This window comes from Hemicordylus capensis, chromosome 1 (assembly GCF_027244095.1).
Source record: "Hemicordylus capensis ecotype Gifberg chromosome 1, rHemCap1.1.pri, whole genome shotgun sequence".
NCBI classification, from domain to species: domain Eukaryota; kingdom Metazoa; phylum Chordata; class Lepidosauria; order Squamata; family Cordylidae; genus Hemicordylus; species Hemicordylus capensis.
Genome location: NC_069657.1, coordinates 195,110,954 through 196,191,133, shown reverse-complemented (window position 1 = coordinate 196,191,133; position 1,080,180 = coordinate 195,110,954). Strand labels below are relative to the sequence as shown.

General features: G+C 43.8%; 11 protein-coding genes, 2 long non-coding RNA genes and 1 other non-coding gene across 68 annotated transcripts; 6 read left to right on the top strand and 8 right to left on the bottom strand.

Moving 5' to 3' along the window:
- Positions 1-20,371: 20,371 nt before the first annotated feature.
- On the bottom strand, positions 20,372-92,482 carry ERICH2 (glutamate rich 2). 6 transcript variants are annotated; one of them, XM_053278056.1, is made up of 14 exons: positions 92,353-92,480; positions 92,211-92,259; positions 87,836-87,869; positions 76,143-76,179; positions 71,074-71,107; positions 70,772-70,820; positions 68,922-68,958; positions 67,014-67,100; positions 65,474-65,556; positions 63,793-63,885; positions 34,594-34,793; positions 31,473-31,530; positions 27,689-27,760; positions 20,372-20,689 (listed from the first exon to the last, which is right to left on the bottom strand). In XM_053278056.1, exons 1-14 carry the CDS (start codon positions 92,358-92,360, stop codon positions 20,553-20,555), a joined length of 978 nt encoding a protein of 325 aa, XP_053134031.1. In that variant the 5' UTR covers positions 92,361-92,480; the 3' UTR covers positions 20,372-20,552. The 6 variants fall into 6 exon arrangements, with proteins under 6 accessions (XP_053134031.1, XP_053133990.1, XP_053134000.1 ...); XM_053278015.1 differs by having other exon boundaries at positions 68,922-68,955; XM_053278025.1 differs by lacking the exon at positions 63,793-63,885 and having other exon boundaries at positions 92,353-92,479.
- Positions 92,483-109,160: 16,678 nt separating this feature from the next.
- On the bottom strand, positions 109,161-112,543 carry SP5 (Sp5 transcription factor). Its single transcript, XM_053283646.1, has 2 exons — positions 112,139-112,543; positions 109,161-111,278 (listed from the first exon to the last, which is right to left on the bottom strand). The coding sequence occupies exons 1-2, from the start codon at positions 112,187-112,189 to the stop codon at positions 110,211-110,213; spliced, it is 1,119 nt and encodes a 372-aa protein (XP_053139621.1). The 5' UTR covers positions 112,190-112,543; the 3' UTR covers positions 109,161-110,210.
- Positions 112,544-118,135: 5,592 nt separating this feature from the next.
- Positions 118,136-641,445, bottom strand: MYO3B (myosin IIIB). 23 transcript variants are annotated; one of them, XM_053283478.1, is made up of 39 exons: positions 609,665-609,819; positions 601,616-601,682; positions 601,330-601,372; positions 601,041-601,210; positions 552,502-552,685; positions 548,446-548,580; positions 537,394-537,498; positions 537,017-537,116; positions 528,863-528,939; positions 506,161-506,306; positions 460,772-460,837; positions 423,250-423,405; positions 408,242-408,338; positions 402,166-402,282; positions 401,481-401,585; positions 391,256-391,339; positions 389,633-389,835; positions 388,130-388,228; positions 386,227-386,341; positions 383,397-383,523; positions 383,052-383,262; positions 381,410-381,557; positions 377,676-377,829; positions 374,131-374,219; positions 373,431-373,560; positions 314,860-314,939; positions 312,927-312,947; positions 308,340-308,417; positions 307,100-307,305; positions 285,138-285,249; positions 281,963-282,125; positions 280,275-280,355; positions 255,441-255,555; positions 232,684-232,747; positions 231,599-231,719; positions 152,865-152,971; positions 152,406-152,452; positions 148,197-148,357; positions 118,136-118,660 (listed from the first exon to the last, which is right to left on the bottom strand). In XM_053283478.1, exons 5-38 carry the CDS (start codon positions 552,646-552,648, stop codon positions 148,231-148,233), a joined length of 3,933 nt encoding a protein of 1,310 aa, XP_053139453.1. In that variant the 5' UTR covers positions 552,649-552,685; positions 601,041-601,210; positions 601,330-601,372; positions 601,616-601,682; positions 609,665-609,819; the 3' UTR covers positions 118,136-118,660; positions 148,197-148,230. The 23 variants fall into 23 exon arrangements, with proteins under 23 accessions (XP_053139453.1, XP_053139454.1, XP_053139450.1 ...); XM_053283479.1 differs by lacking the exon at positions 601,041-601,210 and adding an exon at positions 586,850-586,981; XM_053283475.1 differs by lacking the exons at positions 601,041-601,210; positions 609,665-609,819 and adding an exon at positions 641,074-641,445.
- Positions 370,829-372,833, top strand: LOC128339468 (uncharacterized). 2 transcript variants are annotated; one of them, XR_008313049.1, is made up of 2 exons: positions 370,829-371,032; positions 372,069-372,833. It is a non-coding gene; the product is annotated as an uncharacterized LOC128339468 (long non-coding RNA). The 2 variants fall into 2 exon arrangements; XR_008313050.1 differs by having other exon boundaries at positions 371,506-372,833.
- TRNAC-GCA (transfer RNA cysteine (anticodon GCA)) lies at positions 509,094-509,166 on the top strand. Its single transcript has one exon. It is a non-coding gene; the product is annotated as a tRNA-Cys (tRNA).
- Positions 641,446-649,179: 7,734 nt separating the features above from the next.
- On the bottom strand, positions 649,180-847,296 carry UBR3 (ubiquitin protein ligase E3 component n-recognin 3). 6 transcript variants are annotated; one of them, XM_053265271.1, is made up of 40 exons: positions 846,537-847,296; positions 838,863-839,002; positions 837,314-837,472; positions 836,813-836,959; positions 835,759-835,808; positions 825,945-826,011; positions 821,072-821,202; positions 819,662-819,890; positions 818,217-818,396; positions 813,137-813,270; positions 804,452-804,538; positions 802,452-802,517; positions 795,648-795,737; positions 785,213-785,341; positions 785,067-785,119; positions 782,217-782,350; positions 780,082-780,166; positions 778,162-778,304; positions 777,650-777,746; positions 770,668-770,809; positions 769,069-769,173; positions 767,873-768,046; positions 767,500-767,532; positions 764,686-765,146; positions 750,322-750,410; positions 732,947-733,096; positions 732,217-732,350; positions 726,753-726,863; positions 718,617-718,829; positions 717,818-717,954; positions 707,918-708,003; positions 688,161-688,266; positions 680,773-680,873; positions 672,922-673,046; positions 666,501-666,608; positions 666,191-666,316; positions 664,903-665,082; positions 654,374-654,583; positions 652,368-652,507; positions 649,180-651,920 (listed from the first exon to the last, which is right to left on the bottom strand). In XM_053265271.1, the coding sequence occupies exons 1-40, from the start codon at positions 846,995-846,997 to the stop codon at positions 651,803-651,805; spliced, it is 5,631 nt and encodes a 1,876-aa protein (XP_053121246.1). In that variant the 5' UTR covers positions 846,998-847,296; the 3' UTR covers positions 649,180-651,802. The 6 variants fall into 6 exon arrangements, with proteins under 6 accessions (XP_053121246.1, XP_053121255.1, XP_053121292.1 ...); XM_053265280.1 differs by having other exon boundaries at positions 718,629-718,829; XM_053265317.1 differs by lacking the exon at positions 846,537-847,296 and adding an exon at positions 846,314-846,332.
- Positions 847,297-850,782: 3,486 nt separating this feature from the next.
- On the top strand, positions 850,783-868,669 carry METTL5 (methyltransferase 5, N6-adenosine). Its single transcript, XM_053265353.1, has 8 exons — positions 850,783-850,938; positions 852,351-852,491; positions 853,319-853,433; positions 860,308-860,489; positions 863,290-863,372; positions 863,677-863,728; positions 866,411-866,460; positions 868,559-868,669. Exons 2-8 carry the CDS (start codon positions 852,383-852,385, stop codon positions 868,604-868,606), a joined length of 639 nt encoding a protein of 212 aa, XP_053121328.1. The 5' UTR covers positions 850,783-850,938; positions 852,351-852,382; the 3' UTR covers positions 868,607-868,669.
- SSB (small RNA binding exonuclease protection factor La) lies at positions 868,214-893,354 on the bottom strand. 2 transcript variants are annotated; one of them, XM_053265332.1, is made up of 12 exons: positions 893,202-893,354; positions 892,357-892,431; positions 889,662-889,765; positions 888,835-889,009; positions 887,896-888,003; positions 887,202-887,302; positions 885,784-885,855; positions 885,647-885,689; positions 873,297-873,437; positions 871,795-871,981; positions 871,004-871,132; positions 868,214-868,760 (listed from the first exon to the last, which is right to left on the bottom strand). In XM_053265332.1, the coding sequence occupies exons 2-12, from the start codon at positions 892,426-892,428 to the stop codon at positions 868,666-868,668; spliced, it is 1,227 nt and encodes a 408-aa protein (XP_053121307.1). In that variant the 5' UTR covers positions 892,429-892,431; positions 893,202-893,354; the 3' UTR covers positions 868,214-868,665. The 2 variants fall into 2 exon arrangements, with proteins under 2 accessions (XP_053121307.1, XP_053121315.1); XM_053265340.1 differs by having other exon boundaries at positions 893,141-893,350.
- A 6,754-nt stretch (positions 893,355-900,108) lies between these two features.
- KLHL23 (kelch like family member 23) lies at positions 900,109-921,787 on the bottom strand. 14 transcript variants are annotated; one of them, XM_053265223.1, is made up of 6 exons: positions 921,110-921,504; positions 920,491-920,575; positions 920,118-920,264; positions 909,619-910,833; positions 905,989-906,141; positions 900,109-902,539 (listed from the first exon to the last, which is right to left on the bottom strand). In XM_053265223.1, the coding sequence occupies exons 4-6, from the start codon at positions 910,829-910,831 to the stop codon at positions 902,229-902,231; spliced, it is 1,677 nt and encodes a 558-aa protein (XP_053121198.1). In that variant the 5' UTR covers positions 910,832-910,833; positions 920,118-920,264; positions 920,491-920,575; positions 921,110-921,504; the 3' UTR covers positions 900,109-902,228. The 14 variants fall into 14 exon arrangements, with proteins under 14 accessions (XP_053121198.1, XP_053121207.1, XP_053121182.1 ...); XM_053265232.1 differs by having other exon boundaries at positions 920,118-920,236; XM_053265207.1 differs by having other exon boundaries at positions 920,118-920,219.
- Positions 921,788-923,697: 1,910 nt separating this feature from the next.
- Positions 923,698-948,048, top strand: CFAP210 (cilia and flagella associated protein 210). Of its 3 annotated transcripts, none has more exons than XM_053265129.1 (9): positions 923,698-923,734; positions 936,098-936,324; positions 937,066-937,239; positions 937,331-937,524; positions 940,718-940,874; positions 943,129-943,268; positions 944,347-944,539; positions 944,791-944,955; positions 946,839-948,048. In XM_053265129.1, exons 1-9 carry the CDS (start codon positions 923,713-923,715, stop codon positions 947,169-947,171), a joined length of 1,605 nt encoding a protein of 534 aa, XP_053121104.1. In that variant the 5' UTR covers positions 923,698-923,712; the 3' UTR covers positions 947,172-948,048. The 3 variants fall into 3 exon arrangements, with proteins under 3 accessions (XP_053121104.1, XP_053121096.1, XP_053121108.1); XM_053265121.1 differs by lacking the exon at positions 923,698-923,734 and adding an exon at positions 933,228-933,361; XM_053265133.1 differs by lacking the exon at positions 923,698-923,734 and adding an exon at positions 935,819-935,855.
- On the bottom strand, positions 926,914-933,120 carry PHOSPHO2 (phosphatase, orphan 2). Its single transcript, XM_053265260.1, has 3 exons — positions 933,049-933,120; positions 932,117-932,184; positions 926,914-929,848 (listed from the first exon to the last, which is right to left on the bottom strand). The coding sequence occupies exon 3, from the start codon at positions 929,825-929,827 to the stop codon at positions 929,102-929,104; it is 726 nt and encodes a 241-aa protein (XP_053121235.1). The 5' UTR covers positions 929,828-929,848; positions 932,117-932,184; positions 933,049-933,120; the 3' UTR covers positions 926,914-929,101.
- Positions 948,049-969,104: 21,056 nt separating the features above from the next.
- Positions 969,105-1,042,688, bottom strand: PPIG (peptidylprolyl isomerase G). Of its 2 annotated transcripts, none has more exons than XM_053265038.1 (13): positions 1,042,485-1,042,688; positions 1,008,226-1,008,304; positions 1,007,971-1,008,045; positions 1,006,060-1,006,173; positions 1,005,352-1,005,396; positions 999,550-999,637; positions 997,253-997,282; positions 996,993-997,132; positions 993,318-993,516; positions 972,546-972,713; positions 972,026-972,110; positions 970,713-970,849; positions 969,105-970,399 (listed from the first exon to the last, which is right to left on the bottom strand). In XM_053265038.1, the coding sequence occupies exons 2-13, from the start codon at positions 1,008,284-1,008,286 to the stop codon at positions 969,280-969,282; spliced, it is 2,262 nt and encodes a 753-aa protein (XP_053121013.1). In that variant the 5' UTR covers positions 1,008,287-1,008,304; positions 1,042,485-1,042,688; the 3' UTR covers positions 969,105-969,279. The 2 variants fall into 2 exon arrangements, with proteins under 2 accessions (XP_053121013.1, XP_053121019.1); XM_053265044.1 differs by having other exon boundaries at positions 1,006,066-1,006,173; positions 1,042,485-1,042,685.
- LOC128331541 (uncharacterized) lies at positions 984,026-984,526 on the top strand. The gene is made up of 2 exons (XR_008310339.1): positions 984,026-984,116; positions 984,294-984,526. It is a non-coding gene; the product is annotated as an uncharacterized LOC128331541 (long non-coding RNA).
- A 4,577-nt stretch (positions 1,042,689-1,047,265) lies between the features above and the next one.
- On the top strand, positions 1,047,266-1,077,519 carry FASTKD1 (FAST kinase domains 1). Of its 5 annotated transcripts, none has more exons than XM_053265022.1 (15): positions 1,047,266-1,047,358; positions 1,051,402-1,051,872; positions 1,053,940-1,054,008; positions 1,056,659-1,056,784; positions 1,058,254-1,058,652; positions 1,060,131-1,060,241; positions 1,061,924-1,062,055; positions 1,062,751-1,063,237; positions 1,064,077-1,064,191; positions 1,070,393-1,070,521; positions 1,072,018-1,072,149; positions 1,074,226-1,074,339; positions 1,075,450-1,075,591; positions 1,076,591-1,076,705; positions 1,077,313-1,077,519. In XM_053265022.1, exons 2-15 carry the CDS (start codon positions 1,051,538-1,051,540, stop codon positions 1,077,400-1,077,402), a joined length of 2,496 nt encoding a protein of 831 aa, XP_053120997.1. In that variant the 5' UTR covers positions 1,047,266-1,047,358; positions 1,051,402-1,051,537; the 3' UTR covers positions 1,077,403-1,077,519. The 5 variants fall into 5 exon arrangements, 4 of the variants coding, with proteins under 4 accessions (XP_053120997.1, XP_053120992.1, XP_053120972.1 ...); XM_053265017.1 differs by lacking the exon at positions 1,047,266-1,047,358 and adding an exon at positions 1,047,516-1,047,588; XR_008310334.1 differs by lacking the exon at positions 1,047,266-1,047,358 and adding an exon at positions 1,047,524-1,047,707 and having other exon boundaries at positions 1,051,576-1,051,872; positions 1,076,596-1,076,705.
- Positions 1,077,520-1,080,180: the final 2,661 nt, after the last annotated feature.

The following is a 1,080,180-nucleotide window of genomic DNA, read 5'->3' as shown; positions in this document are numbered from 1 at the left end:
TTCTTGCTTATGGGTATCAAAGATTTCTTAAAGTGGGGAAAAGTCAAATAGCAACATCACCTGCAGTTTTCAGCCATATGCTTTTGTGGCTCTTGCCGCCTTAGAAGGAGCGAGCAGAAGCGATTGTGGACAATGCTGTCTCCACCCCGCCAGGACGGCCACGTCGTTGTGCCCAGGAGCATTCCAAACAGCACCTGACGCCCTGGTCTCATCAGCACTTCTCACTTTTAAGACAGTGTTTAAGCGTGAGTGGGTAAAATAATGAAGAATCCTATCATCACAGTGTGTAGCTATCAGATTTGAGGAAATAGAAGATTTCGCCCCCCAGACTGAACTTTCTTTCCTTGCCTAAGTTGCAGGACTCAGAATCTATTGCTACTTGTGAGATAGTATCAAGGGCAGTTCATCACAGTCCGAATAAGACACTAGTATACCAGTGAGAAAGTTGGCTATTAAAATCGCTTCTAAAGCGGAGCTATTTCACCGAATAACCACAACCCTCAATATTCCATCAGGAAAAAAAGGAAGGCAAATTAATGCCCCTGGCGTTCGTTCAGTGACAGGAATTGAACAACAGTGGTTTCAGTCACTGGAGGAAAAATAATAATAAGCCTAGGACGTCTTTGGGAAAGCCGTTCACCTGTTCACGCGGATTTTAGTGGACGCCTCCCTACTAGTACCAAAGGCAAAGGAATTATAATGGCTACCGTGCGGCTCACAGAACGGAGGATATTGTTCCCAAAGGCTGGAGTAAGAGGGATGGTGCATGGGTGCACGGTTAATATCCATTTCAGCACCTCGGATAGCAACACTTAGCGGTGGGATGCGTGGGTAACAAAAGCGCGATCGCTGCCTTTTACAGGGGCGGGGGAGCAGCTTCCGGAAGCGGATTTGGAGCCGAGAAGGTGCGCCCTTGCGCGCTCGTATGTCTGTGGAACTTAACCCTTTCCCCCAAGTCGCTACTTCTCTATACCATGACCCCTTTTGAAACTGCTTTCACCTAGGAAAAGCAACCGGCAGGCATTTGTTGCACGCCTTTGCTTGTAACAGGCCGTCAGAACGTCGATGCTCCTAAAAGAGGTCATTAGTAGAGGGATGTCTTATTTGGATGCTAGATTCGCAGAGAAGAAACAGAACGTAAAAAGGAGGAGAGAGAGAAGATCACTGTAAGAGAAGCATTGCAGACCTGGACACATGCATCACCAACTAAACCTATTTATTGCACCTATGGGAGAAAGGCATCTTACATGCTGATAGTTGGTATTTCAGCATCTGGGATTGCGCTCATTGGAAACCATCTCCTTAAATTAGACTGACAGGCTTGTTCACTAGGAACAGAAAGAATACCAAACTTCATAGTATCCAGGGTCTCCTGACTGCCTTCTGCTACAGGCTGTAGTTGATGCCCTCTTGATTTTGGATGCAGAGTTCGTTTTTCTTTTAACCAACAGACACACTACAAGGTCTGCACTACAATGGAGAATTCAAATAATTCAGCAATGATTTTTTTTTTAAACCAAGGACAAATACCTGCAGCCTCAGAAATACTACATACAAACTTGATTAAAAAATTAGCTACATTCTTCAGTGCAACTGAAAATCGGATGCTGCCGTAGTTTTAACAATTTTGTAAAAAAAAAAAAAACCCTAATCTGTAACAGGAGGGCCATATCAGCCCATAGGTATAACATATTACAAGTGACATATTATTATGAAAGTAAAAGTTCAAGAAGCACTTTAAAATTATGCAACCATTGTTCAGGCATAGGAAGGATTCGGTTTTGTTTTTGTTTTTAAGTCTCTTGATGAGATATTGCCCCCAGGTGGCGCTATATCTCAGCCTCAAAGCTTGAATTCTTCATTGGTTTAAAATATAAATGTTTAATTACTATTAGGAAATTTGCAATATATTAAGTGTTTGACCATTTCAAAATATTAAATTTCATATTGAAGACAAAGCTGATATTCACAGAAGAGAGAAGAGTCATCATCACTGCTAGATTTAGAGACTCCATTTGTGAATTACTGAATTTGCAGACCCACCTGATTTTCTTTTTAAAAATGTGATACAATGCCAATTAATGTATCATTTATTTATTTCTTAAAATTTTCTTCTATACCGCTTCCTCCAAAGACTCTAGGCAGTGGACAACAATACCAATTACAATTAAAATAATAAAATAAAATAAAACAAATTAAAGGGCAAATGCCTGATGAAACAGGTAGATCTTAATAAGGGCAATAAAAGCAGCTCAGGAGGGGGCTGAATGAATCTGGGGGGGGGGAGTGTTCCAAAGAAGAGAGTTGGCCACAAAGAAGGCCCTCCTACAGACCCAGACACCACTACACCAGGGCCCAGGACACTAAGGAGGGCCAGCTGAGAAGTCCTCACAGGATGGGATACAACTGGCTGAGAGAGGAGATCCTGGAGATATACAGGTGCTAAGCCCATAAGGGTTTTATAGGTGAGAACCAGCACTTTGAATTGGACCCAGAAGTGAACAGGCAACCAGCGTAGCGAGCATAAAAGAAGTGTGATACTATCAAATCTATGGTCACCCATGAGGAGGCAGGCCGCTGCATTCTGGACTAGTTAAAGCTTCTGAATCATTTTCAAAGGCAACCCTAGGTAGAGCGCATTACAGTAATCCAAACGAGAGGTAACAAAGGCACGAGTTACCAATGCCAGGGCCTGCCAGTCGAGAAAAGGCCGTAACTGGCGAACTAGCTGAAGCTGGACAAAGGCACCCCTGGCCACGGCCTCCACCTGCTGTTCAAGCAGGAGCTGTAAGTCCAGAAGGACCCCCAGATCACAAACTGTCTCAGGGGAAGCTCAACTCCGTCAAGATATAAATTCATGGCAATTGACCAGATCGCAAACTGAACAAGAGCAACTCATTCTTGGAGGGATTAAGCCTGAGCTTGTTTAGCACATCCAGGTCCTGACAGCCTCTGGGCACTGAGCAAGCACGTGGACTGCATCACCTGTTTGGCCAGGGGTAGAGATATAAAGCTGAGTATCATCAGCATACTGATGAAAACTTACACCAAACCAATGGATGACTGGGCCCAGGAGCTTTCAACACTCACACATTCCAACAAGTTGTTCTGGCAAGAACTAATCCTCTTACTTTCCTTTCACTACTAAATTTGGTCCAAATTGGTTAGGCAGTCCACAGATTAGTCTACTTGTACCTCAAATGCTCACATTTTCACTATCTTGAATTGGGGTCGATTATTAGGCTGTTGAAGTGTCACTATGTGTCCCTACAGCTGTACCCAATTTGGTTCATATTGGTACAGGCATTGCGAAGTTGATGGTGGGGTCCCACACACAGATGAATGAATGCGCGCGCGCACACACACACACACACACAGAGCCAGGTGATCTCATAAGCTTACTTTCCTTAAGGAAAGTAGGCTAAAAATAAATAGGATTAACTTGTATATTCAATACAGAGTTATTTACAGTGGAGAAAGCAACCAGCAATAAGACATTTTTAGCATATTGAATCCAATACACACTCCATATGCTAAAAAGCCTCCAGGTGGCTTTAGCAGTGGACATCTGGGACAGCTGCTACATGCAACTGTAGAAATCCCCCTTCCAGCTGTCTCTCAGTAAGGTGTCTGTTCACTCAGCTATGGCAGTGCCTGCCTAGCCACTTATGGCCCCAACAGAAGGTAACAAAGGCACTGATGAAGTTGCAGTAAACACAGCAAACTTCCTCATTCTTCTCATCTGCTTCAGGAAGAAGCCACTCTTTCTATTTTTGCTGGATATTTTCTAGAAAGACAGCTTCCAATCCTTAGTATGGATATCATATAGGATGTTGGAAATAGCTAGCAGACTCCTTACATATGCAGAGCAAAGCATTCCTATAGGGTTACAACCCATCTTTTATGCAACATGGTCTTTGTAATCAAGGATGGTTGATTTCATCCAATCATAGCACCCTTTCCTATGGGACCATGTTAGAGTTAAAATTAATTAACCAAGTAGATTAATTATGACAATAAGAGAGGAATGCGGCAGCCAAGTTGGTCTCTGGGACAACTTGAAGGGATCATATAACACCGATTTTTAAAGAATTGCATTGGCTAACGATATGTTTCAGAGCGAAATACAAAGTGCTGGTTATTACCTATAAAGTTCTGAATGGCTTAGGTCCAGGGTACTTAAGAGACTGCCTCCTTTGTTGTGAACCCTGTCGCCTATAAAGATAATCTGGGGAGGTCCGGTTTGTTGGGATGTGCAACAGCTGCAGCCTTACTTACTGTGGATAGTTTGCATGTAATCTGCTATGAAGCCAGAGGGAACACTGCAGCTTCCTCAGTATCAGTTGGGCTAGCTAGGAGTTTCTATTCTCCCTCCTGTTCTTGTTCCTGTGTGTGAGCCAGCAAGTTCTGTACTGATCTCAAAGTGCCTCTTTTGTTTGTCTCACAAGTAAAGTTGATCTTAAACCTTGCACTGGTGTTTGTTCTGAAAACAACCATGCTCACATTCTGCAACAGGTTATGGTCCCAGCCTTCTTCAGAGTGATCCAGTATAAAGCCCAGAATGACCTTGAAGGGCATATGACCTTAAAGCAGCCTGGAAAGAGCAGAAGTCACAAGGAGAGCCTCTGAGAGGAAGCCTGTTGAATGCAAGTAAGCAAAGCTAGGATTAAAAAAAAAAAGGCTCGCAGCTCTGAATTTAAGCTCTCTGTGGGAAAGCTGAATAATGGAAATTATCAGAAGTTTAAACTAGAAATGCTTCTAACTAAGGATAATTTGTGGGAGGTTACTAACGCAGACAGACCAGCAGCAAATTCCCAAGAATAGGATAGAAAAGACAGACAGGCACGGACAACATCAGTCTACTAGTGGAAGATAACCAACTGATTCATATAAGGAATCAGGCTACAGCAAAGGGCATGTGGAATGCCTTAAGAAATGTGCATGAAAGAACAGGTTTGAATCATAGACTATTCCTTTTGAGGAAACGGTACAAACTGAGATTTGGGAAAAGAACAGAAATATAAGACCACATAAATGCCATGCTGGAAGTGGTGGCACGATTGTGTGGAATTGGGGAAGAAAGAAAAAGATAGTCACATAGCAGCCCTATTACTATGAAGCTTGCCTGACTCCTATGGTGCCCTCATTAATGCCCCTGAGATAAGGCCTGAGGAAGACCTGACACTGGAATTTATGAGAGGCAGATTTCTGGATGAATTCCAGTGCAGAAAGGAAGTCATGGAGGACGGTATCAGCCAGAATGGAGAAGCTGCACTGAAAACTGCAGGTGACAAGGTGCACAAGAAGGAAACAAGAGCATGTTTCCAGTGCAAGAAAGAGGGACAGTTAAAGAAAGAATGCTCCATATGGAAGGCAGAACAAAAGAAACTACAAAGAAAGTCTCCACAAGCACCTAAGCAAAAGGCAAAGGCTACAACTAGTGACACAGAACAATGGAGCGGATGCTTCAAAACAGCACAGTGTAATTCATCCCAGGGCTGGTGTATTGACTCTGGTGCAACTTGTCACATGACCAGAGATAGAAGCTTTTTCACAGAATTGGACTTAAGCAATAAGGAAAAGATTTATGTTGCAGATGGAAGCAGTATAACTGCAGAGGGAATTGGAGACCTCCTCACTATACCAGTAGAAGATGTGCTATATGTCCTGACTTGGAAGGTAGTCTCTTATTGGTCAAGCAGATGGCAACTAAAGGACTCACCATTAGGTTCCAGGGCAGTGAGTACACAATCCAAGAGGGGACAAAAGCCCTGGCCAGAGCAATTGCAAATGAACACTTGTATCGCTTAAGCACAGCAACAGAGCAGGGGAAGCTCACCACACATAAGCAACACGACAACTGCATTCACCAATGGCATCGGCATCTTAGCCATAAGCACAGTGAAAGTGTAAAAGAACTGGCGAAACAGCACCTGACAAAAGACCTTGTGATGTGAGCCTGTCCAGTGACTATGAAATGCGACTGCTGTATCAGAGCTAAGGCTACAAGAGCAACACTTCCCAAAGCAAGCCAAACCAGAGCTTCAAAACCACTTGATCTCATACACAGTGATGTGTGTGGGCCGATGCAAGTACCAACACCTGGAGGCAACAGATACATAGTGACATTCATAGATAATTTCTCAAGCTATACAGTCACCTTTCTCACAAAGCACAAGGATGAAGTGTTGGAAAAGCTACAAGACTGTGTATCCATGGCAAGTAACAGATACTTTGGACCGACAATGGAGGCGAGTTCACAGGAAAGAAAATTAAGGACCTCTTAAGAACACATGGAGTGGAGCATCTCAAAACGGTCCCATACATGCCCAAACAGAATGGAGTGGCAGAATGCAAAAAGAGGACCCTAACAGAAATGATTACATGCATGCTGACAGATTCAGGTCTACCTGAAAAATACTGAGGAGAAGCAGCAATCACAGCTACATATTTGCAAAACTGATCCTTCTCCACAACAGTAAAGAAAACCCCATTTGAACTGTGGTATGGAGAAAAACCCAGTGTGGGACACATTAAATTATTTGTGTGCAAAGCATATGTATACATCCTAAAAGACAAATGTACCAAGCTGCAAAACAGGGCAGTGGAAGGAATTCTAGTTGGCTACAGCAAAAGTGCTTCTTCTGCTTGTCTCACAAGTAAAGTTGTCTTAAACCTTGCACTCGTGTTTGTTCTGAAAACCACGTGGACAGCTCACTTTGCAACATGGTTATGGTTGCCACTTGTTCATCTGGGGGTGACTAGGGGCCAGGCCTTCTCTGTGGCTGCCCCAGTGCACTCCCTGTCAAAACAAGAGCTTATCCATCTCTGACTGGATAAGACCCTTAAGACACACCTGTTTTCTCAGGCTTTTAATTAAAACTCATTTTAAATTGTTTAATTGTTTTACTCTATGAAATTGTTTTACTTTGAATTGTTTTTAATTATTTTTATTCTGTGAAAGTGTTTTGTTTGTTCTATTTTTATATTGTAACTTGGTTTATGTACACCATATACATACGAGAGAGAGAGAGAGAGAGAGAGAGAGAGAGAGAGAGCAACAGATTCATTGGTGAAGGATCACAAGAAACTATTTTAAAAACTTAAGAACCTGCTATTGGATAAAATCTCTTGTATTCGGGCCGACTTGGATTTAGACCCCATAATTACTGCAGTGTCTGAATCGGAGGTGTCCAGTGACTCCTCTTATGTGGTTAAGCTGGATCAGTTTCTGTTTGTGACTTGTGAGGATGTGGACAAGCTGCTTGGAGCGATGCGGCCTACCACCTGTTCTCTTGACCCTTGCCCGACATGGCTAATACCATCTGGCAGGGAGGTTGTTGTAGAAGGCCTGGTAGAGATCATAAATGCTTCTTTGAGGGAGGGCAGGATGCCTCCTTGTCTTAAGGAGGCAATTATTAGACTACTTCTGAAGAAGCATGCCCTGGATTCCTCAGAGTTGAGCAACTATAGGCCTGTCTCCAACCTTCCGTGGCTAGGCAAGGTAATTGAGAGGGTGGTGGCCTCCCAACTCCAGGAAGTCTTGTATGAAACTGGTTACCTAGACCTGTTTCAGACCGGTTTACGGGAGGACTATGGGGTGGAGACTGCCTTGGTCAGCCTGATGGATGATCTCCAGTTGGGAATTGACAGAGGAAATGTGACTCTGTTGGTCCTTTTGGACCTCTCGGCAGCTTTCAATACTATCGACCATAGTATCCTTCTGGAGCATCTGAGGGGGTTGGGGGTGGGAGGCACTGCTTTGCAGTGGCTCCACTCTTACCTCTCAGACAGATCCAGATGGTGTCCCTCGGGGAATGTTGTTCTTCAAAATCTGAACTTTCATATGGTGTCCCTCAGGGCTCTGTATTGTCTCTGATGTTGTTTATCATCTACATGAAACCACTGGGAGAGATCATCAGGAGATTTGGTTCAGGGTGTTATCAGTATGCTGATGACACCCAAATCTATTTCTCCATGTCAATGTCATCAGGAGAGGGCATAACCTCTCTGAATGCCTGCTTGGAGGCAGTGATGGGCTGGATGAGAGGTAACAAGCTGAGACTGAATCCAGATAAGATGGAGGTAGTTATTGTGAGGAGTTGGAACTCGGGAGATGATTTTTATCTGCCTGTTTTGGATGGGGTCACACTTGCTCAGAAGGAACAGGTATGCTGTCTGGGGTGCTTCTGGACACAAAACTCTCCCTGGTGTCCCAGGTTGAGGCAGTGGCCAGAGGTGCCTTTTATCAGCTTCGGCTGATACGCCAGCTGTGTCCATTTCTTGAGATAAATGACCTCAGAACAGTAGTACATCTGCTGGTCACCTCCAGACTTGACTACTGCAATGCACTCTATGTGGGGCTGCCTTTGTACGTAGTCCGGAAATTGCAGTTAGTCCAGAATGCGGCGGCCAGATTGGTCTCTGGGTTATCTCGGAGAGATCATATCACTCCTATCTTAAAACATCTACACTGGCTGCCAGTAAGTTTCTGGGCAAAGTACAAGGTTTTGGTTATAACCTATAAAGCCCTAAACAGCTTGGGCCCTGGGTATTTAAGAGAATGTCTTATTTGCTTTGAACCACACCGCCCATTGAGATCACCTGGAGAGGTTCGTCTACAGTTGCCACCGGCTCGTCTGGTGGCTACTCGGGGACGGGCCTTCTCCATTGCTGCCCCGAGGCTTTGGAACACACTTCCTGCTGAAATAAGAGCCTCCCCATCTCTTACAACTTTTAAAAGGACAGTCAAGATGCATTTGTTCACCCAGGTTTTTAATTAGATACTGTTTTAATAGTTTTAACTTTTTAGTTTAATGGTTGAAATGTTTTAATCTTTTATTGGCTGTTTTTATTGTTTTGTAAACCCCCCAGAGAACTTGTATTTTGGGCGGTATAGAAATGTATTTATTAAACAAACAAACAAACAAACAAACACACAAAATAAATAAATAAATAAATAAATAAATAATATTGGCAAGGAAACAAGCAGTTCCTACCTGGAAGATGTGGGCTGCAAAGTTAGTCCATGGTTAGACGTTACAGTGATACACTAAGCACCAAAATAGATGATAGGCCTGTTACTTGATTGAGGCCTGCATGCTTGATTTTCCTAATGTAAATAGCATGTGCAGGGTTTCCAATCCAGATTTGGATTGTGGTGGCGACTGGGAAAGGTTAACTTTTGTCCCCGCTGTGGTAATGATCTGTATCACACTCTGTGGTTACTATTTGCTCCTGGAGAAAAGGTCCTATTATATGAATGGATCTTCTCTTCTGGGCAGATAGCTTCTGGGGCATGTTAAAGCCCCCTTTCTCCCAATAGCCCCAATCTTTATTGCCCCCCCCCATTATTTATGTTAGAATAATCAGCAGACACCAATCATATAATAAGTGATGTTGGGTAGAACATCTACTTTATATGCAGATGTCCCCGGTTCATTCCCTACATCTCCCGGTAGGGCTGGGAAAGACTCCTGCCTGGAACCTTAGAGAGTGCTGCCAGTCAGTGTATCTGACTCTGCTTTCTGAGTTCCTAAGTGTATAATCCAGTTTTGTCTTTAGAGAGAACAGGTAACTGATGTACAAATGTGTGTTTAGTTGACACAAAGTTTTCTCTCCCCAATACAGGTTATACAAAGCATATGTTTGTACAGACATCATGGCTATGCTTTGGTTGAAAGGAAAATGGAACATTCAGAAAACCTCACTGCTAAAATAACACAATAAGACTGTTTCTGATAAGATTACTCTGCGCTTGTTCAGAAACCAGTCATGGATGGAGAGACTGACATAAACTTCTCCATTGCAGCCTCCACAAATGGTCAACATCTGTTTGGCTTATTATACAATAACTTTACGTAGTTTTCCTGATTTTGTGAGCCACCCCAAGCAGTAGTGTACTGGAGGAGTGGGTATAACTATTTTAAATAACATGAAGGGATAAATAGACAGACAACCTAGAAGTAAACTGCAAGGCAACTGGAATTCGTTAGATAAAAGCATCCTCCACCATATGAAGGCTCAAGAACATTTATCCACCTACAATAGTATCTCAGCCACCCAATGGTGCAGTGGGGAAATGACTTGACTGGCAAGCCACAGGCTGCCAGTTCGAATCCCTGCTGGTATGTTTCCCAGACTATGGGAAACACCTATATCAGGCAGTAGTGATATAGGAAGATGCTGAAAGGCATAATCTCAGACTGTGCAGGAGGAGGCAATGGTAAACCCTTCCTGTATTCTACCAAAGAAAATTGCATGGCTCTGTGGTCATCAGGAGTCGAAACTGACTCAATGGCACACTTTACTTTACAATAGTATCTATTATATATTTTGAAGAATGTGTTCATTTGTGTGAAAAAGTCATACTTCGACGATCTTGCGATACCAGATTTTACATACAGAGTCCTGCTACTGAAATTAGCTGAATGCACTACTTTTACACCAGAATATGCTCAAGGAAAGGTTTACTTTTTTTTATTTCTTCAAAAGAAATTCTGAATATAACCATATTTTAACTGTTATTTTTCTCAACAGTTCTTTAACACTCAATAATCTGATTAATAATTCCAAAATGACATCATGCCCAAGAAAAGCAAAATATCTTTCTCAAATTGACCATATATGGTCGTTGTTCAATAAAATGAATAATGTTTGAAGTTGAACTCCTACAAATTTCAAAGTTTCCCCCCTTCCGTTTTGCAAGCACATTAATTAGAATCTATTACATCTATTTAATTTCTTAAACTTTCCTCTAAGTGTAATCTACGCACAGTTGCTTTGCCAGGTCAATTACAGGTGTCACCTACTCATCATGGATTATGTGTGAGGAGGATTGGCTGTTTCCCAGGTGCTGCTGTGAGCCCTCTGCATCCATATGAGCCCCTGGTGGCGCAGTGGTAAAACTGTCACCCTGTAACCAGAAGGTTTCAAGTTTGATCCTGACCAGGGGCTCAAGGTTGACTCAGCCTGCCATCCTTCCGAGGTCGGTAAAATGAGTACCCAGAATGTTGGAGGGCAATATGCTAAATCATTGTAAACCGCTTAGAGAGCTTCCAGCTATAGAGCGGTATATAAATGTAAGTGCTATTGCTATTGCTATTGACAATGCAGTGGATAACACCTTAACATGAGCACCCATTTCCCACTATTAACATTTTACTTTAGAATATGTATGTTCCATACTTTCTGACCCAGTTATGAAGTAACCAAAAGGAAGGCCTATAATCCATGAGTGCTTTGTGTAATTTCAACTTTGTGGAGAATTTCTTTTCCTTCATTTATTTCTCCTGGCACCTTCCTTTAACTACTCAACTCTTTGACTTTTGCTGAGTTTTTCCTTAACAAATCAGATGTTATTTGTTTCTGTTGTTCAGTCTTCTTCTGTGTCTCTTCTTTCTGAATAGTTTCTGCCTCCCATTCCTTGATATCCCTCCCTCTCCCTTTCCATCCCTTTCTTTGGATGATCTTCCTGTTCTTTTGACTTTGTCCAAAACAACTGCTTGAACTATTAATCTTGTTTCCCTTTCCCTTTTTTAAAAAAAAACATAGAGACTGCCACAGCATTCTTATTTCTATTTTATAGTTTTAATCTTTAAGCTATTTTGGTGAATTTCCTCCATATTTTAAATCCGCTTTAGTTTTTCCATTTAAAAAACCCTATCTACTCTTGTTTCTTCTTTGTTGGCTATTGTTTAGCTTCTCTTTCTTTGACAGATAAATGGCTTGAAAGTGTCAGTGTTTAGTTTAGTTTTTAATCAAATTCTGAGATTCATCCTCATCTACCAGCCTTCAAATAAAATTACTTTTACTTCCTTAACCCATATTTAATTTCTTTACCACTACCCCTGCTTTAGAAACTCAGAATTATTCTCTTTCTTAGTGTAAGCTCTTAGTTTATCTTAGCTTCTTGTTGATTCTTTATGGCTGCTTGTTCAGTCTTCATGTTCAGTCTTTCCAATATAAGATACTCCATTTGTCCTCTGGACTCTCATCCCTTCAGTTTCTTTGACTAGTACGGAAGTTACAGTTCTCCTCCTTAAGCTAGATTTTGGAGTGTGTGTGTGAGTTTTTAGAAATCCTTTTCTTTTCCTTCTCATCTTTGATTCTTAGCTCCAGTCATGTTCATTGGTCAAATGTTGCTAAAATTAATTCTTTTCTTTCTGCTGATTCTAGCCATGCCTTGATTCAGTCTCTGCTTTATCTCAGTATGATTATAATACTTTTTGGCTGATCTCCCCCATTCCCATCTTAAATTTTTCTTCTCACTATTTTGCATTCTGCTGGTTTCATTTCCCCCCTGAAACTATGTAACTTTCCCCACGATCACGTGGGCAGGGCTACCCTGTTATGCAGGAAGCCCCAAAAGTGCTTACCTCCCGTCAGGCGATCAATCCGATATCTCTGGGTGGGCAGATTGCCTGCCCAGATGAGCGGCGGCTTCGCTCAGATGCTCCTGCACCTGGCCACGGCTTGTTTGGCAGCTCTGGGGGTTGGGTGAAGGGGAGTGTTGTTGCATGGCACCCCCCCCCCAAAATGCACCACACAAATGTGTGGTGCATTCCTGAGGTCCTCCCCACCCCCCGTCTGAGTGTCTGCCATGGCTGCAAGCAGTCACAGCAGACACATGGCCAAGAAAATGGGGTTAATGGAGTGCTTGCTTCATTGACTTCATTTAAAGGGGAGGGCATTTAGGTGGGTTTGCTACTGGGAGCCACACAGCTCCCGTTGCTGCACATGAGCAGCAGAAACTGGGCTGGGCTCCCTTAGCCCGCTTTCTGCTGCTCGTGTGAATGGCCTCTATGTTTTTCTGCTTTTGCTCTCTCTTCACTAGTTACCTTTTAACATCCCATTTAAGATTATTTACCTTTAAATATATTTATTCTCTGGCTATCTTTCATCTCTGATTTCAGGCCTTGTACTTACATTCTTTTGTTTTGTTTTTGTTGTTGCTTATCAAACTCTGTACTTCTTCCTCTAGGTCAGTCTTTGTGCTTCTTCTTGTATTGCTCCTTATCTACTGAACTATTTAGCAGATGCTATTAACTGAATAGATTCTCCTCTTTTAAAAAAAGCAACAAACACTCATTTATTCCAGCTAGCCTGTTTTTGGCCTTCTCCTTTTTCAATTAGTTTTATTTTGTTTTCCATGTTTTGCTAATTGTCTAAATTAAATATTAAGTCAATTGAACTAGGGCTGCCTTTTTATGCATTTTGCACAGCATCTAGTGTTTTTTTTTTTTAAATTGTTATTATTAAATGCACTACGCAGACTATATGAACCCACTGGGAGTTGTAAAACATACATGATTATATATTTCATAACTAACTGTTTGGGATTTCTTAATTGTTTGGGTTTGATTATGATGCAGCTCTTGGAAAATAACTACCCTTCCCTTTCCTCTACATCTGAATCCTGCATAAGTAATCTCCAGTGTATCTGTGCTGATCATTGATCATGTGAACTGCCAAAGTTTGCAAGCACTTCTACCTTGGAGGGCATTTTCTCTCCTCTTTGCTTAATGATCTACTGTTTATGACTGATCAGTCACAGATCCATGCTAAGTATTGCACACTTAATGAAGATCATGCTCGTCGCATCTTATTTAGATGACAGATAACGATAGGCTGTCAGCTAGAACATTATGCGTCCTTGTAAAGAGACAGAGAATCAGAGGAGCCTAGACATATTTACACATTATTATACATATACGGTAGGCCCCCTATTATGCAAGGCATTCCCCTTTCTGCTGTCTAGACCAATCTTCCTCTCCCAAATTTACTTTAATTTTATTTAATAAAGCGACTGTACTGTGAGGTAGTTTTGTATGAACACCATAAAAAACTCCATCCAGCAAATCCGTTTCCTAAGTATATTCAGAGCCAGGCAAGATAATTAAAACTCCAAAACCTCAGCATCAGAAATAGTAACAATTCCCTGTAATGCAAATCTTCACAACTGCTGGCCCATCAAGTTGAACACATGCAACAAGCTACAAAGTGTTTCAGTTCCTCCCCCCCATCCCATTTTTGCAGTTTCACATTTGCAGCACCCCCCCCCCACACACAAATGCTTTATCACAATGAGAGTTGCCATGCATAGGGGTAGGTAGACTGCATGCAGCTTAGGAGGTCAACACAGCTTCTATAATGGAAACATTTTGTAAAACTCTGCTGGCATAGATAGGGCAGTTGATATTGCCCTCAACCTTTCTTTGCTGGCCTGTGAAGTCCAATGGCAAGACAATTAATGACTGATGGTTCTTTTCATTTTTTCCTGGGGATGGACCCAGCAAAATAGGAGGAAATTATTAGCGTGCATTGACAGTCCCATCCCCCACCCCTGCCGACCCCATTCTGTAGATTTCTGGCTGATAAAACAATCATTTGGTTTAATTAAATCTACGCACCTCTTCAACATTCTGCTTGCATATGTATATAACGTACGGTATCTCCCTTTAACAATGGAATACCAGAAAGGCATTTGGACGGTATGTTCAGGCCACACGTCGACATCTCAAGTTGAATATAAGCCCAGCTGCTGCTGTGAAGGGCCCTTTAAGCAATGCAGAGTGTTCCCAGTGGAAGCAGCGCTGAGCAACGACCCAGGGGCACTTTTAAGCCATGGTGCCACTCCGTCAGGACCGCCGCTCATGGTATGCAGCCGCCCAGCTGCCCAGAATGCTGGCCAATATATTTAATTTACTCCACACTTGAGAATAAACTACAGATAAGCAGAACTTCTAAAATTCTAAAAACGCCATGGCCAGAAATTTTTAACTTGCAGCTTCACTGATGCATTTGATGGGGATGGGGACAGGGGGGCGGGAATGCAATACACAGTTGTCTGCTACAAGTGGATATCTATGCAACGTTACTGAGGGATGGCACCCGGGCCATTTATATTAAAAAACAATGACTGTGCCAGATGCCTACAGTAGATCCCCTGCTGATCTTACAGCCCTAGAAGTTAAAGAAGACATTTTTAATTTGCAAACCTCTCCCAGTACAATACTAATGCAAAGGTCATGCTAGTTTAAAAGTCCCAGTCCCAGAGCTGACACTAAGTACCCTTCTGCCTTGCATATGAGCACACTCTCTTTCTAAAAGCACACATGGGCAAGATGACAGCAGCTGAAATGCTTACAGCCGATTAGACAGTTTCTTACCTATGAGTGGTGCTGCACCTGCAGGCAAGGTCAAATCTATGGTCTGTTGAGCTTTTAACGTTTGTTCTTTAGCAGCCAGGAATGTTTCTCAGGATCATAGTGCACCAAGTCTATAAATCTGGAGTTTTCTCCTAGCTTTGCAGCAGACACTACTATACTGTGTGTTGGAGATACAGCTCCTGTATGGCATTGACTCTTAGCACCAGCAACCCTATTGACCACTAGGGGCATTAGGGGTAGAGACAGCCAGTAAGAGTGTTCCCCCCTCTAACCATGCGTTCTCTACTCTACTTCCCCTTTGTTAGACTGATAGTCTCAGGTTTAATTCTCTCACTTGGAGATTTCCTTCCTCGCCCTTCCTTTGCCCTGTATGTAGCTAGCAACCAAGCATGTCGGTCTCAATCTCTCTCCCTAATGGATTTCCCAAATAAGCTACTTTATATGGAACTGTAACGCCATGTCTCCAGACAATATTAATTAGCAGGGCTCCCTTACCTGTGCACTTCCGCTGAAGCTGGGACAGATAAAGAAATCTCCCCTCCTGAGCTCTCGAACAACATATAATATTCAAAATGGTTAAGTTTGAGAACTGAATCATACAATTGATACTGAAGAAGAAGAAAAGGATAAGAACACTTCAAAACTATTGAATATATTTCAGTAGCAGAGGGCAAACTAAATAGGGAAGAAAAATAAGATGACATGGTGTATTAGGGCACAGAGAAACAGATCTTCTAGCATTGCACCTGTGCACGTAGCTGAGGCGGCAGCTCACATTATGCCTAACATCTTGGACAAGTCCTTGGAACTAGGGAGGAGGTGTACTTAAAAAAAACCAACCTCCACCAAGTGGGGTGGCTCTCTTGGAAAGCATGTGCTTTGAATGCAGAAGGTCCCAGGTTTAATCCTTGGCATCTCCATTAGTGGACTGGGAAAGATCACTAGCTGACACCCTAGCAAAGTGTTCACGCTTCTAGAGGCTGTGGGGGGCAGGGGTGGTTCCATTACAGAAGCTCTCACACAACACCCGTTTCCCCCCTGCATGAGCACAACTGCAAAGAATGGAAGTGTGCAAGGGAACAACCTGGTCCTTTGACTCAGTCTTTGTGTAATTTCATGAGATGTTTAGACCAGATTGATTGATTAAGTGCCATCAAGTTGGTGTCGACTCTTAGCGACCACACAGATGGATTCTCTCCAGGATGATCTGTCTTCAACTTGGCCCTTAAGGTCTCTCATTGTTACATTCACTGCTGTCGTGATTGAGTCCATCCACCTTGCTGCTGGTCGTCCTCTTCTTCTCTTTCCTTTAACTTTTCCCTGCATTATGGACTTCTCAAGGGAGCTGGATCTTCACACCAGATTAGATACCACATTTAGGCTGGGTTATTACCACTTTTCTGCCCCTGGAGATTAGCAGGGGCGTATCTAGGGTAGGGCAGGCAGGGCACGTGCCCTGGGCACCACTTGAAGGGGGCGCGGTTTTTTAAAAATATATATTTTTAAAAAATGCCCCCCAAAATAAAATGGCCACAATACATGCCAAATGGCCGCTGTGAGGCACTAGGCCATGCCAAGCCTTGTAGAGGCCATTTGAGCATGTGCGGTGGCCATTTTGTTTTCAGCGGCCATTAAATTTTTTTTTAAAAAATGGCCACCACACATGCTCAAATGGTCCCTGCGAGGCCCTAGAGGCCAGATGGGGAGGAAAACTTTGCAGGACCCCCCCCCCCCACGGCCTTTAGGAAGCTCCCCAAAGGGGCTATAGGTAATTTTGTTTAAAAAAATTAATATAAGTCACTGTACACATATTCAGTTTGGCACTATGTACAGAGAATCAGGGCTTGTGAATACTTAGCTGAAGCTTATGAGCTAGGATTGTATACCTTAGTATTAAGGCCCACTGGGAGTTTCTTGCTCTCTTTCTCTCATTTTAACTGTCTTTCTGAAATACTAGAATATATTCCAAGCAGTAACACAGTTTACTCTGCATATCCTTTAATTATTTTCAGATTATCTGAGAAAATTCAAATTCTCCATTTATTTTTAAAACTTATGTAATACTGATGCTACAATGCATAGTAGAGAATTAGACAGACACTTTTGTTTACTTTTCCAAGTGCACCTCCACATAGTATTTGGGTATTTCATGAGCCCAAGCATACTGAAATTTGTAGTTTTCCAGCATTTTTTGGTCTGGCTACGTTCACTGCTAAATAGTTTTTGAAATATTAAAAGATTAATGAACTTGACTTGGATTTTTCAGCTGATATTATGGTAAAGTTATCTGAAAGATGGGTGTCAGATGTTTGGACAGAGGGCGCAATTTCAGTGCTTGCCCTAGGCGCTATATTCCCTAGATACGCCTCTGGAGATTAGCCAGGATCAGTGGTGGACCATACAAAGTTGCCTTCTACAGAGTCAGACCACTGGTCCATCTAGCTCACTATTGTCTACACAGACTGGCAGCAGCTTCTCCAAGGCTGCAGGCAGGAGTCTCTTCTCAGCCCTATCTTGGAGATGCCAGGCAGGAAACTTGGAGCCTTCTACATACATGCACGTAGGTGCTCTTCTCAGAACAGCCCCATCCCCAAAGGGGAATATCTTACAATGATCACACATGTAGTCTCCCAAACAAATGCAAACCAGGGCAGACCCTACTTAACAAAGGACACTTCATGCTTGCTACCTCAAGACCAGCTCTCCTCCCTCAGAGGACTGTGAACCTCCCCAAGGTGTACCCAGCATGCATGACAATCAATATTGCTGCAAGACTGCTGCAGTGTAGCCACCACACAATTCCAGTTTGCAGCAGCTATTAGCTTCCAGGGACCTGGATTGCATCCCAGCAGCCCAAGCTGCCCTCATCCTGGAAAGCCTTGTCACCAACCATGCTCCCACATTGGCCCCGATGCTGGAGTAGGCTGCTGAAGCAGCTCTGACCATGCTCAGCTGAATCTGGGAACCTCCAGAGAGCTAAATTGGAAAGCCATTGGAAGAGGGGGAGCATTCTTAGTGAGCAGCAGGCACGGTAACCCTTCCCTGCCATGGGAGTGCTTGGCTGGATCATGATCTGGGTGACCTGTGCTTCACCCAGGAGGGATCAGGGAGCAAGCCAAGGAAAAAGGTTTGTCCAGGAGAGACTGACAGGCGGGATGTGCAATTAGGCAGCCCCCTTGAACCCAGGGGATGGATTAAGCAAATCCATGTACCACTGGCCATCCTGGACAGCACTTTCCCCTCTTTCTGCCACTGTACCAGGGGCACTGCCAGCACCCACGATGGAAAGACATGAAGGGACTGTTCCCCAGAGATGGCCGCTCTCAATATTGGATGCCCTCCTGAGGCAGCTGGAGACAGTTCTGCCCAAGCCCCTTTGCTCTTGGCCAGGTTAGCAGCAAGGGAAGCAGATACCGATGAACTTCTGTTCCTCTGTGCCATTCTGGCTGCATTAACAGTTTGTAGGCCATCTATACCTTCCAATCCAGATTTTTTGAGGCTTTGACCTCTTGACTTCCACTGCTCAAAGACAGAAACAACAAAAGGGAAGTCCCTTCAGACTGGGGCACCCTTGGTGAAGGGACATCCAGGGCCCACCTGTGCAACCCTCCCCATCCCCAGCTCTCCCTATTCACTTTGTAGAAGCACACGTCTGCCCCCCACCCACCCCACCAAGTGGGCAAGCAGCATCCCATGTCACTGATTGCACAGGGAGTAGGCCGGGCTACTCTTGAATGAGTGGCCAGATCTCCCTACCAGAATCTGTCAGTGGAATATATGTGGCTGCTGACCCTGCGTTGCTGGCTATGGGATGCTGGACTGTAGCTTGAAGGGGTGGGAGTGTGGCTCTTGTGGTGGATGTGGTTGAAGCATGCAGTTATGGATTATATGGTGTTGCCCAGTAGAGTTGCATCAAAGGTGTTCTGGCTGCATGTGACAGGAGGCTAGAGCATCAGCAGGTGTTGTCCACTCTGGGCACACATGTTTATGATGAACTCACAGATAAGGGTGCAGCATGTGCAGGTAGCCAGGATTGGTGAGAGACAAGGGGTCAACCAGTGGATCCTGGTTAGGATACCCAGGAGATGAGTAATTCAGTTCTGATCCTAGATCAAATATCCTAGTTAACTCTGTGGAACCTATCTGGGATTCCCTCTGTGCATGTGTTCACACAATCACACCCATGTTGGTTACAGCCATTTAACCAGGATTAACATGGTTGTGAGAACCCAGTCTTAGATGGAGAAGACAGAGTCGTCTGCCTGTAACTGTTGGTACCTGAGCATTTTCTGTTCAGTCACATATCCTACTCGCCTTTCTCTTTATGGAGAAACTGAATTCTCTGATTTGTGATTAGCCTTTAGAGCAGTCAAAGACAAATGAGCAGGAAGACACCTTTGATACATGCTTACTAGGGACTTGCCAGCTAAGAGAGGGAGGACATGAACACAGCAGAAAAATTGTGTTCTCAGTTCTGGAATGAAACTCCAACAGTTTCTAAATCCAAGGCAATTCAGAGTCTGGCAGTATTATAATTATTACCTCCTCAGACTACCTGGGGCTGCTGTAAGTCATAAATGGATGGGACACTCAAAATTTATCATCATCGGTGATGGTGAAATGAGGGTACAAGTCCTACTGCATCAGCCGAACATTTCCACGTGTAGAGAGATTTGTTTCAAGGGCATTATACTGTAATTAAACTGGGAATACAACTATTTTGCATTGTTGCACAAGCTTCTAAGATTCTGAAAACTCCCTGCATGCTGCACAACAGCCCCCATGCAGAACCCAAGTCTGCGTCTTATGTCATCATAAATGTCTACACTAAATACCATGGGCTAAAAGCCGATGGCAAGAGGGCAAAGAAGTGGAAAGGATTAGAGAATATACCCTGCGCTGAATACTTGGGAGATGGAGATCTTTAAAATTAGAGCAAGGAGCTGTAGCCCATCCATATCTGCCCTTACCAAGTCTCTTGCACTGGTCTTCAACAACGGAGAGAGTCTACTACAGTTCCACGCTAACACAGCAATCTCCTGTGCAAGGCTAGCACCGCAAGACCTGTCCCAGACAGCACTGAAGTTTAGGCTACTAGAATCAATTGGGATTATTAGATGGATAATTTTTACTTAACTAGTGTAACACACAATAGCTTTTCATCCCATACATTGCTGAAAAAGAAGAAAACATTCCAGGAGTTGTCTATGGTGAAGCAAGTTTTAATGCAAAAATAACTACTTGATGAAAACAGTGGAGCACTGAGGTGATGCAAATATAAGAAAAGAATTGTGAAAGGAATTTTTTATGAATAAAACCAGCTCATTTTAATGGACGCATTCCAAAGACAACAAATTAAGAATACACAAATTCATGGAACTCCTAGTCATTATCATCAGAATCTCTGGAACTTGCTTCACTGTCAGTCCCACTTTTATCAGTATTGCTGGTGCTCTCTTCACTGTCGTCACTGCTCCCTTCATCAGTTTCTTCACCTTCTTCAGCACGGCGTTCACTTTCTAACACAGAAAGGTGAGAGAGAAAAGTCAGCCAGTCTATTCAGCGGGCAATTCCTCCACCTCCCAGCTTAAGTCACCTGCCTAGTCACTGGGAGAGGCAGCAGCCTTTGCTCATTTGCATGCCCCCCCTGTGTCTGCTACTGCTTCCCTTGAATCCAGGTTTACAGGTTCTAACTGAAGGAAGCAGTGATCTCTCTGCATGTCAACAGTACAAAGCTGAATACCGAGAGAGATTCCTTGCTACTTGTTAGGAAACTAGTGGCTTTAAAAACCAGTTGCTGAAAGGTTTGTAGCAGGCAGATTTAAAAGTTTAATCATTCTTAGTTGCATGCAATGGTCATATGCATATTGCCCAAGATATGTTTATTTCGCTATATCTGATTGAAGCAGTGTTTTTCAAATTTCCTTTGGCCATCATTCTGCATAGTGAAACCTCAGCATTGGCAAGCTGCCAGGGCTGTTGCGCACCTAAAAGGCAGCCCTGGGGCTGTTGCAAAACTCCTTGTAAAAAACCAGGTTGCTCACCTGCAACTATTGATCTGGTAGAGATCCATCAATATCCATAAGAATGGGTAATGCACTTGCACAGGACCTACGCGGTAGCATGCCTCAGCTTGAGGTGACCAAGCCCTGCCCACACGCCTTCAGCATGCTAATTGAAGGTGGGCTGGGCGCCATGTTTTTCAGTTCATGGAGAACGATCATCCGGAATCAGGTGAGTTTATCATTGAAGGAGAATAGCTTGCACACTCAATACACACATAGCGTAGCACTACTGCAGAGGAGTGGTCAGGGAGGACCTTATGGATATTGACGGATCTCTACCAGATCAATAGTTACAGGTGAGCAACCTGTTTATCTGGATCGAGATCCATAAGAATGGGTGTTTAGCTAGTTCCCCCTGAAGGAGGGTGCAGTAGCAGTTATTGCAACACCCGCTTTAAAACACTTCTCTCAAAGCTCGCCTCAGCAGCAGAGCGCACATCAATGGCATAATGCTTGACGAAAGATAACTCAGTGGACCAAGTAGCTGCTTTGCAAATGTTCGTGAAGGTTACCCCCAACAGGTGTGCAGCTGATGAAGCTAAGGCATGGGTAAAGTGGACCTTGATTGCTTCTGGAGGTTGAACATTCTGTGTCTTATATGCTAGCAGGATGAGTTCTACTAGCCATTTGGACATTCTCCATCTAGAAATACCGGAGCCTTTTATAGAGCCCTTGTATGCAAAAATGAGTCATTTGGTGGATCTGAAGTGCTTAGTGCGATCCAAGTAGTACGACAGTGCTCTACACACATCTAAGGAGTGCATTGCCCGTTCTAACAGAGTTGATGGGTCTTTGAAGAATGTAGGGAGAACAATGTCCTGGTTGAGGTGGAAGCTGAACACTACTTTAGGAAGAAAGTCCAGATCCACTTGCATTAGAACTTTATCGGGATAAATCCTAGTGTATGGCAGGTCTATCCACAAAGTTGTTAATTCACTTACACGTTTAGCCGTGGTTATTGCTAGCAGAAAAGCAGTTTTCAGAGTCACCAGTTTGGAGGCAGAGCTCATAGGTTCAAAAGGGGTCTCTGTCCAGTGTCGAAAGGACTAAGGATATGCTCCATGGCTCCGAGGATTATGAATAGGTGGATATAGGTTTACAAGACCTTTTAGGAAAGCCTTGCTCTCTGGGTGTCTAAAAAGGAGTCTTCTCCTCATAGCCTGGATGTCTAGAGGATAATGCAGCTAAATGCACTTTGAGAGATAAACCTTTAGATTTCAGATTTGTTAAGTAGAGAAACACATCTCGAATTGTGGCTTGATTGGGTTGAAACCCCTGTTTCTTTGCATAAAATTTAAAACAGAGCCATTTGCTCCTATAATTGCATCTGGTAGAAGACGTCCTCTGGTTAAGGAGAATCTTATTCAAGAGATGATTTGCCAAGCTGTTAGGCAGAGTGTTAGAACATTTGGATGTAGCACTTTGCCTTTGTCCAGAGTCAATAGATTAACTACTTGTGGTAGCCTACAGTAGTGGTTCCTTGAAAGTTGGAGTGCCTATACCATGGTTGCCTTGGCCACCATGGAATCACCAGGATGCAGGAGTAGCCAGAAGATGGGGCGACCACTCGGCTGATCAGGGGTTGCATTGGAAACGTAAGGGGTTTCCTTCTGCCAGTTCAGTTGGAAGGCATCGCTCAGGTATCCCTCAGTGATCATGAGTTGTGTCCTATCTTGAAGCAGAAGTGGGTGAATTTTTTGATTGCCACAGTGGCAAACAGATTTATGGTTGGTTGCATCCAGCTTGAGAAGAGAGGTGTGATGCAATCTGTCCTGATTTTCCATTTGTGCTGTTGTGGGAAAATCTGATTCAAGTCATCTGCCAAGATGTTGTCCAGGTCCTTTATGTGTATGGCTAACGGGTAGACGCGATGCTGGATGCACCAATGCCATAGTTGTAGGCTGAGTGCACAGAGACTCTGAGACACAGTCCCTCCCTGACGGTTGATGTAGCTCAGGGCTGCAGTGTTGTCTAACCGCACTTGCATCACTTTTTCCTTGCTTTGAAGACACCCAGAAGCTCAATGAAATTGATATATAATTGTTTTTTATGAAGGGTCTACTTGCCCTAAATCTGATGAGGTCCACAGTGCCCCCCACCAGCCTAGCAGAGAGGCGTCCACTGTTAGCCAGATAGGAGTCATCATTTGGGATGGAACCCCTTCAAGCAGATTCCTGCTCAGTGGCAACCAGGTAAGTGAATGTAGGATTTGATCTGGGATCACTAGCCATAGGTCCTATCAATCTACATTCAGACGGAAGACTGACAGAAACCACAGTTGCAATTTGCGCATCTTTAACTGAGCAAATCTCACCACTGTGTTGCAGGATGCCATCAGACCTAGGAGCCTTTGAATGAGTTGGTCCGGTTGAGAAGGATGCTCCTGGACATGGAGAACCAAGTCCCTGATGCATTGGAAGCATTCCTGAGGTAGGAAAGCCTTCCTGGTTTTTGTGTCTAGAACTGCTCCAATGTAGCTGATTGCACGAACTGGCTCCAGTTTGGTGTTCTTCCAATTGACTTGGATCTCCAAGTCTTGGTGGAGAGAAAGAACATATTTCATTTGCAAATGCAACTCTTCTTTATCTTTGGAAGTCAGAGGCCAATCATCCAGGTAAGGATAGACCGATACACCTTGTGTCTGCAGGTAAGCTATCACTGCAGCCATACAGTTTGTAAACATCCTAGGGGCAGTGGCAAGACTGAAGGGTAAGACTGTGTACTGGTACACTTGACTTCCTATTGCAAACCCGAGACACTTTCTATGTTGTTCCCCGATGCCAATGTGGAAATATGCATCCTTGAGATCCAGCGTCACCAGCCAATTCTCTTGATATAGAAGAGGTAGGATTTCTTGTAATGCTATCATGCGGATTTTCCTCACATGGATGAACTTGTTCAGGTGGTGCAGATCCATAATTGGCCGTATGCAGCCATCTCTCTTCGGGATCAAGAAATACTGGGAGTAGAAACTGGGAGGTCTGTGCACTCACTGTACCAGAGCAATAGCCCCTTTGGCCAGGAGTTCCTTCACTTCTTCCAATAATGCGTGGGAGGGTTGTGTGAACCTCATCCCTGTAAATGTCGGGGTTGTTCTGAACTCTATCGTGTACCCTGCAGATATGTTCTTCAGGACCCAGCAGTCTGATGTTATGTGGTGTCATTCAGGGGCATGGCATGCCAACTTCATGTTGGTTGCAAGAGGATAAAGTTCATGAGAGAGATGTTGCTCACTTGCCAAGGTGTTGTGGCCCCCAATGGCAGAAGAAGGGAGGAGTCTAGCAAGGACAATGGGTGGTCCTGACCCTCAAAAGGTGTTTCTGAGGTTCAGGTTGTTTAGTTGTGGAGATTGGTTTTGCTTTTCCTGGCCGTGGAAAGGATGTTTGTAGGGCTGATACTGTCTCCTAAAATCCCAACGTTCCTGTTTGAACATGGATTTTTGCCTTGGATACTGGCAGTATCTGGAGCCATAGGAGGTTGGTGTCATAGTAAATGATTTAGTTGTGAATTTCTCGATGGTGGAGTCCATATTTTCACTAAATAAGCCTTTCCTGTCGAAAAGTAACCCTTCAATCCGCTCCTTCATATCCCCGTGTAGATTTGTCGAGCGAAGCCACATGTGCATGCGTAGGGAAACTGCTGCTGTCAAAGAGTGGGACTCCGACACAACCAAGTGTTTGGCTGTGCTTAACTGTTGTCTGGTAAGTGCAGCTGACGAATCCAGGGTCTCATTTTATTTTGAATTCTTCAAGGGAGAGGACATCCATAGAGTTCTGTAACTCTTCCCATAGTCCATGGGTATATTTTGCCATGCAGGCAGAATAATTAGCTATTTTGATGGACAAGCAGGAGGTGGAGTAGATCTTTCTTCCCAGAAAGTCTAATTTCCTCCCTTCTTTGTCTGCTGGAGTGGTATGTTTGTGACCAGACGTTGTAGAAGATGACGTAGCACAATAAATGACTAACGAACTGGGTGCAGGATGTTTTAATAGATATTCATTCATTATCCTTTGTCTGCACTTGATACAGACTTTCCAGCCATTTGGATGTGGGAGTTGATGTGTGGATCACCTCCCATGCACACTGTGCTGCTCTAGGGATGACTGGAAGTATGGGTAAAGCCACCGTTGTGTAGATTCCACCCTGGCCATGCAATTATAAACGGGTCATCAATTGTGGCCATTTCCGACTTAAGGTCAAGGCCCAGAGCCTTCGCCATATCCATAACATGTTGATGATATGCTTTCATCTGTTCGTTAGGAGATACATGAGTAGTTGGGGCTACATCAGTAGGTGGGTCCATTCTGGCATCTGGATCATCTGGATCGGATCCAAAGATTCGTGTTGATCTGATGGAGAGTGAGATAGAGATGGAGGTGTAAAAGGCAAATGCCTAAGTGCTCTTTTAAGGAGTTTTGCAACAGCCTTCTACATGTGCAGCTACCCCAGCAACTTGCTAATGCTGAAGTTTCAGTGTGCAGAAGGTCGGTCAATGTATCTTTTGAACATTTTTATTCATTTTGAGCCATCTTGAGTATAAGTTTATGGTGGGACTAGGATAGTTGAAATCTTTCAGCTCTGCACAGGAACCTGAACGTTTGGAGCTATCACCAAAAAGTGAGCAATACTTTTTTCCAGCCTTGGTTGCAGAAAAGAAAGATTGTATAAGTTTAGAGCAGCCTTGCATCTATTTTAGAGATGCTGAAATTGGCTCAACCTTGAACCGGTTTGCCATCAAACTGGGCCCAGTTCCAGAACCAGGCCAGTTTGGCTTGCGGTCAAGCCAAACCCTCCCGGGTTGGCTCAGGGATGGTTTTGGGGTTCTAAAGTAGGAAAATGTAACACACACACACTCACCACCTCTGGAGGGTGCTGCTGTATCCAGAGTTTCCAGCCGTCCCCCCTCCCCCCACCCCGGTCTCAAATGGCCTGGTTCAGTCTGTTTTTGGCCTGTTCCAGGCCTCTCTGTGCTGGCGGTGACCATTTTGGAGCCATTTGAGACTGGGGGAGGCTGGCAGGGGGAGGGGGTACCACCTAAGACCCCACCCTCGCAGCAGCACCCCCCCAGTTTTTTCTACTGTAAAATAGGAAAACATTTTAAATGGTATTTTTTTCTACATTAGAACCCCCAAACTGGCTTGAATTCGAGTTGGGGGGTTCCATCCAGGGGTGGGGGGAAGCCAAACATGCCCATTTTGAGTGCGGTTTGGACTCAAACCAAACCAGGCAAACTGGTTTTGTGCACACCCCTAATCTATTTGCTCATTCCCCAATACTACTAATGGGTAATTGATCTTCAAATGCAGCTTTGAGATCACAATAACAGCAAACCCTAGCCCTATGCAGACCTCAGAAGTCTGTTTGATGTAACAGCCTGTATATTGGCATCCTACTGGCATTTGCCATGGTAAACATGTGAAGTATGAAGGGGAGATGCGTGACTTTGAATTCACAGTGCACAATACACCAAGGAGCAATGGCCATTTACAACTCCCTGACACACATCCACATTTTTTCTTATGCTCACAAACATGTCTCCCCTTCACACTTTACATATTTACTGCAGTACACCCAAGTGAGACAATGGTATACCTGGCTGCTGCATAAAGCGTGAAGCAGATGCAACATCTGTTCCTCTATCATCAGCATTAGTGTTGCAATTAAATAGAACTCGTATTTTGGATAACTGTTAAAACTGTCTGGAACAAGGCTAGTGCTCTGAAACAATAAGGAGCAAATTTGTATTTGCTACTGGCATTAAGAAGCCTTTTCAGAAATATAACTGATTTTGTGAGTCATCAGCTCATCAACCAAATACATTCACTGTAACAGTGATAAGTGTTTAATCTTTTGTTTTCAGAGATCATATAGGGACAACAATACTCAAAGCAATTAGCTTTCAGAAAGCACAAACAGTGGCTGATATCCTGATGGTGCTAGCACCAAGCTTGTGCGCTAGCTGTTTGTGCTCAGTTTGAAGCTTGCATTCCAGACCAGCGTTGTGCTATACAAGCTTGCTTATGTAACAGTTGCACAACCTGCAGTATGCCTCAATTGCTTTAAACATTTCACAAGAGTGCCATTCTGCCAATCCTGTACCCATTTTTAGTGCAGCTATGCCACCTAATGGCACAGTGGGGAAGTAACTTGCCTAGGGAGCAAGAGGTTGCTGGTTTGAATCCCCACTGGTATGTTTCTCCGAGTATGGGAAACACCTATATCAGGCAGCAGCAATATAGGAAAATGCTGAAAGGCATCATCTCATACCGTGCGGGAGATGAAAACGGTAAACCCCTCCTGTATTCTACCAAAGACAACCACATGGTTCTGTAGTCGTCAGGAGTCGACACAACTTTATGCAAACTTGCTGTGCTGGTGCAACTTTGCTTGTTACTCAAGTACTTTGTTAATAATGATGTCGGCCAGTATGTGAAACTCAGCATATAAACTCACCTAGTACGAGTTTTCGCTCAATAAGTGGAAGAAACTGCTTGGCCTCAGGGTTTTCTGGTTCATATATAAGAACTGGAAAGTGACAAAAGTAACAGAGGACATTATACATGCCCATATGGCGACACAAAACTAAACATTTCTCATGTAAGTGCTCTGTCATTTGTATCAGGATAGCAAACAATACCAGAACTGAAAGCTATGTAAAAATACATATAGCAAAATACTATGTAAAAGGCGATGCTAAAAGCCGTATTTTTGATTAGGGTTTTAGTAATTGTGAAACTAGTTGTATTCTAATAAAATAATAACAATAACAGCAACAACTTTATTTGTTAGCCACCCCATGACAAATTGTTCTCTGGGAGGTGCACAACAGAGGATTAAAAACAACAACACCACATCAAATCACAACACACACAAAAAGGTGAAAAGAAAATACAAAATACCATACAAAGCAGCTTAAAAACTCATTTTAGAGTTAGTTAAAAGTCAGATCAAATCTGAAAACCCAAATTTAAAAGGCCTGGGAAAACAAGGTCTTTACCAGGGACCTTTACACACAGCAGGTTTTATGGCGGGTTTACGGGGAGGCTTTACAGCAAATTCGAAGTTGTCCCCCCAAACCAACACAAATAGTGGATTATTTTTTTACCCTGGATATAAATCGGGTTACACTCTAATGCAGTGGAAAACCCAAATTGTATGTGAACTGCTCCCCGATAACTCGCAGAGTGCGAAATGCAGCAACAATGATGGAGAACTTGCTGTTGGAGATCCAGCTCCAGCTGGCATCGACCTTTTGCACCGATATGGGCATTGGGAGTAGAACTAGATAGTTAGGTTTTCCTTCTCTTTCCTGTTTTATCTCTGCCTCTATGACTCCTCTATGGATAGAATGTATTCAGGAACTTCCTGGGAGTGACTTCCTTCTTTTTCTTCCCAGAATGCTTCTAGCTCTCTCTCTCTCTGAGCACCATGCTTAGGAACATTGGAAGCTGCCATATACTGAGTCAGACCATTGGTCTATCTAACTCAGTATTGTCTTCACAGACTGGCACCGACTTCTCCAAGGTTGCAGGCAGGAATCTCTCTCAGCCCCATCTTGGAGATGCTGCCAGGGAGGGAACTTGGGACCTTCTGCTCTTCCCAGAGCGGCTCCATACCCTGAGGGGAATATCTTAAAATGCTCACACTTCTAGTCTCCCGTTCATATGCAACCAGGGTGGACCCTGCTTAGCTAAGGGTACTTATGCTTGCTACCACCAGACCAGCTCTCCTCTCCTATAGGTCTCTATAGGTCTCTCTCTGACCAACATGTAGCCAGGAGTAAGATATAGGTCTTTTCCTATCATCATGTACTTCTAAATAAAGTAGAGGAGTTTAACCGTACATGAATCTCTATGCTTATAATTTACAAGCTGTTAACTTCTGCTGTAATGGGAGTGAGTTAGCTCTTGAAAAGCTCTGCTATATAAGTAATTACCCCCAATCTTGCTACTGCGCTAATCCAGTGCAACTATTTCATAGTTCCTGTGGTGCTTCTACAGTCTCCTCTGCGCCACACCACAGTTTTCCCTAGTGTGCTGCACTTCCCAAAGGAGGACGTCCCAGACAATGGAAAGAGGGGAGTCTGTACTTCAAAAAGGGATATGTGTCTGGCCAGTTTCCTCTATTTCCTCTTACAGCGGACAAGATAATAGGGTACAGGAAATACATTGTACAATTTCCTTCCCACAATTTGAGACTGGAGGAGGCATGTGTGCAGAGAACTCGTATCTAAAGGCGCATTTGTCCATGATCTAAAGTGGGGATCTCTTGTGCATTTGGAGCGTTTTGTGGGGATGTGCACATTTGATCAGAGCAAACAGAAGCACAATGTTTTAGACACTACAGTGATTTCCATGCATGTTCCTTAAATAGCTGCAACAACCAAACTCTGCACTCTGTAACTGGAGTGGTAGCTTCCTTGGATTGTGCTAAAATAGTCACAAACCCCAACTCTTTAAACTTCTATAAGTAGCACTTGCAGCGAGGTCCTCCTATTATGGACTGGGACCATGGTGTAGGGGTTAACTTTTCCTCCTTTGTTGTTTTTCCAGTTATAAACCCACTTATCATTGTGCTGTTATTTGCCCTGATCAAATGTGCACATATGCTTTTTTTTAACAGAACAAATAAAAGCTTCAAAGTGGGGATGCGGGGAGATCTTCATGGGGAAAACTGTGTGGGGAAAGGGCTGAGAGAGAGTCGCGAGAGTTAGTGGTGTGTCCGAACCGGTCCGGCGGCCATTCTATAGAATGGCCGAACTGCCGGACCGGTTCTGCCCTGGTTGGTCCGGGTCCGGGTGGGGGGGTATTGCTTTAAGGGCGGGAGGGCTTGTTTACCCCTCCCGCGCCTCTTTGCCCCCACCAGTGGCCGTAATCTACTGTAAAATTGGGGCGCTGGAAACCAGCCGCCCCAGCCGCCGCCGCTTCCGCCGCGCCCCCCCCCGCGAGCAGATTAGAGAAAAAAAGGCTACTGCCTACAAGGAAAGGCTACTGCCGCCCTGCCGCCCCCCCCCACCCGCCACCCGCCACCCCCCCACAAGTGCTCACCAAGTTAGAAGAACTTAGAGAGGAGCTCGCGAACAGAGCTCCTCTCTTATCGAAGCCTCCGGCCCAACCGGGGCCTTGGGCGCGTGCGCACGCGCGCTAGAGCTCTTTATCCTATAGAGCTTTTGCCGGAGGCCCGGTCTACCCGCCGGGAAGAAGCCGGGTTGACCGGGCCTCCGGCGATCAGAGGCCCGGTCTACTCGGATTCTTCCCGGCGGGTAGACCGGGCCTCCGGCAAAAGCTCTATAGGATAAAGAGCTCTAGAGTGCATGCGCCCAAGGCCCCGGTTGGGCCGGAGGCTTCGATAAGAGAGGAGCTCTGTTCGCGAGCTCCTCTCTAAGTTCTTCTAACTTGATGAGCACTCGTGGGGGGGTGGCGGGTGGGGGGGCGGCAGGGCGGCAGTAGCCTTTCCTTGTAGGCAGTAGCCTTTTTTTCTCTAATCTGCTCGCGGGGGGGGGGGGGGGCGCGGCGGAAGCGGCGGCGGCTGGGGCGGCTGGTTTCCAGCGCCCCAATTTTACAGTAGATTACAGCCACTGGCGGGGGCAAAGAGGCGCGGGAGGGGTAAACAAGCCCTCCCCGCCCTAAAAGATAGGCTCCCCTTTGGTGCTGGTCCGGACTGCTCCGGACCATGCACATCACTAGCGAGAGTTCACAAGCAGCTGCCAGATAGTGATGGGTATGGGTGGGAGGGAATAAAATGGCGGTGGCAGTTGAGCCAGGGGCCCAGCAGGGGAAAAAAGACAGCAGTGAACGGCAGTGGCCGGCGAGCAGAGAAAATGGCTAGTATACATAAATTCACGTACAGGTGGCCCTTGTTATCCACGATCCCGGCACGTGTGGTTTCGCATATCCGTGGTTGAGCAATATAGACCTGACCTCTTTATCCGCAATTTTTAAAAATAGGCAAAATTAACCTATCCACAGTTCCTGGGTGGCTGGAAATGAAATCTGATGTCATTAACGGCCACCATTTTGCAGCACAGAGCCATTTTGTGGCTTACCTAACCCCCATTTCCCATTGACTCAAGGTTTAGTTATCTGCAGTTTCATTATCCATGGCTGTAGGCCAGAACGGAACTCTCACAAATAATGAGGGCCACCTGTACTAAGTGAATTATTGTTTATTTCACAACTAGGAGAACTCAGATATGGTAGAAACAATGCAAGTCAGACACACTGTACACAGTACTCACTCATCTGACAAAGTTTCTTTGCAAGACTGTAGTTCCGCTCCATTATTGCTTTCAAAAACTATAAAAAAAGGTAGATGTATGTAGAATAATTCATGGAATTTTGTTTCCATTCTATGCATTCAGAACCAGTTGTTGCACACTTTGAAGGAAAATAACTCCTTACCTGCTGTAATGAAGTAAAGCCCTCTAAATGAAAGTTATTTTAAATGTATGAGATTTCAGAACTTTCTCTTCACATCCAACAAGACCTTGCAAATGTCTAGCTTTAGTGGAATCTTTATCACACCTGATAGCTACACCAGCCAGTTGCCCTGCCTCAACTTCTCCATTCAACACATGTCAAGGGGTTGACTATTCATTAAACCAGCCATCCAGAGTCTAGCTGGAATAGCTTATTTGTGGCAGCTTCTCCTACTGAAGACTAATAATGCAGCACCATTTGTCACATAGGTCCCTCACATCTGTTTTCATGGCATGACAGTGATGTCTGGCAGTCACTGGCTAGTATAAAAACTTTCCACCTACCACAGAGGATTCACATTAATAAGGGCAGTACTGGGAAAGAAGAATCTCTTCAACTGTTTCTACAATAAGTACTGTCTAGACTGGCACTTGAGACTGGAGGAAGTTATCCTGTCTGTTGTCAAGGTTGAAGAAATGCTACTGGTCGGTCAGTAGCAAGAGTTCTGGGTTGGGGAGTCAGATTATGTAGGGAGACTCCCAGCATCTTATCCTATCCCTATACAAAGATATTAAAAGAGAAATATACTAAACAATCTGGCTGAGAAGAGTTTAAGCCCAAATGACCAAAAAAATAAAGTGATGATACTAAATTACTCTAGAAGATGTACATATGAAGTTTTTTCCAAAAACATATCCCCTGAAGCTCTCCTTAAGTCCTTATCCCCCTTTTAAGGTGCCCTTCACTCCCCCACCCATTATTTCTTGTACACAGCTCAGTATCTACTGAAATCATTGGGCGGGATCCAAACTAAGTTAGTCATGAATGAAATCTGGATCCTGCACATTGAGACAAGAATGGATTGAAAACAATCTTATGCATGATTCTTCTTTCTCCCCCCCTTTTTTGTTATAATATTAATTTTATTTTGAGTGTTTGGAATTTTTTCTTTTTTGGTTTGGTCTAGCACGTACTAACATTGTATTAGCATCTCTCTATCTTGGTTCTATTTCTTCTAAGTTATTAATTGATTGGTGTGATAATACCTGCCTAATCACTTATACAATATTTTAGTCTTTTAGTGTCATATCACTCTTCTTAATCTGTATTTAAGTATTAAATGTGCTAATATTTTTCAGTGTTCTCATTTTTTCATTAATATAGTCCTAAACTGTTTTAATACTGTCTTAATATGTGTTATTCTGACTTCTTCTGTTTTTGTAGCATAACTTTGTTAAGTGATTTTTTAAAAAAACCCACCTGAAATTAAAGCATATATCTCAAGCTTTAAATCAATATAGGAACTCTTTGAATTTCAGCGCAATTCAAGATTATTCTATAAATAATAAGGCAGGAATAATTACACTATCTGTGTTTGAACCAAACTGGTATCTTAAAATTAATCTGCTATACATAAATTGCAATATTAGAATCATCCATGTTTAACTTCTTACAGCAATTATTAAATGTGCATATATTGGTATTTTTGGATATAATGGCTCACATTCTGACTAATTCACACTCAAGTATTTTCCACTCACATGGGGGAGGAGGGATTATTTTTAGCAATCTCCCCCTTCCTTTACTGCCCCCTGGGATGCCCCCCCCCAAGATATATTTTCAGGGGGTAGCGAGTGCAGCAAAGGAAGAGGTAGGTGGGGGAAATTGCCCTTCTCCCCTTGTGTGAGCAAAAGTACTTCCACAAGCACAAGGCATTAAGTCAGGATGTAAACCACTGAGTCAAATACCTTAATTATTCCAATTAGAACCTTAATATATTGATGGAAAAACAAAGAGGAATCAGTATGAATATGCAGTACAATCTAAGGCGAAATTATATAACGAACCAGCAGGACAAGATGTATACATAAACAAGGAGACTTCTGCTTGATTTTTGTTCCTGGGAGTGGGGAAGTCATAGTTAAGGTTGTGTTTTCTACATAGATTTTTATATGCATAAAAATATACCAAACTTTAAACACTTTCCTTTTTCTAACCAACTAGAGTTATTTAAACTCACTCCATGGAAAATGATAGTGCTCAGTTTTTATTTCATAACCTCTGAAAACAAAATCTCAGCATTTTGGTCACATCTTCAATTACACTGAAATTCAAAGTATTATAATATATTGATTTAAATCTTGAGATTCACCCACTAAGCCAGCTTTTGATCCATTATTCTAGCCTCATTAAAAAAAATAAATCGATTTGTATATATGAGAGAATGAAAAAAAAGGAGGACACCATGAAAAAGGAGAAGGAAAAGTGCCTGGGATGCAATTTAGGGAGACTCTTCATATGCATTTCTTCATGTGCCTTTTGGTAAAATGAATGCATTTGCTGCAGTTTGAACTTAATTCTGTATTTCCTGAACTAAAACAGAACAAAAACGTTATGAAAGGGAACAAGAGAATTTTAAAATGAAATGATAAGCAAATATTACATATGCTTTGGTTAGAACTCAAATATAGCTAAAAACTTATACATTACAGTTGCCATAAACTGTTATAGCCACCATCTCAGAGGCATCTTGTGAAAATGTGTAGTGCTGCATCACTGGTACTTCGAATGGGACACATCAACAGTTGCAGCACCACAAATTTGCACTGCTGCAGCCATGCTACTTTCGGACCACAGACAGGCAGACTAGCACACATGATGGAACACAGTATCAAATGGTTGTTTCTTTTATGCACTCACATTGCAGGAAATTTCCCATTCTACATGTCTTAATCAAACTACATCTATCCTGCCATGTTTGGATGCATACAGTATTAATTTCATTCCAAAGGCTGTTTTCCACTAAATAGCTATGAAGATTTTGATCAGATTTTGAGAAGTTTTTGCCATATTGAGAGGTACTCAGACAATTTCTTCTCCTGTATGAAAGGCCAGATGTGTTGGAATACCTACTAGTTAAAAGGGGGAAAGTGGCTGTACCTCTCCCATTAATTCTAGCGGTGCACTTCTCTTTTTAACTTCATTGTTACTTTGTTCATTGTCGTCATCGTCATCATCAGCAGAACTATCTGATGGTTTCTCCTCAGCATTGTCTTTCTTAATACTCTCCTCTTGTGTATCAGTACTGGCCCCACTGTTGGCAGTCTTTTCAACATTCTTAATTTTTTTCTCTTCTTCATCTATATAAAATGAATTAAGGCATACATACACAAAAAAGACAAGAGGCAAGTACAGTGAGCAAATGGAGTTTTGATATATTTGGAATATCTTACAAACTCTTTATTAATACATGAATACAGGAGGCCCTTATTCACAGGGGCTCCTGCCTATTTCCGCAGATGAAACCACGAGTAGACTTTAACCATATGGGGTTTGGGGGTTAGGTTCCTGAGCACACTGAAGTGTGCTGAAAATCGCAAGAAAAAGCAGAAGGAGCAAAAAACAACAACACAGTACCTTGCTCTCCAGCTTTTCAGTTCTTCAGCAATGCCCCCCCAAATTCCAAATCCTCTAATTTTTATTCTTTTTTGAGGGTTTGGGGTTTGTTTGTTTTTTGCTTGCAGAAAAGAGATATAAATGGCTCAGCACTATGAAATGGCAGCAGGAAATGACATCAGAAGTCATTTCTGGCCACTCAAGGACCGCAGATAGGCTAAAATAATCCTATTTTTACCTCATGAAACTGGGTCCCTATGACCCAACCGCTGATACATCAAACCGTGGATGCTGGGACCCATGGCCGGACTGGGGGCACTGAGAGGGCAACGGATAACAAGGACCACCTGTACTATCAAATGTAAATGAAACCACATTGAAGTTTGCTGAAATGTCTGCCATTTAGTTGTTTCCAGCCATAAATCATATTCGAATTTGGATAAGATGAATGGTATAAAGCATCTATGCAAAAAAACCAGAAAACTATTAAAATGCTGGGGTATGATCCCATCAAATATATGCACTTCTAGATTTCATTGGCTTATTTTATCACATTTATATCTTGCCCTCCCTCAAAAGAGCAGCATATCCTATTTTACCTACATAACCATTCTATCAACCTAAGCTTCAAAATGGGATTAGATGAATTCATGGAGGACAAGTTGGATGACACACATAGTAACAGGTGAAACCATGAACAGGTGAAGGAGGAGAGCTGGTCTTGTGGTAGCAAACATGACTTGTCCCCTTAGCTAAGCAGGGTCCACCCTGGTTGCAGATGAATGGGAGACTTGATGAGTGAGTGCTATAAGATATTCCCTTTCTTTCTTCATAATAATAATAATAATAATTATTATTATTATTATTATTATTATTATTAACATTTATAAGCTGCCCCATCCAGAGGTTCTGGGTGGTGTACAACAACTTTTAAAAAGACATAAAAATACATAATTCAGTGCTAAAAACAATTAAAAAACAATTAAAACAATTTAAAACCAATTAAAATACTTTAAAAACAACAACAACACTTTACAAGCTGTGAAAGGCCAGGCCAAACAAGTAAGTTTTTAGGGCTCTCTTAAAGGCCGACAGCGAGCCTAAACTGTGGATATCTGCCAGGAGTGCATTCCACAGATCAGGAGCAGCTACAGAAAAGGCCTGGTTCCGAGTCGCCACCAGATGTACTGCTGGTAACTGGAGACAGACCTCTCCAGATAACCTCAACGAGTGATGGGGATCATACCGAAGGCGCTCTCTAAGGTAGCCCGGATCCAAGCTGTTCAGAGCTTTAAAGGTAATAACCAGCACTTTGTATTTTGCTCAAAAACATATCGGCAGCTAGTGCAGCTGTTTTAAGACAGGCATAATATGGTCTCTCCGGGTTACCCTAGAGACCAATCTGGCTGCCACATTTTGAACTAACTGAAGTTTCTGAACTACAGACAAAGACAGCCCCACGTAGAGCACATTGCAGTAGTTGAGCCCGGAGGTCACCAGCTGATGCACCACTGTTTTGAGATCGTTCTCTTCAAGGAATGGACGCAGCTGTTGAATCAGCTGAAGCTGATAGAAAGCGCTCCTGGCCATAGCCTCCACCTGAGATACCATGGTGAGGCCTGGATCCAAGAGCACTCCCAAGCTGCGTACCTGTTCCTTCTGGGGGAGTGTAACCCCATCCAGCACAGCAAGATCTAACTCATCCCTTACATTCCGATCCCCCACAATGAGCACCTCTATCCTGCTTGGATTCAGCTTCAATTTGTTATCCCTCACCCAGCCCATTACTGCCTGTAGGCAGGCATTTAGGGAGTGAATGCCATTTCCTGATTATGATGATGATGAGAAATAGATTTGGGTGTCATCAGCATACTGATAACACCCTGCACCAAATCTCCTGATGACCTCACCCAGCGGTTTCATGTAAATATTAAAAAGCATTGGTGACAGACTGGAGAAGAATGAAGAATTCTTATGATTCTAAACCCTTTAGCATACTAAGAGACACAAAACAAGGTTGTCCCCTTTCCCCTTTATACTCTCTATTGAGCCTTTGGCTCAAGCCATCAGACATAACTCGATAATTATTTTATTTTTTAAATTTTATCTCCCGTTCTTCCTCCAAGGAACCCAGAGCAGTGTACTACATACTTATGTTTCTCCTCACAACATAAGGAGAAACTTGTGTTTCTCCTCACAACATTCTTCTCCCTGTGAAGCAGGTGAGGCTGAGAGAGAAGTGACTGGCCCAGAGTCACCCAGCTAGTATCATGGCTGAATTAAGGGCATTATTATAAAAGATGTAGAGCATAAAATTAATCTATATGCAGATGATATTGCATTAATTTTGACAGACCCTTTGAGGGCTATCTTTGCCATACAAGAAGAGTTGGGAAGATCTGAACAAATTGCTGGTTTGAAAATAAATTTGATTAAGTCAGAGCTTTTGTGTTCTGGAATGGGTTCTAAATCTCAAGATTGTTTGACAAAATCCTTAGGGGTTTCTAAAATTTCTAAAGTTATTTGATATTTAGGGGTATTTATATCAATGGATTTATCACAGCTCGAAAGATTGAATTATTCTCCAGTTATCAGTCAAATAAAAAGGAAAATTAGTAATTGGGGAGGTGTTAGGCTGTCTTCGATGGGTCAGATAGCTGCCAAAAAGATGCATTTACTTCCAAGATTATTATTTCTATTTCAGGTGCTGCCAATTAAACTTTCGAAATCTACTATAGGTAGATGGCAAAAGATTTTAAACCTTTTTTTTTTGCTGGGAAAAGATCTAGATTTCATAACAATGCATTATATAGGAAAGTACAACCGGTTGGTATTAGAGTTCCAAATTTAATGGCCTACTATGAAGCCTCACATCTTAGGGATATTTTGCAGTTAACAGTAGACCCAGAAGTTAAATACAGGGTGAAGATGGAGGTTCCTGAAAAACATCTCGGTAATATTAACAACTTAGTATTGATATCTGAATTTATTAAGAGTTCTAAATATGTTATAAATGAGTTTTTAAGAACCACTTTTAAGATCTGGGGGGAAACCAGCATAAAACTTTTGCCTCCCCCCACCGCCCCATATTACCCCTTGTTATCCATTTGTAGTCATCCTAAATTTCCAGCTTTAGACTCACCCTCTCGATTACTTGGTGTCTTTGGAGGTGTTGCAAATAGATTAAAGGAGGCATCGCACCATCCCTCAGTGACAAGTTAATGATATTAACTAAACCATCCCAAACAATCTCCCTGCTAGACAGAAGCAGCCAAGTTGGGCAAGGATCCAGAGAACAAGTGGTAGGCCGCACCGCCCCAAGCAGCTTGTCCAAGTCATCAGGCATCACAGATAGAAACTGATCCAATCTAATATTGCAAGAGGGATTGCTGGACACCACCTTAGTAGACTCTGCAGAAACAGTGGAGTCCAAGTTGGCCCAAATACAGGAGATTTTGATTGCAAAGAACCCATTAAAAGCATCACAGCAGAACAAAGTCCCTGGGGATTGGTTTGAATTGGAAGGAGCCTGAATCAAACTCCTCACAACCCGGAACAGCTCTGCTGGATGCGAACCCGCAGAAGCAATGCGCGCAGACCAGGATTGGTTTTTTTTGCCATACGCACCGCCTCCACATAAACCTTCAAATGGGCTCTGTGCTGTGTCCTGTCACATTCAAGCCGAGTTCTCCTCCACTTGCACTCCAGTCACCTACCTTGCTGCTTCAGACCCCGTAACTCCTCTGTATAACAAGGGGCCACTTTTAAAACTGATTGGAAGGGACGCTTAGGAGCGATTGTATCTACTGCCCTGGTGAGTTCCCTATTCCAGGTTCTCAACAAGGCATCGACAGAATCACTGGCAGGACCAACATCAAAACCCTCCAAGGCTTTTTGGAATCCTACTGGATCCAACAGCTGTCTCGGGCAGACCATCTTAATAGGTCCTCCACCCCTGCACGGCTGGGTTGTGGCTGTGAAACCAATCTTAACCAGGTAGTGGTCCGTCCATGACCATGGGGAAACCATAGGATCCCACACCCACAGAACACCCCCACGATCTGAACAAAAGACGAAATCAAGTGTGTGGCCAGCAACATGAGTTGGTCCTGAAACTAGTTGGGATAAGCCCATAGTTGTCATGGCTGCTTTGAACTCCTGAGATGCACCAGACAAGTCAGCCTCACAATGGATATTGAAGTCATCCAGAACCAAAAGTCTAGGTGACTCCAACACCAACTCCGAGACCAGCTCAGTTAGGGAGTCAGTTAGGCAGCGGAGTGGACAGTACACCAATAGAATCCCCAATCTATCCCTAGTTGCCAGCCTCAGAAAGACACACTCAATGTAAGTCAACTGTTGCACAGGTGCCCTGGTAAGGGGAATGGCATCCTTATGGACCACAGCCACTCCACCCCTGCTACCCACATCCCCTAGCCTGTTCCACAACAGAGTAACCTGGTGGAAGAAGCTGGACCCAAACTGGGCCACTAGCATCCCCCATCCAGGTCTCAGTTATATAAGATAGGTTGGCTCCCACATGCATGATCAAATAATGGATTTCGGTCTTATTCTGAACTGACCTGGCATTGCAAAGGAGCAAAGGCAAGGTTATGTGGGAAGTTGGAACTGCTTCCCGAGGCCAGAGAGCTGACAGGGCAGCCAGAAGTGGAAACAGTTACTAAATTACTGGTTTCCCTTCCCCTGTAACGGCCAGCTGCTCTACCAACGCCAATTCTTCTGTTCCCCACCATAACAGTAATAGCTGCCCTAGAGCCACTGGACACACACCTGACATCATTCTGCCCAAGAGAACCCAAACACATAACAGAAGGCCTGGCACAACCCAATAAAAGGAAGGACTAACAACATTCAATCCAGACCTCTAACCCCACCTTATAACTAATTATAACTCGGGGATGGAGCTGCTCTGGGAAGAGCAGAAAGTCCCAAGTTCCCTCCCTGGCATCTCCAAGATAGGGCTGAGACAGATTCCTGCCTGCAACCTTGGAAAAGCTGCTGCCAGTCTGTGTAGACAATAGTGAGCTAGACACAGTATACTGACTCAGTATATGACAGCTTCTTATGAAACCTTCAGGTTCAGAGGTATGCCACTGGATACCAGTTGTTTAGAGGTAAACAGTGAGGAAGGTCTATTACCTTCATGTACTGCTGTGGGTTTCCCAGAGGCATCTTGGTTGCTGTTGAAAATAAGTGCTCTCTTTTGCTTGGCTTTACTGTGGAGCCCTTTCTTTTAGTACAACTGCACTGGAGTGCAGAAGGAAAAACAGGTTGCTTATCTGTAACAGATGATCCTTGAGTGATCTTAGGTATTCACACCACTGGGATATGTGCCTGCGCAGGAGACCAATCGGGAAGATTCTAAAAGCTGCATGCAGCACTCCCGACTCCGCCCAGGGCACATATGCGTCTGTTGATATAGGCGGTTGGAATGCCACTTTCCTTGGTTCCTGGATGACTGCCGGATGTCAGTGACCATCACAAACGGAACTGGAGAGGTAAGTGAGAGAACAAGTACAGTGAGGGAAATAAGTATTTGATCCCCTGCTGATTTTGTCCGTTTGCCCTCTGACACAGAAATGACCAGGCTATAATTGGAATGGTAGGTTTATTGTAGCTGTGAGAGACAGAATAACAACAAACAAACCCTCAAAAGCCCAGTGCCCAAAAGTCAGCGATGGATTTGCATTGTAGTCAGGGAAATAAGTATGCGATACCTTCACAAAAGATGTCTTAGTACTTGGTGGCAAAACCCTTGTTGGCAATCACAGAGGTCAGACGTTTCTTGTAGTTGGCCACCAGGTTTGCACACAACTCAGGAGGGATGTTGTCCCACTCCTCTTTGCAGATCCTCTCCAAGTCAGAAAGGTTTCGAGGCTGATGTTTGGCAACCCAAACTTTCAGCTCCCTCCACAGATTTTCTATGGGATTAAGGTCTGGAGACTGGCTGGGCCACTCCAGGACCTTCATGTGCTTCTTCTTGAGCCACTCTTTTGTTGCCTTGGCTGTGTGTCTTGGGTCACTGTCATGCTGGAATACCCATCCACGACCCATTCTCAATGCCCTGGCTGAGGGAAGGAGGTGCTCACCCAAGATCTGACAGTACATGGTCCCGTCCATCGTCCCTTTGATGCGGTGAAGGTGTCCTGTCCCCTTAGCAGAAAAACACCCCCAAAGCATAATGTGTCCACCTCCATGTTTGACGGTGGGGATGGTGTTCTTGGGCTCATAGGCAGCATTCCTCCTCCTCCACACACGGCGAGTTGAGTTGATGCCAAAGAGCTCGATTTTGGTCTCATCTGACCACAACACTTTCGCCCAGTTCTCCTCTGGATCATTCAGATGTGCACTGGCAAACTGCAGACGGGCCTGTACATGTGCTGCCTTGAGCAGGGGGACCTTGCGGGCACTGCAAGATTTCAGTCCTTCACGGCGTAGTGTGTTACCAATTGTTTTCTTGGTGACTATGGTTCCAGCTGCCCTGAGAACATTGACAAGTTCCCCCCGTGTAGTTCTGGGCTGCTTTGTCACCGTTCTCATGATCATTGCAACTCCACGAGGTGAGATCTTGCATGGAGCCCCAGACCGAGGGAGATTGACAGTTGTTTTGTGTTTCTTCCATTTGCGAGTTATCATGCCAACTGTAGTCACCTTCTCACCAAGCTGCTTGGCGATAGTCTTGTAGCCCAGTCCAGCCTTGTGCAGGTCTACAACCTTGTCCCTGACATCCTTCGACAGCTCTTTGATCTTGGGCATGGTGGTGAGTTTGGAAGCTGAGTGATTGCTTGCTTCTATGGACAGGTGTCTTTTATACAGGTACTGTAACAAGATGGGATTAGGAGCACTCCCTTACAGAGGGTGTTCCTCATCTCAGCTCGTTACCTGCATATAGTGAAAAGACACCTGGGAGTCTGAAATCTTGCTGGTTGATAGGGGATCGAATACTTATTTCCCTCACTACAATGCAAATCCATCGCTGACTTTTGGGCACTGGGCTTTTGAGGGTTTGTTTGTTGTTATTCTGTCTCTCACAGCTACAATAAACCTACCATTCCAATTATAGCCTGGTCATTTCTGTGTCAGAGGGCAAACGGACAAAATCAGCAGGGGATCAAATACTTATTTCCCTCACTGTATGTAGAAACATAAGACGTTGCCCAGAGCATGATCTCCAAGAAATCGGGGAGATAGGTGTGAATATCTAGAATCATTCAAGGATCATCGGTTACAGATAAGCAACCTGTTTATCCTTGACGTGATCCCAGTGTATTCACACTACTGGGAGACTAACAAGCTGTTAGAGGTTGTTGATTTTTACCCACAATAGGTAAAACAGCAGAGCACTAAGGAATGAGCAAACACTCCAGTTACAGAGTAGGTAGCAGAGGATGGTTTGGATATTGCAGCTATTTAGAGAAAACACATGGAGATCCTTGTGTGACTAAACACTAAACATTTATTGGTTAAATACACTTAGACAGGAAATACCTACCGTATTTTATGGACTATAAGACTCACTTTTTTCCTCAAAAAATATCCGCCAAAATTCAGGAGCATCTTATATGTTTTAACAGTTTAATATGTTAAAACTCTGAAAAACTGGATTAAAATTAAGGTGCGTCTTATAGTCCGTAGCATCTTATAGTCCGTAAAATATGGTATATCCAATCTAAAGGACTACGTAGTGGATAGGTAAGGAGAGCGAGAGAGATGTTTCCATCTGCTCTCTAGGAGGAAAGGAAGGATTGTGACTCAGCACAGGAAGTGCTGCAGAGTCAGTTCAGGGGTCATAGAGTAGGGACAGATAGGGAGACCCTTACTCACTGTCTCTACTCCCAATGCCCCTAGTGGTCATTAGGACAGTTGGTGCAAAAGGTTGATGTACTGGAAGTTCATCTCCAACACCCCTTCTCATCGCCTGTCGCACCTGGTCACGACTCCCATCTTCTCACGAAGCATCTGGAATCTGTTTCTGGATAATAGCTTAGTTAATCCATCTGCCAGCATCTCTTCTGTGGGGCAGTACCTCAGCTGGACCACCTCTTTTTCTTGCAAGTCCCGAACATAGTGGTACTTTTGAGCCCCTGGTGGCGCAGTGGTAAAACTGCCGCCCTGTAACCAGAAGGTTGCAAGTTCGATCCTGACCAAGGGCTCAAGGTTGACTCAGCCTTTCATCCTTCCGAGGTCGGTAAAATGAGTACCCAGAATGTTGGGGGGCAATATGCTAAATCATTGTAAACCGCTTAGAGAGCTTCCAGCTATAGAGCGGTATATAAATCTAAGTGCTATTGCTACTTTATAGGAATATGCTTAGTTCGAGATTTCATCTTCTCCATTTGGGAGATCTGGCTACAACTTTGGTTGTCCTCAAACATCACTGTGGGTTTTGGTTCCTCGATGCCAAAGTCCGATAGTAGTTGGTGTATCCATACTGCTTCCCTGCATGCTTCACTTGCTGAAACGTACTCCGCTTCTGTGGATGATTGCGCAACAAGTGACTGCTTGCGGCTACTCCAAGTTATGGCTCCAATTCCATACAGGAACAGGTGTCCACTTGTGGACTTGCGGTCCGTTCTCTCTTCGCCCCAGTCTGCATCCACATATCCCACAAGTTTGGGATTGCTGTTTGCTGGGATCTCCAATACATGATGTGCAGTACCTTTCAGGTACCTTCCCAGTATTTTGACCGCTATCCAGTCCTTGTTCATTGGCACACTCACTTTTCTGCTCAGGATTCCCACTGCTGAGGCAATGTCTGGCCTTGTCACTGTGGCTATGTACAAGAGTTTTCCAATTGCCTTTCTGTACTGGTTGTTGGCTGGTAAAGGCTGGCTGTCCTCATCTTGTTTCCAGAAATCAGCATCCATTGGCGTGCTGACTTCATTGGCATCTATCAGTCCCAGGCATTCTAGAAGATCTTTTATCTTCTGTTTTTGGTTGAGAAGGAATGTTCCATTCTCTTCTCTTTCTATTTGGATGCCAAGGTAATATGAGGTGCTTCCGAGTTCCTTCACCTCTATTTCCTTGTTCAGGTGTTGTACAATTTCATGACTGTCTTGCATTTCCTCATGTGCAAGAATCAAATCATCAACGTAAGTCAGAATGTAAGTCCATCTATTGTCTCTGAGTCCAGAATATAGGCAGGGGTCAGCTTTTCCTTGCGTGAACCCCTCCTTAAGTAATAATTGATTCAGTTTCTCATTCCATGCTCTGGCTGCCTGCTTTAAGCCATAGATGCTCTTTTGCAGTTTGCACACTAGCCCCTTCTTCCCAGGTTCCTCAAAGCCTGGTGGTTGTTGCACGTAGATGTCTTCCTCGATTTCCCCATGTAGGAAGGCAGTCTTTATATCCAAGTGTTCAACTTTCATCCCTTTGGCTGCTGCCACGCTGAGCAATGTTCTAACTGACGTGTGTTTCACAACTGGTGCAAAAGTCTCATCATAGTCCTGACCATAGACTTGGGAGTATCCTTTGGCTACTAGTCTGGCTTTGTAGCGCTGTACATCCCCTTCTGCATCCTGCTTGACTTTGAAGACCCATTTGCATCCCACAGTCTTTCTTCCAGCGGGTAGTTCCACAAGTCTCCAAGTCTCATTTTTGTGCAAGGAGTCAATTTCTTCCATTGCTGCTTTTCTCCACTTCTCAGCTTCATCAGCTGGCAACCTTTCTATATCTTGCCACGTAGTGGGTTCTTGCATCTCTCCTCCTTTAGCCATGAGTGAGAGTCTGTTAGGAGGAACCCCTTTGTTATTCCTCTGAGTGCCTCAGTTCTGGTTCTGGTTGTGCAGCCCCTTCTGAATCTGGCACTGATTCCTCAGGATCGCTGCTTGACTCTAGATACATTTGGATCCAATCATATGGCTCTTTATTCATCTGGATTTCTGGGGAAATCTTTGATGCTTCACCTTTATTTGGTCTTTGTCTTTCATCGAAATACACTGCATTGCAGACTTTGACCTTTCCACTTTTTGGATCAAGGATTCTGTATCCTCTAGATTCATAGCCAACAAAAATTCCCAGTTCACATCTGCAATTGAGTTTGGTCCTCTTTGCTTTGGGAATATATGCATAGGCCATTGAACCAAACACTTTGATGTGTCTTAGGGAAGGTTTTCTGTCGTGCCAAAGTTCAAATGGTGTCTTATTTGTTGCCTTGGTTGGCAATCTGTTTTGCAAGTAGTTAGCAGTCATCACTGCTTCACCCCAGAACCTGTCTGCTAGATTGGCATCATGAAGTAGACATTTGGTCATTTCCACTAGAGATCTGTTCTTTCTCTCAGCTACTCCATTAAGCTGTCCAGTAAATGGAGGAGTAGTCTGGTGAGAGATACCATTTGATTTCATACATTCTTTCATCTGGTTTGACATATATTCCCCTCCATTGTCTGACCTCAAACACTGGGGCTTCCTTCCAAATTTGTTGTTCACCAGTGCAATATATTCTTTAAATTTCTCAAACACCTGGCTTTTCTCTCTTAGAACATACACATAGCAAAATCGGGAGTAATCATCAATGAAAGTCAGGATATACTTATTTCCACCTGAACTGAACGGTAATGGCCCACAAACATCTGAGTGCACCAGTTCCAAAATGCTCCTGGACTGTACACTTCCCCTTGCCAGAAAGGTTGGCTTGACTCCCTTGTTAAGAATGCAACACTGACATTTGCTGGCCATTTCTGGACATGCCCTTATATTTAATCCCTCGGTTAGTTTCCTCATTTGGGAGTCAGTTTTAAAGTCTAGGCTCCGGTGGCCCAATTTTCTGTGCCATAGGCCTCTGATTCACCCAAGGAGGAACACAAGAATTATCATATCTTGATTGCTGATATGGCCAAAGCCTTAGGCTTTAGCCTTAAACAAGTTACTGAAAATATTGAAGACCCTGTTTATGAGTTCTTGCAAACTGCAAAAACATTCCAACCTACTGCATTACCTATGCTACCGGTACTGCTATAGGCCTCAAAACAGGCTTGGAAAAAGCCGCCGTCTACAGCCCCCACTTCCAGGCGGCTTGAAATATATATATAAGTTCCAAGAAGAAGGTTGTGAATACCTTTTTAAACACCTACAACCTAATTCATTGGTGGTTAACTATTCATCATCTTCCTGCTTGGGTAAACAACATGCAACCCCAATTGACAAGGAGGGTCATAAGACTCCCTTGGAAGGTATTTGTATTCAGCTAGCACACTGGCAATGCATATTGCCAACTACACTGTGTGTATGTCATGATACCAACAATCTTTATTGGAGGAGCTTGCTGAAAATAAGCTGTAAGACATGCAGGCAAAAATTAAGGAGCTACAGATCGGATTGGCTGATATTACTGGACAACAGATTAGTATGGCTTGCGATCTGATGGACTGTGAGTCGAAGAACATGGCGGGTTTGATAGCCTTGCGACGTTACACCTGGCTTCACTCCTCCACATTGCAATATGAGACTAGGGAGAAAATTGAGGACCTCCCCTTTTGAGAGTGAAGGTCTCTTCAGCTCTGAAACTAATAATACATTAGAAAAATTGAAGAAATCTAAATTGACTGCAAAGTCATTTGCAGTTCCAACTACTCAATCCGGCTATCAGTCTAGGCCAGGGATTCTCAAACTTGGGTCCTCAGGTGTTATTGGACTTCAGATCCCATAATCCCCAGCCTCAGTGGCCTTTGGTTGGGGATTATGGGAGTTGAAGTCCAATAACACCTGAGGACCCAAGTTTGAGAATCACTGGTCTAGGCCAAATCCTCCCTATGTACCTAATGCTCCCTATGAGAAGTACCAGTCTCAATTTAAGCCCACTGATAAGAGAGACTTTAAAAAATCCTCAAGACCTCTGGGTAAACCCTACCAACATAGGGGGAAATCAACTGCCCAATGCCCCAAACAGGGTGAGAACTTGAAACAGAATCTTTGATACCTTGGACATTCCTGCCCAAGTACCCATGATCTCCCGACATCTGGACAACTGGAGACTCATAACTATGGACAAATGGGTGCTTTCCATAGTCCAATTGGGCTACGCCATACAATTTCATACTTGCCCTTAGTTCATGGGCATAAGATCTGCAACACCTACCCCCGCTTTACAGGTGGAAGTAATATCCCTTTTGGAAAGGGATGTGATAGAGCCCGATCCCCCAACCATCCAAGGGAGTGGGTTCTATTCCAGATATTTCCAAGTGCCAAAGAAGGATGGAGGCATTCATCCTATCCTGGATCTCCGCATACACAACGAATTTGTACAAACACCTAAATTTCGCATGATCACCATTGCATCCATGATTCAACTTCTGGTGGGAGACAGAGAGTTCGTTACCATCAATTTGAAGGATGCTTATTTCTTTGATGTGGTCTCTGTCTTTTACAAAAATGGGCTATGCACCTGTGCAGAGACCTCATCAGAACCTAACAAACTCAATTCTCCTGCTTTGGGCGGGAACCCCGCCCCCAGCCGCTATATGTGGCTGTGCCACTCCTCATCCCCTCAGTCTTTCATTGTCCACGCTTCAGTTAACATCGTGGAATCTGCAGCTTGGAAACGAGTAGGATTATTATCTATCCCCATGTTGTTTTCTTCCTGCGTTCCTTCTTATTTCTTCCTTTGTTTCTTATTTTTCATGTAGTAGCATTTTTATTCTTGGCGTTTTGTTTTTTATGGGTTTCCCCTCTCTTTGGAGCTCCAATCCCAGCTGGGATGGAGTGTGGTGGCCAGCCAGCCTACGAAGTTTATGCTGGGCACGACGAACTTCAAGAAATGTGTTTGTTGCGGATCTAAGATCCTTTCCCCCGATACTCATAACAAATGTCTTTTGCACCTGGGGGAATCCCACATTGTCGAGACCTGTCTTCATTGCCAGAGGTTTACGAAGCAGGCCCAAAAGAATAGGGCTTCTTGCCTGCACACAGACCTGTGGGAATTGGCTCTCCGTTCTTCGGAAGCCTTATTGTTGAAGTGATCTGTTAAGATGGCTTCTTCGGCACATGCAGAGCGTTCTTAATCCTCTCCCATAGAAGTAGAAAAAATGGTCTCGATACTGGTTTCAGCGTCTCCCGTCGTCGATTCCTCGATGGTTTCGAGCGCTTTGGTGCATTCTGAGGACTTGCCTCAGCATCCTCTGCCCGTGGTGCCGGATCCTTCTCCGACTCCTTCAATGTCGAAGCCAAAGAAAAAGAAGGAGCCGAAGTTGCCTCATGATTTGCCGGCAGGTCAACACCTCCCTCCTATCCCAAAGAAAAGAAGACTGTGTCGGTTCCTACGTCGGAGGCCCTGTTAGCAAAGAAGCCTAAGTTGGATTCGGGAATGGATCATGCATCCCTGGATTGCCCAGCAAGGGCTTTCGCCGCACCGGTACCGAAGTTGTCAGTTTCTATTTGGCCTAGCTCGCTGCAGGCCAGCGACTCCTTTGCCTTGGTGCCTGATCGTGCCCGCATGGACAGAGAACTGTCAATGGCAACTGACTAACCTGGATACGCATCATCCGGGGAGGAGGCATATTCGCTGGACAAGCCCACAGAAGACGCGTCGTGGCTGCCTCGGCATCATTCTCCCCCTCAGTGGTGCTAGGAGTGTCTCCCTCCTAGGAATTGGAGTTCCGGTTGGGACTTGGATGACCACTCCTCGGACAATAGACAGGATCAAGACTGGGACCGTCAAGAGTCCGTGCATACAGATCAGTAACGTATGCCGGAACGCCACTCCCCCTTGCATGAGGTTGGGCCATCCTCTTATGGTGCTTGGCGCCGGGATTCAGGAGCTTATGGACGTTACCAAGTAGACTATTGTTTGGACTATGCTAGGCCCCGATACTGCTCTTGATACCTGGAAGGTCCCACGTATGGGAGACCAGGAACTGTTCGAGATTGGCGCCCCCTCGGAAGGAAGGCCTCGTTCTCGATCCCCGCAATGCCCCTCTCGAGATCAGCCTGTGCAACACAATTCGCCCTCTGTGACTCTGGGTCAGCAACAAGCGTCGCTGCCTGCTCAGGTGCTACTGTCGGAGTCTCCAGTCTAAGTACCGGACATTGTGGAAAGCAAGCTGGACTCCCCAACGGTTTTGACGGCTTTGGCACAAGATTCTCTAGCGCTTCCCGAATCGGACTGTGAGAGCGATCCTAGCTTCCTAGGATCGGAGGCTGTTTCCCCGAGATCCTCCCCTCTGGACATACAATTGGACTCTAAGCCTGTTTCTCCGTCGAGGATTATAAGCAGTACTCTGCGTATGTGGCCCACATGGCATCTGCACTGGGCGTGAGCCTCGGTATGCAGCAGAAAGGGGATTGGATCCCTTATTTAGCCTTATTGACGTGGAGGCCAAGGTACCAGCCACTTTACCCCTTAACTTGGCTTTGCTGGGGGTCATTGGAAAAAGCCAGCGACTCTTTCTCTTCCCCAATTGGTGTTTGGAGAATTTTTATAGAGAGCAACTGCAGGATGATACGGCCTTTCTGAAGAACCATCTCACCACTAATTCTGTTGTCATAGAAGCGTCTCTGCAAAAGACCAGGGGTCACAGCCAGTCGGCACCGAATGACAAGGAGGGCAGGAAACTGAACTCCTTTGGGAGGAGGCTTTACTTGGCCTCAGCTCTCCAATTAAGGGTGGCAAACTATCAGGCCTACAATGCCTGTTATAACTACCTTTTTTGGGGGGGGGGGGAATGGCCCCCTTTTCGGATCTCCTGCCGCAGGACAAGCATGATCCAGCCAAAGCGTTCTTCCACGAGGCTGAACAGGTGGTGAGACAGGAGCTCTTCTCAGCCAGACGCTCGGTGGAGTGTGTGGCCAAAGTGATAGCCACGTCCGTGGCTCTCAGGCGGCATGCCTGGCTGCGTTCGTCTGGACTGACCTATGAGGCCTGGGCTAGGGTTGAGGATCTTTCCTTTGAGGGCTCTAGCCTCTTTGTGGAACAGAGAGATGACATGCTCCAAAAGGTCCAGAAGCTGAGGAGTACGGCGGGATCCATGTCTTATTCTTCTTTGACCTCCAAACCACAGAAGCCTTCCAGGTGGTCCTCTTATCAACCTCAGAAGGCCCCTTCTCAACAGCAATCTGTGTCCAAACGTTCCTTTCGGGGCAAGAAGTTTCAGTCCAGATACAAGTCGGGCCTCCAGCCTAGTAAGTCGGCCTTTCATAAACAGCACCCGAACACCTTCCAAAAGAAAAAAATGACTCAGGGCGCTTTCGGATTCACCTGGCCCCATTTTTCAGCAAGATGGGACAAGGTGACCACAGACCAGTGGGTCCTCATGATCATACATTTGGGCTATGCCCTCGAGTTCTGCGGGACAGAACCCGTGTCCGGGGTCGTGACTACTCCGTGTACTCCAGAGTTGGACCAGAGGTCTCCGCTCTCCTGTCAAAAGATTTGATAGAAAGTGTCGCCAATCTGGAGAGTCCCGGTTTCTATTCCCGGTACTTTGCCGTGCCAAAACCGCAGGTTGGCATCCTATACTGGACCTCAGGGCCCTGAACAGGCACCTGATGTACAGGCGTCTCCAGATACTGTCAGTACCAACCATACTGGCCATCCTAGAAAACGATATGTGGATGGTCTCCCTAGACTCGAAGGATGTGTATTTTCACATCTCAATACGCCCTCAGCATCGATGCTTCCTGCGCTTCCCGTTTGGGGGGGGGGGTCCCCTATCAATTCAAAGCCTTGCCATTTGGTCTCACGACTGCGCTGAGGGTTTTTACAAGACGCCTGACCCTGGTGGTGGCTTACCTGCAGGAACTAGGGTTGCAGGTCTTGCCATATTTGGACGATTGGCTCATCCTGGCGAACACCAGACAAGTGGTCCTGGACGCCCTTGAGACGGTCATGGGTACCCTGCAGGATCTGGGATTCCAGATCAATTTCAAGAAATCTCAGCTGGAACTGACCCGCAGGATACAATTCATAGGGCTGATCTTCAATACGGCCTTGGAGAAGGGCTTCCTCCCAGACGCCCGCATACATATTCTCAGGAGGCTGGCCGCCGTTTTTCTAGCCAGGGCCCCACAGACTATGCGCTCAGTGCAGCACTTGTTGGAGCATATGGCAGCCACCACTTACGTGTTTCCTCAAGCGCGCCTTCGGATGCGCATCATTCAAAGGTGGTTCTTAGATATATTCAATCCCCTTCAGAATTTGGCCCATTTGGAGCGCACGCCACCTCAGTGGGTGTGGGCAACTGTGGCATGGTGGGGGGAGATTTGTCATCTGAACATCGGCGCCCCTTTCCAGGCTCCCCGGTCACGATGGGTGATTACAACCGATGCGTCAGAGCTCGGTTAGGAGGTGCACTTAGATGGGTTTCGCCTGAGTGGACATTGGTCCTCCAGGAAAAGGACCCGCCACATCAACTATTTGGAGTTGTTGGTCATATTCAATGCACTCAAAAGGTTCTTGCCCATGATTGTGGGTTGCTCGGTGACAATCCAAAACGGACAATATGATGGCGAAAGACTACGTAAATCGACAAGGCAGCACGTCTTCGAGGAGCTTTCTGTTCCTGTCGCTGGACCTTTGGCAGTGGTGCATGAAACATGTGGTGTCGCTTCATGCAATTTACATCCAGGGTTCCCTGATTGTCCAGGCGGACATGTAGAACCAAATGACAATGGTCTCCCATGCATGGACCTTGGACCACGGTGTGCTCAGGGACCTATTTGTGAAATGAGGTGTCCCAACTCTGGACCTATTTGCTTCCCGGGACAATGCTCAATGTGCCCTCTATTGCTCTGGAGTGGGGGAGGAAAGGGCTCTCTAGGCGATGCCTTCGTCTTATCCTGGATGGGCCCTCTACTGTACATGTTTCCTCTGTTTCCCCTCATTCCGAGGGTGCTGCGCAAACTGAGAGTGGATTGGGACAGGGCCATCCTGATAACCCCCTGGTGGCCTTGGCTTCCATCCTTGAGATGGCTGACAGTGGCTTGGATGCACCTCCCTGCCCTACCAGACCTGCTGTTGCAGGAAGGGGGAGAATTGGTCCACCCGGATGTTCGACCCCTGCACCTGACAACCTGGAAGTTCCTGCTGACTTCCTGCTGAGACTCAGGGACATTTTGCTTGCAGCCAGAAAGCAGTCCACAAGAAAATCCTATGACCATAAGTGGACTCGCTTCTGCTCCTTTGCTTCTCTGCATGGGTTTAATGCGTTTAACCCCTCTGTGCAGGATATTTGTACCTTATCTGCTCTCCCTTAAGGAGTCTGGTCTAAAACTTTCATCCCTTAAGGTCCATTTGGCTGCCATTGTGGTACATTCCCCGACAAACTGGGTTTCTTGGTTTAAGGAGCCATTAGTTAAAAGCTTCCTGAAAAGTTTGTCCCATGTCTTTCTGGATGACCCTGTTATGTCTCTGGCCTGGGACCTGTCTGTGGTTTTGGCCAGTTTGCTACGGCCTCCCTTTGAGCCGTTTGCTTCAATTGACCCCCGTCTCCTGACCTGGAAGGTTGCCTTTCTGGTGGCCATCACCTCCGCTAGGAGGGTGAGTGAATTGCAGGCCCTGAGTGTTGATCTGCCATACCTTCAGTTTCACAAGGACAAGATTGTGCTCAGGCCAGATGTCCAATTCCTTCCTAAAGTGGTCTCTGTTTCACCGTTCTTTGCCACTCACTTGACCTGTGTTTTTTCAGAATCCTTCCTCGGATGTGGATCACAGGTTACATCGTTTGGACGTTAGGAGGGCATTATCCTTCTGTGTCCAGAGATCCACTGAGTGGAGGAAAACTCCTTCCCTGTTTGTTCTCTATGATGGGCCATGTAAAGGTCTCCAAGTTTCTGCCCAATCTATGTCTAGATGAATAGTTTCCACAATTGAACTTTGCTATCAGTTGGCTCATAAGCAGTTGCCTACAACCGTTAAGGTGCACTCAGTTAGGTCTGTGGCAGCCTACTGCCTTTGATTGTGCGGTCCCCTTGGACACTATCTGCCAGGTAGCTACCTGGGCTTCACTCCACCCATTTATCTGTCAGTATGCTATTGATGCCAGAGCACGGAATGATGCTGTATTTGTCAGGAGTGTCCTGCAGTCCATTTTCAGTTGATGTACTTGTTCATCAAGAACAATGTTTGAGGCGGCAAACCTCAATCAAGCAGAAGAACCTTCCATGGTGTCCGTACTAGTTGGCAGTTGGAAAGGAACTGAGGAGAGCAGCGGTGTGAATATATTGGGATCATGTCACGGATCTGAGGTCATTTTCTTCTGTTATTTCAATTGCAAGCTGGACTTGAGGATAGGAGTGAGCACAGATCATTTGGCACAGTTCGGTCTGAATTTGGAATGAATTGTGGGCATGCAAACCAGTTCGGTCAAACCAATTGGCTGGGCCAGTCGGTTTGATGAACCAGCTCGAAGTGGTTCATGATCAAACCGCTTGAACCAGCCCAGTTCACGGCAGGCTGGTTTCTGATCAAACCTGTTCTGCACATCCTTACTAGAGGATCAGCTGAAAGCATACCACAGCTCACATGTGGTTCAAGAACCATTGCTTTACCTAACTGTAATCTTAACTAATTATTCTGCCTTTAAATCAAATATTTAGCAGAAAAGGGAGCCTCGCAGAACCATTTAATTTATTTTTGCAAAATCACTAGTACATTCTAAGAATCAATGGCCATTTAATTTTGATAAAGTCTTAGTACATTTTTCTTTAATACATAAACTTGAAAGGACAGTTAATATGATTATTCTATTTAGTCTGCTGATGATGTTTCAGGGTATTTTAGCAACTGAATTATACTTTGAGTATTTTATTAGTATAAACTGCATTACACTGCTACGTGTCAGATGTATTACCTTGTTTCCCCGAAAGTAAGACCTACCCCGAAAGTAAGACCTAGCAGTAATTTCTGCTGTACCACTAATTGCCCTGGTGCATTTTGGGGGGCTAAAATTAATATAAGACCCTGTCTTATTTTTGGGGAAACACGGTACATAGCCCTACCCACTTGCAGGACCTGCAGGGACATATTTTCAGGAGACACAGTAGGCTACAGAAGTAAGAGGAGACCATCAAAAATCACCCTGCTGCTGTTGCATGGGCACAGCATTAGCCTGAATGTCAACCATCTGAAGGAAGATGGGATATCCCTTTTAGGTTCAGATGGAGGATGGAATATCATTTTAAAAAACAAATCATGTATCCTGGTAAGTCTACTTTCCCCTATTTTATGGCACCTAATTTTGTATGAGAAGTAAGTATTAAGTAATACTTTTACAATAGTAGTGTGCATGGTTTTGGTTCGGGGCCATTGGGATGACCGCCGGACCGGTTCGGAAGTCCGGCAGTCCGGAGGGTCGGGGGGCTGTAACTTTAAGCGGGTGGTGGTGGTGGTTGTACTTACCCCCCCCCCGTCGATCTTCCCCCTCCGGCGCTGGTCCGTTCAAATATCTTCTGGGGGCGGCAGGGTTCCTCCCTGCCGTCCCTGCCCCCGTCGTTGTTAGTTTAGGAGCCAGAGTCTTGGACTGAGCAGAAAACTGGAAGAGAGACGAGCGCTGCAAAGCCTTTTAAAAAGAGACTTGAGGAGGTAAAAAGTTTGTAAAAGAGACGAGCGACTTGCCGAACGCTAGCGGCGTGCATGCGCCCTGCACGGTGCGCGCGCTCGTCTCTGACGCTGCCGCGCCGCATACGTATGCGTAGCGAGTGTGCGGCAGCGTCAGAGACAAGCGCGCGCGCCGCGCAGGGCGCATGCACGCTGCTAGCACTCAGCAAGCCGCTTGTCTCTTTTACAAACTTTTTACCTCCTCAAGTCTCTTTTTAAAAGGCTTTGCAGCGCTCGTCTCTCTTCCAGTTTTCTGCTCAGTCCAAGACTCTGGCCCCTAAACTAACAACGATGGGGGCAGGGACGGCAGGGAGGAACCCTGCCGCCCCCAGAAGATATTTGAACGGATCAGCGCCGGAGGGGGAAGAGCGGCGGGGGGGGTAAGTACAACCCCCCCCGCTTAAAGTTACAGGCCCCCCCGTGCTGGTCCGGGGGGGCTCCGGACCATGCACACCCCTATTTTACAATAGTCAACCGGGTGAACACTATCCATTAAAACATTTAGAAAAGTCCTTTATCAAAAGTATTTGTATTCTTATTCACAATGAAAGGACATATACTTTCTAATAGTGCTATTATTAAAATGTAAACAACAGTGAGAAGAGTGGCTTGCCACAAATAAGTGCAGATTTAAGATAATCTGTTCAACCTTAGCTGTGAAGGTTGTGGCTAAAGGTCTCTTTAAAAATTGGAAGTATAGAAAAGCAGTTGCACTTTTATGGGCAGCTCAAAATTATGTTCTTATATTTCTAGGAAAATATTCTACCTAGGCACTTTTCTAAGCCTAAAGTTTTGTCCTCTAATTCCAAATGGCTCATCCCTAAACTACTGCAATTTTGAATCAAAATTAAAATCCAGCATAGCAAACATTCAAACTCAAAAGTAAAAATAAACACCATATGCACATATCTAAGTTGCACATAATATTAAAACTAACAAGGATTTTCTCTAGATTCTGTTGCTCAAACATAATTATGGCAACATAATAGCATAATTTTTAAATGAGAAGGATGTATTGAAGGAATAGCATCTCTCACAAAATGGAACAGTGCACACACACAAATCCCAACAAGCAAGCATAAGAAAGAGGCCCAAGAAGTTCATAAACCAAATCAAAGCTGTTCAGATCCTAGGGAAGCACTTTTCAATCTGATGATCTTTGAATAGAATTACAGATATAACAAACTCCTCAGACTTGATCAAAGATTCGCTTACCAGAGGTCTTTGGTTCCATTGCTTACTGCACCTCTGCTAGACTCTTCAATCAATTTCAGCAGGGCAGATTTTTGAGTTTTTAAAAAATCTACATAAGTCTAGTCCTTTATTTAGTAAAGCAGAATGAACTATGACATCACATACAGGTTATGATCCTAAAGGTTAGCTCATCAAAAGGTAATAGGAGAGTGAGCAATTGTCCTTTACAAGTCAGGATTTCTCTGAAAGGTAGAAAAACTGTACAGTCATCCCTATTCGTATATGTGAATAGGAAATTGTGACAGATCTTGCGAACCACGACCAGAGTATCCGCGGTTGGTGAGGTTTTTTAGTGATTGGGGTTAGGTTTTCCAGCGGTTCAATCTGCTCATTTGTCTTGGTAACCCTTGCTGTCCCTTGCCAATTTAAAATGCCTTTGAGTGATTTGCGGGGGGGGGGTGGTTCAAAAGAATTGCTAGGGTTCTGTTTTGATCAAATCTCACCGTTGGCAAATTCGTGGTTGGTGAGGCATTAAAGTCTATGGGAAATGGGGTTAGGGGAACCACAAACAAAAAAGACCGAAAAAATAAAGGAAAAAATGCAAATAAAATGTTTTTTAAAAATAACAAAAAATCCTGTAATATCACCAAGAGTCACCAAGAAGAATGAGCAGATCGAAATCTTTTGAACCCCACCCCCCAACCAAAATCATGCAAAGGCATTTTAAATTGGCAAGGGACAGCAAGGGTTACCAAGAGGAATGAGCAGATCGAACCTCCGAACACCCCCAAATCACTGGAAACCCTAACCCTAACCCCAATCACTAAAAAACCTCACAAACCATGGATACTCTGGTCGTGGTTGGCAAGAACTGTCACAATTTCCTATTCGCATATACACAAAACTGCGGTTGGTAAAACTGGTTGGCAAGGGATAACTTTACTACTACTACTTTTGACAAACTACCTGTCAGTTATCAATGTTTATTATATAGCTTATTATATTATATAGCTTAATCAATGTTTATTATATAGCTTATTATATAGCTAATATAGTACAGAGCAAATTAAAAATTGTAGCTTAATTCATGTATCCTCTCCTTGCATGCCTGAAGCCTTGTTTGACAAAAGAAAATAGAGATGAAAAGTTAAGTCAATTAATTTGTCAGGTCAGTCACTTGCCTAAAGGGCTCCCCTGATGAACTGGCAGCAGATTTTAAAAACATTTCAATTATTTTTAATATAAGCACTTACAAAAGTCAAAGGTGGCTGTCACGGATGACCCCATGTTGCTACCATTTGTCCCAGCCTGGTTTCAACCAGCACTATTTATTTATTTTTATTTATTTAACATATTTTTATACTGCCCAAAACTTACATCTCTGGGTGGTTTACAACAAAAACAAAAAGTTAAAACATTAGTTAAAACAAATAAATGACAAATTAAAACATTGGTTAAAATAAATGACAACAAAAAGTTAAAACATTGTAAGAATTTAAAACCTTAAAACAATATTTTAAAACGAAACGGTATTTAATTAAAAGCCTGGGTGAACAAATGTGTCTTTAAAGATTTTTTAAAAATTGTCAGAGATGGGGAAGCTCTTATTTCAGCAGGGAGCGCGTTCCAAAGCATCGTGGCAGCAACTGAGAAGGCCCGTCCCCGAGTAGCCACCAGACGAGCTGGTGGCAGCTGCAGACGGACCTCTCCTGATGATCTCGATAGGCAGTGGGGTTCATACCGAAGAAGACGTTCTCTTAAATACCCAGGGCCCAAGCCATTTAGGGCTTTATAGGTTATAACCAGCCCCTTGTATTCTGCCTGGAAACTTAATCGGCAGCCAATGTAGCTCTTTCAATACAGGAGTAATATGGTCTCTCCGAGATGACCCAGAGACCAACCTGGCTACCACATTCTGAACCAGCTGTAGTTTCCAGACTACATACAAAGGCAGCCCCACATAGAACACATTACAGTAATCCAGTCTGGAGATTACCAGCATATGTATCACTGTCCTGAGGTTGTTCATCTCAAGAAACGGACGCAGCTGGCGTATCAGCCGAAGCTGATAAAAGGCACCTCTGGCCACCGCCTCAACCTGGGAAACCAGGGAGAGGCACAAATCCAGAAGCACCCCCAGAGCGCGCACCTGTTCCTTCTGGGTAAGTGTGACCCCATCCAGAACCAGCAGATCAAACTCATCTCCCGAGTTTCAACCTTGCACAATGAGTACCTCTGTCTTATCTGGGTTCAGTCTCAGTTTGTTATCCCTCATCCAGCCAGTCACTGCCTCCAGGCAGGCATTCAGGGAAGTTATGCCTTCTCCCGATGAAGTTGACATAGAGAAATAGATCTGGGTGTCATCAGCATACTGATAGCACCCCTGCACCAAATCTCCTGATGATCTATCCCAGTGGTTTCATGTAGATGATAAACAACATCAGAGACAATACAGAGCCCTGAGGGACACCATATGAAAGTTCAGATTTTGAAGAACAACAGTCCCCGAGAGACACCATCTGGAATCTGCTCGAAAGGTAGGAGCGGAACCACTGAAGAGCAATGCCTCTCACTCCCAACCCCCCTCAGATGCTCCAGAAGGATACTATGGTCGATAGTATTGAAAGCTGCCGAGAGGTCCAAAAGGACCAACACACTTCCTCTGTCAATTCCCAATTGGAGATCATCCATCAGGCCGACCAAGGCAGTCTCCACCCCATAGCTTGTCCGAAAGCCAGTCTGAAATGGGTCAAGATAATTGGTTTCCTCCAAGACTGTCTGGAGCTGGGAAGCCACGACCCCCTCAATTACGTTGCCCAACCATGGAAGTTTGGAGATAGGCCTGTAGTTACTCAACTCTGAGGGACTCAAGGCAGGCTTCTTTAGAAGTGGTCTAATAATTGCCTCCTTTAGACAAGGAGGCATCCTGCCCTCCCTCAGAGAAGCATTTATAATCTCTCCCAGGCCTCCTACAACAATCCCCCTGCTAGATATTATAAGCCATGTCAGGCAAGGGTCAATAGAACACATAGCAGGCCACACCACTCCAAGCAGCTTGTCCACTTCCTCAGGAGTCACAAACCGGAACTAATCCAACCTAACCACACAAGAGAAGTTGCAGGACACCTCCACATCAGATACTGAAGTAAGTGTGGAGACTGAGTCTAAGTCGGCCTGAATACAAGAGATTTCCCCCCAAAGAATTCATTAAACATGTCACAGCAGGTAATGGATGGGGAGGGGCATATACTAGCCCTCTCACAACCCTGAACAACTCCGCCGGACATGAACTTGCAGATGCAATATGGCAAGAAAAGAATTGCTTCTTTGCCACATGTATTGCCCGAGCAGAGGTCTTCAAATGAGCTCTATGTTGCAATCTGTTGGATTCGAGCCGAGTCTTTCTCCACTTGCCCTCTAGTTGTCTACCTTGCCACTTCAGCCCCCGTAGCTCTTCCGTACACCAAGGGGCCAATTTTGCAGCAGGTTGGAGAGGATGCTTAGGAGCAATCATGTCTACTGCCCCGGTGAGTTTGCTGTTGAAGTTCTCCACCAGATCATCAACAGGATCGCCGGCAGAGCCAACACTAAATCCCTCCAAAGCTTCTTGGAATCCTATTGGATCTAATAACCTTCTCGGGCGGACCATCCTAACAGGTCCTTCAGCTATGACTTTTAAGTTTAACCACTACCACCAAGTAGACTTTTAAGCTGTCTCCAATTATTTTTAACATCTACATGAAACCACTGGGAGAGATCATCAGTAGGTTTGGTGCTGGGTGTTATCAATATATGGATGACACCCAGATCTATTTCTTCATGTCAACCTCATCAGGAAATGGCATATCTTCTCTAAATGCCTGCTTGGAGGCGATAATGGGCTGGATGAGGGATAAGAAACTGAAGTTGAATCCAAATAAGATGGAGGTACTGCCTGTGGTGAGTTGGGACCCGAGAGATGGCTTAGATTTGTCTGTTCTGGACAGGATTACACCATCACCTCTGAAAGCTCAGGTACATAGCTTGGGAGTGCACCTGGACCCAAAGCTCTGCTTGATTTCTCAGGTTGCGGCGGTGGCCAGGAGAGCTTTTTATTAGCTACGGCTGATACGACAGCTATGTCTGCTTACATATGCTGGTAACCTCCAGGCTTGACTACTGTAATGTGCTCTACATGGGACTGCCTTTGTATGTAGTCCAGAAACTACAATTGGTACAGAACGTGGCAGCCAGATTGGTCCCTAGGACAACTCGAAGGGACCACATAACACCGGTTTTAAGGGAACTGCACTGGCTGCTGATATGTTTCCAGATGAAATAAAAGTGCTGGTTATTACCTATAAAGCCCTTAATGGCTTGGGTCCAGGATATTTAAGAGAGTGCCTTCTTTGTCATGAACCCTGCCGACTTTAATGATCTTCTGGAGAGGTTCAGTTACGATTGCCACCAGCTAGTTTGATGGTAACCCAGGACCAGGCTTTCTCTGTGGCTGCCCTGGGGGCTCTGGAATATGGTCCCCGCTGAAATAAGAGCATCTCTTTCTCCGTTTGTTTTCAGGAAGACCCTCAAGACTTATAGGCTTTTAATTAGAATTAATTTTAATAATTTGTTTTAATAATTGCTTTATGCTACTGTTTTTATTTCTGTTTTTATGCTACTGTTTTAATTGTTTTGTATTTTAATCTGTGCTGACTTTTAAATATTGTTTTAAATTCTGTACACCGCCTAGAGATGCACATATCAGGCGGTATAGAAATATAATAAAATAAATAAGCCTTCTCTGGCTCAGTCCACTACAACAGCCTTTTAAACCTCTGTATTTAAAAAAAGCTTTAGTAGAGTGGTAAGGGTTTCAGGCATGGGGTGGAGAAAAACAGGCAGAAGCCATGATTTATGTATATGTGTGTGTGTGTGTAAATGTGTGTGTGTGTAAATATATGTGTGTGTATGTGCGTGCGTAGAAATTTTACTTTGAAAATGGTTCAGTTTAAACCAATATTTCTCCTGAAAAGTTTGTTACCAAAACAGCAACCAAATGAGCAAAAGGAAGAAATGAAAAGTGATCAAGACGCATCCAAACTGACCTGTCTAACACTGGGCCCTAATACTGAGTCCTCTGCAGTCACCTCAGCTTTTCCAGCAACCCAGCTTGTCCCTTGTTCAGCCTCAGGTCCTATTCGCCTTCATGGTTCTGGGGGTTCAGCCCCAGACTGTTTCTTCTTGCTGGTGAGCAAGTAAGCAATCCAGAGAGTTTCCACTTTCTGTTAGTGATTTCTCAGCTTTTTCCAGACCCAGCTCTGATTCTCCTCAGTTCCAGAGGTGTAACTAGGGAAAATAGCGCCTAGGGCAAGCACTGAAATTGCGCCCCTGTCCAAACAAGAATGATGGGACTTGTAGTCAACAATATCTGGAAATCCTTGTTAAAACGAACACTGTACCATCCAGACATGGTTGTTGATCAAAACCTGAAAACATGAGTCATCTCTGTAAAAGACTTAGAACAACAGTCAGGAGTTATGCGAGGATTCCAAGTGTCATTTTCTCTGTCTCATCTCATTCTTTTTTTAAAAACATGACTTTGTCCTAGAGGATCACCTGCCCAAATAGCCACTAGCAAAATAGGGGAAGAAGGAGGTGGTGGTGGTGGGTCTATAAACCAGTGAATGATTCCTGCCTGCCTTTGTCTTATGATGACTGTTGGCTCATGATGGGGTATATGTGCATTCACCACACCAGTGCTTACTTTGACACCAAGAGGGAGGAGGATACATTAGTTTGCCACACTAGACAGAGGCACTTGCAACAGGAGCAGACAGCCAAGTTCTGCCAGGGCCAAAACCAGCCCCTGCCAGACTAAGAAATCATTGTAATTTGCCCATTCCTGTCACAAGCAGTGTGCTGTTCTTTTATTATTGACTCTAACTCTCAAATATCCCAGTCATGGATGGAAAATTCAGGGTCAGTTTATAAGAGACACATTTTCTACATGGAAGTTTCTTCTGTGCAGGTGTTGTGCAGAAACCCATGTGTAGTGACTGCCAGGGGCATAGCAAGGTTGGAATGGGCCCAGAGATGAGTTTTTAAAATGGGCCCCCAGCCCCTCAAAGTCCAGGGCCTCCACACATCCCAGGCCCCCAAGGATTTAAGTTTGATATTTCAAAATAAGTATGCTGCCTGGAAATACATTTCACTGAATACACACATGCACACTTCACAGTATATAGTGATATACATTGAGTACTATATATTTGTGCTACTTTTAATGCCTAGAACACACTAGCAATGCTAATTATTAAAATGGTCCCCTCGCTGCAGATTAGCAAAGGAGACTTTCAACCATGCAGGGTGAGCCTATGTTTGTTTTCTCAGAATTCTGAACAAATTCAGTAAAGTTTGATTGCAGGAGGTTTTTCACACGAGGCTTTTAAAGCCCTTTAACACACATCTCCTCTGGAATGGAGGTGCTGCATTCACATGTTGGCCAGATTGACCCTGAAGTCCCTGCAAGTTATTGGAGAGCAGTACACACACAAGAAAAATAAAATAAAATAAAAGCACAACACATGCTTCACAGTTCTCACTCAGACCTTCTGGGTTGCAAAACAACTTGAACATAAGTGCATTTATAAATGAATGAAAGAATGAATGAATAAATAAGTATTTGTTCCAGAAGTTTTTGTAATTTTCTGACATGAAACAAGCCACTTATAGGCCTTAGATAGTTTTTGTTTTTAAAGCCAGCACATTTTTCAGTCTGTTTTAAATTAAATATTCAGAGACTTCTCAGTCTCGCCCCACCACCCATATCAAAGCCCTATGGCAAGCAGATCCCTATATACGGGGGTAACCACAAAAAGGAATTCACAGCCTACCTTGCAAAAGCTGTGCTGGATGGTCTGGTCTGCTGCAGGGAGCTCTGCCAGCCTCCTTCCTGGCTTGCTGGGGCCTGCCGAGTTCAGGCTTCAGGGAGGCCTACTCGGAGGCCTCTCTGGAAGCCCGGCCCACCCGCCGATCAGCTAAGAGGTGGGAAGAGAAGAGCTCTGCAGTTTGCAGGCTGCTCCGATCCTAGGCCTCGCCGATCCTTGGCTGGAGCTGGAGGCAAGTGGCTGAGGGGCCCTGGGGCTGGGCAGGTAGGCAATGGGGTGGGGGTGGCAGGAACTGGCATGCCCTGCCGCCCCGCCCCCCCAGTTCCGCCTATGCTCAGTTCTGCACCAGTTCTGCACTCTCTTGGACTCTTCTTCCAACACCAAACTTGTACTTCCCACTACTACTATGCTGAAAGCAGACTCCTTATGTATAGGGGACTCTCTCCCCCCTATACATTTTTAAAATAAAGAACAGAACCAAAAATAACTTGCTGCTATAGCAACACCTGGAATAAATGGAGCAAAATATCTCTCCCCCAATATAAAATGGCCCTACGGTAATACATGGCATTTCAATGAGGAGATCAACAACAGTGAAGATAAAGTTAGAATATTGTCCTGTATTCTCTAATGAGTTAGTAGTACCTCATATTAAAACATATACTATATCCAGAAGGTTGAAATCAAGATAATAATTAAAAACAACACCCCACAAAATGAATGTCATTTCTCTGTCAAGACTCAAGCAAATGCATTTCCGAAGTTGTGCTTAAATCTAGATATGATGGCTGATATCCTAACTAATGGTGAGGAGGCACTGAATGCAAAATGCTGCATGAGCAGGGAGCAATGTTCACCCATCTCTCCTTCTCCTGGAAGCACTCTTTAACATGTGAAAATATTTCCTGATAGCCGTGCAACCCTCAGGGACATCTTTATGGGCACTTTCAGGGGAAGAAGAGATTGGCAAAAATTTGCCCCCTGCCCACACAGCAAAACTCTGAATTACAAAATGCTGCAAAGGCGCCTTGCATGCAGTGCCTCCTCTCCATGAGTGAGGATGTTAAACACTATATCATCATGAAAGCAATATAAGAAAGATTCACAAATGAAATATACTTTGTTTGAACCAACCATTGACGTCTGAGTCTGTCTTTGTCTCAATTATCTTAATTTCATAATTCAGTCCGGGTAAATCAGTTTTTAACTGTTGATCATTACAAATGTCTGGGGGGGGGGGCAGAGGAGAGAAACAGGAAAGAAACACACTGATCAACTGCAGCATTGGTACTGTTTTTACGTTAAGCCTAGAGAACACAGAAATCCACGTTATTTCATATATCACCAGATGTTTGCTACACTAATAGAAATACAAGTTCATGGCATAAAATCAGTGTACATTTTAGTTATTTCATATTGGATGTAATTCAGTAACCACTGCCTCACCCCACCCCACCCGCCGATGGTGGCAGTCTCTCTCTTCTTCCATTTCAGAAGGAGGGAGGAGCATTTGCTGGATTGCTGTTATAAGCAAGAGGCAATTCGTGAGATATATATTGCTATTATTATATATGGTAAGCCATTAGTGAGAAGAGAATTCCAGAAGTACAGAATACTGATTTAAAACAGATTGGCCAACCACCAGCTAGCAGACTGAAGACACACTTTGCTGCTATGATGCATGCAGAGGTTGGACTTCCTTCAGTGATGGCCAGGGTGCATAGGGCAGAGGTCTATCAATGGCTACTAGTCGGAGGGCTACAGGCCACCTCCAGCCTAAAAGACAGGATGCCTCTGAGTACCAGTTGCAGGGGAGTAACAGTAGGAGAGAGGGCATGCCCTCAACTCCTGCCTGTAGGCTTCCAGAGGCATCTGGTGGGCCACTGTGTGAAACAGGATGCTGGACCAGATGGGCCTTGGGCCTGATCCAGTAGGGCTGTTCTTATGTTCTAACTACTATATGGGCTTAAGTTGCAGAAGGACATCAATACTCTCTTAATAGAACAATCGATTTCTAGCAGCTGAGTAAAGAAATGCAAGATGCCGCTATCAGATTATGATCTCTCAGTGGAGATGGGAAGCACCACAGGTGTGCAGTACAATCCTATGCATGTTTATTTAGAAGAAGGTCCTATGCTGTTCAACAGGGCTTACTCTCTAATGAATGAGTTTAGGATTGTAGCCTTAGAGATGGCCAAAACACTGATTAAAGATTTTGGCAAAGATTCCTTTCAAATATGGGGATTATTCAAAATACTCACTCCTCACAGTGGTACATGGTACATCAAGGTGGACCATGCTCAGCAAAGGTATGTTTAAGAGCTCAGAGGAGAGCATATTCAAGATTAAGCTTGTGTAACTTGACTAAATGGAAGTGGGGAGATCTGGATGGGGATATGGGAGGCACCCACAGATCTCCCATATACATAACAGACCGTTGTACTGCCTGCACATGCACTGCAGGGGTGTAGGAGAAAGAAACAGGCCACTGCTGAGTCCTACAGGGAACTACAGGGAATTAAATAAAAACAAAAACAAAAACTCTGCAAGCATGGCCACTGTGTCTGTTTGCCAGCAGGAGGACTGTACACGTGACATTTTTATTCCCTTTAGAGTCCCCATTTTTCCATTTCCCCAACTACTCTATGAAAAAGGTCAACTTTATTCCCATTATATATGGAAATGGAGGTTGTCCATAGCACGCACATGCTAAGGTATAATTTGAACTCAGGTCACCCAGGACATAGGGTTTTTTTAAACAGATAACCTACAAGTTTTCTACAGGTTAAATCATATGTGCAAATGTAAATCTCACCTGCTTCTTCTTCTATGTGATCATGCAGTCTTACACTAGTCTTTGGATTTTTATGTTTTACGATCCTTGTTAAAGCATTCCGTCTAAGTGTTGCAAATGTTTTTCAAGAAAAGACAAAAACATACGTTGTAATAAAGACAAACTGGGACTACAGAAATATATTATGCTTTCACATACCCATTCACCCACCCATCCACCCACCCACTCCAGTGGCTGACAAGCACACAGGCTTATGAGGGCACAGCAAGAGCTCTGTCCTCACAAGCAGTCTGGAAGCTTACTGTGTGCAAGGCTTGCCTCACAACACAGCATGTAGGGAGAGGGAAACAATTTTTGCTTCTCTTCCCTCTCTGAAAAAGCCGCTTTTGTGTCCAGGAATGTGTCTGCGAGGGCTGCAGCCCTCCCACAATACATGTTGTGAGGCAAGCTTCATGCACAGTTAGTTTCCTGGCTGCCTGTGAGGATGGAGTTCTTGCTCCGCCCTCATAAGCCTGTACAGCATGTCAGTCACTTTAACTACCTGTGCTGCTCAATTTCTCTTTAGCAATGACATCCTGTCTCAGCACAAGAACCAAATCATTCCACATAAAGGGCACAAACCATAGCTTCACGGGGGGCCTCAAGGTGCACATCGAGTTCCATATGCATAGACGCTCCCCCATTCTCTTCAACACCGAAGTGTATTTTGTGTTCAAAACATTCCTAACCAATTCAGAAGAAACCCAAGGTAGTCTATGTGCTATGCTGAAGTCCTTGCAGAGTCAATGGATAATGGTACTACACTTCAGTGTCTTCTAAGGTCCCTGGTCATGATTTTTGTCTTGGAGAGTCCTCCCAACAAGCAACACTTTGTTCATGTTTTCTTTTGGTCTATGTGTTGCCAGTTTTATTTTGATTGACAGGGAATGCTACTTAGATCTCATTTTATATTTCTCCAGTTGTTATCCCCACATCTGAATGAGAGCTGGTGCACATTATGCTTCCTATGGAGATGCTATCAAAAAACAACCTCTCCATGGGAAGTTAACCCTGGCTATAATGTTCAGAAGCGCTTACTACGCAACACACCAACATCGTGAGGAGAGTCTCTACACCAGTGATTCTCAAACTTGGGTCCTCAGGTGTTATTGGACTTCAACTCCCATAATCCCCAACCAAAGGCCACTGAGGCTGAGGATTATGGGAGTTGAAGTCCAATAACACCTGAGGACCCAAGTTTGAGAATCCCTTCTCTACACCATCAGCAGCAGCTGGTAGGAATACCAACAAAGGCCCTCAGCACTATGACAGTACAGTGTGCTTCCAAACATCACAGCTGGGGCAGACACTGCTCATCATGTAGATAATTTATTGCAACAATCCCATGGTGAGCATAATGTATAGAGAAGCCTGCAGCATCCCAAGAGTGTGTCTTAAAAACTGGTCGGTGGCTACATACAAAGGATTATGATTACCATTGGTTAACGATTAAAAACTTTAAGTGTCAGCAATTTGTTCTCTTGTTAGAATTAATTAAGAACTCATCAGAAGCAAGACTTACTTTTTCAATGATGACTTAGCTGCACATAACAAGATTTGCTTTGATGGAGTATAAGGTCTGCTTGTAGATTCGTTCCCAGATCCCATGCTGCCTTGGTTTAAAAACAAACAACATCCACCACAAAGAATGTTGACATCAACTGCAGAAAAATTATTCCACTGAAACACAAATACTCTACTGAGCAAATGTGGCTTTTTGTTTCTTCTGTTCTTGTATTAAAGCACACTTTGAGATGTCCAAGATCAAGGGCTGATTTTGGAATAATAGCCGACATTCTGACTAGTAAAGCATGTGCGTAAACAGCAGATTCACGTGCGGAGCGGGACCACCCCTATAGTTCAGTGTGTTCCCTTAAACACATGCTTTGGCACAACACAACTGAGCAAGCACTTCTGCCAAAGCTCTCTACTGCACCAATGAAGCTCTCCATCACACAGCAGAAACACAGAAACTCTGAGGGCAGCAAGGGCTGCAAGACATAATTAATTTACCATTAAAAGCTCTTTCCAATACATCATTTGGTATTTACAACTTAAGAAGCTTCGCCCCATTGACATTTTCTGCAGACACAACTCACACAGTCATGCAAGCTAGGAAGAAGTTGAGGAGATCTAAAATGCTGTGTAAAATCCTGTACTATATACTCAGTTGTTCCATTTGTGATCAAAACATGCTCACACAAATTTGAGGGAGGTTGCTAAATTTGTAATCAGAACAAGGTTGTGAGTCACAAACTACCTAAGGCCTATAGGGATTGAGAGTCAGCTGCTTAATCGCATGCTACTTCCCCTCTCACATGTGAATTCTCCCGACTTCCTCTAACTGGATTTGGCATTACAGGCAATTGTCATCAGTCTAGGTTCAAATGAACCTGGATATGCTTCCAAGCTCACTTGGACAGCCCATTTTAATAAAGATTCTCAAACTAGAATTGCACACAGGTGCACTTGGGTTAACAAAGTCACATATTTCTCCAAACCCAGTTAGAGGTAGGTGGAGATAATTTGTGTGAAAAAATGGAGGGTGGGTACAATCCCACAGCCCATTCCTGATCCACACAGGAGGCATTGCATGGAAAGTTACTCAGGCATTTCATACATATACATCTATGTGAATGTTTAGCATCAACACATTATAAACATTCCTATATTATAATAGATCAGTTATGACATCTGAACCAATGGCTAATGTTTAATGCATGCATTTCTCATCCTTCAAATTACTTGAGTGACCAATGATTGTACTATTTAGCTTCAAATGTTTAAAAAGGCATGTAATGTACCAGTATCTAGGAGTGTGCACAGACGGCAGTTAGAGTACTGGTCTGAATTTGGACTGGTCTGCGGTCTGGTGAACCAGTCTGGTCTGGTTCAGCCAAACCGCAAACCAGTCTGGCGGTTCCAGGCAGCGTTGGGGGGGAGGGGGCTGCGAGTGGCACCTTTAAAGATGCAGGTCTTTATTTATTTGATTTCTATAACGCCCTTCCAAAAATGGCTCAGGGCGGTTTACACAGAGAAAAAAGAAATAAGTAAGATGGAGCTCTGTCCCCAAAGGGCTCACAATCTAAAAGAAACATAAGATAGACACCAGAAACAGTCACTGGAGGTACTGTGCTGGGGGTGGATAGGGCCAGTTACTCTCCCCCTGCTAAATAAAGAGAATCACCACGTTAAAAGGTGCCTCTTTGCCAAGTTAGCAGGGGTGAGCACTGCTCCAGGCAGCTTCCTGCTGTGATAGTGCTACCCCCAGCAGCCCATGCGCACTGCCTCGAATGGTTGGACCGGTTTGTGGTTCAGCCAAACTGGACCGAACCAGTTCACCAGACTACGGATCGGTCCAAATTCAGACCAGTACTTGAAATGCAGTCTGTGCACACCCCTACCAGTAGCAAAACAAAAGACATCTCACCGTGATACCGTTTGAACTGGTTCAATAATCACTTCTTCTAAAAAGGAAAAGGAATTGAAAGATTTAGCTCACTTTACAGATGATTAATTCCCCACCACCACACACACCATGAAAAAAAGGCATAACCAAGATGAAATAAGTGTATCAGGTTTAATATTATTTTAAAAAACTATGACCTCTATGGCAGGTAGAAATGCTAAGAGTGTCCTAGGCTTTGTTCCAAGGTTCCGCTTTAGGCCCCTTCCCTCTACAACAAGACAGTGCTTCTAAAACTTTAAAATATACATGAATGTCATACAGAACCCCCACTCTTTATTTTAGGTGATTGGTCTAATTCTAATTAAAAGACGATGGCCAAAAACACTTTCATCCATTGACCAGACCTAGTATACAATTTGAATTAATAAATTAGACTAGATATTAAGGTTTCTTATATATATTGCAAGAACATAATACTTCTGGATAGATGCTTTCAATTCTTTAGTTGACACTTGTGATAAAAGACAAAAAATCAATTAAGATTGTCAATGAACATTCTATTTCCTAACCTTCCATAGTGCATCAACAGTGCACTTGGAAAGATTTCAAAAGTTACTAAATGATAAGTAGAGGATATCGCCCTTCTGAACATTTTCAGTACAGACTGACAGGCTCAGTTCAACTTGCAACTATACTTCATCCTGTATGATGCATTAAATCCACCAGGCACATCCCTTGAGCAAGTCCCACTGAAACAAATGAGAGTTACACAAGCACACACGTTCCACAGATGTTCTCTTACACTCATTCTAATGGCCTCTCTCAATATTAGGAACTAAAAATGCCCATCATTGGAGGAGGTGATGCTTGTGGTTGTAGAAGAGCTTACATGTTGCATGGAAGGACTCCAAGAGATAAATGGACATCGTTTTTTACGTAAACTGCCATCCTACGTTGGCATCCCTATCAGGGAATAGTGGTGTGCACGGAACCTCACCTCCGTGGTCCGGCACTGGGGAGGGGGGGCCCTTTAAGGGTGTGGGAGGATTTACTTATCCCTCTAGCGGCTTTTCCCCCTCTAGCGCTCCTGTTTTTTAAAGAATTTGGGGTGGCAGAGTACCTCCCTGCCACCCCTTCCCCCGTTCCTTGGCAAAAGGCTTCAAAAGCCTGACTGTAGTGCGCACATTGCGCACGCGCATGACATCCATATGTTGCATGTGTATGTCAGATGTGTGTGCGTGCATGTGACGTGCGCATGGCGTGTGTACGCGCAGTCAGGCTTTTGAAGCCTTTTGCCGAGGAACGGGGGAAGGGGCAGCGGGGAGGTAGCCTGCCGCCCTAAATGCTTTAAAAAACGGGAGCGCTGGAAAGGGGAAAGCGGCGGGAGGGGTAAGTACACCCTCCCCCGCCCCTAAAGGCCCCCCCCCGGCGTCGAACCGCTGAACCGGCCCCAGGTCCAGACGGGTCTGGAGGCTCTTAGAATGGGTTCCGGACCAGTCTGTGCACATCCCTATTAGGGAAGGTCAAACTACCTTGTATAAAGGTTTTGCTCACACTACAACAGTGCAGAACACTAAGGGGTATGTGTTGGAGCACCACTGGAGTATGGTTAAATTGTACCCCTGAAACTAGTGACTCCAGTGTCTGTTAACGGAGCAGGTTTTATCTCTACCCAACAGAGCTCTATACTACAACTTGCTTATCTCTTCTCATAGAAATGAATGGGAGCCAGTGAGAGCTGAGTCTGCACAGCCTGCACACACTTTACATTTGTCCCCTTTAGATGCATAATTCCAGTTATGTATCTTGGTCAGGTTAGAGAATCAAAGAGACAATATTTACAATATTTAGGAACTTTTAAAACTAGTTACCTTTTGGGCCAAACACATGCAACCTTCCATTCTGTCTGTTCTTCTGTTCCTGCAATACAGCCAGAAGTAAGAACAAACTAAGACTGCCCATCCAAGTCCATTGTAAAAGCCTTCACCATTGTTTTTCACTTGTAAGAATTCCCAAAAATATCACTAAAACATCATGACACAAGTAATATCATGTGACTCTTGATCATAAAGCAAAACCAGAATGACCAAAATGTTATATATCTCAATAAACTATTAAATGCCAATATATTAATTTTTTTAAGTATAGTAAAATTCTAGATGAACATTTTTACCTTCATTGCATCTGTCCAACCTAAACTACTATGCCTAGAACAAAATAAAAGTATGAATAATGAGTATTTATTCTCCTTTAATTATAAGAAATGATTCAAATGGAAATACTTCAAACAAAACTTTCATCCCAGAACAATATTTCTACTACACCAAGCAATTCATCTATTATTACAATTTTATTATATTATACTAGAGCAACAATTCTTAAAGGTTGTTATACTGCAGACCACCACGTTGGTTAGTCTGTTTGACACTGCTTGAAATACCTTCTGCACCCAGAGGTTAGTGGTGTGCACGGAACCACTGTGGCGCGGTCCGGCACTGAGGGGGGTCTACCTTTAAGGGCGGGGGGGTAGAGCTTACCCCTCCCGCTGCTCTTCCCCCTTCGGCGCTGCATTTAAGGTTGAAGTTTTGGGGGCAGCAGCGTTCCTCCCTGCCGCCCCTGCCCCCATTGTTGCCTGGAAGTCGCGGAAAGACGAGCACGCATGCGCCCATCGCGGTGCGCGAGTGCCACATACGTCAACGTATGCGGTGCGTGCACGGCGGCGACAGGCGTGTGCGCTCTGCGATGGGCGCATGCGTGCTCATCTTTCCGCGACTTCCGCTGACTGCCAGTCAGTACAGACAATACTGAGCTAGATGGAGCAATGGTCAGATTCAATATAATGCAGCTTCCTATGTTTCTAAGACAGGAAGAATAGTATTAAACACTTGGAACAGCAAGAGTAGCACATTATTTCCAATGTAGAAAGCCAATGGATTTGCATCCCTGCTGAGACCCTGGAGCAGGGGAGGGTGGGGGTGGAAGTGCCGGGACTGCGTCCCTGCAGCACTACACCACTGCTGATAGATAAAGAAGAGACGCAGCCTGTTCTCTAGGATTCAGCAGCTGACTGAAGAGCCTAGTTTACTGTGCCTTCAGAACAGACTTTAGCAGTGGAGGAAAGACCTGAGCTCAGCTAATGTGTTGAGAGAGAGCACTGAAGCCGATAGACTGAGTCCTTAACAGTGATCTTCCAAGGTTTTCTACCATCCTATGATGTTCATGAATGGTGTATTTTCAGTACAGTTGGAATATCTTTTGAGTTTTTGAAATTTTAATATTAGACCCATTTACAGGCTGCCATCAGCAACTGAAACAGAACAGGCTTATACTCTGCCAAATCTTATGCATGTGTAAAGGTTAAGTGTGCCATCAAGTTGATGTCGACTCCTGGAGACCACAGAGCCCTGTGGAGTAAACCCCACTGGTCGATCTTCCATGCAGAAGAACAATGGCATCAGGACTCACTGGGGCTGCTGCCAAACATGAAAGGCAGCCCCAACAGTGTACTGCAATGGCGCAACTGTGGAATGACCACACTGGCCAACATTTCATGCAACAGAACATCAGTGCGAGGGCCCTGCTGTGCTGCACTGCCGAGGCTTTCACTTCCAACAGCAGCTCTGGTGGGTCACAAACAGTGATGTTCCATTGCATGGCATGCCGGCCACTGAGTTCAGTATGGCTTACTCCTAGGTGCATGTATTTCTTCCTTTTAAAAAGGTGCTTTGGAAGGAGATTGATTATTGGGACTGAACTGTCAGGAGCAGCTCGGAGTTCACAGCGTCCATGACAACTATGGGCCTTTCCCAAGTGGGCTAAGGGCTGACAAGTGTTGTTCGTAACACACTTGATTTGGCATTTTGCTCTGATCAGAGAGGTGTTCTGTGGGTGGGGATGCCAATTATTTCCCCATTGTCATGGATGGACCACCACCTAGCGAAGTTTCAATTGGCAGTCACTAGTCACCTCTCCAGGAGTGAAGGGCCTATTAGGATGGTCCACCAAGGAGGCCATAGGATCCAATAGGACTCCAAAAAACCTTGGAGGGCTTTAATGTTGGCTCTACCGGTGATCTTGTTGACACCCTCGTGGAAAATTGGAATAATGAGCTCACTAGGGTAACATATTCAATCACTCCTAGGTGTCCTCTCTGATCTGCTTCCAAGTTAGCTCCATGGTACAGAAGAACTACAGGAGCAGAAGTAGCTAGGTAGACAACTAGAATACAAGTGGAGAAAGACTCAGCTCAAATCTGAAAGATTACAGCATAGAGCACAACTGAAGATCTGGCAATATGTGCAGCAAAGAAGCGCTTCTTTACTGTGCGTATTGTGTCCGCAGGTCCGCATCAAGCAGAATTGTCGAGGGTGGTGAAGGAAATTATACAGGCCCCTTACGCTCTGGCTTTGGAACCACCAGTTAGCCACTGAGAAGCTTTTAATGAGGTTTTTGTGGCCAAAATCTCTTGTATTTGAGCCAACCTGGATTCCATTGTTGGTGCAGAGTCTTTAGCAAGGGTAACTCCTCTTGTGTGGTTATATTGGATCAGCTTTAATTTGTGATTCCTGAGGACGTGAACAAGCTGCTTGGAACTGTGCACCCTACCATCTATTCTCTTGACCCTTGTCCAACATGGTTTATATTATCAAACAGGCAGATTGTTGGAGAGGGCCTGGTTGAGATCATAAATGCTTTTTCTGAGGGAAGGTAGGATGCCTTCTTGTTTAAAGAGGCAATTATTAGACCTCTTTTAAAGAAGCCTACATTGGATCCCTCAGAGTTGTGCAATTATAGGCCTGTCTCCAATCTCCCATGGTCAGCCAAGGTGATTGAGAGGGTAGTGGCCTCTTAAGTCCAGGCAGTCTTGGATGAAACAGATTATCTAGACCCATTTCAAACTGACTTTTGGGCAGGTTATGGGATGGAGACTGCTTTGGTCGGCCTGATGGATTATCTCCAAAGGGGAATTGACAGAGGGTGTGTGACCCTGTTGGTCCTTTTGGATCTCTCGGCAGCTTTCAATACCATCAACAAAGGTATCATTCTGGATTGCCTGCAGAGACTGGGTGTAGGGGGCACTGCTTTAGAGTGGTTCCATTCATACCTCTTGGTCAGATTTCAGAAGGTGTTACTTGGAGACTGATACTCTACAAAGCAAGAGCTTTCGTATGGTGTCCCTCAGGGCTCCTATTATCTCCAATGCTTTTTAACATCTACATGAAACTGCTGGCAGATATAATCAGGGAATTTGGTGCAGGATATTATCAGTACACTGATGACACCCAAATCTACTTCTCCATGTCAGTTTCATCAGGCAATGGCATAACTTCCTTGAATGCCTGCCTAGAGGCAGTTATGGGTTGGATGAGGGATAACAACTGATACTGAAGCCAAACAAAATGGAATGCTCATTGTAGGAAGTCACAGTTTGGGAAATGGGATGGATCTGCCTGTTCTAGATGGGGTACACTCCGCCAGAAGGAACATTTGCAGCTTGGGAGTACTTCTGGACCAACCCTCTTCCTGATACCTCAGGTGGAGGCAGTGGCCAGGACTGCTTTTTATCAGCTTTGACTGGTTTGCCAACTGCAACCTTTCCTGGAAGTGAGTGGCCTTACAACAGTGGTGGGCATAATGGTAACCTCCAGCCTTGCGATGCACTCTACAAGGGGCTACCTTTGTACATAGTCCGGGAGCTACAATGGGTGCAGAATGCTGCTGCCAGATTGGTCTCTGGGATGTTCCTTAGAGATGATATTATTCAGATTCAAAAAGATCTACACTGGCTACCAATAGGTTTCTGGGCAAAATACAGAGTGCTGGTTATTACCTATAAAGCCCTTAATGTCTTGGGCCCACAGTATTTAAGAGAATGCTTTCTTCATCATGAACCCCATCACCTATTAAGATCTTCAGGGGAGGTTCGTCTGAGGGTGCCACCAGTTTATCTGGTTGCTGAGATTAGAGCTGCTCCATCTTTGTTGGCCTTTAGGAAACAACTGAAGGCACATAACAGCCAAGCTTTTTAATTAGCTGGTGTTTTATGGATATTTTAATCTGGTTTTTTATGTTTTAACTAATAAATTCTTGGTTTGTTTCATTCCTGGTTTGTTTTATGCTGTAAACCACCTAGAGATTTTGGTAATAGGTGGTATACAAGTTTATAAAAAAATAAATATTGCATTGCAATGTAATGAATATAAATATTTTTTATTTTTTATTTTTTTAAATAATAATTTTTATTGAGAAGTAAACCAAAGAAGACAAAGACAAATCACCATAAAGACAGTATAACACCAATAGTTTTTCATAATGAAAAACCTCATTTTTCTAATTAATAAAATAAAAGATATCTAGAACAAGACAAAGCAAAAGAAATTCAGACTCTTAGAGAGTTATAAAATCTAATCAGCTTCTTGTAAATTACATATCAGTAACACTATAGATCAAATCCAGAAAATGGGAACAAAGTTTGACCATAATGGATATTATAATTTATAAAAGGTTTCCAGACAGACATGAATGATTCAGTAGATATACCATGTACATAAGCCAAGACTTTTGAAAATGAAGCATAATCCCACACTTTCAAAAACCAATCATTTAAGGAGGGGATTTCTAAAATACGCCAATTAGAAGCATATATAATCCTAGCCGCTGTAATCATATATAAACACAATTTGTTTAATTTGGCAGAAATATAAGGTTTTATCATACTTAAAAGAAAAATTTCTGGAAGAAAAGGAATCTTAACTTCTAAGATATATTCAATTTTCAAATGAGTTTGTCTCCAAAACTGTTGAGCTTTACCACAACTCCACCACATATGATAAAATGAGCCTAAATGTGAGTTACATTTCCAAAATTTCTTAGAAAAGGAATCATATATTCTAAATAATAATATTCATAAAGGGCTAGGATGGAGAAGCAGCAAGTTAAGAAAAGGTTACACACCCCTTCCTTCCTGCGGCTTCTCCACTCCAATATGTCTCCTCCCAAAGTTGATTTTCCTTAGAAAAAGTGGCTTTTGAAGGTTTGTTACATGCACTGGTGTGTGATGTGCAGTTTGGTCCTTAGGCTATAGTGCGATACTTCCCTTAAGCCTCATTCAAATCAGTTGGACATACTTCTGAGTAAAGATGGGGATGTTACTACATTATCAAGAGAAAGAGGAAGAAACTAATAGATCACACATTCTTAGAAACCCTAAATTCACTCAAAAGAGGAATCCATCTTCCTTACCTTGACAACGGTAAACATGTTTCCAGGATAAATCCATCTAAAAAGAAAGAAGATCAAGTATATTTAGTGCAATGTCCTCATACAGAACTTGCATTTTTGTTTAGGGGAGCCAGTGTGGCGCAGTGGTTAGAGTGTTCGACTAGGACCGGGGAGACCCAAGTTCAAATCCCCACTCAGCCATGAAACTCACTGGGTGACTCTGGGCCAGTCACACATCTCTCAGCCTAACCTACCTCACAGGGTTGTTGTGAGGACAAACATAACCATGTATACAGCTCTGGGCTCTTTGGAGGAAGAGTGGGATATAAATGTAATACAAATATATATAAATTAGTTCATAAAGACAGAATAGAACATTAAATTTCAAGATATATTTAAAACATGGTAAACAAAAATCCTTAGTGGCAATATCAGAAGCCATCTGATAAAAAGCAAAGAGTAAAGACAAAAAGTTATTAAACATGAACCTCTACAATCTAAAGATGGTACTCTATAAATTGGAATTGTTTGATATTAGGGACGTGCATGAAGCATTTTGTGCACATCTGGGAGAGGGGCAGAGAGCAGGCACTTTAAAAGGAGGAAGGCAACAAGAGCACTCAAGGTGATGTCTGCACATGCTCAGACACCATTTCCTGCCTGGCACTGCCCAAACGCTGCTGGAAACAGGGAACTTTCTGTTCCAAACCAAATGCAGCACCTGGAAATAGAGGTGCCAAAATGCTTCGAGCACATTAGGGATGTGCACGGAACCACGGAGCTGCGGCCTGCCACTGGGGTGGGGGGCTCTTTAAGGGCGGGGGGAGGGTGTACTTACCCCACGTGATGCGCACGCGTGACGTGCACATGCGCAAAAGGCTTTCTGAAGTCTTTTGCTGATGACTGGGGGAAGGGGCGGCAAGGAGGTACCCTGCCGCCCCAAAAGATTTCCAAAATACACGTGCCGGTGGGGGGAAAGTGGCGGGAGGTATAAGTACACCCTCCCCCGCCCTTAAAGAGCCCCCCACCCGGCATCGAACTGCTGAACCGCCCTCATGTCCACACTGGTCCAGAGGCCTTCAGAATAGCCTCTGGACCAGTCCGTGCACATCACTAGAGCACATCCCTATTTTATATCGCATCTATATTAAATTTTATCCAATTGTTTTTACATTTTTGCTCCTTGATAAAGAGTATAAAGGGACAGATTTATAGTGCAATCTTACTGAAAGAACCAATGTGTTCAGTGGGACTTACCACAAATAAGTGTGAATGATTACAGCTTTTAGATTTAGTGGCTGATATTCTGAGCAGTGTTAGAATACGTAACAGGAGCTGTATCCGTGGAAGACGAAGCAATGGAGCTCAGCCCAGTGTGTGGCCATATAGGAGAGGAGGAAAGAAATTTCTGCTGTTCTCTCCAAAAGGCTTTAAAAAAAAAAAAACAACTTCAGCGGGGCAGTGCAGCATTTGGGGACATATTTCTGGAGTCAAAAAGTATTTTTGGATAAAGGAGAGAGCTGTGAAAACCACTACCCTCTTCTGCACATTTGCCTGCTTGGCAACATGCTGGGCTGAGCTCCACTGCAGAGTCTTCCATGGACGCAGCTCCTGTTACATATTTCTAACACACTGCTTGGAATCTCAGCCAATTATTTTAATATTTCTCTCTGTTCCTTTTCATATTTCTGGGTTAATTTCAAAAAGTGTTTAAAGCACTGAAAAAGCATTTGATTTTCTCACTTCAACATGGCTCAGGTATAAACACACGTAGGTTTCCCTGCATGCTCAGTTCAATGCTTTAGAGCGCATCAGAAAATTAGACAACTTTCCTGTGAAAAGCAGAATTATGTGGCATGGGAAAGAACTGCACAAACATCAATTCTGATATGGTAGAACTGGCCCTGTGATTTCCCCCTTATGCAGTGCAGATGGGCAAGAGAACAGCATAGGTCCAAACACTAATACAATGTGCTTTGTGTGGTCTGGATACACGTATATTCCTCAACACCTGCCTGATAACAGAGGAAACTCTATACTTACCAGATTGGTCCTAGAAGATGGAGGATTGGTGGAGAGAAGAGTTACTACAGATTCCTCCTGCAACAATTCCTCAGTTCTATCCTTCAATGAACCCCTCCGCCACACTGAATTTCCTTTGTGCCTTACCTGAACACATGCTCTTTCAATGACTGAAGTTCATGTGTAACAGTTACCTTGCCCCTTATTGCTCTCAGACTCCTTCACTACCAGACCACTGGAAGGTTAGCACAGAGGCAAGATAATCAGGATCACTAAAAGCATTTAAGAAATGCTGCAGTGATCCCTGTGGAAGAGAATTCTAAATTGATTAAAGAATTCCAGTTGATGGTTCACTCTGAGCTTGGCCTTTGCTCAGGCGACGCACCAGCTTTCAGATCAGATTCATGTCACAGGAGGTGCTACTGACAAACTATGCGTTCTCCTTCAGGACCCACCAAGAAAAGACAAGGATGTTAATTACTGGCAAATTTCAGGACCCACTACCATCCAGAATGGTAAGCAGCAAAACAGGGATATTCAGCCAGCTGCAGGTGCCCAGACTTCCAGTGAAATCTGAGGACCATATACAATCTAATACAATAATTTAAAAACCATTTAATGAGGATGGTTGTTTACCACTTTCTGAATGGATCTCCCCTGCTTACATATTTTACACAACCAGGGCGCCAAGAACGTATGTACTGCGTCAATGTACAGGATGTTGGAGTTACTTGTTTGTCTGTTTTTAGCCTCCATGTTGAAATCCAATTACCGTTTTTAGCATCAATCTATATTACTTCCCCGCTTAGACAGTTTCTGATTCACAAACATCTGTAAGGTCGCTCTTGAGGACAAAAGGCCTACTATCCATGCCGATGCAAAGTTTGGTCTCCTTACCAATACTAATATACTTCTAATAACTCAAATTAAGCAATTAAAATGTCCAATATCTGTATTATGATTTAATGGTGAACATGGCAAGAACTTGTTTTTTACCAGTTCTCTGCACTTATTTTTGAGAATTTCAGGATTAGACCACCGCTAAAAAAAACCCCTGCAGGCGTTGAACAGTTACTAAAGAGCCCCACGAAAGTAAATATTTGATTTGATTCAGTTTATTACAATCATAGATCAACATAGCTAGATGCGAGGCATTTTTGGATGATGTAGATTATCTAGACCAGGTTTCTCAACGTGTGGGTCCCCAGATGTTACTGGACTTCAACTCCCATAATCCCCAGCCCCAGCGGCCTTTGGTTGGGAATTATGGGAGCTGAAGTCCAATTACATCTGGGGACCCACACATTGAGAATCCCTGATCTAGACCCATTTCAAACTGACTTTTGTGTGGGCTATGGGCTTGAGACTGCCTTGGCTGGCCTAATGGATTATCTCCATTTGGCTATCAACAGAGGGAGTGTGACTCTGCTGATCCTTTTGGAACTCTCTGTGGTTTTCGATACCATTGACCATGGTATCCTTCTGGACCACCTGAGGGAGGTGGGATTGGGTGGCACTGTATTACAGAAGTTCCGCTCCTAACTCTCTGGCAGATTCCAGATGGTATCTCTTCGAGAGGTGAAGTGAGAGCTGAAGTGTGGAGTTCCACAAGGCTCCATACTGTCTCCAATGCTTTTTAACATCTACATGAAACCGCTGGGAGAGATAATCAGGCGGTTGGGTGCAGGGTATTATCAATATACTGATGATACCCAAATCAGCTTCTCTATGCTGACCTCATCAGGAAATGGCATATCTTCCCTAAAAGCTTGCCTGGAGGCAGTAATGGGCTGGATGAGGGATAACAAACTGAAGTTGAATCCAAATAAGACGGAGGTACTGACTGTGTGGGGTTGGGACATGAGAGATCGTTTAGATCTGCCTGTTCTGGGTGGGATTACTCTCCCCCTGAAAGATCAGGTATTTAGCTTAGGAGTGCTCCTGGACTCAAAGTTCTCCCTGATTTCTCAGGTTGGGGCAGTGGTCAGGAGCACTTTTTATCAGCTTCAGCTTATATGTCAGCTACATCCATTTCCAGAGGTAAATGACCTTAAAACAGTGGTATTTATGCTGGTTACCTCAAGGCTTGACTACTATAGTGCACTCTACATGGGGCTGCCTTTGTACGTAGTCTGCAAACTACAATTGGTACAGAATGCGGCAGCCAGACTGGTCTCTGGGACACGACAAAGGGACCACGTAACACCGATTTTAAGGGAACTGCATTGGCTGCCAATATATTTCCGGGTGAAATACAAAGTGCTGGTAATTATCTATAAAGCCCTTAATGGCTTGGGTCCAGGCTACTTGAGAGAGCACCTCCTTTGTCATAATCCCTGCCCCCTGTTACTATTTTCTGGAGAGGTCTGGTTATGGTTGCCACTGGCTTGTTTGGTGGCAACCCAGGACCAGGCTTTCTTTGTGGCTGCTCCAGGGCTTTGGAATAAGCTCCCTGCTGAAATAAGAGCATCTCCTCCTCCATTTGTTTTCTGGAAGAACCTCAAGACTTTCCTGTTCTCTCAGGCTTTTAATGAGAATTTTAAAATTTTTAAAAACTTGTTTAAATAATTATTTTAATCTTCTTTTTATTATCATGTATTTTAATTCGTGACTTTTAAATATTTTAAAAGTTGTACACTGCCTAGAGATTTATATATTAGGCAGTATAAAATTTGATAAATAAAAAACAGGTTGCTCACCTGTAACTTATGATCTGGAACAGATCTGTCGACATCCATAAGTATGCGATTCTGTGTCTGCACAGGAACCACGCGGTAGTTTGTTTAAATGGCACAGATCCATGATGGGATCCCTCTTTGGGAAGTGAAAGTAACGGGAGTAAGACCCTGCCTGCATGTGCGCCCACGGCATCGGGGTGATTGCACTGTTCTCCAACAGCTCCTTCACCTCTTCCTGTAAGGACAGGGACGGTGGAGTAAACTACATTCCTGTAAAGTGAGGGGTCATTTTGAATTCTATGGCGTATCCTGAGGATATGATCTTCGGGACCCAGTGGTCTGATGTTATGTGGTACCATGCAGGGGCATGGCGTGCCAGCTTGATGGACCCATGTGGAAGTGCTGGCATTGAGAGAATGCTGGTGGAACTCGCTTGCCAAGATGTTAACGCCCCTGTAGACGGGATTGGGGAGAAGTCCAGTGTTGGTGGGCAGTCCCGAACCTCAAAGACGATTTTGCAATTCTGGATGCTGAGTGGTTTTGGCCTTACCCTGGTAAGGATGCTTGTGGTAAGGATTGTATTGCTTGTAGTCTCAGCGATCTTGTTGCCTATAAGTAGGCCTCTGTTTGCCATAATAGGAACGGTATCTAGGAGTGTATGCGGACGTAGATGTACCCAAGGTAAATGTTTTGGCTGTGACTTTTTAAGCTGCTCCATGGTGGAGTCAGTTGTCTCACTAAAGAGGCTGTTTCCGTCAAAGTCCAAACCTTCAGTCTTCTCTTTCATGTCATTTTGGAGGTTTATAGACCTTAGCCATGCACGTCTTTATAAAGCAACAGCAGCAGTCAAAGAGTGAGACTTTGACTCTGCAAAATGTTTTGCAATGCTTAACTGCTGCCTGGCCAAATCAGCTGATTTTTCTAGGGTTCAATGGAATTTCTTTTTAAGTTCCTCAGGAGACAAAGTGTCCAAATCCCCCTGCAGGAATTCCCACAGGCCATGGTTGTACTTGGTCATGCATGCCGAGTAATTCGCCACTTTAATCGATAAGCATGAGGTGAAGTTAACTTTCCTTCCTAACAAGTCCAATTTTCTCCCCTCTTTGTCAGATGGTATGATGTGTCCACCTTCCATTTTAGAAGAGGTGGTGCAATCGATCACAAGAGAGTTAGGAGCCAGGTATTTCAAAAGGTAAGTGTTGTCCTCTGCGGGAGGATCCACTAAGCTGTCTGCATCCTCTGGATCAGACTCAAAATCAGAGGATCCATGGTGTTCCGAAGTAGATCCGGTAGCAGAAGATGGAACACACGTTTGGGTCTCCACAGTTTAGAGGAGGAGGCAGAGCCTATGTTTGGGTACTTATCACCCCGAGAAGTGGGGATGGGGTCTGCGTGGCCTGTGACATTGTCGGTGGGGGTAAGGTTTGCGCTAACTTGGATGCATAAGTTGCAGACTCATTCCAGGTGGTAGTTAGTCAAGGTGGTCACCGCCAGAGAAGGAACAATCAGAGTATACGCTCTTGGTGTAAAGGGCTTCCAGGACTTCTCTACCTGGTAATCATATGGTGCCCCATATGATTACAGGAACCCATGGTAGTCGCAGAGAGGGTGGCAGTCATAGCAGAAGTATGCAAAAAGCCACAAGCATGCCAGGTAGATGGACTTCACAAGTGCTCCCCAAACAAGGTAGTTGTTAGGGCTGGCAGTGGTGATGTGCTCAACCGACCTTCACTACCCGAAGGAAAAAAACCCTTGAAGGTTGACATGGAGAGGGTACTTGATGAGGAATCTAAAATAGATAGAAGCGTGTGTGCGGTGGTCAGATCCAAGCCGGTATTGCCCTCCTCATCAACATCAAACGTCAGCATCAGTAGCTGGCACCATGGAGAAATTTGCTTCGATGCCGATAGTACTGGAGCATGCAGGGTCAATGTTGAAGGAACATCATATTGAACCTTTGGTGTCGAAGGGACTGAAGAAGAAATTGGTGTTGGTGCTGGAGACAGGGAAAGTGCCCTCGATGTCGAGCGTGTTGGTGTCGACAGGAAGTCTGTGTTGAGCAGCTCCGTTGGTATTGGAGATTCCGCCAGGGGTACGATGTCAAGGGAAGTGAAGTCTTTGACCTTGAAGCCGGCGTTGACAAAAAGTGTTGCAGAGCTGATGAGGACGGAGTGTGTGCCCGTGTTAAGTCAATTGTCTTTGACTTCTTCTTAGGAGCTATAGTAGAAGCCTCAGTAGTTCGACGCTTAGCCAACGATTTCGAGGCCCCCAGAGTCGAGTCAGACCCCCCACCATGTGGGTGTTGACTTCGAACTGTTGATGAAGGAGGCTTAGACGCTTTCAACGTTGAAGGAGATGTCAACGTCGACATCCTAGGCTTCTGTTGACTTGGTATCGAGGTTGTCTTTGGTGATGTCTTCGATGCCAAGGAAGACGGGAGTGGTTGGCCTGGCGTTGAAGGGCTCAGGACTTCGTCATAAATGGCGGCATGAAGGCGAAGTGCCCGATTCTTGTGAGTCTGTTTAGAAAAAGACAGACAGATCTTGCAAATGGACATGTTGTACTCCTCACCCAAACAAATGAGACACAAATCGTGAAGGTCCTTAGAGGGAAGTTTGGCTTTACAGCCCTTGCACTGCTTAAAGGTTTTTTTCTCTTCAGCCATTCTGCAAACTGAAAAAACGTAGTCAGGTCCGTTCCAGGGTCAAAGTGCCAGCCGTTATCTGCCCTTTAATACAAACGTACACTCACTCACAAGAACAATTCTGAAGATCTATTCCGACAAAAAGTGGCAGACGAGGTCCAAATGCAACAGTGGTCGGAAAGGAACTGAGGAACATGGTGCTCAGCCCACATTTAAATAGCATGCTGTAGGTGTGGAGGCGGGGCTTGGACTCCTCGACAAACTGAGGCATTGCTACTGCGTGGTTCCTGTGCAGGCGCAGAATCCCATACTTATGGATCTCGATCCATATTAAATAAATATACAATTCAGATCCAGATATAAGGGTCCATAAGAACATAAGAACAGTCCTGCTGGATCAGGCCCAAGGCCCACCAGATGCCGCTAGAAGCCTACAGGCAGAAGTTGAGGGAATGCCCTTGCTCCTGCTGTTACTCCCCTGCAACTGGTACTCAGAGGCATCCTGCCTTGAGGCTGGAGGTGGCCTATAGCCCTCAGACTAGTAGTCAATCCAGATTGTTGGCTTTAAAAGTGAATATTGATACAAATGTGTGTGTGTATACACATAAAATATACAATTAAGAACTATTACATAAAATTAATATATAATGGAATAAGATAACAAAAAACCAATTAAGAGCCTGTATTAAATATATCCAGCACACCATGTGTGGATCTTAATTGCAGCCATACAAAATTTGGCCACCAGATGCGAGACATCAGTATATGTATTGGAGAGAAATACGTTTATATAAAACTCATCAGAGTTATTTGGATATCTAAAAACAAGAGGAGCAATAAATCTAAGATGCAAATCATGATAAAAAGAATACAAAAGCACATGACCAACTATTTCAACATCGCCATTCCCACAAGGACACAATCTCTCCAAATAAGGGCCCTCCTAAACCTACCCTCTAATACCATAGAGGGCAACACATCCATCCGGGCTAGTGTCAAGTCTCTTCTGTAGGTTGGATATGTCAGATTATACAGGTAGTTGGCTGGTTTTTGCAAGGGCTTAACTGCTCCAAACTGCCTGAAGCTTGATGCCTGGCCTAAATCTATCTGGTGTTCCATATCGATAATGTGCAGCTTAAGGATAGCCCTGACATTATAGCCCAGAGGAAGTAGAAATTCTATTGACAGCCCATATAATTTTAACTTTTCTGTGATTAAGGGGTATTCATCCTTAAAGATTAAGGGAGCTAAGCCAGAAGGGGAAAAATCAATTTCAGCCAGAAGTTGAAAATATAAATCAGTTTGAAAAAATCAAAATTAAAAATCAAAATTTAAGAGGCCTGAGTGAACAAAAAGGTCTTTACCTGGTGTCTAAAAGAACAAAGTGATGAAGCCAAGCAAACCTCACTGGAGAGGCTATTCCATAAAGGCTCTCTCCATAGTAGTGACCCACCTCACCTCGTTTGGCAGGGGCTCTCGGATCCAAAGAAGATCTTAAGGTCCAGGTCAGGACATGGGGGAAGGTTGTTCTCTGAGGTAACTTGGTCTCAAGACATTTAGGGATTTAAAGGTTAAAACCAGCACTTTCAATTGGGCCCAGAAGCAGACTGGGAGCCAGTGCAGTAAAGGTGTTAAGACTATTCACTGATGTTTATGCTAAAATGTCAGACCACTTTTTAAAAAAAGCTGATTATGAAGAAAACCATGCCTGAGACATCTAAATGTACAGGTGAAACTCGGAAAATTAGAATATCGTGCAAAAGTCCATTAATTTCAGTAATGCAAATTAAAAGGTGAAACTGATATATGAGACAGACGCATTACATGCAAAGCGAGATAAGTCAAGCCTTAATTTGTTATAATTGTGATGATCATGGCGTACAGCTCATGAAACCCCCAAATCCACAATCCCAGAAAATTAGAATATTAGATGGAACCAAGAAGACAAGGATTGTAGAATAGAACAATATCGGACCTCTGAAAAGTATAAGCATGCATATGTATTCAGTACTTGGTTTGGGCCCCTTTTGCAGCAATTACTGCCTCAATGCGGCGTGGCATGGATGCTATCAGCCTGTGGCACTGATGAGGTGTTATGGAAGACCAGGATGCTTCATTAGCGGCAATGCAGCTCTTCTGCATTGTTTGGTCTCATGTCTCTCATCCTTCTCTTGGCAATGCCCCATAGATTCTCTATGGGGTCAGGTCAGGCGAGTTTGCTGGCCAATCAAGCACAGTACACTGTATACTTTTCAAAGGTCCGATATTGTTCTATTCTACAATCCTTGTCTTCTTGGTTCCATCTAATATTCTAATTTTCTGGGATTGTGGATTTGGGGTTTTCATGAGCTGTACGCCATGATCATCACAATTATAACAAATTAAGGCTTGACTTATCTCGCTTTGCATGTAATGCGTCTGTCTCATATATCAGTTTCACCTTTTAGTTTGCATTACTGAAATTAATGGACTTTTGCACAATATTATAATTTTCCGAGTTTCACCTGTAGATTTGGGAAGTTATGAAGACATTCTTCTAGAGCAGGCTTCCCCAACCTGTGGCACTCCAGATGCTGCTGAACTACAACTCCCAGCATCCCTAGCCACAATTTTGTGGCTGGGTATGCTGGGAGTTGTAGTTCAGCAACATCCGGAGGGCCACAGGTTGGGGAAGCCTGCTCTAGGGCAATGTTTCCCAAACGATACACATAACAATCTCAATCTATTGAAAATAATGAAACTTATCCTCTCATGTTGCCTACTGGACACATGAAGAATTCTGAGGCAATGTGGGATCGTTTCATTCCTTGACTTGAGTCATGGTTAGATATGGGTGGCCCTTGTTATCCGTGGTTTTGATAATCATGGTTTTGCATATCTGTGGTTGGACAATATATACCCAACCTCATTATCCACGGTATGCGGCATCACATATGCGCGGTTTTTGACAGTGCAATTCTGCCCTTACATCCTCATGCTTTTGCTGCATGTGCTCATGGATTGCGAGAGGAGTTCAAGGAAAACAGTGGAGTGCTTTGGTCTGCATGTTTAGAGTTTTTTGGTGTTTCTAAAAGCCATTTTGGGGGGTATTTGGTATTCTTAGGGAGTCATTGGGAGCCTTCAGGAGCCATTGCTCTGGAGCTTTTGGAGGCATTCCTGTGGAGCTTCTTGGAGCCATTTTCTGGAGTCTCTTGCAGCATTGTGCTGCCCTTATAAGATGCTAATTATCAGTTTTATAAATTTAATTTTAATTTTGATGACACTTTTTAAAATTCAAACATTTCAAATTAAAAATTTTAATTTTGATAATTACAGTACTGTATTATTTAAACTGTAACTGAAAATTCAATTTAAATTAAAAATAATTCATTTTAATTATCCAATGAAAATTTATTCTCCTCTCACTCGATTATCACACACTCCTCTATGTGTGTTTACTTGAATTGGATTTAATTTTGTGCTGCCTCTTTGGCCAACCTACCAACCAATCAGGCCAAGGGGCTTGTGCTGCCAAGTGCTGGACTTGAAAAGTCATGATTATGCACTACTGGAGGAGTAGGGGGGCACTGCTGGAGGAGCTGGAGAGTGGGAGAACTGTGGTGGCCAAGGTAGAGTGCTGCGCTTTATCCTTATTTCTGCTTTTACCCTGTCTTTTTGGTGATTTTCCGGTCATTTTCCTGAGCTCCAGAACCTAACACCCCCAATTCCCATTGTCATAAGGTTTTATTATCCACAGTTGTATGCCAGAATGAATCCACCACAGCCACCTGTACAGTCATATGCTTAGACTTCTTTGTAAAACTGGGAAATTCCAGGAGGGGTATTACCCTACCTTCATATAGAGAAAACTTGAGACAGCTTGACATACACATGCCTAACTCAGAGGTAAGTTTAAGTATAAATCCTTTCTTTGTTACAATTTGTGCAATGAGACTATCAACATCATGCCCATGGATAAGAGTTGTAATGGGGGAACTTTGGCTATATTTCTTTTTCAGATATAGCAATTACTTGCAGGGGAACTTCTGTGATTCAAAACATAACACAGGATGTGACTTTCATTTAAGAGAAAGAGAATTAGACATTTGCTCTGCACATGTTTTCCTTGAATAGTACAATTGTCCAGAAAGCAGGAATGCCAGCTTCACAATTCACAAGTTAACATAGGCAAAAAGATGCCAATAACTACTCATAGCTCTGAAACAGCTGTAAAACCACAAGACAAAACACTTCAAAATTATAATAAGAAATTCTTGAAAGATGGTTGATTTTTTAAAATGTTCTCAATGACACTAGTGAACTTTTCAAAACTTGGAATGTAAGGGACTATGTTAAATTGTTATTAAAAACACATTGTTTAGAGCAAATACCTTCAGGAGCAATTACTTCCATCATTCCAGAAACCTGAAAAATGTACAAGAAGATTCCAAATGAGTTTATTGTGGTTTAGATATTAAAAGTAGAAGAAGTTATTTTCTAATTATTTATTGGAAACTTGATATAAGTTTAATGAAAAAGTAAGAACTGAACTCTTTGATTTCAGTATTTTGGAATTAAAAAGCCTAGAAATAGCTGAGCTGGGGGACATCTCAAAAGTGGGTTAGGATAGGAATTATCTTTATCAAATTACTCAGTGATGGACAACTGCAGGAATGTGCATATAGGAATTGTGAACAGGATGCCTGGCGAAAGAATTATCAGTTTTTAGTATTTCCAAATAAGAGATATTTTATCAAAATTAATTAAAGCGATATGGTGAGACTTGGGAGAAAAATGGAGGCAAAATGTTTGTTAATGTCAATGGAATGGAAGGGGAAAACAGATAGATGGTGTCAGTTTCTGTTACATTTGAATCCAGTTAGAGCCAGATATAGAGATAAGTGAGGTAGGTATTACGATCACCATCTGTGGAAGAAGAATGGAAGTGACTTTGAAAAGTAATATTAAAAATATTGCGAATGCTGTGCTAAGACAGGGGTAGTCAACATGTGGCTCTCCAGATGTTGCTGAAAAGCTATTGCTGGGGATATTGCTGGGGAGTTATAGTTCAGCAGCATCTGGAGAGCCACACGTTGCCTACCCCTGCACTAAGAGAAAGTCTATATACAGAAAATCGCAGTTTAGGTGGCATTTTACCACATCCTGAAGTAAATATATTTGCCACCTTTCTGATGATAGGTTTTGGAGATATGAAATAACTGGAGCTGATATTTTCCATATCTCCCGGTCCTGTCCCATTATTGGGAACTTTTGGAGAAAAGCAATTTTAATAAGATCTGGAGACTAGAACATATTTCTCTACATAATGCATTGCATGGTACCTCATACCTTGGAAGATATGACAAAGTATGAGGTACCATGTGATGTATTACAAAGAGAAAGATGATCTGGAGACTGGAACTTATCACTCGTCTTTTAGCAGTGTGTAGGCTTTGTACAGCTTTAGCATGGAAAAATCAGCTCCACTGATTAAATATACTAGTCTAATCAAATTTGGACAGTGATGTTTTGATCAAAATCAACTTCTTATGAAAATGCAAAAGAAAATGACAAACTGACAACTTTGTTTAAAAATTGGTTTTGTTTATTAATTACCAGAATGATAAAAGTAATGATCAGATCTATTCTTATAAGTAATTTTTTATGATTTGAGATATATTGGTCCACATTATGTGTGGGCTTACACCAGCATTTCCAATCGGCCCCTCCTCCTGGGGGTGTGTACGGAAGCACCGGCAGTATTGCACAAGAGAACAAGTATATAAATATTTAAAGTTGGGCACTGGCACTTTGGGAGCGTGACTTACATTGTTTCCATATAAGTTGTGCTCCCAAGCTGTGGGTGCAAAAGAAAGAAAGCGTGCAGTTGCGCAAGACTGCCAGCATTTCCTTTGAAGGCAGCAGCAGCATGGGCTAATTGGAAACACTGGGGTAAGCCTGACCAAGATGTGGGCGTTTATGACATTTTGAAGATGACTGAAAGATATTAAATCTGTAATACTTCAATGTTGTAAAATAATATTTATATTCAAATATATCAATAAAAATTAAAAAGTTGCTACGATCAGAAGTAGTCTACTTGCTCAGCACTGGAAAAACAGGGGAAATATATGAGCTAATAGACTGTAGTTAATTTGCATGTTTCATTTCTATAGAATGAACAAAGCTCACATAACATTTGTGTGATCACAGCTGCAGCTAGGCTATTATATATGTTGCACTTCTATAATGTTGCCATTTGTGACCTTCAGGTGTGAATGTGTCTATCCATGCAAATAAAATGTCTCAATGAAATTATATCATATTATATCAAATCATACATACAACTAATATTTATATACCGCTTTTCAAAAAAAGTTCCCAAAGCAGTTTACATAGATATAAATAAATAAAAATGGCTTTCCGTCCCCAAAAGGCTCACAATCTAAAAAAGAAACATATGATAGACACCAGCAACAGTCACTAGAGGGATGCTGTGCTGGGGATGGATAGCATCAGTAGCTCTCCCTCTGCTAAATATAGAGAATCGGCACTTTAAAAAAGTGCCTCTTTGCTCAGTTAGCGGGGGTGGGGTGTGGGGTAAGCTGGGTATATGTGATATTTCACTGTAAAGAAAACATTACTGGGGTATTGGGAAGCCCAGAAATCCACTTTCATCAAGCTGTCCAGTGAACTGGGTTGAACAGGACCAGGCACAGTACTTGTTACTAGTGTTTCAAATCAAGCAGTGACATTTGTCTTTAGGATAAGCTTAGTTTCTCCTCTGCAAATAGGAAAGTGTAAACATCTACTCAGAATTGTCTCATGTTTGCATACTTCCAGTTTTCCTCCTCAGTTCATGATAGTAATTCACAACACACACTACTACTTGCATTTTAATTGTTTTAAGTATTGCAACAGGCCTCTCATTAAGCGTTATTGTTGCTTAACAACCATAATGTTAGGTGCCAAACGTTAGGTGCCAGTTCGGACCTTGTCCAGCCCAGCATGCACAGGCTGGGGACCATTTGCGTGATTAGCAACACCATGCTGACCTCAGTTTGTTTACATCCCTATTGCTCTGTCATGTTTCTATCAAGCCATCTGCTTGGAAATCTGAAGCTTAATATGCTCTGATAACTTTTAAGAGGTAAACTTTACTTGTGATTTTTATTTAAGGAAAAAAGACAAGAATAAGAACAAAGCAAGCTTTGCTAAAAACTACTAGATGTTTAATATGTAAACACATCAAACTTTATTCCCACACATAGTTTCATTGATTTTTATTATTCCTCTTTTGCAAATTTATATTATGCAGCACTAAACTAAATTATTTAATTAAGCTACAGAATAGAACAACCTGAGAGGCATAATTTTAGCAGTAGCAGTGTACTGCAAGTACTAGATTACCAGAGAAGAAAATTGCAAGGGAAGAAAATTCGAAGTAGTGCTATAAAGTTCCATGCGAGTCAGGATATTATTTAGCAAGTCATATCCCACTTTGCATTCAGAGTTCCAGCAACCTTGTTGCCATGGGACCTTTCCTAATGCTATTGTTACATCAACAGATAAGATATAAAATCAGAACTTCTAGCTTCAAATCTCAATCTCTCCGTGCTGTACTACCAACTAGTCAGATTGTAAAGAAAATGTTATCTTTGTAATAAATATACATAGTACCCATCACATGTGCAACAGCTGTCATTTCTACAACACACAAGACTCTCCACTAGTCGTACATTTGATCCAAAACCCATTTAAGTTAGCAAACTGAATTCAGCAGGTCTGGCTCAAGTTCTAAGGGGAATTAGCCAGTTTAAGTGTTTTGTAGATTACAACCTACATTTGATCAATGACTTCTGTGGCCCCAAAGGCCAGCATTTGCATGACATGAAAGAGAATGGGAAACAGGCATTGTTCAAAATGCTCCGCTATATAATGATATAAAATAAATACATAAATATGTATAAACTAAACATTTCCATAAACAGATCAGTTCCTTTAGTCTGTAAAAGGGTTTCTTAACTATACTACTCTGATTCCAAAACCATAACCACTAACACAGCATCTCCAAGCACATACTGAAAGAGAATGCAAACATTCACATTTGATTATGAATTACACAGAATGGTTAAAGTTTATCTGGAAGTAATCAATCCCTGTTTCCATTTGATGATTCAAATATGCATTCTTCATTAAAACCTAGGCCAGTGTGACTCTGAATCGATAACCTCTCCACCAGCCTGCCAATTTTCTAGTAAATTGATTGTATTAACAGCTGTGTAGCAAAGACCAGTGACAACCTTAGTGGAACCTAAATGTCCTCTTCTATGTGTATAGTTGGAGCTCCCTGACCCTCACTATCTTGTGGACATATTCTGGCCCCAGCACAGATGCGACACCGTAGTAGAGCCTAGGGCAAACTCTCTTAGGGTGGACAGCTTTCTTAAGGGCAGGAATGCGGTGCATTTCACACACAGGTGGAAAAGCAACAAGTGGCAGATAAATATCTTCCCAGCCTGCAGGTGCAGCTATAATAAAGTTAGAATTTGTGTCTGCTGCACAGGTATTAAAGGCACACGGGCCTGGTCCAGAGTGTGTAGTCTCTAGTTTTTCCAGACAGACCTCTCCCCTCCCCTGCACACCCCCCCACCCCGCACACACACTTTTTAAAAATAAAGGAGAGTTCCCCCGCCCCGCCTCTTGGGGAACAAAGGAGAGCGAGCTTTAGAAATGAGCGGGAGCCGGAGGGAGTTTCCTTCCTACCTTTGGGGCTGCCGGCCGAGGAATCCCTTGACCCAAGACAAGATTAAACCTAGAAGGGGAAAGAAAAACAAAGTTTAGAGCCGCGGGGCTCCCAGCCCCTACCGTCACCTGCTCCGCCCCCAGCGGGGATGGGGAAAGTCACCTGTTCATGCCGCGTTCAGCTTGCAGGCGCCCGACCCGTGGCTCAAAAGCTCGGCCCCACTTCCTCCCAGCGCCCCTGCCCCCCCCCTCAGGCCACGCGCAGGCGTGGTCACCGTGGCAACAGCAAGCTCCATCGCGCGAGCTCCACACCGCGCCTCTTGGCAAAGGGGGCCGGCTTGGAAGCGGGGGCGGAGCGCAAAGGTTCCTCCTACGCGGAGGAGAAGCTGCCCGAGGCTGCCGCCGAAGAGCAAACGTGCTTTGCCTTCCTTGCTCCTGTGAGCCAAAGAATTGGAACTGGGGGCGGGAGACCAAACAGGCATACTGAGTTGATTAATCGGGTTCGATCTCAGTGCAGTCACTAACAGAGGAGGATCCCAGTTTTCTGATTTCTAGCCACGTACGAGAAGGGAGGGAGAAATGTTTTTAACACTCTTTGTTTTAACCATCCTGATTAAACGGAGAGGATTATGAAGGACGTAAAAGACGGATATAACTGATCGGGCTATTTCTCCGGCTCTAGAGTACGACTCTCAAAGACTATCACCTACTTTTAAAAACAACCTCTGTAGAAAACATCACTTGTGCAGCTCCGAAAATATTCTGCTCTGCTTGTTTTTGGCCCCGCGGCCCCCCTGATCTCTTTTCAACACTTAGCTCTGAACCATGGACATCCGGCCGAAGTCCAGGGCCTCCACAGCCCCTGGGGGCTCCCAAATCCTCTTTGGTCTGTCCCGGGTGGTGTGGTTGCCCAGCCGAGCCCGATGGTGCTTAATTTGCAGGGGAGGGGGCCCTCCAAAGGCCTTGAGGTCCAGGCTCCAAAATTACCTAGGTACACCTCTGAGTACAATGTATAAATAATAATCTAATCTGGCCATGAATCCAGGAGGAGTAAACCATCTCTACCCACTCATAGATGCCCATGTTTTGGATCAGGGTTAAACAATTGTATCCCTTCTGTTGCAAATCTTCAGCTCAGGTACCCCAACCATAAAGTAAGTGTGTGTGTACACACACTACACACTTTAAATGTTACCGTTTATGAGACCGGCAACTCCAGTCACTGGTTTACATCCAGACTAGGTTACTCATGAGTACTCCCATTGAAATGAATAGGACAAGTAAACTAGCCCTATCAATTTCAGTGCTTATGATGAGTAACTTAATCTGGATGTAAGTCAGTGACTGAAGTAGCCCATATTATAACTGTAACATTTAAATTTGTGTTTTTAGTCCACGCTTATGAGATCACCCAGCTCTGTGTGTGTGTGTGTCCCTATCAACTTCAATGCCAGGACCAACATGAACCAAATTGGGTACAGTTGTAGGGACGCACGCTTCAACAACGTAGTTTGTGATGATGTCATCCACCCCAATTCAAAATGGCAGACATGAGAACATTTAAGGCTGAAGTTGACTAACTTGTGAGGTTGGTAATTATCAATTAAGATTATAATTAAAGGAAAGTAGGCAGATTAGTTCTTACCAGAACAACTAGTTGCATATACATTAAAACACACATTTACTGTAATGGTGACAGGCAACTCCAATCACAGGCTCACATATGCACTAAGTTACTCATCTTATTGAAATTAATGGGACAAGTTTACTTGTCCATTAATCTCAGTGGAAGTACTCAGTGCTAATTTTCTAAGGCCTGTCAGTCAGGCTGAGGGGAGGGGCGCACTGAACTTCAGCACATAGCCAGCCAATCAGGAGCAGAGGAGGGTCTTTTCCAAGTTCTTTCCCACATTTCCCTTTCTCTAATTTTTATTTTATCTGTAAACTGATATCTGAATGTTCTGTTGAAATGCAGTAAATAAATAAATACAATACTAGAGGACTGAAGTTCATTCCTCCTTTGTAGTTCCTTATTTACAGTGCCTAGCCCTCTTTCTGAGCCTAAAGTGCCAATTCAAATGCAAAGGATCTGTGATTTAATGGCATTTAAAGATAAAGTAAAGTATGCTGTCAAGTCAGTTTCAACTCCTGGTACCCACAGAGCCCTGTGGCTTTCTTTTGGTAGAATACAGGAGGGGTTTACCATTGCCTCCTCTCATGCAGTATGAGATGATGCCTTTCAGCATCTTCCTATAGTGCTGCTGCCCGATATAGTACCAGTAGGGATTCAAACTGGAAACCTTTTGCTTGTTAGTCAAGCATTTCCCCGCTTAGACCATCCCAGTTCATACATTCAGGACACTGGGAGGTTGTCCTCTACAAATGGTTGTCCTCTGCAGTGTGTAACTTAAGCCTTGCATGATCTAACTTTCTATTTATTAGGACCCTTGTGGCCCACTGGCATGTTTTGAATTTGAATATTGAACAGTGAAGGCATACATCTTTTGTCTTAAATCAGGATTCTCAAACTCAAATCGCATGGTGGGCCAGATTTGATTCCAATGCATCTCCAGGGGGCCGCACCTGCCTTGCACCACCTTTTCTCAGTCTTCTCGCACCTACCTCCTGCCACCTTCTCGCACCTGCTTCACATTTTCTGTCTTCCTCCTTCACCCTTTTTCTTTCACTCTCTTCTTTTCACACCAGAATATGCTTAGGTTGATTTCGAAAGAAAGAAAATAAATAAATAAATAAATTCTGTACTTCCTCATGACCTGCAGCTACCAAATTTAGCATGGACAAGCCTGCCACTTGAATTAGCTGTATGCACTACCCTTTATATCACAATATACTCAGGGGAAGGTTGATTTTAAAAAAGAAATTCTGAGCCAGCCAGCTCACCAGCTCTCCCTCCCCACTGCCTGGGACCTGCCTCATCGAGCCCTCATGAAGAAGGGGAAGAAGCACAGTGATGGGGATAGAGTGGGGGGGGGGTGTAAGGAGAAGTGTGGCGGGGTAAGTGGTAAAGAGTGCTGTGGCGGGAAGAAGTGCACTCAGGGGGAGATAAAGAGTGCTGTGGTAGGAGTTAGGAGTGTTACCGCTATGGAAAGGAGAAGTGTGGCAGCAGGCAGTGAAACTCAGTGGCTTCTTGGGGGGCCGGATTGCCAAACTCTGTGGGCTGGCAGTTTGACAGCCCTTTCTTAAGTGATTCTGAATATGCACTTGCTTAAGAACCATACAGCTCTAAAGTAAATGCCTTTTCATTAGCCACTAGAATTGCTTTTTCAACGCTTCATTAATTGTGCAGATTATGGTGAAAGGCAAATCCCATTTTATCCAAGCATTTATACACACAGCACTTTTATTTTATTTCTTTTCATTTTAAGATATAATTTTATCCCATTGGGCACATTAGCAGAGTAATCATATGATGGTCTGGGGGGGAAAAATCCAAAAATTAACAACAGAACTGCTGAAGTAAATAAACTTCATTTACAAGGTATCGTCCTATCAGAATGATTTTATTACCTCTGTCTTAGGACTGGCATGTGCACTAGACAGACCTAGGCAGTTGCCTAGGGCACCAAATATTGGGAGGGGGGCATGGGTGCTGGCACCACTGCTCCAGCCCCCACAGGGAATAGTCACTGGAGCTCCCAGGAGCAAATGGGATGGGGAGCAGTAAGGAAGTAGGTTATACATTTAAAAATTCATAAGATACCCCACCACTGCTGCCCCACCCACCTCAGAGCCCACCCCCACTGCATGCCCCACCCTGCTGGTCAGCTGGCTACATGTGTGACAACTCTTTGCAGGGCCAGCCTGGTAAAAAACTTTGTAGGACTGACCCCTCAAATGGCTGCCACAGATGTGCACCAGCCAGCTGAGCAGTGAGGGTGGGGTATGCAGTAGGGGCAGAATCCACATTAAGCTGGGCAGCACTGCAGGATGGCAGCAGCAGAACATCTTACAAATGTTTAAAGGTATAATCCTCATCACCAGTCCCGCCCCACCCTGCGCCAGCTGCCAAATATGACTTTGGCACCCCTCCCTTCAGTTAAGATTATATTCTGTACTGTACATAATCTAATTTTAACAGAAGTGGGGGGGCACCAATGTCATACAAAAGCCTAGGGCTGGCCCTGTTTTTGCTGAGGAGTTTAGAATGGCTTACATAGAATTTGTAAACTTTCCCTAGTTTACAGGACCAGAACCTGCTTCAGTTAAGAAGTGGAGCTGTCTCATGTGCCTAAAGGGCAGCTCCATTTAAAAAAGAGAGAGAGAGAGGTGAAAAATTTAAAATTGTGTGAACTGAACAAAGCTGGTGCCATTTTGTTCAGAAATGTTTGAAGAACAACCATTTATGCATGTTTAACCCATGCATTGGCCATATTTATCAGCTAGGAAATCTGAAATGTCTAGGAAAAATGCAGCTTCATTGACAAGAAAGAACCAAGTTATTAAAATATGGACAGTAAAGAAAAATATGTTACACTAAATGTATATCTTAAAGAAGACACTTAAGGCTTTATGCTCTCCAATTAGCACATTTCAAAAAAAAAAAAAAAATTAAGGAGAGATGAGTGCTATATGCATTGTAAATCGTTAATAGGGACTGTGCGGAAGAACAGCTCTCTCTTCCTAACCTTTTTACCTCTGCCACCAAGTGGACTTTTGGTATGGCTCATGCGTGGAGCCTGACTGCCGGTGGCCTGTGTGTGGCCGTGGCCACGGCCCCACTGACCCCGCCCCTGTGTCTGATGTCAGATGTGTGGCCGTGGCAGACCCCGCCCCTGTGTCTGATGGCCTGTGTGTGGCCGTGGCCACGGCCCCGCTGACCCCGCCCCAGTGTCTGATGCCTTGAGGCTCCATTCAGGAGTGGGAGTTCAACTCTCAAAGGGGCCGCGCGACCCCTTTGGGAGCTAAACTAAGGCTGGTGCTGTGAAAGCCTTTTAACTCCCACGTGGCCCCTTCAAGAGCTACTTAGCTGCGAAAGCAGCACCAGCCTTAGTTTAGCTCCTGATGGGGCTATGCAGCCCCCGCTCGGGAGCTAAACCAACACCCTCACAGCCTGATTGGGCAAGGCCGGGTTCTTTGAACCTGTTGGCCCAATGATGGCTCTGCCACTGGTATGGAGTGATGTCTCCCAGAGGAGGCACCAAACTGGCTCATGCACATCCTTAGCTTCAGGATTTTCCCACTCTTCTTTCTGTTAATGATTTACCTTAACGGCTAGCAAGCAACATTACAAAATGATTCTGTTAGCACACAAAATGATTCCATTACCTGTATATTTGTTTTTCTTCTGATTAAATTAAAATATGCAGAGGAAAATGAATGAGTACAAAACTTTGAACACTGTGTAGTCACCTGTCCAAAACTGTGCACTGGGCTGAATTTGCATATAATTACATCATTTATGCAAAGGACTGTCCAAAACTGGTGATTCCAGTCCTTAAATGTTTGGAATATTTCAGGTACTATTTTGTAGAATTAGTTGGTTGGCATGAAATAAAGTCATACTTCCTGATGACATATACACAAGCCAAATTTTGCACACACAACTCTACCACTGAAATTATCTGAATGCACTACTTTTTAATACCAGAATATGCTAGGTGGAAAGATTTTTATTTTTAAGAAGAAATTCTGAATATAACCAGCATATTTTAACTGTCCTTGTTCTCAGATTTTTAACACTCAATATACAGACCAATAATTCCAAAATGACATTATACCCAAGAGAAGCAGATCTTTCTCAGATTCAAATTTACTATGATTCAAATTTCAAATTGGTCATTATTCAATAAAATGAATAATATTTTAAGTTGAAATTCTATAGATTTCAAACTGTTGTTTTACTTCCCTTTTGCAAGCACATTTAAAAAAAAACCAATTACATATATTTAATTTTTTGAACTTTCTTATAGGTATAATTTATGCAAAATGACTTTGCCTGGTCAACGATGGGCCTCACCTACTAGTATATACTATTTAAAGGTGTTGTGTTTTTTTTTTAAGTATGGCCTTATAGATATCCTCTCTCATGGGAATATATATGATATCAACTTTAAAAATTGCTCATGGCTACAGTAATAGGAAAAGTGGTAACATGGGTGAGTCCATTATTCTCAGAATTGCCCTTCAGTCCCTCTCTATCAATTAACTTATCAATAGGCAATTCTAGCTGGGTGACTCTGGGCCAGTCACTTCTCTCTCAGCCTAACCTACTTCACAGGGTTGTTGTGAGGAGAAACTCAAGTATGTAGTACACCGCTCTGGGCTCCTTGGAGGAAGAGCGGGATATAAATGTAAAAATAAATAAATTAAAAAATAAGAATTCCCCAATGGAATAGCTGTAAATTAAGAATGTCATGCTACTGATTGTATTGATTGAGTGTCGTAAATTCAGTGTTGACTCTTAGTGACCACATAGATAGATTCTCTCCAGGATGATCTGTCTTCAGCTTGGCCTTTAAGGTCTCTCAGTGGTGCATTTATTGTTGTCATAATCGGGCCAATCCACCTTGCTGCTGGTTGTCCTCTTCTTCTCTTTCCTTTCCCCAGCATTGTGAACTTTCCCCAGCATTGTGAACTTCTCAAGGGAGCTGAATTTTCACATAATGTGTCCAAAGTATAATAGTTTGAGCCTGGTCATTTGTGCCTCGAGTGAAACTTCTGGATTGATTTGTTCTATGATCCATTTGTTTGTTTTCCTGGCTATCCATTGTATCCTCAAAAGTCTTCTCCAGCACCAAAGTTCAAAAGCGTCAAGGATTTTTCTATCTTGCTTCTTCAAAGTCCAGCTTTCGCAGCCATAGAATATCATGGGAAAAACCATTGTCCGAACAGTTCTAATCTTTGTAGGTATAGACGCGTCACAGCATCTAAATATCCTTTCCAAGGCCTTCATTGCAACCCTACCAAGTGCTAGTCTGTGGCATATTTCTTGACAGCTGGATCCTTTACTGTTGATGGTCGATCCTAAAAGGCAGAAGTTATACCCGTTGTCATTAGTTTAGTCTTCTTTACATTTAGTTGTAGTCCCATTTTTTCACTGTGCTCCTTGATTTTCATTACTAGAGCTTGCAGATCCATCTGCATTATCAGCCATCAGAATGATGTCATCAGCGTAGTGCAGGTTATTGATGTTTCGTCCTCCAACTTTAAAACCACACTCATCTTCTTCCAATCCAGCTTCTCTCAGTATATGTTCAGCATATAAATTGAATAAAGAAGGAGAAAGTATACAGCTTTGTCTTACTCCTTTGCCGATCTGGAACCAGTCTGTTTTACCATGTTCCGTCCAGACTGTGGCTTCCTGTCCTGTGTATAGGTTTCTCATGAGAACAAAGAGATGTTCTGGGATGCCCATTTTCCTAAGGATATTCTACAACTTGACATGGTTGATGCAATCAAAGGCTTTTCTGTAGTCAATAAAGCACATATTGACTTCTTTTTGGTATTCTTTGGCTTTCTCAATTAGCTGGGGTGCATCAGCTATAATGCCTCTTGTTCCTCAGCCTTTTCTGAAACCAGCTTGGCTATCCGGCATTTCCCTTTCCACGTAGGGCTCTAATCTGCGTTGGATGATCCTAAGTATTATTTTGCTAGCATGTGAAATTAAGGATATTTTGCGATGGTTTGCGCTTCAGATGCTACTGAAGCATATCTCATATCATCAGGAAAAGGTGTCTCCTGGTAGAAACATGTCTGCTTCCACTGAATTAACGTTTCTGTGCACATAGATGTTTACATCTTTCGTGCAAATATTTAGGGAGTGACTGAATTCAGACCACTACATGGAATTTAATTCTAACCTTTACAGATGGCACAATGCTGTGAAAGTAAAGCACGTTTGTCTTACTGATTTCAGTGGGAAAGATTTAAGCACGACTGCCTGGGAATGTGCACGGAACCAGTTCTGTGCATTCCTGGGAGGGTGGGGGGTTACTTTAAGGGACAGAGAAGGTGCCTCTTACCTGCCCATCCCTGCTCCGCCATTTCCCCCCCACCGGCACTCTCCCCAAAAGCGAGGGAGCAGGGCTGCAGTGTTCCTCTTTGCAGCCCTGATCAATGTTGCCACACAAATGGCCAATGCACATGTGCATGGCTGACGTGTGTGTGTGTGTGCATGAGCAAATGCATCGGCCATTTGTGTGGCAACATTGAACGAGGCTGCAAGAAGAAATGTTGCAGCCCCGTGCCCATGCTTTTTGGGCAGGGAAAAAGTGGTGGGGCAGGGATGGGCAGGTAGGCAGCACCTTCCCTGTCATTTAAAGCAAACCCCCCGCCCCCGAACTGGTTCGAACACCAGCTGACAAAACTGGTTTGACGCTCCAGAAAAGGAGCGCTGGACTGGTTCCGTGTACATCCCTGCTGACCACAACTCTATGTGAATACGAAGAGGGTTCTGCCAGCGTTATTCTGTTATGCAACTCTTATCAGTGCTGTTGCCTGAGGTGCATAAGAGGCAAACTTTGTCAGAGCCTCCATTGCTGCTCTTCACAAGACAGGGCATGGCTACCCATGGGATAAAATGGCAAATGTGCATCATATGAAGGTTGTCCTGCAGATCAGGACAGCTATGTTGGGAGCCAGAGCGAAATCGTCTGAGGATCAGATTAGGCTCTTCAATTGCCTCTTCCACCGGTACACTGTAATGCATATGAGTGCACTTATATCATTTCACTGAGTGTACATAGAGAGACTACTTGCGGTTGAACTTAGTTTAACACCGCACACATACACAGCCCCACAAATGCATGACAGGGTACACCCAGTCTAACCACTATAAAGGGAGTGATAACCTCTGATAATTACTGTTATTGCCATATTAATAGGGACATGTGATATTTCAATTGTAAGAAGAATGAATTTTAAAATCTTCACACCCCCACACCCCCAAGGTCAAATGGGGGGGGGAATACAGACATACATTTGTACACAAGTTATTGAGAACAGAAATCACTTTCTCTTTGAGCCAGAACAAAATCAAATTCTTAGCAAAATTCCTGAATACACAAAACCAGTATATTCAGGTGATACACTTTATCTGATAAAAATTGGCATTCTCTTTCTCCATTTAAACAGTACTTCTCAAAATGAGATCATTTTGGATTTTAGAACATGCTCCCAAATACAATTAGAGCCTCTTCATCTCTGGATGTTTTTAAGAAACACCTGAAGACATACCTGTTTAATCAGGCTTTTAGTTCATCATAAGTTTTAAAGTTCATTGATTTTTAAAAACTGTTCTAATTGATTTAATGTTTTAAATTGTTGTCTGTATTTTAAATTTGTAAGCCACCTAGAGATCTGTATATGGGGAGGTATAAAATGTGCCAAATAAATAAAAACAATAAAGTACTTAAAATGGGATAGAGTAATAAGGAACATGGACAAACCACTGTCATGAAATCTGGTGATTGGCATATCAGATAATTTTGGACATGTTAAGATCAAGGTAGGCAATACCTAATCACTTAGGAAAAAAACACAGACATTTTCTTTTCCATATCTGGCAGTGGGTCATAATATAAATGTAACTCCAGAATACTATCATTTTCAGAATGTATGTATTAATGAACTTGTTAGATCTGGTAACTTAAAAAGAAAACTGGTATACTTACCACTTGGAAACAGCAATCTGATTATATACTTCAAAGTAAGGTACAAATTCAGCATACATGTAGTAACTGAAATGTAAATTATGTCTTGTATCTGTTTAATGAGTTTAATATCTCTTTTCATACTAGGTTAAGTGTTACATGTGTTCAGTTCATGGATAGGTGATAACATAAGAACAAACAATCTTGGGCTTGTTTTTGCAGAAACATGTTTATAAAGCGTCCAACCAGACTGGGCCCTTCTGTAGCATAATTATCTCATTGTCCAAGACCAATACAGTGTCAAACCACCCATTTCCTCGATATATGGTAGGTTCTTTAACCCCCCTCTCATGTTTTTCGCACTCCCCCCACTTCCATGCTCAGAACATGGCAGCCCTTCTCTTATATTAAAAGGAAGCAAGAACTGGGTTCTTCTCTATAGAAGAAATTTAAAATGCCAGAAGGAAGCAGACTTATCATGCATGCTAGACTATAATGTGAAATTATCAAACAGGATTAAAAGAGCCAACAGAGAGTGATGAAGACACTGGAGGATCTTGAGAGGTGGTGGAAAATAAGTTCAAAGGGAACATGGCTCCATTTCTTCCCACTGGAGGAAAGGATAAAAGTTAAGTTGTGCCATCAAGTCCGTGTCAACTCCTGGCGACCACAGAGCTCTGTGGTTGTCTTTGGTAGAATACAGGAGGGGTTTACCATTGCCATCTCCTGTGTAGTATAAGATGATGTCTTTCTACATCTTCCTATATCGTTGCTGCCTGATATAGGTGTTTCCCATAGTCTGGGAAACATAGCAGTGGGGATTCAAACCAGCAACCTCTTGCTCCCTAGGCAAGTTATTTCCCCGCTGCACCATTAGGTGGAAAGGGTAGCTAGTCGTTTATCGAGCCACTTTGCATAATATGTTGTTATTCACATGTATGTGTATACACAATGGTCACTGGTATTCACTTTCTCCTGATGCTGTGCTGATGCTGAAATGAGTGAGGACATCATAATAATCTCATATGAGGTAGAAGCTCTCTTGCACATGAGTATTGCTGGTCAGTGATCTGAATCTATGTAGTCCAGTATATAGTGTCAGACTTTGACCTGGAAGACTTAAGTGCAAATTGTATTTCTGTTCGGAACTCACAAGGCAGCTTTATACAAACCATTCTCAGGTTCTATTTGTAAAAAGAACAATATGAATAACTTATCTGAAAAGCAAGTTGCAAGGATGCATTATATGAAACTTACAAAGGTATTTTGCAAACTAAACTTGCCAAAGTAATGATCTCATTAACATGTACTAATATGTTGTATGTTTGGACAAGCTTTTGCCTATATGGGCCTTTCTTGACTATATGTGAAGCTGGTTTACATATTGTTTAATCATTTTGGGACTGATGGGAACTGTCTCTTTGCATGGTGACTTACCCCTTCCTATGTTATTGCCAAATGGAGAGTCTCCATGCCAGTGCTGTCACCTTCACTTGTGTGGTAATACTGACACAGAGGAGGCTTTGAAAGTCAAGTCACATGGTGTCAAATAAAATGAAATGAAAGTCAAATGAAATATCATTTGAAAGTTAGTACAAAGTTAAGTAGGAGGGAACTGGAGGTTCCCATGGTGTGTGCATTCCTGATGGACATGTTGTCTGAATTCACCAATGCACCTGGTTACCAACTTCCACCCAAATTTCTACCACTAATCTCTGCCCAGCTTCAAATCTAGATGTGAAGTTGGGTGGAGATTCTCAGTAGAATCTTGGGCAGAAGTCAGTAACCAAGCACATCTGCAGGTTTGGACAACACACCCACTGGGACAACGCGCACTGTGGGAACCTCTAGTTTCCTCCTACTTACTTATGGGCGATGGTGCAAAGCTGCTCAGAGACACTCCACATGAGTTGGAAACCGGAAGTACAGTGGCTGTTTCTGGAAATCTTAAGAATGTAACATTTACACTGCTCCTAAGAAATCTCAGTTTACCTCATAGACTTTGAACACAATCCAGAATTGCATTTCTGATTAAATCCCATTGTGATAGATTATGGCATATAGGAATGTTCAGACATGACATTACAAAAACCTCTAGCATCTCTCACAGTATTTCTGACACATCCAAGTGTAATTAATAATATATAAATAAATATTGCAGGATATAGTGTGGAAGAGAAACTGAAAACTCTAGTTGACACAGGTTCTACATTCACATTGTAAGCAAAAACTAATTTAAGTTTCTTCTTCCTGCCCATGAATATGCTCAATCACTGGCAAATGTTTAGTTAGAAATCTGTAAAGGACAGGACGACACAAATTCATACACACTACTAACAATCCCATTAAATATTAGAAGTATAACATCTGATGATCATTTGTTTCAAGCAATGGAGAAGATACTTTTTATGAGCCAAGATTTTAATCACTGAGCTAATTTGGAAAAAAATTCCTGCCTGCAGCAACTTGTCTAGTTCAGTAAAGTATGCAATGTTAACGTTAAAAATATGAAATCTGCAAAATGGAAGATTTCAAGAAACTAATGAAAAATGTGTTTTGACAAAAGCAAGCAAAAAAGAAAAAGAAAAAAGCAAGTGAATCCTCAGGAGGCAGAACATATAAAAATACTAAAAACATCCCATGAAGTAACTTAAGAATAGAGCTTTATATTCCTATAAAGTATTATACGACCAATTTAGCCACTACATTCAATAAAAGCACTTAATGCTATTATTAAATCAGAAGCTTTTAGATTATGTACATCACTGGTCTACTAACATTAAGAAAAACACTTTATGTCTATATAATTTGCCTTTCAGTAGCTGCCCCCCACCCCCTGCCACTGCATTAATAAAGGTTGCAAATAAAGATTTATCAGGACAGAATGTGCAAAGATAGTTTTCCTTTTACAAAAAAAAAGTGGGGGGGCTACCTCTTTATTTTCAGATCCTTATGTGATTTATAGCCATTTCTGAATCTTCATTACTTGTTGAGACACACCTCACACAAAAAAGTGGAATAACAAACAGAAAGAAGATATTGGTTGCAATTACACAAAGGCCATGCCAATTGAAAGCCTTGTTTAGATCAGGACTGAGTACTAGGTTCACGAATCATTTCATTCTTGGTTCAGCTTTAAGGATGATGTTTTCTTGATAATTTAGTCCTACAAAAATGGACATGGGGCAATTATTATTGTCTAAGCAGTTATTCAAATGTATAAGATAGTACAGAGAACCAGTTTCTGGAGTATTGTTCCTAAAATAATACTTGTCTTTGGGAATATCGTTTCAGGAACAGGATTTCTTTTGGTTTTTAAAAATAGCTTTCAATATTGTCTTTACTTCTAATGTCAAGTTATATGGGCTGAATAAATTAGATGTTAAAAGGTTGTATGATCAGCATAAACATAAATTACTTGTATTGAGGGGCTTGAAGCTGAAAGGTATTTCTTGCCGCTGGCTTTGTTCTTTGGTTTGCTTGATTTTTCTATCATCTTTCCTATGTTGTGTGCCTAATTAAGCATTTAAGTGTTCCCCTGGAGTCAACAGATCTGTATCGAGTGATGTACATGTATTCCTTATTTGGATCAAGTTGAAACAAAGCTTCTATGATTTGGGTCTCGGTTAATAAAAGTCAGCAGAATGTAGGTTCTCTCTAAGGAAGTTAGACACATCCAGTCTCAGGGAAATCAATAGCACTTGGCAGCCTGATCCTCTCTGTGGTTACTCACAAGTAACTATTTTTACATTCAATTAGGCTTGTGTCCTATTAAGCATAGTTAGAATTGCATGCTTTAACACTGGAATGGAGGTGTGCCTATCATTCTCTGGATTGGGTATCAGTTGCAAAAATGGAAAATTGTTTTCAAACAAGGTGCAGCAAAGACCACTTCTTATATTACTATTCCAATGGGTGTGGCTTGCAGACATATTACAGAGCCACTGATCTGAAGTGCTTACACATGTCAAGGACTCAGCAATGTTTCCATGGAAGTGGGTGGTGGCGGGGAGACATAGATGCACTTCCAATGTCACAGACATGATCCTGTTAGTTACTTGAGGTTGCCCCATTGAAAACAATGGGAAGAAAGTTAGTTACAAGTAACATTGCATTTATTTATATCCATGAAAAGTGCTTTGGGAACTTTTGTTGAAAAGTGGTATATAAACATTCGTCTTTGTATTCTATTCCAAATGGACATGCAGCCCAATCTTATTCATGTTTGGCTGGAAGTACGTCCCGCTAACTTCTATGGGATTCCTTTGTAAGCATGCATAGAATTGCAGCCTTAGTCACCACTAATTTTAGCTGGATTGGGGCTTACAGTTGTAGTGAACACTTAACCTAAGTGTGTATTTCAGACCCATCCTGATGTAGAATGAGTCTACATGTGATGTAGTCTCAAGATTATGTTTGTTCATTAAAGATCCAACTGACTAAAATGTGAAAACAAGTGAATTACATAGCTTGCTATTCCGGCAACATACTAGTTAGTCATAAAGGCCTGTTAAGCATTTACTTTTAAAAAAATGTAAAGCTCTGCTTCTGGAGAAATACAAAGTTGATATAGTTAAGTTTTTCTACAGTGCCTGATAACATTGGGCTGCATGTATGTTCTATTTTTCACTTTTTTACCCTAAACTGTGTACTTAAAAACCTGGGGCACAATTCAGCTGATGTTAAATACCTGTTTATTTCAATGGCAAAGTTAAGCACATGCTTAAAACTTTCTCATTGAAATCAATGGGATATTAACATTCTAATTTGGGCTGGGTCATACCTCTAAATTAGCAATGTAGAGTCACAGAGACCAATAATGAAAAATGAACTCAAACAGAATATTCTGACTAGAACATATTAAGTGAATAATGTTCCCTATCTGCTTTAAAAATGATCAATGAGCAAATCACAAATTCTTTTTTAACGCTAAAGAAGTATAGTAAAATATATAAAAATGCACTTTGTCTTGCCCATGCTTGGTTAGACAATGGAACAAACCAATTTTATAATCCAATTACAATCCAACCTTTACTTAACGGTCCAATTAGAAAAAGCCATGGTAGACTATTACTGATATCAACCTTGCCCCCTACCCTTGCCTTTTTTTTTTTTTTTTTTTGCTTTATTTGACACAAAAGAATAGGATCAGGCTACTGGGATCAAAATGGGATAACTGTTCAACAATGCAGCTGAACTAAAAAAAACTTCTTCTATGAAGTTTAGTAATTCTGAAGCTAGAAATGTTTAGATCCAGCCTCTATACACACATCTTGTGATCATTATTGTTTAGCCATCAGCAACTGCTATGTTATCTCTTAAGTGATTCTTGTATAACTGTTAAATGGATGCATAATCTACTCGGCACATGGCTATTACCAAAAACCATTTACCAGTACTGGAACTGGAACTAAAACTAAATGAAAGACTCACAAATGAAGATAACTCACCCCCCTGTATGTTTGTAATTAAACCAATTCTGCATTTACAACATGATCCTAAATACATCTACTTAAAAATAAGCCTCATTGACACTGGTACATCAATGGTTACCTCTGTAATGGGGAAATTCCAAGGTCATACAGGAGAAAGAAATATGATAAGAGTGTGAATAAAAGCTTGGCCCATAACCTACTCAGTGTTAAAATACTTGAACTTAAGAAAATACTAATTCCTTGGAGGACAATCTTAAATAATTATCTCAGACCAAATACTTCCAGTTAACTGGGCTATGTACTGGACAGGGAAAATATTTCAGTAATACAGAAGACCCTCACTGCAGACCTTTCCCCTGCTTATTCTGTTATTTTAAAATGCATTGTTAATGTTAACCACTGTAAACATAAATAGATTGCACTGCCAAATCCCTACCAAATCTAAATATATATCTTGCACAACCTGTAACAAAATAAGATGTGTAAGTATTTTAGCCATTAAGACACTATCCCATGCAATACATAGACCGTACAACCAAGAACCAATTATTTAATAATTAATCCCTGAAAATATTTCTGTAGGTTTTTGTCACTGCATCTCTACAATGTGATTTTTAATGTGGTTGAGAAAAAAATGCACGGCCAGAGGCTAGATTCAACACTGTATTCCTATGTAAATTGTTTTACAGCTACTACTTCCAAGACTTAATTTGAAGCAGACTATCGATTCCAGCTTCATATTTTTCATGAAGATTTTGCAAAAGATAAAATAAATAAAATTATAAACAGAATCACTCAGGTCTATTTCAAATGGAAAATTCTACAAACGCTCCAATCCTAAAAAAGATTCACACTGAAGTTGATATCAGTGGAACTTGTTTTCAAAAGCATAATTAGTAGTAATAATACAAAAATGAGAATATAAACATTAATTTTGTCCAGATTCTCCCCTTCTTGTGTTCATCTACAATGAGAATACATATTAGTCTGCATATTCTTTATTTTAAAGGATTTTTTTAATTAAGAATATGGGTCTTTATAATATAGTTATACAAATATACAGGGGGTCTATTCTGCCAGTGAGTAAAACCCACATTCTATCAGTTGAGCCATTATCTGATAATACTTCTTTGATAAAGAGTGTTTAGAATTTAGAAATAAAACCCACAGAAAGAGATTAATTCTAGCATCAGGATAAGAAACAAAAAGGTTTCCTTCTTCTCTTTCTTCTTCCACCTTCTTCAATTTAAGAGTGAGAACATGAGGACGAAATATCAACATGTGAAAGAACTTATTGTGCTGGGTTGGACCAAAAAGACACAGGCAACTGATGAAGAAGGTCTAATCCACCAGACTGCTATGTAAATTATTCTAATTCAACAGGCATATGCAGGTCTTTGAATACATACTAGGCACAATGTAGCTGAAGTTAAGCCACTTAATGCAATGGATCTGGAAACATCTCCTTATATGAAAGTAAGCCCTATGCATTTTAGTGCGCAAGGGACACTTCTTCTGCATAAAGGACTGGCCTAGTTGGCTCAAGGTGCTGAGGTCTCCCTTTATATGATTTACTCTGCTGAGTTTTGAATTGTGATGCTACTAATAAAGAGAGCACTGGGCTCTAATGCTATTTGAATATTATAACCCTAAGCAGCACCAGCTTTCAGAAATAATGGATGAAACCAAGAGGAAGCTAATTTGTTTCCTGTTCCACAATGGGAAACTTAGTTAACGTTGCACTGCTGTGGAAAAGCTGAGAAAATTAAATATGAGGTGCAGGCTGTGGTCCGAACTATTGGGCTGCTCACCAAATAAATGGGGACTCGTTCGTTCAGGCTAAACAAACACAGAAAATGGGCCACCCTCAGAATGGGGCATTTTGTAAAGCCTTCAAATGGAAGAAAAGATCAAATGAAACCGACTCAGTGGGATCTTCCCAATATGACCCCAGTGTTAATGTATTTATTTTCACGCTGCAGTTGTGGGTTGCTTTACAGAAACATCTCATGCTGTAGCCCCCATATGGAGCCAAAGATTTTTTTTATTATTCTTCAAACAAAGCTGTTAAATAAACTGTACACAAAAAGTTAAGTCTTTTTGCCTGAATAAAGGCAAGCAAAATAATAATAATGAAGAAGATGAAGACAAGAGCCAGACCTTCCATAGCCAAACTAATGCTGCTGTTTTGTTTGAAAGAGTTAATCCAGCCCACTTTGTCCAGATGTTTGGGGTGGGGGGAGGAAAGAGGTCAGCCCTCTAGGCTAAGCAATTCCTGAAAGCACCTGGAACTATAGGCCTCCTCCCTTGGCGGGGTGTGTGTGTGATTGTGATGGGAACTGGGATTATTTTTACCCTGGAGCCAAAGTGCCCCAGAGAAAACTCTTCACTGAATACACCTCACTCAGATCCACATAACTCATGGAGAAAGGCTTCAGAAGCTCCACTGGCAGGGATCATCTTCTGCTTCAGTAAAGCTTTTAGTCCCAGAGGTCTAGGGCTGGGATTTTCCAAACTCTGAGGATCCGAATCCAAACAAATCACCAGATGCTGAGGTTCTGAAGGTAAATGTGTCTTGGATCTGCCAAGCGACGGTCCCGACTGCTCTGAGAAGGGGAGCCTGACGTACGCTACAAACCCCCAAGCGTGATGGTGCCAGGCATCTTCGCCTGAGAGCTTTCCAGGTGGTTCGGGGCTCCCCAAACTGTTTTCAAGTACAGATCCTGTGAGGTGCGAGCCCCTCCCTCACACGGGATTACGCCTGAAATTTCTAGGTCAAAGAGCTGCCAACACGTGGAGTTCGCCTCCCCAGTCTCTTCTCCAGAGGAGCACCGATCTGCTGCAAGCCAGCCAGCTAGCCCCCAAGGAATCTCGGTTCAAGATGCGCAAGGGGGTGGTGCCTGCTGCCCGCAAACTAATCCCAGGGCCCGCTCGACCCTGTACAAACACCCAGCCCAAGGCACCGCCGCAGCAGGTCACATGTCCCGCGGCTCCTCCCTTTTGACGGCGCAGGCGTGCCCGAGGCCCGCTGCCGCAGCCACACCGGCCTTGAGCCGCTTGTTCTGGTGCGTCTTGACGTGCTTCGCCAGGTGGTCGCTGCGCATGAAGCGCTTGCCGCACTCGGCGCAGCCGAAGCGCTTCTCGCCGGTGTGAGTCCGCAGGTGCCGCTGGAGCTCGTCGGAGCGCGTGAAGCTCTTGCCGCAGAAGAGCCAGTTGCAGACGAAGGGCCGCTCGCCCGTGTGCCAGCGCAGGTGCGCCTTGAGGTGCGACGTCTTGCCGTACACCTTGCCGCAGCCCGGGATGTGGCACACGTGCTGCTTCTTCTTGCCCGGCTCAGCGGCGTCGGGGGCGCTGCCGGCGGCCGCCTGGCAGTTGGGGCAGCGGCAGCGGCGGCACCTCCTAGCCGTGGCCGCCAGGGGCGCCTTGGGGTGCAGCAGTGCGGCCAGCTGCGTCTGGTACTGCGCCAGCTCGGAGGGCGCCAACACCAGCCCGCGCTGCAGGCTTCCCGCCGCGAAGCGGTGCGCGCAGGCGCCCGGCCCGGGCGCCGCCTGCTGGATGCTCCACCAAGGGATGTCCTCTGGTGCCGGAGAGAGTTGCCTGCAGGGCTGGGGCGCCGGTGGCAGCAGGTTAGAGTAGCCGGGCGGCAAGGCCGCTTGGGTGGCATAGGGCACGTACGCCGGCGGCGGGCAGCTGGAGGGCAACGCGCCCATGGAAGGCGGCAGCATCTTGACGGGCGAGAACTCGTAGGGGTAGGACGGGTCCAGAGGGGGCGTCAGCGGCAGCTCGTGACCACCCCCGAAGGCTGGCTGCGGGGTGAGCCCCAGGCTGGGCGGCGGTAGGCCGCCCGGAGAATGGGCCGGCATCTCGCTGCTCCACGGGTGGAAGATCCTGGACGGCGAGCCCAGGCTCGGCTCGTAGGAGACTTGCAGGAAGTCCGAGGGGGCGCTCGCCGCGCTCGGCTGCCCGATCCGGCTACAGGTGGCGGCCAGGAGAGCCAAGGGCGAGTGCTTGGCCAAGTCCGGGGAAGCGCTCGGGGTGCGATCCTGTGGGAGGGAGGAGCGGGAGAGACGCGGTTAACCAGTCCTCTGTCTAGCCCAGGCTGTCTGGCTGCCTCCCCGCTCACCTTACTGCCAAATAGCCCGTCGCCGCCCCCACAGCCAGCACCAACCTCTCACAAAGTTTACTAGGAGCAACAAAGCACCGGTTGCTGAGCATATGGGCGGGGAAGCGTCCCCCAAAGCAGTCCCGGCCGTCTGTCGATGAAAGGATGCCTGAAGTCAGCATCACGCCGACTCCAGCACGCCACGACCCCTGTCCCCTCCTCCTCGAAGACTGACTGTGCCAACTCGGCACAGTCTCAAGTCAGCCCTCACGCCAGTCCCCGCAGCTCCTCTCCCTTCCCGCCTGCCCCGTCTCTGTAATACTTCCGATGGGAGTCGCAGTAGTTTGTGGATTGGCGCGAGCAGAAGCGCCGAGGCTTGATACAAAGTTTTCTTGGCTGTTTGCAAGGCAGCCGCCAAAGTGCGCAGTGCCAGGTGCGCACTTTAAGTAAAACAGTGCTTTGCAATCCGAGAGCTCAGGGTTGAGTTTAAAAGACCAAACAACAAATGTGAATGAGATCTTAAGAGTGTAGCTGTTTCCCGCGATATGGACTCGAGGAAGCAACAACAAACTTCCTCAGCACTTCTGTACCGCATGCAATCTTGTAGAGATCTTGAAGCAATCTTGAAGATCCCTTCAGGGCAACCATACCCGATCTTTTCCCTCTCAGTCCAAACAACTTGCCCCGAACTGGTAGCCTGAGGAGCCTCCCTCTCTTGTCCCGTCGGGCCACACAAATATGCCCCGATTTTTTTGACGCAACTAGTTCTCCCCCATTCCCCAACCGGAGCTAGCGACTGACCTGGAGAAACGCTTGCAGAGAATCGTTCCGGAGGACCGCCACCGCGGCCATAACTATCGCGTCCGGAGGGAGGAGAGGCCAAAAGGGCAATGCTGCGGCATGGAGTCGCCAAGGGGAAGCCGAAAAACTTCCCAGTTTCCTTCTCGCCTTCCTCCCCCCTCCTCCTTCTGATCGCCTCCTCGCCTTTGCCCGTCCCACCCCTTCCCGCTTATAACTCTCCAGCCCCAGCGCAGCGCGATCTCCGCGGACTGTCTGACTGCGCCAGGATCACCTCCAAGAATTTGATAAGGACTTTGCTGGGCCGCCAGCCAGTCAGAAGGAAGATTTATGGCTTTGAAGTTTGCCGCTACCCAATCATCAAAGAATAGCGGCTCTTTCAGAAGCGAAAGCAAATCCTTTGAATCCACAAAGCTCCTATGGTGTGTTTGTTGGTCTGGATAAAAGAACTGATTATTAGGGGGGATGGGAAGGGAGGAGATAAAGGCGGGACAATTAATGAAGTAATCACTATGTGGGAAATGTATATACACAAATAATTGGATTTTCTTGATCAAAGGGCCCCTTACCGCCTGGAGACCCTCGCACTTGATGTTCAAGACATTGCATCTCGCCCCACCTCCGCTTCCCTGCTTTTTAAGCGATTGACCTTATATATACATATATATTTATATACACATACACAATACACACATACATACTTTATACATACATAAATACATATATATAAATTATTTGTAGCAGAGCCCTAAAGTGTCGATAGGTCTTTGTTATCTCCTAAAATACCAGCCTCCGGAGTTTATTTCAACGAGATAACCCAATGTTGGTGGTTTTTCTTTTCTTTTATAAATAAAATTACAGAAAGTTCACTTGAGTGCACTGATAACTCCCAGCCCGACTGCAAAAGTTTTACTGTGTGTGATTTTTCTGAAACCAGAGAGAATAAAAGCGAAGAACAAAATGAGTATCCCCCTCCCATCTTTGGTGTCTGATCTATTGCTTTTCTGGAATTGAGGCTTCCAGAATAAGGACTTAAACTGGAGTGGATTCGCAAATTCTTTGTTTTGCTGCAAACAGAGATTCTCTCCACCCTCCATTTAGTAAATCAGAATTGGATTCGTTTTTATAATGGGGCATACGATTTATTTAATATCTTGAAAGGCGTTCTTATCTTTATACATTTGAAAAATTCCTTCTGGCGCTATACAAGACTCCCTTTTCTCCCAAAATATATAGAGTTCTGAATAATATTTTAATAGAAATATCCCTTGACTAGGAAACACCCAGACTTTACAGTACTACTTGGGACCGGCCTCTTACACGTTGTGGGACTTTCGTGTAAGGAGTGCATTTAAGAGGAGGGGGTCGGTGTTGTGTGGAGAAATCAGTAGTTCTTACTCCTAGCTAGCTATTAGGGTGATATCTCGCACAGCCAACAGCCTGAAAACCAGTTCCACTGAACTCGTTAGAAGTCCCTCTTTTCAAAACCCTGTTCAGACTGGAGTACCACGGTCTTGCCTCCAAGATACTGTACGCTCCTCCGACTAGTCGTAGAATTATTTGATTTTAAACATTTGTATTCCGCCTGTCCGTCCCATTCAAGGGATTAGCTGGCAACATATAGTAAAAACAAAGTTTCCAAGATAATAAAAAAGCGGAAAACAGAAATCGGAAGCGGGAAAACCAACATGGTAAAAAGCATTTCAAACATCAGAACCATAAAACAGCAGGAGGTTCAAGGACCAATAATAGCACAGCATAGAATCAAATAGAATAATACGCGGTTAGAGAATTGCATTCTGTTGGGACACCTCCCCCTTTGTCTGTCTCTGACAGTCTTGCTTGCCTTATAACTGAATATGTACTTCGAAAATATCGGGAGCACCGATGGCGTTCTGGTGTGTGTGTGTTTTAGTGCAAGCATAGTTTTGGCCAGCTTACGTTTCAAAGGGGGAAGGGATAGAGCAGGCACTTTGATGGGCATCTCTGATAAGAGCTTCTGGTATCCGGCAAGAGAAACCCTTTCTCCGCCTGGAGAAAGACTCAACTCTTGATTCGATATCCCTCTAATGTTTGGACACGTGCCAAAGGGGGACTTTCCAATGGTGTCTTGGGGAGGAGGGCAGTCATGGCTCTGCCCGCCTCTCCCCGCGAGCTGACATTTCTGTAACTTTCCCCAGGTAACCTGAGCTGCCCAGCAATGGTTGGATTCAATTGTCTTCGCGTTGCCACTGAAGCCTTCTTAAACGCCCGGCACAGAGAGATCTTTATCTGGTTTTCCTGTACAAACAATCCGTGGCCTCTCAAAGACTTCCAAAGAGTCCTAGGCGCTTGAATCAGATCAGTGCCTTTGAAGGGATTAAAGGGCCAAGTCCTCTCCCACGGCTCCATATGGAGTCCCGGGGAGAAGTAAAGACCCCTGTCGGGCCCCTGAACCACTGACGAATAGACACACCCACACATTGCACCGGGGAGAAGGGCCTCGCCTCGTGTCTTGTAACTGTTTTATCAGATCGCTATTATGGAAATACTGGCAGACTTGGGAAGGAGATCGATATAGCCCTCCCCGTGGAAAAAAACTTCACCACGGCTTTTAACCACAGTTGCCCACATATAACTGTATGCATGTATAAAACATTGGGAGTGTTTTGCAGGACATACTGCATGCACCTCTATGACTCTGTGATGCAAATGTAGTGGCCAATATCTATATACTACGGGTATAGAGCAGCATGTATGAAAATTTGGGGACAATCAACTCTTGACTGACTGACTGACTGAGCTGGCTTCTCAGTCAGAGTCCAGACGTGCTGTTCAGTGCTCTCCCGAGCCTTCTGGGCTTCAAAGGACCTTATTCGTCAGAAGTAAAAAGACGTGGAAATGGTTGGGGAAGCGAGTCTCTCCTCTCAGTTAGAGGTATCTGAACATGTTCTACCCCTGGCTGGGAGAAGAGGAGCGCCAAGCAAAGAACAGAGTTCGGCCCCTGTTTGAACAAGACGAGTCTGTGGAGAGCTCCACGTGCTTTTTACAAAGTCCGTCCCAGTCTTTCCTCGGCGCGAACCTATCCTCCCAAAGAGGTCCAGCCTATTCACGTCGGACAGAAGTGAACTCCTGGCAAGAACACTGAGGCTTCTTCTTCCGGCCGATAGCAGCGGGGAGATGGCTGAGCTCCGCTGACCCCCAGGGTGGGGGAAAGTTGCAAAGAGAGACAAGAAAAGTTGCAAAGAGAGACAAGCGTTCCATCAACTGCCTGCCAGTTTCCGGCCCCTCCTCTGACCTGAGAGAGAGAGACGTCCCCCACCCCCATTCAGTCGGGCGGCTCACCAGGGTATGTTGATCTCCTTAAAACAGCGACCATAAGCATAATGCCGCCGCCTTCTTGTGCCCAGCAGGAAAGCGCGGGAAGTCCTGTTGTTGTCAGGATTTCTTCACGAAGGCCGCTCGATCACTGCGGCCTCTTTGGGTGCTTTTCATTATTACTGTTGTTATCTGCCGTGCAGACGTCCCACCGTTCCCTCCCGTCCCTTTCTAGCAATTTAACATCAATCCAAGTGACTGTCTCTGGGATGGAGAAGACTATGGAAGGAATAATAATGGGAACATGCACTGAAATGCAATTGTGTGTAGCTTCTGGAAAGAAAGGCGACCCCAAAATAAAATCAATGTACCCCCCCAATCCTAAACATGTTTGCAAGTCCGGTTTTATTTTAGTGAAGCTTAATTTTCACCTTAAGTTAAATGGAATGGAATAGAATGGGCCTTCCCTGTAAAAGCCCTTAAGGAAAAGTTTGGAGAGGTTTGTTTATCTGAAATCAGGATTCCCATGGACAGAGGTATGAAAGTGCCGCCTAATCATGTTTCCTCAGAACAGTGGCAGGCAGCTGGTGGCTCATGGAAAAGGAGGGCAGTGTGCAAGGCAGGTAATGGATGGAGCCAGGGGAGGGCAACAAAGGGTGGAGCTAAGAGCAGCCAGGTCCATTAGCAATATTCTTGGCCTGGATACAGATAAATATGTGAGCTACACATGTTATTCAAGCCTTATCGAGAGGATGTTAAAAACACACCATAAAAACATGTTTCTGCATAAAGAAAAAGTCACAGTTGCAGGTTTGTTTGAATTCCCATCCAAAATCAGTCACTCAAGGCAGACACAAATTGTGGTTCAGACTTAGAAGACAGAAAGCATCTACAGCTGACATGACTAGATTCTACCAAAAATTTAAAAATGCAATTACATTCCAAAACATCATAAGCTTATATGCGGAAGCAGAATACAAATGTAGCCATTATTCTTTGCTTGGCAATACCAATGCCACACAGTGTGCAGCAGCAGCAGCAGCAGCAGCAGCAGCCGCTGCCTTGGGCTTGGCTCTGTGTTGTGGGCTTTCTCTCCCCTCTCTTCTTCTGCTTCCCAACCCAAGGGCTGTCTTTTGCCCAGGAGAGGAGCCCCCCCCAAATTATCTCCTCCCCCTTTCTGCTTTTTTTGGGGGGGGTCTGTCTAGGGAACCCCAATCCCCCCAATATTTCCTCCTCTTGGAAGCCTGGATGAGGGCAGGCATTTAACTGGAATAGCCTGCTGCAGCTGCGCAGCAATTTTAAATGGCAGAATCACGCCTGCAGAGAGCGGCTGGGTTTGGAACCTGGAAACTCCTTCTGGTTGGGTTCCTGCAAACCAGGCTGAGCTGGGGAGTTCTGGGGGTTGTATTGGTGGTGGTGGCATGCAGAAAAGAAGAGGGCCAGAGGGAATGGCCCTTCCTTGCTTGCTATAGGTCACCACCACCCCTTCCCCTTGGCTTCTTTTGTTGCCCATGGCAGGGAGAAGGAAGATGGAGGAGGAGATAAACCTCTAATAAAGTGGGGTGTGTGTGTCTCCCCAGCAAAGTGCACTCCAGTCAAAAGCCCCCGGGAGTGGCCAGCCACAGGCCAAGAGGAAGCAAGAAGCAAACAATGCCAAATTATTGAAAACACCCCAGCCCCCTCCTCAAATTAAATGTTGATTCACTTGACTCCCCCCGCCCCCCAAGTAAATACTAAGTGCAGATGGCACACTCATATGCCCTCTAGCAGGGGCGTAGCTAGGGGAGAGGGGGCCGTGTTCATCTCTCTCTCTCTGGCGGCCCCCCAGAGTGAGGGAAACAATGGAGAAAATAGGAAGGGATGGAGCTGGAGGGCCCTCAGGAGCTGGGGGCCCGTGTTCTTTGAACCCTTTCGCTCAATTATAGCTACGCCCCTGCCTTCTAGGTAGCAGCAGACTGGCCAGTCCTTCTGACAGCCTTGTGTAATTCCCCCAGATTGCCATTCGAGTGTTGGAAAGCCAATGCCCAGACAGAAAGCTACATCTATGCACTTTTGACTGCCCCGGCCACCTGGTCTACTCTTGTTAAAAACAGCCTGCTTTGGGGTGGCAAGTTCCCAGCCCTCAGTTTAATAAAATTTATAGGAAATGGGGCCAAGTCAGTCAGAGGAAGCGAGGAGATGTCCCTTGCTGGCAGGTTGTGGAAATGTCTACAGTACCTTTTTTTCTTACGAAAAGCAGATGGAAGCATAGAAAGATGAGGAAGAGAGAGGGAGAAGGAAAGGGGTGTGTGATTGTGTGTGATTTATTGTGTTGGGGGGTTGCTCAGTGATGGTGGAGATGGGAGGGCACTGCCCCACTTGCCCCTAGTGAGCAGCCTCCTCTGCTTCAGTAAGCCAGCCCACAGATATATTTTTTATCAGACTTACTTCCAAGCAAGTTAGTATTAAAATAGCAGGGTTAATATGGAAAAAATAGTGGGGTTGGTATTGAGGTGGAGGAAATAAATTCTGATATGGGGACCAAAGCAAAACTGATAGGAGAAACAAACACCAGGGTGACGATGATTTGGTACCTGTTAAATCAGTTTTGGAAAAGAGATGCATTCCAGTCTTTTGAAGTTGGATTTTCAATGCAGTAAATGCCAAAGAGCGGCTGTTAAAAATAAAAATAAAATTAAAAAAATAAACAAGCCTTAGAAGAGCACAGGACTATATATATATTTATTACTGAAATGTGTGTTCAGTTATTAGAAGATACATCAAGGCCAAATAGCATCAATACAAACATTACACAAAGTCAGGGAAAGAGACAGAAGAGAGGAACATTGAGAGCTCTTGAAGCAGAGTCCAGGGAACAAAATATAGGAGAGGACTGGGAGTAACGTTAACCCATTCTTCTCTGGCCCAGGACAGTCACAGGTCAACAGCAGGAGGAGGAGGGTTTGGGTATCTCTCCTCTCAGTTTGGCCATGGAGAGGCAAGACAAAGTTCTCTAGAAGTCCTGTTTCCAGTTACCCTGACAGGGTTGGGCTAAGACAACAACAGCAAGGCAAAGTCACAGGCCTCTCTCTTGCCAGAGACAGGAGCAGCAAGAGCAATGGCTGTGGAAGAGATGTGGAGGTGGGAGCTGATTCAGGCTTCTTGGCAGTGTGTTCCCTTCCCTACAGGAGCAGCTTGTGCCCTTTTTCCTCCTTCCTTTTCCCACAGAGAAGGGGGGACAAAGGCAACCTGTAGAGAGACAGAGAGAAAATATGGTTCCTTTTACCTTAGGCAAGGAATGGGTGGGACGACCACCCACCAAAGGGAGGGGAGCTTGGGAGGTTTTTGTGCAACCCCACAATACACTACTTTTCCTAATGGCTCAAAGCTCTCCAGATAATGATCTTAGTCATATTTTTTATAAGAGGTTTGTGTTATGTTATGACCCCTCCTCATATTGCAGAAGGGTGTGTGTGCTGAGGCTATGACACTAGACAGCAGCCTTACACAGCTAGGTTTGCCTCTCTGGCCAGGCACCATAGGCTCAGGTGGCCCCAGAAGAGCCCTTCTCCCCTTTCCTAAACATTAGAGGAATAAACTCAATTGAAATCAGTGAGGTTTACTTCCACAGTTGAAGATCAGAGTGCAATATATGGCCTGCCTGCTTTCAGGTGAATTCACACATTGGGGCGATTCTCATGACCAACAAAAATCAGGCTAGGAGAGCCTAGCCCAATTTTTGTTGGTCGTAAGAACTACTGGGCTTGCAGCCGAGCCCAGTGGTTCTTGAGCGGGTAACCCACTTGAGAACCCCTGCTAAAAAGCAGGTTTGCGGAGCGAGTGCTCCAGCAAACCTGCTTTTTAGGCCCGTGAGTAGCCGCTGTGCAGCTTCGCGCCACGCCTACTCATGAGTAGACCCCCGGCTGGGAGGCGAAAAGCTGTCTCCCTGCTCGGGGGTCTCCCCAGTATGCCCTGCGTGCTCACGCAGGGCATACTGGGGCTTGCGGAGGCCGCACGGGCCCCCACTCCCCCCACCGGCTCCGTTACGGAGCCAGCCATCGTGTGGGCGGCCGATCCGGCCGCCCAGGGCTCCCTGCCCACTTGTCTGCGGGGAGAGCGGGCATAGCTCATTCTCCCCACAGTTTTAACAAAAGCGGGTCTCACGGATCGTGATACCCGCCTCACTGTGAGGCTCTTGAATGGTCAAATGGTGTGGAATCATATAGATCACATTCATAACACCACCTGACTTTGCCCTCTAAGTGATGAACTGATTTCCTGCAATGTTCTTTGATTTAAGTGACAAAACTCCTAGAACTAGGGGATGAGGCAGGGAGACGGGAAGGGACAACTTCCACTGATGTACCGGTTAAACAACGAGGTGCTCAGCTTCAGAAAGAATTACATCAGGCCTTTCGGACTATTCACTGATTCATAGGGCTCATGGTAGTCCATGTATCAACTTTTCTTGACCTCCTTTGATAAACATACTTAAATATGAATTATGAGGTGGTGTGACAGTAATGAGGAATGTATCTAACTGCACACTCTGAAGCATGTACACACTTGCAGAAGACAAGGGGCCCATTCACAAGCTATATGTTCAACACTCATACGACGAGTGTACAGTGTACACAGGCACAGTCATTCACATGTTATGCTGAACGCAGTACAGGTACCTGATGTACTTCCTATCTGTATCATGCATTTGAAGGGCCTGTATCGAGCTTCACTTTAAAAAAGAATACAGGTACAGTCATTCACACAAACATGTACATGAGTGTAAAGTCATCTGTACACCCATACAGTGTAATGTCTGACTCAAGCTAAGGTGTACAATGCTTTTATTTTATTTCATTTCTTTGAGGGATAGTCTGGTTGAGTGGACTTGGATCTTCAAGAGTTAGACCATAAGAGGATAAAATCCCGGAGAGTCTTGGGTAAATTTTTCTATTTCTACCTCTGCCTCCCATGTGAAGTGGCAAAAGTAGTGCCCTGTTTCAAGCTATTGTGAGGACATGTTGGGCAGGGATTGTTTGAACACTGAGGAAAAAGTTTTTAAGTCCAGGAAAAGTTACGTCAGATTTCAATAGGAGTTGAAATCTGGAATGGGTCACAAGTGTCCCATTCCATTGCTTTTAGTTTTTGCTGGTTTGTGTCCTGGAAATAAAGTGTGCCGTCGAGTCAGTGTCGACTCCTGGCAACCACAGAGCCGTGTGGCTGTCTTTGGCAGACTACAGGAGGGGTTTACCATTGCCATCTCCTGCACAGTATGAGACAATGCCTTTCAGCACCTTCCTATATCGCTGCTGCCTGATATAAGTGTTTCCCATAGCCAGTGAGTATTTGAACCTGCAGCCTCTGGTTTGCTAGTCAAGTCATTTCCCCGCTGCACCATTAGGTGGCTATTTGTCCTGGAAATACCTAAGATAAATTAATACTATGAGTTGGACCCCAAGATGCTCCTTGGCATGCTGGTGGTGCCTTCTGCTTACAGAAGGGCTACTTTCCACTGTGTGCTAGAATGTTCTGCAGTAGGGACGGGATTGCAGCTCAGTGGTAGAGCATCTGCTTTGCTTGCAGAAGGTCCCAGGTTCAATCACCAGCATCTTCATTCAGGTCGAGCTGGGAAAGACTCCTGCCAGAAACCTTGGAGATGCTGTTGCCAGTCAATACAGACAATACTGAACAAGATGGGGCAATGGTCTGACTCAGTATAGGGCAACTTCCCATGTGCCTAAAAGTGAAACTAAATCCAAAAAGGCTCTTTCATGTGCACCACAGATGGCATAATAGCTTGTGTAGCCTTGAAATAATGAAAACTGCTATACAGTAAAATCCACTTCTTTTAGCACCGTGCAATCTTTTGCATAAGATTTGTGGAACAGTATTGGTAGCGACTTTTCTTCCTCTCGCAGTTCTTGGATCCAACCCTATGTACGCTGTTCCATAAAGAGAAGAGAAGATGTAACAAAACACTGTCTGAGTAGTCCTATTCAAATCAAGTGGACTTTCAGAATAACTCTTGAGCAGTACTGTTGAGTAACTTAGTCTGGATGTCAACCACTGTAACTAATCTTTTAAGAATAAATGACGACTATGTTGGGCATATGTTTCGAACAAAACACAAGCTTATAGCCGAAGCAGATCTGGATGCTTCTGTACATCAGCATTTTGCTGACCACACAATTACCAAACTGATTTTGAATGAGTCAAACTTTATTATGAACTTCCAGAAGAAAGCACTGAATTGTTAATGAATAGCAGTGTCCTGTTATGAATATGAAATGATATTCTGTAACAAAAACAAACCCTGGAGTAATGGTGGGCCCCCCAACCCCCATTAATCAGAAATCCCCTTAAGAGAAAGTACAAAAATTCAACATTTTCCCCTCTCCCAACATTCAAATATGGAAGAAAGCTAGTGTGGAATTTTGGGCTGATTTCAGCCCTATCAATATTTTGTTTCAAATATTGAGACAAAATTATTTATTTATTTATTTATTTAATTTTATTTAAATATTTGTTTTACAGCCCTTCAATATTTTGTTTCAAAGCACAGTAGCCAGTACTAGTTAAGGAGCGCAAACTCACACTGATTTGCCTGAATGCAAATAGCTTTAAAGCTGGCATTCTCATTACCACTTCAAACATTTGTAACAGAACGAATCACACCTTGTCAACCAGTAGAGCATTTTAGAAGGATTTTGCATACAATACATTTTGCAATTAAATTGCAGATTATTAATTACTGTTGGAAATAATCCTGCCTGAATTTGGACTTTCATAAGGTTTTATTTTTTTATGAACCACTTTGGAATCTTTGGGATAAAGGTGGACCAGAAATATTTTACAGATATAGATACAAATAAACTGTTCCACTGTATCAAAGCATCCAAGAGTACAACTTTCCAGCTGGATCTTAGAAAACTCATATTAGCAGAGAACACATTCTATCACTACATATGTAGCAGCTATATAATCAGTATCACTAGTAGAAGCCATAGCTAGTTGATAGAAGAATGTAGTTATTATCTACTAGTTAACTTATTACTTGCAGATTTTTAAAACAACAACAACTTGATGTGAATGGAAATATATTTATCAGCATGTTCATATCCCACCTTTCTTCCAAGGAGTTACCCCCGTGTTATTCCAACAACCCTATGAGTTAGTTTAAGCTCAGAAAGCGTGGCCTGTCTAAGGCCATCTAGCAAGGCTTCATGGACAAGTGTGATTTGAACTCAAATTTCCCAAGTCTAAAGTTGACATTATGTTGCATTGGCCCCTTTTGCCTGGTATATATATCTTTCCAAACATTCACTATGTTTGGCATACAGGCAGTGCAATCCTATGAATGAATGCTTATTTGTTTGGAGTCAGCCCCATTTGGTTCACTGGTCTTACTCTCAGGTAAACATGTATGGGACTGGAGGCAAAACAAAAAACAAGCTATTTGGGGACACCTATCATTTTTTATAACATTAGTTACTGACTGTGTGGTTTACCGAGTTATTTTGTTGGTTTTCATTTCCCTAGCTCCACTATACAAACAAGACCATTCACACTCTAAGAAGATAATACTATCATTCAGAAGATCTGAAAAGTGCCTCCTGTTTTTAAACTATATGAACAGAGAAACTAATTCTAAGATACAAAACACACACAAAACAAAACACCTCACCATATATATTTATGTTGATCGATTTGAAGAAAAACAAAACCAAACTCTAAAAGCCATAATCAACTAATACCTTTATTAAAGGTAAAGTGTGCCATCGAGTTGATTTCGACTCCTGCAGCCCACAGAGCCCTGTGGTTGTCTTTGGTAGAATACTGGAGGGGTTTACCATTGCCATCTCCCACGCAGTATGAGATGATGCCTTTCAGCATCTTCCTATATCACTGCTGCCTGATATAGGTGTTTCCCATAGTCTGGAAAACATACCAGTGAGGATTCAAACCGGCAACCTCTGGCTTGCTAGTCAGGCATTTCCCCACTGTGCCACTTAAGGTGGTCTTAATACATTTATTAGGGCCCACCAAAAAGACACAAAATCTTATTAAACAAGCGCTTGAGTTCTTCGGACCTCTCCATCAGGCTGGTTGTCAAGTAAAGCAAAAAGCAGGCTGAGCTGGCTGGGCATGTGGCCCTAGAAGTCTGTAGCTTGTACCAGTCTTAGGGCAAGCTATTGGGCACAGAAGGAGTTAAGCAGACTCATGTTGATCAGCCTCACTAGGTGATAAACACAATCTCAGGCTGGGTTTAATATTTTCTAAAAATAAAATAAAATACAGGAATAGCCATTTTTGTCCCTTCTTCATCCTGGAAGCCCTGGGTGCAGCCTGAGATCATGTCTAGCACCTATTGGGGCTGATTACCATGATCCTGCTTAACTCATAAAGGTATTACTTCTTTTAAGATGTGCATAGCCCTGTAAGGAACTCTGTGGCACAGGAGCAGAACAAAACATTACATATGAAGTTTGACTTCCGCTTCCAGAGTTAGCTTATCTCACAATCAGCAGAGACCAGCAAACTTTCCGCCTCAAGCTTCTGACATACTGCTTACGTCCTAAGAGGAGAGTCTACCCTTTTTGTTAATTTATAACTCTTCTGGGCAGCCCATCTCTTAACTGCTGCTCTGTATTTTATAGCCCTCGCGGAGCCTCTGATCACAGCCTCTGTAAAAATTAGCTACTTCCTCTCTCTGCTGCTCTCTTTGTAGGATAACTCAGATGTCAGGAGTCTCACAGAAGTCTCAAGTCGCTTCCTTTTGACATACGTCTTGTTTAAAGTTAGTACTATCTTACCACCTATCTGGGAATTCTTACTTTCTCCATGGGTTTTCCCTTCTCCCCGTTTTTGCTAAGGAAAGATGCATTTTTGGCATCAGTCCAGAGGAAGTGGGTTGTGCTTAAGTCCCACTCAAATCAGTGGGGTAGCATAGTGGCAACTAACTGAATTTCCATTAATATCAAAGGGATTTAAGCAGGTCTGAATCTGCAGCTGGGGCAAACCTGACATCCTGAGCATACTGCCATTTGCCAACTCTTGAATGGCCTTATGGAAGCATATTGACAGTTTTAGTTCCTTTCTACATAGTTTTCGTTCATTTCTTTCCTCACCACTGTTTGTTGCTTCTGTAGCATTTTAGTGTTCTGATAATACAATTTGAGGAATGGAGGCCGAGTACCATTTGTTAATGTCATTCTCAGAGTTCATGGCTGAACATGGATTTCATATAGTACTCGTTGACTCTTGTCCAAGCCTGATTGGAGCTAATTGATCTGGATGGTCTTGGTCTTGCCTTAGCTTGGAGCTAATTGGTCTGGATGGACATTTTGAGGTATGGGTAGTCTCCCAAACAACAAAGGCTGGGTGAAACACCTCTCAGCACCCCCTGAGATACGGCCTTGCAGGTCATGATGCACATGGATAAAATCTGCACTGAAGCTGACTGCACTGAGCCTCTTTCACTGGTAGCTTAGTTATTTAACACTTTTGATATGGAGTTCTTCAGTATAAACATTTCCAGGCAGCTTATACAATCAAAAAGACAATAAAAACAACACTAAAACCACAGTAAGCCAGCATAAGAATAAAACAGCAAGTAAAATGCAATGTTAAAGGAATCTCAGCAAGAATCAAAAGGCCTGGGAAAACAAAAACAAACAAGTTGCCTGGCACTGAAAATGTGTCAAAGTATGCATTAGTTGAGCCTCCCTGAGGAGAGCATTCCACAAGTGAGGTGCCACCACAGAGAAGGCCCTCTCCACAGTTGTCACTTGCTTTGAGTCACAGCCACATTCTACAAAGCAACCAGGGTGCTGAGAGGAGGTCCCGCCATGCCAACAGGATCCCTCAAATCCTATCAGGGCACAGACTATTCTAATAGGCCTGACACCTCCTCTACCAGCTGAGCCAAGGCAACTGTTAGGCAGCAGGCTGGCTGGCACAATTACAAACTCCCCAGTCTGCCCCAGGGCCCAGCAGGAGATATAAACACTCAAAAATGGGACCCATCCAAATTAGAAGCCTGGAGAAGGAGATAGAATTCCTATAGACCCCACAACACCATCCCAGCCTGTGTTGGTGTTTCACCAAGTACCCAAGTGGGCACAGCAGCAGTAGCAATTCATTCTGACAAGCCGAGGGGGGTGGCCAATGAGACCCAGCTGCCTCTGGTTTGCAGCCGCTCCAGCTGTGCTTCTCTCTCCCCTCCCACTCTGCCCCAGCCTTAATGACAGCCACCCTGCCTGCAGGTTGGTCATTCACCATGTAGAACTGCATGGACTGGTCAGTGATTATACCAGCCCATGCAGTTCTACATGACGGATGGCCAACTCGCAGGCAGCATGGCTGTCGTTAAGGCTGGGGCAGAGTGGGAGGAGAGAGAGAAGCACAACTGGAGCTGCTGCAAACCAGAGGCAGCTGGGTCTCATTTGCCACCCCCCTCGACCTGTTAGAAGGAGCCGCTGCGACTGCTGCTGTGCCCACTTGGGTACTCACTGCAGCACCAATGCAGGCTAAATGACTGGGGAGGTGTTGTGGTTTATATGGCCACTATGACGGGAGAGCGGCATGGCCAGATGCAGCTGTGCCTCATTTGGTGCCACCCCGGCTCATTAGGACTAGCCGCTACTACAGATCAGAGATAGATACATTTCCTCCACCCGCTTGTTCACCCAGGCTGGTAGTACAGGCCAGGACAGCCCTCCTCATTCACAGATAAATAATGGATGCTGGAGGTTTTGTTATAGACTGACTTGGCATGACACAGCACTATCACCAGGTTTGAGATAAAACTGGCAAGGCAACCGGGGTCCCTGTAGCAGAGGGGAGGAATTAATGGTTTGATTCTCTTTCTCTCACCTGGCTCTGTGCAATCCTCATCACTATACACCTCCCTGCACAACATGGTTGAAGTAGGAATATTCCTCCTCCCCACCACCCCCTCCCAGGTTGCTGAAAATGAAATGTCCCAGATACATCATAAGTACAACAGCAAAAAGGCAATACAATTAGCTGCAGCCTGTAAAGGGCAAGTACAAATATATAAAGTATACAGTGCCAGCAAATAACCTGCAGGTTATCATGGTGCAATATGACTGAATAGACATGTTCCAAAATGTATCCATTTTAGAATCCCAGTGGCTACATGGCTATCATTTTTGTGTTGGAAAAGGCAGGCATACTGTTGGCACGCCAACACCTGTAATAAACACATAAGTATTTCACTGCTCAGTGGGAATCATGGCTTCTCATCATGTGTATACACAGGGAAACAGCCATGTGAGTTTGTCACAAGTCATAGTAGAGATGCATTTTCCCACTCAGAAGTGATATCCTTGAAGAAAAAGCAACACATGGGAAAGTGTCCCAAAGTATGGATGGAAACATGTAGCTTGTGAAGCCTCCAGTATGTTCTAAGCAATGCCTAAAAACCTTCATCCTGATCTGGAGCCTCATGTGTACTCCAGTGCTCTTGTTTGCACAAATAACCTCCTTCATTTTAATGGAGGGAACAGATCTATGTGCACAAAGGACTACCTGCATCAGAGCTCTCATAGCTATAATAAATGGTTGAGTTACAGCAGTGCTCTGTATCTCTCTTGCTAGATATAAATATCCTGGTTGCATCAGCTTTCATCCCAGTGGCATATTAAGAGATACAGTTATCTTTTTTACTACTTGAAAAAATTATAAACACATTGTAGAGTGATCCAAGTGTGTCTCAATCTCAAGGTAATTTGTTATAAAATGCAAACCATTTTGAGCAATATGGTAAATCCCACAGGAAAATAATTCAGTCCAGCTGAAAGTTGTGGTTTACCACAAAGTAGAATGAACTCCAGCGGAGAAAGCTTCTCCTTCCCTCACAACAAATGCCGAAGCTGCGGCATGCTATGCTAGAATTATTTACCTATAATAAATGTGCAGGTGATAAGTACAGGTACCAAGAAAAAGAAAAAGAAAAAAAGCAAGAAAGATGTGGTAAATCAGTACAAAACACAGATGCAGAAGCTATACTTAACAGGATAAATGGGAGAAGCCGGCAATACATGAGCAATTTGCCACAAGCTGATCCAGTTTGTCATCTGGATTACATGCATCTCCATTAGACTGTGATAACCAAATTTCTAGGCTAGGGAACAACAAACTGGAGGCTCCCTGATGACTCCCAACTGACCTCCCAGGTGCCATGTCAAGGGCAAGAGGGGTACCTAGAATTAGTGGGGGCTATGGTAATGAGGCTCTTCGGTTGCTGCCATTTGACTCTTCTTGCCACTCCCCAATCTGCCTTCAGGAACCTTCAACAGCGGCCTGCTTCAACATGCAGAGATGGCAGGTGATGGGGAACTAGACTGGTGCCTCATTGAAGCTTCCCCTGTGTTTGGCTGCCCACTTTGTGTGTGTGGAAGGGCCTGCCCTGCCACCCGTTATTCTCTTCTTCTATAAAGCCGGAAAGAAGGAGGAGAGAACTGTAAAGTTGTAATTTTAACTCTGTTGGGCTGGGGGTCTTAAGCACATTTACTTGGAAGTAAAATCCACTGAAATCAAATGGGCCTTATTTCCAAATAAATATATTTAGTAGTTGTATTTATTTCTGTTTTATCCCATGCTTCAGCATAAGCATGGTCAGGGAGACTACTAATAAATCTTTTTTTTTTTTAAAGGGGACTAAGAGCCAGTCCACACAAAATGGTAGCCACATGGAGACTGTTTAAAATTCCATAATGGCTGCCTTCTTCAAGCAGTATTGCATGAATCATTGGATTTATTCCATGTCACTGCAAATCTCCAAGTAAAAGATTGTTTGTAGTGTGAAGAAAGTCTCTTAGTCCATATGGCAAACTAAGACATCCTTCATGCAAAGGCAACTATCTTGGACTCTTTAACATGGGTGTTCATGTCATAGTCATTTAAGATGCACCTCCTGCATAGTAGTCCAAAGACCAATACTATCAATTCTGTTTCTGCTATATTTTCCATTTTATGTGAATACTTCTCAGACTTTAAAGTCATTTCATCATATAGCCTTGTAATTACAAGTAAACAGTAAGGCTTTGCATGTGACCATCGGGTGCATGGGCAGGTGGAAAGGCTGTGCTGAACTTACCTTTCCCCCAGATGATCCTTCATTGCTTCTGGGACATGCAGATTTGTCACTGGTGGAACACATGGATCATTGCTGGTGGGATGATCCATGTGCAGTGCATTGGGGGAATCCCCCAGGAGCAACCTGAGCATACAGCCCGAGTATGCAGCCCAAACATACACACAACCCTGGTGCCTGGGTTAAGATGTACTCATGCCCTTAGCCTTGGCTAAAGGCCAGGGTATAAAGTTGGACTAGGTGGTGTGGCAGCCCCAGGATTGGGCTTGATCCCAGCACTGCACACTGATCCCAGGCTGGGCTGCTTTAGCCTTGGTTGGGCTGCTCGTGTGAATAGCCATTTCATTTACTTTTTAACATATGAACTAGCCATTTTATTTACTTTTTAACATATGAACTAGCCCATCAAAAATGATGGGCAGAATGACTGGAATAGTTGTTGGTTTTGTGTGTCATCTTTATCCCTCTCCAGTTATGTTAGTCACCTTTCCCTCTTTCCCTCCCTCCTTCCCTTATTTCTCTTTCTTTGTACCTGGAAAAGTCCTCTCTTCCTCTGCACTTGTTTTTCTGGCCCTCTGTCTCTCCATTCCCTCCACCTCTTCTTTCCTAGCACTTCTCCCTCCTTCCTGGCATTCCCTTTGGCTGTTGATGATAGTTGTTGGGTTTTGTGTGTGTCACGTTTTGTGTTGTGGGCAGCTGTATTTTTAACTGTGGTTTGGAGAGTAAGCAATGCAGTTTCTTAAGCAGCCAGCAGATGTCACAGGTTGACATGAGCATTGTGGAAAGGAAAGCAAGCCATGCTGTAAATACAGAACACCAGAATGTAGGTGCCTGCTTGTCTTTCTATATGCTAGCCCTCTACTGAAAACAACCACCCTTAATTTTCCAAATTTCCCAGAAAGTGAGGGAAGAATGGTTTTTAGAGCGTGAGCAACCAAGCAGTGTTCTCTCTAATTTTTTTTTCATCTGTATGAAGAATGAGTTTTGTTCTGGGATGCAATATCAAGGCATTGTGTCACACATGCGTTGAGAGTGGAACCTTCCTGATTCTACCTGAGAGGGATCTAAAATTGAGTGGAGATTAAAAAGATGTGTGAGCCTTCGCACACATGCACAAGTTAGTGGGAACACTGCAACCAACCCATCACACACACTTGGAAATTATCTATATATTTAATCCCTGTAGACGTGCCTCAGCCTCTGTGGGGATGCATCCCGGCAACCCAGCTGATTGGCTGGGCAGCGGAGCGGAGGGACGCACCTGATTGGCTGAGGCGTGTCTGTGGTGGAGGACAGAGGCGGCGGCGGGCCTTGCCGGGCCATGGAGGCCAGGGCGGTGGTGGGGCCCTGGCCCGGCCGGGGAGGCTGGTGGTGGTGGGGGCCCTGGCCTGGCCGGGGAGGCCGGTGGCAGCGGGCCTGGCCCGGCTGCGGAGGCTGGCGGCGGCAGGCCCAGCCCAAACGTGGAGGCCGCCGGCGGCCCGGCCGGAGACTGGGGCGGGGGGGAGAGAGGTAGCTGGCCCCCCAAAACGCGCAGATACTCTGTGTGGGGGTCGGCTTGTATATGTTCATTTTTAAAAGATTTCAATTTTTGTATACCACTTTTTGTAAATTATGTTTTTTAGAAAAGCAGTATACAGATATAGTCAGCTAGGCATCTTTCTTTTAAGCAATTAATGGGCTAAAAAACTGCCTGATCCCAGAATCTGTGTGCCAACAGATGGTTGCCCACACTATTCTAGGGAGGGCTTACAAAATGGTGGTAGAGCATAGGCTTTGTGTGCTGAAGGACCCTGGCTCAAAATGCTGTTAAAGAATCAGGTAGCTGGTGCTGAGAAAGACCTTTGCCTGAGATCCTGAAAAGCCACAGTAAGTTAGAGTAGACAGTTCTGGGACAGATGGACCAATGGTCTAAGAATAAGTCCACTTCATTTCTAATATGTCAAAGCATTATGTTATGCCAGATTGATAATAATGCTGCTCTACTCTCTAAAGTAGGTATAGCACCGAAGGATTAAAGTGCAATATACAGATTCCATTTTTATATCTAAAGTTTGTGTTCTGAAAGCACAGATGTATCTTCAGCTTCCACTAGCAATCTCTTCTCCTCCATTTTCTTAAAATGGTTAAAAGGGTAAAATCCCTACACCTCTCCATTCTGTCATATGTGTGGCGTTTTCCCCCACATGTATTTTCCAAGCTGCTGTTGTAATTCTCCTTTCTCCAAATCTGAGGCTGGATCAGCTGTAGGAATTCCCCAGAGAAGAAGGAAATCCTACACCTCTCACTTCTATGCGTGGCTTGGTTTTCTTTCTGACAGAGTGCTGACCTCTGTGCTTACATAGACCATGCCCCAGGTTTTCAGTGGCTGGCAAACTTGTTTGGTTTTCAGACTTTACTAGGAATTAGTGTGTTGTAGACTGCAAGTATAACAAATTTCACCTTGCCTTATCAATTATGATAAACTCAGAAGTGAGCAAAAACCAAAACATCTTAATTTATGGAGCAGTGAATGTCTAAAATGTAATAAAAGTCAACATTCTCTCACACACACGTGTTGCTGTAGCCAGAGCCAGAGGTGCTCTTACCTCTGGACTTCGGGGCCAAGGTCTGAGGCCTCCACACCCCCTGCGGGCCCCGAAATCCTGCAGGAGGTGGGGCGGGGGCTCCAAAGGCCTTTAGGGCCAGGCTCCAAAATTACCTAGGTACACCTCCAGCTGTATCATGTAATACGCACTGAATAAATATTTATTGGGGGTATTTTGAGTGTAGGGTGTCCCGCAGAGACTCTATGGTCAATCAGGCCTTTCCCAACCGTACTATTCTAAGATTCTGAAATTTCAATACAAGCGATACTATTTCTCTTGAGTAAATCATAGGCCAGGGTTTTTTTGTTTGGAAAAACATGCTCAAAGTAAACTATACACAGATTGTCTGGTTCTAGTGCTGACCATGGGAGAGAGCACCATTTATAGTCTGAATACAGCCTTCAGTTTTAATCTGCAACAACAACAAAAACCTGACTAATCACTCCAGTGAGTGAATTTGTGTGTTCAGCCCCAAGTGCCATTTTGCTTCATGACACCGGATGCAACCCATTGCAGAGCTAATGGTTTTTGCTCTCCTTTTGGTGAAGATGACTATTAAAAAGAAGCACAATTTCTGGATTATTACCAAAGTGATTTGGAAGCAGAGCAAATGAGAGTTGCAAGATTTGTTTCTGCTGCCACCCATAAATGTTAGACTCTCAACAATTGGCAGGGTGGGGGTGGGGAGGAATGTGTTGCATTGCTTTCCTAACTTAAAAAGGAGTTTATCTGCTTTATTGTTGCAATTTATTAAGGGCAAACAATCTAGGGCTTATAATAGGCCTGTAGGCAGAACAAAGCCCTTGTCAAATGAAAGGGGTGGCCGCTCAGCTGGGGAGCATGTAAATGCGCAAAAGAGAACTGTTCCCTTCAAAGACACCAGACATGCTTTTTAAATAAAACATCTCTCACATAATTGAGACTTGCCACTTAACTGTTGCATTGAGAATATTAATTTTTGTTTAAATGAAGTCTTACTGCAGAAAAGGCAAGGAAGAAGCAATAGTCTTTCGAGGACTATCTCATGCCACCCTAAGCACAGAACTCATGATTCACCAAACTGATATCAGAACTCTTTGTAGCACCTACATGTTCAGCAGTGCAGCTCCACTGGCATTTTAGATCAAGTTATAAGAGTTCATTGACTGGTCTATTTATCTCGGTTGGTTGCCTGAACCTTAAAGGAGTTCTGTCTTATTGATAAAAATAGGTCATTGTGGCTATTATTTTTTCATATGCTCATGCCTTAGAAACAAAGTCAATTTCTCATTCCACAGTTCATTTAAGATTTCTAATTAGGTGCCTCCTTTGCAAAGGCTGAAATTGAAATGACAGATAAAGATAACAATGTAATAAGTGTTTTCACACACTGGTATGCATGGTATTTTTTTTGTCATTGGAAAATAGGCATTTGGGAAGATAAAACCCAGAGCATCGGGCAATATCCTCAATTAGATCCCCCCCCCCTTCAGTTTGTTGAAGTCCTTGACTTGATGACTTGGCAAAGGCAACTGGGACATATTTCTTTATTTTCTCCCTCTCCCCTCTAGCCTAAAAACTCTCAGCCCCCTACTTTCCAAACTGCTACCACCAAAGAGTTTATTAAATGGCTGAAAAAGACAGCTGGTCCCACCATCTGTTAAACTGTTTTTCAGGGGCCAAATGAAACAGATTACACCTTCAGACAAGCCAAGTTTTTCCAATACTTCTCCCGCCTTTCTCCCCCCCTCCCCACTGCTTCTCCTGAAAGCCTGTGGTGGCCTAATCTGAATTTCACGCTCTGATTTTGCTCTTGCTAATGTGTGAGCTTCTTATGTGTGCTTCTCATATAGTTGCCTATATTACTTTGCCTCTCCGTAACAAAAGCTCTCCATTTCTTTCAGCCAGCCTCATTTGCAATCACCGGAATTCTGGCTTTGGAGTTTCCTTTTGCAGCAGATATTGTATCATAAAGGAAACCCACTGAGAACTAATATCTGACTTTTGTTTTTTTAAAGGGACACAGACAGGGCCAGCAGCATATCACAGTGATTTTGCTGAGCACTTTTCCATAAATGCTAATAGAGGTAATTCAGATGGACCAACAAAGCTGGTATCTTCAATGCACTGCAGGTGTGAGAGGCTTGAAACAAAAGAGATGCTAACCCTAATGGTATTTCTTGTCATTAACAATTCTTTGATGTTCACACTCAAGGCTCTCTTTTATCTGGTGAGAGTGGGTTCCCCCTCCCAGCCCTCTTTGTTAATATGCAGCACAACTGAGTCTTTACTCTTCCTCCTAGCCTTTAAAGACCTCTGCAAAATGTTTATGCTAAGTTAGTTTCCACAGCATCTTTGGGCACTACAACCAAGTAATATGAGATAAAGCTTGTGAGGTTATTATTAAAACATCAGTGAGTTCTAATCATTAAGTCAGAGGATCAGATCAATAAAAAGCAGCACTTAATGTTACTTTAATAAGGGTGAGTTTCCTGTAACAGGTCTTGAGGATTAACTTCACTGTAACCAAAGTGATGCTTCTAATGCAGCAGCTCTGAAGATACAAATCGTATGTTTTCCTTGTACTCATTAAGAAAAACTAATTGCAAATGTTTCAAGCACATTAGATCAGTGTATTCCCATATTAAAAAGAGGTCTCATAATGAAGTCTGTTTGTTTCAATTTTAAGAAAAGGAACTTTCCTTCCATGACTCCCCTCCAACAGTTTCTAGGAAGAGTTCCTCCAGGAAACCCCCCCCCCATAACTACCTTAGCAGCATGGTGCCTCTGCACGGCCTGTGGCAAGAAGGAAATGTACACACAAAGAACCAATGCTGCCTCAAAGTACCAGGCAGGCTTTTCAGGTAAACAGTGAACATACTCCTTTAGAGCTCTACATCTGCTGTCAACAGTCCCGACATTTTGCTCTACAGAGTCCGGAGTACTGTTGTGCTGTGAAGGTTTTTCTGCATGTTTACATGCAGAAAAATCTACATGGCGTGTAGAGGGAGCAATTCAGTACTTGATTTGACAGAGCCCCTCTATTGAAACAGCCTATCTTGGTCTGGAATCATATTTTATGAAGAGGTGTGTGGCCCAGAGTGTAACGTAACACTGAGCTGAAAACATAGGATAGGGAACAAAAGCATGGCCTCTGATCTTCACTTTTCTGTTTTTAATAGTATTAGTTTCAGAAGCAGAAGTCACGGCTTTGGGGCAAATTGTCCCTTCACGGGGTTGACTTTGGGCAGGAAAATGGCATGTGGGGAAACAGTGACACTCTTTCCCATGAGCCCCCGTTCCAATAGAGTTCATCCTCCTGCATGGCTGTTTCTGAGAAAAAAGAGAGGCACTTTTGACTGGAAGCATGCATCAACGGCTTCTGTTTGTGTCCACATGTAATTTGGCCTTCAGGAACAAAAGGCTGCAACCCTAGAAGAGTTACTTGAGAGGAAGCTCTGTTGAACTTTGTGGGATTCACAAGTAAGCATGTACAGACTCAGGCTATAAGACAACTCCATACACACATTCACTTGGAGTGAAAGCCTCAATGAACTTACTTTCAAGGAGGCATGCCTGAGCTTGAAGAATGTTAGTAAACTGCTCATGATTCCTTAACTGCAGGGCTTGTTGAAAAGACAGATTGGCAGCTTCATTAGTCATGGCCCAGGTTTAGACACACAGCTCTGCCAAAGGAACTCCCATGTAACCTATACCATTCCAGATTCTACCACCTTTGAGCTCCAACCACTGCTAATTGACTTGGCTTTATATAGCTCCTGCACATTTGCACTATGCCTAACTCTCACTGGCCATGCTATTTTCCCATACTCTTTCATTGAGGCCTAGAAAGACCCTCTAGTGGGGCAGAGCCACCATTGTGTGAATGGGTTCAAAGAACCTGGGCTGTTCCCTTCAGGGGCTGCAACTCGCGCCCCAGCCACGGCCCCTGTATCACATGTCAGACGCAGGGGGCAAAGTTGTGCTCGCAAACAGGGCTATGCAGCTCATAGGAACATAGGAAGCTGCCATATACTGAGTCAGATCATTGGTCTATCTAGCTCAGTATTGTCTTCACAGACTGGCAGCGGCTTCTCCAAGGTTGCAGGCAGGAATCTCTCTCAGCCCTAACTTGGAGAAGCCAGGGAGGGAACTTGAAACCTGCTCTTCCCAGAGTGGATCCATCCCCTGAGGGGAATATCTTGCAGTGCTCACACATCAAGTCTCCCATTCAGATGCATCCAAGGCAGACCCTGCTTAGCTACGGGGACAAGTCATGCTTGCTACTACAAGACCAGCTCTCCTCTCCATAATGAGCCACTTAGCCAAGTGCCTCCTAGCCTGGCCGGGAATGAGTCTCCCTGCCTTTTTAAGCAGGGAGAGCCGATCCCGGCTGTGCTGCGAATGTGGCGTTGGCTGGGAATTTGCTCGGAAATGGGGGGCATGGCCCTGTTTGTGACCAAAACTCGCCCCCTCCATCTGACATCAGATGCTGCGTCAGATGCTGTCGTGCTGGTGGTGGGTGGAGCAGGGGTCACTGTTGTTCAGGGGCCACCACCATGCACCTGCCCTCCAGGCTTGTGGACTAGAAGAAAGAAAAAAGGGTCACTCTCCTGATGTTGCCACATCTTAAAGTTTCTAGGTGGAGGCAGTCTATTGTGGAAAAGCCTGACTACTTGTAAGCACTCCATCACTTGGTTTTCTTAACACATTCTCATAGGTGTCCACAATCACAAACATTTCCACACCCTGTCCCCCTGCTGCCCATCCATTAGAGAAACAGGCCGATAGAGCATAGCCAAATGGACCTCCAAAACATCTGCTTCTCACATCTTATTCACACAATGGAAAGTTTTTCTGACCCTAGAACAAGATTTTGCATGAATAGATAAAATTCAATTCAGGAATGAATAGATAACATTCAAATTTAGAATGATCAGTACTAAGGTGTGTAAGGTTGCCATATATATAAAGAGGATAGGTCTCCTGTACCTTTAGGAGATGCACAGAAGAGGAGATTTCAACAGGTGTAGCTTGTCATGCAGGGAAAAGAAAAGTTGCACTTGATGAAATTCCCTCTCCTGTGCACTTACTAAAGGCATAGGAGGCAGAGGAGACCTATCCTCTTTTCCATATGGCAACCCTAACCATGTGGTCAGAAGCCAGTGTGGTGTAGTGGTTAGAGTGCTGGACTAGGACCAGGGAGACCCGAGTTCAAATCCCCATTCAGCTATGAAACTAGCTGGGTGACTCTGGGCCAGTCACTTCTCTCACAGCCTAACCTACTTCACAGGGTTGTTGTGAAAGAGAAACTCAAGTATGAAGTACACTGCTCTGGGCTCCCTGGAAGAAGAGCGGGATATAAATGTAAAAAATAATAAATAAATAAATAAATAAATGATATCACATGATGCCATACATCACTAGTCGGGGGTGGGGGAATAAACGAGATCATATTCCCAAGGGAATACAAATAAATCATAACATTCAATCTAGGACATAATTACTTGGTGCAAAAGTACTATTAATTTGCAGTCAATAATTGTGTTTCCAAAACAAAGAAATGGATTTTAATATTATTAGCTGACATCCAGACTAAGTTACTCATGAGTAGTACTACTGAAATTAATTGGACAAATTAGTCATGAGTAGTTTGTCCCACTGGTTTTAATGGGACTACTCATGAGTAATTTAGTCTGGATGCCAGCAACTATGTACACGAGTTTTCATTATATACAAATCCTAGCATTTAGCATGATAACATCAGTGAACTTTGTGGGGAAAGACAATATACTTTTATGAAATGTATCAAACTTAATTTCAGCACCAAAATTAAACAGGGCTCTGAAGATACAGAATGCATATGATACCGTTCTAAAGATGAAAAGTTTATCTTTTTCAAGAACTACGACTAAAGAGTCTAAACGTTATGTGTTTAAAAAGCAGGGAAGTTTCCTTTGTAAATGGCCTTCTTTCCTTCTCTTAGTTCTGTGCTTAGTGAACAGAAAAGTTTCCATTAAAATCAGTGGGTTTTGGAGTTACCCTAGAGGATTCTTGTTCTGCACTTTCTAATCAACCTGAAGGACACTGCGATTGCTTTACTCTTGGCAAGTGAGCTCTCCTAGACATTCAGCAGTCTAGTATCCTGATTTCAATTGTGTGTGTGTGAGAGAGAGAGAGAGAGAGAGAGAGAGAGAAAGAAAGAAAGAGAGAGAGAGAGAGAGAGAGAGATTAGAAAGGAGCACCAAGCAGTAGCTTCAGAGCTAATAGCAAAATACTGGATAAAGGACTTGGCAGGGATGGGCCATTGCTCAGTGGCAGAGAATATGCTTATATGCAGAAGGTCCCAGGTTGTCTTTGGATCTCCAGTGAAAAGACCAGGGAGCAGAGCTAGGGAAGAACCTGCCGGGGACCTTAGAAAATTGCTGCCATTCAAAGTAGACCAAATAACTGGCCTAGATCAACCATGGGTCTGATTTACACACTTACATGATTTTTTTTTTTCCTGAGATGAAAGGTGACACAATGGATTAGACATGACTTCTGGGAATTATACAGCTACACTTTATATTTCATTTCTTAACAGAAGCAGATATCTTATTAAACTGAAAATTAAAGTACAAGGAAATATTTCAGAGCAGGGTTCAACCCATACAGTTCATTGGTACATCATCGTATTGAGGCAAAAGAGTTACAGAATAGTTTCGTTAAATCTACCTCCATTATATGCCTGAGAGAAACATTCACAGCACTGCAAAATGTAACTCCAGGCTTAGAAAGAATACAATCTCTTCTAGAAATATGACCTCCAATAATAATTATTCTGAGAGGTTTCCTCAATAGGGAGTTGTGACTGAATTGTCCATGTGGTTCTTTAAAAGGCTCTTTTTGAATAATTTGACAGTAAGCTGTTTTTGGAGACCATGTCTGGTGCAAACATGCTTTAAGGCACACGGATGCCTTTTTTTTCAGGGGATTAGGCTCCTGGGGGCTTTTTGTGAAAGAAGAGGCTCTTCTGCTTTTAAGAACACCTCTTAAAAATACAGGTTGACAGCAGGGGCAGTGATCCATTGATGAGCTCCGCGACAGGAGGGAGCAGCCCTCTTGGATATATTCCTGGCAGTGAACAGTGCTTTTGTGGGGAGGGGAGAGAAGTGGCCATCGCTTCCGGGTCCCCCTCCCCTTGTGCTGCCTTGCTCCATCAAGCCTGCAAGGCATCTACTCTGAAGATTCCCTGCCTCAACGCAGCTCTGATCCTGTTGACCGATCACTGTCCATCATGTCAGCCACCTCTAGACAAACACCTGGTTCCGCTCTTAGTGTTCATCCACATACATTCATATACATGTGTGCAAGAGACAAAGTGAATCCATGCCGTACACAGAGTTTTAACTTCTAGATAACTGGAGGAGGGAGCTGAACTATTAAGAAACCCAGGGAATGGGCTCAGGGCATATTGCTGAAGCTAATCAGATCTAGATCTGGTTAGTGGCCGGAAGGGTGGTTGCCTGGGAACCCTATGTATGCTGCCTTAAAGACAATATAGATGTAAAAAATGACAGCACAAGTGATCACATTCACAAAATGTAAGCAAGACATCCCTAAAAGGCATACCTGGACATACCTGCTCATGAGGAAGTGGACAAACTGGTTCGGACTGTGAGTCCTACAACCTGTTCTCTTGACCCCTGCCCAACATGGCTTATCTCATCTGGCAATTATGTTATCAGAGAGGGTCTGGTAAATATTATAAGTGACCTATATATATATAGGTCTGGTAAATATTATAAGTGCTTCTCTGAGGGAAGGCAGGATGCCTCCTTGACAAGGAGGCTATTATAAGACCATTTTTGAAGAAACCTGCATTGGATCCCTTGGTTAGCTAATTGCAGACCTGTTTCTAATCTTCCATGGTTGGGAAAGGTGATTGAGTGGGTGGTGGCCTCTCAACTCCAGTAAGTTTTGGATGATGCAGACTATCTAGATCCATTTCAAACTGGCTGTCATGTGGGCTATGGGGTTGAAATTGCTTTGGTCGGCCTGATGGATGATCTCCAACTGGCTATTGACAGAGGGAGTGTGACTCTGCTGATCCTTTTGGATCTCTCTGTGGTTTTAAATACCATCAACCATGGTATACTGCCTGAGGGAGATTGGGTGGCACTGTTTTACAGTGGTTCCGATCCTACATCTCTGGCAGATTCCAGATGGTGTCACTTGGAGACTGTTCTGCAAAGTGAGAATTAAAGTGTGGAGTTCCACAAGGCTCCATACTGTCTCCAATGCTCTTTAACATCTACATGAAACCACTTGGAGAGATCGTCAGGAGGTTTGGTGCAGGATGTTATCAATATGTTGATGACACCCAGATCTACTTCTCCATGTTGCCCTCATCAGGAAATGGCATATCTTCCTGTGTGGAGGCAGTAATGGGCTGGATGAGGGATAACAAACTGAGGTTGAATCCAAATACGACGGAGGTACTGACTGTGTGGGGTCGGGACCCGAGAGGTGGTTTAGATCTGCCTATTCTGGATGAGGTTACACTCCCCCTGAAAGATCAGGTACGTAGCTTGGGAGTGCTCCTGGACCCAAAGCTCTCCTGGTTTCTCAGGCTGAGGCAGTGGCCAGGAGCACTTTTTATCAGCTTTACTGATACATCAGCTACGGCCGTTTCTGGAGGTAAATGATCTTAAAACAGTGGTACATATGCTGGTAACCTACAGGTTTGACTACTATAGTGCACTCTGCATAGGGCTGCCTTTGTACATAGTCTGCAAACTACAATTGGTACAGAATGTGGCAGCCAGATTGGTCTCTGGGACAAGACAAAGGGACCTCATAACACTGATTTTAAAAGAACGCCACTGGCTGCCTATATGTTTCCAGGTGAAATACAAAGGGCTTTGTAGGTGATAACCATCACCTACAAAGCCCTTAACTTGGGCTCAGGCTTTTAAAGAAAGCACCTTTTTTGTCATGAACCCTGCCGCCTGTTACGATCTTCTGGAGAGGTCCAGTTACAGGTGCCGCCAGCTTGTCTGGGGGTGACCTGGGACCTAGCTTTCTTTGTGGCTGCCCCAGGGCTTTGGAATATGCTCCCTGCTGAAATTAGAGTGTCTCCTTCTCTGTTGGTTTTCAGGAAGACCCTCAAGACTCCCGTGTTCTCACAGTGTTTTAATTAGAATCAATTTTAATAATTTGTTTTAATAACTGTTTTATGCTATTGTTTTTATTGTGTTTTGTGTATTTTAATCTGTGACTTTTATATTGTTTTTAAATTTTGTACACCACCTAGAGAGAGATATACCAGGCGGTATAAAACATGATCTATAAATAAATAATAAATTCATGTCCCTATTTTCCCATTCAGGTGAATGTTGGCCTGGGAAAACAGGTATGGCCCTGGGGAAACAGGAGCAGCTGGAGAGGATGGAGCAGCCTGAGGAGGAATGATAGGAAAATGATAGCCAGTGTCAGTAGCACTAGTCCCAGGAGCATATGTGGTTGCTTCTCTCTAGTCCTTTCCCAGCATTTAATTGCCAATACAAAACCACTTTCTTCCCAGATCACAAATGCACTGCCCCATACAGCTTTCAGGAATACTCTACACATCTTCTATTGGCTGTCCCAACCAAACAATGAGGCACGTTGTTCTAGCAGAAAAATCCCTTTATCAGATTGAATTTATTGAAAAATTTCTGAATCAAGCAAAACCTACTTCCAGGTTCAGGGGCAGATTGCCTCTGAATGCCATTTGCAGGCGGACAATGGTGGGAAAGGGGGTATGCCCTCATCTTCTGCTCATGGGCTTCCCAAAGCCATCAACGTGGCCACTGTGGAAAACAGGATGCCGATCCAACAGGACTCATTATGTAGTTGTATCAGTGAGTTCCACCTGCATACCTAAAGCTCCAATGGAAAGGAAATTCATTGATTCTTCCAGGGACACAGGGCGATGATGTCACTGCTTCATGTTGAGTACTGCTAGCCATGGAGTGTGCACAACATAGGCCTAGCCCACATCCCATCACTGCTATTGCTTAGCGATTTCCTCCAGAAATGGCAGAAGTCAGTTGCCACATGTCAGCATATGAGTACCCCGCCCCCACACATTGCTACTGATCATGGTCAAAGAGTAGGTGGCATTACATCTGGGCTAGCTCTCTTCATTAGAAGATATTGCCATCTTAATTGTCTCTCTCTTTGAATTTCTATTGCAATAATAATCAGAACCATAAAAAATAGTCTTAAAAAGACAAACAAGTGCCCCCTAAAAAAATAAAGGGGGCTCCATTAAAATTTGACCCACCAGTTAAAATTTGGCATTGCCATTTATATTGGTGCCTACCAATTGAATTGATTCATGCTTACAGCTCTCTAGTCTAAAAGGAGCAGCCCAGGTTAGAACCTGACACTCTCTGTGCTGCTGCCTGGTGTGATGAGCCCACCAGAGCTTGGAGCTGGAATGTTTCCTGGGCTGTGAGGTATGCTGTGTCTCCAGTGACTCCACCCACCCCGGGAGGTCATTAGATCCCTGTGACTTGAAAGCACCACAAAGGCTTACATGTCAGGCTGCAACATGTCGCACTGGTTACATGTCAGGTTGCAACATGTCGCAATACAGGTTACCTGCTGTATTTGACTCCTGATTCTCACCCAGCAGACCCACACTCCCACCCTATCCCAAAAATCTAGGGCCTGTAAAAATGGCTTTAAATCATTTATATATAGGTGCACATGCTTGCATCTATATGCATGTAGACAGAAAAAGAGCCCTGCTGGATAAGACCAAAAGTCTATTCTGTTTCGTGGCCAACCAGATGCCTCAGGGAAACTCACGAGCAGGAGGTGAAGGCAACACACTTTTCTTGCTGTTGCTCCTCGGGATACTGGAACTGGTATTCCGAGGCATCTTGCCCCTGAACTGGGAGGCAGCGGATTGCCACCAAGACTAATAGCCATTGAGACTTTTGTCCTTTATGAAGGTGTGCACTCTCCTTTTTAAGCCATCTATGCTAGTGGCCATCACCACATCTTGTAGCAACAAATTCTATAGATTAATTATGTGCAGTAAGAAGTATTTCCTTTTGTCTGGCCAGTGTGGTGTAGTGGTTAGAGTGCTGGACTAGGACCGGGGAGACCTGAGTTCAAATCCCCATTCAGCCATGATACTAGCTGGGTGACTCTGGGCCAGTCACTTCTCTCTCAGCCTAACCTACTTCACAGGGTTGTTGTGAAAGAGAAACTCAAGTATGTAGTACACCGCTCTGGGCTCCTTGGAGGAAGAGCGGGATATAAATGTAATAATAATAATAATAATAATTATAATTATAATTATTTTACAAAAAGCAGCTTTACTGGGAACAGCCTATATTCTGCGACGATATCTATAACAATTGACAATAAAATTCAGCCATCCCAGGTCCTTGGGAAGGACTCGATGTCTGGATAAAACAAACCAGTCAATAACACCTGTCTGACTGTGTAAACAAGAAATAATAAATCATTTGCCTGTCAGTTTCAGTGGATGATCCTGAGTTCTAGTGTTATGAAGGAGGAAGAAACATTTATCACGGTTTACTTTCTCCACACCATATATATTTGTGTAAGTCTTATTGATGTTCCCTTTCCTCCTTGGTCACTTATCCCCCTAAACTAAAAAGCCCCAAATGTGCAGTCCTTCCTCATACGGAAAATGTAACCACTTTGATTGCTCTCCGCCGTATCCTTTCCAGCAAAATCCATTTTTAGATGTGGCAACCAGAACTGTACATGGTATTCCAAATGTGGCCACACCCTAGCATTGATTTTGCCTTTTTCACAGCTGCCATGTGCTAGAATCGATTTTTTCATTGAACTGTCCACCATGTCCCCAAGATCTCGTTCTTGGTTAGCATCTGCCAGCTCAGACCCCACCAATGTACATGTGAAGTTAGGATTTTTGCTGCCATGTGCATCATTTTACACTTGCATAGACTGGCCACTCTTTTGTTGCCCATTCACTCAGTTTGGAGTGATTTCCCCCCATTATATACTAGAACATACCTTTGATAATGCATTAGAACAGATAAAAACATGATCAGTTAAGAAGTCATCCTTAATTGCTTTGGCACAGGCATTCCACTACTAGCCCAAACAGAAATACTTTGGAATACTTCCAACTGAGATTTACTACATATAATTCCTCTCTGTTGCGGTATATGTTTGCATTATAAGCAGTGCTTTTCTGCATTCTAAGCTATATTCCCAACCATAGCAAGACTAGCACAGCCGTTGCTTCTCTTAAGGACCATTCCATGCTTGCATGTCCACCACCTGATGACTGCAAAGTCAAGTAATGAGCAGGGGTGTACATTCATTTAGGAACAAATTTTTTAAAAAACAAAACAAAACAAATGCAGTCAATTTGGTTCATTTTTAATCCATCATGAAATGAATGCTGAGAGGTCCCAAAAGAAAATAGGGACAAAGGAAGCTGTTGTATACTGCATGAATCCATTGGTTCATCCAGCTCAGTACTGTCTACTCTGACCAGCAGCGGCGCTCCAAGGTTCCAGGCAGGAGTCTTTCCCAGACCCATCTGGAGATGCCAGGGATTGAACTTGGGACTGTCTGCATGCAAAGCAGATGCTCTACCACTGAGCAACAGCCCATGGCAGGGTGGTGTGGTTTGTTTTCCTTTATTCATCCATGTGCCCCCACCCTGCCAAGAATATTCCAGACACTGCATTGTTCCAGGGCATTCTTGGGAGAAATGGTGGCTGCCACAGAAACACAGCATCCTCCTCTATTAACCCTCCTTTCCTCCCAAACACCCCAAAATGACATAGTCCAGTTTTTTCTGAAGCAAAAATGGCAGCTGCCAGGAAGTGGCCACCAAAAGGAGCTCTACCACTCCTTTTAAATGGCCAAGCCCTCTGCTCCACAGGTAAGCCCCCCACAAACTCTCCAGTTGAAAAATAACTGAAATAACACCCCAACAAATAACAATGCATGGGGAAATGAATCAAGTTTGTTTTTTTAAACACAAATGAAACAAACATGGAATTCTTGTACACCTTAGTAGTAACTGGCATTTGTGAATGAGCTATTGGCAGATCAGGTCAAACACCACAGAAGGAATTTTCATATCACCTTACAACCCCCCAAACAGAATGCTTTCCATGGTGAGTTCACACACTCAGCTGCGTTTTCACATATTGAATAATCCAGGGGAAAGGAAGCAAGTGATTTACATGCATGTGTGAAATAACCTTTAGGTGGCAATTCTATTAACTAAGAACTCAGTAGGACTGACTTTCAAGTAAACATGCTTAGAATCAGGCTGTTAGTCTCTTTCCTCTAAGCAGGGCTGGCCAAGCTGAGGTTCCCCAACTCTCGCTGGACAACAGCTCTTATAATCTTCAGCTGCAATAAACTGTTGCTTGGAATGATGGGATCTGTAGTCCAACAACTGCTGAAGAGTCTCAGTTCAGCCATCCCTGTTCAAATTTATTCATTTTTTCAAATTTGTAGACCACCCCAAACTTCCGTCAGTGTGCGGTTTACAACATAAAACGGATTAAAAATGAAAACCTTAAAACCATTTAAAACCACAGTCAAGTTAAAAAGCTTGGGTGAAAAAATAAGTCTTTAAGGACTTTAAAAAACATTGTCAAAGATGGGGAGGTTCTTATTTCAGCAGGGAGCGCATTCCAGAGTCTGCGGGGAAGCAACAGAGAAGGCCTGTCCCCGAGTAGCCACCAGATAAGCTGGTGGCAACTGCAGATGGACCTCTCTGGATGATCTCAATGGCCGGTGGGCCCGCAGGCCTGTAGCCAGTCTCAGAATTTTGGGGGCAGGATTGCAGAAGTCAGGGGAGGCAGGTTATAAAATGTTCAGTGAAAACAGTCAGTGGGGCTGGGAAGGAAAGAGAATGTTTTGGTGTGGCAGGTACACACCATGCCACCAGCTTGCTACGGGCTTGGGCTCATGATGAAGAAGTCATTCTCTTAAATACCCAGGGCCTAAACTGTTTAGGGCTTTATAAGTTATAACCAGTACCTTGTCTTTTGCCCAGAAACGTATTGGTAGCCAGTGTAGTTCTTTTAGTCCAGGAGTAATATGGTCTCTTTGAGATGACTCAAGAGACAACCTGGCTGCTGCATTTTGTACCAATCACAGTTTTTGGACTACGTACAAAGGCAGCTCCACATAGAGCGCATTGCAGTAGCATTGCAGAGATCACCAGTCTGGTGTACAGAACCAAATACAGAACATAAAGCAAAAGCACTACTTGTACCCTTGTCCTTCCTTTCCTCTGCATATATTCGGACAAACTATTAACCCTGAGCCACTTCTAAAGTTAAGACTGCTTGGAAGGATAATTGTGCTTTCATATATCACTTGGCAAGTTCTGCAGGTCTATTTTCAATTATGTATAATTATAATTACAGAACAATATAATAATATTAATATTAATAAAAACTACTAGGCACTGTTCAAAAACTGCAGCATATCAGAAACGTAAGGCAAGCACACTTCTGCAAGCTGTAAAATTACAGTAACAGGAGAACTAAAGGTAAACTAGGATTGCATTATTAGCTCAGGTCCACACAACTTGTGGCCCACAAAACCAAATGCAGCCTAGCAGCCAAACACTGCAAACTCCCTGGTGCTCGACAACACACCTTCCTCCAGTGGTGTAAAAAGCTCTGAAGGGGTCTGTGTGCAAGAACTGAACATGGGCCCCATCGGATAATTTCCCCAAAGGGATCAAAGGGAAATTTTAAAAAAATAATAACTTGCAAGAGGCTGGACAGAAATATGGTACATATGGTGTTAAATCAAATTAAACACTTAATGCTTCCACATGATGCATTAAGCAAGAGGACTTTCAACGATATTGGTTCACTTGCTGATTTTTCATGAATTTTAAAAAAGGTTTCTAAAAATGTTTAAAAGTGTCATAACTGAGTGTTATCCCTCAGGGCTCCGTATTGTCTCCGATGTTGTTTAACATTTACATGAAACCACTGGGAGAGATCATCAGGAGATTTGGTGCTGGGTGCTATCAGTATTCTGATGACACCCAAATCTTTTCCTCCATGTCAACATCATCAGGAGAAGGCATAACCTCCCTAAAACCTGGAGGCGGTGATGGGCTGGATGAGAGATAACAAACTGAGACTGGATCTAGATAAGACGGAGGTACTTATTGTGCAGGGTCAGAACTCAGGAGATGATTTTGATCTGCCAGTTCTGGATGGGGTCACACTTCCCCAGAATAAATAGGTATGCAGTCTGGGGGTGCTTCTGGACACAAACCTCTCCCTGGTGTCCCAGGTTGAGGCAGTGACCAGAGGTGCCTTTTATCAGCTTCGGTTGAGACGCCAGCTGCATCCGTTTGAGATAAACGACCTCAGAACAGTAGTACATCTGCTGGTCACCTCCAGACTTGACTACTGCAATGTGCTCTATGAGGGGCTGCATAATGTTGTATAACTATAACAACCCCTGCTAACTTGGCAAAGAGGCACTTTTTAATGTGATTCTCTTTATTTAGCAGGGGAAGAGTAACTGGCCCTATATCACCCCCAGCACAGTACTTCCAGGGACTGTTGCTGGTGTCTATCTTATGTTTCTTTTTAGATTGTGAGCCCTTTGGGGACAGGGAGCCATCTTATTTATTTATTATTTTTCTGTGTAAACCGCCCTGAGCCATTTTTGGAAGGGCAGTATAGAAATCAATTTTTTTTAAAAAATAAACAATTTTAATTGTTTAATTGATTTAATTTTTAAAATGATTTTAATTGTAAACCACCCAGAGACACAAATTTAAAAATGTGTTAAATAATAAATAATAATGTCCTCTCCTGCCAAGCTTGCATCACAAGGGCCTCTGGAGGAAGCCCATTTATGGATGGGAAAGGCAGGAGAAGACAGGGATGGTGGAACTCTTTCAACTGAGTCTCACTGCCACTGCTGTTGCAGAAAGGTGGACACTGGACAGAGACTGAGAGGTTGACTGGGAGCTTCTGATGACTGTGGGCCCCTGAGCAAGTGCCAGACTTGGCCAGTTTCTGACGCTGGGCCTGATTAGGTGGTGGGATGCTGGAAGGAACTGGTACTTCAGAGAATGATCTAATGGGATGTGCAGAGATTGCTTCTGTGAATGACATACCACAACAGACCATATAGTTTGTTTTCCTGGGGTTATACAAAGTATCAGCCCTGGTCTTTTTATTTTCAGCTTCAGTTAGAAGAATATTATAAAATGCCAAGTTATGCAATTTAGTAATACACTATTAACTATTTTACCATTTGGGCTTTTGATGTTTTTCCTCCCTCTGGGGAAATAAGAGCCACATGTTCTATCACAAAATACTCTTTTACAAGATAAAGTCAAAATCACACATTCAGCACTTTAAATGGTTATTATACTTTTTTCAAAACTGTGCTAGTTCTTCCTAGTTTTATAAATCAATCAAAGTTTTCAGAGTCCTGTAGAATCTTATGATGATACATTCCCTGACATTATGTCAATTTCATTATATTTTATTTATTTACATTTTACATCCCACTCTTCCTCCAAGGAGCCCAGAGCGGTGTACTACATACTTAGGTTTCTCTTCACAACAACCCTGTGAAGTAGGTTAGGCTGAGAGAGAAGTGACTGGCCCAGAATCACCCAGCTAGTCTCATGGCTGAATGAAGATTTGAACTCGGGTCTCCCCGGTCCTAGTCCAGCACTCTAACCACTACACCACGCTGGCTCCTGAATTATGAAGCAATTCCTTAGAACTGGGAGAAGCACAAAAACCTATGGGTAGGTTAATACCCTGCTGTAGAAAGGAGTCTATTGCAACTGTTTTGAAGGCTGCAAAATGAATACATAGATTGCTTTATTGTCCTCTCTTAAATAAGCAGGACAATAAGCAGCATGATAGACATAATTATTTGCTGAAGCCATCCTATGTGAGCAAGGATGTCAACTAGCTTGGGTTATGGTTCACCTACACTATGTATTTTATATATTTGTGTACATATGTGCACATTACACGCACACACAGATATACATGTAAACCAGAAAATTAGAATCAGGTGCTAGGTTGCTTACCAGCATTGTACCAAAGGAGTTCGGTGGTAAAAGTTCAACTCTGAAAGGACACTCCTCTGGAGGAAGAAAGAGCTTGGAATGCATTGTCTTCCTCTGTGATGCAGTCTACAGCTGCCAAGGCTTTGTAATACTCATCCTCCCAATCAAGCAATTTTATCTGCCTAAGGGCAAAGCAAACACAAACCACACTGAATGGTGCACCACAATATTAGATGTTTACATTATTCAAGGGTACAAGAGGTGCTTTTTTAAATAGAGGGTGAAACAAAAATAATCCTGTGTTCAATGACTGTAGCTATGGCTGATGAAGAACACAGCTTCCCAAATGGAACCTGGGGGCACAAAAGACCAGTGCTCTAGTGTCTGTGCTGGCTTCCCAAAGTCACGGGCATACTTCAAAGTGTTTACTTTGACTTATGGCACATCTAAATCTCTTATTTTTCAGGTGATCAGCACTCTGGGGGCTCTTCCAGGTGGTGATATAGTCCAGCACAAATTATACGGAAAATAAAATGAGAAATCCACATGACATCCAAGGATGTCATGTAGCCTTCTTAGTATTATCTGCTGGCAATCTGAGGGAATCTGTGAAAAAGCCTCCCCACCAGCCCTAAACTAGAATAAAAGGAATTTGAAATAACACACTTTTAAAATGGATTGCTGTGGATTGCCAGAAGATGGTGCTATTATGTAATGACTTTGTACACTGTGTGGATTTCTCGCTACATTTCCTGTGGTAATTTGCACTGGAGTTGGTTGAAGAGAAAATCTGGAAGAGCTCTCAATTGGGGCACTAATCATACACAATCTTCAGGTTCAGAGAAACGGAAGGGTTCAAATCCCCATTCTGATTACTGCTAGATCCCATGGACTAGCAGGATCAGCACAGGGGGGGGGATTCTCTATAGGCTTATTTATTTATTTATTTATTTATTTATTCTATTTTAGCAATAGCAATGGTAGCTCAAGATCCGTATAAGATTAAGTACCTCATTTTTAGAACTTGTCTATTATGCTTGCCTTTGTCTCTCCCCTTTCCATTTTGCTTAATATCCAGGTTGATAAAGAGTTTTGAAGAATTTGAAATTTGGTTGCAATGTGATATTTTAGTTAATCTTAATAAATGTTTGTATTACCCTACTTTGGGTTTTGGATTTTTCTCTTTTTAACAAGGTACTACTTTCTGTTTCAGGACAGTTTCCTGCTACCATGATGATTGCACTTGTACATATGGCAAACATAGCATCAAAATCTTTTATTAGGAGTACCTTTTTAGATTTGTGTCAAAATTTGCATAGGAAAAGATACTGTGGTGAGTAAAATCATTATTTGTGCTTCTGACAAATGATGATTAAGATGACCCCATACAATGAGAAGGTTTCACTCACAATGGATGGGAACCCATCACATTCAACTCACAGTAGGTGACATCCAAAGAGACACAAGCTGGTTTCCATTTGCACAATGCAGAGGGGTTTATAGGTGGGGCCAATCCAAACAGAGGTGTGGTTGCTGCCTCCCCGCCCCCAACCCGCTGCAGTCCCTTATGCCTCTCTAACTGCCTGTGTAAGTCAAAAGATTCCCCAGAACAACATGGGATATGATGTGGCAGTGGTGGTGGTGGGGGCTCATTTGGTGTGGGCAGAGACTACTAGAAACTGAAGACTTCCATTTGTGCAAGAGACTGACTGGATCCTGGCACTGATCATCCTGACCTGTGTGGTTTTGAACCTTTGTGTATTGACATCAACAATAACTATGGCCAATAGTAACTGATTACATTGATGGCATGATTATATAAACCATAATTTGAGCAAGATTTGTTTCTTTCTGGACAGTAAGAAAATGAAATAATTTTTATAAATACTGTCAAAAAATAACTAAAGGATCATAGACACAGCTAAAGGAAATTGTAAGCTTCCACCTCCTCCTGTGTAGAGGGTTCCAGATGGCCTCAGAATTATGGCCACTGGGGAAGTGTTATTCCGTGGTCTGGCAATCTGTTCCTTTCCCAGACTCCCACAGGGAACTACTACCTCCAGCTCTCCAAGGGAGTCACAGAGCAACCTCTCCTAGCAGCTCTCCTCCTGGACTGGCCCCACATCATTGGCCAGCTCTGGCTTATATAACCCTTGGTAGGTGGGGCAAGTCTCCTGAGAACTCAGGCCAAGATCTCACATGAGTTGTCCCTGATCCTGTGATGACTCACTGTCTTCAAGCAACAGCGTGCTGCTCTCCTGTGGGGGCCAGGCAGACGCTCCCTAGCCAGGGCAAGCAGCCACCTCTAGGGCTGCATGGCTGGGAGGGACCGGCAATGGCCACACTGGGAGGGTAGGTTCCTGAGTGCTGGTCTGACCTCTTGCGGTGGCCCGCAGCCCGTTGGGGGATCCCAGATAGAAATCTTAAATTAATGTTCATAGACATGATGTGCTTTGCCTATATTCATCCCAGCACAAGGTTCTCAAGTGAGATATGTCTGAAACATACTTCAGAAGCACATGAACATAAATAATGTGCGTGTATGTGTATTTATACATGTGCATATCCCATCTTTTATAACTATATACAAGGTGACTTACATATAAACAAACAGCAGGGGCAGCCCATTCATGAGGCAAGGTGAAGGGTTGCCTCAGGTGACAAATTATTGGGGCAGACGGGGCGTGCAGTCATTTGGGAGGAAGGAGGGGAGATGGAAGGAGCTCGCCCTCACAGCAGCATTGCTAAAAGGCGGAACGTTCCCTTTGACCCACTACTACCCTCCTCATGGCAGCTGCTGCTGCCCCATTGCTTGTGTGGCATTTTAAAGGTAAAGGGGGGACTTTCCCCTTTCCCCACAGCCACTGCTTTGTGGCCTTCACTCACCTTATTCCACTGCGCACAGTTGCAGTTTTTAAAGAGTACTTCCAATAAACGGAAGTACTTTTTCACACAACGCATAATCAACTTGTGGAATTCTCTGCCACAAGATGTGGTGACAGCCAGCAACCAGGACGACTTTAAGAGGGGTTTGGATAACTTCATGAAGGAGAGGTCTGTCAATGGTTACTAGTAGGAGGGCTGTGGGCCACCTCCAGCCTAAAAGGCAGGATGCCTCTGAACACCAGTTGCAGGGGAGTAACAGCAGGTGAGAGGGCACACCCTCAACTCCTGCCTGTGGCTTCCAGCTGCATCTGGTGGGCCACTGTGCGAAATAGGATGCTGGACTAGATGGGCTTCCTTGGGCCTGATCCAGCAGGGCTGTTCTTATGTTGTAAGGAGAAAAGGGGGGGGGCTTTCTCCCTCCACCCCTACCCTCGCTGCAGTGGTGGGGGCAGCAAATCCTTGGCCGCCTAAGGGTGGCAAAAGGCTTAATCCACCCCTGACCAGGCACCCTCCTTTTCAGAGCTATTCCTCAGCTAAAAAGGCCTTCTCCTGGGTGGGTGGGTGGTACCTGCCTCCCTCTATTATCGGAGACAGTGGTGGGACCTGAAGGATGGATTCTTTAGCAGAATGAAGGACCTGAGCAGGTTCATATTGGAGTGGGAGGATGCAATCCCAGAGATATTCAGGTCCTAAAGCATTGTTTTACTTGGGATGACTTCTGAAGGTCCTCCAGGTTAAGTCTGTGAGATGTATTTAATAACATCTATCATCACCACAACACTATTGGATCAGGGTTGTAGCATTCTTTAAAGCCAACAGTGGCTGCCTGATCTGGGCACTTAGGAAATCAAGCTTCATAAGTAAGTGACAATTTACCAAGGATGAATGAGCAAGGACTGCCTTTTCCCATTAAAACAAACCTCAAACCATTTTTCCTTTCTCTTCCCCCTTCAACTGGCCCACACTATGGACCATCTACATGGCTATCGCTCATGCTGTGCCTGCACTCACTGTCTGCAGGCATCTGCTTTCAGGACACTCAAGCTGTACCAAATCCCTTATGAAATAAACAGAGGAAAAGGAAAACTTTGCTTGAATTCTGTTGAGAGCAATCGTTTCTTTTCTTTTTCCCCTCGCAAGAGACAGTTCTCATCATGTTTGTACAGACAACACTAGATGCAAGTTTTCTATTTGGTTCTGTAGAAAATGCCCAAAGTTGCTCGACAGAGATAGGCTTGCTGTTTATTTTTAGAAATCTCTCTAGAAAGTTTTTGCATTTTCTGTAATATCACAAAGGACTTCTTCTGTTTACTGTTGCTTAGAACTAAGAAGATAGATATTTACCCAAGTTTTCTTGGCTTCCTCTTGCTCCCTTGATATTCTAGAGTTCCCTGTGGAGAGGGCCAAGAACACACAGTCAAAGCAAAGCAGCAAGTCGTTAATTTTTAATTCAAAGTGATTTTGTGTTGAATGCAAGCAGATGCTGATAATATCAGAAGTCACAGCATAATTTTTTTGATCAAAGGGCTCAAGCGAGCCTGATGAAGCATGCATCTTGCTCGTCTTTGATAAACCACATCAATTATTCACCGTGAAGGCAGACATCCTGACATGAAAGCAACAGATAAAGAGCATAAGCACATGTTCAAGACGAGAGCTGAAGAACGTCAAGGGCTGGGTGTGTGTGTGTGTGAGAGAAATTGGATGGGGGTGGGGCTGGAGGGGTTGGAACAGGTATTAATAACAAAATTATTAACTGGAAACAAAGCCAGTAAAACTGCTTTATTGCCACTTTGAACTCACATTTAACTGGTTATAATACATGTTGTCCTCGGGGCTATTCAGCATTTTGGGCTGCTGACATCTTCGACGGGGCGTTTTCAGCTTCTGTTCAAGACAGTTTTCCGAACCTGCAAGAAGATAACACAGTTGAGATCTCAGCCATGCCAGGTGTTGCTAGACACCCTTTAAGAGGTGACTCTCATATATTTTGCAATGTGAGAGCAACTGTACCTATCTAGCCCCAGCACAGCATTTTCCCACTGAGTGCTGCTGGTGTCTACTTTGTGATTTCTTTCTCTTAAAAAAAACCAAACAGATTGTGAGCTCTTTTGGAACAGGGAACCATCTTATTTCTTTTTCTATGCCAGATGCTTTGTGAACTTTTTTGTTTGTTTGTTAAAAAGCGGTATATAAATATTCATAATTATACATTGTCTTAGCATATTGTAGAATCAAAATAATTCTCTTTTCTGTCCTAATAATTCCTGGATATATTAGCCAACCAGTGCCATTTTAACCAGGCACTTAGAAACTTGCGCTTGGGATGAAACTGAGTGGAAACTTCATTTTCTGTCTCATACTTTATTTATAACATATATATTTCTTTGACTATCGAGGTAACTAGTTACGGATATAACTGCTAATTAAGGATGTGGAACTGTCATGGTCCCCTCTGCCCACCAATATACAAATACAAAGAAGGCATGAACCCATAACTTAATTCGGTTCTTCTAGTGAACATATGAACACTTTCAAAATTTTAGAAGAATACTAAAACGTATTCTCTGGAGAAGTTCGCACATATGCACTCCAGCTTCAGGCTGTGGGTTCACTAGAAGAGTAACCCTATATATTCTACACCTTTAAAGCTAGCTAGCTGCAGCAAAATAAATATATAATTATTTATATATAACCTATGCTGATAGAACATAGGTTAATTAGAGGAGGGGAGGATTGCGTAGGGCACTTCAATAACTGGCAGCTCATAAGAACAGTATATAAGAGTTCCCTTGCTGGATCAGATGAAGCTCCTTCTGGTCTGGAATTTTAAGTGCATAAGCAAGGCGTGATGGTATTGGCAGCATAGTTTGTTCCCAAAGATATACTGCCTCTGAACATGGTGCATACAAAGTTGCCTTATACTGAGTCAGACCATTGGTTCATCTAGCTCAGCATTGTCTATTCTGACTTGCAGTGGCTCTTGAGGTTTCAGATGGAAGTCTTTCCCATCCTGGAGACACCAAGGATTTGAACCTGGGACCTTCTGCATGCAAAACAGATGCTGTACCACTGAGCCACAACCCCATTTCTCTAGGTCCCATTTTTGTTATCATGGCCCATAGCAACTGAGATACCTGCCCTCTTTCCTCTCATTAAAACCAACATCATAGTCACATTGTAAGGTGCTTGAGTCAATTTCGTCACCAATGTAGACTAAAGTTAACACATCAGAGAAATAAGAACATAAGAAAAGTCCTCCTGGGTCAGGTCTCTCTACAGGAGTATCTTGTTTCCTGCTGGGAAGCATGCCTCTGGGAAGCGCACAGACAGAAGATGTTGTTGCTCCCCTAAAATTGGAGGTTACGTATAGCCTTCCAGATTAGTAGTAGCCATAGGTTGCTGCCCTATTCAGTCAAAACAATGGCCAACCTAGTTCAATATTGTCTGTACTGAGTGACAGTGACTCTCCAGGGTTTCAGACAGAGGAGGAGATGCTGGTGATTGAAACTGGGACTTTCTGCATGCCAAGGATATGCTCTTCCACTGAGCCACAGGCTGATCCCAAATCTGTTGAGATTGGGTGTTTTTACTGATGTAGAACGTTTGATCTCTCCAGACTGGGATCATTTTATACAGATGCCTCAGCATATGGAATGTATGTGATACAGCCATATTGTTAAGATTTTGTCATCTCAAAAATAAGGTGTGAATTGGTTAAAGTGCCCAGGAGTCCCATAAAATGGTTCCATAAAAAGGTTATGAAGTTTCAGCAAAATGTCACCAGTGTAACATGAGGGGCATTCCAAAAAAACCCATCCGACACACATTTAGTACCTAAGCTGGTTCTCATTTGACCATCTGGAAAGTAAGCTTTGTAATGGTTGTTTGAGGATAATTCTAGTTTAAGGGTTTCCTTGACAGGCGTGGAGAAAGCTGACTAAAGCTGAGAAATCTCTGGGTCTGTCAGCCTGTTAGGATCAATTCTGGTTTCAAAGAACGAACTTGTGTATGCTTTGAGTATACGTCTTAAAGTCACCTTGCCAAGCAATTCCACCGCTGCCACAGGTTGGGCCCGTTATATACGTTGTTGGGGTTAATGGGAGATGAATTGAGATTGTACATGAATACTGGCTCTGAAATATTTGTCGTATTTGTATCTGTCTCTGTCTATCATATTCACTGCATCTGTTGACAAGACTTTTGCCACAGAGCTTTTTGTAGTTTTGCTACCACAGACTTGGACCAAACTTGACATGAGATCTTCCAATGTTATTTTTTATGTCAAAGCAGCCTAAAGGGGCTGCTAATTTGATTGGGAGAAGTGATGCTGATGGAAGGAGTGTTTAATAGTCTCCTCCTACATGGTTTCCCATGCTAAATAATACTTCAGAGCTACTATTAGCTCCACAGAGGGTGACAGACAGATATAGTGGGTTGCCACATGATTACAGTTTTAAGCAGTATCCATGAGGTGGCCATTTTGCATGAAGCTGGTCTTTAGTGGTTGTGGGGCACAGAAGCCAGTTGTAGCACAGAATGTAGATGACGGCTGACATTCTGACTAATTTTACTCAAAGAAGTCCCATTGAAATTAAAAGGGCAAGTTAAGCATGCCTGACTTGTCATTTTAAATTCAATGGGTTTTCCTTAGTAAATTTAGTTAGGATGTCATCCTATACTGATGATAATATTTACTTGTTAAGTACCTGTACATAACTACATACCCTAAAATGGTAAAAGAAAAAACAGAACCCTGCACACAGGCTGTCTCTTGTGAAATAGGGGGGGACGACTTAACTTGTTTGTTTATTTTATACCACATTTCAACCAAAAAAAGTTCACAAATTTGTTTTACATAGCAAAGGAATAAGAAGATGGCTCCTCATTCCTAATGTTCTGTTAATTGTACTCAGTTTACTTCCCACCAAGAGGTATATCAACTATATGCACAGTTCTCCTCCAGTATTCTGATTTATTGAAGCCTTGTGCTAGCTTTCCAGCCTGATACAATCACTTCTCCGTAGTTCCCGGGTGGTCCACAGCTTGCATCCTCCAAAGGAAATGCCCTTTCGCTGAGCCCATTTGTCTTCCTTTTGTAAGTAGCCCTAAATATGACTAGTAAGGAAAATCTGGTAGCATTTATCACAGACAACCATATCTAGAGGAAACCATATTAACATGTGCTCTCTGCTGTGTCATTAAACAGATATTGAAAATCATTTTCATATGTGTTAATCTGCCAACAAAATTAAGGTTACTGATAGGTCAAGTCATGTGCTTGCCTACGTGCTTGTGAGTGTGTGTGCAAGTGTAAAGAATAATTTTTGCTGGAGTAAAGATGCCTTAGGTAATCTATGATTATATGAAAAATCATAGAAAAACACACCTCTTCACCTAGTTACTTTTTTATAAATAATGACTGACATCCAGACTAGAACTGAGCTAGTTCAGCAGTGCCTGACATTCATACTAATGCTGTGCCACTGCAAGTGAGGCGAAGGGTGATTTTCTTTTATATCCCCTTCCTTCTGTAGCTCTCTGTACCTCCTGAAAATATGTCCTTGAGGATTGTGTGATCCCCAGGGACATATTTTTGGGAGGCACAGGGCTGTGTGAGTCTCAGCGACACATTTTTGGGAGGCTTTAGAGGAAAAGGGAGATAAATAATCACCCCTCTCCTTCATGTGGTGGCACAGTGTTAGTCAGTAAAAAGTATATTCCATCTTTCTGCGGAAGAGTATTCAAAGTCATGCGTGACAAATAAAAATGCAATCAATTAAAAAAAACCCAACCCATTTAAAAAAAAAAAATCCAAGACAATCAACATAAGACCAGTAGGGCACCATAAAAGAGTGAACTCAATAGAGCCAAGAAGCAGATGTAATAAAAACAAAAACCAGTAACAACGCTAGAATCAAACCAGTTAGTTTTATCAATTCTCCTACACATGGAGAAAGAAGGGGTCAGGTGGGCCCATTGAGGGAGGGAGCGGCACAACCTGGGTGAGCCCAGAACCAGATCCTGGAGCTCCTAAGCCTAGTCAGCCCTTCACATCGACCCAGTTTGGCTCCTTTGCTCAGGCGAGAGCCCTGGAGGAGTGTGAGACCTAGGACAAATCAGCCAGTGCAGGGTCCCTTTCCAGTTAATTTTAATGGCAGTAACAAGAGCATGGTCCAGGCAGTTGTCCTTCCTGCCCTGCTCGAAGGACAACCCTGTCTTTGCTCCCACACCTTCAACTACATACCCTGCTGCATATCCTGTATGTGCTCACTCCCTTCCAGATGCCTAACAACTTGGTTTCACATAGTGCTTAGACCTAGACCCACTGGGCTTAGCTGCCCATTCTTCACCTGTCTATATAGGAGGACCCTATTCATGTGGGTGGGTGCTCCTGGATTGCAGAACCACAATGCAGTACAACACTGTATTTTCTGTTGCAGCAGTAAAATAGTTTGCATCACCTGCTGTAGCTGCTGCTAGGCCTCTACAATTATTTGGCTTCAAATAACCAAAGCCAAACAATGCACATAGCTGTGCTGGTGCAACACAGAGGTGAGCACTGCCAATGTGCATTTCCATGTAAGTCCACGAGCCAGGCCCACAAATAGGTTCCATCGGTTCCATTTGGTGTGGGTGGGAGACACACCCATTGGGCTTCTGATCTCTTGGCCTTTTTTAGGCTGGGCTGCAGCCAGAGGCAGCCCAGAAAGGTGACTGGAAGGCTGCTGCAGGGAAAGGAGTTCTTATCTGGCTTCTATGCTCCACTTTCCCCTGGGTGGGAAAAAGGTCTGGCCAAGGCATTTTTCTGTGTTCTTTTCCTCCTCTTTGTAGCCTGTTTTGTTAATGGGGGCTGAACTCACTCTAATTGTGTGTTTATATTCTGCACCTGGCCAAACTGCCTGATTGGTGTAGGTGACACACCTATTGGGCTCCTGATCTCTTGGCCTTTATTGGGGTGGGCTGCAGCCAGAGGTGCAGCCACTGGCGCAGGCCGTCTGGAGGTGGCCACTAAAAGGGACCGGCCTTTGAGGGTGGGTCTGAGGGCTGGGGCCAACTTATTGCCTTGGACCACTGGAAGGAAGACTTTATTGTTGCCTAGTACTTTGTTAGGTCTGGTACAGGTATGTGTCATGGGTTGAACAGAGATGGGGAGGTGGGGTATGACCCTGGGGCAGCTATACCAGTGGTGGTGGTGAATCGACAAAGATATGGCATTGGTAGGCCAGCGGGCTGTTATAAGGGAAGGGAATGCAGAAATTAAATTGGTGTTTTCTCTTCCAGCAGGCCTACCACCTCTTTGATTTTGGAAAGCAATGCCACCCACCCACAGAACCTCACCTTATTACTCTGTAATGCCAGGTCAGTTCAAAATAAATCTGAGGTAGTCCATGACTTGATTATGGATGAAGGAGCTGACATGGTATGTATTATGGAGACCTGGTCGAGAGAGGCTAGTGGTCCGGTTTGGTCCCAGCTTCTCCCAGAGGGTTACATCATGGTAGAGCAAGTGAGAAGATATGGTCAGGGAGGTGGGGTGGCTGTGATCTATAAGAATACAATTTCCCTTACCAGGATCCCTGTCAGGGATTTGGCCTATACTGAATGTGTGTACCTAAGCCTAGGGGCCAGGGATCAACTGGGACTTACTGATCACCTGCTGCCCAGTGGAGTTTCTAACTGACGGACCTGGTTGCTGAGTTGGCATTGGCCAGGTTGTTGTTGGTGGGGGACTTTAATGTTCATTCTGGGGCCGGTTTGTCAGGGGCAGCTCAAGAGTTCATAGCGACCATGATGACTGCGGGCCTATACCAGTTGGTCTCTGATCCAACACATGATGCTGGTCACACACTTGATTTGGTCCTTTGCTCTGATCAGGGTTGTGTTCCATGAGTGGGGAGCCCTGTCATCTTCCCACTGTCATGGACGGATCACCATCTGGTTAAGGCAGAACTTACAGCCACAACCCGCCTCTGTAGGGCCTATTAGATTGGTCTGCCCGAGGAGGTTATTGGATTCAATAGGATTCCAAGAAGCCTTGGAAGGGTTTAGGGTTGGCTCTGCTAATGATTCTGTTGATGCTCCGGTACATAATGGAATAATGAACTTACTAGAGCAGTAGACACAATAGCTCCTAAGCATCCTCTCCGATTTGCCAAAGACAGCCCCATGGTATTTAGATGAGTTACAGGAGCTGAAGCGTTGAGGTAGTCGATTAGAGAGCAAGCAGAGGAAGACTTGGCATGAGTCTGATTGGGCACAACACAGAGCACATTTGAAGACTTATGCTCTGGCAGTGTGGGCAGAAAAGACACAATTCTTTTTTGCCCGCATTGCTTCTGCAAATTCACGTCCAGCTGTGTTGTCTAGGGTTGTGAGGGGGCTAGTATGTACCCCTTGAAATTAAATTTAGAAACATCTGTCACTTGCTGTGACATTTTTAACCACTTTTTTGCAGATAAAACATCTCAGATTCGGGCCAAGCTGGATTCCACAGTTACTGCAGAGTCTATTGTGGAGGTGTACAGCAACTCCTCTCAAGGGGTTAGATTGGATCATTTTCAGTTTGTGACTCCTGAGGAAGTGGACAAACTGGTTCGGACTGTGCATCCTACAGCCTGTTCTCTTGACCCTTGCCCAACTTGGCTTATCTCATCTGAATATCATATTATCAGAGAGGGTCTAGTAAATATTTATAAATGCTTCTCTGAGGGAGGGCACGATGCCTCCTTGACTTAAGAGGGCCGTTAGACCAGTTTTGAAGAAAACTACACTGGATCCCTCAGGGTTAACTAATTACAGACCTGTTTCCAATCTACCATGGTTGGAAAAGCTGATTGAGTGGATGGTGGCCTCTCAACTCTAGTAAGTTTTGGATGATGCAGACTATCTGGATCCATTTCAAACTGGCTTTCGTGTGGGCTATGGGGTTGAGGCTGCCTTGGTTGGCCTGATGGATGATCTCTAACTGGCCATCGACAAAGGAAGTGTAACTGTGCTGATCCTTTTGGATCTCTTTGAGGCTTTCGATACCATCGACCATGGTATCCTTCTGGACCATCTGAGGGAGTTGGGATTGGGTGGCACTGTTTTACAGTGGTTCCTCTCCTACCTCTCTGGGAGATTCCAGATGGTGTTGCTTGGACTGTTGTTCCACTAAGCGAGAACTGAAGTGTAGAGTTCCACAAGGCTCCATACTGTCTCCAATGCTCTATAACATCTATATGAAATTGCTAGGAAAGATCATCAGGAGGTTTGGTGCTGGGTGTTATCAATATGCTGATGACACCCAGATCTACTTCTCCATGCCGACTTCATCAGAAAATGGCATACCTTCCCTAAATGCCTGCTTGGAGGTAGTCATGGGCTGCATGAGGGATAACAAAATGAAGTTGAATCCAAATAAGACGGAGGTACTGACTGCGAGGGGCCAGGACCCAAGAGATGGTTTAGATCTGCCTGTTCTGGTTGGGGTAACACTCCCCCTGAAAGATCAGGTACGCAGCTTGGGAGTGTTCCTGGACTCAAAGCTCTCCCTGGTTTCTCAGGTTGAGGCGGTAGCCAAGAGCGCTTTTTATCATCTTTGGCTGATACGTCAGCTATGTCCTTTTCTAGAGGCGAATGACCTCAAAACAGTGGTACATATGTTGGTAACCACCAGGCTTGACTACTGTGATGTACTCTATGTGGGGCTGCCTTTTTACGTAGTCCAGAAACAATTGGTACAAAATGTGGGAGCCAGATTGGTCTGTGGGACAACATGAAGGCACCACATAACACCAGTTTTGAAAGAACTGCACTGGCTGCCAATATGTTTCCAGGTGAAATACAAAGTGCTGGTTCTTACCTATAAAGCCCTTAATGGCTTAGTTCCAGGCTATTTAAAAGAGCACCTCCTTTGTCATAAACTCTGCCGCCTCTTACAATCCTCTGGAGAGGTCCGGTTATGGATGCCACAGGCTCATTTGGTGGAGACTCATGACTGGGCTTTCTCTGTGGCTGCCCCAGGGCTTTGGAATATGCTCCCTACTGAAATAAGAGCATCTCCTTTTCTGTTTGTTTTCAGGAAGAACCTCAAGACTCTTCTGTTTTTACAGGCTTTTAATTAGAATTTTAATAATTTTAAAATTTGTTTTAATATCTATTTTATTCTATTGTCTTTTTATGTATTTTAATTTGTAAATTTTAAAATATTTTAAATTTTGTACAATGCCTTGAGATGTGCATGTCAAGCGGTATAGAAATATGATAAATAAATAAATAAATCTCAGCAAACAAACACTCATCATGATTTTTGGCAATGTGTGCCCCTGCATTTACAGCTGTCTCTGAATTACCACCCCCTTCTTTATTCCTACCCCCAGATAATTATGGAAAAGTTGCAGTCATTTTTGCACAGAGGAAAGGGTTAGGGTAACAATGAACAAATTGCTGTACTCTCTCCATGCAGTAAAGGTGGATCTCGTTATTCACAGGGGTTCTGTTTCCCCCAATTTCTGTGGATAATGAAACTGCAGATAATGAGTCATTGAGTGAATGAGAACTGGGGGGTTGGTTTCCTGGAGGTGAAAAACTATGATAAAGGGCATGAAAAGGTGAAAATTAGAGCAGTAAAGTACTGTACCATGCTCTGCAGGTCTCCAGCTGTCCAATGATGCCCCAACAAACCCCCAATTTTGGGAATGCCCCATGAAAAATCATGGTAAAAACATTTTTTTAAACAGAAGAGCCACAAAATGGTGTGATTGAACATGATTGAATTTAATGTGATGTAATCACAAACTAATGGGGTGGGGTAGACAATGGTGTCTTTAAGCAAAATGGTGGCCAGAAATGACCTTGGAGGTCAATTCTGGCCACCTAGGAACCGCAAATATTAACCCTTTGTTTTACCGCATATACCGAGGTCGGGCACACATGGCCTGACTGCAGATATGTGAAGCTGTGGGTGCCAGGGTTATGTATAGCGAGGTCCACCTGTAATCTTTGGAAGATACTGTATTCCTGTCAGTTTTTATTTCCATTCCCCTGACAATATTGATACAATTTTATAGTAGTTTTTGTGTTTATAAAACTTTTTATAGCTTTTAAAACATTATTGCAAACTTGGCTGCTGAAGGTCTGATGGTAAGGACAATAAAAGCTTAACACCACATTGAAAGCTGAAAGTATTTCAATGCTATCACTTATTTTCCATCTCTAGGGGTTTAGACCTTGACAAAATCACAGACTAACGTGATTGAATTTAATGTGATGTAATCACAAACTAATGGGGTGGGGTAGACAAACGTGCCCTGCCCGCCGATAGTACCAACCACCCCAGCTAGCTTATGTACTAGCAAGGTCCGGCTCTCAAATCAACTGCTTACCAGTTCCAAGGGCCCCTTAACGAGAACAGAGCCCTGCTGTATTTCAGCACCATCTTGGAAGTTGTGAAGGGAACATTGGGAAGTGTAGTCCTTTCCCCACTGGGTCCATTGACTTTATAAATTCTTGAATCATAATGTTGCACCCACAAGCACCTACTTGCTACAAACTCCTAAAACAGAAAGGGGAGGAAGCTTGCACTTCCTTGCATCTTATTTTGACCTAGTAATTAAAGGAGAGCTACAATACCACTTCCCACAAGATATTTTTTCCAAAAAGAGTTACATGCTACCTTGCTTGCCACAGGCAACCCAAGACAACAAGCAAAAATCAGGGGTATGAAATAAGGAGGAAGAACAAAGAGTACTTTGGCATCTTAACAGGTTTATCAAATTGATAAAACCATTTATTAAGGCTAATACACCAGACTTTTAAATGCACCAAAGAAATCACCTTACATTAGGGATGTACAGAACATTTTGAGCTCAGAATGGCCTGCCTTGAAACGGGCCGTTTGGAGTGTTCTGAGCTGAAATGGAACATCCTTCCAATGAAAGGCTCGTTCCATAAGAACAACTGCCTTGACCAGTTATTCTGACGGAACGTTCCAAGCAATTGTGTTCCATTCCACAGAACACAAATGCCTGGAATGTTCCATCGGAACAACTGGTCGAGCCGGTTGTTCCAATGGAATGAGCCCTTCATACGAAGGGTGCTCTATTTTGGTTTGGAACACTCTAAATGGCTCATTTTGAGGCAGGCTGTTCTGAGCTCAAAACACTCTGCACATCCCTACCTTAAATCTAAAATATACAACATATAGCTAAGATAAAGCAAGAACCAAGGAACCCACAAAGTAAAAACCTAACAAGCTTGCTTCACTGGTTGCTTTCTAATCTCTGCCACTACCAGGAACTTTGCTACCTTCAACATGATCCAATGGACCTTATTTGCTAACAAATAGTGTGTACAGAAGCTGGCAGATCTGCCAGGAAAAACAGACAGAAGAGAAACTAATACTGTTTTAAGAGATTTATTGTGGCACAAGCTTTTGTGGAGTAGAACCCATTTTGTCAGATACCTTACATGTTATCCTGAAAAAGCAAACACACCCCCTGTAAACGGTGGCACTAAAAGGCCTTGAAATGCCAGAGATATGGTATGCCTACCACATATGGATGCAAACTGCAAATGTAAACAAGATAAGAATAGCAACCATTCCCAACAGCAGTAACTGATAATACAATTTTCCTAGCTTTGAGATGCTAATTTAATACTCTACCCACAAAAGGTCGGACATCTGTCATATCTTGGCCGTATATACATAGCCTTTCTCCCAACACATGACACCCACTACTATAGATATAAAAGGAAAGGAAAGGTTGTACCATGGAGTCAGTATCGACTCCTGGCGACCACAGAGACATGTGGTTTTCTTGGTAGAATACAGGATGGGTTTACCATTGCTGCCCCCTGCGCAGTGTGAGATGATGCCTTTCAGCATCTTCCTAGATCGCTGCTGCCTGATATAGGAGTTTCCCATATTCTGGGAAACATACCAGTGGGGATTCGAACCAGGAAAATTGAGCTATTTCTTTCAGAAGTCAAGGCTACTTCCTGCTGAAAAGGTTGCGCAACAACACTGACCTACAGCTCAACTCTATAAATGTAGTGAAATGACCCATAATGAGACTACTTTGCCCCAAATTTGTCCTTGAACAAAGAGCACTGAAAACAATGCATGTGAACATCCTTAATAGCAATGGTTAGACTTATCAGAGAATGACAGCCTTGTTTGCTGCATCTAGATTCAGGAGATTTCTCTAGATCAGGACTTCCCCACCCTGGGTGGCCAGGTGGTTGCTGGACTACAGTTCCCATCGCCTTCAGCTACAATGGCTCATCATTCCCCACTTCGGGGATGGGGCTGTAGCTCAGTGGTAGAGCATTTGTTGTATATGCAAAATGTGTTTGTTTGTTTAAAATATTATTTATACCTTGCCCCTTCAGTACAATACCGCTTGGAGTGGCTTACAACATTAATAAAAAAGATACAATGTAGGATAAAAAATTAATAATGTTTAAAAGTTAAAAGACCAGGTTAAAACCACAATTAAAATAAGTTTTAAAACTGAAAGCTATCAGTAAAAAGCTAAACACTAAAAAACCTACCAGATAAAAGCAGAGGATAAAATAGCTAAAAGCCTCTCTAAAAAGATGTATCTTCAGTTGTTTCTTAAAAAACACTAAGGGAGGGAGCACAGTGAAGTTCTTCTGGGAAGTCGTTCCAAAATCGAGGGGCCACAACCTAAAAGGCCCTGACTCTAGTCCCCACTAGCCTGATCTCCATTAGTGGCAGGGCCTGAAATGCCGAGTGGACTAGAGGTCCCAGGTTCAATTCCTGGCATCTCCAGGTAAGGTTAGTTAGGAAGGACTCCTGCCTGAAACCTTGGAGAGCCTTTGCCAGTCAGTGTAATTGGATGGACCAATGGCCTGACTCAATATAAGGCAGCTTCCTAAGTGCCTGTTGGAGTTCCAGTGCATCGACCTTTTGTACCAACTATTCTAATGACCATTACGGGACATTGGGAGTAGAGATATTGAATAAGGGTCTCCCTAGCTCTTCTACCTGTCTCTATTCTACCCCTGATATTACTCTTCAGGTATTTCCTGCTGAGCCCCACAATCCTTCCTTTCCTCTTAGAGAGTAGATGGAAATATCTTTCTCTCTCCCCCTACCTATTCAGTATGTAGTTCTATAGATTAGGATTAGGTCTTTCTTTCCAAAGGTATACTTCACCAATAAATCTACTTGGTATTTAGTTCTACAAGACTCTCCATGTGTCTTCTCTAAATAGCTGCAACAACTAAACTCTGCATTCTACTCTGTAACTGGAGTGGGTAGCTTCTTTAGGGCTCTGCTCATTAACTGGGGGATAAAAATTACAACCCCCAACAGTTCCTATCCTGTGTAGGAGGAAATGACACTCCGAAACAGTGGGAAATAGGAATGCCACTGCTCTAAATCCATCCCTTACTTTGCCCTTGGTCACGGGCCCTTTGCAAAATCACCAAAATATCCCTCCATTTTGAAGCCTGTGAATACTGAAGAGGCATTTAAGCTCAGTCCTTAAAGGACTGCATTTGAATACACTTATTTAGTTAGTTAGTTAGTTAGTTTTCTTTCTTCCCAAACTTTTTGTGCTCCCCAAGAGACAATGTATCAATATTTTCACAAGTTTTAAGTTTCTCTTTTTGATTGTAGTTATTTTCCTTCCCTTCTCTTCATATATATTGTAATGGATACATGCAATTTCTTAATAAAATACTGATATGAATTAAAAATGGCGTATTCTCTTTAACAATTTATTGAGGTTTGAAGTCTGGGAAACACTGTATGCTCAAAAAGAAATGCTTTCTTGAGGGAAGACATCTGGATCCTGCACATTAAATTAGCAATTGTGCATTTATTGTGGAATAAACTGGAATGGCCCAACATAACTTCTTGCCCTTCTTCACCAACTTAGCAGCGTACACAAAAGTGCAGTATTTATGCAGAGGGGCAGGCTCACTTCTATTCCATCCCTCAATCCAAGGCAAACCCTGGGTACGTGAAGATGTTATTTAGCCTGTTTCATGCATGCACAAACCCTGCACTGATATTCTAAAACTTCTGGGCAGATTTGCCACATTGAATAGATCAACAGGGGTTTGATATCATTCATGGTTGTGCAATGGCTATAGATTGTACTGACATTTTAACACTAACTCCTGTTGCTCTCCAATGGCTCTACTGATTAGACCTAGAGTTGCCTCTGTTGGAACCATTTGGAGAGTTAAGAAGGGACTGTCCAACTCTGGAGTCTAAAAACATGGGACAACAGTATGGTAAATAAAATGAGAGGTAATCAGCAGGGGCATAGTAAGGCTGGAGTGGGCCTTGCGAGAAAAGTGAAGATAGGTCCCCGCCACTCCCCACCCCACTTCTCTCCCCCGCCCGCCCACCTCATCTTTGCTGCAGAAGAATTATAAGGACATGTTGAAAAGCAAAACATTTTCAGCACATTCTTTCTCTTGCTCCTATGTAAATAATATGCAGTGCATGCAGACACTTTCACATGCACTTGCACATTCTCCTGGCTCAGAAATTTTATATTTATATTTAACATATATACCGACTCCCTACATATTTACCTCCTGGAGGGGGCTCGTCTTTTTGGAAACTGAGATGGGTCCTCTGATCAGGAGCCAACAATGTGCCAGTGAGTTGGGAAGGTTGGAGGGAGAGAGCAAAGAGCAAGTGATTGCCCAGCTAGTGTTCTCCCTCTCAAGGGCCCAGGGGACATCTGTGTCTCCTGCCTTGCTCAATTATAGCTACACCCCTGACATGAGGGGTAACAACGCAGACTGAGATGAGAGACACAGTGAGGGATGATCAGTGACCCTGTAAACATACAATGACCTGAAAAAGGCAATTGTGAGCCCCTTCCTTTTGAATAAACTCTCCCTGGATCCTGTTTCCCCCATCTATTGGTCCATCTATTCTTTCCCTCAGTGGCAAATCTCCCCTTTTTGGGTGCTGTTTGAACAGCTCCAGGCATTCCTAGCTGATACAGGGTTTCTGGATCTATTCCCATTCTGCTTCCAATCTGGGTTTGAGACTGAAATGGCTTTGGTAGCCCTGATGGACAACATGTGCTGGGACAAAGACCAGGGATACATCCCTGTTGCTACTTCTGAAATTGTCAGCAGCTTTCGATCCTATTAACCATGGCATCTGTCTGTGACCTGAAGGCACTAGGCTTCAGGGGCAGGGCCAGATTAACCCATAGGCTAATGTTGTAGTCTTAGCTCTTTATATGTTTAGGCCCTACTTTAGGCTCTCCATTGTGGAATTTAAGCCCTCTATTCCAGTCCTTTCTCATGAGCCTTAGTCCCCTTATTACCATAATTTGTCCTTGTCCAGTGGTTCTACTCATATCTAGCAGGCAGATTCCAGAACGTAGTGCTGAGGGACTGCTGTTCAGCTCCATGTCATATTGATGTTATGAGGCTCCACAAGCTTCCATCTTGTCTCCATACTAATCAAGCACTGGGAGATTATACCTATCCATATTGGGTGCCATCAACAGGCAGACATCACCCAATTCTGTTTCTCCTTGTCATCTAATACAGGTTTAGCTCTGGGTATCCTGGAGGCAGTAATGGGCTTGGTGAATTATTACAGGCTAATAAACTGAAGCTTAAGCCAGATGGATGGAGGTAGTGTTGGTTAATTATTTATCAAACAATAGAAATAGTATTTGACCTATTTGAGCTGGAACTGCACTCCCCCTTAAAGATAAGTCATTGGGAATGCCAATGCTGCCCAATTTGGAATTATTGTAGTGAGCCCACCAGAGTCCTGTTTCCTTAACAATGGCATCTTGAAAATTACAGTACTGTCATAAAGTTTCCAAATTGCAGAAAAGATAGGAACATAGAATTGATTGATTGATTGATTGATTAAGTGCCATCAAGTTGGTGTTGACTCTTAGCGACCACATAGATTGATTCTCTCCAGGATGATCTGTCTTCAAGTTGGCCTTTAAGGTCTTGCAGTGCTGCATTCATTGCTGTCGTAATTGAGCCCATCCACCTTACTGCTGGTCTTCTTCTTCTTCTCTTTCCTTCAGCTTTCCCCAGCATTACAGACTTCTCAAGGGAGCAGGGTTTTCGCATAATGTGTCCGAAGTATGATAGTTTGAGCCTGGGCATTTGTGCCTTGAGTGAAAATTCTGGATATTTTATTTTTATTTTTAAATTTATACCCCGCCTTTCATTAAGAAACCCCCAAGGTGGCTATTGATTGATACTGATATTGGATTGATTTGTTCTATGATCCTATGTTCTATGAACATAGGAAGCTGCCTTATATCCAGACCATTGTTCCATCTAGCTCAGTATTGTCTACACTGACTGGCAGTGGCTCTCCAACCTTTCAGGAGTCTTTCCCAGCCCTACCTGGAGATGTCAGGATTTGAACCCGGGATCTTCTGCATGCAAAGCAGATGCTCTGCCACTGAGATATGGCCCCATCCTCTGTTGCAAGGTATTGCTGCTTACACCTGGAATGTATGTTGACCTCTTTCAAGAAAGCTTCAGAAGCAGGCTAAGGGTAGGACAATTAGATTTTAACAGCACTGATATCTAGCATTGAGTACAGGTTTCAGAAAGGTGCCTTTGCCAATGTTATGAATGACTTCTCACTTAAGGATCTATGGCTTTGCCTAAGTGGGGAGAACTCTGGGTTTGATTCTGTTATTCAATCCTCAAGATACTTCAGAGGATGGTATTAATATGTGGAAGTCCTCAAGAGCTCTACGCTTCAGAGTTCAGACCTGCCATTCCTTCTGAATAATCGAATGTAAAGCAGGGAAGGGAGCAGGATTAGGGAGAGGCTTCTTTTTAAATATTCAGGCAGTAGGAAATTAACAGCATGAGGTAGAGGAACAGCCCAACAAATAAAATGAAAAAGGGCCATTTATAGAATTTCATTAATAATTAAGAAAATAAACAAATAAAAATAAAATACCAACATGACCATAAAGACAACAAATGCATTGCTAGTTTCCAACCTTTAATGTCAGATGGAACATGAAAGTGCAATTCTTAATTATTGGCAAATATTAGCACAGGCTCCTGGGAGCTCATCATAACGTTTCAAGGTCCAAGTTCATGAAAATTTAAGCAATGTTTAAAATCATGTTAATTTGTTCTTTGTTTCTTTTCCTACTAGTCTAATTTATTCCAAAGTACTTTGGTTCTCAAGCTCAGATATATTGATTGTGCCTATGTAATGCACTGTAATAGCCTGGGGAGAAGATTTTTGTGGAGGAAAAAATAAAGCATGTCTTTGTTCTCCTTTGATACTTTATATTTATTTTGATGCTTTTGAGAATTTCCAGTTTCCCTTTGGATTGCATCTCTTCTTTCAAAGTTTCGTTTTCCCTCTTGAAGTCACAGGAAAATGGGTAGATGAAGTGACAAATTCTTATAGTGTACATCTTCTATTTGGGTATTACAATAATTAGGGGATGTTGATCCAAGATGTTGCTTCCAAAGGAAAAACATTTTCTCATCAGTGTGTATGTGCTCTGATTTAAGGGGGAATTAGAAAACAGAACACCACTTTTATGGGCCTAAAAAGCTTCATTCAGAATAAAGGTTGTGGCAAGATGAAAATCAAATTAAGGACCCACAAGTGTGATAATGCTTTGATTTATTTACACAATCAAGATTCAGAAATTATTTTTTGGAGATACCAGACATAACTTCCTTGCGGTTGTTTACTTATCCCAGAAGAAGAAAAGGGCAATTCATTTTACCAGGGTAGCTGGTGCCTTTTCAGCTTCCTCCAATATTAGATTTACCCCCTGAATGTGTACATATGTGTAGAGATGTATATATCAGGCGGTATAGATATATGATAAAATAAATAAATGAATAAACAAATTAAAGGTTCAGAGGCTGTTATCCCACTATAGCCGATAGTGTATGAGCAACCCCTTGATCAAACTTTATCATAGGGTCTATATTATTCTCCAGCTGAGTGATACAAAAGCAAGATTCATGAAATCTAGAAATAAACTTAATTCAAAACCCATCCCATAATCTGAGTCCCTTTCATTTTTAAGGCTAGTTCAATGCTCCAAATATGAATGATCATGTTAGCATTTGGTGAACATGAATATATGAGAATCTTGGTTCTATAAGAAACCTCCTCTTCCATTGTGACTCACAGTAATTTTTAAAACAAGTCGGCTGCACCACCAGAGGGGAGAGCGAGCGAGCAAGTTGGTGTGTCTGTAGTGTAGACACACACAACACAACACACAGTAAGGCTCTACACATGATCAGTGTGTAGAGCCGAAAGGGGTTATGCAGGGAGAGTGGGCTTGACCCACTGTCCCCGCAGACAATCACAGAACCCTCCTCGGGCGGGCAGATGTCCTGCCCAAACAAGTGAAGCCTTCGTTCCGGTGCTCCCACGCCCGGCCGCAGCTCACCCAGCAACTCTGGGGGTTGGGCAAAGGGAAGTGCCACCATGTAGTGCACCCCCCAGAGCCCCAGTAAGGCACTGCGCGAGTGCATTCCTGGGGTCCTCTCTCCCCTCTTGCCTCGTGTGTCCGCTGCAGCTGCAAGCAGCCGCAGAAGACACACAACCAGGAAAACAAGGTTAATGGAGCACTCGCTCCATTAACCTCGTATAAGGGGGAGGGTATTTAGGTGGGCTTGCTGCCGAGTCGCCACCACCAGGAGCCGCGTGGCTCCCGTTGTCGCACATGAGCAGCAGAAACTGGGCTGGGCTCCCTTAGCCTGGTTTCTGCTGCTCATGGGGATCACTTCACTCTCTTTCACTGCATATTCATTTGTATAACAAGTCCACAGTGACAGCTGCCTGCACAAGTATGGCATGTCTACCTCTGAAGCTTCACCAAAGCCTAAGCATGAATGACTTTCAAAAGTGATCCAACATCTTCTGATGTCTGGATTTTAATGCCTGCTCAATAAGAAATGACTGGTTCTCTTCAGAATCAGAAGCAAAGAGACATAAGGCAGTGCAAAGGTATATATATCTTAGAAAGATGAGTGAGCAGTCCAGAGGAAAGCCACAAAAGTAGGATGAACTTGTATTTAGGTTGTCTGGGATATCCTTGGTTGCCCATCTCTGGCAGTAATCAAACTAGGAAGTCTCAACACCTGTTCATTCCAAAGCATTCTACTAGCAGTGGGCTTGCCAGAAGTTTGCCTTTACAAAAAGGAGTGCCTTACTCCAAGACATAGCACCATAAGAAATTGCAACAAATGCCCTTTATTTCAGAACACAAACTCCCTAGCAATCTACAAAGTAGTCCCTTCAGACGGGCAAGTAATCAATATAGAAGAGATACTGCTGGATTTCTTTCAGAAAAGATAGGGCCAAATTACATCTTCTAAATAGGAAAATAATAGAAGGCCTTTACAAATATGATCACTTCCCCAGAAACTAATTCTTGCAGCCCCCTCTCCCCCATCCTCCTATCCTCAACTTCAATGAACAAGAGATAGTTCAGTATTTCCAAAATGAGAGAGAACTTGTGGTGTGTCATGAGAAACAAATGAAGGGCCAACCTAGAAATGGCGTGTAAATCATCACTGGCTCGGATTCACTGCCCCTGCATAAACAGCAAGTGCAGCCCCCCCCCCCCCATTGACTGGTACCATGGAGAAGGGAGGCTTTAACCCTATCCCATGTGGCCGCAATTTAGATCACCCCCCCCACACACAATTTACTCTGGGCGGGAACTTCCATACAAAAAAGGGGGGGTGCACATGCCCAGACCAATGATAGGCTTAAATGGCTCTAAACAAAAGCTCCAGAGATACCTGAAGTTCCCACCCAGAGAATAAGATGCCTACAACATCTTTGCATGTTGTCACTGCTCTGAACTTGCTTCATTTCAACCAGTGTCCAATCAGTTCCTTCTACCTCACCTCTGTACCAGGTGTGACTAGAGCATTCAGCCACTCCCAGTTCAGAGAGACAGAAGAATTACATGTCTTCAGAAAAGGATGTTTTTTGCAACACTATATGAGTAATTGCCCAGGAAGTTTTTCACACCTGGCTTTTAGTTTGCATCTCCTCCGTATACATATTGGCTAAATTTACCCCAAAGTCCCTGCGAGCTATCGGGAAGCACCTCACACACAATTCAGGTTTTTCACTGTGTGTTAGAGTGTAGCCCAATTTCTATCCAGAGTTTAAAAAATGCACTTTTTGCTTTGGTTTTTGGGGGCAACGTCTATGCAGAAAACCTGCGGTAAAGCCTGCTGTCTGGGAAAGCTCCTGGTCTTGCTTACTTTCAATCAGTAGGCATGCCCCGTACAGTGACTCATGCAGAAGGAAAGTCAACAAGCTACCCTGAAGGTGTGCAATTCTTGCTCTTACACTCTCTTAAGAAGGGGCCTCCAGTTTTAATTCAAGGGGGAGAAAGCATGAATTAGCTATCAGAAGTTTGGGAAACATTGACTGAAGTTGTTCACACGACCAGGTGGGTGATGTGGTGGGGAAGGCTGCAGAAGCCTGTCTTCCCCGCAGATGATCACCAAACTGCAGTGCAACTGGGCACGTGATTGATCATCATGCACCCAGATGGTCCACCATTGCCCCAGGGAGTGTGGAGGTGCAGGGGCCAGGATGTGTTGTCCCAGCCCCAGGAAATCCCACAATGCACTGTGCTTCATCAGTGCTTCAGTGCTGGCTGCAAGCAGCCGGCACTGGCAGATGATCAAATAAATGCAGTTAAGGGAGCACTTACTCCCTTAACCCTATTTAAGAGGCGGGCTCCCTAGGCAGGTTTGTCACCGAGGCTCTGCCGGGAACCAATTGGCTCCCAGAGGTTCTCACAGGTAGCCAAGCTTGGGCTTAGCTACCCTAGCCTGGTCTTGGCTGCTTATGAGAACAGTCTCATTGGGTTTCTTGTGCAGGACATTTTTCGGGGGGTGAGGTAGGATTGCCCCAAGCCCTACACATGGAGGTAGGCCGCATCCAAAGTGCAACAGCAGTTCAGTATCTGAAATGATCAGATGGATCATTTTCATTCAAGGCAGTAAAACGAATCAGTTAAAACTATAACTGATCAAGAGTTATTTCAGTGTTTTGTGTTATTACATTGACACAACATGTGGTGGCTGACATACTGTGCAATGTTATGCACATGGTGAAACATAACATTTCTGCTGTTGCCCAGGAGTGCTGTTGCACAATTGCAGAAATTGAGCAGCTGGACTTGTGTGATAGTGTGGCCATTATATAGAATGAACACACAGATGCACATCTCCATTTGAGCCATTTTTGCACCAGCACTCTTGCGCAGCTGCAGGAACATTACGTCCCACCACATGCGTAACTTTGATGGGGTGTTTGTGTCAAATGAACATTCTGCTTCCAGGCCTCTCAGAATCTTAAAAAGACCCTGTTCATCTGTGATGTTTGAGTGTTAAATTAGAAGTTTTCATGACAATGTCTCGAATCATAATGATATATCTGATACCTTTGAAGCAGCTGAAGAAAAGGTTTTTCTTTAATTTTTTTTGGGGGGGGAAACCCATTCCAACTGTTTAATGACTTCAGATTCTCTTCCACAGAGGCCAACTTGAGTATTGTTTACTCAGATGGAGCGTGTTCATAGAGCCAAAGAATGCTAAGGAAATTCATTATAATAGCTGCTTTGATGTCATGTGCATCCCAGAATCTGCAACATACTGCTAAAACTTGGAAAGCTGCCTTTTGTTTATAACCTCTAAACAGAACCATTTGAATACACATGACACACACTCTCTCTCTGAAGGCCCTTGTAACACAAGCCATGCATTTTTCTCCACATGTTTTCATGACTTATGGCTTTCATTTTGGACTCTGTGCAGAACCACATGCTTTACATTACAAAGCACATTAAGCAGATCATCCATTTTTCAAGATGGCGCTGAAAGGCCGTGTCCTCCTCCTCTGTTGCAAAAGACACAATGTTTACTAGGTGTACACCTAAAATGTTTTAAGAGCACACCTAAAGTTGTATAGTGTGAATGTAAAACATCAGACACATTCACAGAGGATAGGCCTATCCCCAGTGTAGCATAGGGACTAAAAGACCAGCAGCACACTCCTGTGCACGTCTATCCAAAATAAAGTAATGTTGAATTCAGTTTGTAGAGGTAGGTGTGCACATGGTTTACAGCCTGAGCTGTGAACCATTAGGTTGCTAGTTCAAATCTCAGTTTTCCCACAAACTCATTTGGTGGCTTAGGCAAGCCATTCCCTCTCTCAGACCTGCCCCCGCCCCCGCCTCCCGGCGGCAATATGGGAATGATAATACTAACCTTACAGAGCTGTTGTAAGGAGCACATCAAGATGAGTGAAATGTTTTGAACACTTGAAAGCACTATACAAACCCTGGGCCGACATCCTAACTAATGCTCCACATATGCAGCCAATGCTGAACACTGCACACATGCATGCCTGCAGTGGCTACACTCACAGTTCAGCAGTGTGGCCGCTCATGTGGGGGAGGCAATTTTCACCAACTCCCCTTCCCCTAGAAGCATGCTGCGCAACCTGAAATTATGTCCCCATGGGTCATGCAACCCTCAGGGACATAATTTTGGATTGCACAGAGTACTTCCAGGGGGATGGGAGATCAATTAAAATTATCCACCACCACCCCTGTTGTTGAAGTGGGAATGCAGCTGTTGTGGGTACACATGTTTTGGCTGCACATGCACAATGTTAGTTAGGATGTTGGCCCTTTTTATTATAATAGCTATAGAAATTTGACCTCTAGATTCAAAGGTAGAATGCCAGTAAACACCAGTGGTTGGGGAGCAGCAGGACCTTTGGCTTGAAGTCCTGCTTAAGGGCTTCCTGGAAGCATCTGACTGGCCACTCCAGAAAGCAGAATGTTAGACTAGACAGACTTTTGGTCCACCAGGACTCTTCCTATGCCTATATGGTTAATGTAGCCAACAGATATCTGAATACACATGTTTTCATATGGCTATACTAATAGCAATAGCAATAGCTATAGGGGGCGTTTCCCTGCATTTGATGTGTTGTAGCATTTTGCAATATGGACAGTTCTTTGCCCCCCACCCCGCCCATGCTTGCTTCTTCCACTCCCTTGCTGCAGGGAGAGAAACAGGCAAGGAGAAATCTCAGCTTTCCTCTCCTTTCCTCCCCAGAGATCCCAAACCACACACCTCCCTCCTCCTCCGCTTGCTTTCAATATAACTTGAGCTTGTCAACACAGAAGGAGGGGGCAGAGCAGCTGAGCAGATTTCTAAATCCAACCCTTTCTTGTGCACTTTTTACTGAAGAGGAAGCCCATTCCTCTTCAGTAAAATCATTTATTTCCGTGCAATCCTACTTGCTTACTACAAGGCAGAGGGCAGGGAGAGAGAACAGTCACTTACTTAAAAGGAAGCTCATTGAACTGAATCATGATTCATTTACTTCTGTGCAATCCCAAAGCTCTCACTGGAGGCTTCATTTATTTCTCTGGAGGTGTGCCACCGCCATCCTCCCTACTCAGGAGAAGGCCCGGCAGGAGGGAAGCTGCGAGGGTGATGGCGGAGAGGAGAAAGGTGCCTCTCCGCACCCACAAGGCTCCCCGGCCATAGTCCTGATGGACCATTAAGGAAGCCAATCATCAAGCAAGCTATTCACAGTTCTAGGAAGAGACGTGTATTTTGTAAGGCACATCAGAACAGCATCGTTACAATACAGAAAATGTAGACGCTTGTAGGAATCTATATATATAATTCTCCTGGGTGTGCCCAGGAGAAATGCGTCCCGGCAGCCCAGCTGATTGGCTGGGCTGCGGGGCGCCTGATTGGCTGGCGCACCCAGGAGAACGGCGGTGGCAGCCATGGCCGAGGAGCCAGGCGGGCCCGATCGCGGAGGTGAGGCGGAGGCTGGAGGCTGGCGGCCGCACTCAGGCCCTGCAGGCGGCGGCTGGCGGCCGCACTCGGGCCCCGCTGGCGGCCGCACTCAGGCCCCGCCGGAGACGGGGTGGGCGGGTGGAGAGAGCCACACATTCTGAGCACTCGGCCCGGAGTGGGGGGTGGGGAAGGAGACTGGGACAGAAGGTGGGGGCAGCGGAGGAGACTGGGGCAGAAGGTGGGGGGTGGGGAAGGAAACTGGGCAGAAGGTGGGGGCGGTGGAGGAGACTGGGGCAGAAGGTGGGGGCAGCGGAGGAGACTGGGACAGAAGGTGGGGGCAGCGGAGGAGACTGGGGCAGAAGGTGGGGGTGGGGAAGGAGACTGGGGCAGAAGGTGGGGGTAGCGGATAAGACTGGGGCAGAAGGTGGGGGGTGGGGAAGGAGACTGGGACAGAAGGTGGGGGCAGCGGAGGAGACTGGGACAGAAGGTGGGGGCAGCGGAGGAGACTGGGGCAGAAGGTGGGGGGTGGGGAAGGAAACTGGGCAGAAGGTGGGGGCGGTGGAGGAGATTGGGGCAGAAGGTGGGGGCAGCGGAGGAGACTGGGGCAGAAGGTGGGGGGTGGGGAAGGAAACTGGGCAGAAGGTGGGGGCGGAGGAGGAGACTGGGGCAGAAGGTGGGGGCGGTGGAGTAGACTGGGACAGAAGGTGGGGGCAGCGGAGGAGACTGGGGCAGAAGGTGGGGGGTGGGGAAGGAGACTGGGACAGAAGGTGGGGGCAGCAGAGGAGACTGGGGCAGAAGGTGGGGGTGGGGAAGTAAATTTGGCAGAAGGTGGGGGCGGTGGAGGAGACTGGGACAGAAGGTGGGGGCAGCAGAGGAGACTGGGACAGAAGGTGGGGGCAGCGGAGGAGATTGGGACAGAAGGTGGGGCGGTGGAGGAGACTGGGACAGAAGGTGGGGGGTGGGGAAGGAAACTGGGCAGAAGGTGGGGGCGGTGGAGGAGACAGGGGCAGAAGGTGGGGGCAGCGGAGGAGACTGGGACAGAAGGTGGGGGGTGGGGAAGGAAACTGGGCAGATGGTGGGGGCGGTGGAGGAGACTGGGACAGAAGGTGGGGGCAGCCGAGGAGACTGGGGCAGAAGGTGGGGGGTGGGGAAGGAGACTGGGGCAGAAGGTGGGGGTGGGGAAGGAAACCGGGCAGAAGGTGGGGGCGGTGGAGGAGACTGGGACAGAAGGTGGGGGTGGGGAAGGAAACTGGGCAGAAGGTGGGGGCGGTGGAGGAGACTGGGGCAGAAGGTGGGGGGTGGGGAAGGAAACTGGGCAGAAGGTGGGGGTGGTGGAGGAGACTGGGGCAGAAGGTGTGGAGGAGACTGGGGCAGAAGGTGGGGGGTTGGGAAGGAAACTGGGCAGAAGGTGGGGGCGGTGGAGGAGACTGGGACAGAAGGTGGGGGCGGCGGAGGAGACTGGGGCAGAAGGTGGGGGGTGGGGAAGGAGACTGGGACAGAAGGTGGGGGCAGCGGAGGAGACTGGGGCAGAAGGTGGGGGGTGGGGAAGGAAACTGGGCCGAAGGTGGGGGCGGTGGAGGAGACTGGGACAGAAGGTGGGGGCAGCGGAGGAGACTGGGACAGAAGGTGGGGGCAGCGGAGGAGACTGGGACAGAAGGTGGGGGCGGTGGAGGAGACTGGTGCAGAAGGTGGGGGGTGGGGAAGGAAACTGGGCAGAAGGTGGGGGCGGTGGAGGAGACTGGGGCAGAAGGTGGGGGCAGCGGAGGAGACTGGGGCAGAAGGTGGGGGGTGGGGAAGGAAACTGGGCAGAAGGTGGGGGCGGTGGAGGAGACTGGGGCAGAAGGTGGGGGCAGCGGAGGAGACTGGGACAGAAGGTGGGGGCAGCGGAGGAGACTGGGGCAGAAGGTGGGGGTGGGGAAGGAGACTGGGGCAGAAGGTGGGGGTAGCGGATAAGACTGGGGCAGAAGGTGGGGGGTGGGGAAGGAGACTGGGACAGAAGGTGGGGGCAGCGGAGGAGACTGGGACAGAAGGTGGGGGCAGCGGAGGAGACTGGGACAGAAGGTGGGGGCAGCGGAGGAGACTGGGACAGAAGGTGGGGGCGGTGGAGGAGACTGGGGCAGAAGGTGGGGGTGGGGAAGGAAACTGGGCAGAAGGTGGGGGCGGTGGAGGAGACTGGGGCAGAAGGTGGGGGCAGCGGAGGAGACTGGGGCAGAAGGTGGGGGGTGGGGAAGGAAACTGGGCAGAAGGTGGGGGCGGTGGAGGAGACTGGGGCAGAAGGTGGGGGCAGCGGAGGAGACTGGGACAGAAGGTGGGGGCAGCGGAGGAGACTGGGGCAGAAGGTGGGGGTGGGGAAGGAGACTGGGGCAGAAGGTGGGGGTAGCGGATAAGACTGGGGCAGAAGGTGGGGGGTGGGGAAGGAGACTGGGGCAGAAGGTGGGGGCAGCAGAAGAGACTGGGGCAGAAGGTTGAGAACTAACTGGGCCTTAAGAGTGGGGGGGGGAACTAACTGAGGCAGAAGGTTGGGGGGAGAACAAACTGGGCCTGAAGGTGGGGAGAGTGTACTGCCGCACAGATGCTCTGTGCGGGGTCAGCTAATTTAAAACTATTTCCCTTGGAGAGTCATGTTTTAATAATTTTAAAAGACTGTAAAAACAAGGGGCAGATAAATATTAGCATTTGTTTCTTGTCTTCTGGAAAACAGGACCCTCTCCCTAGAATTCAACTTACCAGATCTATTAAACTTAAGAAGATTGCCCCCAAGACTTGACCTAAACACAGAAAGAGTAAATGGAGCTACTTCAGAGCTGATCTTTGAGGAAACCTGAAGATGGTGTGTTCGTCAGCAAAATATATGGAAGAAAAATATATGTTTTCATGACACGTTATTATTGGTTCCACATGTCACCATTGTCAAAACTGTGGCAACATGTGGTTGGTGGATGAATGCCAGGGCACAGTGAGGAAAACAAGTAAAATGTACAACTAATAAACAAAATACTCAAATAACTTCAAAGTGAAATAATTTTCACTAAATTATCACTTTCAAACAAATATTTCAGTAACAAAAATAGCAACCTGCCATAAAACCCCCAGGATATGATCTCTAGGTTTCAGTTCATTGTTTGCTCTTACAAAGTGAAGTGGCAGAAAAATCTCTCATCACATATTTCATTTTAGATTAGATGATTTGCTTTATTTGTAACTTCAGAGAGCCACCATAAAAAGATGACCTGCTGAAGTGACAAATAATTTTGTTTTCTTTTTCACTTGGTGCAGGATTCCATAAGAAAACTGACAGCCTGTAACATTTCCTAGCTCAAAGGAGTGCTTATTTATCCTGACCAGAGGTCAGCTACTTAAACTAGCTACTTGAACTGTATACAGTGGGCCAAGATTAGGGGTGTGCATGGACCGTTTGGCGTGGTTCGGTCTGAATTCGAACTGAATTTGGACTGAACCATGAGTATGCGAACCAGTTCAGCTGAACTGATTGGCTGGGCCGGCTAGTTTGACAAACCAGCTCGAACTGGTTTGAAGTGGTTTGCGACTGAACCACTCAAACTGGCCTGGTTCACAGCAGTCTGGTTTGCAATTGAACCTGTTCTGCACATCCCTAGCGAAGGTTTATTATGGTCCTGGCACAAATCCCGTACTGGTATTGGATGCATTCAAATGTTGTGTTATATAGTGATTATGCTGCATTTAATATATGTAGAACAAGTTAAGGAATCAGGGGAGTAGCGAGACCCTTGGGGTCAGGGGCCAAACTCTGTTTAAGGGGCCCCCCTTCAAGCACGTGCAGCGTGCACGCAGGGAGCGTGCAGCTCCCCTCACCCTAAGCCACGCCCCCTGCATCTGATGTCAGATGCAAGGGGCGGGGCAACAAACATCTCCCTGCCTACGCCCCTGCCCTGCCCCACCCCTGCCCCTGCCCTGCTGCCACTATTTCTTAACTGTTGGGGTGAGTGACATCACGGGCATGCGACGTCTATATGCAAAGTTTGCAGGCACACAGTTCAGTCAGAGAGAGGCCTGCCAGCCAGCCACAGCGCCTGCTGCCGCTGCTCAGCTAACCAACCTCCCACCCCCAACAGTTAAGAAATAGTGGCAGCGGGGCAGGGGGGCAGTGGGGCAGGGTGGCCTGCTTGGGGGCCCCCTGACCCTCTGGGCCCAGGGACTTTGTCCCTGTTTGTCAAGTGGACGCTACGCCCAAGTACGGGATGCACTGCAGACACAGAGGGACCAGATAAACTGTTAGGCAGGAACAAAACTGATCAAGAAATGAAAGCCTCTCTCACCCTTTTCCAATTTAGATAATGAACTTGACAATTCCTGCTTATATGAGCAGACGATCCCAATAAGCATGTGCACTGAAACAGGCACATTTCATATATGGAGACAAGTCTCATGATGAATGAGACTTGCCGAAAGGAGGTCTGTGGGGAGAGTGGGCTTAGGCTGCTCTCCCCACAGGTGATCAAAGGGAAACCTGGGTGGCTGAATTGGCTGCCCACACAACTGCTGGCTCCATCATGGAGCCATCGGGGGCTACAGGGATCGGGGGTCGCGTGGCCCCCGGAAGGTCCAGGATGCTCTGTGCAAGCGTGCAGAGCATGCTGAAGAGACTCCCATGCCCAGGAGGCTGTTTGCAGCCTCCTGGCTGGAGTCTCCTCATGTGTTGCCATGGTGCGGGGCCGCGCCATGGCAATACACGATTTTAAAAAATGGGGTTAGCAGAGCGCTCGCTCCGCTAACCCCATTTAAGGGGAGGGGTATTCAAATAGGTTTTGTCAGTGCAATACTCAACTTATTAAGAATTCTACTCAATTCTGAATGCATGCATGAAAACAGCAATCAGGTTGTCTACCACAAAATCAATGCTATGAAGAACCTATAGTTTTGTAAGGTTCCCTCCACCCACCCAAGACAGACAAAGCTCTATTCATAGAGTAGCATTATATAACAACAACAACAACAACAACAACAACAACAATCTACATTTTACATCCCGCTCTTCCTCCAAGGAGCCCAGAGCGGTGTATTACATACTTAAGTTTCTCCTCGCAACAACCCTGTGAAGTAGGTTAGGCTGAGATAGAAGTGACTGGCCCAGAGTTACCCAGCAAGTCTCATGGATGAATGGGGATTTGAACTCGGGTCTCCCCAGTCCTAGTCCAGCTCTCTAACCACTACATCACACTGGCTCTCCTAGAAAATTACATTTTCTAATTCTGATTCAAGTTTAGTGAACACATTTTGTATTTTTGTTAAAATTATAGGGTTTGTTTATGAAATTATAAATATTCTTTTAAACAGATTAATATCTCGTGTTCCTGTTCATAAGCCTTTTTTGCTTAGACATTCTTTTTGCTAGCTTAGGTAAAATAATGTATAGCATTTTACTATAAATCATGTTAGTAGGAATCTGATTGGCAAAATAAGAAATAAAAATTACATTTTTCTATTCTTGTACACTCCTGGAGGATATTCCTCACTATCAGTTTAGGCTCCTCCCCTGGAAGAGGAGAGCTGGTCTTGTGGTAGCAAGCATGACTTGTCCCCATAGCTAAGCAGGGTATGCCCTGGTTGCATATGAATGGGAGACTAGATGTGTGAGCACTGCAAGATATTCCCCTCATGGGATGAAGCCGCTCTGGGAAGAGCAGAAGGTTTCAAGTTCCCTCCCTGGCTTCTCCAAGATAGGGCTGAGAGAGATTCCTGCCTGCAACCTTGGAGAAGCCGCTGCCAGTCTGTGAAAACAATACTGAGCTAGATAGACCAATGGTCTGACTCAGTATATGGCAGTTTCCTATGTTCCTATGAACAGTAGGCAGGGTTCCAAATCCAAAGCTTCTTCAGGGGGAGAGACTGCCAGCTCTTCCTAGAGATGTGCAGAACTGGTCCACTCTCAAACTGGTCCGCCGCAAACCAGGATAGTTTGAGCGCTTCAATCACAAACTGGACCACCCTTCAGAAGGGGGCCTGGTCCGAGATCAAATCAAACTAACCCAAACCTGCTGTGAAGTGAAATGATTCAACAGTTCAGTGGTGAGAGGGTAGAGGGGGATCAGGTACTGAATCTGCCTGGAGCAGTTGCGCTCCCTTCAGCAGCCCACGTGGCAGCAGCTTGGCTTCAGCACTCACCTATCCCTCACGCATGCACGGAGGCCAGGTGAGTGCTGGAGCCACGCCACTGCTCCAGGCACTTTCAGTACCTGGTAAAGACCTTCTTATTTACTTTGAAAGATGCTTCTCACCACCTCCTTGGCGTCACCCTCATCCCTCTTGTCACTGAACTGATTTGTAATGATCAGCCACCCTTTCCCCTAAAGAAATAACCCTGTCCTGACTGATAGGCTGGTGAACTCCAGGGCTCAAGCCAATCAGCACACCAGGTGGGTGGGACCCAGAGAGTCATTGGGAGGAAGAAGGAGTTCTTTGTCAGAAGAAGTTGGCTGGGGGTGCAGAGGAGGACATGTGGCCATGAAGATTAGCTGAAGGAAAATGCCTCTGCAGGTCCTGGGAAGCCAGGAGGGCAGGAAGTTTGAATCCTCAACCAGAGTTTGGTGAGTTCAAGAAAAGGAGTCAGGGCTTTGGCTTCAGGAAGCTAATCTAGGGAAAAGTTGGTTTAGTCAGACTTTGTGTTAGACTTTCAGTTTCTTTGTGTGTGTGCTTTGTATATCCCTGATACTGTTCTATGGTTGCTTACCTGTACTGTAAGCTTTTAAGTGTACTTTTTCATTTTCCTACATAGCTATTCTTTGCAACTGGGTAACCATGATTTTTAAAGTGTGCCACCCCAAAATCATTCGGGGTGTTTTTTGAACTATTATTGTAACCTACTGAGTATAGAGAGGCCAGGCTGGGGGGAAAGGTTGAGTGAGGGGGCCTTCTGCCTCCCCACCAAGTCTCTGGGGTGGAGAAGGCTGACTGAGGGGTTGGGAAAGCCGAGTGAACTAGCGCACAGATGCTCTGTGCAGGTTCAGCTTGTTTGAATAAAATTGTTTTACTTTTTGTTCTTTTTTTAACAAGCCTCTCCAAGTGGGTTTTTAACTCAGAAAAAAAGGGAGTGGGGCTTAAAGGGGTTTTTACTCTGGTGCAAACACGCCTCAGGCAGTCAACAGCTATCAGTTTTCTCACCATGTGCAGGCATACACATGGAAGATTTTTGTACTTTTCTAATAGCAAAATAAAGAGACTTTCCCCTGGGAATTCCAACCCAAGTCCAGGGAGGTTCAAGCTCTGTGTAAAGAAGGGTGATGGCGGCAGCCATTTTTGAACCTACCAAAATTATAGAAGAGTATTAAGAGAAGTCTAGTCATGCAGCTCAGCAGGGATGATTCAGCATTTCTTTCCCTCACATGAGCTTGCTCTGATACAAAGGCTATAAACCACTACATGGTTCAAACTGGTTCAGTCGAACTGACTGGCGCACCTGGTTCATGGACCTGTGGTTCAGTCCTCATTCAGTCCAAATTTGGACCGAACCATGAAAAACAGTCTGCGCACACCCCTAGCCCTCCCAGACTAAAGAGCCAAAGCCCCTTCAACCCCTTCAATGGGGTGACCAGTGAAGTGGCCAAATTTGCAGATGACACTAAACTATTTAAGGTAGTGAAATTCACAATGGATTGTGAGGAACTCCAAAAAGATGTCTTCAAACTGGGGGACAGGGTGACAAAATGGCAAATGTGCTTCAATGTAAACAAGTGTAAAGTGATGCACATTGGAGCAAAAAATACCAACTTCACATATACACTGATGGGATCTGAGCTGTCGGTGACTGACCAGAAGAGAGATCTTGGGGTCGTGGTGGACAGCTCAATGAAAGTCAGTGTGGGGCAGCTGTGAAAAAAGCTAATTCCATGCTAGGAATAATTAGGAAGGGGATTGCAAATAAAAATGCTAATATTATAATGCCCTTATGCAAATCTGTGGTGTGGCCACATCTGGAGTACTGCAAACAGCTTTGGTCACTGTATCTTAAGAAGGACATTGTAGAACTGGAAAAGGTGCAGAAGAGGGCAACCAAAATGATTGGGCCTGGAGCACCATTCTTATGAGGCAAGGCTACAGCATCTGGGGCTCTTTACCTTGGAAAAGAGGCGACTAAGGTGAGACATGATTGAAGTGTATAAAATTATGCATGGAATGGAGAGGGTGGACAGAGAGAAATTTTTCTCCCTCTCTCACAACACTAGAACCAGAGATCACCTCATGAAACTGAAGGTTGTGAAATTTAGGACGGACAAGAGGAAGTACTTTTTCACACAGCGCGTAATTAATCTATGGAATTCCTTGTCATGGGATGTGGTGATGGCCACCAGCTTGGATGGCTTTAAAAGGGGCTTAGACAGATTCATGGAGGACAGGTCTATCAATGGCTACTAGTCTGGTGGCTGTGTGCCATTTCCAGCCTCAGTCACGATGCCTCTCAATACCAGTTGCAGGGGAGCAACAGCAGGAGAGAGTGCACACCCTCACTCTTGCCTGTGGGCTCCCAAGAGGCATCTGGTGGGCCACTGTGTGAAACAAGGTGCTGGACTTAATAGGCCTTGGGCCTGATCCAGCAAGGCTGTTCTTATGTTCTTATCTGGAGACACCAGGCTGATGTCCTTGGACAGCCAGAGTGGATTCAAGAACCAGTTCAGGGAGAGATGGCCTTCTCGAGGAATCAGGATCTGAAGGTGGCATTGAGAGGCAATCTGAGCCTGAAAAGGCAGTAAAGCCATCTACAGAGGATGAGAATGGAAATGGGAGCAACTGATCAGATCCTGGCAGGAGATCAGCATTCCCAGTAACTGAGCCAGATCCATCAGATCTGCCACCTCCTTTTCCCTAATGGCTTGAGCCAGAAGCAAGATCTTGATTTGATGTTCCTCCATAAGAAACATCTGGAATCTGACAATGCCCAATACTACTACACCGGGTGCTCCATATTCTGCAACAGATACAGAGAGCTCCCCTCCTGGTTCACTACAAACCCATGAGTCTGAAGGCACTCCATTGTGGCATGAACATCCCTCAAACCCTATTCCTGTGATAGGGAACAGATGAGAATCTTGTCAAGAGTGGAGGAATAAATTCCCTTTGATCTGAAATGACCACCACCTTGGTCTTGAAGACCCCCAGGATCATGTCAGACCAAATGATAGTGCTCTGTATTGAAAATGGTGGTGGTTGTAAAAGAAGCATAAGAACTGCTGATGACTATCATAAATGGATATGTGAAGATAGGACTCAGACAGGCTGATCAAAGCCAAACAAGTCTCCTTGTCCAGACAAGCTACAATCGACTTCAGTGTCTCCATCCAGATATGCTTTTCCTTTGATAACATGTGCAGCCAGTTGAGAACCAGGATGGCTTTCATATTCTCATTGTGCTTGGGTAAAGAAAAGATTGAACAAATCTCTAAGTAGACTGTTGCAGAGAAATTACTTATGCTCTATAAGTAACTGAACAGGAAGCCAACTTTAAATGAGAAACAAGAGTTTGATATTTATTACTAACTAAAACACAGGCTAATATTCTCTCATGCAGTGAGAGAGAGAACCTCTCAGTTTGAATTCTGAAAAAGTGAGGAAGAGATAAACAAAATAGTGATTCCACCTACAAGCCAGTACACAGACACATTCCAATACAGTGGTCCCTCGACTTACGAACTACTCGACATAAGTATTTTTCAAGTTACAAACGGCAGTTTTAGATCCGGTTTTAGATGCGGTTTTTTCGACTTACAAATTTTTAGATGGGGTTTCCTCGACTTACGAATTTTACATGCGGTTTCCTTGACTTGCCTGCCTGTTTACTGCCTGTTTATTCTTGAAAAGAAATGTTCCTGTGCAGTTTGCAAGCCTTACTGGGGGTCTGGGTCTTTTTTCTAGGCTCCGGAACACATTAATCCGTTCCCAATGCATTCCTATGGGAAACCGCTTTTCGACTTACGAACTTTTCGACTTACAAATGTGCATTCGGAACGGATTAATTTCGTAAGTAGAGGGACCACTGTATATACAATCATGCCTCATATAAAGAACTGAGGCAATGTCCATGGCAAAATCCCAACATAGATAAGGTGTGATGGAACTGGTTCTATTGCCTAGATGTAAATAATGTGTAGCATTTTGCTATAAATCTCCTTAGTGGAATTCTGATCAGTATAATTTGGAATAAGAAATTCCTGTCTGGAAGTGCCACCATTTCTATTGCATCCATCCTGTTGAACAAAAAAAAAAAAAAAAAAAAAAAAAAAAAGAAGAAGAAGCCACTTGTATTTACTTGTTTGAACACAGGATCAAAGTTTCCTCTCTGCAAGTCAAATAGATTCTTTGTTATAATTGCTCTAAGTTATTTCTAGATTTATTTCAACCCCTACTAAACTTTTATATAGCCTCTGGGTCTTATTTAGAGACTTTCATGGTGCCCCATATTAAGGTCTTACGGGTTTTACCTTATTAATTTAAAAGCATTTTAAAATTTATGTTCTGATTTTTATTAATATTTCTGGATTTGGCATCAGTAGATTGTGCTTCAAGTAGAGGATTCAGGCTTTCCAAACATTGGCTTCCTTTTGTGCAATAACTAAGGCTGGTTTGAAACAGATTGTATGTGCCTATTTTGGTTGCATTATTTCTGTAGTCTAGTTTCTCACTGGGAAGGAAGTCTGTTCTGCTGAAGACCATAGGAGGCAGCATACTGTGGATGCCCCCTTTTCATTATCTCCACTCCTCTACTAACCTTGCCCTACATAAACTCAACATTATATTGTGTATCATCCAACTGCATTCGTTCTCCCTTGCTACTCTCTCCTCTTGGAATGGTTTTAGCATTGCCATAGTCGTGGATCTCACCTCTCCCCACCCGCCTAACCCTGTAGAGCAGGCCTGCTCAACTTTGGCCCTCCAGCTGTTTTTGTACTACAACTCCCAAAATCCCCTATCATAGTGGCCAATAGCCAGGAATTATGGGACTTGTAGGCCAACATCTGCAGGAGGGTCGAAGTTGAGCAGCCCTGCTGTAGACAAACCCAGCTGTTAACTCATGTTAAGGGTGCACTTGCCCCTTAACCCAGCTGCCGGTATCATGTGTCTTCTTGGGCTGAGTTCAGCCTGAGGAGACACAGAGATGGGCGCATTGAGCATCTGTCTGATGAGGGAATCCCCCAATGCAACACGTGTGCCATGCGTTGCATTGTGGGATGCCCAGAGGCTGGAACAAGTTCCGGCCCCAGATCCCTTCCACCTTGCTCCGTGCTTCATGAAACTCCATGCTCCCACCACCTTCACTGTCATCATCGTGGGAAAGGTAAGCTTTACTCTGCCTTCCCTGCCCGCATACAATGGTGATTGTGAGAAAATTGCCTCACTGCCTGCTTAGTACATTAGCTGACCCAGATGTCTCACTTTCACTCTTTTTTTTTTTTTTTAAAAAACAAGTCTTTAGCTCTTATTGTTTTGAAGAGATAGCAAAAAATGTCCAGGCAATATTCTGCCCAACTGTTCTGTGAGAAGTAAGCCTTTTCCTGCCTTCCAGCATTCTAGACAATGATGGGGTCGTAGCTCAGTGGTAGCACATCTGCTTTGCATGCAGAAGGTCCCAGGTTCAACCAGTGGCATCTCCAGGGGGCTTTAAGCTCGTATCTTCTCCAGAATGGAAGGTGTGTGTTCACATATCAGCCAGATTTATCCCAAAGTCCCTGCAAGCTATCAGGGAACACTTCACATATGATTCGGGTTTTTCATTGCACATTAGAATGTAGCCTGATTTATATCCACTTTTTGCATCGGTTTTTTGGGGCTACCTCAAACTCGCAGTAAAGCCTTATGGTAAACCTATGGTAAAACCTGCTGTGTTAAAAATGCCCAGGGAGTTATTTGTACATGGCTTCATGCTGCGGGGTACATGTTGAGCAAAACCACTTCAGATTACTCTTGCAGCATTGAGGGAAGCAGCCCCGTCCCTCTGTTCTTGGGTTTTGTTTTGATGCAAGTTCACATAGTGTTTTCTTTCTAGCCAATGAGGGAGGGAGAGATTACTAAAGAGTTACATCTGTATTTGTAAAGAGAGTATTCCTCTTATGCTAATGATTCTACGTCAATGCCTTTCCCGATTTGCTCATTTTCAGAAAAAGTAGCTTAAAACCAGCATTTTTAAAACTGGGAAATACCTCGTGTGTGTGGAGTGGATCCAAGGACCTTGAAGGGACTTCGGGGTAAGTTTGGCTGGTGTGTGAACGCACACACTCTATCCTGAAGGAGATTCGGGGTAGAAGCCCTGTCTGTAAAGCCTCGAGGTAGGGTTGGGAAAGACCTGCCTGAAACCTTGGAGAACTGCTGTCAGATAGTGTAGACAATACTGAGCTAAATGCACCAATGGTCTGACTCAGTATAAGGCAGCTTCCTATGTTCCTATGAAAGGAGGCCATTGTTATGACTGACAAGTAAAAGAAATAATACTTTTATTTCTGCTGCATGCACTGATCAATAAAAAAGGTAGATTTCCATACTCTGTTCCTCCTCCAAAAACAACACTTTCTCAATAATTCACCCCTTCCCCTTCTAACATTTTTCAGATATTTTCTCCTACACTTTGATGTCCACCCTTTTCCTTTGCTATTTAGAAGAGGCAGGCTGCCACATTCATCTAAAGGAAAAGAGAAGAAGGTGACAAAAAATTGAAGGGAGAGATTTGGACAAAAGTAAGTCCTGCTGGAGACCACGTGATATGTGTCTATCTAGGGTCTGCTACTTTGCCTTTGACAGATGTTTGAGATGCAGAAATTAACAAGTGAAGTTTTCCATGGCTACCACTGCCAGTTCCTGAAAGGTAAAATTCTGGTACCGAGATTGGGCTGCAGGGGCAAAGTCCAAGGTGTCCACGGGACAATGCCTCAGGAGGTCAAAAGGGAAGCCTGGTGTGGTCAAGGGGCCACATGATAAAGGGATGGAGGGGCTTCCATTTTTTCTAACCAAGTGTGCTCTTTAGACACTAAAGGCCAAACTGCACATTACACTGGACTGCCATGACTGTAACCTTCAACACAGTTTTGTCCTTATAAAAACAGTTGACGGGGAATTTGAATCTGGGCATGGCACAGGGAAAGAAAGGTCCAACAGCACTCTACTACAAACTATAAATGTTTACAAATCCGACTACAAACTACAGAGTTTCCCCCTCTATGGCTAAGATATTCCAAGATATACCCCCAGTTTTTTGGGGGTGGAACGTAGATCAGAGCAGCAGAATGGCTGAAAAAGCTGGACCCTGGGCCCTGAAACTGGATAACAACTTTTACCTTGTAAAAACAGCTGCAGTTTTTACTGTTTACCTTGTAAAAACAGCTGCAGTATGGAGTTTGCTTAACTTTTTCTTGGAGGTAAGCACGGACTTAACTCTCAAATACCCGTCATTAGGCCAGAACATTTCATCATTCTCATTTGTGAAATATCTTCCACCTTAAACTCCTGGGCTTTTAAACTTCCTTTCTAATGATCCCTTTCAAATTTCTATTTCCAATTTCTATCAGTCCTTGAAGAGCAGCAAAGACGTTGCTAAACATGGAATATTTTGAGAGCTATTCATAAAAAAATCCTACACGTACATGAAAACATGACATATTGTATTAATAACCACCCAGGAATCTAGGCATAATTTATTTCTTGACAGCAACTGACAGTAACTAAAGTCTGAGAATATAACACTGGCAGCTACAGAGTTCTGTTGTCTAATCTGTTAAAAGGGCCAAAATAAAAGATGACAACAATATCTTTTTTTAATTAATAATTTGAGCCTGGCTAATGACATCACAGAAGATGAATGTCTTGGCATGCATTTTAGGATTGTCAGTAGACTATTGGGGATATTGGTATGTGGAATGTGAGAAATTATCAGAACCTATAAAACCTCTATCTGTGAAGACCCACTGGAATTCTTAAACACAATGGCTAACAAAGGTCATGATCGAACAAAGTTAAGGACTTTTAAGTGTTCTTGATTTCAATTGAATAACTTAAGCATGTGCTTAATTCTTCCACTGAAATAAATGGTACCTAAAGTGCTTAACTTTGGAAAGATTGAACCCTGATAATTTAACTTATGATGTCTAAATGGACAGATATTATGGATACTAAGGAGGTCCAATCCCATGCCAAATCTGAGTCAATTCAATTTTAATACAAATTTAGGTGAAAACACAAACACTCAGGTATCAAAACATCCAAAGTCCTATTCACACACTGTTGCACAAAAGTACAACAGTCATACATGACTGAACCTGCATTCATTTTAAAAGTGAATCTGGGTACAGGCCCCACAGATCCATAATACAGAAAGGAAGTATACTGCTGTACCTGTGTTCAACAAAATGGGTGGATAACTGTACCTGTGTACACTGTACACTTGTTGTACGAGTGTTGAATATAATGTGTGAATAGGGCATACGTGACTAGTGTTACCATGATCTGCTTTCAAACAGAAGTATGTAGAAGGACAGGAGGGACCCACTAAGATTCTTGACTAGATGATGAAGCAACGGACAGAAAGATAATGGAAAAGTTAAGCAGAAAGGCTTCTGACAGATGGTTTCTGTGCAAGAGCAGAATTACAAAGGCCCAGAACCACCACTGATATGGTGGGAAGAAAAGGTTAATTGATGCAAAAGACTGACACTTTTCAGCGATTAGCTATAAATGTGCTTCACAGTGTAACTATGGTGTCTCCTTGTATTCTTTGAACACTTAGTTAAGAGGCAGATCATTTGCTCAGGACACACACCAGGACCAATTTGCTGCTTGAGGCAAACCCTGCATCTCCTGGTGGCTCCGCCCCTGGACAGGAGCTGGTACTGATAGCTCCTTCCTATCAGCGGGGCAGGCTGGCAAAGGAGGTGAGGTGCTGGGCATCAAGATGGAAAGACTGGTGATGGGGCAGAGTTTTGTTTTGTTTTGTTTTGAGTTAGATTTTATATGTCACCGTACTCCCATAGGACTCAGGGTAGCTTACAAGCAATAATATACAAAGCAACACAGTTCTATAAAATACATCATACATAACATCATAACCACAACCCCATACAGTACTCATTACATAACATCATAACCATGGATTACCAGATCATTCTACGACCAGCTATCACAGCGACCGAACACCCGATGGAACATTTCTGTCTTGCATGCCTTATGGAAAGCCAACAAATAATGGAGAGCTCTGATATTATCCAGGAGACCATTCCATAGAGCCGGGGCCACCACTGAGAAGGCCCTGGCTCTCATTGATTGCAGTTTAACATCTCTAGGGCCTGGGATCACCAAGGTATTACTTGTGGCCGATCTCAGGACCCGGTGAGGGACATGTTGAACAAGGCGGTCCTGGAGGTATGGAGGGCCCATATCGTGTAGATGTTAAAGTTAATATCTTAAACCTTGAGAGTTGAGGTGGGGGTGGCAGCAGCAGGAGGAGGGTGAGGTAACATCTATGGCAGGGTGTGTGCGTGCGCACACGTGTGTATACACTCAATGTCCTATGGCACACCCAGTCCCTGAGGTTCTCACCTTACCCAGCAGCATGAGGGAGCTGCCCCCAACACACAGATGGGGTAAAATTATTTCATTCTAAATGCTAGTTTGTGGGAGTCAGCAGTTAAATATTCCATATAATCTATCTTGCTTAAAAAAAAAAGAGCATTTCAGGCAATCAAGAATAAGTTTGTTTAAAGTAGGATGGCAGAGACATCTGGCTTTCTTTCTAGTAACCATTCATTCCCACTGGTGCAATTAATAAAAGTTATGCATAAATCACAGGAAGATCATTAAATCCACTGGCTCATACTGTTAAATAATTGCCAAATGCATATTGCACATAAAAAAATGTGCATGTGTGCTGATCTGATGATTTAAGAATACTTAGGGCTGTTGTTTCTCTTCAGAGCATTTCTACCCAGTTCCTCTGAGCTTCATTTTCATGCAGATCCTAGGTGATCAGCAATGGAGAAGCAGAAGAACCAGTGACTGAAATCCTTTCTGGCTGCCTCAGAAACAGGGACAGCACACGTAGTAGCTGGATTCACATGTAATGGGAAAATGGAGGTGAAGGAACCTGGGGTTGACTTTTTTGTACATCTGAATTTGTGAAACCCCGGTCCTGTCAGAAAAGAGACCCAAGATTTCCTTTCCCAAACTCTAATTTGAACTCTCAGTCTCTAGTGAGTTTCGCTGGGACTTCCAGCCACCAGCATTACATGCGAATATAGAACTGCAGGCTTCACTCACTGTAATCAGAGTTGAGGATGGAAGCTCCTCCCTCCAAGCAGTGATTGGCTGTCAGGGTTCCATCATATCAGAAGGAAGCCCGCACAGTCAGTTCCCTCTCCTCTCTGCAGTCTCCCTGACTGCAGTGTGGCTCCTGTCTGGTCCGAACTCGAGCAGGTAAGCACACGGCAGGGATAGGGGACCACTCAGGAGGAACCACAGGTCAATTTGACCCTCAGTTCACATTATGTGTGAATAGGCCCAGTAGTTTAACCACTTCACAATCTCATTCTCCTAGAAGAATACATTTTAGAAGATTAAGCCATCAATGACAGATTGCAAGATGACTTGAGTTCATTCAGTAGCTTAGCCTAAACAAATGTATGGCACAATTAGACCTCCAGCAGCCCTGGAAACTGATAGCTAGCCATTGAAAAGATGAAGGAGCAGATACAGTTCAGGATGCAAGTTATAGGAGCCTCTTGTTCACAGCACCTTGTAGAGTCTTCAGCAACAGTATGGTTGTTCAGATTCTATCAATATTTTAGTGAAGAAAAGGACTCCTTTGTCTATCCAGCATAGCAGCCATGTTTTCAGCTCAGTGTTAAAGGCTACAAGCCTTGTTTTTTAAACTTATTTTCCCATGACCTTCAGGTACATTTATTATCCCAAACATACTTCTGGACCCTGGATATATGGACATGTTGATGGTTAAAACTCAAAGAAACCTAACAAAATCAGGATGAAACTAAGTGCTACAGATGGGGAGAAGAACCTTGACCAGGATTGGAACCTGGCCATGTGAGGAATTTAACCCTTTCCTATCATGCTTGTCCCAATAAAAATCACATTCCTGAAGCTGCCCCAGCTTCCATTGGCGCTATTTGACCGAACGGGGGGAATAAAACATGCAGGGCCAAACTACACATTATATTAAATGCATAATTTGGCCCTGCATGTTTGATTTTTTTTAATGGCTAAACTACGCGTTTAATATAATGTGTAATTTGGCCTTTAATGATTTAGTGATTAGAGTGTTGGGCACATGTTGAGGAGACGGGGATTCAAATCTCTGCTCAGCCATGAAGTTCACTAGGTGGCCTAGGCTAGTTACTGTCCCTCAGTCTATGCTAACCCACAGGATCCTTCTGAGATAAACTGGGATAAACTCACATATGCTGTCACAGCTAGATGGCGAATGAGGCTGGGTGAGGCAGCTGCCACAGGGAACAGATGGCTTAATGGCTGACTGCCTCTGGACACCTCTCTATGTCCCTGCAAATATTTTATGACAGCCACTCTGCTCGTCAGCTCTCACCTCTGGTATTTCCAAAGCCAGAGGATACCACAGGGATAATTGGCTTGTGGTGGCCAAGCATTCATAGCGACATTGCTTTTTGATCCTTTGATGTTGGCTCTTCCTATAATTGTGAAGCAGAATTATTATTATTATTATTTATTTATTTACACAGTCAGACAGGTGTTATTGACTGGTTTGTTTTATTCAGACATTGAGTCCTTCCCAAGGACCTGGGATGGCTGAATTTTATTGTCAATGTTGTTGCTGCTGTTATAGATATCATCGCAGAATATAGGCTGTTCCCAGTAAAGTTGCTTTTTGTAATTGGCTGATGGTGATTTCTGTGGCCCCTATGGTGTTGAGGTGCTCTTCAAGGTATTATTATTATTATTATTATTATTATTATTATTATTATTATTATTATTATTATTTCGATTTCTATACCACCCTTCCAAAAATAGCTCAGGGCGGTTTACACAGAGAAATAATAAATAAATAAGATGGCTCCCTGTCCCCAAAGGGCTCACATTCTAAAACGAAACATATGATAGACACCAAGCATTGGATCGTTCATCAACTAACAGGGAACATAAACTGGATTTAGACCATCAATTTTACCTTACTGAGGATGTGTTGTTGCATTAGTAATCCTGTTCAGTACAAGAGGATCTGCAGGTTCAGATATTTGGTGTATGTGCTTGGCTGAGGAGGCAATGGGGTGAAGCTATCATCTGTGGGATTATGACTGAACACCTCTAAGTCAGAATCCCCCCTAAACGTAATGATACCTCAGTATCATGGAGCCTGAATGGAAGGCCTGGTGGGGCTTGGGCTGACCCTGTATGCTACCTAGGGTTCCTCGGTGAAATATAAATGCAATAAATACACACATACATAAACAAACAGACTGGATTGTGCAGCGTCTGCTTCTTATGACGACACAGGCAGTGCCATCCTTAAGGACTGAAGCATAAAAATTAGAGACACCCCTGCCCTGTACATGTTCAATGGCACACAGAAATGGAAGTTGGAGGCAGGAATAAATGGTGCTCCCTATGGAATCTGCTGCCCAAAGCCCCTGCTTCATGGTATGGCTGGCCCTAGGCACATGTAGTAGACTTCTCTACAAGGAGAATAGAGAATTTTATACAACACCCATCATATACATCATAACATAGCTGCAGTGTTTCTAGAAGAGAACTATCTTAATACAATTAAGAATTCAGTGCAATTATGTCAAAAAAGAGACCCATGCCATCCCTGAAATAAAATAATCATGAAGAGATCAGACAAAAAGATATGGCTATTATAATTATCTAATTTGTGGTTCAAAGCCAGACTACAACAATTACGTTCACTCAAGGGAATTTGTGTATAGGTGGCTCTCATTATTCACGGCGGTTCCGTTCTGGCCTACAACCATGGACAATGAAACCACGGATAATGAAACCTTAAGTCAATGAGAATTCGGGGGTTAGGTTCTGGAGCCCAGGAAAATGACTGGAAAAATGACTGAAAAAACAGGGTAAAAACAGAAATAAGGATGGAGCACAGCACTCTACCTTGGCTACCACAGTTCTCCCGCTCTCCCACTCTCCAGCTCCTCCAACACCTCCCAGCTTCCCCAGTAATGTGTAATCATGACATTTCCTCACTTGCTGTTCAAGTCCAGCACTTAGCAGCACAAGCCCCTTGGCCTGATTGGTTGGTAGGTTGGCCAAAAAGGCAGCACAAAATTAAATCCAATTCAAGTAAACACACACAGAGGAGTGTGTGAGAATCAAGAAGTGAGAGAAGAATCAATTTTAATGGATAAATAAAATCAAATTTTAATCTAAATTGAATTTTTAATTGCAATTTAAATTAAATACAGTACTGTAATTATAAAAAAATTAATTGCAAATAAAATGTCATCAAAATTTAAATTTATAAAAGTGATAATTAGGATCTTACGAGGACAGCACAATGCTGTAAGAGGCTCCAGAAAATGGCTTGAAGAAGCTCCACAATAATGGCTTTAAAAGCCTCCAAATGTTCCACAACAATGGCTCCTGAAGGCTCCCTAAGGATACCAAATGCTCCCAAAATGGATTTTAGAAGCACAAATAACTAAACATGCAGACCAAAGCACTCCACTGTCCTCCTCCAAGCTCCTCTCACAACTAGGAGTGTGCACAAAATCAGCTGGCCTGGTTTGCTTCGAGTCCGAACTAGACCCGAATTTGGAAAAACAACAACCCCATTTGGTGTGTTTTTTTGGGGGGGGAGGGGTCATGAATAAAATAAAAATAAAATAAAATAAAATAAATCTTTTAGTCACTTTCACCTTCTGGGGGTCGCTAGCATAGCTGCAGAGAGGCCTCCAGAGGTGCCTCCTTCCCCTGCTGGCCTCTGAAATTGCCCCCAGTGCCTGGTTTGGGTGCTCTTTGGCCTGTTCTGGGCCTAACCCCCATCACGGTGGCCATTTTGGAGGCCACCACACATACCTAATGGGTCTTTGCATGGCCTGGACCAGGCCATGCAGAAGCCCGTTAGGCATGTGCGGGGGCCTCCAAGATGGCCACCGCAACGGGGGTGAGGCCTGGAACAGGCTGATGAGCACCCAAACTGGGTGAGGGGGGCAATTTCAGAGGCCGGCAAGGGGAGGAGGCACCTCTGGGAAACTTGTTCGACCTTGCACCTGTTTGCACACCCCTATTCACAACCCATGAGCATGTGGGAATTGAGCTGGTCTTGTGGTAGCAAGCATGACTTGTCCCCTTAAGCTAAGCAGGATCCACCCTGGTTGCATATGAAAGGGAGACTAGAAGTGTGAGCGCTGTAAGATATTCCCCTTAGGGGATGGAGCTGCTCTGGGAAGAGTATCTAGGCTCCAAGTTCTTTCCCTGGCATCTACAAGATAGGGCTGAGAGAGATTCCTGCCTGCAACCTTGAAGAAGCCGCTGTCAGTCTGTGTAGACAATACTGACCTATGGTCTGACTCAGTATATGGCAGCTTCCTATGTGCAGCAAGAGCATGACCATATAAGGCAGAACTGTGCTGCTGAAAACCGCGGATATGTGAAGCCATGTACTGTGGATAACGAGACTGGGTATATATTGCCCGACTGCAGATATGCGATACTGCGAGTGCCGAAACCACGGATAATGAAGGCCACCTGTATTCCATTTTTGGCCATGTTTTGCTGTGGAAGTTACTCCCTACCATGCAGAGAAGTGAATGTATGAAGTACGGTAAGTAACATCAATTTTTTTAAAAAAAAACACACTGTGGTTATTATTGGGGCACCAAAGAATTTTTTTTTGCTAATGTTGTAAGTAGAAATGTGCTATGAAATACTGATATGTTCTCAGATTTTGTGTTTTGTGCTACTCAGGGTGTATAGGAAAAACAAACTATTCCCAAATAGCTGGAAAATGGTAGTGTGAAGCTGACAACATGCAACTTGCAAGTGCAGACATTTCAAAGGAGAATTTCAAGAGAGACCCCCTCATCACAATTCTCACAGGATTGTAACAATATCAGAACTTTCCCCACAGACTGTCAGGGAGGAGTGCTGTTGGTTTCTAGCCTAATTTCCAGCAGTCTTTCAGCACCTCACATGGAAGCTGTTATAACATTCATTTACTTTTATTGATACAAAACATCTCAAATCCTGTCAGCCATTCTTCATAGGTACCCAGAAATCCAGACTAACATTGCATGTGCTGATAAACATTTTACTCACACAATGGAGAATGGCTGACGTTTGTCAATTCCTCCCTTCCCTCTGCAGCCCACATTCCTGCAACCCTCAGGGACATCTTTTTGGGAGGCACAGTGAACAGCAGAGGGAAGGAGAGATCAGCTAAAATGATCCCTCCTCCACTGTATACGTGAAACCTTTCTTGGTGCACACACTGTTAGGGATGTGCAACCCCCTGAACCGGTCCGGTCTGGCATGGGGGGGGGCCTGTAGCTTTAAGGGCAGGGGGGTAGTACTTACCCCCCCACCGCTTTTCCCCCTCCAGCACTGTGTTATTTTCCAAAGTTTCTGGGGCGGCAGCGTTCCTCCCTGCCGCCCCTGCTCCCGTCGTTAGCCCGCAAGAGCTGATGTAAAGAGCACGCATGCGCCTGTTCTGGCGTGCGTGTGCACCTGTCGCTGCCGCGCGCGCGCTCCACATACGTCACACGGTGACGTATGCGGAGCGCGCGTGCCGGAACGGGCGCATGCGTGCTCTTTACATCGGCTCTTGTGGGCTAACGATGGGGGCAGGGGCGGCAGGGAGGAACGCTGCCGCCCCAGAAACTTTGGAAAATAACACAGCGCCGGAGGGGGAAGAGCAGCGGGGGGGGGGAGAACTACCCCCCACCCTTAAAGCTACAGCCCCACTCCGTGATGAACCGCCGGACCGGCTCGGAACCGGACCGGTTCGGAGGCCTCCAGCATGGCCTCTGAACCGGTTCGGGCACATCCCTACACACTGTTCATCTGGATGTCAGACAAGATCATCTTCCGACTGAGGTGCCATCAGCTCATCCTATCCTCTTTTGCTAGTGCACAGTCTGTAAGGGAACACTGATTGGCCAACACTCACTCACTAAAGTGCAATTCCCATTTAAAGTCATATTAAAAAACAAACAAACCTTGAACTTAACACTAGGTATTTTAGAACAGCTTTGGGACTAGAGAGAAAATCATCTCTTTTCTACATTTAATATTTGGAAATGCTCTAGGGTTTGAGGAAAACATTTTCATTAGAATGTTTGATGTCGTTAAAGTGCTCCAGGGCAGTTAGATTGCTTCAGTCAACATTTCAGAATTGCTTCCGGACTGCAGTAAGGATTCAATGAAGTGCCTCTACATTCTAATTTTTTTCAGCTGAAGAATATATGTTTTAAATATGTAAAAGAGATCTCATATGAAAAAAGTACAGAGCAATCTTAAGCACTACCCTGTTTCTATATTGCCAAAAAGCCCCACAGAAACAGGGTAGTGCTTGAGATTGCTGTGTACTTTTTTCATATGAAATCTCTTTTTCAGTTTTTAGATTTTCTCATGAGCGCCAGAACTGGGTGAGGGGGGCAATTTCCGAGGCCGGCAAGGGGAGGAGGCACCTCTGGGAAACTTGTTTGACCTTGTGCCTGTTTGCACACCCCCTCTAGTCCCAAAGCAAATTGATGGAAAGCATCCTCAAGGATAAAATTGTAAAGCACATAGAAGAACAGGCCCTGCCGGGAGTGAGCCAGCATGGCTTCCACAAAAGTAAATCTTGCCTCACCAACCTTTTGGAGTTCTTTGAGAGTCTAAACAAGTGTGTGGATCAAGGTGATCCAATTGACATAGTATACCTGGACTTCCAAAAAGCTTTTGACAAAGTTCCTCATCAAAGACTCCTGAGGAACCTTAGTGGTCGTGGGATAAGGGGACAAGTACATGTGTGGATTGCGAACTGGTTGAAGGACAGGAAACAGAGGGTAGTTATAAATGGAGTTTTCACAATGGAGGGAAGTAAGAAGTGAGGTCCCCCAGGGATCTGTACTAGGACCAGTGCTTTTTAATTTATTCATAAATGATCTAAAAGCAGGGGTAAGCAGTGAGGTGGCCAAATTTGCAGATGATACCAAACTCTTTTGGGTAGTGAAATCCAAAACGGATTGTGAGGAGCTCCAAAAGGATCCCTCCAGACTGGGGGAATGGGCAACAAAATGGCAAATGCAGTTCAATGTTGGCAAGTGCAAGGTGATGCACATTGGGACGAAAAACCCCAACTTCAAGTATATGCTGATGGGATCTGAGCTGTCAGTGACTGACCAGGAGAGGGATCTTGAGGTCGTGGTGGACAGCTCGTTGAAAGTGTCTACTCAATGTGTGGCAGCTGTGAAAAAGGCCAATTCCATGCTAGGGATCATTAGGAAGGGGATTGAAAATAAAACAGCTAATATAATACACTTATACAAAACTATGGTGCAACCACACTTGGAGTACTGTGTACAATTCTGGTCACCACATCTTTAAAAGGACATTGTAGAACTGGAAGAGGTACAGAAGAGGGCAACCAAGATGATCAGGGGCCTAGAGCACCTTTCTTATGAGGCAAGACTACAACACCTGGGGCTCTTTAGTTTAGAAAAAAGACGGCTGCGGGGAGACATGATAGAGGTCTATAAAATCATGCATGGAGTGGAGAAAGTGGAGAGAGAGAAATTCTTTTCCCTCTCACACAACACTAAAACCAGGGGTCACTCCATGAAATTGATTGCCAGGAGGTCTAGGACCAACAAACAGAAGTACTGTTTCACACAACATGTGATCCACTTGTGGAACTCTCTGCCACAGGATGTGGTGACAGCCAACAGCCTGGATGGCTTTAAGAGGGGTTTGGGTAACCTCATGGAGGAGAGGTCTATCAATGGCTACTAGTCGGAGGGCTGTGGACCACCTCCAGCCTCAAAGGGAGGATGCCTCTGAGTACCAGTTGCAGGGGAGTAATGGCAGGAGAGAGGGCACGCCCTCAACTCCTGCCTGTGGCTTCCAGTAGCATCTGGTGGGCCACTGTGTGAAACAGGATGCTGGACTAGATGGGCCTTGGACCTGATCCAGCAGGGCTGTTCTTATGTTCTTAACATCTTAGTTACATAGAGAATGCATTGACCTAGCTTTTCTAAACACTCCCTACCAAGGTTTGCTCTTTATCCCAAGCATTCAATAGAGTTACATCAGAGAGCAGTAGGGATGTGAGCAAACCAGTCCAAACGACTGACTGTTCAGCCAGTTTGAAGGCAGGGGGGCATACCTTTAAGAGCAGGGGAGGGTGCTCTTATCCCTCGCGCCATGTTTCCCCCGCCAGTGCTCCATTTTAAAAGTGTCTGTTGGGGCAGCAGCATACCTCCCTGCCGCCCCGTGTCCTCTTTGACTGGAAGTAACAGGAAGTACCTGGTGTGTATGCACCCACTGGGCGCATGTGCACATACATAGCGCCCACCCAACATGCGTGTGAACAAGCGCAATGTGTGTGCGCGTGGGGGTACTTCCTGTTACTTACAGACGAAGAGGACACGGGGTGGCAGGGAGGTATGTTGCTGCCCCGATGGACAGGGGTGGATTAAACCTTTTGCTATCCATAGGCAACCAAAGATTTACCACCCCAGGGACAAGAGTAAGGGGGCTTGGAGTGGGGAGGGAAACTTAATTCTTCTTTTTAACCTTTAAAAATGCCACTATGTGGCATTTTAGCCTGCCTCCTAAACCATTACAGGAGGTGAGGTCGGGCACTGGAGAACGACAGCAAAATAGGTCTTCACAATGACATAGAGCGGGTGATTTCAAGCCTCTGTGCACGTGCATGCACAGAGGCCCGAAATGCCCGATCTGTGTCATTTGCAAGTAAGCCGGGCTTGAGTGAAGACCTATTTCGCTGCCATCTCTGTGCCTGCCTCCAGTGCCTGAACTCACCTCTTGCAATGGTTTAGGAGGCAGGCGGAGCCTCCGCTGCTACACAGTGGCATTTTTAAATGTTATAAAATGATTAAGTTTCAGTTGCCTATATTGCCCATGCGGTAATCCGCCATTGCTGATGGACACTTTTAAAATGGAGTGCCAGCGGGGGAAATGTGGCAGAAGGGATAAGGGCACTCTCCTCTGCCTTCAAGCCATCCCCCGCCAGTTCCGTGCACATCCCTAGAGAGCAAGAAGAGACATTCAACTTCTTGCAGCTGCAGTGGAAACGCCAAAGAAACTTCCAGTTCTCCGGCAATTTCCTTCAGTTCTTCTCAGCCCTTTTGATCTCAATTTCAGACTACCTGAAAGCATACTGTGCAGACTATCAATTCACACACAACGTGGCAAGCAAGGTTACTATGAACTGCGGGTTCCCCATGAGAGTGTGCTACCAGTACTAGTCCTGCTGTCTGAACCTGGAAATGCTGGCTTATTCTGCAGCACTTCCCTCCAGCAACCTGACATCTGGGTTGCCGGAGGAAAGTGCTGCAGGATAAGCAGACATTTCCAGATTTGGACAACAGGACTGGTGTGGAAGCATGCACGCGTAGGGATGTGGCATGGGGTAAGGTTCATGGCAACTTTAATTGCCACACTGTGTGAACCCATTTTAAAGTGTTTTTTAAAAAACTACTTATTTCAAGGTTTTCAAATATTACAAAGAAATATGAGAATGCAATATGCGCATCTCAGTTAACAAGTTTTAACTCTTTCCCATTTCATTTCCTATTTAGTTTAACAGGATGTGAAATGGAAAAGGGTTACAAGTCAGATTAAAAAATAAAGGAAGAAGCAAGAAGATAAGTATCCTAGCAATCAATCTGAACTTAGAGAATAGGTATTGTTCGAGCTCCAAACTTGCCCATCAACTGAATTCAACGTGTTCCATATTTCAGTTTTAGACTTCATTTGTTAATGCTTTATCAAAATTAGTATCACATCATGGCAAGTATACATTAAAAAACCCACTGGTTTTTATAGCACTTCCTTCTATTATCTGTGCAATATTTTAAAAAATGGAACTTGTATTTTCTTTAATTAGTATTTGATACAGTATTAATATTCCTATTTATCTTTTACATGCCATATGGATTAAATTCTCATTACTTTTGATCTTAATACTTTTAAAATATGTAAATCAGACATCCTCTTTAAAGCAGTTTTTGCTTACCACATCTATTATTGCCTTGGGCTACAGGAAAATATCTGAATTGCTAAAATTTCAAAATTGCACTGAAACTTTGAAAATCAAGCATTAAAATGATCTATTGCCACAAATAATAAGCAAGTGTAATGCATCTATTCAAATACATCAGTACCTGAATCATAACACTGAATGTGGCTGTCTACCAGCCAAAGATAGACTCATGGTAAGATCTGTCATTCTACAGATCTACTATCTACAAAAAAGTTAAGCTGACATTCTGATATTCTAAACTGATTTTATGGTTTGCTCTGTATATGGTAGGAAGCAAAAAAGGTCACACCAGCACAATGTCATGAAAAGCACAAGGTTATTCTGACGATGCAGGTACATCAGTTTGATGTCATAGGTAGGATTTATTTAGCCCCAGAACTGTTTCATTTACAGGGATAATCTCTAAATGTGTAGAATGTGCTTTTGAGTTTGTGCATATTTCCCCCCCATTATCACTGAGAGTGTTTAACATTAAGCATTTTTAGTAGCAATATTGGGCAGCAGCGATATAGGAAGGTGCTGGAGGCAGATGATCACTTCAGAGTCAACGACAAAGGCATCATTTCATACTGTGCGGGAGGAGGCAATGGTAAACCACTCCTGTATTTTACCAAGAAAACTACATGGATAGACAAAATAGAATGATTGTCAATGTAGTGCTGGATGATGGGTCCCTCAGGTTGGATGGCACTCAACATGCTACTGAGGAAGAGCTGAGGATCTGTCAGAGTACCGATGGTGCTTATGACACGGTTAGATATAGCAATGACAGTACTTGGGTACAATGTGGTCAGTGACCAACTAATATCAACTAGATTTCGTGGACAACCCTTTAACATGACAGTTCTTCAAGTCTATGCCCCAACGACTGATGCAGAAGAAGAGGATGTTGATGAATTTTATGCTCAAGTTCAGTCTGAAATTGGCAGAACATGCAAGCAAGATGTGCTGCTGGTGGTTGGAGACTGAAATGCCAAAGTTGGAAATGGTAAGGAGGAAAACACAGTCAGACTGTATGGCCTAGGAAACAGAAATGAAGCAGAACAACTTATTAGTTTCTGCCAAGCCTATGATCTCTTCATTGTTAACACATTCTTCATACAATGAAAGCGGTGCCTATATACATGGACTTCACCAGATGGAGTACACAGAAATCAAACTAATTACATTATTGGTGCAAGCAGGTGGAAGAGCTCAGTTATAACAGCAAAAATGTGGCTGGGGGCCAATTGTGGAACAGATCACGAATTGCTCACGTGCAGGTTCCAAGTCAAGCTAAAGCGGAAAAACAAAGCTGTCCAGCTTCCACGATATGATCTTGAGAATGTACCCACCATTTCCAAGGAAAAAATCAGAAATCGCTTTGAAGTTCTGAACCTCATTGATAGGGAACCAGAGGAACTGTGGAATGAAATCAAAGAGGTTGTTAAGGATGAATGTGAAAAGAGACTGCCAAAGTCCAAGAAGTAGAAGAAAGCAAAATGGATGGCAGTACAGATGGTGGAAATCCCCAAGAAGAGGAGAGAAGCCAAAGTCAAGAAAAATAAAGACCTCAGGAAGGAACTTAATAGGGAATTTCAGAAAGCTATTAGAAGAGACAGGCTGTAAAGACCTTGTGGATGGAAATAGACACAGAAAAACAAGGAATGTTTTCCAAAAGATCTCTAAACTCAGAGGGAGGGTTCAACCTCAAATTGGTATGTTAAGGGATGCCAAAGGACAGTCAGTAACTGATTCAGAGAAGATCAAACAGAGATGGAACGACTATACTGAAAATCTGTACAGCAGGGATGTCAACATCCAAGATACTCCAGAAAAAATTCCCTACTTGCAAGAAACTCTAGTACGGGAAGATGAAGTTAGGTCAGCACTCTGGTCATTACCACGTCGGAAGGCAACATGAATTGATGGAATAGCTACAGATATATGGCAAGCAACAGAAGAAGGATCAATCAAGGCTCTAACCAAACTATACCAACAAATTTGGAGAACAACACAGTGGCCAATAGATTGGAAGAGGTCAGTCTACATACCCATACCAAAGAAAGGAGACTTAATAGATTGTGCAAACCATAAAACAATATCCTTAATTTCACATGCTACCAAAATAATGCTCAGGATCATCTAATACAGATTAGAGCCCTATGTGGAATGGGAAATGCCAGATGTTCAAGCTGGTTTCAGAACAGGCTGAAGAACAAGAGACATCATTGCTGATGCACGCTGGATAATTGAGAAAGCCAAAGAATACCAGAAGAAGTCAATATGTGCTTTACTGACTACAGAAAAGCCCTCTGTTGCATCGACCATGTCAAGTTGTGGAATATCCTTAGGAAAATTGGAGTGCCAGAACATCTCATTGTTCACATGAGAAACGGATGATCTGCAAGGTTTAGTAATGAAATTCAAAGAGCACAGTGAAAAAAATGGGACTATGACTAAATGTAAAGGAGACTAAACTAATGACAACGGGTACAGCAACCAGCCTCAGAACTGATAATGAAGACATGAAGTGGTGGATAGCTTCTGCAATTTAGTATTGACCATCAACTGTAAAGGATCCAGCAGTCAAGAAATACGCTGCAGAGTAGCATTTGGTAGGGTTGAAATGAAGGCCTTGGAAAGGATATTTAGATGCCGTGACATGTCTATACCTACAAAGATTAGAATAGTTTGGACAATGGTTTTTCCCATGATACTCCATGGATGCGAAAGCTGGACTTTGAAGAAGCAAGACAGAAAAGGCCTTGACGCTTTTGAACTTAGTGCTGGAGAAGACTCTTGAGGATACCATGGACAGCCAGGAAAACAAACAAATGGATCATAGAATAAATCAATCCAGAATTTTTACTCGAGGCACAAATGACCAGGCTCAAACTATCACATTTTGGACACATTATGAGAAAACCCAGCTCCCTTGAGAAGTCCATAATGCTGGGGAAATGTGAAGGAAGGAGAAGAAAAGGACGACTAGCAGCAAAGTGGATGGTCGATTACGACAGCAATGAACACACCACTGCAAGACCTTAAAGGCCAGGTTGAAGACAGATCATCCTGGAGAGAATCTATCCATGTGGTCGCTAAGAGTCGACACCGAATTGACAGCACTTAATCAGTCAATCAATCAATCAATCAATCGCCTACTTTCCTTAAGGAAACTAAGCTAATGAGATCACCCAGCATCCTCTCTGTGTGTGTGTCTGTGTCCATCTGTGTGTGTTTCCTCCACTATCAACATCACAACGCCTGGACCAATATGTACCAAACTGTGTACCGTTGTAGGGACATATAGAGACACCTTAATGGCATAGTTTGCGATGATGTCATCCACCCCGATTCAAGATGGTGGACATGTTAACATTTGATGTGAAAGTGGGCGAACTTGTGAACTGTCTAACCAATTTGAACCAAGTTTAGTCCAGTTGTAGGGATAGTGAAAGGAGAGTAGCAGGGGCGTAGCAAGGTTGGAGTGGGCCCAGAGACAAGATTTTAAAATGCCCCCTCACTCACTGAAGCTCAGCTCATGAAGTAAAGAAATCTTAAATGAGGCTGAATAGTGGTAACAAAAACCATAGTGATTTATATTATATTATATATATCTCCTATGTGCTACAATAGAACATCATCTTAAATTATTTTTAAAAGGTTTTGTAAACTGTGGACGATGGAAGTCATTTAATGGTACTAAAGAAAGACACGCTGTTCTGGCAAATCCAGGTCTTAACATTAACATCAATTTTGGAGGATGAATACAACTGAAGGAAGTCCGGGCGGGTGTGCGGCTGGTGGAGTCAGTCATGTGACTTGCCTCTGGGGCCCCCCCAAGGCAGTGGGCCCCCAGACAACTGTCTCCCCTTGCCCTATTATGGTTACGCCCCTGGAAAGTAGGCAGATTAGTTCTTACCAGAACTTATTTCCGTCATAGAAATGGTTGCATGTGACAATCTTCCCATACTGAGAAAAATGTGGTGTGTGAAATCATCCTGAGTATACCTTCTGCATCAGAGAGCATGTTTAAGGCCTCATTAATGGCAAAATGCTCCTGTTCAATTGCTTAGTAACTGGCTACCAGTCCTGTAGAATCCAGCTGGCAACTGGATGATAATTAGGATCTTATGTGGGCAGCACCAGGCTGTAAGAGGCTCTAGAAAATAACTCGAAGAAGCTCCACAGGAATGGCTCCTCTTGTCAAGATAATATGTATATCAAACAACGCTGAAACGACTTCAGCCTGTCTGCAATATGCTACTACTATTTATTTCTTATACCTTGCTTTATCACAGGATTAAATAAAATATTGGCCAAGGATATGCAACAATGAAAAGATTAGGGAAGAGAGCTGGTCTTGTGGTAGCAAGCATGACTTTTCTCCTTAGCTAAGCAGGGTCTGCCCTGGTTGCTTTTGAAAGAGAGACTAGAAGTGTGAACACTAAGATATTCTCCTCAGGGCTGTCCCTGGGGCTGGGGCTGGGGCTGGGGGTGAATCAACATGTGTGGGGACCCCTTAACATTTTGTATGATTACAAAATCATACTGACTGATGGCATACTGTGTAAATAGTGCGAGTGAGTGAGGTTTTTGGACATGTCCAACCAGCTTGGTCATATAGTTCATCTGTAAGGGGGGAAAGTTAAAAGCACAACACATGCCCCTTGCTACACAGTTCTTACTCAGACATTCTGGATTGCAAACCAACTTGAGCATAGTGCATGTACAAATAAAATAAATAAAGTTTATTTAGATGTTTACAGTTAGCCCTACTTTTACTAGTTGTGAAGTACTCAATGGACAGAGAGAACTCTTCCTGGCAGCTTTACTGCAGTTTGTCCAAACCATTTCAGGTTAAAGGTTTATTATAGAACCTCACATTTGGATTTTTTATTTTTTATTTTCATGGCCTAAATTAGAGTTAGATAGAATTTTCTACTCTGTGCTCAGTGGATTTCAAGTAGAGTTACCACATTCATTAGAGAGAATTTCTGGACACAACTGTCAAAGGAATGGTGGTGCAAATTTTGAAACACTTTTTTTAATGAGAGAGAGAGAGAGAGAGAATTGGAAAGAGCGCTGAACAGTGGAGCTCTGTGGCTGGTTTTGCACATTTCCCCCTATAGTGTTATTTATATTGGAGAGGATCAGGAGCTCATATAGCCCTAGAAGCAGTAATTGGGAGTGGAGCTTCAGCAGAGCTTCATCTTTCTTGTTGCAACCATAAAGCACAGTTGTGTTTTTAAGGCCAGTTACTCCTTGCATTTCTCCCTGCACTCTACAGAAAATACTTCTTGTTGGTTAAGAGGGGTCCTCACAAGACTGCAGGTGCTGCTTCAGGCAATGAGTGTTCTAGAAAGAAGTGGGGCCCCAACAATGCCACTAGAAAAAAGTGGGCTCTCTCTATCCATATACTTCACAGCGAAACACAGAGGCCCACTACCACCCTCGCTAACTCTAGAAATGAAATAGAAAAGGGAGGAAGGTGTTAAACTATGCCATAGAGAGAGCGCCAACTTAGCCAGTTAGTACTGCTGGTGCCAGAGAAAGGGTAAGAATATGGAACTTTTAAACACTGATATTATGTTTAAAGGACTGACTCCTTCACTTTATATTTTGTAAATTATTTATTTGTATTGGTTTGTTCTATGTTTCCTCTGGTTCTGCAAAGCTCTGCAGAGGTTAAAAGGTTGCAGCTTCTGACTGACAGCTTAAGTTTGAGGTAAGAAGTTGGGTATTGGAGGGAATGTATCTAAGTGATCTGCGTGGTTGTCTCCCCCTCCCCCAGACGAAGGTTTGGGTTGCCTGAGGGAAGAATCGCCCTATTTGGTTTGTGTATCTTTTCTGAGGGTGGGGGGAGAAGTGAATAAAGAGAGAGAGTTGGAGAGGAAATTGGACTGCTGTGTGAGCTAAGGGGCTGGAAGGTAGTGAGAGAGCTGGGCCTACTGGAACTTGCTAGGCCTTAGTCTAGCAAGCTTGTTTGTTCTATAGCTTTACTTTACTATTGTCTCTGTCTGTTGTTTTGTCCTCACTTCACGCCTGCTTGCCCACCACACTACTAAGCTTTCGTTATTTGGAGAGACAGAGGTTTCAGTGACTGGGGGTGGAACTAGTTAAAAAAGCTAAAAACCCTAAACTGGGGGCAGTTTAGGGTGTTTAGACTGAGGGCCAGCTGAAGCCAAGCCCTCACATCATGTAATTACAGTGCCTGGAGAGAAGCACCAGAAAAATGGGTAAAATTCATTAAAGGGATCTTTCTGCTCAAATTTCTGGACATTTCGTACCCAGGATGACACTTTTCTTACATCTTGGGCAGGATATCAGATTTCTGGACTGTCCAGGCCAAACCTGGCAATGTGGCAATCCTAATTACAGTACGCCTACTTCAGCATGGAAGCACAGCTCCTTTAAATATACTGTGAGGAGCCAGTATGCTGTAGCAGCTAGAGTACTAGATTTGCAGATGGGAAAATAAGACTAAATGATGCTTACTGGGTGACTTTGGGTAAGACTCTTTCAGTCCTTCCTATTTCACAGGGTTGTTGATAAGCTCTAATTCTGTGGAAGAAGAGTAGGGTATAAAACATAAGATGACCCAGCACTGCAAGTAACTTCTTTTTCTAGCCAGATAACATCTACTTTTACTGTAAAATGTGGCTCATGCTGCTATGGAGCAACAGCATCAGGGCGCTTTCCAGATTAGACCCTGCAATGGGGTCACAACAAATCTCTGAAGTGTGCTTCCACACTTCATAAAAACATAAGAACAGCCCTGTTGGATCAGGCCCAAGGCCCATCTAGTACAGCATCCTATTTCGCACAGTGGCCCACCAGATGCAGCTGGAAGCCACAGGCAGGAGTTGAGGGCATGCCCTCTCTCCTGCTGTTACTCCCACGCAACTGGTATTCAGAGGCATCCTGCATATGAGGCTTGAGGTGGCCCACAGCCCTCCGACTAGTAGCCATTGATAGACCTCTCCTCCATGAAGTCACCCAAACCCCTCTTAAAGCCATCCAGGCTGTTGGCTGTCACCACATCCTGTGGCAGAGAGTTCCACAAGTGGATCACGTGTTGTGTGAAACAGTACTTCCGTTTGTTGGTCCTAGATTTCCCAGCAATCAATTTCATGGGATGACCCCTGGTTCTAGTGTTGTGTGAGAGGGAGAAACATTTCTCTCTATCCACTTTCTCCACACCATGCATGATTTTATAGACCTCTATCATGTCTCCCTGCAGTCGTCTTGTTTCTAAACTAAAAAGACCCAAGTGTTGTTGTTGGGTTCTTTGTCCCAATGTGCATCACTTTACACTTGCCAACACTGAACTGCATTTGCCACGTTGTCGCCCATTCACCCAGTTTGGAGAGATCCTTTTGGAGCTCCTCACAATCCGTTTTGGATTTCACTACCCAAAAGAGTTTGGTATCATCTGCAAATCTGGCCACCTCACTGCTTACCCCTGCTTCTAGATCATTTATGAATAAATTAAAAAGCACTGGTCCCAGTACAGGTCCCTGGGGGACCTCACTTCTTACTTCCCTCCATTGTGAAAACTCTCCGTTTATATCTACCGTGTTTCCTGTCTTTCAACCAGTTCGCAATCTACACATGTATTTGTCCCCTTATCTCATGACCGCTAAGTTTCCTCAGGAGTCATTGATGAGGAACTTTGTCAAAAGCTTTTTGGAAGTCCAGGTATACTATGTCAACTGGATCAACTTGATCCACACACTTGTTTAGAATCTCAAAGAACTCCAAAAGGTTGGTGAGGCAAGATCTACCTTTGCGGAAGCCATGCTGGTTCACTCCCAGCAGGGCCTGTTCTTCTACGTGCTTTACAAATTTGTGCTTGAGGATGCTTTCCATCAATTTGCCTGGAACGGGCGTTAAGGTAACCGGCCTGTAATTTCCTAGATCGCCCCTGGATCCCTTTTTGAAAATCAGTGTTACATTTGCTACTCTCCAGTCCTCTGCTCCAGAGTCCGATTGCAGGGATAAGTTATATATTTTAGCAAGGAGGTCAGCAATTTCATATTTGAGTTCTTTGAGGACTCTTGGATGGATGCCATCTAGCCCTGGCAATTTGTTAGTTTTCAATTTTTCCAGACAGTTTAGAACATCATCCCTTGTCACTTCTATCTGACTCAGTTCTTTAGCCTCCATCCCCGAAAAGCCTGCTTCAGGAACAGGTATATGCTCAGTATCCTCTGCCATGAAGACGGACGCAAAGAACTCATTCAGCTTCTCTGCAACCTCCATATCCTCCTTAATAATCTCTTTCACTCCTTCATTGTCTAATGGTCCAACTGCCTCCCTGGCATACTTTTGGCTAAATGTTCCTCAAACTCTCTTTTTGCCTCCCTTATTGTCATCTTGCATTTCTTTTGCCAGAGTTTGTGTTCCTTTCTGTTCACTTCATTTGGACAAGCCTTCCAATTTTGGAAGGAAGTCTTCTTCCCTTTTATGGCTTCCTTGACGGTACCCGTTAGCCATGCTGGCATCCTCCTGGACTTAGTGGTACCTTTCCTCCTTTGGGGTATACAATCTAACTGGGCTTCTAGTATTGTGGTTTTGAGTAAACTCCATGTACTCTGGAGCGAAGTGACTCTCCTGATTTTTCCTTTCAGCTTTCTTTTCACTATACTCCTCCTTTTAGGGAAGTTTCCTCTTCTGAAATTCAAAATGTCTGTGTTAGACTTCCTTGGTGATTCTCTCTCCATATGTATGCGGAATTGGATGGCACTATGGTTACTGATCCCAAAAGGGTCGATGACACTGACATCACACACCAGGTCCTGGGTGCCACTGAGAATTAAGTCCAAGGTCGCCTTCTCTCTGGTTGGTTCCAAGACCAATTGTTCTAGGGCTTCCTGTGTTGTGACACCGCAGTCTCTTGGCTGACAGCAGGCTGCCATTCATATCCAATGCCTTGTTTCAAATTTAATCATTGCAATATAGTGCTACAACGTTGTATATCCGGCGTTAAGAGTTGCTCTTTTTTCGGGTTGTTAGTTTTCGCGAGACTGCTCCCCTTCTGGTCTGGCTAAGTCCACTGCTAAATAGTTTTTGAAATATTAAAAGATCAATGAGCTTGACTTGTATTTTTCAGCTCTTCATTATATTATGGTAAAATTATCTGAAAGATGGGTGTCAGATGTTTGGACAGGGGGCGCAATTTCAGTGCTTGCCCTAGGCACTATTTTCCCTAGATACGCCTCTGGCAGTGGGCATCATGCAGAAGAAGGCGCTCTCCTAGGTAACCATTTAGGGCTTTAAAGGTAATCACCAGCATTTTGTATTTTGCCCGGGGTAAAATTATGAGGGCTATAGAAAGGTTGAAACCAGCCTTGGGACAAGAAGTCAAGATTGGCTCCTGGGCCCCCTGTGTTTTTCTTTTCTCTCACCACTGTGTCCTTACTTCAGAAGACATATATAGATATGTAGGTCTAACATATCCTACATGTATGGATCTGCTCAAACTCAGCTTCTGGGGGATCTTCGGAAGAGGAGGACGCTGGAACAGCCCAAGGAGAATCTTTAGTGGTGGACTCTGACATGGCCCCTGAAGAGCCTCAGACCAGGGAAGACCTCAACTTGCAAGCATGTGCGGTGGCCATTTTTGTAAATTTTTTTTTTAATGGCCGCTGAAAACAAAATGGCCGCCAAGCAGATTCTGGATTGATTTGTTCTACGATCTATTAGTTTGTTTTCCTGGCTGTCCGTGGTATCCTCAAGAGTCTTCTCCAGCACCAAAGTTCAAAAGCAGCAAGGCTTTTTCTATCTTGCTTCTTCAAAGTCCAGCTTTCGCATCCATAGAGTGTCATGGGAAAAACCATTGTCTGAACAATTCTAATCTTTGTAGGTATAGACGCGTCACAGCATCTAAATATCGTTTCCAAGGCCTTCATTGCAACCCTACCAAGTACTAGTCTTTGGCATTTTTCTTGACTGCTGGATCCTTTATGTGGATCCTAAAAAGCAGGTTGATCATAAAAGGTAGAAGCTATCCACCACTTCAGTGTCTTCATTATCAATTCTGAGGCTGGTTGCTGTACCCGTTGTCATTAGTTTAGTCTTCTTGACATTTAGTGGTCATCCCATTTTTTCCCACTGTGCTCCTTGAGTTTCATTATTAGAGCTTGCAGATCACCCACATTCTCAGCCATCAGAATGATGTCATCAGCGTAGTGCAGGTTATTGATGTTTCGTCCTCCAACTTTAAAACCACGCTCATCTTCTTTCAATCCAGGTTCTCTCAGCATATTTTCAGTATATAAGTTGAATAAATAAGGAGAAAGTATACAGCCTTATCTTACTCCTTTGCCGATCCAGTCTGTTTCACCATGTTCCGTCCGGACTGTGGCTTCCTGTCCTGTGTATAGGTTTCTCATGAGAACAATGAGATGTTCTGGGATGCCCATTTTTCTAAGGATATTCCACAACTTGAAATGGTTGACGCAATCGAAGGCCTTTCTGTAGTCAATAAAGCATATATTGACCTTTTTCTGGTATTCTTTGGCTTTCTAAATTATCCAGCATGCATCAGCAATGATGTCTGTTGTTCCTTGGCCTTCTGTGGAACCAGCTTGAACACCTGGCATTTTCCTTTCCACATAGGGCTCTAATCTGCATTGGATGATCCTGAGCATTATTTTGCTAGCTTGTGAAATTAAGAATATTCTGCGATGGTTTGCACAATCTGTTAAGTCTCCTTTCTTTGGTATGGGTATGTAGACTGACCTCTTCCAATCTGTTGGCCACTATGTCGTTCTCCACATTTGCTGGTATAGTTTGGTTAGAGCCTTGACTGATTCTTCTGTTGCTTGCCATATTTCTGTAGCTATTCCATCAATTCCTGTAGACTTCCAACTTGGTAAGGACCAGAGTGCTGACCTAACTTCATCTTCCCGTACTAGAGGTTCTTGCAAGCAGGGAATTTCTTCTTGAGTATCTTGGGTGCTGACATCCCTGCTGTACAGATTTTCAGTATACTCCTTCCATCTCTGTTTGATCTTCTCTGAATCAGTTACTATCTGTCCTTTGGCATCCCTTAACATAGCAGTTCGAGGTTGGAACCTCCCTCTGAGTTCAGAGATCTTTTGGAAAACATTCCTTGTTTTTCCGTGTCTTTTTCCATCCTCAAGGTATTTACAGATGTCATTGTAGTACTGCTACTTGTCTCTTCTAACAGCTTTCTGAAATTCCCTATTAAGTTCCTTCCTGAGGTCTTTATCCTTCTTGACTTGGCTTTCATCAAACTTTGAATGTGGTGATTCTCTTTATTTAGCAGGGGGAGAGTAACTGGCCCTATACACCCCCAGCACAGTACCTCCAGTGACTGTTGCTGGTGTCTATCTTATGTTTCTTTTTAGATTGTGAGCCCTTTGGGGACAGGGACCCATCTTATTTATTTATTATATCTCTGTGTAAACCACCTTGAGCCATTTTTGGAAGGGTGGTATAGAAATAGAATTATTATTATTATTATTATTATTATTAATCAACAACCATGCAAAAACCAGACATTTCTCAGTGGCTTTTTTGCCCTTGGATTTCTTACGGAAATTGTCACTGAAGCTTCTCTCAATCTTGGCAGAGACAGAGGCAAAGATAAAAGTGGAAGAAGGTAAAAGTGGTAGAAGGAACTGTACCACTTGGTGCTGTGGGCATGGGGGCCCTTATTTTTGAATGTGTTCCTATGTTTTAAAAAACACCTTAAAACAGAAAACTAGCACAGAAGGCTGGGCTAGATCCTCTGTCTCTGATGTGCTAGTTTCCTTTTCACAGGGAAGAATTCTAAAAATATATAAATACACCTTTAATACAAAGTCATGCACCTACTTCGTGACCTCAGCATTGTCATAGCTGAGCCAGAGGGGGGAGTTCACTGGAGTGAATCCTTGATGGTAAGAGATTCACAGTAGGCTGCCACCATCCACTTTATTTTATTTTAATCTTTATCACCAGGAAATGGCACTCATTCTCTAAATACCTGTCTATAGGCAGTAATGGGCTGGATGAGGGATAACAAATTGAAGCTCAATCCAAGCAAGATGGATGTGCTCATTGTAGGGGTTCAGAATCTGAGGGATGAGTTAGAACTTCCAGTGCTGGATGGGGTTACACTCCCTCAGGAGGAGCAGTTGCACAGGTTGGGAGTACTCCTGGACCCAGGCCTCACTCTAGTATCTCAGGTGGAGGCCATGACCAAGAGTGCTTTCTATCAGCTTTGGCTGATTCGACAGCAGCACCCATTCCTTGGATGACCTCAAAACAGTGGTGCATCAGCTGGTAACCTCCAGGCTTGACTACTGAAATACACTCTACAAGGGGCTGCCTTTGTACGTAGTTCGGAAATTTTACTTAGTTCAAAATACAGCAGCCAGGTTAGTATTTGGAGCAACCCGGAAAGACCATATTATGCCTATTTTAAACAGTTACACTGGTTGCCGATATGTTTCTGGGCAAAATACAAAGTGCTGGTTATTACCTTTAAAGCCCTGAATGGCTGAGGTCCAAGTTATCTTAGAGAGCACCTTCTTGTGCATGATCCCCACCGCACGTTAAGGCCATCTGAGGAGGTCCGTCTCCAGTTACCACCGGTTCGTTTGGTGGCGACTCAAAGGCGGGCCTTCTCTGTAGCTGCTCCTGGGCTGTGGCATGTACTCCTGGCAGAAATCCAAGCAATCATAATCTGAGCTCATTATTGGCCTTCAGGAGAGCCCTTAAAACCTATCTGTTTGGCCTAGATGTTTGACCTGGTTCTCCAGGGTTTTTAACTGTTTATATGCCTCTGAATACCAGTAGCAGGGGAGTAGCAGCAGGAGAGAGGGCATGCCCTCAACTCCGTGGGCTTCCAGCGGCATCTGGTGGGCCACTGTGTTAAACAGGATGCTGGAGTAGATGGGCCTTGGGCCAGATCCAGCAGGGCTGTTCTTATGTTCTTAAATGTTTTAACTGTTAGTGGTTTTATACTGTTTTGATTTAAATGGTTTTGTTTTTATTTTTATGTAAACCTCCCTGAGCCATTTTTGGAATGGCAGTATATTAAATAAATAAATAAATAAATAAATAGTGGGACAAATTACACTCTCCATATAACATTGCTGGGGTGGGGGCGGGGGCGGTAAAACCCTCCCTAGAAGGACTGAGCAGTCCTAGGCCTCCAAAGGTGTGTGACTCAGGGAGACCCAAATTGAAGAGTAGCACACTTCACTAACAAGGGTTTATTATTAGATTAAATGAAAAACATTTAATACAAACATTTAAAAATGTTTTAAAAACATTTAAGAAACATGCAATAAGAACAATTTTCTGCATAAAGCAGGATTGTATGAGAGAGAAGTTTTCATTAACCAGGCAACTTAGATTCAAGCAATACAATAAAAGAAAATAACTTCCTTCACACATCTAACTGAACTGGTCCCGAACTTATTACAGGCAGGGATCTTCCTGCTATCTTCCAGACTGTGGCCTCCCATTTTCCCAGCAGCTTCTCAGCCAGCTGCTTCCTCAGGGCCACTCTTGGGACAGAACTAGCAAACAGAAAGAAGATTTATCTTCTTCTGCTGGTGGCTGTGAGTGTAGTTCCTACCCAGGCCTTTGGATTGGCCCTTCTGTTTTGATTTTCCTGGCTTTCCCCCTTAATAGGAAAGGCCCACCCTCCCAGCAGTTGCTCTAAGCGAGGCCTAGTCCTCTCTCAGAATCTTCCCATCACTACAAGCATGCTACCTCCTCATTCTGCTCCATGTATAGTCCAAGCTTGTATCATGTAAAGGAGGAGAAAGAAGGCAGCTTACTACAAAACTGGTTTTAGGATAGAGCACATGCCCAGTAGATCACAAAAATGCACCCCCTCTCCCTTTTTCCTATTAAAACACTCCCCAGTTCCTTCCTTCTTTCAAATCTTCCCAATCCTCCTTTATTAGGGAGGGAAGGAAGTGTGGTGCCATCACACCTTCCTTCTTTTGCAGGCCATCCATGGATTTTATGTATGTATTCGATTTCTATACCGCCCCTCCAAAAATGGCTCAGGATGGTTTACACAGAGAAATAATAAATAAGTAAGTAAGTAAGTAAGTAAGTAAGATGAATCCCTGTCCCCAAAGGGCTCACAATCTAAAAAGAAACATAAGACAGACACCAGCAACAGTCACTGGAGGTACTGTGCTCGGGGTGGATAGGGCCAGTTACGCTCCCCCTGCTAAATAAAGAGAATCACCACATTAAAAGGTGCCTCTTTGCCAAGTTAGCAGGGGTGAAGAGGTTACTGCGCTGCCTCTGTGAGCTGGTCTACAATCTGCCATCTGAAGAGGCCCACTTCACCCTGCTTCATGGCAGGGCCAGCACTGACCTCACTCTGACTCTGCAACATGTGTTACAAGTGATGACATCACCCTCACTATGTGGTCCCTGATTGCCTAGGATTATTGCAGGAAATAGAGATCAGAGGAATAAATGATGCTGGTGTCAGCAGTCCACAGAACTGATGGCTGCTAACAGCACCAAAGAAAAGTAAAAACAAGATGTGTTGGCAATTATTTCATTACAAAACAGAGTTTCCTTGAGAAATGTTCACAGGTGAACATTTAGCAAAGTCCTAAAAAAAAAAAAATCAAATATATGGTATATAGATCCATTGTATAGCTATATACACATTCTAGGCAGTCTAATCCTAAGCATAGTTACTTGGAAGTAAATCCCACTGTTGATTCCTGGAAAGTGTGCACAGGATTGCAACCAAAGTGAATTACTTAACTGAGAACAATAGTTCTATCTAGTCCATTCTCCTGGTTAGCTGTGTGTATTGCCCTATTACAATATTTTGTTCAGTATTTTGACTCGCCTCTGGCCTGAAAAAACCTTAATATCAAGAAATATAAACACTATTTTCCTTTCTTCATAAATTATTGTTGGTAATTGTGCAACATTCAAGATTGGATTTGTAGAAACATAACTGCATTATAATTATATTAAGATTAATTACCTTTCATAATATATTTAATCTGTTATCTATACAGATACCAATTTCCAGTATTATACAATTCTGAATATAGAGCAGGCCATCAGAGGACTATAATATTCTCTTTCACAACAGTATATGATTACTGATTAACTGATGAGTAAAATTCTTCAAGATAGTAATGAATGTAGGACAGCTAAGTGTAGAGTTGGCACAATGCAGAGCCCTCATGGACCTATTTCTGGCAATGAACAGTGCTCTTGCAGGGAGAGGGGGAGGGAAAAATCACTTTCTGATCTTCCTCCCTGTGCACTGCTCTGCCCATCACACCGGCAGGGCAGCTACTGTGAAGGCTCCTTGCCTTGAGCCACCTCTGATAGAGCCAACCGATCATTGCCCATGATGTCAGCCAATGTATTATTTCATATGGGTCCTATGTTTTGTTCTGTTTTTCCTCTTCCTGTCTCCCTACTCCCATGTGAATGTCTTCCTTTTTCTTCTGCTACATATGCACGAAAGGCAGGATGCACTATGACTCAGGGGCAGCCCAGTAGGGCTGCATGCCCACTCCAAACATTCGCAGCAGTTTGAGTAGCCACACTGGTAGCTTGCCTAATCACCTACTCTTCATCACCCTATGGCTTCTGGAACATTACCAGCAGTCTGCATTTCCCAGATGTGTGCACATTATGTGCAAGGACAAACAGGAGCATAAGGTGCTGGGAAGCTAAGAGGGGTGTGCCATCTTCATTTTGTTGTGCTAAAGTCAGTGCTTAGCTCTGTGTAAGTGCCGCTCCAGGATCTGCATCAGAGCCAATATATGTCCCACTGCTTGCCTGGCCTCAGTGAGCTTGCACCCACATGGAGCCTGTGTACCTGGCTCCTGCACTCTGGTGATAGAGGCAGGGGAGACATGCCACCAGTAACTTTACCACCATTGTTGATTACAGAAGACAATACTCCTATATCAGTTATAAGCATAAAACACACCTATATGGGGGACCCTATGTAAATCACAAGAACATAAGAACAGCCCTGCTGGATCAGCCCCAAGGCCCATCTAGTCTAGCATCCTGTTTCACACAGTGGCCCACCAGATGCCTCTGGGGAGCCCATAGGCAAGAGGTATGTGCATGCCCTCTCTCCTGCTGTTGCTCCCCTGCAACTGGTACTCAGAGGCATCCTGCTTTTGAGGCTGGAGGTGGCCTATAGACCTTCAACTAGTAGCTGTTGATAGACCACTCCTCCATGAAGTTATCCAAGCCCCTCTTAAAGCCATCCAGGTTGTTGGCTGTCACCACATCTTGTGGCAGATAATTTCACAAGTTGATTATGCATTGTGTGAAAAAATACTTCCATTTGCTGGTCCTAAATTTCCCGGCAATCAATTTCATGGGATGACCCTGGTTCTAGTGTTATGTGAGAGGGAGAAGAATTTCTCTCTATCCACTTTCTTCACACCATGGATGATTTTATAGACCTCTATCATGTCTCCCCGCAGTCGTCTTTTTTCTAAACTAAATAGCCCCAGCTGTTGTAGCCTTGCCTCATAAGAAAGGTGCTCTAGGCCCCTGATCATTTTGGTTGCCCTCTTCTGCACCTTTTCCAGTTCTACAATGTCCTTGTAGTGGTGACCAGAATTGTACACAGTAGTCCAGGTGTGACCGCACTATAGTTTTTTATAAGGGCATTATAATATTAGCAGTTTTATTTTCAGTTCCCTTCATAATGATCTCTAGCATGGAATTGGCCTTTTTCATAGCTGCCGCACATTGTGTTGACACTTTCAACGAGCTGTCCACCACGACCCCAAGATCCCTCTTTTGGTCAGTCTCTTGGTCAAATCCAATGAACTATACACATTTTGAACGTAAGGATAAACAACTAAGATGTAATTATTCGGCCAAACCTCTCTTTAAATTACATGCAAGGCATCTGGTTATCTAAATGAACTTTGAAAATTATCCTCATAAATGCAAAAACTCCATTCACAATGGCATTGTATTTTGAAGAGCTACATTGGGTTTCTCCCTGCAAATAACACCTTTCAAAGGTTTTGGACTTATTGCCATTCATCTGATAGCTATACTCTTTCTGTATTATGTACAAATATATAGCAAAGCATAGCTTTGTTGTTTAGAAATGTGTCCCATTGGGGATCCTGTAGTGAGTGTGAGGGGTGGAGTCAGAACGGAAAAGGGAGGGAAAGGTGAAAGATAAAATGAGTTGTTTCTGAATAAACTTTTAGTTAAATATATTTAAGATTCAAAAACAATTGTGCCACTTTGCTGGAGGGCTTTTTCAGCAATCTGAGCTGAACAGAAATGATGATACTATCCAATACCTCTTTCTGGATGCCAATTCTTCTTTGCATGTTAAGCAAGAGAAGTCCAATTTGATTAGACCTGGTGGTTTTTTTTTGGGGGGGGGGTTGGAAAGGGGAAACAGACTGAATAAAACCACAGGTCCATCTAGCCCAGTACTTTGTGCTTAGTATATGATAAGAAACTCACTTATATGGAGACAGACCATTGGTTCAACTGGCCTGCCAGTACTGTCCGCTCCAACTGTTAAAAGTGATATGTACTGGAGATTCTCTGAGCAATGAACCCTTTTGGCAACATCTTATTTATTTAAAATATTTATATCCTGTTGCTCCAGCACACTGCTGCTTGGAGTGGCTCACCAAAAAAATCATAGATCACAATAAAACAAAATAAAAGTAAACAGGCAGCAGAGCAACCTGTCTTGCATCCTAGCTCTTGGTCCTGAGGCTATTCACCCACACATGCAAAACCGGGCTAAGGGAGCCCAGCCTGGTTTTGCATGCACATGTGAACCACTGGGATCAGGCTGAGCCCGGTGGCAACACAGTTGCAAACCCACCTAAATAGCCAACCATTAAAACGAGGTGAAGGGAGCAAGGACTCCCTTAATCCAGTTTTTCTGATTGTCTGACAGTTGTAGCTGCTTGCTGCCAGACTGCGGGGAGCCCGGGAAAAGGAGGGGGATCCCCAAGATTTACCACATACTCACATGGTAGGTACATCATGGTATTTCCGGGGGCCGGAATGACACATCCTGGCCCCCGACCCTCCCCGCTGCCTCGGCGTGCAGGGAATTGTCTGGGTGCATGGGAAGCGTGCAGCAACACCAGATTGATTGTCTGCAGGGAAGGTAAGTTTAACCTGCCTTCCCTGCAGCCTGCTCTGGAGCCCTTCTCGCTGCTCGTGAGAAGAGCTCACTGGATAGAACACAACATAGTTTAAACCAAGCGGTTGCATTTCCTAACCTTAAAGGAATAAAAAAAGAGAGAAAACCTACCATTTGAAGACTGGGAAACAAATACAAAAAGAATAACACACAACCCAAACCACTCTCTCATCTCTAATCATAATGGAGCACGATTAAAAGAAGCTCAGATCTAAGGTAACTTGGCAGACAAAGAGAGCACAGAGAAAGCCATCTTGCAATTTTAATAATTCCAGTAGCAATACACAAAGCTTAAGCAAACTAACTATAAGAGAGAAGGGGAGAGAAATTAATTGTGAGGCACACTATTACGGGTGAGGCCACCATTGTCAGAGACGTACACTGCTGTTGTGGAGTACTCACAGCAGTGGCTAAGCATTGTCAGAAAAGCTGTCAGAGGGATTCAGAGAGGGTACTTAGGAAAACTTTGAGCAATAATAACAGCACAGTGAGGTACAGTACGATAAAAAGCTTAGCCGTCAACAAAGAAGTGGTAAAGAAAAAGAAGTACTTAGGCAAAGCTCTGTGTCAGGGATAGAAAATGAAAGAGACTGAAAAAAACGCACACACTGGAAACTGTGGTGAGAAACATATTGCTAGATACTTCAATTTTAATTGTGAAAAACCATTTATTTGCTAAAATATTTTGTGGGTGATTACTGCAAGTTTCCTTCTGAACATGATTAGATTTCATTTTCAAGGTTAACAGTTTATTAGAAATTTATAATAAGGGAACAATTATATATCAAATTTGTATAGTCCCTTTCTAATACATCCCTGAAAACTCTCCCATCCAGCCCCTCAAGGTTTAGATCATATTTATCTGGAGATTTCTTACCATCTAAAAAGATATCTAATGTCATTTATCATAATGCAAGCAATCACAATATTCAGTATTACCACACATATTATAATACTGCCATCCAAGATAATTATGTTAAGCAGGTTTTCCCCAGTGAGGTTCCTGACTCTTATTTATTAATTAATTATTATTTTTATTTTATTTTTTTACATTTATATCCCCCTCTTCCTCCAAAGAGCCCAGAGCGGTGCACATGGTTATGTTCATCCTCACAACAACCCTGTGAGGTAGGTGAGGCTGAGAGATACATGACTGGCCAAGAGTCACCCAGTGAGCTTCACAGCTGAATGAGGATTTGAACTTGGGTCTTCCTGGTCCTAGTCATCACAGAGTCTTGACAGTAATGGCGAAGGCAGAAGCCCTCTTCAGATGTTCTTCTTTTATGGTAGAACCAATGTGTGAGTGGCCAAACAGAAGTGCTCAGAGTAGCCACACTGACAAGGGACAACCCCAAATGTCCTTCTATTCAGCACTTGTCTGCAGAGGGCAGGTGCTGGGGAGAATACTCCCTATTATTTAGAACCCTCAACACCCAGAAAAGCAATGATCATGCAGAGATGTGGCCAGGGAGTGTGTTGGCATAGAGGGTGTGGCTAGCTGGCACATGTGACCCCTCATACATTGGTTCTACTATAGAAGGAGAACATCTGAAGAGGCCTAGATGGACATCCTAATGTAGTGAAAGTGATATGTGTGAACATGCGTTCTCTGCCCTGAAAGAAAGGCCTCAGAATGCAGCAAATGTATGTCAAGCACAACTCCAGAATGTATGCTTTCACCCAAAGTGTTGAAAGGGCCTTATAGGCTAGCGAATCCAACCCTTAATCTAAGAAAGAACCACACTTTCCACAGATTACCTCCACCAGTGGTTCCCAACCTGTCATACTCCAGATGTTGCTCTACTGCAACTCCCATCATCCCCAGCCACATTTGGAGTACCACAAGTTAGGAACCTCTGACCAACACAATCAAACCCACATGTGCCATAAGCTAAAGGCAGAAGCACAGCTACAAAGCAAATAGCTCAACACGACTCAAGTAAATCACATCACTTGTTATAGGGAAAGGCAGTCTCCTTCCACAACTTCAGAATCGCTACATAACCTAACCTGGAAGAAAATTATCTTTGTCTCCAAATATATTATGATCAATCATACCCAGAGTACAATCAAGACAATCAGGTTATTAGCTGCATTCTCACATCACCCACAACTTTAACCTCGGTATTAGCAGGGATGTGTGGTGAAGCATATGGATAGCTGCTTAGTTGCCCTGCAAATTACACTGTTCCACATAGACTCTGTATTCACTTCCTGTTTTGATTTCTCCTCTTTGACTCCTTATGAAAGAAGGATTCAATCTTGAATCAGTCTATATCAACACTGAAGGCTGATCTCTCATCCCCTAAATCACTACTAATATCCTGTACATAAGCAGACCAGTCTTGGAACTCACATAAAGGAACTCCAAAGCCTAGAACTAAACATAAGCACCAATGCTTGCACATATTGTTTTTTTATTGACTGTGTCTTTGGTCTTAACAATCACTTAACATGTGCCCAATTACTTTTCTCCCTTTTCATGATAGCCATGCAAGCCCCTATATTATGAGAATATCTACAGTTATATATTGCTTTTATACCAGTTTTACTGTTATGACTTCCTCAAAGTCATAGGAGTCCTGAGAAAGATCAAGCCCAAGGCCTATCTAGACCACTGAGACTACTTCTGTGCCCATAGCCCTTATGAGGTGGTGGTGGAGTGACTCTCTCAAGGCCCTTTCAGTAAGGAAGAGGGCAGGGGCGTAGCAAGGTTGGAGTGGGCCCAAAGACAAGATTTTAAAATAGGCCCCCCCTCACTGAAGTTCAGCTCATGAAGTAAAGAAATCTTAAATGAGGCTGAATAGTGGTAACAAAAAGCATATGCCACAATAGAACATCATCCTAAATTATTTTTTAAAAGATTTTATAAATTGTGGACAATGCAAGTCTTTTAATGGTACTAGAGAAAGACATGCTGTTCTGGTATCTCCAGGTCTTAACACTCACATCAATTTGGGAGGATGAGTACAACTGAAGGAAGCCCGGGCGGCTACACGGCTGGGGGAGTCAGTCATGTGACTTGCCTCTGGGCCCCCCCCAAGGCAGTGGGCCCCCAAACAACTGTCTCCCCTTGCCCTATTATAGTTACACCCCTGGAAGAGGGCCATGGAAGGCAGTTTGCTGAGGGCCCCCTGAAACCTGGAGTTGGCCTTGTCTTGAAGTATACCCTCATATCACTATAGTTTCTGGACTTTCCTGGGGTTGGCGGGGGGAGTAACAAGACTTTTTTAAAAAAGTCAAGCTGGATTTTAGTGTGGTTTGCTTTTGGGTCAAAAGATGCATATAGGAGAACCTCAGTATTCACGGGGTTTCCGTACAGTCGTGGATATGGAAACCATGAATATCAAGTTATGGGATCTTATGGGGTTAGGTTCTCGGTTGGTTGGAAATTGGCTGAATTTTGCAGCGGGGAGCTTACCATGCTCTGCTGCTCCCCTGAGTTGTGCTGTGCCCTCAAATTGGCCAAAGATCAGCGTGCCCCCCCTATTTTTTTTACAAAGACCGCGACAGAGCCATTTTGTGGCTCTGCCAAAGGAAATGGCAGCCGGAAATGACCTCCACAGTCATTTCCGGCCACCTCCGACCCGTGGATACGTGAGGATGGCATGTTTCCCCCGCTTTCCCCCGCATATGCTGAGGTTGGGTGTCTTTTTCCCCCAACTGCGGATATGCGAATCCACAGATAACGAGGTCCACCTGTATTTGATGAAGTAGAATCTTTTGTCAAATAACCAGGATGCACAACTTTGTCTCTTTTGCAGATGTTGGACTACAACCCCCATCACTCCTATTGACCACTGTGGCTAGGAATATTGGGAGTTGTAGTCCAACAATAGCTAGAAGGCCAAAGTTAGGCAGCCCTGAAAGCTATTCATACAAAAATTGAAAGGGCTTCACTACTTTCCCCCCAAGTTCCTAGATAAAAGATGTGCAGAAGACTACAATGCATTTCTTTGCTTCCTTTCCCCCATAAACTGTATATGTGTAAAACAAAAAGAATACAACAGATTCACCAAGCAGCGAGATAAGAAGTAGATGTTTTGTGTTCAGCATTCTTCAGCACTCGGGGGGAAAAAAAGAGTATTTCCTGAGATGGTGTAACACAGCAGGGGAGCACTCAGCCACCAAGGAGCAAAAGTAACTATCAGAAAAAGAAATCTCTAGCCTTTGCCCTGAGGCTTAGCTGGACTTGTTGCCAAGATGAAACAGACAAGGGACTTTTATCCGGACTTGGAGCATTTTCACACACAAAGCTTAAAGTGGTTCTTGTTTCAATCAGCTTGTGTTTGCTTAGAGAATGTCACAATCTCTGTTCATAAATATGCTATATAGGAGTGCACAGACTCCAAATAAGGTTTCTTGTTAAATAAAAGAGAGGGTCATATAATGAGGAGTCAGGGAGGTTGTGTTTATAAACACACGTCAAAAAAGCAACTGCAATAAAACTACTTAAATCACTTTTCTGGTACAGGTTTGCATACTTCAGAATTACTGAGGGAGGGCTTGTGAATTGTGTACAGTAAATGAGGAGAAGAGGCACATTTTGCATAAAAAATAATTGTGTGGAAAAGGTCCCACTAGGCAAGAGCTTGCTACCATCAACAGTCTTAAGAACATGCTGAAAGGTCCTCACTAAGCAGTGACACTTTCCTGCTGCAGGGCTTTTCTCATTGCACATCTACTGCGTTGTGCAATGAGAAAAGCCCTGCAGCAGGAAAGCGTTACTGCTACAGGTATATGAAGCGGTTTATAAGTAGTAGTAGCAACAGTATTTTCTGCCCTCTCTCATGACTCCTGTAACGATTCTTACTCTTATGGTACATTTTAAAACGTGCTGGGCATATTGCCTATAAAGAACATGAGACATCTATTGCAGAAGAAGAATTTAAAAATGAGTGTGCTTTCGCAAGTGACACTACATTGTAATGCAATGCAATGTTGAAAAGAAATGAGAAAACGTGGGCTAGAAAGATACTGCTGTTGGATGGATTCACAGCTGGCGGAACAATTGTACCCAATAAGCACTCATGAATGATTCCACCTCAGCCTGGAGAGACGTATCAAACGGAGTGACACAAAGCTCAGTCCTGAGCCTCATGCTGTTTCATATATGGTGTGGAGAAGGGAGTAGAGGGGATGCTTATCAAATTTCCAGATGACACGAAGCTGGGGGTGGGGGTAGCTAACATATTTGAAGACGGAATCAAGATTCAAACAGATCTGGACAGACCGGAACAATGGACCAAAACCAGCAAGGTGAAGTCCTGCATCTAGATAAGGAAAATCAAATAAACAAGTACATAGGAACATAGGAAGCTGCCATATACTGAGTCAGACCATTGGTCTATCTAGCTCAGTATTGTCTTCACAGACTGGCAGCGGCTTCTCCAAGGTTGCAGGCAGGAATCTCTCTCAGCCCTATCTTGGAGAAGCCAGGGAGGGAACTTGGAACCTTCTGTTCTTCCCAGAGCGGCTTGATCCTCTGAGGGGAATATCTTGCAGTGCTCACACATCAAGTCTGCCATTCATATGCAACCAGGGCAGACCCTGCTTAGCTATGGGGACAAGTCATGCTTGCTACCATAAGACCAGCTCTCCTCTCCTCTAAAGTAAAGCATGAGGAAGACTTGGCAACAGTACATGTGATAAGGGCCTAGATATCTTAGTGGAACATAAGTTGAACATAAGCCAGCAGTGTGATGCAGCTTCAAAAAAAGCTAATGCAGTCTTGGGTTGCATGAACAGAGTCACAGTATTCAGATCACAAGGTCAGATTTCATCTGGACTACGGTGTCTAGGAAGCTGCCATATACTGAGTCAGACCATTGGTCTATCTAGCTTAATATTGACTTCACAGACTGGCAGCGGCTTCTCCAAGGCTGCAGGAAAGAATCTCTCTCAGCCCTATCTTGGAGATGCCAGGGAGGGAACTTGGAACCTTCTGCTTTTCCCAGAGTGGCTCCATCCCCTAAGGGGAATATCTTACAGTGCTCATACTTCTAGTCTCCCATTCATATGCAACCAGAGCAGACCCTGCTTAGCTAAGGGGACAAGTCATGCTTCCTATGACAAGACCAGCTCTCCTCTCCTAACTACAAGACCAGCTCTCCTCTCCTCTCTTGGTTCTGGACACCAAGCTTTAGGAAGGACACTGACACACGGGTTCAGAGGAAGGTAAAAAGAGTGAAGAGTCTGGATATAAGTCCTATGAGGAATGATTGAGGGTGCTGGGCATGTTTAGCCTGGAGAAGAGAAGACTAAAGGGAGATAGGATAGCCGTCTTCAAATATCTGAAGGGATGTCATATAGAAAGAGCAGAAGACATTTTCTGTTGCTCTTGAGGATGCGACTAGAACCAATAAGTTGAAATGACAAGGAAGCAGACTTAGGCTAGACGGTAGGAAGAATTTCCTAAATGTAAAACCATGGACCAGTCTGCTTCATGCAGTGGTGGACTTCACTCTCCCTCTCTGCAGGCTTTCAGCCACGAGCTGGATAACGATCTGTCAAAGATGCTGTAGCAATTTCCTGCACTGACCAGAGGGCTGGACTAGAAGACTTCCAAGTTCCCTTCCAACTCTTACATTCTAGGATTTAATGAGAATCATGTTTAAATTCAACATCAATATTCAGGTCTGTATGGTTCTTTAATATGATTTTAAGCTACACAAAGAGGTCTTGTAACTCAAGCGTGAAACATCATTTTCAAATATGTTACACAGCTTTTATATAACCATATATTTTTGCCTCTGAATACCAGTTTCAGGGGAGCAACAGCAAGAGAGGGGGCATGCCCTCACTTCTTGCCTGTGGGCTCCCTAGAGGCATCTGGTGGACCACTATGTGAAACAGGATGCTGGACTAGATAGGCCTTGGGCCTGATCCAGCAGGGCTGTTCTTAAGACTGGAAAATTAACTTACACACAGTAAGTGTGTGCAGGACTTTAGCCTCATTCTTCTCCCCCCACCCTTTTAAAACATAAATGAAAGCTGAAAATTCAGAGTGGGGGCCTGAAGCCCTAAAACACACACAATATGAATACTATGAGGGGGGGGAGCAACTGAGGGTTGGTAATGTATAATGGAGAAGTGGTGTGCATGGAAAGGGTTAAGCACCCCTTCATCCCTGGCTGCTTTTTCATTTCATATTGCCTCACCTCAAAGCTGAGTGTGTGTGTGTGTGAGAGAGGGGGGGGGGGGGCAAAAGAGAGAAAGCACTTTTGCAAATGCTGATATGTGATATCTAGATTGGCCCTTATTCCCTAATATACAGTCTGCAAACCGAAGGCTCCAATCCAATGACTCTCAAGCCCCACGGTTCCAGCTAACTTACAGACACATTTATCTGCACAGGACCAGGTTATGCAACCCACTGAAACCGCTGTCCCTTATATACCCTCTTTGCTATATTTATTCCAAGAACCAGGCTTGTCTTTGCCATTTTATTTTGATTCAAGCACAGTGCACTTAAAACTACATATCAGGCACCAAGAGCAATTCAGACTCACTGGGGTGTGAAATCATTTGAATTTCCAGCTGAAGAGCTATGCTTTCAAAAGCCCTGGAATAGGCTATTAGTCTTCAACAGGTTTATTCCTTTAACACTTACTCATTTAAGAGTGATTGATAATCACTGCCTCTTAAGTGCTTTAAATACATTACGAAGAGATTCTTATATCTACATGTCTATATCCTTGTTCTTTCCACCTACGTCTTTCCTTCATAGATCACATCAATGGTGTTGCTCTTTCTTCATCAAAACACATTTTTAATTGGTACTGCTTTGACACAGTATTTGTTACAAAGCTTCTTTGAATTTGCTTATAATGGACTCTTGATTACCCCATTACAGAAGGCTAAATTCTATCATTTTCTCTCAGGATGTACAATATTTTACCAGTTCTGTTGGACTACTCAGAGAGTAAGGCATTATTCAGTGTGAAAAAGAAAGCTAGAAGTGTAACAGACGCCTCTCTTAGGCAGACTTGGAGGTAATAGTTTCATTTGGCAGATTTATTGTTTAATGTGAAGCCTTTTAAAGTGTTCCAGAGTAATGCACACATCCCTAAGATCCCCATTTCATGAATCCAAGCCCCATGTGGATTGAAAACTGTAACAAGTGTATAATTATTTTCTCCACCTACTGTGTTTAGGGAAGACTCTGTTTTTGCAGAGGGAACTCTTCAATAAATAGAATTAAAGTTGCAGTCCTATGCACACTTATCTGATTGAACACAGTGGGGCTTATTTTTGCCTAGACTTGCATAGCAAGGATGATATAGCCTATGCTTTGAATGTGAATAGTCTCACAAAAACTTGTCTACTTCTTTATTAATATAATGAATTAATACTATATTATTAATATAAGAACAGCCTTACTAGAACAGGCCCAAGGCCCATCCAATCCAGCATCCTGTTTCACACAGTGGTCCACTAGATGCTCCTGAGAAGCCCACAGGCAAGAGGTGAGGGCATGCCCTTTCTCTTGCTGTTTCTCCCCTGCAACTGGTATTGAGAGGCATCTTGCCTCTGAGGCTGGAGGTGGCCTATAGCCACTAGACTAGTAGCCATTGATAGACCTGTCCTTCATAAATTTGTCTAAGCCCCTTTTAAAGCCATTCAAGCTAGTGGCCATCACCATCCAAGCTAGTAGCTATCACCACATCCTGCAGCAGCGAATTCCATAGATTAATTATGCACTGCATGAAAAAGTGCTTCTTTTTGTTGGAGTTATTTCCTTCCTAAACTTCCTGGCCTTCCGTTTAATGGGATACCCTCTGGTTCTAGTGCGAGAGAGGGAGAAACATTTCTCTCTGTGTACTTTCTCTACTCCATGCATCATTTTATACATCTCTATCATGTCTCCCTATAATCACCTCCTTTTCCCAATTAAAAAGCCCCAGATGCTGCAGCCTTGCTTCATAAGGAAGGTGCTCCAGACCCCTGATCATCTTGGTTGCCCTCTTCTGCACCTTTTCCAGTTCTTTAATGCCCTCCTTAAGATATGGTGACCAGAACTGTATGCAGTACTCCAAATGTAGCCGCACCATAGATTTGTATAAGGGCATTATGTTAGCATTTTTATTTTCAACCCCTTTCCTAATTATCCCTAGCATGAAATTTGCCTAATATAAAGATGAACCCCATTATTCACAGGGGTTCCATTCTCCACTACAACCATGGATAATGGAACTGCAGATACGGGGCATTAACTGAATGGGATTGTGGGGGGTTAGGTTCCCAGCGGCTTGAAAAATTTGGGGGGAAAAACTGGTGGAAAAGGGTGGAAATAGTGTAAACAAAGTGCCCTACAATGCTTCACGGGACTGAAGTTGTCCCACAATGGCCCCACCAAATGTACAAATTGCGATTTCCCCATGATTTATAATGGGCTTTAAAAAAAACACACAAATGAGCCACAAAATGTCTCCTTTCCTTAAAATGGTGGCTGGAAATAATGTTGGAGATCATTTCTGGCCACTCCAAAACTGTGGATATGCAGAAATCAACCCTTTTAAACTTTTTCACCCCATGTATGCTGAGATCGGGTGTATGCTGAGATCAATTACCCAACTGTGGATACGCGGAACCGCGGATGATGGGTCTGCGAATGTCAAGGTTCGCCTGCACTATAAACAATATTAATCTATACTAGGCACCCATCCTGGCCAATAAAAAGAATGCATCTCTCTAACCAAATGCATATAACATGAACTTTGTGAGCCTATTAGGAGTGTTAAAAAATAATAAAATCTATCATATGCAGCAATGTGATAGAGGCACCAGGTCTCAGAATGCTGCTGCTGGCAGACTGCTGCAGGTTACATTGATTCAATCTTGCTGCAAGTTTGATCTAGGAAGGGAGCTGAGAAACAGCAGTTTTGTTAACTAGAGCGCCCTGACCATGATAAGTAATTGTCTTCTCCTGAGACTTCCAAAAGACTTAAAGATTTCCAAGGCAGCCTGAGTTCTTTGTGCGAGCAGCGTGTTGCCTTGGCTGATTTTTGAGCTCCTCTGATGCTCTGAATTTCCCTCATCCTTGAACCATGAGGAGAGCAACTGACCCTGCATCCTGTTCTTGTCCTCCTGTACTCACCCCATTCTATCTTCCTTTTGGAATCAGGTCCTGCTTCTCCTTCCTCCTCCACATTCGATCAAGATTAAATCTTCAGCTACAGATCTTGACTCGCCCTGCTTCTACACTGTGCTCCTGATTGCAGCTCCTCTATGATAATAGATCTCATCTCCAACTCTGTTTTCTTCATCTGCTGTCTTGGCTGCCAACCCTCCCCAACAAATTGTCCCAGATGGTGTCCTGCCTGGGTTCTAAGATGTGCAAGCATGCACATCTGTAGGCAACAAACACATGGGCTAGTAACTCATTATGCCTTTCTTAGGATAATGTTCTTTGATGTCTTGCAAGATTGTCTTCAAATAGTAAATGTTAAATCAGCGGAGTAAATAAACGGTAGCCTTTCCCAAAACAAAGTACCTAGGTCCAGAGCTGCTGGGAGGTCCAAAGGGTAGGGGCAAAGGCGGATTACCACAGAGGCAAACGAGGCAATTGCCTATGGAAGCAAATCTTGGAGGAGCGGCAAGTTAAATCTTAACTTTTTTTTTAACGTTAAAAACTCCTAGAGAGCTCCTAGTGAGCCTGGCCTCCTCCCAAATCTTGTCGGGTAGGCCCGGTGTAGGGTGCTGCCTGCCTAGACGGAAGCGAGAGACCTCACATGGGCCCGACCTCTTTCATTTGGGAGGAAGGCGAGCCTGTGTGAAGAGGTCTCTTGCTGCCGTCACTGCCGCCCACGCCCAGCAGCAACTGTGCCCGGCCCAACAGGATTCAGGAGGTGGGTGCCTACTAGGAGCTCTGCCACTGTCCTTGCTGTGCTACAGTGGCAGTTTTTAAAAGTTTTTAAAAAAGATTTAACTCCCCACTGCCCAGCGGCAAATCTTGGCTGCATATAGTACGGCAAAAAGCTTCATCCGCCCCGAGTAGGGACTGTTGCAGGTAAATTCAACTTCAGGATCCTTTTGAGGCACCAAAAACATGGCAGTACATAGCAACCACACAGATGGCAGGCAGAGGCTTTGAATAAATCACTGTCAATGGATCCCCTTGGGTAGAAGGAGAACAAGTTTCATTGGATAACCAAACCCCTGCAGGATATACAGTACTTTACATTGCCCATCTTTTAGTTGAACTTTTTAAGACATTGCTGTGATCTGGGATTTTTCATAAGTACATTCTAGGCCTTAAAGAGTGGATCTTTGCACATTAACACACTTAAAGAGTGGATCTTTGCACATTAATACACTTCTTACCTTGTGTTTTATGTGGGCTCAGTGGACAAGAGAACTGAGGATCTGTAACTGCATGAGACTGGCTGTGGGGCAGTGATTCCTTCATATGGACAACCAAAGATGCCGAAGTATCAACAGATCCCTTTTTAAAAAGTAGGAAAGCTGTTTTAGAAAAACGAATCAATCTTTGTATTCAACTCAGGCAGGAAAACATGTAAGTATGACTTAAGAATAAAATTTAAACTTTTGTACAGCATTGTGCACACGGCCAATGTTAGATTACAACAATTTCAGATTCAGTCCTATGAGTCAAGCCTTGAGGGACACCTCTGTACACAAGCAATGTGCCTGTGCTTGTCCGGATCAAGCCCTTTTGTGTTCTTGTGTACCAATGTTTTTGCACTTGTATCTCAAACATTTGCTTGTTTCCTTACTGCCACAGTTCACTTCTCTACCTCACCATAGAGACAACTAATAATGGTGTTCACTGTATGCTGATTTCCTCTCAAAGTTAATTTGTATCTTTAGAAGAGCAAAAAAAAAGCTATAGGAAGGTATTAATCTGCTTAACATTTCTAAGTACATCATCCAAGGGATTTTGTTTTTTTAATCTTACATATGCTCAGCAGAGTTACTGGCAAAAACTGTACATTTTCTTCATTTCATCCTTTCAACATCAAATGGTAAGCAGCAAAAATTGGATCAGACTTCAAAGACTGTGCTGTGCTCCCAGTCACAGAGCGACTCCTCCATTTCACATATTGAATTCGAGCAGGATATCAAAGTGCTACCAAAGAACCTCAGGTCCTTACGAAAAAAGAGGCTCTAACATCTGTAGAAAGTGAAGTGCACAGACAAATCACCTCAGGGAGCAGCTAGCATTTATTCTCAGCAGCAGATTTCCAGCCTTTTGATTCTCTTATTCACTGTACCTCCCTGTCTTTCTACAGAACTAAAGTTCTTAGCAAGCAGGCTTTTGTCTCAAAGACTTCAAAACACCACTGACGGTTTCATGTTCTGATGGTTATGCCAAGCAACCGTGAACACACTTCAGAACTGTAGATTCAGGGATTTTATGTCATTTTAGAGTCTGAACTTTATAGTACCTTGCTTGTTTGTTTGTCAAGAAAATCCAGTTCTGCAGGAGAAGTTGGGCTGATACTCTGCTGCCTAAAACATAAAACAAGTTTATTATTTATTTATTTATTTATTTATTTAATCTTTACAAGCAAATAATCATTTATATTTTGTTAAATTCTGGTGAGATTTCGCCTCCACATGTGCCCAACATATTAATCATTCTTTTTCTTGTGACCAACATTCCTCATTATTTAGGGTAAAATATAGAACTGTAGACTTTAAAAGGGGAATCTAAAATAGTTTGTAATCAATTTCCCTGTTTAAAAGAAGAAGCAGATTATCTGTGCAGTGATTATGCATGGAACTTAATGCTTTAAAATATTTTAAAAGTAAAATGTCTCCTCGGTTAAGATAAAAAGTAGTGATATGAATATACAGAAGGAAATTGGGCATGTAGTCAGTGCTTTGTTGTTTTTGTTCTCTATGTGGCTAAAGAGACAAGCCATCTTTTACATTCAATGTCCTGTGCTGCCTGCCTCTTTGACAGTCAAGTGCTTCTCCAAACAACCACCAAAGCTCTAATTGTGCAATTCTCAAATCTTGGGTAACTTCTTTTTTTGACTACAACTCCCATCAACCCTTGCTACAATGGCACACATACATCAGTCCCCATTTTCTGCAGTGTTAGGAGGGTGGAACAAGAACTCTGCCCTCAGAAGGAGCCAACCACTAGCTGCACGGAAGGCTTGCTGCACAGCCCAGTGCATAGGGAAGGGAATGAGGAGTCCTCAGGGACATTTTTCTGGCAGTGAACAAGGCTTTTCAGGAAGGGGAGAGAAGCAAAAATTGCTTCCTCACCCCCCTCACCGTGTGCTGGGCTGTGTAGCAAGCCTTCAGTGCAGCAACTGTCCTGGTTCCCTGTAAGGGTGGAGCTCTTCCTCCACTGTCCCAATTCTGCAGAGAATGTGGGCCAATATTTATTTTATTCTCCTCTGCATGCCATGATAAATAGGGTTAGGCACTCTCTACTTCCTTGAGTTGGTGGGAAGTCCTCAGAGAACACCCAAAGTTACACCCCTAGTTCTCTCAGCCTATATGCTTCTCTCTATTTCTGTCCATTTAAAACAGTCAAAACTCTCTCTCTCTCTCTTTCTCTCACACACGCAAGCACGCACGCAAATTACTAGTCTCTGATCCTTCACCCCTGTAGTGAATTGTCTATTCAAGAAACATCCACAGCCATCCACAAAAGAACATTAAGGTTCTTTTAGCAACACCCTGACCTCCATCAAGCATACATAATGATAGACTCATTCACAGGAATCAGCAGCAGTGGCTCACCTAGGTGATTTGGCACCTGGATCGCCCCTGCTGCGAGGCCCCCTTCCCCCACCGCTGCCAGGCCCCCCAGCCACCATGTGCGCGGCCGGGGTGGGGTGGGGGGTGAGCTGAGCAGGCCTCCCTGTGGTGTTGGTGGCAGATGGAGCGGTCACTGGGCCTGTCCGTCTGGCTCAGTGGCCCTTGAAAACTGTGAGGCGCTCCAGCGCGCCTGCACAGTTTAAATAGATCGTCGCAAGCCCATGATGTCCTGGGCTTTGTCTAATAACTAGCCAAAACACTCTTGCTTGATGGCGCCTCCAATTACATTCCAAGTGTTAATTGTTGACTACTTTTATAAAGAAGCACATGGCAAAAGAGAATGTCGGCTTCTTTTCACAAAGAGTTAATTCTAACATGAGGTTGCTGTAGTGAAAATCATGTGCTATTAGCACCATATACAAATGTATATTTCAACCACACTAGCATAATGGTGTTTGCGGCACATTTGGCCATGAGACACCCTATGACAGGGCATAACTATAATGAAACAGGGTGGAACAAATGTCCCTGGGTCACCTGAGGGATGCCCCTCCCCCCCACTGGCTGGGTGATAGCTCACTCTTTGCTTTCCCCATCCCACCTCCTCAACTCACTGGCATGCTGTTGGCTCCTGAGAGAGAGTGTGCGAGGGAGAGGAGCCCTATTTGAACCTGATTAAAAAGAGGCTGTAGGCAAGTAGAAACCTCCCAAAGCACACTGGAAATCCCACCCCAGCACATCACTCACTTGCCCTCCCACCCCCGCGTGCTGCTTGAGATTACTGTGTCCATTTGAGGCGGCGGACACTGTAAGCAGACGTGCCTGCCATCACACGTACAGCATTTGCCTCATCAGACAAAGGCTATAATAGTGAGCATTGCAGGGGAAAGGTGAGTGAGTGATGCAGGACCTTGGCGTGCATTGGGAAGCTTGTACTCATGTACTGCCTCTTTTTAGATCATTTCTGAATAGGGCTAGTGCACACAGGCAAATAAGAAAGATAGAAACATAGTTAATGTTGCATGAATATGTGAGGTGATTGAAGTAGGTATATAAGCTATATAAGCTAAGAAATAGTTTCTGAGCCAGAAGAATGCATGCATACAAGTGTAAGAGTCTGGATGTGTGGGGTGGTGGTGATGTTATTTGCATAGACATGAGAGAAAGGACATGTATGTCCAGTAACTTTTATGTTTGGTTGTTTAGAAGTTTGTCCCAGTGGGGATCAGTGTTCTCTCTAATTTTTTTTCACCTGAGTGTGGAATTAGATTTGTTCTGGGTGGCAGTATCAAGGCAGTGTGCGTGTACATGCATTCAGCGTGGGGCCTTCCCAATTCAACCTGAGCAGGATCTAAAATTAACTGAGTGGACATCAAAAAATGTGTGAGCACGCTAAACCCCAGACTAGATGGACCACTCTCTTGCCTAACAAGAGTTTCTTATTATTCTCCCATACCTGCCGGTGCTGCCATTTGGACCAAACCACATTTTGCACTGTTACTACAGATACAAATTTCAGCCCAGTTTCTGCAATCTGCTTAGGTAGTTTGAAGCAATGACAAAATTGAGCAAACCATAGTTCTAGGAAACTTGTGGTATAAAATGTTTGTATGAAATAGATTAGACCTAGTAAAAAAAGTTGCAAGGCAAAATCTATAGTATAAAGATCGCTTCTGTAAGAAGTGGTGAAAGGGATTTATTATGTTCCCTAAAATACATTTGTTTTTCACCACTTATTAAAATCAATATTATGTTGAACACCTTGTGCCCATAAAATATCTTTTCTTGCTTCATCTCACAAAGGAATTCCAATAAAATATTATTTATCTTAGATACTATCTAATTTTATTCTTCCAAAATTGTTTTTTAAATTGGTTAATTCCTTTAATTGGTAATTCTATCTTTTTAATTTCATTACACAGCTATTTATCTGCAAGTATTCATACTAATATGGTCTATGTGATGACATTATAATTGTGATGTCCTTATATTTAAAATACTGTCATTCTAAAAAACCCCACATATCTAAAATACCACATATTTTCCATTATCCAAATTCCGCTAGTAAACCCACAGGATTAAAGTTTGGCTCATATGTTGTGGCTGCAACTGGGGATGTTACTAGGCTTTAAGGATTCTTATTTTTATCCCAAACCCTCAGCAAGTTATTCATTAAATAGTAATGAATACATTGTTTAATCTGCATTCTTCAATTACTCCATAGCAATGATTGTAATTTAACTTGGGGAGGAAACTTGGTTTCACCTGAATTGAACTCTTTTCAGTATCTTTAATCCACTTTGTAAGTCATTCTATTCAACTTATATAATAATATAATTTTAAATATAGTATAGTCAATCCCCCTTTAATACTTAGGTTCTGTATCACCACCTTGCTGTCCATACCTGTGTCTAGCAAGGAGGCACAAGCTCACAAGGGGAACTGCTGAGTCAGTAAATGAGTCATGCCAACTGAGGGTTTGTGTAACTAACCCTCAGATCCCCATCCCTTCCTGTATCTTTTCCTAGATTCCAGGATTACTCTAGGGTAAGCACTTCCTCTTGAGTAGACCCATTGGGTGAGACACCTCAAGCACCCATTTCACCTTTGCAGCTGGTTCTCCACGTTAGCACACAGTGTCGCTGGTGTCTCAGGAGTAATGGAGAGGGCTCTATAGATGGGCCAGTAGTCATACTGGGGGGGGGCACCATGTTTCCAGGGCTCCTCCAGGGTGACTAGCTCTGGCTTCTCTAGAACAGGAGGGCTGTCACTGAGTTTGGAGATCCAGGCCAGAGAGGCCACCCTCCTCTGAAAGAGTATCCTCTTCTTGGTTGGAGTCCGGGTGAACCCCAACACCCATTTACTTTTAGTTTCTTTTGGTTCCTGTAGCGAATAGTGGGTTTAAGCCCAGCCTTTGTCTCAAGGCAAGTCCATGTTGGGGAAAGAAAAATGCTGATTCATTCCCTCCATGTTTGCTCAATAAAGGCTATTCCTTTAAAACTTAACCGTTTCTTGGTAATTGCTGTCACCATGCCCACTTTGAACAGAGTTTAATCCCTCCCTGGTGTGGGTGAAATTCCAGGGAAACTCTCCTTCATTTACCAATGGAAAAATACAGAAAACCTTCCATGTGCAGTCTACACGTGAAGAGTAAACTTGGTAGATTGCTGAACAATTAACATTGAGGCACGTTTGCACCAGAGTAAAACCCCTTTTTCCTGAGTTAAAAATCCACTCAGAGGCAGGTGAAATATAAAGAACAAAAAGAGAAAAACTTTATTCAAAATACTACAGACTGCTTCAGGCTGAAGCTATCTCAGCTTTGAGTTACCGGTAAAAAGAAATACTCAGTACTTTACAAAATTACTTCCAAAGAACACCCCAGCTGGTATTTGGAGTGGCACACTTTAAAAATCATGGTTACCCAGTTGCAAGCATAATTCAAAAAGCACCCCAGTTGCACGGAACCTTTAAAAGCCCCTTTACATGGTACAGGGACTTCTACAGAGCCATGGTTGGATAAAAAGGGCTCAGGCTAGAGTTTCTTAGAAGGCTACGTTACAAATAAAACACAATAGAGCAGTTGTAAGGATATACATAGCACCAAAATAAAGTAATCTGACTAACTAAAACACGGTTACCTGGCTAGGCCTTTCCGAAGCCATAAATCTCTGGCTTCCTTCCCCGTTGAATTCACCCCAAACTCCAGGAAAGAATTCAAGCTTCCTGCAATCCTGTCTCCCAAGGATCTGCAGATGTCCTTCCATGAGAGGATTCTTCAGGCTAGCTTTTGATCATGAGGCAGCAAACTCCATTGCTCCTCATTAAGCCTTCCACCCATCTTCTCTCCTCCCCTTCCTAGCTCCTTCTGAGAACAAAGACCCACTTGATGTCTTGCCGCCAGACCCTCTAGGTCCCGGTCACTTTGTGCTGAGTGGCTGATCCCTAGAGGTCACTGCCTGACAGACAGGACAGTTGTCACTTCCGGTTGGTTCACTCTTTAGGGTAGGGGAGGGCTGATCACCACAGTTCAAAATAAAGTCTTTGAAATTTCAGACATTTCAAAGTGATCCTGGAAAAAAGACATATGCTCTGACTATCTTACTTAAAAGGTACTGATTTTCAGATTTACTATGCTTTCATCTGGCCCTTTTTGTTAGAACCCAGTAGGTTACTTAAATAGCTTGCAGCTCTCGAGGCTACCTACCATTCAGTAGGTGTTAGCTTCCAAGGAAGCTACAACATTAATAAGAAACCTACAGTTAGTGATTGTGGATATTTTATAATTTTCTTTTGCCCAAGAGAGAAATTGTAAGTGTATTATTGTCCTTTGAAAGGTTGAATGAAAGGTTACTTAGAAAAGTCACTGAGAAAGACAGTATGATAACGTGCATCTGAAGCACATTGAAAATTTAGAAGAACACAGGGCTTATAGCAGGGGTGTAGCTATAATTGAGCTGATGGGTTCAACAAACCCAGGCCTGCCAGCCTCCTGAGGACCCTCCAGTTCCACCCCTCCTTATTTTCATCATTATCTCCCTCACTCTGAAGGGCCGCCAGGGAGAGGGGCGAACATGGGCCCCCTCTCTCCTAGCTACGCCCCTGATTTATAGCCAAGACAATTTATGAATACTGGAATATTTTGGACATTATGAAATACTAGCTGGGCCAGGTACAGAGTATCTGTGCCTCTAGTTCTCCTGCCGCCACCGCCATTTTCTCTCCCCGCCAACCTGCCCACCACCATTTTCTCCTCCCACCCACCCGCTGACGCTGCCATTTTCTCCACCTGCTGCTGCCATTTTCTTCCCACCCACCTGCCGGCTGCCTTCTTTCCCTGCCCAGCCGCAAGCCTGTCTGGTGCCGTCACTTTCCTCTCTCCTGGCTGGCAGCTTGCTCACGAACTCTCACAAGAGCTGCCACACATGGGCTTATCAACGGGTACGCCATATTTATACAGTGAGGGAAATAAATATTTGATCCCCTGCTGATTTTGTCCGTTTGCCCTCTGACACAGAAATGACCAGGCTATAATTGGAATGGTAGGTTTATTGTAGCTGTGAGAGACAGAATAACAACAAACAAACCCTCAAAAGCCCAGTGCCCAAAAGTCAGCGATGGATTTGCATTGTAGTGAGGGAAATAAGTATTCGATCCCCTATCAACCAGCAAGATTTCAGGCTCCCAGGTGTCTTTTCACTATATGCAGGTAACGAGCTGAGATGAGGAACACCCTCTGTAAGGGAGTGCTCCTAATCCCATCTTGTTACAGTACCTGTATAAAAGACACCTGTCCATAGAAGCAAGCAATCACTCAGCTTCCAAACTCACCACCATGCCCAAGACCAAAGAGCTGTCGAAGGATGTCAGGGACAAGGTTGTAGACCTGCACAAGGCTGGACTGGGCTACAAGACTATCGCCAAGCAGCTTGGTGAGAAGGTGACTACAGTTGGCACGATAACTCACAAATGGAAGAAACACAAAATAACTGTCAATCTCCCTCGGTCTGGGGCTCCATGCAAGATTTCACCTCGTGGAGTTGCAATGATCATGAGAACGGTGACAAAGCAGCCCAGAACTACACGGGGGGAACTTGTCAATGATCTCAGGGCAGCTGGAACCATAGTCACCAAGAAAACAATTGGTAACACACTACGCCGTGAAGGACTGAAATCTTGCAGTGCCTGCAAGGTCCCCCTGCTCAAGGCAGCACATGTACAGGCCCGTCTGCAGTTTGCCAATGCACATCTGAATGATCCAGAGGAGAACTGGGCGAAAGTGTTGTGGTCAGATGAGACCAAAATTGAGCTCTTTGGCATCAACTCAACTCGCCGTGTGTGGAGGAGGAGGAATGCTGCCTATGAGCCCAAGAACACCATCCCTACTGTCAAACATGGAGGTGGACACATTATGCTTTGGGGGTGTTTTTCTGCTAAGGGGACAGGACACCTTCACCACATCGAAGGGACGATGGACGGGACCATGTACCGTCAGATCTTGGGTGAGCACCTCCTTCCCTCAGCCAGGGCATTGAGAATGGGTCGTGGATGGGTATTCCAGCATGACAATGACCCAAAACACACAGCCAAGGCAACAAAGGAGTGGCTCAAGAAGAAGCACATGAAGGTCCTGGAGTGGCCCAGCCAGTCTCCAGACCTTAATCCCATAGAAAATCTGTGGAGGGAGCTGAAGGTTCGGGTTGCCAAACATCAGCCTCGAAACCTTTCTGACTTGGAGAGGATCTGCAAAGAGGAGTGGGACAACATCCCTCCTGGGTTGTGTGCAAACCTGGTGGCCAACTACAAGAAACGTCTGACCTCTGTGATTGCCAACAAGGGTTTTGCCACCAAGTACTAAGACATCTTTTGTGAAGGGATCGAATACTTATTTCCCTCACTACAATGCAAATCCATCGCTGACTTTTGGGCACTGGGGTTTTGAGGGTTTGTTTGTTGTTATTCCGTCTCTCACAGCTACAATAAACCTACCATTCCAATTATAGCCTGGTCATTTCTGTGTCAGAGGGCAAACGGACAAAATCAGCAGGGGATCAAATACTTATTTCCCTCAGTGTGTGTGTGTGTGTGTGTGTGTGTGTGTGTGTGTGTGTGTGTATATATATATATATATATATATATATATATATATATATATATGTATGAATGATTATAAGCCAGCAATATCATTCTAGATACTAAGTAGCAAGACTAAAATGGCAAATTCCATTTTAGCGGTAATAAGGAAAGAGACTGGAAAAAGTGGACAATATTATAATGTTGTTCTATAATCTTGTGGTGTAAACATATTTTTCGGTCAGTCCATCTCAAAAGGATATTGCAGAGCTTGAAAAGAGCAAAAAAAGGGCAACTAGCTGATTAAGGGGTTATTTTAACAGAAAAAAATATTATAAGAAAATCTATGGTTATTTATTGGGTAGGTACTTTGTGGACCATTATTTGGATTTTAATATTTATATATAGCTACACATTGATAATTCATTATTAGTCAATAATCACATTTGATGAAAGTAATTTTTACTTCTGATCCTACCAAACCCATCCAATTCTATTCAGGCCAAACATATTTCCTATTACTTGAGCGTGCACCTGCTGGGATCTCCTTTTCCTCACAACCATTACAGGGACTTTATTTGTATCAGCCGCAACTATCTAGAACATATTCAGTGCATGAGGCATTCAGTTTTGTTATGTTGTTGGATCTATGTTTGACCCCAGCTTTATACAGTAATGCCCAAAATTTAGAATAAAGTGTTGCAATCCTATGCACAATTTCTTAGCCCAACTAAACTCAGTGGAAATTGTGAATGAATGTGAATGAGATTGGATTGCACATATCACTCTGACAATTTTAATGCATGTACTCCCATCAGTATTGAGTTGCCAGGGAGTTAACTTGCAAATGGATTGCAATGATTAACCTATGAATCATTTTACTTGGCACTATTATGTTGTTTTAGCTATTAGAAACATTGTACAATCCACAGCATCTGATTTTTAAAAAAAGTTCCCAACAATCCTTTCAGCTCTGCCATTGTAAAAATACAAGTGCCATTGCTTCCTTTGATCTGGCGTGGGAAAGATTTTGCATGTGCTCACTGTATCATGTTCTTTGAGATGTCTATTACAGCTCAGCAGGTACAGTGAGCTGCATTGTAATACTTTGTTTAGAGATATTGCAGAATAAATTGAAATGATAAATGGTGCCATCATATGAATGTAAATCATCTTCTTCCCTTCAAATACCACTTAGACAAAAATGAACCACAGAAAAGAGTTTTCTCTTGTGGTTGGACTCATCAATTCCAGTTGTTCAGCAACAGACAAATTGTCACGGGGCAAGGGGACGGGGGGAGTTATGAATTTCTCTACAGAATCACTGCAAGGATAAACACTGGATCCCAAAAATAACTTAATACTGGGGACATCTTATCATTCCACCCAAAGTATCTTGAGGCCCATTCAGACATTATGCTGTACAAGTGTACAAATGTCTGTACACATGTATATCTGTTTGTGTGAATGACTGTACCTGCATTCATGTTAAACGTGAACCTGGTACAGGCCCCTCAAATGCATGGTATAGATAGGAAGTGTACTGCTTCACCTATGTTCAACATAAGGTAGACGGCTTGAGCGCAAGTGGAGAAAGACTCTGCTCGAATCCAACAGATTATAACACAGTGCACATTTGAAGATTTCTGCTCTGACAATGCATGCAGCAAATAAACAGTTCTTTTCTGCCTGCATTCCTACTGCAAGCTCATGTCCAGCTGAGCTGTTTAGGGTTGTGAGAGGGCTAGTACATGCCTCTCCTCCCCAAATGAGTATTTGGATCCATCAGTTTACCCATTGTGACATTTTAAATGAGGGTTTTTTTTGCAGATATCTCGCATTCAAGTTGAACTAGATGCTTCAGTTACTGCAGAGTTCGAGGTGTCCAGCAGCTCCTCTTGTGTGGTTAAATTGGATCAATTTCAATTTGTGACTCTCAAGGATATGGACAAGATACTTAGGATACTATGCCTTACCCCCTGTTGTCTCGACCCTTGCACAACATGGCTTATATGATCTACCAGCAAGGTTACTGGAGACGACCTTGTTAAGATTATTAATGCTTCCCTGAGGGAGGGCAGGATGCCTCGTTGTCTCAATGAGGCAATTATTAGACCACTCTTGAAGAGGCCTGCATTGGATCCCTCAGAATTGGGCAATTTTAGGCCTGTCCCCAGTTTGGTTGGGCAAAGTGACAGAAAGGGTGGTGGCATCTCAGCTCCAGGCTGTCTTGGAGGAAGTGGATTATCTGGACCCATTTCAAACCGGCTTTCGGGTGGGCTATGGGGCTGAGACGGCCTTGGTTGGCCTGTTGGATGATCTCCAATTAGAAACTGTCATGGGGAGTGTGACTCTGTTGATGCTTTTGGATCTCTCAGCAGCTTTCGATACCATCAACCATGGCATCCTTCTGGGGAGCCTGCAGGGGATAGGAGTGGGAGGCAGGGCTTTGCAGTGGTTCTGCTCCTACCTCTTAGGTAGGTTCCAGATGGTGTTGTTTGGAGACTGTTGCTCTTCAAAACAAGAGCTCCAGTATGGAGTCCCACAAGGCTCCATACTCTCTCCAGTGCTCACATCTACATGAAACCTGGGAGAGATCATCAGGGGATTTAGTGCAGGGTGTTATCAGTATGCTGATGACACGTAAATCTATTTCTCCATGTCAACTTCCTCAGGAAATGGCCTAACTTCCCTAAATGCCTGCCTGGAGGCGGTAATGGGCTGCATGAGAGAGAACAAACTGAGGCTGAATCCAAGCAAGACTCATTGTGGGAAGTCAAAACTTAGGAAGTGGTTTAGATCTGCCTGTTCTGGATGGAGTTGCGCTCCCCCAGAAAGAGAAGATACATAGTCTGAGTACTTCTGGACCCAAACCTCTTCTTGATTTCTTAGTTTGAGGCAGTGGCCAGGAGTGCTTTCTATCAGCTTTGGCTGATTCACCGGCTACGTCCATTGCTGGAGATAAACAACCTTAAAGCAGTGGTGCATATGCTGGTAACATCCAGACTTGACTACTGCAATGCACTCTACTTTGAGCTGCCTTTGTATGTAGTTCAGTAACTGCAGTTGGTACAGAATGCAGCAGCCAGGTTGGTCTCCAGGGTTGCCCAAAGAGATCATATTACACCCATTTTAAAGGAACTACATTGGCTGCCAATAAGTTTCCGGGCAAAATACAAAGTACTGGTTATTATCTATAAAGCCCTAAATGCTTTATAGGTCCGAAGTATTTTAGAGAGCACATTCTTCTTCCCCACCGCCTGTTAGGATCATCTTGGGAGGTCTGGTTGGGATTGCCACAGGCTCGGTTGGTGGTGACTCGAGACTGGGCCTTTTCTAGAGTTGCCCTGGGACTCTGGAACACACTTCCTAACCAAATTAGAGTTCCCCCTTCTCTGAATGTTTTTAAGGACCTAAAAATATACTTGTTTAATTAGGCTTTTTAGTTTATAGTTTTAAAGCTTTGGTTTTAGAGTTTTTATTGTATTTTAAATTGTTTTAATTATGTTAATGTTTTAATGGTTTTATATTGTGAACTAGGGATGTGCCCAAAGTTGCTTCGGCGCCGCCGGGGGTAGTTCTTTAAGGGCAGGGGAGGATGCACTCACCCCTCCTGCCACATTTCCCCGCCGACACTCCATTATTTTCAAGCCCCTCGGGGCAGCAGCGTTCCTCCCTGCTGCCCCGTTGTCCTCATCGGCCAGAAGTGGCCAGAAGTACTGATCACGCATGCGCCTGTCACGTGCGCATGCTTGCACAGCAGATGGGTGCGCGTGCGTACGCGACAGGTGCATGCTCAGTCAGTACTTCCGGCCACTTCTGGCTGATGAGGACAACGGGGCAGCAGGGAGGAATGCTGCCGCCCCGAGGGGCTTGAAAACAATGGAGCGCCGGTTGGGGAAATGTGGCGGGAGGGGTGAGTGCACCCTCCCCCGTCCTTAAAGAACTAACTCTGCCAGCACCAAAGCACCAAAACGGCCCCCGGAGCCAAAACGTTTTGGAGGCCGTTACAATGGCCTCCAAAACGTTTCGGGCACAAGCCTATTGTGAACCGCCCAGGGACTTCTTTGTATGGGGTGGTATATAAATGTACTAAATAAAATAACATGTGAATGACTGTACCTGTGTTCAGATCTGTACCTGTGTATACTGTATACTATTTGTATGAGTGTTTAACTTATTTATTTATTTATTTATTTATAAATCGGTCCATGCAAAGGCTCTGGGCAGTGTACAACATAACATGTGACGGGACTAAGACAGAGAAGGAAATCAAGGATTCAAAGGAGAAACTGTGATAACAACAGGTGACTTCAACTACTTGGCAAATGGTCGCAACTAAAATGTCAAGATATAATACAATAGCTATGCCTTAGAACAGTTAGTCATGAGAGCTGATTAGGGAGGAGGGACATCTTGACTTAATCTTGAGTGGTCTCCAAGACCTGGTGCAAAATGTACGTGTTTTCAGAACATCTGGAGCTGACCATAATAATTATCAGTAACTATTATGTTTCCAAATGCAATATTTATTATTTTTATTTTTACATTTATTTACTTTTTATATCCTGCTCTTCCTCCAAGGAGCCCAGAGCGGTGTACTACATACTTAGGTTTCTCCACACAACAACCCTGTGACGTAGGTTAGGCTGAGAGAGAAGTGACTGGCCCAGAGTCACCCAGCTAATATCATGGCTGAATGGGGATTTGAACCCGGGTCTCCCCGGTCCTAGTCCAGCACTCTAGCCACTATACCACGCTGGCTCTCATATAGAGATAATACATAGCATATAGAGATAATACATAGATAAATGGAATACTGACCAGAAAGTCAAGCATGCTCGCATAAAATTTCAATAAAGAAAATCTGAAGTGTTTCAAATACTGTAAATGGAACCTGAAAAGGAGAATCATATCAAACCTGTCCAGAACACTCAGATTATTCAAAACTGCTAGAACAGAAGCTCAGACAAAATGTATACTACAGACTGAGAAATGTATAAACAAATCCAAGGGGATTCTGGATAATGAGCAGAGTGAAGTAGGATGTAAAAGACAAGGTAGCTTCCTTTGAAAAGTGGAAATCTTGCACAAATGAGGAAAAGAGAATAGACTGGCAAAACAAATGGCAAATTGGCAATGTTGTAACTGTTAAAAATAATAATTGAGGAGCATATTACCAAAAATACAGAAGTAACCAAGAAAAGTACCTTTAAATACACCAGAAGCAAGAAACTAGCCAAGAAGACAGTTAGGTTGTTAGAAATGGCTGTGACTAACCAGAAAAGAGATATTTGGGTCATGGTGGATAGCTCAATGAAAACATCAACTCTGCTGGCAATGGCAGCGAAAAGAGTAAATTCCATTGTAGGGATAATAGGGAAAGGGATTGCGGTGGTGGTGGTGAGGACTCTGAACAATATTGTGATATAATTCCATAATCTTGTGGTGCAGATGCATTTTTCATTCATTCCATAGCAAAAGGATATTGTAGAGCTGGAAAAGGAACAGAATAGGAAAACTAGTTGATCAAGGGGTTGGAGCACCTTCTCTGTGCGACAAGGATGAAGCAAAAAGTCAGCTAGGTGGAGGCAGAGGATCATGACTGGTTTATAACATATGGAAGTTGTGAGAAAGTGGATAAAGAGACTTCCACTCCCAACTTACATCATTAGAACTCAGGATCATCCAATAAAATTGATTGGCAGTAATTTAAGCTAAAATAAAGTACTTCATACAATACATAATTAATGTGGAATCTGCTGTCACATGATGTGATGATGGACACTGCCTTAGAAGACTTTAAAAGGAGATTAGACACATTCATGGATAATAGGCATGTCAGTGGCTCCATAGCTAAATGGAACCACCATGTTCCTTTTGCCAAAGGCAGTGTACCTTTGAATATCAGTTTCCGTGAGGTAAATAATGAGAGGAGGACTGTTGCCTTCCTGCCTTGCTTATCGGCTTTCCAGCTGCATCTTGATGGCCACTGTTGGGAAACAAGATACTGAGGTCATTCTCATGACCAACGGGGCTGGGGAGAAGGCAGGAGCATACCTGCCTTCCTTCACATGATCTGGGGCCTGAACAGGGCTCCGCCATTCATATGCCCAGATAAGCAGCATGGTGGCAAGCAAGAAGTGGGAGGGGGAGATCTCTGGGCCACCAGAAAACCCAGAATGCACCGCAAGAGCATTTGGGAAGGTCTGCTGCTGGGATGCTTCTTCCTCTGGCCTCAGTGGGAGCAATGCCAGCAGCCCAAGCAAGCATATGAGGTAGGAGGCATTCACTCATCGTCTTACCTCACTTTTAGCCTGGGTTCCGAAACAGGGCTACCTGGGGGAGGAGCAGTGGGATCGGGCGCTATCCCAGTGCTTCTCATGACTAGCCCTATCCTACCTGCTAGTTATGAGAATGACCTCACTTACTAGAAAAAAAATGACACTTCCTCCATTTCACTGCTATTGTAACCACTGTGTAGAATATCATCACTAAATATGGAGATACAACATTTCAGATCCTTGCTGAGACATGAAAATTAACATAACTCCTCCTTGGCACCTTATTGCAGATTACCTCCATGGAGAGCGTTGCTGTGCACAACACCAGTAAGGCTATTAAAGGGATCTGAAGCCCTATCAATGACTTGGGAAGCATGTGGAAAGCATTTTCACCATAGAACTCTATGCATGCATTCTGAAGGGCAGCATATTCTAGAACAGGGATGAGCTCGATCCATGTAGTGAGCTGTTGGAAGTCACTCTAGAAAGTAGATCAGTGGCTGGAAGTTATTGTGCTATACAACCACACTACCTCACAGGAGATCTGAGCAACTTGGGTATTGCATTGATTGACTGATTAAGTGTCATTAAGTCGGTATCAACTCTTAGCAACCACATAGATAGATTCTCTCCAGGATGATCTGTCTTCAACTTGGCCTTTAAGGTCTCTCAGTGGTGCACTCATTGCTATCATAATCGAGTCCATCCACCTTGCAGCTGGTTGTCCTCTTCTTCTCTTTCCTTCAACTTTCCCCAGCATTATGGACTTCTCAAAGGAGCTGAATCTTCGCATAATTTGTCCAAAGTATGGTAGTTTGAGCCTGGTCATTTGTGCCTCAAGTGAAAATTCTGGATTGATTTGTTCTATGATCCATTTGTTTGTTTTCCTGGCTGTCCATGGTATCCTCAAAAGTCTTCTCAGCACCAAAGTTCAAAAGCATCAAGGCTTTTTCTATCTTACTTCTTCAAAGTCCAGCTTTTGCATCCATAGAGTGTCATGGGGAAAAACAGTGTCTGAACGATTCTAATCTTTGTAGGTACAGACACATCATGGCATCTAAATATCCTTTCTAAGGCCTTCATTGCAACCCCCCAAGTGCCCGTCTGCGGCGTATTTTTTGACTGCTGGTTCCTTTACTGTTGATGGTCGAACCTAAAAGGCAGAAGCTATCCACCACTTCAATGTCTTCATTGTCAGTTCTGAGGCTGGCTGCTGTACCCGTTGTCATTAGTTAAGTCTTCTTTACATTTAGTTGTAGTCCCATTTTTTTCACTGTGCTCCTTTACTTTCATTACTAAAGCTTGCAGATCATCCGCATTCTCAGCTATCAGAGTGATGTCATCAGCATAGCACAGGTTATTGATGTTTCGTCCTCCAACTTTAAAACCACGCTCATCTTCTTCCAATCCAGCTTCTCTCAGTATATGTTCAGCATATAAATTGAATAAAGAAGGAGAAAGTATACAGCCTTGTCTTACTCCTTTACTGATCTGGAACCAGTCTGTTTCACCATGTCTCCGTCTGGACTGTGGCTTCCTGTCCTGTGTATAGGTTTCTCATGAGAACAATGAGATGTTCTGGGATGCCCATTTTCCTAAGGATATTCCACAACTTGACATGGTTGATGCAATTGAAGGCATCTGTAATCTCTGCTAACTGGGCAAAGAGGCACCTTTTACCATGGCGATTCTCTTTATTTAGCAGGGGGAGAGTAACTGGCCCTATACACCCCCAGCACAGTACCTCCAGTGACTGTTGCTGGTGTCTATCTTGTGTTGTTGTTTTTAGAATGTGAGCCCTTTGGGGACAGGGAGCCATCTTATTTGTTTATTGTTTCTCTGCGTAAATTGCCGTGAGCCATTTTTGGAAGGGCAGTATAGAAATCGGATTAATAATAATAATAATAATAATAATAATAATAATAATAAAGCTCATATTGACTTCCTTCTGTTATTCTTTGGCTTTCTCAATTATCCAGCATGCACCAGCAATGATGTCTCTTGTTCCTTAGCCTTTTCTAAAACCAGTTTGAATATTCGGCATTTCTCTATCCACGTAGGGCTCTAATATGCATTGGATGATCCTGAGCATTATTTTGCTAATATGTGAAATTAAGGATATTGTGCAATGGTTTGCGCATACATAACCTGAAAAACTCTGAAGTTTAGAATATATCTCTCATATACAATTTTTGAAAACAGTCACTTTTTCTTTATGACTGAAAAACTGAGGCAAAACTTTGATTAAAATTGGTAGGATTGCCAGAGACCAGATAAAAAGGCCTCCTGGACGATCGCTAGCCCATGAGCTGTCAACTGCCTGGTCCTGGTCTAGAAGATAAAGCAATGTGATCTAAGAGAGCCCAGTTCAAATAAGGCTCTTTCGTTGTCTTTCTACCCAATAGTTTCTCTCTCTGGGCCTATTTAAGTTATTTGGGTACTTCAGTATAGCAAGAGATGTTACACTGGCTGACATCCTGACTAAATTTACTAGAGGAAGAGATTGTGTACACCAGCAGCCCCACCCAGGCTAGGGCAGCGCCTGGATTGAGGCTGAACTTGGCATTGCCTCCGCCACAAGACCGACTTTTAACCCTGGCCCTTAACCGGGGTTAGAGGGTGCAAGGGCGTCCTCAACCCCAGGGCTGGGGTCATGTGTGTGCTCGGGCTGCACCAGAGGCGTATCTAGGGAAGACAGCGCCTAGGGCAAGCACTGAAATTGCACCCCTGTCCAAACATCTGACACCCATCTTTCAGATAACTTTACCATAATATCAGCTCAAAAATACAACTGCAGACACTTTCAGAAGAAACAGTTTGTAAGCAGCACACACATGAATACACACATACAACCATGCATGTGGCACATATGTGCCAGTTGCCTTCCCAAGGAAGCATACACAGCATATCCATGTGCTGGGCATGCCTCCATAGAGCTAAGCAGTGGAAGCTCTCTTTAGCAAATGCTCTGCCACCTCACTACAGGTTGCTGCCTCCAAGAAATTCAGGGATGGCTTTTTTCTGTCCAAACAGCTTTTGCCTTAAAGGGAGATGGTTGCAATGGGAAATCCTAGGGGCCCCAAACAATCTGAAATTATCCAGCATCTTACAATAGGCTTGGATCCAGCAGCCTGATCAGGAAGAAGGTGGAAGTTGCAACTAGCCACAGAACAGCAAAACAGTGTGATATTCATTTTTTTAAAGCACCGCACAAGTTAAAGGCAGGCACTTTCCAAGTTTGAATCCCACAAACCTTATAATCAGATTGCTTGACAAATATGCAGATAAAGATAGGGCTCTGTGCAGAGGACACACATTTTATTCCTTGCCTCTCTATTTATTCCTTCCATTTTATTCCTTGCCTCTCCCACTCACCCTTCAGTTTTGCCAGCTTACAAGGTATTAAATCAACATTGTCTTTTTAAGGGATGTTTTATCCACTTACTTTTGTGCCATATATATATCTGTTTTTTAAATGCTCGGGTCCCTTGCCAACAACTTTGCATTCTTTTTACTCCCTAGATCAGGGAAAAATCTAGACTTGGGTCTTGCAGAGGCCATTTGAGCATGTGCGGTGGCCATTTTTGTTTTCAGCAGCCTTTTTTCTTTATTTTTTAAAAATGGCCACCGCACATGCTCAAATGGTCCCTGCAAGGTCCTATGCCTTCCCAGGCCTCACAGAGGCCTTTTGAGCATGTGCAGTGACCTCCAAAATGGCCACCGCACTGATCTCTGTAGGCCCAAAGAGGCCTGAAAATCAGCCCAGATGGGCTGTGGCAGTGATCTAAGAGGCTGGTGGGGGAGGGGGAACCTTTGCAGACCCCCCACGGCCCTTAGGAAGCCCCTTGAAGGGGCTACAGGTTAATTTTTTTAAAAAAAAATAAACAAATCCGTGTACTGGGGAGGAGGTGGGGGCAGCATGGCACTGCCACCCCCCAGTGGCACCTAGGGCATGTGCCCTGGCTGCCCCATCCTATTTTCACCTATGGGCTGCACACAGCCCAAGCACACACACAGTCGGGTGCCTAGAATGCCCGACTCATGGGGTGGGGTTTTCTCAATGCACTACACTCATCACATGGTGCATTGTAGGATACCTGAAGTCTGGGACTCCTTTTCCTGGCTGCAGGATGCTATGTGGCTTGAGGCGGCACCTATCATGTGGGTTCGTGAGCTGTGTGGCTCAATTATTCCACAGATGGTCTGGGGGGAAAGGTAGGTCCAAACCTGCCCTCCCTCTGCCTGCCCTTCCTGCCACTGCCATGGTCATGTGAATTACCTCAAAGTCTTACTAAAATGTATTAGTCCTTTAGACTAATCCCTAAATAATACTATTCAATAAGTTAGTCTGGGTCAGCCATTGTTCCTTACATAATGACACAATTCTTGCTCAAGTTCTTCTTTCAGAATGCTCCAAACCTTTGTCCCAGAGAAATGAACAGAACCTTTGTCCCAGAGAAATGAACAGAATAAGGCAAGGGTGGGCAATCTTGGCCCTCCAGCTGTTGTTGAACTATAACTCCCATCATCCTCCATTGTAGTTCAACAACATCTAGAGGGCCAAGATTGCCCCACCCCTGGGATAGAGCCATGTCTAGCTGACAGACGGTTCTTTTTGGAACATATTTAAATAGGCACACAATCCTAAACACTTCTATTCCAGAAGAGTAGTGAAGAAGACCAGGAGCCTTCCTTATCAAATGCACAAACATAAATACAGCTTAGTCATGAAACAGGCAACACAAATGTGAGTCTAAACATAAAGCCTTTACACTCATATGAACATGACAATCACAAATCCACCCATATTATTTGTTGCACCAGCTGGTAACTCAACCAATTTTCAGGCATTCATCTGGGGTACAATTAATGCATGAGGGAAGGTTTTGCAGTAGCAGGCTCCACCCCATGACCTGCTGTGTTCATTAGAACATCTGTAAGGAGCCCCCATGTGTACAACTATTCATGAGTCCTTCAAATGCACAACTGTATACTTGGGAGGTCCCAACAGATGTTTCAATGAATACATGCAGACTGGGTGCAGAGCCATGCACATTCATTGTACCCTAATGAATACGTGATGTGGTTGCCACATGTCTAAACCTTCTTGTGGGGGCAGGGGGATCAGTGCATATAGTTTTAATGAACACCTCACTTCAACATCAGACAGACAGACAGATTAAATGCCAACTTTAGGAGAATCATCTGGTGAGAAGAAGGCCTTTAAAAAGTGTTGCAATACTAAATGTAATACTAAGCTACTTATTTGAAAACAAGCTTTGATGTAGGACTTGCTTCTTTGTAATATCAAGAACTTAAGATTGGGATCTAAGGATGGCTCCAGGTTTCAAGGGACCTTTGGCAAATTGCACTCCATAGACTCTCTCCTGTCTGAGCTTCCCTGAGGCTCACCAAGGTGCTTACCTCAGCACATGGGATGAAAGAGAAAAGGGGACAATGTGGGCACAAGAGGTGGTCCTGGGGAAGGGGTGGACTTATGAAGGCCTTATTCCCTTAGCAGTTGCTCAGCAATGCTGACCCCTAATGCCAGCCCTGCTGTAATCTCATATAAGTAAACTCCAATGAAATTATACTTGGGGACTTCTTTGATATATATAAACCACATGCTGCACTAAAGGAGTTCTTCAGGACTCCAGTAGTAGCAGCCATGAATAAATGGATAGCACTCCCAGTAAAATAGTTTGGAGCTGTCTTCCATTAAGAGTTTTTAAAATTAAAAAATGCAGACAAACAACAACAACAATGTGCTCTGTGGACAGTGGAATCTAGCCAAAAGATTTTGGCTGTGCTTACAGATTTGCAGTGCTTGGTCTTTGATTGGCAGACCAATCACAGACTGTGGAAGGTTCTGTCCACTTTGAACTCCCTGTATCTTCATGAATGTTGACTATAACAGTCTGACACTGAAGTTTACTAGAACACATTTTTCCTGTTCCCATTAATGTTTTCCATTGTATACTGCCAATAACTTGTTATTACTCCCATTCCCTTGAAGTCTTAAATATTCTAGGCTATGCAAACATCACCATATTTTGACACTCATACAGGTAACAAGAGGCACACCTAGGTAATTTTGGAGCCCGGACCTGAAGGGCTTTGGAGCTCCTCCCACCCTTGAGGGCTGGGGGGGTGGGGTTGGAGGCAAGCCAAATCTTCTTTTTAACATATTTTAAAGCGCTGCTGTGCGGCAGGGACGGGAGCTGCCAACAGGTGTGTAGGAACTCGGGAGAGGGATTTGATTTGCCCAGTGGGTGTGGGGCAGAGGTGGGGCTCTGGGGAGCCCCTCCCCCAACATTAGGATGCCTTCCAGAAGACAGGAGGCTACGGACCAAATCGCCATGGTCCGTGGCTTAGTGTGCCTCTGTGGGTAACCCACTCCATGACTGACAGTTTTCAGATATGCCTGCATGGTCACTTTGGCAGTTAATATAAGGAGTGTTTGGCAAGAGCTTTTTTTTTTTTAAAGTAATATCGGTAGTGAGTTTACAGAAATCTAAATGATCTAGTTCAGGGACTTTGATGGAAACTGGGTAACTTAGAAGCCATCTTTGAAGCAATAGGTTTCTAGATGATTACAGCAAAACTCTGGTGGTAGAAAATATAAACCAACCAACTCCCAAGCTCCTGACATTTGCACTGCCTAATTTTTCTTTATTGAGTTGGTACAAGCCTAAGGCCTCATTCACAAGAAATAATAAATACACATTATGTTTTTTACAGGCTCAAAAAAGCACACAACAATTTGTGATCACGATTGGTGCAGCATGTGATATGGAAAACAGTCAAGTTTGCTAGATCAGTGTACCCAGGTTATTTGCTACACCATTGAAAAACTACAGACCATGATGTGGTCAGTCCTGTAGATCTGGTACTCCATCTTGAATATTTATTTGCAGGCACTGGGTATCTCCTGAGCTAGGTTGGGAGTTGAACCTTAGCCTAAAACGTTATTCACAGGACCACATGGACAAATCAAAAGCAACTTAATTAAACACTGAGGCATTATTCATCATCCTTCCTGTTTCCTATGTGACTCAAGAGCCATGTGCTTAACAGCAGCCATATGTGGAGGTGAAACTTTTATTGTGGGAAACAAAACTAGGAGAAGAACGTAGGATTTTAGTTCCTCATGAAACCAAAAATCTCCTATGGAAAATCTGGCATCCCCAGCACTCATGAAAGCCTGTGGCAGTTGATATGCATGCTGAGAGATCTGTAGAAACAAGTTTCCAAATTTCGTTGACCACAAGCCCAAATTGAGTGTCATACGCAACAATGGCATCTGAACACAATCCAATCCAGCTGTATTCAAGATTCACTGAGACTGTCCAGGCAAAAGTATCAAGACATCCTTAGTTTTAAAAAAAGGGCTGCAACTTATTTAAAGTGTAATAGAACATGTGATAGATATCTGCTCTTTTAGTACAGAATTTTGTTTTTAGAAGTTACCAGATCTTTGAAGTATGACCACACAGAACATTACACATAACATCGTAATGCTGTGAGTCAAATCATCCATTTCCCCTCTTAATTAAGGAGACTGCTCTACCATTAGATGGGAAGAACCAAAAATCAGGAAAATGAAGCAGCTGAGCCTATAAGACAGCAGTAGGCTACACAAAATGAAATGTGGTGATCACATCTCTAGGAAAAGATCAATGGAACTGTTTTCTGTGACTACTTAAGAAGCAACAGGTGCTTCTGGCTGACTTGAGGAAAATTACTCAAAGTAGTCCCACTGAAATTAAAAGGACAAGTTAGGCACTGCTTAACTCATCAGTGTAATTTCAATGAGACTGCTATGAGTAATTTTCCTCATCATGTCAGCCACTGTTTATCTTGCTAAAGAAAATGTACAAAATGGGCAGTGATTCAGCATGCAGAGACAACAAAGATTAAAACAAGGCTTCTCCAAGGCCGATTTATATCCCCCATATGAAGACTTCTGAAAAACACATCTACATGGCAATACCTGCAGATAGAGAGCATAATGTTTATATGCTGCTTAATTTCCACAGTAACAACATTTAGCCACAGCATGGAGACGGCCCATGAGACTGGCTCAACCTACATGGTAATCAGCTCATAAACTTTACAGCCCAAGTGAATGTATTATTGTGTGAATGTGTTTTTCTGCTTTGGGGACATATAGATGACAACATGAGGGGAGATGTCAAAATCTGTGATGGAGGGAAACCACAACTGACAAAAGAAATAGCGAAGAAATCTTTTTACAGCCTCCAATGTTTACCAAACAAGGGACTTAGAATGAGGCTGCTTCACAGGTTATATTGTAAAGAGCACATCTTACAAGTTTAACATTGGCAAATACATGTTTGCAAATATATGTATCAAACAGGAGCATCCATCAGAAAGCTGGGACGGGTTGCAGCTCCGTCTTGAGAATACACTCAGCTGCTTTCTTGGGTTTGCTGCCAAGTAATATTTGAAACAACCTAATGAGACAACTGGGGTATAATGAAATGATGTTTGCTTTCACACACTTTGTGTGTCAGTGCTCAATGGACAGAATGGTTAAAACTCACCAGTTTTCTTCACAACTTGGACTGGAAGCAAAGCTCATAGACTCAGTGTCTGTTGTGCAGTTAATGCTGTTTTTCATCTGAGTATAATCTTTACGAGCTAGGTACCCCCTGAAAGCTAAGCAGATATTAAGAAACATGTGTTTAAAAGTAGGGCAGCAATCCCTGAATTTTTGCAGCAGGAGGACTATACCCTAATTAATCATTCTTCAAGCCCTGAGAAACAAAAACTGAATTCTTAATTAGTTCTATAGCTTCTTGCAGTAATTGACCTTTGAAAACGACTTCATTTACTGATGGCCATAAGTGAAGGACCACACAAAAGGCCTGCTTCTGTGGGTTGCAAATGTAAGAATGTAATAACATAAGAAGAATCCTGCTGGATCAGACCCAAGGCCCATCTAGTCCAGCATCCTGTTTCACACAGCAGCCCACCTGTTGCCACTGGGAAGCCCACAGGCAGGAGCTGAGGGCATGCCCTCTCTCCTGCTGTTACTCCCCTGCAACTGGTATCCAGAGGCATCCTACCGCTGAGGCTGGAAGTGGCATATAGCCCTCAAACTAGTAGCTGTTTAGATCCCTCTTCCATGAAGTTATCCAAACCCTTCTTAAAGCCATCCAGGTTGTTAGCTGTCACCACATCTTGTGCCAGAGAATTCCACAAGTTGATTATGCATTGAATGAAAATATACTTCCTTTTGTTGGTCCTAAATTTCTTGGCAATCAAATTTAATGGGATGACCCCTGGTTCTACTGTTATGTGAGAGGGAGAAACATTTCTATCAACTTTCTCCACACCATGCATGATTTTATAGACCTCTATATCATGTCTACCCACAGTCGTGTTTTTTTCTAAACTAAAAAGCCCCAGGTATTGTAGCCTTGCTTCATAAGGAAGGTGCTCTAGGCCTCTGATCATCTTCGTTGCCCTCTTCTGCACCTTTTCCAGTTCTACAATGTCCTTCTTTAGGAATGGTGACCAGAATTGTAGGCAGTGCTCCAATTTTGGCTGCACCATAGTTTTGTATAAGGGCATTACAATATTAGCAGTTTTATTTTCAGTCCACTTTCTAATGATCCTTAGCATGGAATTGGTCCTTTTCACAGCTGTCACACATTGAGCTGACACTTTCAATGAGCTCTCCACCACGACCCCATGATCCATCTCCTGGTCAATCACCGACAGCTCAGATCCCATCCGTGTATATGTGAAGTAGGGTTTTTTTTTGCCCCAATATGCATCACTTTACATTTGCCAATACTGAACCGCATTTGCCATTTTGTCACCCACTCACCCAGTTTGGAGAGATCCTTTTGGAGCTCCTCACAATCTGTTTTGGATTTCACTACCCTAAATAGGTGGTGTCATCTGCAAATTGGGCCACCTCACTGCTTACCCCAACTTCTAGATAATTTATGAATAAATTAAAAAGCACTGGTCCCAGTACAGACCCCTGGTGGACCCCACTTCTTACTTCCCTCCATTGTGAAAACTTCATTATACCTACCCTCTGTTTCCTGTCCTTCAACCAGTTACCAATCCACACATGTACTTGTCCCCTTATCCCATGACTGCTAAGTTTTCTCAAGAGTCTTTGATGAGGAACTTTGTTGAAAGCTTTTTGGAAGACCAAGTATACTGTATCAACCAGATCACTTTATCCACATACTTGTTGACACTCTCAAAGAACTCCAAAAGGTTGGTGAGGGAAGATTTACCTTTGCAGAAGCAGCAGGGCCTGTTCTTCTATGTGCTTTACAATTTTATCCTTGAGAATGCTTTCCATCAATTTGCCCAGAACAGACGTTAAGCTAAGCGGCCCGTAATTTACTGGATCACCCCGGATCCCTTTTTGAAAACTGGTGTTACATTGCCTACTTTCCAGTCCTCCATTACAAGCCCTGATTGTAGAGAGAAGTTATATATTTTTGCAAGGTCTGCAATTTCACATTTGAGTTCTTTAAGGACTCTTGGATGGATGCCATCTGGCCCTAGTGATCTGCTAGATTTTAATTTTTCCAGACAGTTTAGAACAGTGATTCTCAAATTTGGGTCCTCAGGTGTTATTGGACTTCAACTCCCATAATCCCCAACCAAAGGCCACTGAGGCTGGGGATTATGGGAGTTGAAGTCCAATAACACCTGAGGACCCAAGTTTGAGAATCACTGGTTTAGAATGTCATCTCTTGTCCCCTCTACCTTACTCAGTTCTTTAGCCTCTGTCCCTGAGAAGCCCAGTTCAGGAACAGGTATACACTCAGTATCCTCTGCCATGAAGGCAGATGCAAAGAACTCATTTAGCTTCTCTGCAATCTCCATATCCTCTTTAATAATCACTTTCACTCCCTCATTGTCTGCCGGTCTTATCACCTCCCTGACAGGTTTCCTGCTTCTGATGTATTTAAAGAAGTTTTTGTTATCCCCCTTGATGCTTTTAGCTAAATGTTCCTCAAACTCTCTTTTTGCCTCCCTTATTTCACCTTGTCTTTCTTTTGCCAGAGTTTGTGTTTCTGTCTTCATTTGGGCAGGCCTTCCAATTTCTGAAGGAATTCTTCTTCCCATTTATAGCTTCCTTGACTTTACCTGTTAGCCATGCTGGCATCTTCCTGATCTTGGTGATACCTTTCCTCTTTTGGGGTATATATTCTAACTGGGCTTCTAGTGTTGTGGTTTTAAGTAAACTCCAAGCATTCTGGAGTGAAGTGACTCTCCTGATTTTCCCTTCCAGTTTTCTTTTCATCATACTCCTCATTTTAGAAAAATTTCCTCTTCTGAAATTCAGAGTGTCTGTGTTGGACTTCCTTGGCGATTCTCTCCCCGCATGTATGCTGAATTTGATGGCACTATGGTCACTGTTCCCTAAAGGGTTGATGACACTGACATCATGCACCAGGTCCTGGGTGCCACTCAGGATTAAGTCCAAGGTCACCTTCTCTCTGGTTGGTTTCAAGATCAGCTGTTCTAGGGCACAGTCATTCAGCATATCTATAAATCTGACTTCTTTGTCATTACCTGACTGTGAATTTACCTAGTCTATGTGTGGGTAATTGAAGTCACCCATTATTACTGCCCTGTCTCCCTTTGATGCCTCCCTGATTTCCTTCTGCAACTCCCAGTCACTGTCAGCATTTTGATCCGGAGTAGCACATCCCCAGTAGCACATTTCCTTTCAGGCCTTTTATTGTCACCCACAGGGTTTCTGTGGAGGACTCCTCCTAGGTTTTCTAGCTTATTAGATTCTATCCCTTCTTTAACATACAGTGCTACTCCACCTCCAAGGTGCCCCTCCCTGTCCTTTCTATGAGTTTATATCCAGAGATAACAGTGTCTCACTGTTCTACCATGTTTATGTTATGCCCACTATATCCATTTGTGTGTTAGCAACCAGGGGAGGAGCTACCATTGGGCGAACAGGTACAAAGAACCCAGGCCGTGCCCAATCAGGGGCCCTGCCTCATGGCTCCAACACACCCCCTGTGTCTGACGTCAGACGCGGGGGTGCTGGTTCAGCTCCTGAGTGGGGCCAAGCGGCCCCCATTCAGGAGTTAAAGGGCCGCTGTGTTTGCAGCGTGCCCAGCAGCAGCTCTTCTCTGCCTTTAAGGCCGCACCAGTAGAGGTCTAACTCCAAAGGGGCTGCATGGCCCCTTCGGGAATTAAATGGCCAGCACTGCGTTCGCGGCATGGCCCGAAGCAGCTCTTCCCTGCAGGGAAGAGCCGCTCCGGGCCGCGCCACGCCGCGAATGCAGCGCCAGCCTGAGTCTAGCTCCCGAAGGGGCCGCGCGGCCCTTTCGGGAGCTAAATGGCTGGCACTGCAAATGCAGCGCTGGCCTGACTCGCTCCCTCCTCCAGTTCGGACTGACTGAGTCCCGAATGGAGCTGTGGTTCTGTTTGGGAGCCAGACCACGCCCCCGGGGTCAGGGTCAGGGTCGGCAGGGCTGCAGGGGTCAGGGTCGGCAGGGCTGCCACCGCGGCCACACATGGGCCACTCGCAGTCAGGCTCCACCACTGTTAGCAACCAAGCACTCCACCTCACCCATCTTGGCTTGGAGACTTCTGGCATTGGCATATAAGCACCTGTACGCAGAATCTCTTACCTGGTGTGTGCTTTCTTTTGTGGAGGGGGCTTCGGTCTCCTATTTTTGTGGTTCTACTCTGACCCCTTCTATTTTATCTGAATCTTTCACACCCTCGCACCTTGAGGGATGGCATTTGCCAAACCAGATACTGCCCAGCTCCTGTCTGCTATTCCTCGGCTGTCATTTTAAAAGCTGCTCTGCAACCTTTTTTATGTTAAGTGCAGGCAGTCTGGGTCCATCATAGTTCAAGTGGAGCCCATCCATTTGAACAGGCCTTGCTTGCCCCAAAATGTATCCCAGTGCCTAACAAATCTAAACCCCTCCTCCCGGCACTAACATCTCATCTACTCATTGAGATCCGTCAGCAATGCCTGTCTCACTGACCCTGCATGTGGAACAGGTAGCATTGCTGAGAATGCTACCTTGGGAGTCCTGGACTTCAATTATGCTACCTATTGGCCTAAATTTGGATTCCAGGACCTCCCAACTACATTTCCCCACATCGCTGGTGCCAACATGCACCACGACAGCTGGTTCCTCCCCAGCACTGCCTAACAGCCTATCTAGATGCCATGTGATGTCTGCAACCTGCGCATCAGGCAGGCAAGTCACAGTGCGGTCTACTCACAGGTCATAGACCCATCTCTCTATACCTCTAATGAATGGATCGCCCACTCCAAGAAGACTCCCAGCCCCCGAGGAGTATCTCCTGTGTGAGAGGATATGGGCTTATCATCCATGGAAGCGGTCTCTTCTAATGGAGTGTTTCCCTCTTCCTCAGATTGATGTCCTCCTTTCCTGATACCTTCATTCTCCTTGACAGCAGAGGAGCTATCAGCCTTGGAGTGGGATGCCTCTGCCACATCCCTGAAGGTCTCAACCACATACCTCTCTGTCTTTCTGAGCTTCTCCAGATTCACCACCTCAGTCTCAAGGGACCAAACTTGTTCCCTGAGAGCCAGGAGCACCTTGCACCAAACACACACCCATGACTTCTGCTCATGGAGCAAACAGTCATACATGAGACAATCTGTGCAATACACTGGGAAGTGCCCCTTCCCCTGCTGGCTTTCTATCTTCATAACTGGTTTTGTTGGCTGTTTAGAGTTTTTGAAGATTGTTTATTAGAAAGCTAGATCTTAGTTGTTTTGTTCAGCTATTCAACAGTTTAAACTTCCTTTCCTAAGAAAGGAGCCAGCATAGTGTAGTGGTTAGAGTGTTGGACTAGGACTGGAAAGACCCAAGTTCGAATCCCCATTCAACCATGAAACTCACTGGGTGACTCTAGGCCAGTCATGTATCTCTCAGCCTAACCTACCTCACAGGGTTGTTGTGAGGATAAAAATAAGCATGTACACTGCTCTGAGCTCCTTGGAGGAAGAGCAGGACATAAACGAAAATAAATAAATAAATAAATAAATAAATAAGAGAGGGTGTAGTATGTACCTTCTCTTCTGATTACTTGTGATCAAGGGGACTCATTTCAGGTTCGCCCACACACTTCCCCACTAAACTCAATGCAAAACTCCAATGCACTGTTTGCTATCCCTTTTTGCTAATCTCTCTGGCCTTTGCCTGCTATAAAGAAAGTCAGTAAAGCTTGCTTACCTCCCTGAATCTTCTTGTGCTGTGCTCTTCCCAGAGTAGACTCAACCTGAAACAAGAATGTGGCCCCTCCCACCAGATGTGACTCACTACAGCCCTAGCTGACTCCTCCCTCTGTCTCTCTCCAGGCAGAGAGAAACAACAACTAAATGCCATGGAGCCAAAGCAAGTCCTGGAAAATGCTAGGCCTGGCAAAACAAAACAAACACACACAACACACACGGCTTCTCCCTTAAAGAGAAACCAACCCCTCAAAATCTCCCCTCCTCCTCTTAGTTCGCTTAAAGAAAAAGGATTGTTGTTGCTTTGTGTAGAAAAGCTTGCTTACCTCCCCGAATCTGCTTGTGCGCTTCCCAGAGTATGCTTTGTCAGCAAGCTTTTCAGAACCACTGCTTATTTCTAGTGCTAGCAAAATGCTTGTCATAATAGTCATGATGGGCATATGTAGAAAGAAGACTCTATGTCAAAAGGTCCTAGAGGAAGCAGTGTCTGAGCACTTTACATTGCACCCCACTTGAAGAGTGCCTCCTAGTGCGGGCCAGGGATAGAGGACAGGCTTTCCACTCACAACCATTTCCCCAAGTGGAATGATTCACTTTTCCCCATTGGGATGAATGGCTGTCATTCTTTCCTATGATATGAAAATAAAGGGGTGCCCTTGGAGATGGGACTAAACATGCTCCTGCTCCTGGTGACCTCAGCCAGTGAGAACTATCTCACTATCTTGTTGCTCTATCCTACATACACACGTGTCTCTTGTCTCTTGTGTACTGCAATAAGTTAGATTTCCCCTCACTATTAATTTCTCCTGTTAAGCCTACAACATTTTATTCTCTTTAGAAAACTGGAACCCTACTCAAGTGGTTATAAGCAAATAATTTTTGTCCTCTGGTCTTTTGGCTCGTTTGTGCTGCCATTATTGCCCAGTCTTAGAACTATCCCCAAGGATGCAACCATATGGAGGAAAAACACACCATATGAAACTGGCACATGGATACACATGTGAAGGGTCGATAATCTCGGGGGCTACAAAAAGTACTATTGTGATTTTAAAAAATCAGTGTAGTACTTGGGTACCACTAAGTCACAGTGTACAGACCATCTTAGATGTGCTTGCCAGAGGACAATCCTGAGGAGAAAAATTAGCAGCACAAATGAGAATGTAAAGCCACCCCTCTATGAATGGATTTGATAAAATCATCTTGAATTTTTAACAGATGGAATGCAGATTTGAAAAGGGCATTTGGGTTTTGCAAGGGGAAGTTATAGTCTATCCTACTTTACTCTGTGCTAAAAGGGCAAGAGGCACCTTCCAAGGTGGTTGTCCTCTCATATGTAAGCAGGGGGCGAGCAACTGTCTCTATTCAGCCGCTGATATCTCTCTTGTGTTTCTTTGTGAGCCCTTCTGGGACAGGGAAATATTTCATTTCATTTCACTTACTAGAGAAACCACCTTAAGGACTCTTACTGTTGTCGCAACATGGTCCCAGTAACAACAAGGATCAGCAACTAGCAGTCCTGGGCCATATCTGGCCCCTTCAGGGATGATGCCTACCCCTCTCCCCCAAATGTGAACCCAGAAGCCTTACGAACACTGTGGAGAGTGGCAGCTGCAGCTAAGGGACTAGCCAGCAAGAAGGTTAAGGAGTTGGGGTTTGAGGCTCTGCCCTACCACCCTGCATCCCTTTCTCAAAGCAGCCACAGGGTAAACAAGTTGCTGATAAAAGAGTGAAATGGCCCTTTCTGCTACTCATTTTCCTGGACAAATAATGAGAGGACCAAAGAATTGCAAATACACTTGCGTTTAACATGCACCACGCAGGAACACCATACTTCATATTTGGTAGCAGGTATGCAAAACGTTTCCCCGACAAAGATGCAAAACTTCCCAACAAAACTGTATACAGAATGTGTTGCTAGTGTAGGAGGGGAGGGAAAGGGGTAGGGAAAGGCTGAAGTCAGGGGGATGATTCATCACAGCTCTTTGCATTACTGACTATTCCTGGTTTTGACACTAAGCACTTGGCTCAAGGAGTGTGAAATTAGCAGACACACATTGCTAGTGCCCCAGGAACAATCCTCACATCATTGAAGAAGAATGATTACCAGCTGCTACCTTATTTTCAACTTATGCATTCAATAGTATTCTGAGACCCACACCAATAATGGAGCAGATCCTGATCTGCACCTTGTGAATGCTGAGAGTATTCAGACTCAGAGCCAAAAGAGTAGGCTTGAAATAGACATTAGAGTCATATTATTAGTCATTCTGGGTTAAATGTTACATGCACCTTGCATACTTGATAGATTGATGTTGACATAAAACAAGTCTCCCCTCAGCTTCAAGAGATAGCAAGTCAAGATTATTGTTACCTACAGGAACCTGATAGTCTGCAGTCATATACAGTGTGTGGAGGGATATAGATTATTCACAATGTGGTTCAAATTTGGGAGACAAAAACAATTGGACAATTTTTCTTCCTCTTATTCTCTAGGAGAAAACAATGCTTCAATGAGCTATAGACCATAATGAAGATACATCATTTTTATGGAGCAAACAAGCAGATAAGAGACAAGGAATCACTGGACAGTAAGAAATGCGCCCCTTTATTTCCAGTAATTAGCCATATAAAACAGCTATTTCTTCTTCACTGAACCAACTATATACTTCTAAATCCTAATCCTACATAATGCACTAAAAACTGTTTAAACTGCACAAATGGAAATCAGGACATGCTACATGTTTTGTGGCTCTAGGGCATTTCTAATGTTTCCAAAAGTAATACAACAAAGAAAAGAATTTGATTGATGATGATGATGATGATGATGAAGAAATTTATTTGTGAAGAAAACATGACTACAGTATAGTTAGCACATACTGGAGATGCTAGTTCAAATGTAATGTTTCCAATATAAAAAATGGGATATATAAACCAATACGTGTGTGTGTGTGTGTGTGTGTGTGTGTGTGTGTGTGTGTGTGTGTACACACACAGACATCACACACCCTTCTAATTAGGTAAAAATTCAAAGTGGGCAAGTAGGTTCAGTCTTCACTGGTTTGCAGTTTGCTTCTGGTGCAATCCAAAGTGCTAATTATAAAGTCCTAAACAACCTCGGACCAGGATGTCTGAAGGGCTGTTTCCCCCCCTGCATGAATCTGTCCACATACTAAGATCCTCAGCTAGGGATGTGCATGGAACCATTTGGCACTCCATTATCGGAGCGCCGAACCAGTTCTGTCAACCTGCGTTTGAGCAGGTTCGGAGGGCAGGGGGTTTCTTTAAGGGGCAGGCTGCCCCCTGCCTGTGCTCTTGCAAAAAGAGGGCACATGGGGCTGCAGGTCAGGTGTTGCGATGCAAATGGCCAATGCACGTGCGTGCCATGTGCACATGCATCGGCCATTTGTGTTGTGACGCTGACCGGGTCTTCAAGGAGGCACGCTGCAGCCCCATGTGCCCGCTTTTTGCAAGAGCGCCAGTGGGGGGAAAGCAGCAGGGCAGGGGCTGGCAGGTAGGCAGCACCTCCCCTGCCCCTTAAAGAAACACCCCCCAGCCCTCCCGGGAGGGCATGGGACTGATTCCATGCACATCCCTACCTCAGCTGAGGCCCTGGTCTGGATGTTTGCACCTTTGTAAGTTAGTTGGATACCTTCCAGAGACATAGCCTTTTGTGTCATAGCACTCATAGACATAGCACTATGACAATGGAATATAAAGCCAAACTTTTTTGTCTGATGGCTGTTTTACTTTCTTTAGAGGCAAGGTAAGAGCTGTTCTTTGCTCTACTTTTTAGCCTACTTTCCAGTAGGCTTATGAGATCATCCAGCATTCCGTGTGACCATGAGTCCATCTGTGTCTCTGTCCCCCACCTCCCATCAAATTGTAATGCCTAGACCAGGGTTTCTCAACGTGTGGGTCCCCAGATGTAATTGGACTTCAACTCCCATAATTCCCAACCAAAGGCCACTGGGGCTGGGGATTATGGGAGTTGAAGTCCAATAACATCTGGGGACCCACACGTTGAGAAACCCTGGCCTAGACCAATATAAACCAAATCTGGTACAGTTGTAGGGTTACATAGGGACACCTCAATGGCATAGTTTGTGATGATAACTTGTGGACTGTTGAACTGACTTGTACCAAATTACATAGAGTTGTAGTGAGTGACACACAGGGACACCTCAATGGCATAGTTTGTGATGATCTCATCCACCCCAATTAAAGATAGCGGATAAGTAAACTTTTGAGGTGCAAGTGGACTACCTTTTGAACCACCTAACCAAATTGAACCAAATTTGCTACAGCTGTAAGGACACATAAGGATACTTCAATAGCGTAGTCTGTGATGATGTCATATAACCTGATCCAAGATGGTGGGCGCATGGACATTTGAGGTGCAAGAGGTCTAACTTGTGGACCACCTAACTGATTTGAACCAAATTTAGTCCAGTTGTACGGATAGTGAAAGGAAAGTAGGCAGATTAATTTTTACTAGATCTTTTTATTTATTGTTTGTTTTAAACTTTGTGTGTGATCTTTGATCAAAATAAACATTGATTGATTGGTCTTACTAGAAAAACTTTTTAATGCAATGTAATTGTGCTGCATGTTATGTGGAATGCTATTCTACTGATATTCTCAGTTGTCTTAATTGCCTCGTAATTTCTTCTTGTATGGTTTTAATTTGCCGTCAGCCACCTTAGAGGTCATTTGATCAAAAGACAGGGTATAGAAGGAATAAATCAATGAAAAAACAAACAAAATATTTGGGAAATCACTCCTGGATTTTCCTTTTATAGATAACTATCTATAAAAATAAACTATTTTTATAAAAAATGAACTACTATTTTACTACTATTATTTAAACATGTTTACCAATCTCTTCTAGATGTAATTTCACAGATAAAAGCTGTGAACAGAGTGATTATGATGTTTTCTTAGGAGAAAGGGAAGTGATTATAAGGTAGGATGACACTATCAGGGGAAGGCAGGAAGGAATAAAATAACCAAAGACACTATTCGGGGAAAATAAATAAATATTTCAGGTTTGTCTTTTCTGAATATGTATTTTCTGCTTTGCTTATATTCTGGTTTTTAGATATTGTTAAAGAATTTGATCCTTATGCCTAGCAACATTTGGGAAAACATAGATACAATTTTTATTTTATTTTGTTATTTTTTTACATTGTTAATATACAGTAGTTCTGTCAGAGGCTGAATGTACTTCACAATAACACATCAATGTTATTCAAGGTAACAATGTCAGAGCAAAAAGGCACAAGAGGGAAGGAGTTCTAGGTGTGGCGCTTGAACAGTTTTTCCATCAACAGAAAAGAGCCTTATTCTGAAATGCTCTGCAGGGTGAATGACCCATTAGGTTGGTCTATGAGAGAAGGTCAATGGATCCAATAGGAGTCCAAAAAAATCTTGAAGGGTTTAGAGTTGGCTCTGCTAGTGATTCTGTTGATGCTCTGGTGCAAACATGGAATAATAAACTCACTAGAGCAGCAGACACAATTGCTCCTAAGCATCCTCTCCAACCTGCTTCAACATTAGCCCCATGGTATTCAGAAGAACTACAGGAGCTGAAGTGCGAGGTAGATGACTAGAGTTAAGTGGAGGAAGACTTTGTGCAAATCTGACAGATCACAACATAGAGTACATTTGAAGATCTTTGCTCTGGCAGTGTGGGTGGCAAAGAAGTGGTTCAGAGAGGAGAGCTGGTCTTGTGGTAGCAAACATGACTTGTTCCCCTAGCTAAGCAGGGTCTACCCTGCTTGCATTTGAATGGGAGACCACATGTGAGCACTGTAAGATATTTCCCTCAGGGGATGGAGCTGCTCTGGGAAGAGTAGAAGGTTTCAAGTTCCCTCTCTGGCTTCTCCAAGATAGGCCTGAAAGAGGTTCCTGCCTGCAACCTTGAAGAAGCCACTGCCTGTCTGTGTAGACAATACTGAGCTAGATATACCAATGGTCTGACTCAGTATATGGCAGCTTCCTGTCAGGGGCGTAGCAAGGTTGGAGTGGGCCCAGAGACAAGATTTTAAAATGCCCCCCCCCAAAGTCCAGGGCCTCCGCACACCCCAGGCCCCCAAGGATTTAAGTCTGATATTCCAAAATAAGTATGCTGCCTGCAAATACATTTCACTGAATACACACACACACGTCACAATATATAGTGATATACATTGAGTACTATACATTTGTATTACTTTTAATGCCTAGAACACACTAGAAAGATGAATTATTAAAATGGGCCCCTCGCTGCAGATTAGCAAAGTAGACTTTCAACCATGCAGGGTGAACCTATGTTTGTTTTCTCAGAATTCTGAACAAATTCAGTCAAGTTTGATTCCAGGAGGTTTTTCACAGGAGGCTTTTAAAGCCCTTTAAGACACATCTCCTCTGGAATGGAGGTGCTGCATTCACATGTTGGCCAGATTTACCCTGAAGTCCCTGCAAGTTATTGGGGAGCAGTTCACACAAGAAAAATAAAATAAAAGCACCACACATGCTTCACAGTTCTCACTCAGACCTTCTGGGTTGCAAAACAACTTGAACATAAGTGCATTTATAAATGAATGAATGAATAAATAAAATTAATAAAATACTGTTCCAGAAGTTTTTGCAATTTTCTGCCATGAAACAAGCCACTTATAGGACTTTTTAGATAGTTTTTTTTAAGTCAGCAAATTTTCCAAGCTGTTTCAAAATAAATATTCAGAGACTTCTCGGTCCCTCCCCCCTCCCATATCCAAGCCCTATGGCAAGCAGATCCCTATATGGGGGGGGGGCCCGAAAAGGTAACCACAAAAAGGAGTTCACACTCTACCTGGCAAATGCTGGTCTGGGTTGAGCAGGGCAGCAAGGGGTCTTCTGCTGCAGAGAACACTCTGGCTGCCTCCTCCTTCCTGGCTGGCTTGGGCCCTACTCGAGTTTAGGCTTCACTGCGGCCTACACGGAGGCCTCCGTGGAAGCCCCGCCCACCCGCCGATCAGCTGAGAGGCGGGAGAAAAGGAGCTCTTGGCAGCTTGCCTGCTGCTTCGATTGCGGGCCAGCAGAACAAGCAGGAGAGACGGCGAAGAGGGCAAGTGGCTGAGAGGCTATGGGGCTGGGCAGGGGGCAATGGGGAGTCACATGAGGTGCCTCTGGGGTGCCCCTCCAGGCAGTGGGGCCCCCAGACAACTGTCTCCCCTTGCCCTATCATTGTTACGCGCCTGGTTCCTGTGTTCCTATGTTTTCTGCCCACATTGCTTCCACAAATTCATGTCCAGTGGAGTTGTCTAGGGTTGTGAGGGGGCTAATATGTGCCTCGCCCCCTTGAATTTGAACTTGGAACCATTAGTCACTCGTTGTGATGTCTTCAGTGATTTTTGTGTGGATAAAATCTCTTGTATTCAGGCCAAACTGGATTCTACAGTTACTGCAGAGTCTACTGTGGAGGTGTCCAGCAACTCCTCTTATGGGATTGGATTGGATCACTTTCAGTTTGTGACTCCTGAGGAATGGACAAACTGCTTCAGATTGTACATCTTACAACCTGTTCTTTTGACCCTTACCCAACTTGGCTTATTTCATCTGGTAACTGTATTATCAGAGAGGGTCTGGAAAATATTATAAACTAGCTGACCCGTGCGGCCGCCGCCGCCTCGCCTCCGCGGCCGGGCCCAGCCAGTCCCGCCGCCTCGCCTCCGCAGCCCGGCCAGTCCCGCCGCCTCGCTACCGCGGCCGGGCCCGGCCAGGCCAGGCTACCTCTCTCTCTCCTCCCACCCCCCGTTTCCGGCGGGGCAGAGTGCGGCCGCCACCGCCAGCGGGCCTGGCCGGCCCCAGAGTGCCTCCGCCGATGCCGCGGCCGGCCCCAGAGTGCCGCCATCAGGCCCGCCGCCTTGCCTCCGCGGCCCGGCCAGTCCCGCCGCCTCGCTTCCGCGGCCGGGCCCGGCCCCGCTGCCTCGTTGGGCCCCGCTGCCTTGCCCCGCCGCTCGCTGGGCCCCGCCACCACGGCCTGGCCTGCTGCCATCGCTCTGGGCCCGCCGCCTCGCCCCGCCTCACGGCCAGGGCCGCCGCCACCTTGCTGGGCCCACCGCCTCGCTGGGCTCCGCCGCTGCGGCCCTGGGCCCGCCGCCTTGCCTCCGCAGCCGCCCAGCAAGCGAATTCTCCTGGGTGTGCTGCCAGCCTATCAGGCGCCCCCTGCAGCCCAGCCAATCAGCTGGGCTGCCGGGACGCATTTCTCCTGGGCACACCCAGGAGAATTATATATATAGATGCTTCTCTGAGGGAGGGCAGGATGCATCTTTGTCTTAAGGAGGCTATTATTAGACCTTATTTGAACAAACCTGCATTGGATCCCTCAGAGTTAGCTAATTACAGACTCATTTCCAATCTTCCTTAGTAAGGCAAGATGAGTGAGCAGCTGGTGGCCTCTCAGCTCCAGGCATTTTTAGATGATACAGATTATCTGACCCATTTCAAACTGGCTTTTCGAGCAGGCTGTGGGGTAGAGACTGCCTTGGCCAGTCTGATGGATGATCTCCAACTGGCTATCAACAGAGGGAGTGTGACTTTGCTGATCCTTTTGGATCTCTTGGCAGCTTTCAATGCCTTTGACTATGATATCCTTCTGAGTCACCTAAGAGAGGTGGGATTGAGTGGCATTGTTTTATGGTGGTTTCGTTCCTACCTCTCTGGTAGATTCCAACTGGTGTCACTTAGAGACTGCTACTCTGCAAAGCAAGAACTAAAGTAAGGAGTTCCATACTTTAACATCTGCTTTAACATCTACATGAAACTGAGGGGAAAGATCATCAGGTGGTTTGATGCAGGGTATTATCAGTATGCTGATGACACCCAGATCTATTTCTCAACATTGACCTCATCACGAAATGGCATAACTTCCCTAAATGCTTTCCTGGAGGCAGTGATGTGCTGGATGAAGGATAACAAACTGAAGTTGAATACAAATAAGATGGAGGTACTGACTGTGTGGGGTTGGGACCTGAGAGATGGTTTAGATCTGCCTGTTCTGGATGGGGTTACACTCCCAATCAAAGATCAGGTATGTAGCTTGGGAGTGATCTTGGATCCAACACTCTCTCTGGTTTCTCAGGTTGAGGGAGTGACCAGGAGCGCAGTTTATTAGTTTCGGCTGATAAGTCAGCTACACCCATTTCTGGAGGTAAATTACCATACGCAATGGTGCATATGCTGGTAACCTCTGGACTTGACGACTGTAATGCATTCGACGTGGGGCTGCCTATGTACTGTACATAGTCTAGAAACTACAATTGGTACAAAATGCAGCAGCCAGACTGGTCTCTGGGACAACCCAAAGGGACTATATAACACAACATTTAAAAGAACTGCATTGGCTTGCTATTTCTGAGCAAAATACAAAGTGCTGGTTATTACCTATATAGCCCTTAACGCTTGGGTCCAGGGTACTTAACAGAGCATCTTCTTTGCCATGAACCCTGTTGCTTATTAAGATCATCTGGAGAGGTCCGGTTATGGTAGCCACTGTCTCGTTTGGTGGTGACTCAGGAGAACTGGGCCTTCTCTGTGGCTGCCCCAGGGCTTTGGAATGTGTTCTTTGTCCAAATAAGAACATCTCCATCTCTTATTGCTTTTAGGAAGACCCTCAAGATACATCTGTTTTCTCAGTCTTTTAACTGAAATTCATTTTAAACTAATGCATCCATTGAAATTGTTTTAACTTTTTTATTCTGTGAAATTGTTTTAATTGTTTTTACTCTGTTTTATATTTATTGTGTTTTAAATCACGTACACTGTCTAGAGATACACATATCAGGCGGTATATAAATATGATAAATACATAAAAGAATTTTACAGAAAATGTAGCAAATGGTGAGGGCACAAGCATCTGTCAGAGGAGAAGATGGTTGCTGAATGGATTAAGGCCTATTATCCCACTAAGCAGAGTTGAAACCCAGTGTTGATCAGGGCAATATGGAGTCTTTCCGATGGCTACAATTGCCCTTAGCTGAAATGAATTTAGCTGACATCTGATCTGACATCTGAGTGAAGAGTAAGCAGCATTCTTTTGACAGGATGAGATTTATGCAACGATTGAAATGAACAGGAGTATTAAGAGATTAGAGTTTGGAAACAATTGGTTGTATTCAAATCCCACCATCCTCTTGTGCTATCTTGGACTTGTGCACAATCCCCCCTCCTCCCTCCAGCTCCTGTACCCCGCCCTCCCCTGAAAATTTACTTCTGAGGGAGATATTTGGGAGTACAAGGGAATGGTGAAAATCGTAGGCCCCCCACTCTTGTGAGCTCAAGATAGCGCTATCAGGCGGCCAGGTCTTATCAAGTGATCTCTTTCTGTGGAAATGCACCCTCTGGGCACTTGCTGTGGCATCAGCGGCTCCTTTCAGTCTAGGTTTGTGTTTCTCCAGGTTTCCTCCCATTTTAAAACATCATTTGCAAAACCAAAATATAAACCATTCATGTGCTTATGGGAGAATACTGAGCTAAATCCACAGTACTTGGGACAAGTCTATCACATCTCTAGATATAGAGATCTATAGAGCTGTCTTGTATTGAATCAGACCACTGACTGACAGCAATGATCCAAAGCTGCTCCAGGCTGGGGACAACCTGAGCTCTTACACATGAAAAGCATTTTGTTCCTGCAGGCCTCATGGCGGGGAGGGGGGGCACATATGATCAGAGGATGGCCACTGAAATGCATTGATGCTTTCCAAATACTTTCTGAATTTGAAAGGAACAAATGCATTTCAATGGTCATTCTCTGTAATTTGTTCTAGTATGTCCCCTAGAATAGCTTGCTCCTGAGAGACTTGTAGAAGCTGTTGGGTTAATGGAGTGCTTACGCTGTGCTCTGCCCCTTTATCTCTAAGCTCTCTGATATCATTTCTGCTTAAATTATGCAACTTCTGTACACTTAAGAGTGTGAAATATTTATGCATGTTGCTGACTGAGCCCCTATAGCCTCCTAAAGTCAGTGGCATTTTTCTTTAGGAGTCTGTTTTAAAGATTTTGAAAAGGTGAGAGAAGGTACCATAATCACAGAGATGTAAAATTGGGGGAGTGAACCCCATAAAGCTCAGTGGGACCTGCTTCTGAGTAAATATACATTGGAACAGACTGAAAGTACCACAGGATTTGTAGAAAAAAACTGGTTTTTGAAAAATCAAATATGGCAAAATATTCCAGAATGATAGAAGATAGCAGTGGCAGGAGGTGAGGGTGGGAATAATTTGGTGCTTTGCTTCATGCAGAAAATGTCTTGGGCTGGCTCTGACTGTATGTTTGGGAATATATTCTAATGTACATTTGGCGGCTGGGGGAGTGTTTTTGTTTTAAGTATGCTTCCCACATTTCCTCGAAGGCTGCTGTACTGCTTGGTCCCTTAGCGAATGCCCAGCCCAGCCGCTCATGTATTTGAAAGGCATCTGTTTATTTTTAAAATGCAAATGCAGCCTACCTCAAAAGACTGCCTTGCTAGGAAATGAACAACCTGAACAAATCAAGAGAGGTTTCTGCCCGCCTCCGCCCTCAAACAAGAGCTGTGTACCTCCTTTTCTCTTTGGCCAAGATCACTGGCTGTCAAAACCACTCAAATAATATCCTGAAATCTGAATGAAGTCCCCTCCACCCAACAATTAAAATGAGCAGGCTAATCCTGGAAGAGTTATTATTCAGGCAAATCATTTTTTCACACAGTATAAAGTAATGATAAGGTCTTTTACAAAAGAAACTACTGCCTTTGAAATGGTGACTTGTAGACAGGGGGACTGCCTGGAGGAGAGCCATAGATAACGCTGAAGACTGCCCTCCCCACACACGCACACCCCAACAACACCAGCCTCCTAGTCTTTGGAACAGATTCTGATGAGGGAAGGGTCCAATAAGGTTAATACCCCTACTTTGATCTCTGTCAAGGCAAGAATTAATTTACATTTCAGATGAAAAAGGTTGACAGCATGAAAAGGCATCTTGTTTCTGGTATGTGAATGTGCTGTAATAGATCGGGAATTCTGAAAGGAAGTTCTAAGGAAGCTAAAGGGATAAGCCTCACTGCTGCTTTTACTGGGAAGGAGATGAAAGGAAAACAAATTTCAATATGGGCTGTGCAGTAGAAACATGTAAGCCGAGGGTTTCCTAAATTTCAAGACCACCTTTCTCTCTCCCTTCCACACTCTCCCCATTTTTCTTTTAAGATACACATATTTTAATGAGATGGTTCTTTGAATGTCTGGGTAACAAATGCAACCACTGTACTTCATAGAATCCAAAAATTCCTCAGCCTTTCAGTGTTATGGTGATCACATTTCTTATGAATGAAACACTGTCCCTTAATTGCAAGCTCACTGTAAGCACTTGGGTGTGGGGTTTCTACAGCACCAAGCAATGTCAATATAACAATAGCAACAGACAGGGTATTCTAACAAAACTGAAGAAATGCCCACACATTGCAACTGACAGTTGTACTTTGCGACATTTTAATTATGGATGAAAATAGGTAAATATGGGTGTGATCTAACAAACATTAAGCACTTGTAAGTCTCTGTGACTGACATGATGAGGGAAATTACTCAAAGTAGTTCCACTGAAATTAAAAAGACAAATTAGGCAATGCTGAACTTATTTTTTAAATTTCAGTTGGACTATTTTGAGTAATTTTCTTCATCCTGTAGGCCACTGATTTCAAAGGAGAGATTTAACAGCTATTTATGTTATGTATATGCCACCTTTCTGCCCATGTGTTCAAGGCAGTTTATAATTTAAATGCTAAAACAAAACAAAAAAATTACACAGGACAAAATAATATAATAGCAGAGTTGCTTCAGACCACTGTGATCATTTCAGGAGCTGATGGTTTGAGCTCCCTGCTCTGGGAATCCCTTCTTTTGCTTTTCCTGGGGGTGGGGGGGATCTTACCTAGTCTCTGTGAAGGTCAGGGAGGGGCTTCCCAACAGCCTTCTCAGTCCAGGGCTGGTCTCTAAAGGAGATGGCTGAGAAGATTGTTGGGGAGGCTCCTGATCTTCTGTGTTTTTTGTTTTTGTTTTTTTAATTTTGATTTCTATTCTGCTTTTCATTAAAATCATCCCAAAGCAGGTTACAATATAATTTTAAAAAATGCACAATTAAAATACAAAAAGTGCAGATATTAAACATAAATATAAAAATAATATCTATATTTAAAAGTTTAAAAACCTATATAAAACAGTAACACACAAAACACAAGGCAGCAGCCGGAGTAAAAACTGTACTCTCATCTAAAAGCCTGGTTGTTGAGCCCCTGTGATGGAGGATGAGGAGCAGAGGCCAGCCGGGAGTGCATTCCCAAGCCTGGGGGCAATGACTGCGTACTCAGTGACTCAGTGGGGGCAATGACTGAGTGCACCTGTCCTGTGTGCTCAACAGCTGAGCCTCTCTCACCATCGGCATGCAGAGTGGAGTCCCCTCTGATGATCTTGTCAAGTGGGCAGAAACTCTTGGAAGCAGGTGGTGCTTCAGTTATCCAGGGCCCAAACTGTTAAGGGCTTTAGAGGTTCAGCCCAGCACCTTGAATTGGACCCAGAAACAAATTGGTAGCCAGTGCAGCTCTTTCAGAATGGTTGTAGTATGATCCCAACAGGCTGTTCTGGATAAATAATAGCTTCCACATTTTGCACTAGCTGCAGTTTCTGAATATTCTTCAAGGGCAGCCCCATGTAGAACACATTACAGTAATCCAGCTGTGATGTGACTAAGGCATGGGTAACTGTGGCCAGATCCCCTTCTCAAGAAAGGGATGCAGCTAACTCACTAGCCGAAGCTGTGCAAAAGCAGCTCTGGCCACTGCCTGCACCTGAGCATCCAAAAGCAGAGCTGGGTCCAGCAGTACTCCCAAGCTGTGCACTTGCTCTTTCAAGGGGAGTGCAACCCCATCGAGAACCAGTTGAGTCCCTTCATCCTGACTGGCTCTCCTACTGACCAACAGCAGCTCTGTCTTGTCTGGATTCAGTCTCAGTTTACTAGCCCACATCCAACCCATCATTGCCTCCAGCCCCCGATTCAGATCATCCACTGCCTCACTAGGATCAGGTGAAATCGAACAAACAAACAAACAAATAAATAAGGAGAGATAGAGCTGAGTGTCATCTGCATATTGCCAACACCTCGGTCCAAGTCCCTGGATTACCTCTCCCAGTTTCATGCAGACGTTGAAAAGCATGGGGAACAAAACTTAAGCTTGAGGGACCCCACAAGCCAATGGCTAAGAAGCTGATCAGTAGTCCCCCAGCATCACCTTCTGGGATGTCCCCCAGCACCACCTTCTGGACCCTTCCCCCAAGAAAGGACCAAAACCACTCCAAAGCAATGCCTCTAATCCCCATACTCGAGATGCGGTCCAGAAGGATACTATGGTCAATGGTACTGAATGCTGCTGAGAAGTCCAGCAGAACTAACAGGGATGCACTCCCCTCTGTCAAGCCCCCAGAGTAGGTCATCCACTAGGATGACCAAGGCAGTTTCAGTCCCATATCCAGGACGAAGCCAGATTGAAAGGGATCTAGATAATCCATATCATCCAAGACCCTTTGCAGCTGAAACGCCAACACATGATCTACATTGTCCAAAAAGGGAAGGTTTGAAACAGGTTTGTAATTGTTCAGGTTGGAGGAGTCAATGGAGAGCTTTTTAAATAGTGGTTTCACCACCACCTCCTTGAGGCACGATGGCATCCTGAAGCATTGACTATAGGCTCCAACCACCTGCCCATACCCGTCCTGGCAGATTTTATTAGCCATGAAGGGCAAGGGTCTAGAGCACACAACACTGCCTGCACACTACTCAGGATCTTGTCCACATCCTCAGGCTGCACCAACTGAAAAGAATCCACCACAATAGGACCAGATGGTACCCAAGGCACATCTGCTGGAACTGCCAAAAGCCCTGGTGTCCAAATCTGTTTTCCCCTCAGGGCATGCTTAACTTCATTTCACTTTGGCTGAATCATGCTCCATGCTTAGAATGAAACTACAGTGCCCCATATCTTCACTAACCATGCGGAGGCACGGAATGCAAAGTGTATCCACAGTGTTTAATAACCCAGAATCCTGCTGCATGGGTGGGAGAGGCAATTTTCATCCCTCTCTTTCTGCTGGCAGTGCTCCTTAACACCCATAAATGTGTCTTCGGGGGTTGCACAGATATACCTATGGTGGTAAAGAGCACTTCTGAGGGAAGGAGAGATCAGAGATGGGCAAAAATTGTCCCCCCTCCCCACCCATGGAGCAGGACTCTGGATTGCACAAAAACTCTCATTTTCCACGGTCCCGGCACCTGCAGTTTTGCGTATCCTCAGTCAGGCTATCAGTCACCCAACCTTGTTATCCGTAGTTCTAAAAATAGTGAAAATTTGCCTATTCATGGTTCCTGGGTGGCCAGAAATGACTTCCAATGACATTTCCAGCCAACATTTTGCACCACAGATCCATTTTGTGGCTTTCTCTTAAAAAAACCCACCAAAAACAAATTCCCCCATGATTTTCCGTGGAAAATTGGAGGAATTGGGGGGAAATTGGAGGAATTGGGTGAATTGGGAATTGGAGGAAATGTGCATTGCTGGACAGCTGGAGACCTGGAGAGCACTACTTTATTTCCCTTATTTCTGCCTCCTCTTGACTTTTAAAGTTGTTTTTTTTTTAGCTCTAGGAATCTAACCTCCCAATTCCCATTGACTCAAGGTCTCATTATCCACAGTTTCTTTATCCATGGTTGTAGGGCAGAACAGAACCCCCGCAGATAACAAGGGCCATCGGTAGTAAACACTGCGGTAGTAAACACTGCGAAGGCACTTTGCATGCAACACCTCCACACATTTAATGAGGCTTTTAAGAGCACTTTATATTAGGGATGTGCACGAAATGTGATTTGGAGTCAGAATTGTGTCACATCCCTTTAAAATGGAGGGATTACGCATCCCCTTTAACATGGAGGTGAGCAGGTCCATACCTGCTCCTCTGCTGCACGCCACCATTTCCGTAATTGTGGTGTTCCCCACCCCCCAGCTATCAGCGTGCACTGACAGCACTTCCCCAGCTGCCCTCGTGCAACAGCAACATGCACATGGCCTCTGCACATGCATGGTGGGCATTTGCATGGTCAGCGTGGTTGCTGACCACGTAAATGATAGGGATGTGCACAGAACCAGCGACTGCCAGTTCGAGGTGGCAGTCCTTGCTGGCCCAGTGCGTTGCGGACCAGAAATGAAGTGCCTGGTGCATGTGCATGTTGCAACATGTGTGCGAGTGAGCGGGGTGTGCTCATGCGCACGTCACTTCATTTCCGGTCCGCGACACACCGGGGCAGCAAGGAGGTATGCTGCCACCCTGCAGGACCGATTTTGCACCCTCCTCAGTCCTTAAAGCTACCCCTAACCTTCGGACTGGCAGAACTGCTTGACTTTTTAACCGGTTCGGAGGTCCATAAAAGGGCCTCCGAACTGGTTCCATGCACATCCCTAGTAAATGGCCGTCGTGCATGCACAGAGGCCATGTGCGTGCTGGCAACATGCTGGGACAGCTGGGGGAGAGTACCTCCGGTGTACGCTGATAGCTGGGGGGAGCACCATGATCACGGAAATGGTGGCATGAGGATGAGGAGGAGCAGGTATGGACCTCCTCTCCTCCATGTTAAAGGGGATGTGTAATCTCTCTGATTTAAAGGGATGTGTCACAATCTGGACTCCAAACCGTGTTTCGTGCACATCCCTACTTTATATACACTTTTCTGTTGCAGGTCTGTCCCTGCTCAGCACTGTCAAGATGGCAATAACCCTGAGCCTCTTTAAAATAAAATGCAAAGCACAGACACACACACCAAAACCAAGTCGTTGCAAATGAATTTACTTTTAACTTTATATAAGGGAATTGATCTCTAAGGATGCTTTCATGAGAGATGCTTAATTGCCTTTCACATTTTCTACATCTCTCTATAATGAAGTCGCATTTATCAGCATGTTCCATTGTTTTACACTGTTACAGACATTACCCCCACCACTTTATAGTGCACAAGGTGTCATTCCATCAACCTGATGCTGTGTTTTACAGCGGCAAAATGCCAATTAGTGACAGGTAAAATATATCTTTAAGGTAATATATTAAGTTGTACAATTTGAAGGAACAAGGCAACAAATATTCACATCATGCTTATAATGCAATATCGTTTGCATTAATGAGCCACATTTCTGGGAACTATAATTTGCTTTTAAAATAGTTGTTGTCATGCTATGTCACATCAGCCAAGGACCATCACACATTACAGGGAATGTGAGCATTTGGGCCCTGGGATGAAAGCTGAGTTTCTTCCAGCAGTGCCCAGCACTATTGGAAGGGACTGGAGCAACTCACAAGGACTGGTTTTTTAGCTGTTTGCCTTGCTCCTGTGTTGAAGGGGAGGAGCAGCTGATGGACACACGCAAACAACTATCAAACCACATTCTGCTGGCAGCCACAGTATCCAACTTTGTGAAAAGAGCCATGCCTTCCTCTGGATGCAGCTCTGCCTTTTTTTCAGCACAGAGCAGGCAAGGGTCCTTGTAAGTCTTTCCAGCCTCTTCTGGCTATACTGGAAGCTTGCCGAAAGGATTCATTACCTCTCCACAGGCATTCAAAGCAAGAGGACAGAGACTGAAATACATGTTCCCTGTAATGCGTGAATTAGTCCGTATGAACACACTTTCCCCTCGAAAGTGTATGCCTCACATATTCTGACACACGTGTAACACCCTCGCAGAGCTGTGCCGAAGTGGCTGCTCCCCGCGTGGGGGTTCTGCACAGTACCTGCCATTTCCTGCAGTGTGGGGGTGGGGGGTGGGGAGAACGGGCAGCACTTCCCTTCTAGGCAAAGTGCTGGGAGAAACTACAATCCCCATACATCCCCATACAGCTTCCCAGAAGTCCCTTTTCCAGGTTCCCATCCAGTTAGGCAAAAAAGCACACTCTGATGCCGGAAATGGCAAGTTCTGCACAAAGGAATTACAATTCACAGATGTAGCCATGCGCCTTCCCAGTGTCCCTTCATGCCTTCCCAGCATCTCCTTTGTATCATCCCAGATATCCTTGTGTCCTCCAGTTCAATGGAAAAGCCCCCCAGCCTTGAATGTAATAAGAACGTAAGAACAACCCTGCTGGATCAGACCCAAGGCCCATCTAGTCCAGCATCCGGTTTCACACAGTGGCCCACCAGATGCCACTGGAAGCCTACAGGCAGAAGTTGAGGGCATACGCTCTCTCCTGCTGTTACTCCTCTGGAACTGGTACTCAGAGGCATCCTGCCTTTGAGACTGGAGGTGGCCTTTAGCCCTCTGACTAGTAGACAATGGAAATGGCACTGGGAGTGTCCACCTCCATGCAGCTGGTACATATTTGTCAGAATCAGACATTCTGACACACTGGTCTACTTGCGACATCCCCTTATCTGACTGCGCTGGGCCTGACCACTTTAACCACTTCATATGCCTCTGGCCCTTGAATTCCTGCTTGCCTGTTCTGGACCACCAAAGAAGTTCTCCTGAAGCAGTTTTTCTCTAAAACCAAAAGGTTGTTGGAGTTCTTTACACATATTTGCGCGCAGAGCTTCATTAGGCCCTTAGATACATTTCCGTGTGCTGATGCCAGGCTCCAAACAGCCACATTTACCTGTGCTCAGGTCAACACCAAATACAGGATGTCAGAATCCTTCTCACACAAATTATTTAAACCTGACAAAGTTTTGAAACAGCATAACTGGGGCCTGAATAGGATTGCTGTTACAAGCCAAGGTGTGCCATATTTACAAATACATGCTCACACACACCTCCGCCAACACCCATCAGCATTATATAGTGTTTTCAAAAGGGCAGTGATGACACTACAAAAGGTCTTGGGGCACCTAAAAGACTACTGAATATACCATTGTGTTCTGAATTGGGTCATCTGGACTCTGGTCAGACAGAGCTCTTTCACCAGATGTCTAAATGCATCATAACATAAGACACAGAAACCAGTCATCAGAAGCCACATATTTAAGTACCTTTTGTTTTGGCTGCACATTATTTCTGTCAGACACAAACACTGACATGGGAAGTTACCCACAGTAAAATAGGTGTCAGCTGTGAAAATATTGTTTTAATTACCTGCTTGAATATGAATAGCAGCATCAATTCTTCTGTTCTTTATATCCTTGAACTTCCTGCGTACATCATATCCTCTCCAGGCTAAAAATACAAAGCCATGTGTTGTGAATTACATTCACTTAAAGGAAAGGCTACAGAGACAGAGATGTGCCATATTTTCGATCCTTTTGCCGCAGCCCCCATCCCACCCAAGTACTCTCTGGTTCAGCTGCCTGTTGAATGCTGCCTCATGACCGGAGTAGGTCTCAGCAGCTCCACGCAACTTCAAACAGTTTCCTCAGTTTTCTGTCACAGCATGTGCTCCTTAATTAGGTTTGCCACTTCCCTCACCGGGAAAAGAACACTGGCCATTGCTTGTCTGGGTGGGCCGAGTTGTTTGGATATATGCAAACTCTAAACAACCCGCTGAGAACACTTCAACACTTAGGACTGAACCTTTTTTTCAAAAAGGCCAGCTCAGTGACCATCAGGTGGGAAGTGGTGCATCCATATCTCGGTGCTTCCAATTCAGGAGGCAGCTGCCCAGTCCCAAAGGGAAGCCCACCTTATGGACAGAGGCCTGTGAAGAACCAGGTGCTCTGATGCAAGGAGGAGTCCTGTCCTGAGCACAAGGAAATGTCCTAACGTGCTGCTTTTGGCCTGTGTTCCGTTGCTCACCCACACTGTGCAGGCATACAAGTTTACAACAGCACCTACCCCAACGTGAAACAGAAATTTAAAAATAATGAATCTCTATGAGATTTTTAGAGCTTAGCTTTTTTTTTTTTTTTTTTTAAAAAGAAAACTGGGAATCTGGGGGAATGATAGGAGGAATCCAAATCTTGAAGCAATTCGAATCGAATCTGGAGTGATTTGATTTGGACCCGACTCTAGCCAATGGATCACAGGGGCGATTTGTTCTGTCTCCAAATCGCCCAAATCAGCTAGATTTGGGTACAAATCAATTTGTACCTGAATCGATTCGCACATCCCTAGTTATCTCATCATGTGGCAGAACATTCAGGACTGCTTCACCATGCTGAAATTACAGCCCGTTTCTTGGAACTCTCCCCAAACCTAACAGGCCAGCAGTAATTATTCTGTATTAAAAACTGTAGTAACATGAAATTCTAGTAATAAGGCCACCAGATACTGAAGTCATTTGGAATGCAGATGTGCATGTTCCCCGCCCCCACCCCCCCGCAAATGAAAACAGTCAGTTTTTACATTTCTTTGTGTGCTTCAAAGCCTTGAGGAGTCGTTTAATAGCTATACTCTCTCTTTGTTTACTGGCAAAGCCTATAAAAGTGTTTAAGCAAAGACATTACCTATTACAAAGTTGATAAAGTTAGCAATGAATCTATGGAATACTGGCATCAGTTACCTGGAACCCATCACGTTATTTTGATTTCACATCAAATTATAAAGAAAATGAGCAGCCAATCTGCATGCAATTTAACAACTTGATACTCTGGGATCATCTCTGACATGGAGAACTCACATCTAGGGATGTGCAGAACCGGTTCAATCACAAACTGGACTACTGTGAGCTGGGTCGGTTTGAGTGGTTTAATCATGAACCGCTCTGAGCTGGTTCGTGAAACTGACCAGCCCAGCCGATCGGTTCAATTAAACTGGTTCACATACTCATGGTTTGGTCCAAATTCAGAACGAACCATGCCGAACAGACCCCTACTCACAACACTTACCTGATTGAATGGCAATGGCACAGTTTGTTCTTTTCTCTTTGAGTTTCTTGTACCTCCTTGCTCCAAGCCAGCCTTTGGTATAAGCCTGCATTATCACCACCCTTCCTATGACTTCATGCAGAAATAAGTTCAATTGTTCAACGTGATAATACTTCAAGAAAACCTGAAAAGAAGCAACAGGGTCAACATTATATGGCATGACAGTACAACAAAAATAATTAAAGAGGATGTTTTGTAGCAGGAAAGCAAAATGGCCATTGATTCTGTGTGTTGAAAATTGCAGTTACATTCCAAAACACATTTGTTCATTGCTTTATAAATCAATGTATACTGTAACATTCTTTATAGTGATGAGTGAACTCCCCACAGCTCAATTTGGAGTTGGGCATAGCAAAATGAACTATTTCCCCAAGAAACTGGCACAGCATCTCGGCTTTTCCGAGCCCAATTCGGAGCTTGTCACACTCTTTATGATATAATCTGCAACATGACACATCCAAATCTCCCCTAACCCACTGTTAGTCCCTCCACTCAGCCATGAGCCCCCAACTCCCTCGCAGTGATAGCTGCTATTCAGGGCTTTTCAAAAAGAAAATTCAGGATTGCACAATGGTATATGTATGCACGATTTGTGCACGTGACATGAGCTACTGCAGCACACACGTGTATTTTCCATGCCTGTCCACACACTTCATTGCCTATAGTTAAATTCCATAACGTTTAGAAAAGCAGATACAGAGTGGAACAAAATCCTCTTTCTGTCTCTGGAACCTGAAATGCTGCTATAGTCTTAAGCTCCATCAAGGTAATTTCCCCAGGGCAACTGAAGTCTTTAATATGGATGCCAAATGCCCTGGGAGAAATGACATTTCTAAGTCCTTGAAGGATGCTGCAGTGTTCCAGGTGCGAAAGAAGCACAGGGGGAAGTGATTGTTGCCCTACAGAAACAGCCAGGTGGGTGGGTGGGTAGATGAGTGGGTGTGAGTAGAAGAGAGGAGTTCTCCAGTTCATATGACAATCCGAGCTGGAAATGAACTGTCAGGGGAATAGTGCTCAGTTCAAAATATAGCTCATACTATTAGCATGCCACATTCATATTTTGACTGAATCGGGTAATGATGAGTTTTGGCAATGCCACTAGTTCTTTAAAAACCTGCTAAATCCTGCTCAAAAGACCAGTTAAATGAATACTTCCTCATAGTATCTGAGTAGATACACTCCACCATTTAGTAAGTGGTAACTTGCCACAGCCTGTGTATCGTCACTTAGTATACCAGACTACAGGAGTGAGAACTGCATCTTTAAATGCTCCCACACCTTAAAACAACCCTCTTTCCTTGGAAACTAGTACACCAGTAGGAAGTGTCTAGCTCATCCCTCTCCTTGATACATAAGTTTTCTATGATCAGGGAGTATTTTTACATGTGGGAGCATGTGATCGAAAGCACTCTCATCCCGATCAACATCTCCCTGCACACAAAAAAGAAAACCCTAGTGGATTGGAGAGCAGGCTATTACTACTACTATGAATATTTACATACTGCTTTTCCATTAGCCCAGAAAATTTAGAAACCTATGTGCGTTCTGCACATGCAAGATGTTTCCAAATGTAGAGGCTCATTAAATTATGTGATCCTCTCACATGCATCCTGAGATGGTATAATCCCATGAAGACTTGAACAACATTCCCTGCTTAATATATCAGCTCCTAAGTGTGCCATTAAGCGAGACTGAGAATATCATAGTTCTACCAAATGACTCTTATTTTAAGGATTGGCCCTTACACCACATTTCCAAACCCCTGTTTGAATGTCCCTTTTGTCAAAGACCACAGCCCCAGAATTCTCCTTCCCCCCCTCAAAATTAAATAGTAAAAGGAACAGGAGGTGGCATTCCTCAAGAGTGGCACAGCTTCAAGAGCTCTGAGTGACCACAATATACAATGCCATTTTTAGCCTACTTTCCAGTAGGCTTATGAGATCACCCAGCAGTGTGTGTGTGTGCGCACGCATCAACGCCGCAATGCCTGGACCAATATGAACTAAATTGGGTACAATTGTAGGGACACATAGGGACACCTCAATGGTGTCATTCAACCTGATTCAAGCTGGCTGATGCATAAATGTTTGAGGCGCAAGTGGGCTAACTTGTGAACCACCCAACCGATTTAAACCAAATTTGCTACAGCTGTAGGGACACACAGGGACACCTCAATGGCATAATTTGTGAAGATGTCATCCACCCCAATTCAAGCTGGCAAATGCATAAACATTTGAGCTGCAAGTGGGCTAACTTGTGGATTGTCTAAGCGATTTGAACCAAATTTGGTACAGTTGTAGTGAGTGACACATAGGGACACCTCAACAGCATGATTTGTGATGATGTCATCTACCCCAATTGAAGATGGTGGATGCATGAACATTTGAGGCACAAGTGGGCTAACTTGTGAACTGACTAACTGATTTGGACCAGGGGCGTAGCTATAATTGAGCGAAAGGGTTCAAAGAACATGGGCCCCCAGCTCCTGAGGACCCCCAGCTCCACCCCTCCCTATTTTCTTCATTATCTCCCTCACTCTGGGGGGCCACCAGGGAGAGGGATGAACACGGGCCCCCTCTCCCCTAGCTACGCCCCTGATTTGGACCATATTCAGTTCTAGGGATAATGAAAGGAAAGTAGGCAGATTAGTCGTTACTAGAAGAACTTGTATGAACTTTTATAATGGTGGTAACTTCCCTACAGTCTTAGGCATGTTCACTATTGCTGCCTCTGAGGAGAGCCTCTTCTGGAAACCTGCCAAGGTAAATAAATTTTGATATATTTTGTAGTTATCACGATCAACATTCTTTCTCGAATGCATGAACACTTGAGGCACAAGTGGGCTAACTTGTAAACTTCATAACTGATTTGGACCAAATTTAGTCCAGCTGTAGGGATATTGAAATGAAAGTAGGCAGATTAGTTCTTACTAGAACTTGTTATATAAGGGTTTTTGTCCTTGTCAAAAGCAGTATGGCTATCTGCGTAGTATATAAAGTTTCACAATTATAACCATACACTGTCAACTTTAAAACACAGCAAGGTTGTACAAATACTTTTGTTCCTTTTATAGATAGATATTACTGCACTGACTGCATCTCTTGTGCCAGAAGGAGCAAAATGGAACTTATCCTACCTTTGTTTTCCCAAGTATCCATTTGTCTAACCTGGCTTTTTGCAGGATAGCAATGCAGCTTTCTTTACTGGCAAGAGGAGTCTCATGTGCCTTGAAAGCAATGTAGTAATACCTACAGAAAATAAAGAAGAAAATGGGCAAGTTAACTTAAACAAACTCACTAACTGTCACACAGAATTTTTAAAAAATATATAATTATTAAAGGCAGAACATTACATAATATAATATTACAGAGTGCAAAATAACTCACACACTTTATCTTCCTAAAGATTGGGTCTCAATTATTATTATAGATGTTACCAATCCAAAATGTTAACCCAAATAAATGTGAGCATTTTATGACTAACACACATCTTTCCATATCTGAATATAACAAGCAGGCAATACTTTACCATTTCTTTGATTAATAAAAAATATTAAATCTTGCCAAATCTCAAAAAAAGAATATAGTTTCTTTTGATTGTCCTGTTCGAAGATGCAACAAATGAGTTAATTTCTCTACTGTGACTATAAACCAAAGCTTATTTTACCATTAAGCTAAATATCCCATGCTTCCAATTTTTAGTTAACACATTTCAGGTGGTTATCAACATATAATTCATCAACTCTTTAGATTTTATTACCATCCAGTTGTAGGCCATCCTTTTTGTGTGGGAATATTTGGAGGGCATAATAGGGTAAAGGATAACTGGGTGAGAATGAGAGATATGTACCGTAATGGTACGTTAGTTTCCTTGGAACAGATAAAACTAAAAATTTCAAATTTTAATCTTACTTGGTTTCCATATTATAGGGACATAGGAACATAAGAAGCTGCCATATACTGAATCAGACCATTGGTCAGGTCTATCTAGCTCAGTATGGTCTACACAGACTGGCAGCAGCTTCTCCAAGGTTGCAGGCAGGATTCTCTCTCAGTCCTATCTTGGAGAAGCCAGGGAGGGAACTTGAAACCTTCTGCTCTTCCCAGAGCGGCTCTATCCCCTAAGGGGAATATCTTACTGTACTCACACATGTCAAGTCTCTCTTTCATATGCAACTAGGGCAGACCCTGCTTAGCTAAGGGGACAAGTCATGCTTGCTACCACAAGATCAGCTCTCCTCTCCATCTGCTGTAACTGTGTTTCCCCCCTCTTCTCAACAAAATATCCAAGCAGCCAAAAGACAACTAACTAAATTTGAAAAATTAATATTAGGTATTGATACATCAACTAAATGGCTAACATCTAAACTTTATGCTGTTCTGTTGGAATATAAGATCTCACATTGGATGGATAAAAATTAGTTTGGGAAAATGATTACAAATAGTCATTGATGAAGGGGATTGGAATAAGATTTGGTTTTCTATATTTCCATCCTCTGCTCAAATTAGAGACAATTATCGTAAAATAATGTATTGATGGTACATGATATATATTACTATATATGATATAATATATATTATATTACTAAATTATATTACTAAAAACATATATTACTAAAAACAAATCTATGCTCTATTAGAACGACTAATGAGAAGGGCACATATTTCCATCTATGGTGGATGTACCTAATGAGTAGAACCTTTTGGGACTTGGTATTTGCAGAAATGGGTAAAATCGTTAATCAGGAAATTAAAACAGACCCTCAGCTAACATTGTTGGAAATATTTACTGAAGATAATAAAGTAATAAAGGCATAGAATTTTGATATCAGCCGATGCAGAAATTCCTGGAAATACTTTCAGTTAAAATCTCACAGCTATGCAGATGGACAAATGCAGCATAAGCCCACTCACACTTTCATTTCCTATCCATGCCAGCTAGTTGTGTGTGTGCATGTGCTACCATGTGTAGGGTGTGGCTTCTGGCACACCATAGCATGTACTCAAAAAGCACATGGCAATCAATCCAAATGATCAGCTGTGTGCAGGCTTTGTGTGTGAACCCTGCATATATTTCAGGTGGTTACCCCTGCTAACTGGGCAAAGAGGCACCTTTTACCGTGGTGATTCTCTTTATCTAGCAGGGGGAGATTAACTGGCCATATCCACCCCCAGCAAAGTACTACCAGTGACTGTTGCTGGTGTGTGTCTTATGTTTCTTTTTAGAATATGAGCCCTTTGGTGACAGGGAGCCATCTTATTTGTTATTTCTCTTTGTAAACCGCCCTGAGCCATTTTTGGAAGGGCGGTATAGAAATCGAATTATTATTATTATTATTTCTGACTGGTTTGTTTTATCCAGACATCGAGTCCTTTCCAAGGACCTGGGATGCCAGAATTTTATTGTCAATGGTTATAGATATCGTCGCAGAATATAGGCTGTTCCCAGTAAAGCTGCTTTTTGTAATTGGTTGATGGTGATTTCTGTGGCCCCTATGGTGTTGAGGTGCTCTTCAAGGTCTTTTGGAACTGTACCCAGGGCGCCAATTACCACTGGGATTATTTTGGTCTTCTTCTGCCACAGCCTTTCAATTTCAATTTGTAGATCTTTGTATTTGGTGATTTTTTCTATTTCTTTTTCTTCTATTCTGCTATCCCCTGGTATTGCTATGTCGATTATTTTGACTTGTTTTTCTTTCTTCTCGACTACAGTGATATCTGGTGTATTGTGTGGCAGATGTTTGTCTGTTTTTAGTCGGAAGTCCCATAATATTTTTACATCTTCATTTTCTTCAACTTTTTCAATTTGATGGTCCCACCAGTTTTTGGCTACAGGTAGCTTGTATTTTTTGCAGATGTTCCAGTGTATCATCCCTGCTACCTTGTCATGCCTTTGTTTGTAGTCAGTCTGTGCGATCTTCTTACAACAGCTGATCAGGTGGTCCACTGTTTCATCTGCTTCTTTACAAAGGCGGCACTTGCTGTTTGTTGTGGATTTTTCTACTTTTGCTCTTATTGCATTTGTTCTTAGTGCCTGTTCTTGTGCAGCCAGTATTAAACCCTGTTTCTTTCTTCAAGTTGCCATTCTTAAGCCATTGCCAGGTCTTGGTGATATCTGATTTCCCACTTATATTGTGTAAATATTGACCATGCAGGGGCTTATTTCTCCATTTTTCTGCTCGGTTCTTGACTTGTTCTTTCTTGTAGGCCTGCTTTGTTTCATTGGTGTTGAATAGTTTCGCGTTCTTGACCATTTGAAGTGCATCTTCTTCACTGTCCCTTATATATTCTTCAAGGCCTTGAAAATTATTATTATTATTATTACTACTATTATTTTCCTGGGCTACCTTGTGCCCAGTGGTGAGACTAAGTTGTAAATAATTACAAGCGATTTGTAACCCCAGTAGTAATCTCTCTCTTTGGCTGTTGTCCATCTAATTCAAAGGACATAGCTGAGTGCAGGATGAAAGGTAAAGTGTGCTGTCAAGTCAATTTCAACTCCTGGCGCCCACAGAGCCCTGTGGTTTTCTTTGGTAGAATACAGAAGGAGTTTACCATTGCCTCCTCTTGTGCAGTATGAGATGATGCCTTTCAGCATCTTCCTATATCGCTGCTGCCCGATACAGTACCAGCAGGGATTTGAACCTGCAACCTTCTGCTAGATAGTCAAGCATTTCCCTGCTGTGCCACTTAAGGTGACACAGGATGAAAGATCTGTGGCCAAAATACTTTGCATTCCAGGGATTTCTAGGGTATACTATGGCTTCTTTGGGAGATATTTACAGCATAGTGGGGCTATAAGGAATGGTAAAAGAAAACCCAGGTAACTTCTACACTTTATCATAGCCAAAATGCTGAGAAGCGATGAGGTAGGTATAGGTAACTTCTATAAGCAACTGGAACGCAAGTGGAGGAGAACTCGGCTCGAATCTGACAGGATGCAGCATAGAACCCATTTGAAGACTTACACGATGGCAGTGCGTGCAGCAAAAAAGAGTTTTGGTCAGCGTGCATTGCATCTGTGGACTTGCATACGGCAGAGTTATCCCGGGTTGTGAGGAGTATAATCGCTGCTCCTTCTGCCTCAGATCAGCTCCCAGAGATACTCTGCTGTGACGCCTTTAGTGGGTTCTTTGCGGATAAAATCTCCTGTATTCGGGCTGACTTGGACTCCACTACTTCTGCAGGGTCTGTGAGGGAGGTATCCAGAGATCCCTCCTGCAGTATTAGGTTGGATCAGTTTCAATTTGTGACTCCTGATGACCTGGACAAGCTGCTTGGAGAGGTACGGCCTACCACTTGTTCTCTGGATCCTTGCCCAAACTGGCTGCTTCGATCTAGCGGAGAGATTGTTGGAGATGACCTAGTTAATATCATAAATGCATGGCTGAGGGAGGGTAGGGTGCCTCCTTGTTTGAAGGAGGCAATAGTTAGACCTCTTCTCAAGAAGCCTTCCCTGGATCCCTCAGCAATGGATAGTTATAGGCCAATCTCCAATCTCCCCTGGTTGGGCAAGGTAATCGAGAGGGTGGTGGCCAACCAGCTCCAGGTGGTTTTGGAGGAAACTGATTATCTAGACCCATTTCAAACTGGCTTTAGAACGTGCTATAGGGTTGAGACAGCCTTGGTCGGCCTGATGGATGACCTTTACCAGGGAATAGACAGAGGGATTGTGACTCTGTAGGTCCTCTTGGATCTCTCGGTGACGTTCAATACCATCAACCATGGTATCCTTCTGGGTTGCCTGGGGGAGTTGGGAATAGGAGGCACTGCTTTGCAGTGATTTAGTTCCTATCTCTCAGGTAGATCCCAGATGGTGGAGCTTGGTGACAGTCACTCCTCAGAGCAGGAGCTGTTATATGGAGTCCCCCAGGGCTCCATTCTGTCACCAATATCTACATGAAACCGCTGGGTGAGGTCATCAGGAGATTTGGTGCTGGGTGTTATTAGTATGCTGATGACACCCAAATCTACTTCTCCCTTTCATCTTCAGGAAATGGCACCCATTCTCTAAATGCCTGCCTATAGGCAGTAATGGGCTGGATGAGGGATAACAAATTGAAGCCGAATCCAAGCAAAACGGAGGTGCTCATTGTGGGGGCTCAGAATCTGAGGGGTGAGTTAGATCTTCCTGTGCTGGATGGGGTTACACTCCCCCAAAATGAGCAGGTGCACAGCTTGGGAGTACTCCTGGACCCAGGCCTCACCTTGGTATCTCAGGTGGAGGCCATGGCCAGGAGTGCTTTCTGTCAGCTTCGGCTGATTCGACAGCTGAGCCCATTCCTCGGAGAGACCTCAAAACAGTGGTGCATCAGCTGGTAACCTCCCGGCTCGACTACTGCAATGCGCTCTACGTGGGGCTGCTTTTGTACGTAGTCCGGAAACTTCAGTTAGTTCAGAATGCGGCAGCCAGATTGGTCTCTGGGGCAACCCGGAGAGCATATTATGCCTGTTTTGAAACAGCTACACTGGCTGCCGATATGTTTCTAGGCAAAATACAAAGTGCTGGTTATTACCTTTAAAGCCCTGAATGGCTTAGGCCAAAGTTACCTTAGAGAGCGCCTTCTTCTGCGTGATCCCCACTGCACATTAAGGTCATCTGAGGAGGTTCATCTCCAGTTACCACCAGCTTGTCTGGTGGCGACTCAGAGGCGGGCCTTCTCTATAGATGCTCCAGGGCTATGGACTGCGCTCCCTGCAGATATCCATAATTTGAATTCTCTACTAGCCTTCAGGAGAGCCCTTAAAACGTATCAGTTTGGCCTGGCTTTCCAGGGTTTTTAAACCAGTTTTAATATTTTAACCCGGTTTTAGGGTTTTTAATTACTGTGATTGTTTAATTGTTGTTTTAAAATGTTTTTGTTAATTGTTGTTATATTGTGTTTTTTTTGTTTGTTTGTTTGTTTTAGCACTTTACTGTTTTAATGGTTTGTTTTAATTGTAAACCACCCTGAGCCATTTTAGAAAGGCGGTATAAAAAAATCAAATCAATCAATCAATCAATCAATGTAAGGGTTCTAATTTTTACCACAGACACCAGGGTTCAAATCCTGGCTCAGCATAAAGCTCATTGGGTTTCCTTGGCTAGTGACTCTCTCTTAACATAATTTACTTGCGGGTTATTGGGAGGATACAGTAGGGCAGCCCACATCAATGTACATCATTGGGGCAGCCCAATATCAAGGTCTTACTGTGCCTGAGGCAAATCACCAAATGCTGTGCCACCTTGAACCTCTGGTGGGGGGCAGCCCCTTTTCAGAATTGACCCTTGTGAGCCTTGAAAGTGGCAAGCTGGAGGGAAGTTTCCCAGCACCTTCTCTTCTCTCCTTGTGCTTCTTGCAAGCTGAGCAAGGAGTGAAAGGCACTTTGTGCAAAGCTTGCAAGCGTTGGATCGCTCCCAAAGAGCTGCTCTAATGGCAGCAGTGGGGGACACCTTGCTGCCCTGTGGTGCCACAAGCATCTGCTGCCTGAGGGACTACCTTCCCTATACACCACCCAGAACTCATTCAGGCTCTCCACATGAGCAGTGTGGGGAGATTGGGCCACAGACGAGCAGGGAGCCATCCCTGGGTGGCTGGATCGGCCGCCCACACAACTACTGGCTCCGTCACAGAGCTGGTAGGGGCAGCAGGGATCAGGGGCCACGTGGCCCCTGGAAGTCCCAGGATGTCCTGCGCAAGTGCGCAGGGCATTCTGGGGAAACCTTTGAGGCCAGGAGGCTGCTTGTAGCCTCCCAGTCGGGGGTCTGCTTGTGTGTCACCACGGTGGTACACAAACAGTAAAATGGGGTTAGCGGAGCGCTCGCTCTGCTAACCTCACTTAAGGGAGGGAAGGGAACTTAAGCAGGCTAACTGCTGGGAGCTGAGCAGGAGCCCACGGCCACAGGAAAGCAGGCTGAGCTCCCTTAGCCCGCTTTCTTGCAGTCGTGAGAATAGCCTCATTGGGTGAGATGTAAAAAATGATGATGATGATGATGATGATGATGATGATGATGATGATATGATTCCATAAGACTTTACACAAGCAGATTTCATTTCACGTTTGTCCTGCAACAATCTATCAAGTACTGTAAACACAGTCTTTCCATGAGTGACAGACTCTCTCTGCATTCCGAAAGGCACTTTTGGATCCAACACCATACTTGCATGTCTTTTAAAAACAATCCCTAAAGCCAACACCATCTGTAACTGGGAATACTGGAGAAAAAAGAATATACATTTACATTTTTTTGCAAGCAAATTTAAGGGGAGAAGATTTGCTTGAGATCCCCCCCTCCCCACACCATTCCATCCATCTGTAACCCGTAGTTAATTGCGAGCAGTCCTTTTAGCTTAGTGACACTGAAGGATGGTTGGGGCTGAAATTCTGTCAGCATGTGTCATGACTACAATTAGTTTACAATAAAAATGACTTCCACATCCATCTTCATTACAAAAGGGGGAAAAATGCAATCCCAGAGGGGAAAAGGGTTCCATAGCTTTAGTGTGGTTCTATAAATGAATAACTGCAGAGTTAAAGAGAATTAACTCTGTTCATCAAACTCCTACAATTTTTCCTGGTTAAGTGGCAGTTCTAGGAGCATTTCAGTATATTCTCTGGAGATTTTGAAAATCCCAAGGGCAGAGATCAGGATCCTCCCCGCAATCTGATCTTAAAGTCCCTTTGCCCACTATTTGATTCATAATGAAAACAAATCCAAGAAAACTGAGACATATTTTCATGCTTTCCTTCATTCAGAACATGTTCCTAAATGTATTGGAGAAGCAAAAACATCAACGTGCTCCACATCAACACTTAACAGCCAATTCAAGTTTCTCTTGCTTTATCTTTGTAAATTCTAATTGAGGTTTCTTCTGTTTAGTTTGATGGCAAAGAAGCTATGGTCCTACAAAGAGGCTTACTTGTAAAACATCAGAAAATGGCTCCCTTTCACGCCCTCACCTGCCATGCATAAGGAGGGCAGCTTTGAGAATGGCTTGGAAGGCGAAGAAGCAGGAATGGCATGCTTGCTGGCTTTTGCTCATGGAGTTAGGATTATGGATTTTTATTTGACAAAAATTCACACCTTACAGATCATTAATGCACTTTATGTACTTACAAAGCAGAAAGGAAAATTAACCATAAATTCACAAGTACAAAAAAATACTGTTACATAAGTAATGTATCATCACACACACACACACACACTCCATCATATACCTTTGATACAATTAAAAAAAAACTTTTCAACTTTTAATACCTTCTGCATTATATAAAGTAAAATGTGCCATCAAGTCAATTTCGACTCCTGGCACCCACAACTGATTTCAACTCAAACGGAAAGGAAAGGAAATATAAGGTTATGCAACTCAGAAAATTCTATGCAGCAAAAACATGAGCATGAGAACCCAAATGAGAATCCTATCTCTCAGGTAATGGGGGTAGGGAGGCACCTAGCATCCACTGCCAGGAACATTGCCAGGTAAACTTAGAAGTGGTGTTCTTTGCGTATGGGCATAACTGTCTCAATTTACTGAGGATGAATCAAATGGATGTCTTGGGACTGACCCATGACCCCCCACCCTAACTGTTTTCCAGTCGCTTGCCTTTCAGTTTTCCCCTCCTCCTTTGGAACATCACTGCTCTGATGACCATAAGATTGATAACATGTATGATGGACCACAGGAAGATTCATCTCGCTCCCTGTTCCCTCTTTCTATTTCATGGTCCTTTGATGACCTCATTGTTACCTGCTCCTGAGCAGATCCCTTCCCAGGACTGGCGCTGTTGATCAGGCCAATCCAATGCTTCCAATATTTCCCTCCACATTCTCTTGGTGACTGGACACGCCTGTAAAAGGTGAGCTGTTGTCACCTTTTACACTCCTGTAAAAGGTGAGCCATTGTATCCCTTCTTTGCTCCTTTTGCAGGTCAATTGGTGGTGTAGTGGTTAGAGTGCTGGACTAGGACCGGGGGGACCCGAGTTCAAATCCCTATTCAGCCATGAGACTTGCTGGGTGACTCTGGGCCAGTCACTTCTCTCTCAGCCTAGCCTACTTCACAGGGTTGTTGTGAAAGAGAAACTCAAGTATGTAGTACACCGCTCTGGGCTCCTTGGAGGAAGATTGGGATATAAAATGTAAATAATAATAATTATTATTATTGTTCCTCTACAGTTTTCCAGGGGCAGCTTCAGTGTTATCTAGCAGTTTGTGATAGGCTCTCCACTGGACTTCCCAGAGGTGGTAGGGGTCTGTGTGGTATCCTTAAAAGCTAGTATTGAGAAGTCGGGAGCCCTCAGATACAGAGGTCCTTGATTGTGTACGTGTTCACTTGTTCTCAATGGTTCAAAAATGTAGACGCACACAATTTCATAATAGATTATGGATATCAAAGCTTTGTCTGGCCCTCAGGCCTTTTCTTTAATCTGTTCAGCTGGGATCTTGCATTATTTCACAAGGGTGGCTGCTTCCTTCAAGTATGATGGTAGAAGTATGTCTATACTCTGTCTTCTCTTCCCCACATCATCTGCACCCCCAAAGGGTCCCCGACCATCTTTCTGCCATCAGGTACCATGGAAAGTTGTTTCTGGGATTCATTTCAGTGCCCTCATCTCTCTCCCTTTCTATCTCCACCCACCTCTTAAAATTGGCCATGATGTAGACAGTGAGCAACCTGGGCACAAGCACCTGAAGGCTGAGCCTGCTGTCCTCGATGCTTTTATATGCCAATCCTTTGGCTACTGGGAGGCAGATGGTGCCCCACAGAAATTTGAAAAAGGTTTCCATGACCCTTGAAATGATGGGTTCCAGTGGGGGGAAGATGTTGACCAAGAAAAGCACACATGGTAGGCAATAGGTTGCTAAAAATATCCTTGGGGGGGGGGATTTAATTGCCCCTTCTCCTAAATTGCCCCTAAACTGGTGGGTCGTTTGCTCTGCCCAATCATTCCAATTCTCTTTCCAGCCATCTTCTTGAAAGTAGAATTTGATCCCCAGAATTTGGTTTTCTTTACCACTTCTGCCAGTGGAATACTCCCTTCCCTTCCCCCTCCCGGGCCTTCCAGGGGCAAGACCTCCCATTCCATGTTCCTGAGCAGCAGGCAGAGCCGACATCATTTCTCCCTGTTAACTATGGCTCCCCAAACCCTCCTCTAGTCCTCCAAATTCTTTCAGATTTCAGTCTTTTATCTCTTTGACTTTCAGAAAAGACTTAGATGTAATCTGCATGAGCTATGGCTATGAGTTTTGCATTGTCTGCCAATCCTGGAGATTGCAGATGGAAGCAGAGTAAAGAACGGTCACTCCCCAGGACTGTTCTCAGGAGAGGATCAATCACTGCCACATACAGCAATGGACTCAAGAGGCACCCTTGTCTCAGACTGGATGTCACACTGATATGTTTGCTTAAGTGTCCATTGATGGAGAGGCAGACTGCAATCTTGTTATATAGGGTTTTCAGAAATCCTACAAAAAGGTCAGCGATTCCCTGCCACCAGAAGGCAGCCCACAAATAATCATGATGGACCCTGTCAAAGGCTTTTGTTTGGTCGAGCCATAACAGGGTACCACTCCATTACTTCCTCCTGCAGTTTTCTATGACCTCTCACATCAACCAGTGAGTCTGTCATTCTTCTGCCTGGGACATTGGACAGTTCTGGAGCTATCAATTTGGAGGTCACTTTAGACAGACTGACATTTAGAACTTTAGCCATCAATTGGTAATCAACATTTGTCATGGTAATTGGGTGCCAGCTCCCCAGTGCTACTGGATCTCCTTCTTTCTTCTGGGGAAAAAAAAAAGAGTTTCCCTTCATAGAAGGAAGCACCAAACTCCTGATGAACCATCAAGACCGCATTGAATATCTTAACCAATTTTGGTGCCAGCAAGTCATTTTGTAAGATTCATAACCGATACCATCGGGACCTGGAGCAGAGCAGGACTTAGCTGAGCTCTGAGTTTTAATTATCTCCTCTTATGTAATCAGAGAAGTGAGCATTTTACATTCTTCCACAGTCAAACATTCCTGTTCTCTTTTTGCTGGGAGGGCATTAAAAAAGCTTTCACTTTCTCAGTGATGATTTCACGGTGCTCATACAATTTCTTGTAAAAGCCCGTCATGATTTGTACCATCCCTTGCAGGTTCCATTTCAGATCACTATTCTCAGAATCTTTACAACCGATGAATTGTGTGGTGGTCTTGGCAGCTGACCTTTGTTTTTCCCATTCATTGCTCTCCACTCAGGGCCCCTTGGTCTGGCACTGTTCTTTGCGCATGTGTGCATTCTTCCACTTCTGATGGAAATCCTGAAGGGCGTCCAACACCCTCTGCAGCTCTGCCTACCTGATGTTTCTGGATCCTGAATTTATGAATTTGTAAAAAACCAGTGTAAACTGGCATGGTATTTCTGGATCTCCAGGTTTGCCTTTTCTGGGACAGGCAGAATCTTTTAACCATATTCTCCAATTCATCCTAGCAGAGGGCCACATCTTGTAAATTACAGTCTATAACTGCAATTATATAGTGGAGAAAAGTCCCTGTGCAGCTTTCACTTGCATCCTTGAACCCTTGTCAGCACAAAGCCTGAGGTATTAGGCACCACATGGGTCTCCCTCTGGGCGCAATCCCTTCAATAGAGAACTAGGTTTTCAGAAGTCCATAGTCAGACCAGAGCATGATCCAGATCACAATTTATTCTACCTGATGCTCCTTCGAGGTCCATATCTTAACCAGACGGCTCGCCACATTTGGGTGAAAATAGGTGAAATGGTTGTTGTCAGTCCTGAGATATTTTGCCCCATACTCTTCAAGTTTAACCATCAGTAGAAAGCTCACTCCATTGAAAACTTGCTTTCCCATTTCCTGAAGCTCCTTGTTCTTCAGTAAAGAGTTCAGGTGATTTCCCTCTCCCGTGAGGGGTGGGGATTCATCCTCCCGCTTCTTCCAGCATATGCCTAGGGGATCACTCATCCTGTCTGTGGGGGTTGATCGATTATTGAAATCACTTGCTACTATGAGGTGGCAATTACCCTCCATGTGGTCTGCAAGGCAATCCCAAAATCTCCTTCTCTCCACTTGTCTGATGGGGCCATATAAAGCGCAAAGGCAGTACATTACCACAGAATCATGTTCCTAAGTTCCTCCTCTCTTAACGGGTCCAAGACTTTAAAGGCTATCACAACAATCTCCTAGGGATGTGCAAAACCTTTCAGTGTAAAATGTTTTGACTTGAAATGGGCCATTTTGAGTGTTTCAATCTCAAAACAAAACACCCTTTAAAATAAAGCCTATTTTGAATTTGAAACAAAGCAAACCCATTTTGAGTCGTTTCAAGCTCCATTTTGTAGGCCTGTTTTTCCCTTGCTGATTGGTTTTCTGGCACTAGCTGTTGTAAACTCCCCACAGTCACCACACCGTCCATAATTTACGATGTAGTATCAGGCAAAAAGATGTCTCCGGTTATACACTTCCTCCAGGCAGGCACAAGGTTTTGTCAAGCATCTGTAAAGAAGCACAAGAGAACAAATCACTACTGAGTACCAAGTCCAACCCGTATTCCCCGCAACCAAGGTTGCTCACCAGATCCCAAAGGTCCTGAGTCCAAGGGTCCAAGGAGTCACAGAGGGAGGTCTGGAGGCTGTTGATGAGTTGTCTCCAGCAGCCCGTCTCAAAAGATGCTGCAGAATTTATAGCAGGTTGCCAGCTGGAATCAATCAGCTACCCTCAATCAGTCTCATGCATGCTGCATGTGATTGCTATGTCTCAACTCCCTGACTTGGTCATGCCACTTCTCATGCCTGCCTGCTCTGGGAGATAACAGCAGCAGTGAGAGTTCCACCTGAGATTCATTACTCTGCTCTGCCTCCTGCACCAAGCCTTCCTCCTGGCCCATCACAAGTGCCTCCTCCCTCCTATCACAGAGCTGACCCTCAGGATCCCTCAGGTAAATTCACTGCCTCCCATTTCAGGACCACAAGGATATATCATCCGCCTTTGGTATGACAGAAGGATAGAATAGCCGAGGCACTCCTCTGTGCTACTTCTGAAGCATGATCTAAATGTGCATCTCTCTGACCAGATGAATGGAAGCTTATTCCTAGAAAGTTAAAACAGTGTACCTGGTCTACTTATTTTGTTACCATTAATATACCAACTATTATCCTTAACTCTCCTAGCAAAAATCACTATTTTCATCTTTTGATAGTTTATCAGCAGCTTTTCATCCTCACAGAATTGTGCAAAGGATGTTAGGGCTCTTCTTAGCCCTACAACAGACCGTGAAAGAATAACCATATAATCGGTGTACAAAAGTAGTGAGACATGCCTATAAGCTAATTTAGGTGGGTGGAACTCTTTTTTATTAAGATGTACTACTGGATTGATATAGTAATTAAATAGTAATGGGACAAGCATACACCCTTGTTTGTAGGGATGTGCGAATTGATTTGGGTACAAATCGATTTGTACCCAAATCTAGCTGATTTGGGTGATTTGGAGACAAAACAAATCACCCCTGTGGTCCATTGGCTAGATTTGGCTCTAAATCGAATCACGCCTGATTCTATTTGAATTGATTCATGATTTGGATCCCTCCCATTAATTCCCCTAGATTCCCAGATTTTATTTTTTAAAAAGCTGAGCTCTAGCACTTGTAGAAGTGGAGTTATGGAGCAAAGTGTGTGGTCACTATTTTTCAAGTGTTTGGATTCTTTGCTATATAATAACTTTTCCTTAATGATTCCTATGAGTATTCATTACACACCTCCATTTTTTCTATTCATTTTGACTGTCTTTTTGACAGTGTCAACTGCCATGTGCCAACTACACCCCCCTCCCACCCACAAGGCAGTGGGGTACTACTCAGTTTATGTTCTAGGATTTTTTTTCTCAAGTGTTTAGGCTCTTTGGTGTCTAATAACCTTTCCTAATAATGAATCCCTATGAGGATTCATTACACACCAAAGAGTCTAAACATCTCAAAAAATTCCTAAAATATAAACTGAGTACCCATTGGCTTGTTGGTTAGTTGGAACATGGGGTGCCACTAATTCCCCACCCCCACCAGCAAAGCAGTGGGGTCAAAATGAGCAGAAGAAATGAAAGTGCGTAACGAAGATACCAAAGAATCTAATCACTTCAAAAATTCATTTTAAAAAACCAAACTGAGTACCCCAGTGTGTGTGTGTGTGTGTGTGTGTGTGTGTGTGTGTGTGTGTGTGTGTGTGTGTGGAGGGGGGTAGTTGACGCATGGCAGTTGACAGCACTGTCCAATGACACTCAAAATGAACAGAAGAAACGAAGGTGTATAATGAATCCTCATAGGGATTCATTATGAGGAAAGGTTATTAGACACTAAATAATCTAAACACCTCAATATTCCTAAATAAATCAAATGTGTACCCACTGCCTTGCAGGTGGTGTGTGTGTAGTTGGCACATGGAAGTTGACAGTTGGCACTGTCCAATGAGAGTCCAAATGAACAAAAGAAATGAAGGTGTGGAATGAATCCTCATAGGGAATCATTATGAGGAAAAGTTATTATACACCAAAGAATACAAACACTTGAAAAATAATGACCATACATTTTGCTCTATAACTCCACTTCTGCAAGGGCTAGAGCTTAGCTTTATGTTTTTAAATGAAAGCTGGGGATCCATGTCACGGTCACGATAGGGTGACTTCGAATCTCCATTATTTCCTATGGTGGAAATATACAAAATCAGTAAAAATGAAAAAAAAATCATTAAAATCAACCAAGCACTCCACCACCTAGAAATTTGGGTGGTAGATGGCACCCATGGGGACCTACCCACCAACCAAATTTGGTGCCCCCAGGACCTTGTTAAGTGGTCCAAATTGATCTGAATCTAAATCTAATTGAATCAAATACAAATCGAATCTGGGGGTGCTGGGGGAGTAGATTTGGACACAAAACAAATCAGGGGTGATTTGTTTGGGGCACAAATTGAATTTAAAAAATCAGGTTTTTTACTACTTGTTTGACTCCTCATATTGTAGGGACTGAATTGGTTAATTGACCTTGAATGCCACATCTAACTCTCAATGCAGCTTGTATATCGGCAATGGGAATTGTTTATCAATATTAGTTAGCAATCGTTTCTTCAATAACCTCTCTCTAGAGATGGAATAAAAAGCAGACTTTAGATCTACAAAGGCCTAATGAAGCGGGATCTTAAAACCGTGTACCTACTTCTCCATTAGAAGTTGCAAAATCATCGCTTGATCTATTGTAGATCTTTCTGGCCTAAATCCTGCTTATTCTTCAGCTAGAATATTGTTATCTTCTATCCAGTCATAGAACTTCACAAATAGGTGCTTTGTGTAAAGCTTGCTGACCACATTCAAAAGGCTGATTGGGTGATAGTTGGCAGGATCTTTCCTTTGCCCTTTTTTATGGAGAGGGACAACAGTCTTTCGGGGTATGGGTGGATTTATCAATATATGTGAAGAGTGCTGCCAATGCTGGTGACCACCAGTCAATATTGGATTGGAATACCTCAGCATGAATAAAATAATGACCAGGGGCCTTCTTCCTTTTCAGTTGTCCAGTTAATTGCTTCATCTTCCCAACAGATACAGGTGGCCAGTTTGATAATGTCTGCATGGATGGCTCTGCACAAGGGAAATACAGTCCACTGAGTCACTTGGTTGCATGTATGTTGAATGGAAGTGAGCTTCCCATACTGCCGCAGATATATGGCATTCCAATTTACTGCCTGATCTTTGTGTCACACTATGCCAAAATGTGCAAGAGTCTCTAGATTTTACAGCCTCTGTCAGTTGCTGCCAGTTTTCTTTAGTTGCTTTCCTTTTTTATCTAAAAGTAACCATTTGGATTGGGGATTTTTTAACAAGGCTTGTGCATTTGTGGCATCTGTAGTTTCCTTATAGTGCCTGTAGAAGCTGATGCGGTCTTTTTCGGCCTGTATACTCCTGGTCGAACCATGATTTTAACCTTGGATCCCCTGATTGCCTAATCCTCACTTCTTTATTAATCAGGAACCCCTGAAGTTTGTTAATAAGTTCTCTAACTTATTATCATTGTCACTCATTAAATTTACCTTGATTTGCTGTAACCTATCTGAATGGATTAGCTGGGCAACTACTTCATTCACTTCAGCCGTCCATTTAACCCGCACATTAACGCATCCCCTTCCAGATCAGTTTGATGGTAACTAAAAGATGTACATAAACTTCAGATAGCTTTAAGCTTAAATTTATTGGGAGGTGGTCACTGTCTGGGCAGCCCAATATCACCTGGAAAGAGGTCAGTAGATGGATCACGTTATGTGAGACAATCATATAATCAATCATACTCATCCCAGCCCCCCAGTAAGTATATTCTGCAGGGATATCACCATCAATTGCCCCATTGAGAATGTTCAAGTTTAAGCAATAGGCCAACTGAGCCAAGCAAAATCCAGCAACATTTGAGACATTGTCCTTAAATTGATGCTTCGGTAAGATGTTCATTTCCCATAAATCAGGGGAACAATGATGGTATCGTGCATATAAAGCCATATCATCAGACCCCATTCTCTCATTAAAATCTCCCCCAATTAGCACATATGCTACGGGAAATTCAACCAACATACTACCAATATATATATATATATATATATATATATATATATATATATATATATATATATATTAGGTTGTGCCAGTTACTTTTACATTGGGCTTTTAGCCACTGTAGGGGCAGGTAGACATTAAAAAGCAGTAAATTGCTAGTACCAAGATGAATGAGAATAGCCATTGCCATTTGATCACATGCTGGAAGAGTCTGAACTACAGCATGTAAGGATGTAGATACCATTATACCCAACCCCACATTAGCCTTACCTCTCCTTTGACTAGGTGTAATGTTTACTGTATAAGTATTAAACCCATGACAATCATACTTAATTAGGATATTAACTGATATCATATCTCTTATTGCCCCAGTCAGCTATATTCCAGCAGATAAGCAGTAGGGGGCGCCAGGACATAGAATGTCAATCCAATGGAAGGGGAAGGTTTACCCAAACCAGCTCCACAGGTGAGGTAACAGCATCCTTATGGAGGGAGGAGGAGATGGCATAGACCCCACCCATGGCTGACACCACTGACCAAGGATACACACAGCCCCAGACCTGGGTAAAAGACACACTTGCCTTTTGCTGCCCCAAGGAAGCAGCGCTGGGATCGATCTCGATCCCAGCACTTCACATGAGCAGCCGCACCGAGGTAGTGCTGCCCAAGCCTGGGTAGGGATGCTTGTGTGAACAGCCTTGAGGTATCTTTAGGTCAGAAGATCTACCTCCCATTATACTAGCTTGGGAGTGGGGACTCGCTTATGCCACAAGAATGCAACTTAAAGGTGCATTTGCAATTCGATTGTATATAACTTTGAAACATTTGCTTGCAGTACCAAACTGTGAATCTCTCTCTCTCTCTCTCTCCCTCTCTCTCTCTCTCTCCACATTTCTGTGTATCACAGTTTAATCACAAGGGACTTTATTGGTAGGAGAACAATCAAACTTAAAATGATTCATCAGAAACATAGAACCAGCTAGTCAGCATGAGGCTTACTCTAAACGGCCATAGGATTACAATGGTTTTATATAAGATAACATGAAAGGGGGAAATGGAAATCCCCCCCCTGTGAAAGCAAAAAGGTTTATAGGGTTTAAAAAATAAAATAAAATTGAAATAGTAATTGCATGTCTGTTTTTATTTAAAATAAGAAAAAAAACCCCATCCCTTTATCACCCCTCACATGATAAAGGAATGCTTTGAGAGGGCATTGTGAATCTTCCAGTGACATCAGGGCAGGGGCACTCTCAGTTTAACACTGTCTTTATCACGTGTGTAGCTGGCGTCCTGTCCAAACAAGATGGGGTATGAAATGCTAAGTGCTCTAAACAAACAAGAACAATTATTTAGCACCCAGCATGAGTCATTCCATTAGTTGGAGGTCCATTGGAGGTCCGTTATTTTAAAAGCACATCACAGTTACACAGATTGCCATCAATGATACAGTATTTTTCTCTCTCCTAAGACCTTGAAAGAGAAGACCATACAACTCTACCATATCCTGTTTTTAAAAGGGAAAATTTGACCTTGCAAGCTTGCTTATATTCTCACCACAAAGAACATCACACCATGTCTATCCCCTGCCCCCAAGTCTTGAGGCTGCTCCAGTCACATTGTTGTTTCTTTCCAAGAGTTGCATGAACCTGTCATGTAAATGTTCTCTTAACATACTTGCTTGCATATGAATAGCGTAATTCAGAACTGAGGTACACACTTCTGTTCTGTATTAAATGCCCTTCTGAGAGATTTCATGAGCTGGGGGGGGGGGGGGGCGTTAAGCCAAGATCAAAGCTTTGGGTCTTGTCTTGATGCACTTATATTAGTCCCATTAGCATTAAAAAAAATAAAGGGGAAAATGCAAATCTGAGTGCCACCAGTTTCACCCAAATGAAATCAGGAATAAGGACCCTAATCGGTAAAAAACGGACTGCTTCTCTTAATAAGATGCTGGTGCAAACATAATTGTTTTTATTTTCCTGTTCCTTGTTCCCACTTAGCTAACTCATATTCATGTCCTTACCCTCTAGAGATAATCTCATAGAGCTGCAAAAGAAAACAAACAAAAAGCCTCCCTGCACTGCAATGCCAGCAACTGCATAGTCACTGGTGTACACAGCCAAATGCATACCAGTGTGGCATGCTTCCAGACAAAACTACGATGCAAATGATGTTGCCCCTACATAGGCAGTCCTGGATGAATTCCACATTGTGAAAATCTCTATAACAAGAGTTAAACCCTCAGGAAAAATTACAGCAGAAATGGCACCAGAAAAGTCAAAATATTTGGAGATAGGGTGGGCACAGAGGAGCCAAATTGCATTCAGGGTGTGTGCAAACTTTATCTCATATGTTAACATTTTGAAAGAAAAGCAAGTGTATTTCACATGTATGCTTCCATCTTGATCATAAATGGAAGTGAACCCATGGAAAATTGCTCATATGCTCAAAATTATGACTCTGTAGAACTGTGATACCAATACAATATTCAATTCAAGATACGTTCAATGTTTAATAGCCAGATGGTTTTATTTATTTTTAAATGTCTAGGCTTCTTTTCACCTAGGCTCCAAGGTGGAACAAATATATTTTTACTAACACCAGAAAATCAGCAGAGAGGGGACAGAACAAAATGAACGGTTCTCGCTTCCTCAAAGTATTCTAGCCCTACAAGGAGGGGGCGGGGATTCTTTATATGCTGCATTCGCAGAGGGACAAGATGCTCATGAACAAGTCAGAACAATTTTGTTAAAAATTAAAAACAAACAAACACTGAAATGAATTCCTTTCCTAATTTGAGGCTCATGCATCTACACATTTGGGGATAAGGTCTTTCAGACTTTTTTCTAAGCTGCCACAACTGGACTTTGATAAATCAAAGGGATCAAGGTTTGGAAGCCAAGCTTTCTGATCAGGAAACCTTGAATCATAGTCCCAGAAGCATGGTTAATCAGCAATAAGAAAAACTCTGAACATGCTCAGAGGCACTCTGTCCTTTACTATTATATTTTATTTTCCAAAATTTAATCCTGGCATTGAAATCAGGTTCCAGGTTTGAGATCCAATGCAAATTTAATCCTAAATCTTGTACTTTTATTATTTGGAGAATCACAGGTTACGGAAGTAGTAAGTGAATTGGTAGCAATTAGCCTTCTGTTTCAATGCAATAAACTAGTACTATCTTTCAGGTCTGCTACATGAAGTCATTCCTTGTACAGGGAAACAAAAGACAGCCAAAGCATTAAACAAGACTTTAGCTTTTGTTTACCTCAACCTGATAAACCCTGATCATCTCTGTTTCCTGCCTTTGATTGCTTTTGTTCTCATCTTTCCTGCTAAGAGTTTACAAAACAGCAGCTACTGAACAGGAAGATAAGAAGTGTACCTATTTGTTTAATAACATCAAGGGGGGAAAACTGCTGGTTCATCTATTTTGTTGTTAACTTGCTCAAAAGGATCAAAATACCAATTAACTTGCTGGCTTAGAAAAATCTTTGATATCCTGAGATTTACTGACATTTTGAAACTCTTGTTCATACTTGCCTAATGGCTTTTTTGATTAGGAACAAAGACATGCCAATCTGTTTAGCATTTGACCTGTTTTTCTCAAAATGTTTTTCTCTATTCTACTACTTAGTACCTAAAAATACTTGACTTGTCAGGGCTGAAATTTAGATTCCTCCATTCCCTTCCATGTCCATGTCCTGTTATTTCATTGTTATTATTTGTCTCCCACCATTCTACCTTCCATAAGGCAGCTTACAATAAAACAAGAATAGGAAGTACAAAATTGCCTAAAGTGACAATAAACTCATCAGTATCAGTTGCGACACCAATAGATCAGCAGCAAGCCTGCTCAAAAACAGCAGCAGCAGCTACGTTTTGCTGCTCTGTGGATACCCATGAAGGAATAAAAGATACTGTGGCTGTGGAACTGCAACATATTGGAAGAGTGGCTCAGTCAGAGCTAAATTTGTTGTGTCAGGATTCAGCTCTGTAACATAACTATTTCTGAAAGAGGTAGAAATGTTAAGTTCCTTATGGATGCATAATTGGAGTACCTGTGGGTGAGAGGGAAGTACCAGCATAGGAAGCTGCCTTCTACTGAGTCACACAATTGGTCCTGCTAGATCAGTATTGTCTACACAGATTGGCAGCAGCTCCTCCAAGGCAGGAGTCTCTCTCAGCCCTATCTGGAGATGCCAGGAAGGGAACCTGGAAACTTCTGAATACAAGCATGCAGATATTTTCCCCAGAGTGGTCCCATCTCCTAAGGGGAATATCTTACAATGCTCACATGTAGTTTCCCATTCAAATGTAAACCAGGGTGTATCCTGCTTAGCAAAGGGGACAATTCATATTTGCTACCACAAGACCAGCTTTCCTCCCAGCAGACTCTGGGTAACCCACAAATACTGTATGTCAGTATTTAAAAAAAAAATCTGAAGGGGAAAACCCAAGGGGGCCAAAACTCTCAGACTATGGCTGTGCATGAACTGTTCAACACCAAACCAGTTTGCCTTGAAGTGGGCAAGTTTGATGGCTCAGTCGCAAACTGAACCGGGGGCAGTTTTATCCACAATACAACCAAATCAAACCCAGTTTCGGCAGACCGATTCGGCATTGAATGGACAGCCAGGGAAGCGGTGAGAGAGGTATTTAAAGGGTCTTACCCGGCCAGCACAACTGTCGGCACGGCCACTACTACACCAGTGCAGCCCATAGCTTAAATGCATGCTGCAATGCCCCTTTTAGCACACCGCTGCTACATGGGTGGCATGCTAAAAGGGGCATCACAGTGTGCACTTAGGCTATGGCCTGCACTGGGGGTGGGGGAGTGTGTGGTGGTGCCAGCAACTGTGCTGGCCAGGTAAGACCCTTTAAATACCTCTCTAGCCACCCACCCATTATAGCTTCCCTGGATCCCCATTTTTTTTTTACTTGTAAAGGGGAATCCTGCCTGGTCAGAATTGGTCAATAAAAATCATGGTCAATAAAATTATCATCATGGCCTCAAGAATCATGAAAAATAATGTTTATTTGTTCCTATTTATGAAAACAGAGGGAGGTTTAAAAACACACACCTTGCATTGCTCTCCTAAACAACAATCAAAGCTTACAGATTTAATACCACAGAAAGGTGTTCAGAATCCATGTGGTGATCTAATTTTCTCCTAAAACCATGGAAATAAGAATTGTACAGTTAAAACCCTAACCCTTAAATATGTTGCTCAGTAGCAAGGGCCAGTCTACATATACAGAGAAATCATATAGTGTAATCTTCCTTGGACTGTACCAATTCATACTGCAGATCTCATGTTTGACTGCATGTTCCCCCATGTAAAATAACCTGCTTAAACACAGTAAAGCTACATATAAGGGAGAAGACTAAGTTAGACATGTAACTCCCACCTGTATTCCAGTCCCAGGAATCACTGTTATTTCTCTGCACATATAATCAGTCCACAGTCCCATGGAACAGAGTTTTAAAGGCTTGTTACTGTCAAACAAGAAATGGCTTACCTTTTCACAAACTCATCAAAGAGAATGCGGTGAGAATACCCTTGCCGACGTATATTGATGGTCTCTAGTATGCCAGTGTAGCGCAGCTGCACTAAAACTCTTTCCTGGGAAAATTTCAGAGCCTCTCGATCATCATTGGGCTTGATACAGCGAACAAAATGTGGCTGCCCAACCACCATTTTGGACAACAGGTCCATCAGAGAATACTAAGGAAATTAAACAAAAGCAAAAATAAAATAAAACTCAACAGTGTTTTAAATATATATATATTTTAAAGAATGGAATTCTAGATATTCCACTCATACCAGTCCCATCTATCTAAAAAGTCAACCCTTAGCAAACAATGAGGTTGTGCACACAACCAAATTCCCTGATGGCAGGGCAGGGGTTGGGGCGGGGGGGAAGGCAGGAACCATCTTGCCTCCCCCACACAAGGAGATCGTTGCTAGAGCTCCGCTATGCTGCACACACAAACAGCCGGCATGGTGGAGCTTACAGCATCGGGGATTTAGAGGAGGAAGTCCTCCAGTATCTCACAATGCATTCTGCAGGAAGCTGAGGGGTTGCTGTAACAATGCTGCAGCTCCCGGCTTCCTGGTCACTCTTTAAGCAGCACTCTGTGATCTTCAGGAAGCTGGGCTGCCGAGAATGCAGCACATAGCCCCGATTGCTCACACGATTGGGGTTACAATGGTAGTATGGAGGATTCTCCCTTTAACCTGGTTAGAAGGAGGGTTAATTCTCATGGCAGCCCTGCTCTGGGGCAGTGGGGCAGGAGTGGGTTCTGAGGCTCCACATGAGCCTCACAAGCCATGTTTTCACACTCCTGCCCAGCTGCAGCTGGTTGTGACAATAGCTTCAATATCTAACAAACCTGAAAATATGCTAGAATGAAAAGATGCATCCTATTGTAAATCCAAAGTGAATTAATGTTTCTCTCTATTCTCATCATCAAACTAAAAAGGCCACCCAAAAATGGATCTTATAAAAGACTATGATATAGCAAAACATTTCCTGGAAAATCCTCCCTGCCTCAAGCCTCCTCTTAGCTACTTTTCCACAGACACCTCTCTCCCCCAGCTAGATCATTCCCTGACCTGTCTTATTCATCTATACAGAATCCCTTCAGGTAGGGATGTCATGGTCTTTGCAAAGCACCTGGCACACAGCCAACAGCATACAAAACAAGGTAGGGGTAGTCGTAAAGTTAAAGTGAACTTCAACCATTTAGGTTTCATACCCTAAAATAGGAAGCCACTGTTTGTCTCTTCATGTTAGTTGTTTCTTCAGGGTGTCTCATAATTTCCATGGTGTCAACCTGGAAGCACAAAGTCAAAGATTCATGGTGTTTACAACCATGGTGTTTACAAGCAGTTACAACCAGATTACTACCTAATCAGCAAGACATGTCCATCAATTTTTCTATTATCCTTCATTCATTGAGGCGAGTCTCATGATCCGTGAGACCCGCTTTTTCAGAGGGCAGGGAGCCCTGGGCGGCTGGATAGGCCGCCCACACTATGGCCAGCTCCGTGATGGAGCCGGTGGGGGGAGCGGGGGCCGTGCGGCCCCCACAAGCCCCAGTATGCCCTGCGCGAGTGCGCAGGGCATACTGGGGAGACCCCCAGCCGGGGGTCTACTCATGAGTAGGCGCGGCGCGAAGGCACGCCATGGCTACTCACAATTGTAAAAAGCAGGTTTGTGGAGCGCTCGCTCCGCAAACCTGCTTTTTACCAGGGGTTCCAGAGCAAGTTAGCTGCTCCAGAACCACCAGGCTCAGCTGTGAGCCCGGTGGTTCTGACAATCAGCAAAAATCGGGCTAGTGGAGGCTAGCCCGATTTTTGCTGATCGTTAGAATAGCCCTATTGTGTTGTCAAAAGTTCTGCATCCGCCCAAGTCCCTAAATATAGAAGAGAGTCCCATACTCCAAGAAGAATTGTCTATCTGTCAATTGACAGCATGAGGCTGACAGACATCACTCACTCTGCCCTCATGTGTCTAGTCAATCTCTGAGACCAACACATATGTACATCAAGGTCAGATATCAAGGTCAGAAAGAAAAACATCTTTGGAGGCCTCCCCTCCCCTCCCCTCCCCAACTTATGAAACATCCTCTCTTTGGAGATTTACCTGAGCATCAGATCGTAAAGATCTTTTGGAAGAATAGTAAGTCCTGCCTGTTGGGGCTTGCTTTAAAGGAGCAGGGTTAAATTGGCAGTGGGTATGGGGTTGTTAATGATGTTTTTAATGTAGTATAATTTTATTAGGTTTTGCAGGAAGGGAAGATAGCACTTTCTTACCCACCCTAAGGGTAGTGCTTCAAATATTTGCTGGTTCTAAATGCTAAATGATCAGAGGAGCTATTGAAATGGAAATGCCAAAGAAACCTCTGCTTGCTTGCTTGCTTGCTTGCTTGCTTGCTTGCTTGCTTGCTTGCTGGAGGACTGTTCATCTTAACCCTTTACAAGCATTCAAAATGCTGATAAGGAACACATGAGGAGGGTGGTATCTCAGGCTGGCAAGCTCCACCCCAGTGTATGTACATCCATTAGAACACCTGGAGAGGGCTCCCACCTGTGTAGATGAATACACTCTGTGGACACTCTACAGATGTTGAAAGAAATGCCCATAGGTTGCAGTTGCCACACACCTCATGCATATTCATTAACCAGTTTTGAAATTTTTAAAAGGACTCTTGTGTTGATAAAATCCACGTCATTAAGAATAAAACAACAATTACTACCATTACTCTTAAAATATAATGCTTCTCACTGCCTAACCTTGTATTTAAACTGAGGCAGCGACACTATTGGTTATGTCTAAATCTTGCTCCTCCCTTCCAATTCCTCTGAAATTATCCCTCAAATATATTTATTTATTTAAAATATTTATTAGCTGTCCTACAGGAAAACCTAGCTGGCTGGTGTCCAACAATTAATGTTGTTACATATACTCTGGACACTAGAAACACCCTAGATACACTCTCCATCTATCCACGGGGCTGCAAGAGGCCAAGCCAAACATGCAAATTGGCCCCTGCATTTTCCTCATGGAGCCCATCCTGTCCCAAGAAAAAAGGGCTCACCCCAGGTTAGCCTGACCACTACTTGACTTTTGAACCAGATATGGCACTATCTGAAAATATCTGCGACTATTTTAATGTTGGAGGAGGTGCCCAGAGTTCTGGGAACATCTAGGTGGTTAAAAACAAACATATAACCTTGTCTTTGTTATTTGGTGCTTCCTTTTTCCTTCTCCCCTCTCCCTGCTTCCTCATACCATCTCTGTCCAATCATGGGAAGCCAGAGGAGAAGTTCCCGGCTCCGCCCACCAATGCTGATTTAACAGTTGCTGTACCAACTTTGGCTTCTTTCCTTCCTTCTTGTCCTCTTTCTGATGGTGTGAGAGAGACACTCAAGCCTGCCTGCCTTGCACTGGATGGCTGCTCTGAGAAGAAGGCCAGTGAAAGCAGCAGCTGCAGCAGCCAGAGGTAGTGGCGTGCACGGAACCAGTGCCCTTTGAGACAATGGGGGAGGGGATAGTTTTAAGGATGGGGAAGGGTGTACTTACACACACACACACACACACACACACCCTGCACTTCCCCCTCTGACGCTCTGTGTAAACATAGTCCAGCAGGAAGGCAGCATACCTCCTTGCCGGGCACTTCTGGTCGGGGGATCAATGGCAAGGAGGTACGCTGCTGCCCCGCCGGACTATTTTTACACAGAGTGCTGAATCAGGAAGCACGGTGGGGGTTAAGTGCACCCTCCCCCATCCTTAAAGCTATCCCACCGCCTTCAAACCGGCAGAACCACCAGTCTATCGAACTGGTTCATGCACGTCCCTAGCCAGAGGCGCCTTTTCCCCTAGACTTCAGGGCCGAAACCCAGGGCCTCCACACCCCCATGCCTCTCCCCCACTGCAATCCTCTTTAGTCTGTCCTGGGTGGTATGGTTTGTGCCCTCAAGAACCTATGTGTTAAAAAATGATGCTTAACTTGCAGTGGGGTGGGGGCCTCCAAAGGCCTTTAGGTCCAGGCTCCAAAATTACCTAAGTGCCCCTCTAGTGGCAGCAGCACAGCTGTGGCTTGGTGGCGCCATGCTCCTCGCCTGTGCAAGGAGGTGGAGAAGGATTGGAGAAACGGGGTGCATGGCATATCTACAGCAAGTGCGCACGATCCAGTCAAGGAGCATCTTCTATCCCAACTGCAGTGGCTGGCCACAGCTGTGTAGAATTGGACCCAAGGCACAATATGCTGCTGGCGGTGAATGGTGCTATTCCCCTCACCTATTTTCATTCCAGCCCTGCCCCCAATCTGTACATAACATTTTCCTAATCCTAACCCCCATTGAGCTGGCTTGAGCAAGTTGTTTGTCACCAAAGCCTCCCTCATAAGGTGGTGTGAGATTAAAAAAGGATAAGAACACACGACACATCTGGACTGCAGACTGCGCAGACACACAGCTCTACTGGTCATTGGCTTCTCCACAGTGGTGAGTTGTATTTATTCTCAAATTATCCTGTTTTTAACAAATTAGGCATATATTATACCCATTGACATATGCAAATTCTGTGCAGTTGTTTAGGCAAAGTGGAGACTGTTTTGAGACTTTTCCAGCAAAAAGTACCCACTATTTCCATTTTTAAAGGGATGGATTTCCACTTTTTTCACCATCTGGATTCTGCCACCTTACCCCAGGATAGCTTGGATACTGACTTCATCTCAAAGTCATTTGAAATGGAGACTAGAAGTGTGAGCACTGTAAGATATTCCCCTTAGGGGATGGAGCCACTCTGGGAAGAGCATCTGGGTTCCAAGTTCCCTCGGCATCTCCAAGATAGGGCTGAGAGAGATAATTTCCTGCCTGCAACTTTGGAGAAGCTGCTGCCAGTCTGTGAAGACAGTACTGAGCTAGATAGACCAATGGTCTGACTCAGTATATGGCAGCTTCCTATGTTCCTATGAAGGCTCTTACAATACACCAAATGCAGATGTATTGTCAAACATTTGTCTGAATGGTCTGAATTGACAGAGTTGTTTATGAGCTGTAACAATGAGTGCATTGTCCACTTGCCTCCAATGTATTTATTACTTCACAACCACCATAGCTTTTACCATGGTCCAGTTTAAAACTATGCCCCTACATGCCCCACAAAAGTGAATATGGGCCATAGCAGCAGTGCTTGGTGGACTGCAGCCCCAATAAATTGGAAGGTGGACATCAGGTCCCTCTTCACATCACCCTTGTTACTGAATGCAAGAAGGTTTTCTTTTTTACTGTCTGGGGTAGTTTTTCATTACTCCATGTCACTCGTTAGGTATCTAGCACATGCTGCCAAGTTGCAACCGTTCTGCATAAAAACCTTAGTGTTGCAACACAGTATATGGGATAGTAAGTATATTGTTCATTACGCATCTTAATTATGCTGTCATTACAGCTGTTCTTTATAAAAAATCAAAGCTGACTGTGAATGAAAAAATCACCCCCCTAGTTAGCAATCAAAAGCAGCTTTGTGTTGTTATATCACAGTTCAACAAAATTAAACAAAACAATCTGCCCTTTGTTCACATAGTGCATTTTCTAGTATTTTAGCACTCACACATACTCTCTGGCAATTTACCATCTGCTGTGAACAGGTGGATTCTGGTTCAGAGCATTTGAACCAGAGAACAGTGCTTTCAACACCTGCCCTACACACGTTGTGATCTTCACATGATGCAGTGTTTCCTCAGCCTCATCTGAGCAAGAGTGTTATTTTCAAAGGGGCTAAAAAGGAAGTTGGGAAAGATACCCCTTCTCACGATAGTAATTCTATGCCTTACCTTGAGGAGGTACTTTGGAGACTGCATGCAAAACAGAAAGGGAAAGACCAGCTAAGCAGTGTTAGAACCAACACAGTGAAAAAGGAGGTGGGAAATGGGTTTTAAGATCAGACTTGGATACAACATGAGGCAAGATACTACAGACACACAGCTGTGGTTTCATCATCTGTAAGAGCTGGTGATTCTTGCCCAAAATCAAGCATGCATTTATTTAAATGGCACCTCAATTACATATGTGAAAAGAAATGTAGAGGGCTCTATAAAATATGAAAAAGATGGTTAAAGGAAAGTCTGATAATGTAGTGCAAGGGGGAAAATGCTGTATCAGCACAGATAACTTTAACAATTTCACATCACATGACCAAGTAAATATCAATCTTCCACTTAGAATTGCAGGGATGTCCACAGGGAAAGATGTGAGAGAAGCATTTCAGAAAATCTTGAAGCCAGGCAGAAATATCAAACACTTTTTGCCTAATTTTCTCTTCAGAGGAGAGAGGGGAAAGGGTTCTATGACTGAATCCTGGTTGCTGAATTTTGTGGAGCAGAAAGGGTTTGAGAAGCTGGTGATATTAACAGAAAAAGCATGAAAGATGCTCACTATTAATGTTGATAAATTTCATTTCTTCTTTAAAAAATTACCTGCTTTTTGTGAACTGTCTAGAGCTTTTGGAGTCAGGCAGTGTATTAATTAATTAATTAATTAATTAATAATGGAATGAAATAAATAGTAATTGATATATTCTTCAAGTTAAAACAAAATATATTTTGCATTTATATTTGGTGCCCCGATGAGGGTGCTAATTCAAAGGTGTCCCAGACAGAGGAATTCTTTCCATCATGAGACTTCTTTCCAACGTATTATGGATGTCTCCCCAGTACCAACACCAAGTAAACTGCATGGTTTTAGGGAAAGTTCTTAAGGCAGAAGTAAACCTCACTGGAAAACAAAGAACTGCCACAGAACCAAAAACAGCAGTAGTCCTCCACCCTCCATCATATTAGCCAGTAAACAATCACCACAAGATCTGACATCATCTCACTGTGAGTTTTCCATCTATTGCCAGTGACAGCCAATGATGTGGAACTGGGACAGGGAAACTCAAAGCATTGCAACTTTGCTTTGGATGATGAGTTTCACTAGGTATCAATTGGGTCCCATTCAATTTGATTTTCCTTTGTGCCAAAATGAATGCACCTTAAAATGATGGGATATGAATAGGGCTCATTTTTGGAACCGTATTCATATCCATTCATGTGGGCAGAACATACCTTAACCAATGGTCAGGGAGTTTCTCTGAGCAGCTGCTGGCTGGAAGCTGCCATTTTGAATTTTTTACAATACCCCCCAGACTCAATGTCATTCCAGGGCAGTGTGTGGAAAAGATGATGGCTAGCAAAGACTACCATTTCTTGTGCCATGTCCACCCTGCAATGCCTCAGAACAGTGTGAAAACCCAAATGGCCACTGCTAGCTACAGCTGCACAAAGGACTTGCTACTGCCACTGCCTATACAAGCAAGAAACAAAACAACACCCTGAAAAAGCAGCTATGACATTATATGACATGAACCCCTGCTAACTTGGCAAAGAGACACCTTTTAACATGGTGATTCTCTTTATTTAGCAGGGGGTGAGTAACTGGCCCTAAATCCACCCCCAGCACAGTACCTCCAGTGACTGTTGCTGGTGTCTATCTTATGTTTCTTTTTAGATTGTGAGCCCTTTGGGGACAGGGAGCCATCTTATTTATCTTATTTATTTTTTATTTCTCTGTGAGAACCGCCCTGAGCCAAAGAAATAAGCCTCTAATTCTCAGTTAGTGTAAACTGACAGAGCTTGCATTGATTCAGCATCTGGTATGTTGTCTCATTGCTATACACTACAGATCTCCTTTCAAATATTCATGCAAAGGCACTAGGTGTGTACTGACCTTGATACGACCAGCACTGAGCTGTGGCGGCAAAGACCTAGATGCCGCTGTCACTCTTGCTCGCGTCTGAGCCAAGTTACCTATTTGAGAGAGAGAGAGAGAGAGAGAGAGAGAGAGAGAGAGAGAGATGGAAGCAGACATTTAGATAATGGGCAAGATGATTATGAAAAGCAAAATCTGAAAGACAGGAGGCAGTCTGAGCAGCAGCAACATGAATGCTACCAGATAACCTTTCATTTCTTCTGATAACTAGAACGAGAAATGCTAATAAAGGGTGTAGGGCACAAAAACATAAAGGTTACTGAGGAAATCACTGTGATCTGTGTTAATGTGTCTACAAAAAACAAGACTCCCTGGCAGACATATACATGCATGGAGAAGATTGGGATAATGGTATGCTCTAGCTGCACCCCCGACCTCTATGCGTTTAAGATGTTATTGGCCCAGGGCTGTTTGCTCGGATACTCTATTTTTTAATAGGCTTATTGTGCTCTAGTTACTTTTTTTGTTTGCAGGATATGGATAGCAGTAGGCCTCTGTGCAAACAGCATCTTGAACACATGAAGAAGAGGGGCAGGACCAGTGGTCACAATCCAAATCCCCTTACCTTGCATTCATTTGTAGGCTCAGTGCCAAGTATTGGCCAATTCAAGCATTTGCTTGGGACCACTGTTCCCTGTAACAGGGATTCCCAGATGTTGTTCACTACTACTCCCAGAATCCCCAGCTGCAATGGACTTTGGCTGGGGATTATGGGAGTTGTAGTTAACAACATCTGGGAATCCCTGTTAGGGGGAACAGTGCTTGGGGCCTAAAAGAATCAGAAGGTCCATGGCCAATTCCTGATGCTCTGCCCAAGCCAGTCTCCACTCTTGTGTGGTGACAGCACGGGCAACAGCTAGAGAACTCTCTTGGCTGAGAGGGTTGCACAGTTGCTGTCTTCCTCCAGCCCCCCACCCCCATCTGCAGACAGAAGCATCCCCCAGAGACCCTTATCGAGAGCACTGGGAGACATTGAAATTTGCAGGTAAGTATGGTGGGAGAAAACTGTGATGGCTCAACTCTCAGTCAAGAACATTCCATCACTGATTTCTCCCACTCTTCCCTATCTGCAAATTGGCTTTCTCCTGAAATCACTATAGGATTTACAAGGTTTTACATTCAGTCACAAGAATCGTCATGCCACAATTCAGGGAGCTGAAAAGAAGACTAAGGCTGGAATCTAGCCCAGTAAGCTTGCCCAGTGCCCAAAGTCCTCTTCAGGAAAAGAAGGCAATAAGGATTTGCAACCTTTGCACAGCAAACCCCTCCACTCCAGAGAAGCCTTTGAAACACCTGAAGGAGAATTTGACACTCCATGAAGCTCTTCTAATGATCAGCGAGAAGAGCCATGAGGGGGTTAGTGGGGAGAGTGGGCTTAGCCCGCTCTCCCCGCAGATGAGCAGGGCGGCAGCCGTGGGTGGCTGGATCGGCCGCCCACACGACTGCCAGCTCCGTTACGGAGTTCAGGCATTGCCGGGTGGGCAGACTGAAAAAACAGATCTTAACTCTCATTCAAGAGTTATGGGACTGGAGACAGGTCTTAACATTCACCCAAATTTCCTGGGTTCTGACTGGCATTGCGGCATATGCAGATTGGCTGCTGCAGGGAATTGTGGGAGAGGGGAGCCCCGATTTCCAGCGACCCAGGAGAGAAGAATTGCCATGTGAGACAAAAATAAAGAAGTATATGTCCCGATGGGTGACTGGAATGGCAGAAGGCTCGCTTGGACTGCTTCCTCACAGGACTTGGAGAGGTATTGCTGGGGTACCCATCCCCATGGCTTGCTTGTGTGAAGCAACCAGGTTGGGTGGCATCTGCCATCCGGCCCGCATACAGGTCTCCAAGGCCTAATACTCTCATGAGAGAGTAGTCCATGGGAGAAGGACTTTTGTCACACATTATTAGTGATTCAGCCTGAGCCCTCTCTCTCCCCAGATGGTTGTGAATGGTTATCCTCATGGCCTTTGACTCTCAGGAGAGAGCGGTCTGCTCCGGAACAGCATCCGTCATCATCACAAATTTAGAATCACTCCTTTCACTGGAGGCAGTGCTGCTCCTGTTGGACGGTTCTTCTCATGAATCAGCCTAGGGACCGCACATGTTAACTCAAGGGGAAAGGGTTGGGGCCCCCTTCTCCAACATAATTGTATTAAAAAATTAGACCTGAGCTATTCAAGAATTCCTGTGTGTGGCTGCCTTTTAAACCCGACCCTGGGTATTGCCACCCTGCCATATGTTACCTTTCCAGCGATCTAATTGGGTTGCCCAGTTTATGGTGCCACTGTGACTGCCTGTGCTTGTGAACCTACATCTGTATCACTTCATTTTTGGAGAGCAAAGCACATAGTGCCCATCTTGCCATCCTGTCCCTTTTCTTCCCTGATTGCAAGAGACAGAGTGGGGAGAGGGGATGGCCACATGTGACTTTCCCATTTGACAAGCTTACAAGCTTGGGATGGCATGTTGTGGCATCCCTGTTGCTGGGCAACTGCTTTATTAGATAGGAGACAGAGGGCAGGGCAAGTGCTTGGAGAGGCAGCCAGTGAGAAGCGCCACAGGCATGGAGTGGGCGTGGTGGACGTAACACTGCCACTCCAAAACCTCAGTTTGGGACAGTGAAACTCACTACAAAATGAAGATTCAAATTGGAGTTTGATAAGGAAAACTGCAGGTTATTTCTGCCACAAAACCACAGTTTCACGCATTTGGACATACACAAATTCCAACCTTTGCCCCATTTAACTGCGGTTTTGCATTACATGTGAACATGGCCACTAGTTTATTACATACAGGGAGCATTTAATGTGAGTCAAGCAATGAAAAACATGACCTACTCCTCTACCTGCAGTCTGAAGTGATCCACTCCAGATTCTAAACTCTCATTCTGTGTAGTGTATAGAAAGGTTTTGTGAACCTATTCAGAGGGGCTATCACATCAGCTTGGAATCTGAGTTGAATCTGAAGAGCAGCACAAAGGCATAGTTAATGCACAGCTGATCACTGGCATTCACAGGCACTATTCAGAGCATCAGTTTGAAGATAAACCAATCTACTGTGTATCCTCATGAATCCTAACCCTTAAACATAATCTGTGACTCAAGGGTTAAGACAAACCTTTCACTTTCTGATCTAAAAAGCTTTGCTTACTGTTTAGTTCTGAGTCCCTCCATGATTGTGTCTCACTCTTTGAATGGTTGTAGATTAATCCATGGGGAGAATTGACTTAGAGTGGGGTGAGAACTTGATGACCTTCCAGTTCCTATGATTTTAAAATTGCCTAGAATGGCTTGCCTACTAATGAGGCATGGTGAAACTGTCACCATAAGTGGCAGGTTGGTGAGTGGACAGACAGCCAATTAATGAGTGGGTAGGCAGCTCCTCGTATCCATCCATGGTGGTAGCAGTGGTAATGTCCTTGCTGTCGCTCCTTCTCCTCCATTTCCTGCAAGGCAATGCGGCATGGAGCAGAAGGAAGTGCAAGGTCCTTAGGGAGGGAGGGAGACAGATGAACTAAAGGAGGAAAAGCAACAACAGTCAAGGGTAGATTAGGATGAGAAAATTAACATAGGGGGTGGGGAAATTTGTGCATGTTGCACTCTGCACATTGTGGACATGAGTCAGATGAGACTGAGGAAACTGGGGTGTGGCACTCTTACGTCCTGTGGGTGAGGGGAAGATATCAGAGTGGATGGTGGAGTTGGCAGTCAGCAGACTCTGTTGGTATGCAGCATACTCAGGAGGGTGGTGGGCAGCGTCTCCATGTCTACTCAGGTTCTATGGAAGTTTGGGCTGTTTAGATTCATTGGTCAGACTGATATACAGTCAAAGTTAACTCCTCAAGTCCTATTGGCTTCAAAAGGAGGGATAAGCACATGCTTCAGTCTCACACATTGAAATAAGTGGGACTGTAAAATTCTCAGCTTTGGTTGGATCATGTCCCCTGTGCTAGATGCTGGGAATCAGTTAAGTGATAAAGTAATCATTGCCATTATTTAGCTCTTTCTTCTTCTTCTTCAGAAAACCTGTTTGGTTTTTTTAAAGGAGGGCTGAGTCCGGGGTGGGGGGGAAGGTTTTAAAAATAAAATCTGTGAGAGGGAGAAAGGAAGTGATGTGGACTATGCATGTGCAAGCCATTCCAGATATATTTCAAAGTTTTAAGTAGTGAGTGGAGCGCAAGATGTCCAAATGTTTTCTCTGGCTACATATCTTCAGAGGCTAAACTGTGATTAATAGCATTGAAAGAACCCTTTGAAGCAGGATTGGTGACATCAAAGTCCTAATCCATGGGTGGCAGGATTTTTATAATGAGTGGGAAGCATTTTAACACATTTCAAAGGATTTACAGCATGAATAAACAATAGGCCTCTGCAGATGTGCCACACACCTCTCAGAAACATAACACACAAATAAGTTTCCATTTTAATTTAAATGTAAATAAAGTGCTAACATTTCTTTCAAATGCTAAATGTGTCTTGTTTGCAGCAACTCCACTGTTTTGTTCACTACTTTACAGAAAGCATGTTAATTCCAAACAGCCTTCTTCATTCCAAAATTATAGCTGATATTAAAAAAAAATGGAAAGAGGCAATGTTAAATAAATCAAACCAGAGCTCACTTAAAAAAACCACACGAATTCATGGTGTAGGGAGAAAAATTCAATCAATATAGTGGACATATTACACCACAGGAAACTTTTGACATTCTGTATTCTCACTTGCATCCTTAGTGAGCAAACTTGCAATCCTTTTTTTAAAACCCTCTGGAAGCTGGCAATAAAGATACAGAGATTTCATACACAAGTACAATGATGGACCATAATTTGTGGGCTATCTTTTTTAAAATTGGCGAACAAGAGAATAGGAAGAAAAATGTGCTCAGAAAGTGATTTTCATTCCACTGTGCATTACCTGCAGTTAATTTAGAAAGCCAATAGCCAATGCTAATCTTGGGCTCCACAAAATTTCCTGCAGTTTATTGTCAGGAGTCAGGACATATGTAAAGGAAGAGATATAAAATCAGTGTCTGGACCCTGCTGGTTGAAGAGTTCAGGTGCTATAACTGTCACCAGTCTTGGGCAACTTATTGTTTTTTGGCAACTCCCAGCATCCCTGGCCACAATGACCAAAGAGCAGGGGTGATGGGAGTTGTCCAAAAACAAATGATCCAAGACTGACTGTCAGAAATGTTTTTTTTAATTTGGGGCCAAAAGGGCTCAAACTAACTGGAAGAGATCAAGAGTGTGATGAGATAATTAGTGGAAAGCATCATGCCAAACATGCAGAACAGAGGATATAAAATGTGTACACCATGAATGAAAGCATTTCAGTGGCCGCCTCTGGAAAATGCCAAACTGGAGACAACCATGCCAGAGGTTCAATTTTGTGGTCATCTGAATGCGTAAAACCACAGTTTCATCACCCAACTGAACCCAAACCATAATCCGAATCTTCAGTTTGTAGTGAGTTTCGCTTCTGGAACCTCAGGTTTGAAGGTGGCATTGTGTCATCCGAATCCTGCAACTGTCATAACCTGGGTTTTGTGCTATGGCTGCTCCTGAAACCATAGAGAGGGCAGCTCAGACCAGCCCAGAAAAGCATTGGCTCTATGCTGGCAATCCTTCTCACTGGCCAGCTCTCTGATCAGTTGCTTTGCTCTCCTCAGTCTCCACATTGCTGTGTTGCTGTGTCCCAAGCTTCAATGCATTTTAAGGGAGAGAACCACATTGGGGAAAGCCAGCTTTCCACTGCGTCTTATGGTCCCCCCTTTGTCAATCTGCACAAAAAGGATGGGATGACAAGATGGGCACAGCAGGAGAGGTCTCCAGCAATCAAGGGCTGAAGAAGTATGTGCACAAACACATGGAACTTCAGTGAACCAGGAACTGGGCAAATGTTTCCCAACAGAGATCACACATGCCAGGGAAGTGATACCCAGCATGTGTTTTGGCAGAAATACCCATGTGCCAAACCAGTGGAGAAACCGTGTCTGTGGAAACCTTCCTGTTGTCCAGTCATAAAAAGAAAGAGTCAACACTGTCAGTCTCCCAGGGGACAAGGTGGGCTCCTAGCCCTCCTTGAACTCCAGAATGACTGTGTAAGCACACACAGAAAAGGTCAGCCTCAGGAACAGCCAGGTGAGGAGGTTAGTTTGTCACCTAAGTCCTCCTCCTGGCTTGCTGCATTCAGCCAGTTCCCTCTCCTGGAGAACTCCTGACTCCCATACTCAGAAACAGCCCCCTATCTTCAGCTGCCTTGTCTTTAAATGCCCCAGTGCACAGCTGACAGGGCTTAAAGCCTACTTCCAGCCCCGCCCCCTTCCTGACGTTGCTTCCTGTTTCCTGTCCTACCCAACCTAGTTGTGGAGCTGTTTCCTGCAGCTCTCCGTGCCTTGCCCTCTCAGCCCCACTGGGATTCTACCAGCCTGTACTCTTTTCATCCCTGCCACCCCCTGAAGGGAATGAAAGCCCCACAGGAGGGATGCCACACCCTTCTCCAGACTCCACAGGATCACACAAGCAACCAGGTAACATGGCATCCCAACAAACACGTACCCCCACAAATCTCCTGTCTGTATCTGTCCATTTGCTTGTGTTACCTGAGCAACACACACCTTGGCTCATTGCCTGGCATGCAGGAGCTTTAATTGCAGTTTCCATACAAGACCTTTTGACAGCTTCTATCCAGGGAAGGGGAGGGGGCATATGCGCAAGGAATCTTTTCATTAATAACAAACATGATCAAGTGCGGCTGCCCAGCAAGACATCCTTTCTAAGGTGTTGTGTGTGGAGTGTGCTCAGTCAGCAGGGTATTGATTTCCCTGGATGCCTGGACAGCGCCTGTATTATTTAGGTCCCCATGGACTGTACTGCTAGGAATGTGCATGAACTGAGGTTCATGCCTGGTTTGGCACCACAGGGTTAGGGTTAGCGGGGAGTGGGATCTTTAAAAAAAGTCATCAGGTCCTTACCTGCTCTCTGCCACCACATGCAGTTTTCTGCTGTGGTAGTGCTCGTCCCAAGAACCCACATGCAACACCATGCTGCAACACCATACTGACCATGCAAATGGCACCTGTGTCTGTGGGGACACCACGTGTTTCCCTGTGCCACACAAGGGTTCTTGGGATGAGTGCCGCCACAGCAGGAAGTTGCATGTGGTGGCGGAGAGCAATTTTTTAAGATATCCTGCTCACCTCTCCCCTCCTTGCAGTGCGGAACTGGTTCAGACCTCATCAGAAGCACTTCGGCACCAAACCACTGCAGGAACCTTGGTGCATGCACATCTCTAAGTGCTGCTCCTGCCAACTGTACAGAGTGGTCCCCTAAACACTGAAAGTACATGTATGTGTATCCAAAAGTTCAGCCTTAGTTCCTGGCTTGGAGGTGCCCCAGACTGGTGCAGTACCATGCGCACCGGCAAAGGAGAGACTACCATCAAAGGGATAACGCAAAATTGAGGTTAAAAGATAGCCCCTAGAATTCTTAAGTGGTTCTGTTCTATTTTTTGTACAAGTTTGTAGGGGAAGGGGACACTTCCCCTTCCTCTTAGGTGCAAGCATGTGGTTTTGGCCATACCTCATGAGAAGAAACATCCTGGGTTAAATCTGGATGACGTTTGGACAGTGACATACTTGAAATCACTGTGTGACAATAACACGAGCAATAGATGTACATTCCTTCTCCCAAGGACTGCTCTCTCATGAGAGTGACAGGCCACGGGCACATGCATGCAGGCCTGAGGGCTGTTTCTGCCCAGCCCAGTTGCTAGGTCTGTGCAAGCCCCAGGGAAGGGTACCCTTGCAATTGCTTTCCCGGTTCCAGCGACTGCCATGAAGCAGGAGCAAGTGCTCCCTCTGGCAGTCTGGTCTCTCTGCAACACATACCAAGGTTTGTTTTTTTGGGGGGGGGGGTTGCCCCTCATGGCCACCTGGCTTGCCAAGGATCGTTCTAATTTATGGGTGCCCTGCCCAGCGATCCCCTGTGGTGGCCGATTTTTCATATGCCGCAACGCTGGTCCAAGCCTGCGCTATTTGAATGTGGGCTGGGATCTATTCCCAGTGTTTCCCTGCTCTGCCCGCCCGAGACCGCCCAGACACATGGAGTGGCCTGGACTCCTTGGGAGTCTGGAAGGGTTGAGTGGAGAGGGTACGGATTATGAGTTCTATTATTAATCAGCGATACCGGGAGCCCCACATCAGTCTCATAATTAGAGTGCAATCCAATGGCAACTGAAGCTCATGGAGCCTCTGGTCCTCCCCAGTGGACTGGCCCTCAAGAGAGGGCTAATCCCTGGCTGGCAAGCCAACACAGGGGCAGGAGTGTGTTGGGGCTTTCTGGACTGCTTGACCTTGGCCTACTAGTCCAAGAACATCCTTTGTCACAGTGGACCAAATCCCAGGATCATTTGCCCACCCACATATACATGTTCCCTCCTAGGAAGTCATCAGGACCCCTTCTGGGAGTAATAGAAAAGTAGTAGAAAAGTTCCGGGGCCCTTGCAAGGGCATTGCAAGTGGTGTGAGGAATGGGTTTAAATGCCCTTTCCTTTCCGAGGGTGGGCGATCGATGCTGAAAAGGTACAACTGCACTGGGCATGCCCCCTCAAAGATTGTGGCCAAAGGTTGCCATTCTAATGATGTCCTGATGTCTTGCCTGCAGTCTGGTGACGCAAGCACTATGGAGCCTTCTGGGATGTGGCCTCAGTGAACCAGGAAGAGGGAGGAGGCCTCTGCCCACAAGCCAGAGGCTGTGATCATTGCTCAGTGTTCGTCTGTGGGATGGTTCACAGATTAACCATAGGTTCATCTACCTGAGGTTTCATTCGATGTCCAAAGGCAACATGAATGAAAGCATTTTTATTTTTCAGATTTTGCTTATTAATGAAGTAAATTACAGAGTCCAGCATTTTAGCTGACCTGCTGCATATCATACTCTATTAGCCTGGTATTGAGTATTGCCCAATAATCAGCAACAACTCTATTGATATAATTAGAGATGTGCAAATTGTTTTGACATCAAAATGTTTCAACTCAAAACGGGCTGTTTCGAGTGCTTCAAGCTTGAAACAAAACACCTTTTAAATAAAGGGCCTGCTTCGAGCTCAGAACGAAATAGCTCCACTGTTGGCAGGTGGACAATTTGTTTAAAGTTGCCTGCTTGCCCGTTTCTTTTGTGGGTTGGGTGGTAGGTAGCACCCATCATGCCCTACCACTCAACCCACTGGTGTCCCTAGGAGCTATCCATGAGGAACTATGGGGTGTTTCGTGTCCCCCCCATTGTTCTCTATGGCCAAAACACTCAAAACGTTTTGAGGTTTGTTCTGTTGACCACTGCTTCAATGAAACTGGGTCAACCGCTCTGTCAATGAAACGTTTCAGCTGTCTACAGTTTGTTTCGAGCTTGAAACAAAATGCAAAATCCATTTTGTGCACATCCCTAGTTATAATATTTCTGGAGCAAAACATCACCCATCTCCTTTGCCTATCAGCAATAGCACTTATGCTGCCTTGAAGAAACATGTACCCCATTTTAATCTCATGCAAAATAGATGGGAGCAAATTCATTATTACTTAACAATAATTTAATTAAAAATGATGGTGGCTGCATCTGTTTTCATAAACATGCAGCATTGTTTGGCTTAAGTGTCACTTTACAAAGAAATGGGATACTCTAAGTTAGCACATAAAAAACTGCATACACAACAGGCTTACAGATCATGTCCTGATGTCTCAAGGGCACGCAATTTCTAGCAAAAGAGGAACAGGCAGAAACATATGTGGTGGGGAGACCTATTTATCCACAGTTATCATCAGGACATCCTGTAATCATGGATCAGTACTCAGGCCCAAAGAAAAACATAAACTGTGCATGTGTGTGCTAGTATAAATGGCTAAATGTTAGTATAAACGCCATTGATATTTTGCTCATGCATAGGATTCTCTGTGGTCTTCCATTCAAGGACCTGAGCAGGGCCATGCTCAGTAAGCTTCAGCAATGCTGCTGCAGCATCAGTACTCACCAAGTCCAAGACAACATACTTTAATGCTTGCACCCTGAACTCAAGTCAGTTTATTCCAAGGCAGTTTCGGCAGACACCAATCATTCTAAATTATGGTATTAGTGGCTTTTGGGGGACAGTGTTCTAGGACTGGCCTCCTGTATTTTTGTTGCCCCATTTGCACTCTTCCAAGCCACACAAATTTCAGCTGAAGGTTCTCATTAGAGGACTTTTGGTTAAGCTCTAGTTTAATACATTAGGGCAGTTCACAACATCCACATTAGGGTAAGAGAAGCCTCCTACCCTAATTCAGGAGAAGGGTATGCTCCCAGTTTTCAATAGTGTATAGATAAAAACAAGGTTGGAGGTGGGGAGTTTAATTGTCAGCCAAGCCCAAGCTGGGGTGGACAAGCACATCCTACCCAGATTCAGTTTACAGCTTCTGAATGAGATTGGCCAGGAAATTGTCCTTCCCAGCTAGGGCTTGACTGACAATCAAGCTCCCAGCCTCCAACCTTGTTTTTATCTGAAAAATCGGGAGCTCCTTCTACTTCAAATCAGTCCCTGGGGTCGTTCTGCTGTGATTCCTTTAATGGGTTTTTAGCAAACAAGATCTCCTGTATTCGAGCTGACTTGTACTCCACTGTTTTTGCAGGATCTATGGAGGAGATGTCCAGCAACCCCTCTTGCAGTATTAGATTGGATCAGTTTCAATCTGTGACTCCTGAGGATGTAGACAAACTACTTGGGCCGGTGAGGCCTACCACCTGTTCTCTGGATCCTTGCCCGACTTGGCTGCTTCTATCTAGCAGGGAGATTGTTGGAGATGGCCTAGTTAATATTATCATAAATGCATCACTGAGGGAGGGTAGGGTGCCCCCTTGTTTGAAGAAGGCATTGATTAGACCACTCCTAAAAAGCCTTCTCTGGATCCCTTAGTGATGGACAGTTACAGGACAATCTCCAATCTCCCTTGGTTGGGCAAAGTGATTGAGAGGGTGGTGGCTGACCAGCTCCAGGCAGTCTTGGAGGAAACTGATTATCTAGATCCATTTCAAACTGGCTTTAGGGCTGGCTATGGGGTTGAGACAGCCTCAGTCGGCCTGATGGATGACCTTTACTGGGGAATTGACAGAGGGAGTGTGACTCTGCTGGTTCTTCTGGATCTCTCGGTGGCGTTCGATACCATCGACCATGGTATCCTTCTGGGTTGCCTGGGGGAGTTGTGGATAGGAGGCACTGCTTTGCAGTGGTTCCACTCTCGGGTAGATTCCAGATGGTGGAGCTTGGTGACAGTTGCTCCTCAAAACGGGAGGTGCTATATGGAGTCCCCCAGGGCTCCATTCTGTCACCAATGCTTTTTAATATCTACATGAAACCGCTGGGTGAGGGCATCAGGAGATTTGGTGCTGGGTGTTATTAGTATGCTGATGACACCCAAATCTACTTCTCCTTTTTATCTTCAGGAAATGGCACTCATTCTCTAAATGCCTGCCTACAGGCAGTAATGGGCTGGATGAGGGATAACAAATTGAAGCTGAATCCAAGCAAGACGAAAGTGCTCATTGTGGGGGCTCAGAATCTGAGGGGTGAGTTAGATCTTCCTGTGCTGGATGGGGTTACACTCCCCCAAAATGACCAGGTGTACAGCTTGGGAGTATTCCTGGACCCAGGCCTCACCCTGGTATCTCAGGTGGAGGCCATGGCCAGGAGTGCTTTCTATCAGCTTCGGCTGATTCGACAGCTGAGCCCATTCCTCGGAGAGGATGACCTCAAAACAGTGGTGCATCAGCCAGTAACCTCGACTACGCGGGGCTGCTTTTGTACATAGTCCGGAAACTTCAGTTAGTTCAGAATGCGGCAGCCAGGTTGGTCTCTGGGGCAACCCGGAGAGACCATATGATGCCTGTTTTAAAACAGCTACACTGGCTGCCAATATGTTTCTGGGCAAAATACAAAGTGCTGGTTATTACCTTTAAAGCCCTGAATGGCTTAGGTCCGAGTTATCTAAGAAAGCGCCTTCTTTTACATGATCCCCACCGCATGTTAAGATCATCTGAGGAGGTCCGTCTCCAGTTGCCACCGGTTCGTCTGGTGGCGACGCAGAGGCAGGCCTTCTCTGTAACTGCTCCTGGGCTGTGGAATGCGCTCCTAGCAGAAATTCGTAATTTGAGATCATTGCCATCCTTCAGGAGAGCCCTTAAAACCTACCTATTTGGCCTGGCCTTCCAGGGTTTTAAATGATTAACTGTTTTAAATTGTTTTAAATTGTTGCCCTGATTTTCAGGGCTTTTAGCTGTTTTATTGGTTTTATCATGTTTTAATAGTTTGATTTTAATTGTTAATTTGTTTTAATTGTTTTTATCATGCTGTGAACCGCCCTGAGCCATTTTGGAAGGGCGGTATATAAATCTAATAAATAAATAAATAAATAATAATAAAAAAAAAATAAGAAGTCTATCAGTACAAGTTAACCTTTCTGTTCAACAGGTAGTAAGTCATTTTTATCTGCATTTGTGCCAATATCTGTATTTAAATATATTGGAGCACCATAAAAACTCACTGAAAGGATTGAGCATGCTTTCAATAGCAGACCAAATGTGTATGAGGGCCTTTTCTTTTCAAATATGTGCGCTGTAAATCTCTCTTTACTCATTAGGAGTCATACCTCTCCTCATACTATCTTGTCATGAAGGCTCCCCTGCATTGTTTTGACAAAATCCATTGATAAACTGTAGAAAGGTTATTCTAGTCAAGCCACATTTTGGTTCTAAATCTTGGTTGCAGAGCTTGCATTTTTCAGTCAAAGAACTTCCATGCTTACTTTGCCTTTGGCCTGTTTACTCTCTTAAAAAACTATTCTTTGTAGCTTACTGGGTTTGATACTAGCAGATTCACCATTTTCAGTCAACATGATGGAAGACAGCAGGCACAGTTTACCCAGTCACAAGAATTAGAGCATAATAAAATAGGTAGCAAAAGGTGCAAATCACAAATCAGATGCATGTGTTGCTCTGGCAACACAGAATAATTTCATTCATTTTATAGATGAACACTATAAAGCAAGAATTTGATTTTCTCTCCTGGCAGATTCTTTGAGTTCAGTGATCATATCACCAGATCAGGAAAGGAATAACAAGAGCAAGCCAGCTTGACCTTACTTTTTATGATCTCACAATACTATTCTAACCTGTCCAATGTAATGATTTCAGGAAACCTTTGAATTTCACAGGCTGTTTTAGTGTTCTTATATAGAGAGGCTGTTCACATGAGCTTTGAGAGCGCCGGGGAGGGGAACTTTTACACAGGTAAAAGGTCAGGTAAAAATCTGGGCAGTAGTATAGGTACCCACCAGCTGTCAAACTCCATGTGCTTTTGTTTACAAACAGAAGCATATGGCTGGGAATGACATCATAGCACCCACGTGGGTGCTGATGTCATGAAAGCTGTCAAAATGCACATACATCACCGGAAATAGTCAAAGGAGGGGCTTATGTCAAAGGAAATGATCAGAAGAGACCCCCATGTGAGTGGAAAAGGTCAGAAGTAGGGGTATGCCCTCGCCCCTAGAGGTTTGGCCGCCCACCCTCCACTTTGGTGAAATTTTAGTGAAACCTGGCCAAACTTTGGGGAAACTTGGTAAAACTTTGGTGAAACATGGTGAAACTTAGTGAAATTTTGGCAAAACTTTGGTGAATGTTTAGTGAAATTTGGTGAAACCTTGGTGAAACTGGTGAAACTCTGGTGAAACTTGGCAAAACTTTGGAGAAACTTGGCGAAACTGGTGAATCTTCGGTGAATCTTTGATGAGACTCTGGAGAAACTCTGGAGAAACGGCGAAACTTTGGTGAAACTTAGTGAAACTTGAAAAACTTGGTGAAATTTGTGAAACTTTGGTGAGACTTGGCAAAACTTAGGTGAAATGTGGTGGATCTTTGCTGAAACTGGTGAAACCTGGCAAAACCTGGCAAAACTTGGTGAAACTCTGGTGAAACTAGGAAAAATGGTGCAACTTTGGTGCAACTTTGGTGCAACTTTGAAACTTGGTGAAACCTTGGTGAAATTTTGGTGAAACCTGCCAAAACTGTGGTGAAACCTTGGTGAAATTTTGGTGAAACTTGTCAAAATTTTGGTCAAAATGTGGTGAAGATGTGGCGAAACTTGACAAAACTTGGTGAAAGTTCGGTGAAACTTGGCAAAACGGTGAAACTTTGGTGTAATTTTGGTGTAACATGGCGAAACTTGCAAAATTTTGGTGAAACCTGGCAAAACTTGGTGAAATGTTGCAAAACCTGGCAAAACTGGTGAAACTCTGGCAAACCTTTGGTGAAACTGGTGAAAATGTGGTTAAACTTGGTGAAACCTGGCAAAACTTTGGTGCAATTTTGGTGAAACCTGGTGAAACTGGTGAAGCTTTGGTGAAACTGGTGAGACAGTGAAATTTGGTGAAACCTTGGTGAAACTGGTGAAATTTGGTGAAACGTTGGTGAAACCTAACAAAACTTGGTGAACCTGGTGAAGCTTTGGTGAAACCTGGTGAAACTTGAAAAACTTGGTGAAACTTTGGTGTAACTGATGAAACTTTGGTGAAACTTTGCTGGAACTTTGCTGGAACTTTTGGTGAAACCTTGGCAAAACTTGGCAAAACCTTGGCAAAACTTTGTGAAACTGGCGAAACCTGGTGAGACCTTCGTGAAACTTGGCAAAACTTTGGTGAGACTTTGGTGAAACTTGGCAAAACTATGACATCATTCCCAGCCATGTGCTTCTGTTTGTAAACAAAAGCACCTGGAGTTTGAGAGCTGGTGAGTACCTATACTACACTGGGCTACCCAGGAAGACAGTGCCAGGATTGACCTTGATCCCAGCGCTTCACACGAGCAGGTAGGGCTGCCCAAGGCTATGTAGGGCTGCACATGTGACCAGCCTCCTAGTCTTTCATACTGCATTTATAATGGTTGCCATTCAGAACTGCGTTGCCTGATTACAGGCAATAACTTCTGACTCATTTAAGGCATCACAAAGTCCAGCATCTACAAATATCTTTCCACGTATACCTAAAAGTAGGGATGTGCAAATTGATTCGGGTGCAAATTGATTTGTACCCAAATCTATGTCAGGCGCATGCTATCTGACACCGAGGATGAGGAAGAAATAGACACTGTGACAGCGGAGGAGGAGGAAGTGCAGCATTCTCAAAGGCAAGAAGTTGCAGAGGAAAGCAGGACCAACGCATGGGAGGTTGAAATAGAAACAGAGCCTAGTATGTCAGCTACTCTGGGGGAAGCGCAGCCGATCTCAGCTATAGAACGGCGTCTGTCAAAGAGTCAGGAGGAGATAAGGAGGCACACGCGCAGAACGGCTCAACTAACAAGAAGAACTGCTGACTCAGAGACCCAGGATTGGAAGCACCTGGCTTCAGACTATTTAAGACAGCTTTGCCTCACTCACATTGCTGGTAGCATTGTCAGGCTTTGGTGAGTGACCCAGCTGTGTTCCTGTTTGTTATCACTGTGATTTTGACTTCGGATTGTTGGTACCCTGCTTGTGGATTTTGACTTGGACTTGGTTTGACTTGCACATGGTGACGACTCGGACTGGCTTTGGTTTTTAGAATTTGCTTACTGCTTGGCTCTAACAGTCTCCTTTTGACCTTTTCTCTGCTTCATGCTCCATTGGCCGATACATAGCTCAAGATTAGTCTGACTGGTTTATGACAATCTAACTGATTCGGGTGATTTGGAGACAGTACAAATCACCCCTGTGGTCCATTGACTAGATTCGGGTACAAATCGAATCGTGCTTGATTCAATTTGAATCGATTCAAGATTTGGATCCCTTCTATTAATTCCCCCAGATAACCAGCTTGCTTGCTTGCTTGCTTTCTTTCTTTCTTTCTTTCTTTCTTTCTTTCTTTCTTTCTTTCTTTCTTTCTTTCTTTTTAAAGCTAAGTTCTAGCCTTTGTAGAAGTGGAGTTATGGAGCAAAATGTGTGGTCACTATTTTTCAAGTGTTTGGATTCTTTGGTGTATAATAACATTTCCTCAATGAATCCCTATGAGGATTCATTACACACCTACATTTCTTCTATTCATTTTGACTGTCTTTTTGACAGTGCCAACTGTCAACTGCCATGTGCCAACTACACCCCACTCCCACCTGCAAGGCAGTAGGGTACTACTCAGTTTATGTTCTAGGATTTTTTTCAAGTGTTTAGGCACTTTGGTGTCTAATAACCTTTCCTCATAATGAATCCCTATGAGGATTCATTACACAACAAAGAGTCTAAACATCTCAAAAAATTCCTAAAATATAAAAGGAGTACCCAGTGGCTTGTTGGTTAGTTGGAACATGGGGTGCCACTAATTCCCCACCCCCACCAGCAAAGCAGTGGGGTCAAAATGAACAGAAGAAATCAAGGTGTGTAATGAAGACACCAAAGAAACGAAACACTTCAAAAATACCTAAAAAAAATAAACAGAGTACCCCAGTGTGTGGGTGTGTGTGTGTGTGTGTGTGTGTGTGTGTGTGTGTGTGTGTAGTGGACACATGGCAGTTGACAGTTGGCACTGTCCAATGATAGTCAAAATTAACAGAAGAAACGAAGGTGTATAATGAATCGTCATAGGATTCGTTATGAGGAAAAGTTATTAAACATCAAAGAATCTAAACATTTCAATATTCCTAAAAATTAAAATGAGTACCCCACTGCCTTACAGGTGTGTGTGGGGCGGGTGTAGTTGGCACATGTCAGTTGTCAGCTGGCACTGTCCAGTGACAGTCAAAACAGTCATGTTATTGTAAACCGCCCAGAGACGAAAGTTTGATAATTTGATAAATAAAATGAACAGAAGAAATTAAGGTTGCAATGAATCCTCATAGGGATTCATTATGAGGAAAAGTTATTATACACCAAAGAATCCAAACACTTGAAAAATAATGACTGCACATTTTGCTCTATAACTCCACTTCTACAAGGGCTAGAGCTTAGCTTTTTTTTTTTTTAACTAAAGCTGGGGATCCATGTTAGGGTTAGGATATGGCAACTTCGAATCCCCATTGTTTCCTCTGTTCAAAATCATTAAAAACTTTTAAAAAGTCTTTAAAAATCAACCAAGTGTCCCACTGCCTTGAAATTTGGGTAGTAGGTGGCACCCATGGAGCCCTACCCACCAACCAAATTTGGTGCCCCTAGGACCTTATTAAGTGGTCCAAATTAGTCTGAATCCAAATCAAATCAAACCAAAGCAAGGCAAAGCATCTTAAGTCAAAATCTCATTATTAAAACAATGAAGAAAATGACTAAAAGATTGCACTTTTTTTGTCTGTGATCAGCTTCAGGTTCTTCAACCTTTTGCCTCATAAACCAGATTATTTATTATGTGTAATGCTCTGTTCTGAAAGGAGTTATACAGTTCTCAAAATAGCAGCGTCTACATCATTAGGAAGCTTGTGGCTAGAGTCCCAGCAGGAGAACAGTTTCACTTTGATGTAATGTAGCATCATATCTGTTGCATGAGAGAGGGCTGAAGTGCCTATACATACAGGAAACACTATACACTCCAAATGTATCTTTGTAAAAAGATAATGAGTAAAATACATTAAGGCTGTTGTTTGATACCCACAGTTGTTGCCATGCAACTCCAAAGAAGAGCTGATACAAAGTGACTATGATGAACAGCATAACTAAAAATGTCTTCAAATTGATTGTGACTCTTGATCTGGAGATCAAGATGCTGAGAAGCAGCTACTGATGCTGCTTGAGCACCATGTAAAAGTATTTCTCTCTCTGAGAGAGATGCATTTCCTGACCAAAGCAAACGGGGGGGGGGGGAATAATTGCTCTGCTCATCAGATTTGCCTTTACAGACTCATCAGCTCACAATTATAATGCAAAGTGCTCCCCACTTTCCCAAGAGATGATAATCCATGGCCAGTTCTACAGGTTGACAGTTTGGGAGTACTTTGGGACTCAACTCACTCTCTGATATCTCAGGTAGAGTCAGTGGCCAGGAGTGTTTTTTAATCAGCTTCAGCCATTACGCCAGCTGCACCCTTTCCTGGAAGAAGACCTTAAGACAGTGGTGCACATGCTGGTCACTCCAAGCTTGACTACTGCAGTGCACTCTATGTGGGGCTGCTGTTCGTAGTCCAGAAACTGCAATTTAGTCTCTGGGTTGTCCATCCATTCCAGGCCCTTTTGCTTGTATGTATGTATGTATGTAGTTAATACGTACATTTGTATACTGCCCATACAAAAAAGTCCCTGCCCATACAAATAAAAGAACCATCCAATAATTAACATAATTAAAACAATTTAAAATACAATAAAAACTCTAAAATCTGAAGCTTTAAAACTATAGCCTGACTAAACAGGTATGTTTAGTATGAAGAGCATGCAGAAGATATATCGTGCCTTTTGTAATAAACTCTGTATCTGCAATTACACAGGGTGTACCCTGGATATGGGAACGGCAGATATCCAGGCGAATAGTGCAAATCTTGAACGCAGTATCAGTCTTCTCAAAAACAACCACATATGGCTGCAGTTCTCCAAGCCAGGTGTGGAGCTGAAATTTGTTTATCTTTTTCTGATTACGTTCAAAAGGGCCTTTCCTTTCTCTCCTGGTGCAGACATTCTTGCTGCATAATGGTCTCCAACTCCACTTGAGCAGTCTGGGTCCTGAATCCCACATCCCGGCTCTAGGAGTGCCAACTGACCATACATTATAATTATGCAAATATATTTAGCCATCTGTACAAGAGCCTAGAGAGATAGTTGTCTCTTGTACAAAGAGACACAGCATGGCTATGACACCATTGACTGTCTTTTCAGTTGAATGTGTGAACTGATTCCACTGAAAATCATTGTATTTGAAGTGGTGTGAGAAAACACAAATGTTCTATATGAAGCCATTCATTTTATCTATTTTTTCATATAATGTCATGGCTGCTTTCCAGTCACAACATAGTACATAAGCCAATGAAGAATCTTTCTAAAATAATAGCCATGAAACTAGCTAGGTGACTCTGGGCCAGTCACTTCTCTCTCAGCCTAACCTACTTCACAGGGTTGTTGTGAAAGAGAAACTCAAGTATGTAGTACACCGCTCTGGGCTCCTTGGAGGAAGAGCGGGATATAAATGTAATAATAATAATTTAAAAAAAAATTACATATGCAGCTGCCTTACACTGAGTCAGGTCATTGGTCCATCTAACTCAGTCCTATCTACATTGACTGCCAGTGGTTCTTCAAGGGTTTCAGACAGATGTTTCCCAGCCCTACCTGGAGATGCCAGGAAGTGAACCTGGAACCTTCTGCATACAAAGCAGATGCTCTCTCGCTGAGCTACATTCCTTCCCTTTTTTGGCCTTTTAATCTTCAGCACAGTACAACTTTTTGGAATGAGTGAAAAACTAGAATTCCATTCTTTTCTGTATAGGGGTCTGTAAGTCCCCATGAGTTAAGGACCATACAACAGTAGTATTTACACTGAGGATTATTATTATGAACACATCTTTTCCAGCTTATTGCCTATTAATTATTAGCCTACTTTCCAGTAAAGGTAAAGTTGTGCTGTCGAGTTGGTGTCGACTCCTGGTGACCACAGAGCCATGTGGTTTACTTTGGTAGGCTTATGAAATCACTCGGCATTCTGTGTGTGTGTTTCTGTCCATGTGTCCATCTCCTGCCATCAACTTCGCAATGCCTGGACCAATATGAACCAAATCGGGTACAGTTGTACGGACACATAGGAATACCTCAATGGCATAGTTTATGATGATGTCATATACCCCAATTCAAGATGGTGGAAGTGTGAACGTTTGAAGCGCAAGTGGGCTAACTTGTGAACTGCCTAACTGATTTTAACCAAATTTGCTACAGCTATAGGGACACATAGGGACACCTCAGTGGCATAGTTTGTGATAATGACATCCACCCCAAATAAAGATTGCGACTGCATGAACATTTGAGGCACAAGTGGGCTAACTTGTGGATGTCTAACCAATTTGAACCAAATTGGGTACAGTTGTAGTGAGTGACACACAGGGACACCTCAACAGCATAGTTTGTGATTATGTCATCCTCTCCAATTCAAGATGGCAAATGAGTAAACGTTTGAGATGAAAGTGGGCTGACCTGTGGACCATCTAACCCATTTGAACCAAATTTGGTACAGTTGCAGTGAGTGACACACAGGGTCACCTCAGTGGTGTGTTTTGTGATGATTTTATCTACCCCATTTCAAAGGACACGTGCACATTTGAGGTACAATAGGACTAACTTGTGAACCGCTTAACCAATTTGAACCAAATTTGCAACAGGGATAGGGACACATAGGGACGGCTCAAGGGCTTAGTTTGTAATGATGTCATCCACCCTGATCCAAGATGCACACACATGAACATTTGAGGTGCAAGTGGGAACTGATTTGAACCAAATTTGGTACAGTTGTACTGAGTAATACACAGGGACACCTCAAATGCATAGTTTGTGATGATGTCATCCACCCCAATTGAAGACAGCAGATGCATGAACATTTGAGGCACAAGTGGGCTAACTTGTGAACTGACTAACTGATTTGGACCATATTTAGTCTAGTTCTAGGGATAGTGAAAGGAAAGTAGGCAGATTAGTTGTTACGAGAACAACTTGTATGAACTTTTATAATGGTGGCAACTTCCTCACAGCCTTAGGCATGTTCACTATTGCTGCCTCTGAGGAGAGCCTCTTCTGGAAACATGCCAAGGTACATTCCTTATAACTGATAAATTTTGATATATGTTGTAGTTATCACGATCAACATTCTTTTAGAGTCAGGCCTAGAATGTTTAATACAGTGTTTAACAAAATTGTATTATTATTGTTGTTTATACAGCCAGACAGGTGTTATTGACTGGTTTGTTTTATCCAGACAAGGACCTGGGATGTCTGAATTGTATTGTCAATGTTGTTGCTGTTGCGTCGTCGCAGAATATAGGCTGTTCCCAGGAAAGTTGCTTTTTGTAATAGGCTGATGGTGATTTCTGTGTTCCCTATGGTGTTGAGGTGCTCTTCAAGGTCTTTTGGAATTGCACCTAGGGCGCCAATTACCACTGGGATTATTTTGGTCTTTTTCTGCCACAGCCTTTCAATTTCAGTTTGTAGATCTTTGTATTTGGTTATTTTTTCTATTTCTTTTTCTTCTATTCTGCTATCCCCTGGTACTGCTATGTCAATTATTTTGACTTGTTTTTCTTTCTTCTTGACTACAGTTATATCTGGTGTACTGTATGGCAGATGTTTGTCTGTTTGTAGTCGGAAGTCCCATAATATTTTTACATCTTCGTTTTCTTCAACTTTTTCAATTTTATGGTCCCACCAATTCTTGGCTACAGGTAGCTTGTATTTTTTGCAGATGTTCCAGTGCATCATCCCTGCTACCTTGTCATGCCTTTCTTTGTAGTCAGTCTGTGCGATCTTTTAACAACAGCTGATTAGGTGGTCCACGGTTTCATCTGCTTCTTTACAAAGGCGGCACTTGCCTGTTTGTTGTTGACTTTTCAACTTTTGCTCTTATTGCATTTGTTCTTAGTGCCTGTTCTTGTGCAGCCAATATTAGACCCTCTGTTTCTTTCTTCAAGTTGCCATTCTTAAGCCATTGCCAGGTCTTGGTGATGTCTGATTTTCCACTTATATTGTGCAAATATTGACCATGCAGTGGCTTCTTTTTCCATTTTTCTGCTCGGTTCTTGACTTGTTCTTTCTTGTAGGCCTGCTTTGTTTCATTGGTGTTGAATAGTTTCGCATTATTTACCATTTGAAGTGCATCTTCTTCACTGTCCTTGATATATTCTTCAAGGCCTCTTTTCTCCTCCTCTACTGTTTGATGGACTTGCAGCATTCCTCTTCCACCTGAGCTGCGAGGGAGATATAGCTTATCGACATCACTGCGGGGGTGCAGAGCATGATTGATGGTCATTATTTTCCTGGTCTTACGATCTAGCGTCTCTAGCTCTGCCTGGGTCCAGTCTATTATTCCTGCAGTGTATCTGATAACAGTTATAGCCCAGGTGTTTATGGCTTGTATGGTGTTCCCGCCATTGAGTTTGGACTTGAGGATTTTTCTAACTCTCCTGATGTATTCACTTCCAATTTTTCTTTTAACTTCAGTGTGTGCAATGTTATCAGCCTGGAGAATGCCCAAGTATTTGTAAGGTTCTTTCTCTTCCAGGTTCTTGATCTTGCTTCCATTGGGCAGTTCTATTCCTTCTGTTTTTCTTCTTCTTCTTCTTCTTCTTCTTCTTATTATTATTATTATTATTATTATTATTATTATTATTATTATTATTTTATTAAAAGTTTAATACAATTGAGCTTTTTCTAAGGTCAGCTTCACACATAGTGCCAAACTAATGGTTCAGAGAAGTTGCTAGAAACATAAGAACAGCCCTGCTGGATCAGGCCCAAGGCCCATCTAGTCCAGCATCCTGTTTCACACAGTGGCTCACCAGTCACACAGTGGCCCTACAGTGAGTGTGACCCCTACTTCTGGTCTTAGGAATGATATGCCGAGACTGGATATGTTGTGCGAACCTGTCTGTCTCAGCATATTCTGCTCTTCTTGAGGCCTGGAACCTGATGGCTTTCCACCACTTCAAATCTTACAGATGTCGGCTTCTGCACTACAAAGTAGGGCATGATATGCCAGGATTGCTGGATTTGCAAAACATATACTGTTCTTGAGACTGGAAGCAGGGCTCTCAAGTGCTCCCTGAACGCCAGCAACTCCGCCAAACCAGCAGTTTGGCACTGTGTGTGAAACTGGCCTGTGTGACTGAGTGAATACAATTGATACTGATTAGACATGGCAGGAGACTTTAAGTGTGGGGAGCTTGTAGTATGAACTCTCCCTGCTTGAATTGCCTAGCCCCATCTGCCTTCAAGCTGAGCCCAGTTTGAAATGGGATTCACTGCTACCCCCTTCTCAGCTAGTCCCCAGTCATTGTCCTCAAGTGAAAAAAGACCTTCCCTTGAGCAAGACAGTAATAGGTAGTGGCAGGATCCCTTACAGACAGAAAAGGCTAAAAAGACAAAAGACCCATGATCTCCCCAAAGGAAATTATATGCCATGCATCATTACAACTAAGAGACGGCCTCATAGAATGTTTGCAGACGCTCCCTTGTCTGGAAGGGAAACCACCTTTCACTGCCTGTTAACTCCCCCCCCCCGCTCCCCAAAATGGGCTTGGGGAAGTGGGGGGGGGGACTAGCAGCGAAAAATAATAATTGAACTTTTTGAGCATTCGTATCAAAAGCTTGACAAACCACCTGAGCATTAACAAATGTTCCACTGGAACACTAAAAACCCCAAAACCAAATTAATTGGGGGGTGGGGCAAGCTGGAGGGGGCTTAAGCATCCTTAATAGTGATAATTCCCTCTCCAACCCAAGTTCTACGTTCCAGGATCCACTGTGACTTATGAAGGATACAGTGCAGGTGGTACAACCCTGGCCTTGTATTGTTATTTGATGATGATGATGATGATGATGATTTATTTGATTTCTATACCGCCCTTCCAAATATGGCTCAGGGCAGTTTACACAGAAAAATAATACATAAATAAGATGGATAAAATCTCATGAACAGGAAGTCAACACTCAAGTGGGTTACTGGACCAAACTTCCACCAAGAAGAGATCAAGAATATTATGTTATATTACACACATACACATACGCAACCAGAAATACACTTATATACATATATTCCTGGTATCTTTTTGATGGGTCACCTATTCCAGTTTTGATGTCTTATTCATAAGAGAAGATACAGTAACCATCTTCAGATATCTGAAGGGTTGTCATGTAGAAGATGGAGCAGACTTATTCTCTGCTGCTTTTGAGGGTAACACTACAACCAATGATTTGAAATTAAAAGGAAGCAGATTTAAGCTAGACATTAGAAAGCATTTCCTAACTGTAAAAGATATTCAACAATGGAACAGTTTGACTTGTGTAGAGTTGGGCTCTCCCCCTCTAGAGGTTTTCAAACAGAAGCTGAACAGCCAACTCTCAGGGATGCTGCAGCAGTTTCATGTTCAAAAAGAGGGTGGGGCTAGAAGACCTTTAAGGTCCCTTCCAATTCTAACATTTTATGATGCTCTCTGTCATACAGATAAATAGCATTATAAGATGATAAAAACTATCATGTGGACATCTACTGTTTGCTTTGAATTGAATTGTAGGTGAACCATTTTAGCCATGTTCACATGACATGGGATGTACAGGAAACTCATGTAGAAGGGACGATCCTGCTATCCTCTATCCATGCATTCCTTCTGTATACTCTGTACATTTGCATAAACAAGATTTTTGTTGTTCAATTGGTGATCAAAACCATTAATAGCTAAGTCACTCTAAAGCACAGCACAATACTGGGCAATAGCTTCTCATATTTTATTACTTTTCTTAGCTAAGTGAATTAGGGATGGGCCTGGACTGGTCCGGAGGCCATTGAAATAGCCTCCGGACCAGTCCGGACCTGGGCGGTCCGGTTCGGGTGGGGGGGTACCTTTAAGAGCGGCGGGAGGGTTTACTTACCCCTCTCGCCGCTTTCCCGCTCTTTCGCCGTAATCCTAAGTGTAATTGGGGCGGCAGGATACCTCCCTGCCACCCCTTCCCCGACGTTGCTGGGAAAACTCCCAGCAGTCCTTTACACACTCACATCACAGAGATGTGCGCGCCTCTGTGACATGCGCACGCAAAGGACTGCTGGGAGTTTTCCCAGCAACATCGGGGAAGGGGCGGCAGGGAGGTATCCTGCCGCCCCAATTACACTTAGGATTACGGCAAAAGAGCGGGGAAGCAGCAGAAGGGGTAAGTAAACCCTCCCGCCGCTCTTAAAGGTACCCCCCCACCCCAGTGCCGGACCGCAGTTGGCGGTTCCGTGCACACCCCTAAAGTGAATTGTATTTCTAAGAATTAACAAAATAGTAGAAGAAATTAAAAATAACTCTAGTACCCCAGTCTTTTTTCAAATGTTAATTAACTATAGACATGGGCCAGTATAGTTAATATGCAGCCTGGCACATGTAATGGGAGGTCGTGCTGAGAGCATGCCCATTGTGATGCTGGCAGAGGACATCCCAATGTGCTCTTGGCATGTCCCTTTATCATATTTATTTATTTTATTACATTTCTATAATAAATTTATTTTATTACATTTCTGTACTGCCTGATATAAACTTCTCTAAGCAGTGTACAAAGTTAAGGAGACTGCTGATCTGAATAGCCCCGCCACACATGCTCCAAATACCTGTCTTGATGTTGGCAGAGGACGTCCCAACACACACCTGGCACATTCCTTTACTGTCTTCATCTGAATCGCAGAAGCATGATTCAGCCCCCTCACATGATAAAAGGGCATGCTGGGAGCGCATCGGGACGTCTTCTGCCGATGTCATGGTGGCTCCACTATCAGCATGACCCTTTCCTTATAACATGTACTGGACTGTGTATTGTCTGTACCGTCCCCATAACAATTTCTAACAAAGTCAAACCTATGATCATGATTATGATACCATGACTAAATTCAATAGAGCAATTACTGTACAAGGGCACCTTCCGTCACATACATATCCACTGAACAATGTTTCCAGATAGGTGGTGCAGACTGAATCTTAACACTGGAGATTACCCGCCTAGGGTATCTATTTTGGCCCTGGCATTCTGCTGTCATATATGGAAGTGGATCTCATAACTTTACCAAGGGTTCACCAAATTACCAAACCTTTTGAGGATATGAAGTGCTGTGGTAAGAAAGAAAGAAAATTAATCTTTCAGCCAGTGTTGTAAGGTATGGACTAGGCTAATGTATCCTTAGCAGTAGTGGCAGCCGCCGGGGGCGGGGCGGTGGCAAGAGGCACCTTACCAAGCTGCTCTGAGTAGCAGCACGCCGCCCAGCACTCCCTGCGGTGGGGATTGGCTCTGCCACTCACCTGGCTGCTGGTGGGGGATTGGCTCAGGAGAAGCCAGGTGATTGGCGGAGCTGATCCCCGCCACAGAGAGTGCTGGGCAGCACGCTACTGCTCAGAGCAGCTTGCAGGTGCGGCCGGAGCGGAGGTAAGCACCTACTAAGGTATGCTTAAGAGTGCCTCTCACACACACACCCAGCGGCGCCCACACTGGCTGCTACTGATCCTTAGATATAATCATATTCAACACTGAGTGATTCCCTTGTCTATACATTTATGATAGTAGCTTTAAATTTATATTCAAATCATGCTAGCCTTTCAAGCTATAATCATGACCATAAAAACAGATTCTACATTCCTAAAAACAAGAGCGAACTCTCGAAAACCTGCCTCCACACCTATCTATAGATGCAAATGTGAATTGCTTTTGATGTTCCACTTGCAAAAGTGGCATTTCAAGGACCCCCAGCAGCATGTAGAAAGCTGATTGACACACACCGTTTTTCACATAGTGCAGCTTCGTGTAACTGCCTCCATGCACAGTACTTGTCACTGTAGGTTAGGGCACACAGACAGCTGCAGCTGAAAAGTACGTACAGTGGGTCCATATGGGAGAAGTCTGTGACAACACACCATTACCACACACTACTTACCTCTTTTCGTAGTTCCAGGCATTCAACATTAACCCAACCAAAAATAAAATATCAGAAAATTTCCAAACTATAGGTACAGTACATCTTCTTTTATGAAACAGTCTCAGGGCCATCTAACATGGTCAGATAAACAGAAGTGCTAATTTCTCAGTTTTACAACACCATGAGGCTACTTGGGAGACATAAGCAAACCCCCGTCGTCCAGAGTTTGGGACAATGGAGCTACACAGGATCACTTTCAAGAGGCTGCTTTATTTCATCCTCAGGCAGCAAATCACAGGTGGCAGACCCTCCTTCCTCTAAAAGCTGAATACCAAAATTCTTCCTTAATGGAAAGCTAAGGAAATACATGTCATTGCATCATATTCATTTCCATTATTTCTTTCTCTCCTGCTGAAAGGCACCTCAGGGCCGAACCACACATGACGCAGGAGGTCCATGTAAAGATCTTCCAACTTTGTGTGTGTGTTACCTGTCTGTTAAGTCCCTAACAAAAGTACACAGCAAAAGTCCCTTCATTAATTTATACTGCCTTCTTTGAGTCTCTCAGAAGTCTAACTTGCATTGCTGTTACGATACATGGAGCTTCTTTGGCCCTATCATATAAATTAGAGTCAGGAGTCTTATGTGAGGCTGTAGGGAGCTCATCTGTAAAGCTTGAAAACTACTGAGTTTGGACATTAATACTTTCTGAAGTAGTATTTTGGGTCATGCTGGTGAGGGAGGTTTCTCATCAGATACATCTAAATTAGCTAACAAAAAAAGACAAATATTCATTTCTGAAAGTTCACAGTCTTCAAGGGAAGTATTTCTTTTCCAGTTAATTAATGCCCCCCAGAAAGTACCCAGTTTCTGGTAGCATTCACTCCTGATGCTGTTCAGTTTTGAGCCTTTGCAAAGAGTGGGGTGGGGGCGGGTTTAGGCAAAAATGCCACACTCACTAACAGGAAGACAGACATGCGCATTCAGAAGACCACTGACCTTTTGAGCCTGCTGTGTGGTGAAGGGGCACTGAAGGTGGACCTTGTCAAAACAAAGTACAAAATCAGAGCACAACAGCACCACCACTATCCTCAGACAAACAGTGAAATGAACACAGAAATATAATCAAACACCGACATGAAGGTTAATGTTCTAGACTTTCTATTTTACTATGAGACACTAGAGCATATCAAATATACACATATACTTGCACAACTGTTAATTTTGCTTGAGTTGCCATGTTTCTGAAAGCAAAACAAACACTTGTTCATTTAAATCATATACTTTTGAAAAAAGCACTACACCACTTGCAAGTGGGATAAAAAGAAAACCTATGCAAATTGCACCAATAAATAATACAGAACATAACCTGGTCTACTTGACATCGACTACTACAGGAAGTATTTTGAAGCTCCAATACCCATCCATTTCACCCCTGACTATTGGCCATTGTGGCTGCGGATGATGAGAGTTGTCGTTCAACAATTGCTGGAGGGCCGAAGTTGTGCAGCCCTGATCTCAACTCACATGACTGAATTTTTAATTGCTCCTTTGGATCTTTGTTGTGTTACTCTAAGTGCTCGTTAACTTTAAGGCACTTCATTCATGCCTTCTAGGAAAGGTCTTGTAATAAATTGAGTTTTAACTCAATAAACTGTCTATGACATCGAAAAAATTCGCTGTTTCAACCATTGTTTATGTAGTAAGATGTGATTCTCAGTTCAACAATCAATACTAAAAGCAGCAATATCTCCTAAGCAAGCACATTTTCTAATGCTGGTGGCAGTTTTAATGCATCTCAAATGGTTGAGATGAATTGTTTTGCATTTCTGTCAGATTAAAACTTATTAGATAGGCATGGATGTAAAGGACGAACAAACACTTTGAAGAGAATAAAAGTCAAATTTCAGCTGTTAGGGGATGGCTCACAATCAAATGGCACTCCTTGGAAGCTTCACAACATGAAGAACATGGCAGCCTGGCTCTAGTAATGGGATGCCAGAAATGCATTTCTCCAGTGCAACCTTTTGTGTGCTCTGGCTTGCTGTTGTCTTCCGCATACAGTGGTCCCTCGACTTACAAACTACTCGACATAAGTATTTTTCGAGTTACAAACGGCAGTTTTAGATCCGGTTTTAGATGCGGTTTTTTCGACTTACAAATTTTTAGATGGGGTTTCCTCGACTTACAAATTTTACATGCAGTTTCCTTGACTTGCCTGCCTGTTTACTGCCTGTTTATTCTTGAAAAGAAATGTTCCTGTGCAGTTTGCAAGCCTTACTGGGGGTCTGGGTCTTTTTTCTAGGCTCCGGAACGCATTAATCCATTCCCAATGCATTCCTATGGGAAACCGCTTTTCGACTTACGAATTTTTCGACTTACAAATGTGCATTCAGAACGGATTAATTTCGTAAGTAGAGGGACCACTGTACTGCTCAAGAAGATCCTGGCTTTGACTTACACAGGCCCTCACGACTTCAGTTCTGGGGGACTACATAGATTCATTTATGTGTCATTACAAAAGAGATCATAGGTTTATAGAGGACATGGCGGCACCACTGTACAGCTGCCATTGCTGGGGGTACACAAGTTCATTTGTGGCATCCTAATATTAGAGAGCTTGTGTTAAGGGGCTATGGGACTGAGTTGCGGATCAGGACCTCATTGGTTTTAATTGCACCCCTGCTGTGAAGGCACCAGGTGACCTTAGTTCATACCTCAGCTGCAATTTTTGGAGTGTATTTGAAAGGAATGGGGTGATAGGAGGTTTGATTATGTCAATAAATAACTGGAGGGCATAAGATTTGGGCCTTGGTTTTTTAAAGTTATTTTTTTAAATGTGATTTTAATCATAGCTGGATAGTCTATATTTGCCTTTATAATAACAAATACTGGTTGACATGTTCCACAGCATTAGGAGGAAGAAGCAAGAACTGTGCTCTTGTAGAGAGGCTGCTGCGGAGCTCATCCAAAGGCTTGTCCCACAGCCAAGCATGTGCAGAGGTGGAAAGTGGAGTAATTTTTGCTGCTATCCCGTCTCCAAATGTGCTTTTTGGCTGCCAGGAATATGCCTGCACGAACCTCAGGGGCATATTTCTGGAAGCCAAAACATACTTTTGGAGGGAGGGGATAACAATGAAAATCTAGTGGCAGCTGGTGCTTGTGGTAGCAAGCATGACTTGTCCCCTTAGCTAAGCAGGGCCTGCCTTGGTTGCATATGAATGGGAGACCTGATGTGTGAGCACTGCAAGGTATTCCCCTCAGGGGATGGAGCCGCTCTGGGAAGACAATCTAGGTTCCAAGTTCCCTCCCTGGAATCTCCAAGATAGGACTGAGAGAGACTCCTGCCTGCAACCTTGGAGAAGCCGCTGCCAGTCTGTGTAGAAAATACTGAGCTATATGGCAGCTTCCTATGTTTCAATGAGCAGTGGTGGGTGGCAGGGAAAGCAGAGCACTCCTTTTACAAAATTGGTGAAATTTCCCACCACCACCTGGTATCCTGCGCACCTGCCCAGTGCCCGCCCCCAATGCCCCTCCCACTCTCTGCCACAAAGTGTGCCCTGCCCCTGCTACTCAACTGAGCAATGTGCCTGAGTGGTGGCCACCTGAGCAGTGAGGCTGGGGCAGGCGGCATGGCAGGGGTGGGCTGAATGTGCGGATGCTGGGCAGCAGCCGTGGGAGATTTCACCACCTTTTCAAGTCATACACTGCCTTCCTTGCTGCCCCCCTATCCCAGTGAGCCGTGGTCACAGTGTGAAAATAGCTCCTCCTCCCCACTCACTCAGCTGTGGGCCGAGCTCCATAACAGGCTCTCTGGACGGGTGCAACTCTTGCTTTGCCCTTCTAATGCTGTGGAACATGCTGGCCAAAATGATTATGTATGATATGATTTTTAAAGTAATTAAAAAAACTGCTGCTTTTGGTATTTTGTATTTACATTTATTTTGGATTTTTGTTCACTGCTTTGTGTCAGTTTTTCCTGGGAAAGGAAGGATATGCATTATTAAAACAATAAACAAACTGCAGTGTACAATTTTAAACACAATTATAATAGCTCATCCTTTCAAATCAGACAAGCTATATCTTTAGATAAAGAGGGGCAGGCTGGGAGAACAGGCTATTCTTTATGAAACACAAATGTTCGTGTTCTTAGGAAGAAACATAGCAAAACGCTTTATCAAAGATGAATGCAGTGCATCATCACAGCATAACTTGAGCAGTCCTCATATTGATAATTATATCCTCTCTCGTGTCTTTTCTCTTTGTCCTTGCAAATCTTTCTGGGCCCAGAATAGACACGAATTCCATGAAGTGCGAGTTGCAAGAATGTAGCCTAATGGAAGCGGACTCAAGGGTCAATCATGCTCTGGACCAGGGGCATAGCTAGCCCGCCGGCGGCCTGTGTGCAGCCGCAGCGGGCGCCCTGATAGCCCCGCCCCCTATGTCTGACGTCAGATGCGGGGGGCACGGTCTGGCTCCCAAACAGAGCCTTGAGGCTCCGTTCCGGAGAAGCAGCTTAACTGCTGAAGGGGCCATGCGGCCCCTTCGGCAGTTAAACAAAGGCTGGTGCTGCGTTCGCAGCGCAGCCCAGGAGCGGCTCTTCCCTGCAAGGAAGAGCCACTTCTGGGCTGCGTTGCGAATGCAGCACCAGTCTTAGCTCCTGAAGGGGCCGGGCGGCCCCTTCAGGAGCTAGTTAGGCTGGCACTGCATTTGCAGCACCAGCCAGGAGCAACTCTTTCCTGCCTTTGCAGGGAAGAGCCGCTCCTGGCTGGCGCTGTGAACGCAGCACCAGCCTTTGTTTAGCTCTCGAAGGGGCTGCACGGCCCCCGCTCAGGAGCTAAACTCCCGCCCCCGCATCTGACGTCAGACGAGGGGGGCGTGTCAGGGCCGCTAATGGCAGCTCCTGATTGGGCACGGCTCGGGTTCTTTGAACCCATTCACCCAATTATAGCTACGCTCCTGCTCTGGACCCTTTAGGAATCCTTGTTCTGTAGGGAACCAACATAATCTCAGGATCAGCACAACTCCTGGCAGAGCTGGGCCCAGCAAACTTGGCAGGGGCAAGGAAGGTAAGGGAGCAAGAGAGAGTCAAAGGGAAGATAAGAACTAGACTGGCTAGTCAGCAGATTGCTCTTAGGTACACCTACAATATAGCAGGTGGGGCAGGCAGATATGAAGTTGTGAGGTCTCAGGCAGATCTGTCAAGATTTCTGAGTTACTGAAACCAAGAACCAGTAAAGATGAGAAAGAGATTCACTGTGCAATACTAAGCCTATTCTCATGAGCAGCCTAACCCGGACTAGTGCAGCCCAGCTGGATTAGGCTACTTGTGTGCAGTGCCGGGATCCACATGGACCACTTGCCTAACCCTACTTTTTACCCTAGCCTTTAGCTGAGGTTTAAGGGCGTAAGCAGGGGCGTAGCAAGGTTGGAGTGGGCCCAGAGACAAGATTTTAAAATGGGCCCCCCCTCACTGAAGCTCAGCTCATGAAGTAAAGAAATCTTAAATGAGGCTGAATAGTGGTAACAAAAAGCACAGTAAAATTTATATAAATTTTTCTGTATAAACCTATGTGCCACAATAGATCATCATCCTAAATTATTTTTTAAAAGGTTTTGTAAATTGTGGATGATGCAAATCATTTAATGGTACTAGAGAAAGACATGCTGTTCTGGTTGCTCCAAGACTTAACACTCACATCAATTTCGAAGGATAACTACAACTGAAGGAAGCTCGAGCGGGTGCGTGGCAGGGAGAGTCAGTCATGTGACTTGCCTCTGGGGGGGCCCTCAAGGCAGTGGGCCCCCAGACAATTGTCTCCCCTTGCCCTATTATAGTTACGCCCTTGGGCGTAAGCACGTCTTTAACCCTGGCGACAGGGTCATGTGTGTGCTTGGGCTACAGCCCGAGCACACAGAGAGTCAGGCACCTAGACTGCCTGACTCATGGGGGTATCCCCTAATGCACCAGGCTTGCCATGCAGTGCATTGTGGGATACCTGGAGCACTGTGGGATGCCCGGTGCGCAGCAGTGCACCAAATAATAAAATGGCAATCACCTGGGGGGAGGTAGATTTGTCCCAGTCTTTCTCCCTGTGCACTCTCCCGCCCACCCTCCTGGTCATGTGAATAGCCCTACTGAATGATTGGCAGGTATGGATTAGTTGGCAGCAGCAGCTTCAGGGGTGATATGAAGTGGTTGTGATGGAGTAACGGTGTCCCCCTGTTCTGGCCTACATTAGAGTTCCCTCAGATTTGCCAGCTGCCACTTGGAGAATGATACTACAGCTGAGGATGGAGGAGGATAGTGGAGAAAAGGATGAGGGAAGGATGGGTAGGAGCCACCATTTCTATCTCAGCTCTCATTTGATTGGAGCACATAAAGGTAATTTGTTTATTCTTCAGGTGCAACCAAGTGACATTCAGTTCCCTTGTCTGCCCTTGTGGGTGCATGGAGGGCATTTTCTGGATTTAGAGGAATTATGCTTGAGAGCCCTGCAGCTTTTAACTATAAAAAGTCAGCCTTCAATGGAATTCAGCGTACCAGTTTCTTCCAATCAGGAGCAGGCGCGTAACAACGATCGGGCAAGGGGAGACAGTTGTCTGGGGGCCCCACTGCCTGGAGGAGCACCCCAGAGGCACCTCATGTGACTCCCCATTGCCCCCTGCCCAGCCCCAAGGCCCCTCAGCCACTTGCCCTGTTCGCCATCTCTCCAGCTTGTTCTCCTGGCCGGCAATCCAGGCAGCAGCTCAGCTGCAAAGAGCTCCTTTTCTCCCGCCTCTCAGCTGATCGGCGGGTGGGCGGGGCTTCCACGGAGGCCTCTGTGGAGCCTGAACTCCAGTAGGGCCCAAGCCAGCCAGGGAGGAGGAGGCAGCCAGAGTGGCCACCACTGTTCTCTGCAGCAGAAGACCCCTTGCTGCCAGGTAGAGTGTGAACTCCTTTTTGTGGTTACCTTCCCCGCCCCCCCCCCAGATATATAGGCATCTGCTTGCCATAGGGCTTTGATATGCGGGGGAGGGACTGAGAAGTCTCCAAATATTTATTTTTAAACAGCTTGGAAAATTTGCTGGCTTAAAAAAAAACTATCTAAAAAGTCCTATAAGTGGCTTGTTTCATGGCAAAAAATCACAAAAACTTCTGGAAGAAACAGTATTATATTTATTTTATTCATTCATTCATTTATAAATGCACTTATGTTCAAGTTGTTTTGCAACCCAGAAGGTCTGAGTGAGAACTGTGAAGCATGTCTGGTGCTTTTATTTTATTTTATTTTTCTTGTGTGTGAACTGCTCCCCAATAACTTGCATGGACTTGAGGGTAAATCTGGCCAACATGTGAATGCAGCACCTCCATTCCAGAGGAGATGTGTGTTAAAGGGCTTTAAAAGCCTCCTGTGAAAAACCTTCTGGAATCGAACTTGACTGAATTTGTTCAGAATTCTGAGAAAACAAACATAGGCTCACCCTGCATGGTTGAAAGTCTCCTTTGCTAATCTGCAACAAGGGGGCCATTTTAATCATTCATCTTTCTAGTGTGTTCTAGGCATTAAAAGTAAAACAAATGTATAGTACTCAATGTATATCGCTATATATTGTGACGTGCGCGTGTGTGTATTCAGTGAAATGTATTTCCAGGCAGCATACTTATTTTGGAATATCAGACTTAAATCCTTGGGGGCCTGGGGTGTGTGGAGGCCCTGGACTTTGAATAGGGGGGCCCCATTTTAAAATCTCGTCTCTGGGCCCACTCTAACCTTGCTACGCCCCTGATCAGGAGGCAACCAATAAAGTCATCGCATGATGGGGATCAATCAACTGGTCATGGGACTCAGTCATGAGTTGTGTAGAGACCCACTGAAAGCCTACTAAACCCTCACATATGCCTAGATGTGGCTAATCTACATTTCATCTAGTTCACTGAAGTCCCACATCTGCAGGCCAGTAAAACTCACAACTCTTCCTTTGCCCATCTGTGGTTTAAGCCTCCTCTTTGTGCACAAAGCATTGGCAACACAGCAAAACACAATTAGTTTTTACAAGCTTTTATCGTAAAGGCCAGACATGTAGAAGCAAGAAAGCCGTTTGAGTTCTAAGGCAAGCACTGGAGACTTTCAATTAACTTTATTCAATTCTTGGAAAATATGCATTTTGATTTATCTGTAAATGGAGACGTTATCATTGTAATAGCTTAGCTTTGTTACTGATCCAGTATATTGAACAAAAAAGTCTTCAGTTATCTTTTAGCCGTGAAAGCATATGACTCCGAACTCACATTCCATTTTATTACAAGGTGAATTAATAAACTGTAAATAGCTTTAGATTCTCCCCCCCACCCCGCCCTCTTTTGCTATTTGCGGAAATAAAAAGTTTTTTTAAAAAAACCATACACTTTAAAGTAGAAGCATATTATGTTTAAGTGAGTAAATATGATATATGTTTATATCATATATAAATAGTGTGCCGTCGAGTCAGTGTCGACTCCTGGCGAACACAGAGCCCTGTGGTTGTCTCAGGTAGAATACAGGAGGGGTTTACCATTGCCTCCTCCTGTACAGTATGAGATGATGCCTTTCAGCATCTTCCTGTATTGCTGCTGCCCAATATAGGTGTTTCTCATTGTCTGGGAAACATACCAGCGGGGATTCGAACTGGCAACCTCTGGCTTGCTAGTCAAGTCATTTCCCGCTGCACCGTTAGGTGGCCAAGGAACAAATTCTGTACATACATCAGTCATGGTGATATTAGAAATCATGTGGCATAGTAAAAACGGAACACTCTTTCTCAAAGTGCCATTTGCTGAAGCAGATGTTATTAAATTAACAGCAATATAATAGCTCCATGATGATGAATTAGGGTTCCCAGGTGGCAGCCTGGAGAATGCATGAAGTCTTTTAAATCCCCTGGTGTAGTGGGAGGCAAGGCACTCACAGCGTTTCCTGCCTGTCACCCACTCCTTCCCTCACTTGCTATGCAGCACTCAAGGAGGCTGAGAACAGGACTGAAGAAGCTGTATCTCGTGCAGCATCTGGGGATTTGCATGCCTTTCAGTATCTTACAGATAAAAATAGGGACACACTGAAAACACCCTATTGACATACAGGTGGCCCTTGTTATCTGCATGGGTTCTGTTCTTACCTACAACTACAGATAACAAAATCTGGAGTCAATGGGAATTGGGGGGTAAGATTCCTTAAGAAGGCCTTAAGAGTTAAAAAAGCAGAAGAAATGCCCCCCAAACCCCCCAATTCCCCTGATTTTCTGAGAAAAATCATGGAGAGGGGTGTTTGTTTTTTTAAAAGAGCCACAAAATTGCTCCATTCTGCAAAATGGTGGCTGGAAATGACATTGGAAGTCATTTCCAGCCACCCAGGATAGGCAAATTGTGCCTTTAAAATAGAGAGAGAGAGAGAGAGAGAGAGAGATGATGAGGTCAGGTCTACATTGCCTGACCTGGATATGTGAAATCACGGATAACGTGGTTATCTGTACCAAGGAACACTGCCTGACTGCATACAATTGCACTTTTAAACAACTACTGCTGCTGAAACCTTTGAATTATTATTATTAATTTGTTGTTGTTGAAGTTATATTTAATTTTGGTCTCCGCTATTAATCCTTTTTTTTTTTTGCTGGTTTTTGTGCAGCTTTGGTTTTGATAGGTGTGTGCTGCCTTTGTGGTTTATTGTTCTTAGTGTTCAACATTTGATCACTTGTGTTTTTGTAAATAGAAAAATAATGCAATTAAATTTTAACTGACCTAATTACAATGAAAAAAGTGGTCAGTGAACATTCTCTGGAATGCAACGTGACAATCCTTTGATGAAGGCAGGAAGGAAGGGCTACGGCCTATGTGTCTTGACTGTAAGCATCCCAGGGACATCTGGTCAGCAAGCAGGATGCTGGACTAGGTGGACCTTTTGGCGTAATGCCGGAAGCCTCTTACTACATATTTTTGAATTCACACACTCACAGCATGACCCCATTCTGTGCTGCACAATGCTACGTTTCCAACACTGGAACAACAGGACATCACATGGCTTTGCACTGGTGCTGCAAGCCAGATTCAGCTGTAGAGAGTCTCCTGCCTTTCACCTCCCCTCCTGCTCGCCTCTCACTTTCATCTGGTCAGAGACCCCCAGGTTTGCTGTGTTTCCTGTAGCTCAAGCTTGCATGGGAGATAGAGCTTTTAGAGTCTGATCCCTACCTTACATTTGCAGGGAGCTGCTCTGAAGCAAGATTTTCTGAAAACAGCCTGACTGGGCACAAAAAGGCAATCACATTCATTTATTTTTTAAAAAGGATACCCCCCCTTTCCATTCAAAATGTACAGTTAGTCTTGGCTAATGCATGACATGGGCAAGTCAGGTTTTGAGGCCCTGCTCCACAGTGAAATTAGTTCTTCCTAGCCCAGAAAGTGACTTGATGTCCAAAATCTAGGCATAATATAATGCTCCCGTGTGGAAACTGTAAGAGAAACTGTAAGAGATGTCCAAAATCTAGGCATAATATAATGCTCCTGTGTGGAAACTGTAAGAGTTCCATTTCATCCCACTCCGTTCCATGCTATTCTTGCATATATTTTACCCATTTATTTTAATTATGTATATCCAGCTAACAATAGCAAAGCAGCTTACAAAATAGGAACATAGGGAGCTGTCTTATACTGAGTCAGACCACTGGTTCATTTGGCTTAGTATTGACACTGACTGGTAGCAGCTTCTCCAAGCTTTCTGGCAGAAGACTTTCTCAGCCCTACCTGGAGATGCCAGGGATTGAACCTGGGGCCTTCTAAATGCAAAGCAAATACTCAACCACTGACAAACCAGAAACGGTGCTAACAAGCTTAATAAAACAGCAGTGAAAACAGCAGTACAGTCTAGTCACAAAATGGCATTGCACCCAGACACCACCAGTGTTCCCTCTAACAGAGATTCCCAGATGTTGTTGCCTACAAATGCCATAATTCCTAGCTGTAATGGCTTTTGCTTGGGGACTGTGGGAGTTGTAGTCAATAACATCTGGGAACCCCTGTTAGAGGGAACACTGGACCCAACAAAGACACGAGACACTAGAATGGAATTAAATGGGCCACCTTTATTGATCAAATCAGAAGAAAAACGAGAGGACTGGCTCTCCACCCCCATACCCCACAGTGTGGAAACTAGATATTCACTGATCCCCGTGAATCCACCTAAAGAGAATGGGTGATACACCTTGGCTCCGGCCAGCATCTGCCCTGTGGTTAATGCTTCCATCTTAGCCGGCCTACGTGAAAGCTCCCTGGCTCAAGATCACCCTGATTCAAGCCGTGATGTCCTTTGAAGAGGGTGATCCCTTGCCAGGGAGGAGTGAATCCAAGGCCAGCGCTCCTTGAGCCATGAGGCCTCTAAGGACTGCCAAGGACTCCTCCTGATGCCAACATGCATTGCTTTAAGGTGCTCACCAGAAAACTACACTGCCCATTTCTTACCGCACTCTGGATGCCATTGAGACCATGAAGGAACTAACTAACTAAGGGTAGCAGTGAGAGGTAGACGAAAAGAACCCCCCGGCAAGAGCCAATCAGCAGGGGGGCAAAAGATTCCTACCCGGCCCCCAATAAGGGCAACCAGTAAAACCCACACTGCACCCAGGGACGGGAGGGATAGGGTTGCTCTTCTTAACAGACTAAGGAAGGAAAGCAGGCATGCGTAGCTGTAGCCAGCCAAAGTCCCGCCCCAGCCTACCTCAGGCAATTGGCTGCAAGAAAAGGCCTCGTGCCTTATTTTGAATGAGGCAGGGGCAAAGAAGCTGTGCCCCAAACGAGTAGGGAATAGGTGGCTGCATTATGCCATCTTGGAATAGAAAAGTATTTATTTTCTGACTAAACTAGGCCAGAGAGGGAGCCAGCCTAATCTTCCTGGAAAGGAAATTCAATGTAAGGTGCCATCACTGAAAAGGCCTTGTCCTGGACCTGGTACCCCCAACCTTTCCTAGAATAGGAATGCAGCCCAAGGCTGGGGTGTTATTTGTACTTTAGTCAATACTGAAAATGCATGCATGAATCTTCAGTGCCATGTGTTGCAAAGCTGAAACGGAAAGCAGGTATGCTCTTCCATACAACATCAACGAAATCACAGATCAGTTCAGCTTTACACAAATATAACCCAGAACAATGTATGACTGGCAGCCAAGTGTAAAACAATCCCTTCTCTTCAGGGAACAATGCTTGGTTGAAATCCTTCGTATACTTTTCCATGCTTTGGAAAAGAAGCTCCATCAAAAAAGACTTTGCTTTGCTGATATCAGGATATGTTTGCTTCACATCACAACAATAATTAGCTCCTGGCGTGCTTCACAGGATATTGCAGGGCAAGCTAATCAAATGCTAATTTCTCTTCACAATATGCAAATTCAGTGGCCGACATCCTAACTGAGCTTGGGCAAGCAAAGAAAAAAGGCATGCATGCAGCACTAGTGGCCCCACTTCTGAAACACAGATGCTTGCTGGCGGTGTGTGTGTGTGCATGACTAACTGTCAGTCTCCACTACGTCTTGAAAGCAGGTCCCTGAGGGCTGCATGACCCTCAGGGATATACTTCCGAGTTGCATGGAGCAATTCTGGGGCAAGGGGGGATGGGCAAAAGTTGCACAAGCATCTATGTATTTTTTTGCGTTCATGCGCACAGTTAGTCAGGATGTCAGTCTGTGACATTATTTTGAATTTCTCACAAACTTCAGCTTAGATATGTTAATTTATTTTCTTATGCAAGCACACTTATTTGCAAAATGAAATCATTTGTCATTTAAAACGCTTTATAAAAGAAACTGGAGAGAAAACTCATGCTGTAAATAAAGAGTGCTATTTTTAACCTCCTAAAATGACATCTTTTGAATTTGAGATTTGCTTCCATTTTAAAGGAGGTTCTCCCACCAAGTCATCAAGTTCAAAAGATAATTTTTTCAACATACTTATTATGACAAATATATGTATATGTGTGTGTGTGTGTGTGTGTGTGTATATATATATGAGAAATATGACTATTTGTTAACAGAAGCACCTCTACTATCCTCTATAATAAAGTCCCTGGGTGTGCACCCGTGTCCTCCGTCGTCTGTGCCCGTGTCTCCTTCGGCTGTTCTGGGCATGCACGGAGCGCATGCCCAGAACGGCCGAGGGAGACACGGCCGCAGGCACCAGGCGGCCATGTTGGGAGCGTTGGAAGCAGCGGCGAAGCAGCAGGAGGAGGAGGCGGCGACTGAGGCCGATGCCGGCTGCGGCGGGGCGACAGGGCCTGATGGTGGCGGCTGCGGCGGGGCAACGGAGGGGCGATGGTGGCGGCGACTGAGGCCCATGGCAGTGGCGGCCGCAGCGGGGCAACGGGTGGTGGTTGCGGGGCCGGCCCGGCAGCGGACGGGCAGCCCGCAGTGGGCCCCGATACCGGGGCAAAAGGTGGGAATGGGGGGAGCGGTGGCTGTCCTGCAGCCAGCCACAACGACTGTCAAGCGGCGGCAGCGGCCATGGCAGGCCGCGTGGCGTGGCGGGACCGCCAGTGGAACAGGCCGTGGAGGCCAGGAGGAGCCCATCGGAGACTGGGGTGCGACGGAACTGGGTGGCGGAACTTAACTGTTTGCCACCCGGGAGGAGGAGCGGCGGGCCTGTAAGAAGAAATTTTAAAAATGCAGGGGGAAGGGGAGGGCAAGGGGAGGGGCAAGAAGGGGAGTGGGTCAGGGGGGAGGGGGAAGGGCAAGAGGGAGTGGGGCAGGGGGAAGGGCAAGAGGGAGTGGGGCAGGGGGGAAAAGGGCCCCCTCCCAGAAAAGGGCCCCCACTCTCGGCCAGAGGAGGTGTTGGGCCCGGCTGGGTGGAGGAGGACGCGGTGCGGCTGAGGCGGAGATAGCTGGCCCCAAAGGTCTACAAGTGCCCGTTATTTTAATGGGCTTAAAAATACTAGTACATAATAATTGGTTTGTATCCAAAACTCTACCTTCCATTCACGCGAGAGGGAATACAACGTTTGCCAATTTCTCCTTCCCTCTCCATCCCCAGAACTTCCTGAAAATCTGCTTCTGATGATCCCCCAACTCTCAGGAGCAGATTCTAGGGAGCTGCAGGAGATTGGAGAGGGAAGAGAAAATTGGTGAAAATCATGCCCTTTCTTTGCACAAGTGCTAGTTATGTGCGCAGAGGGTGGCTGGCACAGAATACAACCCATTATAATCACTAATATTCAAAAAAACCTTTGAAGTTAAAACAATATGATAATACATACTGTATATGTATCTATTACCAAGACATTTCATTTCATTTAAATATATATATATATATATATTTCATAAAGTGTCTCCTGCAAAGTTCATAAACAAAGAAAAGGGGAAATGGAGAAAAACAGATCCTGAAGCTTGCAGTGAGATCTACACTAAAGTCCTATGTTTCATAAGATACCCACTTTGGAAAGATGTTCTGTTAGCTCCCAAAATCAGAACCTTTCAATATGACCACCAAGTAGAAGCTGCTTGAAACAGCTTTGGTGGAGGACTGTTTGGCAGTTGACAACGTAAGAGCCATTTGGCTAAGTTCCAATGTGTTTTGTTTCCATTCTGTCAGAAGCTGCTGTCAGGAATGTTTGGTGGCAGCACGGAGACAAATAATGTGTTGGGGACCAATCCATGATTAGTCAGGATACTGGAGGAGAACGTTTCAGGAGGCCCCCATATGCTGAACTGTGAAAAACAGGATTGAGCCAAATACTCCAAGGGCAAGTTCACACAACTGCTGCCAAGCTGGTAAGCTGAGAACCAGAGGTTCTTGGTGAGCATGCACTCCTGGCCACTGTTCCCTCTAACAGGGATTCCCAGATGTTGTTCACTACAACTCCCAGCATCCCCAGCATCCCCAGCTGCAATGGCCTCTGGCTGGGAATTGTGGGAGTTTTATGGGAATCCATGTTAGAGGGAACAGTGCTCCTGGCTGGCATATCATGTGATGCCCCCAACCGCTGGTTCCCATATCACGTTACTGAGATTCTCCTGATTTCCACCCAACTTCTGTAACCAAGATTTCATGTTGGGTTAACAAAGTTGGGAGAATCTTGGTAATGCAGCATGGGGACCGGTGGCTGGCATTTCATATAACACGCCCACTGGTAGCGTGTGCTCACTGGGAACCTCAGGTTCCCAGTTTACTGACTTGGTAGCCATTGTGTGACTCTGCCTCAAATCTGGTGAATGTTCTCATGAATTAGAAATTTCTATTTTGAAAACGGAATTTAAAAATTGAACATTAAATTTGGCAAAATTTGAAATGTGGATGCTTCAGATTTGTTGCCATATCATGATTATTTTGATTTTGGCAGTCTTGAAATATAAAATCCATACACTGTCAACGATCAAATACTAATTAGAATTAAATTTTCTCTGTCAAATGTTAGTTGTTTGATAGCATCTATTAAATGCTACAAAGTAAATATACCGTAGCATGCCAACTATCAAATATCGCCAATGGTTGGTTATATTCCGGGCCCCTTGGTATACAGAAGAACTACGGGGGCTGAAGTGGCGAGGTAGATGACTGGAGTGCAAGTGGAGAAAGACTTGACTTGAATCCGACAGCTTGCAACATGGAGTGCATTTGAAGTTCTATGCTCAAGCAATGTGTGTGGCAAAGAAGCAATTATTTTCTGCCCTTATTGCATCTGCAAGTTTACATCCAGCGGAGTTGTTCAGGGATGTGAGATGGCTAGTATGTGTGATATGAACAGGTTGGTGGACCCCTTTTTAGAACCAGGGCCTGCTCTGAAACTCCCAAAAGCCAAAAGGCTAGATTGAGGCCTGTGTCTGAATTGTCATTTTGGCAGGAAGCAGAAGCCTGACTTTGATTTTTCTCTAAGCCAAGCCAGCGAACAGAAATGCTATTCTTGAGAGTCTGGGAAAGAAGGGGAATTTTCCCTCACACTCGCTCCCAGCCTTGAAGCTGTTTACTGCCTTGCAAAAAGCCTTGGGCCACTCATGACTTGCTAAAACCGATCATGAGAACTAGTTTGACATGTCAAGCATAATCATATCTAGCTGATTTAGGAAATTATAAGAAACCACATAGAGATGATAACACCAACGCTGTATTATGGGGGACATTATATTCATATAACACTGAGATCCCCCCGCCTCTTGCTTATGTAACATTCTCTGTCCTTATAACATATTTCTCTGGGCTGAAGAACATCAACAAAACCAAAATGACCACAAGCCAGGGCCGGCTTGATAAAACAAATAAACGAGTCTCTTTCTTGAATTTGATCAGACAAAGAGCCAGGCCAAGCTCCTGATTGGCTCCTCCCTGAAGGGAGAGAGGAATTCGGGGAGCCGTGCCAGAATTTGTTTATCAAAGAAGAGACACTCTGAGTAGATGAGGTGATTATTTTGACTTGGAGAGGTGGCCTAAAAGGTATAAAAAGCTGCAGACAACCATTCATGGGTAAGGGTAGGCATGGGCTTCTTCATGGAAGAGGCACCATGTAGCCCCTCCCTGTGTCTTCAGAGCCAGTCACTCTCCCACTAGAGAAGCCAGTGGAGAACTCATTCCAGCATACATGGACACTGGTAATTATTGCCTGGAGCCATGCTTCCATGAACCAGCTACTTCTGACTAACACAGCTTTCCCCCCTCCTTCTTTTCCTCTCTGTCCCTGGATCTCTCTCTTACCTATCCTGAGCTCCAGCAAAGCCCCTGCCGCAGCCATCATTTGCCAGGTGGCAGGAAACGGCGTCTGTCTCTCTCCCCTCCTTCCGGTCCCTCCCTCACCACTGTTCCTAAGCTGCCTTAATGGACATTCCTCTTGTTGGTCTCCCTCCCTCCTTGGAAACTGTACTTTAACTTTTCTCTCTCTCTGCCAAGACAGCTTCTAGGATTGTTTTAGGAACAATCAGGAGATAGCAAAAGGCCTTCAGCTACTTGCTCCGAAAGGAAATGAAACTGTTTTAAACTATTCAGCATTTAGTAGAAGGGTTAGAAAGAAATGCTTTTTCTGTGAAGAGTCAAAGATGCCTTGCATTTATTAGTGGTATGAGTTAATTGTCATAGAAATTATTAGAACAAATAGAACAAGGGGAAACACTGATTGCCAGGTTGGGGAATTGTTTTGACTTGTTGCTATGTAGCAGCAAGATAAGGCACTCCAATCACCCCCTTATCGTATCATGTGCCTCTCATCGTTTGAATAAAAATCTGGAACCATCAATTACATGCTGTGATGTGTTTAATGAATTCTTTGTGGGGAAAATCTCTTGTATTCGAGCTGACTTAGACTCCGTCTCCACAATTACTTCAGTGTCTGAGGTGGAAGTGTCCAGCGATTCCTCTTGTGTGATTAGGTTAGATCAGTTCCAGTTTGTGACTCCTGAGGATGTGGACTAGCTGATTGGAACGGTGTGGCCAACACTTGTTCTTTTGAGCCTTGCCCAACATAGCTTATACTATCGGGGGGGGCGGGGTGTAGAGGGCCTGGTAGAGATTATAGATGCTTCTGTGAGGGAAGGCAGGATGCCTCCTTGTCTTAAGGAGGCAATTATTAGACCGCTTCTGAAGAAGCCTACCTTGGATCCCTCAGAGTTGAAAAACTACAGGCCTGTCTCCAACCTTCTGTGGCTGCGCAAGGTAATTGAGAGGGTGGTGGCTTCCCAGCTCCAGACAGTCTTGGAGGAAACTGATTATCTAGCCTCATTTGGAGGCCACCAGAAAAAAATGGCCACTGCACATGTGTAGATGGTCCCTTCAAGGCCCTAGCCTAGGCCATGCCAGGCCTCACAGAAGCCATTTGAGCATGCGCGGCAGCCTCCAAAATGGCCACCACACCAGTATACAGAGGCCTGAATGGGCCACAAAGAATTGTTTAAATGGGCCATGGCGCTGAACCCCCAAACCCCGAACCCCTCAAACCAGTTTGCACATCCCTAGTCTGAGGGGGTCAGGAGTGGGAGGCACTGCTTTGCTGTGGATCCGCTCCTACCTCTTGGGCAGGTTCCAGATGGTGTCCATTGGAGACTGTTGTCCTTCAAAATCTGAACTTTTGTATGGTGTCTCTCAGGAGGACTTCGTATTGTCTCAGATTTTGTTTAACAACTACATGAAACCTCTGGGAGAGATCATCAGGAGAGTTGGTGCAGGGTACTTTCAGAATGCTGATGACACCCAAATTTATTTCTCCATGTCAACATCGTTGGGAGAAGGCATAACCTCCCTAAATGCCTGCCTGGAGGCGATGATGGGCTAGATGAGGGATAACAAAATGAGACTGAATCCAGATAAGGGAAGGGTGTTCCAAAAGCAGAGCATAGAAAGAACCCTGTCCCTGGTCACCACCTGCCTAACCTTTGAAGGTGGGACTAGCCTCATTTCCTAGTTCTTTGGATTCTCTCATCTTGCTATTTAAGGGGAATCTGATTCTTCTCCCATGGATCGCTCTCTCATGAGAGTGTCAGGTAATGGGGGCTCAACGGCAGATGCCACCCAGCCAGTATACACCTAGCTGTATACAAGCTAGCCGTGGGGACGGGTACCTCAACAGCGCTCCCTGTCTTGGTGACTGTCGCAATGCAGTTGTCAAAGCATGCCCTTTGTAGCTCATCCACCCATTTGAATATGCCCATCTTTGTTTTTGCCCAGAATGGCAACCCCACTCTCTAAGGGGCGCTGGAAATTGGGGCGCCTCTCTCCCACAATTCTCCGGAGAGCCAGGTCTGCAGATGGTGCAACCCAGGAAATTTGAATAAGATTTAAGATCTGTCCCTGGTGCTGGTGTTTCTCTAGTCTGCCCACCCAGCCTAGTCCAGTCACATGGATCGGTAAAATCTCCTTTGGTTGCATGAAAGGCATCCCTGTGCTTGTGTGAGACTGTTTTGTTGCAGGGCTCTTATGAGGACAGTGTGCAATCACTGTCAGATGAAGGGCTTGCATGGCATTTAAAGGGATCTAAATGCCCTTTCCCTGCTGAGGGTGGGTGGATCATTCTGAAAAGGGACGATCACACTCAGCATGTTCCCTTTAGGATCATGGCCAATTGTTGCCACCCTGGAGACATGCTGATGCCTTGCCCACAGTCTGGTGACACGAGTGCTATGAAGCTTGCTGAGATGCAGTCTTAGCGGACCAGGAAGAGGGAGGGGCTCTCCTGCCCTGAAAACAGAGGTTGCTGGACTGTGGTTGGACAAACATCTGCAATGTGTTTGAAAAATTAACCACGGGTTCAGCAACCTCCAGTTTCACGTTACGTGTTAATGCGGCCAAACTGTTGCTACAAATAAGTTCATTTCATTTCACTGCAATGTAGTCCTGGCCATAGCTACATGACACACCATCTTAAGATTTCTAGTCAGTCAGTTTTAACTAGTTTGATCATTTTTAGCCTGCTCTCCAGTAGGCTTATGAGATCACCTGGCATTCCGTGTGTGTGTCCATGTGTCCGTCGATGTGTCCCCCCAATCAACTTTGCAACATCTGGACCAATATAAACCAAATCGGGGACAGCTGTAGGGACACATAGGGAAACCTCAACGGCATAGTTTGTGATGGTGTCATCCACCCTGATCCAATATGGTGGACGTGTAAACTTTTGAGGCGACATTGAGCTAACTTGTAAACCACCTAACTGATTTGAACCAAATGTTCTACAGCTGTAGGGACACATAGGGATGCCCTAATGGCATGGTGTGTGATGCTGTCATCCACTCCAATTCAAGATGGCAGCCGCATGATCATCTGAGGCGCAAGCGAGCTAATTTGTGGACTGTCTAACCAATTTAAACCAAATTAGGTACAGTTGCAGTGAGTGACACACAGGGACACCTCAACGGCATAGTTTGTGATGATGTCATCCACACCAATTCAAGATGGTGGACACGTCAACTTTGGAGGTACAAGTGGGCCAACTTGTGAACCTCTTAACCAATTTCAACCAAATTTGCTACAGCTGTTGGGACACATAGGGACACTTCAATGGCATAGATTGTGACAATGTCATTCAACCCAATTCAAGATGACAGACACATAAACATTTGCGGCTCAAGAGCACTAATTTGTGAACAACTTTTGAAGTGCAAGCTGGCTAATTTGTGGATTGTCTAACTGATTTGAACCAAATTTTGTACAGTTGTAGTGAGTGACACACAGGGATACCTCACTGGTGTAGTTTGTAATGATGTCATCCATGTTAATTCAAAATGGCAGATGCATGAACATTTGAGGTGCAAGAGATATAACGTGTGGACCTCAATTTGAACCAAATTTAGTCCAGTTGTAGAGGCAGTGAAAGGAAAGTAGGCCGACTAGATCTTACTAGAACTTTTAGGTATTCTTTTTGTCTTTTTAAAGAAGTCAACCCAATGCTAAGGCCAGTTTTTAATTTCCATATAATCTGAATGATTAGCATGATTTCCTTTCAGAAAAATTGTCATCTTAGAAATGGTATGCTTTTTGATATTACAGAGATTAGTAGGATTTTACAACAGAAAAACAAGTTCATCTTTGGCTTACTGTTTCTTCAGTCCTGCCACTGTAAATTATCTATTAACAAGGAAATAAAATGTTCTCTACCAATACGACGAATGCTATTTTTTAATCCAGGGATCATTCTATATACATTTCTCTTTAAATTTATGCTATGCTTTGTGATAGCACCACCTAGTGGATCACAGGTACACAGAATTGGACTACTGGGACCCCATATAAGCCCATAAACTGCAAATATTCCTTTTAAAAATTGCAGCAGTTTCTGTTGGCATAATAGTGTACATACCTTTTAGATACACAAAACTATTAACCTTTCATATATGAAGTCTTCTTTACAATTTCAAAGCAGCTAACTCCTAATATAAGCAAAACTTACTGCAATAAATGTGACATGAACAGTTTTTACTAATAAGATCACATCTACACAGACTCTATTGATCACATTTAGAGCTTAAGAATAAATACAGTCTAATATGCTAACTGAGCAAAGAGGCATCTTTTAAAAGTGGTGATACTCTTTATTTAGCAGGGGGTGAACTGGCACTATCCATCCCTGGCACAGAATCCCTCCAGTCGCTGTTGCTGGTCTCTGTCTTGTGTTTCTTTTTAAGATTGTGAGCCCTTTGGGGATAGGGAGCCATTTTATTTATTTATTTATTTACTCATACTGTCTCTGTATAAACTGCTTTGGAAACTTTAGTTGAAAAGCGGTATATAAATACTCGTTGCATTGTATTATAATAGAAGGTCCAGAAGTGCAGGAAGAAGGGTTGCGGGTGGAGAGGAGAACAAACACACAATTTGTGGGGCCTTATCTAACCTAACCATTCATTTTAGGGATGTGTGAAACGTTTTGGATACAAAACATTTTGTACCCCAAACAGCCTGTTTCGGGTGTTTTGTAGACAAGACAAAACACCCATTTTCCAGATCCAAAAGTTTTGTATACAAAACAAAACGTCCCTCTTTCGGCTACAAAATGTTTTGTTGTTTCGGACCTCCATTTTGTGGTTATCTCTGAGTCAGTCTCCATTTTGTGTTTGACATCTCTTTGAATTTCCCACCCTTCCGGCCTTCTGATCAGTGACCTAAATCATGGGCTGACCTGCTGACAATGCTCTCCTTGTTCCCCATTGGCTCTTTTGCTTCTTCCCATTCTTCACACATTGGCCAGGGGAAGGGTTGCTAACCCATGGGGTGCTGGGTTCTGCTGTTTCCGTGGTGTTCTGAGTGTAGATTCTCTGGTAGCATATGAGAGTGGATTCTTGTTTTTCACTGAAAATCTCATATGCTACCAGAGAATCTACAATGAACACCTCAGAAACAACAAAACCCAGTACCCCACAGGCTTGTGGGTATGGGGGTGGTTGGCATCCTATGTGCACTACACAACCCCACGCTCTGGGCAACCCCAGTGCCCACCAAGTGGAATTATGGGGCTGCTGAAACCTCCACTATTCTTTATGGGAGAAATCTTAAAGACACGTAAACTTCAACAAATCACAAAAGATCAGCCCTTTGCCCAATTCCTTTGAAATAATTCTGGAAGTTTCCTTGCCCCCATTGGGCACTAGCACCCACCACACTCTGCTCTGGGTCATGCCTTTCCCCTTGATTTGAAGCGATACATTTGCTGGAATCCCCATTATTCCCTATGGGAAAATTCTTAAAGATGTGTAAACTTTTAAAAATTCACCAAAAAAATCAGCCCTTTTCCTAACTCCTTTGAAATTTGGGTGGTAGCTTCCACCCATTGGACACTACCACCACCACCCACTCTTTTTGCCTTGGGACCCTTTAAAAAAATCCAAATCGATTCGGATTTGGATTTGGGAAATTTGGCTACAAAACAAAACAGGGCTGATTTGGATTCAGAAAACTTGGGTACAAAACAAAACGGGGATGTTTCGATTCGGATACAAATAGAAACAAGAAAATTCCAAAATGCACACCCCTAATTCATTTGTTCACTCTGGGGACTCTGGGAACTATACAAGGTCTCAGAAACCTCTCAACAGTGTCACATTTAGGCATGAACCACAAGGTGGGGGTCCGTGGCCTGCTGCCCCACCCCAAATGCTCTGGGAGCCGCAATGCCCCACCACTGCTACCCAGCACCCACCGCTGCTTCCCAGCCCTCGCTGCACGTGCTGAAATTTTCCCTGCGCAACCGCTGTTTCCCCCTCTTCACCGCCAGGGGTGTGTGTGAGCAGAGAGCAGTAGGCCACCCCACTGGTGGTGCGCGCAGGCAGGCCTCCTTGGCTTACACAGACCAGCTTCCTTGGCCTGTGCATGTGCACAGTAGGAGTATGGCATGTTGCTTCCCACGATGTCATGGGATGCAACACTCCATACTCCAACTGTGCACACATGCAGGCCAAGGAGGTCAGTCTGCGCAAGCCGAGGAGGCCCACCTGCACCCGCCACTACTGCCAATAGGGGGAGGTGACCTGCTCTGCTCCACTCCGCTCACCTCCCCAGTGACGAAGAGGGGGAAGTAGTGGCGGTGCACATCGTGGGGGCTGGGCAGGAGCCGTGGTGGCGAATCAGCTGTGGGGCCAGTCAGCCACCCAAGAGATTTTTTTTAAAATGGGGGGCTCACAGGAGGAGAGTGCTCTCAGCGTGGGAACTCCAAAGGCCTTCAGCCTCAGGTCCGGGTGCCAGAAATACCAAGGTGCACCCCTGCCTCTCAGCAACCTCATGGTTGGACCTAGGTACCAGTTTTCTAAAGAATTCTATTTCAGCTGGCCATTGTGTGTATTATCTAGTTCAGTATACAAGAGCATAACCATTCATCCAAAATTAAATGAAATCTCCTAGAATCATTGACAAGGAAAAAGCCCAATACCACACTAAAGGCAGACAAGTCTAGTCACATGACAAACTTTGACTGTTCAACAGGATAGCTACAAGTAGGGGTTAGCGGTGTGCAAGGAACTGGCTGGCCCGGTTCGGTTCGAGTCCAGACTGGACTCGAACCCAACTGGGCCAGTTCGATCTGGCACCCCCCAACTCCCCCTGGTTCAGTTTGGTCCGGGGGGGGAGGGTACGCAAAATTTTAAAGTTAAAATTACCTTAAAATTGCTCTTCGAGGTGGCAGGGCGGGGTCCACGGAGGTTCCCCCTCCCCCGCCAGCCTTCAAAATGCCCCCCTCGGGCCTTTTCGGCCCTGGGCCATGCAAGGCATCACAGAGGCCATTTGCGCATGTGTGGCAGCCACCATTTTGGCCACCATGCCATTTTACGAAGGCCCAAACAGGCCAAAAAGGCCCAAGGGGGGCATTCTGAAGGCTGGTGGGGGGAGGGGGAACCTCCGCGGACCCCTTCACCATCACCTCGAAGAGCAATTTTAAGGTAAAAAAAAATTAAAATAACTTTTAAAATTTTGTGACACCCCCCCAAACCATCGGGGGGTTTTGCTGGTCAATGACCGAATAAACTTATAACTTATAACCATTGGGGGGCGGGGTTCAGTTCTAGGCCAAACCAAACCAGGGGGAGGTTCGGTCTTTCTAGAACCGTCAAACCAAACCGGTTCTATGTTGAATCAGTTTGACTTAGAACCAGTTCGCACATCCCTAGTAAGGGTGGCAAGTCTGTGAAACACTGTGCACTCTGAGCTTTCCACAGCACTCCTTCAAACAGGAAACTAGCTAATGTTAATTTTGGTCTCACACATAAATAGGCACATTTAATAACTGGAAATTAAACAAACATTTAGAAGCATCTCTTAATTTGGGCAATGCATTTAAGATTTTATAAACAGTAAAGCTTCAACCCTGTAACACATGTGCTTAGTCCTATTAGGCTCAAACATGCATGAAAGGGTGCAAAACCAGTGTCAGTTAATAATGAACTCTGGCTGGGTTGTTGTTTTTTGGACAGAACTTTCCACAGCATTTTGGAAGGGCTCACTGAATTCAGCCTTGGGCTCTGCTAGGTTCCAAGAGCTTCCTTACATCCTATTGGGCCCCACTGCCTGGAGGCCTCCTCTAGAGACCTTATCTGAGATCACCATAGGGTCTACCAACTAGAATTTAAGATCACAGTTTGAAGCTGGTTTGCAAACTACAGTTTGGACTAACTGTGGTTTGCTGTTATGTCTGAATATACAGACTACTGACAAACAGGGGCGTAATGACAGGGGGGGCAGGCAGGGCATGTGCCCTGGGCGCCACCCCGGCGGGCCACGTGGGGGGGTGCCAAAAAGTGGCATCCCCGCCCTCCCCCCCGGATCGCCCGCCGAGTGTGGCAGCGGGCATGCGGCAGCGATTCGGTGGTGGCGGCGGGTCACCCGCCGAGTGTGGCAGTGGCTGGTGGCGATTGGCTGTAGTGTAGTGGCCCGAGCAGCGGCGGATCGCCCGCCGAGGAGTGCAGGCAGAGCAACGCCGAGGCCTGCCACCTGGCCCGGCGTCGCTTCCCAACTGCATCGCCGAATCGCTGCCACCGCCGCCGCACTCGGCAGGCGACCCGCCGCCTCCCACCACTACCGAATCGCCACCACCGCCACTGATCTGCCACCTGGGGCGCCGCCGCGCCGGCGGCACAGGTATGTGGGGGGCGGGGGACGCCATTTCAGGGCCAGAGCTTGCCCTGGGCGCCGTTTCCCCCCGATACGCCACTGCTGACAAATCATAATTACGGTCATTGCTCTACCTCAAGAAGGTTACTACACCACAGAAATGGGAGTGAACTTATGAAGCCATATCTTGAGCAGATGAGAAACAAAAGCAGACAGGTGACTCTAAACCATGTTGTTCTTACTGTGGTGTACATTTGGAAGCTCAAATCATGGAGTGTGGGTTCTTCATTATTGTTAGCACAAACTTTGATTTTGTATTATGCCTGAACCCAGTCTATTAATTTACCATTGCAAATACTAATAGTAGTCCAACGAAGAGCTACACTACATAAAAAAGCTATAGTCCATCACTGAGTACAAAGCAAACTTACTGCAGAAAGTGAGACATTTCAAGCTTCATCCAGCACTTCTCTAAGGAGAAATCTGGATCCAAAAGAACAAACAGGTTTCAATTGTTTCAGTGACATTACATGTACTTCAAAGCTCTCAAAAACCCTACTGCTTCAATTACATTACATGTACTTCAGAACTCCATAATGTTTCAGTTGCTTCAGTTATGTGTACTTCAGAATCCTGAAGTACCTGTAATGTAACTGAAACAGCGGAGACTTGCTTGCTCTTTTGGATTCATTTTTCCCCCTACCACTTTCTATAATAAATTTGCTTTGCACTCTGGGATTGATTGTAGATTTTCTGCTTCCCGGTACATGTACTACATGCCCTCTAGATTATTTACAGATTTTATAAAACATCTGGCAATATTTAAATTCCTAGAAGTCAAGGTCACAATCACAACAGCAGTCCCTGAAGATAAGAAATAGCACCACCAACAGGCATCTGTCTCAAAATGACACTTGTCAGCCTTCTGTATCATCAGTTGTCAAAGGGTTTCAGAGACCTGAGTATTTCAGCCATGCCTCTTAAGGCTGGCCTGAGAGAGCTAGGTTCCAGTTTCGATTACACTGCCCTCTACTTTTCTCAATGCATGGTAGGGGAATGAAGAACTTGCACCTTCCTCTCTCTTCCACCAAGTGCAACCATCCTGACTCTGATAGCTTTGGATATCCATACATGGACACAATCCTATACCATAAAATGGTTAGGTGTGCGGCCGTGCTGCCCGTGTCTTTTTGGGCAGTTCTGCGCATGCGCGGAGCGCGTGCACAGAACTGCCAAAAAGATACGGCTGCCCAGACACAGGTGGCCATGTTGTATCTGAGCAGGGAGAGGCGGCGGCGGCAGGAAGGACTGGCCTCGCTGGCGGCGGCCACCGCCGCGCCGAGAAGACTGGCCCCACTGGCGGTGGCCGAAAGGACTGGCCCCGCTGGCGGCGGCCGAGAGGACTGGCCCCGCTGGCGGTGGCCGCCACCGAGAAGACTGGCCCCACTGGCGGCGGCCGAGAGGACTGGCCCCGCTGGCGGTGGCTGAGAAGCCTGGCCCCGCTGGCGACGGCTGAGCCGCCACCGAGAAGCCTGGCCCCACTGGCGGAGGCCGAGAAGCCTGGCCCCGCTGGTGACGGCCGAGCCGCCGCTGAGAAGCCTGGCCCCGCTGGCGGAGGCCGAGCCGCCGCCGAGAACACTGGCCCCGCTGGCGGCGGCCGCTGCCGAGAAGCCTGGCCCCACTGGCGGCGGCCGAGAGGACTGGAGAGGAGCTCACTCAGAGCTCCTCACTCCTTAAAGTCTCTTCCTGTACTGGCGCTTTGGCCGAAAAGAACGCAATAGGCGTCCTTTTCGGCCAAAGCGGCAGTACGTGAAGAGGCTTTAAGGAGTGAGGAGCTCTGCATGTGAGCTCCTCTCTCCTTCTCTACGTGGTCCCGGGCAGAAGAGGTCTCGGCAGCTGGGAGGGCGGGCGGTTGCTCAACACAGAAGTTGCCGTCTCAATATTGATCGTTTAAAAGAACAATCACCGCAGAATGTGGCATGTTAATAAGCGGATTTTATTTGCAGCACTTTAATAATGCAGGTACGTTCTCCAACCGAGTGTAGCACTTCCTTTTTTAAGTTTGCAGTTTGTGCAAGTTTACTCGGAGGAAAGTACTGTTGCTTTTCACAGAACATCGCTGCCCCAGTATTATGAATCTATCTGTCTGCTTAATAAATATTTCTTAATATGCAACAGTTGGGGTTGGCTTAAATAATATGATTAGGTTTGGTGTTCTGTCTGCCAGTCTTGATCTGACAAGAAAACTGCGATAGGTAAGCAGTATTTTATCAAAATGGATTTTAGTGTGAAATATGGCACGGCTTAATCTCTATGTTCTAAAAATGGCTGTTGGCAAATTGAAAGCATCCCCCCCAAAAAAGGGCAAGAGAAAGGAAGAAGGAATAAATTAAAAAAACAACACCTAGCGCCCGTTATTATAACGGGCTTAAAATTACTAGTATCTGAATAAAACCCAGTACGTGCAGACCCAAGCAACATGGTTGATGCCTGGATTTTCAAGGAAGGGAAGTCCTGTACAGTCTGAGCTCATTCACTGGACATGATGTGCACAGACCCTATTCAGCCATTATACCTGGTGCCTGGAGGTATTCAGGGTGGAGGTATTCAGGGTGGGCTGATCTAAGCATGCTTAGGGAGAACATGGCAGAGGGTATTATCCAAGCAGGGCCTAACACAGCATGCTAGTTTGTCATTTTCATTAGCTTGTCCCCAATATCTTAGTTAGAGTTTCTTCTGAGACCTGAGATCTGTCTGTTAAACAACAAGCATGTGAATTGTTTTTCCTGTAGAATCATGCGTTTTTGTTGTTCTATAGGGCTTACTTCTGTTACATTTCTTCAACCACAAGAGATTTATCCAAAGTCTATTCAGCTCATGAAAATAATGTTGTGTCAAGTCTAAGAGCCATCGTGCCTGTTTATAAATACTGTACAACATATCATCTCTATTATGTCACAGATAGGCTTCTTACCATGAAATGAACTTTCCCCCCCATGCAGTGGCTAATGACAGGTTGTTTTTGCAGCCAGCAACAAGTGTATGCACAGGTTATTTTTATGCAAAGTATTTTTTAGAATCATACTGTCCAATCCAACTGCTGGCTTTAAAATGAAAAATTTATACGTTCATTTTAAAATATATTTTACAATGTCTCTATATTTCTGTTGTGAACCGCTCTGAACATCATTTCAGCAAAAATGTAGAACACACACACACACACATACACACACCGCCCAGAGATGTGAGTTTTGGGCGGTATAAAAAAATATGTTAGTTAGATAGATAGATAAATAAATAAATAAATAAATAAGAAAGAAAGAAATTGTTATAAAGTAAATAATGGCACACTCCAGACCACCTCCTCCTCCTCCTTGACCCTGCTCAAGCGCCAGTGCAGGCAGCCGTGTCCCAGCAAATCCTAAGCATATCTGGGAGCTGGGACCCCACATGGTCTAGCAGCTGCTGACAACTGCTGAGGCTACTGAGATGGGTAAGAATGATGGTTGCCACAACTCTTGGTCAAAACTGTAAGACCACAGTATCCCACTCACCTCCTGATAGGGCAAGAAGCTGGTTGGGAGCGGCTCACAATGCAACAAGTTGGGGAATCATTCACTTCAGCCTACATTTAGATCTGCTTTATTAAACCTCAGCATCCACATTTCTATTCCACAACCACATTCAATTTTGTTTAGCTATTCCACTACTTTACCTCTCAGCAATACAGCCATTTCTGTTCTAACCCCAATTACAGGATGAAAATGTGTTCCTATTTTCTCTGCACTGCTTCTCTAAAAGCAGCACAAATCTGACTGCAGAGGAAGCTGCCTTATACCAGATCAGACCATTGGTCCACCTAGCTCAGTATGGTCTAGTGGCAGCAGTTCTCTAAGGTTCCAAACAGGAGTCTTTCCCAGTCCTACCTGCAGATGCCAAGGATTGAACCTGGGACCTTCTGCATGCAAACAAATGCTCTACCACTGAGCTACAGCCCCATCTCCTAAGGGGAATATCTTACAGCAGACAGTGCTCACATGTAGTCACTCTTCTAAATGTGAACCAAGATGAACCCTGCTTAGGAAAGGGGACAACTCATGCTTGCTACCACAAGACTAGCTCTTTACCCCAAAGGTTAGCGATAAAGTCACAGGGGATCAGGCTTGAGATAACTAGAGAGGGAATTTAGGAACATAGGAAACTGCCTTATACCAAATCAGATGACTACTCTAGCGTAGTATTGCCTAGACCAGTGTTTCTCAACAGCCGGTCCGCGGACCGGCAGCGGTCCGCGGAGGCTTGAGTGCCGGTCCGTGACTAGGAAGGCAGGGCTCCAAACTGAATACGCTTGTTTTTCTATCCGCTTTTCTCTCCGCTGTAAAAGTTTTTCTCTCCCCGGAAATTCCGAGGCTCCTGGAACGTCAGTGGCCAATAGGGGTGGAGCAGGGGCGGGGCTTGTGCCGAGGCGGGAAGATAGCCCAGTCAGTGAGTGAGTGAGTGGAGAAATTGGGTGGTTGCTGGAAGGTGGTTTTTTGAGATCTTTGAAGGTGAGCTGCTTAAACTTACTGGGCTAAAAATAAGTGAGGTGCTGAGGCTGTGAGTGTTTGCTTTGACCAACTGCAGGGGGGGTATATTTAGGAGGGCGGGAGGGTTTACTTACCCCTCCCTGCCGCTTTCTCGCTTGTCGCCCACATGGCCAGATCAAGGCCCAGAATCGGCAGTCTGGGCCCAAATCGGCCCAGACTGCCGCCGCCACCGACCGCCCACCCAGCTGCCCCCACAGAAGCTAAAGAAGCCGCCGCCACACGACCGAAGACGGCGAAATAGGCCCAAACTACTGCCTGCCCCAAACAACTGCCGCGGCTGCAGCCGCCGCCCAGCCGCCCCCACAAAGGCCCAATTTCAGGCCAAAGAAGCTGCCGCCGCTGCCCCCACATGGCCGAAGACGGGCCAAATCGGCCCAAAACTACTTGAAGAAGCTGCCACTGAGATTGCGGTTTTTTTCCCTCTGTGCTGCCAGGGGGATGCTTGGCGCCTGACTGTGCCTGTGCCGCCGCCGTCGACTGCTTCTCCTGCTCTTCAACTATCGGGGACTCACGCGAGGGAGTGGAGAGCAGAGCATTGAGGATAAATAAGCCAGTAGTGCTGTGCATGGCCACAGAGTTGGGATGCTGCACAGAAACACTGACCTGCAAACGGAGGCAGTCCCCGGATCCCATCCCATCCCCCCCCCCCCGGGAAAATGGCCCTGTTCCAAGTTTCTTCGCTCCGCACTCGACAAAAGTTGCTCCCAAAGTGCCACTCCTTAATCTGGCTTTCCCTGGCGCAGACTCCTCACCCTGACTCCGCTCTTTGCGGGCTTTCCTCCCTTGGCCCTGCCCAATCCCTGCCTCTTGTTGCTCCCTCGCCTCTCTGCCCTCAAACCCCACTCCGACCTGCTAGCCTCTCCCTTTCGCCCGCCCTCGCTCGCTCTTACTCCTCCTAGCCGCTTCTTCTGTTTCAGCCCTTTCTCTGTTTTGGCGACGCCTCGCTTCCCTCTTCTTCCGCTACAACTCTGAGTCTCCTGCAACTTTTCTTTTGCAGTCCCACGTTACGTGGGCTTAAATAAGCCAGCAGTGCTGTGCATGGCCACAGAGTTGGGATGCTGCACAGAAGCACTGGCCTGCAAACAGAGGCAGTCCCCGGATCCCATCCCATCCGCCCCCCGCGAAAATGGCCCCGTTCCATCTCCGAGCCGCGCGGTCTGAGGGCTGCGCCGACCTGCTGCGCCTCATAAAGGAGCTTGCTAGATATGAAGAAATGGAGGATCAAGTAGTACTGACTGGGAAAGATCTGCTTGCTTGAGGATGGCTTTGGAGAACACCCTTTCTACCACTGTCTTGTTGCAGAAGTACCAAAAGTTTGTCATCTCTTTGCCATTCACAAATACAGCCCCAATATTGCTTTTGGGAGAAAGTAATGCAAGCATTCAAATAGTGCTTGAATGTGTTCTATTTTAATGATTCTTTTTTTATATGCATGTACTAAGAGTCTCCTTGGAATTTGGGAATGCATACTTTCCAGTAAGCAGACATGGCTCTTATTTATGGCTACATGGAAAGGAAGAATATTGTTGGTTTTCATACCAAGGTTTTATTTTGAATATCTCATTATCAGACTTCTTCCTCTGCTCCTAAAATATTTGAATATAATGTTCACATTAACATTGTGTGCATTTTGATATGTAAATAGTATGTAAATAAAATACAGTTTATTGTTTAACAAATTTTATTTTATGACATTATTTAATTTCTTAATTAATTTCTTGTGTAAATAGTATGTAAATAAAATAGTTTATTGTTTAACAAATTTTATTTTATGACATTATTTTAATTGCAAGTTAATTGCAAGTAGATGCAAGTTTTGGACCGGTATAAAGTCTTAGATATATAAAATAAAATTAAACTTGAAACCCCTCTACTAACTGCTGGTCCGGGAAACTGCACACAAAGAATGTAGCGGTCCTTGACACTCTGCACAAATGATTTAGCGGTCCTTGAGTCCAAAAAGGTTGAGAAACACTGGCCTAGACTGACTGTCAGCAGCTTCTCCAGGGACCTTCCGCATGCAAGCAGATGTTCTACCATCGTGCTCTGGCCCCATCACGACAAGGTCTACCTGAGCAGATACACTTCCAGGGGTAAACTCCACATGTGCCATTTAGAAGATAATGTAAACAAAGGCCTAATAAGCAGTCAGTAGACTAAGAATTAATTAGCTACATCCTCATATATTGCCCTCACCCTCCATAAGCAACATAGATGAAAACATAAATAGTGGGGGATTTATTTGTACAAATGAAGCATTTTCAAAATCCCAGGCAACTTTCTGAACTCTTTTTCAGGATGCTTATTTAACCACAGAGATGACCTTAGCACTAATAATGCTTCACAGAGGAAAAAGTACCTGTTTTGGTTAAAGGGCTCGAGAAGAGCTGCTGAAGAAGTCTGTTCTCTGACGTTCTCAGCACCACCACTATGTCCGCGGGAAGAGTGTCTCTGTTCTTCTCAAGGAAGCCATAAGCATCATATTGTACCTGCATAGGAGAGATAAAAGTGAAACAGGAAGTTACCAAATTCTGCTAGACACTGAAAATCAAGAGTCATGTCAGTTGTCCCAGAGGGCCACCTATGTTCATAGCATCATACGGATGGAGGGCACCAAAGGTTCACCACCATGCTGCATGTCACTCCACTGCAGGAAGTTAAACAACTTGAGATGTTGCCTTGTGGATTTCAAAACACAGAGATCGCATGCAGAGGGTTGTGCTGGCACAACATGCTCCAATGCCAAGCACTCTCTCCATCCCCTCCTCCCTACTGAAGCTCCCTGAGACCTCTGCAAAGCTGTGGTTGAGGGTCCAAGGACCTTCAGCAACAGCATGGGATGTGGCATGAGCGGCTTCAGGGATAGGGGAGATACCTGAAAGCCACTAGCAGAGGCATCACACTGGCACATGACACTCTGCTACAAAGTTTCTTACATTTTGTAATATGAAAACATTAAAAACATTAAATAGAGAAATAAATTTTCAATGCAATTTAAGAGCAATAAGGGCTAGATCATTTACTACATTTGTTTTAAAAGCATGTTATATAGCCTTTACCTTTCCAGCATAGTGCTGAATGCCAAAACACAGCTCCACTCGTTTGGGTCTCCAGAAGTACTTGCATCGTAAATTATCTTCAAATTTATCTAATTATTTTTAAAAAGGAAACATGAAACACAGATCAGCCATCTCACAGCTAAGTCACAGGCAGCTAGCTAGAGCGCCAGCAAGCACAGACACACCAGAAGGAAACCTTGATACGGAAGCAAGGCTGGTTTCAGGCATGAAGTTCTTATGCTCTTCCTGTTTAGGAAGAGAGTCATTGAGGCTATTCCCACGATCACTGGAAAGTGGGCTAAGGAAGGGTAGCCTGCTTTCCAGTGATTGTGAGAACCACGGGTCTCGCAGGCAAGCCTGGTGCTCCCAAGGCGGCTAGCCCGCATAAAACACCCTCCCCTTAAATGAGGTTAATGGAGCAGGCACTCTGTTAACCTTGTTTTCCTGCTCGTGTGCTACCGCAGCACACGGCAACACACAAGCAGACCCCCAATCGTGAGGTTACAAGCAGCCTCCCAGTATCAGGGGTCCCCCTCCAGAATGCCCCCCACACTCTCATGAGGCATCCTGGGACTTCTGGGGGCCAAGTGGCCCCCAATCCCTGCAGCTCCCACTGGCTCTGTGATGGAGCCCGTAGTCATGTGGGCAGCTGATCTGGCCGCCCGGGGCTGCACGTCTGCTCGTCTGCGGGGAAAGTGGGCTAAGCCCGCTCCCAGGCTCTAACCCTCCCAGGCTCTACACACGGATCGTGTGTAGAGCCTCTGACCGCCTTGCTATGCAGGGCTGGACTAGGGCTTTAAGTACTCCAGGGCTGCTGCACAAGAGACAGCAGTATATGGAGTCTAAGCCTAGGAAGAAGCCAACAGTCCATTATGGAACAATTCTGCCTCCATAATCTGAAATGATATTTTTGTTTGTGTTTAATGCTGGCAGCCTACATCACCTCTTGGACATCTCCCATGGCTCTTTTGTTCTTTCCCCCAGTTTTTCTATAAAAGGGAATTTGCCCAGCAAACTGACAGGTAAGTCACTTCTCCTTGAAAATCTGTCTACCTCCTATCACCTTTCTGCCATTTGTGGAAACTTGGAGGAGGACATCCAGCAGGGACTCAGATGTTTATCTTATTTTTATTCATTTCTGGTTTTTTAAAAAATCATAATGTTTAGGACATATTTTGAACTTCTTACAGCTCTACAAGTGAACTATGAATTGAACATGAGCCAGCAGTGTGTAATGCAACTGCTAAAAAAAATAATGCAATCTTGGAGCTGCATTAACAGAGGTATAGTATACAAATCATGAGAAGTAATCATTCCACTCAAGTCTGTGCTGATAAGACCTAAGATAAGGCTGAGTGAGACTCCTGCCTGCAACCTTGGAAAAGCCGCTGCCAGTCTGTGCAGACAATTCTGAGCTGGATGGACCAATGGACCAGCTCGGTATATGGCAGCTTCCTATGTTCCTATGACCTCACTTGGAATACTGGCTGACATCCTGACTAATGAAGTGCATGAAGGAGAACGTTCCCCTCGTACATAAGAACAGCCCTGCTGGATCAGGCCCAAGGCCTATCTGGTCCAGTATCCTGTTTCACAGAGTGGCCCACCAGATGCCTCGGAGAAGCCCACAGGCAAGAGGTGAGGACATGCCCCTTCTCCTGCTGTTGCTCCCCTGCAACTGGCTGAGAGGCATCTTGCCACTGAGACTGGAGGTGACCCACAATCACCAGACTAGTAGCCATTGATAGACCTGCCCTCCATGAATTTGTCTTAGCCCATTTTAAAGCTATCCAAGCTAGTGGCCCTCACCACATCCCATGGCAGAGAATTCCATAGTTACTTGGGCGAAGTCTAAAGTTTGCATTCCAGACTAGTGTTGCGCTGCCACACGCATGTTTGTGAGACAGTGCACAACTGCAGCCTCTTATGTTTTCAATTGAACTTTTGCCCAGTTGTGCAGCTGTGAAATCCTTTTAGTGCAGCCACAACCCTCCCCAGCCCCCACTTTTATGTTTGTGTGAATGACTTATTAAGGTTATCCATACAACCAGTTTACCTGGACTTGGGGAGGGCTGGTGGAGAAGCAGGTACCTACCTGCCTCCCCACAGATGAGCAGGAGGTTCCTCTAAATTCCGCCACTCATGTGCACACACAAGTGCCAGAGCAGAGAGCAGCAGAACACCGTCAGGAGGGGGGAAACTTGCACTGGGTACTCTGGGAGCCCAGGATGCAAAGCGCGGGCAGCAGACTGGCTGCTCTAAGTACTGTAGCTGCTCCACTCTATGCGGCCGCTCCTTCCCACTGGCTTGCGGCCGAAAATGGCGGCAGGCCAGTCAGCTACCCGGAGGAGTGATCGGGAACATGATCGCCTACCAAGGTAGAATGAACAGTAGGTTCGTTCTACCTCAGAAAAAAACCTGGGTAGAGGAGCTGGGCTACCCAGGTCTGGCGCAGCCAAGACTGGAGAGCTCCTGGTGCTCCAGATCACACGAGCTGCCTGGGTTACCCCAGGCAGCTTGTGCCATGTTAACAGCTCCATTGGGTATAATAAAGGTTTTTTGAGGCATTTGAAGAGTGTCATTGTTTCAGCTGTCTTCCAATACCTGAAAGGCTGTCCTGGTTTTACAGATCGTGAGTAGCTGCGGTGTGGCTCTGCGCCACGGTTACTCATGAGCAGACCCCCAGAGAGAAGGTGAAAAGCCACCTCCTGGCTCCGGGGGTCTCCCCAGTATGCCCTGCGTGCTCGCACAGGGCATACTGGAGCTTCCGGGGGCCACGCAGCCCCTGAGCTCCCGCCGGCTCCGTCACAGAGCCGGCAATTGTGTGGGCGGCCGATCCGGCCGCCCAGAGCTCCCTCCCTGCTCGTGTGCAGGGTGAGCAGGCTTAGCCCGCTCTCCCCATGCACCTTCCAAAGCTGGGTCTCACTGATTGTGAAACCCGGCACACTGTCTTCTACCAAAGATAACTCATCTGCCAAAATATAAGCAAATTTCCATGTCTAGGGCCCAGTGTAAGAGAAGCATGCTGAAACATCCATGGAGTATAGAAATGAAGGAGCCTTCTCACACTTAGTCCTTGCCTATAGGAAGGAGGAGCCATCACACCCTTACTTCTTGCCCTATGAGTGATGCAGGGAATGGAAGAGGGTTGTTGCCAAAATTCCTTGCAAGGTCTATATAACAGAGTTGGGAACTCTTGATATTCTTACAAGCAGCAAGGCCTGTTTTTCTTGCTCTCAGCCATTTTGTTCACTTAAAGTGAACAGGCAGCTTGTGTTTGGCTCTGCCTCTGGAACCACCAAACACTGCTGAGCTCCATCTCTGGGCTACTGAAAAGAACTAGGCACATGCCCTCAACTCCATCACCACACCTGCTCCTGCTTCAATATGTGAAGCAGAGTGCTCCAGTCACAGAAATATGGATGGATTTCAAATTCAGTGCATGGCCCTGAGTCAAAACAATGTAAAAAATGTCATGGCTTCAGTGTTCTCTCTTTCTGGGCACATGTCAAATAACAATTTATGCTTTTCTGGGCAGGCCATACCAACTAAAGTAAGGTCTGTTGCCTGAGGAAACCGGCTTTCTTCATCAAGCAGAGAAAGCAGCCCCATTGGTTTCTGGAGGAATGTGTCTAGGAGTGGTCTGTTGTCTTCATATTCAACCACAGGAGCATCAATACCTTCGTTCTGATATTCCATCTAAAAAAGCAATGAAAATCAACAAAATCAAAACTTCAACATGAGGAGATTCCATCTCAGCAATATTTCTTATCCAATATGAAGTACTTGCAAAGATAATTTTTATTTATTTAAAATATTTCTATACCGCCAAAACTTGCATCTCTGGGCAGTTCACAATTAAAAATAATCCCTGCTAATTGTGCAATGAGGTACCTTTTAAAGTACTGACGCTGAAGACCATTGCTCTCCCCTTGCTAAATGGTCTTCATTCAGCCTGAGCTCAGCGTCCCTCCAGTGACTGTTGCTAATGTCTACCTTGCATTTATTTTTAGAATGTGAACCCTTTTGGGACAGGGAGAGAGCCATATCAAAGGTTTAATCAGGGCTGCTCAACTTCGGCCCTCCTGCAGATGTTGGCCTACAACTCCCATAATCCCTGGCTATTGGCCACTATGGCTGGGGATTGTGGGAGTTGTAGTCCAAAAACCGCTGGGGGGTCAAAGTTGAGCAGGCCTGGTTTAACTGACTGAAAATTCAGCCTGAATCAGTTGTTCATCTTGATTAATGCTCATATAATTAGCAGCATATCCTATGAATGTTCACTCAGAAGTAAGTCCCATTGAGTTCAATGGGGCATAAGTATATATAGGACTATATCACATAGAATATACATATTTTGTGACTTTGCAGACCATCTATCATCTTTGTTTCATAAACTGTTTTCACATTGTTTCATAAAGTTGCACAAACTCCATTTTCACAAATATTATCTGAAATATGTTCTAATAGATGCCAAACCTGGATTGTTTCTGATGCATAGAAATATTTCATATGATAAAATATGGTGGAAGTCAGGGGAAGAGTGGAGCTGGGGGGCCCTCAGGAGCCGGGAGGTCTGAGTTCTTTGAACCCATCCACTCAATTATAGCTGCACCCCTGGTGGAAGTCAAACTTCCACGATATTTCATCATATTGCTTTCCCCTTTGGTTTCAGATGGTAAAGGTCTTTTCTGAAGGCAGTCATGTGGTGAAAACATTTATTTTCAAGGTTGTGGAAAATATTGATCTAGCAACACGTGGAGGAGGGCATGGAGTAAGAAGAAAACTTCACACCATTAAAAAATGGAGAACGTCACATCATAGAGTTCACTTGCCTCATATCCCCAAAATCTTGCATATCACCTCCTGATGCGGAGGTGTCCAGTGACTCCTCTTATCTGGTAAGGCTGGATGAGTTTCGGTTTCTGACTCCTGGGCATGTAGACAAGTTGCTTGGAGCAGTGTAGCTACCACCTCTTGACCCTTGTCTGACATGGCTTATACTATGAGGGGGTTGTTGTAGAAGGCCTGGTAGATATTATGAATGTGTCGGGGTTTTCTCCCCTCCTCCCTGAGACAGGGAGGTGTGCCCGGCCAGCTGGTAGAGTGCCAAGAGAAGCTGGGGGCTCCAGACGCCAGGACAGCCCCATCAATTACCTCTCAGAAGCCAGAGAGGACTCAGAGAGACATGCCATAGCTGCTAGGGGATGGGCAGGTGTTGCCCAAGAGGCAGCAGATTGGTGGAGAGGAAACAGCCAGGATAGCAGCTCCATAGCTGCAAGCAGCTGGAGGAATGATAAGGCAGGGGGTGGAGTTGAGGAATGAGCCCCCTGTGGAGGCCAGGGATTGGGTGTCCAGGACACATGCCTGGCCAGGGAGGACAGAGCTGGCCGAAAGAGGGGAGGAGTGTCCGAGATGCAGGGATTTATTTAAGGCAGAGGCTGCCGAGGATGAGCAGATCAGTCGGGACAGGATTTGTGGGCCTGGCAGTCTCCCAGACAGGAGCTCAGGCTTTTGGTTCCCACTGATAGGTGAAGGAGGGGAGTGAATAAACCTACTTCCTTCCCCAACTCTGAGGCAACGTCTGCGCCTATAATTCACTGCAAGAAAGCAGAAAGGGCACTTTGGAGAATTCCTCCTCCCAAAAGTCAGACAAAATGCTCCTCTGAGGGAGGGCAGGATGCTTCCTTGCCTTAAAGAGGCAATTATTAGGCCTCTTCTGAAGAAGCCTGCATTGGATCCCTCGGAGTTAAGCAACTATAGGCCTGTCTCCAATCTTCTGTGGTTGGGCAAAATAATTGAGAGGGTGGTGGCTTCCCAGCTCCAGGCAGTCTTGGAGGAAACTAATTATCTAGACCAATCTCATACTGGCTTCTGATCTGGCTATGGGGTGGAGACTGCCTTGGTCAGCCTGATGGATGATCTCCAACTGGGAATTGACAGAGCAAGTGTGACTTGGATGGTCCTCTCAAAAGCTTTTGATACTATCAACCATTGTATGCTTCTGCAGTGACCAAGGGGTTGGGAGTGGGAAGCACAGGTTTATAGTGGTTCCACTCCTACCTTTCGGGCAGGGTCCAGATGGTATCCCTGGGAGACTGGGATCCCTCAAAATCTGAAATTTTGTATGGTGTCCTTCAGGGTTGCATATTGTCTTCAATATGGTTTAACATCTACATGAAACCACTAGGAGAGATCATCGGGAGATTGGGTGCAGGTGTTATTATGCTGATGACACCCAAATCATGTCAACATCATTGAGAGAAGGCATAACCTACCTAAATGCCTGCCTGGAGGTGGTGGTGGGTTGGATAAGGGATAACAAACAGAGAATGAATCCAGAGAAGACAGAGGTATTTATTGTGTGGGGTCAGAACTCAAGAGACAGGTTTGATCTGCCTGTTCTGGATGGGGTCATACTTCCCCAGAAGGAACAGGTACAACAGTCTGGGGGTGCTTCTGGATCCAAACCTCTCCCTGGTGTCCCAGGTTGAGGTGGTGGCCAAGAGTGCTTTCTATTAGCTTCGGCTGATATGCCGGCTGTGTCTGTTTCTTGAGGTGAACAACCTTAGAACAGTGGTACATTTGCTGCTGACCTCCAGCCTGGATTACTGCAATGCATTCTATTTGTATGCTGCCTTTGTATGTAGTCTGGAAAATGCAGTTGGTCCAGAATGTGGCTGCCAGGTTGGTCTCTGGGTCATCTCGGAGAGACCATATTACTGGTCATCTTGGAGAGACCATCCTGTATTGAAAGAGCTACACTGGCTGCCGATAAATTTCTGGGCAAAATACAAAGTGCTGGTTATAACCTATAAAGATAAAGACGTAACCAGCTTAGGCCCAGGATGAGAATGTCTTTTTCACCATAAACCCCACCAGCCATTGAGATCATCAGGAGAGGTTCATCTGCAGTTGTCACCAGTTTGTCTGGTGGCAACTCAGAGACGGGCCTTCTCTATTGCTGCCCCAAGGCAGGGAGCAAGGCACACCCTGATGAAATAAGAGCCTTCCCATCTCTGACAATTTTTTAAAAGGCAGTTAAGACACATTTGTTCACCCAGGATTTTAATTAGATTTACAGTTTTAATAGTTTTGAAATTGTGTTACATTTTAAATTGTAATGTTTTAACCTTCTTATTTTGTTTTAATTTGTATGGTTTTGTTGTAAACTGCCCAGAGACGTCAGTTTTAGGCGGTATACAAATGTACTTAAATAAAGTAAATACATACAATCAACATGGCTAGAGCCAACCAACTCCAATTAAGTGAAGTTTACCTGTTCAAGTGCAAAGATGTGCTGATTGAAATAAAACTGGATTTGCTCATTGGCAATGTTTATACACAGCTGTTCAAATGAATTCCTTGTGAAGTTCTCAAATCCAAAAATATCCAGGATCCCAACATTCATTCCACTTTCTGCATTGCTGGGAAGAAAAACATACAAAATCTATAACTGGAAAGACTCAGGAAAACCATGTAATAATATAAAGCAGAATTCTCAAACCAGGTATTCAGGGCAGAGCATGGTAATCTGTGACCTCTGTCCTGGAAGCTTTTCCAGGGCTAAACCTCAGCATGGGACGTATCTGAAGAAGAGAACATCCTGGTGCAAGTATAAAGAGTGTTTGGTTCTCCACTGAATAATCATTGGCCACCCTACCACAGATTCAGGATTAGAAAGCAGAGCTTCCCACAAGTTCCTGATAGATGTATCTTTGCACTTCTTTTGAGAAATGAAGTGCTAAGACATCTTACTACTGGGGCTACTAAAGGGCCATATGATCAGCACCACAAATCAAAGACACCTTTGTATTCTTCTCTTAGGCACAGCTACCCACAAGGATATGCAACTAGAATTCAGTCCAATAAAGTCTAGTGCATGCCTAAGGTGATAGCAAGGATAATAAAAACAAAAAACAGAAGTCAATAAAAGAACACTTCTCTACCACTAACACTATAGCTGCAGTCCTCAAAGCATTTATTGCTGCATAACTCTGGAAATGACCATGAGAAAAGTCTGGAGCAAATGGTCTAATAAAGGCTGCTTTAGTGTTTTCCAGATGCCTACCAATTGGGGGCCAGTTTACACATGTCCTGGGGTACACAGACTCTACAAACGTTTGGACATGGAAGTGAACCATAGGCTTGCATATACCTACTAATGACAGATGTAGAACTTGTTTGTGATCAGGTCCCAGTACATTGCATTCACACGCTCCTTCCGCTGCCGAAAAGGAGGGAATGGATTGCATGCCTGAAGTATGCACATGAAAGTACATGTGGAGCTGCTATATCACATAGCACATTCTGCACATTGTATAGAACTGCATAGCCTCATTCATGCATGTGCCATCCTTTTGGAGTTGTATAATTTGGGGTTATGTATTTCTACAAATCCACAAAACAACAGTACAGCAACATTTCTTATCAACAGCTCACTAAAATAAATGTTGTTTATTCCTTCGGATCTGAATGCAGTTTGTGTAATCTACTTATTTTTCAGTTCTGTTTAAAGAACTAAGCCAGTTTAGGTCATTTTAGTGCCAGTATTCAGTGTGAATAAACCATGTTAGATGTTTCATATGCTGTAGTCTTATTACCAAAAGGAAGCTTTTCTGCCATAAAGACTATCTTTAAAAGCCTCATTTTGTGATGAATATGCACTCTAATGTCTTTTCCTCTTGGATGGGATTTTAACCCCACACTGATCCCATTGGCCTACTTGGTTAAATCCCAGTCAACTCTTTGAAAACACTGGAGTTAATGTCCTGGAAATAAAAATGCCGACTCGCAGCATGAAGGCCATTTAGAAGCATTATCTAAAATAAACAGCAAATTCCTCCCGTAAAATAAAAAGAAATATATAGATACAGAAGATGCCACCAGCACACATGCTGCTTGTTGATGTGTTAACTTGCCATATATTTTTATCAGGCTGCAGTAGGGTATTAATACGATTTACGATCCAGCTGAAGAGTCGGCCATAAAGTGCCTTTGACATGGCATCTCGCACGTCAGCTGCTTTGTCCACTGTGTTTGTCCGGATAATAGTCTCTCCTCGTGTTACAACGCAATGCGAGGTAAGAGCTTCTTGAAGTTCTTCTGAGCCGATGCTCAGCAGTGCAGCAGCTAAAAGATGATACAGACACATAAAGAGATTGAAGATGTTGACACTGGCAGCCATGTTGTGTGAAAGTGGATAACCTTACACCTATTATTCAGGTACTCTGAATGAAAATTCACATATTTCCGTGCATATTTACCATTATCTAAGGCTTCGGCATTGGGCACTTCACTTTTATCAGTTTGGTGTTGTGAAGAAATGGCAGCAAATTCAATGTTTCCTGTATTTAAGATACCAGCCAGAATTCGATACACCGAGTGCACTTCCTGCAAACCACAGGAAGAGGAATCTTTAGGGTTGGAATTCCAACAGCAAACTTCAGAACCAACACTTTGGAGCCACACAGTCCAAGGATAGATGCTCTGACTGTGCTGTCCTGAGGGAGCTGTGCATCACCCTTGAGCAGAAGCACCATATTCATCAGACTGCATGATCTCTCTCAGATGCATCCAGCCCACCCAACTGTAACACAGATTCAAGGAGGAATTGCTGAAAGAACATTAAATGGGACTGCATACAGAAAGATGGGTGCACAATATAATAATTCCCCATTTCTATGTGAGATTCAGGGCTTCTGCATTGCTTGCCGCGCTTCTAGGCTCACTTTTTATGGCCATATTTTGTCTCCCAGCTCAATCTTCAGCTTGAATGAAGATTGCAAACTTTTGATTTAAAACATCCTGACCCTCTTGACAGGCTCAAAAGCAAAGTAAAGCAAGACAGACATATGGCAAAACCAGACAGGTCAGGGCTGGACCGAGGGCTGGACCAGGCAGAGCAAAGGAAGAACCCATTACAATTTGGCAGATCAGGAGTGGAGCCAGGATAGAACCTGGAGGGTTATAGGTGAACTCCAGCAAAAGCTTGAGCTTACTGGTGTCTCAGATATTATTATTATTATTATTATTATTATTATTATTATTATTATTATTTCGATTTCTATCCCGCCCTTCCAAAAATGGCTCAGGGTGGTTTACAAAGAGAGATAACAAACAAATAAGATGGCTCCCTGCCCCCAAAGGGCTCACATTCTAAAAAGAAACACAAGACACACACCAGCAACAGTTACTGGAGGTACTGTGCTGGGGGTGGATAGGGCCAGTTAATCTCCCCCTGCTAAATAAAGAGAATCACCATGATAAAAGGTGCCTCTTTGCCCAGTTAGCAGGGGTTACTCTGCTAGAAACTGACTGAACCTTTAGCTGGTGACATATGCAAGCTTGAATTAAAGAGCTCTTGAGCAAACTTAGATTTTTGCCAGTAAGTAATATTGTGATGTACTGGTCTTAGAATTAAGTACATGATTCTGGACTCTTTTGACCCCTTAGCTTCTGATATCTGCCTTTCCCTCTTTAGGCTTGTGTTTATCTGAGTACAGTGTAACAGCACAACCACTCACTGCTTCTTCTTAACATAGCAAAAAACCCTAGGGATGTGCAAATTGATTTGGATACAAAATGTTTTGTATCCAAATCTATCTGTTTTGGTCGATTTGTGGACAAAACAAATCACCCCTGAGCTAGCTGGCCAGATTTGGGCCCAAAACACATCACCCAGATTTCGGACCTGAAACATTTGTAGATTCGGACCTCCATTTTGTGGCGATCTCTCTTGCTGTCTCCATTGTGTCAGGAATCTTTTTTTAAAATCCCACCCTCCCAAGCTTCAGCTTGGTGATTTACAGTGTGCAACAACTGGCTGGCGATTCCCCCCTGGTTCCAGATTGGCTTGTTTCCATTCATATCTTGTGTTGACAGGGGTGACTGACCCCATATTGGCTAGGGGAAGGATCGAAGAAGGGACAAGGGTGGGGGTAATTAAAAGGAGGGATTTTCAAATGTACTTAAGGAGGCAGGCAGCCACCATTCTGCCTTTCTGCCTTGTGGGAGGAGAGAGAGAGAGAGCGCCAGAGGAGCTTTGCTTTGCCTTGCCCACCTGCTGCCTGGCGTGAATTCTCTGCTTTTTCCCCCTGCTTTCCAGATTGAGGAAAAAAGAAGATAATTTTTTTTCACTCCCTTCCTGCTGCTGAGAGAATCACTCCCTGTGCCTGCTGTCTGTGCGAATCAATTTGGGTACAAAACAATATGTATCCAAATCTACCTGTTTCGGGAGATTTGTAGACAAAATAAATCACCCCTGTGCTAGCTGGCCAGATTCGGACACAAAACAAATTGGGGGTGATTCTATTCGGGTACAAATCGAATTGAAAAAATCGATTCATGCACATCCCTAAAAACAACGGTACTTGATTAGTCAGCTTAGGTCTTTTCTAGACAGCAATAAACTGCATGATGTGAACAGTTTGTTTGCAAGTTCTAAGCTTACTCACCCTCCACACACTTGCAAGGGCTTGTGTTCTCTTACCCAGCAGGAACATATCCCGGGTTCAGATTCTGAGCAGGGACTTCGTGCAATTTTCATAGCACCACCTGCCTGCCAGTTTGTGCTTTCTGAGAACAACACAACCCTTTGCTTGTGAATGGGGAAAAGGGTGGAAAGCAAAAGCTGGTCAGCAGGTGGCACTGCAAAAAAATGTGTAAAGTCCCTGCTCAGCATCTCTGAACACAGTATAAGATTCCACCTTGGAAAAGAGGATAGAAACCTGCGGAAATACGTGGAGGTTGAATCTTGGTTAGAACCTGAGTGCAAGCTTTTCAAATTACACTGTTTATTATCATCTGGAAATGGCCTTAATTTTACTCTTTTGCCTGGTATGACAAACTTCCAATCAAGTGGAAGAGGGAAAAGGTGGTGATTTAAATGAGAAGATAGTGTTGATTAAATTTAATTGGGCTTCAACACAGTACACAACCCTTAAGCATTCACATTTGCTCACAGATGCAATTTTGAAAGAATATAGTTATCATATTTGCAAAGACAAGCTCGTATTAAATCCTCTTCCCATGGGAAGCTAGTTTCAAAAACAAGACCGGTATCATTTTGGCAGTGATTGAAAAGTCATCACTTACCTCATCAGTAAAACCTATGATCCTAAAGCAATGCTGAATTGCTTCAAATTGTGTTCTATAGGATTCTTTACTAATAATATCATGCATCACCCTTCCAGTGTCATTATCAATATACCTATAAAAAGGAAGGATTGGAATCAGTGCTTAATTGATTAAGGTGCTGAGGTTCAAGTCTACCTGAGAGCCAAACCATTGGCCTAGAAATCCTGCTTCATAATCCCATGTGTGCAGGATCATTGGAAGTACTCTGGCTGGCATACACCCAGAGAGGCACTTCCACATTTATCATTATATTACATTGTGCAGAACAAAACCATTATACTGAGATGAGATTTGGGGGCCGAGCCCTAACACAAACTAAGCCCCAATTAAAGTGCTGTGTTACCGACTGCTGCAGTTGAACGCAACTCTCTTGATTTCAATTAAGCTGAAGTAGTCATTGAGAGGAAAACATATTTCCACTTGCTCTTTCTTCAAGCAAATGGATAAGGTAGATGACATCTGTTCAACTCAGATTGCAATATCATACACATAAACAGCTATTCCCTGGGTACTATCATGCTATAGTGTGATTTAAAAAACCATAACCCAGGGTGTGGCTGGGTAAATAAAAGCAGGGCTGCACAACTTCAGCCCTCTTACAGATGTAGGACTACAACTCCCATCATACCTGACTATTGGCCATTGTGGCTGGCAATGATGGGAGCTGTAGTCCAAAAACAACTGAAGGGCCAAAGGTGTCCAGCCTTGGATAAAAGACTATTTTGTAGACAGAAGGAGATTCAATCATCCAAGGTCCCCATTTAATTGCATGGTGCAAAAACGGTTGGGGGATAGGCAACACCTGCCATCCCCCTTCCTCAAGAAACTTGGTAGAGGGTAAATATAGCATTTCTGAAGGACTCTTTCCTTCCTCATACAGAAGTGAATGGCTACCATTCATTTCTACGGAAGAAGACAGACACTGTATTCAGGGACATTGTTGTAATGAGATGAAAAATCTGTCTTATTCCTCTGAGACTGCATAGCACAGTCTCTTCCAAGGAAGATCTCACAGAGGGTTCACACACATCTCTATGTGCAAAGAGCACATAGATGCATTTTATCTTCGCTTCCCAAGGTCTTTGAAAAATACAGGCTCTCTCTCCATCCCTAATCATTATGACCATCAACTTACTAACTGTCCCAGTGATGCTATTTTCAAAGAGTGGGGTTTATAATGATAAAATTAAACAAGCTTTATGCTATGTTAATTTCTGAAATAATAATGTACAGATTTAAAATAATTCATTTGGGTTTGCTTGCATAAAGTTAATACAAACCATTAACTCTGAAATCACCTGATTCCAAAAACAGATGAAATTCAGGAGACTGAGTGGGGTGGGGGATGCATATGCTTTTATTTTTTATTTGTGTAGTTAAACCAAGGCTGCATTCTCACCATGAAGAGGAGCATGATTAACCAGAATTGCCAAGCCTCGCACACTCCCACAGAGCATGATGTTAGAACCCAGAATTTCCAGGCAATGCTGGTGAAACCTCTGCAGTTAAACAGCATTTAAACGGGATCGATAATCAGGATTGAGGTTATCAATACCAGTTAAATGTTATTTAACTGGGATTGCCCAGAAGTTCCAGGTTCTCACATCACACTCCACAGGAGTGCATAAGGCTTGGCAATCCCAGTTAACTCTTTAACCGCATCCTCCTCATCGTGATAACATGGCCAATATATAAATAACAGAATTACTTCTTGTCCATCCACTTTTGTACTTGAGCGGATTACAAAGGATCCTTAAGAGTTGGGGAAGGATTAAGAGAGATTCTAAAGCATCTCACTGAAAGCAAGAACTAATCAATAGCCAATTACAGCTCGCATTTAAAACAACTTAGTAATAGTTACCTAGGAGGCTTTTTCTCAGGAAGTTTATATTCAAAGAGCTTCTTCTGATGGAAAAGGCCAGCATAAATATAATAAAATATATGAAAGTTTTTCTCCCCTCTGTTAAAGGAAAAAAAATATCAATAAAGCATAGAGATCTCACTTCATCATAAGCTCTGACCCTGAGTGTACAGAAGAGGTTCAGGGAGCACAACAAAAACAGCCCAGCTGACAATCATAATTACAGGTGGCCTTCGTTATTCGCGGGGATTCTGTTCCTGCCAATTTCTGCAGATAATGAAACCATGAATAAAGAGACCTTAACCCTATGGTGATTGGGGTGGGGTGGGGTTTAAGTTCCTTGAGCTTAAAAAACCCACTAAAAAGCAGAGAGGGGCAGAAATAAGGTATAAAAGCACAGTTCTCCAGGTTTCCAAGAATGACCCCCAGGGTCAGGAGGCTCATTTCAGCCCCCCGGCAGGGGTCTTCTCATGTGTTGCTGCGGCGCAGCAATACACGATCCAAAAGATGGGGTTAGTGGAGCACTTGCTCTGCTAACCTTGGCTAAGGGGAGGGGAAATTTGGAGGGTTTGCTGCCGGGAGCCGTGTGGCTCCCGTGGCAGCAGACGATCAGCAAAAAGTGGGCAAGGCTCCCTTAGTTCGCTTTTTGCTGATCGTGAGAATCAATACAATGAAGAAATTTGCAAAACTCAGGCCTAAGATGAACAGAACAAAAACTTGCGGGGGGGGGGAGGAGAGAAGAGAGAAAACCTCCTCTGCGCCATCCCTGTAACTCAAGCACTACAAATGCTAGTAATAGGTCCACTTTGTCTTCGACACATTTTTAAAGCCTCAAAAACCGCACAAACACACATGTCTTGGCTATGAAACTATGAAACATAGACTATGAAACATAGGTTCAAGAAATGTACCATAGGAATATCCCCATGATATACTGCGATTGCAAAATTACATGCCATAATCCTACCCTGTATACAAGGGGCAGTGTATGTAATAACAGAAATTTCATTGAAAGGTCTTCTACTTTCCCCCCTTTCTTTTCTGCTGTTGAGGAGTAATTGTCAATAGCTTTTAAAAACACCCCTCCATATTAAATGATATATAGGTAGCCCTTGTTATCTGCAGATAATGAAACAGTGGATAACGAAACTGGAGTCAACGTGAATTGGGGGGTTAGGTTCCTTAAAGTTACAAAAGGGCTTAAAGTTTTTTTTAAAAGAGGCAGAAATAAGTGAAATAAAGTACTTTATCATGCTCTCCAGGCCTTCAGCTGTCCCACAATGCCCCCCAATACCCCCAATTCCATGAAAAATTGCAGGATCTTTTTTTAAGAGCAACAAAATGGCTCTGTGCTGCAAAATGGAACCATGGATAGATAAATTTTGCCTATTTAAAAAAAGTGGATAAAAAGGTTGGATCTACATTGCTCGACCGCAGATATGCAAAACTCTGGGTGCTGGGACAGCAGATTACAAGGGCCACCTTAGTCCAACTTATACCTACACAGCTTGCTTTATGACTCTGGATTTTTCTAGCAGATATTCAGAAATTTTGGCTCCCATTACAGCTCCTGTGGGTGTAAACATCATTTCCAGGTATTTTCCAAAACGACTAGAGTTGTCATTGATGGCAGTGCAGGCATTCCCAAAGGCTTCAACCAGAGGGTTCACTTGTAGAATCTTCTCCCGTAAAGCACGATTATTCGCCTTCACAGAACATATCAGAAGAAATTCCCCAGTGAATACGGTTGCTTCATAAGGGTCCAAATCCTCAAAACTCAAGCAAGGCTCCACTAAATAGACCCTCAGACTGACTCAGTGTAAGGCAACTCCTTAGGACCTCATATGCAAAAGGGTGTTATAATACTGGATGGAAGTGGTGGCTACTATAGATATTATGGGAAGTGTGTTTCTCCTTTTCAGCTCTTCACCTGTCATCTCTCACCTGTCATCTCTCACTTCCATGTGGAAAACATTAGGGGATCGTGAGGGAGAGAGACCTGCAGAGGAGAGATGCTCCCTCCCAGTGGGAATCTCTTGGGTGGATGTGATTTTCTCTTCCCTTAATTTTTATCTGTGCCGTGTAGGAGGCACTGGTAGAGAAATGGCGACAATGAGCAGAAAAAGTGGAGAGAGCTAGTAGAAGAACAGGAAGGGGACAATGCACATCTGTACCAAAGACAGTATAGCAATGCAAAGGTGAAGACAGAGAGAAAGCCCTGATTCCATTGCCTGCCTGTCTCCCCTCTTTATGCAAAATGCACAGTGATCCAAAAACTGTGCCTAAGCATCTTCTGTGCAGAGGGGGAGAAAGGTTTGAGGGGGCTCTGAGACAAAAGTTGAAGGTGGCCACCCTGCCTGCCTTTGCTACCTGATTCCCCATACTTGCCTTTGCTGCCCACCTTTTTCCTGCCTGCCTTCACTGCCCATCTTGTGCCTACTTAGATGGCTGCATTCTGGTCGAGCTGATGCAGCCTGATGACATCACCAAGCCAGAGCAACTGCACTGGCTTGGTGAGGAAGGGCTGCCCTGATGCCGGCTTGAACAGACCTGCCTTAAAGGGACTACCTGTCCTCACTGGGATTGGGACAGCTCTGCCTCACCCAACAGCTGCGGCTGCACCAGCTTGGTGACATCAGACAGCAACAGGTGCAAGTTGGGGCTGAGCACCAGTGTAGGGGGAGCAGAGGAGGCAGCAGGCAGACCCTCGACACCCGTGGCCCCCAGACGCTCACCCTGCCACTCAATAGTAGCTATGCCTCTGCTTCATGTGCCACCGCAAGCAGTGCTGGCATTAGGAGTTGGCATCAGGGCTCAAGACACTCAGGAGGGCTCACTGCAGATCCCTGAGGCCACTTCTGTGCCTACAGCCTTCATGAAACTCTCTCATGGCCCATCCAAGTACGAGGAAGAAGCTCATGGAGGGCAGTTTGCCAAAGCGACTGCAGCCCTGACTGCAAAGAATTCTAGAGATGCTGCTTTACTGGTAGCCCCACCAATATTGCCACCCCCAGGCAAACACTCACGCTGCTTATACATTCCGGCCAGACCCATGAGCAGAAACGCATAGAATAAACAGTAGTTTGCAATGGAGCCACTCTTTGCTACATGACAAGTAAAAGGTACCTTTCCCAGGAAGGTCAAATGCTGCACAATGAGATGGGCACTTTCAGTCTTCCCAGCGCCGCTTTCTCCACTGATGATAATGCACTGACACACAAAACAGAGCTGTAGATGCATGGCTTACAACTTGGGTGATAAACTCTACTCTCTATTTACATGAACTTTTACAGTAGACTGTAAAGACAACTGAACATTTAAAATTTGACAGGCTTTGTAGAATTCAGCGAACTGTGCACCACTTTGTATAATCAAGGTAAGCCACAAATGCATAAACCCAAATCATAGAAAGCACTCGTGGGTTAAGCAAGAAACTTTCATAGCTCACAATGATATTCATGGAGAAATACGATGTGTTAGTAGGAACAGCTAAGAGTATAGCCAAGCTTAAAAATATTTATACAAAAAACCCCTAATACAAAAAATACACTTATTTCTGCATAACCGCGTCATATAGCCAAACCAAGAGAAAAGTAATCAAACTATGAAGAATGCTAGAGCTGGCATTATTTTATGGTGATAAACAACTGTTCTTTATCAATGTGTTCATGACTTTGATGCTAGAGATTCACATTGCTTATAAAATGTTGCAACAAGAGTGGTTTTGCCATGTGCACTGAAACCCTTCAAGATCTGGATCTAGCCATTCCAGGTTTAAAAAAATGGTGTGCATTATTGGGGAAGAGAGCCAAACAAATGCAGCTGAATGTTTCTGGTGATCCCACTCAAGTGAATGACACCCAGTTAACAAGGAACAAGTCACTAGAGCTGACAAAATGGGGACTCTTGTTGCTTCTGGTTGTCTTGGAAGCAACTTTTGTCAGGCTACTGCTATGGAGCATTATTTTTATACAACTTGCCATCTCTGTAGGTTACTGCACTGTGACTTGAGTCAACTAGGCCTGAATCATGGAGAATACTTTCATTAACTGGGCAAAGAGACACCTTTTAGAAGTGGTCATTCTCTTTATTTGGCAGGGAGAGAGCAACTAGCCCTTTCCACCCCCAGGACAGTGCTCCTCCAGTGACTGTTGCTTGTGTCCATCTTATGTTTCTTTTTAGAATGTGAGCCCTTTGGGGACAGGGCCCTTTGAGGACAGGGATCCATCTCATTCATTCATTCATTCTTTCTTTCTCTATGTAAACTGCTTTGGAAACTTTTGTTAAAAAGTGATATATAAATATTTATAGTAATAGTAAACATTCACTTACAGTGCAATTCTATGCATATTTTTGTGGAAGAAACTCCTGGTGGCTGACCTACTGTGCAGAGAACTGCCCATCCAAGAAAGATGTGTGCCCACTATTTCCAAGCCAGCGTCCATGCAGCTTCTGAAGGTGGAGGCCACTTTGTGCCCTCAAAGATGTACATTATTGCTGGTGTGAGAATGGGCTCTCGGCTGGCGTGGCGGCAGCAACATTACACTCATTACAAATGGCATTAAATGACATTACAAATGGCAGCTCATTTAGGCTGTAATCCTAAACACACCACTAGGAAGTAAATTCCATTCCATACAGTGGCTGACATACTATGCAGCGAGCTACCCATCTCCTTCTTGGATGGGTAGCTCGCTGCACAGTATGTCAGCCACTGTATGCAATGCAATTTACTTCCTAGTGGTGTGTTTAGGATTACAACCTAAATGAGTTGCCATGGTCAAAAATAGCAACCATGCTGTTTTGGGGAATGGTAAAATTAGCTCTCTGCTTCCTCTGTGTAATATGTAGTAGAATTTAATTCCTGCTGTGATGTCATGATGTTCTGCATTTCTCTACCCACTACAGCAGCAGCAGCAGCCAATGATATGGCATGGAGGCAGAGAAATGCAAAACATTCTCACTATGCAAGGTACTATGCAATATTAATGGGGGCAGGGAGCTAAATGTATGAATGCTGTTTTGGGCAGCAGCCACATTTTTAGTGTAATGTGTCCATCTTGGGCCTAATTGAGTGTTTTAGGACAACCACCTTCAGTGGCATTTCTTTGCTGTGCTGCTTTTGAAAAATCTGGTCCTCCTAAACAGTCACCATGGCTAATACAATCCAGTATCCTCATGTACCACATAGTCTTTCCTTCTCCATTCACTTTTCAGCTTGGGTTCATAGTTTTGTTTTGTCTCATTGGGTTTTAAAAAATGTTTTAAAATAATATTCTAAACATTCATTCACTCTGGATTATTGCACATCACGCTGCAGACTATGCAAGGAAAGCATTTACAAATAAAAAAGCATCATCATCTGTTATAGCATACAGTCATCTCTGTGTGTAGGATTTCATGTGAAAAAGTAGTGCAAGATTGCAATCTTCAGAATAGTGGGACTCCAGTTTCTGCAGCACTGTATTCCATTTTCATTAAAATCATTGCCATATAATTGGATTTGTGTCCTCATTACATTTGTATTAGAACTATCCTGATTATGTTTTACCATGAAAATGAGTGATTACAGAGTTAATGACTCTTATTTTCTGTGACTTATGGTCACAGAGCCTGGAACTTCCTGGACTTCTCCCTAATTCCAGCACAGAATACCTGAGCCAAAGGGTTATTCCCTCTGTAGCATGTAGATAATTGATCCCCTCTGTAAATTGATCCCCTCTGTAGCATGTAGATAAAGTACTACATCATACATATGCTCTGAAAACTGAGAGCACGCTACAGCTTTAACAGAGCCATCCCCTCTCCCTAGAACTATAGCTCACACCAGTATAGAGGAGGTACTTGTTGTCCCACGTGGCCCATGCATCATCATTCAGGTCCTATATAATGTAACGATAGATCCCCTTGCACATCACAAGCTACAGAAGAGGCAGGACACATTTGCTAGAGCAGGGATGCTGACAGTTGCTCATGAACCAGTGATGGGACCAGTGATGGCAGCACCAGCTGTCTTTTTGCACCACCACTGGGTACATTGAGGCCAATATGAGGAGATGTTGCACATACAAAGGCTTTTAATGTTCCAGTGAAGTACTTTGACAGGAGCTCATAAGATGGGAAATCTTCATGTGCAGAAAGCCTTCCGAGGTCCCTCTGAAACCAGCTCATGAATTAGGAATAGCTTTCAGAGGAGGGGTGTGTGAGCCTGCTGTTCGGCCAGCTCAGTTCAGATCCAGACCAGATTCGAACCGACCTGGCCCAGTCTGGGCTCAGCCAAATCGAGTCCAGTCCGGTTTGGCCATTGAGCTAGGTTAGGCCAGCTTGGAGGTAATACTTGTAAAGGGGAATCTGGGAATAATCCAGATCCCGTAATGGATATGAGGGAATCTTGCTAGGATAGGAAGCTTATTTGCTCTGTTCTCTTAATTGCAGTTTCTTCGCCATGTCACATACCAGTAAATGGCACGGTTAAACCCTAATCCCTAACCCTAGCCAGAGGGCAATCAGCTTCTAGTCTAGTCAATTTCAGTCATAAGAAACATTTAGTATTTCTTTTAGGGGTGTGCAATTCGGGATTTCGGGTGATTCGGCTCGGACCCGAACCGAATCACCCCTGTTCTGTTTTGTGCCCGAATCTGGGTCACCCGAATCACCCTTGATTCGGTTCGGATTCGGATTTAATCTGAATCTGAATCCGAATCGATTCAGGGGGGTAAAAAGGGGCCCAGGGGCAAATTTTGGGGTGGGGTGGTAGTGCCCAATGGGTAGAGTCTACCACCCCAATTTCGGGGGGATTGGGCAAAATCCTGATTTTTGGTGAATTTTTAAAGTTTTAGTGACTTTGGGGCAGTTCGGGGGCATAGCATGGGATCTGGGCAAAAGGAGTGGGGTGGGGTGGTAGTGCCTAATGGGTGCAGGCTACCACCCCAATTTCAGGGGGATTGGGCCAAGGGCTGATTTTTGGTAAATTTCTGAAAATTTCATGTCTTTGGGGCAGATTGGGGCATATTGGGGCAGAAAGTGGGGCCTGGGGCAGAATAGTGGGGTGGGGTGGTAGTGCCTCATGGGTTCAGGCTACCACCCCAATTTCAGGGGGTTTGGACAAAGGGCTGATTTTTTGAGAATTTTTGAAGTTTTAGTGACTTTGGGGCAGTTTGGGGGCAGAAAGTGGATCTGCCCCAAAATAGTGGGGGTGGGGTGGTAGTGCCTCATGGGTGGAGGCTACCACCCCAATTTCAGGGGGATTGGGTTAGGGTTAGGGTGAGTTGATAGTGGGGTGACTGAGGTGTGAATTCTCATTCTATCATAGCAAATGAGATATTTTTCAATTAAACAACTCTCATGACCCCACTTTCACTTTTTCACACTTTCCTTTACTATGAATAATATGAGGAAGTAATCAATTTAGCACACTTCACCTTATGAAGACAAACCTCATAAAAATAAATTCACCAGAATTCCCCCCTCTGCCCAATCACTCTTAAATTGGGGATGGGTGGTAGCCTCCACCCATTAGGCACTATTTACCAGCCCACCCCACTCCTTTGGGGCAGATCCACTTTCTGCCCCCAATCTGCCCCAAAGACACCCAAACTTCAAAAATTCTCAAAAAATCAGCCCTCTGCCCAATCCCCCTGAAATGGGGGTGGTAGCCTCCACCCATGAGGCACTACCACCCCACCCCACTATTTTGGGGCAGATCCACTTTCTGCCCCCAAACTGCCCCAAAGTCACTAAAACTTCAAAAATTCTCAAAAAATCAGCCCTTTGTCCAAACCCCCTGAAATTGGGGTGGTAGCCTGAACCCATGAGGCACTACCACCCCACCCCACTATTCTGCCCCAGGCCCCACTTTCTGCCCCAATATGCCCCAATCTGCCCCAAAGACATGAAATTTTCAGAAATTTACCAAAAATCAGCCCTTGGCCCAATCCCCCTGAAATTGGGGTGGTAGCCTGCACCCATTAGGCACTACCACCCCACCCCACTCCTTTTGCCCAGATCCCATGCTATGCCCCCGAACTGCCCCAAAGTCACTAAAACTTTAAAAATTCACCAAAAATCAACCGTGAACCGAATCACCCGAATTTTTCGTGCCCGAAATTCGGGTGATTCGGCTCGTGCCCGAAAAATATCGGGGGACATCGGGGGTGATTCGGTTCAGCCCCGAATCACCCGAAATTGTTCGTTTCGGGCACAGATTGTTCTGTGCCCAAAATTTTTTGCACATCCCTAATTTCTTTTCTTGTTAAAGGATTATGTGTGCGCTTGTGTGGACATGTACCTGTCTTCTCACATACTAAAGCAGATGATAGTAAAGAATCATAATGCAACCACCAGAAGATTTAGGGTCAATGCATGCCACTGTCTCCCTGACTGAATCCCTTCTCTGCCTTCTCTATGGCTGCCCCAGGGCTTTGGAATGCACTCCATGTCAAAATAAGAGCTTCTCCGTCTCTGATTGCTTTTGAAAAGATCCCTAGGACACATTTGTTTTCTCAGGCTTTTAATTATAACTCATTTTAAACTGTTGAATTGTTTTATTCTGTGAAATTGTTTTAACTGTTTTATTCTCGAAATTATTTTAATTGTTTCTATTATGTGAAAGTGTTTTAATTGTTTTTATTCTGTTTTTATACTGTATAGTGGATTATATGCTCTCTCTCTCTCTCTCTCATTAAAATGCAGCATATAAATATGAATAAATAAATAAACAAACAAACAAAAGCAAAGATTAGAAAATATTGAAAATAGTCCACAAATCAGTTCAAGCAAGGTGGACAGGTGATATGGGCACTGTCCAACAGGTTCCCAGGACATACACTGCAAGGAGCGAGCTTCAACATTACCAGGTATTCCTTGAAGGGTACCTGATGATCCACTGCTCCTGGATGATCCACTGCTGCATCAGGCAGCTCAGAGCTCCGGAGGCTGTGATGATGTGTCCCAGCCCCAGTGTATCCCACAATGCAATCTTTGCCACTTCTTTATCTTGGCCTCCTACTATGTTCTTATATTGTGATGCACTGTTGCCTATAAATCCCTTTCTGCATCCTTTATTGATACATTCCAGTGTACACCACACAACATTAATCCTTTTGCTTTGATGACCCTCTATTAGAAGTTGTCTGAATACATTTTGTGTTACTTCACATAATGGTATGTGGTCACTCTTTATTCTTTGTTTGATGCTCATGCCATCAAGTAAACAAGCAGAACATTGTGGAATAATTTCAGCAGGTTGTGCTACTTTCTCCAGCTCAGTAGCTAAAGCTGACTTCATTGTTTTCCTCAGTGTTCATCACATGTTGAACTGGCCCAAGTGGCATTTTTCTTAGACAAATTATGACTCTGTGCAATCAAAACTATCCTGTCAGCTTTAAGAATAGCTTATTTTCCCTTAGCTAGAGCTTGCACACTTTTGTGAAAGGTTGAAAAAGATTTCAGTTGCAACTTGGAAATCCTGTCATTCCATTTGTGTGAGGGGCTCTCTGACAATCTTTCTGACTTAAACTTGCGTAAAGCCCCTCTTCCAATTTCTTGGGTGTAAGAGATCACTTACAACTTCTGGTGGTGCAAGTTGACATGCATATATTCTTCAGAGTCTCACCTTCTGCCTGTGTGTCCCTATTAATTGTTTCTTAGATCCATTGGCAACCTTCCAAATGTATTATGGTGTCCAAACTAAGTAGAGAATCCACAAGTACTTATGCATTTCTGGATGGTTTTTACAACTTGTGTTGCTGCACCCCATGATTGTATTGCCGGCTTTTAAATACTGTTGTCCAACAGGCAGACCCACCATCCTTACTGGCCTGGGTGTCTCGGCAGCTGTCAAGGCAGGGACAAGGCCAGAGCCAGCAGAGGGACGAGTGGCGTGGCCTGCCAGGAGCAAGACCGTGTGGCAGCAACTGTGGGGAGCTCCCTCCAGGGCCAGCACTTTGGTAGTGAAGCGCCTCCAGATGACCTCAACAAGGCGCCTCGCAGGGAAGAGAGGGAGTGAGAGTGGGTGGAGGGAGGAATGGGCTGGGAAGCAGCTGAAGGGAATGTGGATCAGAGGGGCTTAATAAATCAGGGCAGATGCCCAATTAAGGTGGGGTGAGGGTTGTGTGAGCTGCCAGCAAGAATTTACGGCCAGTATGGCCAATGATGAGGGGCAGTTGGAAGGCGAGTGGTGGAGGCCTCCGATGAGAGACTGCCACAGTGACCCCAAGGAGCCCAGAGGAGGAAGAACCAGGTGAGCAACAACCCCCTCCCCTCAAACACTCTGAGGCCCTGCCATCAGGAGGAATGGGTCTGGAGGTAACAGCATTGTGACAATGGTGTTTAGTGATCTCTCTGCCAAAATTCCTGATACAAGGCAGACGTCTCAAGGCCACCATTTGCAAAGCACTTGCCTATAATACTTAAGATAACTCAGGTTGTGTGAAATCTCCCTGATCTCAATCTTCAACATACCTTTAAACTGCTCTGTGTGCTTCCAGGCTACTTCGGCTTTAGCGTGATTTGCTTAACTGAGGACAAGTACGGTAGTATAGACACAATGCATCCTTAATTTGGACAGCTTGACACAGCACTGCATGCTATCGATATTGCAGGAGCAATATCGTAGGAAGGTATCCTACATTAGTATCACATAGACATCACTTCCCCCCTGAATATTAAAGCCAGTCCAGCCAATGGTCTGGGGTAAGGTGTTCAACAGTTTGTAACAGGATCTATATTAGGTTACTACAGAAACCTGGCCACATAACAGAATCAGAGTCACCATCTGCAGCTGTCAATAAAGAAAGCTGTGGCTTTTGTCCAGTGTCATATGAGGGAAGAAGGAAGGGCTGCCATGCCAGACTCCTCCACTTAATTTATTTTATTAATTTATCCTATTTATATACCGCCTGATGTATGCAACTCTAGGCGGTGTATTTTGCAAATTATTAATGACCTTGGAGCTGCTTGTTATAGCAGTAGCAATAGCACTTACATTTATATACCGCTTTATAGCCGGAGCTCTCTAAGCGGTTTACAATGATTTAGCATATTGCCCCCAACATTCTGGGTACTCATTTTACCGACCTCGGAAGGATGGAAGGCTGAGTCAACCTTGAGCCCCTGGTCGGGATCGAACTTGTAACCTTCTGCTTACAGGGCGGCAGTTTTACCACTGCGCCACCAGGGGCTATAGGCCTGTTATAGGCCTATAGTTCTTGGCTGTACAGCTATTCTGTGTACTCTGTGTGTAATGCCAGCCCCACTGAGCATTTCTTCTTGTCTCTTAATGCTGTTGAATACAAGGCATGTTGGAATACATGGGTAAATGCTATCCAGAAGTACAATGCTACTCTAAGCAACTGTAGACCATTTCTGAATAGTTAAAGCAGTATCAATTTCCAGAAGTTTTGAGGAAGACACACTGACCCAGTCGATTCCAGATTTGTATTAACTGCACATTCCCTGTCAACAACTTCATAGGTATGGGTAAAACGCTTCACTTTTATATCTACTGTGGCTTTAATATTAGTAAAGTGCTAGTAATTACCTTTAAAGCCCTAATCTGCCTAGGACTGGGTTACCTGAGAGAGCACCTTCTTCTGCATGATCCCCATTGCATATTAAGGTCATTGAGAGAGGTCCATCTCCAGATGCCGCCAGCTTGTCTGGTGGTGACTCAGGAATGGACCTTCTCTGTAGTCACTCTTGGGCTATGGAGTGTGCTCCCTATAGATGTATGTGATCTTAACATCTTTACCAGCCTTTAAAAGAGCCCTTAAGGTACATTTTTTTAGCCAAGCATTTAGTAATCTTTGAATGTTTTAAATTGTTTTAACAGTTTGTCTTATTTTGGTTTTGTTGTATTTATTTTTGTGAACCGCCTAGAGTCTTTGGAGTCAGGCAGTATATAAATTAAACAAATAATAAAATAAATAAAGTCATGAGGCAGATGATGGCAATTATTTTTTTTATTAGCTAAGAGAACCTTACTTGAAAACTTTGCAGTTTTCTACAAAATTCTACAGATATATTATGATTTCTGAGCATTTTTTGTAGATTAATGTTTCCAAAATACTAATAAAACTATGGGTATTGCCATGGGAAAACTTTAATTTCCATTTTAGCTGCCAGTCTGTTACTTCAGAAAGAAAATGGATTTATTAGGATTAGTATTTATTAGGATTAGCTTGGATTAGTAAACTTGATTGGCCACCATATAGTCACTGTTGCTTATATTTAGGGATGTGCAGAACGTTTGGAGCAAAAACATTCTGACTCAAAATGGGCCATTTCAAGAGTTTTGAGTTCGAATCAGAGCCCCCACGAGCACAGCGCCCCCACCCCGGGCATTTTGTGCCAAGCCTGCCCAGCCTACGGGCCGCTTCTGGCCTCTGTGGATGTGTGGCAGATCTTTGCATGTTCAGCACCACCATGCAAATGGCTGCGACACGTCCTCAGAGGACAGAATAGCTCTGTAGGTGGGGCAGGCTTGGCGCAAGATGCCAGACAGGGTACTGCTGCTCACAAGGGCTCACAGGTGCGAGCAGTAACCAGGTAATGACTTTTAAAGGTACCGCCCACCGCCCCATGCCAGGAATCCCAAATGGTGCACGAAACACTTGAAACATTCCAAGCTCATTCCGTTGGAACAACTGGCTCAACTGGTTGTTCTGATGGGAGAGACGAAAGTTTGGGGCGGTAGACCAATTTGACAAATAAATAAATAAATAAATAAATAAATAAATAAATAAATAAATAAATAACGTTCCAGGCATTTGTGTTCCATTCTGAGATCAGAATGAAACATAAATCCCATTCTGTGCACATCCCTACTTATTATGCATTTTAAAGCTTTTTTTATTTTTAGAAAATAAGCTGGCTTTTTGGGTTGAAAACTACTAGGGGTGTGCAGAACCAATCTGCCTGCCTATCAAGGTGCCGAAGATCATCTGCGGGGAGATAAGCATTTTAAGGTTTCCTCTCCACTCTCCTTCAAGCCCTTTCTCTGCAATTGTGAGAAAGGGCTCACTATATATTCTATAGAAAGCTGCAGGTAATCCCGGCTCTCTGATAAGTATGCCCATATAATACAAACATTTCCAGTCATGTGTCTGTTGCATTCACACGCTACATGTTTAGGTGTACTTAAAAAAAAACCCCTTGAATGTAGTACAAACCTAAAACAAACAGACCTTGTGAAGTAGTGTTAAGACATTCATGATCTGATTTTTTTTGCTGTGCAAAAGTACACAAAGCCCTACACAGAATGTTAGACAAGGATTAGTTAATATTAAATTGAAAAAAATTCAGCATCACCCGTTGACAATACTTTGTATCAAAGAGGTGAATATTTTCATACCTGGTCTTTGTTAAAAGTAACCATGCCTTGGTAAGCAGCGTCTGCAGAGGCAAATATGTGGGGTGGGTTTGAGGAACGCTTCACACCATGGTAAAGCTTGGAAAACTAAACAAGAAAACACAGCTGTCAAAGCAAAATATGTATGCCACAGAAATAGAGATTTTCCCCAGAAGAATTTAAAAGAGATAGGTCAACATCCAGACTAACCCTCTGCCAACATGCCAGGGTTTTCACTGCATGGCGGGGGCGGGGGGGGGGGGCGGGCGGGCATGATTTTCAATTATCCCTTCCTCCTCTTTGCAGCTGCCCGTGAATCCCAAAACTATTTCCCTGAGGGCTGCCAGAGAGAAGGGGAGATTGCCAAAAATCTCCCTTTCCTCACAGAAGGGTAGTCTGGATGTCAGTCATAGAAAACATACACCCTGCTTTTAAAGTTTTTTGTTTTCAGTAACCCTTGTAAAATACTTCACAGCAGGCTCAAAACTAAAAGGAAGGGCTTGGGTAGATAAGAATCCCATGACAGAGGAAGCATTGGTACATCTGAACTTCTCTTCAGAAATGCAAATCCTTTGTTGGGGGGGAAAATGCTGTCTCAATTTTTTTCTTTAAGTAAGTGAAATAAAATGACACAATCATTCAATAGGTAGCAAATATTTTTAAAATCATGCTTCTGGCTCCCTCTTACCTGTGGAGAATATATGCTGAGATTTTGAAAGGGGTTTAAGGCTATTAAGATATCTCCAACATAAGTATAAATTTGTAAGTCTGCATAGCGCTTCTGCAACTGATGAATAATTGTATCCTGGAAAGATTAGAAGTTTTATAGTTTAGCAGTATTTGGGCAGATAGGAAACTCATTGTAAGTACATCAAATGCATGAAGCAATAAGTGATAATCTTAAATGTTATTTGTCACTTACATCAAATATTGACTTCATCATTTCAAGCCATTGTTTTCATAATCTCATATCTCTCCCTAAGATACATCTATAACAATACCAAGTTAAAAGCAATAAGCCTGTCTATTAAGTTTCAGTTATTATGTGAGATGAAGAAATAAATTGTAGATGTTCATCTCTAAATATGCACTGGGAATAGAAAGACATGATGAAAATACATTTAACTTCCTTGGGTTTTTTGTTTGGTTTTTTTAACTTGCTACACAATAACCATAATGCTAAGCTAAATGGCTTGTTATAAACAAAAAGACATTCAATGATTTTGCTTACTAATGTGGCTTTTTACCTAGAGTTCAAATCTAGCCAAAGGGAAGTGCTTTCACATGTCATTAATTACGACCAATCACCCACTGAAAGCAGTGGGTTGTATCCAAAGGAAGTTAGTCATGATGAAGTCTCATTGAAATTAATGGGACTTGAGTGAGTCATAATTAACTTGATTCATTTATTTTAATGGTACTTAGTCATGACTAACTTTATTTGGGTACAACTCATTGTCATATACATGTGTTTAACATTGGCTGAATGGAGCCTACTTTCTTCTCAAATAAAATAATGAAAATTGAATACAGGGAAACCTTGTCATCCGTGGATTCATTATCTGCGGATTCATGTATCCATGGGTGGGGAAAAGACACCTGACCTTGACATATGTGGGGAAAAGTGGGGGGGGGCATGTTGATCTCACATATCTACGGGCTGGGGGTGGCCAGAAATGACCACAAAGGTCATTTCCAGTTGCCATTTTAAACCTCCCAAAAAGGCAATTTTCAGGTGATTTGAGAGCACAGAACGATTCTGGGGCACAGAACGATTTGGAGGGGGAGCAGAAAAGCATGCTAAGGAGCTCCCCACCCCTGGAATTTGGCTGATCTTTGGCCATTTTTGAGCAATTTCTGGCTGACCAGGAACCTAACCTCCGTGATCCCATTGATTTTAATGCCTCGATATTCGTGGTTCAGATATCCATGGCTGCATCCAGGAACTGAACCCCCGTGAATATCAAGGTCCTCATGAATATGTATACACATACATAGAAACATGGGAAGCTGCTGTATACTGAGTCAGACCATTGGTCTGTCTAGCTCAGTATTGTCTACACAGACTGGCAGCGGCTTCTCCAAGGTTGCAGGCAGGAATATCTCTCTCAGCCCTATCTTGGAGAAGCCAGAGAGGGAACTTGAAACCTTCTACTCTTCCCAGAGTGGCTCCATCCCTTGAGGGGAATATCTTACAGTGCTCACATGTGGTCTCCCATTCAAATGCAACTAGGGTGGACCTGCTTAGCTAGGGGGACAAGTCATGCTTGCTACCACAAGACAGCTCTCCTTTTTACATACATATACCCAATCTTTACTGAGATGAAAGGAGAATAAAATATTAAAATAAAGTTATCCCAGAGTTATCCCAAGTGCTTGCCTTATATGGGTGTTAATGAATTGTGCCGTCGAGTGGGTGTCGACTCCTAGTGATCAAATTCCTTGTGATTTTCTTGGTAGAATACAGGAGTGGCTTACCAGTGCCTCCTCCTGCACAGTATGAGAAGCCTTTCAGCACCATCCTATATCACTGCTGCCCAATATAGGTGACTTCAAAGATATATTTACTAGGCACAGTCTGGAAAGCACACTGGTGGGGATTTGAACTAACAGCCTCTTGCACTCTAGGCAAGCTGCTTCCCCATCTATATATATATTTCTCCTGGGTGTGCCCAGGAGAAATGCGTCCCGGCAGCCCAGCTGATTGGCTGGGCTGCAGGGGCGCCTGATTGGTCCTGGCGGCACAACCCAGGAGAACCAGCGGGCCAGGAGTGTGGGCGGCCATGGTGGCCGCGGAGCCGAGGTGGCGGGCCCAGCCAGGCGAGGCGGCAGTGGGCCCAGGCGGAGCCGAGCCGGCGGCTTGCGGGCCCGGCCCGGCCGCGGAGGCAAGGCAGCGGGCCATGCGGCAGCGGCGGGCCCGGCCCAGCTGCGGGGAGGCCGGCGGCGGCGGGGGTGGGCCCGGCGGCGGGGAGGCCGGCGGCGGGCCCGGCCGTGGGAAGGCCAGAGGCGGCGGCGGGCCGGGCGCGGGGAGGCCAGAGGCGGTGGCGGCGGTGGGCCCGGCCTGGCCTGGCCGTGGGGAGGCCAGAGGCGGTGGCGGCGGTGGGCCCGGCCTGGCCTGGCCGTGGGGAGGCCAGAGGCGGCGGCGGCGGGCCCGCTTGAGGCACAGATGCTCTGTGCCCGGGCCCACTAGTTCATATATATTCATTGTATTCGATACAGTAGCTATGTTCATATCACATATATGTCCAAATCTGCTGTACTGTTCTTTGAGTGACAGGGACAATGTGTGTGCAGACTGCAAAGCAGCTCTTCCTCACTCAATCAAAGATCCCACAAAGATCTAATTACAAGATCCTACTATACATGGAAAATAAGAGCATAAGCATTGTTCTTTCTTCCTTTGCAGAAACGCAGACAGGCTCTTCTTCTATGTGGATAATGAAGGAATCCCAAGAGGATTGGCAGAGCAGATCTGTTTCTGCACATAATGGGATTAAATGTTTATCTGTCCACACATGCTGATATCTCAGGGGCAAAACAGATGTGACAGCAACAGATCTATGCGTAAAAATCAGATTTATCACTGAATCTATACAAAGCAGAAGGGTCTATAAATTGTAGCATGGGTGGGCAGGAGGGTGAGCTGAACCCAGCCTTGTGTTTTACTCTTTAACCATTGCATCCTAGCTCTTCGTTTGTTCCCAGTGGGATGCCAAAACCAGAAGTAACCCCAAACGGTGGGGGGATGTCTGGGGCACAAAGATTTGGGGACAAAAAGCATGGGCAGGGGGGAAGAGTCAACTCCTCGCTCTGCTCACCTATAATGTGCTTCAGTTGCGATTCTTTCTGTTGTACACAGATTTAGTAAAGCTAGGTCTTCTTCTTCCATCAAGTCTAGTTTGACCCTCAGTCTATATGCGGCTATTCCCACGATCAACGGAAAGTGGGCTAACTCTAAGCCCGCTCTGCCCACAGACCTGACAGAAGCTCATCTCACCGATCATGAGAAGAGCTTCGTAGTGTTGCATGCAGGTATATATGTCTCAAGTCCATCCATTTCATAAGTTATGGATTAGGATGGGCTAGATGAGCATGAAGCTGAAACTAAATCCACACAAGACAGAAGTTCTCTTGCCTGGAAGATCCATGGATCTGCGATCTGTCAGCCTGTGCTGGACAGAGTAAGACCCCCTTTAAAAGAGCAGGTTTGCAGCTTGGGAGTGCACTTGGACCTGGGTTTACTCCTGGATGCCCAGTCAGTGGCAGTTGGACTTTTGTCCAACTTCAGCAGGGTGTGACAACTGTGCCTGGTACTGAATCATGTGGGCATTGCCATGGTGACCCATACCTTTTTTACACCTCTTGCTTAGACTACCATATTTACCCAAATAGAAGGTGATTCTGAATTTAAGACAACCCCATTTAAAAACAAAGCTTAAATAGAGGTGATATTTACCGAAAAGGTAGAGGCCTCTGAACTGAAGATGAACTCCCCTCCCTCCCACCCAATTGCTAACATCAAAGAACTTGGAAAAACCTAGTCTTGGATTTAGGTACTGCAATGCACTCTACATGGGCCTTCCCAGAAACCACAACTCATACAGAATGTGGCAACAAAGGTCCTGATGAGCATTAGGCAGTTGGACCACATCACCCTGTTACTGTAGCAGTTGCACTGGTTATCTCTGTCTTTCCGAAGTCGGGGACTTCCGGCCATATCTGGCCAATGGGGGCAATGGGACGGCAGGGAGGTACGCTGGTGCTCTGATCAGCTTTCTTAACAAAGGACGGCAGCAGGGGAAAAGTGGTGGGAGAGATAAGTGCACCCTCCCCCGCTCTTAAAGCAGCACCCCCGCCGCCTTCGAAGCGGTGGGACCACCAGTTCCATGCACATCCCTAATCACATGCCCTCTGTGTGATTACCCTTGCCTTTGGGAATTATCTTCCCACCAAGATCTAGGTGCTCTCCCTGAAGGCCTTTCTGGAAGTTTTATGAGCTTTGGCTGCCACCTCTTGAATTTTGCTCTCTGGTCACTGCTTTTAGTCATTGTCTAAATGATGCAAATGCAGATTTTATTCTTTTTGGACTACATGTTAGTAGTAGTAACATGTTAGTACATGTTACGCCTCAAGTTTATTTGAAAGCAGCTGGAATATATAGTCTTAAATCAATGAAGAAAAATATCTCACATTCAGGTGCGTAATATTTATATCCCATTATTAGCATGTGGCTCCCAGTAGTCTCCCATCTAAAAGGCTGATCAGGTCTACACCACTTTAGTGACAACAATGCAGGTCAGATGTCCCCACACTATTTATAGAAATAATCAAAATAAAAATAAAAATCAAATAAACAAACAAACAAACAAACAAATAAATATTTACTGAGTCCAGCTATCACATCTTTAAAAGCCATTCCATGGGTTCCACAACACAGCAGAATGACAAAGTAATGGAACCTACCTCAGGGCTATGCAAGTAAAAGCAAGTTCGGTTCTGAATGGGCCCCGCTCATTCATTGTTTGAATGAGCTCATCAATTGTTTGCTCATTGAGTTTTATGGGAAGAGTAAATAACCCAACAGCTACCTAATGGCCCAGCAGGAAATGACTTGACTAGCAAGCCAGAGTTTGCTCGTTCGAATCCCCGCTGGTATGTTTCTCAGAATATGGGAAACACCTATATCAGGCAGCAGTGATATAGGAAGATGCTGAAAGGCATCATCTCATATTGCACAGGAGATGTGAATGGTAAACCCCTCTATTCTACCAAAGACAACCACAGGGCTCTGTGGTCACCAGGAGTCAACATCGACTCAACGGCACATTTTACCTTTAAACTAGCTAGGCTGGGCCCAGATCATCTGCGCCTCTAGTCTGCTGCAGCTGTTTTCTCTTTTCCCCCACCCACCCACTGCCGGTGCTTATTTTCCCTGCTGGCCGGCCAGCTGACCACCCTCCTGCTGGCCACCTTGGCCCACCTGCCTACCACGTCCTCTCGCCCACCGCCACTGTTTTCTTTCCCATCGCTATCCCGGCAGCTGCTTGTGAACTCTCACGAGAGCTGCCACGCATGAGATTAGCCACGGGTATGTCTTAGCAAATTATATATAAAGAAGATAATCCAACACTGGCAAGATTTTGAGGGGAAAGGCCACCCAACATGCAATTGGGGAGGAAACCTGTCCTAGGACTCTGTGGGAGAAGAGGATGGAAGGAGATGGGACATTCAGATGGTGTAGGAGCTAGATATCTCACCAGTTCACCTGCCCAGTAAATTGCCATCTGCTATGCCTTAACCTTGAAAATACTGAAAGGTCACTGGAGCTAGAATTAACAAGTCTATATAAGTTAAAAGTGCTATGTGTGGTTTATCCATAGTTGGCATGTTTTCCATTTATAATTGTTATATGCTTCTAATGCCTAACTCCCAAAATGGAAAAGTAGTTTTGAAATCTTAATATCCAAAACTAGGCTTCTTATTGAAGCAGCAAGCACAAATAATAATGTAATCCTAATACCATCCATCATCCAGTTCTCTTGTGTAACAGTTACAGGACAATCTAAATGCTCAGAATATAAATGAACCTATGACAGGAGATCATAATCATGTGGCACAGAGGTGGTTTTTTTCATTATGTCAGAACTATGAATAATTAACTTGGTGACATGGTGATATTATTAGTAATAAGAAAGTCCATTAGGCAAGAGAAGGAAGTAGGATCATTGTTGATATTGAGAATTCACCACCTCAGCATACCTTACCTCATCCAACACTTCAAGGTTTACTAGATCATCATCTGGAGAATATTTGTCAGAAGCATCAACACGATATGGCCTTCGAGTGTGTATTCGCTCATGTCTGCAAGAGTATCAGAGAGAGTATCTGTGTGAAAATACCCTTCCAAAGGTGACATCGTGCTAAAGGTAGTAACAATTCAATTTGTGAGTGGTCTTTTCTGAGCACATATTTCACTGCACACTTAAACTGTAGTTATTCCCTTTTCTCAGAGAACCCTATGAACTGTAGTTCTATGAGGAGAAGCTAGTGATCATCAATTGAATATTTTCAGCACCTCACTTAACAATTTGTGAAACACTCTCCCTGGGAATGCTCACTTGGTGTCAACTCTTCTGTCGTTTTGGTGACAAGTGAAGACCATTTTTAGCAGATAATTTTTAAACTCTGGGTTTTTTGTTTCAGTTTTATTGCAGTTTTCCCCCTGTTTTACTTGAAGTTTTATTGCATTTTTGTGTTGCTTTAATGCTGTTTGAGTTTTGTTATTCAAATTTAATTTGGACTTTAATTTTTTTTTATTTTAAAGAAATTTTTATTTAGATAGATATAGATATAGATACAGAAACAGATAGCAGAAGCCCTGGCTGAAAGGCGGCTTAAATGTATTTTAAGAAATTAATTTATTTAATTAATTGGTGCAGTGGTAAAACTGCCACCCTGTAACCAGAAGGTTACAGTTCAATCCTGACCAGGGGCTCAAGGTTGACTCAGCCTTCCATCCTTCCGAGGTCGGTAAAATGAGTACCCAGAATGTTGGGGGCAATATGCTAAAATCATTGTAAACCGCTTAGAGAGCTCCGGCTATAGAGCGGCATATACAGGTGAAACTCGGAAAATTAGAATATCGTGCAAAAGTCCATTAATTTCAGTCATGCAAATTAAAAGGTGAAACTGATATATGAGACAGACGCATTACATGCAAAGCGAGATAAGTCAAGCCTTAATTTGTTATAATTGTGATGATCATGGCGTACAGCTCATGAAAACCCCAAATCCACAATCCCAGAAAATTAGACTATTACATGGAACCAAGAAGACTAGGATTGTAGAATAGAACAATATCGGACCTCTGAAAAGTATAAGCATGCATATGTATTCAGTACTTGGTTTGGGCCCCTTTTGCAGCAATTACTGCCTCAATGCGGCGTGGCATGGATGCTATCAGCCTGTGGCACTGATGAGGTGTTATGGAAGACCAGGATGCTTCATTAGCGGCCTTCAGCTCTTCTGCATTGTTTGGTCTCATGTCTCTCATCCTTCTCTTGGCAATGCCCCATAGATTCTCTATGGGGGTCAGGTCAGGCGAGTTTGCTGGCCAATCAAGCACAGTACACTGTATACTTTTCAGAGGTCCGATATTGTTCTATTCTACAATCCTTGTCTTCTTGGTTCCATGTAATATTCTAATTTTCTGGGATTGTGGATTTGGGGTTTTCATGAGCTGTACGCCATGATCATCACAATTATAACAAATTAAGGCTTGACTTATCTCGCTTTGCATGTAATGCGTCTGTCTCATATATCAGTTTCATCTTTTAATTTGCATGACTGAAATTAATGGACTTTTGCACGATATTCTAATTTTCCGAGTTTCACCTGTAAATGTAAGTGCTATTGCTATTGCTATTAATGAAACAGCTACATAAATAATTCCCAGGATTCTTTGGAGGAAACCAGACTGGTATGATACTTTTAAAAGTTAAAGCACATGAAAGAGTTTGCCAGTGTCAATGCACCATCTGCGAACTGCAACACAACACATTAATTAGATTCAAAAATCTTATTTGCATGCTTATTTGACTGGGTTATCCTTAAATATGCTATTCAACTAAAGTGAAATAAAGATAAATAGGTGAAATTAAAGAGGTATAGGTATGTGGCAGCACATCCTAACCCTTTGAGATAAATTGTGCAAGTAGCCTAAGGCTGCACTCCAGTACACACTTACTAGGGAGTAATTCCTATTTAATTCAGTGAGATTTATAGTTCTATACATTACGCAGAATTTTGGACTGTGCCATTTCAGACTACAGGTGCCATTCTTTTTAATGCTCCCCCACTTATAAATTAAATAATAATAATTCTTTTTAATGCACTTACAAAATGACTTCTTTACACATTAGAGAGACTGCTATGCTAAATCTTTATCACTGAGGTGCTGGGTTACAATATGCTGTTGTTCTTGTTGCATGCAGGAACATTTAAATATTTCAGATCTGCAATCTGAAGTGGTATGGTCCAGAATTCTACCATCTCTGTTTACCACATCATTCTGCAGAACAGGTAGAATGGCTGTTACTTCAAAGTAAATATGTGCAGGATTGTTCTGCACATCAGTCGGTCACTATTGCAGAATATAGCATGAACACATATGACAGGACTCCATTCATTTCACGCACTCCGCCTCCACATAAATTAGTTCAGCATATACTTGAAGTCATCAGTAGTTTATTCCATAACCCCCACCCCATCCATGTAACCTTAATTTGGCCATCTGCCAGGTCTATGGCCAAAAATGAAGAGCATCATTATGCTCTTACCTTGATGTCTGCCAAAGCATCTTCTTGGGTGAACCTGGAACTGGTCCAAGACCACATTTCTGAACTGTGACTGCCATGACAGACTAAATTCCAAGGGTGCTCACCTAGCTTCTCTTTGCAGATTAAAAGATAGTCTCTAAGTCGCACAATTAGAAGCAAAGACATAATGCCCCATAACCCCTGCATAATCTGATTACATAGAGGGAATCTTTGAAAAGGCTTGCTAAACACCTATTATTTTTAAATGGGGCATCTCAATTTTATACAGCCGAGAAGTATTTTCAGCGAAATAGGTGGCACGGCACACCCTTTGTATAAGCACATGCCTGAGGGGTTTTTATTCTGGAAACCAACCTAATCAAAGAGTCACGAGGAGTGCACCTACTGCGATACAACAGCTCCCTGCTGGGTAACATTTAGCATTGATCCTCAGTAACATGCTGACAGCTTGGCTCCTGTGCATGACTTGCAGGGCAGAAGAAAGTGCAGTCGAATGACACTCAGCCAACATCATGTAGGCCAAAGAGAACAAGACTAGGATTCTTCAAGGCAGTAAGGACAGTGCTGCATTCTGTATACAGTCTCACGCCCAGGCAGAAGGCATTCATTGTTGGCTTGAAATTGCTTACTTCTTCTCCCTGTACACACTTGATGCAAATATTTGGCCACCTTTCCAGTCTCATGTTCGAGAGGGCTGGCGAAATAAAATGGTGCAAAGCAGGTACCTCAAATACATCTAAAACCATAACACCTAAGGAGCATAGTAATTCAATGGGGGAAATTATGGTTTTGCTGCTGTCAGTTAATGGTCTTCTGTGGGGACAAACAGCAGTTGATGGATCAGCAAACTGGAAGCTTTCGTTCAAACTCTCCCTCCATTGCTGTCTGCTGATGTTGCAGTATGACAGTAGGATAGGGATATGCAAACAGGTTCAAATTCGAAATGGTTTGACTTGGCAATGCTGGTCCGAGTTTGAACCAAACAGAGCCTGGTTCTATCAAACCAGTTCGAAGAGGCTCGAAGGCTCAAGCCTCCATTTTAGATGCTGGTGGCCATTTTGTGACTGTGCTGTCACTTGCTGTGATTTGTTGAGCTCGTTTTTTCTAAAAGCCCCTGCGGATTTGGGAAGATGTCTGAGTGCCATGTTGCGAGCAAGGCTCGTAGCAGGGTGGCCAGCAGAGGAGGGAGGGGTGTCCCAGGTAGTAGAGGAGGGCAGGGGGGGAGCAGAGAAGATGGCATGGAGTCCCACAGAGGACTTCTTGCCCCCGGCGATGTGGTGGCATGAAGGATCTCCTGTCTGGAGGAGACTGCTGTTGCTGAGCCAGGTCCAGGTGCACTGCCGGTGCTACCACCCTGTGCAGAGCCTAGCAGTGTGGTGGGCTCTCCTGCCAGGGAAGCTGCTTCCATGGTGGGGGCGGAGGGCAGGGGCTCAACAGCTGGGAGTGCAACAGCTGGGAGTGCAGCCAGACTGTCCCTCTCTCTTGCACCCCCCAGGTGGAGTCCAGTTCTGGGTCCTCAGGGGCCAAGTCTGGCTCTGAGAAGGAAGGGTCTGCTGCAGTCGATGCCACTCCTCTGAGCCAGGCCCTGCCTGTGGCTATTCTCCTGGAAAAACTGATGGGTGAACTCCGGATCCCGCCGCAGGGGCATTCGCTTGCTGGACAGCTGAGAGCCGGGGATGTCAACAGGCTAGCTGGTGTGTTGGGTGACAGAGAGGAGTATGTCGCGGCTTGTCTCTACGACCCAACCATCTAGGGCGATGTTGTTTGCATGGAGGACTTGCCCAGGTGGAGGGACCTTCTGGTCGATCCCATTAGAAAGGGGGTCAGGAGGACCAGAGACCAAGAGGGTGGTGATGGTGCACTCCCCGAGCATCTGTGACCCACACCCAGCAGAAGTGCAGACGGCCCTTCCTCTCCCACCCCTTGCATTTCCTGCTTTCCCCACACCGAGCAATTAAATCATCTGGTACAAATACTCTATTGATCAGAAACTGAAACTAGCCTTTTAACAAGGACTGAAATGGGAAAGAGTTTTACTAGCGTGGTTCCATAATTGATGGGCATAAGGTATATTAATGGATCTTGGTTTCTGTTTCTGTTCTTATTCAAGGTTTATTTTTGGCTACCAAAGTGCCTGCTAACATCCCAAGGAAAAAACGTCTTCCAGTGGGCTTTAATTGAAGTATGATTGCTTGTATAAAAAATGTCAGGGACATTAAAACACAAAAACATAAAAAGCATCAAAGAGCTTTCTGTTGGTTATGCCATAACTACTGCATTCTAAACTTCCCATAGATGCTATGAAAGGCAACACAACAAGGAAGAAGCAATACAGAATTCATTTTATTATTTAGTTAATGTAACAGGAGTACTTACTGGTGCACCATTTTAAAAAAGATATGAATTAATTAACAATCCCTTTAAAAATTAAAAATAAAAACTTGAGCACTGTAGGGTTTTATCATCATTTGTTATTCTAGAGATTTAACATTCTATAGGTTATTCAATATAGCCTAGTTAAATTCAATGACTGACATTCTGACTAATGTTCAGTGAGATGTATTGGTTAAAATGTTGGACTAGGGCTGGGGAGATCCAAGTTCAAATCCCCATTCAGCCATGAAACTCAGTGGGTCACTCTGGGCCACTTACTTATCTCTCAGCCTAACCTACCTCACAGGGTTGTTGTGAGAATAAACATAAACCATTTATTTATTATTTATTTATTCAGTTTCTATACTGCCCTTCCAAAATGGCTCAGGGCCTTAACCATGTACACTGCTCTGGGCTTCTTGGAGGAAGAGTGGGATATAAATGTATAAATGTCTAAATAAATAAATAAATAAATAAATAAACCAGCACGTGCACAAGGGGAGGTGTGTGTGTGTTGTGGATGGTTTCAACTAACTCAGCAGCGTCAATCACCTATCTTCCCTTCCTCTGGAACCACCCTGTGCCACCAAAAATTATGCCCCTGAGGGTCACAAAGTCCTCAGGGTCATAGCCACTGCAAGATATTCCCCTCAGGGGATGAAGCTGCTCTGGGAAGAGCAGAAGGTTTCAAGTTCCCTCCCTGGCTTCTCCAAGATAGGGCTGAGAGAGATTCCTGCCTGCAACCTTGGAGAAGCCACTGCCAGTCTGTGAAGACAATACTGAGCTAGATAGACCAATGGTCTGACTCAGTATATGGCAGTTTCCTATGTTCCTATGTTCCCCCTCTCCCTGCACCACATCCTATTCTGTTCTGAAGGTCCTCCCCACTGATCCTCAGACATGGGTTTTGGGGAGGCTCAAGGGCCTTCAGCAGGGAAAGAGGGCTGGGGAAGATGGCTTACAGTGATGCCCATTGCTACCCACTCTGTACACATGCTTTGCTGGCATAATTTCTCATGCAAACAAGAATGTGGGGCTTGCTTGTTGATTGGATTTCTGGCCTGCCCCTTCCTAAAGGCTTGGCTGGGTAGGTAACAATACAATGAAAAACAGATCAACCTTTTTTTTTTAAGGGGAAGAAGAAGAAAAGCACAAATATTAAAAGTTTGCTCCTAGGCTGCCCTATCCCTCGTCAGCCAAAATAAGAAAGTCTTACTTTGCTTCTGGAAACTGTCCAAACCACTGATAAAGAACCTAGGGGAAAGGAATCCCACGGCTGAGAATGATTCTCTCTGTGCCTTTGCCATCCTAACTTGGTGCATGGATGGTTTATAAGCTTTCTGTTTGGATTTGGGGGCACATTATATCCACAGCCTGTTTATACTAAGCCATTTCTAATTGCTGAGTTGGTTTGCAAATGAACTACTTATCTGAATATATATAAAACTCCCACTGTGTGTTTTCCCCTTGGGCAATGGAAAAAGTCAATTTTATTACAGAAGACTTTCTCTTTAACCTAAAAAGCTCAAGCTGCTAAGGGAACCTCTTAGTCAAATATCACTAAAACACAAAGGCTTCTGTGCATGTATCTTCTCGTTCTCAGCTCATTTTCTGAACTGCAAAATCAGAAAGGCAGCATTAGGAGCAGGGCATGCCATTAGCATCAAGTCATCTGCTGGCCTCATCAGTTCTCTACTGACCCTGCGTCCTGCAGGGGCACTGACAGTAGCAAACACTGATAAAAGAATGAGGCACAGGGATATTCAGTACCTCTTCACACAATACATGAGAGGTATTTGCAGCACAAGCCCTGCAATATATGACTCAGTGGTGACTAAGGAGGTATTTTTTATGAGAGTGCAGAGCATTATGCTAGACAACACTTGTTGGATGTAGTAGGCTAGTAAGTTTCTGTTGACAAAGCAAATCTGAGCTCACAATGTTCCAGTGTACCTGCCCCCCACCCCAAATGCAAGAGTTCGGGAAGGACTAAACGAGGGCTTTCTATTTCTATGAAGATGAAAAATTCAATATGCCGTATTTCCAACAAACTCATTTTATGAGTTCCTAATTTTTGCCTGAAGTGTCTCAAACTACATATTAACATAAGGACTAGGCTTGAGCCCAAAACGGCTCTGCCATGTTTCGGCGGCAGCGGGGATGTTCCCTTAAGGGCGGATGAGGGTCCCTTAAGGGTGGGGGAGGGTGCACTCACCCCTCCCACCGCATTCCCCCTGCCAGCACTCCTTGAACAACAGAGCCGGAAGGGGTGAGTGGGAGGGGTGAGTATACCCTCCCCCGCCCTCAAGGGAACACACACACACACGCCGCCAAAATGCCGACATGGCTTTGGCTGCCGAAACGTTTCAGAGACTTCTACAATGGCCTCCAAACATTTCAGGCCCAAGCCTAATAGGGACATAGGAAGCTGCCTTATACCGAGTCAGACAATTGGTCCATCTAGCTCAGTATTGTCTACACAGACTGGCAGCAGCTTCTCCAAGGTTGCAAGCAAGAATCTCTCTCAGCCCTATCTTGGAGATGCCATGTAGGGAACTTGGAACCTTCTGCATGTGTTTCAGAGTGCATGATGTACAGAGCAAACACCAGTGAAAGGGTTTAAGATAACTTTACTTATGAGACAAAGGCACTCAGAGATCAGTACAGAACTTGCTGACTCATACACAAAGGAACAGCAACAAACAGGAACAGGAACGAGAATAGAAACTCCTAGCTAGCCCAACCAATACAGAGGAAACTATAGTGCCCCTCTGGCTTCATAGTAGATTACATGCAAACTATACAGCAACCTAAGCTATAGCTGTTGCATATCCTAACAGCATGCAGGTGCTCTTCTTAGAGTGACCCCATCCCCTAAGAGGAATATCTTACAGTGCTCACACATCTAATTAGATTAATTAGATTTATAGTTTTAAATAATTTTAATACTGGGTTTTAATTTTTTTAACCTTTTAAATGATTTTAATTGTGAATTGATTTAATGTTCTAAACTACTTTAATTGTAAACCACCCAGAGATGCATGTTTTGGGTGGTGTATAAATATTTTAAACAAACAAACAAAGGCTCTACACACTAGCAGTATGGAGAGCCTAAAGGGGTTTGCAGGGAGAGTGGGCTTGACCCGCTCTCCCCGGAGACAAGCAGGGAGCCCTCTATGGGTGGCCAGGTCAGCCGTTCAGATGATTATTGGCTCCATCTGTGACATGTGTAGCATTAATAGAAAGCTGCTTTGTAATTGCTTTGTAGAAAGTGTGTTTGCAAGTCAGTGCCTCTGTGGGATGGAAAAGTACAGACCAAACGAAAGTGTTGGGTCAGCTATCTGCCCAGAGCAGGACAAGTGGGGGTTTGCAGCAGCGGGGAGAGATAGGCTCCCCTGAATAGTAACTGCATTGTTCTAGGAATGTGAAGGCTTCTCCTATTAATTAATTATCTCTCTGCTGTGAAATAGAAACTTAGAAACTTAGAGCGCAAAGTCCAGCCTCTATGCAAGCATATGTACGAATGTAATGAACTGATTGGTTCTTTGGGGCTGAATGTTGATGCCTAGGGGTGGAGGAAAATCTTTATAAACTCTTGTTAGTCTGTAAGAGGTACGCTCCTTGGACTTTTGCCAAAAGGCACCAGGGGTCGTCCTCAGAGCTGAGAAATAAACCTTTGTCTCTTTCACTATCCGTGTCAATGGTCATTTGCTCAGGTAACACATCATGGAGCTGGTTGGGGCAGCGGGGTTTGGGGGCCTCCAGAATGACCTGTGTGAGTGCACAGAATGCGGGGCATTCTGGGGAACCTCCCAATGCCGGGTGGCTTGTTGTAGCCTCCCTGGCAGGGGGTCTACTCTGAGTCACTGTGGCATGGTGGAACACAATCCTTTGACCCAGTTTTCAGGTGCTCTTGCGCCCGAAAACCAGGTTAAGTGGCGGGCTCCTTAAGCAGGCTTGCCGCCGATCCACCTCCGGGAGCCACACAGCTCCTGTTGCTTCCCATGATTGTGATAAATCGGGCTAGCCTTCCCTAGCCCGGTTGTTGCTGATCGTGGGACTAGCTTCATAGCCTCCCATTCACATGCAAACCAGGACAAACCCTGCTTAGCAAGGGTATATGACTTGGTATAAGGCAGCTTCTTATGTTCCTAGACTGCAGAGAATGTCAGCTAGTGTTGACATTATGGGGCAATTCTCACAATCTCCTCGTGCGGGGAGTGGAGGGATCTGAAAGCATCCTGTTGCTCCTCACGACCAGTCTAACCATGCCTGGGCTGCCCCGGGTTAGGCTGGTCATGAGAACAGCTTCAATATGTAGTTTGGCCTTCGGGACAGTTAAGAATACCTTCAGTTTACAAGAAGCAATCTGATCTTCAGTACATTCTTCCTTACATTGTTACTAAAAGAGGAGATGGCATTCTTCAACAACATGGGAACAGAACAGACCTAATGACCTTACAGCAACAACTCCAAACTCCCAATGCAGTTCAGATGTTCACTCTTGAGTCTAGTAGGTTCATGCCAGAGAGTTCTGAGGACATTTCACAGGCGTCATAGTGACAACATTGGCACAACCTTAATTGCAACATCACAGCTCACACATGCTATGACTATAATAAGAAGCAGCACAATCATTAACATTTACAATGTAATCAAGCTGGGAAATGGCAGCTTTCTTGCCCACAGTAGGTTTTCAGGTTTGCAGTCTTTCCTTTGGTATTCACCCAGACAATGTCAGGAAGAAACTGCTTTTTTAAAAAAAACAAAAAAAAACCAACCCACATTTTACCACAGGCCCATCATTTTACAATCCAAGAGCTATTCTTGGCTTTGCCTGGTGACATCTGTGAGTCCTAGCAGAGTACATGGAGGAAATGACAAGCAGGTACAAGCTAGTTTCTTGCAGCTAATTGCTTTCAAGATAGAATTGGAACTGGCAGAATAACTGGCTCCAGTGAGACCTCCCTGCTAGTGACAGACGGCGGCACTAAAAAGCCATCTAATGAGAGACAGCCTAGAGAGTCAAGATGGTCATGTGGACAATGTTAGCATTGGTTCTAAAGGCTCAATTCGGAACCTGGTGTAGCTGCTGCATTGCCTTGGACATATCATTGTGTCTCAGCCACAATCAACTTTAGGAGTTGACAGGGGAGGATGTGAGCTTCAGATACTTTCGCTATTCTGGAACTATTGCTGTATCAGTTCCAGAAGGATGTTGCACTGAACGTTCAGTATATAAACATATATCCAATTCATTTTTAAACCTTTGTCTTATCTTTTCTGCTTGAGTTGAGATACTGGGGATGGGGCCAAAGTATCTATGTAGCTCTTTAGTGGCTATAAGAAGGGTGGCTTAGAAAAGTAGTGTTTTTAGATGCAATGCAGTCCATAAGAAATAAATGGTTTACACTCAAATATGGAGCAGAGTTCTCCCATGGTATGGCCACGTCAAAAGGGGATCTCTTACCATAAGAACATATTGGTCTGAGGGAATTCCTGCCCCCCATGACATGACTGATTACTGGTCAGTTTATACATAGGGGAAGTGAAAAGTGCAGAACACACTGCTATGCAATTAATAAAACGGCTGCCACATGCCCATCTCTGTGTATGCATCTGTGCATGCTGGCTTGGGCATGGACAAAGTCTATTGCCCTAAACTGGAAGACCATTCAAATAGCTACATGACATCCCCAAAAAGGTGTAGGTCTCTTCTAGAGAAGCTACACAGTATATTTTTTATTAATTTGCATACAAAGGGTCTCAAGTGAAAACCTTGCTGGATACTGCAAAACAAAGATCAAGGTAGAGTGATGCCTATCACTCTAAGAACTGGGGCAGAATTCACATACAGCTCCCCCCCAAAAATGTTGCTTTTCTTGCATTTATGGCTGATGTGGATCCATGTGTCTCAATAATATAGTACGGATAAGTGACAAATTATAGTGTTGAAACATGCAAGGGGCAGTTCGTTTGTGTGTGTGTGTTTAAAAAAAACCCGCTATCACAATCTTTCCCCTGATATACGAATTTTGTATGTATAGGGAGGACACTGAAATTTTCAATCTCCAACCTGTAATCTGAAGTGGTACAGTCCAGCAACATATACATCATGTGGGGCTTCTAACAATGAAGCTCAACTTAATTCATTTCAAACTGGCTTTTGGGTGCGCTATGGGTGGAGATTACCTTGGATGGCCTGATGGAAGATCTCTAATTGCGAATTGATAGAGGGAGTGTGCCTCTTTTGGTCCTTTTAAATCTCTCAGCAGCTTTCAATACTATAGACCATAGTATCCTTCTGGAGTGCCTGAGGGGGTTGGGGGTGGGAGGCACTGCTTTGCAATGGTTCCGCTCTTACCTCTTGGGCAGATTCCAGATGGTGTCCCTTAAAGACCATTGCTCTTCAAAATATGAACTTTTATATGGTGTTCCTCAGGGCTCCATATTGTCTCCAATATTGTTAACATCTACATGAAACCGCTGGGAGAGATCATCGGGAGATTTGGTGCAGAATGTTATCAGTATGCTGATGACACCCACGTCAACATCATTGGAAGAAGGCATAACCTCCCTAAATGCCTGCCTGGAGGTGGTGATGGGTTGGATGAGGGATAACAAACTGAGACTGAATTCAGATAAGACGGAGGTACTTATTGTGCGGAACTCAGAACTTGGGAGATGGGTTTGATCTGCCTGTTCTGCATGGGGTCACACTTCCCCAGAAGGAACAGGTACACAGTCTGGGGCTGCTTCTGGATCCAAGCCTATCCCTGGTGTCCCAGGTTGTGCCAGAGGTGCTCTCTATCAGCTTCTGGATACGCCAGTTGCATCCATTTCTTGTAATAAACAACCTAAGGTCGGTAGTACATAAGCTGGCAATCTCTAGACTTGACTATTACAATGCACTCTATGTGTGGCTGCCTTTGTACATAGTCCTGAAACTGCATTTGGTACAGAATGTGGCAGCCAGGTCATCTAGGAGAGCCCATATTACTCCTGTATTAGAAGAGCTACACCAGTACATTTCCGGGCACAACACAAAGTGCTGATTATAACTTATAAAACCCTAAATAACTTAGGCCCTGGATATTTAAAAGAACATCTTCTTCACCATGAACCCTACTGCCCAATGAGATCATCTAGAGAGGTTCATTTGTAGTTGCCACCGGCTTTTATGGTGGCTATGCAGGTACGAGCCTTCTCCATTTCTGCCCTGAGACTCTGAAATGCACTCCCTGCTGAAACAAGAGTCTCCCCATCAATGACAACTTTTAAAAAGGCAGTTAAGGCACATTTGTTCACCCAGGCCTTTAATTAAATTTACAGTTTTTAACCTTGAGTTACATTTTAAATTATTTTAATGCTTTATCCTTTTAATTTTGTTTTAATTTGTATTTTATTGTAAACCACCCGCAGACATAAGTTTTGGGTGGTATAAGAATAAGTTAAATAAATGAACTCTAAAGCTAAGCCAGCTCCATACTAACTGTTAAAATGCTCTTCGAACAGCTCATATATGAATCATTCTTAGTTTTAGTCACATAATTACTCACTTCTCATTAGGAATGGTCTTTTAGCCACTATTTATTTATTTATTTATTTAGCATATTTTTATACCGCCCTAACCCAAGGTCTCAGGGCTTATACATCTGGTCAACTAGCACATTGACCAGATGTATAAGCAAGGACAGCAACTTAAAACATAGCTGTATATGCTACAAAGAGGATCAAGATTCCCCGGCAGTTTATAGAACTATACAGTACTCTGCAACACAAGAGAGCTGATCTTGTGGTAGCAAGACCCTTTGCTAAGAAGGGTCTGCCCTGGTTTGCATTTAAATGGGAGACTACATGTGTGAACACTGCAAGATATTCCTCTTAGGGGATGGGGCCACTCTGGGAAGTGCACCTGCCTGCCTGCACACAGAAGGTTCCAAATTCCCTTCCTGGCATCTCCAAGAAAGGACTGAGAGGGACTCCTGCCTGCAACCTTGGAGAAGCCACTGCCAGTCTGTGTAGACAATACTGAGCTAGATGGACCAATAGGTCTGACTCTGTATAAGGCAGCTTCCTATATTCCTATTAAGCACTGCATTCTGTTATACCAATATGTTTTGTTATAAATTATTTTTCCCAAATGAAAGCTGCAAATAAAAGCTGGCAGCTATTCGCTACAGATGGCAGTAGCTAAAGCTGCATTTTATATTCTCACTCTCTGGCATGCTCTACACATGGACTTGAAAGGGGTGGTAGAATCCTAAGGTGGTGGAATGAACTGTACCACATCAGAATGCAGATAAGAGATCACATTTCTGAATGTTCCTCTGCATCAGGGGTTCCCAATCATGGGTCCCCAGATGTTGTTGGACCACAATTCTCATCATCCCCAGCCACAATCGTCGAATGGTCCAACAACATCTGGGAACACAAGGCTGCTCTGCATGAAAACTCTCTGCAAGCAGAAAACTAGTGCAACAATGATCAGGCCTAGTTAGAATCTCTCCCTGTCTGGTGTGCTAACTTTTTACTTGTAGGGTGTTCTGTTTTTAAAACAAAAAAAACAAAGGGGTGCACTCCTCTCTCTCTCTCTCTCTCTCTCTCTCTCTCTCTCTCCTGCCTTATTCTGCTACATGTGAAGGTCAGTAGTGGACAGACTAGGCTTCCACCACATGTCCAATATCTGAAGCATGTTTCTGAAATAAGAAACGTTTTTAGTGTATACAGAGGCTGATGTTTTCCATTACCACACAGTTGTCTAGTGATCTGAGGTTTTGAACAAGTTTTTACTCAACGACATATTTTATAAAAAAAGAAATACTTGCAAGGAGTAGCCATCAACAGTGAGAGCATTCATACATGATATGCTGAAGCAGCGGGGAAAAGAAAGACCGAGCCACAAAAAACCCCACCAGTCTTCTGAAGCAAGTCTGACCAATTTAGACTCTTGCTTTAGAAGAGTGGGTAGAAAAATTCCCCTTGCAGTGAAATGAGGAAAGGCAGGTTCACCTTGAAACTGCATCTTTGTTTTTTAAATTTTACTTTTTTCGTTTTCAAAGAGCAACACATTCGCTCTGCTTGCATATACATTTTTATGACTTATGAATCATGACATTTAATTTTCTTCATCAACATTAGCAGGTATTTATTTACAATAATGGTTTACAGCTTATCTAGTACTAGACAAATTTCATATTACAAAATGATTGCTGAGGGGAGGAAGAGTGTTCATTTGCATTTAAATTCACTTTTAAAACAGTGAAATCCTGCCACCCTCTGGACAGCCATGAAATCAAGAGAGGTCTCCTGCGGCAGCTAGCCCTGAAATGCACTGGCAAAGCAGGCTGTCCTGATGAATATTAAGTACCAAGCTTTATACATAGAATTGCTGGTATTAAACTATAGACAAAGCCATCAAGGTCATTTTTGCAAGCAATGGCTAACCATGCCATATTACTCTTATAATTTCACATGCTTCATATTTCTCAGTTATCACTTTATTGTTCATTTTTGCATTTGCTACAAAAACATCACAAAACATGAGCATGATCTTTGTTAAAAGTTCTTGTACTGATTAATGAACACTTGCATGCAATTGCTGGTATTAGCCATAAATTCAGAAAACTGTGAGAATGTGAAGGCTCTATTACCATTGCATGCAGTTAACAGCATGATTGAGAAAGTTATTTCCCCCATTTTGAAGTTCTCCATTTACTTGGGTTATAATAATTATTGTACATAAGGGACCTGGTCCAGTTTAGAGTTATGAGCAACCAGTGCTGTGTAACAAGAGATGGCTTCAGATGGGGAAATGCATCCCCATGAATATTTAAAAACAAAACAAAACAACCAGGATGAGCATCCAGGTGTGGATGGGGATGCATATGGGGTGTGCAGATGTGCATCTCCATAAAAATCACAGATATCTCTTACTGGATTGGAGCAAAGATTTCTAATGCATTATATGATGTCCATAAGCCATAAATGTCTCACAATTGAAAGTTCTAAGTGTCTAGACATTGCAAGTTTGGGGAAGATTGCAGGAAACTGTATAGTACCTTGTCTTGGCTACAGAGCCTAACTCTTGTTGTGCTTGGATGAGATCAGCCAGCTGTTTCTGAAGTGCCATGTCTTCACCTTGGGTGTGTCTTATGAAGGGATGTTCTAAAAGGTGTGTGACAGATGGACGCTTTTCAAAATCCTTGATAAGACACCTGCAAAATGCAACAATCATGTTCCTTATACATGGATGAACCCACATATACAGTTTTGTGAAAATTAATTTCAGCCATTGTTAAATATCCCATTTTTGCTTTTGGCTGTAGATCATGTAACTGGTTAAATATTTGGCTGTCTCACATACAGAAGGAAACCTGAAAACATTATTTAATCTCAGCAGTATTACTAATATTAGTGTATCACTATACATAAAAGATAAATATCTAAACAACAAAATACATAGTTTAAGGAAATTTAGAATATGAGGTTGTAACAGATTTATTTCCTCTGTGGTATTGTTTTACAGTAAATTTGAGGGAAAATACTGAAATCTTCATACATGTTCTTGAACTAGATTTATGACTGAGTAATGACTATTGGGAGTGTTGGCTATGTAAAACAAGCCAATCAAAACTGACAAGATTTATTCTATATTATATTTAAATTGAAGCTCCCATGTTTCAAATAACCATGGTGGTTATTTGAAAGATCAGAAGCTCCAGCCCTACTAAAGTCAGTTGCTGTGACTAAGTCCCACTGAAACTAATATAAAAACTTAGTCCAGACAAACATAGGTCCCACATTTTCAATGGGATATAGGGGCTATATCATGTTACAATGTACACATATTCAGGTGCTGCTTTGTACATAAACATTTGTTTGTGAATGACTATACATGCATTTATTTTAAAGGTCAACTGACTTGACTCAGTAATGTTAACTGCAAATCATTTGAGAACCAGTGAACAGAAGCTCTAATGAATCATCATCATCATCATAATTCTTGACCCCATCCTATGCTTTACAATTTGATTGACTATAAGTTTCCAGATTAGCATATTTAATTTTATATTTCAAATTTACCAGTATCCTCTGATGTATTTCATATAAATGTTTTTTTAAAAACACACAACAAAACAAAACCCCCACACTGCTTTAGGATAAGCAATGAGAGCCATTCTACACAAACAGTCAGCCCCTGCAGCTCATCCCTTAAAAAAACCAAAAACCTCAACAGGTGATCAGCATCAGTGACAATACTGTTTCCTATCTCATCCATATTACATATTTCATGAATAACAAAAGGGCAAATATACTTACATCTCACAAAGTTCAGACTCACCTTACAGTATTTAATATTTTAAGAGAATATTAAAACATGCTTCCCAAAGTCATCCAGTAACATCTGCCTGCTGGAACAACTTTTATGTATTTTGTCTACCAGAGCCCTTCTGAATATTCCAAGGGAAGACAGTCTGGAAATGTTCGGTTTCCCAAATGATCAAGAGGCACTTTGTGTCTGTTTGAACTGGTGCCTCCTGATACAAAAACTAAAGCAACAAAACCTACCTCCTATCCATCCTCCAACTGCAGAGGTTATAAATACCACTCCTGCCCTCCCATGGAAATAAATAAATCATTTGGCTTTTATAGGTTCTGCTTTCTTGTTTTGTTACCTATCATTTTTAAAAAGTCAATGTGGCCTCATATAAAATATTATACTTGTCAGTCTCTAAAAATTTATATCCCCTTTAGAAAAGGTGTTATGTCACTCAGCACTAACCACTGCAGTAAGAGAACACCACAAACTATTTTAAACATGTTGATTTTTAATGGCACAATTGGTTATTCAGCCAAATGTCTAAAATCAAAGGTCAGTATGAAAAAGGATCCAATTAGAAAAGTACTATATATGCACCCCTACAAGCTGTTTGGTATGCCAGAGCTAACTCAGCTTTGGAAACCATGAAAGAGAAAAGACTAATCACAGCCGAAAATTTCTTTCGCTACCAGAGCTCAATCCATACATGCTGAAATTCACTACATATAATGGTCCAATGGCCACAGCCACATGGAGGAAGCTATATATCAGCTGATGGAGCTACAAAATGTCTTGGCAATGATTAATGTGGGAGGGAAGAAGCATGTCCCTGTGTTTTCATGAATCACCACCAGAAGCTGAGGGATCCCTTTGGCTCATGCATTAAAACTTCTATACAGCTGCAGCCATGGAAACAGTCCACGTGGAATATTTTAGTGGGTGCTGCCAATGATCTGATCCGAACCCAGGCCAAGCAAGGCAGAAGGCAACAAGGTAGGGCAGAGGCACGAGTTCTAAAGGAAACTGTTGCACCAGCGAAGTGCTGGTGCCAACAGAGTCTATGTAGCTGATAAGAGTCCCACAGTGGACATAGGGTCAGCACTGCTCCAGGGCTCCTCCAAGGGGACAATCAACTCCAGCTCTTTAGCTCCAAAGGACTGGAGGGCTAACATCAGAGGTCCAAGCTGTCGGATCTCCCCTGGCTCAGAGTCTAGGTGAACTGTAAGAGATATCAAGGTGGCTTACCTTATGAAAACAGTCTTGCAAGGTCAGGGCTGATTTATTCAAAAGCAGTTTGGGGGTGAAGTAGCTGCTTAGTTGGTTTTCAGCACCAAAATTGCAAGCAGGGGAAGTGTTAAACCATCCCGCACTGTGCACCCCACACCTGAGCTAAGTCAGACACACAGCTGTTTTCAGGCTTAAAGGGCCACTTCCAGACCACTTCCACTTTAAGTTCAGGTGAGTCTACAGATCAGTTAAGCTACAGATGCGTTTACAGTAAAGCGTAGTTTCATACTTAATGTAAAGTGATACATTTGGGGGCAAAAAATCCTAACTTCACATATTCCTGGCGGGGTCTGAATGAATGGTGATTAACCAGTAAAGACATCTTGGAGTTCTGGCATATAGCTTTATGAAAATATCAGCTCTGTGTGCACGACAAACTAATACCAATTTTAACTGCGATGGTTTACCCCCAAGAATTCTGAGGGTTTTTTAGTGTGGTTAAGGTGATGAGAATCATTCTCTCTCACATAGAACTGCAGTTCTCTTGGCTGCTAAGCAAGTTTAAGCCTATTTGCTCTTTCAGATTCCATGTTGGTTTTGCAAAGTCATCCTCTCCTGCTCAGAAGACTTTAGGCTAAACTATTTAGGGGTGGGTCCACAGTGAATTCTCTAAATATTTCAGGCAATGTTTTGTGAGCAGCTGTCACTCTCATTTCTTAAACTGATCTAGCTCTCAATCTCCTAACCCCTAAGACGGGTCAGAAACTATTGACACGCCTCCAGGAGGGACTCTTTGTATGTACAGAGAAAGAGCAGGACAGCAGGAGGAAGGAGAATGGAGACAGCACTCTGAGGAATCTTTGGAAGGAGACTAATTTAATGAAGATCATCCTACTAATGATTTTCCAGACTGCAGACCACTTCTGTTATTTCACAGGACATAATTCATTTAGTTTATGTGAAGAAGAGCAGGGGTTTGCAGCCTTCCAAAATCATTGGTGAAAGTGGGGGAGTGTATTTTCTCCATTCTAACTCTCATAGACCACAGACACCTGTCTTCCTTGTCAGTTTACAAACAAGAAAGGAAAGCATGTTAAGTTCTCCCTCATCTACTAGAGAAGCTGTTCTGGCAGAGCAGCAGCTATTTTGTGCATTCTTTGGGTGTAGCAAGGTTGGAGTGGGCCCAGAGACAAGATTTTAAAATCCCCCCCCCCGAAGCTCTGCTCATGAAGTAAAGAGATCTTAAATGAGGCTGAATAGTGGTAACAAAAAGCATACACACACACACACACACACACACACACACACACACACAGGGGCGTAACTAGGTTGGAGTGGGATTCTTAACAAGATTCTTAAATGCCCCCCCCCCCCGAGAAAAAAAATTTTAATGACTTCAAAAGGAAGATCGGGTAGGCACTCTGTGCTTGCTAAGGAAATCAAAACCTGTAGCTGATGAATGAGTCTTCCTGCTGCGGGGTTAACTGGATAAGTCTGAAAAGGGGCGCAACGTCCCAGAGAGGAGGGGTAGGGGCATGGCATAGACTACAGCTGTAGGAACAGAGGAAAGGCATGTATTGTGTGGCTATCCAGTGGAGGTGATGATCGAGATAGGGGGTGGTGTGTCTTGGAGGCTGTGCGAGTGCTCTGAAGAAGGATTCGAGGTGGGTGGGGAGACTTTCCCACCACCACGCCGGGGAAAGCAGGCGAAGCGCTGCTGTTGATCTCCCCCTGGAGAGTCGCGCCTGGCTGGCATCCCTCCAGCCTTCCTCAGCGGAGGGAGCATTATGCAATCACACCCCCTCCCCTCCTTCCCGGCTTTGATGGGATGGAAAACAAGGAGAGAAGGAGACATAACATTTCTCTCCTCCTCCCCACCCTCGTCCCCCCGCAGAAGTAGCAGCTGCAGCAGCAGCAGCTCCTCCCGTCCCGGTTGCCTTGGGGGAAGAAAGGGGGAGGGCTCCTCTCGTGTGCTCTTTGGGCACCTCCGTGAGCTCTGCTGTCCCACGGCAAGAGAGATTGGTTTCAGCAGGAAAAGGAAGTCGATCGAGCAGGGACCGGGCGGGGAAGGGGGGCCGCCCCGCGTGGGTCTGAATCCCATTAGCGATCCGTGACATCCTCCCACGGAGAGGCAACGTCCAGGCCAGCAGGGCGATGGTGAGCAAGATTACGGGGCCGGGCGGCTTCTTCCCGTGTGGCGCACGGTAGCGCAGCAGCAGCCAGCGAGCTGCTGGACAGAGACGCCTGTAGGGGGCAGAGCGGGAATCGGACCCCGCCGGGAACTAAGTCTTAACACTCACGTCAATTTTGGAGGATGAATACAACTGAAGGAAGCCGGGAGGGTGCACAGCTGGGGGAGTCAGTCATGTGACTTGCCTCTGGGGGCCCCCCAAGACAGTGGGCCCCCAGACAACTATCTCCCCTTGCCCTATTATAGTTACGCCCCTGTCTTTCACAGTGCTTCTCACCTCTTGAAATTAGCAAAGGACTCTAGGGCTGCATACATTACCTGAGAGTATGTTTTGGGAGTCAGTCAGTGAGTCAGTCAGTCAGCGAGTGGGCTAAAAAGCTGGGCTAGGAGGCACTGCCCCAACAGAATCGGTCCCAATCCTGGCAGTTCTCACACACAGCCTAACCCAGGCTGGGTATCCCTAGCTTGGGTTAGGCTGCACATGAGAATAGCCTCATTTATTTTTAAAAGTGGACTACAAATATTACAAATAAATACCAAACTATAAAGAACTGCCAGTAGATTCAAGAAGATATTCAATATCCCCATGCCTTGAAAGGAACAATTTTCTCCTGAAGCAGGAGAAAATCATCTAAAGCATCTAATTCCTGCTAACTTGGCAAAGAGGCACCCTTTAACATGGTGATTCTCTTTATTGAGCAGGGGGAGAGTAACTGGCCCTATCCACACCCAGCACAGTACCTCCAGTGACTGTTGCTGGTGCCTATCTTAAGTTTCTTGTAGATTGTGAGCCCTTGGGGACAGGGATCCATCCATCTTATTTGTTTATTATTTCTCTGTGTATTATTTCTCCATGTATACTATTGTTAACCGCCCAGAGACGAAAGTTTGGGGCAGTGTACAAATGTAATAACTAACTAAATAAATAAAATAAAATAAAATAAACTGCACTGAGCCATTTTTGGAAGGGCGGTATAGAAATTGAATAAATAACAACAACAACAACAACAACAACAACAACAACCCAGTGAGGCACTACCATGACGTGGTTGTGGGGCTTGTGTGCTCTGATGAAGGTGAGAGCTATGCCAGAGGTCCAACCATACTGGACAGGTCTCATCAGAGGAGCCAGACAAAGAGTGCCTCTCCCATCAACAATATGGTGAGACAAAACTTTAATGAATCTATACCGGATCGGTCATTGCCCGGGTCAACAAGGACCGTGCCAAGTGCTATAGTCCCTGGACATCTGGTGGCAAGTGGGCTACAGGACTCAGGATCTTCAGTTAAGCAACCAGGGCTGGAGACAGCAAAGCTACTGGAAGAAACGTCGCTTAACCGAAAAAAATATACAAAAAATGCCAACAAGGAAATAATGATCTGCTATTACAAGTCTAGTCCAACTAGAAGAGGTTATTTAAAAAGAATGTACCAAATTTGGAAAGAGAAGCATCCAGATGCAGAAATAACAGAACAAAGGCTAGCAGACCAGAGAAGATTCATAATAAGAAATAAAGTATTCACAGGAGTTGAGCTGGAAGAACTGCAAAGAGCAACACAGGCTCAAGATATGGAAGAAGAATTACCACCAACTGAAGCAGTTGCTCAGGCGCAGATGGAGGAGGTGTTGGAAATAGAGCATACCACCGTTGCTGAACTGTTTCAAAACAAAACCAGGCAACCTCCCCTTTGCCTTCACCTCAAAAATCCGAATGCCGTTTAACAGAAAAGCAACAAGAACTAAAGCAAAAAATAACTGAGCACATGAACCAAACAACTACCAGGGTTCGACTTCCCACTCTAAAAACAGTTGCCAAAAAACAACTTGCTCAGGTATTAAAAGATGTCAATGCTGCACTTGCAGAAATAACAACCAATAATTTGCAAGAAACAAACCAACTAATGTACAGTGCAGCAACAATAACAACACAAGAGCTCGGATATAAGATCAGTGGACCTGTAAAAAAAGAAAGTAGTTGATCACCTAAATGGAAGATTCGATTAGAAAATAAAATCTCCAGGCTTAGATCAGATGCTAGTAAATTGAAAGATATGAACGACAAGAAGCTGAAGAATGAAAACACCAAACAGTATCTGATCCAAAAATACCACCTAGATTCAAGGAAAATTAGAGATTAAAATTCAAGGAAATAATAAAGCAGCAAATAACAGCAGTGTCAAAGAAGATTAGCAGATATGAAGCCAGAATTACACAACACAGGCAGAATCTCCAATTCCAGTCGAATCAGAGACGTTTCTACCAAAGCATAGAAGGAGAAACTACAAGAAACCTAGAAACACCAAATAAAGAAGAAACAGTGCAATTCTGGCGGAAATTATGGGACAATCCAATAGATTATAATAAAAAAGCAGGCTGGATGAAGGAGGTCAAAAAATGTAACCAACAAATGCAAGATCTAATAATGACACCAGAATTAATAAGTGAAAGAGCAAAGAAAATTAAAAATTGGACTGCGCCAGGCGACGATGAACTGCATGGCTTCTGGCTTAAACACCTAACAAGCCTTCATAATCAACTATCAAAACAGTTCAATCACATTATGAAAGGCGGTGATATTGAACAATGGCTAACAACTGGGAAAACTCATCTCATTATGAAAGACCCAGCAAAAGGTGCAGTTCCAAGTAATTATAGACCGATAACCTGCCTGCCAACCATGTTCAAATTATTAACTGGAATAATAGCAGATGAAGTGATGCAACACTTATTAACTAACAAACAGCTTCCAGTTGAACAGAAAGGAAATTGCCCGAACACCAGAGGCACAAAAGACCAGCTGCTGATTGACAAAATGATTTTAGAAAACTGCAAGAGAAGAAAAACCAATCTAAGTGTTGCATAGATTGACTACAAGAAAGCCTTCGACTCATTGCCTCATACATGGATACTAAATTGTTTAGAAACAACTGGTGTCAGCAAAAACATCCAGATATTTATTTAAAAAGCAATGAGCATGTGGAGTACACAGTTAACAATCAATGGCGAGGCACTTGGACAGGTTAGCATTAGAAGAGGCATTTTCTAAGGGGACTCACTATCCCCTCTATTGTTTGTAATCACCATGACCCCACTTTCACAAATACTAAACAAAACAAGCCTCGGATACCAAACATCTAAAACATCTAGTAAAATAAACCATCTGCTGTACATGGACGATCTGAAGTTGTATGGAAAGTCCCAGTCAGAAATCGAATCACTGCTAAACACTGTCCGTATATTCAGTAGCGACATAGCAATGGAGTTTGGACTAGACAAGTGTGCTGCATTAATAATGAACAGAGGGAAAATAACAAAACAGAAGGAATAGAACTGCCCAATGGAAGCAACATTAAGAACCTAGAAGAGAAAGAACATTACAAATACTTGGGCATTCTCCAGGCTGATAACATTGCACACACTGAAGTTAAAAGAAAAATTGGAAGTGAATACATCAGGAGAGTCAGAAAAATCCTCAAGTCCAAACTCAATGGCGGGAACATCATACAAGCCATAAACACCTGGGCTATACCTGTTATTAGATACACTGCAGGAATAATAGACTGGACCCAGGCAGAGCTAGAGACGCTAGATCGTAAGACCAGGAAAATAATGACCATCAATCATGCTCTGCACCCCCGCAGTGATGTCGATAGGCTCTACCTCCCTCGCAGCTCAGGTGGAAGAGGAATGCTGCAAATCCATCAAACAGTAGAGGAGGAGAAAAGAGGCCTTGAAGAATATATAAGGGACAGTGAAGAAGATGCACTTCAAATGGTCAAGAACATGAAACTATTCAACACCAATGAAACAAAACAGTCCTACAAGAAAGAACAAGTCAAGAACCGAGCAGAAAAATGGAGAAATAACTGGCTGCACAAGAACAGAACAAATGCAATAAGAGCAAAAGTAGAAAAATCCACAACAAACAGCAAGTGCCGCCTTTGTAAAGAAGCAGATGAAACAGTGGACCACCTGATCAGCTGTTGTAAGAAGATCGCACAGACTGACTACAAACAAAGGCATGACAAGGTAGCAGGGATGATACACTGGAACATCTGCAAAAAATACAAGCTACCTGTAGCCAAAAATTGGTGGGACCATAAAATTGAAAAAGTTGAAGAAAATGAAGATGTAAAAAATATTATGGGACTTCCGACTACAAACAGACAAACATCTGCCACACAATACACCAGATATCACTGTAGTGGAGAAGAAAGAAAAACAAGTCAAAATAATCGACATAGCAATACCAGGGGATAGCAGAATAGAAGAAAAAGAAATAGAAAAAATCACCAAATACAAAGATCTACAAATTGAAATTGAAAGGCTGTGGCAGAAGAAGACCAAAATAATCCCAGTGGTTATTGGCGCCCTGGGTGCTGTTCCAAAAGACCTTGAAGAGCACCTCAACACCATAGGGGCCACAGAAATCACCATCAGCCAATTACAAAAAGCAGCTTTACTGGGAACAGCCTATATTCTGCGACGATATCTATAACCATTAACAATAAAATTCTGGCATCCCAGGTCCTTGGGAAGGACTCGATGTCTGGATAAAACAAACCAGTCAATAACACCTGTCTGACTGTGTAAACAAGAAATAACAACAACAACAATAATAACTACCTCCCTTTGGCCATTCATTTGCACCCTGATCCAGTTGTCCCCCTCCTTTGAAATTAAGGAGGCACATAAGCAAGAACTCACTAGCCTCACTGAGACATTTTAAAACTGCCTTGCTTTGTCGTGTACAGTGAATGGGATAGGAAGTCCCGCCTCCACCATATCAATCAGCGGGGCTTGTCTGAAGACGGGAAAGCCGAAAGTGTGGTGGTGGACTCTTCCATGATTGCAATACTGGACTGAACCGGTCTCACAATCACGGAAGTGCCTGCCATCACACTTTGAGCTCTTCTCGCTTCAGACAAGCCTCGCCGTAAGCGTGAGCAGCAGGGTGTGCTGATGATTGGAACAGTGGAGACGGGATTTCCTCTCCCTACACCCTGCTATACAAGGTGTGATTTTATAACATCTGAAGGAGGCTCTTGTGTACACTAGAATGCACAGTAGATCCAAGCTTCCGGTGTTAACAAGCCCGTACCCTTTTATGTACAACTAAGTCCCACTTAAAGAATGCAGCTAATACCAGGATGTGGGATTGCAGCTTAATATAATTTTTTAGCTACCTCATCAGTCTGCTAAATGGGCAAAGAGGCACTCTTTAAAGCGGTTGCTCCCTTCTGTTTAATAGAGAGATAGCAACTGTCCCCTATTTATCATAGCATAGTGTCCTTCCCGTGGGTGTTCCTGGTGTCTGCCTTGTGTTTCTTTTTAGACAGTAAGCCCTTTGGGACAGAGAACCATTTTCTCATTTATTTTGCTAATGTAAACCATTTTGTGAACCTTTTTTTGTTAAGAATATAATTATAACAACAACATCAATGCAAATAAAATGACATACACAGGATCTCACATTGATGCTCTACATATGTTGTCCATATTTACATCTCGGTAAACTACTTTGATAAAGAAACTTCTTGCTCTAAGATGCCTTCTCCCCACAAATCTTTATGAAAAGATATACCATGCCATACATTAACAAATATTCACATTGACTAATATTATGGTCACCTTTTAGCCTGATAGCATATGACTAACGATAACAGGAGTAAAATATACCAAAAAGGAAACAAATGCAGCACAGCTTGGCCTTGATGAAAGTCAATCCATTACCTAATTTTAAATTCCAGCACCTTCCATCATGCTTTCTTAGCTTAAAATTAATCCTCAGAATTCATTAGTGTCACTACATTAAACTTAGGTTGCAGCCATTTACTGTCTGTTAGGTTACCAAATCTTACATCCAGGTTCCTAAATACCAGTTTCATTCTGTCACCATTACAGGCAAAGATTAAGCATTTATTAAGCAGGAACAAGGAACACACAGGCCTGCCTCAGACAGCCTCTGAAATTTCACTGGCTGCTTGCATTTAGATGATAACATTGTGGGAATAGCTGTGCCTCAACAATGTAAACAGCCATTTTGCAGCCAGCAAGTCAGAAGACTGAAAGGGGGAGCTATTCATCAACAGTGTGGTGATGGGAACAAATATTTACAAATGAATAAATGGATAGAAATAGATTTTCAACATCAGCAAAGGGGTGGAATATCTTGTCTGACACATCCCACTCCACCAGGGGTGTGCAGATCAATTCGCTAATAAGTAGATCCACCGTGAATCGGGGCAATTCGCTGATTCGTTCATGAATTGGATTACCCCTTGAATAAAGGGGCTGATTCGATCGTGAATCGAATCATCCCTGATTTGTGTGGACCAATTTTCTAGAAATTCATTTAGCAGACACCATTTTGTCTCCAAGATTTTCGATTGCTGATTGGTGTCCTGGCACTGGTTTCCTATTGGCTTGAGATCTCCTTGCTTCTTGGTTGTCTAGTTGTCTTTCAAATCAAGTGTTGGCAGTGGCAACTGTGCCCCCATAGGCGGGGGGGGGGGCAAGGAGGGGGGAAGCCAAAGGAGGGAGTTTCAAAATGTATATGTGGGGCTGCTTGGAAGCAGAGAGAGAGATTGCTTTTGTGCCTCAGGAGAGGAGAGGAGAGGAGAGCACAGAGAGAGACTGCAGCAGCACAGCAGCAATAAGCAGAGCATAGAGACTGTGGTCTGGGATTGCCTGCCTGGCTTGCCTGGTCTTGGCCTGACAGTGAGTGGAGAGACAAAGTACCTGCACTGTCTCCCTTTAAAAAAGAAATTAACCCTTTAATTGCAGTGCCTGCCAACTGCTTTACCTCCCCCACCACCACCGCGCACACACAAACTTGTTTCCAGCAGCACCAGTGCCTTTAATGGGGTTCTGCTTGGATTTTTAAATTATTATTCTCGCTTCTAGCCAGCCCCACACCCAGTGACATTAATAACTGGGGTGTTTTAGTTCCCTCCCCACCCACCCCGCAATTATTTTAAAATAGTAACAGCAGTCCAGTGGCTTAATTGGGTGCTGTTTGGCATTTATATTTCCTTGTTTGGTTTTCTCTCATTGCTTGTAGCCACTAGCCAGTAGGGGTGTGCAATTTGGATTTTCGGTGATTCGGTTCGGGACCCGAACCGAATCACCCCTGTTCTGTTTTGTGCCCGAATATGGGCCACCTGAATCACCCTTGATTCGGTTCGGATTTGGATTTAACCCAAATCCGAATCCGAATCGATACGGGGGGGGAAAAGGGCCCAGGGGCAAAATTTTGGGGTAGGGTGTTAGTGCCCAATTGGTGGAAGCTACCACCCCAATTTCAGGGGGATTGGGCAAAGGGCTGATTTTTTGGGAATATTTGAAGTTTTAGTGACTTTGGGGCAGTTCGGGGGCATAGAATGGGATCTGGGCAAAAAGAGTGGGGTGGGGTGGTAGTGCCTAATGGGTGCAGACTACCACCCCAATTTCAGGGGGATTGGGCAAAGGGGTGATTTTGGGGGTTTTTCTGAAGTTTTTCTGAAGGGATGTTATTCCCTTATTTTCTGAGGTGTGAATTCTCATTCAATGATAGCAAATGAGATTTTTTCAATTAAAGAACTCTCATGACCCCACTTTCACTTTTTCACACTCGCATTTACTATGAATATGATGAATGAATCAATCTACCACAAAGCACTTTATGAAGAAAAACCTCAGAAAATCAACAAAATCCAGCCCTCTGGCCAATCACTCTGAAATTGGGGACGGGTGGTAGCCTCCACCAATTAGGCACTATCTACCAGCCCACCCCACGCTTTTGGGGCAGATCCACTTTCTGCCCCCAATCTGCCCCAAAGACACCAAAACTTCAAAAATTCCCAAAAAATCAGCCCTCTGCCCAATCTCCCTGAAATTGGGGTGTTAGCTGCCACCCATTAGGCACTATCACTCCACCCCATCCTTTTGGGGCAGATACACTTTCTGCCCCCAAACTGCCCCAAAGACAAAAAAACTTCAAAATTTCCCAAAAAATCACCCCTTTGTCCAATCCCCCTTAAATTGGGGTGGTAGCCTCCACCCATTAGGCACTACCACCCCACCCCACTCTTCTGCCCCAGGCCCCACTTTCTGCCCCAAACTGCCCCAAACTGCCCCAAAGACACAAAAACTTCAGAAATTCCCAAAAAATCACCCCTTTGCCCAATCCCCCTTAAATTGGGGTGGTAGCCTCCACCCATTAGGCACTACCACCCCACCCCACTCTTTTTGCCCAGATCCCATTATATGCCCCCAAACGGCCCCAAAGTCACTAAAACTTCAAAAAATCCCCCAAAATCGGCCATGAGCTGAATCACCCGAATTTTTCAGCCCCAAAATTCGGGTGATTTGGCTCGGCCCCGAAAAATATCAGGGGACATCGGGGGTGATTCGGTTCGGCCCCGAATCACCCAAAATTGCTCATTTCGGGCACAGATCGATCTGTGTCCGAAATTTTTTGCACATCCCTACTAGCCAGCCCTCTTTAATAACCGGGGTGCTGTGATCTCCTCCCCCAATTTTATTTTAGATAGTGAGCCCTTTGGGGACAGGGAGCCATTTCTGTTTGTTTATTTATATCACTTTTGGAACCTTTGTTGAAAAGCAGTATATAAATATTCACCGTATTTGTATTTAAATAAATGCTGCAAGCAGCACCAGTGCCTTTAAGTGGGTGTTGCTTGGAATTTTATTCCTTGTTTGTTTGTTTTATCTTAATAACTGGGGTGTGCTGTGGATGTGGTGTTTGTTTGTTTCGCAGCCCTGCTGCCACCCTTGCTGCTGCTGTCTGTGTGCTGCCTGCCTGTGCCTGGTGGTTTAATTTTTGGGGTTTTTTGGCTGGTGTGTGGTGCCCAGTCTGCCATGCTCCCTCTGTACTTTTTTGGATGTGCTTTTTTAAATTGTTTGGGTGGGTGGGTGTCTGATACTGGTGATATCTCTCCAGGAGAGTGGCAGCTCAAGATCTCTGTGTGCCGGAGGCAGGGAACCAAAATGCTGCTCCCCATCGCAGACACCCTCCTTTCCTCCTTTCCCCTTTTTCAAAGTGGGGGTCAAGAGGGCCTCTTACTGCCTGGTTGGCACCCCAGTAATCTGCTGTCTGAGGCAACTGCCTCACCTCTTCCCGTGGAAGGGCCATCCCTGCTCCAGGGTTTTAGACAGAGTCTTTCCCAGCTGTATATACTAGGAATTGAATCTGGAAACCTTTGTGTGCAAAGCAGGTACTCTGCCACCAGGCTACAATCCTTTTCCAGAAGGATGTAACAGTTAGCTACAGTTAACTGTTAGTTTTACCTGCTAACTGGGCAAAGAGGCACCTTTTAACGTGGCGATTCTCTTTATTTAGCAGGGGGAGAGTAACTGGCCCTATCCACCCCCAGCACAGTACCTCCAGTGACTGTCGCTGGTGTCTATCTTGTGTTGTTGTTTTTTAGAATGTGAGCCCTTTGGGGACAGGGAGCCATCTTACTTATTATTTCTCTGTGTAAACCACCCCGAGCCATTTTTGGACTGGCGGTATAGAAATTGAATTATTGATGATGATGATGATGATGATGATGATGATGATGATGTAAGGCTGCAATCCTGAGTATATGAGGGAGTAAGCATCATTTATTTCCAGGTGAAATACAAAGCCTTATAAAGCCCTTAATGGCTTGTGACCAGGTTATTTAAGAGAGCGCCTCCTTTGTCAAGAACCCTCCCGCCTTTTACAGTCTTCTGGAGAGGTCCAGGTCCAGTTGCTACCAGCTCATCTGGTGGCAACTCAGGACCGAGCTTTCTCTGTGGCTGCCCCAGGCAACCCTGCTGAAATAAGAGCATCTCCTTCTCTGTTTGTTTTCAAGAAGACCCTCAAGACTCCCATTTTCTCGCAAGCTTTTAATTAGCATTAATTTTAATAACCTGTTTTAATCACTGTTTTATACCATTGTTTTAATTGTGTATTTTAGTTGGTGTTGGGTTTTTAATGTTTTAAATCTTGTACACCGCCTACAGGTGTACATATCAGGCAGTATAAAAATATGATTGATTGATAAATAAGTAAGTAAATAAATACATAAATAAGAAAGTAAATAAATAAATAATGGTCACTCCCACCCACTGCAACACAACTGGCAGCTCACCCCGCCCTGGTCATTGTGGCCAGCCCCAGATGTGTCACAGTCTGCCCATTAGTGCTGCTGTTACATGCAGATATGCAGACACACCACTGCCCACTATGACCGATGATGAGATGATATAGACTGGTGCCCTGACCCATGTTGCAGGCTGTCAGCCAGGGCCCAGCACCAAACTGAGGCTATGGTGTGTTATCCAGATGCAGGCAGGCAGGCAGGCAGGGATGTGTGCTTATGCTGGAGATGGAGAAGAAGAGAAGACATTCTCATGGTAAGAGATTATCTTCATTCTTCATGTCGGGCTTTGAGAGTTCTGGTCACTGCTGGTCTGCTCTGCAGTCTGCAATCTTCATTGCAAGGTGTACTCAGTCAGTCAAAATATGGCTGAAGAGGTTGTAATAGTTGAGCTGCTAAGTCCTATTTCTGTATGAGAGAACAACTTGTGATGCTACTGCAGGGAAAGGCAGGCACACTGTGGCTGCCTGGCAGTGGATTCTGGGTCAGTGATTCTTTTTTGGCTATCTTTGGACTGTGTGTTTAGCAAAATGTGGTGTTCTGTGTTGGGAGGGACTGTGTGTGCTTCTGTTCTGCAGTATATTGTTTTTCAAGGCAGGGTTGCAAAGTGTGTGCACTCTGCTTGTTTTGCCCATAGGGAACAATGGGGAACTCAAAACACCCCATTCAACGCCAACACACACATACGGCAACACCATGGCAGATGATGAGATATGGACTGGTGCCCCTGACCCATGTGACAGGTTGTCAGCTGGGGTCCAGCAGCAATCTGAGGCTATGGTGTTATCCAGACACAGGCAGCAGCTGCTTGCCTGCCTGCCTACCTTCCTTGAGTTGTGGTTTGGTCAATGGTCTGCTTGTGAGATGGTGTTGTGGTGGTGAGAAGTGGACAGTAGCAGCTCAACTCACGTTCTCTCTCTCTCTCTCTCTCTCTCTCTCTCTCTCTCTCTCTCTCTCTCTTATCTTCTTGGTGATTGCTGTGAGATGAGCCACATGTCTGGCCTTGTGAGAGTAACTTGTGCTTCACTCACTGCTCTCGTCTGCCCTGCAGTCTGCATTGCAAGGTGTATTCCATCAAAATGGTGGCTGAAGAGACATGGCTGTAGTTGAGCTTATGGCTATGCTTGCTGCCTGCTAAGGGAGCTGCTCTGTTGTGGCAGCTGTTGTGTGAGAGAGCAACTTGTGCCAACGATGTTATTGCAGCACAGACACTGTGGCTAGTGCGGATTCTGGGTCAGTGATTCTTTTTTGGCCATCTTTGGACTGAGTTTTTGGCAAAATGTGGTGTTCTGTATTAGGAGGTACTGTGTGTGCTTCTGTTCTTCAGTGTTGCATTTTTCATATTGAAGGCACTAAATACAGTAGACAGGGCTGTAAAATGTGTGCTTAGCCCACAGGGAACAATGAGGAACTTGAATCACCCCATTGTTTCCCATGGGTAGGCCCTAGGGACACCAAAGTGGGTTGGGTGGTAGGGCATGACTAACCTACCTACTATCCAATCCATAAAGCAATCAGGCAATTTTTAATTAATTTTAGAATTTTATCTGGGTCAGTAGGTCAATGACCTACTGATCCAGATAAAAATTTTAAAAATCACCTAATTGCTTTGTGGATTGGCTGGTAGGTAGGTTGGTCATGCCCTACCACCCAACCCACTTGGGTGTCCCTAGGGCCTACCTATTGATCACCCAGGGGTGATCAATGGAGTGATTCAAGTTCCCCATTGTTCCCTATGGGGTGAATTTCTAATTTGATTCATCGAACCGACTGGCTATGGCTGATTCGCTAGCGAATCGAATTTGGTTTTCTGCTATTTGATTTGCTAGCGAATCAAATTGCAAAAAATGATTTGTGCAGAGCCCTACACCCCATCTTTGCCAAAGAAAGCAGTTCCTAATGGTGCCCTGTGTTATTATGGTGCCCTAAGTGGACAGGCCAATGCTTGCATTAATTTTTTGAAATGGGAAACTTATTCACTGAGCAGTTTTCAAACTTTCCACCTTCAGGAAATAGTCTCCCTTATTGAATCAACAGCAGAGGAAATCTGGATAAGCTCCCAAAGTATTTCATAATAGTGCTTCACATTTGTGTAGCACTTTTGAGTGTTCAAAGAACTTCACATGAATTTTCTTGTTATAATCCATACAACAACCCTGTAAGGTAAGTAAATATGATTAACCCAGGTGCAAAGGGAGGCCAGTGGCGGCCCCACTAGCCCTGCCTCCTGTGCTAGACATCAGCGTCAGACATCAGATGTAGGGAGCAAAGGTTAGCCATGCCCCCTGCGTCTGATGTCAGATGCAGCGGGAGTAGTTTAGCTTGCAAATGGGGCAGTGCGGCCCCATTTGGGAGCTAAATCCAGCCAGTGCCATGTTTGCAGCGTGGCCAGCCGTGGCTCTCCCTGCCTTTTATAGGTTCAGCCTGCTCCGGTTGCACTGCTAATGTGGCACTGGCTGATTTTGCTCCCCAATGGGGCTACGCAACCTCATTTGCCAGCTAAACTACATTCCTGCATTCCTGCAGGGGGTGTGGGTGGGGTGTGAGGTGCGGCCCCTGAAGGGCGGCGGTCTGGGTTCTTTGAACCTGCTCACGCAATGGTGGCTCTGCCCCTGGATTAACCTCATATGGGAGCTGAGAGGGAGTGGCTTGCCCACAACTGCTTAAGGAGTTCACGGCAGAGGCAATAATCAAACCAGGGAAGTTCTGCTTTACAGCCCAACCTCTTAGCTACTCTGGCACTACATCACAGCTTTTCTACACATGCAATGAGTGACTGTGTATTCAGGCAGGCAGGAAGTCCTGTGTATCTGTAGCACAGATGAGTAAATTTTTCAGAATTATGAGCCACAGGTATACAGCTATTTATCTGCACACAATTAACATCATTATGTATTGCTCATTTAGCTATCACAGAAGCTGCAAAATATTTTGCTCCTACTCTGGTATTAATATCAAACATAAAAGACACTGAAGCAACTACTTAGCAATCCATATACTTTGAAATACCAAAATCCTGGGACAAATTGACTTGGATTTCATTTGTCACTAACCTTTCTGGTTTAATGCTTTGTGGTTATGCTATCAATTTTCTCTCTCCATGCAAGCATGAGAGCAAGAAACTTAAAGACAGTGGCGATGAAGAATTGGGGCAGCTCCAGATTTCAGAAGGCCCTTGGCAGATTTCAGGAGCTCCCCTCCATGGGCCCTCCTACTTGGATGCCCCCAAGCTTTATGGAGTGACATATCTTGGTGCATGGGATTGGAGAGCAGACAACAGAGAGTCACTCCACCACCACTCTTTTACTACGGGCAGAGAGGTGATATCAGGGATCAGCAGAGTCATGATAAGGCCATGGGACACCACTCAGTGTGCTGAACATCACTGTAGTGTTTTGTAAGAGGAAGAGAGCAAACAGGAAACTCCTGACTTGGTACAACTAAATCTAGTGCCACCTAGTGGCTGAACCATAAGTCACTAATCCACACAAGCAGTTGGCCCTTCTCAGCTGCCCCTGACACCCAGCCCCATGAAGAATAAATCAGCTAAGGGTGTTTTGTAACACTATGCTGGATATTACTAACAGTCACCATGGCCCTAATCCTCTGGTGTCTTCTTGGGAGGGCTAGGTGGTATATAAAAGCAATGCAAGTCCATTGTGTAGTGGGCAGATGCATTTCACAAAATAAGTCGCAACACGAATGTTAATTTTCCCCTCCATTAAACACTTCAGTAGGCACAGCAAGGATTCTCCAGGCAAGGAAGCTGAACCACTCTGTGCTCCCTCGAGACAGATCCTAATGTTGATGACTGACAACATGTGGAATTATTTTCTCCCTTTACATATGGCCAATAATAATTTTAAAAACTTGTCTCTGTGTTACTAAGACCACTCTTTTTCAGACCCTCAAATTTATCTAGCTTTTTAATAAAAATTAAAGAGACATTAACTCTGGATTATACCACTTGCGTATGGAAAAGAGGGAGCGAAACAGCTATATCCTCTGAAATGAGGGAGCGAAACAGCTACATCCTCTGACAAGATCATAGTCTTGTCAGAGAGATTTAATCCATTTCAGTAAGAAATAACCTCTCAAGACCCAACAATTTAATCTCTACCATATCTAACAGAATGTTTTCATTTAAGCCAGCTTTTTCATTAGTTTTCAGAGTTGGGCAGTACTGTGTGGCGAAGAATGATATTCACAAGACCGGAAAAAGCAAGCTTTTCCAGCTTGCTTTTTGGAACTATTTCTAATGATTAAATCCCCACCACTCCCCATCTTCTGTCACATGCAAGCATCTGCCTGAAATGGTTCATCCCTGCCTCTGTCATATGTTGCTCTGACTTACACTGGGCAGTCACATGCGGCACACAGGTGGAAGAGAACAAGCGCGTCATGAATTCTTTTTGTAATCATGAACCTGTGATGTGTCTGCTCCTCCACATCTGCTTTCCTGCTCCCACACCTGCCGGTCCCCAGATTGCAGTATGAGATTGCTGTTTCTGAAACTAAACGAAGGAAAACAGAGGCAGCTTTGCCTGTAGCCATTTTTGTTTTCCTTCTGTTTTCAGCCATCATTCAATTGGACACATGACATCATTATGCATCCAAGCGGTGGAGTGCATCATCTATAGCAGCCCCTTCAATCAAATCACCCTCTGTAACTAAGGGTCCTGCAGGTCATGGGTCCAAAACTAGCCTTGATAAACCATACATTTTAAAAATAGTTCTTTTTGTGATTCTCAGATCCCACAGTGCAAGATTTGGAGTATTATATAGTATTCAATTATCCACTACATAATATACATTCTAGGACACAGGACACATTTATGTCTATATTGATCTGCCTTTTGGAACCTGGTATCATAAATTTCGAATTCTCCTTACTGGAAAAAGAAACACTCCACAACTGGAACACCACCAAACCACTGTTCTTAATAAATTCTCATGATGCAACATAATTCTTTGAGCAATTTTGTAATAATTTTAAGTTACAGAAGGCATTTGAAAATGTAAAAGACTCAGATTCAGTTCTGAGGAAAACATAAAGTTTGCAAGTGAATATATTCTTGAGCAGCCATGCAAACATTGGGGAATAATATACATCATATCTTTTGTAGCTTGAAGCCAGGGCTAGTATTTCCTCCTTTTCAGATATTATATTATATTATATTATATTATATTATATTATATTATATTATATTATATTATATGACCTTTTACCAGCTGCTATTGATTCGACAACTCCGCCCATTTCTCGAGGCGAATGACCTGGAAACAGTGGTTCACCAGCTGATAACCTCCAGGTTGGACTACTACAATGTGCTCTATGTAGAGCTGCCTTTGTACGTAGTTTGGAAACTTCAGTTAGTTCAAAATGAGGCAGCCAGATTGGTCTCTGGGGTATTCCGGAAAGACCACATTATGCCTGTTCTTAAACAGTTGCATTGGCTGCCGATAGGTTTCTGGGCAAAGTACAAAGTGCTGGTCATTATCTGAATGGCTTAGATCTGGGTTACCTGAGAGAGCACATTTCTCTATAAGATCCCCACCTCTCATTGAGATCATTATCAGAGGGGTCCGCCTTGGGGTACCACCTGTTCATCTGGTGGCAACCTGGCATCAGGCCTTCTCTTCTGCTACCTTTAGGGTTGCGGAACAGTCTCCCCGTGGATATCAGAGGATAATGTTCCTTGGAGGCTTCAGAACAGCCTTACAGACCCATCTTTTTAGCCTGGCTTTTAGTGACACCTAGTTTTAGTTTTAATCTGTTCTATGTGCTGTTAAATGTTTTTGGTTTTTTTTTTAAATTGTTGTGTATTTTTTTATTTTAGTGTAAACTGTCCTGGGCCACTTTAGGAGGAAGGATGGTATAGAAATCAAATAAATGAATTAAACTAAATAAATTAGTAAACTTTCCTCCTGTACCACAAAATGACCATGCACTCTCCCTTCACTCGTTGCTAGTTGATGTTCAGAAGAGTGTATATTTAGAAAAATGTATTTATATCTGCAGCATTTAAGCTTGTTTTTGTTTTTTGTGGTTTTATCTGGGAATTTCATGTCTGTCAAGTGAGTGAGCCAGTGAGTGAGTGCAGCCCAAGCAAATTTATAACGTAGGTTAGGGTTTTTAGCACTTACATTTATATACCGCTTTATAGCCAAAGCTCTCTAAGCGGTTTACAATGATTTAGCATATTGCCCCCAACATTCTGGGTACTCATTTTACCGACCTCAGAAGGATGGAAGGCTGAGTCAACCTTGAGTTGGGGTTGGGGTTATACATAGCATAACAATATCAGAAAGGCTTAGTGTTAGTAAGGCTGGGACCCAACCTAGTAAGCTACCTGTGACTTGCATGCTTAGACCGCAGAGCCCTCTGCAGATGCAGTAGGGCAGAGTTGCACAACTTCAGCATTCTTGCAGATGTTGGACTAAAACTCCCATCGTCCCTGACTATTGGTCACTGTGGCTGGGTATGATAGGAGCTGTTCAGCAACAGCTTCTGGGCCCAAGTTATGCAGCCCTGCAGTAGGGAACAGGGATCTACAACACCAGCCCTTGTCATTGGCAGGAAATATGCATCCTCTGTTGGCCAGGCCTAGAACAAATATTAAGAACCCTGGCTCTAGATCCCAGCTCCAACAACTGACCCTGGGGCCTTACGTTGGAGGACACACATTCCAAATAAGAACATAAGAGCAGCCCTGCTGCATCAGGCCCAAGGACCATCTAGTCCAGCATCCTGTTTCACACAGTGGCCCACCAGATGCTCCTGGAAGCCTACAGGCAGGAGTTGAGGGCATGCCCTCTCTCCTGCTGTTACTCCCCTGAAACTGGTACTCAGAGGTATCCTCCCTTTGAGGCTGGAGGTGGCCTTTAGCCCTCCAACTAGTAGTTGTTGATAGACCTCTCCTCCATGAAGTTATCCAAACCCCTCTTATAGCCATACAGGCTGTTAGCTGTCACCACATCTTGTGGCAAAGAATTCCACAAGTGGATTATGCATTGTGTGAAAAAGTACTTCTGTTTGTTGGTCCTAGATTTCATGGCAATCAATTTCATGGGATGACCCCTGGTTCTAGTGTGATGTGAGAGGGAGAAGAATTTCTTTCTATCCACTTTCTCCACACTATGCATGATTTTATAGACCTCTATCATGTCTCCCCGCAGTTGTCTTATTTCTAAACTAAAAAGCCCCAGGTAGTGTAGTCTTGCCTCATAAGGAAGGTGCTCTAGGCCCCTGATCATCTTGGTTGCCTTCTTCTGCACCTGCACCTTTTCCAGTTCTACAAGTCCTTGTTTAGATGTGGTGACCATAATTGTGCGCAGTACTTCAGGTGCGGCCGCACCATAGTTTTGTATAAGGGCATTATAATATTAGCAGTTTTATTTTCAACCCCCTTCCTAATATTTATTTATTTATTTATTTATTTATTTAATTCATTGTTGCATTTATATACCGCCTTTCGTTAAAAGACAACCCCAAGGCGGTTTGCAAAAGTTAAAACATACAATAAAAAGACAATAAAAATATTAAGCTAAAAAATATAAAAACAAACCAAATTTAAAATCTATAAAATACAAGCATAAAAACAATACAACAGGTAAAAACACACAGAAGCAGCAGTAAAAACGATTATGTAAAAGCCTGGGTAAAAAGCCAAGTTTTAACAAGCTTTCTAAAAGCCGTGATGGAGTCTGAGGAGCGAATGGCCACTGGGAGAGCATTCCAAAGTCTGGGGGCAGCAACAGAGAAGGCCCTGTCCCGAGTGCACGACAGCTGGGCCTCTCTCATTGTCGGCACCCGGAGCAAGGCCCCCTCAGATGTCCTCGTCAAGAGGGCAGCAACCCTTGGGAGCAGGAGGTCCCTCAAATACCCCGGGCCCAAACAGTTTAGGGCTTTAAAGGTCAAAACCAGCACCTTGAATTGGACCCAGAAACAAACCAGCAGCCAGTGCAACTCTTTCAGAATGGGGGTGATGTGCTCCCAACGGGCAGCTCCGGATAAAACCCTAGCTGCCGCGTTTTGCACTAGCTGCAGTTTCCAGATATTCTTCAAGGGCAGCCCCATGTAGAGCGCTACAGTAATCCAGCCACAACGTGACTAAGGCATGGGTAACCATGGCCAGATCTGTCTTCTCAAGAAAGGGACGCAGCTGGCACACTAGCCGAAGCTGTGCAAAGGCACCCCTGGCCACCGCCTCCACCTAAGCTTCCAAAAGCAGAGCCGGGTCCAGTAGTACCCCCAAGCTGCGTACTTGCTGCTTCAAGGGGAGTGCAACCCCATCCAGAACCAGTAAAATCTCCTCATCCTGATTGGCTCTCCTACTGACCAACAGTACCTCCGTCTTATCCGGATTCAATTTCAGTTTATTAGCCCACATCCAACCCATCACGGCCTCCAGCCCCCGATTCAGGACATCCACCGCCTCCCTAGTATCAGATGACAAGGAGAGATAGCGGTGAGTGTCATCTGCATATTGCTGACAACTCAGTCCAAGTCATATTGAGTTGCATATTGCTTACAACTCAGTCCCGGATGACCTCTCCCAACGGCTTCATGTAGATGTTAAACAGCATGGGGGACAAGACCGATCCCTGCGGGACCCCACAGGCCAACGGCCACGGGGCCGAGCATTAGTCCCCTAGCACCACCTTCTGGACTCTCCCCCCAAGAAAGGATCGGAACCACTGCAACGCAGTGCCTCCGATTCCCATACTTGAGAGGTGGCCCAGAAGGATACCATGGTCGATGGTATCGAACGCCGCCGAGAGGTCCAGCAGAACCAACAGGGATGCACTCCCCCTGTCTAGTTCCTGGTGTAGGTCATCCACTAGAGCGACTAAGGCAGTCTCAGTCCCATACCCGGGGCGGAAGCCAGATTGAAAAGGGTCCAGATAATCCGTACCATCCAAGACCCTCTGCAGCTGGGACGCCACCACGCGCTCCATCACCTTGCCCAAAAAGGGAAGGTTAGACACAGATCTATAGTTATCCAAGTTGGAGGGATCAAGGGAGGGCTTTTTTAATAGTGGTCTTACCACTGCCTCCTTGAGGCACGATGGCATCCTGCCCTCCCTTAACGAAGCATTAATGATCACTTCCAGCCATCTGCCTGTCACCTCCCTGGCAGCTTTTATTAGCCATGAAGGGCAAGGGTCAAGAGCTCACGAAGTCGCCCACACACTGCCCAGGATCTTGTCTACATCCTCAGGCCGCACCAACTGAAAAGAATCCAACACAACAGGACCAGATGGTACCAGAGGCACGTCTGCCGTAACTGCCAAAACTCTGGAGTCCAGGTCAGCACGGATGCGAGCGACTTTATCTGCAAAGTGACAGGCAAACTGATCACAAAGAGCTGTAGATGACTCCTCCCCCATTGTCTGGGGGGGGTGTGGAGCAAGGTTTTTACCACACGAAACAGCTCTGTTTGTCTGCACTGAGCAGACGCAATGGAGGCAGAGAAAAAGCATTTCTTCGCCGCCCCCACTGCCACAGAGTAGTCCCTAAAATGGGCTCTAGCCCGTGTTCAGTCGGATTTGTCATGACTCTTCCTCCAGCGTCGTTCTAGCCGTCCTCCAAGTTGCTTCATCGCCCTAAGCTCCAAGGAAAACCAAGGAGCAGATCGGGCTCCACCAAGCCGGAGAGGGCGTTTAGGAGCAACCGTGTCCACAGCCCGGGCCGTCTCTCCATTCCAGAGATCAACCAGGGCCTCGACAGGGTCACCAGCTCTGGACACTGGAAACTCCCCGAGGGCCATCTGGGGGCGGACCATCCTAATCGGCCCACCACCCCTGCAGAGGGCAGACGGAACAGACAAACTAAACCCCACCAGATGATTATCTGTCCATGACAAGGGAGTCGTCTCAAATTCCTCCACCTCCAGATCATTTATTTCCCGGTCGGCAAAAACCAGATCCAGAGCGTGTCCTGCCATGAGGGTCGGGCCCAATACCAATTGAGACAGGCCCATGGTTGCCATGGAGGCCATGAAATCCTGAGCCGCACCCACTAGGGGGGCCTCAGCATGGACATTGAAATCCCCCAAAACAATAAGCTTGGGGGGACCCAAGGCCACGTCTGCCTTCCCCCCCAATGATCCCTAGCATGGAATTGGCCTTTTTCACAGCTGCCACACATTTAGTCGACATTTTCAACGAGCTGTCCACCACGACCCCAAGATCCCTCTCCTTGTCAGTCTCTGACATCTCAGATCCCATCAGCATATATGTGAAGTTGGTGTTTTTGCCTCAATGTGCATCACTTTACACTTGCTTACAATGAACCACATTTGCCATTTGGTTTCCCACTCACCCAGTTTGGAGATGTTTTTTTGGAGCTCCTCACAATCTGTTGTGGATTTCACCACTCTAAATAGTTTTGTGTCATCTGCAAATTTAGCCACTTCGCTGGTCACCCCGACTTCTAGATCATTTATGAACAACTTAAAGAGCACTGGTCCCAGTACTGATCCCTGAGGAACCCCACTTCCTACCTACCTCCATTGTGAAAATTGTCCATTTATTCCTGCTGTTTCCTTTCCTTCAACCAGTTACTGATCCACACATGAGCCTGTCCCCTTATTCTATGACTGCTGTTTACTCAGGAGCCTTTGGTGGGGAACTTTGTCCAATGCTTTTTGGAAGTCCAAGTATACTATGTCAACCAGATCACCTTAATCCACATGCCTGTTGACACTCCCAAAGAACGCCAAAGGTTTAGTGAGGCAAGACTTTCCCTTGCAGAAGCCATGCTGGTTCTCCTTCAACAAGGCCTTTTCTTCTATATGCTTAACAATTTTGTCCATCAATTTACCCGGCACCGAAGTTAAGCTGACCAGCCTGTAATTTCCCATATCCCCCCTTGATCCCTTTTTGAAAATCGGAGTCACATTGGCTACTTTCCAGTCCTCTGGTACAGAGCTTGATTGTAGGGACAAGTTATATATTTTTGCTAGGAGATCAGCAATTTCACATTTGAGTTCCTTCAGAACTCTTGGGTGGATGCCATCTGGCCTTGGCGATTTGTTAATTTTTAGTTTTTCAAGACAGTTTAGTACATCTTCCCTTCTCACCTCAAATTGGCCAAGTTCCTCAGCCACTAAACCTGAAAAGCTCAATTCTGGAGAGGGTATATGGTCAGTATCCTCCACCGTGAAGACAGATGGCAAAGATCTCATTCAGCTTCTCTGCAATCTCCTTATCCTCCTTATTAATCCTTTCCACACCCTCATCATCTAAGGGTCCAACCGCCTCCCTGGTAGGTTTTCTACTTCTGATATATTTAAAGAGGTTTTTGTAATTCCCCTTAACACTTCTAGCTATATGCTCCTCAAACTCTCTTTGCACCCCTTATTGTCTCCTTGCATTTCTTTTGCCAGAGTTTATGTTCCTTCCTGTTCTCTTAATTTGGGCAGGACTTCCATTTTCTGAAGGAAGTCTTCTTCCTTTTATCGCTTCCCTGACTCTACTTGTTAGCCATGCTGGCACCCTCCAGAACTTGGTGGTACCTTTCCTCCTTCTTGGTATGCATTCCAACTGTGCTTATAGTATTGTGGTTTTAAATAAGTTCCATGGTTTCTGGAGTGATTTGACCCTCCTGACTTTCCCTTTCAACTTCCTTACCAGTACCCTCATTTTTGAGAAGTTCCTCTTCTGAAGTCCAATGCATCTGTGTTGGACTTCCTTGATAATTCTCCACTCGGATTTAATGCTGAACTGGATCACACTATGGTCACTGCTACCCAATGGTTCTGCAACTCTGACATCTCGCACCAGGTCCTGGGCACCACTCATGATTAAGTCCAAGGTTGGTTCAGTCAAGGTTAAGTCCTCTGGTTGGTTCAGAGACTAACTATTCTAAGGCACAGTCATTTAGCATGTCTAGAAATCTGGCCTCTCTGTTATTACCTGAATGTGAATTTACCCAGTCTATGTATGGGTAGTTGAAGTCACCCATTATTACTGCCCTGTCTCTCTTTGATGCCTCTCTTATCTGTTTCTCCAACTTCAGGTCACTCTCAGTGCTTTGATCTGATGGATGATAGCATGTCCCTAGTAACACATTTCCTTTCAGTCCTCGTAAAGTTACCCATAATGATTCTGTGGAGGGCTCCAGTCCAGTCTACCTAGGTTTTCTAGCTTATTGGAATCTATCCCTTCTTTGATATACAGTGCCATTCCTCCCCCACTCCTCCCCTCCCTGTCCCTTCTATAGAGTTTATATCCAGGAATAATCATGTCCCACTGGTTCTCACCATTCCACCAGGTTTCTGTTACACCCACTATATCTATGTTTTCATGAGCAAAACCCATAGACCCACACCTAGCCACTTATGGATATTTGGGAATAAGGTCTTGACTTTGTTCCTGGTCCTATTTGATTTAATTCTTCCACAACCAAATATGGGGTTAGTGACTGGTTAAATCCCCCAGGCTTGATCCTGATTCAAACTGGCAATTGCAAGAAAAAGTGGCGCACTCTCAGGGGTTTCCCCCCCTTCTAAACTGACTTGTATTTGTTGACTACATCCTGTAACTTCCTCCCGTGAGCTCCTCAACCCCCTAACCCGGCGGTGATGGTGAACATTTCTCTCTTCCTCTCTCTTCTCACTTTCCTCTTTCTCCACTTTCACTCCTCCTCTTCCTCCTCCACTAATGGCTGTGGCAGAAAGGAAACTGTCTTTTCTCCTTATGTCCCTGGTGCCTGTGACACTGCTATGGCACATTACCATTTTCCCAGGGCTTCTGAAGCATGTAATATACCATTGCAGTGGTCCAGGCTGCAAGGAAGGAGAAAGACCTCTTCCCTGCTACAGTAACAGCAGCAGCATCTGCTGCTAGGAAAGTGAGTGAGTGGGTGGGAATGGGGAGCTCGTCTTTGGATCAGATTAAAACCTGAGCTAGAGAGGAACTCAGGAGCAATAATGCTCAGCAATAATGCTCAACTTTGCATAGAAGGGAAGCATTATGAGTTGCCTAGGTTCACATTCTAAGCAAGGAACTACAAACTTCAACAATATAAATGGTCTTAAATTCTTTTACTAGATGTATGTCTTTGAAATAAGCGGGTGTTGCATCTGAATAAACACAATTAGATTCCGGATGTAAGTTTGGGTAGCTACCCACTGAAGCAACTATCTCCAGAGAATCATGTTGTGATTGCCAAAATGTATGGCTTGCAATCCAAATGAGCCTCCAGCCTACCAAAGCTTTCTGTAATGCTGCTCCCAGGAGGGTAGAACAGTTAAGGTAGCCCCATAGCTATTGGAAACTGTGCTGCTTTGATGCTAATTAGTACATTAGAATGCCTCCTCCTGGGCACAGAACTCTAAAAACCTTAAATTATTAGGGATTTGGAGAAAGCAACCTACTTTCTCTCACATCTCTCATCTGTATGGTAAACATAGATCCTCTGCAAAACTACATGACCAAGAGCTATTGCTCTTGGGCTGTTTTTATCTGGTGTGCATTGCACCTTCTATATTTGTTATTCAAAGTTTTTTTGAGGTTTCCTTTCCCAGCTTTATAATATACTAACAAGTGAGATCTGTCATTGACTGGGCAAAATCACTTTGCATAGATCAGACTTAGAGAAAAATTCAAGAAAATGAAATATCTGTCATAGATTTTTTTCCCCCTTAAATGGCTTGCAAATGGGAAGACAAAGAACAGTTAAATTTCTAGGATTTCAACTTCAAACATTATTTGCTTTATTGAATAATTGCCATACATAGTACATTTGAATCTGAGAATGATCTTCTGCTTCTCTTGGGCACGATGTCATTTTTGAATTATTGATCTGAGTATTGAGTGTTAAAATTGGCTGAGAACAAGAACAGTTAAAATATGATCATTATATTCAGCATTTCTTCTAAAAATATTTTTTAAAAACAACATTAAAATCTTTGACCCAGCATATTCTAGTGTAAAAAGTAGTGCATTCAGCTAATTTAAGTGGCAGGATTGTGTATGCAAAATTTGGTATCTGTAGGTAATCAGGAAGTATGACTTTATTTTGCACAAACTCTTTAAAACAGATAATAGATACAAAGAACTAGAAATACAGTTCAAATAGTTTTGCCCTCAGTTACCCCTCAACCCACCCACACATTCTATTAACTCTCTGCCATTACTCTCATCACTCTTTCATCTCTCAAACAAATCCCTTTCACATCCCCTTCCTAAAATTGCAGTTTTTAGAAAGCGTTTTAAATCTTGGCTTTTTACCCAGGCTTTTATATGATTGTCTCTGCTGCTGCTTCTTTGTATTTTGTACTGTATTTGTATTTTTTACAAATCAGATTTGTTTTATATTTTAGCTTAATATTTTGTGTTATTTTTATAATCTTTTTATTTTTATAATCTTTTTATAAATTCTGTGTAAACTGCCTTGGGATTGTTTAATGAAAGATGGTATATAAATTTAATTATCTATCTATCTATCTATCTATCTATCTATCTATCTATCTATCTATCTATCTATCTATCCCTCCCTACTACTGGATGCTTCCATTGGATATAAAACAGTTCAGCTGCATGTAAAGCAAACTGCCCATGAGAAGACAGATGGATAAAGAGAGGAGAAAAGGGAGTTAGGAAAGCCCTCCAAAAGTGGAGCAATGGGGAACCACCTTGATGGACCAGGCAGCTAATAAAAACGTGACTTATTGTAAGAAGGGAAATGGTGAAAAAATGATGGAAGGTCTCCATGTTTCCCATATCCTCAGCCAGCCCACACCACTGTTTGGTTATAGAAAACAAGCTTGGACAAGAGGAGGGGAGAGAACAGAACTGAATGGGATATAGGAAATGCACACATATCTCCAAAGTTGCATGCATGCATGCATGCAGGGCAGCAGGGAAATGCAGGGCTCTGTTAAGTCCTATGGGGATCCCTCTGCATGCAGGTGCTGTTCTTCATATTTGTCATTGAGAGAGAACTTTTGATATCTAATTGTTGCATTGCAAGGAGTTCAGGTTTTTAAAAAGCTATCTATATACTTAATTCTCTTAGATGTGCCTTTCTAAGATCACATGCGTGGCAGAACTCTCACGAGAGTTCTGAACACACGGGCAGCAAGCAGTTTGGGCAGGTGGTGGAGCAGCGCGCAACAGGAGGTGGTTGGCTGGCCGGCGGGCCGAGGAGAAGCAGCCGCTTCTGGGCCGGCCGGCGGGTTAAGGGGGATAAGCAACAAGATGGGCAAAGAAAACAGCCACGGTGGCGGGAGGATGCGGCCAGCCAGCGGAGCTGCGCTGGGTGACTGGGGGAGGTGCTGGTACGTCAGCCGCAGGCAGGGGAAAAGCGAACAGTTGAGAGAAAGAGGCTCTGGGGAAGGCGCCAAGGATGGACAGGTGAAAAAGTGGCGCTGGGAAAAGCAGTGGTGGGGAAAGCACCGAGGATGGGTGGGTGAGAAGAGGTGGCGGGCGGGGGGAACCAGCAAGGATGGACAGGCAAGACAAAGTTTGGATGTGAGAGAGGCTTTCACAATGAATAAGGATGGGATCCGGTCTATTGATGGAAGCAGGATATGCTATTTCCAAGTAATGGATTGGGGGCAGAAGAGTTTTGCTACAGGACATGAAGCCTAGCTGTATTGGTATGTTCAAATTTTTTTGTATTGCAATAGGCTTGAAGGAAAGTGCTAACTTTGCAAAACAGGAGAGCAGACATTCAGCAAGGAACTTTTTTATGAATTCCCATGAAAGGTCAGAATATGATAGACCTGGAAATGATTCTGATTCTGACTGTAATAAAGACAGACCTGGTGCAAGCTTCTCCAGTGCCTCAAGCAGCATGGTAAGTTGCTGCCACCACCTTCATCACCAGGGCGTACAGCACACACCTATCTCGACTGTGATATTGATTCTCCTAGAATATTCTCACAATAGAAGAACTACCTTGAGGCAAGTTGCCTATTCAACAAATGAACAACTATGCTTTCCTTGGACTATAAACTGATCTTCTGGGAAGCTACCCTCTTCCAGTTCATATTTTTCACCAGGTGGCCTCAAAAAAGCCGCTGAGGTCATGCACATGACCTCTCTGGGGAGGGAGGGCGAGGAGGCAGGATCCTGCCTGCCTCCCAGCATACAATCACCCTCCCCATTTCACTCGGCTGCTTGCCAGTCTCCTCTGGAAGAAGAGGAGATGCCACACTGAGTAGCAGACTCGGGAGCCAGAAGGAGGCAGACTCAAGAGCTGGAAGAGGAGGAGAGCGGTGCATTGAGGGAGACCCCTCAGCCAGGTGCCCTTGCCACCCCCAGCTCTGTGTGTGTTCGGGCTGCCTGCAACTGGGGACCCAGGGAGAAGGGCACACTTGTGCCTACCTGGGTAAAAGGCCTGGTAAAACTCTGGGCTACCCAGCTGGGCAGCGCCGGAATCAACCCCAACCCCAGCACTTCACACAAGTAGCCCTAGCTCAATAGGGCTGCAAAAGCCCAGGTAAGGCTGCTCATGTGAACAGCCTCCTTATCTCACAGTTTACTGCTTGCAGTATTAAGGAAATTAGTAGTCATTACCAAATCTTAAATGGAAATTCATATTAAATGTATATTTTTAATAGCTGCACCCACTGTCCTTCAATTTGGAACTGGAGTTGAGTCTTGAATAACTGCTGTCCAGAATGTAAAGTACCTTTTGGAAAGTTTGGATGGAAATACATTAGCATGTGCCTCTCAGCTTGATCCTCCATAATGACATTTGATCAGGAAATGACAAATTCCAGTTAGCTAAGCCTTTTTATCTGTTCATTACTTCAAAGAGAACAAACTTTTTAAAGAATGTTGAGCTTCAAAGAGCTTGACTGTGAACTGAATGGCTCAGTTCTGTGAAACCTGAGAGAGGAGGCTTTCTTAGGAGTCTTATTGTTTTCATAGAGTCACCAACTAAACCAAGACTATGAAAGAGAATTCAAGGTGTTGTTTACCCAAACTTTTCATTTCAAGAAGATGTGAACTTAAAAGATCTTGCTCTGGTCTGAGATTAGCTGGAACAATAATTACATCCTTTTGATTTTAAATATATACTGTCCTAACATGTTCTAAATGCATTTATATTGTTACATGTTGATGTTGTTTAAAAAAAGGTTTAAAAATACTAACTAAAATCCATTTTTTGTTTCAGACGATAAAATACATGTTATGGGACTGGATTTTTCCACTGTTCCCATGTCTGACTGCATCACTACCAACTTATAGAGCTAATATATAAGGTTATTAATTGTCAAAGAACCATTTCGAGAAGTAGATGTGCCACTAGGATTGCCTTCCCCCCACCCCTGGCAGAGTTCCTGAGCCTTCAACAACAATGTGACAAGAAGTCGTTCAGCAGTGACATTTCTTCTTTCCATCACTGCATCTCCATGTTGGCAAAAGCTAGATTGCGGCTAGCCAGGCAGAATTTTAGGGTAAGGCAGCGGGCAGCCTGAGGGTTCAGTCTAACCACTAGGGACTTCCTGTCTTGCCCTAAGAATAATGTCTGACCCAAAGTCTTGCCAAACCATTAGGCAGATCAGACACTTCCTCTGAAGCTCAGAGGCCTCTTTTACATAAACACACCCTTCCAGGTTTGTATTCTATAACAGGCAGGCAGGCAGATTACACTAAACTGTACTAATTATGTTTTAACCATAAAATGCTGTTTCGGTGCAAGGGAACAAAAACTGGCATTTGGAGCAGAGTGCTTGCTCTGAACGAGACTTTAAAAGGGTTTGGTGTTGCTGGCAAGCAAACGGCATTGAATCAAAGGAACTGAATCCAGGAATGCACTTGTCTGAAGATGCATGCACGCTTCTATATAGCTACATAGGTCTGGACCACAACTTGAACCAGATAAGCTTGTTATGCAAATGATATTCAACATCAGGAAGGAGGCAGATAATGGAATTACTGAAAAGTCAACCACTCATCACAAGGGTGACAGAAACATCAGGCAAGGTCCTAACTTATGGATAAAAGGTAGAATGGACTTGTTACAATCATTGCTTTTAATTTATCAAAACCAAGCTGTCACAAGCCAGGAACTGACAAATGCATAACTAATGCATATAAATGAGTCAATTATCCCTAATGGCCAAAAGGTTCAATGCTGTATAGCCTGATGCTTTTATTATGTTCCCCCCCCCAAGATAACTTTTTAAATTGCAACAAAACCCTTCATAAACAATGATTCATCACTTAAACAGCAATGCCAATCATATATCAAAAGTTATGCTGTTCAGATACAAAGGAAGAGGAAGAGGAGGGGATACCTAAATGTTGGAAATCCAATGTTCCAGCTATCTCCCACACAAGCTAGGGAAAGGAAACTTTTGTCAGAATAATTCAATTCTCCACGCCCTCGCAATTTTTATTTCTGAAATAGCCAAATAGATTTCCCACATAAAAATAGCCCTGCTGAATCAGCCCAAGGCCTATCTAGAACAGCCCAAGACTTATCTAGTCCAGCATCCTGTTTCACATAGTGGCCCACCAGATGCCCCTGAGAGAGAAGCCCACAAGCAAGAGATGAGGGCATGCCCTCTCTCCTGCTGTAGTTCCCCTGCAACTGGTATTTAGAGGCATCTTGCCTCTGAGGATGGAGGTGGCCTATAGCCACCAGACTAGTAGCCATTGATAGACCTGTCCTCCAAGAATTTGTCTAAGCCATCCAATCTAGTGGCCATCACCACATCCCGCTGCAGAGAATTCCATAGATTAATTATGTGCTGTGTGAAAAAGAACTTCCTTTTGTCAGTCCTAAATTTTCCAGCCTTCTGTTTCACAGGATAACCCCTGGTTCTGGTGTTGTGAGAGAAGGAGAAACATTTTTCTCTGTCCACTCTCTCTACTCCATGCAGAATTTTTTACACCTCTATCATGTTTCCCTGTGGTCGCCTCTTTTCCAAAGTAAAAAGCCCCAGATGTTGTAGCCTTGTCTCATAAGGAAAGTGATCCAGGCCCCTGATCATCTTGGTTGCCTCTTCGGCACCTTTTCCAGTTCTTCAACGTCCTTCTTAAGATATGGTGACCAGAACTGCATACAGTAATCAAAATGTGGCCTCACCATAGATTTGTACAAGGGCACTCAAATATTAGCATTTTTATTTTCAAAAGGGATTGGCCTTTTCTGAGTCGACAAATTCAATAAGCTGTCCACCACAACCCCAAGCTCTCTCCTGGTCATATATATGAGCTGACAGCTCATATATATAAGTGTATATGTGAAGTTGGGTTTTTTTGCCCCAATATAAATAAATAAATTTAATATTAATTAATTAATTAATTAAATCTAAATAGATAGATAACTAAAATAAACTAAAATCACTTTACACTTGCTTACATTGAACCGCATTTGCCATTTGGTTGCCCACTCACTCAGTTTGAAGAGATCCTTTTGGAGCTCCTCACAATCTGTTGTGGATTTCACTACCCTAAACAGATTAGTGTCATCTCCAAATTTGGCCAGTTCGCTGCTTACCCCAACTCCTAGATCATTTATGAACAGGTTAAAGAGCACTGGTCCCAGTACCGAACCCTGGGGGACCACACTTCTTACTTCCCTCCATTGTGAAAACTTTCCATTTATTACTACCCTCTGTTTCCTGTCCTGTCCACATTTCAAATCACAATGGTGCTTCATTATATTTCCATCATATGTAAGAGAAGAGTTTTAATTTCAAGCAAAATTTCTACGTTTTTACAAACAAAACCCTGAGTCCCTCCCCTTACTAGATATGGGGAAATCGGGTTTTTTAATGTGATTTTCATCACAATTCACAAGGGTTGTTTGAGTATCTACACTAGGCAGTCTAATATCCAAAATAAGTTAATATGTTGTACTTCATACATTATCACCCACATACGTGCTTCTTATTATACAAAGATGTAGCCTGGATCTGCCTTCTCTATGGGCTTTGGAATGCATTCCCTGTCAAAATCAAAGTTTCTGATTACTTTGTAAAAGACCCTTAAGACACACCTGTTTTCTTAGGCTTTTAATTAAAACTAATTTTAAGCTGTCAAATTGTTTTACTCTGTGAAATTGTTTTAATTGTTTTTATTCTGTTTTTATTAGCCTACTTTCCTTATGCAGTCACTCAGCATGTGTGTTGTGTTTATGTGTGCATGTCCATGCATGTGTGTGTGTCCCCCATCAACTTTGCAATGCCTGGACCAATATGAACCAAATTGGGTAAAGTTGTAGGGACATAAGGACACTGCGACAGCATAGTTTGGGATGATGTCATCTACCCCAATTCAAGATGTTGGACACGTAAACGTTTGAGGCACGTGGGCTAATCTGTGGACCGTCTAACTGATTTGAACCAAATTTGGTACAGTTGTAGTGAGTGACACATAAGGTGACCTCAACAGCATAGTTTGTGATAATGTAATCCACCACAATTCAAGACGGCGGACATATGAACATCTGAGGCACAAGTGGGCTAACCTACCAATATGAACCAAATTTGGAACAGTTGCAGGGGCACATAGGAAAACCTCAACATCATAGTCTGTGATTATGTCATCCACCCCATTCAAGATGGTGGATGCATGAACATCTGAGGTGTAACTAGGCTAACTTATGAACTGCCTAACCAATTTGAACCAAATTTGCTACAACTGTAGGGATACAAAAGGATGGCTAAAGAGCATAGTTTGTAAGGATGTTGCCCACCCCAATTCAAGATGTCGGATGTGTGAACATTTGAGGCACAGGTGGGCTAACTTGTGGATCACCTAACCAATTTGGATCAAACTTGGTGTAGTGAGTGGCACAAAGGGATACCTCAAAGGCGTAGTTTGTGATGAAGTCAGCTACCCCAATTCAAGATGGTGGACGCATGAATGTCTGAGGTGTAACTGGGCTAACTTATGAACCACCAAACCAATTTGAACCAAATTTGCTACAGCTGTAGGGACACATAAGGATCACTCAAAGGCATAGTTTGTAATGATATCACCCACCCTGATTCAAGATGGCAGACACGTGAGCATTTAAGGCTGAAGTCGACTAACTTGTGAGGATGGTAATGATCAATTAAGATTATAGTGAAAGGAAAAAAGGCAGACTACTTGTACTGTATTTTGAATGGGAGGAGTGTTTCACTTTCTGCTTATGTGCACATAAGCATTTGTGCAAATGAGTGCATTCCATGAGCCCAGGGGCAAGTTTCAATCGAAGCCTCTTCCTGAAGAACTCTTTTGTAAATGAACTAGTCTTTTGAGCAGCTTCCAAGAAAGAGAGCACAGAGATTCAACAAATGGTTTGTATTTGTACAAGTTATGGTGCATATCCCCACTCTAGAAATATTGCAATCATGTTTTCAAAAGAAACCAGTCCATTCAGTGCTCTCCAATGAAAAGTGTGTTGGATTTAAAATGCCTGGTCCACAAAGTTCACTGGGTGGCCTTGGCCAGTCACTATCTCTGTCTCCCATTCATATGCAACCAGGGTGGACCCTGCTTAGCTAAGGGGACAAGTCATGCTTGCTACCACAAGACCAGCTTTCCTCTCCTGATGATGATCATCATCATCATCGTTGTCGTCATCATTTCTTCTTATTATTTATTATTATTATGCTGTTTACACACAGTCTACCAGATGTTATTGACTGGATTTGGCACTTTAATTATCGAGCCCCTTAAAGAAAAATTAAAGATAGCATCGTAGTATTCGTGCTGTTCCGAGCAGTGCGGCCTTCTGTAGCTGATGTGTTGTAATTTTATCATAATTATGAATAGGATAAGAGAAGCCTTCTACCCTAGTTTAGGAAATGTGCACACTCCTGTTTTCTGATCATCTGTGAGTTAAAAACAAGGGCGGAGGCACCGGCAGTGATTGTGTGCTAAGCAGCAGCTGGATCAGAGGGCTTTTCCTTCTACCTCATTAAAACCTGGGTACAGCTACTGGGTAGGAGGGAGGCCTCTGGCCAAGCTGCTGCTGAACACATTATCACTGCCACTAACCTTGCTTTTAACTCTCAGACAATCAGAAAACAGGGAATGTGCGCAGCTCCCAAACTAGGTAGGATGCTTGTCCTACCCTAAGAATAATCATGTGAATGTGCCTACTACTTTTCAGCAACAAAGTTCTCAGAGCAGGCCATAGTCTAAAGAGAAAGACAAGGGAGACACCAGCAACAGTCACAAGGAAGGATACTATGCTGCTCTCCCCCTTCTAAATAAGAGAGAGAGAATTTTAAAAGATGCCTCTTTGCCCAGTTAGCAGGGTAAAAGTTTAGACTCTGTGTGCATGTGTCTCTGTCATCCGCACTTAATGCATTTGCTGTGGAGAAATTATACAGTGTAGCAAACATATTGGATGTGTAAAGTGTGGAGCTGCCCTTGGCCTGTCACTGTGCTGCATCAGACTTGGAGATATGGAGCTCTGACCTTCGCTTGAAATATTAAAAATCCGTAAAGAAATCCTAAATGTAAACATTCTATTTTGTTTCAGCCTGCTGTGGCTGCAATCCTAAGCACACTTCCCAGAAAGTAAGTCTCACTGAGCCCAGTGGGACTTGCTTCTGAGTAAACATGCTTACCATTGCACTGTAAAAGCTGGCCAACCATCTATAAGATGGAATTTCGTAATATAAATGGAAGTGAAACAGAACTCGTGTTTGCTGGGAAGAAATTTCACTTCCAAGGTTTTCATATATCATTGTGTAAGCGCCTGCTGAGCAAGCAACGTAAATCAGAGAGAGGTACTCACTGTGAAATGAAGTGGTTAAACCCTCTGGACCATTTTTCTGGTTGTAGCAACGTAGGAGGGGGATTCCTGAAAAATACAAATATTTCATAAGAACAACTGAACCAAATCAAACCAATTGTTTAACAGTATCTGTTGTGTGGCTCTGCCCAGACATGGTTGCTGCCAGATGTTCTAACAGTAGAGAGTAATAATAGATATTATTGCATATATACTGTTCTGTCTCCTTGCCGCTGCCAAGCATCTGATCCCTAGTTATTTCATGACCCTAGAGAGACACATGATTAGTCGCCTTAGGGTCAACAAGGTCAAGCATACAGGTGAAACTCGGAAAATTAGAATATTGTGCAAAAGTCCATTAATTTCAGTAATGCAAATTAAAAGGTGAAACTGATATATGAGACAGACGCATTACATGCCAAGTGAGATAAGTCAAGCCTTAATTTGTTATAATTGTGATGATCATGGCGTACAGCTCATGAAAACCCCAAATCCACAATCTCAGAAAATTAGAATATTACATGGAACCAAGAAGACAAGGATTGAAGAATAGAACAATATCGGACCTCTGAAAAGTATACAGTGTACTGTGCTTGATTGGCCAGCAAACTCGCCTGACCTGACCCCATAGAGAATCTATGGGGCATTGCCAAGTGAAGGATGAGAGACATGAGACCAAACAATGCAGAATTGCTGAAGGCCGCTAATGAAGCATCCTGGTCTTCCATAACACCTCATCAGTGCCACAGGCTGATAGCATCCATGCCACGCCGCATTGAGGCAGTAATTGCTGCAAAAGGGGCCCAAACCAAGTACTGAATACATATGCATGCTTATACTTTTCAGAGGTCCGATATTGTTCTATTCTTCAATCCTTGTCTTCTTGGTTCCATGTAATATTCTAATTTTCTGAGATTGTGGATTTGGGGTTTTCATGAGCTGTACGCCATGATCATCACAATTATAACAAATTAAGACTTGACTTATCTCGCTTGGCATGTAATGCGTCTGTCTCATATATCAGTTTCACCTTTTAATTTGCATTACTGAAATTAATGGACTTTTGCACAATATTCTAATTTTCCGGGTTTCACCTGTATGTAAACAGGAGGCAGGACTGCAGCCACCATCACTATTTTATGCAGAGACAGAAACAATACAACATTTAGTGCCAATATAGCAGAAAGTAACATAGCAACAATATGTGGCTAACGTCCCTTCACAGTCTCTGCTTGTAGAAAAGGGCTCTTGACAAATAATTCAAATTTAATTCAGAGTAACATACAGGCATGTCATCAACGGGCGACATTTTAAAGCAGCTGCTGGGGCCTCTGCATCCTGCAGCCAGTAACTCACCAAAAAAAGCTCTAGGAAAAAAGTTTTTTAAACCCCACTGCAGTGATGTGCCATCCCTACCCCTGAAGCCAAAAAAACTGAGAGACCCCATGGGAAGGCCCTTTGCCAGGAGTCCCCCTCAAATCTGGAGCTTGACCTAGCAACACATAAGACAACACTATTTGAAAATAGTTTCAAAAACAAGAAAGGAAAAGTCATAAATGCAGCTTAAATCTGAGCATGTAAATGTGCACACAGTCATACAGCAGTTGAGTTTTACAGTCTCGACTCACCTCTTGTGCATGTGTGTACTAGGAATGTGCAGACAGGTTCGACATCAAATGTGTTCAACGCTGAACCAGTTTCGTTTGACTGTTCAGGGTCAAATCGAACCACCTCCTGGTTGGTCTGAACCTCCCCAGGGGGTTAGTGGGTTTTTTTAATTAATTTTTTTAATTACACTTACCCCCTCTGGGGGAGTTATTTGAGGCAGCGGAGGGTCTGTCGAGGTTCCTCCTCCTCCTGCTGGCCTCCCTTATGCCAGGCTACACAGAGGCACATTGCGCAGGTGCGGTTCCTCCAACATCGCCACCGTACCAAGGGGGAAAGGTTGATGAGCGGCCACATAAGGCAGGCTGGTGGGGGGAGGGGTAACCTCTGTGGACACACACACCCTGAGCCACCTTGAACAACTCTCCCAGAGGGGATAAGTGTAATAATTTTTTTAAAAATAATAATAATCTTGAACCCCCTCTGGACCGAACCAAACTGGGGCGTTCAAGCAGGTGCCCGGACCAAACTGGCCCAGTCCGGTTCAGGTCCCATCCAGACTCGAACCGGACCAGACCAGCTGGTTCCATGCATGCCCCTAGTGTGTACACATATACAAACAAAATCAAAACAAATCAAAACATAGTAAAGACATTATGGCTTTATAATAAATGGCCCAGTTTCATTCATCTGTGTCTATTCAAAACAATTTCAACTATCCAATTTCACTGCCATTTGTCATGTTGTCTAAGCTAAAATGGTTATTACTTTTCTCTTTTGGTATAACACCAGCACAAAATGAGAGGGGAAAATCCAAAGTACTTGCAGGATATGCATCATTTATCACATTTACTATTAGGAAGTAATGTGACGGGTTATATTCAGTGACATTAATGCTTAGTCCCATGTTCCATTAAATAGGTTCATATCACCACCTGCATCAGAGAACCAGCTGCGATGCATACAAATACAGACTGCAGAGGTGAATTCAGAAAATAGGAAACACATTTTAAAAAACCCTATTTGCATAGGTTCTAGAAGGTGTGTGTTGGGAAAGGCTGCAAATGACCCTGTTTCTTCATCATTTTGCTTTTTCCTCATGCGAGCTGGTATATAAATTAATCTCAGGCCACCGGACTGCAGCTCAGCATCAGATTCTCTTCCGGTGTGTGTGTGTAGGCTTGTGGTAGAATGTTCATGTCAGTCGTCAGTTCTGTACACTGATTGGTCAGTTTATATTTCTTACTGGACGCTTGAGCCTTCAGCCAGTTTCCATTCAACCTCAAATCTAACACCCTTGAACCAGCCCAGATTCAATTTGATTTGGATCCAATTCAAGTACCCAATGGATGGCAACTACCACTCAAACCTCAAATAAATCAGGCAAAGGGGTGATTTTTAAATGAATTTTTGAATTCGGAGTGCTTTTATTTTTTCTTCCATGGGAAACTGTTAAAATTTAGTCTCTTTGATGTGTAATGAATCCTCATGGGGATTCATTATAATAAAGTCATTACACACCAAATAATCCAAAATTTTAACACTGTAAAAAATATATTTAATTTATTTTCATTTATATTCTGCTCTTCCTCCAAGGAGCCCAGAGCAGTGTACAATACATACTTAGGTTTCTCCTCACAACAACCCTGTGAAGTAGGTTTGGCTGAGAGTGAAGTGACTGGCCCAGAGTCACCCAGTAAGTATCATGGCTGAATGGGGATTTGAACTAGGGTCTCCCTGGTCCTAGTCTAGTCTCTAACCACGACATCATGCTGGCTCCAAGTACCCTACTGCCTTGGGGGGTTAGTGTGGTGGTTAGCACACAGGGTGCTACTAATTCCCCCAACCCACAAGGCAGTTGGGTGCTTCGTTAATTTTTAAGGAATTCTTGTAGTGCTGTTTATACCCTTTGGTGTTTTATGATTTCTCATAGGGATTCATTATAAAAAGTCATAAAACACCAAAGGTTCCTAATCTCAACACTTCAAAAAATCCTTTTTAAAAAAATACCCCACTGTGGGTTGGGGGGTGGTTGGAATGTGCCCTACCCCAATGTGCCCTACCCCCACCCAAAAAACCCCCCACTTTCGGCCACCTCACACAACCCACAGGGAGTAATGTGAGCACTTAAAATCCCCAGTGTTAACTATGGAATAAAAAAATAAAACCACTCCAAACTCAACAATTCTAAAAATAAATAAATCACCCCTTTCCCTGAGGAGTTTGGGTGGTAATTGCCACCCATTGGGCCCTACCACCCATCCCACTGTGGTGCCCCAGGAGACACCCACAGGTGACAACGGGCAGTTTTGTGTCCCCATTGTGCCCTATGGGTATAGCAAGCTGCTGCATGCGCACATTCACTGCAACACGCCCCCCCCCACATAATTACAATACAGCACGCATTAAAAATGAAACCCACTGCATCCAACCCCCACCGCCATGTGCAGGATAACAACATGTGTAATAGCGTAAGGATTTGGAATCCACTGGACTAACATCAAATCCCCTCTCCCTGCAAGCATGTCAACAAGCAACAACTACACATGTTGCAGCAAATCCGAGACCTGTGTTAAGCAGAAGTTCACGTGACAACGCATTGCAGAATTACTTAATCTAAAATCCCCAGCATAGAGAACTGGTACAGCAATGCCCCCCACCCCCTCCAAGCAGAAGAGCGAAAACAACAGCACACATTGCAACAACAAAATCCACAACGGAACCAAGAGGTGTTTATAAACCTATTGTAAATGCAAACGTCAATTTGAATAAAATGATGCTTGACCATGACTTTATTGGGAATTTTTTTTTAAAAATTAAAGAAATCACACAGAACCTATGCCTAGCCATGAGCTGAATGCTGGATAAGGTTACCCAAAATACAGGCTGAGGTTGAACAACTAGGCACTTGAATTAAAATATACACATACTGGAGTGAAGTGACGGAGAAGAAGAAAAATAAAAGTCATACCTGTGCATGCTGTGCAGAAAGGTTTGGTTGTTCATTTGTTTGTTTTGCCATGGCCTCAGAACGCCATGCCTTCTGTGACAGACAGGCCGACACCTGCACCAGCAACCAAGCTCATCTTTGGCCATGGCTGGGGTGTGTGTGTGCGCGCACACACGTATATGCTGTTTCAGTCACAGTGCTTCGGGGAGGGGGGCAGTTAAGAATGACAGCAAAGCAAAGTAGCCAACCAAACCAACAATGCAAACAAGTGATGCCATAAAGGAGAAATTCAAACAAATCAATTTATTTACGCACACACAAAAAAACCCCTCCTGCCTGCCTGCTCCATCACACCACAGCCTCTGATGGATGGGTGCTGCTGCTGGGCAACAGCGCCAGTCCACCCACCATCGACCATCGTCATAGCCTTCATGGTGTGATGTGTGCATGCATGTGTGCGCCATGCAAACAATGCAATAAATAAATAAATAAAACCCTCCTGTGCTTGCTCCACACACAACAGCCTCTATGGATGGATGGATGCTGCTGCTGGGCCCCAGGGTCAGTGCTCCCTGCAAGAGGGATCCCCAGATTTTGTTGTATACAACTCCAAGAATCCCCAGTAGCAATGGCCATTGCCACTGGGGATTCTGGGAGTTGTAGTCACAACATCTGGGGATCCCTCTTGCAGGGAGCATGCCCCTGTGGCTCTGGTGAGATTGAAACGACGGCTCATGTACCCTTGTACTGTCACTATTACCGTGATATTCGGCAAAAGCTCATCTCTTCATATGCAGTATTAGCTCATATCCAGGCTGTACTGATTCCTTTAACCTAAATTTCATCTTGACAGATCAGAATGACTCTTCTAGATCCTATAATGTGGCCAAGTTCTGCCCAATCGCTAGCAAAATTCGTTTAGAGCTCATTAAGAATTAAATATTCTAACGCTTATATGTATGTTACCTCCACTCGCTGGATATGTTGCTGCCATACATAATATAGAATACAATATGATATGAGATTTAACACCGCTCTGTATTAATCACATAATTTTGCTGTCCTGCTACCCTTATACTCAGTGTCATTCTGATATTAGTGTTGACTAACTTTTATATATAGTTTTATGTTCATGGTTTTATCTTCTAGCTTATTATTATTATTATTATTATACTAAGTAATTTTATAGAGACTTTTTATTGGTTTGTAGGAGTAGATTGTTTGAACTGTTTTTGTCTGTTTTGCTGTTATGCTGGTCAAAGATCGCAATCAATAAAGACGAAGACTTGCAGGGAGCTCTGCTCCGGGCGCCAGGCCACCCAACATCATGGTTGGCATTGCGGTGTGATGCGTGTGTTCATGTCTGCATGTGTCAGCAGCACTAACGTGCAGACTGTGACACATCTTGGTCAGGATGAGCTGCCAGTGGCATGGGAGGCAGTGCACAGGGAGGTGATCAGGAGTCACTCACGCTCCACGGCTAGCTCGGGGTAGCCCAGCAGGGGAAGGTTGGCCTAAATGAAGACCAGCTGCTCAACCAATGCAGAGTCCAGCCTTGAGCGCAGAGGGGTCACCACGTCCCCAGCCATAGAGAACAGCCTCTCGCTCAGGACACTGGTTGGCGGGCATGAGAGGAACCGACCAGCAACGGATGCCAAGTCTGTCCAGACATGGTTACGCGTTGCCCCAAACTGGTATACCTCCGCTTCCTGGCCTTCCACCAGCTCCTGCAGGTATTGCAGAACAGACTGCTCAGCATGGCTGCAGGGCTGGGCCGGCTCCTTCTGTCCCCCTGGCAAGGCACCAAGGAAACCCTCTGTGAACCACCAGGAACACAGAAGTGGCACTGGCCGCTCTGTTGTTGCAGCTGCCAGAGAGACCACGCTGCTGCACTGGGAAGTGGTGGTGGGTGACAGTGCCCCTGGGGGTGAGCTTCACATTGCTAGGCACACCAGCCTCCTCCTTCTGGCTGTGACCTAACCTCCTCTTCTCTGCACCCCTAACATCTTCAACCAGGAGGTCCCTCTGCCTGGGCAGCTGGGCAGGGGTGACAGCTCTGCCCTTCATCCTTGGGTCGCAGAGGCATGACAGGATATGTCATGCAGATGCACCAAAGAGCTGGCTGAGCCATTCCACTTCTCCAGTCCTCAGCTGACCTGCCAGGGCGATTGTGTCCCCAGAGGTCAGAGTGGCCTGGAGCTCACCCATCATCTAATCGAGAAGAGCGGCAGGCAAAGCCTGGCTCAGCGTAGCCGCCTCAGTACACAAACTGTTCATGGCAGCATAGAATGGCTCAAGTACCAGGACAAGCTCGGACAGGAGCTGCCAGTCTGCATTGGACAAGTCACACACATCCAAGCCACTATACCTTGCCAGGCTGTGGATGGCTTCCTCTTGCTCCTGCAGGCACTGGAACAAGAGAAAGGTGTAGTTCCACCAGATTGGAACATCCTGAGGGATCAGGTGTTCAGGCAGGCCCAGCTCAATCTGCCTCACCTTGAGCATGTGCCTTGCCTTTTCACTCTGGTGGAAGTGGCCAGCGATCTTGTGGCACTGTTCCACAAGAGTGGCCACGGAAGCAGCAGCGGGCTGTGGGAGGATCGACCTTCTGCTGATGCTTGGACTTCGAATCCTTAAGTCCAAGCTCATCGTGCACAACCAGATTCAAAGTGTGCGCCATGCAACGTATATGCACAAATTGAATCTGCTTAGCCTCCTTCCCTCTGGTGGCTGCATTGTCAGTGACTATGAAGCCTTGATGGAGGGTTGGCTCCTCAGCAAGCCAAGCATTCACCTGCCAGTCCATGACTACTGCCAAGTAATCTGACTTGTGTTCTGTATCCATCGCCTCCACATGCAACACTGCTGAATAGGACGATGCCCCCTCACCCTCATGCCCCCAGCTGGCCTGTTAGAGACATGAAGGCAGTGTGCAGCCCATTGCGACTCATCCAGAGATCCACAGTGTAGTGCACACTGGTGTTGGGCACTGCAGGTTCTGGAAGAACTAGATCTGATGAGATGATCTTCTTCCAGCAGCAATCCAAGAAGGAAAAAAATGAATCTCCTTTCCACAGCAGCAGCAAGAATGGCCAGCAACAATGCTGTCCTCCCACGAGGCAGCAGAGCAATGGCTGACCAATGTCCCCTTAAGTACATTTGAAAGCCCCTCCATCTTTCTCCCCCTCCCTCCCCCCCCATCAGCCAATGCTGGCACAGTTCCCACTGGCAACACAGGATTTAAATGACAACAAGCCAACCAAGAAGCAACGGGATCAAAAGCCTATCACTCTACCCTGCAAACTGGAAAATCATAGTGGCAGAGAAGCTCGGAGGGCTGGAAATTTTCAGACACACAAAATGGACACTCAGGAAAACAGGCCCACAAAATGGCCACTCAAATCTCGAATCTACTCAAATTGATTCAAGTTCGAAACAACCAGATTAGATTCAAGCTTGAATCTAGCCACTTGCCACCAAGGAGATTTGTTTGGGGTCCAAATCACTAGAATTTACTAGATCCAAGTCAAATTGATTTGGACCAAAATCGATTCGCACATCCCTAACTACTACTACTATTTATATACCACTTTTCAACAAAAGCTTGCAAAGCACTTTACACAGGGGAAAAAAAAAAGATTCCATCACTAAATAAAACCTTTCATTTTTCAGCAGCCCTTTGATGACCTACTGTAACTTCGGATCCTATTTTATCCTGCCGTGTTGTGTGTATTATTGTACATTTTTAAAAGTTGTTTTAAAGCCTATGTACATTTCTTTGAATACTTTTTGTAGAAAATAGGTTAATAAATCCACTTCAGATCACACAGGGTTGGAGGGGGCAGATCAGTGTGTGGCACACTGCACAAGGGCAAAGATGGAGGTATTGGCTCACTGTACCATCTCAGGCACTGGGAGGCCTTAAGCTGGCTCTGAACAGGAATAGGTGCAAGGGAAGAAAACAAAGGAAAAATATAATTGCTTGTGCCAAAGAAACGTATGTTGTTTTTTCACAATGGTTACGGCGTTCCTTATACCCCTTGGTTATGAACTGGACTGGACACTTTTAAATCTGTTACATTATATGGGTTCTCTGTCATTGAGACTGGCTCTAATGTCACAGCTGGTAAAGCCAAATGGGTCATTTTTCCACCATCAAGGCCAGCTCCATGGTTCAATGGACACCATTTGTCTTTTGTGTTAAGCTGTGCGCCTAATTACAGATCACAGTTAATATATTTACAATGTGCAACAGCGGAGGAAAGAAATTGCTGCTTTGATCCCAAATTCTTCCCCAGTAGTGAGCCTACATGGTGATGGGCTGTCCTTGGGGGCAGGGAACATGGGATACATGAAATATATTTGATAAACAATAACATGTGTTTATTTGTTTAATGAATTTAGTAGCATCTTTTGCCGAGAAAAAACAGGTTGGACCTCTGAATGCATTATTGATGGCAGCCACATTGTTTCCAAAGGGAGTATTAGCAGCTCAGTACCAACACCTGCCCCCAAGAGCTGGCTCTAGCAAACAGAAGAGTTAGGTAGATGCCTTTTGTGAGTTTGCTTAATGGAATTTGGACTGAGGCAATCAGATAAACTCTGTATGTCAACATTGGTCGACATAGATTTCCTATCCCACTTGAACTTAAGCTTGTGTACTTCTTTCTTACAGCTCAAAGAAGCACCTTTAGAAAATAATAGGGCAAGGGGATACAGTTGTCTCCCCCCCCAAGGCAAGTCACATGACTGACTCCCCCAGCCGTGCACCCGCCCGGGCTTCCTTCAGTTGTATTCATCCTCCGAACTGATGTGAGTGTTAAGACCTGGAGCTACCAGAACAGCATGTCTTTCTCTAGTACCATTAAATGACTTGCATCGTCCACAATAATTTAGGATGATGTTCTATTGTGACACACACACACACACACACACACACACACACACACATATATATATATGCTTTTTGTTACCACTATTCAGCCTCATTTAAGATTTCTTTACTTCATGAGCTGAGCTTCAGTGGGGGGGGGCATTTTAAAATCTTGTCTCTGGGCCTACTCCAACCTTGCTACGCCCCTGCTTTGGGGGGGGGAGTGGTAGACCAACCAGGGGCGGAGCCACCATTGGGTGAATGGTTCAAAGAACCCAGGCCGCACCCAATCAGGGGCTGCGAGTGCAGCCTCAGACATGCCCCCTGCATCTGATGTCAGATGTGGGGGCATTATTTTGGTCCCAAATGGGGGTGCACAGCCCTGTTTGGAGCGGAAATTGGCCCGCGCTGTACTGGCAGGAAAAGCGGCTCCTGGTCCTGCTGACAATGCAGCAGGGCCGATCAATCTCCCTCCCAAACAAGGCCATGCAGCCCTGTTTAGGAGAGAGATCAGCCCATGAAAGCAGTGCAGGCTGATCTCCTTTCCAAACGGGCCCGTGCAGCCCCATTTGGAAGGGAGACCACACCCCAGCGTCTGACATCAGATGCGGGGGCATGGCTAGCCAGGTGCGTCTAATGTCAGACGCGGGGGCGAGGGCCAGGGGGCCACAGAGGTGGCCACACACAGGCCGCCACCAGCCTGGCTCTGTTCCTGAGACCAACCATGTGCGATAATGAGATTCTACTGCACCTGGCTGTATAACTGCTTGCATTAAGAAACAGAAACTCTATAATAATAATAACAACAACAACAACAACAACAACAACAACAATAATTTGATTTCTATACACACTCATGAATCACACTCATACTCCATGAACTCTCAGATAAAATATACTGAGCAGTTATTTGCTCATCTAAGTGCTAGTGTACACACATTACATTTCATTTGTGGTAGCTAGTGGCCAAGAGGCAACTAGTGGGATTATTGACTATTATTTTTATCTGCAACCTTCTCTCTAGCAATGTTTAGGGGTAAGCAAGCATCTGACAACAGACAATATTTCAATGTAATATGCTTAGGATCTGGATGTTAGGATAAAATGGTTGTATTTCTCCAGAACAGAAATAAGTAGATGGGGGCAAGAGAAATACAAATTAGATGATACCCCTTATCCAGTGCTTCAACATGAGCAGGTTTCCTCATCCACTTTAAGTGTACAGAGCCATCCTCTCCAATTAAAAGAACTGAATGGGGAAGAAATAAACCTTCATGCATTTATAAATCTCCCAGGCTCACAAAGGACTGCTGGATTTGGGAGACATTCTGTACTTCCTTCTTTGATATGCATTTTCACAGTGCACTGTATTCCTTGGAGTTTTGTCCAGTCTGATATTGAAATGTCACAATCAATGAAGCTTCCAACAACTCCCTCGAGAAGCATTTTCACAGTCTAACAGGTCACACTACTGGAAAATAGTTATGTGCCTCATTTCATTCTATAACTATTGGTTATACATACACAACACTCCTAGGGCTCTCCTCCTCAGGTCTTGAACACACAAAGATGATACGTTCTCACCAATCTCCCACCACACTTCATAGGCTAGCAGTGAAAAGGATAACTTGTCCCAGGTGCCGGAATTGGAAGTTTTTCATAGAGGTATTTCAATAAGTGAATTATAAGACACAGTTCCCTTAATTTCAAGAAAAATTGGCTGTCCCCAAATGAGACTGACAGGTAAAAGAAAAGAAAAATGACAGACCTTTCAAAATTGGAAGTCAAATATGTCTTCTTAGATTGGTTTTTATTGACAATTGCAAGATTGGCACTTGGCTGATATTTCTTTCACTAGTGGGGTTCACATTCAAATATTTACCTGTTATACATATGAAAGTGAAGTCCCTGAGAATACAGAAATATATTAGATATATTTTTGATAAGTGGGTGGTTTATAAATGGACACCAGGGATTTTACAAATGTATATTTGAATGCAATTACATCCTGAACATGTATTTGGTTATATAATTATATCTGGCTATATAATTATAGAACCTATTCACCACCTAAAAGGCTCCTTCTGGTTTTTCTTATTCATTCTCTGGATTCAGAAAAATATTCACTTTTGTTTGCCTATTCCTTTCTTGAAATGTATGGCAGTAATTTGCTGGGTACCTTGTGAATCATAAGCTCTCATTGTCCTCTTCCTCATAATTTAGGGTTTTTTTAAAAAATAAATAAATCTCAACTTCTGCAGAGTTTTTGAAACTAAAATTAGTTTTAAAAACTCTGTCAAAGATTTTGACAGTCAACTGGAACAAAATATTTCCTGCAGCAATAAAGAGAAGGGGGGAGAGAGAGAGAGAGAGAGAGAGAGAGAGAGAGAGAGAGAGAGAGAGGAGATACCAAACAGATTTTAAAAACAAATGTTTAATCAGGAATTTCTGGCAAGTCTCCAGCACTGAGCAATTTTTGGCAGGTGCCATACTGATGAGCAAGAAACTATTCCAATAGATAATTCAGTTGCAAAATTATGCAGAAAACATTCTGAGTTTCAAGAAGCAGTTTATAAATCACTGCGTGAGTTCTTAAAAGAGAGCGGGGGGAGGGAGGGAGAGTGCATGCAGCAGTATGGTAATTGAAGCAGATTGTTTTGTATATCCAAAGTCAAATATTTGAAGTAACATTTAGGTTACAGGCCATAAATCCCTAATAAATCCATAATAAGGTATGCATTGTGCTCTGGATATTGCATTAGTATATGAAGGTCAAATTATAATCCTTGGACAATGTGATTGAAAAAAACAACAAACAACAAACCAGGAAACAGCACAACCCAATGTGTGTGTACTCAGAAATAAGTCCCGGTGTGTTCAGTGGGTCTTACTCCCCCATAAGTGTGTTTAGAGTTGCAGCCTAAATTATTTTTAAAAAATACAATAAGGAAGTGCTCGTATAGGACTGAAAAATATTCTGCTTGGAGACATCTGGACTGTCTGACATTTTTCCTTGCAATCCATGGACCACTGAATTCAGGCAAGTTTGGCAGCTGCAAGATTTTATTAGTCTTTTCAAGCAATTGACAAGGCATCATTTATTTCTGTCATTTTCTTTTCGGCTTCCAGTTCTCGTTTCTAGCTCCACGTAGATAGGGAAAACAAAGCTCATTTCACAAACACTTCAAGAAGATGTAGGTGAATAAGCCCAGTTTGATTTTCTAATGGTCAAGCTTCATATTTAATCTATTAGCCTTATGGTATGGCATAAGGCATCCTACTTTTTCAAGGAGTTAAGAAGCAACTGAAATTGAAAGCTGTCAGTGGCAGCAAGGGAGTAATGAGGATGATTTTTCACTTATAATTAATCCATGTCTTCATTACAAATTAATGTTGCTCTTATATCCTTTTATTATTATTGGCATGGGTGCAAAATGTAAGCATGCCAAATAACAAAGAAAGACAAATGAGTAAGGTGTGTTTCTGTGTCCAATTAAAATACAGTCAGTTGCTCAGGCAATGTAATTTTGTTATTAGAATATTGACATTTCATTGTATAATGATATATGAGGTTCTCATGATGAATTGCCTACAAGGACAACATTTCAATGCAGGAAATTCCAAGCAAGCCATATGCAGATTATCACATATGACAACTGCACACATGTCTGGCACATTATGCATACATAGACTAGGAAGTTGTAATTGGCCGTGGCTTCCCAGCATGTGTAGGCCACGTGTGCAATCTATACATATGTTTACCTACGTGCCTTATGTATAAAATTTCCCCATCATAAGGGTTTGAAGTTGTCCTTGGTATCTGGAATGGCTGCATCTTAAATTAAAATCTTTAAAATCAACTTATGGACAGTCAATTTACATAACCATTTTTCCAACATAAGGTGACTTTCAAGCAGTCATCTTATATTTAGTGCCCTACTTAGAACCTGTTCTTCATAAAGGTTTGACTTATTTCTATTTCCCCACCATCAGGAAGCCAACAAAGCTCAAACTATAGAAGTGGAAGGAAGGAAGGAAGGAAGGAACCCAAATAATTTATACAGAAACAGGCTCTGGATCAAAGCATAAGCCTTAGACTCGGTTAGGAACCAAATAACTGTCAGCTTAATCTTTTTGGCAGCAATAAATAGAAGGGGAAGGGGGAGAGAGAGAGAGAGAGAGAGAGAGAGAGAGAGAGAGAGAGAGGAAGGATACCAAACAGATTTTAAAACCAATATTCATGTTATCCAGCTGTTCCTGTTTTCAGGTACCCATCTCTGGGAGAAATACTGTCCCTATCTTGTTCTTTATTTATCTTGTACTTTTATGACTTTTCCTTTGGCAGATATTTTGGAGATGCTTCTTTAAAAAAATGTTATGTTGGTATATAACCCCTGCTAACTTGGCAAAGAGGCACCTTTTAACGTGGTGGTTCTCTTTATTTAGCAGGCGGAGAGTAACTGGCCCTGTCCACCCCCAGCACAGTACCTCCAGTGACTGTTGCTGGTGTCTATCTTATGTTTCTTTTTAGATTGTGAGCCCATCGGGGACAGGGTTCCATCTTATTTGTTTGTTATTTCTCCGTGTAAACTGCCCTGAGCCATTTTTGGAAGGGTGTAAATAAATAACAACAACAACAACAACAGCAACAGCTCAGGTGGAAGAAGAATGCTGCAAGTCCATCTAACAGTAGAGGAGGAGAAAAGAAGCCTTGAAGAATATATCAAGGACAGTGAAGAAGATGCACTTCAAATGGTCAATAATGAGAAACTATTCAAAACCAATGAAACAAAGCAGGCCTACAAGAAAGAACAAGTCAAGAACCGAGCAGAAAAATGGAAAAATAAGCCACTGCATGGTCAGTATATTTGCACAAAATAACTGGAAAATCAAACATCACCAAGACCTGGCAATGGCTTAAGAATGGCAACTTGAAGAAAGAAACAGAGGGTTTAATACTGGCTGCACAAGAACAGGCACTAAGAACTAATGCAATAAGAGCAAAAGTCGAAAAATCAACAACAAACAGCAAGTGCCACCTTTGTAAAGAAGCAGATGAAACGGTGGACCACCTAATCAGCTGTTGTAAAAAGATTTCACAGACTGACTACAAACAAAGGCATGACAAGGTAGCAGGGATGATACACTGGAACATCTGCAAAAAATACAAGCTACCTGTAGCCAAAAATTGATGGGACCATAAAATTGAAAAAGTGGTAGAAAACGAAGATGCAAAAATATCATGGGACTTCTGACTACAAACAGACAAACATCTGTCACACAATTCACCAGATATAACTGTAGTGGAGAAGAAAGAAAAACAGGTTAAAATAATCGACATAGCAATACCAGGGGATAGCAGAATAGAAGAAAAAGAAATAGAAAAAATCACCAAATACAAAGATCTACAAATTGAAATTGAAAGGCTGTGGCAGAAGAAGACCAAAATAATCCCGGTAGTAATTGGTGCCCTAGGTGCAATTCCAAAACAGCTTGAAGAGCACCTCAACACCATAGGGGCCACAGAAATCACTATCAGCCGATTACAAAAAGCAATTTTACTGGGAACAGCCTATATTCTACAACGATATCTATAATAATAACAGCAACAATACTGATAATAAAATTCTGGCATCCCAGGTCCTTGGGAAGGACTCGATGTCTGGATAAAACAAACCAGTCAATAACACCTGTCTGTCTGTGTAAACAATCCTATATAATAAGATGGTTGGTGTCTGCGTCTGTGTCTCCGACGGGTGTCCTGGGCATGCGCGGAGCGCGTGCACAGAACACGCCGAGGGAGACACGGCCGCAGGCGCCGGCCGCCATGTTGGGTGGTTGGAGGAGAAGCGGCGGGCTGAGAAGAAGCGGCCACCGCCGAAGCTGGGCGGGGGGAGGACGCGGCGGGGGAAGCCGGCCGAGGCGGTGGCGGAGCCGCGGCCTCGGCCAGAGGACACGGTACGGCCGAGGCGGGGGCGGCAAGGGCTGACAGGGCCAGGAGGGGAAGTCACGGGGGGACAGAGGCGGCCCGGCCAGAGACTGGGGCAGGGGAAGAGAGGCAGGGGCAGGCCCGGCCCGGCCGCGGAAGTGCAGAGGCTGGCGGCGGGGCGGCTGGCTCTGGCCCGGCCAGAGACTGGGGCGGGGGGGAAAGGCAGCGGCGGGCCCGACCCGACCGCAGAGGCCACAGGCGGCAGCGGGCCAGGCCGGGCCAGGCGGTGGTGGGCCAGCTTGACATGGCCAGAGACGGGACATGGCCGGAGCAGGGACATGGCCGGAGCCGGGAGCAACAGCCAGGACCTTCCTTCCCGCCCCCACTCCTCCTCCTTCTCCTCCCACCTTTGCTGCTACTCCAGCCCAGTTGGCAAGAGCCAAAACAAACGCTGGGCCCCGGGCGGCTCCAGGTCAGTTGAGTCGAGAGGCCCGGGGGAGGAAGCGGCTGGAGCTGGGCCGGGGGAAGCCAACGGGGGGGGGGGGCACAACGGGAGAAAGTAAAGACTCTGGCTGCCTGCGCGGAACAGCAGAGGGGCACACAGAGACACGATCACACACTGGCATACACAACACTGAATGCGCACGCAGAGAGACACAATGAAACACAGGCTTTTGGAGGAGCGTGGAGATTCTGTGATAGAGAGACACGCTTACGCATCTTGCAGAGAGACACGCATGGGGTGGGGGTGAGGGGTCGGGTCAATTCACAGACACCCTTGCAAGAAGGTAGGGCAAAGAGAGCGATGGCGGGACAGCCCGTCACGGGCACAGCACCTTTCTCCTCACGTGCAAGAGTCGCCTGCCACACAGTGCAGTCCTAAACAGACCTGCTCAGAAGTTCGATGCGTTGAGTAAATACACTTGGGACTGGAGAGTGTTATTGAGAATGTTCATTCTTCTTTGTAACCTTTTGTTGTTGATGCTTTCCCCACCACCACCATCACCCACTCACCCCATCGCTGAGTCCACCAACCCTCCTTTAATAAATCCATGCTTTCGGTTTGCCTCACTTGCTAAACAGAAGAAATGCTCTTCGTTTCAAAGGAATCCTCCTTTGCGGTGAATTGCTAAAGCAGGGCACCATGGCCCTTTGGAAAGCGGGAACCTGAGAATCCACGCCCCCCCCCCCAGTAACAGGGGACTGAGAAAGAAAGAGATGCAACCTGAAGAGACTTGGAAGTCCATCTACTGGCCCCAAAGGTCTACTAGCGCCCGTTAATGAAACGGGCTTAAAGTGACTAGTATAATAATAATATAAAGGGACTAGAGTCTGTATTCATTCCCAAGTCCCCAGAAGTTTAATCTCTGAGCAGGAGACTGATGTAACCTACTCTAGTGCAGATGTGTATAATTATGCACAAAATATCAGTGTACCATTTACTTTCCACCCACAACATCATTTCCTTGCCACCCACAATAATTGCCTATCCACTTCTCTGATTCTCAGGGTAAACTGTTGTTATCCACTGACAAAAATACATGTTTAAGCATTCATTTGCTGTAAATATCCCTAAAGAAGAGCATTGCTTAAAATGTGTGCACATTGCATTTTTGTAAGTTAAAAAAACCCTGCATCCAGGGGCGGAGCCACGATTGAGCACAGGGGTTCAAAGAACCTGGCCACGAGCCATGAAAGGGTCACGCAAGCCCTCCAGGGTTTATTCCCAACCAGCATTTGCATTTATTTCCTTTTCTCTCCCTTGTTGCTAGTGATTCAGTTTGTGCACTCAAACCGGATCAATCTGGTTTGGGTCAGTTTGACCCAGTTCGGGATGCTTGTAAAGGGGAATCCGGTAAGGATTCCCCTTTAAAAGCAAAGGGGATCTCTAACAACTGAAAGGGGGTTGAAAGGGTAGGCGGGGGGCAGGCTAGAGGGCACCCAGCAGGGTTTGATTCAAACCAGTTCTGCGCACCCCTATCAGCTTAAAGGTAAAGTGTGTCATTGAGTTGGTGTCGACTCCTGACAACCACAGAGCCCTTTGGTTGTCTTTGGTAGAATACAGAAGGGGTTTACCATTGCCATCTCCTGCGCAGTATGAGATGATGCCTTTCAGCATCTTCCTATATCGCTGCTGCCTGATATAGGTGTTTCCTATAGCCTGGGAAACATAGTAGCGGGGATTCAAATCACTAACCTCTGGCTTGCTAGTCAAGTCATTTCCCGGCTGCGCCATTAGGTGGCTTCCTATCAGCTTACAACAGCCCTGCTGGATCAGGCCCAAGGCCTGTCTAACACAGTCACCTACTAGATGCTTCTAAGAAGCTCACAGGCAAGCAGTATGTGCATGCCCTCTCTCCTGCTATTGCTCCCCTGCAACTGGTATTTAGAAACATTTTTACTCCAGTCTAAGCCATCTAAGCCAGTGGCCATTATCATATCTTGTGGCAGATAATTCCATAGATTATGTGCTGTGTGAAAACGTACTTCCTTTTGTCAGTCCTATATTTCCTGGCCATCAGTTTCATGGGATGACCCCTGGTTCTAGAGTCGTGAGAGATGGAGAAAAAAATTATCTGCACTCCACCCTCCTCTCCACTCTCTCTGTCCATGCATAACTGTAAATACCTCTATCACATTTCCCCGTAGTTGCCTCTTTTCCAAACTAAAAAACTAAAAAGCCCCAGATGTTGTAGCCTAGCCTCATAAGGAAGGTGCTCCAGACCCCTGATCATCTTGATTGCCCTCTTCTGTACCTTTTCCAGTTCTATAATGTCCTTCTTAAGATATGTTGACCAGAACTGTACACAGTACTCCAAATGGGGCTGCACCATAGATTTGTATAAGGGCATTAGAATATTAGCAGTTCTATTTTCAATCTCCTTCCTAATGATCCCTAACATGGAATTGGCCTTTTTCACAGCTGCAGTACATTGAGTCAACACCTTCAATGAGCTGTCCACCATGACCCCGAGACCTCTCTCCTGGTCAGTCACCAACAACTTTAGCTGCATCATGCTCCACTGGAATATCCCAACATGAACTTGTGTATCCTTCTTAGTAAACTGAATGAGTCAAGTAGAGAACATTTCTAGTACTGCACTAATCATAATAAAGGCTAGGTATCAGAGTTTTAAACAACAGACTTTTGAACTCTTATGCCATGCCCAGCTTTTTTCCTCCCCCATCCCTCACACTTTTGATTTGCTTAACATGCAGCCTGATAAAGAGTTCTGGAGAAATTTAACACTTGCAGTAGATAACCTTGTGTCATTTTTTATTGGTTCTAATAGAGGAATGGCCTTGGAATTTTTCTGAATAGACCAACATGACAGGGTTACGAAAGCCATTGAATCTTTAGTTTACAATAAACTGAATCTTTCTGCCAAGTATTTTTGCAGATAATGAATCTGATTCTCAAAGATGTACACACTGGCCAAACAGACAGTGATTATGGGCAAAATTGATGAGTTGTGAGATAAAAAGTTGAGCAAAGAGATCAAGCTGCAGGCCCACTCTTCTCCCCTACCAAATATATATATATATATATATATATATATATATATATATATATATATATATATATATATATATATTTGACTTGTGAAAACTGACCATATTCCATTATCTGCTAGCAGATGCGCACTTGGACCCAATCCAGCACAGATTCTTCTATAAAATAATATTCTGTTGAGCCCAAGTGCTGTAGAGTATGCACCACCATTTTTATGCCTCAAGCCTCATCCAGATTATAAAAACCACAGGTGCATGGAAGCCTGCTTTAATGCACAGATGCCCTCACTAGATTAAGTTGCAATATTTCTTACTATTGCATAAACTGGGGAATTATTTCTATAGAAATAGAAACTATTTGCTACAAAATACCAAAACAGTTTAACTGGGCTTAACAAAAACATTCCATTCTCATTAAAATTGTAACCAGCATCTGAAAACTTAATGTATTTTATCTATCAGCCCATAAAATAATTCCACTATGAATATGAGCATCAACATTCTATTTCCGAGAAAAGCCTCAGTTTTTTAATTCCATCTTCAGAAAAACTTTGATGCTATGGAATGTGCAAGTTACTATACATTTCTAGAATTGGTTAATTATACATTATAAGGAATGAAAATGACCAATGGGTTCAAATAGATATCACAGGTTTCAAAGTGTGTTGATAATTCAGAGTCTCCCCACCACCACAAAAAAATCAGTTTGTGTAGCAACGAGTTTCCCCACCACCACCATGAAAAGATCAGACAAGGTGGTCAAGTCCTCATGCAACCGTGTGTGTGCTTTACCACCTCTCAAAAGCAGAGGTACAAGTTGGCTTTTGGAGACAATTGTTTTATTTAGTTATTTATATATTTACAATTGTTGGATGGGGACAGGAATCCCTAATAAGCTTCCACAGTCCTTGAAGAACTCCTTTTAAAAATGAACTGCCTAACCAATCTGAACCACATTTGTCACAGCTGTAAGGAAAGGAATAACTCAATGGCATAGTTTGTGATGATGTCATCAGCCCCAGTTCAAGATGGCGGATGCATGAATGTTTGAGGCTCAAGTGAGAACTGATTTGGACCAAATCTGGTACAGTTGTAGGGACACATAGCGACACCTCAACAGCATAGTTTGTGATGATGTCATCCATCCCAATTCAGGATGGCAGACATGTGAATGTTTAAGGCTGAAGTGGGCTAACGTGCAGATGGTAATTATCAATTAAGATCATTGTGAAAGGAAAGTAGACAGATTCGTTCTTAACAAGATGATACACATAAATAGATTTGAGTGTCATCAGTGAGTGGCACCCTGCACCAAATCACCTGATGATCTCCCCCAGAAGTTTCATGTAGGTATTAAAAAGCATTAGAGACAAAATGGAGCTCTGAGGGACACCATATAAAAGCTCTTGCTTTGAAGAGCAACAGTCTCCAAGGGACACTGAAATATACTCGACAGGTATGAGTTGAACCAGTGCAAAACAGTGCCTCCTACACCCAAACCCCTCAGGAGATCCAGAAGAATACCATGGTCGATGATAGATACTTTATTTACAGCCAATGGCCAAAACAAAACAACAACACAAACAATAAACATTATTCCAGCATTCAACATTAACTTAGTCACTAACTTTAACATCACTCGATGAGCTATGAATTCTAATTGCGATGTAACAAAATTTTGCTACAATATGAGATGCAGAGTGCATTATCTTCAAGTAAAAATTTCACCAGAAAATCATCCGATTGATGTTGAAACCTAGAAAGAAGCGGCAGAATCAAATGACATCTAATATTTCTGTAGAATCTACAGCGTCATAAAATGTGAACGATTGATTCAGGTTCACCTGAACCACTCCATGGTCGATGGTATTGAAAGCCACCAAGAGATCCAAAAGAACTAACAAAGTCACACTCCCTGTATCTATACCTAATTGGAAATTATCCATCAGGCCAACCAAGGCAGTCTCCACCCCAAAACCCACCCAAAACCAGTTTGAAATTGGTCTAGATAATCAGTTTCATTCAAGACAGTCAGGAGTTGGAAGGCCACCACCTCATCTTTTTAGATGGTGAGCACTTTGGGGACAGGGAAACATCTTATGTATTATTTATTTTTCTAAGTAAACTGTTTTGAGAGGGTTTTGTTTTTTTGTTGAAAATGGTATATAAATAGTAGTACCTGAAAATGCCTATTTCTGCATGAGCCACACCTCTCACTGAGGTCACCTGATAAATAAATCGGGGGAGATCTACCTGCAGTTGCCACCAGCTGTCCAATGGCAACTCAGGGTTGGGCCTTCTCTACAACTGTCCTTGACCTTTGGAATGTGCTCCCTGCCCAAATTAACATCTCTGGTGGCCTTCAGGAAGGCTTTAAAGACACATCTTTTAATCAGACTTTTGGCTGATATTTTTAATGTGTCTAACTGTTCTTAAATGTATTATTGCTTTTAACTGTATAATTGGTTTTAATTCCTTTGTTTTAATTGTTATCTAGTTTTTTTCTTTCTTTCAGTAAAGCACCACAAGATTTTATAACGTGGCAGTATAAAAACTGCAATAAATAAATAACTGTTCAGCGGCAAGTCATCATAGTGAGTGATGGCCATGTACAACACGCGACTCAGCCTAAGATGTTATTTTAACACCTCTTTAGCTGTATGCTTCATGCACAGTTTCTCTACCCAAGACATTCTGGAGCATTCCAAATAGAGAAACAAGCTCTGGTTACCTTGGTGATAAACTAAAGCTAAAAATTACACTTAATTGTTGCTGATGTCACAGCTCTCACATTGTTTCCAAGGCTACAAAGTACCTCAATTAATTGTGATGTTTCATTTCTCCTCTGTATTGGAAGCCTTTTCCCTTTGCTCAGTAAATTGTTTAGAAGAGCAGGTAATCTATCTAGGCTTAGCTAATAAGGCATTCGTAGCCTCTTAGCCATCTCTGGTAATGATGGGGTTTTATAAACTGGAAATGTGATTTCTTAAACTGTACAGAGCAATTTGATTCCCAGACTAACACAATTTCCCCCCCCAAAATTAAAAAATTAAAAAGCAAGCAAGAAAACCAAAGCAGCAACCCTTAAGATTCATTTTCATAAACAAGTTGGATTATATACATTTTCCACAATCAAAATACAAGTAAGCCCTATTCACACTTTATTTTCAACACTCATAAAATGAGTGTACAGTGTACACAAGTACAGATCTGTTCACAGGTAAAGTTATTCATATATTATGTTGAACCAGTATATTTACCTCCAAACGTGTGGTGGAGAGCTGTCCTTTGTAAGATGACCAACATCATTCCCCTGCATGTACTCATGTACACTTACACACACATAAAACAATCACTTAAGCCCTTATCAGAAATTATGTTGTACATGTGTACAGATGTCTGTACACTCGTCCATGTGTTTGTGGGAATGCCGGTACCTGCATTCATCTCAAAAGGGAACCTGGGTACAGGCCCTTAAGTGCATGGTACAGATAGATTGATTGATCAAGTGCCATCAAGTCGGTGTTGACTCTTAGCGACCACATAGATAGATTCTCTCCAGGATGATCTGCCTGACTTCAACTTGGCCTTTAAGGTCTCTCAGTGGTGCATTCATTGCTGTCGTAATCAAGCCCATCCACCTTGCTGCTGCTTGTCCTCTTCTCTTTCCTTCAACTTTTCCCAGCATTACAGACTTCTCAAGGGAGCTGGGTTTTCGCATAATGTGTCTAAAGTATGGTAGCTTGAGCCTGGTCATTTGTGCCTTGAGTGAAAATTCTGGATTGATTTGTTCTATGATCCATTTGTTTGTTTTCCTGGCTGTCCATGGTATCCTCAAAAGTCTTCTCCTCAAAAGCATCAATATTTCTTCTATCTTGCTTCTTCAAAGTCCAGCTTTCGCATCCATAGATTGTAATGGGGGAAACCATTGTCTGAACGATTCTAATCTTTGTAAGTATAGACACATCATGGCATCGAAATATCCTTTCCAAGGCCTTCATTGCAACCCTACCAAGTGCTAGTCTGTGGCATATTTCTTGACTGCTGGATCTTTTACTGTTGATGGTAGATCCTAAAAGGCAGAAGCTATCCACCACTTCAATGTCTTCATTATGAATTCTGAGGCTGTTTGCTGTACCCATTGTCCTTAGTACAGATAGGAAGTGTATAATATTACCTGAGTTCAACATAAAACATGAGTAACTGTCCCTGTGTACAGATCTGTAGTGGTGTACACTGCACACTCATTGTATGAGTGTTCAGCAGTGCCAGTCCCTAATGCTGGCCCTGACCTGAAGCCATGGGTAATTCCCACTGGGAAAGCAAATCCACTTGCATCTTTTACTGCTGCAAAAATGCCCTCCTTCCTGACAAAGTGTTACCCCAAGACAGTCATCTTCTGCCACCGTGTGGCAAGGCCTGCAGATCTCACTGAGTAGCAAATACCAAGCAATGCTAACTTAAGGCAGGCAATCATTAGTGGGCTGTCCGTCCACCACCTCTCTGGAGGTTCAATATATCCTACACCACTTGACTGCATTTCAGACTGTAAGGGGCTTGACCTTGTCAGGAGGGAATGTTTCACTAAAGCAAAGCAAAACTGCAGTTCCTGTATCGTAGCAGCTTGTTCTTATTTATATAATGGCTTCTAGAGTCATAATTTATGTAGGAATGGGTTAGTTGAAACAGCATGTGGGTATATAATGCTGGAAATGAGGTACATATGGATTCACAGAACAATACCAGTGCGCAAAATTTGGCTCCTACGCCCAGTTGTAAAGGGTGTACATCAGTGTACCTTTAGGACCACTTTACATATTGTGACTTGGCTGCATGAATATAATATCTCTCTGGGACAAGTTTACCACAATGTGTTATGCTCAGCTCAAGAATTTTTCACACAGCAGATAATATATACTCTGTCTATGCAGAGATTATCCCCTTGACAGAAAACTGTAGGCCATCCTTATACACCACATAGCTGCATTTGTTTCAGGCTAAATATACAAGCACAAGTGATTGCTTGACTGCCTCTTAAATACTTTAGGAAGCAGCACTCAAAACAGAAAGCAAGCAGGAGACAACAGCTCTTACTCCCACCTATTTCAGGAGCATTCCAAATGCAAAGCAAAAAGATGCTTTACCATGCTGGAGTCACTTTGTTACTCTAACTTTGAAGGATTCAATCAATGGCAGCCGATGAGGGTGGCAGGAGACAGGGGCGGATTTAGCCACGGACCTTGGGGTCCAGGTCCATGGCCTCCTGCTTCTTGGGGGCTTCCAAATGATCAGAGGCCTCCTAGAGCCCCACTGCCCTGCCCCGCGCCAATATTTGCCAGACAGCATCTGCTCCACCTACAGCACTCACCTGGCCGCTACATAGGCACAGTGGCCAGGTGAGTGCTGTAGGTGGGGCAGTGGCCATGTGGGATGCCGGATGCTGCTGCTCCCTGTGGCTTACAAGTGGCTCAGTATCGCCAGTAATTATTCTTAAAAGTACCTCTCGCCACCCTCCTCACTGGCCACAACTGGATTCAATTTTTTTAAACATGCCTGCTATTAAAAGAAAAACTTGAAGGAAGTGATAAAGTTATGTTTTTAATAGTAAATGCCTGGCAAGGAAGACATATTTTGAGCTTGTAGAAATAATAAACCTGAATAAATACCTTATGAAGTGCAAATCGAAACGAGATTCTTTTCAGACATCCTACAGCAGTATTGTCAGAGAATGTATGAAGCTACCTTATAAATCTAGCCCTGGTATGGTCTATTCCAACGGGCTCTCAAGAAACTCAAGGAAGATCCGCCCCCCACTGCTACATGGGATCTTTTAAATGAAGATGCCAGAACAAGAATCCACTGCCTTTTGCTTGGGTTTCATTCCTTCAGCTTATACAACTGAAAAGCATGTGGGTTCATTTTCTACTACTAATACGAATATTTACTTACCACTTTTCAACTAAAGTTCTCAAAGCAATTTACACAGAAAAATAAATAAATTATAAAATTGTCCTTTATTATTGTTGATCCCTACAGTGGAAGTGGTGGAGAAATACAGGCACCAATACAGAGAACTGAAGATCACTACCAGGGGTGTAACTATCAGGGATGTGCAAAACCGGTTTGATGTTGAACTGGTTTAACAGTTTTGGGTTGAATGGACAACCCCGGTTCTGTTCAACCCTGGACCGACACCCCACCCCCACCCCAGCTGTTCAGGGTGGTTCGCAAACGATTTTTTTAAAAATATTTTTTTTCTACTTATCGCCACCGGGTCATGACCCAGCCATGAAGAGGCCCATTGGGCATGAGTGGCGGCCTCCAAAATGGCCACTATGATGGGGGTGAGGCCCAGAATGGGTCAAAGAATGCCTGAATGGAGTGATTTGCGGAAGAAGGGAGGTCAGCAGGGGAAAGGGGAACTTCTGTGGACCCCCCACTCATGGTTTCAGAGAAGCCCCCCGGAGGGAATAAGTGCAACAAACAAACAAACAAACAAATTGTAAGCCGCCGCTGGCCTCCCTCCACACCTGCCTCAGACACAAATCTTCTTGAGCTACAGTAGGCTGTAGAAGGAAAGGAAGGTCAGCAGAAATTGCCTCTCTCCCCCTTCATTCGCAAGCCTTTTTCCATCACAAGCAACATTAGTCTGGCCCTCCCTTGTTGTGCATGCGCCAGCCAGTGGTCTCACCAAATATAGTTTTTGACATCACCATATCAAGATTTCAGAGATTTATGTACAACTTTGGTAGACAACTCCTGTGTGATGCCTACAACAGGTTTAAAATATGGGTTAAAATATGGCTTTTTGATTAAAATAAAACTAAAATTGTATTTTATTAAAATAAAAACAATTTAAAAATTATGAGTTAAAGTATGGTCAAAATGTACATGTGCAGTACAACATCCACTTATCCAGAAACAACCCAGCGACGTCTCTAAAGTCATGAGTCTTGAATGGTGGCATTTTTCCCAGACAGGAGTCTGAAAATCAGAGTGACCCTATGTAAATTGGGACTAGCGAAGGGTGTGTATTTCAGCTCAGACCAGTTTGCTCTTTCTATGCTGCCATTTCATTGCTTTCATGGTAAGTATATTTGCAAGGTTTCGTGTAAGATAAAATAGATTTCTCTTTTGAACACACTGAATATCCGCCTGAGTGCTACTGCAAGTAGATTTGTCTGCCTAATTAACATGCTTGAACATAGATGTATTGCCATATCACAGACAGGATTGGGGTGAGGCTTCTCACACAAAGCTCAAAATACCTTTCAGTCACTGAACACTATTGGGTCAGTGTTGTTACTGTGGGGCTTGAACCAGGAGACCTATAGGTGGTTCTGCACATAATGCAGGAGCTGGCCAGCAGGTGGCGCTGAGAAAATTGTAGTAGGACCTGAAGTGCATACGGACAGAGCTTCGATTCACATGGCCTAAGACTACAGATGTCTGTAGAAGTGTGTGAAAAGAGAGTGAAATCACGCTTACAACACTGTTCCAGCACTTTATGCTGTTCTCTGGAAACACCCAATGTTCCAAGTGCTAGAAGAAGCTGTAAGTTTTTTTCTTGTTGTTTTGCCTGTTCAGTAACTGATTTGATTTCATTTGGTCTCCATATCGTCTGAGACCTAAAATCCTTGTTGTGTCAAACCCCTATATAACAACCAGTGTGCAATCATTTTAATTATGTGCATCAGAAAGGAACATGGAGTTACAGGAATGAGGCTGGCTTCTAAAACTGATCGTGAAAAGGAAACATAATCTTAAAGCAAATGCTAAGATTTTCTTTTTCAATAACAGACACATTCTGTTTCATCAAAATAGATTTTTGGGCCCAGCTCATAAATCTCTTGAATAGGGACCTCCAGTGCCTACAGATAAAGATAAATCATACGGAGAAGATAGTGAACCATGAAATGATTCTGTTAACATGTCATCTGTCTAGAATATACTTTCAAATTTCCAACAGAAGGGTCTAAATTATGAAAGGAAAGTGGTCAGATCTAGCAAAGCTGGTAATTTGGGATTTGATACTTTTAACCTCATCCATCTGTATGTGTAGATCTGGGCATAAACATTAAGCAAAGGGTGAACCAAATGCTGACTGTCATTAGAGCTAACCATTTTAAAGTGAAATAGGGCTCATAAATTCTTCACACAATGTTTATCTTATAAAAAGCATGGCATCATAAAGATAAAAATCTTTTCAGCTGCTATCCCTGTGAAATTTTAGAAAGAAGGGTTAATGGCAAAGATTTAAAAAATAATGGAGCAAAGAAGAGATAAATATCTATGTTGTGGGGAGGAACTGTTGAGTGTAAATAATAATGCGAGCAACTTCATCATTGTGAGGTGTCAGATGAATTGGTGCTGTGAATCTAACTTAATTATTTCTGACATGAAATGGGAGGGACAATTGGATTAGTCTTTGGTTCTGAACAAATGATTAGCTATTTCAGAGACTAAACCATAATTTTAAATGCATGTAAGCCACGTATAATAAATACCATAAAATCATTGGGACTTGATGCTGTTTCAAACCTACTTTTAAAACCTGACATGGATCTTAAGGCCTGTGCCAGTTTGATGTGGAATATTTGATTAGACTCTGAGTGACTAACCTCCAGTACAATTGCTACAAGCGGCAGAGGCACCAGCACAATCTCAGAATTTGCATGGGTCAGCTACAATTTTCTAATCAATGGTCTATATCCAGACTTATGGTGCACTAGAACAATTATGTTGCACGACAAAGAAAAGAAAGAAAGAAAGAAAGAAAGAAAGAAAGAAAGAAAAATATCTGTTCCAGAAGATGTTGACATGCTGCACAATCTTGTAGTGTAACCTTCTATGTACTCCAGAGAAAGTCTTCTATCTGCAGTTACACAACATTGCACCACAATTTCAAACCCTCAGGGACATATTTTTGGGAGTCACAGTAAGCTTCAGGGGGAAGGGGAGATCGACGAAAATTGCCTCTCCACCCTCATACACATGCACTGTTAACGACATGCACACTTCATTAGTCTGGATGTTGTCCTACATACTTAACTTCACAGTTAACTTGACCCTAAAGATCTTGAAGTTGTTCCCTTGTATAAGTGCAAGTGGGGTAATTGGAAAGTTTACAAAAGGGTAAGACAGTTAATATAATCTAGAGAAATTCCTTGGTTTGTTTTTAACTGAAGAAAACAATAGCTATCCCTAAATCCCTAAAATCCCTAAAAGCATGTTTTCACTGCCTTATCTCTTTCTATCCTCAGTGACAGTGAGAGAACCAAGGCCAGATGGGTAATAGAAGAGGGTAAAAAAAGTGGACAACATGTAAGAGGAGCATGAGTGTAAACAAAGGGTTATAAATGATGACATGTGTGAGCACTATGAGATATTCCTCTTAGGGGATGGGGCTGCTCTGGGAAGAGCACCTGCATGTTTGCATACAGAAGGTTCCAAGTTCCTCCCCTGACATCTCCAGATAGGTCTGAGAGAGACTCATGCCTGCAACCTTGGAGAAGTCACTGCCAGTCTGTATAGACAATACTGAGCTTTATGGACCAATGGTCTGACTTGGTATAAGGCAGCTTCCTGTGTTCCTGTCACATACTCTTGCTTTTTGCCTTTTGAATCCGACTCCTTTAAAATATTTTTTTAAACTAACCCTTCTTCCTAAAAGCCTATTATTCTTGTTAAACATGATATATTTTGGGTGGGAAAGAATTGCCTTAATACAGATGAATCGAAGCTCTGTCACTGCATTCTATTTTGTGTATATATGCACATAAATACTCTGGGGTGGCTATTCCAGTGGTGGTGGGAATGGATGAAGACATGGCACTGGCAGGTCAGTAGGCCTACAGGGGAAGGAAAAATCAGAAACCTAATAGCTGTTTCCCCTTCCAGCTGGCCTATCAGCTCTTTAACCTTGGGAAGCAGTGCAAGTCACCCACAGAACCTCACATTGCTACTTGGTAATGCCAGGTAGGTCCAAAACAAACCAGAGATCATCCATGATTTGATTTTAGATGAAGCAGCTGACCCGCTATGCATTACAGTGACCTTGTCAGGAGAGGCTAGTGGTCCAGTCTGGTCCCAGCTTCTCCAAGTAGGATACTCTGTGGTGGAGCAGGTGAGAGGATATGGGCAAGAAGGTGGTATGTCTGTGGTCTATAAGAACACTGATTCCCTTAACAGGATCCCTGTCAGCGAACTGGCCCATATCAAGTGTCTGTATCTAAACTTAGGGACCAAGGACAGATTGGGACTACTGTTGTGTACAGATCACCCCATTGTTCAATAGAGTCCCTAACCAAGCTGACAGGCCTGGTTGCGGGGCTGGCATTGGAGTCGCCCAGACTGTTGGTGGTGGGAGACTTCAATGCTCACTATGGGACCGGGTTGTCAGGGGTGACTCACGAATTCACAGGAACCATGAAAATGGGTCTATCTGAAGTAATCTATGGACTGACGCATGTTGTTGGCCACATGTTCAATTTGGTCTTTTATTCTGATCAAGGTGGTGTTCCATGCATGGGGGACTCCTGTTATTTTCCCATTGTCATGGATGGGCCATCAGCCATGACCTCACTCCATACAGAGACCAGGTGAGCAGCTCGGGCTGCTGTGGGGAGTGTCGTGCTGCTCCAGGCAAGAACAGTACCGCCAGCACTGGACTGGTAAGCAGCACCTTAACATTTACTTTCAAATGTGCCTCTCGCTGCATTCCCTTTGTAAGGCCTTTGTAAAGCCCTTTGTAAAGCAAAAGGGAAATCCTTTACAAACAATGGGGAATCCTCACTGGATTTCCCTTTACAAGCAACTTTTAAAGCTGCATGAACCATCGAGCGAACCAGTTTATGGACCCGTGGTTAGGTCCGAATTTGGTTCAAATTCAGACTGAACCTCGAGAAATGGTCTATGCACACCCCTAGTTACAACATAGAGCACACCTGAAGATCTATGCTCTGGCAATAAGCACTGCAAAGAAGCAATTCTTTTCTGCCCGCATTGCACCCGCATGTTCATGTCTAGTGGAGTTGTCTAGGGTTCTGAGAGGGCTAGAATGAGCCCCCCTCCCCCTTGAATCCAAATTTGGAACCATTGATTAACCGCTGTGATGCTTTTAATGATTTTTTCATGGACAAAAATCTTTCATATTTGACTCAAACTGGATTCTACAATTAGGGTGGGATCTGTTATGGAGGTATCCAGCAACTCCTCTTATGTGGTCAGACGGGATCACTGTCAGTTTGTGACTCCTGAAAATATCAACAAGCTGTTTTGGACTACATGTCCTACCACCTGCTCTCCTGATCCTTTCCCAACTTGGCTTATTTTACCTAACAAACAGATTATTGGAGAGGGGCTGGTAAACATCATAAATGCTTTTATGAGGGAGAGTAGGATGCCTCCTTGTCTTAAGGAGGCTACCATTAGACCAAACTTGAAAAAACCTGCATTGGACCTCTCAGAGTTAGGCAACTATAGGCCTGTCTCTGATCTCCCATGGTTGGGCAAGGTGATTGAGAGGGTAGTGGCCTCTCAGCTCCAGACAATCTTGGAGGAAACTGATTATCTAGACCAGGGCTGCTCAACGTTCACCCTCCTGTAGATGTTGGTATACAACTCCCATAATTCCTGGCTACTGACCACTGTGGCTGGGGATTATGGGAGTTGTAGTCCAAAAACAGCTGGGGCGGGGGCAAAGTTGAGCAGGCTTGATCCAGACCCATTTCAAACTGGCTTTCGAGCAAGCTATGTGTTTGAGTCTGCCTTGGTCGGCCTGATTGATGATCTCCAATTAGATATAGACAGGTGTCAACCATGGAATCCTTCTGGGTCACCTGAGGGAGATGAGGTTCGATGGTGCTGTTCTACAGTGTTTCCATTCCTACTTCTCAGATAGATTCCAGATAGTGTTACTTGGAGACTGTTGCTCTGCAAAGCAAGAGTTACTGTATGGAGTTCCACAAAGCTCCATACTGTCTCCAATGCTCTTTAACGTCTACATGAAACCACTGGGAGAGATCATTAGGAGATTTGGCGCAGGGTGTTATCAATATGCTTATGACACCCAAATCTATTTCTCCCTATCAACTTCATCAGAAAATGACAGAACTTCCCTAAATGCCTGCTTGAAGGCAGTAATGGGCTGGATGAGGGATAGCAAACAGGTTGAATCCAAATAAGGAAGAGCTACTGACTGGCGGGGGTGGGGTCAAGACTCAAGAGATATGTTTAGATATGCCTGTTCTCAATGGGGTTGAAGCTGATAAAAAGAAGCACTTTTTATCAGCTGCAGTTGATACATCAGCTTTGCTCATTTCTGGAGGTAAATGACCTTTAAAAACTAGTACATATGCTGGTAACCTCCAGGTTTGACTACATTAATGCACTCTACATAGGGCTGCCTTTGTACATAGTCCAGAAACTACAACTGGTACAAAATGCAGCAGCCAGGTTGGTCTCTGGGACAACCTGAAGGGGCCATACAACACAGATTGTGAAAAATTGCGCTGGCTGCCGGTATGTTTCTGAGTGAAATACAGAGTGCTGGCCATTACCTATAAAGCCCTGAATGGCTTAGGAACATAAGAGAGTGCCTTCTTTGTCATGAACCCTTCCATCTACTAAGATCATCTGGGGAGGTCTGGTTACGGTTGCCACCAGCTCATCTGGTGGCAAGCCGGGGCTGGACCTTCTCTGTGGATGCCCCAGGGCTTTGGAAAGCATTCCCTGTCAAAATAAGAGTTTCTCTATTGTTACCATGAGAACCTGTTTGGGAGCTCCCCTGAGGAGCACCCCTCTATATTTGGAACTACAAGCCTGTAGTTACCACTGTTTGGATTTCACGGGACTGTGGGATCTCCACTTGGTTTTGCCTGTAGCTAACTCAAAGAGCATGCCACTTTGGCAAGCAGCTTGGGAGAAGGAATTCTTAGGTCAAGTCCAAAGCACAAAGACTGCAGGAGGGCCTCCCCGTGCATGCGTGGTCACCCCCTGATTACTGAACAGGTGGGAGGCTGAAGCAGACATGATTTAATCAAGAGCTATTCTTTCAAGAATAAACCAAGTATTCTCCCTTAGTTGGCACAGCACATTGTCAAGATAGCACCTCCTCAGGAAGGAGAGATAAGAAGGCAACAGGTCATCTCCTCTTGCTAACAAGCATAAGGGCTAGTGCAAGGTGCTGGAAGTCTGCTTGTCTGCATTTTAGTTGCTCACAGATATTCTGACAGACACAAGAGATAAACTTGAATATGATCATTTGGCCTCTCCCCACATGGGTCTTTTCAGACCATCCCAAGCCTTTGTTCAAGAAGAGCTTGACTCTCCCGCAGTCTTTGTCAAAGAAGAAGTTCACTCTTCACTTTTGAAAGGCACAATGGCCCGTCCTGTGTTTTGTCCCTATTGTCTGCCTTTGCAAGGTGTGTTTAGCATAACGCCCTCAAGCGTGGCAAGGACACCATCAATCAGTGTGTCTTCTGCAGTGCTGTCTGCATGCCTCGGAACCACCACTCTTTCTCCCAGGTAGTGGCATCAGCACTTCCATTTTGCCCTGCCTCGGCCTACACCTCTACACCGGCTTTTCCTAACCCGGTCAGCCCAGCACTCGTGGCTGCGAGGTCCCCTTCACATTTGGGTTCACTTCTGGCTCCTGGACCCCTCCCTGGTCCCTAGACTCCTGCCTTCCTGTCCTGGAGAAGAGAAGCCTCAGGTTTCAAGGAGATATGCTTGAACATATCTAAACATATGGAAGGAGTGAGGTAGTATATAACCCCTATCCTTAAACTCTCCTTTCTTCTCATTTCTCCTAAAATCCAACTCTGTTCATTCCTCTCTAGACAGCCGAGTGAACCCAATTCGACAACTCAAGCCAAATTAACTCTTTGTGAGCTGTAGCTTAGTCTTCTTAACTTGTGGGTATTGCTAGTCTATCAGTTAAATATTGTTGCTTAATAACCATTCTTTTTCTCTTTCTGTACCCCTAAACCCTCAAATAAAATCTTACTTTGTTTCTGAACTTTAACTTCTCCATTCAGTTCTTTCTGCGACCAAAGCTTTGAACAAATTTATTGTGGGAATAGGACTGTCTGCTCCATTTAAAATAGCTGATTTCCCCACACAAGCCTAAAACATAGTTCAGGGTCCTGCCAAGTCCCTGGGAGCAGTTCCATTCACCATTTCTGCTTGCTTTTAAAAAGACCCTTAATATACACCTGCTTTCTCAGACTTTTAATTAAAACTAATTTTAAATTGTTCAGTTGTTTTACTCTGTGAAATTGTTTTATTCTGTGTATTGTTTTTAATTGTTTTTATTCTGTGAAAGTGTTCTAATAGTTGTCCTGGATTATGTAAACCAGAGAGAGAGAGAGAGAGAGAGAGAGAGAGAGAGAGAGAGAGAGAGAGAGAGGTGTGTGTGTGTGTGTGTGTGTGTGTGTGTGTGTGTGTGTAAACAGCCTGACTGTTTGTCTGCCTCTGCTCCATCCCTCCCGGTGATCCTGCTGACTATAAAGAACCAGGCTGCACCAGGGGCGCGAGTCTCTTGGCATGAGCTGAAGGACTCTCACCCTTGTGGCTCTCAGCCTTGGGAGGAGAAGACTGGAAGCCTAAGTCAACCCAAGGAATACGGCATGTTTTTCCATCAAGGACCATGATATCCTTCCAGATTAGAAGATAAAGTTGCATGACTGGAAAACTGGGGACCTGTTTTTATTGAATCAGAGGAGCTGGGGGTGGATGGACTGGGGAGATGTGTCTGGGAGAGCAGAAGAGTGGGGTGATCCGGGGGTAGTGATTTCACGGGTAGCAGGCAGAGGGCGATATAGCAGTGAGAGTTGGGAAAGCCATTACGGGGGGCGGGGGGGCGGGGCAGGGAATTCCAGGCAATTGAGGCCTGTTCCTTTTCCCAGCTCTTCTCCCAAACCTTTGGCCCCAGGGAGCTCTAGGAACATTCCCTCTAGGATTAGGGTGCTGCTGTTAAATACCAGGTCAGTAAATGGCAAAACATCTCTCATCCACAATGTGATTGTGGATGAACATGCTGACCCAATATGTGTAACAGAGACCTGGTTGGATGAGCTGGGTGGGGTTGGCTTCTCTCAGCTTTGTCCTCCAGGTTTCCTGCTCCTACAGCAGCCCTGCCTTGAGGGTCGGAGAGGGGGCGTTGTGGTCACCTGTTGTGAGACTTTTCCCCATTCCAGGTGCCTGGTTAGGTAATCACAGAATTTCAAGTGTATGTCCTTGAGGGTGGGCCTCTGAGGTGGGCTGGAGATTCTGTTGATGTACCAACCACCCAGCTGCACTTCAGTCTCCCCCATCTGAGCTGGAGGAGGTTGCCTCAGAGGTGGCTTTGGGTTCCCCCAAGCTTATAGTCTTGGGGAACTTCAATGACCACACTAAGGTCCCCCTTGTAGGAGCAGCTCAAGACTTCATGGCCTCCATGGCAGGCACTCAGTCAATTTTTGTCACCATGGCAATCATGGGCCTATTAGGGATGTGCAAACCAGTTCAGTTCAAAGATTCAGTGTTGAGCTGAACCACCCACCCCTGGCCTGTTCGGGGAGGGGGGTTCACAAATCTTTTACTATTTTTTTTAAAAAATGCCTTTAAACTTAACCTCTCTGAGGGGCTTCTCCGAGGTGGTGGCGGTGGCGTCCTGTGGAGGTCTGTGGCGGGTCTGTGTGTGGTGAGGATTCCTGTGCAATAGACCTCTGCATGGCCTGGATCATGGCCCAGCCATGCAGGGTCCCGACCCGGCCATGCAGGGTTCCACTTCGCATGTGTGATGGCCTCCAAAATGGCTGCTGCACCAGGGGAAAGGCCCGAATGGGCTGAAGAATACCCAACTGGGCCCTTTTTTGCATAAAGGAAGGCCAGTGAGAGGAGAGGGAACCTCCACAGACCACCCCCCGCTGCCTCAGAGAAGCCCTCAAAGGGGATACGTTTAATTTTTTAAAAAAGTTTTTTTTAAGTCCGCAACCCCCCGACCGAACCGAACCAGGGGGATTCGAGGGGGTGCCAGACTGAACTGGCCTGGTCCGGTCTGATTTGGACTTGAACCGAACCGGGCCAGCCTGTTCACATCCTTAGGGCCTATCTCAGTTGGTATCAGGCCCTACCCACGTGACAGGACATACCTTAAATCTTGTTTTTGCTGATCAGGGAATAATGATCTGGAGGTAGGGGAGTTTGAGAACTCCCTTGTCATGGTCAGATCATCATCTTAGTTTGACTGCTTTGTCCACCCTCTGCAGGGGTGTGGAACAGATTAAAATGGTCCACCCGCCGGAGGCTTATGGATCCGCTTGGTTTCCAGACAGCCCTTGGGGAGTTTCCAGTGTCCAGAGCTGGCACCTCTATCAAGGACCTGGTGAATCTCTGGAATGTGGAGACAGCCCGGGCTATTGACACAGCCGCTCCTAAACGAGGAGCCTGTTCTGCTCCTTGGTTTCCTTCAGATCTTAGGGTGATAAAACAACTCAGATGGCTGGAACAACATTGGGGGAAGAGTTGTGACTTATCCAACTGAACATGGGCTAGAGCTCATTTTAGGGACTACTCCATGGCGGTGGGGGGTGGCGAAGAAACGCTTCCATTGCATCTGCTCAGTGCAGACCAACTGAGCTGTTCCTTGTAGCAAAGGAATTGCTCCACACATCCCCCCAGGTAATGGGGGAGGAATCATCTACAGCCCATTGTGATCAGTTTGCATGTCACTTTGCAGATAAAGTCGCTCATATCCATGCTGATCTGGACTCCAGGGTTTTGGCAGTTTCGGCAGACGTGCCTCAGATACCATCTGGTCCTACTGTGTTGGATTCTTTTCAGTTAGTACAGCCTGAGGATGTGGACAAGATTCTGTGCAGTGTGAGGGCAACATCTTGCACTCTTGACCCTTGCCTTTCGTGGCTAATAAAATCTGCCAGGGAGGGTACAGATAGATGGTTGGATGCTATAATCAATGCTTCATTAAGAGAGGACAAGCTACCACCATGCCTCAAAGAGGCAATGGTAAAAACATTATTTAAAAACCCCCCTTGATTCTTCCAACCTAGACAACTACAGACCAGTTTCTAATCTTCCCTTCCTGGGCACGGTGAGTGAGTGTGTGGTGGCATCCCAGCTGCAGAGGATTTTGAATGATATGGATTATCTCTAGACCCTTTTCAGTCTGGCTTCCATCCTAGATATGGGACTGAAACTGCCTTGGTCGCTCTAGTGGATGACCTATGTTGGGAGCTTGATGGGGGGGGGGTGTCCCTATTGGACCTGCTCGACCTCTCAGCAGTGTTCAATATCATCGACCATAGTATCCTTCTGACTGCCTCTCGAATATAGAGATTGGAGGCACTGCGTTGGAACAACTTCAGTCCTTTCATGTCCAGGTTCAGAAGGTGGTGCTGGGAGAAGGTCCAGAAGGTGGTGCTGGGAGACTACTGCTCGGCACCATGGCCATTGGCCTGTGAGGTCCCGCAGGGTTCAGTTTTATCTCCTGTGCTGTTTAATATCTACATGAAACCACTGGGAGAGATCATCCAGGGACTTGGACTATGTTGTCAGCAATATGCAGATGACACTCAGCTCTATCTCTCCTTGTCACCTGATCCTAGGGAGGCAGTGGATGTCCTGAATTGGGGGCTAGAGACAGTGATGGGTTGGATGTGGGCTAACAAACTGAGATTGAATCTAGGCAAGATGGAGGTACTGTTGGTCAGTAGGAGAGCCAATCAGGATGAGGAGATTCTACCGGTTCTGGATGTGGTTACACTCCCCTTGAAGGAGCAAGTGCGCAGCTTGGGGGTACTGCTGGACCCAGCGCTGCTTTTGGAGGCTCAGGTGGAGGCGGTGGCCAGGAGTGCTTTTACATGGCTTTGGCTAGTGCACCAGCTGCATCCCTTTCTCGAGAAGACAGATCTGGCCACTGTTACCCATGCCAGTCATGTCACGGCTGGATTACTGTAACACGCTCTACAAGGGGTTGCCCTTGAAGAATATCCAGAAACTGCAGCTAGTGCAAAATGCGGAAGCTAGGATGTTATCAAGGGTATCTAACTGATATTTACTGAGCTTGAGTATGCACTCTATGGATAAAGGGGTGTGCACACTATGGGTAACCTGAAGGAGAGATTTGCAGTCTATACAGAAAACACTAGAGATAGATAATAATTTGGATTAACTAATCCCTATTCAGACACGTACAAGTATACAGATGTCTGTATACTCATACATGTGTTTATGAAAATGACTGTACCTGCATTCGTTTTTAAAGTGAACCTGGGATGCAGGCCTCTTAAATGCAGGGTAGGGATAGGAAGTGTACAGTGGTACCTATGTTCAACCAGCAATTGAATCTGGGGTTTTCTGTATGCAAAGCAGGTGCTAGATAGTTGAGCTACAACCCCATCCTTTAAAGAGAAATAGTTATCCCCCCAAAAAACATTATTTTGCCTATCATATAAATTCACAGTGTTTGATTGAACAATTTTGCTTATCTCTTGTGCCCCCAACCCACCACAGTCTGCCCGGCGATGCCTATGTTCATCAGATTCCCACTTCTGGCAATACTCAAGTACTTAGGGAAAGGATGTCCCCATTTTGACCTGTAAAATGTTAGACTACCTACCTTCCAAAAGCTGCTAGAAGTGCAAAAATACAAATCAGCTATAGCGACTATTGTAGGGTAATAGGGGTGAAATAATTTCAGATTACTGAAAACAACTGTGCCCTGTCACATGTCTTATGAGTGGCATTTACAGCCCCTCAATTAGGAGGCAGATCGGTCCAGTCAGCTAAAATGACCATGCAGAATTAATGAAGTCAAAATAATAGAATAGAGAATGCTTGCAAAAATGAGTCAAGTACAGCAAATCAATACTTCATAACATTGACTGTCCTGTTTCTGAACTCAACTGCCTTCCTCTATTTCCAGATAAAATGCTGCTCAATTCTCCTGTAGATCACTTCAATGGATACAGAATGCTCTGTTGTGGATTTCAGAACTACCCTCATTTCACTGCTGCATTTAAAGCATTATTTCTATATTTGAACATATGTTGGCAAATAGATAAGACACTTCTTTAAAATATCAGCACTGACATCTTACATTTTACGGAGACAAAAAGAAAACCTGTGAGGATAGCTGTTGGCAACACAACTCTGCATCCTGCACTTTGTCTTCATCAGAGATTTGGAAGCAGGAGCCCTGAGAGCGCATCATTGTTTACCCGTAGCATGACACAGAGGGTGCTGATCCACCCATGCTGCTGTGGACTTGCAATGAAGTGCCAGAGGAGGGCAAATCTTTTGAACAGAGCACCTGCATTCTGGAAGTGCTAGTTCAACTGGAATCATATCACTTGACTGTCAGCAATGTGCTTCTGATCTAACTAGTGCTTCCAGAATGCGGACATGCTACTCAAAGTAGTTTGCTGGGAGCTCACAGCAGCACAGGTGGATCAGCACCACCCATGTTACACTGTGCTGGATGCCAGCCACTGTATTTAATACCATGATCTGTATTATAACATAGGACCTTATGGGCCAATTCCGGTGAAGCCATGCTGTTAAGAAAGCCAGACATGTTCTCTTCACCTTGCAAATAAAACAGAACTGCAATGACAATGGGGTTGTAAGCCATCCTGTCCTTTTATGTAGTTCCCTTTAAGATAAATAGTGTCTGTCTTTCGTCTGTTGTATCTGGTACCTGAGCAATCAGTGTAAGCTCAGAGGTGCTAATTGCCCAGTTCCTCGGGATACAATAGGAGAGATGTTTGTTGTCTCTCACTCACACTCTCAGAACACACTAGACAACCCTTTGGTTTACCCTATGTATTACCCAGACAGGGCCAGAATTGGCTATATGCAGAAATACGTTATAATTGGCCCTTTGACAGTGAAAATAACTACTTCAGCATACTTAGGTTTCCAAGTAATCTGCTGTAAGAAAGCAGTCACAAAGCTAATGGAAGGAGGTTGAGTCTAGGATTTAGCTTTCAGTACTATAACTTGCTTTGTACAGACAGTGTGGCTTGGCTGCTGGGTCTTACAAATGTATGTGTTTTATTGCAAGAAAATACTTCATAGCCCATGACTTCAATCCCATATGGGCCCTTAAGGCACCTAGCAATCAACACACAACACAAAAACAATAACATAATAAAACATTTAGCATAGCAGCTCAATAACAAAAAGCACACAAAATTAATCAAAGTTAACAAAAAACTTAACAAAAAACATCCCCAAAGTTAACAAAAGATAGATCAAAGCCGGAGGCATTAATGTGCCTGTCATGTGTTCTTGTTCTCCACACTTCAGCTCATGGAACCCACAGAGGAGGTCCTCCTCAACATCCATAGTGTGCATAAGAACATAAGAATAGCCCTGCTGGATCATGCCCAATGCCCAACTAGCTCAACGTCTTGTTACACACAGTAGCCCACCAGATGCCTCTGGGAAACCCACAGGCAAGAGCTGAGGGCATGCATGATGCCATCTCTCTTGCTGTTACTCCCCTGCAACCGGTATATAGAGGCATCCTGCCTCTGTGGCTGGAGGTGGCCTATAGTGCTTAGACAAATAGCCAATGATAGACCTCTTCTCCATTAATTTATCTAAAACCCTCTTAAAGCCATCCAGGCTGTTGGCTTCCACCACATTTTGCGGCAGAGAATTCCAAAGGTTAATTATGCATTGTGTGAAAAAGTACAGCCTTCTGTTGGCCGTAAATTTCTTGGCCTTCAGTTTCATGGGGTGACCCCATTCTAGTGTTATACGAGAGAGAGATAAATTTCTCTGTCAACTTTCTCCACACATAGACCTCTATCATGTCTCCCCTCAGTTGTCTTTTTTCTAATCTAATAAGTCCTGGGTGTTGTACCCTTACCTTGTAGGGAAGGTGCTCTAGGCCCCATTCATCTTGGTTGCCGACTTCTGCACGTCTCCAATTCTACAATGTCCTCCTTAAGATATGGTGACCAGAACTGCATGCAGTACTCCAAATGTGACTGCACCATAGTTTTGTATAAGGGTGCATTATGGTTTGCATTATGGTATTATGGTTTGCATTATGGTATTAGCAGTTTTATTTTCATTCCCTTTCCTAATGATTCCTAGCATGGAAACTGGCCTTTTTCACAGCTGCCGCACATTGAGTCAACACTTTCAACAAGCTGTCCACCACAACCCCAAGATCCCTCTCCTGGTCAAGTCACCGACAGCTTGGACCCCATCAGCATATATGTGAAGTTAGGGGGTTTTGCTCCAATATGCATCACTTTACGTTTGCTTACATTGAACCACATTTGCCATTTTGTTGCCCAATCCCTCAGTTTGGAGATATCCTTTTGGAGCTCTCACTACCTCTCTTGGATTTCACTAACTTAAATAGTTTGGTGTCATCTGCAAATCTGGCCACCTCACTGCTTACCCCAGCTTCTAGATCATTTACGAATTAAATAAAAAGCCCTGGCCACAGTACAGATCCCTCGGGGACCCCACTTCATACTTCCCTCCATTGTGAGAACTGCCCATCTAATCCTACCCTCTGTTTCCTGTCCTTCAACCAGTTACCAATCCTCACATGAACCTGTCCCCTTATCTCATGACTGCTAAATTTATGCAAGAGCCTTTGGTGGGGAACTTTGTTGAAATCTTTTTCAAAGTCCAGGTATACTATGAAAACTAGATCACCCTTATCCACACACCTGTTAACTCTCTCAAAGAACTCCAAAAGGTTGGCGAGGCAAGGTTTATCTTTCAAGAAGTCATACTGGTTCTTCCTCAGCAGGGCCTTTTCTTCTATATGCTTAACAATTATATCCTTGAGAGTGCTTTCCATCAATTTGCCCAGAACAGATGTTAAACTATCTGGCCGGTAATTTCGTGGATCGCCCCCTGTATTCCTTTTTGAAAATCGGTGTTACTGCTTTCCAATCCTCTGGAACAGAGCCTGATAGTAGGGATTTTTCCATTTTTACAGACAGTTTAGAATTTTTTCAGACAGTTTAGAATTTTTTCATTTTTCCAGACAGACATCTCTCGTCATCTCTATCTGACTCAGTTTTTTAGCCTTTGTCCCTGAGTAGCTCGGTCTAGGCACAGATATCACTCAGTATCCTCTGCTATGAAGCCATATACAAATATCTCATTTAACTTCTCTGCCACAGGCAGTCATATGTCGAAGGAGACACCTTTTGAGGAATCCAGGTCCCATACCTTCTAAGGTTTTAACGGTAATAACTAATTGATTGAATGATTGATTAAGTGCTGTCAAGTCGGTGTCTACTCTTAGTAACCACATAGATGGATTCTCTCCAGGATGATCTGTCTTCAACTTGGCCTTTAAGGTCTCTCAGTGGTGCATTCATTGCTGTTGTAATCATGCCCATCCACCTTGCTGCTGCTTGTCCTCTTCTCTTCCCTTCAACTTTTCCAAGCATTACAGACTTCTCAAGGGAGCTGGGTTTTTGCATAATGTGTCCAAACTATGATAGCTTGAGCCTGGTCATTTGTACCTTGAGTGAAAATTCTGGATTGATTTGTTCTATGATCCATTTGTTTGTTTTCCTGGCTGTCCATGGTATCCTCAAAAGTCTTTTCCAGTACCAAAGTTCAAAAGCGCCAATCCTTTTTCTATCTTGGTTCTTCAAAGTCCAGCTTTTGCATCCATAGAGTATCACAGGGAAAAACCACTGTCCGAACAATTCTAATCTTTGTAAGTGTAGACATGTCACAGTGTATAAATATCCTTTCCAAGGCCTTCATTGCAACCCTACCAAGTGCTAGTCTGTGGCATATTTCTTGACTGCTGGATCCTTTACTGTTGATGGTAGATCCTAAAAGGCAGAAGCTATCCACCATTTCAATGTCTTCATTATCAATTCTGAGGCTGGTTGCTGTACCCGTTGTCATTAGTTTAGTCTTCTTTACATTTAGTTGTAGCCCATTTTTTCACTGGGACTCCTTGATTTTTTCATGACTAGAGCTTGTAGCTCATCCGCATTCTCAGCAATCAGAGTGGTGTCATCAGCGTAGTGCAGGTGAACTAATACAGCCTTAAAATCGACCAGGAAACAAACTAGATAGTTGGGTTCTTGTCAGGAGCCCAGGCACTGCATTTTGCATCAGGTAAAATTTCAGGACCCTTTTCAACAGCAGCTCCACATAAAGCATATTACAGTAATCCGGTTGTAAGTTTGTAGGCGGGTCATGTGCAGCTGTGGCAAGATTTGCTTTCTCTATAGCAGATTTACAAATGTGTCATATCATAGCCAAAGCAAGCTGTGCGACATTACTCTTAACGGTACAAGTGATGTTTGATTTTATACACTGATAGTAGTTAACCCTTTACGATTCTATATAATAAATGCTTCCTCATGTGTAATGATATTTCTGACTGGATTTGAACTTAAATGCACTGCTTACGCAAAGGCTTTCAATTGCTCAGCAAAAGGCACTGAAAAGAAGTGCAGGAGATTCAGCTAGGAAGGGACTGGAAAGGATACACACTCCTTCTGAGAACAGTGGATCTCTGAGCACTCTAAAGATAGAGTGGGGATCCAGAACAGGGATACAAAAATGTCCTCTTTTAACGTCTCCTCCTTCTTCCCTGATACATAAGGGAAGCAGCTGCAAAAGCAAAACATATACATGTTACGTTTTGCTTAGACATAGGAGACATAGAAATGCGGAGATAGACTGAAGTGGTGGACAAAAAGAAGGCATACGGAGGTTGCTAGGCAACTGCCAATACATTCACCTCCAGTTTCATAATAATCCAGGAGCAGCAGGTGAATGTACTGCATGTTTTATCTTTTTTCTACTCCTTGCCTGCTCTTCCTACAGAACCAGCCTGGGTATGCTACAAAGAGATTAGGAGTATCTGCTTAGGAGGAGGCTCAGCAAGCTTATCTTTCCAGGGTAGGGGCATCTGGCCACAGGCCTCCAGAGGGGTCAGCCTAGAAAACAGTGACATTTTGAGAGCCCTGGAAAATTTATGTGCATATTCAATGTTGTTTAGTTCAAGGCATCAGTCTCTCCGAAGAACAATAAGGAAATGCAGTCCTTTGGCACATAATGCACTGCCATTGTATCTGTCCTGGGCTTATCCTGTATGAAAGAGAAGACCCTATGCACTCTTTACTGATGTTGACATACACCACATACATTAGATCACACCTTTTGACTCAAGGTTAATGAACGTGATATAAGTGTGCCCCCTCAAAATCATCAGAACAGATACCTTTCTTTCTATCCAGAGAAAGGACGAAAAATAGTAACAATGTTATCACTCCTTAACCAATACCTGTACATAAGAACATGTGCTTCAAGACTGGAACTACGTTATCATGCTGCTACCAAACAGTAACAATATTTGATTATTATTTATTGCTATTTAACCTCCACTGACATCTGAAGTTGGAGCCTATATATTCCATTAGTGATCTCTTGGGTCATCATACTCACTATTCTCTGTGTAAGTGAATAGTTAGCTACTACTGAAGTTCATAAGATCTCAAGTTTCAGTCAAGAACTGTAATAATAGACAAACTATTAAGAGTTCACCCGATAAAGTTACTATTTTGTCCCATATAAATACTCACAAGATATTCTTTTATCATGCAGACTTCAAAACACGTTGTAGGGAAAAAGAAATAAATCATAGACATCCACATGACCTATTCATATGTCTTCCTATCACTTGCTGGTATTTTACAGTACTCCATCATGACTGTTATTCTTTAAAGCTGTTTACAGCTTCTATCCGATATAATTTATTCGTAGTAGTTTACTTCTCTCCAGACCATTTTTTCTTGTGTAAATGAAAACATTTACATGTTACATGAACTGCAACAAAGAACAGACGTTTCGACATATATACGTCAGCCTCAGTGTTCTATATCCCACTGTTTAAAATCCACACTTCTATCCAAGACTTTCCCCCAATCTAATTAAACATCTGGGTAACACATAACAAAGGGGGAGGAGAGAGGAGGATTGGTTGACAACTCACAGATATACCTGGTTATAGCTGACACTGAGAGAGAGAAAACCTAGAACATGGTTATTAAAGGGTGCAAATAACATTTTTGTGTCATACCCTCCCTCTTCCAGGTTTTTTTCTCTCTCAGTGTCAGCGATAACCTGGTATAGCTGTGAGTCATCAACCTTCTCCTCCTCTCTCCTCCCCCAGTTGTTACCCAGATATTTAATTAGATTGGGGGAAAGTCTTGCATATAAGCCTTGGATTTTAAACAGTGAGTTTCTTGGATTTTCAGTGGAAAGTGGAAAGTCTTGGATTTTAAACAGTGAGATATAGAACACTGAAGCTGATGTAAATACGTCGAAACGTCTGATCTTTGTTGCAATTCCCTCTTCTTTTTTTAATGTATGCAATAAAAAAAGGTCTGGAGAGAAGTATTGTAGCAGATCCATCATAGGTATTGCATCACCATTATATCAACTAATTCAGGTATTAGTTTAGAAATCTGAAAACTCCCTTGCTGCTTTAATTACTACAAACGGTTCTACACACGTGCAAAGAACAACAACAAAAAGATAGATTCTTGCTTAAGTTTGAATAATTTTTGAAAGAGTAATGGCAGTTCATGTCTAAATTGCATAAAAGAGATAATATGATGCAGAATGTTGGAGAGAACTTCATCTACATATAAATAGACCTAATCAGAAATGCAAATAGCAATCAGGAGAAATTGTTAAAAAGCCCCATGATAATTGTGCAATTGTACAGATAACCAAAGGTCAAATATTTTCATTTTCTACGCTTTTAAATTTGTAATATCCAGCGGCTATCCTTTCCTTTTCAGCATGGAATATGGAAGAAACAGGCACATATCAGCTGCCAATCAATCTTAGACAAAGGCTTGGGAGATGTCTCCCCACCCCCTTTGCTATAACTGTCCTGTCATTCATTCATATTTCCCCATGTCTTTCAAACTTTGGCTTTTTTTCAGCCTGTGAAAATACCACAACCATGGGATAAACCTTATGTGAAATCATAGGCTCATTTGCACTCATGCATGACAAGAAAGAGTATCTTCTCCTCTGTGTGTAAATAATACATAGAGAAAGAAAAGAATGGTGGCTGCTGACCTTTAAAACATTTTACAGTTTCAAAATTATGTTCACTGCACAACAATCCAAACTTCCTACTACTCCATGGAAGTAACCTTCAAAATGTTCTTTTTTAAAATAATGGCTTTTGCTTCTTGTCATACCAATGATTTCACCAATTTGATTTGCTTTTGCAAATTCTATAGTGCATATATTGTCAAAACCCAAGGGGAAAAAAACTATTAAAAGATTGAATACTCTTATTCCAATAAGATCTCACTATTTATGTGTAAATCAGGGCAAATGAGAATCTTCTTAACAATAGTATTTGCCCACATTTTCCTGTTAGGGTAACTTACGATGCAATTATGTCCCTAATATTTATTTCACTTTTGAAATGCTGCTGGGTGAGCAACAATCTAGTAAGCCAAGAGAGCCACCTAGTGCCATACCTTGGGATCTTAAAAAGTGTTTTCACTGGATGCATGTCGAATAAGGGTGGATCTCCATCCCCCAATTCAATAGCTGTGATCCCAAGGGACCATACATCGCACCGAACATCATAGGAGTAGTCATACTGTTGTTCACAAGCAATGACCTATTAGGAAAAAAGCAAGGAAGAAACAATATTAACTTCCTTAGAATAAGAAATTCCCCATTGCCCAAATAGGGCATACAGATGCATACTACTGTCAAAACCATCCTATGCACCTATTGACTTCTCAGAAGTCAATACCGCTGTGTTCAGTGGGGCTTACTCCCTCGTACGTGTGCACTTAGACATGCAGCCTAAGCTATCAATTCCGACTAAGCTCCATCACCTGCACCCTCATTCATATTTCCAGTTCAATATAGTTGCAAGTGATAAGTGCTCTTCTGACAGCCTCAGTTTTGAATGAGGTCCACAAAATTTACAAAGAACTGAATCCCTGAAGCTGAACTCTGTGAGATGCTGCCAAAAAACTATTTTCTTTCAAGTAAGTTGAGAACAATTTCTACAGTTAAATTTCCTATAATTTTTTTTGTTTGCTTATTTATCTCCAGTATTGTTTATATTTATAGGTAAGGAAGAGAGAAAGTGTTCCTATAGGAATCATTCCATGTCATTTATACCAAATGTGTTGAAAATGGAATCAATTATTAAGTGGGGAGGTGGGCTCTCACTTGGAGTCTTCAAGCAGTGGCTGGACAGCCATCTTTGGAGGATGCTCTAGCTCTAGATTCCCTGCATCATGCAGGGTGGTTGGCATCGATGCCCTACAAGACCCCTTCCAACTCTGATCCTAGGAATGTAGAGAAACCACCTGAGAAAATTATCAGTTGTCGTCCTTGGATGGAACTGAAATGGTCTTCAAATGTTACTTTCTCCCTAGGAGGTACACTGAAATACTCCCCGGATTTCTTTGAAGAGAAATTTTGGTCTATGTTTGTTACAGACAGTCACTTGCACCTGCTTAAAATCTGATAAGCCTTTGCCAGTACTTGTTCATCTGAGCCCACCTGTATCTGTCCTTGGAAAGGTGGCTGTTTACCCCTAACACAGTTATGGGTGGCTCTGGGATTCTGGTCCAAATTTGGAGCTGCCTGCTGACTTGTATTGCTGAGATTTGTCTGCCACCATGCTATCTCTACTTCTTTTATGACTACTACCACCAATACTGTGTTGGCATTTTGACTACAATACACATGCATTTGTTTTTGACTACAATACACATGCATTACAATCACTGCTATAGAAAAGCAACCATGGAAACATTTTCACATCTGTTTATGCACAATGCCAATAAAATAAATTATCTATGCACAATAAAGGAGACTGGAAGGCAGCAGTTGGCAGAGGGCCCAGGGAGCTTTGTACCCCACCTTGCTGAATTGTAGCTATGATCCTGCCCCACTATGCAAGCATGCATAGCTTGTCCTGCTAATGCAGCAATGCTGAATTCACTTTCAAATACACAAAGACCTGATTCACATAAAAAAGCAAATGCAGGGTGGGTGACTGCTTGGAACACCAACTTCATTAAGATCACAGTCACCTAGATCAGACGGTTCTGCATACACCCTCCCCCAACTCTCCCGCACACCCCCTCCCCCAATTCAAACGACAGGGAGAGCTGCTTCTCTGCAGTCAGTGAGACTGCAGAGAGACAGGGAAGCTGGCTGTGTGGGTTTCCTTCTTGACAGGAGGACAGCCCAGCCCACACAGCCAATCAGGCCCGAGTGAGGGAGGAGCTTCCTCCCTCAACTCCAGCTCTGTAGGCCCCTAACTGTGGTGCCAGTGTTCGTACATGACGCTGGTACCTCAAAACCGGATTTAAGGGCGGCAAAACTCCACTCTGACCATAGGTTCAGAGTAGAGTTTGGCGAGAGAAATCACAGGTCCCTTTTTGCCCTAACCTCCAGTTTTCTGAGTTCGGATGACCGGCTTTGGAAACCAGAGGTGAAGGGACCTCTGGTTTCTTATGTCATCTGAACTTGATCTTAATGTGACAAGTTATGTGTACTGCTCACCAAATAAAACTAAAAACAATGTCCTCCACTCCTCAGAATTATGGTGACACTGACAGATACAGGGGGTGAGAGCCACATACAAGCAGCTTGTGTGTTGCACTGGGATGTTCTGGGCTGCACTGCCTCGCTCCCTGCTTGTAGAAATGGAAACAGTGCATCATATCTAGCAGAGATCACTTGGGGGTGGGGAGTTCATGGGGGAGAAGTGAGCAGTTCCTACATTTAGTATCCTGACAAAGCAGTGGGGGGGGCGGCCCAAAGAACAATGAAAAAGCTTGTTCTTTCAACAACAGTGTAATTAACACATAATATATTTTTAAAAGTCCATAAGACTTGCACAAATTGAAAATAACTAGACCAATCTTTGTAAAAACCCTACTGCAATATTATATGGCAACCCCAAAATAGAGGGGGAAGGATGCTTCACTAGCTCATTTGTCTTGGTGCTGTCAAATGCTAAAGGTTTTGAAATATGACCCTTAAGTCTGCAGAAGCAAAGAGTATCCCAGTGTTGAAACTGACTTCAACAGGAATTAAGCAACCTAACTCTGTGTAGGATTGCAGCCCTTCTCTTTACACTTTTGTTTGGTCCTCAGTCTCAAAGGATGTAATTTGGAGTACCTCAGACAGTAAAAGATTAGAATGAGTTCTTCGTGTGATGGATTTTGATGTGGGCCATGCAGGTTCAATTCCTTGCATGGCTATGTGGCTTATGCCTTGGACAAACAAGCTCTGTAATCCTGGGCAAGGATGGGCCATAAGGTACATCTGTCAACTTGCTTATTTGTTTCTTACATGTTTAACAGAGAGAGAAAGCCATGCTTTCTGCCCCCCTCCCCCCCCGAAAAAAAACCACACTGAGGCAGTGGGGAAAGAGGAGTATAGCTCACTGGTAGAGTATTTGACTGCAGATCAAGAGATCCCTGGTTCAAATCCAGGTGCCCTCTTGAAGATTTTGAAGACAGCTGGTCTTTAATTTTTCTTTAAAGGGCCCGATCATTAAAGTGCCAAATCCAGTCAATAACATCTGGTAGACTGTGTGTAAACAGCATAATAAATAAATAAATAAATAAATAAGATGACAATGATGATGATGATCATCATCATCAACATCATGAGAGGAAAGCTGGTCTTGTGGTAGCGAGCATGACTTGTCCCCTTAGCTAAGCAGGGTCCACCCTGGTTGCATATGGATGGGAGACTTGATGTGTGAGCACTGTAAGATATTTCCCTTAGGGGATGGAGCCGCTCTGGGAAGAGCAGAAGGTTCCAAGTTCCCTCCCTGGCAACATCTCCAAGATAGGGCTGAGAGAGATTCCTGCCTGCAACCTTGGAGAAGCCAATGCCAATCTGTGAAGACAATACTGAGCTAGATCGACTAATGGTCTGACTCAGTATGTGGCAGCTTCCTATGTTCCTAGTGTATAAAAACCCATTTAAAAATAAGTACAAAAATAAACATAATTAAATCTGCAATAATGCTATCAATCAATTAATAAAACACAGGCAGAACAGATTAAAAAACCCACAGCCAAGTTAATGCAACGATAAACTTTAAAATGCCTCCAGCTAACCAGAGGGAAATGCCTTTCAAAAAAGCCAGGGTTTGTTTTGTGCTGGAGAGCCATCAGTGCAAGGGCAAGGCAAGCTGAGCTGGGAAAGGCATGGTGTGGGTGCTGCCATGGAGAAAGCCTGGCATCATGTCCTCAGCTCAGAGAAGGAACTGCTACAAAGCATAACTTCTCCTGTGGAGCTAAGGAAATGGGGAGGGACATGTGGGAAGAAATGCCACCTGAAGTGAGGGGTGCACTTGAGTAGGTTGAAACTTTATTATTATTTATTTACAGAGTCAGACAGGTGTTATTGACTGGTTTGTTTTATCCAGACATCGAGTCCTTCCCAAGGACCTGGGATGGCTGAATTGTATTATCAATGTTGTTGCTGTTATTATAGATATCGTCGCAGAATATAGGCTGTTCCCAGTAAAGTTGCTTTTTGTAATTGGCTGATGGTGATTTCTGTGACCCCTATGGTGTTGAGGTGCTCTTCAAGGTCTTTTGGAACTGCACCCAGGGCGCCAATTACCACTGGGATTATTTTGGTCTTCTTCTGCTACAGCCTTTCAATTTTAATTTGTAGATCTTTGTATTTTGTTGTTTTTTCTATTTCTTCTTCTTCTATTCTGCTATCCCCTGGTATTGCTATGTCGATTATTTTAACTTGTTTTTCTTTCTTCTCGACTACAGTTATATCTGGTGAATTGTGTCGCAGATGTATGTCTGTTTGTAGTCAGAAGTCCCATGATATTTTTGCATCTTCGTTTTCTACCATTTTTTCAATTTTATGGTCCCACCAATTTTTGGCTACAGGTAGCTTGTATTTTTTGCAGATGTTCCAGTGTATCATCTCTGCTACTTTGTCATGCCTTTGTTTGTAGTCAGTCTGTGCGATCTTTTTACAACAGCTGATTAGGTGGTCCACGGTTTCATCTGCTTCTTTACAAAGGCGGCACTTGCTGTTTGTTGTTGACTTTTTGACTTTTGCTCTTATTGCATTAGTTCTAAGTGCCTGTTCTTGTACAGCCAATATTAAACCCTGTTTCTTTCTTCAAGTTGCCATTCTTAAGCCATTGCCAGGTCTTGGTGATGTCGGATTTCCAGTTATTTTGTGCAAATATTGACCATGCAGTGGCTTATTTTTCCATTTTTCTGCTCGGTTCTTGACTTGTTCTTTCTTGTAGGCCTGCTTGGTTTCATTGGTGTTGAATAGTTTCTCATTATTGCCCATTTGAAGTGCATCTTCTTCACTGTCCTTGATATATTCTTCAAGGCCTCTTTTCTCCTCCTCTACTGTTTGATGGACTTGCAGCATTCCTCTTCCACCTGAGCTATTGTTGTTGTTGTTGTTATTTATTTACACCCTTCCAAAAATGACTCAGGGCGGTTTACACAGAGAAATAATAAATAAATAAACAAGATGGATCCCTGTCCCCAAAGGGCTCACAGTCTCAAAAGAAACATAAGATAGACACCAGCAACAGTCACTGGAGGTACTGTGGTGGGGGTGGATAGGGCCAGTTACTCTCCCCCTGCTAAATAAAGAGAATCACCACATTAAAAGGTGCCTCTTTGCCAAGTTAGCAGGGGTTATATACCAACATAACAATTTTTTAAAGAAGCATTTCCAAAATATCTGCCAAAGGAAAAGTCATAAAAGTACAAGATAAATAAAGAACAAGATAGGGACAGTATTTCTCCCAGAGATGGGTACCTGAAAATAGGAACAGCTGGATAACATGAATATTGGTTTTAAAATCTGTTTGGTATCCTCTCTCTCTCCCCCTTCCCCTTCTATTTATTGCTGCCAAAAAGATTAAGCTGATAGTTCTTAGGTTCCTAACCGAGTCTAAGGCTTATGCTTTGATCCAGAGCCTGTTTCTGTATAAATTATTTGGCTTCCTTCCTTCCTTCCTTCCTTCCTTTCTTCCTTCCACTTCTATAGTTTGAGCTTTGTTGGCTTCCTGATGGTGGGGAAATAGAAATAAGGCAAACCTTTATGAAGAACAGGTTCTAGGTAGGGCACTAAATATAAGATGACTGCTTGAAAGTCACCTCATGTTGGAAAAATGATTATGTAAATTGACTGTCCATAAATTAATTTTAAAGATTTTAATTTAAGCTGCAGCTGTGCCTGTTCTTGTGCAGCCAGTATTAAACCCTCTGTTTCTTTCTTCAACTTGCCATTCTTAAGCCATTACTAGGTCTTGGTGATGTCTGATTTCCAGTTATTTTGTGCAAATATTGACCATGCAATGGCTTATTTTTCCATTTTTCTGCTTGGTTCTTGACTTGTTCTTGCTTGTAGGCCTGCTTGGTTTCATTGGTGTTGAATAGTTTCTCGTTCTTGACCATTTGAAGTGCATCTTCTTCACTGTCCTTGATATATTCTTCAAGGCCTCTTTTCTCCTCCTCTACTGTTTGATGGATTTGCAGCATTCCTCTTCCACCTGAGCTGCGAGGGAGGTATAGCCTATCGACATCACTGCAGGGGTGCAGAGCATGATTGATGGTCATTATTTACCTGGTCTTACGATCTAGTGTCTCTAGCTCTGCCTGGGTCCAGTCTATTATTCCTGCAGTGTATCTGATAACAGGTATAGCCCAGGTGTTTATGGCTTGTATGGTGTTCCCGCCATTGAGTTTGGACTTGAGGATTTTTCTAACTCTCCTGATGTATTTACTTCCAATTTTTCTTTTAACTTCAGTGTGTGCAATGTTATCAGCCTGGAGAATGCCCAAGTATTTGTAATGTTCTTTCTCTTCCAGGTTCTTGATGTTGCTTCCGTTGGGCAGTTCTATTCCTTCTGTTTTTCTTATTTTTCCTCTGTTCATTATTAATGCAGCACACTTGTCTAGTTCAAACTCCATTGCTATATCGCTACTGAATATACGGACAGTGTTTAGCAGTGATTCGATTTCTGACTGGGACTTTCCATACAACTTCAGATCGCCCATGTACAGCAGATGGTTTATTTGACTTGATGTTTTAGATGTTTGGTATCTGAGGTCTGTTTTGTTTAGTATTTGTGAAAGTGGGGTCATGGCGATTACAAACAACAGAGGGGATAGTGAGTCCCCTTGGAAAATACCTCTTCTTATGCTAACCTGTCCAAGTGTATCGCCATTGATTGTTAACTGTGTACTACACATGCTCATTGCTTTTTGAATAAATATCTGGATGTTTTTGATGACACCAGTTGTTTCTAAACATTTTAGTATCCATGTGTGAGGCAATGAGTCAAAGGCTTTCTTGTAGTCAATCCATCCAACACTTAGATTTGTTTTTCTTCTCTTGCAATGTTCTAAAATCATTTTGTCAATCAGCAGCTGGTCTCTTGTGCCTCTGGTGCTCGGGCAATTTCCTTTCTGTTCAACTGGAAGCTGTTTGTTAGTTAATAAGTGCTGCATTACTTCATCTGCTACTATTCCAGTTAATAATTTGAACATGGTTGGCAGGCAGGTTATTAGGTCTATAATTACTTGGAACTGCACCTTTTTCTGGGTCTTTCATGATGAGATGAGTTTTCCCAGTTGTTAGCCATTGTTCAATATCACCTCCTTGCAAAATGTGATTGAACTGTTTTGATAGTTGTTTATGAAGGCTTGTTAGGTGTTTAAGCCAAAAGCCATGCAGTTCATTGTCGCCTGGTGTAGTCCAGTTTTTAATTTTCTTTGCTCTTTCACTTATTAATTCTGGTGTTATTATTAGATCTTGCATTTGTTGATTACATTTTTCGACCTCTTTCACTCAGCTTGCTTTTTAATTATAGTTTATTGGATTGTCCCATAATTTCCGCCAGAATTGCACTGTTTCTTCTTTATTTGGTGTTTCTTGTAGTTTCCCCTTCTATGCTTTGGTAGAAACGTCTCTGATTCGACTGGAATTGGAGATTCTGCCTGTGTGCGTAATTCTGGCTTCGTATCTGCTAATCTTCTTTGACACTGCTGTTATTTGCTGCTTTATTATTTCCAGGACTTCTCTAATTTTCCTTGAATCTAGGTGGTATTTTTGGATCAGATACTGTTTGGTGTTTTCATTCTTCAGCTTCTTGTCTTTCATATCTTTCAGTTTACTAGCATCTGATCTAAGCCTGGCGATTTTATTTTCTAATCGAATCTTCCATTTAGGTGATCAACTACTTTCTTTTTTTACAGGTCCACTGATTTTATATCCGAGCTCTTGTGTTGCTATTGTTGCTGCACTGTACATTAGTTGGTTTGTTTCTTGCAAATTATTAGTTGTTATTTCTGCAAGTGCAACACTGACATCTTTTAATGCCTGAGCGAGTTGTTTTTTGGCAACTGTTTTTAGAGCTGGAAGTCGAACCCTGGTGGTTGTTTGGTTCATGTGCTCAGTTATTTTTTGCTTTAGTTCTTGTTGCTTTTCTGTTAAATGGCATTTGAGTTTTTGAGGTGAAGGCAAAGGGGAGGTTGCCTGGTTTTGATTTTGAAACAGTTCAGCAACAGTGGCTTCCTCTATTTCCAACACCTCCTCCATCTGCGCCTGAGCAACTGCTTCAGTTGGTGGTAATTCTTCTTCCATATCTTGAGCCTGTGTAGCTCTTTGCAGTTCTTCCAGCTCAACTTCTGTGAATACTTTATTTCTTATGATGAATCTTCTCTGGTCTGCTAGTCTTTGTTCTGTTATTTCTGTATCTGGATGCTTCTCTTTCCAAATTTGGTACATTCTTTTTAAATAACCTCTTCTAGTTGGACTAGACTTGTAATAGCAAATCATTATTTTCCTTGTTGGCATTTTTCATATATTTTTTCCGGTTAAGCGACGTTCCTTCCAGTAACCTTGCAGTCTCCAGCCCTGGTTGCTCAACTGAAGATCCTGAGTCCTGTAGCCCACTTGCCACCAGATGTCCAGAGACTCCAGCACCTGGTGCGGTCCTTGTTGACCCGGGCGACGACCGATCCAGTATAGATTTGTTAAAGTTACATCTCACCATATTGTTGATGGGAGAGGCACTCTTCGTCTGGCTCCTCTGGTGAGACCTGTCCTGTATGGTTAGACCTCTGGCATAGCTCTCACCTTCCTCAGAGCACGCAAGCCCCACAACCATGCCAAGGTAGTGCCTCACTGGGTGTATATTAATAATAATAATAATAATAATTCAGTTTCTATACCGCCCTTCCAAAAGTGGCTCAGGGCGGTTTACACAGAGAAATAATAAATAAATAAGATGTACCCCTGTCCCCAAACGGCTCATAATCTAAAAGGAAACATCAGATAGACACCCACCACAGTCACTGGAGGGATGCTGTGTTGGGGGTGGATAGGGCCAGTTATTCTCCCCCTGCTAAATAAAGAGAATCACCATGTTAAAAGGTGCCTCTTTGCCAAGTCAGCAGGGGTCTGAGGGTTTGCTGAGCTTAGGGTTTGCTGAGCTAGGCTGAAAGGTTGAACTGGGTCCAAGCCTCAGATAGCTGGATGGGGCTTCTATCTTTTCTTAAAAGAGGCAATGAGAAGCACAGACAGACCTAGAGCAAGGCCTGCAACAGGATTTATATTCAGAATCCATGTGGGAATCCACTGCTTTAAAAAAAAAAGTTAACTTTCATCCCTCTTTCAGTATGTAAGTGTAGAACCTAAAGCGCTAGAGTAAAAACAAAGCCACTTATATTCTATATACTGCTCCCTCTCCAATTAATATCAAATTTGCATGGACTGATGACTGACCATGGGGAGAAATCTGACAGTACCATATAGATTGATGCAAAACCCATAAGAAATAAATGCACCATGCAAAGGGCTTCTAGTAGGGGTGTGCACGAACTGTCCAATGCCAAATGGGTTCGCCTTGAATCAGGCCACTTTGGCGGCTCAATCGCAAACTGAATTGGGGGTAGTTTGTTCTGCGGTTGAACAAACCAAGCCCAGTTTGGATGGCCCAGTTTGGTGTCAAATGGGCAGTGGGTGCGGTGGTGGCAGGAGAGGTAGTAAAAGGGCCTTCTCTGCCTGGCGTGACTGCTGGCACAGCCCCCCGTGCAGCCAAAGTGCACGCAATGCCTCTTTTAGCAATCTGCCCACACAGCAGTGGTGTAGTTCTAGCCTCCATGGATGCACAGAGGCCATTTGCATGGCCATGCAAATTGGCAACTGCGAATGCACAGACACCATGCAAATGGCCTCAACACATCCATGGAGGCTGTATCTGTGCTGCTACCACATTGGGGGGCGGGGTATGCTAAAAGGCATTACACTTGCTTGGGCCGTGGGCTACGCCGGGGAATCCACACCAGATCCCCCCCTTGCAAGTATAGCTGCTCAAACCACTGAACCAGTTTGGTCAAACTAGTCAGTTCAACCGAATTTGTTCGGCCACACATGGTTCGGTTCAAATTCAGTTCGAATTCAAACTGAACCGTGGTTTTTGGTTCAAGCACACCCCTAGTTTCTAGCCTGCCCAGAACTCAAATCAAATTGGTGAAGGTTTCAAAACACAGTGTCTACATGACTGTGTTGTCCCCTTTAAAGGTATTGCACTGTACTAAGTAGCGAAGATATTCCCACCTGTGTTGCCACCAAGGCATCAGGGGTTTAGACTGCATGCATAGTAGAAAATCATGTTATGGCTGGATTAGCCTCTCTAGCAATTTATGTAATCTTTAGGAGAATCCCTTAGAATGAGACATGGATTAATCAAGTATACCTGTGTGTGTAAGCAGAAATCACCTAGTCAAGCCTGATCAAAAACAAAGGTAGAATGAAGGTGCTGGGGATTGATTGGCAGAGACTTCTCTCAGCCAACCAATCCTGTGTAAGCAGCCCTGCCTACTTGTTTAGTTCCAATCCTAAGCACTTACCACCATGAAGCTTCCATTGTACCTCACCAGGAAAGTCCCTGAATAGCTATTAAAACCACCATCCTTTCACCTAATGGATAACCAGACAATATTCTCTTTCTGCAACAATGTATCTCCTGTGATTACATCTCCATGTGAACCATCAACCTTCTGCAATCTCCTGCCTGCATATATGTGAGTTATCTGCATGATTTTGGAAGTAATAAATTCAATCAAAACCAGTTGGACTAAGAGATTTGTTGGCGTTGGCACTGATGGGATCTTTCTAAGATGTTCATTACACTACCCACCCTTTTAGTCTCCCAGTGTACACAGCAGATGCATAAAAAGCATAGCCACCGGCTGACAATGTATAACATGGAATAATTATGAGTCAACCATGGAGCTAAGCTAGCTGGAGACTTGCACTGTATAATTAGTACTGCTGACCCACCAAGCTGGAAGGAATCGAGAGTCTGAAAGGCTGAACCTTCTGGGGAAAGGTGGTGCTTCACTTGGCTGATGTTACTAGCTAAGCAGCTTATGAGGTATGCCAGCCTTATGCTGAAAATGGAACTCAGTGTAGGGAAAAACCTCCAAAATGTGGCACAAAACTCCTATCCTTGCTCCAAACAAAGCAAAACAGCTAGCCAAGTTAAGCAAATAAAATGCACCACCTGAATTTCTGGCTTTTGTATGACATTTCATAGGCAATTTGCTCAGAGCATCAATGAGATATAGATAGATAGATAGATAGATAGATAGATAGATAGATAGATAGATAGATAGATAGATAACATGCATATCCACAATTCAGTTTTATAGATTCAACAGAGACCATTCATACATGAGGGAGAATAACTTAAGCTTTGTTCAGTATGAGTCGCAGGAGCAATGCTGAGGAATTTAATATATAAAGAACTCAGTAGAACCAACTGTGTGCTTTCAGTCACCAAACTCACACCCAGGGCCAGGACTGTTCTGCAGTTGTAGGGGCTTCAGAGAAAGGCCCCAATACCATATCTGCAGCCTTCATGTGGTGGTGGCCAGGGGCGTAGCTAGGGGAGAAGGGGCCCGTGTTCATCCCTCTCTTTGGCGGCCCCCCAGAGTGAGGGAGATAATGAAGAAAATAGGGAAGGATGGAGCTGGAGGGCCCTCAGGAGTTGGGGGCCGTGTTCTTTGAACCCTTTCACTCAATTATAGCTACACCCCTGGTGGTGGCAGAACCAGTGGCAGCCCATCGGGGTGGGGCAGGGGTGGGAAACAAGCAGCGCAGCCCATCCCCACTCATCTCACCTTGTCCCAGCAGCTCATGCTCCCTCACTTCTGCATTAATCCCAGGTATGTGGTCTGGTCAGTTGCCCAGATCCCCAACCCAATGACTGACCAGCCCACACACCTGGGGTTAACACAGTGGGGGGGGGGCAAAGTGAGGGAAGTGAGGCAGCCAGGGCGGGACAAGAAGTGTGGGAACAAGTCACACCTGAGACTAATTTTCTGCCCCTCTGCCCCACCCAAACAGGCTACTACTGGACAGAGCAACTCTCTCAGGGCCCTTCCAAGTAGCAGGGGGCCCCATGGAGGGCAGTTTGCCTGAAACCTGGAAGTGGCCCTGCTCACTCTACAGATGAATTGTATTGAAGTGATGGATGTGAATGGGCAAAAAGAAAGGAAAAATCCTCCTCATTTGCTCATTATCCAGTCACTACCTTGCTGTATGCCACCTAATGATGCGGTGAGGAAATGGCTTGAATAGCAAGCCAGAGGTTGCCAGTTCAAATCCCTGCCGGTATGTTTCCCAGACTATGGGAAACACCTGTATTGGACAGCAGCGATATAGGAAGATGCTGACAGGCATCATCTCATACTGTGTGGGACGAAGCAATGGTAAACCCCTCCTGCATTCTACCAAAGAAAACCACAGGGTTTTGTGGTCGTCAGGAGTCGACACCGACCCAATGGCATACTTTACCTTTACTTTGCTGCATATTTAGCATGTGACGATTTGGATATACATAAGACATTTGGTATTGGGTCACTCTGGAGCCCATATAAAGTGTAAAAGATTACAGATTTAATCTGAAATATTTCCTGATTATTAATGTTGTTTCTCTTTTCTAAGAACAAATATCAGGGACATGGCTGGATCCAATTCTGAATAGGTCAGAAGTCATATGATGGGGCTGCAGCTGAGTGGTAGAGCATCTGCTTTGCATGCAGAAGGTCCCTGGAAGCATCTCCAGGTAGGGCTGGGAAAGACTCCTGCCTAAAACCTTGGAGAGCTGCTGCCAGTCAGTGTGGACACTACTGGGCTAGATGGACCAATGGCCTGACTCCATAGAAGGCAGCTTCCTAAGTTCTAGTCATTTCTTCAGCAAATGCCTTGTGTCGCACTTCTCTCTCGTTAAACAAAAACAAACTAACCAAACTACTTCTGCTGACACGTCATGGGAAAGTCAAGCAGTTGCCATAAATCCCTCCCTTGTCTGGCAAGTCACATCATAATGTAACAATTGTTTCAGTGCAACAGTTCACACAACAATTCCACCTTCCCTCGCCCTATATTCACAAAGCTTGTGAACTCACAAAAAGCAGGGAGAATCAGGCTGAAGGAGAGATGGGAAGGGGACATGGCATGAAATGGTTAAATTTTATTATTTTGTGTTGCGTGCCCAATCAGACTATAATGGAGATAAATGACAGCCCTGCACTTAAAATATATATTCTTCATACAATTATCCCATGTCCTTCAAGCATGTTGTCTGAATTGCTGCTTACTGAATATAAACCCACCCTAGTGGACATTGGCTTCTAATGTGGACACTTTCATTAAGGGGGGGGATTACTAAGGCAGTTATTACCATATTTCTAACTTCTTTAATATCTTTATCCACTTCTCTAAAACATCTGTCCCAAATAGTATCTCTTGCTTCATTGAAAGCATGTAAATCAACTCATTCAAAGCAGTGACTCAGAAGGGAGGGAGTCAATCAGTCTTGTGAAGCACAGCAAAATCAATTGCCTTTCTTTTTTCTTTTTCTTTTGAAATCTCAAAAAAGAAGAAGCAGCCATCAGCATGGTTATAAGGCAGCAAAGTATATCTATGAAAGGCTATGCTTGATCATCCTCCCTCAACCCTATCCCAGAAAAATCTGAGATCCTGATCAGTATTAATAGATTCACTCATAACATTTTGATGATGAAGCAGTTCTTGTAACTCATACCAAACTGTAACCATATTTAGACATCACATTGTTTGTACATACAGATGTCTTTGCACATGTACATGATTTTGTAGGAATGACAGTACATGAGTTCATTTTTAAAGTGTATCTACGTACAGGCCCCCTCAAACGCAGGGCACAGATAGGAAGTATATTACTGTATAAGCCATGGACATAATGTGTGGATAACTGTACATGTGTACAAATCTGCATGTGTGTGCACTGTACACAGTATGTTGCACTCATGTATGTTGTACATATGAATAGGGTTGTGAGCCATATGGATCAGAATCAGACAATATTTTTCATCATCTTATGAGATTAGACATTGGAATTTCATAAACAAAGAACATAAGCCTGCTCCAGGTCTGAGGAAACACTTGGTAAAGTGCCCTTTGTGGGCCCCCTCTTTTGCCTGCTCCTGGCCATCCCATCCACAAATTAAAGACACCTAACCTATATCGGGCAGCAGAGATATAGGGAGATGCTGAACGGCATCGTCTCATACTGTGCAGGAGGAGGCAACGGTAAACCCCTCCTGTATTCTACCAAAGAAAACCACAGGGCTCTGTGGGCGCCAGGAGTCGGCACCGACTCGATGGCACAACTTTACCTTTATGATGACATGCTTAGAGGAGGTGGTGCCTCTCTTTGGGCTAAAGTTCCCCTTTGAGATGGGGAGCACCTTGGCTCCTTTCAGTCAAGGGGCATAGAGAGCACTTGGGTGACAGGAGGACGTAGTCCTGCTGGTGGCTTCCCTGCTCCCTGTGGCTTTCAGTCGTGTGCGCCTCCCAAGCCATGGCCCTGTGTCTGACATCAGATGCAGGGGGTGTGGCCAGTGCCAAGGATAGGGCCAGTCAACCCCTGGGGCAGGGGCGAATGAGCGACTCTGGCTGCCCCCGAAGCTGTGGGGGGAAGTGGGGGTGAGCCTCTAGCAGCCCCTGGAAGTGCTCAGGGCTGCCACAGCCAGGGACCGGTCATCCTCACCTGCTCAATGGTAGCCATGTGCCTGGTCAAGGGAGTGTCTTAGTTGCTGGAACTTAATTATCACAATAATTTGCTGGAGCTTAATTATCACAAAACCAAAATCATGGCCTTTGCTAAAAGGCCCAAAACCCACTCCTGGTTTATAGATGGGCACAAGATAGAACAGGTATCTTGCTTTAAATATAGTCCTATATGGGGATAATCCTACATTCTTCTGACTCTAGGAAGACACATGGGGAGTATGCAGCACTAAATGCACAGAGGAGCTCCTCCACTATTCTTAAGTTCCTCCAAACAAGAGGTGGCCACTATATACCCGCAGCGCTAAAACTGTATGAAGCCAAGCCGATAGCTCAGTTACTCTATGGTGCCCAGTTTGGCCCCTTCCCTAACTTTTCCACTCTGGAATGCGTGCAATCAAAGTTCCTAAGAGTAGTTCTTCAAGTACCAAGATGTGTATCTAACGCTATCCTGCAACTAGAGACAGGCCTGATGAAAGTGGAGGCAAAGGTATGAATGATCATACCGAACTACTGGCTAAAGCTCTCCCTTTCCCCCTCAGGTCTAGCCCCCACAAAGGTATGTGATGACTTCCAATCCAGTTGGAAATTGACAGTTATGAATAAAATAAAGTCCCTCGGCCTATCCCTGCTTCACTTAGTTAACCTGGGGTATGACCCGGCCAAGGCACTCATCAAGCAATGTATTATGGATATAGAGCACCAATCTGACATAGACAAGACCCCAAACTCCCCTGTCAGTGAAGGACTCAGGTATGTCAGCTCTCCCTTGCCATACCTAACAGAATTGGAAGTCCCAAAGCACAGGAGGGCCGTTACACTGGCGTCTTGCCATGTGCTTCCCTCAGCTGTGCTAGAAGGTCACTATAGGAAGGTCCCAATCTCAGACAGCAAGTGCCCCTGTGGCTCAGGCCAGGTAGAAACAACAGGACACGTTCTTCTGCAGTGCTTGTTCTACAGGGACATCCGTGCCTCCCTCATCTTACCACTATTACATGGCTATCCTGGGCAAACGGACCAGTTTTACACCTCTTTGCTGCTCTCCGATAGCAAACCTGCTGCCACCTACGGTGTCACCAGGTTCTGTGCAGCAGAGATTAATATCCGGCGGAAGATTATCTCCCATGCATGCCCAGAGCCCACCTCTATGAACTAGAGGACAGCCCAACAACCTATAGACCTGCAACTTCCCAGCTACTACTTTACTCAGTCTCCCATCTGCAATACAGTGATAACAACAGTCATTTACTTCACAGGCAGGGGAGCTTTTACCCCCAGACTTTGGGGTTCTGGTCTGTCGCCTCACAGTGGAGGGGGCCTCCCCAAGCGGCCTGTAACTACCCCATACCCACCCCACCGCTGCCCTGCTGAGCTTTGCCATTTTCGCTGCCATGTGCATGGCTGCTGGAGTGGGCGGGGGGTGAGCTGAGCAGGCCATGGTGGCGGCTGCGGGTGCAGCATGCAGCATGGATGGGTGCACCATCCAGGCCTTGATCACCGGCGAGAGCGTCCAGCTCTCCCCATCCTGCTCTGTGCCTTGCAGGGCAACAGTGGCTGGCCAACCCCACTTGGCAGAGTCCAAGGCTAGCCAGCTGCAGACGAGGAGGAGGAGCACCCCGGCAAGTTTCACTCCGCCAGACAGCCAGCACCCCATACCACCCTCCCAAAGGGCCTGCACGGGCAAGGTGGCAAAAAGCAAAGGTGCCACCACTGGCATAGCTTCGCAGCAGGCTGCTTGAACCAGGGACCCATCGTGGTGGCAAGGCGCCCTGAAGCGGGGCAAGCCCGGAACTGCCCGACTCACATGCTGGCAGTGGCAGAGCTCTGCAGGTTTCTTTTCTTTTTTTTCTTTAAGGGGAGGGGCTCGGGGGGGGCCCTCCGAAGCCCTTCAGGTCCAGGTTCCAAAATTACCTAGGTGCGCCACTGCTCACAGGTTAATATATATGAAATCCTTTGAACACTAAAATGCTATATAAATGCTATGTATATTTTAAACGCTTATATAGGCAATGCATCGCACTCTGGAAGCAATTCTTAGGATGTTCCAATGATGATAATCTTGCAAAAAAAAATAATTATTAAGCATCTAACATTTCCTTTAAAGTATATTTAAAACCCTTGTCAACATAATTAAAAGTGTTATGGATAGTATAGTAAAGGTGTATGGTTGTGCTGTTTCTAGAAATGTTTCTCTAAGCATCTGTGGACTTCAGACTGTGATAAAGGTCTGTCATTATCCCTGAGCTCCAGTAAATCTAATGGTTTAGTGAGGCTAAACATTTACATTATGACAACTAGGACACCTCAGCAGGGAAAATTTTAAAATATTACATCCAGACCATCTATGACTTCAGTCACAATTTGTTTTTAACAGGGGTCGTATTTTGAGACAAGCAAGGACTGAACAACGAGCAACAGTGACTCCACTGTGGGATCCTGTCTGATAATCAAGGTTTTTATTTAGAAGTTTGTCCCAGTGGGGATCCTGTAGAGAGTATGAGCACAGAGTTAGAAGGGCAGAGGGTGAGAGAAGCAAAAAAGGAGAGAAGTGGAACGAAGTTGTTTCTTAATAAAGTTCTCAATTAAACCTTTCAAAATGCTTGGAGTTTACAAGAGAAATAGACACCTGCTAGTGACCCAAAGCAAGACGTGGGCAAAAGCCCTTTACGCTCATTCCTTCCACACCAATGTAAATTGCAAAATTAGCTCAGTGAAAATATGGTGGGGATCAGAATAATGCTTGCCTTCATGTTCACGAGAGCCCTTTCTCCAGCCTCCTCCCTCCCCTCCTTTTGTATATTGATTATTGTTCCTCTAGAGCAAATTGCTGTGACTTTGCTTTTACCATTACTACTACCATGGCACCAGCCTTATCCCAGTCAGTATGTTCAAACTGGGGAATAAGACTAAAACAAATTATAGTTGCAGCAAAACACCTCATAATCAATAACTTCATGCTGAATGGCTAACATTATCAGTTTTTATGTTTTAGAACTGTGGGAAGTCCATGTTTTCCTCAAATTCTTTTGTCACACCAGAGAAATTATACATTTCCTGATTAGCTTTTTCCATTACCACATAGATTCTTCTGGTTATTTAGATGGCACTCAAGCACAGAACAAAATGTCCATCTATATCAGAGAGACTAATGTTAGCTAAATAGGAAGGTAAAGAAACCTAAAGCTATTAACCTGGGGCTGACCTTAAGCCCCATGATATGGGCCACTGAGTGGTGACTAGCAGAAGCTGAAGGAGAGAAAGGGACAAAGGAGAGCAATGCCTTTTTAAAATGATCATCTGTACTCGGCAGTGTTTATTTCCAATTAGTTTTAAATCATTAAGATAGAGGTTGCCATTTTCAATTACTTACAGCTCTGCCATTTTGCTGAGAGCTAGATTTTTCATTAAAAGGGATTTAAAGTCATTTTAATTAAATTTCCCCCTGTACATATTGTTGTATCGTCACTTTAAATGTAAGTTTGATATTACAAGTCATCATTTAGACCAATCAAAATAAATCCTAGGATTAGATAAAAAGTTTTGCTCTTACAGCAGGAGTTAGAGCTTTCAACTAAAAGGCTTTATTCAACAAGATGCTTCCAGAACATCACTGAAGATAAAATTCTATTTTAGAGTATAAGTAAGAACTTTTGTAAAATCCCCTGGTTTAATCTTTTCTATTCAAAGATAGCACGGCATATTAAAAATGCATACAGATATTTTCTTAGTGTTCTGTAGTGCTAACTCATTTATTGCTTCTTGTATGCTCTGAAGAGAACATTTTTCAAATATTAATTTTATTCTATAGAAGAAAAGTACTGCTTTTCTAGAACATGCTTGTCCTTTTTATGAATTGCTTGACAGAAAGATGGCTCCAATAAAATAGAAGAATATCTCCGTAAACATTGCACCTCCAGGAAATATTTATATTAGGGCATTCTGGGAAACAGAGCTTCTGTTTTAGTGTGAATACAGAAAGGAACCGTGGAATTGTGTGTTCACAATACAGGGGCCATTTGGGACGCCCAAGCAAAAAAAGATGGCAAGTTGTCCTTTGCATGCCAAAGATGTTCTCTTGCAATCTGCAATACCTGCTTTATTCTGGATGCTGCCATTCCATTCCCATCCTGCTTTTGCTAAGAAGTACAGAGCAGCAGAGAAAGAAAGGGACACACACTAAGGAATACAGGACAGAGCACAATCCCATCTCTGATTTTTGAGGTTTAGTTTCAAGGTCATGCTGGGAGTAAAAGAAAAATGTCTCAGTTTGGCTGTGGCCGTGAATGGTGTTAAACTGGATTGCCTCACTTACGGGGTGGGCGGGTGTTAGCATACCAGGGTCTGTGGCCTAGGCAAGCACTACCTTGGCTTGCTAACATCCCTGCTAACTTGGCAAAGAGGCACCTTTTAACGTGGTGATTCTCTTTATTTCACAGGGGGAGAGGAACTGGCCCTATCCACCCCCAGCACAGTACCTCCAGTGACTGTTGCTGGGGTCTATCTTGTGTTTCTTTTTAGATTGTGAGCCCTTTGGGGACAGGAATCCAACTTTCTTATTTATTATTTCTCTGTGTAAACTGCCCTGAGCCATTTTTGGAAGGGCGGTATAGAAATCGAATAAGTAAGTAAGTAAGTAAGTAAACACCACAGAGGAGCCTCCTCATTTGGGGTGGGAGCATTGCCCTTCCTTGCCAGCCTCACATTCTTGCCAGCCCCACATTTTCTCACCAGACATACCATATCTTCCTCTCTGGCCGAATTCAGACTGAGCACAAAACCGGAGGATAGGAACAGCCCTGCTGGATCAGGCCCAAGGCCTATCTAGCCCAGCATTCTGTTTCACACAGTGGCCCACCAGATGCCTCTGGGAAGCCCACAGGTAAGAGGCGAAGGCATGCCCTCTCTCCTGCTGTTGCTCCCCGGCAACTGGTATTTAGTGGCATCTTGCCTCTTAGGTTGGAGGTGGCCTATAGCCACCAGACAAGTAGCCATTGATAGACCTCTCCTCTATGGCAAACCTACGGTCTCAATTTTAAACTTTAAACTGCACCACAGACGTTCTTCCAACTACAATCCGCCAACCTCCAGGTCCAGGGGAAGGGAACCCCTCCCTGCTGCTTGGCTGCTGAGGCTGATCCCAGCAAGATCAGACTGTGGACAATGCATTAGCATGTCAGCCTCAATTGGCTACGATCTTGAATGGGGCATGCTGAGTGTGATCGTACATTTTCAGAGCCGTGCACCCACCCTTGGTGTGGAAAGGGCATTTAAATCCCTTTAAATGCCATGCCATTCCAGTGCTTCTTCAGACATTGATGGCACCTCCACCCTCCTAAGAGCCCTGCACCTAAATACTCCAGCACAAGCACAGTAGGGGGGATATGGGGGAGGCACTATTTCCCTGTTACTCAGGAAAGGGAAGGGAACATGAAAATCTCCTAGGAAGGGATATTTATATGAGGGAGGGCCAAAGGATCCTGCGGTGGGGGTCTGTCCTGCCCTGACCTAGGATGCTGTTGTGAGGGATCACCCCACCAAAGCAGTTCACACAGACCAAACTACCCTCTTGCTGGGCTATCCCTCTCATGAGAGGGCCAGTCTTCTGGGGAGGACCATGTGCTGTAAGCCCTAGGTCTCCCATCAGACTGCATGCTCACGAGTTGAGCTAACCCAACAACAGGGCCCCCAATTGTGTGAGGCCCCCAACTCTCCATGGTAAAGGGCAGAAGAGAAGTGCTGCAACCCCCACCTCTTCCCCTATGAAGTCTTGCATGCTCCCATAGGAGATTTTGACGCTCTATGTGTCAGAGCCCAGCCAATGTGTGGATAGGGGGATCATCAGGTGTGCAGATGGACCCTTAAACCCATTCAAAACTTTTTTGGTCTAGCGTTGCACCGTATGCAGATCTGTCGGTTCAGGGAATCATGGGAGAAGGAAACCCTGGTTTCCAGTGCAGTCAAGAGAGCAAGGTCACCATTTCAGGGCACAAGCCTACACGGGTGGATAGGCTGAAGGGCTGAGGCTGTAGTCGCCAAGACAGGGAGAGCAGTCGCTGGGGAACCTGTCCCCACAACTTTCCTCCATACAGCAACCTGGCTTGATATAGAGCCCCAGTGGCCTCGCACTCTCATAAGAGAGCAGTCCGTGGGAGAAGGGGTTGTTTTATAATCACACTTTATTAGAGATTTTCACTTGGCAGTTCTCCCCACCCCCCCCGTGACAGTTCTTCTCGAGTTGTGAGGGGATATCCGCATGGCCTGGCACTCTTTTGAGTGAGCACAGTCCATCTTGGGTCGGCATCCATTGTCATCACATCTGTCAAATCGCTCCTCTGACTGGAGCAATGCTGACTCTGGTGACCAGCCCTGCTCATGAGTAAGCCTAGGGACTGCAAACCCTCCAAGGGGATGGGTCCCCCATCCCCATCCTTTCTGGAGGGGAGGGGGATGGAACTTGGCTGCTCAAGAATCCCTAATTGGGCCGGCCTTTTAAACCCGACCCCAGACACACACACACACGCACACACACAACATTTGTTCCCCTCCCAGTGCTGTGGCGGGGTTTCCTGCTTATGTTGCCACCTGGAGTGTTTGTGCTTGTGAACATATATGATTGTCGCTTCCTTCTCAGGGAGAATGCGCTCAGAGCCCATCCTGTCATCTTGTCCCCTTTCCCTCCTTCTTTCCAGGTGGGGGGAGCAAGAGACAGAATGGGAAGATGGCATGACCCTGTGCAACTGGGATACTTGACAGGAGCAAGTGGGGGATAGGGTGGACTGGCCCTTCCTCTGAGTAGTTCTTTTACTATGAAGCAAACAGCCCCCCCCCCTCCATCTTCTTCTGCCTCTTGCTAGCTCCCTTGTCTTTTTCTTAGTCTCTCACTTCTGCTGAGGGTGAAAGAGAGGGAGGGTGAGTTATAGCTTCCAATAAAACAAGGCAATTTAACTGAAATTACTAATTGGACAACTTCAGATTTATCCTGTTGGAAATGTGTCTGTCTTTAATGCAGAAATATTTGTTGTAGTTGTTTTTAAGAATGCCGAGATGATTGCTTTCTCTTCATGGACAACCTAACAGGCACAGTTTAGAACCTAGAACCCAGGCCAGTCAAAAATAGTCTACTAGGTCCACCATTCTATAGTCCTTATGCCAGCTTTTCTTTGTTGTTGGTTGGTTATTTTGTTTGTTGCTTTAGGGGGAAGGGGAGTCATAATTTTAGAGAAAGGTCATCAGCATAAGTTATTTGGACAGGTTTGTGATTTATATGGTTTAATTTTCAAATCAGAAAAAGGATTATATCTAGTGAATGCTGCATAGAACTGCAGCCAATTCTATTCAGCATATTCCAAGTAAGGCCTTATTGAACTCATTGGGGCTTACTCCCAAGTAACTGCTGTGTGCATAGGATTGCAGCCCAAGGACTTATCCCAGAAATATTTATGTTGTGAGAGAGAGAGAAATAAGGCTTGCTTTATTTTTATTTATTAACTTTTTTTAAAAAAAAAAATCTGTTTTGGAATTATAACGTTGCTCCTTCAAACAGATGAAATAATCCCACACTATTATTCTGTGTGCGCAGAAGCCTGAAATCAGCCTGTCTGCCTCATTTGGAGGCAGGCAGGGCTGAGGAAGGGAGCTTTTCGCCCGCCCGCCCAGCTCCTCCCCTCCCTCCTTCTTCAGTTACACACGGTCGGTGAGTGGCCGGTGGCCATGGCAGTGAGTGCTCTAGTCCGAGTCCAGGCTTTCTTTAGGTAGCAGCATGCACCTGTCACCACTCGCCAGCGTGCCCCACGCCCCAGACAGCCCTGGCCGCCCCTGCCCCAGAACGCCATTGCTGCCCTCGACACTGTCCCGCTCCACCGCTGCTCAGAGGCGGCTTTAAAAGGTTGTTTGTTTGTTTTAAACCCGCCTCTAGGTGGCTACACACACACCCCAGAGTCCCTGTCCCTGTTTCTGCCAATGCAGCGTTGGCCACCCTATCCCAAAGGCCTCTGCGATGACGCAGTGGTACTCTCATCTTCCCATAGCAAGAGCAGACTTTGTAACCAATACATAGCTCACCTCAGGAGCCATCCAAAATGGGGTTCCCACTGATGTATTTCTCCTCAGCCTGGTGCTGGTGAGCTGTGCAGAAACACCTATAATGAAAAAAAAAAACATATTCCAGCATTGAAGCAATAGCAGTATTATTGCCCTTTCAATACAATGACTGAGATGGAATCAATATTGGTGGATTTGCGCAACAATTTTCCCCAGCAGGTGAATTTTTATTTTTGGCAAAACAAATGACTCTAGGTGTTTGAGAATTGATCTGTCACTGTATCTTTTTGGAAAGACATTATTGATAGAATCAATGTAGGCTTGCCTTTGAATTAGAATTAGTTTCAGTCACTTTATTCTGGGACACACTTGCATATTGGGCACTCACCAAAATGACTATACTTGGCATTGGCAGATTTGTACTGCAGTAGAGGAAGCCATAACCTCTGCCTATCTAAGAAGTAGATGGGAGAATTTCTATATTTGTTAATCAAAGAAGGAATTATATGCCAGCAGAAAGATAATCCAGAGGAATTCAAAACAAGCTGCCAACCGTTTCTAGAATTATTCTCTAACTCATAATGAATCTCCCATCTAATTTTCATTTGTTCTTTTCCTTCACTTCCCCATTTGGATTAAACTTTCTTTACCATTTGAAATCAACTATATTATCTTTAATGGAGATGTTTACTAGATTAGAGGTTCAGGGAGACAGCAGTTTTGCTAAAGATATATCAAATTTGCTGGTTGTTAAAAATAAAAATGATTGTACTTTTGATTTTTTTTTTAATACAAAAAAATCCTGTTGGTAGCCAATAGCATGCTAACAACAATGGGGAAAAATCACTTTGAAGTCATCTTATATCAGAGCCCATGGGGAACAGAGTGACAAGAAGAGTCTATAGAATAAAACAAACAGCACTTGCAACTAAAGTCACTTTCACAAGCAATGCTATATATTACATTTCCAGTTCCATAATTTAAAGTACATCATTTAGGCTGTATATTCAGTTTCATAATCACTTTCTTCTAATATGCTTTAATAGCATCAAATTGACATATTCCAGATTGCAAGTTATTCTAAGGTCACACCACAGACCTAAACTGGTTTAAAAACCATCCCCTTCACCCAGGGAACCCTGGGAACTGTAGTTTTGCAAAAGGAAAGCAGGGATCTCCAACAGAGAATTTTCAGCATCTTTTGCCAAATTGCAGTCCCCAAGATTCTCTGGGGAAAGCCATGACAAACCAGTATAAAGCCTATATAATTTTGTAGAGTACATAAGAACATAAGAGCAGCCCTGATGGATCAGGCACAAGGCCCATCTAGTCCAGCATCCTGTTTCACACAGTGGCCCACCAGATGCCACTGGGGAGCCCGCAGGCAAGAGGTATGTGCATGCCCTTTCTCATGCCTTTATCAGTTTATAGTAGATATGCCTATATCAGTTTATACTGTAGTGATATCTTTAACAGCAATCTTGAAACTGCCTTACGTTCTCTTCAATTAGACTAAACCAGTTTAACTGCAAGACCTAATTGTTTTTGCATTATACTGTTAAGGATAGAGATGGATTTCCCAATAGGCCTCGTAGGTCATAGAGAGCGCCTTCTTTTGCATGATCCCCACCACACAGGTCATCTGAGGAGGTCTGTCTCCAGTTACCAGTACATCTGGTGGTGACTCAGAGGTGGGCCTTCTCTGTAGCTGCTCCTGTGCTGTGGAATGCACTCAGTTTGTAATTTGAATTCATTATTGGCCTTCAGGCATGACCTTCCAGGGTTTTTAATTTGTTGTAAATGTTTTTAACTTGCTGTAACCTGGTTTTCCAGGGTTTTTAAACTGTTTTGAATGTTTTAACTGTTGGATTTTTAATGGTGTTTTATTGTATTTGTTTTTAATTGTTAATTGATTTCAATTGTTTTGTTTTAATGTAAACTGCCCTGAGCCATTTTTTGGAAGGGCAGTATAGAAACCAAATGAATGAATGAATAAAAAATAAATAGGTCCAGGCCCAGGCAATCTCTGGGGTGGGGGCGGGGGCAGAAGAGAGGTCAGTTTTCTTCAAAATTTTATATTAAAAGTCACCATGTTACACCGAAAGTCCGGGCAGTGTTATGACTGGTGGATACAGAAAGCGGAGGTGGAAGTATGAGAGAAGAAGTTCCCTCTCCCATGTTGCAAACTAGATGTAATATTAGGAGAACTTGCTCTATATTGGATCTACTCAGGTTTACATATGAAGTGATTATCGTTTTGAACAAATAAGAAGTTATGCACCTGTGTTGATAAGCGGTGTTATTGCAAAACCTCATCTTTCCCGTGAGGGGTTTGGCACAAGCCCCTAGTCCCCATACCCAGAAGTGCTCTTACCCCTGGTCTTTGGGGCCATAGTCCAGGGCCTCCACAGCCCCAGGGGCCCCCCAAATCCTCTTTAGTCTGTCCTAGGTGGTGTGGTTACCCAGCAGAGCATGATGATGCTTAATTTGCGTGGGGGGGGGCCTCCAAAAGCCTCTAGGTCCAGGCTCCAAAATTATCTAGGTGCACCTCTGCCCATACCCTGCTGCAACGAAGCCTAAACAGACACAACTGCAATAATCACATATTCTTCCCTTGTTTGCCCTTGCCTCCATCTCACTCTCCTTCCTCTGTTGTCCTCCTTGTGTCAGACTGACAGCACCTTGGGGCACAGACTTTGTAAAAGTGCTATATACAGGAGTGGTGTTATATGAATAAATATATCATCATCGTCATCATCATCATCATCATCAATTATCATCAGGCTAGATAAAAAAGAAAAATAACCCCATGGATGTCGTTAAAAATACATGCTTTGTTGCAGCTTAATCTTGAATATATCCAAAATGCAAAGAATTCAGAATTGAATATATCCAAGGCTGCAAAGAATTCAGATAAAACAGAAGGGGACAGAGCAGAACCACACAAAGAGCAGACGGGAGCCTGTGCCAGCAGGTCAAAAAGTCAAAAGAATAGCATACATCAGGGGAGAGATTCAGCATATAGGTGCTTATATGCCAATGCCAGAAGCCTGCGAGCCAAGATGGGTGAGCTGGAGTGCTTGGTTGCTAACGCAGAAATAGATATAGTGGGCATAACAGAAACATGGTGGAACAGTGAGAACCAGTGGGACACTGTTATCCCTGCGTATAAACTCTATAGAAAGGACAGGGAGGGGCGCCTTGGAGGAGGGGTAGCACTGTATGTTAAAGAAGGGATAGAATCTAACAAGCTAGAAAACCTAGGTGGACTGGAGTCCTCCACAGAAACCCTGTGGGTGACTATACAAGGCCGGAAAGGGAACATGCTACTGGGGACGTGCTATCACCCTCCGGATCATAATGCCGACAGTGACTGGGAGCTGCAGGAGGAAATCAGGGAGGCGTCAAGGAGAGGCAGGGCTGTAATTATGGGTGATTTTAATTACCCACACATAGACTGGGTAAATTCACATTCAAGTCAGGACAAAGAGGTCAAATTTCTAGATACGCTAAATGACTGTGCCCTAGAACAGTTGGTCATGGAACTAACCAGAGAGAAGGCGACCTTGGATCTAATTCTGAGTGACATCCAGGTCCTGGTGCGTGACGTCAGTGTCATCGACCCTTTAGGGAACAGTGACCACAGTGCCATCAAATTCAGCATACATTTGGGGAGAGAATCACCAAGGATGTCTAACACAGACATTTTGAATTTCAGAAGAGGAAACTTCTCCAAAATGAGGAGTATGGTGAAAAGAAAGCTGAGGGGGGAAATCAGGAGAGTCACTTCGCTCCAGAGTGCATGGAGTTTACTCAAAACCACAATACTAGAAGCCCAGTTAGATTGTATACACAAAAGGAGGAAAGGTACCACTAAGTCCAGGAGGATGCCAGCATGGCTAACGGGCATCGTCAAAGAAGCCATAAAAGGGAAGAAGACTTCCTTCCGAAATTGGAAGGCCTGTCCAAACGAAGAGAACAAAAAGAAACACAAACTCTGGCAAAAGAAATGCAAGGTGACAATAAGGGAGGCAACATTTAGCCAAAAGTATCAAGGGGAATAACAAAAACTTCTTTAACTACATCAGAAGCAGGAAACCTGCCAGGGAGGCAGTTGGCCCATTAGACAATGAGGGAGTGAAATGATTATTAAGGAGGATATGGAGGTTGCAGAGAAGCTGAATGAGTTCTTTGCATCTGTCTTCATGGCAGAGGATACTGAGCACATACCTGTTCCTGAACCAGGCTTTTTAGGGATGGAGGCTAGAGAGCTGAGTCAGATAGAAGTGACAAGGGAAGGGATGATGTTCTAAACTGTCTGGAAAAACTGAAAGCTAACAAATCACCAGGGCCGGATGGCATCCATCCAAGAGTCCTCAAAGAACTCAAATATGAAATTGCCGACCTCCTTGCTAAAATATTTAACTTACCCCTGAAATCAGGCTCTGTACCAGAGGACTGGAGAGTAGCAAATGTAACACCGATTTTCAAGAAGGGATCCAGGGGCGATCCGGGAAACTACAGGCCGGTTAGCCTAACGTCCGTTCCAGGTAAATTGATGGAAAGCATCCTCAAGGATAAAATTGTAAAGCACATAGAAGAACAGGCCCTGCTGGGAGTGAGCCAGCATGGCTTCCGCAAAGGTAAATCTTGCCTCACCAACCCTTTGGACTTCTTTGAGAGTGTCAACGAGTGTGTGGATCAAGGTGATCCAGTTGACATAGTCTACCTGGACTTCCAAAAAGCTTTTGACAAAGTTCCTCATCAAAGACTCCGGAGGAAACTTAGCGGTCATGGGATAAGGGGACAAGTACATGTGTGGATTGCTAACTGGTTGAAAGACAGGAAACAGAGGGTAGGTATAAATGGAGAGTTTTCACAATGGAGGGAAGTAAGAAGTGGGGTCCCCCAGGGATCTGTACTGGGACCAGTGCTTTTTAATTTATTCATAAATGATCTAGAAGCAGGGGTAAGCAGCGATGTGGCCAAATTTGCAGATGATAAACTCTTCGATAGTGAAATCCAAAACGGATTGTGAGAAGCTCCAAAAGGATCTCCAAAAGGATCTCTCCAAACTGGGGGAGTGGGCAACAAATGGCAAATGCGGTTCAATGTTAGCATGTGTAAAGTGATGCACATTGGGACGAAAAACCCCAACTTCAAGTATATGCTGATGGGATCCGAGCTGTCGGTGACGGACCAGGAGAGGGATCTTGGGGTTGTGGTGGACAGCTCGTTGAAAGTGTCGACTCAAGGTGTGGCAGATGTGAAAAAGGTAAATTCAGTGCTAGGGATCATTAGAAAGGGGATTGAAAATAAAACGGCTAACATTATAATGCCCTTATACAAAACTATGGTGCGACCACACTTGGAGTACAGCGTACAATTCTGGTCACTACATCTTAAAAAGGACATTGTTGAACTGGAGAAGGTACAGAAGAGGGCAACCAAGATGATCAGGGGCCTAGAGCACCTTTCTTATGAGGCTACAACACCTGGGGCTTTTTAGTTTAGAAAAAAGACGACTGAGGGGAGACATGATAGAGGTCTATAAAATCATGCATGGTGTGGAGAAAGTGGAGAGAGAGAGAGATTCTTTTCCCTCTCACACAACACTAGAACCAGGGGTCACTCCATGAAATTGATTGCCAGGAGGTCTAGGACCAACAAACGGAAGTACTTTTTCACACAATGCGTGATCCACTTGTGGAACTCTCTGCCACAGGATGTGATGACAGCCAACAGCCTGGATGGCTTTAAGAGGGGTTTGGATGACTTCATGGAGGAGAGGTCTATCAATGGCTACTAGTCGGAGGGCTGTGGGCCACCTCCAGCCTCAAAGGCAGGATGCCTCTGAGTACCAGTTGCAGGGGAGTAATGGCAGGTGAGAGGGCACGCCCTCAACTCCTGTCTGTGGCTTCCAGCGGCATCTGGTGGGCCACTGTGCGAAACAGGATGCTGGACTAGATGGGCCTTGGGCCCATTTTGCCCACTTCACAAACTTTTTTTTGCCCACTTCACAAACCCCCTACCCGACAAACGACAGCTGAACTGTTGCCCGTGCTGTTCTGTGAGTTGCAGTGACAGTGCTGAAGTTGTGAAATGGAAGCTGAGTTTTGCTTCTGTTCCAAAAATGGCTTGAAATTATCCATTCATTCATTCATTCGATTTCTATACCGCCCTTCCAAAAATCGCTCAAGGCGGTTTACATAGAGAAATAATAAATAAATAAGATGGCTCCCTGTCCCCTCTAAGGGCTCACAATCTAAAAAAAACCATAAGATAGACACCAGCAACAGTCACTGGAGGTACTGTGCTGGGGGTGGATAGGGCCAGTTACTCTCCCCCTGCTACACAGAAGAGAATCACCACGTTAAAAGGTGTCTCTTTGCCAAGCAAAGAAATTATATGCTTGCTGCGGCGTGTTTCGCAAGTGATTGAAATGTCACGGTGTATTAAAACACACACATACACAATCCCCAAATCCACTGCTCATTTTATCCACCTCTTCTCTAAATAAGGAACAGCCAGTTGATAACTCTTTGTTTCCTGTCCTTGCTCATCTTGGAGTTGTAGAGCCACTGGAAGAGGATAACATGGTTATTATGTGGACATTATTGAAAAATGCTACTGAAGCAATGGGTTCTTTCTAACTTCCTCCCTCTGACGTGCTTTTTCTTGTGGCACTGATGGTTTATTTCCTGCTGCTCAGTCTTGTAGCTAGTGCTAATTATTATATTGGGAAGGCTGCTTCAGATGAAAAGCGATTTCCACCCCCTACCATTTGACACCAAAGAGGTTACTAAAGAAGCTGTTGCTTTAGGCTAGGTGCTTGTCCAATCGCTACTAAAACCGGAGTGTTTCAGCCACTCATCAATAATGAATTTCTGTCCCCACAGAGGCAATAAAGAGGCATCTGCTCTCACATTCATCTGACAAGCAATCACTGAGTTTTTATTTTTAATAAAGCAAGTTTTAAAATATAGAGGAATTAGCAATAATGCAGAGCTGCATTTCCTTTTTTATATAAAGCACTTCATTATTGTTTGGGAACGAGTTCCTCTGTTCTAAAATTATTGTGAATAAGCCACACGTCCATACTGGAATACAATTGCATCTAGGTATTTTATGTGTTGTGATTATGTGATTCACTTTACCATCTTGTTCTGCTTGCTGGCTTTAACACTCTTCCAACTCAGTCTTATGAATGTTTATTTACTGAGTTCAATGTGGCTTACTTAAGAAAGTGTGAATAGGATTGCAGTCTTCTTTTCTTATACTTGTATGAGATTCTAGATAGGATTTTGTTTTTGAGGGGGGTTGATCTGAATTTAAATCCTCATTAAGAAATTTAGCACATTTTTCTGGAAGTTAAAGCCTTTGGGGGAATGCATGTCTTCCATCTCTCTTTTATCCTTTTCGGGAGGCTTCTAGTTCTGCACACTCATATCTAACAGCTGTAATTGCAAATTAAATGGCTCTGTTAGCTTTTGGACCCAGAGGACCACTTTGCCTTCTGCTGAGATGGAGTAAATATGCTAAAGGCTAGTCACAGTCATTTTCAAAAGAAGGATGCCTTCTTTTTGCATGTAAACGATGAACTATTTAAATCTAATTTAAGAACTGTGTTGTGGTTTTGCAGCAATGCAAACAAGCATTTTGTTAGGAAAATGCCCCTTTCTCCAAATTATTCAATTAGGTGCACCACATGTGTGTGCCCCTAACTGAATAATTTGCGGAAAGGGGCATTTGGAGTTCCTGACCCAACCCAACTGTTGGGGATACATATAGGTAGCCTCTGTCAGATAACCAGAGGCAGCGCTGGTCAGCTACTCGGGACAGGGGGCATTTAGACCTCCCTGATCGTACCAAATGGATGATCGGCACTATTACCAATTATCTGACCAGGCCTATGGGCATACAACCGTGGCTGCTATGCTCGCATACAGTTGGTTCAGGACTAATTCCTCGGCTTCCAAACTATTTCCTCAGTTGCCTTCTCATGTGTATACTTTATGCCAACCCTTTTCCCACCCTGGTTTCATGATTCCACCTAATAAGAATACTTGGATGCAGTAGCCTACTTTCTCACACAGTCAAAATTAGATGCCTTGGGCTAAATGGTCCAGACATCAAGAAAAAAGAAAGATAGGAAAAGCAGGGAGCTGTTATTACCGAAGTCAACAAGCTTGACTCCTCCTTCTGTTGTCAGGAGAATGTTGTTCCCCTTGACGTCACGGTGAATGATTCGGTTGTTGTGTAAGTGCTGAAGGCCCTGGGTACCAGCAATAAGAACAAAGAAAGAAACAAAAAAAGATGCTCACTCCCATATTTAATCACAATTCTCCTAATGTTAGGGAGGGTAATCAAAACAATCTGCGCTTTACACTATGGAAACATCTGCCCACTGTATCATACCCTCAGAACAGTCCCCTGCTGCTGTAACAGTCGGCTACTTACTGTCAGCCACAGCATCATTTATAAATGGAAAATGTATCAGATGGGTAAATTGCACCCTCTGCTGTCATTAGAAGCTTAATGAACATCCTTACCAGGAGAGCACCGCATAAGATGTATGAGATTATAGCTTCATCCAACCGTTGGCCACACTTCAGCAGGCCTTTGACAAGGTCTGTGACAGAACCTCCATTACACAACTGCGAAAGGGGCGGGAGAGGGAAGAGAGAAGCAAAACAAGACCTCTATTACTCAGACTTATTTAGCTTGTGAATCTCTGTTGCAAGGAGCTGCAGCTATGTACTGGAGCCAAGCTTCACCTGGACAAGCACAATAGATGACAATAAGCACATACTAATTATGTCCACAACACCAGTTTCCATATAATAACAGCAGTCCAAGAATCTGTGGACCTCACTGGCTTCCCACTCTTGCCTGTGGAAGGAAACATGTTGCACATGCATGCACTAAACATTTCTTCTCATAGACAAGGACAAAGACAACTTGGAAGCACATGGCTCGAAGTCCTGCCCAGCAATTACAATCCACAGATGTGCACAAAGCCTCTAATTCGAGGCACCACCAAAATGATTCCAGTTCCCCCAGCTGAAACGTTTTGGCGGAGAGGCACTTTAAATGGAGGAAGGCAGGTCTTACCTGCCCCTCCGTTGCTCCTCTGCTGTCCCCCAACACCCCAGCATGTTGCTTGCCCATTACAAACAGCTCCACTGCCCATTCTTACAAGTGATGCCGATCATGAGCTTCCTGTTTGGGAACAGGAAGTTCCCTGCTCCCAGCACCCCAAGGGCATTGTCATCATGTAAATGGCACACACAAAAACACCATTTCTGTGACAACAATGGCCCCGTTCCCATACAAGGAGCCCCAGCATGACATTGCTTGTAAGAATGGACAGTGGGGCTGTTTGTTATGGACAGTGCTGTGCTGGGGTAGCAGAAGAGCCAAGGAGGGGCAGGTTAGACCTGCCTCCCTCTGTTTAAAGGGCCCGCTTGCTGCAGCCCCGGACTGCATGAAATGCTTCATGCACATCCCTACCACAGATCCCTCATAAATGCAGCAGCTCCTGTGAGTGCATGGAGTGCCCCTACCTACAAGGACTGTTCCATTTATTTCAGCAGAAAGCAGATTGCCATGCAAGTTCCTTTTCTTTCTTCTTCATTATGTTCTTTCCATTCTCTTTGGAGTGAATGAAGCCATGAGTTCACTGAAGTCAATCGTGTACACCCCATTAAACACTTTTAAGACTGAGATGGCTTATAAGTAGATTTCTACTTCTAGTGGCATTTCAGTTTTGTCTTACTCCTTGCTTGTCTGCGTTTGTAAGCAAATCATTTTTGGGGTATCATTTTGATCATTTGCATTGAGTATGATGCAAAAGATTGGAAAAATAGAAGTGAAAAACTTAGCTAAATTGATTTGTTTAAAAACAAAACAAAATAGGGATGTTCTTCATTTTTAAAATATTGTAAATAGATACATATTTCTCTACTACCATGAACTTGTCTTTCCCAAAATTGCTTTTGTGTGAAGGAAAGTCCAGATATTTAAGGGGGGAAAGAGACAAGATGGATGCATTTGATAACGGGGAGGCAACAAATTACAGTCATTTCAGACCTTCACTCCATCAATGCTCCTGCTGGCAGGCAATATAAAACAGACACCAGACATATCTCTATACTAAGGCCTGCTCTGCCCACAACTGAGAGGAAACATTCTGATCCAGAAAAGCACAGCTTCTTGCAAACGTTTCCCCATTAATAGCTTTCCACACATCAAAAGGAGGAGAGGAAAAGCTAAAATTAGAGCATTTCTAAATGTAGTTTTACTCACATCATTAGTTCATCACCCAGAGCTAGTGTCAAGGGTTGGTATCATTGAGCAACTGTCACAGTTGTCCCAGCTCCCTCAAAAAGGTGCACTGCCAGTCCCCAAAATCACTTCTGTTCTGTACTTCTGTGCCCACAGTCATTGTTCAAGGCGTGAGTGTGTGTGAGGGGGTGACTCTCTTGTCCAAGGAAGTTGCTCAGGGTTGCCTCCTCTCTCCCAGAATTAGTTTGGAGGAGCACAGAGGCAGCACAGAACATTATTAGGGGAACAAGGATTTTGCTGAACATTAAATATCGTATAGAGGCAGGCGCGGAGGGAGGCCAGCGTCGGCCTGGGTTCTGCCACCACCGCAGCCCCCCTAGCCCTGCCCCTTGCGTCTGACATCAGACGCAGGGAGTATTTAGCCATGGCCCCACATCTGATGTCAGATGCGGGGCCGTAGTTTAGCTCCCAAATGGGGCTGCGCGGGCCCCATTTGGGATCTAAATCCATCCAGCGCTGAATTTCAGCGTGGCCAGGAGCAGCTCTCTCTGCCTTTAAAAAGGCAGAGAGCTAACTGGGCAAAGAGGCACCTTTTACCATGGTGATTCTCTTTATTGAGCAGGGGGAGAGTAACTGGCCCTATCCACACACCCCCAGCACAGTACCTCCAGTGACTGTGGCTGGTGTCTATCTTATGTTTGTTTTTAGAATGTGAGCCCTTTGGGGACAGGGTTCTATCTTATTTATTTGTTATTTCTCTGTGTAAACCGCCCTCAGCCATTTTTGGAAGGGTGATATAGAAATTGAATTAATAATAATAATAATAATAATAATAATAATAATAATAATAATAATAATTTTAAAAGGCAGGGGGAGTCACTTTGGTCACACTGCGAATGCAGTGCTGGCCTATTTAGCTCCCAAACAGGGCCACACAGTCCCATTTGGGAATTAAATCTTGCCCCCCGCATCTGACGCCAGATGCAAGGGGCGTGACTGGGGCGCGAGCCACAGCCCCTGAAAGGTAGTGACCCTGTCCGCTCAGTGGTGGCTCCACCCCTGTATAGAGGTAAGGCAATTAATGCTGTTATTTTATTTACCTTAATTTACATTAACTATAATGAAGCTTGCTTGACATTTTCAAACATTCAAAAACTAGGCCAGATTCCTCTTAGAAAATACTGTCCCTGTTTGGATTAGGCGAAATATTCCCACTGGCTTTCCAGGCTGATTTTGTCTTCCTATCCAAGATCATGTGGCAAAGAAGACTGGAGTGGGGACAGTGGTCAGTAGCAGGCCAGCTGAAATATTCTGGAGATGACCCTGCAGCCCCTTGCACATATGGTCTCACACGGCCCAGTTCCTGGCCAGGAAGGAAGCTAAAGGGTTGGCCTGGCATCTGGGAGGTTGGAGGAGCCTGTCTACGTGTCTGCACTGGCTTCTGCTGTGTGTTCTGGGGGAAAGGAGTGAGTGAATGAGACTTCGTTAAACAGTGGAAGCCTTTTAAAATAATTACTTCAATCTGTAGGACCATGATATGCTATGACTGTATTGTATGATTCATTGCTGTAAATTTCCTGTCTGATAAATGAGGACTGAAAGCGGGGGCGGGCAGGAAATATTTGAGGAGAGCACCTGCTACCCTTGGATTTATCCCTGCAAACAAGCTGCCAAGATAAGGCCAATCGTGAACCTTAGGAGAACTCAGGTAGGAGGGGTCCCACAGAGAGCAGTTTGATGAGAACCTGCTGAAACATGGAACTGGCCCGGTCATCACCCATGTCCTTCCAGCAACGATTTTGCCTGTTTCCCATTGCTCTTTCAGTTCCTTTATTATATTTACCAATAGAACATCTAAGACATAGATTCTCAACCTTGGGTCCCCAGATGTTGTTGGACTTCATCTCCCATAATCCCCAGCCCCAGTGGCCTTTGGTTGGGGATTATGGGAGCTGAAGTCCAGTAACATTTGGGGACCCAAGGTTGAGAACCCCTGATCTAAGATATAAAGTAACATAGTGTCAGACCAACCAGCAAATCTCCTCAAAGCTCCTCTTATAGTATCTTTGCCACTACCAGTTCAGCCTAGGCAATTCAATCTGCAGCAACCCAATTAAGATGAGGCATCAACAATTTGATTTCAGTGTGACAAAACTGCTTTAAATGCAAGTACTTTGGGATAGTTTGCATGCAGATTAGGTTGCAAGGAAGCCAGTCCACTTAAGCTTGGGTCTCAAGTAAGCCATTTCTGGCATAGTGACATGATTGCATGTTGTATGAAAATATAGTTGCAGTAGCAGATTTTTAAAATTGGTATTACAGAACCTACCTTGACTGGTCACCATATAAAAATCAGAAGAAGTATGGCTACACTCACAGCCTCACATTCTAAAGAGGAGCTTTGTGATGAGAGGGGAAGGGGAAGGATATCCAACAGGATTTGTGAACTTTTCTGTATTTCAGGAACAGAGATTATTCTTGATAGATGAGTGTCAAAATAGTCATATTCTTTCCTTTTTTAAAATTAACAACCAGTATCCACACAATTTTGCCCATAAGGTGGCTCTGTTTGGTTTGGCACAAACAAAAATCAAGAAAAGGGAACTGGATAAAGCCCACTTGGCCTCATCATTATGTTCTTCTCACTGCCTTTTTATACAACATGCCTTGATTGAATGTAGCTTTTTAGGTAGGCTCCTCGGCAGGGGCGTTTCTATGATTGGGCAGGCAGGGCACATGCCCCGGGCACCATTTGAAGGGGGCGCAATTTTTTAAAATTAAAAATATTTTAAAATGCCTGCCAAAAACAAAATGACCACCGCGCATGCTCAAATGGCCTCTGTGAGACCCTAGGCCATGCCAGGCCTCACGGAGGCCAATTGAGCATGCATGGTGGCCATTTTGTTTTCAGTGCCCATTTTAAAAAAAATATTTTAAAAAATGGCCACCGCACATGCCCAAATGGTCCCTGTGAGGCCCTAGAGGCCAGCGGGGGGGGGAGGGGGACCTTTGAAGACCCCCCCACGGCCTCTAGTTAGCCCTCCAAAGGGGCTACAGGTTAAAAATAATAATATAATACAAGTCACTGTACACATATTCAGATTTGTGACTTGTATGGGTGTCAGATGTTTGGACAGGGGCGCAATTTTAGTGCTTGCCCTAGGCACTATTTTCCCTAGATACGCCTCTGCTCCTCGAAGAGACTGCTGGCCTTCTTCCTGTTTGCTCTGATTGGGGCAGAATCTCTGTTTTTATGATGCTGTTTGCTTTATTATTGCTACTGTCAGGTTTTAAAATTTTTGTTTAGTTTTACATTTATATCTCGCTTTTCCTCCAAGGAGTTCAGGGCAGTATACATGGTTATTTTTATCCTCACAACAACCCTGTGAGGTAGGTTAGGCTGAGAGAGAAGAGTCACCCAGTGAGTTTCATGGCTGGGCAGGGATTTGAACTTGGGTCTCCCTGGTTCTAGTCCAACACATTAAACACTACTCCACACTTTTGTTGGAGTGATGGGTTATTGATTACTGTCATTGATTTTAGAGTTGTGCCAATTGTGTTTTATCATTTTATTGTAAACCACTATGACAGGGGTTTTAACACACACAAAAATGTTGGGTAAAAATTCCTAAAACGAAATAAAAAAGAAAATGAATACCGATCTCCAATAATAGAAAATGGAGTCACAGAAATCCTTCCCTCCTTTTTGTCTTTGAGCTGGTGTCAAAAGCTTCAAGCCAATGCGAGTGGCTTAAGTTGACAGCAGAACCATTTCCCCTTATGCCCATCCACATTGTATTGTGTCCTAATAATTAGAACAGGCTCCAAGAGTTCATCTTGCCTCCCCTTAGATAACAACACCTTAGTCGTGATGGGTCCAAGTGTTCAAAGGGACCATGACTGAGGAAGATATTGCTCCTAATGTGTAAGCCTGGCAGGATGATGATGCCCTGAGGGGAAATAAGTACTTTTAATTACATTTTTTCAGAAGTTAGCCACATCACAAAGAATATATGATTTCATCAAAGAAACAGCGATGAAAGCGCTTGAGTCCTTTGTACATAGTTTCTTTCACTGAATTAAAATAAATATCCATTGCTGCAAAGACAAAATTAGCATGCAAATCCTGAAGCACAGGATATTTCAGTTAGCATTATTGACCTAACATTTTACATCTCCCCCTGCAGCCCCAGTTTGATCGCTACGATCCAAGGGGAACAACCATCCGATGCTAACATGGCAAAGAGGCACCTTTTACTGTGGTGATTCTCTTTATTTAGCAGGGGGAGAGTAACTGGCCCTATCCACCCCCAGCACAGAACCTCCAGTGACTGTTGCTGGTGTCTATCTTATGTTTCTTTTTAGGTGGTGAGCCCTTTGGGGACAGGGAGCCATCTTTCTTATGTATGTATGTTTGTTTGTATGTATGTATTTATTTATTATTTCTCTGTGTAAACCACCCTGAGCCATTTTTGGAAGGGCAGTATAGAAATCAAATGAATGAATGAATGAATGAATGAATGATGATAATAATAATAATAATAATAATAATAATAATAATAATAATAATAATAATGGCCAAACATGACATGATATGGAGGATCTGTGAAGAGGCTCTCTGGATTTGGTGGATTTTTTAAAGAACAAGGCAGCCATGGGAAGTTGGGCAATGGAAATGGTGCTGAAGTTAATCCTGTTTCCCTGTGCCATGTTCCTGACCTTAATCACCCTCCCCACAGCTGTTATTGCCTCATGGGGGACAGTTGGGGGGCACATTGTATACAAGACAAAGAGGAGCTCCAAGAGGGTGGTTTATACAGGGAAAATGGAGCTGGGGAAAGGTTTAAATATCCCCCACCCCAGTGCCACTTCCCCAACATAATTCCACCCCACGGCTACTTTGCTCTTAAAAAAACAGGGGTGTTGTTGTTAATGGATCTCCCATGTCACATCTAGTTTGTCCCAAAGTATTTCCCTCTCAGGAGCTGCCTCTACCCACAAACTGATCTTTAAACAACTCTGAGCTTACAATGTACTTCAGGAGCTTGGCATGAGACAATAATTAAAAGTAAAAATCAGGGGTTTTGCTACCAGCAGATAGTTTTTAAACAATTCTTTCAATTCCCTATTTACTTTTCATTGCCTCTTCAGACAGAGGTACAACTCGGGAAGCTAAATAAGTGTCTTTAAAGATTATTTGAGAAATTATCCAGAGGAGATCCTTAGAAACATGATGCCAACTGATTAAAGTGGCTACCGGATCAATTGAAAGAGTGGAATGAGCTTAAGAAAGCTCATGAGCTTAGAATGGAATGAGCTTACAGTTTAGGACTGTCATTTACTGTGGTTCAAATATTGCCCTTCAAACAGCATCCTTCTTCAGATTCTCATACAATACCTCTATAGCCCACACGTGAGACAAACAGTACAATTTCTAAATTGCAAACATTGGCAGAGCTTTATTTTGAATTTTCTGACCAACATTCTAACACTGTACCCAAGCAAACAAAGAAAGCGCATGCACAGCACTAGCATCCACATTTTAATTGTTCTGGCATCCACATTCCTGAAGCATGGGGTCCTACATGAGAAGGTGATTTTCTATGATCCACCCTCCCCCTGGAATCACTCCATGCAATCTTAAAGTAGGTCCCTGAGGGTCACCCAGCCCTCAGAGACCTACTTCCAGATCACATAGAGCATTTTCAGGGGAAGGGAGATAGATGAAAAATAACCTCCACCCATGCAAGCACCTGCATTTCAGAAACACAGATCATGTGCTTTCTTCGCTTGCATGGGTGTGTTAGTCAGGATGTCAGCCTCTGTATGAAACATAGTACAGCACCATATTAGATGAATTTTACAATCAGTAGCAATGGTCTTTTCCTTTCCTTTCCTTTCCTTTCCTTTCCAGTTATAACAATAGGAGAGCCTTCTGTAGGTTTTTAAAGCCAGATCAAATAGTAGGAAAATATCATCCAGAGACTGAGGATCTGAGGTCACTACAATTCTTACCTCACCAAATTAATCCCACTGAAATCAGTGGTGCTTACTTCCAAATGAACAGCTTTAGATTAGAGTGTAAATGCTAAAAAACTAGCCAGTCTGGATCTACCATAGTCCACCTCCTTCTCTTCACAGCATCAGGTTGCTTACCTGTAACCGGGGTTCTTCTGGTGGTCATCTGTCCATTCATGCTACTGGGTTTCACATCCATGTGAAGGTAGGATTTGGAACCTTCAAAGCTTCCTTTCTCTCTTCCTCTCATATTCCATGCCAGCAGCTCTCCCCACCCCCGCTGTGGTACCACGTGACTTACCCTTCCCTCCTCAGTTTCAGAGTAACTCTGTAGTAGGGTGGATGGGCGGGAGTGTAAAAGCTGACCACTAGAAGAACCCCAGTTACAGGTAAGTAACCTGATGTTCTTCTGAGTGTCCATCACACTACTGGGCTCTATCATCCTTGGAGGCGGGTAGCAGAGCAGTAAGGAGAAGGTCAGAGCCTCAGCCGAATATAGATTGGAGCACTGCTTGACCGAAAGCTTCATGGCTTCTAGCTTTAACATCCAAGGCATAGTGTCTGACAAAATGAAATCTGTGAGGCCCACGCGGAGGCTTGACAGATTCCAGGGGTAAACCCCTGTCAACAGCCGTTGAATTGGCTAGAGCCCTAGTAGAGTGTGCTTGAACAATGGACGGTATGGTAAGTGAAATAACATCTTGTGTGACAGTTGAAGAAGATGAGGAAACCAACGGTGGTGCGGCCACCATTGGTTATGACAATAGGAGTCTTGGCTCATTCTATCTTTTACAGGACACAAGGGAGGAGTGGAATCAGCTGAAGCATGTAAGCAGAATAGGTGCTTCAATCCAGTGCAAATTCATCCCCCGGATAACCTTTTCCTTTTTCTGCACGCGAGTGCAGAATTGTGGGCATTAGCGATTCTGCACATTTGCAAAGAGGTCGACCTGAGGCTGTCCCCACATGTCGAGAATGTTGCAGAGGATTGTAGGATCGAGTTTCCATTTGTAGGAAGTGTTCTTAGTCCTGCTTAGGTGATCCACAAGGGCATTCTTTTGACATTGAATATGAATAGGTGATAGACAAAATCAGTGATGAAAGGCCCATTCCCATATCCTTCGAGTCAGACGAAGCAAAGAGTGAGAACCCATTCTGACCTGGCAGTTGACATAGGATTTGGGTGACATATTGTACATCATAATCTGTACATGTAAGCTCGCAATGTTCAGTAGAAAACCCCTTAGAGCTCTGTATATTGCCAAAAGTTCTAGGTAATTTATATGATACCTTGCCTCTGACATGGTCCATTGTCCATTCAGCCGTAGGTGTTTGTGGTGGGCTCCCCAACCCCTCTCTGAAGCATCTGTCATAATATGTGCTTGAGGTTCTGGTGTGATGAACAGATGAATTTCTCTGGGAATGCCACCATCTTACAGATTTGCAAACCTCATGAGGTATGTAAAGCTGTTTGTGTTCTACATCCCTTCGTGGATCAAAATTATCTATGAACCACCTTTGCAGGACTCTCATCTGCAAGCACATGACTGGGAAGACCATTGTTGTGGAGGCCATAAGGCCTAACATGCATTGAACCGGCTTCGCTGAATGGTAAGGTATTGTGTATATAGACAGGGCAGAAGTCTCTATCTGTCAGATACACACTAAAGGACGATAAACCGCTGCTAGAGTGGAACCGAAAACTGTCCCCAGAAACTCTATTTTGTGTGTGGGCGACAGTTGAGATTTTTTTAGATCAATCTTTAGGCCGAAACTATGCAGCAGTGCCACAGTGATGTTTACATGTCTTTGCAGAATAGTCTTGGATCGAGCCGCTATGAGCCAATTGTATAAAAATAGGGAAATCTGTATCCCTTGCTCCCATAAGCGGACAACTACCACCGACCGCCATGCACTTGGTGGAAACCCTTGGAGTCGACGAAAGTCCAAATGGATTTGGAACCTTTGAGGCCCCATCTGGAAACGCAGGAATTTTCTGTGATGTGGACAAATAGTGACATAGTAATAGGCATCTTCAGGATCTATGGTCACAAACCACATGCCCTTGGAGAGAAGGGGAATAATAGCAGAGATTCTGAGCATATGAAACCTTCTATATGTTTTGAAGGCATTTAGATCTTGAAGGTACATTATGGGCAGAGTCCCCCATCCTTTTTATGGATTGTAAAGTATGATGAATTAAAACTGTTTGAGAAGGCGGTACAGATTCTATAACTCCCTTTTGAAGCAATGTGCCTATTTCATTGAAGAGAGTTGGATTTGGAGGTATAACCATGGGTCTCGAAGTCAGGCGATATTAAAAATTTTATTCTCCAGGGGGGAGTGCCAGTGGGCCAAGAGGGGCCACTGTGCCACCACCAGTAAAGTGCCCACTTGCCCACCCCCTGCTCACCCTTTGAATCCCTTTAGAGCTAGGAATCTCCTTTGCTTATAAAGGGGAATCCTCACCGGATTCCCCTTTACAAGCATAGCCCCTCAGACTGGGCCAAACTGGTTCAACCCAGTGTGACCGCACAAACCGAACCACCAGTCAGTTCTAACAAGCCAGTTTGCGGATCGGCAGTTCGATTCAAATTCGGCTCAAATCCGAACCGCTGAAAATGGTTCCATGCACACCCCTACAGAGCAAGCACAAATGGTGGCTATCAGAAGAGGGGAATTTCACTCTACAGGCTGAACACCTCTTAAATGGGGGCTTATTGGCCATAAACAGTCAGTGTGGTGGCAAGAAATTTTCTTTTTCCCCCTACTTAGAAATGCGGGGGGAGGGGAAAACAGAGGTAATAAATCAAGACACAGAAGGGACAGGAGAGTATGACAAACTGAAGGAGAAAATACAGGAATAAAACCAGGGGAAATAACTAAAATAAAAGAAACAAAATTACAACTCAAAGTTATCTTTTTTACAGGTGAAAGTTCTCTGACCAGCCAGAGCTGTTGCAGTCTCGGAAGACAACGAAAAACTGAGGAGGAAAGGGTAAGTCACGTGGTAGCACAGCAGGAAGGGGACAGAGCTACTGTCATGGAATATGGGAGGAAGGAAGGAAGAAAACTTTGAAGGTACCCGATCCTGCCTTCACGTGGATGTGAAGCCCAGTAGTGTGATTGACAGACACTGCTCAGAAGAACAGGATCCTTTGATTAATGGTCACAAACAAAGGTGCAACATTTTACAGAGCACAGAGGTCAACCAATGTTTTTGCTACTACTTTTGCAGCGGAAGGAACTAGCTGCTAAGACACCTTTTAATTAAGATTTAGCAACACAAAATATCTTACCTCAAGAACAAGCCAGAGCTGTCCACCCACATAGTGATCTGCTTTGTAAAACATTCCATAAAATTTAACAACATTGGGATGATTAGGAAGAAATTGTAAAATGTTGTATTCCGCTTCGATTTCCTCATCCACATCCTAAAATGGAGACACATTGAGAGGCATACTTTATAAAATATCACACATTTATAGTCAAGACTCCAATATTTTTAATATAGTAAAAGTTGTCCATTTAATCTAGTAAAAGTTGTAATTTGATTCTTTCAAAGGGAGGGAGGGAGACCATACGATAAGTGTTTTATTTAATATGAGCTAAATATGTATAGGATTACAGTCAATTCTATTGACGAAGACATTGAGATAGGACCTGTGAATAGCTATCATAGAAACATATGAAGCTGCCTTATACCGAGTCAGACCATTGGTCCATCTGGCTCAGTATTGACAGGTGGTATCTCAAGATCTCTGTGTGCTGGAGGCAGGGAACCAAAATGCTGCTCCCCATCGCAGACACCCTCCTTTCCTCCTTTTTCAAAGTGGAGGTCAAGAGGGCCTCTTACTGCCTGGTTGGCACCCCAGTAATATGCTGTCTGAGGCAACTGCCTCACCTCGCCCCGTGGAAGGGCCATCCCTGCTCCAGGGTTTTAGACAGAGTCTTTCCCAGCCTTATATACTAGGAATTGAATCTGGAAACTTCTGCGTGCAAAGCAGGTAATCTGCCACTGATCCTTTCCCAGAGGATGGGAAAGGGCTATAATCCTTTCCGAGAAGGATGTAAGGCTACAATCCTAACATACGAGGGAGTAAGCATCATTTAAAGTAGTGGGACTTACTTGGACATATGAAGCTGCCTTCTACTGATGGTCTACTGAGGCAGACCTTGGTCCATCTAACTGAGTATTGTTTCTTCTGACTGGAAGCAACTCTCTGGACAGCAGACTTCCCAGCCCTACCTGGAGATGCCTGGGATCGAAACTAGGAGCTTCGGCATGCAAAGCAGGTGCTGTGCCACTGAGCTATGTTCCCCTCTAAGAAGAAGGGGAGTTCTGAATACAGCAGTCTACAGATGTCTTTAAAAGGCTACAGCTGCAATTTTAAAGGCCCTTACAAGGGAATAAGGATCACATTACATGTCAGGGGTAGGATAAATAACAGCCACAGGAGAGGTTCTAGATTGGGACCACAGTGGGGGCAAATGGCCCCTCTCCCCCTACACTGAAGTCCCAGTCTGGATTGTGCCATCCCTCAGCTGCTGCTAATCAGAAAAGTAACTACAAGCCAGTGAAGGCCAAGCACAGGCATAAGAGTATTCTTTATTTAGCCTTAAGTGGGACTGATTTATTGGGGGGGGAGCGGGGGGTTTCAGCAAGACTACCTGTACTTTTTTTTAAAAAGACATACAATATAAAAATAAACAAGTTCAGACAACATTGGTATTAAATGTGCCAGGCCATTTACAACAAATTATAACATAATTTTAATTTTGATCTTTTAAATACAAAACAATCCAAAACAGAATTGTTATAATCTTTTGTTATATAATTTATTACCACTCTCCATGTATTACATAACTTACTTCTGAATAAGTGTACTTTGGATCAGGCTATCCATATATTTAATTCTCATAGACGTGCCTGTGGGGATGTGTCCCGGCAGCAACCCAGATGAAGCACCGGATTGGCTGGGAGGCGGGGGCCGTTGGGATTGGCTGGGCGGAGGTGGCTTGCAACACGAGCTGAGATGCAGCCGCAGGGGGAAATAGTGGCGGCTACGGCGAGGAGGAGGCGGCGGCAGCTCCAGCCGCACATTAGCTCCCGCCGCACTTAGTCATTGTGAGGAGGTGGCGGCGGCGGCTGCCAGCCTAGCCCAGCCACGGTTGCGACCGTCGCGTCCGAGGCCTGGGCTGGGAGTAGGCGGGAGGCAGCAGAACAGACTGGCCCTGGCGGCCTGCCAGGGGTGAGGGGAATGGACAGTAACGTCGGTGACGGGGGGCTTTTTTGTCTGCCCGCCTCTTGGAGTGGCCGGGGGCAGCCCGGCCGCTGTGAGGAGGCGGCGGCCGGCTGCGGTTGCGACCGCCACAGCCCGGGCTTGGAGGAGGCAGGAAGCGCTGCTGGCAGGGGTGAGTGGGCAACATGCGGTAACGGCAGCGGTGGGGCTCTTTTTGGCTGCCCGCCGCCTGGTGTGGCTCTGTGGCGGGGGAACGGAAGTGGGGAGCACAGGAGAGTGTGGGGCTGGAGGGAGGGGGAGAGAGGAGAGACCTGGGCAGGAGGGGAAAACAGCCGGACCGAAAGCGCACAGATGCTTTGTGCGCTTCCGCTAGTAATTACATTATTTCAATAAAATTTTGCTCTATTTATGACCTTTCCTTTGAGCCATTTGAGTTTCTTTAACAAAACCTTTTCCTTAGCTTCGGGCTTCTCTAATATGGTGTCTATAATGGCACATGATATTTAATTATCTGAAATAATCTGTGGTTGGAGTTCCCAACAGGGGGTACTAGTACTCCTAGGGGAACTTGAAGAGCTCTTAAGGGGTACTCACAGGGGTGCACCAAGGTAATTTAGACACCCGGACCACCCAGTCATGAGTCACCCCCCCAAAAAAAAACCCTCAGTTGGGGGGCACACCCCACCAAAGCTCTGCTTTAAAAAAAAAAAAAGACTCTTACCGCAGCCGAGAGGTGGCTGCAGGGGGGAAGAGGAGCAGTCCCTCTCCCTTCTCCCCCCCTCCCCCAGTGGTGGTGGGGTGGGAGCAGGAGCGACACTGTGCCCATCCATTCAGGCCAGCGTCTTTAAGCAACTGTGAGGTGCACCTGCACAGCTGAGAGATCGTTGCAAGCCTGTGACATCATGGGCTTGCAATGATCTCCTCTGTGCAGGGGCGCCTCACATTTGCGTAAAGATGCTGTCCCGAATGGATGGGCAAAGCGTTGCTCCTGCTCCCACCCCACCACCACTGGGGGAAGGGGGAGAAGGACTGCTCTGCTGCCCCCCCACCCGTAGCCACCCCTTGGCCATGGTAAGAGTTTAAAAAAAACACGTGCTTTGGCGGGGTGGGCGCAGGGTGACTACCGGAGGCCACCGGCCCCAGCTGTTTGGAGGCTCCCCCAAAAGACCGGACCAGGTCCCCAACGTCCGAGGGTTAGTGCGCCTCTGGGTATTCAGAGCCCTTCTGCCTCTCCATACTGCAGTCATGCTATTTGTTCCACATCTGAAGAATGATGGCTTGAAGCCAACACATCTTCATCAACACGTCCACTGCAGAAGGGAAGGGAGGAGGGTGAAGATGCTCCACTTCTGCTATTGATTGGCTGACTATGTGCTAAACCTCAGCACACCCCTCCTTTCAGCCTGACAGACAGGCTTCAGAAAATTAGCACGGAGTCGCGGGGGAGTGGCAGCAAGAGGGAAGGCATGCCCTCAACTCCTGCCTGTAGGCAGTGGCATCTGGTGGGCCACTGTGTGAAGCAGGATGCTGGACTAGATGGGCCTTGGGCCTGATCCAGCAGGGCTGTTCTTATGTTCTCATGTTTACCTTTACCTGGCCTGAAGGTTTGCAACAGAAGTGGTACATTTGTCAAAAAGGGCTGGGGACCCTGATCAATTGTGCTGCATTATAGACAGGTGCTGAGCAATGTATGACTCTTATTGAAATATGTGGAAACCTAAGCTATCTTTAAAGTCACTTTGTTCCCCACAACTGCAGAGTTTGTAACAAGCATGTTTTCACTATAAGCTCCCAAACCCCAGGATACAGAAGTATACCTTTGCGAAGGATGTAAGAGTAGATGTTCTTCTGGTGCAATCAACCATTGGAATTCTATGTTTCTAGGACTGAATAGTTTCAGAAAGCATCTTTTTGAGTTCATTTGGGACAGTGGTTTGAATGATTACCAAGCCTTTTGCTAACTCATGTGTACTGTGCACCAGAAAGTTTTATCCCAAAATAATTTCATTCTGCCTATTCACCCAATGTAAATGATTTCACCTGTTTGAGCCCACAATAAGCAAATAACTTATTTTGTAAAAAATCATATGGTTAGTTTTGCTCTTTACTCACGCTGATAGGATCTAGAATTTTCACTGCTGCCAGACTCCCATCCTTCTTGTTAGCAACCTTATAGACCTTGCCATACGTCCCCTTTCCAATTGTCTCAATAATTTCCCATGTATCTGAAGGATCAGGTAAGGATTCCAGTCCAATCATATTCTGATTATACTGAAACAATCCATAGAATGGCTTCCTGGAAAGAAAATGAATGGAAATGAATTTATTTGGGATCACATGCTACATTTTCCACAGAGAAATCTTAGTGGCTGTATTGGAGGTTGTCATAAAGACAATGTTAATTATCAGATTTTTGCTAAGTCTGAAGTCTAATTTGTAGTGACATCTCCAGCAATCTCAGTACATGCTAGATTGCTGATCATAACCATGCAGCAGCTGGTATTTTGTAGTCATATTAAACTTTAATTTAAGATTCTATTTTAAATACTGTCACCTTTGGTAGTCCCTCATTTCCCAAACCAGAGCGGTGAAGACCCCCGGAGAAGACCTGATCCCTATGGAGCTTATACAAAATAATATAGAGTGGTGGATTCCAGTCTTGGTCTCACGTTTTACTTATATTGACTCTCATAGCCGTATTCCCAAGGACTGGCTATTATCATCCCCATATTCAAAATGGGAAGAAAGGATAACCTTGCCAACGATAGGCCCGTTAGCCTGCTCAACACCATCAGCAACAAGCTCTATGCTAGACATCTACATGGGAAACTTAAGGACTGGCTAGACCAAGAAAATCTGCTTGCAAAGGAGCAAGCCAGCTTTAGGGTGGGTAGATCCACAACCAATCAATGCCTGGCTGGTGCTTCAGCACCTCATTGATAAATATTCCTCCAGAATTCAGCCTCCCTTTATACTGCTTTTATTGATCTTAAGGCCGCATTTGATTCCATCTCCAGAGTCAAGCTATGGGAGAAGTTGGAAGCTTCCTCAGTGAACCATCGTCTGCTTTATCTGATCCACATTCTTCATGCAGACACGACCCTCAAGGTAAGGTGCATCCCACAAGAACACCTCATGAGCCCTGTCCCAGCACAGAAGGGAGTCAAACAATCATGCATCCTGGCCCTGCTCCTTTTCAACTTTTATATCAATGACATGGTGAGGCACCTTAGTAGCCCAGACTTTTACCCTCCCAAGCTGGCAGATGGATGTATTTCCTCCATGCTCTATGGTGACAATGCTGCAATCCTCTCTAGGGTCATAGGTCTCAAAAGAGAACTGATGGCTCTAGCTCAGCACTGCAGGAATGATTAACTAGAAATCAACTACCAATAAACTAAAGTCACGGCTTTCACCAGAAGACCCAAGTCCCGTCCCTGGAGTATAAATTGCCAAAAGATCAAACAGGTCTCCTGTTTTAAATATCTGGAAGTGGTCCTACATGCCTCTGGCACAAGAAAGGCCCACTGTGATCATGTCACCCTCACCACTCAGAGGCGCTCCACTGCCGTTCTAAAATCCCTCCAGATTAGAGGGGGCCAGTACATAACTGCAGTACTCAAACTACTTGAGGCCAAGACTATGGTACAACTCCTCTATGGTGCCCAATCAGGGGAGCAGGGGCTCCAATCTCTCCCCCTTGAACCTGGTGCAGTCCAAATTTCTAAGAGCAGCCCTCCAATTGCCTTGCTGCATCTCAAATGCCACTCTACACTTGGAAACAGGTATGAGAAAGGTTGAGGCCAGAGTGTGGTTGTCCATTCTTAACCTCTGACTTAAACTATCCCTCAACCCTCGGGGCTAGGCCCTTCTGACCCTACTGGATAATTTCCAATCTTCTTGGAAAAGGGCCGTGTGGATTAAATTGTCGCTCCTGGAATTTACCCCCTCTTTCCTACTTGCTATGGGCAAAAGCAGTCATCAAACAGAGGATAATGGACACTGAGCGCCAGGCTACCCTAGGCAGGGTTCCATCCTTCCTGTCCTCGGAAAGGCTCAGGTATTCTGCCTCCCCCGCCGCATACTTGTCACAGCTAGAAATCTCAAGCCACAGAAGGGCTTATACCCTCGCCCGTTGTCATGCCCTTCCCTCTGCTGTACTGGAAGGCAAATTCAGGAAGATCCTAATTGCAGAGAGACTTTGTCCCCGTGGCACTGGGGAGGTAGAAACCACAGAACATGCACTCCTTTTTTCCCCTTTTACAGAGACATTCGGAATAAGCTCATATAGTTCCCTTATTTTGCAAGTACACTGTCCACTCAAACCTCTGGCCTTTACTGTACATATAACATGGCCAAGTTCTGCATGGCAGCATGTTACATCTGCTGGGATATGGCTGCTAGGCCATTTTCCTGCATCAGCTCTGCATAGTTTTAAACAGCTGTTTATACCATTATTTTTAGTGTTCCTATTTAGATGTCATACTGTATATACTCTATTTTAACCACTGTTGTTGCATTTTATATTATAGTTTTATAGTATTAAATTTTAAATAACATTGTTTTATGGTTTCATAATTTGGTTTAATCATGCTCTACTGCTCTATTTTATGCTGGTCTGTGGCCGCAATAAAGATGATTGATATACCTTTGGCATTCAACACAAATTTCTTGTCCTTATCTTTAAATAATTCTATAGCGTAAAATAAGTGTTAGAGTGTTGGACTAGGACCAGGGATAACTCAGTTCAAATCCCCTGTCACACACTGCCTTGGGATCACCATCTCCAACCGCCTCCCTTCCTCTGATCCTGTTCATAGGCTGTGGAAGTGGCCTCAGAAGTGCTGGTGAAGGGGTTAATTGTCACCCTATTCCTCCACCAGCTGTCAGGGAGAGGGGTAAGACTGCTCCTCACCGGGAGACTCTAGGTCCAAATCACTCCCATCTCTCCTGATCTCCTCACCCCTGACCTTCCAAGCCTTAAATAAAGCCCTGCAAACAAGGCAATCCCAACCACCCTCTCCCGACTCCGTCCTCTCCAATGTAGCTGCCTGCATCCTCCCTCCTTCAGCTGTTGCCTGTCTTGCCTGCTGTTAAGGCCCTGCCTTCTCCTCTTTGCCACCAGGAGGCAACCTGTTGGGCCATGCGGGCCCATCCACAGTCTGTGGGTTCCTGGGTGTCCTGGCTCTCCCTGGCAACTGTGTAGGGTCCCAGCTGACTTTGCCTGTACCCAGGGGCTGTATTGCCTCCGTCTTCTTGGCCTCCTGACTTGGTGAGTACTCGGGCCCACCTGTGGCCAGTGGGAATGCCCAACATCCCTATTCAGCCATAAAACTCACTGGGTGACTCTGGAACAGTCACTTATCTCTCAGCCTAACCTACCTCACAGGGTTCTTTTGAGGATACTCTGGACTCCTTGGAGGAAGAGTAGGACGTGTGTGTGTGTGTGTGTGTGTGTGTGTGTGTGTGTGTATGTGTGTGTCTTTATTCCCAGTCCTTGTTTCTCGGTATGGCCCTTCTCCATTCTGCCAGTTTTACCAAGCACAACAGACTGAAGGTCTCTTGTTATTTCAAATGGTTCTACTCAATCTCCTGTAAGGCCCCCTGTGTGTGGAACTCTCCCTCTGAACAGGTAACAGGTGTTAACTCTCACTCTTCATTCAAAGACCTCCTCAAGACCCATGTGGCCTTTGGCTTGTCCCCTGTATCCTCATGCCCTACTGTCTGTGTTGACAATCCCCACTCCTTGCCAAGATATGGACTAGGGATGTGCAGAATCGTGAACCAGACCTCCGTGACCTGGGCCAGTTCAAGCGGTACAATTGGGAACCACTTTGAACTGCTTAGAGCCAGTTCATTGAACTGACTGGCCCTGGCAATTGGTTCAACCAAACCAGTTCGAACACCCATGGTTCAATCTAAATTCAGACCGATTTTCAGAACCCACCTTGATGGGTCTTCCAAGCCCAACAACAAGGGGGCCCAAGAGTCAGTAGCAGACTCGGGAGATGAAGGCTGAAGGACACTAGAGCCTGCAGAGGCCCCAGAACTCAGAGGAACCCCTAGAAGAAGACCTCTTCCAGAGACTTCTCAGGATCCCCAATTACCTCCCAGAGGGAGGACACTGAGGAGCTGCCCCCTCTAACTCCAACCAGCCCCACTGAGGAAACCCTTTGCTCCACAGCCACCCCATTCTTCCAGGACCAGCCAAGAACCGAGGTGTGGGGCCACAGCCCCCCATTCGGACTCCCTGACACAGTGGTGTACCCATGCCCACAAGGAACTGAACCAACGGCACAGGAATGCTCACCTCACAGCTAGAACACAACAAACTAAAGGGTTTCCCCGGGAAGAGGAATAGCCGGGTTGCTCCTGGGTAAGGATGGTTTGTTCTTAATCTCTAGGAACAGGGCATGGCCCTTTCCTAACAGTATTTAGGTCACTTCCTTTCCTGGTCCAATTGCTGGCAACAACTGCTCAAACAGGTCTGAATCTGGTGAGTTCTCATACCAGGCTTGGATGAGCTTACCCTGCTTCTGAGACTCTGCCCAAGGGACCGCTGAATTCGGACTCTTCTCTGTGAAACCTCGCTGGAACTTCTGCTCTTCAGGGGATCAACACCTCTGCCAACCCTACAGAACTGCCACCTACAGATGGGTGAGCACTTCTGTGTTTGATGCACAACACCGAACCGTGCCAACTGGTCCATGCACATGCCTAATATAGGCTGGGATTCAAGAGCTTAAGTGTGCTTAGTGGATTTTACCTTTGAACAGCAGTACCTCCATTGTAGGGGTGTGCAATTCGTATTTTCAGTGTTTTGATTCGGATCTGAACCGAAACACCCCTGTTCTGATTTGTATCCGAATATTGCCCATCCAAATCACCCCTGATTAGATTTGGATCCGAATTAATCTGAATCCGAATCAATTCGGATTTAAAAATGGGTCCTGGGGCCAAAAGAGTGGGGTGGGGTGGTAGTGCCCAATGGGTGGAGGCTACCACCCAAATTTCAGGGGGATTGGGCAGCGGGCTGATTTTTGGTGAATTTTTGAAGTTTTAGTGTCTTTGGGGCAGATTGGGGGCAGAAAGTGGGATCTGGGGCAGAAGAGTGGGGTGGGGTGGTAGTGCCCAATGGGTGGAGGCTACCAGCCCAATTGCAGAGTGATTGGGCAGAGGGCTGATTTTTGGTGAATTTCTGAAGTTTACGTGTTTTTAAGGTTTTCCCCCATTAGGTATAATGGAGGGTGTATCGCTTCACGGGGGAAAGGGGTGGCCTAGAGTGGTGTGTGGTTGGTGGTAGTGCTGGGTAGGGGCAAGGAAGCTACCTGAATTTTTTCAAAGGATTTGGGCAGAGGGCTGATTTTTGGTGAATTGTTGAAGTTTACGCGTCTTTAAGGTTTTTCCTCATAAGGTATAATGGAGCTTTCAGCAGCCCCATAAGTGCACTTGGGGGGTGCTGTGGTGGCCCAGAGCAAGTGGTGGTGTAGTGCACATAGGGTGCCAACCACCCCCATGGGTTGCTAACCCATGGGGTACAGGGTTCTGTTGTTTCTGAGGTATTCTGAGTGTGGATTCTATGATAGCAAATTAGAATGGATTCATGGTGTCTCATTGAAAATCTCATTTGCTATCATAGAATCTACACTCAGTCAGAATTACTTACTTCATAGCACAGTAACAAATGACTAGAAGTTGCTGCAACCTATGAGAGCTACCAGCCCCATGGGAGAAGACAGTGTGGGTAGCCATAATGGAGTAGAAGCACATACAGCAAGGCTAGCATTAAGGCCTCTCTCTCTCTCTCTCTCACACACACACACACACACACACAAACACACACACAGCATTGTCACTTTGTGGCCATCTTTTATAAAGCTGATCACAAGTCAAGGAAGATTTGTTGATGTTTCCTGAAGGAGCGCGAAGGACTGGGAGATGTTCTGAACTGGCAATTTACTCAAAAGGGTAGGGTTTGAGACAAGTACTCTGCAGAAAGGTGGCTGAGAAAATAAAGATGTTGGCAGGTATTTTTGTAACTAGGAGACAGAAAGAGAGCAGAATAGGTTTTGATTTCTAGATGGCTAGGGGTTTGTTTTTGACAGGGCAGTTTCAATTGTGCCTAGAGAGACAGTGGGTAGGGATTAGCTGCAGATGAGTCACACAGCTTGTGGGAGGGGCCACACTACTGAGGTCGCTCAGTTTGGAAGCAGCTCTTGAAAAGCACTGAATATTAAAGAAGGGACAGAATCCAACAAGCTAGTAAACCTAGGAGGACTGGAGTCCTCCACAGAATCATTATGGATTACAATATGAAGACTGAAAGGAAATGTGTTACACTGAGAGTGACTGCAGAAGCAAATAAGAGAGGGGTCAAAGAGAGACAGAGCTATAATAATGAGTGACTTCAATTACTCACACATAGACTGGGTAAATTCACATTCAGGTAGTGAAAGAGAGGCCAAAATTTCTAGACATGCTGAATGTTGGAAGTGAAGGACTTTGCGCTGTCTCTTGTCTCAATGATAGTGGAGGACAGACTAGTGAGTCAGAGGGCTAGAGGGTCAAGACATTGGTCATCCCTTCTCTACTGCTCTGACACTATCCCTTTGGAATGTAGATTGCTACTCTTAGGGACACTTCCTTCCTTCAAGCCACTTCCTTCCTCTCTCCCTTCCTCTTCCTGTTCCTTCTACCTTGCAACATGCAAGCTCCTTCTCCCCTGCACCATGTGTGCAGAGATGCCGAATCCATCTGCATCCAGCTAGCTAGATAAATTAGAGATCCTAACTCCTCATTTTCCTATCCAGAATGGAGTTCTTTAATAAATACAATTTATATTGATTTGAAACTATGAACTGGCTCCAAGTTACTTTACTCTTAGCATGCACGCATGCCTAACTAAATTCCACTGTGTTGTGCCTCTGTGCACTCTGCTATAATGAAAAGGGTTTATCCTACCAGAGAGAATTCCCAACACTAAATGACTGTGCCTTAAAATAGTTGGTCACAGAACCAACCAAAGAGAAGGTGACCTAGGACTTAATCCTGTGTGGTGCCCAGGACCTGGTGTGAGATGTCAGAGATGTAGAACCATTGGGGAACAGTGACCATAGTGTGATCCAATTCAGCTTATATGCTAGTAGAGGACTGCCTAGGAAGTCCAACACAGATGCACTGGGCTTCAGAAGAGGGAACTTCTCAAAAATGAGGGAACTGATAAAAAGGAAGCTGAAAGCAAAAGTCAGGAGGGTCAAATCACTCTAGAAAGCATGGAACCTATTCAAAACCCACAATAATAGAAGCTCAGTTGGAATGTATACCAAGGAGGAGGAAAGGCAGCACCAAGTTCAGGACAACTCCATCATGGCTAACAAGTAGAGTCAGAGAAGCCTATAAAAGGGAATAAGACTTCCTTCCAAAAATGGAAGTCCTGCCCAGATGAAGAGAACTGAAACAAACATAAACTCTGGCAAAAGAAATGCAAGGCAACAATAAGAGATGCAAAAAGAAAGTTTGAGGCGCATATATCTACAAACTTATTTAAATATATCAGAAGCAGAAAATCTGCCAGGGAGGCAGCTGGACCCTTAGATGATGAGGGCATGAAAGGGATTATTGAGGAGGATAAGGAGACTGCAGAGAAGCTGAATGAGTTCTTTGCATCTGTCTTCACGGCCGAGGATACTGACCATACGCCCACTCCAGAACGCAGGCTGAAGAACTGAACCCATTTGAGGTGACAAGAAAGGATGTTCTAAACTGTCTTGAAAAATTAAAAATTAACAAATCGCCAGGGCCAGATGGCATTCACCCAAGAGTTCTGAAGGAATTGAAATGTGAAATTGCTGATCTTCTAGCAAAAATTGTTGTACAGCACTCAGAGCCTTTGGGTGGATAAGGCAGCATAGAAATGTAATAAATAAATAAAATAATAAATAAATAAAATGGGTGACTTGTCCCTACAATCAAGCTCTGTGCTAGAGGACTGGAAAATAGCTAATGTAACTCCAGTCTTCAAAAAGGGATCCAGGGGGGATCTGGGAAACTACAGGCTAGTTAGCTTAACTTCTGTGCCTGGTAAATTGATGGGAAGCATACTTAGGGACAAAATTGTTAAACAAATAGAAGAACAGGCCTTGCTGAAGGAGAACCAGCATGGCTTCTGCAAGGGCAAGTCTTGCCTCACTAACTTTTTGGATCATTAGGCATGTGGATAAAGGTGATCCAGCTGACAGAGTATACTTGGACTTCCAAAAAGCTTTAGACAAAGTTCTCCGCCAAAAGTTCTTGAGTAAACTTAGCAGTTATAGGATAAAGGGACAGGTTCATGTGTGGATTGGTAACTGATTGAAGGAGATGAAACAGAGGGTAGCAATAAATGGGCAGTTCTCACAATGGAGTGAAGTAAGAATTGGGGTCCCCCAGGGATCTATACTGGAACTAGTGCTCTTTAACTTGTCCATAAATGATCTAGAAGTTGAGGTAACCAGATGATACTAATCTATTTAAGGTAGTGAAATCCAGAAGAGATTGTGAGGAGCTCCAAAAGGATCTCTCCAAACTGGGTGAGTGGGCGACAAAATGGCAAACGTGTTTCAGTGTCAGCAAGTGTAAAGTGATGCATATTGGGACAAAAAACCCCAACTTCATATATACACTGATGGGGTCTGAACTGTCAGTAACTGACCAGGAGAAAGATCTTAGAGTTGTGGTGGACAGCTTGTTGAAAGTATCGACTCAGTACACCACAGCTGTGAAAAAGGCCAATTCCATGCTAGGGATCATTAGGAATTGAAAATAAAAATACTAATATTATAATGCCCTTCTACAAATCTATAGTGCAGCCACACCTGGAGTACTTCATACAGGTCTGGTCACCATTTCTTAAGAAGAACTTGAAAAGGTGCAGAAGAAGGCAACCGAGATTATTAGGGACCTGAAGAACCTTCCATATGAGGCAAGGTTGCAGCATCTGGGGCTTTTTAGTTTGGAAAAGGAGGTGACTACGGGGAGACATGATAGAGTTGTATAAAATTATGCATGCAGTAAAGAGAGTAGAGCAGAGAGAAATCCCCCCCCCTCACAACGCTAGAACCAGGGGTTATCCCATGAAACTGAAGGCCAGGAAATTTAGGACCAACAAATGGAAGTACTTTTTCACACAGCCATAATTAATCTATGGAATTCTCTGCCATGGGATGTAGTGATAGCCACTAGCTTAGGTGGCTTTAAAAGGGCCTTAGACAAATTCATGGAGGACAGGACTATCAATGGCTACTAGTCTGGTGCTATAGCCCACCTCCGGCCTCAGAGGCATCATGCCTCAGGACAGTAACTGATGGAAAGAGGGCATGCCCATACCTCTTGCCTGTGTGCTCTGGTGGGCCACTGTGTGAAACAGGATGCTGGACCTGATACACCTTGGGCCCGATCCAGCAGGATTGTTCTTATGCTGGGAGGCTGTTCATCCGAATGGCTGCAGATGAACACCCCTACATGTGACAGAGGGATTTGCCAGGAGGGTTTCAGGACATCAGTGGAAGATGTCCCAATGGGCACACTCTCAGGACATCCCTTTTCTAATCACATGGGCTGGTAAGGTGTTGTCTAATTTAGCCCTGTGTTGTTCTAAGAATATTAGTAGCATTTCACCTGACTTTACAGTATAGCCGAGTGTAGCTTTTGGTCTAATGAGACAAACAAGCTTTTTGTTTTAAAAAGCCAATTGCCAAAACATATAGCTTTCAGATACAAAATGAACATAAGATAGCCTCAGTAATTTCTGCAAGGAATTCTCATCCTTCCATTAAAAAGAGATGCTTATTTTAAAAAAAGAAAAAGAAAAAAGTGCAACCCCTGTCCTCTTGCTTTGAAACTTTTTATCTGCCAATACAAATTAACCCAGATCTGGATAGACAAGTTTTTAAGAGTTGAAAATAGAAACCAGCACACAATTTTAACCTCAGATATAGAGAAAGCCAGTCTCTGTACTAAGAAATATGACTGTACTTGTGTCATCAATTATGGGTAGCTGCACCTTCTGTGCTGCTGAGAGAGAACTTCAGTCAATCTTGCATTCTTAATAATTCTAAACGTTAACTTGACAACACAGGATCATCTATAAAATGAATGGCTCCCTCATAAAACAAATAAGAAACTGCAAACCTTTACATCTTCACACTGATCAAGAGTGTAACTGGCAATAGTCAGACAAAATCCCCAGAATCAAAATTATTACCTCAATTAACAAATGTTCCACAGGACTCACATTTCTGTTACTTATACAGCAAGCTGAAAGCATAGCTCCCGTCAGGAACATGCATCATGATTCTTTTTGCTTAGGTAATCTAGATCCACTATACAAAACGTATGTATTAACCCACAGGCTCTTGCAACAGGGTATACCTCTTAGTTGTCAGGTTGCAATGGGGAGAATGCTCATCTACCTTTATAATCCCCAGAGTGTGGCAAGAGACAAGGCAGATGTAGCTTCTCTCCCACCCTCTTCCTGTGCTCTCAGTCTCTGTTGCTGTCCACAACACCCAGACAGCAGATTTCGACAACAAGCATGGGGAAGGACAAAAGGGTGGGAGAAACTGCCTGATTTCCTGCTGCAATTGAGGATATGCTATTGCTACTAACTTAATTGCATATGAATGCAGGGACATAGCAAGCTTGGAGCAGACCCAGGGACAAAAAGGAAAGATGGGTTCATGCCCCCACCCTCACCTTCTTCAGAGAGATGCAAGGAGAGGAAAGAGCAAGCTGTCACCCAGCCAGTAGGTCCTCACCTTCAGGGGTCCAGGGACATTTGTCTCCTCGCCCCTACTTTGTTCAGTTATAGCTATGCCCCTGTATGAATGTTATCTGGGTTCTAGGCTAGCAACCCTAACCACCGCTCCCCATTGATCTCTCTACCACTCTCCTCTAGGCCCCCTTGCCTCACATCATAAACCCCAACAAGGGGTACTCCACTAGGAAATGTGAATGTAATATATGCAATTCAATCACAACAGTAATTAAACAGGGCTGCAGACAAGTAGGCTCAGGATCCCATAAGGATACTGCACAAAATGAGAATATAAAAATAAGTTAATGAGGAAACAGAGATATCCTTAACATTTTTTTCAGTCAGCCATTTTGGCTTTTCCTTCCTCAGTAACACAGGCTACAATATAAACAAATGCTGCAAGCCAAGGTGATGGTTTAGAGCACACTGTGGCCAGTGGTGGAATTTTCAGGCCATGGGGTCTCAAGTCTACAGATCCAGAAGTTCTTCTCCAAAAGACCACCCCTCTAACCTCCAAGGACTGTGTGTGTGTGGTGTGTGGTGTGGGGGGGCGGAGAGAGAGAGAGAGAGCAGAGCCTCACATAAAAGATCAGGCAGGCACATCTTTATTTATAGCCCACCTTTCTACAGAGTACTGAGGGCAGCATACAATAGCAATTAAAAAGCCATATGCAGTAAACTAAACTAAACTAAATGCATAAAAGACCACTCATAATTATTACAAAATGAATAACTAAAACAGCCGCACAAAAACATATGAAACATGAAAACTAGATGAGCAGCAACCTAAACAAACCAAACTTGCTAGGTCAAATAAAATGCTCTCCACAGATCATCTAAACTTAAAGGCAGCAGTGATTGAATTATAGGTGTGCAGGGGGGGGGAGCTTCCAGGAAAACCCCACACCAGCCTTCTGATCCACTCAGTTTAAGCCAAACCTGTTGACCTGTAGCCTTCTGAAAACTGTAGCTAAGGGAATCAGCACAAAAGGGTCCCACTCCCTCTCATTCGAGCTAGCCTTGATGGGGACCAGATACACCTCTCTTGCAAAGCTGTTTCAGGTCTTGGGTACCACAGAGAGAAAGAGCTTTCTCCTGGATACCCACCTACCCACTGAATCTCTGTAACCCATAGAGAAGGCTGTTCTTATTTGCACACTAAGGAACGTAATAAGCATATGCACAGAGGACTTGGTGGTGGTGGTTAATTTTCTCACTACTTTTGCTCAGAATGCCTCTAACTGCTCAACTGTGAACCTTGAACTTCCCAGGGCAGAGCCACTCTTTCAGTCAACTCCTGATCAAAGGTGGAGGGGATAGCTTTAAGTACTGGGGACGGTGCTCTTGCCCCCCTCCCCACCCCCACAAGTTCCCCACTGGCGCTGTTACTGAAATCAGTCCCACGGCGTGGCAGCTTACGACCTTGCCCACGCGCACCGAGCACTTCCGGGTACTTCTGCTCTGACGTACACTGGAGCAAGGAGGTGAGCTGCCATCCCATGGGACTGATTTCAATGACAGCACTGGCGGGGAGTGTGTGTTTGGGGGGGGGGGTTAAGAGCACCCTCCCTAGTCCTTAAAGCTATCCTCCCCACCTTTGAACTGGCTGAACCGCCGGAACTCCAAACCAGTTCAGAGGTCCATAAAAGGGCCTCTGAGCCGGTTTGTTTACATCCCTACTCCTGATGACATAGGCTCATGCATTCCGGTCTTGGTAATGGTTCAGTTTGCATTGGATCTACGGCCATTGCATCTGCTTTGCATGCAGAAGGTCCCAGGTTCAATCCCTGGCATCTCCAAGCAGGGCTGAAAAACCCACGTAGAGCGGCTGCCAGTCAGTATAGACAATACTGACCTAGATAACCCAGTATAAGGCAGCTTCATGTTCAAGTGTCTTCCTAGCTGAATTCACAAGCTCCCTCCGCCCCGCCTTCTGGTGGGAGTTTCAGCCATCTTTGAATTGTTATGGATGCATTCAGACTGGGGGCTGATTGATATCGTGTTTGTTGTGGCACCAGTGGTACCAACTGATTTTCTGAGCCCAGTGCACTGTATGTGGATTGGGGGCCCCACCCATAATCCACTGGCAAGAACTATTGTATGGCAAGAGTCCCTCGCTATTATTCCAGTTTATAGCCTTGTGCTTGAGATTTTAAAAAAAACCAGCAACCCCTCAGAAGTTCATATGTGGGTGGAATGCCAATGGACACATGGACCATACTTGGATCCTACACATTTTAAAACAAAACAAAATCCTGTAGGTTTGGATTTAAGACAGAGCTTGAATGTTTTCCCTGTTGTTAACTCTTCCATGTGGAACCTGATATGAAATCCACACTTCAGATCTGTAATTAACTATGAATCACCATATAACAATAGGGCAACCGCCAAGAGAAGTCAGGACTAGGTACAGGAATAATGCAGACACCTGCCTGTGTCTGCATCATTCCTGGATTGTATTCCAGCTTCAGAGGGTGTGTGGGCAGGGGAGAAATATTACAATTCATGTCCTTCATGAGCTTTTTTCACCAGACACTAAAACATGGTCTTTATATTTCCAGGGAAAGTATAAGAAGTTCCATCAGGGAGACCTCTTCAGTTTTATACTTTGGTTGCTGTATCAAAAGGGTAAGGCGATAGTTTACCTTTGAGTGGATGCATGCCTCCCTCAAAACAGTGTGTGGGAGATGTGAACCTCATATTCTAGAGAGATGGGACTCATTATCACTCAAAGTTTATAGCCACATTACATTTCTACTCTGTGCAAATTCGTTTTACTCCCGGGGTGGTTGCTATCTCCTCCCCCGTGCTACCCTAGACAACATAGGCAGCAGTTGTCCCAAGGGGGGATGCTTCTAGATGTGGCACTTCTTTAAAAAGGTAAGCAGCAGAAGGTAAATAGTGAAAGGGTTGCTTATTGGACCAGGCAGGCAGCATAGAAGTGAAACTGTAGGACAAGGACCTGTGGTATGTTCACATCCTGCAGTTATTGTTATTGAGAATATCTAAGAACGTTTCTTTTTGGTCTGTGTAGCAAAAGGAATAAGAAGAGGGTTCCTTGGCATCCCTAAAGGGCTTACAATCTAAAAAAATAAAACACAAGGGAGATACCAGCAACCGCCACTGAAGAGACACAGGAACTAAACCAAGGGAGCTTCCTTTCACCATTCCTCTAGTTCAGTATTATCTCCTCCACTGACTGGCAACAGTTCTCCAAGGTTTCCGGCAGGAGTCTTTCCTACCTAGAGATGTCGGGAACTGAACCGAGGACCTTCTGCATGCAACACAGATGCTCCCCCACTGAGCTACAGCCCCATCCCAGATACTGCGCTGGGCTGAACAGAGACAGTTGCTAACTGAAATGTAGGGGACTTACTGCCAAGTAAAAAGCACTTGGGGATCAGGCTGCCAGCAGGGGCATAGTTAGGGGAGAGGGGGCCCATGTTCACCCCTCTCCCCATTGGCCCCTCGGAATGAGGGAAATAATGAAGAAAATAGGGAGGGGTGGAGCTGTGGGGCTCTCAGGAGTTGGGTGGCCTGGGTTCTTTGAACCCATCTGCTCAGTTATAGCTATACCCCCCTGGCTGCCAGATGGAAGCAAATCGGCCAATAAAATAAAACATGAAGAAACTTACATCCACACCTCGGAAACAGTAACCATCCATTTTCAGGGAAGGATTAAAAGGCCCTCTTCTTTACATTTTGTATCTCCAGTTCTCATTGTCCATGTGACACATCAGAGGACAGGATGTGTCAGACCAGTGAGCAAGAATAATAGAGCCACAGCAGCTCCTTCTGCCTGATCATGTTATTTTCCACACAAGCCCTCTGAAACAGTAAATATCTTCACAGTTTTCAGCAGCACTAGCTGCCTTCCAGGGGAAACTCATTATCCAATCCCTGAGTAACGTGAACCTTCTGGACAAGTCTGCCACAGCCCAGAAATTATTCCACGGCTCATCTCCAGACTGACGCTTTATTGGGGAGTCATAAGCATTTTTTGGACTCGGCTGTGGCTGGTGGAGGCAATTCCAGTACTTCCAATGGATACACTTGTGCAGCGAAGCAGAACATATATTTTTGATCGTTCCATATGCACAACTGTTAAGAGCGTCTGCATGCACAATTAGTTCTGGCACATCTTCCTCCACTACCACCACCACATGGAGCTGACTGAGTAGACTGAAGCTGCTTTGTAGAACAGTCTTCCCTTATTTCACAAAAGAGTAAAATGACTAAAGGAGGAGTATTTGGATGGATTTTAGCATATGTGTCTGGACACCTGCACTTAGACTTTTACGAAGGCACACGCAAACTATATACTTGCTGCTTTGCATGAGCCTATAGGTAGTGAGAATGATACAGCAGACTAGAAATCCAAGTTTAAAAAGGCAATCTACAACATTTAGAATAGAATGGTCTTTTTTAGAACCAATAAGAGTACACCTAAATGAATTAAGATAATTTCTAACTGGGTCAGGAACTGTCAACAGTGATATTTAGTTTTCCCTTTGATATAATGCCCACTCATAAGAACAGCCCTGCTGGATCAGGCCCAAGGCCCATCTAGGCCACCATCCTGTTTCACACAGTGGCTCACCAGATGTCGCTGGAAGCCCACAGGCAGGAGTTGAGGGCATGCCCTCTCTCCTGCTGTTACTCCCCTGCAATTGGTACTCAGAGGCATCCTGCCTCTAAGGCTGGAGGTGGCCTATAGCCCTCCAACTAGTAGCCGTTGATAGACCTCTCCTCCATGAAGTTATCAAAACCCTTCTTAAAGCCATCCAGGTTGTTGGCTGTCACCACATCTTGTGGCAGAGAATTCCACAAGTTGATTATGCGTTGTGTAAAAAAGTACTTCCGTTTGTTGGTCCGAAATTTCCTGGCAATACATTTCATGGGATGACCCCTCGTTCCAGTGATGTGAGAGGGAGAAAAATTTCTCTCTATCCACTTTCTCCACATCATGCATGATTTTATAGACCTCTATCATGTCTCCCCACAGTCATTTTTTCTAAACTAAAAAGCCCCAGATGTTATAGCCTTGCCTCATAAGGAAGGTGCTCTAGGCTCCTGATCATCTTGGTTGCCCTCTTCTGCACCTTTTCCAGTTCTACAATGTCCTTCTTTAGATGTGGTGACCAGAATTGTACGCTGTACTCCAAGTGTGGCCGCACCATAGTTTTGTATAAGGGCATTATAATATTATCAGTTTTATTTTCAAACCCCTTTCTAATGATCCCTAGCTTGGAATTGGCCTTTTTCACAGCTGCCACACATTGAGTTGACACTTTCAACGAGCTGTCCACCACAACCCCAAGATCCCTCTCCTGGTCAGTCACTGACAGCTCAGATCCCATCAACATATACTTGACGCTGGGGTTTTTTATTCCAGTGTGCATCACTTTACATTTGCCAACCTTGAACTGCATTTGCCATTTTGTCACCCACTCACACAGTTTGGAGAGATCCTTTTGGAGCTGCTCACAATCTGTTCTGGATTTCACTACCCTGAATAGTTTGGTATCATCTGCAAATTTGGCCACCTCACTGCTTACCCCAACTTCTAGATCATTTATGAATAAATTAAAAATATGCAGAAATACATCTGCTGATATTAACAGACAACCAAACTTTACTCAAATGTGCAATAAACATTTTTTTTAAGCATGGTTGGCCTGTGGGACACTCCTCTACCAGAAGCAGTAACCATTTGTAGTATGAGTTCAGAGAAAAATGGTACTTTCTTGGAATATATCATAATCGTCACCATCATAATCATCAATTTATATAGCACTATCAATGTAGATTCATCAATTTATATAGCACTATCAATGTAGATGGTGTTTTTCAGTGTAATGGGACTCTGCACTCAAAAACTTGCAACACATTTTGATGGTAGGGCAGGGGGAAGGCAACTGAGGAAGAAGGAATGGGGAGGTAAAAAGTAAGGGGTAAAAGTAAAGTGTGCCATCAAGTCAATTTCAACTCCTGGCCCCCACAGAGCCCTGTGGTTTGTTTTGGTAGAATACAGGAGGGGTTCACCATTGCCTCCTCCCATGCATTATGAGATGATGCCTTTCAGCATCTTCCTATATCACTGCTGCCCAATATAGTACCAGCGGGGATTTGATCCGGAAACCCTCTGTTTGTTAGTCAAGCATTTCCCCGCTGTGCCACTTAACTTGACTATGTAAGTAAATACAGTTAATTTCTAGGTTTCATTTCAGTTGGGGTGAGATCTAAGGCGTTAACGCAAAGCCTTCACAGAAAATGGGCCGTGACTGATGAGAACAGGAGGCCTTCATGTGTAGCATAACTGGAGGAGCCAAGGTCAGAGGGCCACACTGAGTTGGAAGGGCAGGGCTATGTGCAGAGCATTATAGGTATGTTTAAGCAGCAGGTTGTGCTGGGCATGGAAAGAAATGCAAAGCCAGTGTGGGATTTAAGGTGGGGGCATCATGGTTTCGACAATGAGAAAAGAAAACCATTTTGGCAAAGGAAGGAATAGAGCAGAAAGGACTAAAATGTAACAAAGTTAAGCCACAACGGAGGAGGTTGCAGGGGAGGGAGGGAGGGAGATGCCCAGCGCAAGAGAACATCAGACATCAGCATTCTGGATAGCTAATAGCTGATGAGAGTCTCAAATTAAAAATGGCTAAAATCATCCCCAAACTGATAATGGATGGCAGGAAATGGATAACTACTGTATCAGTAGACTGTGGTACAGAAAAGCCTTCTGAAAACTGTGGATCTGGACAAGGTTGGAAATAGACTTATGGCTCATATTTAGCACCATATCCAGACCCACTATGTCCACTGTCAGATGTTTGCTTTCACCAATGCATAGATTCATAGCTGCCTGGACATCACTGCCTCGCATTCTCACCCAATCAACAGCTAAACAAAGAAGTTGCTTGAGGCTCTAATGAATCCATGCAAAGCAAAGAAAAGAAGAAGAAATCAATCAACAAAAATGCTGCTTCTGCTACTCTGACTTGACCGAAAAAGAGAAAACAAAAGAAAATGTCAATATCAGGAAGTAAACGATACAAAAGAACTTGACAGATACTGTATTATGTAGATATTGGTGTTTGGTCACCAACAGGAGATTGCAGACCTCCCCCAGAGACTTCAAGTCAGAGCTGTCTTGGTTTCCACTCCCCACCCCCACCCCAACCTCTCTCTGTTGGGTTGTTTTATCAATGTCATGCTCAGACTGGGACAAAATTGTCACCGTTGTGGCAATTTCTATTCAACTTTCTATTCACAGTTCTATTCAACTTTCTGTCAATTCTGTTGTTAGTTGCTGTGGTGGTTGTTGTTGTTGTGTAGAGAGCCAGCATGGTGTAGTGGTTAGAGTGCTGGACTAGGACCAGGGAGACCCGAGTTCAAATCCCTATTCAGCCATGATACTTGCTGGGTGACTCTGGGCCAGTCACTTTTCTCTCAGCCTAACCTACTTCACAAGGTTGTTGTGAGGAGAAACTTAAGTACACCACTCTGGGCTCCTTGGAGGAAGAGCAGGATATAGAATGTAAAACAGACAAGTAAATAAATCTTGTACTGAGAAGGAGGGTTTATCTAAAAATCAGAAGAAAACAAATCTAATGTTTATCATTAGCACAAATAGTCCATTTCCTGGTTGTGCCAATGAAAATTTGGCTGTATTGCAGGCCAGGAAGGAAAAAGAAAACTAAAACTAGGTCAATTCACCATTCATTTAGGAGTTTATTTTTAAATGTGATTGAGCTTATTTTCAGTCAAAAATCAACCCAGAAAGTGCTGAAATGAGTTATCTAAGCAGTTCACTGCACACCCAGGCTGTTGACAAATCTGCCAAGGGGTTTGCACACCTACAAAATGTCTAAGCACATTCAAATAATCTAGGCTAGCTATGAATCCCTCAATCATTTCACAGCACACACGTTCAAAATGGATCGACTGTTTTCCCCTATTGGTTTTGTATGACAACGAGCCCAAATGGACCATGTGACGAACAGAAGTAACAATAAATAGAAAAGACAGACAGACGCATCCTGCATCATACTATACATGTTTACAACAAACAGCTACTTTTTTTCAGGTAGCATTTGGAATGCATTTACTCTAGTTGGAATTGGAAACAAAAATAAGAGTGGGTTGAAAAGACCATGCACCCCAGAGGCATTTCTCCAGTCATCCTCTGAAGAGATGTATCTGGAGATGAGCCCTGAATCAACCTGAGAAAGTCACAGTCTCTCCCCACCCCCACCCCACCGGGTTCAGAGATCACACAGAACCACAGCGTATGTCATCAAACGGTGGCTAGCTTGCACATCCAAAACAATACCAGCCAACTAACTACAGTTTATTTTTGACAGTCAACCCAAGGTTTAAAGTTGGTTTGTCAGCTTTAGTTTGTCAGAACCATGATCTCTCATGATGTCCAAACCCACAATCTTGGTTAGTAGATTAATTCTGTCCTTACTGGCCTTTTGCATAGAAAGACACTGGCCAAGAGCAGCCAGGAAACACAGCTTCAACATTTACTCATCCCCAGTCTGCCTAGCAACACATACGAACAGCCCTACTGAAAAAGGCCCAAGGTCCAGCTAGTGCAGCATCCTGTTTCACACAGTGGCCCACCCAATACCTCTGGGAAGCCCACAGGCAAGAGATGAAGGCATGCCCTCTCTCCTGCTGTTGCTCCCCTACAACTGGTATTCTGAGTCATCTTGCCTCTGAGGCTGGAGGGACCCATAGACACCAGACTAGTAGCCATTGATTGTAGGGGAAGAATGGCAGTTCAGTCCCCAAATAGCAGAGCAAAGCCAGTTTGGTGAGAAAGCAGCAAAGCAAGAGGTCTTGAGACAGTTCTTTAGTATTGAAGAACTCCAAGGATTTTTTTAAAGAAAAGATTACAAAGGGATAGGAAAAGCTGAGCTTAAGGCTGAAAGGAGAGAGAGACTAAACAAACAGCCATTTCTGGAGAGACAAAAAAATGGAGACCAACACTGGAAGAACAAAGAGGGGAAGAGTCCAGAACTTTTATCCATGATCCTAAAAGCTCCCAGTGGTCACTATGAGGCATTGCAGCTGAGAGCTGATGCTGCCAGGCTCCTAGCTCCAACACTGATAGCCCTGTCCTAAATCAATTTGTTTAAGCCTCTTTTAAAGCCACCCAAGCTGGTGACCATCACCACCAGTGTTCTCTCCCATTTTTTCCATCTATGTACAGAATGAGTTTAGTTCTGGGAGGCAGTATCAAGGCAGTGTGTGCACACATGCATTCAAAGCAGGAATGCATTAAACTATTCCTGATTAAACCTGAGCAGGGTCTAAAATTAACTGAAATCAAAGTGTGACCGTATGCACACACCTTAGAGGGAACACTGATCACCACATCCTATGGCAGAGAGTTCCACAGTGAAAAGGCGTGAAAAAGTACTTCCTTTTGTTGGTCCTAAATTTCCTGGCCATCAGTTTCATTCAATTTCAACACCTTCAGTCACCCCTCCATTTTCTGTCTGGTACGAGTCACTCAGATGCACCCCACTTCCTTTTAAGCCAAGAGACTAACTGACTTCTGCTAAACTCTCTCTCTCTCTCTCTCTCTCTCTCTCTCTCTCTCTCTCTCACACACACGTGATGTGTCCCATTGAGATTGTTACCCTGAAGCAAAATGGGGAGGGGGAAGGATCAATAAAGGAATTCTAAATCAGATAATTGTATTTAGTCCTAAGTGCTTCCCTTTTATCACTGACATCATGGCACTCTAAATTACATAATGGTTTCACAACCTCACAAATATTTTCAGCACTGCAAAATACAACATGTATCCTTATTTGTCAAGTAATCTGCCATGTCACATCTTGGACAAAATGAGTCCTAGGGTGGCAGAGGTGCAATGGTGCATGTCACAGCTTAAAAGTGCAGTTGGGCTATATAGAGGAGTGAGGTGAAGTGGTTGATAGTGGTTGATAAGCGACTATAAATGGGGAGGGGATGGCTAGGACAAGAAAAGCTCTTTTTGCTTGTGAAATATGCCAAGAGCTGGAGAACTCCAAGAGATGGCAGGGATCTCTGAAGGAGCTCATGCTGGATTTCCACACCCCTTTCTACCAATGGTTGGAGGAAAGGCCTTGCCAGTCGTAGAGCAGAGCAAAGCAGCCTGGGACAGTACCCAGGAACTTTATTAGAGGCAAATGATAGTGACAGGACATCAACAAACCATTATATAGTGAAACAAACTGAGACTGGATAATCATCTGTGGTGCCAATCCAGGTTTGTTAAATAAGCCTTAGTTAAAATAAGCCATGGTTCCACATTACAATGCATCCATTGTTGCCAGCTTTGTCTCAATATGGGGAACTGTGGTTTATACAACCCAAAATTAATTAACCAACTAGGATGCCAAACCGGGATCAAACCATGTCTTGACATCCTGGTTTGTTAATAACTGTGGTCTGAGCAAGCCACAAGGGTTGTTCATTCATATATATATATATATATATATATATATATATATATATATATGTATAAAATTCAGTTTCTATCCTGCCCTTCCAAAAATGGCTCAGGATGGTTTACATAGAGAAATAATAAATAAATAAGATGGATCCTTGTCCCCAAAGGGCTCACAGTCTAAAAGAAACATAAGACAGACACCAGCAACAGTCACTGGAAGTACTGTGCTGGGGGTGGATAGGGCCAGTTACTCTCCCCCTGCTAAATAAAGAGAATCACCATGGTAAAAGGTGCCTCTTTGCCAAGTTAGCAGGGGGTCATGACTGCTAACTGGGTAGGACAAATATCAGGAGCTGTGCATGCTCCTGATTTTTGGCCACGTGTGAGTTAAAAGCTAGGTCAGAGCAGGGGGAAACGATTGGGTGGGAGGGAGGCACAGGTTCCAATGGCATTTCCTCCTGCCTTGGTAATATGCTAGGTAGAAGTGTCAGGTAGGATGACACTCTTGGAACCTGTGCCTGCCACTGCTGGAGCCAGCAGTTAAGAAATTGGACATCACCCCTTTAAGAAACAGAGTCTTTCCTAGGAAAGAGGGAAAGCCAGTTCACTGGGCCAGAGCAGCCGCTATGAAAAACCAGAAGTCTTCTGCAAGAGGCCACTGGAGCAACATTTGTTCTATGCTGCAGTACCCAACACTTGTTTCCCTGTCTAGTGCTGGCCAAAGTCCTGACTCTTATTTTATTTCCATGCTGCCTCAAACTTGTGTCTCTGGGCAGTTTACAATAAACGCAACATAATAAATATAGCATAATAAAACACTTAAACATTAAGACAATTTAAAATCACATTAAAATCCAATTAAAAGTTTGGGTGGTTATTAGGTGTGTTTTAAGCAACTTCTTAAAAACTACCAGAGATGGGAAATCTCTTACTTCAACAGGCAGCCCAATCCAAAGTCCTGGGGCAGCAACAAAGAAGGCCTGTTCCTTAGTAGCCACAAAAAGAGCTGGTGGCAACTGCAGGCAGAACTCCCCGGATGATCTCAATAATGAAGAAGGCATGAACTGAAATACCCTGGACCTGAGCTGTTTAGGGCTTTATAGGTTATAACCAGCACTTTGTATTTTGCCCGCAAACCTATTGGTAGCCAGTGTAGTTCTTTTAATATTGGAGTGATATGGTCTTTTTGAGATGACCCAGAGACCAACCTGGCTGCCGCATTTTGCACCAACTGCAGTTTCCGGACTACATACAAAGGCAGCCCCACATATAGCTCATTGCAGTAGTCAGGTCTGGAGGTTACCAGCATGTGTAATACTGCTTAAAGGTGGTTTATCTCCAGAAACAAATGCAGCTAGCATGTCAGCCAAAGCTGATAGAAAGTACTCCTGGCCACTGCCTCAAACTGAGACATTAGAGAGAGGTTTGAACCCAGAAGTACTCCAAAACTGCATACCTGTTCCTTCTGGTGGAATGTAACCCCATCCAGAACAGGCAGATCAAAATTGTCTCTTGAGTTCTGGCTCTGCACATTAAGTACCTTCGTATTATTTGGATTCAGCTTCAGGTTGTTATCCCTTTTCCAGTCCATTACCACCTCCAGGCAGGCATTTCAGGAGCCTTTTCCTGATAAAGTTAACATGGAGAAATAGATTTCGGTGTCATCAGCATATTGATAACACCCTGCACCAAATCTCCTGATGATCTCTGCTCTCCTTTTGAAGAGCAACAATCTCCAGTCTCTTGCCCTCTGAGCTGTCTAAGATCTGGTGTGCTCCTGGATCCCTGAGACTTTGGCTCAGCCTGGACCTAGATATAAATCCAGGAAGTTATGAAAAAGAAGCCTGCATGCAGCCAGCATACTTTTAAAGGTCTAATTTAAAGGGCACCCAAATTCAGTACGTTGAATTCTTGCAGTCCAGCCTTTTTTTAGACCAGGGTTTCTTAAACTTGGGCCCCCAGATATTTTTGGACTACAACTCCCATCATCCTCAGCCACAAAGGCCATGTATGGGGATGATGGGAGTTGTAGTCCAACAACATCTGGGGGCCCAAGGTTAAGAAACCCTAGACATCTCTATCTTGTTTGTTTTTTCTATCATTACGTGTCTGATTTCTATCACCTTCAGGCAATGCCTAGTCAGAATCTGGGATTTGAAACAAGAGCTAACATTCTGTAATGGCCCACTGATACCTACCTATTGGGAGATTTCTCTGAAAAGTGGAAAGCTATGGGAGCTTTTCAGGTGACATCTCACCTTAACTCCCAGTTGGTGAAAGGGATTAGTTTGAGAGTGAAGAGAAACCAAAACTTTGCAGTTTAGGGCAGACAAAGGCAAAGAATGAATTAGAGAAAACTGAAAGAGCTGCAGAGCACCCTGGGATGCAGGATCTCTCCCTGGGAATCTGGCATGACCTAGCAGACTTGGTGCCTGGCAGGAGGTGCATGCTGTTCACCTCTATCTGTTTGTATATTTGTAAATAAACTAGATATTACAGAAACTGTAAGTCTCCACTGATCTCTCTTCCAAAGGTAGTGCTGCTCAGGGCATAGCAAGGTTGGCGTGGAGTTGGCCCTGGCATAGAAAGTGAAGATGGGCCCTGCCCCACTTTCTTTAAAGAGGTGCAAGGGGAAGAAAGCTGTCACCCAACTGGTGCCCCCCTCCCCCAGGGACAAATGTCCTCCCCCCTTGTGGCAGGGGTGTAGTTACCACTGAACATCAGGCCAATGTATAAACCCAGTTCTCTGCAAACTGTCCAGCCACTTATCAATACCAGACAGTTGGTTCTGTAGGCAATTCTACACATTCAGTGGAATTCTACACAATTCTACAAATTCTACAATTCTACACAATTCTACACATTCTATTTTTAAAAAATAGGTTCAGAATATAGGGAAACCCTTTGGACAAAATTGCTTTCCTTTGCAAGGTTGAGATCCAGAAAGGAGACCTGCATTGCACACAAAAGAAGAGCTTGGAAGGTTTGATCAAACATACAAAATTAGAAAGGGCTATTATCATGTTCTGCATGGAGCTGCACTCTCCCCAAAGGAACAGGTAAGTAGCTTGGGAGTGCTTCTTGACCCAGGCTCATTCTGGTTTCTCAGGTTGAGGCTATGGCCAGGAGCGCTTTCTATCAACTTCCATTGATATGACAGCTATGTCCGTTCCTTGGAGATAGTGATCTCAGAACTGTGGTGCACACTCTCTGATAACCTCTAGGCTTGACTACTACAATCTGCTCTTTGTGGGACTGCCTTTGTATGTAGTTCGGAAACTCCAGTTGGTTCAAAATGCAGCAGCTAGATTGGTCTCCGGGGTTTCTTAGAGAGACCATATTATGCCTGTTTTAAAACAACTGCATTGGCGGCCAAGAGGTTTCTGGGCAAAATACAAAGTGCTGGTAATTGCCTTTAAAGCCCTAAATGGGGCATTAGGGCTGGGTTACCTGGGAGAGCACCTTCTTTTGCATGATCCCCACCACACATTAAGGTCATCGAGAGAGGTCTGTCTCTGGATGCTGCGAGCTCGTCTGGCAGTGACCCGGGAACAGGCCTTCTCTGGAGTTGCTCCTGGGCTGTGGAACGCGTTCCCTTTAGACGTACGTGGTTTAGCGTCTTTATCAGCCTTCAAATGAGCCCTTAAGACACTTTTTTTTAGCCTGGCTTTTAGTAATCTTTGAATGTTTTACATTTTTGTTTTAATAGTTTATTTTAGTTTGTTTTTATTGTATTCATATTTGTGAACCACCAAGAGCCTTTGGAGTCAGGCAGTCTATAAATCAAATAAATAAATAAACTAGTTCTCACGGCCTCCAAAATTAAAGATAGCAGTGTGGGGAACACAAGTTCTTTTTGGAAGTGGAAAACATGGATTGTGCCATGGAAGAGAATTTCAAGGAATCCAAGGACTTGCCATCCTTTCATCGGCTACATAACTCAGAGGCAAGGAATTTTGTTGTTATTTTTTAAAAAGAGAGAGATTTGCATCCATCTCAACACTATCATAGTAGAAGGGCAAAGCCATATTCTGCAAGTCTGGCCAGTGGCAGGTAATCAACCAGGCCCTGGAAAGTCACATAAATGACTTGGCCCAACACTGAAATTGCCTTCCAACCCTGATGGTCCCGACTCCCCACTCCTTCCTTTGTGCACCTCAGAGAAATTCCTGGATCACCTCTATAGTGTTGTCAGCGTACAAGATAGCAGGATCCTGCAGGATTACTGAACAAAAATTTATTAATAACATTCCTTGGAAAAGCCTGTAGGACAATTGTTTCCTTTTCCCCACCCTGAAAATGCTGTTAACCCCTATTTTATAGCTGATTCCCTCACAAACACAAAGTCATCTTATATAGATTTAACTAAGAGTTTAATTAGAAAACTCCGTTTTCTCCTTTCCCTCCCTTTCCCTTTCTCTCTCTCTACAGGATCTGCACTGGGACAAACTTCTAAACAACAAAGCATAAAAGATACTGGATAGACTACTACAACCCCGTGGGGCGGGGGTGGTGGTGGAGGAGATACAGGAACGTAATGTGTATTTGGCTCCCGAATTTAAGCAGACAAGATTCAGTGCTCCTACTGAGTGCATGGAAAAGGGGACTAGAAAAGAAAGGCTGTTGTTGTAGGCTTAACAAGCAACAAGGCTGCTGCTCACTCAGTCCTGTGATAGCATAGTGGCTTCAGTGGTAGTTCCAACTGACCAGAAAAGTTTGTTTTCAGAGAGACTAAACATTGTCTTTAAACTGCTGTTCATTAAAACAAATGAAGTCAATCTTTTGAGATGTCTTAAAAGCGGAAGGTAGGCTTCCCAGTAAAAGCACAAGCAGGCCATGTGCAAGGAACCAGCTCCTTCCTTGATCATCTGTATCTATCCCAGAGACAGAATTCCATTTCAGTGCCCACAAGCCCTCCCCATGTCTTCTTTATGGCTATCAGCACCACTACTGATACATTCCATACCCATTCATGGGTAGGACAGTCAGCAGAAGCCTTCCCCAGGCACCTAATGGCCACAGAGTTCTCATGGTTTGGGATCAAGCATTGGTACACTTTCGGCATATTTACATCACGGATTCAAACTGGTTTAATATCCATAGCCTTTCCCGGGGAAATGTAATACCACTCAAAGGGGACAAGAAGGCAGAAGAAAGCCAAATATATTCACTGAATGTCAGCACAATATTCAGAGATGGGTCTTTGTGCTGCCACACAAAATCACCAAATTCTCCAATAAATAGGTAATGCTGTCAACTTGAATGGAACTTAGAGAGTATGCTGTACATCTCAGCAGTTTATAGTGCAGCCTCGACACTTTAACTACCTTGTACAATAAAAGGCATGTCCTCACTATGTGAAACAGCCCAGAGTATGAATAAAGGGTAGCATATGGAGATTTCTTAAAGGCATTTCTCACTGTTGAGGCAATTTTCTCCATGGAAACACACACCTTTTATCAGGAAAGGACTTGCGCTGGCTACAAATGGTTTATTTCAAAAATGTTGGATTTATTTCAAATTGATTTATTTCAAAAATGTATACTCGACCTTTCCTTATTAAAACAGGCACAAGGAGGCTTACTGTTGGAAGTTAAAGGGTGTTTGTGCTGTCTCTTGTCTCAGACAGTGGAGGACAGACTAGTGAGTCAGAGGGCTAGAGGGTCAAGACATTGGTCATCCCTTCTCCACTGCTCTGACACTATCCCTTTGGATATGTAGATTGCTAATCTCAGGGATTAACTTCCTTCCTCTCTCTCTTCCCTACCTGCCCTTCTGCCTTGCAACATGGCAAGCTCCTCTCCCTGCACCATGTGTGCAGAGAAGATGCAGAATCCATCTGCATCCAGCTAGATAGATAGATTAGAGATCCTAACTCCTCACTTTCCTATCTAGAATGGAGTTCCTTAATAAATGCCTTATATATTGATTTGAAACTATGAATTGGCTCCAAGTTACTTTACTCTCAGCATACACGCAGGCCTAACTAAATCCACTGTGTTGTGCCTCTGTGCACTCTGCTATAATGAGAAAGGGATTCTCTCACCACAAAGAATTTCCAACAGGTTATGGGCCCAGTACGCTTCAGAGAAAATGAATCTTGTGAACTGAGTCACGAGATATCGAGAGGGGGTGCTGGAAGTTAAAAGGTGTTTGCGCTGTCTCTTGTCTCAGACAGTGGAGGACAGACTAGCGAGTCAGAGGGCTAGAGGGTCAAGATATTGGTCATCCCTTCTCCACTGCTCTGACACTGCTCTGACACTATCTCAGGGATTAACTTCCTTCCTCTCTCTCTTCCCTACCTGTCCTTCTACCTTGCAACATGGCAAGCCTCTCTCCCTGCACCATGTGTGCAGAGAAGATGCAGAATCCATCTGCATCCAGCTAGATAGATAGATAGATTAGAGATCCTAACTCCTCACTTTCCTATCTAGAATGGAGTTCCTTAATAAATGCCTTATATATTGATTTGAAACTATGAATTGGCTCCAAGTTACTTTACTCTCAGCATACACGCAGGCCTAACTAAATCCGCTGTGTTCTGCCTCTGTGCACTCTGCTATAACGAGAAAGGGATTCTCTCACCACAGAGAATTTCCAACACTTACAACAACAAATTAGCATTAAAAAGGCATAAATACAAACAATAGAAACAATACAGAAAAACAATACAGAAAAGTCTATGAGCAAGTATACGTTTCCCTAAAGGAGAGTATAACTTATCCTCCAAAAAACTGGTGAAAATAAAAAGCCTCAGTTATCACTTAAAAGCAACAAGATAGTGGGATGGGGTGGGATTCCATATATAAGGTACCACTGCCAGAAAAGGACCTGCCTCTAGTGCCCACCAAACGAATTTCAATTAGAAGCTGATGATGCTATAATACCATTCAGGCATTCAGAAAATGAGCACTTTGTACTCAGGTGCAGGAGGAAGAGAAGAGGGCTGGTCTTGTGGTAGAATGCATGAATTGTCCCTGTTGCTAAGCAGGGTCTGTCTTGGTTTGCATTTGAATGGGAAACTACATGTTTGAGCACTGTAAGATATTCCCCTCAGGAGATGGGGCCACTCTGGGAAGAGCATCTGCAGGCTTGCATGCAGAAGGTTCCAAGCTCCCTCCCTGCCATCTCCAAGATAGGGCTGAGAGAGACTCCTGCCTGTAACCTTGGAGAATCCACTGCCAGTCTGCGTAGATAATACTGAGCTGGATGGACCAAGGGTCTGATTCAGAAGAAGGCAGCTTCCTAGGTTCCTAAGGAATGAAACTCCATTAAAAAAAATTAAAAACTGATAGGAACAAACCCATGTATTGATTTCCAGTTTTCCAATACCTAAAAGGCAAGGAGCATCTAGGATCATTACCAAAAGTGTTGGTAATGCCATGTGCTCAGTAAACACAGTCTGCTGCCAAGCAAGTGGTCAATGCACCGATTTATTTTTCCACAAAACTGGGAAATCACATATCCATGATTTTGAGAAATCACAAAGAGAAATATTGAAAAAGAATGATCACATCATTTACCTTGTCAGTTATTGCGCTAAGTGGCTGATACTGGAAACAATCCATCTCCTGTTGTATGGGATATGAATTAAGAGTCATTAGCCTAACAATTCTATTAAGCAAATGAGATCTTTCTACAGCCTCAAACCATTGTAAAGCTGAAGAACACGGCATCTCTTAAGCATAATTGCTGTTTGGGTAGTTTAACTAAACGCCTGCATGTTAAATAACATTTTTTTAAAGTGAGGGGAAATGATCACTGGTCTTAGCCGGTAGACTTCAACTTTGCCCTAGACCCAGTGCTGAAATGAAGTTTATAATCTCCTGAGCCCATTCAGTTACAAACTGCAGGTGGCAAATCAAGTGACTATGAACTGTGCTCTCTGTATGTGAAAATCAATATCCAAGAAGGTTTTTGCTACACCTCCTTTGACAGCAATTTAACAGCAAGGACAAAACGTGCCTGCCAGTTAAGTGTTAGATATAAGGATGGCAGACGGCAGCAGAACAGTGACCTTTAACAGCAAAATCAGTCTGTGGCTGCATTCTGTTCCAAAGCACTGGAGGAGAGATGTGCACAGAGGGGGGAGAGAAATCTTTAAAAGTCAGGTGCAGGAGGGAACTGGAAAGAAAATAACTGCAGACTTACAGAAGTGACCTAATTTTCTAAAACCAGCTTACATTCTGTTGGACTTTTGTCCCGCAAAGCAAGCATCAGAATTCTTCAGGGCTGGAGCAGTTGGTTACTTCTTCCTCCAAGCAGGCCTTTCCTACCTGCCAGGGATACAGGGCACAGCTGAGCCTCCATCTTGCTTCCCCGACGTGTCTTCTGCCACACGGAACAGCATGTGCTACTAACTTAAGATCCTTGTCATGGAGGGTACAGATAAACTGGTGCAACCTCCAGCAGCTCCGCTTCACTATTGCTACAGATTAATGTGACACTAATTGGTCCTGAGTCTGATCTATTTATCGAGTCTTTTACACGTATTGGGCTGCAGAATAAAAGCCACTTAGCGGTTAACTGACCAGGAGCAAAGCACTAACTGTTTTATTTGTTTCCTGATGCATTTGCCTATTGCTTTCCAATGCATCCTTTGCTCTGAAGGGGAATCAGTCATCTTCCAGAATGTTTAAGTGGCAAATTTACTAGCTTTCCTTTTCAAGAAGATTTTTCTTAAAAACAGTCATTTGTCTTGGGTCATTAAAAAACAAAACAAAACCACAACACAACTCCTGTTAATATGGACTGCAGCCCTAAATGCCGATGATCGTTCTTGCTCAAGATGAAATATTTCATTGGCAAGCTAGTTGTTATGCATTCCCAGCATGCAGGCAGTAGCCTAGCGTGACACCAATTTACATAATTTCTCCTCTCTAAGAGGCTTCAAACAATAATAATAGGCATGCGAGATAGAATCTATTCATTTTAAACCTAATTTGGCTCTATCTTTATGGGGTGACTTATCAAAAGGAACCTTACGTGAGGGTTTATAAATTATAAATGTATTGTTTGGGGTCATCAGACATGGGACAATTTGAAATTGGAGTTTAACTCAGAAAAGACCACAGGCAACTCCAGAAGCAAATGGCTCCAGGTTCCCCTTATGAAACGAAGTGAAAAAAAGATGGCAGGCAAAGACTCGGATCCAATAATTACTTAGATCAGCAGTGAATGGGAAAATTAATTTATGTAAGGAGTGACTAAATGGTAGGTGAGTTGATTGGCTGGAGGAAACACAGACACACACAAACCATCACTATCCTTACCACTGGACAACCCTAAACAGCTGACTAAAGCAAAGTGGTGCTGTCGAGTCCATGCCGACTCCTGGTGACCACAGATCCCTGTGGTTGTCTTTGGTAGAATACAGGAGGGGTTTACCATTGCCTCTTCTCACGCAGTATGAGATGATGCCAGCCTTTCAGCATCTTCCTATATCGCTGCTGTACAATATAGGTGTTTCCCATAGTCTGGGAAACATACCTGGGGGTATTCAAACCAGCAACCTCTTGCTCCCTAGGCAAGTTACTTTCCCACTGTGCCATTAGGTGGCTAAACAGCTTTCTGTTTTTTACTTTATCAATGACCCCAAAAGAGTATCTGCTCAAAACATGTTGGACCTAATTAAAAAGAAATTCTAGTATACCTTTGAGGTTTCCTGTCTTGTGCCACAGCCATTTTGGACACATTCCACAAGGTAAAAAGAAAACCCGCTTTGATTTCATGCACATGCCTGGGAGTCAGGAGGCTGGAGACCACCATGAACTTTGTATATCACACAATAGGCCTTATTTTCTTTTATAAAATAGTCCATAATCCAAAGAGCTGCCTGGGTCACTATGCGCATGGAGCAGGCCTTCCAAAGCTTTCCTTACAAATGCCACTGCCTTCCCACACCCCCACATCCTATCTAATAAGCTAGCCACAAAATTTGGGTGAATTTTGGAAACCAGGTCTGATGCAGGACAAGGAGAAAGGGGAAGAGAGAGGTTAAAAAATAAAGGTTTCCTCTGCAACAGGAATCCAGCAACCGAAGCGGGTGGGGGTCTCCCAATATTAATATAAGTTTTAATATTGTCAAGCCCTACATATTTCAAGCAATCTCTGAGAAAACAGTTTTCATATAAAATCGATGCTAAAAAAATTTATGCCGTATTACAATCCAAAAGTAAAGCGTTTGGCACATATTTTAAAATAATAACATATTTCTGTATAAGGCTTGTTCCAAAGGTGAGAGGACAAAAGACAGGAAATGTATAGGAAATGAAGAGATAGAGCTATAACTGGAAAAATTACTAACAAAATATCAAGTGGCTTTTTCCTTCTTTCTGTCAGCAGGAAGAAGCAAGATACCACAGAGGTGGTTGAACATAAAGGGGCTGTTTGGATTGCAGCCAAGAAACATTTTGCTCTTCTTGCACGAGAAAGACTAGCATTCCCCACTGACATCACAACATCCTCTCTCTCTCTCTCTCTCTCACACACACACACACACACACACACACAGAGGTTTAGGGAAATAGAATATTCTAACTGCCTTGTAGTGTATCCTCATATATTATATGAATGATGATTTAAGTACTTCATTTCTGTATTTATGTCCCTGATGTATCAAACAGCACAAAGGTAATTTTCTACAATGAATTATTCATATTCTGTGCTATTGTGACATTTGATATATTCTGAAATATTTAGAGAGCCACTTAATTCACTAATGATAAGTGAACTGATTCTTAAAATGATAAGGTCCCTTGGAGACCTGAATAAATAGCTCGCACTAATGTCTGCATTTTCAGAGCAGGGTAGCAAGCTCAAAATGATTGGAATTCAGTTCTCTTACCAGCCATACGATTCAGAACAAGTAGGAGTTTTGCCCTGAATCATTATTTATTTGGTTTTTTTTTAAAAAAAAATGCTGGAATGAGAATGGTTTTGTCCTAATGAAGAATTGTTCAGGCGTTAAATTGATCACCATTTGTCACCTTATCAATGTTCGTGATAAGCAAGTAACTGCCAATAATAAATAAAAAGGGTCATGAGGATACCTCGGAAACTGACTGGTTTTTGCCAATTATTGCCTGCCACCACTGGACATTATTAAAAGTGAGTGCTAGGTTTGGGCTTACTCAGTCTATATGATGGGCTACAGCACCAGTTCCTAAATGCTTTGCCACAGGGACCAGCTAGGTTGAAATTGAACCTAGTTGCCAATTTCAACCTTTAACCTGGAAGTGCAGTTCCTTTGGCTTCATGGGCTGCATAGTACCCCCAGTACATACAAACAGAGAGCCTGTTATTAAGACTCCTATAATTCATTCGTGATGACTGCTCTCCCACTATTTGGAAATGGTTAGGTCTCAAACACTGAACATTGGATATTTGGTCGTCAGCAGCACCGTCCTTGGCAGGGGGCGCAAATCGGGGCCATCACCCTGATCCCCATGCCGTCCTGAGCCCCAGAGCAAGGCTCCTTCTGCAGCAGCTGCTCGGCTGCATGTAGTAGTGGCTCCAGCAGGCTACTCTCCTCTCTGGTCTGTGGGGGCCTGGCTGGTTGGAGCACAGCTGCTGTGGCAGGGACAGGGAGTGGTGGGGACAGGGAGACTCCAAGCAGGAAATCCCCATGCTGCTGTCACGTCACCTCACTGAGATCCCGCATGGACACACACCACGCGGAGAGCTGGTCTTGTGGTAGCAATCCAGGTGCCCCCTTGAAGCTTTTGAGGAGAGCTGTTCTTTAATTTTTCTTTAAAGGACCCGATCATTAAAGTGCCAAATCCAGTCAATAACATCTGGTAGACTGTGTGTAAACAGCATAATAAATAAATAAATAAATAAATAAATAAGAAATTATGATAATGATGATCATCATCATCAGGAGAGGAAAGCTGGGCTTGTGGTAGCAAGCATGACTTGTCCCCTTAGCTAAGCAGGGTCCACCCTGATTGCATACAGGTATGTATGGGAGACTTGATGTGTGAGCACTGGAAGATACTCCCGTCAGGGGATGAAACTGCTCTGGGAAGAGCACAAGGTTCCAAGTTCCCTCTCTGAGATCTCCAGGATAGGGCTGAGAGAGATTCCTGCCTGCAACCTTGGAGAAGCCGCTGCCAGTCTGTGTAGACAATACTGAGCTAGACTCGGTATATGGCAACATCCTATATCCCTAACCACGGGACAGCCCAGTTTACAGTTTTGGCGCAAAACCAAAAAGGAAGCAAAGAGTACAGTGAAAAACATGCTACCTTTCCTTAGTGAGCCAACTGTTGAGAATCAAGTGGCAGCCTCCCTTTTTTGTTACAAATAATCTTTCCCTTCCCAGAACAAGTCTTTCTCCCTGCACCAAACCATCAACAGTGACCACAGAATGAGAGTCTTTTTTATCTGAAAGGATTAAAAGGAGCAAAAAAGCTGGTGTGCCATAGGAAAGGAAATATTGCCCCACAATCTGAGTGATATGCATCCACACAGAGTAGATGGGGTTGGCATACCTATAGCAGCACCCTTTGGGAGGCAAATTCCTCTGTGGTGAGAGATAAGAGGGGCAGAGTCTGCACTGGCCTCTAGCCTGGTGAGTAGGACTAGCAAGGAGAGAGCAAGGATGCAATAGTGCTGGGCTCACCCAGGGGGTGGGGCCGGGGGGGGGCACAATGCGAGGACGCTTTGTGTGGTGACTGGCAATGAGCTGCCTCTCTCTGCACCTCATGCCAAGGATGGAAAATTTACTCACCCAGTTGCAACTTGCTGGGTCAACGTTTTATTGAATGTTGACTGTTACTGTAGATGCAGCAAACATGGGATCCATTCTCTCTCTCTATATATATAAAGGCCATGTGTAAAGATTTTGTCTATCACAGTCCAGTGTGAGCACAAAACAGAGGATGGAGCTTGGCAAACAGAAGCAGACTTGATTCTCAGGGGTTGGGTCACCAGGGACTGGCAGCATGTTTAGACTTCATCCCAGGAGTGTCCCAGAGTTAAGCCATTTATTTCTTAATCCAGTTTCTTTTAGTTCTTTTATCCTATATAAATGGTAGTTGCCATTCACTTCCAAGGAGAAGACTTAAAGTGTTGCACTCAATGGATTCTGCTGCAGTGAAGGACAAATAGCCGCCTCTTTTAGAGTGGTGGTGGGTGCAATGACACACTGCATCGCTCAGATCACCTTACAATATACCAGGCATGCCTACACACAAAACAACACACACACCTACCTGCCCTAGTGCTGGGCATTTTCTTTGCGCTTATACAAATTTTATGCAAGAAGATCACTTAGGTCAACATTTCCAACAGTTTTGCATAATGAATTTCATCCTCTAAGTGAATTCCAGTATCGTGCCAGTTCACTAAAAAAGCAAATGGAAATTCCAATTCAGAATGTCAATTAAGAAATCCATCAACCTACCTTCCAATTTTGTGTATTGTTCTTTACATTAAACAGTTCTCAGGCAGCCATGGGAATCCTCTGTACTTTACGTACTGATGATTACACTCAACCGGATTAAGAAAGAAGCGAGACAGTAGTTAGCTGATGCAAGCTCATAAGAGGTACATCAGTTCCAAGCCTGAAGTGTAACAATATATGGGCCTGGCTGATAAAATATTTATACTGATTTGTCATCAAGGGATAGCACAGTTTGAGGAACATTTATAATGAGTAAATAGCTAGGCAGTATCCTCCCAATATGGTAGAGAAATAATACGCACAGCATTTATCAGAATTCCTTTGAAGGAATCCTGGATGTTATAGTTGTACTAGAGAGTTGAGCACTCTCTTGTGCAACAACAATGGTTTTTAATTGTATGTTAAGTTTTTAATGTTTATGGTTTTAATTTTTGTGGTAAGCTGCCTTGAGTGCATGTTTGAAAGGTGAGGCAGAATGGTAGGTAGGTATAAATAAATAAATAAATAAATAAATATGTTGTATTTTGTTTGTAGTGGTGAGAGTCAACTGGCCTTGAGACTTTATGAACCTTGTTATTTCTACATCTCACATGAGAAAAATGCTTTCAACTCTCAGTGATTGCCTCCTGTTCTAGAAATAATATTATAGATACTGTATCTTTAAAAATTATTTATTTATATTCTGATTTTCTATCAGTAGAGCAGAGAGCCCCAAAATTGGGCAGCAGCACCTTCCATAGTGTCTGGACTCTCCCCCCTCTCCTCCCTGCAGCCATCCACGGAGCATCCTATGACATCCTCAGGAAACAGGAACAGCTTTCAGATGCCTCTGGGGGCTGCAGAGAGGAGTGGGTGGGAAAGATAAAACAGTTTCTGCTAACTTTGTATCTTCTGCTAGCACCACTCTGGATGGCACCCAATATGAAAATAAACAAGGTAGCACAACAACATAAACCAACAATGTGAGCAGAAACCAAACCAACACAATTATTAGGAGAATGATTCAAATATTTTTATCCAATGAATCCTAAACAACACCGGCTGACATCCAGACTAAGTTACTTTATAGTACTACTCTGGAATTACTCTAAAGGACTACTCAGGAGTAATTTAGTCTGAATGTCAGCTACTGTCTTTGCCGGGCATGTAAAGGGGATAGAACAAAATGGATCTCTCTAGGGAGGGACTTAGACACGCTCAGCATAGATGTTGAGAAGACTCTGTCCTGAATGACCAGCCACCATACATTAGCTGGAAAGGGCATGTGGAGCAGAGCTTCTTTTGATATACAGGTAGATCTGTATGGTAGTCCTTGAGTTATCCTAGGTGTTACAAAAAGAGGAAAAGAGATCTTCCTGCCAATTAACAACCAATAAGTCTTTTGAGCATAATAAGTAAGACCTATGATAGGCATTTATACAAAAGGTTGCTAGACTGGATAGACTCTGAAAATATTCTAGCACCAGAACAGGCTGGTTTTAGGCCTGATTATTCACCACTGTCTCAGGCCTTGATTCTACAGCATCTGCTAGCAAAATATATTTCAAAGCCAAAAGGGGCCCTTTACAATGTGTTTGTTGACCTTAAATTTGATTTGATTCAGTATCTAGAGAGAAGCTGTAGTCTAAACTTCAAGCATCCACTATTGATCAGTGCTTACTTTTGTTTAAATTGCATCAGAACACCTATTTGAAAGTTAGGTGCAATGCGGCAGGTTATCGTTCTAAAGGCATCCATAAGCAAGGATGTATTCTGGCTCCATTATTATTTAATTTTCATATAAACTCTATGGTTGCCTCTCTGACTCATTCCGACTTTCATTCTCCAATATTAGCCTCTAAACCTGTAGCAGTGCTTTTGTATGCAGATGATGCTGTACTATTGCAGCCTCCTATTGGCCTGAGAAGAGTGCTTAATTCCTTCGCTTCTTACTGTAAAGATCATGCTATGCAGATTACAACACAGATCATGATGTTTGCTAAGCACCCCAAACTCTTATGTTGGTCTATTGACGAACATAAGCTTGAGCAGGTCAATTGTTATAAGTACTTAGGTATTATATTTCATTCCACAGTTAGTTGTCGAATCCATCAAGAATATGTCATTCAAAATGCTCAAAGGTCATCATCAGCAATATTGGCGTTTTTCTACTCTAGAGGCAGACTTTTTATTCTGGCAGCCATGACTTTTTGAGGCCAAGGTGTTAGCCCATTTGCTCTATGGTGCACAGCTCAGCCTCTATCCTAACGTCTAAACTGTATAAGCTGTCCAATCTAAATTTCTTAGAAGCTATTTCAGGTACCACTATTTCAAGTACCACGAGGCTTCTCTAATGCAGCTCTGAGAGTGGAGGCAGGTCTGATCAATGTTGAGTCTAAAATCTGGCTTCTAATATTAAAATTTTGGCGCAAAATAAACCTTAATCCCACTGGATTGTTACCGCTCATGTTAGCAGATAGGTTCACTTCCAACTGGGAAATGGAACTTAAAAGGAAATTGTTTTCCTATGGGTTTGCTCCACAGTCATTGTTGGCTAGGAATCTTGATCAAATTATCCTGGTGCTCTCCCAAAGAATTTGTGACGTAGCGTGGCAATCCTATACAAGTTTTATATAAAGGAGATCAATGGTGGGTTTCATATTAACTACTGAATATGAAACTTGCTAATTACTTAGATAAGCTTACAGTAGCAAAATACCGTAGAGCCTTTACACTAGCACACTTTAACATTTTACCTTCTGCTGTGTGAAGGGAGGCTCATAAAAGTCCCTTATGCGGAGCAGTTCTGTCCTTGCATGTCACAGGCTATCTAGGTTTCAAACTTGGAAAATCACGCCATACTGGCTTCAGGCCAATGAGGAAGCCTTCTGACTTGGAGCCTGGCTCTCCTCCTACCTACCATATCCAGCTGGTACTTGCATGTTGTTACTAAAGAGTGCAAACATGTGGGAGGGATCTTGTGGGGAGCTCAGAGTGACTCTTGGGGTGCATTTCTAGGGGATCTAGCTCTGAGGTTCCTTCAGGCTCTAGCCTAGTGTTGGGGCCTGGGACTCATTCTGATCCCATCTCCTCAAGAGCAGACTCAGAGTCACTATTCAAGGAGAGAATAGTATGAAAAACATTTTGATTCTCAAACAGCAGCACTGCCATAGTGCGTGGCATACTGCTTTTAAAACTTGCCTGACAGTCAAACTAAGTTACTCAACAGTACTACTCAGGAGTTACTCTAAAGGACTATTTAATTTCAATACAGTATGGCTTCCATTGAGTAATTTAGTCAGGATGTCTGACTAAATGAATGTGAATGAATGTGAACTTCATTCATTCATTCAATGTTTAGGCCACCTTGTGTCATTTACCCCATATAACTCATGTCCACATGTGGGTCTACACTTCAAACAAACAAAAATTAAACTTTCACTACTAAAAGTAGCTCTTTGGATCCCAATTTACATGCAAGATCTGCAATAAACCTGCAAGCAAAGTTTTGATAAGCTTCATTATTTGACTAACTTGAGAATGGTTTGCACTTAGCATTATGTACCTCCAAGTTCAGAGACATGGTTATTTACTTATTTTAACGAAGAACTGTGATTGTCTAATCTGGCTACTGTCAGTGATGCTGATGATAGTTATAGCTGAATATAGTTGGTGATAGTTGAAGCCTACTCTGAGAAGAGCACAAGCAGAGAAGAGCACAAAACAACCACCCCCCTTTTTTCTTCAAACAAACTAACAGGAGGAGCGGAGGTTTTGAGGGGCTGGTTTCTCTTTAAGGGAGAAGGCCCAGTGTGTGTGTCTATGTTTGTTTTCTGCCAGGGCTAGCATATGCCAGGGCTTGCTTTGAGGGCTCTGTGGCATTCAGTTGTTGTTTCTTTCTGCCTTTCTGGTGGGAGGGGCCACATTCCTGTGAGCCACATTCCTGTTTCAGTTTGAAGCCGATTCTCTATATAAGAGGTGAAGGCCAAAGAGCTTAGTGAACAGAGCACTGGAGTTTTGCATGGAGTTTAGCAGAGAAGTGTGCAGGGGAGCCTGAAATGAGTCCCCTTGATCACAAGTAGTGGGAAGAGAAAGGAAGTACTACTTCCTCCTTCATATTCTTGGGAAAGGAAGTTTAAACTGTTAAATAGCTGACCAATATAGCTAAGACCTAACTTTCTAATAAACAATCTCCAATACACTAAACAGCCACAAAACCAGTTATGAAGATAGAAAGCCAGCAGGGGAAGGGGCACTTCCCAGTGTATTGCACCGAGTGTCTCATGTATGACTGTTTGCTCCATGGGCAGAAGTCATGGGTGTGTGCTCAGTGCAAGGAGCTCCTGGCTCTCAGGGAACAAGTTCATTCCCTTGAGACCAAGGTGGCAGATCTGGAGAAGCTGAGAGAGACAGAGGTATGCAGACAAGACCTTCAGGGACGTGGTAGAGGCATCCCACTCTAAGGCTGATAGTTCCTCTGCTGTCAGAGAGAATGAAGGTCTTAGGAAAGGAGGACATCAGTCTGAGGAAGAGGGAAATGCTCCATTAGAAGGAACCCCTTCTATGGACGATGAGTCCATATCCTCTCGCACAGGGGATACTCTTCCAGGGGAGGGGGCCTCCTTGTAGTAGGCGATCCAATCATTAGAGGCATAGAGAGATGGGTCTGTGACCCGCGTGTAGACCACACAGTGACTTGCCTACCTGAAGTGAAGGTTGCGGACATCACATGGCGTCTAGTTAGGCTGTTAGGCAGTGTTGGAGAGAAGCCAGCTGTCATGGTGCACATTGGCACCAACAATGTTGGGAAATACAGTCGGGAGGCCAAATTTAGGCTGATAGGTAGCATTTTGAAGTCCAAGACCCCCAAGGGAGCATTCTCAAAAATGCTACCTGTTTCATGTGCAGGGCCAGAGAGAGAGGCAGAGTTGAAGGCTCTCAATGCATGGATGAGACGTTGGTGCTGTGAGGAGGGGTTTAGATTTATTAGGCACTGGAATACATTTTGGGGCAAGCAAAGCCTGTACAAAAGGGACGGGCTCCACTTGAACCAAGATGGAGCCAGGCTGCTGGCGCTTAAAATCAAAAAGGTTGCAGAGCAGCTTTTAAAATGATGCCTGGGGAATGGCCAACAGGAGCTGGGCAGTATCTGGTTCAGCAAATGCCATCACTTAAGGGACAGGGTATAAAAGATTCAGATAAAATGGAAGAGGACAGAGTAGAACCACATAAAGAGCAGACAGAAGGCTGTGCTAGCTGGTCAAAAAAATCAAAGAGCCAAAAGAAAGAAAGCACACACCAGCTAAGAGATTCAGCATATAGGTGCTTATATGCCTATGACAGGAGCATCCAAGCCAAGATGGGTGAGCTGGAGTGCTTGATCGCTAACAAAGAAATAGATATAGCGAGCAAAGCAGAAACATGGTAGAACAGTGAGAACCAGTGGGACACTGTTATCCCTGGATAGAAACTCTATAGAAAGGACAACAAGGGGCACCTTGGAGATGGAATAGCACTGTATGTTAAAGAAGGGATAGAATCTAATAAGCTAGAAAAACTAGGAGGACCGGAATCCTCCACAGAAACCCTGTGGGTGACAGTACAAGGTCTGAAAGGAAATGTGCTACTGGGAACATGTTATCACCCTCCAGATCAAAATGCTGACAGCTTTCAAAAAGGAGGGAAAGTACCACTAAGTCCAGGAGGATGCCAGCATGGCTAACAGGTCAAGTCAAGGAAACCATAAAAGGGAAGACGACTTCCTTCCAAAATTGGAAGGCCTGTCCAAATGAAGATAACAGAAAGGAACACAAACTCTGGCAAAAGAAATGCAAAGAGACAATAAGGGATGCAAAAAGAGAGTTTGAGGAACATATATCTAGAAGCGTCTAGGGGAATAACAAACTTATTTAAATATATCAGAAGCAGGAAATCTGCCAGGGAGGCAGTTGCACCGTTAGACAATGAGGGAATGAAAGGGATTATTAAGGAAGATATGGAGATTGCAGAGAAGCTAAATGAGTTATTTGCATCTGTCTTCACAGCAGACCATACTGAACATATACCTGTTCCTGAACCGGGCTTCTCAGGGACAGAGGCCAAAGAAATGAGTCAGATAAAGGTGACGACATTCTAAACTGTCTGTAAAAAAGTAAAACCGATTTTCAAAAAAGGATCCAGAGGCGATCTGGGAAATTACAGACTGGTTAGCTTAATGTCTAGGCAAAGTGATGGAGAACATTCTCAAGGATAAAATTGTTAAGAATATAGAAGTACAGGCCCTGTTGGAAGAGAACCAGCATGACTTCTACAAAGGTAAATCTTGCCTCACCAACCTTTTGGAGTTCTTTGAGAGTGTCGACAGGTATATGGATAAAGGTGATCCAGTTGACATAGTATACCTGGACTTCCCAAAAGCTTTTGACAAAGTTCCTCATCAAAGACTCTTGAGAAAAGATAGCAGTCATGGGATAAGGGGACAAGAACATGTGTGGATTGCTAACTGGTTGAAGGACAAGTAACAGAGGGTAGGTATAAATGGAGAGTTTTCACAATGGAAGGAAGTAAGAAGTGGGGTCCCCCAGGGATCTGTACTGGGATAGGTGCTTTTTAATTTATTCATAAATGATCTAAAGGTTGGGGTAAGCAGTGAGGTGGCCAAATTTGCAGATGACACCAAACTATTTAGGGTAGTGAAATCCAAAACAGATTGTGAGGAGCTCCAAAAGGATCTCTCCAAATTGGAGGAGTGGGCGACAAGATGGCAAATGCGCTTCAATGTTGGCAAGTGCAAAGTGGTGCATAATGGGGCAAAAAAACACAACTTCACATATACGCTGATGGGATCTGAGCTCTCAGTGACTGACCAAGAAAGGGAACATGGGTTTGAGGTGGACAGCTCGTTGAAATGCTGACTCAATGTGCGGCAGCAGTGAAAAAGGCCAATTCCAAGCTAGGGCTCATTAGGAAGGGGATTGAAAATAAAACTGCTAATATTATGATGCCCTTATACAAAACTATGGTGCAGCCACACCTGGAGTACTGCATACAATTCTGGTCATCACATCTAAAAAAGGACATTATAGAACTGGAAAAGGTGCAGAAGAGGACAACCAAGATGATCAGGGGCCTAGAGCACCTTCTTTATGAGGCAAGGCTACAACACATGAGGTTTTTTAGTTTAGAAAAAGGACAACTGTGGGGAGACATGATAGAGGTCTATAAAATCATGCATGGTGTGGAGAGAGGTGATAGAGAGAAATGTTTCTCCCTTTCACATAACACTAGAACCAGGGGTCATCCCATGAAATTAATTACCAAGAAATTTAGGACCAACAAAAGGAAGTACTTTTTCACACAACACATAATCAACTTTCTGCACAAGATGTGGTGACAGCCAACAACCAGGGTGACTTTAAGAGGTGTTTGGACAACTTCATGGAGGAGAGGTCTATCAACAGCTACTAGTCAGAGAGCTATAGGCCACCTCCAGCCTGAAAGACCGGATGCCTCTGAGTACCAGTTGCAGGGGAGTAACAGCAGGAGGGAGGGCATGCCCTCAACTCCTGCCTGTAGGCTTCCAGCGGCATCTGGTGGGCCACTGTGTGAAACAGGATGCTGGACTAGATGGTCCTTGGGCCTGATCTAGCAAGGCTGTTCTTATGTTCTTATGCTATGGTAAAATGGCTTCTGAATGACATTTCTGTGACACTTTGTTCTGTACATGCTTCACACTCTGAACAAAAATTAATTTTTGAGAAACCTTTCAAGGCCATTGGTGGGGAACGGGGCGAACTCCAGCCTGACTATTTCTTTTAAATCAAAATCACAAAAGCTGGGGGGTGACCCAACACTAATACTGTCCTAATAACAGGATATTGTGCTAATCATAAACCAACAGAGAGTTCAGAGGGCAGGAAAAGCTTTCAATGCAGAGTCTAAAAATAAAGAGCATTGGCCAAAGAAAGAAGTGGGTTTAATTGATTTGTGAGATTGTTCAGGCCTAATTACTACAGATGGGGAAGGAGCTGCTAATATTCAGGAAGATTCCCTACAGTGTTTTGCTAGCTTAAGTCCTGCTGAAGTGCCTGGGACATTCGCCAGCCAATCATGGGTGCAACCCAGACCTGCTAAAATCATTGGGAGTTTCACAACAGATTTTAATGGGATGTACAGGGTATACACTGTTTTATATCATTTTAAAGACTTTTCTATAAGCTTTGCCAAGGCATGGGGAAAGCAAAGCACAAATTCTTCTGCCTGCTCTATGCTTAAAAGAACCGTCCCGCAGTTTTGTCCTGGTTTATGTCTAATGAGCTTTCTCAAGACACCAAGTATTGTCTGACAGCAAGTGTTCATTGGGTCCTTGCTGCTCTGTTAGATGGTGCTGATTGGTCTTGTTCATTTCCCAGCTGGTTCTGCAGCTGGAACTCTCTCCTTCCTGCAAATTTCATTTGTGAGGCTCCTGCTGTTTGGCAGCATGGTGCTGATTGCTGGCATTCATTTCCAGGAGATTCCCGGTCTCCGTGGGGGGAGGTGGGGGCTCAGACCATGCGGCCAGCTTCCAGACTCATCATCCTGCTGGTGATCAAAACCGCCACTGCCGCTCCCACTATTGTTTGAATTGTCAGCTTTGCTTCTCAAGTGGATAGAGTTGATTCTGCCCCTCCCCATGTATTAAAAGGCAGATTTTGGAACTGAGGAGCAATTTGTCTTCATACTGCAAAACATGAACCCTGCTGAGAATCTTCAGCTACATTGGTTGGAAGGGACTTTATTTTTATTATGCTGTGTCATCAGAGAACTTGGAAATAAAGATATATATTACAAGCATAAACAGGTTTAGTAGAGATACCATTATCCAAATGCTTGTTATCTGAAGGTCCTGACTACCCACATTCACTTTGTGCCAGAAGTGTAGTCTCATGTTGTATATCCTTATAGAAATAGCACTCCTATTAATCTGAGCTCCTAACTAGATTTTTCAGTAGTCAAAGGCAATTTAAAATTCTATTCCAGTAAGCATGAGTTTCCAATGACCAGGGGCAATGGTTTCCAGCACATTCTGAGAAAAACTCAGTATACATTATGGAACAAATTATGCAGATGAAAATTGCTACAAGTTTTGAAAATGTTATTCAAGTCATTTTACCTCCCAGCATGAAACTGCAGCCATTTTCACACCCATAAACAATAATGATTGACTTTAAAAGACCAGTCTGCCTTAAGATGCCCAGAGTTATACAGTCAAGCAAACAAACAAAAATCTGCATCTGTAATGTTACAATTTACCCAAAGGATCGTATTTAAAAGAGGTGCCAGTAAGAATTTTCTAGACCTATTTTTATCTCTCAACAGATCTACTTCATTTAATTTATCTTATGTGATCTTCCCCTTGTCTTGTCCCACAATAGAGCCATTAATACAATTCTCAGAATGCCACAGTATCTCATGCCCGCTAAGTGACGCTTATGGATAGCTTTGTCTCTTTGAAAGAAAATGAATTGGAGAAGGTGTCTGACAGTTCTTTATGCCCTCAGACTGTGCAAAGGTGTAAAATTCGCACATCATTATTGCCAGAAAAATCAAGTACAAGTTAAAAAGATGTGCACTCCTTAAGAATAAGATGTAGTTCATCAATGACCATTCAGCTCTTCAGATTCATTGAAGAAAAAAAAATCCGTTTGCTCTCAAGGGCAATAACAACTTGCGACACAACAAAACTGTCTCTCGACATGATGAGTTACATCTGAAGGTTTCTAGAGCAAGCAAAAGCCATTTCCACTCATCCAAGGCCCCCCATCTTCATCGATCCCCCTTCCTGCTTCAGTCCCCCATCTACATGCCCTCCTGTTCTATAACCACTCCCAATAAATATACTTTTTAAAAAAGGCAGGTCACTGTTCACAGTTGTTCAATATAGGAAGCTGCATTATACCAAATCAGATCTCTGGTCCATGTAGCTCGGTATTATCTACACTGATTGACAGTGGCTTTCCAAAGTTTCTGACAGCAGTCCTACCCGGAAGTGCTAGGGATTGAACTTGGGACCTACTGCATGCAAAGCGGATGCCCCATCCCAACATAGAGGGGTCTTCGTCTTTCCCAGCCCTGCCTGAAGATGCTTGAAACCGGAACCCCTATCACTAAAGAACAGCTTCTCCCCCAAAGCACCTCACCTCCTTGTCTGAAAGCACATGGGAGAACGCATAAGAGGCGGTGTCCTTGCAAATACTGGGCCCACACTGTTTAGAGTCAATATCAGAGTCCATTAAGGTCACAGCTAAGGACCTGGAAAGAGACCTGTGAGCGCTGTTCTATGAGCACAGGCATTAGGCCAGCTCTTTGACTCGCTCTTAAGTGGCAACCCAGGCATCCAGTTCTGGGCTGGCTGCCGTTTCTGGTGCCTCTTCAGGGGCAGCTGCAGAGCACATGGCAGTCACTCCGCCTAGAGGTCACCACAGCATGAGTCACTGCAGCCAGATTGCTACGGCCCAGAAAAGGATGCAGCTGCCACACAGCAGGCAAAGCTGGGAAGAGCAACTCCAGGCCACTTGACGATCAAGGCACTGTGGCTTCAGTTCTCCCTCCCATACTTCCTTTCCATAAGGCCCTGCTGTTGTGTAGAGTATAATGTTGGAATCCACTTTGAACTCTAGAATGATTTCTAAGGGACTGTAGAGTGGGGTGTGTGTGTGTGTGTTTTAAAGAGTGCAACAGAACACTTTGCCATCACCCCTGCCATGCAACTGAAGAGAGTCCACACAAGGCAGTCCACACACTCATAAGTTCGGAAGCTGTGCAGGCTTCTTTTTTGTGGTGGTGTGTGAATTACAAACAAGGCCAGAGATGCTGGCGGTGAGCAGGTGCTAAACAGCAGCAGAGCCGGAGGGCTTTTCTTCCTGCCTCTGACCTGGGTGCAGCTGCTGGGTAGGAGGGAGCCCTCCTTGTTGCTGCTTAGGGCATACCATCCTGGCCAGCGCCTTCGACCTTGTTTTTCATTCACTCACGATCACAAGACAGAATTGCACACCGCTCCTGAACAAGGCTAGGAGGCTTCTCTACCCTAATTATGATCGTGTGTGCCGCCTTAGTATGTCTAACGGAACAACCCAGGCTTTGCATTGCTTTCTTCATACTCCCTTCTCCTTGGTTGGATCATCAGGACACATGCTCACAGTAGATGCTAGAACTGGGATTCTCAGCCTTGGGATCCCAGATGTGGTTGGACTACAATTCCCATCATCCCCAGCCACAATGGCCTTAGATCTTAATCCCACTCTCCTTACAGTGCACAGTTGTGAGAATCTGGTCTTGGACTTTTTCTTTTGGGTAGACATACGGCAGTTAAGACCAGCGGCTCCCATACACATTGCAGACCACTGCACAGTAGATATCTGCACTTATCTTGAAAAAAGTGCTTTGTCAAGGGCACAGGCATCTGCTGGTTAACAGTACTCAGATCTTTTACACAGATGAACAACTTTGCCTAGCCCTGTGAAAATGTGCTAATCTAAACTACATTTCGCCTTGCAAGATCACCTTAGCGCGGCAGCCCCAACTGTTGTGTTTTCAGCTGGCTTAATGTGCTGCAGAAGAAATAGATCTTACCTTGTTACTCTTTCTGCGAATGGACCCCTTCCATCCTTCCACAACCGCAACCCCCGGCACATAGACTTTAAAGCACTGGAAGTAATTCTGATGTAAGCAAAATGTACGTGTGTGTGGTGTTCCTTAAAGAATTCCACCCCCACAGTTGATTGCCTTTCTCCCCGGAGGATTGTAATGGTGAGGTGGAGGATATGTGCAAAGGCTGCAGTCCAAATGAGGACCAGAAAAACTTTACTTCAATGCAGTGCACATAAGAGCAGGAAATGAGGAGTTCTCTGGCTGCAAGTGTCTGGATAGCCATGGAAGAGGAAAGCCATGGAGCACAGCACTCTAAACTGCAACTGACTCACAAAGGGGAGATATTTTATGAACACTTTTAATCCATGAAAAGCACCCTATTAATCAGGAGAAGGTGCTGTGTACAAGGGTAAAAATATTTCCCCATTCAGAGAGAGGGTGGGAAGTGTTGACCTCGGTCTGTACTGACTGCATAGCATTGGCTATATGACTTCATTATGAATCCAGTTTATTTATTTATTTATTTATATTTTACATTTTATATCCCACTTTTCCTCTAAGGAGCCCAGAGCGGTGTACTTGAAACTTAAGTATGTTTCTCCTCACAACAACCCTGTGAAGTAGGTTAAGCTGAGAGAGAAGTGACTGGCCCAGAGTCACCCAGCAAGTCTCATGGCTGAATGGGGATTTGAACTCGGGTCTCCCCGGTCCTAGTCCAAAACTCTAACCACTACACCACGTTGGCAGTTCAAGGGGAAATGCTCACTGTGAAATAGCTTTGCAGTATCACATATCCAAATCTAACTGGCTATGTGGCATTGTAACTTTATTGTGTTCATGACATGATTCCTAAATGGTTGGATCACATTCTTAGGACAGCAAAGGCAAAAAAGAAATGGCTCCAACACAGCAAACTGTGGGGAAAAGCACCCACAAACAAAGGACAAACAAGCAACAAAGTGGAGGAGTAGGGAAAATTGTCTCTCCCCAAAGCCCCAACATTTGTGTAGGAATTGTCCATACACCAAAATTCAATGCAGTGATGGAAAACAGAGGTTCAAGCAGATCCCTTGCTAGAACAAATGAGATAGAAGTGAAAGATTTATCATGCCTAAAGGAGAAAGGGCTTGGTTTAATGCATGAACAGAAAATTCAGAACAAAAATGTTGGGAATCTCCTTCCACAAAGCTTTCCAAAGACCTTTCTTCATTACTTTTTTCATTTTAAAATGCGAAATTAACGGAATAAATTACTGTTGCTTACAAACATACAGTGTAGCTGCCGTGTGTGTTTTTAGGATTGGCCATCAGATCTTCGAGGGCCTTGAGCTTTGCCAAAATAATGCAAGCATGGTTCTATTATCACAGTAGAAATGTAAAATGAGGAGGGATGTTAAATCAGTTCTTAGGAGAGCAATGAAAATGTAACTTTTTTAGTTCTTAAAAAAAACACTCAGTCCATTCTTCAGTCCATTCTCCCCCCAATGGGTTGCTTCCTAAAGGCATTTTCTGTCAATGGAAAGTGCTTCCATTTGTACATGGAGGATTTCCATCAAACCCATCTCTCTCAACAGCCTCCCCCACCCCACACTCAATGCTATCCTGCTTCAAAGGGTCCCCCAACCCTCGGAAATGGATTTTCAAGAAATGGAAGGAGCTGTTGCAGCAGACAAGAGAGCAAGGAAGTTCCTGTGCGGGAATGTCACTCGTGTGTGCTAGGATTAGAATTGTGAAGATCTAGGTTGCAGTCCTAGATCTGGCAGCTTAATCCCCACTGACACTTCTTTTCCAGCCCTCCAAAATGTCAGGTGACACTTTTAAAAATAATTGCATCCTGGCATCTCCTGAAAGAGTGTATAAACAAAGGTAATAACATATGGCATGTGCTTCTGTGAAAAAGCTGAAGAATTGAAGCATCTTTGCTAAATTAAATTAGCCTAAGTAAAAAAATGTATTTCATTATTTAAGACACCCCATAGGCATATGGGTTCCCCACCACTTATCCGTTCTACACAGGGACCGAGAGCATGAGAAAGAAGTGATTTTTCATAGTTCTTTCCCTAAGGAATGCTAGCAAGGGTAGTCATACTGCTTATCAAGTCTCAGATTCTGTCAAACAAATTCTGGCAGGCCACCCAAAGGAGTGGAAAGAGAAGGATCTGAGAACAAAAACAAGGATATTGTGCCCTGCTAAATTACATAAAATAGATGAGACAGAGAGCCCGACAGCTGACAAGTTCTTTCCCCCCAATATATTTCATGTTCACGTAGGAAAAGAATTATATACCCTTTTGAATCTCCCCTCACTTTGCTGACTGACTTTCCCTTCCCCACCCCCCAACCCTGTCCCATGCCTATGTATGCAGAAGTAAATCCCACAGATTTCAGACTTACTTCCAAGTCAGTGGGCATAGGACAGCAGCCTTTGAGTAACAGAGGGTTAAGAAATTCAACTGCTTTCATGCTGAAGAAAGAATTTACTAATTTTTCATCTGGATCATGATGATGACTTGTTAGCAGAATCAGCCAAGGTGTCTCTGCTCATCCAGCCCAGCCCACCTGTTCTGAAAAGAAGTGAGGAAGCAGGACTACATAACACCTTTCGCAAAGGCCACACATTCCTTTCCTCCTGGCCCTTCTAAATGTCAGATGATATATACAGTTTTTCATAATTCCGTCTTACCCGCTTTGATTTGCTTCAGGGCTCACAGCATTCTCAGATGGGGCTGCAACGATGGGGGGGGGGAGAGAAGCGAACAAAGCAAGCATGAAAAAAGCAAGAACGTGACAGTCTTCAAGACATTTGAGACCTCTGGCATCGTTCCAGCAGTTTCTCCAACCCAACAGCTGCTGAAGATCGCATGGCCCCTTGCATGCATTATCCTTTAAAGCCAAGCCACAACAGGGCCGGGCAGGGGGATATAGGGATCGTTTGGGGAAAAGAAAGCTCCCCCGCTTCTGCTTCCTACCTGCCATCGTTCTTGGTGGCCATATGCTGTACTAAGCAAGAGGTATTATCTCTTCCGAGCAATAAACCTAGAACAGATAAAGATTGAATAATTAACAGGAACTTGAGGAGGCACTTGAACGTCTGATGCAGTTAAGAAAGGGAGAAACTCAAAACTAAAAAAAAAAAAAGTCCGATTCTATTGTGAAGGGGTTTCAGAGATACTTCCTGAGATCATGATCACATGGTCTGAAGTCTGATCCAATGAATGCCCCCCACCCACCCACCCAAGAAGCACATCCTATTGAGGCCAATGGGACTTGCCCCAACTGGATGTGATTTGCAGTAACCTGTCTGAAAGCAACTCTCTCTGACATTGTGGGGGAAACTAATTAACTGAATGTTTGCACACCCTCTAGGGATTTTACATATCGCCTGTCAGGAGGTCTGTCACATTTCACAACTGAGGTGGTGTTTTTTTGTTTTGTTTTGTTTTTTTCAATTTTTATCATCGCTTTCTCTCTTTTACAAGATTACATTTCACTCATCACTCCTCTTTACATTGATTAGTAGTAATGTGCTTCCAGAATTACAGCTTGTGTTACTGAGGCCAGACAATTGTGTTTCCTGATTTATTGATACTGTGATTGCAAAGCTGCCACTAAGCCAACTCAGACTTGCCTTTGTGCCATTTAGAAACTGCTGAGATTTTGCCCTGGTTCAGAAAAGCAGAAGGATGCACAGAGAACTAAACTCTGGGACTTTATAGAGCTGCAGCAATATACCTTCTTCCATGCTCTTCTTTGTTTTGAAAATCATCTTCCATGTTTGGTGATTTAAAAAAAAAAAAAAGAATTTCAGGCACAGCTGCAGATCCCAAGAGACCCTCAACACATGGCCTTCCCTCCTTGGACCTTCTCCTATCTGGGTGAGCCCTGAGAGGGTCACCCTGCCATCACCACGCAAAAGCTGTGAGCACAGAAGTGGTCTCAGGGATCTTCAGTGGGCCCTCCTGAGGGTTAGGGACGCTTGGCAGGTGCCCAGTAATGCTGGGTGACATCCAGACAACAAGAGGGTAGGGATGTGCAAACAGGTTTGGTTCGGTTCGACCATTCTAGGTTGAACTGAATCCAAAGACCCCCCATCCATTCAGGGGGTTCACGATTTTATTATTATTATTTTGTCTTACCCCCTCCAGGGCACTTTGTTGGAGGAGGGGTGGGGAGAGTCCGCAGAGGTCCGTCCCCCCCGCCAGCCTCCCTTGATGCCCATCCAGGCTGGCCGGCTGACTCTTCAGCCTGTTGGGGCCTTCCTCCTCCGGGGAAGCTAGGCCATGCAGAGGCCAATTGCACAGGCATGGCGGCTTCCAAAATGGCCACCATGCCAGATGGGGAAGGCCCGAATGGGCGAAAGAGCCAGCCAGCCAGTACGGGCATCAAGGGAGGCTGGTGGGGGGAGGGGGAACCTCCACAGACACACACCCCCGCCACCTCCAACTCCCCCAGAGAGGGTAAGTTTAAAAAATGTTTATGAAACCACCCCCCAGACCGAACTTGCCAGGGGGGTGCCGGACCGAACTGGCCCAGTCTGGCTCAGGTCTGGTCTCGAAACAAACCAGACCAGCCAGTTCTGTGCGCACCCCTACAAGAGGCGTTGCATGTATTTAAGAAGCTTGCAGAGCTGTGCGGACGTTGCAGTGCTCACAAAGTTGCACAACCTCTGATGGAAGGCTTTCTCCAGGATACACATTGTGCAGCTTGTCAACATCTTCCACTAGCATAAGAACCAGTCTAGAAGACTTCATAGAGCTACAACTAGCACCAGTCTAGAAGAGTTCATAGAGCTACAACCTTGCACTAGCACAACAGTATTCTGGATGTAAGTCTCTGACTCCAGTGTCAGCCCTGAAGCATCTGTTGCAAACAGATTTGTATTGATTTGATGCTGCTGTTCTGTGCCACCTTTCTTTCTTGCTGCCCTCATAGTCCTCAGTGGCATTGCCCACACACTATTGTTTAATCCTATTGATTATGTCAGAATGCTGCATCTGATACGATGTCATGGTAAACACAATGTAAACAAAATCACATGGGTTGTACGTAAACAAAATCACACGGGTTGCCAGTGGCACAGCTAATCTTATTCTATAGCAGCGTTGACAAATTAGGCTTGGGTCTGTGAGGCCAAAGGAGAAGAAAGAAAATGGTGCTGAGAATCAGCAACAACAAAATGAACATCAAATTGCTGAACAGCATTGAAACAGCAGAAATATTCAGCATGGGAGCATGTTTTCTTGACAGTTGGCTTAACTACATCAGATAGGCAACTTTCAACATCAACACTGAAATTAGAGAACAATTGGTGCTGCTTTTCATGCTTATCATTTCTGAGTCTTAATTTATGTCTGGCTTCTCAGTAATTATCCTCCAGAGAGTTTTAAAATGACTTAAGTGAACTTACTGAAACTCCTCGCAGAGTGTTTGTCTAGTTTTATATAAATAAAAAACAGCTTTTGTTACTTTTTTAAACTTGCTATTTCAAAGCTATTTTAGGGACAGCTAAAGAAACAACCGCCCCCCCCCCCCACACACACACAGAGACACACCAAATACTGCTATGCTGCCTCATTGTGGTGGTGTGGGGTGTTCCTGGGAGGGATGAGCGAAGTAAGCTGGAGAAGACCTTTGAGGATTGTTTTCCAACCAGAAAAACAAACAAATGGATCATAGAACAAATCAATCCAGAATTTTCACTCGAGGCACAAATGACCAGGCTCAAACTATCATATTTCGGACATATTATGCGAAAACTCAGCTCCCTTGAGAAGTCCATAATGCTGGGGAAAATAGAAGGAAAGAGAAGAAGAAGATGACCAGCAGCAAGGTTGATGGACTCAATTATGACAACAATGAATGCACCACTGAGATAACTTAAAGGTCAAGTTGAAGATAGATTATCCTGGAGAATCTATCTATGTGGTCACTAAGAGTTGACACTGACTTGACAGCACTTAATTAATCAATCAGTCAAAGAAACAACATTAATAAAGTGAACAACCATCAGTCATAAGAATGATATCTATAACTATAACAGTAACCACAATATAACACAGGTAACATCACAGATACAAAAACAATAAGAAAAAAATAATAGAATATCATGGTAAAGTAAGACATCTCCATTCATCTAGCACTAGGCATATTAGTTTTATTAATAACTATAATAATGAAATGGATCAAGTCTAGAGACATAGACAAAAGGCTTTTGCCTTATTTATATATGTAAGGAAGGGAAATTATTGCTCCAAAGGAATGGACAATTTTAACTTTTCATTTAAAGTAGCTTAACCCACAGAGAGCATCTGCGAGCTAGTACTTGATTGCTCCCCTCACCCCCTGCCACAGCCCCCCTAACCTCAGATATCTCTCCACCTTCAACTGAGCCTCAGTCCTGCTCCTCCTCCATCCAGCTGCTTCGATCCCCCTCACCCCTCTTAGTCACTCCATCCCTTTACTCCATCCCCCTCACTCCTCTTTGTCATGGCTGCAGCATTGCTGGCATCTATTGGCCAAGCTGAAGCCCCCTATCCCCAGAGACCTGCCTACCCTCACCTGAGCTCCACTCCTGCTCCTCCCCACAGGAGCAGCAGCAGTTGACCGGGCCCTTCCTCACAGCTGCCACTGTCATGGCCGCGCGTTCCCCTCAGGCCACTGACAGGCCCAGGCCCGTGCCTTGCTTGCCTCCCTCCACCAATGGCCTTGGTAACCCCAAACAGCAGCAGTGGTTGACTGGGCCCTTCATTGCTGTCAATAGGTGCCGCCATGGCTGCTCGTTCCCCTCAGGCCGCTGACAGGCTTGGGCCCATCTCTTGCCCTTCCTTCTTTCTCTCTTCCCCTCTCTTCTTTTTCTCTCTCCTCTACTCGCTCTTCCTCCACTTTCTTCCTCTCCCCCCCTCTCTTCCTGAGTTAACAGATCTTGTTCATTTTGTTTCTTCATCTGATTCACACAACAGCAGCCTCCTTCTCCTGAAGGGGCTTTTTCCTCCCTCATGACCCTCTCTTCACAGACCCTTGCCCACTATCCTTTTATATATATAGTGTTGGAAGTGAAGGACTATGCGCTGTCTCTTGTCTCAATGACATAGGAGGACAGACTAGTGAGTCAGAGGGCTAGAGGGTCAAGACATTGGTCATCCCTTCCCTACTGCTCTGACACTATCCCTTTGATATGTAGATTGCTACGCTCAGGGACACTTCCTTCCTTCCAGCCACTTCCTTCCTCTTCCTTCCTCTCTTCCCTTCCCTCTATCTTGCAACATGCAAGCTCCTCTCCCCTGCACCATGTGTGCAGAGATGCAGAATCCATCTGCATCCAGCTAGCTAGCTAGATTAGAAATCCTATCTCTTCACTTTACTATCTAGAATGGAGTTCTATAATAAATACTACTTATATTGATTTGAAACTATGAACTGGCTCCTAGTTATTTTAGCATACATGCATGCCTAACTAAATTCTGCTGTGTTGTGCCTCTGTGCACTCTGCTATAATGAAAAAGGGTTTCTCCTACCACAGAGAATTCCCAACATATAGATTCCTCTCCTCTGCAATCAAGAACATCTTCCAACCAGTAACAGTTGCATTCCAACTGACCTTAACCATCACAGGTTCCTTCTCCCTATCTGCATATGGAATCCCTACTGCCCATTCATCACGGTGCCACAGGCTCCTCATCCCTATCTGCATATGGAATCCCCACTACCCAATCACCATGGTGCTTCTGCTCTCACAGACTTCTCCTCCCTATCTGCATATGGAATCTCCACTGCCCAATCACCATGGTGCTTCTGTTCGCAAATTCTCACGAGAGCTACCACACATGGGATTAGCCACGGGTATGCCTAAGAGAATTATAACATTTAATCAGGTAAATCACACAAATTCACTACCTAATTACAATTTTTTTGGAGAGCAAAGACAACTAAAAGTGGGGGATGACAATATTGTATAAAATATTAATATAAAGTAGTGAATACATAAAGGAGAAATAGCATTCAGTTTTGTTTGTATGGCATTAGTCAAGCAGCTAACGCAAAACCAAAGTATTCCAAAGCTATATTTTGATTAAAATCGGCATTCCAAAATGCCTATTTTAATTTTAATAAATACATTTTAATAAATATAAAAGCTATATTTTGATTTAAATAGGCATTCCAAAATGAACTAATATACTAAAACAAAAAAGAGCTTTATTCTAGTTGTTATCCTATTTGTCTGTTCCCTACATTCTCTAAATCTGTTTTTATGTGTGGAAATTGAAGGTCTGTTGACCATTAGTAAACATGATTCTGATTCTAAATCTGAATAAGTGTAATAATCTCACCATACATAACACAATCCATATATTACACACAAATTTGTTCCAGCTAATCTACTATACACAAACCTTGACCATTTTCCTATTTCTTTGGAATCTGAGTGTGAGCAGTAGTAATCAACCACCTCTTGACTCTCTTCTGGAATTACATCTCCCATACAACTCAAAAGAATACTCATTAGACACAACAGTGATGTACAAGATGAACTCTAACAATCCCAACAACAATGATTCCCCCCATGCTGCTTAACATCTACATGAATGTGCTGGAAGAGGTCATCAGCAGGTTTAGACTGAAGTGCCATCAATATGCAGATGACACTCAGCTCTTTCTCACTTTGTCATCTGATCCTAGGGAGTCAGTGGATGCACCAAGTCACGGGCTGGAGGTGGTGATGGGCTGGATGTGGGCTAGCAAAGTGAGCCTGAATCCAGACAAGATGGAGATGATGTCGATCAGTAGGAAAGACAATTAGGATGAAGGGATTCAATCAGCTCTGGTCAGAGTTGAACCTACCCTGAGCAAGTACACAGCTTGTGGGTACTGCTATACCTGACTCTGCTTTTAGATGCTCAGGTAGAGATGGATGCCAGGGGTGCCTAGTTTTGCCAGTTTTGGCTAGTGCGTCAGCAGCACCCCTTTCTCTACAAGGCAGATCTGGGCACAGTTTCCCATACCTTAGTCACATCACAACTTAACTACTTCAGCTACCTGAACGGCTTGGGTCTGAGATATCTTAGAGAGCGCCTTCTTTTACATGATCCCCACCGCATGTTAAGGTCATCTGGGGAGGTCCATCTCCAGTTACCACCGGTTCATTTGGTGGCAACTCAGAGGCGGGCCTTCTCTGTAGCTGCTCCTGGGCTGTGGAATGCACTCCCAGCAGAAATTTGTAATCTTAATTCTTTACTGACCTTCAAGAGAGCCCTTAAAACCCATCTGTTTGGCCTGGCCTTTCAGGGTTTTTAATTAGTTTTAATTGTTTTAATGTTAACCTGGTTTTCAGGGTTTTAATTGTTTTGATTGTTTAATTGTTTTTTAAGATGTTTTTAAATTGGTGTTTATATTTGTATTTCTGTTTTAATTGTTTTTAATGATTTCTGTTTTTTAACTGTAAACCGCCCTGAGCCAGTTCGGAAGGGCGGTATAAAAATCGAATAAATACATAAAAAATTAATAAACACACTCATGGGGCAGCCTTTGAAGAATATTCTGAAATTTCAGCTTGCGCACATTGCAGCAACTAGGGTTCTCTCTGGAATCGGAGCATATTACACCCATTTTGATAGAGCTACACTGGCTGCTAATCAGGCATGGAGCCAGCCAAACAGCGGCTTGCATCCAGCCCCGTGTGGTGGCCATGCCCCCTTTGCATGTGACATCACAAGCTAATCGGGCGTGGCCTCGGGCTCCAAAGAGCCCAAGCGAGCGCTTCCCTGTCATTCCAAGCAGCACAAGTGCTGCCTGAAAAGAACAGACAAGCGCTGGTTCGGGGCTCTTGGTAGCCCAGGTGTGGGTGGGGGGAGTTCATTTGGGGCTCTTCAGGAGCCTGAGCCATGCCCCCTTTAGGGCTTCAGTGGCCCCTACCATTGGCGGCCCGGGTTCTTTGAACCCGTTCGCACAATGGTGGCTAGGCCCCTGCTGCTGATTCATTTCTGGAGCCAATTAAAGTTGCTGATTAAAGCCCTTAATGGTTTGGGGCCTGGATAACTGAAGGTTTCTGCCCACCCAACAAGATCATCAGAGGAGGATTTGCTATGCATACTGATGCTGAGGGAGGCTCAGTTGTGCATATGGGACGGGACCAATGTTCCCTCTAACAGGGATTCCCAGATGTTGTTGACTACAACTCCCATAATCCCCAAGCAAAAGCCATTGCAGCTGGGAATTCTAGTCAACAACATCTGGGAATCCATTTTAGAGGGAACATTAGAGAGGACGCTCTCTGTTGTTGTCCCAAGGCTTAGGAATGCTCTCCCGGTGAGTGTTCTCCTCTGACTTTCTTGGCTGTTTTTAAAAAGCAAATCAAGACCCTGTTTGTTTAGGCTTTTGCGCCCTAAGGGCTGCTGGTCTCTCTGTTGTGCTGCTGCTCTGTCCCTGCCTTTTACAGCTGCTGTTCTGTTTGCATTTTTATGGTTTTATCATGTTTAATTTATTTTAATGTTATTTTAATGTGACTTTTTTACTTTGTTGCTGCCTTTTAACTTTTGTAAACAGGTTGGGATAAGTGTTATAAAAGATGGTATAGCAAACCAACAATAAATAAATAAAACCTCTTTCTAGTTCTTCTGGATTTTCATAATGTATATTAACATTTTGGTTGCCACTTTGTACCCGGGAGTTTTACAAACAGGCTTTAACACGAGTTTACTGGGAGGCTTTACTGAAAACTCGAAGCTGTCCCAATAAAACGACACAAGAAGTTGATTTTTTTTTTAACCCCGGATATCAATTGGGCTACACTAGAGTGTGTGAAGTGCTCCCTGATAACTTGCAGGGACTTCGGGGTAAATCTGGCCAATATGTGAATACATACCCCTCCATTCCAGAGGAGATGTGAGTTAGAGGGCTTTAAAAGCCCCGTGTGAAAAACTTCCGGGCGGAGGATCAATGACTTTAATAATTGCATCAGGGGCAGAAATTCAACAAGTGTTGTTTTCCCCAGTATGAAGAGAAGCCGTTAAAAGCCACACTACCTGTCACTGTGTCCAGGGGAAAGTGGCTGTTTCAAGTTGTTTGGCTTGCTTCAAATAGCAGACTGACCCTCTGTCTTTCAAACACACTTTACGGTTGTTTTTATTTAAGTTAAACAGCTTCCTAGAGCTCTCTCCGTTTGTGTCCCACTCTCCTCTACAGCTAGACAGGAAGTGGGTGTTGCCCGTAACTTCTTCCTGGTTCCTCCCATACCCTATAATTTAATGAGGCTGCCTCCAGTGGCTCTTTTGATATTGCCACAGTGCAACCCACATTAACATCTTCAAGCAAACTACGGCCGGCTGGTTGGTTGGTTGATTTTTGGCTAGCTGGCTCTCTGTGCTGCCGTCTCTTCAGAGATTTGGGCCTCCTACAATCTGCACATTTCCTCCCACCATAAGGATGGAGAACTGCAAAGCTTTCTTTTTGCTTATGGCACAAGCTATTTATCTCTTGAATACTTCTATATCACACTGCTTTAAGCTGTTCTTCTTGCAATGGCTTTGCAAAGCAAGTATAAAACTGTTTTGGCCAGGAGGCTCATTTGTATTCCAAATGACTCTCTTCTATATTAAGAATGATCAGGCCTTCACATAAATAGTGACCAAGAGACTCAAAGGCAATTTGAGACTCACTTATGAAAATTGCTTACTGTTAGCTACATTTCGAGTTCTGATTAGACTAAGCCATTAGTTGTAGTATGCATTTAATGTCAGAAACCAAAGACCTCAGCAGTGCCCGGAAACTGCAATTAGTAGCCTAGCTACTGTATTGTGGACTAACTGGGACCAGCTGCTGGCAATACATCTTGCCAGTTTATAAAGAGCTGCAGTGGCTTCCGGTCCATCTCCAAGCACAATTGTGGGGGCTTACCTTCAAAGCTCTTCATGGTTTGGAATGGATACATGTGTCCCTACTGACCTGCCTGTTCACCAAGATCATCTTCAAAAGTCTTCTTCTGGGGGTCGACACTGTCTGAAGTGAGATGGGTAGCAACTGGGGAGATAGCCTTCCTAGCAGTGTTCCCTCCAACAGGAATTCCCAGATGTTGTTGACAACAACTCCCAGAATCCCCAGCTGCAATGGCTTTTGCTTGAGGATTCTGGGAGTTGTAGTCAACGACGTCTGGAAATCCCTGTTAGAAGGAACACTGCTTCCTAGCTGTGGCTCCCTGCTTCTGGAATTTGCTGCTCACAGAGCTTTGCCTGATGCTGATTCTCTTGCAAGAAAGCTTTTGTATTTTCCCAGGCCTTTTAATACCTGATGGGAATGCTCTGCTATTTTATCCTGCTGTTTCATTGGTGATGGTCGTTTTATTGTGTTTTATGATGATTCTATTGTTCTCGCTCCCTTTTGTAAACTATCCTAGATGAACTCTTGTGCAGCATCTAGAAGTATTTCAGGGTGTCAGCCAGGAACCAGCCCCACTGGCTCTCATCCTGACTAAATAACTCTATGGAAGTCCTACTGAAATTAAGTAGTCGCTTACAGAAGCATTTCTTAACCTTGGGCCCCCAGATGTTGTTGGACTACAGCTCCCAGAATCCCGAGCCACAAAGGCCATGTCTGGGAATTCTGGGAGTTGTAGTCCAACATCAACTGGGGGCTCAAGGTTAAGAAGCCCTGCCTTAGAGTAACCCCCCGCGTAGCAGTACTGTGTCATTGAATCAGGATGTCAAGCAATTGAAATTGAGAGTCATGACTAATGCATCTCATTAATTTCAATGGTGCTTAATAATGACTACCGTACACCAGCGTGGTATAGTGGTTAGAGTGCTGGACTAGGACTGAGGAGACCCGAGTTCAAATCCCCATTCAGCCATACTACTTGCTGGGTGACTCTGGGCCAGTCACTTCTCTCTCAGCCTAACCTACTTCACAGGGTTGTTGTGAGGAGAAACTCAAGTATGTAGTACACTGCTCTGGGCTCTTTGGAGGAAGAGCGGGATATAAAATGTAAATTCATCATCATCATCATCATCATCTGGATGTTGCCCACAGAAGAGCAGCATACACATCTATAGAATCAAAGAAAACGTTTCCTCACCAAAGGAGCACCTGTGATCAGACACCCACTAGGGAAGTGGAAGTTTGATTTGGGTGGTACAAGGGTGAAAAGGAGGGCAGAGCTCCTGTACCCTATTAAAATAAATAACATTTTTGCAGGTGTCTCATCTTCTCAGAGATGAGAAAAGTCGAACAGCCATGCTTTCCTCTTGTCCACAACTATTAAAGAAACAGGAACCTCCTTGATGTCATTCTAGAGTAGGGGTTCCCCAGCATAGGTGCCCAGATGTTGGACTACTTTGGCCATTTTGGCCGGGGATGATGGGAACTGTAGTCTAACATCATCTGGTGGGGAGGCCAAGGTTAAGAACCCTTATTGTGAAGTATGTAGACTCAGAAATTCTCATGATCGTTGCCTCTGCCAGCAATGTGTGTGCCCTGCCTGATCCAGGCTTTTGCCACTATATAGGAGACAAGTCAGTGCAGGAACAAAGAGCAATGCTCAGTTTCAAAAATGAAACAATTCTGCCCCACATTATTTTCATGAGAGCAGCAATGATGATGAATTGACAAAAGATTTGTGACCTCCAACTCTTTTTTGCACTCAGTGCCTAATATTATAAGTACAGTTTCTATGGAAACAGACTTTGCTTCCTCTCTAACTTGCCATTCAGAAAGATCCAACACAAACGTGCACAGACTTTTAACAGGAAGATGGGGATTCGCTCACCCTCATAATGCTCAAATTTGCCTGATCAAATCAAGGAGCAGCTGAGTTTTTTTAAATATATACCCTCATTTTAAATACGAGAACATTCCCCTTACAAACTAATATAAATGATGAATCAAGACAGTGCAGCAGAGCACTCCACAGCATTCGAAATACAAAATGGCCTTCCAAGTTGGCTTGGAATTTTAATAGAAATGCTAGCAATGGGGATGAAAAGGTGAACGCAGACAAGGGGGCAATTCAAACAATACCGGCACAGTACTCATGAAGAAAGAGGGGAGCATGTCCACTGGGACGTTGGTGGAGGATGTCTCACACCCTCCTGGCATGTCCCTTGATCATATGTGGGGGCTGTTCATCCAAATGGCCCCTAAACTTGTGCTGCAAATACTTGTGTGTTTAGGATCCATCCCGATGAACCGTCTGCACATGTAATCAAGGGATATGCCAGGATGTCTGTGGGAGATGTCCTGAAAGGGGTGCTCTTGGTACACCCCCCTCTTTCTTCGCATGTGCTGTGCCACTATTGGTGAAACTGACCCATACATTCTAAGCCCAGTTAGTATGGCATCTGAAGATTCTGTACTTACCTACAGTTTCCTTGCAAGCTCCACTCCTGTGCCGATGCCCCCTGCTCTCCACAGTTGAAAGCCCATCCCCTGCTCTCACAGTTACCATGCTTGCAACTGTACAAACCCTGTGCACCCCATCCCACACCATTCCAGAGAGTTTCCTTGACTCTCAAGAGTGAATCTGGGGTGAGTGGGAGTTGCAGTAGAAAAAGCCTCATTGTGGAAGAGAACTCTACTCACACTTCTGTGCATTCAAACTATAGTTAGAATTCGCCCATATTATGTATGAATTGACACAGCGATTTTTAAAAAGTATTTCCCCCATGATCTGAACGGTGGTGGCACCAGAAAAATATATATATTGGGGGTGGGGGACAGAAGAGGAATAGTGCATGTCTGGAGGGGTGAATTTTGTACTGTATTCTAGATTTCTGAAAGAAAAATAATGGTTATTATTTAATATTGCACATTAAATCTCCCATTCTGAACATAAATGAAAATGAGTCCACAGGGATCTGTTCTTTATATTGTTGCTTGTATTGATTGGCGATTAGAAAGAAAAGCACTCTGTGTATATAAAATGTGCCATTCCTTCAAGTTACCACAGGGGTCCAGCAATGAGGGGTTGCAGAGAGGGGCAAACTATGGTCTGGGGAGGCACTCATCCCCTTCTGGTGCCACCTATAAGTTTAAGCACACTAGCTGCATGACCTAACCACTGTCCTCTCTAATTTTTTTCATCTGACAGTTGAGTTTTGTTCTGGACAGCAATATTAAGGCAGTGTGTGTGCATGTGCATTCAGAGTGGGGCCTCCCTGATTCAACCTGAGCAGGATCTAAAATTAACTGAGTGGACATCAAAACACTTGTGTGAGCACATGCATGTGCACAAGCCTTAGAAGGAACACTGGACCTAATGCGTAGCTAAAGCACACTTGTGCTTTACGAAGCAATTGGACACTTCGGCTTTATAGCAGGCCAACTTGTGCAGGAAGTAGAGTCTGGTCACAATCCAACAGCAGACCCAGCACACTCCCAAGGCACTCACATGGCAGCAACCATCAGTGTAAACCAAGCTATAGTTGACTGGTTTTAAGGAATTGCCCTACAACAGAGTCGTTTGATTCTAAAACTGGATTACAGATTGAGAGCACAGGATCTAGGGGTGGCAGCACTGCTTTTCGATTAATTAATCCAGAAAAAGGTAGGCTTAGTTCTCTTCTCCACAAAATGCTGGAGGGGGTTACTTTGTGGGGGCACACTCAAATACACATTGGCTTTCTCCCCATTAATCAAGCTAGTCAACAGAAATCAGCACAAGTTGTTGATAGTATCCTGATATTTGCAGGGATGGGATCTGCTCTTTGAAACAGCCATGCTGACAAACAGCAAGATGCTCTTCTTCACCACAGTGTCGCTGCAGGAGCAGTTCAGTTTAGCACCATCAGACTGAACCACACACACACACACACACCCGCCGCCCCATTCACCATGAGGTGTTGAAAAGGAAAGCTCAGCATTAAAATTATCGGAGGCTTATCCTACAGTCATGTCAGCCTGGCAGGAGCAGAGTGATTCAGCTTGCACTTGGATGCTGTCACCACAAGGAAGGTCAGCACGACCTTACACAATGTATCAACCTGAAAGCAAGCTGTTAATTGAAAAGAAAGAAAGTGCCTGCAGAAAATTGTCTTCATTTGAACTTGGATAGTGGCTTTACAAAATGAGTTTAGAACACACACACACACACACACACACACAGAGAGACACAATTAACTCATTCTTCGTAACTACAGCTGAAACTTACTGTGATTCAGTGATGAGAGTGCTGAACATGAGTCACTGGAATGACCAGGGGGGAAATATGGGGACAGAGAAGGGGAAAACCACATTTTGGGGGACTTTGTGCCACATGTTGGATTTCTGAAGGAAAAATTACAGTATATTTTACATTAATTCTCCCATCCGAAAGACAAATAGAGTCAGTGTGGTGTAGTGGTTAGAGTTTTAGACTACAACCATGGAGACCCAAGTTCAACCCCCCCCTTCAGCCATAAAAATAACTGCGTGACACTAGGCCATTCGCTTATCTCTCAGCCTAACCTACTTCACAGGGTTGTTGTGAGAATGACTATAACCATGTACATGTACATTGCTTTGTACTTGGATGAAGAGCGGGATATAAATGTATGAATAAAATAAAAAATACAGTAGAAGTGAGCCAGTGGTGAACTGCTCTTTATTTGTTTTGATGCTCTTTATAGATATGGGTTCTATATGTTGATTGACAATAAGAAACAAAAGCACTCTGCATCAAGTAGCCACAGGGATCCAGCAATGGTGGTGGGGCCCGTGCCTATGATTCGAGTCCAAGAAATCTCAGTATAAACTCCAGTTCATCCCTGAACAAATTGTGTGCCCATTATGAGTATGCCAAAATATAGATGTGTCATCACCCTGGATCTAGGACTCCCCAATCGGGGGATGAGACAGATGGCTTAGAGGATGAATAAGGGTAGGAAGACCCAGATACAGGAAACACTGATCACCACCATGACCCAAGGACATAGTCCTTCCTTCATACTCAGAAGAGTCACCTGAGGACCTGCCAGTCCTAGTAGAGTCGCCGCTCCCAGCACCGCCAGGTCAGTGCTTAAGAAATCAGTCAAGACTCCTGTTTTATAGCTGCTTCCCTCACATACATAAAGGAATCTTATATAGATTTAACTGAGAGTTTATTCAGAAACAACTCCATTTTCTCCTTTTCCTTTCTGATAATGCCCCCCACACACACACAAACACACAGAAGCTCTTCTCACGATCCATGAGAAGAGCTTTTATTGGGCTTGTGAGGAGAGCAGGCTTAGCCTCAAAGGGCAGCCCCGGGGCGGCCGAATCAGCCGCCCGCGCAACTGCCAGCTCCGTTGGGATCTGGGGCTGCACAGCCCCCAGAAGTCCCAGGATGCCCCTCCTGAGAACACGGGGCATCCTGGAGAGACCCCCCAAATCCAGGAGGCTTCTTGCAGCCGATGGGAGTCTCCTTGTATGTTGCCATGGAGCAGAGCCTCGCTGTGGCAGCACACGATCAACCAAACGGGGTTAGCGGAGCACTAGCTAACCTCGTTTAAGGGGAGGGGAGGGGTACTTTAGGTGGCTTGCTGCCGGGAGCTGCACGGCTCCTGTGGCAGCAGACGGCCAGGAGAAATCGGGCTAGGCTTTCTTAGCCCAATTTCTCCTGGTGATGTGAATAGCTTCTCTCTCCCCACCACAAGAAACTTCTAAACAACAAAATATAAAAGATACTGGATAGAATACAACACACCCCTCTCCTTTATAGCACCCAGAACTGAATTGATTTCAAATTCAGTGACAAAGTCTTGGATTCTCTAACACAGGAAATGTTAGTAATGTTCTCTCTAGTACCGAAGATGGTCCATTACTTTCATCAGCTCATCTGTGAGGTCAAAACTGGAAGCAAGGGCAAAGTCGTCTCCAAGTCCTTTCTCAAGACCATATTCCCTTCTCTCTTTTCTCATATATTTTTGCTGGGAAGTCTCAAAGTGTTCCATTTCTTTCCAATATGACAGAATCTCCTCAGCTTTTGATTATTTGTTTTGGTCCAGAATATCAGGAACATCCCTTTCTTACTTTAGAAAGCAGCTGTACTCTAACAAAGTCCCCCATCTGAAATGTTCACTGTTTCACACCCCGTTTCTGATCGACATAAAATTTGTATTTTTGTTGCTTCTCCCTTACCCATTCACCAATCTCTGCATCCTCTTAGTGAGATGGCATAGATAGCTCTATCAGTTGTCTTCATTGTGTAAGCTTGGTGGTAGCTTTGCATCCTCTCAGCAGTTCAAAAGGTGATTTTCCTGTAGTGGAATGAGGACTAGTTCAACGAGCAAATAGAGTTTTACGGATTGCCTCTTTCCAGGATTTTTGTTGCGTAGTAGCCAGTTGTAAACTTTCTTTTGCTAATCTGTTAATTCTTCCCACTAAGCCATTCCCTCGAGGATGGTAAGAGGAAATAGTCTTGGGTTTTATCCCATGGTTATGCAACAATAGTTCCATTTCAAATGAGATAATCTGTGTCCCATTGTCAGTCACTAGTTCTTTAGGAAGACTTTCTCTTGGAAAAACTGCAGTCATTTATTGGATCACTTGTTTGCAGTAATGTTGTCAGCAAATTAAACTTCTGGCCACTACAAAAAAAATTTTGGTTTGTGGGTTGGTTTTCAAAAGGCCCCATTATATCAAGAGCAAGTTTTTCCCAAGGACCATTGGGATACTCTACTGGAGTCAAGGAGGTGGTAAAAGTCTTCTACGACTTATCAGATACAGCACAAGCTGTACAGTGCCTGATCACATCTTCAATGTGTTTGTCCATACCTGGCCACCAGAAACCTTCTCTGATTCAAACCTTTTAGTCCAGCTCATGCCCAAGTGACCTTTGTAGGCAATTTTGATCACTTTTGCTTGTAAGAAGGTTGGCACCACCAAGCATTCAATCCTCAGCACCAGCTCGTTGAGAAGAGACAGCTCACTTGCTACTTGCATGTATGGTTGAAGATGTTCAGGTGCCTTATTTTTGCATAGCCATCCATTAGTTATATAAGATTTAAGTTCAGTAAACATTAGATCAGTACTGAGGGCTGTTACATTCAGCAGACTTGATCTCTCCATGAGTGGATGACGCTCTTTGTGCAATTACACCTCCTCCATCCTTGTATTTTGGGATCTCCTCTTGGCCTGCAAGTGGAAGTCGAGATAAACAATCTGCAGTTGTATTCTGAAGACCTGGAAGATATTCCACCTGGAAATCAAAATCCATAAGTCTGGTGATCCATATGGCTGTTCTTGGGGCTGTTTGACTTGATCCTCGAGTAGTAAATAAAGCAGATAGGATTTATGGTCTGACTGTAAAGTGAATGTTCTGCCCCACAAGTAAGTCCTGAAGTGCCTCACTGACCAGGAACAGAGCTTCTTTTTCAACCACAGAATACATCTTTTCTGAAGCAGTAAGCACTCTGGAAGCAAAAGCAACTGTAACTTCCCTGTCTCCCTTTTGCTGGGTCAAGACAGCACCCAAACCATATTCAGAAGCATCAGTGATTACAATAGTGTGCCTGTTGGTGTCAAAAGAAGTGAGAGCAGGGCTTTCAGTAATGGCCAGTTTGATAGTCTGAAAACTAGCCTTGCAATTTTCAGTGCTACATTCTTTTTTAAAAGAACAACTTCTTGGAGCAAGAGTGCTAAATTCTTTTTTAAAAGAAGAACAACTTCTCGGAGCAACTGAAATGGACCAACTTTTGAGGCAAATTGTCTAACAAATTTAGGGTAATACAGAGTCCTAAAAATGATCGAAGTGCATCCTTGTTGTGTGGCTCCAGTGCTTCCCGAATAGCTTTCACCAAGTCTGTTTTGGGACGTACTCCACTCTGAGATATTGTGTGTCCCAAGTACATCACCAAGTGTGTGCAAAACTGACATTTCTCTGCAGATTTCTTAAGACTTCTGTCAGTTTAGTGTCATGCTCCTCAGTGGTTTTGCCATACACTAAAATGTCATCCTGAAAGTAAGTGATGCCATCCGTAGTTCCAAAAATAGCATGCATCATTCTTTGAAATACTGAAGCTGAAGAGGCTAATCCAAAGGGTAGTCTTTTGTATTGAAAAAGACCCTCTGGAGTAATGAAGGCTGTGTGTTTGCGAGAACCTTTGAGCTGAGGAATGTGATGCTAGGCCGAAGAAACGTCCAAAGCTGTGAACACTGAGGCCTCTTTCAGAGTAAGCAGCATTTCATTGGTACTGGATAATGGATGACAATCAACTACCATGTTGAAGTTCACATCTCTTAAATCTATGCACAAAGCATACTGTTCGATTTCCACACAAGAACAATGGGAGGGGGCCATTCTGATGACTCAACAGGCTCTATGATGTCAGCATGTTATAGTCTTGAGGTCCTCTCTAAGCAGCTGGCACAATGCTGTGGATACATTCCTTATTTTGTGTTGAAGGAAAATGCAGTACCTGTACATCAGAATTTGAAGGCAGGGAGGACAGAGGGGCAAGGTAAGGAGGCCTAGACTCTGCTGGCTCCCCTGACCTTGCCTAGATGGGTGCCAGCTGTCTCTCTTCTCTGCCTGGACACTCCAGCTCCGTCTCCCTGCCTCAGATGAGGGGGATGTTCTGCAGCCCCGGACCTTCTGAAGAGCAGCCTGTTTGTTGCTTGTTTTTGCTCTGATGCCGGTAGGCCCTGTTCCACTTGTGCCTTCTTCCTGATTGCTAAACTAGCTCCACTTGTCCCTTGGGCCCAGAAATCTCTTGTGAGAGGAGAGGCTCTGGAGCTTTCGAGGGCATAAAAGGAAGAAGGCACGCTGGAGGTGTAGCAAACGGCATAGCTTGTAGACTGCCTGTAGGTGGCCTTCCAAAGCTGAACACCAAAGAGGGCTGGCTTTTGGTGCTGGGCCTTCGGTGTGGGACTGAGGTCAGCAGGAAGAGGATATATTAGGGGCAGGAGCGTAGCAAAGTTGGAGTGGGCCCAGAGACCAGATTTTAAAATGGGCCCCCCCTCACTGAAGCTCAGCTCATGAAGTAAAGAAATCTTAAATGAGGCTGAATAGTGGTAACAAAATACACACACACACACACACACACACACCCCTACCTATGTGCCACAACCTATGTGCTACAACAGAACATCATCCTAAATTATTATTTTTTTAAGTTTTGTAAATTGTGGAGGCTGCAAGTCATTTAATGGTACTAGAGAAAGACGTGATGTTCTGGCAGCTCCAGGTCTTAACACTCACGTCAATTTCGGAGGATGAATACAACTCAAGGAAGCCCGGGCGGGTGTGCGGCTCGGGGAGTCGGTCATGTGACTTGCCTCTGGGGGGCCTCCCAAGGCAGTGGACCCCCAGACAACTGTCTCCCCTTGCCCTATTATAGTTATGCCCCTGATTAGGGGCTTGAGGCCTGGGTTAGAGTTTATTGATCCTCCTTTTTATTGGGTTGTGCCTGTAGGGAAAGAATGGCAGTTCAGTCCCCAAATAGCAAAACAAAACTAGTTTGGTGGGAAAGCAGCAAAGCAAGAGGTCTTGAGACAGTTCTTTAGTATTGAAGGAGAATTTCTTTAAAGAAAAGGTTACAAACAAATGTGAAAAAGCCTGCAGCTTAATTTCAGCTGTAGCTCATGGCTGAAGAGAGAGACCAAAACAAGTATCTCTGCAGAGTACAAAAATGGAGAGTAACACTGGGAGAACAAAGAGGGGAGGAGTCCAGCACTTTTATCCATGACTCTAAAAAGCCCCAGTGGTCACTATGAGACATTGTAGCGGAGAGCTGATGCTGCCAGGATCCTAGCTCCAACAAATGCAAGCTTTACTCAGCTTGACAGGACACAGCATAGAGCCCATTTGGAGATTTATGCAGTGGTGGAGCATGCAGCAAAAAACAAACAAACAAACAAAAACCACCAAAAAAACCACAACCCAATTCTGGTCTGATATATGCTGATATGTGTTTGGTGATGCAGGGGATGTGGTCGGTAGCTCTGGGGAAGCTATTACTGTAGTGGTGGGGAATAGAAGAATTAGCGCTGGCAGAGCAGGGGAAGGGAAACTAGTAATTTAGTAATGGTTTCCACTTCTGGCTACTCTGTCAGCTCTTGGGCCTTGTGGATCAAATCCAACTACCCACAGAACCTAGCCATGCTCCTTTGTAATGCCAGGTTGGTTCAGAATAAGACCAAAATCATCCATGATTTGATTGTGGATGTGGGAGCCAACCTGGCATGTATAATTGAGACGTGCTTGGGGGAGGCAAGTGGCCCAGTTTGGGCCCAGCTTCTCCCACCAGGTTACTCTGTTGTGGATCAGGTATGGGGAAGTGGTCAGGGTGTGTGTGTGTGTGTGTGTGTGTGTGTGTGTAGTGGCTGTGGTCCATAAAGATACCGTATCCCTTACCGGAGTACGTGTGAGACATACTGAGTGTGTATTTCTAAGGCTGAGAACTAGGGATAGATTAGGGATTCTGCTGGTGTACTGTCCACCCCACTGCCCAATTGACTCCTTAACTGAGCTGATGGAGCTGGTCTCAGAGTTGATGTTGGAGTCTCTCAGACTTTTAGTGCTGGGGGACTTCAATATCCACTTTGGGGCTGACTTATCTGGTGCAGCTCAGGAGTCCATGACAACTATGGGCCTATCCCAGTTAGTTTCAGAATCAACCCATATTGCCAGCCACACACTCAATTTAATCTTTTGTTTGGATCATGGGGGTGTTCTGTGGGTAGGGGATTCTGTCGTTTCTCCAGTGTCATGGATGGACCACTATCTGGTTAAGGTTGGTGTCACAGCCACAATCCAGCCCTGCGGGGTGGTGGACCTATTAGGATGGTCATCCTGAGAAGGCCGCCAGATCAAGAAGGATTCCATAAAGCCTTGGAGGATTTTAATGTTGGTTCTGGCAATGATTCTGTCGATGCTCTGGTGGGAACATGGAATAGGGAACTCACCAGGGCAGTAGTCATGATCTCTCCTAATGGTCCTTTCCTGCCTACTTTAAAAGTGGCCCCTTGGTATACTGAGGAGTTGCGGAGGCTGAAGCAACAAGATAGGTGACTAGAATTCAAGTGGAGGAGAACTCAGCTTGAATTTGACAGGACACAGCACAGAGCCCATTTGAAGATTTATGCAGTAGCAGAGCGTGCAGCAAAAAAATACATTTCTGGTCTGCATGCATTGCATCTGCAGGTTCGCATTCAGCCAAGTTATCCCAGGTCGTAAGGAATTTAGTTCAAGCTTCTTCTGTTTCGAATCAGTCCCCAGAGACTATGTTCTGCTGTAAAAATTATGGGTTCTTTGCGGATAAAATCTCTTGTATTTGAGTGAACGTGGACTCCACTATTCTTGCAGAGTCTCTTAAGGGGGTGTCCAGTAGTCCCTCTTGCAGTATTAGTTTGGATCATTTTCAATCTGTGACACCTGAGGACGCCTGTGGGCAAGCTACTTGGGGCAGGGCGGCCAACGACTTGTTCTCTGGATCCTTGCCCGACTTGACTGCTTCTATCTAGCAGAAGAATTGTTGGAAGTGACCTAGTTAATATGATTAACTCATCACTTAGGGAGGGTAGGATGCCTCCTTTGCTTGAAGCAGGCAATGGTTAGACCACTTTTTAAGAAGCCTTCCCTAGATCCCTCAGCGATAGATAGTTATAGGCCAATCTCCAGCATCCCATGGTTGGACAAGGTGATTGAGAAAGTGGTCGCTAACCAACTCCAAGTGGTGTTGGAGGAAACTGATTATCTAGACCCACTTCAAACAGGCTTTAGAGCAGGCTATGGGGTTGAGTCAGCCTTGGTCAGCCTGCTGGATGACCTTTACCAGAGGGGGTGTGACTCAGTTGGTTCTTTTGGATTTCTTGGTGGCATTCAATACTATTGGCCATGGTATCCTTCTGGGTCACCTGGATACAAGTATCTCATTTGAAAAACCTTAACTTTTATCTTGTCATTACATAGGAACAAAGGAAGCTGCCATATACTGAGTGAGACCATTGGTCTATCTAGCTCAGTATGGTCTTGACAGACTGGCAGCAGCTTCTCCAAGGTTGCAGGCAGAAATCTCTCTCAGCCCTATCTTAGAGAAGCCAAGGAGAGAACTTGAAACTTTCTGCTCTTCCCAGAGTGGCTCCATCCCCTGAGGAGAATATCTTACAGTGCTCACACTTCTAGTCTCCCATTCATATGCAACCAGGGTGGACCCTGCTTAGCTAAGGGGACAAGTCATGCTTGCTACCATGTTTTAACTTTTTCTGTTGTTAGTTTGGTTTTGTTGTAAACTGCCCAGAGACGTGAGTTTTGGGTGGTATTAAAATAAGTTAAATAAATCAATGAATAAAATAAAAAATAACAATCTGATCCCTGATCAGTTCATCAGTAAAGTTGACCAACTCAGAGCTTACACTTAAGGCACACAGTGCTGTGACATACTGATTGATAGATTCACCAGTTGGGATCTAGAATAAAACTTGTAACATCCACATTCAAAGTAGGGTTGAAATGATCATCTAAGGCTTGAAAAGCAGCTTCATAAGAATTGGCATCCCCTTCCAAGTTGGCAGGAAATGGCAATTTATTATATATTATTTGGCCTTCAGGGCCAAGGCAGTGAAGCAATATAGCTGTTGCCAGAACAACTTGGGGGGGGTGTGTGTGCTTGTAGCCAGCACCCTCTATGTGATTTGGAGCTGTGGGTTCACAGCTTCCATCTTGGATACCTGAGCTCATGGGATCGTGAACTCTGCACATGCCCATAAATGGTAAACTATACAATATGGTCACTTAGCACAAGCAAACATAGGGCGATGCTACCAAAGGTCAGAATAACAATTGACTATATTACTACTACTACTACTACTACTACTACTACTACTACTACTACTACTACAACAAATATTTATATACTGCTCTTCAACCAAAGTTCTAAAAGCAGTTTACATAGATATAAATACATACATACATAATATGGCACTCTGTCCCCACAGGGCTCACAATCTAAAAAAACAAACATAAAGGTAGATACCAGCAACAGCCACTGGAGGAATGCTGAGCTAGGGTTGGATAGGGCCAGTTGCTCTCCCCCTGCTAAATAAAGAGAATCACCACCTTTAAAAAGGTTTAGGGAGTTACCCTCATAGCCTCTCTTTCAAAAGAGAAGGAAAGCTAGCAAAGTAGACCCCAGGTCAAAGAGAACTTCACAGGGGAAACAGTTAACTCCTTTCTTGCAAAAGAGAAGTCGCTTCACTAATCTTCTCCTCAGAAAACTCAGATAAGCACAGCGCATCCCCACCAAAATATCAACACCCCCTTCAGCCATGATACTAGCTGGGTGACTCTGGGCCAGTCACTTCTCTCTCAGCCTAACCTACTTCACAGGGTTGTTGTGAGGAGAAACTCAAGTATGTAGTACACCGCTCTGGGCTCCTTGGAGGAAGAGCGGGATATAAATGTAAAATAATAACAACAACAACACAGGCTCAAGATATGGGAGAAGAATTACCACCAACTGAAGAAGTTGCTCAGGCGCAGGTGGAGGAGGTGTTGGAAATAGAGGATGCTACTGTTGCTGAACTGTTTCAAAATCAAAACCAGGCAACCTTTAACAGAAAAGCAACAAGAACTAAAGCAAATAATAACTGAGCACATGAACCAAACAACCACCAGAGTTCGACTTCCAGCTCTAAAAACAGTTGCCAAAAAACAACTCGCTCAGGCATTAAAAGATGTCAATGCTGCACTTGCAGAAATAACAACCAATAATTTGCAAGAAACAAACCAACTAATGTACAGTGCAGCAACAATAACAACACAAGAGCTCGGATATAAGATCAGTGGACCTGTAAAAAAAGAAAGTAATACATCACCTACATGGAAGATTAGATTAGAAAATAAAATCGCCAGGCTTAGATCAGATGCTAGTAAATTGAAAGATATGAAAGACAAGAAGCTGAAGAATGAAAACACCAAACAGTACCTGATCCAAAAATACCACTTAGATTCAAGAAAAATTAGAGAAGTCCTGGAAAAAATAAAGCAGCAAACAACAGCAGTGTCAAAGAAGATTAGCAGATACGAAGCCCGAATTACACAACACAGGCAGAACCTCCAATTCCAGTCGAATCAGAGACGTTTCTACCAAAGCACAGATGGAGAAACTGCAAGCAACGTAGGAACACCAAATAAAGAAGAAACAGTGCAATTCTGGGGGAAATTTTGGGACAATCCAATAGATTATAATAAAAAAGCAGGCTGGGTGAAAGAGGTCAAAAATGTAATCAACAAATGCAAGATCTAATAATAACACCAGAATTAATAAGTGAAAGAGCAAAAAAGTTAAAAATTGGACTGCTCCAGGCGACGATGAACTGCATGGCTTTTGGCTTAAACACCTAACAAGCCTTCATAAGAGCCCCTGGTGGTGCAGTGGTAAAACTGCTGCCCTGTAACCAGAAGGTTACAAGTTTGATCCTGACCAGGGCCTCAAGGTTGACTCGGCCTTCCATCCTTCCGAGGTTGGTAAAATGAGTACCCAGAATGTTGGGGGCAATATGCTAAATCATTGTAAACCGCTTAGAGAGCTCCGGCTATAGAGCGGTATATAAATGTAAGTGCTATTGCTATAAACAACTATCAAAACAGTTCAATCACATTTTGCAAGTAGGTGATATTGAACAATGGCTAACAACTGGGAAAACTCATCTCATCATGAAAGACCCAGCAAAGGGCGCAGTTGCAAGTAATTATAGACCGATAACCTGCCTGCCAACCATGTTCAAATTATTAACTGGAATAGTAGCAGATGAAGTAATGCAGCACTTATTAACTAACAAACAGCTTCCAGTTGAACAGAAAGGAAATTGCCCAAACACCAGAGGCACAAAAGACCAGCTGCTAATTGACAAAATGATTTTAGAAAATTGCAAGAGAAGAAAAACCAATCTAAGTGTTGCATAGATTGACTACAAGAAAGCCTTCGACTCATTGCCTCACACATAGATACTAAAATGTTTAGAAACAACTGGTGTCATCAAAAACATCCAGATATTTATTTAAAAAGCAATGAGCATGTGGAGTACACAGTTAACAATCAATGGCGAGACACTTGGACAGGTTAGCATCAGGGTGGATTTGATTTAAATCAAACTGAAATCACGATTTAAATCACTAGCAGGGTGGATAAAAATAAAAAAATCTGATTTAAATAAAAAAAATCCAATTTAAATCAAAAATCCGATTTAAATTTAAAAAATCGGATTTTTTTGATTTAAATCGGATTTTTTTGATTTAAATTGGATTTTTTTTATTTTTATCCACCCTGCTAGTGATTTAAATTGTGATTTAAATTGTGATTTAAATCGTGATTTAAATCGTGATTTAAATCAGTTTGATTTAAATCAAATCCACCCTGGTTAGCATTAGAAGAGGCATTTTCCAAGGGGACTCACTATCCCCTCTGTTGTTTGTAATCGCCATGACTCCACTTTCACAAATACTAAACAAAACAGGCCTCGGATACCAAACATCTAAAACATCCAGTAAAATCAACCATCTGCTGTACATGGACGATCTGAAGTTGTATGGAAAGTCCCAGTCAGAAATCGAATCACTGCTAAACACGGTCCGTATATTCAAGCCCACTCTCTCCAGTCTGCATCCCACAACAGAGAAAGCATCAGGCTTTAGCTAATGATTCAATAAGTGACCAACATTGGGGCATAATTCAGTGTTTTGTCTGATTAGGATGATCAGCTTTCAGGCAAAGGATACAAAAGCAATGTTTTAAAAACTACAGTCTTACTGGGTGCGGCATCAAATTCACCCACACCCCTCAGTCCAACTCATGGAAGAGTCGCATTAAGGAGCCACAATCCAATGGGATGAGCAATCATAAAGCACCATGATAAACGTTGCATCACCGAAGCCCTTATGAGCACCAGCAACGCTCATGCTCCCAACAGTAAAAAATGGGAAGGAAGTCCTATCCTGCTCTGTTGCCAAGGGGAGGGGCACCAACACCCTGGGCTATGTGGCCCCCAGTGAGGGCCAGCTGGCTTGCTAAGTGAACCTAGTTGGCTACCTGAGGTGTCAACCTGTGGGGTGTGCTGTTGCACCTCCATCCCCTTTGCCCATGCAGGTGCCCCCGCCCCACCACGGGTGCTCACACCTTGCATTGTCTGACTGAATGAGTAGTTTGGAAACCAAGTAGGTGTTCCCCATCCCTTTTGTCCAGCTGGCTGCCCACTAGCTCTTCTCACTGCCTCCACCTACCGCTCCTGCTGCTGCTGGCTGCTTCTAGGCAGCTGGCCGGCCAGAACACGAACCACCTAGTTCACCTAGTGGATTGGCCAGTCCTGTTGGTTTTCAGAGCTAATTCCCCCAATTCAAGTAAAAGTTTAGTTACAGACATGATATTTGGCACACATCTGGGCACGTGTGGCATTTGATGCAGGGCACAGAATCCAGCATTCTAAGAAGCGCTGCTTTAAAACAGAAAACCAAAAGGAAAGTTCTAGCCTTTATGGCGGCAACAATAACTCCAGGTGAAAACTCAGAAGCCAAAGCAGGTGGGGGGCAGGGGCACAGCTGAACAGCATTTCTAGCTATCAGGAAATGGAACTTGAGTGGTTTGCCTAGCTCCTTGCCACTCCCCAACCCTAGCAGAAGAATTGAGCAAATGAATGCATGAAAGTGTTTTAATTTGCACAATTTATTCAGGTTGCAGGATTTCAGCACAGAATTTGGATTTTTGTAAGGGAGGGGTTCCATCACTTCCAAAGTAAACAAAATATTCACAAAATAGACTATGGTGCCTGCATTTGAGTACAGTAGGGGCGTGTACCTCCCCAAGGAATTAAAATGTATTTTTTTTAATTTTTTATTTTTTTAAAAAACCAACTAAACAAGAAATTGGAAGAGACCCACTCAACATTATTTGTATGTCCCAAACCATGCAACCTGTTCAATCACTTTCCATGCAGCTATCACTATTGCAACAACCGTCTGGGTAGAGTACTGCATGCTCCAACATAGACATTTTGCAGTTCGCTGGGGAAATGCTATATCCCTACAAGAAATGTGCGGCCTTAAAGGATAACAGACAAGTCTTTTGAGAGTAGGTAAAAATTAGCTCAAAGATTAAATTAAAATTATAATACTCACCGGATCCCTAGTGTGCGAAGTGGACACAATTATATTGTTTCTCATATCTTCCCCCTGTTCTGTTTTCTTTTTTAAACTTCATTTCTGTTTTCATATTTTTCTCTTGCTGATACATTTACACTAAGATGACATTTTGATAGAGATATTAATCAGGATCTTTTATTGTCTGATCCTTAACTGTTACCCTGAATTTGAGAATAGATCTCCTACACACAAGCAGGATTTAATAAAGAGTTTCTCAATATTGTGTTATCTTCTCTAAAATTGCATTCCCCCAGAGCTTGTCTTTCTTGTGTAAAAAAAAGGCCATCCCCCACGTTCTCTTTCAGGATGGACTTCTCTCTCCTTTAATTCAACTTTCTGCTGTAACTTTCCAATGCCTGATCTGTCCGAGAGCCTCTCTAAGAGCCAGCCCTGTACACACTAGGAATGGTCATCATTGTCTTTGTCTAATGAACTTCTCTTGTTCCATCTACATTTTGACAAAAGCATGGAATAACGGAATTGCTTTCTGGCACTTTCTCAAGTACCCAGAGACCAACAGTGTGTCTTCTGAAAACTTTTGAACAGCGTTAACTGTATTGCTGAGCTTCTGCTAACTATGTTCAACAATGCATCCTTGCAGTTCAGGATTTTAGTTGGCAAATAATTAAGTAACTGGAAGGTGATGGGCAAGAGAAAATGCCAGCTGAAAATGAATCATTCATTGAGTCATCACTTTTTATACATGAAGCCACTGCAGACCATATTGTGATATGACTAATGATGTCAAAAATAATGTTCAAAGGGGGCTATTATCCTGGTGAGAATGGCTTTGACTGTCACAAGCAGCTTGCCTTTTCCTGCAGTTTCAGGCTTTGCTTGCCACAAGTTGTATTATCAGTACTAGCGGAACCCGCACAGAGCATCTGTGCGCTAGGACTTTGTTGCTCTCCCTGGCCCCCACCACAGCCCCTGCTTTACTGCTCAGTGTCAGCCACCCACTCTCACCACCTCTCCTGCTTGCTCGCTCACTCACCCCCTCCCCACTGCTCGCTCACTCACTCTCCCCCTCCCCGCCGCTCTCTCTCTCTCTCACTTGCCCCTTCCCCACCACTCACTTGCTTTTTGTGTCGGTTTTGGGGGGCAACTTCGAACTTGCCATAAAGCCTCGCAGAAAACCCACAGTAAAGACTGCTCTCTGGGAAAGCGCCTGATGTTTTAGGAACACTGGCAGCTACAACAGTTTGTTGATCATTCTACAAACACATTTGATTCATGGAAATTGATTATTTCTGGCGCAGCAGGAAAATGGCTTGATGACCAAGCCAGAGGTAGCCGGTTTGAATCCTTGCTGGTATGTTTCCCAGAGTATGTTTCCCAGAGTATGGGAAACACCTATCTTGAGCAGCAGCGATATAGGAAGATGCTGAAAGGCATCATCTCAGACTGTGCGGGAGGAGGCAATGGTAACCCCCTCCTGTATTCTACCAAAGACAACCACAGGGCTCTGTGGTCGCCAGGAGTCGACACCGACTCAACGGCACACTTGACCTTTACCTCCCCTCACTGCCCCATTGCTCAGGTGATAAGTGGAGAGAAAGCTTCCTCTTTAGACAGGGAAACGTTTCACAGATGTGATTTATAAAATTACAGCATTGGAAGGAACCAAGCCTGTTACAATCCCCCCCTCCTGCTCCATTGGGACTGCATATTGTATCCCTAGGAGAATCCCTGACAGATGTGTACCTAAGGACATGTCTATGCTGTGAATCACATTGATTTAAATGTGAGAGCTCTCTCTCTCTCTCTCTCTCTCTCTCACACACACACACACACCCCTACTTGGGAGCTGTGTTTCTGTGCGGGAAGTAAACATAGAAAATCCTCAGCAGCAGGGCAGTCCGTGGGCTGGGGTGGGGGGTGCGGGGCAGGGGGAGAATCAGCATGTGTGGGGCCTCCTTAACATTTCATTTGATTACAGAATCATACTGGCTGATGCTATACTGAGTAAATAGTGTAGGTAAGGCTTTTGGACATATAGTGCATTTGTAAGGGGGAAAGTTAAAAGCACAACACATACCTCTTGCTTCACAGTTCTCACTCAGATTTTCTAGGCTGCAAACCAACTTGAGCATAGTGCATACACACATACATACACACACACACACACACACACACACACACACACACACACACACACACACACACACCTACCTGTGCCTGATATCAAAGGCCTATATCAAGCCATTCCATAAATATACAGGGGTAGGGGGTGATGGAAAAAAAGGAAAATCACATACCTTCCCTTGCTGGCTGTGAAGAGGAAGACATGTGCTCTCAGGGCTGCCTGCAGAGCAGGGCACAGAGTGTGCACCGTACAATGCTCTGGTGGGCAGCTAGTGCTGGCCATTCTCCTCCTGGGGTGCTTCAGGGACTAGGGATGGGGTTAAGTCTGGCAGGGCTAGGCAGTGGCTATGACAAGCTTTTTCTTAAGCTCTCACTGCTCTGTGTCAGAGGCAACAGGTGTGGACCCACCATTGGGCGAACGGGTTCAACGAACCCAGGCCACCACCAATCAGGGGCTGCAAACGCGGCCCCAGACACGCCCCCTGCACCTGACATCAGATGGGGGGGGGTGTTATTTCGGTCCCAAACGGGGCCGCGTAGCCCTGTTTGGAGCCGAAATCAGCCTGCGCTGTGTTGGCAGCATGGCCAGAGTGATTCTCCCTGCCTTGAAGCGCGGCCCCATTTAGGAGAGAGATAGGCCGATGCTACATTGGCAGCGCAGCTGGAATGGCTCTCCTTGCCTTTAAGGCAGGGAGAGTTACTCTGGCCATGCTGCCAACGCAGCGCAGGCTGATTTCGGCTCCAATCAGGGCTGTGCGGCCCCGTTTGAGATCGAAATAATGCCCCCCACATCTGACATCAGATGCAGGGGGCGTGTCTGGGGCCACGCTCTGGCGGCCCGGGTTCGTTGAACCCTTTAAGGCAGGTAGAGTCGCTCCGGCCCATGCTGCCCCATGCAATGCAAGCTGATCCCCTTCCCAACGGGACTGCGTGGCCCCATTTGGGAGATCGATCGGCCCCCGCGTCTGACGTCAAATGTAGGGCGTGGCTAGCCTGACCCCTGTGTCAGATGCAGGGGGCAGGGCCAGGGGACCGTGGCGGCCACACACGAGCCGCCGCCAGCCTCCCTACGCTACGCTGGGAGGGACTCAACTTGCAAAAGCCTGGATTTGAAAAGAGAGACAGGGGAGGACAGGCAGAAAAATCCAGAGGGATCTGCATTTCTCCGGATTAGGAACCTCTAGCTGCAGTAGAGTTTTCAGAAACTCTTAGGTGTGTAAAGGACAAATGGTCTTCCCTTGCACCCCACCAGCTCCCTGCTTGCTCCAAACACCTCACCAGCACCCAGGCGCTTTCACAGCTCCCTCCTCCCACCCTCCTCCCTCCCATGAAATCCAGGGTTTTTGTCCAGCCTATGAAAGACTGGATTACTGGAGGCAGAGAAAAATCAACAGGAGCCACCACAGCACATGAATTGCCTATAGCACAGAGCCCTCACTCACTCACTCCCTGCTGTGCCATTCTTCCCTTTGCATAGCTATGACTTTTGTTGTTCTTTTCGAGGGCCTGGTGATGGGACTCTGCCACTCAGGGCCGACCTTAGGGCGGGGAGAGCTTCTGCACTGAAGAGCTTTACACCTCTCTCTGGAAGCCCCGCCCACCACTGAACAGCTGGTAGTCCTTGTGGCGGAGAGGGAGCTGTAGCAGCCTGCAGGGAGCCTTTAGATAGCAGGCAAGCCTGCCCACAGCACTATTGGTCGCCCGGGCTGGGGGAGAAAGATAAATTTCTGCAGGGCAGGCTGCTGCAGTGCAGGGCCTGTCCCAGCGTGGGCTGGGGGCAATGGCCCTGGTCGCCCCACCCTAAGGTCGGCCCTGCTCAGCAGCTTCACCACACTACAGTCCACTTTCTCATGAACATTACTGAATAACTACATATAGTGCATTGATCAATCTCCTTACCATTTGACCAGCCCACTCACCCAAGGACGCATATGATATGTACACAATGGCAAGTCACCAACTGCATCCACCAGAGATAGATCAAACTGTTATATGCCCACTAACGATGCTTGTCCAATTAATGTCATTAGTGCAGATCATAAGTATATGATACACTTTAACTTCTGGGCAGAAAATGAAAGCATTGTTCAGGGAGAACAAGAACAGTCAGAGGTCATGATAATGACAGCCACAACCATGTAACATTAATGTGTAAACTGGGGATATTTCCACACAGATATTTAGTCTGGGATTGTCATACCTTGTTCACTCACATGACATCACCATGCATCCAATGTCTACTTGTATTTTCCCCACATTTAAATAATAGTGTTTATTAAAGAAGAGAAATTCAACTTTTACACAGAACACTGAAAGCACCCCAAAACACGCTATCTCTACTGTGGTGTGGTAGGAATTCTAATTCTGTCTGTGACTGCAAGTGGGAAAGCAGTAACTTACTGGCACTCCATAGAGTGCATTTACGAGTACCCTGGGATTTGTTTTTTGAAGTATAGTTATTCAAATACATTGCAGACAGTTAATCTGGTACAATAATGTAGGCTGTTCTGTCTGAGCAGCCCAGAAGAAGAGAGGCATTGCAGCCTCCAACTGCAATGAAAACTTCTCTGAGGTGACTTTGTGAAGGATAACTTATTTCTGGTTCCCATCTCCTCCACCACCCCTGCTTTTTCTTGGATTAATGCCAACATTTGCAGTCTGTGTCTCATGAACAATTTCCCCCTCTTTCTTCTTGTCCTTATGCTTGGTGATCAAACACTTACTCTGGCTGTCAAGCGACTGCTTTTCTGCCTCTCTCTGGAGCTAACTGGAACAAACTCAAAGCTGGGCTGGGGGTGTGGAGTAAAAGATACAAGGCTAAAAGAGTGCCAGATCACAACAGGTACTTGGGTTTTCCCCCCTGTACTTGTTAGCTTCAAGAAAACTTAAAGACTTGACTCTATAATACACACCCACACACACCACTAGAACTGGTAAAAGCCACACAGCTGGGACTGAGAAAGAAGAAGAATGCTTGAGTAGAAAAGGGGATTTCAGCAGCTGCAGCTCCTCTCATCTTCATGTTGTAGCCAGGAGAAAAGCTTCACCTGCTGCCCTTCTCCATTCTATGCAGCCATTCAAGGCACAGACTCCCTGTACTGAGGGTGGCAACCTGTCATATGCACCAGAGACATGTGAAACTCTAGTCCTGTAAGATGACGAAGAGTTGCTTCAAATTTTATGTTGCTGGTTTGCGATTATTTAGCAAAGTGCCAAAGAAGCTACCACTCCAGTTACAGAGTGCAGAGTTCAGCTGTTGCAGCTATTTAAGGAACAGGCATGGAGATTACTGTGTAGAGTCTAAACTAAATTGATTGGTGAAGTACATTTGAAATAGGAAAGACCTAATCCTATCTATCAGCTACATAATGGATAGGTAGGGGGAGAGAGAGAGATGTTTCCATCTTCTCTCTAGGAGGAAAGGAAGAGGACTGACTCACAACACAGGAAGAGGACTGACTCACAACACAGGAAGTACCTGAGGAGTCAAAGCAGGGACAGGTAAGGAAACCCTCACTAGCCCCTTCTGCTTTCAATACCCCTAGTGGTCATTAGGATAGTCAGTGCAAAAGGGCGATGCACTGCACCTCCATCTCCAACATTTTATGCATCCCATAATGCAGATAAGTGTGTGTATATCATCCAATGGCCACTGGAAGTAGAACTGAGGCCAGTTGTGCCTTGCCCTAAACTTTGAGTCTTTTTGGACAGGGAATCATCTTATTTCTTGTGTCTTACTTATTTAAATCACTTTGTGAACCGTTGTTGTTGTTATTGAGAAGCGATAGATAGATAGATAGATAGATGTAAATAAAGCAAAATCTATAATGTGCAAAGCAACCCTCCATTCTCCAGAGAGCAGGGGACATCATGAACGAACTTGCTTGTAGGTTTGAGAATGCTAAGAGAAGCCTTGAGATAAAAGGAGATGCCAAATCCTCTCACAATCCAGTTTTTGAAGGGGGGGAAATTGTCTCTAAAAGCCGAAATTTTAGCCTCCATGCGTTCCACAGGTGCGGATTAACCATTTTGCCGCCCATAGGCAAGCAAGGATTTGCTGCTCCTCTCCTCTCCCCACCGACAATGTCGTATCTCGTGTGCATAATAAATAACACACAATCATTCATATTCACTAAAATGATATTGGGCCGGCCAGGCAGTGCTGCCTCGTGTCGGCCTCCTACTCCTCCTGGCTTCTCCTCCCCCCACCCACCCCTGGTGGGAGCGAGCTGTGGCTGCCTAGCTCTGGCTTGTTGTCCTTCCTCCCTGCCTTGCACCTACTCCCCTGGTGTTGGTTGTGTTGGTGTTGTGTGGGTGGCGGGGGCAGGATGGACCTGGGTCCCCTCAGCGACAGTGCAGGCCAGCGACAGGCAGCACCATCCACAGCCCCAGGTCAGGACTCAGAGGGAGAAGCCAGGCCTTCTGGCCTGTAAAGGAAGCAAGTTCCTTCAAGGGAAGTAGGGAACTGGTCATATAGCTGCAGTTGCACAGCCCTTTCTGCTTTCTAGTACTTGCTGGCTGCGCTGAGCAAATCAAATCACGGGGCGATTGGCTGCAGGAGCACAAAGGGGAGGGACTGGGAAGGACAAAAGACATTACCGTGGTTGTAAGCAAAACTCTATTTTTTTGGCAAGCGAGAGGGAGGAGAAATGCCTCATTCTTCGCTCACGAATTGCAGGAGCCTCCCAGTCGAGCCTGCTCTGCTCAAGGCACCAAACACCCTGCAATATGACCCCTTTGAAGGTTGCTGTTTCCAGGAGCTGGAATGACTCAATCGATAGTCTCTCTGGAAAGGTGCTGAAGTACAAGACACTGGTCAATTGTGGACCACCCCTCCCTTGAATCAAGCTTGCTCCTCTGCCAGGATGTTTTCTTGTTCCAGCCAGTTCCTTAGTTTCTAGTATAGATGTCTAGCATAGCGTTTATTCACTGTGCTGAGCAGGCTGATATGTCTATAATTGGCTGGGTCGTCCTCCTGCCTTTTTAAAAGATGGGAACTACAACTGCGAGCCCCCAGTCCTCGGGGATGTGCCCATGCTTGTCAACTGATGTGCCAGCATGGGAACCCACCATACTGAGTTGTTTCTGATGAGCTCAGGGGAAATTAGGTCATTACCAGAGCCTTCCTGGGTTTAAGCTGGGAGATCAGGTCCAAGATATCAGCAGGCGCCACCAGTGGCCATGGGGGTAAGTCCTCTGCATCTTGGTGAGCGCAACCTGTGGTCCATCTCTTTGCCTTAATATAGTTCACTGAAGTGCCATTCCAAGGCCTATGGTGAGATGAAGGTGTCCAGGTATGTCTAGCTGTTGCTAGGGTGGTCCACAGTGATATGCCAGAATAGGGCCGAGTCTTTGGTTCCAACTGCTTGAAGAAGATGTGACCAAGCAGCTTTCATGGCATCTCTTTTCTTGTATTTGAGTAGTTGCTGTGCCGTCACTAGACTTGTGTTGGCCTTGTAGGTGTTGTCGTTAGCTATGAGCTGCCTCTGCTTCTGCTTCTGCTTCTTCTTCTTCGCATTTGGATTGGATTGAAAGTGTTCTGAAGAGAGTTGTTCCATTATGCATTGCCCAGTTGGGTGGACCATTTGATGTGGCAGGCTGTTCCTACTGGTAGGATGTGAGGTTGGGAAAGAGCCTCTGCATGGGCTTGCCGGGCAAAAAGTTTAAAGCAGACGGTGACTGGAAAGTGGTTGCTGTCAAGAGATGTAAGCTCAAAGTGGTCTGCAAAGTGGAGTAGGTTCCCAGAGACATGTATGTATGTATGTATTTCATTTATATAGCACCTGACTCCAAAGGCTCTAGGATGTTCACAAAAATAAACAGAATAAAGCCAAAACAAACAAACTGTTCAAACAGAAATTTAAAACAACTCAAAGATTACTAAAAGTCAGGTTAAAAAAATGTGTCTTAAGGGCTCTTTTGAAGGCTGGTAAAGATGCTAAACCACGAACGTCTATAAGGAGTGCATTCCACAGCCCAGGAGTGACTATAGAAAAGGCCTGCTCCCAAGTCACCACCAGACGGGTTGGTGTCAGGCAGTGGCCGCTTGATTCAGAAGATTCTGAGGAGGAACTGCCTGACCCACAGGACACTGAGGAGGGAGCCCCACGGATGGAGAGCTTATCTATTATAGAACAGCAGGAGGTTGCTGGGGAGCCATTGCCCTCTTCAGATGGGGAGGAGCCAGGACCAAGCAGCAGACCAGTGAGCTATGTGGTGCATCGGCATGACCGCAGAAAGGAGCAGCTTTTTGTTCAGAGAAGCAGCCGCCACTTGGCTGCAAAGTCTGACCAAGGAGGCGTCAGGAACCCCCTGGACTACGGAACTGGCAACCGACCCCTATCCTGGCATTGACCCTTTTTGGACTTGGACCCCAACCATGATTTATTGACTGATGATTTCAAGGTGGTGATTTCCATTGACTTTGCTTTGCTACTATTAAAAGCTTATCCTACACATTTCTGCTGTTGCTTGATTTATTGCGGGAGCGTGTGCCCGTGACAGTTGGAGACATCTGGAGATGGACCTCTCTCAATGATCTTAATGTGTGGTTGGGATCACGCAGAAGAAGGTACTCTCCCAGTTAACCCAGTCCTAAGCCATTTAAGGCTTTAAAGGTAATTACCAGCATTTTGTATTCTGCCCAGAAACTTACTGGTAGCCAATGCAATTGCTTTAAAACAGGAATAATATTATCTCTCCAAGAAACCCTGGAGACCAATCTAGCCACTGCATTTTGGACCAACTGAATTTTCTGAACCACATACAAAGGCAGCTTCACATAGAGCGCATTGCAGGAGTCAAGCCTAGAGGTTACCAGAGAGTGCGCCACAGTTCTGAGATCATTATCTTCAAGGAAGGGACTCTGCAGGGTGGTTGGTTTCAACAGAGCCATTAAAGATGTGGAGATTGTCTGCTAGCCATTTGGGCTAGACAAAAACTGGCATAATTTGATTTCTTGTCCTTCAAATGGAATGCTAGGGGGAGTAGGTCTGCTTCAGGATTGAGCAGGCAGCATTGCTGGTGTGCATATAAGGTGTTGTCCTCAGGACCCATCCTGGTATTAAAGTACCCTCCTACCACAATGTAGGCATTGGTGAAGGGGATAGAAGGTCGGTCAGGTACAGTTTCAATTCATGCCACAGTTTCCTGACCTGAGATTCCCATCTTCATGGGGGTAGATAGATACTGATTACTAGTAAGACGCAGTATCTGAAGCAGATTGCCACTGCCATAGCATGTTGTTTGAAGGAAGGAAGTCTTGTGGGCGATGCATACAGGGTGGTGGAAATCAGCACTCCCAGTCCACCCTTGAGTCTGCCCCTGCCCGCACTGGCTTCTGCTCCCAGCGAATGCAGCGGTTAAGTGCTAGGTCTGCGGATGTCCAGGTTTCCTGCACCATTATGATGTCATGCGTGGAGATGTAGTTTATGAAGGAGACATCAGCCACATTCAAGGTCAAGAGAGAACCTTTATGCTGGTCTTTTGATTGTCAGCCTGTGTTGGTATTGGCAGGGGGCAGTGCAGGAATTCCTAGTGGGGTAGTGATGGGTTAGGTGCAGGGAGCCAGCCACACAGTCGAGGGAGATAGTCTCTTGGGTGGGTTCTGCTGCAGCTAGTTCCAGCTGTGCTTCCGATAACACAACAGGCAGAGACTGGAGATCGTTATCATCATGATTCTGGCATGAAGATGGTGGAAAGGTGGGATCTTGAGCTCTCAGCTCAGGGGCCACCAAGCTTCTCTCTGGGCATATAGACGCCACAGAGGAAGCAGGCAACTCCCGCATCTCGGATTAAATATGTAGTATATTCCCTCACCATGCCTCTGCAGCTCTGCATCAGCATCATTCTTTCCAACTCCCAGCTCCCACAGCTGAGGAAATATCATGGGGTGGGGGGGGGATCAGGAGTGAAATCATGCCTGGGTCCAAGTCTGCTGAGAACCGCTCAAACAGGATTTTGGTTTTTCTTTTATATATATATATATATATATATATATATATATATATATATATATATATATATAATAGAACAGAACAATATTAGCAATCAGAAGAATAAAGAACTAGTTTAAACCACTTTGTGAACTTTGATTGAAGAGCAGTATATAAATATTCATAGTAGTAGTTAGATAAAGCTTTATACGATTAATTCATTAGTCATTTGTTGATTTAAACATGTCAATGTTTAAAATAACTTTGGCTGACATTGATTGTATGCCAAAATGCTAGGGTTTCCCATCATCTGAGGAAGGTCATAAGGGATAAAGTTTTGGGAGGCACAGATGGCTGCAGAGGGAAAAGGGGATTATCAAAAACTGCACATACCTCCCTCATGCATCAGCACAGGGTTGGTCTGGATGTCAGACATTAACAATCTCCATCTAAAAGTTCCTTATTAATATCTTAGCATGCTTATATTGAAATACTTCAAAATTTAACTGTCAGTCTATATAAGACGCAAAAATCTAAGGTTAGAGGACATCAGTCACAACAAATTAATAATATTGTTCCCAGATTTCCATCACTTGTGTGTAATACTTCCCCATCTTCTAAGATTGGTCAGTTTCGATGAGCCAACCATTTTTAGTACTTTCCTAATGCCTTCATTCTTCCCTGGGATATGGTTTCTTTTCCGTTTACTCGGAAAGAACAAATTGTCAACTCTGGATTTTGAGCAGCCACTGGTGGGTAGGTTGGAGCCTGAAGTTGGGACAGGGAGGAGGGGGTCTAGCAGAGAACCAGGACTAAGGGAACAGACCAGAAACCGAAGGTAGGAAGCATATTGGGGGTCAGTGCTGAAGCCAGCTAACCAGGAACTAGGATCAGGTTACAAGTTGAGGATCAAAGTTGAAACCAAGGGTCAAAGCTGATCAGAAAAACATGAATGAGGAAGGACGACAAGCCGAAAACCTGGGTCAAATCCAGGGGTCAAGCCAAGCAGAAACCAGCATCAGAAAACACAATCCACCAGGACCCAGGAGACCTTGAAACTGAGGCAAAGCCTGAGCCCATCCAGACGGCTTTTATATCCTTCCCGGTCTGACAGGATGCATGAACAGTCTGGCTGGATAGAGTCAGTTCAGGGCCTAAGAACTCCATGAAAGGCTGCTGTAGTTCTACCATTTGCTACATAGGGCAGCAGTATATAGGTTCTCAGATTCCCAGCCTCAACATTGGTAGTTCCTGACACAAACAAGGAGTTGTTAAAAAATATAATATTGCCTCCTGTAATCTTTTTAGGTTTGATTCCCTCTGTATAGTTTAGTAAATACATGATAGTGCCTGGAGATAGTTGGATGTCAGAGCGCATTTATCATGGTGTTAATCACATTCCAAAACTTCTTTGATGATTTTACAATGTGAACACATGTGCACAAAAGCTGCTTTAGCAGACTGACATTGCCAACAATTTCCAGGTCACAAACAATATATCTTATGCATTTTCCATTGTGTAACTCTTTTAAAAACATTTCCGGTGACATTAACAAGATTATGGATAGAGAACCCTTATTAAACACATCTGACCGTCTCTCTTCTGGAAGTTTAATAATCTCTAGTGTATACTTCCCACTTTTTTCAGGTCACTATAACTCAGTGTATATGAGCAAATGGTCTCTTACGATTTCTTGGAATTAGCTTTTCAAAATCTGCCTTTTCACTCTGAATATCTTTCTGTTCTTCTTTGAAAAGCAGCTGATAAAGGAGGAAGATTGCTTTGTGTGGGGTTGTTGTTGTTTTGGGTCTATTTGTTCATACAATTGCATCTTTCCATCTACAATCCAGTTCTTATACCTATTCATGCACAATTGGGTTTTAATTTAATTGTCTTTGATTCTAAAAGCAGCTGTGCTGGAAGCTAGTTTTTGGCTGAAAAATGAGATTAATATGGATAAAATAAATAAAACTCTGAGCTAAGTCAGGCTAAGTGATAGTGGCTGACATCCTGATGAAGCGTGTTTGTAAGGAGACTCTTAGGGGATGTTCCAGGAGCCTGTGGGACGGGTCACACATACAGTTTAACTGTATTTAGCGCTAACTGGAGTTAAAATCCCTAACTCCAATTTGCGTCGCAGATGTACAGCTAATTGCCGTTAGCCTAACTGGAGTAGAGAAAGAGGGGAGCCCCTCCCTTCCGCTCGGCTTCCCAGCCCAATCCTATGCAGTTCTGTGGCCAGACTGTGGGCAAAGCATCACCGCATTTGCTGCTCAGTTGCGCTTGGACGTGATCTCCAGTGGGGCGTGCCTTGCGAGATCGGGCATTTTCAGAGCAACCAGCCTGCCCTTGCCTCTGCAATGCCAACGCGGCTTCTACCAGCCATGACACTGCCATCCCCACAAGTGACCCCTCACCCCGAAAGCACCACTCACTCCCATCCCCAAGGAGGATGGGGATCGGGGGGGGGCGTGGAATCCCACTTTCTCTGTGGGATAGAAGAACACACATTTGCCAGAATGGGATATGCAGGCGCAGGCAAAGGATGCTGGGAGGTCTGCTCCACCATGACCAGGGAAAATGTCGTGAGTAGAGACCCAGCCAAAGCCATCCAAAAGCCTCTGCAAGCAGCTTGCTTCCTAGTAGGCTCATACTCTCATGAGTGGGCCAGTCGAGTTCCCAGGGGAAGTGTCAGATCCGGCAGACGTAGGGGCCCCTTTTTTCTGTCCCGAGAGATTTCTCCATGCAAGCTGTTTGGCTTGTTCAGGAATAATTAGATTTATCTGCGGCTCCCCTGCGCAGTCCTTGGTGGGGTGGGGGCTCTCTGATTCATCAGTGCACAAGGCTGTAAATCTGTTCTTAATATGAGGGATGTTACTCACCGTTTCTCTTTTGCCTTCGCTTTGTTGGTGAGAGGAATAGATCGAGCTTCAGCTGTTTTTCCTTTCTTCTCCTCCACACGCTAGTACTTGATTGTTCCCTTCACCCCCTGCCACAGCCCCCCTCACCTCAGAGATCTCTCCACCCTCACCTGAGCTGCACTCCTGCTTCACCTCCATCTGGTTGTTTCTATCCCTCCTCACTACTATTGGTCACTCCTGCATCCCTTTACTCCATCCCCCTCACCTGTCTTGGTTGCAACTGTAGCATTGCTGGTGCCTATTGGCCAAGCTGCAGCCCCCATCCCCAGAGACCTCCCCACCCCTATCTGAGCCCACTCCTGCTCCTCCCCACAGGTTGACCGGGCCCTTCCTTGCTACCACCACAATGGCCGCTTGTTCCACTCAGGCCACTGACAGGCCTGAGCCCATCTCTTGCCTGCCTACCTACCTCCGCCAATGGCCTTGGTAGCCCCAAACAGCAGTAGTAGTTGACTGGGCCCTCCCTTGCTGCTGCCACCACCATGGCTGCTCGTTCCCTTCAGGCCACTGACAGGCTTGGGCCTATCCCTCACCCGTCCTTCTTTCTCTCTTCCCCTCCCTTCTTTTTCTCTCTTCTCCACTCGCTCTTCCCTTCTTTCTTTCTCTCCCCCCCCTCCTGAGTTAACAGATCTTGTTCATCTTGTTTCCTCATCTAATTCACACAACGGCAGCCTCCTTCTCCTGAAGGGCATCTTTCCTCCTTCATGACCCCTCTCTTTGCAGATCCCTGCCCATTGTCCTTTCTTTATATACAGATTCCTCTCCTCTACAATCAAGAACATCTTCCGACCAGTAACAGTTGCATTCAAACTGATCTTAATCATCACAGGCTCCTCCCCCCATCTGCATATGGAATCCCCACTGCCCAATCAGGTGCTTCTCCTTGCGAACTCTTGCGAACACACACAGGATTAGCCACGGGTACACCTTAGAGAATTATAAATAGAGAAGATAGATAACAAGGGACTAATTTCATACCTATGGAATGGATTAGGAAATGATCACAAATAACACACGTTGGGAGAGGAACAGGGCAGAACCATTAGCAGACCTTGTTATCATCACTTGGCTCTAAGTATTGTTTTAGAAAATCTAAGATGGAAGAGCAAGATCCAAGATGGAGAAATGATCCAAAGTTTTAGTTCCTGTTGGTGGTATTTGGGAGGGATGCTGTAGGTGCAAAACAATAAACAATAGCCATTCTGTGGCTTGAAGGTTGGATATGCGCAGTAGCTATTCAAATGTATCTAGGCTAGAGTACCCTGATTGGTTAATGCTGGTCTGAATATGTTCAATATACAGTACTCATTCTGACCAAATGTATTTACATAACTGATAAAGCTTTGGTATATAAACCATAACCACCTTTTTGTGGGGTTCTTCTTCTCTCACCCTGGTGATTGATGGAGACCCGGTGCCGTGATCAATCAAGCTTTGAATCTGATGGAATGGTGAGGCCTCTGCCTGTTATCAACCCTAATTGGAGATTTCTCCTACAGTATGTATATCCAAAAATAGTAGGGTGAGAGGACCTAACATTTTCAGTTTGCTGTGTTTGTATATTATATATTTTAAATCAGATTTGTTTTTATATTTTTAGCTAAATACTTTTAACTGTCATTTTTATTATGTGTCTTAACTTTTGTAAACCATCTTGAGATTATTTTTAATGAAAGGAGGTATATAAATTTAACAATAAATAAATAAAATAAATACAACCAGATCCAATAATTTACTTAGTGTTCAAGACTATCTATACTGCCCAAACGATCTGGAAAGGTAAATTACCTAAATTGGTTCAGCATTCACCTGTTTATTGTTGCCACAGTAAACATTCTTTGGTATTCATAACTGTAGCATGCCTTCTCCACTTGCATTTTTTGGCATCGAACCCCCCATGTGTACACAGCAGTGAACTGAACAATTAACTGATATGCACAATTAACAATTAACTGATATGCAAGGTAGAGATTAAAACAAGAGGCACGGGTATAATTAGAAATTATTATTATTATTATTATTATTACATTTATATCCCGCTCTTCCTCCAAGGAGCCCAGAGCGGTGTACTACATACTTGAGTTTCTTTTTCACAACAGCCCTGTGAAGTAGACTAGGCTGAGAGAGAAGTGACTGGCCCAGAGTCACCCAGCTAGTTTTATGGCTGAATGGGGATTTGAACTCGGGTCTCCCCGGTCCTAGTCCAGCACTCTAACCACTACACCATGCTGGCTCTCAATGCTCACTGAAATGTTGTCTGCATATTTACCTTAATTTTTTGTTTTGGTCAGAGAAGGCAGGGTTCCTGCAAGCATGTGCACCTTTTTCTTAGGCCAGAAGAATATGTGGGTTCCCAAACTGCCTCTTCTCTAGGCTGACAATCTTGACAGGAATAAAGGTTAACGCATATTTTGTGCCTTCCTTAATTATTGGATGTTTATTTGAAGTGAAGTTAGGCTACTCTGCAAATGATGTATTTTTAATATTAGTGAGTGGAATTGTTTACTAGTTATTATTCTGGCCTATATTTTTTGACTATGCTGGACTATGGAAGCTCATATGACTGGAAAGAGAACTAAATGGAAAATCTAACATTTTTGCTGTGTGCTATGAAGACTCTAGCCGAGAGGCCAAACTCAGGATAACTTTGCTTGAAGAAAGGAGCCTCCAGCAAAAGAGATAGGCACAGCCTGACACCATAGAGCCAAAGAATGTCTGTGGAGATAAGGCAGTACATAAATTGTTGGGGGTTATAGGTCTTTGAATGTATGTAGAGATGGAAAATCCCTTTCATCGGCGCCTTGTCAAAAGTGGTATATGGTTCTTGGTACTGTATTGAGATGAAGAAGAGAAATTATCAGGCTGATGGTAGCAGTAAATTGGGGGAGTAAACAAGCCCTGCCAAAAAGTGGGGATTTGATTTTTGATGGAATCCAGGTTGCCATGATCAACACAGATGTTAGATTTCTAACAGCTATGGAGATAAGAAACCTATACACAGGATAGGAAGCCATAGTCCAGATAGAACATGGTGAAACAGATTAGTTCCAGATTGGCAAAGGAGCAAGGCAAGGCTGTATACTTACTCCTTATTTATTCAGCTTATATGCTGAACATATACTGAGAGAAGCTGGATTGGAAGAAGATGAGTGTGGTTTTTAAGTTGGAGGAAGAAACATCAATAACCTGTGCTATGCTGATGACACCACTCTGGTAGCTGAGAATGCGGATGATCTGCAAGCTCTAGTAATGAAAGTCAAGGAGCACAGTGAAAAAAAGGGATTCTGACTAAATGTAAAGAAGACTAAACTAATGACAAGTACAATAACCAGCCTGAGAATTGATAATGAAGACATTGAAGTGGTGGATAGCTTCTGCCTTTTAGGATCAACCATCAACAGTAAAGGATCCAGCAGTCAAGAAATATGCCTCAGACTACCACTTGGTAGGGTTGCAATGGCGGCCTTGGAAAGGATATTTAGATGTCGTGATGTGTCTGTACCTACAAATATTAGAATCGTCCGGACAATGTTTCCCCCTGTGACATTCTATGGATGCGAAAGCTGGACTTTGAAGAAGCAAGATAGAAAAAGTATCGGCGCTTTTGAACTTTGGTGCTGGAGAAGACTTTTGAGGATACCATTGATTGATTGATTGATTGATTAAGTGCCATCAAGTCAGTGTCAACTCTAAGCTACCACAAAGATAGATTATCTCCAGGATGATCTGTCTTCAACTTGGCCTTTAAGGTCTCTCAGTGGTGCCACCAGCAGCAAGGTGGATGGACTCGATTATGACAGCAATGAATGCACTTCTCAAGGAAAACAATGAAATGGATCATAGAACAAATCAATCCAGAATTTTCACTCGAGGCGCAAATGACCAGGCTCAAACTATCATACTTCGGAGACATTATGCAAAAGCTCGGCTCCCTTGAAAAGTCTATAATGCTGGAGAAAGTCGAAGAAAAGAGAAGAAGAGGATGACCAGCAGCAAGGTGGAGGGACCCAATTACGACAACTATGAATGCACCACTGAGAGACCATAAAGGCCAAGTTGAAGACAGATAGATTCTCTCCAGGATGATCTATCTATGTGGTTGCTAAGAGTCAACACCAACTTGACGGCACTTAATCAATCAATCAACGGAGATAATGAGCCTAAAGAGCTAATGAGAATTTGGGATGCAACAGGTGGGAACCAATCAAGAGTCTGGAAAGACAGAAAAAGAAAAGAAGTGTGACTTTTCAAGTATAAAATGAAAAGTCAGCCTGAAAACGGGGATTTTTCTCTTTGTTCACTTCTATTTTACTTTTCCTCTTCTTACACATCTTTCTCTTTTTTCCTCTTCTCTCCTCTCTCTGTCCAAAATGTTTAATCTCTCAGAAAACTATTTTCATTCTCACCTTCATAACAATCATTAAATCTTAAATATTCTATCCTCTTCTAAGTATACATGCTTCAGCTATGCAACCTATATTCTGATATACTTACCTATCCATTGAGTAGCTAATTTTTGTTTAGTTTGTTCTGATTTCTTTTTGGAGAATTCTGAAAACATCTCAAGCTGTCAGAAGGGTAAATATGATTGTTCTTAAGGGTATTGGTTAAGGGTTTTAGATCCATTCAGTGGCTAAGTTTTATTATTAATTCACATCACTCGTAACGGTAGCTTCAAATGCCATGTATTTAACATTTTGAGTTTGTTTTTGTATTTTGATGTATCTTTTGCCATGTATTTATATTTCATGTGTCTTTTGCTACATTGGAACATAGGAAGCTGCCATATGGTCTATGACCATTGGTCTATCTAGCTCAGTATTGCCTTCACAGACTGGCAGTGGCTTCTCCAAGGTTGCAGGCAGGGATCTTTCTCAGCCCTATCTTGGAGAAGCCAGGGAAGGAACTTGGGACCTTCTGCTCTTCCTAGAGTGGCTCCACTCCCAAGGGGAATATCTTACAGTGCTCACACTTCTAGTCTCCCATTCATATGCAATCAGGGCAGACCATGCTTGCTACCACAAGACCAGTTCTCATAGGATGGTACATTTTACCATCCTATATGCCTCAAGTCTTTGAACAAAACTTTTTATCTTTAAAAGGTGTGGTCATTGGGCTCCGGGGTTTTGATCATACTAAAAGCCTACTGAGGCAATACAAGAACCTGATATTTACAGCAAATATTAACTAATGACCTAAAGGTCATTACTATGATGATATATGCCCATTTATAAGTATTTGTAACATCTAATCAACTTTGGTTCTCGTACTAAGGGCCAACGGATACTATTATGAGGCTCTATTGTTGCTATTTTAAGCCACAGAATGGCTCTCAATTAAATCTCTTCCATAGGTATTAACAAGGTTAAATGTTATGCACATAGCATATTCAGAACCGAAGAAATTAGCATGCATATATAATATCTTCTTACATAGCAGATCCGGCAACTAGGACACCAATAACAAATAAATGTAATGCAGCGATCTAAGCAGTACCTAAGAAAAGTTGAGCTTTGCCTCCGAAGGCAGCACTTTCCCTGTGTTCCCATTCCTACATATATACATCACCATGACAGTGGCTTGGATTGACTGAATTTGCTCCTTTTTTTCTGTGGCCAAAAGCAGCATCTGTACAGCGAAGGAAACTTACCCCATAACACTAGAAATGATTTTGTTTTGAGAGAGCTGAACATTATTATGAGGAAGTCACTATTGTTCCTGATGTATACTTTTTGGGGGGTCAAAACAGTGGGCAACATCTATACCAGGACTTTGGCAAATGGAAGACGTCCCACTTGTAAAGAGTGGGAGGGGTAATGATAACTGAAGGGAGAAGGACCTATTAGCTTAAACCCAATGAAGGGATAGAAATTTACAAGTGAAAAAAATCTTGGAATATTTGCCACTGAAGAAAACTGCACAAAGATCAAAAAGCATCTGGCAAGAGGCACAAGATAAACTTGATATACTGCCTTTCAGTTGAGTATTGCACTGCCAATCATATGGTGATATTCATCCATTTTTCTCCCACAAGTTAAGAGCATTACACTTCAGAGATGAATCTTTGGAGACATTCTTGAACGTTCTTAACAAGTTACATAATGGACATTTCTATGAGATCTCATTTATCAATTTTAATGGATTTAGTTTTGTCAGATTGATATATTGTATTGATTTGGAGGAACCATATTTAATTGAGTTAGGATACTTTTTTATTGTATGATATATAGTTTTATTAAATTGAACATTAGAATTATATCACTGGGTTCCTTTTTGCATTGCAATGCATTGTTACCAGTGTAGACTAGGTCTCAGCCTCAGAGCCTCCAGGGGTGGGGCTATCCACAGTTGAGGGGCAGCCACCAAGAACTTGGTTCTTGATTCTTTGATGAGGCAATCAGATGGCAAGAATGATAGTGAAATCATATGTAATGTAACATTCAAACTTATTGCTAATGCCAAAGAAGAAAAAGTGAAATTTCTGAAAGCACTCTATGGATATTAAGAAGGACTTTAAGTTGACTTCATTGATTTGGGGTAGGTTTTGCAGAGAAATTGGTTTCTCAGGGGATGTCACTCCAAAGATGCTGTTAGGCACTAGTGAAAGAAAAACATTCTACGTGTCAGTTCATAAACATCTGTTATACTTCATTAATGGGAGGAAGGTTCACTAAATATTAGATACACACACAAGATGAAGCACAAAGGGAAGTATATTACTTGATGATGTGAGGGGTTTCCATGGAGTCTTTACAAATCAGACCAGCATGCAGTACATCAAGTGACAGAAAATTGCTTTGGCAATAATGGTACTTCCATGTGGGCACATTTCTACCAGTCTATTTATTGTATCAAAAGACTGATTAAAGCAGCCTTTTGATATAATCAATGATTTAAACAAGGGCGGGGGGGAATCCTCATTTTCCCCAATACATAACTCTACTCAAAATAAGCAGCAATTGTTCATTGTGCAGTGTGAAAGAAAGAAATATGTGGTAACACACATATTTTAACCCAAACCAGCTGAAACTGAAATGAAAGATCTAATAAAGCACAAAACTTCCTTTCTGAAGTTCTAGGATATCTACCAGTGGTGCATTTTAAAAATAGTTCTAAACAATTCACACAACCCATTTAAATGATAGTACTGACATTTTTTTCATATGAATTGCAACCAGTATATGCACCTGTGTTGATCATGGGCAGTGAATTGACATGTATTATTATTATTAATAATAATAATAATAATAATAATAATTCAATTTCTATACCACCCTTCCAAAAATGGCTCAGGGCGGTTGTGAAATTACTATATGAAATTACTGATGGCAAATCTGTCATGGCTGCACACTATATATATAATCTGTCATGGCTGCACAAGTAGCCATGTTTGAGATATATAAATCTGTTCAGTTCAGTCTTCACAAAAGTTAGCAAAAAAAAATGCAGAGTGATTTTACTGCATCAAAAAGAGAAGTTAGCCTTAGCCTTATTAGCTTTTGAACTAAGGGCCTAACTGGCCCAGACACAGAGATCCATGATAAGAGATCTGATATTTACTTTTTTTCAAGGTTAAAACAGCTGGGTAAGAGGAGAATTAGACTGGGGAAACAGTGCTGTGAGTGAGGAGCATTTAATCCTTTCCTTGCCATGGTAACCCTTCCCATGTTCCTAATCTAAACTGTCCCCCATTGTCCTGCTGGGGAAAATATAAAGGCACCATACAGGCGGCATGCCAGCCCCTTGCAGGGCAAACAGCAATTTCTAGGCGTTTTGATGGCATGAGGCCTTTCCTGATGCCTTTCCTACCCTATGATTCTGTCACCCAGCAGCTGACTTCAGATGCTGGGAGAGAAGATCTATTGTTTTGTTGCTAATTTGTCTTGCTTAGTCCTAATAAAAGCAAGTTGTACCTTGTATAGAGAAAAAAACCTAGTGGAGATCAGAAACTGCCAATAACCAATCCACATATGACATTTTCCATGCACAAAATTAATCCTGACTTTGATACCTACGGGAATGTTTTTTGTGTGTGAATGTATTCACTTTGACAATACAAACTGCTTTTCTGTTTTCATGATAGCATCATCAGAATCAGTGTAGAGTAGCAAGAGAGAGTGTTGGAAACAGGCTGCAAGGACTTGAGTTCAAATCACTGTTCAGCCAAAGAATTCAAGAGGTGGCCCCAGGCAAATAATTCTTCTCAGTTTTAAACAACATCACAGGATTGTTGCGAGTATCCAACTGAATAGCTCCATACATGCAGGCTTGAACTTCATAGATCAAGGGAAGTAGGTGATAGTGTTGATAGGAAACCAGAATAAGCATCCATTACATCTCTTCAAAGATCTAGAAAAGGGCAGTACTCACAGAAGCAATATTGTGCTTGGAAATGACATATATTGGCCCGAGATGTATGAACACATTTTAACATAAAATAAACTTCTCAGACAAAACAAGCTGTAATTGCTTTTTCACATACTTAACAACAACAGAAGGAGGCCATACATGTAAATATTGACAGTAGACTTTTATTAACATATTTTACAATGTTGATTATGGTACTTCTCATTTTGTATTTTGATGTGTCAAAGACTGATTCTGTTTCTACAGTAATGTACTGTACTTAAATGATCATTCATACAAGATACCACACCAGTACATTGGAGGAATAGCAGCAGCAGCACACGCACACGCACGCACACCCCATTTTAGTTTGGACCTGTTAGCAGATTTTCAAAACATTAGGGGAGTAATCAAAGTTCTAGTTCAGCAGCATGCAGGCATATTTCAAGTAGGATTTTCAAACAAGTGCCTTTTCTTTTTTGTTTTAAACTGACCAGTGACTAATTCACCAGTACCAAAATGAACACCATGAAACACAAAGGTTTTTAAGTTAAGGCTAATAATTTTACTTCACATCCATATACACAATCATAAAACATTCCACCTTAAATAACACATTTTTATTGATTTCTGGAGATATCATCTCCTGTGAAGTTTCAAACTACACAAAGCAGTCAAATTCAAGAGCCCTGTAATACGAATTATGCTGGGACATGTCATCAATATTTCTGCTTGTCAACTGTGCTTACAAAATGGCCTGATACTCGTAAGCGAGCAATGAAAAAATATTACAGGCGAAACATATGATACAATATTAAAAATGTAACAATGGTCTGGAAAATGTTTTGGGAAACCATTTTACGGTTGGTGAAAGAATTGTAGACTCACTGGAAAAATCTGTGTGTGTGCGCGCATGTGTATATATATAATACATATTCACACACTATTTTATATAAACAGCAAACTGTTGCCATGTATTTACTTCTAGATGTTTGTGAAAATATAAATAGGCCCCCTCCCCAACTTTACATGAACTTTCCTGCATTCCCACTGGTTCATTTTATTTCCTATGCAATTTTCAGTCAGACTTTTGAACAGAAAGCAGCTTTCAATTGAATACATGGTTTTATGACAATTCTGTGTTTTTTAAAAATTAGTTTACATATATAAACTTTACTTTACAGGAAAAGCTATGTAAGTCAAAGTATGTAAAGTATCAGAAGCACCTGAGGGCACTGTTTAAATAGTCAACAGATGTTTGATTACTCTGTGAAAAGGAAGAGGGGGTGGGAGAGATTTGGCAGCAACATATTACATATCAGCATTGGTCTATAATCTTCTCTGACGGTTTAAGTGTGGGGTTTTCTCAAGGATGTAGATTGTCCAGCTAAGAGCATGAGGATGGAAACAAGGCTTCCGTACACAGATCCCTGGCTGGCTGGTGGATCTCTGGAGAACCATGTGCCCAACTAGGTGCTCTGTGCATATGGTTCCCCCCTCTGATCCAGTAGCCGAGTCTAGTAATCAGCTGTTTGAGAGTGGGAATTCGGGGCTGAATTGTCCCCTCTTCCTGCCAAACAGCTTAGCAGCTGAATTAAAGCTTTATTTGTCTAGAAGGACTTGGTATACAGCTTTGGCTGTTCCACATGCACTTCACTGGATCAGAGCAAGGCTGTTAATTTGGCATTTTGCACATGAGATGCAGATAAAAATATTCATTCACCTAGTGCCACCTCACAAATTAACTCCTGCCCCCCCACCAAAAAATCTCCCATATTCAAGACCAAGCAGAAAGGGCAGTGATTGCTCTATAAAGAATAGAAAGAAGCCACTTGCACTTACAGGAAAGATCCAAATTATGTGTCATTTCCAGAGTGCCCAGCGTGTCTTCTACCACCATCACTGAAGCTCAGCTAGGTGGAAATGAGAGATGTGGCAGATCTGGTTGGGATTATGATCCACCATTCTGGGGCATTTTGTGTTGGGATTATGATCGACTATTTGGGGCATCTTACAAATGGTATGTGTGTGTGTGTGTGTGTGTACACACAGACACACAGACACACACACACACACAATAAAATCAATGTGTTAGTATTTACTAGTAAATAAAGCTAACTGAAATGGCAAAAGACAGAATACTGTATATGTACTGTATTACATTAAGAGCAGCAAATTACCTATTTTATAGCTATTTCACTAATCTCTGGAGTATATCTATGAAATTCCTGAGAATGAATAAGGTTTTCAGCAATGCCTGAAACTATTTCAGCTCTCTGGCAATACGTGAAATATTCTCTAAAAATCCTTTAGACCATTTCTATACAATCTCACAAATCAAAAGTGTTACAACTCTTGTATACTTACAAATACATATCAAGCAAAATCTTAAAGCAACACAAAGGAAGGTACTGGGGGAAAAGCAGTATGTTTAGCAGGTGCACTACACATATACAGTGTTTCAGAATCAACAACGCCGACCAGGTAAAAATAAAAATGCTCAAGAGCCATTTACTGGCATCTTTAAAGTACAAATTGTGCTTTATTAGTGGATTAGAAAGCAACTACTACCAAATGAATTTAGATTCTACACTCGAAATTAGTCCTAATTGTTTAATATTTTAAAATGTTTAAGTCTCTTATGCCCAATACCTAACACAGGGCTTCAAACAATAGTATGGCTCCACACTTTTCTCAGTGAGGTCGCTGAATTTCCATTCACTTACAAGCGAAAGCCAGTCAATTTGCATTCATAATAAAGGCGATGTGATGGCGCAGTGTTGGTTAGTGATCTACAGACCATTATAATGTGGCCCCCATCTTTTATTGATGTGATCAAAGGTATGTGATATCCACTGCTGTTCAAGCACTTTGTATCTTTCCTTACATATATAAAGAGGCTTGCCACGCCTACAAGGAAAGGAAAGAAGAAGAAACACCCATTAGAATATGGAGGGATGGCCCCAGATGATTTACTTCCTTATGCAGCTGCACCATCTGAGGCAAGAGCAGCTCTCCCAGAATCCTCTGGAGCATTACAAAGAATCCTGGAGGACACCTCTCAGATCATTTGCTACTCCATTAGTGTCCCTTCACATATGACCCACTCCAAACAATTATTTGTAATGCTTATACAATCAGGTCGACCCTCTGAAGTTGTGTAAAATTAATAATAATAATGAAAAGGAAGAAAAATCCATCCTGGTAGTGGGTTCAATGTCCAATACTATTATATGCAATTATTGTTTTCCCTTATTCACCAGCAGCCTCCCATACTTTCAGATGGGAGCTCTGTTTAAAAATAGAGTTTGGCAACTACAGTCACAAGTGCAAATTGGCCAGTATTATAAGGCTTACCTGAGATCTCTGTCTTCCTCACCATGCGCATCCAGGTAAACGGAACCCCAAAGGCAGAAACGATGACCACGAATGATGATGATTACAGATGCATTGATCAAAAGGAATATTCCTGTCCCAGCACCACAGTTTTGTGAGTGCTGAATTTTTTTTTTTTAAGAGAGAAGAGAAAGAAGAGGATTGACATACTGTTGAGTGAATTTATTTTATATATATATATATATATATATATATATAGAGAGAGAGAGAGAGAGAGAGAGAGAGAGAGAGAGAGAGAGAGAGAGAGAGAGAGGACATTTTGCCTGAAGTTACTAATTATATAACTTCAGAATCCTTGCCTTTTCTGTAACTTAAGAACAGCAATTTCTACTTCTTAAACAATGCAGGGACTTGTGATGCAAAGTTATAAAAACTAAGTAGTTTATAAACTGAATGCATTTATGGGTTCCCAACATCTGTGAAGAGGATTAAGTATATCTAAAGCTATAAGTGCCACTTTGCAAACTTACATTTAAGCTTTACAGAAACAAAGGAATGTATTTCCAATTAGAGCATTCAGGATCAAGGAAAATGTATGGAATAAACCAAAAATATTGATGATAAAAGACAAAAAAACAGTGGTGTGGATTAGTTAATATGGATTTATAATGGCCTGTTATTAAGTTTGATTTTTGAAGTGACTCCATTGACAGAGGCAAAGACTTGTTCCTCACAGCTGTTTTCTGTCATGGGACTCTTCAAAGAACAAAACAATTAGTTTTTTGCCTAATAATCAAGCTTTCTTGCAAGAAATATAAGTTTATTTGTCCCTGATGAAGACAGTCTGCAAAAACTAAGAACCTTACATCCAGTCTCTCTTTCATTAATGGTCATCTATAGTATGAACCTAGGCAAAAGCACCTCACAATACAGATTCTCATACTATCAACTTTTACATCAAAAGGCTTTCCTGCATAAGCTAACTCCATCTAAAAATTCTCTCTCTCGCTCTCTCTCTCCCCAGCTATTCACTATTTGACACATACATATCTAAGCACTACTAGATAAGAGACTTTGCATTAAAAAACAGATCTAAATTCAGCTGCCTGGAACAAGCCTTACTGACCCAACTGCTATTTTTGGAAGCAACCCAAATCACATAACCCAGTGCTGTCAGTTTGAAAGCAATCAGAATCAGGGCATGGCCCACAAAATCAATGGGGCTGCTCAACTGTAAGTCAAAGAGTCTCAATATCACCACCTTGCTCACATCTTCATTCTTCATCCACTCTCTCACCTTCCCTACTTGTCCCTCACTTCCCCAAGGAAAAAGGAGGGGATGCCCAGCAGCAAAGAATGGGGAGAAGTCCACTTTGGTGACTCTGCTAAGTTGTGACAAGCCTCAGATCATGAGTAGTTTCGAACCCACCTGTTCTCCAGCTGCATATGACATGTGCTATGGCCAACACTTAAAACAATGGACCAAGGACACAGCAGGACTTCCACAGCTGGAGGCAGGTGGAACTCTGGCTTAACATAAACCAGAGGCTTTCCCAGCAGCAGAGCACATATGGGTGAGGTGCAAGGAACAATTTTTGCTGATGTCCCCTGCCTCCAGAAGTGCTCTGTGCCTTCCAGAAATAATTCTTAAGGGTTGTACAGCACTCCAGGATATATTTCTAGAAGGCATAAAGCACTTCTGGAGGCAGGAAAGATGAGCAAAAAATGCTCCCTGCTTCCTGCCCACTCCACTGCTGGAGAAGCCTCTCACTGCAAACTCTTTGATGCAAACTCTTGCTGCATCCTCGGTCCATTGCTTTGAAGTCAGCCACAAGCACACCTCTTGTCTTGCGTGTGTCTCTTTATTTTTCTTTCCTTCCACAGAAGTGAGTGGGGGAGCGCTGCATGCATACTGAACCATGTGCAAGGGATCAGTGGGTCACGCAACCAAGTGAAAACATTCTTTGGAGCATTTCTTTTCTATACCACTTTCTGACAACAGAGAGTTGTTATTAATCATCTCTTACCAATACACACTCGCAGTAGCTCTGCTGTTTGCAGCAAAGCCCTTTCAAGCACACAAACGTGCCACAAACTAGACAAACGGCAGGATCTTTAGGAACCTTGGAACAGACTGAACAACTCTTTCTGTGGTAGTACTGAAAAATAGTATTATAGTTTTCAGGCAACTGCAGAAGACGTGGTAAGTCCCATTTAGGTTCCCGGATAAGTAAAATCTGGAAAAAAAGAAAAATATTAAAAGAAATGTTAGAACAGAAGTTGCATTATGCACTTTTATAATAGTAAACTCACAAGGATATTCACACGACCACGAGGCGGGGTGGGAGGAAGGCTGCGCAAAACTTACCTCCCCCACAGATGATCCTTCACCATTGGTTGGAGTGTGGACCGCACTCCCACACAATCCATGCTGCTACACATAGCGCGGATCTCTGGAGACTGGGACAGTGTGTCCCAGCCTCCACATATCCCATAATGTACCACACGATGACCATGGTGCATTGGGGGATACCCCTATGAGACAGGTGACTTAGGCACCTGTCTCTGAGTGTGCTTGGCAAGCAGCCCAAGCACAAACATGATCCTGGCGCCGGGGCTAAGGGCGCACTCGTGCTCTTAACCTTGGCTAGAGGTCGGGTTTTAAAGTGGGGTTAGCGGGCAGGCAGTGGCGCTGCACATGATCCTGGCGCTACACGTGATCCTGGCGCTGCACATGATTCTGGCGCTACAACCAAAAAGCTTAACCCAGGCTGGGCTGCCCTAACCTGGGTTAGGCTGCTCGTGAGAACAGTCCTAGTATGTTCTGAGTTTGTCTCTGTTCCAACTTCCCAAAGGATAAAAAATCACTAATGTTTTTCCTAAGAAAATTGAACTGAAGCAGCTAAGTAGAGAATCTGGCCTGATATACAATGAAAAACTAAAACCATGAGCAATCAGCTGTCAGGCGGCTGCTAAATCAAGTTGAGTAAAAACAGGTTGCTCACCTGTAACTCTTGATCTGGAAGTGATCCGTTACAGTCATAAGAGTGGGTACTGTGCCTACGTGGGACTATTCGGGCAGAATTGACTAGCTCCTCGATGTGCCTAGCCTTACCCCTTGCACATGGTGAATTCCATTTATTTGGGCTTGCTGGCGCATATCACCTCAGTTCCTGAAGGACTGACATTTGGACTCAGTCATCATTTGAGGTGTTCCACAAGATGAGTCGTACTTTATGCTATGTAAACATACATTTTGTTACTTTGCATACTATAGTGGAGCCGACAGGAGGGTCACTTCCATATCAAGATTTACAGGTGAGCAACCTGTTTATCTGGATCGTGATTCGTTGTACTCATAAGAGTGGGTGACTAACAAGCTGTCAGTCCGGAAGCAGGTATAGTATGCTAAGGTAAGGCTCTTTTCAGCACACCCTGTCCGAAATTGGCCTGAGCTGCAGAGTGAAGGTCCAATGGGTAGAGTTTCACAACGGTATGCTCAGAGGACCAAGTTGCTTCCATGCAGATGTTGTTGAGGTTAATGCCAACCAAGTGGGCAGCAGAGGTAGCATAATCTCTAGTCGAGTGAGCCCGTACAGATTCTGGAGGCTCCATTTTCTAGTGTTTGTATGTCAGGAAGATCAATTCCACTATCTTGTGGGAAAGCCTTTGTCTCGAAATGTGGCAATCCTTCACTTTGCCTTTGTAACCTACAAAGTGGTGTTTCATCTTTCTATATGGTTTGGTCAGCTGCAGATAGAATAGAAGTGTACGATGGACATCCAGGGAATATAACGACTGTTCCAGGGCTGTCATGGGATTCCAGAAGAAGGTAGGTAAGACAATGTCACTGTTAATGCAAAGGTCTGTAACAAGTTTAGGCTTAAAATCTGCGTCCAGGTGAAACACTGCCTTGTCTGGATGGCACTTCATATAAGGAACATCAATGTGTAGAGCATTCAGTTTGCTCACTGTCCAGGCTGATGTTATGGCCAATAGAAAGGCCGTTTTCAATTTCACAAGTATAGATTGAGCTGTCGCCATAGGGTCAAAGGTGGGATCCGTTAAGGCTGATAGAACAAGAGAGAGACTTCATTGTTCAGAAGGCCACGTAATAGGTAGGTAGAGGTTGTTCAAACCTTTCATGAATCTTTTGGATTCTGGGTGCGAGAAAACTGACTTTCCGTCCCAGCTGGAATGGTGGGCAGAAATGTCTGCCAGATGGACTTCTATGGAAATGTTGGCCAACTTCTGCTGCTTCAAATCCATGAAGTACAGTAACACTTGTCAAACAGATGCAGCATCAGGCAAAAAGTCATGTTTTTGTGCATATATTCTAAAGCACTTCCACTTGCTATCGTAGTTAACATGAGTTGACTACTTCTTGACATTCAGGAATATATCGTTCAGCAGTCTATCCTCCAGGCAGTCAGGCTTAGTGTTTTCAAATCAGGGTGGTAGATTAGCCTGCCCTCCTGTATTAAGAGATCCTTGTGTTGAGGAAGCCGACAGTGGCAATCCTTCGACAGTTTGAGTGCCTGCTGAAACCATGGCTGTTGTGGCCACCATGGAGCAATCCATAAGCAATTTTCAGATTCTTGTAGTATATTTGCCAGCACCCTGTTCAAAAGAGGATAAGGGGGGGAATGTAGAGAAATATCTGACCCCACTGTACTGGAAGGCTCTCAGGTTGTGGCCGATGCTGGCTCTTGAGCAAAACTGGGATCACTTCTTTTTTTTAATACGTTACAAATAGGTTGACCTCCGGGGTCTCCCAGTCTCTCAACAGCACCTGGAGGTATTCCAGGTTGACTTCCCATTCGTGTTCTTGCTGTTAGAGTTGTGACCTGCTTAGGAGATCCACTAAGGTGTTCTCTACTCCTTTGATGTGAATGGCTGTCAACATAATCTGTTGTGCTATAGTCAGTTCCAAATTTGCAGACTTAACATGCAAAGGGAGCGGGACACCTTTCCACCCTGATGGTTTAAACACGCAATTGCCGTGGTGCTGTCTAAACAGATTTGAACCACTTTGCCCATCAGGAATGGCTGGAACGACTTTAGCACTTGAAAGACTGCAAGTAGTTCTAAAAAGTTTATCTGCAGTTGGTACTGGTGTAGAGACCACCAACCTTGTGCTCGTAGATCCCTGCAGTGGGCTCCCCAGCCCTGCAAAGAAGTGTCTGTTGTGACTCAGGTTGTCGGTTGAGGCACCTGAAAGGGTACTCCTGACAGAAAATTGCCTCTCTTCGTCCACCACTGGAGAGAAAGTAGAACCAGATAAGGGATTGTCAGCAGCTTGTGAGTACTGTCCGGCTGGAATACTGACAGAAACCATAGTTGAATACATCGAGTTGTAGCGTGGCATAACATACAGTAGAGGTGCACAAAGCCATGAGGCCCAGCACCTTTTGTATCTCCTGTGCCTTTTGTCTGGGCTGGGCTACCATGGCCGTGATGTGTAAGTAGCAGTCCTCAGGCAGGAAAGCCTTTGTGCTTCTGCATCTGGTACTGCACCGATGTAGTCTATTTCACTGGCTCCAGACTGGATTTTGTCCAACTGACCTGGACGCCCAGGTCTTTCAGCAGATTGAGGACTGTCAAGACATGCGAAGCTAACTCATCTCTTTGTCTTCCCGCCAGGAACCAATAGCCGAGAGATGGAAAGACCATCAGCACTAGTGACTGAAAATGTGCTATTATTACGGTCATGCATTTTGTAAACACATGGGGTGCTGTTGCTAGACCAAACGGAAGTACATTACACTGACAGATCTGGTTCCCCACCATGAATCTGAGGTACTTCCTGTGGTTGTTTTGGATCCCTATGTGGAAGCACATGTCTCGGAAATCCGACGTCACAAACCATTCCTCCCTGTGAAGGAGAGAAAGGATGTTTTGCAATGTCACCATATGAAACTTGTGCAAATACACGTGAAGGTTTGACTGTCACAGATCCATGATTGGCTGTAGACCCCCATCCCTCTCATCCCACTGGGCAGTTTACAACCCAGAGACTTGCGTTTTGGGCAGTATATAAATATAGTAAATAAGTAAATACATACATACATACACACGTCTGGAAATAATGAAAGTAAAAAACCGCACCATTGATCTGTCCATCGAACCGGCAATATCGTCCCTTTTCCCAAGAGGATTTGGGCTTCTTCCATCAACAGTGGGGATGCTGGTGTGTATTTGATCCTGTTGAATGATGGCAGGATCTCAAGTTCTATTGCATAGCCCGTCTGCACTATGCGAAGGACACAGCAATCCGATGTTAAGTTGTGCCATGCGAAAGCATGACTTGCCAGCCTGATATTGGAGTAAGATGGAATGTCTGTATAGAATTAAGAGGAAATGTCTGTATAGAATCGATGGTAACGGTTCTTGGACGAGGTGATTCGGTGGACTGACTTGGTGATCAAAGATGTTGCTTGCCTGACTCAGCAGTTTTTGGGTGCATGCCTTACAATGTTCTGGACTTTTGGTTAAAAGACTTCCTATTGTAGCATTGGTATGGCTTACGGAAGTCTTTTTTGTCAGATTGTAGGAGTAGGAGGATTGTAGGAGGATTGTCTCCTATTATATGAGCAATATTTTGAAGAGTAGGATTGAGATGGTGTCATGAAAGTCTTTGCTATGAATTTGGATTTCTTTATGGACTCCATGGTGGAGTCTGTAGTCACACACTCTATTCTTCATGTCTGGTTGAAGGGCAGTGGACCACAGCCATGCATGTTTCCGCAGGGTAATAGCTGTTGCCAAAGAGCGAAACTATCTCCACCAGATGTTTGATGTTGCTCAGTTGTTGCCTGGTTAGGAGAGTGACCTTGGCATGCATGTCACTGAACTTCGCCAGAAAGTCTTCTGGCAATAGGTTGGCTTGTTCAGTGAAAAGCGTATCGGACAAGGAGTGGGTGTACTTTGTGAAGGGATGACTTGCCAGCCTGATGTTGGAGTAAGATGGAATGTCTGCATAGAGTTAAGATGGAATGTCTGCATAGAGTTAAGATGGAATGTCTGCATAGAGTTGATGGTAATGGCTCTTGGCTCTGTATAGTTCGCTATCTTCAATGCTAAACAGGAAGTAGAGTATATTCTTCACCCCATCACATCCAGTTTATGACTTTCTTTGTCTCCAGGAGTGGTGTGTGTCTGCCAGTTTTGGATGAAGAAGCACAATCGATCACAACAGAGTTTGGGGATGGATATTTCACAAAAAAATCGTTGTCCTCCTCCTGGATCCTATATAGGTTCTCCAAGTGCTTGGAGGTAGGAGCCAAAGTTTGCAGGACTTCCCATGGAGACCTGGCAAGCTTAGAGATCACAGGAAACATAGGTAAATGCACGGGTTGCATGGTGGCCGCTGAGTTAAGGAAGTTGTAGATGGGGTCATCCACAACTTATATCTGCTTTTTTAATCCTAGGCGCAAGGCCGTTGCCATCTCAGCTATCTGGCAGTGATAGGAGCACATCTCCTTGTTAGGAGACACATTTGTCCTCAGTACTTGTTAGTACCTGTTAGTAAGGCCATTGCCATCTCACCTATCTGGCAGTAATAGAAACGCCTCTCCTTGTTAGGAGACACATTCACCCTGGAAACAGAGGGTAGGTTTAAATATAAAGTTTTCACAATGGAGGAAAGTAAGATCCCCCCAGGGATCTGTGCTGGGACTGGTACTTTTTAATTTGTTCATAAATGACCTAGAAGCAGGGGTAAGCAGCAAGATGGCCAAATTTGCAGATGATACCAAACTCTTTCGGGTAGTGAAATCCAAAACAGATTGTGAGAAGCTGCAAAACGATCTCTCCAAACTGGGTGAGTGAGTGACAAAGTGGCAAATGCGGTTCAATGTTGGCAAGTGTAAGGTGATGCATATTGGGATGAAAAACCCCAACTTCAAGTATATGCTGATGGGATCCGAGCTGTCGGTGACTGACCAGGAGAGAGATCTTGGGGTCGTGGTGGACAGCTTGTTGAAAGTGTTGACTCAATGTGCGGCAGCTGTGAAAAAGGCCAATTCCATGCTAGTGATCATTAGGAAGGGGATTGAAAATAAAACTGCTAATATTATAATGCCCTTATACAAAACTATGGTGCGACCACACTTGGAGTACTGTGTACAATTCTGGTCACCACATCTTAAAAAGGACATGGTAGAACTGGAAAAGGTGCAGAAGAGGGCAACCAAGATGATCAGAGGCTTAGAGCACCTTCCTTATGAGGCAAGACTATAACATCTGGGGCTTTTTAGTTTAGAAAAAAGACAACTGCGGGGAGACATGATAGAGGTCTATAAAATCATGCATGGTGTGGAGAAAGGTGATAGAGAGAAATTCTTCTCCCTCTCCCATAACACTAGAACCAGGGGTCATCCCATGAAATTGATTGCCACAAAATCTAGGACCAACAAAAGGAAGTACTTTTTCACACAACACACAATCAACTTGTGGAATTCTCTGCCACAAGATGTGGTGACAGCCAACAACCTGGATGGCTTTAAGAAGGGTTTGGATAACTTCATGGAGGAGAGGTCTATCAATGGCTACTAGTAGGGCTATAGGCCATCTCCAGCCTCAAAAGGCAGGATGCCTCTGAGTACCAGTTGCAGGGGAGTAACAGCAGGAGAGAGGGCATGCCCTCAACTCCTGCCTGTAGGCTTCCAGCAGTATCTGGTGGGCCAATGTGTGAAATAGGATGCTGGACTAGATGGGCCTTGGACCTGATCCAGCAGGGCTGTTCTTATGTACTATTTTAATAGGGGGATCATCTGGATGTTCAAAGGAGTTTGTACTAGAGGTAGAGGAATCCAAGTCATAATAATCCATTAGTATAGCCGTTCTCAGACCCATGAGTGTAGACTCCTTCCTTTTTGGTACTGTTTGTGTAGTAGAGGAGGTTGTATCAAGAACCACTGTTTGCGTAGGTTGACTCCATACAGGATGACCCCTGGGAGCCTCTATGGTCTGCACTGCACCCTTTTCTTGGGAGCTGTGGCAGCGTCTACTCGCGATGGCGCAACCTAAGTCCCTATTGGGACCATAGTAGTGGTTGAAATAGTCTCCACATATGTAGGTGTAACTTGGGTTGCCATGGGAACCATAGGTGCAGGGAGCTGACAACAGGCTTTCCACATTTTGTACTCATAGTAGTCATACAGAAGACCAGGAGATCTCAGTTGTGCTAGCAACCTCAGCCCGCTTCACATACCAATCCTTGGGTGGCTACGTAGTCTCTTGGGACCCTCCAAGAATGAGGACTAGAGGTCTGTATTGTAGAAGCATGGCTAGGCATTGAATGCATGAGTTGGAAAACCAAAAAGGCTGACTGCGTACAAAGACAAATCCGTGTAGGTCAAGTCTCAGGTGTCTTCAGGACAGTCATGGATGCACTGTCCTCTTCTCCACCAAGTTCTTGGCTTAGAAAACCACAGAAAGTCAATGCTGATGGAGCACTTTCATTAGAATCCAACAGATTTAGGAGACGTTGGGCATCGCCAGGTCCCAAACTAGCTTCCATAGCTTCATCATCTTCGATTCCGAATACACCAGTTCTTGCTGCAGCCTTAAGGATGCTGGAGATGGGGATTGCATAGGTGTTCTAGCCAGTGAAAAAGAGTGATCTCAATGCCGAGAGGTCGATATTGAGGTTGACATCGGTGCCAGGCGTTGAGGCATAGGCATCGGGGATTCCAGGTCCACAAGTTCTGGAGTCTCTGGGCAGAAGCCTCTGGTGCTGATTGGAGACTGGAAGGGGAAGGTGTTGCTTGGGATGCAGCCTCTGACTCCTCGCATCTTGGTCTTGCAGTCTTTTCACCATGTTTCTTGGGAGGGTGCTCCCCTCGACATCAGAGTCTCGGTGTCAAGACCTGTACTGCTTCCGATGTGAGAAGTCAGGAGGAGGCTTGGACGTCTTGAATGGCATACCAATGCTCAATGCCATGCCACTTTGAGTTGAGGATTTTTGTGTTGCAGTCTTTGCAAAGTTGCAACTTTGAGTTGCAGTCCTTGACACCGACGCTGTGCTCGATGTCGATGGCACAGGCGCGTTGACCAGTGATCGTCACCAAAAGACTGTTCCGAGTTAATCTTTCGTACTATCTGAGGTCGTTGCCAAAGTTTCTGTCCGTTTGGGTGTGTGTTTTTTTTTTAAAAAAACAAAACATTTGGAGTAAGATTGGTGGAATCTTGTCAGAGTCAAAAAGATTAAATCAAACTAATTGTGCTTTCTCCACAGAAGACAACTATCTAAACTGAGGGGCTATCTGTCTGAGGTGCCGACACAATAGCAGTCAGAAAGGAACTGAGGTGATAAGTGCCAGCCTGCCCAAATCAATGGAATGCACCACATGCAAGGGGCAGAGCTAGGCGCATTGAGGAGCTGGTCAATTCTGCCCGAATGGTCCTGTGCAGGTGCAGTACCTACTCTTATGAGTTCAACGGATCACAATCCAGATTAAGCGGTGCCTTCATATTGCTTAGGACTGTAGATATGCAAAGCTGCTATTTGCCCTACATAAGAACAGCCCTTCTGGATCAGGTCCAAAGCCCATCTAGTCCTGCATCCTGTTTCACAGGATAGTGAAACATAGTGGCCCACCAGATGCCGCTGGAAGCCTGTAAAGAACCTTTTTGCTACTGTAACTCTGGAGATATCGAAACTATGGCTCATGTATTCCTTTATTGTCAATTTTACCAAGATCTATGGCACAAATATATAATTCCTTTTAAAAATTGTCATCCAGGTTGTATGGACGCTTCTTATCTTGATTATCTTCTAGCTGACCAGAATGGTTTAATATCTTCTAATGTGGCTATGTTTTGTTGGTAGCCAGTAAGATTCTCCAGGAGCTCATTATGAATTCAGTTTAGCTGCTCCATTTTGAAGTTTAACTTGCTAATATTATATTACAGCTTTTATGGTTTACTCTGCTGGGCTTCTGTGTGTATATATATTATTATTGTACTGGTCTATGACTCTAATAAAGTATTTGAATTTGCCATTCTGTCCTGCTAAAGCAATTTTTTTCTAATCATATTCCCAGGCACTCTGGGCTCCTGTAAATCAAACAGTCACTAATGGTTTCGGAACAATCTTTCCCTTTTTAAAAATGTTACAAAGTAGTGCTGGGCATGTTCTATTATGCGCATACCCAGCACAGCATCCCTCCAGTGGTTGTTGCTGGTGTCTATCTTATGTTTCTTTTTTAGACTGCAAGCCCTGTGAAGACAGGGAGCTGTTATTTGTTTGTTTGTTTGTTTAACTGTATGTAAACCACTTCAAGAACTTTTGTTGAAAAGCACTATATAAATATTTGTTGTATTCATCGCATGTGGGGTGAGAGATAGGCCCACCAGAGTCTTACTGTGAACTGTGCAATATGCCCCAGAGTTCTCTGCAACATATGAGGATTCCATGGTTAATATACAAGAGCTTTTCAGGTGACAAATAGATGTAGAAGCAATTCCCCAAGGGTAGGAAGTTTGAAGGTCTGCTGCAATATAACCTGCTCAATCTCTAATTCCTATTTAAACAGTCACAATGAAGTTATTAAGTGGCCTGACTACAATCCAGTACAAACTCGTTGGTTAAAGGAGCATGGGAAACCAGGGACTTTTTAGAATACATTCTTTTTTAAAACCATTTAATCTCAAAGTGATTGGTTTATTTATCAGAATAAATGCAAAAGCTGGTAGCAGAGGGCGTATAAGGGAGATTTACACAATCACCATCCATGTAAATGGTTTCCTTACTGCTGCAGGACTGAGCTTTGGGGCCAGCAGGTATGTTTGGGGCCAGCAGGTATGTTATACCTGCTTTGGAGCCAGCAGGTATGTGTCATTGCTTGGCAATCTGTTGATTAATCTGCCTTGACAGTTAATGCTGAAGTAATGCAGATTAGTACAAAAGGAGGAATAGAGTTGGTTTATTGACCAGTGGTCAATAAAAGCAGTAAATCCAAATAGGCCAACTAATTTTCCTATGCCCTTCTCTACTGATATTTGGGAGTTAAAGGTCATGAAGTGCCCAAACTCAGCCTGTTACCTCCCCATGCAAAAGTTTTCCAATGGCACCCAAGTCAGCAAATCAGCAAGTCAGAGGAGGATGAGACTAATTCATAAAATCACAAACATACAAATTGAGCTTTCCATTTCATAATCTATACACACTTCCCAGGCCCTGCAAATCACTTATTCAGGTTCCTGTAGGTCTATTTATAAGTACAAGTTTATGACTAATACAACTGATATTCTCTTTTGCTTTAAATACTTACAGGATGTAATCCTGAGTTAGACTGCCATTTCCATTACGGACAAAACTATTTTCAATTTTTTTTATTAGCTTATAGAAACTTGATTGGCACCAATATCAAAACAAAAAAACAAAAAAACCCCAACAAAAACTCCCAATGCACATAGCTGTACTACCATGTATTACTTTGTAAGCAACACATTTTAAAAATAGATTTTAATTGGGTTAAATTTGAAGTGGCAAGCCATACACCAAATGATAGGAGAACTGAATTGGTATGGGGCAAAACTCTTTACCTACCTTTATTTGTGTTGGATGCTTGTCTGCAAATGAAACCAATTCTGAACACCATTGGGATACTATGTCAAAGGCTGGCACTGGCCAATCAAGACAAGAGGCACTGGAGAACTGATGTGATGACTGAAAAGATGATGGTAACAAACCCAGGCAGTTGGCAAGAACTGTAAATTCTTCATCTTCCTTTTAAGCACAAAGGAGGAAAAGTCACAAGTGTAAGAAACTCAAAAATGGAAACAAACCAAGAAGTGATAATAAGCAATGGTCTATGATAATGCATCTCAGGATGGAACATGCTGACACTTTGAATACATGAACTCACTTCTTCTGCAGACTCTTATAGCTTATACTTTTTATCAGGGGCAGCCCAAGGTTTTTGCGTTCCTGAGGCAAAGCACAAAATGCTGCCTTGTCTCATTACCCCCACTTAAGTCTTTAAAGGGAGCTTGTATTAAAGGGAAGACTGTTTGCTGGGAGTCTCTTCTCATCATCTTGGCCACCCTTTCAAGGCTCCCAAGGAGGCCAGGTAAGGAGAAGCAGCAACCAGCAGGCAGCCTCCTCAACTCGTTTCAAAGCCTTGCAAGGGTCAGATCAGAGCACCCCCATGATACTTTTGTAAGACTCTGCCAGGCAAGGAAGGAACAAGGAAGGTTGCCCTTTGCAAAGGCTTACCAGAGCCAGATTGGGAGCTTGGACTTCTGCAAGCCCTGAGAGTGCAGCGAGAGCCTCCCTTCTCTCTAGCTGTTGGTGGCAGCGGCAACCACCACTACTCTTGCTCTTCTTCCTTGCCACTCTGCCTGTTCAAAAGGCAGAGGGAAGCAAAGTTGGATCATCACTTCTTACTCTTCCAGTCCCTGTCCTCAGCCTTTTAAGCAGGCAGGAAGGGAGTGGAGAAGGACAAGGGCAGGGGCTGGTGCACAAAAAGCATAAAATGTTTTGGGGCTTGGTGCCAGTGGTGGACCCAGGCAGGGTGAGTAGCTAGAGGAGGTGACAGCTGTGGGCTCATGGAGGTAGCCAATCTGCTCTCTCTTATCAATACCTGAGGTGACCACACCATGCCTCATTAGCAGGGCACCCCTCACTTTTATAAGGCTTCAAACAGACAACTATCAAATTTCAATCTTTTTTTCTCCATGAAAAATCTTGCTCCGAATCTATATATTTCTCAGATATAGAACATGTTTTCTATAAATCTGTCTATTTTCTAGATAACCAAGTTGTTGAATAGGTGGTATAGCTTGGTGTCATAACTGTGTTATGACAGATGTAATAAATTAGCTTTTCATAGTACCTGACAGCTGGGTAACTCCCCTCCAAAGAGATGGTGCTGAAGAAGGCTGGTGATCCTGAGAAAAGGCAGGCAGAATTGCTGCAAATAAGTCTCTATGGAGGATGGGCACCAAGGATTAGTGCTGTCCTAAATTAGGGTTAAATTAAAAAAAAAGAGTAAATCCCAACTAGTGTAAAGTCACTCCTGAATACCAAACAATGTAATCTAGTTGTGCTATTAATGGGAAATCAAAAACATAAACTTCATAATCAGATTTTTCATTACCATGAACATAAGCTATGGTTGACAAATCAAATATGAAAAACTATACCATGGCTAGATCTTCAGTTTCTTCTTGCTCATAGATCTTCCCTTTGGAGAGTTCACTAATCACGTGATTCAATAATGCCTCCCAAGACTTTTTAGCATTGGAGATATTCTGTGATAAATAGAAAATTCATAATATTCATATGAAAATCAGTTAAAACAAAACAAAAAAGATAAATGCTGTCATCTCAATTTAGCACTTTCTTATGGATGCAGAAGCTCCAAGGCAAACTTGATTGATTGATTATGTGCTGTCAAGTCAGTGTTGACTTTTAGTGACCACACAGATTCTCTCCAGGATGATCTGTCTTCAACTTGACCTTTAAGGTCTCTCAGTGGCGCATTCATTGCTGTCGTAATCGAGTCCATTCACCTTGTAGCTGGTCATCCTCTTCTTCTCTTTCCTTCAACTTACCCCCGTTTTATGGACTTCTCAAGGGAGCTGGGTTTTTGCACAATGTGTCCAAAGTATGATAGTTTGAGCCTGGTCATTTGTGCCTTGAGTGAAAATTCTGGATTGATTTGTTCTATGATTCATTTGTTTTCCTGGCTGTCCAAGGTATCCTCAAAAGTCTTCTCCAGCCCCAAAGTTCAAAAGCATCAATACTTTTTCTATCTTGCTTCTTCAAAGTCCAGCTTTCGCATCCATAAATTGTCATGGAGAAAACCACTGTCCGAACTATTCTAATTTTTGTAGGTACAAACATGTCACGGCATCTAAATATCCCTTCCAAGGCCTTCATTGCATGCTTAGGGATCCCTTAATGAAGGAAGCCAGTCTTTTTGCAGCAATACCAGACAAAATGGAGTGGTGTGTGTCTGTATTGGAGCACACACAGCATTCTTGACTGCGGCAGAAGTTTACGGGGGGGGGGGGGAGGAGCAATGCACAGACCAACTTCATATGACAAAATATTAATGATAAGTCAACAATATAAATAGTTAGTTTTGAGGGGAAAGGACCCGTGAGGCTAAACACAGTTCAAACAGCATATCTGCTTGTAAAAAAAAATTGTTTCCAACCCCTACATTGTTATGATTGTGTGTTTCAAGTTCTTTAGGGACAGCGGCTGTAGCTCAGTGGTAATGCTTTGGATTCAGAAGGTCTCAGATTCAGTCCCTGGTATCTCCAAGTAAGGCTCAAAAACAGCCCTTTCTGAAATTTTGGAGAGCTGCTGCCAGTCAGTGTTAACAAACGGTTTGAATCAGTACAAGGCAGTTTCATATGTCCTAATGCCTTCTACTATGCTTGTTTATATGAAGAAGCCAGGTCACAAATATGCCATGTTTTAATTTAATAATATATTTCATTCTAGACAGCAGTTGGAACATTTTAAATATATGTTTAGATACAACCTGACCTATTCTACTATTTTTATTTTATCAGAGGTAAAAAACAGCAGGCTATATTTATCAAACTGACTGTGAAATAATATAAATTGGCAGCAGTGGTATCTACTTCTATTTTACTGTGTCTAATGTATAGCTGTAGACATTTCTGTCAATTCTTATCTCGTTTAGAGAAACAAACGCTGAATATAATGTGGAAGAAGTGATGCATCCGAGACTTAAGATTTCACAACGTGACAATCTGGCAGCTTCTATAAAATAAATTCTGTGGTGGTAAGAGCACAACACAACTTCAAATGCAGTTGTGGAAATAGTCTTATTATATATTAGTTCAACCAATAGAGCATCGAAGGCCACATATCACACACTGATATTACTCGCTCCTTTCTGGACAAATTAACCATTTGGGGGGCCGAACTAAATATGATTAACATCATATAGGTTGGCCCTGCATTGTTATGTTTTTAATACAAATTAGGACTGAACTCTCCCACCCACATTCCTGCCATGGATGCTATTTACGTTTTTTAAAATGCAGAGCTAAATAATGTTAAACATCACACCAAGCTGGTGCCAGAATGGGGCAGTCTTTTCTAGTATAGAATCTCCATTTGCTTTCCAAGCTGGGTCTTCTTGCAGAATAACACCAAAGACTAAGCTTCTAAGCTTGACTGCAACTCACATGTCTCAGACAATGAACATCAACAGTAATAGTATGACTAGAGGTAACTTCTAACCCATGAAGAACAAAAAGAAAATATAACTACCAGGGAAGAAGGTCATCCTAGCTAGACTCAAGTTCTCTTCCATGACTGGAAGGTGTAGATTGCCTTTCTCCTCTCCATCTTATTTTGCAATATGTTGACTGCCCCACTTCAACAATAATGAGAATGGAAACTTATGGGTAAACCAAATTTGCCTTTCTTTAGTGGTGCAACATTCTTCAGTTCTGGGATTATAATTTACAAAAGCAGTAAGTCTGTAGGGTGGAATTCTATCATGACAAACTTTTGAAGAACCCTCCTGCTAAAGGCATCAGCAAACAACACATCAATTCTTTGTAAAGATGTGTGAGGGAAACCAAGTTACTTACCTAATGACAGTATCAATGGAAAGGCAACTCATGCAAACTTGTGTAAAGACTGTTGTGATTCACCTAAAGGTTGTGTTTCACTTTAAAGACATATATGTCCTACAAATACTGGCTCTTAGCTACATTATATTGTTGGAGATTTTATTACATAATTTGTTTTATTAATAGTGTATTAGCAATAGCTATTGATAAGGAAGTAGCCACCTGATGGTGCAGCGGGGAAGTAACTTGCCTAGGGAGCAAGAGGTTGCTGGTTTGAATGCCCACTGGTATGTTTCCCAGACTATGAGAAACACCTATATCAGGCAGCAGCAGTGATATAGGAAGATGCTGAAAGGCATCATCTCATACTGCATGGGAGATGGCAATGGTAAACCCCTCCTGTATTCTACCAAAGAAAACCACAGGGTTCTGTTGTCACCAGGAGTTAACACCGACTCGATGGCACAACTTTGCTTTACTGATAAGGAAAGTTTTGACTTGACCAAAATTTTGTATAGGATTGAATAGAGATAGACATGTAGACCTGTGTCCACAAAAGTGACCTTGCAGAAGTTTGTGAGTCAGAAACTGTCTGAGTGGGAAATTTCATAAGTAAAGCAAACAGGTAGTGAAGTAACTTTGGCTAATGACTAAACGTTGGGGGGATTTCAACAGGGATACAGAAAAACAAAAACCTGCAGACATCCTACAGGTTGACATAGTGGAACATAACAAAATCTGGGAAATTCTTAGGAGCCGGTTATGTACAATACTCATGACTAGGTGAGAGGTCTAATGAAAAGAAAGTAAACAGCTATGACCATAGTTGGGGTAAAATAATGAAAATGGGTGGTGGATAAAGAAGGGAAGCTTGGTTTTGGTTCCTTACCAGTAATACTTTTATTAAATTGTACAGGGTTCTCAGATTTCACTGGAAGTCTGAGCACCTTCAGCTGGCTGAATTATCTTGTTTCTGCTGCATCCTCTGTTTGATTAGTAGTAAGTCCTAATAAACTGTTTGTAGGGAAACAGTAGAGTCTGATCATTTTCTTGTGTGTTATCAGAGTAAACATCTAGGAAGACTTTTTCTTCTAAACCAAAATGTATATTCTGAGGTTGTAGCCAAGCCCAGAGAGATACACTTAAATTATTTAAATAAAAACCTCACAATATGCCCTAAGTGGAAACCTGTCCCCCCTGCAGGAGGACTGTCTAAAGAACAAAACAAAGACCTTAGTTTTTCTTGTGTACTTGGTTCTGTTAACAAGGAAGCTAAGAGTCCTTCAGACATCCTGAGTGTGCAACTCCTTCTCTTTAGGGAGAAAGATTCTCTTCACAATCTCTTCAGAGCTGTGGAAAAGCAATGGGAATAAAGGAAAGTCAGTTCTAAGAACTACTTGTCCCTGTGAAAAAATATAGCTCCTTGTAGGCTGAAAAAGCATTAAGTTCTGAGATCCTATGGGTGAATGTATCTCTACCAAAAAAAAAAAAAAGCAGCTTTGATGTTCAGTTCTCTAGTGGAGAAGCAGCAAAGGACTTAAAAGAGATGTCTAGCTGGATCTGATAGAACAATATTTAATTTTCAGGCAAGACATCAATGGGGGGGGGAGATTAAGAAGAGATTCTCTCCTCAATGTGGGTGTTGTGAGATGGACCTTACCATCGCATGTCTACGGCAATAGCTAAGATATGATGTTCCAACATGCTGATCCAAAGCCCCCTTGCAAAAATTTCAGAACAAGTGAGTTGTTCTTAACCATTAATTTCCATTCTCAGAGATTTCATGGTAGGACAGTACTTGACCTTTGGCAAGTAACTCCACTTAACTCTTGACTTAACCTTCTCTTAACTCTCAACGCTTGACAAATTACAAAATGATTCCAAGAGGGGAGGAACTTCCCCACTCCTCCTACAACAGACCAAAGTCTGAAACTGAAAGCAAAACGAGATGCCCTAGGAAGAAAACTGCAAAGCTTGGCTAATGAACAAAGCATTTATTTATTGAGTAGTCAAAGCAGGTAACACCAACAACATAGAATACCAAGGTATGAACAGATCCAGTGGCATTTATTCTAACTGCTTCTGAACTTCCTGTTCATACTACCCTAAGAAGCAAACTGGCTCTACATTTACTTATTCTAATACAGCTCTGCAAAATGGGTAGCAAGACTGTTCCACCTTAGAACCTCTGAAAACATAATTTTTTACAATATGTAAAACATCTCATTTTTCCAGAAGTTCGGGGGGGGGGGCAGTCTGTGGAATTTCGTGAAGAGCCAAGCTGGACAAATCTGTCTCTACTTCTTTCCCTTGTTCCATATGCTGCTGTTCAGGGCTGGCCCTCCCACAAACTCTGGTGAGACTGTCACCTCAGTAGGGTCATCCCAGGGCACCTGCACCTCTGCCTCAGCTGCTGTCTCACCTGGTTGCCCCTGCCACTGCTCAGGCTCATCTTTGTTTCCCTAGTCAGCGGCTTCTAATGCCTCTGCTCTTCCTGACTGCAAGGGGTGGACACTTACTTCCTGTTGCTCCACTTCCCACAGGCAGGAAGAGAAACTGGAAGCTGCTGGTGAGGGAAACATCTGAGCAGTGGTGGCACTTGCTGCTACTCCCGAACCAAGTAAGGAGCAAGTTAAATGGGCTGGGCAGAAAACAAGAGAAAAATTGATGGGGCTTAGGGCAAGGACTTGCTGCTGTGAGAATGAGGGAAGATGGTGGCTTGGTGTGCTCCCTTAGAGGCTTGGGTTGAGCCTGCTGCTTTTGGAGCAGTTGCAGTTCCTGGATCTGTATTTGCACTTTTGTATGCTTCCAAGCATCCCCATGTCCCACGTCTGTGTCCCATCCTAGGGGTTAGGATGCTTGGGAAACCTCTGCTGCAATCATCCACCTGACCCAGGTAAGAATGCCAGTGTTGCCCCGACCTAGGGAAGCAATGTTTTGGTGACAAGCAGTCAGTCAAAAGGACTGAAGGTTCTCAGCTGCTGGCTCCTGGGTGACATAGTCCAGAGGGAAATAAGGTAGAAAGATTCACAGAGGAAAGGCTTCTGCTTCGACCTGCCCCCTAGAGGCGATGGGAAGGAAAAGCTAAAGGGATTTTTTTTAAAGTCTGCTGATCTGGGTAACTCTACAAAAACTTTGTTTCCTGTCCAAAAGACCAGGCAAGCAGTGTGCCCTCTAAGGCATACACATGCACACAATTTTTTTAATGTTCACTCAGTTAATTTTAGATCCCGCTCAAATTGAATCAGGAAGGCCCCACTCTGAATGCACATGCACACACACTGCCTCGATATACTGCTGCCCAGAACAAAACTCATTCCACACAAACACGAGAAATAAAAATTGAGATAACACTGAAGGCTGATCTGGGAAAGTGGGGTACTCTTGGTAAAGATGGATCCTGCATTTCAATCTGGAAGTAGTGCAATCTGTAAAAAGACTGCCTTCTGAACACTTGGAAAAGCATGTAAGACAGCTTTAAACTGCAATGCAGCACAATATCTCATATTCAGGTGGACCTCATTATCCGCAGGGGTTCCATTCTTGCCTGTAGGCATGAATATGAAAACCGTGAACAACAAAACCTTACCCCAATGGGAATCTAGGGGTTAGGTTCCTATATACACAAAGGCTAAAAATGGGTTGTGGGGGGAAGAGCATAAATAAAAGAAATAAAGTACTGAACTGCACCTTGCCCCTCAAGTCTCCAGCAATGCCCCCCAAACCCCCAATTCCTCCAATTTTCACAAAAAATCATGGTTTGGTTGGTTGGTTGGTTTTTTTAAAGGAGCCACAAAATGGTTCTGCACTGTAAAATGGTAGCTGGAAATTACATCGGAAGTCATTTCCTGCAACTCAAAAATGTGAATAGGTAAATTATAGCCTATTTTAATACTGCAGATAAAGAAACCATGGTTGTTGAAACCGCGGATAACGAAGGCCACCTGTATTTAAATTCCAATGAAGTCAAAGGACTTAAAACTTGCATAAACCAACAAACCTTTTTCAGAGCTCCTGAGTTCATCCAAGTCATTCTGTCTTCAGTGCTGCATTTAACAGAAAGTGCGACGAGAGCTTGTATATACAACAACGTGAAGAGTACCTTTATGATACAGGTAAAGTGTTCTATAAAAATACAAAAATGGATATCATCATTTTAAACGAAGTCCCAAAATTTTATAGCCCAATTGTATACTCTACAAATTTGCATATAATTTTCCCTGAAAGGAGTAATCCAAATCACAAATACACCACATGGCATTTTAATGTATGTTTAATTCCTTATAAAATATATCCCAAGAAAGTCATGCCTGTAAGACAAAAGCCTTACATTTAAACCTGCTGGCCTACATCTTTGTTTATTAAGAATTCTCTTTTATGAAAGAAACTGAAAAGGAATATTAAAACAATCATATGAAAAACTAAATCAACATCACACCCCACCCCATCATGGGGTGGGTGGGTAGGTAAACAAAGAATATTGGTGATAGAGATTAAGCACAATATTACTACAGATCTTATAAGGAATTAAATCAAAGCAGAGTGAAATGAAATCACAATATGCCTAAAACAAATCCATGAAGCCACAGGTTAATCCAAACATTAATATAAATAAAGGGCTATACACTGACTCTGTGGGATTTCCCCCCCCTTTTCTTCTTATAACTCAGTATCAAGAATGAAAACCAGCAGTGAGAAAAGAGTCTGGCCTCTCTCACCTCACATGCTAATTTAAGCATAATCATTACCATTACTTAAATCAATGTTTTATTGCTGCTGTAATGGTTCATTTTGTTTCTTGCTTTGTCATTACTGATCATTTGGATTGTGAGCCACCTCGAGCAAACTGAATGAGGTGGAGTGAGTGAGTGAGTGTGTACATACACACACACACACACACTCCACCACATTCAGTTTGACACACACACACACCAAAAAACCTCGCTATTTGCGGATTCAACATCCATGTTTTCGCGTACCTATGGGTATCTAATTGACACTCAGTTCTTTATCCATGGATTATTCGTGGGTGTCTAATTGACACCCAGTCTCTTTATCGGTGGATATTAAAACCCACATATCCACAGGGCTGGAAGTGACTGTGGAGATCACTTCCGGCTGCCATTTTGTAAGCATTTTTAAGCAGGGTGTAAGCAGGAGCCATTTGGTGGCTCATTTATTTTTTAAAAATGGTAGTTGTACTTTGGACAGTTCTGGTAGTCAAAACTAGTATAAAAAAGAAAAAGAAAGTTAAAAAAAAGAAAAGACTCAAGGCCTTCCATTTCAAGCCAGTGCAAAGTGTTCACTACTTTATAAACGAACTAGAATGAAATACTCAAGTTTAACTGGAGGTTATTCACACATGGCTTCAGGATAAATGTTGAGCAAATCCACTTCAAAGTACACTCACGGCATTGAGGGAAGCAGCCCCTCCCCTCTGCTCTCGGGTCTTGTTCTTGCAAGTCCACATGGCAGGTGTCAGTTTTCTCCTTCCTAGCCAGTGTGTGTGGGGGGGGGAGTTTCTGCAGAGTTGATCTGCATTTCTGAAGACAACATGCCTCTTATCATGCTAATGATTCTACGTCCCTGTCTCTCCCTGTATGCTCTGGCATTTTTAGAAAAAGTAACTTAAAACCAGCATTTTAAAAAACCGTAAATACCCTGAGATAAGCTAGAATTTGCATCACAAAGCCCAACTTGGGTGGGGGGAGCATCTGGTGGGCCACTGTGTGGAACAGGATGCTGGACTAGATGGGCCTTGGGCCTGATCCAGCAGGGCTGTTCTTACGTGGGTCCAAGGATCTCAAATGGACTTTGGAGGAAGTTTGGCTGGTGTGTGAATGCACACACTCTCTCCTGAAGGAGATTGGAGCAGAAGCCCTATCTGTAAAGCCTCCTGGAGTGCTAGCTTGAGTGTCCAAGCAGCCATCAAGGCCCTAACTAGTTATCCTGAGTGATCATTCCTTATATAATCTGCCCTGTTTATTTGCCATATTGGCTCAAGTCAAGTGAAAAGTAATGTGCAACACACTGAAAAATTCCGGGGCTAGCATTCATTGCAGAAGCTTAGGTCTATAGACCTGAAAAGTAATGTGCAACACACTGAACAATTCTGAGGCTAGCATTCATTGCAGAAGCTTAGGTCTATAGACCCGAAAAGTAATGTGCAACACACTGAACAATTCTGAGGCTAGCATTCATTGCAGAAGTTTAGGTCTATAGAAAATCTCGCAAACAAATATCATTGGTTATATACCTCTCAGAGACTTATAGCCTTACCAGGACTCTGAAAAAACACTTTCAGATAAAGTCACTTAAAACCACTCAGCAAATTCTGTTTGGCTGCCAGTAAATACCAAGCTAAATGTCATGTGCTGGAAGGCTACAACTTCGATAAATAACGCTTGTTTAGTAAGTGAAATAGGAAACAGAACAGCTATTTCAATTAATCTCAAAATGGTCACTTTGCCAATATTTCACTAAATCTTTGTTTACAGAGGGAAAACTGAAGCCCCAAACTTCAGAACAAATTAGCAACCAAATGTCCAGGGAATCTGTGATTCTACACAAGGAAGTAATATATTGAGTCAATGCGGATCAGAACCTCAGATGTGGCCTAACTGCTTATGTTGCTGGATCTGCATCTGGGACCACAAAAGATGTTTTCATTTTGGAAAGCAGTTTTGCTATCTGGTGACTGCTTATGATTGCAACGGACTAACTGGTAATTGAATATTTATTGTTTAGTATTGGTCCATTGTTGTTTTTTTAAGTGTCTTATTGTTGTATTTTACCATCAAGAATTACCTATTAATTTGTGGAAAATTATAAACACATGGAAATAGCAATTCCTTTCTCTGGGCTAATCTCATCCACTTTCCTCCATTCTCTTTCACAAAATGTGTTTTCTAGATTCTCTTGTCTTCCTAGCTCTTCTATGAATACTTTTAGGCATGTTTTGAACTGAGATATCCAGAACTGTACTTCAAATGAGGTTTGAATGATGTACAGTAGAACAGGATTCCCCATTCTCTGAAATGACATTTTTGTTGGTACAAGGCTCAAGCGCCACTGGCTTTCTCAATGGGCCAGTGCAGAATTCAAATGAGGTGCTGGCTCCCTGTTAACCAACTGGAAGTCTGCCTCATAAACATGGTCTCCCTCCATTACCCACTCTCTGGGGCAAATTCCCCTCTATTCCCATAACCTGTCAGCAAATCAGTAGCAAAAAACCCCATAGCAACATTATATAACTGTGCACTGTGGAAAGAAAGGAAAAAACCCAACCTCTATTTAGTCATTATACAGTTTAAATTTGTATCGACCCTGCCCATCTTCCACTAAAACTAAAACAAAAACCCAAACAGCATACTAAGTCTCTTTAATACCGCAAAAAACCCTTTAGGTTGCACAACAGATGTATGCAACCCACAGAATACTTCTGTCATCTTACCCTTTAAGTCCCCCATTTATTCTTCTGACTGCTCTGTCCTCTAGCATGATGTTTCCCTAATATGAAAGACTTAATTTTTGCTCTCTCTCTCAAGGTGGATTTAGATCAATTTTTCCTCTCAGAATGAAGCAGCTGAACAGCATAATGGCATTTTCTTTGCCTTAATCAATGCTAGATTGAAACAGATAACCAAGGCCATTGAACAGTTAATAAGATAGTTAATACAATTCCCAGGGCTTTGCTCAAAGGGCAAGAGATGCTATTTGGACACTGCTTATTAAGTGCTAATTTTCTCAAGGAATATAACGTAGCTACTATTTTAAACAAAAGGAGCTTAGTACAAAGGACAATTTGCCAGATTAAATTCCTGAACTAGAGAGTATAAAATTACCCTAGAGATATTAATCAGATATCCCAAAGACTTGGAACCAGAGTAATATTTTTCCAAATTGCAAGTAATGCCAGAAACAGAGTGTGTGTGCATGCGTGCATACATCACATCCCTATGGCAACTGATGTAGGAGCTCGCTCGCTCTTTTTAGTCTCCCCACCTCCCCAGTATTGGTTGGGGAGCTCTTTGGTACAAGGACAGTTTAGGTTAGGGGGTGTGCACAAAACTGTCTGGCCTAGTTCGGTTCTAGTCCGAACCAGATTCAAACCAGACCAGGCTAGCTCGGTTTTGTCCCTCATCAAACCCCTGCAGGTTCAGGGGGGGCGGGGGGCAGGTCGTGAGCCATTTGCAGTTAAAAACTTTTAGTACTTACCCCCAGGATTATCTGAGGCCATGGGGTGTGGGTGTGGTCTGCAGAGGTTCCCCCTCCCCCCACCAGCCTTCATTATGCCAAAAACCGTCCAGTTTGCGCATTCTTCCCCCTCATGGGGGTCATTTTGGAGGCCGCCACACATGCGCAATGGGCCTCTGTGTGGCCTGGGTCATGGCCAGAGGTGGTTTGGCTCAACCTCAAACCTTTGAACTGAACCAGTTTGACAATGAACCCGTTTGACATCGAACCAGTTTGCACATCCCTAGTTTAAGTCACTCTATAAAGCTGCATGGGCAGCAATGGTGGAATAAAATTACTAACATTGTATCTGACGACCAAACAAAACTTTAAATTCCTTCATCTATAGCAAGGGTACTCAATCCCCAGATGTTGTTGGACTATAACATCCATTATCCCCAGCTACAAGGGCCTTTGTTCATGAGAGCTGAAGTTCAACACTATCAGGGGACCCAAGGTTGAAAAGGCCTCACGTGGCTTTTCAACCACATCAAGTGGGGGTAAAACCTTTGCCCCCACTTTCACAGGCAGCCTACATAAGCAATGTTTTACTGAATTCTTTTAATATCCCTACACAACATTTTCATATGCATGTGCGGCGGCCTTCAAAATGACCCCCATGAGGGGGAAGAATGTGCAAACTGGGTGGTTTTTGGCATAAGGAATCCTTTGCTATCTAAGGTTTCATATGTTGTATTCTGTTTGTTAGGGAAACAACATGCTGCATTATATTCATCTGCACTTTTCACAGCATGTTGTTGTCGTTATACATTTTATATCCCGCTCTTCCTCCAAGGAGCCCAGAGCAGTGTACTACATACTTAAGTTTCTCCTCACAACAACCTTGTGAAGTAGGTTGGGCTGAGAGAAAAGTGACTGCCCCAGTTCTTTAATAGTTGTGGACAAGAGGAAAACATGGCCATTCAACTTTTCTCATCTCTGAGAAGATGAGACATCTGCAAAAATGTTATTTATTTTAATAGGGTACAGGAGCTCTGCCCTCCTTTTCACCCTTGCACCACCCAAATCACACTTCTACTTCCCTAGTGGGTGTCTGATCACAGGTGCTCCTTTGGTGAGGAAACGTTTTCTTTGATTCTATAGATGTGTATGCTGCTCTTCTGTGGGCAACATCCAGATTATTGTTATTATCATCATTATTATTTTATTATTTACATTTTATATCCCGCTCTTCCTCCAAAGAGCCCAGAGCGGTGTACTACATACTTCAGTTTCTCTTCACAACAACCCTGTGAAGTAGGTTAGGCTGAGAGAGAAGTGACTGGCCCAGAGTCACCCAGCAAGTATCATGGCTAAATGGGGATTTGAACTCAGGTCTTTCTGGTCCTAGTCCAGCTCTCCAACCACTACACCATGCTGGCACCAAACAGAAACAATGGTAGAGGCATCATTTGGGAATGCCTTGGGGAGAAAAAGACTGGAGAGTGAGAAATGGTGTGAATGCAGATGAAGCAGTAAGGCCTTCAAAAGGTGAGCATTCCAAAGAAAGTACCAAAATGAAGAACACGGTTTCTGTTTTCAGTGATACAGTTTTCTGTGAAAGGGGCTGATTCACTTTGTCCTTCTAGAAAATTGATTTTCATATCTGTGATACTGTTTATATTAATATTATACGATAAGACTATAGCCAATAAATTGGTCAGCTAGTTCAGTTCAACTATTGGCCTTAATTGCCAGGTCATAATGCTGAAGCAACAGCAGAAGCTACTACTGGCAGGGATGGGACTCTAGATCTAGTATTTTACTCTGGAATGCTTATTAAACTTTGCCCAATGCGTAAAATACAAAGAGATGCACACTCTCTCTGTATATTATAGAGGGGGGAAATATTTGAATCTAATCAAACTATGTATTAATTTTTGTTCTTTAAGAAAATTAATATCCCATCTTTCCTACCATGAGAAAATTCAAGGGAGCTTACAAATAAGATTCATACAACTAAAGTAACATAATTAAAACAAAAAAATTAAAGTAGAAAGCCAGTCACAAACTAGAGAACCAGGAAACCCCTCCCCCTGAAAATAACTTGCTAGAGGCCTGCTGATAAACTGGGGTAGTTAAGATATCAAAAAGTAGGCAGATTTGGCATCAAGCACATCTCCTGGGGCAGGGTGTTCCACATCTTGGGGACCTCTACTGAAGAGGCCCTGTCATTCTCTACTGCTAGTGCATTCTCTACTACTTGCCTGCATGCAAGAGGCCCTCCCCAGCTGATCATGAGTGGAAAGATTCACACTGTGGCAGGGAGAGTGTCTTTTAGATATGCTGATCCGAAAGATTTTTAAAGGAATGAGCACTTAGAATTGTGTCCAGAAATGGCCCAATAGCCAATGCAGTTGGTATAAAGGAGGTAGATGCTCCTGAAAACTAGGTCAGTCAGAACTTTAGGAGCTGCATTTTGTACCAACAGCAGTTTCTGAACGGTCTGCACAGGCAGCTCCATGTGCAGCACATTCATTGCAGCCGTCCAAAAGAGATGAGACTCAGGGACAGGTGACTGCAGACAAGTCCACTCTTCTGGGGAAATGCACGATTGGCTCACCAGCCAGTTTTAGATATAGCCCTGGTTAGACTCAACCCAACTAAATTATTAAGGCTTTTCTTCACCTGAAACATGTGTGATCTTTATGCAAAGGGAACTACAGCCTCTTTACATAGCCAATTATGCCTTTTAAAGGAGCACACATGATGTTAAAAAAAAATCACATTTGGAGGCAGCAGCATGTCAATTTTAAGTTATAATTCAGAAGATTTTGTGTTCAAGGAAAAAAAATGCTATTTTGCAATGCTTACAGTAACACTTTTTCACTACAAGCGAAGCAGGAGCGAGTATTTTCTGTCTTTGATTTTGGTAAGGAATTAGGTCAGCATTTTAAACTCATAACATTAAAAGCTTTAAACCTGACAAAATAAGCAGTGTTAAGTAATTTCTACTTCAAAAAATACCTTAGGATTCCAATAAATTACACTTGAATTTATAGATAGCAACGATTACACATCATATTACAGTAATTATCTGCTGAGTGTGACACAATTGCTACAATCTGAGCAGTTAAATCAAAATACATTTATTCTCTTTCACCCTTATGCACTCTCAGTTCACTATGAAATATTAAGCATTCCCACTATAACAAAATAGTGGTCAATAGCGGGGAGAGGTGTGTGTCAAACAAGAGAACCTCCCCTCCCTCTCCCACAACTCAAGAAATGTAATAGTAATTTTCGGACTTTGTGGTTTTACCATATTATTGTCTGATAAAAGGTGAGAAGATAGTAATCATAAGCTTATCAAGCCACAAACAAGAATTTGGGTTCAATGCACTGTTGCCTCCAACAGGGATTCCCAAATGTTGTTCACTACAACTCCCAGTATCCCTAGCTGCCATGGCCTTTGGCTGGGAACTATGGGAGTTGTAGTCAACAACATCTGAGAATCCCTGTTAGAGGGAACACTGGTTCAATGCCAATTTCTAAAGAGAAGGCAAAGCCATTATTTGAGCACATACAGTGGACAAGGTCTGATTTGCTGTGCTTTTAAGAAGCTAACCAGAAAAACAAACAAGGGGGAGTTCGTTCATGTACTTTTGCAACATACCTTTGTGCAGTGGCTGTGGCATGGTCAAAATTTGGATGAGCAAAAGGGATGAAACATCTCTGTAAAGCACAGGAACCTCTGGCTGTTCTTCGCTACACATCCTAAAAAAAAAAATGGAAATAATCACCTTTAGCATAATAATTTCTTTATAATCAGAAAGAATCCTGATGCAATACTATTTGATTATAAACTGACCAAAAAAGATTAGTGTTTGTGAAGCAGCAGCTTCACTATTAAATTAAAAAAATCAGGAGCTCAAATCCTCACCATTAATTACAATGGACCGAAGTATTACTGTATTTACCAGAATCCAAGACTACAGTAGTTCTTTTTCAAGTTCTTTGATGTTAGAAAACAGGGATTGTCTAAAATCCAGAGGCTTCTTTCTTTGGGGTAAATACAAGTATAACCTGTATTTTTAAAAGCAGGTTGTCTTCAATTTAGAGTCATTTTCTATTTGGGTCAATACCATTATTGAAGGGTTACCTTGTCGCTCATTTACGTCAAGCACCAAAGCACATTAAGGACTTAAACTTCTCTTATGATATAAAATCAATTAAAATTAATTTAAAGCCTGAGAAAAGAGATTCATCTTAACGGTCTTTTTAAAAACAGCCAGAGATGGAGCAATTTAACAGATTTTTAAAATATATATAAATAAACAGGTTGCTTACCTGTAACTGATGATCTGGTAGAGATCTGTCGACATCCATAAGAGGGTACTACGCCTGCACAGGGACCATGCGGTAGCTATGCCGAAGCTTGTCGAGGTGTCCTGGCCATGCCCCCACGCTCTGCACGTGCTATTTAAGGGCGGCCAGGACGCACGTTCTCAGTTCTTGGATGACCGCTGCCAAGGTGACGACCATCGAGGTGAGTTTGTGAAAAGGGTTTATATATACACACACACACACACACACACACACACACACACACACACATATATACATACGCAAACACACAAACAAGATCTTTGTGGAACAAATGCTGCACACCTGGCACAGTACTGCAGCGGGGTGGGAAGGGAGGGTCTTATGGAAGTCGATGGATCTCTACCAGATCATCAGTTACAGGTGAGCAACCTGTTTATCTGGATCAAGATCCATAAGAAGTGGGTGTTTGGCAAGCTCCAGAAAGGAGGAGGGTGCAGTAGCAATTAGGGTAACACCCTTTTTGAAACACTTCTCCCAACGTTAACCTCTGCAGCTGAGTGAACGTCTATGGCATAATGTTTAACGAAGGTAGTCTCGAAGGACCAGGTTGCTGCTTTGCAGATGTCCATGAAGGTCACTCCAGAAAGGTGTGCAGCCGAGGAAGCGTGAGTCCTGGTAGAATGGGCTTTGATGGCTTCCGGAGGAATTCGGTTCTGAAGGTTATATGTGAACAGTATCAGGTCCACTAGCCATCTGGATAACCGTTGACGAGAGATGCAGGTGCCCCTGGAGGAGCCTGCATAGGCCACGAACAAGTGTACCGTGTTGCAAAAGGTCTTTGTCCGTGCCAGGTAAAACAGGAGTACCCTGCGCACATCGAGAGAGTGCATGGATCTTTCCAGAGTTGAAGATGGGTTCCTAAAGAAAGTCGGGAGGACAATGTCCTGGTTCAGATGGAAACCCGAGACTATCTTAGGTCGAAAGATAGGGTCCATGCGCATCAGGACCTTATCCTGGTAGAATCGAGTGTATGGGGGGTCGCTCCTCAGAGCCACGAGCTCACTCACACGTCTGGCCAACGTGATGGTGACTAAGAAAGCGGTCTTCCAGGAGACTAGTTTTACAGGCGCTGTTGCCATGAGCTCGAATGGCGATTCAGTGAGCGTGGAGAGAACCAAGGAGAGACTCCAAGGCTCTACAGGCGGTTTAACGGGAGGATAGACTTTAGCCAAGCCCTTCAAAAAAGCCTTACTTTCTGGGTGAGAAAAAAGGGTTGTGCCATCCGAACCAGGGTGACGTGAGGACAAGGCAGCCAGGTGAACCTTCAAAGAAACATTAGCCAGGCCTTGGGCCTTTAACGAGGAGAGGTAGGAGTTACACTTGCTTGACAGATGGATGCTGGGGCAAAAAAACCCTGGTTCTTGCGTAGTTTCGGAAACAGAGCCATTTACTAGCACAATTTTGCCTAGTGGACTCTTTCCTGTGATTTAAGAGGATTTCTTCCAAAATCCTACGCGCCACACGGTCAGTCTCAGAGTGTGTACGTCCGGGTGGAGAATGAGGCCGTCGTCTTGAGATAGCAGATCTGGTACTCATGGAAGACGCCGGTACCTGTTCAGGGACAGTCTGCGTAGCTGTGGAAACCAAGGCTGCCTTGGCCACCATGGCATCACTAGGATACAAGGGACGGGATTTGCTAGAAGACGAGCCACCACTCTGGCAAATATTGGTTGGGGGGGGACATGTATGGTAATTCCTTTATCCAGTCCAACTGGCAGGCATCCCCCAAGGACAGTGGGTCGTGTCCCACTCTGGAACAGAAGCGGGCACACTTCGTATTCAAGGCTGTTGCAAACAAGTCCATCGTCGGTTGAAGCCACTGGTCGAAAATGGGGGTGATATACTCTGACTTGAGTTCCCATTTGTGGGGCTTGTCCTGGAGGAAAACCCGGCTGAGGTCGTCTGCTAGGACAATGTCCAATCCCTTGATGTGGACAGCCATAGGTGAGACCCGATGCCGGAGGCACCAATTCCATATTTGAACAGCGAGGGCGCACAGGCTGCGAGACACCGTCCTGCCCTGGCGGTTGATGTAAGCCAGAGTTGTCATGTTGTCCAGTTGAACTTGAACAGACAAGCCCTGGAGGAGCGGTTGAAAGGCTTGTAGTGCAAGAAAAACCACTAGCAATTCGAGAAAATTGATGTGCAACTCGGCTTGCTTTGGAGTCCACTTCCCCTGAGTTCAGTGGCGGCCACAATGTGCTCCCCATCCTTGAAGGGAAGCGTCTGTCGTCAGCGAGACTGACGGAATCGGGGTTTGAAAGGGTACGCCTTCAAGGAGATTCCCTCTTTCCTTCCACAAGGTGAGTGAGTCCAGGATCCGGAACGGGATCTCTAAACGTTTTCGCTGGCTGTGTCTGGTCGGGTGGAAGACAGACAGGAACCACAGCTGCAATTTCCTCATTTTCAAGCACGCAAAGCGGACAGTGTTGCAAGAGGCCATTAGGCTCAGGAGACATTGAATTGTATGAGCCGTTTGAACAGAGGATTGCTGGCATAGATGCACTAGGTCCCGGATGCGTACATATCGCTCTTCTGGCAAGTATGCCCTTTGGCTGTTTGTGTCCAGGACTGCGCCTATGTACATGGTCACTGGGACAGGGTCCAAGTGAGACTTCTTCCAGTTCACCTGGATGCCCAGGTCGCAAAGTAGGTCCAATACACAGCGGATGTGCAAAAGTAACTCGCCTTTGCTCTTTGAGGTCAAGAGCCAATCGTCTAAGTATGGATAAATCGAAATCCCCAGCGTCCGTAGGTGGGCAATCACTGGGGCCATGCACTTTGTAAAGACCCTGGGGACTGGGGACAGCCCGAAGGATAATACATTGTATTGGAACACTTGGGTTCCTACGGTGAACCTCAGGAACTTCTGGTGTTGAGGTCTGATGCTGACGTGGAAGTAGGCGTCTTTGATATCCAGCGTCACAAGCCACTTTTCTCCTTGTAGGAGAGGAAGAATTTGTTGCAATGCCATCATGCTAAACTTCCGGACACTTACAAACTTGTTTAAATGGCGGAGGTCCATAATGGGACAAATTCGCCCGTCCCGCTTGGGGATTTGGAAGTAGCAGAAATAGAAGCCATTCCGTCCGTCCGCCCACGACACTAGGGCTAGTGTCCTTTTTCCAGTAGTTCCTTTACCTCTTCCTGTAAGGCACTCGTTGAAGGAGTGAACCTCATTCCCGTGAACCGTGGTATTGTCCTGAATTCAATGGCATACCCAGAGGATATGATCTTCAGGACCCAGTGGTCTGATGTTATGTGGTGCCATGTGGGGGCATGGCTCACCAGTCTGATGTAATGTGGAGGTGCAGATGATGGCTGAACACCTGCAGGCAGGGATGGGGAGAGAGGAGGTGTCAGTGAGCGGACAGATGGCTCAGGGACACTTCTGGGCGTTGGTGGATTTGTGCTGAGCTTGGCCAGATTTTGATTTGGCCTGAGTTTCTTCGCTCGTACTGGGTGTATGGTTTGCGGTAATCTCGGCAGTCCTGGCAATGATATGGTGGTCTCTGCCTCTGGAAGGAGGAGTGGAACCGTGGTTGGTAGGACGTCGAAGTGGAGGCTTGATTTGTAAAAGAGTTTTTGCCGTAAATTTCAATTTTTTTAGTTGCTCCATCATTGAGTCGGTTGCCTCGCTGAAAAGGCCAGAGCCATCAAAGGCCAACCCTTCTATTTTTCCCCGCATATTGGGCTGTAAATTGGAGCGCAGCCAAGCATGTCTGCGAAGAGTGATTGCTACCGTCATTGCCCGGGACTCACTTTCTGCCAAGTGCTTGGCGATGCTAAGCAGCTGTCTGGTCAGGTCACTAGATCGTTCGAAAGTACGGCAAAATTTTTCCCGAAATTCATCTGGGGGCAAAGTGTCGAAGTCCGTAAGTAAGGTTTCCCAGATGCTGTGGCTATATTTAGCTGTACAGGCAGAGTAGTTGGCCACCTTGATAGAAAGACGGGAGGTTGAGTACACCTTCCTGCCCAAGAGGTCCAATTTCCGACTCTCCTTGTCAAGTGGCACTGTATAGCGCTTTCCAGTTTTAGATGTAGAGGCGCAGTCAATTACCAGACTGTTAGGTGCAGGATGCTTGTGAAGGTAGGCATTATCCTTGTCCTGGATACGGTACAGGCTTTCAAGGCATTTAGATGTTGGGGTGGAGGTGTGAAGCACCTCCCAGGCGCACTTGGTGGCCCGCGTTATAACAGGAAGCATTGGCAAAGCAACGGGCACTGTTGATTGGGTCTTAAGCATGAAATTATAGACTGGGTCATCTATGGTGGCTAGTTCTGAGCGAAGATCCAGTCCTAATGCCTCAGCCATAGCCCGCACATGTTTGTGATACGTCTTAAGCTCTTCATTGGGTGACACATAAGTGGCAGGGGCCACATCAGTCGGTGGTTCTACAACAATTTCTTCTTCTTCCTCCTGGTCTGATTCAAAATTGGAGAAACTACAATGGTCAGAGTGAGAGGCAGACGGTGAGGCAGGTACTATGGTTTGGGTTTCTGCAGCAGTCCCATGATAGACAGGGACATCCATCTGGGTGGACACTGAATGCGTCCCAATGGATCTAGTCTGTGAGGCTTGGTGTGCCAGAGTAGCGGTACTGGTCTGGGTGGAGACTGCGGTGCATTTTGGATGTGCGATCACAGGCAACGGTGCAGGCAGAGGAAGCTGAGACACAGGCTTCCATGGTCTGGCTGAATCACATGCGTAGGGAGCTGCTGATGAAGATTAACCAAAACGCTGGATTGACCCCGTGTGGGTGAAACCGCATGTGTGCCATGAGAGAGGGCTCTGCAGGTGGGCTGCTGTAAATGTAGATGATGGACGAGCGAGCGATGATGCAGGCTCTGGCGGCTCCGCTTCTGGAAGAAAACCCAAAAATGTTGACGTTGACGGAGTGTTCGATGTCGAGTGCAGCAAAGTAAGGAGTGCATTTGACTCCATCAGAACAAGAGGTACTGCGGGATTGACACTTTCGCCAGTATCGATGTTGAAGGTCGGCGGTGGTGGTCAGCATCTAGGGGAGACTTGCCTGGATACAGAGACCACTGGCGTATGAAGCGTCGAGAGAGAAAGGGCCATTGTCCTCAGCGTGGATGGAGAAGAAGAGGCGATTGGCGTCGGAGAAAGGGAAAGGGCTCTTGGAATGGTAGCAGCCGGCTCTGAAGCCGTGCTCGTAGGCGGCTGTGCTGGGATCGAAGCCTCGGCATTGATCGAGGACAGCGGCGCGCAGGTGGTATCGTCAGGCCCCGGAAGCGGGGAGCGAATTTGCATGCTCGAGGGGGATGGAGTACGTTCTACCATCAGGTTGATAAGATTCTGACACTTCCTGTTCAGTGTCGAGGGGTGATCGGTGTTTTTGCACTTCGAAGGCATCGGTATCGAGGGGAGAGCAGCCTGCGACGCCGAGGTCAATGCCAAAGACTGTTCCTCCTTGTGCGTTGATATCGGTTCCCCCCTAGATGTCGATGTCGAAGGGGGTTTCAGTATCGATGTCAAGTGCGATGTTAGATGAAAGGTCGGTGTGGAGCTTCGTTTCTCGGGTTTACTCGGAACAGCTTTGGAAGGACGGACCGGACTGGAAGTTGAGGCTCGTCGGGGTCGCGATTTAGATTTATGCGAGGTCGATGTCGACGGAGGAGCCGAGGAGGACTTAGGAGGGGTCCTTCTCCCTGACACTGAAGGGCAAGGCATCCCTGGTGTCGAGGGGCTCAGCATGTCGTCATATATAGCTGTGCGAAGACGAAGCAGGCGGTCTTTTCGGGTCTGCTTGGAAAAAGACAGGCATATCCTACACGTGGCGACGTCATGCTGTTCTCCCAAGCAGATGAGACATAAGTCATATAAATCCTTAGAGGGGAGTTTTGCCTTACAGCGCTCGCACCTCTTAAAGGATTTCTTTTCGTCAGCCATTTCACCGCGAGAGAGTCGAAGGATCGTCAGCCAGTCAATTAGTCAGAAGAGCCAGAAGAGTCCGTCAGCCAGTCCGAGTCAAGGAGGAAAGCGTAGATCGTCAGCCAGACCGTGCTAAAAAACCGAATAAACAAGTCCGTGGGAGAAAAACAGGGTCACAAACTCCAGAGAAATACTAGGAACTTCCCGACTAGCGGCAGACCGAGGTCCTATCGCAACGGCGGTTGGGAAAGAACTGAGGAACGTGCATCCTGGCCGCCCTTAAATAGCACGCGCAGAGCGTGGGGGCGTGGCCAGGACACCTCGACAAGCTTCGGCATAGCTACCGCATGGTCCCTGCGCAGACGCAGTACCCACTTCTTATGGATCTTGACGGATCTCGACCCAGATCTGATTTTTCAGATTAGAGAATGAACCAAAGTGTATTGTGTTCACATGAAGAGTCTGCAGTTCTACACCAGGCTGTAATCAGCGATCCTGACAATAACAGTTGCCCAACTGTTTTTATCCAGGACCGAATTCTCCTTCAATCTGGGGATAAACTGGTAAAATAGCATTTCTTGAAAATGTTAAAATTATTTGCTGCCACCGTTGCCGATATACCCATATTCTGCTATTGACTTTGTTACAGTATTAAGTATTTGGACTTTATATATTATTGGTTATATATTTTGTTGATTTTAAGTCATCACTTCACTTGGTTTATTACAAGGTTAACACACAGCTTAACATAGAAAATCCTTCCATAGAGCTGTACTTACTGCAAATTCTTGTCATGCATCAACTGTGTTAGCTTCTTCCATGGGTTGTAAGCAGAATCAATGCTGTAGAGTCGCATGTGCATAGCCAACACATGAAATAGCTGATCTGAATTGGCAAGTGGAAGAAAATAGCCAGTGAGATGATGATTTGGTTAAATGGAACTAAGATATTTCAAATTTCTTTGCAATAGTTTGCTTCTTGTCCAGATGTTTCAATTATTATATTTCACTTATTACCAGTTGTTAACACATGAACAGCCCAGTCCTTTGCTGTTGTTTTTGCATGTGCAAAAGAGCCAGTATCATGTACTGGATAGTGTGCTGGACTTGGACCAGGTAGACCTGGTTTGAATCCTGGATCAGCCATGAAGTAAACAGAGTGATCTTGAGCTAGACACTATTTATTATCTTAATGTGCTGTACCTCATAGGGTTACTGGGAGACTAAAAACTGAATTATCCCATATATCTCACTTTGATCTCTTTGGAGAAAGAGATAGGACACACATGTAATAAAACAAAAAAATAAGTATATACTGGAATAGCTCAAGTGCCATCAATATAAAGTGTGGCACAGCCCCTTCCTTCAGGCTTGTGGGTAAAACAGGGATGCTCCATACATGCCAGGCAAGGGCTTATTTAGGGTTTTATCACCAGAGAGTCAATAATAGTGAAGAGTGAATTGCTGCATTCATTCAGAAGGCAAAGTGTCAGAGTCCATTGCCTAGAAGAGTTTAGAATTGAGCTATAGATTTTATTTTGGTTATGGAGGCTCTTTACTGCACTAACAGTGCAATTTGATAAATGTTTACTCAGAAGTCCAACCAATTTCAGTTGGATTTGCCCCTCATAACCAAGATATTTAACTCAAAATTAGACAGAACACTGACAAAAGTTTTCTAGGCACTCAAAAATGTGAATATTGACTCAGAATAATTCAGACCAATTAGACAGATTGTATCAGCTTACCATGTACTTTAATGGCAGAAACTAAAAAGCTGGCTACTTTTCTTGTAGGCCTTTTATCGGCTAATTTAAAAAGTTGCACAGAATGCCAAAGACTTCCCAGGGTAACCCTCGTAAATATGCACAGGATTACAGTCTACCTCTTGGTTGAAAAATATGGCCAAAACATAGTTTGGTCATTGTGATGGCTTTGTGCTAACATATGCTTTCTTACACTCCCTGGCTTGTATAAACCATAATTTGCTGTGCTGTCATCAAATCAGGCAAACAAGAACTAGAAGTCACAAAATGAGCAAGCATAAAAGCTGTTCACTGTCTGGTCATTAAGCCTGAACCAGGCCAACTTGTTGGGGGGCGGGGAATAGTTCAGGTACACAATATTAAATATATTGTGAATATTATATTAAGAACTATATTAAGAATAGAAACCACCAGTTAACATTGCCCATACCACCTTTAGAGGATGATGATAATATGCAGATACTATTAAAATACAGTTATTACTGTCTCTCTTTTCTATATTATAATTATTGTTGTTGTTTGTTTCAACATTCTTAACATCAATGCAGTCAAATGAGAACAGTGGCAAATCAAATTTCCAGCAACAGTTCTTTGCTATTTCCCACAATTTGAGCCTACCAAGTTATCATTTAAGTAAAGTAATTTACAAGGACATTGAAAAGAGCACGGGGCACAATCCTGTCAAAATTATGTGAATGCTTACCTCTACCACTAAATTTGAGATGTGAAGGATTCAGCTTTGACAGAATTGCAAGCATGGTAACTACCTACAATGTCAGAGTTTTCCCAAGTTATCATCTATATAGATCGTGCTGTGTATAAATTGCCTCTCATCTAATACAAAGATGCGGCAGTTCAATGCAGCGAGCAGAGAGTTTCTTCTACTTGGGGATTCTGCGAGTCCAAATTAACACTTTAGAAAAAGTCATTTCATAATGGGCTAAATAAAACATCACTGCTGAGGCCTTTTCTGGACCCCCCAAACCAGGCTGATGGATGCTAGCATTAAAACAAAAACATAACCTAGCTGGAATTACTCTATCCTTCATAATTTTTCTCTTCTGTTTAAGCCTGGCATCTATTCTTTCAATGCAAGCATCACCATTAGAGTGGCCCTGTGGTTTGGGATCTCCTGCAGTGTTTTCAATTTCTTCCCATATGCTCCTTTGCAATTAAATCTGTGGTAACACTATGTACATTTTGCTACTATTTTTAACATTCAGGAAGCATTTTTATATTGACTCTTTCATATGAGATGCCATCATTTCTGTAGAACTGCAGGATCAGTTCATTGCCTAATGTTTTTCATGTAACAAATAACTTATTTTTGTTCATTTCCTTTTAGAAAATGAAATTCCATTCTTTACCACACTTTAAAAAATTGCCCCTCGTCAATGTTCTCCTTTACCTATCATAGCTATCACCTGAATGGACTCATAGAGATACCACATTTAAATATAAATCACAGAAGGAATTAATTTATTTTCCACAAATAGACAATTATTCATAGGCACTTGGGAGGCCAAAACAGTTTCATGCTGAAGTCAGCTGATTCTAGTAAAGCTTGAGGGCTGTAATTAGTTCCTGGGGTTTGTAAAATAATTGAAGGCGCAGACGACATTGGAACTGATTGCTGTCACCTGTTTTCTGAATCAGATTCAGTGAATAAGGACAAAAGTTCTCATTTATCCTGGCAAAAGCTTCTATCAGGGAAATATTTTACTGAAGTCTTCTCTTCTACAAAGGTTTATTCATTTTGCATGCTATCCCCCAAAACCCCTCACTTCTTTTGTTTAATTTAATTTATTACAATGGAAATATTGATTTCCCACCTCAACCCCTCTGAAAACATAAACTAAACAGCTTATTATGAAAAAAGTACCAATCAGCAGAATCTGGTTACGAATAAGGGTAGATTCACATGTTATCTTTGAGTTGGTTCAGATGCAATGTCAAACCATAATTTGGAGTTACATGCATGAGCAGCCCCAAGCACTTGAGTTTGCACTGCACCCTTTTAACCTCATATACCATTTCTGTGTTTACTTCCTGGTTCTCAGCAAGCCACAGTTTACGGTTTTTTGTTTGTTTGTTTTAAACATTTTATATCCTGCTCTTCCTCCAAGGAGCCCAAGAGCGGTGTACTACATACTTAGGTTTCTCCTCACAACAACCCTGTGAAGTAGGTTAGGCATGTTTTATCTGACATGATCAAACTATGCTTTATTCAAACTACAGTTTGCCAACACAGAAGGATTACAAACCAGGTTTGACCCTGGTTTGTGGGAAACTATAGCCAGAACAAACCATAGTTTGTCCAGTTTGAACAAAATTGTAAACTATGGTTTGCTATGAAGCCAGAAGTAGAGATGTGCAGAATGGTTCATGGTCAGAACATTCTGACCATGAACTGGGACGTTTCAAGTGCCTTTTTGGACTTTAAAATGGTGCTCAGAACATTCTGTTGGGAAAATCAGCTTGATCGGTTGTTCCAATGGAATGTTCCATGGATCTTACATTCCAAGCTTTGAATGGAATGCAAGATCCATTTTGTGTACATCCCTAGCCAGAAGTAAGTTCAGAGATGCGAGGAAGAGGAAGTACACAAGACCAAAGTTCATGCATGGTTTGGCATTAACTCTGAACAAGCACTTTAAGTTCCAAAGGTTCTGTATTTTATTATCTGTGTTGTGCATTCACTTATATACACAAGTATACAGACTTGCGTTTTGGCAGTATATAATTTTTTTTAATAAATACATAAGTGTATGTATCAAGGGGTACCTATAGGTAGATCGAGTACCATATCTGTTGATACTACATTAGGGAAAAGCACCTAGGACTAGGGGTATTCTTGAAATGCGATTTGGCTTCCAAGTCACGGTACAATCCCTTTAAAATCAAGGACTTACCTAGCCCTTTTAAAATGGAGGAGAGCAGGTCCATCCCTGCTCCTCCGATCACCACCATTGCAGTAATCTCAGCACTCCTCCCAGCTATGCCCGAATGTTGGTGGCACTCTCCCCCAGCAGTCTGCACACACATATGCGGAGGCTGTTTACCAATGCCATGTGCAGGCTCCTGGGAGACACCCTGCTGGCGTGCAGGCACAGCTGGGAAAAGCACCAGGATTCCTGCAATGGGAGGAGGAGCAGGGATGGACTTGCTCTCCTCCAGGTTAAATGGGCTGTTAAGCCCTCAATTTCAAAGGGATTGTGCCATGATTCAGAAGCCGAATCACATTTTGACACATCCCTACCTATGACTATTTCTTGCTAGTGTAGTATCTGCAGTTAACCTCTTTATGCATGTGCCAGGAACATGTAAACCCACATCAGTTAAGTCTTTGCTAAGCTTAATTACATAATAACTACTTCCTTCAAGTTACTTGTAAATTTTAACATTAAATCAGATCTTAAAATTTAGCTCCACATAATTTGGATACCATCCACCAACCGCTGACCCTGCATTTATTTCCATTATGCTTGTGAATAATTCTCCTTACAGGAAACTGTTGTTTCTTGGGCTTTTTTAGATAATGAAGAGTTAATTTGTACAGACAGACATAACTTGGTTCGCTGGCAGCCTAACAAAACAACAAACGTTGCATTTGAAGGCCCAAAGAAAGCAATCGTATTCTTAAGATTATTTTGGTATTAAATTAGCTTTAGCCAGGACACAAATTAAGGCTGACAAACATACATGTCAGCTAACCCCAATGTGAGGTTATTTTTGTTCTAGAGAAAATGTTTCCCCCCCACAATTATTTTAAAGCAAAAAAATGATTCTCTATATGAACATGTTCTGTTTTTCCGTATCTCGACAGAAACAAAAAGACTAACATTGCCCCCTAATGGGAACATAGTGGCAAAGAAAAGGGGTAAGAAGTATGCCTTCTATAGTTGAGATGGCTGTTTAGAAGTCACTGTTATTTTAAAGGAACATTTATGCTTTTACAAATCAGAGATGGCTAGCATTTCTAGTGCTGAGCACCCAATCCATACATCACAAATGTTTTCTGCTTACTTGAACTGTCCACAGCACTCAATTTTATGAGCATTAGGCATAAAATACAGAACAGAAACCTACTATACTTTAGAAGTTGATAAGTTAGTCAGAAGTTGTTCAGAGAGTAATCAGTACCCAACAAGACATTTAATTATAAAGTACTCTACGAGCACAGTTTTTTAAGCAGCTTTAAATGCTACCTTTCTTTCAGAGACTTCATTGTACAAATTATATCAAAGTCAGCATTTGGGGAGGTGGGGGGAAAGCTGAACAGAAAAGGTATATCTATTATTCTTCATTAGCTCTTAAGAGAAAGTTTTTAAAAAAACAAGAAAAAGAAAAGGAAAATAGAATAGTTGGACATCCAGGTTAGCAATACCTATAGCTATAAAAACACCCCTTTTATTATTATTTGGATAATATTTCCAAAAGTCCTCTGAACTCAGAGGGAGGTTCCAACCTCGAATTGGTATGATAAGGGATGCCAAAGGACAGACAGTAACTGATTCAGAGAAGATCAAACAGAGATGGAAGGACTATACTGAAAATCTGTACAGCAGGGACGCCAACATTTAAGATACTCTAGAAGATATTCCCTACTTGCAAGAACCTCTATAGTATGGGAAGATGAAGTTAGATCAGCACTCCAGTCATTACCAAGTCGGAAGGCTACAGGAATTGATGGAATAGCTACAGAAATATGGCACGCAACAGAAGAAAAATCAGTCAAGGCTATAACTAAACTATGCCAGCAAATTTGGAGAACACCACAGTGGCCAACAGACTGGAAGTGGTCAGTCTACATACCCATACCAAAGGAGGAGGCTTAACAGATTGCACAAACCATTGCGCAATATCCTTCATTTCACATGCTAGCAAAATAATGCTCAGGAGAATCATCCAACGCAGATTAAAGCCCTATGTGGAAAGGGAAATGCCAGATGTTCAAGCTGGTTTCAGAAAAGGCCAAGGAACAAGAGACATAGTTGCTGATGCAAGCTGGAACACTGAGAAAGCCAAAGAATACCAGAAAGAAATCAATATGTGCTTTATTGACTACAGAAAAGCCTGTAGGATATCCTTAGGAAATAGATCACCTCACTGTTCTCATGAGAAACCTACACACAGGACAGGAAGCCACAGTCCAGACAGAACATGGTGAAACAGACTGGTTCCAGACTGGCAAAGGAGTAAGACATGGCTGTATACTTTCTCCTTCTTTATTCAATTTACTAGTATTTTTAAGCCCGTTATTATAACGGGCGCTAGCTTTCTCTCCCGTCTTTAAGTGCTCTTCATCTGTTTTCCCCTTTTGTTTTGTGTGTGGGTTTTGCGGGGGGGGGGGGTTGTTTGTTTTACCTCTCTCTCTCTCTCTCTCTCTCTCTCTTTATTTCTTTCTTAGTCCTTTTTTCCTTCCCCCCACCCTCTCTCTTCTCCCTTGTCCCTGTGTCTCACCATCTTTTGTTGTTGTTGTAGTTTTTTGTTCCGGGTCCTCACCGCTGTTTCTTCTTTAAGGGCCAAATTGGCCCATGCAATTGCCGCCGCGGCTGCCGTGGCTGCCCGCCTGCCCGGCCTCCCAGCTGCCGGAGACCTCCTTATGCGATCATACCCTCAACAGTCGGGCCATCTGAAGCCGTATTTTGAAGAGGAGAGAGGAGCTCGCAAGCAGAGCACCTCTCTCTGCAAAGTCTCTTCCCGAAGTGGCGCTTTCATAGCGCCATTTCGGGCAGACGCTTTGAACAGAGAGGAGCTCTGTTTGCGAGCTCCTCTTTCCTCTTCAAAATATGGCTTTTGATGGCCCGACTGCTGCGGGCCTGATTGGGTAAGGAGGTCTCCGGCAGGTGGGAGGCCGGGTGGGTGGTCGGCGGCGGCAGCCGCGGCAGCAATTGCATGGGCCATTTTGGCCCTTTATCATGGGGGGGGAGCGGGGAAGCAGGAATCGGGCAGGAATCTTTCCCTTCCCGGTGTCGGCCCGGTGTCCTCTTCCCTCCCGCCTCCCAGAGTGCCACCCCTGCCGGCAAGATTGCTGCCCGACCCCGCCGTCTTTCCCTTGCCGGTCTCCGTCTCAGCCGGCCCCTTTTAGTGCTGCCCGCCCCCATTGTCTTTCTTTTTTCCTCCGGGCGGACAGACGCGGCAGTAATAGAAACGGCCATCATGGCCGCCTGGTGTCAGCGGTCGCCTCCCACAGTGCCGCCCCCGCCGACACCCTTCTCATTGTCAGGCGTCTTTCCCTTCGGCAGCAAGAGACCCGGCCAGCATGGCCGCCTGGACTGTCGCATTCCACAGTGCCGTCCCCGCCGTCAATCTTCCCGGGCAAGGGCCCCTAAATTCCCCCCCCCCGCCCGGCTTTGGCGGCGGCGCCAGGCCTCGGCCGGCTTTCCCCGCCACCTCTGCTCCCTGCCCGGCCTCGGCGGCGCGGCCAGGCTTCGGCCATGGCTCCGCCGCCTCGGCTGCGCCGCGTTCTCTGGGCGAGGCGTCGGCTCCACCGCTGCCTCGGCTAGTTTCCCCGCCGCCTCTTCCCAAGTTTTTCCCCGTGGCTGCCTTTGTCCACTCCGCAGCTGGGCAAAGCATCAAACATGGCCGCCTGTTGCTTGTCTCTGTTTCTGCCTCGGCCGTCCTGCGCATGCGCTCCGCGCATGCCCAGAACGGCCGAGGGAGACATGAACACACGCCTTGGTGTCCGTCCACGGACGGACACCAAGGCTTTTATTAGAGAGGATATGCTGAACTGGAGAGAAACTGGATTGGAAGAAGATGAGTGTGGTTTTAAAGTTGGAGGAAGAAACATCAATAACCTGTGCTATGTTGATGACACCACTCTGATAGCTAAGAGTGCAAATGATCTACATGCTCTAGTAATGAAGGTCAAGGAGCACAGTGAAAAAATGGGACTACATCTAAATGTAAAGAAGACTAAACTAATGACAATGGGTACAGCAACCAGCCTCAGAATTGACAATGAAGACACTGAAGTGGTGGATGGCTTCTGCCTTTTAGGATCGACTGTCAACAGCAGGCAGCCCAAAACTGCGGCCCTCCAGATGTTGCCGAACTACAACCCCCAGCATACCCAGCCACAATAAATTGTGGCTTGGGATGCTGGGAGTTGTAGTTCGGCAACATCTGGAGGGCCGCAGTTTGGGGAAGCCTGGTCAACAGTAAAGGATCCAGCAGTCAAAAAATACACCGCAAACTAGCACTTGGTAGGGTTGCAATGAAGGACTTGGAAAGGATATTTAGATGCTGTGACATATCTACACCTACAAAGATTAGAATGATTCGGACAGTGGTTTTCCCCATGACAATCTATGGATGCGAAAGCTGGACTTTGAAGAAGCAAGACAGAAAAAGCATTGACACTTTTGAACTTTGGTGCTGGAGAAGACTTGTGCGATACCATGGACAGCCAAGAAAACAAACAAATGGATCATAGAAAAAATCAATCCACAATTTTCACTCAAAGACAAATGATCAGGCTCAAACTATCATACTTCGGACACATTATGCAAAGACCCAGCTCCCTTGAGAAGTCTATAATGCTGGGGAAAGTTGAAGGAAAGAGAAGTTGGAGGAAGCAAGGTGGATGGACTCGGTTACGACAGCAATGAACGCACCACTGAGAGACCTTAAAGGCCAAGTTAATCATCCTGGAGAGAATCTATGTGGCCACTAACGGTCGACACTGACTTGACAGCACTTAATCAATCAATCAAATACATTGTATCTATATGATCATGTATCCACATGACTCAGTGGTACAGAAGTACCGTAAACCTACGATACAAATAAGAAGTCCTGCATTATCAATAAGAATAATCCTACAGAAAGTCAGGTTGCTTACCTGTAACAGTAGTTCTTATAGTGGCCCATTGTCCTTCACACTTTGAATGTCTGCATTTGCTTAGACAGGACCTCAGGACCTTCTAGAGCTGTAAGCTATAAGCTTTTTGGCAGTAGCCCCACCCCCTTGGTGACACCCATCTAGCCCCTCACGGATTACCTCCCTCAGTCCCTGACCACTGCGATCATACATAACAGGTAGGTGACCGCTACAGCAGGTAGGAGGGAGGGTCATGTGAAGGACAATAGACCATTATAAGAACTACTTACAGGTAAGCAGTCCTTTGTTCTTTGTTGAGAGTCTTGGGTCCAAGGGCATTGCTGAACTGGACTTTGCTGATATGGCCATGCATGTCTCCATAGTGCCACTGCTGCCGCCATTTGCCCTAGAACCACAGTCTGCCTCGTGGCAGGCAGAGTGTAGTTGTTGCTTGGTGGTGTGTAAGCCTACAGATAAAAAGGTTTTTAAAGAGAAAATGGGCATACTTAGCCATACAACCCAAATAGTTTGATGTGTGTACCTGAAGGCTTGCAATGGAATATATCTGTTTATCAAATGAATCTAGTCATTTTGGAGGCTGCCACACCTGCGCAATCAACCCTGAACAGTCGAACTGAACAGGTTAGATGTTGAACACGTTCACTGTCGAACCTGTTTGCCCCTACTCTGTAGAGATTTTCTAATTTCTCTGAAGTTGAAGTGGGCAAAAGTAGTAATAGTAGTGGTGCTGCAGAAGCAGACTGAATAAGGCCAAACACAGGATCTGCAGACTCATGTTTCAGTTGCTATGTCTCTAAGCCCAAGGCCAACCCCGTATGCGGGACCTGTTCAGAGTATGGTCTATAATCCTCAGAGAGGATTATATAATCCTCAGGAGAGGAGAAGAGAGCTGGTCTTGTGGTAGCAAGCATGACTTGTCCCCTTAGCTAAGCAGGGTCTGCCCTGGTTGCATTTGAATGGGAGACTTGATGTGTGAGCACTGCAAGATATTCCCGTTAGGGGATGGAGCTGCAGAAAGTTTCAAGTTCCCTCCCTGGCAGCATCTCCAAAATGGGGCTGAGAGAGATTCCTGCCTGCAACCTTGGAGAAGCCACTGCCAGTCTGTGAAGACAATACTGAGCTAGATGGACCAAGGGTCTGACTCCGTATATGGCAGCTTCTTATGTACCTATGTGTTCCTATGTGGAGACTGGTTCTTATCTGCATCCAGAGGATCAGCTGGGGATTCTGGGGATTGGTCTGGGTCCTTATTTACACAAGACCCGGCATCATGCTCAGAGTCTGAGGCAGATAAAAACCCCATGGGGTGTCAGCCTTTGTATCTGGCACAGCCTTGACTGGTTGTGGTGGCACTCTGTGCTTTGTGGCTGGCTGTCTTTTTTAAGTAAACCCTTGCTGACTTTTTTGTCTCAGATTTGGGTGCCTTATTTTTGCTATTAAAGGGAGGAGAATGGGAAAGCAAGTGTTATATTCACACACGTGGTCTCCCATTCATATGCAAACCAGGGTAGACCCGCCCAGCAAAGGTGACAACCCATGCCTGTTGCCACAAGACCAGTTCTCCTCCCAGCTGGATTTGGACCTATGGCACCTTGGGCTACGACTGTAGTGTTAAGCCCTGTCCCTCTTTTCAGGTGCCCATAGTGATATAATACCACAGACCTGGTTTCTACCCATATATATTCATAAAGTGGTCTGTGGCTGTCATAAGCGTAATATTTTGAAAAGGCTCCCTAGCAAGGTCCAGGCAAGTAAAAAGTCTTTTTGCTCTCCCTCTCCCGCTCTCCAAACCCTGGGAGAGTTACGCTTACCATGTTGCTTCTTCATCCCAGCTTGGTCCACCAGCTTCCCTTGTTTAGCAGGCCTAAGCCCTGAGGAGGAAGCCTTTGGTGCTGGGAGTGCAGGGCCTGTCTTTGGCATCGGCTGCTTGGATTCCTGAGAGCACAGCATACCAGAGCTGGTACAGTGCTGCTGGGATAGCTGGCTAGTGGGAGTGGCTTGTTGGGCCAATATAGCATGTAAGGCCCTCTCCCACAGCAAAGTACGGAGGCGGAAAGTGCATTTGCATCAGGTCTGTCTAGTAAAGCCCTGGCAAATAGCGCAGAGGTCAGTTTGGTGGGACTCCCCGACATGCTAAGCACTCCTCATGCCTGTCTGAAATGGAGAGTTTAACAGAGCAAGTAAAGAGTTCTTAAAAGAGACTCTAGCAGCCACATACTGCCACAGGATCTCTGAAGAGAAAAACTTTGAGTGGGGGGGGGGGCAGACAGGCAAGTTAAACAAAGACAAAATGAGAATGACTGAAAGATGAGAGGATAGAAAGAATAAACAAAAAACAAAATTAAAGAGAAAGGGTTTGGTGGTGGTTGTTGTTGACAGCTCTCCTCACATGAAGTGAGGCAGAAGGTCTCCTAAAGTTGCTATCACGGCAGTCAGAAGACAACTGAGGAAGGTAATCCATGAGGGGCTATGTGTGTGTCATCAAGGGAGCAGGGCTACTGCCAAAAAGCTCACAGCTTACAACTCTAGAAGCTCTAGAGGTCTTGTCTACGCAGACATCCGAAGTGTGGAGGACAATAGAACCACTAACAAGAGCTTCTAAAATGGGCCAAAATACAAAAGCAAGTGGGACATCATATCAGGAGGAAAAACTTCTCCAACCCGAGCAAAATTACCTAATTTGTCTCCCCATCCCCACAAATGGAGGTGAATTCAGAAATGTCATTCTTATGGAACAGAACTTTGGAGTAGGATGTACAAATAATAAATGCTTGACATGCAATCCTAAACATGTTTACTCAGAAGTTAGTCCTACTAAGTGCAATGGGGCTTACTCTCCTGTAAATGTGCCTGGGCTGCACATTTTATATCTGCATATTTATTTTTAGTGTACATCCAATGCTCTGTTTACACAATGCTTCATAGTGCATAGAGCCCTGTATGGAGCCAACACAGTAAGAATCAGAGGTGAGAGAACAACAAAAAACACTTAAGTGCTGGCAACTATTTATTGTACTTCAGAAAGATATACATGGTGTTTATTTTATATATTGGGGTGTGAGTTTATGTGAGATACAGGTGGACCTTGGTATCTGCAGGGGTTTCGTTCTCCGCTACTACCGCTGATATCAAATCCACAAATATCAAGGCATTAAATCAATGGGAACGGAGGGATTATGTTCCAAGAAGCTGGAGAAAAGGGTAAAAATCAACCAACCCTCCTCCAAAGGAAGAAAGTGTCCTAAAGTGCTTCCCAGGTCTCCAGCTGTCCAGGAATGCCCCCCACAAAGCCCCAATCCACCAATCCCCCCCCAAAAAAAATCATGGTGGAAATGTGCTTTTTAAATGAGCCACAAAATGACCTCCGAGGTCATTTCTGGCCACCCGACCCACAGATATGCGGTATTAACCCTTTGGGGGGCTGTTTTTAAACACACGAATGCCGAGGTCAGATGTCAATTACCCAACTGTGTATATGTGAACAGTGAGGTTCTGGTGTGTGTGTGTGTGTGTGTGTGTGTGTGTGTGTGTGTGTGTGTGTGTGTGACCCCTCTACCTCAGTAGTCTGGGAAAACATTTCACATTTATTCTTTTATTTTGTTCCCCTCTGTCCTTATCTGTGAATAAGAACAAGTCTGTATTGATTTTTTAAATAGAACATTAATTTTAAAAACATATAATAAATAGTCAAGAATAATTTATGAGATTAATGTAGATGCCTGGTGATTTGCAAAATTCAGAAAGCACTTGGTGCCTTGGCAGCCTTGCCTATAATAGCTGCAATAACAGAGGTTATAAGTTGATTGCACTGGCCTATAAATATCAAGTATGTTGTATTACTGTGTATAAAACACACACTTTGAGACACACCCAAAAGTTTTAAACATGTAAATAGCTAGATTTAGTTCACTGCTCTTGTCACACTGTCTCAGCCACTGGTACAAGCAGCGACATTAATCATTCCTAATTTTACTTCCCAGCACACAGCTGCCCCCTCAGTGCGATTGACTAAAACAGCACTTGACCCATTTGCTCCCACATCTTCATTGACGCTCACTGCTGTAAGAGCTCACCTGGGACACCGTGCTCCATATCTAATCAACAAACTTTACAATTGTTACAAGACCAATACTGAACATTGTACTTAATCACAAGACAGACCTCATTACGCAAAATTCAAGGAGATGACAAAGATCTATGGGAACAGAGATCTGCAAGGATTTTAATTGGGCCATACCTGAACAGAAACATGTTTGGGCAGAGAAATACAAGGTGTTTCTTATAGATTTGAATCTACTATAATCCCTATCTCGATTGGTTCCTAGCTGCTATTGAGCACAGAAAAAGTATATTTGGATCAAGCACATTAACATAATGTGTCATTTGGCCCTGTGTTTGCCCAATTCTCTGTGCTCTTCTAGAAGCTGTTCTTTTCTAAAGATAGCAGGGAATTCTAATCATTTTACTAGTCATGTGCACGGACCGGTTTAGAGGCCATTCTAAAGGCCTCCAGACCGGTCCAGACACGGGGTGGTTTTGGTTCGGGTGGGGGGTTCCACAGGAGTACGGGGGGGGGGGCTTTACTCACCCTCCCAAGAACGGCGCCGTATTTATGTGAGTAAGCGGGCGGCATGTCTCCCTGCCGCCCGCTTCATTCCCCCTCTCGGCGTTCCCTCCGTTCAAATTCTGAATCGGGCGGCAGGGTATCTCCCAGTCCCTGCCGCCCTCTTTAATGCCTCCACTCAGCTGGCGGCCGCCCCATCCTCCCATGAAGAGAAACCACAAGGTACATGTAAGCAGAAAGTTGCCCCCAAATTCCAAAATGGTCATATTAATTTCAAAAGAAGAAATATCTCAAAAATGGGGGGATTAATTACATAATTTCTAACATGGGTGCATTCTTGCTATTTTGTCAGTTCAAGAGACATCCTATATAATAAAGTGCCTGGCGTGTGTCCGTGTCTCCCTTGGCTGTTCTGGGCATGCGCAGAGCGCATGCCCAGAACACGCCGAGGGAGACACAATCGCTGGGACCAGGCAGCCATGATGGGCGGGAGGAGGAGAAGCGGCGGCCGCAAAGCCGGGCGGGGGGGAAGAAGCAGCGGGGGAAGCTGGCCGAGGCGGCGGCGGAGCCGCGGCTTCGGCCAAAGGACGCGGCGTGGCCGCGCGGCGGAAGCCGGGCAGGGGGAAGAGGACCCCCCCACCCGAAACCACCACGGAGGACCCACCCACCCAAACCAAAACCACCGCAGAGCCCCCCCCAAAAAAAAAAATCCACCACGGGAGGCGGGAGGAGGCGGCGTAGGCAACTAGCGCCTGTTTTTTTTAACGGGCTGAAAAATACTAGTATGATATATAAGAGCAGGTTGCTTTGCAGGTGGCAGGTTTGTGTGTGTGTGTGTTTTTACACAGATGTGTTTATTCTATCATTCTGGCTACATATCTATTATTAATTAATATTATTTATTACATTTCTATACCGCCCAAAATTTGCGTGTCTGGGCGGTTTACAACTAAAATCATTTAAAAGATCATATCAATTAAAACCATTTAAAACATTAAAAATGGTAAAACATTTAAAACCCCGTATTATATATATATATATATATATATATATATATATATATATATATATATATATATTTAAAACCATAGATCTAATTAAAAGCCAGGGTGAATAAATGCGCCTTCAGTGCCATTTTAAAAGTTGCCAGAGATGGGGAGGCTCTTAACTTTACAGGAAATGCATTCCAAAGTCCAGAGGCTGCAACAGAGAAGACCTGTTCCCGAGTAGCCACCAGGCAAGTTGGTGGCACCCGCAAATGAACCTCTCCAGATTATCTTAACAGGCGGTGGGGCTCATGGCAAAGAAGACGTTCTCTTAAATACCCAGGGCCTAAGCTGTTTAGGGCTTTATAGGTAATAAGCAGCACCTTGTATTTTGCCCGGAAACGTATCGGCAGCCAGTGTAGTTCTTTCAACACAGGAGTAACATGGTCTCTCCTAGATGATCCAGAGACCAGCCTGTCTGCCGCATTCTGTATCAACTGCAGTTTCCAGACTACATAAAAAGGCAGCCCCTCATAGAGCGCATTATAGTAATCCAGCCTAGAGGTTACCAGCATATGTCCTACCGTTTTGAGGTCGTTTATCTCAAGGAACAGACGCAGCTGGCATATCAGCTGAAGCTGATAAAAAGCACCTCTGGCCACCACCTCAACCTGGGAGACCAGGGAAAGGTTCGAATCCAGAAGCACCCCCAGACTGCGTACCTGTTCCTTCCAGGGGAGCGTGACCCCGTCCAGAACAGGCAGATCAAAATCATCTCCCAAGTTCCAATTCCACACAATAAGTACCTCCATCTTATCTGGATTCAGCCTCAGTTTGTTATCTCTCATCCAGCCCATTACTGCCTCCAGGAAGGAATTTAGGGAGGTTATGCCTTCTTCAGATGATGCTGACATGGAGAAATAGATTTGGGTGTCATCGGCATACTGGTAACACCCTGTACCAAATCTCCTGATGATCTCTCCCAGTGGTTTCATGTAGATGTTAAACGACATCGGAGACAATATGGAGCCCTGAAGGACAATAGTCTCCAAGAGACACAATCTGGAATCTGCCAGTGAGGTAGGAGTGGAACCACTGCAAAGCAATGCCTCCCATCCCCAATCACCTCAGACGTTCCAGAAGGATACTATGGTCAAGAGTATTGAAAGCCGCCGAAAGATCCAAAAGGACCAACAGAGTCACACTTTCTATGTCAATTCCCAGTTGGAGATCATCCATCAGGCCGACCAAGGCAGTCTCCACTCCACAGCCCACCCGAAAGCAAGTTTGAAATGGGTCTAGATAATCAGTTTCCTCCAAGACCGCCTGGAGCTGGGAGGCCACCACCTTCTCAATCACCTTGCCCAACCATGGAAGGTTGGAGACAGGCCTGTAATTATTTAACTCTTGAGGAATCCAAGGCAGGCTTCTTCAGAAGCGGTCTAATGATTGCCTCCTTAAGACAAAGAGGCATCCTGCCCTCCCTCAGAAAAGCTTTTATAATCTCTGTCAGGCCCGCTACAACAGCCTCCCTGCCAGACAGTACAAGCCATGTTGGGCAAGGATCAAAAGGGCAGGTGGTAGGTCACACCATTCCAAGCAACTTGTCCACATTCTCAGGAGTCACGAACTGAAACTGCTCCAGGGTCATCACATAAGAGGAGCTGCTGGACACCTTGGCATCAGACTCTGTAACAATTGTGGAATTTGAACCCAAGTTGGCCTGAATACAAGAGATTTTGTCCACAAAGAACTAATTAATAATGTTATGGTGTGTAGTTGTTGGTTCTAAGTACTGTTTCAAGGGGGAAGGGGCGCACGTTAGCCCCTTCACGACCCTGAACAACTCTGCTGGACGTGAACTTGCAGAGGCGATATGGGAGGAAAAGAATAACTTCTTTGCCGCATGTATCGCCTGAGCACAGATCTTCAAATGTTCTCTATGTAATAATTTGTTGGATTTGAGTCGAGTCTTCCTCCACTTGCGCTCTAGGAACAGACGCAGCTGGCATATCAGCTGAAGCTGATAAAAGCTTCATCTTTGGTGAACCTTTCCGCTTCAGCCCCCATAGTTCTTCCGTATACCAAGGGGCCAATTTCGAAGTGGGTCGGAGCGGACGCTTAGGAGCAATCATATTCACTGTCCTGGTGAGGTGATTATTCCAATTCTCCACCAGAGTGTTGACAGGGCCACCAGCAGATCCAACACAAAATCCCTCCAAGGCTTCCTGGAATCCTACTGTATCAGTAACCTTCTCGGGGGGACCATCCTAATGGGCCCTCTGCCCCGGTGGAAGTGGAATGTGGTCGTGAGTCCAACGTTAACCAGATGGTGGTCCGTCCATGACAATGGGGAAATCACCCAAGTCCCCACCCACGGAACACCACCCTGTTCAGAGTGGAAGACCAGATCAAGTGTGTGACCAGCAATACGTGTCGGTCCTGAGACCACTTGGGATAGGCCCATAGTCGTCATGGCCTCTATGAACTTCCGAGCCACCCCAGACAAATTGGTCCCAAAGTGGACATTGAAGTCCCCAAGTACCACAAGCCAGGGAGACTCCAACGCCAAGCCCAAGACCAAGTCTGTCAAGCTCAGTTGGGGACTCCGTTGGTCAGCAGGGCGATTGGTATACCAACAGAAGTCCCGATCTATCCCTAGTCCCCACACTTAGGTACACACATTCAATATGGTCAGACACTTCGACAGGGATCCTGACAAGGGAGATATTGTTCTTATAGACCACAGCCACTCCATCTCCCTGCCCACATCCCCTCTCCTGCTCCTCAACAGAGTACCCTGGAGGAAGAAGCTGGGACCAGATCGGGCCACCAGCCACCCCCAGCCAAGTCTCTCTAATACATACCAGATCAGCCTCTTCATCCAGAATCAGATCATGGATGATTTCAGGTTTATACTGGGCCAACCTGGAATTACAAAGGAGCAAGACTAGGCTCTGTGGGTGCTTGGCATTGCTTTCCAAGGTCAAAGAGCTGGCAGGACAGCCAGAAGGGGAAACAGCAATTAAGTTTCTGATTTCCTTTCCCCTACAATGGCCTGCTGACTTGTCAACGTTACTTCTTCTATTCTCCACCACCACTGGAAAAGCTGCCCCATAGTCAGTGGATACATCCCCCGTCTCCACATCTCCAGATAGACCCAGATACATTAAAAAACTCAACTCACCCAGGATTTTAGACAGAAGCCGAATTAAAATACCCACCCACCTTCACATACCACGAGGACTCCTGAGCCAAACAGCCTGGCCCTTGCCCTCGTTATTTCCCCAAAGTGGTGACCCCCTTTGGTGTTGCACCTTTGGTGGTGGTCCGCCGCCAGAGACAGGGTTCCTATAAAGTCCAGAACTAGGCAGCTGAGCCCAGGAACTGCCAAGTCACCCACCCCTGGCCCTAGTCCTGCACACACTCCCTCAATGTTACCCAGAGGCAGCAGGCTGCAGTCTCACAGGGGGGAGCAGAAGCGGGCTGGTGGTAGCAGAAGGAGCCAACAGCACACACTCAGTCTCTCACCCCAAGCAGCACTATAGGGGAAGCAGATGATGCTAGTAGCAAATGTCTTTTTGTGCTACGATTATCTCATTTTTTAAATTTAAAACTTCTTAATATTTTAATCCCATTTAATATTTTACTTCAGATTTGTTCACAAACAGATTTGTCTTCTAAGGACAATCTGAGTTATTTGGATAGGTTACTCAAAGCTCATATCCTACTCAAAGTTTACAAACTCTGGGTGTCAGTCTTGGGTCACCTGTTGGTTTGGACTACAACTCCCATCATCCCATGCCACAATGGGATAGCTTACTCAAAGTTTCATATCTCCAAGATTATATGAGAATATTACTCCTATATTACAGGAGTTACACTGACTGCCAATAGGTTTCTGGGCAAAATACAAAGTGCTGGTTATAACCTATAAATCCCTAAACAGCTTAGGCCTACGGTATTTAAGAGAGCATCTTCTTCTGCACGATCCCCATCGTCCACTACATTCACCAGGGGAGGCCCATCTCTGGCTACCTTCAGGTCGTTTGGTGGCCACTCAGGGACGGACCTTCTCAGTTGTTGCTCCGAGACTTTGGAATGCACTTCCCGTTGACATAAGACTCCCCATCTCTAGAGGTTTTTAAAAGAGCTTTGAAGACTCATCTTTTTAACCAGGGCTTTTAACTTTTGTAATTTTAAATACTGTAAATTGTTTTTTATTTTTAGGCAGCGTTTTAATTGATTTTAATGTTTTGTGCTTTTGTATTGTTTTATTATTGTGAACCGCCCCAAGACTTTGGTTTGGGGTGGTATAGAAATGTATTAAATAAATAAAATAATAAAGCATATTATTCATTTGTACTACAATAGATTTCTAAGAAATGTCAAAAGAGCTATACAGAACGTACAATCTTACTTTAGTTACACCAGATATTCTTACCATTACCACTTATTTCTACCAAAATGTGGTGACCATGTGGCTCAGGATAGATTTCCTAGGCTGCAGCAAAGAACGTATATGAAATCTACAGATTCCATATACAGAAATATAGAAACTGAATGTACCACACATATGTATAATGAGTGAACACGTCTATACCGTCACAATCCCCAAAACAATAGATTAAGGTATTTTTGTGTTTGCCTTTCACAATCTAGATTTAAAAATCAAGTTACCTTGGTAGGCTAGTAGATTTGATTAGTTTCCATTACAGAGCATCATAATTTGCACATATCAAGAAGATGCCCTACATCATCTTAACATGCATTTATTTTAAAACTTCAAGCTAAATTCTACACATATATTTAGTACACATAGTATCTTTACAGGGGTTCCCCCTGATCACAAGGAACAACAAGAGATCTAGGGGATGAAGCAGAACACAAAATTTGGGGCCCATCTCTTTCCAAATTGTTGTATATCTGCAAAGTGGGGAGAGAAGGAGAAAGGACATCTCTTATCCAAAAACCTTGCATTCACTAAGCAGTTCTCATTTTGCCCTCTGCCTGTCCTATAGAGCAATTTGAACACTGCATAGGAGGCCAGAAAGCTCCTACAAGTCAAAAAACTGCTCCACCTGCCTGAGTAGCATCTGCATTGAGCATCTGCTATTTTCAGAATGGGAGACTGAGATTTTCTGAACGGGAGACTGACTGCTCCAGTGATAGGCTAGCTTGTGTGTCCATTACAAAGATCACAAGCTACAGGTCGGGAAATAATTTGCTTGTAAATCTGAAATGTTAAACAACTAGTGGGGAAAACACAACCAGGGCGGGGAGGGGGGATTCTTCAAAATATTCTAAATTTCACCGTATGAGCAGCTGCTATTTAAATAGATCCAAATTATATTGAGACTTGGTATACATACGTAAACATGACCTCTTTCCAGCTGTGCTTGCACCTCCTAGACAAAGATTGCCTCCCCGATGAACCAGTTCAAGTTCCAAGTTTGTCCTGTTTAAAAAAAAGGGGGGGGGGGAGATAGTCTATTTATACTATTTATAAAGAGCCCCTATAAGTTTACATTAACCTTGGTCAGGCCAGTCACAACTAGCAGACTTCTCTCTCTTTTTTTAAAGGTTGTGTTTTTTAAAGTGTTTTGCAACTAGAAAACATTGTAGTTCTCATCCTGTACAGCATGACTACTGCAGAAGTAATTCTATAAAATCAGATGTACTTTTTATGTATACAAGTTTCTAGGCATGCTTTAGAAATGTTAATTTTTTAATTTAAAAGTCACGCTGCCTGCATGCTGGCTATTTGTCAGTTAGAGGTGTGTGGTTGGAGCCCCGCGACTCGTTAGGATAAGCTGCTACTGCTAAAAAGCTTCCAAGTCTGTGTGCTCCCATTTTCTGTGCTTTGGTGTGGAGCTCTGATGGCACAATCATGGAGAGCTGGTCTTGTGGTAGCAAGCATGACTTGTCCCCTTAGCTAAGCAGGGTCTGCCCTGGTACCATATGAAAGGAAGACTTGATGTGTGAGCACTGTAAGATATTCCCCTTAGGGGATGGAGTCGCTCTGGGAAGAGCAGAAGGTTCCAAGTTCCCTCCCTGGCATCTCCAAGATAGGGCTGAGAGAGACTCCTGCCTGCAACCTTGGAGAATCCCTGTGAAGACAATACTGAGTGAGATGGACCTATGGTCTGATTCAGTATATGGCACCTTCCTCTGTTCCTAAAATAAAAATAAAAGAACCCCCCTCCCCCAGACCAGTTTAGGAATTACATTTTGGAGAGAAATTTCAACCTGTGTGTGTCAAAGTACATATGTGTCCTCCCCTACAAGGAGAAAGAAATTACATGCACAGTATTTAATTCAGTATCTTTATGATCACCTGATTTTAAACCACCATATTAGGCAAAATTAGCCTGGAACACAACACATTGTCCCCAGAAATATTGGTGTTTAAAATCCTAATGAACATGGTACAGTACAACTGATTTGTCATTTTCTCCCCAAGGGACATGCAAGAACCCAAATCTCACCGCCTAAACAGGCCCTTCAGTGTGCTGTGCTAGTTGAATTCTCAGAATTGAAACACTGGAGTTTAGCTACCCAAAAGAATGCAAGGAACTCGGAAATATTTCATTAAAATGTTTTGCAAAAATTCTAGCTGTATCAGTCGGAAGATTTTTTCCCCATAGAGAGTGTTTGTTAAAATATATTTGCACACTACTAAAATAGTTACATTTCAAAATATTAATATCCCTAAGTTTGCAGACTATGTCACCAATTTTGAAGGAATGCTTTAATCCTCCCCACTCCAGGAAAAAGCAATTTAACATTGGTAATGTTTCTGCTCTGAGCTCCATCTGGTTGCTGCTGATAAGGGCATCTGTGTGACAAGGGAATTTTCCACTCTTCAGGCAATTTGCAGTGCTCACTGAACTTCTAAAAACCTACCAGTAAAGAAGCTGGGACATAAATTTAATAGTAGTGGACAGAATAAAAAACGCTAATCATATATTAGTTCATCATGGGAATATTAATGAGACCGATGTTTATTTTCACAAATCTTTTAATTTTACTAATTTGCTCCCTGTAATAAACTGCCTACTTTTCCTATAGCCAAGAGATGTGCTCGATAGTGATTGGAAATATTTTCGCTGGTCCAGTTTGTTAGATATCAATGACCCCTACCATTGCTTTTTTGCAACATATATCCATTACAAACCATATCCATACGGTTAATGCAAAAAAAAAAATTCTGTAAGAACTAACTTCAAGTACAGTTCTGAATGAGCAAGATGTATTTGACATAGCAACGACTGAAGCTCATCTCTTCCTCCTCTCTAGTAGGAGGCAGCTACTAAAAACTGTCTTCCCCAGTGGAACTGTACATCACTCCTTCTCAAAGCTGTTCAGTCTTCATAAGTCCTCTGAGATGTCATGTGCCTCCCCACATGATCATTCACATATTCCTAATAGTTCCTAATATTCCTAATTCACATGTTCCCCACGTGTATCATTCACATATTCCTAATAGCTGTATTTATGCAAACTTCCCTGCCATTTCTAAGTGAAGACTATTGCTCCACTGAAAACCAATAACTGTATCATATGGATGTCCTTGTCAACATTTTCCCCACCAAAACTGCATGATAGTTTAAGGGTCTTTGAAGACATTCTTTTCCAGGGGAACAAAACATCCCTCTCGTAATACTATAAAACTGCTGGCTTTCTCTATAAAACTTTCTCTGTAAAACTGCTGGCCCCATTGCATAATATCTCACCCTCTCCTGGGAAACAGAGTAACTGTGGTATTAGAGGTAGCATTACTTGGGGGGAAGTGGCACTTGGAAGTGGCATGGATAGGCAGGAGAATGAACTAGTGACAAGCCAGATCATGCATCATCATGAGTACCAGTGACAGTAGCACAACCACTATCTTAAAGGTGAAACTGCACAATACATGCACCTGATGTATCAAGAATGACCATTTCTCAATAGCTCCCATAAATATCATGATTTACAGTCAAAAGGGGCCCTTTCTGGAGTAATGTGGTCTGGCAGAATCTGTCTATATATACTAACCAGGAGAAGGCAAGTGTCTGGAAAGGGCAACTGTTTATTTATTTATTGCATTTATATCCCACTCTTCCTCCAAGGAGCCCAGAGCTGTGAACATGGTTATGTTTGTCCTCACAACAACCCTGTGAGGTAGACTAGACTGAAAGTTAAGTGACTGGCCCAGAGTCACCCAGTAAGTTTCATGGCTGAATGGGGATTTGGTCTTCCTGGTCCTAGTCCAACACAGTAACCACTGCATCACACTGGTTATCTTTATCTTTTATCTCTAAGCATCCTCCCAGATGCAGGACAGAAACATAGGCAAACTACTTACAGTTAGTGCTGCAGTACAACAGCTTCACAAAAATGATTTGGGCACTATTTACCACTATTGCCAAAGCAGTCCTACATGCAGACATACATATTGAATGAATATAAAAAGGAGTATTGGTCATTCACCGTGAAAGCTTCTTCTTTCTGCTAGATTTGAGGACATCTCACATGGGTTATGCTTCCCATGTGGTAGAGACAGGACAAATTCAAATCAGTAAAAGCCTTTAAGAGGCCGGGAAAGATAGCCCCTTCCAGTTTGGTTTAACCAAGTCCAGCTATAAGAGGAGTAAGGAGAGATGTAGACATGAACAACATCAATGAAAGAATAAAACAGAAATATTCATACTAATAGCCATGGATGCCTGTAGGGTGGGTCGAGATGTCCTCAAATCCAGCAGCAAAGTGGTGAGTGACCAATGCTCCTTTCTCAGCTGCTGGATGAGGACATCTCACCTGGGACATGCCACAACTAACAGACCTCGGGTGGGGGGGGCATCCCCAGCTACTGGGTTGGAAGAACATGTTGGAATACACAACTGCTGTTGGTGGTCTGATAGGACCAGTGCACATCTAATTTGTGGTGCTGAGTCAATGTGGATGGAGATGGCAGACTTACAGGTCTCTTCTAGAGGAGCACTAGTGGAGAAAGCCGCTGAGGTGGCCGCTGATCTCATAGAATGCACTCTCAACTTGAGCGGAGGAGGTAGGCTTTGTACCTCATATGCATGCGCTATGCACGCCTTTATCCACCTGGTGGTAGTGGATGTTGAAGCTTGTTGTCCCATGGCCAATGGTAGGAATGACACAAGAAGAGCTTCTATGGATCTGAAGAACTACGTTCTAGACAGGTAAGTTTTGAGGCATCGGACAACGTCCAGTTTAGGCCATTCCTTTTCCTTAGGATGTGAAGGTTTGGGACAGAAGGATGGGAGAATCATGTCCTGTGGAAGATGGATGCCACCATGGGGAGCACTGATTGGTCAGGAATCAGTCGCACCGAGTCTGAAGAGAAGATGCAGAGTCTAGGATGAGCAGAGAGTGAGCGCAACTTGGATACCTTTCTAGCAATTGTTATGGTTATGGGGAAAGGGAGCTTTAGAGACAATATGCGCAGTGGTATAGAGCGTATTGGTTCAAAAGGAGGTGCATGGAGAACTTGCAGGACTTTGTGAAGGTCCCAGGAGGGGAATCTGTGGCTTACTGGGGGAGAAGAAATTGCGGCACCTTGCAGGAAGTGTCAAAGGTGGGGGTGTGATTGCAACCCTTGTTTTTTGGTTGGAGCCAGTAGCATTACTAGGGCTGCTGCATGGCGTTTCAGGGTATTGGCCCTAATGCCTTTGTCTAAACTGTTGTGGAGGAAAAGCAGAAGTTTAGGGATGCTGCAACTTTCAACTGTTTGTTTCTCTAGCACCAATGTAGGAAGACCTGCCATGTATTTTGGTAAATCCTGTTGGTGGACTCCCATCTGGATGCCATGATAGTATCGAGTACTGTCAGGGCTGTTTGCAATCGTGCATCCTCCTGTGCATCTGCTACCGTGAGGTGGTGTTGGAAGGAACCTCCTCCGAGTCGAGGCCCTGCCCCCCTTCCCACAGTGCTGGTGAAGACCCAGTGGTCTGAGGTGGGCTGCTCTCGGTCGCGTGCACCAGAATCATGTGATGTTGGATATTACCGGGCTGTGCCATTGTTCCCTTCTTTCTCAGGACCAAGATATCCAAAGTGCCCTTCCTGATTGGCTTCAAGGGGAGGAGAGGGATTAAGAAGGAAAGAAATAAAGATACTTTTTTTTAAAAAGGTGGAACAAAGAGAAACAAAGGAGGAGTTAAAGTAGTGAAAAAACTAGCTTTTATTTAAAATTGAAGAAGATAGCAAGAAAACAAACAAAGGAAGAGCTAGGAGTTAGGTGGGGAGACCTTCTCTGGAGCGATAGCAAGACAAGCCGAAATGGGAGGGGCTATCCTTCCTGGACTCTTAAAGGCTTTTACCGATTTGAATTTGTCCTGTCTCTGGAGCACACGGGAAGCATAATCCAAATGAGATATCCTCATCCAGCAGCTGACAACATCTATTTTCACTGCATACTCCCATGATAAATATAACTAATGGTTTTCTAAGAATGTCCAGAACATCAACACAAGATCTGATTATATGCTTCAGACAACAAAGCAGATATTGAAATAGCCATCAATGTAATAGCTCTTGATGGCTCTTGAAATAGCCATCAGTGTAAGCTGGAGTTCTAGCTGAATAATTCTACATCCAGAGCAGCTCTTTGCTGCTGTTATGCAGTTGCACTAGCATAAGGGCGTAGCACAATGATGTTGTGCAAAAAACCAATGTCTATTCCAGACTAGTTCTTATGTTTGCAGAAGATGACAACATGTTGCACAACCTTTCACGGGTCTCAGAGAAGGCATTCCACTAGTAGCTGAACAACACTGTGGAGCACCACAACTTCACGCAACTCCATAAAATTCTTAAATGCATACTTTTCTTGTTGTGTAAACACAACACTAGACTGGATGTTAAAGCCAATATATATGTACAATGTCCCTGGGAATGGGGACCTGGAGCAGATTTAGGAAAACTGTGGTAAAAACAAGAGGCATAATTCTACAATTTAATGGTAAGAAAATATCCCCCTAATTCATACCCCTTGCACAGTCTGTATCTAAATGGCGAGGCAGGCATATTTTGAGATTTCCCATTTCCAAGGCCACTTCCTGTGTGTCATTTTTGTGCATCAGTACCAAACTGTAAACACATGCATCTGAAACTACATTCAAATCTCACATAGTCCTCTGTGTACCACCCTCTCACAGTGTTTCAGCATGCTTTTCATCTGATCCTTAAAATGCTTAAAGGTGACCCTTCATAAGTGCAGGCTCAAACACTGCCTCAAATGCATTGTTTTCCTCTGCAGTGATCCGCTCACATGATGAGAATACAGAACAACACAGTTCTCTTGTTAAGCAGGCCTTCATTGTAACCTCTGCCAGGGTTACATAGCTTGCTTCCTGTCAGACACTCATGCCTCTGTGTGTCCTCCTCGAGGATGAATTCGAGCCTCGTTTCTCTTAATGCTGTTAAGGTCATGCTATTCTGTTGAACTAATTAAATAACCTGCAGGGAAATTATCCATTTTAGAAGTAAAATGGACAAGCCAGGATCATAGTGTTGTTGCTGTGAAGCCCATTCAGATATATGGCTAACTATACAACTAGCCACCTAATGGTGCAGCAGGGAAATGACCTGATTAGCAAGACAGAGGTTGCCGGTTCGAATCCCCACTGGTATGTTTCCCAGACTATGGGAAACACCTATATTTGGCAGCAGTGATATAGGAAGATGCTGAAAGGCATCATCTCATACTGCGTGGGAGATGGCAATGGTAAACTCCTCCTGTATTCTACCAAAGAAAAGCCACAGGGCTCTGTGGTCGCCAGGAGTCAACATCAACTTGACAGCATACTTTACCTTTATACAACAAAACTTGTAGAACATAGCTGTCCGACACAATGAGAAAATGTATCGGTACTTTTCTTTTTTTAAAAGCAGGTCTGTTTAGGGGTGTGCAAACAGATTCGAATCCGAACCAGTTCGGTATTGAACCAGTTCAGTTTGAAGGTTAGGGGGCGAGCCAAACCACCCTTGGTTTGGCTCGATCCCGGACTGAACCACCACCACCCCTCAGTTTGCAGGTTCATCTAACAATCTGGGGGGGGGAATCCCCCCATTTTTAAACTTACCCCCTCTGGGGGGCTTCTCCAAGTTAGCAGGGAGAGGGTCCACAGAGGACCCCCCTCGCCCCGCTGGCCTTCCTTTTTGTAAAAATCACCTGCTTCGGGCATCTTTGGCCCTTTCTGGGCTTATTCACCGGCACAGCAGCCATTTGGGAGGCTGCCCTACCAAGGAATAGGCCCGGAAAGGGCCAAAGATGCCCAAACCAGGTGCTTTTTACAAAAAGGAAGACCAGTGGGGGGAGGGGGGACCTCCGTGGACCCCCACCCGCCACTTTGGAGAAGCCCTCCAGAGGGGGTAAATTTAAAAGGGGGGAATCAAAATTGTTTGAATCCCCCCAAACTGAACCAAATGGGGGGTTGGGGTTTTGAAGGGGGCCAAAACCAAACTGGCCCAGTTTGGTTTGAAGTTGAACGGAGCCAGGCCAGGTGGGTTTGTGCACACCCCTAGTGCTGTTCACTCAAAAAAAAAAAAAAAATTAAAAGAAAATGGAAAAAACCACCAGCTAGGTTCCATGACCACAATCAGAAGTTTTGGGAATGGACTGAACTGTTTTTGGAAATGCACTTTGATACGTACTTGAATGATTAGGCCAGAGAAAAAATTACACCACACCTGCAGCAATGATAGTTTCAGGCTTTATTTAGTCCATGTATAATAATTTTTGCTAAAAATATATAGTCTGTTTATTATAGTTTTATGAGATGTAGTGGTAGTAGTTCTGTGGTTAACTACTTGGAAGGAAGGAAAAGAGAAAGCTGCAATTAAAGAGATTCTTTTCCATTAGTCTGTCTACACAGTGTGGCTGCAAGATTATTGTATGCATTTCCTCTCATCAAGTTGATTAACTAAATGGTTCAACAGCCGAAAGTACAGCAAGCAGAGATCATTCTGGTGTTATCATTTTGGCCAAGGAGGTCTTAGTTTCCTAACTTTGCCTCATCTCAGCCACTATGGCAATTCTCATCTACAAGGATTTGCTGCCTCAGAGACCAATATTTCATTCACAGCTAGGAGTTGCTACAGCTGATGACCTGGACATTGATGTATAGCAGCAGGCTGTTCATCAGGGTGACTAAAACATTGCCATGTGCTTGCAAACAGTCCACCAACAAGGTCTACAATAATACTTGGCAGCCCTTTGTTAGAAGATAGCATGGAAGACAGATAGCTCTAGAAATAGCTACTTAATACATATTTTAATTTTATTTTTATTTTCTGAACTGCTCAGGTAGATTTTTGATGTATTAAAAAATGAGTATATAAAATAAATAGGGTGTCTACTCTCCAGGGCACCTGAACCATAAGGGGAATAAAAGGCACTTGATGATTTTTCTTGAGGTGCAAGCATAGCTATCTGCCCAGAACCAAATTTTTGTCAGAATCCAGTCTTGCCCAGAACTTGACTGAACTTCCTCTGGGGTTCAGAGGTTCAGTCAACTCCTGCAGCACCCTCTAGCACAAATCAGGATCCCATGGTGACCTCTGCCTTTGAGGGACAGCTAGAGCTCACAACTCTTATAGAGACTCCTTCTGAGGAATCTGAGATCTCAGGGGATCTCATACACCTCCATCTGGGCCCCTGACCCTCCTCTAGTCCCTCCATCACCCCAGGGACACAAAGAGCATCAGTAGCAATGAAGTCTAGAACCAGTGGAGGAACACCCACCTAGCTGCCCAAGGCATTTCTTTCCATGAGCCTACTCAGGGAAGAAACCAAGGGAAGGAGGAACCAAGCCCCAGTGCAGGACCTGGAATGAGACCCAACTAAGTCTAGGAGGGGGTGGGGCTTTTATCAGCTCCTCATTATCACCCAGGCACAGGTGCAACAGCTTTACACCAAGAGCTCCTTCAAAGCCAGCTCCCAAGCCTATTCCTTTATCTCCTGCTTCCCCATCCAGGTCCTCAGGTTCTGCCCTCTAGTTCCAGCCTGCCACTCCATCATCTCCCTCCTGCATCCTGCATAGCTCCTGCTCTGACAATCCCAGCTATGTGCAGGGACCCCCAGTTCTAACTACAGTTATCCTGCCCCAGACCTCAAGAAGCATGGAGCTGGCCCTGACCAGATGGACCATTCCAAATCTGTGCTATGAAAAAGCTCGTGCTGTGAAATGTGAACTGCTTTAAAAAGTCAAAAATTCAACTGCATTAGTACAAGCCCCTGGTAGCAGCCTAAGCATCTCTTTGGATCTTATAAGCAACAGTTCAATATTATTTTAGTTATAAGACGATAGCTCTTATACAAATTAGAACCCTGATCTCAAGTCATTTTAGCTATTGATTAGGAATGTTTTAGTGCAATGGATTATTCCTTTCTACAGAGGTTTGTACAATCATATTTCATACTTTAAGAGATCTTAAGTCCTATGATGCTGTGATTAATGCCACTCTCCTGACATTTCTTACTTTAAAAAAAAACACCCTCCCAGCAATAAGCAACCATCTCTGGAGCAAGAGGTTTCAGGACTGCAGTATGCATTTCCCAGCTGGCTCAGGTTCTTAATATTTTTATAAAGGTCAAAGTATGAAGTCATTCATCAATCTGGTTAAAAAAAAAAAACCCTCACTGCTCTTCTGCATAGTTTCAGTGGTTCAGTCACAAAAGAATGGCTTGCTGAAGGTTCAAGAAAAGGTTGCTAGTTCTCCTCCTGCAACATACTCACATGCACCAGTAACTTTGATGGAGTGTTCTGTAAAGGAAGTAGTGCCTCACAATATCTCCACTGACGTGCAAATCAATTGGTGAAATGTGATATCAAGAAAAAAACCTCTACATCAAAAGTTTACTGAAGAATAAGTAAATTGTCTGCGGCAAATGGGTGCACACACGATACCACTTAAGAAATACTAAAATCTAAAAAAGCTTTGCTAGTGAAATGGTGGGGGGGGGGTCCAATATTCTCAATGAAAGACATCATGAGACATTTGTCCTAACCCATTTTGAAAGGGTTAACACCTCTATAATGTGAAGTCATGGATCTTAAGGACATGGTATAACACAAGATATGCACAGGTCTGACTTTATGCATGTATCAGATATCTTTCCCTTCAGAACCCACCTAGTCAAGGAAATTATGCCAAGATACAGAGGGGGGTGGGAGGAGCAAGTAATCAATCTATTTGGCCAATAAAGTAACAAACAAGTGACAAAAAGAAAGAATATATGGAATAGATGCCTTACTCACCTGGCTACAGAATACATGAAGAGGAAATCGTTGTCTGGTGAACCAGGAGACTTGCTATAGTCAGTATATTTCTTCTGGGTAGTACTTTTGATATCTTTCATCACAGACTCCATTTCTTTACTTAAATTGGTTTCTGACTGTACAAAAAAAAATTACACAAGAGGCTGATTATTCAACTGGGCATTCACTAGAATTGCTTAACAAGAACATAACATAGAACTTTTAAAGCACCAACACTTTACAAGTGAAAGTAGTGTTTTAAGACACCTCTAACTAGCAAGATCACTGCTAAGGCTCAAGTGCTCTAAAAGGTTTAACTTTGACTACATCTTCTTGAATGTCACTGTGAAACTCAAAAATGAATAATACATGTAAAAGCCACAGTGAAATGAATAATCTATTCCTTTAAATATTCTCTTAACTGACACATTTTAAATGGCTCCCAGTCAGAAGTGAATGAAGCTTTATATTATAAAGAAATTACAAGTTCCAAGTAATGCAGTTCACTTCTGTATAAAGCGAGAAGCTGAAAAGCATGAATTAATGACCAATACATATGTACATCAGAAATATGGGAGTAAAATGCTTACATAATCATATCCTATTTTAAAGGTGATGTAATAGAACCTAACTGTTGAAATGTTAATGTTATTTAAGCTCTTAAGTGTTTAATAGAGAAATGGGAGAGAACATTCAAGCTTTTAAATTCTATAAAATGTAATGAGTCATGGAGGAAGAAAGAGAAAATGAAAAAGGCTGAGAAGTGGAGACAAAATTAACAAGGATCTTTCTGCCTTACACTGATGCTTACTGGGAAAGTTCCCAGCTGCTCTTGAAGCTCTTCCACCTCCTTTATGAGATCTTGCATATTCTTGTTACTGTGACACTGCCAAAGGGTTCTCTCCATATTGTTGCCAGGATAACATGGAAGGACGCTGTTAGCAAATTGCCTACACAGAGGACAAGTAAATTCTCCTTTGTCCACTGAGAAACCCTGGAGAACCTGGTCATTCTAAAAGAAAGAAAGAAAGAAAGAAAGATACAAGTTAATTCTGAAGCAGCAAGCAATATTAATCTCAAACATTTTAGAGATGGCAGGATCAGAAATAAGGCAAAAGTTATCCAGCTACAAGTAAAAATGTTGTGTGTGTCACACCCATGGAACGTATGCTTCTAATTACTCAGATATCTTTGTTTCTAAGATATTTGTTTCTACATATTGCTAAGAAAATGCAAACGGGTATAAGGGAGTATCAAGAAGGTAGAATTCAAAGGGCAGAATACTTGACCCTTTCCTATGCCTGCTGTTTCTCCCTCTAAACGCCCCCTGCCATTTTTTCCCATTACCCACCCACCCCAATCTGGGCACCTGACTCGCCTTAAATAGTACCACGCTGTAGTCATGGAAGCGGAGCATGGGCGCCTTGAGGAGCTGCGGCATTCTACCCGTGAGGATCCTGCACAGGAGCAATACCCATTTCTTATGGATCTTAACGGATCACAATCCAGACCAGGAGATAATTTGCAGAGGAGAATAAACAAGAGCAGGAAAATTAAATGCCTTCCTTCCAGTGATTCTCTCCTGCAAATGCCCCTCCATCCACCACAGGATCTAGGTTTGCAGTACCTGACAGATACCTGTTTTGGCAACATGACTGCCATTAAAATGTTCTGCTTCATCCAAAGCCAATGTGTTACCTCTGCTAACTGAGCAAAGAGGCACCTTTTAAAGTGGTGGATCTCATATTAAGCAAGGGGAGAGCAAAAACAAGTCGCTCACCTGTAACTTTTGATCTGGTAGAGATCCGTCGACATCCATAAGAATGGGGTTCTGCGCCTGCACAGGACCCTCGTGGTAGAATGCCGCAGCTCATCATGGCGACTGAGCCCCTCCTCCATGCCCACAGTGTGCTATTTAAAGGCGGGCCGGCACCAGGTTCCTCAGTTCTTAGATGAGCGCCATGGAGGACGATCATCCGGCATCAGGTGAGTTCATCATTGAAGGAGAATAGCCTGCACATTCTGAAAACACACATAGTAGAAACACTACTGCAGAGGGGTGGTCCGGGAGGGTCTTATGGATGTCGATGGATCTCTAGCAGATCAAAGGTTACAGGTGAGCAACCTGTTTATCTAGATCGAGATCCACTGAAATCCATAAGAATGGGTGTTAAGCTAGCACCCAATGGAAGGAGGGTACAGTAGTAGCTATTATAACACTCGCTTTAAAACACTTCTCCCGAAGCTCGCCTCAGCAGCAATGCACAGATAAATGGCCTAATGCTTGATGAAAGGTAACTCTTTGGACCAAGCTGATGCTTTACAGATGCTTTTGAAGGCTACCCCTGACAGGTGTGCAGCTGATGAAGTGTAGACACGGGTAGAGTAGACCTTAATTGTTTCAGGTGGTTTCATATCCTTTTTTTTGTAGGCCAGCATAATGAGCTCGACTAGCCATCTGAACATTCTTTGTCTGGAGATGCAGGTGCCTTTATTACGACCTTTGAATGCTACAAAAGATGCTTGGTGGAACTAAATCCTTTAGTACGGTCCAGGTAATACAGAAGTGCCCTGCGCACATCCAAAGAGTGTATCGCACATTCCAAAGGTGTAGAAGGATCCCTGAAGAATGTGGGGAGAACAATATCTTGACTGAGGTGAAATTCAGATACCACCTTGGGTACAAAGTCAGGATCCAAATGCATGAGCACCTTATCAGGATAGATCCTAGTGTATGGGGAGTCAATCCTCAAAGCTGTCAGTTCACTAACATGCTTTAGCATAGTTATGACCAGTAGGAAGGCCATTTTTAAAGTTACCAGATTGATGGAAGTAGTACCCATTGGTTCAAATGGGCTCTGGGTCAATGCTGAGAGAACCAAGGGTATGCTCCACGGTTCCACAGGAGTACAAATAGGTGGGTATGCATTCATGAGGCCTTTTAGGAAGGTTCTACTTTCCAGTTGTGAGAAAAGAGTCTTACCACCACAGCCTGGATGTTTGGAAGAGAGTGCTACCAAATGAACTTTAAAGGATACATTAGCCATAACCTGTGATTTCAAGATAGTCAAAATAGAGGAGTATGTCCTTAATGGTAGCTTGCTTAGGGTGAAAACCATGTGCCCTGGCATAGGTCTTAAAATGCAGTCATTTGCCAAAGTAATTACGCCTGGTGGAAGGTTTCCTATGGTTGAGAAGTATGTTGCTCAGAAGCCTATTCGCCATGCCATCAGATGGAGTGTATGTCTGGGTGAAGATTATGACCATTGTCTCATGTCAAAAGATCTAGTTTTTGTGGCAATCTCTGGTACTGGTTTCCCGACAGTTTGAGTACCTGTGGAAACCATGGTTGCCTTGGCCACCATGGAGTCACTAGAATGAAGGATGTTGGAGTTGCCAGGAGACCTGCCACCACACGGCTGATCAATGGGCATGGTGGTAACATGTACGGCATCTCTCAAGACCAGTCCATCTGGAAGGTCTCCCTCAGTGATTGCGGGTCTTGAACAAAAATGTGTTTGCATTTTGTGTTTTCCGAAGTTGTTAACAGGTCTATGGTGGGGCTCATCTAGATGTTGAAGTGTGCAGCAATATATTCCATTTTGATCTCCCTCTCATGTTGCTGCAGTTGCGCAAATGTGCAACTCAGTTCATCCTCTAGGACATTGTCTAGACCTTTTATGTGGATGGCTACTGGGTGAACCTGATGCACCAGTGCCACAGTTGGAGGCTGATAGCGCAGAGGGTCTGTCTCACTGTTCCACTCTGGTGGTTGATGTAAGCCAGTGCAGTGGTATTGTCCAACTGCACCTGTACAACTTTGCCTTGTAGAAATGGGAGGAAGGCCTTCATTGCTTGGAAGATGGCTAGCAACTCTAAAATGTTGGTGTGAAACTAAATTTGATGTGGTGTGCACTTGCCTGATGGTTCTCTCAGTGGGGCCCCCAACCCAGCAGAGATGCATCTGGTGTCAAACAAATTGAGGGAGTTAGCATCTGAAAAGGAACTCCCTCTAAGAGATCGTTTGCTCACCATGAAAGGGAGTGTAGTATCTGAACAAGCAACAACACCAGCTTCGCAATCCCATCCAGAAGAATGCATCCAGATGGATGAATTTCCAGAGGCTTTGTTGACTGTCTAAGTTTGGATGAAAAACTGATAGAAACCAAAGTTGCAGCTTTAACATCTTCAAATTTGCATAATGCTGTGTTGCAGGACACCATGAGGCCCAAGAGCCATTGGTTGAGTCATGCTAGCTGATGGACATTGTCAGAATTAATGGATCAGGTCCCTGATACACTCGTACCGTACTTCCGGTATGTAAGCCTTCTTAGTCTCTGTGTTCAAGATTGCTCCAATGTAGTTGATGATGCAAGAGCAGTTTTAGATGGGATTTTTCCCAGTTGACTTGGATCCCCAAGTCTTGGAGAAGATTTAAAACATACTGTGTGTGTCTGAGAAAGTATCTCTTCTTGATCTTTTGACATCAAGAACCAATCATCCAAGTACAGATATATTGCTATACCCTGTGTCTTCAGATGGGCCGCTACAACAGCCATACATTTGGTAAATACCCTTGGGGCGGTAGAAGGTCCGAAGGGTAAGAACTTGTATTGGTACACTTGTTCGCCCACATCTTAAATACTTCCTGCGTTGTTCCCTTATGCTGATATGAAAATGTGTCTTTCAGATCCAGCGCTGCAAGACAATTCTCTCGATAGAGAAGAGGTAGGATCTCCTGCAATGATATCATGAGAAATTTCCTTACATAGACAAGTTTGTTCAGGTAGTGTAAGTCCATGATGGGACAGATCTTGCCATCCCTCTTCGGGATCTGAAAATAACTTGAGTAAAAATCTTCCCATCTGTGCCCCAACACACAGGGGTGATTGCACTCTTTTCCAACTCCTTCACTTCCTCCTGTAACAACAGGTACAGTTGAGTGAACTTCATTCCTGAAAAGTATGGGGTCATTTTGAACTCTATGGTGTATCCAAAAGACATGATCTTCAGGACCCAGCAGTCCAATGCTATGTGGTGCCATGCAGGGGCATGGCATGCCAGTCTGCTAGAATCGTGAACTGGCGAAAGGGATGGGATTGTGAAGCTGGTGTAGTTGCTTGCTTGCCAAGATGTTAATACCTCTGGTGGCTGGAATGGGAAGTTGTGTAGAGGTGACAATAGGAGGTCCTGTTCCTCAAAGATGTTTTTGAGGCTCCACTAGTTTCATGTGTTGGGACTGGATGACTTTTCCTTTTCCTTGATAGGAGCACTTAGGAACATAGGAAACTGCCATATACTGAGTCAGACCATTGGTCTATCTAGCTCAGTATTGTCTTCACAGACTGGCAGCGGCTTCTCCAAGGTTGCAGGCAGGAATCTCTCTCAGCCCTATCTTGGAGAAGTCAGGGAGGGAACTTGAAACCTTCTGCTCTTCCCAGAGCGGCTTCATCCCCTGAGGGGAATCTCTTGCAGTGCTCACACATCAAGTCTCCCATTCAGATGCAACCAGGGCAGACCCTGCTTAGCTATGGGGACAAGTCATGCTTGATACAACAAGACCAGCTCTCCTCTCCTGGGATATGGGTGGTATTGTTTTTTGAAATCACAGCACTCCTGTTGTCTGAATGAAGGCTTCTGTCTGGAGTATGAGTGATATTTTGCCCCATAAGAAGAAGTCCAAGTTAAGATGGTAAAGGTCTTAGCAGTGAACTTGGACTTCTTTAATTGCTCCATTGTGGAGTCGGTTGTTTCACTGAAAAGGCCCTTACCATCAAAGGGTAAGCCCTCAATCTTCTCTTCCATATCACTCTGAAGAAAAGTGGACCAAAGCAATGCATATCTCCCTAGTGAGGCCACTGGAGTCATGGAGCGAGACTCTGATTCGGCAAGATGTTTTGCTGTGCTCAACTGTTGAGTGAGCGCAGCTGATTTTTTCAAGGTTTGTTGATATCTTAAATTCTTCAGGCGACAGAGTGTCTAAGTCATTCTGAAGGGCTTCCCACAGGCCATGCTTATACTTGGCTGGTGCAGGCTGAATAATTAGTGATCTTAATTGATAAACAAGACGTGGAATAGATATTCCTCCCTAAGAGATCCATTTTCCTCCCTTCTTTAGCTGCAGGAGTCGTGTGGTTTCGCCCAGATTTTGCTGAGGTGGCAGTCGAAGACCAGGGAGTTCGGAGCAGGATGCTTTAGTAGGTACATATTGTCCTTTTCCTGGATGCAATATAAACTTTCCAAATGTTTGGAGGCTGAGGTTGATGTATGAACAACCTCCCATGCACACTTTTCTGCCATGGAGATTAGAGGGAGAACAGAGAGAGCCACAGGTTGGGTTGTTTGTGTCTTGACCATAAAATTATAGACAGGATTGTCTATGGTGGCTAGTTCAGATTTCAAGTCCAAACCCAGAGCCTCCACCATTTCCCTAACATGTTTGTGGTAGGCTTTCATTTCTTCGTTAGGGGAGACATCGGTAGAAGGTGGCACATTGGTAGGAGGATCTGTCAAATTGTCCGGATCTTCCAAATCCAATTCAAAGTCAGAGGGACCATGATGGTCCTAAGGTGACCTAGTTGGGGAAAGTGGAATGTACTTTTGAGTATCAGAAGTAGATCTCACAGGTGGCGGAGGCTGATAACGTGTTTGAGTCCCCACATCCAAGCACGGAGGTTTTGGTAGTGGTGGGGCTGTCTGCATTGTTGTAGACACCTGAGTAGAAGCAATGGTCTGTGTAGCCACAGAAGTCAGTATAACAGGTCTGTTCGGTAAAGCTGGTGCATCCCTACTTGCCAAGGTGTTTATTTCCAAAGAAGAAGAAAGGGGATGGTAAGTCTTTGAAGGAGTGGACTTCCATGGTCTTCCATCCTGATAGTCATATGGAGCACCAGGAGAGGAGGCTACTAAAGCAGCCCTCACAAGAATTGAACCCGCTGCTGAAGCAAAAAACTTTCTGAAGAACTCTCCGATGAGGAGCGACAGACCGAGGTCCGAATGCAACAGCGGTCAAAAAGAATTGAGGAACATGGTGCTGGCCTGCCTTTAAATAGCACGCTGTGCATGTGGAGATGGGGCTCGGTCACCACAACGAGCTGCGGCATTCTACTGAGAACCCCATTCTTATGGATCTTGATGGATCTCGATCCAGATCTGCCTCTTATCCAATCCCAGCACAGTATCCTTCCAGTAGCTGTTGCTGGGGCCTACCTTACATTTCTTTTAAGACTGTGAGCCCTTATGGAACAGGGAACCATCTTATTTATTTATTATTTATTTTTCTACATAAACCATTTTGAGAATTTTTGTCAAAAGTGGCATATAAGTAGCAGCAGTATGTTGTGTAGTAGCTAGAATGTGAGGTCCAGACATGACAAACCAAACTAAGAGGCTCACTGGATAGTCTTAGGGCAAGTCCATTTCTCAATCTAACGTTTTGTGATTAGAAACACTTAAGCACTCTGAGCACTTAAGAAGAGGGGGATATAACAAACTAATAAAAAATTATTTAAATCACATAGGTTGTATAATTTATATGTATTCTAGATTGCCAACAAATTCAGAAGGAATTAAAAAAGAAAGGTGCCGTGTAAAAAAGGAAAGCTTCAAAAGAGCCTGTAATTAACAAGTAATCCCTATAGTAGTTTTTGAATTATGGCAGTGAATATGCTTTAGCTTCCATTGCTTGTAAGCAAGCCCCCCTCCCTATAGTTCTCTAAAAGATCCTAGATCTCCAGTCATTTTATCACACTGGTAGAGTTAACATTTGTAAAAATTAAAGAGAAGTCTGAATCCAGAAGGTTATGCTGAGACTGGTTCAGATGCCTGCGGTACAAAAAAACAAAACAAAAACAGTGCATCATTTTTCTCTTGGGGGGGGGAGGGGAATGGTGTTGTCATATCTACAGAGAAGTGAACATTAGTGAGGAACTTCAGAAGTAGTCTACCCTAGATAACCACCAAGCCGTTGTTTGACAGGATGCTGCAGCCCTGATTTAAAGACCACCGAGCCTACCTAGGCCACTCTGAGCATGGTGACTCTTAATAGCTACTCGATTCTTGGTGTCACAAGCCATTTCACTTCAGGGATGTGAAAGGCATGTTCATCTTTGAATAAGGTAGGTTAAGTCAGGAGAGAAACAGACTAAGCTGAAGGATGAACAGGTCTTCCAACTGCTCCATCAACTTGCACTCCCTCCCCACCCCTGGTACTGCTCATTTGCCAGTTCTTTGGCTCCCATCACTACACAGATAAACAAATAGCACTGAATAATCCTTAACAAATTAAACACCAAAACCTACATTTAATAATTATTCCTATATACAAGATATCCAAGCTCATCATTACATTTCTATCCATATGAATATAAATTGCACTGAGTAACATGGTCCCAGATTTAATATTCCAATGCACAACTTGCATGAATAAGCATATTCTCCACTGCATAAGGATATACAAGGTTTCTTTCTCTCTAACTCTGACTTAGATACACAGAAGACAAAGACGAATTTAAGACAACCCCTTTAAACAATGCAGGTTAAATACAGGTTATACCAGTATTTACCCAAAAAGAAGATACCTCTGGATATAAGATGCCACACACAACCCCCTCCAATTTCTAACAACAAAGAACTTGGGGGGAAAACCTAATCTTTGATTCAGGTAAATACAGTGGCTTTAAAGGGGAGATTAGAAAAATAGGTGGTGGACAGACCTATCAATAGCTACTAGCCATGACCGTGAAACAAAACCTCCATGAGACAGTATGCTCTGAATATCAGGATGAAGCCCCCAACACTCGGATGAATTTGCAGCACCTCCCACCCGGTGCTGTGCAAAGTCAGCTGCTCCCAACGCGGCCATCTCTGTGCCATTCCAGTGCCGGGAAAGTGCACTTATGGAGAACAAAACCAGAAAACTTCCATTTTAACTTACCCGTAATGATTCCATGTAGGATTTATGACAATCTATGTGTAGTGTATGCCCACAAGTTTGTACATACACACCTCCTTCCCAGCCAATTGACACTGATTGCAGACAGGAGCTCTTTAAAAAAGGAAAACAAGAAGAGAGAATTAATATATGTATACCACTGTTTAAAAACACAGGACAATGTTCTTATACTCAATTCATCTACATAACTTCATTTTGTCTTGAATAAAAGTGGGTGTTGTAAGTGGTCACTGCCAACTCTTTAAGATATGGCTTCTAGAATAATTACAAGTAATACAAAAAGTTTCTTGAAGTACATGCACATGTGAAATAAGCTTCTTAGCAAGCTTCTCAGTCAGAGTTTATTTCACTCACGTAAGGATCATATTTCCCCACTGCTCAAGGAAAATCTTTGCCCTTGGGAAGAAACAAGAAGGACCTGAATGGGCTTTCTGCCATTTTCCAGGCACATTGTGCCATGTTGCAGTTTCATGGTATGGAAGAAAGAATGATACAAATACAACAAATATTTATATACTGCTCTTCAACAAAAGTTCCCAGAGCAGTTAAATTAAGAACAAGATTTCCAGCAATGAGGCTGAAACTGCCTTAGCAGTATCTCAGGCAACAAGATGACACCCAAATCTACTTCTCCATGTCAGCTTCTTCAGGAGGTGGCATAACTTCCCTAAATGCTTGCCTGGAGGCAGTAATGGGCTGGATGAGGGAGAATAAACTGAAACTGAATCCAGATAAGACAGAGTTACTTATTGTGCAGGGTCAGAACTCTAGAGATGATTTTGATCTCCCTGTTCTAGATGGGGTCACACTTCCCCAAAAGGAACAGGTTTGCAATCTGGGAGTACTTCTGGATCCACACCTCTCCCTGGTTTCTCAGGTTAAGGAGGTGGCCAGTGGTGCTTTCTATCAGCTTCGGCTGATACGCCAGCTGCGTCCGTTTCTTGAGATGAACAATCTCAAAACAGTGGTACATTTGTTGGTAACCTCCAGACTTGACTTCTGCAATGCGCTCTATGTGGGGCTGCCTTTGTACGTAGTCTGGAAGCTTCAGTTGGTATAGAATGCGGTGGCCAGGTTGGTCTCTGGGTCATCTCGGAGAGACCACATCACTCCTATGTTGATAGAGTTACACTGGCTGCCAATAGGTTTCCGGGCAAAATACAAAGTGCTTGTCAAAACTTATAAAGCCCTAAATGGCTTAGGCCCTGGGTATCTAAAAGAACATCTTCTTCATTATGATCCCCACCGCCCATTGAGGTCGTCCGGAGAGGTCCATCTCCAGTTGCCGCCAGCTTGGCTGGTGGCCACATGGGGACGGGCTTTCTCAGTTGCTGCCCCGAGACTGTGGAATGCGCTCCCTACTGAGATGCGATCCTCCCCATTTCTGACAATTTTTTGAAAGCATTTGAAAACCCACCTCTTCACCCAAGCTTTTTCTGTTTTTAAAATTTTTAAGGTTTTAATTTGTGGCTGATTTTTAAATAGTTAAATTGTTTTAAGTTTTTTGTATATATTTTAACTTGTTTTATACTATTGTTAAGTGCCCAGAGACAAAAGTATGGGGCGGTGTACAAATGTAATAAACAAACAAACAATCAAACAAGAGGCTCTTGGAGATGAACCGAGAGGCGGCAAGGGCAGCTCCCCAATGCTCTGCCAACCCACAGCCGCCTTCACAACTGCCGTGGCTGCAACACACCAGAGAAAGGAAGCTGAGAGGAAGTGGTGCCCTCGAGACCCACCCCTGCTCTCACCCTGCCTTGGCCCCCCTGCTACATATTGGATTAGATGTAACAGTGATGACAAGAGTGCTTGAAACGGACAGGATTTGCAGTAGAATTCATATGGCCAGACAGCCTCACTCCCCACCCATCACCAACTACAGCTTTTCACACCTCCACCATCAAAAAACCGAAGTCCATCATCTCACAGTCCCATGGAAGGTTAAACACACTATTGGCAGAAGCTGCATTTACAGTATTCTAGTTTAGTTAATAAATAACCCAACACATGGTGTATTATGGGAGCAGTAACAGTAAGCTCCATGGTGTTGTTGCCTTACATAATGGCAATCTCTTAGCCATCACTTGCATTACCAACCTTATCAACCAAGGAGCGGGCTCCAGATCAAGGCAACCCTCTTGGAGGCATGTGGCTGGACTCTGCAACCTCTGGGCCTAAGATGAAGTTACTGGAAGAGGCAGATAACTCACTGGTTCTTTGTCTGGCTCTCCTCTATGCAACTTGCGATATGGAAAGGGAGTATGACCCATGAAGCTGCTCTGTACACAGGTCACTCAACTACCTGGGGCTGGACACATTATGGTTTAAAGCATTACCCACTTTTGGAGCTCCCACGTGTTAAGATGATCGTCCAAGGCCCTTTAGTGTTGACTGTAGAAAGAGCCTTTTTCACTGTGACGCCCACTTTTGGAATGTTCTCCTCCGGTAGGCTTGCCTGGTGCCAAATCTAAGGGCTTCCAGAGGAAAGGACCTTTTATATTAGCCTTTTCTTATTTATTATTATTTATTTTATTTATTCGATTTCTATACCGCCCTTCCAAAAATGGCTCAGGGTGGTTTACACAGAGAAATAGCAAATAAATAGGATGGATCCTTGTCCCCAAAGGCCTCACAATCTAAAAAGAAACATAAGACAGACACCAGCAACAGTCACTGGAGGTACTGTGCTGGATAGGGGGTGGATAGGGCCAGTTACTCTCCCCCTGCTAAATAAAAGAGAATCACCACGTTAAAAGGTGCCTCTTTGCCAAGTTAGCGGGGTAACCATTTAACCATTTGGTCCTGTATTGCCTGCTGATTTCACAACATCTATGCAAAGGCAGGTTTTGGTATAATTTTGAATCTTTATTATATAGAATTGTAAGGCACCTTGAAAACTCACAGAATTGAAAAGCAAGACAGCGGTTTACATATAAATAAAGCTCTCCTTGCTGCTTTGCCTTACAGAAAGACAAGGCTCTTGCTTTTAGCCTCTCTAGGCACACCAGACTATAGGCCCATCCACACTTGTAAAATGAGTGTACACTGTACACAGGTACAGATCTGTACACAGGTACAGTCATTCACATGTTATGCTGAACGCAGGTACAGAAACACACTTCCTATCTGTACCATGCATTTGAAGGGCCTGTATCCAGGTTCACTTTAAAAATGAACACAGCTAGTCATTCACACAAGCAAACATCTGTACACTCATACAATGTACAGACATCTGTACACATGTACAACATAATGTATGAATTGGGCTTATGCTAACTGCTAGAGGGAGGAAAAACAGATGTTCATCTTTTCTCTTAAAGTGTGTGAAGGGGGATGGACTTGGGCACTAGGCCTTGTTTTCTCTTTAGACAAACTGACAAGAGAATAGTCTAGTCTTCTCGAGATACCTGCTTTCTGACTGACCCTGTCTAGTCACCAGAGGAAAGGGGATTGCCCCCATATGCTTTTAGGGGTGTCCTGAGAGAAAGAGTGGGATTTCACTTCTGCCTTTTGATTTTTGAAATGTAGTTAATTGTTTCTCAGTGAAACCCTCAAGCAAATACAGGTACAGATATAAACCTTGTCTTATTGAAAGAAGTCTGGAGAACCGTCTGATATATACACACCAACTATGGTATTGGCTGTTTTTGAAACACAATCAATCTTTACCTTTTAGCAAAATATGTAGTTTCCATTTTACAGCGTGCAAACAATGTTTACAAGTAAAGTAAAATTCTCCCTTGAAGTCCCCTTTAACAATTGCTACTATAGAAAGAACACCTACTACGGAGGCAACACTGATCAACAGGATTTTTTTTTATTGCTTAGCTCAGCTGAACAAACTATTCAAGGGATTAACAGAGGTTTCAATTTTTATGCCAATAGAAATTTAAGGATTAATTCTTTCCTGCTGTGACCATTTTAGCACAGTAATGATCTAGAAAGCTGAAAGAAAGCAAAAAGAGCTGATCTAACTAATTTCTGAATTGGACCAGGCATTTTCAAACTAAAACAGAAATAGCATTATTTTGTAAAGTAATAATCTAATTTCCAAGGACAAAGGACACCAATTGCACACAAGACTGTGCTTCAGAAAGATCTAGTATGGTGTATAAATCTTCTTCCAGTGTTAGAACACACCATCTATCTTTTACATACAGCGTTCCATTAATACATTTGTGCTTGTACAAGCCAAACATTAATACTGGCAAAAGGTTACTTCTGAACTTGACAGAACATTAGCAAATACGGAAGTACTATAAGCACAAAACAGGCCAACCTACTTATCAGATGAGGACCAGTATAGGACAGAATATAGCCCAAGAAATTCATAGCATAGAGTAGCTCTCAGATATTTTTTGTTGTTCTGCCAAACAGCCAAACATATAGGAAGTGTTCTGGGTAACTGGTGTGGGTGAAAACAGTCATGCCTATCCTCTTTGCCCTTAATCCGACAAGAGAGAAGATAAGGATGGAGCCAACAATAGTAAGAATACTATTGTCTACTATAAAAAACCAGGTTATGACTCAGATGCTCCACAGGATGCTCCACAACATTTGAGTCATACAAAACAACTAGAAATAACAAATGTTTTAATCAAGAGTCATGCTTTGCAACTAGCATTTGGGGCTCTTCCTAACTTTTTAATTAAATGATGATGTGACAATGAAAAAGAGTTGTCTTATACATATATAGCTGGCAAATTTTATATGTTTTCATACTGAGCTAGGAAGGGAGCAAAGCTTTTAAAATTTTGAAAAACAAAATCAAGATAAACACAGATTTTCTCCCTTCAACTTGCATGCAGCTCACTCAAAAATATGCTGTTTTCTATACTTTTCTGCATAACAGCTAGGTCAGCTTTTTTCTTAATTCAATATATTACACGAAATAAACATTTTAAAAATCCAAAAATGAATACCTTAATTAGTATTCAAACTAGCTGTCTTCACTCTTGCTAGTCTTTGCTGAAATAAAGCCTGAATAATTTGAAGAGTAGCGTACATTGAACTTAAGTGTAGTTTTGTTTTATCCTCTTGAATCAACTACATCAAACTTCCTATACTGTTCCACCGTGAAGGATCTGCTCATTAAAGTTGCTTGTACCTAGTTCTGGAGAATTCCCTTCTTCCCCCGAAGATCCTTGTGTCCCACCACACCCTGGTCTCTAAGTATGTCAGAGTAAAATTTATTTAACCTTTTAAAAAAAAATTCTATCACTAGTACACCTGTTTTACAGATGAGTTATTATGACCAAAATAGATTCTTCCACCAGGCCACAAGCTAACTTCACAGCTAAGCTGACACTATTAAACTAAATATTGTTTAATAAATAGAATACTAAGTAACTGTAACACCATATTATTGTTCATGTAACTTAAACAAAACTTTTCTAAGAAAGGGTGCTATCTTGCTGCAAAACAAAACAAAACACCAACTCACATCTTTAAAGAACTGCTGTAAAGTTGCTAGTCGTGCTTCATATACTGCTGCACACGTATCCCAAGGGTATATCTGCTCCTTTTCAGAGGTCGGTAGCTTCTTAGGCTCAGTACTATTGCGGCACTGTCCCAAAACTGTGCAGGGAAAGAAGAAGATCCCAGGAGTAAACCAGGCAGCAGAGGTCTGGTAAAGGTCATCCTAGGCAGTTCTACTTTTTATGCATGTATGTTAGAGAAGGGAGTTGGTGCTCATTGTTGGTCAGAATTGGTTTCAGATGTGATTAAGAGATTTGGGAGTAACCTGAAGGGCCAGCAATATTACACAAACCGTTAAACATTATATTTTGCTTTAACAGATTTCTATACTCTCAGGCAGCCAGTTACTCACTCTCCCTAATTATTCGACCACAGGAGAATGTGGCAGAAAGACCGCAAGTATCACATGCCTTGTTTTCCATCCCCCATAGAAAAAGTCATTATTCATCTCTCATCAGAGGAAAGCACACACACACAGGTTGTACTTCTCATAATGGAGTATCTAGCTGAACCCAATGTGCCTGTTTAACTGAAAGAGGTTGGGGAATATAACTATGTGGTCTCTCAAAGCTCCTTTGAAGTATAGCCAACACTAGCTGCCATTAGAACATCCTCAGTTCTACAGAGATGTTTTTCAGTTTAGTGGTAAACTGTTTTCTTTCTTATGCCATGCAAGTTTGTTTCTTCAGGCATACCTGAAGAGGCCTGTAAGAGTACAACTAATCCTGCTGGTCGATCTTCAGTAGAAGGGCCACTCTGTCCACAAATAACACAGTCATACACTGCTTCAGAAACATGCTGTTCAGATGTTGCTATCTCCATAGCAATCTCTCCATCTGGCGATTCTGAGGAATAGGTGGAGACAAAGAAAAAGAAAAATTAATAAGCAAGAGTCAACACTTGTGAAGAAATCGTTAAAAATGCAACTACTTTATTTGAACCATGATAAAATGCAATCTATTGTTGTTGCTTTTCCCATTTCAGGGTGCTTCACATGTTTAACTTTTCCTGTGCAAAGTTTAATCACCATGCTAAAATAAACATGTACTTTAACATCTGGATGGCAACTTTTTGACTACAAATAGAGATTGGAGAGCTGCTGCATGTACCAGTTTTACAATCTCTAGAACTGCAGCTTGAAATAAAGAATGCCAACATTCATGCTAAAAGAAGATTGAGTATTAATCTACTGACTTTGCAACATATTAATTAGATTTGCAGTACAAATCTATTTAATGTATTAAGTGGACAATCTGTGAATAATATTGGTGTTCATCTTTTCTTCTCATAAATACTCATGCATACAATCTTCTCTTAACTGAAGATTCAATTAAGCATACACCTAAGTTTAGACTCCACAAGTTTTCACTAAAATTCAATAAAATTGACATTAAGAGATACAGGATACACAGATGAAAGGTAACGAGGACTATTTTTACCAGAGTCTCTTTAATTATAAATCACAACTCTTTAGATTCAGCATAAACCATCTTTTCAAAGGGGATACTTAAAACATCAAGTCTGCTGTGACATGCAGAAAGAGGCACATGGAGTGTTTTGTCCTTGTCTCAAGCAGAGATGTGTGTTTTCTGGAAACTTTTGAACTGGAACGTTTTTCCTATGCATTTTTCTCATTCGAATAAGCATACTCACACCCTCTCCAAATCCAGTACCTGGAAATTCTCCTTTTGTAACTTAAAGTTTTCCCGCCTATGGGACTTTATATCTAAGCAAAGTATATGAAAGGGCAGGACTGCAGAGTTTTAGTGCTAGATCTCTGGTTTGGACTCTACACTGAGCTGCAGGGTCTAGAACTGCTGAGCTGAAATCACTACCCTTGAGCATTCCTTGAGTAGGATTGTTGTGGGGAAGCCTGTACTGGATGGCTCTGTATACTCTTGGAACCCAGAGCTTTTGAGTCACTCTCTGTGTGGGCCTGCCATGGGGGAATCCCTGTGCTCAACTGCTTGAGAGCCTGATAGACTCCAGAGCAAACTTCTAAGGCTTTGAGACTAAGCCATTCCCTCCACAGTCTTGCCATAGCTAACCCCTTCACATGACTGCCCCAGAAAGCCAGTGTTCTCCTTTGGCTATCTGTGGGCAGATGGAGTGCCACAGACCCTGGCATTTGGTAACACAGTAGCACCTTGCTGCTTCCCCTTGACTCCTCTTTAGGAAATCTTTTGTGGATGGGAGCTTCCAAATTTTCTCCAGTAGAAGTAAACCCTTTTTGGCATAACAAACTAAACAGCAGACTGAGGACAGATATCAAAACTGCTCTGGATTCATTCTCTTTTCTATCTCTCTTTTCCTTCCCCTATCTTTCCCCTTCCTCCTGTCCACATTTCAAAACCCACCAAACACTAGTCTCCACATTCTCAATCCCTCTTCATCTAGCTATGGGAACTGTCTTCACTCCCTGTACATCTTGATTGTATCAAGATTGCCAGTTTACATTGTTTCTCTGCTTTATCAATAAACTTTATTTCTTTGCTTCAAAAGCCTCTGAATCTGTAGCTCCCCTGGGGTACCCTAATGTCAGCTTGTATAGTCTGCAGGGTCCAGACTGCAGTCTGTTTGTTATTAATATTTGCAAATTTGGTTTTGAGCAAAATTTCCCCAAGTTAGCTCGAATGTATAGATATACGTGTAGTATACATATGTGTGAAGCAGTATGGTAACATTAGCTGCTTTTTTTAAGGAAACATTTCTAAGATTACAGAGCAAGGAACTACTTATTAGCGGGGACAAAATAAGTAATCAGAAAAAGCAAATTGCAGCTAAGATTTTTCCATCCTGCTTCTCTAAAGACAGATGATTTAGTCATCTAAATCAAGACTTCTCACTTCCTTCCGAGACAGGTGCTGATTTCAGTTCTTAATGGCAATGCCCCAAGTAAAGGGACACTAATCCCAATGGACAAAATACAGAAAAAAGCCAGGCAGCAGGGAGGCGTGGCAAGAGTAAATCAATAACCTTTACTTTATAACTTAGTTATAAACACTGTATAAACTTTTATCACCACCTTGTGGCAACCAGTAGAACAGCAGGTGAACTGAAAAAGGCAGAATACATGACCAGAAAAAGTATTTCTTTTCATAGAACAAAAACCTAAACTCTTCCTCATAAATGATATTAGGAAAACTTGAAGTAATGCAATATTATGAGAACAAAACTTCTCTGTGGGGTGAAATGCAGAGCAGCTCAGGGAACCACTTAAAAAAAGAAATCAGGACCTTCATAGAAGTACACTGAATGCATTCAATAAAATAGAGATTTGATATGCATTTTCCTGCTAAAGTTTTTCCATGGATTTTGAAAATAAACCAGTTCAAACTTTACAGCTTTCTATGATAGAGAAACCAACTCTGCTACACTAATTATCCCATTACATAATAAACATCTATGATGTTAAACATAGGCGCATATATACTGCATATACAAAAGAATTTGATTCTGATTTTGAGCCCTTTGGGGGAAAGGGGCCATTTTATTTATATCTATGTAAACCTCTTTGGGAACTTTTGTTGAAAAGTGGTACATAAATATCCATCATATTTGTAGTTCATTAAGTTCACCTTTAAATCTGGGTTATCCTTTCAGCTACAGTTTCCACTGACAAGTGGAACAGGCATTCAGCACTGGGAATTAATGTCCAAAATCTAGCAAATGCTTAGCATCTTAAAGCACTTATGCAGTTTGCTGCTGGTAGCACCTTCTCTGTATTTCTAACTGCTTAGAAACAGCAATCTGGAATGTGCCTGAGAGAGGAGGATACCCCTATTGAAGCAATAGCGGACAGAGGAAGGAGATATGTTATAGCAGAGGGGACTGGACTACCCAGGCAAGAGTGATGATCCATTTCGATTTGGTTTCAGGTTCAGCACAAAAACTGTGTTGCTCACCCCCAATGGGTAATGTATGCCAGGAGAAGGATGGAGGAAGGTTCCTGGACTTCTCAGAAGATTTTGATAACATCAAATACGGGGTTCTTCTAGCTAGACACTAGGAATCAAAGGTGCTGTACTTCAAGGATTTCATTCCTATCGGGAGGGCCGATTCTGTGAGGCAGCACTGGGATACAACTGCTCGGTCTCATGGCACGGATGCTGTGGGGTCTTACAGGGTTCTAACTTGTCTCCCATGCTTTTCATCATCTACATGCGAGCGAGGCCATGCAGGTAGTTGGAGGGATTTCACTCAGGTCTATTTCTCCTTTTCATCAGAATTAAGTAAGGCAGTGTTGAATCAGTGTGAAGGAGTTGCAAGCGACTAGATGAGGGTCAATAAAATGAAATTCAATCCAGACAAGAGATTGTACTGTTGGTAGGCAAGTTCATCTGCCCATGGAGCTAGTGTTCAACCTGTTCTCAATGTGGCTGCACTCTCCATAGAAGATCAAGTCTGCAGTCCAAGAATGCGGCTGGGCCCATTTTTGTCATTAGAAGACCAACTGGCATCCATGGTAAAAAGCACCTTTTGTCAACTGAAACTGGTTCACTAGTCAGAGCCCTTCCTGGATGGATATAGCCAGGCTACGGTTATCCATGTTCTGCTAACCTCCAGATTTGATTAGGGAAATAGGCTGGACATGGAGTTGCCTATGAAGACTTCACAGAAACTACATTTAGTTGCTAGACTGCTCACAGCACAGGTTCCTTGCTGCTTCTTAAAGAGTTACACTGACTGAATCCATTGCCAAGCACAATTCAAAGTGCTGGTGCTTACCTTCAAAGCCCCACACAGCTTAGGCTTCGAGGTACCTGAAGGAGCACCTTCCTCCACAAGAAACTGACTGGACACTAAGATCATCCTCAGTGGCCCTTCTCCAAACACTCCCACCTTCTGAGGTGTCTTTCTGGTGCTAGGCAAAATACTTTGTATTATCCTAGGAATGAATTGGTTCTTATTCTGTAGCTGCAGTATTTATGATTTGAATTACTCAGCTGCCTTTATTGTCTCATTGCTTATTAATTATGAGCATTTAATGCCTTAAATTTTTTTAATGTTATATTGGCCACCTTGGGAGCTGCCGTGCTCAAGGTGCAGGGTAAACAAAATAAAGTCCTGTATTAATTTTAAGAACAGTGTTGCACATATGCTTCACTGTCCTGCTGAAACAGTGCTTAACACTGCCTGAATGAACAGCTGTATAACCATGCATTAAAATGACTTTACCAGCAATAAGAAAAGTCATGAGCGAGCACCTCCACTGGGAAACTGCAATTGTTTTTTAAATTGTTTAAATCAACTACCCACTGAAATGTTCTCATTATTATGATGCATTAGAGCAGCACACCTACTTGACATTCATGACAGCTTAAAGTTTTGGAGCAAACAGCAAAATTCATATTATTTAATTACACTTCAAAAAACAATATTCCAAGCAAAGATTTGGAAGTCAAAGTGGTTTAAATTAATAACTTGAACACCTCCTTTCTTATATTTAAATCTTGGCAAACACAATTGTGAACATGTTCCGCTCCATCATGATAAAGACTGAACTCAAGATTCTATACAGGTCTAGCTAAATGCACAAGCATATTTATTAAGTAGAATTAGTGGTTTCTAAGCCTCTGAGTTCATTATAAGAGAGCTGTACACAGCCTCAATCTTTCAGAGATAGTCAGTCCTATTTGCTACCATGCGCCCAGTACCATTTACTGGGATCAACTGGCACTGTTACAGTAAGCAAATGAAAAATTATTTCCATTATTTCCAGAATTATCACTACTAGCCATAGCTGCTGTTCAGTTAGCTAACAGATGATCAAGAACTGAATATAATGTATGGGTAGTACATATAATTGCCCACAGAAAGCTTTAGAGAGCATCTAACATATGCTATTCCTACTAAACAAAACAACATCTACAACAAAAGACGAGCAGCACATCCTGGAACCAACTTTGACCAATTCAGCTGGTCTTTGAGTGCAGTGCAGAATCAGAAATTCATTTTGTGTTTCTGAAACTCGTTGGTCTAAGCACTGGAAACAGCTAAAATCCCAACATGTTAAATAGAGTTTACAATCTATAACAGGAAGCAACACTGCTCATGCAGAACATGATGTGTCAAGGTGGTCCCTAAGCACCAGAGCAACTATCAGAATGTTAATATGTTTTGCCCTAACCCAGCATGTGTATCCTCAGAAGACTAGTAAAAGCTAACATTTTTCTATCTGGATTCAGAAGGTGCTGAAAAAAGACCTCTATCACCTTGCGTCATCTTTTTTTTTTTTTTTAAAGTATGCACCTTCTTCCCTACCAAAGGTATTTGCTTCAAGGACTGAAAAGTAGTCTATTCAATCACACCGTTAATAAGAAATGGAAAACACAATGGCCCACATACCACGCAATGCCCATGTTGGGAGGTTGTAAGCATGCAATTGCACAACTACAAGAATTGCACAAAGCACATTTACACAAGAGTAATCATGTTTTCAATAGAGTTATTTTTGTGTAAATGACCTTTGTACAATTCTTGTTCCACAAAAGCACAACTGCACAACTGCACTCAGTAACATCTTGTAACAAGGCATACGGGGGGGGGGGGGGGCTGGTGGTCCAGTCTGGGCACAGCTTCTCCCTCTGAGGAGTAGGTGAGGGGATGTGTGAAGGAGGTGGAGTGGCTGTGATCTATAAGAATAAATCTCCCTTACCAGAATCCCTGTTCAAGCGTCTGACCATATCGAATGTGTGTAGGATTTGAGGACCAGGGATAGACTGGGACTTCTGTTGGTGTACTGCTCACCCCGCTGCCCAACCGAGTCCCTAACTGAGCTGACAGACTTCAACTCAGACCTGGCGTTGGAGTTTTCCAGGCTGTTAGTGGGGGGGGGGGACTTCAATGTTCACTTCGGGACCAATTTGTCCAGAGTGGCTCAGAAGTTCATAGCAGCCATGACAACTATGGGCCTATCCCAAATCATCTCAGACCTATTCACATTGCTGGTCACATGCGTGATCTGATCTTTCACTCTGATCAGGGTGCTGTTCTGTGGGTGAGGACTCCTGTAATTTCCCCTTTGTCATGGACAGACCACCATCAGGTTAAGGTTGGACTCATGATCATGTCCCACCTCTGCAGGGTCAAGGGGTCTATTAAGATGGTCTGCCCGAGAAAATTATTGGATCGAGTAGGATTCCAAGAAGCCTTTGAAGGATTTAGTGTTGGCTCTGCTGATGATCCTGTTGATGCCCTGGTGGAGAACTGGAACAGCAAACTCACCAGGGCGGTAGACATGATAGCTCCTATCCTAAGCATCCTCTCCATCCAGCTTCGAAACTGGCTCCCTAGTACATAGAAGAACTATGGGTGCTGAAGCAGCAAAGTAGACTGGAGCACAAGTGGAGAAAGACTAGAATCGAATCTGACAGATTACAACATAGAGCACATTTGAAGATTTATGCTCAGACGATACGTGTAGCAAAGAAGTTATTCTTTTCTGCCTGTATTACATCCACAAGTTCATGTCCAGCTGAGTTGTTCAGGGTTGTGAGAGGACTAAGTTCATGTCCCTCCTTCCTTGAATCAGAATATGGAACCATCAATTTTTAATTGTGGATAAAATCTCTCATATTTGGGCCAACTTAGATTCAGATTCCATAATTACTGCAGCGTCTGATGAAGGGGTGTCCAGCGTCTCCTCTTATGTGCTTAGGCTGGATCAGTTTCAGTTTATGACTCCTGAAGATGTGGATAAGCTGCTTGAAACAGTGTGGCCTACTACCTCTTCTCTTGATCCTTGTCCGACTTGGCTTATATTATCAGCTGGAGAATTGTAGTAGAAGGCCCGGTAGATATTATAAATGTTTTTCTGAGGAAGGGCAGGATGCATACTTGTCTCAAGGAGGCAATTATTAGAACTCTTTAAGAAGCCTGCTTTGGATTCCTCGTTAAGCAATTACAAGCTAAGCAATTACAGGCTTGTCTCCAACCTTATATGATCTGGTAAGGTAATTGAAAGGGTGGTGGCCTCCAAACTCCAACAGTCTTGGAGAAAATTGATTATCTAGACCCATTTCAAACTGGCTTTCATTCAGGCTATGGAGTGGAGACTGCCCTGGTCAGCCTGGGGGATGATCTCCAATTGGGAATCGACAGGGGAGTGTGACTCTGTTGGTCCTTTTGGATCTGTTGGTGGCTTTCTATACTATTGACTACTGTATCCTTCTGGAAAGTAAAAGGGGGCTGCAGGTGGAAGGCACTGCTCTGTGGTGGTTCCACTCCTACCTTTCTGGCAGATTCCAGATGGAGACTGTTCAAAATTGGAACTTTCAAATGATGTCCCTCAGGGTCCATATTGTCTCCAATGTTGTTTAACATCTACATGAAACTGCTGGGAGAGATCATCAGGAGATTTGGTACAGGGTGTTATCAGTATGCTGATGATACCCAAATCTATTTTTCCATGTCAACATCATCAGGAGAAGGCATAACCTCCTTAAATGCCTGCCTGGAGACGGTAATGGACTGGATGAGGGATAAAAACTGCGACTGAATCCAGATAAGTCTGAAGTACTTATTGTGTCAGGTCAGAACTCAGGAGATGATATTGATCTGCCTGTTCTGGATGGGGTCACACTTCCCCGGAAGGAACGGGTATGCATTCTGGGGGTGCTTCTGGATCCAAACCTCTCTCTAGTGTTCCAGGTTGAGGTGGTGGACAGAGGTGCTTTATATCAGCTCCAGCTGATATGCCAGCTGCATCGTTTTCTTGAGGTAAAGGATCTCCGTACATATGCTGGTAACCTCCATACTTGACTACTGCAATGCATGCAATGTGGGGCTGCCTTTGTACGTAGTCTAGAAACTGCAGGTGGTACAGCCAGGCTGGTCTCTGGGTCATCTCAGAGGGGCCATATTACTCCTGTATTGGCTGCCAATAAGTTTCTGGGCAAAATACAAGGTGCTGGTTATAAGCTATAAAGCCCTGAAACCCTGCTAATTGAGCAAAGAGACACCTTTTAAAGTGGTGATTCTCTTTTATTTAGCAGAGGGAGAGCAACTGGCCCTATCCAGCTCCAGCACAGCATCCCTCCAGTGGCTGTTGCTGGTATCTGCCTTATATTTCTTTTGGATTATGAGCCCTTTGGGGACAGGGGACCGTTTTATTTATGTATTTATTTTTCTATGTAAACCGCTTTGTGCACTTTGGTTGAAAAGTGTTACATAAATATTCATAGTAATTTATAAATATTTGTTGTAGTAAATGGCTTAGGCCTAGGGTATTTAAGAGAATGTCTTCTTCACCATGATCCCCACCACCCATTAAGATCATCCAAAGAGATTTGTCTACAGTTGCCACCGGCTCATCTGGTCGCTACTCAGCGATGGGCCTTCTCCATTGCTGCCCAGAGGCTTTAGAATGCGCTCCCTGTTGAAATAAGAGCCTCCCCATCTCTGAAAACTTTTTAAAAGTCAGACAAGGCACATCTGACTTAAAACGCCAGACAAGGGAGAGGAGAGCTGGTCTTGTGGTAGCAAGCATGACTTGTCCCCTTAAGCTAAGCAGGGTCCGCCCTGGTTGCATATGAAAGGGAGACTAGAAGTGTTTGCACTGTAAGATATTCCCCTTAGAGGATGGAGCCGCTCTGGGAAGAGCATCTACGTTCCAAGTTCCGTCCCTGGCATCTCCAAGATAGGGCTGAGAGAGATTCCTGCCTGCAACCTTGGAGAAGCCACTGACAGTCACTGAAGACAATACTGAGCTAGATGGACCAGTGGTCTGACTCAGTATATGGCAGCTTCCTATGTTCCTATTTGTTCACCCAGGTTTTTAGTTAGATTTTCAGTTTTAATCACTTTTCAGTATTTAACACTTTTAACATGTCTTAAATTTTAAATTTAATGTTTTGATTTTGTTTTAATTGTATGTTTATTGTAAACTACCTAGAGCTATGAGTTTGGGGCAGTGTTGCTCACCTGTAATTTTTGATCTTTTGGTGGTCCGGTATCATTCACAACATTGGGCTCTGTGCCTGTGCAGCAGCCACTGCGGAAGGATTCATCTGCTCCTCGAAGTGCTCTGAAGCCCTGCCCTTCACACACAGAGCACACTCAGTCTCTTTTGGCACCCAAGCACTTTTCTCCTCAGTTCCTGGTCAGACAACATTGGATTGAAACTTCTTCAGAGAAGGCAGGTAAGGGAAGAAGGTAAGTGAATCCCATAAGTGGGGAGGCTGGATGATACCTGGCCACCAAACGATCAAAAGTTACAGGTAAGCAACCTGTTTATCTTTCTTGTGGCTTGGTATCATTCCAAACATTGGGTGTGTACCTAGCTCCTAAATAGAAGGAGGCAGGATCTAAAGAACCTTCTTAAGAATGGAGCACCCAAATTAGCCTCAGTTGCAGAGCAGATGTCAAGGGCATAGTGTTAAATAAAAGGTTGATCAACAACCAGGTGGCAGCCTTGCAGATTTCAGTGAAGCTCACTCCTAACAGGTGAGCAGCTGAAGTCACCATTGCCCTTGTAGAATGAGCCCAGATGGCAGAAGGCATAGCTAGTCCTTGCTTCTCATAGCAGAACAGGATAGACTCAACCAGCCACTCAGACAGCCTTTTTCTGGAAACAAGTTGTCCCCTATTGGGACTCTCAAAGGTAATGAAGAGTCTGTGAGTACGCCTGAAGTCCTTAGTGCATGCCAGGTAAAAGAGCAGAGCCCCAATGACATCCAAAGAACGTAATGAATGTTAGGAGAGACACGGGGTCAGAGGGGAAAAGGTGGGCAAAATGATGTCTTGATTAATATGAAAATCCGACACTATCTTTAGGAGAAAGGCTGGGTGGGTACACATCACCACCTTGTCAGGGTAAAACACTGTATAGGGAACATCAATCCTTAGAGTGGAAAGCTCACTGACCCTCCTGGCTGTTGTAATTGTGATGAGAAAGGCAACTTTAGAGGTAAGCAACTTGATGGCTGTTTAAGTCAGGGACTCAAAGAGCTCTTCCGTGAGAAAAGAGAGGACCGGGAAGACTTCAGGGTTGCACTGGTTCTCTGACTCGAGGAAAGAGATTATTCAAGCCTTTCAAAAAAAAAAATGCTTGCAGTCCAGATGGGAGAAAAGGGATGTGGATCCCCAGCCTGGGTGCATCCCAGATAGTGCAGACATGTGTACTTTGATAGATGAGTTAGACAATCCTGTGCTTAATAAAAGTAAGACCTGGCAGACCGAAACTGTGGAGGGATCAAAAGCCTTGGACCAAGCATAAACAGAAAATTTCTTCCACTTGCAGGTGTAATTGTGCCTCATGGAGGCCTTCCATTCATGGAGATTATTATTCAAAAGGTCAGCCTCCATGCTGTCATGTTCAGGATCTTGAGGCTATGGTGAAGGAGGTCCAGGCAGTGCCAAAGACAGTGGTGGAATCCCTGAGACAGGTGGAAGAGAAGAGGGAACCAGGCCTGCCTTGGCCACCACAGGGTGATTAGAATGCAGTTCATTCACTGAAGCAAAGTCTTGCTCACAACCCTGGACAGGAGCGGAAAGGGAGGGAAGATGTAGAAGAACTTCCCTGTCCAAGGGATCTGGAAGGCGTCTCCTAAATACCCCATGCCTACCGAAGCTCTTGAACAGTAAGATGGGTATTTCTTGTTTTCCCAGTTGGCAAAAAGGAGGATTCCCCCACTGTTGGAAGAAAAAGCTAGGGCATCACTGTGAAGTTCCCACTCATACTAGCAGGCAGTGCTGGTTTGTCTGCTGAGACTGTCTGCCAGAACGTTGTTGACTCTGCTATATGTAGAGCCAAGGGGTAAATTCACCAGTGCCATATCTGAATGGCCGATTGCATAAGGATTTTGAAACTGTGCCCCCTTGATGGTTCAAATACGCTATGATTGTGGTGCTGTCCAACATCACCTGGGCTGTTTTTCAGGACAGGAGAGAAGGGAACAACTTCAGGGCCAGGTAGACTGCCATGAGATCAAGGCAGTTGGTGTGCAGTGAAGCCTGCTGACTATTCCATAGGCCCAGGGTGCGTAGGCCCACACATAGGCTGCAGCCTATGAGAGAAACATCTGTGATGAGTGAAATTGAAGGCATAGGAGGCTGGAACAGAAAGCCAACATTGACATTCTCTGGCTAGATCCACCACAGAAGAGAGTCCAAGACAAGCCTCAGAAGCATCAGCTGGAGATTCTGATTGTCTACATTGGGTTGGAAGCAGCCACAGCTGCAGGCGACACATCCATAGCCTCATGTAGGGCACCATGGAAGTATAAGTGTCCATGAGGCCCAAGAAGCACTGTATAGACTGAGCAGTCTGGGACAGATTGGAGTGTAAGACATAAACGGTGTTCCAGATGATCAATTGTCTGTCTGGAGGAACAAATGCTCACTTAAGGCTTGCATCAAGAACAGCTCCTATATAGGGAAAGGAGCACTGAGGAGGCAGGTTGGACTTCTTCCAGTTGACCTGGATGCCAAGAGTGTCCAAGAGAGAGAGAACTTCTGCAATATGGATTTGGAGGAGGTCTCTGTCGTGCCACGTGATTAGCCAATCGTCTAGAAAAGGGAAGATAGATATCCCCTGCATCCTCAAATGAGCAATCATTGCACTCAAACTTTGTAATCAGTCAATCAATCATCTTTATTACGGTCCAAGACCAGCATAAGATAAAGCAGTAGAGCATAATTAAAACAAAGTATGGAACCATACAACTAGGTTATTTTAACTTTCTACTCTAATGCTATAAAGCTATAATATAATACTAAAAGGCTGCTACCCTTAAAAAAGGGAGTAGCTATAAAATTATTAAAATTATAAGCATATAAAATAAAATGTGGTATAAAATGCAAAAAGCAGTGGCTAAAACAGAGTATATAAAATAAAACATCTAAACAGGAATATTAAAAATAATAATATAATCAGCAGTTTAGAACTATGCAGAGCTGAGGCCAGGAAATGGCCTAGCAGTCATGACCCGGAGGATCCTACATGCTGCCACGCAGAACTTGGCAGCATTATATGTGAAGGTCGGGTCTTCATCCGAGAGCAGCAACCGGGTATAGACATGGTTTGCATCGCCAGGGTACTTGTGAAATAGTGGAAATATAAACTTGGCACGAATGTCTCTATAAAAGGGACAAAAAAGGAGTATACGTTCTGTGGTTTTTACCTCCCCAGTGTCACAGGGACAAAGTCTTTCTGCAACTGGGATCTTTCTGAATTTAAGCCCTTCTGTGGCTAGGGATTTCTAGCTGTGACAGGTATGCGGCAGGGGAGGCAGAGTGTCTGATTCTTTCTGTGAACAGAAAGGATGGAACTCTACCTAGGTCTGTCTGGCGCTCAGTGTCCATTATGCTCTGTTTCTTTTATTATTTATTTCATGTATATACCACCTGATTCCAAAGGCTCTAGGGGGTTTGATGACTGTTTTCGCCTGATCATGGCCCATAGCAAGTAAGAGAGGGGGGTGGGGTACAGCCCAGAAGAGACAATTTAGTCCACACTACCCTTTTCCAGGAAGATTGGAAATTTTCCTGTAGGGTCAGAGGGGCCAAGCCCCGAGGGTTGAGGGATAGTTTAAGCCATAACTTTAGGGGTTTTTAAAAGTTTTTATTTCTAGTTTATTGTTCTTGCAGTACTGAGCTAGAGCTGTCAGCTTCTCAGCCTTTTGACTAAGATCAAGTGTAGTATCACATGCTTTGTGAACCTGCGTGGAGCCGTGGACAACCTGAAAGGGAGAGCAGTGTACTGGAAGATCTGGTCCCCCACCATGAAACGTAAATACTTCTGAAGATGTGGGCAAATGGAGACATGGAAATAAGCATCTTTCAGGCCCAGGGTGGCAAACCACTCCTTTCCAGACAGTAGGGGAAGAAGTCGCTGCAAAGTCAGCATCCGGAATTTCCTTGTATATATAAAGTCATTCAGGGAACAGACATCCAGGATGGGACTGTGACCTCCATTCCTGTTATGCCAGAAGGAGTTTCCATAACGGTGGAATCATCATCAGACTCAGAAGTGGAAATGTACTCCTCATCTGAGAGACATGTATCAGGGAAAACAGGAGCATCTGGTGGTAATAATGATGGCTCAAACAGGGTCACCTGGTTGAAATGGAACATGAGAAGGAGGAACAGGTGGAAGAATTGGGGTGGCAGGTTGAAAGAGTGGAGACTGGAGCACAGGAGGAGGATCAACAGGATACTTGAAAGGAGAGGGACCAGTAGGCTGATCCTGAGGAGTGAAAGATGGCTTTAGCTTATTTAACTTCCATAGGTGTCAGAGAAGAAGTCGTAGCCGAAGATGTATGGACCTTGGTCGATGAAGAAGCTGACTTGGTCGAAGCCAGAAAGGCCAAAGGTGGCATCAACATGAATGCCAAAGGCGCCGACAATGTCTTAGGGTGCTTTGGGGCAATCGAGGACTCTGAGTCCTTGTGCTTCCTCTTTTTGTGATGTTTGTGGTGGGATTCCTTAGGGATGTCCCTCGGCTTCTTAAAGGTACCTAAAGTGGAATCAGATGAAGGCTTAGACGGAGCGGAGTTTAAGATAGATGTTGTCGTTGTCGATATTGATGGCACTGGAGTCGGCAGGCGCAAGGCAGTATTGTAAAGTGCAGCCTGCAACCATAATTCCCGACTCCATTTAATCTGCTTCAGAAGGGAGAGGCAGACTTTACAAGAGCAGAAGATATGGTCCTCTCCTAGGTACAACAGGCAAAATCATGCTGGTCTGAAAAAAGTAAGGTGCTGCGGCTCAAGAAATAACGTTTAAAGGTTTTCCTCGAGTCCATGAGACCTGAAGTGAACAAGTCCTAGTGGAATGTGCTCAAATTTTAGAGGGCAGCTGAACACCTTGCTTCTTATAACAGAAGATCAGTTGCACCAGCCAATTGTACAATCTTTGTCTAGAAGTGGCAAAACCTTTACTAGGGTGAAAAGCAGGATCCAGAAGCAGGACCACCTTGTCCGGGTAAAATTTAGTATATGGGGAATCAGGCCTTAGAGCCGTGAGTTCACTTACACGTCTTGCAGACGTGATGGCCATAAGGAAGGTAGACTTTAGGCACAGCAGTTTCATGAAGGCTGACAACAGGGGTTCAAAGGGGGCCTCTGTAAGCATGGACAGTACAAGTAAGAGGCTCCAAGGCTCAACCAGGCAGTGCCATCACCAGAGGGTACAGGTTGTTAACCCCTTTCAAAAAATGTTTAGAGTTAGGGTGAACAAAAACCAACTTGCCATCCCAGCCCAGGTGGTGAGCCAAGATGGCAGCTAGGTGAACCTTACAGGAGGTGTTGGAGAGACTCAAACCCTTGAGAAAGGCAAGGTAGAGAAGTATTTGGTAGATCGAAGCCTGGAGCAGGTGAAAGTCCTTAACAGACACATAGGACATGAAACGCTTCCATTTGCACATATAGACCTGTCTCGTAGAGTCATTTGTCTCATTTAACAGGATCTTGTCTAAAATTTCAGCCTCTACACTGTTAGCAAGGAGGTCCGAAGGGCATGGTCCAGGACCAGACCCTCATCTCTCATGAGGAGGTCCCGTCGAGGTCGAAGGCGAAGGTAGGAGTCATTGCATAGCTGAAGGAGAGCCCACCACTCCACAGACGAGTGGTGGCGGAAAAGCTTATGTTTCCGGGAGTGTTCTCGGCCTCTCTCCACGGGCTTCTTAAAATTCACACTTGCAGAAGTAGTGGACATCAATGGGGTGGGCGCTGGCGGCACCAAGAGGCTAGACGGCGTTGTTTTCAGCAGCAACGGCAGGCTCGGCCTCAGAGTAACTGGACATAGAATATTTTCATACAAAGAGGCTTTCAGTCGTAGCTCCTTGCTTAGATGGGTCTTTTTCTTAAGTGACAAACAGACCATGCAGTTACTGGTATTATGACTATCCACCAAACACATGAAGCAGTCAGCATGGCCATCAGAGGAGGGCATAGTGCCCCTGCAGGTTGCTGTTAAAACTTTTAAGAGCAGACATAGCCAAGTCCAAAAAACTATCTGAGGTCAGCCAAATCAGAGGTAAAATGCCAAGTCCAGAAACACAAGTCAAAGAGTAGCCAAACAATCCAAGAGTAGTCAAGCAATCCAAACAGAGCATTAAATCCAAGAGACAGAAGAACAGTCAAAAATAGAGTCAAGGTCAAAGCACAGGAGAGTTAGATAAAGAGTTCTCAGAAAACAGTCCAAATAATAATATTCACTTTCTCACAGGAACAAGGGAACAGGAGCAGATCCTTCAAGAGGCAGCACAAGTGGTGGACAAGAAGGAACTGAAGAGGTGGGTGCTCTACAGCCGGCTTTGTAGGCTCTGATATCACTATGCCTTAAAGGGTCGGAGAGTGCCTAAAGGGAGCTATAGATACTTCTGCAGGCCTCCTGTGCAGGCACAGAAGACCCAGTTGTGACGGACTACTGAGATCTGAAGGTTATCAAATCTCAAGCGTAACAACTATAATAAAAACCTGCTGTTTACATCATTTGTGGCATCATGCTACAAACTAGGCAACCAAGAATTATTTCATTTATATCCTTCCTTTCACAAAACTCAAGGCAGTATACACAAGATTCCCATGATGTCTCCCATTCAGACACTGATGAGACTGAGACCTACTGAGCATCAACGAGGTTGCTGAATCATATGCCCAGACCATAACGACAGATGATTTGAGTTACCAAAGCATTTATTAAAAAATCATTTTAGACAAATGGTAAATGCCTCCTTCACTCCCTAAATCACTTCTGTTTGGTACTGACTGGGGATCCACTGGTTCATCTTCAGAGTCAGAACTTGGCTTCTGGGAAGTACATTACTATTCTGCTATATAGATCAATTTGCATTTGCACTATCTAGTAATACTAATACAAGGGATGTGGTATACTATTTGCACTACCATGTTTATCCTGGCCAGAAAGGCTGACTACAGGAAGTGGAAATGCTGCAACATTTGACTGGATGGTGCCTGCTCAAGAAGCCATATCCCAGAGCCTTCAGATAGGGCAGTAGAGAAATGTAATAAATAAATAAATGTGTTTATTTCAAACCCCCACTCAGATACAACTTCATCTCCTACCTCCCACTTTTGATTATTGGTGCTTCAGACACACCGGCATAATATCAGATATCTGTACCTTTGTTGGTATGTACTGGGATATTTTCGTGGTCCTGATACTTTAGAAATCAGATAAAACTGTATCTTGTCAGCCAGATTTGACAAACATTTTCCAGCCATATTTGATAATGAGGATGATAAGTGCTGGCAATATAACTGAAAGGCCTGTCAGGTATCTGTAGGATTATCCCTGAATGGTTCTGCTAATTCCTGGCAGGGACTACTGGGAAATAGTGGTTTCTTTACTTTGAGGATCCAATCACATCCTTTCCCCACTCTCCCTACCAGTTCAATGTGTACAAGAAGCTGTTGAGAAAGACATGTACATGTGTTGAGAGAAGTCAACACTACACTTGTTTTATATGTATACTTATGACATAGAAATGGACATGAACCAGAGGCGTGAGACCATAGCTTAGTGATAAGAGCATCTGATTTGCACGCAGAAAATCCCAGGTTCAAACCCTTAGCATCTCTAGGTAGGACTGGGAGAAGACAATAGGCAATCCCAGGCTAGATGGGCCAATAGTCTGATTCAGCGTACAGCAGTTTCCTATGTACTAGCCTATATGAACTGTCATTGACATTACCTTCTTTTAAAAAGAATTTAGCCTCTCCATTGTTTCTCAGATTCGTTAACATCACACAATTTTTGTACCTTGGCATACATTCTAAGGAGACATAATTCATACAAGGAACCAAACTTTATCCTGCACCCCTACAGACAGAATCCCTACAGACAAATGTAGCCCCATTTTGAATCAAAGTCACTATTCTCATGGGTCCACCACTGGGCATGGAAAAATAGTTATTTGGATGCCCCAAAACAGAGGCCAAAGGGGAAGCTGTTCCTTGTTCTCTTCAGAATCTCTTCCTAGTAGTAGCAATAACTTTTTTTAATTAAATGTATCCTAGATACAGTTTTTAGTTTATTCCTCTAGCCTAGTTTCCAAGCTCCTTCAGAACTGAGCTACACACAATTCAAGAGGTTAGATGCTTACCAACATCCATGGCAGTTTCCATAAAGCTTTTCTGTCTTGATGCAAATTCAGCTAACAACTTTTGTTGCCTTTCCCTGGCCTTCTGTCGCCTAGGTGGAAGAGAAAGAAGATGGATAGGTAGGAATAAATGCAGAGACAACCACTTAGTAAGCTCTATCTAGCTTGATTGAGTAAAAGACATTCTCAAATGATTTGTAAAACCTGGAACATAGTTTTTGCCAGACGGAGTCACATGCCCAAAACCTTAACTGTCACTTTAAATACAGAAGTCCCTTCAGTCCCTCTTCCTCCCTCTAGTTGCCATCTTTATTACTCACTAATCATTATATGTAGGGCTTGTCTCCCGTACCTACACCTTCCGCTTGCTCTTTCTGCCCCACTCTTGCCCTCTGTATATCTCTTTAGTGGTCCCATGAACCAACGGTTCTACTTTCCAGCGACTTCAGGGAATTGTTCCAACATAGTGGCTTTGACGTATGCAGCTCATCCCTCCCTCTTCTAACCCACATCACAAACAACTATGAGCAAGAGCATTGCGTATTTCATAGGCGACAATATCTTCACAAAAGAAACTGCCCTGTTGATCACACTTTTGAAAAGCCATTCCATAGGACACATGTTGAAGATATATTTTGTATGTTTCATTCAAACCTTAAAGGCTTGAAATATAACAGAAAATGAAAGGTGATATTCTTAGAAATCTGACTCAGTTAAAACCATTTTCTTGTTTACCTAGCTGAAAGTCACCCATTTATTTAGAGAAGGTCACAAGGATCATTAAGAGCACTACAGAAACAGCATAAATGCCTACAATAATATATTGTTCACATAAGGTTGCTGGTAAATATTTTATCCCAACAGCAGCAATTTCTTGTCAAAGGCATATCAGAATATTTTTACCCTGAATATGATGCTTTCTTTTTGCCATTACCCTGCTATAATACTAAAGAACAAGGTCATTAGCGGCCAATAACCATTAAGAACTTGTCAAATTTTATTTTCCATAGCTTTAACAAGCGTTTTAAATCCCCTTGTCCAAATTCTGGCTTTCAATGACAAGAACATAGAGGAGAAAAAACACCATTTCAGTGGGGTCTAATATAAACCAATCTATAGTACAAAATCAGCACACATTTTTCAAGACTTTTTAAAAGGCATACACACTGGGAGAAGAGCAAACATTTATTCAAAAGGAAGCCATTGAATGATTTTGAAATCAAGGCTGAATTGCTTCGCAGTTCAACATGATAGGCAGTATTAAAATCATTGAACACAGTACTGAAAAGGCAGCTTCATATGACAGCTATATATACCATTGAACTCAACTGATTCTAGTGTTGCTTGCCTGCCCTTTTTCTTCTGCAAGCTAGTTTTCTGTTTTTGATTTTAAAAATGTGGATGAAAGTAAATAGAATTTATTGGCAATTATTTGAAATAAAATGTAATTCCAAGAGTCACAGTCATCAGCAGCTGAATATACTACTACTACTCATCACAAGTGTGGTATCTTAGAGTTATTGGAAAAGAAGGAGGACCTTGCCAGCTAGCATGGGCCATGGCAATAAAGGCTTACCGGCAAAAGAGGTAAGTGATAATAAGACTTAGCATTTATGTAGACAAGATCTCAGGAATCTTGACAACCACCCTGTGGGGTAGGCCCATACTACGTTCATATTACAAATGCAAGGTAGAGATGGAGGAAAGAAGATCAATTTGCCAAAAGCCATTGAGCAATTTCATGAGAGCTGAACTGGGGACTGACATGCTCACACTCTTCACTATTCTACCACACCACTTATCCAGATTTATCAGCAAGGTCTCTGCACGCCTATGAAGACAATGGAGCAATACCTAATTGAAAACACGCATACAACAATGTTTGTGTGATACAATGTTGTCAGAGGGCTGAACCACTTGCAAATGACAATGGGGGGAAAATGCTCAAGAAACCAGAGGCATTTATTAGATTCCTAATCCAGTTGTTCCTGCAATGCAGGTTTACAAAAACTATTTTTCAAGATATCCATACTCCTGCGGCTAACTTTAACCAGAGCTAACTTTCTAGATCCTCAAAGATACCACATTTGTTTATTTCTCCATAATTTTACTATCCTTATCACCTCATCACATCATCACACTTATGTTGTATTGACTGAGTACTCACAGTCCAACACACTTTTGTTCCAGGATGTATCAGTATTGTGAGGCAACTTTCCTAACAATGATGGTTTTTCCCCCTGGGGAATTTCTCTCAACTTGTGCTACGCTTTTACTAAATGGGCTAACTGTAAATAGAGACCCCTAATAAGGAGACATAAACAAACTGACAGATTCAGTACAGCTCAGTAATTTTCCACAATCGCCCAAAGGGCTCGACACTGAGACTAAAAAATATTGCAAAGCAGCTCTGCTAAATTCTCCTGCAGCTCTCTATGCCTTCGTTTCTATGGCAACGACTTATGTGAGTGATGCCAAGTTTGCCTTTGCAGGATGAAGAAACTAGAAAATAGGTCATCATTGAGTGCTCACAGCCTGTTCAATCTTCGTTATCGCAGAACTGGACACTGTATTCCTACTCACTTCCCTCCAAAACAAGGCTAAGCCATGCAAAAAGCTTAATTGCCAGTCTGGATTAGTCTTCATTTTGGAATGCAGACAAGAAGCGTACCTACTGAGCATGCCACTCACCACCTTACTGTCTCTCCTTATCAAGAATTTTGGGAGCACCTCTCATCACTATTTAGGGCCCCTTCTCACAAGAGCAGGAGAACCACTGCAGCCTAGCCTCTTGCTACACCACAGCAGTTACTTCAGAAGCCCCATGCCACCTGTGGGCAAAACACACTATGGCACCTCTCTATACGAGCACTGCTCCCATTTCCAAGAGGACTGATGATGGTATGGGGAGAAGCTGCACCAGGGGTCCCCTTCTGCATGACCTAGGTTTTCTGACATTATCTTAACAGTGTGGAAAAGGATTATGCTGCAAAGGTAACATAAAGGGGGCCCTTAGTGATTTAAAGTGAGGGGAGTGGAAAGAATAGCTACTACATGTACATTTGTACAAGCATCTTATTTGAGTAATCCCATGGAATGTGTCTAATTATTTTGAGTTTGACTGAATCTTTCCACCCAAAGACACTACCCAATTTAAAAGTAATTTCATGCTTTTTAGATGGATGTTATAATAACATGCAAATGTCAGGTTGCTTACTTGTTACTTGAGTTCTTCTAGTGGTCCTCTGTGCTTTTGCACAATTGGGCTTTGCACCTGCACAGAGACCTCCAAGTCTTTCCAAGCTGAAAATTTTCTCTCTGAAATGGGCAGTAGCCCCACCCCCTTTGGAGTAGTATACGTGCCCCAGCAGTCCTCCTCGGTCAATGAGTCCGGCAACCTAAAAGACTAAGGCGGAGGATGGGTAGGCGTGTGAGAGCACAGATGACTACTAGAAGAACCCAAGTTACAGGTAAGCAACCTGGCGTTCTTCGACATGGTCTCTGTGCTTTACACGATTGGGCGCATAGCAAGCTACACCCCATGCCAACCTTACCAGGAGGTGGAACATCATGCGAAGAGTGAATGTAGTACAACAGTGCCAAAGGCGGCATCTCAACGAGAACAGATGCCCAAGGTGTAGTGCTGTATAAAGGAGTGAGGTAACACCCACAAAGCAGCCTGGCAGATAACATCCAGAGGAATGGCTCTATCAAAGACAGCCGATGCCGCCATAGCCCTAGTGGAGTGTGCCTTCAAAGATGGAGGAACTTGTTTCTTTGCGATCTGGTAACACAGCCTGATGGTATGAGTCACCCAACAAAAGATGGTCTGGGCCAAAGCCTATTTGCCACAAGTGGGGTCCAAATGAGAGAGTAACAGGGCCAGAGAGGAGCACCAGTCCATTGTACAATGGACATAGAATGCCAGAACACTCTCAACATTCAGCGTGTGTAGGCAACGTTGGGCATCATCTTCTGGGTTAAGAAAGAACACCGGTAGAGAGAGAGGTTGCAAGCGGTGAAAGGAGGAAACTATCTTGGGTAAAAAAAGAGACATCCATGTGAAGTATTATTTTGTCCTTGTGGAAAAGCAGGTAAGGTGAATCTACCCAGAGGGCCCTGAGCTCACTGACTCGGCAAGCAGAAGTGATGGCCACCAGGAAGGCTACTCTGCAGGAGAGGAGATCATCAGGCAGAGGCCATAGGCTCAAACACAGGCCCCATCAAACAGGTAAGAACAAGGGAAGGTCCTAAGAGGGGACCATAACAAGGGCGTCTGGGTATAAGTGGGAGACCCCCTTCTAAAAACATATAACAGAAGAATCCTTAAAGCAGGATGTAAAAGCTGGACAGGAATGGGCTACTATGGCAGCTAGATGGACTCCAAGAGATGCCATCTTCAAGCCCAGTTTCTTAAGTGAAAGGAGATAGGCATAGACGTGCTAAGTGGAGAACGTTTCTGGTAAGGTGCCTTTGGAGGTTAGGAAATAGATGAAATAGGTCCAGGACTGACAGGACTTTATTGTTGCAGGTTTGGGGGAAGCTGCAATGATGAGTTGAAGATCCGGTGGAAAGGAAGTCTGATCCACCAAGCCATGAGGCATAGGCGAAGGACATCGGGATGCAGCAGCTGACTAGTGCTGAGAGAGGAGGTGATGGAGCGGGGGGAACTGGTGGTATGTGCCATCTGAAAGTTGTGGGAGACATGGAAACCAGGGCCTCCTGGGCTACCACAGAGTGATGAGGATACATTCCCATTGGTCCTGTAAAAGCTTCAGCAGGATCCTGGGAATCAGCGGAATGGGAGGAAACAGGTACACTCATAAGCCCATCCACAAGATGGCAAAGGCACTGCCTAGGGAGTTGAGGTCGACGCCTGCCCTGGAACAGTAAAGGCAGAATTGGGCATTCAGATGAGAAGCGAAGAGGCCTATTTCCAGGAGGAACCAATTATGGAAGAGAGCCCTGAGTGTCAGGCAGTGTAGCTGCCATTCGTGAAGCTTGACCCCACTCTCTGCTGAGAGAGTCTACTTGAGTATTGGCCTCGGATATGGATGGCCCTGGACATGATTGAGTGCCAAACACACCAGTGCCAGAGGTCCATGACCAGATGAAGGAGAGTTGAGGAGGTTGTACCTCCCTGTCTGTTGAGGTAGGATTTCACAATGGTATGGTCCATTTGAATAGTGACGGTAGTGTGGCTCAGGAGAGGAAGAAACTCACAAAGAGCTTTGAAAATTGCCAAGAGCGCTAGATAACTGATGTCATGGGTGGCTTCTGTCAGCGTCCAGAGACCTTGGAGGTGAAGGTCCTCCATGTGTGCTCCCCAGCCCCAATCTGATACATCTGTGATCAGAACGAAAGGGGGGGGCAGAGAATGGAATGGGGATCCAAAACGTAGGTTGCGGAGATCCTGCCACCAGAAGAGGGACAGGTGAACATGAAGTAGTACACATGACCAGTGGTTTTGAGAGTGGCGTTGAGGATGGAAGATGCGTAGAAACCAGTGTTGTAGTGGCCGGGATCGGAGCCGAGTGTGAGGAAGAATGTAAGTGGTGAAGGCCATATAGCCAAGAAGTTGCTGGATAACTTGAGCCCTGTGGCAACATTGGGCGGCCACTGTAGCAGCGAGGGATAAGATACCTGAATTCTGTGGTCGGGCAAGTAGAGTCTCGCGAGGACTGAGTTGAAGACAAGGCCTAGAAATTATATGGGGTGAGTTTGGATTTTTTGTAATTGATCTGGAGGCTGAGACTGGTGAGCAGGGCAATGGTGGACTGAAGTGCCTGCCAAAGGGCCTGCAGAGTGTCTGCAACCAGGAGCCAGTCATCCAAGAATGGAAAGAGTTGAATGTCTTGCTGTTGCAGGAATGCCATGACAGGAGCCATGCACTTGGTGAATACATGTGACATGAAGGAGAGGCTGAAGGGTAGAGCTCTGTACTGGAAAGTGTAGCCTTGAACCATGAAGTGGAGATAACAGTGATGTGTAGGAGGGCAAAGATGGTAGGTAAAGTGACCATGCAGAAGCGTTAATAGGTGATGCAGCAATTGAGTTCTTGGAGATCTAGAATGGGCTCCATCTGTCTTGGGGACTGTGCAGTAAGTGCTCTATAGCCTGTTTTTGTAGGAGTGGTGCAACTTCTGACAGTAGAGTAGACATAGGAGCAGTGGAGACAGTGGAGATGGGGAGGTTTAAAGGGAGTATCAAAGAAAATTCCAGAGCATAGCTGACTCAGGTGATCGTAAGGACCCATGAATCCAATGTGATGGCTTCCCAGGCTCAGAGGAAGGTGGGTCCCAAGTCGGTGCTGCAAGTCAGGAGTCACTGCTTCTTGGGGAAAGCAGGTGCTGGCCTGGACTTTGAGCTGGGCTGGTGCTGAGTGGCAAAAGAGAGACATTTGCCATAGGACTGATATCTCAGGGAACGAAAAGAGCAACCTCCCCTGGTGGTATTGTGAGGAAGGCTGCTGTGGCGGTGGCCGGTTCCATCTATTGGGTTTGTAAGGTCTGGTAGTGTGAGACTGATGACTCATGGAGTGAGCAGTATTACAAAGAAGAGTTTCATCTGTCTTCTTGCCAAAAAGGACATCTCCCTCAAAGGGCAGATCTTCTATGCAGGTATGGGCATCATATGCTAGCCCCGAAGAGTGAAGCCAGGTGTGTCTGTGGATAACCACCAAGGTGGACGTGACCTTAGCCACACACTCTGGAGTGTCTCACTGCATGTAACTCCTGTTTGACTAGCTAAGCTGCTTCCTGCATGAAAATTTTGGCGGGATTTTTTTTTTCTGGAGGGAGGTGATCCAGGAAGGGTGCTAGGCATTCCCAAAGGAAGAGGTTGTATCAAGCATTGTACACTTGATAGCAACATGGAGGTGTAGGGCGGAGATGGAGTAAACACACCTGCCAAATGTGTCCGATTTCCTCCCTTCTTTCTCAGGAGGGGTAGAAGCTGGGTGAAGCCTGTTCTTGGACAAGGACGATTTCACCACCACTTAATTGGGGGTGAGTTTTTCAGCAAGAAGGCTCCTGTTTGTTCCTCTGCAATGTGCACCCTGTAGAAGCTCTCTAGGTGCTTGGTGGGATGAGGTAGTGAAGACAGCTTCAGCCATATGACTTCATGATATGGAGTAAAGCCACACTGAGGGGAAGGGACACTGGAGCTCTCATGTCTGCCTCGATGAGACCAAACAGAGGATCTGGATCTGACTTATGTTGGGCAAGTTGGACCCCCAAGTACGCAGCCATGCAGGAAATGTAGTCCACGTATCCTCTATAATAAAATGCTTAGGTGTGCGCCTGTGTCTCTGCGGCCGTATCTTTCTCAGCCGTTTTGGGCATGCGCGGAGCGCATGCCCAGAAAGTCCGAGAAAGATACGGCCGCAGAGACACGGTGGCCATGTTGGGTCCCAATCCGGGAGGAGGAGAAGCGGGGACCGGGGAGGGCAGAGGCAGCAGCGGCGGGACCGGCCCTGCCGCGGGGAAAGCCGAGGCGGCGGCAGCGTGGCCGGGCCCGCCACAGGGAGCGGAGAAAAGGCAGCGGGGCCGGACCGACCCCAGGAGATGGAAAGGCGGCGGCGGAACTCTCCGCCCGGCCGGGAAGACCACAGGAGCAGCCGGGCTCGCCCTTAGGACTCCAAAGTTTGGGCAGGTGGAGAAGAAGCGGCGGGACGAGGAGAAGCGGCCACTGCCCGACGGATGGGCAGAGGACCAGCGGCCGCCGCCGCCGGGCAGGCTGGCCAAGGAGAAGCGGCCGCTGCCGGGCGGGCCGACCACAGGCCCAGGCCTATTCGCCGGGGGGGGGGGGTGAGGGAGGCGGCGGCAGCGGCAGCGGGGAGGAGTAGGCGGCCACATCAAGGAGAAGAGGCGGCTGGGCCCGGCTGGCGGAGCTGCGTGGGCCCAGCCAATGAGGAAACAGTGGCGGCAAAAAAGGGGGGGCAGAAGTAGGCGGCAGGGAGGAGTAGGCGATGGCGGGGAGGAGAGGCGGCTCGGCCCAGCTGGGCAGCCGATGGAGGTGTGAGGGTCCAGCTGGGCAGCCAGTGGTACTGTGCGGGCCAGGCAGCTGGGCCGGCCGAGGAGAGGCGGCCGCCGCTGGGCAGGCGGGCTGGCTGCACGCCCAGCCCTATTCTCCAGTGGGGGGGGGAGTGAGGGAAGCGGCAGCCACGGCCGCAGCAGGGGGACTGGGCTCGTTGGCGGCCACCAAACCCCACCTCATGTTTTAACATCAGGGACGCAAGCTCCCGATGAAGGACCTGGATTTCAAGGTGGGCGGGAGGTAAGCAGGGAGAGGGAGAGAAATTGAATGACCGCTGCAGAGTTCCAGGCTTCCCGAGCAAAGCGCCAGCCTCATAGCAGCCCGCTCGGCTGTGTGGAGCACCGAGTGATCAGCTCGCAGGAGCAAACTGCCAGCCAAGAAACGGAGGGGCTCCAGCTGGAATCCGTTCAGCCCCACCAGCAGGCAGTTCCATCTGGGAGATGATAAAAGGGCTGGCTGTCTCCGGTTGCCCAAGTGGTGACTGTCTATTAAAATTTAATCAGCAGTGTGTTGCCAGGTACATCCCTGTTGCTGCTCTCCCAAACCATTCCCACAACTCGCAGCTTGGAACCTGCAGCTTGAAAGATGGTTGGATACATTCAAGGCTTTTAAAAATGTCTTTTGTTTTAACTCACTCCTAGCAAGTGAGGTTGTTTCGTTGTAAATCGTGTTTAAAATGCAGGATGCAATCTTCTGAATCACACAGAACTGTCCCTCAAATGTATTCAAGATGTGTGCTCGAGAAATTCTGACTCCTCCCAGTTCCTGCCAGATGGCCAAATTTGTTACAGGGGGGTTATTTAAATAGGAAAATAGGCAAACTGGCTTGCCCTTTGCAAGCATCCTTCCTGCATCACAACATTTTATTTATTTATTACATTTGAACACCACCCCAAACTTCTGTCTCTGGGAAGTTTACAGCAAAATGACCATGCACTCTCCCTTCTCTCATTGGAAGCTGATGGGCAGAAGAGTTTATATGTTTAGAAAAATGTACTCATATCTCCAGCTTTCTCATGATTTTCAATTTCTTAAGTGATTTTCATGGAGATCCGAAAAGCAGTGAGCTGAAAAAACCCATGGGCCCGGGCGGGAGGAGACGGCGGGGGAGGGCGGAGAAGGCTACTAGCGCCTAAGGACCGGCCCAGCCAGGGGAAGGGGAGAGAGGATGGGGGGGGGTCCAGCCCGGGCAAGGGAGAACCAGCGGCGGCCCGGTCCCGCGAAGGAGAGAGACGGCGGCGGCAGGTCCGTCCTGGCCATGGAGAGGGGAGAGACGAGGGCGGGTCTGGCCCGGGTGAGGGAGAACCAGAGACTAGCGCCCGTTATTTTAACAGGCTTAAAATTACTAGTTGTCTATAATCCTCCGAGATTATGAGCCAGGTCCCTGATCAGAAAGAAGGTCCGGAGGGGTGGAGCCCAGGGATATGGGATCAGACTGTGGGGAGAGCGCATCCAGGTCTTCGTATTCAGTTTCAGGATCCGAAGACTCTGCTGCCGTATGTTGGGTGTAAGCCAAGGTCTCAGTAGTCTGAGGTTCTTGATCTAGAGGTAGTTCCTGTCGTTTTGGTGGTGCCAGGGAAGCTGATTGTGGGGGAGGAGGTGGTGGTTTCTGGGGCTCAGATATCTCATTTACAAACTGGTTAAGTAGTAAAGGGAGGCATGGTCCTGTTAGGTCGTCTAGGCACCCAGGTGGATGACCGAGGTGGGGAACAAGAGCGGTCCCTAGGGACAGATTCATAATCCCACTGGTCCAGATGGGAATGCCATTGGGGAAAGTCCTTCTGGGGACCTGCCACTTGGTATTGTAGCAGTCACATTGTCTCTGACGATATGGTGGTTCTGGTAGGTAGGAACGATAAGCCAGTCTTTTATTCCAGTGGGAATAATATTGATCAATGTAGGAAGACTGGCCACAGTTGGTCTGGAGGAAGCCTGCTGGACGTGATCTCTTATTTTCCCTACAGAAGTGTGCGTAAAGAGTCTCGAATATGGCTTCGAAATCAGTCTCCTGAAACCTGAGTATGGGTTCATAAGAATGTTCTTGTTGGTCTCCTTCGAGGTCTGAAACATCAGGATCATAAGAGATGTCCTCAGTCTCTGAGAAAGTATAATGGGGACCCTCTGTTTTGATCCCCTGTTCAGGTTTGAGACCTTCCTCAGTATCGAGAGCTTCTTCATGCTCCTCAGGGTCAGGTTCGGTAGCAAACGTCTCGGTACTGGTCAGGTTCGAATGGAGCAACCCCAACCTGGATTCTCCAGCTAGTTCGCACTTCTTCTTGGGCTTAGCCGAGGTTTCTTGAGAAAGGAGCTTTTGTTTAAGAGGCTGAGGTGCCTCCTCTGCTTGTCGTGGTTTCTTTTTCTTCTTCTTAATTAATGAAGTGGAGCTCATCGGACCAGATGGCTTTGGGCTGATGAAGCAGAGCCAATGGAGGAAGCCATGGAGGTGGTTGGGTCTGGAGCGGCCATTTTAGGAGCCATAGGCTCTGAAACTTGCTGGGGAGCAGGAGTGACCACATCCATGAGCAGAGAGGCAGGCGTAGAGGGCTGTAAGCCTGAAATGGGAGGAGAAAAGTTTGCCGTTGCTTGCATGGCAGGAGTTTCCAAAGGAAAGACTCCTTCTTGGGAAGATTTAAGTGCCTGCTCCCAGAGCTAAGATCTAAGGTGGGAGGTGTGGTTTTTTTCTCACTTGTTTGGTGAACATAGCACAGTGGGAGCAAGCATCCACCTTATGTGCCTCCTGGGCAAAATAAATAGTGATTGTGTCCATCGATGGAAGGAAGCTTAGCCCTACACTAGACACAGTATTTAAATGTGACCTTGCTGGCCATAAGCAAGGTAGGGGCCTAAAAGCCCTACCCGAAAGGGCATCGGAAGATGCGGGAAGGAAAGTAAGACGCAAACTGAAAGGGAGAAAAAAACTAAAATGAGAAATAGAGAGAAGAAGCAAAATAGAGGAAAAGAGAAGGAACACTCATTTGTTTGTTTTTCAGACCAGAGAAGCTCACAGCGATGTCGATCTGTTGATGGAAGAAGACAGACTGAGGAGGACTGCTGGGGCACATTCATACTACTCCAGAGGGAGCGGGGCTACCGCCCACTTCAGAGAGAAAAATTTCAGCGTGAAAAGACTCCAACGAGGTCTCTACACAGGCACAAAGCCCAATCATGTAAAGCACAGAGACCATGTCAAAGAACAGCCCTGCTGGATCAGGCCCAAGGCCCATCTAGTCCAGCATCCCTGTTCCTCACAGTGGCCCACCAGATCCCTCTAAGAAACCCACAGGCAAGAGGTGAGGGCATGTCCCCACTCCTGCTGTTGCATCCCGGCAACTGGTATTCAGAGGAAGGCTGCCTCTAAGCCTACAGTCAATAGTCAATAAGACGATTAGCCACTGATAGACTTGTCCTTCATGAATTAGTTGCCAATGCCAGTTAACTTAAAAAAAAAAAAAGGTTCTGCACTTTCAGAATATTGCAGCACTCAAAAATGTATAGGATTTGAGATAGATTTTTGAAAGAAATTTTAGATGAGATTTGCTCTGGTAAGATATTATTGTATGCATTTTTATTTTAAATTTAAGTATGTACTATGCCATCAAGCCACCTACTGGTGTAGTGGGGAAATGACTTGCCTAGCAAACAAGAGGTTGCTGGTTCCCAGAATATGGGAAACACTTATATCAGGCAGCAGCGATATAGGAAAGTGCTTAAAGACATTATCTCACACTGCATGGGAGGAGGCAATGGTAAACTCCTCCAGTATTCTATCAAATAAAACCCCAGGCTCTGTGGTCACCAGGAGTTGACACCAACTCGACGGCACAACTTTGCCTTTACTTTACCATGCCATCATCTTCAAAGGACCAGTGGCCAGAAACTTTTAGAAAGGTCAAAGTTAAGATTTAACTCTCTAGCAAGCCATGAAGGCTTTACTTTCCTAAGAGACCATCTTTCCTCTAAACCAGGGGGCCTGAGATATAACAGCCCAAATGGTTATTGTGGCTGGGGGTGATGGAAGTTGTAGTTCCAACATTATCTGAGGACTCAAGATTGTGAACTCCTGCTTTTTCCCCCACTCCGCTTTTCCCAAGTAGATGCTGTTCACTTGCCACATCACAACACCACTTTTTGAGATGCTTGATGATTCCTAAAAGGCAATTGTTTTGAGAACTATATCACAAGAACTGAAGGATTCTGTGAATGGAGACAAGCCTCAATTCAAGAAAAAAAGGGTAATAAAAGAAATGCAATAATTTAGCCAACAGCATAGCACATATCCCATCCCAATGCAGCACAATGCAGGGTGAGAGAAACCCAAGCCATGAATGAAGCTATGAATGAGTGTGCTAAAAATTGTGCTCAAGGAGTACACAACAAGGATCAAGCAAATACTATATGAGGCAGTAGCCCAGTTAACAGATAAAAAGCGTGTAACACAGAACCACGGGAGATCCTATATTTAAATATACTTTAAATCTCCAAGTCTTAATTTATTCTGTCGTACAAGCAGTAGCAAAGGTGCACCAGAAGAGACCTCATCACTGTGCATAGCAGGCTGGGGGTGGGGAATATCACCTGAACAGTTCCCAAATGTGTGAAATATATAGCAGAACAAGTAACACAAACGCATAAGTCCTCTCTGTCTCTGTCTTCTCAGCTTCAATGGTGGTCAGTCAAGATGACACCCTGTCTTGCCTACACAAGTTATTTGGACAAGTAAGCAAAGTCATATGAATATTCAAATGTGCACAATAAACTGGTGTGTAACCAGACTCTTAGGACACTGAGTACACATGGCTAACACAGTTTTAAAGCAATAAAAACACACCACAAACACACACACACTTGAACCGCAGCCTTGGGAGATGGTGGGGAGTATTTTCCCCACTCAGAACATGGTTGCAAGGAAAGGAAATGCAGCATGGCTTATCCCCCAGATACTCCTGCCAGCTTTTTCTTCCAGCATCGATAGAAGCTCCACCATGGAAGCACTCCAATATTTACCATGCAACTGATCTCACATTTAAGCAAATGTTCAGTGCTGGCACAAATGGGGGTTCAAGAGGAAATAACATTTGGCTCAGTTCTTGGCATAGCAAAGATATACAAAAATTCAGTTTTATTTCTGTCCTGTCATGCATCTGTTCATATTACTGTAGAAGGAAACAGTATCTATCTTACTGCAAGATTAATATACTTTGCTACACACTGCCAAAATGTAAAAAATCATACATCAATTCACTTATGGAGTTCATATTATAATGGAAAGAGCTTTCTAGTTTTTGAAATTCTACAACATTTTAGAGAGCTGGGCTGGCTAATATACATAAATACATATGCAGGTTACATAAACACACTGTTTTATAAACCTGGACTTGTACTGCATCGCCATGAACCCATTCCCAACTTGACACTTTTTCTATCATGCAAAACTTAAGTTTCAAGTAGTTTATTTTTAAGTTATTGTTTATTTATAGAACTACACAATAAAAAGTTGTGTTTTCAAACAGTAAATTCTATAAGAGCAGAATGAAGAGGAGACTGTCCAGAGTTACTAAAAGTAATTGTATGAGGACAGAAAGTATATCCAGCACTCACCCTGGATTCAAGATACCGTATTCCATTTGAACTTTAGGTGTGCAATTACTATTTTTGGAAATTTAAGTCCAGCAGGCTCAATTCTGCTTTCCCTCAGCTTCCACAAAGCTGTTCTACTGGTAGAAATACATTAAAAATCTATCAATCTATTTTTAAAAACCCTGAGAATTTTCTATTTTGTAATTTTCCTATTATGAGAAACACAAATTTGATAAATACAAAGGGGGGCAGAGTAGCTATTGGACCATTTTAAAATACTCTTAAAAGGGATGTTGGACTACTTAGCACCAATGTATCCCTGAACTGCAGTTAATGCAGTTAAGCCAGGAAGGATGGAATTCACTCCCGGAAAAAGAGGAGTTGGGAGGGAAAGCATGTGATTCCAGGGCTGACTCCTGTCTTAACCAAGGTTAAGAGAGAGGCAGCACTATTTCTGCCAAGGCTCACAATGTTCAGAGCTATTTTTATGTATTTTAAGGATGTATATCCTGCCATTTCATAAAATCCAAGATAAATAATAATCAGTTTCAAAACAGAACCAAACAGCACTAAAAACAATGAGAACAACAGAACAGCAGTTTTCACATAAAGCAGCCTGATGATCCATCTAGTCGCCATATGAGTTTCTAAACCCATACAGGTTCCAAATACAGAGAGTATTCTCAAACAGAGGAGAAATGGTCAAGTATTCTTATAGATTTAAGCACAGAAATATTTCTTCTCATAAATTACCTCTCTTCCTTGTCCAAAGTTTTCCTCTCTGCAGGACTGATCTTTTTTGGTGGTACAGGTGGAGTCACTTTTCTACATATTTCCTCAATGATACGTTTGTTTAATCTGCTTTGAAGTGCAGCTTTCAATAAAATCCTCTCTACAGCTGTCATTCCATCCCCATGAAAATATGTAGGGTTTTCTTGTTGGATTGAAGCATCCATGTCATCCAACCAGGGAGGGTAGTAAGAGTTTTGCTTTCCCGACAGTTTATGATGAAGCTTAACTAGCAAAGACAATATGCTTTCCTTGATCTCCAGGATAGCCGTGGTTAGCTGGGGAGTTGCACCTGGAGCGGACCATTTCATTGAAGTCTTCGGTCGAACTGCCTGACTGGCTTCAGTAGTATTGCGATTGATGATTTCCTGAAATTTCTTCCTACGTTCTGCCACCAGACTGAACACTTGCGCTGTCCCTGAATTCTTAAAGGAAATAAGGAAAATATTATAACATTCAATACCATAATCTATGAGCATTTATAAAAACTGTTACCACATTGTTCCATGAGAAATCTCTCTCTCTCTCTCTCTCTCTCTCTCTCTCTCTCAAACACACACACACACACAGTTTAAACAATTCAATTCCTACACATTTCTAAACCATTTCAAAAAACTGTAAAATTATACAAATGTATTTTCACATTCAATTTGTACTTTATGTTCTCCTAAAGCTGGTGGAAACACAGGCCTCTCAAATGCTCAAGCAGGAAATGCAGCCGGGAGCTCACCACTCTCAATCTACCCACCTACCACTTGACCCCTCTGCAGACCTCAAACACAGTTAACATTGTACAGATGTAATGCTTATCAGCAGCTAAGGCTAACCAAGATTCTCTTGGGTTTCAAAGACTGGTAGGAGGGTATCTTGGTTAGCTTTAACCATGGTTAATGTCAGTACAGATGCAAGGCTTAACTACAATTCAAGCCATTGTAAGAAAAGCAGGGAGCATGTGATCCCACAACCTGCTCCTTTCTAAGAAGAATGAAGTCCTCCTCTGCAGCCACTATCATCAGGCAGCAGCAGAGGATGAGTCAAAGCAGAAAGACCCCTCAATTATCCTGAGGAGAACCAATGGCCTTCTAAATCTGTAAGCCACCCTGAGTCTATCAGAAAAAGAGCGGAATAAAATCTAACCAACAAATAATAGTTAAACTAATGGGAGTCTTAAATTTTTAACACTTCCATGTGTAGAATTTTTAATAAATAATAAACATAGCTGCCGCCACCTGCCACAAGTAACACACTTCGTTTTAATGGGACTTTTATCCCCATTCAAAAGTTGGCGAAATGGTAGAATTACAAGTTTTACTGTGGACAGTTTTTATGATTTGGGATCTTAACATTTCTAGAATTAGAGTTGGCACGCTGGTCAACCAAGTGATCAAATACTATCAGTTGATCACCTATTATTTGGACACAGTCAAATATTATAACATTCCATGTAGCTGATGACATTTGAAGAATTCATCTTCTGTTTTCCGTAGCATAACAGCATTTAAAATGGATGTTTATTAATCGCTATTACTCAGTTTTTATTTCATTTAATTTTTGTAACTGTAAACACACTGGGTTCCAGGATAAAAGCCAAAAGAGAAGAAGTGTTCAGTAAATTGTTCACATTCATGGAAACCTTATCCAATACTGTTAAAAGTTACAATAATTTAATTTAAAATAAATAAATAAATATTTTAAACATTAATTGTCATTGTGAAACTACAAAAGCAATTAATTTGGCATACTTCAAGCATTATAAACATATTTAGTGTCTGAATGATTAAATTAAGTGATGAAAAAATCCTTGACTTGTATTTGGCTGGTCAATTAGACCTCTTTTGACTGATCAAATGCCCTACCCTACCCAGAAGCTAAGAACATTTTTCATCATTTAAAAAGCAGCTACTTACAAAGCTGCCATGCCTGATGTTTCAAGACATGTTTAAAGCTTAATAAAAGCATCTGGAAATTCTCATTTTATATAGTGTGTTTTTCACAAATGCAAGTGTTATGCCTTTTTTAAAACCCTGTAGAATTGCCACATTTTTTTAAAGGAACTAAAGTGTAAGTTTGCCTTCCATTTAGAGATGTTCTTTAGCAGAGTTTCAGTGCTAATGAAATACATAGTAGTGCATACATGAGTTTACATGTTAACATGAGCTACGGCTAGGCTCTTCCCCATCTCTCCACCTGATGAGATGGCGATCCCATTACGAATAGGCTATAAATCATTTAAACAAGTTAATTATGTGTTCACAAAGATGAATCAACTAACCATTTATCACTTCAAATAATCTCGCAGAAGATTGAAAGGCTAAGCTTATTAAGAATGGGGTAGCTGAAAAGCAGCATTATTAAACATTAGCAATAACTGCAGCAGAAATTCACACACACAAACAAAGCAAGCCAATATTTCTTTCAGTAATTAAAGCAATTAAAACAAAGAGAGAAGGGGGGGAGTTAACTCTGGCAGATGGCACAATGAACTTCGAACCGAAACACAGAAGACTTGGTGGAAGTTTTCACTCCTTTAATGGAAGGACCTTCCATTCACAGAAGGAGAGCTGCACTCATTAAAGGAATCCTATCAACAGAGCAAAAACTCTGGATCCAATCCAATTTTGTCAAGGCCAAAGTATCTTCTAAACACTGCCATCAGAAATCTGCAGAGATTACTGTTTCTCAATAAACAATCTTGAAAAGATTGTGGAATTGCAGTAAAGTTAGGGTCAGCACAGTCAGAGCCATATTGCTATTAGAATACAGAATACACACGTCTACCTCTCTCTGAAGTCCTTTAGACCGCCTTGGATTCTGGTGAATTGGAGGGAAAAGGAGGGTATTAAAAACCCTAAGGAACATAGCATTGCATACCAGGCATGCAGTATCAAATATGAAAAAATATACCTTTAGCAATGCTTAATTTAAGCACCATAAAGTTTTAAATCAACATTGCCTTATGACAAGCATTCCCAACCTGCAGTATTCCAGATGTTGCTGAACTACAACCCCCATTATCCCCAGCTACAATTTACTGTGGTTAGGGATGATGCAAGCTGTAGTTCAGCAACATTTGGAGTACTGCATGTTGGGAACCCATGCCTAAAGAGATCTAGAACCATGATAATAATCCACAAGATGACTTCACCCTTACCTGAGAACCACCTAGACCATCAGAGCTTGTACTTGCTGGTGGCTCTCTTTTCACTTCTGGAGCTGTCTCTGGTACTCTTACACGTACATAGTTAATAAAGTGACGCATGTTTGACACCAAGTTATTCCCTGGAAACCAGCTATCATGGCAGCATTCTTGTCCTCCCATAGAATCCTGGTGTGTCAGTCATTACAAACAAACAAAAACAAAACAAAACAAAAAATCCACTGTCAACATAGCAGGATATGGTTAGTATAATCCATAGTGCAATGACGAAGCTTCAAAACACAGCCAAACATGCTCAAGTGCACTCAGGGGGGAAAATCAACTTGTATTGACTTCAACACGTAAAACATCACAAAATCAAAGGGCCATATTTTTAAACATATCGTAATTCTCATAATAGTGACATGTACAACCCAATCCTATACATGATTAGTTGCCTCGATGAAGCTTCTTCACAAGTAAATATACATAGGATTGCAGTCTGTATGCAGATTGCATACAGTATGTATGTAGCACTTTTCTTAAGTACTTTATCCTAATATAATTTAATAGACATTCTCTCAGTAATCCTCACAACAGTTCAATGAAGTACTATTATTCCCATATTATAACAGGTGAGCTGAGGTTGAGAGACAGTAGATTGCCTAAGGTAACTCAGTAAGTTCATGACTGATCAAGGACTTCCTGGCCGACCATTTGTTTAGTTTTTTTAAACTGCCATATTGTACTAATTCTCTAAGACTGTAATCCTATACACACTTGCTGGCACACTGCACAGTAAAACACAGATGGCTGGAGCACCACCCATATTGCTTTCTTTATGTAAACACCGCTGCTAAGGGTGTTGTGGAACTGTGCCGTTCCGTTCTGTATTAAAGTTGCACCAATGCATGACGTGACACCACCTGGAAATAGTGAGTGCCATGCAACTGTGTTGGTACAACTTTAAGACAGAGTGGAACAACCCTATTCCACAACACTGTTGGTGGTGTTTACACAGATGTAGCAGCATGGATGGTGCTCCAACTGCCCATGTTTCACCGCAGTATGTCAGCTATTTACTTTGGGATAAGTACCACTCAAACCAGTGGGACGTACTTCCAAGTAAACATGCTTGACACATTTTTATTTTTTAACATAAAATATAGATATTTGCAACACACCAAACATATTAAAATGTTACCACTTACTTCTTCATCAGATTCTTGCTCAGATGAGTTCTCTAGCCCCAATTCAATCAAATATAAGACCATGCAAAGGACATGTTCTGACAGGTTTTGATGGTCCATTAATATCTAGAAGAAAAGTAAGCATTTTTCCTGATGAAAACATCCTGCCATGAATAACAGAGCCCTTAACCTTTCTTTTTAAAACTGCCAGCTGCCACAAATGCCTCAAGCCTATAATATTATGCCTCGTGATAATGCGATGCATAGGAACAGTAAGGGTATCGTCCAGAATAGGGGTCATGCCACTGTGCTAGCACAAGTCAATCTTCCTGCCCCTCCTTCCTGCTGTAGCCATCGGATCCCCTCAAAAAACTGCTTCCAACAGTCAGGGGACCCTCGGGAACTGCCTGCGATGAGGTGCAGTGGGTTGCAAGGGGGAAAAGGGTATACCCAGAAACTGTGAGCAAAGTGGGGCCTTCACTATTGGTGTCCAGGCATTCCATCCTGCTCCTGAGGCACCCTCTCCGCTTTCAATTGGCATCTCATGTAGGTTCCTGATTGTTGGGAGCAGATAGCAGGATCAGAGAAAATGGGCTGCACTGAAGCTCATTGTATGAGCACTGCTCTGGATGCTACTTTAAGTGCTTGATACAGTAAAATTCTAATACAAGAACTTTACTTTAAAACACCCAGGAGAGTGTTTGAAAGTACTAAACAGAAGCTGTGAGATCCTACAGTTTTACTAAACTATTCAGTGTTCAAACTTGAGTGTTTTGCTTTCCTTTTTTCCCATCCAAATATTTTCATTTCAGACTTTTTTTTAAAAAGAAGATATAGTTAAAAAGAACCGTCTCATTCTAAAAAGAATTAAATATTTAGAATCCCCCCCCCCCGAAAACACAAGAAAACTTTTGTACTGTGAATATGCAAAATACTTCATTTTCAAAGTCATACACCAAAACAACTACTGTATTACAATTACTGACATCAAGAGCAATGAAGCTGAATTACTGACATCCAGAGCAATGAAGCCTTGCATAACAAGCAAAGGTGCATTAGCTGAAAATGACTTCATTGCGCTAAAAAACAGATTTGCATAACTGTGCTATTGCATTCCTACACAAACGTACCTTTTAAAACAAATGAGAAATGTCGCAGTTGTGCAACTTGCACAACTGAAAGAGTGCTTGTGTTAGCACAACACTGGTCTGGCGTGCTCTGCAAGCACTTCACTGCTCTGCAAGCACTTCACTGCTCTGGATGTCAGTCAACGTTTTTTAAATTATAGTCCATCTCCCTAGTTTAATTTGAGCTAGTGTAGCTGGATGGGACAAGAAACTGTATAAGCCTGCCTAAGAAAGGGGACAGGAGCAAATAAAAGGAGAAAAGGTTTTCATGAAGCCCTAGCTTAAAACACATGCATCTGCATTGCATTTATTCTATTAAAAAACCCAATAATACAAGGTAGGAAAATATTATTTAGCTTAATGTGCAAAAGATAAAAAGTGAACTACTGTCTGAAAAACATATCCAGAACATCCTCCTCCACAAAGCAACACTGAATAAAGTTGGTGGAAGCACATTTAATTCGTCTCAAAGTCCTGTGTTGTTCAGGAGTACCTTGTAGAGTAGAGTGAACAATACAATGTGTAATGTTTTACAATGCAAGAGCCTCATGAGTCCTTTATAGCTTGAGTGCAAATGTGTCCGTTTCTTGTAGGGAGGCCAAGGATTTCCATGAAATTTTCCACTCTGCTTTAAACTGTAAGAAAAGAACCGAATGAGGGGGAGAACCATCAAATAAAATTAAATGCTACAGAAGATAGAACTGAGAACTATAACACTTGCTATGCCAAGTGTACATGACAACCCACTACCCCTTGATTTGAACATTGTGAAAGCCAGGCGCCAATTATTCCATATCTAACAAAATGACTTTCATTTCAAGGATGGGGTAGAATAGGACCCACACTGGGATGTGTTGAGGTGGGATACATGTCTGCGCTATTGTATCTACTGACAGAGATCTGAAGCCAGTTTTTATATTTTTTATTTTTTACATTTTATATCCCGCTCTTCCTCCAAGGAGCCCAGAGCAGTGCACTACATACTTAACAGCCAGCGTATTGTAGTGGTTAGAGTGCTGGACTAGGGCCGGGGAGACCCGAGTTCAAATCCCCATTCAGCCATGATACTAGCTAGGTGACTCTGGGCCAGTCACTTCTCTCTCAGACTAACCTACTTCACAGGGTTGTTGTGAGGAGAAACTCAAGTATGTAGTATACAGCTCTGGGCTCCTTGGAGGAAGAGCGGGATATAAATGTAATAATAATAATAATAATAATAATAATAATAATAAATTTCTCCCAGTTACTACTGGGTTAGCAGCCAACTCCAATTAGCGTTAATTGTGGTCTAGTTATAGCGCTGTAGTATTAAAGACATGGAATTCTCTCCCAGTGGGCATCGACTCCTCAGCTTCCATATCAACTTTTAGAAAGCAAGTAAAAATATGGCTTTTTACCCAGACTTTTAGACAAGTGCTATTTTTGTTGCTGCTGCCCTATATGTTGTGTGTAAGTGTTTTATGGTTTTTTAAACTTCAATAGATTGATTTTTTAAATACTGAAATTTAATATTTGTATTGTTTTAATTATTTAATACATTTGTCCTGTTTAACATATATTAGAAATGGCCTTGAGATTATTTTAATGAAAGGCGGTATATACATCTGACAAATAAATACAAAGAAGATCAGCAGCAGGAGGAATTTACATGCAAGTGACGAAGGCCTGGGAGGAGAGGAGGGAACACACAGTTCCACGGCCCACTCTGTAACCCTTAAATCAGAGGTTCTCAAACCCAGGTCCCCAGATGTTGTGGGACTGCAACTCCCATCATCCCCAATCACAAGGGCCAAAAGCCATTTTACAAACAAAGCACTCCTGATCTTTCAACTATTTAAAGGCATGTCTTCTCAAACTCAGGTCCCCAGAAGTTATGGAATGATTCCTTTCATCCCCAACTGCATTGAGGCTGGGGATGATAGGAGTGGTTCCACAACATCTGGGGACATGAGTTTGAGAAGACGTGCCCTAAGTTGAATGATCAGGAGCGCTTTGTCTGTAATAGCCCCGGGTGACAGCCACTGTACAGTGGATGTGTCCCTTCAACCAAAACGCAAGCAGAAACAGAAGACCTCAACAAGCTTTCAAGTACTGTAGGCTTGAATTGAAGACCAATCAGCAGAAACATCTTCATCTTCATGTACATGTCATACTTTCTGGTTGATTTCTCTTCCACAAATACATTGTAGTTTTACAATGCCTGAACCCAACTTTTGGCTGATAAATGCCAACACACACAAATCTTCCCCCACTACCAGCTATCTACCCCATCCCCGACATCTCTCCTTTGCCTAGTCCCTGATGTCATCTTCTTCTCTTATCTTCTGTCCCATTTATCCATCTCACTTGTATTTGTCTCTCCCACTGCCACCCCCTTCTTTCTCTACAATGAGACTTATTTTAGCAAGAAATACTGCCACCCAATGCAACTTAAGATTAGTAGCTCTCAAAATGCATCCAAATTCCCAAGGCTTGTTTTATTTTATACACTAACGTACTGCAAATGCTTGCCCACACATTGTCCAAAAAAGTGAGGAAAGACGTTCCAGACAAATAATTATGATATATTACTAGAGCTGCTATATATGATATATAACTAGAGCCAGTCAATCTTTAAGGGGGAAAAGAATGGCACAATGTTGTGTACACTGCATTTCTAATTCATATTTTTATCTTCCCACAGTACATATCTTAGTCCTTAAAACCCAAGAATCAATTACCAAAAACAGTGGCTCACATTCTGCACAGTAGTAAGTTGATAGGAAAAGGAATGCACATTTGCAAAGTGTCCCACTGGTGAAGGCTTTTTGTGTACCTGCATGAACAAGGAGGGAGAGGGGAGCAATTTTCATTTCCCCCCCTTGCTGCTAAAGACCTGTCTGCTTCCGTGAGGGCTATGTGACCACCATGGACATTTCTCTGGAAGCAGAAAGGTATTTTGCAGCAAGGGGAGAGAAAAGAAAGTAACTCCCCCTTCACGCTCACTTGGCTACACAAAAGGCATTCTCTGTTGGGATGTTGAAGGCTTTTTTTGAATGTGCATTCCTTCTCCTGTCGGCCTTCTGCTGTGCAAAATGTGGGCCACTGGAATTGTAGTTGCTCAGTTCCAAATCCAGTTCCAGGGCCAGATACCATGGCTAAAGCTGGCAACCTTTTGTAACTAGTTATATAAATGGAGTGGAAATGGCCAGGCCATCATCATAGCTGGCCTTCAGATGCTATTGTATTCCATATAACAGACACACCCATAATGGTGGGCTATGTTGAAGGGGTGTACACAGACCAGTTTCAGCAGTTCGATTTGAATTCGGACCAAATTTGAACGGAACCACTGGTCCACAGGGGAGCAGGGAGTCGAACTGACTGGCCAGGCTGTTCAATCGAACCGGTCTGGCAGTTCAAGGAGCTATGCTTGTAAAGGGTAATCTGAAGAGGATTGCAAAGGGGAATCTAGCGAGGATTTTACAAGCAAAGGGGAATCCTGGCTTTAAAAGGCTTCTATGAGGCGGCCGGGGTTTTTAAACTACCTTTCAAAGTAGTTGTAAGGTGCTTACCAGTCCAGCGCTCTCCCCAGCAGCCCAATTGCATGAAAGTGGCATGGTTCCTGAACTAACTTAGCCTTAGCAGATGGGCAAAGGCCATTTGCATGGCCACACAAATCTGTATAGTCATGCAAATGGCCTCCGTGCACATGCAGAGGTCAGTTCAGTTCAGGAACCATGCCACCACCACACAGGCGGGTGGGCTGCCGGGGTCAGTGCCAGATCAGTAATCACCTTACAACTACTTTCAAAGGTGCCCTTTTGCCGCCACCCTGGCTGCCTTTTAGAAGCCTTTGAAAGCCAGGATTCCCCTTTGCTTGTAACCGGATCCTTTACGAGCATAGCCCCTCAAACCCGTCTGTTGCAGACCAAGTTCGGTTCAGTTTGGACATGGACCAGCCCGCCTCTCTTGGCGGTCAGTCTGGTTTGTGATCGAACGGTTCATGCACAATGCTGACTGAAAATGAGGACTATTCAAAGCACACTACTTAACTGCCAGATATTGCCCAATGCTTCTTTAGAATTTTTTTTTATGCTTTAAAGCAGGGATAGGCCAGTATACACACCACACTGCCAAACTCTTAACAATGAGTGGGCTGCAGACTTGCACACTCCCTCTCCATCCCTGCCTGAATTTCCTACTCCTTTCTTTTCTCAGTATTAACCATCATGTAGCACTGAGTATGCAACAGTGCTATCATAGTTATCAACCAGAAGTAACTTTAACCATATTTTGCTTCAAGCCCCATTTTCATTGTTAACATTAACTTTGATGCAGGTTAATCCTATACCATAAAATGGTTAGGTGTGCGGCCGTACTGCCCGTGTCTTTTTGGGCAGTTCTGCACATGCGTGGAGCGCGTGCGCAGAACTGCCAAAAAGATACGGCTGCCCAGACACGGGTGGCCATGTTGTATCTGAGCAGGGAGAGGCGGCGGCGGCGGCGGCAGGAAGGACTGGCCCCGCTAGCAGTGGCCGAAAAGACTGGCCCCGCTGGCGGCGGCCGAGAGGACTGGCCCCGCTGGCGGCGGCCGAGAGGACTGGCCCCGCTGGTGGTGGCCAAGAAGCCTGGCCCCGCTGGCGGTGGCCGCCGCCGAGAAGACTGGCCCCGCTGGTGGCGGCCGAGAGGACTGGAGAGGAGCTCACTCAGAGCTCCTCACTCCTTAAAGTCTCTTCCTGTACTGGCGCTTTGGCCGAAAAGAACGCAATAGGCGTCCTTTTCGGCCAAAGCGGCAGTACGTGAAGAGGCTTTAAGGAGTGAGGAGCTCTGCATGTGAGCTCCTCTCTCCTTCTCTACGTGGTCCCGGGCAGAAGAGGTCTCGGCAGCTGGGAGGGCAGGCGGTTGCTCAACACAGAAGTTGCCGTCTCAATATTGATCGTTTAAAACAACAATCACCGCAGAATGTGGCATGTTAATAAGCGGATTTTATTTGCAGCACTTTAATAATGCAGGTACGTTCTCCAACCGAGTGTAGCACTTCCTCTTTTTAAGTTTGCAGTTTGTGCAAGTTTACTCGGAGGAAAGTACTGTTGCTTTTCACAGAACATCGCTGCCCCAGTATTATGAATCTATCTGTCTGTTTAATAAATATTTCTTAATATGCAACAGTTGGGGTTAGGTGTTCTGTCTGCCAATCTTGATCTGACAAGAAAACTGCGATAGGTAAGCAGTATTTTATCAAAATGGATTTTAGTGTGAAATATGGCATGGCTTAATCTCTATGTTCTAAAAATGGCTGTTGGCAAATTGAAAGCATCCCCCCCAAAAAAGGGCAAGAGAAAGGAAGAAGGAATAAATTAAAAAAACAACACCTAGCGCCCGTTATTATAACGGGCTTAAAATTACTAGTACTATATAATGTCTAACCTCAACAAGAGTACCCCAAGGGGAGGAGGAAGCATGCCATGGCCTATTTACAGCCTCTAGACAATTGTTAAAAAATCAGCAGTGTAAAATCTAGGAATAATCTATTCCTAGTCCAGAAATAACAGATTATTCTCTTAATTCTTTGTCAAGCAAAGAATGCTCCCCTAGAAGAAACAGCACCTGCTTAAGCCAACACTCCATGTTTTTTGTCAGAGTGAAATTCAGACCCAAAATTGTCATCTTAAACCAGACCTTTAAGTAACAAAAGGAAAGCAGAAATAACGCAATGAAGAGACACACAAAAAATTGTTCTTGAGATCGGAAAACAATCTACCAATGATAAATAATTCTAAAAGAAGAATAGTTGTACATTGACTACTCTTTACTTATGACTGACAAATCATTACAAATCTTGAGTTGGACAGTGTTTCCAGTTATTATAACTGTTATTAAATATGCAAGTTTTTTTGGAGAGGGGGAGCAGGGAGAAGAAAAAACTCAAGGTCAACTTTCAATCTGTTTTTACATGGCCTCAAGGAACACATTATTCAATTCACTAAAAAATGAAAAGGTTATGTATTTGTTCAAGATGGCAGGTAATACATCATTCTGACATGTCAGTTCAGAAAATCAAACCAGTAAAAGACATGAAACTAGAAGTCTCACAGAATCTGTACCAACGAAAAGCATGTAAGTACTTCAGCCTCACACATACCAACTCAAGCAGGATGAGTCATAATTCCTTGCAAGCGAATGATTGCTAGAGCCACTAAGTCACCTCGTCACGCATAGGTATCTATGGATGAGTGATTACATGTTTTAGTAATTATCTGTGAGGTTAAACTACTTTAGCCTCGCATATAATTTCTCTCATTTTCAAGCAGCGTTACTGAACGTATTCCTGGATGTCAGATCTGGCAATAAATCAGTATCCAGTTTGACATAAGCAGTAAGTGGAACCATTTTCCAGTCTAATTTTCTGCACTAATTGAGGCAGCATATTCATCTACTTTTAGGGTGTATTCACACTTTTTTCCCCAGGCTATGTCCCAGAAACAGCTGATACAGTTGGCACTACACAAAATCACCAATTACTGCTCCATTTCTGGATTTTAATGCAAGAAAGTGAGTCTTGCATCCAAGAAACAACTCGATCAGCAAAGCCCTTCCTTGGCCCAGATGGGCTAGAAAGGAAGGGTTCCACCTCACCATATTAAATAGTAGTTTGTAGCCCTCCCCACCTGTCAATCGACTCACGAATATGTACCCAGGTGTGTCACTTGCATGATACCCCCATTCACCAAATTGTGAGTAATTATTGCATAACTTTTTCCTGGTGTGAAATGCACATCTGCCAAGGGCAGCACACAAACATTCTAGGAGAAGAGGAACAAGGAGGGATAGTTTGTACTTCTTCTAAACAAGAACTACTACTGTTGATACAAACGGAGTGGTATGGACACACTCATTTTAATTCTGCATGCTTTAATACGTTTTAAAAATAAATAGACTAGATCACACATGTGCTAATGTATTTAAGTTTAATCAGTTATTTTACTGGTTGGTTAAAAGGCAGTTCATCAATGCAAACATCTTTAATACATGTAGACAGCCTCAATTTATTTGCCCTGTTTCAATCATACATGGCATATGTACATGGGATCCATCCACCACATTTAAAGCATAATACTGTATTTACTTGAATACAAGATTAGATTTTTCCCCAAGTTCTTTGATGTTAGAAATTGGGGGATCGTCTTAAATTCCGAGTCCTCTTCTTCTAGGTAAATACAGGTATAACCCTTATTTAAACTGTATTTTTAAAGGGGTCATCTTAAATTCAGAGTCATCTTCTATTTGGGTAAACATGGTATTTAAGCATGGTTGGGTAAACATGGTATTTAAAATAGTTATATCCTCAGCCCTTCTCATGCAAAATGAGCAACAGCTTCACGAAGAAAGGATATACTTTGTGAACTCACTGCTTAGATTGTCTGTTTAAAGGATTTCATCCTATCACGTAATGTAGTATTCACTTTTTACTATTCAGAATATATTCAACTTACAATGCTGTGTATCTGTCCATTGCAGATTGCACATCTCTACGATAAACAGTTCGAAGAATGACCATGACTGGGTCAAACTCTTTATCCCAGACTTCAGCTATTATTAAAAAGATGAAATAGTTATTGCTATGTTAACTTTGAAATATTGGCCCAAAAAAATGCCATATGATATGTAGGCTTTCAGCAGGAACCAACATACTTCAGTTTTGAGCTTACATTCTCACACATATCATCATTAAAACAATTTTCTTCAAAGTGCATAATTAACTGTCAATAAATATTATTTGTCAATTACTTCAGTACTTCTACCTTTTGGGATATTTTCCACATTTTGAACTTATTTATTTAAAATGAGAAACTGGGGCAAGAGGAAGGTCTCAGGCAAAAATTTAACAGCATAAAACAACTAAAATGAAATTGAAGAATGTCTGTTGCTGTGACCAATTCTAGAATGCTAACACCATCAGCATAAGCTGGACATGCACAGTCTCATCCTTATGAATTTAACATACCTTTGGGTGTATACATTCCTTGTTGCATGGAGCCCCCAGGCTCAAACACAGGAGCTTTAAAATCAGCCACAGCTGATAACATTGATTCAAAGCTCAAACTTCCAGGTATAATACCACTTTTAGGATTAGGATTTTCTGGAATGTGATCTTTATGTTAAGATAAATAACTATTATTGTCAGATTTTTTGTAAATAGCAAGGTTCTCCTATAAGCACTCTAGCTTTGCTTTTTTCAACTAGGAATGTTAGGCTTAGCTGTACAAGTCTTCCCATGGACTGAAACAGCTGGGATTTCTGCAACTGCTTCATTTCACCACAAGAGGACTCTATTATACAATAAATCCTGGCCAAGCAATTGTTTAAGTGTTAATGCAGAATATTTTCTTGGAGGTGGCAGGTAACTCCTATTACTACTCTTCTAATTAGGCACATGAAAATAGGAGATTCATAACCAAATGTTTATTGCTGACCATATACTTTTAAACTGCTGGTAATCAAAAAAAGAAAACACAAGTTGGGCAGGACCCAGACTATGTTAGTCTTGACCAAGTCACCTTTAAATTAACGGGACTTAACTTGTCTCATTTATTTCAACGGTGCTTAGCCATGACTAACTTGGCCTGGATCCTGCCAACTGTGTATGTTATGTGGCAATACAAAGTGTCAAATAGCAAAAGGACATAACTGCATAAATATAACACACAGTGGCATAACAGTCGATCTTAATTCACACCACACAATTTATTAGAGTAAACTAGCAAGCTACACCCCTTCCATCACCCTGTAGTATTTGAAGCCTAGACTATCTTTACAATTCACTTTTTCATTGTGATTAGATAAACAAAGCTCATTCTACATTGTTACATTTGGGAGATTATATCACAAGAAGGATAATGCCAGACTGCACCCTTGTGGGTCCCTGTATGCATTACAGTCTTTAAACAAATTTAATTATGGATTTCAAACACGAGCTAACTAAGGCGGAGGCCATCTTGTGGTGGCATGTATGAACTGCCGACTTCTAAGCAGGGTCCACCTTGATTTGCATTTGGATGGGAAACTACAAGTGAATGCTATAAGATATTCCCCTTAGGGGACAGGGCCAGAGCTCAATGGAAGAGCATCTGCTGACATGCAGAAGCTCCCAGGCTCACTCTCTAACTTCTCCAGGGAGCACAGGAAGATACTTCTGCCTATCACTTTTGAAAGCCACTGCCAGTCAGTGTAGAAAATACTGAGCTAGATGGACCAATGGTCTGACTCAGAATAAGGCAGCTTCCTATGCTCCTAAAAGATTAACTATTGGTTTTTTGTCCTGGCATACTGCCAAACAACTGTGTGAGCACTGTAAGATATTCACCTTAGGGGATGGAGCTGCTCTGGGAAGAGCATCTAGGCTCCAGGTTCCCTCCCTGGCAGCATCTCCAAAATGGGGCTGAGAGAGATTCCTGCCTGCAACCTTGGAGAAGCCGCTGCCAGTCTGTGCAGACAATACTGAGCGAGATGGACCTATGGTCTGACTCGGTATATGGCAGCTTCCTATGTTCCTATGTAACTGCCTGCCATGCCAAGAGACCAGAAGACCCAATCGGGACAGGGAAATTTGAAAACCCTCTCTCCTTCCATTGGGAACAAAAAGTGATTGGAAGAGGATGGTAATGATTTGTGCCCTACATCAGAGTTGGAAAGACTGGAGTTATTTTCTTTTTGGCAGTTCAGTATCGGATTATCTACACAAAACATTTGATATTCACTGCAAGCCTGCAATGTTTCATATTTTAAAATTTAGGAAATCAAGTCAAGAAGGAGTACAGAATTGCTATTATCAGTAATCTTATTTGTTGTACACCGAACAAAAACATGATACAGCAAAGCGATTAATGACACACAAATCTTTGATTTAAAAGATTCCAAGGATATGAGGTCCAGCAGCGAACTGTGAGTCCTGTCATTCATGCACAGCTGAGCTACCATCTCTGCTCTCAGAATCTCATCATCAGTCATTCCTAGGGTAATTGAAAATTAGATTAACAGAACTATAAAAAACCACATAGCTTTAGACAGAAACTCGAGGTAACTCTATTTAGGAGTTCATTCAGTTACATCTTACAAACATAAAAAATATCATGACTGATTTTGTTTGAATTCAGTAATAAATCCATAGAGTATCTACAAAAATAATTAGGATTTAGAGCTGAATGTTAAACCTGCTTAAAATAACCTTCATTTATAATATCCCTCTTAGTACACACTTTTGTGAGGAGAGCTGGTCTTGTGGTAGCAAGCATGACTAGTCCCCTTAGCGAAGCAGGGTCTACCTGGTTGCATTTGAACGGGATACTTAATGTGTGAGCACTGGAAGATATTCCCCTCAGGGGATGGAGCCACTCTGGGAAGAGCATCTAGGTTCCAGGTTCCCTCCCTAGTGTCTCCAAGAAAGGGCTGAGAGAGATTCCTGCCTGCAAACTTGGTGAAGCTGCTGCCAGTCCATGAAAACAATACTAAGCTAGATAGACCAACGGTCTGACTCCGTATATGACATCTTCCTATGTTCCTACCAACATTTCTTGAGGATCCCCAAGGAACTCTTCCCTAATTTTAAATGTATCGAGTAAGGCAATAAGAGTAACACATAATAGTCCAAGGTAAAAGTTTTAACTACAGAGGATCAGTCCAGCTTAAGTGAGTAATAAGAATGCAGCTGAAGCTTCCCTGACTCAATTCATATGTTGTACAAATGGAGGGTAATTTTCTACTCAATTTAATGCTAGCATTCTGGATAAGAAGAAAGGAATAAAACTAAGAAGATACTAACTCCATGGAGGTTTATGGCCCCAGCTGACCAGGTGGAATTTATGAAGACAGAAGATTAATATACTATGGAATTCTTGCATCCATCAGAACCTTAAAATCAATTTTAAAAAATAGATAAAACTGAAGACTCCAATAAGCAGCAGCCTAAAAACTCCAAATGAATAATGTACCTACTGATTAGAAAACATGACATAAGGGTGCAGAGGTTCAAACTCAGTAACCCCTACCGCTCACTCTGCAGACATAACATGTCAAATTGGCTTTGGCAAACATAGTGTTGATATGAAATAAGAGGATGAGAATGTGACGTCTGACCATCTGCTCCAAAACAAACTTTATACTTGGCTGTGATATAGGAGTCAGGCGGGAGGGGATTCCTCCCTAAGGCACAAATGGCAAGATACAGCCCCAGAAGAAAAACAAAGGCTGACCATTTGCCACACAAAAGGATGATTAAAAATGCAGACATTATTCAAATACAATATTATTTATTGATTTGATTTTTATACCGCTCTTCAAAAATGGCTCAGAGCGGTTTACAATTAAATATTGACCTCCACACATTTTCAGCGAGAACACATATTCCACTACTAAGGCAGGCTGATGTTTTGAGAAACAATTCAAGCATATTAATTGTAATGAAGTACATTTAGCTGCTGTTTCTACTAGCATCCCTCCCCAAATGTGGCATTTAGCACTCAAAGTTCAAGTTATGCTAACACTTACAAAAATGAATTTACACTTTAGAATTAAAATGAATGTACAGTTTAGAATTAAAGCGTATTACAGGAGGCCCTCTTTATCTGTGGGGGTTCCATACCTGTCTATTTCTGCTGATAATGAAACTGTGCATAAAGAGACCATAGCCCTATGGGGACTGGGAGGTTAGGTTGCTAAGCACACTGAAGTGTGCTGAATATCACAATTAAAAATGGGGGAGCAGAAATAAGCACAGTACATTGCTCTCCAGCAGTGCCCTCAAAACTCCCAAACCCTCAGATTCTTTTTCATTTATGGGAAAGAGCGGGGTGTTTGCAGAAAAAGCCACATATCGACATTGTACTACAAAATGGCCACAGGAAATGATGTCAGAAATCACTTCCAGCCACTTAGGAACCATGAATAGGTGAAAATAGCCATATTTTCGCCCCATGAATAAAGAAACTAGGTCCCTATGACCCAACTGCAGATACACACAAAAGGAGAATCTGCAAATAACAAGGATCTCCAGTTTTATCTTACCTAAGTGTAAACGGAGACTTAAGAGAATAACAAGAAATGTTAAGGCGCCTTCTAACATTGATCTCTCATGCTCCGAATCGAGCACTGTATTCTGATGTTGTGAAGCCATGGTTAAGAGGTCTACCACCTTGAACCTACAGGAGGAAAAAAGTGCTTACAACATTAATGTTTACAACACAAGAAGTGCTCTGGATCTATATACAATTTTTGCTGCTCTTTCACTAGCCCATGAGATTCCCAGGCATTTGCTCATGCAGGAACTGTCCATATCACAACCTTTTAGCTTTAAACAATACAACAGCATCACATACCCATTTGCCATTCTCTAGGATCTTTACAATATTTGAAACACAATATCAGAATTAGGCCAAAAAGCGAGGGGGGGAGGGGGGGACATCCTAATTTACCCTTTTAGAGTTGTTCCCTGTGGTCAGCGGTGCATGCTTAATGATTGCAGCACCTCGAGCAGCACCACTTTTTTCCATGTGTATGTCCCCTGAGATAACATGGGGGAAATGCTGCGATATTACATCTACTGGCATCCACACTCACTCACTCTCTCTCACACACTCACACTCACTCACACACTCAAGATTTAATACATTCTTCTGATCATATACATAGTGACCAGGAGACCAAGAGGAAATACATCTGAGGGTACACAGACAAAATACATTTCCACAGCCATCAAAATGCAGTATAGTACTACCATCTAGCGGCAACCAGTCTCCCATCCCTAAGTCATAATGCAGCCGAGGGTACACACCATATCCATAGTGCTGAAGTACATTTCTACAGGCAAGGAAACATAGCACTGTGCTACAGTGTTACCAATCACCTATTCCATCTGGCATTAAATCCAGAAGAAGGGAAGACAGAGACAGTATACACGCTAAAGCCATTAAGGCACTCTCTTCTGGTCTTAAAACAGTTAAAAGGACAGAAGACAAGGCAGAAGTACTCCTGTATTATACTTATTTGACCCTGGAAATTCAGCAGCACTAATGTGGAAGCAAACATACAGGCACCATTTGGCATCCCACAGTTTACCTAAAGGCAACTGATACCTAGATGGACAGCATTTACATGTTAAAAAGGTATTTCAAGTCATTATTAAGTGGACCCTTGCTTTTACAAACATTTTAACAGCTGCACTTATTCTGCTCATATTCATTTACCACTTCAAGAACAAGAAGTTGTTCTAGTAAGAACTAATCAGCCTACTTTCCTTTCACTGTCTCTACAACTGGACTAAATTTGGTTCAAATCGAGGTCCACAAGTTAGAGCTCTTGCACCTCAAATGTTCATGCATCCACTATCTTGGATCGAGGTGGATGACATCATCACAAACTACACCATTGAGGTGTCCCTGTGTGTCACTCACTATAACTGAACCAAATTTGGTTCAAATCGGTTAGACAGTCCTCAGGATAGTGCACTTGTGCCTCAAAGGTTTGGGGTGGATGACATCATCACAAACCATTAGGGCATCCCTCTGTGTCCCTACAGCTACTAAAATTTGGTTCAAATCGGTTAAGTGGTTCACAAGTTAGTGCGCTTGTGCCTTTAACTTTACATATCTGCCATCTTAAGTCTACCATCTTGAACTGCAGTGAATGACCTCACAAACTATGCCATTGAGATGTCCCTATGTGTCCCTACAGCTGCAGCAAATTTGGTTCAAATCAGTTAAGCAGTTCACAAGTTAGCCCACTTGCACCTCAAAAGTTTACACATCTGCCATCTTGAATCAGTGTGGATGACTTCATTACAAACTATGCCGTTGTGGTGTCCCTGTGTGTCACTCACTGCAACTGGACCTAATTCGGTTTAAATTGGTTAGACAGTCCACAAATTAGCCTGCTTGCGCCTCAGATGTTGAATTGGAGTGGATGACATCATCACACACCACGCCATTTTGGCATCCCTATACATCTCTACAGTTGTAGCAAATTTGGTTCAAATCGGTAAGGCGGTTCACAAGTTAACCCACTTGCACCTCAAAAGTTTTACATATCTGCCATCTTGGATCAGGGTAGATGACATCATCACAATCTATGTTGTTGAGGTGTCCCTACAACTGTACCCAATTTGGTTCATACTGGTCCAAGTGTTGCGAAGTTGATCGAGGGTGAGGGGGGGACACACACAGAACATAAAAAAAGCCCTGCTGGATCAGGCCCAAGGCCCATCTAGACCAGCATAGCTTCACATAGTGGCCCACCAGATGCTGCTGGAAGCCCACAGTCAGGAGTTGAGGGCATGCCCTCTCTCCTGCTATTACTCCCCTGCAACTGGTATTCAGAGGCATACTGCCTCTGAGGCTGGGTGATCTCATAAGCCTACTGGAAAGTAAGCTAAAAATGAAGATCATCAGAACAATTATATACAGATACTAAATTGCAACTTCAGGGTCTTGTTTTTAAATTCACCTTCCACTACAAGGGGTAGTCCTGTAGAAGTTCTCATACTGTATTCATCCTCCCTTGTACCTTCCTTCTCTCCCTGTCCCCCACACTAAAAGAAAATCCATCACTGGGTTCCAAGTGTGCTACATATAAACATGCAATAAAGACAGCCCAAGTAAAACTATATTTAACAAGATTATCTGCCATGACAGGAATAAGATGCATTATAGACATTTCTCCTCATGTTCACAGGTAAAATATAACAGGAACACGAGCCAGAAGTTATCATGTTGATTATCACTTTCCCAAAATCCTATGATGCACATAAATCAGAGAGTGTCAGAATGCTGAGCTACATGATGCATTCTTCATTTGTACAATGCATACGGCTGTTTTTTTGTTGTTGTTGTTTAAATATACACTACACATATAGTATCTTACCTTTCAAAAACAGAGGAAATAAAATAATCTGGGTCAAGTCTAGAAGCGCAGACCTGTTTTCCAAAAAGCACATATGTATGTTAGTTAGCACTCTTCAACCATCTACTAATATAGAGCAGATAAGGTTACAGAAAACACTGACCTACCTGTAACAGATAAATGTCAGGATCAATCATGGAATTACAAAAGTGAGACTGCACATAAGTCATGGCTTGCCCTTTAATCTGGAGGCCATTCCTTACCCACATATTACTGTGGATTTCAGAGAGGCTTGCCTACCAAAAAGAATAGAAAGAAAAAAACTGTTTCAGGTGCATATGTTATTATTTGAGGAGCTATAGTCAAACATGTAGTCCATCTGTTATTAAGACGTTTTTCTATTCTCAGTTTTAAAATACAGTCAACGAGAAGCTGAGAACAAAATTTTGTTCTGGGTTTTTTACATCTTTTGCAGAATATTTCAGTGACTGCTAAACTTGCGTGATAAACCTAACATTAGCTTTCATTAACTTTTACCAATAATGACAAAGGATGCCACACAGAAAAAGTAATGAGATATGCCTAAGGGCCTGGCAATTTCTTTTAGTAAAAGTATTAAGCAATTGAGCATGGGATGCAAATGCCATTCCTTGAGGTTGCATTTCTGTTGCTTTTTTCTGCCCAAAAATACAATAGGCAGCATCCAGATAAATACTTGCATGAATGGAAGACAGTCTGCTTGTGCAAATAAAGGAAAAGGAGACTTCCATTGATCCCCCCTTTCCTCTGAGCTCCCTGGAAATATGTTATTGAGGACTGAAGGTGCCTCAAGGATATATAATGGGGGGAACAGGGGGCTGTAGAGGGGAGGGGGGATCACCTAAAATCATCCCTCTCCCTCTTATGTGAGTGGAACATCTTCCATTTGTGCAAATACCAGTCTAGATGCTGCCCAATATTTTCAATATACTTTTAACTTGCTTTCACTTCAATATACTTTAACTTGCTAACTCACAATAAAGTTGTTTTAAAAAAGGTTGCTCACTTGTAACTTTTGGTGATCCAGTATTATTCACAATGTGGGCTTTGCGCTTGTGCAATAGCCCCTGCGGAAGCATTTTAAGCTCCTCATAGTGATCTGAAGCTTTGCCCTTTGCACACAGAGCACACTCGATATTTCTGGCAGCAGAGCACTTCCCAGCTCTGTTCCTGAATGGCCGCTGTGCAGAACAGACTTCACAAAATAATAAAAGTAAGTGCAGTAGATACATCCGAAAAGTGGGGAGGCATACCGATCACCAAAAGATCAAAGGTTACAGATGAACAACCTGTTCATCTTAATGGTGATCCAGTATCCTTCACAATGCTGGCAATTAGCAAGCTCTCCTAGTAAAGGGATAGGCAGAGGATGTGAGTTTACAAAACTCTTTTAAGTACAGCCTGCCCAAAACTAGCCTCAGTTGCATAGCGGATGTCAGGGTGTAAGAGTTCAAAAAGTCTTTGATGAGACACGGGTTGGCCCCTGTGTGAGGATCTTCGAAGGATCTTCAAAGCTAACAAAGAGTCTGTTGGACTTTCTAAAGTACTTAGTCTTGTGCAAATAGAAGAGGACTGCTCTTCACATATCCAGGAGAATTGTACAATATTTGTAATATTTCAGGCTTCCATATACAGCTAAGTGGGAAATTCAGGGGCATATCAAGCAAGACAAACACACAGTTACTCAACAGACAGGGTTCATGAAGAATGTTGGAAGGACAATGTCTTGGTTAATGTGGAATTCCAAGACTACTTTAAGTAGGAAAGCGGGATCAAAGCGGGATTAAGTAGGAAAGCGGGAAAACAACTTTGTTGGGGGAAAACACAGTAAATGGAGCGTCAATTCTGAGAGCAGTGAGTTCACTAACCCTCCTAGCGGTGGTGATAGCAATTAGGAAGGCTGTTTTGAGGGTGATGGAGGCTGAAGACAAAAATTCAAAAGGTGCTGTAGTAAAGATGGAGAGAACCAAGGAGAGACTCCAGGGCTCGGCCAGTTTTTTAACTGGAGGATAAAGGTTGTTAAGGTCTTTTAAAAATCTTTTGCAGTCTGAGTGGGCAAACAATGTCAGAATCCCATGCCGAATGTACTGCAGACAGGGCTGACAAATGGACCTTGACAGATGAGTTGGAGAGGCCAGTATGTTTCAAGGAGATCAAGTACAAGACGGCTTGGTGCACGAAGGCAGAAGCTGGTTTGAAGCCCTTAGACCTTCCACCGTTTACCAGTCTTTTCCATTTATGGGAGTAGTTGCATCTGGTTTTCGGGGATGGAGGCTAAAGAACGGAGTCAGATAGAAGTGATGAGAGATGATGTTCTAAACTGCCTGGAAAAACTGAAAACTAACAAATCGCCAGGGCCGGATGGCATCCATCCAAGAGTTCTCAAAGAACTAAAATGTGAAATTGCCAGCCTCCTTGCTAAAATATATAGTGTATCCCTGCAATCAGGCTCTGTACTGGAGAATTGGAGAATAGCCAATGTAACACCGATTTTCGAAAAGGGATCCAGGGTCGATCCGGGAAATTACAGGCCGGTTAGCTTAACGTCAGTTCCAGGCAAATTGATGGAAAGCATCCTCAAGGATAAAATTGTAAAGCACACAGAAGAACAGGGAGTGAACCAGCATGGTTTCTGTAAAGATAAATCTTGCCTCACCAACCTTTTGGAGTTCTTTGAGAGTGTCAACAAGTGTGTGGATCGAGGTGATCCAGTTGACATAGTATACCTGGACTTCCAAGAAGCTTTTGACCAAGTTCTTCATCAAAGACTCTTGAGAAAACTTAGCAATCATGGGATAAGTAAATGTGTGGACTGGTAAATGGTTGAAGGACAGGAAACAGAGGGTAGGTATAAATGAAGAGTTTTCACAACGGAGGAAAGTAAGAAGTGGGGTCCCCCAGGGATCTGTTCTAGGACCAGTGCTTTTTAATTTATTCATAAATGATCTAGAAGCAGGGGTAAGCAGTGAGGTGGCCAAATTTGCAGATGATACTAAACTCTTTCGGGTAGTGAAATCCAAAACAGATTGTGAGGAGCTCCAAAAGAATCTCTCCAAACTAGGGGAGTGGGCGACAAAATGGCAAATGTGGTTCATGGCTGGCAAGTGTAAAGTTATGCACATTGGGACGAAAAACCCCAACTTCAAGTATATGTTGATGGGATCTGAGCTGTCAGTGACTGAACAAGAGAGGGATCTTGGGTTCGTGATGGACAGCTTGTTGAAAGTGTCAGCTCAATGTGCAGCAGCTGTGGAAAAGGCCAGTTCCATGCTAGGGATCATTAAGAAGGGGATGGAAAATAAAACTGCTAATATTATAATCCCCTTATACAAAACTATGGTGAGGTCACACCTGGAGTACAGCGTACAATTCTGGTCACCGCATCTAAAAAAGAACATTGTATAACTGGAAAAGGTGCAGAAGAGGGCAACCAAAATGATCAGGGGGTCCGAAGAGGGCAACCAAGATGATCTAGAGCACAGTTTCTCAGCTGCCAGTCCCTGGACCGCTGCTGGTCCTCAGGGAGTTGAGTACTGGTCCACACCAGTCCTTGAACATACACCCCTCCCTTTTGAGCTGGGGGGGGCACCATCGGGAGCTCTATGGAGCTAATCTTTAACCAGGCAGCCTTCGCTGCAGGGCTCTGCCTTCCTGGAGTCCCAGGCAGCCTTTTCTCGCTCCCTGCTAATCTCTCCAGTCTCTCACTTGATGAGAGGAGACACTGAGAGTGAGTGACATCATTGGTATGCAGCCGGCGGAAACACACACACACACACACACACACACACACACACAGCAGGTAGCAGGGCGAGTGAGAGGGAGTGCTTGGCTTGGCTGGAGTGCTGCATGCATAAACTCTGTTCTGAACTTACTACTACTACAAAGGAGGAACAAGGAAGGCAGGCAGGCAAAAGATAAGAAATCAAACAAAAGTAAGCAACAGTGCTGATCAAATGAAAAAGGAAGGGAAAGATAAGAAGAATTAAAGGGGTGGGGATGAGGGGCGGGCTGATCGTTGACTGACTCACCAAAAGGGGATGGAGATCAAATAAAATGGGATTCTTTAAAAGCAAGCACACAGGAGAGAACAAGTACAATTTGTGTGAACTGAGAAATTAAATTGGGGGGGGGGGATGAGGGAGATGAAGAAAAGGGTGGGCTACTGACTTACCAGCGAAATTCTTCTCCATTTCACATAACACTAGAACCAGGGGTGATCCCATGAAATTGATTGCCAGGAAATTTAGGACCAAAGAACAGAAGTACTTTTTCACACAACGCATAATCAACTTGAGGAATTCTCTGTCACAAGATGTGGTGACAGCCAACAATCTGGATGGCTTTCAGAAGTGTTTGGATAACTTCATGGAGAAGAGGTCTATCAACGGCTACTAGTCAAAGGGTTATATAGGACACCTACAGCCTAAAGGCAGGATGCCTCTGAGTACCAGTTGGGAGTAACAGCCAGAGAGAGGGCATGCTCTCAACTCCTGCCTGTAGGCTTCCAACAGCATCTGCTAACCCCTGCTAACTTGGCAAAGAGGCACCTTTTAACGTGGTGATTGTCTTTACTTAGCAGGGGGAGAGTAACTGGCCCTATCCACCCCCAGCACAGTACCTCCAGTGACGGTTGCTGGTGTGTATCTTGTGTTTCTTTTAAATTGTGAGCCGTTTGGGGACAGGGATTCATCTTATTTATTTGCTATTTCTCGGTGTGAATCGCCCTGAGTCATTTTTGGAAGGGTGGTATAGAAATTGAATTAATTAATTAATTATACACGCGCACACGCGCACACACACACACACACACACACACAGAGTCAGACAGGTGTTATTGACTGGTTTGTTTTATTCAGACATCGAGTCCTTCCCAAGGACCTGGGATGGCTGAATTTTATCATCAGTACTGTTGGTTATTATAGATATCGTCGCAGAATATAGGCTGTTCCCAGTAAAGTTGCTTTTTGTAATTGGCTGATGGTGATTTCTGTGGCCCCTATGGTGTTGAGGTGCTCTTCAAGGTCTTTTGGAACTGCACCTAGGTTGCCAATTACCACTGGGATTATTTGGGTCTTTTTCTGCCACAGCCTTTCAATTTCAATTTGTAGATCTTTGTATTTTGTGATTTTTTCTATTTCTTTTTCTTCTATTCTGCTATCCCCTGGTATTGCTGTCGATTAATTTGACTTGTTTTTCTTTCTTCTCGACTACAGTGATATCTGGTGTATTGTGTGGCAGATGTTTGTCTGTTTGTAGTCGGAAGTCCCATAATATTTTTGCATCTTCGTTTTCTACCACTTTCTCAAGTTTATGGTCCCACCAATTTTTTGCTACAGGTAGCTTGTCTTTTTTGCAGATGTTCCAGTGTATCATCCCTGCTACCTTGTCATGCCTTTGTTTGTAGTCAGTCTGTGCGATCTTTTTACAACAGCTGATTAGGCGGTCAGTTTCATCTGCTTCTTTACAAAGGCGGCACTTGCTGTTTGTTGTTGACCTTTCTACTTTTGCTCTTATTGCATTTGTTCTTAGTGCCTGTTCTTGTGCAGCCAGTATTAAACCCTCTGTTTCTTTCTTCAAGTTGCCATTCTTAAGCCATTGCCAGGTCTTGGTGATGTCTGATTTTCCACTTATATTGTGCAAATATTGACCATGCAGTGGCTTATTTTTTCCATTTGTCTGCTCGGTTCTTGACTTGTTCTTTCTTGTAGTCCTGCTTTGTTTCATTGGTGTTGAATAGTTTCGCATTATTGACCATTTGAAGTGCATCTTCTTCACTGTCCTTGATATATTCTTCAAGGCCTCTTTTCTCCTCCTCTACTGTTTGATGGATTTGCAGCATTCCTCTTCCACCTGAGCTGCGAGGGAGGTAGAGCCTATCTACATCACTGCAGGGGTGCAGAGCATGATTGATGGTCATTATTTTCCTGGTCTTACGATCTAGCGTCTCTAGCTCTGCCTGGGTCCAGTCTATTATTCCTGCAGTGTATCTGATAATAGGTATAGCCCAGGTGTTTATGGCTTGTATGGTGTTCCCGCCATTGAGTTTGGACTTGAGGATTTTTCTAACTCTCCTGATGTATTCACTTCCAGTTTTTCTTTTAACTTCAGTGTGTGCAATGTTATCAGCCTGGAGAATGCCCAAGTATTTGTAAGGTTCTTTCTCTTCCAGGTTCTTGATGTTGCTTCCATTGGGCAGTTCTATTCCTTCTGATTTTCTTATTTTTCCTCTGTTTATTATTAATGCAGCACACTTGTCTAGTCCAAACTCCATTGCTATATCGCTACTGAACATACGGACAGTGCTTAGCAGTGATTCAATTTCTGACTGGGACTTTCCATATAACTTCATATCGTCCATGTACAGCAGATGGTTTATTTTACTGGATGTTTTAGATGTTTGGTATTCGAGGCCTGTTTTGTTTAGTATTTGTGAAAGTGGGGTCATGGCAGTTACAAACAACAGAGGGGATAGTGAGTCCCCTTGGAAAATGCCTCTTCTAATGCTAACCTGTCCAAGTGCCTCGCCATTGATTGTTAACTGTGTACTCCACATGCTCATTGCTTTTTATATAAATATCTGAATGTTTTTGCTGACACCAGTTGTTTCTAAACATTTTAGTATCCATGTGTGAGGCAATGAATCAAAGGCTTTCTTGTAGTCAATCCATGCAACACTTAGATTTGTTTTTCTTCTCTTGCAATTTTCTAAAATCATTTTGTCAATCAGCAGCTGGTCTTTTGTGCCTCTGATGTTCAGGCAATTTCCTTTCTGTTCAACTGGAAGCTGTTTGTTAGTTAATAAGTGTTGCATCACTTCATCTGCTATTATTCCAGTTAATAATTTGAACATGGTTGGCAGGCAGGTTATCGGTCTATAATTACTTGGAACTGCACCTTCTGCAGGGGCTTTCATTATGAGATGAGTTTTCCCAGTTGTTAGCCATTGTTCAATATCACCTCCTTGCAAAATGTGATTGAACTGTTTTGATAGTTGTTTATGAAGCCTTGTTAGGTGTTTAAGCCAAAAGCCATGCAGTTCATTGTCGCCTGGAGCAGTCCAATTTTTAATTTTCTTTGCTCTCTCACTTTTTAATTCTGGTGTTATTATTAGATCTTGCATTTGTTGATTACATTTTTGACCTCTTTCATCCAGCCTGCTTTTTTATTATAATCGGATTGTCCCATAATTTCCCCCAGAATTGCACTGTTTCTTCTTTATTTGGTCTTTCTATGTTTCTTGCAGTTTCTCCTCCTATGCTTTGGTAGAAACGTCTCTGATTCGACTAGAATTGGAGATTCTGCCTTTGTTGTATAATTCTGGCTTCGTATCTGCTAATCTTCTTTGACACTGCTGTTATTTGCTGCTTTATTATTTCCAGGACTTCTCTAGTTTTCCTTGAATCTAGATGGTATTTTTGGATCAGATACTGTTTGGTGTTTTCATTCTTCAGCTTCTTGTCTTTCATATCTTTCAATTTACTAGCATCTGATCTAAGCTTGGAGATTTCATTTTCTAATCTAATCTTCCATTTAGGTGATGTACTACTTCCTTTTTTTACAGGTCCACTGATCTTATATCCGAGCTCTTGTGTTGTTATTGTTGCTGCATTATTATTTCTTGTTTACACAGTCAGACAGGTGTTATTGACTGATTTGTTTTATCCAGACATCGAGTCCTTCCCAAGGACCTGGGATGGCTGAATGTTATTGTCAGTGTTGTTGTTGTTGTTGTTATAGATATTGTCACAGAATATAGGCTGTTCCCAGTAAAGCTGCTTTTTGTAATTGGCTGGTGGTAATTTTTGTGGCCCCTATGATGTGTTTGAGTAAACCAAAGTAAAATGGAGTGCTCTTCAAGGTCTTTTGGAACTGCACCCAGGGCGCCAGTCACTACTGCTACTACTACTACTACTACTACTACTACTACTACTACTACTACTACTATTATTATTAATCTGGTGGGCCACTGTGTAAAACTGGATGCTGGACTAGATGAGCCTTGGGCCTAATCCAGCAGGGCTGTTCTTATGTCATTAGGGAATGGATCGGATGCATTTTCTGTGTGAGTAGATTCAGAGTCAGAGTCACATTTGAGTTCCTTAAAGCTTCTAAAGATGGAATTCCTCATAATCATATGGCAGAGATAGGGAAGACATGAATAGAGGGTCTTTAAATCTCCCCATCCTGGCTTGGGTCTAGGGCCCCAGGGAAGCTCCAATAGTCCAGCTATCTCCGATAAGGGGAGCAGGGAGTAAAAAAAAATGAAACCTTTCCTTCCAGGGTTGGGCAGGAAAGTGAGATGGAGAGCAATAAGGGGGTGCTCATGTTCGAGATGCAGAGGGTGTTTTAGACATCTCCAACACACCCATGCCAGTGTCATCATCAAAATCCAGGCCATGGAGAGTTTTTTAACATAAAGCCACTTTGAACATAGAGCCGGAAGGCATCGTCATCAGAGAGGCCAGAATGGAGTAGATGTTGTGGATGAGAGGTAAGTCGTTCGATAGAAGATGTTGATGGAAAGTGTGATCCAAAGACACACTTTGAGGAAATATTACTACTACTACAAATATGTATATACCAAAGACATACTCTGAGGAAATATTACTACTACAACAAATATTTATATACCGCTCTTCAAAACCAAAGTTCTCAAAGCAGTTTACATAGAACAACAATACATAAATAAGATGACCCCCTGTCCTCAAAGGGCTTACACATAAGGCAGATACCAGCAACAGCCACTAGAAGGATGTTGTGCTGGGGTTAGCTAGAGCTAGTTGCTTTCCCCCTGCTAAATAAGAGAGTCACCACTTTAAAAGGTGAAGGAGTGGGTGCCTGATTGGAGGGCGCTCTCAGAAGAAACCAGTAGTGGAGTTGATGTTGAAGCCCATGCTGCGGCAGACATGCATAGTGGTGCAGATCTCAACTTGATGTTGAGATTGGTGTCCGCATTGACGGAGTCGAGGCCGAGGCTGTTGAAGCCACTCTGGTAACCTCCAGTGAGGAGGAAGATGAATACGGGAGTACAGCTTTAACAACCAACGGGGATGGTGTTAGAAAAGTGTCTGAAGTTAATGCAGGCAACAGTCAACAAGGATAAATTGTAGGGGATGGGTGGCTTGATGTCAAAAGTCAACATGGAGTCTTCTGGTCATGCCAGTGCTGACAGTGGTGCTGGTGAGGCCTCTGAAGTCGAGGGTCTCAACATTGCAGTCAAAGCTGAAGAAAAATTCCAGTGTTTTGACTGACAGGAAGAGCCCTCTTGCCAATGTGAGCCAGTGTGGTATAGTGGTTAGAGTGCTGGACTAGGACCGGGGAGACCCATATTCAAATCTCCATTCAGCCATGAGACTTGCTGGGTGACTCTGTGCCAGTCACTTCTCTCTCAGCCTAACCTACTTCACAGGGTTGTTGTAAAAGAGAAACTCAAGTATGTAGTACACTGCTCTGGACTCCTTGGAGGAAGAGTGAGATATAAAATGTAAATTAACTAACTAACTAAATAACTAAATAAACAATCAAATAAATAACTAAATAACTAAATAAAATAAAATAAAAAATAAATAAATAAGTTTGTGCTCTTTATGATGTCTTTGGCTTTCCTTAGAGACATCCATGGCTTCTTGAAAGGAGTTGCTGAAACAGACAGGGGAACTCTCAAAGAGTCTAGCACGACTTCGATTGCACTGACACAGAGGGTGTCAGCAATAGCAGGGGATCACAGCATTCGAGTTGAGAGGTGCAGAGCCTGTTCATATAGGACTGCCCTCAGATGCAGTTCTCTGCTTTTCCAAGTTTGTTTTGAAAAGGAGAGACAAATTTCACAAGCACAGATATTGTGGTGCCCAAGACAGAGCAAACAGGGGAGGGTTCCGCAGCAAGAGGAACACCTCTTAAATGTCTTTTTAAAGTCCATTAGCAACAAATCCAAAATGTGAGGCAAACAATTGCCAGAAACAGTCTGAGGTCAGAGAAAACTAGTAAAACAAATTGTAAATTTTTGTCTTTCAGGAACTGAACACAAGGAGAAAAACCTGAGGGAACCGGTCATGACAGCGATCGAGAAGGAACTGATCTGGGAAGCACTCTGCCACCAAAGATACCAAGCTCAGTCTGCGTGCAAAGGGCAACACTTCAGGGCGTTATGAGCTTAAAATCATTCCACGGGGACTATGCACAGGCGCAAAGTCCACATTGTGAAGGATACCAGATCACAATTAAGATCAATTTGTTTTTCCTTATTTTATAGCCCTTGTAAGACACGCAAATACCTTTGGATAAACTAAAGTGCGGATAACCAAGAGCACAATTTATAAAAGAATGAAATCAATAAGTATAGTTAGAGTACCTGGATGACAGATTTACACACACATATTCTATTCACAAAATCATCGTTTCAGCAACAAGGCAACTGGCTCATTGGAAAAAAATGTGTTTAAGGTGATGCCAAGCAATTTGAAAGCCCAAGTATTTTACCTATGATGGCTAAAAAAGTGTGGAACACACATCATAACAGTTTAAAGTACACTCTAATTTTAAAAAAAAAGTTTAGCAACTTACCTGAATTTGAAGTGGGTGAACCATTAACTTCATCAACATCTCCTGGTCTGGAAGAAGGGAATCCAGATCTAGTTCCTGGCATTTAACAGCCTAAAACCAAAAATTAGTATAGAGGCTTACCACAACAATTACTACAAGTCTACATATAGAATATTCCTTTTGATTTTATAGACTATATATAGTTTTCAATACAGTTGAAGTTATGTCAAACCCAAAGTATCCTGATAGATTCTAGCATGGTGGTTCCCTTTTTAGATGCACCTAGATATGATAGTTTTACAAGAGAACATTGAAATTATGCTACACAACGTAAGAACGTAAAAGAGCCATCTGATGGATTAGACCAAAGGCCTATCTAAGTTCAGCATCCTATTTCCCACAGTAGTCCACCCAATGCCTCTGGGAAACCCACAAGCAGGAGCTGAAGGCATGCCCCTTCTCCTGCTGTTGGCTCCACTATATACTGTCTCTGAACATGAAGGGAGCATATAGCCATCATTCAAGACTAGTAGCCATTGATAGCCTTGTCCTCCATTAACTTGTCTAGTCCTCTTCTAAAGCTATCTAAGCTTTAGATCCCTACATAATGTGGCAGTGAATTCCCAAGATGAATATGAGCTGTATGAAATCCATCCTTTTGTCTACCCTATACCTCCTGCCAATCAGTTTCATTAGATGACCTCTAGATCTAATGTTGTGAGAACTTCTATTTTTCCACTTTCTTCACATCATGCATAATGTTCTAAGTCTTAATCATGTCCCCATGACTTTTTCTCTAGACTAAAAAGCCCCAAATGTTATAAGCTTTTTCTTGTATGGAAGGTGCTCTAGCCCTTTGGCCATTTTGTTTATCAGACCTTTTCCACCTCTACAATATCTTTTGTAAGATGCAGAGACCCAAACTGTACACAGTATTCCAGATGTGGTCGTACCATATTTGTTTAAGGGCATTATAATATTAGCAGTTTCATTTTTGATGCCATTCCTAATGATCCCTAGCATTGGATTTATCTTTTTCACAGCTGCCACACACTGGGTCAATGTTTTTGTTGAGCTATGTTCTGTTCAGGACTTAAAAAAATATTAAAAATTGATATATTTTACTATTAAAAGAATAAATATTCAGCTAGCACATACCGAGGGCTAGGGATGTATGGGACATTTTGCCAGCGAAACATTTCAACTCTAAATGGGCCACTTCAAGCTTGAAACAGCTTTAAATAAACAACCCCCATTTCGATGTTCCAAGTGCCATTTTGGAGGTCTGTTTTTCCTTGCTGATTGGTTTTCTGGCACTGGCTTCCAATTGGCTTGTAATTTCCTTGCTTCTTGGTTGACTTGTTATCATACAAATCAAGTGTTGCCATGGGCAACTTTGCCCCAATTGGCTGGGGGTGGGGTGAGGCAGGAAGCATAAAAAGAGGGAATTTCAAATTCAAAATGTATTCAAAAGGACTGGGAGGCAGAGAGAGAGAGAGTCCTTATACTGTGCTGCTCTTGAAGAAGGGGATACATCAGGACAAAAGAGGAGGAAGGAAGGTTTGATTTTGTTGTTCCTATGGGGGTTTGGTAAGGTTAAGAATTTGCTAAAAATTGCCCACTTGCCCATTTTTTTTGTGGACTGGGTAACACTGTTCCTCTAAGGCGTGCACACGTGTGAGCGCTCACACGTTTTCTGATGTCCGCTCAGTCAATTTTAGATCCCGCTCAGGCTGAATTAGGGAAGGCCCCGCTATGAATGCATGTGTGCACACAGTGTCTTGATACTGCCACCCAGAATAAAACTCATTCCACACAGAAATGAAAAAAATTCGAGGGACTGTTTGGGTGGTAGGTACCATCCAACCCACTTTGGTGTCCCTAGGACCTATCCATGGCACTATTCCCTCTAAGCTGCACGACTGAGCATGCACACACAAAAGTTTAGCTCCCCACTCAGCTGATTCCAGCTGCTGCACAATCTCCCCCTGCAGTGGGATGGCTGCTTCAATTGCCACCTTTCCCCCTGCCTGGCATTGGCTCTCTCCTGCAAGTGCCACTCCCAAGTCCTAAGCAACAGCAGGGTAGCGAGGGCTGCCTGTGCTGCTGCCTGCTAGCCTGCCCACCTACAGCCCAATCCAGCCAGGCTCAGCGTGGGCAGCAGTGTCGCTGCCAAGCAGGCGAGAAGGCTGCTGAGCAGACAACTGATTCTGCCCAACATTCCGGCTGTGCCTGTGCAAGTCTCAGGTGAGGAAGGACAAGCATGAGGCAGCAGCAACCAGCAGGCAGGAGCCACAGTCGACTGGAGCCAAGCAGCCACTCTCAGTCAGGTCTCCCTCGTACTCAGACCCCTTTGCAATGCCTTCTTTTTCTCTCTGACCCCTTCCTCCTCATCTCTCTGCCCATTTCTCTTTTTACTTGTGCTGTGTTTTAGTTTTGGCAGTTCCAATTTCTGGTATTACTGCTAGCTCTTAACAGTTTTTCCTCCTCCTTTGTCTTTTCTGCCCTTTGCCCCTTACGGTACTCCTCTGAAGTCAGTCTGGGGCACAGTCACTGGTTTAGCTTTTCTGAGAACTGCTGCAGCAGTCTCTCTTGTTTGTCCTGAGTTTTCCTTACTTGTCCTTTATGGGACTCCTCTGGAGTCAATTTGGGGCACAGTTTCTGGCTGCTGTTTTGACTCTTTGGACCCTAGCAACCCCTTGCCCTTCACAGTGCTCTCCTCTTTGGGCTCCCCTCCCCACTTCTCTTCCTCCATTATTCTCATCATTATATCTTTCCTTCCTAACTCTGGATCTTTCTTCGATCCCTCTCTTCCCACCCGCCCTTTCCCTTCTTCACCCTTCTCTGCTGTCTTTTCTGACCTTCTTGTCTTCTCTTATCTCCTTTCCCTCCCCTCTGTCAACCTGCATTCCTATCCCACCCTCCTCCAAACTGTCCTTGCTCTTTTTTTCATTCCTAGCATTGCCTACTTGCAAAGCCCCTCTTTCCCCACCTATATTGGGGTAGCCAAAAGGCCACATGAGGATAAAGAGGTGAACTCCACGTGGAAAGATGGTGCTTTTAGAGAAAACTGGGTGGTAACTGCTTGCTACACATGCTTGCTTCTTGCCTTTGGAATACTGTGAGGTCTCTGTTGCTTGTAAAATGAAAGAAAATGTTGCCTTCTTCCCAGCTGGATCATTCAGCAAATGTGATTCTTTGAGAAAATAACAAGAAATGTGTAGTGTGAGTTCTTGGATATGTGGAGTATTACTGCATTCCATTTAGTGTTAGTTCATTTGAATTGTCTAATGGCAGGGGCGGAACTATAATAGGGCAAGAGGAGACAGCTGTCTGGGGGCCCACTGCCTTGGGGGGGGCCCAGAGGCAAATCACATGACTGACTCCCCCAGCCGTGCAGCCGCCCGGGCTTCCTTCAGTTGTATTCATCCTCCAAAATTGATGTGAGTGTTAAGACCTGGAGCTACCAGAACAGCATGTCTTTCTCTAGTACCATTAAATGACTTGCATCGTCCACAATTTACAAAACCTTTTTAAAAATAATCTAGGATGATGTTCTATTGTGGCACATAGGTTATATATATAAATTTTACTCTGCTTTTTGTTACCACTATTCTGCCTCATTTAAGATTTCTTTACTTCATGAGTTGAGCTTCGGGGGGGGGATTTTAATATCTTGTCTCTGGGCCCACTCCAGCCTTGCTACGCCCCTGTCTAATGGTGTAGTTATCATCAGTACTTTTGGTGACGATGAACCATTTCATATACAGGAAGTCCTCATAGATAAAAACATGGAAAGAAAGCTGGTTGCTTATATACAACAAGACAAATACACTAAATAATTTTAAAAGGACATTGATAATATTATCAAGGATATAAAATTACAAAGACATTCGTTTCTTGTCTGTGGATACTATTTTGATGATTTTTGATCAGCATTGTTCCTAAAAAAGAATTTCTTTGTGGAAAGGGGTCTTATTCCTACTGGGAATCTTATTTAGCTCATTTAGTAAGACACACAACTTTAGAGCATTATTCTATTTGTATGATAGGTGGTGCTCTTTCCAGACAGTATTTACTCCATCAAATTAAGAATCAATAATCAAAAATATTAAATATAGAAGCTTATATTAAATAAGTTCCTATAAATATTTACTTATTTTGATAAAAGTAAATACTGTCTGGAAGGAGCACAACCTAGCACACAAATGGAATAATGTTGTAAAGTTGTGTGTGTCACTGAATAAGCTCTAAGTAGGAATCAAACCCCTTTTCAAAAAGAAACCATTCTTTGCAATGTATATGCTCCTTTTTAGGTTTAAATCCTTCAGCTTTGCTTCTGCCTTGTTTTAGATTCTGCCTTGTATTTATTGTATTTAACTATGAAGTGTAAGAAAGTATGCGGAAGCAGTACATGTGGCAAAAAAATAATTCTGGTCTGTGCGCATCGCTTCTGCAGATTTGCATTCAGAAAAGTTGTCCCAGGTTGTGAGTCGTTTGATTCAGGCTCCTTCCACTTCGAACCAGTCCCCGGAGTTTATGTGCTGCTGTAATGCTTTTAATAGGTTCTTGGCGGACAAAATCTCATGCATTCGGGCCAACTTGGACTCCACTGTTTCTGCGGAGTCTGTTCAGGTGGTGGCCAGCAATCCCTCTTGCAGTATTAGCTTGGATCAGTTTTCAATCTGTGAGGCTTGAGGACATGGACAAGCTGCTTGAGAGGGTGCAGCTGACCACTTGTTCTCTGGATCCTTGCCCGACTTGGCTGCTTCTATCTAGCAGGAAAATTGTTGGAGATAGTCTAGTTAATATCATTAACTCTTTGCTGAGGGAGGGTAGGGTGTCTCCTTGTTTGATGGAGGCACTGATTAGACCACTCCATAAGAAGCCCTCCCTAGATCCCTCAGCGATGGATAGTTATAGGCTTGGGAAAGGCGACTGAGAGAGTGGTTGGGTAAGGTGATTGAGAGAGTGGTGGCTAAATGGCTCCAGGAAGTTTGGAGGAAACTGATTATATAAACCCATTTCAAACTGGCTTTAGAGCAGGCTATGGGGTTGAGACGGCCTTGATCGGCCTGGTGGATGACTTTTACCAGGGAATTGACAGAGGGTGTGTGACTCTGTTGGTTCTTTTGGATCTCTCAGTGGCATTTGATACCATCGACCATGGTATCCTTCTGGATCGCCTAGGGGAGTTGGGGATAGGAGGCACTGCTTTGCCTCTCAGGCAGTTTCCAGATGGTGGAGGTTGGTAACGGTTGCTCTTCAAAACAGGAACTATTATATGGAGTACCTCGGGGTTTCATTCTGTCACCAATGCTTTTTAACATCTACATGAAACCACTGGGTGAGGTCATCAGGAAATTTGGTGAAGCGTGTTATCAGTATGCTGATGACAACCAAATCTATTTCTCCTTATCATCATCATCATCAGGAAATGGCATTCACTCCCTAAATGCCTGCCTATAGGCAGTAATGGGCTGGATGAGTGACAACAAACTGAAGCTGAATCTAAGCAAAATGGAGGTGCTCATTGTGGGAGACAGGAATTTGAGGGCTGAACTAGATCTTCCTGTGCTGAAAGGGGTTACACTCCCACAGAAGGAACAGGTACACAGCCTGAGAATGCTCTTGGATCCAGCCCTCTCCCTGGTATCCCAGGTGGGGGCTATGGCCAGGAGCGCTTTCCATCAACTTTGGTTGATTTGACAACTGCGTCCATTCCTTGAAGAGAATGATATAAAATGCGGCAGCCAGACTGGTCTCTGGGGTAACCCGGAGAGACCATATTATGCCTGTTCTCAAGCAGTTGCATTGGCTGGCCAATATGTTTCCAGGCAAAATACAAAGTGCTGGTTATTACCTTTAAAGCCCTGAACAGCTTAGGTCCCTTAGAGCTTGCCTTCTTTTGTATGATCTCCATCGTACACTGAGGTCTTCTGGAGAGGTCCGTCTCCAGTTGCCACCAGCACAGCACGTCTTGTGGCAACTTGGAACTAGGCTTTCTCTGTAGCTGCTCCTGGTCTGTGGAATGCACCCCCGACAGATATCTGTAGTTTAGACTCGTTGTTGGCTTTCAAGAGAGCCTGGCCTTCCAAGGTTTTTAAATTATTTTAAAATATTTTAATTGGTTTTTATGATTCTGAATTGTTTTAGATTTGTTTTTACATTGTTTTAAGTAGCTTGTTTTAAATGGTGTTGGCCTTTGCTTTTGTGTGTTGTACACCACCCAGAGCCTTTGGATGGGGCAGTATAGAATTGTCATAAATAAATAAATGCCCAATTTTATAAATAAAATAGAATTGTAAAATACACTAATCTGCTTACTATACACGTGTGTTGTATAGCTATAGTGGCACATAATAATGCACATATGCGCACACTGCCTTGATACTGCCACCTAGAACAAAACTCATTCTGCTCACTGATTTAAAAGATTAGAAGGAACACTGATCCATGGGGAATAATGAGGTGTTTCGAGTTCCCCATTGTTCCCAATGGCCAAAACATGAAAATTTGAGTTGTTCCATTGAAACAGCCAGCTCAACCACTGTTTCGACAGAACGTTTTGGCCATTTTGCATTTTGTTTCGAGCTCAAAACAGAATGCAAAATCCATTTCGTGCACACCTAAGGCCTAAGCTGCTAAGTACAGGACAATTTGTCAACAGAGATTTAATCAGATGGCAATCTTCTTCCTTAGTTATAACGTAGCTGTATTTTTATTTTGTGTTTTATTTTACTGTATTTAAATAAAAGTTGAAAAAACAGTAATTAAAGAAAATAAATACCCCCCCCTTTATCCCAAGAAAAAGCATTCACCTACCTTACTTAAAAACATAGCATAGTAACGATGCAATGGCAGATGAAAAGTGACCTGATTAGGAGTAGGCTGCAATGGAAACAAAGTCAATTTCACTAACAGATCTTTCTCTTTAAAAGCCAGTTTCCAACTCTCTGTCCCATTCTAACATAATCAGAAAACAGAATATATATTCAGAGGTGAGGAAATGTTTTTTCTGCATGTTTTTTATGCACACTCTCCTTTATTTTCTCTCAAATAAGTGAATGGTTGTAATTCACTCCAAAGGGGGGGAATGCTGCCTTTGGGGACATCGTTGCTATGAGGACAAAACCTGTTCCCCATTCTTGACACTTGCTGCCAGATGGCTTCCCCTCCATCATGAATTTTGGCTTTAAACCTGATGTAAACTGTTGCAGAGACAAGTGCTTCTGTCAGGAGGAAAGCAAGCCTTCAGTTGGACTAGAACAGCAGAATCCTACAATCTGAACTGGTACAAGCATCCTGGGTAGGCAAAACATGCACCCTGAACCCATGAATTCTTTGTAAAGTTGAATTCCTTATGGAGCAAACAGGGATCTTAGACACAAGAAAACCTGAGCAACACCCTACAACAGGGTTTCTTAACCTTGGGCCCCCAGATGATGTTGGACTACAACTCCCATCATCCCGACATGGCCTTTGTGGCTGAGGATGATGGGAGTCATCAACATCTGGGGGCCCATGGTTAAGAAACCCTGTCCTACAATACAATCAAGTCAAGCTCTAAAACCATTGATTAAGTGTGACAGAGAAGCCAGCCTATTACCTGTTTGTGCACTTAGATCCCCTTCCCCCTTAAACAGAATCTCTGGACTGCTGAGCCTCAATGCTGAGCTAAAATCATTGTTCTTGGGCCATTCCCTGAGTGAAGTTGCTGCAAGCTATCCTTCATACCTTTGGAGCCCTGCCTTGGAACCCCAGTGCTCCCTCTGACTATCTGTTGGCACAGAGTGCTTTAGCCTTCAAACTTGGTCCCAAACCAGTACCCTGCTCTCTTTCCTTGCCTGCTGCTTTGACAATACTTTTGCAGATAGGTACTTTTGGATCTCCCAAATAAGAGTCACCCCCTTGGCTTGGCTCAAAGACAGCAGACTAAAGGACAGGTATACACGTTGCTCTTTATTCTTTCTCTCTCTCCCCCACCGCTCCTTCCCCTGCCCTTTCCACCCACATTCCATCTTGGCCAACTGCTAGGCTAACCAAATGTCTGCCTTCTCCCACTCTTCCCCCCAGGAGCTGCCTTCACTCCTAATGTTTCCAAGGTTACCAAATACTGTGCTTTTGTATCATCCCTCTACTCTGTAAAGAAATAAACTACCTTTTAACTTTCAAAAGGCTCGCCTCTTTGCTCCTCTGGAGTACCCTACCAGTCTTGCCACTACCTGGACTGTGATCAGTTTGTTATTCATGTTTGTAGATAAAGCTTAGGCACACACATGCGTAGAATACAGAGCTGTGAGCAAGCACAGTCACACCCTGGCTGTCATCAATCCCCTTCCACCAATGGGAAGTGGCTGCACCATGAGGCATGTGTGTATGTGTGTGCGCGCACATACGACATCCTCCAAAAGAGTCAATGAAACATAGCAATCTCTCTGTGCAGACACCCCACCTATCATGTTAAGCATTTTGCCGGTTTATTAGAATACGAAGAACAACTACTTTCACTTAAAAGTTGTCTTTCAGACTTCACAATTGTGACGTCATCGTAACCTAATCAACACTTCCCAAATGTGGCCACCAGGACAAAGCACATTCCTCACATGCCTGGACTTTACCAGTGCAGATGAACACCAATGCGCACGGAAGACAGCAGTCAAGTCAGCATTTCTGCAGTGCTTGTAAGAAGCGAGATATCAGACATTCACAGGCTAAAAAAAATATTATCTAATTTTAACTGCCAAGGTAGCAACAAGACATTTCTACATTTTAATACAGATGTTACCACACAATGTCAAGTTAAATACATTAGGCACACACACCTCATCCACAAAGTTGATTGCATCAAACCAATCTTGAAGCGCTTCAAGGCAGTATCTAACAACATTCCGTGTGTACTCTTGTGTTTCCTGAAATAGGATATAAATATTGCACACAATGAAAAATGAAATCTCAACAAGTTAAAAGCTGTAACAATATAACTGATGTCAGAGCTTCCTGTACTTCTTTTCTAAAGTGCCATTTGGGATGGAGATGTCTCTATTAAATAAGCTAATCACACTAAAAGGAAAGTTATTGCACAATTAAGATCTTCTCAGATGAAATCAGCAGTCTTGACTGGCAGATGGCAAAACATGCTCTACCAAGACAGAGACTGTTCATGTGGCATAAACACTTGGAGAAATACAGGCCTCTCAAATTGTTCTTTGGCCCTTGGAATTGTACATGGGAGTGGATCCTAGATCTTCATGGTCCACCTACTCTTCCCTTATTATAGGAAGAAGGTAAAGCATGAACCTGAAGATCCCTGGTTTAGTAAAATACAGGTTCTCTTGGACCCTATAAGAGAGAAGTTGCTTTTCAAATACATTAAATGTAAGCTTTTCTGTTTTGCTCATTGCATGCTTCTTTCATGGCAGCTGACAACACTAAAACCAATACATACAATAAAACCCAAGATCAATAGACAGCCCTGTAAGATTTAAAACAAGGGAAAGGAGCACGGGCATACGCAGGACTGTTTCGGGGGTGGCGTGGGTGGAAGGTGCAATCCTATACCCACTTACCAGGGAGTAAGCCCCACTGCAGTCAATGGGAATTTCTCAAAATGGAAGGTGGAACTGCCCCCCTTGCCCCCCACCCCTGGACATCCATGCAAAAGAGAAAACCGCAAACAAGAAAATCAGACTCAGTTGGCATGTAAAAAGGGGAAATAACAGGTTGCTTACCTGTACTTATGATCTCTGTGGGGATCCAAAGTAACTCACAACTGGGTCTTCTGCACCTGCAGAGTAGGCCCACAGAAGAATCTTTAGCTCCATTTAGGAGCTGCGGTCCTTTAAGGCATCGTGATATCGGAGCCTTCAAAGGGTGCCTATAGAACCAGCTGTAAAGTGCCTCCCTCTTCAGTTCCTGAATAGTCCGCTGCAAAGAGGCTGATGACATCCAGAGGTAGAAGACGACAGCAAACAATCACAGCAGCACAGGTATGTAAACAGTTCATGTCAAAAAAAATAAGCTAGCAAAAGGGACAGCCGGGCAGGTGTTGTGAGTGACCATGGATCCCCACAGAGATCATAAGTTAAAGCTAAACAACCTCTTCATCTCTGTATGGATCCATGGTCCCTCACAACTGGCTGAATGTCTAGCTCCTGTATAAGAAGGTGGGTGCTGGCAATTACAGTACTTTAAGACCGCCCGACCAAAATTGGCCTCTGAAGCAAAGCGCAAGTCCACAGTATAGTGTCGGACAAATGGAAGATCCGAGGATCACGTGGCAGCCATGCAAATGTCCTTCATACTGATGCCTGACATGTGGGCAGCTGAGGTAGCCATGAATCTAGTGGAATGTACCCTGATCTTGGATGGCGGCTGAACTCCTTGCTTCTTATAAGAGAAGAAAATCAGTAGTAAAAGCCAGTAGGACAGACTCTGTCTTGAAATGGCTAAGCATTTAGTAGATCCCGAGTAGGAGACAAACATTTTGTTTGAACACCTGAACGCCTCTGTGCGGTCCAGGAAGTAAAGGAGACACCTGTAAACATCTAAGGAGTGCATAGAATATTTGAGGGATGTAGATGGATCACCAAAAAAATGTAGGTAGCACAATGTCCTGGTTGATATGAAAATCAGACACAATTTTAGGACGAAAGTTTGGGTCCAGATGGAGAATGACCCTGTCCAGATAAAACTTAGTGTAAGGGGAATCTGCCCTCAGAGCAGCCAGTTCACTAACCCGCCTATCTGACATGATGGCAACTAGGAAGGCGGTCTTCAGTAGTCTCATGGAAGATAACAATGGCTCAAAGGGGGCCTCTGTAAGCGTGCATAGCACAAGTAAGAGGCTCCAAGGCTCAACGGCTGCCCGCACCAGGGGGTACAGGTTGTTAACCCCCTTTAGAAAGTGTTTAGAGTCAAGATGGAGAAAGTCCAACTTGCCTTCCCAGCCCTGGTGGCAAGCTGAGATGGAAGCAAGGTGAACCTTAAAAGAAGAGTTTGAGTGTCCAAGACCTTTGAGATAGGTGAGGTAGAGGAGTATTTGACAGATTGAGGCCTGGAGTGGGTCGAAGCCCTTCGAGGAAGCACAGGATGTGAAATGCTTCCGCTTGCACATATAGTCCCTCATCGTAGAGAGCCTTCTCTCATTCAGAAGGATTTTGTCTAGAAGTTCAGCCTCCATGCTGTCAGCAAGTGGATCTGAAGAGCGTGGTGGAGGACCCGGCCCTCGTCTCTTATGAGGAGATCCCGTTGTGATGGAAGGCGAAGGTAGAACCTCTTGCAGAGCTGAAGAAGTGCCGGGAACCAGGGTTGCCAGGGCCACCAAGGACAGACTAGGATGCACTGTGTGTGCTCTTGAAGACTCTTCCCCACCACCCTGAATAATGGGAAGGGGGGAGATAATATAGCCTGTCCTGTCCCTAGGGAGCTCTGGCCGAGGCCCGCCCTGGGACAGAGAGCACTTTGCATTTTGCGTAGTGGCGAACAAATCAACAGCAGGGGCACCCCACAAGTGAAAAACATCTGACAAGACACCGTCATTTAGCTCCCACTCATGGAGAGTAGAAAAGGAGACATCCCGGCTAAGGGAGTCAGCCAAGATGTTATCCTCCCCTTTGATATGAATGGCCATAGGAAGGATATAATGCAGGCACCAGCCCACAGTTGTAGGGCGAAGTTCTTCAGAGACCTTGACACAGTGCCCCCTTGATGGTTCAGGTAGACATTAGCCGTAGTGATATCAATATGGACCTGAACCATCTGGTCCTGGATGACAAGCAAAAATGCCTTGAAAGTGAGAGAAACAGCTAAGAGCTCTAAAGTTAATATGGAGTTCCCGTTGCTGGAAGTTCCACAGGCCCCCCATCCTTAGGAAACCACAGTGAGCACCCCATCCCTGCATGGAAGCATCAGTAGTGACCGACACAATAGGGTTCAGCATTTGAAAGGGGACTCCCTGTGACAGGGTGTCAGGCAGGGACCACCAAAGCAGGTCTTGCAAGACACTATCTTGGACAACTAACAATTGGTTTTGACTGTCCAGATTCAGCTGGAAGACAGACAGCAGCCAGAGCTGGAGCTTTCTCATCCGCAAGCATGCATTCGCCACAGTCGTCGTACACGAGGCCATCAGACCCAACAGTTGCTGGATGGAACAGGCCCATTGCCTGGGGGCAGACTGGAAGGCGGCCACCATGGAGGAAATGGCCTGAATGTGTTCTGCAGATAAGTATGCACGTTTATCACCGGCATCCAGGATCACAGCGATATACTGGATGGTGTGCTGGGGGGCCAAGACTGAATTCTTCTGATTGACACTGAGCCCCAGATCCGCCAGGAGAGAGAAAGAGTAAACTGAAGGTTGAACAGCAGAGTTGATCTCTCCCTTGTCATAAAAAGCCAGTCATCCAGATAGGAAAAAACAGACACCTTAAATGCATAGATAGGCAATGACAGCCGCCATGCACTTACTGAAAATTCTAGGAGAGATACAGAGACCGCACAGGAGCACTTTGTACTGATAGGCCTGAGTGTCCAGGCAAAAGTGCCCAGTGCCAGAACTGGCAGTGGTGAGGTCATATAGAGATGTGGAAGTAAGCATCCTTTAGGTCTCAGGATGCAAACCAGTCCTATTCCCACGGCAGTGACAGTATTGACTGTAAGAAAATCATGTGAAACTTCGAAGTCGAGACAAACTTCTTCAGCTCTCTCAAGTCTAGGATAGGGCGGATCCCACCATCATGCTTAGGGACCTGGAAGTATCTGGAATAGAACCCAGTGTGCACTGAAGAAGGCAGAACTGGTTCTATGGCATCCTTTTGGAGCAACAAAGAAAACTCTTCTTCAAGGTTAGGAGTTGAGTGAGTGTATTTTATGCCCGCATGGGTGGGTAGAGAGTAAAATTCGATAGCATAGCCGCTGGCCACTATGAACAACACCCAGGCGTCTGATGTCACTTCATGCCAGGAAGGGAGGAAGGGGGTGAGACAGATGCCAGTTGAAGAAACAGGAAGAGATACTTCCAAGTCCAAGACATTAAAATGACTGCTTTGGTTGTTCCTAAGACTTGGATTTTTGTTCGCCCTTCTGTCACTGATGGAAGAGGTATCTAGAATATGGCCTGGATCCTCATCAGTAACTGCCCCTATCTTGGGAAGGCCGAGGCTGGTACCTCTATTTGTAAGCAGGATGATACCTCTGATGATGATAAGGTGACTGGGACTGTGCAAAGGTCTTAGAAGTATAGCGTGACTTCCTAGGTTTTTCCATTGTATCGTCAGTGTCCATCGAGAACAATCCCTCACATGGGAAATTTTCAATCTTTTCTTTCATACCTGGTTCCAGAGGTGTAGACCGGAGCCAGGCATGGTAACAAAGTATGATGGATCCAGCTAGGTAACCTTCGCCTCCATTTTGGTCAGGTGCTTGGTTGTGCTTAACTGCTGTCTAGTAAGGTCTGCCAACCTAGAAAGAGTAGATAGGAACTTGCCCTTAAAAGGCTCAGGCAAAAAATTAACCTCATCTTTCATGCCATCCCACAACAATTGCTGGTATTTGGCCATGCAGGCCAAGTAGTTCACTACCTTGAGGGAAAGACATGCCGAAGAGTAAAACCTCCATGCCATGGAGTCCAATTTATAACCTTCCTTATCTATGGGGGCCGAATGTTTCCGGGCAGACTTTGTCTGTAGCGTGCAGTCCACTACTAGAAAATTTTGCGCTGGATGCTTGAAAATAAAAGGGCAAGAAGCCTCCTGGTCCCAATATAGGTTCTCCATCTTTTTACAAGGGAGAGTAGACATTACTGGGGTCAAGCAAGCAGCCTTAGAAGCAGCCTCCAGGGATGGAAGCATTGGAAGGGCGGCGGGGTGCACCACAGATGTGGTAGCCAGGTAACTATACACAGGGTCTGTGACTATCTTTAGGAGGAGGAAGCTCCAAGCCCAAAACCTTTGCCATTTCTTCGACTTGCACTCGATAAGATTTAGTCTCTTCAGAGGGTGAGGTCGATGGTTGATTTCCCACACTGTCATCGGGTGAAGTGCCCAGAGGCACCTCAAAAACGTCCAGAGTCCAGATTGGAGGTGTACAAGGACTCTCCATCGGAATCAGGATCCTCAAGTAGAGGGTCCCTGGGAGCAGGCCATGAAGGAGGAGCCAGTGACGCAGGCACAGATGGGGGCGCAGGGCACACAGGGCCAGGAGTAACAGGAAAAAGGAGGCTCAGGAGCAGGTGACACCAGCAGCACTGGTGTGGGCGGCGGAGCCCTGGACAGCAGTGTGGCAGACCTTGAAAGTGCAGGTGGTGGTGCTGGCTTCTTGAAAAGGTCAGCAGGATGTACATTCAAGGGGTCTGGAATAGCTCCCCTGAGTCGCATAGTTTTCCAGAGCCTGTATTCCTCAGAATCATAAAGGTGAATTACAGAGTGAACTAGAGTGAAAACACTCTCTGGCTCTGCAATGTGGTATGTCGGAAGCCCCCAGGGAACTGTTACAGGGGGTCTGGTCTTGTGGTAGCAAGCATGACTTGTCCCCATAGCTAAGCAGGGTCCGCCCTGGTTGCATTTGAATGCGAGACCGCACGTGAGCACTGTAAGATATTCCCCTCAGGGGATGGAGCCGCTCTGGGAAGAGCAAAAGGTTTCAAGTTCCCTCTCTGGCTTCTCCAAGATAGGGCTGAGAAAGATTCCTGCCTTCAACCATGGAGAACCCGCTGCCAGTCTTTGTAGACAATACGGAGCTAGACAGACCAATGGTCTGACTCAGCATACAGCAGCTTCCTATGTTTCTATGTTCCTATGTCGTGAGGGACATGAGAAGCTGAGAAGTGGAACCACTCCCTCCAGGGCAGGGGCGGCTTGTGAACTCTCCTCCAGGAGGGCGGCAGGTGGCTTCTTTAAGGTAAACGGAGCCGGTGCTCCGTGCCGCCCAGCAGCCCCCATGACAGGGAATCGCCTCCACCACTCACCTGGCCGCTGGCGGGGTCTCACCTCTGCGGGAGCCAGGTGAGTGGCAGAGGCGATTCACCACCGTGGGGGCTGCTGGGTGGCATGGAGCACCGGCTCCATTTTCCTTAAAGAAGCCCCCCCCGGAGGAGAGTTCACAAGCCGCCCCTGCTCCAGGGTATAGCCAAATGACACCTTGGTGTCGAGGTAGACAGAACACCCATCAGTGTCTTAGGAATTAGCACAGGTGATACTGGTTCATCAGTATCAAGTCCTTGTGACAGGGTGAACAATTTAAATGGTAGAGCCCGAGGGAGTCGAATTTGCTGACCAAGAAGACATTCCAGCTCTTACTTACCAAGTAAGTTCTGTAAGGCTGGAGAATCCAAAGAAGGTGTCTCCGGATGCTTGTGAGTTAACGATGGGCGAAGGGGATGCTGAATGAACAGACGAAAGACGAAGAACAACTGTAGAGGCAACCAGCGCTGAGTGTGCCAAAGAGGGCGTGGCCATCTATGACATAGAGGTGGGGACTTATCAATGCCAAGGAACTGAACACAGCAGCTGAGGCAGCAGAACTCAACTCCTAAGATTGTGGGGCTGGCACCAAAGACTTTGAATGCCTCTGTGCCGAGGGTAGGGAAGCTGGTGTCGAAGAAGCCGGAGTCAAGCACACCAGTGCCAAAGATGAGGACTAAGAGCCAGAGTCCATCAAAGAAGAGATTGGGTGTCCCGGCGCCAATGACGTTGATGCAGTAGTTTTAGATGATGAGGAACTGGGGGGGAACGAAGCCGATGATAGGGATGGCACTTTCACGGAGAACAGAGTAGACACTTTCAACGCCGAGCTCAGGGTTGAATGCAGTTTAGCCAGCACCAAGGTCGCCGTCGCCCATGTCATGAAGGGAGCATGTTTGTCCATTTTTTGTGGGGTTCTCCCAATGAGGAATGATGGTGATCATGTTTATGCTCATGCGACTGCTCTCACCCTCTCTCCATCGGCTTCCGAAAAGCAACAGAGTCAGAAAACACGGACGCCAATGGTGCAGACGCCAAGGCAATGGCAGGCTCAGGCTTGGTGTTGCCGGATGAGGGATATTTTAATACACAGACGCTTTAAGTCGAAGCTCTCAGCTTAAGCAGGTCATCTTTTTAAAGAACATATATTTTTACAGGCATTGGTGTTGTGAGAGTCCTCCATTCAGATGAGGCAATCAGAATTCCCATCCAAGGATGGCATAGTGCCCTTACAAGCTGCACAGCATTTAAAACTCTTAGGAGACTAAGCAAAGTCCAGAAACAGTACAAAGTCAGAGAAGTCGAATAGAAGTCAGTCAGAGAATAGCCAAATACACAGTCCAAATCAATAACACAGAAAGAGTAGTCAAAGAAAAGTCCGTAGACAAACCAGAAAGTCAAAAATAAGGATTTCAATCTCTTACAGAATTGAGGGAAAACAGGAGCAGAGCCTTCCCGAGACAGTGTGAACAGTGGACGAGAAGGAACTGGAGGCGCTCTACAGTTGGTCCTATAGGCACCCTTTGAAGGCTCCGATGACACTATGCCTTAAAGGACCAGAGCACCTAAATAGTGCTAAAGGTTCTTCCACAGGCCTACTGAGCAGGAACAGAAGACCCAGTTGTGAGGCACCATGGATCCCTACAGAGGTTATAGAGATCTTCACCTTATGCTAAAGAGACATGAAAGTAAGCACCAGGTGAGCCACCCTGAGGTAAGTGCCCCACAACTGAGAATGCAATTTCACCAGTTGTCACCCACCTAACCCAAAGAATGGTCTCCAATAGCAAATATAATGTGTGGGCAAGTACATGGAAGAAACTCCTTCAGGTAAGCAGCAGCACTATGAATTGTACTTGGAAAACTGTCCATATGTTCCATAGAAGCAGCCCCAGCTAGCAGCTAATTCCGAACTAACTGAAGTTTCTAAGAGATCTTTAGAGACAACCCCAGATATAACACAGTAATCTAATTGAGAGGCTACCAGTGCTGCATGGACAACTGTGACCAAACTCCAGGACACTGCCATCCTAAATCCCCTGGAGGATGCAGTGAAATCTCTCTCTCCTACAAGAACATGTAGCAGCTCCTTAGAAGATGCACATGGACATCACTTAATAGGTTTACTAGTATTCATGAGATCCATTTCCAGTCTGCTTGGTCTAATCAGGCCTCACATGTATATGCCATGTTAGTTTTTAAGTTTGGAATTTTTAAATAAAGGAACAAGTAAAGTGTAGTAAGAAAGGCTCTTTATTAGTTGGGAAAGCTGTAGGTTTGTCTCTCACTCACGAGGTTAGCAAACACTCTCACAATCCTTTATTCTGACTTGTCTTTTCAACTGCATCTTATGAGTGGCTGCCTCTAGATCTTCTGTCCAATTGCACTGGGAAAAATCAAAGGCTGGAAAACCTTAAGCTGGCCCACAGGACCTGGTACATGTGTCCAATTGGCTTAGAAAGGAGGGAGTAAAATTTGCTAAAATCTTCAAATCACCAAACACAACTGGTGGGGGGTGGGAGGAATAGTAAAGGGAACTCAACTTACCCTGACTTTACAGTGAGATAGTAGCCCCCACATTGGCTGTGCACAGGCCTCGAGCTCAGCAGCAAAAGCAGCATAATAAGTTTGGGATTCGAACTCAACATGCTCATTAAGTTCTCTCTTGTTTAAATTCATACCTTAAATTATGAAGATTGAGACAAAGTTGCATAACATTACAGCTAATAACACTTGCCCTGTTCACACTGTATATATATGATCAATTGTAAAGAGATAGCACAGAGAAAGATTTAGGTTCAGTAGAAGACATGGCACTTGGCCAAAAACCCCACATACAAATGTGTCAAAAGGTGTTATTAAAGCAATAAGCACAGTGGTCTAGCAAAACATAAGGGGTGCTCAATTAGGCAGTCCAGTTGTCAGTCTCAAGGGTCAATCAATCATCGTTATTACCGTCAAAGACCAGCATAAGATAGTACAGTAAGTAGGGATGTGCAAACAGGTTTGACCCCAAACCTGTTCCGAGGTCGAAACGAAACACGCCACCCTAGTTCGGTCCGACCTCTGACCGAACACACCCCACCGATAGTTTGGGGGGTTCACAATTCCCCCCCTTTTTTAACCTTTAGCCCCTTCAGGGGGCTTCCTCTAGGCCGTGGGGGGGTTACGAAGGTTCTCTCTCCTCCCGCCGGCTTCATTCCTCACTGCCATGGCCCATTTTACCCCTATTTTTGACCCATTCGGGCATCTGTAACTCGGCACGGTGGCCATTTTCTCCACCACTGTACATGCGCCATCTCTGCGAGGCCCTGGGCCATGCCAGGCCTCACAAAGGCCATTTGCGCATGCACGGGGGGGGGGGAATGGCCGCTGCACCAAGTTACAGAGGCCCAAACGGGCCAAAAACAGGGGTCAAACAGGCCATGGCGGTAAGGAACGAGGCCAGTGGGGGAAGGGGGAACCTTTGTGGGAACCCCCCCCCACGGCCTAGAGGAAGCCCCCCAAGAGGCTAAAGGGATATATATATTATTTGGGGGGGAACTCTACGGGGGGGAAACCCCCGACCGGACTGGGATGGGGGTTCTAAGGGGTGCCGGATCGAACTGGTCCGGTCAGGTTCGAATCCAGTCTGGACTCAAACCAAACCGGGACAGCCGGTTCCATGCACATCCCTACAGTAGAGCATGATTAAACATGATTATGAAGCGGTATGGTCATAAGAAAAATTATGAAGTCATGTTACATTAAAATTACTATTAACTATAATTGCTACAAGAGAAGGACTATTAATAATTTACAAATGCTACTCTAAAGTTGTAAACAAGACTATAAAACTAATACTAAAGCTCCAATACAATATTATAAAATCAGAATGTCACTACAAATGGAACCATAGAACTATGTTACTTTAAAATTATTACTCTAATATTAAAAGCTACTATATTATATGATACTTAAAAATTGCTACCCTTGCAGAGAGCTATGAGATTACTAAAATTCTAATGTATAAAATGAAAAAGCAGTGACTAGAACAGAGTATCTAGGATAGGAGCACTAGAAAAGAGTAACATAGATCGCAATTCAAATCTATGCAGAGCTGATACGAGGGAAAGGCCTGGTCAACATGGTCCAATGGATCTTACACGCTGCCGCACAGAACTAGGCAGTATTAAATGTGAAGGCCAGGACTTCATCTGAAAGTAGGGATGTGCGAACTGGTTCGAACTCGAACTGGCTTGAATTTGAACCAGGGTGGTTCAATGGTTCGAATCTGAACCAAACCAGCCATCAGGTTCGAGCTGCAGGTTCGAATTCAAACCAAACTGGGGGTGGTTCGAGTCGAATCAGTTCTAACCGGTTTGAACCAGTTTGGACCTCCAAAAATGGGTGGGGTGGTAGCTGGCACCCATGGGTACCTACCTTCCAAATCCTAAAGCAATCGGACACTTGTACGATTTTTTATGAATTTTTGAATTTTTTTTTTCCTCATAGGGTTAAATGGAACTCAAACCAGTCCATTATTCCCTATTGTGGAACACCCATGAGTGCCAACAACCACCCAAACCCCAATGCAATTGGACACTCCTACAATTTTTATGAATATTTGAAATATTTTAAATTATTTTTCTCATAGGGTATAATGGGACTTGACCAGCCCATTTTCCCCTATTGTGGAGCACCTAGGGGCACAAAGGTGGGGTGGGTGGTAGACACCCAGGGGTGCCTACCACCCACAAAGCCCCAAGGCAATCGGACATGCCTCTGATTATTGGTGAATTTTAAAATTATTTTGGAATTCCTCATAGGGAATAATGAGGATTGCAGCAAATGTATAGCTTCACGTCAGGGGGAAAGGGATGTTTTAGAGCGGAGTGTGGTGGGTGGTAGTGCCCAAGGGGGGCCAGGAAGCTATCAGAATTATTTGAATGGAATTGGGCAAAAGGCTGATTTTTAAGTGATGAGGTCACAGAGGGGTCTGTCCTCCTGTAATGTAGGATGATGTTGCAAGGGGACTCTGGGGTACCCCTCCCCATGGCTTTCCTCCACACAGCAACTTCGCTCCAAATAAAACCCCAATGGCCTGTTGCTCTCATGAGAGAGTGGTCCATGGGAAAGGGGGATGTTTTGTCATCAGGCATCAGTATAGTTTTTGCTCAGCAATTCTTTCCCCTCCACTCTAATAGTTCTTCTCATGAGTTGTAAGGGGCTGTCCCCACAGCCTGGCACTCTCATGAGCAAGCGGTACACTGTGGGTCAGAAGAATCTGCCTTCACAACAGTTGTGCACTCTCCTAAGACTTAGGCACTACTAATCCTGGAGACCAGCCTTGCTCTTGAGTAAGCCTAGGGAGCATGAACCCACAAAAGGGGAAAGGGCTGGGTCCCCCTTCCTCAACCTTTCAGTGAAAGAAATGGAACTTGGCTGCTCCAGTACCCCTGTTTGGGGCTGCCTTTTAAACCTAGCCAGGAGCACCCCTCTCAAAACCATTTGCTCCCCTCCTGCCAATGGGGTTCCCTGCTCATCTTGGCTATCCCTCCCATGTGAGGAACAGTCTACTGAGGAGAAGCAAGAGGTGTTTGCCCCAGGTCTTCCTCAGGACTGCACACTGATGGGTTGAGATAATCCCTCTATGGCGGGAGCCTACCTGCGAGGGGTACCCAACTCTCAATGGCCTCAGAGTGAACTTGAGTGCTACAACCCCCCACCCTCCGTTAAGGCTTGTGCACACCCATAGGGGATTTTGATGCCCCATGTGTCAGAGCCTGCCTCTACCGGGAGACACCAGGTTCTGGGATGGACCTTTAAACCCATTCAAAATTCCCAGGCTCGGTCCAGCATTGTGCCATATGCAGATCGCTTGGCACGGGGATTCGCGGGAGAAGGGAGCCCCAGTTTCCAGTGGCCCCAGGAGAGCAGGGTCGCCTTTTCGGAGCATGGGCAAGGGTGCACATGTCCACATGGGTGGACAGGCTGATAGGGTGCATTGTTTAACAGCTATTTGGCAGCTGTCACCAAGACAGCACTCGCTTTACTCCATAGAGCAACCTTGCTCAGTTCCAAGCCTCAATGGCCTGGCACACTCGTGAGAGAGCGATACGTGGGATAATGGGTGGTAAGCACTCAAGTACCAACTAGTAAATCTTATATTAGTCCCCACAGATGATTCAGCTGGGCCCATCTTCCCCAAAATTTATGCGAAAAAAATAGAACTTGGCTGCTAAGAATCCCTGCTTGGGGCTGCCTTTTAAACCCGACCACGGTCACCTGCCCATGCTAAATCTTCCCTTCCTGGCACTATGATGGGGTGCACTGCTCATGTTGCCAACTGGGGTATTTGTGCTTGTGCACATACATCACTGTCACTCCCTTCTCGGAAGGCAAAGCACTTACTGCCTGCCCTGTCATCCCGTCCCCTTTCCTTCCTGCCAGGTGTGGGGAGCAAGGGACAGAGTGGGAATGCCCCTGGGTGACTGCAAAGCTTGCCAGGCTGACAACTCCAGGATGGGGCATCGCAACCATCGCTGTCACCGGGCAACTCTATAGCTGCACAGGTGACGGCAGGGGTGGGGCTGGTTCTCCGAGAGGTGGCCAGCGAGAGGCATTGATGGCACAGAACTGTCATGTCCCTGGGCGGGTCTGCACCACTGCCTCTCTGACTGCGGTTTGAAAATCAGTGTAAAACCACGGTTATGGTGGCATCCAGAGTCAGACCTAACAATTTGGCAGCCAAACCAGAGGTCTCAGCAGTGAACCTTTGTGCAAACCAAAGGTTCAATTTGGAGTTTGGCAAGGCAAACCAGAGGTTGCTTTTGCAACAAAACTGCGGTTTCACGGGTTCAGACGTAATGGAGTGACAACCTCTGCCCCATTTAACTCTGATTTGGTGTTATGTATGAACCGGGCCATTGTATCCTTCATAGTCAAAAGGAGCAATGGGTTGGGGCAGTGGGAGTGTACTACTGCAAGAATCATTCCTGATCTCTTGAACATGAAAACTCCTATATTTAAATGGCACCTTCCCAAGGGCAAAACTGCAACTATCTGAATAAGACATCAAAACTTGAAATGCATGATTTTCTAACTGATCTTTTAAAACTATTTATCTCAACAATATCTGTGCAACAGTGTATCAGTTATAGTCTGGTGCTCAAAAAATATTTAACGATTTTCTTTTCTTTTTTTCTTGAATAAACTGAAAGGTTTATATTTACCAGTAAAATACACTGCCTAATATCCAGACTAACTCTATGCTGATACCCCAAGTTTCTCCTTCATGCAAGGGGAGGTGGGTTCCTGTGACCACCACCACCACCACCCTTCTTCTGCAACTACCTGTGCTTCCCAGAACTATGTTCCTGAGGGACCATTGGAGATGTCATTTCCAGGAGGCACAAAGGGCTTCAAAGGGATTGTCAAAAAATGAAGCCTCTCCCCACCCACATAACAGAAAATGCTGGCACATTTGTGCAGGATTAGTCTGAATGTTGGCCAAGGTTTTCAAATGAATATTTCAAGAATTTCACTGTAAGAATTAGACCAAGTGAATTTTTTTTAGGTTTGCATCAAACTTACTTTACCCAGCCACAAATAGTGCATATACTAATGAAAGTTAGAAGGCACATACCTTGAAAAAATGATACAAAGTTCATCCATGTTACTAATAGCCTATGATCCTCCAAGAATTTCTTAGCCACGCTTTGGTGTGAAAGAATATTAATGAAATCACTGACAAGAGGCCAATAAGTATTGTTCTTTAGTAGTGCTTCCCCACAGTTCACTACTACATGTAAACTATTTTCCTCATCTAGAAGAAAATTAAAATGTTATGTTTGAATGACACTCATGTAGACCAGTAAATATTAGACATTCACACCATAACCCCAGAGCCCCCTTGTCCTCCAGTGTTAAAACAGAGCTCCTATATACATCAATCTACCTACACATGGATCAGCATTAGAGGCTGGTGCTCTTGCTGTGAAGCAGGTGGCAACTAGAGAAAGGGCCTCTTCAATGATGATGCTCCATTTATTCAATCTCCTCAGGGAATTTTGCCTGGCACCTACTCTATGACTTCCCAACACTAGGCAAAGACTGCATCATTCTCTGGTCTTTTACATTATTTTAATAAAATGTTTTACCGCTATAATTTTACAATGCAAGGAGTCTTCTGTTTTAAATTGTTGAATTTTAGTGTTTTGGTGCCTTTTTGTTTTTGCTGCTTAGTTCGCGTGCATTTAAGGATAAAAATATATTAAATAAAAAATAGATATGACTTTCTCCCTCCACTTTAAAGTTGCCTTCATCTTTCCTCCTGAAGTGCTTGGAGGAGGGGGGCCTTCCATGAACTCATGCACTCAAATGCCATGTAAACGTCCAGCATATGGGAAGTTCTGAATCTGGGATTTAGTGATAAACTGTAGTTGCATTTACCCACATGCATTGCATTTCCAATAGTTTGTTTTGGGGTTTGTTTGAAGAACCAAAAGCTGCCTTAAGAGGCTGCAAGTTTCAGTGAAAGGATGGCAGGTTTCCTCTCACAAGGTGAAAAACATGGAGAAGGGGGAAATTCAGGACAGAAAAACAGCTGGAAGGGAAAGAATTACACAGTCCCTCCACCAGCACTGCCATTCCACACGTAACATTCAGTTTGATCCTTAGATCAGGCTTATAAATTGCCATTCACCTGGCCACCTGTGACTTCTTCCAGGTAAGTGGGCAAGGAAGATTTACACATTGGTTTTTAATTTCTAGACTTCAAATGACTAAACACAGATGTGGATGGGCCAATAACTTTTGTAGATTTATTTGCAAGGCCGCTTAATGTTAAATATTGCTTATTTGTTGCACAAGACAAAACAGAATGGTATGACAACCACCTCAATCCAGCACACAGCTATGCATACCTAAGTTCCACTGGCATCAGTGGGACTAAAGCACGTATAATTATGTGAAGAATGAACTTAGGCACAAATTAAATTGCAGTCCAGAGGTTAAATACATAATAAAAAGAAGAAATATTCTGTGCAAGCTTCTTGAATTATTTTAAAGGAAAATCTCACTACTACCTACCTTGTAGCTCACTTTTAATAAGGCAACTCTCCATCATATAAAGCAGGACAGTAACCATAATATCCAGTAGCTGACATTCTTCTGTTACTTGGCGTGCTAGCTCCTCATTGCTGAATAGCTGGACACTAATATGTACAATTCTGTTCGACATGGTATCTGATTCATGGCTTTTCTTCAGTGTTTTCATAATAAAGGCATAATGCTGCACAAACGTTTTAGTAAAAGCAATCTGCAAGGTATAAAGCAAATGGTAGCATTACCATTTACTTTCTCTGTGTTTCTCCATAGAAGGAAGCAGAAATGTTTTTGAAAATAATAAACCTACTAATTGTACACAATCAAGACTAGGATACAGTGCAGTACAATTATCTAGCCAGCAACAACACACAAAGGTTGTATTAAATGTAATGAAATAACATCCTAGGAGACCTCTCTAAAGCGCCTATCCTTTTTAAGTGAAACAGATAGTTTTTCAGGTCCTAGCAGTTATTTGTAATGTTTAAAAAGCCCAGTACTGAAAAACGTTCTGCTTTAACAAACAAGTGCATGGGAGGGGACATGTCAGAAAATTGGAACACACTTTTTTCAGTTTTTTAGTATCATCATTAAGCATCTAAATAATATAAATATAAATATAAGAGAAACAAATATTTGCAATACATTTCAAATTTCAACAAAAAGGGGACTGTAGAGTAGTAAAAATAGTCTGGGAGATTAAAAAACAAAGGCGGGAGGGAGATCAAGAGTACGAGAAATGTATTAGTAGGTGTAAGAGATTATAGTGGGCAAAGATGTAAAATATGTTTCTCAAGTCTATACGCTGAAGTCTGACCCAATGATATCAATGGGCTTAGGCATGCCTAACTCTGCACAGGTTCAGGCTATAAGCCTATGAACATTAATATCTTTAAAGATCTGTAAATGTGAACCAAATATTTGGTTAAGAGTCACCTCTTACCATAAATGAGTTTCAATACTTTCCAAAGCATTCAAATACCAAGACAGTTCTAAAAATGTTATCCTTTTCTTGTGAACTCTACAAGTAATTTAAACCCTGCAGCTCAATTCAGAGAATCAGAGCTATAGCTAGCCTACATAGAGAGCTGTGAAAGACAAAGAACAGTAAATGCAAGCAACCTTCATAAGCAACAATGGGACTGCACCAGCCATGCTTGTGGTCTTCTCTCAATCATGGCATTTTCAGTAGTATTGTTATGGGTTTTGAATCTGTCAGTACTACAGTATTATTTTTTTGTTCTACGCTGTTTTCCATTAGCATTCTCTCTACACTAAAATGCGTTGGGTTTGGGTTTCTTCTTACATAACTATTCTCTTATGCCACTGAAAATTACTACCTACTATAATAGGCAATTATTTCAATAGGAGAAGAAAAAATAAGCACATGAATACCTTATAATCTTGATCTGGAAGCATGTTGAGCAAGAAAGTTACCATCTTCTGGGGAAATTCATATTTTATCGTCCAAAATAATAATTCTTCTAGAAAACATTTGTGTTTCAAAACATCCATGATGGATTGATCTAGACAAAAATAAAATTGGAGGAAGGGAGAAAATAGAGACAGAACATTAGAGCAATGTTCTGATTTCACTAGTAATATCTTCTTAATATTTATTAATCTTTTTCCACTTGGGATCACACACAAAACTGAGGGCCAGGTACTCATTACTGAATTTCTGCAACGTGCTCAAGAGATGGGGGGGTGGGGTAGAAGATGCAGCCAACTTAATGTTCTGTACAAATAGGATTTTGGATTAAATTAGATTTTGTACTGTACAGAACATACAAGTGTTCCATAAAATACAAATCTTACACAGTGACTGCAGTCCTGAGATATGAACGAGTCAAAGGTATCCTGTTAATTTCTTCCAAATGTAAGAGACAGCTTAAGGGTTAGGTTCAACAGCTACTGAAAATGGCAGGAAAAGCTCTCCTACATTTACACAACTGAATGTTCAGACTGACTTGGGTCAGACATAATGCAGAAACAGGACTGAATGAGGAACGAGTTAGGATCTGCCATGATTTCTGAACTGCACAAATCTGGCTTATTCTAATCAGATTTTTTCAAACTCACTAGGAACTAAAGCTGGGATACATTCCCAGGAAAATGGAAGCTAACATGCCTAATGTTTTTCTAACAATCCATCTTTGAATGGTTGCCGTGTTTTTTGTCTTTTAAGGATAATTTGAGCGTACTAATATTTAGACGAGACAGAACATATTCATCAACTACAACCTGGCATCATTCACATTCATGAAAGTGATATGTAAATGATACTAATGGCATGCCGTCTGGTGCCTATGTTACAACCCTTTGTTCTTCTCTCAGGAAGTCATTATTCATGCCTTTGGAGTTACACACAAGGTTGTCATTTAAAGGCTTCAACTGCTGAAGAACTCAATGGCCCATTTTCTGTAGGGGTTAATTACTCAGAACACTTTATTAACAACATTACATGGTCGATATCATCCCACGTTTTCATGAAACAGATGCAGAGCAAAAGATTCTCAGAAGCTGCTGCTGAATTTCCTTCTACCTCAAAGCTCATCTACGTTCTAGATTTCGTTCCACCTGCAGACTCAAAGCCTAATTATAAGCACCTTTCAGAAGAGAACCTCGTTTGGACTAGCTTTCAGTGGCTACGGCTGCCACTGGATACAAGCTGTTTTAATTTACTTTGTACTACCATGTTATATAACAAAATCCAGATCCATTAGGATCAGGGAATGTTTTGCCATCTAATTTAATGAGATGTGGATTGCAGCCTTATTCACATTTTAACATAATGTTAACTTCCCAAAGCCTTCAGGAAGGGACAAGTTAGAAATAAAACAAGAGATTGATCAGAAATGCATGTTTTAATGCTGCAGTGCTGCAAGTCATTATATGATTACAATGCAGTTTCAAGGTGGAAGGAATTGTCTACCCCTACTGTCGTCTCATTTTCAGACACGCTTATACTCTCGAAGAGTTCTAGTGTCTAACCAACAGAGTTTTGGTTGATTCACGAACTTTAGTCTACCTTCTTGCAAGAAAGAGACGATAGGTCTGTAGCATAAAATGGAAGGAAGGCGACTGGGGGTGGGGGGGCAGGCAGGAGGGAGGACCTGGGCTCAGATTTCTGCTACTGTTTCAGCCAAATATCGCAGAAGTTGGTTTTCAATACTACAAACATGCCGTAGTAAGCTATGCAGTGGGAAAGACTATTGCAGTACACCAGAGAATCTGGTTATATGAAGACAAAATCCGGTTTTATTCAAAACATTTTTTAATGTAAGTAGTTGTGTCAATCCACTAGGGGGGGCAAGCCACAATCAAGTAATACATTTATTAGGCCACCTCCAACCTCAGAGGCACAGTGCCTCACAATACCAGTTGCAGGGAAGCAACAGCAAGATAGAGGGCATGCCCCCACCTCTTGCCTGTGGGCTTCTCCGAGGCATCTGGTGGGCCACTGTGTGAAAGAGGATGAGGGACTAGATGAGCACTGGGCCTGATCCAGCAAGGCTGTTCTTATATAGGATGAACCAAGATATTTCTCAGGAACTGCTAGACTAAATGCTTTCCTAAAATTGGGATGGCAGAGAGAGAATGGCCACTATGGTTTCTTCTTTATCCCAGAAACCCTAAGAGCAGCCAGAGATTGAGTCTAGCACTTAGTGAGGCTAGACTACATGAGTGTGCTAAACTCCTCCTGTACAATATCCTAAGATTGTCATGTTGCAGACTTTCAGGGCTATTTCTGCATGCCTATCCAATGCCTCCTTTTTACTTTGCTTGACACACAGTCTGATTAAGAGCTGTGGAGAACTCAAAAGCTTGCTTAAGACTTTATGTCTGCTTTTAACACCTACATGTCTTCTGCATCACATAGGTCATAAAATATGAATGCTGAACACTTGAGAAATGTATTTAATAAAACAGAGACATTGCTTATGAGAAAAGATGTCTCCCTCCTCTAGGCTCAAATTTGGAACAATTTACGATGACATCTGTCAATGTAATCCTTCCCTACCCTATCATCTGTGATGGGTAGCCTAGGAAGAGGAAAAGTACAATCCTAAAGGGAGGCAACATTTGAGCCTGAGCTTACAGGGGTCTCCCACCCCCTGCCCCCCACTTCCCTATGTAGGCTTTTTCCAAACCATAAAAAATGGGATTATGAAACCATGCTCATTTTAAATCGAAGCAGATCTGGTTAATGTTTAATTAAGATGTACAGTTCAGCTTGCTAGCACCTACTTTCTGTGTTCTTAGCTATAAACTGGGAATATAGTTGGAACTATATAAGGCAAACAAGGGTTTGGAAACTGCATGTTTGCCTTGTAATGCTAATGTAGCAGGGAGGGAATCTGTAGAATTGGGGGCAGGAAAGGGTTAAGCCAATTATCTTTCCCCAACAGGCCTTATAAAAACCCCAACTATTATTTATATAGAAAAAAGAGAAAGATGGTTCGCTGTCCCCCTCCTATTCACACCTACATTCACACTGTGATGAATGCAAACACAGGTTCAGGAGCCCTTGGTTACCAGGGCAATGTGTGGTTCTGCCTTAAGACAGGGTTCTAACAGACTTCAAGGTATTTCAGTAAATTTTAGTGACAGATACTGACATTTGCTACATCAAAAATCCCCACATTTCAGGAGATCACTGAGAACAAGCTTTTCCAATTTGCTTACTGTAATTTAGCTGAGGGGAAATGCTTGACTAACAAGCAGAAGGTTGCTGGTTTGAAGCTGGTATGACTATGGGAAACACCTATATCGGGCAGCAGCGATTAGGAAGATGCTGAAAGGCATCATCTCATACTGCACAGGAGGAGGCAATGGTAAACCCCTACCAAAAAGAAAACCACAGGGCCAGGAGTCAAAATCGACTTGATGGCACACTTTACCTTTACCTTTAATTAAGTTGATACAATCAAGTTACTCTAATTCAGCAACTAGTTGTTTTGAGGGGGGAAAGACAAGGAGATTGGCATTATTAGAACGTGAGGGAGCAAACGGGAATGAGGGGCTCAGCTGTGGAGCACAACTGATGGTGGGAGCAATAGAAACATGGTTCCCTGCTTTTAACACCTACATGTCATTCTGTCACGGCTGACAACATGATCAGCTGTGATTAAAATTCCAGCCACTTTGTTGTTTCCATGGGTTGCTGCATTACATGGAGCATTTCTGTCTGAAATTCTCCTGAATAGCGACTATTTTTCTCAGAGCTCAATAGCAGACTTCCACATTCCTAGTACAAAACCCTCTCCCTCACACAATCTCTCAAAGCCATTACTTCTTCCTCATCAGTTGGCAACTGCATTTTCTTCTGCCACATAGATATACCGCCACATGTCATCTCAAATATCTCTTGTTAATAAAATTCTACCTTTCTCCACATGACAACACAGCAACTAAAGTAATATTTCTGTGGCTTTCCACTTGAAATCCAATCCATCCTCCCAAGACCTGCACAGCCTGTATCTACATTGCCATTTTCATTTTCTCATGTTCATCCCTCTCGACAGGAGATGCTCAGTCATTTCTCTTTAAAGACCTTCATCTTTTCATGAAGTAATTATTTTGCTTAAGTAACAAAAAGGCCAAAATTAACCGGCACACACCTACTAGTGCAAACTCCACACACGCGCTAGGCAATTAAACACACCAGGCCATTAAAGGGAATGGGCGACCTGGTGCACCTCCCATATCCCCGCCCAGTACTCCCCTCTCCACTCAGTCAAGGAACACTCAGGGCTTGTATATTTGACACAAGCAAAAGGAGATGCATGCTGGCCTCCCATCGCCTTTAATAGACTGGGGTGCTAAGAGCACACAAGTACATGCGCATGGAGGGAGGGGAAATGAGGATCCGTGATGCCCTATGGGGAAGTGCATAACAGCGAAGGACTGTGCCCAAATTATTTACTGACAGTCTACTCAGCTCACATTTAAAAATATTCTTTCTGCTTCTATACAAGCCTTACAACTCTTTTTCAAGAATAAACTCTAAGAAGTCAGGAAACCATTCATTCAAACTTCATCTCACATTTCAGAAATATACTGGCTACCTAGAGGACATGGACACAATTAGTAACCAATGATGGGAGCAGCAGGTATTTGATGAGAATATTTCATATTAGTATGCGCACGCACACAATCACATTATGTGCTCCTATTAAATGTAGTCAGCTGTGTCCAAACTGATCAGGCTTGGCTACCTCAAGGTACAAAACACAAAGTATCTGACAAACCATTTGCCATGTACCTTTGGTGGTGCTGCTTAGTTTCACCCTCTTGCGCTTCCCCACACCTTGGCTACCATCCTGGTCCTCCTGAGAGAGGGAAAGAGTTTGAAAGTGGATAAATGCATCTTATTGCCAGAGGCCTTTTGCCCTGTAATTATGTTTTTGAAAGAAAAATGATGGCAACCAAGAGCCCTGGAAACATTACTGCAGCAAGCTATTCCCAGAACACTTTCAAAACTCTATTCAACAACATACTGATCATCAGAGAGGTTTTCCATCACAGAAGTTTTTTCAAATACTGTTTTTGATGTTCCTAATAAGCTTTAGGAAAACAAAATTAAACTACTCTACTCTATAGGTTTGCTCTCATCCCTGGGTGATCCAATTCTACATAATCTGTCTTCAAAGAGCTATCACAGTTAAGAATAAAAACAGAGAAGCATAAACAACTCAAATATTTTCCAACAAGTTTAAAGACTGATTCAAACTCTCAAGTTTGCCCTTTAAGGCTTTACATGACTGACACCTGAATCTAAGCATATTTACTTAGGACTGCTAGTTTTAGTGATGAATGGAAATGGGAGTGCTTAGAGAATCATAGCATCAGTTTGACAAGAAACTGATTGGAAAACATTTCAAAGTTTAAATAGTGCTAAGAAAGCTCTCAGAGCATTTTCTAGTACCTAGCAATAGGTTCCCACCCCACCAATATTAACATTTAGACAATATCAACATATTAGAATGTGCCATAGCATTCTGCTGAACAACAGAACATTTCCAGTCTTCTATCATTGCTACAGGACAATCAATTTTAACACTGCTAATTTTCACAACTTAGAAAAATGTGGTTGCCACTATAAGTATACTATGGATCAAATCCTTCTCCTCCAGCACAGAGCTCCTTGGGAACCGTTCTAATACCCCAAATAGGCAACTCTGAATAGTCACTTATGGCCAGAAGAGGAATTGTGAACTGACATAAAGTATACAATGGGGGCAGGTATGCAGCAACCTCTGCTTTTGTACACCCCTTGACCTCCTTATAATGTTAGTTAACATTAGTTAAATCTAGTCCAATTGCATGTACCCGTAGAAGAGCAAAAAGAGCTCTGCTGCCTTTGCTTTTTAAAAAATTGCATATTCCAACAATTTCTGTCCCCATATATCTCTGAATTACTACCCAGCAGAGCTTCCATATGCAGCACCAGCATTATCAGGAATAACAGGAGTATTTCCTGTTTTAATAAGCTTGTATATATATTTTTTAATTCATAAATGTATTTAGACAGATAGAATAATAAGCTACCTAGTGATCCCTCTGCATTTAAGTAATGCAATACAAAATTAAATAATCCACTCAATGGAAGTACAGAATGGATTTTCTATAATTCTTCCCTAGTTATTTAAGCTTCCTTTTAAGTCTTCCAGCTATACATCTTGCATTGAAATGAGCCTATGTTTCTCCTTCCCAACACCATTAACAGTAACCAGGATGCCCCTCCTCCCATTCTTGAAATCAAGTATCCATAAACTTGATTGTGTTTGCTCCCTTTCTAAACCATTTCCATATATATTTCTTCCCTCAAAATCAGTTGTACAAAGACAAGCCTAAGCATCATTCAATAGCATTAATGTAGACAATTTCAGCATCTGCTACACTTTTTCCCTTTGTAATAGCTACTATCTGTTTTTAAAAATTGTGAAAGTACAACATCAGTATTTTGAAAAATATCAACTTGTAAAGAGCAGACACTGTTGATCAGATGATGACAGAAACATGCAATCAATTGTAGTGGGAATAAACAGACAATTATTTCCCCACCTATAAAATATAGTTTTAGCTTGAACCAGAAATTATTTGCAGGTATTGTAAACATTAAAGTGTTCCATATCCACAATCATATTAGAAAATTAGTCTCAAGAAGCTATTGGTACCTGTCTCCTCTAAAGTTGAACTGAAATTCAAAACACTGCTAATGGGTTCAGACTGAGGTTTTCAAATCATTACCTCTCTTTTATTTATTTATTAAAACATTTTTATACCGCCCAAAACTTACGTCTCTAGGCGGTTTACAACAGAAAAGAAAGTAAAACATTTGTGAAGACAAAAATTGGGGGTGGGGGACACATTACAACAATTTAAAATTTTTAAAATAATATTTTAAATATTATTTAAATAATAATATTTAAATAATATTTCAAACAACATTTTAAAACAGCATTAAAACCATTAAAGCAACATTAATTAAAAGCCTGGGTGAAGAGATGTGTTTTTAAAGACTTTTTAAAAGCTGTCAGAGATGGGGAGGCTCTTATTTCACTAGGGAGCGCATTCCAAAGCCTCGGGGCAGCAGCAGAGAAGGTTTTGCCAGTTCTTTTCCTTCAAGTTTACAACAGCCTGACATGCAAAAGTTTAGCTGGTCAAGTTTTCCCCAACACTTATTTTCAATGCCAGGAAAGGTTTCACCAGCTAAATTTCTGTGTGTCAAGCTACTGTTAAAGACACAAGGGCAAGACTAATTAATTATAACTAGAGTCACCTTAAGTGGCGCAACGGGGAAATGCTTGACTAACAAGCAGAAGACTGCCGGTTCGAATCCCCGCTACTACTATATCGGGCAGCAGCGATATAAGAAGATGCTGAAAGGCATCAGCTCATACTATGTGGGAGGAGGCAATGGTAAGCCCCTCTTGTATTCTACCAAAGAAAACCACAGGGCTCTGTGGGCACCAGGAGTCGAAATTGACTTGACAGCACACTTTAACAAATAAAATGGCTGTTCTTTGTCACAGTAACTTCCCTCCATCCACACACTTTCAGAAGGAACTGCTGGAGCATCTTAATGCACTTCAAATAGAGAATGTTTGTGCAACATGTGGACCACTGAGCCTGCTTGCCTGCACATGAGGAAGTCAAGAGCCAGAGGTAGCCTACAGCTTCAGCAGTTCACTTTCCCGTTTCTCACTATTTTCTTCATTTCGGCCCATCCAGATTGTTTACAAGGTAAGAGTGTGTCGGGGAGAAGTGGATCCAGCAATTATTCAAGTCTCAAGGAAGGAGGTCTACCTCTTGTTCTAACAACTCCTGGTTTGGAAAAGTAAGTATATCTACAACTCAGAGATTCTTGACTATTTTAATTTTAAACTGCATTTATATCTATGAAAATAATTAGCTATTTGCCTACTGTAGTAAATTCTAGAAATAAATAATCTTTTCCTACAGATTCCTAGTAAAAGGAATCTACAAGGGAAAAATTCATGATTGCTGATACTAGTTCAGCTGCACAAGTGACTTAGGATATACACAAAAACAGGTTGCTCACCTGTAACTTATGATCTGGTAGAGATCCGTCGATATCCATAAGAATGGGTAATGCACCTGCTCAGGACCCCTGTGGTAGAATGCCGCAGCTCGTTGAGGCAACCGAACCTCATCCCACCACCCAGCACGCCTACAGCGTGCTATTTAAAGGCAGGCCGGGCACCATGTTCTTCTGTTCTTGGATGAATGCTGTGGAGAACGATCATCCAGAATCAGATGAGTTCATCATCGAAGGAGAATAGCATGCACACTCAGTATGCACACAGAGTAGCACTACTGCAGAGGGGTGGTCCAGGAAGGTCTTATGGATGCCGACAGATTTCTACCAGATCGTAAGTTATAGGTGAGCAACCTGTTTATCTGGATCGAGATCTGTCAAGATCCTTAAGAACGGGTGTTAAGTTAGCTCCCCAGAGAAGGAAAGTGCAGTAGTACCTATTGTAACACCTGCTTTAAAACGTTTCTCCCGAAGCTCACCTCAGCAGCAGAACGCACATCTGCGGCGTAATGCTTGACAAAAGATAACTCAGTGAACCAAGTAGCAGCTTTACTGATGTCTGTGAAGGCAACCCCCGATAAGTGTACAGCTGAAGAAGCGTAGGCATGGGTAGAATGGGCCTTGATTGCTTCTGGCGGTTGAACATTCTGTGACTTGTAGGTCAGCATAACAAGTTCAACTAGCCATTCTTTGCCTGGAAATGCAGGAGCCACTCACAGAGCCCTTGTATGCCACAAACAAGAGCTTGGTTGATCAGAAGTCCTTAGTGTAGTCCAGGTAATATACAAACATAAGAACAGCCCTGCTGGATCAGGCCCAAGGCCCATCTAGTCCAGCATCCTATTTCACACAGTGGCCCACTAGATGCCCTCTGCATAAAAGTGCCCTCCACCCATCCAAAGAGTGCATTGCACATTCTAAAAGCGTAGATGAAACCCTGAAGAATGTAAGGAGAACAAGGTCCTGGTTGAGGTGGAAGTACCTTGGGTAAACAGTCCGGGTCCATACGCATTAGCACTTTATCAGGATAGATTCTGGTGTATGGCGAATCAATCCGTAATGCTGTCAATTCACTAACGAGTTTGGCCATAATTATGGCAAGCAAAAAGGCAGTTTTCAAATTCACTAGCTTGATAGATGCAGAACTCATTGGTTCAAATGGGGCTTCGGTTAAAGACAAAAGGACCAAGGATATGCTCCACAGTCAGTGGAATCAAATTCATGAAGCCTTTCAGGAAAGCCTTACTATCTAGGTGCAAAAAGAGAGTCTTCCCATCACAGCCCAAATGTTTTGAAGAAATTGCTGCTAGATGCACCTTTAAAGATACATTAGCCAACCCATGTGATTTTAGATTAGTCAAGTAGAGGAGCACATCCTTGATTGTGGCTTGTCTTGGTTGTGCATGCATCCCTGCACAAGCTTTGAAATTAAGCCACTTGCTAAGGTAATTTCATCTGGTAGAAGACTTCCTTTGGTTAAGTAGGATTTTATTCAAGAGCTGATTCGCCATGCTGTTAGGTGGAGTGTGAGAACGTCTGGATGCAGTATGCTACCGTTGTCTAGTGCGAAGAGATCTACCTCTTGTAGTAGCCTCTGGTAGCAGTTTCCTGACAGTCTGAGAACCTGTGGAAACCATGGCTGTCTTGGCCACCATGGTGCCACCAGGATACCCAACGTTGGAGCAGTTAGAAGGCGGGCAACCACTCGGCTGATCAATGGTCGCGGAGGAAACATATATGGGATCTCCTGCTGCCAATCCAGTTGGAAGACGTCCCTCAGTGATTGTGGGTCATAACCTGCCCTGGGGCAGAAACAAATGCACTTTGTGTTCTCTGAGATGGCAAAGATCTATCGTCAGCCGTATCCAACTTGTGAAGAGAGGTGCAATGTATTCTGTCTTGATTTCCCATTCGTGCTGTTGTGAAAAAACTCGACTTAAGTCATCCGTCAAGATGTTCTCTAGGCCCTTTATGTGTATGGCCATTAGACAGACTTCATGCCAGATGCACCAATGCCATAAATGTAGGCTGAGTGCACAAAGACTTTGAGACACTGTCCCTCCCTGATAGTTGATGTAGGCTAGGGCAGTGATATTGTCTGTCTCTGAAAGTCAGGAGCCAGTCATCCAAGTAAGGATAGACCGATATACCCTGGGCCCGCAGGTAAGCTACCATGGCACCCATACATTTTGCAAATACCTTGGGGGCGGTGGCAAGCCCAAAGAGTAAAACCGCATAGTGGTATACTTGTTTCCTACTGCAAACCTCAGATATTTTCTGTGTTGTGCCCTGATGCCAATGTGGAAATATGCATCTTTGAGATCCAGTGTCTCAAGCCAGTTCTCTTGGTATACTACTACTATGATTGATAGATTGATTAAGTGCCATCAAGTCGGTGTCTACTCTTAGCAACCACATAGATAGATTCTCTCCAGGATGATCTGTCTTCAACTTGGCCTTTAAGGTCTCTCAGTGGTGCATTCATTGCTGTCGTAATTGAGTCCATCCACCTTTGCTGCTGGTTGTCCTCTTCTTCTCTTTCCTTTAGCTTTCCCCAGCATTACAGACTTCTCAAGGGATCTGGGTCTTCGCATAATGTGTCCGAAGTATGATAGTTTGAGCCTGGTCATTTGTGCCTTGAGTGAAAATTCTGGATTGATTTGTTCTATGATCAATTTGTTTGTTTTCCTGGCTGTCCATGGTATCCTCTCAAGTCTTCTCCAGCACCAAAAAGCATCAAAGCTTTTTCTATCTTGCTTCTTCAAAGTCCAGCTTTCAAATCCATAGAGTGTCACGGGGAAGAACATTGTCCAAACTATTTTAATCTTTGTAAGTGTAGACATGTAATGTCATCAAAATATCCTTTCCAAGGCCTTCATTGCAACCCCACCAAGTGCTAGTCTGAGGCGTATTTCTTGACTGCTGGATCCTTTACTGTTGACAGTCGATCCTAAAAGGAAGAAGCTATCCACCACTTCAATGTCTTCATTATCCATTCTGAGGCTGGTTGCTGTACCAGTTGTCATTAGTTTAGTCTTCTTTACATTTAATTGTAGTCCCATTTTTTCACTGTGCTCCTTGATTTTCATTACTATAGCTTGCAGATCATCCTCATTCTCAGCTATCAGAATGGTGTCATCAGCATAGCACAGGTTATTGATGTTTCTTCCTCCAACTTTAAAACCACGCTCATCTTCTTCCAATCCAGCTTCTCTCAGTATATGTTCAGCATATAAATTGAATAGAGAAGGAGAAAGTATACAGCCTTACCTTACTCCTTTGCCAATCTGGAACCAGTCTGTTTCACCATGTTCTGTCAGGACTGTGGCTTTCTGTTCTGTGTATAGGTTTCTCATGAGAACATAGAGATGTTCTGGGATGCCCCTTTTCCTAAGGATATTCCACAACTGGATATAGTCGATGCAATCAAAGGCTTTTCTGTAGTCAATAAAGCACATATTGATTTCTTTCTGGTATTCTTTGGCTTTCTCAATTACCCAGTGTGGATCAGCAATGATGTCTCTTGTTCCTCGGCCTTTTCTGAAACCAGCTTGAACATCCAGTGTTTCTCTTTCCACGTAGGGCTCTAATCTGCGTTGGATGATCCTGAGCATTATTTTGCTAGCATGTGGAATGAAGGATATTGTGCAATGGTTTGCACAATCTGTTAAGTCTCCTTTCTTTGGTATGGGTATGTAGACTTGACCTCTTCCAATCTGTTGACCACTGTGGTGTTCTCCAGATTTGCTGGCATATTTGGTTAGAGCCTTGACTGATTCTTCTTCTGTTGCCTGTCATATTTCTTTAGTTATTCCATCAATTCCTGTAGGCTTCCGACTTGGTAATGACCGGAGTACTGATCTAAATTCATCTTCCCATACTAGAGGTTCTTGCAAGTAGGGAATATCTTCTAGAGTATCTTGGATGCTGACGTCCCTGCTGTACAGATTTTCAGTATACTCCTTCCATCTCTGTTTGATCTTCTCTGAATCACTGCTACTACTACTACAATATTTATATGCCACTTGTCAACCAAAGTTCTTAAAGCAGTTTACATGGACAAATAAATATATCAAGAAGATGGTCACCTGTCCTCAAAGGACTCACAATCTAAAAAGTCTTGTCCTCGCTGAAGAAGCCCTTACCACTGAAAGGTAAGCCTTCAATTTTGTCTTTCATGTCACCCTGTAGATTGGTGGAGTCAAGCCAGGCATGTTTCTTTAGAGCAGGCCTGCTCAACTTCGGCCCTCCTGCAGATGTTGGCCTACAACTCCCATAATTCCCGGCTATTGGCTGCTGTGTCTAGGGATTATGGGAGTTGTAGTCCAAAAACAGCTGGGGGGCCAAAGTTGAGCAGGCTTGCTTAGCTAAGGGGACAAGTCATGTTTGCTACTACAAGACCAGCTCTTCTTCATTAGGTTAAACATGTGTGGTCAGAGGTACGTCGGTCGGAAGATCTGCCATGTCTTCCGATTCATCAGGATCGGACTCAAAGTCAGAAGAGTCATGATGCTCAGAAGGTGAATGAGTTGGTGATGGTAGTATGTACGTCTGAGTCTCAATGGTAACTTTTTCTTGTGCTGCTAGAATAGGTAGAGTCTGAGACCCCTTATCAGTGCCTTTGAAAACAGTCTGAGTGGTTGAATTCACCAAGTGCTTTATAGATGGCCAGGCGACTGTCTGCATCACAGCAGAAAAACTTTGTACAGTGGGTTCTGAACTGGAGTCATAGCAGATGCCAGAGGCAAGAAAGACTCTGGTTGAGAGGATCTCCAGGGTTGGTCCTCTTGAAAATTATAGGGTAAGCCAGGGGATCTTGTCCCCAGAGTTGTCGAAGTACAAAGCACGCCTGCAGTGGACAAATGTGCAAACCCACATGAATGCTACGAAGATGGGCCAGCCAAGTGGGCAGAAGACAGAACATGGTGCTGGAGTGTGTTGGTCAAACGATTGAGCCATAACCGATTCTTTTGGAGTTCCCAAACCGGAAGACTGTGAAGGGAAAACTTTAAATGTTGATGTCAAAGGCGTGCTTGACTCAGAATCCAGTATGGAAAAGGAAGGTGAAGACAGTGGTAGGATCCAATAACACCTCTTTCGAGACTTTTAGTGTCCACTAGGCATCAATGGGGCCAAAAAGTCAACTGGAGTGGGGGCTTGAGACAGAGAACGAGCCCTTGACATTGACAGTCTCAGTGTAGAAGAGCGGTTGACATAAAGTGGTTTCTCCAACACTAGTCGCATCTCCTTCCTTGACGTCGAAGTTTTCAATGTCAAGCGGTGGCAGTTTATCTCGACTGTTGGCACTGGGGATTTCAGAGGCAAGTTTTGCAGACCTGACGGGGGACACGTTCTTTCTTTCCTCAAGTCCACAGTCTTTGACTTCTTGGGTCGTAGAGAAGATGGAGGAGTATCTGATCTCGAACGCTTTCCCTTCTACTTTGAATGTCCTGGTGTCAAAGTAGGAGTCGACTTGGAAGGAGCTTTTGGGCTTTTAACAGTGGTCACTATCGATGGCTGTGACGGTTTTGAGCAAGTCAGCTTAGGAGTCAACGCCAAGTCTTTAGAAGCCGACGTTAAAGTTGTAGGGCGGGGTTCTCCCATCGAAAGGCTTAACACCTCATCATAAATGGCAGCACAAAGCTGCAAAGCCCTATTTTTTCACATCTGCTTAGAAAATGACAAGCATATCTTGCAAGAGGAGACATTTTGCTCCTCTCCTAAGCAAATCAGAAATAGATTGTGGAGGTCTTTTGAGGGAAGCTTGGCATTACATCCCATGCACCTCTTGAAAGTCCGTTTCTCCTCAGCCATGTTAGGGATATCCAAAATCATAATCTATATCCATTCAAATGTGGTATTAATGCCGACAAAGTCCTGAAGCCCTTGTCGTTCCCAAGTCAATACAGAAAATAACAGTCCGTTGGGTTTTTTTTTTTTTTTTTTTAATAGATGAACTCACACGAAGAACTTTAACAAGGAGCAACAGCCCAAGAACTGAACGCAACAGTGGTCGGAAAAGAACTCAAGAACATGGCGCCCGCCCTGCCTTTAAATAGCATGCTGTAGGCATGGAGACGGGGCTCAGTCACCTCGACGAGCTGCAGCATTCTACCACGAGGGTCCTGTACAAGCACATTACCCATTCTTAAGGATCTTGACGGATCTCGATCCAGATCCTTTACAGAATAGCACTGCTTAAAGCTGCTCAGAGCAAGTGACGCTGACATGGTAATGAGCTAGCATATTTGCAAGAGTTGCTATCTATACTGTGATTCCCAGTGTTACTAAAATTAGTTCAACAAACGCAATATTAGCAACAACTCTCATAGCAGGAGAAAGCTGAGAGAGACTGACTCTACAAACACAGAAGAGAGATGTTTCCTACATAATGGATTACAGCCCTTGAAGCAAGCACTCCGCTGGTTAGCAAACACTAGCAAGAAAAAGCTTGGAGTCTTTTAGTTTATTTCACATAAGATTACATTTTAGTTTATTTCTGAAGAAGTCTCACCTCATCTGAAGAGTCACCTTGCCCTGAAGTTGGTGTAGCACCTGCAAAACCTTGTGAAATTAAAAATTAAAATATCCTTTACAATTCACACATAACTGGACAAAAGAATAGTGTGAGAGTTGTATTTTAAAACAACACAACCTACATGTCTTCTTCTACACAAGCCTAGGTGAATCATTAATTATTCCAGCAAGGGCCAATTAGACCCAACGGTATTTGACAGAAGTGTTGAGAATGAAAATGATAATTTTGTTGCTTTTATTGATGCCTATTTTGTCAGATTGTTTTCATCTGTCGTATTATTTTTAAATGGGGAGCAGCAAAAATTAATCTTAAGCAACAAAACAGCATCTTAAGCAGCAAAATAGCATCTCACAAGCATCTTCCCTGCCCCCACCTTCCTAGAGCTACTGCCCAAGTCCCCCGAAAGGCTGCTATGGGGGTTGGGGGGCCCTTGGGAATTGTGTGGGCTCAATGATACTACAGTGATAATTCTATTCTATTTTGTAAGAATTTAGATTAGGAAACCACAAGTTTAGGCTTAGCTCACTAGCCAGTCATTATCTCTGGTCACCACCAGTCCCCTCTCTTCCTCTGATCCTCTTCTGGCACACAAGCCTAGGAGAGAAGAGGGTCTCCTGTCATCTCACTGGGATCAAGTGATGGTAAGAAACTGTGGGAGCCCTCTCCTACTGCTTAGAAAAGATTCCTGATCGTTCTTACCTTCCCAAAAATGGCAGTGGAAATGAACCCTCTGGTGAGGAAATCTGTGTGGTGCTGGGTGCTCTACTTTCCAAAAGAGCTGAGAGTACTCACAGCTGACAAGTAGATTTGTAGGTGCTTGATTTAGATATTAGATTTTGCCTACTCCCATGTTGGAAACTGAATAAAGGTTTTGAATCACTTTTTGTCCCTAGTATTTGTACAACTTCAAATACACCTTTTATACCACCTCAGAAATTGCTAAATTTAAGGGTGCCAAGTAAATCAATGCTGCCAAAATGTTTCAAAACTTAATTAAAACAGTCTTTGTTTTTAAAAAAAGGAAACAAACCTTGAGCTACCAAAGTGCTAGATCCAGCTGCTTGTTCCTGCCCTCCACATGCCATCTTATCTTCAGGAAGTGTCAGTCCAGAACCTTTCAGTGCTATAAGATACTTTTCATGGCTTTTCTTTGCACATGCATTTTCTCCACCACCACCTTAAACATATTTCAGAGATAAAAATCCACTCTATGGACGAATCCACCCACCCCCCACTCTACCCACGAACACCTTATAGCATGAAACAGGTTTAAAAGATTGGCTAAGAGACTGCAGAATAAGTGACCCACAGTAGAAAATAAATGATGGGGTTTCACACTATTATTCATTTGTTGCATGGGATCCAGACCCCTTCCTTCAAGCAGTGCTTCTGCACCCTTTCTTCTAGCCTTTTAAGGCTGAGCGAGCGAGCGAGCACAAATACTTCCGCAGTGCTGCCCTGCTGCTCCTCCTGCAATAGCCAGCAGACAAGCCAGGTTGAAGAGTCAAGATAAAATATAACATCAACTCACCAGAGCTAAGATCTTTATAGAACTGCTGATTTGTCAACACCTGAGTAAGGACTGCACGCATCGCTCCTCCCATTTTTGTCAGATCTTCTAGAAAGGAAATGTGGGGTTCCAATACCTGAAGAACTTTGTGAAGGTCTTTTTCTGATGGTAGATCAAGAACTGGGAAGGAGGGTTTAAAAAAAAAGCAATTGTTCAAGGTTATAATTATTTTAAATTCCAAGTATATCATCCCATTCTTACAACCAAAGCTTTAGGCCAGATGCCACTTGCTGATTACAACACTTGCATATGATGAAGGGCAGAATAAACAAACTTTTCTAGCCAAGCTACTGACTATCCATTCCCTCTTATATTCAACCTAGCCTCAGAGTTGTTCTCATTACCTTTTTATACCATGGAGTCTCTCATTGCTTTGATTTTGACATTATCAATTATCCACTTTCCATTTTCTCAATCATTACTGCTCTCAGTACCTTGACTTGTATCTCAGTACTCACATAATGGTGTCTTCTACTTACATTTCACTATGTTAGCATTTGTGTAAAGCTGTTAATTCTATTCTTTCCTTAAAACTACAAGGCATGGTTCCCAAGGTAGTACTGCAAAAATTTGTTTAGTATTTTTGTACACCACCCCAAAATCATGTCTCTGGGCAGTTTACAATAATTGCCTTCCAGTGTTTCTGGCCAAAGAGACACAGAGTGTCAACCTCACCCTCACCCTTTTCTGGGTAATCTAGGAAGCGATGTACATTACTCTTCTTTCAAACTTTTTTTCTATGGACTTTTACCACCCATTTTGCAAAATACATGGTATCAATTACACAGGTAAGATATACCTAGAAAATTATACAACATCATTTGAACAACATGCTCATATCACATTCCAGTGGGTTACAAGTGTTTGAAATTACACTTATTTTGAAAACAAAATTGTGAACCCCCCAAAACAAACAAAACTAATAAAATGAAGCTTACCAGCTGTTCATGTTAAATAGGGATGTGCATGAAAATCTTTGGTGCCAACGGGGGTAGCACTTTAAGGGTAGCACTTTAAGGACTCACCCCTCCCGCCACATTTCCCCCGCCGGCACGCTGTTGTTCTTAAGCCCCTCGGGGCGGCAGCGTTCCTCCCTGCTGCCCCGTTTCCCCCGTCGGCCTGAAGTAGCCGGAAGTCGCGAGCGCGTGTGTGCCCGTTGTGCGTTCGCGTGCCCTTCTGCCATGTGCGCACGCACACACGACGGGTGCACGCGCACTCGCCACTTCCAGCCAACGGGGGAAACAGGGCGGCAGTGAGAAACGCTGCCGCCCCGAGGGGCTTAAGAACAACAGCGCGCCGGTGGGGGAAATGCGGCGGGAGGAGTGAGTACACCCTCCCCCGCCCTTAAAGTGCTACCCCCGTCGGCGCCAAAACGCGGAAACCGCCCCCAGCGCCGAAATGTTTTGGAGGCCTTCAATATGGCCTCCGAAACGTTTTGGGCACAAGCCTAATGTTAAACTCACCAGACAGATCCCTATTCCAACAAACAGAACTTTGATATTTTCCATACCTGGTTCATTATAGCCTTCCCTTAAGTACTGAATAAGACAAAAGATGAATTGCGGAAGAACTAGTTCTGACATTATTAGCAGGTCTTTTGGAACAGATGGAACTTCCGAGCTTGATTTGATCTGGTGCCTTTTGCAAAACCTGTAAACAAAGTTATATAACATTAAAAGAATTTTAGACATCTAATTAAAAACAAAGAACAAACATCTGCTATTTTTTCTACACTTGCATATTTAAGCATATGCATACATATACAAAACAGGTAGGCTTAACATGCCTCATTTAGTCTCAGCAAAATGGATAGTTGGTTTTCTTCTCAAACTTCCTTTTCTTCCATACCTATATCTTACAGAAAGCTGTTAAGTGATACTGTTCCTACAGTTCCAAAGTTTATTGGAACTGAATATCACCTTATTGTATGATGAGAACCGCCTGGTGAAAGTTCCAGACTGAGTGATAGTGGGAGAGCTTCAGTATACTGTACAGCTTCTTGCCTATTTCCATGACTAACTAAAAGCAGATTATGCAGGAAAAGCAAATATATGCAAATTGGCTTAATCGACATAATTACTACAGGACACAGAATTTTGCTTAGCATACCCCTGGTTATAAGCAATTAGTTTAATTGCTGCAATAGGCTAAAAAGGTAAGAATGCTAGAAACTTGGGGTTTAAAAAAAAAACCCTAAAAGTTAAGATCTCTCTGGATGCTGACTTGGGCATCCAAACCATACTATTAAATCACAAAATATTCACAGGTCTGCTTACAGCAAGCTATTGAGTAGAAGCTCATGAGTAAATGCCGGTATTTTGCATTGTTCATTGAATGTTCAGCTATAATGTTCAGCTAATCTAATTAAATTTCAGCCTGTCAGTCCCCACCCTGCCATTTTCCCCTCACCAATGCTCTCAAAAAAAGTGGGTGCGCTGGGCCACGCACATGTTGGCCATGAGCGTGGAAAAGCTGGTCGGGGCTGCAAGCAGGAATGCACACCCACTTTTTAAAAGAGTGCTGTTAGGGAGAAAGCGGCGGGGCGGGGGCTGACCGGTGTGCAGCACCTTCCCTGTCCCTTAAAGCAACCCTCCGCCCTTCGAATCGACTCAAACACCAGCAGAACAAACCAGTTCAGCGCTCCAGGAAGAGAATACTGAACTGGTTCCATGCACATCCCTACAGTATAGAAATATACTGTATAATAAACAACATAGCATAACATAACATAGCATAGCATAATGTTTCTATCAAATGTGAAAATACAAATCCAGTAATGCAAAAGACATAACATGGATTCATTGTGAAACAAACTTGTTTAAATGTTTCCATATAACTCAGAACTTGTGCAAGAGAAATGTATGCATTATTTTGACAATACAAAAAAAGAGACACATTAAGTTTTACAACAGGAGCAAATAATGCCAATACAATAGCAAGAGCTTATATAGAGCAGATATAATCAATGATTCATTGAGGAAATAGGTGCCCTTTGTTTTTCAAGAAAGCTTTTTAGGGGGCAAAATCCATTTAATCTGTTACAAGACATAACTGAAGAAACACTTTACTTGAAACTCAAATACAGAATATTTCCTAAAAGATGGCATCAGAGAAATTATATAGATTATGCCCTTTTACTGAAAAATTCTCCTCAAAGTACATCCACCAGCCCCTATTTTCTAAATAAACTACTGAAATAATCCATGGCTTTTGTTTTCTGCTCCCTTGAAGAGACAGATTCCTGAAATTTTACTGTCAAAATATTTCACAAATATATAGTTCATTTTTCATACTGGCTTCCCTTACATATGTTATTCAGAATCAATCTTTACAAGTGATAGTAGATGTAGTTTCCTTATGGGTCCTGTAAACTAGATGAGCTTCGTATTTTCTGTAATTAAGAAGCATCATCTACATAACTGAGAATATTGTTCAGAAGTAAGTCCCATTGTGAGATTTGCTCCTTGAGAAATGTGCTTAGGATTGCAACCTTAATTCAGACAGGAAGAATGATAATCACCTATATACCGATGTAAATTATCACTGTGCTTACCCCATATATTTATTTCTCCATTCCAAGGCCTTTTCAGCTCACAGTTCAATAGTCTGAATAAATACTTTATACAAAAACACTGTTCCCAGCTCATTACTAGTACTAATCTGCATAGCCAAAAAGACTGCTATTGCTGCTGCTGTCAACAGTTGCTGTACTCATTGCTTACTTTTCAGTTTTACCTAATAATGGTCTCAAACTGTACCTCTTGCATTCCATAGCTTGATCAACCATTCCCCGCTTCCTCTAATCCATGCTTGCATATCTATCTATGGGTGTGGGTGGGTGTGTATACACACACACTGCCAACTGAGAATAACACTTCACGCATCTGATAAAGTGGACTCTAGTTCACAAAAGCTGATACCAAAATAAATTGGTTAGCCTTTAAAGTGTCACAAGTTTCTTTGTTTTTATAATGAAGAATAAATTTGTTATGTAGGTTTTAGGTTTTATAAATGCTCATTTATAAAGATTGATAACAATTACATCTTTATAAATGAGCATTTATAAAACCTAAAACCTACATAACTTTATTCTTCATTGTGATCACAGAGATGCACATTAAAAAGCAAAGGCACAAAAATGAAAAATAAAAATAGAAAGAATAAACTAACCTGAGCATTTGTACCAGCATTTAAAAATCTAAGAACAAGGTCTGTATTCATTATTTTGTTTTATGTGCAGCAGCTAGTTTATACATAGCATTTTAAAAATCCCTGTGGTGAAGCAAATGTGGATTTTTAAAGATCACTTCAAAGTTGCCTAGATCCATCCTCCTCCTCCTAGAAAATGTTTCTCAATTTTTGACCATATCAATTAGCATCAGTTATCAGGAAGTTCCCCCCTGCCCGCTTTTCTTTCAGCACTGGACTAAAGCCATTTTACAACTAATAAACTAGACAGCTCTGATCTTCCACATCTATTTATAACCTACTGAAACAAAATTATCTAAGCACTGAAAGGAAGAGGAAGAATCATTAAAAGCACTCTTGATTCAAAGTTGAAACAGGCAAAACAAGCACTACATAATTCAGCTTGACAAAAGAACATGTAGAGGTACTAACATTTGTGAGTCATGGCTATATTGAAAACTCCTCACTGGATCAGCAGGCACAACAGGCAGATATTTTAACACACATTATACTGGACACAATCAATAATTTCTAATTGCAGAAGGCATAGTATAAGGCAGTCTCTGGGGATGTTGCCAAGAAATACAATGCCAGGGAAAATACTACTTAGAATGCATTTCGACACATGCTAGGAATCCTTGCAAAAGTTTAATCCTGGTCTTTACCATAGCTGTTAAAGTTTGCTTAACTGTAGAGGGGCAGCTGTTTGCTTTGATGGAAACCTTAATACTCAAAACAGATAAAGGATTATCTTGACTAATACAGTCTTGACTGACCTGCTGGACTGTCAGATTGTGGGAAGGTTAGAGGGTGAGGGGAAGGTGGAGAATGAACCAGAACAAGGAGAAAGCAAAATGAGTGGGATGGTAATGGCAAGCTTCCATTCCAGAAATGAAGTGGGGTGGGGTGAGGGCTTGAGACCTAACAGGTCTCAACCATAGACTAAACTAACAGATAAACACTCAAATTCTTTACTTCACATCACTGTTTCAAATAAATGTGCTGTTTTTTAATCTTTTTAGCTTGCTATGGATTCACTATTTGCACTCTTGCCAAGATAATCTAAATAACAAAGAGGAAACATTTTAAATCAGTAAGGTGGAAGCAACAGGTGATCTCCAAGGCATACCATCACTAGCAAAATCCCAACAGAAATACATCCAGAGTCATAACAGGAGAATACTCTTTTGCATTATCGTATCAGTACGTTTCAGAAAACATGGTAGTTACATGCGGGACCTTGTAAAATGCCTAGTTCTCACAAAGGGCAAAAGAGGTGGTAAACCAGTTTCTGGAAGGCGAGAAAGAATTCACCTGACTGAATCCTCCGCCATGCAGAAAGCTGCCCTGTGGATAGAAAACTAGAGCCTTCTCCTGACATGCCAGTTCTCAGGATATATTCATGTCCAGGCTTATACTGAGGAGCATTCAACCTCCACCCTCAACCTGAAGCAGGACAGTGCAGAAATAGATTTACCAACTCATCTACTGTTTGTAAGGACTAGGTCTAACTGGGCTCTAACACCATATTCAGATAGTGGGATTTCCTAGATCCTATTATACCCTTTACCATGCTTCCTTCCACCATGGGACAAACACTGATGTCATGAGGATCTGCATGGCTGTCTTTTCCAAGACTGGAATCTATCAGATAAATTACCGGACTTTGCAAAATATACTGTTGATTCTAATTCAGAAGAATATACCGCATACCTGAAAATATAACTGCTGGCCACTACCAGACTACCAGTAAATTAAAATAATGTTCCAACAATTATTCCAGCCCCACCGTGATCTCACTGACAATGGTTACAGGAAATATTACACATAATAGAGGGAAAATGTAACAGGACAAATATAGATTATGCCAATAAAGCAAAAATGAAAAAAGAAAACATAGCCATACTGGATTCTCATGAAGATTTAACAGATATACTGATCAGGAAGCATTGCTTTTGTGAACCATGACAACTGGATTATGTTGCTCCCGCCGCCCCATTAAATTTGCAAGGCAGAGCTGCATTTTAATTATAGCTTTGCCTACTAAAGTAACAGTACTGCATAAAAATAAAAATGACTAGGTTCCACAGTTGTCTCTGCCTTCTCTTTTCAACCTTCATACTAACAATGGGCAGCATCTATCACTTGAGCAGACAACACTTGAGGATTGTTTATACACTGGCATACTATCAGAGTTTATGCATGAATCCTTACTAAAATAGGGGCACAGGATAGGGTGACTCCAGAGCTATCACATGCTTTCACTATGACAGCAAGAGACTCTTTCCACAATTTGGCAGCACTTGATCATCTTGTCCTGCCAATAAAGTACTACTGTGGAGCTGCCAATAAAGTATGACTGTGAAGCCCTCACAGCTTTACATCCGTCTATTATACTAGCAACAGTATGTACCCCTATACTTCTGCAAAACCCTACACATATTAAACACTACCCAACATAGCATAATGTACCCTGCATCCTCTCTCTCCTACATTTAGCTTTGCTCCATATTCCTCTCTACAGCCATTCTTCATGTTCAGCCCTACTCCTTAAACCTGTTATTCCATTTCTCTACCCAATCCAGTTTTCTATATCCCCTCCCTATTAAAAGCCTTCCAACCAACCTACCCTACTAGCTTTCTCTCTGGGTCACTTCACATGTTTCTTTTTCCCCCATACCCCATATATCAATGTTTACTTTGTGTTATATCACTTGAACTGAGTCACAAATGCTTTTCTTCAACCACAAATGTTTAGATTCAGAAGCCAGTATATACTGCAAGCACCATACGTTCTTCTTATCATCTCCTTCAGCTTACATACCTGGCCACTCTTCCTCCTTTCCCTCACTGCAGATAAAAGGTAAATAGGGAATCAGGAGATCCCACATCCTTTGGATATGGGATTCCCCCGACCTACCTTTGAGAAACAGGAACAGGTCTCTAAATAGGACCTGCTAGCGTAGCTCCGCCTCATCACACCAACAACAAAAGAGGACACCAAGGTCACATGGAAGGGGCCACCAACATGTTTACTTCCTCTGCCAGTGTTGCCACGCCCAGGAGGTGGGGCAACACTGGCATGGAACATAAGTATGCTGTCAATTCCTCCCACATGACCTCAGATTTCTACAGTGAAGAAACCACATTGCAGGGCACCCGATACATTAAATTTATGGGAATACATTCTAACTTGTATTGTCAGGAAGGTCCCACGTTCAAGTGACAATGAGATCTCCCATTTTCCTTGTTACCATCAGCGGGGAGGGGAAAGGAGGAGAGGTGCAGAGGGTGAATGCAAACCTGCTCCTGATCTCACCTTAGGTAAAATGTAAGGCAAAGCAACATCTGAACAGGTTCTCAGTGCATAAACCTGTCTTACACTCATACACAGTCCTCCCCTGCAAAAATCCTTACTGCACCCTTAATACAGCATACCTGTGTGGGGCATAGGAACATAGGATACTGAGTCAGACCACAGGTCCATCTAGCTCAGTATTGTCTACCCAGACTGGCAGAGTCTTCTCCAAGGTTGCAGGCAGGAATCTCTCTCAGCCCTATCTTGGAAATGCCAGGGAGGGAAATTGGAACCCAGATGCTCTTCCCAGAGCGGCTCCATCCCCTCAAGGGAATATCTTACAGTGCTCACACATCAAGTCTTGGTCTTTATGATCTGTAGGCTCTACAGCCCAACATTTAATGTACCTTTAAAAAGGAGTGAAAAAGAAACGGAACCATCTTGCTCTGTGACTTTACGCTAGGAGTCGACACTGACTCCACGGCACAACCTTTCCTTTATTTCTCACAAGACCAGAGGAGAGCTGGTCCTGTGGTAGCAAGCATGACTTGTCCCCTTAACAACCCTTCATATTCAACCAGGGCAGAGCCTGCTTAGTTAAGGCTGTAGAGCCTACAGATCATAGAGACCAAGAGGAAAGATTACTGGGTGCAATAGCCTGGCTACAGAGTCCTGTGACATCAGAGTCTGTGCCTACTTGACCTACAAGACTCACCCAAAGACATACACAACCATGTAACCATGTGTGAAAAGTGTGGGCTAGAGGCATAAACTGAAGGCTAAACTGTAGATTAGCTGCACCTTATCAAGCTGCTGTACAGTACATAAGATCAAAATGGTTATTCTAATGTGAATTAAAGGTCTCTGTAAAGACAAAACCATGAGTTTGCAGTCACTCTGGATTAAAAGATGTAGTAGGCATGTGTATCCACTCCATGGGCGTGCACCTATCTGTCTTTTGCACAACACAAATCTCTCTCATTCCTATACCACCACATACCCAGCATTAACTGTCCCAGCACTAATACACACCACTTTTCATTCTTCAGTATCATTTTTCTATCACCCTCAGTGCTCACAATCACCACAGAAAGATACACATCCCACGTAGGTGAAGGACACATTCTACTTCGCAGTGACTCATTATACCCTTTGACCAGCTCTAAGATTCTGTCTCTAACCTACACGGATGGATTGTAGTTTTCTCCCCTCGCAACGCACTTTTCCTTATGAAGTGGGGAGTGACACGCACGTGACAAATCCCAGAGGGCCAGCCGGATTAGCCTGTCACAGTCAACACAAGAGCTTGCGCCGCAATCCTGCTAACTGGGAAGGGTCGCAAGTCTCTCTTTTTCCTCTGGGGTGTGTGAGCTGACATTATCGATCACGAATAAAGAATCGGGGGGGAGGGGGGGAGAGAGAGAGAGATTCCAGCTCCGTTCCTGCGGAGCACCAGGGCCGGTTCTTGCACCCACCATCACGCTCAACCTGCTCCCTCGCATCACCGGCGCTACGGCTGGGTGGGTGGCTGACAGCAGCCCGCCGCTGCGCTTCTGCTTCAGAGCAGGCCGTGTGTGTGTGTGTGTGTGTGTGTGTGTGTGTGTGTGTGTGTGTGTGGTGCCGCCGCGTGAGGGGGGAGCACAGACAGAGACTCCCGCGTCCCACCGCCCGCCCGCCCGGCCTCCCTCCCTCACTCACCCGGCCTCCCGCATGACGTTGCCGTCGCCGCAGTCGCAGGCGCCCCCCGCCTGGCTGCGGAACATGTTGTAGTCGTGCCCGGCGTGCTCGCCCTGGTGGAAGCACTCGGCGCAGAGGCTCATGCAGGGCGAGATGCCGCAAGTCCGGCAGCGATAGGCCACGAAGTTGGCCGTCCACACCAGGCCGCAGAGCGTGGCCGGGTCGTAGGCCCTCACCGCCTGCACGAAGCTGTCCCAGGGCTCGCCGCCCGCAAGCAGGCAGCGGCACCACGCCAGCGCCTCCGACACCGCCTCGCCGCCGCCGCTGCCCGCCGCCGGGCTCAGCACCCGCTCCAGCAGCGCCTGCAGCTCCCCCGCAGCCTCGCTCTCCTCGGCGGCGGCGCTGGCACTGAGGGCCGCTTTCAGGCGCGCCGCCGTGGCCCGCTTCTCCGGGCCGCTCGCTCCGCCGCCGGCCCCCGCCATGACGGCAGCCTGCGAGTCCCCTCAGCTGCTGGTAGCAGGAGAGCCGCCGGCAGCCGCTGGCTGGCTCCCTTCCTCGCCTGCCTGCCTCTCCCTCACTCTTTCCCCTCCCTTCCCCTGCTGGCGGCGCCTCTCGCGATAGCCGGGAAGGCCGGCACCCTCCCTGCCCGCCTCCCTCAGGCCGCCTACTGCTCTCGGTCCTCTCCACCTCCTACTGCCGCCGCCGCCGCCGCCGCCGCCACACTGCCTGCGCCTGGCGGCTCCTGCCTGCTTCTCTCCGCCCTGACATCAACCCGCCCTCGCTCTCTCGTTCTTCCCCTTCCCCCGCCCCGTGTGGCTGGCTGGCTGGCTGCCTCCCTAGGGTGTCCTGGAGTTCCATGGGACTCCACGCCACAGTAGTAAATAGACCAAGGGTCGTGTGTCACTTAGAGTCGTTTCTAAACATTTTTTTTTAAATTGCCGATTTTCGAACTGCACTCTCTATTACCACTCTTCTGTTCGTTTGACAGCAGTCTGACACAGTTTAACAGACCCCATGTTTACAGAAGATAAACATAGATAACTTATAGATGTTGAAAATGGGTAAGTTATGGAAGTGTCTGAACAAGTGACATAGGCCATTTGTATATTGTCCAGTGCAAAGCTAATAGGCAACAAAACACAAACTCTTCATGGTAATGCGGGTACGTACAATCCATGTATTGCTGCAATACATGTTAGAGTTGATGGTTGTATTTGGTTATGTGAATAAGACAGTAAAACGGCAATGAGATACGCAACTTCCAAAATCTACAATCTTCTTTTTCAGATTCCTCTTTAATGAGTAAATAACACATTTTTACGCAGGCTCGGACTGGCCCACAGGGCAACAGGGCATATTCCCGGTGCACCCCAGCCGCGTGGCACCCCTGCGCCCCAACTCCCACCCTTAATTACCTATTCTGCTCAAAGCTCGGCACCCTCCCCACACACATTCCACCGCCCTCTCTCAGTGCCCCCAGTCCAGCCCTGTTTTTAAGAGTTACGTGAACAAGACAATAACCATGGACAGAAGATGAATATTTGTTGTTATTACTACTTAGGACAAATGTCTGAAGGGTAGCCATGTTAGTTAGACTGTAACACCAAAAAGACAACAAATGTAGCGGCAACTTAGAAATACATGTATTGCAGCTAAGCTTTAAAGACAATAGGCTACTGAATGAGATGAATAAACCGAGAATGTAGTAGGTAAATTTACTCAGGAATACAGCATAGAATAGAGCAGGATTCCCAACCTTGGATCTCCGGATGTTGCTGGATCATTTTTGGCCATTGTGGCTGGGGATGATGGGGATTGTGATCCAACAACATTTGAGGGCCCAAGGTGGAATCCCTGGAGTAGAGTAACAAGATTAAATGGAAGATAATGGAAATGCAAAATATAGCTTGGAGATGTGGGTAGGATGTGAATACTTCCTAAAGATTTGCTCAGTCATTAATGCTAAACAATTGCTCTGGCATTCAACATGAATTCACCATATAACTAAATGGAAGCAAATTATTTTATATAGTAAGAAGATAGCCACCCATCATCATCCTTATCAAAAACCCAATAAAATGCTGTCAGTTTTGCAAATACATTCCACCTCTCTTAACTGTGCTATTTGGCCATCTTTCTATGAGTAAAGTTGGAAAGTCACTTACTTAATGAGAAAATCAGTTATTTCAAACTTCTTGAGTATATTTAAATGAAAAAGTGGTACAGAAATATTGGAAAGAAAGATGTCAGCTCAAGATAGCATGACTTTCATTTTGCGTTAGAGTAAAATTTTATTTATATTTTTTAAATTTTGGGATGGCTCTACAATTGAGCAAATGTGTACAATGAACATAGACGACCACTAGGGGGAGCTGTGCCTGAATTTCCTACTTAAATCATAATTTCTCCATAGGAATCAATGGGAAGCTCAAAAATATTAATAACTCCTGAATGGTTGGACAGAGAGCTCCAAAATTTAACATGGTGTTCATACATGATGGTAGGATTAAATGTGTGGATGTTCAAGGAGATCAGTCTACCTGTTGATTTTTAATGATAAAAAAAACATTTTAAAAAAATTAAAAATCAACAGGTGGATTGATCTCCTTGAACATCCACACATTTAATTTCACAATCATGTGCTACTCCCATATGATTTTTGAGAACACTTTGCCCAGCCATTCTGGAGTTACAATATAGGATACAAAAAATGAAGTTAGTACTCCTTTTATATGAAGGCAAGGAGAAGTTTCCCCCAAATGAGGCTTGAATAATGGACAGAGTGGGGGATTAAATTCCAGAATTTTCTTAACTTTCTGCCATGACACAAAGCAGCTACAATACTTTAAAACAGTTTTAGTATATAAATATACAGCATATAAAATCTTCATTGGCATCATTGTCATTTTAGAAGCTTTTTCTTTAAAATAATTAAAAATCAATTAGTAAACCAATATCCTTGAAAAGGCATGTGTAGCCTTCAGTGAATGGTCTGAAAAGGCCAGTGGGCTAGGGGAAAAAGAAAGCACAAGATTTGGTATTTAGAGATGCTGAAAATACTTGCCTCATCTGCTGGATTGCTTGGCTTCAGACTCCTTCCAGCCATTACAAATTCCTGTTCTAGAACAGAAATACACTTCTTACCTGCCCGCCTTACCACTCATTTGTATATTTAAAAGGAACACAACTGCTTTGCCATGATTATCCCATCTGTTCTTGGGATAAGAGGAGGAGAACCAAGCTGCCCTGTGAGATGCTGCAGCTTCTTCTGCAGTCTCCACACCTTAATGGCTAAAGTTTTGGCCATCATCACTAAGGAGACAATGAGCACATAATAACGCAGAAACCACAGGTGATGTCATATTGCCACTTGCAGAAGTGGAGACAAAGTGTCAAGGACTGGGGGGGCGGGGCGGAGAGATGGTGGGCACCTGTCTGCACTGCAAACATAAAGTACATGTTTTATACCAGTCCTATCCTGAGAATAGTTTGGAGAGAGTGCGGATAATTTTCAGAATTATTAATCTTTTTGAGTTTCACATTGATCCTTCTGGGGAAATTATCTGATGGTGCCCACATTCCATTCTTTCACACAGGCTCCTTCAAAGCTTGTTACACCGACTACTGATTGAAGTCCTTTCCCCAACCAAAAGTAGGAACTTTAATATCCAGAAAGAAGTACATCAGTTTAATCACATTCTGGTAGATTATTCTACACCCTGCACATTGACTTTCCAAAATGTGAAATGACAAAGACATCTTCTCTTACAACTAGAGAGACATAATCGATAAACTGAGGAAACAAATTGTTACAAAAAGTATCATTCAAAAGAAAGCGAAATTCCTTTCTGTATTTTTAAGCAATGTGCCCAGGGTTGTTTCCACCCCCAACCACTAGATCGATCTATTAATAGCCATCCACTTAAACGAAATTAGAAAGTTTTAACCAGTTAAAGCAGCAGTCCTAGTAGAGCTAGGTACACTTCAACTCATAGATTACAATGGGTTTAAGGCACACCGAACACTGCACAGAATCGCGCTGCTCCATTGCAATCCTAAAGACCTTTGATTCTATTGATGTCTACTCAAAAGTAAGTTCCGCTGCGTTCCGTAAGACTTACTACCCAAGAAGTGTGTTTAGAATCACAACTTTGTAACAGCCCAATGTGTAATTTGGGATTCCAAAACCAGAGTTCTCCGACTCCTATCCACACTGTTGCTTCCCAAATCGACCAGCAGGCTTCTTTTTCTTCTACAGTATTTCTCTTGTTTCCAGAAGAGGGGGCAAGCACATAACTGCTAGGTTTCTGGAGCAATAGGGGAACTAAAAGCGAGGGGATGCGTTTCCTTTTTGTATAGGGGATCGCTTACGTCTTTGCACAATGCGGAAATGTAGTGATTTGCGGGGTAGCTGCCGAAAAAGGTAGGTGGATCCGAGTTTTCCAAAGTAGGAGGGAAGATTTTGGGTGTGCTCGCAGGGAAAGAAGTTTTCAGTTGTCAAAATATTTGGCAATGATTTGTAGCGATTTTGGTTATAAATTGATTTGTAATACATGATGATTTGTGATTTTCGTAGCAATGCGCGTGAAATGTTGAAAGAACCTGGTTTTCCTTCTTGTAAGGATTCAATCTTTGTGCACGCCACACTTACTTGAGAATAACTGTGACACCCGTGCATTTTACTTCTGAGTAAATATACATAGGATCGGACTGCAGAGAGTTTACATTTTGACTACAAAGACGTGTGCGGGTGTGATTGCAGGGCTCTAAAGGTTCTTGAAGCATTATCGTGATTTCTAGTAATTTAGACCCCTTGTTATGATCTAGCTATCATATCCTGGATGTAAGGAAGAAAAGCATGTCCCCCACGTTAGGAATCTTCCAGACAGATTTAAACAGGGACTCGTTTAGCTGAGAATGCTTTGAAAAGTACTTAGTCTGGAGATTAATCCAGCCTGAAGCAGATTCTTTTTAGAGCATATCCAGTCAATTCCAAGTATGCCAATACTGCATTTTAGCTTTTTTACTATTGTGGAAGTCCCAGTTCAAAGGCATTGTTCATTAGCATCAAACAAGTTCCAGTTCAGTAGCATTGTTATTACAGTTAAGACTATACCACGCTTTTAAACAAAACAGTTTTCAAAGTGGCTTAGATATCTAAAGGAGTAAGAACTTGGTTCCCTGTGCCAAAGGGGCTCAACATCTAAAGATAAACCCAAGGGAGATGTCAGAAGCAGAGGTGCATCTAGGTAATGTTGGAGCCTGGATCTAAAGGCCTTTGGAGGTCACCCCTCCTCTGCAAATTAAGCATCATCATGCTCGGCCAGGTGACCACACCGCTCGGGACAGACTAAAGAGTGGGGGGGGGCCCTGGGGGCTGTGAAGGCCCTGGACTTCAGCCTGGAAGTCCAGGAGTAAGAGCTCCTCTGGTTGGAAGCCACTACTGGAAGGGATGCTATGCTGGGATTAATAGAAACAGTTGGTCTCCCTCTGCTAAATATATGAGAGCCACAAAATACAGTAGAACTATTTGGTTTGCATTGTGCTATAGGATGAGATGTGCTGAGCATCTGGAAAGGCCTTTGGGTTGCAATCCTCTGTGCACCTTTATGAGAATAAACCCCAGAGGAGCTTCTGAGTAAAAATGGATGGTATGAGTTGCATCTCACCTTGATATATGTGGAGATGGGAGGAGATATTACTGGCTCCAGCACTAGTAACCCTGAAGGGCAGCTGAGGCATTTGACAAAAACAAATGAAAAATAGGAGTTGTGGATTTGAATCTCATGAATGACTATCTTTTAAAAAAACAGTTTAATTGTTCTGCCTATCTAGGGAACTTGACTTGTTAAGCTTTAAACAGAAGCATGAAGAAGTTAAAGCTTAAAGAACTCGAATCCTGTCTTCAACAAGTTGATGATTTTGAGAACCCCAAACTACTACTTGAACAATATCCAACAAGGCCACATATTGCAGGTAAGCCCCAGTTCTCATTATTCTCTCTGTCCCATAAACAGCATGCGTTGTCCTGAACATTCTGGCTAGCAAGCCCATATTAGCTTTTTCATGTGTGGAAAAGTAGTTTTCTTGGAATAACATTGGCAATCAAGAATTTAACTGCTATCCTTGATACAGAGGTTTGGCAAATTGATGAAGAATGTTGAATTATGACTGCTTAATGTGTCCCTGTTGAAATCTGGCATAGAGTCCACCATCAACCTTCTGAAAAGGAGGGGTCCGTAGTTAAAGGAGAAGCTATCAGTGGAGATGACCATCTGCTTTGGAATTAAGCAAGTTTTTTCTCTTGAAGTGGGGGCTCATTAAGACAGAAAATTCTTTTGAGGCAATTCCTATATTTTGGATAACAAATTATTTTCCCACTTTTAGAAACCCTTGGTTGGCTTTTAGGTCTCTCCTTGTGGTCTGATCAGGTGTGTAGTAGAGGAGGGATGCGCAGGGACAGAGCGCCGGTACTTCTTGGCTTCTCTAGCTGTTGGGGTGGGCATGGCCATGGGTGTGCTTATGGAGAGCACCTGCAGTTCTGAATTTGCAACTACATCACTGGGTACGATTGACATCCTTGAGCTGTGTGAGGTTTATTATTTGCCTTGAAGGCATTTCTGGTTTAGTCTTGGTTGCTCTTTCTAACATAAAGGTGGCTGATATGTTTGAGCATACAGGATATTGCTTCAGTTTCTAGAAAGGGGTGGGAATGGATTAGATTACTTTAGATTCATTCCAAGCTTGCACTATAGTTCTGTATTTGTCTTGGTCCTGTATTTTCTTTCTTTCTTGTCCTCCAGCATGTATGCTGTATACAATTCACAATACTTTCGATGATATTGAAAACAAGATTGTTGCAGATCTTGGGTGTGGTTGTGGTGTGTTGAGCATTGGAACTGCCATGTTGGGAGCAGGGTATGTATATGTGTTCTTCTTGCTTTCTTAAGATCCATCTTATTTCATTTTCTGTGTAAACCACTTTGAAAAGTGATATATTTGTGATAATAAATGAGAAATGGATACTATTACTGGGTCAACTTTAATCCTATGATTAATAAAATTTTGTAACTTGACTGCCTTAATGAAACCAATCAACCTATACAAATGCAACTGATACAGGGGGTCCCAACCTGTGGTCCTCCCGATGTTGCTGAACTCCAACACCCATCAACCCCAGCCACAATTGGTTTTGTGGGTATGATGCAAGTTGAAGTTCAGCAACATCTGAAGGACCACAGATTGGGAACCCCTGATCTAGATGCTAATGTCCTAGCCCAGCTAAACTGATCTATATACAAACAGGCTTGTCCAGATATCACTTGCGGGATTAGAAACCACATGCATAAACCAGATGTCTGTCTGAGTGAGAATGCAGTCTACCTGCACTTTGTTGATTTCAATAGGATGTGCAGCCCCAAACTCAAGTTTGAGTGTAGACCAGTCCTCAGAGGCGGGCTGATGCACTAAGTCCAGGGCAAAAGCCTGGTCTACCAACCTCACGAGGAAGGTAGACAAGTCCTCTGAGCGGGCCAACGAGCTAAGTCCAGAGCGGAGGCCTGTCTACCAGTGTTCCCTAACAGGAATTCCCAGATGTTGTGGACTACTACTCCGATAATCTCCAAGCAAAAGTCATTGCAGGGGATTCTGGAAGTTGTAGTCCACAACATTTGGGAATCCCTGTTAGAGGGAACACTGCTGTCTGCTCGCCTAATGCTGCGGGTAGACCAGTCCTCAGAAGTGGGCTGATGAGCTAAGTCTGCCCATGTCTGGTCTGCCCACTGACCCCAATTGGTAGACCAGCTCTTCCCAGCAAAAAAAAAAGCTCTCCAAAATGGTGCTTGGAACACTCAAAATGTTCCGACTCGAAATTAGGTTATCCTGTTTTGTGTTCAAAACAGGCCCTTCATTTGGTTTTTGTTTTGAGCTCAGAACGCTTGAAACAGCCCATTTTGAGCTCAAAACATTTTGCACATCTCTGCGACTGACAATAAAGGACTGACTGACATCTCTGCTCTATATACCTGCATATATTCAGTAATGAAGGTCTCCCATGTTTTTCCTTTTAGTTTTGCTATTTGTAAGCTATCTTTCAAGGTTCTGTTGAACCTCTCAATTTCCCCATTTGCTTGGGGTAGTACACTGATGTCCTCCTATGTAGGATAATTCATTCATTCATTCATTCATTCATTCATTCATTCGATTTCTCTACCACCCTTCCAAAAATGGCTCAGGGCGGTTTACACAGAGAAATAACAAATAAATAAGATGGAACCATGTCCCCAAAGGGCTCACCATCTAAAAAGAAACATAAGATAGACACCAGCAAAAGTCACTGGAGGTACTGTGCTGGGGGTGGAGAGGGCCAGTTACTCTCCCCCTGCTCAATAAAGAGAATCGCCACATTAAAAGGTGCCTCTTTGCCAAGTTAGCAGAGGTTTCGCTAGTAAGGTTTCAAATTCCAGTGAAGTAAACTGATTCCCATTGTTGGACACCAGATCTTTAGGATTTCCTTCTCTACTAAAAACTGAAAGAAATGCAATAATTGCAGCAGAGGTGGCTTGTGATGTAAATGCCACTTCAGGCCATTTGCTATAGTAGTCTATTAATGTGATGGCATAATGGCAATCTCCACGAGCCCCATCAAAAGGGCCTACAATATAAATGGCTAAGTTTCCAAAGCAGCATTTGGACGTGTAATGAATTGTGATGGTGTCACCCATGTTACTACTTTCTTATGTAATGGGCATGTCGTACTTGATGTTATCACTGCTTCTACTTGGGAGTCAATCCAGCATAACATAAAAAGAGTCCTGCTGGATCAGGTCCAAGGCACATCCAGTCCTGTTTCATACAGTGGCTCACCAGATGCCTCTGGGAAGCAGAGAACCTGCATGCTTGCATGCAGAAGGTTCGAAGTTCCCTCCCTAGCAGCATCTCCAAGATGGGGCTGAGAGAGACTCCCACCTGCAACCTTGGAGAAGCTGCTGCCAGTCTATGTATACAATACTGAGCTAGATGGACCAATGGTCTGACTCCGTATATAGCAACTTCCTATTTCCCTAAGCCCACAGGCAAGAGCTAAGGACATGCCCTCTCTCCTACTCCCCTGCAATTGGTATTTAGAGACGTCTTGCCTCTGAGGCTGGAGGTGTCCTATAGTCCTCAGACTGGTAGCCACTGCTAGACCTCTCCTCCATGAAATTATCTAAGCCCTTCTTAAAGCCATCCAGGCTGTTGGCTATCACCACATCTTGTGGCAGAGGATTCCAAAGGTTGATTATATGTTGTTTGAAAAAGTACTTCCTTTTGCCAGCCCTAAATTTCTTGGCAATCGGTTTCATGGGATGACCCCTGGTTCTAGTGTTACGTGAGAGGGAGAAAAATCTCCTATCAACATTCTCTACATCGTACATGATTTTACAGACCTCTATCATGGCTCCCCTCAGTCGTCTTTTTTCTAAACTATAAAGCCCCAGGTATTGTAGCCTTGCCTCATAAGTAAGGTGTTAAATATTGCTGCACCATAGTTTTGTATAAGGGCATTATAATATTAGCAGTTCTATTTTCAATCTCCTTCCGAATGATTTGAAGCATGGAATTGGACTTTCACAGCTGCCTCACATTGAGTCAACACTTTCAGCGAGTTGTCCACCAACCCCTGTCCACCAATACAAATCTCGCAGCCTTTGTTTTGTTCTCACCATTCCTTGTTGGGTATCATGTACCAACTGTAAGTCTATTGTAATTCTCCTGGCGCAAACAGCTGATAGAAAGTAGACTAGAAAAATACCGTGCAAAGGTAAATGGTGAGGGACCAAAAATTGCTATTAGTAGCGGAGGCACTGCAATTGCTGCTGAAAAGCCAAAATTCAGAGTAAAGGAAGGAAAGCACTACACATGAGTCCGTATGACAAATTCTGGATGCTATATTGTAAATGTAAGTGATAAAGGCATATCAATCACTAATCTAGAAAACTACAACAAAAAGCAGTGATCTGGCAACTAATGCTGCACATACATATACCCAAACTCATTGACTCAAATAGTGAGTGAATAATCATAACAAAGAATGAATGTACATCTGGACAAGCACATAAATATACTACAAATTATAGTATATACTGTAAGTCCATATAGAGAATAGTAAGCACTCCAACGTTGATAAAGATTCCAAATGAGTCACAAATGTAGATATATGGAGTAATGTCTGAGCATGCATGTGAAAAAATATAGCATCACAAAGGGGAGCTGAAGCTTCTTGCCAAACTGGAGAAAGTCCAATAGGCTAACCCGGGATGTACTACTGTACTGTGCAGCTGTACTACATAACTCAAAAGTTACTTTTACAAATAAACATCCCTTAACTGGGATTTGATTTTTAAAAATAACATACTAACTATAGTTTGGGTTTAGTGAGTGGTACACCCCCAAAATATTGAAAACAGGCCAATTCTGATAATATAGAAATATAGAACTGCTGACCCAATATCCAGCATCAATCCCTTATCTTTTGATCTCCCCACAGCTGCAACACATTAATACTACACATAATTTTCTTTCAAGAAAAGTGGGACTAATCTTATCCATACCCAAGATAGTTACATCTGGTACTGTAACTATACGTACCTGCTGGTTAAACTGATTACTACAGCATACTTTAGCAAAGTGTCCAATTTTGTTTTACATTTTCTACATTGAACCATCTTAGCAGGGCATACTCTATGACTTGCAAGATGTTGGAATGATCCACAGCAAAAACAGGCTTTCTGAAACTCTTGTCTTCATTGGGTCAATTTATTACTCCTTTCTTCTTCACAACCCCCAATTGATTCACCATAAAAATTTTACACATAGAATCCACAATTTGCCCTTTGTTCAAACTCATGCTCTTGGCTTCTGACACAGCTGTTTTGATTTGGGTTGTAATCATATAGCTTTTTCTTACATAAGATCTTTCTCTAACAGCACGCGTTCTCTGATACAAGACAGAGATGTTTTGTTCACTCAACTGGTCCCTGATCATTTCATCTACCATCAGTCCAAAATTACTTTGGCCCATCAAATTTAAGGCAACAATATACTGTAGTATAGATTTTCCACATTTCTGTGCTTGCTGGCAAAATTTATAGCAGTTTGCTACTACATTGTTTGGCACCCAAAAAATTTTTTACGCTGCCAATGCAGCTTCACGTTTATCTTCAACAAGAGAAAAGGTATAAAATATACACTGTCCTTCAGTTCCTGAATAATGGAAGTAATGCACATTTCCTTGCTTTGAGACTCAAAGGAGATAGAGCGTGTGGTGGTGTCCCAGCTGCAGAGGATCTTGGATGATACGGATTATCTGGACCCTTTTCAATCTGGCTTCCACCTCGGATATGAAACTGCCTTGGTCGCTCTAGCGGATGACCTTCGCCAGGAACTAGACAGGGGGAGTGTGTCCCTGTTGGTTCTGCTGGACCTCTTGGCGGCATTCTATACCATCGACCATGGTATCCTTCTAGACCGCCTCTTGAGTATGGGAATTGGAGGTACTGTGTTGGAGTGGCTCCATTCCTTTCTTGCGGGGAGGGTCCAGAAGGTGGTGCTGGGGGACTACTGCTCGGCCCCGTGGCCATTAGCCTGTGGGGTCCCACGGGGTTCGATTTTGTCCCCGATGCTGTTTAACATCTACATGAAGCCGCTGGGAGAGGTCATCTGGAGACTTGGACTGAGTTGTCAGCAATATGCGGATGACACTCAGCTCTATCTCTCCTTGTCACCTGATCCTAGGGAGGATGTCCTGAATCGGGGGCTGGAGGCCCTGATGGGTTGGATGTGGGCTAATAAACTGAGATTGAATCCAGACAAGATGGAGGTAATGTTGGTCAGTAGGAGAGCCAATCGGGATGAGGAGATTTTACTGGTTCTGGATGGGGTTGCACTCCCCTTGAAGGAGCAAGTACGCAGCTTGGGGGTACTACTGGGCCCGGCTCTGCTTTTGGAAGCTCAGGTCGAGGCAGTGGCCAGGGGCGCCTTTGCACAGCTTTGGCTAGTGTGCCAGCTGCATCCCTTTCTCGAGAAGGCAGATCTGGCCACAGTTACCCTTGCCTTAGTCACGTCATGGCTGGATTACTGCAGTGCGCTCTACGTGGGGCTGCCCTTGAAGAATATCCGGAAACTGCAGCGTGTACAAAATGCGGCAGCTAGGGTTCTATCTGGAGCTGCCCGGTATGATCACATCACACCTATTTTGAAAGAGCTGCACTGCTTACCAGTGTGTTTCCGGGTCCAATTCAAAGTGCTGGTTTTGACCTTTAAAGCCCTTAACGGTTTGGGCCCGGGATTCATGAGAGACTGCCTGCTCCCAAGGGTTTCTGCCTGCTTGACGAGATCATCTGAGGGGGCTCTGCTCTGGGTGCCGACAATAAGGGAGGCTAGGTTGTCGTGCACTGAGGACAGGGCCTTCTCTGTTGCTGCCCCCAGGCTTTGGAATGCTCTCCCAGTGGCCATTCGCTCCTCAGACTCCGTCACAGTTTTTAGGAAGCTGGTTAAATCTTGGCTTTTTATCCAGGCCTTTACATGATTGTTTTATTGCTGCTTCTGCGTGTTTTTATCGATGTATAGTTTTTGTATTTGTATATTGTATATTTTAATATCAGATTGTTTTTCTATTTTTAGCTAAATTACTTTTAATTTTTATTATGTGTTTTAAATTTTGTAAACTGCCTTGTGATTATTTTTAATGAAAGGCGGTATATAAATCTAACAATAAATAAAAATAAATAAATAAAAAGGCAGGATGCCTCTGAGTACCAGTTGCAGGGTACTGTTGAGTACCAGTTGCAGGCATGCCCTCAATTCCTGCCTGTAGGCTTCCAGCGGCATCTTGTGGGCCACTTTGTGAAACAGGATGCTGGACTAGATGGGCCTTGGGCCTGATCCAGCAGGGCTGTTCTTATGTAATCTCTTCATCTTTAATTGCCAATAAGTAGTTTTCAGGTGACTGAATCCAAACAGGAAATCCAACTGGTGGCTCACCTGGGCTCTGAAGAAAGGTTGTTGATGGATTCATTGAAAAACAAGCCATCTCACATTCGTTGCCAATTTGTTATAGCTGGAATAAGGCAAAAGAAAGGACCAAAATACTTTATTAAGAGCAGTTCCAGCAAAACAGCAGTGCAAAATAACCTACACTAAAGAGCCTCCCTGGTATATCCTATTCCCCTTTTCACCTGACTCCTCTCAGCTGGCTTACACTTTCAAGCCATTTTAAAGCACAGTATAACCCAAATCTTAAAAGCACAACCCACCACATGAATGCTCAAGAGAGTTAAGTAAAGAAAGAGATAGTTCGCCTCACCCTAAATGGCTTGAATTAACATGTTGTATAATTTGGGTAGAATTCCTAGAAGAAAGCCCTTTAGAAAAAAGAGTGGGAGTCCTTTTTCATCTTGTAATCATTCATTTTATGCATCAGGATTTCTGAGCAGTTTAATATAATAAATTGTTTCCTCATCCTTCTCAGTTAATAATGAACCAAGCCAATGAACAAAACTTAATTTAATTTGAAACATCCAAAATAAAAGCAGTACAATACCTAAAAAAAGAAAACAGCAATGAAATACAGCATGGCAACGTGCATATAAATTATTGCAACAGAACCAGCATAAAAAAACTCTTTCAGATTTTATATACATCAGTTGCAGATATCTAGAAGCAGAAACAATATTTTTTTAAAAAAAGAAATGCGTAAGTATATGTTGCCTTAAATGCTGCCAATGCTGATTTTTGTTCTGCTTTTTTCCAGGTTATGTATTGGATTTGATCTAGATGAAGATGCCTTGGAAGTATTTAGCAGGAATACTGAAGGGTTTGAGCTCACAAATATTGACATGGTTCAGTGCAATGTATGTTCTTTATCTGACAAGATGGCAAAAACATTTGATACAGTCATTATGAATCCTCCCTTTGGAACCAAGCACAATAAAGGTTGGTTATCCTTTTATCGAATTGAAAATAATCAAAAAAATATGCATCCTCATACCTAGCAACAGATAACCTAGGGCAGGGGTGTCAAACCCCTGAGCCTCTGGCACACACACCCCCTGCCACAGGCAAGCTATTCCTTCCTTTCCCTCCACCACTCTATGCCACTCTGATCCTCACTTTCCCCCTTCCTTTCCCACCCCACCACTGCACCATTGCTTCCTTCCCCACTCCCGCTACACAGTGCACCAATGGAGTGTCTGGCAGGGAAGATGAACTGAACCTTCCGTGCTGCTGGTGAGCCATTCCTTCCTTCCCCATCCCCAGCTGCACCTATGGAAAAAAGAGGGAGGCTTTCTCTCTGCAAGGGAGGGCGGAAGAAAGGAAAAGAGGAGGAGGGAGGAGGAGGAGGAAGAGAGAAGGCAGCTGGAGTTGCCTTCTCCCCAGGAGTGAATGTAGTGAATGGAGAGTAAGGGTGTGGGGAAGAGGGGTTCTGCTTTTCTTGGGTATATTGTTGTTTGGGAATTATTGAGATGATTGTTTTTTTAAAAAATATGTTGAAAACAATAACAGTTAAAATATGATATTCAGATCTTTTTTGAAAAATAGGAAAAATAGTTAAATTTTCTTTGAGTATATTCTGGTATAAAAAGAGGTGTATTCAGCTAATTTAAGTGGCAGAATTGTTCATGCAAAATTTTATTTATTTATCTGCATTTTTATACTGCGTTTCTGCCTTGACAAAGACACCCAAAGAGTTTACAATATTAAAACACAAAACAAGAAGTTACATACGATTTACAAAGTATTGTTATCTCAGGCCATTGATGGTCTTTTTAATAGCAGAGGGCAAGAGTTCCCAGACCTGGACACCTCCTTTCTTGTCTTCCTCTCCAGGCACACAGGTCTCTCTGATGCAAAATTTGATATCTGTAGGTAACTGGGAAGTATGGAATTTAGAATTTCTTCAAAGAGCTACCCAAAAAAGTTTCCACCAAGCATATGCCGGTGTATAAAGTAGTGCGTTCAGCTAATTTAAGTAGCAGGCAAAGGGAGGGAGGAAGAAAGGAAGAGAATGAGAGGAAGGGGAAGACAGAAGGCAGCACGAGGCTATGTGAGGCCCCCTGGAGCTGGATTGGAATAAAATCCAGCTCAGCACCCAATTGAGTGACAATTGACACCCCTGACCTAAGGTGAGGCTGAAGTGATGTTCTCCAGTCAGTCCTTATTAACGTCCTCCTCCCCACCTACATTTCCATGTCCATTGCTTGTCTGTCTGGTTTAGCACAGTGTGAGAACAAGCCTAAGGGAACCATGGACTCACATGCCCCTCTCCCATACATGAGAGTCCAAACTTTCACTTTAAAAATGATCTGCAGCTTCCCATTGCATATATCCGAAAACTGCATTTAGTAGCTGACTATCGTTTGTGTCCAATCTGCTAGCCTGAGTTGTATCAACTACAGTTAGTTAACAAGCCACAGTTCCCTGAGTTCATACATGGGGCCTGTTCTCACAACTGCTCACATGGGCAGGTGGGGGGGAGGCAGGGTTCGACGAGATAACAGGGTTCAAGCTAGACGACTGCTCTAAGCCCCCATAGCACACAAGCCACATGCCATGCCACACCACCAGCACTGCTGGGAGTAATGTGGATGACTCTCCACACTGCTTCCGGCCATGCAGGTAAACAGAGGCCGGGACTTCTTGTCCCAGCCTCCGAGAATCCCCCAGTGCACTGCACTGGGGGATTCTTGCGCTGACACACACTCCCAGGAACCAAGTTAAGGGTGTATTTGTGCCCTTAACCTTGGCTAAGAGCCGGGCTTCGGCGCAGGGTTTAGCACCGCTGGGATCTGCACAGATCCCAGTAGGGATGTGCATGGACTGGTCCAGAGGCCATTATTATATATCTGAACTGGTTTGAACTTGGGCCGGTCTGGCACCAGGTGTATGTGTTTCCCTTTAAGGGCTAGGGGGTTGCACTTACCCCTCCCGCCGCTTTTCCCCCACCGGCACTCCGTTTTTGTGAAAGGGTTTTGGGGTGGCAGCGTTCCTCCCTGCCCCCCCCGCCCCCATTATTGTCCAGAAATACTGGAAGTAGCAGCTGCACATGTGTCTGCCACCGTGCATGTGCGCCTGCTGCACAGGTCGCACGCTGCGTGTGTGACAGGGATGTTAACAAGGCTGGAGTGGGCCCAGAGACAAAATTTTAAAATGGGCCCCTCGCTGATACACACACACACACACACTTCACAATATATAGTCATGTGACTTGCCTCTGGAGGGGCCCTCGAGGGGTGGGGGCCCCCAGGCAGCTGCCTCCCCTTGCCTAATGGTAGTTACGCCCCTGGTGCATGATGTGCGCATGCGACGTGTGCTACTTCCAGTATTTCTGGACAATAATGGGGGCAGGAAGGAATGCTGCCACCCCAAAAACCTTTCACAAAAATGGAGCGCCGGCAGGGGAAAAGCAGCGGGAGGGGTAAGTGCAAACCCCCAACACACACCCTTAAAGGGAGACCTCCACCAATGCCGGACTGCACCTCTGCAGTTCCGTGCACATCCCTAGATCCCAGCAGTTCTCATGGGCAGCCAAGTCCAAAAGCTTTCAGCATCTTCCTCCTTGTGCAGGGGAGAGTTGAGCAGAAAAGTCTGCAACTCCCTTTAGGCTCTGTTATGTAACATTACATTGACTAAAGTTTGTTACATCCAAAGTGGCCCAATGTCAAAAGTCATTGGCATATGGATTACTGAATAAGTGGAAGAGATTTAAAACATATAACATTCTTTATTTTCATAGGAATAGATATGGTCTTTCTCAAGACAGCACTGCAGATGGCAAGAACAGCTGTATATTCCTTACACAAAACCTCAACGCGCCAAGTAAGTCTAGCAAGTTTATGCTTTTGCAGATGGAGCAATAGGATCCAAAGTGATGGGTGTTCTAGCGGTATAAAGAGCACAGCCTTAGGAATATGTCACAATCAGCTAGGCTAAAACGTGTGAAAGTTCTAGAATAACAAGAAAGCCTTGGTTGTGATGGAAGCAGTCCTCTTACAGAGGGATAGTACAAACTACATCAACAGGTGCTTCAGCTTAAATGAGATCAGGCACTTTGTGTCAGTTCAGAAACAGTGTCGGATAACCAGGATGATCACTGAGTATCTCATGCTTGTTCCATTTTCAGCATATTCAAAAGAAAGCAGATGAGTGGAAAGTGAAGATGGAAGTCATAGCAGGTAGGAATTAAGTGTTTAGATCAGCCTGAAGGCATATGATGCAGTTCTTTTAATGAAGCTTTGGCCCTGTAAACTACACGGATGGGTAAAAGGTAAAGGTCGAGTCGGTGTATACCCAGAGCAGAGTATAATTTGTATTTGATTATAATCAAACAGCAGAAGAGCTGTTACTGGCAGGCTATAATGAAAACACACATTAAACTTAATATTCCAGTTGTTTCATAGCAAATGCTTCCCTTTTTTGACAAGAAGCTGTAGATAGATTTTTCTGTAGAAATGTAGCTACGTATAGAGCTGTAAAACTATCCTCTCTAATAAAAGGCTTGGTGTCCGTCCGTGGACAACCAAGTGTGTGTCCGTGCCTCCCTCGGCCATTCTGAGCATGCACAGAGCGCATGCGCAGAACAGCCGAAGCAGAACCGGAGACAGGCACCAGGCAGCCATGTTTGTTGTTTTGCCGCTACGGGGATGGAAGAAGCGGCTGCGGCAGCCGCAGGGAACCCGCAGGGAGGCCAAAGGCACCACCACGGGGAGGGAAGAAGCGGCTGCGGCAGCCGCAGGGAGCCAGAGGCGGCGGCGGCTCCAGGCCACCCGCAGGCGGCAGAAGAGCAAAGACGGCAGCGGCTGGCCCGCCAACGGCAACGGGGAGGGCAGAAGTAAGCCCATGCAATTCACGCCGACGCCCGCCCTCCTGCCCTCCTAGCTGCCCGATTCCTTCATTCCCGTTCCCCCCCCCCCAATGTTTAAGGGCCAAATTGGCCCATGAAATTGCTGCCGCCGCAGCTGCCACCGCCGACCTCCCGCCCACCCTCCCAGATGCCCGAGTCCTCCTTACCTGGAGTCCTCCTTACCTTTCCAGCGGCTGCGGCAGCCGCTTGGAGGCAGAGGCGGTGGCGGGACCAATCCACCTGTGGGCGGCAGTTAAAGATGCGGCTGCAGCAGCCGCTGGAAGGCAGAGGCGGCGGCGGCACCAGACGCAGATGGGCACCATTGTCAGGGCGCGAGGAGGTGTGCAGGGCAGCACTGGCGGAGCTCCCGAAGGGGCGACCCGAAAGGTGAGAGACGCCACGTAGGAACTCGGTGCCCCCTCACCCCGAGAACAAACGTCCCCCCTCCCCAATAGCCTCTCAAGGCGCGCAAGGGCAGCTGAGAGCTTGGGACCCGCCACAGCGCATCCCTCCCCTCCACCCCGCGGCGGCACTTACAGCCGTTCTACGCTCCTCGGGATGTTCTTGGGGATGCTGCAGAGCCCCAGCCCATGACAGTCTACCGTAACATAATCAGATATACAGTGGGAGTCTCACAGGAGATTTGGGTCTTTGAAAATCTTTCCAAAAGAAAGTAAAGAGAGGCTGTCAGATTTCTGCAGTTCCACAAGGAGGATTGTAGAGACTTTAACAGACAAACTATCAATCTGTTTTCCATTTGCTGAGGATATATTTGTGGGTAAAGAGCATGCTCTCAAGACAAAGCAATCCAACTGTGCTCACAGAAGAAGAAGAAGAAGAAGAAACTCTAAGCTGCATTTTAAGCTCCAAAGCCAAAACCTTTGGGAGAATGATAGCCCCACCATTTCCACTTTACACAGGATGGCATTTTCCTTGCTGATTCTTTATATGTCACATTCTTCATTAGCTAAGTACAGAGTAATCAGCATTGTGAGATTGTGGACTTCCTCAGTTCAGGATAGTGCAGAAGGCTGAGCACAGAAAAGGTCAGGGCTCTTTTTATAGAATTCCACTCATAGCAGATAAAATCAAGAGTTCCCTAAGCAATTAGTGGTTAGGTCCCTGTGGAAGTAAGTACCTTTCGAAGTGGTTTTGACAGATAGAGAAAGAAGTAAAAATAAACCAGAGATTTATTGAATTTGGGGAGGGAGAATCAGCCTTCAATAAGATTGGAACATATTTGATTTATCTCTTGGGTGCAACTGGATTTACTGTTTGGTATCTTCAAAAAAGGTGAGAATGAGTACCAAACTTCATGTGATGCAAAAGATCTGTGAAAAGAATGCAGTCGCCCACTCTCTGTTTGTCTGGGGCATGGCTTTACCGCTGCCTCATTCAAACAAGGCACAAGGCCATTTCTTGCAGCAGATTGGCTGAGGTAGGCGGGGGGTGGGTCTTTGGCTGACTACAGGTACGCACTCTGGCTTTCCTTCCTCAGTCCATTAAGAGCACCAACCCCCTCCCTCCTGTCCCTAGATGCAGTGTGGGTTTTACTGGTGGCCCTTATTGAGGGCCGGGTAGGAACTTTTTGTCCCCTGCAAAAAAACCACAGAGGGAATGGAAAATTAGAACAGGTGAAAGGAAAGAAACGAAGAGAGACAGGGACATACACACAAAATATATATATGAAGAAAGCTTAAAGGGGGAAAAGAAAGCTAGCGCCCGTTATTATAATGGGCTTAAAAATACTATTGTGACTATAATGTCCTCCATCTCCAGTAGGCAATGTAACTATATTCTTACTTTTCAAGTCTACGTAAGCATCTTGAATCAGGCTGCTGTGACCTGCAGAAATAACTTTATAGAATAGAGCATCATGCTTTCCATCTAACCTTGTTTTCCTGCATCACCACCTAATGCATTTGTAGTATGCCCCACAGAAACAAATAGCATGATGCCATCAATGTTGTGTACCTTGCACCATTTACAGCTTAACACGTTTTTTAATTATTAGAACTGAGATATGATCTACCAGCATCATTTAAATTCCACAAGAAGAAATCAGTAAGTATTTTGTTACTCTTAATCCAGAGTGAAAATATGAATTTGTAGTTTCATGTACAAAAAAGTAACCAGGGGTGTGTGTATGCTAGTTGTAGAACACAGCTACATAAATGGGTACTGGAAACAATTCAGCATAGTAAGAATGTTTTAAAAAGCCATTAATCAAAAAGATGGTGCTGCTCTTTGGGTGAGCATCTTTCAAGATGCTTACGATATATGGGTATCAAACCACCCATTTGAAAACTAGTAGTGTGGTGGATAGAGCTGCTGGAAGCCAAGGAGACATCTCAACCAAGGAGACATCTCAACATCTCAAAAGTGATCTTGAGCCAATCATGTGATTGGTCCAAGATCACCCTATGAAATGCCTGTGATAATAAAAGCCACATATGCTGCCCCAAGCTTCTTAGAGAAAAGGTGGGATACAAGGGTGATGAAGTAAATAAGGATGGTGGCATCTCAAAAGTGAGATGTAGGGCTGCACAAGATTTCTGATACTCCAGGGAGGGGGGGAGTAGGTTTAGGACTTTACTTAGTTCCTTTGTTTGCACTACCAAAGGGGCAATTTGCTAATGCAAAATTAATATTTTTTAAAAAGCATAGAGTACATGCAACCGTAACTTGCTAGACTTGGAAAAGTATACATCAGTACAAGTTTTAAAAGGCCTTTTGTCCCAGCAGGAACAGTGGCCAAAGTCAAGAACAATGTTGCATATAGTTGGGGAGGAATGACTTTTGCCAGCTGCCTGTGCCTCCCAAAAATGTCCCTGGGGGTTCCACAACCCTCCGTGACATACTTTCAAAGGGCAGAGGCAGCTGTAGTGAGGAGAGATTTGACAAGTATCACCCCTCCCCCATAGGAGATGAACATTTCAGTGCACACATTAGTCTGCATACCAGCCACTCTTAATACCTGCACACCATCATGGCAATGAGTTTCTAGGTGAGCAGTGGTTATTAGGCTAACATGGCTAAGAGCAGCACAGCTGCTTGTAGACAGGCAAGTGGTTTTCTAGTCAGCAACTGAGATCATCCTCAGCGTGGCAGAAGATCTGTGGCGATATCTTATTTCCCAATGGCAAGGATGCCTACAGTATTAGCAGCAGTATGTAGTACGCAACTATAGCCTGCCTTTTCCTGCCTGGTTTTAAAAGTGTATATCCTACCTTTCATTAGAATTTCAAGGCAGCTACCTTACAGATGCACCATCTAGTTTTAAGGTAGGGCAGGATGAAATAGTCAGAAAAAGGCATAGATGCTAATCCCTCGCCCCACCTTCCAGAAGCTGGGCATCCTCTTCCCTGGAAAAAATAGGAGTGCTACATTCTCATACTGGTGTCACCAGCACACTGTATGTGTATGAGGTGGTAGCATCCTCTCAGATACAAAAGGCAGAAATAATCCACAGGGAATGATGACCTGAATGATAGTCAGGGGGACCATTTAGATGGTAAGTCACTGAAGACATGTAGCAGTCCTGCCCATCATGTCACAGATACAATTCAATTATTCTACTTTACAACCCAGGCATTAATTTTAGTCATAAGGAAGCTACCAGGGAAAAGCTTTAACCTTTCCAAAAATGCAAAGTATTGCACTAAGCCTACATGAACAGGACAAAATATAACAACACAAAAGGTATTTCTCTGAAGCCAGACATTTCCTCTAATTGTAGTACAAAAGGATAGACAGTGTTGAATGAGGAAGTTCTATTTCTAACGCAGCACAGGAAAATGGAGTTATGGAAGCAGGGTAACTGTACACAATTGCTTTTATTCATTTATATCCAGCTTATCTTCCATGAAACAAATGGCTTTACAGTCTGACACAGCTGACTACTGTTCCAGTTCTGTATCGAAACTTAATCCCATAATTCACTGAATTCTAATATTGAAGATGCTGAAAACCTATTTGGTATATATTACTGGATACAACTTTTGTACACAATTTAATTAGGGTGGTTCCGTTCATTGAGCTTTCTCCTTTAGTCTTTGATGTATAACCAAAACTATAAGTATAAAAAAACTGCATGTTAAAATAAGCATCCAAAGAGAGACTATCAAAGATTAATTAGTTTTCTTCTTTTTGCCCTTTGCAGGTGGACATTGAAGTAGATCTTATTAGATTCTCTTGTGAAAAAACATGAATGGAGGAATGATTTAAAACTTCTTTAATAAACTCAAAATGCTTTTTGAAGTTCTATTCCTAATCCTCAGATCCATGCTCTGTTTTTTTTTGCTTTGGGGCAGGCTCTTCTTTGGCAGGCTCTTCAAGAGGTCTTTTCTTGGGACTTGCTGGACCTGCAAAAATGATAGCAGTGTTACCATCTACAGCAGTTCAACTTATATTTAACTCCATGGCAACAACTAGTAGTGAAACTACTGTACACAGTGCTTGTATTGCTCCATGTTTCTAAGAATAGCCTCACATATGCTAGATAATGTTTACTAGATATTTTGAGATAATGAATTCATATGGTTTTTACCACCACCAAGTAGTTTGATTTTGGCTGCAGTCACATTGCCCCAGCATCCTGAAGATCTCTGACTTGCACAAGCACACACACCCCATCATGATGAAGGCCTCTCTCCATCTCCCACTAGATCTTAGACTTCCACATATCTGAAATTAGCTAATATGTCTAACATTCAAGTTGGGGGCTTGTCGATCTTCAGATAGATTGGCTGATGACATTTGACGCCTAGTTTCTGTATAATCCCAGTAGTACCACTCCTTCTAGGGATATGCCTAGAACTGTGCGGGGGAGGCTCGAAGGCGGCAGGGGTGCTGCTTTAAGAGCAGGGGAGGCTGCACTTACCCCTCCCGCCGCTTTCCCCCCGCCAGCGTCTATTGCAGTCAAATCCCATTGGGGCGGCAGCATACCTCCCTGCTGCCCTGTTATCCAGATATGACTGGAAGTATCTGACGCGCCTGCGTACACCAGAGCGGATGCATGCACATTACACCCATACAATGTGACGTGCACGCGTCCGCTCCAGCGTGCACAGGCGCATCAGATACTTCGGTCATATCCAGGCGGCAGGGAGGTACGCTGCCGCCCCAATGAGATTTGACTAAGATGGACACCGGCAGCGGGGAAGCAGTGGGAGGGACAAGTGCACCTCCCCTGCCCTTAAAGTTGGACACCCCCCACCGTCAAAATCACCGGTTCTTCAAACCGGTTCCATGGCCCATAAAGGGCCTCCGAACCGGTTCCGTGCACATCCCTAACTCCTTCCTGTATCACTGGCAGAAATGATGTTGTAGTTCCTCCCGCTACCAACATGAATTGTCAGAAACTGAGCTGACACAGGCATGTGGAGGAGACACAACATGGCCTCCAATCTGGTTTCTTGCTTTATTCAGCAGTGCAGGCAAGAGTGGCATTAGTCCAGTGACTTGGAAGCCATTGGAGCTGGGCTTAATATTGATAGGAAGGTCTTCAGCATTACATTGACAATTTTAATGTAGTGATTTCTTCCCCCTGCATAAGGTAATGTGGAGCAACATTTGGTGGGGGTATTATAAGATTTCTTCATAATACTACACATTCAACAGATGAGGTGCTGCTGAATCACTGCAGAAGTTAATATTTATTCCTTTAAAAGATTTGTATCCTGCCATTCCTACACTCAAGGTGCCTAAAACACCAGATTAACCATGTTATTAAAATACAACAGCAATAAAAAATAAACCAGAGACACAAACCTAAGAAAAGCAGTAGATGAGTAATACAATCCAGAGAGCACACACCATCATGACAAATTAAAGACCAGTTTAAATAAATGGGCTTTCAAAAAGGCACCAGGGACAAGAGACTGAGGGACAAGTACTTTTTCCTGACTTGAAACAGTCATGGAGAAAATGCTACACATAGCATTTTAAATTCACCATTAAAGATCATTTGTGGCTAGGAGACTTCCACTTTCCTTTTTAAACTCTAGCAATACAAGGCAACACACACACACACAAGATTAATAGCTTTTTAAGTTGCCATTTTGTTGTGACCAAGGACCTCCAGGCTTGTTTGGAATTGGGGACTACACCTGCCAACCTGATGATTTCTGAACTAACCATTTTGAATGCTGGACACATTGTGCTCTGCTCCAAGTTCTTCTGAGCTCTGCAGGAGCAGATGCTTTCCTGCCACAAAAATCATAGTGGACTAGCAGCTTCTATTTAGATGTCTGGCAGGGTGGAAGAGAGAAGATACTTCACAGTATCCTTTAAGGCTCTTCAAATATCAGAGTGGTTCTAGCTATAGCAGTGAAGCCCGATTTCTACCATTTACTCGGAAGAGAGCTTTTATCAAGACATCTGGACAATCAAGCAACCGAGGAGGAATTTAGCTGGGGAGGCTTGTTCTTTACCTACCATTTTATTGTTCCGCATTATGAAACAAGTGTGATGATCACATGCATAATTAGCAAAGATAAAGCAGGTGCTTTACTCAGTCCTCTGTGACCATTGCTCCTTAAAGAAATTTAGGACACTACACCAAGTATGCACATTAAAAGCTTCTTCCACTACAGGAGGTGCTCACCTGTTGTCCTATCATCTTCAGCCTCTTCTTCATTTTCACTGTCAAATTTTATTTTCGTGCCTTGGAATTTCACTTTCCTGACCAGTCCACCTTGAGATCCTTTACCACCTCTTCCTTTACCTTGGCGACCTGTCAGAATATGCACACTTTTAGACCATCCAGGTTCATTTTAATGGCTTTTTACCATTAAGGGAGCATTGAGCGGCTACACACACTGTAGCCACAATGGCTCATGTGAATAAGCCATCACAGATCAAACTCCATGGACAGCTTTCATACCACCTGAAGACAGTGCTTGTAGTCTGCTTGCTCGTGCAGCCACAAGGACTGAGAAACCAATGTACGAGTCATCCTTGGAATTCCAGCTATAACATCAATTATTTTCTGGATTCCAACACATTCCATCCCACTCATCACCTCCAGCATGTTCACAACTCAAGCTGACTACTTGGGTTCTTGCCCTTCCACAAAGCCCAGTTTGCCATGTTTGCAGCCCTATCCCTCCTAGGTCCAATGCCACTTCTCTTCCCACACTGCCCTCCCCTTCCCTGCCACCAAGTACACACAGCTGCTGCTGGCCAAGTCTAGCAGTGCATGGATAGTGGTTCTTCCAAGCTTCTTTCTATGAGCCACTGAAGCAGCTAGAAATACTTCTGATGCAAATGAGCTTGCCTATAGTAGAACAGTAAAGGGCAGCCCATTCCTTGCCCAACACCCAGTGTCAATACGGGAAGTCTAGCTTCCAAGAAAGCTAAATTGATACCTAAGATCTGAGGAGAAAGAAGAGTCACCTTTTCCTTTCTTTTTATTTAACAATTCTTGCTGCCCCTCCATGATTTTCTTCAGTGCTTCTCTTGCCACATCTCCTTCAAGTATTTCCCATTTAACGTCTTTTTCTAGCAACTGCAGATTCCCGTTATTTGCTTCTGTGGCTTTATCCAGAGCTTCTTTTGCATTACTCTTGAATAGGATGATTCCCTATAAAACAAACTTGAATCAACACAGGAACTCCAGCATTGAAGCACTTAGCTTTCAGCATCCAATTTCTGCTAGATGATGGTCATTTTCTTCCCCAATTGATGGCTTTCCTTGATTTGCAATGGGAGGAGAGCTGGTCTTATGGTAGCAAGCATGAACTGTCCCCTTTGCTTAGCAGGATCCATCCTGATTTGCATTTGAATGGGAGACTACATGTGTGAGCACTCTAAGATATTCCCATTAGGGGATGGGGCCACTCTGGGAAGAGTACCTTCATGCTGAAGGTTCCAAGTTCCCTCCCTGACATCTCCAAGATATGGCTGAGAGAAATTTCTGCCTGCAACCTTGAATAAGCCACTGCCAGTCTGTGTAGACAATACTGAGTTAGATGGACCAATAGTCTGTCAGTATAAGGAAGTACAAGGCAGCTTCCTATATTCCTATGTAATCTGAAGCAATGGCTAAAGCAGTGATTGGTAAGTTAAAGTTGACAGTATGCCCTATTGAATATGGTAGCTGGGACATACAAGATAAACTCTTCTATAAGCCCTCATCCTAGGGTTCTTCATTTGTACTCTATATTGGACATTAGCCTCCAGGGAACATGACCTATAGCATCTTCTGAAAGATCAGGTACGTAGTTTGGGAGAACTTCTGGACCCAAACCACTCCCTGATATCTCAGGCTGAGATCATGGCCAGTGGACTGTTTAAGGCAGTCCACTGGGTACGTCTTTAAATTCCCTCCTATTGTTGTTTCCATTCTCATATCTGACTTGAGGCCTATTACAGGCAAGTTATGATCTAGCTGCAGGTGGATTAACCATTCTCCAATGCTTTTTAACATTACACAAAATCACTGGGATCTTCAGGAGACTGGGTGCAGGGTGATATCAAAATGCTGAGCTAAAGGTTAGCTCGTACCAGTAACTAATAGGTATAGAGCAACCATCCACAAGCTAGATATGGCCCCTTCAATCACCAGTTGTGCTGATTATTGCCCCAAATAATTTTATGCTAGCTCTGTTAGGCAAAACACCACTTGCCTGTGAAATCTGTAAGTTTAAGAGATTAGTTTTCTATTGACAACTCACAACTATTTTACAGGAGAACAAGGCAAAATAAATCTTAGGGTTTACTCTGGAATGCTAGAATGACTTTTTTTGTTCCACATTTTAGGAGTCACCTGTTAGAAAGTAAATAACAAGATTGAGGACCTGATTACCTAGCCTCTTATTACAACTTCTAGCAGTACCCTATTCTTTAAATATATAATTCAAGACAAACAATACACTGCAGAAAACCCAGTCTCTGACCTCTTTTGCACCTCTGACAAAGTCTATCCATTTAATCTCGGCGTGGTCAGAAAAAACGGCATGGAGATCTTCTCGAGAAGTCTGATCTTCTAAGTCTCCAGAGAATTTCAGCAAGCATCCCTGCTTCTCCTCCAATGATTTCTTTTATTTATTTAAAGAAAGAGACAGATTTTTAGACAGGACAGATACTTATACATTTGATGATTAAATGGATTCCAGTGAAGGGAGATTCTTAAAGCTTTTCAGCAATTAAGAGGGCCCACAAACCAGAACTCCAGGGCAGTGTGGAATTTGTGGACCCTTTGTCACCTCAACATTCCCTGGCCAGTAGGCACAGATATTCAGCACCAATTAGTGCTACCTTTCTGAAAACCAGCTTTATCTATCACAGCCATCACATTTGGGCTGTGTGGTTCTGATAAGTGCACAGGCTGACAGAGGCTCAAGTTTTCTAACATGCTCCAGCAATATAGCTTCCATTAAGATTTGAGCTATATTGGCCTCAAGATCACATCTTCCCCTAGTATTTTAAACATTGCAGGAAGTCATACATTCATTTATTGGGCAAGTCAAGAGCTACATGAAAAGAACACTCTTCATAGAATAGCAGAAAGCACGACAGAGAGAGCGCGCACACTCATGAGCATGGCAAACCTTCTTAGGAAAGTAGTTCCATAATCTAGGTACTCCCACAGAGGAAATCTTCTCCCATGTGCCAACTGAATGCAATTCAGATGCTGATGGGACATGGAGAAGAGCCTCTATAGAAGATCTCAGTGAATGGAGAATTGGTTCACTTACCATGAAGGCTTCTTCTTGCTGCTGCATCCAAGGGCGTCTCTTTGAGTGGGCTATGATTCTCCACGTGGCTCTCTAAGGCAGACTATGTAAATTAGTTAGAGTCTTTAAGAGGTGGAGAAGCATGGCCCCACCAGAAAAGGCCTAGAAAGCCAAGAGGACTTTGAAGAAGAAAAAACACTTAGTGGAAATAACCAGAAAAAACCCTGAACTAGGTATAAAAAGCTGGGAACGAAAAGTATGTCAAGCCACCTAATGACACAGCAGGGAAATAACTTGCCTAAGTTACTGGTCCAGATCCCTGCTGGTATGTTTCCCAGACTATGGGAAAAACCCATATCAGGCAGCAGCGATTTAGGAAGATGCTGAAAGGCATCATCTCATACTGCACAGGAGATGGCAATGGTAAACCCCTCCTGTATTCTACCAAAGAAAACCACAGGGCTCTGTGGGCACCAGGAGTCGACACCAACTTGATGGCACAACTTTACCTTACCTTTAGTAGTACGTTGGGGTTTTTTGTTTTTTTAATAAAAACTGAAGGTGTCCATCAAAAGAGTGGACAATAGGAGAATCCTTGTTTCCGAGGTAGATAATTTAGAAATACTCCTTGAGGGTCCCTGTGGAGTAGGCACGGTTGCCAGAGGGTGGGTCAAGACAACCTTGGATGCAGCAGCAAGAAGAAGCCTTCACGGTAAGTGAACCAATGCTCCATTATCTGTTGCTGACATCCAAGGGCATCTCCTTGAGTGGGGACATACCACAGCCCTCAGCTCAGTTGGGGGGGGCACCCCTGCCTACTCCAAAGGACGGACCTGCTAGAGTACCCGCCTCCCAAATGCTGCTTGAGCAGAGGTGACGGTATCCAATTTGTAGTGCCTGGTGAAGGTCGAGGGCGCCCTCCAGGTAGCCTCCCTGCAAATGTCTCAGACCAGATCATTTGTAGAAAATGCAGCTGAGGTGGCGGCCATCCTGGTAAAATGGGCAAACACTTTAGTGGGGGGCCTTAAGATTCTGTGTTTCATATGCCAGGGCTATTTACGCCTTGAGCCACTGAGCTATAGTGGTGGTCATGGCCCGACCCATGTTTCGTAGCAAACACAAAATGAATGACAACTCCGCAGTCTGGATGTGTTTTGTGTGTCTCATGTAGGTCTTCAGGCTCCTATGGGCATCCAGTTTGTGCCAAGCTTTTTCCACTGGATGTTTTGGACAAGAAGATGGTAAGACAACATCCTGGGACATATGAAACGGTGAGGCCACCTTGGGTCGAAAAAAGGGGCCAGGGATGAGCTTCACAGAGTTTTCCAAAAAATACAAAGGTGCTTGTGAACTGAAAGGGCCTGGAATTCAGGCACCCTACGCGCTGATGTGATGGCAATCAAAAAGGCAAGCTTTAGGGTCAGGAGACATAAGGGAATAGATCTGATGGGCTCAGGGGTGGGGGGTGGGTACTCTGTAGAGCCCTGCTGAAGTAGGTCCACAATGAAAAGGAAGTATCAGGTATTCTGCTGCTGCCAGGTTCCGGAGTTCTGAAAAACAGGGTCTTCCAAGGCCAGAACAGGGCTACTAGTATGACCCAGGCCCTGAGGAATTTCACCCGTCACAGAAACCAGGTGTGGAGCGGAGTTGGCAGGAAGGTGTACAGGAGATCCACCAGCCATGTAACCGAAAGAGCATCTACTGCTTCTGCTTACGGGCAGGGGGACTTGGTGAAGAATTGTGATATCAGAGCATTTGCTGGAGTTGCGGACAGATCCACGGATGAGTGGCTGAAGTGGTCCGATATGAACCCGAAGATCTTTGGGTTCAGTCTCCATTCTCCTGGGAGAATTTCCTTCCTGCTGAACCAGTCTGCCACCATGTTCAGGTCACCTTGCACATGGCGGGCGGTTATGGATGCCACATGTTGTTCGGCCCACTGGAACAGGAGAACTGCTTCCGCCTGCAGAGACTTCAAACTGGTTCCCCCCGGCGGTTCACACATGTGCTTTTGCCATGGTGTTGTCAGTGCGGATCAGTACATGTTGGTTTTGACTTTGTGGTGGAATGCCAGAAGTGCCAATCAGATCACTCAGAGCTCCAGCCAGTTGATGCTGTGTTGCTTTTTGGCAGCCAACCACTCTGAGCCAACTCATGGAGGCAGTGAGCACCCCACCCATGCTTGCTTGCATCTGTGGTGACAATGACTTGTGGAGGATCCAGAAACTCCTCCCCCCCTCGAATGGTGTGGAGGTGTAGTCCACCATCTTAGAGACTGTAGCACTTGGGGTGGAAGGCTCACCTGTTTGGTGGATTTCACAGCAATCTCCAGGTAATGGGGAAGCAGGAACCACTGTAAAGGCTGTAGGTGAAAACACGCCCACGGTACTGATTCCAGTGTCACCACCATCAGTCCCATGACCCTGGAGAGGAAGAGCAATGACATGAACTTCGGTACTAAGGCCTGATGGACTTCTGTCTCCAGGGTGGCTCTGTGCTCTGGCGGTAAGAAGAGCTTGTTGCGTATCTATCATGATGCCCAGGTGTAGAAGTTGATGCGAAGAATGTAACTGGCTTTTCTCCCTGTTGACCAGGAACCCATGGTTCTGGAGGACCTGTAGCATGGTACTGGGATCCCTTTGGGCAGACTGTAGAGATGGAGATTGGATGAACAAATCATCCAAGTAAGCGAAAATCCTGACCCCTAGGAGTCAGAGATGCAGTATCACTTGTGCCAGGACTTTCATGAATATGCAAGAAGCCAAGGAGAGGCCGAAAGGTAGCACCCTGTAGTGCGTTTTGGCATAGAGGAAGTACAGCAGCGGGCAACTGTTTTGGTGTATAGGTACATGCAGATAAGCCTCCTTCAGGTCTATGGAAGATAGGAAGTTCCAATGGTACAGGAACTCCACAATCGACCTTAGTGTGATTCCATGTGGAAATTCCTCTTTTTTACAAAGCAGTCAAGGTATTTTAAGTCCAGAAACACCCATATGGAGCTGTCCTTTTGGGCACGGTGAAGATGATGGAATAGATGCCCACTCCTGGTTGGTCCACTGGCACCAGTTCTATTGCCCCAATCAACAGATGTTGAATAGCCTCCTGGAGACCCTTAATTTTGGAGGATAGGTGGGATAGGTAGAAAGCGGTGAGATGGGTTTTCAGTCAATTCTATGTAGTAGCCCTTTTATGAGGCCATGTACCAAATGATCTGAGGTGGTGCGATTCCAAGTCTGTAAGTGAAACGAGAGGCAACTACCAGGGGTGACCCACCAGAGTCAGGATTGCTGTTTGATCTGCTTGCCCTGGGTGGTGAAGGTTGCCTTGTTCCCAAACCCCTGTCTGGGAGGTCTGGATCTGCCCCAGAAGGGATGTTGAGATCCATGTGCCTGTCTGCAGGGTCTTTGAGGGCGGACTCCCCATCCCTGGAGAAAACCGAGCCAGAAATCATTTGGACCACTGGGGCGTCTGTAGGGGGTGTATTAAAAAATATTTTTCCACTCCACCTCCTGATAGAAGGAATACAATTTTTGGGCTATTGTTACCACCTTTCTATTAGATGCAGAAAAAAATCCATTCCCCTTTAGCAGACTATGAAGTGCTTAGGGAGAGGGAGCATCATAGTATTTGATTTAGGCCCAAGAAAAACCATAGCACTTTTACTCACGGGCGGAGATTCCTGAGGGCTAGGTTGGGCCAGATCTAATCTATGAATAGTCGTTGACATCTGTAGAGCAAAAGCTAATGACAGAAAAAGTCTCTGAGGGGCTTCAGAGTCCTCTGGCTCCTGACCATCTGGCCACTCTCGCTCCTCTTTGTCTGGTTGGTCAGGGTCTGTTCCCCACACCTCAAGGGTTCCACAGGGTCCTCTGGAGTGTCTCCCTTTGGGATTGGTTCTTCATCTGTGGGAATAACTGGGATTAGTGCTGGTGGGGTTTTGTTTGGGGGTTGTTGAGGATTCCCACCTGGGGGTCCCACAGGAGTTCTAGGTGTGGGCCCCCCTGGGGTCTGGTGAATCACAATCTGAGATTTCATAGGAATGGGTACTCTTTCCCCTCTGCTTAGACCTTCCTTTTTGCCTTTTTAATATGCTGGCACTTTTTCTTTGCCTTCTTAGGGACTGGAGTCTGAGAAGCAGAAGATGGAGTGCTTGAGGAAGACGATTGTTCCCTTCTAGACGTTTTTTGCCTTTTAGACTTTAACTGATCATAGCGCTCAAAAGAATGTGCCAACAGATCCTCAAACCATGAGTGCCAGGTAGGTGCCATATCAGAGGGCATTTGGCTGAGGGATTGCAGCATTGGAGCGGGCTGGAGCAGGCTAGGTCCCCTGAGAGCCCAGGGGTAGGGAGCGTAAAAGAATCAGAAGGCCCAACATGTGCCTGCTCCGGCTGCAGCACTCCTGGTCACCACAAGGAGGAAGACAAAGTTTTAGCTGCCCCCTGGCCCAATCCTGTGCTCCCCGTGGCTGCTGATTTGTGGGAAATTGCTTTGCATTTCCGGGGCTGTACACTACAGGCCGCTTGTGGAGACCATCTGCACTTGTAGGGAGCTGGGTTCAGTGGCCACGTGCTCTGCAAGGCTTCAGGGAGAGGGGGGAAGCCACAGCACTGGATCAATCAAGGGTACTTGGCCCAGGGAGCTGGGGGGGGCGAATTCGGGCCCCGGTCTCCCCCACCCCGCCAAAGCCAATAAATGTGCCCATGGGCGGGAGCCCCAGAGCACCATCCATCAGCTGTTCGGTGGGGGGGGGGCTCCACTCTGAGCTCTCTTCTCCTGCCCCCCAAATGCCCAATTGAGTGGACAGAGGCTCCAGAATGTTGCCCATCAGCTATTCAGTGGAGCATGCATTCTGCTGTGAGCTCTCGCCTCCCAAACTGCAAACTTGGCTCTGCAACCTCCGGGGCAGCCTGCCAGCTGCTAGGAGGATCTTTGGCAGGCCCTGCTGGAATTTCCTCTTCCCGATTCTAATATGGAGCACGCACCTGGCGTGCTCCATGCAAAAGAGGGGAAAGGAAAGGGGTAAAAAGCCCAGCAATTGTGTGTGGAGGGGGGATGAAAAGCTTAGAGAGGAAACTAAGAGGAATCCAGGAACAAAAAGATGAAGCCTGAAACTGAAAGAGAAAGGAAGTTTGTCAAGAGAAGCTGAGAAGAACTGCCTTGGAGCCAAGCAGGACTAAAAGAATTGGGTAAGGCCATGCTTCTCCACCTCTTAAAGACTCCAACCAATCCTGCCTTAGAGAGCCACGTGGAGAACCATAACTCACACAAGGAGACGCCCTTGGATGTCAGCAGCAGAGAATAGATAGGTTTATATGGGGGAAGGTTCCCTTTAGTATTCCCATCCCAAACAGTCTAGAATTTAAAAGTAACAACTAGCACTTTGAGAGGAGCCCAGACACAGACCAGAAGCCTGTGACGCTACTGCATGAGGGGAGTTCTATCCTTCCGCTATCTGACTCTACTCAGCAGTCTGGCCACAACATTTCAGACCAGCTGAAGTTTCCAGATGTTTTCAAGGACACTCTTAATGTTTTCAAGGACACACATAATGTAACAAAAGCATGTATCAAGGTGTCACAGATTTCATACAAAACTCAAGGCTTTATAAGCCCAGTTTCAGAACACACCAATTTTTCTCCCTGGTGCAAAGTAGCATAATGGAAACAATGGGTTTTTTCTTAGCTCTCAGATTTCAGTATCAGTCTCATAACTGCATTCAGTTACATACTCAATAGGTAGAGAAACAAGAAACACTGTTGTAATTTTTACAGTTTTTAAGAAGATATGCTTAAATTAGCCTACCAACACTGGAGATTGAAAATGCAACCCAATGGCTAAGGTGATGAGGCAAATCTGTGCCCCTTCTGTGCGGCAAATTCACTGCAACTTAAGTTCCTTTTTCTGCTGGCTTTACTCAAGCTTCTTTTGTTAACTTTGCTGCTGACAGGCCCCAAAATCCTATCAAGTTATTAAGGTGACCAGACTGCAGTCTTGGAGAGGGAGGCTTCTTCTTCCAGCTACTGTTACTTTTCACTGATCAATCTGCTGTCCCTTTTGCAGGCTGCAAAAATCTTGCCTTGACGCTGCAGAGCTTTGGTGTATGGGGAGGTTGCAGCCCTGATTTGGGTGGGATGTTGAGGTGCACTGAGGAACTCTGGCTGCCTCTACCACCACCTCTAGTGATCTTGGGTGTAGAGGTGGAGTGGTGGGGAACAGAACAGCATCTGTGTGGATGGGGATGGGGGATGACCAGATTAGAGTTAAAGGTCATGGGAGCCATGTTTCCCCAGTCTCTCCCATGTTCCTAAAGGGAAAACCCCCTGAGTTGGTGGAGTCCAAGAAGATGAAGACAGGAGCAGAGCAGAAAGGGGTTGGCTAAAAAGTGTGGGGAGAGTGAAGCATCTCACACTTGTTGGGGGTGGGGAAAGAGTCAAAACTCTGATCTTATGGCATATAGGGGGTCAGGGGAGGATACTATTGCAGTTAACGATAATATAGAATAGAAATAGTGATAGTGATAGAAATGCACTCTGCAGTTAATGGTGATTTTTTAAAAGGCACTCTGCACATGTGTTGGCCTCATGGTTAGTTATCACTGCACATATTCCTGGGCTTAGCCTGACAGCAAATTCAGAGGCAAATCTCTTCCTGGTGGTGGAGCAACCCTCACTTTATGGCACTTCACCTGGGCCTCAAAAGACATCAGACAGACCTTAACAAGATATTACTTTAAATTTAAGGTTTATTAGTTAATGTCATCCAACCCACTTTAGCAACTGTTCTGATCAGCAAATAGTGCTCCTGGAATGGCTTTCATATATGTCCCAAAGGACAGAAAATGGAGGAACGTGTGAATCTGTGCAGTAAGAAGAGAACAGGAAAACCAGTGACAGGAGTGTGTGCTATTTTCCTCCAGTTAGAACAGCCCTGGAAGGTAGGCTATTACTACTACCCCATAGAGGAAGGGTGTGCTTGACAAACAGTGGCTTGGCTGAGTTATCCAGTGAAGACTGGGCAGAGTCCAGATGGGAACTTCATATGCAGCTGTTTAAGACATGTTTCAAGGGGTCCCTTGGTTTTGAGGGACTATGTATTTATAGCTGTGACAAATAGTAATTTATTTTCAGGAAATGATTTTTATAAATAATAATGTAGAGTATGTGTAGGGTGGGTGCATACCTTATATCCTCTTTAAAAAGAGGCTTATGGTACTGTACAAGTAAGACTTCCTCGTGCTGCACTTTTCTACACATCTTTGCTGGATACAGCCGCTTTCCCCATGCTGCATGATTACTGGCAGCGTTGATCTCACACTGCCTGTCACTCTCACTGCCTGCATGATCCAGGGAGTTGGATACATCTGAGAGGAGTTTAACCATACACAGACTACCAACACTAGCTGTAGATGCTCCTGGGCAAGAGCAGCACAGAACTCTCGGTGAGATCAGGGCTAAACAATGGCTGCCTTTAATAGTTTCTCAACCATTCACTGTTTTCTCACTGTAAAGTTTCATGGGACTTCCTTGGAAGAGGTTCTCTCCAACCTGTAACAGAAAGAATGGCCACTGGGAGGTACATGAAAGCTTATGCACTCCAATACGTCATGCTTTGCACACCCGTCACCTCAGCTGTGACAAAATCTTTATTGCCAGCCAAGGAGAATGCAACCATGAATCCATCCACACATGGAAGATTTCCTGAATGAGTCTTTACATATACTTTCTCTGATATCATGGGTTCACAGCCACCTGAAATTCAAATTTTGAACTACTGATCCATTTTTTTTAGATGTAGTAAGTATACAACTTGCAGCAGTGATCATGATTCCTGCAGATATTGGTGAAATAATTAGCACAGCTCTGAAGCTACAACAATATTCTGAAAGGCAGAAAACAGCCAGAATATTGATACATTCCTCTAGAAAGTCTTCTGCTAGGAAAGAATAGCTTGGTATGAGCACAGAGTTTAGTGGGTTGGTTGACAACTAGACTCATTTCTGGAAGAGAACTGCTCCGGAATATGTGCAATAGCTAATAATGATGCCAACATGTGTGGAGTGCCTTTTTTAAAAAATCATCATTAATGGCAGAGTGCATTTCTTTCAGTACTGTTGCTGAGTAATACCCTGCCATATACTCAGGATTAAAGAGTACAGATTCCAGGGCAGATGCAATCTTTCTTAGCGGGGGTGGGAATCCCTACCTAAATTTAAGGTAGCACAAGTGTGTCTGAGATCTCTTGAGCCCCATCTGAAGTATCATAAGATCAGAGTTTCCATACACCCTTCTTTGTCAGCCCCCTCCTGCTTTGTTTCTATCTGAACATAAGAAGTTCTTCCGGATCAGGCCCAAGGCCCATCTAACCCAGCATCCTGCTTCATGTAGTGGCCATCCAGATGCATCTAGGAAGCCTGCAAGTAGGGGGAAAGTGGGCAGTGTCCCCTCCCATCAGTGTTCACTAACACCTGGTGTTCAGATGCATGCCCTGCTCTGATCCTGATGAAATTATACAGGTATTCAGGCTTGTAGTCACCAATAACCCTATTCAACAATTTGTCTAATCCCCTTTCAAGCCTATCACCACATCTGACAGCAGCAAATTCCATGGTTGAGCTATATATTGTGTAAAGAAGCACTTTTTTTGCCCGTCCTGAATCATCCAGCATTTAGATTGGACAGATGATCTCAGCTTCTAATACTGAGAGAGAGAAGAACTTCTCTCTACCCACTTGATCCACATCATGCCTAGTTTTATACACCTAACATGTCCCCCCCTTACCTGCCTTCTTTCTAAACTCAAAGGTCCAAGCATTGTAATCATTCCTCATAGGGAAGTCACTCCAGCCCGCTGATCATTTTGGTTGCCCTTCTCTGCATTTTCTTGGTCCTCTCAACTCAGGGGATTTCCCCTTTAGGAACATGGGAGAGACTCAGGAAACAGAGCTTCCATGGCCTTTCACTCTAACCAAGTAATCCCCCTCTGCACAAACCACTCCACCTCCACTCCAAGGATCACTAGAGCTTGTGGTAAAGAAAGAGAGTCCCTCAGTGCCCCTCAATATCCCACCCAAATTAGGGCTGCTACCAGTGTTCCCTCTAGCAGGGATTCCGAGAGGTTGACTACAACTCCCATAACCCCCAAGCAAAAGCCACTGCAGCTGGGGATCCCGGGAGTTGTAGTCAACAACATCTGGGAAGCCATGTTAGAGGGAACACTGGCTGCTACCTCCTCATACACCAAAGGCCTGCAGTGTCAAGGAAAAAAATTTCAGCCTTAATACTTTAAAGCAGTGTTTCTCAACCACCGGTCCCTGGACCGCTGCCGGTCCCCGAAGGGTTGAGTGCCGGTCCCTGACTGGGAGTCAACCCCCCCCCCCCTGAAATCAAGGCACTCACTTCCTCAATTTTGCACATGGCACAGAAGAGGAAGAGTATCACGGAGGCATGGGACCCTTCTTGTGCCTTGCCTCCACGTGCTGCTGAGATCTTCCTATAGCTATCTTATTCCCTATCTTTACAGCTTCAAACTGTATGCGATGCGGGGGCATGGAGGAAAAAGTATGGCAGTGGGCGCCACTTGAAGGCCTGCTGGTTCTTGCATGCTCATTGTTTGCAGCCAAAGGTTGGTTGATTGAAAACCAGCTGCCTGTTGTGGTCGAGGCGCCTTGAGAGGGAACACTGTTTCCCTCTTGCATCAGTGGGGCTTGCTTGTATGTTGTTTTCATTGGCCCCATGTAGCTTTTGAATTTTTCCAATGGCCCAGCATCCCCTCTCCATTGAGTAATCACAAGCACCTCCACTCCAGACATACTGGAGACAAATTTGTTCACCCAGGCTTTTAGATTCAGGGGTTCTCAACCTTGGGTACCCAGACGTTGGTGGACTTCTACTCCCATAATCCCGAGCCATAATGGCCAAATGCCATTGTTGTTGGAGGTTATGGGAGTTTAACTGAGGGACCCAAGGTTAAGAACCCCTAATATTCAATGTTTGCAAAAGATTCCAAATTTAATTATTTTAATGCTTATATTATTTTCATTCTAAACTGCCCAGAGATGCAAGTTTTGGGCAGTATAGAAGTCTGATAGATAGACAGACAGATAGACAGACTTGAAACCCCTTTACTAACTGCTGGTCCGGGAAACTGCGCATAAAGAATGTAGCGGTCCTTGAAACTCTGCACGAAGAATTTAGCGGTCCTTGACTCCAAAAAGTTTGAGAAACACTGCTTTAAAGTACTATATTAGCTAGAGCAATTCTTTTTTCTATATGTATATAATTTTGTATGAGTAACAGATGACCACACTGAATTCTGAAATTTAGGAACCATCCCTGTTCTTTTTAAAATACTAAAAACCCAAAATGTCCTATATATCCCCACATTTAACTCAGGATCAATAGCTTTGCAGGAAAGCGAGTGTGTGGACACTGGTGTTCATGAGGAAATGCAATGTTCTTCAATTTGACAATAATTTTGCAGGGATGTGGCCGGCTTATTTTGAAGGTTGATCATCAGCCAAAAAGCATGTTTGACGCTGTACCAGTTTACTGCTGACTTTACCCTGAACCACTATGCAACAGTAGATCCAAGAACCTTTGGCAGTTCTCTCTCAGCTTTGGCAGTACAGTGGTCCCTCGACTTACGAAGCACTCGACATCCGAATGTTTCGACATACGAATGACAAAAAATACCGGAAGTCGTTGCCGGTTTAGATGCGGCTTCCTCGACCTACGAATTTTTAGATGCGGTTTCCTCGACTTACGAGTTTTTCGGACCTCCGTGGATGCGCTTTTCGACTTACGAAAATTCCGACCTACGAACGTGCGTTCGGATCTGATTATCTTCGTAAGTCGAGGGACCACTGTACAGCCTTTTCCCATATGATGGCCTAATGGCACCAAGAAACTGGAGTCACGTGCTATGGTCCCTCCTTCATATGGGTTGCTTTTTATGATTCCATAAGAAGGTCACCATAAGCAACTGACAACCTATTAGAATCCCAGTGTTTAGTTTCTAGAAAATGAAGCTACTGGGGCTCAAATCTACCTGGGAACATCACCTGCTGGATCTGAAAACCCACCCTCCCCACTCCAGTCATTCATCTGTGAGGACTGTCAGTCATGAGAGAAATGCTGTCAGCAGCTGACTCAGGGAAACTTAAAATCTATTCCAATTTCCCATGTTCTAGGGTTAAGTCAACGTCACTAGACAGGAGTTTGGATCGAGCCGTGGCACACATTAAGTCCTCTAGAAACAGAGATGACTTATTTGAACAAATGCTGTGGAGATCTTTGTCCAATTTACTAAAATCACTTTAGCATAATGGGCTGACATTCTTTGGTGCACAGCTTCTGTTAACTTCTAGACAGTAATATTCACAAGAACCAATGTTTATTTTGAGATATCCAACTGAAGCTCTACTTGACTTAGTTCTTTATAAGTCCAAAAAAACAGGCTAATTATAGCTGACTGTTTTCAAAACAGTATTCTGCCACCTTGCCCATGCCTCTACAACAGAACCATCACTACAATAGTGTTTAAAGCATCAAAGACAAAGGATATTTATACCATTTCAGCATCTTCTGCTTGTTTCTGTTTCTGTTCCTTTCCCCTATTGCAAAAATATGACAAAGTTAGCAAAGCAGCCTCAGGCAAACTCAAAGTCTCAATAAACAGACAGTATTTCAAAGTTAGTCGCAGCTTACTGTTTGGCCTTTGCTTTTGCTTCTAATTTGTTTCGTTTTCTGTTGTCATTCCTCTTTGCAAAGTAATCATCCCTGCATAGAGAGTATAAGCTAATTAAATAAATATTGAACTGCTAGATGGACACAGTAAGATTTTAGCCAAGCCCCCATCAATGCCTAATCTTACTCTCTGCTAGACAGTAGTTACCCATTAGCATTGAAGACAGAAACTAGCACTTACTTTTTAATTTAATTGTGGTTTTAAATCATTTTAGGGTTTTTTGTGTTTTAAACTTATGTTGTTTTAAGCCACCCAGAGGTGGAAGTTTGGGGGGGGCATACAAATTTGATAAATAAAATACAGCTGGTCATCTGGCTCAACAGAAAGGCTCTCTTTCCCATTTCCTCCCAGCGTGTACTGAACCCTCCATTCCTCAGACTGAAAATACTATGAGTGGGCTTCAAAGCAAAAATTAAATCATGCATGCTTCCCTCTTTCCATTGCATGAGTTGGAAGAATATTATTTCCAACTGAGGTTGGAAAGCAGCCAGGATAGGTTGCATCACTGCAGCTGACCAATCTTGGCTTATTCTAGCCACAATGCTTTAAATAAACCTAAACATTAAACTCATTTTACACGGTGGGTTCAGATCTAGCTTTATTTCAAGTACTGTAGTTAGAATAAACCAATATCTATTGGTTCAAACACCACAACCAATCCTGACTTAATTTTGCATCTGATTACAATTAGGAATCTTTCCACTCATGTAAAGGAAAGGAGAGTGCGTGCTCCCAGGGCTTAGGGACATTGAACAAAGCCAAGGTTTATCTTTTGGGTTCACCCACCACTATACACAATCTTATCACAGCAGGCAGATTGAACAAATCGTGCAAGAGAGAAATCAGGAAGAACACGAGATTAATTTTCTGGCACTTTGTGTGATGAGTTAAACAGAAGGACATTCAGAGGCATGGTTCCTGCCAAGCGAGACATCAGAGGAAGTCAGTAACAGTCCAAGGGTAGGCTCAGTTTTCAAGGCTAAAGAAGCTTTGCTGAGAGGAGGATGGGAGAAATATAAGATGCAACTTAGACCTAGACCAAGGAGGCCCAGATATTAATCCCCAGTCCACCATGAGGCTGACTTTGAGCCAGTCAGTTGCTCCCCCACCTCCACAGGCCTGTTTGGCCTCTGCCCACCTCCTTCAATCCTTACGTACACATTGCCCTGAACTCCTTAGAGAAATAAGCATCGGATAAAATTAAATCAATGTATGAGGTTGTATTACAATTCTGTAACTTATAGCAACGATGAGCCAGTTAGTAGAGTCCATCTAAAATGTCTGTAACAGGTTGCCAGCTGTACTTCAAAGTTACACGTCTTGATGACCTTGAGTCCATATCAGAGCACTGTCACTTCAGAAGTATCATCATACTTACTTGAGAAGCACAATCAGCTCTGTCTCATTGTACTTTTGGTCTGGAATGTCCACAAACTGCTTGGCAGATTCCACAGTATCAAATACTGCGAATATTGAGCCCTGGAGATGAAGCAAGTTTTAATTAGACTAGGGAAATCTTCTCTCCGAATGCTTATCTGGGCCAGCTACAGGTTTAGGAGGCCTCAGAGAAGTGTTCTCAGACTGCCAAGGCAGACAGAAAGAGGAGGCAGTGAAGGCGTTGGGCACCTGGAGCCCAACACCTTTCTCCGGCTACTGGCACTTTTGCCTCCCCAAAGCCACCACCACCACCCTGGAAAGTGAGAGGAAGAGAAGAGGGTGCTCAACTCTCACCCCATTCTCCCTCTGCCACCTGTGAAAAGAACAAGGGACCAGCAAATGTGTCTCCCATACATTTTTGACTAGCAAAAGCAGCCACCTATACACTCTTTCCCCCCGCCACCTCCTTCTACCCACAACAGCAGGTGGCAAAAACACCAAACAACTGCAGCACAGTCTGTGAAGCTATCTTGACACTTTCTCCACAAAAAAAGAAGAGAGGAAAGGGACTCTACATGCTCATTTATTGCTGCTACCCAACCTACACAGTGGGCCTCAGCATTTGCCCAAATGTGTCATGTGCCGACACTAGGCCCAATATTTACAGCTGGCAGAATTCAGTTCTAAGTAGTTACCTTAAAAGCTTTCTGAAGTGTTCTCCTCATCTGGATGTTTTCTACATTGCCTTTACCATCGAGCCATTCTTTGATATCATCAAGTGTTGCATCTAGTGGAAAGCCTTTCTGGAAAGTGACATGTCAGGTACTTATTTGATATTCTGTTGAGTATTTCAACAAATGTGCGCACCCCACCATAAACACTAACAGATCTAGTGATTATAGTTACACGTGTGTAGCTTCATCATGGTCAGCATCAAAACTGGCCTATGAATCATTTCTGTTAAGGCAGTGTGTATTCTGCATGCCAGTGGTCAAGCTACATGAGTACTGAATGTTTATTCAGCATCCTGAGAACATCTGCTTTCAAGTTTTTACTGCTTATGACTATAGAGATGCATTTGAAAGCATGGAGGTAGTACATGATAAAATCTTAAATACCAGAGGAATAAGGAGAACTTCCAGTAGCCAGGAATGAGGCTTCAGGGCTTCAAAAAGCTTCTTATGCCTTCTCTCCTCATGGCTAGCCAATATGCAATAAGTTATACACAATTAGCAAATATAGGCAAGGCAAGTATAATTTGAGGCTGAGCTGCATGTTTTGGTACAAAACACAAATCCATTCCCTAGATTTCTATTTCAATATGACACGAGACAGTACCATAACTAAGTTGCTTTCAAACTGTGCTCTGGGTAACCCTGGGTTTCATTGAAAGCTTATTGAAGTTCTTCCCCGAAAGAGAACTTGCTCATCATCACCAGTCCTCTTCCAGGAGATGTCACGTAAATTCCAAGATGCGTTCTCAGTTCACAGGGAGTGACAGTGAGGCCCAACATGCCTTGCCCCACTTGAACCAAATATGTGACCTAGAAGACTCCCCAGAATCATTTGCAGTATCAATGCAGACAAAATAGAAAGTCTGATATTTACTGTACCAGAAAACCATTTTCACTTACGATATACACAGATCTGCTTTTAATTGCATTCCTATACTGTTCAGTTACTTCAGGCAGAGGTTTGTTTGGAGCTCTTCGGATTTTAGTTTTGTCTTCACTTATTTCCATAAGCCCAGTCTTTGATTTCCTTAAAGCTTCCACTATTACATCGAAGTCTTTTGTAAGGCGATTCAGCCTATGAAAGAAGGTAGCAGGGTGGATAGAGAAGTTATTTTTAAAAAACCAGTTAAATATCCTTTAAAATCCTCACTTAAAATGAGACCCGAATACAATGCAGAAATATTAGAATATCTACACTATATCTTGAAATTGAATTCACAACCATAACTATCTACCAAATATTGAGTTTTAATCTGCTTTTCTACATAAAAATATAAACTAGGGACATAAATGTGTTTTTTGAGGTCAAGCTTTATGACCTGGACACAATAGAGATGTATTTATCACTGTGCAAATTAATAATTAGACCAAAGTGGACATCTATTTTCCATGTCATGAAAAAACACTGTTCTGTTCAGCAACTACTAGCCTTGCACATGGAAAACTTAAACCTTCATGTAAGTGTTTTTGCTTAAGTACAATTACATGTGTATAAAGATAGCCAAAACAGAAATCCTTAAATTCACAGATACTCCCCTAGACAGATATAAGTTCTGTAAGACAAAGGGCTTCTTGACCAAACGTTTTTAATTCTTCTGCTGGGTAGTATAGAGGTTTGGTTTACGTGCAAACATATGTTCAGTTACAGCAACCAGTTAGTATGCAAGTTTGACACATATAAATTGGCTCCTTTTCTTGACAATTCACATAAGCAGCCTTAGATTTACCTGTTGAATTTGAGAATTGTTTCTAAAGTCACCCAGCCATCATCCATTTTGATTTGATCCTGTAGAAATTTGTCTCGTGGCAAGTTATGATCACCAAAATAGTACTGTGAAAAGAGTTAGCATAATATAAATACCAGACCTGTTAATCTAGGCAAACATTCCTGTTTGGCTCTTGTCCAATTTGCCAGCTTAAGAGGAGCAGTAGGCATGAAAGAAGATGGAATCCAAGTCTATGCCCAAAGTGATCGCATGCTTTTGGACCTGTGTGGCTCTTACTCCTACAGATGCTCAAAGGTCAGGCTGACTTAATTCACTTACACATTATTTTTGCCTTAGACAGAAGGAAGAGATGCTACCTATGCAAAAGTACTGATGTACAGCTGGCCCTGAAGAGTGTCAAGGCTGTGGGTTAGAGCCACACCTCTTAATTTTTTTGCTGAATTGCTTTTTTTAAAAAATGGTCAGAGGACCATCACATGATCCACAGATGCAGAAGGTAACCTTGCACATGTTGCACTGAACAGAGCAAAACTGGATTCTCCCACCCTGGCTAAGATTTTATTGCTTCATCAGCATTTTCAGTCAGGGGAAAAGATATAAATGTTTGGGAGATTAGACATGAGAAAGGGCAAATGCCCATGAACGCCTACTGAAGAACCTCAGCAGTAGGGCATCTTAGCAAGCAACCCTTTGGCTCCCTTCTCCCCTCTTTTTCTCCTTTGGTTTTCTTCTTGTCTCAAGCACAACTTAATCCATTTCTCTCTTTCAGGAGCTACTTCCTGGACTAACTTAATGTTTAAATTTTTATGTTCTTCCCCACCCCCACTTCTAGATAAGGCTGAATGTTGTCCTCTCTCGTGGCACAGTTGTCAATAACCTTCTATAAACAATAATGTGTTTTTCTCTAATCAGTATGGTTTTCTTTTCCACTGGTGAGAAAGTTATTCCAGCCACAATTAACCCTTCACTGTAGCATCCTCATCAATTTCTAAAGGAGTAATGATTTCCCTTGGAATTTCAGAGCTTTTAAAGTAGAGTGCAGGTCAGTGTTCCCTCTAACAGGGATTCCCAGATAATGTTGACTACAGCTCCCAGAATCCCCAGCTGCAATGGCTTTTGCTTGGGGATTATGGGAGTTGTAGTCAACAACATCTGGGAATCCTTGTAACAGGGAACACTGGTGTAGGTGGTCATATAGGGAGGCATACGAGAATAGCAACGGCAGAGAAGGGATTATAGAAATAATAAGCATTTATCATTATTATTTACTCTCAAATACTGTTTAGCTCTGTCACAGATGCAAATATATCATAAGGTCATTTCCCCATTGTTTACACATGATACTTTGTTTACCATGTATTTAGTTAATCATGAACTGCTATCCATTCATTTAACTTAAATCCACGTATTAGTGATTGGAGTCTATGTACATTCCTTTTCGGGAAAAGCATCTAAACACTCTTTTGCTCACTGGGGCAATTAAGAGGACCTGACTTTCAGGAAACTAATATTACGGGTAGGGATGTGCCCGAAGACTCTTCAGCACCGGCGGGGATAGCTCTTTAAGGGCGGGGGAGAGTGTACTCACACACCCCCCGCTGAGTTTCCCCCACCGGCGCTCTGCAAATGTCAAGCCCCTCGGGACGGCAGCGTTCCTCCCTGCCGCCCCGTTCCCCCCGTCGACCGGAAGTGGCCGAAAGTTGCGACCGCGCATGCGCCCGTCGTGCGCGCAGGGCAGACGGGCGGGCACGCACGCACACAACGGGCGCACGCACGGTCGCAACTTCCGGCCACTTCCGGCCAACGGGGGGAACGGGGCCGCCCCGAGGGGCTTGGACTTTGAAGAGCGCTGGCGGGGGAAACGCAGTGGGGGGGTGAGTACACTCTCCCCCACCCTTAAAGAGCTACCCCTGCCGGTGCCGAAGCACCGAATCCCACCCCAGCGCCGAAATGTTTCGGAGGCCTTTACAATGGCCTCCAAAACGTTTCGGGCACATCCCTAATTATGGATATTTTTATACTACTTTTTAACAAAAGTTCCCATAGCAGTTTACATCAAGAAATATAAACATACAATCTAAAGAGAAACATAAGGTAGACACCAGCAACCACCACTGGAAGAATACTGTGCTGGGGCTGGATTGGGCCAGTTGCTCTCCCTCTGCTCAATACAGAGAATCACCACTTTTAAAAGGTGCCTCTTTGCTCAGTTAGCAGGACTGAGACAATGGTCTACTGCTTCACTTATTAAGTAATAAGTTTGTAATGGATTATCACTCTAAAAACATTAATTTATAAGACATGTACTACATACACATGAGGGGAAAACATTCACTGTACCCACACAGTTGTGTAATTATAATAGCCTTCGGTTATAAAGAATTGAGACTTAGAAGGGAGCATGGAAATATCAGCATGGATGTAGCTACGTTAATTCACAAAGAAAATTATTAGTTTGTCTTAAAGTGTTCAAGTGCAGCAGAAAATGGATCTTGTTTTATTTACTATGAATCCTATTAAACAACATTTGTTCAGTTACTATACAATACCTCTTGCATTTAAAAAAAAAAAATACAAGCAGGTTCAGGAGGAAAACACTTCTATTAAATGTCCCAAAAGGAAACTATACCACATTAACCTAGGGGTTCTACATTAACATACTGAAAACTGCTCTGCCATTTGGAAGCAATCATACCTCGATTTGCTGACAGACCTTCCTTTCCAAGTCAGAAATAATTTCACCATCTCCATTTTCAGCCATTTTCATCACCTGTAATCAGAGCAACATTTACCACTACTACAGATTTAAGTCATCAAGCCCACTTTTTAATCAGACATTGGTCCCACAAATGAACCATGGAATGTTATTCTAAAACTCTGACCACCATCCAATTACACATTTCAAATCACAGTTGCAGAATCATGCCTTGCAGTATCTATCAGTCTTCACTTAACACGCTAAACACACAATTTCTGCTTCAAATTCCCAACCAACCCATGCAATTTTGCCTTCTTGGCCATTAACTGTGAAACGTTTGCAATACATTTCCAGGCAGAATAAACCAGGGATTGGCTACTATGTGTACCCGACAAGGCCTTCCTAGATTCAAGGGATTTCAAAGGGACTCAGCTGTGCTGGATCACCGTTCCATTCCGGTGTGGGGTAAGCACACCGAGATGCTGGACACCGAGTCAGCCCAGTGGTGCACGTGGAGCACTCCTGCCCGCATCGACTGGCAGCAGCTCTCCAGGGTTTCAGAGAGAGGCCCTTTCCAGCCCCACCTGGAGCCACCAGGGAGTGAAGCTGGGACCATCCGCATGCAAAGCCGGTGCCCTGCCCCTGCCTCCAAGGTCCTAGCCCCAGCCGATCTCGCATCAGCAAAGAAGGAGGCCGCTTAGGCAGCAGTCTCGTGCTTGGCTAGTCGCCTGGCCGTCAGAGGCAAACTGGAATTAAAGCTCGGCGAGAAAGCAGCGCACACCTGTCCAGTCTTCCACGCCGCCAGCAGTCGCTGCCGTGACAAGGCGAGCAAACGGACTCACCCACACGCCACTCAGCCGGCGAGAACTGGTTGCTTTTTCCTCCCCCTAAGTCAGCGGCAGCAACGCAGCTCCTCGGGCTCTTCCCACGCTGCTAGAACGCGACTCGAGGAAGAAGATGAAGAGGAGGAGGAAAAGAAGCCGCGCAGAGCCCGGATGTCTCGCGAGCGCGAGGTTTCCACCAGTCACGTGTGCGCTGCTTTGATCTTATTTAGTCCGCAACTCTTTGCAACTTTTCACCCCACCCCCCCGCCCCGCATCAGTTGAGTTCATCAAAGAGAGCAGAGCAGGATGGTGCGAATCTGGAGCCGCTCTGTACTGGGGGAGGAGACTATAGAAAGCAGTTGAGAGAACAATTTAAGGCACGGGAGGAGACCCCTTTGCTTTTTGTTGTTGGCTACAAAAAGCAGTAAATCGAAGGTAACATAAGAACATTCCCTGCTGGATCAGGCCCCGCCCAAGGCACATCCCGTCTAGCATCCTGTTTCACACAGTGGCCCACCAGATGCCTAACCGAATCCTGCAAGCAGGAGATGAAGGCAGACCCTATTGTTGTTGTTGCTCCCCTGCAACTGGTATTCAGAGGCATTCTGCCTGAGCCTGGAAGTGGGCTCTAGCCATCAAGACTACTACTGCTATGGATATTTGTACAGGTGAAACTCGGAAAATTAGAATATCGTGCAAAAGTCCATTAATTTCAGTAATGCAAATTAAAAGGTGAAACTGATATATGAGACAGACACATTACATGCAAAGCGAGATAAGTCAAGCCTTAATTTGTTATAATTGTGATGATCATGGCGTACGGCTCATGAAAACCCCAAATCCACAATCTCAGAAAATTAGAATATTACATGGAACCAAGAAGACAAGAATTGAAGAATGGAACAGTATCGGACCTCTGAAAAGTATACAGTGTACTGTGCTTGATTGGCCAGCAAACTTGCCTGACCTGACCCCATAGAGAATCTATGGGGCATTGCCAAGAGAAGGATGAGAGACATGAGACCAAACAATGCAGAAGAGCTGAAGGCCGCTAATGAAGCATCCTGGTCTTCCATAATACCTCAGCAGTGCCACAGGCTGATAGCATCCATGCCACGCTGCATTGAGGCAGTAATTGCTGCAAAAGGGGCCCAAACCAAGTACTGAATACATATGCATGCTTATACTTTTCAGAGGTCCGATATTGTTCCATTCTTCAATCCTTGTCTTCTTGGTTCCATGTAATATTCTAATTTTCTGAGATTGTGGATTTGGGGTTTTCATGAGCTGTACGCCATGATCATCACAATCATAACAAATTAAGGCTTGACTTATCTCATTTTGCATGTAATGCGTCTGTCTCATATATCAGTTTCACCTTTTAATTTGCATTACTGAAATTAATGGACTTTTGCACGATATTCTAATTTTCCGAGTTTCACCTGTATTCTGCTCTCCAACCAAAGTTCTCCAAGCGATTTACATAGAAAGACAAACACCACATATATAAGATGGTCCCCTGTCCCCAAAGGGCTCACAATCTAAAAAGAAATATAAGGTAAACACCAGCGACAGCCACTGGAGGGGTGCTGGGGTTGGATAGGGCCAGTTGCTTTCCCCGTGCTAAATATAAGAGAATCACCACTTTAACAGGTGTCTCTTTGCTCATTTAGCAGGGACTAGTAGCCATTGATAGACCTGTCTTCCATGGATTTGTCCAAGCCCCTCTTAAACCATATGTCTCATAGCCATTACCACATCCTGTGGCAGATAATTCCATAGATTAATTATGTGCTGTGTGAAAAGGTACTGCCTTCTGTTGGTCCTAAAGTTCCTGGATAGTTTAGTCTCATCTGCAGATATGGGTGCTTTGCTGCCTACCCCAGCTTCTAGATTATTTATGAATAAGTTAAAAGTCACTGGTCCGGTACAGGTCCCTGAGGGACCTCACTTCTTACTCCCTTCCATTGTGAAAACTCTCCATTTATTCCTACTCTGTTTCCTGTTCTTCAACCAGTTACCAATCCATTCACAAACCTGTCCTCTTATCTCATTACTGCTAAGTTTGTTCAAGAGCCTTTGACAAGGAACTTTATTAAAACCTTTCTGAAAGTCCAGCTATACTACGTAAACAGGATCACCTTTATCTGCATGCCTGTTGACACTGTCAAAAACTCCCAAGAGATTGGTGAGGCAAGTCTTACCCTTGCAAAAGCTATGCTGGTTCTCCAGCGAGACCTGCCCAATATGTTTAACAATTTTGTCCTTAACTATGCTTTCCATCAATTTACCCAGCACAGATTTTAAGCTGACCAGCCTGAAATTTCCTGGATTCCTTTTTGAAACTCGGTATTACATTGGCTACTTTCCTGTCTTCTGGTACAGAGCCTGAATGCAGGACAAGTTATATATTTTTGCTAAGAGATCAACAGTTTCACATTTGAGTTTTTTAAGAACCCTTGTGTGGATACAATCTGGCGCTGGAGATTTGTTAACTTTTAATTTTTCAACATAGTTTAGCACATCATCTCTTGTCATCTCAATTGACTCAGTTTTTCAATCTCCATTCCCAAGAAGCTCAGTTCAGGCACAGGTACATGCTCAGTATCTTCTGCTGTGAAGACAGATGCAATGAATTCAGCTTCCCTGCAATCTCCATATCCTCCTTTATAATCACTTTCACTCCCTCATCATCTAATGGTCCAACCAACTCCTTGGCAGGTTTCCTGCTTCTGATGTATTTAAAGAAGTTTTTATTATTCCCCTTTGTGCTTTTAGCTGTGTGTTCCTTAAACTCTCTTTTCACTTATTGTTTCCTTGCATTTCCTTTGCCAGAGTTTATGTTCCTTTATGTTCTCTTCATTTGGGCAGGAGTTCCATTTTCAAAAAAGGAAGTCATCTTCCCTTTTATAATTTCTTTGATTTTACTTGTTAGCCATGCCGGCATTCTCCTGTGGTTCTTTTCCTTCTTTTTGGTATACATTCTGTCTGAGCTTCTGCTATGTTGGTTTTGAATAAACTCCATGCTTTTTGGAGCATTTTGACCCTCCTGACTTTCCCTTTCAGTTGCCAGTTCCCTCATTTTTTAGAAGTTTCATCTTCTGGAGTCAGGGGCGTAGCAAGGTTGGAGTGGGCCCAGAGACAAGATTTTAAAAGTAAATAAACCTTAAATGCATTTACATCAATTTCAGAGGATGAATACAACTGAAGGAAGCCCAGGCAGGTGCGCAGCTGGAGGAGTCAGTCATGTGACTAGCCTCTAGTGGGGCAAGGCAGTGGGCCCCCAGACAACTGTCTCCCCTTGCCCTAGTATAGTTACGCCCCTGTCTGGAGTCCAAAGTGGCCATGTTGGACTTCCTTGGCAATTTTCCACATGCATACATTCTAAGCTGGATTGCACTACAGTCACTGTTTCCTAATGGTTCCATGACACTGACTTCTTGCACCAGCTCCTGAGCACCACTCAGGATTAAGTCCAAGGTCGCCTTTTCTCTTGTCAGCTCCATGACCAAGGCATAGTCATTTAGTATATTTAGATAGTTGGCCTCTTTGTCCATAACCTGAATGTGAATTTACCCAGTCAATGTGAGGGAAATTGCTCCTGCAATCTCTATGTTGTTTTTGCGACAAAAAGCAGTTCATCAAAGGAAACCCTTATTGTTATGAGTGTTTTAAACAGAAATAGAAAACAGATTTTTAAAAAATACGAGTTTCCTTCAAAGAACAAGTATTATGTTTTTCTCTTCTTTGGCATATCATGTAACAGATCAACCAGAGCTTCCTCTTTTGGTTTAAAAAATAATTATTAGGCATGAAATCTTGTCTATTCTCCAAATGCTTCTAATTCTTCAAATTAAGAATAGCATTACAGTGGTCCCTCTACTTACGAAATTAATCCGTTCCGAATGCACATTTGTAAGTCGAAAAGTTCATAAGTCGAAAAGCGGTTTCCCATAGGAATGCATTGGGAACAGATTAATGCGTTCCGGAGCCTAGAAAAAAGACCCAGACCCCCAGTAAGGCTTGCAAACTGCACAGGAACATTTCTTTTCAAGAATAAACAGGCAGTAAACAGGCAGGCAAGTCAAGGAAACCGCATGTAAAATTCGTAAGTCGAGGAAACCCCATCTAAAAATTTGTAAGTCGAAAAAACCGCATCTAAAACCGGATCTAAAACTGCCGTTTGTAACTCGAAAAATACTTATGTCGAGTAGTTTGTAAGTCGAGGGACCACTGTATTTCCATCAGGAAGGTTGTTGATTTTTCTCCTGGTATATGCCTGGAAACATCACATACCTTCATTGTAAAATTCTCCCTAGTGGCCTGTCTGTACTCTGTTTCATTATTCATATGATACATGAAATTAATATAGCTGACCACTTTTCTTCCCATTTTATGGCAGACATCTTTGATCTCCTCGTATTATCCCTCAACGAAAAAAATTACTAGGACCACCATGCTGGCTTCCATGATTTCTTGGGGTGGGACCAAAATTCCTGCCAATCTCTTCTTCTCCCCTCAGACAGATATTGGAGATACTGCAGATCCCATAACTATTGCTGCTTTCACAGGCTCTCCAGATTCCACAGTAGTGGACATGAATTGCCACACAGATCTCCCTGAGATTTGCCTAGTAGAGGCAAAGGGCACATACCTTTTGTATACAGTCCAGTCCTCACCCAAATGTCATCAGAACTCTAGAGTAGCATGTCCCATCAAGGGGTTGTAAAAGATCAAGATGAGAATCATCTGAGGATTCCATTTCTAGTGCTATCACCTTAAAAGCAAACAAATTAAAGACTACCCGACCCTAAGATACCAAGCTACCAAGAATCTAGGTCTCCTTCTTGCCTAGATCAGAAATTTCTGACAGAGGAGGGAGAGTTATGAGAGTAGGATCATTTCAGGGGGGAAACTGCTAAGGCCGACTTTCCTCCAAATTACTTCCCGAAACTCCTGTCCAAGGTTGTGAAGAAACTTCAGCTAGATCTGAGGATAGTCAAAGTGATTAAGCTAGCAGAAATTGCCTCTATGTTCCTCACTGTCCCCCTCTGTGCCTTTTCCAGACACTTTTGATGACATTCTTTGTCAAGAGTGGCTGAAAGGCAAAGTATCACCATAATTTCTGTGACTAGCTGTGTTAGCCCTGCTTAGTAAGCAAAGAGACACCTTTCAAAGTGGTGATTCTCTTATATTGAGCAGGGGGAGAGCAACTGACCCTATCCAACGCCAGCACAGCATCCCTCCAGTGGCTGTTGCTGGTATCTACCATATGGTTCTTTTTAGATCGTGAGCCCTTTTGGACAGGAAGGGAACCATCTTGTTTATGTATTTATTTTCTATGTAAGCAACTTTGAAAATTTTGTTGTTGCATATAAATATTTGTAGTAGTAGCTTTACCTTCTTCCAGAGAAGGTCTTTTACATATACTTTCAGTATATGTAATATTGCTGCATCTCATGTTACTAGAATATTCAATCACTCCCGATGCAAAGCTGCAATAGAATTACCCACCTCAGAAGTGGCTGCCCATTGCATCTCTACTCGTCACTTCTTTGAGCTTGCTAAAACAGTGATTCATGAAAAGAAACACAGGACTGACTTCTCGGAAGGTAAATAATTCTTACATTTTCACACTTTCAAAGTACGCCATAAGGAATTGTCTCTCCCAAGTTGAATTTCAAGAAAGAAAGAAAAGGTGAACCACAGCAATTAAATGTCTGGAAACACAGATTTAGATACATGCATTTTACAAATTGCACTTGCAACAAAATATCTCTGTTGTAGCCTATCTGATAATCAGTTTTGTTATTTAGAAGTTTGTCCCAGTGGGGATCCTGTAGAGTGGGGGCGGCATCTGAAGGGCACAAGGAGATGTAAGGGGGGCGGAGAGTGAAATGGCATGGTTTCTTAAGAAAGTTCTTAATTAAACCTACAAATACATTTTGTGTTTACAAGGAAAGCAGATAAAATGTTAACAGTATATTCCTGGTGTGTATTTGTTGCTTGAGCCTGTGCCCAGACAGTGAAAGGTTAGGTACCTTTCCCCCTCAGAAGCAGAAGGGGTTGTAACTATATAGAGAAAATATTCTTCAAGCTAAGACATTTCCCTTTTTTGTTCAAGCCTGCCTTCCCCTCCACACAATTCGATTAGCGCCACCCACCTGGTTATCTGTTAACCACCCTCTGAGTCCATTAACATTCTGCTCCACTGAATTACATTGGGGCAATGGGGGGGGTACCCTCTTTTTTCCTTTCATATTTTTTGTGAAATCTATGTATCTGTGAGTTACCCTGAGTCTGCTGGTACCTCCCTCTCGCCTGCAGATGGTCTGAAATCAGGGGTTTTCAAATATCAATCCTCAGATGTTGTTGCACTACAACTCTCATCACCCCCAGTCACAACGGCCTTCAGCCCCTGTGGCTGGGGATGATGGGAGTTCTAGCCCAACATTATCTGGAAAACCAACTTTAAGAACCCCTAGTATATATCATGAGGGTGATGTTATGGCTGCAGTTCTATGCAGCCATAACTGGGAGTAAGATCAGTGGGACTTGGTTCTCCATAAACATGCAGAGAATCAGGAATCCACCACAATGGTGGATTCGATGTAACTTTTGCATCCTGATCTTCAAGGATGTTTGGAGGAGCCAAACTTGATTGCTCTCATATTACAAAAGAAAATTTGAGGAAAGTGGTTAATACTACTTCAGCATCGTGAACTAAACACATTTACAAGCCCCATTTTTTCCAGTGGAAATGTGCCAAAGATTAATTTGGAAAATGTATATCCTTACCAAATGTTTGGAGTTGTGTTTTTTGTTTTTTGTTTAACAAATAGCATATTCTTTATTCAAGATGTAGAAACAGGGCAAGACTGTACATTTACTGCAAAAAAACAAAAAACCAGAACTGGCACAAATATTGCCAAATGTGCAACACATTTATTCTAAATTAAACTGCCATTAAATAACAGCAATAGACGAGAACATAAAAACTACATCATTACATTCTAATTCATTTCCACTTTTATCAATACAAATTCTAAAGGTGCAGTTCTAACACTGAAATGAAAAGAGCAATGATTGACTGTAGATATTTACATTGGCATATCTGCTTGCAGTATTGTCATCATGATACTGCACTAGCAAATCTGTTGGCGACACCCTTTTTGGAGTATTTATGTACGAGTGCAGCATTTTATTGGAAATGAGAATGATTTAATCCTATAAAGTGCCTCAAGATATACTACAGAATACTGATTACCCCCTAAGATAGGCATTTGTTCAATCTAATCAGAGCCTGCAACAAACACTGAAAGCAGAAACCCAAAACAGCCTATAACACCTGATCATTTCATTACAGTTCAAAACACTTGCAAGAAAGCCCTATTGATTGCAAACCCACTTACTTCCAAAACATATACTTACAGTAGGACTGTACTTTAGTCAGTCCAATGCACTGTAAAGTGAACAGATGCTCAAAAGATCTTATCCTGCAATATCCTAGATGTCTAGGCTGGTGATATTGGATCAGAAAGGCACACGCTCAACCCTTCCACTATGACATTTTCACAAATACTAACTATAATCTGTGGGTATGTTCACAAGTTTGAGGTAATTAGGCATATCACTCAAGCAACCTCCCCTGATAATGTTCATGGCTGAAGCCTCTTTGAGCCCTGTGGGATCACTAGGTCTTGTAGATTTTAATGGAAAGAAACCACTCATAAAAATCTATAATAAATAAATCATATAAACAATTGTAGGTAATTAGCAACTCATATCACATACCTGTAGTATCTTAGCAAAAACTATTCTAGTTTTTGATACTTAAAGATGTCCTGTTCACTGCAGAGAAGTATGGTGCTGTGTGTTCATAAAGCCTTTTTAGTAAAGAAGGGGGTGGAAACCCTCTCACCAATACATTTTGAAATTGCATATTCTATATGTCAGATTACTTTATGCTTAGGATAAAATCCTTTTTAGTGGTGCTATATAGGCCAAATTGAGAATAGGTTTGAATATAATAAAAAACATCTAGTTATCTTCAGAGACCTAGGTCAGTTTGTTAAATCATAATAAAAAAAGTTATATATAAGTGTCAATTCAAAATACAAAAGTGTTTTATGAAATACAAACAGTATGTAAAAATATGGGGGGGAAAGTTAAATACCATTCCAATCTGATTTTTTTCCTGAAAAAGTTTATAGTGCATCAGGTGAGCAGCTACATGATGCACCCTGAGAGCAGTGACTTCTGCCCAATCAGAACCATGTGTATGTCAGTGCCTGACCTCCCATGGTCCTTCAGGTGTCTGTGCTGAATTGCCCACACCCATATTCTGTTTATATGCAACGGTGACCTGAGAGAATCGTACAAAATTTATATATTGTGTATATGTACACATGCTGTATTTATTAAACACAAGTTGTAGGTGGTATATTGGTCCAGCAGAAAAAAAATCCTGAACAGCATACCACCTTTATTAGGACCAATTTTCTAAAAGTCACAAACTAGTGACCCACCTATTGAGTTCATTGTAACTCTTCTTCAGGAGGGATGTTAAACAAAACAATAAAATCCCAGAGGCAGACAGAGAGAAAAACAGATGTTGCTGGCCTAGATGACAACCCCCAACCCCCAGTTTGTCATAGTCTTAAAATGGAATGGAGGAAAAGTTGCACAGATGTGCAGAGTAATCCTATGCATGTTTAGTCAGAAGTAAGTGTTCAGCAGGGATTACAAACAGGCAAGTGTGCACAGGATGACAGTCTTAGACCAGGGTTCTCAATCTTGGGTCCCCAGATGTTGCACTCCCATCATCCACAGCCACAACATCCGAGGACCAAAAGTTGAGAACTCCTGGGTTAGATCATAGTTGGTGCAAAAAAGGTATTCAGTTGTGCCAAAGCCTACCGAGGCAAAGAAGCAATGACCACTCTCCCTTTTAAAATATAAGTGCCAAGAATTATTCTGATCAGTTTTCTGCTAATCAGAACACACAGGGCCCTTCTAAGAGCAAAACCGAGCAAAACCTTCCTCTTATACATTGTATACACAGACACAGCCATGTGAACGCATAGCACTGGGAAGACTGCCCACGATTTCCCATTTGTTACATTCAGGGTCATATTTCTCAATATTCTGCAAATACGACCCTTTAGAAGAGGAATAGCCCCCAGTTATATAGATGCATCCATTCATGACAACTGCACCACACTCCATTCTCCTTTCCATCATATCAGCTTTCTGTTTCCATTCATCTTGCTCTGGATCATAGCAATCTGTGATTGTAGTCTGTCCACCCACAAGATAGAGTTTATTTTCTAACGCAATTGAACACAGTCCATATTCTGTAAAGGAGAACATAGAAACACTTAAACATTTAACGCCATTTGAAAACACAAAACACAGCAGGCCTGGCAGTTGAGGCCCATGATTCAAAACTACTGATATAGTTTGTCTATGATGGCTAATAACAATTCAAAAACTTCAGGAGTTTTTGAACTGTACTTTGGATTGCAAGGGTATTCGATATAGATTTTTCTAGACTGAGGCAAGGGAGATTAACTCATGAACTGTATATTTTAGTTTCCAGAAAAAGGAGTACATTTCTATGAACAGAAAGCTGTGTTTGACTCAGTTATTGCAATGTGGAGTTGCATCCTACTGTCAGATTTTGAAAATGCACGTTTCTCTCTTAGTTTGTCTATTTATATCCCTACTTATAGTCCATTTCTTTATTGGGTAGTTAAGATACTTGAGGCATTTTTTGTCTTCAGCTGACACCCTTTCCCCGAGTACTGTAATTCCTCAACCTCTTCTGTTCTAGAGCTGTTGTCGCATAGTCCAATTGACTTCAGCTGAGTAAGTGATTGAAGAAATGCCATGACTTAAAACACAATGTTCTAACAGCTGTCATCTTTTTCTGTATAGGTTGATCAAGGATAACTGCCTCCTCCCAGTAGTATCCAGGGGTTATAATGTAGCTCCATCCCCTCGCCTGCTGTCACGCCCTTCCATCCGCTGTTTTGGAAGGTAAATACACGAAGATCCCATTTAGGGAAGGGCTTTGCCCCTGTGCCTCTGGGGAGGTGGAAATTACTGAACACGTACTCTTGTCTTGCCCGTTTTGTAAAGATAGCCGGGAGAAGCTCATACTTCCTCTACTTTGCAACTACGCTGGCCATTCCAATCAAGTCTACAGTAAGATGCTGCTCTCAGATGAAAAGCAAACCTTCACATACAATGTCGCTAGGTTCTGTGCGGCAGCGTGCAAGATCCGTCGGACCTTGACTGCCAGCCCATAACCCATGGTTTAACTACTGACCAATTTATTCTAACATGTTCTTTTAAAATACTTTTACTATATTAGTTGCTTTTAACTTATAGTTAGATATGTACTTATATATTTAACTATGTTTTATCTCCTTTTTACTAGTCATCCCGTTAGAGTAGTATCTCCCTATAAACCAATTTTATATATAGATTGCACTAAATTGCTTATATGTTAGTAGTTTTATCAGATTTATTAGTCTTATCAGTTGTCTTCCCTTATTTTTAGCTATCCTGTTTTTACCCTTTAGCATATCCTATAGCTTATTTTAAATATTTTATACTTCTTAGACATTTTTATATTCACTGATAGTTGTATGTTGTATGACCATCAACCTATGATGGTCTCTGACCATAATTAAGCTGATTGATTGATTGATGTAGCTCCATCATAATGATGGATTATAACATAGCTCCATTGTAATAGTTATAGGTAGTCATGTCATCCACAAGACATACGATATCGTTTAAGGATGAATAAACTACTTGACTGCGATCACTTTTTATTAGTTAGCACAGATTTCTCTTCTATCAGAAATGTTCACCTCTTATAATCAGAAATGCCTTTTCAAAGAAGGTAGCCTTGCTCTGGTGCTGGAAGCAGGCCCAAGCCTGCAATAAGGCTAGGGAGGAGCAGCCAGAGGCAGTCCAATACATGTTGCTACCTGAGAGAAAGGACCATACAAGACCCCCCTGCATAGTACTGATGCAGGTAGGTGCCTCCTGTTGAGCAGGTGGTCCACCCTTGAAGAGCATCTGGAGCTACATTTGGTACAAGGGCTGCAGCCTGGCTGAACGGGTTGTAGGTTGGGAGTTCATCACCCCAAACCTGCAGGATCTGCATTGGTTACCTATTTGTTTCTAGGCCCAATTCAAAGTGCTTGTTTAAGTTTTTAAGGCCCTATTAGATGGTGTGGGACCTGGATACTCTAAGGAACACCTGCTCCCATATGTGCCACCCTGTTTGCTTTGCTCATCAGTGAAAGCCATGCTGTAAGTACCCATGCTGTCTATGGCAGGCATCTACTAGGAGTAAGGCCTTCTCAGTGGTAGCACCAAAATTGTGAAGTGTATTTCCATTAGAATCTCATTCAGCCCCTACATTGCACTCCTTCAGGTGCCAGCTTAAGACCAGACCTTGCTTACTGGCATACGAGGATGGCTAGGTTGTGCTGTATGGGAAAGTATAGGTTGTGCTGTATGTCAATCAAAAGGAGGCTGTTTGGTTATTATAAGCTGATTGACAGGCTTTTCTTCTGTCTTACTGCCTAATTTGTTTTCATTTAGGGTGTTTTTTTTAATATTCTGTGATCTTGATGGGTTTTTATCATTGTGTACATTTTAACTGCATATTTGTGTGCTATTAGCTGCCTTGGATTGGTGCCAAGAAAGGAGGGTTATCAGGGCCGGCCATCCATTAGGCAAACAAGACAGTCAGGACACCAAGTGGGGAGGGCGTCGATGGCCTGGGTCATGTGCCACTCACGTGGGCATGCACATGTATCTCCCATTGGAGGGAGCGGGAAGGCAACCGAATGGGCATTCCTAATCCCTGTTGCCTGCCTGCCCACTTGCTCTTCTTGGCACCTCCACCTGCTGCTCCTGCTTCTGGGCAGCTGGCCAGCCACGGCACATTATAATCACGTTTCTGCATCGCATGACAACATTATTACAATGCGCCACAGTTTCGACTGCCCAGAAACAGCTGGCAGCAGCACGAGTGGCAAACTGAGGCAGCAAGGAGAGCAAGTGGGCGGCTGGGCAGGTCATGGGGACCACCAGCCCAACAGAAGGCACTTGCCTGCATGGGCAAAGGGGGCAGGGTGGGGTGCCAAAGACAGGCTGTGCCTTGGGTGCCACCAATCTTTGGGCCAGCACTGTGCGATAAAACTTTATATAAATAAATGTTGAGGCATATGTGGCAGAGCTGGACCACTCTGCCCTGCATATACTGTATCACACAGGAAACAACTAGCATTTTCCTTTGCAGAGAAGACAGGGGTTTGTGCCACAACACCTAAAATGCTCAGTTATACTCAGGCAGGCTGATCCTATCACTTGAAATGAAACTTATCTTCTTAAAAGAGAAGTGCCTTTCGAGCCATATTAGTTACTAGTATGTTCAGAGGCTGTTTTTGGGGTGTCATCTGACAGCAAGTGGCTGATAGAGTGGACACCAAGCAAAGGTGTCACAGTCTATTTGGCTGCCATTGCCTTGAGCAGTACTAATATAACAGGCAGCCAAGTGCTAGGAAGGACTTAGACCACCTCCCCCCACCCCACCCCGCAACAAGCATTGAATTCTGAGGCTGATGGATGAATTTTCACAAACACTTTATAAAGTATCGCAACAGGTCATGAGCTTTTCACCCATGTGGGTATAAATCAATTTCAGAGGTTTTTTGATATAAGAAAAAAAGACAAGTTGCTGCTTCTAGTATGTTATTCACATTGCTAAGTAGTTTACCTGGATGCGGACTGGTGGTGATTACTCTCCATTCATTAATATCAGAGCGATAGCTTTGAACTTGGTCATAAGTGCAACTTCCCCGGTAACCATAGTGACCTCCAGTCACATAGATGACTTCATTCAAGACGCAAGCGGTGGCATTTCCAACCCCTATTTGGCAATACTGAATTTGTAAAAGGTTTTCAAAATTAAGCCGAATTCATAATTATTTCCACAAATAAATTCAAATCTCTCTCTCTCTCTCTCTCTCTCTCTCTCTCTCTCTCTCTCTCTCTCACACACACACACACACACACACACACACGCAGCATAACTAATATAAATAGCCTGGTAACCTCTGGGCTTGACTACTGTAATGCCCTCTACCTGGGGCTGCCTTTGTACGTAATCCGGAAACTACAATTGGTGCAGAATGCGGCAGCCAGACTGGTCTCTGAGATAACCTGAAGAGACCATATAACACCAACCTTAAAAAAACTACACTGGCTGCCAATATGCAGCTAATAAGTGCTAATTACTACCTATAAAACCGTTAATGGCTTGGGTCCAGGGTATGTAAGAAAGTGCCATCTTTGTCATAAACCCTCTTGCTTATTAAAATAATCTGGGGAGATCCAGTTACAGCTACCACTGGCTCATTTGGTGGCTACTCAGACTGGGCCTTCTCTGTGACTGTCCTGAGGCTCTGGAATGTACTCCCTGTTAAAACCAGAACTTCTCCATCTCTGGCTGTTTTTCAAAAGGCCCTTAAGATGCACCTGTTTTCTCAGGCTTTTAATACATTTAATTGGTTTTATATAATAAAATTGCTTTAATCATGCTATCCTCTTTTATATTTGCTGTATTTTAACTTATGTACACTGCCAAGGGATACAAATGTCAGGCAGTATAGAAATGGGAGGAGAGCTGGTCTTGTAGCAGCAAGATGAATTGTTCCCTTTGTTAAGCAGGTCCTGCCCTGGTTTGCATTTGAATGGGAGACTACATGTGAGCACTGTAAGATACTCCCCTTTAAGTTGGGGTTGCTCTAGGAAGAGCATCTAGGTTCCAAGTTCCTTCCCTGGCATCTCCAAGATAGGACTGCAAGAGAGACTCCTGTCTGTAACCTTGGAGAAATCACAACCAGTCTGTGTAGACAATACGGAGCTAGATGGACCAATGGTCTGACTCAGTATAAAACAGCTTATTTATTTATTGTTCAATTTTTATACCACCTTTCATAATGAAGCTCAAGGCAGTTTACAAAAGTTAAAATACAATAAGATTCTGTAAAAGTTACATTTAAAACCTTATATTAGTTAAACATTAAAACCATAAAACACTAAGAAACAATTAAAAAGAAACAGAAGCAAGAAAGCTGAGAAACCTGGCAGCCTTTAGGAGGTAAAAGCCTATATTAATAAAAAAGTATTTAGTTTTTTTAAAAGCAACCACAGCTGTCACAGAGTGAACATTCACTGGGAGAGCATTCCAGAGTCTGGGGGCAATGACAGAGAAGGCCCTGTCCCATGTACATGACAATCTAGCCTGTCTCAACGTCGGCACACAGAGGAAAGGCCCACCTGATGATGATCTTGTTGGGCAGGCAGAAACCCATGGAAGCAGGCAGTCCTTCAAGTATCCAGGGCCCAAACCAGTAAGGGTTTTAAAAGATCATAATCAGCACCTTCAATTGGATCTGGAAATAGATTAGCAACCAGTGCATCTCTTTCAGAATAGGTATAATATGCTCTGAGTGAGCAGTTCCAGAAAGAACACTGGCAGCTGCATGCTACACCAACTGAAGTTTCCAAATAATCTTCAATGGCAGCCCTACGTAGAGCACATTGCAGTAATCCAGCTGCAACATGACCAAGGCATGGGTAACCATGGTCAGATCTGCCTTCTTGAGAAAGGGCCACAACTGGCACACCAGCCAAAGCTGTACAAAGGCACCCTGGTCACCGCCTTCACCTGAGCATACAAAAGCAGAGCTGGGTCAAGAAACACTTCCAAGCTGCGCACATGCTCTTTCAAGTACAACCCCATCCAGAGCTGATTGAATCACCCTATCCTGAATAGCTTTCCTATTGACCAACAGCACCTGTCTTGTCTGGATTCAGCTTCAGTTTGCTAGCCCACATCCAACCCATCACCGCCTCCAGTTCAGTACATCTACTTCTTCCCTAGGATCTGATGTCAGAGAAAGGTAGAGCCGAGTGTCATCTGCATATTGATGACACTTCAGTCCAAACCTCTTGATGGAATCTCCCAGTGGTTTCATGTAGATGTTAAACACTATGGGGAACAATACTGAGCCTTGCGGGACCCCACAGGCCAGAGGCCAAGAGGTCAAGCAGAAGTACTCCAGCACCACCTTATAGAACCTCCCCCACCCCAAGAAAGGACCAGAACCAGTCCAATGCACCACCCCCAGTTCCTATACCTGAGAGATGCTCCAGAAGGATACCATGATCAATAATATCAAACACCGCTGAGAGATTCAGTAGAACCAACATGGATGCACTTCCCCTGTCTAGTTCCCATTGTAGGTCATCCACCAGGGTGACCAAGGCAGTTTCCGTCCCAAACTCAGGGCAAAAGCCAGATTGAAAAGGGTCTAGATAATCTCTATCATCCAAGACCCTTTGCAGCTACACAGACACACTCTATCACTTTGTTTATAAAAGGAATATTTGAACCAGGGGTAATTATCCAAGTTGATAGAATCAAGGGAGGGCTTTTTTAGTTATGGTCTTACCACCGCCTGCTTGAGGCTCAATGGCATCTTGCCCTCCCTTAGTGAAGCATTAATAATTGGCTCCAACCATCTACCTGTCCCTTCCCTGGCAGATTTTACTGTTAAAACTATACATTGTTTTAAAAAATAAATTCATAACATATATTGAAGACAGCCTGCCATATCAATGTACTGTAGAGTACATTTAGACAAACTTTTCTATTTCATGTTGAAACTTCTGTTCATTTGTCTAATATTTGCATTTGATTATACAGCTTGTTTTTCAGTGTCCAAAGAAACAAAGTAGGTATGCCAATATCTTTTGTTGACCAATGGTTAAAATATGCAAATTGGTAATCTTCATTTTACATATGTTAAGGCAGAAAATACAAATGCTGCAAGTAACTGAATGTTCTCTCCACCAGGTCTCTCCTGTTCTCAAGCACAAATATGGAATAACATTCCAAACATTTAGAGAAATGTGATAATTATTGAAAAGTCATGTTTTATTATTACATTATTTGTTTAATACAGTTTATTCATAATCATTATTATTATGAATGCACATAGAAGCATAGCTTAAGCAATGGATATTAGTGAGAGTTTTGAACATGAATTTCATATTAATACTAAAACATAACTTTTCAACATACTTTCTAATTTGTACATTAATTTTTTCAACTGACAATAATAGCATTACCAGTACTTGTTCAAGCCATTGCATCTTATGCATTTCATTGGAGGAATAGAAGATTATCATGTCATGATCTGACTGCCTTTTGAAGCCTGAACAAAATCACTGTACACAATAGGAAACAAAACTTAGTTTGTCATAATATATTGTTTCCTAACATTTTGAAGGACAAGTGAAAAACATTCATACCATAAGCATGCAATATGTCACTTACCTTTAATCATGTTTGCAATAGGGACCCACTTCTCTTTTAAAGGATCATAGAATTCTGCTTCTTCAGCTGGAGCCCCTTTTCTGTAACCTCCTAAGGCATAGATACAGCCCCCCAAGGTAACTGCACAGTGGTAGTACCTTGCATTAAGCATAGGGCATCCTTCAGTCCATTCATCAGCTTCACAGTTGTATATCCACATTATATCAAGAGCTTCTATGTTGTCGGTTCTGTAACCCCCTGTCACATAAATCTTGGGTCCCAAACTGGTGACTGCATAGCTTTCCCGCGCATGATCTGGCATATCTGCACCCTGGATCCAAGCACCAGTTATTGGATCCCATACATGCACCTCAGATAAAGGATGCCAATAATATCCTCCAATCACATACATAACAGCTGTAGATCTTGTCAAAACTGCTTTTGGCTTGGGGCTTAGGGCACTGTGTATTAGAGACCTGATCTTGTTTTCATTTAACCGACATTTCTTGTGTAAGCTTAGGGCTGACCTCAAATATAATTCATCTAAATCTGTTTTGAGACAACTCAGCAGGTCATAGATGTACTCTGCTCTGTTGTCCACATCATAGGCTACCCATTTAATAATGGGCTCTATTGCTGCTGCTTCTTTCCAAATGCCAAGATTCTTTCTGGAGAGAATAAACTGGAGTTTCTCATTGCTGATTTCCAGAAATTCTTCCTGTCTCCAGACGTCTTCAAATCTAGATAGCAGAATCCTTCTAGATTCCTTTTCTAGCTCTGCACAGACATGGTATTCTGCAAAGGAGTGCATCCCTAGGCAGTTGTCAATATCTAAGTGCCTCACCAGAAACTGCTCACAGGCTTTCTTTACCGAGGTAAACTGAAGAAGATCTGCAGCTTGAAGGAGGCTTTGAACATTTCTCTTTGTTATCTGGATTTCTGATGTGTATGTATAAATCACCAGCGATTCCAGTATCGTGGGACTGAGTCCAGAAAGTGTGATCTGGTTCTTCGACTTCTCTTTCATGTCAGAAGTGAACATGGCCTTGAAATAATTGCTGCAAGCAGCTAGTGCAGCTTTGTGACAATGAAAAATCACACCAGAAGCACACTGAAGAGTAATATCCGTGAATAAACCATCAAGGTAGAATGTTCTGAATGCATTCAAGAACCCCACAGGATGAGAAAGGTCTTTAAATGTATAGGTATATTCCTCCTGGCCAGTTAGTGCCATCCCTGCAACAAAATGTCAGAAAAGTTAAGGCAGTTAGGTTCATGCAGTCTGCTCCTATGAGGCTCACTGAGTTCAGTTACTCTTCTTCCCAGATAAGTGTGTCTGGGATGGCAGGCTCTCTTTTAAACCGTTTAATTTTTCAGGTAAAAGAATAACAATAACAAAATTAAACTGAAGTAAATACATCAAGCAGAGAAAGGCAAAGCCACAAATAAAAGTATATCCTTAAATGAGCAAGTTACTTAACAAGAGGGAAATAACCCTCTCCCTAACCCCTCCCCTTCTTGTGAGATCAAATCACAAGATCTTTGGTAGAACAGAGGAGGGGTTTACCATTGCCTCCTCCCACACAGTATGAGATGATGCCTTTCAGCATCTTCCTATATCACTGCTGCCCAATATAGTACCAGCGGGGATACGAACCGGCAAACTTCTGCTTGTTAGTCAAGCATTTCCCTGCTGTGCCACTTAAGGGTACTAGGCCTAAAATAAACCATATATTGTTTTAATGTAGTATTACATCACTTTTCAGCAAAAAGTTATGAACATGGTTTAAGCAGCAAAAGAGACAGAAAGTTGTTCCCTGTCCCAAATGGATTCGCTATTTTGAAAACTGCCAGCATAAGTAAACTGGCTTATTAGATGATCCCTAAGCAATAAAAACCATGCCATATTCTTGATAAAGGTTTGTACCTGCCTAAAGGAGGCAGTATACTGCCGATATAAGGCCTCTACTGAAGAGAGAATGTGCTTGAAGCAGGGTGGGGGGACCTTCCAAATATAATTAATTCCATGGAAACAACATCCTTAACAGGGGTGAATCTAGAATTGGGTGGATGTGTTCAAAGAACACTGCTGCCCAAGAAGAGTGCCCCTGGGAAGGCTAAGCTGTGCATCTCCTGGCACATACAGAAGTGCACCTAGGCAATTTTGAAGCCTGGACCTATGGGCCTTTCCTACCGGCCCACCACACCTTGCAGTTTGTTTACTGTGATGTTTACCCCCACTCCCACCACAAGATAAGCTGCAATTAGGAATGTGCCCAAACGTTCAAGCACTTTGAGGAAAATACAAAAGGGGACTTTAAGGAAAAGGAGAGCAGGTGCTTACCTGCTTTCTGCCACCCCTTCCAGCTTCCTGCTGGGGCAGTGTGGGACCCAAAGAAACCCTGTTGCTGACCAAGCAAATGGTGCCAGCACATGCACAGATGCCATGTGTGTGCTGACGGCACTATTTCTTACACCAGAACATGTTCAGGGAAAGCGGGGATTTTTTATTTATTTTTTAGAAGAAATTCTGAATAAGATACTTCCCACTGACCTGCATGTACCATATTTAGCATGACCAGTGCCAGTCATGCTGAATTGTGCTCTGTCTGCTGCAGTGGGCCCAGGCTGAGCCTGAGGGCCTCCCCAAATGTCCCACCAAGGGCCAGGATGGCCGCACTGCCAGCCCATGCCAGGTGGCAAGCATGCGACTCTGAGAGAAGCTGCAGCCCACTTGGTCTCCTGTTGTGCATGGCTGGGGTTGAAGGGCTGAGGGCCTGCCTGCAGCCAGCCCAAAGCCGCCTGCTCCTCAGTGCCAGTGGCTAAGGCAATGGGCCTGGGCTGGGCCTGGAGCAAGCGAGCCACTTCCCTGCACCTGTGCAGTGTGACATCATGAGCACATGACATAATGTGTTCGCAATGTTTTCGTTGCAGTGCATAGGCATGAGGAAGCAGCTTGCCTGCTCCAGGCCTGGCCAGGCCCAATGCTTTAGCTGGTGGTGCCGCTGAGGCAGGCAGTTGCAGGCTGGCTGCAGGCAGGCCCGCTTGGTCCTCACGGCCTCTCCAACCACACACAACAGGAGATCAGCCGGGATGGCCACAGCCACCCTCAGAGTCATGCGCTCGGCTGCACAGGCCAGTGGCGTGGCCACCCTCAACCTCCAGTGGAACATACCCCCCCCCCAGTGTTGAGAACCAGACTTCCACCCAGAAGTCCAGTCCAAAGGGTGCCTCTGGGTACCTTTGGGGGAGGGGCAGAGGGCAGGACCAAACCTTTCAAAAGCATGTCGCCATCTTGCCCACTGAACAGCTGATTTGCTGTTCAGTGGCTACCATGTGTCTTGAACTGAGGAGGGAGTGTTTTGCACTGAATGCTGCATGAATATTGGCTATTGGTGGTGGTGGTGGGGCATTCCTTTCCTACCTACCATTAAGAGAAGATGTTTACATGACATCCTCCAATCATCATCTTACCTGTTGGACACATACCCTAACCCAAAGTTACTTCTCTCTTCTTCCCCATTCCAGTTTGAGGGCTCAGAACATACCAAGGCGTGTCTCCTAAATTAATCAATTCAGTCCTTCTGTCTGCTGCATGTTTTTCTGAATATCAAGCACCCAAACTCTGTTGTTCCTTATCTACCCTTAATTTCAACTATGTCACAAGCTCAACGGGCGGAAGAAGGTGCGGGCAGGTGGGAGAAAATGGCAACAATGATGATGGGGAGGGCAGGTGGGAGGGGTTGGAAATGGCAGCAGGGAGAATTAGAAAGTGCCAGCCATGCTGTCTATTGGGGAGGGAAAGCAGACTGGGAGGGAAAGAAGGGACCGGGACTGAAGAGGGGGAATGGAGATGGGGAGGAGAGACAGGGAAAACTAGGGGCGCAGATGCTCTGCGCCGTATCAGCTAGTATATATTAAAGCAGTGTCACACCAATATATGATGTTTTAAGCGTTAGCTTCAGTACATTTCATTCTCCCTGGAAATTTCCCCATAATATTAATATTTCAATCCTGTACTCCAATTCAGTACTAGTGATGGGTTTTCTACAGGGTTTTCTGGTCCTTTGATCAGTGGAGTAAGACTCTTACTGGTCATTACTCAAGGACTCCCTATAGGGCAACAATATATTGCATCAATATATTGCACCCTGCTAACTTGGCAAAGAGGCACCTTTTACCGTGGTGATTCTCTTTATTTAGCAGGGGGAGAGTAACTGGCCCTGTCCACCCCCCAGCACAGTACTTCCAGTGACTGTTGCTAGTGTGTATCTTGTGTTTCTTTTAGATTGTGAGCCCTTTGGGAACAGGGATCCATCTTATTTATTTATTATTTCTCTATGTAAACCGCCCTGAGCCATTTTTGGAAGGGCGGTATAGAAATTGAATTATTATTATTATTATTATTATTATTATTATTATTATTATTATTAGAGCATTAGTCCATCCAACTCTGTATTGTTGACAATGAGTGACAGTATTATTATTTATTTGATTTGTATACTGCCCTTCCAAAATGGCTCAGGGAGGTTTACAATTAAAACAAACCACTAAAACAGTAAAGAGCTAAAACAAATTTTAAAACAACATAATTAATTTTAAAACATTTTAACAATTAAACAATTAGTGATTAAAAACCCCGAAATTGGGTTTTTAATTTTAAAATAAACCAGATATTAAAACCCCCAAAATTTAGGAAGCTGAGAACGTTTGGGCCAAAAGATGGGTTTTCAGGTGTTCTTTGAAAATTGCCAGAGATGGGGAGGATCGTATCTCAGCAGGGAGCGCATTCCACAATCTCAGGGCAGTGACCGAGAAGGCCCATCTCTATGTAGCCACCAAATGAGTTGGTGGTAACTGGAGACGGACCTCCTCAGATAACCTCAGTGGGTGGTGGGGCTCATAATGAAGAAGACGCTCTCTTAGATACCCAGGGCCTAAGCCATTTAGGGCTTTGTAACTAGCACTTTGTATTTTGTCTGGAAACCTATAGGCAGCCAGTGTAACTCCATCAGTAAAAGAGTAACATGATCTCTCTGAGATGACCCAGAGACCAATCTGGCTGCCGTGTTCTGAACCAACTGAAGTTTCCAGACTACATACAAAGGCAGCCCCACATATTATTATTATTTTTTGTTTACATAGTCAGACAGGTGTTATTGACTGGTTTGTTTTATCCAGACATCTAGTCCTTCCCAAGGACTTGGGATGACTGAATTTTATTATCAATGTTCTTGCTGTTATTATAGATATCGTCACAGAATATAGGCTGTTCCCAGTAAAGCTGCTTTTTGTAATTGGCTGATGGTGATTTCTGTGGCCCCTATGGTGTTGAGGTGCTCTTCAAGTTGTTTTGGAATTGCACCTAGGGTGCCAATTACCACTGGGATTATTTTGGTCTTTTTCTGCCACAGCCTTTCAATTTCAATTTGTAGTTGTTTGTATTTTGTGATTTTTTCTATTTCTTTTTCTTCTATTCTGCTATCCCCTGGTATTGCTATGTCAATTATTTTAACTTGTTTTTCTTTCTTCTCGACTATAGTTATATCTGGTGTATTGTGTGGCAGATGTTTGTCTGTTTGTAGTCGGAAGTCCCATAATATTTTTGCATCTTCATTTTCTATAACTTTTTCAGTTTTATGGTCCCACCAATGTTTGGCTACAGGTAGCTTGTGTTTTTTGCAGGTGTTCCAGTGTATCATCCCTGCTACCTTGTCATGCCTTTGTTTGTAGTCAGTCTGTGCTATCTTTTTACAACAGCTGATTAGGTGGTCCACTGTTTCATCTGCTTCTTTACAAAGGCTGCACTTGCTGTTTGTTGTTGATTTTTCTACTTTGGCTCTTATTGCATTTGTTTTTAGCAATAGCAATAGCAATAGCACTTACATTTATATACCGCTCTATAGCCGGAGCTCTCTAAGCGGTTTACAATGATTTAGCATATTGCCCCCTACATTCTGGGTACTCATTTTACCGACCTCGGAAGGATGGAAGGCTGAGTCAACCTTGAGCCCTTTGGTCAGGATCGAACTTGCAACCTTCTGGTTACAGGGCGGCAGTTTTACCACTGCGCCACCAGGGGCTCATTGTGGTTGGGGGCTCATGCGCCACCAGGGGCTCATGGTTCTTAGTGCCTGTTCTTGTGCAGCCAGTATTAAACCCTCTGTTTCTTTCTTCAAGTTGCCATTCTTAAGCCATTGCCAGGTCTTGGTGATGTATGATTTTCCAGTTATTTTGTACAAATATCGACCATGCAGGGGCTTATTTTTCCATTTTTCTGCTCGGTTCTTGACTTGTTCTTTCTTGTAGGCCTGCTTGGTTTCATTGGTGTTGAATAGTTTCTCGTTATTGACCATTTGAAGTGCATCTTCTTCACTGTCCTTGATATATTCTTCAGGGCCTCTTTTCTCCTCTACTGTTTGATGGACTTGCAGCATTCCTCTTCCACCTGAGCTGCGAGGGAGGTATAGCCTATCTACATCACCGCGAAGGTACAGAGCATGATTGATGGTCATTATTTTCCTGGTCTTACGATCTAGCGTCTCTAGCTCTGCCTGGGTCCAGTCTAATATTCCTGCAGTGTATCTGATAACAGGTATAGCCCAGGTGTTTATGGTGTTCCCACCATTGAGTTTGGACTTGAGGATTTTTCTAACTCTCCTGATGTATTCACTTCCAATTTTTCTTTTAACTTCAGTGTGTGCAATGTTATCAGCCTGGAGAATGCCCAAGTATCTGTAATGTTCTTTCTTTTGCAGGTTCTTGATGTTGCTTCCATTGGGCAGTTCTGTTCCTTCTGATTTTCTTATTTTCCCTCTGTTCATTATTAATGCAGCACACTTGTCTAGTCCAAACTCCATTGCTATATCGCTACTGAATATACGGACAGTGTTTAGCAGTGATTTGATTTCTGATTGGAACTTTCCATACAACTTCAGATCGTCCATGTACAGCAGATGGTTTATTTTACTTGATGTTTCAGATGTTTGGTATCAGAGGCCAATCAGCAGCTGGTCTTTTGTGCCTCTTGTGTTCGGACAATTTCCTTTCTGTTCAACTGGAAGCTGTTTGTTAGTTAATAAGTGCTGCATTACTTCATCTGCTATTATTCCAGTTAATAATTTGAACAGGGTTGGCAGGCATTTTATAGGTCTATAATTACTTGGAACTGCACCTTTTGCTGGGTCTTTCATTATGAGATGAGTTTTCCCAGTTGTTAGCCATTGTTCAATATCACCTCCTTGCAAAATGTGATTGAACTGTTTTGATAGTTGTTTATGAAGGCTTGTTAGGTGTTTAAGCCAAAAGCCATGCAGTCATCATTGCCTGGTGCAGTCCAATTTTTAATTTTCTTTGCTTTTTCACTTATTAATTCTGGTGTTATTATTAGATCTTGCATTTGTTGGTTACATTTTCCGACCTCTTTCACTCAGCCTGCTTTTTTATTATAATCTATTGGATTGTCCCATAATTTCCCCCAGAATTGCACTGTATCTTCTTTGTTTGGTGTTTCTATGTTTCTTGCAGTTTCTCCTTCTATTATTATTATTAATAATAATAATTCAATTTCTATACCACCCTTCCAAAAATGGCTGAAGGCGGTTTACACAGAGAAATAATAAATAAATCAGAATCAAGCTTTATTACTGTCAGAGACCAGCATAAAATTACACATTAAATGAAGGTAATACTGGAGAAAATTTACATGTTGATAGAGGTGATTGCAAATATGATGATAGCTGTTGTAAAAAGGCTAACATTTAAAATAATTACAATTTAAAAAGACAAGCTACTAAAAAGAAACAAGCTACTTAGAAACTAAAACCGCTAAACATACTTTTTCATAATAAAATGCACAGAAAAGATTGAAGGGGAATTTAAATAGTAGTAGTAATATAGCTGAAAATGATTTCAATAAATAAATAAAGATGGATCCCTGTCTCCAAAGAGCTCACAATCTAAAAAGAAACATAAGAGAGACACCAGCAATAGTCACTGGAAGTACTGTGCTGGGGGTGGATAGGGCCTACATAATGTGATTTTTACTTTTAACATGCTTCAGTTATTAACACCAACATCAGCACATGATAAAGACTTGTGCGCAGCCAGCAAAATTCTGCTCAGGAAATATTAGACTGAATTCTCAACCTTTCTTCCAGAACAGTTAGTATCATTTAGAAATTTTGCAAAAGCACAAATTGAAAGAGTGGCAGCTATAAAGGAAGTAGTTGAATTGCTAGTGATTTTCTATCATGATCTCTGCTGCAGTTTCCCTGAAGTCTGTGAGGTGTACATGTTCCTCCAGGTCATACCAGTGGCAGTGTCTTCAGCAGAGAGATTTTCCCCCAAATTGAAACATTTTTAAAACTATCCAAGAAGTATTATGTCGCAAGATGAACTTGCTCTGTTGTCCCCTGAAAAAGTGTGCTAGGAAGGTGGATATTCAAGAGATTATAAATATCTTTGCAGAAATAAAGGCTTGTTGTCATAGTTCTGGTACCATAGATGCAATTTTTACAGTTTTGGGGAGGACATGAAAATGGAAGTGGTGTTTCACCTGGATCAGTTACTGAGATTGTCTGTCACTGTCTGGAAGAGATCCTCTCTTCCACAGGTAGTGAAAGAAGCATCCTCATGGGAACTGTCTGTCTGCTAGTTTTGAGGATGGGAGAAAAAGTCTTTCCAACATTGTTAACTGCTATTTGGTATCTTATTCTATTCCACTCCATGCTTTGCCTCTTTCTGTTTTTATATTAAAAAAGGAAGAAGTGTTGCTTCTATTTTAAAAACTGGAGCAGTTTTAAAGGAAGAGTTCCTAATTTTGTTAAGTTGTATTTCTCTAATGAATACTGCTGTCAACTCTTTAATTCCTGTCAGCGACCCATAGCCTGGTTTATAATAAATCCTTAGGATATTGTATAATGTAGTCTGAGAACCTTTATCCTCTCTATTTATAAATTGTGTTTTGGCTTTCAACATGTTCTTACAGTTCTTTTGCAGCAAAGACACACAGAAGTCTTGCATGATCTTGCCCACTTGGTGGGCCTCCCAAGAGTACTGTAAGTCTGTGTCAGTCAGTGCTGCTGCCTGGATCTCCCAGGCAGTAGAAGTGACAGACTGCTTGCTGCCTATTACCCTGGGAGCAGGAGGGAAATGGAGAAAAAGCACCTTCAAAAAAATTTGGTGGCATCATATTTGCCAGCAAAAAAAGAAGGTTTGTTGGGTTTTTTTGCTAAGTTCAATGCTTGCACATGGGCCTCTTCAGAACTTGCTATGCAACTGATCCTTAGTCCTTCTGACTTAAAGTCTGTATTTACAGTGTAGTGATACATCTTCTAATTCAGGATTGCAGTCCTGAAGCCTCATGCCGTTTTACTCAGAAGCAAGTCCCACTGAGTTCAAAGGGCCTTGCTCCTAGCTAAGTGTGAATAAGATCACAGACTTAATATTTTTGTCAGAATACACCAGGCATCTTCCAGACTCAGTCATGAGTATTTCCCTTTGAAATCAATATTAAAATATTTTGACTGGATGCATATATTCCTAGGTCAAGGAAGGATCAGAGTTAAGGTATTAAAAGCCATTCACAGGCATAACAACTCACCATTCCATCTCACACAGATTAACCCAGACTATGGTATGCCAGGAACACAGCAATCATCTGGGTTCTGCAGCACACTATATGTGCACCTAGTGCACTGTCTTATACCAAATCAAACCACTAGCCCATTAGATCAGTATTGTCCACCTTGACTGGTAGCAGTTACCCAGGATTTCAGACAGGGATCTTTCCTAGACTCAAGCGGAGATACTAGGGATGACTAACCCATCATATCAATTTCAATAGTGCTTTATTGTAATTAACTTAGTCTGGATCCAAGCTACCCATAATTTGAAAGGTGATATATCTCCTAGTGTAAAGAAGGTCCAAATATGTGTAGTTTCATGGTTAGAAATTCAGTTATAGGAAGAAAAACATCTCTGTGTTGCTTATTTAAATTATTATTTTTTCATTGCCAAAATATTCTATTTGCTTAAACTGCATAAAAACTATTTTAATCATTGCACTTCAATTCTTCCTTCAGGGACCATAAAATGATAAATTCCAGTTGCCTTTTCAGACATTGACAAGGCTGGGATTATTACTGAATTTAATAACCATATGTCTTAAGTATCATATGTTCTCAGACCACTCTCCGAGTAACATCTCTCTCTTACATGAAAAATATTTATTTAAATATAAATACAGCTACAAGGAGAAAGAGAAAGGAATCTCACCACCAGGGGTGATATAAGTAACTTAATTAACCTAACAATTTTTCGATTTGAGGCATCTTATAATCAATCAAACACACAGGGGATTTGAAAAAGGCACTGTATAAAATGTATTAATCCAATCACAAACATCAAATACACTACTCCACAATCTTTTACTCAGCGTTGATGCCCTGGATGCGGAACAAAGAATGTGTAGCATTTACTATTCATTTCTGAGTTGTAGTTTGTGAACAAAGCAGTACCATGGACAGGTCAGCGTGGATACAGCGTGAAGAGCAAACAAGCAGACACTTGCCAAGTGGTGGTGGCCTTTGTTCTGGGGCGCTCTCCTGAGAGGTTACATTCTGGAACAACGAAACGCCTGAAGAAACAGAGCCTGGGCTGGGAGCCTTTTAAAAGCCCGCCCAGGAGACGAAGTATGGAGCTCTGCCCTCCCGCCGCCTGGCCATCGCCAGGTGTAGCAGCAGCAACCCCGAGACAACACCAGCCCCGCCCCAGGGACAGACAACGCGGCCGCCGCCGCCAACCAGCCCTCCTCCTCCTCCTCACTCGCGACCTCCGTCCCCAGAGGCGGCAGCTGCTGCAGCAGAGCCCTCCAGGTCGCTAAAGACCCACCTGTTCTCCCCGGATACGCGGCCAGGTAGGCGCCAGACCCGGGCGGCGGCTGGACCAACGAGGGAAGAAGGCGGCGGCGGGCCAGCTTTTAAACACGAAAACAAAGGAAGGTGGGTGGTCCTTAGCCCCGCAAGGCAAGGGCGGCGAGGAAAAAAGCCGCCCCCCTCTGCCCCACAGATGGTTGTCACCGGCTGGGATTGGGCGTGGGGCATTGTGGGGACGCCTTCCCGCTCGGCGACGGCAGCTGCTGCTGTTGCTCGGTGTGTGGAGCCAGCCCGCTCTCTTCTCAGGCTGGCGGCGGTGGCGGCGTCGTGTCCCACCCTCTCTGGCCTGGGTCGTGCCTGGGGAATCGGAGCGGCAGGAGGGAGCTCGCTCCCTGACAGGCAAGGAGCAGGAGAGCCCCTTTCACCTCCTCCTCTCCTCCTCCTGCCCTGCCTTCTTCCTCCCCAGGCCGGCCAGCGGGCGGCTCAGCAATCCTGGTTCTCCCGCTCCCTCCCTCCATCAGCCCGGCGGCGGCTGCTGCTACCTTGCCTCTCTCAGGACCGAGCCGAGGCCACCCACCAAGCCGGCGGGAGAGAGTTCAGGTTCAAGCGCCCGCAAGAGCAGGTGACAAACTTACTTGGCCTGCCGCCTTGCTGCGCGCCGCTCGGCGTGGTTGGTCGCCTCTTGCGGCTTAGCCGGGCAGCCGGATCCAATGGCAAAGCGTCTTCCTTCCCTCTTCAGCCAAAGCGGGGGAAGGAGGAGGCACGAACCAGAGCAGACCCGCGGCTACTGGCGGCGGCAGCAGCAAGCCCTCTCTGCCTTCCTCGGGCAGCTCCCCCTTGACCATCTTTGGGAAGGAGAAAAAATAGAGGCTTGTTGTTTGCTTGTCAGCTGTAAGCGATTGAGAGAGCAGATGGGACGGCTGGGCTGGGCGGCACCACCTCCTGTTTTGGTGTCCCAGCGGGCTGCTCGCCGTCCCGCTCTGCTCCCAAGAAGGTCATCGCCAGCTACGGGCTGCTGAGCCCTCGCCCCCCCCCCCCCCACCCCCGCCCCGCGCCTAAAGGAAGCTCGCGCCTGCTCCCGGGAGAGCGGCGTCTGCCTCAGAAGGACGCTCTTTCTACTTTCCAGGCTGGCTGGGGTTTGTTAGACGCTTGCTGACGGCGCTGGACAGCACACCTGAACTTTTCCTTTTCCCTGCAGGAGTAAGCCAAAAAACAACAACAAACAAACAAAAGCGGGAGGGGGGACGCAGGGATTCTTATGGGGGTCATCTGCTCAGCAGAGATTGTTCTTGCTTCCTGTGACAGTTGGCAGTACTACTACCAGAGCTGTCAATCATCTTTTGAAGCCTAAGGGCCCGCCCTCCAGGTGGGATTCCTGAGGGAGGGGCGGGGCTTCAGAATGGAGCGGAGAGTGGCAGTTAAACTGTCTGTCGGGCAGCTCTCGGAGGGAGAGAGAGGGCTTGGATGAGCCAGTGGGACAGGGATGGTTAGGGCCAGGATCTGGTCTCTGGGTCGGATATTGGGAGGCAGGTAGTAAGTTGTAGGCACAATCAGCAGCAGTGAACACCTCTAGTTAGCAAGCATGACTTTTATGTATGAATGCTGGGTGTGTATGGTATATACACTGATCTTCAACCTGGGTGGTTGTTTCCAGTCAAAGGGGCTGGGAGTCAGGGAACGGTTGTTGTATCCAACACAGGCACCTCAGTAACTTAGAAGCCTGGCCTCGGTTAAAGTACTGAGTTTGAAACATTGTTCAAGAAACCATTACAAACGTAAAGCCCTGCTTTGGCAGAAGCAAGACTTTAAGCTACTTGTACATCAATAAACTTGACTTTGTTTTCTTTTAAAGTTCACTCAGTGTCCTGTGAGTTATACTTCTCCCCACGCAGCCCTCAGCTATACTATTAAGGGGTTGTCTGGTCATAACATCTAAGCCTGAAGAGTTTGGTGGTGGCAGCGGAAGCTTGATAAAGGGAGGAAGAGATAAGAACATCATTCTCAGTAAATTTGGTCCATAAAGTTATTAACTTCTCCAGTTTTGGGAACAGACCTCTCTCATTAGAGAGAGGTGAGCACAGCATGGCTCCCCACACTTCTATAATGTGAAATGTCAGAATCAGGGCTGTCCTTAGAGAGTCCTGGCGGGGTGTGGGGCCCCGGGCAAATTAAGTGTGGGGGGCCCCTTCCAATTAATTCTAGTGGTTAAAAGAGTGGGGCCCGGGGTGGTCGCCCTGCCCTAAGGATGGCCAAGGTTAGGATTCAAGCCTGACTAAAAGTCTCATTAAATCCATCACTCATTCCCAGCCACACTGAAATCTGGTCGAGAGACATTCTACATATAGTCAATGAACTCACTCAACTTTATAACTTTGTTTTCCATGGTTAAGTGCTGCTGAGGAGCCTGGCCTAGCCATTTTCTTTATTTCAGTTAATCTCAGCAGGTGTGGTGAAGTGGTTTGAGTGTTGGACCAGGACTGGGGGAAACTGAGTTAAAATCCCCGTTCAGCCATGAAACTCACTGGGTGACTTTGGACCAGTTGCATGTCTCTCAGCTTAACCTACCTCACAGGGTTGTTGTGATTAATACACAGTGATGGATCATAGTGATTCTGGTAAAAACCCCACATGTCTGATATGCAAAGTACTGTAACTCATGTTACAGTGTTATGTTTCTCTTATTTTACCATTTGTTTGGGGGCACAGCTGATAAGAAAGGCTTGTCACTAACAGAAGTAGGTTTGCCAAAATCTTCAAAGCACAGCTCAAAGACACCCAATTTGTATAAGACCACAAGCAGCACTTGACATTGCTTAAGCTTAAGAGAATAAACTCCATATTGTATTGTCACTTGACTGGCTAAAGGTCTGTTAAGTTGTTGGGAGGGGTGGAAACAGAGAGTTCCCACCTGTCACAAGGTGGTGGTGGTGGGTCCCCTCTAGGACCAGAAGCTGGCAGCGTTGTTCAAGACAATTACAGACACAGCTAAAGTACAATACCAAAAATTTTATTAAAGGAAATCAAGGACAAGGAGTAAGTGGGCATTCTCACATGACAGGTGTACATGCGAGTCAACCCACAAGTCATCACACTGGTTTTCTAAAGTTTAACACTTTTCACTAATAAACCAAAGTAAATTCATGTATATAACTAATCATGAGACTCTTTGATGTTAGCAATGGAGTTTAGATTCTCTAGTGTGAATGCACACGAAGGTTGGAGAACCAGACCAGAGGATATGCCTCAGGCTCCCGAGGAAGGTGGGTACCGGACCAGAAGAAGGTTCAGGGCTGGTTATCTGGTGCTCCAGGAAGGGCTTTTTAACATATCCTAAGAGGGGATATAGCTCACCTTAAGTGGCACAGCAGACAAATGCTTGACTAACAAGCAGCAGAAGGTTGCTGGTTCGAATCCCTGAGATCGGCCACAAGTAATACCTTGGTGATCCCGGGCCCTAGGGATATTAAACTGCAATCAATGAGAGCCAGGGCCTTCTCAGTGGTGGAACGGTCTCCCGGATAATATCAGAGCTCTCCATGATCTGTTGGCTTTCTGTAAGGCATGTAAGACTGAAATGTTCCGTCGGGTGTTCGGTCGCTGAGATAGCTGGTCATAGAGTGATCTTGTAATCCATGGTTACAATGTCGTGTGGAATAAGTACTGTATGGGGTTGAGGTTATGACGTTATGTAAGATGTATTTTATAGAATTGTGTTGCTGTGTATGTTACTGCTTGTAAGCTGCCCTGAGTCCTATGGGAGTAGGGCGACCTATAAATCTAACTAACTAAATACTATATCAAGCAGCAGCGATATAGGAAGATGCTTAAAGGCATCTCATACTGCACAGAAGATGGCAATGGTAAACCCCTCCTGTATTAGGAAGGACTGGGGATGAATTCTACGTTTGGGGCTGATCAAGCCCGGCTGGGCCAGATGGTATGGTGGATGCAAATCAGCCGGTGAGGGGAACTCTGGCACAAGACACCTGTGGGTTGAAGCGGTCCCTGGCTCACCAGGTCACTGTGAACAGCAGAACTGAGCATGGGGATGCATTATAGAGGACCCAGACTTGTAGAAGGGGAGCTTAAGTTCTTGGTTCACAGCAGTTCACAACAAATTCATAGAGGACAAATCTATTGAGAGTTACTAAGTCTGATGGCTATAGGTCACCCCCAGCCTTTGAGTCAAGATGCCTCTAAATACCAGTTGCAAGGTGTAGGGAGCTTCACTGCAGCCGAAAGACAAAGTCCTCCCACAGCTCCCCCGCCCCCTAGGTTTTATTATTGTGCGTGCTTTGTGTGCTTGCACCCCAAGCCATGCACCCTGCATTTGACATTAGACACAAGGGAGTGGGGCCAATGCCAAGAACAGGGCCCGTCAGCCCAGGCATAGCTTCCCTTCCCCAGTCAGAGGTTCATGGAATCACTGACAGGGAGCTCCTCGAGAAGACAGGGAAAGGAGCTCCCTGTCACTGATTCCACAAACCGCTGATTGCGGAAGGGAAGCTCTGCCGGGGCTGATGTGCCCAATTCTATGCATTAGCCCCACCCCCTTGTGTCCGACATCAGATGCAGGGGCGGGGCCAATAACTGGGAGAGGTCTGTTGGGACCCTCTCCCATCCCTCCCGTCAGCGTTTAAATGAAATGCTGGCTGGAATTTTCCTCTCAGCACAGCCAGCATTTAAATGAAATACTGGCTTGAGAGGAGAGGGGCGTGCCTCATGCTCCCAGCTGGCGAGCACTTCGGCTGGGTGTAGAAAGGGAGCAAGGGGGCACCATGGCAGAGGAGGAGCCTTGACAGCTCCCCCAGACGCTGGCAACCGGGGAACAATCGTTCCCCCTTACTTCATAGTTCTTACGCCTCTGGCAGAGGAGCAACAGCAAGACTGGGGGCATGCCCTCACCTCTTGCCTGTGGACTTCCCAGAGGCATCTGGTGGGCCACTATGTGAAACAGGATACTGGACTAGATGGACCTTGGGTCTGATCTAGCAGGGCTGTTCTTATGTTTAGTCGCTGGGACCAAGACAGATGTTACTGAGGGACAATTCCTGGGGCGTAGATGAAGCTTTCCAATTGGGGATGGGTGGTAAAAGTCCTCTAGCCTGCATGCCTCTATGGCCAGGCACTCTCATGAGAGAGTGGTCTGCTCCGAAGCAGGATCCATATTTGTCGCATAAGAAAAATCTCTTTGTAATGAAATCCTGCTCTGGATGGATGTTTCTGCTCATGAGGTTTGGCTAAGACTGAGCATGTGTTCACCCCAGGGGAAGGGGCTAGGCCCCACTTCCCAGACCTGCCGGTGCAGAAAATAGAAAATTTCTCTAACACCGAAAACCAAAGGGGGAAATCCTAAATTACCTTAACCTATTCCTAGCAGTCTAATTCTATTCATCCATACAGAACTACTCATACACAGGATAGGGAACGGGGTATAGAGGGAGGAAAATAATAAATATCTCCAGAGACCTGGGGAGGACTGGGCAATGCATCTCCTGACATATCTGCTGAAGAGGAGGGCTGGTGCAGCATCCTGAACCTGGGGTCTGGACCAGAGATGCCTAATGCAGCCGCCTTAAATAGGGTCAGAACCATGTGGCTGGGAAATTCCAGGGACCCCAGGCCCTTGAGGGGCTGGGACAGAGATAAAGTTGAGGTAGGGAATATGTTAATGTGCCAATCTTGTCACAAGGAAGATGATGGGTTTTTCCTGCCAGGACAGTCACCCATATGGATTGAAAGGGTGGGCTTCTGTTTGTCTAGGGGCCGAATGATCCAGGGTGAAGGGGTGGTTCAAACCAGTGAATGAGTCAATGCGTTTCTGAGATATGCAGGAAGGAATGCAATCAAACATGTTCTGTTAATTGAAACAGGCAAAGGGACTTCAGATTCATCCATCTCAGGAGGCTAAGGAGATCTTGGCCCATAAAGTCGACCTTGAGCATCAGCATGACTCTGCAAACACACGAGACCCATTTCCAGGATTCTTATATACGTTAGTTTTTTGATCCTTCCTTTTGCCAGCATGTTCACACATCTTTCCTGGACACAAGAATGCAGGTCCTCCATGCCAGCACCACATGTACGGGTACAAGGGTGTGTGTGTTAAAGGTGGACACTGCCTGTAACACACCCATTGTTGAGGGCCATTTCCATAGACACGGGATAACACGGGACAAGCTTATTTCTCCAAGTCTGTCACATACCCCCTATATCAACACAACCCTCTAAGGAGATAAACTCTTCCCACCTCTGTCTCTCCCTTGTACTATCCAACAGAACTAGGATACTGCAAGATAGAGGGAATGGATAAGGAATTGTTTTAATTCTTTTACAAGCATTGAGCACACAAATTTCCAAGAGCATCCTTGAAACAATGTCTCTCATATCAGATCTGTTTACAAAAACATTTACATTAAAAAGACAAAGTACTCAAAAGTGTGCTTGCTTAATAAAATATTTAATTGTATTCTTTATATAAGCATAGATCCTTAAATACAAAACTGCATAAATTAAATTTATATCTTTGTTAATTTAACCAATATACAGCTCCAAAAGTTGCAATAGGCACATTGTTATTTTGTCTGACTACAATCAAGCTAAAGGTAGATCTCCAAGCAAATCCATTGCTTACTGTACTGAGCCCTTTAGCCTCAATATCTGAATATTAGCAGACTGGTAAATAAACTCTTCAAAGGGAAGATTGCCATAAAATTACCAGGATCTGGAAGCCAGCTAGCAGCTTTCCAGATTATGCTCTTCCCCTCCCCTATCCCCACTTTCAAACATATATGCGCTTTCCAGTAACTGGAAACCAGTTTACCTAAGTATTTCCACACATTAAGCAAAACATTTAAACACAATCACCTTTCACAATAGAGTAAAAAGGTCAACACAATACTGTTCATCAATATATGTCCTATTTCAAAGCCTTCATTTCAGACAACACCTGCATAATACTAATAAAATGCAATGGAAAAATGGAATACACAGTCCTGGATGATAACCTCAAAAGGTATTGGAAAAGATGGACAAATGTGACACCTCAGTAACAGAAGATTATATTAATAGGCATCAAAATTGGTTTGGTGGCATTACCATATTATATACAGGACAATCATTTTACCAAAATCCTGACTTGAGTTTTAAGCCTGCAGCTCTATACATACTTACTCCCTTGTACATTCCATTGAAATTAGGGTCAAACTACATTATTATGAATCAATCATTAAAAGGTGGACTTAAAACTGGAAGTGGGTATTTTTTGTGTTTGTTTAAATAAAAAGCAGTTGGTGGGAGGATGATCCAAACCAGTACTGTGGTTCTTGGTTTTAAAATTTCCCCACTGTGCCATTTTCCTGCCACAAATCCAAAATGGCTATTTGCAAAAAATAGCTATTTTAGGAGCAAACCATAGCTTTGGGAGAAGCAATTTTCTGAACCCACACTCCTGGCTGCTTTTTGTCAGGAGATATTTCTGGTTCTAACTCACCTCTTAGTGCTGGATTCATCATTAACACATTGTTTGGCCCTCAGCTGACTGATTAACAAGTGAAAATGGATAGGAATGGACTGCACACATTTCAAGGATTCTACTACCTCCTGACAAGGAGTGTAATATCCTCTAATTGCATTATCCCTTTCAATTTCCTTGCAGTACATCTGCAGGTAAAACAGATACAGTAGGATAAGTAAAGTCAGAGAACATAATACAACCTTCAGGTACTATATATGCATCCATTGCTGATAATAAAGCATGTAAGTAACACCTTTCATTCTGAGGTCAGATTGAATTATGGTAGTTATTTATTAAGTAACAAATGACCATGTATTGTTAAGCAGGAGGAGAAAGGGCAGCTCTCATGTTGTGTTGAGATGTGCAATAAATCTTACTTATCACAAAATTAGCCACAGTCCCTAGGCTGATTTCTCAACACAGGCAACTGCCCCTCAATAAACAATATTAGAATCTACAGAAATGCCTAGCTGTTACTCACCTATAGTGGGGATCTTTAAAGTCAGCAGCAGCTAAGGTATGAAGGTACAAAGGGTGTCAGGTGGGGAAGACTGACAAGTGCTAAAATGAAAGCTACACTATTAACAATACGTGAGCCCAAGGGCCAGATTGCACAATTACACCATGCTACATGGACAGAAATTACTGCTGAAAGTGGAATGGGGTACCATGGTGGAACTTTGGCTTTAGTTCATGCCACATTTCTGTTATCTATCAATGGCTTTCTCTCTTCTCAGGGGCAACATTTTCAACCCTATAACAGAATGTTCTGCTATTTTAGAAAACAAGTAGCAATTGCTCATATGTCTTCGGCCTGTCAATATTTAGAAGAAAATTATTTTCATATATCACAAAACAGATAAGTTTTCTGATGTGATAAAGATGTTGCATGACAACTATTTTCAGCAACGACAATGGCATCTGCTTCAACTGGTCATAGTTGAGCAGGCATACCTCCCACCCCCAACACTGACTTTGCACAAGGGAAGACAATGAACCAAAGTGGTGTAAACAAAGTGTTCTTTTTCTAACATTCATGAAGAAATAGCCCTAGCATGAGAAGATCAAGATACCAGCACCAATGTACTATTTTCATTGGTATTAATTAGAACTATCCTTTTATAAGTAATTCTAAATAGGTCTGTATCTCAGAACCAGAAGACCAGGCAACAACTGATGCCTCCACGGGAACAAGATCCTGAGACAACTGAGCAATCATTTTCTGTAACATATACCCATGTCTTGGCATAACAACATCATCCTTTTTAAGATACATTACGGGGCACAGATCATTCGCACCATCACCTATATATAAAATCTGTGAGTATTTAACCCTCTGCTTTAAATGGTTTTCTAAGAATTCTTCTAAGACTTTTCTCTTGCAGAGATTTATGGGGCACTTTGCACAATTGTGAGCATGAAAATTCTGTACAGTAAGATAACCACAGTCATCAAAACATGCAGGATTTGTAAACACTTCATCAAATACTTGACATACATTAGCAGCTCTTAAAATCCAATCAATAAATATTGTGTTGGAGTCAGATATAATTATACAGTCAAAACAGCCTTTGTGTTTGCTAATAAAATCAAAGAGATCTTTCATTCCCTCAGTGAAAGGGATTTTTGTCATGGATCTTTTCATCTCTTCTTCTCTTATTCCATTGTCCCCCAGGTATCTGAACACTCTGCCCATATACTCTGTCCAACGTCCTTTTTGGTAGGAGTTTCTTATTTCATCAGGAAGCTTTGAGTCAGGTGCACATTTCACAATCCAGGTATCACTGTTTTCATCTACTATTGTATAGTCAAAATCAAAAACCAGCAGAAACTTCATAGCTGTCAGATAAATGTAAGCCTGGAAATAAGAGAGAATCATTTTGCTTAAGTGCTCTATTACTATATAAATAATGATACTGTACAGTTTGGACATGTTTTCCCCCAGAAAAAGTTATTTACAGATTTGAATATGTATATATGATTTCACTATGTTTTCGAAAGTAGAGAGAAACCAGAAAATACTGGCATTTACAATTTCCCAAAATATATTATCCAAATGGGATATACAAATATTCACCACATTTGTCTTCTCCCCCTACTAACAAATGGCCATGTGTTATTCTTGGTTTCTTCCTTTAATACTGGCTGCAGAATATATTTTAGTACTGCACAAAGGTGAAATGATTATGGATTGACATATTACACGATGCATGCATCTGCATGACAGATTGGAAATTAACATGCAAAGCTGCTCTTAAAACAAAGATATAAATATAGAACATTTGATTATGTTTTCAAGATCTATTACGTTACCTTGCAAAAGGGAGTAAATCTTTCCAATATAACACAAGTGCAGATTTAAAAGAAGGAAAGGATCTATCAACAGAACACTACACTGATAGTCACTGGTTGATGCTCAGAGGTTCAAAGTCTGAATTCACTGGAGGGTGTCAGATTAAAAGTGGGGAATATGTCTCAGTTTTGTCTCAATATGCATATAATGGTGCTTTATAAATACTGCATGTAAAGAGTTGAGAAAATACTTGTTGTTAAGTTCTTTCTCTAAGGTGTTCAAGATTCATACATGATTCTGCACTCCCACTCAAATGTATCACAACAACCTTGTGAGATGGACTAGGCATTCTCTTGTAGCCTAGCTAGCCTAAGGTCCAGTGAGCTTCATGACTGAGTGGAGATTTGAACCCAGGCCTCCCCAATCCTAATCTGACATTAAAAGTATGAGACCAAATTCTTTCTTACTTTAGACAAAAAAACATAATCAAATGACACTCACTGCAACAATGCTGAACTGATTTATTTATTTATTTAAAATATTTATACCCCACCAGTGCACTACTGCTCGGGGCGGTTCTTAAATTAAACAGGAAAAGAAGAAAAAAGTTGTCAGATTAAAAATCACTATCATTAGGTTCAAATTAAAACTGAAAATTATAAAAAGCTAAAGATGCTAAAGAACCTACCAGATATAACAAAAATAATAATAATGGAGCATTAAAAAGCCTCCTTAAAGAAAAGGGAATATTGGTGATGCTTCAATAGTCTTGAGAAGATTGTAATCTTCTCAGTTGTAATCTAATTGTAATCTTAAACATATTTTCCAGAAAATAAGTCCTGTTGAAATCAGTGGTTGGCATGCAGACTAACAAAGCACTTGCACAGTGAACAACATTGTGCTAATGCCAGAAGATTGCATAGCTGTACAAAGTCAAAGAAATGCTCAAAATTGCACTCTTGCCCAAATGTTCCCTGTAAAACATTTGAGGCATGCCACAGGTTGTGCATCTTGTTACACAAGTGAAACATGTTTGTGCTACTGCAACGCTAGTCTGGAATATGAGCTGCGGACTTGGCACAACGCATTTGTCATTTACGGATTTGGAACTACGTTATCTGGGTGTAAGTCACTGAGATTTACCTTTGAGTAAACATGCTTAGAATCTGGCTATTCATTAGAACAAAACAGTTATAAAGAACTGCCTTAGAGACTGCATACAACACAAAAGCAGGGAGTTTAATTGAACCGGAACCCCAAAACCAGAGAGTTTATAAAGAATTCCCCACCCCCAGTGGGGTCTCAATCTCAAAGTTGACTTGAACCTGAAACAGCCTGCTAAATACCAGAAGTGATATTCTGCATGAAATGTATCTAAACCTGTTCAAAACTGATCCAAAGCATCTTAAGTGGTTACTGAACTGAACACCCGACAACCCTGAATCGAATCCAAATTGTATTGTTTTGATTCCCAAGTCAAAAGGAGAGCAAGAAATATATTGTGTGTTCAAGCAAAAATAATGGCTTGTACAGACAATCATTCAAAGTCAACCAACCTTAAACTTTTAATTGCTTTTGCATGTTTTAAGGGTTTAGCTTTATTTCAAATGTCATTTGTCACCTTCCATGAAGTAAGGTGAGCTGACCGCCTCAAGGCAGAGATTACTGTGGTACCAGCAAAGTGGCAAGATGCCCTTCTGCCCCCTATCTTTAAAAAAAAAATGGAGTGGGGGAGGGAGAAGAGTGTGCACAAGGAGGCTGTGGGCCACCGCTGTCTGTTATGGAATACACATCCTTAAGCCATCTACATTCTTTGATGCAAAAACCACTTACATTTCAGGATACCCGTTTCAACTTGTAACAACTCAGGCTTCTTGTTTAGGTGGCAACACCAGAATGTCCTGAAGAAAGATTGAACAATCTGGTGAGTTCAGCTCCCCATAGCTGCAACTGACCTGACCCCAACCCCAACCCTATCCGAGAACCACCTTGCTTGGACAGGAGAGTGAAGATGGAAGATTTTGATGTAAAATCTGAGCCATTCTGGAAGGGCGGTATAGAAATTGGAGAAGGGAACATACGCGCACACACACACACACGTATATATAGTGCCTGTCAGATACAGATGAGAGAGCACATATTTAAGCCATTGCTTAGGCTGCGACTAGCATGAAAGCCACTTTCTACAAACAAAGGGCCTGAATTGAATCCCACTGAGCTGGACACTCCCCCGCCCCCACCCCGGACGCCCACTCGAGGGCGTTTTCTTTTGGGGGCGTCTCAGGGGAAAAACAAAGCGCAGTGACAGTCGTCACCACCACAGCTCTTTCGCATTCGAAGATGATACTAGAGACACAGCCTTGCAAGAGGAAACCACGGGGGAATTTTGCAACGTGTGAACGCTCTCTGTGGGCAGAGAGCGGCAACTCGCATTAAAGGGGAATCAAGCAGCACAAACAGCAACAACGGCAGAAGCCGCAGTAGAAGCCAGGGCTCTATGGTGTTGCGTCGAGGTGGGCAAGGCCAGAGCACCTGGCGAACAACCCGTCGCTGCTAGCAGCTCCCGCACCCGCTGGGCTCGCATGGCCAAGCTATGGTGGGCCAAGCGGCCTCTCTTAGCCGCGAGCCAAAGCCCCAGCGCGAGCGCCACCCTGAGAGGGGAGGGGCAACCTCCCGTCGGAGAGTGGGTGGTGGGGAGGGGGAGGTCAGACTCGCGCGAAGGAAAGGAAAAGGAAGATTCGATTTCCGCGGCCGACCGGACTGACCTGCAACGGCTTCTTCCAGCCGGGTCACGTGAGCGCCCAAACAGCTCTCGCGCCGCCCGTCCCGTCCACAGAGCGTCGCGTGACTTCCACCCGCAGCTTTCCTCCCGGTTGCCTGGCAACCGCCGTACGCTACAGTGGATCTCTCTACACAGAAGAGGCTCCGGCTCGTGCAGGAGCGCAGGACGTCTGCGGGCTGCTGCTTCTTTCCGCGTCTTTCTCCCCCCCTCCGCCGCCCCCCCAGGAGCCATGGGGGCGGTAGTCCGCCCAGCAGTGAGATTCGGGAGGCGCAAAGGACAGAGTCGTCAGTCCACGAGTGAGTGTGTCACCGGGGCTGGGGAGGGCAGTGCCAAACGAGTGAGGAAGAACATGGCTGGGCATGGATATATCGGCTATTCTTGCTCAGCTCAATGCACCCTTCCTGCATTGGCCACCCACGTTAGTAACTGACCACTTGTTTGAGCTACGCACCATCTCCGCTCTTGCTTCTCGATCAGTTGCCGTTGACTTCTTCCCAACTACAAGCGGCCAAGTATCATAACCTGAAGCTTTTGTCGTGTGTGTCTGTACGAGACGGGGGAATGGGGGGAGTAGGAGAAGGCTCTAGCTACAAAGAAAAGAAAAGCACCTAGAGCATCTTCAGTATAGAAAGTATAGCACCTTCAGTATTGACAGATTTATTGTGTGACATTTATTATTCCTCAGAAGCATCAAGTGTTATCCACGTGTTGTCGATTCACGGGCAAAGAGGGGGGAAATGGTAAACTGTGAGGTCAAAATGGCAATTCCAAGGATAACGGAATCAGGCACGTTGCCACTTTTCCCACCATTTTAAAAATTTATTTATTGTTAAATTTATATACCGCCTTTCATTAAAACAATCTCAAGGCGGTTTACAGCAAAATTTAGGAACAAGATTGTTAAAAAGACACAATTAAAATATTAAGCTAAAAATATAAAACAAATCTGATTAAAAATTTAAAACAAAAGCATAAAAGTAATACAGAGTACAAAGAGCAGCAGCAGAGACAATCAAATAAGAGCCTGGGCAAAAAGCCAAGATTTTACACTTTCTAAAAGCTGTGATGGAGACCGAGGAGCGAGTAGCAGAGCATTCCGGACTCTGGGGGCAGCAACAGAGAAGGCCCTGTCCCGCATGCACGACAACCAAGCCTCCCTCATTGTCGGCACCCGGAGCAGAGCCCCCTCAGATGACCTCGTCAAGTGGGCAGGAACCCTTGGGAGCAGTCGGTCCCTCAGGTATCCTGGGCCCAAACCGTTAAGGGCTTTATAGGTCAAAACCAGCACCTTGAATTGGACTCGGAAACAAACTGGTAGCCAGTGCAGCTCTTTCAAAATGGGTGTGATGTGCTCCCACCGGGCAGCTCCAGATAAAACCCTAGCTGCCGCATTTTGCACTAGCTGCAGTTTCCAGATATTCTTCAAGGGCAGCCCCACGTAGAGCGCGTTACAGTAATCCAGCCATGATGTGACTAAGGCATGGGTAACTGTGGCCACCTCTTCCTTCTTGACCTGAGCTTCCAATAGCAGAGCCGGGTCCAGTAATATCCCCAAGCTGTGTACTTGCTCTTTCATGGGGAGTGCAACCCCATCCTGAACCAGTAAAATCTCCTCATCCCGATTGGCTCTCCTACTGACCAACATTACCTCCATCTTGTCCAGATTCAATTTCAGTTTATTAGCCCACATCCAACCCATCACGGCCTCCAGCCCCCGATTCAGGACATCCACCACCTCCCTAGGATCAGGTGACAAGGAGAGAGTCATCTGATATATTTCTGACAACTCAGTCCAAGTCCCCAGATGACCTCTCCCAGCGGTTTCATGTAGATGTTAAACGGTATGGAGGACAAGACCGAACCCTGCGGGACCCCACAGGCCAACACAGTCCATGGCCAACGACCATGGAGCCCAGCAGTAGTTCTCCAGAACCACCTTCTGGATCCTCCCTCAAGAAAGGACCAGAACCACTGCAATGCAGTACCTCCAGTTCCCATACCCAAGAGGTGGCCCAGAAGGATACCATGGTGGATGGTAGAACCAACAGGGAGGCACTCCCCCTGTCTAGTTTCCGGCATAGGTCATCCACTAGAGCGACCAAGGCAGTCTCAGTCCCATATCCGGGGCGGAAGCCAGATTGAAAAGGATCCTGGAACATGCAAAATAGGTGGTAATGGAACTAGAACTTTTGGACATTGTTTCTAATTCTGTTATTGACATATTTTGCACATTTCAGACACTATAATATTTAAGGGGTTTGTAAAAATATGGCCTTATAGCAGGAGATGTTCTCTTGCCCATGGGTATATATAATATTAACTTGAAAATTTGCTTATGGTTACAGTTATTGAAAAAGTGGTACCATGCCTCATTTTGTTACCCTTGGAATTGCAAATGTCTATGAACTGCCAGAGGTACAGTGTAATATTTCTGGACAAAGCTCAAGTATATAAAAAATAAGGCCAGTGACCATTCTCAACAGCAGTAATTGGTGGTAACACATGGAGTAATCCCATGCGTTCAGAAGTCCTACTGTGGTCAACAGAGCTTACTTCCAGGTAAGTGTGCATAGGATTGCACCACAATCTTGGTAGCTTTACTATACTTGTTTAAATGTTGTAGTAGGACCTTTCCTCATGTTCATAAAAACTGATCGTTCTTTCTTTGTGTATACTCTAAACTTTGGTCATCCCTGCTTTTTATTATGAATCTTTAGGGCAGAAGGGAGTCTTAAACATTCCTTACTTCTGCGTGGATCTTGTGCCCAATGGTTTCTAACTCCATTCTAGGTATGGGTTTGGTGCCTCTTCACAAAGTCTTATCTTCATGTCAGGCTTTAATTTTCTTCACATAACCAGCCCATTAACTTTCTGAAAATATTCTTGATATCGTTGATATTGCTCTGTGAAAAATCCATATATAGACTAAAGCTATGTACTTGTATAATTTGGCAGAACTGAAATCTCAACTGAGTTAGGGTTTTCTGATCCACAAGGAGTTATAACTAGAGGAATTTTTGTTTTAAATGTAGCAAGTAATGGCTTAAGTGAAGATGAAATTGTGGAGGGAATATTTCTTCCGGTGGGAGTAGATCTTCACCAGATAACGATAGTGCCCAAGGTAGAATGGGAAAGGATTCAAGACAGCCTCGATGCCAGAGCTAAAGAAGCAGCACGAGCTCGTGCTGAACGGAAAGAACGGAAAGATTTGCACTTAAAGTCTCAAGCACTTGTGAAGAATTGGACCAATACTATTGCGGTAAGAAAAATGTATGCAGTTCAGTCCCTGTAGCGCATTTCTCAAATGTCTGGAGAAGTTTATATCTTTTCTCTTGCTATGTAGTAGGCCAAAGACTTTGTCAGTCAAAAGAGTGGTTATATGCACATAGTGTTAGGATGTCCCGAATTGAGACTCCCTGTACACCCCCTTGGCACCCCTACAGATGTGCACAGTTTGACTTGGCCTGTCTCTAGGAGGGTCCAGGAAGAAAAACTCTGGGTTAACATCAGTTTCCTCATGCCTCCAAGTTCTTTCAAACCTTTACGGTCAACAAGCCAAAATTCCTAAAGTTAACACTGTACTGCAGAGAAAATGCCATCTTCCTGCCTGGCTATTCCAAAACCCATTCTTTCATTTTTCTCCACTAAATATCACCCTGTTAACCATTAACCCAGAGGGACACTGATTTAGTGCATTTTTACCCTATAAATTTAGCCAACCAAAAGCCGCCCCCCCCCCACACACACTGCAAACTGCACAGCCTCTGGGATTCATCCCAGAGGTTTTGGCCCTCTGCTCCTTCATCTGCACACCACACCTTTCCCACTGGAGTAGAAACCCAGACTCTTCTTCCCACATGTCAGTACTGAGATAGAAAGAAATGGAGCTGAAAAGAAAGTTTATTATTTTTTTTATTAATTTACATAAAGATTGTTTAAGGTGGCACTTGTTACTCATTCGCTTCCATTATTAATCTGAGCAGATTTCTTTGCATTGCAGGGTATGTCACAGGCAAAACTGAAAGCCAAAAAAATACGCCAAGAGAGGGAAGAGAAAGAAAAAAGACTGATTGACCTGGAAGAAGTAAAGTACCAAGCACAGAAGCGAAAAGAGCTCATAGAAGAAGCCCAAAACAAATTGTATCACCAAAATGAAAGAGTGAAAGGATTCCATGTAATATAGATGACTTTTAAAAAAAAATTATTTTAATGTTCTGGCATGTTCGAATGTAGAAGTCTATTAATGTTGCAATTGTATTTTGCAGAGAGCCTTCTTACTTACTGAAGTCTTGAAAGAAAGAGATGCTCAGATTGAATTTAAAAAGAAAAACCAAAACCTGTACCAGAATATGGATGATAAAATAGAACATGAGCGTCAACAAGCTATATTAAAGGAGGAAGAAAAAGTTAAAGAACAGCATAGGAAGCGACTGCAACTTAACCAGGATCAACTGGAGCAGTAAATATGATTAGAATAGCTTTTTAAAAATGTATTTAAAACATTTCTGTGCCTCCCTTCAGCTTAACAAAACAGCTCATTATAGTCATAACAAGTTCTAGTAAGAACTAATCGGCCTACTTTTATTTATTTATTCGATTTCTATATCGCCCTTCCAAAAATGGCTCAGGGTGGTTTACACAGAGAAATAACAAATAAATAAGATAGACCCCTGTCCCCAAAGGGCTCACAATTAAAAAGAAACATAAGATAGACACCAGCAACAGTCACTGGAGGTACTGTGCTGGGGGTGGATAGGACCAGTTACTCTCCCCCTGCTAAATAAAGAGAATCACTACGCTAAAAGGTGCCTCTAAGCCAAGTTAGCAGGGGTTTTCTTTCTCTATCCCTACAACTGGTCTAAATTTGTTTCAAATCAGTTAGGTGGTCCACAAGTTAGACCTCTTGCACCTCAAACGTCCACCATCTTGGATCAGGGTGGATGACATCATCACAGACTACACCATTGGGGCATCCCTATGTGCCCTACAGCTGTAGCAAAATTTGATTCTAATAGGTTAGGCGGTTCACAGGTTTGCCCACTTCCACCTCAAACATTTGTGTGTCTTCCATCTTGAATTGGGGTGGATGACATCATCACAAACTACGCCATTTAGGTATCCTTGTGTGTCACTCACTACAACTGTACCTAATTTGGTTCAAATCAGTTAGATAGTCCACAATATAGCCCACTTACACCTCAAACATTCATGTTTCCGCCATCTTGGATTGGGGTGTATGACATCATCACGAACTACGCTATTTGGTCTTCCCTATGTGTCCCTACAGGTGTAGCAAATTTGGTTCCAATCAGTTAGGCAGTTCACAAGTTAGCCCAATTGCACCTCGAATGTTTATGCGTCTGCCATCTTGAATTGGAGGGGATGACATCACCACAAACTATGCCATTGAGGTGTCCCTATGTGTCCCTACAACTGTACCCGATTTGGTTCATATTGGTTCAGGCATTGAGTAGTTGATGGTTGGGGACACACACACATGGACACACGGAATGCTGGGTAATCTCATAAGCCTGCTGGAAAGCAGGCCAAAAATATTGGGTAAAAAGCAAACAATGTAAAACACAAGAAAATTCAAGCAGAGTGATTAACACCAGCAGTATTAGGAAAAATTAACCAGACAAAACTAGTTTAGGTGGCAACTTGAAAAGCCTGGGAAAGAAAAAGGTCTTTGGTGCTGAAAGGACATCAGGTTTGCTGCCAGGGAGGCTTCCTTGGGGAGGGTGTTCTACATGTAGGGTAACCCAGCTAAAAAGGCCTTCTCTCGGGTCATCACCCACCTCACTTTAGAGGCATTGGAACTCAGAGAAGACTCGGATGATAACCTTAGGTTTGTGCAGAAGAAGGCAGTGCTTCAGTTACCCAAGTTCCAAGCTGGTTTTTAATCTTCTTAGTAAAGCATTTTTAGCATACTTTCCAGTGGGCTTATGAGATCACCCAGCATTCCATGAGTGTGTCCGTCTATCTGTCCCACCCCCTGCATCATCAACTTTGCAGTGCCGGGACTTATTTGAACCAAATTTGTTACAGCTGTAGGGACCTATAGGGACACCTCAAGGGTATAGTTTGTGATGATGTAATCCACCCTGATTCAAGATGGCAGACGTGTACATGTCTGAAGTGCAAGTAGGCTAACTTGTGGACTGTCTAACCAATTTGAACCAAATTTGGTTCAAGTTGTAGTGGGTGACACCTAGGGACACCTCGATGGTGTAGTTTGTAATGATGTCATCCACCCTGATTCAAGATGGCAGATGCATGAATGTCTGTGGTGCAACTGGGCTAATTTGTGAGTGGCCTAACCCATTTGAACCAAATTTGCTACAGGTGTAGGGACACATAGGGACACCCCAAGGACATAGTTTGTAATTATATCATCCACCCTGATTCAAGTTGGTAGACAGGTGAATGTTTGAGATTCAAGTGGGAACACCTTTCTGGACCAAATTTGGTAGTTTTAAGGATATACATATGGACACCTCATAGTTTTTGATGACATAATCCACCCCAATTCAAGATAGCAGATGTATGAATGTTTGAAGTGCATGTGGGCTAACCTGTGAACTGCGTAGCAGATTTGGACCACATTTTTTCCAGTTGCAGGGGTAGTGAAAAGAAATTAGTTAGATTAGTTCTTACTAGAACTTGTTTTGTTTGATAAAAAAACATTTTTCAATAAATCAATAATATCAGGATTCACCTGTTTTAGTAGTTGGGGGCAAGGAAGAAACCCTAATAGATTGTTCATTGAAGTCTTTGAAAACAACATCATCTTGTTTGTCACTCTTTTTTCTAAGATCTAAACCACCTAGTTTTAATTTTAAACTTGCTTGTGGGAGCACCTTTCACGAAACACCTTGGGATTTAACTGTCTGGAAATGTGTATTTCAGGGCACATATAATGCCAGAAAATCAGACACACCAAAAAGTTTACAGTGTGCTTGGTTTTGACAACTGTTGTTTTAATGCTAGAGACTAATGAATACAAAATAGATCAGGTGATATACTTCATTGGTTCACATTCAGAATAGGCAGATGCAGGGAGTATCATCTCTCCTCCTTTCCACAAAGATGTTTGCTCCAATTTCCAGTCACCCTTGGACTGCAGAAAGGAGAGAAAGGATACTCTGCCACTGGCCAGAAGAATAAGGGCCATGAGGAGGTTGCAGCCCACGCCTCCACCCCCGGAAGAAACATTATGATAAGGGAAGACCAGCCTTGTCTCAGCCACAGAGAACAAGCAGCTGTAGGAAGCCTGCTTCCCTCCTCCCTCCCAGAAAGAACTCTGCTCCAACTGCCAGTTAACCGGGGACAGCAAATCCCAGAGGAAGGGCACTCTGGCTTCTGCCACCAGCCAAGGGTGTTTAGGTACTTTTTAAAAAGTTGTAATTTTTTGTAGGCCAGTTTGGAGAGCATTCAATTGGAAAAGTGGTACAAGTCTTTAAAATAAATGAAAACAATCCCACTGAAGTATGATCAGCAAAGCAACAAATATCTGTTCCAGTCTTCTTGAGCACTGACTATGGTGTATGAATTCTGATCCACTCCCCATCTTCAGTTCAAAACTTGCAGAAGCTTTAGAAATTGCTAGTGCTTGCTCACTTACCACATTTGTCCTTTTGCATGTCTTTTAGAATAAAAGAACATGAACATTTAGAAGAACTGGCCAAACTAGCAAACATAAAAGAAGGGCAAGAGATTCAGGCATTGACCAGGCTATATCATTTGGAAATGCAGGAAAAAGAGCACGAGGAATATAAGAAGAAGCTTGAGCGTAAACGGGCACATCAGGTATGTAGGTGTGTACAATTCGGGTTTTCGGTGATTCGGTTCGGGATCCGAACCGAATCACCCCCGTTCTGTTCTGTGCCCGAATCTGGGCTACCCGAATCACCCTTGATTCAGTTCGGATTCGGATTAAATCCGAATCCGAATCAATTCGGGTAATAAAAACGGGTCCCAGGGGCAAAATAGTGGGGTGGGGTGGTAGTGTCCAATGGTTGGAGGCTACCACCCTAATTTCAGGGGAATTGGGCAAAGGGCTGATTTGGGGGGAATTTTTGGAGTTTTAGTGTTTTGGGGGCAGATCGGGGGCATAGCGTGGGATCTGGGCAAAAAGAGTGGGATGGGGTGGTAGTGCCTAATGGGTGGAGGCTACCACCCAAATTTCAGAGTGATTGGGCAGAGGGCTGATTTTTGGGGAATTGTTGAAGTTTACGCGTCTTTAAGGTTTTTCCCCATAGAGAAGCATTGAGGTGTCAGCAAATGTATAGCTTCATGTGGGGGGCAAAGGGGTGGCCTAGAGCAGTGTGGGGTTGGTGGTAGTGCCAGGTAGGGTCAAGGAAGCTACCTGATTTTTTTCAAAGGATTTGGGCAGAGGGCTGATTTGGGGGGAATTGTTAAAGTTTACGTGTCTTTACGGTTTTTCCTCATAGGGTATACATGGAGCTTTCAGCAGCCCCATAACTGCACTTGGGGGGTGCTGGGGTGGCTCAGAGCGAGTGGTAGTGTAGTGCACATAGGGTGCCAACCACCCCCATGGGTTTCTAAACCCATGGGGTACAGGGTTCTGTTGTTTCTGAGGTATTCTGAGTGTGGATTCTATGATAGCTAATGAGATTTTCAATGAAACACCATGAATCCACTCTAATTAGCTATCGTAGAATCCACACTCAGAATACCTCAGAAACAACAGAACCCTGGAAGGCCAGGCCAAACAGATAGGTTTTGAGGGCTCTCCTGAAGGCCAATAAGGAATTCAGATTACGGATTTCTGCCCAGAGTGCATTCCACAGCTCAGGAGTGGCTACAGAGAAGGCCTGCCTCTGAGTCGCCACCAGACGCACCGATGGTAGCTGGAGACAGACCTCCTCGGGTGACCTTAACGTGTGGTGAGGATCATGCAGAAGAAGGTTATCTCTAAGATAACCTGGACCTAAGCCGTTCAGGGCTTTCAAGGTAATAACCAGCACTTTGTATTTTGCCTGGAAACATATCGGCAGCCAGTGCAACTGCTTAAAAACAGGCATAATATAGTCTGTCCGGGTTGCCCCAGAGACCAATCTGGCTGCTGCATTTTGAACTAACTGAAGTTTCCGAACTTCATACAAAGGTAGCCCCACGTAGAACGCATTGCAGTAGTCAAGCCTGGAGGTTACCAGGTGGTGCACCACTGTTTTGAGGTCGTCCTCTTCAAGTTATGAACGGGTGGTATGCGGCTATATATTATTATTATTATTTTTACATTTATATCCCGCTCTTTCTCCAAGGAGCACAGAGCACAGGAGCACTACATACTTGAGTTTCTCTTTCACAACAACCCTGTGAAGTAGGTTAGGCTGAGAGAGAAGTGACTGGCCCAGAGTCACCCAGCAAGTATCATGGCTGAATGGGGATTTGAACTCGGGTCTCCCCGGTCCTAGTTCAGCACTCTAACCACTACACCACGGACCACGCTATACCAGGACTGTGCATCAGAAGATCTGATACCACTGAACCTACAGGCATCCACTTGTGCCACAGCCCTCCCCTCGTAGTTCTGCACATTTCTGGTGCTGGGGGCTTCTTTTACTGGGACTGAAGCTGTATGGACTCCACCTGGAAGGTGTGTGAGGGCAGTCGAGAGATGTAGTTCCATTCAGTGTCTGCTGCTTGCCTCCTTTCAGCCCAGAAAAAGCCTCCATGATAGATCTGGGGCCAAAAGTTGTTTACTCCCATGCTCTTTAGCTCCGAACCCATCATGGGACTTAGAATGCCTAGAACTTGGATAAATTAATAAGATGCTGCATTAATTTCCCAGAAAAGCCTGTCACCTTATTCACTGGGTCAGAAACTCACAAGGGACCTGCAGAGAGGAAGAGCACCGCCCGCCCCAAGTCCATCCCTTCTGTTCTTCATGTGTCGTTTGTACAAACTTATCTTCCATCTCTTAGGCACAGTCCGTAGGAATTCCACCTTAGGCCCAATCAGTAGAAACACATTGAAGCCTCCTTGGAGTGCTTATTTTGCTAAGCAAAATGGATTTCTTTTTGTTTGTATTTTAAAGGAGCATGTTTCTGATCAGATAATTCTAAAGGCGATAGAAAAGCAGAAACAAGAGGAAGAGGATGAAAAAATTCGATTACATTTTAAAGCAAAGCAAGTTATGAATAAGCTGAGAAAAGCAAAAGAAGAGGAAATGCTGAGGTGGGAACAAGTGTTTGAATGATAAATTAATTACAGGCTCCAAATCAAAGTCAAGCATGCTTTCTGGGCAATGGGCAATACAGTACTACAGGGATTCTTGTGTCAGAAACCTGGGACATAACTTGCTCTCTTCCTCAAGATAATGTCATGGATGATACCTATTGACAGAAGGAGCATTATTGCTGAACAAGTGAATTTTAGCCCGTTGAAAAACGGGCGCTAGTAATGCTTTCGGCCCCCGCCGCCGAACCTCCCAGCTGCCCGATCCCACCATTTGTACAGGAAAGAGGAGCTCGCCAGCAGAGCTCCTCTTTCTGCAAAGGCTCTTCTCAAACTGGCGCTTTGAGCGGAAAGGACGCCCTTTCCGCTCAAAGCACCAGTTTGAGAAGAGCCTTTGCAGAAAGAGGAGCTCTGCTAGCGAGCTCCTCTTTCCTGTACAAATGGTGGGATCGGGCAGCTGGGAGGGCGGTTCGGCGGCGGCATTTTTCAGGGCCAATTTGGCCCTTAGTAATTTGGTGGGGGGACGGGAATGGTGGGATCGGGCCCCAAGGTTTCCCCCCCTGCCCGGCTTTACTGGCGGCGCCAGGCCTCGGCGGCGGCTCCGCCGCCACCTCGGCCAGCTTCCCCGCCGCCTCTTCCCCCGGCGCCTCTCTCCTTTATTTGCGGCGGCCGCTTCTGGCCCCGCCGCCGCCTCACCCGCACTCCCGCCGCCAGTTGCCCCGTCGCGGCCACCGCCACCTCTGGCCGTGGCCACGGCTGCGCCGCCGCCTCTCCCGCACTCTCCTCCTGGCGTAGGCGGCGGCCACTTCTCCTTCTCCCGGCCCCAACATGGCCGCCGGGTCCTGCCGTTCGTGCCTCCCTTGCCCTGTTCTGGGCATGCCCAGAACAGGCCAGGCACGAACGCACGCTTGGTGTCCGTCCACGGACGGACACCAAGCGTTTTATTAGAGAGGATGGGGCTTCCCCACTCTGATAGGCACAGAGTGGTGGTTGCATCTAGTGACGGTTTAATCAAGGCACACTTCAGACTCTCTCTTAGCACACAGTTGGGGAATTATTAACTGTTGAATTGTTGCAGGTTAATGGAGAAACGGAGAGAAGATATTTTTAACCGCCTCCTTGTACGGATGCAAAAGAAGGAAGAAGATGAAGATGAGCGTATTGCTAGAGAAATTGCAGAGACAGAAGAGGAAGAAGAAAGAGAACGCAAAGCAAAAGAAGAAAAGAACAAAGCTGAGTTGGAATCCATCAAAGAACACAGAATTGGTGTGGTAAGAAAAATCCTCCACTCTTGTTTTACCATTTCTTGCCATGTGATCTTTCATAATAGATATTTGTAACAATGAAGTAAAATTGTGATCCTGAATAATTTGCTTAAAAGCAAGTTTAATTAAAATCAGTGGGACTTGCTTCCAAATAAAAATATTGCTTCCGAATCAAAACCGTTTGAATGGAATGTCCAAGACATTAGGCCATTAAGTTTCAGATATCACTACCTTAGGATATGAATGTGTTGTTCTAGATGAAAGTGAAAGAAGAGAAAGAAAAACAGGAGAAGCTGGAAGCTAAAGAAAAGCTCCGTGAACTAATGGAAGCGGACCGGATCTTTCAGGAACTAGAGAAAGACAAGAAACACAGATTTCACTGTGCAAATTTAAAACAACAAGACGCTCAAATAATGCAAATAGTAAGTAGGAGTATTTTTAAGTTTTCAAAGTATACAAAAAGAAAGGAACATAAGCTGTACATTTTTGTTCAGTGCCAGGAGAGCAGTTTGTGAGTGAGGAAACAAAAAAGCAGGTGCCAGAGAGGGAGAGAATTGCCTTTGGACTGTAGTAGTGGTGTGTGTGAGGTGGTGGGGAGAGCTTAACCCTTTCTTCCTTTCACTGTTTTTCTTATGGAAATGCTCCCCTCTCCCAGCAAGCTGCTATTTACCCCATTAGGAGAAACCAAGTGGCAGTTTGAGGTGATGTCTGTGTATGTGATTAAAAAAAAAAAATTTAAACAAAGGTAAGAGGGTTACCCCCACCCCCACCCTGCTGCCACAAGCACCTAATTCTGATAATTTGGAGGTCTATGGCTGCTTTTTAAAGGAATGTAAATAGACAGGAGATCCAGTTATAGTTCTTCAACATCTACAGTGGTCCCTCGACTTACGAACTACTCGACATCCGAAGTTTTCGACTTACGAACGACAAAAATGACCGGAAGTCGTTGCCGGTTTAGATGCGGCTTCCTCGACTTACGAATTTTTAGATGCGGTTTCCTCGACTTACGAATGTTTCCAGACCTCCGTGGGTGCGCTTTTCGACTTACGAAAATTTTGACCTACGAACGTGCGTTCGGAACGGATTAATTTGTACCACTGTACTCCACTGTATGGGAAAATTAGGAAAAGAGGAAAGGAAGGTAAACTACAGAAGTGTAAGAAAAGGGTGAGGTAAAACAAATACCAAGGCAATTATTAGGAGCCCATTCAAAGTCTTACTCTTTTTCTGCTGTAAAAGAAAGATGAATATGAAAGGGAACAGTACCCTCGCACCTACGGATCAGCCTTCTTGCCACTGAGGGAGGAGCCTCCCCTTTCCCAATCACAAACTGTTCTTTGTTACTGAATAGTGTGCAGAGTTGTCAAAAGGCCCAGATCTGACAAATTATCTGCTCTGCCCATCCATCACAGCTACCCATTCAGCCCACTGTGAAAGTTCTGCCTCCAAGCTTATCAGATGTCTGCATACATCTTATTTGCATAAGGCCTGCATGTGAAAAATCCAGTGTGTAAAGGTCACATTATACAGTTTGTACATGGATTTTATGTAGAATATTGATGATATACAGTTTGCATCTGCATGTCATTGATTCTTTTCCATGTAAGATCTATGCAAATAACCCCTAAGCATGCATATTTGGTGACCGACCATAGTAAAGCAGCACAGGTGCTCACAGTAAGTGAAGCAGGCACTATTGCAATCCTGCACCCTATGTAAAGCAGGTAAGCTCACCTGGGACAAAGCTGATATCTTCCAAAATAGCACTCTAAATGTTCTGTTTCACCATGTGATTCTTGGTGATCTCTATACACAGCACTGATAGCTTACTGCATGTTATTACAATCTGGACTATTTGATCACTGCCCTGTTCTCCCCCCGCCCCCGCCACACCTGAGTATTATGGTTCTGGATATCCACAGGTGTTTATGTTGGCAGAGGATTTAAGCTAAGCCAGGAATGTGAGAAAAGCTTGGTTTTGCACCCTATTTGTCCAGAAATGCAAGATACCACTGTGGTCTTGAAGTCATCTCATTCCAATAAGCTTTGTGCAAGACTATTAATCCTAGGTCCAATTTCTGAGCTATTAAAATAAAGGCAAGTTTAGCTGCTGACCTTATGGATTGCACCCATAATAATGTCTGTTAGACAAGTGTAATATTTTTTAAATCAAACTCTTTAATTCTGTCTTAGTTTATTGGTTTGGGTTGGAAAGAAAAGAATTTCCACAGTTTATGATCTCAGTTCAAATATATTATGCAATGGTTTTTTGGATTTACTTAAGCTTTTCTCCCAAATGCAGGCTGAAAAAATGGCAAGAGAAGACCGTGAGAAGCAAGATGAGGCAGAATATGTTAGACAGAAAGAATTAATTGCATTGTGCAAGGAGCAGGAATTCCAGGAGTATGCTAAGAAAGTTGTTGATGAGGAATCCAAGACTGCTCAGAATCTCTACCCTCTTTTCAGAGCAGTAAAAGAAGGTTGTGCTGATATCTGTGGACCACTTTCTAGAGAAAGTGACAGAGATAAGTCTGCTGCTAAAGTACGTTATACTGGTGACACAGCTCAAGAAATGAAATTGCTAAATGACCTTCAATATGGACATACTAAGTCACGACTGGGTTTTACATGGTAAAAAAAAATTGTTTCAAATGCTAAAATGTCTAATACACTTTGAAACAGCTCACTTTGTAACATCTAATGGAAAAATAGCAAATGTAAAATGATTGACTCAACTATTTCAGTATATTTGCATAAAACCTAGAAAATCATTAGTACTAGTCCAGACCTATAAAGGTCTGCTAAATGTGTCACACTTACAAGCAGTGTGAAAGCTTTGTTTTCCTTATAAGATTTGAAGTGTAGGGACAAAATTGAGGATCCAAAAAACCATCTATAGCTTACAATGCAATCTTAATTTAGCAACCTCTACTGTATTGCTTATGTTTCTACAGCTTGTACAAACACCTTAAATCTACACGTTGTAAAGATAGTATCTGCTCTTTATTTAAGCTTTTCACCTGGAACTATTTATTTCTTTATTTACTAGCCATTCAGTATCAAACATAGAATTCCTAATCATGTATTTGTCCTTGGCAGGAAAGGAGTGAAGAGAAAAAAGAAAGATACTTAAGCTTTTCCCTGCCCACTTTGCATGTCAGAGACAAGCATAGGATTGTGAATCCTAGGAAGTAGAGCCTAAATACCTAGCTACAGCCTGAAAGATTAAATGGAAAATGAACAAGTAGTGGTGGTGGGTTGTTTTTTTTTACACAAAGTAGAAATATTGGGAAATGTCTAATTACACATTTAATAGCACTAAGAATTCTATTGTATAACTTCAGAACATGTCTTCTTAACAAGAGGAATTATTGATCATCTGGTGTTTAAGCAGTATTTAAAACCAATGTATTTATAACCAAACCTCAATAGGTGCTTCCTTAAAAGAAATCCTTCATTCTCTTCAAGTGTGAAATGATTTACAACTCAATAAAACAGTTTACAGCAACATAGTTTATATGTAACAAATATTTTGTTATGCTAAAATGCTGTATACAAAACAGCTTTAAAAATAAGAACATAACAGCCTTGCTGGATCAGGCACAAAGCCCATCTAGTCCAGGATCCTGTTTCACACAGCAGCCCACCAGATGCCTCTGGGAAGCTCACAGGCAAGAGGTATGTGCATGCCCTCTCTCGCTGTTGCTTCCCTGCAAGTGGTATTGAGAGGCATCGTGCCTCTGAGGCTGGAGATGGCCAGACTAGTAGCCATTGATCGACCTTGTCCACCATGAATCTGTCTAAGCCCCTTTTAAAGCCATCCAAGCTGGTGGACATCACCACATCCCATGGCAAGGAATTCCATAGGTTAAATATGTGCTGTGTGAAAAAGTACTTCCTCTTGTCGGTCCTAAATTTCCCAGCCTTAAGTTTCATGGGGCGACCCCTGGTTCTAGCGTTGTGAGAGGGAGAAAAATTTCTCTGTCCACCCTCTCCACTTCATGCATAATTTTATACACCTCGATCATGTCTCCCCTTAGTTGCCTCTTTTCCAAGATAAAGAGGCCCAGATACTGTAGCCTAGCCTCATAAGGAAGGTGCTACAGGCCCCTGATCATCTTGGTTGCCCTCTTCTGCACCTTTTCCAGTTCTACAATATCCTTCTCAAGATACGGTGACCAAAGCGGTACACAGTACTCCAGATGTGGCTGCACCATAGATTTGTATAAGAGCATTATAATATTAGCATTTTTATTTCCAATCCTCTTCCTAATGATTCCTATCATGGAATTAGCCTTTTTCACAGCTGCCGCACACTGGGACAACACTTTCAATGAGCTGTCCACCATGACCCCAAGATCTCTCTCCTGGTCAGTCACTGATAGCTCAGATCCCATCAGCGTATATGTAAAGTTGGTCTTTTGCCCCAATCTGTATCACTTTACACTTGCTTACATTGAACCGCATTTGCCATTTTGTCACCCACTCACACAGTTTGGAGAGATCTTTTTGGAGCTCCTCACAATCAGTTGTGGATTTCACTACCCTAAATAGTGTAGTGTCATCTGCAAATTTGGTCACTTGGCTGGTCACCCCAACTTCTAGATTGTTTATGAACAAATTAAAGAGCACTGGTTCCAGTACCAATCCCTGGGGGACCCCATTGCTTACCTCCCTCCATTGTGAAAACTGTCCATTTATTCCTGCTCTGTTTCCTGTCCTTCAACCAGTTACCGATCCACACGTGAACCTGCCCCCTTATTCCATAACGGCTAAGTTTACTCAAGAGTCTTGGGTGGGGAACTTTATCAAAAGCTTTTTGGAAGTCCAAGTATACTATGTCAACTGGATCACCTTTATCCACAAACGACGCTCTCAAAGAACTCCAAAAGGTTAGTGAGGCCAGACCTTTCCTTGCAGAAGCCATGCTGGTTCTCCTTCAACAAGGCCTGTTAAGTCATGCTGGTTCTCCTTCAACAAGGCCTGTTCTATATTCTTAACAATTTTGTCCTTAAATATGCTTTCCATCAATTTACCCAGCACTGAAGTTAAGCTGACCAGCCTGTAATTTCCCAGATCCCGCCCCCCCACAGATCCCTTTTCAAAAATCAGTGTCACATTGGCTACTTTCCAGTCCTCTGGTACAGAGCCTGATTGTAAGGACAAGTTATATATTTCTGCTAGGAGATCGGCAATTTCACATTTGAGTTCCTTCAGAACGCTTGGGTGGATGCCATCGGGCCCTGGCGATTTGTTAATTTTAAGTTTTTCAAGACAGTTTAGAATAGTGTTTCTCAATGTTTTTGGAGTCATGGACTGGTACATTATTCACATGCAGTTTCCCAGACCAGCAGTTAGTAAGACCACCCCAACCCGCAGGCACCCCCCCCCCAAAAAAAAACCAATTTCAGGCAGCTCTCCAGAGCTCTTTTCCAAGTAGCCCTCGCTGCTGGATAATGCTCATTTCGAGGAAGTGAAATGAATATTATCCAGCAGCAAGGGCTGCCTGGAAATAAACTCTAAAGAGCTGCTGCCAGCTCCCCAACCCGAAATTGTTTTTTGGGGGGGTGATTTTTATTAGTGTTGCCTCACCTTGTGGCCCGATACCGGTCCGCAGACCAGTGGTTGAGAAACACTGGTTTAGAACATCTTCCCTTGTCACCACAAATTGGTCCAGTTCCTAAGCCACTAAACCTGAAAAGCTAAATTCTAGAGAAGGTATATGATCAGTATCCTCACCCATGAAGATAGAGGCAAAGAACTCATTCAGCTTCTCTGCAATCTCCTTATCCTCAATAAACCCTTACACACCCTCATAATCTAAGGGTCCAACCACCTCCCTGGCAGCTTTTCTACTTCTAATATATTTGAAGTTTTTGTCCTTCCCCTTGACACTTCTAGCTGTATGCTCCTCAAACTGTCTCTTTGCATCCTTTATTGTCTCTTTGCATTGCTTTTGCAAGAGTTTATGTTTCTTCCTGTTCTCTTCATTTGGGCAGGACTTCCATTTTCTGAAGGAAGTCCCCTTGTATAGCTTCCCTAACTCTACTTGTTAGCTACACTGGCATCCTCCTGTACTTATTATTTATTAGCTACATATTTGCACCTTCTTTTGCCTTGACAAAGGCATCCAAAGCGGTTTGCAATATTAAAAGCAAATTACAGAAGATTAATAAAATGTCTCAGGCTGTTGGTCTTGACTTGGTGGTACTCTTCCTCCTTCTTGGTATACATTCCAACTGTGCTTCTAGTACTGTGGTTTTAAATAAGTTCCATGGTTTCTGGAGTGATTTGACCCTCCTGACTTTCCCTTTTAACTTCCTTTTTACCAGTCCCCTCATTTTTGAGAAGTTTCTTCTTCTGAAGTTCAATGCATCTGTGTTGCACTTCCTTGATAATTCTCCACTCGCATATATGCTGAATTGGATCACACTATGGTCACTGCTACTCAATGGTTCTGCAACTCTGACATCCCACACCAGGTCCTGGGCACCACTCAGGATTAAGTCCAAGGTCACCATCTCTCCAGTTGGTTTAGTGACTAACTGTTTTAAGGCACAGTCATTTAGCATGTCTAGAAATTTAGCCTCTCTGTCATTACCTGAATGTGAATTTACGCAATCTATGTGTGGATAATTTAAGTCACCAGTTATTACTGCCCTGTCTCTTTGACGCCTCTCTTGTTTCTCCAACTCCAGGTCACTCTGTGCTTTGATCCGGAGGGTGATAGCACGTCCCTAGTAACACATTTCCTTTCATTTCTTGTCATGTTACCCATAATGATTCTGTGGAGGACTTCAGTCCACCTAGGTTTTCTAGCTTATTGGAATCTATCCCTTCTTTGATATACAGTGTCACTCCCCATCAATCCTTCCCTCTCTGTCCTTTCTATAGAGTTTATATCCAGGAATAATCATGTCCCACCGATTCTCACCATTCCACCAGATTTCTTACACCCACTATATCTATGTTTTCATTAATAACCAAGTACTCAGGTTCACCCATCTTGGCTCAGAGGCTTCTGGCATTGGTATATAGACACCTATACACTGGGTCCCTCACCTGGTGTTGGTGTGTGCTATCCCCCTTACCATCATTTGGCCCATTTGGCAAGCGGTCTTGTGTTTCCTTATGCTCAACTCTGTCCCCTTCTGGTGTATCCAAAAGATGTTTACCTTCACACCTTAGGGGATTTTACTGGCCAAAGCAGGTAGCACCCAGTTCCTGCCAGCAATCCCCCAGGTGTCATTTTAAAAGTTGTTCTGTGACCTTCTTGATTGTAAGCGCCAGCAGTCTGGTTCCATCTTGGTTCAAGTGGAACCCATCCCTTTTGTACAGGCTTAGCTTTCCCCAAAATGTATCCTAATGCCTAATGAATCTAAACACCCCGCACCACCATCCCATCCACGCATTGAGACCCCTCAGCTCTGCCTGTCTTGCTGTCCCTACGCATTGAACAGATAGCGCTTCAGAGTACGCTACTCTGGGTGTCCTGGACATCAGTATGCTACCTAGCAGCCTAAATTTGCCTTCTAGGACCTCCCGACTGCATTTCCCAACATTGTTGGTGTCAATGTGCACCACAACACCTGACTCCTCCCCAGCACTGCCTAACAGCTTACCTAGACGCAGCATGACATCCACAACCTTTGCACCAGGTAGGCAAGTAACCGTGTGATCTACACATGGGTCACAAGCCCATCTCTCTATGCCCCTAATGATTAAATCACCTTCTACTAAGAGGCCCCCACCCCCTGGAAAAGTATCATCTGTGCGAGAGGATATGGGCACATCACCCAAGGAAGGGGTTCCTGTATGGGAGTGTTTCCATCTTCCTCAGACCAATGTCCTCCCAAGACCCTCATTCTCCATTACAACAGCAGCGCCGTCAGCCTGGGAGTGGAATGTGTCTACCACATCCCGGAGGGTCTCAACCACACACCTCTCTGCCTCCTTGAGTTTCTCCAGGTCAGCCACCTTGGCTTCAAGGGAACAAACTTGTTCCCTGAGAGCCAAGAGCTCTTTGCAATGAGCACACACCCACAACTTCTGCCCCTCAGGCAGATAGGCATATATGCAACACTCTGTGCAATACACTGTTAGCATTCTACCTTCATAATTAGTTTTATTGGCTATTTAGAGTACATGGGGTTGGAAGCTAGGTACTGAGTACAGTTGTCAGCTAATTAATGGTTTTTAATTTTGTCCTCCAAGAAAATTACAAAAGTACTCACCTTATTCTTGAATTGGGTGTTTCCCCTGTGATAAAGGGGCACTTCTTGTGTGCCTCCCCACAGTTTCCCACCAAACTCCTGCAAAACTCCATTATCTGTTTGCAAACTCCTGTTGGGAAAGCTCCTGGGAGCAAAACTCCTCTGGTCCGAGCCTTGTTTTCAACACCAGCAGTCAAACTGACTCAGCTCTAGAATGTGAGCCCTCCCACAAGCTTGAGAACTCACCTGGAATGAACCCCCCCCCCTTCAGGCTTTTCCTGTCAAAGACACCAATACTTCCAGCCGACCAGAAGTCAAACTCTAGGAGATTTCCAGCCCTAGCAGACTTGGCTTCACCTTTCCCTCTTGTTTTCTTGGCGATTGGTTTATTTAATTTCCTTGCTGTGTTGCCTTGCTTGATATCTTCTTTAGAGGAGAAATACAAGCTTGTTGCTAGGGATGTGCACGAAGTTTCTTCGGCACTGGCGGGGGTAGTCCTTTAAGGGTGGGGGAGGGTGCTCTCACCCCTCCCGCCACATATCCCCCACCGGCGCTCCGTTACTTTTAAGCCCCTCGGGGCGGCAGCGTTCCTCCCTGCCGCCCTGTTTTTGTCATTGGCCGGAAGTGGCCGGAAGAAGTAACCGCGCGTGCGCCCGTTGTGCGCACGCACCTGCATGGCAGACGGGTGCATGTACGCCTGCAACGGGCGCACATGCGATTGCTTCCTCCGGCCACTTCCGGCCGATGACAAAAACGGGGTGGCAGGGAGGAACGCTGCCGCCCCAAGGGGCTTAAAAGTAACGGAGCGCCGGTGGGGGATATGTGGCGGGAGGGGTGAGTGCACCCTCCCCCGCCCTTAAAGGACTACCGCCGCCGGTGCCGAACCACCGAAACGGCCCCTGGAGCCGAAATGTTTTGGAGGCCTTCATAATGGCCTCCGAAACGTTTCGGGCACAAGCCTACTTGTTGCTTCCTCCCTCTTCAAGACCAGCAAACAACTTTGAAAATAAACCATTTCAAGGGCTTTCTATGTCTTTCACCCCCCACTCATTAAAATAAAAATAAAAATCACACCTACCTTGTGCAATGCAAAATCCTGGCACATCTGCACAGGGTTAGTCTGACGTTGGCAACTGATTCCAACTGAATGCAGTAAGCTGGATGGGCAGCTATAGTATTTCATTTCATAGTAACTTCATCTTGAAATGTAAAATTTCTGCCAGCATAGATATACAGGTGAAACTCGAAAAATTAGAATATCATGCAAAAGTTCATTAATTTCAGTAATGCAAATTAAAAGGTGAAACTGATATATGAGATAGACGCATTACATGCAAAGCGAGATAAGTCAAGCCTTAATTCGTTATAATTGTGATGATCATGGCGTACAGCTCATGAGAACCCCAAATCCACAATCCCAGAAAATTAGATTACTACATGAAACCAATAAAACAAAGATTGTAAATAGAACAATATCGGACCTCTGAAAAGTATAAGCATGCATATGTATTCAGTACTTGGTTTGGGCCCCTTTTGCAGCAATTACTGCCTCAATGCGGCGTGGCATGGATGCTATCAGCCTGTGGCACTGCTGAGGTGTTATGGAAGACAAAAATGCTTCAATAGCGGCCTTCAGCTCTTCTGCATTGTTTGGTCTCATGTCTCTCATCCTTCTCTTGGCAATGCCCCATAGATTCTCTATGGGGTCAGGTCAGGCGAGTTTGCTGGCCAATCAAGCACAGTAATCCCATGGTCATTGAACCAGGTTTTGGTACTTTTGGCAGTGTGGGCAGGTGCCAAGTCCTGCTGGAAAATGAAGTCAGCATCCCCATACAGCTCGTCTGCGGAAGGAAGCATGAAGTGCTCCAAAATCTCCTGATAGACGGCTGCGTTGACCCTGGACTTAATGAAGCACAGTGGACCAACACCAGCAGATGACATGGCTCCCCAAATCAACACAGACTGTGGAAACTTCACACTGGACTTCAAGCATCTTGCATTGTGTGCCTCTCCATTCTTCCTCCAGACTCTGGGTCCTTGGTTTCCAAATGAGATGCAAAAGTTGCTCTCATCAGAAAAGAGGACTTTGGACCACTGAGCAACAGACCAGTTCTTTTTTTCTTGAGCCCAGGTAAGACGCTTCTGACGTCGTTTGTTGTTCAGGAGCGGCTTGACAAGAGGAATACGACATTTGAAGCCCATGTCCAGGATCCGTCTGTGTGTGGTGGCTCTTTGCTGTACACCATGATCATCACAATTATAACAAATTAAGGCTTGACTTATCTCGCTTTGCATGTAATGCGTCTATCTCATATATCAGTTTCACCTTTTAATTTGCATTACTGAAATTAATGGACTTTTGCACGATATTCTAATTTTTCAAGTTTCACCTGTAAGTGTAAAGGAAGAAAAACTATCTAAAAGTGCACTCCCCTATGCATATTTATTCAGAAGTAAGCTTACTTCTGGGTATCTGTACAAAGAATTGCAGCCTAAGTTGCTTTCCTCATCTAATTTGATTCAGAAAGAAGGAGACCAACACATCTGTGGAGATTGCACAATTGTGTGCCCTTTGGTCAGCCTTATATCAGTTAATGTGGGTTGGGGAACAGGGGTGTGCACAGAACTGGTTTTGCCTGTTCAGTTCAAATCCAAACCAGATTTGAACTGGCCCAACCACCATACTGGTTTGAACCAGTTTGCAGGTCTGTTGGTAAAGGAGAATCCGATGAGGATTCACCTTTACCAGTAAAGCAGCAGGGGGGCTTTCCTAGGGTGAGAGGGAAGTCAGGTACTTACAAGAAGGGGTGGGGTGGCTCCTCCCACTCCACCTCTGCTCGTTTCCCTCAGAATAGCCCAGGCCAGTGGCAGCCTGGTTTGGGCCTTCTCTGGGCTGCCAGCGGTGGGGGAATTGGTTGGGAGTATTCCCAACTCTCCTCCTACCCCTTCTAGCCCTAGGAAAGCCCTCCTGCCCCTTTACTGATAAAGGGGGAATCTTCACTGGATTCCCCTTGACCAGTAGACCCCAAACTGGTCCAGTTTGAACTGGGGCCGATCTGGTTTGAACTTGGACTTGCACCCCCTTTTGGGGGGCTAGCCAAGTTCAAACCCAGACCATTTGAACCCCCTTGGTTCTAGTCAAACCAAGGTTCAAACTGGACCAGTTCACACATCCCTATTGGGGAGAAGATGGGACCTGAAACAAATATTACTCAGTAATTAAAGCTTGTAATGGTAGATAGGGCTTTCCCAGTTCACTTTCCACATTTTCCTATTACACCTCATTTTGTCTAAGCACTTACATCTAAAGCTGACTGAAGGACACACATCTGTTATAATTTCTTGGCTAACCATTTCACTCTTGCAGCTCTTTTCTATGTATGTCAAAGGGAAAATAGCAAACTACAGTATCAGTAGCAACCACAGAAAAAGAAAACCACATCAAGGACGCCAGACATAGAACGTGCTGCAGGTTTATGACCGACCTTGCTGGGTGAAACCGCGATGAAAGTATTAGCAGAGCTCCAGCTATTTATTTGTTGAATATAATACTGCTTTTCATTAAAGTAATCCCAAAGTGGTTTACAATACAATTAAAAATACACAAAACAGTACACAATTGCAAGTATAAATATTAAATTTAAATATAAAAATGCATCTATTTAAAAAGTTAAAATACATATATGAAACAAGACACAGAGGAGCAGCAGCAGCAGCAAATGGTTCTCCCATATAAAAGCCTGAGTAAAGAGCCACATTTTTACTTCTTTTCTAAAAGCAGTAATTAAGACTGAGGAGTGAATTCCAGCTGGGAGAGCATTCCAAACCCTGGGGGCAATGACCAAAAAGGCCCTGTTCCATGTGCTCGACAGCTGAGTCTCCCTCATTATCGGCATGCGACACAGAGCCCCCTCTGATGATCTCGTCAGGTGGGCAGAAGCCCTTTGGAGATGGCGGTCCTTCAGATATCTAGGGCCCAAACCATTAAGAGCTTTAAATGTCAAAACCAGCACCTTGATTTGGAACTGGAAACAAATTGGTAGCCAGTGCAGCTCTTGTTAGCTACCATTTTGTATTAGTCTCACCCATAGACTAAAAAATAATGAGCTTTTAATTCTGCAAGCTTACTCTTACCCTAGGAAAGCCCCCTTGCTGCTTTACTGGTAAAGGTGAATCCTCATCGGATTTTCCTTTACCAACAGACCTGCAAACTGGTTCAAACCAGTATGGTGGTTGGGCCAGTTCAAATCTGGTTTGTACTTATATGTATTACTGCAACCTGTTCAAGACACCTGTATTGTATATAGCAATTGTAATCTTGTTCCTGTCCCCTTAAATTCCCTTTTTTGAAAGACTTTGTGACCAAAGAACCAGAAATTAAAAGTGACGACTGTTGAATATTTGGTGTCTAACCACCAAGGCCAAAGACGTTAAGACAGGGATGGGGAAACCTGGCCCTCCAGCTGTTATTGAACTACAACTCCCATCTTCCCCACCCAAAATAAATTGTGTCTGGGGATTATGGGAGTTGTAGTTCAACATCAGCTGGAGGGCCAAGTTTCCCCATCCCTGCTTTAAGATAAAAGTGTAAACAACTTATTTTGAATGTATGGAGGGTGCAGAAGAGTCAGTGTATGCTGAAAAGATGAAGAGAACATCTAAAGACCCAAGCCTGGAAAGGTGGCATCATAGACAGGTGGCATCAGTTGTCGTAATTATGTGAGGACTGACCCCAAGAGCAGTCAAGGACCAACAAGGGTGTAATACCAGAAGACTCCATACCCAACTTTCAGAGGGCAGGTCCAGAAGATACATCTTCTCCCTCTCCAACACAGCAGCATTCCCACACCCCAGCATCAGCACCCCTTCTTGATATCGAACCCTAGCATCTGTAATCATTGAGTGAAACCTTGAATTGGCAATTCAAGGTTTCCCTGCACCTTGGTAATGAACTTTACCTGCTCCCTCTCTCCTCCTCCACTAAACAAACTGCTCATATTAGTTAGGTAAATTAGCTTTGCTTGCCAGGACCTTATTATGATTGTACCTCTCCAAATTGATTTACTTAAGTAAAAAATACAAAAAGACACTTCTGGTCTGGTTCCTTGTGTCTCCTCACACATCCACTGATTGAACCCCTTTAAGTAAGCAGGAGTGCTCAGACAGCCTTGGAATTGATCTCACAGATGTGGACTGATATGCAGGGGTGTTAAGTTGGTCTGCAGGTATAAAGTGGTGCCTGGAGTATTTGTGTGTTGGCTACACAAATATAAACAGGTGTGCAGGAGCATTAAGTTGGTTTGCTGATCTAGCTTGGTATCTGGAGCACCTCAGCATAGGCATTGACTAAGGACCCCTTTTGTATTGCTGGGAGTGGGCAGCATCCAGCCTAAGACTTGTGCAAATCTAAAATATTTTTGCTCATGCACAGGGGAAGGGGAGATTTTCATCAAGCCCTCCTATCTGCAGCTTACCCTGCCTGGCAAGAATATGTCCCCAAGTTAGCCTTGAACCATATTCATCAAAGGACATATTTTTGTCCCTGAATGGCAAAGGCACTGCAGACAGAACTGGTGGAAATAATCCATTCATATACATCCATTCTCTTCAGAAGCAGTGGCATCCTGTTTGTGCAAGCTTTAGCCTTGATGCTGCCCATTGCTTTTCTGCAATCAGCTGGAATCACCTTTAAAATGGTGATTTCACACAGCATTTAATGTAAGTTTTTAAAATCCAGCACTGTTTTAATCTATGGGAAAGATTCTTCAGTGATGGAGAACTGGTCTTGTGGTAGCAAGCATGACTTGTCCCGTTAGCTAAGCAGGGTCTGCCCTGGTTGCATATGAATGGGAGACTAGAAGTGTGAACACTGTAAGATATTCCCCTTAGGGGATGGAGCCGCTCTGGGAAGAGTAGAAGGTTCCAAGTTCCCTCCCTGGCATCTCCAAGATAAGGCTGAGAGAGATTTCTGCCTGCAACCTTGGAGAAGCCGCTGCCAGTCTGTGAAGACAATACTGATCTAGATAGACCAAAGGTCTGATTCAGTAAATGGTCTGGGCGGGCGGGCGAGAGCATTGCAGGGGATGCCACAGGCTCAGTGCACAACTGCACGGATGCTCTTTGTGGGGTCAGCTAGTTGTACTCTATTATATTAATTCTCCTGGGTGTGCCTTGTTATGTGTGTCCTGGCACACAGCTGATTGGCTGGGCAGTGGAGGCGCCTGATTGGCTGAGGCGCACCCAGGAAGGACTGGTCACCACTAGTGGGCCCAGCCACGGAGGGAAGGCCCAGGAGGGAGGAAAGAAAGTGGTGGTGGTGGGGAGAGTCGGCTGGGCCCGGCCCAGGCAAGCTGTGGTCAGGAAGCAGACTGGGGCAGAAGGTGGGCAGGAAGAGGTAAGCGCCGGCCCCAAAGAGCGCACAGATGCTCTATGCGGCGTCGGCTAGTTCCAGAGAAATTGACTAGTGTGGGAGCAATCTGCGGCTCTGAAGAGCCCTATGCAGGGATGCATTTCTGCATACACACGCGTGCACTCTCTCCCTCCGTGTTTTGTACAGCCTGCCAGAAACACAGGATTTCAATTCAAGAGAAAAAGGTATAATTGGTATACATTGATGGCCACCCTGGAAACCCATGTTATAAGGTAGACATTAGAGACATGTAATTTTTGTCTACATCTTTGAGATGCTCCAGTATTGGACCTTGTCATTGTCCAAGAAGAGTCCTTGCTGCTTGCTAATGAAACTGGGACAAAAAGGAAAATATTTATCATTTTTGAGAAAGTTAGATCTCATAGATGCCTGAACATCAAATGTACCTTTGTTGTAGCATATTAGCTACATTCTCTGCCCTCTCCAGTTTCCTGAGACACCTCAGTGTCTCCTATCTTCTAGAAAGCTTTGTATTGTTAAGTGGCTAGAGAGGAGAAATTCAGAGGCATGAGCTCTTTCATACTAATGAAATGATAATAATTACCATCACTGCATGTAATAGGAAATGTGATAATCCTATCAGTTGGGCAGCAACATAAGGCCACCCACAAAAAAGTTGAGTTTCTGCATAATCTGGGTAGTCTTCATGTATGCAAAACACTGTTTGTGAATTTTAACAAAATAAAAAGATTCCCCCCCCCCAATAAGGACTAAGTGTGCCAATTGTCCTTCTGGAGCCACGGAACAGAAGGAAGCTGAACCTCTCTCTCACTTACTCACACAGAAAATATTGGCTGGCTGGCTTGAACACCAAACAACTTATAATATTCTTCTGTTTCCTGAAGACGGTGACATCCCGCAACTCTGTCATTTTTCCCAGTTCAGGATGCTATTTTGCTCTACCACTCTGAGTAAAAAGTCATAAGGGGATGAATATATTCCAAACACAGGACTGTGTGTGTAGTGTGTTACCATGTTGTGTTGATTTAAGATGAATCAAGTAAAACTCTGGGGAAAGGAAGTAAGGGCAGCAGTCTGTCCAGGCCTTTGCTGAGTGTTCTTGGTCAATAAGAGTTTTATTTTCTTGTAGCTCACTGTTCTATAGTCTCTTTCTCTTTCTCACACACACACTGTGGGGGAAATCACCCTGAGTGACAAAATTCTACATGAACATTGAGCCTGAAATAGCCTCAAACATCTATTTTTTCAAAGAGATAAATTTGCCTTTTTGGCTAATCATTCAGTGGAACAATACATGATGTGCTATATCCATGATTGATTTTTCTCCACCACCACCCCTGCCTTTTTTCCTGCTTATGAACCGCAGCTGTGGAAGCTGCCAATCTGTTTGGTGCAGTGGGGGAAATTCCTTTTGTTTTCCCAATCAACTCCTCCAACTGTTACCCCTGTAGCAGCAGCTTGAGGGGCAATTCAGATTAGGAAACCAGTGCAAAGTGTTAAACAGCTTTCTCCTTGTTGTTCTGAACAAATGGACAGCCCCCTTCAGTTTTTAAGTGTGACAAGGCGACACACCTTGACTCAAGTTGGTGCCTGTACAAGGAGGCAGAAGGATCACAGAAATTTCAGCCCCTTCAGTGAAAGCAACTGATGTTAGCACATATCCAAGCTTGAGAGAGGCGAGTTGATTTGCATGTGCTCTTGCGAGGCCTGTGCGCATACCTCACCACACATAAAAGCCTCACTGCTGAGCTAAAATGTCTGAACCAGCTCTTAACTTCAGGAATATCAACTACAAATAACCGAGACATAAAAGAATAAGTTTCTCAAAATATTTTTAATATATAAGTTGCAAATTCCATACTAAGCACTCACATTTTTAGGTGTCCTTTCCAATTGAGAACTACAAAAGTGTCCAAAATAATGAACTTCCAAACTCTTAGAGAACCATTTTGCTTTTTTAGAAAACTCATCTGTTCCAACAGATTAGCAACCACATACCCCCTTATGAAGGCAGTCATCACCGCAGTATTGGCCAGGTGCAAATTGTAATGGTTCAGATACTGCAGGTTAATCACGTTTTAAAAATACATAAGAACATGCTAAAATTAACATATTTACTTTTCTATACAACTATACAGAAGTATATGCAAAAGGGGTCTTATATATGTGATCTGAAATTCATTGCAAGTTAGTCTATAAACATGCCCTGCATGTTGCAAAATTTTAAACCAAGAATTTTTATCAGCTATTGCATTATGTTAGTGCAAAATTTTAAGTTAGTATAAGCAATACATAGGAAGCTGTCTTATACTGAGTCAGACCACTGGTCTAGCTAGCTCAGCATTGTCTACAATGACTGGCAGCCGCTCTCCAGCGTTTCAGATAGGTATTTTCCAGCCCTACCTGGAGATGCCAGGAATTGAACCTGGGACCTCCTGTATGCAAAGCAGATGCTCTACCACTGAGCTATGGTCGTTCCTCATGTATGATGAATGCAAACATTTAATCTTTAAGACACACACACACACACACACAGATGCTGCAACCTGTTCTGGTAGATGTGTCAGGTTTTTGTCTTGTGTGAAGACATTGGTTGGAGAAGATACAGCAGTTTGATCACTTAACAGTTGTTAAGGAATAATATCTGAACAGACAATCTGAATATATCTTGACACTTGCTTCAGCGGAAGTCAGGAATTGTCTTAATTAGATACAACTGAGTACTTTTTACTGGATTTCTTAACTAAAACAAATGCCACACCACCAAATCAGATACTCATCATTTCCCCAAAACATCAAGCGAGCAACCTTTGCCATAGGACACAGACATTCACACGAGACTCGTCCACAAATGCAAGAGAATTAGGATTGTGGTGGCCCACCTTGCCCTTACCTGATATTTGCACACCGCACACTACATGCTTGCCGCGGGGGTGGGTGGTGGGTGGGGGGCGCTACATGCACAGAGCCAGATGTGCACAGGGCTGCTCCACACAATTTGAACACTTCCATTTTGTAGGGTACAAATTGTGTGGATTGGGCCTGTGTATACCAAGCTTTATACACAGTCCACCATGCAAAACTCCAACGTGCAATTATCAGCCAGAGATCGAGGAGACACATCAGAGGGGCCAGATCACACCAGCACAAACTTTATCCCAAATCATGGAGACAAACCGAAAGTTTGCTCAGGACTTGTATGGATGTAAAGCATCTACACCACAGTGGCTTTGGGTATTGTAAAGGAGGTTTGTTTTGCTTATAGTTTCCTGGAGGAAAGGGGGAGAAACCCACCACCAATCAGCTATTTCACATTAAAAAACAAACAAACTCTTCCTCTTAAAACCTCATGCTCTTGTAAAAAATATATATATTTAAAGTACATGACAGTCTAGGAAGGCATAGATTTGATGAACACACCATCCATCACATCACTTCAAACACACAGCATTTGTCTGCAGAGAGAATCTACTTCAATACAAATTCTCAGAAGGAACCTAACGCAAAATTCAGGGGTCCATACATTACAATATCAGAGCCTTAATGGAACATTGCTTAAATGGATCACTTTGCAGGTGGCAAGGTCTCAGTGCTGGTGCCAGTATATGGGCACACACTACACACCTTCAGTGCTACTGAATTCTCAAATCCTGCACAACACAGCTGAGAATTTACTGGAGGTGGTGTGTGTTCACACAAGCATGCATAGCCAAGAAATTCACAGCCTTGATCATAAGGGATGGTGAAGATGTTCCAAATGCCTTATACGATAGAGTGAGAGGAATGTCCAGAATTTTCCATGGCAAGTGGGGCACAACTATGAGGCTTGATTCCATCTGCCATCAAATTTAACCCACAATAGTACAACTCCCTTTTCTTCTGCGCATCACAGCAACTGCTGCTCATTCTCAGGATTAAACAAAGATCCCAATGTTTTCCAGATTAAAACTCTGTTTCTATGGTACCAAACTAAAAAGTTAAAGGGCATTCGTAAGAACTATGGGAGCTAAAGCAGCAAGGTAGACGACTAGAGTGCAGATGGAGGACGACTCTGTGTGAATCTGACAGATCACAACGCAGAGCACATTTGAAGATCTATGCTCTGGCAGTGCAGACGGCAAAGAAGCAGGTTCTTTTCTGCCCACATTGCTTCCACAAATTCACATCCAGTGGAGTTGTGTATGGTTGTGAGGGGGAGCTAGTATGCACCTCTCCACCTTGAATTTGAACTTGGAACTATCAGTCACTCACTGCGACATCTTCAATGACTTTTCTGCGGATAAAATATCTCAAATTTGGGCCAAACCAGATTCCACAGTTATTGCAGAGCCTACTGTGGAAGTATCCAGCAAATTCTCTTATAGGATTAGATTGGAGCACTTTTAGTTTGCAATTCCTGAAGATTTGGACAAACTGCTTTCAACTGTACGTCCTACAACCTGTTCTCTTGACCCTTGCCCAACTTGGTTTATTTCATATGATAATCATATTATCAGAGAAGGTTTGAGAACTATTATAAATGCTTCTCTGCTCCTGGATTGAGAACTCTGGTTTCTAAGGCTGAGGCAGTGGCCAGGAGCGCTGTTTACCAACTTTGGCCGATACGTCAACTGTGCCCATTTCTAGAGGTAAGGGACCTTAAAACAGTAGTGCATATGCCAATGACCTCCAGGCTTTACTATTGTAATGCACTCTATGTTGGGGTGGGGGTGGTGCCTTTGTACGTAGTTCGCAAACTACAATTGGTACAGAATGTGGCAACCAGATCAGTCTCTGGGACAACTCAAAGGGACCATATAACACCAATTTTAAAAGAATTGCACTGGCTTCCAATATGTTTCAGAGAAAAATACAAAGTGCTGATGACTACCTATAAAGCCCTCAACAGCTTGGGTCCAGGGGACTTAAGAGATCACCTCCTTTGTCATGAACCCTGTCTTCTATTAAGATCATCTGGAGAGGTCTGATTATGGTTGCCACTGGCATGTTTGGTGACAACTCAGGACTGGGCCTTCTCTGTAGCTGCTCCGGGGCTTTGGAATATGCTCCCTGTCAACATAAGTCCATCTCCATATCCATTTGCTTTTAGGAAGACCCTCAAAACACCTGTTCTATAAGATAAGATTTTATTTTACGTTCAAGGATCAGATACACACCTATTCTCTCAGACTTTTAACTGAAATTAAATTTAAACTGTTTCTTTTTACCCCATGAAAATGTTTTAACTTTTTTATTCTGTGATTTTTTAAAAAAATTGTCTTTACTCTGTTTTAAATTTGTTTTAAGTTGTGTACACTGCCTAGAGATACACATATCAGGCAGTATATAGATATGATAAATAAATAATATCCAGGTACATTTTACATAGCACTCAAAATAGCAACAGATAGCAGCATGTCTTGAGTGAAAACGATAGTCAGTCTTCCAAAAAGTGATTCCCGAATAGCTAATAACATCAGGAATATCACAGATCCAATTTGGGATCAGAGGCCAAAGGAACAAACAACACACTTAGGCCTGAGCCACATTGTAAACAGCATACAATTAGCAGTGTGAACGGAACCGGTGCCTGCTGGTTCAAAGGTGGGAGGGATATCTTTAAGAACAGGGGAGAGTACTCTTGCCCCTCCCGCCACGTTTCCCCTAACGGCACTGTATTTTAAAACAGTCCGATAGGGCAGCAGCATACTTCCCTGCCACCCCGATGCCTCCTCGGACCGGAAGTGCTTGGTGCACCTGCACACATCGTGCACCAGACACCTCCAGCCACTTCCGGTCTGAGAAGACACTGGGGCAGCAGGGAGGTAGGCTGCCACCCCACTGCACCGTTTTAAAAGACAGCGCCATCAGGGGAAATGTGGTGGGAGGGATAAGAGCACCCTCCTGCACCCTTAATGATACCCCCCCCAATGGCTGAACCGTCGGACATTCGAACCGGTTCGGAGATCCATAAAAGGGCCTCCGAACCAGTTGGCGTGCATCCCTACATACAATTCCAGTAGGCAATAGCTTGGCACCTAAAGGAAATGGGCATGGAACTAGATTAGAGACATTTGCTTCCTCAGCATTTGAAGCATTACAAAACAACTTTGCTACATATAAAATTGGATTTAACATGGGCAAAACTGTAGACACTCCATAACATTTCTTGATTTATCGTTGATTTCATCATGTTGACTAATATGCATTAAAACTCTTGTTAGAAGCAGTCTTAAATATATATCATGTAGTTTGGATGTTAATTACCTTTAATGTGTGTGCACTTCTGATGCCTAAATCAGATTTCCACACTGTCATTACAGTTACTGGTGATTTACCACTAATGTCACCAAATGTGAACTCAATCCCAAGTGGTTCTCAAAATACCATCATGTTTTGCTTTAGCTGAATCATTTCAATTCTGTATAAATGAAGTTTAATTTGGGGAATACTGCAAGTGAAAAAATCTGCCTGTTATCAAAATTAACTACTTATAATTTTTCACACTGCCCAGCAATTCTGCAAGCATCAACACTTTATATCCTAAATATTTTAATTTCTAGATGGAAGAAAAAATTAAACTAGATCATACAATAGTATTTTCCTCTCAAAATACACAGCAGGAAATGGGAATATTTTACTCCAGACAGGACACCCATGTATCCGATACAGATATTACTGCACTTTAATAATGACCTAATTGATTTCATGGCATTGAAATGTGATTTGGAAACCGAATCACAGTATATCCCTTTAAAACGGAAGGATTACACATCCTCTTTAAAACGAGAGTAGGTCCATACTTGCTTATCCTCCCCTTGCCACCTCTTCCATAATCGCAGCGTTCCCCCCAGCTATGCTCACGTGTGGGCGGGGCATCTCCCAGCTGCCTCCACGCATATATGCCAGCATCGTGTGGGGCAGCTGAGACAGGCTGCGCTGGCGTGCATTTATGGAAGAGGCAGCAAGGGGAGCTTAACCTGGAGCTTAACTACATTATAAGCAAACTAGTGGTTTTGTAGCCCGTTGGATAACGGGCGCTAGGGGAGCTCTGCGCTCCAGACCACCGCCGCCATTACCCCTCCCGCCCGCGGCTCTGGCCGGGTTCGCCACTCACCACCGCCCGGGGCTCCGGCCGGGCCCGCCACCCACCGCCACCCGTGGCTCCGGCCTGGTCCACCGCTGCCCAGGCCCACCGCCGCATTCTTCTCCGCCGCCTCGTCCGGCGGCCATCCTGGGCGGCCAGAAGCGGCCGCCCCGAAGAAGCCGGGTAAGCGGCAGCACGGCCAGGCCTCGGCCATGGCTCTGCCGCCTCCCTGGCTGCGCAGTCTCCTCTGGCCGAGGCGGCGGCTTTGCCGCCACCTCGGCCAGTGTCCCCCGCCACCGCTTACCCGGCTTCTTCGGGGCGGCCGCTTCTGGCCGCCCAAGATGGCCGCCGGGTGCTGGCGGTCCTGGCTCCCTGGCTTCTTCTGGCCATGCGCTTCGCGCATGCCCAGAAGAGGCCAGGGAGGCACGGACACACGCTTGGTGTCCGTCCACGTACAGACACCAAGCGTTTTATAGATAAGGATAGGTTCAACTGAAGTGGTAGAATTTCAAGTAGTATGTTTAGGTTTGGATTCTTAGGTAGCAAATGGCCAGCTATTGCAACTAAATTAATATTTGAATTAACAAAATCCCTAGATAATCAGAAATGAAGCCTGTCTGGTCCAGGCAACACAAGCGAAATCTTCCCTTTTGTTTTTTCATTTCAGTTTAGAATCAGACTCCAGATTAAACGATTTACAGTCCAGTTCTATACATTTTTACTCTAAAACAAGTCCTAATGAGTAGAACACTCACAATGGAATATAGGACTGCAGCCTAAACCAGATCAGATACAACTGTTTATAATATTTGCTGTTCTCAAGAGCACCAAAGTGCTTTTCAGCAATGCAAATAACTAATTTCATGGGTCTATCATCACATCTCCCCAGAAAAGTAGTTCAGGTAGCATCCTTATTTTACATCAAAAAAGAATATCACAGTATTTTCAAAACCAGTTTCTGAAATTACTCAGGAAATGCAGCTGCTTTTGTGTTACAGAGCAATTTGACCTTTTTATATACATGCATAACCGATTTGCACAGAACCATAAACTAGCAGCCCGAATGGCTTAAAACAAACAATATTTCTTAAAAATAACCCTGAAGGTACAATTTTCTAGATATGACCAATTCCTGGCCATCTGGCACAAATTTTTGAACTTCAAAAACATTCAGTCCTAAAATACTGAGTAATATTTATGACAGTTCCATTTCAGATGTGCTTTATTTAATAGTGTGCCTGGAATGGATATTTTGAAAACACTGAACATCCATCCTACCCTCATGACCCATACTATGCTAATCACCCAGCTTATCAATCAGTGCACAGAGATGAGCAAAATATGGTCCGAACAGAAGCCACATGTGAAATTTTCGCACCACCCGTTCCTACTCCTAGAGAAACTGCTTCTCACACTTTCACTTCTGGCAAAGTGGAAACAGAGAAAGTAACTTATGGGATTCGTTAACAGCAGAAGGCCATGAGGCTACACCATTTTAATTAAAGCAAGGTCCAAATAGGAAAAGGAGGTCTGTACAATGGCAACCTTTCCTTTCCTTGCTTCTCACTCTGAAATGGCTGCAGGAAGGACATCAGTAATGCAGTCCATCCTCAAGTATCGTCTGCACAGAGGTAGAAGATACCTGTGGTAGATACCCCCACCTTTCTTGCATACAAGTATAGAGGGCTCTGAGGGATCAAAGACTCATCATCTGAACAAGGAATGAGGAGTAGGGTTTAACCCTTCTTGATCTTCTCCTTCCCCTGTATACCAACAAGTGCAGCAAGAGAGAAGTGAATGAACAGAAACTGTAGTACCTACTTGACTGTGTAGCATATTTCTTCTCCCATTGTGAATAGGCTGGTTAAAGGGCATATAGTCCTTTGTTCTCATGTATTCCACATATCAGAAGTGGTTGACAGATAAGTATCCTGCCCTGTGATGAGGAAGGGACCCACCCTGAAGTCCTTTCCCAGCCATTCACCTAGCTCTCTCTGACCAAGGCCTGCATTTCTTCTCTGCTTTTTGTAGCACTTTCCTAATCTGCTAGAAAAATGCAAGCATCAGAAAGCTATAACCTCGACCATAGCAAACTGACAACTTCTCTCATTATTAGCCTCCTCCCTTCTAGCAGGAGCAAAGCTGGATACAAGGCGTGAGTTTTAAACCTGTATACTCAATAACCAGGGATGTTCTGTATGCATTGTTGACAACAAATGTTGAATCCAAACTGCTGGTGGTATGAAAATGAGAAAATCAGAAAAAAAGAGTTGCCTTACTTACAAATTCAATATCACCCCTGAAAATCCCCCTATTTCAGACAAAGCATCTGAAGTTGACTCTTCCACAGGAGACGATGCAGTAATAGACCATACAAAATACATTGCTACAGGGAAATACAAACGAACCCTAAAATGGAGGTTTATCCAGTAGTATACAATGATAAACATTCTAAAAGCTGTTTCTATGAAAAATAATTCATCCAGAATAGATGGCCATCCCAAAGAGCAAAATAAGTTACATTTTTCACCACCTTAATAGAAACACAACATTTGGGTGACATACTACTTTCCTTCGTGGATTCAAATTCCTTAACAGCCCCACTCCTGCACACCACACTTCTATTATATTCTGGTTGTCTACTTACTGTAGTTCTGTAATATTAACATAATGTTAACAACAACTATTACCATAACAGTAACTCTTGGAGACATGAGTAGGCAGAATTCTACAGGTTCAATTAAATTAAATTTATTTTCAGCCCAACTTGCTTGTTTGCATTGAGCTATCTAAAGTTGAATGTAAATACAATACAGTATGTTTCCTTCTGATAACACCGAAGTAAGATACATAAACCATGAAATATTAAAACACAGCACACCATATTACACATAAAGCTTGTTTTTCCATTTCAAGTTTATTAAAACTTTAGCAGTACAAATGATCCAGGTTGTGGATTATCAAAAGACCAAACTGAAGTCCACGTTAAAAAAAAGAAAAGAAAAGAAAAATAAGTGTTCCCCAACATGTCTCTAGAATCTGGAGGCAGAATGGAAACAATAAGTTCATCAACTCATCCATGTCTGTCTTCATCAGTTCCAGCACTTGATTCATGATCAGATTTTTTATCTTTACCATGAGCACGGTCTTTCTCCTGATTCTTTGATTTTTGGTTGATCTCTTTCTCTCTTGAGGAGCGGGACCTGTCCTTTTCGTTACTCCTATGCGAAGATGATCTTTTCAATTCTCTGTCCTTGCTGCTTCGTTTTCTCTTCGAGTCAGGACTTCTATCCTGATCTTTAGAGGCCTTTTTACTTTTATTGGTCTCTGAGCTACTACTGTCACAGCTTTTTGAACGCTTTCTTTTTTCAGCATCATCCTTTTTGTGAGAACTTCTGTGCTCTTGATTCCGATGCCTGTCTTTACTTCGACTTTCCTCTCTTTCAGAGCTCTGTGACTCCTTCCTCCTCTTATTTTCCTTACCTTTAGGTCTTTCTGGTGTGCCTTTCCTGTCTCTACTTCTTGATCTTCCTCTTCTTTTTACTTCCTTATCTTTATGTTTGGAGTAATCTCTGCTTCTGCTGCGATCTCTTTCTTTACTTCGGGACCTGGCTCGCTTCCCCCTCTCCCCGCTTTTGCTTCGCTCTCTGGTCTTACTATTTGAGCTGTGCTTGCTTTTAGACTGCTCACGTTCTTTGCTCTTTGACTTTGTATGTTTTTCCCTATCTTTACTTTTAGTATGATTCTGACCATTACTTTTTGATCCTCCCCTTTTATTCTTCTCCTTACTTCTGCTCCTCTCTCTCCCACGAAAATCATTATATTTTTCTTTATCCCTCTCTTTCTCATAGTCCCTCTCTTTGCTTCTTGATCTCATTTTCTTTTCTTCATGCTTGCTGTGTCTGGAGTCCCTCTCCTTACTTTTTGACACTTCTTTGCTTTTGCTCTGGCTTTTGGATCTAGCCCTTTTCTTGGCCTTACTTTTGTTATGCTTGTCTTTGTCTTCCTTCTCAGAATTCCTCCTCGTCTCTCGGTCCTTACTGTCAGATTTGTGTTCTTTTGTTTTCTTTTCCTTTTCTTCCCTTTTGTTTGGGCTTTCAGAAATTTGCCTGTGGTCAGATGCTTTTCTCTCTTTCCCTCTCCCTGGGCTTTTCTGATTTGCAGCATCCTTCTTGTTCTCATTAACCTCACCCCTTGAAAAACAAGAACATTTTATGAATTTTGAAGTTTAGAAAAATGAAAACTGGAGAAGTCAGTAGGGAGGTGGGGGAATCAATAATTGAAGCTGCCACTGGATTATAAACTCTATTTTTGCACATAGCTCTAATATAGAGATTACAAAACAAAGAGCAAAACACCAGGAGGGGATCACCACTGTAGCAGTTTCACTGTTATACTGAACAAAAGGTAAGAATAGGTACTACTATATTTGAGAAATGTTACCATTCCAAATTTAGTATACATATTGCCATGCTGGAATAAAAAAGTTCTTTGGTCACATCTTACTTATCTCCCTTTATCCATCTTTCTCCACTTGAAACTCTCATTCGTTGAGCTCTCTGCATTTCTTGTCTCCAGTGTGGTGGAGTCTCACTACGTCTAAAGCGATCTCTTGATCTGGACCTTGAAGGTGTCCGATAGCGCTTTGAAAGTGGAAAAAAAGTTAATTAAAAAACAGAAAATCTGTTCTTGCCTATGAATTTCTGTTCTTCTTGAGGGAAGGAGCCCCTCCTACCCGGTTCGGAAGATAATCTTCATTTTCAGTTCCAGAGTTGGGGTTCCCCCCTTCAGGCCTAAGATATTATAACCTTTTACACAAGTGTTTTTATCATTTCTATATAGAAAAAATGGCAAACATAGCCAAAAATAATGTACAGGTGGCCCTCGTTACCTGCGGTCCTGGCACCCGCAATTTTGCATATCCGCAGTTGGGTCATAGGGAACCAGTTTCTTTATTTGCAGGCAGAAAATAGGGTTATCTGTGGTTCTTGAGTGGCCGGAAATAATTTCTGACATTATTTCCTGCTGCCATTTTGAAGTGCTGAGCCATTTTGTGGCTCTTTTGTTAAAAAAAAAACCCTAAACAAGGAACAAAAATTGGAGGATTTGGAAGTCTTGGGGGCATTGCTGGAGAGCAAAGTACTGTGCTTATTTCTGCCCCCCCCCCGCGCGCGCTTTTTCTTGTGATTGTCAGCATACTCCCGTGTGTTTAGGAATCTAACCCCTCAATCCCCATAGGGTTGTTTCTTTATCCGCAGAAATTGGCAGGAACGGAAACCCCTGCGAACAACAAGGGCCACCTATAGTGACCTAAATGTGAAGTGACAAATGAACTGATCACAAGATTCAGGCAAACCCTATAAGGAGGTGTCCCCACAAAAATGCTGAGCTAAAATAGAAACAAGCACTTCAGAATGACACAGATCAATGAGTTGGAGAGGAACATCCCAATACTTACGGTCTCTGTGTTCTCCCTGGAAGGCATCAAGCAGGAGAAGTCAGGCAAAAAGTGTCATGAATGGCAAGCCTAGCTGCCCCCCTTCCCTCAAGAAGAACAATAATTCAGTAGAATCTAGCATTTATAAGAGATGGTGACAGACACTGTGCATCTACAAGCAATGCAATACAATTCTCCCAACTTGCCCATTTGAACATAACATCAAAATGTTTTTCTCTAACATAATTTCAGTGTTCCCATTTCCTTTCCGGGGGCGGGGGGGAGTCTCACCATTCTCAAGGATGTTTAAGAACTGAATCACTTGATTAAAGGATAGAGTAATCAAAGTTGAATAAATCAGATCACACGAAACCAAACATACCCTTGGTCCTCTTCCTTTTATTTTCCGTCCAGATCTAGTCACTAATAGCCTTCTCTGATATGATGATTGACAGTTTGATGGATTACTAGAAATGGAGAAAGATTTCACTGTAGTTCTGAAGATTGTTTCACTTTATTCTATAGTTTATATGTATTCCTGAAGTTCTATCAAACTAAATGTATTCACAAAAAGCTGGCTGAATACCTTTTCATGGCAAAGAATTCAAATGTGCAACTGTGACATTTATAAAGGCAGTGGGGAAAAATAAAGAGTACAACTTTTCAACATTGTTGCCAAAACACCTCTCAGTACACTGAAAATCTCACTGAAACCAGTGGGTGTAGAAGAAGGTCTTCCTTTCTTGAAAGAGTCCTTTAATTTAGACTGTTGCTAAACAGAATACATTTTAAAGTGTCAACATGTAGCAAATAACTCAAGTTAGCATACAGATAGTTCAACAGACTGCAACTTCAAGTTCACCCAACACCAGGCAGCCCTAACCAAATGTTTAAAACTTTACCTCTCTCTCTCTTTTTCCCTGCTCTTTGTCTCTTTTTCTTTTTCATCCATTTTAGGAGGACTTTTCCTCATCAGGAATCTGTTTTCTGGTACAGGAGGAATCTCTTCTGGACGGACAGTAGAAAGTGGCTGCGATTCAGGATTTTCTGTTTCACTTTCACTAGCAGAGCTTCATTCATAAAAAGAGCAAACATTATTTATGTCTGTTTTAAACATACTGGGTAACATTCAGATTAGTCAGTCATGACTAAGCACCACTGAAATAAATGAGACAAGTTAGTAATGACCAGCTTGTCCCATTAATTTCAATGGGACTTCATTTGGATGTTGTCTGTTGTGCTTTTTTCTGCAGTCTGTGTATGCCTAAACAGGCATCTCAAACTTATTATACTTGGGCAACTTTGGATTTTGGAAGATGCATAAAAGATTACTGTTATTTTTATCATATCCCGACACAATACAATAGTTCAAAAGTACCAAAAGTTTTGTACCAGTTTTGTAACAAGAACATGTGGCCTCCTTTAAACTATAATGAGTTTCAGCAAGTTGAGCCTGATTGCACATAGTTCAGCTCTGGTTAGTAGCTACGGAAATAATTGGCTACAGTTTTTGTGGGGAAACACAGATTTTGTCTACTACAACTACTTGGGAGCACAAGACTTTCACCTGGGAATGCCAGGGAAGGGGGAAAAGTGGGATGATGATGAAGAATGATTTTACAACAGGAAGAAGAAGAAAGCTCTTCAGAAAAGTAAATACATAAGCTCTCTTATTCTCTAGTTATTTGACACAACAGTATCAGTGGAATAAAGTCAGGGTTAGGAAGATTCTATACGAATACAACAATTTTTATAATCCCGAGTATCTCTGTTTTCATCCTGATATTATATAAGGGGCATTATGCTAGTGGAAGGGGACCTTGTGCAACACCCCTTCCATTGGCATAAGCGATGCTCCACGAATAGAACACAAGTCTCAATATTGGCAGCTACTTCAATTAACAGAATGTGTACACTTGCAAACAAAAAACAGCACATTATTTCTGTGTGTGTGTGTGTGTGTGTGTGTGTGTGTGTGTGTGAGAGAGAGAGAGAGAGAGAGAGAGAGAAGACCCCCTAAAGAAGAGAGATGGGAAATCTGATGTACCCCTCGCCACCCCCGCAAACTGTTACCAGAATACCTAGGTAACGTCTGTCTCCTAGCCACAGAAACCATAATTCAAATTTTGTAACACCTGAACACATTAACAGCAAAGGTAGACAAGCTCAAGTATGCCTTTGATGTATTCATAACGTGATACAATTATGGGGAGAAAAGCCCAATTAAAACCCAGAAAGCAGCGTTCAGCAGCATGTAGGCAGGTCCCTCCTCAGCTCCAGATGGGGCCTTGGCCAAAACTGCACACAAGCTGCACATAGGGCCACCAATAACAACCCACTCATCCAATATATCTTGTGTTCTTAAAACTTCCCAGGTGCTGCTTCAAATTACCCCAATGTAGGGAGATGGTCATTTTGCAAAGCCATAATAAATTATCTGAGTCTGAGCTTTTAAACTGTCAGGCAACATTTATAGACCTGGATACAATCCAATTTTTACCTAGTCATCCAGAGACTAAGAAAGTTTTGCTTACCTTTAATCACTTCATCCTCCCACTTAAGCTCATTCAGATGTGGGGGCATCTCTCTCATAATTACAACATAAGAACTATTTAGAGTGATCAAAGACTGCATGATACAATGGCTACTAGCAGAGAAATTTAGAAGCAAAACTCTTCCTCCTGCAAATGACCTTGAAGCTAACGTCTCCAGGAGAATGAGCTTAGACTTCAGCAAATGACTCTGCTGAACTCAGCCAGACTCAGCAGACTACCCCTTTACAGCCTGGAGAGAGTGAAAGTCATAAATCCATAGACTTAGGTCTTGCAGAACTAAAAAATAACACTACTCTCAGCGGTTCAAGCCCAAACGCAGCCACTGACAACACTCTTCTCCCGCTCAGATTCTGAACTCACAGAGAGTGATAACGAAATGCATACTTACCCTCTTCAGGTCACATTAGAAGGACTTAATAGCACAACTGCCCTAACCAATCCAAGCACAAGGACCCCACCCAGATCAGGGAGAAAAAAATAGGTTGATTGCCTGTAACAGGTGATCTCTCTGGTGATCCATGTTCACTCATGACTGGGTTTTCTGCGCCTGCACAGTAGCTCTGCAGAGGAATACATAGCTCTGACAGGCACTCTTCAGCATTCTGAGGCACACAGACAGTGTCCATTAAAATAGGCGGGAGAGCGCATTCCTTCTCAGTTCCTGAATTGGCTGCTGTGATGTGAGGGAGGCAAAATCCATCACATGTACAGGTTAGACAGGAAGGAGCAAAATACTTTGGATACACACTAGCAGTGGGGTTGGTCAGGCGTGTGTTGTGAGTGAACAAGGATCACCTGTTACAGGTAAGCAACCTGTTTATCTCTGAGGGGATCCATGTTCCCTCACAACTGGGTGATTGACTAGCTCTGGAGATGGAGGTGGGTGCTAGCGTGTCTGAGCACTCTCTTGAGAACTGTGCGGCTGAAGTTGGCTTCAGCAGCAGAGCATAGATCCACAGTGCCTTACAAACGGCAAGTCTGAGGACCATGTCGCAGCTTTATAGATATCAGCATACTGGCCCCCGATATGTGGGCCAGCAGAAGTGGCCATGGCTCCAGTGGAATGAGCCCAGACTCTTGTAGGAGGCTGGACTCCTTGCTATCTGTAGCAGGAAAAGATCCTCTCCACTAGCCAGTTGGAAAGTCTCTGTCTAGAAACTGCATATAATTATTAGGACCAGAGTAGGAGATGAACAACTTGCTTGAACTCACGAATTATCTTGTCCAGTCCAGGTAGTAAAGGAGGGATCTATGGACATCCAGGGAGTGCATGGAGCATTCCAGAAGTGAAGGATTTACAAAGAAGATAGGAAATATGATATCCTGACTGATGTGGAAGTTGGTCTAATAGTCTAACTTCCATGTTGTCAGGTTGAGAATACCTAAAGGCATGTGAAGAATATGTCCAGATTCCTAGAACAGCAGCTCTTTTTGTAGTGGAAGGTGGTGATGCTGACACTTGGGCAGCCTTAGCAGGATTGGGAACCAGGGTTGCCTCGGCCACCATAGGGAGATGAGGATGCATCGGGTACGTTACTGAAGGATTCTGCTGATAACCTTGGAGAGCGGGGGGGGGGGGAATCAAAGAGACCTTTCTTCCAGGAGACTTGAAACATGTCCTCTAGGGATCTCAGTCCCAATCCTTCCCTTGAGCAGAAAAGCTGACATTCTGCATTGTCCTGAGCCGCAAATAAGTCCACTCTGGGAATGCCCCAGAAACTAAAGAGATCTAGAAGGACAGTGTCATTCAGTTTCCATTCGTGAAGAGCAGAGAGTGTGAGGTCCCTGCTCAGAGAGTCTTCCAATATTGTGTACTCCCTTGATGTGGAGAGCCATGGGGTGAATGCCATTGGTCAGACCAGAGTTGTAGAGTGGGGTTGTTCAGGGATCTCGACACAGTGCCACCTTGGTGGTTTATATTGGCAGTAGCTGTCATGTTGGCCTGGTTAATTTGGACCGTGAGGTCAGGGGCATAAATAGGGAAAATGGCTCCTAGGACAAGCACTGAAATTGCGCCCCCCCATCTTTCAGAAAACTTGTTTTCATGTGTTGCTGCTGTTTGTAGAGAAAAGAAAAAGGAGTTGTAGTGTGTTCTTATTTTCTCTAAACTCACTGTGTGTGAGAGAGAAGATCATGCAGTTAAACAGTTAAACATTTGGATTTAACTGTAGTTTATCAGTATTTTTTAAACTCTTTATTTCAGTTATAGACTTAATATTTTGAATAACTGGGGGCTGATTTGACCACATTTGAAGCACAGGTGTTTCCAGGAGCTGACCCAACATTAACACAATTAATGTGCCTCATGAAACAACTTGACAATGTAATATGGGTTATTATGCCCTTGAAAATGTCATGTGGAGTTGCTTTCGCAAAAACGTTTTGCTGTGTGATGGTAATGTTGAGCTGACCTGTTTAACCTTCATTCTGCCTGTGTGAGTAGATTCAAATATATGGATAATGGCATTTTAACTTTTGTGTTTGGTAAGAAATATAATTAGTTGTTCAGTTATTGTTACTCAGCAAATAGTAGAGGGGTGGGTGGGATTGAAAGGTTAATCAATTCCTGCATACCAGCACACACAGACTGACTGCACTCTCTCCATCCAAGCATGTAACTCAGCTTTCTCATCCAGCATGATTAGCTTTTACTAAGCTGTTCCTATTTCTATGCAAGCAACTCAAAGTAAATTTCCGTACAATTATGAATTATGGTTCCATGTGGTTTCTTCCATGTCACATGGAAGAAACCACATGGAATCATAATTCATAATTGTGAATTTCCCTTTTTACATTTGCAAATTGTTTTTAGTGAACATAAAAGGACTCACTTGATCCTCTAGATGTTTAGAAGTATATACTTTCTCCCCCTCCACAACCTACAGTTAATGCGTGAAAAATTCACATTCCTAAGTCTACTGATATTGATATCAGCTCTGCAATAGATCCACTGAAAGATCTTAGGAAAATCAGTCTCTCCTCCTTTAACATCCTTTGTTAAAGAGAATGATTAATAACCTACTTCACAGGGCTGTTGTGAAGATTAAAAGGAGGAAGTTCTTGATCTTAGGGAAAGCAGACACTACTCATCTCCCAGCTATTGTCACTTGACAAGAATTAAACATCCTAGCTTATACCTCACATGACTTGCAAGAAAGATTGATTATTTCTTTAGAATTCATTTCTTTGCAAAAGTGCTAAAGATTACAGCTCTTGATACTGCTGAATGGTCTCTGCATTTGGAAAACATATCATTCGTTTTGTAAATGGTTGCCTGAGAAGCCAAGATGTGTTCATAAAAGCCTCTGGTATTATCCCAAACTAGAAACCTGATTTTAAAATATTCACTCATTGACACTGTGTAATTTATTGATTACCAAGACATCTATTTAACAGATTTAATAGTTTGTCATCAGTGGTAGAAGTAGTAGATTTTCTATACTGAAGTGTGCTACACATATATTAAACTACAACTTTATACTCCACCACCACCCCAACTCAAAAGTTGGGTTAATGTTCTGCAAATAATGTTCACTTGCCCAATGTTTCTGAGCATTCTGGCATTTCTCAAAGCTCTACTGAAGATAAATCATTATGCGAAAAGCAATGAGTAAATAGCTTATTTGTTGCAAGCACTTACTGTGCCAAGCAAGCAAGGAGAAGAATCCCAGCAAAATGAAGAAACTTTTACTAGTCCTTTTCGACTTGTGGATTCTGAAGCAGACCTGCTGGTATTTCTCCTCTTTGTTGGTTTAAATACTCAATAGTTGACATGCTGGAGATCCTCCACTTTTTGCTAGAGAAAACCATGGGGTGGAAGTGTACCTGCCTGCCGCCCCTTCCCCCGTTTCTGGCTGGAAGAACCCCCGGCAGTCAGTTCTGGTCTGAACAACCACCCCCGCCCCCCGCTACTAGGAGCCCCCCGAGCAAGCACTTGCTGTTGCCAATGATGTGCCTTTTCAGGCAGTGTTTGCTGCCTAAAAGCGTCTATTCCCCTTTCTCTCCCTCCAAAGAGCGAGAGAAAGGGAGAATAGATGCTTTCAGGCAGCAAACGCTGCCTGAAATGACACCAAAGAGCTCGCTCAGGCTCTTCAGAGGGGGTATGGTCTCGAGGGAGGGGGTGTGATCTTGCTGCCTGAAAGCATCTATCCTCCCTTTCTCTCCCTCTCTGGAGGAAGAGAAAGGGGAATAGATGCTTTCTCAGGCAGCAAACACTGCCTGAAATAAATGGCAAGTGTTCGCTGGGGGGGGGGGCGCCGCGCACATGCTCCCCGGACTGCAGCCAATGAGAGAGTGCCTACCCACTGGCACCTGGACTCAAGAGTGAGTTGCGCCTGCGCAAGTGGTGGGGGTGTGTGGGTGGGCCAGACACGGTGGTGGCAGTGGTGAGCAGCAGCGGGTGCCCGCAGGATTGAATTGGGGGGGGGATAAAAATAATAAATAAATACATTTTTAAAAAGAATTATGGTGGTTGGGGCAGGGGCAAGGCATGGCAGGCACTTTGTGCCCCCCCTGCAATGGCGCCCAGGGCACGTGCCCTGTCTGCCCCACCCTGGTTACATCCATGCATGCTGTCTTGCAGGGTGGGTAGAAAGATCTTCAAGGCTAGAAAGACAGCCAAGAACTCATGGAAGTTGATGTGGCGCCGCTGCTGTTGGATGTTCCACAGGCCTTGAGATTCCAGATCACAGCAATGGTCTCCCCAACCCTGAAGGGAAGCATCCGTTGTCAGTGTAACTGATGGAGAGTGAAGGCGGAACGGAACACCTTGAGACAGTGAGGGAGGCATAGTCCACCAATGGAAAGCACGATATGAAACGCTATTGTCAGCAACTTGCTCTGTTTGTCTAAAGTTTGGACAAAACACAGAGAGGACCCAGAGCTGCAGCCTGCACATCTCCAGGTAAGCATGTGTGGCCATGGTAGTACAGGAGGCCATCAAACCTAGAAGGCATAGAAAGAGCGAGCCGAAGGGAGGATGCATATTTCCCAGTTATGAGACAGTCACCTAAGAAAAAGGAAAATAAAGATGCCCTGTGTGCACAGATGGGCAATAACCATGCTCATACACTTAGTGAAAATGTGGGGTGCTGCAGATAAACCAAATGGTAAGACCAAATACTGATAGGCCTGTAAGCCCAGAAAAAACCTGAAGAAACTGGGAAGTATCGAGGACGGATTGCTGTGTGAAAGTATGCATCCTGCAGGTCTAACGTGACAAACCAGTCTTCACTAGGAGAGGAAGAATGGCTTGCAAGGAGACCACTGGGAACTTGCTTAGACAAAGGAACCCATTGAGATTTCACAAGTCCAGTATAGGCAATGCGCCCCTGCCCCCCTCCACACACACCATGCTTTAGAACCTGAAACTACCTAGAATATAAACCACCTTGCATAGCCACGGCTGGAACAGGCTCAATAGAACACTTCTTTAGCAGAGTAACTGCTTTTTCCTCCAATGTAGGAGTTGAGTGGGTGTATTTTATACCTGTATACACAGGTAGGGATTCAAATTCAATGGCATAGCCAGAGGCGACTATGTTCAACACCCAGGTGTCGGATGTTATATTGTGCCATGAGAGAAGGTACGGGGCAAGGCAGTTGGGATGGTGCTGGGGGATGCAAGATGGTTTCAAAAACCTCACAATCAAGAAGGCTGCTTAGCCTGGTCTTGCTCTTTTGCCTTCTGGGGTTGGTGCTGGTGTTGCTGGAATGGGTGCTTGGAGTAAAACTTTGAAGTGCACCTGAAGTACCTACGCTCTTGAGGCTTAGCCTGGTACTGCCATCTGTTGTAGATGCAGTACCTAGTTTGGGGATATGAAGATTGTTGAGAAGGTGGAGCAAAAGCTTTTGCGGTGAATCATGACTCCTTGAATTTCTCCATTGTCTTATCTGTGTCCTTGGAGATCAGTCCTTCACCATCAAATGGTAAAATTTCAAAAAAAAAATTCTTTCATGTTGGTCTCAAGTGGGGTAGAGCATAGCCAAGCATGGTGCCTGAGAGACACTGAACCAGCCACCACCCTAGACTCCATTTCAGTCAGGTCCTTGGCAGTGCTCAGGTGTTGGCATGTCAAGTCAGCTGATTTAGACAAGGCTGCCAGGAACCTGGATCAAAAAGAGGTTGTCTGAGGTAACTGGAGCCTCCCACAAAACTTTTGATGTGCCAACCAACACAGGCAGCACAGGCAGAGCCACTGGGTGCACAGTAGTGGTAGAGGAAAGAAAGTTATAAACAGGGTCCTTGGCCTCAGCTGTTGGGAGTCTGAATTTCAAGGCCTATGGCCTTAGCCATCTCTGCCACCTGGACTCGATAAGACGGTTTCTTCAGTAGGTGAGCCAGAAGGAGCAGGAGTTACCTGGTTGTCAGGTGATGAGCCAGATGAAGTCAGATGAATCAGAGGAGTGATATTCACCTTCAGAGAGAGTCTGTTCTTCGGTAGGTTGTACAGAGTCCAGAGGTTGAGGTAGTTCTTCACCAGGTTGAATAGGGCCCTGAGGTTGCTCACATGCTCGATGGTGACTATAGAATGGGTGTTGCTGGAGTGTGTTACAGAGAGTGTTGCTGGAGCTGCAGGATGCTTGAAAAACTCTGTGGAAGGATTTTCTTTAGGTGCAGGTGTGCCAGGCTCAGACAGAAGGTCTCTCAGCTTCATGGTCTTCCAGCACCAGTAGTCCCCAAAGTCATAGGGAAGACCTGAAAAGGCAAAGTGCATCTTACCCCCATATCTGTCAAGCACTGCATACACATAGCTCAGGTCAAGGGCTCTTGAAGAACTAACGTAATTGCGAGGACGTAGACTGGTGAACACCGTGGTGACTGCTGTATAGGTGGGGCTGAAGGCATTTTAGGCACTGTTGGAATAGAACCTGCGTTATCATCTAAACCCTCTATCAGGAAGAAGACTAGGGGTAGTTTTGTTGGACCCCAACAGCGACTCCAATCAGCACTGTGAAGCAACTGAGGACACAGGTGATCTAGTAAAAAGCTGTAGTGCTCCTTGTCAGAGCTCAAGCCACCACCACTCCCAGGGGAATGGCCAGGTGGTGATTATGGCAATATCACTATAGTGAAGGTGGTTCAAATGGCACAAGAGACATATGCACCATCGGGGCTGGGCTGGCATCAATGTTGATGTTGTAGAAGATGGGGACATCACTTAATGTTGGAGGAGTCATCTTAGGTATAGGTACAGACATCAGGGTGGTTCATGTTGACTGCTTTGACATCAAAGCCTTTGAGGAGACTTTAGACATGGAGGTCAATGACATCGGAGACTTCAATGACACCGATCCTGACAACAAGTTGAGGCTAGAGCAAGCCCATGTGCTGGAGACAATGTCCCTCAAGGATGGGCAGTGGACGGAGATGGAGTGTGTAGGGAAGAAGCAGTTGCCACTCCCAGTGCTGGCTTTGATGTGGAATGCCGACACTTGGGCTCAGGCTGGTTAGAGGAGTCTAAGGAGGCTTCTTATGATGATGATGATGACCTTTGTCAACAGATGCTGGTTTTTTTAGAATGTAGAGTCATCCCGGTGTTTTGGGGTGCTCAACATCGAAGAGATATCGAAGACCCTGACGTTGTCTATAGTGGATTGATCAGAGTCAGTGTGGATGATCTCGATGGACCCGACCTGGCACCAGGGGTCAGAGCTCGTAAAGAGTGGCTCTGAGCCTAAGTTCTCCACACTTTCTCATTTGTTTGCTGAACGAAAGGCAGATTTATTTATCTACTGCCCCAAACTTACGTCTTTTGGCAGCTGATTTTACAAACATTCATGTTGTGGTTAGAGGACGATAAAGTAATCTGCAGGTCTTCCAGTGCTTGGAAATTTTCCAAACATCCAGGAGGCAGAGTAGTGAGGTCTGGGCCGAGTCAAAACCAGAAACATTCACTGAATCACCGAGTTAAGGGGAGTTCAGTAAGGGGTGGTTGTGGGATGGGCCGAAGTCAAACCGAAAAGCACAAACTGACCAGATTATAGGGTGATCTGGAGAGAATAGTCAAGAGAAACCGGAGAAAATAGTCCAAGTTAAGCTGAAAAGTCAATAACAATTCTTTCCACAGGAATGAGTGAGGGGAACAGCAAGAACTGCAGGTTGTAGCTAGTGCGGCAAACAAGAACGAACTGAGAGGAAAGGTACTCTCCTGCCTAATTTATTTCTTTATCATATTTTTATACTGCCTGATATGTACATCTCTAGGCGGTGTACAAAATTTAAAATATTTACAAGTCCCAAGCTATGTACTTCCAAGCTATATACCTGACCTTTCAGGGGGAGTGTAACCCCATCCAGAACAGGCAGATCTAATCCATCTCTTGGGTCTTAGCCCCGCCCCCCATCAGTACCACCATCTTATTTGGATTCAACCTCAGTTTGTTATCCCTCATCCAGTCCATTACTGCCTCTAGGCAGGCATTTAGGGAAGATATGCCATTTCCTGATGAGATTGACATGGAGAAGTAGATCTGGGTGTCACTAGCATATTGATAACACCCAGCACCATACCTCCTGATGATCTCTCCCAGTGGTTTCATGTAGATGTTAAAAAGCATTGGATGCAGTATGGAGCTTTGTGGGACTCCACACTTCAGTTCTCACTTAGCAGAACAACAATCTCCAAGCGACACCATCTGGAATCTGCCAGAGGTAGGAGCAAAGCCCCTGTAAAACAGTGCCACCCAATCCCACTTCCCTCAGGCGGTCCAGAAGGATACCATGGTCGATGGTATCGAAAGCTGCAGAGAGATCCAAAAGGATAATCAGTCACACTCCCTCTGTCGATAGCCAGTTGAAGACCATCCATCAGGCTGACCAAGGCAGTCTCAACCCCATAGCCCACACGAAAGCCAGTTTGAAATGGGTCTAAATAATCTGCATCATCCAAAACTTTATTTTAACTGATGCTATTCGCACAGCTCAGAATGCTGGAGAGCACTTGTCAGAGCTATGTATTCCACAGGCACAGAAAACCCAGTTGTGAGGGAACATGGATCACCTCAGAGATCTGCCAGTTCACCTCTCCTATTTTAATTCTGTTTCAGAGATTGATGACAGAGAAATGAACATCACTGAGGCCCCTCCCTCAATGCCATCCATCCAGAAGAGGGGTTCTCTCTGACCTTGCCTAGCCCCAACTTATAACACCTTCCTTTTGATGCCGAAAAGCCCCAGGCAGACCACCCGGAGACAGCAACTACAAAGGAAGGGGCATCTATACCACCTGCAACACCAGAAGAGCTGTAGTTGCCTCTCACAAACCATAAAGATCTGAGGAATGGGGATGCATGCCCATCATCAAATTCACTGCCCCAAGACACAGATACAGCTACTCCAAAGTTAAGGACACCTATATCACCCATTCAATCTCAAGAGCTCCAGTCACCACATGTATCCCCCAGGGGCCCTATGGAGTAGTCTACATGTCCACCATCATCCTCGTCACAAGAGCAGCCGCCGCTCAACGTACCCCCTGGAGTTTCATCAGAACCATAAAAGTAGCGGCTGGCCATTGCACACTTTGAAGAATAATCGGAGCTGACTGTACCAGAAATATCCCAAGATACTTCTCACTCTGACTCCGTGGCCTTGTGCATTCAACCTTCCACTCTTCAAGACACCCCACGGGGAACCTCTACACAGATCCCTGCTAATGTAACTACAGACTGATGCTCAAAAGACAAGCATACAGTCTCCCTCTTGACCTGGAATGTGGCAGGTTGGCACTCCAGCTGCAGGGTTGTCTCCTTTATAGACTTCATCTCTGGATATGATGTCATAATGGTGCAGGAAACCTTGACATCCAAGGACCTCATACTCAACAGGTTCATTCTCACTGGGAGCAGAAGCCAGTGAGAGAAGGGGCAGACCTAAAGGTGGACTAGGAGTATTAGTCTCTACTGCCCTGCACACAAGTCAGTAAGACTCTTCTCTTTTAAGCAACACACTTTGGCTGCAACAATCCACTTCAGACACTGTACATTTCTACATCTACATACTTCTGCCGAAGTGGAAATCCCAGGTCAGGAAACTGGTCTGCTATGGAAAACTACCTAACTGACCTTCTCTCTACCTTCTCTGCCACCATCCAGCTCCTTTGTTCCAGTTGAAGTGGCCCCTCCCTCCCCCAACTGCCACCACAGAGCAACCAGGGACCAGCTTGCTCTGAGTGAGGAGAGAAGAAAGAAGTGAGACTAAGGCCCATGTAAAAATGTAAATGTGTGGCTTGATGTATTCTTTATTTAAGTCTTTTGTAAATCACTTTGGGAGGTTTGCCCGAAAAGTGGCATATGAATGCAAAATAAAACTACTTCCCCAATGCGTATATAGTAGTGGGCGGTGATCTTAACACCAGACTATGCCCTGACAAAGGACGATGATACTCCATATGCATGCTACCTGTGCTACCCACCTAATCCGGAAGTAGATATACTCCCTCTTCACATGCCACTCAAAGGCAGAGGCGTATCTAGGGAAAATAGTGCCTAGGGCAAGCACTGAAATTGAGCCCCCCCCACCATCTGACACCCATCTTTCAGATAACTTTACCATAATATCTGCTCAAAAATACAAGTTAAGCTCGTTAATGGACAAATCTTTTAAACTACAAATTATGGGACTACCTACCTTTATAGCATTTAAAGTGTAAGTACAAAGATGCAACACAATATTACACTATTTATTGAAGTGATCTGTCTTGACCACTCTTCAAGCAATAACCATTAAAGAATTGAGTATTTCCTGACGATTAATTACCAGGTGGGAGGAGCTGGTGACCTCAGACTATTAAACCTAGAAATATTCATCCTTAGGAACTACCTTGTTCTGAGATAATTACTCTTAATACAAATAGCACAGAGAAAGATGGGTTTGTTTGAATGATTATTAGAGAATGAGTTAGAAGTGAATTGATGCCAATATTTTAGTAAATCTGATTGCTACAATTATTACTTAAATTCCATTCTTGCTATATTTATATGCTATATATTGACTTTATGTAGCATTTTACATTACAGCTGCTATGAAATGTTTTTTCCTGTCACATAGTGGCATGTACTTTAGTGGTGCTATTGGCTTTAGCATTAAATGGGCTTCATATATGATTACAAACACTATATAAAGATAGTGCACACCCTCCACAGCAATGGACATTGTCTGCACTAAAAGAATGCTAAGTGTATTGCTGTACATGTGTTGAAGGTATCTCAAAATTAAACAATGTGGTGTACCTTACATAAGTTTCATGATTGCTTACCTAATTGGGTTATAGAGGAATACTGGGATGTTATAATTGCAAACAAACCAATTATGTTATGGTATCAGTACTTCTAGATTTAAGCTGAGTAACTATTAAGGAAAGCGATGTGTTACATGGAAGTCCTTGAGATATTCAATATATGTTGCTCTTGAATGATTCCCCCCACCCTGCAAGTCATATACAGTGCACTTCCAGCACAATAATGTTTTTCTGCATTACAATACTGAATCCATATTTTAATTATAATTTATTACAGACCAAGACCAGCAAGACAATTTATATATTACTATGCTCTCTTAAAATGTACTGCCCCCGCCCCTTTTGAATAGAGAACTTATCCCCACATTCATTAGCTCTCAACCTTCTAAGATCAAATCACAGTCCAAAACACCAATGCATTAAAGCTGCTCAGAATTCTTTTTTTAAAATTAGTTTCAGAATTTCTTATCACTGCATAAATATAAACTGAGTTCATTACTTGATCAATATTTGCCTGCTCTGTCAGAATAGAGCACACTGCACTCACTGTACTACTCAACATTACAGTATAAATTCATAAATAAAAAACAACTATTAAAGGTGGACCTCTAATATTCTGGGGATCTCTAAAAACATGAAAGCAGTCATCACTCATCAGCAAGTCCCCTGGGAGTGTCCCTAGCAAGTCTTGGTAAAGCTTGGCGTTGGTAAAGCTCTTGGTAAAGCTTGCGAAACGGGGCGTTTTTCCTGTGGGGAGGGGGAGTCAAAGGTGCCAATGTGTTGGTGTGTGTGTGGGGGGGAGATGGGATTCCTTTGCCTGCCGAAGGCTGGTGGGGGGAGGGCTTGCCTTGGGCTCGAGAAGGGCCGAAGAAGAGAAGCGCTGAAGAGGAGAGGAGAGGAGAGGAGAGGAGAGGAGGCTGCTGCTGGGGACGAAGCACGTCTTTGAAGGAGGGAGACCTGGCATATTCCGGGCTGCTGCTCAACAAAAGTAGTGTGCCCGAGAGTGAGGGGGAGCTCCCTCCTCCTCCACCCCGCCCATTGTAGTTAAGCCCTGGAGAGGGGGCGCAATGCAAACAGTGGCGGCGCCGGCTCCCTCGTTCTCGGGCACACATGACCCGAGGGGAGGGAAGCTTCTCGCTGCTGCACTGGCCCGCCCGGAATCAGCCAGGCTTCCCTCCCTCAGAGAGGTCCTGAGTGGCGTGCATGCGTCCCAAGCAGCAGGTAGCCTTAGCCGGGCTTCGGCTTGAGCCCGAGGCCAGCCCCTGCTCCCAGGCCAGCGCCACCCCCCAGCCAAAATAGTTGCAACTGCAACTTAGCAATGCAGCAACTTAAGCAAAGTAATCCACCAGCCACCGGCCCCCGCGAGTCCGACACCCCCACCGGCTGCCGCCCTCAGCCAAGATAGAAGCCAGTGCTCCAAGCAAGAAGCCCCGCCAAGAAAATTAATTTAAAATAAACAAAAATTAAAAAAACACACCTTACTGTCTGTCTACAAACTTTATTTAAGTTGTTGTCGTGTGAAACAAGGCTCCCACTCCTCATGGCTCGTCGTCGGGCTCCCGGAGCAGCAACACACGCTCTCTCTCCTTGCCACCTCAGCGTGCAATGCAGCACTTGCAGTGCGACTGTGAGAGATCCACACGCGTGAGTGGGGGGGGCGGGGGGGCGTGCCAGGTGGAGCCGGAGGAGAAGCCCCGGGAGGTCCGTCGGGCAGGCAGCGCGGCTCCTGGCCGGAGCTGAGCTTGCGGGGTGGGCGCCATTGGCGCTGCCGCTGCAGGAAAAGGAGGTCTCACCATCTCTGTCATCGCTGTCGGGCAGGAAGCATGGCACCCGGCTGAAGCTGAACTCGCTGGGGCGCTGCCACTGCTAGCACCCAGGCGCGCCGTGCATGAAACAAAAAATTTTGTGTGGGGTGTGGGTGGCGCGGGGGTCCACATGGCAATTTGGCGCCCCCTCCCATGTGGCGCCTAGGGCACATGCCCTGCCTGCCCTACCCTCAGTTACGCCTCTGCTCAAAGGACAAGAAGCCAAACTATGCAGGATTCAGCCTGGCCGAAATGGCCAATATTTAACCTCTATATTCTACATGGCTCTCTCAAAAATAACCACCCCACAGAATTTACTTTCTGGGCCAGGAACAAAATGAGTGTCATCAATACATAATAGTCTCTGGAAACCTGCTCCAATTTACAGACCAGTTTGAGGTCATCCCCTATTTGACAGTGACCACTTCCCAGTCTCCCTACACCTAAAGTCTTTTGTTCAGCAGTCCCATGCCAAGGCTCTATAACAACCACAAATTCTACTAGTGGGAAGAGCCTGTTTCATCAGATCGTCTCCACAAATGAACAAAGCAATAACAGAACTTATCTTCCAACGCATCTGCCTTTCCCTGCTCAGCAGAACCCTCCAAGTCAATCCTAGAGAGTTACAGCCACCTAGAACAGGAATTATAAAAGCACCTAACTCACGAAAACACCCCTTGCCTCAAACAGCATCTGCACCACTCCAAACCATGGTTTGACTCTGAATGGGTTCAAGCAAGAAAACAAAAAACAGAACTCATTGTCAACTACAACACCTACAAGGTCAATGCAAGACCTTCATCTGCACCGAACTTCCATAAGCAGAAGGTGGGGATGCAAACAACTTCTCAAACGTAATAAAAGAGAAACCATGAAAGACACCTGGTCATGTCTCATCCAAACAGTCAGAACCAATGACTTTGCTCTATTCTGGTGCATCACCGCAGATCACCCCAGCAATGGCCTGATGCATTTGGACAGCTGTATTCCTCCAGAGATCTCAGAAAGACACTTTGGCAAACTGTACAGAGATAAAGTAGGGGACCATGGATGCCCTTGGCATGACAGAGGACCTGCCTGTATGGCCGCAGGTGATGCCCACAGACTAGAGGTCAAAGATCTGATTTCTCACCTAAGACCTGGGAAGGCACCTAGAGATGATCTAATCCCACCTGAGCTAATCGAAAAAAAGGTCAGCATGGTGGGCTCCCATTCTGGCCTCGCTGTTTACATTTATTGACAAGCACGACCACATCCCTAGGGACTGGGGGCTAGCAATTATTGTTCCCATCTTCAAAAAAGGTAGGAGGGATGACCCAACAACTACAGACCCATCAGCATGCTCAGCACAATCAGCAAGCTTTATGTCAGACACCTGTATTGGAAACTAAAAGACAGGCTGGAACAAGAAAACCTCCTAGCAGAGGAGCAGGCCAGATTCAGGGAGGGATGACTCACTATTGATCAGTGCCTAGTACTACAACATTTAATTGAGAAACGTGCCACTACCTCTGTGGCTGCTGCTGTTCCCCCTCTCGGGCTGCCTTAGACATGGCATGCCGCCTTGGCTCCCGGTTGTTTCCCTCCTCCTCCCCTCTGCCTTTCCCCGCCACCTGGGCTCATTCGGCAAGATGGGGGCATCGGCTCCGAGTCCCGTCGCCTGTTCGCTGCCACTACCACATGGGTTCTGATTGATCTTGCCCTGGCAAGAGCCCATGTGGTGGTGGCAGCAGCGGCAGCAGCGAAAAGGCGATGGGACTCTGAGCCGATTTCCCCGTCTTGCCGCACAAGAGCTCAAGTGGTGGGGGAAAGGCAAAATGGGTGGGGAGGGTAACAACCCAAAGCCAAGGAGGCATACCGAGTCTCACAGTCGATGTGCACGAACCAGTTCAGTGTCCTATTCCTAGAATGCCAAACTGGTTCGGGGACTGGTGTTCAAACCGGGTCGAATGTGAGGGCGGGGGTGTCCTTTAAGGATCAGGGAGGGTACTCTTAATTCCACCCTGACACTGCATTTCCTCCACTGGCACTGTGCTTAAAAACAGTTCTGCGCGGGGCGGCAGTGTACCTCCTAGCCGTCCCGGTGCACGTTAGACCAGAAGTTCCCAGTGTGCGTTGAATACCAACTCAAGCGAGGGGGGAAAGGTGGGGAGGGGGGGAAGGGAAGAAGCTGCTGAGAGAATACCAACTGGAGTCTCTCTCAGGCGACGAGGGAAGCGGGAGGAGAGTGAAACCAGAGGAAAATCAGAGGTAAGGAAAATCAGAGGTTAAAATGGTGTGGGATGGGAGAGCCATTCTTAAAAGCCAATATATGTTCCCGCAGAAGTTTTCAGCAAGGGGGCAGGGGGCAGAAGAGAAGAAATATTATTTCTCTTTTTAAATTGCAAGCCCTGCATTTAAAATTAAAATGGTGCGGGGAAGGTAAGAAGGAACTTGCCTGCTCTGTGCTTTTATTTTCTTTCTGCATGAGCAGGACTTTGACTCTTTAAAAGCCATTCTACAACATATATTGAGGCAGAAGTTTTCAGCAAGGGGGCAGGGGCAGAGCAGACAGACTATTTCTCTCTTTTGAGCCTTGCATTTATTTCTTGCTAGCGAGTGGCAGTTGATCATGATTTAATTTCTTCTACAAGCAGTAGAAGTATCACCATCCTGCTGTATTTTTGACTATTTTGGTTAATATTTTAATTGCTATATTTGGTTTTAGTGTTGTGTGCCTTTCATGCAAAATATAGATTTTTAATACTTTCATAGAACAAAATAAGCAAATAATGGTTAATTTTTTATTTATTTAACATATTTCTATACCGCACAAAACTTGCGTCTCTGTAAATAAGCTGTGCATGCTGTGAAATGACTACCTTGTAGCAGTAATATATTTATTGTCCAATACCAAGTTGATTATGTCACCTTATGTGGCGCAGCGGGGAAATGCTTGACTAACAAGCAGAAGATTGCTGGTTCGAATCCCCGCTGGTACTATATTGGGCAGCAGCGATATAGGAAGATGCTGAAAGGAGGAGGCGGCAATGGTAAACCCCTCCTATATTCTACCAAAGACAACCACAGGGCTCTGTGGTTGCCAGGAGTCTACAGTGACTTGACGGCACACTTTACCTTACCATGTTGCTTGCTCAAATTCATATGGTCACATACGCTACAGGAATGAGATTCATGTTCTTCAGAATACTTTTGTTTAGTCCTTATATTCTCAAACACACTGCCCTATGGGAAATCCTCTTTACAATAGCCAGAAGCTTCATGTGACTCATAAGAAGATATGCACCTTGAATAAACCATTTTAGAAATGGCTCATATATATAATATAGTAAAAGTAATGAATAAAACAGTGGGGACAGAAGGTGGGGAGTAAGTATGTGTGTGCCACAGCATACCTGTCTTGGAGAGTTATGTGGGTGTAGGTCCTTAATGGGTTGTTAAAGAACCTCAGGGAACATCCCATGTAAACTTTTTGTACATTAATAGCTGCATGGCAGACAAACATTAAATCCATGATATTGGAAATATTTCAGCTTTGCAACTGCCTTGCAATTATTATATTTAAATATGAAGTGAAAGAAAGTAAACATCCAAGTTTATAAATAGATTTGTAAAATACAATTTTTTCCTTCCTTGTTTATGTTGTGTGTGTGCATGCGCACTTGCGTGTTGTATCTATAGTGGCATATAATAATGCACATGTGCACACACTGCCTTGATACTGCCACCCAGAACAACAGTCATTCCGCTCACTGATGAAAAAAAAATAGAGAGATCACTGAATGCAACCCTCAAGGTTATTTGTCAAGCACCGTCCCTACCTGTAAGGGCAAACAAGGTTTTATACTTGCCATGCTTCTATTCAGCTTTTACATAAATACCATGGTGGGCCACGTACAACATGGACTTTCATCCCCCCAAGCTGGCAGAGAAACACATCTCCATCCTACTATAAGCAGATGAGGCAACAGGACCCCCCTAGGAGTTAGAAGAGCTCTTGGGACGCTCACTCGACACTGTAAAGAGGACCATTTGGAAATAAACTACCATAAAACCTTTGGCCTTTGCCAGGAGACCAAAGACACACTCCTAGAGCATAAATGGAAACATAATCGAGCAGATCTCATGCTTCAAATACTTGGGGTGGTCTTTCATGCATCTGGAACCAGGAAGATCCATGGCAACTATGTTGCCCCAAACAGCCAGAGGAGTGCTGCTGCCATTTAAAATTCTTCTGGTCAAAAGGAGACTATTACATACCTGCAGCCCTTAAACTATCTGAAACTAAGTTGCTGGCCCAACTCCTCTACAGAGCCCAGCTGGGCTCTTTCTCCAACATCGCCCCTCTGGAGCTCATCCAGTCCAAATTCCTAAGAGCAGTATTCCAGGCACTGCACTGTGTTTCCAATGCCATTTTACAACTGGAGGCCAGTCTGGTAGAAGTGAAGGCCATAGTATGGCTATCCTTCCCAATGGGCCTAACCCCCTCAGTGTTGGAGGATGGATACCCGTCCACCTAGAAGTGAACCCTGTTGGCGAAACTAACATCACTTGGGCTCTTCCCCCCATAACTACTTTCCCTGGGTTATGAGGAGGCCTGGACACTTCTCAAACAGCACATAATGGATGCAGAGTGCCAAACTGACCTAGGTAGGGTGCAAACCTCCTTTTCTCTGAAAGCCTAAGGTATATTGTGGCACCTGCTGCATATCTAACGCAGCTAGAGGCCTCCAACCACAAAAGAGCCATCACTCTGGCTTGCTGCAGCGCCCCCCTTTTGGCTGTGTTAGATGGAAGACACAAGAAGATCCCCTTCCCAGAATGTCTGTGCCCCTGCGATGCTGGACAAATTGAAACCATTGAGCACACCCTCTTACACTGCCTAAAGAAATCAGCATACCCTCATTGTCCTGCTACTTTAATAAAGTTGCCAGGCTGCACAAGCCAGTTCTACATCTCCCTACTACATTCTGACTGCAACCATTCCGAGCTGGTCTTGTGGTAGCAAGCATGAACTGTCCCCTTTGCTAAGCAGGGTGTGCCTGGTTTAAATCTGAATGGGACACTACATGTGAGCATTAAGTTATGCCCTTATGGGTTGGGGCCACTCTGGGAAGAGCACCTGCTTGTTTGGATACAGAAGGCTCCCCTCCCTGGCATCTCCAAGAAAGGGCTGAGAGAGACTTCTGCCTGCAACCTTGGAGAAGCTGCTGCCAGTCTGTGTAGACAATGCTGAGCTAGATGGACCAAGGGTCTGACTCGGCAGAAGGCAGCTTCTTATATTCCTAACATTATAACACACAATTTGTGTGTTTGGCAGCTTGCAAAATTCACTGGGATCTGACCACCAGCAAGAATTAATTAGGCCCAACATAGTTCATACCTGCATTGCCTACCCAGTTTTCATTTTATCATATTTTAATCAAGTCTTAATTTTACAGATTCTCTTAGATTTTAGTTTTATGCTCACTGTTTTTAAACTTCTTAGCCTCTATGTATTTATTTTACCATAAAACATTCTATAGATCTTACAGAATGTTATCTATTCTAAATGTTATCTATTACAGATTCAGATGACACAGCCAACGTGGTGTAGTGGTTAGAGTGCTGGACTAGGACCGGGGAGACCCGAGTTCAAATCCCCATTCAGCCATGAAACTAGCTGGGTGACTCTGGGCTTTCTCTCTCAGCCTAACCTACTTCACAGGGTTGTTGTGAAAGAGAAACTCAAGTATGTAGTACACCGCTCTGGGCTCCTTGGAGGAAGAGCGGGATATAAATGTAAATAATAATAATAATAATAAATGTTATCTATTACAGAATGTTATCTATTACAGTTACTGTTTCCCTCAGGCATAGACTGTTTTTAACACCACCACTATTATATTTTATCTTCTGCTGTTCAAAGACTGAAATAAAGATTATTTCTATAGGAATTCATTCTTGTAAAAGTACAAGAAAATATGGGGTAAGGGGTCACTGAGTATTTCGAGTAATTTTTGTATTAAATTCTGCAATTTATACAGCAAGGTAGATTTTGTTGAGTTTTCACAAACTCCTCCCCACCCATATACCTTTTCTTGCTTTTCTTCTTCTTTTTCTTTTCTTTCTTGTGTTTCTTGGAATTTTTTTTGTGCTTCTTTTTCTTCTTTGTTTTTTCTTCAGAAGCGCTTTCAGAATCAGATGATGAATCAGAAGATTTTGAATCGCTTGAGCTATCTGAATCACTGGATGAAGTTGATGATTTGCGTCTTTTCTTCTCTTCCTTCTTGGCTTTAAATTAAGGCAAGACAAGCAGTTACCAAAGAAGCCTTTTCCATCTCTTAACAACACCTAAGGCAACTACGTTTAGCTACATTCACATGCTAATAATTCCCCAAATCTTATTTCTGATCTGTTTGATAAAAGGCGGCCCTACAAAACGTGTGACTTTCAAAACACCTTGTGTACATGCACTGTAGTAATTCAAAAAATCATTTGAAGAATTCTTGCCCTGAGCCTATATTCTGAGAAAATGTTTTAGTAATAACATTTCATATGACATACAATAATGGACTGCAAATCCAAATAGTTTATTGGAGCAAATTAAGCAAATCTGAAAACAGGATAAAGGATATTGCTAATTTTTCCTTGCTTACATTTGTAATTTGGAAACAGGAATGCTCACTCCTTTCTATCTCATCTTTTTAGGCTACTTTCCTTATGAGATCGCCCAGCATTTCGTGTATCTGTGTGTGTGTGTCCCTACCAACTTCACAACGCCTGGACCAATATGAACCAAATCAGATACAGTTGTAGGAACACAAAGGGACACCTCAACGGCGTAGTTTGCGATGATGTCATCCACCCTGATTCAAGATGGAGGACACGTAAACTCTTGAGGCGCAAGTGGGCTAGCTTGTGAACCAACTGGAACCAAATTTGCTACACCTGTAGGAGTACATAGGGACACCTCAATGGTGTAGTTTGTGATGATGTCATCTACCCCAAATCAATATAGCAGTCACAAACATTTGAGGCACAAGTGGGCTAAGTTGTGGAGCATCTAACAGATCTGAACCAAATTAAGTACAGTTGTAGTGAGTGACACACAGGGATGGCATAGTTTGTGATGATGTCATCCACCCCAATGCAAGATGGTGGATGCATACACTTTTGAGGTGCAAGTGGGCTAACCTGTGAACTGCCTAACCGATTTGAACCAAATGAGGCAGCGCGCTCATGCTAGAATGGTTTCTGATTTGGCTCAATGAAGCACGGTAGCTATTCTGAGATTTCACCATGCGCAGGGCGGAGGATATTTTCCTGCCACCATTAAATTGTTCCTCGCTAAAACTGTTCCGCAACTTTTGTAGAAGGATGGGATAGAAATAATTTAATACACATTATGTATTTGTTCCACTCTTCCTCCAAGGAGCCCAGAGTGGTGTACATATTTAAGTTTCTCCTCACAACAACCCTGTGAAATAGGTTAGGCTGAGAGAGAAGTGACTGGCCCAGAGTCACCCAGCAAGTATCATGGCTGAATGGGGATTTGAACCTGGGTCTTCCTGGACCTAGTCTAGCACTCTAACCACTACACCACGCTGGCTCTATCAGTGTCAACTCCCTTTCCCATGTTCTAGCGTTTCTCACAATCTTGACAATCTGTCTTAAAAACCTGTTACACTCCATATTCTCTCGCTGACCACGAATGACTTAATACTGTGCTTCACAGTTTGTTAGAAGAGCTTACCCTCTTAATGCTAGTAGCAATTTCCCTCTACAATAATAAGAGATTGGCTCCACTGAGGAGTTGATAAAGGATTCCACTAATCTTAACAACGGGTGAGTTTTTATAAACTACTTCATATGGCAAGATAGTCATATAAAAATATTTGTAAGGCAATTTTATGACTAAAAACATATAACTGATTACATTAAGAAGTTAAAGGGAAATAGAGCCACAGACCAAAACTGCTTTAAACTATGGGTTAAAAGTGTGTCAGAGGTTTGCTATGAATAAAAACCTATTATCTTGTTTTAAAAGATTTATAGCCTGTCTTTCTCATCAATGATCCAAGGAGACTTACAGCAAGAGAAATATATAATAATCTTGATCGAACATTTACTCAGTAAACAAATAAAGAAAACAAAGCCGCAAACTTTAGACATCCTATTACCCGGAAACAAAGGCAATACACAGGGAAATATGTACCATGCAAAAATACTTACAATTTCACCTATGATAATCACCCGTACCAACCTTCACTCTGTTTATTAATGTGACATTTGTAACTCTTAGAAGCACTGCATTTTTTTAAAAAAAATTAGCATTTGGGGCATTTCATGAACCATCTCCAGAATGTTGCCACAAGAGCCCTAAGCCATATCACATAGTCTAAATGCCAGAAAGTAATCAAGTCATCAATGCTGGCAATCAAGCTGGTACTGATGAAATTTTGATTCAAAATTATGATGGAGAACAGTCTAAAATTATGAAGCAACAAATTTAAGCAGAAGTTACTGCTTTTCACAGGAAAGAAACAGTTCTCATTTAAGGCTTCAGTGTTTCATTGTGTTTCCTTTAACTTGTGCTACACACCAGCTATTACTTGGTGTGTGTAGCACATGTGGAACTTTCACCATCAAGGCTCCCACTCATCAGGTTGAACACAAGATCTGCATTGACTATTGCTCTTCTAGAAGTACTAAATTTACATTCTGAAATGTATTCTGCTATAGAAGAGCATAGTGGTACATCCTTTTCAAGAGTTAGGCAGTCTCAATTATATCTTTCTGTCCAATTATCTTACAGTTCCTAGATTTTCTTAAACCTATTTATCCAATATTTATTCATTCAAAAGGGACAGTCAGAAGCAGCAGTTTTACAGGTATTTTGTCAGAATAACAAAAAATATATATACCAGTCTATAGTCTGTGAGTAATACCCACCTCAAAATGAATATTTGGTCATTCAAGAAAGGACTAATCATGGCAAATCATGAATCTTTCTATGAAACTAGGATCAACACAAGGATTGACAGAATGTGTACTCCATTGGTCAGAGGGCTCAAGAGCAAAGAACAAAAAAGTTTCAATTCATAATTATTTATATCAATATTCTTTGACTTACTATTACTGATACAGGGAAACCTTGTTAGCTGCGGATTCATTATCTGAGGATGCGCGTATCCGTGGTCAGTAAAAGACACCCAACCTCAGCATACGTGGGACACCCCCCCCCCCGCCGACAAAAGCACATTAACCTCACTTATCCACGGGTCGGAGGTGGTCAGAAATGACCACAGAAGTCGCATCTAGCTGCCATTTTGTTTCTCGGAGCCACAAAATATAACTACTATAATGTCTCCCGTTTAAAAACAAAAACATGGTTATTTCCAGGCAATTTTCAGGCATTCTGGGGGCACAGTGTGACATGGGGAGAGCAGCAAAGCATGTTAAGGAGCTCCCCCCCGTGCCCCACCTCCCAATTTGGCAAAAAATCAGCATTTCCCCAGCAACCGGTAACCTAACCCCCAATTCCCCATTGAAATAATGCCTCAATATTTGCAGTTACCACATCGGCTGTACAACTGCGGAACAGAACCCCCACGAATACTGAGGTCCTCCTGGATAGCAATAGCAACAATGGTACAGAACTTACTGAGATTCTCAGTTATTAGACCATCCAGTCATACCTAACACTTTTCCACTGCAAAAACCAGAAGTCACATTTAGAAACATTTGAGCAGGAATTTCCATCTCACCTTTGGATTTTTGAATTAGCTCTCCACAACTCATTATTCGTACTTCAGCATAAGGTTTACTGGATGCATCTGTTTTCTGGTTTTCTATTTCTCTTACAACTTCTTGACCCGAAATTACTTGTCCAAACACAACATGAAGCCTAAATAATAAAAACTTAATTTTAAAAGTTGACTGATATCTCTAGCATCATGAAAATTTCAAGGACCTATACATTTATTAACCTTTCAAAGTAAAAATAAGAGACGACAAAGACACTTACCCATCTAGGTGAGGTGTAGGTTTAGTTGTTCTTTTGATGACAATCAGGGGCAGGAATAAAAACAAAAGAAATATGTCAGTATATAAGATGGGGGGGAAACAAACTTGGTATATTATACCACAAATGCTCCTATATAAAAATATTGAAAAAGTATTAAGCTTTCAGACCACAACTAATAGCACAGTGGGGAAGTAACTTGCCTAGGGAGCAAGAGGTCGCTGTTCAAATCCCCGCTGGTATGTTTCCCAGAATATGGGAAACACCTATATTGGGCAGCAGTGATATAGGAAGATGCTGAAAGGCATTATCTCATACTGCACGGGAGATGGCAGTGGTAAAACCCTCCTGTATTCTACCAAAGAAAACCACATGGTTTTGTGGTCACCAGGAGTCGACACCGACTCGACGGCAGAACTTCACCTTTACCACAACTCAAATATCAATGTATTAAAAGTATCACAAAGTTTCAGGTTAAAGCATTGATAGAAATGTACTTTAGGTATGAAGAAAGTTTATAAATTCATGTCACATAGGCCTAGTTGTCACAGAAGTGGAACATTTATAGCTTGATTGTATCACCACTTCCGACTGTAGATGGAGGCTCACATAACTGAACATTCATCCACCCCAAATAAGTCTTTACACATACAAAGTCAGACGACAGGAAGAAGGCTAAATCAGCACTCCTCTTCCTGCCATCTAGCTTTCTATGTGGAGGGAATTCTTTTGTATGGAAGAACAACCTCAATCTACAGTCTTAAGTGTACACATAGCTCAGACATAGATTTACCCCCTTAGTGAGAACTAGTCCATGGTAGGGATGTGCATGAACAGCTCGTGTGGGGTGGGGACCCTTTAAAAGCAGGTCCTTACCTGCTCCATTGCCACCATACAGCTCGCTCTACAGAAGACTGTGTGAGGCTGTGGCGCTGTTGCCTACAGCCTGCACGTAACATCAGCATGCACATGGCCACCACGCATGCAATATTCACTGCAGGCGCCCAAGCCAGTTCAGCGCTTCCCAAAAGAGGAGCCGAACTGGTTCGTGCACATCCCTAGTTCATGTTTTCTTTCAATAAATAGGAGGACATTCTGCTGATTTGCAAAGGTATAACCCTTCTGATATTGTTGAGCCTATATCTGACTATACAGATAAAATACTATACCAGAGTTTCTCAAATTTTACTTATAATCAGGCAACTATCTGTTGTACATGTACTTCTGGTTCAAAACAGATAGCTTGTACTTTGCAAAAACAGAGTTTATAGCGATAATTTATGTCACTCCTCTCAAAGCAAGAAAAATGCCTAACAAAAGAGGCAAGAGAAAAGGTGATTAAACAAAGAGACAAAGAATTGTTACCAGACAGGGGAGATAAGAGAAAGAATTTCTGAAGGCACATAAGTCCTCAAGATATTACCCTATCTACAACTCAATCGAGTTACAGCTGGTAAACTTGGGTTCACCTTGTGTTCAGAAGGAAACTTAGTAGTGTGAAAGAAAGAAAAAATTAATCTTATCGGCACACACAAAAAAATCATGTTTTTGTTCCATCTTATGTGCTGTACAGATGCTATTTCACTCTCAGGAGGAAGAGAGCCTGGAGCTCGGATTTGCATTTTGCTTCCCTCTCACCAAACGTACATATCAATGAGCGGATCAGGCAAGTTTTCCTGGTTTACCTGTCACCTTCTATCCATATTGAGAGGGGCAAGGGGAAGGGAGCATATGTACAAAGGTCTCTTCCCAATCTTACCACAGTAAGACTCCTGAGGTCGAAGTGGCATCTGAACAGGCCCTTTGTTATGTTTGGGCTATTCAGCAGGTTTTTTGTAACTAAAAGGTGGCATGCTCTGACAGTTTTGAATAAGAAGCACTGCCTCTCAGTCTATCTTGTTTGCTATACTGATATTCAGCTTTTCCTTTAGAAAGTTCAGAGCTGGTCATATGGAGCTCGCAGTGTCCAGGCATTGATCAAATCCACACCCACTTAGCTTTAACCACACGAGGTACTCCCAGATCACTAATGGGTTAGAAGAGAGTAAGCTTCCTTAAGTTAATACATAGCTGACACTGATTCTAACATGCAGCATCACTAAAACATTCCAACTTATTCCATATGATATTTTAATCCTATTTGCTGCATTCAAAATAAAAATCTAAGCCTAGTTGAGTCTCATATCTAACAGTTATTCATACGTTGTAAATGGAAAATAAGTTAGCCATTTCCACAATTCAAATATTGTAAGGACTACCATCCAAATGCTGAAGAAACAGTGGAGCTGCATTATACTTACATAAAAAACTGTGAACCATTTGTATCTTTCCCTCTGTTGGCCATTGAAAGGAGAAATTCTTTGTTGTGCTTTACAGCAAAGCTTTCATCTAGAGAAAGCATTTTCAATTACTTCAAAAGATCCAAGTGTTACCTTGCGCTGGCATTTGTTTAGCACTTTAAATTAGGATTGTCAAGCTGCAGAGATGCATCGTTGCACAGCCAAACAGTACTCAAATAGCCAAAAATAGACACTGGCTTGGATGCCAACTCGTGTGAGCACAAGCTCATGCAGAGGGACCTGCTCCCCGCCCCTTCTCCAGCTTCCGGAGCCCTCCAAAAAGCTGCTCTTGGAGGTCAGAGGACCCTTTGGAGCAGTGTAGGATGGGGTGGAGGCTAGCATCAATTTGGACATAAGCACCTTGTAAAAAACTTCCTTCCACTTGTTAAAAATATATCCACACACAATTCTGGCATCCTAATTCACCCCATCCTACCCTATTCTGCAAGGTCCCACCAGGAACAGGGGTGGGGTGGGGAAGTCCCTTGTGCAAACTTCCTCCCACACACAGAAGTCAGGATACAGCCCATCAAGGGATATAATGTTCAGTCTAAACTCACAAAGATATAAATACTATTGTCTTATCAATTCACTATTGAATCAGGGTTATTATATGGTCCATGAATAGAGCTCCCCCTATAATTCAGTACATCCACCAAATAAAGTGTACTTTTACTTCTCATTCCCACTAGTGTGTTTTTATGAAAATGAGATCAGTGTTTTATCTTGTGCATCACTGTGCAAGAAATGATTGCAATTTTATAATCCGGGTAAAGAATATTTGATAACTTGCCATTCTGACCCTTCCCTCCGTCCCCAAACCTTATATACAAGATAGATAATTTTGAAAATTTAAAAGCTACACATCACAAGGCTTTGTGCAAATGCAGTATAGTGAAACAAATTTGCTTACAACAGCTTTTACCTATAATTGCTTTATTCTTATTTAACTTCATATAAAAGTTCATTTAACTTCATATATTAACTTTTGTAAACCACCTTGAGATAGTTTTTAATGGAAGGTGGTATATAAATCTAACAATAAAAATTTTAATTTAAAAAAGCAACTGACTGGATACTGCCCATGTCCCCTTCTACCAATTAAGCACTAGTTTGGATGCTGTCCAGTAAGGCCCCATTCACTGACAAGCATGGATCAACTGCCAATTAGCCTCTGTCCCTTAACCAGAATGCCTGCTCATCTTGAGGGTCTGTCTGGAAATTGGGCTGATGTTTTAGTTTTAGGATGCTGGGGTGTAGTCAGCACTAAGCATGGTCATTTTGGTTAGCCACCATCAATGGGAAGACACAAAGAGAAAGGGAGGAGGTAAGAAAGATATGGAATACAAGACTGTCATGTCCCTCAAAAAAAGAGGAAATGCAACCTCAAGAGTAAAAGAGAAGGAGATGCCTTGGGTATAAACAGAAGTGCAAGTGTGTGTCCATTTGGTACTGATTGCAATGAGCAGCTCTACCTTAGAAAGACTTTAACAAACCTATAATTATTGGGGGGGGGGAAATCTTGTGACACTCATTCCTCACTACTAGGGATAGAGTCGAATATGGCTCTCAAATAATTTTGCCTGCAGACCTGGGACCGAAAGAACCATTGGTAGATTTACTGTGTACTGTTCTTTTCCGAGGTATGGGGAGGGCATCCTCACGTGACGGGTTGTCAGCCTCCTCATGCTTTGAGACAGGGCCAATCAGATTTTAACTCTCAATATACTCTGCTGCCCAGCCACACCCAAACCCAGTTCCAGGACTGTTAGAGAATAGCCTGTAGCCCCAATCTGGAGTGCATAAAAACTTGTCAAGAGTAAGCTCAAAGGAAAAGGTAAGTCAGAGAAGCATAATCAAATAATGTACAGAAAAGGTAAAGGGATACCCAAACTAGGAACCCTGGGAGTTGCCTTGCCACCCAATAAGAGCCACACCGAAAACTCAGTTTCTGCATCCACGGGAGGCCCGGATTCCCTCCCCACACCTAGAAAAAGAACAGTACATGGTAAGTCTACCAATGTTTCTTTTTCTGAGGCATGGGGAGGGCATCCTCACATGACGGGATGTACCCAAGCTGAAACCACTAGGGCGGGAAGCGGATGCCTATACCACCCACTGCAGGATCATCCTTCCAACCGCAGCCTGAGAGTCATAGAAACACGGAATTTTATAATGTTTCACAAAGTGGGAAGCAGAACTACAAGTGGCTGCTTTACAGATTTCCTCTAAGAGAGCTCTCACAGTAAAAGCAGCCGAAGCAGCCACACTCCTTGATACCCTTTGGGATGGGCAAAAGCAACGTCTCATGGGCCAGGGCAATAGTAGCCCTAATCCAGCAACCCAAGGACAATCTGGCGGCTTTGGCCCCCAGAGAACTTGGCTGGAAAGAAACAAAAAGAGAATCTGACTTCCGAAAGGGTCTAGTTCACTCAATGTAAATTCACAAGGCACTTCTGACATCTAGCTTATGCCAGATGCGCGCCTTAGGATGAGAGGGCTTGGGACAAAAGGAGGGTAGCACCACTTCCTGACGTCTGTGGAAAAAAGAATTAACCTTCGGCAGGAAGGTAGGATCCAATTTTAAAGCAACCGCCTACTTCTGAAAAATGCACAATTCATCCCACACTGAAAGGGCGGCCAATTCTGAAACCCTTCTGGAAGAGGTAATTGCCGCTAGAAATAAAATCTTGAACAGCAGCAATTTTAAAGAAACAGTATGCAGGGGCTCAAAAGGAGCCTTAGTCAGGGCATTCAAAACCTTATTTAAATCCCAAGTAGGAAACCGATGAACTGGAGGAGATGCTAGATTACACTCTCCCCTCAAAAAACAAGAAATGTGGTGATTCAATGTAGCAAATACTGACTCCCTCAAGTCCAAAATAGAAAATAGAACCGAGACCTGGTGCTTCAAGGTATTCGGCCGAAGACCTTTTTCTAGTCCCTTTTGGAGAGACCCCTAAACTTCCGACACCTCAGCTGAAATCGGAACCACTCTGCTCTTGGCTGCCCAAGAACAGAAGGCCAACCAAGTAAATTTGTATATTTCAGAGGTGGAAGCCCTTCTAGATGTCAGGATGGACCAGCGAAGAATATCCTCTATCTAGTAAGAGCTTGCGGTTGCCTCTGTTAGAGTCTCTGAAACCGGCATATCCACCCCGGGGTGAAGCTCTGTAGGAACGAAAGGAACTCTGGAATGAGGTATTATCCTTAAACCCCTTACAAAAATTCCCCTCGCCCCATAGGCATGGCCTTTTTCTTGTCACGGGTCTCTACAAGTACCGGATCCAAGGACTCCCCAAACAACTAAGAAAGGGGTACCAGCCAAGGTGACCTTAGACTTGGTATCTACTTTCCTATGCCTCAACCACAGGCCCCTCCTAACAGCCACCCCCAATGCCATGGCACGAGAGGCATGCTGCAGGCAGTCAAGACTTGAGTCTTCCATGAGAGCAGAAACCCTGGCTATCTTATAGAGACCTTGGCGAAATATTATCCAGGGACACCAACTTGACTAACTCCTTTGCCCACAGAATGGACGCCCTAGCAAAAATTGAGTTAGTAGCCAATGCCCTAATAACAGTGGCCGAGGCCTCATGACCTTTACGCAGAAGATGATGGGCTTTCTTCTCCTCTGGTGACTTCAGAAACCCGTCGCCCTCCTTATTCAGCAGAGCACCCAACACCAATTGCGCCACAGGAGCATCTACAATGGAAGTAGCTAACAAGGACATAATTTTTTATTTTATTTTACATTTATATCCCGCTCTTCCTTCAAGGAACCCAGAGCAGTGTACTACATACTTGAGTTTCTCTTTCACAACAACCCTGTGAAGTAGGTTAGAGAAGTGACTGGCCCAGAGTCACCCAGCTAGTTTCATGGCTGAATGGGGATTTGAACTCGGGTCTCCCTGGTCCTAGTCCAGCACTCTAACCACTACACCACACTGGCTATATAACTTCTTAGGAAAGGTTAAAACTGGCTTGGTGGTCACTGGCACACCCCATTCTGCTAACATTACATCAGGCATCCCCAAACTACGGCCCTCCAGATGTTGCTGAACTACAACTTCCAGCATACCCAGCCACACAAAATTGTGTCTAGGGATGCTGGGAGTTGTAGTTCAGCAACATCTGGAGGGCCGCAGTTTGGGGATGCCTGCATTACATCCTTGAATAGAGAGGGAAAGGGAACTGTAGCTGCAGCAGCAGAAGTAGAAGGAAAAACCTCCTGATCCAAGCCAGATGTTGGGGGACCCCAGACTCTGGGGTCACAATAACCCGTTTGGCTTTGGCCAATAACACTTCAAACTCCGAAAAGGAGAATAATCAGGAAGAGCTGGGTTTCTCTGAAATAGGAATCTATTCCTCAGACAACTCTTCCTCTTCCCTTTCTGAATCAGAGGACTCAGATTCAGAATCAGATGAAGTAGCAGCATTAGGCCTAGAGGGACCCATTGGATTGGGCACAGATGATGTCGTTGCTATTATAGGAACCGCCAAAGGTTCTTTAGGGGCCTGAACTTCCTCATCTGAAGAAGATTTTGCCACTCTCCTTTTCTTTTGACGCCTCCTCCTAGGAGCAGAAAACTGACAGCGCTCACTCAGTGGGAGTGCCCCTGTAATAGGACTTGAATCAGGGGAAGATGTATAAGAGGGGCGCCTGGTCCGCTTTGAAGGCAGCTTGGACGGAGCTCCCCCCACCCCCCGCTGGGGAAAAGACCTTCACAAATGATGGGGGGGGCTCCTGCAGCAGCCTGACTAGCCGAGGGGCCAATACGAACTAAAACTGGGGACACTAGAGATAAACACTGCTTTTTAACCAACTCCCCCAACCAATGCAACGCACCAGCCGACAAAGTTTCACTGTTCAGTCCTAAAATAACCTCAGGGGACTCTGTGCACGCCCACTGCCAGGTTTCTGAAGACAAATGCGGCACGGTAAAGGAAGCGATCTGAGTCACTTCAGCATTCTGAGGTGCCTCTAAAATGGCCGCCGTTGTTCTGGCTGGAGCCTCTGAAGGAGCCGTTTTTGGTTGCTGCACTCGCACAGCTTGGAGATGAAGCCTCTTATTCAGCGGAGCCCCGCTGCTGGCCAGCTTGCACTTTTGCTTTTTCTTGCCGCCCTCCTGCTCCTTTACATGTTTAGTTATCTTGGTTGCCTTTCTTGGCAGCGGCTCAAGCTCTAGGCGCTGAGATGTCTCAGAGCTCAAAGGCAGATTTCCTTCATTAGGTGCGTCTGTTGCGGCAGTGGCCAGAGCCTTTAGGGCGGGAATCGGAGTAGTCTCCGAAAGGGGCCCCTCCGAGAGGGCTCCCCTTCAACAAATCTCCACACAAGGGAAGCAGGGAAGAAGGAAAGGCTTAACACTGGGGCTCTTTAAAAAAAACAAAAAACCCTAAAAAACACAGACAAGACGAACAAGAACAATCAAGGGAACTAGCGCAACTCCCTTCCCACCCTTGCACACAGAGAAAGGAAAGGAAAAGGACAAGCTTGACAGAAAAGAAGACTGGGCAGCTCGTGGACTGTCCGCGAAGCAAGACAGGACCCGAACTGGGTTGGGGTATGGCTGGGCAGCAGAGTATATTTAGAGCTAAAATCTGACTGGCTCTGTCTTGAAGCATGAGGAGGCTGACAACCCGTCACGTGAGGATGTCCTCCCCTTGCTTCGGAAAAAAGAGAAGTTTTATAGTACGCATATTCTTAAACCAATAGCCATGACAAGGTGTTTATAGGCTAACTTGACAGGAGGCTAATCTTACCTTCAAAAAAGCCACCATAAATTGATTCTCCTCCTCTCCCATTTCCTTGTATTAAAAAAGAAATCTTATTACAAATAAGAACAACAACTGCATGTCATATACATTTCAATACATTTCTACTTGGTTCTAAAGTCTCCTAATAAAATATTCTATTGCTCTAGGTAACTTAAATTTCTGATAAACTAGGCAAATCTCAAAAGACACAGTATCATGAAGCAGAATGAGGCTGTATTAATGTCTAGATTTTTAAAAAAGAAAATGCTGGCATTATTAAAGCAACATTCATTAGAAAACCTTCAGAAAATAATACAATGTATTCGTAAACATGTTTCCATTCCATAACCCTGTCAAATATTCTATACTCAGGTACAGAGACCATCCACCTGTGTGTTTTCCTTAGAGGAAGTAGAGATGGCTATTAAAATAATTGTTTCATATTGATCTATGCACTTGCAGACAATTATCATGAGCAGCACGGAAATGACTTGATCAGCAAGCCAGAGCTTGCTGGTTCGAATCCCCACTGGTATGTTTCTAAGACTTTGGGAACACCTATATCGGGCAGCAGCGATATAGGAAGATGCTGAAAGGCATTGTCTCATACTGCGTGGGAGATGGCAATGGTAAACCCCTCCTATATTCTACTAAAGACAACCACAGGGCTCTGTGGTCACCAGGAGTCGACACCGACTTGACAGCACACTTTACCTTTACCTTCACTGAAGTCACCTCCTTGGATCATGAAATCTTTCACAACTCTGTGAAATAAACAACTTTTGTAATGTAATGGCTTCTGGGTTGATTTTCCTGTACCTTTTTCACCTAAAAAGGGAAGGGAGAGAAAGGTTTAATTCCATGAACCTTTAATAACCTCAAAAAGCGTAATAGATGTAAAACTGTAAACCAGTTTTTGATCTGTTTTGTAACTGTTCTGCCCAAGTCCATAAAAGGAAAAAAGTAAAGTGGTATTAACCTATAAGCCCATCTACCTTTCATTCAAAATCCTAAGAACATTGTTGGAAGTGAATACTGTTTCTTTCAATGACATTTCTACATACTAAGGTTGTGCAAACAAGCAACTCTACCTGGGCTCGCACAGGCTTATGAGCCCAGGCTTATAGTGAACTAGAAGGGCACCATCACACCCTTCTACCGCACTTGCTGGTCGTATGAACACTCAGGCTGCCTGAGCATTCATAGACCCAGGCGGCAAGAGTGCCCAGCAGCAGGGAAATCCCCCAATGCACCACACCCCTCGCATCATGTATTGGGGAATGCGGGAGGCTGCAGCCTGTTCTCCCCCTGCCCCCTCACCACTCGATCGCTCATTTGTCAGTCATGTGGGTGTGCAGTATGAGCCATCACAGAGTGGTGAGAATAGTGTGTGGGAAGGTAGGTTGCGTCCTGCCTTCCCCCACACCAGTGTTCCCTCTAACAGGAATTCCCAGATGTTGTGGACTACAACTCCCATAATTTCCAGCCAAAGGCCACTGCATCTGGGAATGCCGGGAGTTGTAATGAACAACATTTGGGAATCTCTGCCCCCACCCTCCCCAGAACAGTCGTGAGAATGATCTTAATGGCTACTATCCCAAGAACTACTTTAAGTGTGCACGAGGTCTTGTAAACACCAGGTCATATCCAAAGAAAATGAGTTATGACTATGCACCACTGAAATCAATGCGACATTAGTTATGACTAACTTAAATCCCACTAATTTAAATGGAACTAAATTATGAGTAAACTTTCTTCGGAAAGAGCCAATCATATGGCTCTTCTGCCTTTTTATGATATACTACAACCGCTTTGAAACTCTACTGAATTTCCAGAGCATAAGAAACTTCTATTCAAGAAATATAAGCCTGTGATCCTGAAGGGCATGTGGATCTAGTCGCTTGATGTCTAGATTATAGCCAGTAGGATGTGCTCGAAATGAAATTTGGCATCCAAATCACAGCACAATCTCTTTAAAACCAAGGGCTTACACAGCCCCTTTAACACCAAGGAGAGCAGGTCTACACCTGCTCCTCCTCTGCTCGCCACCACTTCCGTTATTGCGGCGCTCCCCCCAGCTATGATCGCGCACTGGCAGAGCGTCTCCTAGCTGCCCCTGTGTGACACCAGCATCGACATGGCCTCCATGCATACGTGATTATGGAGTGGAGAAGAAGCAGGTGTGCACCTGCTCTCTTTGGTGTTAAAGGGGCTGTGTAAGCCCTCTGCTTTAAAGGGATAGTGCTGCAATTCAGACGCTACTGTATTCAGCTGCAGGATACTAATTGTTTAGCTAGCTAGTAAAGAAACATCTGCCAATTTTTTTTTTAAAAACCTCCACTTCATACACAGATGAACTCCAAAGTTATCAGAAGTTATCAACGTTAATTTGGGATGCATCTCTCATTTGCACTTACATTATGCTACAATTTGCAAATTTTCCAAAACAGCATGTAGAAATTTATCCTAATTTTCAGTATGTATGATGATGAACGTATTTCATTCATGGGTACAATTTATTACATAGTTATGTTTTACCATGACATGTGAAAGATGCTACAGAACAATTCAATCTGGACTAGCTTTGGATAGCAAATATGCAAGTAAAGAAAAATATCTACAAACCTGTACAAAGGCAGCGAAAATTTTCACATGTCTTTGGGCAAACGTCTGAAAACAATTCAAAGACAACTCTTCCAGCTAAAATTAGAATTTAAAAAATGTGTCATTAACATCATTGTGCTCATAGTCACTAAACAATAAGCATGTGATCCCTATTGTTAACTCATTAAGATCCACTTATTATACAGTAATTGGATTTAGCTGTATTTAGGATTTGGGCCAAAATTTAAACATTAAAACCAATAGCATTTCTCTTACCAGACACATTGTTGATGGCTATGTCAAAAAAGCAACGAGGTCTCTGGGTTTTTACTCCCATGGCTTCACAATTCTAAGACTGTAACAGAATTAAAAATTATAAGTTTCCATTTCAAACAAGTGAATTCAGTTTTGCTGAATTCTAGATAGTTTTCTCTTGTCAGAATGAAGATGTAGAAGCACAGTGGTTAAAATTTTGTTTGTATTTATATTGCCTTTCAACACAAGAATCCAAAGCAGTTTACAATGTAAAAATGCAAATCATAATTCATGTAATTAAAAAAACACACAATTCAACCACAAAACCAACTGAGGGAAAGCATGTTAGCAGTTTCAGCTTCTGAAAGCAGAAACCAAATCAAAGGTCTTAATTTGTTTCCAAAAGAATGACAGATCACCTTTATGTTCTACTGATCTTGAACTTGTCAGGTGCATCTGTGTTGCTTTTGTGGATATATCCAGGGCTAGAGGAATGGTAGAGGCAAATGCTTCCCGCACCTCTTTCCAGAATGGAGCCAAATTACTTATTATGAACTACCAATGTTGCACATAATGTGATAATTTGATAACTACATTTGTGTGCGCACACCCTGATGGTTAAGAAGAACCCAGGTTTAAAATTCCACTCCGCCATAAAATTCACTGGGTGACATTTGTCAGTCATTCTATTGGCCTATTCTAGCTCACAGGGTTGTTGTGAATATAAAATAGGGGAGGGACAACCTTGTACAATGTCATGAGCTCAATGGAGAAACTGGGATAAAAAACAAATTATATAGCTATACAAATATATATAGACATACATACACTTTATAAGGTGTGACTCCGGATGTGCAATTTAATACAAGGAGGGATATGCCTGGACCCATCTAAAGACCTTGAGGCAGGCATGTACAAACCCTCTTGACTGCATGCTAGTGGTGGATGTCCCCAGCCTTCCTCAAGCAGGACACCCAACACCAAACTTTCTCCTCACCAGGAGTCTTAATTTCATTGCCATTTTTGAGAAGATTAAAAAAACAGGAGGAATCCTTTCTGAGCAATGAGAGGGTTCTCACTGTTCCTTATTTCCATATCTCAGTGAAAAAAAGAGAAACCTGATTCTCTTGTAAGACCTCTGCCTGTGTGCCAGAGGATTTGAGGGAAGAGGGGGGATTGGTTGTGACCACAAATAATGGCTGGCTAATGAATTAAGCTTAAATTTGTGGATCCCTGCCCAGAGGCAAGCGAGTATGTAATTATGAATAGGAGAAAGTCTTGCTTCTGTCCAGTGAGTAAGAGAGAGATATTGTGAGTGTGTGTGTGTGTACGTACATACATATACATACACGTGTGTGTGTGTGTGTGTGTAGATCTTTATGATATCCAGTATGGACAGGGTTAGGAAAATAACTACAAAGGGAGAAACTGAGCATGCTCTATTCTTCCAGTTCTGGAGATATTTTGTAGCACAGTAGATTTTTTCCTAATAAACAAGATTGTACTTTCCCCCTCCACAGATTTTAGTCCAATCTGAGTATTTAATAACACATTACACAATCTCTAATCCTCCGATCCTTAATCTGGATTTATCTTGTTATATACCTATTATATACCTATATATTATATACCTATAATATATAGGTATAGGTATTATATACCTATAATATATATAGTTCTATCTATATCTCTATAGTGCCTATAACATAGGGAAATCCAATTACAACTGTGAGAACAAAAAGGCACAGAGCTTCCGCACCTGCTACTGATGCTCAGCATGCTCACTAGCATTAAGTGTACAAAACCTGTAAGGTATATGGAAAAGTTGCTGCACCGGCCATTGATAAGGGCAAAAGAATCCAGCAGCCAGGCAATTTCTCAGGCTGGAGTTATAGATGTGGACAGGGAAAGGGGCACTAGCTTGACACCGATGTTCACTTCTTTCATACAAAGCAAACTAACAAGTTTAGTTTTAAGCAAATTACCTTAACCCAAAAATACAAAACACTATGGACTTAACATGTCTGCCCCTTCCTGACAATTCAGTTTTCATTTGGCACATTTACCCAGGCCTCAATAAATTATCCTTGGCTATTGAGCCAGCTATGAAGATTGGGCTGCTGTGATGCTCTCTGTCTCTCTCTGCATTCTTCACAATTCTTACAGCAGCACAAACAGAAAGCAGCGTTGACAAAAATCAGATTTTTTAATTTTTTTAAATCAATGTTTTTAAAAAATGAACCTAGGTTAAAGGTATCTTCATGAATAGTAATCATAATTTCCAATTATATTCCATAAACATGCTTAACAGCAGTATATGGAGATGAGAGATAACAGATCTGATCAGTCCTATTCTGAAGGTAGAATGCATGCGTGAGCAACAGAGTCAAGCCCTTAACTCTCTAAAAGTGCAAAGACAAAGAAGGTCAATGAACAGAGGATTTGGGGAGATGGAGTAGAGTAGATCTGAGCAAAGAGGAGGAGTCTGGATATAAATGCAAAGGACAAGGGAGAGGAAAAGAAAGTGAAACAAAACTTATTCATGTAGACCTGAGGAAACTTATTCTGAGTGTAAATTTCAGGGCTAAGGGTGGCCAGTACAAGAAAAAACAGGTTGCTTACCTGTAACTGATGATCTGGAAGAGAACTGTCAACATCCATAAGTATGGGTTCTGTGCCTGCACAGGGACCACGCAGTAGCCAAGCCTCAGCTTGCTGAGGCGTCCAAGCCCCACCCCCACACTGGCTGCATGCTATTTAAGGGCAGTCTGGGCACCATGTTCCTCAGTTCTTTGGATGACCGCTGTGAAGGATGACCATCCAGGTATGAAGGTGAGTTCATCGATGCAAAAGAATCCCTAGATGGGGAATGGCCTACACACCAGTACGCACATAGCAGAGCCCTACTGCAGAGGGGTGATTCGGGAGGGTCTTTTGGATGTCGACGGATCTCTTCCAGATCATCAGTTACAGGTAAGCAACCTGTTTATTTGGATCAAGATCCGTCGACTTCCATAAGTATGGGTGTTTAGCCAGCTCCCTTGAGGAGGAGGGTGCAGTAGCGGCTATTGCAACACCCTTTTAAGAACACTTCTCCTGAAATTAGCCTCAGCAGCAGAGCGCACATCTATAGAATAGTGTCTGACAAAAGGTATCTCTGTGGACCATGTAGCTGCTTTGTGAAAGTCCTTGAAAGATACCCCCGAGAGGGGTGTGGCCGAGGAAGCATAAGCACGGGTTGAATGGGCCTTGACAGCTTCAGGGGGCATTTTGCCCTGCAAGTCATAGGTAAACTTGATGAGTTCGACCAGCCAGGAAGATAACCTCTGTCTGGTGATGATGGTGCCCCTTTTTGAACCCTTGTAGGCCACGAAAAGGCACATAGTTGTACGGAAGTCCTTAATTTGCACAAGATAGAATAGTAAAGCCCTGCGCACGTCCAGGGAGTGCATGGATCGATCCAATGCAGACGTGGGGTTTCTGGAGAATGTGGGGAGGACTATATCCTGGTTTAGATGGAAATCAAAAATGACCTTTGGCAAAAAGTTGTGGTCCAGACGCATCAGGACCTTTTCTGGGGAAAACCTAGTATAGGGTGGATCTGTCCTCAGTGCTGTAAGTTCACTCACACAGAGCACTCTCGTTATTGCAATCAAGAATGCAGTCTTCAAGGAGACCAGCCTCAGGGGTGCAAAGGCCATGGGCTCGAATGGAGCTTGAGTTAGGAACGAGAGAACCAGGGAGATGCTCCAGGATTGGACCGGAGCCCGGATAGGTGGATACACATTGGAGAGTCCTTTTAGGAAGGCCTTACTTTGTGGATGTGAGAATAAGGTCTTTCCCTCCCAACCAGGATGTTTCGAAGAAAGTGCTGCCAGATAGACTTTCAAGGAGACGTTTGCCAGGCCCTGTGACTTCAAGGTAGTCAGATAAAGAAGAATGTCCCAAACTGAAGCTTGAATGGGGAGGAAACCATGAGATCTAGCATAGTCCTTGAACTTGAGCCCTTTGCTAGAGTAGTTGCGCCTGGTGGAAGGTTTGCGCCAATTGAGAAGAATACGGTCTAAGATCTGATTAGCCAGGCAGTGAGTTGGAGAGTCTGTACATCTGGGTGTAAGACTATTCCGTCATCCTGGGACAGGAGGTCCATAACATGAGGGAGAGGAAGGAAGTGACCCCATGATAGTTTGATTACTTGAGGAAACCATGGCTGGCGGGGCCACCATGGTGTCACCAGAATCCTTGAAGTCAATGAAGCCAGCAGTAGGGCAACCACCCATTTGATTATCGGTTGTGGTGGGAACATGTATCTCCCAGGACCAATTCAGCTGGAAAGCATCTCCCAGAGACAGAGGGTCGTGTCCCGTCCTTGAACAGCAGCGCACACATTTCATGTTCGAGGCGGTCGTGAAGAGGTCTATGGTCTGTTGAATCCACTGGCTGAAGAGGGGAGCTATGCAATCCATCTTGAGAGACCATTCATGATGACATTCCTTTTGAAATACTCGACTGAGATCGTCTGCCAGGACATTGTCCAGGCCTTTGATGTGTATTACTACTGGAGTGACTTGATATTGGCCAATGCCACAGTTGAACACCTAGGGCACACAAGCTTCGACATACAGTCCCCCCTTTGCGAGTGATGTATGCCTGGGCTGTTGTATTGTCCAGTTGTACTTGTACAATTTGGTCTTGGACGAGAGGTAGAAATGCTTGCAGTGCTTGAAACACAGCCAGCAATTCCAGAAAGTTGATATGTAATTGAGTCTGTGCTCGAGACCACTTCCCTTATGCTCAGTGACCGCTGCAGTGATCCCCCCACCCGAGGAGGGACGCGTCAGTCATCAGCCACACTGAGATGGAGTCTCGAAAGGCACACCGGTCAGAAGGTTTTGCTGAATTGACCACCAAGAAAGTGACCTTAGAACTTGCAGCGGCAGCTCCAGGTGTTTCCCTTGGCTGTCTCTGTTGGGATGGAAGACCAACAGAAACCATAGCTGAAGCTTCCGCATCTTCAGTTGAGCGTAAGGGCAGTGCATGAGGCCATCAGGCCAAGAAGATGTTGCACACGACGTGCTGGTTATTTTGGTTGTTGTTGGAGGAGGTGGACTAGATCTCGGATACAGTTGTATCTGTCTTCTGGTAAGTATGCTCTTTGTGTTACTGTGTCCAAGACAGCACATATGTAGGTAGTTCTCTGAAGCGGTTCCAGTTGTGACTTTTTCCAATTCACTTGGATTCCGAGTTCTTGGAGAAGAGATAACACATATTGAATTTGCGAAAGTAACTCTTCTCTGCTTCTTGATGTTAGCAGCCAGTCGTCTAAATAAAGGTAGATAGTTACACCCTGGGTCCTGAGATGAGCAATCACTGCCGCCATGCATTTGGTAAAGACCCGAGGAGTGGTGCATAGTCAGCATGCCAATACACTGTATTGGTACACTTGGTCTCTGACAGTTTCTGTGGTGTTTCCTGATAATGATATGAAAGTAGGTGTCTTTCAGATCCAGAGTTGCAAGCCATTGTTCGCCCTGGAGCAGCGGAAATATCTCTTGCAACACCATCATTCGAAACTTCCTTACTTTGACCAGCTTGTTCAAGCAGCGGAGATCCATGATGGGATGGATCCCCCCATCCCTTTTTGGAATCTGAAAGTAGCGGGAGTAGAACCCTTCCCGCTTGTGTGCCCATGGAATCGGGGTGATAGCACCCTTCTCCAGTAACTCCCTAACCTCATCCTGTAAGGTCTCCGAGGGTGGAGTGATCCTCATCCCCGAATAATGCGGAGTGGTCCTGAACTCTATAGCGTATCCTGACAATATGATTTTCAGGACCCAGCAGTCTGATGTTATACGGCACCATGCAGGGGCATAGCTTGCCAGCTTGATGGTGTTGCTTGGAGTCAATGTTAAGGCCCCTGCTGGCAGGGATGGGGAGTGGAGTGGTGTTCATGGGCAGTCCTGAATCTCAAAGGCGCTTCTGGGACTCAGGTTGCTTTGATCGCTGAGATTGAGAGGACTTGTTTTTGCCCTGATAAGGCCATTTATTGTATGCCAGGTATTGTCTCCTGAAGTCCCGACGATCTTGTTGACGGAATGAAGACTGTTGTCTTCCCGATTAGGAACGATACTTTGGGTTATAGGCTGAAGTGGAGGCTTGAGATATAAATGTTTTAGCAGTGAACTTCGACTTTTTAAGTTGTTCCATAGTTGTGTCTGTGGATTCGCTGAAGGGCCCGGTACCGTCAAATGCCAGGCCCTCGGTTTTCTCTTTCATATCTGCTTGGAGGTTGGTGGAACACAGACAGGCATGTCTGCAAAGTGTAACTGCTGCAGTTAAGGAGTGGGACTCTGCGAGGTGTTTCGCAATGCTCAGTTGTTGCCGTGTCAGTTTGGCTGACCTCTCAAGCGTTTGCTGGTATCTTTTCTTGAAATCCTCTGGGGATAAAGAATCAAGGTCACCTTACAGGGTTTCCCAAATGCTGTGACTGTATTTGGCCGTACAGGCAGCATAATTCGCCACCTTGATGTACAGACATGAAGTGGAATAAATCTTTCTGCCCACTAAGTCCAGCTTGTGGCCCTCTTTCTCAGGTGGTGTTGTGTAGCGTATTCCTGATTTTGAGGAAGATGCACAGTCCACAACAAGGGAATTAGGTGCAGAGTGTTTCAAAAGATAGGTGTTATCTTTTTCTTGTATGCGGTAGAGGCTTTCCAACATCTTACTTGTCGGTGTCAAGGTGTGGAGTACCTCCCATGCGCACTTTGCAGCTCTCGTAATCACTGGAAGCATGGGTAAGTCCACTGGTTGGTTAGACTGTGTCCGGAGCATAAAGTTGTAGACTGGATCATCAATTGTAGACAATTGTGACCGGAGGTCAAGGCCAAGTGCTTCTGCCATGGCACATATATGCTTGTGATAGGATTTCATCTCTTCGTTTGGAGATACGTATGTTGTTGGTGGCACATCTACTGGGGGATCCACAAGGGAATCTCCATCCTCTGGATCCGACTCAAAGTCAGAGGGCCCATAATGCTCTGAGCCCGAAGCTCCCAGCGAAGAGGGTACAACTGTTTGTGTTTCCACGGTGATGTTCCATGTAGGAGGTGGAGCACACGTCTTTGTACCCATGGAATGTACTTGAGATAGAGCAGTTTGAACCATATGCACCCGTGGGGTCTGTGATGCCTTTGTCACATAGGATAGCACCCTCGATGGATGCTGAGACAATGTTGAGACTGTCAATGTAGTAGGCAGAGGAGTATATGGCTTCCATGTCCTTGCTGGTTCATCGGAATAAGGGGCACGTGGAGAACAGGCCCTCATCCTGCTAGTCGCAACAGCAGTGGTTGGTGTCTGATGTGCCAAGCTACAAGTGTGCCATGTAGAAACATTATGCAGGTGACTAGCTGACAAGGTACTCTCCAATGGGAGTACTGATGTAAGAGCGGCACTTGCCTCGGCATTTGAAGGAGGAAAGCCCTTGAACGTAGAGGTCGATGGTATGCTTGAGGTAGAGTCCAGCATTGAAAGTAGAGTCTGCACAGTCGATGGATCTAGTGCTGCAGTGGCATTTGTATGCATCTCATTGTCATCAACATCGAAGGTTGGTAACGGGATCTGGCAGCTAGGCGACACCCTATTTGACATCGAAACCTTTGGTGTATAGAGAGTCGACGCCGGCAGCACAGTATTACGGATACCTGGAGATGCTGGAGTCAGGCAATTGGTGTCCTGGCAGGGGATAGAGATCGAGCTCTCGATATTGAGACTACCGATGCCACTGGAAGCAGAGACTGGTGTTGGATCATTGTCGATGTCGAGGCGTCTGGTGCTGCCTCTGATGTCAAAGAGCGGCACAGAGCCGAAAGTGAATGTGGAGCTGACAGCGGGAATGGAGTGCGTGTCAAATCAATCGTCTTCTGGCATTTCGACAGTGGTGACAACGTAGCCGAAGTAGCAAGGTGCTTTGACGGTCTCGATGCAACCAGTGTCGAGATGGTCTGTTTGGTTATCGATGTCGAATGTGTGAGCTTTGAGGATACACGGGATCGCGGCATCGAAGACACTGTTGTGGAACCTTGACATGCTGTCCGTGTTGAAGTGGAGGGATGCGATGCCGGGTGGACTGGTGTTGAAGCCAAAGTTGATGTTGATCTTGTGGACTTCGACCGATGAGGCGTCGACAACTAGGGTGGCGCTGATGTCGATTTTGGTGGTGTTTTCAACATCGAAGCCAGTGGATGAGGTTCGCCTGGTGTTGAAGGACTTAAAACCTTGTCGTAAATCGCGGCCCTCAAATGAAGTGCCTGATTCTTTCACATTTGCTTTGAAAAAGACAAACATATCCTGCAGGTCGAGACATTGTGCTCTTCTCCCAAACACAGCAAGCACAAGTCATGTAGATCCTTCGAGGGGAGCTTGGCTTTACAGCCGTCACACCGTTTGAAGGTCTTGTTCTTCTCAGACATAATGAGGTGCGCAATCAGATAGTCAGGGCCATTCCGAGTCAGAAAACTAGTCAAAGTCCGTCAGTCAAGCCAGGTCAATTTGCTAAAATGTAGAACGTCAGCCAGTCAAAGGGTCATACACAGGAATTCTGTCCGATAAGTCTTTTTTTTTTTAAGATGAAACTCACAGAGGAACTTAACCAACAGGAGGTGGCAGATAGAAGTCCAAACGCAACAGCAGTCGGAAAAGAACTGAGGAACATGGCACCCAGCCCACCCTTAAATAGCACGCAGCCAGCGTGGGGGCGGGGCTTAGACGCCTCAACAAGCTGAGGCATGGCTACCGTGTGGTCCCTGTGCAGGTGCAAAACCCATACTTATGGATCTCGACAGATCTCGATCTAGATTATATGTTTGCTTATGATGTTTTTAAAAACAAGTCACCAATGGGCTAGTGGAAGTCACTTAAATGGATTTGGGAACCACTGAAGTGGCAATCCAGGTTTTAACAGCAGTAGTCTCTTCTACAGGCATAGATAGAATTTTTTCTTCCTCTGGACTAATTCACTCTAAATTAAGAAATATGGGAACTGAAAAAGCAGGAAAGCTTCTATTTCTTTTCCGAATTATGAACAAATGGGAAGAAAAGGCAAGGACAGAGTTAGCTGTACCACCTAATATTTTAAGTTTCTCGTGCTGACTTGGATGAAACTACCTATTTAAATTTGTTTTTAAAACTTTACATTTATTACTAAAGTAGTTAATTAAAAATACATGTGCTTTAAAAAAACTGGTTGTTGAAGAAGACTAACCAGAACAAACAAGCTTATTAGTACAATTTAAAAGCCTGTTTGCTGGTTGTGGTTCACCTAGCACAACATGACAAAAATACCCTCCCAACATCCATGATTGAGCTGGAGCTGGTTCACTTCCTAATGACTACACAAATCTCTCTTTGCTTTAGTACTAAATAAAACAAATGAAAAATTAATCTGAAAAAAATCAGAATAATTGCTTTATAATGTATTTTATACCTACCTTCTAAAATGAAATTTTCATCTATCTCAAAGTAGTGATTAATACATATTAAGGTTATATTTATTTATTATTAAATTTTCATACCACCTTTCATTATAAGATCAAGGCAGTTTACAAAACACTTTAAACAATTTAAGACTATAAAACAGTTATATAATATTAAATTGGAATATAAAATTAAGAAACAAACAAACCCCACAATCAGACTATAAGACAGAGAGCAGCAGCAGCAACAACAACACCACTCATATAAAAGCCTGGGGTGGGGGGGAAACCAAGATTTCACTTGCTTTCTAAAAACTGTGATGGAGACTGAGGAGTAGATGCCCACTGGGAGAGCATTCCAAAGTCCGGGGACAATAACTGAGAAGGCTCTGTCCCGCGTGCTTGACAGCTGAGCCTCCCTCATTGTTGGAATGTGTAGTAGAGTCCCCTCCAATGACCACGTCAAGTGGGCAGAAACCTTTGGGAGCAGGCAGTCCCTCAGGTATCCAGGGCCCAAACTGTTAAGGGCTTTAAAAGGTCAAAACCAGCACCTTGAATTGGACATGGTAACATATTGGCAGCCAATGTAGCTCTTTCAAAATGGGTATAATATGATCCCAGGGGCAGCTCTAAATAAAATCCAGCTGCTGCATTTAGCACTAGCTGCAGTTTCCTAATATTCATCGAGGGCAGCCCCACGTAGAGCACGTAACAGTAATCCAGCTGTGAGGTGATTAAGGCGTGGATAACTGTAGCCAGATCTGCCTTCTTGAGAAAGGGATGCAGCTGGCACACTAGCTGAAGCTGTACTAAGGCACCCCTGGCCACCACCTCCACCTCAGCTTCCAAAAGGAGACCTGGGTCCAGCAATAACTCCAAACTGCACACTTGCTCTTTTAGGGGGAGTGCAAGCCCATCCAGAACCGGCTGAATCCCCTCATCCTGATTGGCTCTCCTACTGACCAACAGCACCTCCATCTTACCTGGATCCAATCTCAGCTTATTAGTCCACATCCAACCCATCATTGCCTCCAGCCCTCAATTCAGGACATCCACTGCCTCCCTAGGATCAGGTGATAAGGAGAGATAGAGCTGTGTATGATCTGCATATTGCTGACGATTAAGCCCAAGTCCCTAGATTGTTTCAGCCATAGGAACAAAGGGGAACTCGAAACACTCCATTCTTCCCCATGGGTAGCTCCTAGGGACACCAAAGTGGATAGGGTGGTAGGTCATGATGGGTGCTACCTACCTACCACCCAACCCACCAAAAAATAAAAAAATAAAAAATGGGCAGGTGGGCGATTAATTTTTTTAAAATCTTTCCCAAAAAACTCCATAGGATCCTATGGGGGTTTGGAGGGGAAGGTTTACAGAGTGTTTAAAATTGCCTGCTTGCCCATTTCTTTTGTGGGTTGGGTAGTAGGTAGCACGCATCACGCCATACTACCCAACCCACTTTGTTGTCCCTAGGAGCTACCCATGTGTAACAATGCATTTTATGTCCCTACCTTGCAAAACTCTGCAGATTAGAAGCATACAGTTAAAGGAATCTATTCCTCCCAACACAGAACTACATAGATTTTTTTTCAAACAGTATAAAATGGCCAAAAAAAGAATTGCTGACCCAGAATCCACTGCCAGTCAGTGCCTGCACTGCAGTAACATCATTGGCACAAGTTATTCTCTCTCACACACAATTTTGACTCCTTATTTCAGTATTGCAACAGCTGCCACAGCAGCACCATTAGCAGCAAGCATATCCATAAGCTCAACTAGAATGATGTGTTCATCCACATTTTGACTGAGTATACCTTGCAATGCAGAGCACACCAGAGCAGTGAGCAAAGCACAAGTTCATCTCAAGGCTAGACATTGGACTCATTTCACAGGAATCACCAAGAAAGTATTGTGTGTGCTTGCGCACACGTACACACACAGAGCTGAGTTGCCACACTGTCCATTTCTCGTCACAACACATCTCACAGACCAAACCACAACTCAAGGCAGGCAGGCACCCAAGTTCTGCCTTTGTCAGTTTGAGATCCAGCAAAACCAGACCATTAATAATATAGCAGCAATAGCACAGCATATTATACTCAGTGCTGAGAAAAGAAAACCACAAGATCATACCTTCCTTGTTTCCTTCCTTCCTTCCTCATCTCCTGATGTATCCTCTTCAAGAGCACACTAAGGGTTTTTTCTGCCTGCCCTACCTGGGCCCTTTGAAAACATTTTGAAATCCCCCCCCTTGATTTCCACCCCACTTCCCCTCCAGCCAATGAGAGTACAGTTGCCCAAGACAACACTTTGATTTGTATGATAACAAGCCAACCAAGGAGATCTCAAGCCAATGCCAGAAAGCCAATCAGCAAGGGGGAAGGGGGGAGCCTGCCAAAATGGTGCTCAGATCAATTCAAGCTCGAATCAGAGTCATTTTGATTCAAACTCGAATCAGGCCCTTTATTTTAGCGGTTTCTTTTTGAATTCAAATCACTCGAAACAGCCTGATCTGAGCTTGAATCGATTTGAACTTGAATCAATTTGCCCATCTCTAGAAGAGATGCCATCCCTGTAGAGGACTGCTTCTTGAGCTCCACATTGCAGGCCTTACAAGGGGTATGTATGATTTTTGCCAATCTCCCCACTCATAAGTGCCCGGCACCACCCAAAAATACATCCTTTAGAGTTGTGCAGCCACACATGGCTAGTGCAGATGGTGGCCACTGTAATTACAGTCAAATGCAGCCCAGTGCACCATCTTGGATAAGTGACTATTTTTTCCGTGTAAATGACACTTTGTGTTCAAAGTCTTCAATTTTCTCTGTATATTTTAATTTAGCAAAAGAAAAGCAAACATACAGGGAATGAATGGCTTTATTACAATCATTGATCAGATGTACAGTACATACAAATTAATACAACATTCAGATAAGAATTCAGTCATACAGATTACGCCAACATAGAAGTCTCTTGTAGCAGCATCTAGGAAGTAGGGCTAGAAGTTAGCTGTTTGCGGATCGTCATAGCAGCTGCACAAAATTTGGCAACATTGTAGGTGATAGAAGGTTTCTTTATCTGCAAGGAGTGTGGCATAAAATTCAGCAGTTCGGCTGGGAAAGTGTGATAGCAAGGAAGAAATAAGATTACGCTGACTATCATCATAAGAACAAAAAAAAGAGCACACCATAGACAGATTCAACGTCAACTGAGCCACAAGGGCAAATCCGACTAGCTGAATTTCCAAAAGCCTTCCAGATAAAATCTGTTAATGGTAGGGCATCGTATCTTGCTCTGAGAAACACCTTGTGATGGCGCAGTAGTGAAAGTGACAGTAGGTAGCTAGCAGGTTCCTGGCTAAAGTCACCAAGGCGCCCTCTTATGACCTCCGAAATGGAGCTTAAAGCATTCTGGTGTTCAACACCCAAGATCCTCTGTTTGAGGATCTCCTTGGCTTGATTGTAATCTAATAATGACAAATATTCAGTAGAAAAGCCAAATGATGACAATCTGCCCAACAGTGTTTGTGTCCAGGTGGATTGAAACCTATCGGCCAGCACAAGAGGGATCAGCCTCAAGAGGGGAGAAATGGATCTTGAGCCAATAACTGAAGATTAAAACTCATGCTTCTGTTTCCACCCTCTGTAGGCCCATTTCCAACATCAACACTGCATTGGAAATGCATCGAGGGGTCCTAAATACTGCTCTAATAAACTTAGATTGAATTATCTCCAATGGCCTATAATTAGGGTAAGGGCCCAATTGTGCGCCATATGAGAGTTGGGCCGATGATTTAGCAGCAAATAGCTTTAACGCTGCAGGGATAACCTCTCCACCTTTGGAGCGAAAGAATCTTAATGTTGCTGATGCACTTCTTTGTGCCTGTTGGGAAATGTAGTCTAGGTGGGCCTTCCATGACCCAGTGGCATGAAAAACCACACACATATATTTAAAACTGTTGACCTGCTCTTTACAATTATCTTCTATATTGCAATTAAGTCTTTTGAGCCTCTTGGCAAAGACCATCACTTTGGATTTCTGGAAATTAATTACCAGGTCATTGTCCTTGTAATAATTAGCCAAGAGCCTAAGTGCTCTCCAGGGCCCACTGGGGTTTGTGAGATAATGGCAGCGTCATCTGCATACAGCAAGATTCGGACAGCTGCTCCCGCAATAGTCAGAGGATGTAGCGCTGGATCAGAAAAATTCTTGGCTACGGTATTTGTGTAAAGGTTGAACAGGGAGTATAATGGATATCGAATTCTAGTAAGCTTCTGAAACCAGTGACAGGATCTGGCAGTTTCTGAATTACTTTCTGTTCCTCCACACAACACAGATCTTTCACTAGTGGGAAGGAAAATACTCTCACTTGTTTCATGCTTTTGAAGGAAAGAAACCTCCATGTTTGGCTTGGACACTGAAACAACTTGATCAGTGTCAAGCAACTGGGCCAACAGCTAGTTTCTCTGCCAAAATATTGCAATAGGATGGTTCAGATGTCACACAGAACTAAGATATAACCGTGGTTCTGTTTGAGATCTCAACAGCCCAACTGCAACAGTTTTATTTATTACATTTATATACCATCACTCAATGACTCACCTTAATCTTAGTCTGAAAGTTTGTCTGAGTCACCTGATGCCAATAATATTAAATTTTAGGACAAGAGACTAAAAAGTTTTTAAATTGCTTTAATATTAATTTTTTAAAAGCAGTGGGTAATTCCTGCCAAAGTTAAACATTTTAAACTCTAGTAGATTTCAGTGTGAAAGATTTAAGCATGTGCTTAAGGCTGCAATCAGGATTCCCCCCCTAAACTTCAGAATAGGGATGTGCAAAACTGGTTCGATCGTTAACTGAATTGCTGCGAATGAGGCCAGTTGAGTGTTTCAATTGTGAACTGCTTTGAACTGGTTTGAGCTCATTTGTTGAACCGACCGGCCCAGGCAATCGGTTTACTCAGACCAGTTCGCATACCCATGGTTCGGTCTGAATTTGGACCAAACTGAGCCAAACAGTCTGTGTACACCCCTAATTCAGATTTCCATATGTTATCAATAGCTACTTATTATTTCTATAAACAGATATTTATATTTCTAGAAATATGTAGCTTCTATGTTCTCAATAAAAAAAGTACTTTTTAGTTGACTGAAGCCCAGTGCTGGCTCATGTCGTATTACTGCCCAAAGTGCAGCACCAAAAGGTACCCCTCCCACCTCCTCCTCCTTCACATCATACTTACAGTTCCTTCTTTCATATCTCTCCCTCTTTCTTTCTTTCTTTCTATTAGAAAGGGAAGAGTGCAACTTGGGTGGTGTAATTTGGTTTCTTGCTCTGCAGGTCATGGAGGGCAGTGCTGCTTGAGAACCGGCCCAGAATTCACTACCAGAAATGGCCTGTTTCATGACAGGGCTGACCATGATGAAACCTGAATCCTTGAAAGAGTCTGAAAATGCTCTGTATTGGCTGATTTAATTATGAAATCATTGTTCAGTTCCTCCAATACTACTTATAACTTATAGCCATTGGGCAGAGTTCTCTCTCATTTTCGATTGTGCTGTTGATAGTGCTGTTACCACCAGGCAGCCCCTCAAACACTGTCAAGCCTTTGAAGTTAGGAGGTTGTATTTAGGGGTTAGTCAGAGATGGAAGCTCTGTTTCTTCAGCTTCTGTTACTGACTGGACTTCCCATGTGTTTATCCTGCCTTTCTGAATAAATATGTTGCCACTTTACAGATCACAAAACCTTGTCTTGACACAGTAGGCCTTTAAAATATGAGAATATTTGTGTGGCAAATGAAGGGGACTTACACAAGAACATAGGAAGCTGCTTTATACTGTATCAGACCATTTGTCTATTTAGCTTAGCATTGTGTATTCTGACTGGCAGTGGCTCTCTAGAGTTTTAGGCAGGAGTCTTTTCCAGCCTTAACTGGAGATGCTTATACCCACGCCTGAACCAAGCTTCTCAGGGCCAGAGGCTCAAGAACTGAGTCAAACAGGGGTGACAAGAGATGATGTTCTACAGTCTTGAAAAATTAAAAATTAACAAATCACCAGGGCCAGATATCACCCACCCAAGCGTTCTTAAATAACTCAAATGTGAGATTGCTGACCTCTTAGCAAAAATATTTAACTGGTCCCTAAAATCAGGCTCTGTACCAGAGGACTGGAAAGTAACAAATTTAACATTGACTTGCAAAAATGGATTCAGGAAATTACAGGCCAGCTAGCTTAATGTCTGTTCTGGGTAAACTGATGGAGAGCATACTTATGAATAAAATTGTTAAACATACGAAAGAACAGGCCTTGCTGAAAGAGAACTAGTATAGCTTCTGCTAAGTTAAGTCTTGCCTCACTAATCCCTTAGAGTTCTTTGAGAGTGTCAACAGGCACGTGGATAAGGGTGTCCCCACTGACATTTTATAATTGGACTTGCAAAACGTTTTTGACAAAGTTCCTCATCAAAGGCTCTTTAGTAAACTTAGCCGTTATGGGATAAGGGGGCAAGTTTATGTGTGGATTGGTTATCTGGTTGAAGGACAAGAAAGGATCTCTCCAAACTGGATGAGTGGGCAACAAAATGGCAAATGTGGTTTGTGTAAAGTAATGCACAATGGGGCAAACCCGCACCCTCGACATATACACACTGATGAGGTCTGAGTTGTCGGTGACCAACTAAAAGAAAGATCTTGGGGTTGTGGTAGACAGCTTGAAAGTGTCACTCAGTGTTGGCAGTTGTGAAAAAGGCAAATTCCATGCTAGGGATCATTAGGAAAGGAATTGAAAATAGTACTAATACAGTGGTCCCTCTACTTACGAAATTTATCCGTTCCGAATGCACATTTGTAAGTAGAAAAGTTCGTAAGTCGAAAAGCGGTTTCCCATAGGAATGCATTGGGAACGGATTAATGCGTTCCGGAGCCTAGAAAAAAGACCCAGACCCCCAGTAAGGCTTGCAAACTGCACAGGAACATTTCTTTTCAAGAATAAACAGGCAGTAAACAGGCAGGCAAGTCAAGGAAACCGCATGTAAAATTCGTAAGTCGAGGAAACCCCATCTAAAAATTTGTAAGTAGAAAAAACCGCATCTAAAACCGGATCTAAAACTGCCGTTTGTAACTCGAAAAATACTTATGTCGAGTAGTTCGTAAGTCGAGGGACCACTGTACTATAAAGCCTTTATACAAATCAAATGTGGCCACACCATATGAGTACTGTGCACAGGTTTGGTCACCACATCTCAAAAAGGACTACAGAGAACTGGAAAAGGTGAGGAAGAGTACAATCAAGATGGAGGGGGGGATAGAGCACCTTCCTAATGAGGCAAGGCTACAACATCTGGGGCTTCTTAGTTTAGAAAAAAGATGACTAAAGGAAGATATGATGAGTTCTATAAAATGATGCACAGTGTGGATGTTGAGAGGTCTGAGAAGAAACATTAAAACTGTCACACAGCAGAGTATGCATTGGTGGTAAAAACAAAAAAAATCAATCCAAAATATCATCTGGAGAGAGTATGTTGAGTTCAAAAACAAAGAAAGATTTAAGAAACTAAACATCACATAGTAAGAGAGCCATTGAGCAACATACTCAAGCAGGCACTAACCTTCAACAACTGAATAATTCTGACTCTTAACTGACCAAGAGAGAACTATTATCATCTCCTCATGCCCCTAGTGACCAGGATAGGTTACTGCAGTGCTAAGAGCAATGCTTTAGAATTCTCACTTCTAACACTCCTCATAGCTCGAGTACTGATCAACAACTCCCATCAGCTCTTGTAAGGCAAGGAAATGATCTCTTGGCAATGGCTTTGTGAGTACATCTGTTAACATCTTATCTATTGGGCAGTATTTCAACTCCACAAAACCTTTTTCTTGCACATCACATACATAATGATAATTCATGTCAATATGCTTTGTGCTGGATTGCGTCTTCTTCATTTGCGAAAGTGAAATACAACTTTGATTGCCTACAAACAATTCAGTTCATTTTGGTTCATCATTTCTAAAGTCTTGAAACAATGTGTGTATCCATGACAGCTCCGGGCAAGCCTGAATGGTTGACAGGCCTCCACAGAGGAAAGAAAAAGTGTTTTGTTTTCAACTGCACCAACTAATTACTCCACCTCCATTTAAAAAAAAAAAAAGAATCCATTTGTGGATTTATGATCTGTTCTGTCTTCTGCCCAATCTGCATCCACACAACCCACTCATCTAGGATTAGTACTTGCTGGATTACTAAAAATTAAATTTTAAATTAAATTTTAAATTAAAGTGTACTTACCCAGTCTTAACTGCAATCTAATAATTTTGGGTGTGTGTAGATACTTTCCTGCTTAAAATTCCCACAGCTCCAGCAATGTCTGGTCTTGTTAATGTGCCAATATATAGAAGTGTCCTAATTGCTTTCCTATAATTGCCAGTTGTCTGGAAGAAGCTTGCTGTTTGCGTCTTCCTTGAAAACGTTAGCTTCCATTGGAGTGCTGACTTTCTTCTCATCTGTGAGACCCAGATATTCTAACAAGTCTTTAATATTTTGTTTGATTGAGAAGATAACCTCCATGTTGTTCTCTTTCTATTTGTATTCTGAGATAATAGGAAATTTCCCCAGTTGCTTTACTTCTATTTCTTCATTTAAATGCTCTACAATTTCATCACTAACTTTTGACAACAAACAATTAAATCATCAACAAACTTTAGTATAGAACTCCATCCAACTGATTTAGCTTTAATTCCATGGTTTTGCTACTTGCTTTAGACCATATATGTTCTTTTGGAACTTACACACAAGTCCCTCTTTACCAGGTTCCTCAAACCCTGGCAGTTGCTCCATGTACATGTCTTCCTTCATATCACCATGTAAAAATGCAGTTTTGACATCTAAATGGTCTACGTACATTTTCCTTGCTGCTGCAATACAAAGGAGCATTCTTAGAGAAGAGTGTTTTGATACTGGGGCAAATGTTTCATCATAATCCTCACCATATGTCTGAAAATATCCTTTAACTACTAGCCTTGCTTTTATAGTTTTGGACCAGTTGCAGGGGAGTAACAGCAGGAGAGAGGGCATGCCCTCAACTCCTGCTGTAGGCTTCCAGTGGCATCTGGTGGGCCACTGTGTGAAACAGGATGCTGGACTAGATGGGCCTGGGGTCCGATCCAGCAGGACCCTTCTTATGGACATCTCCTTCTGCATCGTACTTCACTTTGAAAACCCATTTGCACCCTACAATCTTTCTTCCTGCAGGCAGCTCTGTAAATATCCAAGTATTATTTTTATGTAGATATTGGATCTCTTCTTCTGCAGCTGTTCAACAGCAAGATGGATCAGCTTGTATGTTATCAATATCTTCCCATGTACTAGGCTCTTTCACATTTTATTATCTAGTAATATGAGTATTTTTGCTGGAACACCTTTGTTGGTTCTTGCTGAGCATCTTATCTCTGACTGAGCTTCAATGTTTTCATTTTGCTCTGAATAGTTAGTTGGCACAATAATTACATCAACTTCTTTCTCTGATTTTTCTTGTTCAGGCTTATTTTGCATCCAAAAGTCCAGTTTAATATCTGGCACTTCATCGGCAGTTGGCTTTTCTTTTTCATTAAAATACACCACAATACACATTTTTATGGTTTCTGTGGCAAGAACTAGTATTCTATACTCCTTATATCCAGGTGCATAGCCAACTAATATCCCTCCCTCACACCTACAGTTGAATTTGGTTATTTTAGACTTTGAGCCCAAAACTCTAAAATGCTCCATATTAGGCCTCTTTCCATGCCACAATTCAAATGGTGTTGTATTTATAACTTTAGTAGGCAATCTGTTTTGTAGATAAGCAGCAGTCATAATTGCTTCTCCCCAAAACTTACTGTGTTTGTAATATTGGCAGTCTGTAAGCATGCATCTGGCCATTTCTATTAAGGACTGATTATTTAACAACATTTTGTTCTGCAGTATATTGCATTGTCATTTGATGTTCAATGCCATCTTTTTCAGCTATTCAGTTCTCATTTCCTGTATATTCATCTCCATTGTCTGATCTCAAAATCTGAGGCTTCCTTCCAAAGTTATTGTAAACTCTTGCAACATGGTACTCTGTTCTTTCCACTAATCAAAGAGGTAAATGTGTAGCTTGAATCAATCAAAGTTAACAAATACGTGTTTCCCCCTAATGAAATGATCTGCATAGGCCCACAAATATCACTGTGAATCAGCTCAAAGGTTGCTGTGTCTCTTTCTCTATGCTGAGGAAAAGGGGTTTAGTTCCCTTCGCCCTTATACAGCATGTACATTTGGATTCTACATTTCAGTGTCTTATATTTCGGCCTCTGGCTAGAGCCTCCTTCTCCAATTGAAGTATTGCATTGGAGTCTTTGTGTCCCATTCTTCTATGCCATAAATAGAAACATGTTTTATGTAAACATCGCTTTACAATTTTGGCCACTTCAGTTATACAACAATCCACTTCAAATAGGCCACTCTCTTGCAAAGTCGCTTACATAAGTAGCTCACCATTATCTGTGATAAAACAATGTTTTATTAGACACCAGGCTGGACTAAAGTGTGAGCACTTAAACAATGCATCCTCAACAGTCTATTTTTCACTGTTTCTCCTTTTTGCAGTCTGCAGTGTAGCCTTGCAGAACCTCTACCTCCAGCAAACATCTGCTTCTCATCTGCTAGAAAAATGGGAACCTTATAATTTGTGTCCAACTTCGTAAATCTTTCTCTTTCTTTAATGAAATTGCTGGTTGCCTGAATCAATACGAATTCCAGCATTACATTTTGTAGAACTAGCTCCTAAATTCTTCTCTGTATTAGCAACATATGTTCTATGTTTGTCAAACTTATTCTCTCCTTGCTTCCATGAATTTTTATTTAAGTAACTCACTCCACTTGAAATGTGGCATCACCTCCTTTTTAGTTGCAAGTTCTTTGTTCTGATGACAGTGAGCCTTCATGTGTCTGAGACTCCCACAGACAACATGCTTTTGGTTCTTTTGCTAAGTTTTAAAAGTATTTTCTTCACTTGACTTTAGTTGCAACCTCATTGCCTCTGTACAAATTGAAGTCTTCCAAGCAGTTTATTACAAACTCAAATCAGATAGATAGGTAAGTTTATTCAGTCATTGACCAGCAAAAAATTCAAATCATCTTTGGCTTCCAATACATTTACAATAGGCTCAAAATGCTCACGAAGACTGTTCAACAACAATCCAATCTGAACTGTATCAGGCAAATTAGTCCATGTGCTTGCAGCTGTTGTGAAGTCTCCAACATCTAATTTACATGCTTAGACAGATTCTCTCCCTCCTTTCATTTCTTATTACACATCTTTATGCACCTTGGAGACAGCTGACTTAAAGGAACTCAGTGAAACTTCTTCTGAAACTCCCCCACATCCTTTTTCATGCTGTTTTTCTCAAATGCACCAATATAGAGTCACTCACCAATAAACAAATTATCCCAGTGGTTTTATCATCTACAGTGTCCCAAGCTTGTCTTTCTCCTCCTCTTTGTGTAACATCTTGCTGATTCCGTAGCTTTTAGGAGCATCTCCATTTTGAAAGACCACTGTTCAAAATCTGGACTCTGCAACTTCTCAATCCTCTGTAGCACTTGTCTGGTCCCCATCTTTGAGAAAAACTCATTTTCTTATTCAGGCTAATTATTTTCTTCACCACTCTCAGAGTTCTGGGTTCATAAGGGGTGTGAGGAGAAACATTTAAACCCTCACACAGCAGAGTATGCTCTGGTGGTAAATAAGTTCAGCCCAAGAGATTATCTGGAGACAGTAGGCTGAGTTCAAAAAACAAATAAAGATGTATTAAGAAATTAAACATCACATAATAAGTGAGAGCCATTTAACACCACACACAAACAGGCACTAGCCTTCAACAACAACTGAATCTGACTTTTAACTGACCAAGAGAGACCTATTAACATAACTCCTCATGCCTCTAGTGGCCAGAAGATGTTACTGCAGTGCTAAGAGTAATGCTTTAGAATTATCACTTCTAACCATGGAAGAAGTAGACAGAAAAAGAAATCTCTCTATCCACTACTCCAAATTAGGAAAGAGGAGCCAAGATGGCGACCAGCTAGCAGCTCCTTACACAAACTCCTGTCCTGTGACCGGCGTCATCCCCTCTGGGCTAGCCCCTACAGCCAAATCATGTTATCCAGAGGCAGGAAAAGCAGGAATAGCCATAGCAATGATACCGGAGTCTATAAATAAAACAAGGAAAAGCAGATGAGAATCGACTCCTTTCTCCCTTCCTCAGAGAACTCTAAGTAACCCATCCACCAAGAAGAACAATTTATGGTCCTGGGCATGGAGACCTCTCCCTCGTCCTCAAAGGAGACTGCACCATGGAAGCTGGCATTAAATCAGGCTGCTTCCTTGCCATCTAAAAGCCCCGGCCCAAGTTACTCACTGAAGCAGGGAAATATATAAGCCAGACCCCCCAAGGCATGCCCCCTGCATCCCCCACAACCTCACCACTCAACATCTAAATGATGCATGTTTACTCTCAGCAGAAAGTTTGATCTTAATCTTAGAATGCTTAAACGATATAGCAGTCAAAGTGGAATGATTCAGACAAGGCTTTGATTTACTCACTTTCCAAGACATTCATGGGGTTAAAAGTTCAGCAGGGTTCGACCTCACCAACACTCTGGCAGCCCACCCCCAGTGATCGTAAGACACCAGCAGGACAGCTGGAAACAGGCAGCCCAATTAACTCTGTGTACTAAGAGATCAACTGTTTTTAGAGATCAGAGGGAATGCCCACAGATGGGCAAACTGCAGGGCGATTATTACCTCCTTGTCTCAACTCTTTAATTATATTGACCTAAAAGACTTTCATTACTTGCCCAGTTCAATAGGCAACAGACACATACTTCTCACATTTTATCATCCATCCTTCCCAGCCAGGCTCACACAAATGAGCAAATTTCAATGGCAGATCCATCATATAAAGGACAGTCTGTGTTTTCAGAGATGAGACGATCTGGGCTCTCCTCACAGGGAGAAAGATTAATGGCCCTGCTAATAAACATGTAATACAATGTGCTCGAACTCCAACAAACATTCTAGCCTTACCAAGCCTCTGCCACAGCAGTTTAACCCCATACTAACTGAAGGAGCTAAACTTTATAAATCCATAAGCACCTAATATGATGAATTGACGAGAAATTTGGTAATGGTGGGAAAGAAAGTGACACCGCTGCTATCCCTTCTATTCTGCCCAGACCCAGAGCTCACTGGAGATGACAGCGACATGGAGGTACAAACCACCCGCACCATATCAAAACTGCTTAATTGCGCAACCTCTGATCTATGCCATGCCACTGCCCCATCTTCCCACCAGACACAGAGAAAGCTTTTTCTGAACTCTCACCTAGCACAGACAGTGATAGCGACACAGAAAATCTGGAGGGTTTCCTTTCAGTGCCTGCCATCATGCTTAGTGTGCCTCCAAACGAACCTACACAACCCCAAGCTGTGGCTCCTCCAGAGAAACCTTCCCTCAAGTAGTGGGATCCCAGACCAGATCCTCCACTGCAGCAACCATGGAAGAAGAGGTGCTCACACTTGTCACTGCGCCTGAAGTGATCTCCCAACCCCTGCCAGCCCAAGGGCCCAACCCCTGCCGGCCCCCCCCTGGTCCTGAGGTTGGGGCCCCTCCTTCACCTCTCCTGCAAAATATGTCTACAGCAACCCCAAAAGAGAGGTCCAGTGGCCTTACAGACGGTAGACTCGGGAGTAAAGGAACTTGTAAGTACTCCATCTTCTCTCTCTCTCGCCCCCCTCACAAGATCCACAGTTGTCCCACCTGCCCCATGAGATGCCACTAGTATCTGTATGGAGACCATCCACCCAGTCCCCTGCCCACAGCACAACTTTGACACTCAAGAGACCAGCACGGTTGCTCTCCTAATCTGGAATATAGCTGGGTGGTCTACTTCTGCCAGAGATTTCTCCTTTACCTACTACCTCTCCTGCCATGACATCATTATGATACAGGAATTGTGGACTGTCAAAGAAGCATTGCTGAACCGATTTCACTCATTCTCAGTTGGAGCTGAACCCAGGGCAGGTCACAGAAGATGCAAAGGCGGCCTAGGGGTGTTAGTTTCCACAACTCTGCAGCCAACAGCAAGGTTTCTCCCCCCACTCAAACAATATGCTATGGCAGTATCAATCCAATTCAGCCACTGCTCCCTACTGATAATAAATACTTCCCCGCCTCCACAATGGTGGAGACCCCAGGTCAGAACGCTATGGGCTGAATTAGAAAGCTAACCTCATCCTTTCTTATCCTAATGTGCATGTGGTGCTGGGGGGTAACTTCAACACTAGGCTGGGTCCTGACAACCACACAACAAACTATAATACCACAATAATATAAACACCCTAAATACACAAAACCAGTGCTGCCCACCCAACCTCTAGGCAGATGGACACCCCCCCTTACCCACGTTCTCAAAGGACCAGAGATCAAATTTCACAAGTCTCTGCCAAGCTCAAACTACCACCAGACTCAGCCTTTTCATCTTAAATAGCTCACTTGAAAATGATCATCCTGCTGAATTCACCTATATGTCCAGCTCCAGAATGAGCGTTATCAACTACAAAATTGTCTCTGGGAATCTGCTCCCATAAGAACAGCCCTGCTAGATCAGGCCCAAGGCCCATCTAGTCCAGCATCCTGTTGCACACAGTGGCCCACCAGATGCCATTGGAAACCTACTGGCAGGAGCTGAAGGCATGCCCTCTCTCCTTCTGTTACTCCCCTGCAACTGGTATTCAGAGGCATCCTGCCTCTGAGGCTGGTGGCCTATAGCCCTCAGACTAGTAGCCATTGATAGACCTCTCATCCAGGAAGTTATCCAAACCCCTCTTAAAGCCATCCAGGTTGTTGGCTGTCACCACATCTTTTGGCGGAGAATTCCACAAATTGATGTGTGTTGTGCCAAGAGGCTAGAGGTTATTCCCAAATTCGACAGTGATCACTTCCCAATCTCACTCCAACTAAATTCCTTCAACAGTCCCATATTGCTCCCAACCCCGCATGTCACCATCAGAAAGAGTCCACTGCCATGCCAAATAGACCCTCATTTTGATCAAGAGATAACTGAGCTACATGCCTTGGATCACTTCCAGCACATCCAACTCTCCCTGACAACAACTGAACCCTCTGGCACACCCTTGCGGACATACAACACCCTAATCCAAGAGCTCCAACAGCACCTAACCCCTAAGAACTGTGCACCCCCAGTACATCAGCACCACTCCAAGCTGTGGTTTCACAAGGATTGCATTAACGCCAAATAAAATAAAATAAAATCCCCATTGCCACCTACCAAGTCTGCTGATCCAGTACTGGGCTAACGTCTGTGCAGGACCTCCTACAGAAGAAAAGGCAATACAAACAACTGCCGACACGTAAGAAAAGAGACACCATGAAAGACAACAGTATGCAACTCACCCAGACAATCAGATCCAATGACTTAGTCTTGTTCTGGCAAATCACAATGAACTCTCACAGCAATGGTCCGACCCATCTGGATTAGCACATCCACCCAGGGATCTGGGAAAAATAGTTCTGTGAGCTCTATGAGGACACCTCCACAGTAAGCAGAAGTCCTGCTCTAGCTATCAAGGACACACCAGTGAGGTCACCAGTGACAACTTCTGAGATCAAGAACCTTGTTGCCCAATTCAGACTGAGGAAGTCCCCAGGGGGAGAACCTTATTCTTCTGGAGGCCATTAAAAATAACCTGGACTGGTGAGGCCATTAAAAACAACCTGAACTGATGAGACCATTAAAAATAACCTGAAAGGTGATCCAATTGACATAGTATACCTGGACTTCCAAAAGGCTTTTGAGAAAGTTCCTCATCAAAGACTCCTGAGGAAACTTAGCAGTTATGGGATAAGGGGACAAGTACATGTGTGGATTGCTAACTGGTTGAAGGACAGAAAACAGAGGGTAGAGATAAATGGAGAGTTTGCACAATGGGGGAAAAATAAGAGGTGGTGTCCTCCAGGGATCTGTACTTGGACCAGTGCTTTTTAATTTATTCATAAATGTTCTAGAAGTAGGGATAAGCAGAGAGGTGGCCAAATTTGCAGATGATACCAAACCCTTTCAGGTAGTGAAATCCAAAACAGATTGTGAGGAGCTCCTAAAGGATCTCTCCAAACTGGGGGAGTGGGCAACAAAATGGAAAATGCAGTTCAATGTTGGCAAGTGTAAAGTGATGCATGTTGAGATGAAAAACCCCAACTTCAAGTATACGCTGATGGGATCTGAGCTGTCGGTGACTGACCAGGAGAGGGATCTTGGGGTCATGGTGGACAGCTCACTGAAAGCGTCGACTCAATGTATGGCAGCTGTGAAAAAGGCTAATTCCATGCTAGGGATCATTAGGAAGAGGACTGAAAATAAACAGTTAATAATATTACAATGCCCTTATACAAAACTATGGTGTGGCCACACCTGGAGTACTGTGTATAATTCTGGTCACCACATCTTAAAAAGGACATTGTAGAACTGGAAAAGGTGCAGAAGAGGGCAACCAAGATGATCAGGGGCCTAGAGCACCTTTCTTATGAGGCAGGCTACAACACCTGAGGCTATTAAGTTTAGAAAAAAGATGACTCCGGGGAGAAATGAAAGAGGTCTATAAAATCATGCACGGTGTGGAGAAAGTGGTTAGAGAGAAATTCTTCTCCCTCTCACATAACACTAGAACCAGGGGTCATTCCACGAAATTGATTGCCAGGAAATTTAGGACCAACAAATGGAGGTAGTTTCCACATAACATATAATCAACTTGTGGAATTATCTGCCACAAGATGTGGTGATAGCCAACAACCTGGATGGCTGTAAGAGGGGTTTGGATAACTCCATGGAGAAGAGGTCTATCAATTGCTACTAATCAGAGGGCTATAGGCCACCTCCAGCCTCAGAGGCAAGATGCCTCTGAGTACCAGTTGCAGGGGAGTAACAGCAGGAGAGAGGGCATGCCCTCAACTTCTGCCTGTAGGCTTCCAGCAGCATCTGGTGGGCCACTGTGTGAAACAGGATGCTGGACTAGATGGGCCTTTGGCCTGATCCAGCAGGGCTGTTCTTACGAGTCTCTATTCTGGCCTCGCTCTTCACCTTTACTGACACACACAGCCGAATCCCCAAGGACTGGGGATTAGCGATCATCATCCCTATATTCCAAAAGGGCAGAAAAGATGACTCCACCAACTATAGAACCATCATCTTGCTCAACACAGTCAGTAAGCTCTATGCAAAACATCTATACTGGAAACTCAGGGACTAGTTGGACCAGAAAAATCTGCTTGCAGAGTAACAAGCTGGCTTCAGGGAAGGCCCAATCCATGATTGAACAGTGTTTAGTCCTTTAGCACCTCACTGAAAAATACTCTTCCTGCAGCACACTCTATGCTGCCTTCATAGATCTTAAAGCAGCATTCAATTCAATTTCAATTGCCAAGCTGTGGGACAAGTTTAGCCAAGCTGTGGGACAATGGATTTCTCCTCCATTGACCGGTGTCTGTTATACTTAATTCGTACTCTACATGCAGACACGTCACACAAAGTAAAGTGCAATTGCCAGGGCCACCTTACAAGAGCCATCACAACCCGGAAGGGCGTCAAGCAAGAATGCATACTGGCCCCACACCTATTCAATTTCTATATTCAGTCCATGGTGGGCCAGCTCAACAACCCAGACTTTCACCCTCCAAAAATCGCTGGGAGACATCTCCACGCTGCTATACTCAGATGATGTAGCAATCCTCTCAAGGGCCCCCACTGGCCTTAGAAAAGCACTGAAAGCCCTAGCACAGTACTGCAAGCAAGACCTCTTGGAAATCAACTATCAGAAAACCAAAATCATGGTATTTGCCAAAGGGCCTAAGATCCACTCCTGGCAGACAGACAGCCACAAGACTGAACAGCCTGCATGCTTCAAATATCTGGGGGTAGTCCTTAACTATGCTGGCACTAGAAAAGTTCATGGGCACCACACGCCCAAAATGCACAGAGGAGCTTCTCCACCATCCTTAAATTTCTACAAGCGAGAGCAGGCCATTACATAAGCAGAGCCCTCAAACTGTTCAGCTCAGCTTCTCTATGTCACTCAGCTGGGCCCTTTCTCTGACTTCACATCATTGAAACTTGTGCAATCCAAATTTGTGCGTGCAGTTCTTCAAGTCCCAAGATGTGTCTCCAGTGCCATCCTGCGCCTGGAGGCAGGCCTGATCAAAGTGGAGGCTAGAGTGTGTGTGGCCATACTCAACTACTGACTTAGACTATCCTTCTGCCCCCTGGCTCCTGCCCCACTAATCCTATGCAATGACTTTCAATCCAATTGGAAGCAGAGATGTACACGAACCAGTTTGGAGCTCCTTTTCTGGAGTGCCAAACTGGTTCAGGAATCGGATGCCAGCTTTCAAGCCAGTTCAGAGGTGGGGGGCAGTTACCTTTAAGGTGCAGAGAGGATATCCTTACCTGCCCCACTGCTTTCCTCTTGCCGGCACTCTCCCCAAAAAGCATTGGTGTGGGGCTGCAGCATACCTCTCTGCAGCCCCAGTCAATGTCGTACCAGAAATGGCCATCACATGATATATAATCTTATATATATATATATATATATATTATATATATATATGTATGTATGTATGTATGTATGTATGCATGCATGAAGATTTCTATATTTGGCGGTATATAAATTCAATAAATAAATAAAATATGTTAACATTGTAAGCTTGTATAATTTTTAATAAAATGTTTCTGCTAAACCTATGTGGAACTATTTATTAACTCATTCATTCTATTACATTCATTGATTCCTGTCTATACATAATTTATTTATCATATTTTTACACCGCCCCAAACATATGTCTCTGGGAGGTTTACAAGATTAAAAAGTAAAGCATTAGTTAAAAACAAAAACAAAAAATTTAAAAGCAAGAAATTTAAAACACAATTTAAAATTTTAAAACAATATTCTAAAAACATTAAAACAATCAAAACAATATCAGTTAAAAGTCTGGGTGAAGAAATGAGTCTTTAGAGACTTTTTAAAAGATGTCAGAGATGGAGAGGCTCTTATTTCACTAGGGAGTGCATTCCAAAGCCTTGGGGCAGCAACGGAGAAGGCCCATCCCTGAGTAGCCACCAGACGAGCCGGTGGCAAATGCAGACGGACCTCTCCTGATGATCTCAATGGGCGGTGTGGTTCATAACGAAGAAGACGTTCTCTTAAAAACCCAGGGCCCAAGCTCTTTAGGGCTTTATAGGTTATGACCAACACCTTGTATTTTGCCCAGAAACATATTGGCAGCCAGTGTAACTCCTTCAATATGGGAGTAATATGGTCTCTCCTAGATGACCCAGAGACCAGCCTGGCTGCCGCATTCTGGACCAACTGTAGTTTCCAGACTACGTACAAGGGCAGCCCCACATAGAGCGCATTGCAGTAACCCAGTCTGGAGGTTACAAACATATGTACCACTGTTTCGAGGTTGTCTAACTCAAGAAATGGATGTAGCTGGCGTATCAGCCAAAACTGATAGAAGGCACTTCTGGCCACTGACTCAACCTGAGACACCAAGGAGAGACTTGGATTCAGAAGCACCCCTAGACTGCGTACCTGTTCCTTCTGGGGAAGTGTGACCCCATCCAGAACAGACAGATCAAAATCGTCTCTCGAGTTCCGACCCCTCACAATGAGTACCTCCGTCTTATCAGGATTCAGTCTCAGTTTGTTATCCCTCATCCAGCCCATTACTACCTCCAGGCAGGCATTTAGGGAGGTTATGCCCTCTCCCGATGATGCTGACATGGAGAAATAGATTTGGGTGTCATCAGCATACTGATAGCACCCTGCACCAAATCTCCTGATGATCTCTCCCAGCGGTTTCATGTAGATGTTAAACAACATCTGAGATAATACAGAGCCCTGAGGGACACCATACAAAAGTTCAGATTTTGAAGAACAAAATGGTCATTACATATACAGAATGGTCATTACATATACATAATATACATATACATTTTTTAAAAATGTAAACCACCATGAGCCTTTTTGGAAGGGCGGTACAAAAACTGAATGAATGAACAAACAAACACTACATTCTCTCTCTCTCTCTCTCTCTCTCTCACACACACACACACACACTTATAAGCACATTATTATGTGATCCAAATAACTATAAAGTACACTGTACTTACAAGTAGGTCTACTGTAGTTCAATGCAGAATACCAGTTATGGTCTTGTGACTGCTAGCCAAATAAGGAAAACTAGCATGGTGTAGTGGCTAGAGTGCTGGACTAGGACCGGGGAGACCCAAGTTCAAATCCCCAATTCAGCCATGATATTAGCTGGGTGACTCTGGGCCAGTCACTTCTCTCTCAGCATAACCAACTTCACTGGGCTGTTGTGAGGAGAAACCAAAGTATGTAGTACACCGCTCTGGGCTCCATGGAGGAAGAGTGGGATATAAAACATAAAATTTTTAAAAAAACAAAACTATCCTTCAATTGGACTGCCTGGAACAAGCTCAAGACAAACAGGAAAACGATTCTGTTATTGGGAAAATGATTCTGCTACCATGTGTTTGGGATAGACGTTTTTTAAAAATCACACAAATGCAAGGATTCAGGCCAGTTAAGTTATGAAATTTGCCTTTGCTTACAATGATTTGGATTCTTCTTTGTTAATCTTTTTAAAAAACTTTTGGCATTTTTAATTGTAACAGAATCACAATTATTTACAGGGTATATAATCCTCACCCCTCACTGTTCATTTTTAAAGAACTTGCTAACTGGAGAAAAACAACATCTTAATTGCCCTCTTTAAGATACTTCATACACACAATCATAACTTTTTTCACTTTACAATCCCTATTTTTAATAAGTTTGTTATTTGTTTTCAATGAATGCTAAATATTTATTAGACATTTCAGACTTCTTGATATCTACCAAGACACAGGTTAATAATGCATGAATTATTGATCAAATCTCTCTCTACAAAGTGACATCAATTTTGGTGCATTTTCACCATTTTTAAGTTTTCCACCCCATGTCTCCATTTTCATGGAGACACTGAACTACTTATGTAGTGACATCATTTCATAGTATGGTCTCGTCTGTTACCATATGCACACTTCCAGCTATGCAAGTCCTACTGAAGTTGATGATCTTGGGAGACCCAGAATTATTAATCATGGAGAGGATCTCTCCTTGCATTGAGCATATCTCTCGACAGACAAACACTTGAACACACAAACAGTGGGATTTGTGGCCACAGACGGCACTGGCATCAAGGGCGTGATTAGCTAGTTTTATTGCAGACCATGGACAGGAAACACATGGATATGGATTCATTACCAAGTAAATATGCATAGTATTAATTTGTTAGTCTGCAAGCCTATCCTTAGTAAAATCAATGTGATTTATTCACCAACAGCAGTTAGGACCGAGGTGTTTGTAAACTGAATGTCAGTTGTCAACTTTCACCTGATAAGAACAGTCCTGTTGGATCAGACTGAGAGTCCATCTACTCCTACATCTTGTTTTTAACAGTGGCTAGCTAGATGCCTCTGGGAAGACCATAAGCAAGGCATGAAGGCAACAGCTCTATCCCTCTACATGTCCCTAATATCTGGCATTTAGATATAAAGTGGTTATTTAGCCATTATAGCCAACAGCCTTTGATATACCTATCCTCCAAGAATTTCTCTATTTGATTGGTATCTCGTACTGGAGTTTATCTGCTCTCTACTCTTATCTGGCCCAGTATGGAGTACTTTAAGAAATGGTTCTTCAGACTTTACAAACAGAATAATAAGACTTTGCCCCTTATGAAGCCAGCTTGGTAAGCCGCCATCACCATATCCTGTGTGGCAGTGAATTTCAGAAGTTAACTATGCATTTGCATAAAATATCACTTACCTTCTGACTTTTCTGAATCTACTGCTGTGCTGATCAATTTCATTGGTAACCCAAAGTTCTAGTATTAGGAGAAAGAACAATATCCACTCTCTCCAATCCATTTTTATTCTATAACTAAAATGTCCTTGCTTAGCTTCCATTTCTTTTCCCTACATCTTTTCCAGTTTTATAACCTTTTAGCGAGGGTATGAACTGTATACAGTATTTCAAAAGCAACTACACCATACCAACATGAAGGCATTGCAAGCACTGTTCCCTCTAAGGCGTGCGCATGTATGCACGCTCACAAGTTTTTGGGTGTCCGCTCAGTTCAATTTAGATCCCGCTCAGGTTGAATCAGGAATGCCCTATTCTGAATGCAGGTGCGCACACACTGCCTTGTTACTGCTGCCCAGAACAAAACTAATTCCACACAGAGATGTAAAAAATTAGAGGTACCACTGACTGCCACTTCACAATTGTGCTGGCAGCGCCGGTGCGGGGATGGGAGAAGGGCAGGACGCGGCATCCTCCGGCTCCACCACCATGACCAGCCCCAGCCTGGGCCTGACATGGCCCGGCCCACTCCGCTCTGGCCTGTGTGCATGTGCTCTCACTCCTCCACTGGCGGAAGCTTCCTTCCCCCACTGGTGGGGAGAGGACAAGAGAAATTCCTCTCACTGAGTGCATCCCCCACAAAAGCCAGCAACCTTTCCACCTACCCTTCCACCTGCACCTACTCCCCAGCCAATCTGTGGGCCAGGATTGCGCCAGGGATGCTTCCTTCTATCCCCATGGCTGCCAATTGGTTTAGCACTGTGAGGGTGGGGCTTGCCATGTATACCCTAAGCATTTTATATAGAGAGATTTTACTGTCAACTTCTTTCCTTATAATTGCCAACATTAAGTTTGCCTTTCTCATTGCTTCCACATGCTGAGTTGATGTTTTTAGTGAGGTGACCACTACTACCCCAAGATCTCTTTTGTGGTTAGTGTGCCATCAAGTCGATTTTGACTCCTGGCACCCACAGAACCCTGTGGTTTTCTTTTGGTAGAATACAGGAGGGGTTTACCATTGCCTCCTCCCATGTAATATGAGATTATGCCTTTCAGTATCTTCCTATATCACTGCTGCCTGATATAGTACCAGCAGGGATTCAAAGTGGCAACCTTCTGCTTGTTAGTCAAGCATTTCCCTGCTGCACCATTAGGTGGCTACCTTTTGTGGTTAGTCACAATCAATTCAGATCACATTAACAGAAATATAGGTCTATGATACCCTCAACTTTACAATTACACGGAATCTCATTGGTCATTTTGTTGTTCAGTTACAATATTTGGAGAAATCCTTTATGGATTCTTCACCATCTATTTTGGACTTCACTATCCTGAATAATTTGATGTAATCTGCAAAATTTGGCTCTCTCACTGTTCACTCCAGATTAAGCTGAAATGCAGCCATCCCAATATAGATCCTTGTGGAAGCCCACTGCTTATTTCTCTCCACAATGAATAGGGCTCAGGAAATCTACTAGTCTATTTGTCTGTGACAAGTGAAAAATGATGCCTGAGTAGAAAAAAATCATGACAAGTAATGTACCAACACAGCTTGAGGAACCACCTGACATGACAATGTTTGTCTGGATGGTGAACAGAACCAACATTTATTGACCCCTAACTATGAGAATATATCTAGTGGCACAGAAGACTTGAATACTTTATAAAATATTCACTTCAATGAACACATTTCCTTACATATCAGAATGAAGATTTTCATATATAAATGGCATACATAATTTGTAAATTATTTTAACGTTGCTTATGTTACCAAAGGCACACACACACACACACACACAAACATTTCCAGAACTTCAAACATTAGCAGAGTCTGAAGATCCATTACTCAAAGAGGATGTCTGATAATTGGTTAAATAAGAGTAGAGAGCAGATCAGCTTCAGCATGAGGCACCAAATACAAGTTACCAGGCTGCATACAGCACGAGAAGATAAGCATCGGTGAAACACCACAACAGGGACTTTATAGCCACTTTAGGGGCTTAAAGCACCTCTTTTAAGCACAATCCTATCCTTGCTTACTCAGAAGTAAGTCCTACTGAATTCAGTAGGTCTTACTTCCAAGCAAACAACACACACACACGGCACGACTGCAGCCTCACATTCTCCTTCACCCCATTATGTCTATTCGTCCACCACTTTCTTTACATTTTCTTGGTATTCAGTACTTGGTTGCCATTTAACCAAGGGCACCTTCCTTCCCTCTTCCTCGCAAATTACAGGGATGCAACTCCCACCTTCACTGATAAGAATTGTAATGCACTTTATAAACTGAAGACTGCTACACCAAGACCAAGAATTTAGGCTTCGAGAAGGAAGATAAATCCACCTCCCGCTCCTCCCAAGTTTATTGGAGCATTTCACGCAAGTCAGCATCACAACACCTCGACTAACCAGCAGAAAGAGCCCCCACCTTCCCTTCCCCTCCTCCCATTCAGGGCCCCAGATTTCGCCTCAGCGGCCACTCTCGGCGAAGAAACTGCGGCTCGGCTCTCCCCACCCCGGACTTGTTGAGGGGACGACGCTCCCTTCAGAGAGACCCGCCAGGGCCTCCTGCTCGTCTCGAGCCCGATGGAGGAATAGGCCCCCCTCGTCAGCGTGGGGCAGATTCAAACTGGAGGAGACGAAGCCCTCTCTCCCTCCCTCCCTCCCTCCCTCCGCCATTGCTCGAAGAGGCAGTTTCTCCCTCACGCGACCGCTTCAAATGTGAAGGCGACGCCACCGCAGCCGCCCTGATAGAAGCTCGGCTCGCCACTCACCCAGCCGCGCTCTCTGGGCCCCGAAGTTCCCTCCCGCCTCGCTTTTCACCAGCTCGACGCCGCCATGTTAGGATCTGGTGCAGCACGGACTGCGTCAGTGGAGGAGGGGAGGAAGCGGGAAACCCGGAGCGGCGAGTGGCTGGCGAGGGCGGAACCGAGGGGAGAGGATGATGGTGTGCGCGCGTGTCTGTGCGCGCGCGTGCGTCAGTACGTGTGAACAGGAGGGAGAGTTTGAGGAGCCGCGACGCTTAGGCGGTAAAGCTGCTGCAGGCTACCTGTCTCGACTGAGAAGAGGAACGGCTGTGGGGTGTGGGGGGGGGGAGCAACGGGCGGAGGCAGCCGCAGTCTCGCTCGTCTGTACCGTCGCCGCCCGTCCCCCGGCGCGCGCGCGCACCTCATTCTGAATTCAAGCTCTTTTTCAAAGCCACAGAGTAGACCCAGACCTGTCCCGGTCTCGGCGGGGATGGTCACGAAAGAAGAGGCGCCCTCTGGCCCGCGCGCAATTGAACGAAGCGATGCCTCTCAACTCCGTTTCCCCTTCTCCTTGATAAAGTCTGTCTCAGGCGCCTGAGATTAAAGTTTCCAGTCATCGGTTACATGCAACATCATTGGTGCATGGCATGTAGGGCATAATTAGGCTTGTGCTACACACTGCTTGCCACTGCCACGGTGTGTGGTGCCAGTTCAGTCCCCACTAATACTAAGAAGAGCACAACTTTGAAAGATAGGATGTCACACACTGCGATGGCTATCAGAAGCTCCTTATATTAAAGCATTTTGAAAACTTATCTATTATACTAGATAGAAACTATAGAGGGCCCACCAGATTGACATATTTGCAAAGGGTGTACTGGTTTTCATACAAACTGAAGGTCTGTATGTGAGGCTATATGCAAGTGGAGAATTGCAAAGTGCAACGCAGATAACTTGGACTTCAGAAGAGGAAACTTCTCAAAAATAAAGGGACTAGTAAAAAGGAAGCTGAAAGGGAAAGTCAGGACAGGAAGGTCAAATCACTCCAGAAAGCATGGAGCTTATTTAAAACCACAATAATGGAAGCTCCGTTGGAATGTATGCCAATAAGAAGGAAAGTTACCATCAAGTTCAAGAGGACGCCAGCATGGCTAACAAGTACGGTCAGGAAGAAAGGGGAAGAAGACTTCCTTCAGAAAATGTCCATATTAAGAGAACAGAAAGGAACAAACTCTGGTAAATGAAATGCAAGGAGACAATAAGGGATGTAAAAAAAAGACTTTGAGGGACATACAAATACAACAAATATTTATATACTGCTTTTTTTACAAAGTTCCCAAAGCGGTTTACATAGATATAAATAAATAAAATGGCTCCCTGTCCCCATAGGGCTCACAATTTTATTTTTATTTTAAATTAAGATAGACAACAGCCACTGGAGGGATGCTGTGCTGGGGACCAGTTGCTCTCCCCTTGCTAAATAAAGAGAACCACCACATTAAAAAGGTTCTCTTTGCTCAGTTAGCAGGGGACATGTAGCTAAAAGTATCAAGGGGCATAAACTTGAAATATATCAGAAGCAGGAAACCTGCCAGGGAAGTGGATTGGACCCTTAGATGATGAAGGTTAAAGGGATTATTAAAAGAGGGTATAGAGACTGCAGAGAAGCTGAATGAGTTATTTGCATCTGTATTCATGGCAGAGGATACTCTCTCTATATATATATACCCGTGCCTGAACTGAGCTTCTCAGGCTTGGAGACTGAAGAACTGGGCCAATTTGAGATGATGAGAGAGGATGTTCTAAACCAGGCCTGTACAACATAAGGGCCAGATTCAGCCCGCAGGGACTATTTTACTGGCCCCCAAGTATCCTGCAACAACATAGGAGCTGGAAACGGCCTTATAGCACCATCCAATGCACATTTTCTCAGAAATACGTTCCATGGTATACCCAGTGAGGCTTATTCCAGTGTAAGCATGCCTAAAGTTGCAACCTGAAAGCAACGACAGTGTAGGGAGAGGAAAGGACTTGGAATTTGTTTGGGGCTGGCATGCACTCTTGAACAGGGACAGGACCTATTTTCTGGCCACTATCCTTGGTTAAAGCTATGAGTCCATTGACAGGGGGACTAGATACACAAGTAACTAATATTTTTAATTTTAATGGAATAATGTGCTAAAAATTGACCTCGGCCCCTACACACCAAGCTGTGGATGGTTCTGGCCCACTAGGACAGGCTTCTCCAACCTGCGGCCCTCCAGATGTTGCTGAACTACAATTCCCAGCATCCCTAGCCACAATTTATTGTGGCTGGGTATGCTGGGAGTTGTAGTTCAGTAACATCTGGAGGGCCACAGGTTGGGGAAGCCTGCACTAGAGCATTTGAGTTGTGCAGCTCTGTTCTGAACTGTCTTGAAAAACTAATAGATCATCAGAGCCAGATGGCATCCACCCAAGAGTTTAGAAGGAACCCAGTTGTGAAATTGCAGATCTTCTAGCAAAAACATGTAACTTGTTTCAGAGGACCAGAGAAATGGAAAGTAGTGAATGTAACTCCAATTTTCAAAAAGAGATCCGGAGAGGATCCAGGAAATTACAGGCTGGTTAGCTTAACATCTGTGCTGGGTAAATTGATTGAAAGCATAGTTAAGGTCAAAATTGTTATACATCTAGAAGAACAGGCCTTGCTGAAGGAGTCTTGCCTCACTAATCTCTTGGAGTTCTTTCAGAGTTTTAACAGGCATGTGGATAAAGGTGATTTGGTTAACATAGTATACTTGGAGTTTTAGAAAGCTTTGGACAAAGTTCCTCATCAAAGGCTCTTGTGTAAACTTAGCAGTCATAGAATAAGGGAACAGGCACATGTGTAGATTGGTAACTGGCTGAAGAACAGGAAACAAAGGATAGGAATAAATGGACAGTTTTCACAATGGAGGGAAGTAGGATGTGGAGTCTCCCAGGGATCTGTTCTGGGACCAGTGCCTTTTAATTTATTAATAAATAAAAGCCATCCAAGCTGGTGGCCATCACCACATTCCATGGCAGATAATTCCATAGAATAATTATGCACTCTGTGAAAATACTTCCTTTTGTTGGTCCTAAATTTCAGGGTAAACAGTTTCATGGGATGACCCATAGTGGAAGAAACAAGTGGAGTGGAATAAAAAATTTTCTCTATCCACCCTCTCCACACCATGCATAACTTTATAGACCTCTATTATATTTCCCTGTAGTCACCTTTTTGCTTGAGCCTTGTCTGATAAGGAAAGTTCTTCAGGCCCCTGATCATCTTGGTTGCCATCTTCTGCACCTTTCCCAGTATTATAATGTCATTTTTAAGACACAGTGACCAAAACTGTACACATTGCCAGGAAATTTAGGACCTGTGTTAAGTAGAAGTTATTTTTCATACAGTACATAATTAATCTATTGAATTATCTGCCACAAGATGTGGTGATAGCGTGCAGCTTGGATGGCTTTAAGCAGGGCTTGGACAAATTCATGGAAGACAAATTTATCATGGCTACAGGCTACTTCCAGGTTCAGCAGCAAGATGCAGGGGAGCAACAGCTGGAGAGAGAGCATGCCTTAATCTCTTGTGTGTGAGCTTCCCAGAGACATCTGGTGGGCCACTGCATGAAACAGGATACTGGACTAGATAGGTCTCAGGCCAGATCCAGCAGGGCTGTTCATATGTTATATTATTATAAAGGAATAGGAGTCATAGACTCCCCCAAACCATTAACTGGTTTAGCTCTCAGTGATTTTGGTGAGCTTGACCTTTGTTAGGGTTTCCTATACTCTAGCAAGTCGCAACCAGTGTTTCTTTTTTTGAAAACATGTTATTCTATGTTCTGCTCCTACCAGTAAGTGGCTAACAAGTTTATTTTTCCTCTCACACACACATAATACAAACTTTAAATTGAGCACAAAGTAAAAGAATCTCGTGGATTTAAGTATTTGTGAGCTTGTAAGCATTATGAATAACATTTGATCAAAATGTTTCCACCGTTCTACTTTATCCACAGCATCTTTTATGTCCAGGGTGCTTTCCAGACTGCACACTAGGATGGGGGTAAAATGCTTCAGCTTGGCAGGATCGTATTGAAAACGATCCCTAGAATCTCAAACATAATGGGAAAATACAGCTACATTTTAATGACACATATGCAATGTTGCAGCACTATAAAACAAAGATTAGATCTGAAAGAAGGCATCGGAAATGTGAATGGCACCTTGCTGTCAGTGCAGGGACTGTGGTGTCACAACACAGGAAGTACAGAAACACACCTAGCAGATCCATAGTCGGGGCATAGCTAGGTGAGAGGGGGCCCATGTTCACCCCTCTCCCCATTAGCCTCTCTGAGTGAGGGAAATAATGAAGAAAATAGGGAGGGGTGGAGTTGGGGGGCCCAGGTTCTTCGAACCCATTCCCTCAATTATAGCTACACCCCTGTCTGCAGTGACACTGTTGTAGGGTTTAATCTGGAAAGCACCCAAGTTTTATCTAGATGCCACACAGCTTCTAGCAATACGAGGATTTGTGGAGCAAGTAATCTTCAAACAACTGTTTCACTGAAGGAAATCAGTCTGTTTCAATCTTCTTTCAAGATTGCTACTCGGATCATCTGAAAATACTGGGAGTAGACATTGACTGCAAAATTATCTCACTTTCATAATGCTCTTAGAACCACAGGGTCCTTCCCCCCCCAAAAAAGGGGGGGGGAATTGCTTTTTAGTGAAGTGCTGAGATTCTTATGCTAAAAGATCCCCCTCTCTCTCATAGTTCTACGGTTCCTCTAGTAAAAGGAGATGCCTAATAAATCTGCCTAAGTCTGTGGTATAGATTTGCCCTTCGTAGGAGACGTTCTGGAGTGTACTCACACCAACGAAGAGCGGTAAGCCTATTAACATACAAGCCTGTAAAGCAGAAATGTCCCATCACTACTGAAAGACGACGACTTCCGACAGAAAACGAGATTGAAGGTAGTGCATACTGGGAAATGTAGTACCAGCTTCTTCGACCAGGAAATCGGATCCTATTGGTTATTTTCACAGCGGAAGCTGCGGTGCGGTCAGCAAGATCTCTGCCTTCTTATCTCATTTTAGAAAGCAGCCGACTGTTAATGTAGGTTGGGGTTGTTTTTATATGTCCCCGTCTGCTTTGCTGGTGGGAAGATTTGGGGTTAAAGTAAAAGTGATGATCTCCCGCCATGTGGATTGTAGGAGGAGCCCGGCAAAGGAGCAGTAAGTGACGGCTGCTTGTTAATAGAAAGCATGGTGGTTCTACAACATCCATACCAGTGCGTTCGACATGTTCTTGGTGAACGAGATGAGCTGATGTTTCTCAAACTCTAGGAAAGCAAGGATTTAAACTGCTAGTTGGAGGTTAGGCAGTTTCTTCATCGCTGTAGAAAGGCCATGTTAAATTGTACTGACCTATGATTAGGGCTGGGTTCCCATCGTCTCTTTTCAGGACGTGCGCTCGCCGCTGATACTCTTGTCTCCACGTGGTTTCTGCAAGCAGAGTTTTTCTATGCCTTGTCTCAGTTGAAAAGAAGTGTTGCTATTCTCGTGTATTAGTTTGTTTCTCATCTAAAGCAAATATCCTATAATAAGCAGTCCTCATTACTATACCAGTGGCTCCATTAAACTGGAAACCCAGCACAGAGTTAAGGCCAATTTAGATGCAGCGTGTTTGATAGGATAATTGGTTTGTACACTGGAAGCCTTATATCAGTGTCCACTTAAATTTGGTTTTCATTTCTAAATTTGCTAGTTCATGGAAAGGTTCTTCACTACTATCTGTTGGTTGACTGGTTGATTGATTAAGTGCCGTCAGGTTGGTGGCGACTCTTAGTGACCACATAGATAGATTCTCTCCAGGATGATCTGTCTTTAACTTGGCCTTTAAGGTCTCTCAGTGGTGCATTCATTGCTGTTGTAATCTAGTCCATCCACCTTTGCTGGTTGTCTTCTTCTCTTTCCTTTAGCTTTCCCCAGCATTACAGACTTCTCAAGGGAGCTGGGTTTTTGCATAATTTGTCCAAAGTATGATAGTTTGAGCCTGTTCATTTGTGCCTTGAGTGAAAATTCTGGATTGATTTGTTCTATGATCCATTTGTTTGTTTTCCTGGCTGTCCATGATATCCTCAAAAGTCTTCTCAGCACCAAAGTTCAAAAGCATCAATGCTTTTTCTATCTTGCTTCTTCAAAATCCAGCTCTCGCATCCATAGAGTGTCATGGGGAAAACTATTGTCTGAATGATTCTAATTTTTGTAGGTGTAGACTCGTCACGGCGTCTAAATATCCTTTCCAAGGCCTTCATTGCAACCCTACCAAGTGCTAGCCTGCAGTGTATTTCTTGACTGCTGGATCCTTTACTGTTGATGGTCAATCCTAAAAGGCAGAAGCTATCCACCACTTCAGTGTCTTCATTACCAATTCTGAAGCTGGTTGCTGTACCCGTTGTCATTAGTTTAGTCTTCTTGACGTTTAATTGTAGTCCTATTTTTTCACTGTACTTCTTGACCTTCATTACTAGAGCTTGCAGATCATCCGCATTATCAGCAATCAGAGTGGTGTCATCAGTGTAGCGCAGGTTATTGATGTTTCTTCCTCCAACTTTAAAACCATGCTCATCTTCTCCCAATCCAGCTTCTCTATCTGTTACCTGAGCATAAAATGTTGAGCCTAAGTTTGCCTCAACAGCTTGCCATTAGTGCATTGTGTAACTGAGGGGAGATGTGGCAGTAGAATTGGTAGTCAGTAGAACATAATTCTGCACATGCTTGCCCATCTTTCTCAGTGGGTGTTCTTAAAACAACAGGAACATAGGAAACTGCCATATACTGAGTCAGACCATTGGTCTATCTAGCTCAGTATTGTCTTCACAGACTGGCAGCAGCTTCTCCAAGGTTGCAGGCAGGAATCTCTCTCAGCCCTATCTTGGAGATTCCAGGGAGGGAACTTGAAACCTTCTGCTCTTCCCAGAGCGGCTCCATCCCCTGAGGGGAATATCTTGCAGTGCTCACACATCAAGTCTCCCATTCATATGCAACCAGGGCAGACCCTGCTTAGCTATGGGGATAAGTCATGCTTGCTACCACAAGACCAGCTCTCCTCTCCAATGAATCCTTGAAGTCCAAGCTATTATTCTGTTTTTTAGTAATTGCTCATTCATTTCTTTGTCATATTTGTATGCATAATTACTGCTCATTTGTATGCTGGAGTTTCTGCTTTGGTTTTTTGTTTGCCTTTTTAAAGAGAAGTCAACATTTTCCTCTATAGAGTTGATAGTTTTAAAGACCACAGCTATAGTTAATAACTGAGGTGCTGAGGAGTTACTTGTTTAAGTTTAAGCCTAAGATTTTTTTGCCTCCAAGTGATAGATCTGCTTACTGTTAAATAAAGTTATTTAAATAACTCGGTACAATAGACTGTTTAATGTTTTTACTTTTCATGTCACAAGCATTTTACTGATCCAAGTGACTGACACTGAAACTAGTGTTTCCGTAGCATAACTTTCTTTATGCAATGCAAGGCTGTTGCCCTAGCCCCAGGGTGTTGTGCAAAGAAAGAAATGTCTGCTCCAGATTAGTTCTTGAGCTAGCAGAAGACGTTGATCAGTTGCACAATGTGGTATGCAAACGTTTATGTGTCCCAGTGCAAGCTCTGCAAACTACTTAACTGTGCAACTTTTAAAATTGCACTATTTCAACACTAGTCTGTCTGTCAGCCAGTGTTCCCTCTAACAAGGATTCCCAGATGTTGTTGACTACAATCCCCAGAATCCCCAGCTGCAAAGTCTTTTGATTGGGGATTATGGGAGTTGTAGTCAACAACAGCAGTGGTCCCTCTAATTTTTTTCATATCTGTGCAGAACGAGTTTTGTTCTCAGCGGCAGTATCAAGGCAGTGGGTGTATATCTGCATTCAGAATGGTTCCTTCCTGATTCAACCTGAGCTGAATCTAAATTGAACTGAGTGGACATCCAAAAACTTGTGAGCAAGCGCGCACACCTTAGAGGGAACAGTGCATTTGGGAATCCCCGTTAAAGGGAACACTGCTATCAGCCAATATTTTTAGTGAGCAGGGTATGTGTGTGTATGTACACTTATGTATGCATGCAAGCAAGCATAATTTAGACTACTGGTAGTTTATTACACAGAAGATAGATTAATTCAAACTCTTTCTAGACAGTGTATAAATAAGATTATTTGCTAATTATTAAAAGAGTGGTTTTCCAAGCTTGGAAATAACCACTTACCTAGTTGCCTGTTATGAATAAGGACTGAGTCAGGCAACCGTGGAGAAAATATATTAGCTGGTTCAGATGTAATATGCAGCCAGAATTTAACTTTGGTTCCGTGTGACCTTCCAAGCTTTGGACTTCTACATTCTCCCCCTGCCCGCCCCCCCCGCCAGCTGAGGAAGGAATCTGCTTCTGATGCTGGTTTCAGAAAAGCCAGGATTTGCTATGATGTCTGAAGCTGGCAAATCCTGATGCTGGTTTCAGAAAAGCCAGGATTTGCTATGATGTCTGAAGCTGGCAAATCCTGGCAAACTCTGGTTGTAACCAGAGTTTGAAAAGAAGCCAAGATGTGAAACTCAAGTGGAATCTTTCCTCACTTCATCTTCAAAGTGGGGGAGGGATGCACAAGCCAAAGGCTTGGGATTTCATGCAAAGCCATAGTTTAATCCTAGTTCCTTGTGGCCTGGCCATAGTTTGCTAGAAGACGGTTGATTAATTTTGACCATTCTTATGTCTGCATCAGTTGGTTGTAGCATATCTAAGCAGATAGACCAGTCATCTTTTTGGAAGTTGGTGTGTGCACATGCATGAAGAGCTTCTGTGGCCTTCTTTGTTCAGCTGATCTGATTGTTATGCATTGCTACTGTTACAGATATTTCAAAATTCTTTTCTGCTTTTTCACACAGTAACTACAAAGGATATATAAAAGCTTGTTTCCTGTGTGCCGAAATGTTGTACCTTGTTGCTAATATGGCTTGCTGATGATCAGGACAGTCATATTATTTTAGACACACATGAAAGAAGGCCATAAAAGTGACAAAAATGCTTTACCTGAGACGTTTTTATCCGTTTGCATTGAGATGTCGCCAGTGTCGAACATGGAGCAGCGACCCTTTGTTGAGTCAGCTAAGTAACTGCACAAATGAAGATGAATTGTTGGATCTTGTTGGAAAGAACAAAACCAAACTCTCTGAAAAACACGTGGGAAGTGCAATTAATCTACTTTGGCAGTTTCAGATGAAGAAGTCTGATCTCTTGAGAAATATTGATTATATAAGAAACCATTCCCAGTTTCTTACACTTCGCATTTTAGCAGAAAACAAGATTGAAAGTATGGATAATGAAGCTTTAATAGACATACTCTACAATTTACTCCGGTAATCAATGTGACACTTACTTCGCTCGAACCTACTATTTTTCAGAATTGGTGTGGTTTTTAAAATTTAAATTAAAACTAATATATGTAAAATAAATGTTTGAAATGCAGCAGAACTCATTGGGTGACATACAGTTGTTTGGCACAGTGGTGCCCTGTTGGCGGATGCTTCTTCCACGAATGGAAGAGTTTTGCTTGCGCAAGGACCTCATGCATAAGTACAACTCGTCTTCTGTTTATGTGGAAGGGGCTTCTGTCAATTGCATGCCACTGTGCCAATTGTATGGATAACACCAATTTTTATATTATCTAATTACAAAACATGTGTGTGAATGAATGTTTATAATAGAAACGTACAACCTCGGAATGAGTCGCTGTTCCTTTATTCTAGGTAAACTGTTTTCCATATTTGATCTCATAAAAGATTATGAGAGCACTTTCTAGTTACAGCAAACATTTGGAAATTCTGTTACAATGTTTTCACTGACCAAGAAAAAAGAGATAGAGTTTTCGGTAATCGCCCAACACCAACACAGTTCAGCTGGCAATTTTTACTTCTGTCAGTGTCTTGAGAACAGGCAGATCAAAGGAAAAAACAGAGGGTTGGAGCTGCTGAGACACCAGCTATGTACTAAAATTCCTAAGGGAGGAATATCAAAGAAGAACAGGCATTTCACAATTGATTACTGGCACTGTGAGCTGTCCCAACAGTGTTGGAGCAGTTGGCAACATTGCTTGGGAGGCGCCTGATCAGCATTCTGCCAATCAACATGTTAAAAAAAACCCACAACACACCTAGGTTGACAAAAGCCTGTACTTGCCCAAGCAACTTTGCATGCCTCTTTAGAAAGCTGTGTTATCCTTGTGGACCATCTAGGTGGGCTAGGACTGTGAGGCTGTGTTCCATGATGCCTCCAGACCTTCCTAGTGAGTTGGTCCAAGAAGGTGATGCAGAGAGACTGCTGCTCTGCCCCATGGTCTTTTCCATACAGTGTATCGCAAGATTCCATCTTGATAAAAAGTCTGGGAAATATCTATATGAAACCACTGAGAGAATAGATATAAAGGCAGGGTATAAATGCTATAAATAAAACCATGTGCTAAAGTGACTATGGCTAGGATCCAAAGAAAATATGTATAGACTGGTCAGAATTGCGCATGCACCCATGTTGTGTTTGATGTTGCAGCAGTTTCCACTGAAGAAAAGGCAAGACATTATTCAGTTTAAAAAGTTGCTTGACTCTTGCAGTGTGGAACTGCTGCAGCATCAACATCAGATTAAACTTCAGCTGCATCCATGGTTCTGCCCTGAGCATGCAGAACAGTGAAGTTGTTACCAGAAGACAGGGAGGGAGAGACAATGGGTTTTATTACAAGGTTCAAAACTATATATATTTAGGCTTCATTGCAGTCATTCATTGCATTAGGCTTCATTAAACCTTTAATTCAAGGGTTAAGCCAAAGGCACTGAGGAATAGGTGAGCTTTGGTGTGTGTGTGGGGGGGGAGCAGCATCCTATATGATTCCAAGCATTGATCAATCAATATTTTATTTATTTTGGTAAATGTATAGCCTGCTTTTCAACTATTATTCTCAGAGTAGTTTACAATCAAGAAGAAATAAAATGTCAGTAAAATTACAATGGTTAACACATTGCACATGGATAGGTTGGGCGGCATCCAAACGAATGCTGTCCTCGTTTTAGAACATTTTGCACACACAGCATTTTTGCTGCTCTTCCTTCACTCTGCTGCCCCCTGAAAATATCTGTCTGAGGGATTTCCCCTGCCCCAAGAATATACATTGGGGATAGTGCAAGAAAGGGGAGGGGTTATTGGCAAAAATCATTGCATGTGTGGAATGTTAGAGAGCAGTCTGCATGCTGCCCAGTGTTTTACCAAACACACATTTGTGAAGGAATTCTCAAATACCATAAGGAACATGTTCAACAGGTATAAAACATGCATTAGCAATCTACTATTTTTGTAATATGTTTCTCTTCATCTCTAAAAACAAAGATTAAAATAGCTTTGTAGAGTTGTTTGATTTGTCTTTGGTCCTTCTGAAGGTTCAACGTGGAGGCCCATGATTCACTAGTAGGAGAGCTGGTCATGGAAGGCTGGCGAAGGTTAGACAGGCAAGTACTCTCTCCTTACCTCATTCCCTTGACCTATAAAAAATGTATCTGAAGCCTTGGAAATGCATGCTTATAAAATTCTTGCATAGTTAATACTACTGTATTTCTCTTTCCCTTTCCACACTGTTTGACAGTCTGATAACCTCATACTGATGTAGTAGTAGATTGAGACCGTTTGCATGGAGGACCATTGTACAAATAGAAAGAGCTACAGATTTAAGACTGTACCAGTCTAGCTCTTGGCTCAGAATAGAGTCTAAACAATAATTTTAAGGATTGGCAGGAATGGAGACTTGTCTTTAAACTGGTTTATAAGAGAATCCATAAAGATTTATAGGAGCAAATAACTTCTGCTCCAGTCCACCCTTCGCTGGGGGAATGAAAGTGCACCAGACTCACAAGTACATGAATCTATATTTGCCAAGGGAAGTTCTTGCATTAGCTCAAGGATTCCCAATCTCTTCGGATGTTGTTAACCTACAACACCCATCATCACTAACTTCAATGATTGAAGATGTTCCTGCCTCAGTAACCTTTTGGAGTTCTTTGAGAGTGTCATCAGGCATGTGGATAAATGTGATCCAGTTGACCTAGTACACTTGGACTTCCAAGAAGCTTTTGATAAAGTTCCCCGCTAAAGCCTCCTGAATAAACTTAGCAGTCATGGGATAAGGGGACAGGTTCATGTGTGGACTGGCAACTGGTTGAAGGACAGGAAACAGAGGGGAGGAATGAATAGACAATTTTCACAATGGAGGGAAGTACAATGGTGGGGTCCCCCAGGTTTCTGTACTGGGGCCAGTGCTCTTTTAACTTGTTCATAAATGATCTAGAAGTTGTGATAACCAGTTAAGTAGCCAAATTTGCAGATGATACTGAACTATTTAGGGTAGTGAAATCCAAAACAGATTGTGAGGAGTTCCAAAAAGATCTGTGTGTATACCAGTACTGTATGCAGTTCTGGTCACCATATCTTAAGGAGGATATTGTAGAACTGGAAAAGGTGCAGAAGAGAGCAACCAAGATGATCAGGGGCCTGGAACACCTTCCTTATGAAGCAGGGCTACAGCATCTGGGGCTTTTTAGTTTTAAAAAGAGACAACTAGCAGAGACATGATGGGGAAAAGAGGAGACAGGATAGAGGTGTATAAAATTTATGTATTGGAATAGAGATTTTGGAGAGAGAGAATTTTCTTCTTCCTCTTTCACAATACTAGAACCAGGGGTCATTATCCCATGAAACTGAAGGCTGGGAAATTTAGGACCAACAAAAGGAAGTACTTTTTTAATACAGTGCATAATTAATGTATGGAATTATCTGCCATGGGATGTGGTGATGGCCACCAGCTTGGATGGCTTTTAAAGGGGCTTAGACAAATTCCTGGAGGACAGGCCTATTAATAGCTACTAGTCTGGTGGCTATAGGTCACCTCTAGGCTCAGAGACAGGATGCCTCTGAATACCATTTGCAGAGGAGCAACAGCAGGAGAGAGGGCATGCCCTCACTTCTTGCCTGTGGGCTTTTCAGAGCCAGAACCATATTCAGGATATTGACGCAACAGAGTGTGGTGGGGGGAAGTACCCAAATCCCAGCTAGAGAATCCAGATATCTGACCAGGTTGATACTTGCCTTAGATACATTTTGATTGGATTACTGCACTGTGGTCTATGTTGGGCTGCCTCCTGAAGTTTGTTTGTAAACTTCAGTTGGCCCAGAATGCTGTGGCCAAATTATAGACTGAAGGTAAATATTAAAAGCTTGTGACTTCCTTGTTGGATTTTAGTTTGTTTCAGATTAAACCAATTCCAAGTGCTTGTTTTTGACCTCTAAAGCTCTAAACAGCTTGGGATCAAGGCACCTAAAAGACTACTTTCTCCCATATGAGTTTGCCCATGCATGAAGATTTTCTGGGAGTCTCTTCTCTGTGTCCTGTCAATATTTGAATGATTTGATTGGGACACAGGAGAGCTTTCTCCGCGGCCATACCCAGGCTCTAGAACAGGGGTGGGCAAATCCTGCCCTCCTGCCATTGTTGAACTAGAATTACCATCATGCCCAGGCACAACTTACTGTGGCTGGGGAAGATGGGAGTTGTAGTTCAACATTGGCTGGAGGGCCAAGTTTTTGCACCCTAATGAAACTGCCTTACTTTAACAAGGGTAAATTTATTTTGATTTGCATCAAAGTGAATGGCGCAAGCCATGGCAATGAAAAAAAGGCTATTTGTGGCAAATTATTGTCTTTTATCCAGAGTCAGCACACACTTAGCTTTGATTAGCACTTTGTTTGGAATTCTTATTTGTTTAGATGGAACTTACTTCTGAGTAAGAATACTTAGGATGGATGGATTTCAATGGAAATTACTTCTGAGTGAAAGTGTTTAGAATGTTAGTGGAATCAACATATTAAGTTTAAATGGTAGTGCCTAAGGTGGTAATTTATGATGACTGACAGTTATAATAAATTTATATCCTGAGGCTATCAAATGATAGCTGCAGTTATCATATTAATACCTTAAGTAAGCAGTGACCCTGTCCTCAAATCTCTCTTGTACATGCTGCACATTAAAAAGTTTTTAAATTGCCATATTTTCAACAAACTTAAAGTTTTTTGTGTGTAATAATGGAATTTTCTTTGATATCATTACAGATTGAGCCTACCCTCACTGTCTAAATTTGCACTGTGCCTATATGAGCAACAGATATACAATAGCCCTCTCATAGGTCATATTGCTGATATTGTGAATAAGGACTTGGCTTCCATACAAGACACAAGGTAATATTAATTTAATAGATATTTCAGAGGCAGGCTTGTGAACATATTTAGGTAATGTATTAACAAAACTATTGTACTAGTTGAGCCTCTCATTTTTTAGTTAAGTTAACTGAACACCATTCTAATGTTCCACTGACAAGGGTTGTGAATGAGACATTGCATTGAGGCTACTCTTCATAATGTCTCCTTATAGAAAGCATAGTTATGCATAAGCCTTAGAGTATATCATATGCATTATAAAGTTATGGAGATAAATTTCCATTTTACCTTTTAGTTTTTCTGGTATTGTGTTCGGCTTTATAGTTGTAGACTCACAAAAATTTCTGCAGAACTGTCCTTGATAGAACCTCTGTGCTCATAATTACATTCAGGACTACAGCTTTCACTTCCAAGACATTAGTGCATTAGTGTTGATCTTTCTCTGCACACTTGCACTGAAGGTTGTTGAAGGGTTCACCAGAAACTGAAAAAGAAAAAAGGGAATTGGAAGACATCTCTCCTTCTGTCCTAAATGTTATGTGATTCAGATTTCTTAAGAATAAACTCGTGCTGCTTTTACAGCATTATTGTGGCTATGGATTTCAGTCCTCTTAGATGATCTGTGTATTTAAAGTACTCTTTGTTTTTCAAGACAACTGGTTTGGGGTCTTATAGAATACTTGGGCATGATCCATTGGGCCGGATCCAGCAGGGCTGTTCTTATGTTCTGACTCAGCCTTTTCAAATAAAAGGACAGCTAGAAAAGTATTGTTTAAATGAATTGTCATATGCTTATTTGTTGCAACAACTATTAGCTTTACGATAAATTTACTTTTTAACTTAGAATTGGCTGAGGGTTCAAGATAGTTTAATAATAATAATAATAATAATAATAATAAATAAAACCCTGCTTAGCTCTGGATTTCCTACATATCTCACCTGTCCTTCGTAATTTAGTTTTAAATACCTGTTGGATGATGATTGTAAAATTTTACACCCTAGTCCTAAGCCTGTCTACCTGGACAGAACTTCTACTGAGATCAGAATTATTACCTTTACGTTACAGATATGGGGCTGAGACTCAGTGACTTGTTAGAAAGCACCTAGTAATTTTGTGGCTGCTGTAAAATTTGAGCTGTGGACCCAGCCTCTTAGCCATCATGCTATTCTAGCTCAAATGTGAAGAAAATATTTCAGTTGACTTGTCTGGACGTACTGTAGTTCTTGGTAGCATTACAAAAATAAAAAAAAATAGAGCGCATTGTAAATATTTTAAATTTTAAAAAATAAAGTAAAAAGGTTTTCTGTTTAATTTTAACTCTTCCCTGAGAGTTTCAAATAGCTCTTCAGAAGCAGCAAGTCAGTAATATCTTACCCCTAAGTATCCCCTCATCCTTTCCGTTTTTGTCTTTTATTGTTTAAAATATAGCATTCTTAAATACTATATTTCATGATGGTGAATAAGTATAACATCTTTTGAATGTTTTTAGGGTCTTGTCAGTTTTGATGATCACCATATCTGGTGTTATCTCGCAGAGTTTTCGAGACCGATTAATACAGAAGGCAGAATTTGTCTTGGAAACCATGGAGCTCATCCCTTTGAATCATGCTAGGCGATTTGTACAGTTTCTCCGGAATATCAAGCTATCACATCATCCTTTGCTGGACAAATGTAACAAAGTTTTTCTTCAGAATGCAAGCCTGCTAGATATTGAGCAGTTGGCTATCATCCTTGGACTTTACCAGTCTTTACAGTTCAACAACACTGAGTTTAGATTGGTTGCTAAACAAAAACTGATGGAAATCATGGATGACTGCAGCAACCCTGTTAGTTTCACTAAGCTGTTTGTTTTGCTTGCTCCCATGGCAGGACCAGAGGTCAGAGAACGGTAAGTTTACCTGCTGGCTTAACTAGGTGTACATATGTGTGCATATTTCCTTTATATAAAAATGTTTACTGAATTTTAGTGAATTTCTTTCAGTGGCTTTGAGGCTCACCCCCCCACACCCCTCCCGCCCCAAGCAGATATCAGATGAAATCCAGCAAAGGGAAGCCATCAGTAGAGCTGTGTTGTCCTCGATGTAATCTTTAAATGGTGACACTTCTTCCTGAATATGTCATTGTCTGTAATCCAGAAAAATGCAACTGCAGATCAAATACATGCTGTAGAGCTTCCCCCTCAACCCCGCTCCTCCTGCACTCTGCAGAAGGTGTACATTCTTAGATCGTGCTGGGGAAGGGCTGTGCTTCAAGAGAGATGGCAAGAGCCTTGTTGAGCACACTTTCCTCCTTCCTCCGGAATAGTAGAAGTCTCTGGTCAGGATCCAAGGGACATCCAGTTTCTTTTCTCCTGCAAACTTCTTAAGTAGTTTGAGGTCCTTCAGGAGGTGCATTGAAATAATTATACTGATGATTAAAAAAAAGTGAAGTATGTCTACAGTGGCTAGCCCATAGCAGTGGAGTTCCCTTAGATTTCACCTACAGTGCAGAACTAAAAAAGAGAACTCCAGTTGCTCTATTTCTGTGTTGAATCTATTACAGTAGGGACAGTATACTGTTACATAGGAACATAGGAAACTGCCATATACTGAGTCAGACCATTGGTCTATCTAGCTCAGTATTGTCTTCACAGACTGGCAGCGGCTTCTCCAAGGTTGCAGGCAGGAATCTCTCTCAGCCCTATCTTGGAGAAGCCAAGGAGGGAACTTGAAACCTTCTGCTCTTCCCAGAGCGGCTTCATCCCCTGAGGGGAATATCTTGCAGTGCTCACACATCAAGTCTCCCATTCATATGCAACCAGGGCAGACCCTGCTTAGCTATGGGGACAAGTCAGTCTTGCTACCACAAGACCAGCTCTCCTCTCTATGTTGCAAATTCAATATTTGCCTATCTCTAATATTTCAATGTCCCATCATAAATCTAGGAACAAAAAAACTGATTTATTTGGGATAGGCTACACACTCCCCCCACTCCAAACTGTCTAATATACAGCCCTAGTGATGGGGTGAGAGGAGATTATTGAATCTGGGGCTTGGCCACAGATGCTGTAATTCTGGTCACACAAATAGCAATAAGGGAACCATTCTGTTTTCCGTCTCCATAAATACATTAATTCTGGCCCTAAGTACAAATGCTCCCTTATGGAGAGCCTCTTGTTATACCCCTAATATTTATTGAAGGTGGGTAACTTTAAATTGATGTATCTTTGCTTAAAACTATTTTTTAAAGCTTTCCTTTGTGGAATCTCATTCTGTGTTTCCTTGCACACTTGCTTTTCTTTTTGAAATAAGAGTGCAATGCACAACTCTATCCCCTCTCAAATGGCTTGTAGGAAACTTGCAAAACTATTTTTTATTTTCTTTCTAGATTGATTGAAACGGCTCTACTAATGGCAGATGAATTTGACCATCAACAAGCATTAGCAGTGGTGGAATGTATGCAAGAAATTAACTGCAGAAATTCACAACTGATCCAGAAGTAAATGTTTAATGCGAAACAGCAGCCTTTGTTGTCATAAATATATTTCCTTTTCTGACCTTAAAGAGCAGAACAAGTGAAAAACCGACAAGTTTACGGAACAATGGCTGACATCCTGACTAACGAAGTGCATGTGCTTTGAGGGACTGTAGGGATGCACCCGAAGTCCTCACACAGCTACCCCAGTCCTACGCCACATGCACGGCTACTCCAGAAGCCTTCGAGTTTGGAGCTCTGCCTTGCACTTCAGAAGCACTCTGAGCACTCTGTAAGATTGGAAGTGCATCGCTGAAGAGCAGCAACATGTCCCCATATCCTACAGAGTGCTTCCGGAGTGCGTGCAGGCACACTCCACACTCTTAAGGGCTGTGGTGCGATGGCACATGAGCTGGAGGACTGCAGAGGCACGAAGGCTCCTGCCATGCTTCCATAGTCCCTCGAAGCACTCATGCTTCATTAGTCAGGCTGTTGGCCAATGTCTTCCCTTTGTCTGACAGTGGTTGAGATAGAACGCAGGATATGCATTACTATTTATATGATGTGCTACGTGATGTTGATTACTGTTGATTACTCACACCACTGCCCTAAGCACATTTATGGGAAGCAGATGGGTGCCACGTGTGTGCTGATGGCGCGCAGGGCTTTTTGGAATGTGCACTGCCCCAGCAGGAAGCTGAAAAGGGTGGTGGAGAGCAGGTAAACCCCGGCTTTCCTTTTTAAAGTCCCCTTTTGAATTTACCTGCAAGTGTTCAAACTGTGGTTCGAGCACATCCCTAATGCATAGGATCATGATGCAACTCATCACTGTGCTTTTGGCAGAAGAATTATTTGCTGTACAATTCTTCCTGGAAGTGCATCCCGCAGCACATACAGCATGTTCTGGCACAGCAGACATTAGTAAAACTAAGTAGAGGAAGTTGTACAAGACCAGAAGAACTGTTTTGGGTGAACTTTCTGTCTTGGGATACTTGTTTGAGATAATTCAAGAACAGAGAGAAAAAATGGCGTACTGCATTTTCTTTCACCTCTACCCTAGTGCCTTGAAATTGCTACAGTGGGCAGTATCCAGATTGTGAGAGCTTTTTAAGTTGTCTCTTTTCAAGTGGAAGCATCCTCTCATGGTTGGGATGTGTGGAGTGGCATTCTATCAAGTGTAAGAGGACTCAGTTGTAAGGTGCCTCTCCCCTATCTATGAACTGAAGCACTTTGGATTTATACACAGGGAATCGTCTACTCTCTTGAAAAGCCAATCCCTTTTTCTTCCCTCCTTTTAAAAGTATTTAGCTTACAAAACTCTTATTTATTAGTGGCATGTCCCAATACCTGTGTGTGAGGTCAATGCTAGTCTTGGCATTATTTTGAGATTGTACTATTTTTGTCACTGAAAAAGGACTGTAGTGTATCTACTTGCAGTTTGGAGGTAGTATAGCAATGTGGTTTCTTGGCATAACCATACAGGTTATGCAAGAGTCAATTATCAGAAAGCATTGGAAGCTCCCAAGCAGCCTGATATAAAGGATATTGTGGTGTTGTCACAAATGTCCTGGTGCGAAAATGTCTTGTGTGTATATCTCGGGACCAGAATCTAGAACAGTTTCTAAAGGAAGTCTTCATTATGATTCATAACTATTTTATATTAGAATTTCATGCTGAAATATAACCTCATCTGTATTTGGTTTCAGGATTTCTTCTCTCCTTCACAAATACTTGGATACTTACAGACCAGTAGAGTTGGCTAAAGTGACACAGTCTCTAGTCCTGCTCCGCGCCCCCAATCATAACCTTTTCTCAAAATTACAAACACTGCTAATTGGGTAAGAAAATACACTTTTTCAGCAAACACTCCATTAAATGTGGTGTTCATCTATTCATCATATCTCCTATACAGCTTATCTTTCTTGCATGTTGGGGTTACCGGGTGATCTTCCATCCAGACACTGACCAGACCTAGGCCTGCTTAGTTTTTAGCAAAGTTGCTGCGTCATGTGCCTTCAGACCATTTTGTACTTTCCTATCTTTAAAGATCTTAAAAGATGACAAAACAACATAAGTCTGTAAATGGCACAGCCTTGCAAATAAATTCACAAAAGTTATTGCCCCAATGCAGTATGAATGGGCAGGTGGGCTAGTAAATTTCTCCCAACATGCAAAAAAAAGATCAATGTTAGGAAATTTAGATTTTAAAATATATTCATTCATTTTCAAACTTCATTCTAAGTATGATATTGTAAGTTCCTAAACCTGTTGCAAAAGAAACAAGTGAATCGGATCAGGGTATAAGATCACTTTGGCTTAGTTTGCAGTCTTCATTGCCTTTTTCCTGCTTTAGGGGTATAAGATTACTTGTGTGTTTAGGACCATAATTTTCCATGTATATCAGTGGGGCTTTCCCGCCAAGCAAGTGTGTGTGTGTGATCTGGTTGTAAAATGCATTACCAATTATTTGAGTTTGTTTGTTTGCTTTGAACTACTCCTCACCGATAAATCTGTTTCTCTTTTTTGATTCTAGCTGTTTACAAACTAGTGTCACACCTGAAGACATTTCCATGCTAACTCGCATTCTCTCCATGCTTCCTTCTTCTTACACGACCAAAGTTGTTGCCACTCGAGTTGATGCCATCTTGCCTCAGTGCAACCTGAGTGATCTGAATTCCATTGCCACAGCAATTATAAAATGGGTTCGACGTGACCAGTCAAATCAGCAAGACCCTTCTGGGCTGTATGGAAAACTTTTGCAGAAAGCCAATCTCCATGCATTTCAGCGACTTCAAAAAGCTAATGATCTGGATCTTTTGTTAGAGGAACTGAAATACATAACTGGAGAATGGTTTGAAGAAATGCTTCTTGAAGAAACCATGGCTGCTTTTCAGCGGTTGATGAACCAAATTACATGGGTGAATGTGCTTGAGTTTTCATCCTTCTTCATCAAAACTGCCTACTTTTGTACTCCACTGCTTGATAGAATAGCTGCTGTTACCCTTCAGAATATAAATAAGGTACTAATGACATGAAGTCATTTTCTCTCTCTTGGAAGTGATAGCACGAGCAGTGTGTGATATTACATTCCATGTGCATTCTTGTTTGGACATATTTTGCCATAGCTGGCTTTAAAAAAAAAATACATTTGGCAGATTTGCTTTAGGTGGTGTGATTGCTGCACTTGCATCACCTATTCATGTGGTTGGGGCAGTTTGATCATGAGGACCCTGTAATACGAAAGCCATAGGTGTCCATTCCCAGACTCATCTGGGAATGTGTCCCAGATTATCTAGAGTGAGACTGGAAGCTGGGTTCAGGCTGTTGTTTTCCCTCTATTTTCCCCCTTCACTTTACTCCACTACATTCAAATAAATGTGGACTCCTCCTGTTAGCTTGTATTCTGCCCATGATGAAGGGAGTGGGGAATAAGCAAAAGAGGGAACATGAAAGCTTTAAGCATATTAATCTCCACCTGGGTGGAATAATCTGAGCAGGTCTATATGTCTGTTAACAGGCTAGGTATAAATTTGATACTTTACTTTTTAAAGCTGAACATGAAAGCAGCTGACAGACCACTCAGGGAAATTCTGTGGCTTATGACAAATCGTTATGCTGATGCCCCATGTCATTTTGTGTCCATTTGGCATTGCACAGAAATAATCTGCTGCCTCTGGACGATGTGTGGACAGCACAGAATGAGCCTTCCTTGCTTGTTGGCAGATTTCCAGATATGACCCTGTAAACGAAACCAACTGATGGCTGTGGCAGACCCTTCCCTTTCATAGCATTTCGAATGATTTACAAATCAGGTGAGCAGGCATATTAAGTACCCATACCCGTCTCTTTTCTTTTCCAGATTTACTATTCAGGAACTTACTCTGTTCTCCTTCCCTTTGCTGTTCTGAATTACGATCCTCCCCAAAGTGAGGAGTTTTTTGAGGCTTGCATTGGCCATTTCAGCTCTCACTTGGGTAAGTTCATAATAGAATGGTGATTGTCGACATTTCCCCCAAGGTGCAAATCAGCAATGTGCAAGAAGAACCCGAGTTCAATAGTGATTTTTTGTTTTTTTGTTTTAGGCAAGAGAACTAATACAATGTTCAGAACCTTCTATTATTTGTTTCCAGTGGGGACTGTTCCAGCCTTTGAAAACAACAATTGGTGCTTGATGAAGAACAGGTTTTATTTGTGGGTGGGTGCATAGAACTAGAGCAGATTTTAAACTTGTGAGGAATGAAGTGGGAATGATTTCTTTTGTGTATCTTTCAAAATAACCACAGTGCTAAGTAGAAAGTATTTAAATTGATTAAAGGAAATGTGCCACTTGCTGATACAAATCCCAGATTTTTAAAATAACCTTCTATGCCCTTATTCCCTGGAAGGGTGCTTATTATATGAAGTTGCTCTGTTTCCAGAGAAGCTGGAACTGCAAATGTCCCACTTTTCACTGCAGGAATTGATTGTACAGCTTCAGGAGGCATTGCAATGTATGGAGAAGAAGTTGGGAGGCAAGGACTGGGTGAATACAAGTGTGGGAATAGCTTTGGTAACAATTTTTTCACATAAACCATGATGGAGATAGCGTAGGTCAGGGGTGGGGAACCTTAGCCCTCCAGCTGTTGTTGAACTACAACTCCCATCATCCCCAGCCACAATTATTGTGGCTGGGGATGGTGGGAGTTGTAGTTCAAAAACAGCTGGAGGGCCAGGGTTCCCCACCCCTGGCGTAGGTAAAGGCCAAGGGTGTGAAAATAAGGCTGTGCCATGTATCAATGTGCCATTAATCAGATCACTTTTGGAATGGTGATATTTGGCATAATATTCTCCTAGCTGCAGAGAGACCCATCAGTGACGCGCAGGATAGGGACTGAGGGCGAGCGTCATAGCGATGAGTTGATTAACTTGCTTATGCAGTATTTGCCAGCCATTGCACATGCGAGAAAGCGGTGGAATCATGTGGATGTCACAGAGCCATTCAAGGTGTCCGAAGTAGGACTGTGCACATCAGAAAAAGGGGGATTCCAACATTGGCATTTCTGGCCCCCTACTGGGAGGCATCAGAATGTGAGGCAAGTACCTCGGGACAGCCCAACAATGTTTGGGAGCTGGTGGCGGGGGTTGGGGGGGCTCATGGCAGGCAGAGAATGACACGGGGAAGCCTGCATGGCTGCTGGGAGGACACGTGGGCTTCTGAGCATTGTCTTGCTCGGAGTTTCTCCCATTTGAGAAGTTCTGAGCGGGACTACAATGTATAGAAGCCCAGGCGTCCTCGCAGCAGGCACACGTGCTTCCCAGGCTGCCCAGTGTCCCTCCCTGCCTGCCCCCACAACACAAGCTCCCGTATATCACTGTGCCACCCAGCCAGCCCTGCACGCTGATACCTCCTGGTGGTGGGGCCCGGGAGTTCTGATGTTGGAATTTCCCTTTTTCTGATGAGCACAATCCTAGTCTGAAGTATACCTTGTGAGGAGTGTGTTTTGTGCACCCCTGTATATATTTGGCATCTTTAGCATGCTGATAAATTGTGTGTTTTGTCCACATTTTGATCAATTGGGAAGACTTAATCCAAGTGAAGGACTCGTACTATTATGTTAATCAGGCTTCTAGCAGCATTTTTTACATTGGGAAACAATTGGGGAAATAGAGATATCCCAGTCCAGCACTTGGTTTCTGTTATCTGTGCTGTAGCAACAGTCTGTTTCCTAGAACTAAGTCGCTCGATTCAGACATCATGCTAAGCCATCCTTTGTGCTGACCATCATTAAGAAGTCTCGCCAGAGCTTCCAAGTGTACAAAAGGCAAAGCATGGTTTAGAGCTGTTTCCTGCTTCCATTTTCCATTTGCTAAAATGGAAAACTTCCACTCAGCTAAAATTCACTCTTGTCTCCAATTGTGCATCACCCTCTTGAGCTGGAGCAGTGGCATAACTGATTTGGTCAGTGGTGTGCAAGTTCAGATAGAATGGCAAACCACCGGTAATGCAAACTGTAGTTTGCAAACCAGTTTTAAACAATGGTTTGATATCTTGGTTTAGCAGCCTTTCACAAATCATAGTTTGTGAGCTGGTATGGGTTTAGACCTAAGAACAAACCTTGCCTTGTCTTTTATATCTAAATGCAGCCATTGAGGCTGTTCTCACAAGCAGCCAAGCCTAGGCTTGGCTGCCCGTGAGAAATGCTAGGATCCATGGTGGTGCCCCAGTACTGAAGCGCAACTCTTAGCCTGGGCTAATGGAGTGAGTGCATCATTAATCCAGGCTCTGGGATCGTGTGTTAGTGTGGGCTGCTTGCAACACGCACTGACTCAGAGACTAGCACCTAGAGCAGGCCTGCTCAATTTAGGCCCCCCAGCTGTTTTTGGACTGCAACTCCCATAATCCCCAGCCACAGTGGCCAATAGCCAGGGATTATGGGAGTTGTCGACCAACATCTGCAGGAGGGGCTAAGTTGAGCAGCCCTGACCTAGAGTGTCTGTCTTCCGGAGGAATTCCCCAATGTGCTGCGCTTGTGGTGTGGTGCATTGTGGGATTCTTCCAGCCTCCATAACATCGTGCCAGTCACCACCATGGTGATCATGTGTGCAGTGGCATGGCTGGGGCCAGTCTGGATAGTCTTTGGGGAAGATAGACTTAACCCTGCCTTCCCCCTCCACCATCCACACGATTGTGAGAATGGCCCCATTATGTTGTAACGGCTTTGTCTGAAATAGTTTTGGGCATTAAGAATGTTTTTCCCCGCCCTCATTATGACACATTCCCATGATTTCTGGAAATATATCTTGGGGTTTTTTTTCATTGCCTTTTATAGTCTATGCAACAGGCTTCTTTTAACTCTTATGATCCCAGCCAGCCATAATGGAAATTGGACTTGTTGCTATATGTATTGAAACTTGTCTGTGCTAAGAAGAACTTGACATGCAGCGCTGAGAAAACATTTATGAGCCTCCTAGGATGTTAGCACCACCTAATGGCGCAGTGGAGAGGCAACCTGCCTAGGGAGCAGGAGGCTGTTGGTTCGAATCCCTGCTGTGGTGTGTTTCCCAGAATATGGGAAACTCCTATATCAGGCAGCAGCAATATAGGAAGATGCTGAAAGGTATCATCTTGTACTGTGTGGGAGAAGTCAATGGTAAACCCCTCCTGTATTCCACCAAGAAAACCACATGGCTCTATGGTCACCAGGAGTTGACACTGACTTGACAGCACAACTAGCAACTAGGATATTAGCACAATTATTATTCAAAACATGATTAGATCCCAAGCTAAACCCTGATAAGAGAATGAGGTAACCCTATAACTTGGGCAAAAGGATATATTTTGAATATTCACCCAACAGAAAGATTCAGTGACCAACATCAAGTAACTGGTGGCACCTCCTTGAGCAGCAATAACTGCAACTCAACACTTCCTTTAACTGGTGATCCGTCTCTCACATTGGCTTGGAGGACTCTTGGCCCATTCTTTGTTTCAAAACACTTTCAGCTCTGTGACATTTGAGAGCTTTCTTGCATTAACAACTCCCTTTAGGTCTTGGTACAACATTTCAGTAGGGTTTAGGTCAGAACTTTGACTTGGCCACTCCAAAACACAAAATCTCTTCTTCTTTTAGCCATTCTGTGGTAGACTTACCTGAATGCTGAAGGTCGTCCTCTTGCTGCATGACCCAGTTTCAGCTCAGCTTCAGCTCATGGACACATGGCTGACCTTGTCATCTAGAATTTTCTGATATGCAGCTGAATTCATGGTTCCATCAACAATGGCAAGCTGTCCAGGTCCTGATGAGCAAAGCAGCCCCAAACCAGAGGCGTAGTGTCCATTGTGCGAACGGGTTCAAAGAGCCTGTGCCGCTACATCCCAGGGGCGGAGGGACCGCACAGTTCTGTTTTTGAGAGGTTTCAGCCAGTGCTGACGTCCTAGCTTGGCTGTGAACACCTCTCCCTGCCTTTGAAAGCAAGGAGAAGCCAACACAGCCATGCTGGGAGCCCAGCACTTGGTGAATTGTTTTTCAAAATGGGGTGCGTGCCCTCATTTGCTATAGTTGACATCAGATGCAGGGGGCGTGGCTGGGGTGGTGGGAGCTGGCGGCAGTGGCAGCTTAAACAAGAGCTGCTGGCATCCTCGCCAGTGTTCCCTGCTAACTTGGCCAAGAGGCACCTTTGAACATGGTGATTCTCTTTATTTAGCAGGGGGAGAGTAACTGGCCCTATCCAATCCCAGCACAGGACCTCCAGTGACTGTAGCTGGTGTCATGTTTCTTTTAGATTTTGAGCCCTTTGGGGACAGGGATCAATCTTATTTATTATGTCTCTGTGTAAACCGCCCTGAGCCATTTTTGGAAAGACGGTATAGAAATCAAATTAATAATAATAATAATAGATCCCCAGGATCCCCAGCCAAAGGCCATTGCAGCTGAGGATTCTGGGAGTTGTAGTCAAAAGCATCTGGGAATCCCTCTTACAGGGAACACTGATCCTTGCTATGCCACTGCCCCAAACCATGATGCCTCCACCATAATGCCTGACAGGCGGGATGAGGTTCTTGCTTTGGAAGGCAGTGGGTTTTTGCCCAACAAAATGTGTCTGATTGTGTCTGAAAAGTTCAATTTTTTATTAATCTGTCCAGAGAAAACTATTCCAGAAGCCTTGTGGGTCATCCAGAAAGTCCTTGGCAAACCTGAGCCGGGCAGCAATGTTATTTTTAGAGAGCTGTGGTTTCTTCTTAGACATTCTCCCATAAGCACCATTCCCATTCAGTTTTCCCCCCTGATGGTTGATGCATGAACCCTCACATCCGCTGCAGTGAGAGAGGCCTGCAGATCTTTAGATCAGTGTTCCCTCTAACAGGGATTCCCAGATGTTGACTACAACTACATAATCCCCAAGCAAAAGTCACTGCAGCTGGGGATTCTGTGAGTTGTACTCAACAACATCTGGGAATCCCTGTTAGAGGGAACACTGCTTTAGATGTCAGTCCGGGTTTCCTTGTAACTTTGTGGTGGTTTTCCAGGTTGCTCTTGGGGGTGATCATGGCAGGAAGACTGCTCCTGGGTAGCGCTACTGTAGTCTTCAACTTTTTCCATTTGTATTGTCCGACAGTGGATGGATGGAACCCCAAATGCTTAGAAATGGCCTTGTAACCCTGTCCTTACAGATCAGCATCAACCACCCTTTTTCATAGTTCCTCTTTCTTTTGATTGTGGCATGATGGGTTCCCACTGACTGTCCTGGTGCTGACCTAATACAGGGCCTTTAGGACATTTATATAGGACAGGATGGCCAAACTCAGTCATGCAGCTCTCCTCTATGGAGTGGTTTACTTGTTACCCAATTAGTTAGGCTCCTGGTTATTAGCCCATTAATTGTGCTAAGGACACTAGGGGTTCACTTACTGTCTCACACACTGATCCTGAATTAGTCTCATTGTTTCCACTTTGTACATCATCGTGTTTCAAACACAGCATTGCTTAATTCATGCCTTTTTATTGCATTCGGAAAGACCGGTTGCAATTACGCAAGGGTATCATGATAAGACCTTGCAGTGTGATTCTCATTATTTTACTTGGGGTTCATGCTTTTTTTCAGTATTGTACCTGAGGATCAAATGTTGAATTAATATGTGGGGAGACATAGCTGTATGGCTTCTCAATAGAAGGAAGATGGTCAGACTTTGTGATGGTTGAATCAATGGCCATTTCTTTTGGGTTAGTCCCATTGAAGGTCACATCAGTATAAGTAGGTATTTAATATGCATGGATGCAATTGATGAATTTACAACTGACAGAAGTTACGATGTTAATGCATTTGCACTCATAATAGAGACAAAAGCAGCAGTGATGAGGCTATGGAACTGAGTGTCATGAGAACCCACTTTCATGTGGGGAAAATGTGCTTATAGCTTAGGAAATATGTGGACAATGTCTCCTGAAATCTCAGAAATGGAGAGAGGAGAGTCATTTAAAAACTACTGTTCTCTGGCCTACCCAACCCAGTCTTCATATCCCTGCTCCTTCTATTCCAGTTCTTGCTTTTTTTAAAAAGGCAAAAAAATCTAGGTCTTATGAATGCAACTATGTTTAACTTGAATAATTCGGATATCAATTTGTGTTAAGGTTCAGGTTTTGCTATCTTAAAAAATATCAATGAAAGTATTCATTGGATCTATTTACTTTCTACAGATTCTTTTGAGCCTCATCTCCTTGTGCTGCTTGGTTTTGCTATGGCTACTGCTGAGTATTTTCCAGAAAATCTGATAAAGTCTATATTTAATGTTGAATTTCTTGCCAAACTGGATACGCAGCTTGGAAGTAGGTGATAATTATGAATTTTTTACATTTCTAATGGATTTGGGGAAGTCTTTGTGTCTTGAGACTTTTTGTAAAGATTTGTGTTTGGAACAGGGATGGCTAACTGTATTCACAGGTATTATTCTATTCCTCATTCACTGGGGAGTAAAATTCAGAAGGATGAGCTCCAATATGTACTTGGGCTGCAGTATTAATGGGTAGGATCCCTCCACTTGTCCAGTAGCCGGAGTGAACTCCATTCCCCTATGTGTGAACTGGGCCTTTGACATCTAGGATAGTGGTTACAAAACCTGTTTAAGGGCATCGGCAGCAGAGTTTTGTTCCTGTTTGAGAGCCTCCTGTCATTCCCAGTCACTGGCCTGTCAGTTAACTGCTTTTTAGCTGCAGTTAAGACAGCACAGCCAAGATGTATAATCCATTAAGGATGTATTTTCTGCAGATTTCCAGATAGTAGAGACAGGTTTCAGTACTACAACTTTTCATATCTAGTATGATATGCTGTTGCTGCTTCAGAGGCTACCATAATATAAAACAAAATTTAATTCAGTAAATTCTGCATTGAATTTCTTTGGAAAACAAACAAAAAACCTTCCCTTACTAAAAATGAGTGCCACTGCCAAGGGCTGGAAGCCTGGTCCTGGGTATGCTCACCCGCTGAGTACTCCAGATTGACAAGGGGAGGGGGACTCCTGAGGCCAGCAATGCCCCATGCCCCGCCAAGGGCTGGATTTCAATTCCTGCTGGCTGAGGAGAGGGGGGACTCTTCCTTTGGTTCTTCAGCAAAATCCTGTGCCACTGCAGAGACTGGAAGCTGGGACCCGAGTATGCTTGTCCTCATGGAGTTCCTCAACTTGGAAGGGAGAGGGACTTGCCTTGGATCAAGGAAAGCACTGGGATGCCATGATCACCTCATGATCACCTCACCTGCAGGGTGCTGGCATCCTGTAACAATCTTCTGTTTCTGTCTCCCCACCCCCCACCTTCTTCTGGCCTGACCAGTAAAAAGGGAGGAAAATAGCCAGCCACAAAATAGCCAGCTAGTCTCTCTGGCCGGGCTGTGAACCTGCATCCTTTCACAGTGGAGACAGGAGAAAGACTGGCTTCAGAGAGGAAATAGGAGCTGCCTCATATTTACCCACATCTGGCTAAATCTTTCTCCAAACAACCTGCCTCCTGGTGAATGAATTGGAGACACACACACACACACACACACACACACACACACACACACACACACACACACACCCAATAGTCCTGGACCATTGTGGGGTAACTTAATAGGGAGAACTTTAGGATCCAGCCCATTCAAAAACGTTTGCAGTGCTGATAGTTCTGAGTTTCCGTATTATTGTGTAAGAGACCCCGTTTGTTTCTCTGGTTGTGATACTTACCTTGTCGAAATGAATGCTTCCTTCACACTAATAGATGCATTGTTTGGGCATACCATGTTGTAAATGATGTGCTGGGTATCTTTTGTTTCTTCTTGTTTTTAACAGTACTATCAGATGCCTTAAACAGAAGGGTCCGCTTACGACTGATGGAGCTGAACCGAGCAGTCTGTTTAGAATGCCCCGAATTTCAAATTCCATGGTTTCATGAGCGCTATTGTCAACAGCTGCAGCAAAAAAGTGAATATCTATGCATTTAATTCTCTTACGGCCGACTGAGTAGGGAACTGTGTGGGAATGTGGGGGTGCATCTGGATGCCTGCTGGAACTCTTGCGAGGTCCTGTAAGAGTTCCAACCATTCCCTTGGGAGGGAACGGCAGACAGGGAGGCAGGCCCGGGAGAGAGGAGGAAGAAGCAGAATTGAAGGGGAATTGGCAGAGTCAGGGGAAAGGAGGAAGAAAGGAGGAAACTGGACCCACTGCCTTGGGAGGGAACGGCATCAAAGGCAACAAGACACCAGGCATCCGCCCCCAAGCAAGCCACCCAACGGGAAGTACGGCCGCTTTGGGAGCGGCGTAGGTGGGAGATAAATAATGGTGGCCAGAAGGTGGGGGGCTGAGGAGACTGGGGCAAAAGGGGGGGGGAGGAGTGGGCGGGTGAGAAATAATGGTGGCCGGGCGGGCAGGAGATAAATAATGGCAGAGGGGGTGAGAAAGCAGAGGAGACTGGGGCAGAAGGGGGTGGGGGGAGTGTACTGCCTCACAGATGCTCTGTGCGGGTTCAGCAGCCACAGCCATGCAGGAGGATGTGGCAAGGGTTATGCGTGATGGCGGAGGAGGCGCCTGATTGGCCAGGCACCAGTAGGCTGCTGGCAATGGCCGCTGTGTGTGTGTGGGGGGGTGCGGCAGCGGAGGCAGCAGACCTAGCCCGCCTGCGGCAAGGAGGCTGCAGAGGGAGCAGTGGGCCTAACTGGGGTGAGGTGGTGGCAGCAGGCCTGGCAGAGGGGGTGGCGGGCCTGGCTGTGGCATGGAGGTGGCAAGCAGGCTGCACGCCCATGGCCTCTGTGAGGAGGGGGCGGGGGTGGGCCTAGCCCTGCTGCAGCGAGGAGGCTGCAGGGGGGGGTGGACCTGGCTGTGACGAGGCAGCGGCGGCAGGCCTGGCGGAGGCTGCAGAGGGGGCGGCGGGCCTGGCCGTGGCGAGGTGGCGGCGGGCAGCCACAGTGAGGAAGTGACGGCATAAACCATGAACCGCGGCTGGGGAGTGGAGGGGAAAGCGGCCTGGCAGGGAGTGGCAGGGAGAAGAGAGTGGGCATCGGGGAATGGAGACTGTGGTAGAAGCTGGTGGGGGAGGGCTTGGGGAAGGGGAGTGTACTACCGCACAGATGCTCTGTGTGGGATCAGCTAGTTTACACTATATTTCCTATTCATGTCCATATGTCTTAATGATTTTGGAGAGTCATGTAAATTATGTCACAGAAAATTTCAAAAATAGGCCTTTTCTTTGGTGTGGTGCAAATGTCCCATTTCAACTTGGGCATGTTTTGCTCTGGATTACTATATTTGTGTGTGTGTGTCCCCTCCATGTTTAAGTGGGGAGTGGGGCAAAGATGTTGAAAATTTCCACACACACATACTCCTCCAATATAAGATACAGCCCTCTTGAATATTAATATGGGAGACAGGATAGGATCCAGAAAAAAACACTTCAGTTTTAAACAATTTTTATCAAGGTAAGCAAATACATTTATTTATTATTTATTTATTTAATACATTTCTATACCGCCCAAAACGCAAGTTCTCTGGGCTGTTTAAAATAGATCCTCCCCTTCACAATATGCCACCAATTTAGATTCAGGGAGTGCTGCTCATTGGCACGGAGTTGCCCATGAAGCTGAAAATCCCACAACATTGGTTTGTGTTGCAGGCTGCTGGATCCCCTGTTCCACACAGCTGTTCTGTCCCACAAATTGCAGGTTATCTCCTCTTCTGTCTTCAGTTTTTCTACTCCTGGCTTCCACCAACAATACACGGCGCCCTCCACTTGTCAAAGTCACAGTGTAATTATCTCTTTTCCTCCACTCACTTGACATTTCATCTCTCCTTTTTCCTCTCTCAAACTGTCCTTTTTCAACTGTGCCTTTCTCCCCAAGATTCTAGTCCTATCAGCAACAGTTGCTAGGACCTCTCTCCACTCTTGACTCCTCCCCTTCATTACCTCCAGATGTATCTGCCACATTGCATCCCTGTGATGAGATGTTCTTACTTTTCCTTTCCATTCTGATATTGTTTTATGGCTTTGGTTTTTCTTTTTTGCAGGCAATGGTAATCTTCGTGCATTGCAACAGCAGATTCACCGGCTGCTGGGAGAAATCTTGGGAGGACGCAATTTTGCCAGGGCATCTGTCCTCACCCCCTATTATTATGGAATCGGTGGGTGTTTAGCTCAATGGGAGTCACCTTTTTTAATCAGCACTTGATGGGGAAGAGGTTGTTACTGAGACTCTTCTTCAAATGTGCAGAAGCAAGCTTTGGTTATCAAAAGCTGTGATCCTTAGCAAGCACAGAAGGGCTTTCCAGTCAATCTCATTATGTAGTTATACAAATGCACAGTTTTTGCTTATTGTTGGTTGAAGGATCCCACATCTTTCCTGAAGGTAGTGCTTCCATTGCAAAGGTGCCATACTTCCTGAATGGTCAGATCATAATATTTTAGAAAACTCTGCTTTCCCCCCAGCTAGTGCATCTGCTATACTTGCAGCTTCTGTGTGGAATGAGGTCATGTGAGTGCCATGGAGGCAAGTGACAATTCCCTTGTGCCCAAAGCATTTTGTGACATTTACATTTTTAGGTTTTGTAAGCCTACCCCAAGTGTCCCCCCCCCCCACCATCTGAGCACTGTAGTGTTCCAGTAGCATCCTTTAAAAAGAATGAAGCAAGGCAAGTATATAGTCCCATCCCCACCACCATTCAGCAAACGAAAGCAAAGCCATCACCTCTGCTTGCACTTGGGTCACATTTTGCTTTGTTGCTACTGTTTACAGGATGCATGCTTCCCCTTCTTAGTGCATGAAGCACATGTTTTAAAAACAAATGAAGCACTGATTTAAAAACAAATAGTGTAATCCCGCACAGCAGCATCCTAATATCCACAGTGCATGGTCTTGATAACCACACTATTGCCTCTGCATGGAACTGGTGGGGAATGTATGTCAGAGGATAAGATGGTGAAGCCATGCTTTGGCATCCTCTGGAGAAGTCTGCATGTGAAATGATAACCCATTAACAGCAAGAGCTCATCCATCCTAGTAAATGTGTTTGGGATTGTGGTGGAGAAAGATTAACTGGTTGCTCCACTAACATTAGTGGAACTGCAGTAGTTGAAGAGTAGGATTGAGTAGACAACAGTAAAATACAATAGCTACAGTACCATTTTGTGTCTGTGTCTGTCCTGTCCTGAGCTGTAACATTCAGAAAGCATAGCTACACATTTTAAATTGCACCCCATATCAATTATTGGCACTGTAAATTCTTACCTTTCAGATTTTGAATGTATTCTTGATAAAAACAAGAAGCCACTTCCGTATATGGACCAGAATGTCATCCTGGCTGACTTGGAGAGAGTGCACTGGGGACAAGATGGCCAGCTCATGGGAAAGAAAGGGCTGCCGCCAGGAGCTCAGAGGTTGTAATCCACTTTCTGCCCTAACTAGACAATGACATGCCACTGGATTTGGAGAAGGAAGCACTGGCCTGGTAGCCTTGGCCGGGGAGATGCATTCTCTCTTTCCTTCCCAACCCACAGGGACCCAAAGGGATGCAAAACATCTTAAATGGGGGCAGTTCTGGGACTATCTGGGACTAGATATGTTGGCAAAATGTATATATCTCCTGTTTCAGATCAGTACTATAGGAAAAACATTTGCAATAATTTACTATCGCTCATTTAAGAAGGATTCCTTTCTTGATTCTGTAATATTCCTAATACAGCAGCACACTTCTTGATAGAGCAACTAATTCAGTACTATATTTTCTCTGTCTTATTTGATTGCCTGATAGCAGACTGATTTCTAGTTGGCTGTGTTGTAAAAGTTAAATGATATTTGTCAAAATTACATAAGTTGCTTTCAAAAGACTTTGTAGGGATACCTGTTTATGTATAAGTCACTCATTTATACACCTACATTACTTTGCAGAGATTTGTGTGCACTCACTGCCTGTTTGTCTTGTATGTGGGAGTGACCATTCACTTCAATGGAGAGAGGTTAACTGTTTGTACAACAGAATCAGTGTGGATTGGCTCTCTCTATTGCAAAGAACTGGAAAAGTCATTCTAGGCAGGAAAACTCTGTGTACCCTAACCAATGTGTCTTTACTTGGGACAGATTGATTAATTGCAGCTTAAAGCTGGAATGCACTATTTTCATGTAAAAGTTTTGTGCACATTCTCTAACTTTTTCTGTAATAGTTGGAGATAAATATTTCAGGAATATGTCTTCCTTTAGGATCTTGTCATGCAATGCAATTTTAGGGTTCTGTGGAATTTATTCCCTAATAAGGATGCATAGGATTGCAACCTTAGCCAAAGATGAGCAGATTTTGTCTAAAGTGTACTTTACTGGCACTTTGGACTACAGTCTTGGCTGAATGAAGTGTAATCTAATTTCTGGATTGTTTTATTCAGAATAGCTGTGGAATTTCTTGATTCAAAAGCCTTTTGCAAAAACTCATATCACCTGAAAGGAGAAGTTGCTATGAAAAAGCGACATTTGGAGATTCTAGGATACCAGGTTGTCCAGGTATGGCGCATGCTGAATTTTGTATCAGTGTTGTATAGAATTGAAACATTGTTTTGAGAAAACATTGTCATTTGTTTAAGAAATGGTTCTTATAGCAAAAAGTCAGTCATTCCAAAGATTGCTCCCTCTTCTTGGAAAGCATCACTTTAACATATATTTATTGCTGTAAACCACCTAGAGACTTCGGTAGTGGACAGTATATAAATATGTTAGATAAATAAATATGATTGAACAACAAGTAGTGAAGCTATAGTGAGTTCTTAAAAATTGCACAGTTGGATGAGTCCCATTGAACAAAACAGAACTTGCTTTCAAGGACCTATACATAGCATTTGGCTGCTTGTCCCACTGAGATAAATGGGACTTATTAATTGTGACTAACTTGTTCCATAGTTCTGATGTAATCCTGCCCAATCTTCTAACGATGGGAGATCAGAAACACTCTGATAGGAACTAACTATAGTTAGTGTTCTGTCTGCATCCATATTTTTACCACTTAGTTCCAAATTGGCTTGCTACCAAATTAAAAGTAATCACATAACTTGTACCAATGTTGCACAGATTACTGAAATTGTAACAGTTTACTATTAAACTTATGTTCTTTTAGATCCCTCATTTTGAATGGAATTCTATGGAACTGTCATCAAAGGAAGCATGGATAGAATATCTAAAGAAGAAAATATTTGAAAATGTTTGACAAGATATGCAATCATGTAGCACTTACACTTACATCATGTAGACAAGACATGCAATCATGAAGCTTTTATATGGATATAGTTTCTATTTGAAGGAATGTTAAATATGTTCAACCTTATGACAGTTTCATTGAAGTATCTATCTATATTTTTAAATGAAGATAATATTTAAAGTGGCATCACAACATACACTGATGCCATGATCCAGCAATCAAGATTCATGTGTAAGAGCTTCCCAAGTTGAGCTGCAGCTATATCCCTAATTGCATCTGCTCATCTGGATCGAATTGAAATGGCTGGATGAATCTTCTGATGCACATGTATTTCTCCATCCTGTGCCATGAGTTGTGCATAGCTAGAGCTGGATTGGGACCTAGGGCTTTGGTGGTGACCTTGTTGCTGGATTAAGTATAATTTGTACTTGCCAAAGTCTGAACACAATAATACACTTGAACTACATAAGTAACATTAACTGTGTAATGTCAGCTGTCTAGCACCATGAGCTTCGAATGTGTCTCCAAAATACTGAATAAGTGCACATGAGGGGAAAGATGGACAATACTACACATCTGATAGTGCAAAAAAATTGGAAAACTAAAACTATGAAAGGAAAAATGCTTTCATGGCCGTACTGTATTTGTAACACTTCTGTTCTACAGCAAAAGCCTTAATCCATCTCTATTTGCCCTTAAAGGATATTTGAATTATTTATTTGCATAGATGGGGGTACACTTTCAAATTCAGAACAGGTAGATGACATTTCCATTTGGATGTGCAGCTGATCTGTGTCTGTCAGGGAAAGTGGTATTTCCCTGGATGCAGTAGCTCTATTGGGGTGGAAGAATATCTTTCTATCGAATTCCTATACCAACCTAATATAGAAATCTCTAGGTAGTGTACACATTAAAACAATATAAAATATAAAATGTTTAAAATTAATAAAACAGATAAATCACAATAGATAAAAACACATTAAAATTTAAAAATTCAATTTCAGTTAAGTCAGGAAAAATAGGTATGTCTTCAGTGTCCTCCTAAAAACAAACATAAAAATATTTGTAAACATAAAAATGTATCATATTCTGTGGAGAAGCAGCTTGCCTGGGGAGCAAGAGGCTGTTAGTATGACTTTCCGCTGGTGTGCTTACCAGACTGTGCCTAGTAAATATATATTTGTAGTCACCTATATTGGGCAGTAGCAATGTAGGAAGGTGCTGGAGGTGGATGCTCACTTCAGTGACAACGGCAAAGGCATCATCTCAAACTGTGCAGGAGCTGGCATGGTAAACCACTCCTGTATTCTATCAAGAAAACCATATGGCTCTGTGGTTGCCAGTAGTCAACGCTGATGTGATGGCACAATCTTTCCTTTCACCCTAATCCTAGTAATTGGTAGCGAAAGTATAGCTTTGGCAAAAGAAGCATCGCTTTCCATTCCTAGAGGAAGCCCCTTTTAAAGCCAAGCTAGTGGCAATCACCACATTCCATGGTAGAGAATTCAATAGATTAATTATGTGCTGTGTGAAAAAGTACTTTCTTGTCGGTCCTAAATTTCCCAACCGTCAGTTTCATGGTATGACCCTGGTGTGTGTGAGAGAGAGAGAGAGAGAAAGAAATTTCTTTCTGTCCAAACTCTCTACTCCAGTTATTATTTTATAAACCTCAATTATGTTTCCCTGTAGTTGCCTCTTTTCCAACCAGCTGACATCCAGAGCAACAATCCTCTGGCAGAGTGAGCAAATTTGTGCTAGCACAAGGAAGTAGTTTAGTTGCACTATAAAAAGGGGATTTGCAGAATTGTGCATAGCATTTTTGTGCAGATGTTGCAGTCAAAACAAATGAGGCATGCTACAGTTGTGCAACTGTTGCACAAGTGCAAGCATACTTGTGGTAGCACAGCACTAGTCTGGAGTGCAAATTCCTGACTTAGCACAACAGTTTTGCGCTAGTGCAACATCCACAAAGTGGTTTGTTGCTCTGGCTCTCTCTGTCAGTGTGACTAAACGAGGTTTGAAAGAGTTGCTTATTGGTCCCTTCTGCAGATGCCCTTAAACTGCATTTCATAAAAGTGGGGAAACACAAGAGATGCAGGGAGGGGGAGGAGAATGGTGAAACTGATTGTATTAGGTATATACCTGCCCAGACTAGAAATGCCTTTCACTATATGAAAGTAAGTATACATAGGATCGTGCAGTTTGAAACACTTCCTGCAATTCTTTAAAGACTTACAAATGACAGACTTTGGCTGTTCCTTAAACCCAGCCACACCTTTACCACCACCACCTTTGGTGGTGATAATAAAATTAAGAAAGGGATCCCCTCTGTTACAGGATAAAAGTAGATCAAAGAAGCCAGACAAATATAGTAATCTTCCCTTCTCAGTATGACCCTCCTCAGGCTTGCTCATGCATCTGTTGAGAGCAGAGGAAAGATAACTATGGCTCTTTAGCCTGCTGAGCATTGTGATTGACAGTCACAGGTTGCCCGTCCATTGTCGAGAATGAACTATTTCCCCAAATAGCCAGCATTTTGTTCTTGGTGCTCCCTTTTCTAATGTCAGATTGTTGAGCGTGCAGAACCTTAAGCAGTTAGTGGAATTGATCTACATATGTTACAAGCAGGGTGCCAATCCTCCCTCAAAAGTCAAGGTACATTCCACTAGGGCTATGGCCTACGTCAGTAGCCCACGTGTCAGGCATAAGCATGGCAGACATTTGCAAAGCCGCTATGTGGTCCTCAGATCTTCTGTTTGAAGCATTATGCTGTGGATATCCGCTCAG

Excerpts from the sequence above, each read along its gene's own strand:
- UBR3 (XM_053265271.1), bottom strand. The coding sequence starts at position 846,997 with ATGGCGGGGGCCGGCGGCGGAGCGAGCGGCCCGGAGAAGCGGGCCACG. Across the intron at positions 785,342-795,647 it reads TTCACCCACTTCAAATTCAG|GCAAGCCTCTCTGAAATCCA; the intron begins GTAAGTTGCTAA and ends TCTTTTTGGTAG. Across the intron at positions 733,097-750,321 it reads GGAAACTGCCATGGATGTTG|AATCGCCAGATGGAGAGATT; the intron begins GTAAGCATCTAA and ends CCTATTCCTCAG.
- PPIG (XM_053265038.1), bottom strand. The coding sequence starts at position 1,008,286 with ATGGGAGTAAAAACCCAGAGACCTCGTTGCTTTTTTGACATAGCCATC. Across the intron at positions 999,638-1,005,351 it reads TTATGGTGGCTTTTTTGAAG|ATGAAAGCTTTGCTGTAAAG; the intron begins GTAAGATTAGCC and ends TGCTTTCTCTAG. Across the intron at positions 972,714-993,317 it reads AAGAAGAAAAGCAAGAAAAG|CTCTGCTAGTGAAAGTGAAA; the intron begins GTATATGGGTGG and ends TTATGAATGAAG.
- CFAP210 (XM_053265121.1), top strand. The coding sequence starts at position 933,295 with ATGGGGGCGGTAGTCCGCCCAGCAGTGAGATTCGGGAGGCGCAAAGGA. Across the intron at positions 937,525-940,717 it reads AACCAGGATCAACTGGAGCA|AATAAAAGAACATGAACATT; the intron begins GTAAATATGATT and ends CATGTCTTTTAG. Across the intron at positions 944,540-944,790 it reads AAGAACACAGAATTGGTGTG|ATGAAAGTGAAAGAAGAGAA; the intron begins GTAAGAAAAATC and ends GTGTTGTTCTAG.
- METTL5 (XM_053265353.1), top strand. The coding sequence starts at position 852,383 with ATGAAGAAGTTAAAGCTTAAAGAACTCGAATCCTGTCTTCAACAAGTT. Across the intron at positions 852,492-853,318 it reads AACAAGGCCACATATTGCAG|CATGTATGCTGTATACAATT; the intron begins GTAAGCCCCAGT and ends CTTGTCCTCCAG. Across the intron at positions 863,373-863,676 it reads ACAAAACCTCAACGCGCCAA|CATATTCAAAAGAAAGCAGA; the intron begins GTAAGTCTAGCA and ends TTCCATTTTCAG.
- ERICH2 (XM_053278056.1), bottom strand. Across the intron at positions 70,821-71,073 it reads GTTGGACAGATGCAATGAAG|GAACAGAAGAACAGACAGAA; the intron begins GTAAAAATGTTC and ends GCTGTATTGCAG. Across the intron at positions 31,531-34,593 it reads CGCTAGAATTAATGGGAGAG|TTTTTGAAAGCAATAATGGA; the intron begins GTACAGCCACTT and ends CTTTTTTTATAG.
- PHOSPHO2 (XM_053265260.1), bottom strand. The coding sequence starts at position 929,827 with ATGAAGTTTCTGCTGGTTTTTGATTTTGACTATACAATAGTAGATGAA.
- SSB (XM_053265332.1), bottom strand. The coding sequence starts at position 892,428 with ATGAAAATGGCTGAAAATGGAGATGGTGAAATTATTTCTGACTTGGAA. Across the intron at positions 889,766-892,356 it reads AGGTCTGTCAGCAAATCGAG|TACTATTTTGGTGATCATAA; the intron begins GTATGATTGCTT and ends CTCTTTTCACAG. Across the intron at positions 868,761-871,003 it reads TGAAGATGATAGGACAACAG|GTCCAGCAAGTCCCAAGAAA; the intron begins GTGAGCACCTCC and ends TCATTTTTGCAG.
- MYO3B (XM_053283475.1), bottom strand. Across the intron at positions 537,117-537,393 it reads TCTTATGCGGTGCTCTCCTG|GGCCTTCAGCACTTACACAA; the intron begins GTAAGGATGTTC and ends GCTGGTACCCAG. Across the intron at positions 388,229-389,632 it reads AGAGTCATAAAGCAAGCTGT|AGGGGAGAAAAACTTTCATA; the intron begins GTAGGTATAAGT and ends TTCCTTTAACAG.
- KLHL23 (XM_053265239.1), bottom strand. The coding sequence starts at position 910,831 with ATGGCACTAACTGGCCAGGAGGAATATACCTATACATTTAAAGACCTT. Across the intron at positions 906,142-909,618 it reads TATTGCAAACATGATTAAAG|GGGTTGGAAATGCCACCGCT; the intron begins GTAAGTGACATA and ends ATTGCCAAATAG. Across the intron at positions 902,540-905,988 it reads CACCACCAGTCCGCATCCAG|AATATGGACTGTGTTCAATT; the intron begins GTAAACTACTTA and ends TCTCCTTTACAG.
- FASTKD1 (XM_053264997.1), top strand. The coding sequence starts at position 1,047,610 with ATGTCCCCGTCTGCTTTGCTGGTGGGAAGATTTGGGGTTAAAGTAAAA. Across the intron at positions 1,060,242-1,061,923 it reads AATTCACAACTGATCCAGAA|GATTTCTTCTCTCCTTCACA; the intron begins GTAAATGTTTAA and ends ATTTGGTTTCAG. Across the intron at positions 1,072,150-1,074,225 it reads TCAACAGCTGCAGCAAAAAA|GCAATGGTAATCTTCGTGCA; the intron begins GTGAATATCTAT and ends TCTTTTTTGCAG.
- SP5 (XM_053283646.1), bottom strand. The coding sequence starts at position 112,189 with ATGGCCGCGGTGGCGGTCCTCCGGAACGATTCTCTGCAAGCGTTTCTC. Across the intron at positions 111,279-112,138 it reads CTCTGCAAGCGTTTCTCCAG|GATCGCACCCCGAGCGCTTC; the intron begins GTCAGTCGCTAG and ends TCCCTCCCACAG.